Source organism: Schistocerca cancellata, chromosome 1, assembly GCF_023864275.1.
Source record: "Schistocerca cancellata isolate TAMUIC-IGC-003103 chromosome 1, iqSchCanc2.1, whole genome shotgun sequence".
Taxonomy (NCBI): domain Eukaryota; kingdom Metazoa; phylum Arthropoda; class Insecta; order Orthoptera; family Acrididae; genus Schistocerca; species Schistocerca cancellata.
Window position 1 is genome coordinate 1,281,424,504 of NC_064626.1, and position 1,153,433 is coordinate 1,282,577,936.

The following is a 1,153,433-nucleotide window of genomic DNA, read 5'->3' on the forward strand; positions in this document are numbered from 1 at the left end:
GAGCTGCTACCTTCCCAAATTGCCAATTGGTCCCTCTGTCAGGTTTTCTGGAGATATGATTTGCAGTGTGAACAAACAGATAAGGCGGATGCGCCCCCCTTTGACTCTCTGAAGCGGGGGGGGGGGGGGGGGGGGAGCAGTTGGAAGGAGAGCGCCATCGGAGACACTGGCAATCACGGAGGATTTTCTCGCAATGAGCCAGTCATCTTCATCACAGTCAACCTTTACTAAACCAAACAGAGTGAATCTAACGATTCGAAGACCTTCCCAGCTGCGCCACGGTTTCTCGTGGTTTCACATACTGAAGATAGTCAGCCCTTTGCTACGGTAAATCCGTTCATTATTCAGAAAGGTGTTGATGCAATTGCCGGGCCTGTGAAATCCTGCTCTTGTTTATACAATGTCACTTTGCTTTCGGAGACTACTTCTGATTCTCAAGCACAACAACGGCTTGCAGCTTCATTCCCCCAAGGCTATCCAAGACTGTCCTGCTCGTGTCGAGGCTAATCGAATGCTGAATTCTTCCCATGGTGTTATTTACACCAGGCTGCTTGATGGCGTGACGGAGGCAGAAATCAAAACGTACCTCTCTGATCATCGCAGCCCAATGGGTGACGAGAAAGGTAGATGCATTTTCAGTGCCCACATGCACTTTTTCTCTCACTTTTGATACAGCGGTTATAACACTACCGTCTGCTACTACTGCTATACCATAACCTTAAAGTTATAAAACTATCTTGTTAAAGCAATTATGGTATAAAGCAACAGTGCAGTGTTACCCTCTGAAACGAATTTTGTTATGTTGACTGTGACGTACCTAACGGAGGTGGCTGATCGGAGGTGAAATTCAGAATTACGTAAATATTTAAACAGTAACAAACAATATTTTACCTATCCACACTGCTCAAAGGATAAAGAAAACGGTCGCCAGCCTAATTAGGCATGAGAATGATTAACATCCTTGTTCAATAAAATACATATGAGTAAATCTAATGGACAGACACAGTCTATACTTTATCACACGAAAGTGCAATGAACTCTGTCACTAGCAGATGTTACCGTTAAGAAAGTGCTAACAGTTGTAGAAGGACAAGGCTATTTGCATAAGTACAACATATACTGATATCCACTTTTTGTCTTCAGTACTTGGTCAAACTCAGTGGTTTCAATAATATAACTATTACAGTGCACTTCAGAATCATAAATTGGACATAGATTTAGTATCACTTTTCAAACACTTTACTATCTGACAAGAGATGTGAATAAAGTTCACTGCAAAATTATAAATGGGCATAGGTTTTGTCTTTCTTTTACCCGTTACTTTTCTAACTGACATTGAAAAAAAATCACTAGCAAACTATTTGTCACTGTCCTCTGAATAACAGAAGTTACTTCATTCCATGTAGGCTTTCACGGCCGGCGTCTTTATCAGTAAAATCTTCCGGGCTAAGTTGCCGTGTTCGATCTGTAGAACTTCTTCTTCCTGACGTTTCGTTCTCAACTACGGAGAACATCTTCCGAGGTGAGTCGACGACTCACCTCGGAAGATGTTCTCCGTAGTTGAGAACGAAACGTCAGGAAGAAGAAGTTCTACAGATCGAACACGGCAACTTAGCCCGGAAGATTTTACTGATAAACAGAAGTTACTGTTTTCATGGAAAGTGGTCTTTCTGTTGATTGTTATCTATCATGAGCACAATCGACAAACTGTCGATCTTGTTACACTATTAATATGCACTTTCAATACACAAGAGAAACAAGCATTTAGCAAGTGTAAGCATATAACCTTCCACAATTGCAGTTCTCAGCTTTTGCAGCAGTGAGACACAAAATTGATATATTTGTAAGATACTGACTCACTTTTTACAATTTACAACAAGCAGCACTGTAATCATTAACTAAGCAAAACTTTATAAGACTCAGTTTTAAGAATTTTAATTTTTAAAAGTAACCGCAAATTATTTTTAATACCTATTTGAACTATTTTACTACTTTAAATTCTATTTTTCAGTTTACTTTTTTAGCAAGCTCACAAACTTTTAATAAGCAGCTTTAATTGCAAAATTACTTGCATAAAACATTATTTACTTTAGCGCACTCTTTTGCCACATTAACTTTAACATTTTTTACTATGTTCAAGAGGCATTAATTAGTAAAACACTGGGCTTTAATATTCTTTGAAATGCTACGGTCGCAGGTTCGAATCCTGCCTCGGGCATGGGTGTGTGTGATGTCCTTAGGTTAGTTAGGTTTAAGTAGTTCTAAGTTCTAGGGGACTTATGACCTAAGATGTTGAGTCCCATAGTGCTCAGAGCCATTTGAACCATATTATTTCAATAATGACTCTCGGTAAGCACTTTAACATGGGAAGGACCCTGATTGGATAAGTGACTGAGGATAAGAAAATAAGCATATGTACAAGAGTTCAGGTATAATTTACCTTATTTTGAATACACTGAAATATCCAATGAACTGATCCTTCACTGTACAATTCTACTATTTGCTGGTCCCTTTTCAGTGATTGCGCAATGTGGTGGCGAGTGCATGTTACTGGATGTAGATGCAGATAGAAAAGCTGGACTCTATCATTTCTTGGTAGCGAAGATAGATATTAATTTCAGAGTATTGCCAGCGTATTACTCCATTCATCCAAGGCTGTAATGCGTATTAAAGCGGCACAGAAAGCCCCTCTCAGCACCAGCCAGCAAGTAGTTACTTTAAACAAAACATATCGTTTGCACGTATTGGTATTTCTATAAAAATTATTTAAACAACATTACAATTACATACATTAAGTTTTGTTCCCTCTAAATGAGGCAAAGAATTTAAATAATTAAGACAATACATTACATATCATTAAACCAGGACATCAAAGTTTTTACAAAGAAAAAAGTACACATTTTTATACACTACCGAATTAATCATAGAATAATTACAGAAGCTCAACAATAGAATGTTGAACAAAACATAAAGATTCCCGGCGGGGTCAGGGATTTTCTCTGCCTCGTGATGACTGGGTGTTGTGTGCTGTCCTTAGGTTAGTTAGGTTTAACTAGTTCTAAGTTCTAGGGGACTGATGACCATAGATGTTAAGTCCCATAATGCTCAGAGCCATTTTGAAAAAATAAAGCAAAATGAATCAGCAAAAGGTATGTGGTGTCAAAGCTATGGTGTTACACGGTGCTTCCTTAAAGATCAAAGCAGGTTATGAAGTTGTCACAGTCAGACTGTACATTCCATTATTGATGTGCTGCTACGAGTGCCATCGTTACAACCACACTCGCATGTCCTGAAGACCCCAGCCAAATGTGTAACCTGTGGTAGGGATGCTTGCAAGGGCGATTATCCGTGTCTTTCTCCCCGCTGCATCAACTGCAATGGAGACCATGCCGCCTCCTCCCGAGATTGTCCAGCGTGTCTCGATGAGTGGTCCGTCCAGGAGATCTGGGTGAAGGTAAAAGTGCCTTACCCGATTGCTTGCAAGTTGTTGGCTAGTCGGGAGCCCTGTGTTCTACCATCCGGCATGTATAGTACCGGTCCTGCTACATTTTGCTCCACGAAGGTCACTGCCACACTCACATGCGACCTCAAATTCAGCACCGCGGTTGTAAAATCGCCCAGTGTCACGGTAGCATTCCTGTTTCCTCCCACAGCCGTGCAACAAGCCACCAAACTTTCGCTTCATGGGGTGAAGTTACGTGCTGGACAATCGACAGGCCAGAAAGGACAGAAGGAATAGTTCCACGAAGACTTCTTACGTCCCTCCAGCCAACAAACATCTGAGTCTTCCTCTGTCAACCGGAAAGGCTCTAAGAAATCAAGCAAAGGCAAACTGTCTTCTCCTTCGCCGACTGTAACATCCTCTTCGACACTGTCGTCACATGACACCGTCATCTGGCCGACCTCCATGTCGCCGGTGCATACTGCCAATCGTTTTTCTGCACTGAGCTCCACAAACCGACGCCTCTGTAGATCTCATGGAGCAGGATCCTCCAGCCTCTGTGCCCTGTAGCAGTGAGTCTTTGAAAGCTGGCACTTGGCAGCCACCGAGGTGACACCCCTTCATTTTCTCCCTCCTCCCCTTTCCTCATCATGACTCTGTTCCAATGGAATGTTAGCAACTTTCAATCCAACAAAGAGGACTTACGGCTGCTCTTGGAATCGCAGCATCCTCTTGTTTTCTGCTTCCAGGATACAAATTTGTGTCCTCACGACTGCTCTCAGCTTTCACATTTCTCCCCAGTCCACTCTGACCTCCTCCCCGAGGATGGCATTCCATCTCATGGGGACGTCATGCTGCTCACCCGGGATGACGCTCATAGTCAGCCGATCTCCGTGACTACCTGGCTTCAAGCTGCTGCAGTCGGCACTTTCCGTCCTCACTTCACCTTTTCCAGTTGTACCGTTTACATCCCTCCATCATTTGGTGTCACCAGGGAACACACCCTCCAGCTTATTGCGAAACTACCTCATCCGTTTCTACTGCTCGGTGACTTTAATGTGCACCATCCCCTTAGGGGTCTCCCACAACCTGTCCGAGAGGTGACCTCTTGGCTCACCTTCTCAATCAATTTCGTTATAAGAGAATCTTTTTAGAGTTATAATTCTCAAGATTTATAAATATAAAAGATTTCAGGTCAAGGTGCAGCTGCCTTAACATGGGAGCACCCTCGATCCTTCTTGACACCACGCACACCTATTAACGTTTGGACCTCTCTTTCTGCATCATCCAGCTTGCCCATCGTCTCGAGTAGTCCGTTCTCTCTGACACGTACTCGAGCGATCATTTCCCATGTGCCATCCGTTTGCTGACTCCTACCCCACCTACGTGCACACCCCCCCCCCCCCCCACCTACCCCACCTACGTGCACACCCAGATTGTAGCTAAGGCCAACTGGAGGCTTTACTCCTCCCTGGTGGTCTTCGGCGAACAATCCCCCAGTTGTGATGACCAGGCAGAATATCTCACAAACTCCTTACTGTTGCAGAACGTTCCATTCCTCGCAGCTCTTCTTTACCGCTCCATGTCCCACTCCCTTGGTGGACAGAGGCATGCCGTGACACTTTTCGCGCATGGATACTTGCTCTCCACTTTCTTAACCGTCATCTTACGATGGCAAACTGCATTCGTTATAAACAGTTGCTTGCACAGTGCCGTCGCGTTCTTCTGTATATTAGAAAAGCTGGCTAGATTTCATTTACAAGTTCTTTTATCAGTTCCACTCCCTCCTCCACCATGTAGACCACCCTCCGATGGCTCTCTGAGACCAAGTTCCGTTCCTCAGTTTCCGGCCTGGCTGTAGCAGACGATATCAGAGTGGACCCTATCGCTATCTCCAACACCTTGGGCCGCTATTTTGCGGAGATTTCGAGCTCGACTCCTTATGAACCTGCCTTTCTCCATCGTAAACGAGTGGAGGAGGCTGAGGCGACATCCTTCTCAGAGTCGTGAGTGCTACAGTGCCGCCTTTACTATGAGGGAGCAAGATCATGCTCTCGCTTCATCCCCATCCTCCGCCCCAGGGCCGGACGATGTTTCTATTCAGATGTTGCAGAACCTTCCTCGTGTGAGCAAGTACTTTCTCCTTCATATGTAGAATCACATCTGGGCAGAGGGCACGTGGCCAGACGTCGGCGTGAGCTACTGTCGTACCCATACTTAACCCCTGTAAGGACAAACACCTTCCTTCTAGGTACCAGCCCATTTATCTCACCAGCGGTGTTTGCAAGGTGATGGAACGTATGATTCATGCCCACCTGGTATGGTGGCGCCAGTTTCGTAATTTACTAACCACTGCACAATGTGGATTTCGAGTGTGCCCTTCTGCAGCAGACCATCTCGTCACTTTGTCAACCCATGTCATGAATGGTTTCGTGCGGTAATACTAGGCCGGGGCCGAGTTTTTCAATTTGGAGAAAGCCTACGACACCTGCCAGAGGACTGGTATCCTCTGTACCCTCTACACATGGGGCTTCCGTGCCTGTATGCTGCATTTCCTTCAGGAATTTTAAAAGACCGAATTTTCTAGGTACATCTGGGTTCTGCCTTGTCGGACACCTCCACCCAGGAAAACGGTGTACCTCAGGGTTCCATGCTGAGCGTCGTCCTCTTTGCTATTGCCGCTAACCCTGCTATGGCCTCTCTCCCGCCAGGCATCACCGGCTCCATTTTTGTTTACGATTTTGCGATCTATTGCAATTTTTCACGGACTTGTGTCCTTGATCCACGTCTTTACCGATGTCTCGATCGTCTTTACTCATGGAGCATAGACAATGGCTTTCAGCTTATTTTACATTTGAAAGGTATGTGCTAAGGTCTGATCAGGGTAGCTTCAGAATACAGTCGGTAGTTGCCAACCGCAAGGTGGAACGAGTATAATATCTTTGAGTAGGACGTTCTTTGATTGTTAGGAGAGCAGGGCGCGTGCAGTAAAAAACCGAGGAGTCGCAGCTAGGTGCCCCGAGTAAGCAAACGTCTGGTGACAGCTGTAAGGTAGGTCGCGCTCGCTGCCCCAGACCAAACCTTAGCACGTAAACGACAGAAGATATATAATGATTTCAAATTGGTTTTGTTAGATCATATTCAGAGTTAGGATTTGTATGTCCAAGGTGTGACACAGTAAGCGTTTGGTAAAATTTTTGTAAGATTGTTTCGTGCTACGGTAGATTTTGTGTATGACTTAAAAATATAACAATATATATATTCAGATCAACATTGTGTTTCTAACAGCCTGAGTCATAATCCAAACCCTTTGCTTAAATTGAATACGGAAATGAGTAATAGAGTAAAGTTACCCACCAACGAAAGAAGCAAGTAAACATCAGTGCCAAAAGTTTATTTTCCAGTACCATCTTAATGCCATTGCACAAACGGCATTATTCACTTAAATTTTATTGCTGAGTCAAATACATGTTACATATCTGGCAAAATGGAGGAGTGCAAGAAACAGGTTCACAGACGCAGTCAGATGCAGGTTTGCTAAATAATTAATTTAGAACAATCTTATCAATGAGACTTTCACTTGGCGATACTTTCACTTGGCGACCCTGCTATTTAAATAATCAAAGCTTGACCACTTTCACGTTTTAAATAAAGTTACAATAATGCCTATCACACAATAAAAGTTAAATTCTTTTACATAAACCAGTACAATTTCCTTCTTAAATTTGAATGTCACCGGCAGTAGCCTCGCACCAATGTGCTTTCTGATAAATAAATAAAGAACAAAAGTAACTATTATGCACTAAAGTTTACAACAAATATTCTATTACCTAATGATTCAATGAGGTGTCATGATGTCATCGTGCAATGTATTTTGTGTGGAGGAAATGATGATTTATACTTAACTGAAAATACTGATAATTTAAATTTACTATATCTTTCAGAGAAATAAAGTTACAGAGTTGATATTTACGGCATTTGTCATTTCAATGATATGCTTCTATAAGAAATGTCGCTCGTTAATATCAACTAAAGCGTTCAGATTTTAGCATTCAGGTCTTTGTTACAAAACTTGTTAATTTCACTTTAACACTAAATCCTAAACTATTATAGAAATGAGCAATATTCAAGTTTTATTGAGATCACCATGAGAAATTAAGAAAGATGATAGATTTAAATTACTGTGGCTTCATTCTCTGAATTACTACAGAATTAAGGAGTTTTCATAAATGTTTCCCTTCATGGCCGATCTTAGGTCCGCCATATTTAACACTGCTACGCCTCCCTGGGCACAGACAGCTCCTTCAGGGTTTCCCTATGATGTAGATTATCGTCTGTCTCACTCGCACACTGCAGCGCTTAGGCCTGATCAACCTGGCCTCATTCAGCAAAATAGGCACCTGTGAATTACCCCATCTCGTGGCGACTCCGTGCTCTTTGTGGCACACGGTCCTGGGCGACAGGATTCGTTTCACAATTCCTGGAAGACTGTCTATTTCGGCCATATACATAATGAGAGCGAAATGCTCGTTAACTCACAAGGTGATACCCGGAAACAGGCAAATCAGACTGAGAAGCATAGTAGCAGAAATGTTGTGATGTCTAGAAGCAATTTCTATGCAGCAACGAGTGAAAATGGAAACAGAAGTCGGGAAAGTATTGTATAACATCCAGAGTTATCTGTGACAGATGAGAAATGATTAATAAATTCCGTAAAAAGTAATAATAAAAGTTTGGATAGTTGTCAGACACTTAGTGGAGAGAGAAAAGTAACCTTTAAAATCAAGATGAGCGAAGATAAAGAGTTAGAGATTTATCTTGAAGTGTCGGGAAAACTTGTGTTATCCACGACGGCAGATAACGTCAGCCGCCTCGGGAATGTGAGAAACTTCGCTCTGCTCTCATGTCCTTGGAGTTATCAGAACGATTCAAATTAGTGCTACCTGCTTACAGAATATCATAATTTGTGGCAGAGCACCGCGAGGATTCACTGAGAACATTCGAGTGCAGTGTGTTTTTCTATACAGCTAATTCTTTTGCCTTGATATTTCCTTAAAGTAGTAACATCTTTTATCTTCACCATACTTCCGCTTGTACCCTATTTCCTCATTTGGAAATGTGTTCTGCTTAAAGTATTCTGAATTATTTCTCATCAGAGTCATCATCATTATTATCAGCCAGTCTGCGTCTACTACTGGATTAAGGCCTCTTCCAGACTTTTCCAAGCAACATACCCACGCTACTCCTCTTCTGTTCTGTTATTTACCCACCTTCCGTTATGTCGCCACCTCCCCTTCTCTGTATCTCTTGGAATGCAGCAGAGAAATCCATCGCTCCATCAACCACACATTTGCGTGCCTACGTGCCCAACTGACCTCCAATGGAATTTGATTACGATTACCATTGCGTTTTCCACACCACTCTAACCCCTAATGCATTTGTTTGTTTTCCTGTCTCTTCCGGCATTTACCAACATGAACCTCTTCATTCATTGTTTTGTAATCTTGAGTTTAGAGCGTCTTTCGCATTGGAGGGCCATACCTCACTTCTGTAAGTGAAAACAAGTGGTACACACTGATTTTAATGTTGCCTTTTAGACCGCAATTACTTTGCCCAAATTACTCCAGACCAGTTTCGCTCATCTGCTTACTTCTTTTGTTGTCCATCCTGTTGTTGACTCCAGTTCCCTAAATACAAGAAGCCTCATCCGTTCATTTTGTTGTGACCTACCTGGTCGTAAATCAGCTTGTAGTTCCTCAGTGGCAACGACCACGGCGAAAGATTGACTGTTAATGTGGGTGGATACAAAACTATCTACGAGTGTTGGACCTTAAATAGTGGCAACTATTTATTCACAACCGATACAAAAGAGTTACATGTTTGCACCTGTTACCGCCCTTCAAAGTAGTCACCAGCGCTGTGTAGCACCCGTTGTCATCGATGTGGAAGGCGTAGTATACCGTTAGCAGAGCCTGTTCTGTTGATGGTGCGAATGGAGCGGTCTAAAGTTATGGTCATTCTCGTGCACGACTGTGATGGTTTTATCCTAACGCATTACGTTCCTCGACGGCAGACCGTCAATGCACAGTATTACTGTTCGTTTTTGGAGTATCACCTGCGACCAGCTTTGCGAAAGAAGCGGCGACACTTTCTGCGCAACCCACCCAACATTCTGCACGACAATGCGCGGGCGCATACAGCGCAAGCTGTGGCTGCTGTGTTTGGTCGATGGGACTGGGAAGTACTGTACCATCCACCATACCCCCCGGAATTACGTTCTGGTGACTTTTTGATTTGATTACGAAGATGAAGGAACCACTTCGTGGCATTCGCTTCAGAACTGTTCCAGAGATTCGACAGGCAGTAGACCGCTCCATTCGCACCATCAACAGGACAGTCTCTGTTAACGGTATACTACGCCTTCCACATAGATGGCAACGGGTTCTACACAATGCTGGTGACTACTCTGAAGGACAGTAACAGGTGCAAAGATGTAACTCTTTTGTATCGGTTGTGAATAAATAGTTGCCACTATTTAAGGTCCAACCCTCGTACAACCAATAATTTGTCGACACACACACGCAACACACACATTTGGTTTCACAGGTTTTGCTTCCATAAACGTGAGACCCCCCCCCCTCCCTCACAGAATTAGTCATGGCCAGTCCGTGTCTTAATTACGTTGTTAAGTCTCATTCACCAGGTACGCACATACTTCACATTCTAATTATACAACAATAGTCGCGCAGTATAACGTAACGAACCCACAACAGACTCACTGAGATGAAACGATATGTTTTTTTTCATGTGGTGAAGCTAAACGTTGTAGTTTGTGTTGGTAGCGTCGAACGTCGACTACGTCAGCACTTCCCCTCACACTCCTCCGCACACCGCAACGACCAATCTTGTCGTTTAGATTTATGCTCTTCATTTTTAGCAACTGCTTTTGAAGAATTTGGATGTGTAGGAATAGCGCCCTAGTTGTGTTAAAGTTGTTTTTTAACTAACGTAACTGGTGCGCTTTTTCTTCACGTCGGAAATCTTGTTATTCCGTTCACACCGCCACCTCCAGTGCAATCGCTGGTCTTCTTTTGTGCCACATGTACTTGCTTCACACAGCCAAAGAGAAAGATTGGACATGATGAAAGCTCAAAAAGTAGTAACACTCCTTCACACAGTGAAAGTAAAATCGTGTCCTACTACAGTTTCAAAAGAATTACTTCAATTTTTTCCCGAAAAGAGTGAAAAGAATGTAATATAAAATAAAAGTATCGGCAATCGATATAGCTGGTTTGATATCGATATATCGATAAACAAGGAAAAATACCCCGATATAACTATCGATATATTTTGGGGAAAACTTTCATATATATCGATATTTTATCAACAGTCCTATTACCGACTAATTTGAGTATGTGCGAGACAGGTTGCAATAAAAGGATGTGCGCTAAAACTCTTTGGCATTGCTTCTGCTACAGCAGTGTCCCTGCAGTAAGGTATGTGCCATAATGAGCACATACACAGCTACACTCTGCCTATTACTGTAGACGCCATTGAAGAGGATAATTTTTATAAGAGTTTTGGGATTTCTTGCCGCTGCATTCAACAAAATGAAGCATGGGAAGGAAGAGTGGTTTTATGTCTCTTGGAGTGCTGTTACTATAATACTTGTCTTACAGCCTCTTTAATTACAGAGTCTACTCGGAAACCCATTTCCTGGAATTTTGTAAGCAGGCTTTCCCGAGACATTAGGCGTCTTTCATTGAGGTTTTAAAGCCCGTATTATTTCAGCGTTTCTCTCCGGCATTGGCCGATGTGCCATCCCCATGACGTTATTGTGAAAATTTACGAAACTACTGCGACCATATAAAAAACAATCATAATAACGAAAGTATTGATAAAAGCCATAACGACGATGTCTTGTGATTATTGCAGTGAAATATTGTAAAATAATATAGAAAAAGAACTATGAAAATTACTATTAATACGAAAACTATGTATTTCAAGGGTAATCTGTGAACAAAGACAAAAATGAATAGATAGTCCTCTAACAAGGAAGAAAGAGAAAAAACTAACTACTCTTCGTTTTGTTCTTCATTGTAGAAGGACGCCATTAACGATTCGTGATGAGAATGGTATGTGTTTGTTACTAATATTGTAAGAAAAAGCAAACTTATGATAATAATAATTAATTCTATAAATGTGTAATGTTGTGTTTTACTTTCAATAGTGTAGGCAAAGGCGTCCCATAATTATTACCGAATAATTTGCAATTTTCATATACTGAGCTGATTTTGTTTCAAAGGCGCCATTACGGGCGAGAACATAATTTTAAGTTTTTCATTACGCCACCCGGCTTAAAAATAGGAACTCACTCACTGAGAATTGTCTGCTTAAGTGTTTCACTTGAAAGTGAATTAATATTTCTTGCAGAAACTGTTTTTGTGTTAGCCTGGACCAGTCAGCACGGATCAGGATTCACGCAATTCACTACATAAAAAATAATTCTAATTCAGGTTTATAAGTTATAAAAAACAGCTACCAGCCACATGTATGGTTTAAAAAGGTTTATTATCTTCAGACCATGACCGGTTTCGGATTTTTCTTTACAAATCCATCTTCAGATGGCAGTTACAAGCATTCTAAGTTGGACCTAGTTTTGTTTTTGTTATTCGTTTGCTGCACTGGGAAAGAAAAAAATATATTTGTTGTCATATCGGTAATGGTATTTTTACAAAAGATTTACTTCTTTTACAAAATCTGATTGCTCATAAGATAGTTTTCTGTTTTAAACTTAGTAAACGTGCAGGTTATTGTACTTACGAGCTATGTAGTTCTGCCTGAGGAAATATTCGTGCGTTTATGTTTTCGAGCGCAAGCTTGATACACTTTTCAATATGCACTATGTGAGTGCTATTCCAGTCAATGGACGTCACTTTCAACCTCATCATCTTAATTACACACGCAGCACACACGAATAACGTTTACAAAACGTGGCCCAGCTTCATATTACAAACGAGGACAATATTTGCAAAGAACTTACAGTCATAACGATGTTAACTTACAGTTGCTGTATAGTCAATATGGGTACAGTAAAATATCTCTTTGCTATTGTATGAGATTAATCTAAAACGGAATAAATAAAATTACATACAAATAAGATTACAAACATTATATGTAGTACAGAAATACTGTGTGTTACTAACTAGTTGTTACAATTTTAGGAGATAAATTCAAATATATGACATGATAAGCAATGCACATGTTTTCATTATGCAATGTTTCAATGACATATAAGCAGTTTTTGGGGGCCTGTATATTGAATGTTTTTAATGGAATATTAGGCTTAAGTTATTTTAAAAAAGTCTATTTATTACCTTCATTGGTCCCTAAGTACTTCACAGCCATTCTCCACAACTATCCCCTCTACGCTCCTAATCGACTTCTTTCATTTTTATTATTCTCCTCCTTGTTACTCGTGTTTCAATCCCTGGGATAGTTTCTACAGCAGAAGACTGCTAACAGAGTTACACAATAGTATTATATTTAAAGGACTGCAGTTCAGAAAAATGAAACTGAAAGAAAACTACAAACATGTTGGGAACCCATGTGCGCCGCACGCGTGTTCACTTAAGGTGTGAACTCCCTCACTTTTTCTTATCCCTGTAAGGCAGGGCGGAGAATCGGACAGTTTCATGGCAATCTCTTTCCCTTGGGATCGGAAACTGCCCCTGAAGGCCAAACAATCAGCAATGGTCAACGTCATGAGGATGCAGAAGGCAATGGAAACTCCTGCATTAAAGACACATTATTTGCATTCGCAGGATATGTGACCTGCAATTGAAAAAGTGTCATGATGATCGCTCCATTGGCAAAAGAATCCGTAACAATACCCCATTCTGATCTCCGAAAGGGGACTGCCAATGGGAAGGTGACCACGAGGAAAAGACTGAATAACCAACGAAAGGATAACATTCTACGAGTCGGGCGTGAAATGTCAGAAGTGTGAAATTATTATTGAAGCTAGAAAATATGAAAAGGGAAACGCAAGGGCTCAGTCTAGATATCGTGGGAGTCAGTGAAGTGAAATGGAAACAAGGCAAGGATTTCGGTACGATGAGTATAATGGCTCTGAGCACTATGGGACTCAACTGCTGAGGTCATTAGTCCCCTAGGACTTAGAACTAGTTAAACCTAACTAACCTAAGGACATCACAAACATCCATGCCCGAGGCAGGATTCGAACCTGCGACCGTAGCGGTCTTGCGGTTCCAGACTGCAGCGCCTTTAACCGCACGGCCACTTCGGCCGGCTACGATGAGTATAGTATAATAGCAACAGCAGCAGAAGATGGTGTAACTGAAGTAGAATTCGTTATGAATAGGAAGGCAGGACTGAGAGCATCTTATTGTGAACAGTTCAGTGTTCTCATCAGAGTCGACATCAAACCAAGACCGATAACGATAGTTTAGGATTACATGCCGACGTCGTAAGATGAGGATGAAGAGATAGAGAGAGGAATGAGGATATTGAACGGGTAGTTCCATAAGCAAAGGGAGAAGAACAGTTATGGAGGATGGAATGCGGTTGTAGGGGAAGGAGTAGAAGAAAGGGGTACAGGAGAATATGGTCTTGGTAGTAGTAATAAGATAGGCGAAAGACTAATTGAATTCTGCAATAAATATCGGCTTGTAATAGCGAATCACAGAGGAGCATGTATACTTGTTAAAGGCCGGGAGATAAGGGAAGATTTCAATTAGATTACATCAGGGTCAGGCAGAGATTTAGCAATCAGATACTGGATTTTAAGGTGTCCCAAGAGCAGATATAGGATCAGATGAAGTGCAGACTGGCGTTTGAGATATTAGTCAGGTAGAGTCATTACGCAAAGAAGTGAGATACGGAAGTACTAAGAAATGACTAGATAGGCTTGAAGTTCTCTAAGGCTGTCGACACAGCAATAAGGAATAGCCCAGTAGGCAATACAGTCGAAGAGGAATGGACATATCTAAAAAGAGCAATCACCGAAGTTGGAAAGAAAAACATGGGAACAAAGACGGTAACTGCGAAGACACAGTGGGTAACAGAAGAAATACTTCTGTTGATCGATGAAAGAACGAAAATTGTTCTGAGAAACTCAGGAAGACAGAAATACAAGTGGGTTAGGAATGAAATGAATAGGAGTGCTGGGAAGTTGAGGTGAAATTGCAGAATAAAAAATGCAGCAGTGTCTGAAGGACTGACTCAGCATATAGACAAGTCAAACAACTGTCGGTGGCATTAAAAGCAACGGTGGTAACATTAAGAGTGCGCCGGGAATTCCACTGTTAAACGCAGAGGAGATAGCGGATTCTAGGAAAGAGTACATTGAAGGCCTCTATGAAGGGGAAGATTTGTCTGGTGTGAAATAAGAAGTAACAGGAGTGAATTTGGAAGAAATAGGGGATTCACTATTAAAATCAGAATTTTAAAGAGCTTTGGAAGACGTAAGACCATATAAGACAGAAGGGCTAGATAACATTCCATCAGAATTTCTAAAATCACTGGGGGAAGAGTCAAGAAAACGACTATTCGTGTTGGTGTGTAGAATGTGTGAGTCTGGCGATATATCATCCAACTTTCGGAAAAAATATCATCCACACAATTCTGAAGACTGCAAGAGCTGACAACTGCGAGAATTATCGCATAATCAGCTTAACAGCTCATGCATCCAAGTTTCTTACAAGAATAATATACAGAAGAATGGAAAAGAAAATTGAGGATGCGCTAGATGACGATCAGTCGGGCTTTAGGAGAGGTAAAGGCACCAAAGAGGCAGTTCTGACGCGATTGGTAACGCAAGCAAGACTGAAGAAAAATCGAGACACGTTTACATTGGATTGTAAGGTGTCGCAAGAGCAGATATGGACTCAGATGAACTGGGAAAAGCGTTCGACAATGCAAAATGGTGCAAAATGTCCGAAATTCTGAGGAAAACCGGGGTAAGCTGTAGAGAGAGGCGGGTAATATACAACATGTACAATAACCAAGAGGGAATAATAAGCGTGTAAGATCAAGAACCATGTGCTCTGATTAAAATGGCTGCAAGACAGGGATGTAGTCTTTCGCCGCTGCCGTTCCATCTATACGTCGAAGAAGCAATGAGGGAAATAAAAGAAAAGTTCTAGAGTGGAATTAAAATTCAGGATGAAAGGATATCAGTGATAAAATTCGCTGATGACATTGCTGTCCTCAGTGAAAGCGAAAAAGAATTACAAGATCTGCTGAATGGAGTGCACAATATTGATTGGCAATAAATCGAAGAAAGAAGAAAGTAATTACAAGTAGCAGAAACGAGAACAGCGGGAAAATTAACATTGGTATTGGTAGTCACGAAGTAGATGATGTTAAGGAATTCTGCTACCTAGGCAGTAAAGTAAACCATGACGGACGGAGCAAGAAGGACATCACAAGCAGACTAGCACTGCCAAAAAGGGCATTCCTGGCCAAGAGAAGTGCGCTAGTGCGAAACATAGGCCTTCATTTGAAGATGAAATTTCTAAGAATGTAGGTTTGGAGCACAGCATTGTGTGACTGTGCAACATCTACATCTACATTTATACTCCGCAAGCCACCCAACGGTGTGTGGCGGAGGGCACATGGACTGTGGAAAAACTGGAACAGAAGAGAAGCGAAGCGTTTGAGATGGGGTGCTACAGAAGAATGTTGAAAATTGAATTAGGTGTACTGATAAGGTAAAGAAAGTGCACGAACCTCTTGTCGACCGACCTCTGTTCACGAGTCTGGGTATTTTGACATTGGCCTCTCAATATGTATATTCTTTATTGTCGTTTCTTGTTACCAATATTAGTTTATTTCCAACAATAAGCAGCTTTCACACGGTTAATACTCGGCAGAAATCAAACCTCCATTTGGATCGGACTTCCTTAACTCTTGCGCAAAAAGGTGTGCAGTATACTGCTGCATCCATTTTCAATAAGATGCCACTCGAATTCAAAAATCTTAGCAGTAATCCACGCGCTTTCAAATCGAAACTGAAAGAGTTTCCTTATGGGTCACTCCTTCTATTCTGTCGAGGAGTTCCTTGAAAAATTAAGCTGATTCTCATTGTATTGCTGATAGCGTTTGCTTAAACTTATGGACTGACTTTTTTTCAGATTCAGGAACATTTATTTTTATCTGTTATCACTTTTATGTTGTAAGTTCATGTACTGACACGTTCCATGACCTTGGAGATTTGCTCCTCAATTTGGTCCCACGGAACTTGACGTGTAAATAAATAAATAAATAAATAAAAATGAAGAGGAGGTTCTTCCTTGAATCGATGAGGAAAGGAATATGAGGTTGAAAGGGTCCTATATTCCCCTTTCATTATCATTTTATTTGCTTTACAGTGTACTTTGCATCCTACAGAACAATTCGGGTGTTTTCGTTCCTAAATTTCGTACCAGAGAAGACAGCTCAATCTAGCCTTAGCCTATTTCTTTCTACTATTTGCAAGCGTCATATGGGTGTCATGTTGGTTCTGTTCAGACTTGCAAACGCATCTATAACGCCATTATAAGTCTTCCATGTTTTTATAGGTAACCCAACTCACGCCCATGATTCCATAAAATGTCTATCCCTTGTTCTCCTGTTCCAAAACTCTGACATGCGTGAGTGAATGAATGGAGGTGTGTTTCATTTTGCTGTACGGTGGTTTAGTCTGCTGCAGATAATCAGCGGTAGGCTTACGGACTGGCCATCCCTTGTGGTTTTCAGGTAGGCAAAGAGGTCTGCTCCCTTTGTGAGAAAGTTGCCGGTGTTAGGTTTGTGGTGGAAAGCTCATCTCTGGATTTTCCTGGCCACGGGGTTATGTGGGAGAAGTTTTAGTGTGAGATGGGAAGTCTGCTTCCAGCTCTCCGAGGGTCTGCAGCCAAGGTCTCTTCGAAGAAGGGTGAGTTGATTTAACCGCTTCGCGCTTTGTCTCATAGAGAGAGGGGTGCTTTTAGTAATTCAGTCTAACTGAACTTGCACCTTGTGCAGATTTTGGCCTCTCGCTTTGTCTTATAGAGATTGTTTTGCTGGGTCGCAGAAAGGAATGCAAGGCTTTTGCAGACTTTCAGTTTGATTCCTAATGCAGACTTTGGTCCGTAAGAAGAACGTAACACAAAGGTGTTGCATGTGTTGAAGCGATCTCACGTAGGAAGTGCGCCCTCGGTTCATTGTGAATGTTTGTGTGCCTGCGACTGGGTGTGTATACATTCTAATCTTTTCAGAATCTTGGTAATTTTTGCCTCTTTGTGAATTTTCTTTGTTTCATTACTATATGACCACTGGAAATCATCCAATGGATTAATATTAGAGTTTGTTGGTCCTCTGCCATTACCCTTCGGCTATTCAAATTTGTCTTCTGTAAAATGTTAATTGTTCGCGGCTGTGTGGTTTAATGTTGCTAAAATTTGGCCACGGTACCTAGAGATTGTGTATCCGCGAACCACGTGGCCACACGAGTTAACTGTGTGCTTAACTTTCCTGTGGCCCCTGTCTCTGTCCTAGAGTTTACTTATTGCTCAGATTTTGGAATATTAAATATATGCTGTCCGGATTATTCAATTGCATTTGTGGTTTGTGATTTCATGGTAAGAGCGTTAAGCGTGTATGTGTGGCCTACGTTGAGGCGGTTTCTCCAAACCGAGGTTCAACTTTAAATGAAACGGTGATATCCAGATTTACTCTTTTATTTAATCATTTCTCAACACAGCGGAACAAACCTCCTAGCTTCGTTGCATTTTGGTGTTGGTGCCGTCCTTAATGTTCTTTGAGTGAATGTGGGTCTGAATGCGAGTATTAAACCTTTCCCGTCCCCCTCTAATTACGACGGCGATTCGAAATTAAGAGATTCTGTTGTGAATAGTATAGCGTTTCACAACCAGTCGTACGTAGTTACCAGGCAAGAGCAGTTATACAGCTGTCTTATATCAATGTCTTAAGAAATAAATACTTTTGTTCCAAGTCTTATGCAGTGTACGATGTTACGTCTCCTTTACCTACGTCTAACCGGACACGTTCCACATCATTACGAAATGTCGTATTCATGATCTATGGAACAAGTACTAATCTAATCTAATCTAAGTCATTTACTTTGTAGTTTCCTTGTTAGCCCATCCACAGCGTTCATATACGCACAGGCCCAATAATTAATGTTCCCTTTTATTTAAAACAAATTTAATAGAACAGATCATGTTTTTAAGAATGTTCTGCAAGCTGCTTTTATTCAGAGTTCACGCACTTTTTACTTTATTTTAATACTTGACCTATGCCAACAATCAAACAAATGGCCCTGAGCACTATGGGACTTAACTTCTGAGGCCATCAGTCTCCTAGAACTTAGAACTACTTAAACATAACTAACCTAAGGACATCACACACATCCATGCCGGAGGCAGGATTCCAACCTGCGACCGTAACAGTCGCTCGGTTCCAGACTGTAGCGCCTAGAACCTCTCGGCCACCCTGGCCGGCATGTCAAAAATCCCTGGATCATAGTAATAATTACATCCCATTTTTTAATCAGTGACATTACAATGAATGTTCTTTTATCATTTTTTTTCTTTTGACTAAATTAATTTTCCAACTCAGTCGAACCTCTTGTTTGTCGTGTGGCTAGAGATGGTGGCGACCCAATCTTTTACTTTGATTTTAATGTCAGATAGTATTTTTATTTAGTGTGGCTCTTTTAGCCATCAGGATATAGCTCAAGGCTCCACTCATTTCATAAACACCACTTCAGTGCACGTCACTTACAAAGTCTGTTCAAAAAAATTCCGCAACTGTATCCACAAATGTTTCTGCGCTTGCCTTTTACTTACTGTGCATGGTCTACCTCGATGTACTCTCCTCCACAATTGATACAATGCGCTCAACGCCGTTTCCACTTCCTGAAGCATTCTTGGTACGCCTCTTGATATTGTTGCAATCTTCATCCTCATAACGGGGTTTTCAACTTTGGGAATAAAATAAAGTAAGCAGCAGCCAGGGCTGGAGACTACGGAGGGCGAGGCAGCACAGCTATTTCGTTTTTTGCGCAAAATTCACGCACCAACAGGGATGAATGTGCAGGTGGATGGGATGTACTTGGCAGCAACACGATGCATTCCGAGACGTTGTGTCAGGATTTCATGACATGATCCAACTTCTAACTATACCACCACTTGTAAAGTAGGTTAGAATTCAGATTAATAATGTTGCTCATGCAGCATATGTTCGCTTTATTGGGCAACAACAAAGTTATTGACTGTGGATGGTATCGTCAGAATGGAAAAAATGAAGTCACTGTAAAAAAATCATTAATTTTGGCACTTACCTTCAATGGATTCCCACGTAGATTTTGTCGAAGTTGTTATGGCTCATCTTGTTGATTCTAGGCTGGTTCCACTTTGACTGCTAGAAGGTCCAGATCTGTATTTTAGCAATATTTGAAGACCTAACAAATGCGTTTTTCAGGAAATTCTTAATGATCAAACAATCCCAGATCAGAACAATGGTATGGTAGAAATAATTTTTGACTTGGTGTTCACGATCCACATTTTTATTAAACTTCTTGTAAATTCACATATACCTCTTCTTAATCGTCACATCATCAAGAAAACAGTTTTGTGTCAATCTTCATATATTTAATTTCCACTTTAACCGAACACAAGACTTGACTGTTCTTTTAGAAAGCGAAATAACAACTGAACTCTGCAAAGTGAAACAAAGTCTGCTCTGCACGCATTCGCGCCAAAAAAGGTACAAGTAAGTCAAAGATTATGACAGTCTCACAGAAATGAATACACACAAGAACCATATCACTGTAATATATCGATACATCGGAGTACCTATACATTAATAAAACCAAATGTGAATATTGTCACAAAAATATGTCTGTTACTTCGCAGAAAAGTAGAACGATATTACTGGTATCGAGAACTGGGGTTGGAGTGCCGAAATGGTCACTAAATAAAGAACCATTACAAACTGAAATGTTACATTCTTCTGCAATCTCTCGGACAGTCAGTCATCGATTGTCCCGCACAGTTTAGTTGACTTTCAGACATGAGAGTCGTCGGTGGACGTTGAAGGGTGACCTGAAAGAGGGACATCTTTAGCTACCGTCTGGCCATTTCTAAACCACGAGTAAACCATTCGTAACACCGAATACGGCCTAAGCACTCATCACCATAGGCTTCTTGCGCCATTTGATGTGTCTCTGCAAAGGTTTTCTTTAGTTTCATGGGAAATTTAATGCAGACACGTTCCTCCCCTATCTCTGCCATCTCGCATTTCGGCATCTGTGCGGCATAACGTTCAACTCGATAAAGCACGAAACAATAACAGACATACAACAATGAAACTTCCAGGGGTTACACATTAAACACACGCGTGTTCAAGAATGCCAGGCGCGCTTCGCTCCAACAGACCATTGCCGCGAAATTACGAATATCCCAGAATTTTTCGAACGGGCCCCTTGTATGGAAAACACCGACAAAAGCAAGTGACAGAATGGTAGAACATCTCTTAAAACATCAGGGAATAACTCCCATGCTACTACAGAGAGCTGTAGAGGGCAAAAACTGTAGAGGAAGTTAGTGGTTGGACTACATCCAGCAAATATTTGAGGACGTGGGTTGCTACTCTGAGATGAAGAGAGTGACACAGGAGTAGCGGACCGCATCAAAGCAGTCAGAAGAATGATGACTTGAAAGAAAAAAATAGGTACATCACCACCGACCAACGCCACTTTTAACCATTTATCTGGTGTCGCCTTTCTCATTTCCTTCTTAACATCTAATTCAGACATTCAAGATTATGTCGATAAATCGATTAAATTTTGGAATACTGTGCTATTTTCTGATAAATCGAAGATTAACTTGTTTGGATCTGAGCAAAAGCGGAAAGTGTGCAGAAACGAAATACAGAGCTCTAGTCACATATCCTCCCTACAGTAAAGAGATGGAGGAGGAAGCATAATTGTTTGGGACAGGAGGAGGAGATTAGTGTTTAACGTCATGTTGACAACGAGGTCATTAGAGACGGAGCACAAGCTTCGGTTAGGGAAGGATGGGCAAGGAAATCGGCCGTGACCTTTCAAAGGAACTATCCCGGCATTTGCCTGAAACGATGTAGGGAAATCACGGAATACCTAAATCAGGATGGCCGGACACGGGTTTGAACCGTCGTCCTCCCGAACGCGAGACCAGTGTGCTAACCACTGCACCACCCCTCTCGGTAATTGTTTGGGGATGCATGGCACCTTCTGCTGTTGGTGACTTGGCAATTATTGTCACGGGTCATCGTAAGTATATCGCTGTGTTGAGAGGCCATTTACTTAGCAGTGCACAGAAACTTGGTCTTGCTGTTGTCTTTTACTTCCGACAAGACAAAGATCCAAAACATACGGCTATGAGAACTCGGGAGTGGGTACTGTGTACTTCAGCAAGAAGGTTTTCCCTACACCACAAAGCACCGATCTTAATCCGATAGACCATCATTGGGTACACCTAGAACAAAAGTTCGAAAATTCCGTTCACAGGAAAGCGGGAGTTTCAGACAGTATTGTTAGAGAAATGCTCAAAGATCTCCCCAAGTATTACTGCGACTTGGTTCACTCCATGACAAGCCACCGTGGTACAACAACCGAGTTAGAAAATTGCTACGGAAGAAAAGGGAACTTCACAGCAAACATAAATATAGCCAAATCCTTGCAGACAAACAAAAATTACACGAAGCGAAATGTAGTGTGAGGAGGGCTATGCGAAAGGCGTTCAATGAATTCGAAAGTAAAGTTCTATGTACTGACTTGGCAGAAAAGCCTAAGAAATTTTGGTCTTGTGTCAAAGCGGTAGGTGGATCAAAACAATATGTCCAGACACTCTGTGACCAAAATGGTACTGAAACAGAGAATGACAGACTAAAGACCGGAATACTAAATGTCTTTTTCTAAAGCTGTTTCACAGAGGAAGACTGCACTGCAGTTCCTTCTCTAGATTGTCGCACAGATGACAAAATGGTAGATATCGAAACAGCTGACAGAGGGATAGAAAAACAATTAAAATCGTTCAAAAGAGGAAAGGCCGCTGGATCCGATGGGGTACCAGTTCGATTTTACACAGAGTACGCGAAGTAACTTGCCCCCCTTCTTGCAGCGGTGTACCGTAGGTCTCTAGAAGAGCGTAACGTTCCAAAAGATTGGAAAAGGGCGCAGGTCATTCCTGTTTTCAAGAAGGGACGTCGAACAGATGTGCAGGACTATAGACCTATACCTCTAACGTCGATCAGTTGTAGAATTTTGGAACACGTATTCTGTTCGAGTATAATGACTTTTGTTGAGACTAGAAATCTACTCTGTAGGAATCAGCATGGGTTTCGAAAAAGACGATCGTATGAAACCCAGCTCGCGCTATTCGCCCACGAAACTCAGAGGGCCATAGACACGGGTTCCCAGGTAGATGCCGTGTTTCTTGACTTCCGCAAGGCGTTTGATACAGTTCCCCCAGTTGATTAACGAACAAATTAAGAGCATATGGAGTATCAGACCAATTTTTTGATTGGATTGAAGAGTTCCTAGATAACAGAACGCAGCATGCCATTCTCAATGGAGAGAAGTCTTCCGAAGTAAGAGTGATTTCAGGTGTGGTGCAGGGGAGTGTCTTAGGACCGTTATTATTCACAGTATATATAAATGACCTTGTGGATAATATACGTAGTGCACTGAGGCTTTTTGCGGATGATGCTGTAGTATATCGAGAGGTTGTAACAATGGAAAATTGTACTGAAATGCAGGAGGATCTGCAGCGAATTGACGCGACGCACGGTGTAGGGAATGGCAACTGAATCTCAATGCAGACAAGTGTAATGTGCTGCGAATACATAGAAAGAAAGATCCTTTATCATTTAGCTACAATGCAGCAGGTCAGAAACTGGAAGCAGTTAATTCCATAAATTATCTGGGAGTAGGCATTAGGAGTGATTTAAAATAAATGATGATATAAAGTTGATGGTCGGTAAAGCAGATGCCAGACTGAGTTTAATTGGAAGAATCTTAAGGAAATGCAATCCGAAAACAAAGGAAGTAGGTTACAGTACACTTGTTCGCCCACTGCGTGAATATTGCTCACCAGTGTGGGATCTGTAACAGGGAGGGTGGACAGAAGAGATAGAGAAGATCCAACGGAGAGCAGTGCGCTTCGTTACAGGGTCATTTAGTAATCGCGAAAGCGTTACGGAGATGGTAGATAAACTCCAATGGAAGACTCTGCAGGAGAGACTCTCAGTAGCTCGGTACGGGCTATTGTTAAAGTTTCGAGAACATACCTTCACCGAGGAGTCAAGCAGTATATTGCTCCCTCCTACGTATATCACGCATGAGGATAAAATCAGAGAGATTAGAAGCCACACAGAGGCATACCGACGATCTTTCTTTCCACGAACAATACGAGACTGAAATGGAAGAGAGATCCGATAGAAGTACTCAAAGTACTCTCCGCCACACACCGCCAGGTGGCTTGCGTAGTATGGATGTAGATGTAGATGTAGACGTCTACAAGCTCATATCAGTGCCAACAGTAAGCGCACAGGCTACTAGAACTGAGTTACGTGGATTAGAGAGACATTACTTCATTTTTCTCTAAGTGTGCCAATACTTTTTTGATATGTAGAGAAATTGATTTCTTTTCGTAAAGCAATAGTTTGTTGCGAGAAACATATGTTTACTATTGTGCATTATTAAATATAACAGAGGGCCTTCATTTGGTTCAAATGGCTCTTAGCACTATGGGACTTAACATCTGACTTGATCAGTCCCCTAGAACTTAGAACTACTTAAACCTAACTACCTTAAGGACATTACACACATCCATGGCCGAGGCAGGATTCGGGCCCTCGACCGTTGCTGTCGCGCGGTTCCAGATGGGGCCTTTATTTGTTTGTAATGTATACATGATGGTGTGTCAGTACTTAGTGGTGCCACTGTACGTGCGAATTCCAACGGAGAATTCCAGGCGAGGCTACAGAACGCAGATATACGGTCACAGAAGGCTGGGAGATGGTAAGATATTATTAAGAGCAGCTGGGTTGCCCAGCTGATAGCGCGGGAAGACTCCACACTTTGGGACGTTATCGCGAGCGCGCTGGGGTCAGCAGCAGCGCCCGGCGATAGCGCTGCGAGCACTGGCGCCGCGGCACGGCCAGGCCACCGAGCGACAGTGGGCGGCATGGCGCTGCGCCGCGGTCCCAGCCCCGCGCTGGTCCTGCTGCTGCTGCTGCTGGCGGCGGCGTCTTGTGTGGCGGCGCCGCGGCAGAAGCGCATCGTGGGAGGCAGTCCGGCCGCCATCGCCGACTTCCCGTGGCAGCTGTCGCTGCAGTACGACGGGTCGCACACCTGCGGCGCGGCCGTCATCGGCGGCGAGTGGGCGCTGACGGCCAAGTCGTGCGTGGGCACCGACCACCTGGAGCACCTGCAGCTGCGCGCCGGCAGCGCCGCGCGCTCCAGCGGCGGGTCGCTGCACAACGTGACGCAGGCGGTGCGCCACTACCTGGCGCTGCCCACCGCCATGGACTACGACTTCGCGCTGCTCAAGGTGCGCCACGCTCACTGCTCGACTGCGCCCCGCTGCAAGGCTACTTTACAGGGCACTACGTCGCCAAACAAAGATTCGAAACTCAGCTGCCGAGGCGCATGCGCAGCGCGCGGTTGCTCAGGTCCTACATCTACATCTACATTTATACTCCGCAAGCCACCCAACGGTGTGTGGCGGAGGGCACTTTACGTGCCACTGTCATTACCTCCCTTTCCTGTTCCAGTCGCGTATGGTTCGCGGGAAGAACGACTGTCTGAAAGCCTCCGTGCGCGCTCGAATCTCTCTAATTTTACATTCGTGATCTCCTCGGGAGGTATAAGTAGGGGGAAGCAATATATTCGATACCTCGTCCAGAAACGCACCCTCTCGAAACCTGGCGAGCAAGCTACACCGCGATACAAAGCGCCTCTCTTGCAGAGTCTGCCACTTGAGTTTGCTAAACATTTCCGTAACGCTATCACGCTTTCCAAATAACCCTGTGACGAAACGCGCCGCTCTCCTTTGGATCTTCTCTATCGCCTCCGTCAACCCGATCTGGTACGGATCCCACACTGATGAGCAATACTCAAGTATAGATCGAACGAGTGTTTTGTAAGCCACCTCCTTTGTTGATGGACTACATTTTCTAAGAACTCTCAACCTGGTACCTGCCTTACCAACAATTGATTTTATGTGATCATTCCACTTCAAATCGTTCCGTACGCATACTCCCAGATATTTTACAACAGTGACTGCTACCAGTGTTTGTTCCGCATTCATATAATCATACAATAAAGGATCCTTCTTTCTATGTATTCGCAATACATTACATTTGTCTATGTTAAGGGAAAGGTTGCCATTCCCTGCACCAAGTGCCTATCCGCTGCAGATCTTCCTGCATTACGCTACAATTTTCTAATGCTCCAACTTCTCTGTATACTACAGCATCATCCGCGAAAACCCGCATGGAACTTCCGACACTATCTACTAGGTCATTTATATATATCGTGAAAAGCAATGGTCCCATAACACTCCCCTGTGGCACGCCAGAGGTTACTTTAACGTCTGTAGATGTCTCTCCATTGAGAACAACATGCTGTGTTCTGTTTGCTAAAAACTCTTCAATCCAGCCACACAGCTGGTCTGATATTCCGTAGGCTCTTACTTTGTTTATCAGGCGACAGTGCGGAACTGTATCGAACGCCTTCCGGAAGTCAAGGAAAATGGCATCTTATCTGGGAGCCTGTATCTAATATTTTTTGGGTCTCACGAACAAATAAAGCGAGTCGGGTCTCACACGATCGCTGTTTCCGGAATCCATGTTGATTCCTACAGAGTCGATTCTGGGTTGCCAAAAACGACATGATACGCGAGCAAAAACATGTTCTAAAATTCTACAACTCCCTGTAGAAACTAAACCGTTGGCAGATATGAAACTTCCTGGCAGATTAAAACTGTGTGCCCGACCGAGACTCGAACTCTTGACCTTTGCCTTTCGCAGGCGAGTGCTCCAACAACTGAGCTACCCAAGCACGACTCACGCCCCGTCCTCATAGCTTCACTTCTGCCAGTATCTCAGTCTCCTACCTTCCAAACTTTACAGAAGCTCTCCTGCGAACCCTGCAGAACTAGCACTCCTGAAAGAAACCGTTCGCACTCTGGCGATATTAAAATGAAGCCGCGTGGGATTAGCCGAGCGGTCAGGGGCGCTGCAGTCATGGACTGTGCGGCTGGTCCCGGCGGAGGTTCGAGTCCTCCCTCGGGCATGGGTGTGTGTGTTTGTCCTTAGGATAATTTAGGTTAAGTAGTGTGTAAGCTTAGGGACTGATGACCTTAGCAGTTAAGTCCCATAAGATTAAAAAAAGAATTAAAATGCGCTCCACAAGAAAACTGAAGGATCACATTTCGAAACCCGTCATTTTCACGTATTGCGCCTCTTAAATTCCATTACATCTTTTTTTTGATGGGGGTCTGCCTTTAGCAAAACACAGTCTTCTTTTTATCTCCCAAACATGTTTTACTGCAGTTGCAATATAATCAGTGGCCTTTTATTTATGGCTATTAAACATAAAGGATGCTCTTTACTGTTTGTACACATGTAAATATTAGTTTCTAAAATCGTACTTACAAATTTTTGTAAGAATGCATAATATTAAGTACACTACGGCCCATTAAAATTGCTACACCACGAAGATTACGTGCTACAGACGCGAAATTTAACCGACAGGAAAAAGACGCTGTGATATGCAAATGATTAACTATCCAGAGCATTCACACAAGGTTGGCGCCGGGGGCGACACCTACAACGTGCTGACATAAGGAAAGTTTCCAACCGATTTCTCATACACAAACAGCAGTTGACCGGTGTTGCCTGATGAAACGTTGTCGTGATGCCTCGTGTAAGGAGGAGAAATGCGTACCATCACGTTTACGACCTTGATAAAGGTCGGATTGTAACCTAACGCGAATGCGGTTTATCGTATCGCGACATTGCTGCTCGCGTTGGTCGAGATCCAATGACTGTTAGCACAATATGGAATCGGTGGGTTCAGGAGGGTAATACGGGATGCCGTGCTGGATCCCAACGGCCTCGTATCACTAGCAGTAGAGACGACAGGCATCTTATCCGCATCGCTGTAACGGATCGTGCAGACCCGTCTCGATCCCTGAGTCAACAGATGGGGACGTTTGCAAGACAACAACCGTCTGCACGAACAGTTCGACGACGTTTGCAGCAACGTGTCCTACCAGATCGGAGGCCACGGCTGCGGTTACCCTTGACGCAGCATCACAGACAGGAGCGCCTGCGATGGTGTACTCGACGACGAACCTGGGTGCACTAATGGCAAAACGTCACTTTTTCGGACGAATCCAGGTTCTGTTTACAGCATCATGATGGTCGCATCCGTGTTTGGCGACACGGCGGTGAACGCACATTGCAAGCGTGTATTCGTCATCGCCATACTGGTGTACCACCCGGCGTGATGGTATGGGGTGCCGCTGGTTACATGTCTCGGTCACCTCTTGTTCGCACTGACGGCACTTTGAAAAGTGGACGTTACATCTCAGATGTGTTACGACCCGTGGCTCTACCCTTCATTCGATCCCCGCGAAACCCTACATTTCAGCAGGACAATGCACGACCGCATGTTGCATGTCCTCTACGGGCCTTTCTGGATACAGAAAATGTTTGACTGCTGCCCTGGCCAGCACATTCTCCAGATCTCTCACCAACTGAAAACGTCTGGTCAATGGTGGCCGAGCAACTGGCTCGTCACAATACGCCAGTCACAATTCTTGATGAACTGTGGTATCGTGTTGAAGCTGCATGGGCATCTGTACCTGTACACGCCATCCAAGCTGTTTGACTCTATGCCCAGGCGTATCAAGGCCGTTATTACGGCCGGAGGTGGTAGTTCTGTGTACTGATTTTTCAGGATGTGTGCACCCAAATTGCGTGAAAATGTAATCACATATCAGTTCTAGTATAATATATTTGTCCAATGAATACCTCGTTTATCATCTGCATTTCTTGTAGGTGTAGCAATTTTAATGGCCAGTAGTGTATTTATAGCTTCTTTACCACATGCTGTGGTTTTCCTGAGGTATATTTTTATAGTGCCTTTTTTCTTTCACAGTTTGTCATTTACAACCATATACAAGTCAATGTAGACTAATTATTAAAGAATAAATTACGATTTGAAAACTGTTATGGCTATGCCTGAAGTTAAATCTATGTGGTAGGTTTGATTGTCACTGTTTACCAGCTGTAAAAATAAGACGGCGGACAGTGGAACAGTTGAAGCTGTTCCTGGCGGTTGTTTTGAATCTTTCAGAGTTGTATGTGCCATTTTGTGTGTGTGTGCGTGTGTGTGTGTGTGTGTGTGTGTGTGTGTGTGTGTGTGTGTGTGAAAGGTATTTGTGGGGGGGGGGGGGACATTCTATAGGTTGGTGTTATCTAATAATTCTTTGAGGGCAGAGAACAGAGTTCCACTGCAGAGAGCTGTGTATCATTTATTACTTGTTTTCCTTCAACTAAGGGTTTTTGCGTTTCATAGTTTTCTTCAGTTATTAGTTTTTGTGGGGAGCTGTTGCTGCATTTGAGAATTTTCAAGTCAGCATTGTTGTCCGTTGGACTATGCTTCTTGTAGATGAGGTGTTCAGCAAATGTGGAATGACAGCTCTTACTTTTTAATGCTCTTCTGTGTTCTGTGTACCTGCTATTAAAGTTTCTACTTGTCTGTCCTCTATAAACAGATTTGCAATGTTGACATGTTAATTGTCAAATACCAGATACGTTGTGTTTGTCTGTGGTTGTCCTTAGTTTTCTCTCTGTTGACTTTTCTGTCCTGTAGGCTATTTTTAGCTCTTGTATTTTTAGTATCATGCCTACTCTGTGGGCTGTTTTGTTGTTGTAGGTGTGAGTGAAGCACTTGTTTGTTTATGTGGGTGTTTCTTGTTCATCTATTGTAAAAGCAAACACGGACAAAAGAGCTTCAATCTGAACATGATTACGAAAGTTTCATACTTGGCTCAGAGGTGTGTACACCCTTCCTGTGTGACGGTGCAAAAGCGAGGCGCCCCGTGACGTCAGCCTCGGGCTCAACGACGTTTTAGACAGCGAGGTGTCGACTCTGGCGGGAAAAAGGCCAGAGCTCACAAGTTCATGTGACGTGTAAGGTGGGTTAAAGACGTCACATTGACACCAAACTTCGCAGTTCTGTCCAAAGCCACTGCGGACGTGTCACCCAATGGGAAGGTTGTCACAGCCGCCCTTACCTACGTTTCACTACTTCCTTTGACGCCTCTGCTGTGGAAGTCAGAAACGCGACGCCCAGCGTTGAAATCACGTTGTTTTCTTGTGGCTGACCGAGGAAGCATTACAGACACACTGGCTCTCAGAACCGGCACCAAAAGGCGTCAGGGGGTGGCATGAAGGACCTGGGTGATACTACCCCTTTCTTTATAGCATTGTTTCCCACGCATTTCGCGTTCGTAAACAACTCTTCTCCAAGGAAATGGTGGGACTGCGTCCCCATTAAACCGCCTTGGAGCACTCTTGTGTTGGAACCACTAAGTACTCTTCAACACCATTCGACGAAATTTCAAGGTGATTTAAAGTAGCAAGTACTTTTTCATCCCTCCTATTTCTCTTCCTGCTGTGGTCAGGGAGAAGGGGGCGGTTTGGGAGGGTGTGACATTGACACATACGCGAATACAACGGCGAAATGTCCTTTTAGGACCCACCAGTTTGGTAAAACTCTCGGTCACACCAAAAAACCTCTGTTGAGCGCCTTGAAAATGTATCTGTACAGACAGAACCTGTGACGAAAATACCACGGCCCCTGCTAATGCTCTTCAGCCGCTATACTGCTGGTCTGTAAGTGTCTAGGCTTTCGCCACGTGTCCTCTCTGTACAGGTGGGCGAGTGCCACACAGGGTTTTGCCCAATTGGGCAGTCTTACGTTAGAGGCACCCTTCGCAGTTTTATACACGCGTGTGTCAGTGTCACATCCGCCCGTGATCACTTCAGAGGTGGACGCAAAATAGGACTGCTCAAGAAAGCGTAACCACCCTTAGCTGCTTTGTATCACGATGAGATATCGTTGATTTGGTCAGTCTTCAGTGGTTGCAGCCCATACACGAGAGCGAAAATTGCGGTACTACTGCGCTCCAAACAGGTATGATCATGAAACTTGCTGTAGGATTAAAACTGTGTGCCGGACCCAGACTCGAACTCACAGAAGCGCTGCTGTGAAGTTTGCAAGGTAGAAGACGAGTTACTAGCAGAACTGAAGCTGTGAGGACGGGTCGTGAGTCGTGCTTGGGTAGCTCAGATGGTACAGCACTTGCCCGCGAAAGGCAAATGTTCCGAGTTCGAGTCTCGATCCGGCACACAGTTTGCCGCGCATGATTAGCGGAACGGTCTAAGGTACCGCAGTCATGGACTATGCGGCTGGTCCCGGCGGAGGTTCGAGGCCTCCCTCGGGCATGGGTGTGTGTGTTTGTCCTTAGGTTAATTTAGATTAAGTAGTGTGTAAGCTTAGGGACTGATGACCTTAGCAGTTAAGTCCCATAAGATTTCACACACATTTGAACCTCGGCACACAGTTTTAATCTTCCAGGAAGTTTCATATCAGCAGACACTCCGCTGCAGAGTGAAAATATCATTCAGGTATGATCATATACATATGAAGATGGTAAGTGTTGTTTCGGACATGTCCGAAAGAACCATGCAACTCATTTTTAGAATGAAATTACAACGAAATCGCTACGCTTAGCTGCACACACGCATTGATATACGTCAACGGGGACAGTCGAAAATGTATGTCCCGCCCAGGACTCGAACCCGGGATCTCCTGCTTACATGGCAGACGCTTTATCCATCTTTTTTTTTGTCTTATTTTGTTCTTTATTGTTCGTTCCATTTGTTCGGGGCGGACGTCCCATGACACCCATTTAGGTTCATCGTTGATCTGTTTACTCAGTTTTTTGTTACAGAGGGCGACTAACCCTCTGACCGAACACGCTGAGCTACCGTGTCGGCATCCATCTGAGCCACCGAGGACACAGAGGGTAGTGCGACTGTAGGGACTTATCTTCGGCACGCCTCCCGTGAGACCCACATTCACAACTTATTGTCCCGCACTATATTCGTCGTGTCTCTGCCGATTATACTCATTACTCGCGGCTTTATGCCTATTCCCGCAAGAATTCGAGCACTGTTTGCGCATCCGCACAGAAGAAGATGGTCATCTTCGATGGGGATGCGGCCCCACAATGTCCTAGGAGGGTTAAAACGCCCGAGGGTGTTAGCAGTGGCCAAGGTTGTCAATAACGTCTTCTTGTTACTCGCCGGAGTACAAATTGTCGTTCTCGACCACGAAATGTGAGAGAATCAACGCCCCACAGAGGGTAGTGGTTTCACTGTCCTATATGCCACCCCTTGCGGCCGTTTCGTGCCTATTTTGACGGTGTTTTCCTTGGCTCATTGGGAAACTGCGTGTTTTCAAAGACGGGCGTCACTGTTCTGACCTCGATTGCAGAGGAGTCATAGGAAGGAGTGAAATATGGATAAGAGAGAGCGTGACAACATTCCAATCGTATGACACGTCCACCGTGCCACTGGTCAGAATTGTGGTGCAATTTGGTGGGTGAATACACGCACCTCACACGTCACACGAACTTCTGATCCGTGGCATTTTCTTACAGGTATCGACACTTCCATGTTCGAAGCGCCGTGGAGTCCGAGGGTGACGTCGCAGTGCCTCAAGCTTTTGCACCATTACAACAGATCTTGTACGCATCTTTGAGCCAAACATTACAATGGGTGAAAATTTTGGGGTTTGGAAAATGTGATTCTTTTGTTCTGTTGCGCCATTTAGTAGTAGCATATGGTTTGAGGTTAGGCGTTGCGTCGGTAGCGTATCAACATAGTTAAATACGAAGTGGCGAACACACAACCACGCCATGCATAGTTGTTTGTGGGATTTCGATAATGGTGATTACAAAAACAATCAGCGACGAGTTGCTGCACTTGAACATGGATAGACTCACAATATCTGATCTGTAGATGAAAATTCTTTCCATTAGAAACACATACACAAATGACTTTCAAAAATAAAAGTGAGTGTGCAAGAGCCCACATCTACTGACTGATCCTCTAACTACGCCTAACTAGATTTTAAGAATACAATTATACAAAAGTTAGCTGAGCTTCTGAATCGCTGACGTAACCCACGATATCTCCAATTGTAATTGACAAATATGTGCATAACCAATACTCTCCTCACACTGTCTATAACGCTCTGAGAACAAGAGATTACTGTAGCGTCATACATATTTAATATAGGGTATACATTAAGTCCGGGAACACTTTCAATAATTTATTGCACGAGAACTGAACATTGTACAGACGTCATACATATTGCATTTTGAAGATAAACTCTGAAAGTTTTTTTTACAAACATTCGAGATGCGATGTAGATTTCGACAAGATATGGTTCATGCGAGACGGAGCTCGATCCCCGATCTAAATTGGTAGACGTCCGGGAGAGCGGTGTGTTGACCACATGCCCCTCCATATCGGCATCCAGTGACGCCTGTTGGCCTAGGATGACACGGCGGCCGATCGGTACCATTGGTCTGTCCGGGCGCAGTTTAGTTTCTTTGATCACATACGGCTCCTGTTTGTGTACAGGTGTACAGTAAGAACGCCAAAATCATTGCTGAGCTGAAAACAGACATTCAGGAGGTCATCGACAGCATCGGTGTTCCGACACTTCTGTGGATTATACAGAATGTCGCTATTCGTCTGCCGTCAAAGACGGCAGAAATATTGAACATGTCATAACCTAAATCCGAATATCTGTAATGACGTTCATGAAACCGAGGTAACAGTTTCAGGACTGAAAAGGATCAAACATCAACACGTAGAAGGGGGACTCATCAGATAGTTCGTCATTTTTCACCAAATTAACATTTATTTAAGAAAAACATACTGATCAGTTAAATTCCAGACTAATAACAACATGAAAAACATCAGAATTTTTTTTTTTTACATATAAATTGACAAACTACTGAAATTTACCAACATAAGCAAAAGGAAACAGTATTCAATAAACACAAACATCTGAGTTTATGAACAGTAAGAATGAAATTTGAATCGTTCAGTAAAGGGAAACTACATTTACCAAATGCAGAGCACATCCGGTTCTATGAAGAACAGTTACCGGGGAAATTGAACACTCCTCTTATATGAACAGTAAGAAGATCAACAGCTTGATTATAATTTACAAACGTTCATGAGGTAATCCCGCTAAACTCCATTGCCTACAACTCTGGCGGCAGTCGCTCAACCCAGGTATAACTCCAACTGTGGTAGGTAAGACAGACGACGCGGCAAAAGCGCTCCCGCGACCATAACTTAGACCCTGGGCGTTGGGCAGGATGCCGCGAACGTAGCGGCCCAGAAGTCACGGTGCAATCACCAAGGTAGACTCTCGTGTCAAACAATAGCAGAATATACACTGTCTAATGATGAGACTCGGTTTAGCAAGATAAATACAACTCGTAACCTTAGATGAAGCAAGTAGTTAAAGCCAAACTTACATAAATAAACTTATATATATTATTATTATTTTCGCTTATTCCCTTTTGAGAGAGCGACTGAACTTGCGTAATCATGATTTCTTCTTCTTTCTTCGTTCTTCCCAGATTCTCTTCATACGTTCACAGTGTTCTCTGTTGCGTTCTTCCGACCATCTTTTTCCCGTTCTGCCGGCCGTTGTGGCCGAGCGGTTGAAGGAGCTTCAGTCCGGAACCGCGCTGCTGCTACGGTCGCAGGTTCGAATCCTGCCTCGGGCATGGATGTGTGTGATGTCCTTATGCTAGCTCGGTTTAACTTTTTCTAAATCTAGAGGACTGATGACCTCAGATGATAATTCTCATAGTGCTCAGAGCTATTTGAACCATTTTCCCGTTCTGTTCTCCGTATATTCTTGTTTAAGTGTGTGTTTCTCTATTATGTTTCCAAACTGTTCTCTATTGTTTATGTTGTCTTGTGTGATTCCCAATTCTTTAATGTCTTCTTCTGCTTCAGTGATCCACTTTGTCTTGTCTTTGCTCTTGTTTACTATCTCAAAGATTTGTCTTGTGATCCTGCTTTTATACATCCTGCTGATATGTCCATAAAATTTCACCCTTCTTTTTCTAATGGTGTCTGTTATTGTTTCAGTGCTTTTGTAAATCTCTCTAGTTGTCCTCTTCATCCAAATTCCCTCCCAAACCACTGGTCCATATAATTTCCTGAGGATTTTTCTTTCCTGCTTTTGAATTTCTCTGATCTTCGTAAGACCATGAATCACTGTAGTTTCTGCAACATAAAGTGCTTCTGGTAGGACTACTGTGTTGTAATGCCTTAGTTTCGCATGGACAGAAATAGATTTCTTATTATTGTGATTCCATGTGAGCTTATATGCTTTTTGTAATCTGGAGATTCTATCTTTATTGGCTATTGAGTTCAATCCTGATGGTTGGATTATCTCTCCCAGATATCTGAAATGGGCAACTTGTGCCACTTTCCCGTATTGAGTAGTAATTGGGAGATTATCCACAGGTTTGTTTTCTATATACTGTCTTTTCTCGTAGGAGATTTGTGGCCCAGTTTTCTGTGAGATTTGGTGTACTTTTTCCAGTGCAAGTTTGGCTTCCACTCTATTGTTCGTTAGAATGGCAAGATCGTCCGCGAAAGCCAGACACTTCACCCTAATTCTCTGCTCTTTTTTTTTTATCCCAAGCTGAATTCCCTTTATTTCCGTTTCCCATGTCCTCACTTTTTTTGTCAGAACCATGTTAAACAGAAGGGGGGACATTCCATCTCCCTGGCGAACAGCAGTATGAATATGAAATACTTCTGATGTTTCTCCCATGAATTTAAGTTTGGAGGTTGTATCTGTTAATGCCTGTTGAATAACTGACCTTGTTTTTCTGTCAATCCTAAACTCCTCTAAAGTGTGAAATAATGTTTGCCTATCTATTGAATCATAAGCCTTTTTAAAATCGACAAAAGTTACGACAGTATTTCTACATCTTCTCATTTGCAAAATTGTTTTTAAATTCCGTATCTGTTCGATGCAAGATCTACCTTTGCGAAACCCTGCCTGATACTGCCCTATTAACTCGCTAAGACTGAGAGATAATTAGAAAGGATTTTGTCGTACACAATAAATAGATATGCCTCTGTTTAGGTAATGTGATAAGTGATTACATGTAACTAAAGAGCAGGTACAAACTGAGCAGTTGCAATTAAACCCCCTTATGCATGAATAAGTATTGCTCAAACGCCTTAAGAAACACTAGTTAAGGTGAGCTTAAGCAAAGCAGAAAATTTCACTCAGTAGTAGCCCTATGTAATTGAATTACGACTAAGACACATCAACGTAGGTTAGAATAAATACACCTTTACTAAATCACAATTGGATTTCAAGTTCATACCCAGTACCTGATACAGTGCCATGACGTTGCCACTCACCGGTGTTACCGCTTCAATTCATGAAATCTTCCCGTCTCCTCTATATCTCTTTTGTTACACAACCTTCCCTTCTACAATAACCTATGAAACCTTGCCTTAGGATTTCTATCTCTTGCTTAATAATAAAAAATGAAATCTTCCCATTGAATTTAATTCTCTTTCTCAATCTTCGCATACAAATTTAAATGCTGCTTATTAAAAGTGATTTTCTGATTATTTCGGCAAAACATAGCATGTGTCGTCGTCGTGGCCCTCAGTCGTTACCTGAAGTAACCCAAAACTGTTACTTACCTCTTCTTACTGTTACTGGATCGCCATCTGACTGCTACATCGAACTGCGACATGAATATACTTACTCTGTTTTAGTATACTCTATTAGCTGCTAGTGGGCCGTCATAATAAGTGGCTGTATTTATTGCCAAAGCTGACGTTATTCTTGAATAGCAAAGCTGACGTTATTCTTTAATTAATTTGAGTGAAGTTCCGTAATTCATAGTTAAACTTTTTCTTGACAAGAATAAAATTTTGCAAAGTTTTACGTTGATGGTTTTTGGGGCGGATTATAATCAGTAATACAATATTTCTGGCAAAAATTAATTATATGCTGAATGAAATTATTTTACAAACGTTGAAATTGGACTTACTTTTTACAATAATCTTACAACTAGCATTGAGCAAACATACCTTCAGTAGTCTTGAGTTTCTCAAAAAAATAGTTCAATAATATTTGTTCCTCTCATGATAATAGTTAGCTGATGTCTCTGTACATCCGTTTATAATCTCTTGTAAACCATAGCTGGTGGCTGGCAGCCACACCGCTCCTCTCAGCCTCTCGCTTCAAACCTGCTACCGACTCGCTTCACATCTCTCTTACTTCTGACTTCCTACGAATGCTAAAGTGCGGTCTCTCCCCTCAACAATGCTTTCTGGTGCAGACAATCCCTGCTGCCATTACAAAATGTATCAATGCGCGGTCTCTCCGGCTCTTTTCCTAAAACGTATCCACACGCTGTCCCTCCCGCCCTTTCTAAAATTATATCAATGTGCGGTCTCTCGTGCGAACAATACTTTGATGCAGACATTGCCTGCTACCACAGTTATTTCCAAGAAGGCAAATAGTAATTATTCCTACCTAATCCTATAAATGAAATATAAACACCTTTCATAAATTGAGGTTTGACAATAGACAATAGAAATATACACGTCTTATATTCATAACGTCATATTCCAAGCGGGTGCACACAAGGGATTAACCAATTAAAAGATTGACTCGGCTTGGAAGAAGGTGCACTAACAACTATTCGCCACTCTCAAGCCAACGCACACTGCAGAACAAACAAACACGTATTATACACTGAGCAAGACACGATAATATTGCGCCAATTTTCCTTTAAACAATAAAACCACAGGGCCAGAATATCAATAGGCAGTATGTTACGGTGCGCTCTCCCCACCGTCAACTATCCTTTTTAACTCCTTTTCAAATTCTAACATTCTGCGAGGTATCTGTTTGTTGTAAGTTCTGTCTCCCTACCACTTTCGCGCAGCGACGCTCTGAGCGTGTTTTTTAGAGAATTGACTAGTTTGAACCTGGGACCTGTTGCTGGTAAGGAGACGCCAGACCACACATGACATGTAGAGTTCAGAAGAGTTCAGTGAGACTAGCGATGATATAATCAAATACTTAATGATTTCAGCGTCAGCTCCACTGCACTCCCTGTAAAAGAATCTTAATACTAACTAAATTTAGTGGAAGCGGTTCAAGGCTTTCCTATTTTTAGTTAGCTGGTAAAATAACGTCGAAAAAGCAGTTAAGTTTACCATTGGAATTTTTATTCTACTCACAAAACATTGTTTATAAATTGCGCTGTTGATGAAAGGAAATATTTTTAATACAGGATGATAAAAACCAACTACTTTCAACAAAAAATGTGAACGAATATTCCCTGAATGGGTTTCCAAGTTCTATAATGGATCGAAGGATGACGTATGCCATATCACATCTACACTCCTGGAAATGGAAAAAAGAACACATTGACACCGGTGTGTCAGACCCACCATACTTGCTCCGGACACTGCGAGAGGGCTGTACAAGCAATGATCACACGCACGGCACAGCGTACACACCAGGAACCGCGGTGTTGGCCGTCGAATGGCGCTAGCTGCGCAGCATTTGTGCACCGCCGCCGTCAGTGTCAGCCAGTTTGCCGTGGCATACGGAGCTCCATCGCAGTCTTTAACACTGGTAGCATGCCGCGACAGCGTGGACGTGAACCGTATGTGCAGTTGACGGACTTTGAGCGAGGGCGTATAGTGGGCATGCGGGAGGCCGGGTGGACGTACCCCCGAATTGCTCACCACGTGGGGCGTGAGGTCTCCACAGTACATCGATGTTGTCGCCAGTGGTCGGCGGAAGGTGCACGTACCCGTCGACCTGGGACCGGACCGCAGCGACGCACGAATGCACGCCAAGACCGTAGGATCCTACGCAGTGCCGTAGGGGACCGCACCGCCACTTCCCAGCAAATTAGGGACACTGTTGCTCCTGGGGTATCGGCGAGGACCATTCGCAACCGTCTCCATGGAGCTGGGCTACGGTCCCGCACACCGTTAGGCCGTCTTCCGCTCACGCCCCAACATCGTGCAGCCCGCCTCCAGTGGTGTCGCGACAGGCGTGAATGGAGGGATGAATGGAGACGTGTCGTCTTCAACGACGAGAGTCGCTTCTGCCTTGGTGCCAATGATGGTCGTATGCGTGTTTGGCGCCGTGCAGGTGAGCGCCACAATCAGGACTGCATACGACCGAGGCACACAGGGCCAACACCCGGCATCATGGTGTGGGGAGCGATCTCCTACACTGGCCGTACACCACTGGTGATCGTCGAGGGGACACTGAATAGTGCACGGTACATCCAAACCGTCATCGAACCCATCGTTCTACCATTCCTAGACCGGCAAGGGAACTTGCTGTTCCAACAGGACAATGCACGTCCGCATGTATCCCGTGCCACCCAACGTCCTCTAGAAGGTGTAAGTCAACTACCCTGGCCAGCAAGATCTCCGGATCTGTCCCCCATTGAGCATGTCTGGGACTGGATGAAGCGTCGTCTCACGCGGTCTGCACGTCCAGCACGAACGCTGGTCCAACTGAGGCGCCAGGTGGAAATGGCATGGCAAGCCGTTCCACAGGACTACATCCAGCATCTCTACGATCGTCTCCATGGGAGAATAGCAGCCTGCATTGCTGCGAAAGGTGGATATACACTGTACTAGTGCCGACATTGTGCATGTTCTGTTGCCTGTGTCTATGTGCCTGTGGTTCTGTCAGTGTGATCATGTGATGTATCTGACCCCAGGAATGTGTCAATAAAGTTTCCCCTTCGTGGGACAATGAATTCAGAGTGTTCTTATTTCAATTTCCAGGAGTGTATAATCTAGGTTTAAATTAAGTTTCATAAAAGAGAAAACTATCAAAAATGGTCTACAGTGACCCTCAATTATCTTTAGTGACTTATTTAACTTGTCGTAAATTACAGTGGCTGATGTGGCTTCTCAGTAATTATATAACGGAAAAATCATCGCGTTTCAGATTTTAACTTCTAGTAGCAAATGTGAATACCATGAGCTTTAATTGACGATCGACACAAGTATTACGCAAAAAGGGGATGTAACAGATGAGACTTCTGCAGTTCTGAGTGAAGCCTTATGCGCTCTTATGCAGCATCGCGTGCGTTCATTACCTTGTCGACGGTTAGGCAGCGTCAGGGGGCGGCGGGCGGCGCAGCTCCACGCACCTCACCGTCTCGGTAGCAACTCACTCTAACCTCTCTTACTACAATTTCGCGAAGTTGGTTTATGAAAAAGGTATCTGGCTGTGTTTTCAACTTACCAATCAGAGTCTCAATGTTAACCTTATGCTCCGCCTACAAAAATTTTGTCTGTCCATTGAGAAACGTTATACTTTTTGTTGTGGGGCAATGTTTTTAATGTTTGCAACGTAACAGAGACGCGTATAGCCTCACGCTAAAACTTGCAGATGGTGTGGACCTTTTAGTGTTATCGTAAGATCTATACTGCTCTTCCGGAGGGCTCTATCTTTTAACATGGGCTGGGGGGTGGTCCTGGCGGTCGGCCGGCGATGTGGGTGTCCGTCTCTTATCGTAGGGCCTTCTAGCTTACACGGCTCTGCTCTCGGCTTCTGTTCTCGTTTCTCCCATCGGAATTGCGTCTGTTTCACGGTGGGAAGGTATGACATGCATTTAGGCGTTCTTGTGTTAGCCTGTGGTATTCCATTTGCTCACTCGTTACTCGTATTACTTTGGTTAATTTAATGTCACGATTTATTCGGAGCTAAGTGACATACTGCCGGATTTGCTATCATGTCAGGGTTTTCGTGGAAGGTGTTGGATTTGCCTGACACCTTACAAAATAACAGAGGGAGTCGCCCGTCACCAGAGCTCCAGAGCACGACCTCCGTCACCTTCTTTAGCGGCTGTCCAACATTCGACAAGTCGCTCGGCCATCCGCCTGGGTACATGCGCTGTCAAATCCAAATATGCCCAACGCTAGACCACACATGACATGTAGAGTTCAGAAGAGTTCAATGAGACTAGCGATGATATAACCAAGCTCCACTGCACTCCCTGTAAAAGAATCTTAATACTAACCCCGACTCCAGGCACTGCTGCTCCAGCCCCCCTCCCACCGTCACCCGCCGTTCAAAACCCACTGCCGCTGCGATGAGCCTCCACACCTCAACCAGGAAAACCAGAGATAAGTCACAAGGGAGGCGAATATCGATGCTGGTGCCAGAGGTAGTTAGGCCAGGAAACCGAGCCGCCACGTCTCAGTTCACATACTGAATAAAATGTGTGCATGCCATAGTTTGTAACTAATTCATGTCTTTTTCATATACAGGGTGTTACAAAGAGGTACGGCCAAACGTTCAGGAAACGTTCCTCACACACACAAAGAAAGAAAATATGGTATGTGGACATGTGTCCGGAAACGCTTACTTTCCATGTTAGAGCTCATTTTATTACTTCTCTTCAAATCGCATTAACCATGGAATGGAAGCACACAGCAACAGAACGTACCAGCGTGACTTCAAACACTTTGTTACAGGAAATGTTCAAAATGTCCTCCGTTAGCGAGGATAAATGCATCCACCCTCCGTCGCTTGGAATCCCTGATGCGCTGATGCAGCCCTGGAGAATGGCGTATTGTATCACAGCCGTCCACAAGACGAGCGCGAAGAGTCTCTACATTTGGTACCGGGGTTGCGTAGACAAGAGCTTTCAAATTCCCCCATAAATGAAAGTCAAGAGGGTTGAGGTCAGGAGAGCGTGGAGGCCATGGAATTGGTCCGCCTCTACCAATCCATCGGTCACCGAATCTGTTGTTGAGAAGCGTACGAACACTTCGACTGAAATGTGCAGGAGCTCCATCGTGCATGAACCGCATGTTGTGTCGTACTTGTAAAGCCACAAGTTCTAGCAGCACAAGCCGGCCGCGGTGGTCTAGCGGTTCTAGGCGCTCAGTCCGCAACCGCGGGACTGCTACGGTCGCAGGTTCGAATCCTGCCTCGGGCATGGATGTGTGTGATGTCCTTAGGTTAGTTAGATTTAAGTAGTTCTAAGTTCTAGGGGACTGATGACCACAGATGTTAAGTCCCATAGTGCTCAGAGCCATTTGAACCAATTTTTTCTAGCAGCACAGGTAGAGTATCCCGTATGAAATCACGATAACGTGCTCCATTGAGCGTAGGTGGAAGAACATGGGGCCCAATCAAGACATCACCAACAATGCCTGCGCAAACGTTCACAGAAAATCTGTGTTGATGACGTGATTGCACAATTGCGTGCGGATTCTCGTCAGCCCACACATGTTGATTGTGAAAATTTACAATTTGATCACGTTGGAATGAAGCCTCATCCGTAAAGAGAACATTTGCACTGAAATGAGGATTGACACATTGTCGGATGAACCATTCGCAGAAGTGTACCCTTGGAGGCCAATCAGCTGCTGATAGTACCTGCACAGGCTGTACACGGTACGGAAACAACTGGTTCTCCGGTAGCACTCTCCATACAGTGACGTAGTCAACGTTACCTTGTACAGCAGCAACTTCTCTGGCGCTGACATTAGGGTTATCGTCAACTGCACGAAGAATTGCCTCGTCCATTGGAGGTGTCCTCGTCGTTCTAGGTCTTACCCAGTCGCGAGTCATAGGCTGTAATGTTCCGTGTTCCCTAAGACGCCGATCAATTGCTTCGAACTTATTCCTGTCGGGACACCTTCGTTCTGGAAATCTGTCTCGATACAAACGTACCGCGCCACGGCTATTGCCCCTTGCTAATCCATACATCAAGTGGGCATCTGCCAACTCCGCATTTGTAAACATTGCACTGACTGGAAAACCACGTTCGTGAAGAACACCAGCCTGTTGATGCTACGTACTGATGTGCTTGATGCTAGTACTGTAGAGCAATGAGTCGCATGTCAACACAAGCACCGAAGTCAACATTACCTTCCTTCAATTCGGCCAACTGCGGTGAATCGAGGAAGTACAGTACATACTGACGAAACTGAAATGAGCTCTAACATGGAAATTAAGCGTTTCCGGACACATGGCGACATAACATCTTTTCTTTATTTGTGTGTGAGGAATGTTTCCTGAAAGTTTGGCCGTACCTTTTTGTAACACCCTGTAGTTCAGTAACTGTCACCCTGTTTGCACGCGCCCACTGCAGGTCAGCCCTGCGTTCAACCTGGACGATCCGAACGTGAAGGCAGCAGCGCTCCCCGAGGAAGGCTCTGACCCTCTGGCGGGGACTGCAGTGGTCGCCACAGGGTGGGGCCGCAACGGGACCTCCGTGGAGCTGCCGGAGACGCTGGAGCAGGTGAGCAGCGCGGTGCTGGAGCGCGCCGACTGCCAGGAGCAGCTGGGCACCTGGTACGTCACCGAGCACATGGTGTGCGCCGGCGCCAGCGACCGGGGGCTCGTCTGCTGGGGCGACACCGGCGGGCCCCTCGTCAGCGGCACCACCCTCGTGGGCGTCGTGCCCACCACCGGCGTCTCCTGCGACGAGCAGCCCTCCGTCTTCTGCAGGGTCTCCGACGTCCGCTCCTGGATCACCAACAACACCGGCATCTGAGCCAGCTGTGCGGTCCTGCGTCGCACCACCTGACTACGTGGCGGATCTGTCTTTTATGGAGCGTTAAATTCTTATCTTCCTTTCCTTCTTTCCCGCTCTGGAAACTATTTAAATAGTGATCGATTTGTTACGTTATTCAGTACGAAAATCTAATTTTTATTTACTTCATTCTTCAGTTGTGAAATATTGTACACGAGTGTCTCAAATAAAAGGATTAGGTGCATCATATGCAGGAGCTTAGCTAAACTATTTTATGACTGAAACTTCCTGGCAGATTGAAACTGTGTGCCGGACCGAGACTCGAACTCGGGACCTTTGCCTTTCGTGGGCAAGTGCCCTACCAACTGAGCTACCCAAGCACGACTCACGCCCCGTCCTCACAGCTTTACTTCTGCCAGTATCTCGTCTCCTATCTTCCAAACTTAACAGAAGCTCTCCTGCGAACCCTGCAGAACTAGCACTCCTGAAAAAAGGGATATTACAAAGACGTGGCTTAGCCACAGCCTGGGGGATGTTTCCAGAATGAGATTTTCACTCTGCAGCGGAGTGTGCGCTGATATGAAACTTCCTGGCAGATTAAAACTGTGTGCCGGACCGAGACTCGAACTACTTCCATTTCCATGAGAGATTCTGTTTTGAACTACAACTAGATTGATTGCAGGTACCCTACACAAAATTTATTCTGCAACAACTTAAAATGTTTTTTCAAAGTGCAGATGTTTTTGATTTATTACGTAATTTCTTAAATTTCGTATTTTATGCTCTCATTACTTTTCAGGTGTCTTTTGCGTTGTCACTCTTATCTAAGATGATGATGTTTGGTTTGTGGGGCGCTCAACTACGCTGTTATCAGCGTCCGTACAAATTCTCAATCTTTACTCCGTCCAGTCTCACCACTTTCGTGCATGATGATGAAATGATGACGACAACACAAACGCCCAGTCCCCAGGCGGAGAAAAATCCCCAACCCGGCGGGGAATAGAACCCGGTACCCCGTGATCCAGAGGCAGCAACGATAAACACTAGACCACGAGCTGCGGACTCTTATTTAAGATGTAAAAATTAAAGTCTGCGCATAGGGATTAATCTTTTCACTACTAGTCACAATTTACATCTGTTTAAAGCTCGATTTTGACGTTAACTTTTAATATTTGACACACCTAGTTGAGAAGCAAGCATGCCGACTGCTTCGCGCAGGTAAGAGCCTATCCACACATTGTAGGGTTGCACTTTGTATCATACACTTGCTATCAAAGAGAAATAAATTGTAAATTTCTCTTCCATTATAGGTCTAAGTAATGGTAATTTTTTTTTACCTTAGGACGGCCTGAGGAAGGTAATGTGTATCGAATCTGGCCAATAAACAAAATAAAAAACTGCGACCATAGACTAAAACATACATTTGTCCCTTACAAAAATTTACATGTTTCATCATCATGGCACGGGGAAGACTTCAGCGAAGGCGCAGATGGAGACCATCGGAATGGCGGAGCTGTCGGATGAAGCAAGCCTGCTTTTAGGGGTAACATAGAAGCCAACTGGAGAGGGATCTCAGAGGCCTAGTGAAGGCAGTCCCTCTAGGACAAGGGTAAGTCTGAAGGAGAATTCCCCTGGGACAACAGGTAGCGGATTGTGCTTCAGCCTGGCTCTATGTACAGGCAAAACAAATATTGATAGGCATCTCACGAAGAAAAGACCGGTGGATCTCATGGGAAACGTGAAAGAACTATTCGAACTGGAACGTGGATAAATCAGGGCCTGAGGAACAAATTCCAATAGGTGGTATCAGAAGTTCACAAACAGCAAGTAGATATTTTAGTTTTGACAGAGACTAAGTAGACAGGTAGAGTGTTGACAAAGGCATATGGGCTTAAGTTGAGGTGTCTGTTTCGGTAAATAAAGGATGGAAAGGAAGAATAAAGAACTGGGAGGAGGTAAATGAAAGGTTCTTGCAGTTGGTGATTGAAAAGTTTGATAATGAAGGGGTTATAATACCAACATATGCTCCCTCTGACTATGCTGTCATCGCTGATAAAGAAGAATGTTTTGACTGGTGCAACTTCTCCACATCAGGAATAGTTTGTTGTAGGGGATTTAAACAGTAGAGTTGAGTCTCGACTAAATAATAGTGCGACTGGGAAATTTGGTGAAGGAATGGTGAACAAGAGTTGGAGTAGATTAATCAAAGTACGTGATCAGATGCAATGTCAAATTATGAATGGGTTTTTTCAACATAAGGATATCTGTAAGTACACATGGATTCAACCAACTAGGAATTTAAGGTCAGTAAGAGATTTAATAACTGCCAAGGAGGGTAGAATATCAGGACGTGAGAATGTTTTGAGTGCCAGAATATCGCCATATGATATTTGGAAGACTCATAAGCCCCTAAGCTCCAAAACTTGATTTCATTTTGCTGACGTCAGAGGGGATATATCACGACACATTTTAACACAGATGGAAAATCTCTTCATACACATCTGCATTGTGCACAAACGTTTATATATTACCAAAAACAGTACTAAGCCATGTATTCAAAATGTACTCTTTCCTTGCTTCTGCTACTGCGCACGTTCCTACTGATTCCACACATTAGCTAATGACTTTCAGATATTATCTATAGTTCTCAGATACTTCCACATTTTCCACATGTTGTGACGTTCTTTTCATTTTCCATTCACGAACCTTTTTGTTAAAAGGAATTTATTAATGCCAAAACAAAATTATTCTCATCATGATCTTTAAAACTAAAACAAATACAACACCACATAAATTTCACCAAATACTGTAGATTTATTGCGTACTGTCCTTGGTTCCATCCTATTGTATACTCATTACTTATGATTATTAATCCAATCGAAAAACTCTGCTGAAATATATTACTATATTAAAGATCATACAAAAGTCGAAGTAAATTACTGATCAACTTCCGAGCTCCTGGTAGGATAGTAGAAGAGGTTGAGTGACTAAGGAAAAAGGAAAGATGAATTCACTCAGCTGGGGTAAGCCTTATACCACATAATGAATTCAGTGCAGAGCACTGAACTCCTTACTTGCTGGTAGATTCACAGATAATTCAATGCCCTGCTCTTCCATCTTATTTTACACAACTGACTTCAAACCAACATCTTTCAGAAGCCTACCAAACCACAGCCAATCAGCGCAAATTCTTTATACATTTGATCTGCCAGTAAACAAAAATTCATTGACCATCATATTTATATTGAAATTCATTTCTCTGACATTTTCAATTGGGATTAATTCCTAATTATTTTTACTACAAGTTGTTTCCTGTACACCTTCACTGAAAATTTTCCTTTGTCTACAAGTACTGATATTTATCTCTTGAATATTAGCAATGAAAATCTTTCAAACTTACACAGAAAATCACTATTTTGCACTTTCTCACCAAAATCTGTCCTTTGCAAACTATTCATTTCTTTATATATCTCTAATGCTTTGCACATCTCATCAGTGATACCTTTCTTTAATTTAATGACTTTTCTTCTCTTCACTTTAGCATGACATTACTTAAATTGATATTTACTGGTTGCATTTCACTTAACTTTTTACTAAGTATCAAAGATTTGTATTCTTTGTCAACCAGATCATTAAATTCATTAACACTTTCTTTTACTACCTGTATAGTGTCCCTCTTCGCATCAAAAACAATAAGTATTTACATCAACAATTTTTCTAATTGATCCCCAAATCCTGAATACTAACATTATTTCCCTGTACTGCATCTACAGTCAATTGTTGATTACTATCATAATCTGTATCTGTACTCCTATCTATATCTGTCCGTACTACCCCCCCCCCTTCCCCCCAGATTCCAGGTCCACAACAACTCTGTCGGGCTTTTCATTGAACAATAGTATATATTCTGTTTCAACGTCAATTGGACCATTATTTAGAACAACATTCTCTTCACTTACCTCTATCTTCTCAATACCAACAGTATTTATCTGCTTTGTGTCAAACATCATTTCGTTGTTATCATCAAAAGGACAAGTTCATACTACTTCAGTCGAATCAGATGGAGAAAATCAACAACTTCCATCTCCTTACTAAATTTGTTTATAGTTACATTTTCATTTGACATTTGAAGTTGTGGTCCTCAGTCCAGTCGTTGCTACTCCTTCCTGTGGAAGCCTCTTCATCTCTGAATAACTACTGCAGTTTACATCCTTCTGGATCTGCTTAGCGTATTCATCTCTTGGCCTCCCTCTACGGTTTTTACACTCCGTGATTCCCTCCCGTACTAAATTGGTGATCCCTTAATGCTTCAGAACGTTTCCAACCAACCGATCCCTTCTTCTAGTCAACTTGTGCCACAAATTCTTCTCCTCTATTCTATTCAGTACCTCCTCATTAGTTACGTGGCCTACCCTCCTAATCATCAGCATTCTTCTGTAGCACCACATTTCGAAAACTTCTATCCTGTTCTTGTCTAAACTATTTATCGTCCATGTTTCACTTCCATACATGGCTACAGTCCATACAAACACTTTCAGAAAAGACTTCCTGGCAATTAAATCTATACTCGATATTAACAAATTTCTCTTCGTCGGAAATGCTTCCCTTGCTATAGCCAGTCTACATTTTATATCCTCTCTACTCCGACCATCATCAGTTACTTTGCTCCCCAAATAACAAAATTCGTTTACTGTGTCTCATTTCCTATTCTTATACCGTCAGCATCACCTGACTTAATCCTACTACATTCCATTATCCTCGTTTTGCTTTTGTTTATGTTCATCTTATATCCTCCTTTCAAGAAGCGGTCTATTCCGTTCAGCTGCTCTTCCAGGTCCTTTGCTGTCTCTGACAGAATTACAGTATTGACAATCTACCATTGCTAAAAGATCCTTATTTCTTACCAAAATTATTTTTTGTTTACTATTTGTCTCCACCAAGAATTTTGCATTTAATCTACATATTACTTATACTTTCATTACCCTAGTTTGATTGATTCTTAACTGCCAAAACACTCTCTACTACTATTTTTAATGTCACTATAATATTTGTCCACTTTTGATGTAAACTACCAACGTTACTCATTGTTTCTATTCCTGGTGTTTCATTAACTGTATCAATAATGATTTCATGTCTTCTTTACTGCCACTTTTTGTCTCCTAACCCCCAATAAGTCCATTCCTCGTAAGATACTCATTTTGGCCGAACAAGAATCAGTCACTCAATGATATAAACACTTGCACCTCATAATTTTTCGTTGTCAGTTGCTGCTGTTTTAATCTCTGGGTCGTAATCTTCATATCACCATGTTCGTTATTTGCATTTGTTGTCCCGTCGGTTGTTACGATGCCTGACGTAGTGTCGACTGAAGTCATACCATCGATCGTGAACGCACCTGTTGATTGGCTGCTGTTCGTGATGGAGTCGACACTGTTCTTGTCACGAAGTTCTGGGTTTTCCATTGCTCAGACATTCGTCTCGCAATGGCACCCGTTTCGACTTGGAAATTCAATCAGTAAAGTTTCAGTGTTCCACGAATCATTGTATGTGCACTTTCTCAATCTACATCTAATTTCAGTTCGTTTACGCCGCACAAAAAGTATTCACTATCCCTCTCCGACAGTCATTTCACTACTATGTACAGATCATTCTTTGTCACAAGTCTCTTGAGTTCACTATCACTGTGCCCATTTGTGTCAGTTCGTCACACGATACGGCATCAAATGTAGCGGAACCGTACTTACCTGTACCAAGAAGCCGTCGGCAACTGCACCTCCGTCGAATCTGGCTGAAAAGTGGTTGTCAAAACTCACTGACGTAAGCTACATTGAGATTACTGTTCAGACGCTTTAACTGCACTTCGGTGTTAAGTAACCCACTGTTTATGGCCAGGTCGTGTCCCACTAATTTAAATTATGCACAGGTAATTGATTAGCCGCATACTACACTCGGTTGATGTCCTATAATTTGATTATTCGATTGAAGTAACCTAAAGTAGAAATGACACAACAAAAGTTCAAGTGTGGCAGATAGACGTATTATGCTCATAAAACACCGTTCTTGGAATCTAGCAGTCAGCTTGGTACGAAAACGATGTGAACAGCAAGTAACTATTGGAAGTAGCACCGTTCCTTCTCAGATCATATTGTCATAGTTATGAGACAGTATTATTGAGAATTAGCACATTTCTAAATTTAAAAGTTTGCAATCAGACATTAAGAACAGTCACTTAATAAACTCACGGACGCGGAATTGAGATAGAACTCTGCACATTTTACTACTTGTAATAATGTTTTAGTCAATAACTCTAATTGCACAAGAAATAAATGAATGCAGTAGTTGCTAACATATTTTCTATATCTGCTGTATAAATGATACAGACCTTCACATGGTTTTTTGAAGTACTTTATCAGGAAGTTAGCAATCGTGTATATGTTAACACATAAAAAATGATAACAAAGTTTTATGTTACTAGTATATGGATTTAGCAGGTTTTTAGGTAAGCTAATTACACTTATGAGTTAACATTAAATGAAGGAATGTAATGAACAATGAAGTTAAGTTGGTTAAGCTCTGAAATTTTTGGTACAGTGCACATGCCATATAAGTGAGCATATTGATGATATTTGCAAAATAAATTAAAAATGTTGGGTTAAGAAAACATAACAGGAGGAAAGAATATACCTGCTTTGTTACATTGTCTTTCCGATGTGCATGCTGTAAATGCAGAAACGAGAACTATGGCGATATTATTACCAGATAAACACTGGTGGACAGTCATCGCAGAATGGAGAATGTGTACGGGGCAGCTGGTCTGTCGGAGGCCACCGTTGCGGAATGGTGCGCTACACTGTAGCAAAAGTGTGACGGGATTTCTAACAATAAGAATATTGTTAGTTACACTGGTCAGCTCCCTGGATGCTATGTTCTGGCATGACAGGTGATGGATAATATGTATCCACATTCTCGACCACAGCAATACAAACACTACTTCTTTTTATTAGAACTACAGAAGTTCAGTATTAAAAACCAGTTTGGTCCACTGTTTAAGGTTACAGTTACAATAATGAACACAGTTTCTGGTTCTCATTTCATACTGCAGTTGAAATAACATGTATGTGCGAAGTAATTTTCTTAACCAGTCTCTCGTCTTAAAAAAAAATCTTAGTTTTCTAATTACAGTTGCAAATAATGTAATAATCGGATGTACAGTATCGTAATACAAAACTACAGCACTACAGATAGTTTTTAGTCTCTTTTTTCTTACAGTTAGGATAGGAAATACAGTTACTAGCCATGTATTCACAGTGTACTTGAAACGTAAAAAAGTATAATGAACATGGTTTATTATTTTAAAATAAATGTCAGCTAGTGTTGATTCGATACTTTATAAAAACGTGTTGTATGTACGTATATCTATAAAATTCTACTAAGACACCAAATCTCAAACTGTATTACATTGAACGGAGGAGAGAACAATATAACTAAACTGTGTCCTCATATTAACACAAGAAAACATGGGCAATAGTGACGACCAGTCAAAAGTGACAGGCTCGTCTCAGATTAGTCTAATAGTACTTGTACTGTACGAGTACATGAGGAATGAGAACACATTCTTAACCTATTTGGATCTTGTTTGTACTACTGTGGGGTGGATCTTCCGGTATTTTACAGTTAACTTGAGCCACTAGATGCGAAATAGCATAGCTGCAGCTTACCTAAATGGATGGATGTCTGTGCAGGATATACGAAGTCCCACCGCTGGATGGCAACGGCGGATGCGCCACTTGTCGGTAATATCTACTAGATTCTAATGTATGGGCACTGCACTGAAACCAACATAAGGTACTACATAATGTGTTCAAAAGTATCCGGACAACTGGCAGAAAATGACTTACAAGTTCGTGGCGCCCTCCATCGGTAATGCTGGAATTCAGTATGGTGTTGGCCCACCCTTAGTCTTGACGGCAGCTTCCACTCTCGCAGGCATACATGCTGGAGGGTTTCTTGGGAAATGGCAGCTTTTTTTTCACGGAGTCCTGCATTGAGGAGAGGTATCGATGTCGGTTGGTGAGGCCAGGCACGAAGTCGGCGTTCCAAAACATCCCAAAGGTGTTCTGTAGGAGTCAGGTCAGGACTCTGTGCAGCATAGTCCACTACAGGGATGTTATTGCCGTGTAACCACTCCGCCACAGTCAGTGCATTACGAACAGGTGCTCGATCGTGTTGAAAGATGCAATCGTCATCCCCAAATTGCTCTTCAACAGTGGGAAGCAAGAACGTGCTTAAAACATCAATGTAGGCCTGTGCTGTGATAGTGCCACGCAAAACAACAAGGGGTGCAAGTCTCCTCCATGAAAAATACGACCACACCATAACACCACCACCTCCGAATTTTACTGTTGGCACTACACACGCTCACAGATGACGTTAACCGGGCATTCGCTATACCGACGACCTGCTATCGGATCGCCACATTGTGTACCGTGAGTCGTCACTCCACACAATATTTTTCCACTGTTTAGTAGTCGAATGATTAGCTCAACACACCAGGCGAGGCGTCGTTTTGCATTTGCCGGCGTGATGGGTGGGTGGCTTATGAGCAGCCGCTCGACCATGAAATCCAAGTTTTCTCACTTCCCGCCTGTCATAACACTTGCAGTGGAACCTGATGCAGTTTGGAATTCCTGTGTGATGGTCTGGATGGATGCCTACCTATTACACATTACGACTCTCTTCAACTGTCGGCGGTCTCAGTCAGTCAACAGACGAAGACGGCCTGTACGCGTTTGTGCTGTAAGTGTCCCTTCACGTTTCCACTTCACTAACACGTCGGAAACAGTGGACCTAGGGATGCTCAGGAGTGTGGAAATCTCGCGTACAGACTCCTGACACAAGTGACACTCAACCACCTGACCATGTTCGAAGTCCGTGAGTTCGGCGGAGCGCCCCATTGTGCTCTCTCGCGATGTCTGATGACTACGGAGGTCGCTGATGTGGAGTACCTGGCAATAGGTGGCAGCACAATGCACCGAATATGAAAAACGTATGTTTTTGGAGGTGTCCGGATACTTTTGAACACACAGTGTACTTGTAGGCTCGCCCAGTCATTCGTGTAAGTTCACGTAATGTTAATATTTGGTCTTGATTATTTATCCAGCTTTGACTGTGGCAAAAACGCTAGGATAACTACAATATGTTATGGAGACATGTTCAAAATGCTTTTAAAAGGCTTGCAGAATTTTCTTACCTACTTGAGGACTGCCTCTTGTGATCGAGTTCATTTTTACAAGCCGGTTATTCCGTCATATTTTCTACACAGCGCCTTCATCTCCGAGGAAATGTTTCTGCTCTCGAGCGTTCTAGAATCGGCCCTGTCATGTTTCCATGTCATCCCACACAGCTTGGCTTTGCAACCCGTGCAACGGAATGTTGTATCATACTTCCTTAGAATTTATAAAGAGCGAAGCAATAAACAAGCTATAAAATCTGCCAGCACATTGATACGTCGTACATTGACGTGGTAACTCAGTGGTTAAATTTTTAAATAGCGACGAAATGACCCAATATCTATTATCTTTCATCAGTTCACATTCAAGATTAGATTGAACCATAGTGAGTTGATCACTTACACTGATGAGTACTTGGAGGGGAGACCTGTGGGAATGCATGTACTGGTTACATACACACATTAGGAGCTGATCGACAGCAACTAAATGGAAGTCCAAACCGGCTCTTATTCCATGATTATTTGTAGAACTATTACTGGAATCCTAATGTTTTCTCTGATATACATGATGACATGACAGATTTATAGATGTACTCATGTGCTGCAGTAAGGATACACAGTTCTTTTAAGTCGTTCAGTACAACGAGCCTCACTGCTACTTTTAGTTATTATTTTTTGGTCCTTTCCTGCAGTTTAAAAATTATATCTGTGTTTTGTTCCTTTGATCCCCAGAAAAGAATCCCACAGCTAAGAACTGACTGTAGTAGGAGCAGTATGTCACCAAACACACTAACGACAGAACACAAGAACATAAAATGGTACTGACATTATTTTTAGTAAACAAGCAAACACACCTGTATTTCAACGTTTTACTCACCGACAACGGGTTTCAATCTGCCCTCAGGTCATTTTTCAGGTCTGACGCTGCACTTTGTCAATGTCTCCCCTCCCCTCCCCCCTGCCCCCCCCCCCTGCCCCCCGCCCCCCAACAGTGACAAACGGTACTTAGCGCCGCCAGACCTGAAGGTGACCCGAGCGCAGACTGAAACCGGTTGTACGTAAGTAAAAAGTTCTGATCCACACGGTGTTTCTTTATTATTTATTACAAAAAAAGGGTCATGATTCCTAAGACTTGGCACCAATCATGAACGTGATGACTGGGTGTTGTGTGATGTCCTTAGGTTAGTTAGGTTTAAGTAGTTCTGAGTTCTAGGGGACTGATGACCATAGATGTTAAGTCCCATAGTGCTCAGAGCCATTTGAACCAATCATGAAGGACATTCTTTTTCCCGCTATCTTCGTGTGTGCATTCCATGTTAACTAGCAACAAATATTCATCAATGAAAAATTCTTTTGTTTGTTACACAATCTATAGGTTTACCGTAAAAAATGCTTAATGTGACAGAGTTGTTTTCCCTTTTTGTGTTGAAGGCATGCTGCTTCTTTTCTTTATGTTCAGCGTTAATTTATTATATTACATATCATCCGATTGGAAACATGTCTGAGGACTCTATTCCATTATCTTTTGGACGTGCATCCGGAGCAGTAATATTTCTTCCGATGTTTTGGCTGATAACCGCACAGCCATCTTCACGGTGAATAAGTGACGATATTAAAAACACCTTACACATCCATGAAGGTTTCATTTTTCCTCTCTACTAAGTTTTCTGGTGTACCACTGACTACGTTATTTTCATGAAAACACTCTTGTTTGTATATTTGAGCCACGTATTTTCATTGTATTATGATGACAAATCCTGCATTATTATGAGATGACCCCTGGTTGCATAAATAAATAAAAGAGTAGCAGGTAGCGACTGTTGTGTATCTGCAACAATTGAGATGACCCTCGATTACACTCATGACGACAGCCACATGTGATCTCGCAGCAGCTACTGAAGTGCCTCTCATGTAGCCTCCCAGTGAACTGTCCCATAATAGAAAAATCTTTCTTCTAACATGCCTTAAAATTTTCTCGGCGTATGTACTGACATATGATTGGCTAACTTCGATTCCTACATTTGCTAATTGACTATCTGTTAGCAGTTTTCCTTGCTGTTGCGTAGTGCCATCTTTTCCCAAGCAGTGAGTTGCCTGGAGCAGGAAAATCAGAAGAAATAGTAGAGTCTGTATGTCTTGCCATGGTTGACACAGCAGTTATTAAATACATAGACAAAAATCCAGGTCAGGGCACCTTCATTGCAATACCAACCAGTCTGTCGACGAAGCACACATCTGACAGTAATGTTGACAATGAGCCTGGTCGACCCGGTCAAGCAGAACGAAGGAACCAAGGAGATCATCTACATCTACATGACTACTCTGCAATTCACATTTAAGTGTTTGGCGGAGGGTTCATCGAACCACAATCATACTATCTCTCTACCATTCCACTCCCGAACAGCGCGCGGTAAAAACGAACACCTAAACCTTTCTGTTCGAGCTCTGATTTCTCTTATTTTATTTTGATGATCATTCCTACCTATGCAGGTTGGGCTCGACAAAATATTTTCGCATTCGGGAGAGAAAATTGGTGACTGAAATTTCGTAAATACATCTCGCCGCGACGAAAAACGTCTTTGCTGTAATGACTTCCATCCCAACTCGCGTATCATATCTGCCACACTCTCTCCCCTATTACGTGATAACACAAAAAGAGCTACCCTTTTTTGCGCTACAATCTGCCTGAATTTACGATTACAGTAGCTAAAACTAGAAATTACACATCCTATACGAAACTCACACGCAATTTAAGTAAGAATCTACGAAGTAAACACTAAAGCGCGATGCTACAACTCTCAAATACTATAATACGACCGAAATTTATGAATTAAACAATGCAAGTACCCAAAAACACGCAAAGAAATTAAGAACTAAACTATGTAACAGATAAGTAAGCTAGGGGTATACGACTTGCTGCTGCAGCTGCTTCTCCAACGGCGGCAGGGAGCACACTGGCTGTGACCAACCGACATTGGACGTTCAAAACAAAAACAGAAGACAGACTATGCGAATTTACTCTATTCAGGTACTAAAGCGCGATGCTACAACTCTCAAATACTATAATACGACCGAAATTTATGAAATAAACAATGCAAGTACCCAAAAACACACAAAGAAATTAAGAATTAAACTATGTAACAAATAAGTAAGCTAGGAGTATACGACTTGCTGACGCAGCTGCTTCTCCAACGGCGGCAGCGCAGTTACGTCTCAGCTTAGATTCCACATGCCTGAAGAACGGATCTTTAGCAATGTTGTATTCAAACAGAAAGTTATTGTTTTTCAGTATATTGTGTTTGTAAAAAGAATCAGCTCATAATATTGCTCCTGTTAATAATTGACGTCAGACATGATTAATAAATCATTTGCTATTTTCATAATTGTAACTTCCAGCATTTAATTTACTGCTTCATTACTGCAAGCTGCATTACACGCAAACATAGACTTCCGTATTCATGACTGACACATTACTGTGTGTACCTCTCAACTCTCGACGACCACTGCACTACCGAGTATCATAATAACTAAAGCTTGACCCAGCGCGCTTACAAGCCCCGTTATTCATACATTCTGTACGGTCGCGTGAATGAAGCACAAAATCACTGACCCGAGTGGAAGTGAGTGAGTGTGGAAGTGAGTGAGTGTGGAAGTGAGTGAGTGAGGTTTATTCTTTCCAGCTGTTCTCGTCCAAGTCTGCTGTTAGGAATCATCGTCGTCATTTGTCTTTCCCACTGTTATCGTGTTTTAGTATGTATGCTTCACTATCGGTGTGTCATATTCTTTTCAAACTCTGTGAATAATATGAAACTCCACTGGCTAGGGAACTTGTTACCTTTACTCCTGCTGTCGTACATTTAATAATTTTGCGCCGTTAAAAACACCCGACCCCGACTGGCTGGTTATGCACTTGACCTGTTTAGTCCAGTTATCTTCGATTATACAGCTGATGCCAGCTGCTAAAGGTCAAGTTGCAGTATAGCGCGCTACTGTGCCACTAGTTTGCATAGTTTGTGCAGGTCGTGTAATAGGCGAACCTGCAGGAATTCGGAAAAATAGAGATGCGGCCCCCCCACGCCCGCACCAACGTGGTGACCAAACCAAAAGTTCTACTGTCACCTCCGTCAACATGTTAGTTATCTAGTAAGTGGATCACAAGATGCTGGGCTGTGATGTTATCCGTGCGTCTGGGTAAGACTACGCATTAACACGGTCCATCAGGTGATAGATAGTGGACGAAACGCGAGTGAGGGTAGCAATTTGAAGAGCAGAGGGAAAACAGTGCCAAGGCTCGTGCCGTGTGGAAAGAAACCTCTGCGACAGTGGGATGGGTAGCAAGAGCAGTAGTGGCTTACTAGCTGCGATAGTTCATGCAAGGTTGGGTTTGTTAGTATGGGTATCATGCATATTACCGTGGCAAGCGATGGCGATGTATCCGAGGTTGCTGCAGCCGCTGCATTCCTGGAACAATCAATATCGTTACACAGTAGTGGGAGATCGGCCATAGATCATCTCACTGTGTGGGGGGTGTGTGGAGCTTGTCTGCATGGAGTGTGCGATACGGTTTCCCTGCGTGGTGCCAGTTATTCAGCAAGTGTGTTCCAACTGGGGCTCACCGGTACTGTTGTGTTTGCGTGTAATTGGCCATAGATGTTAGGTCCTTACAAGTATGTCTTTTGGTCTTTCATGTTTCCATCTACGGTCGTAGTTCCCCAGATTCCGAATAAACGGGTTCTGCGAATGTCTGGAGTTTCTGTATAGTCTTGTGGTGAGTTTGTGGATTACCTCCGTGAGTCTCAAGTTAGTATTCCGGGTGAAGGTCCCGACATTTCAGTTTTTAATAGGTGATGTCTGTCTATGAGACGATATTTAACAAGCTGAGACGTCTCGATTCATTTCACTCTTAACATTAATAGTGATAATATATATGTGTATTATAGTTCCCGTGGCGCAGGAAAGTACGGTTCAAATTATACGTAACAGAAGGCAGTTAAGGAACGGAAGCGGATCCTTACAGCTCTTCTCTCATCAGTCTGATCTCCCTCGGTTGATAGCATTTTGAAAAAAGCACTTTGTGTGGACCTCGGAATGTCAGTCCCCAGTAATCTGGTAGTATTCCATTCAGATACGCTCCTATTACCGAAGTAAACTTTGTGATAAGCTAACGATAACGCTATATCTCCGCTCGTGAACAGGATAAGAGGCGCTTGGACCAAGTCATAAGAGTTCATGCGTCATCAGTCTGAGAACAAAACTGTATTACACTCCAGAAGATACAGTGAGAAACAAGAAAGATTGAACTGCTTCTGTTGGTGTACAATACATTGCGTTTCTTGTGTCAAGAAAACTGCATGTCGACTTGAGCCTTGTGGATGTCACTTCGTCTGGGACACAAACGCTGCTGTTGGCCAAATTTACTCTACTACAAAAGAAGTGTTCGTGGTAGTGAAAACTCAAACCACAGGAAACATCCTTTTATAAAATAAAAAGCAATTACCGATTAATAATTTATAGACTAGTGACGCAGTGGTATTTGGAGCTTAATTACCACCTGAAAATTTTGTAAGCAGGTGGACTGTTTATCACATTCACTGTATCAATTTCCGCAAAAGACAAAGGACATAACAGTTTTCCTCCGTAACTGTCACTCTTTATTACCAATGATGAAATGTTTTGGATTATCGTTTATATTACATTACAATGATCATAATTCAAGAATTCTGCTTTAATGTGCCAGTACTCTGACTGAATTGTGTTTTATACATTCTTTGAAAACGTCATTATTATGTTATTTAAATATTTCTTTTATTATTTTAGTGACATTGTCTACGTATGGCGTGATATTGGTACAACCTAGCAACGCTATGCCACATACAATCGATGTCTTACGGACACATTAAAACACAACCACAAGCACCCTGATAATTATTCGTGAAAATAAATATGCTTTTAGCTGTCATTTGCTTTCAATGTGCTAGGTCAAATACAATATTCACTCTTTGTAATGACAGTCGTCCTCCTTTGACGTAATATGGGCCAGGACCTAATTCCACACAACACCTTAAAATGACTGGCAAATTCGTCATTAAACTGCCTGGTACAGGTCTCCAGCTTTGCTAGAAGGAACATTATTAAATAGTCTGCGCCGACAGTAACGCACCTGTGAAACAATTGTATAAAATTTAAAGGTGCCGCGTAATGGCGGCCGACTGCAGCGCTCCAGCAATGTTGTTTTCACTCCGCTGCAGACAGCGCTATAATTCTGAAAACTGGGATTATTTGACATAGGTTTAACGTTCCTATAAATAAAATTCAACTCACGCTTAACATAGTGTTGTGTATATAGTTCCGCGTAGTCAGTGCGTACACAACTTTCCCACTAGAGCGCGCCCCGCTAAGCACAACAGCGCAGGCACAGCGCTCGTACATCTCCACACTACGAGATGGCGCTGCCATAGAGACAGACCAAATTCTGCTTCCGCCGATCCGCGTGTTAATATGTAACGCAGCCAATGAGATGGCTGCTAACATAGAACCTTTTCTCCTCGCAGATCACACTCACGCAGTGATACATGAATGCACGAGGTATTATAATGAGTGTACAGACCTCCGATTAATCAGTCTGCATTTGTCTGCACCAGTTGTACCAGTCTATAGTCAAGTTTCAGTCTGCGCCCAATAAAATTACCATATTGCTGTACATAGCCATGAAGAGAAATGTATAGACACTTTTGTCAAGTATCAGAGATATATGTGAGAATAAGATTGACGTACTAATACCAAAGGATCTTCAGATTGTCGATTGTAAATAGAATCCAGAACCAAATTAAGTAATTTTTATGCTTGTTATTATTTTAATAAATGTGTGTGAAAATTAATCAAGTTCTGTTTAAAGTTGGTCACCGTCAATCTGCTATTCTAAGCGTGCAAGTTGCGTTTCTATCGTCTGACCTAACGGCAGAAGATAAACACACCATGATAAGACCACGAGACATATTGCTGACACTCGCCTACTTCGTTAGAGCGACAAGTCAAATAATCTGATGGTGTGTGTACTGAATCTTACAGTACACACACCACACTTAGTATCTATTTGATATCAGTCCAGTAAATGGCATTACATTACATTACAGACCTGTAATAACGTTTCAGAAGAGAACCAAAGGGGAAGAGAGAGAGAGAGAGAGAGAGAGAGACGGAGAGAGAGAACCATTACGTATAGAAACCGGATGAAGACTGTAGATGAACATTTATTAGTACAATCATATCGTTTATTTTTCAAATACATCATTATTGTCTATGTTTTTTAAACTATTAATTTTTATTTTAAACAGCTACCGACTCTCTGAGCCACTTGCACGCCAAATCTCACTCGCGCACCCCACCACCTTTTGCATTCCACTGAGTTCTGTTCTACCTATGATCCCTACACCTTTTCAATTTACACTTCTGCTTACAAAAAACCTAAGTATGAACCATCTACAATTGCATGACAGCATATACATACAACATTGACATAATTGATTACAGTTGTACTTGAAATATTACATAATTATTTACAAAATATGTTTTAATACATTTATTCCACCTACGTCAAAGAGGTTATTTTAAATAGATAAACTACACTTAACAAAAAGCTTACTCTCGTTATAGTATTTTCTTAATTTTTCAAAATTATTATGGAACAAAAAAATTTTAAAATATACAGATTAATGGTAGTATTATATTTACAACAGCATTACACACTTCCTGTCAAGTCACACCTCTCCTTTCTACAGATATTCTCACTTCCATTTTCCACCGTGTTCTTGGACGCCCTCTAGGTCTTTTCCCATCCATCTTTAGTTCTTCCATAATTCTGGGGAGTCTCTGCCCATGTATCCTCTTAACATGCCCATACCATCTTAATCTCTTTTTTTCAATTTCTTCTCTCATAATTTCTTGTTTAAAGCCCTTTCTAATCTCTACATTCCTTACTCTGTCCATTCTTGTTTTTCCCATAACTGCTCTGTGAAATTTTATTTCCGCTGCTTGCAGTCTGCTCCAGTCCCTTTCTGTCATTGTCCATGTTTCTCCACTATAGGTGACAATAGGGAAGTAATAATTCTTATACATAAGGAGTTTTGCTCTTTCTGAAACTTCTTTATTCCAAATCAGGTGTTTTATTGTTTGGTAGAAATTACCTCCGTTCTGTAACCTCCTATTAATTTCGTTAGTTATTCTTCCATCCCTAAATATTTCACTCCCTAAATAAGTGAAACTTTCTACCACTTTGAGGGGTTTTCCATTCAAGGTAATATTTCCGTTGATCCCTTTCTCTCTTCCAAATACCATTACTTCACTCTTACCTTTATTTATTTTTAATCCATACCTTTTCATTACTTCCTTCCACGCATCAAGCTGTAACTGTATATCTACCTCTTTATCACCCCATATTACCACACCATCTGCAAAAATCATCTTTTTGTCTTTTTATTTTAATATATCTTTAACTGCCCTATTCATTCCCTCCATCACAATATTAAAAAGTGCAGGAGATAGAATACTTCCTTGCTTAAGTCCTTGTCTTATTTCGAAGTATTCAGAGTTCCTTCTCTAGATTGTCGCACAGATGACAAAATGGTAGATATCGAAATAGACGACAGAGGGATAGAGAAACAATTAAAATCGCTCAAAAGAGGAAAGGCCTCTGGACCTGATGGGATACCAGTTCAATTTTACACAGAGAACGCGAAGGAACTTGCCCCCCTTCTTGCAGCGGTGTACCGTAGGTCTCTAGAAGAGCGTAGCGTTCCAAAGGATTGGAAAACGGCACAGGTCATCCCCGTTTTCAAGAAGGGACGTTGAACAGATGTGCAGAACTATAGACCTATATCTCTAACGTCGATCAGTTGCAGAATTTTGGAACACGTATTGTGTTCGAGTATAATGACTTTTCTGGAGACTAGAAATCTACTCTGTACGAATCAGCATGGGTTTCGAAAAAGACGGTCATGTGAAACCCAGCTCGCGCTATTCGTCCACGAGACTCAGAGGGCCATAGACACAGGTTCCCAGGTAGATGCCGTGTTTCTTGACTTCCGCAAGGCGTTCGATACAGTTCCCCACAGTCGTTTAATGAACAAAGTAAGAGCATATGGACTATCAGACCAATTGTGTGATTGGATTGAGGAGTTCCTAGATAACAGGACGCAGCATGTCATTCTCAATGGAGAGAAGTCTTCCGAAGTAAGAGTGATTTCAGGTGTGCCGCAGGGGAGTGTCATAGGACCGTTGCTATTCACAATATACATAAATGACCTGGTGGATGACATCGGAAGTTCACTGAGGCTTTTTGCAGATGATGCTGTGGTGTATCGAGAGGTTGTAACAATGGAAAATTGTACTGAAATGCAGGAGGATCTGCAGCGAATTGACGCATGGTGCAGGGAATGGCAACTGAATCTCAATGTAGACAAGTGTAATGTGCTGAGAATACACAGAAAGATAGATCCTTTATCATTTAGCTACAAAATAGTAGGTCAGCAACTGGAAGCAGTTAATACCATAAATTTTCTGGGAGTACGCATTAGGAGTGATTTAAAATGGAATGATCATATAAAGTTGATCGTCGGTAAAGCAGATGCCAGACTGAGATTAATTGGAAGAATCCTAAGGGAATGCAATCCGAAAACAAAGAAAGTAGGTTACAGTACGCTTGTTCGCCCACTGCTTGAATACTGCTCAGCAGTGTGGGATCCGTACCAGATAGGGTTGATAGAAGATATAGAGAAGATCCAACGGAGAGCAGCGCGCTTCGTTACAGGATCATTTAGTATTCGCGAAAGCGTTACGGAGATGATAGATAAACTCCAATGGAAGACTCTGCAGGAGAGACGCTCAGTAGCCCGGTACGGGCTTTTGTCAAAGTTTCGAGAACATACCTTCACCGAAGAGTCAAGCAGTATATTGCTCCCTCCTACGTATATCTCGCGAAGAGACCATGAGGATAAAATCAGAGAGATTAGAGCCCACGCAGAGGCATACCGACAATCCTTCTTTCCACGAACAATACGAGACTGGAATAGAAGGGAGAACCGATAGAGGTACTCAAGGTACCCTCCGCCACACACCGTCAGGTAGCTTACGGAGTATGGATGTAGATGTAGATGTAGATGGTGTTCTAATTCTACAATTGTGTCCTCTGTACATTGTCTTTATTACAGTAATGTAGCCATCTTCTATATCTATCTTCTTCATTTCTTCCCAGAGTCTTTCCCTGTTAACTGAGTCATATGCCTTTTCTATGTCTACAAAAACCATTATCACCCTTTTGTTATACTCCCAACTTTTTTCCATCAGTTGACGGATAGAAAATATCAGGTCGATCTTCCTTTCCTAAACCTATGCTGTTCTTCACTCAGCTCCTTTTCTATCTTTTCACTTATTCGATTTAGTAAAATTCTTTCAAAAATCTTGGCTGTATGACTCATAAGGGTTATTCCTCTGTAGTTTTTACAAAGTCTGTTATTGCCTTTCTTGAAGATGGGAACAATGTCTCCTGTTCTCCAGTCGCCAGGTATTTTACTATTTCTCCACACGCTTGATAGTACTCTATACAGCCAATTCATTCCCACTGGACCTGCTGCTCTTATCATGTCCACTGATACTTCATCAGGCCCTGGGGCTTTCCCCACATTCATCTTCTTCACAGCTTTTTCCATTTCTTCCCGTGTAATTTGTCCTAATTCTGCTTCCCAACTTCTCTCAATTTCTCCATTATTTGTTGTTTCCTCATGTACCTGCTCCTCAGCGTTTAATAGCTTCTTAAAATGTTCTTTCCAGAGATCTTTTATATTTCCTGGATCTTCAGTCACGGTACCGTCCTCTGTTTCCATCTTTACTGGTACACTCAGAAGCCTTCCTTTTACTTTTCATCATTTTATAGAACATTTTCTTATTGCTCTTCACATCTTCTTCAAGTTGTTTTGTAAACTCTTCCCATGCCATTTTATTTGCTGTTTCCACTATATCTTTGCACTTCTTCTTTTCCGAACATTCATAACTATTCATTTTAAACATAATCATGCGACTTTACAGCATTTACAGTAATTATTCCACTTTACAGAGATAAAATTTTTTTTACAACTTATAGCTTAGCTATCATGTATGCTAACCTGCACGCACATTATTGTGCGTTTGGCCAAATGTGTACCACCAAATTCTACCATTACTGTACATAGAACATCCACTATGTGAGAGGAGGATAACGGACAAACTGGGGACCAGACACATTGACACAGGGGTCGAAGGAGTTTAGCGGAGCGATATCTGTTTTGTCACTATTTGAAAATTGACGACGATCGACCACGTGGAACGTCAGTACATCCAACTACAAAGGGAGTGGAAACGACAATTAATTTAACCGTGCCGTTAGACGGCGAATTACGATGTGACTGTTCGATGTTATAATATGGCTACCCAATGATCAAACACGTTCACTATTACTAGCATGGGGCAAGCCACGTGTTCTAAGACCCCCTTCACATAAAGTGCAGTTCAATTTTTCGACCAAAATAAATCACACGCGTTTGAAAATGCTTCGTTGCACTCGATTTGCGCGATAGAATTTATACATCGGAACTATTGATGCGACTTTGTAACTTACGGGGCAGCACGTGCCTTCGTACAAAGGATGGGAGCCAACTCTGTTCCCACACAAAATTTCCGAAATAAACGAGAAAGCAATCATTACTGTAAGTAGGCTGTTTAGGTTTTCTTATTGGCAACGTTACGTAGCGCTCTATATGAAAATCACTGGCTGTGCTGTGTGCTAGTTTGCATTGTCGTCTGCCATTGTAGTGTTAGGCAGCGGCAGCTGGATGTGAACAGCGCGTAGCGTTGCGCAGTTGGAGGTGAGCCGCCAGCAGTGGTGGATGTGGGGAGAGAAATGGCGGAGTTTTGAAATTTGTAAGACTCGATGTCATGAACTGATGTATATATTATGACTTTTCAACACTGTTAAGGTAAATGCATTGTTTGTTCTCTGTCAAAATCTTTCATTTGCTAACTATGCCTATCAGTAGTTAGTGCCTTCCGTAGTTTGAATCTTTTATTTAGCTGGCAGTAGTGGCGCTCGCTGTATTGCAGTAGTTCGGGTAACGGAGATTTTTGGTGAGGTAAGTGATTTGTGAAAGGTATAGATTAATGTTAGTCAGGGCCATTCTTTTGCAGGGATTTTTGAAAGTCAGATTGCGTTGCGCTAAAAAAAGTATTGTGTGTCAATTTAAGCACAGTCTTGTATAAATTTTTCTAAGGGGACGTTTCATTGCGTACGTTCATTTCCCTACATAATCTGAAGCTGGAAATAAAAAGAATTAGTTCAAATGTTCAAATACCGTTCTTCCTGTGAACATCGAGACAGACGCACTGAGGGCACGTCTGCTCACTTACCCGTCTTCTGTAGAACTCCTAGAATATGGCGGGCACCCGGACGTCTTCCTGGGCCCCGGTGGAGGGGGTGGTCGAACCACTTGGCCGTGACCAACCTCTCCACCCCAAATCTTGTGACACTGGAACGTCTTTGACTTTTACCTGCCTGTGCTGTCTCTCTGATCCCCTACCCAGGGGTAAGGTTGGCACTACTGTACTACAGAACTACCTCTACTGTTCCCGAACTGGTATTTGGTCACGCTTTATGGAAAGGTCTGAGGAGGATTAGGAATGTTCACGTGCGTAACTTGCATTCAGGTAAAACATGATAGCCGACATATATACATATGTATAATGAAACCTAACACGCTCTCCATCCGTCCACATGGGGTTCTGCTGCGGCCGCGTCGTGCAATAAATTGGCGGCGGAGCCGCCTCAGTTTGTATTCCCGGAGTGAGCGAGCAACGAAACCTGCTGCTTATGGGGCGGTAACTACTGTACCGTTTCAGCTTGGAGTGCCCTACAGCAAAAGCGTAATCAAAATTACTATTTTATTGTAAATGTACATGTACATATTTTGTAAGAACATAAACAACTGCAGAACTTAAATAAGAACTTGCTTACGTTATTACAATTCATTTTAGCTCTGTTTACAAATAAACTAGTCCTTTTACATTTTGTTGTTTTTTCGCTGTTGGTTACCATCACATCAAGCAACTTTCACCACAATCAGCGAACATCACACGTAAATCACAATATGAATTCAAACGTGAACAGCTGTCTGACGACGCAGTTGTCGGTTCGAAACCGGTATCGGCGCTATTTGCTCCTAATAAATAGTATTATTCACAGTGGCTGCTTGCCGTTTTTACTTTTTTCCGAGAGTGACCTGTACTTAATGCTCCGTGTACAGCGACTGCGGCCGAATGTCCAAATGATGTTGCTAGTGTGTACGCCTATTCTGATGGCTCTCGATCTTCCATCATAATCGAGTCCATCAACATGAGGTGGCAAACGTGAGGTAGACAAGGAGGTGGAAACGTGGTTTCTAGTATGCCAAGACTGCTTGGTAACTACAACAGGAAAACACAATTAATTAGCAGGAGTTCAAATGGTTGAAATGGCTCTGAGCACTATGGGACTAAAACATCTGTGGTCATCAGTCCCCTAGAACTTAGAACTACTTAAACCCAACTAACCTAAGGACATCACACACATCCATGCCCGAGGCAGGATTCGAACCTGCGACCGTAGCAGTCGCGCGGTTCGGGACTGAGCGCCTAGAACCGCGAGACCACCGCGGCCGGCAATTAGCAGCAGTACAAAATAAGAATATACAGGGCTATTACAAATGATTGAAGTGATTTCATAAATTCACTGTAGCTCCATACATTGACATATGGTCACGACACACTACAGATACGTAGAAAAACTCATAAAGTTTTGTTCGGCTGAAGCCGCACTTCAGGTTTCTGCCGTCAGAGCGCTCGAGAGCGCAGTGAGACAAAATGGCGACAGGAGCCGAGAAAGCGTATGTCGTGCTTCAAATGCACCCACATCAGTCAGTCATAGCAGTGCAACGACACTTCTGGACGAAGTTCAACAAAGATCCACCAACTGCTAACTCCATTCGGCGATGGTACGCGCAGTTTAAAGCTTCTGGATGTGTCTGTAAGGGGAAATCAACGGGTCGGCCTGCAGTGAGCGAAGGAACGGTTGAACGCGTGCGGGCAAGTTTCACGCGCAGCCCGCGGAAAATTGGCTCATGCCAGAACTGGAGACCGACAGTGCCGACTTCATCTTTCAACAGGATGCTGCTCCACCGCACTTCCATCATGATGTTCGGCATTTCTTAAACAGGAGATTGGAAAACCGATGGATCGGTCGTGGTGGAGATCATGATCAGCAATTCATGTCATGGCCTCCACGCTCTCCCGACTTAACCCCATGCGATTTCTTCCTATGGGGTTATGTGAAAGATTCAGTGTTTAAACCTCCTCTACCAAGAAACGTGCCAGAACTGAGAGCTCGCATCAATGATGCTTTCGAACTCATTGATGGGGACATGCTGCGCCGAATGTGGGAGGAACTTGATTATCGGTTTGATGTCTGCCGAATCACTAAAGGGGCACATATCGACCATTTGTGAATGCCTCAAACAACTTTTTGAGTTTTTGTATTGTGAAAATATCTCAAATAATAAAGTTATTGTAGAGCTGTGAAATAGCTTCAATCATTTGTAATAACCCTGTATTTATTACTTAACTTTGCTGTAGTCGATGATGGTTGACAATTATAAAAGACGCGACTAGACTAAGCGTCTGTAGAATGACGTAATTTACAAGTCACATATCTTGCAGTGACGAATTAATCTGTTGTAATCTTGAATGTCGAATCCGATGAATCTGAAGATTAACTTGGAACGGAGCTACAAAGACTTGATGGCAACAGTGACTGAGCTGCACACGATGACTAACATCGGCGCTGGCTGACCAATGAGCGCGGCTACGAACTGTAGACTGGCACAGCCGCGCGGGATTAGCCGAGCGGTCTCAGGCGCTGCAGTCATGGACTGTGCGGCTGGTCCCGGCGGAGGTTCGAGTCCTCCCTCGGGCATGGGTGTGTGTGTTTGTCCTTAGGATAATTTAGGTTAAGTAGTGTGTAAGCTTAGGGACTGATGACCTTAGCAGTTAAGTCCCATAAGATTTCACACACATTTGAACACATTTTTTGTAGACTGGCACAACTGCACTACTCTCCCGCTGCAGTGAGAATGCAAAATTATTTTTCACCTCACCTTAGTTTCACAGGCGTCTTGACGCACCGTTTTTGGTGTCAAAATAGTATTGAGGAAAAGGCTTCCAGAAGAAAAACACGAATCACGCAAGTGACGAGGGTGATCCAAACTTTATTTTGAGCAGCTTGTGTCGTATTTTAATAATACTTCAGTAGGTACTTACGGAGTGGCTGAGGGTGGTAACAGTTTCGAAATAGCATTGAAAAAATAGTATTGAGGAAAGGGCTTCCAGAAGAAAAACACGAATCACGCAAGTGACGAGGGTGATCCAAACTTTATTTTGAGCAGCTTGTGTCGTATTTTAATAATACTTCAGTAGGTACTTACGGAGTGGCTGAGGGTGGTAACAGTCTCGAAATAGCATGGAAAAAATAGTATTGAGGAAAGGGCTTCCAGAAGAAAAACACGAATCACGCAAGTGACGAGGGTGATCCAAACTTTATTTTGAGCAGCTTGTGTCGTATTTTAATAATACTTCAGTAGGTACGTACGGAATGGCTGAGGGTGGTAACAGTCCTCGGAGTTACGGAGTGAAGAAGCTGGCGATATTGGACTGCTCTGGAGCTGCCTCTTGCCAGAAGTTTCCTCAGACCGCCCAACCTTCCAGGGAGATCCTGCGCCGTGGCAGCTACGCAACAGGCGGGGCCAAAGTTTTCCTGCGAAATCAACATTTATGGCTGCCCACGTCGCAAAGTGTTTCACTGTGAGAAATAGCGGGAAGAGCTTTGGCCTCGTATATTAAGACAGGCGCGACGTTCACAGGGAGCACGGAATAAATCATACAGCGCTGGAGAAGCCTGAACAACACGGGACAAGCACTCCTGGCTCCGTCCCCATACATCACGTGAAAACACCCAACTCTCCACACTCCGTGATCAAGATAATAAACTTTTTAAACTTACTAATACGATCTCTGTCAGCACCACTGGGGGACGATCTTAAGCCGTTTTGTCGATTCTGCATAAACTAAAGGCTATGCCTTGTCGATTTAGCCACGTCCCTCTCTCCACTGTCATTCTCTTCAATCCTTCATACGATTTTATCCCCATATCTTCTTTGATGTTATTAAAATACGTTGCTCTTGACCTGTCTCTTGGTTTTTTCCCTAAAACGTTTCCTTCAAATACATTTTTAGGGACTGGTTGTGTCTCATTATGTGCCCTATCATTTTTTATTTTCTTCTTCCTATATAATTTAGCAGCGTTCTCTTCTCATTCACTTCTCTTAAGACCTGTTCATTACTTTTTCTATCTACCCAGCTTGTTTTCGTCATTATTCTCCATATCCACATTTCCACTACTTCCAGACTCTTTTTCTCTGCCTTTCCCAGAGTCCACGCTTCACATCCGTATGTTGAGACACTCCAGACAAAAGTTTTGGCAAACTTTTTCCTACTTTCTAGGTTTATGTGATTGTCTGTTAGTAAATTCCTTTTATTTTGGAAAGCTTGCTTTGCCAAGGCTATTATTCTCCTTATATCTGTGATACATTTATTGTAGTCAGTGACTGTGCTTCCCAAATAACAGAAGTTCTCAACCTGCTCTAGAACATCAACTTCTAGTTTATATTAATTTTACCATTTTCTTTTGTCTTCCCTACTACCATAGTTTTTGTTTTCTTTTTATTTATTTTTAGATTAAATTCTCTTAGGATTTTGGCAAATTTTAGCAACATTAATTCCATTCCCTTTACTGAGTCAGCATATGCAAAACGTATACAGTGTATTCGTTCCCCATTAAATTTTAATTCCTTTGGTTATTCTTTTCCATTTTTCAGTGTTTTTTTTTTTCAATAAATAAGTTGAACAAGTATGGTGATAGTGGGCGTCCTTGCCTTACTCCCCTCCTTATTTTTGCTTTCTTCTTCACACCATTCACTTCTATCTGCGCTTCCTGCCTTTTATACAGGTTCCAGAGTAATCTTCTGTCCCTCAAATCAAGATTTATTTCCTTCATTGTTCGGAATAACAATTTCCAATTAACCATGTCAAATACTTTTTGTAAATCTATAAAGGTCAAGTAGGTTCTCCTATCAACTCCAATTCGTCTTTCTAATACCATCCTCAGAGCTAGTATTGTCTCTCTGGTTCCTATTCCGGATCTGAAACCAAACTGGTCTTCTCCTAGGTTTGCCTGAATTTTCTTTTTTATTCGATTTTTTATTATGTTTAACATCACTTTGGAAGTGTGGGATAGTAAGGATGTAGTTCTATGGTTCACAGAGTTCACAGCATTTCCTTTTTTGTCATTATTACTGTTCTGCTGTTAAGCAAATCTGTAGGTGGTTCTTTTCCATCTTCATAGTACTCTTTAATAAGTTTATATAAGTACTCTTTTGTTGATTCTCCAATTTCCTTCAGTATTTCTGGTGGGATGTTATCTGTGCCTGTCGCTTTGCCATTACTTAGATCATTCAAGGCACTGTTGAATTCCTCTTTAGATATTGGTGGCCCTTTCATGTCGATATCCTCACTGCTCTCTTCTTCCAGAATTTCCCCCTCATTAGCAATATCTTCTCCTTCATACAGTTCCTCAATATACTCTTTCCATACTTCCTCGATATACTCTTTCCATCTTTCGCATACATCCCCTAATTCGAAAAGTATGTCACCGGTTTTATTCTTGACCATATTTGTTTGTGTTCTTGGCTTTATCTGCATTGATTTAATTTTAGAGTAGTCTCTATGAATTTGACCTCCAATCAAGGTATGAGTGGGTAGACGTTATTCGATTCATAAATTTCTTCTTGACTAGGATATAATCTATATGATACCTTTTTCCATCTGCTGCACTTTTCCATGTATATCTTCTTCTCTTGGACATTTCAAAACCCGTGTTGGTGACTATCATCTCATACTGTTCACAGAAATCTAGCAACCTTTCTCCTCTAGCATTCACTTTTCCTAGCCCGAACTTGCCATTCCATAATCCTTTGTTATCTTCAACAATCGATGCATTGAAACTACCCATTATGATGAGACTGTCCTTCTGTTTAAGCAGTTCCATTAAGTCATCAGTTCGCTCAAATACTACTTCTACTTCCTCATCCTTGCTATTTGTTGTTGGTAAGTAAACTGCAGTTACACACAGATCCGTGGGTTTTGCTTTAACTTTAATGATCACTATCGTATCACTGCAGTGGTATGTGTTCAACACGTTGTTCTTCCATTTTCCTCTCAAAATTATAGCGACGGCATATCTTCCTGTTCGAGCACTACCACTGTGAATCATCCTAAAATCCCCTGACATAAAATCATCGTTACTGCCCCATCTAGTTTCACAGATTCCTAATATGTCCAGCTCTGACTTTCCATCAGCATCTTAACCTCTTCTAGTTTCCCAGCTTTTAAAAGGGTTCTGACATTCCATGTTCCAATTCTCATCTTTTCTTTTATTCCTTTACTCCTTACAGCCTTGCCCAAGACATTCCCCCTCGGAGATCCGAATGGTGGAATTGAAACTTCGGAAAATTTTGAATTGGACGTAGCCATATTTCTATTTCGGAATGCTGTATGGGATAGTTGACGCAGTGGTTTCCTGTTGCCTTCTGCATCCTCCTGCTGTTGACCATATTAATGGTTCCTTCGCCTTTAGGGACAATTTTCTCATCCCTGGGACAAGGGGGTGCCCCTTCCTTACCCGCTCATCCGCCCCTTACTGGTCGCTGGCACTTGGTAAGGTTGCTCTCCTTATACCGAGAGCCATGTGTTAGAAAGGAAAATGAAAATGAAAGACACACCCGGGCCTCGCAACCTAATACCGTCGGGGTCGAAGCAGCTAGAGTTGACCAAGAGAGGCCGACAGGAAAGAAGAAAGCGGAAGTCTTGACACAAGTAAGTGGAAGCAACGCCCCACTAAGCTAAGGGCCGGTGTGGTTGCCACCCACATACTCCCAAGAAGGGGGCCCCCTGTAACAGGTATCTTAAAACGATAAACTGCCTAAACTTTACCACTTTTGTGATTTTACTTATTACAGCGTAATTAATCGCCGGCCGGTGTGGCCGTGCGGTTCTAGGCGCTTCAGTCTGGAACCGCGTGACCGCTACGATCGCAGGTTCGAATCCTGCCTCGGGTGTGGATGTGTGTGATGTCCTTAGGTTAGTTAGGTTTAATTAGTTCTAAGTTCTAGGCGACTGATGACCTCAGAAGTTAAGTCGCATAGTGCTCAGAGCCATTTGAACCAAATTACTCAGACAATGCCATCCGCAACTATAGGACCTTTTTCTTGGTATCTGATTTAAAGAACGGTAATTCTGCGAGAATCAAACACTCTGGATGTAATAGTTCACCTTCAGTGACTATGTAAGATGATCTGATAACACTTTCAGTGTTCATATATAAATTTGGAAAGTTTTTAGTTTCAGAAAACCTCTGTGACTTTCCTATAATAATAATAATTTCAAGAAGTCTATGTAAATATGTGTATTGTGTGTTAGGGTGCGTGTGAATAAGAATGCGTGCGTGAGGGTATGTGGGACGTTCGGCATTATTAAAAATCATTCATGTAATTCGCTACAGGAACTGGCAAGTGTTCCAACTCAGTAACGTAGGAACGAATCCACTAGTGGTTCCCCTACTAGTGAATGTCGGATGTCCAAGTATGTACGCTTATGTATAAGACAGCCAGAACATTCGCGACTACATAATAAATTTCCAGATGTAGAGTAAAGCTTATAGTTCATTTTGTTTTGTTTATTTAATTAGAGACATTTTTGTCACTTAATTTGATGACGTCAATGAGCCTAGAGAAGTGGTTGGTGCTTGATAGATTTTGGCGCGAGCCGCGCCCTAGAAGTGAGTTCTCATTGGTCGTAAGTGCTGACAGTCAATGAGAAGCGAGACGGTTGGCCGCCTAGCGAGGAGATATAGTTTTGAGTAGTGGGAGAGTGAGAGGAGAATCGCGAGCTAGCTTTGATTGGAGGCGGTTATGCTGGATGTGACTTTTCGCATTATGTGTAAGATGAAGTCTTGGGATGACTTCCGCGTTATGTTCCAGTGTTAATGGTATCTGGTAGTGACCAGAAACTGTTTATGAAAACTTTAGAGTGTTGTGATAATTCGTTCCGACGAAAATCACGAGTGAACTTTGAATTATATAGCGTGGCGGTACTGAGTATATTCTTACTGAGTATTTTATGGCGAGCATAAACTTTAACTAAAGACAACCACTGAATATCGTGTGCAGAAGTAATTGGCCGATCATTGACTGTGTGACAAGTAATTGGTTTCGGAATTTGGGAAGGTAAAAGTTCTGGCTGTTTTAGGTAAGGTGATAACTGTGAGCAGAACCTTTAGTAATTTTCGTAAATGTGGGCTGATGATCTTGCTTAACGGCAATAAAGATCTATTGAAGGTTTAAATTTGAACTTCATGTTTAAAGTACGAGTGACATCGCCTTTCCGAATCATTTCTTTAAAGTACATAGACAATTTTCAGCAAATTTTACTTATAGCGGCCTCCGGCGTGTAGCTATGAGGTTACAGTTTCCTCAACACTGCTTTTCTGTGATCTCGTAAGTAGTTGCGGTCAGGAGTTTACGTGCGAAGATCTACCGCTGTAAAGAGGTAGGTGAACAAAAATTATAAAAGAAATTGCATTGCAGCAGCAACGTATAATCCGTCGCAGTTGGTGCATCGCACGCACGCACGTAAAAAATCTGTCGCAACTGCACTTAACTATCTAAACATCTGCAAGTGTACAATTTAATATAGTCTCCTGATTTGTATCAGTGGATGTATAAATTGTACTAGACTAATAAAAATTTAGTCACCCATACAGAAATCATTACAAGCATCATTTAATACCATGTAATTCCACCCCTGGATTTCATAAACGCCTGAATACGGTTAGGAAATGAGACAGCAAGATTGTGCAGCGACGCCGTATCCAGGCTAAACCACTCGCTGAGTGGAATGAGATTTTCACTCTGCAGCGGTGTGGAAGGAAGGAGACGAGGTACTGGCAGAAGTAAGGCATGAAGAGAGGGCGTGAGTTGTGCTTGGGTAGCTCAGTTGGTAGACCACTTGCCCGCGAAAGGCAAAGTTCGAGTCTCGGTCCGGCAAACAGTTTTAATCTGCCGGGAAGTTTCACTCGCTGAGTATTTTACAGCGCGATTCCACCAAATTGCGGGGATGATGATGTCTGCGTTTTATCCGCTGTTCTAATGTGTCTCACAAATTTATTATGGAGTCTGTTGGTTTTGCAGACCAGTCGAGACCTTTTTTTTTAAAAAAAAAAATCTCTGCCAGGCGCTTAAGTGTGATTTGCAAAGTATCCTTATACATGTAGTTGGGGGAAAGTTCAGAAAACAAGTCACACATTTCTGCAGATCGATGCTATTTTGCTGTCGCCTTTATGTGGCTGTGTGAGCAATGGCCGCTTGCAACGTGACCGACTCGAAATGTTCACTGCATGCGGTTCCCATTGCAGTGTTCTGCCGCTAACAGGTTGGAATGGACCTTCATTCACTGCCTGCAGCAATTCATTGTCGCGTTTGGAAGCGATTTTGATTCACAAGCCGTGCAAAGTGTCTCCAGTCCCTCTCAGTCATGATCTTTCTGCGGCCAAAGTACTGACGTCGTGTTTCGTGACCACGCGTTTCACACCACTGTTTGCAGACACGCTGAACAGCCCGCCGCGAAACACAAACAAATCCGGCAATTTACACACTGTGTCGCCACGGACACGCATAAACACGACTACCCCATCCACCACTGTCACGTCCTTACATTTACCTATGTTTACATACAATATCCGCTTGAAACATAAATGGGTCGCCGATCGCTACTGTCTCATGCTTTCGTAGTTGAAGTGTGAACGCGGCTGAGCACGTAACTCGATTGCTGTGCCACCTGTAAAGGCTTAACTATTCATCTGTAAATGCACACTGGGGTGGCCAGCTTTTTGTCGAGCGAGCTTATGTCTTTGAGCTTGAAGACTTCTACTACTCTTATAAGTTTCAGATGATATCGCATATTTTAGATTTTATATCCGTATTTGCAGACATTACAATATGTGTTCTTTGCTTCTTTCCTTCCTCACAACTGTACACTTTTCATCTGTCAACATTAAGCATTTCATCATTTCATTCATCATTTTTTTCCATTCTATTTTCTTCGCACAACTCGCCACGCCAGTCCTCTGTTTTACAAACGTTCTTCAAAATATTTTCTTTTCACGTGTGAAGCTGCACTTCTACATTTCTTCTCCTTTGCTTCGCTTAATTAATTTATTTTTTCTTTGTCTTTCAACATTGACTTTTCTTAAGCTCACAGCCTCCTCGGCTAGACCTTAAGCTTCTGTCAGATTCGACGATGTCTCTTGGATGGACACCTTCGGTCCACGTTTTACCTGCCATGGCTTCTTCTGCATAGAAATTACGGTGCAATTTTTTTTTCCTGCAATGTCTAAAGCAAGTTCTCTTACGTCCGACGTGCATAGTCCGATCGTCATCTTCTAATATAAGAAAATGTTCTTCCGAATCGTTTTCACCTTCGCTGGAAAAAAATTTTTCTACGGCCAAAAATCTATCCATCCACGTTTGCTTTCTTTTCAGTATCCTCCTAACTCTCGGCTTGTGCACATTTTACATATGTGCGCATTCGTTTAATCCACGATCGACATTTAAATGTACTGTTACCGCTGAACGCTATTCATCTGTGCACCGTTTTTTCATAACGTCTTTTTGCTGTACTGTAATACAAGATAATTAGTTAAAAACTTAGCATAAAGAACGCATTAGAAAATTCACCTCATCCTCTCTAAACATTATGTTGTACTAATAACACTAAACGCATTTTTTAGAGCTCATGTACGAGCAAGTTTCTTAAACTGTAACGATACAATATCAGGAATTAATAGAGGTACATTATGGGGAACATCACCATTTTCTCTTTTTCAGTTTTGGGCTGTGTCATACAATCAGTTATCCTAAGATATGATCGAGCAGTCATTCGGATGTTATCAAAGACAATATGCGGTGCATACTATTATATAACGTTGGTGCATAAGTTCGTAGCGTTTTTGTTTTGCATGTTGGTACTCAGGTTGCTATGGCTTTATTTATCGGTTGTCATATATTATTTGTACTTCACTGTTGTTGTTTGATTTTACATATTGCAATTTCGTCGTATGGAGATAGTGAGTGGAGCTGTGGACGCTAGAAAATGGAGTGCCAAGAGGAGAAATCGGAACATTTCCGCCATAGTCTTCTGTTTGAGTTCCATAGAGGCGTTACGCAGCCAGAAACGTTCGCGATGTGAACGATGATAACGCCACAGGACAGAGCACGGCAACAAAATTGTTTTCTAGTTTTAAGGAGGATCGTATGAGAGAGACGATACTAGAACTGCCGATAAAGAGGTCCTTAAAGAAGGGCGACAATAAAAACTCATTAATTTTTTTAGTGTATAGGTTAAGGCTAAAGGTAGCATGTATATGTATATGAACAGTGTCGAAACAGCAAGTGGTTTTGTTTTAAGCTCATTTTAAAGACAATTTCAATGTGTATTTTTGAAAAGGTTCGTAAAATAATTCAATACATTTTAATTATGAAAGAATTTTTATGCTTATGAAGGTAGCTTGTTTAATGTGATACTATTTGTGCACACACAACAAGAAGTGAGCTTTAGTCGTTTCTTACGCAGTTTGCATGGCCAAATGCTGGTGCACTTCGTAAAGTATCAAACTAAATTCACTAAAAATTATGATGTGACACAGCACTGTGTAACCAGTCAGCAATGCTGTATTCATGTCGAGCTGCTGAGTGTCAAACGAAATGTTTAAAAGAATTTCTTTCACAATCATCAAATATCCATTACGTTCCGCTCCCCAAAATCCATGTCTCTTACGAACTCAAAATTCACCCATAAATACATAATTATGTTGCCACTTTGTTTAAAACATGTGCACAGACGATCTGCGCCTCAACGCACAGAATTCAAAGCTGACTAAATGGCCCCAAGAAACACGCAGCTCAAGATGACTTCTCAAAATGTCGAATAGTGCAAGAGGTACGGATTTTACAGTAGTGGTACACATTAGGAGCCGATACAATATGGGCAACTCTCTCCTACTACGTTCTATATTCGTTGCAGTTGTCTGTAATCTTCTTTTACACTAGCTGAATTGCTGCTGTTAAACTGTTAATTTTCATCACTGTCTCAAATAAGATACGTAAAGGAACGAACTCTGTCTACTGCATGTTTTCAGGTAATAAGTGATACTTGCAGAAATTATTGTTTCAAGATCCAGGCACGACCCACAATTATGTTTTACAGGGGGCCGTCAGAGATTAAATTATGAACTATACTCGTAAAAAGATCGCAAGCCCTGAAACATGGTGCTGGTTTCAGTCCTTTCCTACACGTTCGCCTTTCAATGTATATACACTCCTGGAAATGGAAAAAAGAACACATTGACACCGGCGTGTCAGACCCACCATACTTGCTCCGGACACTGCGAGAGGGCTGTACAAGCAATGATCACACGCACGGCACAGCGGACACACCAGGAACCGCGGTGTTGGCCGTCGAATGGCGCTAGCTGCGCAGCATTTGTGCACCGCCGCCGTCAGTGTCAGCCAGTTTGCCGTGGCATACGGAGCTCCATCGCAGTCTTTAACACTGGTAGCATGCCGCGACAGCGTGGACGTGAACCGTATGTGCAGTTGACGGATTTGAGCGAGGGCGTATAGTGGGCATGCGGGAGGCCGGGTGGACGTACCACCGAATTGCTCAACACGTGGGGCGTGAGGTCTCCACAGTACATCGATGTTGTCGCCAGTGGTCGGCGGAAGGTGCACGTGCCCGTCGACCTGGGACCGGACCGCAGCGACGCACGGATGCACGCCAAGACCGTAGGATCCTACGCAGTGCCGTAGGGGACCGCACCGCCACTTCCCAGCAAATTAGGGACACTGTTGCTCCTGGGGTATCGGCGAGGACCATTCGCAACCGTCTCCATGAAACTGGGCTACGGTCCCGCACACCGTTAAGCCGTCTTCCGCTCACGCCCCAACATCGTGCAGCCCGCCTCCAGTGGTGTCGCGACAGGCGTGAATGGAGGGACGAATGGAGACGTGTCGTCTTCAGCGATGAGAGTCGCTTCTGCCTTGGTGCCAATGATGGTCGTATGCGTGTTTGGCGCCGTGCAGGTGAGCGCCACAATCAGGACTGCATACGACCGAGGCACACACGGCCAACACCCGGCATCATGGTGTGGGGAGCGATCTCCAACACTGGCCGTACACCACTGGTGATCGTCGAGGGGACACTGAATAGTGCACGGTACATCCAAACCGTCATCGAACCCATCGTTCTACCATTCCTAGACCGGCAAGGGAACTTGCTGTTCCAACAGGACAATGCACGTCCGCATGTATCCCGTGCCACCCAACGTGCTCTAGAAGGTGTAAGTCAACTACCCTGGCCAGCAAGATCTCCGGATCTGTCCCCCATTGAAAGGTGGATATACACTGTACTAGTGCCGACATTGTGCATGCTCTGTTGCCTGTGTCTATGTGCCTGTGGTTCTGTCAGTGTGATCATGTGATGTATCTGACCCCAGGAATGTGTCAATAAAGTTTCCCCTTCCTGGGACAATGAATTCACGGTGTTCTTATTTCAATTTCCAGGAGTGTATTTATTCCAATGACGGTTTGCATTTTTTCTGTCAAGGAGACGATCAACCTCAATAACCACCTCGCCACAGTTCTCGAAGTTCTTGCTACGCAATGTTTTCATCAGAGGAAGAAAGAAGAGTTAAGAGGGCATTCAATAAGTAATGAAAAACATTCTTTTCTCGGCCAGTTTCTCTTGAAAAAGTGCGTAATTTTTGTGGGTCATCGTGGAATATTACCGCTTCAGCTCATATAGTTTCATGAAGTTCCGACAGATAGCGGCGCTATAAGTATCCTACAAAATGGCGTCTGTAACAAAATGGCTCTGAGCACTATGCGACTTAACTTCTGAGGTCATCAGTCGCCTAGAACTTAGAACTAATTAAACCTAACTAACCTAAGGACATCACACACATCCATGCCCGAGGCAGGATTCGAACCTGCGACCGTAGTGGTCACGCGGTTCCAGACTGAAGCGCCTTTAACCGCACGGCCACACCGGCCGGCCGGCGTCTGTAACAGATTTTCGTTCCGTGCAGAGAGCTGTCATTTGAGTTTCTTTTGGCGGAAAACCAGAGCGTCGCAGATAATCGTAAGCGCTTACGAAATATCTACGGAGACGTGGCAGCGAACAAAACCACGGTGAATCGTTGGGCGAGGCGTCTCTCGTCATCGCATCAAGGTCGCGCAAATCTGTCCGCTCTCCCGCTTGCCCGACGGCCACGCACAGCTGTGACCCTGAACTATCGGACTTCAGCGTGTTCGTCGGCGCAAAAATGCAAACGAGTTTCTCCCTCTCCATGACAACGCAAGGCGTCAACACAAGTCCGCGTACCCGAGAGAAGCCTACAAAACTACCCTGAACTGTCCCTCCCCATCCTACCTACAGCCCGGATTTCGCACTTTCGCCGGCCGCGGTGGTCTAGCGGTTCTGGCGCTGCAGTCCGGAACCGCGGGACTGCTACGGTCGCAGGTTCGAATCCTGCCTCGGGCATGGGTGTGTGTGATCTCCTTAGGTTAGTTAGGTTTAAGTAGTTCTAAGTTCTAGGGGACTTATGACCTTAGATGTTGAGTCCCATAGTGCTCAGAGCCATTTGAACCATTCGCACTTTCCGACTTGCATCTAACCTGGCCCCTTTGAAGGATGAACTCTTCGGGAAGCAGCTCGTGGATGATGAGGAGATTATGGATCAGCAAGATGGTGGCTCCGACATCGTCCAGTAGAGTGGTACCATGCGGGCATACACATCCTCAAATTGGGGGTACTTACTGGAATTAAGGAAAATGTGGAAGGGAGAACCCACCAATGTTGTTGTTGTTGTTGTGGTCTTCAGTCCTGAGACTGGTTTGATGCAGCTCTCCATGCTACTCTATCCTGTGCAAGCTTCTTCATCTCCCAGTATGTACTGCCACCTACATCCTTCTGAATCTGCTTAGTGTATTCATCTCTTGGTCTCCCTCTACGATTTTTACCCTCCACGCTGCCCTCCAATGCTAAATTTGTGATCCCTTGATGCCTCAAAACATGTCCTACCAACCGATCCCTTCTTCTAGTCAAGTTGTGCCACAAACTTCTCTTCTCCCCAATCCTATTCAATATCTCCTCATTAGTTACGTGATCTACCCACCTTATCTTCAGCATTCTTCTGTAGCACCACATTTCGAAAGCTTCTATTCTCTTCTTGTCCAAACTAGTTATCGTCCACGTTTCACTTCCATACATGGCTACACTCCATACATATACTTTCAGAAACGACTTCCTGACACTTAAATCTATACTCGATGTTAACAAATTCCTCTTCTTGAGAAACGCTTTCCTTGCCATTGCCAGTCTACATTTTATATCCTCTCTACTTCGACCATCATCGGTTATTTTACTCCCTAAATAGCAAAACTCCTTTACTACTTTAAGTGTCTCATTTCCTAATCTAATTCCCTCAGCATCACCCGACTTAATTTGACTACATTCCATTATCCTCGTTTTGCTTTTGTTGATGTTCATCTTATATCCTCCTTTCAAGACACTGTCCATTCCGTTCAAGTGCTCTTCCAAGTCCTTTGCTGTCTCTGACAGAATTACAATGTCATCGGCGAACCAAACCCACCAATATAACTTTCTTTTCACAGAACCTGTTTATTTAACAATATGTAACCATCAATTTTTTAACTTATTTACAAAATGAGGAAATTTGCAAAATTCTTTTGACCTTAAATCTTTAGGTAAATAAGCTTTTGCATAATAAATCAAAAAAGCAAACAATATGACACTGATTACAAGACGGCCGGACCTGCAGCCCGCCCGTTATCGGGTGAAACAGCGGTGATTACTACGGCGCTGGACACAGCCTATCTTATTGAATGCTCTTCTGCAACACATGAAAACTATGTAAGCCCCATTGATGACAAGAGTGATTCAGTTACTCAAAACAGATGACGTACCTTCTAATTTGAACGCTGTATGTCGAAAGGTTCGGGGTTAAGATGCGCACCTGTGCTCAAAGGTTAAACTGGTTAGCAAACGATGTGACAATGATAAGGCTTACTTCCAAGCAACCAACCTCTTAATTTCAGTCGGCAACCAAGGTGCGACTAGATCCCAAGCCGTCCCTTTTGACAATCTTATTTCGACTAAAGCTCTGGTGACACTTGACTGTTAATATTTTTAAAATTAAACTGACTGTCAGTTATTAAGACTGCTCTGAAGGAACGCCTTGAAACATTACTTGTGAACACTTATTACAAGAAAACTCACTCGGCAGAAGGCGGAATCACAAGATCCAGGTAAAATACACGATCAATGACCCGGTCTTTCAAACACAGCAACGCACAGCTTAGTACAACAGGTTGTTCAGATTATAACCAATGACTGAGAAATACAATTATAATCAAATAATTGAACCGGTTAACATCTAAATTTAAGCACTAGGCCTCTGTTTTGTTTAACGGCAACCTGTGCCTAAGTACAATTGTTCTGGCTGTATTTACGACCAGGAGGTGATTCATTAGAACATTAATGACCGAGTATAAACCAGGAACGAAAGGCAATATAATAGGTGGACAAATTTTTGAAACGACAGCTAGTGTCTTAGTACAATACTACGACCTATATTTACGACAAAAGAGCAGACCGAGTAAAACTCAGAGGGTCGGGTACAAACCATAAAATAATAAGGAAAGGCAATATAATAGTGGCTCAGATTTCTAAACAACTAGTGTCTTAGTACAACACTAAGGCCTATATTTACGAGCAAGGAGCCGACCGAGAGAACTCTGAGGGTCGGATACAAACCACAAAATAATAAGGAGGGCAGGTAGGCAATGACACAAATTACCACGAGCACTAGGCATTATCAGCAAGCAGTTCCATGGATCCACGGTGCGTCGCAGCGGTTACTGACTGGCGCCGATGAAAGCCAGGTAGAAGGGGGCAGCCAGGCCACGAGCGGTCGTCCGGCACGAATGTTGCCAAATGTTGCCTGCTGCTTGTAGTCGACGCTTAGGCCGGTGAAGTACTCCGGTATCTTCTCCCTGCGCAGGCCGTCGTAGCACAGCTCGTGGCTTCGGCCGCTCGGACCTCGTGACCACCTCATGTCGCGACGCTACAGCCAATCCCCAAACTTCGTGCCTCCGTCTCAAGCCAGCGAACCATATACAGGGTGTTTCAAAAATGACCAGTATATTTGAAACTGCAATAAAAACTAAACGAGCAGCGATAGAAGTACACCGTTTGTTGCAATGTGCTTGGGACAACAGTACATTTTCAGGCGGACAAACTTTCGAAATTACAGTAGTTACATTTTTCAACAACAGATGGCGCTGCAAGTGATGTGAAAGATATAGAAGACAACGCAGTCTGTGGGTGCGCCATTCTGTACGTCGTCTTTCTGCTGTAAGCGTGTGCTGTTCACAACGTGCAAGTGTGCTGTGGACAACATGGTTTATTCCTTAGAACAGAGGATTTTTCTAGTGTTGGAATTCCACCGCCTAGAACACAGTGTTGTTGCAACAAGATGAAGTTTTCAACGGAGGTTTAATGTAACCAAAGGACCGAAAAGCGATACAATAAAGGATCAGTTTGAAAAATTTCAACGGACTGGGAACGTGACGGATGAACGTGCTGGAAAGGTAGGGCGACCGCGTACGGCAACCACAGAGGGCAACGCGCAGCTAGTGCAGCAGGTGATCCGACAGCGGCCTCGGATTTCCGTTCGCCGTGTTGCAGCTGCGGTCCAAATGACGCCAACGTCCACGTATCGTCTCACGCGCCAGAGTTTACACCTCTATCTGTACAAAATTCAAACGCGGCAACCCCTCAACGCCACTACCATTGCTGCACGAGAGACATTCGCTAACGATATAGTGCACAGGATTGATGACGGCGATATGCATGTGGGCAGCATTTGGTTTACTGACGAAGCTTATTTTTACCTGGACGGCTTCGTCAATAAACAGAACTGGCGCATATGGGGAACCGAAAAGCCCCATGTTGCAATCCCATCGTCCCTGCATCCTCAAAAAGTACTGGTCTTGGCCGCCATTTCTTCCAAAGGAATCATTGGCCCATTTTTCAGATCCGAAACGATTACTGCATCACGCTATCTGGACATTCTTCGTGAATTTGTGGCGGTACAAACTGCCTTAGACGACACTGCGAACACCTCGTGGTTTATGCAAGATGGTGCCCGGCCACATCGCACGGCCGACGTCTTTAATTTCCTGAATGAATATTTCGATGATCGTGTGATTGCTTTGGGCTATCCGAAACATACAGGAGGCGGCGTGGATTGGCCTCGCTATTCGCCAGACATGAACCCCTGTGACTTCTTTCTGTGGGGACACTTGAAAGACCAGGTGTACCGCCAGAATCCAGAAATAATTGAACAGCTGAAGCAGTACATCTCATCTGCATGTGAAGCCATTCCGCCAGACACGTTGTCAAAGGTTTCGGGTAATTTCATTCAGAGACTACGCCATATTATTGCTACGCATGGTGGATATGTGGAAAATATCGTGCTATAGAGTTTCCCAGACCGCAGCGCCATCTGTTGTTGACAATTGTAACTACTGTAATTTCGAAAGTTTGTCTGCCTGAAAATGTACTGTTGTCCCAAGCATATTGCAACAAACGGTGTATTTCTATCGCTGCTCGTTTAGTCTTTATTACCGTTTCAAATATACCGGTCATTTTTGAAACACCCTGTATATAAAGCACAGACCTTCTAAGGACACAACCCACAGATATCTACTCTTCCTCATAGGCATTGGCAATGGAGCCGCAAGAGGGATAGTCGATACTACACCTGGGCCAGTGGCACCAGACAGAACAGTCTACTAACTGAATGTTACCACAGCTCACACCCTCCCAGTAAGGTGTTTTGAAGCCCAAAGAGTGAGGAATATTATGTTTTTTTCGGATCTTGAATAAAACAACTTGGTTTTGAAAAAACTGTATTGCATTACTTATTGAACGCCACCTTATTGGATGCAATGTAAGGGTTCCCTTATTGTTCTGGGAGGAGGCTGATCGGAACTACAACATACACAACAGTGGCAGAGCGACTCCATGCTCGCCTGTGTACTGACCTCTGTGCGATGGCACTGCGGTGCTGCGAGACAAGTCTTCAAGAGTGCCTCCCATTGGTTGTTGCGGTTTGCGTCGGGACATCGCTGACGCCTGCGGTATCAGTGCACGGTGCCCACTTTGGTGTGGTACCGTTATCTATGTTGAAAACTGATCGATGACTGGTTTCCACTTTTCCACAAATAGCCTTGACTGTAATCACCAGTCGTACTGTATGAAGCCCTCCACTTTTCCTGCTGGTCTCGGTTCTCCTCAGATGGTCTGCCATCCCAGTGGCCGTCACTTAGATTTGTTTCACCACACTTCACCAATACGCCTTATGATAATCTAGTGTTGCCGTATATTTCGGCCAACTATTATGTGACACGCAACTTTAAAAAATGTTGCTCCGTTTTATTTTGGCTACTCTAACTGCGTGATACAGAACGTAGCGCGGGGATTTCAGTGTGCACCAGGCCTGCTGATCTACAACTCCAAATAAAAAATTTAATTTTATGTTTTCTGAGTAAAACGTGTACGCCTTATGATAATCAAATGGCTCTGAGCACTATGGGACTTAAGTACTGAGGTCATCAGTCCCCTAGAACTTAGAACTACTTAAACCTAACCAACCTAAGGACATAACACACATCCATGCCCGAGGCAGGATTCGAACCTGCGATCGTAGCGGTCCCGCGGTTCCAAACTGACGCGCTTAGAACCGCACAGCGTTGCCAGTGACAGATGATCTTAAGCAGGTTCAGTCGAGTACGTAGTTCTAAGTTTCATCCACCAGAGTCCAGTAGTGCACAAAGACATTCAAGGAACAGGTCAAGACAATGCTTTCGTGAATTGTTATATTTATTTCTTGAATACTTTTTTGTTTATTTATGTTTGTACAGCTTTGTATTTACTTTTAATAGTGTGAATGATGGATGAATGTGGCCTAAAGTAAATATGTAGATCATTGTTTGTAAGTAGGCTGTTTAGGTTTTTATATTGGTAACGCCACGTAGCGCTCTGTATGAAAATCACTGGCTGTGCTGTGTGCAGTTTGTGGCTGGTTTGCATTGTTGTTGGCCATTGTAGTGTTGGGCAGTTGGCTGTTAACAGCGCATAGCGTTGCGCAGTTGGAGGTGAGCCGCCAGCAGTGGTGGGTGTGGGGAGAGAAATGGCGGAGTTTTGAAATTTATAAGACTGGATGTCATGAAGTGCTATATGTATTATGACTTCTGAACACTTTTAAGGTAAATACATTGTTTGTTCTCTATCAAATCTTTCATTTGCTAACTATGCCTATCAGTAGTTAGTGCCTTCAGTAGTTTGAATCTTTTATTTAGCTGACGGTAGTGGCGCTCGCTGTACTGCAGTAGTTCGAGTAACGAAGATTTTTGTGAGGTAAGTGATTTGTGAAAGGTATAGGTTATTGTTAGTCAGGGCCATTCTTTTGTATGGATTATTGAAAGTCAGATTGCGTTGCGCTAAAAATATTGTGTGTCATTTTAGTGTTGATCAGAATAGGTAAAGAGCGAAATGCGAAACGTCTGAGTACAATCAGTTCTGCCCAGCTGTTTGAAAATGAAATAACGTAGGGGCTTACCAGCACAGTAATTCACTAATTTATATAAGGGGACGTTTCATATGTCGACCATTAGCCGAGGATACCTCACTGGAATCTTCTGATTTTTTCTTGTAGTTTGTGTAATTAGTGCAGCCTTTGTTTATTGATAGCGCGTAATTGTAGAGAGAATTTCCTTTGTAGTTATAGTTTTTCATTCTTGTACAGTAAAACAGTTGCGGCATGCACGTACATTTGCACCAAGTATTTCGCAGCTGCGCTTGCAATTAACGAGATATTATTTTCAATGCTATGTTAATGTGTTTTCTTATTTTGCTCTTCAAATTGAGCTTTTCTGTGTTATCGTGTGAAATACGTGATAATTATGGCGTGTGAAAAACGTAACACTAGGCTCCAAAGTAAACTGAGAAATAGTAGTGACGACGAGCTTAGCTTATGAGCACCACTGTGTAGTGAATTAACAGACATTCGAAGTAGTAATTTGGTAATTGTGCATAGGGAAATGGAGCGGGCGGCAAACAATGGCGTAGACAGTGAAACAATTAGTGAACAGGGAAGCATTATCGATCGATCGGTTGGCAACAGCTCGCCTCAGGAATCCGAAATGACAGAGCACAATCTTGCAAATACTGTAGATTCAGGTTATGCGTCCTCGCCGTTTTCTCAAATAAGTCAAGACACATTTTCTGCTTTTCAAAATGCGAATATTGCCGGTTCAAATGCACTGCCGAATAGCACTGAGGAACATGTTTCAGACACCAGTGCATTGTTATTACAATTAATGCAACAAATGGGACAAAAGCTTCAAGAGTTAGACACAATGGAACAAAATCTTCAAAAGTTAGACATAATGGAACAAAATCAGAGACAAACACAGCAAAAGCTTCAAAAGTTAGACACAATGAAACAAAATCTTCGGAAGTTAGACTCCACGCTTGAACAAACACGTGAAGATTTAACTACTGAGTTACATAACATTGAATCGAAATGTCAAAAAGTCTGTAATGACGTAAAAACACAAATTTGTGAGCATTTTCAACCTATTTTTTCGCGGCATGAAAATGCTTTACAGAATCACGAAGCAGCCATAAAAGAACTGCAAACTATTGTTCATGAAAATCATGAGACCTTGCAAGCTAAAATTGACTCAGTTGCATCTACCGATTCGGTTACGCAACTTGCAAAAACTCAGGAAAACTTAAAGGACACAGTACATACTCTGAAAATTGGTTCAGAAAGACACATGGAGGAAATTAGTTCATTTAGTTCATTATCAGAGAAAGTAGTTGAACTTTCGGATCAGCTAAATAATTTATCTACGAAGGTAGATGATAATCTGAATGACACAAAAGTGGTAGTCTCTAATGACACAGAAGAGTGTGAACAAATTAGGAAATTCAAACAAAATCAGAATCAAATTAATACGCAACACCAAAGAGATATCCGGGAAGTACAAGATCAGCTGACGCAGGTAATACAAGAATTACGTATTTCAGAGGACACTCGCGCTCCAATACGGGAAGAGGGAAATGCAGAACAGCCACAAAATAATAACACGGGGTACTTCGGAAATTATGAAAGAAATTGGCAAGGTACACCGAATTTTGAAATGGAACCGCTGAAACGACGTAACAATGACCGATATGCGACTCGCCGACATGATGATTTTGACTATAAGCTGTTCATTACTACACGTAAATTTAAAACTTTTAAGAATTCTGGCAACGACATTCATCCATAAGCGTGGCTCCATCAGTTGTCTCATTGTTTTCCTCCCAACTGGTCATTAGAGCACAGATTAGAATTTATGTGTGGCTACTTGGAGAATGAACCAGCTGTAAGAATGCGATCGGTCATTCACGATTGTCACAGTGAAGGTGATTTTTATCATGCCTTCCTCTCAGCATATTGGTCTCAAGCTACACAAGACCGAGTAAAACATAGCATCATAATGATGAAACATTTCGAACAATCTGAATTTTCCAGTCTTGTGAAATATTTTGAAGACATATTGCACAAGAATCAGTACCTGTCAAACCCATACAGCCCCTCATAACTCATCCGCATGTGCTTAATCAAATTACCTGAACATTTACGACATATTATTTTGGCAGGACGTTGCATAGACGACATTGAAGCATTTCAGGGACTCTTACAAGAATTAGAAATTGACACTGACAATCGCGGAACGTGAAACAGGAACACAACAATTACAGGTCACATCCGTAGCCATTCTGCGATGAAAGAAATAATAACTGGACACGACAAGGCTTTTCTCACAACACAAATCGTGACCAAAACAGACACCACCCGTATGACAACCGTTGGCAGAGTAGTAATAATTACAGGGAAAGATCACCTCTCCGTGGTAATGACTATCACAGAGACAATCAGAGAAACAGACAATATGGGAACCAAAATAATTATTATCAGGGGAGACGGAATAACGTCAGATGCAACAGTTCAGCGCGCAGTTACGATTCAGGAAGAAATTCTCCATCACGTGACCGACAAGAAAGAAACTATGGAATCTACCGACATGACGACAGATGATATGATCGTAACGACAGACCTGAATTGCATCAGAACTGGTGGGATTCAAACAGGGCAGGGCCCTCTCGACAAGGTGAATTTGTAGGAGTTAGGTCTCCTAATCCCAATAACGACACACGCCAACAAAGAGACAGACAGTGACTCGCACCGCAGGCAGCCACGTGCGCCAGCTGGCTCAAAGAAAAATAACATAGACGCTAACCTTGAGAAAAATTTTGGCATTCCTTACCGACGTATACGACATGATAATTGCTGTGAAGTTGAAACTCTGCGTACTAGGAAGAGTAAAGGATTGCACCACATTTCACATGTAAAACCGTGTATTGAAAGATAATCTGCTTTTTAACTTAGTCTTTGCCATAAAATTTTTCACTTCACGCTACTAGTACAATTTGTCACACTGAGAAACTGTTAACATCCAACAATGTTTGAAGTTAAATATCCAGTCAAGAACCAAGAGAACTTATTTAAACAGAAATTACGAATGCATTGTTATAGTGAACAGACGATGCAGTGTTATTATGTGTGTACATTCTTGCTTGTTAATTGCACGATTACGTAATGACTATAAGCTTACATACTTAGAACATATACTGCTAATGAGATTTTAATGCAACATTTTGGTTTAGTTGAAAAGACATTCTTTATTTGAAGTACTTTCTGTGAGATTAAAGATGACTTAGTATTTGGTTTCTTTGACAGCTACACGATTATATCATGACGCTACTAATATGTGACACAATTTACATTGTTGCTTTTGCGGTGTATCTGTTTTATATCTGCACAGTTTTTCTGAACTCTTCTGGAAAGTAAAACATGTTTTAGTAGTACCTTTTGTGGTATAGCTACAATGAGACAGCCTTTTCCGTAGCACAACAATATGTTACAGTACAGTACTTTCTTCATCACGGCAATAAGCATATATATATATATATATATTTTTTGTGGTTTTAGGGCGCACAACTTCAATGGTCATTAGCGCCCTGACTATGTTAAGAATGCACCGCGAGGCACAAGTTTAAAACAACAACTAAAAGGGAAAACATGATAAAAGACAGACTGACAGGCATAGGATTAAAAAACAGCATCATCAAATGTCCTTAGTGAGGTTTGTCAAATTGATAAAATGAAGAACACGAGCAGCTGCTCGTGGGTCATCCGCTAAAATGGCATCTAAAGTACATGGCAGGTTAAGATCGAGACGCAGTGCGTTAAAATCCAGACAGGACATTAAAATGTGGCGGATCGTCAGCAATTGCCCACATGGGCAGAACGGCGCCGGCGTAGCCGTCAGCAGATGGCGATGGCTGAACCGGCAGTGTCCAATTCTTAACCGGGCCAAAACTACCTCCTCCCGCCGAGAAGGGCGTGAGGAGGACGTCCAAGCCACGGGAAGAGGTTTCAAGGCCCGAAGCTTGTTGGCTGTAAGGGCAGCCCAATCGGCATGCCACAGCGAGAAAATGCGCCGACAAATAACTCTGCTAAAATCTGACGAAGGGACACAACAAGAAGCTGTCCGAGGCTGGAGGACCGCAGCCTTGGCCGCGGCATCTGCAGCTTCGTTCCCAGGGATACCGACATGGCCAGGGACCCACATAAAGCTAACCGAAGAACCAACGTCCACCAGCTGCCGAAGAGAGCGTTGGATCCGGTGCACAAAAGGGTGAACCGGATACGGATCACTGAGGCTCTGGATGGCGCTCAGGGAATCGGAGCAGATGACATAAGCAGAATGTCGGTGGCGGCAGATGTAAAGAACAGCCTGGTAGACGGCAAAGAGCTCAGCTGTGAAGACCGAACAATGGCCATGGAGCCGGTATTTGAAACTTTGTGCCCCGACAATAAAGGAACACCCGACCCCGTCATTGGTCTTAGAGCCATCTGTATAAATGAAAGTCATATTGATGAACTTCGAACGAAGTTCCACAAAATGGGAGCGGTAGACCGAACCGGGGGTAACCTATTTTGGGAGCGAGCTGAGGTCAAGGTGAACGCGGACCTGAGCCTGGAGCCAAGGTGGCGTGTGGCTCTCACCCACTCGAAAGGTTGCAGGGAGTGAAAAATTAAGGTGTTGAAGGAGGCGCCGAAAGCGAACTCCAGGGGGTAGCAGGGCAGAGACATACAACCCGTATTGACGGTCGAGAGAGTCGTCAAAAAAGGAACGATAAGACGGGTGGTCGGGCATTGACAGTAGCCAACAGGCATACCGACAAAGCAGTATATCGCGCCGGTAGGTGAGTGGCAATTCGCCAGCGTCAGCATGAAGACTCTCTACGGGACTAGTATAAAATGCTCCGATCGCAAGTCGTAAACCCCGATGTTGTATGGAGTTGAGGCGGCGTAAGATGGATGGCCGTGCAGAGGAGTATACGAAGCTCCCATAATCCAGCTTGGAGCGGACGATCGACCGATATAGACAAAGTAGGACGGTTCGATCCGCTCCCCAAGACATACCACTGAGAACACGGAGGACATTTAAAGAACGGGTACAACGGGCGGCCAAATATGACACATGTGGAGACCAGCTAAGTTTCCTGTCAAATGTAAGGCCTAAAAATTTGGTTGTCTCCACAATTGAGAGAGCAACGGGACCGAGTCGTAAGGACGGTGGGAGAAACTTTCTGTAGCGCCAGAAGTTAATACAGACCGTCTTCTCGGCAGAAAAACGGAAGCCATTGGCGACACTCCAGGAGTAAAGACGGTCAAGAGAACGCTGAAGACAGCGCTCCAGGACACGTGTACACTGCGCGCTGTAATAGATGGTTAAATCGTCCACGAAAAGGGAGCCTGATACATCAGCTGGGAGGCAATCCATTATTGGATTGATCGCGATGGCGAAGAGAGCGACGCTCAAAACTGAGCCCTGTGGCACCCCATTCTCCTGGCGAAAGGTGTCTGACAGGACCCTGAACTGTCGATCCATTAAAAAGGAACGAATAAAAAGAGGGAGGCGACTGCGAAGGCCCCATGTATACATGGTGTCGTAAGCCTTTTCCAAATCAAAGAACACAGCCGCGGTCGGGCGCTTCCGCAAGAAGTTATTCATAATGAAGGTCGACAAGGTAACCAGATGGTCAACAGCAGAGCGGCGCCTACGAAATCCACATTGTACATTGGTAAGTAGGCGTCGAGACTCGAGCAGCCAAACCAATCGAGAGTTAACCATTCGCTCCATCACTTTACAGACACAGCTGGTAAGCGAGATAGGTCGATAACTGGAAGGCAAGTGCTTGTCCTTCCCCGGCTTAGGAATCGGGACAACAATAGACTCGCGCCAGCATGCGGGAACAAGTCCCTCAATCCAGATGCGATTGTATGTACGAAGAAGAAAACCTTTACCCGCAGGAGAAAGGTTCTTCAGCATCTGAATACGAATAGAATCAGGCCCTGGGGCGGAGGACCGTGATCGGCCAAGTGCGTTTTCGAGTTCCCGCATGGTGAATGGGGCATTATAACTTTCACGATTCGAGGAGCGGAAGTTAGGTGGCCTAGCCTCCTCTGCCTGTTTGCGGGGGAGGAAGGCAGGGTGGTAATGAGCGGAGCTCGAAACCTCTGCGAAAAAGCGGCCGAAGACATTGGAGACATCCTCAGGGGCCACAAGGACGTCATTCGCGACCGTCAAGCCAGAAACTGGTGAGTGGACCTTAGTGCCAGATAGCCGGCGCAGGCTACCCCAGACAACAGAAGAAGGAGTAAAACTGTTGAAGGTGCTTGTGAAAGCAGCCCAGCTGGCTTTCTTGCTTTCTTTAATAATACGACGACACTGAGCACGTAATCGTTTATAATTGATACAATTCGCCACTGTAGGGTGGCGTTTAAAGGTGCGTAAAGCACGTCGACGAGCACTTAAAGCGTCTCTACATGCTGCGGTCCACCAGGGGACCGGTACGCGACGTGGAGAAGAAGTAGGGTGAGGGATGGAATATTCAGCAGCAGCGAGAATGACTTCCGTGAGGTGTGCGACCTGACGATCGCAGCTTGTGAAGGTTTGATCCTGAAAGGTCGCCCTGGAAGAGAAGAGCCCCCAGTCTGCCTTGGAGATGGTCCAACTAGAGGAGCACGGAGAGGGGGTATGCTGCAGGAGATGGATAACACACGGGAAGTGGTCGCTCGAATATGTATCAGAAAGGGCGTACCACTCAAACCGGCGTGCAAGTTGGGGAGTACATATAGAGAGGTCTAAATGGGAATAGGTGTGAGATGTGTCCGAAAGCAAAGTAGGGGCGCCAGTATTGAGGCAGACAAGATTGAGCTGGTTGAAAAGATCTGCTAACAGGGAGCCCCTCGGGCAGGATGCTGGAGAGCCCCAAAGGGGATGGTGGGCATTGAAGTCTCCAGTTAACAAAAATGGTGCAGGTAGCTGAGCAGTAAGTTGCATCATGTCTGCCCTGGTAACGGCAGATGACGATGGAGTGTAAACGGTACAAATGGAAAATGTAAAAGTGGGGAGAGTAATGCGGATGGCAACTGCCTGCAGGCCGGTGTGCAACGTGATGGGATCGTAGTAAATATCATCCCGGACCAGCAACATAACCCCTCCATGAGCTGGGATACCTACCACAGGGGGTAGGTCAAAACGCACAGAGGTGTAGTGTGCCAAGGCAATTTGATCGCATGGGCGTAGCTTCGTTTCCTGGAGGGCTACGACGAGCGGACGGTGCAAGCGGAGCAGCAACTTCAAGTCCTCTCGGTTGGAGCGAATGCTGCGAATATTCCAGTGAATAAGTGCCATCGTAAGAAAAGGAAGATGAAAGAAGGGGTCACCTCGAAGGCCGCTGAGGGCCTGGCTTCGAGCGAGCACTGCCGCCGCTATCAGTAGGCGGACAGTCATCGTCCATTGGGTCTATAGGTTCATCAGCCATCTTGGGAGGATGGACAGGAGGGGGAGCTTCCTCCGCCGGTGAACGGCCAGATGTTCGGCTACCAGCGGTGCGGCCAGGCGAAATGGATGACGGCCTGGGGCGGCAACCGCTGGGTGGCGCAGGAGAAGAAATGCGCCGTGGCGGAGAAGGAGAACTGTGCTACCTATGAGCCTTCTTGGAAGGACGTTTGGTGGAAGTACCGGTCGAAGGCTGGGAGGTCGAGGTATGTAGAAAGTCTGCACGGGATGGTTCCTTCTTGAAGGCCCGTGCATCGGACTTCTGGGTCTTCGTCTTAGCAGAAGCTGATGAAGGGGCTGGTGTCTGTGGGGTGATGGACGTCGACCGCGCGATCTTAGCACTGGCCGAACGGACGACCGTGGTGCTGAAGGTCAGATCGCATGTCTGGGTTGCCACCTCCCGGGTAGTCCGAGGAGAGGCGAGGACAGTACTGTATTTCCCCGCTGGGAGCAGCGTGGGCTCCCTACTAGCCATTAGCTTGCGAGCAGCCGAGGTGGACACTTTCTCTTTGACCCGAATTTCTTAGATACAGCGTTCTTCCTTATAGACAGGACAGTCGCGGGAGGATGCGGCATGGTCACCCTGACAGTTCACACAACGAGGAGACGGAGGTGGACAGTCACCCTCATGGGCATCCCTGCCACAAGTGACACATTTAGCCGCATTGGAACAAGACTGTCGAGTGTGATTGAAACGCTGACACTGGTAGCAGCGCGTAGGTGTCGGGACATAGGGGCGAACAGAAATAACCTCGTAGCCCGCCTTGATGCGCGATGGCAGCTTAACACTATCGAAGGTCAAGAAAAGTGTCCAGGTCGGTACAAGGTCATTGTTGACCCTATGGACAGCCGTCACGCCCTGCTCAGCGAGGAAAGATTGAATCTCCTCGTCAGTCAATCCGTCGAGGGAGCTAGTATAGACTACACCACGAGATGAATTCATGACCCTATGGACAGCCGTCACGCCCTGCTCAGCGAGGAAAGATTGAATCTCCTCGTCAGTCAATCCGTCGAGGGAGCTAGTATAGACTACACCACGAGACGAATTCAGAATTCGGTGGGCCTCCACCCGGACAGGGAACGTGTACAGGAGTGTGGCCCGAAGTAGTTTTTGTGCCTGAAAGGCGCTCTCAGTTTCTAGTAATAAGGTACCGTTACGCAACCTGGTACAAGATTTGACAGATCCGGCTATGGCATCTACGCCCTTCTGGATAACGAAAGGGTTGACAGAGGAAAAATCCTTTCTGTCCTCAGATCGAGAAACGACAAGGAACTGTGGGGCAGGCGGTAGTACTTTTGTCACTGGTGGCTGGTCACGTTTCCGTTTTTGGGCAGAAGTCGAGAGAGATGGAGTGAAATCCATTGCGGAGGAATCCCCCATGATTGCCAGCGTCTCCGATGGCGCGCTCCTTCCTTGTGGGGACCCTCTCAGAGGGCACTCCCGCCTTAGGTGAATGTTTACACCTCAGGTCACACCTCCCGAGAAACAGACGGAGAGACCAATCGGCTTGGTCAGAAGGTATCAGCTCAGGCAATCACCCCTCCCCGGGCCTGGCCTTTACCAGGGGGTACCCGCGTGCCTTACATGTCTACCCAGGGCAGGGAATTACGCGTTACCCCGTCACCGGCTACGCGTGCGAACGTGTGGGTCGGCCTTCAGGCACGCACAGGGAGGAAGGAAGAAGAGGAAAAAGAAGAGAGAAAGGGAGAAAGAGGACAGACTGTCTCAAACGCCGAGGCGGAGACTAGAGAAGGCAAGGAGAAGAAGGCAATGAGAAGGCAAGGAGAAGAAGGCAATGAGAAGGCAAGGAGAAGAAGGCAAGGGAAAGAGTAAGGAAGACAGTGAGGTGGAGAAGAACAAAGAAAGGAACCAACCAAAGGAAGGAAGAAACGAGAAGAGAAAAACCAAAAAGACCACAATTATAGGTCGTGGAACCGTCCGTCTCCGGACGCAGGCGCTAACTACCCCCGTGAGGGGGATGGACTCCTTTTAGTCGCCTCTTACGACAGGCAGGAATACCTCGGGCCTATTCTAATCCCCGGACCCGCAGGGGGGAAGCATATCTATATGCAAAGCATTTCACTTTTGTTTACGATGAGGTGAGTACATTGACTTCAGCACAGCAAGACGCACATTTAGCGCTACAGGACACGCATTTGAGTGATTAATTTTGTACTTAAAACATTTATTTTTAAAGATATTTGAAGTACAATGATACAAAGGTTTTCCATGATACATTTCATTCCATTGCTGTAATCTGTAACACCTGAGGGTATAATTATATTAATCCTCAGGGAGTACACGCTTACTTTGTGTACCATGTGTCTGGCAAGCCCAAGCAGCCCTAGCTAATATGGTATTTGCTTATACAACTTTACACATCGGTACCATATTTCTCTAACACATAAATTACACAGCTATCTGATCATTTAAGAGAGAAACAAATATTTTTTTTACTATGTCAGTGACAGATGTTTACGCAATTACACAGTTGGATAACTTCACACTTAAGAAATTGTATTTTGTCTGTACTGTGTGATCCGTTCATAGTTTTTCGGAACCATTGTGATACTATGAGAGCTTTGAATGATGTATTTGGTATGGGATTATGATTTTTAAAGTATGTTTGATGTGGATGACACTATTGAAATGAACAGAGAATTTTTTTTAGGTTTAGAAATTACTGGAGGAAGCTACGACGATTTTGAGATTTGATTGAGGTGCTATGATGTTATTATTACGACAACGATGTGTATTATGCTGTTGAGGTATGTTTATGATCAATAAGCTGATGCTATATGAGGAATTTGATTGTGCTATGTATTTATTATGATGAAATATTGAAAAAGTGTCGACGAATATGTATATGTGTAATAAGGTAAGGAATAATGAGTAGTGGTTAGGGACTCTGATTTATGAAAAGGATGTTGGAAACCAAGAATCGTACTTTAAGAGATATGAAATTTGTGTAAATGCGTGAATGTATCACGATGCCAGCGAAAATTTTTTGGACACTGTTATATTCAGAGGATTTTGTTTCTACACATTTGCAATACAAATTCTCGACCTGTGAAATTTTTAATATGAGACTGTCACTGCAGTGCAAACTGGTGTTGTAAATCTTTCGGTAAGAAAGTTAAATGAACTTCACGTAATGTGTCGTGGGCACCCAACTGCGCGACAGTCACCTGGAAAAAAGCCACTAGTGTGTGCCTTTCAGAGGCACAGGTGGAGAAAAAAGGAGGCCATTATTCTCGCTATTGACATTTCTTTGTAAAAAGCATCCTAAATACGACACGCTCAAACTTGAAAATATATGATTACACTGTGGAGCTCTTAATTTATATTTACTAAAATGCCTAATGAAATCATGAGAAACATTTTACATCTATTGTCTTTCTAGTTGAGAGATTTTTTTGCCTTTGGAGACGCCATTTGCCTAGTGAATGACGTTTCATATGTTGCTTTATATATCTATATATATATTTGCTCATTACGTTTAATATCTAGTTTCTAGCTGCACTGCAGCATTGGTTAAAAAAATTTAATAGATGTACTAATGTAAATATTTTCTGTCTACAGATCCATTAAACAACAATTTTATGATCTACTTTCTCAATAAAAGGAAATACAAATCGACATTTCCCTTCACAGGAATTGCAAAAATAATTTTTTTAACGATTTGGTAACTTGTCCACTAGAGTAAGTTATCGTGATGCATCACTTTCTGTTTTAATATGTGACATAGGTATTAGACATGGCCATCTTTACTGTAATATTTTTTCTGCTTGAGCTTTGTCATGTTTAGGTATAAGTTATTGCATTTGCTGCTGCTGCTTGCCAGGCATAGTGCTACTAAATTTGACTTTGTATTACACTGTTAAGCCAGTTTTACTAATGATTTATTTTTATTGTTTGCTGAACATTGCCTTATATTAGTTATAATATTGCAATTGCTCTGCTAATTTAGATTTAATGCTGCTAGCTTTGCAAATTTGCATTTTTCATTGCTGTTTGTGTTAATTGTTTTGTGTTGCTCCATTGCCTCGTCCCTTAGTTTATGCATCTGAGCTCAGTAGATTTAAGTTAGCTTAAGATGGGGTAGGCTATATGAGAGAACGAGTTGTGATGAATTGGAAGAAATACATTGAGAAGCTATAAGAAAATGGTTTGGCCAAAAAAGTATTTTGAAAGAGGATATGAACAAAAAAGTAGGGTTTAGGGACAACAGTTTAGGTAGGATTTTCTTGGAAACAAATGATGAGGTAAGATAATGGAAAATAAATAATGAGGTAAGAAATATGTGAACATATCAATACAGAAAGCAGGCTTGGATAGGATTTTTTTGGTGGAAACAAATGTTGAAATAAGACGAAAAGATCTATGGAATGAAGTGTTGGGTTGGAATGCAGTACCAAATGGTACACTGAAAACAAACCCTGCCCTTTCCTCTTGTGTTTTTCTGCTATGTGTTTGTGTGCCCTTGGGTATTTGTGTTCTTCCTGTCTTTATGTGTTTATCTGATGAGAGTTATGTTGTAGAAATTTTCTAATAATATATTATTTACTTTATAAAGATGTTTAGACATTATTCATTCTGTTTTGATTTAATGCTCATGTGTCAAGTTGATGTTTCAAAAGTTATTCTGATCTTTTATGTATTTACTTATGTCATAATTCCTGTAACACTGATGTATATGTTTATTTCTATTCTTTTGTAAAGGCCGGCCGCGGTGGTCTAGTGGTTCTAGGCGTGCAGTCCGGAACCGCGGGACTGCTACGGTCGCAGGTTCGAATCCTGCCTCGGGCATGGATGTGTGTGATGTCCTTAGGTTAGTTAGGTTTAAGTAGTTCTCAGTTCTAGGGGACTGATGACCACAGAAGTTAAGTCCCATAGTGCTCAGAGCCATTTGACCCATTTTTTTCTTTTGTAAAGCCCCTATTACTACAAATGTTATCTGCACTGTTATGTTCTTTAGTGATGTATTTTGTACCTTTGTAATTGTATTCTTATATTGTAAATTTATAATTTTATAGTCACCAGTTCTTCAAATTAAGTATCATTTCACTGCACACGTTCCTGTTGGTCATAATATATGAACAGTATGTGAGAAGTTGGGACTGTTAGTGCTTGCACGTGTGTTGATAATTCAGCAAGGTACTGGATAACAGCATTGCTGGTTCTAAGGACATTTCAAAAAAAATTTTTGTGCATGCACAAGTGGTGCATTATGGACTTGCTATATTGTCCGCAAGACTCTTCGATGGTGATTGTGCACCTGCACAGTCGCAACAGATGGTTGCTGGCCGTCTCTACAAGGACTACGGTGGGTCTGCATCTTTGTTGACTCACCAATATCATTATTTCTACAAGGACCGCAGTGGGTCTGCACCTCTGATGGCCCACCAATACCATAATCTCTACCAGGACTGTAGTGGGTTTGCTCTGTGATGACCTACCTACCAATATTCTTCAAACCTTCGACTGACTCTGCTGTGGGGTTGCTCTGGTGTGGCCCATTACCTGTCTGCATGTCAAGAGTCAACACTGTCTTTCCGGTGGAAGGACAACACTACTTCTTCAAGACTGCATGAAAATCCACTACTTCCGTGTGCATTTTCTTTTACTGCTCAGACTTTGAGAAAAAAAAACATTGCAATTTTACTGTGATGAATGGTCAGAACTGTCTTTATGGACTGTGAGAAAATTTTAGCTTTTGACCAACATTGTATCAATAAGTGTGTGTATTTGATTTCTTTGTTCTTGTAATTATGAAAAAAATTTTTTAATCTGTATTGGTCACTGCCCAAAACAATCTGTAAAATTTTTTGTGGGGAGCATGGGGGCTACGTAAGTAGGCTGTTTAGGTTTTTATATTGGTAACGCCACGTAGCGCTCTGTATGAAAATCACTGGCTGAGCTGTGTGCAGTTTGTGGCTGGTTTGCATTGTTGTTAGCCATTGCAGTGTTGGGCAGTTGGCTGTTAACAGCGCGTAGCGTTGCGCAGTTGGAGGTGAGCCGCCAGCAGTGGTGGATGTGGGGAGAGAAATGGCTGAGTTTTGAAATTTGTAAGACTGGATGTCATGAATTGCTACATATATTTTGACTTTTGAACACTTTTAAGGTAAATACATTGTTTGTTCTCTATCAAAATCTTTCATTTGCTAACTATGCCTATCAGTAGTTAGTGCCTTCAGTAGTTTGAATCTTTTGTTTAGCTGGCAGTAGTGGCGCTCGCTGTATTGCAGTAGCTTGAGTAACAAAGATTTTTGTGAGGTAAGTGATTTGTGAAAGGTATAGGTTAATGTTAGTCAGGGCCATTCTTTTGTAGGGATTATTGAAAGTCAGATTGCGTTGCGCTAAAAATATTGTGTGTCATTTTAGTGTTGATCAGAATAGGTAAAGAGTGAAATGCGAAATGTCTGAGTACAGCCAGTTCTGCTCAGCTGTTTGAAAATGAAATAACGTAGGGGCTTACCAGCACAGTAATTCACTAACTTTTCTAAGGGGACATTTCATGTTCTACTGTACGTAATAGCGTGAGAAAGTTATAAAACCGTGTGAATCCAGACGACGGGAAAATATCAGAATGTTAAATATTTTATTTCGAAAAAAAAAAAGAGTTCTAAAGTGTGTTATTTGTTGATTGGTTAGCCATGAAAAGCGCGCACTAATGTGGGAGAATAATGTTTTTCTATTGACCTTAAGGGAAACTGACTAATCAGAACGGAGTATTCTTCGCACTTATGTTGCAGATATAGAATGCTTACAGCAATGTAAAAGAGTGGAAGCCTTTCAATGGTAAAGTCGTGTGTAGTATGATCTCCGAAGGAAGTTACAATTTGCCGGTTTTAGTTGTGCTACATGTTTCAAAAGTATTTTAAAGTAAAGACATATTTATTCCGGTGCGTTTTTTTAGAAAGAACGGATATTTTAAGTAATTTTGTGTATGAGAAAAGACAGTAAATCCACGTGGCATATCGAGCAGTCGGTGACTAAAAACTTGAGTGCATTAGACTCCGATAAACCTGATAGTATGACGAACATTTTCATTTAAGAACAATCCGTGCTTAGTAGCTGTTCAAATTTCGGGAAATACGTTACCATAAACTTGCTGACGAGAATGAAAGGGTTTGTGCATGACTGGGTTAAGATTAGCACCTGCTTGGCAGTGAACGTATACACTATCAAGGTTCAGAAAGTACCGAAGTTTTGACAGTTCTTCAACCGTTCATTCAAAATTAAGACCTTTTCCCGATTCTTGGAATAGTTACGTTGTATGCAAAATGGTTCTGAGCACTACGGAACTTAACATCTGTGGTCATCAGTCCCCTAGAACTTACAACTACTTAAACCTAACTAACCTCAGGACATCACACACATCCATGCCCGAGGCAGGATTCGAACCTGCGGTCACAGCGGTCACGCGCTTCCAGACTGGAGCGCCTAGAACCGCTCGGCCACATCGGCCGGCACGTTGCATGCAGGCTGGTGCGAGATGCAGTACGGTAGGTATCTGCTCGGTTTTCCCATCGGCGATCTGCTGCAGCCAGTTCACAGGTAGGTGAAGGTAATGGACGAAAGCAACCGCGTCACCGCTCCAGGTTGCAGATATACAACTCCAAATAAAAAACGTAATTTTACGTTTTCGAAGTAACTCTTAAAACTTTTTTTAATTCCTCGTACATGTCACATATCCCATCCTCCCTTGCATACCCCAATCGCTCTCCCTGGCTACATCTACGTCTATACACCGGAAGCAACCTTGCGGTGTGCGGCGGAGGGTACATTGTGTACCACTGCAATTGACCACTTTCCTGCTCTAGTAGAGAATAGTACGCGGGAAGAACGATAGTTAGTAAGTCTCCCTGTGGGCTCGAATCCCTTTGATTTTATCTTCTTGGTCTTTGGAGAGATACACGTAGGAAGAAGCAACATATTTGTTGATTCTTCTGGGAACCTATGCTCTCGTAACTTTAACAATACACCACACAGTGATGCAGAATGCTTCTCTGCCACTGGCGATGACACTTTCGTGTTTACTAAATGAACATGTAACGTAATGCGCTGCTCTTATTTGGATTTTCTTTATTTGCTCTAAGAGTTCTATCTGGTAAAGGTCTCGTCCTGAGGACCAATGTTCAAGTAATGTTCGACGGAGCGTTTTGTAAGATAGTTCCATTGTTGATGGATTACATTTACTGAGGATTTTTCCAGTGAGACTGTCTGGCACCTGCCTTACTCGTTACTGATTTTATGTGATCGTTCTATTTCAAATCGCTCCGTACACATGTTCCTAGGTATTTTATAGAACGTAACTGCTTCCAGTTCTGCAGCTGCGTAGTCACAGAATAAAGGGTCTTTGTGTCTATATATTCGCAATACATTACATTTTTTTACGCTGAGGGTCAGTTGCCATTCCCCGTACCGCACATTGATCATCTGCAGGTCTTTCTGCATGTCGCTGTGTATCAACAGCATCGTCTGCGAAAAGCCTCATGGAATCTCAGACATTATCTACGAGGTCATTTATATATATTGCGAAAATTAATGGTCCTACAGTAGTGTGTAGAGTAGAGGAGCAGTTCGGAGACGATGGTTCTATTAGCATGACAATGTACCTTGTCATAAACAACGTATGTGAGGCAATGTATTGTGGACAGTAACATGCCTGGAATGGACTGTCTTACCCAGCATCCCGACCTGAAACTAAAGTAACATCTTTTGGGTTAGTTAGAACGTCGACTTCACTCCAGACACCAGCGTCCAACATCTCTATCTTCTCTGGTTTCGGCTCTTGAGGAAGAATGGACTGCCATTGCTCCACAAAGGCGTCTCCAGCAGAGTTCAAGCTGTCACCCAGAATTAACGTCCAGTAGTAGGTGTTCGGATAGTTTTGATCAGATAGTGCCTTTACGAAGTTACAGATGAGTACACACAGTAATTTTTCCCTCACTCAGTACCCGAATGGTGTGACAGGTAGCTGTCTTGCGAAGTATAGAGGAAGAGGCTCGTAGCTTTTTGATTCAAATAAGTTCTGACTCGTTAAAGATATTGCTGTTCTCTTTTACACTAAATTAATGATCAACAGAATCTCCTGAAGCAGAAACCAATGTGTATTGAAAGTTCATTAACATCTAAATACATGCATCAACTTTCTTTGGTTTTAAACTGGAACTACGTTACTATTCGAACTACGAGGGTTGTTTTTTAAGTAAGGGCCGTTTTTATTTTTAAAAAAAGATACAAATACTTTTGTAAAAAAAACTTTTATTTTCTGATTCTACACACTTTTACGTATTTTTCTACATAGTTGCCTTGTTTATTTAAGCACTTGTCATACCGTACAACTAAGTTTTTAATTCCCTCTTCAAAGAATTCGGCCGCCTGCTCCGACAGCCAAGAGTTCACGGCCGCTTTCACTTCATCGTCGTCATTGAAGCGCTGCCCGCCAAGATTGTGTTTCAGGTACCGGAAAAGGTGAAAATCGCTAGGAGCAAGGTCGGGGCTGTATGGTGCATGGTCCAAAACTTCCCAGCCAAAAGAATCAATCAAATCCCGAGTCTTTTGAGAGGTGTGAGGCCTAGTGTTATCGTGCAGGAGCAAAACTCCTTTTGTCAACATGCCGCGCCTTCTGTTTTGAATTGCTCTGCGGAGCTTCTAAAGAGTTGCACAGTAGGCATCTGAGTTGATTGTCGTTCCTCGTGGCATAAAGTCCACTAGCAAAACACCGCGCCGGTCCCAGAACACAGTTGCCATAATCTTGCGCTTTGACAGCGTCTGTTTGGCTTTGACCTTGACAGGTGAGGTTGTGTGTCGCCATTCCATCGATTGTCGCATGCTTTCGGGAGTCATATGGGATACCCATGTTTCATCTCCAGTGACAATTTGACTCAACATGTCTGGGTACCCACCGAGAACAAAGTTTCTTAAAGTTTAGGTTTTCAGACACAATTTTGTACAAAACCGATCTTGAAACTTGTGGAAATTCCAAAGAAAGAGTGGAAATTGTGAATCTTCTGTCCTCACGAATCTTTGTTTCGACTGCAGCCACCAAATCTTCAGTGATCACAGAGGGCCGGCCTGAGCGTTCTTCGTCATGGACGTTTTGACGGCCATTTTTAAACTCTCTAACCCACTGACGCACTCTACCTTCACTCACTGCATTCAAGCCATAAACTTCTGTTAACTGACGATGAATTTCTGCAGCTGATAGGCTTCTCGCGGTCAAAAAACGTATCACTGACCGTATCTCACACGCGGCGGGCAATTCAATAATCGTAAACATTATAAAGTAGCACAGCGATGCGTACACGTCAGCTACAGAGCTGCAACTTGCATCAGTGTGAACGGGAAGGATGCCGACAAGTGGCGCGGTGGCTTATTGCGGCGTTCGCGCGAACTACGGGACTATACGCGTGAACGGCCCTTACTTAAAAAACGACCCTCGTAGAACAACAGATATTTATGAAAGATATTCAGTGTGTAACTCTCATGTATGAATGACAAGCCATTACAGGATAAAAAGACACTGGATGTGGGTATTATTCAGCTGTTGTTGCTATTGAACAGGGGACCGGTCATGTTTACTTCACTCTCCATGGAGACTAACACCGTTGATACGTGATGTTTGCACCGCTCACGATGGAGAGTGAAGTAAACCTGAGAGCGGCCCGCTGTTCAAACGGCACAATAGCGGTACAAGAATACCCACATCGGATGTGTATTTACTCTGCAATTTGTTCTTATACCTACATATCACTCAATGTGTTCCATGCGTGTGTGCTACTTCTGTGCAAATGATGCCGAAGCTCCAATTTAAAAAAGGAAGTTGATGCATGTATCCAAGGATTAATAGATTTATGAAAAGATGTTAGTCTTTGCTTCAAGTGCTTCTCTTCACTGTCCTTCTACTTCAAAACGATTACAAACATATCTTAACGAGTTCGAAAGTTATTTGAGAAGTTAGGTACTCACCTTGTACACAAGGTGAGGCATCTTAAGACAGCCCGCCTTAAATATTAACCTGATTCAAAAAATGGTTCAAATGGCTCTGAACACTATGGGACTCAGTAGTAGTAACCCACGTATACTAACATGAGTCGCCTAGAACTTAGAACTACTTAAACCTAACTAACCTAAGGACATCACACAACACCCAGTCATCACGCAAATATTAACCTGAACGAATGAATATATCCAGCTACAGCTGAACTAATTGTAAGTTATACTAGACAACGTGGCAAATATTGTGACGTACGGAAGTAATTTTAAACGGTTATAACTATTGAATTATGATACTGATCGTGGTTTTTTAATAAACACAATTGTGTATTTTCACGTGTGGCAATGGAAATTGCCTTCGAACAGAAATTGGACCACTTTACAAGTTGCCAGTTGCGTGATATTATTGTGAAACTCATATTTAACATGATTTTCTATGCTATTTGTGCCCAATAGTTGATATCTGTGTAGACGCTACTGACGCAGGGTAGATTGTCTTAACTAAGTAAGGTCTTTTTCGCGAGTGGTGGTTTCGTCAGTGAGAAACCAAGGCAGCCAGAAAGATGCAAGGCCTAAAGCTTCTAATAAGAACAAAGATTCCTATTCTGTTCTGGCTCTGGTGGTGTTCAGTTCTTGTGTGTGATGTGGGATGATGTGGTGTGGTAAGAGACTTAGCTGCTCTGGAATGCACCGAGAAGGAAGTACACTGATGTATAACTATAGCCTGGATCTATATCTATGATAATACAGTGAGAATTGCAAACAGCATATTGCCTGTCAATGAGCCGCAGGAAACTATGTAATATTTGCTGCAGTTCCGTGCTTGGCGAGCCAGCAAGGCTTTACAAAGCATCGCTCCTGCGAAACGCAACTCGCCCTTTTTTCACATGATATCTTGCGAACCATGGATGAAGGGTATCAGACGGATGCCATAGAGGCTGACTGCAGTACAATTCGCGGAAAGACCACAAAGATAAGATAAGAGATATTAGGGCTTGTACAGAGGCATGTAGGCAGTCATTTAACCCTCGTTATGTTTGGGAGTGGAACAGGGAGAGAAGATGCTAGTTGTGGTACGAGGTACCCTCCGCCACGCACGGTATGGTGGATTGTGAAGTATGTAGATGTAGATGTAAATGTTGAAATAAGGAGTACTTGTCCGCTTTGAATTATTAAGAGTAACAAGTTGGGATTTGAAGTTTCGATCTGAGTGGGCCATTCTAGCGTCTTCTGTATGGTGTATTTCATTTGGAACCGAACTGAGTACAGACACTCTCATTCACCTAGCAGTTCTTGGTATTTAAGATGATTACCTTAATACACTCCTGGAAATTGAAATAAGAACACCGTGAATTCATTGTCCCAGGAAGGGGAAACTTTATTGACACATTCCTGGGGTCAGATACATCACATGATCACACTGACAGAACCACAGGCACATAGACACAGGCAACAGAGCATGCACAATGTCGGCACTAGTACAGTGTATATCCACCTTTCGCAGCAATGCAGGCTGCTATTCTCCCATGGAGACGATCGTAGAGATGCTGGATGTAGTCCTGTGGAACGGCTTGCCATGCCATTTCCACCTGGCGTCTCAGTTGGACCAGCGTTCATGCTGGACGTGCAGACCGCGTGAGACGACGCTTCATCCAGTCCCAAACATGCTCAATGGGGACAGATCCGGAGATCTTGATGGCCAGGGTAGTTGACTTACACCTTCTAGAGCACGTTGGGTGGCACGGGATACATGCGGACGTGCATTGTCCTGTTGGAACAGCAAGTTCCCTTGCCGGTCTAGGAATGGTAGAACGATGGGTTCGATGACGGTTTGGATGTACCGTGCACTATTCAGTGTCCCCTCGACGATCACCAGTGGTGTACGGCCAGTGTAGGAGATCGCTCCCCACACCATGATGAAGGGTGTTGGCCCTGTGTGCCTCGGTCGTATGCAGTCCTGATTGTGGCGCTCACCTGCACGGCGCCAAACACGCATACGAGCATCATTGGCACCAAGGCAGAAGCGACTCTCATCGCTGAAGACGACACGTCTCCATTCGTCCCTCCATTCACGCCTGTCGCGACACCACTGGAGGCGGGCTGCACGATGTTGGGGCGTGAGCGGAAGACGGCCTAACGGTGTGCGGGACCGTAGCCCAACTTCATGGAGACGGTTGCGAATGGTCCTCGCCGATACCCCAGGAGCAACAGTGTCCCTAATTTGCTGCGAAGTGGCGGTGCGGTCCCCTACGGCACTGCGTAGGATCCTACGGTCTTGGCGTGCATCCGTGCGTCGCTGCGGTCCGGTCCCAGGTCGACGGGCACGTGCACCTTCCGCCGACCACTGGCGACAACATCGATGTACTGTGGAGACCTCACGCCCCACGTGTTGAGCAATTCGGCGGTACGTCCACCCGGCCTCCCGCATGCCCACTATACGCCCTCAGTCAAAGTCCGTCAACTGCACATACGGTTCACGTCCACGCTGACGCGGCATGCTACCATTGTTAAAGACTGCGATGGAGCTCCGTATGCCACGGCAAACTGGCTGACACTGACGGCGGCGGTGCACAAATGCTGCGCAGCTAGCGCCATTCGACGGCCAACACCGCGGTTCCTGGTGTGTCCGCTGTGCCGTGCGTGTGATCATTGCTTGTACAGCCCTCTCGCAGTGTCCGGAGCAAGTATGGTGGGTTGACACACCGGTGTCAATGTGTTCTTTTTTCCATTTCCAGGAGTGTATTTTGTAAATGAAGTCTTTACCTTGTGGTATAAGCACCAAGTGGTTCTTGCAACAATGATTCTGGTATTTGATGTAAAACAACTCTATATTTTGGTTTCAAATAATTATAAAGTGATACAAAATATCTTACATTTATTTGCGTACCTTCCTGTCACTAAACTGAAAATATATTTTTGTCTAATGATTGTATTTGATGAGCCGTGAGGTTATAAGCTTTTATATCATTCAGAAATATTAACCGACTTTGATCTTGTGACTTCAGCATGACTGTTTACTTCGATGATTATTATTTTTCATGCCTTAGTTACTTTTTGACAGCGTGCGTTTGTTTATCACATTCTTAGTAGATTTCTGTCAGGTTCGATAAAGTAAGTTATCTTCGAGATCGTCAAGCCAGTACTTACTGCACCACGTTCTACACGTATTCAGTATTATCCTGTTCTTTGCAGAAAATTGCTCTGTATTACTGTTCTCAGCCAACAATTACATCGCATATCTTTTGCCTATGAGGTGAGACTTATAAAAATTGTTAGGTAAAGTTTTAGTTCTTGTGATACTAAATTGGCCGGCCGGTGTGGCCGTGCGGTTAAAGGCGCTTCAGTCTGGAACCGCGTGACCGCTACGGTCGCGGGTTCGAGTCCTGCCTCGGGCATGGGTGTGTGTGATGTCCTTGGGTTAGTTAGGTTTAATTAGTTCTAAGTTCTAGGCGACTAATGACCTCAGAAGTTGAGTCGCATAGTGCTCAGAGCCATTTTTGATACTAAATTATTTATTACAGAGAATTTATTACACCGATGTTAAATTTGACTTATGTATTAAGTAACTGTGTATGTGTTAGATTATTCATGTAGGGAGACTGTGCTACATTATTATTTTCATGGGTGAACATTCATAAAAAAATGAGCGTCATCACCAGGGAAAATTTCCTTGGGGACTACAATGTCGACTCAGATTACAGTATGTGTGTTTATAGGTTACTAGGCAAAGTAGGTAAGAGACGACAGAGGCGTTTGTCTCTGCATAAGTCGGATCTGCAAGATGCGATTTGTAACGCCTGAAGGTTTTGTTGTATGGGTTTAACAGTTTCATGCACGTGTCTGATTCTTACGAGTAATTTTGCTCATATTCTCGCGCTTTGCGAAAGTTCGGTCTCCCTATCGTTAGCAAAGAGGCCGGACCATGTTGTCACTGGACCACATTCACTTTATTGGGATAAATTTCAAGGCATCACGTGTGTCTATTACTCTGCATGAACACGCATAGGAGGGCGGCTTACAAAGACCACACCGAAGGCTGTTTCCAAATCCACGGAAAAAGTACGAGTATATCGTTGCATTTGAAGTAACCAAGTCAGTGTTATAACTCGGAGGCATTAAACTGTGAAACTAACGTCCATACGTCGGGAATTTTTTTACACTGCCCACTAAAATTTTGCGAAAACGGCACCGCGGTATACTTGGTTGTGTCGGATATATTTCGGCTTGCCTCACCCTGAGTAGCAATGTTGTCAGACAGGCTGAGAGGTCGCGACCATAAATAACTCCAGAACGCCGGCCTGGAGCGAGTGACGATAAATCCCAATTACCTGTTTGTTAATTTCAAGTTTGTGACCTAATTGCCAGATGCTATTACTCACCGGGAAGGTAATTCCACGCAGGGTGGCTGCGCTATCACAAGGACGCAAGTTGTCCGGGACTGCTGGGGAATTTTCGGGGCGAACTTGGCGAGCAGCAGTCATCCACAATATCGGCGTCCGCTGCCACTCTCGCCTGCCTCCATTCCCCACTCCCTACCTTTCGCATCAACATTTCTCTCTCTCTCCCTCTCTCTCTCTCTCTCTCTCTCTCTCTGTCACCGCCTCCTACCTCCCCGCTTCTCGCTCATTTCTCGTGTATTCATCTCTGTTTAAGAACGAGCCAGAAACTTGTGTAGCAACGAAGTCTTTCGTAGCTATCTGTCGTGAAGTTGTAACGCCGGAAATGCATATCCTCCTATTTCCATCTATTGTACTATAAATTTGTTTTCCTTATTTTTGTTACCTGAATATATGACATTTCTGTGTCTTTACATATTGTGATTGTTTTACTATTTGTATATATATATATATATATATATATATATATATATATATATATATATATATATATATATATTTATGAATTTATGTCGATGTATAATTGGTTTGTTTCGTAAATATTATTTGTATTTTTACGCTGGGTCTTGCCTAGGGAAAACTGCTATCGAACGATTACATCGATAGGTCGTGTGAAGAATCAAAGTGTGTAGGGTCTTTGGTAGTGTTAACTCTGTCGCGTGGAGCGCGGGCAGAAGGAGAGTCTGGCTGGAGTAGCGAGTGGAGCAGGTGTGTTGTGTAAAGCTCCCGCGAGTTGCCGCGCTTTCGGGGTTTGGCAGCATGTAATTGCGCTCGACTTGCGATGATAGTTTCTGACATGGTGTCGCGGACGGGAAGCATTAGCTGGCGCACATCAAGAGCCCGTTTCGCCTGGTGACCGTGTCGAGAAGAAGGCGCGCCAACATCCAGCTTCTGCAACAGCGACGGCCGACAATGAGTGACTGTCGCCACCTCCTCGATCGACGGCTTCAAACCTTCAATCAACCAACAAGGAAGACGAAGCACGTAAAGTTTTAGAACTGTATGGCATACCTCAGCTTTTCAAACTGTTCCATTTTCGTAACTATAATTACAGCAACTTAGCATGAACATTTGTTGCTCATTGTCCCAATTGCTTTGCCAAGCAGGGTCCCTTCCTTTTCCGAAATGAGCCCGAGTGTCGTTGAAATTCAAACGCCAGCATCATTTTATTTCACTGCTTTAATTTCAAAGTTCAGTTAAGGTATTCATAGCTGGCTACAATATTTAGATTGCACAAGCACAAATTAAGAGAGCGAGTTTTGTTACCGCATTTTAGTTACCTGTGACTGCAGCTCAGCTTGGTACGTACTAAATTTTACTATTGTTAATTGTTCAGAATCGTTTAATTCAAGTTCAAAGTTAAATCTCTTCTTTCTAATTTGCGTAGATTCAAGTAGCTTTAGAAATGATTGTTGAGGTAGTCCAAGACTAACTGTATTTTACTGAATTTCGATGTGCTTCTGTAAGAAAGCTCACTATTAACTTCAGTCACTAAATTAACTTTCGATTTTCCGGTTTTATTAATTCTTTTGCTAAATTAAGTCAGGGTGTAGCGAAATTTATTACTTCCGACAAACTTTCAGTTTTCACACTACACGTGTCAACCTTCAGTTGCCACGCTTCTAGTGCTAATTATATGTGTAATAATCTTTCTTTTTCAGTTACTATAGTAATTGTCCTTAGGACTGGCGACCGTAACTTCCCCCAAATCTCAAATATCTAATTACCGCTAGTTATTTGTTAACGTAACGACTCCACATTTACTTTCTTTATTAACTTTACCCCTTTTCAAAATTAATTTCCTCCAGTTTCATGAGCACTTTTCCTTTCATTTAGATGTAACCCTTTTCTCCCTATTTACCGACAGATTAACTTCGGTGACGATTGCTTTTCCCAAATTTCCATTAGGTACACGCGGTTTAATTTTTCACTGTCATTAAGGTCGATAAGTGAGGGGGTGGTTACAAACTAACACTAATATTGCTCTCTTCTTGTGCCCAGTCTCACTGATCGCGACCGTCATCAACGTAGGTACTGACTGCTGCGTTTCTCCTTTGGTGTACAAATGACCGTTTAAACATGGGTGTCTGTCTGTATGCATATGTTTCTACACATTGCTGTAGTCATGTATGACACATACTGTATTTGCAGCTATACTTAAAAATTACCGTTAGGTGCGCACCGTTCATTGGTTGTGTGTAGATACTAAAATGTAAACTTTCACGGCCGGAAATATCATGTCCATTATAATTATCCGGGCTGTTATGCCGTGGTCGGTTGATGAATTCTGTGGTGATTCCCAACGTTTCGTCTCCGACTGCGGAAGAACACAAGAGAAATTGTAGAAGAGGAGAAACGGAACGATCAGCTGTTGCTGAGCATGCTTTCCAGCCAGGGAACCACAATATTCGTTTCGAGGAGACGCAAGTACTAGCGGCCACGAGCGGATACTACGAAAGGCTCTACAGGGAGGCAATCGAAATCGCTAAACACCCAAATAATTTCAACCGAAAGGAGGAGGGCGTCAAATTAAACGGTGTATGGATGCCGGTGTTAAAGAAGATGTGTACCACTCGTCCACTACTGGGTGATGGCAACGGCGATCGACGGCGACGGACAGCGGCCAATTGCACTGACGTTTTCAAAACACGTGACGTCACGCCGCGGCGCGGTGGCGCGCGGACACGGAATTTAGCGGCAGTCAGTACCGAGCCAGTGTGTGTGTTGGACCTTCCATCGAGCTACGGACCCCCTTGAAGATGTCTCCCGCAGTCGGAGACGAAACGTTGGGAATCACCACAGAATTCATCGACCGACCACGGCATAGCAGCCCGGATAATTATAATGGACATGTGTGTAGATAGCCCCAAACGATGTGCAGCGAAATTGTGACTTTTTTAACTACTATTCGCTTCCCAATGTAATTCCCCGGTCAGTGCCTTATTTAATTAAAGTACATTCCGTTACCCTTGTTTCACTTTCGTTGATGCTCACGTTATAACCCCATTACCAAGACACTACCGAGTTTATTCAACTACTCTTCCAACTAATTTGCCGCCTCTGACAGAATTAAAGTGTCTTTGGTAAACATTAGCTTTTATTTCTTCTCCGTAAACTTCTTTCACCCTCCAAATTTCTTTTTGGTTTCCCTTACTGCTTGCTCAATGTGCAAATTGAATAACACGGTGGACAGCCTGTAACACTGCCTCACTCCCTTCTCAATTAGTTTGACTACATCAGCGCTGTGTTATCGGCCGCGCTGTGTTATCTGCCTAATCCTTGAATACTTGGTATGTATCACGAGGGTACTTCATCAAGTTAACTACACATTATCATGGCAGCCCATGTAACATTTACTGAATGCTGCACTACATCATCACAGAGGAACAGATGAACAGTAGCTTCACAATGTCTCTTTAAACGACGGAGGTGATGATGTTTGGTTTGTCGGGCGCTCAACTGCGTGGTTATCAGCGCCCGTACAATTACCCAATCTTTGCTCAGTCCAATTTCGCCACTTTCCCGGATGATGATGAAATGATGAGGACAACACAAACACCCAGTCATCTCGAGGCAGGTGAAAATCCCCGACCCCGCCGGGAATCGAACCCGGGACCCCGTGCTCGGGAAGCGAGAACGCTACCGCGAGACCACGAGCGGCGGACAACTCTCTAAACGACGGTCAGAACTTTCTACCAATACTTCAATTCTTCACGGTAAAAATGCAGTCACGGTGACTCGAACTACTGTGTGAACGCACTCATCACTGTAAAATCTCTCTTCACGCCTCTTTGCTCTAAATGTAGGAAAATGATAGTTAATGCTGATCAGTACGAAAAACAATCCTGTACCGTTCGAAAACAGCATTTGTAGTGAGCTGTTTGACTCACTCGCCTCGATTAGATATGGAGGTGTAACGATACAAAGCGATATGAAATAGAATGAGCAACTCAGGTCGACGGTGGGCAGGGAGAATGCTACGAGGGGGGTTTGAAAAGATCTCGGAATCACCACGAGAGGTCAGCACTAGCGCAACAAGTTGTTCACGTGATACTCATTGGACTGTTGCCTGTAAACACGTGCGACGCCAGTGCTCTTGGAAGAGAGCCGTCACGGGGGCGTGGCTCTGTGTTTGTTCCCGCGTAGTGATTTGCGAAGGTGGCAAAGATCGAGATTCGATTAAGTACTTGGTAAAGAATAGTATAACAGCAAAGCACATTCATGCCGATTTCCGGAATACACTGGGGGACTCTGCTCCTCCATATTCAACTGTTACCAAGTGGACGAATGAATTTAAATTTGGTCGGGAGAGCTTAGATGAAGATCCGCGCAGTGGTCGGCCAAGATCAGTCACTACTCCAGAAATCATTGCAAAAGTGCACAAAATGGTCACGGAGGATCGCCGATTGGAAGTGCGTGAAATTGCTCACGCTTGCCAGATGTCATCTGTAAGGGGTAATCACATTTTAATTGAAGAATAAGAAATAGAAAAATTATCAGCAAGATGGGTGCCGAAACTTCACGCCGGATCAAAAACGCTTGAGAATGGACATATCGGAACAATTTTTGGCCTACTTTAGGAGAAACGAACAAATTTTTTGCGCCGGTTTGTGTCCACGGATGAAACTTGGCTGCACAGCTATACCCCAGAGGCGAAACAACAGTCAAAGCAGTGGAAACATGCTGGTTCTCCGCCACCAAAGAAACGAAAGACAATTCCTTCGGCGGGAATGGTCATGGCATACCTCCCCACTGGGTAAAAAATTACTGGAGAATACTATACTAACCTCCCGGAAAAATTTTACAAATTATACGCTAAAAAAGGCTAGGTTTAGCAAGGAAGAAAGTCATCTTCCATCACGACAATGTGCGCCCGCACGCATGTGCCGTCGCCATGACAAAATTACGCGAATTAAAGTATGAATTGTTGCCACACCCGCCTTATTCACCTGATATGGCTGCGTCAGACTTTCATCTCTGCCCAAAACTGAAAATTTTTCTTGGTAGACGAAGATTCACTTCAAACGAAGAATTGATAGCCAGAGTTGACAACTATTTTGCAGGCCTGGAGGAAACTCATTTCCGAGATGGGATCAAGGCACTGGAACATCGTTGGACCAAGTGTATTAATCTACAAGGAGACTACATTGAAAAATTAAAAAAAGTTTCAGTGATGTAAGTACTCTTTTTCTATTCCGTTCCGATCACTTTCCGAACCACTCTCATAGATTTCGTTTTATTGGGAGGATTTTACGGAGGTTTGGCTCGTGTATGAAGAAGACGGCGTATAAAACGCTAGTGCGAAACGTTGTAGAGTATTGCTCGACTGTTTAGGGTCCCCATCAGATCGTACTGGCGGATGGCATCGAAGAAATTCAGAGGGATGTTGCTAGATTTGTCACCGGTAGGTTCGATCAGCACGCAGATATTAGGGCGATGTTCCATGAAAGGGAATGGGAATCCCCCGAGGGAAGAGGACGCTCTTTGCACGATGTGCACTGTTGCGGAAATTTGGAGAAACATCGCTTGCGACTGACTGCAGAGCGGTTCTACTGTTGCCGACGTACATTTCGAACGCACGTCATAAAAATGAACGACTAGCCTAGATCTTTCAGTGTGGCCTCTGACTACTTCTGTTTTATTACGATGATCCTATCTCTCTATGTGATGGGAGTCAACAAAATATTTTCGCCTTCGGAGGACAAAGTTAGTGACTGAAATTTCGTAAAAAGATTTCGTCGCAACGAAAACCGCCTTCGTTTCAATTATGCCTCCCCAAATCGCGTATCATATCTGAGACACTCTCCCCAGTTTCCCGATAATAGAAAAATAGCAACCTTCACTGAACTTTTTCTTGGATGACTAAAGCTGTGTGCCTTGAACCGAGAACCTAGCCCCTCACGGGGGATGCACTTTCCGGCTAAGTTTGCCCGACACGAAACATGGCCCGCCTTCACAGCGTTATTTTCACAAGCGACACTCGATCAGTTTGAAAGTTACGACTGAGGCAATGGCAGATGTAAAACTATGAGGTAAAGTCGTGCGACGTTCCTGGGTAACTCATTCAGTAAAAGCGTTGCCCATGATAGAGAAGGTTCCGGTTTCTAGTCCCGGTTCCACACACAGTTTCAGACCCCCAGCACATTTTACAGTTTACACTAGTGCGATTTACCTGAAAGACATATATGGGAATGCAGGCTTTCTTGGCGAATAATATTTCTGTAATCCTCTCCGGTTATCAACCGAGTCGTGGCGTCTTGACGCAATGTTTCGACGAATTTCCTCCTCATTATCTTACGGTGAAGTACAAAATATTAGATCACATGAACATCCGCAGCTCAGGAACATATTTAACGAATAAAAATCCGCTTTTGTTTAATTTATTCCAGAACCGGTTTCGAAATTTAAAGATTCATCTTGAGGTGGTCCTCAGTCCTGAGACTGGTTTGATGCAGCTCTCCATGCTACTCTATCCTGTGCAAGCTGCTTCATCTCCCAGTACCTACTGCAACCTTCATTCTTCTGAATCTGCTTAGTGTATTCATCTCTTGGTCTCCCTCTACGATTTTTACCCTCCACGCTGCCCTCCAATACTAAATTGGTATCCCTTGATGCCTCAGAACATGTCCTACCAACCGATCCCTTCTTCTGGTCAAGTTGTGCCACAAACTTCTCTTCTCCCCAATCCTATTCAATACTTCCTCATTAGTTACGTGATCTACCCATCTAATCTTCAGCATTCTTCTGTAGCACCACATTTCGAAATCTTCTATTCTCTTCTTGTCCTAACTGTTTATTGTCCATGTTTCACTTCCATACATGGCTACACTCCATACAAATACTTTCAGAAACGACTTCCTGACACTTAAATCTATACTCGATGTTAACAAATTTCTCTTCTTCAGAAACGCTTTCCTTGCCATTGCCAGTCTACATTTTATATCCTCTCTACTTCGACTTTCATCAGTTATTTTGCTCCCCAAATAGCAAAACTCCTTTACTACTTTAAATGTCTCATTTCCTAATCTAATTCTCTGAGCATCACCCGACTTAATTCGACTACATTCCATTATCCTCGTTTTGCTTTTGTTGATGTTCATCTTATATCCTCCTTTCAAAACACTGTCCATTCCATTCAACTACTCTTCCAAGTCCTTTGCTGTCTCTAACAGAATTACAACGTCATCGGCGAATCTCAAAGTTTTTATTTCTTCCCCATGGATTTTAATACCTACTCCGAATTTTTGTTTCCTTTACTGCTTGCTCAATATACAGATTGAATAACATCGGGGAGAGGCTACAACCCTGCCTTACTCCCTTCCCAACCACTGCTTCCCTTTCATGCCCCTCGACTCTTATAACTGCCATCTGGTTTCTGTACAGATTGTAAATACCCTTTCGCTCCCTGTATTTTACCCGTGACAACTTTAGAATTTTGAAAGAAAGTATTCCAGTCAACATTGTCAAAAGCTTTCTCTAAGTCTACAAATGCTAGAAACGTACGTTTGCCTTTCCTTAACCTTTCTTCTAAGGTAAGTCGTAAGTCAATATTGCCTCACGTGTTCCAGTATTTCTACGGAATCCAAACTGATCTTCCCAAATAAATACGGAAAGATAAATGTGTGTCCGCCACCAAATAATTATGGGAACATAAATGCGTAGTGGTCGGGCCAGTCAGCCATCCACGCCAAATAAACGCATGGGAGTGTAGGACCAGGCTGCAAGGGACGGAGCACCCAAGTCCACGTCGTGCTGCCCAGGCGGGCACTGTGGTTGCTGGTCCTGCGCTCCCATGCGTTTATCTGACCTGGGTGTGGTCCCTCACGAATGACTGGCCTCACTGCCACACATTTAAGTTCCCATAATTATTTGGTGTCACATTAAGATGAAGCTTTAGGTCGCGGCATAAATTAAAGGAATTTACTGCCAACTGAAGCGGATTTCTGTTATTTAAATATTCAGACGAAGCGTTGTGTTCACGTACAGCTCCTTTCTTCATAGCCACGGGACCGAAGACACCTCGCAGAGGACGCAAGGGCTGGAGCAGTCACGCGCCTCTGGCTGAGATTTCGCGGCCAATGGGTCCCCTCGGCGGCTACGGACGTAGAGTCCTAGTGTTGCTAGTCTATTCTGGTCGCTGCTTCCGCCGCTCAGAGCCTTCCAACATGTTCTGGGATTCGGTTATCATGGAGTAAGTGGAAATAGGAGTAAGCGATGTTGTCAACCAGAACACTGGTTTGCCACTTGCGACGGAATTTTTTATGTGCGTGCGTGCGATTCACCAACTGCGACGGATTATACGTTGCTGCTGCAGTGCAATTTCTTTTATAATTTTTGTTCACCTACCTCTTTACAGTGGTAGATCTATGCACGTAAACTCCTGACTGCAGCTACTTACGATATCACAGGAAAGCAGTGTTGAGGAAACTGTAACCTCATAGCTACACGTCAGAGGCCACTATAAGTAAAATTTGCTGAAAGTTGTCTGTGTACTTTAAAGAAATGATTCGGACAGGGGATGTCACTCGTACTTTAAACATGAAGTTCAAATTTAAATCTTCAATAGATCTTTATTGCCGTTAAGCAAGATCATCAGCCCACATTTAGGAAAATTACTAAAGTTTCTGCTCACAGTTATCACCGTACCTAAAACAGCCAGAACTTTTACCTTCCCAAATTCCGAAACCAATTACTTGTAACACAGTCAATGATCGGCCAATTACTTCTGCACACGATATTCAGTGGTTGTCTATAGTTAAAGTTTATGCTCGCCATAAAATACTCAGTAAGAATATACTCAGTACTGCCACGCTATATAATTCAAAGTTCACTTGCGATGTTCGTCGGAACGAATGATCACAACACTCTATAGTTTTTATAAACAGTTTCTGGTCACTACCAGATACCATTAACACTGGACCATAACGCGGAAGTCATCCCAAGACTTCATCTTACACATAATGCGAAAAGTCACATCCAGCATAAGCGCCTCCAATCAAAGCTAGCTCGCGACTCTCCCCTCACTCTCCCACATTCCAAACTATATCTCCTCGCTAGGCAGCCAACCGTTTCGCTTCTCATTGGCTGTCAGCACTTACGACCAATGAGAACTCACTTCTAGGGCGCAGCTCGCGCCAAAATCTAGCAAGCACCAACCACTTCTCTAGGCTCATTAACGTCATCAAATTAAGTAACACAAAACTCTCTAATTAAATAAACAAAACAAAATGAACTATAAGCTTTACTCTACATCTGGAAATTTATTATGTAGTCGCGAATGTTCTGGCTGTCTTATACATAAGCATACACACTTGGACATCCGACATTCACTAGTAGGGGAACCACTAGTCGAATCGTTCCCACGTAAGAGAGTTGAAACACTTGCCAGTTCCTGTAGACAATTACATGAATGATTTTTAATAACGCCGAACGTCCCACATACTCTCACGCAAGCATTCTCATTCACACGCACCCTAACACACAATACACATATTTACTTATAATTCTTGAAATTATTATTATTATAGAAAAGTCACAGAGGTTTTCTGAAACTAAAAACTTTCCAAATTCATATATATGAACACTGAAAGTGTTATCAGATCATCGTACATAGTCACTGAAGGTGAACTATTACATAACTGTATTTATTTAAATTCTTGAATGTCGGAAAATTACGTTTTTTTATGGAATTTTACTAACTTCCAAAATACAACTATTTTTGATCTCAGACTTTGACATATTGTTTGTTTTCACAACAGAATGATGTACATCAAATATGACGTTCCTCAGGTTATTCCTTTATTAGTTATTAATATGTTTAGTTTCGTATAATCTAAGTGGCCTGCCAGCGCTACTCCACTGCTTCCACAAGCGCGGCTGCAACAGATGGTCGTGACGTCAATCTGCAGGACACAACTCTTCCTTTACTGACCGTATAATACTCTACCCGCTTACACTGCAGTCCACATACATTCTGAAGTAAAGCTTTTAACAGACAAATGGGCGATCGCGCACTAGTTGCGACGCCACCCACTGTACTCCGCATGGTATGTAACATTAGCAAAAATATTAAAGGAACGCTCTCATGTAAAAGCGATTGAGATAACTGTTGGGATAGACGGGCAGTAGCAGGACTCGATGGGCCTACCTGCCACCGGTCTCCATAACATCTGTTTCAGAAGCAAGCAACTGGCTCACCGTTTCGGCCCTCAACAGAGCAGCGGCTATAAAGGAGTAAACTGGTCATGTAAACGACATTTCGCCGGAAGATCACAAGCAGGAAACTCACCGAAACGTCGCGACAGCACGGTTCCACGACCCTACTGATAACCTGAGAAGAATTCATCAACCTTTTTCACGGAGACCAACATGGGACACGAAAAGCTTCCATCATGTCATGCGAAATTAAACTTGCCCTAGTAAAAACTCATACATAGTTCTAGTTCAACATGGCACGTTCTACACTGAAGCGCCAAAGACACTGGTATAGGCAAATACAGATATATGTAAAGCGGCAGAATACAGCGCTGCGGTCGGTAACGCCTATGTAGGTCAACAAGCGTCTGGTATAGTTGTTACAGCGATTACTGCTGCTACTATGACATGTTATCAAGATTTGAGTGAGTTTGAACGTGGTGTTGTAGTCGTCGCACAAGCGATGGGACACAGGACCTCCGAGGTAGTAATGAAGTGCGGAATTTCCCGTACGACCATTTCAGTAGTGTACCGTGAATATCATGAATCTGGTAAAACATCAAATGTTCCACATCGCTCGGCCGGATAAAGATCCTGCAAGAACGGGACCAACGACGACTGAAGAGAATCGTTCAACGTGACAGAAGTGCAACCCTCCTGCGAACTGCTGCAGATTTCAGTGCTGAACCATGAACAAGAGTCAAGCGTGCGAATCATTCAACAACACATCACTGATATTGGCTCTCGGAGCCGAAGACCCACTCGTGTACCCTTGATGACTGCACGAAACAAAGCTTTACGCCCCGCCTGGGCCCATCAAAACTGTCATTGGACTGTTGATGACTGGAAACATGTTACTGGTCAGATGGGTCTTGTTTCATATTTGTATAGAGCAGATGGACTTGTACAGGTATGGAGGCAACCTCATGAACCCATGGACCCTACATATCAGCAGGGGACTGTTGAAGCTGGTGGAGTCTCTGCAATGGTGTGAGGCGTGTGCAATGTGAGTGATATGGGACCCCTGATACGTCTAGATACGACTCTGACAGGTGACACAAACATAATCATCCTGTCTGATCACCTGCACCCATCCTTGTCCATTGTGCATTCCGACTGACTTGGGCAATTCCAGCAGGACAATGCGACACCCCACACGTCCAGAATTGCCACAGAGTAGCTCCAGGAGTTCTTCTGAGCTTAAACACATGCGCTGGGGACCAAACTCCCCAGACATGAACCTTATTGAGCATGCCTTGCAATGTGGTGTTCAGAAGAGATTTCCAGCCCCACATACTCTTACGGATTTATGGACAGCCCTGCAGGATTCATGGTGTCATTTCCCTCCAGCACTACTTCAGATATTAGTCAAGTCCATGCAACTTCCTGTTGCGGCACTTCTGCGTGCTGGTGGGGTTCGTCTACATCTACATCTACATGATTACTCTGCTATTCACAATAAAGTGCCTGGCAGAGGGTTCAATGGACCACCTTCAAGCTGTCTCTACCGTTCCACTCTCGAATGCCACATGGGAAAAAGGAGCACTTAAATTTTTATGTGGGCGCTCTGATTTCTCTTATTGTATCGTGATGATCATTTCTCCCTATGTAGGTGGGTGCCAACAGAATGTTTTTGCAATTGGAGGAGAAAGTGATTCAAATTTCGTGAGAAGTTCCATAGCAACGAGAAACGACTTTGTTTTAATAGTTGCCACTCCAATACACTTATCATCGTCTGGTGCATTATCTCCCCTATTTCGCGATAATACAGAATGAGCCACCCTTTTTTGTACTTTTGCGGTGTCATGCGTCAGTCCAACCTAATGCTGATCCCACACTGCACAGTAATACTCCAGAACAGGGCGGACAAGCATGGTGTACCCAGTGGTAATATTGGTAATATTCTTCTATAACAGTTGACCCTTAAGACAAAATCTCCTAACACGCCATGGCAGGCACTCCTGCCTCCCCCCTTCCCAACAAAAATAAAAATAAAAAATAGAAACAAAACAGTCAGCATCATAATTCCAACACTGACAGTGTCTTCACCTTTGTTAGTGGTAGTGAACTCAAAACTTGCTACAACTTGCTTTCTCCTTTGAATCTAGGCCAAACTGATTAACTCAGGACTAAAACATAGGGATTGAATGGGTAATGAAGCTACCTGGATTGCCCAGATACGGTTGCAACATTCTTCTGCTGCCTTAGTTCAACAGACTTTTTCAATGGATCCAAGCAGGCTTGGAACCCAGAATGCAGATAATTTTGTCATGCTCAAAATGTTGTCAAGCTGAAAATTAATCCGTACGGAGTTTCACTTTTTCATCTGTTGCCTTGATTATGATATGCTGGACTAGGAGCACAAACCTCAATTCTCTTGTGATTCCTGGTTCTTCACTGCCAGATGGTCAGTCATTTCATTCATCATCGTTCAGAAGCATGTGTGCCACCTACAACCTGTGTTATGCAACGGCACACTACTGCCGTATATTTAAAGCCACACAGCATGGATTACTACAGTGTTGGTCTGGCAGAGGTGTCTTTGGTCCCACAGCTATGAAGAAAAGAATTATCTCACAGTACTACATTCTGATTTTTCCAAGCTAGATATTAAGTTGTGCTTGTTGAAAAGCAGTATTAAAGCGTAAGCTGAACCACAGTTCACAATGCAAAAGGACTAAAATTGGTGAATTTCAAAGAGGCAAGCCTACAAGATTCGATATTTGTTCTTAAATATAACTATGTATTTATCTTTTAATGGTAAATGTTGGATTGGCTACGTGCTTCGGCATTTATCCTTCATTAATGCCCAGAATCCTATCAATAAAATCCTGTACTATAAGTACAATATGGACAATCATTGCTTTTGAAAAATCAGGGCAATGGAAGGTTATTTAAATTTTAAATAAATGTAATGATTTGCACAATAATGTTGAATTCACTATCGAACAACAAAATAACGGCAAACTGCTACTCCTCAATCTAAATATCATGAAGATGATAGACATGCGTCTAAAGTATACAGAAAGCTGTTAATGGATATTTTTATACATAATAACTCCTGTCATCCAAATGGACAAAAACTATCCACTGTTCACTGTGTAATCGACAGAGCGTTTTAAAATACTGGTGAGCAAACAGGGTACAATGACTGAGCTGAATATTAGAAGACATCTTGCCAGAGCTAACTGACATCATGAAAACAAACTGACTAAATTACTTTGTGAGAAACAGCACACAAAGGTAAATGGGAAAGCCACACAGAATACTAAGAGTGTCACAATCTGTTTTTCAGTAATTTAGCTCAAAATTAACTAATACTTTTAAGCTGTTTACAGCTGAAGGCTCTTTTAAAAGCCAACAACATGTCATGATGTAAATTAAGGAATAATTTAAAACAAGATGTTGATAAACATGATAAGGATAGTATCTGCTAAATTCAGTGAAACAGTTGCAACTACATTAGTCAGACTGGTGGGACTTTTAAGTTGAAGTTCAAGGAACCTAGTGACACTCTTTTTTGGGGTTTGAAGAAGCCTTCATAATATTGCACCTTAAAAGATAATGGTAAAATCTGGATCTACTGAAATTGTTACAAATTACTAAGCATAGCAAAAATAATGAAAATAGGTTAAATGAACAAGTTACAAGATGTGCAAACAATTGTATCTTAAATTTTTGTAGATCTGCCATAATATCAGTGCGTGGTTACCTATCTTACTGGAAGTAATACTCCTGTCATTCAGTGCCTGACAAATTTTGAACTCCCAATCATCTCCATATGGGTGTGCATTATCGTTCATCATTGGTGAGTATGCCTTTGATTTCTCAATAATGCACACAACACTCTTAGTCGCTCTACATAAACTATCTAATCGAAAGTATGTGGACACCCCTATGGAATGCAGATTTGACCACTAGATGCCACTGAGAGGCAGACCTGCCACAATAAAAGACGTCAGAGTGCATTGTGTTGTCAGCAGAGAAGCTGTAACAGCAGTATGGGTGAGCCAGGTTTGTTCAGGGACTTCAAACATTGACTGATCATTGGATTTCACCTGAGTAGCAAATTCATCATGGAAATTTCATCCCTTCTTAATCTGCCTGAGTTGACTGTTGGTGAGGTGACTGTGAAGTGGAGATGTGAAGGAACAACCACAATTGAACCAAGACCAGGCATATGTCATGTACTGATGGACAAGGACCCTGGAGTATTGCAGAATGTGGTTGTAAAAAATCACATGAAATGATTGGTAGGAACCACTCACGATTTCCAAAATGCCACTCGCGGTCCCGCTAGCATTATGATTGCATGTACACAGTTACAAAGAATGGGGCACAGTGGCTGAGCAACTCTTCATAAGCCACACACTTCTACAGACAATGATAAGTAAAACTCGAGATGGTGTAAAGTGTGACACCAGTGGACAGTGGATAACAGGAAATGAGTAATGAATCCTGGTATACACTGTGACGGTTCAAGAGAACTGGCCTGCCTGATTCCCAATCTATTCACTATGAACACCAGTTAGAATGTCAACTTCACTGCAGACTGCAGCATCCAACAGTAACCTTCTGGCTGCCTGGAGACCCAACCTGAACCCAATGGAACACCTATGGGATTATTGAGAATGTCAACTTTGCTCCAGGTTGCTGTGTCCAACATAAATACCTTCTCTGGTTTCTACCTGAGGAAGAAAGGGCTGCCATTTCTCAATAGACATTCAGACACCTCACTTAAACTATCTGCAGCAGTGTTCAAGCCATCATAGTGCCAAAGGGTGGACACATACTTTATTAACATCCACTAACAGATGTCCAGATACTTTTAATCAGGTAGTATATTTGTTTGTATTCAGGTATGCCTTTACTCTACATACATGGACGGTGCATGCAGAAAGCCTTTGCTGTGACATTGCCCATATTTATAGACTGCATATGCTGATTCATTTTAGTTTATTTTACTATCTTGACAGATAATGTTGAAACACATTTAAGGAAGACATTTTTACAAGGTAAGTTACCTATAATTCTTAATATTTTTATTTATTTTTTTATCTTTCGCAGGTTTCTAAGATTCTTGTACAGTGATTCTGATGATGAAGGTCGCTCCTTTGGACCGCATCATTTTAGTGGTTTTTCATTGTGAACATTGATTGAGAGGACATTTTAACCTTAATACTCCATTTCATCAATGGACTGTGTGATTTTATTTTTGTTTCAGTATCATCATGCTGCGGTATAGTGGTGCGGAGATTGCACTGTGTACCATGACTGCGGACTTGTGCCTGGAAACAAATGGAAGATCTATTAGTCATCTTGTGAGTATCGTAATTCTTCTTCTTTCCATGCTTTCTAAAAGAAATGTTTCACTAATTTTTGTGCTGTCTTCAGTGGCTTTATTTGACTATTTTCTTTCTTACATGAAGCTGCTGGTTGTTTATGCTCGTAGGTTCAGGTCTACTACACAGGTTACAGCTTGTCCATTTGTTTATGTTGTTGTGCTTTTTTTCTTTATTTGTCTCCAGGTAACAAGCTTGTTTTGTTTACTGTTGTCGTTACACATGGTTTTTTTTTTTAAGGATATGTTTGCTAAAAGCAACTAAGCACATATTCAGAAATAACTCCTAAAGTTAAAGATACGATGAGAAATGACTTATGTAGCTGGAAATAGTTACATTAATCACTTTTTGTTAATTACATTCTGTTAAACAACCAACACACAAAAATGCTTCCAGTCACTAGTGCATTTAAACATAGATATAAGTATGATACTTGGTTTCAAAATATACAGTGTGTGTCCCAGAATGAATAGTCAGTGTCCAGGGATATGACAGGAACTGTCATTCTAAGCAAAAAAATCCAGTAAACACTGGCTCCAAAATGCATACCTGAAGAGCTGAGAGCACTTCATAATCTTTGCTGCTGTGTCAAAACTAGAAAAGATTGTCTAGTACAAGAGGCTCCCCCCCACCCCGTCGGAGGTTCGAGTCCTCCCTCAGACATGAGTGTGTGTGTTGTGTGTTGTCCACAGCATAAGCTAGTTTAAATTAGATTAAGTAGTGTGTAAGCTTAGGAACCAATGACCTCAACAGTTTGGTCCCATAAGACCTTACCACAAATTTCCAATTGTCTAGTAAACATGTTCTCTAAAATGCATACCTTAAGAGCTAAGAGCACTAGTGTATCTTTATTAGTGTGAAACATGTATCTACTACTTGCTTATCTCTGTTACTGTGAAGCAGACCTCTTCTACTGAACAAGTGCCCATAGTTCTTATGGTATGAATGTTAGAGCCCATATTTACTAGACTTTTTTGCTTTGACTGACAGTTCCTGTCATATCCCTGGACATTGACTATTCCTCCGGAGACACATTGTATATTTCAAAACCATGTATCATACTTACGCTTTTTGTTAACCCTTTAACTGCTATGGACTTGTTAACGCATGTGCCTTTGTACCTGTCCCTGTGTGTTCTGAATGTGTTCATGTGCGCCACCAATCCTTCCATCTGGTACTCTGATCGTGTCTATGCGTAGACACATTCAGAGTAGCAGGTAGAAGGAATGATGGCATGCGTAAACACGTTCAGGGCACACAGGGACAGGCACAAAGGCCCCCGCGTTAACACGTCCAGAGCAGTTAAAGGGTTAAGTACACTTGTAACTGGAGGCATTTCTGTGTGTTAGTTTAAATGGTTCAAATGGCTCTGAGCACTATGGGACATAACATCTGAGGTCATCGGTCCCCTTCACTTAGAACTACTTAAACCTAACCAACCTAAGGACATCTCACACATCCATGGCAGAGGCAGGATTCGAACCTGCAACCGTTGCAACAGCGCGGTTTCACACTGAAGCGCCTAGAACTACTCAGCCACAACAGCCAGCTGTGTGTTAGTTACTTAACAAAAGTGATGAACATAACTGCATAAAACTACACAAGTTATTTATTATCTTTGACTTTAGGAATTATCTTTGTTGTTTTGAGTGAATCGGCACATGAAATATTTGGTAGTTATAAGTTATTTGATGTAATTTATTTAGATTTAGCAGGAAATATCGAATTTTGTACAGTAATTTGGTAACAATTACTACAACAGTGAATAGTTCACAAATGTAAATGCCCAGTACCTTGGAATGGTTAACATTATATCCCAATTCATGTATTAGGCTTGATGGTGATAAAGGTAAGATTGTGTTGCATAGTTTGTAAACTACAACTCATTTCATTACATAACTGCAAATTATATTATTCTCACTGATGACAAAATATTTATTCCAAAAATAGTTCTTACAAAGGTCATTAACAATGTTTTGATATTACAATAAGGCACACACACAGGTCAGTGACTCATTATTGATCTCCTACTTTACAGTGCCTTTTGTTTAAGAAGTTACATTTGTAAATGTAAGAAAATAAAGGCACCTTTACTTGGTTTGTATTTAATATGAATTAAAGCATAGCATTTTATTGTACTTTCACAGCCCACAGTTAGCCACATAATCATGAGGTGCTTCTAAGAAGCTTCACATTTGTACTTCAGTATCAGCATTAGAATGTAAGCCACAATGACACATGTTGTGTATTTCACTATCGTACCCACACAGAAATATCTTATGATGAAAGGGATGAGCCAAAATTCATGATAGGAGAAAGAAAACAGGTGTGATAGTTCACTTCCCCTGCTGAACACAGAATAGCAGCTGCACACACAGTTGGTAGACAGCTTCGTACTGTCAGCATTCTCTGAGGATGGCCAAGGGCTCCCTGAAAATGATTACACTTTCATGTCTCTCTACAGACTTACACAGAGGTTTTGTACAAGAACACAGAATAAATATGGTTGTCCATCATAACCACCAATATGGAAGGGTCCCAACCCCAGGTTAAACAGATGGCTGTCAATGTGAGACACGGTTAAACAAATAAATATTTATACTGTTGCAAACAAATGAATGTACATATGATTCAGCACAGCTGAATTTCAGAAAAAAATGTCATATTGCACAGGAAATTAGACGAAGCTAAATGAAAAAACTATCAGATGATTAGTCTAACAAGACCCACTTGTAAACAACTGATCAGAAAACTAAAAGAATATAGGGTTATAAAGAGAATTAAGACCTTCTGGAAGAAGTCAGGAAGGTTTCAGGATGGGAAGAGGTATTGTAGGAGTAATTTGACACGGTGTTCAGCAATGGAAATTAGACTATTGATAAGCAATGAAACATTACTAGCATCTGGAAGTTGAATAGGATGTTGACGTCTTTATAAGAATGAGGCTGATGTGCAGAGGGAGCCGAATAATCTGGTTAACATCTATAAAATCCAAACAGTAGCAATAAAATTGGTAATAAAATTGGTAAGTTCATGTTTAGAACAGTTCCAGCTTTCCACCACAGTTGGTCAACTTATGTGAGAAAGAGAATGAATGAAGGAAGCAAAGGGACAATTTGGGAGAGGAATGAAAAAACAAAAGGAATGAAAAAAGACGATTATTTGAAAGGAATGGATGCCAAAGATATATTGAATACAGTTTAAAGGTAAATGAAGCATAGTATAAAGGTGAACAATACCTTGATCAAGATCAGAACTGGAAACAACACAGTAGTAGAAGCAGGAAGGAAATCCTCCTACCTCAGAAATCTGATTACGCTTAATGGCTGAAGCAAAGAAGACAGCAGGAGCAGAATGGCACAGGTGAAGATAGCTGTCTTTAGCGACAGAGCTCTACTGGTATGAGCAAATAATATGGAGCTTTTAGTGATACACAGCTTTGTTTGGTGTCTTTGAAGAACTGGCTGGTACACATAAAGATTCAACTTTCACCTGATCAACTACAAGAAGAAGCCCAAAGCTGCGCAAACCTTCTGAAATGATTTTTTGTACAATGAAAAAAGAAACTGAATACTGTAAAATATTCTGTCAATATTGCAATAAGTTCCCATTCTCGCTACAGTCAACTTAACATGTATGTCATCACTTGGCATCTTTAATATGTGGTACGGAACTGTATTCTTTAGTGTTGAATAAAGCAAGCTCAATCACAAGTGATTTTGGTAATGAAAAGGACCAAATGAAGTATATGCATTTCCTGAAATATCTATGAAGAAATTTATTTGTGAATGTGTCGGGATGGAGATTTTATCAACTGCTCACTTACACTCAAAGAATTTAAAGTGAAAGCAGTGAGAAAAGAAAGAAATTATATTTTGTGGGAGGGGAGGGAGGACGGAAGAAAAGAAAGAAATGAACAGGAAGTCAAGATAGAAAACAATAAATGTATCCCAGGTAATATACTGTCAAAATCATCAAGAAAAGAAAAGGACAGAGGAAAAAGAAAATAGTATTCCACTTTCAAGGCATAGCCTTTAGATGAAGATGATGTTAATCACTCACACAACAGTGTTAAAGGAACAGAGCACATTTTATGGCCTCTAGCGTTTGCAAACGTGTGATTACCTTTTTCTTTCAGAGAAAGAGCAATCTCATCCTGAAGGGATGTCGTGTTCACAGCGACTGTGTCAGCGACTGCTGAGGTGACTCTGCTTCCCTCAACTGAAGGCTCCTCTGGCTCAAATTTGTCACAAGGAAACTGCAACATGCACAGAAAATGTGTTCTATACCACCAGTTGTAAAGGTGCAACATAAAAGAACATGAAAAATTACAACAATGTTAGTGCCACAATTCATTGTTATTTCCCAAAAAAAAAAAAAAAGATCTTGTGAAAAGAAAGATAAAAGTAAAAGTAATCTGTGGTACAAGCCCATGACCTGGCTACTGGCCTTACTGTAGGTAGGAGTACAGCCTTTCTTTGCCACAGTACTAGGAGGTTGTGGGTGGCAAACCGAGTGCCCCAGCTGCCTTTCAGCCCTGGGAAATACCTCTGGTACTCATTTGATAGCTGACTCAGTAGACCTGCAGCCATAATGGAAGGAATGGAATGACAAAAATCTTTGCCCCTATCAAGGACTGAACTCAGGGTCACCACACCCAAAGAAACCACTCAACAGACAGGTACAATATGCATTTTTCAGTCCTTAGATTCATACTGAGAAGATCTTCAATGATGAAACACAGCTCATAAAAAGCAAAATGTCCCTTCTGTACATCCTAAATGGTACCCAAGAAAGTAAAAAATCTGAAAGATATTTTCATTTAAAATTTGTTATTAAACTTTTCACAAACATGTAAATATGTACACATTGATGTACAAAGCATAATTTCACATTTGCTTATACAGATGGCATTACTGCACTGAAGATGTGCATAAGTCGTAATTGATGCAAAACTCAGGTTATTTGTTAATATTAACAATGTACAGTATAAGTCATCTAGTTCTACAAAGATATTCATCGAATCAGGAGTTGGCCATCAATACAATCTTTTAGGCTTTACTAAAACTGTACTTTAGCAGTAGCTAAATTCTTGTGACTGTTAGCAAGTTATTGAAAATATTTCTTCCTGGATCATGGACAAATTTTTGGTATGAAGCAAGTGACCTTTAATGTTTTCAGGGTTATTCACATTTCTGGTGTTGATTCCATGAACTAGACTACTGATATGAAAATATGATATATTATTTATGACATGTTTCATTCACATCTAAATATATTTTGCAAAATTTCAGTAACAATTTGCAGTTCTTTGAGCAAGCCTCTGCAGGACATTCTTCAATTCACATCATAGACAGTTCATAGTATCCACTTTTGAACAGGGAAACTGTAGCCTGGCCCAGAAGTTGATCCAGCATGACATCATGGAATCAAATCAATCAAAATTTTCCAGAATTTATTCTGTCATGTATGTCTAACAACATCTGCATTGTAAATAAAGGTTTGTTTAGGATTCTCAGTAGACCTCTGGATGCTTCTCCCATCTGTATTCATCAAGTTATAATCCCAACATGAACACTACCAACTTCATTTGTCTGCTTGTCACAATATCTTAGACATGTGGTAGAGAGAAACCTCTCTCAGGTTTTGAATGGCATGTAGTATGTCTATTCTGAAGTTCTCAGACACAGAATTGGCTAGAATCCATGTAATGATGTCCATGATACCTCCTTAACAGCTATTTTTCAGAGCTATAACTTATTTGCTATTTATTGCAACATTCGTATTATCTGTCAACAAAGCAGAACAGCTCAAATTGGGGCAAATGACCTACTGACTTCAGTTGCCCTCCGTGCACAGTTATTCCTCTGGCACCATAATATTAAACTTTACTTAAAAAGATCACATTATTTATGCAGCCAAAGGCATTTATTTATTCTTATAAGAATAACATCCTCATCAGCAAGCAATGTGGATTTCAGACACAATTGTCAATGGGACAGGATATTTTTAACTGACAATCAGTACATCAGAGAGTATTATCATAATGAATGATTTGTGATATGGGTAACACTTCAAGGTTCATGGTTTTTGCTATTTACATGACAGACATCAATTCCATATACATCACATAGCAACAGGTAATCAAAATTGCAAGCAGTCAGATTAGTGCTATTTTTGGTCCCATGCTCTTCTGATATGTGCAAATGTTAAATGACACACATTGTTAGAGGGCATAGTTCTTGTTGTGCTTGCCAAGGGCACAATATAGGTACAAGAAGTAGTACTACACGCATTGTTAGAGGACATAATTCTTGTCCTGTTTGCCAAGGACACAATATAGGTGCAAGAAGTAGTACCAGTTCTCTCACTGCAAAGAGAGACAATGTCATATTTGATGTCAACAGATGGTTCAAGGGAAAAGAATTCTCACTGCAGGTTGACAATATTCAGGATATTAAATTCTGTAGTTCTCTATGAACATGTTGTAAACAGCCTTCTTTTACAATGTACGTCACATAGGATTCTTTAGCAATGAAGTACAAGATGTTGGAATTATTAAGTGGGAGTACAGTTAAAACTCAAATGTTATTAGAAACCCCACACTCTGTAATTAATGAGGCATCTTATTTAATCTCTGTTTGCTATAAACAGATTTTGAATAAAGAAATTAGTTTATTCTGGTTATTTCCATCCATTATTGAGCTGCAGAATAATTTTGTAATGAAGTCAGTATACAAGAATACTTGTATCAGAATACAGAAGGGTATTAATTCTACAACTGCAGATAATGTTAAAAAAATGAGTAGTATGGCAACTGCTACACAAGACATACAGATATTTATTAATGCCCTTTTCATTACTAGTATTTGTAGTTTACCAAAAAACAGTGAAAACTTGTAGAAAAGTGGAACTGAAAACAGCCTCTACTGAGGCTTCCTATCAGAATCAAATGCACAGGTACACACACGTTCAGTAACTCACAACAGCCTAATCCACGTTTCATGGGTGACGCAGTGGAGTTTAAGAGTAAATTACAGAACTTTCCTGTATGTCAACTTCTGCGGCTCCATTGAAGAGCATCTTCACAGAAAACTATTAAAATGAATCCTCTAGGTTAGTTGACACACTTGTTCTGATGATCATGTGCTCCTAGAATGAAGCTTCCATGTCATACTTTTCTTTCAATTAACTTGCCCATAACCTGCTCCACATTGTTGTATTTCACTCTCATATTTTTTATAATCACTAAACACAATATAGGTAAATAGATCAACTACAAAATTCTCAGAGTGACATTAATTATGTTATTTTCCCTCTGACATTTCTGTCAGCAGGTCAGTCATAAAAGCACATGTCAAAGAATGATGAGCATCAAATCTACCCTGAATGGAGTGCCTTTGTCATTTTCATCATTTGTGTTTTCAAGCACTGCTCCTAAATGGCTTGTGTAATGCTTACTTTTACAGATTCCTCCAGTGCCCAAATACATGTGGAGAAAATACATTGGCTGCAGTTTTAATTTTTCTCACATTTATTACATATGTCAGCAAAAAAATCAATATTATTGCTTACTGTGTCATACACGTCCAAGAAATCAGATGCTACCAGTGAAATGAACCGTTTGTATCTTTACTGTTGATGTAGTCTTAGAATGTATGTGTCAAATGCAAGAATATTAGCAGAGGGTATGTAGAAATGAATGCATTATATGTGGATGAACATGGAGGAACTGAGTAATAAATCTACTCACAAAATCTTAGTCAATTAAATTCAATTAAATTTTTAACTAAACAGTAGTTTAAGTAGTTTTTAAACTGGACAGTAGTTCATCTGTATGCTATCGATGGAAGTATATATAAGCATCAAAGTGAAAACTGATAACGAAAAGATATTTTCCCTCATATGATTGATGGGAGGGGCACAGAAAAGAATATTCATGTTATTAGACCCAACGTATCACCCACAAATCTACATCTACATCATTACTCTGCTATTCACAATAAAATGCCTGGCAGAGTGTTCAATGAACTACCTACAAGCTGTCTCTCTACCGTTCCACTCTCGAACGGCACACAGGAAAAACGAGCACTTAATGTTTTCGCAATCGGAGGAGAAAATTGGTGATTGAAATTTCATGAGAAGACGGCTACTCAGATTGTCTCCTATGTCGTTAATATAGATCAGGAACAATAGAGGGCCTGTAACACTTCCTTGGGGAACGCCCGGTATCACTTCTGTTTGACTCGATGACGTTCCGTCAATTACTACGAGCTGTGACCTCTCTGACACAAAATCACGAATCCATTCGCACATCTGAGGCGATACTCTGTAGGCACGCAGTTTGGTTAAAAGACGCTTGTGAGGAATGGTGTCGAAAGTGTCCTTGAAATCTAAACATATGGAATCAATCTGATATCCCCTGTCGATAGCATTCATTACTTCATGAGTATAAAAAGCTAGTTGTGTTTCGCAAGAATGATATTTTCTGAATTCGTGCTGACTACATGTCAATAATTCGTTTTCTTTGAGGTACTGCTGAAAAAACTCTTCCACAAAGGTTATTTTGCACTCACTGAGCAGACATGTGAATGAATGTTGAAGAGGCAAGTATTTCAGTGATTTCTTTACGAATAGTCTACTTTTCAGTTACGAAAGACCTGCAAGTCAATGGCCATGTGCATACAGAAGATGAAGTGATGTGCATCTGATTTGATCATTTGGAAGGGGTGACAGAATTTGGGTGAGACTGAAATTAATGATGCGTCAGCATAATAGAGGATAGGTGAGATTAAATTTGTTTAAGCGTGGAGAAGTATTGTCCCGTTAGTAGCTTCAGTACCGTAAGGAAAATGACTTACCTTGTAAAACTCCTCGTCATACTCGTAGTCGTCCAGAGAGCCGACGCTTAACATACTCGTCTGTTGTGCCCGTGATTGTGAAAGACTCGTCTTTCTGAAAAAAAGAACGAAGTAGTTAAGACATTTAGGCATACAGACTAGAGGCGGAGGAGGTGAGTCGCATGGAGCGAGTTGGTGGTGTCTGCGAGTTACCTGGAGCTGGAGAGGCGCTCCTCAGATGTGGTCTGCTGATCTCGACAGGAGGTAAGGGTGTCTGCCATGCCCCGGACCATCTGCAGCTGCTGCACCAGCCCTGCAACGTTCAGTGGCGCCACTAAGTGCCGCAGTTACTCCGAAGGGCCAGTAACAGAGCATTTAATCTTTCTCCAGACCAAGTGACATCGTATTAATGACGAGGAAAATGTCTGGGACAGTAATTGAAGATATCCTAAGAATTAAAACATGGGCAATATTGTTACTGCACTGTATTAAGTTTACATGCAGCCCACATATACAGGGTGAGTCACCTAACGTTACCGCTGGATATATTTCGTAAACCACATCAAATACTGACGAACCGATTCCACAGACCGAACGTGAGGACAGGGGCTAGTGTAATTGTTTAACACAAACCATACAAAAATGCACGGAACTATGTTTTTTAACACAAACCTACGTTTTTTTAAATGGAACCCCGTTACTTTTGTTAGCACATCTGAACATATAAACAAATACGTAATCAGTGCCGTTTGTTGCATTGTAAAATGTTAATTATATCCGGAGATATTGTATCCTAAAGTTGACGCTTGAGTACCACTCCTCCGCTGTTCGATCGTGTGTATAAGAGGGCACCGAATTACGTTGGAATCCAAAGGGAACGGTGATGGACCTTAGGTACAGAAGAGACTGGAACAGCACATTACGTCCACATGCTAACACCTTTTTATTGGTCTTTTTCACTGACGCACATGTTCATTACCATGACGTGGAGGACGCATAAATTGGCCAGCCCGTTCTCCTGATCTTACACCTCTGGACTACTTTCTGTGGGGTACGTTAAAGGAGAATGTGTACCGTGATGTGCCTACAACCCCAGAGGATATGAAACAACGTATTGTGGCAGCCTGCGGCGACATTACACCAGATGTACTGCGTCATGTACGACATTCATTACGCCAGAGATTGCAATTGTGTGCAGCAAATGATGGCCACCACATTGAACATCTATTGGCCTGACATGTCGGGACACACTCTATTCCACTTCGTAATTGACAATGGAAACCACGTGTGTACGTGTACATCACACCTCATGGTAATGTACATGTGCGTCAGTGAAAAAGACCAATAAAATGGTGTTAGCATGTGGACGTAATGTGCTGTTCCAGTCTCTTCTGTACCTAAGGTCCATCACAGCTCCCTTTGGATCCCTACGTAATTCGGTGCTCTCCGATACACACGATCGAACAGCGGAGGAGTGGTACTCAAGCGTCAACTTTAGGTTACAATATCTCCGGATGTAATTAACATTTTACAATGCAACAAACGGCACTGATTACGTATTTGTTTATATGTTCAGATGTGCTAACAAAACTAACGGGGTTCCATTTAAAAAAACGTAGGTTTGTGTTAAAAAACATACTTTCGTGCATTTTTTTATGGTTTGTATTAACCAATTACATTAGCCCCTCTCCTCACGTTCGGTCTGTGGAATCGATTCGTCAGTATTTTATGTGGTTTACGAAATATATCCAGCGGTAATGTTAGGTGACTCACCCTGTATACAGAAAATCGAGGGGAAATTGTAGAAAAAAATAGCAATATCTCACTAAAATTTGTAGATCTAAAGGAGGCTTTGGGCAATATAAGAAGGCGTAATGCATTCAAACATCTTCTGAAGAGAGGGGCCAAAGCGTATTCGATATACACACAAAACGCAAGTAGAAACAATAAAAACGGAAATAAAGAAAGGCCAATGTCTCGTTAAAAAGGGTTTACGGAGGTTTCCCATTTAAAGCAACTGTCATTCACCTTTTATGCCGAAGAAGTGATGAAAAAAATGGAACAAAATTTCAGGAGAAAAATAATACAGCATGAGGAAATACAATGTTAGAGACTACACGTGGCATGTGAGGCGAAAAGTGAGGTATACTTACATTTCTTAAAAGGAATGGACAGCACGGTTCAGAATGTAGCTTACGGACGGACAAAGCAAAAAGAGCAGAATATATAGGTTGAGTATACTAGCACAGAGAAGAGTAAAATATTAGCACAAGGGGGGGAAAAATGGAAGACAGAATCAGATCAATAGCGAAATTAATTAATTAGAGAGAGAAAATGAATTGTGTGTGTGTGTGTGTGTGTGTGTGTGTGTGTGTGTGTGGGTGGGTGGGTGGGTGGGTGGGTGGGTGGGTGGGTGGGTGGGTGTGCGCGGGCGAGAGAGAGAGAGAGAGAGAGAGAGAGAAAAGCAACAGCACAAGGTTGTTAGGTGGATGTTAAGGTGTTCAGGAATTCGCAATTCGCCAGAAATTACTGATGGAAACTGCAGAGAAGTTGAAAAATGATCACGAACCCAGCTTGCTTGCATTCAGAGATGTTAGCAGTAAACCCTTCCGCAGCTTTCGATGCTTTAAAGAATCGAATTCCCAAAAATAACAATGCTTCAAACGTCTGATTACAAATGACTTAATTCGTTAAATATCTGCTGCCAAGCATACAAATTCTTGATCGCTGAAGACGGTAAAACATTAATTGGTTTTGTTAATTTCGGATTATTCATCCAAGGATTGATGGAAACTTCATAACCAAACTGGTAAGCTAAAAAGGTGTCAACCCCTTTATGTGCTCATGTATGACCTTTTTGGCAAACAGCTGCGTAATTTATGCTCCGTTTTAAGAAAAAGTATTTGTTCGTATCGCTCCATGTTTATAACTTCATATCTCCTAAGCCATGTGTCGCACTATGATATAATGTTGCAGGTGTGTTCAGGGGTATACGTGGATGCTTTCTGCAATATGTTTAGTAGTAAAGACATATTAAATATAAATGTCATGGCTGATGCATAAGTTTTACCGCATGAACTACGGAAATATTCTAAACCATACTTTTTTTTCCTTTCATAATTTTCTAGTTGGTGTCGGCAAGAAAACGTTCCGGAGAAGTTTTAAATTACGTGTAAAGCTTGTTGGAAGATGGATGGTACCCTTATTCTCAAATACTTGATGGATATAGTCTGGGTAATTGGTAAGCCATGACACCCTACCTCAAGACATGTAAACAGTTTCTAACTTTAATACTTGACTTCTTTTGGTGAACCCTTAATTTTATATTATACATTTTAATGACCAGGTAATAGCAGTATTTAATTTTTTTAAAATTCGATCATTATTAAAAATACTGAAAAATCAGACTTTCGTTGCTCCTGGAAGCCAATACACTGGCGCCCTGCAACTGGGACTAGGTTTCTTTCAGCCATTTAGTTACGCAGGGTGTCCGAGGAGGAATGGTTCAATACTTACGGATATGACACGAACGATCATTCGAAGCAATAAATTCTATTAAACATGGGCTCCAAACTGCTTGCCTTAAGAGCTATGATCATTTCTTCATCTTCGGTACTGGAATGAGATTTTCACTCTGCAGCGGAGTGTGCGCTGATATGAAACTTCCTGGCAGATTAAAACTGTGTGCCCGACTGAGACTCGAACTCGGGCCTTTGCCTTTCGCGGGCAAGTGCTCTACCATCTGAGCTACCGAAGCACGACTCACGCCCGGTACTCACAGCTTTCCTTCTGCCAGTATCTCGTCTCCTACCTTCCAAACTTTACAGAAGCTCTCCTGCGAACCTTGCAGAGCTAGCACTCCTGAAAGAAAGGATACTGCGGAGACATGGCTTAGCCACAGCCTGGGGGATGTTTCCATAATGAGATTTTCACTTGCCCGCGAAAGGCAAAGGTCCCGAGTTCGAGTCTCGGACGGGCACACAGTTTTAATCTGCCAGGAAGTTTCATATCAGCGCACACTCCGCTGCAGAGTGAAAATCTCATTCTGGAAACATCCCCCAGGCTGTGGCTAAGCCATGTCTCCGCAATACCCTTTCTTTCAGGAGTGCTAGTTCTGCAAGGTTCGCAGGAGAGCTTCTGTAAAGTTTGGAAGGTAGGAGACGAGGTACTGGCAGAAGTAAAGCTGTGAGTACCGGGCGTGAGTCGTGCTTCGGTAGCTCAGATGGTAGAGCACTTGCCCGCGAAAGGCAAAGTCCCGAGTTCGAGTCTCGGTCGGGCACACAGTTTTTATCTGCCATGGAGTTTCATCTTCGGTACTGTCAAACAAGCCTCCCCCACTGCAGCTCTTTTCTTCCATATTTTGAGAGGTGGCAGCACAGAGCAAAACAAAAAAATATGTCCAGCAAACATTTGCCCTAAAGTGCAAAGCTTAAGAGCTACGAGCACTTGTTCATCTTGGACACTGTGGGCCACATCTCTTCTGCTGAACAAGTGTTCACAGTTCTTAAGGTATCCGTTTAAGTGCCCATGTTACCTGAACTTTTTTCTTCGATTGATCGTTTCCATCATATCCCTGAATATTGGCAATTCCTCCTCGGACATCCTGTATATACAATGAGTAAAATAAAACCATGTAACGCCGGAAATGCATATCCTCCTATTTCCATCTATTGTACTATAAATTTGTTTTCCTTATTTTTGTTACCTGAATATATGACATTTCTGTGTCTTTACATATTGTAATTGTTTTACTATTTGTATATATATATTTATGCATTTATGTCGATGTATAATTGGTTTGTTTCGTAAATGTTATTTGTATTTTTACGCTGGATCTTGCCTAGGGGAAACTGTTATCGAACGATTATATCGATAGGTCGTGTGAAGAATCAAAGTATGTAGGATCTTTGGTAGTGTTAACTCTGCCTCGTGGAGCGCGGGCAGAGCAGAGGGAGTCTGGCTGGGGTGGTGCAGTGGAGCAGGTGTGTTGTGTGAAGCTCCCGCGAGTTGCCGCGATTTCGGGGTTTGGCAGAATGTAATTGCGCTCGACTTGCGATGATAGTTTCTGACATGGTGTCGCGGACGGGAAGCATTAGCTGGCGCACATCAAGAGCCCGTTTCGTCTGGTGACCGTGTCGAGAAGAAGGCGCGCCAACATCCAGCTTCAGCAACAGCGACGGCCGACAATGAGTGACTGTCGCCACCTCCTCGATCGACGGCTTCAAACCTTCAATCAGCCAACAAGGAAGACCGGAAGCACGTAAAGTTTTAGAACTGTATGGCAGACCTCAGTTTTTCAAACTTTTAAAATTGTTGCATCACAAAATTACAGCAACTTAGCATGAACGTTTGTTGCTCATTGTCCCAATTGCATTACCATGCAGGGTCCCTTCCTTTTCCGGAATGAACCCGAGTGTCGTTGAAATTCAAACGCCAGCATCATTCGATTTCACTGCTTTAATTTCAAAGTTCAGTTAAGGTATTCATAGCTGGCTACAATATTTAGATTACACAAGCACAAATTAAGAGTGCGAGTTTTGTTGCCGTATTTTAGCTTACCTGTGACTGCAGCTCAGCTTGGTACGTACTAAATTTTACTATTGTTAATTGTTCAGAATCACTTAATTCAAGTTCAAAGTTAAATCTCTTATTTCTAAATTGCGTAGATTCAAGTAGCTTTTGAAATCATTGTTGAGGTAGTCCAAGACTAACCGTATTTTATTGAATTTCGATGTGCTTCAGAAAGAAAGCTCACTATTAACTTCAGTCACTAAATTAACTTTCGATTTTCCGGTTTTATTAATTCTTTTGCTAAATTAAGTCAGAGTGTAGCGAAATTTATTACTTCTGACAAACTTTCAGTTTTCACACTACACGTGTCGACCTTCAGTTGCCACGCTTCTAGCGCTAATTATATGTGTAATAACCTTTCTTTTTCAGTTACTATAGTAATTGTCCTTAGGACTGGCGACCGTAATTTCCCTCAAATCTCAAAGATCTAATTGTCACCAATCAACTGTTAACGTGACGACCGCACATTTACTTTCTTTATTAACTTTACCCCTTTTCAAAATTAATTTCCACCAGTTTCATTAGCATTTTTCCTTTCATTTAGATGTAACCCTTTCCTCCCTCTTTACCGACAGATTAACTTCGGTGACGATTGCTTTTCCCAAATTTCCATTAGGTACACGCGGTTTAATTTTTCACTGTCATTAAGGTTGATAAGTGAGGGGGAGGTTACAACCATACTGCAGTATATATTACGCGTTGTAAGACAGGCAGTTCAGCTTAAATGATACGCCCCGGATGTCGATGGCATGTTGGGTCGCCTGTCTCAGCGCACGTGAAATATGAGGGGCTTTCAGTACGTAATGAAATACCTTCTTTCTGAATAAAGGTTGGTTTTATTCAGTATTTCAAGAAACCGTATTATTCCCCATTCTTTTGGCTACAAAACCCAATTTTAAACATAATCTCTGAAATAACAGTACTAATAGTATGAATATATAGGTTCATCATTTGTTTCTATTTAAAAATTCGTCAATGGAGTAGAAGGAGTTGGCCACTAGTACGTCTTTCAGGCTCCGTTTAAACTGATCTTTATTTGTAACTAAATTTTTCATGTTTGCTGGCAAATTATTAAAGATGACTGTTACTGAGTGGTGGGCCCCTTTTTGAACTAAAGTAAGTGCTTTTAAGTCTTTGTGCAGATCATTTTTGTTCCTGGTATCGTATGTATGAACTGAGCTGTTTGTTGGAAAAAGAGATATATCATTTAGGACAAATTTCATTAAGGAGTAAATATACTGAGAGGCAGTAGTTAGTATACGCAGTTCTTTGAAGAGGTTTCTACAGGACGTCCGTGAACTTATTCCACAAATAATACGTATTACACCCTTTTGGACTCTGAAAACTTTTGTTTGACTCGAAGAGTTATCCCAAAATATTATACCATATGACATTATGGAATGAAAGTACGCAAAGTATGCAACCTTTTTAATTTTTATGTCGCCTATGTCAGCTAACACTCGAATTGCAAATACAGATTTGTTAAGGCGTTTCTGCAGTTCTGTGGTGTGCTCCTCCCAACTGAATTTATTATCAAGTTGTAATCCCAGGAATTTAAGACAGTCAACATCTTCTATCTCGTCTTCTTCATACTTTATGCATATGCTCGGTGGAAACCTCTTACAGGTTCTGAATTGCATATAGTGAGTCTTTTCGAAGTTTAATGTCAGTGAGTTGGCTTTAAACCATTTATTAATATCCATGAAAATATCATTAGCAGATCTATCTAGAACTACACTCGACATGCTATTTATTGCAATACTTGTGTCATCTGCAAACAAAACGAACTCTGCTTCTGGCAGTGTAACTGATGAGAGATCATTAATGTACACAAGAAAAAGCAATAGCCCTAAGATGGATCCTTGTGGGACACCACACGTAATTTCTTCCCATTCTGATGATGACTGATGGCTTAATTCACTAGTCACTGCACTGACACCCTTTGTTTCCTGTTAGCGAGGTATGACTTGAACCATTTTGCAGCACTGCCCGTGACACCATAGAATTCCAATTTATTTAAAAGGATGTTGTGGTTTACACAATCAAATGCCTTTGACAAATCAAAGAAAATACCTGCTGCTTGTAATTTGTTATTTAATGAATTAAGTACATTTTCACTGTAGGTGTAAATAGCCTTCTCGATATCAGAACCCTTTATAAATCCAAGCTGTGTTCTTGATAATATGTTATTTGTGGTCAGATGGTTGAGAAGCTGTTTGTACATTACTTTTTCTAAAAACTTTTAGAATGCTGCCAAAAGTGAAATCGGTCTGTAGTTTGATGGTATCTCTTTATCCCCTTTCTTGAATAGAGGCTTAACATCTGCATATTTTAGCCAGTCAGGAAATGTCCCAGTTATAATTGACTGGTTACACAAGTAACTTAGAATTGTACTAAACTCACAAGAACATGCCATAATTAATGCGACGGCCTTGCGCCACCTTGTTGGGAGGGCCCGTATGTCCGTTTGGTACCTCTCCACTGGTCGTTATCGGAGCCAACATCTTGTATCAGTGACCTCCTCATCGTCCACGTACTGCTTCCCGCGGAGTGCAGCCTTCACTGAGCCAAATTTTAAAAAAATGTCGGAATGTGCGAGACACGGGCTGTATAGCGGATGAGGAAGTACAGTCCAATGGAGTTTTGTGAACTCCTCTCGGGTGTGTAGACTTGAGTGATGTCGTGCGTTGTCATGGAGAAGGCGCGTTCGTTTGCACTTTTGTGGCGACGCACACACGTTGCAGGAGTTACAGCAGTGTGTGGCCAGGCGTAACGCGAGATGTCTTATAGGTTTGCACAACCTAGCTGCGATGATGACAGACGCCTTGCCCAACGACACAGGTCTCCGTAAATATGATGTAAGCCCCTATGAATTTATGCAATGCTATGGTTTCCGAGGGCCCAGGGAATGACCTGGGGGGGGGTCTCTCCAGACATCATGAGACTCTGGCATAAAATGGGGGTGATACGCGATTACAAGAACTCAGCAAGAGAGCTCTCACAGCCTCTGTCACCTCAATTCTCCAACTTCCTACCTACACGTGGTGCCCCTGTCAAGCCGAGCAACTCAGCGGAAGGTTGGGCAACCAACCCCAGCAGGAAACTGAGTCGGTGAGCAGATAGGAGTTGGAGGACAGTGGAAGGCAACGGGAAACCACCACTGAACTATCCCAAGAAAACCCCATGGCTTCGCTCAGCTCAAAATGTTCCGGAGGTTCAAGTTCCCCGATCGGATCTCCAGGGGGAACCAGGTTGAGAGGAGCTTCACGAAGAGTAAGACGGTGCAAAGAGAAGCACTGCATAGGAACATGGAATGTAAGATCCATGTATCAAGGAAAACTAGACATAGTGAAAAGAGAAATGGAGAAAATTAACATCGACATATTGGGAATAAGTGAAATGAGGTGGACTGGCATGGGAGAACTTGCTTCGGATGGCCATATGGTGTATTATTCTGGGCACGATAACAACAGAAGTAATGGAGTAGCCTTCATAGTTAGTGATAAAGTGAGAAAAGCTGTAATGGGATGCAAATATAAAAATGATAGAATGATGTCCATCAGACTTCAAGGTCAGCCCCTCAACATCACAGTAATTCAAGTTTATGCACCAACAACCGATGCTGAAAAGGAAATTATTGACCAGTCCTATGGAGATTTACAAGAATTACTACTGTCAACACCAAAAAAGGATATCGTCTTCATAGCTGGAGATTGGAATGCAAAAGTGGGAAATGAAGCTGTAGAAGGCATAACAGGGAAATATGGTCTTGGTGCAACAAATGAAGCTGGACAGAGACTCCTAGAATTCTGCCAAGAAAATTCATTGATAATTACTAATACACTGTTTCAACTACCAAAACGACGCCTATATAACTGGACTTCGCCAGATGGCCATCACCGGAACCAAATTGATTACATACTTTGTAATCAGAGATGGAAGAGCGCGGTTCAATCAGCTACAACAAGACCTGGGGCTGACTGCGGATCAGATCATGAGCTCCTGATTGCAAAATTTCGGCTGACACTTCAGAATGTAGCAAAAAGTATCCCAACTTGCAGATACGACCTTAACTCTATAGCCTCCGACTATGCTGTAGAGGTACAAAACAGATTTAATGTATTACAGCCGGAGGACAAAAGCTCGCAAGAGATGTGGACAGAAGTAGCTAATACTGTCAAGGAGGCCGCAGAGAAACACATTCCCAAGAAAAGGAACAGAAGGCTAGATGGCTATCAGTTGAGGCACTGCAAGTTGCAGAAGAACGAAGGAAAGCAAAAATCAAGGCAGATAGATCAGCTATGTTTGAATTAAATAAAGATTTTCAGAAATTAGCTAGAAGAGATAAAAATATATTCTTTAATGAACAGTGCAAGGAAGTTGAAGATAGTAACGGAATGGGGAAGACGAGATCTTTATAAGAAAATCAGAGAAATTAAAGGAAAATTCCAGGCAAAAATTGGAATGATAGAAACGGGAAAGATCTGAGTGAAGCAGAGGATGTTAAGGAAAGATGGGCAGAATATGTAGAAGACCTATACAAGAAAGAACTGCATCATGACAGGGCTCCTACTGCTGATGTTAATGTTAATTTAGAACTAGACCCAGATATTTTGGAGAGCGAAATCCAGTGGGCCCTTGAAAATATGGCTGATAACAAAACTAGTGGACATGATGAAATACCAGCAGAATTGTTTAAAGTCACTGGAAAGGATGCAGTGAAAGTGCTGCACTCAATATGTCAAAAAATATGGATCACGCAGCAGTGGCCAGAAGACTGGAAAAGATCAGTATTCATCCCCATTCCAAAGAAGAGAAGTTCTAAAGAATGCTCAGATTACCGAAGAATCGCACTTATTTCACATGCTAGCAAAGTTATGTTGAAAATCTTACAAAATAGACTTCGCCAATATCTAGATCGAGAACTACCAGAAGAACAAGCTGGATTTAGGAAAGGAAGAGGAACTAGAGATCAAATTGCTAACATTCGGCGGATTATGGAAAAAGCGAGAGAATTCCAGAAAGATGTGTACCTCTGCTTTATTGACTACGCCAAAGCTTTGACTGCGTCGATCACAACAAATTATGGAACGTACTGAAAAACATGGGTGTACCAGATCACCTCATTCATCTGATACGGAGTTTATACCTTGACCAAGAAGCCACGGTGAGAACTATGCATGGAACAACGAAATGGATAAAGATTCAGAAAGAGGTCCGGCGAGGCTGCATACTGTCACCGTACCTATTCAGTCTGTATGGAGAAAATGTTATGAGGAATGCGAGGCTAGATGAAGGAGAAACAGGAATTAAAATAACTGGAATAAATGTAAACAACCTCAGGTACGCGGATGATAAGATCCTGTTGGCAGAAAGTGAAGAAGAATTGAGAACACTCTTACTGAAGGTGAAACACGAAAGTGAAAAGGCCGGTCTTATACTGAATGTGAAGAAAACGAAAATTATGGCAACTACACCTACCAATTCGTGGGATATAGCAGGAGAAACCATGGAGGTAGTGACCACATTCAGTTATCTCGGTTCCCAGACCTCTGCTGATGGCGACTGCAGCCATGAAATCCGGAGACGCCTGTTGCTCGGTAGACAGGCGATGTCAAACCTTGACAAGGTTATAAGGTCCAGAGATATAACACTAGCAACAAAGATCCGTATTGTGAGGGCTATGGTCTTTCCAGTTGTGATGTACGGGTGTGAGTCCTGGACCATTAGAAAGGCTGAACGGCGAAGAATTTACTCCTTCGAATTGTGGTGTTGGAGGAAACTTCTTAGAGTTCCATGGACTGCAAAGAGAACCAACAGATCAATTTTGGAGCAAATTAAACCAGATTTCTCCTTGGAAGGTCTAATGTTAAAACAAAAGCTGACCTACTTTGGACACACAATGCGAAGGCATGCCTCGCTGGAAAAAACATTAATGCTGGGGAAGATTGAAGGAAGTAGAAGAAGAGGACGTCAGAGGATGAAATGGATCGATGGCATCACAGAAGCAATGTGTTCCAACCTAGAAGGTGTACGGGGAAAGTGCAAGACAGGAAGAAGTGGCGTGATTTGGTTCATGGGGTCACGAAGATGCGGAACTGACTAAATGAATAGAGAGAGAGGGAGAGAGAGAGAGAGAGAGAGAGAGGGAGATGGTTTTCCGCCAATGACAGTTTTCTGCTTGGAAGACCCCTCCGTTACAGAGGCCGTTCTGAAAACTACATATAGTGCGGCCACCTATCGGAACGCCATGAAACTATATGAACAGAAGCGCTGATATTCCGTGATGTCCGACAGCATTTACGTACTTTTTCAATAGAAACTGAACGAGAAAAAAATGTTTTGCATCAAGTTACGGAATGCCCCTCGAATATTCCAAGCTAGTGTTGGTTTACTACCCCGAATAAGATACGAGTATAAAATGTGTGTGCAGTACTGCTGCCACATGAATCAAGATGCTGTGGCTACTGGCGAGGTGACAGGGCTGTGCTCCACGTAGAGATGGGCAAAACTGTTCTTTTCAGAGATTGGATCAGAACTGTTCACTCCCTGAAATGAATTAGCTCTTTTTCATGACTCACCACTCATTTAATATAGAAAATAAATGGAAGGCACATTGCCCTTTAAACTTGGTTTATTCCAGTACTATACCTGTATTTTGATCTTATTTGATCCTATTTTGAAGTAACACAGATAATGAGTAAGAATTTTGTATTGTTTATTGAAATTTCCACGATACGACAAAGTTTTTGATTATTGATTTATTTTGCACTATCGTGGCTTTTTGGGTGATCGGAAAATGTTGTAACTTGAGATTTACATTAACAATATATTTGGCTATAATGTATTAAAATTTCATTAACCTCATACAAATACATCGCAAGCCATATATTTTTAAAGTGAACGTTTCCTTCCGAAGACGCCTAAAATCACAAAATCCGTACCAGAATAAGAAAAAAAAATATAAATTTGACTGTAAAACGAAAGTGCTGCATATAGCCTTACGCAGAATAAAACAAGGAAAATATTGGTGTATCACATTTTGCGATACGTTTATCGGTTCGCTCGTAATTAAAGCGTAAATTCGAGTGTCCATAATAAAAATCCGTTAGTAAGAGGAGTCATCAGGAACCTAATCTAATCAGTTTAAACAAATAAAAATAAAATAAAAACAATTGATGTATACATAACATAATAATGTAATATACATAGCGGTATTACTACGAAGAACAATACCCAGTGGGGACGAACTCCGATGCAGAGGCGCTGAGTCGAGCAGGTCGAGCCGCGACCTATATTACTGCGTGAGCTGAGACTGCAGGGACCAGAGTGACACCTGAGTCGCTTTGCTCAACGCTCTGGTTAGAGTCGAGACGGTGGGGTGAGCGTTGAGCGGGCGAGTTCCGAGGGTGGGGGGAGTGGTGAACTCACCCGCTCCGAGACAAATCATCCGTTCCCTTGCGAGCAGGTTGTTGCAAGTAGTTCCTATGTTATCCGCTAGGTGGCTCTCTGTCCTGTTGCTCGCATCAACTGCCCAGAGGGCAGGACGTGCGACTGAAACGATCGCCGCCAGACACTGCACGCGGCAGACGACGCACAGACACAGCACGGCATATGTGAAACACAAAATCCAATGGGGCACTGCACAATGTAGGCAGCCAAGGTAGAAGCAGGGCAGAGGCCGGCGCTGGCTGTGTTGTGTGGCGTGCACTGTGCTCTGACCAGCAGAGGCGCAGCTGATATGCTCCGTCTCTCTCTCTCTCTCTCTCTGCCGTGGGAAACGTTTGGAGCTACCGTTCTTTTTTTCTGAATCACTGATTGTTCACTCCTTTGAAAGATTCAACTCTATGAATTAGTTCAAGAGTGGATCCCCCATCTCTAGCTCCGCGGCAACCTACCTTGCTGCTCGAGCAGCAGCGCCCAGGCGAGCCGGAAGCCGGTGGCCACGTGCTGCTGCCGGTGGCGCGACCCCTGCCGCCTCGCACCCTCCGCCACGCGCTGCAGCCGCGCCGCCTCCTCCCGCTGCGCCTGCAGCCGCTGCTCCAGCTCCTCCTGCGCGCAAAAAAGCCACGCTCACAAACCTAAAATAACTCCACACCACCTCCTTCATACAAAAGGTAACCATACACAAACCTGAAACACAAATGCCGGCCACGCCCGACAGCGCATAACTTCGGTGGTCTGATGCAAACCGGTGTATCCCATGCGGCAAGGCTGTTGCCCAAACGTATAAACTCAGGGGAAAAAACCGCAACAGCAATAAATAATTAATGTGGAGTAATGAAATTTCTAGAATACATTTGTCTAGGTACCATATTTCAATGGTTAACATTGTGAGATCACAGGTTAATGAGAGCAGGAGATGAGCCATTGCAAATGTGAAATGATGGTACATTAATAGCCGGTATAAGCTCCAGAATGTTGAATGTAAGCATGTAAACGTGCATACATTGTAATGTACTGGTACCGGATGACAATCTGTGAGACTGAGTTCTATACCTGTTGCACTTGGTCAATAGAAAGAGGGTTAACGCTGTTTGCGGATGATGCTGGCGTTGTTGTCCGGTGATATGTTCAACACCTGTTAGACGGGAGACAGGTTTGACGATGGAGCAGGCCAAAGCAACATGGCGAAACTCCGTAGAACATGTTGGCTTACAACAGTGGTATGTGGGTGAACGTTATCCTGTTGGAATACACTCCATTGAATGCTGTTAATGAATGGCAGCACAACAGGTCGAACCACCAGATTTAGTACAAATTTAGCGTCAAGGTGGGTGGGATGATCACGAGAGTGTCGTACTACGAGGTGCACCGTACCCAGCACTCGAAAACGGTGAATACGAAGTGCATTCAAGTTATAAGGCCTCCGATTTTTTTTCTAATTAACTACTCACCCGAAATCGATGAAACTGGCGTTACTTCTCAACGTAATCGCTCTAAGGACGTACACATTTTTCACAACGCTGACGCCATGATTCCATGGCAGCGGCGAAGGCTTCTTTAGGAGTCTGATTTGACCACTGGAAAATCGCTGAGGCAATAGCAGCACGGCTGGTGAATGTGCGGCCACAGAGAGTGTCTTTCATTGTTGGAAAAAGCCAAAAGTCACTAGCAGCCACGTCAGGTGAGTAGGGAGCATGAGGAATCACTTCAAAGTTGTTATCGCAAAGAAACTGTTGCGTAACGTTAGCTCGATGTGCGGGTGGGTTGTCTTGGTGAAACAGCACACGCGCAGCCCTTCGCGGACGTTTTTGTTGCAGTGTAGAAAGGAATTTGTTCTTCAAAACATTTTCGTAGGATGCACCTGTTACCGTAGTGCCCTTTGGAACGCAATGGGTAAGGATTACGCCCTCGCTGTCCCAGAACATGGACACCATCATTTTTTCAGCACAGGCGGTTACCCGAAATTTTTTTGGTGGCGATGAATCTGTGTGCTTCCATTGAGCTGACTGGCGCTTTGTTTCTGAATTGAAAAATGGCATCCATGTCTCATCCATTGTCAGAACCGACGAAAAGAAAGTCCCCTTCATGCTGTCGTTGCGCGTCAACATTGCTCGGCAACATACCACACGGGCAGCCGTGTGGTCGTCCGTCAGCATTCGTGGCACCCTCCTGGATAACATTTTTCGCATTTTCGGGTCGTCATGCAGGATTGTGTGCACAGAACCCACAGAAATGCCAACTCTGGAGGCGATCTGTTCAACAGTCATTCGGCGATCGCCCAAAACAATTCTCTCCACTTTCTCGATCATGTCGTCAGACCGGCTTGTGCGAGCCCGAGGCTGTTTCGATTTGTTTTCACACGATGTTCTGCCTTCATTAAACTGTCGCACCCACGAACGTACTTTCGACACATCCATAACTCCGTCACCACATGTCTCCCTCAACTGTCGATGAATTTCAATTGGTTTCACACCACGCAAATTCAGAAAACGAATGATTGCACATTGTTCAAGTAAGGAAAACGTCGCCATTTTAAGTATTTAAAACAGTTCTCATTCTCGCCGCTGGCGGTAAAATTCCATCTGCCGTACGGTGCTGCCATCTCTGGGACGTATTGACAATGAATGCGGCCTCATTTTAAAACAATGCGCATGTTTCTATCTCTTTCCAGTCCGGAGAAAAAAAATCGGAGGCCTTAGAACTTGAATGCACCTCGTAAATTGCACCTCAGACCACAACTCCAGGAGTAGGTCCGGTGTGTGCAGCATGCAGACAGGTTGGGTGCAGGCTCTCAACAATGGCCATCACTGGCACAAAGGTAGTACCAGATTTCATCAGAAAACACAACAGACTTCGACCCTGCCCTCCAACGAGCTCTCACTTGGCACCGCTGAAATCGTAAATGAGAGTGGTTTGGGGTCAGTGGAATGCATGCTAGAGGGCGTCTGGCTAAAAGCTGTCCTTCAAGTAACCTATTTGCAGCAGTTCTCTGTGCCACTGCCACACCAGCTGCTGCTCAAATTGCTGCTGCAGACGCAGTACGATGCCCCAGAGCCATACGCCGAACACGATGGTCTTCCCTCTGGGTATTGCCACGTGGCCGTCCGGAATCCGGTCTTCTTGCGACCGTAAGTTCTCGTGACCACAGCTACCAGCAGTCATGTACAGTGGCTACATTCCTTCCAAGTCGCTTTGCAGAATCGCAGAAGAAACATCCAGCTTCTCGGAGCCCTATCACATGACCTCGTTCAAACTCTGTGCTGTGTTGATAATGGCGTCTTTGTCGTGTTAAAGGCATTTTTGATTAAAATCAACTCACCACGTCCATTCTCAAAGGTAACGACCGTTACAGCACGTATTTAAAAAAAAATGGTTCAAATGGCTCTGAGCACTATGGGACTTAACTACTGAGGTCACCAGTCCCCTAGAACTTAGAACTACCCAAACCCAACTAACCCAAGGACATCACACACATCCATGCCCGAGGCAGGATTCGAACCTGCGACCGTAGCGGTCACGCGGTTCCAAACTGACGCGCTTAGAACCGCACGGCCAACGTATTTAAAGCAAACCTGATTTGCTCTTATACGAGGCTCACTCCAAAAGAAACGCACACTATTTTTGTAAAAATACAGTTTTCATTCTGCATGTGTGAAAGTTTTACAGTCTGTACATACATCATCACAGAAGTTGGGAAGGAAAACATAGGTACAAAGAAGGTAGCTGCGAAGAAACCATGGGTAACAGAAGAAATACTTCAGTTCATTGATGAAAGGAGTAGTACAAACATGTTCCGGGAAAATCAGGAATACAGAAATACAAGTCGCTGAGGAATGAAATAAATAGGAAGTGCAGGGAACCTAAGACGAAATGGCTGCAGGAAAAATGTGAAGACATCGAAAAAGATATGATTGTCGGAAGGACAGACTCAGCATACAGGAAAGTCAAAACAACCTTTGGTGACATTAAACGCAACGGTGGTAACATTAAGAGCGCAACGGGAATTCGACTGTTAAATGGAGAGGAGAGAGCAGATAGGTGGAAAGAATACATTGAAAGCCTCTATGAGGGTGAAGATTTGTCTGATGTGATAGAAGAAGAAACAGGAGTCGATTTAGAAGAGATAGGGGCTCAAGTATTAGAATCGGAATTTATAAGAGCTTTGGAGGACTTGCGGTCAAATAAGGCAGAAGGGATGGATAACATTCCATCAGAATTTCTAAAATCATTGGGGGAAGTGGCAACAAAACGACTATTCACGTTGGTGTGTAGAATATATGAGTCTGGCGACATACCATCTGACTTTCGTAAAAGCATCATCTATACAATTCCGAAGACGGCAAGAGCTGACAACTGCGAGAATTATCGCACAATCAGCTTAACAGCTCACGCATCGAAGCTGCTTACAAGAATAATATAGAGAAGAATGGAAAAGAAAATTGAGAATGCGCTAGGTGACGATCAGTTTGGCTTTAGGAAAAGTAAAGGGACGAGAGAGGCAATTTTGACGTTACGGCTAATTATGAAAGCAAGGCTAAAGAAAAATCAAGACACTTTCATAGGATTTGTCGACCTGGAAAAAGCGTTCGACGATATAAAATGGTGCAAGCTGTTCGAGATTCTGAAAAAAGTAGGGGTAAGCTATAGGGAGAGACGGGTCATATACAATATGTACAACAACCAAGAGGGAATAATAAGAGTGGACGATCAAGAATGAAGTGCTTCGTATTAAGAAGGGTGTAAGACAAGGCTGTAGTAGCCTTTCGCCCCTACTCTTCAATCTGTACATCGAGGAAGCAATGATGGAAATAAAAGAAAGGTTCAGGAGTGGAATTAAAATACAAGGTGAAAGGATATCAATGATACGATTCGCTGATGACATTGCTATCCTGAGTGAAAGTGAAGAAGAATTACATGATCTGCTGAACGGAATGAACAGTCTAATGAGTACACAGTATGGTTTGAGAGTAAATCGGAGAAAGACGAAGGTAATGAGAAGTAGTAGAAATGAGAACAGCGAGAAACTTAACATCAGGATTGATGGTCACGAAGTCAATGAAGTTAAGGAATTCTGCTACCTAGGCAGTGAAATAACCAATGACGGACGGAGTAAGGAGGACATCAAAAGCAGACTCGCTATGGCAAAAAAGGCATTTCTGGCCTAAGGAAGTCTTCTAATATCAAATACTGGCCTTAATTTGAGGAAGAAATTTCTGAGGATGTACGTCTGGAGTACAGCATTGTATGGTAGTGAAACATGGACTGTGGGAAAACCGGAACAGAAGAGAATCGAAGCATTTGAGATGTGGTGCTATAGACGAATGTTGAAAATTAGGTGGACTGATAAGGTAAGGAATGAGGAGGTTCTACGCAGAATCGGAGAGGAAAGGAATATGTGGAAAACACTGATAAGGAGAAGGGACAGGATGATAGGACAGCTGCTAAGACATGAGGGAATGACTTCCATGGTACTAGAGGGAGCTGTAGAGGGCAAAAACTGTAAAGGAAGACAGAGATTGGAATACGTCAAACAAATAATTGAGGACGTAGGTTGCAAGTGCTACTCTGAGATGAAGAGGTTAGCACAGGAATTCGTTGCGGGCCGCATCAGACCAGTCAGTAGACTGACGGAAAAAAAAAATACATCCTTCCCGCTTGTTTTCAAACTTAGTTCAACCTGTTCTCGTGAGTGGCGCCGTCACAACATGCCTTCAAGATGGCTGCTACACTCAGCGCAACGTGCTGTCATACAATTCCTGTTCTGTGAAAACGAGACAGTGGGAAACATCCACAAGAGGTTGAAAAAGGCGTATGGAGATACTACTGTCGATCGCAGTACAGTTAGTCGATGGGCAAGCAGGTTACGTGATGAAAGCGGGCACGACAATATTGAGGATTGTCCTCGGAGAGTCAGACACTCCAGACAATGTGCAGAGAGTTAACGAATTGGTGACTGCTGACAGACGCATCACAGTGAACGAATTGTCACGCTACGTTGGGATAGGGGAAGGCCGTTTTTGGAGAATACTGAAAGTGTTGGTGTTAAAAAAGGTTTATACCACGTGGGTCCCCAGTATGTTGACAGTGGCTCACAAAGAAACAAGAACAACGGTATGCAGCGAACTTTTGGAACAGTACGAGAATGGAGGAGATGAATTTCTTGGAAGAATTGTGACAGGTGATGAAACATGGCTCCATCATTTTTCACCAGAGACGAAGAGGCAATCAATGGAGTGGCATCATGCAAATTCACCCAAGAAAAGAAAATTGAAAACCACACCTTTTGCTGGAAACGTTGTGGCTACAGTGTTTTTCGACTCCGAAGGACTCTTGCTTGTGGACATCATGCCAAGTGGAACCACCATAAATTCTGATGCATATGTGACGACACTGAAGAAACGTCAAGATCGACTGAGTCGTGTTCGACCACATCAGCAAAAGTAGGATGTTTTGTTGTTGCACGACAATGCACGACCACATGTCAGTCAAAAAACCATGGAAGTGATCACAAAACTCGGATGGACAACACTGAAACACCCGCCTTACAGTCCTGACCTGGCTCCATGTGACTACCATCTCTTTGGGAAACTGAAAGACTCTCTTCGTGGAAAAAGGTTCGAAGATGATACCTCCCTTGGCCACGCTGCCAAACAGTGGCTCCAACAGGTTGGTCCAGAATTTTACCGTGCGGGTATACAGGCGCTGGTTACAAGATGGCGTAAGGCATATGAGAGGGATGGAAATTATGTGGAGAAATGAAAATATTGTTCCTAAAGGATGTATCTACAAACTGTAAAACGTTCAAACATGTAGGATAAAAGATGGATTTAAAGAAATAGTGTGCATTTCTTTTGGAGTGACCCTCGTACAACTGCATGTAATTTGAATACACACTATCTTTCAGATCTAGGAAGATGCCTACCACATTTCGTTTATGTCGCACAACTCCTTCGTGGTGATGTGACTTTTTTCCGTCGGTGCATTTTCAGGCTGCAAGTTAAAATTGACCCCAAGTTTGCATCTTCATCCATGTAGAACACATAGGTCTCTTAAGCCATAGAACTCAATACATTATAGTGGGACGAAATCAACAGGTGTAGAGGTGATCTCTGGAGTTTTATAGGGCTATTACTGTTTAAAGCGTCGTAAACTCCACAGGCCTAATGAATACGATGCTGTTGTCTACGGGAAGTTGGCAGCGACAGCCGTCGTACCAAAATGCAGGAAGACAGTTGCATGATTATTTGTTCAAGACTCGCGGTTGACCACGAACGTAAATAAATGTAACATACTGCGTGAAATTAGGCGAAGAGGTACATTACTGTTCAATTATGTTGCTGGTGAAAACTCTCTGAAAACAGCAATAACCCTAAAATACCTACTAGTGACCATCTGGGGCAGCACAAAATGAAATGAGCACTAAGAAATAATTGCAGGAAAATGAGATGTCAGGATTAGTTTCGTTATAGTAATCTTAATGAAGAAGTAGTTCATACACGAAGAAAACAGTTGTTCAAATGATGGTTCAGTATTTTTCATCAGTCTGTCAACTTATCAGACTGGATTAACAGAAACGAGAAGATACGATGAACAGTGTTATGTTTCATCATGGGATAATTTTGGGAGTGCGTGGGCGTTATGGAGACACTGACCAAATTCCAGCGGCTGTTACTACAAGAGGGGCACTGTGTATCAAAGATATGGTTACTCTACGTTAAAAGAAGCGCTGAGCAACATGTTACTTTCTCCAACGTATTTCTTGCAATATAATCACGATAAGAATATCTGACAAAGTAGGTCCCATACGGGAGTTTAAAGACAGTTGTCCTTCCCACGTGGCATGCAAACGAAACAAACAAAAGGGAGACAGTGGCACCAGAGGTACCCTCTGCCATACACCATAGGACAGCTTGAGGAGCAAAAACGTAGCTGTACAGTCTTGTGAAGTTAGATCAATCTTTTTTGAAATATTCTGTATTTGGTCACTGCCAGGCACGGAGCACTCAAAAATTTAAGCTCTTGAACCTGAACGTGGCTGGGTGCACCAACAATAAGCTGGGATCCTCGTTAGGATACACCTACATTTTAATATGTATATAATGCTGACTATTGTATGTGTAGCCGTTTACCTTTCTGAATAAGGCGTTTTTAAAGACGTCGAAACCTAGGTCAAGAGCTTTGAACGAATTTCTTTGCATTTCACATTATCCTCACAAAGGTGTAAAAATTACGGGATTCTTGTAACCACAGTTTGGGTCTGCACCACATGATAACTGTGCTTACGTGACTGTTTTAGTTATAAAAGTTTAGAAACGTCTCGGCGTCACCTTGCGGCGCTGCAGCTGCACGTTCTCCTGGCGCAGCCTCTTGTTGTCCTCGGCCGCCTGCTGCTGTGCCAGCAGCGCCTCCTGCAGCTGTTCGTCGCGCTGACGCAGCTGTTCCCTCAGCGACGCCTGTCCCAGCCGCAACCTTTTCTCCTCCTGCCAACAGAAACACCTTATGTCAGCAATAAACAGGTGCGGACACTGGCTGACCTCACCACCCGCTGCCGAGTCAGCAGTGCCTCCCACAGCTATTCGTCATCCTGTCGCAGCCGCTCCCTCGGCGAAGCCTGGCCCAGTTACAGCCACTTCTCCTGTCAACAGAAACACCTTACATCAGCAACGAATAGCTGCAGCTTCTGGTTGTTCTCGGCTTCCTGTTGCTGGATCAGCAGGGCCTCGTACAGCTGTTTGTCATGCTGCCTCAATTGCTCCCTCAGAGACATCTGCCCTAGATGCAACCTATTCCTGTCAACAGAAACATCTCACATAGTCAGACACAGTCAGCAGTATAGGTACTGGTATTAGCTGCGATGGTATAAGCCGTGTGCATTGGGGTTCGAAGCGCTGTTGCTGTACTGTTTGTGTATGTTGTCCCTGTAGCCTGTGGAAAGAAGTAGCCAGAGGTGTTCTCAGTGCTGCTCAGTTGCCCCTCATCTGTGCCCTCACCTCTGTGACCTGTTGCACAATGGATACACCCAACATTGCCTACAGGATGTACATTAACATCAACACGAACATATAAAAGCACAAATGTCGCCACCAGCTTCCCAAACCTAAATAAACAAGATAAAAGACAATAAGACTTCTTTCATTACAATTGTCAAGCCCCACCACCTACACTTTTTGATTAATTTTGCGAAAGAAATATAATATCATTACGAGGTGCATTCAAGTTATAAGGCCTCCGATTTTTTTTCTAATTAACTACTCAACCGAAATCGATGAAACTGGCGTTACTCGACGTAATCGCCCTGCAGACGTACACATTTTTCACAACGCTGACACCATGATTCCATGGCAGCGGCGAAGGCTTCTTTAGGAGTCTGTTTTGACCACTGGAAAATCGCTGAGGCAATAGCAGCACGGCTGGTGAATGTGCGGTCACGGAGAGTGTCTTTCATTGTTGCAAAAAGCCAAAAGTCACTAGGAGCCAGGTCAGGTGAGTAGGGAGCATGAGGAATCACTTCAAAGTTGTTATCACGAACAAACTGTTGCGTAACGTTAGTTCGATGTGCGGGTGCGTTGTCTTGGTGAAACAGCACACGTGCAGCCCTTCCCGGACGTTTTTGTTGCAGTGCAGGAAGGAATTTGTTCCTCAAAACATTTTCGTAGGATGCACCTATTACCATAGTGCCCTTTGAAACGCAATGGGTGAGGATTACGGCCTCGCTGTCCCAGAACATGGACACCATCATTTTTTCAGCACTGGCGGTTACCCGAAATTTTTTTGGTGGCGGTGAATCTGTGTGCTGCCATTGAGCTGACTGGCGCTTTGTTTCTGGATTGAAAAATGGCATCCACGTCTCATCCATTGTCACAACCGACGAAAAGAAAGTCCCATTCATGCTATCGTTGCGCATCAACATTGCTTGGCAACACGCCACACGGGCAGCCGTGTGGTCGTCCGTCAGCATTCGTGGCACCCACCTGCATGACACTTTTCGCATTTACAGGTCGTCATGCAGGATTGTGTGTACAGAACCCACAGAAATGTCAACTCTGTAGGCGATCAGTTCAACAGTCATTTGGCGATCCCCCAAAACAATTCTCTCCACTTTCTCGATCATGTCGTCAGACCGGCTTGTGCGAGCCCGAGGTTGTTTCGGTTTGTTGTCACACGATGTTCTGCCTTCATTAAACTGTCGCACCCACGAACGCACTTTCGACACATCCATAACTCTATCACCACATGTCTCCTTCAACTGTCGATGAATTTCAGTTGGTTTCACACCACGCAAATTCAGAAAACGAATGATTGCACACTGTTCAAGTAAGGAAAACATCGCCATTTTAAGTATTTAAAACAGTTCTCATTCTCGCTGCTGGCGGTAAAATTCCATCTGCAGTACGGCGCTGCCATCTCTGGGACGTATTGACAATGAATGCGGCCTCATTTTAAAACAATGCGCATGTTTCTATCTCTTTCCAGTCCGGAGAAAAAAAAATCGGAGGCCTTAGAACTTGAATGCACCTCGTATTTGCGTGAACAGATAGGCCACATATCTTTCAACAATAGGGAAACACAACTTCAATGACGCAAGATTGATACACAACATCTCACCAATGTTGCGCTATACTATAGTGAAACCCTACAACAGCTTACGAGTGTTAAGGAAGAAATCTCGTGCGTCCCCCTCTCGCAGGTGCTCACGACAAAGTGCTTTCACAAGTGGTACCATCTTCACCAGCTCGTACAATGAATGTCTCCTTCAGCCATTCAGGGGATGGTACCGCCTACCATGACATCTTGTATTAACTGCGACGCTGAAACGGTAATTAATCTATTCCAGATGATAACGGACCGACACTCTTCACCTAAAAGTCACGAATTTATCACACAGGTGTTATACTAGACAAGGCGTACACGATTTAAATACGTGGCTGTAATTCGTTGGCTCAGTTTTTGGCGAACTCCAGGATTTTTTGAAGGAAGCAAGGTCACCCAGACCATTGAGTTACCCACGTCTAAGCCTGGTGCTGACTCAGTGGCAATTTCGCTCAGGCAGTCCACCTTCCCATTCACAAAAACCTATTGTATCTATCAACATCCCCCGCCAGCATGAGTCGTTACAAAGATTTTGGTCCTATGTAACTGTTATCTGTTAATCCGATGGTATCTTCTGTTTCGTTAATCATCTAGAGTCCAATGTAAAACTTCTAATACAAATGACAAATAAGAATTCGAATGCAAGAATTTTTTTTTTTTTTTTTTGTAAATGTATTCCTTTTTTTTGCACTTCTGAGTAATATTAACGTACTGACTGCACGTAAGGTAAATTTTGTCGTCAATGTTATGAAGTACCATGCCAACGAGCTGGTAATTATCGTCTACGTTCTGCAAAGTAAAGACGCTCTGCAGAAACTGTCGACCTAAAGAAGGGTGTCGTCGCAGTCAGTAATGGAGACGAATTGGTGCAGAGCTGCGAACTGAAAGATGAGACATCTCGTTTGTGGAAATTAATTATTCAAGGACCGTGCACCGAGCGAGGTGGCGCAGTGGTTAGCACACTGGACTCGCATTCGGGAGGACGACGGTTCAATACCGCGTCCGGCCATCCTGATTTAGGTTTTCCGTGATTTCCCTAAATCGCTCCAGGCAAATGCCGGGATGGTTCCTTTGAAAGGGCACGGCCAACATTCTTCCCTATCCTTCCCAAATCCGATGAGACCGATGACCTCGATGTCTGGTCTCCTTCCCCAAACAACCCAACCCCCAAGGACCGTGAAAGAGTGTCAAGAGAGAAGAGATGCCGATATGAAGACGAAAGAAGGAGAAGAATTAATTTTCTGATGAAGATTCTCAAGAGAGTAGAGAACAAAAATCATGTAATGGGAAATGTTTGCTATGTCGTCTTTGAAGAATTTAAGAGTGGTCGTTTGGACTCGGATTGAAAATTTATGGGCAGGAGAGATGAACGAAGAGTGTAACGGCGAGTGCACTTATAAGTAAAATTATATTTGCTAGCGAAGTGGAAGGTGCAAGTGGACTGTGTCATGAAGACGAACTGTGGCAAATGAACAGAGCGTGTATACGAGTGAACTAATGTTACATGTATACGATGGACAGTTTAGAAGTGCTTTTAATATTTGTGAGGGCATAGTAAATGATTTGCGGACTGTGAAATTTTGAAACGAAAGTGTACTTCGCCTACCAAATATAACAACTCTGCGAGTGCTCATTGTTGAAAGTCAACAGCTTTGTTTTTACAAAATACCATGTCGAAACCAATTCCAGATAATCACTCGTGTTCTAAGAAACGTTTAAAGTACTTTGAGCTATTTACTGGAGTGGAATCATCGCTATATTAATTTTCAGTGGATTTATTAATTTTGAAGGCCGATTGAGGAAGGATATCACATTTACAGATAATATAACACAGATCAGTCACGACAGCGGCCCAGAGATACATCATGCAGCTTCCTGCTATCAGCGACTATCTTCAACCGATGGTAGGCAAATCTGAGACAGCAGGCAAAACAGCAACAAAAATTTATTTATGACGACTTCTAACGGTCCAGTCTGCTGTGTCCGCCTACTTCGTACATCGTAGCGCCTACTGCATCGGCATCCCACTTCACGTCGAACCAACACGGGATGCCTGCATCACAGGGCGCATACTCATCAGGAAAACGTACGTCGTCTGTGTTGTCAACACACAAATATTTACCGGCGGCCGCAACACAGCACAACACTAGGTCTCCGCCAACGGCCCCAGAGGCTGCTACCTGTTCGCTGAGCCTGCAGAACAGCTTCACCAGAGGTAACAGCTAGCCCAGGAGCTACTCTGATACGCCAGCCACGTGATTGCAAATAGTTCTGGCAGACACATCCACCAAACGAGCTTTATAGGGCGGCGCCGCACCGCTTGGAAGCATACAGAGTTGCTACCCCGGCAGCCATGGCCAGACGCCCCTTCTACCTGTCTGAACTGTTGCACATGGACTTGGTGTAGTAGACAAACATCTTGACATTGTAGAATTGTTTTATTGTGATCTCTCCCCATGTCGTGTGACTAGGGCCTCCCGTCGGGTAGACCGCTCGCCGGGTGCAAGTCTTTCGATTTGACGCCACTTCGGCGACTTGCGCGTCGGTGGGGATGAAATGATGTTGATTAGGACAACACAACACCCAGTCCCTGGGCGGAGAAAATCTCCGACCCAGCCGGGAATTGAACCCGGGCCCTTACGACTGACATTCTGTTGCGCTGACCACTCAGCTACCGGGGGCGGACATCTCTCATGAAGAGATGCGGTAAGGAAAGTATACAAGTGGATCGCAGATGTGAGGGAATAATTCTAGCGATGATATGGACCGCAAACGGGGAAATCCACTTCGACAGAGAATAGATTGTTATGGCCGAAAGCCTGGGAATGAGCACCTCAGAAACGGACTAGCTACTAGGCTGTTCGCGTGCTACTGGCGTGAGCATGTACGGTAAGTAGCTGAAAGACGGTGACCACGAGCACGCGACAAATTGTTGGACGTCCACGCCTCATTACAAACTTGGAGATCGGTGTTCTGCCCTTAAAGCAGGATAGGCGGTGATCAGTGGCATATCTGAAGACAGGGTAGAATCCTGGTGTAGGCACAAGTGTTTCAGAGCACACCGTCCAGTTCACATAGTTGAACATGGGGCTCCGTCGGAGCAGCCCTAAGTGTTTCCATGGTGACCCAACGACGTGGTCAACTACGACTGCAGTGGGCACGGAGCGTATCGCTTGGTCGGATGAACCACGTGTCTTGGTACTTCAGGTCGACGGTCGTGTCCGGATTCGCCGTTATCCAGAAGAACGACTACTCGAAACTTGCACCTCCTGAAGGGCGCAAGCCGATCAAAACAGCTCATGATCAGGAGGGCATGTTAGTTACCGAAGGCAGAAGGACAGTTGTGGACTACGTGAACATTGTTGTGGAACGTCTGCATCCTTTCAGCCTTGGCGTCTTCCCTGACAGCGACGTCTGTCTGTGTCACAAAGCCTTAATCGCGATTCAATGGTGAGGTGCATGATAGTGAACTGACGTCGTCTTGGCGATCACACCGCCTGATCAGAACCCAGTGGAACATATGGGGCGCTATCGGAAGCCAGCTTGTATGCAGAGGCGGAAATGTATAAAATGTGAAACAAGGAGAAACTCCCTGGAAGGTATGAGTAAATTTGAAAAGTCTGTAACATCCTCCATCATTGGTGAAAATAGGTTTATACATCTGACTAGTGACAAGGAACAACCTAACACTGGTATATCAAGTACTACATAAACGTGGACACTGAGCAACTGAGAACATCTGTACACACAAAAGATAATCTTATTACTGCTGATAATCAGTGTACAGTGTTTGGCTGTCTCAAAAAACTGGTTCAAATGGCTCCGAGCACTATGGAACTTAACTTCTGAGGTCATCAGTCCACTAGAATTTAGAACTACTTAACCCTAACTAACCTAAGGACATCACACACATCCATGCCCGAGGCAGGATTCGAACCTACGACCGTAGCGGTAGTGCGGTTCCAGACTGTAGCGCCTAGAACCGCTCGGCCACCCCGGCCGGCTGTCTGTCTCAAATAAACGCTAATTAATGCCACTTCTTTGCATTATGCGGCCGGCCGGAGTGGCCGAGCGGTTCTAGGCGCTACTGTCTGGAACCGCGCGACCGCTACGGTCGCAGGTTCGAATCCTGCCTCTGGCATGGATGTGTGTGATGTCCTTAGGTTAGTTAGGTTTAAGTAGTTCTAAGCTCTAGGGGACTGATGACCTCAGAAGTTAAGTCCCATAGTGATCAGAGAAATTTGAACCAATTTTTGCGTTATGCCACTCCACATTAATCCCCCAGGGAAACAGACAACCATGGGCAATAGAATGTTATTTTCAGTTAATAAGAGGTACATGCCTGGAATGCTGTCTTTCAAATTCTGAAGGTGGCAGAGGTAAAATACAGGGAGCGAAAGGCTATTTACAATTCGTCCAGAAACCAGATGGCAATTATAAGAGTCCAGGGACGTGAAAGTGAAGGAGTGGTTGGGAACGGAGTGAGACGATAAATAGTTTGGATAAGAAGAGAATAGAAGCTTTCGAAATGTGGTGCTACAGAAGAATGCTGAAGATTAGATGGGTAGAACACATAACTAATGAGGAGGTATTGAATAGAATTGGGGAGGAGAGGAGTTTGTGGCACAACTTGCCTAGAAGAAGGGATCGGTTGATAGGACATGTTCTGAGGCATCAAGGGCTCACCAATTTAGTATTGGAGGGCATCGTGGAGGGTAAAAATCGTAGAGGGAGACCAAGAGATGAATACACTAAGCAGATTCAGAAGAAAAAAATGGTTCAAATGGCTCTGAGCACTATGGGACTTAACATCTATGGTCATCAGTCCCCTAGAACTTAGAACTACTTAAACCTAACTAACCTAAGGACAGCACACAACACCCAGTCATCACGGATTCAGAAGATGTAGGTTGCAGTAGGTACTGGGAGATGAAGCAGCTTGCACAGGATAGAGCAGCATGGAGAGCTGCATCAAACCAGTCTCAGGACGGAAGACCACAACAACAAGAGCTACATCTGCAAGGCATAGCGACAAACACAGTTGTACGTCCGTCGCCGAAAACAGACCGCTCAGACCAGTAACTGCTTGATCCACTTTGCAGGTACCTGTGTACCTATGAATAAGAATATAGGACAGATTTATGACCAAACGAGGTAATAGTTCGGAACAGCAAAGTTCGCAAAATTAATGTCCAATACCACAACAGCTTCGCAGGATGGCTTCTAGGGGAGGACCGAAGCCTGCAATAAATAAGCGTCAGCGGTTGTCAATGTGAAAGAAATTATAATGAAATTACAGTTTTTTCCACGTCATTTAGTTCTCTCCTTTTAAAACTAGAGTATGAGACAATTTCTGCGCAACAGTCAATAATGTGCGACGGGAAACGGAAACAGTGGCTGAACATCATTCGGTCTGTCAGGTGCACAGTGCGCTTCGTGGAGCTGTTCCACTGCGGCTCGAAGCACAAGCAAGAGTGTGTACGCGAGTACAAGAAGAATTTCGTTACAAATGTGTAAACGTGACTCACCTGTCTCACGATGTTCTCTTTGTCTTCACTGAGTTGGGCTTCCATCTCCTCGAAGAGCTTCTGCATCTGTAAACAGTAGCAAAAACATTACAGCGTCAAAACAAAATTGGCATCACAATATAAAAGCATACAAGGTAAGTATTTCATGTTTCTCAGTAAGAAAGCATAGTTTTTCTAATCACCTTATAACTTATGGCGTACGTTGTATTACACGACGTCTTTGACTTCATGGTGTTTCAACCTGTCGCTGGATCATGGGTGTGAAATGCAGTAAATCAAACCAGATTTCCTGAATCCCTATTTCTCATTTTCTCGTTTTAGCCAGTTTTAGCTTAATTTTGTTGGCAAACATTTCGTTTCTGAAACATTGTTTCTCTGTGTTCCATACCTCTCATTCCTGAACACATGCCGGATAATACGAAAAAGCAGACTGAACGCAGTAGCTGAGAGTTATTTCTTTCAAAATAAAAATGTCATCATGAATTTATGTAAGGTAAGGAACGCTGCGCACCTAAAATACTTAATCACTTGTAGACGTTGATGGTGTACTGTTTCCAAGTGTTATTTTCAGCCATTCTTTGCAGACACAGCAGCTGTCAGGTGCTGCAGTACTGTAGTGATGTGTGCAGAAAACTTCTGAATGTAGAGACTTAACAAAGCAGCGAAATTTATTTTAAAACATCAGAGCAACGAAATGGCGACAACACAATAACATTGCACACAACTATGAATATGTCCTGGAGCAGGAAGTCAAATGATTTCTTCAAATAATTCCGTTTCTGTGGGGACATGTTGCGTGTAATGTTGCGGCACGTTGAATTCAACACTTTTGGTGATTTCCTTATGGCATAAAAATACACTCCTGGAAATTGAAATAACAACACCGTGAATTCATTGTCCCAGCAAGGGGAAACTTTATTGACACATTCCTGGGGTCAGATACATCACATGATCACACTGACAGAACCACAGGCACATAGACACAGGCAACAGAGCATGCACAATGTCGGCACTAGTACAGTGTATATCCACCTTTCGCAGCAATGCAGGCTGCTATTCTCCCATGGAGACGATCGTAGAGATGCTGGATGTAGTCCTGTGGAACGGCTTGCCATGCCATTTCCACCTGGCACCTCAGTTGGACCAGCGTTCGTGCTGGACGTGCAGACCGCGTGAGACGACGCTTCATCCAGTCCCAAACATGCTCAATGGGGGACAGATCCCGAGATCTTGCTGGCCAGGGTAGTTGACTTACACCTTCTAGAGCACGTTGGGTGGCACGGGATACATGCGGACGTGCATTGTCCTGTTGGAACAGCAAGTTCCCTTGCCGGTCTAGGAATGGTAGAACGATGGGTTCGATGACGGTTTGGATGTACCGTGCACTATTCAGTGTCCCCTCGACGATCACCAGTGGTGTACGGCCAGGGTAGGAGATCGCTCCCCACACCATGATGCCGGGTGTTGGCCCTGTGTGCCTCGGTCGTATGCAGTCCTGATTGTGGAGCTCACCTGCACGGCGCCAAACACGCATACGACCATCATTGGCACCAAGGCACAAGCGACTCTCATCGCTGAAGACGACACGTCTCCATTCGTCCTTTCCATTCACGCCTGTCGCGACACCACTGGAGGCGGGCTGCACGATGTTGGGGCGTGAGCGGAAGACGGCCTAACGGTGTGCGGGACCGTAGCCCAGCTTCATGGAGACGGTTGCGAATGGTCCTCGCCGATACCCCAGGAGCAACAGTGTCCCTAATTTGCTGGGAAGTGGCGGTGCGGTCCCCTACGGCACTGCGTAGGATCCTACGGTCTTGGCGTGCATCCGTGCGTCGCTGCGGTCCGGTCCCAGGTCGGCGGGCACGTGCACCTTCCGCCGACCACTGGCGACAACATCGATGTACTGTGGAGACCTCACACCCCACGTGTTGAGCAATTCGGCGGTACGTCCACCCGGCCTCCCGCATGCCCACTATACGCCCTCGCTCAAAGTCCGTCAACTGCACATACGGTTCACGTCCACGCTGTCGCGGCATGCTACCAGTGTTAAAGACTGCGATGGAGCTCCGTATGCCACGGCAAACTGGCTGACACTGACGGCGGCGGTGCACAAATGCTGCGCAGCTAGCGCCATTCGACGGCCAACACCGCGGTTCCTGGTGTGTCCGCTGTGCCGTGCGTGTGATCATTGCTTGTACAGCCCTCTCGCAGTGTCCGGAGCAAGTATGGTGGGTCTGACACACCGGTGTCAATGTGCTCTTCTTTTTTCCATTTCCAGGAGTGTAAATTATATTATTCAGCTGTATCGAAAAACTGGCATTGTTACTGAATAAAACGCATATGGGTGGTGACTGTTATATTCAACATACAGGTTTGGTTCTTTTGGGTCATTGCTTCTGAATGTTGGAGCAGAAAAATATCACAGTACGGCGGTAAAGAATTATGACAGACCTCAGTAGGATGGAGGAAAGCTTCGAGTGTAGCGAATGATGTTTTGAGTAGCTGAATGTGATTAAGTGTCAAATGATGATTGGCGCCAGTTCCAAGAAAGGCAGACGTCCTTGAGAACCTGCAACAGTCACATACTTTAGTATGGCGCCAAAGGACGTATAGAGGCGTTTCGTATAGCTTCACAGGATGAAGGAATCCTTCCTGTGTAGAGTAATTAATTTTGAGTGAGGGAATATTGGAAAAAGACAGTGGGCAGCTAAGTTAGGATCTTCTTGACCTTGTTTTCGTGATGCTGTAAATTGTCATTTATTTTAGTATGGTGCTGAAGCGGAAAGAAATACACTGAATGTTGTTCTGCAGCATTAAGAGAGATTTCGAACGTCGCTTTGGAACAGTGGACGTAATGCCAGCCAGGATAGCGGCCATATTGACAGTGCACTGATGTACGAGGTGCAGTCAAGTTCTAAGGCCTCCGATTTTTTTTCTAGTTAACTACTCACCCGAAATCGATGAAACTGGCGTTACTTCTCGACGTAATCGCCCTGCAGACGTACACATTTTTCACAACGCTGACGCCATGATTCCATGGCAGCGGCGAAGGCTTGTTTAGGAGTCTCTTTTGACCACTGGAAAATCGCTGAGGCAATAGCAGCACAGCTGGTGAATGTGCGGCCACGGACAGTGTCTTTCATTGTTGGAAAAAGCCAAAAGTCACTAGGAGCCAGGTCAGGTGAGTAGGGAGAACGAGGAATCACTTCAAAGTTGTTATCACGAAGAAACTGCTGCGTAACGTTAGCTCGATGTGCGGGTGCGCTGTCTTGGTGAAACAGCACACGCGCAGCCCTTCCCGGACGTTTTTGTTGCTGTGCAGGAAGGAATTTGTTCTTCAAAACATTTTCGTACGATGCACCTGTTACAGTAGTGCCCTTTGGAACGCAATGGGTAAGGACTACGCCCTCGCTGTCCCAGAACATGGACACCATCATTTTTTCAGCACTGGCGGTTACCCGAAATTTTTTTGGTGGCGGTGAATCTGTGTGCTTCCATTGTGCTGACTGGCGCTTTGTTTCTGGATTGAAAAATGGCATCCACGTCTCATCCATTGTCACAACCGACGAAAAGAAAGTCCCATTCGTGCTGTCATTGCGCGTCAACATTGCTCGGCAACATGCCACACGGGCAGTCGTGTGGTCGTCCGTCAGCATTCGTGGCACCCACCTGAATGACACTTTTCGCACTTTCAGGTCGTCGTGCAGGATTGTGCGCACAGAACCCACAGAAATGCCAACTCTGGAGGCGATCTGTTCAACAGTCATTCGGCGATCCCCCAAAACAATTCTCTCCACTTTCTCGATCATGTCGTCAGACCGGCTTGTGCGAGCCCGAGGTTGTTTCGGTTTGTTGTCACACAATGTTCTGCCTTCATTAAACTGTCGCACCCACGAACGCACTTTCGACACATCTATAACTCCATCACCACATGTCTCCTTCAACTGTCGATGAATTTCAATTGGTTTCACACCACGCAAATTCAGAAAACGAATGATTGCACGCTGTTCAAGTAAGGAAAATGTCGCCATTTTAAGTATTTAAAACAGTTCTCATTCTCGCCGCTGGCGGTAAAATTCCATCTGCCGTACAGTGCTGCCATCTCTGGGACGATGACAATGAACGCGGCCTCATTTTAAAACAATGCGCAGGTTTCTATCTCTTTCCAGTCCGGAGAAAAAAAATCGGAGGCCTTAGAACTTGAATGCACCTTGTACGCATTATCTGGGTTTGGATGCTCGTGGCCATTCATTCTGGATGCAGCAACTATTCAACTAATTCAACGTATCGCTTCATGTTTGAAGGAGTGCACTAAATGTAGCTGCGAACTGTAAAGCGGAATTCAGTGTAAGAAAATTATAAGAAAAGAGTAAATGAAAGATTGCCTGAAACGATGAATGGCAAATATGCCAGGACAGCCGCACTCTTACTGTTCTACGTATCTGTCACTAGATGCTGCACTTGCACATATTTTAGTATGATACTCAAGGATGAATCAATGACTGCAGTGTACCATCGAAGTATAGAGAGACAATTTGACCGTGGTTGAATTTATGTTAAAAAGAGATAATGAAATAAGATTGTAAATGATGAGTGGCATTCATACCACGGAAGATACACTGATGGGAAAAGACGTAACACGAAGAAGGAGTTGTGCTACACAAACGTAAGTTGGTAGCCGTATTTCTACATCTAAAAAATGATGTCTACTCAAATTTCGTGCCGTTCGCATAACAGTGGCATTAGTAGCAGTACTGTGAGGACGCAAACCAGATTTGCTTTAAAAACACGCTGTAACGGTCGTGAGTGTTGGTTACATTCGAGACTGGACGTAGTGAGTTGATCCGAGTCAAGAATGCCTTTGAGGCAACAAAGACGCCGTTATGAACACCTCACTGCATGTGAAGGAGATCGTGTAATAGGGCTACGAGAAGCTGGATGTTTCTTCAGCGATGCTGCAGAACGACTTGGCAGGAAAGAAGGCAAAGTATACGACTCCTTTCAGCAGTGGTCACGAGAATGAACGGTCGCAAGAAGACCGGTCTTCGGATGCCGTGTGGCTCTGCCGAGAGGTTCAAATGGTTCAAATGGCTCTGAGCACTATGGGACTCAACATCTGAGGTCATCAGTCCCCTAGAACTTAGAACTACTTAAACCTAACTAACCTAAGGACGACACACACATCCATGCCCGAGGCAGGAGTCGAACCTGCGACCGTAGCGGTCGCGCGGTTCCAGACTGAAGCGCCTAGAACCGCTCGGCCATTGCCGAGAGGGAAGACTATCGTGTTCAGCTTATGGCTCTGGCGCATCCTACTGTACCCGCAGCAGCAATCTGAGCAGCAGCTGGCACCAAAGTTTCACAACGAACTTAATACAAATCTGTCACTTCAAAGACGGCTCCGAGCTAGACACCCAGTAGCGTTCCTTCCACTCACCCCGAACCACCGCCGTTGCGACTTCAGTGGCGTCAAGTGAGAGCTCACTGGAGGACAGGGTGGGGGGTCTGTTGTGTTTTCTGATGAAAGCTGGTTCTGCCTCGCTGTCAGTCATGGCCGTGGGCTGGTAAGAACGATGTGAATTGACGGCCTGCAACGAACCTGTCTGGAGCTAAACCTGGTGTTATGGCCCGGGGCGCGATTTCGTATGACAGCAGAAGCAATCTCATGGTTATCGCACGCACACTGCCTGCAAAACAGTACTCGAGTCTGGTGTTTCGACCTGTTGTGCTGCCATTACTGAACAGTATTCCACGGTGTACATACAAATAAGACACCGCTAGTCCACAAACCACTGTTGTAACCCAACACGACCGGGTAGGGTAGCCGCGTGGTTTGAGGCGCCTTGTGACGGTTCGCGCGGCTGCCCCCCCCCCTCCCCCCCTGGGCATAGGTGTGTGTGTGTGTGTGTTGTCCTTAGCGTAAGTTAGTTTAAGTAGTGTGAAAGTTTAGGGATCGATGTTCTCAGTAGTTTGGTCCCATAGGATCTTACCACCAATTTTTAAAAGAAATTAACCCAACACGCTCTACCGAGTATCTCCATGTTGCCTTGTCGTGCTCCATCACCAGGTCTGTCTCCAACCGAGCACATGTGGGACATTATAGGACTACAACACGAGCGTGATCCACAAACAGCATTAACTGTCACTGTACTGACTGACCAAGTACGACAGGCTTCGGACTCCATCCCCAAATTGACATCCGGCACCTGTTCACCACAATGCTTTCACGTTCGCACGCTTTCATTGAAAATTCTGTCGGTTACGCTGATTACTAACGTACCGGAATTTCGCATTTGCAATAGCTTATCTCGAGCTTAAACTGACCTGTAATCTTGCAATGTTAATCACTTACATACGTTTCCTAGACAAATGCATTACCGAAATTTCATTACTGCACAGTCTACATTAATTATTATTTGGTGTGCGATTTTTTTCCAGCAATGTATTTTGTTGTTGCATCACTCAACGTATCATTTGGGTTTGGATTTTTCAGGCCACTATTTAAAGTTGTTATAGTGGACACGCACTGGAGTAATGTTGTAAGGGACAGAGTACCTCTGGAGGGTGAAGCGACTTCAGTGTACAGCAAAAGTAATTTTAAAGTAACTAATGTTTAAATTGTCATTCATGACCGTGACAGTGTATGTGTGTCTCCTTGTGATGTTGCAGGTGTTATTTATTTGTTCTTCAGCATCACAATACAGTTTATGAGTCGAGTGTAGCTCTGACAGGTGAAGAAATGCACAGAGCGTAGCGAAATTCAAAGTAGCGAATGCAACGCTAGGAGAGGCGTACCTGCTTGTGATGGGCCTCGTCTCGCGCCTTGAGGGCCGCCTCCAGCTGCCGGGCGTCCTCCAGCCGCCTGGAGAGGTCTGCGCCCAGCTGTGCCAGGAAGCGCTCCAGGTTGGCCTGCACCAGCGGCAGCCCATCACGGCGAACCCGCCTCACCAGCTGGCGCAGCGGCTCCGTGCTGACAAACGTCTCCAGGTCAGCACACAACACACAGTTACCTCCCGATTGTTAGTAAAACAAGACCTTCATTTCCGCAATCTATGTCTCGCTAGCTTAATATCACTTACATATGAAATATTAGAGCGCATACAATATGTCATTATTAGGTGATAATGCATAATTATAATGGTAGTCTGCAGGCTTTCGTGACCGTTTTCACTGAAGTTAACTTCCTCTGGTTCGTTAGTCCGCTTCATATTTCTTCAAACGATCGACGTTTCGATCTCCCAGCTGGGATCTTCTTCAAACTCTTGTGATGTCCACTGCAGATTGGATGTTCAGTCTACAGTGGACACCACAAGATCCTAAAGAAGATCCCAGCAGTGGAGGTCGAAACGTCTTCTTCAGGGTCTTGTGGTGTGCACCGTAGATTAAGTGCTCATTCTACAGTGGAAAGCAAGACTCTGAAGAAGATCCCAGCAAAGGGGATCGAAACGTCTTCTTCAGGATCTTGTTGTGTCCACTGTAGACTGAGTGTTCAATCTATATTGAACACTACAAGAGCCAGAAGACGACCCCAGTAGAGGGTTCGAAACGTCGATTGTTTGAAGAAATATAACGTTGCCCAACAACCCAGAAGAATTTAATTTCTATAATAATAATGTCATACGGCTCAACAGCAAGGTGCAAGTCTTCAAACTGGACGCCACTTCGGCGACTTGCGTGTCGCTGAGCCAACGGTATCCCGTGTTCCCAGGCAGTCATGCATCCAAGTACCAAACGAGCCAGACGTTGCGTAACTTCGGTGATCGGGTGGGAAACGTTGTATCGACCGTTACAACGCCGTTGGCAATCGACGGTTATATAGTTGAGTATACGAGGTTTGTGGCCCACTGGATGTGGTAAGTTTTAGTTTTAGTTATGTCATGTTCCGTAGATCATTTTCCCGATTATTTTATCGATATGATGTGGAAGAAGTCAGATTACAGGATATATATACACCCACAGAAATAGTGCTAATATTAATATTACTGAAATTTTTAGTTCTACACATGCAACTACAACTAAAAGTATTTTTTTTTCATTTCTAAGACAGAAACTCGTCCATGGAGTAGAAGGAGTTGTCCAAAAGAAATGATTTTAAGCTAGATTTAAAACTTGAGCTGCTACCTGCCAGGCACTATATGTTGTTGGGCAAATGATCAAAGATTTTTGTTGCTGAATAATGTACTCCTTTTTGAGCAACTGACAGCTTCAATAACGGATAGGAAAGGTCATTTCTCACTCTAGTGTTGTGCGTATGAACGTCACTGTCCCGCACGAACTGAGATGGGTTGTTTGTAATGAATTTCATTAGCGAACATATGAATTCTGATGGTGCAGTTAAAATACCAGGTGCCTACATGACGTCCTTGGGTGAACACTACTAATTATTTTCACTGCTCTCTTTTGTGCAATCAATACCATATGTGTAAGTGGTGAGTTACCCCAGAAATAAGACATTATTGAGTGGAAATATGGAAAGTAAGTTAGGAGGCTCATCTATTTATTACCAAGACTAGAGATTATACGAAGAGCGAAAGAAGCTGAACTTAGTTGTTTGACAAGCTCAGTAATATGCTTCTTCCAGTTCAAGTTGTCATCAATGCGAACACCCAAAATTTTGGAGAAATCCACCCTGTTAACTGAGCTTTGTTTATATGCTACATCAATTGTCGGTATGACTCTATTCGGTGTACAGAACTGGATAGAAAAAGTTCTTTTCAAAATTATAGGAGAGACCATTTTCTGAGAACCACTTAATAATTCTTTGAAAGACATCGTTAACAATATCTTCAGCTGCTTTTTTCTGGAATGGGATTTATTATAACACTTGTCTCATCTGCAAAAAATACTAGTTCCGCTTGCTGAACGTTAAGTGGGAGGTCATTCACATGAATAAGTAACGCACCGATACCACGAATAATCTACACTGATGAGCCAAAGAATTATGACAACTTGTTTAATACGGCGTTAGTTCACTGGAAACCACTAAAGAAGCAGTTCTGCGTGGTATGAATCAGACAAGTCTTTTCTAGGTGTTTGGAGGTAGGTGATACCAAATGTATAAGCATAGATCGCGCAATTTCTGTAAATTATGGACCAGTGGTTCGTGACACCGATTTGGTACATGAAAGTGTCCCAAATGTGTCCCATCAAGTTCAAATCGGACAAATCTGGGGGCGCGGAGGACATCAGGAAAGTAAACAGATCGTCTGCAGTAATGTTTATGTAGTTCACAGCTGTCATTATGTCATCGATTACTACCACAAGTCCCATGGAATCCCGTATCAGTGCCCACCATAGCATAATAATGCCCTCACCAATCTGCTTCCGAGGTTATGGTGCATGTATCGACCAGCCGTTCTCCTGGATGACGGTATATGGAGACACAACCCACGTCCTGGTGTAACAACAAAAGTTATTCACCCGATCAGGTGATACGTTTCCATTAATCTATAGTCCAGTCTCGATGATGCCACGCCCACTGCAGTCGTAACCGAAAATGTCGTCGAGTTAAAATGGGAATACACAGCAGAGGTCTGCTGCGGGGATCTGTGATCAACAACGTGCTCTGAACGCTGCGCTCCAGAACATTTGGGTTTGCACCAGTATTTTTATCCTGTCATCAAAAATTCCACATATTGCCGCCTATACTGCTTTACAGAGCAGGCAAAACTCTTAAATTTCGCGTTTTCTGATGAGGTGTAGACGTCGATCACATTGTCACCGATTCGTGGTTTTACAGTCCTACAACTATTTTCCATAGATGCTAACTGCAGTAGCATGCGGACAGCTTCACAGTTTCCGAGATGCTCGTTTCCAGGTGCCAGGCTCGCAAAGCTTCTCTTCGTGAAAGTCGCATGCCGTGTCGTCGATTGAATTGTTATCCGATCGCATCTACGTCGCGTTCACACTTTCCTCAACATGTCACGTGCCTGCAACACCAGCAACCAGTCTCGCGATGGGGGATTGTAATATTTTAGGTAAGTATTGTCTGTAAAGTCTCACACTGGAGGTATGATTTAAAATACGCCTTATTAAGTACACGATGCATTTAGAAGCCTGTGCGTCCATCATCAGGTGTAATTTGTCTTAATACATGCTTTATTTCTTCTCTTGTATGAGGTGAAATGCATATTCCTGTCACAAAAAGTTTTGTTGCTAGAAAAGGTTTATTGTTCGAAAAATCACTCAATGCACAACATATGTTGGAAACGAAACATGTCATCAACAGTCTAGAGAACAATTTGGTAGTACCAAGTAACGAAGCCCCTAAATCTGTTAGAACAACTGGAGATATACCTTCACAAAATCCGAAAACCAGAATCTGTATTAAATGAATAAACAGATTTCGCAAGCCACAGTTATTTCAGTAATTTTAAAGGCCTATTCCAAAGTCGTTTCCTGCATATGTCAGTAGTTTAATAGTTATATCTGTAGCACTACGAATAAATTCATCTTTGACAACACCATGTACAAAAACATCTGTGAACTGTTTACAAACACGTATCTGTAAATACACTCCTGGAAATGGAAAAAAGAACACATTGACACCGGTGTGTGAGACCCACCATACTTGCTCCAGACACTGCGAGAGGGCTGTACAAGCAATGATCACACGCACGGCACAGCGGACACACCAGGAACCGCGGTGTTGGCCGTCGAATGGCGCCAGCTGCGCAGCATTTGTGCACCGCCGCCGTCAGTGTCAGCCAGTTTGCCGTGGCATACGGAGCTCCATCGCAGTCTTTAACACTGGTAGCATGCCGCGACAGCGTGGACGTGAACCGTATGTGCAGTTGACGGACTTTGAGCGAGGGCGTATAGTGGGCATGCGGGAGGTGTAGTGGGACGCGAAATTGAAGCGTCACCCATCCACCAGTGTCAGCCCAGTTTGCAGGTGACTATAAGTTTAATTTAGTTTGTTTGTATATTTTTCTTATTATTGGTAATAGATGTGAATTATCTAAAAGTTTTGTATTTTTTTATGTGTTTCATGTACGGAGAGGGCGGCGCAACGAACGGAGACAGCATCTTCGTTGCCGCGACCAGAGAGGAAATTGCTGGCCGCTATACGTCGCGGGTCGACAGCCGAGGAGCAACAGAAGATCCTGGAACCGAGTTGTTGCGTCGTGCTTCTAAAAATTAAAAATGAATTTGTATACTATTTTTGTACAACAATGACGTCATATAGAGCTTAATCTTGTTGAAAAGTCAGTCCTGTCGTATCAACGTTCAGGTTCAGAACGTCTGTATGTAGGAAGTTAATAAAATAATGGATATTACTAAAGTTGAAACACGTGTTCTGAGGATTTATTTATAGAGAATTATGTCAACTGATTAATAATATATTTGACAAGATTATTGGATTTTGACAGTGGTCATCGCAACTTTGAATCTAAAAGGTTTAGTCAATGTGTGATTCTGATATCGATTAAGTCAAGATAAAGTGTGTCAATGTAAGTTCTGAGGAGAAACAAACGAAATTTAAATTGAAAAAAGTTTACGCAAACCAATTGGCCCGGGTGATGTAATTCTTTGCATACGACTCGACTGATGTTTTACAGTTTCGTTCAAGAACCATTCTGTGACAATTTAAAAAGAATATAAATCATTTTGTAGTGGGTTGTAACTGACGTAGGTGACGAAGTCTGCACATGGTCATATGTCGAAAGAAAATCATTTATAAACAAACCTATACGTCGTTAAACTACACCGTGGCGACCTTAGAAACAGGACTTGTGTGCAACTAAGGCATACAGGTACGAAATTGAAACATCAAGAGTCCTTCGGAGGTCAACGCGAGTTTTCGTGGAGCTTTCACCAGCCAGCGGCGACTTCGCGGGTGTGGGCATCTGACGGAGCGCAGCCGAGCAGTACGGTCACGCAGTTATTCCACGAGAAGGCGCATCTGTTGGGCAGCAGCTGAACGCTGCAAACCCCGACAACCCTTTTTCTCCCTAAACTAACAGGCCCAGTACGTCAGCTGCGGGGCGTTCCTCCGGCTGGTATTAGAGGTGTTGCTGAGGGCTTCGCCTGTCTACGGCGGTGCCGGGCCTGGTTGCAGCCAGTGACGTCTCCGGTGTTCGACTCAGCGTCCTGCCGGTTGCGGAAGCGGGGTCGCAGCATCTCAGCGGCTGCATCGACGGCTGTTATATCTGCAGCCCATAGCAGCACACTGATCACCGAGAACTACAAACTACAATATTAGTGTCCGGTAAGTTTGTTTCAAGTTGGAAGTGCAGTGTTGTACATAGGGAGTGTGCTTTACAGGATTGTTGATTACAAGTCTGCGTGTGTAACTAGTTAATATCTTACAATAATGTCGGGAAGTGAAATGTCAGACGAAGAGCAGTCTATGTCCGATAGGAGCATGAGATCCCTTTTTAGGGCGATTGCTAAATTAAAACAGTCTAACGAAGAATCCACTGCTAGATTGAAAGAGGAACTAAAACAGGAATTAAAACAGTCTAACGAAGAATCTATGGCTAGATTAAAACAGTCTAACGAAGAATCTATGGCTAGATTAAAACAGTCTAACGAGGAATCTACTGCTAGATTTAAAGAGGAACTAAAACAGGAGTTAAAACAGTCTAACGAGGAATCTACTGCTAGACTTAAAGGGGAGCTAACAAAATCTACGGACAGGTTACAGGAATATCTTAATGAAACCAGCCGAGAATTAAGTGATAAAATAGAGTCTTCTAAAGTTGAAATGCAGGAAAAACTAGTAGGACTTAGTAATAAGATTGCTGATAATTGTAAAAGGTTAGAAGAACATATCCAGGAATCACGAGAGGAAAAAGCTCGTATGCGAAACGATATTACTGACTTAACCGAGAGACTAGATAGTGTCAATATCTTAGTTGTAAATGAAATACAGAAAAATAACGATATGTTACGAGATGAATTTTCTATGCAAACGGAAACTGTTCGTAGAGAATTATTGGGATCTATTAAAGAGGTCTCTACCAAACCTGTAGAGATTTCTTCAATAGATAATGTAGAATTAGAGACATTAACTCATCAAGTAGAAAAGGACCATACCGAAATCGAAAACATGAAATTTTTAATTACTGAAATATGCAGTAACCTTGAGACTTGCAAAGATAATAACATTGACAAAGGTACAGAGCGTTCACATCGTGAACACAGTGAAGAATCGATATTAGCTAATCGCGTTTCCAATACAGAAATACGAATACAGGAAATTACTAAGCGGTTATCGGAATTAGATAATAACGAAAACCTTTCAGATAGCAGAGGTAATAACATAATCAGAGACAACAGTCGCATCGAATTTGCTAGCTCGGACGACAACAATATGAATAAAGAAATCACGGCAAGCCAATCCGATGCAACTCCGTCTCCGCAATCTAAACAAAATCCGACTATTTCTCTCGCAGAATGTCTGGATGATATAACGACAAATTCAAATGTGGCAAGTCGATTTCCTGTATTCAAACCAGGAGGCGAACTTCACCCTATAATCTTTATAAAAGCTTTTGAAACATCATTATCTCCCAAATGGAGTAATGAAAAACGCATTCAATTTGTAATAGGACATTTAGAAGCAGAAGCTGCGGAATGGGCAGTACTGCATAGAACTGAATTTAGGGACTGGGATGATTTCGTTAAGCAGTTTAAACAACATAATTGGTCAAGAGGAAAACAACAACACTTAACTTTAGAGTTGCTAGACCCTCCTCCATATTCTAAACGGTGGAGAGGTTATAGGAATTACTTCGAATGGCATTTAAACCGTGCTAAATTAATGGGAGACCCAATGATTGAAAGTCATCTAGTACGAGTCCTAATTAGTGGATTACCGTATTATGTAAAGGAAAGAAAAATGTTATTCTACGAATTATAGGTGAGCCTTTACTAGCTGCTCTACCTTGGCCACCAGCAAATGAGATCCAACAATGCATCCCAGACGAAAAAGTTTGCGAACAGATTATTAAAAATGCCGAACGGAGAATTAAAATTTATAATCAACATGCTATAGAACCCTCATTTCAGGTAGGAGATCTTGTGCTAGTACGATCTCATCCTAAAAGTTCTAAGATCGGTAAGGAATGTAGAAAATTCTTCTTTATCTTTGAAGGTCCATATGTTGTACATAAGATTGTACATCCCAAAGCGTTACTTCTTATGGAACCTTCATCAGGTGTAATTAAAGGATTATATGGTGTTGACCAAATGAAACCCTTCATTCCTAAATAAGTTAATATTTAGTATATGTTACATACGGAAGAGCGTTCATAGTTTATTCATGTGAAGTTTCCGTGATAGTTATCTAAAAGTTTTGTATTTTTTTTATGTGTTTCATGTACGGAGAGGGCGGCGCAACGAACGGAGACAGCATCTTCGTTGCCGAGAGAAAATTGCTGGCCGCTATACGTCGCGGGTCGACAGCCGAGGAGCAACAGAAGATCCTGGAACCGAGTTGTTGCGTCGTGCTTCTAAAAATTAAAAATAAATTTGTATACTCTTTTTGTACAACAATGACGTCATATAGAGCTTAATCTTGTTGAAAAGTCAGTCCTGTCGTATCAACGTTCAGGTTCAGAACGTCTGTATGTAGGAAGTTAATAAAATAGTGGATATTACTAAAGTTGAAACACGTGTTCTGAGGATTTATTTATGGAGAATTATGTCAACTGATTAATAATATATTTGACAAGATTATTGGATTTTGACAGTGGTCATCGCAACTTTGAATCTAAAAGGTTTAGTCAATGTGTGATTCTGATATCGATTAAGTCAAGATAAAGTGTGTCAATGTAAGTTCTGAGGAGAAACAAACGAAATTTAAATTGAAAAAAGTTTACGCAAACCAATTGGCCCGAGTGATGTAATTCTTTGCATACGACTCGACTGATGTTTTACAGTTTCGTTCAAGAACCATTCTGTGACAATTTAAAAAGAATATAAATCATTTTGTAGTGGGTTGTAACTGACGTAGGTGACGAAGTCTGCACATGGTCATATGTCGAAAGAAAATCATTTATAAACAAACCTATACGTCGTTACACTACAGAGGCCGGGTGGACGTACCGCCGAATTGCTCAACACGTGGGGCGTGAGGTCTCCACAGTACATCGATGTTGTCGCCAGTGGTCGGCGGAAGGTGCACGTGCCCGTCGACCTGGGACCGGACCGCAGCGACGCACGGATGCACGCCAAGACCGTAGGATCCTACGCAGTGCCGTAGGGGACCGCACCGCCACTTCCCAGCAAATTAGGGACACTGTTGCTCCTGGGGTATCGGCGAGGACCATTCGCAACCGTCTCCATGAAGCTGGGTTACGGTCCCGCACACCGTTAGGCCGCCTTCCGCTCACGCCCCAACATCATGCAGCCCGCCTCCAGTGGTGTCGCGACAGGCGTGAATGGAGGGACGAATGGAGACGTGTCGTCTTCAGCGATGAGAGTCGCTTCTGCCTTGGTGCCAATGATGGTCGTATGCGTGTTTGGCGCCGTGCAGGTGAGCGCCACAACCAGGACTGCATACGACCGAGGCACACAGGGCCAACACCCGGCATCATGGTGTGGGGAGCGATCTCCTACACTGGCCGTACACCACTGGTGATCGTCGAGGGGACACTGAATAGTGCACGGTACATCCAAACCGTCATCGAACCCATCGTTCTACCATTCCTAGACCGGAAAGGGAACTTGCTGTTCCAACAGGACGATGCACGTCCGCATGTATCCCGTGCCACCCAACGTGCTCTAGAAGGTGTAAGTCAACTACCCTGGCCAGCAAGATCTCCGGATCTGTCCCCCATTGAGCATGTTTGGGACTGGATGAAGCGTCGTCTCACGCGGTCTGCACGTCCAGCATGAACGCTGGTCCAACTGAGGCGCCAGGTGGAAATGGCATGGCAAGCCGTTCCACAGGACTACATCCAGCATCTCTACGATCGTCTCCATGGGAGAATAGCAGCCTGCATTGCTGCGAAAGGTGGATATACACTGTACTAGTGCCGACATTGTGCATGCTCTGTTGCCTGTGTCTATGTGCCTGTGGTTCTGTCAGTGTGATCATGTGATGTATCTGACCCCAGGAATGTGTCAATAAAGTTTCCCCTTCCTGGGACAATGAATTCACGGTGTTCTTATTTCAATTTCCAGGAGTGTATGTACCTCTTGGATGCAGTGACATGTACGAAAACGACGGAAAAAAGAATGTTTGCTGGCGCTAAAACGTTAAAATCGCTTTTCTTCGATTATGTGGTAAGTTTACAGTGTTCATCTTTTCCACTGTTTTGCACACATTTTCCGCACTTGACTTGGGAAATTCATAACGTAACAATACACCTTTTCGTGACAGGAATATCCATTTCACCTCATTCAAGATAAGAAATAAAGCATGTATTTAGACAAATTACACCCGATGAAGGACCCACCGGGGCCGAAATGCAGCTTGTACACGAAAAGTTGTGACTGAAGGAGTTTTTTAATTCATACCTCCAGTGTATTGCATACAGTCACGTTTGAAGCTGCAAAATATGGATAAAATTAAAATGTTAAGTCTTACACATAGAAGCTGGGATCTGGCCGGCCACTCCAGGCTAAGTCCGAGTCATTCACTTAAGACGCCAATAAAACCAGCCGCCCCTCAGAATTCAAAGTCCAGCCCTCTGTACGATCTGTCAACACTGTAGGATGCCAGATTTTCTGGAAGAAGTCTTGTCTTCCGCTCGAGCATACATTACTGTATCTCCTGGTGATCCAGTGGTAAACGTCGCGCAATACAGACAGACAGTCGCGAGTTCGAGCCCACATTTCGGCTGTCTGACTACGATATCAGCCTGATGGAACCTCAAAGATAATTTGTTTCACTTTCTAACCCACCAGTACCAGCAAAAGCTTCCAGGAATATTTCCACAAAAGAGCTCGTGGCTGGATCAAGAACAGTTTATGCCCGAGAGTTTCATCGCTCAACAGCGGCCATCGGCTGCACACCGCCCGCTCCGTGACATCAGGACATGTGCGACCAGGTAAAGCCGGCCCGGCGAGCCTTGGGCACGCTACGGCTATCGCACTGGTCAGCATAAAATTGTTTATTATTATAGTTCGACTGCCCATGCAAAATAACATCGATAAACAGAGTGAACCAAAGTAGAAACACAACATGCGCAGGTTGCTGTGAGCGTATTCATCAACTGTCATTTTCTTGTTTGAACTTCTAATATTAGTCTTGTAGTTACACATTGGTTGTTGCATACTTGAAACTTACGAACGTTTGATACGCGTTACAAAATACAGTCGCTAGTGTTAATTGGTGAGAAATTACAAACAAAGATTCCACGGCATGTTTTCAATGTAGTGGTAGAAAATACAAGTTTAATTTGTCCTACGTAACTCCAATACGTGTTTACACTGTAATTTCGTCAAGTGCGTACTTACAGGTCGGGGTTGCAATTTTACTGTATTACTGTAAATAATACTACTCAACACAGCTTGGTTCACAGTTAATTTCGGCTGTTTCAGTACCGTTTTTGCACGTGGAATGATTCTTTACCCGCCTCGTTTCGTAAATAATATTTTTACTTCGTATATGGCGGATTAAACATTGCTCACATTATAAACATCTGTCGTGTTTCCCATTACTTTGTACAATCAGACTTAACGAACATAGTCCTCAATTTACCGGCTGATAACGATACAAAAATGACAGCAGTGTCCATTTTAGTGCAATTAATTAATTCTACAGATAAGCACAGTCCCTATACATATCATACCGTGAAGAAAACTGAATAAGATCTAAAAAATACAAATAAAGCGGGCAGAACTAACTGAGCAACTACAAACCGACTCCCGCAAACGAGAAATTTATTCGACTGCGGCGCTACTGAGGTTGTAATGCACGCAAAATATAAAGGAGGGGAGTAAAGACACACTAAAATAAGCTCTACTGAGCTCGTACTATAGCCTAGGATCGCAAGATCCACAATCTCTCAAAACAGAAATAACTTTCCCTACTGTGAATGGACGTATCAACAGTCACTTTTTATTAGAAACTCTCATTACACAAAAGCTACTGCGGAAAATAAATACGCAAATTCGGAAGCACTGATCTAAACTATACGAAGTGTTCTAACACTACTTTTAAACGGAGTCACGTGATATGGTGCTTCTGGCGGCAGGAAGCTACCCGAGAAAGTCGCTTCACACAAAGATATGCACTAAAAGTTACGCAGAAAACATGGGAAGTTAGTAAACACCAATCTACACTAGTGCGAGGCTAATGGATTAATTGTCGGTAGTCTTACCTTATATCTTTTTATACAGGAGATCCATGCACCGGTTCTTCTTGGTACGAAAGTTACCAATAACGTTATCTTTAAATTTCTGATCACTAATAACTTGTCAAATCAGTTTTTTTCTATGACAAATGTGTAGAGAGAATTTAACCTATAATTTGCCAGTGAACTGCGAAGACAATTTTTAATTCTTTTAAGAGCGCAGTCTCTCAGAAGAAGCTCTATTGGCAGGGAAGAATCAATTTGATAAATTTTGTTACTCCTTTACAAATATTTGTCCATTATGTTACGAAGTCTACATGTGGCAAACATTTACGTTTATCAGTGTAAAAGTTTCCTAACTCATTTTCCAGTTGTTCTTTGTTGAATAATGGGTAAGCTGTGACAAGCTCGTTCAGTTTCATTAGTGGGAAATTTGATTTACAATTTCCAAACTTATTCTTATCAAGCAACTCTATAAACTGAATATTCTGAATATCTACAAAACGCATTTTTCACAATGAATTTAAATCCCGGTTTTGTGTCGTTGCTTCTTTCAGGTATGTTTTACAGAACAGCAGAGGCGAAACACAACATCCATATCTTACATCTTTTTTAATCCGATCACTTCGTTCTTGGTCTTGCACTCCTACTGTTCCCTCTTTTTCTCAGAATTTCGAATATCTTGCACCATTTTACACTGTCGAAAACTTTTTCTACGTCGATTAATCATATGAACGTGTTTTAATTTTTGCTAAGGCTCGCAGATCCTCAATTTATGTTCCATTCCTGTGTACGTTATTGGTGTCAGTAACTTCGGCACATGAACTGTTAAGCTTCTTGGCAGTTACCTTCCTTTTACCTATATTTGTATACCTAGCTTTGTATAACTGATCATTTTAGGGATGTCCATTCCTGTTCAACAAACTTGGCTGTTGTGGTATTCATTATTGTAGTATCTATAGCCTGAGAGAACATCAGGCGTACCTTACATTTTTCAGTACTTCCGTATACCACTTCTCTCCTTAGTGATTCTTCCGGACCATTCTCTTAACCCTCAGTTTACTCTTTGTCATTACTAAATAGTGCTGTGAGTCTCTATCTGCTCCTGGGTACGCCTGAAAGTTCATACCTGATTTCGGAATCTCTATCTGACCAAGATGTAATCTAGCTGGTATCATCTAGTGTCTGCAGGCTTTTTTTCATTTGTACTTCCTCCTATTGTGTTTTTAGAATAGTTACTCGCCATTACTACTTATAGCTGAAATTTAGTGCAGAACTTAAGCCTTTCTCCATTCTCATTTTTAACCATCACCTCGAATAAATGAATTTATGTAATTTTTTGTTCGTTTTTACCGTAGAATACCGCTATAAGAGCCAAAATAAAATGGCGCACCTGAATAAGGAAGTGGAAGTGGACTGCGAGGTTTTTAATACTACATTTCGCATATGGTGAATAGCAGCTGCCGTATTATATTACTGTTGAGGACGTCGGATTCCACCGTTGCTTCTCAAAATTCGATATTTGCTTATAAGGAAACGTTTCCGAACAGTTCCTCCAACATTGGAGGACCTGCCGCCACTTGCAGTCGTACCTGTTGTGTAGTAGTGCCGAATTTACTTCAGTTTCCAAGATGCCCTGAAGAAGCTAAGCATGGTCAGTGCTTGGCTGACAGCGTCTGCGCCTACACGCTCCACGTGGAGCAGCCCGCAGTACACGACCGACTAGGCGGCAGCGGTCTTCTAAGGGCATCTGCACCTGCGTCTACGAGGGTTGTTTCGCGAAATAATGATATCACGTTCTGTGGCCTTATGCTAATGTTGTGTACTTACCGGTACTTAAAGACGTTTCCCATAGATTATCTGAACTGTTCTTTCATCGAAATGATGTGGAACGAGTCAGTATATAGAACATTTATATGAGATTGCCGTTAACATGACTGAACACATGATTTTTACTCCTACATATGGTCTTAAAAATCAGTTTTCTTTTTTTCCGGTTAACGATTTTAAAAAAAATTTCGTCCATGGAATAGAAAGAGTTTACCAGGATTTTAGGCTAAATTCAAAATTTTCTTTGCTATCTGTCAAATTTCTCACATTATTGAACAAATGATCAAAAAATTTTGTTGTTGAATATTAAACTCCTATCTGAGTTACTGGCAGCTTTAATATAGGTAACAGTCATTTTTTCACTCAAGTGTTGCAGGTATGGACATCACTACAGTTCTCAAATTGTAATGGCTTCTTTGTGACGAATTTCCTTAGCGAATATATTTATTGCGATGGTGCAGTTAACCATTTAACTATTTAATCCTATTTTTATACAGGTTGTCATGGTCAAGAACGTGGAAAAGCGATCTTAACGTTTGATATATCCTTTGTATAGATCGCGAGGTTATAAAATGATGTGACGAGTTTGGATTCTGCTAGCAATCATCTTTATATCTAAAATCGTCAGAAAAAAATTCTACCTACTTACAACGTATTCAGCATAAAAGGAGAAGAAAGTGAGACACGACACACCATAAAATATCGTTACTAGGCGTAACATGTCATATGTTGTACAATCAAGTCCGTTTACGAGGTTTCACCACGGTTTCTTTATCCACAACCAAGAAATCAATTACAATATGTTGCCTGAAACTAGTACCTTACGTTACATGTCATTACTTAAGCATTGTTGAGAAAGATCGGAACCAACTACAAATACTTTTGAGGAGATTTATTCCACTAACTCTTACACAAGAAGCTGTTGCACACTAACACATGAAGCTGTTGCACACTACACTCACAATCGTTGTAATTTCGGACATGTGCCAGAAGTAAATTTTCACTCTGCAGCGGAGCGAGCGCTGATATGAAACTTCGTGGACGACTAAAACTGTGTGCCGGTCTGAGACTCGAACCCGGGACCTCTGCTTTTCAGTGGCAAGTCCTCTACAAACTGAGCTACCCAAGCATGGCTCACACCCCGTCCTCACAGCTTTACCTCCGCCAGTACCTGGTCTCCTACCTTCCACAAATGGTTCAAATAGCTCTGAGCACTATGCGACTTAACTTCTGAGGTCATCAGTCGCCTAGAACTTAGAACTACTTAAACCTAACTAACCTAAGGACATCACACACGTCCATGCCCGAGGCAGGATTCGAACCTGCGACCGTAGCGGTCGCCCGGTTCCAGACTGTAGCGCCTAGAACCGCTCGGCCACTCCGGCCGGCTTACCTTCCACACTTCACAGAAGTTCTCCTGCGAAACTTGCGAAACTAGCACCTGTGGAAGAAAGGATTTTGCGGAGATATGGTTTAGCTGCAATCCGTGGGATGTTTCCAGAATGCAATTTTCACTCTGCAGCTGCGTGTGTCTGCAGAGTACTTTCCGCGAAAGGTAAAGGTGCCGAGTTTCCTATGTCCGCAGCTCGTGGTCGTGCGGTAGCGTTCTCGCTTCCCACGACCGGGTTCCCGTGTTCGATTCCCGGCGGGGTCAGGGATTTTCTCTGCCTCGTGATGACTGGGTGTTGTGTGATGTCCTTAGGTTAGTTAGGTTTAAGTAGTTCTAAGTTCGAGGGGACTGATGACCATAGCTGTTAAGTCCCATAGTGCTCAGAGCCATTTGAACCATTTGAACCAGCCGAGTTTCGAGTCTCGCACCCTGTGCTTTACCCGCCGTGTTTTGGTTTAGAAGCAAACATCATCCGTTATGCAAAGATATCACTCACTTCCTGACAGAGACCATAAGTAGTTTATGTTATGCACAAAATAGGCGTGGAAGGTGTAAACAAAGTTAATAACAGAATGAATAGTGTACTTAAACGCATGACGTTAATAGTTAAGAGAAAAAAAAATTGTCTTGCCGAGCGGATGGGCCGCGCGGTTTGAGGCGTCACGTAACGGACTGCGCGGGCCCTCACGCCGGAAGTTCGAATCCTCCCTCGGGCATGGGTAACGATAGTAAGATCTAGTTCCCTATGTCCCGCTAGAGATAACTTTGTACTTAATAGATTGTTTTGTTTCATTGTATTCATAACATTGTCATTGAATTTAAACAAACGTATCTTTGGTCGTTAACTTATCTATTCGTTCTATCGGCATAATTGATTTTAATCTTTTCCAGATACTTGACTACAGGCGACAGTCACCAGACCATAGCTTTTTCTTTTCGGTTAGGACGTTCAACAGTCTCAGAAATTGTGAAACAAGTGTGCCAGGCAATATGGACTGTTCTACAGCTCAAGTATTTACCTACTCCTACTACAGAGATGTGGAAGAAATCTGAAGAAGGATTTGTAGAACTTTGGGGGTTTGCGGACTGACTTGGAAGCATTCACGGAAAGGCTATCAGGTTAAAATGCCCGAAGGATAGTGGATCCCAGTTCTTTGTCACAAACATTTCTTTTAGTTAGTTCTCCTGGCGATCGTTGATCCATACTAGCGAGTTTACAGTAGTTGATATTGGAAGTTATGGACGTCACAGTGACAACACTATTTCTGAGAATTCAGCTTTCTATCAACAGTATATCGAGGGCAAAACTATTCTACCTCCAAATCAGGATCGCGTGTATCATACAAAAAGTTGTATTCCCTCACCTCCTCTATAAGTCATTGTCCACGATGCGTGCACTACGAGCTGCAAGACAAAAACCGCCTCGCGCCGCTGCTTCCAGTGTGACCACACAGCAAAAAAATGGTTCAAATGGCTCTGAGCACTATGGGACATCTGTGGTCATCAGTCCCCTAGAACTTAGAACTACTTAAACCTAACTAACCTAAGGACATCACACACATCGATGCCCGAGGCAGGATTCGATCCTGCGACCGCAGCAGCAGCGCGGTTCCGGACTGCGCGCCTAGAACCGCGAGACCACCGCGGCAGGTACCACAGAGCAGTTGAGTGCGCCAACAGAGGCAAGCAGCCGCTCCGGCTTGCGGCGAATCTGTAATCTGTGACAAGCCGGCGGCGGCCGCTGCTGCTGGCCGCATGCCGGTGCGCCTGTGTGACCGGCGCCATACAATAACGAGAGATTCAACAGTGCGGCCTGCCGGCTGCGGTTCAAGGCCACAGGCAGCACGGCCAGGCCGCGTTCTGTCTGGCCAGGCCTTAAGGGGCTCCGGAAAGGCTCAAAATCAAGAAAAGTTCAATTTTTACTTTTTTGCGTTTTCTGAATCTGCAGACTATTACCTTTTAATAGATATATAATTTATTCAATTCCGAAGACTACAACTATTTTTAATTTTTTTTTTTGAAATGTGTTCTACATGGGCGTGACCCACTGTGGCGCTGTTAAACTGCTGTCAAATGGTGTTATTATTAACGTCCGTGTTCATCAGGTACATTTTAGTGATGTGAGATAAAGTATGTGTTGTGGCTAACCTGTGATGGTTCAATATATATCGCTGTCGTTATCTCGAAAATATTCGTAATTAATTCTGTTTCTTGAGTCTCTGTTTTGTTGAAGTATAATAATGAGTAAAAGTAAAGTTGCTGTTGCGACTTTCAATGATGGCAACATTGTAAGGTGCAAGGTATTTCGAAATATGGGAATGAAGATAGGTTCTAACATGGTACGAGCGATGCTTGCTTTAGACAAGGAACGCCTTCGGGCTGCAGACAGGGCTGTAAAGAGTCTAGAAATACAAGCAAGAGTAAACAGGAGGAGGAACAAGAGGAAGTTGGAGGAGGAGTTTGCAGAGGATGAAGATAATCCATCCTATGGACCTGGAATGCACTAAAAAGTTAATCCAATCTTTGTCGCTCGATTCCCAAAACTTCTATTTTCTCATACCAATTACATGTTTTCTAAGGATCTTCCAAACATATTTGTTTCAAACTTTCAGTAAATGTTACACAGTACCTTCTGCATAATTTAACACAGCCTTTTTTCCAAAAAACTGTATATTTTTGAATATATAAATAAAAAATTGCAAAAAAATGTTGTGAATTTTCATTACAATTGAAAAAAAATCATCTTTAATAACTGAACTAAAATTTTGTAAAATCCCTGTGTTACGTTGTAGCCCATATTCCAATAAATAATCTGTAAAAAGTTCAACTTCCTACCTCAAATACTTTGTGAGGAAAGATGTAATTTATAAGCGTTATTTTAACATTGCAAGTATAGGGCGTTCCGGAGCCCCTTAAAGGCGGCCACCGGGAACAGGGAGACCGCGACGGCAGCGCCACTGCCGCACCGCGGCAAGTTTTCTAATTACGGCGCCAGCTCCTGGTTTACGCAGCGAGGTGCGCCCTGCGGAGTTGTAGCGCCGGCGTGCTAATAGCGCCTAAGTACAAAGGGCCTCTAAATATGTCGTTTAAGCGGCTGTCTCTCGTCGTGGAGTGCAGATGTTTTCGCAAGTAAAGGCTGTTCCGTGATGCGGCAAATTGTGGAACCTCCGTAATGAACCAAGTTTGACAGCGAGGCTTCCGGTTACTTGCGGGCGCACTAAATAGATGTCGACTGTCTGCAGTGTTATAGTAGGGATATACTGTCGCCGTTGTGACTACTGCAGGCAGTCGTACATTAAAGACGACAATAAGGTTTTAATTGTAGGGGGATTTTACTCAACCACTTCACTGCAGTCGTAGCGAGGTGTAGAACGAGTAATTATTGTCTATATACAGCGTGTTTTGCTGGCAACTTCCATAGCAAGCACAATAATCGACTGCAAACTTGGGAGTAAAAATCTGAAGTGCATTAAGGACAAAGCTACAGCTAGAAAGTACTTTAAGACGTTTAATATACAGGGTTATTACAAATGATTGAAGCGATTTCACAGCTCTACAATAACTTTATTATTTGAGATATTTTCACAATGCTTTGCACACACATACAAAAACTCAAAAAGTTTTTTTAGGCATTCACAAATGTTCGATATGTGCCCCTTTAGTGATTTGGCACACATCAAGCTGATAATCAAGTTCCTCCCACACTCGGCGCAGCATGTCCCCATCAATGAGTTCGAAAGCATCGTTGATGCGAGCTCGCAGTTCTGGCACGTTTCTTGGTAGAGGAGGTTTAAAGACTGAATCTTTCACATAACCCCACAGAAAGAAATCGCATGGGGTTAAGTCTGGAGAGCGTGGAGGCCATGACATGAATTGCTGATCATGATCTCCACCACGACCGATCCATCGGTTTTCCAATCTCCTGTTTAAGAAGTGCCGAACATCATGATGGAAGTGCGGTGGAGCACCATCCTGTTGAAAGATGAAGTCGGCGCTGTCAGCCTCCAGTTGTGGCATGAGCCAATTTTCCAGTATGTCCAGATACACGTGTCCTGTAACGTTTTTTTCGCAGAAGAAAAAGGGGCCGTAAACTTTAAACCGTGAGATTGCACAAAGCGCGTTAACTTTTGGTGAATTGCGAATTTGCTGCACGAATGCGTGAGGATTCTCTACCGGCCAGATTCGCACATTGTGTCTGTTCACTTCACCATTAAGAAAAAAATGTTGCTTCATCACTGAAAACAAGTTTCGCACTGAACGCATCCTCTTCCATGAGCTGTTGCAACCGCGCCGAAAATTCAAAGCGTTTGACTTTGTCATCGGGTGTCAGGGCTTGTAGCAACTGTAAACGGTAAAGCTTCTGCTTTAGCCTTTTCCGTAAGATTTTCCAAACCGTCGGCTGTGGTACGTTTAGCTCCCTGCTTGCTTCATTCGTCGACTTCCGCGGGCTACGCCTGAAACTTGCCCGCACGCGTTCAACCGTTTCTTCGCTCACTGCAGGCCGACCCGTTGATTTCCCCTTACAGAGGCATCCAGAAGCTTTAAACTGCGCATACCATCGCCGAATAGAGTTAGCAGTTGGTGGATCTTTGTTGAACTTCGTCCTGAAGTGTCGTTGCACTGTTATGACTGACTGATGTGAGTGCATTTCAAGCACGACATACGCTTTCTCGGCTCCTGTCGCCATTTTGTCTCACTGCGCTCTCGAGCGCTCTGGCGGCAGAAACCTGAAGTGCGGCTTCAGCCGAACAAAACTTTATGAGTTTTTCTGCGTATCTGTAGTGTGTCGTGACCATATGTCAATGAATGGAGCCACAGTGAATTTATGAAATCGCTTCAATCATTTGTAATAGCCCTGTATATTTGTTAAATGGATTACAGTCAAAGGACATTTTCGGCTTTGGGAATACGTAGAATGCTTCTAGCGACGAATCTTGGTCATTGTCTAATTTCTTGTATTACGAAAAGCATAGTAAAGAAAACTGAGGATCCATTAGACGACGATTAGTTTGTTTTAGTGAAGATAAAAGCACCAGACAGGACGCGCCGACGTTGTGCCTGATAATGGTAACAATACTGAAGCAAAATCAAGACATAGTCATAGGATTTGTCGGCATAGAAAAGGTTCAACGATGTAGAATGGTGTGAGATGTTCTAAATTCTTAGACAAACGGGTGTAAGTTATACGGGAAGACAGGTAACATACAATATCTATAGGAGCCAAGAAAGATGAATAAGATTGGCAAAGCGCGCAATGATCAGATTAAAAAGGGTGTAAGGGAAAAAAGCAGCCTTTCTCCCCTAAGTTCAGTCCGGATATCGAAGAAGCAATGACGGAAATAAGAGGTAGGTTCAGGGTGAAGGAATATCACCGATAATTAATGTCGCCAACTGATGTACTAAAGAATTACAGGGCATACGGAATGAGTAGTCTAACGAGCACAGAATATGTAAATTTAAGAAAGATAAAAGTGATATGGAGTAGTAGGAATGAGATTAGTGATAAAATTGTCATCGAAATTGGAGACAATGGACTAGAAGGAGTGAAGGAATTCTGCTATCTTGATAGCAAAATGACATATGAAGGACGAAGCAAGGAGAGCAAAAAAACAGACTAGGATAGGTAAACAAATCTGATAGTAGCAAACACTGGCCTGAGGAAAAATTTCTAAGAATAGACGTTTGGAGCACAACATCGTATGGAAGTGAGTTATGGACAGGGAGGGGAGGGGGGAAGGAGATGAAGAGAATCGATGCGTTTGAGTTGTGAAGGAGATACAGAATAATGCTGAACATTAAATGCATTGATAAGAAGTGAGGAGGTTCTCCGCAGAATCGAGGAGTATAGAAATATGTGGAAAACACTGACAAGAAGAAAAGTCTGGATGATAGGACATATGTTAAGACATCTGGCCATTACGTCCGTAGTACCTGAGGGAGCTGTAGAGAATAGAAGCTGTAGATTGGAATATATCCAACAAATAATCGAGGACGCTGTGTGTAAGTCCTACTCTGAGATGAAGTTGTCGCAAGAGGAAGTTGTGATGGACTGCATGACACCAGTCACACGGCTGTAATATTACGTAAGTGTTGGTTACCTGTAAGATAAAATTTTGTGCAATTTACACATGAAGAAGGCATATGCAATATCTGTAGTGAGTGATGGTCTCTGAGTAGTGTTAGCTTAGAAGGCACGTAACACGTGTCGGTTCTTCCATGGCTGTACGCAGAGTACATACACTCCTGGAAATTGAAATAAGAACACCGTGAATTCATTGTCCCAGGAAGGGGAAACTTTATTGACACATTCCTGGGGTCAGATACATCACATGATCACACTGACAGAACCACAGGCACATAGACACAGGCAACAGAGCATGCACAATGTCGGCACTAGTACAGTGTATATCCACCTTTCGCAGCAATGCAGGCTGCTATTCTCCCATGGAGACGATCGTAGAGATGCTGGATGTAGTCCTGTGGAACGGCTTGCCATGCCATTTCCACCTGGCGCCTCAGTTGGAGCAGCGTTCGTGCTGGACGTGCAGACCGCGTGAGACGACGCTTCATCCAGTCCCAAACATGCTCAATGGGCGACAGATCCGGAGATCTTGCTGGCCAGGGTAGTTGTCTTACAGCTTCTAGAGCACGTTGGGTGGCACGGGATACATGCGGACGTGCATTGTCCTGTTGGAACAGCAAGTTCTCTTGCCGGTCTAGGAATAGTAGAACGATGGGTTCGATGACGGTTTGGATGTACCGTGCACTATTCAGTGTCCCCTCGACGATCACCAGTGGTGTACGGCCAGTGTAGGAGATCGCTCCCCACACCATGATGCCGGGTGTTGGCCCTGTGTGCCTCGGTCGTATGCAGTCCTGATTGTGGCGCTCACCTGCACGGCGCCAAACGCGCATACGACCATCATTGGCACCAAGGCAGAAGCGACTCTCATCGCTGAAGACGACACGTCTCCATTCGTCCCTCCATTCACGCCTGTCGCGACACCACTGGAGGCGGGCTGCACGATGTTGGGGCGTGAGCGGAAGACGGCCTAACGGTGTGCGGGACCGTAGCCCAGCTTCATGGAGACGGTTGCGAATGGTCCTCGCCGATACCCCAGGAGCAACAGTGTCCCTAATTTGCTGGGAAGTGGCGGTGCGGTCCCCTACGGCACTGCGTAGGATCCTACGGTCTTGGCGTGCATCCGTGCGTCGCTGCGGTCCGGTCCCAGGTCGACGGGCACGTGCACCTTCCGCCGACCACTGGCGACAACATCGATGTACTGTGGAGACCTCACGCCCCACGTGTTGAGCAATTCGGCGGTACGTCCACCCGGCCTCCCGCATGCCACTATACGCCCTCGCTCAAAGTCCGTCAACTGCACATACGGTTCACGTCCACGCTGTCGCGGCATGCTACCAGTGTTAAAGACTGCGATGGAGCTCCGTATTCCACGGCAAACTGGCTGACACTGACGGCGGCGGTGCACAAATGCTGCGCAGCTAGCGCCATTCGACGGCCAACACCGCGGTTCCTGGTGTGTCCGCTGTGCCGTGGGTGTGATCATTGCTTGTACAGCCCTCTCGCAGTGTCCGGAGCAAGTATGGTGGGTCTGACACACCGGTGTCAATGTGTTCTTTTTTCCATTTCCAGGAGTGTATAATGTACAACATAGTACACATATATAGTAGATCTGCAGAACCAACTACATATGGGTGCACTTGAAACTTCGCTTCAGATTATAACTGTATGCCGGACTGGGATCGAACCTGGGACGTTTGTCTATCGTGGGCAAGTGCTCTACCGACTGTCCTATCCAATTACCAGTCACGACCTGCAACCAGATTAATTCTGTAGCCACCCAATCACCGTGGACGGGTGCTGGCTGTTTCTATGTGACTCGAAGACAAAGGAGCAAGCCAAGCAGCCGAGAAAAGCAAACACCCAACCATTATCGAGCGAGGTGATGCTCTGTTTTGTGACTGCCACGGCGTGGTGCTAACAAATTTTGCTCCTAAGTGGCAGACCGTCACAGAATCACACTGCCGAAATTTCCTGACGAAGTTACTGAAGTCTACCAAGACAAAGCGCTGCAGGAAGATGTCCCAACGGGTGTTTTTGTTCCACAACAACACTCCAGCTCTTTCCGCTCCGTGCACTGTCATACAGGCTGCTGCCTTTTGGCTATCAAATTTTGCCTCTTCGTCTCCTGATCCCAGCGACTTCGACTTCTTCTGGTTTCCTAGGACGAATAAACTGGTGCGTGACAGGCATTTCCAGAATGGCGACGGGGTGGAATCTCTCCTCAGCAGCAAAAACGAACCACTGTGTCCGTCACATCTGTCGTTGGGGAAAATGTGTCGCATTATTATTAACGAGAAAAATACGTTCAGACTGAGCATTGTTATACAAGTTCATACAAGCCTTACAAGTTTCAGTTTTGGCTAAGTTTTCATTCTCTTCGCACACGATGTAATATGGTATTTCTTACATACTTGCCGACATAGAATACCTTTCCACTCTTCTGTATGCTCGTGAAATTTTTTCTTGGCACATATTTTATGTGAAATTCGTATTTTGCCAGTATTGTTGTTACATGCCTCTGGTTCCTACAGTCTTTGGCTCAGTTGTTATCCAGCATGGCTTATGTGTTGTAGAACTCTTGGTTTGTCTCCATCATTTTCCGATCGATTACTTTCTGATATGGTCCTGTTGAAGATATCCATTGTTGTAAACTGATGACTCCAGTGAAATAAGCCTCTTTCATGAGTCGGTATGGCGTGGTTTCTCCCGTTTTGTAGTATCCTTTTCATGAACACTATCTTGTCTTTTTCTGTTCTTTTCCTATCGCCGATCTTAGGGTTTTTTCCACATGCTTCTAATCCATACGTTATAACCCGCACCACTGCCGCTTTTTGTAATGTCATCGCTGGGCTTTTCACAGACTGGTTATGTTCAAGATATTCTACGAGGCTTTTATGCCTGCTGCTGCTCTTTTCTGAATATGCATGCCGAAAGGTGCCGCTGATGCCTCTAATGTAATTTCCAAGTATTTATATTTCCGCCAGCCGGTGTGGCCAAGCGGTTAAAGGCGCTACAGTCTGGAACCGCGTGACCGCTACGGTCGCAGGTTCGAATCCTGCCTCGGGCATGGATGTTTGTGATGTCCTTAGGTTAGTTAGGTTTAACTGGTTCTAAGTTCTATGGGACTAATGACCTCAGCAGTTGAGTCCCATAGTGCTCAGAGCCATTTGAACCACTTTTGCTGATGTTTTTGGTGACCGCATAATTTCACAGGGACTTTGGTCTCCACGATCGCCTGACCTAACACCACCTGACTTTTTCCTCTGGGCTGCAGCGAAAGCAACTGTCAATAAAAACCGTCCAAAATTCACCGATGAATTGGAAACTGCAATATCCACTTTCACTGCTTCTGTCACAGAAGAAATGTTACAGCTTGTGTTTGGAAACATGATTAGACGAATTGAACTGTGTATTCAACAACGGGGGAGGGGAGGGGGGGCAAATTTCAACATGTAGTGTGAAATTTGTAAGTAAAAGTGAATATTCAATAAATTAATAACTTGTATTTCACTGAATTTCAAATCGGTATATTCACTGCCGCAAACGGCACGCGCAGCTAACAGAAATATAGCACTGCGGAGAGACTTTTTGAACACCCCGTATTATCTTTGGTCTTTTTGGCATCGGCGTGAAACAAGAAGAGCCACACACTGTCTTGCTTTGTCTTGTTCGGATAGGACGACATTGCGCGCAATCTACATAATAATGTGTGTTCATATTTTATTATTTGAGCAGTGAGCTCCACTATATGTCTTAAGTATTGCTGTTGTTAATTTTAACTACAACCTGCACCACATATCCCGTTTGCCTGTCCCATCATTTTTAAAATAATTTCAGACGCCGCGCCGGCAGCAAGCTGAACATCGCTGGACGGCGGCAATTGGTAGCCTTTAAGCGGCAATTTCAAATTATTGTAATTATTATCCCGTTCTTTCCACAGGCGACGCTGGAGATAGACGACATTACTTATTTCATTCATGATCTATAGCAAACTAACATTTCCCAAGCACTTAACGATTTATTTAGACGATTTATGTTACTTGCAACAGGACACAGACTTGGCTTGCACTAAGACGTAATTAAATCACACGTAGGTCCTTACGTACTGAAAATGGTGAAATACTTTTTTAGTGTGTATATAGCCTATAATGATTAACTGTTTTAGAGCACGGATTCGTCTAAGTAACTTCAATAATTTTACAGGATCCCGTGCTACATTTTTGTGTCAGTAAAATGTAAGAACGATCCGTGCCTTCGTATATCTTTGCAGTGAAATCAAAATCAAATTAAAAATAAAATATAAATACATTCACAGTCCATTCAACAACACACACATTAAAAGGGTATATATTACACTATTGGCCATTAAAATTGCTACACCAAGACGAAATGCAGATGATAAACGGGTATTCATTGGACAAATATATTATACTAGAACTGACATGTGATTACATTTTCACGCAATTTGGGTGCATAGATCCTGAGAAATCAAGACCCAGAACAACCACCTCTCGCCGTAATAACGGCCTCGATACGCCTGGGCATTGCGTCAAACAGAGCTTGCATGGCGTGTACAAGTACAGCTGCCCACGCAGATTCAACACGATACCACAGTTCATCAAGAGTAGTGACTGGCGTATTGTGACGAGTCAGTTGCTCGGCCACCATTGACCAGACGTTTTCAATTGGTGAGAGATCTGGAGAATGTGCTGGCCAGGGCAGCAGTCGAACATTTTCTGTATTAAGAAAGGCCCGTACAGGACCGGCAACATGCGGTCGTGCATTATCCTGCTGAAATGTAGTGTTTCGCAGGGATCGAATGAAGGGTAGAGCCACGGGTCGTAACACATCTGAAATGTAACGTCCACTGTTCAAAGTGCCGTCAATGCGAACAAGAGGTGACCGAGACGTGTAAGCGATGGCACCCCATACCATCACGCCGGGTGATACTCCTGTATGGCGATGACGAATACACGCTTCCAATGTGAGTTCACCGCGATGTCGCCAAACACGGATGCGAACATCATGATGCTGTAAACAGAACCTGGATTCATCCGAAAAAAATGACGTTTTGCCATTCGTGCACCCAGGTTCGTCGTTGGGCGCTCCTGTCTGTGATGCAGCGTCAAGGGTAACCGCAGCCGTGGTCTCCGAGCTGATAGTCCATGCTGCTGCAAACGTCGTCCAACTGTTCGTGCAGATGGTTGTTGTCTTGCAAAGGCCCCCATCTGTTGCCTCAGGGATCGAGACGTGGCTGCACGATCCGTTACAGCCATGCGGATATGATGCCTGCCATCTCGACTGCTAGTGATACGAGGCCGTTGGGATCCAGCACGGCGTTCCGTATTACCCTCCTGAACCCACCAATTCCATATTCTGCTAACAGTCATTGGATCTCGACCAACGCGAGCAGCAATGTCGCGATACTATAAACCGCAATCGCGATAGGCTACAATCTGACCTTTATCAAAGTTGGAAACGAGATGGTACGCATTTCTCCTCCTTACACGAGGCATCACAACAACGTTTCACCAGGCAACGCCGGTCAACTGCTGTTGGTGTATGAGAAATCGGTTGGCAACATTCCTCATGTCAGCACGTTGTAGGTGTCGCCAATGGCGCCAACCTTGTGTGAATGCTCTGAAAAGCTAATCATTTGCATATCACAGCATCTTCTTCCTGTCGGTTAAATTTCGCGTCCGTAGGACGTCATCTTCGTGGTGTAGCAAGTTTAATGGCCAGTCGAGTATATATCACTGCATGCTCAACAATATAGGGAACGAGTATAGACACAGATTTCCCTCAAGTGCTGTCAGTGCGCCGCTGTACAAACTGTTTCACCCTAACCCCAAACATCAGGGTCACCATTCTTGGATTTAGACGACAATACTCCCTGATACACGTCGGGTGTTTCACGGATACACGTCGGGTGTTTCACGCATTCCGACACCTTGCCTGCTGACTGAAACTGGAGCACGCAGCGAAGCAAGGCTCCAAGGTGACGCGCCTACTGTGCAACAATGGCCATCGGCCTGGAACCAGTCCGGCGCTGGAGTGGCGGTCCCCGTCGGCCCTCCTGGAGCAGTTAACGACGGCGGCCGGGGAAACCTCGGCTGCTTCCGGCTGGCCGGTCCAACACAATGGCTGCCAAACGAGCAGCAAGTGGGCGACCGGAGCGCGCGTTCTGCGGCCGTGCGGCGGCTCCAGCAACTCGGCACACGTCACACGTCTCCACGCAGTCTCGCTGCGAGTTATCACGGGTGAGCAGACAGCAAGGGGGCGCAGCACCTGCTGGTCGGCACAGGCTTTCTGTCGGTAGTCTTGTACTGAAGTACCACAGGGCTGTGCCCGTCTGACTTCTAGGAATGCGCTAGGGGGTTCATGAAGATGGTGGTTTGGTTTGTGTGCGTGTTTTCGTGTAAATGTTTGTTTTGTGTGTGTGTTTGTGTGTTTATAGGTCCCTAAAGTGCCGCGTAAGGGTTAGTTTAGGTCTTTTATGCTGAAGGTCTGGTTGTTCGCAGCCTAAATTTCGAATGAGGAGATGGGGCGATGTTTGTGTCCTCTCATAAAGACACTTAAAGTTGTAAAGGAGTTTTGCTATTTGGGGAGCAAAATAACTGACGATGGTCGAAGTAGACAAGATATAAAATGTAGACTGGCAATGGCACGGAAAGCGTTTCTGAAGAAGAGAAATTTGTTAACATCGAGTATAGATTTAAGTGTCAGGAAGTCATTTCTGAAAGTATTTGTATGGAGTGTAGCCATGTATGGAAGTGAAACATGGACGATAAATAGTTTAGACAAGAAGAGAATAGAAGCTTTCGAAATGTGGTGCTACAGAAAAATGTTGAAGATTAGGTGGGTAGATCACATAACTAATGATGAGGTATTGAATAGAATTGGGGAGAAGAGGAGTACGTGGCACAACTTGACAAAAAGAAGGGACAGGTTAGTAGGACATGTTCTGAGGCATCAAGGGATCACAAATTTAGCATTGCAGGGCAGCGCGGAGGGTAAAAATCGTAGAGGGAGACCAAGAGATGAATACACTAAGCAGATTCAGGAGGATGTGGGTTGCAGTAAGTATTGGGAGACGAAGAAGCTTGCAGAGGATAGAGTAGCATGGAGAGCTGCATCAAAGCAGTCTCAGGACTGAAGACCACAACAACAACAACAACAACATAAAGTTTGGCAGATTTTTCCTTTATTAGGGAATAGATGGTGGCGTGATCTAAGAATTCTCTGATTTGCGTGTCGCGGACGTATCTGTCAGCACCTGTGATTACTCTGAAGGATTTATTTTATAGCCGTTGTAGCCTTGCAAGTGAGGTGTCTGACGCCATTGACCACACTTCCGAGCCATACAAAATGACCGGAAGCATGAGTTGGCGCCAGAGAAGCATTTTGCAATTCGAGGTGAGTCCTTCAGCCTTCAGAAGAGGGTATAGTTGGGACAGGAGCGCGCACCCTTTGTTTGCCGCTTTATTGATGTGTTGTCTCCATGTGAGGCGGTTGTAGATCTGCGTCCGGAGGTAGGTAATGCGCTGGTCAGCTGGCCGCCAAAGCCGCACATGTGTTCCGCTAACTGCAGCCACTATACAGCAACTGCTGCTCCTTGGATGAAATGTCACGTGCGCTCCTTATTATTATTATTATTATTATTATTATTATTATTATGTGTTTGGCCTGCCTGGATAGCCGAGAGCGTTAAACACGCCGCTTCAGGAATTCGGGCAGTGCGCCGGCCCCGGTTCGAATCCGCCGGGCGGATTAACAACGAGGAAAGGTGTGTCGGCCAGCCTGGATGCAGGTTTTAGATGGCTTCCCACATCCGGTCTAGGTGAATTCCGGGCTCATTCCCAAATGCCGCCTCAGTTACACGATTCGCGAACACTTTGAAAAAAAAATTCGGATTCTGTACATGGGTATCACTACAAGCAGACACCTGTGGTACACATATTTTGTCCTGAGATGTGGAATGGTGAAGGGCATCCGGTCACCGCCTTAAATTAACCATGCCTAATTCCGTAGTAACAATGCCAACCCCACTTAGATGCACACAAAGACACTAGAAGAAGAAGAAGCTTATGTATATATGCAGGCAAGCGACGAATTTAAATTTCTGCCTAGGTGTTCAAATGGTTCGAATGGCTCTGAGCACTATGGGACTTAACATCTGAGGTCATAAGTCCCCTAGAACTTAGAACTACTTAAACCAAGGACATCACACACATCCATGCCCGAGGCGGCAGGATTCGAACCAGCGACCGTAGCGGTCGCGCGTTTCCGGACTGAAGCGCCTAGAACCGCTCGGCCACAGCGGCCGGGGACCTAGGTGTTAAGGGGGAGTATCAGAAGGTGGTGAGGCGTGAATGGGAATTTGAATTGAGGAGGGACGCATGCTAGGGTAGTCCGTGCAGTTGTGCAAAGCCACTGTGCCAGGGTGGTGTAGTGGTTAGCGCACCTGCCTGGTGAGCACAGTCCCGGGTTCGAAACCCGGCCTTGGTAGAAATTTTCATTCATCGCTTCAGTCTGCACATATATATCAAAGATATTTGGGACTTGGAAAGGTCTCTGGAACCATATAGTTTCATTTGATTTGAAATCGTTATGCTTTTCTCAGCATGTCCTGTGTAACACCTGAAGTGACTTTCGAAAATAGCCGATCACTTCATTTTGTTTCATGCACTTGCAGGGTCAAATGGCTAACTGAGGACACAAGAAATCTTGTTTGAATTAACAACAGAATTTGATTGTGTGTTGCATGCTATACACTCGCAGTAACTAAAGCATTACGGATTTAGCGGAAAAGATAAACACTGGTACATGAACCTGAGGGCTATGCGATGTCTACCGGCTGCTGTGGTGAACCTCCGGCAATGGCGTCATCTGGATGTAGTATGGAGGGGGAGAGAGGGGGGGGGGGTGTGCATTGCGCTCTACCACCTGTTATCACTTTTTCAGACATTCGTGCTGATGCTGCTCATTTCAGCATTTTCCCAGCTGGCACCACCCGCGTGAGTGCATCACGTTCCAGTTCTGTCACTAACGAAAAACTTCGTGGCAGTGAGAGTTTGCCGGCCGTCGTGGCCGAGCGCTTCTAGGCGCTTCAGTCTGGAACCGCGCGACTGCTACGGTCGTAGGTTCGAATTCTGCCTCGGGCATGGACGTGTGTGATGTCCTTAGGTTAGTCAGGTTTAAGTAGTTCTAAGTTCTAGGAGACTGATGACCTAAGATGTTAAGTCCCATACTGCTCAGAGCCATTTGAACCATTTTGAGAGTGTTTTCGTGTCGCGAATCTCACGAGGCAGACTTGCTGAAAGCTCAGCTACGGAGGTGACGCAGTAATACACTTCGTATCAGGAAAACAGGAAACGGAAGATTGCCCTCCGACGTCTAAGAACGGGCGCTGTAAATTAGAGGACGCCACGGTATTGTGCTCTGGACTGTTCCTTTTCTCAATAAAAATCAGTTGTCTGCCACTGAACATGGCCAGTGAAATAATTTCTTAGATTTGAAAACGACTTAACGAACAGTATAGCAGACAGTGTTAAATCGTGGCTAACTCAAAACACATATAGGCTTCACTGGAACGAAACGCCACAGGTAGTGTTTGACATGGAATCTTGTGGTAGCCCAGTGTTTACTGTCAGAAGGTGATCACATTGTCAATGAAGTCCAAGACTTTAAATTATTAGGAGTGAAGGATGAAGAAATTCCTTTGGAAGTATCATATTCGGGGACTTGTCAGAAACTAAATACTGTTCACAGAATGAACTTCCACTATGCAGCAGAGCGTGCGCTGATATGGAATTCCTGGCAGATTGAAACTGTGTACCGTACCGGATCTCGAACCTGGGACTTTCGCGGACAAGTACCCTACAGACTCGACCATCCAAACGCGTCTCACGATCCGTGCTCGCAGCTATCCTTCACTCCAGCCAGCGCCTCGTCTCCTACGTTGCAAACTGCACAAACGTTCTCCAACATTCTTCGTTGGACTAGCAATCATGCAAGAAGGGATATTGCGGAGACATGGCTTTCACTGGCTGGGGAATAGTTTCCAGAATGAATTTTAATCTGCCAGCAAGTTCCAAATCAGCACACACTCCTGTACCGTCCCTGTACATATAATTCCTCGTGGAATTCGTGGGACAAAACGTGGCCTCATTCAAAACGAATTTCCTCAGTCACTCAATGAACACTAGAAGATAAACAATATATACTAGCACAAAAGTTATTTAGCCGTTTCAAAAAATGGTGCAAATGACTCTAAGCACTATGGGACTTAACTGAGGTCATCAGTCCCCTAGACGTAGAACTACTAAAACCTAACTAACCTAAGAATATCACACACATCCATGTCCGAGGCAGGATTCGAACCTGCGACCGTAGCAGCAGCGCGGTTCGGGACTGAAGCGCCTAGAACTGCTCGGCCACTAGCCGTTTCAATTTCAATAGATTCTCATCAACACTGAAAAATTTAAATCACGAGGCAAACACTTTAAAATATACAATCTTCAAAGGCTTCATTGCGCCATACTTGCAGCATAGCATATTCTTTAATATATGTACCACACAATGTAATGCTTTCTTAAATAGTTTTAGTTGTTTGGCTTTTTATTTTCCTAATTATAAATTATGCACTATTTAGCGCCACGGACAGATATTTTTCGCTCACATGGCCGCATGAAACCTCGCAAACTGAATTACAAACAGAACACCTGCATAACCCACGCGATCCGCTAGAGATTATTATAAACGCATGGCAGAGGATAATTTTTATTGCGGCATATTATAATGTGATAATGCATCTTTTCGTCCATTCACATATGGAGTGTGGTAAGGAAGACTAGTTACATAACTATGTGCGGTGTCTTACTACTATGCTTTTGTCATAGCGCTATCTACAGGGACCGTATTGTAAAGGAAAGAATTTGTTCATGGGTAGCCCTCTAAAAACAAGACGCTAGAATTTTCTACGAAGATTTTTATAAGTTATCTCATAAGGAAATAGAGATGAAAGACACGTTCGTAGCATTTCTCGACTTAGAAAAAAAGCGTTCGACAGTGTAAAATGGCGCAAGACGTTTGAAATCCACAGAAAGATATGTTTAAGGCATAGGGACAGACGGGTAATATGCAATATATAAGAGAACTAAGAGGTAAAAACAAGAACAAAACGACAAATCGAAATGCTTGGATTAAAAAGCGTGTAAGACACGGATCCAGTTTGTTTCCACTAGTGCTGAACTGTACACAGTACAAGCACTAATGGAAATGAAAGAAAGTATCAAATGTAGGATTTAAAACTCGGGATGAAAGGATATCAATGATAAGATTCGATGATGGCATCGCTATTCTGAGTGAAAGTGAAGATCGATTACATGGAGTGAACAATCTACTGAGCATATAATATGCATTGAGAGTAAACCAAAGAAAGACGAAAACAATGAGTAGTAGTAAAATGAGATTAGCGATAACGTTAACATCGAAATTAGGGGACAGGCAGGAGATGAAGGAATTCTACTTTGGGAGCAAAATAGCACACGACTGAACAAACAAAGTGACATAAGAAGCAGACAATCACAGACACAGAGAGAATTTTTGGCCAAAGGAAGTGTACTGGTATCAAACATCTTCCATAATTTGAGGAAGAACTTTCTGAGAATGAACGTTTGGAGCACGTCTTTGTAAGTGAGTGAATGAGGGACGGTGGAAAAACCAGAAAAAGAGAACCTAAGCCTCTGAGATGTGAAGGTGTAGAAGGAGGTTGAGAAGTAAGAGGACTGGTAAGGAATGAGGAGGTCCTCCACAGAATCACAGAGGATATGTGGAAAACAGTGACAAAAAGAAGGGTCACGGTGATAGGAATAACTTCAACGGAATACGAGGGAGTTGTAGAGGGTCAAAACTGCATGCGAAGAAGAGATTGGAAAGTGTCCAAAAAGTATCTGAGACGTTTGGTGTAAGTCTTACTGTGAAATGAAGAGGTTTTGGCACAGGAGAGGAAGTGTTTGGTTACGTGAAATCATAACTTGGTTTAGGGTAAACAAAGTCTGATGAAAGAGGTTAAATACTTTGTTGTTTGGGAAACGACATACAGGACAACATATACGCTGCACCGTACCCAGCACTCGAAAACGGTGAATACGAGGTGCATTCAAGTTCTAAGGCCTCCGATTTTTTTTCTAATTAACTACTCACCCGAAATCGATGAAACTGGCGTTACTTCTCGACGTAATCGACCTGCAGACGTACACATTTTTCACAACGCTGACGCCATGATTCCATGGCAGCGGCGAAGGCTTCTTTAGGAGTCTGTTTTGACCACTGGAAAATGGCTGAGGCAATAGCAGCACGGCTGGTGAATGTGCGGCCACGGAGAGTGTCTTTCATTGTTGGAAAAAGCCAAAAGTCACTAGGAGCCAGGTCAGGTGAGTAGGGAGCATGAGGAATCACTTCAAAGTTGTTATCACGAAGAAACTGTTGCGTAACGTTAGCTCGATGTGCGGGTGCGTTGTCTTGGTGAAACAGCACACGCGCAGCCCTTCCCGGACGTTTTTGTTGCAGTGCAGGAAGGAATTTGTTCTTCAAAACATTTTCGTAGGATGCACCTGTTACCGTAATGCCCTTTGGAACGCAATGGGTAAGTATTTCGTCCTCGCTGTCCCAGAACATGGACACCATTTTTTCAGCACTGGCGGTTACCCGAAACTTTTTTGGTGGCGGTGAATCTGTGTGCTTCCATTGAGATGACTGGCGCTTTGTTTCTGGATTGAAAAATGGCATCCACGTCTCATCCATTGTCACAACCGACGAAAAGAAAGTCCCATTCGTGCCGTCGTTGCACGTCAACATTGCTTGGCAACATGCCACACGGGCAGCCGTGTGGTCGTCCGTCAGCATTCGTGGCACCCACCTGGATGACACTTTTCGCATTTTCAGGTCGTCATGCAGGATTGTGTGCACAGAACCCACAGAAATACCAACTCTGGAGGGGATCTCTTCAACAGTCATTCGGCGATCCCGCAAAACAATTCTCTCCACTTTATCGATCGTGTCGTCAGATCGGCTTGTGCAAGCCCGAGGTTGTTTCGGTTTGTTGTCACATGATGTTCTGCCTTCATTAAACTGTCACACCCACGAACGCACTTTCGACGCATCCATAACTCCATCACCACATGTCTCCTTCAACTGTCGATGAATTTCAATTGGTTTCACACCACGCAAATTCAGAAAACGAATGATTGCACGCTGCTGAAGTAAGACGAACGTCGCCATTTTAAGTATTTAAAACAGTTCTCATTCTCGCCGCTGGCGGTAAAATTCCATCTGTCGTACGGTGCTGCCATCTGTGGGACGTATTGACAATGAACGCGGCCTCATTTTACAACAATGCGCATGTTTCTATCTCTTTCCAGTCCGGAGAAAAAAAATCGGAGGCCTTTGAACTTGAATGCACCTCGTAAATTCCTGAAACGTTTTGTGTTTCGCCTGCAAAAACCTAACCCGTTGAGTACTTGATTAATAAAACCATTATTAACACGTCTAAAGTATTTCCAAATATATCGTTACTATGGATGAAATTAAGATCAGGAATGTTTCTCCAACCTATTTGCATTGACACAGATATGTCCATTGAACGCTTATGCACAGGGGGGCTAAAGTGAGGGTGTTCCTTCTTGTATGAAGGGGAGCTGGCTAGCTCACCTGGAGAGCAGCCTCGTGTCCTCGATCTGCGCCAGCAGCGCCTCCATGGGGTCCTGGTCGTCGTCGTCGTCCACGTCGTCGTCCCGCACCACGTCCGCGTCGCCGTCGACGTCCGCGTCATGGTAGCCGGAGGGCCGCGCGCCGCAGGGCATGCCCACGCCAGAGTCCGCCTCGTCCAGGGATCGAAGCTGCGCCTCCCGGCTCGGCGGCCGACGCTGCGTGCGCAAGAAGTCACCTACGGCAGACACCAGACACGACGCTAGCCATTTACTCTTTGTCCACTTAATTACTGCTTTCTAAAAAAACTGGCTCTTATGTGGTTGTACAGGTCGTTGCAATACACCGAACGCCCTCTACATAATGGTGCTTTAGTTTTAGCTCTAATTCTACCCCGTAGGTAGTGGTTTTTGCAGTACGCCCGAGATAAAAGCGGCCTCTTGTCAATCATACGCGGAGCCTGTCGTACGGAAATGGGAATGAGCGTCTGGCGTCATTTTTCTGGGAGGCCCCTTGCGGGGCAGGTCCGGCCGTGAGCGGAGAAAATCCCCGACCCAGCCGGGAATCGAATCCGGGCCTGTAGGACGACAGTCCATCACGCTGACGACTCAGCTATTCAGCTATCGGGGCGGACAGCCTGTCCTATAAGATACGAGTGTCTGGTATAACGGCTAAAAGACGCTCATAGCACTTTCAAACAACAAGCAACCAGCAGCAACTAGAGATGTGACCATTAACAACGACCGTCATTTGAACGGAAGATCCGTCGAGTGGGAAGCAGGAAAATAAAAAACCTACTTTGCTTACGAAGGAGGGTCGCTTTTTTTTATCTTGAATTTGCTTTGTAATACAACTTAAAGAAGATGGGTTGGGAAAAAAAGACTTAAGGAAGTTCTCCATCATGAAGTACAGTTTTATGGAGGAAGTAGCAAAAACAAAATAGGCAGAACTACAATTGTGGATAAAGATCTAGAAGAAGATCTGGTTTAGTACTGTCTAGCTGTGGAAGCTTCTTTCTTTGGGCTTACTCGTCATGTCTTGAGAAAACTGGGCGAAATTTTCAATTATTCAGATACGTTAGTGTTGCAGTAGAACTTCAACGTGTTGTGACTTGGCAAGACAGCCAAGCCACTATGACCGGTAGCCGAAAGGCACGCGTTTAAGCTCACGCAGGCTGGCGTGAGGTCTGGAACAGTTAAAGGAGTTGAGTCTAGTCAAAATAATACGTAGCTGCTGGAATAGTTAACTTTAATCCATAATTGGTGAACATCGGTCTGACGGTACATGCATCACAAGATAAATAGCAAATGACAATGGCGCCTTGCTAGGTCGTAGCAAATGACGTAGCTGAAGGCTATGCTAACTATCGTCTCGGCAAATGAGAGCGTAATTTGTCAGTGAACCATCGCTAGCAAAGTCGGCTGTACAACTGGGGCGAGTGCTAGGAAGACGCTCTAGACCTGCCGTGTGGCGGCGCTCGGTCTGCAATCACTGACAGTAGCGACACACGGGTCCGACGTATACTAACGGACCGCGGCCGATTTAAAGGCTACCACCTAGCAAGTGTGGTGTCTGGCGGTGACACCACACAACGTACGTTGTTGCAGCGGTGGAGACTTCAATATTTTGCTGTCCCACCGGCTCAGATCTTTTCAGTTCATGAGGTGTTGCAGAATACAGAGTTTACGAGTACATATATTACTTTGTACTGCACGAATTGCACCTGTAAGGCGTTATTCACATAAGCGGATAGTAGTAGTTACAAGAGATCTGTTTTAACGATAATTATTTCAGTTTTCTCTTGGTTTAGCTTATGTTAACACCACCACCACCCTCTAATTAATTCCGTTGCGCTATGAGGAAGTTGATGTCACCATGCGATAGTCTGTCCATTTATGGGTCACGTTTCATATAAACAGGAATGTTCGAGGGCTTGAAAACCGGAGATCATAGTGTCTTATGAACAGACAGGTTAAATCTAAAGTACTGGCAGGCTTTCAGAGTTCGGACAGGAAGTAATCGTTCTACTGATTCCTAAGTATTGTTTGTTGGCTTGGGAACATCACCAGGCTGGACGGACGGAAGAACAGGAAAAAAAACAAAGAAGAACTGCTCGATTCGTCACTTGTCTGTTTAGTCGCCTTGAACGTCACAAAAACGCTCGACAAACTGCAGAGTGAGGAGTTGCAAAACGATTATATGTGCATCGTCGACGACCGGATGCGTCCCAAAACGAGTCCAGAACTAATAGAACTTCCTCTAATATGTAACATTCATCTTGCGTCACGACCACGCTCCTACAGTCAGGGACGGGTTCATACAGACGGGCACGTACCGACTCTACGTACCAACCGCGAATAGAATAGGGGGTGCAGGGGTGATACTGCTACGTTAAGAGCCACTCCCTTTCACCCCACCACGCAGCATATTGCGGCTCTCAAAAGTACAGGTGATTGTGCAGGGTACGCGGTCTTTCCGTAAATTTAAGACCACAGTGGAACGAGGCGGGGAGATGTGACAATGAAGCTGCCTTCTTTCTTCCATTATGCCTGTCAGGGCAGTGTGCCGAGTCTGGGTGTTTGTGTCAACAGCGCCAGCAGACATCGGTCACAGGGGACATGGGTTCAGGGTCCCGCGCTGCGTCACAGAGGACAGACGAGTCGAAAGCCCGGATACGTCGCTACGCAAGCGCCGCTCGGAAACGAGCATTGCACCAGCAGCCTGGCAGCAGTAAAATAACGCAAGGGGTCGGTAGTACCATCCATAAACAGCGCCGCTTCTGAGACAGTCTTCCCTAAAGTACCTCTTCTTCCAGTATATCGACGTCAGAGGCTGACGGCAAAACTCCAAAATACACAACGAAATACAATGAGGTGCCGACATGGGACAGAGATGTGCATATATACAAGTGACGTTAGTATCGCGTACACAAGGTGTAAAAGTGAGTAGCCAGTTGCAGTAATCACTTTGTGGACGGTATGGCCTATTCTACACCTTATTTTAGATCCATGTGACGATGCTGTGCTGATTATATTTGTATGTTTTGACGATGCCATTATGGCCTTATCACTTTAGGACATGGTGTAAAAAATATTTGAGGATGGTCATTACGGAGTGAGACCGGTCATCATCTAAAGAATTCGTACTGTGATCAGAGACTGGAATAAAAAAACATATTTAAGGTGTAAAAGGAGAGTGCATTGGCGGAGCCGTCATTTGCACACAGGTGATTCACCAAAAAGGTATCGGATATGATTATGGGCAGACGACGGTAATTATGCGACTTAGCACGTGGAATGGTACGAGGTGCATTCAAGTTCTAAGGCCTCCGACTTTTTTTTTCTCCGGACTGGAAAGAGACAGAAACATGTGCATTGTTTTAAAATGAGGCCGCGTTCATTGTCAATACGTCCCAGAGATGGCAGCACCGTACGGCAGATGGTTTTTTACCGCCAGCGGCGAGAATGAGAACTGTTTTAAACACTTAAAATGGTGACGTTTTCCTTACTTGAACAGCGTGCAATCATTCGTTTTCTGAATTTGCGTGGTTTGAAACCAACTGAAATTCATCGACAGTTGAGGGAGACATGTGGTGATGGAGTTATGGATGTGTCGAAAGTGCGTTCGTGGGTGCGACAGTTTAATGAAGGCAGAACATCGTGTGACAACAAACCGCAACAACCTCGGGCTCGCACAAGCCGGTCTGACGACACGATCGAGAAAGTGGAGAGAATTGTTTTGTGGAGAGAATTGCTCAAGTGGCAGACTCTGCAAGAGAGGCGCTCTGCATCGCGGTGTAGCTTGCTCGCCAGGTTTCGAGAGGGTGCGTTTCTGGATGAGGTATCGAATATATTGCTTCCCCCTACTTATACCTCCCGAGGAGATCACGAATGTAAAATTAGAGAGATTAGAGCGCGCACAGAGGCTTTCAGACAGTCGTTCTTCCCGCGAACCATACGCGACTGGAACAGGAAAGGGAGATAATGACAGTGGCACGTAAAGTGCCCTCCGCCACACACCGTTGGGTGGCTTGCGGAGTATAAATGTAGATGTAAATGTAGAATGTAGATGAATCCGCCATTTCCTGTAGGAAATTTGATGTAGTTTAATTTTGTACTGGGAAACATTTTCGCTAGCATCCGCGGTTTTCGAGATATTAAAAAAACCTAAAAAAATGTGACCTTTAAACACATCCCCATCCCCAGGCTCATATCCCACCCGTGGGGATCCCTTCCCTACCACTCAAAAAAAAGTTCGCGACTACACGAATTTTTTCTCCTATTCAACCCTTTTTGGTCTTCGGTGACCGGGCTACATAGACTGTACACATTTTAATAATATTTATCGAAAAATTAATCACTATTTTTATTCAATTAACTGGTTTAAATTTATATATTTTTTAATTCTAATCCTTTGCCGCCTCATTTTAATCACAGCACTGTACTAACTTTTACATTCGCTCCCACTTTTCTTCTTTTCATTCTTTCATCATCTATAACATTTATCCAAGTGGCTTTAATTATTTTTATATATTTAGTTCGATTTAATTTCTTCCTCTTTACCATTTTGTATTTTCATCCATGTTATTGCAATTGTTATTTTGTTTGTATTTAATTTCATGTATAATGCCTTCTTTCGTCTAAATCTTCTCTGCGTCATGATAACTAAAATACACTCCTGGAAATGGAAATGGTGTGTCAGACCCACCATACTTGCTCCGGACACTGCGAGAGGGCTGTACAAACAATGATCACACGCACGGCACAGCGGACACACCAGGAACCGCGATGTTGGCCGTCGAATGGCGCTAGCTGCGCGGCATTTGTGCACCGCCGCCGTCAGTGTCAGCCAGTTTGCCGTGGCATACGGAGCTCCATCGCAGTCTTTAACACTGGTAGCATGCCGCGACAGCGTGGACGTGAACCGTATGTGCAGTTGACGGACTTTGAGCGAGGGCGTATAGTGGGCATGCGGGAGGCCGGGTGGACGTACCGCCGAATTGCTCAACACGTGGGGCGTGAGGCCTCCACAGTACATCGATGTTGTCGCCAGTGGTCGGCGGAAGGCGCACGTGCCCGTCGACCTGGGACCGGACCGCAGCGACGCACGGATGCACGCCAAGACCGTAGGATCCTACGCAGTGCCGTAGGGGACCGCACCGCCACTTCCCAGCAAATTAGGGACACTGTTGCTCCTGGGGTATCGGCGAGGACCATTCGCAACCGTCTCCATGAAGCTGGGCTACGGTCCCGCACACCGTTAGGCCGTCTTCCGCTCACGCCCCAACATCGTGCAGCCCGCCTCCAGTGGTGTCGCGACAGGCGTGAATGGAGGGACGAATGGAGACGTGTCGTCTTCAGCGATGAGAGTCGCTTCTGCCTTGGTGCCAATGATGGTCGTATGCGTGTTTGGCGCCGTGCAGGTGAGCGCCACAATCAGGACTGCATACGACCGAGGCACACAGGGCCAACACCCGGCATCATGGTGTGGGGAGCGATCTCCTACACTGGCCGTACACCACTGGTGATCGTCGAGGGGACACTGAATAGTGCACGGTACATCCAAACCGTCATCGAACCCATCGTTCTACCATTCCTAGACCGGCAAGGGAACTTGCTGTTCCAACAGGACAATGCACGTCCGCATGTATCCCGTGCCACCCAACGTGCTCTAGAAGGTGTAAGTCAACAACCCTGGCCAGCAAGATCTCCGGATCTGTCCCCCATTGAGCATGTTTGGGACTGGATGAAGCGTCGTCTCACGCGGTCTGCACGTCCAGCACGAACGCTGGTCCAACTGAGGCGCCAGGTGGAAATGGCATGGCAAGCCGTTCCACAGGACTACATCCAGCATCTCTACGATCGTCTCCATGGGAGAATAGCAGCCTGCATTGCTGCGAAAGGTGGATATACACTGTACTAGTGCCGACATTGTGCATGCTCTGTTGCCTGTGTCTATGTGCCTGTGGTTCTGTCAGTGTGATCATGTGATGTATCTGACCCCAGGAATGTGTCAATAAAGTTTCCCCTTCCTGGGACAATGAATTCACGGTGTTCTTATTTCAATTTCCAGGAGTGTATTTCAAATGTGCATGAAATCTTACGGTACTTAACCGCTAAGGTCATCAGTCCCTAAGCTTACACACTACTTAACCTAAATTATCCTAAGGACAAACACACGCACCCATGTCCGAGGGAGGACTCGAACCTCCGCCGGGACCAGTGATAACTAAAATATTTAAAAATTACCGCGGGCAATAAGATTTCTTTGTCAAAGCAGGCACATTCTGTCGATGTTTGACCACGCCAGCGCGAACAAACGATTTATTTGTAGTTGCCCATCACGAAGTGAAATTAGTAATTTGTGCACTTTTAGTCCGCAGCTCGTGGTCGTGCGGTAGCGTTCTCGTTCCCCACGCCCGCGTTCCCGGGTTCGGTTCCCGGCAGGGTCAGGGATGTTCTCTGCCTCGTTATGACTGGGTGTTGTGTGCTGTCCTTAGGTTAGTTAGGTTTAAGTAGTTCTAAGTTCTAGGGGACTGATGACCATTGATGTTAAGTCCCATAGTGCTCAGAACCATTTGAACCATTTTTGTGCACTTTTAGTTTAGTTAACGGCGTCGAGTGCTGGCCTACGGATGACAACGGCACTCACACTGTACGTCGGCTTCGGCTGTTCCTCTCCTGCCCGAGCTGACCTCGTGGTCCCGTGGTGAGTCACGGGCTCCACTTGGTATTTGCAGTGCGTGACGCACTTCTGCGTATCAGCAGGCCGGATGCAGGCCTCTCGGCTCCCTCACTACAATCAGGAACACACAGCCCAGGGAAACTGGCGGTGTCCACTTGGGGCAGCAAGGAACTCCAACCTGTCCCACCGCCGGACAACAGTTTTTTATACGACGCAGCCGCTGACTTTGCGTCACGCAATTCTTCGTCCATGAGAAGAGGTCGACCAGTAGCAACAAAAAATGTAAATGATTCGAGTGGCATACAGCCGCGTCACACTTTTTCCCGTAGTTGTACAGTCAAGTTATTAATAATGCGGCTGTTCATTAGGCTCCCTACGTCAAACTGTAGTGGCAGAAAACCATCACTAAAGAAGGGGCATACTGCAATGCCACGAGTCGTGTGATTAGTCCAACGAAGTCGCCCGTATCTTGCGATCTACACCACTAAATGCTAACCAGAAAAAGGAATATAAGTTCAGACAGGAAAAACAAAAAGTTTAATGCATGATTGTGCATTTTAATTCTGTCTGAGACGGCAAGGGGCGTGGGAGACCGGTTGTACGTAATGGATAACGTCTTTAATAAAGATAGCAGGACAATCATTAAGAACATTAGAACATAGGTAACGCAATGTTGTCGAATGGAATGAGGCGAAGCCGAGGATGCTAACTTAGGAAATGGGACACTAAAATCAGTAGATGAAGTTTGCTGTTTGGGCAGCAAAAATACTGAAGTTGGACAAAGAGCAGATTGCCAGTAGCAAGAATTAAAGTACTAGCATGTCTTTCCTTACAATATTTGTCTGCAATGCACTCTCATACGGAAATGAACCAAGGGCGATAAACATTTCAGCAAGAATAGAATAAAAGTTTTTCAAATGTTATTCTACACAAGAATGCTGAAGATGAGATGTAGATGACTGATTTTAAGATCGGCAATGTACTGGAAGAGAAAAAGCTTTATAATTTTTAAAAAATTTCATTGAAAAAACTACACTGCTTGTAGGGATAGGTTGATATCACAAATCCTGTTGCTATGTGGGGCTAAAAATTGTACAGTTAGAGAGAACACAGCAAGCAGAGCCGAATGGATGTAGGTTGCAGTAGTTATACAGAGGTGAAGGGATTTGTACAGGCCGGCCGGTGTGGCCGTGCGGTTCTAGGCGCTTCAGTCTGGAACCACGTGACCGCTACGGTCGCAGGTTCGAATCGTGCCTCGGGCATGGATGTGTGTGATATCCCTAGGTTAGTTAGGTTTAAGTAGTTCTAAGTTCTAGGGGACTGATGACCACAGTTGTTAAGTCCCATAGTGCTCAGAGCCATTTCAACCATTTTTGATTTGTACAGGTTAAGCTGGCGAGGAGAGCTACATGAAACATTTTTCCGAAAAAAACTGCATAATGAAAGTAACTCGCTGTTTAATTATTACAAGTTTCTGCCAGACATTTTGCATAAGTCTTAGTATACGATGAGGACGGTGTACAGAAGATGCGTGCTGTCATTTCGGACTATGTCTACAAGAAGTAATAATTAAAAAACTATAGCTAGTAATTCTTTTGCAGTTCGGACCCACTGGTGTGGCTGCAAATCATAATGTTAAATGTTTCTTTCAGCTGTAACTGCTACGGTAATTTGCCTTTCCTAATTTTTATAATGGCAGTTCGTACTGCAGCTTACAAGCGTTCAGCCTCTACTTGTAGCTTACGCATTTATGGAGCTCTCAAGCGAAGTATTTTCTTCGTTTAGTCTTGCATCCATTTTGCTGGAATGAGGAAGAATACAATGAACTAATCTGGACCGAAGTAAAACTAGACATAGTACTGGCGTTATCTTCAGTTTGACTGCTTAGGTGTTCTCATTCCAAGTTTAACAGAAGAAACTTCCATTCAGAGGGCCTGGTGTTTAATTGGATATCCCCCGTTGTTTACTATCGTGTTATTTATGGGAAAACACCAATCATTGATTAGACATGTTCCGCGTGGCTGACGACTGCCTACAAGGCATAACGGGGAGGAGGATATTAGTGTTTAACGTCCCGTCGACAACGAGGTCATTAGAGACGGAGCGCAAGCTCGGCTGAGGGAAGGATGGGGAAGGAAATCGGCCGTGCCCTTTCAAAGGAACCATCCCGGCATTTGCCTGAAGCGATTAAGGGAAATCACGGAAAACCTAAATCAGGATGGCCGGAGAAGGAATTGAACCGTCGTCCTCCCGAATGCGAGTCCGGTGTGCTAACCACTGCGCCACCTCGCTCGGTCAAGGCATAACGGGGAGCGATCTATGATCGTGGGGTAGGTGACAGCGTGTCGCCAGTCCTTCCAGTCGTCACTGCCAGTGGGTGAATCCTGACGGCGCCGCAGCTTCTGAGTTCGAGCAGCTCCTGAGCTGACCTTACGAGGCTGTCTGGACTCCTTCCCAGACCTCCCTACCACTCAGAACAAACCTGAGGAGGTACCGGGAATCTAAGCCGAGTCCTTCCGCATGGCAGGCAGGGACGTTAAACATTCGGCTACGGTGATGGTCGGTATGGTTACGTTTCCCAGAGATTACTGCGGTACCAATGAGAATCAAGACTATGGTGGCCCCTGACATTTGCGGAAGTCGATGAAGGATTCACACAGAGGCAGCTGGATGTATTCCAAGAAAGGAATCGTTTAGGTCTACGGCACGGATGCAGCTGAAGTTCTACAGGAACGCATGTACAGGTCCACCTGTCAAATCAACCTGACGTCTGCTGTGGATGCACGATTCAGGCAGTCAGTTCATCGGTACACCATAAACTCAACCGTGACTCTTTAACGATACTCGAGTTTTCACACACCGTGACTGTTTTAACACAGGAAAAAAAAGTGTTATGTTGTATATAGAATGATGAAGAAAAGAGAAGCTTATTCAAACGTCAGTTTGTTATTTGAAAGAAGGGAAATTTAGGGCTTACGGTGGAGTCGGCGAGGAGATTATTAGCGACGGAGCAGAAGCTCGGTTTAGGTAATAGTGGTAAAGGGAATCGAACGTGCTGTAAGCTATTTTGTGTTTGTTGTGGTCTTCAGTCCTGAGACTGGTTTGATGCAGCTCTCCATGCTACTCTATCCTGTGCAAGCTTCTTCATCTCCCAGTACCTACTGCAATCTACATCCTTCTGAATCTGCTTAGTGTATTCATCTCTTGGTCTCCCCCTACGATTTTTACCCTCCACGCTGCCCTCCAATACTAAATTGGCGATCCCTTGATGCCTCAGAACGTGTCCTACCAACCGATCCCTTCTTCTGGTCAAGTTGTGCCACAAACTTCTCTTCTCCCCAATCCTATTCAATACTTCCTCATTAGTTATGTGATCTACCCATCTAATCTTCAGCATTCTTCTGTAGCACCACATTTCGAAAGCTTCTATTCTCTTCTTGTCCAAACTATTTACCGTCCATGTTTCACTGCCATACATGGCTACACTCCATACAAATACTTTCAGAAATGACTTCCTGACACTTAAATCGATAATCGATGTTAACAAATTTCTCTTCTTCAGAAACGCTTTCGTTGTCATTGCCAGTCTACATTTTATATCCTCTCTACTTCGACCATCATCAGTTATTTTGCTTCCCAAATAGCTTAATTCCTTTGCTACTTTAAGTGTCTCATTTCCTAATCTAATTCTCTCAGCATCACCCGACTTAATTCGACTACATTCCATTATCCTCGTTTTGCTTTTGTTGATGTTCATGTTATATCCTGCCTTCAAGACACCATCCATTCCGTTCAACTGCTCTTCCAAGCTATTTAGAGACACCTAAATGTGGATAGCAGGACAGGGCCTCGGGCCATCCAATTCGTTACAGTAAATTGTTACATTTTACTTAATTTTAATATCTTTGTGATTTTTTGTATCTGGATATGAGTTTCCAACATTACCTTGTTTGTCCAAGAAACTCAACAGCTTGATCTGAAACTACTTCCTGATTTCAAAGTATGGTTCGCTTTCTTTCAGTTTCTTTCGGCAGTTAATACCAGTACTTATTTTGAACATTACCTTGTTTGTCCAAGAAATTCAACAGCTTGATCTGAAACTACTTCCCGATTTCAAAGTATGGTTCGCTTTCTTTCAGTTACTTTCGACAGTTAATTCCAGTACTTATTTCGAGAACTACAGTCAGTCGGTCGACAGTGAGTTCTATTTCTTTCAAGGATTCTGCTAGTTTTGAACACGCCACTTTCTTGTCCACTGTCATGTTACCCTCTGGTGTAAGCTTCACTACACTTCGTTCCAGCGCCATGCATTTGTTTGTCTATCTACTCATTACGATTTACCTGAACAACTGACACCATGTAAAAGCAGCGGCTGATCTGTACATTCATCACTTGTGTAGGTATATCGCGTAACTTCGGGTATTTGTCCCGGTAGCCTGCACAGGTAAACACACTCTTTCATCCACACGTTCTCATTTGATTGCACAGGCTCTTACGCACAGGCAAACGCGTCAGGCATAACCGACTAGCCTTTCCCCTGTATTCACCGCAGCTTTGGCGACTAAGTCGGTTAGCGACCTTTCAACATACGGAAAAATGGAAGTGAGCGTACAGCATTGTGGGCCGGGAGTCCCTCAGTCGGGGGAAGTTCGACGCCACATTGGGCGACCTGCGCGCCGGAGATGGGGATGAAATGATGAGGACAACACAGCACCGAGTCCCAGAGCGGAGAGAATCTCCTGCCCCAGCCGGGAATCGAACCCGAACCCGTTGGCGTGGCATTCTGTCGCGGTGACCACTTAGCTAACGGGGGCGGACTTGACACAAGGAAGGGAAGGATGTCAGGCGAAGCCAACTTACAGGTGAAAGGAAGTTTATATATGCAACTGGATCTTCATCAGGTGTATATGACCACAAAAGCATTGCCCCAGAAATTAATTACAAGGGCTCTAATGCCTCCTCTAATGACCCAGATTGATCACGGTTTTCAAAAAATGGCTCTGAGTACTATGGGACTTAACATCTGAGGTCATCAGTCCCCTTGAACTTAGAATTACTTAAACCTAACTAACCTAAGGACATCACACACATCCATGGCCGAGGCAGGATTCGAACCTGCGACCGTAGCGGCCACGCGGTTCCACACTGAAGCGCGTAGAACCGCATGGCCACACCGACCGGCCCACGGTTTTCGGAGGCCCACCTTGTTCATCCCAAAAGAAATCCATAATCTTCCCATCTGGGACCTCCTGTGCCTCGTTCACAGCTCTTCGCTGAAAACAACGAAGTTCTTCAAAAAGCGATACATAGACTCATACATATGACACACACACACATAAACATTCATAAGAGTTTGAATACCGTGTGGGTCAATGAACCGTGTGATGGTCAACATCACTGTCTGAGAAATTAAAAGTAGTTTCAATCCCTCAGTTTCGATCCAGATTTTCGGGAGATTTCTGCGGTTGTAGGCGCTAGAGTCCGGAACCGCGGGACTGCTACCGTCGCAGGTTCGAATCCTGCCTCGGGCATGGATGTGTGTGTTGTCCTTAGGTTAGTTAGGTTTAAGTAGTTCTAAGTTATAGGGGACTGATGACCTAAGATGTTAAGTCCCATAGTACTCAGAGCCATTTGAACCATTTTTTCCGGGAGATTTCCCACGGATTATGGCAAAAACCAGAGTTGGTAATGCCAACTGGGAACCTCTTTGCCTCACTACAAGCTAGCCTGGTACTTCTTCGAAAAGAACCGAGGCTCTGTAATTGGCCAGGTCTCCCCCTTCTACAGCTTGGAGAATGGAAAGTACAAAATGTTCAACCCTGAACACATCCAACGCGGCAAGATACAGGGTGTTTCAAAAATGACCGGTATATTTGAAACGGCAATAAAAACTAAACGAGCAGCGATAGAAATACACCGTTTGTTGCAATATGCTTGGGACAACAGTACATTTTCAGGCGGACAAACTTTCGAAATTACAGTAGTTAAAATTTTCAACAACAGATGGCGCTGCGGTCTGGGAAACTCTATAGTACGATATTTTCCACATATCCACCATGCGTAGCAATAATATGGCGTAGTCTCTGAATGAAATTACCCGAAACCTTTGACAACGTGTCTGGCGGAATGGCTTCACATGCAGATGAGATGTACTGCTTCAGCTGGTCAATTGTTTCTGGATTCTGGCGGTACACCTGGTCTTTCAAGTGTCCCCACAGAAAGAAGTCACAGGGGTTCATGTCTGGCGAATAGGGAGGCCAATCCACGCCGCCTCCTGTATGTTTCGGATAGCCCAAAGCAATCACACGATCATCGAAATATTCATTCAGGAAATTAAAGACGTCGGCCGTGCGATGTGGCCGGGCACCATCTTGCATAAACCACGAGGTGTTCGCAGTGTCGTCTAAGGCGGTTTGTACCGCCTCAAATTCACGAAGAATGTCCAGATAGCGTGATGCAGTAATAGTTTCGGATCTGAAAAATGGGCCAATGATTCCTATGGAAGAAATGGCGACCCAGACCAGTACTTTTTGAGGATGCAGGGACGATGGGACTGCAACATGGGGCTTTTCGGTTCCCCATATGCGCCAGTTCTGTTTATTGACGAAGCCGTCCAGGTAAAAATAAGCTTCGTCAGTAAACCAAATGCTGCCCAAATGCATATCGCCGTCTTCAATCCTGTGCACTATATCGTTAGCGAATGTCTCTCGTGCAGCAATGGTAGCGGCGCTGAGGGGTTGCCGCATTTGAATTTTGTATGGATAGAGGTGTAAACTCTGGCGCACGAGACGATACGTGGACGTTGGCGTCATTTGGACCGCAGCTGCAACACGGCGAACGGAAACCCGAGGCCGCTGTCGGATCACCTGCTGCACTAGCTGCGCGTTGCCCTCTGTGGTTGCCGTACGCGGTCGCCCTACCTTTCCAACACGTTCGTCCGTCACGTTCCCAGTCAGTTGAAATTTTTCAAACAGATCCTTTATTGTATCGCTTTTCGGTCCTTTGGTTACATTAAACCTCCGTTGAAAACTTCGTCTTGTTGCAACAACACTGTGTTCTAGGTGGTGGAATTCCAACACCATAAAAATCCTCTGTTCTAAGGAATAAACCATGTTGTCTACAGCACACTTGCACGTTGTGAACAGCACACGCTTACAGCAGAAAGACGACGTACAGAATGGCGCACCCACAGACTGCGTTGTCTTCTATATCTTTCACATCACTTGCAGCGCCATCTGTTGAAAATTGTAACTACTGTAATTTCGAAAGTTTGTCCGCCTGAAAATGTAATTTTGTCCCAAGCATATTGCAACAAACGGTGTATTTCCAACGCTGCTCGTTTAGTTTTTATTGCCGTTTCAAATATACCGGTCATTTTTGAAACACCCTGTATGAGCGCGCTTGGAAATGAACTGTATGAGGTTTTCGCGAGCAGAGATTTAGCAAAGCACGGTAAGCAATTGGAATGACGTAGTTGGTACTCACCGAAGCCGGCGAGGAACTGGTCGATGGTGAGGTATCCGTTCCCGTGGACGTCGAGCGAGTCGAAGACTGCCTCCAGCTGCTCCGGCGTCAGAGGCATCTCCCCGCGCATGCGCTGTGGACACACAAACAGAAGAGCGGCGGTCAAGGTCACGCCGCAGCAGTCTCCGGTTACCTGCCTCTGCGCGCTGGAATTACACCGCCTTGTTAATCGCTGATTACGCGAGCAAGGACGCCGTCCAGGGATATTTCCAGCACCTGTGGTTCTGCCAGTAGGGGAGGGGAGAGCGAGACGCCGAGTAGGTCGACAACAGGCGAGCTCGCGACGATGCAGAGGGCCAAGGAAGCGAAAATTCGAGAACGTTCACTGCAGATCGTGAATGACTTTTACATTACACCAATCATTTCCATACATTCCGCAGACAGTGGTCTACGGAATTAAGAAAGAAGTCAGAGCTATACATTACCAAAGCATAACGTTTGACAACGCTAATTCTAACTACACAATAATATAAAACATTGATTTTTAGAGGTCCTGTGGAAATATCCCTCAGTGGAGCAGAAAGAGTTGCCCAAAATTATGTTCCCTAATTCAGTCCGCCGCGTTTCACAATGTGCCCTGTCAGGCTCTCAAATACTCATCTTCCTCTTCTAATGTTAAGCCCTTGAAGCCTCTGCACAAGTTGATTTTGGTCCTAACGTTACATTCATATTTCGCACTTCTTTTAAAGATGGAAAAATGTTGATAACGATAAAGCACAATAATGTATTGTGTAACAGTTTCCTAATTGACAATTTTTATTAGAGGTCTCGGCTAGATGTTGTACGAGTACAACTGACACAACAATCAACTATCGTAGATCACATAGAACACTTTGAAAAATTATCGGTGCAAGTTTAGGTTCCCCAAAATATGATTCCATAAGTTACCAGTTAATGCAAATAAGCGAAATGAACTAATTTTTTTCATTTTCAAATCGCATGTAGCAATGGTCATGTGCGCGGCAAACGAAATTAAACTAGTTTCGTCCTTAATGCTGAACAGCATGTTTTCTAACTAATGTTTTAGTTTATTGAATTTCAAATTAAAAATTACTGCTTTCTACATTTTGTATGTCATTGTTGAAGAACCTTATTTTTATAGCTTGTGGAGTTTTATTAGAAGTACCCTACTGCATGTATCAGTCAAAATTCAATGATAATCCACTTTTCTTGAATCATCTGCTGTTCCTTATTTGTAGAAAATGAACTAACTTTTCGTCTGTCAGTCGATGTTTGTATTATTTCAAGCTGGCTGGTTACGGGCAGTGTGGTCCATCTTTAGATCATTTCTCGTAGTTACGTAGTGTCCAGACTTAACGGTACTATTAGTTAGTTTCGCTGTTAAAATCAAAGAAGTTCGGGACTTGCTGCTGGTCGTCAACTACAAACCACGATATTTCCACTGCTCCCCCCCAGTTATCTACAGGTGAACCATCGAACTCACAACAGTTTCACTGTTGAGTATATGGCAGTGAAACTGATACTTCCATTAAGACTGTTGCTCTGTAATTATGAAGGTCTAACAGTGTTTCACAGGTGAAAAAAAGTCTATTTTCCATCTGTTGATATTTCTGAACATTTCATTAGTTGTCTTTTCTGTAAAGGGACTGGTACCACTTTTCAATCCTTTACTTGCATCAAAAAAATAGTTGGATCTTCTGAAACTGAAAGTGAGAAATCGTTTATCTAGTCTTTCAGAAAAAAAAACTAAGGGCCCATAATCAATCCTTGTGGTGCACAATGTCTCATTGCTTCAAATTCTTAGTGACTTTTGTTACGTCATTAACACAGAATAGACAGACTTCGCTTTGCGGCTTTCAAATAAGATGAAATCGCTTAAACGGCAATGTCTGCTATTCCACAATATTTTATTTTTGCATGAAAGTATTATGGTTCACACAATCAATGGCTTTAGCCAGGTCACAAAGTACTCCCAATGGCAGGAATTTGTGATTTATTGATTCTAATATATATTTCTGTCAAGATAAATACAGCCGTTTCAGGTGACCGTTCCTTTCAAAATCGAACTCATTTGCTGTTGAATCTGTTTTCTTTTAGTAAACGATTATAAAGTCTATTGTTCATTATCTTTTAGGTTTTTTTTTAAATTTTGGCAATAAGGGGGTTTATCCAGCTGAGCAAGCTAGAAAACTTTGAAATGCATGTAAAAATTACAACACTGTATAATGAAGGCTTTCCCAGTCTGTTGTCTCAGTTGCTGGTGAATCTTCTTTGATGTATGGTCGCGGCTTATTCGTTCCTCAGATTTCGTCCAGACATGTGACAGACATCTACACAGCGCTTGAACCATATCGTGAAATCATGACGCTTGATCATATCACTATAATGAATTAACGTGTTAGCCGTTATTTGACATTAAATACATAAGCTTGAAAAAGTTTAGAAAAGGTTTGAAGTTATGCTTAAACTTTGTTTTTTGGAAGCCACTAAGATCTTTCAGTATGAAACACTGCTTGAATACAGTCAGTGAAATGTAAGAAAAAGGAAGTTCACACGTCTCAGTGTTTATGACGTCACATCTCCTGAATGATGTGTCGTACAATGATATAACTTTTCAGGTACATTCAGTAGTATATGTGGATATTATCTGCAAATTGTGCTACGAACAGAGTCCATAGCAAATAAGTCATAAATTAACGCGTCGGGTCTGATGTTTAAGTTTTACTGTATGAGCAGTGAAAATAATAATGGTTCTTTCTTTCACAATTTTGTGGCGGGTGTTAGCGAGAAAAAGTTTTGCAGAAAGGTTTAAAATTATGTTTAAAGTCTGCTGGAAGTCTCATTCCCAAATACTGGATGAATGAAATCCAAGTATTTGCGCGCCATCAGTTACGCATCCTGAAGACAATCACATAGTTTCTAACTGTAATACTTGTCTTATTGTGTTTTAAACATAAGATCATACCTGTTAACGAGTATCTTATTAAAACATTTTAAATTCAACAATAACGCGTAGTACTAAAAATCTAATTTTTGTCGCCCCTGAGAGCCCCTAGGTAGGCAACTTAAACAGAGTTCCGGGTTCATCGATAGTCGCTTAGTAATACAGATCTCTGTCGACCTGGTGTGGTTTAAGATCGAAACAATTCGAAAATAAGCTCAGCAGCAAACCGAACTTAGTTGATTTGGCAGTTTCCCAGTTTAACCTGTAACTATGATTTTGTGAAAACATGTACCGTGCTTCCACAGTTTTTCCCCCTACAATAGGTAAGTACAGAAGATGGTGTTACAGTTGCAGTACCCGACAATCTAGGGAATGAAACTGTAATGAAAATAGCAACTGATGAAGACACCGGACGCTGAAAAATCTTTGCTCAGAATAATAACAGTTGATTACATATTCGACGGGAATGAATTACCGTAATTTAATCCTCAAATACGGCCACTGGTAGAGGTTTAAAGCCAGACTTCAATGATACTTTATTTTTAATACAGTGGGAAGATCGAGTTACTGTAAGCTTTTCCTGTTGGCTGTTAGCTTTTCTTCATTTATATTTTGACCCTTTTCATGGCAGTACTCGCAGAATGCTAAGGATCAATAAATGAATGGGCACCATGTTTGTTATCATGTCGTAATCGTTCACTGTGGTTACGCCTGGCGCTGAAACGTTCAAAATGGAAACAATACTAAAATAGGAATTGCACCAAAAGCCAATTCAATGCAGTTGTAGTATCTTTCGTTGTCTATTGTATTCTGCACACATAAAGACAGGAAGGTTACGCACCAGCCTATGTCTTTACATTTTGTTCTCTATTTTTGAAATTACGAAACACTAAGAGGTGATCCGGCTGTGGGAGACACGAGTGCTCACGCGCTGCCCAGAGGGCGTGCTTCGTGAATGGAGGGGTGAGCCCGGCCAGACACGGTCGCTACACACACTGATAGCCGGCTGGCAGCTGTAACGGCACCCACTCACAAGGACAACACGCGGCCTTACACAGAAGAGCTCCGCAACTGTGGGAATGTAGCAAGACAGCCTCAGCCAAGACTTGCCAACGGGAACCGAGCTCTTTGACGATTCTCAGTTCACGGACCGAGGCAGAAAATCCGCGTTTCACTTCTGAAATCTGCATGACGATAGCCACGATATTTCTCACAAGGGAGGCATTGTATTTTCGACTCATGTGTTCACAAGCTACGGAGAACGCAAGAAGGAACATTTGTATTTGAACCTGTACATCAGCGTCCTAAAAGAATGAGAGGAAGGAAAGCACATTATGGTTTAAGGTCCAGTTGACACGATGTCATTAGGGACTGAGTACAAGCTCGAAAATGAGGAAGGATGAGAAAGGAAAATACCTTTATAAAAGGAATCATCCCGAAACAAGCGATATGCAGACAGAATCGAAGAGTCGTGATCATATTGTGTGGCAGAAAGTAATGAGCCGAAAGATTATACGTGCATAATATCGTGTTGATCTACCTATAGAGCGCAGTACAGCAGCTTTTCTGCTTGGCGTTGATTCGACAAGTCCTTGGTAGGTTTTCATAGCTACACTATGTGATCAAAAGTATCCGGACATCTGGCTGAAAATGACTTACAAGTTCGTGGCGCCCTCCATCGGTAATGCTGGAATTCAGTATGGTGTTAGCCCACCCTTAGACTTGATGACACCTTCCACTCTGCAGGCATACCTTCAATCAGGTGCTGGAAGGTTCCTTGAGGAATGGCAGCCCATTCTTCACAGAGTGCTGCATTGAGGAGAGGTACCGATGTCGGTCGGTGAGGCCTGGCACGAATTCGCCGTTCCAAAAGATTCCGGTATTCTATAGGATTCTGGTCAGGACTCTGTGCAGGCCAGTCCTTTACATGGACGTTATTGACGTGTAACCATTCCGCCACAGGCAGTGCATTATGAATAGGTGCTCGATCGGGTTGAAATAAGCACTTGCCATCCCCGAAATGCTCTTCAACAGTGGGAAGCAAGAAGGTGCTTAAAACATCAATGTAAGCCTGTGCTGTGATAGTGCCACGCAAAACAACAAGGGGTCCAAGCCCCCTACATGAAAAACACGACAACACCATAACACCACCGCCTCCGAATTTTACTGTTGCCACTACACAAGCTGGCAGATGACGTTCACCGGGCATTCGTCATATCCACAACCTGCCATCGGATCGCTACATTGTGTACCGTAATTCGTCACTCCACACAACGTTTTCCCACTGTTCAATCGTCCAATATTTACGCTCCTTAAAGCAAGCGAGGCGTCGTTTGGCATTTACCGGCGTGGTGTGTGGCTTATGAGCAGCCGTTCGACCATGAAATGCAAGTTTTCTCACCTCCCGCCTAAGTGTCATAGTACTTGCAGAGGATCCTGATGCAGTTTGGAACTGTTGTGTGATGGTCTGGATAGATTTCTGTCTATTACACATTACGAACCTCTTCAACGGTCGGCAGTCTCTGTTAGTCAACAGACGAGGTCGGCTTGTACACTTTTGTGTCGTACGTGTCCCTTCACGCTTCCACTTCACTATCACATCGGGAACAGTGGACCTAGGGATGTTTAGGAGTGTGAAAATCTCGCATACAGACGTATGACGCAAGTAACACTCAATCGCCTGACTATGTCCGAAGTCCGTGAGTTCCACGGAGCGTCCCACTCTGGTCTCTCACGATGTCTAATGACTACTGAGGTCGCTGATATGGAGCACATGGCAGTAGTTGGCAGCACAATGGACCTAATATGAAAAACGTATGTTTTTTGGGGTGTCCGAATACTTTTGAACACATAGTGCATGTGGCAACAGATGTGTACGACAGGTCATACTATTCTCGTAAATTACGGACCATTGGGCGCACAGATGTGGCCCTCGATAGTGTCGCAGATCTGTTCCGTCCGGTGGATTTGGTGCTCAAGATCTCTACACGAGTTGACTACCATGCTTCTCAAACCACTGCAGCCTGATGCTAATTTTGAGACATGAAGAGTTATCCTGCTGGAAGAAACTAATGCCGTCGGGAAAGACAACAAGCACAGTGCTGTGTACGTGACCCACATTATAATTCAGGTAGCCGACATCTGCCTGACATCTTTGGTAACTACCACAAACCGCATGGAAGCCCAGGTGAATGTCCCCCATCGACCTGCATCCGTAGCGCGGTGTGTATTTCGAGCAACTGTTTGCCTGCATGACGGTGTAGTTGCACGAAGTGTAACAAGAAACGTGATTCATCCGACCAGGCTACAGGTTCCCATTGATCCACTGTCCAGCCTCGATTAGCCTGAGCATGCTGCAATCGTAATTGCCGATGATTCTTGAGAACGAGAAGTTTAGCGCCGTTACCATTTTCAAGTGTGAGAAGGTGCGGTGGAATATTGCATTGGTAGTTAGTGAGCAGGCTAAAGCAGCGACGATGTTGAAATATTGGGAGACGGGCTAGGCTCGATTGTTTTCACCCGCCAGCCAGCAGTAATTCATACACAAGCAAACGGATTTCTCCATTATCGGGGTTTCGGTAGTGTTGCTTAGAACGCGATCAGAAGTGGTGGACAGGTATAATTGAGGCGATAGCTGTAGCTTTTGTAGCAGACTCATTCGCTGCGCAGCAGTCTTCCAGGAAAATGGGGTTAACCGGACGGGGATTCAGCACGGAGCCGCCAACAGCAGCCTTGGGTTCAAGTCTCTGCAGCAGTACCAGACCCTTGTGCCTTGTGCCTCCAGACGTGGTGCCGCAGCGCAGCTGCCCTCCCCAGCTCACTCCAGCAGCAGCCGGAGTCCTGCCCAGGGCCGCGGGTCCCACCCCGGAAACGGCAGCCGCCTTCCGACAAACCGATCGGCGTGATTCCTCGCTGCACGCTTCAGTCACCCACGTGTGGTCATTCATCGAGGGTTGGGCTACTTCTGCAAGCTTTCTGTCCTTCTACATGCGTCGCTGACGACGGCGCTGTGGTTCACCTCAACTGGGATGAGCTGTTGCCAACTGTCTGGTCGCTAGGAATCTCCTGGCTGGCTGCTAGCCTTCTTTCCGTAGGACTGGGAAGAGGAGGGAGGGGGGGGGGGGATTGCATCTCCCGATATGGACGCAGTGCTGATGTACAAGTTGATTGTGATAGCTGCTTCTCTCTGCGCCCACACGCACCTGCTAGCCACCCTGAACTTGCAGCCGTTTGACGCCGCAACCACGGTGCTACTCCTGAGCTCTGCTGTAAAGGCCTAGTCCGCTACAGAATACCCTGTTCAGCTGCGTGCACTCAGATGTAGGGTTCGAAATGCTTGTACCGGCACCGGCATTTTTCAGTGCGATCTCTAACTTTGCGAACTATTGAAAATTGAATTTTTGTTGTCTCTGGAAGCCGTTAGACATCATTGTATTCTATCGCCGTATCTTCCACAGATTGCCGTCTATCCTGCGTGATGAGGTGTGGATGTCCAGCATTTTGTCACCTTATTCAGCCACTTTCCACTGATGCCTACGAAAGCAGCCAGTGATACGGTTATCCACACTCGTTTAATGAACAAAGTAAGAGCATATGGACTATCAGACCAATTGTGTAATTGGACTGAAGAGTTCCTAGATAAGAGAACGCAGCATGTCATTCTCAATCGAGAGAAGTCTTCCGAAGTAAGAGTGATTTCAAGTGTGCCGCAGGGGAGTGTCGTAGGACCGTTGCTATTCGCAATATACATAAATGACCTTGTGGATGACATCGGAAGTTCACTGAGGCTTTTTGCGGATGATGCTGTGGTATATCGAGAGGTTGTAACAATGGAAAATTGTACTGAAATGCAGGAGGGTCTCCAACGAATTGAAGCATGGTGCAGGGAATGGCAATTGAATCTCAATGTAGACAAGTGTAATGTGCTGCGAATACATAGAAAGAAAGTGAAACGTCCCCTTAGAAGAATTATACAAGACTGTGCTTAAACTGACACACAACATTTTTAGCGCAATGCAATCTGACTTCCAAAAATCCCTACAAAAAATGGCCCTGACTAACATTAATCTACACGTTTCACAAATCGCTTACCTCACAAAAATCTTGGTTACTCGAACTACTGCAATACAGCGAGCGCCACTACTGCCAGCTAAATAAAAGATTCAAACTACGGAAGGCACTAACTACTGATAAGGATAGTTAGCAAATGAAAGATTTTAATACAGAACAAACAATGTATTTACCTTAATATCATCAAAAGTCATAATATATACAGCAGTTCATACATCCATTTTTACAAATTTCAAAACTCCGCCATTGCTCTCCCCACATCCACCACTGCTGGCGGCTCACCTCCAACCGCGCAACGCTACGCGCTGTTCACATCCAGCTGCCCAACACTACAATGGCAGACAACAATGCAAACTAGCCACAGACTGCACACAGCACAGCCAGTGATTTTCATACAGAGCGCTACGTAACGTTGCCAATAAAAAAACATAAACAGCCTACTTACAAAAGATCCCTTATCATTTAGCTACAATATAGCAGGTCAGCAACTGGAAGCAGTTAATTCCGTAAATTATCTGGAACTACGAATTAGGAGTGATTTAAAATGGAATGATCATATAAAGTTGATCGTTGGTAAAGCAGATGCCAGTCAGATTCATTGGAAGAATCCTAAGGAAATGCAATCCGAAAACAAAGGAAGTGGGTTATAGTATGCTTGTTCGCCCATTGCTTGAATACTGCTCAGCAGTGTGGGATCCGTACCAGATAGGGTTGATAGAGGGGATAGAGAAGATCCAACGGAGAGCAGCGCGCTTCGTTACAGGATCATATAGTAATCGCGAAAGCGTTACGGAGATGATGGATAAACTCCAGTGGAAGACTCTGCAGGAGAGAAGTTCAGTAGCTCGGTACGGGCTTTTGTTCAAGTTTCGAGAACATGCCTTCACCGAGGAGTCAAGCAGTATATTGCTCCCTCCTACGTATATCTCGCGAATAGACCATGAGGATAAAATCAGAGATATTAGAGCCCACACAGAGGCATACCGCCAATCTTTCTATCCACGAACAATACGAGACTGGAATAGAAGAGAGAACCGATAGAGGTACTTAAAAGTACCCTCCGCCACACACTGTCAGGTGGCTTGAGGAGTATGGATGTAGATCTAGATGTAGAACAGACGACAAACTTTGCCGTTTCCTCGATGCTCGTTTCCAGCTCCTGGCCAATAATAATCTGCCCTTTGTCAAGGTGCAGTGTGTTTGCCATTTGTGCCCCGTATCGTCGCTAGACTAATTCCCAATTCGCCTCTGCTCGACTTATACACGGTCGTTAAACAAAAGTTTCGAATAGTTTGACAGGTGGTAGTACCCACCTAAACAAGAAAAATAAGTCCAATAAATCGGGTGCTATGTGAGGCACTAGAGAGACAGGCAGTCACAATATAATAAGTTTATTCCTCGAACACAACTTTTAAAAAGTCTTCTATATATTATGGTGTAAAGTCCCTCCACGCCCCAAATTATACAAGTGAAAAATAAACAACTGTTCTTCACTGGTAAACACATTAAAGTTCCTGAATCAAAAAATAATTAAGTTCCTCAACACTTGAAAATCGTCAACTGGTAAGAGACAACACAACACTCTTTTAAGGTATGTGAAGTCTGAGTAAAGTTCATCATACAATAAGTTCCCTGATTTCACAAGCTGCGACATAGTCGCGAATACGAACAGTGATCCAGGTACTGTCAAATGTTTATTTATTCCAGTCTTTGGTCACAATACAAAGTCCTTTGACGATGACCGGTTTCAGTCAGTTATGACTATCTTCAGACCTGTTCTACAGCATGTCCTAATGTGATACAGCGGTAATGGCATCGTCAAAAGAGTATTGAGTGTATTTCTATATTTTGACGATGTCATTACGGTTTATCAGATCAGGACATGGTGTAGAACAGAACTGAAGATGGTAATTACTGATTCAAACCAGTCACCGTCGAAGGACTTTATATTGTGATCAAAAACTGGAATAAATAAACATTTGACAATTCCTTAATTCTTGGGTTTGGTAATAAACCAAGTCGCACAATAGCTTAAGTCGTGAAATCAAACACTTTCAAAATGTCTTACAGTCATACTTCAAAGGAGAAGTTACAACGATAAAACTGTACAGTAAATTTCAAAGTCCCGTAAGGACAGAAATGCAGAGTATTAAGTCTTGGCACTATCTTATCTTTTTGGTGAAATAAAAATAGTAGACATTACACTTAGTCTAAACAGAGGAGGCGGCGTGCTGTCCTGGAAGATGGCGTCGGAGCCCACAGCGAAGCAACGCTGAAATCACCCCATCGATTGCTCCCTGCGACGGAATTGGGTTGCTAAGCTCGCATGCTGGCCTAAACAACTGACTAACGGTAGGATACGAGCGGGAGTATTTTCGGTACGTGACACTGCAGACGCAGGAAGAGGTGAGGTAAGTCAACGACCTCTGCCGCCGCCGTGCGCGCCGTCTCGTGGCCTGGTGGGAAGGCTGTTGCCGCCACCTGCTGCTCTGTCCTCGGAGTTCCGGAACTCAAAATTTCCCGCTGCGTCCGTTCCGTAGGAGCGACGTTCGCGGCAACCCACACAACACAGACGTTGTGCCGTCGGCGTCTTATTTCTAGAGCGCCATGGGAAGTGGCTCTGCCGGTCGGGGTGGTCGAGCGGTTCTAGGCACTACAATCTGGAACAGCGCGACCGCTACGGTCGCAGGTTCGAATCCTGCCTCGGGCATGGATGTGTGTGATGTCCTTAGGTTAGTTAGGTTTAAGTAGTTCTAAGTTCTAGGGGACTGATGACCTCAGAAGTTAAGTCCCATAGTGCTCAGAGCCATTTGAGCCATTTGAAGTGGCTCTAAAATCCACTCCTTCCGAGTTACCGGCGGTTGTTCATCTTCGATATTGTGAAACACATCTCTTCTACTGCAAGCTCTTTGCTTTCCATATTTGTCGGGAGGAGATAGTATAGACCAAAACAAGGAAAAATTGTAGAATGAACACAAACTCTTAAAATGTACACTACTGGCCATTAAAATTGCTACACGGAGAAGAAATGCAGATGATAAATGGGTATTCATTCGACAAATATATTATACTACAACTGACATAAGATTACATTTTCACGCAATTTGGGTGCATAGTTCCTGATCAGTCAGTACCCAGAACAACCACCTCTGGCAGTAATAACGGCCATGATACGCCTTGGGATTGAGTCAAACAGAGCTTGGATGGTGTGTACAGGTACAGCTGCCCACGCAGCTTCAACACGATCCCACCGTTCATCAAGAGTAGTGACTGGCATATTGTGACGAGCCAGTTGCTCGGCCACCATTGGCCAGACGTTTTCAATTGGTGAGAGATCTGGAGAATGTGCTGGCCAGGGCAGCAGTCGAACATTTTCTGTATCCAGAAAGGCCCGTACAGGATCTGCAACATGCGGTCCTGCATTATCCTGCTGAAATGTTGGGTTTCGGAGGGATCAAATGAAGGGTAGAGCCACGGGTCGTAACACATCTGAAATGTAACGTCCACTGTTCAAAGTGCCGTCAAAGCGAACAAGAGGTGACCGAGACGTGTAACCAATGGCACCCCATACCATCATGCCGGGTGATATGCCAGTATGGCGATGACGAATACACGCTTCAACGCAATGTCGCCAAACACGGATGTGACCATCATGATGCTGTAAACAGAACCTGGATTCATCCGAAAAAATGTTTTGCCATTCGTACACCTAGGTTTGTCGTTGAGGACACCATCGCAGGCGCTCCTGTCTGTGATGCAGCGTCAAGGGTAACCGCACCTATGGTCTCCGAGCTGATAGTCCATGCTGCTGCAAACGTCGACGAAGTGTTAGTGCAGATGGTTGTTGTGTTGCAAACGTCTCCATCTGTGGACTCAGGGATCTAGACGTGGTTGCACGATCCGTTACAGCCATGCGGATAAGATGCCTGTCATCTCGACTGCTAGTGATACGAGGCCGTTGGGATCGAGCACGGCGTTCCGTATTACCCTCCTGAACCCACCGATTCCATATTCTGCTAACAGTCATTGTATCTCGACCAACGCGAGCAGCAATGTCGCGATACGGTAAACCGCAATCGCGATAGGCTACAATCCGACCTTTATCACAGTCGGAAACGTGATGGTACGCATTTCTCCTCCTTACACGAGGCATCATAACAACGTTTCACCAGGCAACGCCGGTCAGTTGCTGTTTGTGTATGAGAAATCGGTTGGAAACTTTCCTCATGTCAGCATGTTGTAGGTGTCGCCAATGGCGCCAACCTTGTATGAATGCTCTGAAAAAGCTAATCATTTGCATATCACAGTTTTTCTTCCTGTTGGTTAGATTTTGCGTCTGTAGCACGTCATCTTCGTGGTGTAGCAATTTTAATGGCCAGTAGTGTATATCTTGCTATTTACAATTTGTACAGAAACCAGATGGCAGTTATAAGAGTCGAGGGACATGAAAGGGAAGCAGTGGTTGGGAAGGGAGTAAGAGATGGTTGTAGCCTCTCCCCGATGTTATTCAATCTGTATATTGAGCAAGCAGTAAAGGAAACAAAAGTAAAGTTCGGAGTAGGCATTAAAATCCATGGAGAAGAAATAAAAACTTTGAGGTTCGGTGATGACATTGTAATTCTGTCAGAGACAGCAAAGGACTTGGAAGAGCAGTTGAACGGAATGGATGGTGTCTTGAAGGGAGGATATAAGATGAACATCAACAAATGCAAAACGAGGATAATGGAATGTAGTCGAATTAAGTCGGGTGATGCTGAGGGAATTAGATTAGGAAATGAGACACAAAGTAGTAAAGGAGTTTTGCTATTTGGGGAGCAAAATAACTGATGATGGTCGAAGTAGAGAGGATATAAAATGTAGACTGACAATGGCAAGGAAAGCGTTTCTGAAGAAGAGAAATTTGTTAACATCGAGTATATAATTAAGTGTCAGGAAGTCATTTCTGAAAGTATTTGTATGGAGTGTAGCCATGTATGGAAGTGAAACATGGACGGTAAATAGTTTGGACAAGAAGAGAATAGAAGCTTTCGAAATGTGGTGCTACAGAAGAATGCTGGAGATTAGATGGGTAGACCACATAACTAATGAGGAAGTATTGAATATGATTGGGGAGAAGAGAAGTTTGTGGCACAACTTGACCAGAAGAAGGGATCGGTTGGTAGGACATGTTCTGAGGCATCAAGGGATCACCAATTTAGTATTGGAGGGCAGCGTGGAAGGTCAAAATCGTAGGGGGAGACCAAGAGATGAATACACTAAGCAGATTCAGAAGGATGTAGGTTGCAGTAGGTACTGGGAGATGAAGAAACTTGCACAGGATAGAGTAGCATGGAGAGCTGCATCAAACCAGTCTCGGGACTGAAGACCACAACAACAACAGTGTATATCTTAAGAGGTATAAGTACTTGCACATCTCCGTTGTTGCAAAACACATCTCTTCTATTAAACAAGTGCTCATAGATCTTAATATATACATTTTACGAGCCTATGTTTGCTCGAGAAGCAAAGAGTCTGCAGCAGAAGAGAGGTGTTTCACAATATCGAAGAGAAACAAGTGCTCATAGCTCTTAAGTTTTACTGGACATCTTTTACTTGTTTTGGTGGGTACTACCATCTGCAAAAATATGCGACGCTATTTTTACACCTCGTATATTTTCCTGCCGCGACACGTGGCTGCAGCACCAGCAGGTGGCATTCAGTCCCACTGTGATCGGCCGTCACAACGTTTAGTATACCTTTTCGGTTGCTGCGTCTCTACTATAGCATTTTTATTATGGAGACTCGAGTTTAAGCTTTGATTACACGCGAACCCATAGGTCTATCGCAAAATGAGTTATAGCAATATTTTTCTTTGTTTTATTCTGCGTTAGGCTACACGGATACTTTTTTTAGTTACAAAAAAAAAATCAAAATGTGTGTGAAATCTTATGGGACGTAACTGCTAAGGTCATCAGATCCTAAGCTTACACACTACTTAACCTAAATTATCGTAAGGACAAACACACACACCCATGCCCGAGGGAGGACTCGAACCTCCGCCGGGACCAGCCGTTTAAAGTTCAGTGTCTAGTTTTTATTTTAGATTGTAGTCAGGCTGGCGTTTTCGCTACTAACTGCTCATTTGAGAACTATATCTTGAAATGTGTTTTTCCGAGGTTAATGAAATTTTAATAGGTTATAGGCACATGTATTTGTAGCGGAAACCTCAAGTTACAAAACTTTTCAATCACCCACACAAAATTTCTTATGATTTCTTTAAAGTAAGTTTTTCTCAGCCCTAGATGATCACATAAACGAAAGCATGGGTTTATTTTGAAGGTCTCTTTTGTCGTTATACGAAATTACGGCCAGTGTGACGCTTTCAGTTACATGTTTATCTTTCACTGAGATAAAGTTACTGTAGGAAAATCATAAGAACGTTTTTCGTGTGACTGAAAAACTCTGTAACTGGAGATTTCCACTACCAATATATGTGTCTACGACACATCGAAAATTCATTAACATCGAACAAATATATTTCAGACAACATAGTTTTGATGTGAGCAGCACGTAGCGAAAACGCGGAAAACCGGACAATCTTTACTACAATCTAAAATTTACAAAAAATGTATTGAACTTTAAAACTAAATTGCTCCATACAGCCCACTGCAGAATAAAACAAGAAAAATATTGGTGTAACTCATTTTGCTGTAAGCATATTGGCTCGCTTGTAATTATAGCTTAAATCCGAGTCTGTATAGTAAAAAAATCCGCTAGTAGGGATCACGCCACACACACGCCACATGCGGCTGATCGTCGGACCACTACAGGAAATAAATACCCAGTCCGGATAGGAAAGTTCGTATCTGCTCTTCGAAGCCTTCATTACGACGATTCATGAGCACAATTGTTACTTATTTCGATTTAGAACTATTGCGTTGTTCTGTGCACAGATAGAGTATAAATTATTTAAAAAAGTAATAGAGAAAATGTACGAATTTAATATGGAAAGGAATATAGCCGCCGGCCGTGGTGGCCAAGCGGTTAAAGGCGCTACAGTCTGGAACCGCGCGGCCGCTACGGTCGCAGGTTCGAATCCTGCCTCGGGCATGGGTGTGTGTGATGTCCTTGGGTTAGTTAGGTTTAAGTAGTTCTAAGTTCTAGGGGACTGATGACCTTAGAAGTTGTCCCATAGTGCTCAGAGCCATTTGAACCATTTTGAAGGAATATAGCCCTTATAGATTACGTGAAAGCCTTCGATGGTATAAATAGGCAGATGTAGTGGGGCGTTCTAGAAAAACAAGGTTACCTCCAAAACAACAAACAAGTTCTGAAAGATAAGTAGACAGACACTAAAACAATGATTAGAGCAAGTGCAAGAATTTCAGATATGATACCTGTGAATAGGGGGGTCAGACACGTGGGGAGTTCATGAGTGACATTATTTAATATCTGTATCGAAGACATCTTATGAAGATTGAAATACTATTCACAGAACCTTAAGGAACGGATTTTGGAAAGAGGCAAAAATTAAGTGTTATAAAGCTACGGCCCTACGGTACTGGGATGAAACCTGGGCTCTTACGAAGAGGGCCAAGAATAAAAAAACAGACAGCTGAAATGAGATTTCTAAGAACAGTGAAAATTTGACCTTGTCAGGATCAAATTAAGAACCATCAAATAATATGAATTAGCGGGTCGGCGGTGGGCGGTCGCGTCTACCTGGTGTGACGCAGCAGGTTGCAGGGGAGGTGAGGTCACGTACACACTGGCTGGATGTCGGTCGCAAACACGGACCGTTGGGGCGGAACAGGGGGGACAATATTTGCGGGTCTAACAAGGGAACCTCCCCATCGCATCCCCTCAGATTTAGATACAAGCTGGAACACTGGATAGGCCTTGAAAAACTGAACACAGATCAATCGAGAAAGCAGGAAGAAGCTGAGTGGAACTATGAAAAAAATAATCAAAATATACAAACTGAGTAGTCCTTGTGTAACATATGCAACAACAAGAATAACGGTAGTTCAGGAGCGATGTGGTCCCGTGGTTAGCGTGAGCAGCTGCGGAATGAGAGGTCTTTGGTTCAAGTTCTCCCTCGAGTGAAAAATTTACTTTCTTTATTTTCGCAAAGTTATGATCTGTCCGTTCGTTTATTAACGTCTCTGCTCACTGTAATAAGTTTAGTGTCTGTGTTTTGCGACCGCACCGCAAAACCGTGCGATTAGTAGACGAAAGGACGTGCCTCTCAAATGGGAACTGGAAACATTTGATCGCGAGGTCATAGGTCAACCGATTCCTCCACAGGACAACACGTCTGATATATTCTATACGACATTGGTGACGGCATGTGCGTCACATGCCAGGAATATGTTGTCGACCCACCTAACTTGTACACTTGGCGAATGGGTAAAAAGATTCTTCTACCTTGCCCGATTTAGGTTTTCTTGTGGATGTGATAATCACTCCCAAAAAAGTGATGAAAACATAAGTGTTTGTCACATAAACTGAAAATAAAAAGTTAAAATTTTCATCCGAGGGAAGACTTGAACCAAGGAACTCTTATTCCGCAGCTGTTCACGCTTGTTGCCTGTCTTGCGCATGGACTACTCAGTTTGTATATTTTGCTTATTTTTTTCATAGTTCCATACAACTTCTTCCTGTTTTCTCGATTGATCTGTGCTTAGTTTTTCAAGGCCTATCCACTGTGCCAACTTATAACTAAATCTGAGGGGGGTGCGATGGGGAGGTTCCCTTGTAAGTACCGTCTGCCACATAGGATACAGTGGTTACAGCTGTAGATGTAGATGTGTAGATGATGAGCCTCTTAGTCTAGTGAGGTCCCCGCTGGACGCCACAGTTCATTTGAAGCGTCCTAAGCGTGTTTGTACTGGAATGTAAAGTTTACTGAGCAACAAATATGAACTGAGAGTGAACTGAAGAAAGAAGAAAGTAAGGGAAATGAGATTAGTGGGAACTTACTACAAAAATTGGAAACTACGAAGGAGACAAAGTTAAGGAATTGACCTACCTTTGAAGCAAACTAATGAACACCGGATGGAGCAAGGCGCACATAAATAGCAGAAAAGCACAGGCAATGAGCAAATTTCTGGTCAATAGAAGTGTGCTAGTATCAAACATTGGCCTTAACCTGAGAAATAAATTTCTGAGAAAGTACGTTGAAGCACAGCAAAGTGTGGTTGTGAATCATGGACAGCAGGGAATCCGAAGCAGAAAAGAATCTGAAGCGTTTGAGATATGGTGGTAAGATATCAGGGAATGTTTTCCATGACACAAGAGGGAACTGTAGACGATAAAATTATGGAGGACGTAGGGTTCAAGTGATTCTCAGAGAGGAAGAGGTTGGTACAGGAGACGAATTCTTGGCGGGTCGGTGCGAGCCAATCAGAAGACTGATGATTAAAGAAAAGACTTACAATATTGCCAACTTTCCCCCTAACAATGTACCATTACTTAGTTCGCACAATGAACTGAGTTGTCATCTGCAGGGAGAATCTCAGGAACGCACCGCAGCTCTGTCGGTTAGCGGAAGCAGCCAAACTGCCGTGTCAGTCCAGCACATCAGACACAGAACGTTACGTCAGCCAAAGGGACGCAGCTTAGGTCTTGTTTCGTAACCATTCAGCGAGGCGTCCTAGAACGAAGCAAAGCTTGCTGCTGGATCTACTCTCTGTGATAGATTTAGCGAAGACTACTGACGCTCTTGTTTTGAATGAGACCTGCAACGTATACAAAAACTAAACTGCAGTTTTATGAGTTGCAGGGCATGAAAGGGAGGGAGTAGTTGAAGAATGAGTATTCAATCTGTACAACGCCAAGCAACTAAGGAAACCCTATAGAAAGTTCAGGTGTTAGAAATAAAATAATTAAAAAAATCTTTGAGGATTCCGGGTAACTTCCTAATTCCGTCAGAGACGGCAAAGGATTAGGAAAATCAATAGAATTGAATGGGTGGTGTCTTGTAAATAGGTTACAATATGAACATCAATGAAAGTAAGACAACGGTAATTGAATATACTCGAATTATATCGGCCGATGCTTAGGGAAGTAGATTAGGAAATGAGAACATAATGTATTAAAAAAAGAGTTGTTTATTTGGGGCTGGCCGCGATGGCCGGGCGGTTCTAGGCACTTCAGTCCGGAACCGCAGGTTCGAATCCTTCTCTCGGGCATGGATGTGTGTGATGTCCTTAGGTTAGTTAGGTTTAAGTAGTTCTAAGTTTTAGGGGACTGATGACATCAGATGTTAAGTCCCACAGTGCTCAGAGCCATTTTTTTGTCTGTACAATAAACACTTAACACGCTTGAAAAATATAACTGATCCGAAATCGATTGGCTACATAAATAGAGCGTCTGATTTCGATTTCCTTCCAACGTGCAACTAAGGCCCGTGTTACAGTGTCTAACACATGTGAGCAATCTTTTATAAAGCCTAGGATCACGCTCCAGGTTTCGTGATTTTGACAGAGTTATTTTAGCGCGTAATACTGGCCCGAAGGGCGTCCGTTTCCACAGCAGAGGAGAGCAGCTGCGCAAGTGCGACGTGTTTGCCGTACCTGTTCTCACTCGGCGGGTAACACCCGTGCCACGATTCGCCGATCGCAAACTGTGTACCGCCGCAGTATAACTCTGCTCACTCGGCTGCTCGAGTCATTCTCACCGCGAACATCCCAACCAAATCTGTACAACGTAACGGCGAAATATCACAGCTACTGGGACTAAGGAACAAAAACCACATAGATTTATTCACCTAAGCCAATGTCCTCGTCTCAGAGTAGCACTTGCACACACCTAACGCAATTGTATGTTGGATATATTCCAAACTATGTCTTGCCTACAGTTTTTACCGTCTGCAGCTGCTTCTACAACCACAGAGATTATTCCTTGATGTGAGGTTACTGCCTGATGTCTTTACAGGTGTCCGTTCGCCCTGTCCCATCTTCAAGTCACTGTTCACCATAGCCTTAACAGGTGTCCGATCATCGTGACCCTTCTTTACCTGATTGTTCCCCCCATGTTCTCCTCGCCAATTCTGAGGAGACTCTCATTTCTTATCTTACCAGTCCACCTATTTTCAACGTCCTCCTATAACTCCACCTACATCTGAGTCACGTCGATTCTCTTCTTTTACAATTTCGCACAGTCCACGATTCACTACCTTACAATGCTGAGCTGTAAAAGTACATAAACAAACACCTCTTCCCCAAATCGAGAGCTGGTCTAATTCTAGCATATCTCTCTTGGTCAATAACCCACTCTTTGCCTGTGCTAACCTGCTTTTTATGTCCACCTTGTCTTGTTTTGCTTCCAAGGCAGCAGAATTACTTAATTTCGTCTACTTTGTCATCCCCAGTTTTGATGTTAAGTCTATCGGTAACCTCATTTCTAAAACCCCACACTACTATCATGCCTCTTCTGTATTCGCTCAGTCCATATTGTGTAGTCGTTAAACTGTTCACTCCGTTCAACTGGTCTTGTAATTCTATTCCACTCCGAGGATTACAATTTCGTCAGTGAATCTTATTATGACAAACTGCTATTGGCTTCTGTCTCGGGTTCTTCGGCCAACGTTCATCTAATGATTTTTCTGATGTTTCGCCAGCACGAGTGGCTGGCATTCTCAAAGCTTCACCCTCCATTGCCGGTGGTGAACTGGAGCCGAGCTCGCGGCCGCAGACTATATGTACCTGGCGCGCCTACGTCCGAGGCCTTCTCCGCGGTCATTTCCGGTGCGGTTCTCCTCTTGCTACCTGCGACGGTCGTTCGCTACAGTACGGGAAGCCAGGATCCGTTTACCTTACGGCTTTCCTCTTTCTTGTTGAAACTGTTCGCGTGTTTTTGGATTTCTACAGCTTCTCTGAACAAGCGCGTGTGATAGTACTTCTCTACAGCCAGAACTTCCGTGTCGGCGAATTTTATTACGTGGTCGGTCTCATTCAGTGCGTGCTCTGCCACGGCCGATTTCTCCACCTGCCCCAACCTTCAATGTCGCTTATGCTCTTTGACCCTGGTGTTAATGGATGGTCCAGTCATTCCGACATAAACTTTTCCGCATGTGCAAGGTATACGGTATATTCCCGACATTGCAAGTGGGTCTCTTATCTCCCTCGCCGATCTAAGACACTCTTTGATCTTCCTTGTCGGTTTGAAAATCATCTTTACGCCATGTTTGCGCAATATACGGCCGATTCTGTCCGTCACTCTGGGAATGTATGGCAGAAAGGCCGTACCCGACATTTCTTTTCCTGGTTCCTTACTTCGCCGAGTGTTTGGCTCTGTTACACTTCTAATGTAATTTGTGGAGTACCCATTGCTCCTCAGAACAGTTTCCAGGTGTTGCATTTCTCGTTTGAGGTGTTGAGGTTCACATATTCGTCCTGCTCTCGTTACGAGCGTACTAATCATGCCTCTTTTCTGGCTCGGGTGGTGGTTTGACAGTTTGTGCAGGTATCGGTCCGTGTGTGTCGGTTTTCGATACACGCTGTGTCCCAGGTTTTCGCCGTCCCTTGTGACCAGCACATCTAGAAATGGCAGTTTCTTGTCCTTTTCTACTTCCATGGTAAATGTTATGTTGGCATGGAGGCTGTTAAAGTGTCTTAGGAAGTCACCGAGCTGTTCTTCTTATTATCGTTATCCTAAATTTTATTCCCCAGCCTGAACCTTTCTTTTATTTCCGTCATTGCTTCTTTTATGTGTAGATTGAACAGTAAGGGCGAAAGACTGCATCCGTGTCTCACACCATTTTTCATACGAGCACTCCATTCTTCGTCTTCCATTTTTACCTCTTGGTTTTTGTGTATATTGCATATTACGCGTCTTCCTCTATATCTTCCACCTATTTATCGGACAATTTCGAAAATCTTGCACTAATTAACATTTCGAACTCATTTACTAGGTCGACAAATGCTATAAGCAAATGCCAGACAAATTCAATGAAATAATTCCTATAGGATGTAATTCACTTACGGAAGAACTAGCTTACAAAAATGTCTTTCCGATGCTTATCACGGGACAGTCCGGGTCTCCTAACAGGTAGCATTAATAGAGAAAGTGATAAATATCAAAAGAAGAATGGCGCACAGCGATCCAGTTTTGCGTAGTCGATGTGAGAGTGTCACAAAGATTATCTCCATTGGAGACACTACACCAGAAACGCTGCGGATCACCGAGAAGTTTACTGCCGGAATTATGAAAGCATATGTCCAAAGAGGACTCGGGGAACATACTCTTTTCCATCACGTACATCTCGTTAAATGACTACAACTGGAAAGAAAGAAATTTGAGCTCTTACGTAAGCTTAATGATTAATATTAGACAAGTTCTGCATCTAACAGATGAGGTCTACCAGTCATTTTTAGAAATGTGTTTATGTGGTGGCAAAAATAGGAACGAAGCGAAATGGTGGGCAGGTGATTCTATTCTCGTGTGCCAAATAAAAGACAGGCTCTGTTGCAACATTAAATGATTAATAACGCGTTTCGCGTTCTTAGCACATCACCAGATTCACTTAAAATGCAACAGCGGTCGCATTACTCAGAATTAGAAACCACAGCGGCGATGGAGCTGCTTTCATGATTTCACTCTCAGGTGAAGGCACTGTGCGCGACTGAGTCCACAACTGTATCTACATCTACATCTACATTTATACTCCGCAAGCCACCCAACGGTGTTCGGCGGAGGGCACTTTACGTGCCACTGTCATTACCTCCCTTTCCTGTTCCAGTCGCGTATGGTTCGCGGGAAGAACGACTGTCTGAAAGCCTCCGTGCGCGCTCTAATCTCTCTAATTTTACATTCGTGATCTCCTCGGGAGGTATAAGTAGGGGGAAGCAATATATTCGATACCTCATCCATAAACGCACCCTCTCGAAGCCTGGCGAGCAAGCTACGCCGCGATGCAGAGCGCCTCTCTTGCAGAGTCTGCCACTTGAGTTTGTTAAACATCTCCGTAACGCTATCACGGTTACCAAATAACCCTGTGACGAAACGCGCCGCTCTTCTTTGGATCTTCCCTATCTCCTCCGTCAACCCGATCTGGTACGGATCCCACGCTGATGAGCAATACTCAAGTATAGGTCGAACGAGTGCTTTGTAAGTCACCACCTTTGTTGAAGGACTACATTTTCTGTTGATGGACTACATTTTCTAAGGACTCTCCCAATGAATCTCAACCTGGTATCCGCCTTACCAACAATTAATTTTATATGATCATTCCACTTCAAATCGTTCCGCACGCATACTCCCAGATATTTTACAGAAGTAACTGCTACCAGTGTTTGTTCCGCTATCGTATAATCATACAATAAAGCTTCCTTCTTTCTATGTATTCGCAATACATTACATTTGTCTATGTTAAGGGTCAGTTGCCACTCCCTGCACCAAGTGCCTATCCGCTGCAGATCTTCCTTATTTTGCTACAATTTTCTAATGCTGCAACTTCTCTGTATACTACAGCATCATCCGCGAAAAGCCGCATGGAATTTCCGACACTATCTACTAGGTCATTTATATATATTGTGAAAAGCAATGGTCCCATAACACTCCCCTGTGGCACGCCAGAGGTTACTTTAACGTCTGTAGACGTCTCTCCACTGATAACAACATGCTGTGTTCTGTTTGCTAAAAACTCTTCAATCCAGCCACACAGCTGGTCTGATATTCCGTAGGCTCTTACTTTGTTTATCAGGCGACAGTGCGGAACTGTATCGAACGCCTTCCGGAAGTCAAGAAAAATAGCATCTACCTGGGAGCCTGTATCTAATATTTTCTGGGTCTCATGAACAAATAAAGCGAGTTGGGTCTCACACGATCGCTGTTTCCGCAATCCATGTTGATTCCTACATAGTAGATTCTGGGTTTCCAAAAACGACATGATACTCGAGCAAAAAACATGTTCTAAAATTCTACAACAGATCGACGTCAGAGATACAGGTCTATAGTTTTGCGCATCTGCTCGACGACCCTTCTTGAAGACTGGGACTACCTGTGCTCTTTTCCAATCATTTGGAACCTTCCGTTCCTCTAGAGACTTGCGGTACACGGCTGTTAGAAGGGGGGCAAGTTCTTTCGCGTACTCTGTGTAGAATCGAATTGGTATCCCGTCAGGTCCAGTGGACTGTCCTCTGTTGAATGATTCCAGTTGCTTTTCTATTCCTTGAACACTTATTTCGATGTCAGCCATTTTTTCGTTTGTGCGAGGATTTAGAGAAGGAACTGCAGTGCGGTCTTCCTCTGTGAAACAGCTTTGGAAAAAGGTGTTTAGTATTTCAGCTTTACGCGTGTCATCCTCTGTTTCAATGCCTTCATCATCCCGGAGTGTCTGGATATGCTGTTTCGAGCCACTTACTGATTTAACGTAAGACCAGAACTTCCTAGGATTTTCTTTCAAGTCGGTACATAGAATTTTACTTTCGAATTCACTGAACGATTCACGCATAGCCCTCCTTACGCTAACTTTGACATCGTTTAGCTTCTGTTTGTCTGAGAGGATTTGGCTGCGTTTAAACTTGGAGTGAAGCTCTCTTTGCTTTCGCAGTAGTTTCCTAACTTTGTTGTTGTACCACGGTGGGTTTTTCCCGTCCCTCACAGTTTTACTCGGCACATACCTGTCTAAAACCCATTTTACGATTGCCTTGAACTTTTTCCATAAACAGTAGTTCGTGCAAAAGGAAGGGCACATCTATAAAGCAACAAAAGGAAACCTCATGGGAGGTCTGTCAGTCTGAAGAATGGTTCAAATGGCTCTGAGCACTATGGGACTTACCATCTGAGGTCATCAGTCCCCTTGAACTTAGAACTACGTAAACCTAACTAACCTAAGGACATCACACACATCCATGCCCGAGGCAGGATTTGAACCTGCGACCGTAGCGGTCGCGCGGTTCCAAACTGCAGCGCCTAGAACCCCTCGGCCACAGCGGCCGGCTCAGTCTGAAGACCGCTTGACACATTTCTCTCAGCTATTAAGCCCTAGGCCATACACTTGGAGCCATGAGATGTCTGTCCCTGGAGAACGATGGCGGCAGTGCAGAGCGGAACAACTACACCAATGATGCTGGTTTGCAAACAGTAAGCGATGGGGATCTGGCAGCCGGAGAAGGAGCTTCACTGTGGCGAGAAGTACGTGGCAGCGGAACAGGAAAATTTCCGATCACCGTGTTCTTGTGTTCTAAAATGGTCTAACATCCATCTTTGTAATTTCCAAAAATGTAAGAATGTGCAGTTGCTGGCATCAGACCAAACTGATATAGCACACTGGAGAACCACTGATGCTTGTTCAGTTTCATACATACTTTTCTTCAAGTTGCATACTCTTTTTGTACTTTCCTGAAAGCCCTCTGGTTGTTGCATATATATCATGATATTGATTTCACTGTAGAAAAATGCCGCTTTAACATCATCCTTAGTGATGTCCATGCCTTTTGATAACACAATATATATATATTTATGATTACTCTTACAGGGTTGTGGGGGCACTAGCATGAGTAACATCTCTGACCAGAGAACACTCATCTGAGTACAATATCTGGCTGAATCTCAAAGAAGTACGTTCAGTTTACAATCTGTGTCATGTGGATGTCTTATATGTCAGTTTATGAGCAATAAAGTAGTAATGTCATACCAATATGTCATCTCCATTATTGATACAATCCCTGCATCTAACAGGAAGAGTTGCCATATAGTCAAATATTACCATTCCACTGAAGTTTTCAGTATAGCCCATGACATGTATCTGTCAAAATCCTGTAACAACATGTTGAACTTTAAATCCGCGCGGTTCTGGACTGAAGGGCCTAGAACCACAGACACACAAAGAATGTCGGCCTAATATGCCCCAATCCAGGTTCACTTTTGTTAGTTCGTGCCCTATTTGGAAGCATTTACACTGGATTCACAGTTTTCTCAGGACCACAAGACACAACAGATTCACCATTTTCTCAGGAGCAATTCCATCGTTCTCTCTTCAGTTCCTGGACAACTCCTCCTTCAAATCAAAGTTATTGTTGATGGGAGCTATCATTACAACACATTCTACATTCCTGTAATCATCCCAGCCTCAGCCTACAATAACATGATGTCCCCACACCCTCCACCCAACAGTTTTCACCCTCTCTGTTCTTCATCTCCTCCCCATTCTCGTTCTCACCCTCATTGTTTACTTCCGTTTGCCAATGCACCCGCCAGTACTTCCCTGCTTCCTTCTTTGTTTGCTCCTTTTTTACCGACTTCCCTGCCGCACAATCTCCTGATGATGCACCTATTGGCATTCCAGTTCCTGCACTCTGTGCCAGAGGTGTTTGTCTCTTCCCCACCCATACACTACTATCCCTTCCCCTTGCCTGCGCCCTCCAGATTGCCGCTTGCGTCCCATGTGACAGCTGCATTCCGGGTCAAGCTGGCAGAGCTGGTGGTCATATGCACACAAGGTGTGCTTGTTTCTTTGTATGAGTGACGCGTGTTTCTCTTAGCTGATGAAGGCTGTGGCTGAAAGCTTTATGTAATTGTCTTTTTATAGTCATTTACACAGTTGACAGCTGTCAAAGTCAGACTTCCCACTGTTAGCGTCCCTTCTATCAATAGCAAGCGAGCAGACTTACTGTGATTGGTCGGCGCTCGAATCTAATGGCGGACGCCTCATATTATACGGGCTGCTACATATCGAAACAAAGCACGTAATTGCGCCTGACAGAACATGCCCACGCATACAAAACACGCTCCTCCGAAAGAATACGTTAAAACACATGCAATAACAGGTAAAATAAAAGAAAAAGACGGTAGTAGCAAATGGTTATGACTGCCGTTAATTGTGGATCAACACAGATGCTTAACAGAAATACATTTTTAAGGGAAGTAAGTACTGAGAAAAGTTCATTAAAAAAGAAAAAGAAATTACATCAGTAACTAGTAAGAATATTTTGGACCTTTTCAGAGGGAGAGTGATGGACGTTGCAGCTTATCTGAGTGTGTGGTTGCTGTGACGTCGAGAGCAACTCGTTTATGCCGGCTGTGTAATTAAATCGGCTCTCGTCAGTCATGAAATTTCCATGGACACCTCCTCTTCCTTAGTATGTGGTTACTTCTGGGTAAAATACTAGCATCCGTGGCATTTTGCAACCTGCTGGTTAGACGTGACTGTTGTATAAATCCAATTTGCTATGTACACGACAATAACATTCCTTATGCACACAGTTCCGATATCAAAGTCCCGTACACATTTCAAAAACAGTATAATATTCAATTTGACTAGTCGATTGCGATATCCCAGTCCATCCGTTTTTAGCAATCACGATCGCTAATTCACAGTTCTGGTGAAAAACAGTACCACACGTGACAAACAGTTTCAAACTCTCCACAGCGACAGTTAATGTTTTAACGTGTGCGGCAGCTCATTAAGTTGCATCCAAGATAATACGTTCGAAGTACATTACTTCGGGTAACTCTTGTTACGTGCATAACAGTTCGGTTCTAACCGCGATAATCACATTCCGTTCGCGTAAGCATTGTCACTGCTGTTTATAGTACTCAATGTTCACAGCGTTCACAGTCTTAACATTTTGTTCCATAACGTCCACTTCGAAATTTAGTTTATACCGTGACGGAAGAATAAGAACTTGGCCATAAATTTGCGTGCTTTCCGGTCAACACGATTACACAACACATACGCGTCCAGGGCACGCTACTGCATACAACTGAGTAACACTGTCCGACTGCAACTACCGATATCTCTCCGCCATCACAGTTCAGTTTATACAACGGTGCTGCACATTACATTTAGTTTTACACAGCGCATTACACAAAAGCAGTACAATGACGGTCAGCATACTCGTGGGTTAAAAACTCTGCATACTCACACTTTTTTTTTTGTTTTTTTTTTGTTTTTGGTTTTAGGGCGCAAAACTTCTATGGTCATTAGCGCCCAGCCCGTGACTTAAGACAGTAAAAAACCGAAATTGAAAACCAGCAGCAATGGGAACAAAGTCATAAAATTGGAGAAACTAAAAATAGAAGAAATGCTTAAAAATCCACTACAGAAAGGGGGTGGTTGTCCCCAAAAAAAGCTTCAAATGACTGACGTCATTTCACTGTCACTAATAAACTGGAGAACGCGGTCGGCTGAGCGCGTGTCATCTGCTAAAATCTACGAGAGATCAGGCGATAGCTGTAGACGGGAGCGTAACGGATTAAAATAGGGGCATTCAATTAAAAGGTGTCTTACCGTCCACAGCTGAGAGCAGTGGGGACAGAGTGGAGGAGGATCGCCGCTTAAAAGATGTCGATGGCTAAAAATACAGTGCCCTATCCGGAGTCTAGCTAAAATTACCTCCTCCCGACGACGCGTTCGGGAAGAAGAGGTCCAAGCGCAAGGTCACTTCCCGCAATTTATTACGGGAAACTGTTGACCAATGCGCATGCCATAAATGAGCAACTTTGCGACATAAACCGCTCCGTAGATCGGTGAAGGGAAGCGACTGAATAGCTGGCCGAGGAAGAGAGACTGCAGCCTTGGCCGCTATATCGGCCGCCTCATTCCCACAGATACCAGCGTGTCCCGGGAGCCAGAGGAACGCCACCGAGACGCCCCCCAGGTGGAGCAAGCGCAGACAGTCCTGAATCCGGTGGACCAGAGGGTGCACAGGGTAAAGAGCTTGGAGACTGAGGAGAGAGCTGAGAGAATCTGAGCAGATAACGTACTGTATCCGCTGATGGCGGCGGATGTAGTGGACAGCCTGGAGAACAGCGTAAAGCTCCGCAGTATAAACCGAACACTGGTCGGGAAGCCGAAAGCGATTTGGGGTGTCGCCAACAATATAGGCACTCCCTACAGCATACTCACACTGTAGCTTGCTTTGCAATTTTCCATTTTTTTTGTCATTGTTGTTTGTGTTAATTGTTTTGTGCTGCTGCGTTGCCTCGTCCCTTAGTTTAGCATTTGAGCTCAGTAGATTTAAGTTAGCTTAAGAGGGGGTAGACTATATAAGAAACTAACTATGATGAATTGGAAGAAATGCATTGAGAAGCTATAAGAAAATGGTGTGGCCAAAAAAAAGAATTTTGAAAGAGGATATGAACAAGAAAAGTAGGGTTTAGGGACAACAGGTTTAGGTAGGATTTTCTTGGAAATAAATGTTGAGGTAAGATAATGGTAAATAAATAACGAGGTAATAAATGTGTGAACAGAATACAGAAAGCATGCTTGTATAGAATTTTTTGGTGGAAGCAAAGGTTGAAATAAGACGAAAGATCTATGGAATGAAGTTTTGGGTTGGACTGCAGTACCAAATGTTACACTGAAAACGAACCCTGTCCTTTCCTTTTGGTGTTATCCCACTATGTGTTTGTGTAACCTTGTGTATTTGTTTTCTTCCTGTCTCTGTGTAGGTTCATAGAATTTTTTCTTCTTCTAATACTAAGCCATATTCACTATGATGAGGAATACTGTTATCCTCAAATATAATTGGCATTAATAATATGTTATTTACCTCGTAAATATGCTTCGACATTATTTATTCTGTTTTGTTTTAATGCTCATGTGTGAAGTTGATGTTTCAATAATTATTCTGATCTTTTATGTATGTACTCATGTCATAATTCTTGTAACACTGATGTATATGTTATTTCGATTCTTTTGTAAAGCCTGTACTACAAATTTTATCTGTATGGTTATGTTTTTAATGATGTATTTTGTACCTTTGTTATTGTATTCTTATGTTCTAAAATTGTAATTGACACCAGTTCATCAAATTAAGTAACTTGTCAGTTCCACTTCACTGCACACGTTTCTGTTGGTCATAGTATATGGACAATATGTGAGAAGTTGGGACTGTTAGTGTTTGCACATGTGTTACTAATTCAGCAAGGGACTGGATAACAGTATTGCTGGTTCTAAGGAAAATTCCAAAAACTTTGTGAGTGCACAAGTGATGGTTTACGGACTTGCTATATTGTCCGAAAGACTTCGATGGTGATTGTGCACCTGCACAGTCGCAACAGATGGCTGCTGGCCGTCTCTAGAAGGACTACAGTGGGTCTACACCTTTGATCACTCACCAATACCACAATCTCTACCAGCACTACAGTGGTCTGCTCTGTGATGACCTACCTACCAATATTCTTCAAAACGTCGAATGACTCTGCTGTGGGTTTGCTCTGTTGTGGCCCATTACCTGTCTGCATGTCAAGAGTCAGCACTGTCTTTCCGTTGGAAGGACAACACTACTTCTTCAAGACTGCATGGAAATCCACTACTTCTGTGTGCAATTTCTTTTACTAATGAGACTTTGTGAAAAAAAACTGTAATTACTATTATGATGAATGATCAGGACTATCTTTATGGACTGTGAGAAAATTTTAGCTTTTGACCAACAGTGTATCAATAAGTGTGTGCATTTGATATCTTTGTTATTGTAATTATGAAAAAATTTATCAAATCATTATTGGCCACTGCCCAAAACAATTTGTAAAATTTTTTTGGGGAGCATGGGGGCTATGTAAGTAGGCTGTTTATGTTTTCTTTATGTATGTAGGCTGTTTATGTTTTCTTATTGGCAACGTTACGTAGCGCTCTGTATGAAAATCACTGGCTGTGCTGTGTGCAGCCTGTGGCTAGTTTGCATTGTTGTCTGCCATTGTAGTGTTGGGCAGCTGGACGTGAATAGCGCGTAGCGTTGCGCAGTTGGAGGTGAGCCGCCAGCAGTGGTGGATGTGGGAAATGAGATGGCGTATTTTTGAGTACAGAATGGATATTATGAACTGCTATGTATATTATGCTTTTTCAACACTATTAAGGTAAATACATTGTTTGTTCTCTATTCAAAATCTTTCACTTGCTAACTATGCCCATCAGTAGTTAGTGCCTTCCGTAGTTTGAATCTTTTATTTAGCTGGCAGTAGTGGCGCTCGCTGTATTGCAGTAGTTCGAGTAACGGAGATTTTTGGTGAGGTAAGTGATTTGTGAAAGGTATAGATTAATGTTAGTCAGGGCCATTCTTTTGCAGGGATTTTTGAAAGTCAGATTGCGTTGCGCAAAAAATATTGTGTGTCAGTTTAAGCACAGTCATGTATAATTGTTCAAAGGGGACGTTTCACATGAAGCAAAAGAAAAGAAAGAATAGAAAAAAATAATCTATCGTAACTAGCCATATCTTCACAAACGTGAACGTACAACGGCCTAACCCGTGAGAGTAAGCCATCGAAAAGAATATGACGGGCAGAACAGCATTTTGCGGAAGGATGGAGTTAGGTTGAAGCCTTGGGGGAGGGAGTTTGGTTGCAGCAATGGACAGCGCTTATCTGACGGTTCTCGAGGGACACAAATGCCTCACTAGCTGCTGATAAAGAGTCTCATATAGTCTCAATGCGCGTCGCGAGAACGCTATCACACACGCCTACACTTCCTTCCGACAGTTTGCCACCGTGTGCAGTCAGGGGCCCGACGATCGTCTGCTTTTCTTAAGCCAAGTTCCGCCCTAGACAAGGACCGGTCCGCACGCTGTTGCTTACAAGGAGTGTAATACCATAAAGTTTTATGCAGGAGTGCTTACTTGCTGTATAGATATGGGAAGGGAGCGCATAACGGCTGGGAAGGGCGGCCATAACGGACACATTAAGGTTTGGTGATTTTTTTTTACCTAGGTTGCAATCGATCTGGAAACTCTAAAATCGCAGGGTGCACAGTAAGACTTCCTTATTGCCCGCCATATTTTTTTCACTCTCTTCTCAGAAAAGGAAAGCTGTCTAATAATCAATAATCTGAAAAACATGCGAGTGGCCATTGTGCCCGACAGGATAAGTCGTAATGGCCAGAAACCGAAAAAAGGGCTAAACAAATTTAGAAAACCAGCTTCAACTTCGTAAAATTGTACTAGGAGAAAAAAAAAGAACCTATTTACTGTACAAATTACACGTTCAGAGTAAAAAAAATTAAATACGTAATATAATTACTACATAATTTTTCAAGAAAGACTCATTATTACTGCCGTGAAAAAGTAAAATATCGTGATTTAAAAAAACTTTAGGCACAGTCTCTGCACAAACGCTCATTGACATCGTCACCAACAGCCAGGCACTGTTCGTGGGCCCGCAATGCATATCCTGAGCACTTGATCACAACTCCAGTGTTGGAAATCATTTCTGGAAACGAGAACTCCATCCTATTTTTATATTCAGGTTCCTTTATTAAAATTTTGCACAATATCGGACAGCTCAAATTGTGTCATTCGTAGACCCATAAAAGTCACCCCGATAACTCTTGTGTTCAACAATAGGAAACGGTCGTAAATTTTCTAATCTTGATTTGCGGTAAAAATGATTGTAACCCTCCAAATATCTTCTTATTGACAGTATTCCAGAGCTGTTCACATAAATAACAGTACCAACGGAAGAAAAAAGTTTTCATATAGCACGAGTATACAGACTAGGCTTGTTGATAAAATATCGATATACAGGATGTTACAAAAAGATACGGCCAACTTTCAGGAAACATTCCTCACACACAAAGAAAGAAAATATGTTATGTGGACATGTGTCCGGAAATGCTTACTTTCCATGTTAGACCTCATTTTATTACTTCTCTTCAAATCACATTAATCATGTAATGGAAAGACACAGCAACAGAACGTACCAGCGTGACTTCAAACACTTTGTTACAGGAAATGTTCAAAATGTCCTCCGTTAGCGAGGATACATGCATCCACCCTCCGTCGCATGGAATCCCCGATGCGCTGATGCAGCCCTGGAGACTGGCGTATTGTATCACAGCCGTGCACAGTACGAGCACGAATGGTCTCTACATTTGGTACCGGGGTTGCGTAGACAAGAGCTTTCAAATGCCCCCATAAATGAAAGTCAAGAGGGTTGAGGTCAGGAGAGCGTGGAGGCCATGGGATTGGTCCGCCTCTACCAATCCATCGGTCACCGAATCTGTTGTTGAGAAGCGTACGGACACTTCGACTGAAATGTGCAGGAGCTCCATCGTGCATGAACCACATGTTGTGTCGTACTTGTAAAGGCACATGTTCTAGCAGCACAGGTAGAGTATCCCGTATGAAATCATGATAACGTGCTCCATTGAGCGTAGGTGGACGTAACTAAAATGAGCTCTAACATGGAAATTAAGCGTTTCCGGACACATGTCCACATAACATCTTTTCTTTATTTGTGTGTGAGGAATGTTTCCTGAAAGTTTGGCCGTACCTTTCTGTAACATCCTGTATATCAGCAATATATTTTCCCGGATACATCGATGTATGGATGTCGTAATGACAATACGGACGGCCGATATTTTTATTTTATACGAATTTCTTTCTTAACTTTCGCTAAATATTTGAAACCGTTCTTTTGAAATTACTGTAGAATATATTTCACTTTCACTGGTGAAGGAGTCTTACTAGTTTTTGAGTTTTCATGACATCCAATCATTCTCTTTGACTGTGTGAAGCAACTACAAGTAGAACAAAGAAGAAGGCGACTGCACTGGAGATTGGCGTTGTGAATGGAACGAGATGATTTACACTATGTGATCAAAAGTACCTGACACCCCAAAAAACATACGTTTTTCATATTAGGTGCATTGTGCTGCCACCTACTGCCAGGTACTCCATATCAGCGACCTTAGTAGTCTATAGACATCGTGAGAGAGCAGAATGGGGCGCTCCGCGGAACTAACGGGCCTCGAACGTGGTCAAGTGACTGGGTGTCACATGTATCATATGTCTGTACGCGAGATTTCCACACACTTAAACATCCCTAGGTACACTGTTTCCGATGTGATAGTGAAGCGGAAACGTGAAGGGACACGTACTGCACAAAAGCTTGACCTCGTAAGAGGGTCGTAATGTGTAACAATCAGACATCTATCCAGACCATCACACAACAATTCCAAACCGCATCAGGATCCACTGCAAGTACTATGACGGTTAGGTGGGAAGTGAGGAAACTCGGATTTCATGGCCGAGCGGCTGGTCATAAGCCACACGTCACGCCGGTAAAGGCCAAGCGATACCTCGCTTGATGGAAGGAGCGTAAACATTGGACGACTGAACGGTGGAAAAACGTTATGTGGAGTGACGAATCAACGGTACACAATGTGGCGATCCGATGGCAGGGTGTGGGTATGGCGAATGCCAGGTGAACGTCATCTGCCAGCGTGTGTAGTGCCAACAGTAAAGTTCGGTGGCGGTGGTTTTATCGTGCGGTCGTGCTTTTCATGGAGGGGGTTTCCACTCTTTGATGTTTTGGGTGACACAGCAAAGGCCTACACTGATGTTTTAAGGATCTTCTTGATTCCCGCCGTTGAAGAGCGATTCGGGGATGACGATTGCATCTTTCAACACGATCGAGCACCTGTTCATAATGCACGGCCTGTGGCGGAGTGGTTACACGACAATTACATCCCTGTAATGGACTGGCCTGCACAGAATCCTGACCTCAATCCTATCGAACACCTTTGGGATGTTTTGGAACGCCGACTTCGTGCCAGGCCTCACCGACCGACGTCGATACCCTCTTCAGTGCAGCACTCCGTGAAGAATGGGCTGCCATTCCCCAAGAAACCTTCGATCACCTGATTGAACGTATGCCAGCGAGAGTGGAAGCTGTCATCAAGGCTAAGGTTGGGCCAACACCATATTGAATTCCAGCATTACCGATGGAGGGCGCCACGAACTTGTAAGTCATTTTCAGCAAGGTGTCCGTATACTTTTGATCACATAGTGTACCATTATTAGCGAAGTGGGCATTATCAAGCGTGAATATGCATCGTTTTGCTTTCAGTTCTTGCTCTAAAGGTATGTCCACACGATGCCTAGTTCGTCGTGAGCAGTCGCACGCTCACGGGAATAAAACGGCATGCACTAAAAGTTGTGGAAAGAACGCATGTACGCATGAACGTTCTCGGATCCACACGTTGCCTCATTGCGCAAGCAGTCTGCTACGAATCATCTCCTTTGCTTGGAAGCTTGTGTCGCGTTTATTGCGACGAAGAGGCGATAGAAAATGAAAAGTACTTAATGTACTTCTAATTTAGCCGAAATTGGTTGTGTGACTAAAACTACGACGCGTTTAGCAAGCTGAGCGCTTGATTTCCGTAAATTTGTACGTTTTGCGCAACTCAGTAATCTCTAATGCTATTTTGTCAAAGTGCGATATTATTGGAGAGCCATGGCATTGCTTTGGCGTAGAATGCTGATAGCGTACACATGGACTGTAGGTTTACCGGTGAGTTGTCGTCGAGCGGTCATTTCACAGCAACCAAAGTATGTTAACCGTCTCGCAAATGAATGTTTACATTCGAAACCGGTAACGGCGCTTTTTCAATAAGGCAAACAAAAACTGAATTGTGGGCGACTGTTAGCGTACGGTATCAACATATTGCACTCGCCAATCGTCTGTATTTAAGCTACGTTTTGGTGGCCCACACAATGTGCATGCACCGTTCGCATGATCTCATTTCGAACTCGTACGTCAGCATTTCTTTTATCTGCGACGTTTTGTTTCAATTGGGCGTGGGAATATTACCCTGATATGCCGCTATCTCTGCTTTCACTAGACACAGTTGCGCTATCTAAATGTGTGGAACTGGTGGAGACTGTTACCGAGAGTCAATAAGTACTATCGCAGCGTCAATAAAGTAAAAGTTCGTAAACAGTGAATGATATCTTCCATAAAACTCCACAAAGTTGTGGCCGTATGATATTTCGTTCTTTTACTCACACGCTGTAACACAAAATTAATTCAGTGTTTTTTTTTCTCAGATAGATTAAAAATACGATTGCTAGGCCACTCTATAATAAATATGACTCCCCAGATATCAGCAAACTGCGGATAGTCTCCCCCCTTAACATCACTTTCTCCAACTTGTGGTAGTGTACTCATGAGTAAGAATGGGTAGTTTAATCAACTAAAGTTAGGAGTTCAGAAATGCTATCGTAATAAAGCAGCTACCTTTACATTCACTTGCCACGAAATAAAATTTTCAAACATAAAACATCACCAAAATGGGTCTTCTGTGATCTTACTGAAGCGATCAGAATGCGTCAGTCAATATTCTGTTAGAGGCGCTTAGTTTTTATGGGCCCGATGCTACAACAACTGCGTGGTTCATTTGATGTTTGAGTAAACAGGATGCAGAAAATTACAATAGAATGTTATAATAATTAAGAGAGGGACGTCACGTCGTCTACATGGGTAGATCACAACTAGCTGATCGAATCATGAGTCCATTACCATTTTCGTTTATGTTAATGATCTACCATTGTCAGTGTGTGGATGTTATGTTGACGAGTAGTGCAACGGATTGATCGGAGAAGTACCCTTTGGCTCCTCCAAGAAGCAATTTCTACCCCACTCTACTACAGAAGTCAGACAGACGCTCCTAACGTACCAAAAGGAAATGCCTGAAAAACTTTCAGCAGTAAATCTTCTGGCGTCGTCCGCTGTAAGGAAAAGACACAAAAATATTCTATTTTTTTACATAACTAGTGGGATACATGGGTACTGGAGTATTGGTAGTTAGTGTAAGAAAAACATTAAACGAACAGAAAATATTATTTATTGCAAAATTTAAGAAAATAAAGTGAAACTTTTATTTATAAACCGATACACAACTCCTCTTGTAGATAGAAATCCTGTTAATGACATTTATATACAAAGTGTGGGAAAGCTCTTTTATGCCTTTTCTTTAAGAATGTTGTTTACTCGGCAGAATGGCTGAGAGCCACACCTACTCAACTTGAATAATTATCCGATTCAATTTTTCTAAGTACGGTCGAGGCTGTCGCGTGAGAAATGCAATGAAGTGACGTGAATGAAGTATGTTATTTTTATTGGAGGAAAGATGGGGCTCGCCTGCACTGTAGCTCACAATACCATGAGCTGCAACTACTACTGCCTGCGTCGTTCGCCGCTGAAAAATAATAAAACTACCTCTTTCTATCTGGATTGACCTTCGCCAATCGAACTCTCACTACGCCTTGATGAAGTCGAGGACTCTTATCTGCCCCTACTCTAGCTATTGACATGGTACACTGGTCTGATAACCAGTCTACAGCGATGCCACTCAATGTTCACTCGCAGGTGCTAACTAATACTCTGCCTGTGTTCACACCGCACATTAAGTGTCGCAGCCAACACAGTGAACAAATGCTTAATGGATTGCAAGCGACTCAATATAGAGTATCTCTCCGATTCGCTATCGACAGAGGCGCTCTCTCAAGCCGGCCGGAGTGGCCGAGCGGTTCTAGGCGCTACAGTCTGGAACCGCATGACCGCTACGGTCGCAGGTTCGAATCCTGCCTCGGGCATGGATGTGTGTGGTGTCCATAGGTTAGTTAGGTTAAAGTAGTTCTAAGTTCTAGGGGACTGATGACCTCAGAAGTTAAGTCCTATAGTGCTCAGAGCCATTTGAACCATGCAACTACAGTTAAAAATGAGTCTTTCGTTTACTGGCTGCCAGTTTTTAAGTAGAAATTCGTCAGTGGACTAGAAGGAATTATCCAGGACAAACGGTTTTAAGTTGGGTTTAAAGACTTGCTTTGCTGCCTGTCACACATTTTACTTTATTGGGTAATTGATCAATAATTTTTGTTGCTGCATACTGAAGTCCATTCTGAGCCACTGACAACTTTAATAATGTATAATAACGCTCATTTAAACGTCCTGTGTATTTTAATTCATCGATGTCCTATTGTAACACATCAGGTAGCTCCTCACTTAGGCAAAATTTAAGTGCACAAAAGTAGGTACCGTATTCAGAATTATGGTGGAGTTTGCACACGTACATCTTGCAAGCACGTTTATAAGCAACTTCAAATATGAACTATAGCTTCACGGTTTATTTACTCAATTATTAACTTTGTTGTCGATCCACTACAGTTTGAGAGTAACATAGATATTCACGAATACAATACTAAAGGAAAATTAAACTGAACTTTCCTCCAGCGAATTTAATTTTTTCGCCGCAATGTGTGAAATGCACAGCTGAAATTCTCTCAAACGACAGTCGCCCATGACAATTAAATGTGTGACTTTCAGCAGAACTGTTTTCAGACATAGATTAAAGAAATTTTCCTTTAAATCTCCTAAACTACTGAGGAATTCTGGAACACAAATAAACGAATTATAAACCCGGCATAGAGACTTCCATATTTTAATAAACAGCGGAAACTGAAACAAGTGAAAGTATATGATGATAAACGCGAAAACATTCTGGAAAACATGGGTCCGCAAATTAGCTGTGTGCGAGATGGTTGCGAATTTGTAGTTGTTAGCCCTTCTTGGTGGCGCTCAAAACGTAACAGTCTTGCAGTAGTAGCACATTTCACGGATGCTTTTGTGGGAATTTGCAACGTCAGAATTAACAAGTACCACTGCACTCTTCCGTTCAACAGTTTTCGACTGCCACTAAAAAAGTGTATCGTTGCACCTTTTTTTAAACTTAAGTTTTATCACACTGTTCGGTTGACACAAGAGGTAAAGAGTTTTAATCACACAACAAAATTATATGCTCCCTCTGCGGTAAACATTCTTCCGATATCTTCAACCGTTCACAAAATAAAAGATAAATGGAACATGCCACTAACTAACTAATCTTTCTGGGAATGGTGTTTGCCTCCGCACAAAATACACGGTTAACGAAACCCAGTAAACTGCCCCCGGTAATATATAGGACGGCTGTTGTGAGGCAGCTGAGTTCAAATGAAAGATCTGCTAATGCTGTTATGAAAATAATAAAAAAATAACCTTGAAGGCGCCCGTCCAGCATAGTGATTAATCGTTTTAACTCTCAACACTAGAGCCAACAAACATTATCTCCCATGGTAAATAGACGTATCAAGCTAAACTTTGTGGCACAGGTAGCTCACACACTTCGACATGGCGGTGCTTGACTTGATATACAGGTACACAGTTCGAATCCCAGATGCGGCCTAAAATACGTTTTTACCTCTTTCTCTTAGTCATCAGTGTTGCGACTGATTTGCTTGCGCTAGCGGCAAGCACTTTTTCCTGTTTTTCCACCCGGTGGATGTCCAGCAGCAGATATTTCTCCCACCACATTAGGAAAGACGTCCACGGCGCTACTCCGGTTGAAGCCACCTCGGCGATACGTTGGGACTGACGTCAATTATTATAGATCAGAAAGAGCCGAGATGGCGTCGCCACAGTTAAGGTGTTCTCGAGTGACAAGGGATGTGTCGACGATAAGATAGCACTCACCCGTCATCAGAAACGGCGGCGAGTAGAAGTCCCTTATCGCGTCTCCTGACCCGCTTACTTGTCTGGATTCCACTCAAGTGCTGAAGGCTCCACCGCACTGCCAACTGTGCTGGAGTATAGCAACTTGCGTAATGCGTTGTTGGGTGTAATGAACACACGTTTTGTAACGCTTAAGGAAAAATCATAGTTGGAAACTCCTTAACGCTTGCTCGTACCTCTTACAGCCCCATTATTAAATCAATACGAAATCTTTCCTCATGCTGTGCTTATCATTTCATATGGACGTAATTGCTACTCCCAAAATCTGCTATTTATTTTGTCCATTTCAGCCTCCTATTTTTCTCTACTACCGCCAGTTTAACTAATCACGGATATTGTAAAAGACGTCTTACAACCAGTCCCTTTTTTGGTAAAGGTCGTCCATAGACTTATTTCCTTAGTACTTTTTCAGTTAGTACTTTACCTGTCTGGTAATTTTTTTCATCGACACCACTGCATTTTCAAAAATGGTTCAAATGGCTCTGAGCACTATGGGACTTAACATCTATGGTCATCAGTCCCCTAGAACTTAGAACTACTTAAACCTAACTAACCTAAGGACAGCACACAACACCCAGCCATCACGAGGCAGAGAAAATCCCTGACCCCCCCGGGAATCGAACCCGGGAACCCGGGCGTGGGAAGCGAGAACGCTACCGCACGACCACGAGATGCGGGCCACTGCATTTTAATACTTTGAGTTTACTCTTCCCTAGATTAATAATTTTCATTTCACTTCTCTACGATACTGTGCCTTCCACAAACCAAGAACCATGTCGCAATGAATAGTTTCCGTCCTTCGACTATAGAGACAACCGTACCGACGGTGCAGACACATCGGAGAAATATTTTGGGGGGAACATATGGTTCGTGAAGGGGGACAGCAGCCTTTATAGTGCACACAGGTGCAACAGTCTCGACCATTTAATGGTCTAGCCTTTTAACATTAATGAACATGAACCTGCTAGTTGGTATACATATTTTCACATCGATTTCACATCGACTATCAGTTTTAACGAATGGAAGACTTTTCTCAAAACACTTGTCAGTAGTGTAGCCGTACACGGAGTTGAAACGTATGGTATAAACATTTCAGGCAAAAGGAGAACGGAAGCCTTCCAAAATGTGGTGTTACACAAGAACGTAGAAAATTATATGGGAACGGCTAAGTTACTGAGGAGACGCTGAATCGAATGTAGGGAGTGTGTGTGTGAGAGAGAGAGAGAGGGCTTTGTTGCACAATATGACTAAAACAAGGGCTCCATCGGTAGAACATACTTTTAGGAATCACGGAAAAGTCAATTTGATGATGCAGGAAAATATGGCATGGGAAGGAGCGGTTAAAATTGTTGATTGAGAGCAAGCCCTGAATTCAGTAAAAGGGTGAAGTGGATGTAGGTAGCAGTAGATGTGCAGAGATAATGAAGATACTAAACGGTGCACACTAGCGTGGAAATATTTATCAAGCCAGTCTGCGGACAGGCCAAAATGGCAACAATACAACTGTGCTTCAGACATAAATTTGTAGGAATTTCTTCCCCAGTATCTGATAACATTTCTGTTTCGTTGAAGAAAGACAATTACTTCTGATATCTTCATTGTTCCTATGTTTGGAGGAAGCGCTGAAAGATAGAAATTTGTTCTACTTGCAGCTCTCTACCGGGACAGAGTAACGAGCCAGTGAATAGAACAGTAAACAAATCGCTAGTACGACGGTGTAAGACATAGGGATGTTTTTGCATGTAAATACGCAAGCCAAACAAAAATTTATGATTACTAAAAGCGTCACTCTACAACCCTGTAACAGGATCTCTGTCCTTGGTGATGGTTCAAAATGGCTCTGAGCACTATGGGACTCAACATCTTATGTCATAAGCCCCCTAGAACTTAGAACTACTTAAACCTAACTAACCTAAGAACATCACAGACACCCATGCCCGAGACAGGATTCGAACCTGCGACCGTAGCAGTCCCGCGGTTCCGGACTGCAGCGCCAGAACCGCACGGCCACCGCGGCCGGCCGATGATGGTTCAATTCGGTGAGGAAGAGAGTCGACAGATTGCTTCAGATGCCCCATATCCAGCTGAGGACCCCTTCCCCTCCCACACCATTGCTGATTAGATCCCGTTCAGTAATCATATTGCGACAATGTTGATTCCTACGTTTCACCCGCTGACTCAGTCCGAGACGTTTTCTGTAGGTCTATGAGATCGGGTGCTGTGCGATAGGGAATCTGTTAGTCAAACCAGGAACGGATGAGTGCAGCCTTATGAATATAGCTGTTTCCGTCTTGGAAGATGGCTCAACACGAAAATTCAGAAGAAAGGGCAACACTTGGCCGACAAAAATGTTGAAATAAAAATCGTGGCTCATTTTCACGTTATCCTGAATGAGTGGGTTCCGATCGTGGTACAAAAGCACCTGCATATTATCACGTAAGTATATTCGCCCACCAGAGCTACACGGTTTACACACTTGACTGGCCTATCCATGCACGCGACACCTTTCATCATTTGAAAAGTGGAAAACTCGGCTACGTTATACATCTACAGTTAGCTGCTATCGTATCTCCGCGTTGTTTGGCCAGCTGAAGTTATACAGCTTAATGTGTCGCTGCGAGTAATAGCTTTGAGCGAGGTAAGCAGCTCAAAATATTCGTTGCATCCCCACAGCTTCACTGGCTGAAATCGAACCTCATTCCCTGATAGCAACAATTCTTATATTCCTGTTTGCAACTGTAGTCACTGACAAGCTGAGACACTTGTCTCTGGTCCCTATCAGGTGTCACCCTTTTACTACCACTGTTCTAATGCCATTTTGCACGGTTTCGAGTGCTACGTGCTGCATGTAGACAGTCCGCGCTGATGTACCAATAGATCGGGCAACTTCAGTCAAGGTGCGGCCACTGTCACGTCAAACGACTGCAACATTCAAGCACTTCAATGCCACGAGTTACGTCAGCGGTGGTGACCACATGATCGACAGGTGTCAGTTTTGCACCATCTACAATAATACAAAGCGGCCAGTGTCCTCAGTTACAAGGTTTTGTATGTCCATCCTTTTAGCAGGAGGTCTCTGGGACGACGGCCGTTTACTATCGTGGCAAGTAAATAAAGACAGCTACAGCCGTCCTTACGATTTTATTTTATTTTGTCGCTGCCAGTTTCAACGTTTCAGTGCGTCATCAAATACCCAATTTGAATGGTTCTCGCGTCGATTGGCAGTTGTTGGTTGGAGTGCTGACACATTGTCTGCGTATCCAGTAACGCTGGCAGCAGATGTATGCGTGGGGATCATATCAACCTGTATCGCGTCAAAAACAGCCTGAAGATGACGCACTGAAGCGTTGAAACTGGTAGCGACCATATAAAATAAAATCATAGGGAGGGCTGTATGTTTTTTATTTACTTGTCAGTTACACGGGGTGTTCAATATGTGACATATTATTCCCCACTCTTCTGGCTAAAAACCCTACCTTTAAGCATAATCTCCGTTAAATGCGAATGCCTTACTCTACGTTACTGGGAGGGCCTATAGCCCCTCATGGTACCACCCTACAGGTCGACGTTGGTGCCAGCGTCTTGCTGCGTCGGTAACCTCCCCATCATCAAGGTAATGTTTCCCGCGAAGTGAATCCTTCGTTGGCCCAAACAGACAGAAGTCGGAAGGTGCGAAAGCCGGGCTGTAGGGTGGATGAGGAGAACCGCAAATGGTCGACGAGTTGTCAGCACTACCAACAGAAGCGTCCAGCTGAGAAGCGAGGTGTTTGATTGTGATCCGTCATCACGTCGAATGAGTGTGTCCGCACGTTCCAACACTGCAGCGGTCACAACAGTCCGACACTGCGGGAGCTCGGACAGGTTTGCGCGACCTTGTTGCGATTATGACAGACGCCTCGCCCAACGACTCACCGTGCTTTTGTTCACTGCCAGCTCTCCGCAGACATCCTGCAAGAGCCTATGAGTATCTGCGAGGCTGTGGTTTTCGGCCAAAGGCAACTCAATGGTAGCTCTCTGCTTCGAATGCACACACATCCGTTACAGTCGCCGCCACCTGTCGGAACTTCATTTAACTTCAGGGGCTGAAGCGGGAATATTCCACGTCGGACCACAACAGATTCCGCATTTTTTTTCAACCCAAATTCGCCGAGAAAAAGATGTGTTGCATTACTTACTGAGCGCTACTTGTACGTGGGTGACTAATAGTTTGTCCCGTCACTGCAGACAGTTTGATGGATTTTCTTTAGCAGACTTACCGGAATTCCATGGAAACACAGTGCCGCAGGAAACACTAATGTGGACGAGCCGCTAACGTGGATGGAAGCACGTGGTGACGGGAGCGTCCCGCCAGCCGCCGGCTGCTGCTACTCACCTGCTGAGGACGCACGGACATGGCGCGGCTCAGGGCAGAGGCCGAGCTGCGACTGGTGAGGGCACGACTACCGCACCGCCGGCCGCCGGCCCTATCTTATCTGAGATCTGCCGACTGCCAAACACGTCAGCGGACTCCCGCTCCCTGTCTCCCCATCACGTGACCGGACGCGCCTCCGCAGAAGACCCGTTCCATTGGGAGTCGCAGACGCAAGTGCCCAATTGTTTTGTTGTAGACCGAAGCGGATGGCTCACACGAACTACGCAACTTGTTCAAATATGCCCTTACCGCCTGTTACCCTAATTCGGCAACCACCAGCGGATTTGTAATATTCTCTTGATCAACCCCAAAACACGTCAATAAGCCACCGGGCTGGAACTGTAAGTATTTCTTTAAATGCGAACTTTTTAGTCTAGGCTTTACCGTGTCTGTTATTGACATTAAATAAAAGAACAAGTTTACCGTTACCAGTCACTGTTTATTTATCCCTACGACGCGTTTCAAAGGTTTAAACCTCCATCATCAGGTGGATTTACAATTATTAGTATGAAATTTGTGTGTGTGTTGTGTTACGATTTTTTGGAGGAACTTATGATACTCGCCATATTTGTTTACAGAATATAACAGTATACGTGTGATGAGTTACGGCAGTTAAAGGAACCTGTGACCACTGGAGGTACTCTATTTTACTTATTTTATGTTTACCGTCAGATACGCGTTTACTTTTTTGACAAAAGAAACCCAAAACCATAGTGTTCTGTTTTTCCACTAGACAGTGCCGTAAGTTTTTCCAAAAAATCGTAACACAATACACACACAAATGTCATACTAGCAATTGTAAATCCACCTGATGATGGAGGTTAAAACCTTTCAAACGTGACTGGTAACAGTAAACTTGTTGTTTCATTTAATGTAAGTACCTCTATTCAGGTCATATTTTTATCTAAAGATAACATTTAAGGTTTGTATACGTGTCACTAAGTCCACTCTGTCCATTTTACCATTATCCTACTGTTAAAGTCTGTTCTGGCGAACACTTGTCGTTATTTCGTTGTCAGTTCGTGGTACGAACAGGGACGCGACGCAGCAGATTGTAAGAATCTGTTTGCGTTAATAATTATTGAGAAAATTGTAAATGTTAGCGTGAGCTGATTTAAAGATTTAAAATCGGAGAGAAATCTGTGGTATACATTTGTCGTTGGCCAAAGAGAAAAGCACTCACTTGCCCATGAGGGCATGAGAAGCAGTTCTGCTAGTATAAAAGGAGGCGGCAAGTATTGTGTTGTCAGTTCCCGTTTGGTAGCCGTAGCACGCGGATCACTGTAGCTAAGAGCTCGCCGCTGCGGAGGTTGGGAGGTGTAGTTAGCTGCCCTAGGTCCCGCGCGCACAGAGCAGATTGTCGTGTTGCTGCTTTCACAGCGTCAGCAAACTGTCCTGAGTCTTTTGAGTTGAGGAAGACGTCTCGAAAAGGAAACGACAATGAGAACGACCAGAGGCTCCTCGGTGGCATGACCCGGGAAGTCAGGTAAGGTAAAAAGACCGGTAGACGAACCGAGTGCAACCAGTTAAGAGGACAGAGCACCCGACGAGCAGCTGATCCGGGGCTCTCTCTCATTTTGTACATCCAGCTTAAGGATGTGTGAGATCCTCGAACAGCTTGAAGCGTTGCCAAAGGGAAGATGAGCATCCAGTGTCTGAGGATGAAGATGCTCTCCTCAAGCCAGCCAGGATGACTACGAGGCCCTCTCTCCACTCCTGGACAAATACAGTGGCCCGGCACCGGGGAGGGAGCTGTAGGGGACCACAAATAAGACGGCAACCAAGACCGACCTGAGAGGACTACGCTAGAAGTAAATTCAACTACACTATTCGCCATTAAAACTGCTACACCACGAAGATGACGTGCTACAGACGCGAAATTTAGCCGACAGGAAGAAGATGCTGTGATATGCAAATGATTAGCTTTTCAGAGCATTCACACAAGGTTGGCCCCGGTGGCGACACCTACAACGTGCTGTCATGACGAAAGTTTCCAACCGATTTCTCATACACAAACAGCAGTTGACCGGCATTGCCTGGTGAAACGTTGTTGTGATGCCTCGTGTAAGGAGGAGAAATGCATACCATCACGTTTCCGACTTTGATAAAGGTCGGATTGTAGCCTATCGCGATTGCGGTTTATCGTATCGCGACATTGCTGCTCGCGTTGGTCGACATCCAATGACTGTTAGCAGAATATGGAATCGGTGGGTTCAGGAGGGTAATACGGAACGCCGTGCTCGATCCCAACGGCCTCGTACCACTAGCAGTGGAGACGACAAGCATCTTATCCGCATGGCTGTAACGGATCGTGCAGCCACATCTCGATCCCTGAGTCAACAGATAGTGACGTTTGCAAGACAACAACCACCTGCACGAACAGTTCGACGACGTTTGCAGCAGCATGGACTATCAGCTCGGAGACCGTGGCTGCGGTTACCCTTGACGCTGCATCACAGACAGGAGCGCCTGCGATGGTGTACTCGACGACCAACCTGGGTACACGAATGGCAAAACGTCGTTTTTTCGGATGAATCCAGGTTCTGTTTACAGATCATGATGGTCGAATCCGTGTTTGGCGACATCGCGGTGAACGCACATTGTAAGCGTGTATTCGTCATCGCCATACTGGCGTATCACCCGGCGTGATGGTATGGGGTGCCATTGGTTAGACGTCTCGGTCAACTCTTGCTCGCATTGACGGCACTTTGAACAGTGGACGTTACATTTCAGATGTGTTACGACCCGAGGCTCTACCCTTCATTCGATCCCTGCGAAACCCTACATTTCAGCAGGATAATGCACGACCGCATGTTGCAGGTCCTGTACGGGCCGTTCTGGATACAGAAAATGTTCGACTGCTGCCCTGGCCAGCACATTCTCCAGATCTCTCACCAATTGAAAACGTCTAGTCAACGGTGGCCGAGCAACTGGCTCGTCACAATACGCCAGTCACTACTCTTGATGAACTGTGGCATGGTATTGAAGCTGCATGGGCAGTTGTACCTGTACACGCCATCCAAGCTCTGTTTGACTCAATGCCCAGGCGTATCAAGGCCGTTATTACGGCCAGAGGTGGTTGTTCTGGGTACTGATTTCTCAGGATCGATGCATCCAAATTGCGTGAAAATGCAATCACATGTCAGTTCTAGTATGATATATCTGTCCAATGAATACCCCTTTATCATCTGCATTTCTTCTTGGTGTAGCAATTTTAATGGCCACTAGTGTAAATACCTAAGAATTACAATTACGAACGACTTAAACTGGAAGGAAAACATAGAAAATGTTGTGAGGAAGGTTAATCAAACACTGTGTTTTTTTTAGCAGGACACTCAGAAAATTTAACTGTTGTACTAAAGAGACTGCCTACACTACGCTTGTCCGTCCCCTTTTGGAGTACAGCTGCGCGGTGTGGGATCCTTACTAGATAGGATTAACAGAGAACAAAGAAGAACAGCACCTTCCGTATTATCGCGAAATAGGGGAGAGAATGTCTCTGATATGATACAGGATTTGTGGTGAACATCATTAAAACGGCGTTTTACGTTGCGGCGGAGTCTTCTCACCTACCTCCTCCTCTGAATTCGAAAATATTTTGTTGAAGCCGGCGTACATAGGAATAACGATTGTCACAATAAAATACGGCATATCAGAGGTCTCACGGAAGGATACAGGTGTTCGTTTTTACCGCATGCTGTTGGAGATTGGAATGATAGAGAATTGTTGTGAAGGCGGTTCGATGAACCCTCAGCCAGGCACTTAAGTGTGATTTGCAGAGTATCTATGTAGATACAGATGCAGACGCTTATGTAGATACACATGTAGACGCTAATGTAGATACAGATGTAGACGCTAATATGGTCCGCAAGGGCGTACTGCGGGCAGGTTTTTGTGATGTAGTTGTAATGCAACACCACAAAAGCAACAAGAGGAAGACGCCGTCCTTCATCCAGGAGCCAAGGACAATGATGTGAAGAGAGATTTGTGCTGCACAGCCTGCTCGGTTTCAGACTGTAGGCAAAGCATCTCCCAGCGAGACCTGACTAGGAGCCTCAGAGCTTCAAGCGTCAGGAGGGAGGGCATGTTGCAAAATATTTTTGCAACGAGCCGAATGTTGTGGATTGGCAAGAGAGCCAACCCGGTTTTGAGAGGAAGCCGAAAGGCACGCGCTTTAGCTCACGCAGGCAGGTGTGAGGTCTGGAACAGGACTAGGAAATTAGACTAGCAAAAAAGGACGTAGCTGTGGAATACTTAACTTTAATCCATAAATGGTGAACATCGCTCTTGACGGTACATGTTTTACAGCATCAATAGTAACTGGTAATGGCGCCTTGCTAGGTCGTAGCAAATGACGTAGCTGAAGGCTATGCTAACTACCGTCTCGGCAAATGAGAGCGTATTTTGTCAGTGAACCATCGCTAGCAAAGTCGGCTGTACAACTGGGGCGAGTGCTAGGAAGTGTCTCTTGACCTGCCGTGTGGCGGCGCTCGGTCTGCAATCACTGATAGTGGCGACACGCGGGTCCGGCGTATACTAACGGACCGACGCCGATTTAAAGGCTACCACCTAGCAAGTGTGGTGTCTGGCGGTGACACCACGCCGAAGTGTGTGAAGTGCGGCGGTAAACAAGACATCCGTGCCTGCACACTAAGCAGAGAAGAGCAGCCGACGTGCGCGCGATGTAGCGGACCTAACTTAGCAAACTGGCGCGGCCGCCCGGCTTTCGCCAGCCGCGTCGCAGAAAGCCACCCAAAGAAGTAGATGACACAACAGATGTTACAGCCAACGGCGCGCAAAAGAAGCGAAGGAATAGGAAGACCCGCCACACCGCCTTCCGAACTACCCAGAGACGCCACGGTAGCCGTCCACCCAACCGCAACCCCTCCCTCCCCGCCAGTGAGAGTGTGGTGGTGGGAATGACGGATGCGCGGAGCAGAGCGGAGACGATCCGTGCCGGCACATCTGGACAAGAGGAGACCGCGCGATGACTTCAGAGAGGCACTCCGAAAAGCTGAGACTCGCTTCCAAGCCGCGCTCCATGCCGATATGAATGCGGGCTGTCCCTTACTGACAAGGGAACATCCCCATCGCACCCCCCTCAGATTTAGTTATAAGTTGGCACAATGGATAGGCCTTGAAAAACTGAACACAGATCAATCGAGAAAACAGAAGAAGTTGTGTGGAACTATGAAAAAATAAGCAAAATATACAAACTGGGTCGTCCATGCGAAAGATAGGCAATATTAATGGCGCCGTGGTCCCGTGGTTAGCGTGAACAGCTGCGGAACGAGAGGTCCTTGGTTCAAATCTGCCCTCCACTGAAAATTTTGCTTTCTTTATTTTCGCAAAGTTATGATCTGTCCGTTCGTTCATTGACGTCTCTGTTCACTGTATTAAGTTTAGTGTCTGTGTTTTGCGACCGCACCGCAAAACCGTGTGATTAGTTGACGAAAGGACGTGCCTCTCCAATGGGAACCGAAAACATTTGATCGCAAGGTCATAGGTCAACCGATTCCTCCACAGGAAAACACGTCTGATATTTTGTATACGACACTGGTGACGGCATGTGCGTCACATGACAGGAATACGTTGTCAACCCACCTAACTTGTACACTTGGCGAATGGGTGAAAAGATTCTTCTACCTTGCCCGATTTAGGTTTTCTTGTGGATGTGATAATCACTCCAAAAAAAGTGATGAAAACATAAGTGTTTTTCACATAAACTGAAAATAAAAAGTTAAAATTTTCGGTCGAGGGAAGATGTGAACCAAGGACCTCTCGTTACTCAGCTGTTCACGCTAACCACGGGACCACGGAGCTCCTCCCCTCACATTGCCCTTAATATTGCCTATCTTACGCATGGACGACCCAGTTTGTATATTTTGCTTATTTTTTCATAGTTCCACACAACTTCTTCCTGTTTTCTCGATTGATGTGTGTTCAGTTTTTCAAGGCCTATCCAATGTGCCAACTTATAACTAAATCTGAGGGGGGTGCGATGGGGAGGTTCCCTTGTGAGGTAGGTCAGCGGGCACAGGTCGCGTGAGGCGCAAACCAGCGCGATGACGTGTGTCTCAGCGGCCTCCCGGACGAAGAATCGCAGACAAGAGCACCATGCAACGCAAGCTACGCAGCTGACAAACGAGACGACCAGCATAATAAAGATGACGGCCATCCGCAAAACACAAACAGAGGTTATAAGAGAAGACGAAGATCTAACACATCAGCCGGAGATGGTCGAGCAACAAGTCATGACAAATGCTGAACTTCATCGACAGGCTAACATCGTCGAGCATGGAGTAAGAAGAAATTTGAATGAGAGAAAGCGGCAGAGGTCTACTATCCAAACGCTGCATTCCTGGGGCCGTATTGGAGGCAGGATGAATTCACCTGGAGACAGGACAGCCCCCACGATCCAAGAGGAACCCACAAAGGGGGCGAGCAGGCGAACATCGAGATAGAACAGCGCATACGCGCAACCGTAATCCGCCGCCAAAACAGGTATTAAAACACCAACAATTCTGGCCGGGTTTTGGAGATTTTCCTTGACTGAAACTTTCCTCACAAACTCCTCCAAGCAAATTCCCAATTGCGAGATATAAGTCCCCTCCCCTCCTCCCCCCCACCCTTCCCCCGATAATATAGCACCAAAGCAAGCAAATGTAGTAAACAACAGAACAAAATAAATGTCGTACCCCTTTGGCCAGAAAAACAACTTAAATCATGCTCTGGTTAGGCTAGCCCTCACCCTCATGGGAGGGAATGAAAAGTGTTTAAAAAACTGTAAGTAGAGAAACAGTAACAGGGAAATAGGTCGATCAAGAGAGCTCAGTGACTTCGTATGTGCACTAGTCATTGGATGTCAACGGGGTAAGAGATCTGTCAGAGCCATTTCAGTCCTTCATAAGCTGCCCAATTCGGCTGTTGATCACGTGATTATGAACTGGAAACGCGAAGGAGCAGCCATTGCTAAACCAAGACCACGCAGACCTGACGGACGGGGACATCGAGCATTGTGGATTACATGAAATCAGTGGAAGGAACCAATCGTGAGTTTCAGCATCCAGCTAGTAGGACTGTGCATAGGGACTTAAAAAGAATTGGATGCACTGTTAGAGCAATTCCTCACAAGCCACTCCTTTCGCTACTCAGTGCAAAGCGACGTTTGAGGTGGTGTAAACAGCGGCGTCACTGGACAGTGGATGACTGGAAATGAGTTATTTCGAGTGATGATTCACAATGATTGACGCTATAACTTGTGCCAACCAGATAAAAAGTTTTTGGTTTTGACGAATGTCTGGAGGACGTTACCTGCCATTATTGGTAGAGCCGACAGCGAAGTACGAAGGCTGTGGTGTTAGGTAAGGGGTTGTTTTTCGGGATCATGGTGTGGTCCCCTTATTGTGCTTGAGAAAATGCTGATTGCAGATGTAAGTGCCTGACAGAGGGTTCTTGGAATCACCTTCAGACTACTTCTCTACAACCTCACTTTCACACTCATAGGAAAAATAAACCCTTATATCTTTCTGTACATGATCTCCCTAACGTTATTATGATGATCATTCCTTCCTACGTTACAGCATTATTACTGCGTAAAGTAGAGGAACAGTTCGACAACAATGATTATATCAGCATGACAATGCATCCAGTCATAAAGAACCCTGTGTGAGGCAATCGCTTGTGTACAGTAACAATCCTCAAATGTATACAATTGGAAGGAGAAACAGCATTGGTCGTATTTTTTTGTTTTATTATCCGCAAAATTGATTTTCAGTCACTTAGTGACCATCCTCAGTGCTCTAATATACAATTAAAATTGGTAGGCACTGGTATCAAAAAGGTTTGTTGATACCAGTGTCTACCAATTTTAATTGTATATTAGAGCACTGAGGATGGTCAAGTGACCGAAAATCGATTTTGCGGATAATAAAACAAAAAAATACGACCAATGCTGTTTCTCCTTGCAATTATATACATTGTCTGGTCGTCGTGCACAGAACACTCCATGGAGTCGCCAATCAATCCTCAAATGGGCTGGCCTGGGCACAATGAAACATTTTGGGTCATCACTCCAGACCCCGTTGCCCATATCACTACCTGCTCTCGTTTTGGCTCCTGTGGAAGAATAGGCTACTATCACTCCATAGAAATTCAGACGACACCTCACTGAAAGAGTCACCAGAAGCGTTCAAGCCGCCATTAAGGCAAAGGTTAGACACATAACATATTAATGTCACTAATAGGAGGTCGGATATTTTTGATCAGATCGTGTATGTACACATTCTTCTGCATGATGGATGATTTACAGAATAGGGATACAGGGATTAGTGGACGTTTCCTCTTCCTAACTGCGGAGTTTGTTCCAAATGAAATCGCTCAACACAGAAAAGGAGACTGGTGCTAATGGGATAACTACATAATTCTACATACAGTAATCGTCTAGCAGCAAGCGTTCCTCATTAACGGAAAAATGTGCAAGTCATCCCCATTTCCAAGATGGGTCGTCGAAGAGATGCTCAAAGCTGTAGGCCTATAATACTGTTACAGAATTTTGGAGTACGTTTAAGGCGCGCGGGGTAGCCGCACGGTCCGGGGCATCTTGTCACGGTTCGCGCGGCACCCCCCGTCGGAGTTTCGAGTCCTCCCTCGGCCATGGGTGTGTGTGTTGTCCTTAGCGTAAATTAGTTTAAGTTAGTTTAATTAGTGTGTAAGCCTAGTGACCGATAACCTCAACAGTTTGGTCCCATAGAATCTAACCACAAATTGTAAAGTATCTAGAGATCGCAAAACTCCTCTATAGAAATTAACATGGATTCTGCAAACACGGTTCGTTGTAACACGCCCGGGGGTACAAATGGTGGGGGTACCTTAAACTGTTTTTTCACTTCGGACCGTGCGCCCTGTCCACACCACGTACCTGATAATCCCGCGTCGGTCGTATTGTTATGCTCAAACGCTGCTGCTGGCTTGGCTGAAATTATCTACCTAAATAACCAAGCGGGTTTAGGGGAGGGGAGCCACTCAACGTTAAAACAACACACTGTCCTACGTCTGGCATGAACATCTACAATCCTGGAAATGGGAAAAAGAACACATTGACACCGGTGTGTCAGACCCACCATACTTGCTCCGGACACTGCGAGAAGGGTGTACAAGCAATGATCACACGCACGGCACAGCGGACACACCAGGAACCGCGGTGTTGGCCGTCGAATGGCGCTAGCTGCGCAGCATTTGTGCACCGCCGCCGTCAGTGTCAGCCAGTTTGCCGTGGCATACGGAGCTCCATCGCAGTCTTTAACACTGGTAGCATGCCGCGACAGCGCGGACGTGAACCGTTTGTGCAGTTGACGGACTTTGAGCGAGGGCGTATAGTGGGCATGCGGGAGGCCGGGTGGACGTACCGCCGAATTGCTCAACACGTGGGGCGTGAGGTCTCCACAGTACATCGATGTTGTCGCCAGTGGTCGGCGGAAGGTGCACGTGCCCGTCGACCTGGGACCAGACCGCAGCGACGCACGGATGCACGCCATGACCGTAGGATCCTACGCAGTGCCGTAGGGGACCGCACCGCCACTTCCCAGCAAATTAGGGACACTGTTGCTCCTGGGGTATCGGCGAGGACCATTCGCAACCGTCTCCATGAAGCTGGGCTACGGTCCCGCACACCGTTAGGCCGTCTTCCGCTCACGCCCCAACATCGTGCAGCCCGCCTCCAGTGGTGTCGCGACAGGCGTGAATGGAGGGACGAATGGAGACGTGTCGTCTTCAGCGATGAGAGTCGCTTCTGCCTTGGTGCCAATGATGGTCGTATGCGTGTTTGGCGCCGTGCAGGTGAGCGCCACAATCAGGACTGCATACGACCGAGGCACACAGGGCCAACACCCGGCATCATGGTGTGGGGAGCGATCTCCTACACTGGCCGTACACCACTGGTGATCGTCGAGGGGACACTGAATAGTGCACGGTACATCCAAACCGTCATCGAACCCATCGTTCTACCATTCCTAGACCGGCAAGGGAACTTGCTGTTCCAACAGGACAATGCACGTCCGCATGTATCCCGTGCCACCCAACGTGCTCTAGAAGGTGTAAGTCAACTACCCTGGCCAGCAAGATCTCCGGATCTGTCCCCCATTGAGCATGTTTGGGACTGGATGAAGCGTCGTCTCACGCGGTCTGCACGTCCAGCACGAACGCTGGTCCAACTGAGGCGCCAGGTGGAAATGGCATGGCAAGCCGTTCCACAGGACTACATCCAGCATCTCTACGATCGTCTCCATGGGAGAATAGCAGCCTGCATTGCTGCGAAAGGTGGATATACACTGTACTAGTGCCGACATTGTCCATGCTCTGTTGCCTGTGTCTATGTGCCTGTGGTTCTGTCAGTGTGATCATCTGATGTATCTGACCCCAGGAATGTGTCAATAAAGTTTCCCCTTCCTGGGACAATGAATTCACGGTATTCTTATTTCAATTTCCAGGAGTGTACTTTTGTTACTGCGCCATTTGCTCGAAGCGCCACCAGGCGGCATCCAATTCGCGGTTGGCCGTGGTCATAATGTTTTGGCTGATCGGTGTATGTGCTCCTTTATCGCTACCGGTTTTGGTTAGTAACGATCTTCACAATATAAAAGTTTATTTATAATTTATATATTAACACGGCAGTGTTGTTAATACAGCGCGATCAGAACTGTTGAACATTCCAAGCACAAACAGGAATCCGTACTCGTGGGGTGGTGTGACATTTCACATAAGTACACTCTGCCATGCACTTCACGGTAGTCCCCCTTTATTAGTCCTCTCCCTCCTTGGTTCCCCCCCCCCCCCGTTTTTTCGTTTTTTCCCTTACTCCCTCCTTGTTCTTCCCCCTCCTCCAGGTGTCCCCCCCCCCCATTTGCCTTTGGCTCGGTAGTGTCATCTTTGTGCCGCCACTTTCGTGCCGTGTTCTACAGTGAGTGTTCTACAGTGAGTGTTCCGTGTTGTGTTTTTTGGGAAGTGTTGCGAACAGCCATCATACTGTCGCTGGGTGTGCCATTTATCTCTTGCGAACAGAAACCAGACTGTCGCCGTGTTTTTTAATTGTGTGTGTACTATGTTACTTGCCTGATTCCTGTGTCTTTTATTAACGTTACCATCCCCTTTTGCTTTCTGTTTTAACTTTCCGCATTTTTCCGCCATTTTACACTTGACGTCACCGCTTTATCGCCTGTTTTTCTTGTTTCTTTTCTTCTTCCGTTTTTTAAAATAAAAGTCTGTAGGCTGTAGAGCAGCGTACTAACCTGCTGCCAGCCCGCCCGGGGAAAAAAATTCACGGTAGTTTACAGGATGAGAATGCTGACGTAGATGTAGACGCATGAGTCTACATTCATTCTTTATCAGTTTCTCCACTAGATGTATGGTACAATAAGTACTGTTTTAGAAGAAACAAAGTACTAGTTAATGTATTTGTATTTATTATATTATCGATGGTGGTTAGGGACAACAAACACTGAGAATAAAAAATGAAACCAGCCATGCTATTTTTGAATGAATAATGTATTTCATCATAAATAGTTTGGAGCCTAGGCACAAGCCCAGCATCAGATGGCACAGATTTGACAATTTTAATCCTCTAATTTTAAAAAGCGTTGCAGATTTTGTGGATTAATAAAGCTGTCTCTCTCTCTCTCTCTCTCTCTCTCTCTCTCTCTCTCTCTCTCTCTCTCACACACACACACACACACACACACACACAACACTATTGCAGTTCTCTTCCTAACTGATGTTTACTTATTTATTTTCAGACAAGTTTCAAGTTATGACCATTTACGTCCACTTAAATATTGTCGAAAATATTAATTATATTCTACATATACACTACGCAAGCTACTGACCGGTCTAATACGGAAATTAACTTTATCTTTCAAAAAATGGTTCAAATGGCTCTGAGCACTATGGGACTTAACATCTATGGTCATCAGTCCCCTAGAACTTAGAACTACTTAAACCTAACTAACCTAAGGACAGCACACAACACCCAGCCATCACGAGGCAGAGAAAATCCCTGACCCCGCCGGGAATCGAACCCGGGAACCCGGGCGTGGGAAGCGAGAACGCCACCGCACGACCACGAGATGCGGGCTAACTTTATCTTCCAATCTCTTAATCAACAATGTCAGTGCCTTCACAAACGGTATCAAGAGCTCTGACTTTCCCAGAGGTACGTCATGTCCAGATAAGTCATCTACGTTTGTATGGGCAGTTACTGAGCAGCGACTCTCTACCTCCTCCATAACGTCAGCAGAGCCAATATGCATTCATGCCCTTCGTTTCTGCTGTCCGGTTTAAACAGAAAGCACAATGCAATTTGAAATTTGATACCTTCATGAGTATATGCAAGTACGTATATATACTAAATATACACACTGTAAATAAATATGTATGTTGTGAATGCCTCTCACTCCATACACTGCACTCTAATAATTGTAGACGTAAGAGAAATCATGTCACCACGTCTGAATGGTAATTTAATATACATTATTTTAGGTTAGTTTACATGGCGATGTATACATGGGACATCTGTACTAACGCCCGTAAAAGTGGATATAATAATTTTAATTTGTAGTTTTACTATATCTTTATAATTTTTTTATTAATCGTGTGTGTTTTCTAGACTTGTACGGGGTAATGCCCCAAAAAAGTGGCGGATATTTTTCATAGTTTAGAGTCATTAGTGTTTTCCCTATTACATTGCTTTACTTTTGGCTTCTTAAAGTAGTTTCAACCAAAGAACACATCGACAGGGCTTTGACTCGCTCAGCAAGGAATGATATGCCTTGCTGTTTAACCTTACGATGTATCTGACCAGGGAGTTCACGTTAACTGTTCAGAACCAACTCACTCCGTTTTATGTACGATGGCAGCGCTATACACAGCCCCATGTTTGTTACGTGTGGCCCTCGGCTACGTAATGTAAGTTATCTCATTGTAAGCTGAATCTGTGAATATGTCTTAAGAAATCCTTGGGTAACAGAAGAAATATTGAATTTAATTGATGAAAGGAGAAAATATAAAAATGCAGTTAATGAAGCAGGCAAAAAGGAATACAACCGTCTCAAAAATGATATCGACAGGAAGTGCAAAATGGCTAAGCAGGGATGGCTAGAGGACAAATGTAAGGATGTAGAGGCTTGTCTCACTAGGGGTAAGATAGATACTGCCTACAGGAAAATTAAAGAGACCTTTGGAGAGAAGAGAACCACTAGTATGAATATCAAGAGCTCAGATGGCAACCCAGTTCTAAGCAAAGAAGGGAAGGCAGAAAGGTGGAAGGAGTATATAGAGGGTTTATACAAGGGCGATGTACTTGAGGACAATATTATGGAAATGGAAGAGGATGTAGATGAAGACGAAATGGGAGATAAGATACTGCGTGAAGAGTTTGACAGAGCACTGAAAGACCTGTGTGGAAACAAGGCCCCGGGAATACACAACATTCCATTTGAACTACTGATGGCCTCGGGAGAGCCAGTCATGACAAAACTCTACCATCTGGTGAGCACGATGTATGAGACAGGCGAAATACCCTCAGACTTCAAGAAGAATATAATTATTCCAATCACAAAGAAAGCAGGTGTTGACAGATGTGAAAATTACCGAATTATCAGTTTAATAAGTCACAGCTGCAAAATACTAACACGAATTCTGTACAGACGAATGGAAAAATTGGTAGAAGCCGACCTCGGGGAAGATCAGTTTGGATTCCGTAGAAATGTTGGAACACGTGAGGCAATACTGACCTTACGACTTATCTTAGAAGAAAGATTAAGAAAAGGCAAACCTACGTTTCTAGCATTTGTAGACTTAGAGAAAGCTTTTGACAATGTTGACTGAAATACTCTCTTTCAAATTCTAAAGGTGGCAGGGGTAAAATACAGGGAGCGAAAGGCTATTTACAATTTGTACAGAAAACAGATGGCAGTTATAAGAGTCGAGGGGCATGAGAGGGAAGCAGTGGTTGGGAAAGGAGTAAGACAGGGTTGTAGCCTCTCCCCGATGTTATTCAATCTGTATATTGAGCAAGCAGTAAAGGAAACAAAAGAAAAATTCGGCGTAGGTATTAAAATTCATGGAGAAGAAATAAAAACTTTGAGGTTCGCCGATGACATTGTAATTCTGTCAGAGACAGCAAAGGACTTGCAAGAGCAGTTGAACGGAATGGACAGTGTCTTGAAAGGAGAATATAAGATGAACATCAACAAAAGCAAAACGAGGATAATGGAATGTAGTCAAATCAAGTCGGGTGATGCTGAGAGAATTAGATTAGGAAATGAGACACTTAAAGTAGTAAAGGAGTTTTGCTATTTAGGGAGTAAAATAACCGATGATGGTCGAAGTAGAGAGGATATAAAATGTAGACTGGCAATGGCAAGGAAAGCGTTTCTCAAGAAGAGGAATTTGTTAATATCGAGTATAGATTTAAGCGTCAGGAAGTCGTTTCTGAAAGTATTTGTATGGAGTGTAGCCATGTATGGAAGTGAAACATAGACGATAACTAGTTTGGACAAGAAGAGAATAGAAGCTTTCAAAACGTGGTGCTACAGAAGAATGCTGAAGATAAGGTGGGTAGATCACGTAACTAATGAGGAGGTATTGAATAGGATTGGGGAGAAGAGAAGTTTGTGGCACAACTTGACTAGAAGAAGGGATCGGTTGGTAGGACATGTTTTGAGGCATCAAGGGATCACCAATTTAGCATTGGAGGGCAGTGTGGAGGGTAAAAATCGTAGAGGGAGACCAAGAGATGAATACACTAAGCAGATTCAGAAGGATGTAGTGTTGCAGTAGATACTGGGAGATGAAGAAGCTTGCACAGGATAGAGTAGCATGGAGAGCTGCATCAAACCAGTCTCAGGACTGACGACCACAACAACAACAACAAAGCTGAATCTGTGAATATGTCTTATTGCAAATCGGTGACTTTATCTTATAGTATGGTGGCGTAACACACTGTAATTTCACAGTTCTGAAGATGCTTGTGTAGGTCGAGTGAAACATGTAAAAATAAAAAAAAGAGTTACATGCGACCTGCGGCTGTTCTAGAATTTTAATTATTAAGACGTATTCTTTGAGGTTTCGGGACTGCAGCCAGATCATGTTGACTTCTTACCACAATATTTCGGCTGGCAACCGTCCAGCCACCTTCAGGTGAGCGCCCGTCATTGGAGACAGCTAGTACACGGTATCGGCTTTACAGCAAAAATTGGCGCGGAAATTCATGCGCACTGGCGGCAGTCACAGGGGCGTTCTCTACTGAATAACACCCTGAACTGAAAGTCTCCAGTAGCGAACACTCTCCTGAAGATGGTTGGACGGTTGCCAGCCGAAATTATTGTGGCAAGAAGTCAAGGTGATCCGGCTGCAATCCCGAAATCTCATAGAATATTCAGTACGCCGGGAAGACCACAAGAATCATATTAAGATGTATTCACAAAGATAACACCGCCAAATGCTGTGAGATATCGCCGAGCTACATGTCTGCCTGCACAGTGTCTCGCTGCTGCCACATAAATCCTAGCACAGCCCACCAACTTACCCCGCGCGTTGCGGAAAGACCGTCGCACGACTTTACGCAGAGCTGGCCAACGAAACGGCTGCAGTCCCTAGGTTTGCAGCTGATGCATCACAACAGACAGCGCCCCCGGGTAAGCCGGTTTCGTGTATCGATATTTTCCCTCCTCCATCTCATCTTTCCCAAAACGCAAAGCAAATCATTAAATACAACAAGACAGTCTGATAGAGAAAACAGAACAAAACAAGAGCAGAGCTTTCTGTAATGGATTAGTATTGTAAGAGCGAAAACGTGACGGAGATGTTCGTCAAATTACAGTGTCAGGAGTTATATGATGGTTGTTACGTATTACAGTGTGGTTTACTGTTAAGATTTGGGAGAGCGTACGTTCCTGGAAGAGTCAACGAATGTCATTCGCATCACTCAAAAATACACTCCTGGAAATTGAAATAAGAACACCGTGAATTCATTGTCCCAGGAAGGGGAAACTTTATTGACACATTCCTGGGGTCAGATACATCACATTATCACACTGACAGAACCACAGGCACATAGACACAGGCAACAGAGCATGCACAATGTCGGCACTAGTACAGTGTATATCCACCTTTCGCAGCAATGCAGGCTGCTATTCTCCCTTGGAGACGATGGTAGAGATGCTGGATGTAGTCCTGTGGAAGGGGCTTGCCATGCCATTTCCACCTGGCGCCTCAGTTGGACCTGCGTTCGTGCTGGACGTGCAGACCGCGTGAGACGACGCTTCATCCAGTCCCAAACATGCTCAATGGGGGACAGATCCGGAGATCTTGCTGGCCAGGGTAGTTGACTTACACCTTCTAGAGCACGTTGGGTGGCACGGGATACATGCGGACGTGCATTGTCCTGTTGGAACAGCAAGTTCCCTTGCCGGTCTAGGAATGGTAGAACGATGGGTTCGATGACGGTTTGGATGTACCGTGCACTATTCAGTGTCCCCTCGACGATCACCAGTGGTGTACGGCCAGTGTAGGAGATCGCTCCCCACACCATGATGCCGGGTGTTGGCCCTGTGTGCCTCGATCGTATGCAGTCCTGATTGTGGCGCTCACCTGCACGGCGCCAAACACGCATACGACCATCATTGGCACCGAGGCAGACGCGACTCTCATCGCTGAAGACGACACGTCTCCATTCGTCCCTCCATTCACGCCTGTCGCGACACCACTGGAGGCTGGCTGCACGATGTTGGGGCGTGAGCGGAAGACGGCCTAACGGTGTGCGGGACCGTAGTCCAGCTTCATGGAGACGGTTGCGAATGGTCCTCGCCGATACCCCAGGAGCAACAGTGTCCCTAATTTGCTGGGAAGTGGCGGTGCGGTCCCCTACGGCACTGCGTAGGATCCTACGGTCTTGGCGTGCATCCGTGCGTCGCTGCGGTCCGTTCCCAGGTCGACGGGCACGTGCACCTTCCGCCGACCACTGGCGACAACATCGATGTACTGTGGAGACCTCACGCCCCACGTGTTGAGCAATTCGGCGGTACGTCCACCCGGCCTCCCGCATACCCACTATACGCCCTCGCTCAAAGTCCGTCAACTGCACATACGGTTCACGTCCGCGCTGTCGCGGCATGCTACCAGTGTTAAAGACTGCGATGGAGCTCCGTATGCCACGGCAAACTGGCTGACACTGACGGCGGCGGTGCACAAATGCTGCGCAGCTAGCGCCATTCGACGGCCAACACCGCGGTTCCTGGTGTGTCCGCTGTGCCGTGCGTGTGATCATTGCTTGTACAGCCCTCTCGCAGTGTCCGGAGCAAGTATGGTGGGTCTGACACACCGGTGTCAATGTGTTCTTTTTTCCATTTCCAGGAGTGTAGGTCGCACCAGCGTCTTATCAGCGGTCTCCTTTACATATGAAATACACTTTCCTAGAATTCTCCGAATAAACCGTAGTCTCCATTTCATGTCGCTTTGCAGCGTTACGCCCAGGCATTTGATTGACGTGACTGTGTCGAGCAGGACGCTACTGATGCTGTATCCAAACAGTATACGTTTGTTTGTCCTACTCATCCGCATTAACTTACATTCGTCTATATTTAGAGCTACCTGTCACTCATCGCACAAACCAGAAATTCTGTAACCTCATTTTGTATCGTTTTACAGTCACTCAACTTCGACACGTTATTGTACACCACAGCAGCATCAGCAAACAACCGCAGATTGCTGATGCCCCTGCCCGTCGCTTGTCACTGACAAACACTCGTCATCGAGGACAATATACTCGATTTAACTCAAGAAATCTTAGAGCCACCCACATATCTGTGAACCTATTCCATATGCTCGTACCGTATTTTTACAGGCTGTAGTGGGGCATCGTGTCACACGCTTTTCGGAAATCTAGAAATATGGAATCTGCCTGTGGACCTTCAGCCATAATTATAATTCGCAGTTTTTCAAGTCAGGAAGGAACAAGCTGAGTTTCGCACCAGCGTTGCCTCCTAAAATCATGCTCCATCGTGGACATAAGCTTCTCAGACTCAAGAAGACAATTTATTATATTCGAACAGAGGCATCATGCGTGCCGTAATTTACACCAGTAGTGCCAATAAATGAAACCTGTGAGTTTTGTACGGTTACAGAACAAATCTGTACTTATTTTGATCAATAAAAACGCAATTTTTCTTTTTACTTTAATGCCAAGGTCGAACTGCTGTATAGTTGTCGCCAAGTGTACATTAACCTGTAATTTAGTTCACTACCAATAACTGGAAGAAGAATGGGTAGCTTTGAGGGATGAAATAGTGAAGGCAGCAGAGGATCAAGTAGATAAAATGACGAGGGCTGGTAGAAATCCTTGGGTAACAAAAAAAATACTTAATTTAATTGATGAAAGGAGAAAATATATAAACGCTGTAAATGAAACAGGCTTAAAGGAATTCAAACGTCTCAAAAATGAGATCGACAGGATGTGCAAAATGGCTAAGCAGGGATGGCTAGAGGACAAATGTAAGGATGTACAGGCATATCTCACTAGGGGTAAGATAGTTACTGCCTACAGGAAAATTAAAGAGACCTTTGGAGAAAAGAGAACAACTTGTATGAATATCAAGATCTCAGATGGAAACCCAGTTCTAAGCAAAAAAGGGAAAGCAGAAAAGTGGAAGGAGCATATAGAGGGTCTATACAAGGGCGATGAACTTCAGGATAATATTATGGAAATGGAAGAGGATGTAGATGAAGATAGAATAGGAGATATGATACTGCGTGAAGAGTTTGACAGAGCGCTAAAAGACCTAATTCGAAACAAGGCCCCAGGAGTAGACAACATTCCATTAGAATTATTGACGGCCTTGGGAGAGCCAGCCCTGACAAAACTCTACCATCTGGTGAGCAAGATGTGTAAGTAGGCTGTTTATATTTTCTTATTGGCAACGTTACGTAGCGCTCTGTATGAAAATCACTGGCTGTGCTGTGTGCAGTCTGTGGCTAGTTTGCATTGTTGCCTGTCATTGTAGTGTTGGGCAGCGGCAGCTGGATGTGAACAGCGCGTAGCGTTGCGCAGTTGGAGGTGAGCCGCCAGCAGTGGTGGATGTGGGGGAAGTGAGATGGCGGATTTTTGAGAATGGATAATCTGGAGGTGTGTCCATCAGAAACAGTACATTTGTACGAATGGATGTCATGAACTGCTATATATACACTCCTGGAAATGGAAAACAGAACACATTGACACCGGTGTGTCAGACCCACCATACTTGCTCCGGACACTGCGAGAGGGCTGTACAAGCAATGATCACACGCACGGCACAGCGGACACACCAGGAACCGCGGTGTTGGCCGTCGAATGGCGCTAGCTGCGCAGCATTTGTGCACCGCCGCCGTCAGTGTCAGCCAGTTTGCCATGGCATACGGAGCTCCATCGCAGTCTTTAACACTGGTAGCATGCCGCGACAGCGTGGACGTGAACCGTATGTGCAGTTGACGGACTTTGAGCGAGGGCGTATAGTGGGCATGCGGGAGGCCGGGTGGACGTACCGCCGAATTGCTCAACACGTGGGGAGTGATGTTTCCACAGTACATCGATGTTGTCGCCAGTGGTCGGCGGAAGGTGCACGTGCCCGTCGACCTGGGAACGGACCGCAGCGACGCACGGATGCACGCCAAGACCGTAGGATCCTACGCAGTGCCGTAGGGGACCGCACCGCCACTTTCCAGCAAATTAAGGACACTGTTGCTCCTGGGGTATCGGCGAGGACCATTCGCAACCGTCTCCATGAAGCTGGGCTACGGTCCCGCACACCGTTAGGCCGTCTTCCGCTCACGCCCGAACATCGTGCAGCCCGCCTCCAGTGGTGTCGCGACAGGCGTGAATGGAGGGACGAATGGAGACGTGTCGTCTTCAGCGATGAGAGTCGCGTCTGCCTTGGTGCCAATGATGGTCGTATGCGTGTTTGGCGCCGTGCAAGTGAGCGCCACAATCAGGACTGCATACGACCGACGCACACAGGGCCAACACCCGGCATCATGGTGTGGGGAGCGATCTCCTACACTGGCCGTACACCACTGGTGATCGTCGAGGGGACACTGAATAGTGCACGGTACATTCAAACCGTCATCGAACCCATCGTTCTACCATTCCTAGACCGGCAAGGGAACTTGCTGTTCCAACAGGACAATGCACGTCCGCATGTATCCCGTGCCACCCAACGTGCTCTAGAAGGTGTAAGTCAACTACCCTGGCCAGCAAGATCTCCGGATCTGTCCCCCATTGAGCATGTTTGGGACTGGATGAAGCGTCGTCTCACGCGGTCTGCACGTCCAGCACGAACGCTGCTCCAACTGAGGCGCCAGGTGGAAATGGCATGGCAAGCCGTTCCACAGGACTACATCCAGCATCTCTACGATCGTCTCCATGGGAGAATAGCAGCCTGCATTGCTGCGAAAGGTGGATATACACTGTACTAGTGCCGACATTGTGCATGCTCTGTTGCCTGTGTCTATGTGCCTGTGGTTCTGTCAGTGTGATCATGTGATGTATCTGACCCCAGGAATGTGTCAATAAAGTTTCCCCTTCCTGGGACAATGAATTCACGGTGTTCTTATTTCAATTTCCAGGAGTGTATTATGACTATTAAGGTAAATACATTGTTTGTTCTCTATCAAAATCTTTCATTTGCTAACTATGCCTATCAGTAGTTAGTGCCTTCAGTAGTTTGAATCTTTTATTTAGCTGGCAGTAGTGGCGCTCGCTGTATTGCAGTAGTTCGAGTTACGAAGATTTTTGGCGAGGTAAGTGATTTGTGAAAGGTATAGGTTAATGTTAGTCAGGGCCATTATTTTGTAGGGATATTTGAAAGTCAGATTGCGTTGCGCTAAAAATACTGTGTGTCAGTTTAAGCACAGTCATGTATAATTTTTCTAAGGGGACATTTCAGATGTATGAGACAGGCGAAATACCCTCAGACTTCAAGAAATATATAATAATTCCAATCCCAAAGAAAACAGGTGTTGACAGAAGAGAAAATTACCGAATTATCAGTTTAATAAGTCACAGCTGCAAAATACTAACGCGAATTCTTTACAGACGAATGGAAAAACTGGTAGAAGGAGACCTTGGGAAAGATCAGTTTGGATTCCGTAGAAATGTTGGAACACGTGGGGCAATACTGACCCTGCGACTTATCTGACAAGATAGATAGAAAGGCAAGTAGGCAAAAAGGCAAATAGACTTAGAGAAAGCTTTTGACGATGTTGACTGGAATACTCTCTTTCAAATTCTGAAGGTGGTAGGGGTAAAATACAGGGAGCGAAAGGCTATTTACAATTTGTACAGAAACCAGATGGCAGTTATAAGGGTCGAGGGGCATGAAAGGGAAGCAGTGGTTGGGAAGGGAGTGAGACAGGGTTGTAGTCTATCCCCGATTTTATTCAATCTGTATATTGAGGAAGCAGTAAAGGAAACAAAAGAAAAATTCGGAGTAGAAATTAAACTTTGACGTTCGCCGATGACATTGTAATTCTGTCAGAGACAGCAAAGGACCCGAAAGAGTAGTTGAACGGAATGGACAGTGTATTGAAAGGAGGATACATAGTATGAACATGAACAAAAGCAAAACGAGCATAATGGAATGTAGTCGAATTAAGTCGGGTGATGCTGAGGGAATTAGATTAGGAAATGTGACCCTTAAAGTAGTAAAGGGGTTTTGCTATTTGGGGAGAAAAATAACTGATTATGGTCGAAGTAGAGAGGATATAAAATGTAGACTGGAAACGGCAAGGAAAGCGTTTCTGAAGAAAAGAAATTTGTTAACGTCGAGTATAGATTTTAAGTGTCAGGAAGTCGTTTCTGAAAGCATTTTTATGGAGTGTAGCCATGTATGGAAGTGAAACGTGGACGATAAATAGTTTGGGCAAGAAGAGAATAGAAGCTTTCGAAATGTGGTGCTACAGAAAAATGCTGAAGATTACATTAGATCACATAACTAATGAGGAGGTAGTGAATAGAATTGGGGAGAAGAGAAATTTGTGGCACAACTTGACTAGAAGAAGGGATCGATTGGTAGAACATGTTCTGAGGCATCAACGAATCACCAATTTAGTATTGAAGGGCAGCGTGGAGGGTAAAAATCGTAGAGGGAGGCCAAGAGATGAATACACTAAGCAGATTCAGAAGGATGTAGGTTGCAGTAGGTACTGGGAGATGAAGAAGCTTGCACAGGATAGAGTAGCATGGAGAGCTGCATCAAACCAATCTCTGGACTGAAGACAACAACAACAACAACAACAACAACCAATAACTGAGCCACATGTACTTCACACACATATAGAATAATAATACAGAAAAATTATATGTGGAAATACGATTGTGATATTTAATGTGAGGTCCATTGTGCCTTGCACCACTTGCGAAACAAAGCTCGATTTATATTCGTATTTGGGCGCCAAGTGGGCTACAGATAATAAGACGGCCGAGTGCTAACACATACTGATCCGCTGTTTCGTTTTAATGGTCAGTAAAACAGTGGGGGAGTAAACAATGTATGCGCTGGTTTAGAAGCACTCTGACTTGCCCGTTTCCCGAAAAAAAGAGCATGGCTTAGGATTAATTTTTTTAAATTTATGGCAAGTTCTTATGACACCAAACTGCTTAGGTCATCGGTCGCTAAGCTGAGACACTACTTAATCTAACTTAATGTTAACTTACGCTATGAACAACACACACGCTCATGCCCGAGTGAGAACTCGAACCTCCGACGGGGGGAACCGCACGTACCGTTACAAGACGCTCAGACCGCGGGGCCACCCCGCGTGGCCATGGCTTAGGGGTGAGATGGGTAGTGGAGGGGATACGAAGGGGTACGCTGACGTCATACCGCCCATGCTCTAATAATTACAGTATATTTCTGTATAAGTTGTAGATAACTTTTCGCTCTCTGTGATTTAGGGTTTCAGTAAATGTTTCCAACGCTTTTTCTAAATCTAGGGTTAGATTGTGCAGTCTATTAGAAGGGAACAAAGGTTTGGCGTAATCAAGAAAATGACAAGTCAGCCGACCGAGTACAGTGATATAAGAAACAGTTTGGTGACTAACTCGTCATCAGCTGCCGAGGAAATTATCAGCTGAGTGGGAGTGAGAACATCTTGACACCTGGTGATGAAACTGCCTGGCGGATTTACAGAAGAGATCAGTGCAGATAACACAGGCTCCAACACACAACAGTCTGCTGTAACCAAGACTACCATATCTCCTGTGGAGAATTACCTCTTTCAGGGGAGCAATTTAAGTTTTTACATGGAGTGCTACCCACGTGTCAGAATATTACAAGGTTGTTTTAAAGTGTCCCTTACCTTACAGGAACTAGTGCTGCTCAAAACTAGAAAAAAGGGTATATATGTCCGTAAAAAAATACTTGTTGAGTTATGGCCCATTGATCTTGTTCCGAGTAGGTTTTCGTCCTACTGACGTGCACTGCCTATTCCTATTTCCTGTGTTCTTCTCTGTACGCCTGTCGTCCTACTGACGTGCATTGCTGATTCTTAGTTCCCGTGTTTGTCTCTGTGATCTAAAACTGTTGTCAGATGTAGCACCCTCATCAGCTGTTCAGTTGTATCGTTCTGATGAACTGGCATAAAAACAAGACTACTGACAAAATGAGGTGTGAACGACGTAAATAATAGTCAAAAAGTTTGGAGAAAAACGGGTTGAATGGTTTGTGTAATGATTGGTCTGAAAGTATAAAGTAGGTTAGAGAAACATTTGAAGCGCCTTTGAAGGCTGCTCGAATTCATGTACCGCAGCTGGGACGCTCATACGCTAAGTGATATGAGAAAACGACTGAGCTTCCACATCGACACTTCAGAATTCTAAGATTGTAAGTTGTACGTTGAACTTTAACTTAATTTCATTCAACATAATCAATGTTTGTGGAAACTCTGCAACTGTGTCATACATGATCTAACTAACGACGAAGTACAAGAGTGACGTATTTGATCTTGGTTAGCTTGACGCGTTTCGAGAATTTATTCTCATTGTCATGTGCATTTGTTTACACAAGATATTTGTGTGATGTTTGTATGTGCGATTTTCTGCCTGTCTTGCACTGTAGTCGTCTGTTTGAGGTTATAATGACATCATAAAATAGGACGAGATAAATCTTGGGATTTTTTTTGTTATGTCAGAGACGAGCTGCCTACTAACAAGTCAATTACGCAGAGTATCACATACATGCAAATCATCACCTGTTTTTGAAATCATAACTTGTTACAAAGCAATTATGACAATATGGTTTCACAAAGAGTTTTTATACAGTGAGAGGAGTTACAGTTTCTGTGGATTACATTATTTACATAAAGCTGTTAATTATAATATTTACTTTATCATTACTCGTTAATGAAAAGTTTAAAATTATCTATTATGTTTATGTTCTACTTTGTTGTAAATTCTGAGTAGTGTCTATGATAAAATGAACATATTTACGAAAATTACTGCAATTAACATAAAGAGAAAAAACGTTTGGAAAAATTAACTGATTCACTATCTACTTTGTGACTGACAATTTTTTTCTTGCTTTTTATGGTTTACAAAAGTTTCCAGCTCCTCCATTAAATCCATCGTATGTGATTTTTGAACGTGGTGAAGTATCTTAAGATAATCTTCTATGTTTCTGAATGGGGTCCAGTGATTTTTATGTGTGTTGTTATTACTGATTTTATGAACTGGTAATGTGTATAACAGCTGATATGTTCAGTGAACCTAACATGAAATTTGCTGCCAAACTGTCCTATGTAGCCGCTTGAGCAAGTTTTACATGTGGTTTTCCATATTTCTGAGTTTGAGAATTTATCTTTTGTAATTGTTAAGGTGTGCACTAATTTCTTATCTAGTTTCTTGTGAAATCAACTTCCACTTCATGTGATCTAAGTCGATTTGCTATTTTTTTAGAAATATACCTACATAATGTATGCTGGATATACATTTGGATGTACTGCTTGTTCCTTCCGAAGAGCCAGGAATTTCCTTTTTTTTTCGCTATTTGTTTTTGTATTTTATCTATCATTATGCTGGCGAAGTCGTTAGGCACTGCTGCTTGTTTAATGATGTTTAGTTCTTTCACCCTGTCCCTTTGTTCCACACAATTTTGTTTGCTGTATGCAGCATCATTTTGTATGCAACTGTCTCGTGTATGTCCAAGTGACATGATGTAACAGGGATGGTTTTGCTTGAATTTTAAATTCTCTGTCTGCACCTCATTTGCTTCGCATGTCTTCGAGCATCCTTCAAAGGCATGTCATACATTTTTCTATTCTACTGTATTTATTACTTCTAGACAAATCATTTCACAAAATATTTGCTTTCTTAAATTCTCTTTTCTATTTTCAAGTTTTGTTGATAAAGCATGAATTACGTTTAAATATCTATCAGTATTCTGTTATTAGCAAAAGCATGTAGTTTTAGCCGTGATTTGACATTTTTCGACACCATTTACATAGCTAGTAGCAACTGTACTTGAATTTTTCCTCAAATGACTACGGTTTTCTTATCGGATTGCTTTCAATCTATTAAACCTTTTTTTGCAAAACTTGATCTCATGCTGGTCCGTTCGATACCCATTTTTCCCATTTTCTACTCTTCGTTTGGCTATAAAATTTGTACAAAAATCCATTGTCTGATTTCTATGGAGCCTTGTTTTCGCTCCGCTCAGACAGTTGCCGAAAAGGTGTCGTTTTATTGCATCCGCTTTAATCAACTGCCAAGTGTTATACGCACCGAGTAACATCTTCAACTTCGCGTATCACGTGAAGAAATGTTAGGTAGATTGTCACAGCCTTTGACAGACAAGGGGTCGTTCGCAACAAGTAATCGTGGTGGACGTCGCACTGTTCGCACACCGTATATGGAGGAGCCAGTACTGAGATCAGTAGATGGTCAATTTCAAAACAACTAGGGCTGCTGAACACATTTCTGCACTATCAGACACTTTATCCGTATCACAGCGGGTGCATGCTGTTCGGAGGCAACATCATCATATCAGATTACAGTTCTCCCAACGGTTTCTAAAACAGAGTGCAGAACATCTATTGCTGACGGCTTGCATGTTGTTTATAGTTGTGGCGGATTTCACACGGAGAGGGATAATACAAACAAACAAGTGGGCAGATATAAATATTCGACTGATCTTGGAAGCAAGACATCAGGTTAGTATCAATGTGTAGAAGGGAACAGTCCATGACAGACTCATGAGCCTATACACTTTACCTTACAAATTAACCTCGCGGAAAAAAGGATGTGATTTGTGCAGTAAAGGGAACCAACCCGTTTTTCACGCCTCGTGCGGCAGTACAAACATGTAATGAGCGGTGGATTTGTCGAGGAAACCTAGTAGAGCGTCCTCCCCGTTGACTATACTTGAACCAGTGACATTTCTGGCTGTAGTGGCTTCTGGAGGCATTGATATATTCCACACACATTACAGAAGCAGGTGTCGCAGTGCACGTGACCAAATCCGAGAACAGCCAGGTGTGTTGGTACGAGGTCGTGACTGTGAAGGAAGAATGAAGGATAAACAACAATGTATGGTAACCACACTGAACACCTAGCGCAGTGCCAACAGGCAGATCGCTATCTTAGGATAAAATGGCCCATATTTCAACATGGAGCTGTTTCCCGCACGCACCCACTGGATTAAAAAAAAAAAAACCAGAAAAGTTGAGATAGTTTTTAATGCTTCCGTTGTTCTACATCGTCTCTGCCCCCACCCGTGTATAACGCACGTATCATTCATACAACCATGTGAAACTTTCGAAACGTCCTTCTATGGGATGTTGTTCAACTCGCTCGTCACATCAGCTTCAATGTCGGTTACATCGTCAAAGTTTGACCCTTCATGTGAATTTCTGCGGTATGTTGTTATGTAACAGATTCGTACTGGTAGCACTAAGTCTCGCAGTCCGCGACGATTTTATCCAGGAAAGCATCGTCCGCGTTTTCCGTTTCAATCAAGTTTCAGCAGGCGTCCACCCTCATTGTTTTCATTCAGGAGTCGAGGTGTGCGAGACAAACTTTGCCAAACATTTGACCTCAAAACATACTGGAGAATGTACATATTGGAGAATATCTTGAACATTTCATTTAGGAATGTTGCCCCATTTGTGACAGAATGCGTTAACACACGTAGTGCTTAACACTTACTTCCCACAACTGTCTGATCGAATGCAGCTTATCTGTTGTTTACGGCTGCTAGCCCAAGCTGCCGGCATAGTTACTGCACTGACACTGATACGCCAGGAATAAAATCGGTCTCTGAAAGTTTTGGTGAGACGGCGTATCTTCATAGGAATTTCTGTTTAGCTTTGACGAATAACATCTCCTGTAAGAATGTGTTATATTTGTTTCTTAACACCACGTAGAAAACATCTGTGCTTCACATTTCCAAGAAAAGATTTCTTAAGTTATTTACACTTGTTAGACCTCTTCTTCACAGTTATCTCCACACGGTATGATAAAGTTCTCTTGAACTCACTTCTCTCAGCACTCAAGTAAGCACTCGATCGATATCGGATGAAATTTTCTTCGTTTCTGTAACCTAGATTTTCTCATACCAGAAGTTAGTTCGAGCGTAACATAATGAAACCTTTCGACTGCTCGAAATTTCATCTCATACCGTCATTTTTATACATATTTACTCTTTCGTCTTCATTTGATTCAATTTTCCTTCTTGCTTTCCATTTCGGAAATTACACGCAATGTTGTTCACATTTGTCACTAGTTGGAATCACCTTTTACTCGCCGTGAGATAAGAGGTTCCGTGTGTGTGTGTGTGTGTGTGTGTGTGTGTGTGTGTGTGTGTGTGTGTGTGTGTGTGTAGTGTCACACATGACACCACCCTTTAATTAATATGAATTAATTTAAATATCAAATTAAAACAAAATTTACTTTCACTTACGCCCCTTGAAAAAGATTTGATTCTACATTCACGTTCCGCAGACCAAATTCTCCTTTGATACGAATAACAGTGAAACTAGACTGAGTTTACTTTCTGGTGAAGTGACGGAACTTTTTTTTATGTTTTAGCACTTACACTTTAAAGACAACCTGGTTCAATCAGTGCTTTATAAACACGATTTGTGCGTGTACAGATCATACACACAGTGAGGGGATCTCTTTTTTTTTTTGTCGCCACTGCTGTGGTCTTCAGTCCGGAGGCTAGTTTGATGCAGTTCTACACGCCACTCACTCCTGCGCAGAACATTTCATCCCCTTATAAGTATTTCAACCAACTTTCAACATCTTTACAATCTAAACTGATAATTCCTTATGGCTCAGAATGTGTTCTACCAGCCGATCCCTCTTAAAGTCAAGTTATGCACCACATTACTTTTCTCTCCAGTTCTATTCAGTTCTTCCTCATCGATTACACGATGGTAATCTACATTTTCTATCCTCTTTACTTCGGCCATTATCAGTTATTTTACTGCTCAAATAAGAAAACTCATCTACTACTTTTTTTCACAATTGTTTCCCTTTGCACCGCCTGATTTAATTCTAGTACATTCCATCATCCGTGTTTTGTTTTGGTTTCGTTCATCTTATATCCTCCGTTCAAGACTATGTAATTTTGTTCAATTGCTCTTCCGTGTCCTTTTCCTGTCTCTAACAGAATTACAATATACAAGTTGTAATTTTGTTCAACTGCTCTTCCGTGTCCTTTTCCTGTCTCTAAGATGAACATCAACAAAAGCAAAACGAGGATAATGGAATGTAGTCAAATTAAGTCGGGTGATGCTGAGGGAATTAGATTAGGAAATGAGACACTTAAAGTAGTAAAGGAGTTTTGCTATTTAGGGAGTAAAATAACCGATGATGGTCGAAGTAGAGAGGATATAAAATGTAGACTGGCAATGGCAAGGAAAGCGTTTCTCAAGAAGAGGAATTTGTTAACATCGAGTATAGATTTAAGTGTCAGGAAGTCATTTCTGAAAGTATTTGTATGGAGTGTAGCCATGTATGGAAGTGAAACATGGACGATAACTAGTTTGGACAAGAAGAGAATAGAAGCTTTCGAAATGTGGTGCTACAGAAGAATGCTGAAGATAAAGTGGGTAGATCATGTAACTAATGAGGAGGTATTGAATAGGATTGGGGAGAAGAGAAGTTTGTGGCACAACTTGACTAGAAGAAGGGATCGGTTGGTAGGACATGTTTTGAGGCATCAAGGGATCACACATTTAACATTGGAGGGCAGTGTGGAGGGTAAAAATCGTAGAGGGAGACCAAGAGATGAATACACTAAGCAGATTCAGAAGGATGTAGGTTGCAGTAGATACTGGGAGATGAAGAAGCTTGCACAGGATAAAGTAGCATGGAGAGCTGCATCAAACCAATCTCTGGACTTCTCCGGAATAGAAACTGATGTTCCCCGGTCTCGTCTTAAACCAGTTTTTCTCCATTCTTCTGTAAATAATTCGTGTCATGATTTTTCAACCATGACTTAACTAAACTGATTTTTTTTATTATCTTTTGTTGTGAAGCACTATACAGTACAGTGAAGTGGACATGAGATCAAATTAACTGTACACTAAACTTCAACAGAATTAAAAGGTATTTCGTCATTATGACGCATTGGACATTTAACGTTCAAACACTGACGCCACAAGTCACCGGTTTATCAGTAGCCTCAGCTTTCAGACAGAGAACGTATACACGTCTTACATGTGGAGAGGTCGGCGTGTTCGTGTGACACAGATTTTATGCTGCAAACACTGTTATTAGACATATTTGAAATGGAGATACTATGTCACTGTTTTAGCCTGTCTAAGTTTGGAAGACAGAAATACTCGAGTATATTAGATCAACTGAATCAATTATTTTTCTTTCGAAACGTGACAAAGAAAAGAATCTCGAAACGTGAAGTGAAAATAACAAGATGCATTTGTAACACCATTATCGATTTAAGTAGTTTATACAGTGTAATTATGTTTATGTAACTATGAATTGATTGTTGTGTGCTAGTTAAGATCTTTGAATTGTCAGAGGAAAAGTGGAAGTTTATGATTTTTTTATAAAACTTGACAATGTTTAAAAATAATGAAAGTTTAAAAAATATGTATGCTCATAAAACAAATTGTACCTTGTATACTGGTCCATACTTAGGGAAACTGAATTATATAAAGGAAAAGATGTAGGAAATCCCCCCCACTACGAAGGGGCTTGGCGCGCGGGAAAAGGTGGATCTGGCAGTCAATCTGGGCGGCAAGAGAGAGAGCACGTTACGCAGTCACTGGCCACCACTAGAGATGGGCAAAACTGTTCTTTTCAGAGATCGGATCAGAACTGTTCACTCCCTGAAATGAATTAGCTCTTTTTCATGACTCACCACTCATTTACAATAGAAAATAAATGGAAGGCACATTGCCCTTTAAACTTGGTTTATTCCAGTACTATACCTGTATTTTGATCTTATTTGATCCTATTTTGAAGTAACACAGATAATGAGTAAGAATTTTGTGTTGTTTATTGAAATTTCCACGATATGACAAAGTTTTTGATTATTGATTTATTTTGCACTATCGTGGTTTTTTGGGTGATCGGAAAATGTTGTAACTTGAGATTTACATTAACAATATATTTGGCTATAATGTATTAAAATTTCATTAACCTCATACAAATACATCGCAAGCCATATATTTTTAAAGTGAACGTTTCCTTCCGAAGACGCCTAAAATCGCAAAATCCGTACCAGAATAAGATAAAAAATATAAATTTGACTGTAAAACGAAAGTGCTGCATATAGCCTTACGCAGAATAAAACAAGGAAAATATTGGTGTAGCACATTTTGCGATACGTTTATCGGTTCACTCGTAATTAAAGCGTAAATTCGAGTGTCCGTAATAAAAATCCTATAGTAAGAGGAGTCAGGAACCTAATCTGATCAGTTTAAACAAATAAAAATAAAATAAAAACAAATGATGTATACATAACATAATAATGTAATATACATAGCGGTATTACTACGAAGAACAATATCCAGTAGAGACGAACTCCGATGCAGAAGCACTGAGTCGAGCAGGTCGAGCCGCGAGCTGTATTACTGCGTGAGCTAAGACCGCAGAGACCAGAGTGACACCTGAGTTGCTTTGCTCAACGCTCTGGCTAGAGTCGAGAACGGTGGGGTGAGCGTTGAGCGGGTAAGTTCCGAGGGTGGGGGGAGCGGTGAACGGCCACCACTCACCAGCTCCGAGACAAATCGTCAGTTCCCTTGCGAGCAGGTTGTTGCAAGTAGTTCCTATGTTATCCGCTAGGTGGCTCTCTGTCCTGTTGCTTGCATCAACTGCCCAGAGGGCAGGACGTGCGACTGAAACGATCGCCGGCAGAGTGCGATGCGAAGTTAAGCTGCGCCAGACACTGCACGCGGCAGACGACGCACAGAGACGGCACAGCATATATGAAACACAAAATCCAATGGGGCACTGCACAATGCAGGCAGCCAAGGCAGAAGCAGGGCAGAGGCCGGCACTGGCTGTGTTGTGTGGCGTGCACTGCGCTGTGACCACCAGAGGCGCTGCTGATATGCTCCGTGTCTCTCTCTCTCTGAAAGTTTTGGTGAGACGGCGTATCTTCATAGGAATTTCTGTTTAGCTTTGACGAGTAACATCTCCTGTAAGAATGTGTTATATTTGTTTCTTAACATCACGTAGAAAACAGCTGTGCTTCACATTTCCAAGAAAGATTTCTTAAGTTATTTACACTTGTTAGACCTCTTCTTCACAGTTATCTCCACACGGTATGATAAAGTTCTCTTGAACTCACTTCTCTCAGCATTCAAGTAAGCACTCGATCGATATCGGACGAAATTTTCTTCGTTTTTGTAACCTAGATTTTCTCATACCAGAAGTTAGTTCGAGCGTAACATAATGAAACCTTTCGACTGCTCGAAATTTCATCTCATACCGTCATTTTTATACATATTTACTCTTTTGTCTTCATTTGATTCAATTTTCGTTCTTGCTTTCCATTTCGGAAATTACACGCAATGTTGTTCACATTTGTCACTAGATGGAATCACCTTTTACTCGCCGTGAGATAAGAGGTTTCGTGTGTCCGTGTGTGTGTGTGTGTGTGTGTGTGTGTGTGTGTGTGTGTGTGTGTGTGGTGTTCACACATGACACCACCCTTTAATTAATATGAATTAATTTAAATATCAAATTAAAACAAAGTTTACTTTCACAAACGCCCCTTGAAAAAAATTTGATTCTACATTCACGTTCCGCAGACCAAAGTCTCCTTTGATACGAATAACAGTGAAACTAGACTGAGTTTACTTTCTGGTGAAGTGACGGAACTATTTTTATGTTTTAGCACTTACGCTTTAAAGACAACCTGGTTCAATCAGTGCTTTATAAACACGATTTGTGCGTGTGCAGATCATACACACAGTGAGGGGATCTCTTTTTTTTTTTGTCGCCACTGCTGTGGTCTTCAGTCCGAAGGCTAGTTTGATGCAGTTCTACACGCCACTCACTCCTGCGCAGAACATTTCATCCCCTAATAAGTATTTCAACCAACTTTGAACATCTTTACAATCTAAACTGATAATTCCTTGATGGCTGAGAATGTGTTCTACCAGCCGATCCCTCTTAAAGTCAAGTTATGCACCACATTACTTTTCTCTCCTGTTCTTCCTCATCGATTACACGATGGTAATCTACATTTTCTATCCTCTTTACTTCGGCCATTATCAGTTATTTTACTGCGCAAATAAGAAAACTCATCTACTACTTTTTTTCACAATTGTTTCCCTTTGCACCGCCTGATTTAATTCTAGTACATTCCATCATCCGTGTTTTGTTTTGGTTGCGTTCATCTTATATCCTCCGTTCAAGACTATGTAATTTTGTTCAACTGCTCTTCCGTGTCCTTTTCCTGTCTCTAACAGAATTACAATGTACAAGTTGTAATTTTGTTCAACTGCTCTTCCGTGTCCTTTTCCTGTCTCTAACACAATTACAATGTACAAGTTTGTACATAAATTTTCATTCTCACTACCTTCACGATTACAAAGAGTATATTCCTGTAAAGATTGTCAGGTCTTTCCTCTAAGCCTACATATGCTATAAACGTAGGTGTGACTTAACTTTTCTTGCTAAATACGTCATAGGGTTAGCATTGTCTCACATGTTCCTGCACTTCTCCGGAATAGAAACTGATGTTCCCCGGTCTCGTCTTCAACCAGTTTTTCTCCATTCTTCTGTAAATAATTCGTGTCATGATTTTTCAACCATGACTTAACTAAACTGATTTTTTTATTATTTTTTGTTGTGAAGCACTATACTGTACAGTGAAATGTACATGAGATCAAATTAACTGTACACTAAACTTCAACTGAATTAAAAGGTATTTCGTCATTATGGCGCATTGGACATTTAACGTTCAAACACTGACGTCATACGTCACCGGTTAATCAGTAGCCTCAGCTTACAGACAGAGAACGTGTACACGTCTTACATGTGGAGAGGTCGGCGTGTTCGTGTGACACAGAATTTATGTTGCATACACTCTTATTAGACATATTTGAAATGGAGATCCTATGTCACTGTTTTAGCCTATCTAAGTTGGAAGAGAGAAATACTCGAGTATATTAGATCAATTGAATCAATTATTTTTCTTTCGAAACGTGACAATGAAAATAGTCTCGAAGTAACAAGATGCATTTGTAACACCATTATCGATTTAAGTAGTTTATACAGTGTAATTATGTTTATATAACAATGAAGTGATTGTTGTGTGCTAGTTAAGGTCTTTGAATTGTCAGAGGGAAAGTGGAAGTTTATGATTTTTTTTTATAAAATTTGATAATGTTTAAAAATAATGAAACTTTAAAAAGTATGTATGCTCGTAAAACAAATTGTACCTTGTATACTGGTCCATACTTTGGGAAGTTGAATTATATAAAGGAAAAGATGTAGGAAATTCCCTCCACTACGGAAGTGGCTCGGCGCGTGGGAAAAGGTGGATCTGGCAGTTAATCTGGGCGGAAAGAGAGAGAGCACGTTACGCAGTCAATGGCCACCAGCTGTACAGTCAACACCTTAGGTGCCAAGTGAGGTATTCGGAAGTCGATTTATGTTTAAATTGCCTCGGATGTGGTTTCGACTGTAATATGGTGTTCTTGTAGTATGGAATGGCTCTGAAATGATTAGGCTAATACGTCGCCAAGAAGAAATTTGAAAAGGGCCTTAAACTGCAAGAAGTGAGACCAGATAGCCGCCAAGTGCTTGCCACAACTACTGCGCCACTGCTCCGCCAACTTCAAGAAATCAGATATGTATCTTAGTATGTACCAGTATGTTTGTGTGTGTGCTATTTCAATTATAATTCAAGTGATAAAAACATGTGTGTGAACTTTGAAATTGTCCTGATCATAAAACCGATTTAGGGTCCTATCCTAAACTTGCAAATGACCGAGTAACCTGTTTCTGAATATTGAAATACTTCTAATGTGAATGTACCAAAGTTTCAGTGTTAAATGTTGCTAGTTAAACCACCTGCTTCACAGGAAATGAAAAAGGCACATAACTTGACTCAGAGGAAATTTGATTTTGGCTCAAATGGCTCCGAGCACTATGGGACTTAACATCTGAGGTCATCAGTCGCCTAGAACTTAGAACTACTTACACCTAACTACCATAAGGACATCACACACATCCATGCCCGAGGCAGGATTCCAACCTACGACCGTAGCAGTCGCGCGGTTCCGGACTGAAGCGCCTAGAACCGCTCGGCCACAGCGGCCGGCATTTGATTTTGCTTTGATTATTACCATGAAAGAATTTCTGAAGATTTATTTGAGACTAACATTTGAGTAAATTGCTATATGGTATTAAAATATAAAAAAATTCAAGTGGGGTTAGAAAACCATATTAGTGTAATGCAATTTGTCTCTGAAACAGTTACAGAATTTACCTATAGCGTAAATGACAGTTTATGAGCCCCCACTATATTCTTTTCTATTATGAGGAAGTTAAACTGAACATTGCTTTGGCTGAAGGAATCTGAAGTACTTCCATAAAAGAGAGAGTATAAAAAAGTGTTCGTACAGTGTTATTTTATTGCATTTGTGATGGTTGTGTGTTAGTTAAACCAGAACTCTTGTCATGTTTCACTTAGTCTCGTGATGACTTTGATAAGTTTTTGGTGCTGAATTCGTTAATGGTTGAGATGATGATTATTATCAACAGGAGTAAAGAACCATTTCTCTTTCTGCGATTGCTAATTCATGCAAGTGATAACTACTACTAATCACTGTTCAGTTCGTCCGGTACTTGTGTGTGTTCAGTGCACTTTACAAAGAAGGAAATAATGAGAGTCCTTTTTGCAAAATTATAATTAAATTCTTTGAACTTAATGTTCTCACATTATTATGACTAATTAGGCTGGCGACCGTTTATTGTTTCATTCTCGAGAACTTAGTTACTTTCTTAGCATCCAAAATTAAAGTCTTTCAGTTTTCCTACTAATCGCCATAGTCACGAAATCTATGTTCGATCCCCTCTCTCTATTAGGTAACCACCTGGTCAAACTTCAAAATTCCTCCAAGAGGGGTAACACTTTTTGCACGTTAATGTCATATTCGGCACAAATGCAGCTGTAGTGTTATACATTTCCCAAAAAGGTGTAAAACCTAAACATATTCGTGTAAATCGTGGATTTTTCAAATGTATATCTATTTATGGATTAATGTTACTTATGTTGCAAAGGGCGCTCCACATGTAGTTTCCAGTCATTCATTTTGTTTGATTTCCCCATGCATTATTTAGAAACATTTTTTTTATAATTTGTATGTCATGTTCCATAGGAACAAACTGAAGAGCAAGTTTTCATGGTCATGGAATGAGTCAGTATATGAAATTATACCACAAGAGCAAAGAGACCTATACGAATCCTATGTAGAGGATAAGCCATAAGTTCAAACAAACACAATCAACAACGTAACACAGTAATTCGTATATATTTTTAAAATTTTTCCAGTAGTCGCTCTACGGAACAGAAGGAATGAGCCACAAGGAAACCCTTCACTTTAGGTTCCAACGTGCGTGGGTTACTGCTAGAATTTTTGAATTCTTGTGGCAGCTTAATTAAAATTGATGCAGCACAACGCTGCACGCCTTTCTGCCCGAGAGCGAAGGATGTGTGTTCCAAATGCAGATTGGATTTCTGCCTAGTAGTGAGCGAAACCTGCTAACTCTTGGGAGTAAGCTAATACTGTTTACACCAAACGAAATTAAAGAAAATGAATATTGAGAGGCCAATGTCAGAATTCCAAGACAACTGAACAGGGGTCGACAAGAGGTTCGGGAACAAACACCATACATTGCTCGAACCGCCCGTTTCTCTAGCAAAAATACTCTTCTGAATCAGAAGAGTCACGCCAAAAAATAGTACCATACGTCATAAGCGAATGAAACTAAGCAAAGTAGATTGCTTTTCGTGTTAAACTGTAACTTATTTCAGATGCAGTTCTAATGGCAAATAAAGCAGCATTTAGTTTTTGAACAACGTCCCGAACATGTGAAAATTATGTTTGATTTCCAAGCTGGTTGTGAATATAACGGCGTATGACCGAAAGACAAGTGATTCGCATGCTAAAATGCTGATTGGATTTCTGCCTAGTCATTCGGAGGCTACATGGCTATTTGCGTCATCCGGTTGTTGTTTTGGAATAGACATAATTGCTAGATATCGCGTCGGGAAGTGAAGCATGCGTAATGACTGCAGATGAGGCGTCCACGCTTCCATGTTACGAGGCCTGACGTTCCAACACGGGCTTCCCGGCAGAAAATTTCAGCAGTCACGCAGGATAACCAGCCCTGTGGAGAGATGCTTTTCTCATATGCCACGCGTTGCCAGCGCACCGTGACGCAGCATTTTCACGCACTGCTGCGGGAACACAGGGGGAAGTGACGTCTTTCATACCCGGAATTTTAAAAATGTATTTGACCAATAACAGGAGTGCCTTTCATGTGCGAACACTTCATGTTAGTCCCAGCCGAGGTGGTTGTGAATATCAAATGAAATACACAAATAACAGTAACCAACCGTTTTTCTTCATTCACTTCCGGGAAAAAAATTAGTACAGCCTTTTTTGAGGTTTCAACTCACTCAAGGTTTACTGTGGCAATAGTGAATCCACTATGTGATCAAAAGTGTCCGAGCACCCCCAAAAACATACGTTTTTCATATTAGATGCACTGTGCTGCCACCTACTGCCAGGTTCTCCATATCAGTAATCTTAGTTGTTATTAGACATCGTGAGAAAGCAGAATGGGGCGCTCCGAGAAACTCATGGACTTCGAACTTGGTCAGGTGAGTGGGTGTCACCTGTGTCACACGTCTGTAAGCAAGATTTCCACACTCCTAAACATCTTTAGGTCCACTGTTTCCGATCTGATAGTGAAGTGGAAAGGTGAAGGGATACGTACAGCACAAAAGCGTACAGGCCGACCTCGTCCGTTGACTGACAGAGTCCGCCGACAGCTGAAGAGGGTCATAATGGTTTCTGGGCAGACATCTATCCAGACCATAACACAGGAATTCCAAACTGCATCAGGATCCACTGGAAGTACTATGACAGTTAGGCGGGAGGTGAGAAAACTTGGATTTCATGGTCAAGCGGCTGCTTCAAATGGTTCAAATGGCTCTGAGCACTACGGGACGTAACTTCTGAGGTCATCAGTCTCCTAGAACTTAGAACTACTTAAACTTAACTAACCTAAGGACATAACACACATCCATGCCCGAGGCAGGATTAGAACCTGCGACCGTAGCGGTCGCGCGGTTCCATACTGAAGCGCCTAGAACGAGCGGCTGCTCATACGCCACACATCACGCCCGTAAACGCCAAACGAAGTCTCGCTTAGTGTAAGGAGCGTAAACATTGGACGATTGAACAGTGGAAAACGCTGTGTGGAGTGACGAATCACGGTACGCAATGTGGCGATCCGATGGCAGTGTGTGGGTATGGTGAATGCCCAATTAACTCATCTGCCAGCGTGTGTAGTGCCAACAATAAAATTTGGAGGAGGTGGTGTAATGGTGTGGTCGTGTTTTCCATGAAGGGGGCTTGCAGCTCTTGTTGTTTTGCGTGGCACTCTGACAGCACAGGCCTACATTGATGTTTTAAGCACCTTCTTGCTTCTCGCTGTTGAAGATCAATTCGGGGATGGCGATTGCATCTTTCAACACGATCGAGCACCTAGTCACACTGCACGTCCAGTGGCGAAGTGGTTACATGAAAATAAGAGGCTTGTAATGGACTGGCCTGCACAGAATCCTGACTTGAATCTACAGAATACATTTGGGATGTTTTGGACCGCCAACTTAGTGCCAGGCCTCACCGACCGACATCGACACCTCTCCTTAGTGGAGCACTCCTTGAAGAATGGGCTGCCATTCCCCAAGAAAAATTCCAGCACCTGACTGAATGTATGCCTGTGAGAGTGGAAGCTGTCATAAAGGCTAATGGAGGGCCAACACCTTATTGAATTCCAGCATTACCGATGCAGGGCGACGCGAACTTGTAAGTCATTATCAACCAGGTGTCCGGATACTTTTGATCACACAGTGTATGTAGTACATGAAATGATTACATTTACAGATCAATAGCACAAGCGTTTCTCAGGTACCAGGTATCGACCTACCCCTTAGTATGAAGTGTAGCTTCCATGAGTGGCAATGCCGGCGCTTACTCCGGCATGCAGTCCATCATACAGATGGCGAATACAGTCCTGGGGTTGTTATACCACGCCTGCTCGACCTGTTCACGTAGTTCTGGAAGAGTTGTTGGCTAACGAGTCGCATGAGTCACTTCGCATCATATCCCACACCTGGTCGACTGGAGACAAGTACGGATATCGTGCTGGCCACGGAAGTTGCTACACGTCTTGCTTAGGACGTTGAGTTTCACGGGCAGTGTGTGGGCGAGCATTATCTTGTTGGAACAACACATCACCTTCCTTTGGCAAGAGGGGCAAAAGAGCGGGTCTGACATTCTACAAATACCGAGTGCCGGTTAGCGTCTCCTCCAGAAACACCAAAGGTGAACATGAGCTGTAGCTTATCGCGCCCAGACCATAACGCCTGGGGCAGTACTAGTCTATCTTGGACGAATGCATTCTACAAGACAGCGCTCACTAGGTCTATTCGCACGCGCAAACGACCATCACTTTTGTGCAGGCAGGGTCTGCTTTGGTCGCTGAAGATCACGGCGCGCCATTCCATCTTCCAAGTGATCATCTGAGTCGAGTCGTGCACGTTGACGCTGTGGTGTGAGTGGAAAACGGGTTGGAGGTGTCTGCGCACGCAGTCCCGCTGCTAATAAACGATCCACAACAATTGGTGTGGACAAGTTTGGTCTCACCAGTCCTTTTATCTGTGCTGTGGTAGCTGTACGATTTGCCACAGCTGTCCTTACAATACGTCGATCATGGCGGGCGTCCGTGTTGCGTGAGCGTCCGAAACCTCGTCTGAGAATGTTCAAGTCACCATTGATAACAGCGTCGTTGCACAACTGACGCAACGCGTCCAGTTCTCCGGAAGCACCATCCCGCCACTCGGAAGGCCACTTTCTGACCGCTTTCAAACTCCCTGAGTTGGCTTTATGTGTGTCTCCCCGGCACGGTTGCCTGCTTGCTTCACACGTTTGCACCACAATGGCCCTTCCGGCTGTGAGCATTCCATATTAAAGGACAGACACAGACGGCACTCTTGTAACTACTATCCTCCACGTGGCATATGGGGTCAGAGGAAGCACTTTAGCTGTGATAAATTCTTATTTAAGTAACGGAAAACAATTCATTTCAGTCAGAAATGTAAATATTTGCGTAATGGAAATCAGCACAGGTGTACCACAAGGGTCTATCCTTGGACCCGTCTTCTTCATTGTAGCTATTAATGATTTACCTAACAACACAGCCCACCCTGTCGTGTGTTACGCTGACGACACAACGCTACTTACCACACATCAAAACATTTCAGACCTGAATAAACTAACAGAAGAAACACTTGATAAGGCCCTGGACTGGTTTGCAGCCAATAAGCTCCTGTGCAATCCTGATAAAGCCCAACAACTTTTAATGCGAACATCAAATGAACTAGGCAATAAGCCGGTAAAACTCTTAGGTATTCAGATTGACTGTAAACTCTATTGTTTGGAACATGTCAATCACGTATGTAAAAAAATATCTCGGGTGGCATACCTTATCTTGAAACTAAGGGAGGTAGTGAGCTTAGAGTACCTTAGAGTGACATACTTCGGGCTATTCCAGTCAAATATTTCGCGTGGTCTGATTCTATGGGGGCACTCCCCTCACATCAAGAACATCTTGAAATTACAAAAAAAGTCTTATGCATAATATGTAAAAGAGGTAATAGGGAGCACTGTCGTCCTCTTTTTTCCAGACTCAGAATACTCACAATTATAAATTTATACATCTATGTGTCTGAACTCTATATTAAAATTAATATTTCAGAATTTATGGCTAAAGGGGAAATACATAAACACAACACCAGGGCTAAGGGTAATTTAGACATACCGCGCCACAGATTAGCAGGAACAGGAAATTCCCACAAAGTTAACCCACTCAAAATGTTCAATAAACTGCCAATTCATGTTCAGTCTATGGACATATTTTTTTTTAAATTAAGTGGTACAGCTGGCTGTCAGATCATCCATTCTATGACGTTAAAGAATTCTTTGAGATGCCTGAGAAGGATATTATCATTTAAAAGTTGTCTGTAGTTAAACATATTATTGTGTGCTGTGGTTAATCGTGTGTAATTACATAAGAGTATACAATAAACAATACAATAGTATATTATATTAGATTATAGTATAGCTTATTGCATTAGCTTTTAGAAGGTATCCTGGTGTAATTTGGTACACTGCCATGCTTCAGATGTATTCTATAATGTACTGACACTGTTTATTTTAATACTCTGTATGTACTAGTACATCCTGTATGACGAAGCCAGTATCACCGTCGAAAGCCAGCATAACCAAAGTGCTTTTTCTCTACTGATCGTTCCTTTTAATTTTGTCGACGATTTGCTGCTGTGAAAAATCCTGAGTTTCATTGTCTTTTGGAGTCCAGGTTAATATGTAGGTCTCCCTATAACTACCTGGTAAGTCATTTCAAAGTTGGACATAGGAAATACCATCCTCCAATAGGTTAAAAAACTGCAATGTTCGAACTAACGTTTTGTTTCAGAATTTATTTATTTAATGTTGATACACCTCTCTCTCTCTCTCTCTCTCTCTCTCTCTCTCTCTCTCTCTCGCGCGCGCGCACTCATGTGTGTGTGTGTGTGTGTGTGTGTGTGTGTCTGTGTGAGAGAGAGAGAGAGAAAGAGCGACACAGAACAGCCAATTAGAGGGTAGAAAGGAGAGGGGAGGGGGGGGGGGAAATTACTAGCGCAAAAGAGACATTATGTTACACAAGCTCGCAGGCTTTCATCGCCGCGGTAACTGACGGTAAAATGTGCTGTGTTGTTAGGCGCGTCATATTCCCCTTCAAACTTCCCCTTTACCCGTTGTGTCGACCTCTCTGGTGGGATCTTCTTCAAGAGTCCTTTGCTGTCAGCTACTCGGACGCACTATGACACTCCTGAGGATGACCTAAGCAGAAAAGTCGGGTATTCGAGAAGCTTGGAGAGGACTATGACGCGTCCTAACAACTCAGTAGATTCTTCCACGTGAGGTGGTGGGAGGCTGCAGAGAGGGATGGAAGGAGGGTGAGAGGGGGGAAGGAATGTGAACTTAGTGCACAACTACTGCACAGAAGACACTGAAAGTTTCGTCAATTGCGTAGGAAAATCATTAGATTATTTATAATCAGGCACAAGGGCAAGGTGACTGAAACGTTAGGAGAGAGCAATGAGCATAAATTAGCACTTTGTCTGAGATTCATAGATTCTGAGTAAATTTTTTACTCCGTGTCAAAAAAATTTCTGCTGAGGGCTTGAGAGACGGCTGTTTGAAATCTAAAGCTTTTTTTTTTTTTTTTTTTTTTTTTACTATTCATTTGAAAGTGGTTTTAATGAATTAAAGAGAAGCTGACATTTTATGTCTTACAGTTCTATTAGTCGTTGGTGTTTATCTGCACTAGAGGCAAAGGATGCAATGTCATCTGCAAAATATAGCAGGTTCGGGTATGACCCAGTAACACGTACTTCTTCGTTTTTCCATTTTAAGGATATGAAAACTTTCTCTGACCGTCTCCTCTTTCAGTTTTAAATTCTTAGCAAACTAGAATCATATTCGGAAAGACGACGGTTCAAACCCGCGTCCGGCAATCCTGATTTAGTTTCCCGTAATTTATTTAAACCGCTTCAAGCAGATTCTGGGATGATCCGTTTGAAAGGGCACGGCCGACTTCCTTCCCCATTCTGTCCTAGTCCGATGGGACCGGTGACCTCGCTGTTCGGTCCCCTCCTCCAAATCAACCAAACAACCAACCAATTTTGAATTTCGGCAAACAACCAACCAATTTTGAATTTCCCACTGTCGCGGTGAAGTCTAAAGCAGGTGGCACCACTGGTGCATACTTGTTCTTCGGTATATAAACGTAATTTCGACGAATGCCTTGTTTTTCACTATTGCTCTTAGCACAGATGTTGTTGAAATTTGTACAAGAAAGTATATGACGCCTGGGAACAAACGGAAACCGCCTAGGGGAACCCCAAAGAACTGTGAGGACGGAAGAAAATCACTGATAAACAAGGAGCAGTTACGCTGTTATCACTCTCTGGTCATTCGCCAACTGACGAAGGCGTAGAGACACATATTTATGGTCCACGCGCACTGTAAGGCTGTCAGTCACGGAAGTTACCTGCCAGCACCAACACGCTAGAAGTCTCGCTTTTCAACGTAATCGATGATTCCAAGCTCCAGGAACGTCTGTAGCGCGTGTATGAACACACACAACTGCATTCAGACACCCTCATGGAATAATTACGAGGGTAATCCCAAAACTAAGGTCTCCTATTTTTTTTATAAGTACATATACCTGTTTATTTCTACAGTGGTTTACATCAGTTTACAGCTTGAAAATTTAGCTATTTTTCGACATAATGACAATTTCTGTCGATGCGTCATACCAGCTAGTGACTATCACCTGTTCCCTAGGTTAAAAGAACATTTGGCCGGAAAGCGATTCAGCTCCGACGACGAGGTGAAGGAAGACGTTCATAACTTTGTGAACAGCATGACGGCGAGCTGGTATGGCATGAGCATACAAAAACTGCCACAGCGTCTACAAAAATGCATCGACAGAAATGGTGATTATGTCGAAAAATAGCTAAATGTTCAAGGTGTAAACTGATGTAAACCACTGTAGAAATAAGCAATTCTATGTGCTTATAAAAAAAAACAGGAGACCTTACTTTTGGGATTACCCTCGTAACACACAATTGATCTTCACGTAGGCTAACTGTTCTGAGAAGTACTGGACAATTAATTGTTTGAGTACCTTCCGTAGTTAAAAATATAAATTAATAGTGCGCTTGACTCTTTCGGCATACACTCTCTGATCAAAAGTGTCACATCGAATGCCCTACAAAAGTCGATACTGCACGACTCGACCAATCGGCCACATATGCAGACCAACAATGAGGCCCCCTCAGTTTCCGTCAGGTGCTGATAACGCTGCCTCAGATGTTCACAGTGAACACTCAACGCCTGGCGCTGTGGACGCAACTTATACACTCTAACAGGCGTGGTAGCAATACTAAACATGATCAACGCTAATGCAGTCTGGTGGCCGTTCTACTCACCACAGAGAATTGCTACATAGTCATTTACATACCCGTCCAGGTTGTGGACATGTACAAAGTTACATCAACATCCGACCTTGTCTCCCGGGAGCTTCAATTCTTTTTTTTTATTATACTGTGCAACTGGTTCCGTGTTAGCGCTGTTCTGCCACAGAATATCATCGCGGCTGGTGTGACTGTCGTTTTTCCCCCAGTAAGGAACTTTCCAGAGCAGTGTCTTCAGAATCTTGTGCAACAGCGAGGACAACTCGCACTCCGCACACTGACAGTAATGAACATTCCGTGACGTCTTCCGAACCCCAGCGCCGTGTAGCAGGAACTCATTCCGACTCTACGGGTGTGGGGTAGGGTTGCAGCTGCAGCAGCGGTGGGAATGCGAGCGGCTGGAGACCAGCACGGCAGTGCGACTGCGACCCCTCGCCTCGGTTGACACCTGCCACGGGCGTCGAGCCCGGCACCTCTAATTAACGAGCCGTCACGCCTGCCGACACATAGCGCGCGACAACACACACACACACACACACACACACACACACACTACAAATCAAGTACAATTACTGCGTTCTGTCACCACATTCCTTATGAAACTGCGAGCGAAGTGCGGATATTAATCCTTCTTTATTTTTGCATTTGCCCTGTCTTAGTATGAAGATATCTCTCAATGTTCTTCGGTCTTACAAGACAATGCTACATTTATTTAAAAACTTTATTTTTTTTAAATGTTTCGCTGTTGCGTGTTCAGTAATTCATCGAGATATCGGAACTTACATGTGCTACTGAATATTGCAATGTGAACAAGAAATTGCAAGTGAAAATGTAGGAACTTTATAGAAACCACACAAATCTAAAATGTCTCACAAATTAACAAACAGTACGAACTGTTTCCCGCGTAAGTTAATGTGCTTAGAGCTGCGACAGCCAGAAAGCCACACTACTTCTCGTTCATCTATAGTAGTCGTTCAAAATGAGAGTTGCGACTGAAAAGCCAACCGAACGTGAAACCCGTTCTGTAATCCGGTTTTTAGTGCCAAAAAATCTCAAAAATGTTGACTTTCTTAATACAATTTTTGTTGTACATGTACCGAATGTGAAGAGTTAAAAGTTGTTGTGTGTCAAAGGCGTCAGTTATTTTAGTGTGGAAACACGATTGTTCATGATGACGACAGAACTAGTCATCAGTGCTGTAACGGAATCGGCAAGTGCACATCTTTTCTAATCACGTATTGGAGAATCCGATATATATCAGTTTACACCACAATCCGATGGCACTGAAACTGTAGTTCTGCAATCACGATAATGTTGAAGTTATAACCAAAATGGTCTTAGGTTTTACAAACAGAAATAAAGCTTGAAGCTAACGTAAGTTAATTATTTTATGAGAAGTGTAACTATTTTCGTATTTCCGGGTATATTTCAGAGTTTTTTTTAATATTTGAAGTCATAAATATTTAAAATTAAAATTATGATCATACTTATTATTTCCAGAATTAATCGGAAAGATAAATTAATAGACAGTAGACAGCTGTATATCTCCATAAAATATTAATGAAGTGTAGAAGTCTTGAGTTACGAAATATCGGTTGCACAGATTGTGAACACAACTCTTCATATTAAAATCGCCATATTTTTGTTCTTGTTGATCTGTGTAAGAGGTCATCAGTTGCCTACAACTTAGAACTAATTAAACGTAACTAACCTAAGGACATCACATACATCCATGCCCGAGGCAGGATTCGAATCTGCGACCGTAGCGGTCGCGTCGGCTCCAGACTGCAGTGCCTAAAACCGCACGGCCACTCCGGCCGGCTCTGTGTAAGCAGTAGTTGTGAGAAATCCGCTGTCAATTGTACAGTGCTCATGGACTGGTAATGGAACAAAGACTTTGTTAGCAATGACAGTTTGTGCTCATGTGAAACTGAAGAGAATAAAGTTACGGTGTCCGAACATTTTAAATACGTGTCAATATTTTAACAGTAAAAATAAGAGACCATAGCTCGATATTTCCAGCAACCAAGCGTAATTTGAATCTGTCGCAGATAAGGGAGCCAGGACTATGAAGAAATCAATAATGAAGTACGCCGTCAAAAGTTAAGCAAAAGAGAAATTTGTTAATTTTTAATTTTACTGATGCATGGACACTAACATCTCCCTCTTTTTCTTTAGTACTAATCAAAACTGGAGGAAAAAAACCGTAACTGTAACGTGGTGTGCACATGGTTCTAGATGAAGTTAATAATTTTTAGTAATTTCTTTTACAAATATAAAACGGAGATATTTTAAAAGGGGTGATGTTAAAGCGTAATCATCGAAGGAATAATGAAGAAAGTTTCGAAAAATCCGTGCAAGCTCGTATCTGACGCTATCTCAAGTGTCGAACAGCTTTATGCAGATTTCTCACAGTTTTTTGCACGACACCGTGGCTAAAACAGTGAGGTAGCACAAATCCTGTGCTCATAGGACTTTCCCTTCTAAGAACAACAAAAGGTTATTGCTTCCCTGGACTTTCTTTTACTTCAAATTGACGAAGGAGCAGGTCTACTGAACATACTTATGCCAACGCAGCGACGAAACAGCAGGCAGACATTACGAGAATCATGTCAAACAAGTGCACTGTCTCTCGACTACAGACGTTGTGGTTTTGCGCGGCAATGCACGGCCACACCGGGCGGCAAATACAACAATTTTTGCATCTGTTTCGATGAGAGGTTTTTGAACATCTGCTCTACAGCTCAGACTTGGCTCGAAGTGATTTCCACGTCAGTTACTGGTCAGGCTCCTAATGCTTTGACTATGACGAGGAACATGAAAGTGCTGTCACGGGCTGACTCAAATCTTAGGCTGCAAAGTTTTATGTGACAGGAATTTGTCAATTCTTCAACAGGTATTATAAAAGCGTAATTGTGGTTGGTGATTTTATAGTAGTAACACACTGCTGTATTTTGAAGGTTTTTCTAATCAATTTCTTGCAGCTATTCCAGTTGTTTACTCATACCCTAAGGATGTTTACTTTCCACATAGTCCCATAAAACATTTACGAATGTATGCAATATGTAGCGTAAATCTTGAATTTTGATGAAAATGGCAATGCTTTTTATATAAAAGTAGAATCTTTTCTGTTGTGAACACACTTAATTTTCAATTACACAAGTGACGACATCAAACATTCAACTTAATTCTTGTTTAAACATTCAACTTAATTCTTGTTTTTGATATTAATGACAATTTGATAGACATTAACACAAAACTGAAAAGGGAGAGATTAAATATATATACGAGGTGCGACAATAAAGTAATGAGACTGATATTCTTTGCAAGATGTGGCAACCCTGCAGGCTTGAGTAGGCACAATATCTTTGACCTTGGTCTATAAGCTGCTTCTAGTCCAAGCGGCACATCGATGCAACTGCTCAGTCATGAGTTGTGTTGTAATAAGTTAACACGTGTTTGTGTCTCTGGTCACGGAAATGGAACCGCATAATATTGCGCAACGATATGCCATTTGTTTTTGCGTTAAATTTGGTGAAAACGATACGACAACTTACGGTAAGCTTCAGAAGGCTTTTGGAGAGGAGGTTATGTCAAGAGCTCATGTTTATCATTGGCAAAAAATGTTTTGTGAAGGCAGACCAAAAAAGCTCGCATGTCAAATTCAAAAGTGAAATGCACGCTTGTGTGCTTCTTTGATTCGAAGGGAATTGTTCATAAAGAGTGGGTGCCTCCTGGACAAACAGCTAACCAATATTACTACAAAGAAATTTTAGAAAGACTTCATAAAAGCGTTCTTCGTGTCCGTGCCAACACTGCTGATTATTGGATTCTGCATCACGATAATGCGCCATCCCATACTGCTCTGTCAGTACAGCAATTTTTAACCTCAAAACAAATTTCGGTACTACCACAGCCACCTTATTCACCAGATATCGCTCCGTGCGACTTTTTTTTCTATTTCCAAGAGTCAAAACGGCGGTCAAGGGACACCATTTTCAAACAACACAAGATGTCTAAAGAGCTGTGATGAGGGTCTTGGAGGAAATTACAGAAGATGAGTTCCAGAAATGTTACCATCAATGGCAGAAGCGCTGGATAAAGTGTGTGCAATCAGAAGGGAACTATTTTGAAGGAGACAACACTAAACTTCACTAAAAAGGTAAGCAATTTTTTTTTTTTACATCAGTCTCATTACTTTGTCACACCTCGCACTTCACACGTGGCTCATCTAATCAGCCACTTTTGACCGGGTGACACGATTGTTTTCATGTACACGTTTTTTAGAATGGCATATATTATTACGCTCTTAGAAGGGAAGTGAATGACCTCGAATAAAAAGCGCACAAAAATGTGTTTAGAATATAACCAGTTCATCACAAAAACAGAGGTATGAGTCATTCGTTTGCAGAAATTCCACGTCTCACCACGACAGACACTTGAGTGATCAAGGTCTGAGAGACGAAAGGAGAAGATATAAAAATGTGGCAAATGAATCAGGCAAAAGGGAATATAAAAACCTAAAAAATTAGATTGACATGTAGTGCAAAATTCTAAGCAGGAATGGATAGAGGACAAATGCAAGTATTGAGACATATAAATCACTAGGGCAAAGACATGTTATTTTTGAAAACACTGTTGGGTAAATCGGCGCTCACAATGTAATATTTGAAATTAATTATAAAATGGTCTAGATCTAGATGGACGTTTATTACAAGGTGATCGGTTTCCATCATCACACGATCATCTTCAAACCTGCAACCATATTGATGGACAATGACTGTGCATGGAGCAGGAGCCGCTGAATGACAATAGTCAACTGCTCTCAGCTATCGTCATTCATCGGTTCCTGCCTCATGCACAGCCATTGTCCATCAATACTATTGTAGGTATGACGATGAACATGTCATGATCGAAATCGGTCATCCTGTCACCTTTTAATAAACATGCCTTGCGATCTAGACTGGTTTACAATTAATTTCAAAGATAGGATCTTCCCATAGGAAAATTAAAGAGGCCTTTGTAGAAAAGAAAAACATCTGCATGAATATCAAGAGCTGAGATGGAAAACCAGTCCTAAGCAAAGAAGGGAAAGCCGAAAAGTGGAATAAGTACAAGGGCCCCTGGAGTAGACGGTATTCTGTCAGAAGTATGACACAGCCAGTCATGGCAAAACTCTTCCATCTGGTGTGTAAGATGAATGAGACAGTCCAAATACGCTCAGACTCAATGTAATAATTCCAATTCCAAAGAAAGCACGTGCTGAAATGTGGGAACATAACCGAACTGTAAGTTTTAATAAGTCAAGTTGGAAATACTAATACGAATTCTTTATAGACGAAGAATGGAATAACTCGTAAAAGCCAATCTTGGATAAGATCAGTTTTGATTCTAGAGAAATGTAGGGACACGCAAGGCAATATTGACCCTACAACTCATCTTAGAGAATAGCTAAGGGAAAATCAAACTTAAGTACATCGAGCCATGTTGCGGCTTGCGTTGATGCCGTTGGTAGGTTGGCATCCTGTAATAGGGATAGTGGCGTATCGTTTTCTTCTTATGTTTACCGGCGCCAATACATTTGCTAGCATTGTCTGTCCATGAGTGGCAGCAGCAGCGGTTATCAATATCTAGTACCGTGGTACTATCTTTGGATGGACGTCAAGTGTTTTCCGGGTCGGTGTGTGTGGAGGAAGTTCGGGTGGGATGGAGCAGCAGTGAGGTCCGGCAGCGAGAAGACATGCCGGGACCGCTGGCGGCACGCAGCCACGAGGGGCTGTGAGTGCACGACCTTGTTCTCCACTGGACCCACGACGTTTCAGTTGAGTGAACGATAACTCAGTAGTGAAACCTCCACTATTTTGAGGTCACGCCGTTTGTTCGCGCTTGCTGCTCACAGGATCGCTGAGACAAGGAGCAACAAGTGGAGTGTTTGGAGTTGGCGAAATTAATTATCCATCCTCCACCTTTTATTATTAATCATTGAATTCCTTGTGTATTGATGAAGTTCGACCAGCAGTATTTTTCTGTCTAGTGGCCGCTAACGCCCAAGTTACCTGCCCTGGAGGTTAGCGTATTTTCACAGCAGTGTACCTTTCCTCGCCTTGCCGCTGCTGTCCGGTAAAGCGTGTAGTTCGACAGCCTCCTTGATTGTGGTTCGAATATTGGGTTTCTTTTGGACTACTTTGGTCGTAGTGGTTCCTTCTGCTTCTGGATGTTCGAAACACCTGATTCAGATGGAGTACTGTCCGTCGGTTCCGCCTTGCCCGAGTTATTCCATCTTTGTATTGATTCTCAGACGTTTGGTAGATTTTGAAGGAGTCTTGGTCTGCATTTAATCTGTCACTAGTTTAAGTTGTCATCTGGTTAAGTTCAAATGGCTCTGAGCACTATGGGACTTAACATTTGAGATCATCAGTCCTCTAGAACTTAGTACTACTTAAATGAAACTAACCTAAGGACATCACCCACATCCATGCCCGAGGCAGGACTCGAACCTGCGACCGTAGCAGTCGCGTGGTTCCGCCTAGAACCACTCGGCCTCAGAGGCCGGCTCCAGTTAAGTGAGTACAAGACAGACAATGGTAAGAAAAGCGTTTCTACAGAGGAGAAACTCCTTAATATCGAATATAGATTTAAATGTGAGGAAGTCCTTTCTGAAAGTATTTGTATGGAGTGTAGTAATGTATGGAAGTGAAACGTGCATCATAAACAGTATAGACAAGCATTGTATATAGGCTTTTGAAATTTGGTGCTACAGAAGAAATGGCTCTGAGCACTATGGGACTTAACATCTATGGTCATCAGTCCCCTAGAACTTAGAACTACTTAAACCTAACTAACCTAAGGACAGCACACAACACCCAGCCATCACGAGGCAGAGAAAATCCCTGACCCCGCCGGGAATCGAACCCGGGAACCCGGGCGTGGGCTACAGAAGAATGCTGATGATAACATCAGTAGATAATTAGTGAGGAGGTATTTAGAAGAACTGGGGTGAAAAAAAAGAACGTCACACAACTAGACTACACGAAGGGATCGGACGTCGACGACGACAACAAGAAGTGATGAATTTTGGTAATGCTGGAGAAACGAAGTATCGATACGACCAAAACCACCCTAAAACAGAAAAGTAATGCCAACCTCTTGATGTTTACTGAACTACTTTGGGCGATATGGGCTCTACAGAAGGATCATTTTGTAAGACTGTGTGAAAAGTAACAACAAAGTTACACGATCCCACATCACCAACAGACTTCTCTTGTGCTATACAATTAACATTCTGCAGAGAAGTACAAGCCTACATAATAGTTTGCCTTGCTGAAAGCAGGTTACGACACTGACACATCAATAATATCGTTTGCAGGTTAGTGCAAAAAGTATAAATATTTTAAGCAGAGGGAAATACAGCAATACGTTCAGACATTCAGACATTGACGTAAGTGTGCTTTTTGCGCTATTATATCGATATTTTATTTCTTTGCGTTACGGAAGTTCCTCTCTCACAAGGAGACGGCACGACCGTGGGGTCCGGGATTTGTCCGAAATTTTGTGTGGAGAAGGAGGACCCCTGACACCTCACGTGGTTAAAATATTGGGACGCACTACTCGGAAAATCCCGAGAAAAATCGATTCAAAGTTTCTTAGGCGCCTTATGAGTATAAAATCTTAGTCCGCTGCTGAGCCACCGCCTGGCCTACATGGTAAGCGGTCGGACCTTTATGGTAGAGGTCTCGGGTTCGATTCCTGCTCTGGCACCTTTTTTTCTGTTGCCTGCAAAATTGCAGCGCATTGTTACAGGAAACTCGTGAAATTAATTCCCGGGAAGACTGTATAAAAATTCATTCTATAATTCACCATCAGTTATCGTCACCAATATTCCGAGACATGATTCAATATGCCTTTTTGCCTCAAAATTATCAGAAACTCAAAACATTTTCGTAAATGTTAATGGGGTATATTTTTGTACAGATTTATTGCAAACGCCCTGTGATTGTAAAAAATCCGCTTGTATATGTTGCGCAAGATGTCGCAAAAATTATTGCTTTGTTTGTTTTTACGATAATTCTTATTTATAATTATTATATGTATAAAAAATTGAATGTTTCCCAATCGAATTTGTTATTCTGATTAAAAACCCAATGATTCTCCTTATATACTTTACAATGAAAAATGGAAAACCCACCGCCATGAATTGTGTTGTTGGACAAAAAGAAAATAATTTTTATTCAATAATGTAACTAATTTGTGCCGGCCGCGGTGGTCTAGCGGTTCTAGGCGCTCAGTCCGGAACCGCGCGACTGCTACGGTCGCAGGTTCGAGTCCTGCCTCGGGCATGGATGTGTGTGATGTCCTTAGGTTAGTTAGGTTTAAGTAGTTCTAAGTTCTAGGGGACTGATGACCACAGATGTTAAGTCCCATAGTGCTCAGTGCCATTTGAACCATTTGAACTAATTTGTTAAATATAATGTAGGTTTGGGCAACTTTGTGAGTAATTGGTGGAATAACAAAAGAAAATGAAAGAGAAGAAATAAAAGTGCCAGAGGAGGAATAGAACTCGAGACCTCTGGCGCAAGGGTCCGAGCCCTTTATTTTTTTTTATTTATTTTTTTTTTTTCGTTGTGTTTGGTCGTTGCGGACGTCGCAAGACATCCTGTTCAAGTTCGGTGGTTGATCCTTCCACTCAGTTTTTTATTACAGAGGCCAACCGGCTCTCTGACCGAACACGCTGAGCTACCGTGCCGGCAAACATCTAGGCCAGACGGCGGCTCGGCAATGGACTAACATTTTATACTCGTAAGGCACCTAAGATACTTTGGATCGATTTTTCCCGGCATTTTCCGGGTAGTGCGTCCTAATATTTTAACCACGTGAGGTGTTACGGGTCGTCTTTCACCACACGAAATTTCGGACAAATCCCCGACCCCACGCTGGTGCCGTCTCCTTGTTAGACTTTAAATAGGTGATCATTCACGTTTGTCTCCTGGTTAAGATGCGTAGTTCTGCATGTGCATGGTTCGTACCACTGTTTTTGGAATGATCGCTTTACATTCACATCACGTTTTCGGTGCGGTTCTCAGCGTTGTAGGTCACGCACTGTCCCTGTTAGACTACGTCACGATGTACACCCTATTCGCTGACGCTTTCGTGTGGCGCGGGCATTCGTTCCAGCGGTGGAAAGGATGCGGGCGTGGACGGATCCTTCAGCTGCTACTGCAGCCCCGTCAGCGACGCACATCTTATTTTCTCGGTCTGTCGCGTACCTGGCAGAACCATTTAGGGACGTCGTAGAGAAAATACTCGTCACTGCCAGAACTAATCAGCGCAGGCCGCGAGTCCTCGAAAGACCGCGAGCTGTTTGGTCTGCAGCTGACTACGCACATTTCATTTCATCTCTGACAAATTCCACGCCTCTTTATATAACGTGATACACCGCCTCTGGCACCTCTGAAGAACCTCCACTCTATCACCATCTGATGTTAGCGATCAGAAATTATCATCTGAGAAATGTTGGTCCTGACGTGATTTTTATTCGCTGTATAATACATGGAATAAAAATCACGTCAGTGGCTGTACAGCACCCCATTTGCATACCCGATCAGCACGTCGCAATTTCTCAAGACCACCTGTTTCCTCTAGCACACAGTTTACATCAACTACCGACGGCTAATTAACTCTACCTACTTTTCTCTGTCTGCTGACCTTATTACCGCATTGTTTATTCATTATTCCTAAATTTATCCAGACAGCTTTACATAATACGCAATGAAGGTATTACGCGCCTGATTTACCATGTTTAATAATTTATTTATTCATTGGAAAAATAATTAATGACGCATAAGAAATTTCCTGTATTGTCAGTTAAAATTACTAGTCAAGGACATTACGTACAGGAAATTACGCGTTTCTGTTTTACATTGCAGAATAAACGTTACTATTATAAGAGGCTACGTGTAAGTCACGTCTCAAACGAGGATCTCATTTCACTGAAGACGTCTTAGCAAACACAAATCATGAGAGTCTTGCAAGAACTGGGACTGAACCAGAACACCAATAATTTTAACAAGCACACTATAAACAACAACATATTACGAGTAAGGTTCGAGAAATTTCGAAGTAACTCTGAAATCAAGACAGTGATAAAAAACCAGCATGTTTAAATACCTGGGAGAATGTCTGGAACCCAATCTTACCGAAGGAATAGCACTGTCAGCTTGGGTCAACAATCTATAACTGACGTACCACCTGACCAAGAGCACCCGTGCCATGAGATGTCTCTCCCACAACACAAAAATGAAGCCCTACCAAACAGTCGTCAGCCCTAAAGCCCCATATGCTACAGAGTGTCTAGCACTCAATAGGAAGTGTCTCACAGACAAATGGGAAATCCAGGAGAGAAAGATAACGAGGGAGATACTGGAACAAGTCAAGCAGGGTAATGAATATAAAAGACCGGAAAACCAGGAGTTGTACAAGTACTGTGAAAAAATTACGGTCACGGCTAGGAAGATACTTCTATCCCTGTATGGACATATCTACAGGATGCATCACAGGACTTACCAGTCAGCTTTTCGCATACTCGCGAAAGAGGAAGGCCAACTGACCGCGGTTAATGGAAGTGATAAAAGATGTAAAAGATCTGCGGGAACTCAGAGATAAGGAAAAGTTTTAAAATAACGGATATCTCTCAAGAGAACGCTTCAGTAAGTCAGTTCCAGACAAGCCACCGAGAAAGAAGATAGGTGGTGTCGAGATAAAGAAGAGGAAGCCGAACATGTCATTGGAATGTCATTGTACTTAGCAGGCCTGTACGAAACAAGAAGAAGAAATGTAAACGTCGCTTGTCCGTACGCACCGGTATAATTCCGAAACCCACACAAGCTGCCGTGGGAGGATTATACATTATGGTAGTCCTTCATTCATGTAGAAGGTTTCGGTTTGTAGCTGCAGGAGTTGGTAAGACGTTACGGCTGTCACAAGAGGGCATCGTAACAATGGTCTTATTGGACGCTGGAGAAGCAGCTACGAATCGAGTGGTTGAAAATGGTCAGAACGTACAATGTTCTAGAATGTTGTACAATCTTCCAAAAGTAATGTCTTAGAATGTTCCAGAGTGTTACAGAGTCTTCAAGCAGGTTCGAAAATGTTTTAGAATGTTCGAGAATGTTTTCTAACGTTCAATTATTCCATTTCGGTGGTGATATTTACAACTCAGGAGGGGATACATAGGCGATGGCGAGACGTATGCGTCAGTATTCTTTTGGAAACCGACTAGAGCAGATCAAGGAAAACTGTAAGTATTAGCACATGCAATAAATTCAAGTGAAAGTAAGTTGCTTAGCGAACAGTGCATTGCGTGGAATTTTAATGTGTTAAGTAATATTAACATTTAACAGTAGTACGAAACGTAAAACAGGAGGAGATCTTGTCGGTGTTGAATGAGCGACGAAATGAAACAGACGAGGAGCAAGCAAGATTAGATTCACAATGCAAGAGAATGAATACACTGAGAGAAAACGCATGAACAATTTTATGAAATCACAGAAAAGGAAACTTTTTACGATGATCTCGAATGTTCGCGAGTGATTTGGAATGTTCTCAGAAAACAAATGAAAAGAAAGACCAAGAGATAAGAGTGTTTTTTTTTCAGTTAGCCGGCCGGTGTGGCCGTGCGGATCTAAGCGCTTCAGTTTGGAACCGCGTAACCGCTACGGTCGCAGGTTCGAATCCTGCCTCGGGCATGGATGTGTGTGATGTCCTTAGGTTAGTTAGGTTTAACTAGTTCTAAGTTCGAGGGGACTGATGACCACAGATGTTAAGTCCCATAGTGCTCAGAGCCATTTGAACCATTTTTTTTTCAGTTAGTGCATATATAAATCTCTGATTTATTTTAATTACGTACAATGATTTTTTTCTGCTACACGGAGGTCCCACTTGGGATTTTTCCTTGCCGGCCGGAGTGGCCGAGCGGTTAAAGGCGCTACAGTCTGGAACCGCACGACCGCTACGGTCGCAGGTTCGAATCCTGCCTCGGGGATGGATGTGTGTGATGTCCTTAGGTTAGTTAGGTTTAAGTAGTTCTAAGTTCTAGGGGACTTATGACCACAGCAGTTGAGTCCCATAGTGCTCAGAGCCATTTGAACCATTTTTTTTATTTTTCCTTGGTTGGATGACAGGAACAGGGTGTACAGAGCCTCGCGACGCCTACTGAAGAGATACTCGTGTGAGGAGCAGCGGCTCCAGCGTCTGAAAGCTGACAACGGCCGGCAGAGCGTGTGGTGACCCCATGCCCTGCCATTCCGCATCTGAATGACGCAATCAGCAAAGGATGACACGGCGGCCCTTAGGTAATGAATCGTCCTTCAGGGCCACTACGCAGTCATTCTTACTGTGACATTACTGGTTATAATTAAAGTGCAGCTCATCGTTGAGTTCCAGTGTGGGCTGAAATTACCGAATGGCAGCGAAATTCAGTACATAGTGTAGCTAATGCATAAACGCTGAACCAATTAACGCTGGGAAAATTAGTCCGAATTGTGGCCACCAGGTGCAAATGTGTCGCTGTGAATGCACAAAAGACGTTTAGAAATTTTTCCGTATGTAATGGCACAAAAAACGTTTAGAAATGTTTCCGTATGTAATGGTTTACGAACAGCGTGTGGGCACGTGGGAATGGCATAATGATTATTTCATTATTAACCCCCCCCACACCCCCCTTACACAATTTCTTCAACATGAGCACCGAAGACGTCGACGATATACTGCATCCGTAAGTCGGCGTGATCAACAGTTTCGGTGGAATCTGAGCAACGTCTTGCTGTATACTGACCATCAGATCAGATAAAGCGTCGCTGGTATCTTTCATATATACCCAAGAGTTGACTCTCAGCACTATGGGACTTAACATCTGAGGTCATCAGTCCCCTAGAACTACTTAAGCCTAACTAACCTAAGGACATCACACACATCCATGCCCGAGGAAGGATTCGAACCAGCGTCCTAAGTTTTCAACAAGACACTGTGCAAGCTGGTAGAGGCTCGATAATGATGTGAGCTGTGTTTACACAGAATGGACTGCGGCCTGATTATTTTCGGTTACTTGGAAACTACTTGCGGCCATTCATGGACGTCATGTTCCCAAATGCGCCGTTTCACCGGGACACAGGTGTTCGTGATTGGTTTGAAGAAAATTATGGTCAGTTCGAGTGAATGGTTTGGCCACCCAGATCGCCCGACATGAAACCCATCGAAAATTTATGGGACGTAGTGAAGAGGTCAGTTCGTGCACAAAATCCTACACCGCCAAGACTTTTGTTCTCGCTTCCCGAGCACGGGGTCCCGGGTTCGATTCCCGGCGGGGTCAGGGATTTTTCCTGCCTCGAAATGACTGGGTGTTGTTATGTCGTTTTCATCATCATCATTCATCCCCCTTACGGTCGGAGGAAGGCAATGGCAAACCACCTCCACTGGGACCTTGCCTAGTAAGGCGGCGCGGGTCTCCCGCGTCGTTCCCCTACGCTCTGTAAAGAAGTGTGGGACTTCATCATCATCATATAGGCAGCATGGCTCAGTATTTCTCCAGGGGACTTCCAGCGACATGTTCAGTGAACGCTTTGTCGAGTTTCGGCACTACACCAGGCAAAAGAAGGTCAGGCACGATATTAGGTGATGTCCTATGATTTCTGTCACCTCCGGTGCCTTCGGGTCAGGCGTCACATCTCGTTCTCGAGACCTCTACCGCATTCTCAGATTCCGGGATGAAATCGTATTCTTAAAATTTTTTGTAGTAAAAGAGAGCTAATATATTATATGTAGAAGAACCAAGACATACGATAAGGAGCAGAAAACAAAGCGATTAGAATTCACGGCCAGCGGGTATCAATAATATGAATGTTGTCGTTTGTAGCCTCTGTGAAAATGAGGAAGAATTATATGACTTGCTGCACGAATAGGATAGTTTACCGACTGCTGAACACGGATAGAAACTACACCAAATACCAAAGAAAATATTTAAGGGCGGAAAGAATGATACGGGACGAATCATGTCATCTTGTGGGAGCAAAGAAGTACATAGTGGATGAAGCAACGAGTAGGGACAAAAAGGACATTTCTTGCGAAAGACGTCTATTAGTATCAAACATTAGTGTGAGAAAGGAATTTCTGAAATACACGCCTGGACCACCGCACTGTATGGAAGTGAATCACGGACTGTGAGAAAACCGAAAAAAATTGAACTGTATGACATGTGTTGCAGAAAGACAATTAAAATTAAATAGCCTGATAAGATAAGAAATGAGGAGGTCTCTGCACAACTGCAAGGGAAGAGATGCTGGAAAAGCAGAAGGGACAGGTTGGTGCAACATGTGTTAAGATATCTGGGCCTAACTTTTACAAGAGTGTTACGGGTATAAGTGCAGATATCGTGATCATTGTACCTTAATATGTACACACTTGAGTGTGTTAGTTGTTTTTTTCTCTGCATGTAATAGGCTTTCTACAAACATATCACATGATTTACTACCTGGTGTTTTTTGTACAGTTGTAACTGCACTGTGCTACGCCTCTCAGTATAGCAGGCTAAGCGTTTTGCGTCCATGCATCCACACTTTAACACCTGATCCGTTGCCCATCGGAAAATAAACATTAATGACTTGCTCTTGCCACTAATCAACCTGAAAACACATTACACTTAATGCTATAATTATTACTCCACAAATGAAGTGAATACTGATGTAATGTTGTCGATTACACTGTCCCTAACCTCCAAGAGAATTATCTGCACTTAAGCCCCTAACACTCCGTATGTGTAGAACAAGATAGTGAGGGGTAGTAAAGGCACACCGAGGTACAGTAGCCTCGTGAGAAAGTCAGTACTAAAGCAAAGACATCTTCATCACAGAGTTAAGCAAAGGAGAAGCCTAAATGACAAACAAAATCTCAACGAAGCCAAAATACACGTTGGGAGAACAATGTCGTTTGTTGTTAGCAATATTCGCCTATTCCCAAGAGTTGGCAGCTTTCACTCAGTTAATACTAGGCAGAAATCAAATCTGTATGTGGAATGCACTTCCTTGACTCTTGTGCAGAAAGGAGTGCAGTATTCTGCTGCATCCATTTTCAATAAGCTACCACAAGAACTCAAAAATCTTTGCAGTAGCCCAAAGTCTTTTAAGTCCAAACTGAAGAGTTTCCTCATGGCTCACTCCTTCTATTCTGTCGAGGAGCTCCTGGAAGAGCTAAAAAATTAAGCAAATTCCAGTGTTACATTGTTGATTTTCTTTATTTAAACTTACGACGTGTCGCCTGAATATGTTTTTTATATTTCATTTTATCTGTTTCTACTATCGTGTTATAATTTCATGTATTGACTTGTTCCATGACCATGGAGATTTATCCTTAATTTGGTCCCACGGAACAATAAATAAATAAATAAATAAAGATCGCGAAATGTAATTTTGCCTGCCGATCTGGCTAAAAATCCTAAGAAGTTCTGATTTCATGCAAAGTAAGTAAGCAGAACAAACTTAGCTATTCAGTCACCATGTCCATACAGGCTCCAAACCGGGGAGGATGATAGAGAGAAGGCCGAAATGCTGAATTCATTATTCCGAAACGCTTTCATTGTGGACGATTGTAATACGGTTCCTCCTTTCAAACATCGTACGAACGCCGAAATGGCAGATATTGAGATAAGTCATTGAGGGACAGAAAAGCAACTACAATGCTTAATACTGAAAAGGCTTCTGGACCAGATGAGACACCTATGAGATTCTACAAAGATATACGAATGAACTTGCTCCCCTTCCAACAGCAGTAAAAACGAAGGCTAGCAAGTGAATGAAAAGAGCGTGGGTCACCCGCACCTGGAAGGCGGAACGTCGATCCGATGCACATAATTATAGGCCTTTGTCGCTGACCTCAATGTTTTGTAAAATTATGGAACGTTCCACGTTCACGCTGAACGTGGATACAAAAAGAAAGCAAGGAAGCTATTGCAATAAATTAGAAGTCCCAGGCATAGTGCCTCTAAAACAAAATGAGAACATTTATTACGAATTCATGCAAGAATAAAGCATTTCTATTCAAAGTTTACACACATTTTGTGTTTAGCGCTGTGGACAGTAACGCCGCAAACGATGTAAAGATTCAGCTAAAAGGTCGCCGCGTTTGAAGTTGTCAAGCTTAAATGGCGAGAAAAAAAATTTACAACACGCCTCGGTATAATACGTCCAGCTGCAGAGTGGATGATTAATTCCACACGACTTGGCACAAATTGCGAAACAATATTCGGTATTAATTCCATCAAAAAGCTTGCTGCGAGTATTAGAGTTCCGTTGAATAGAATGCTGAATGGTGTCCTTTGTAGCTTCTCGAATACTAATCGCGAATTTCTGTCACAGGGATTTCAGCTGACCCGAGATTATAATACGGGTGCTTGAGCATATCCACAAAACAACAGACCAAGGATTTACAGGTCTGATAGTACGTCCAGCCGCAAACCCCTCTCACTGACTACGCAAGGGCCGCAAGAAGGACAAAAGGAAAAGAATTACAAAATTATTTCTCATCATTTGTTTCACAAATGTTCAGTTTATTTAACAAATATAGTTTCAACAGTGCCTTCTCAAAAGAACTAAGTCCTACAAGGGCCCGCCTTCTTTTTTCTGGGAATGAAACGAGGACTAGCACCAAAAAAAAAAAATTACAAAGGCCAAACGTGATGGGTAGGGCACCATCAGATCAATGGCAGCGCCGTAATCTATGCATCCCTGCCTTAGACCAATATTATTATCTGCATGTGGCAGGTACACAGTATATTATTTGTGCTCTAGTGCTCGAGCATAACGACGCTCTAAAGGAGAAAGAGAGAGAGAGAGAGAGAGAGAGAGAGAAGGTACTTTCTAGAAACTATAATGGGTTTCGTATACGTGACCCCTGTAGACTGCAGCTCGCATGTTTCACGTACGAAGCGTTGTCAGTCATGTACACAGACAGGAAGTCAGCGATCTTACTTCTCGATATCCGAATGACGTTCGACAGCTTACGAAACTATCAGCTGGTGAAAAATGTACGATGGAGTGCATATCTCATCAGATATGAAACTGGCAGCATGCGTTTTAACTGATACAACGCAGTGCACCATTTCATTCTACTTTGTTCGAGCAATACTTATATTCTGTGTGTATGGTGTATGCGTAGAAGGCGTGGGAGGAGGAGGGTCACGGAGGGAGGAGTGAGGGGGGAGGGGGAAAGGGGGGGGGAAGAATCAGTGATAGGCGTCTGTCGCACAGGAGCGGGTGTGTGTATGTATGTGTATGTGTGGGTGAAGTGGAGAACTGCCGAAGTCAACAATTGTGTAGAAACCGTAACGCTAAAATTAAATACATTTGGGCTTGTACAAACGGGAAGCAACGGTTCTTTCTTCCCGTGTACATTTAGTAAGGAGAACGGCTTGGTGTGAGGGAGGGGAGGGGGGGCAGCAGTGTACTACATATCCTCTACCACAAACAGTCTGGTGGCGGAGTATGCATATGTACCGTCTGGTGGCGGAGTATGGATACGTAAAGACTTAAGACACGATGTAAAGACTCAGACATGGTAACAAACAAAAAGAAACCTGTAGTGTCTGATTACAATAATATTGATGAACGACTTGAAAACGTCATGTCGTACAAGTACACCACCTGATCAAAAGTATCCGAACAGCCTTAAGCAGTGCGGAATCGACCACCAGTGTAAAAGGAGGCGGGGGATACTGTGTTATCAGAAGAGGAACAGTAATCCCAGAATGGGTCGAACGTGGACGGCTCGCAATGTGTTTCTGTCTTCGGCCTTCCTCTTAAGGAGGGGTGTACGTGGCGCAGCTGGTATCCTCCATGATCTTGTTGATGTATTTTAGTATCGATCTGCCTCTTGTGTTTCTCCCTTCTGGTCTCCCTTCAATGACACTTTTAATGATACTATAATGTCTCAATAGATGGCCGACCCGTGCGTCACTTCTGTGTTGGATAAACTTCAAGCGACATGGCTTCTCTTCCTCCTCCGACGGAGCGCCTCTTCGTGTAATATCTTGTATCCAGGAAATCTTGAGCAACTGGCTGTAGCATCACATCTCGAAGCCTCTTCCTCTCAGAATGTCTATGTTTCACCACCGTACAGAAGCACACTCCATACCCACGTCTTTATGAGGTCGTTTCCGTTTGTCTACGCAGCTGTATGAGTAAAGGTTCGTTCTCTTGTTAAAAGCAGCTTTTGCCTGGTGGATTAGGCCTGCAGTATCCTTCTTTTATCTTCCATCTGATGTAATTTTACTCTCTAGGTTCGTTTTCCATGGTTAGGATGTGATCCCGTTATTGCACTTAAGGAAACTGTGAACGCGGAACGATATGAACATATTTCCCAGTACTGTATACTACGTAAAGTAGAGGAACAGTTCGGAGCGGATTCCAGTATGAGCATGACAATGCATCGTATCATAAATTAGCATCTGTGAACCAATGGTTTTTGGACAACATTCGTGAAATGGAGTGGGCACCCAAGAATCCCAACAGAACCCAATCGAACGCCTTTCGGGTGAGTTAGAACGGTAGACTTTTCTCCAACCCCCGCGTAAAACTTTCTCTGGTTTAGACTTGAAGAAGAATGGACTTCATTTCCTCCACATTCACAAAATTCACTGAAGTGTCTCCAGCAGAATTCAAGTTGCCATAAAAGCGAAGGATGGACACATCGACATTAATGTCCACTGACAGGTGTCCGTTTATTTTTGATCTGATAGTTGGATTTGATAAAAAAAATGAACCTTATAGTATGTGATCACGAGATTAGTGGCGAACGACTGTGTCATATGATAAGTCACAATCACATAAAATCACAAGCTGGGGAGGCTATTTAAAAACTTAAGTTAGATTTCTTGGAATGGTTCAAGGAAAATGCAGTTAATCTGTGAAGGAAATCTCGTACAGAACGATAGAGCGAGAAACTCTACACTACTGTTCCAGTGTTTAAGAGTCCTTATCAAGCAGGCGTGACAACGGATATCGAACAAATTCGGAGATTCGAAGCTAGGATCGCAGCGGAAATACTAGGAGAACTTAAATGACTCCTTGGAGGCGAGGGGAAGTAGCTGTCGCGAAACAGTGCTGTGGAAATTAAGACTGCCTGTAACTGAGGAAGCTGTGTGACCGTTAAGTCGCCTCCATCATACTTCTCGTGTAGGGATCGTGTGAATGAGTGAGATTATGTCACGTACACAGGTATGCAAACAGCCATTTTGCCTTCAGTAATACTCGAATGGAACAGTAAAGAAAAATGGATAGTACAGCAAAATCCTGCTAATCCGAACCCCAGTAATCCGAACGTTCGATTAATCCGAACATGAAAAATGTTAATCTAAGTGTGGAAAACTGTGCGGTAAACTGCTGTACATACACACTATTTTAATTTACACAGCACAGTAAACATGTATTACAAAAATTGGCAAAAAACATTAGGTTTAAATAATGCATAACAATGAAAGAAAAAGTGTAAAACTTACGAAATTACAGCGGACTATTTATCCGTACTTTTTAGATGACAAAAACTCAGTCACTGTTTTCTGCCGTAATGAAGACAGTCTGTCATAAGAGGCATAGTTGCGCCATCGTCTCATAAACATCAAATAAGCAGGTGTAGCAGTGGGCTGTTGCTCCAAATAAAGTAGCGTAAGGTCAAGGGCTTCTGCTGCATCTTGATTCACAGTAGCAACTAAATCAGCGTCAGTAAGGTTTCCACACATTCCCCATCCGCTGCCATCCACTCATCTACGTCTCCTTCACTAGCTTCTTCACATCCGGGGATTGTCTGTATCGTTTTAAGTAGTTTTTGCTCTTCATTTTCAGCTAGGTTGTGCTTCAAGAGATGTCCACAGTTTTCTCCACGATTTCCTCACAGTATTTTCGGAAATATTCTGCCATGCCTCAGCGGCCCAATATTTTGTCCACTAAAGGAATGCTATCATCTTGGACCAGCAGTCTTGAAAATTGTTTTCTGTAAATCAGTTTTAACGTTTGCAGTACGCCCTGGTCCATCGGCTGTAGAAGTGGTGTAACATCCGGCGGCAAAAACTTTGCCTCAATTTCTCCATCACGTAATTCTTCAGTGCTGGTGTGAGATGGCGCGTTATCAATAAAAAGGATTGCACGGGGAGACAAATGATTTCCCTTAGAAAACCTTCGAGCAGAGGGAACAAACTGGCCGTGAAACCATTCTTTGAACACCTTACCATCCATCCACGCTTTTTTCTGGTTGCGATAATATACGGCCAGGGACTTCATGTCGCAGTTTTTAAAAGCTCTGGGCCTGGCAGGTTTGCCGATCAGCATTAAAGGCAGCTTGTCATTATATAATCACAAGCTGGTAATTACCAGCAGCGTTGCTGCACGCTAATAAAGTCACACGATCTTTGCAAATTTTAAAAACCAGGAGCGTGGTCTTCCGCTTTTGATGCCAGGTTTTTTGTTGGAAATGCCCTAAAATTAACGCCACTCTCGTTAGTGTTACAAATTTGTTGAGGAGAATACTTTCCCTCTCTTATCATTTCTTCAAACCCAGCCAAGTATTCCTTCGCTGCATCACGACCAAAGGAAAGCTTCTCTCTATTAATTGTTAGCAGACGGATTCCATGACGTTTTTTGTATCTGTCCAACCAACCCGTAATCGCACTAAAAGACTCATGACCATGTATTAACTTGTTCAGGCAAACAGCCTTCTCCTGAACCAGTGCTCCACTCATAGGAGTTCCCCTTTCTCTTTCCTGCGTAAACCAAAGGAAAAGAGCTTCATCCACTTTATTGTACTGGGACTGTTTCAAAGTCTGCCGAATTCCGAGAGTTTTCCCAAAGACGTTGCACAGGACTGTTCAAGCTTCATTCGGTTCTTCTTCCAATCACAAATGGATGCTTCACCAACACCCAGTTCAGTTGCCAGTGTAGGTACATTCTCACCATTGTCTATTCGCTTCAAAGCATTTCCATGGTCCACCTGAGATGTTTCGGGCAGCAGTACAGCAATTTCTAGTGCGGCTCCATGCTGTCACGGATTCAGATGGTCGTTACACTGAGCAACGTTTGTAACCCGGAACGTAAACGTGGTACGCAATTAACAAATGTCGCCCTCTAATTTGGAAAATAAAACGTGATTCCTTCAATGGTTCATTCGTTATTTATCTTCCGCATGTTCTTATACACTGAAGAGCCAAAGAAACTGGTACACCTGCCTGACTATCGTGTACGGTCCCCGCGAGCACGCAGAAGTGCCGCAACACGACGTGGCATGGGTTCGACTAATGTATGACCCAGTGCTGGAGGGAACTGACACCATGAACCCTGCAGGACTGTCCATAAATCCGTAAGGGTACGAGGGGATGGAGATCTCTTGTGAGCAACACGTTGCAAGACATCCCAGATATGCTCACAAGGTTACTGTCTTGTTAGTTTGGTGGCTAACGGAAGTGTTTAAACTCAGAATAGTGTTCCTGGAGCACCTCTGTAGCTTTTCTGGACGTGTGAGGTGTCGTATTTCCTGCTGCAATTGCCCAACTCCGTCGGAATGCACAATAGACATGAATGGATGCAGGTGATCAGACGGGATACTTACGTAGCTGTCACCTGTCAGAGTCGTATATAGACTTATCGGCGGTCCCACACCACTCCAACTGCACACGCTCCACACCAGAGCTCCACCAGCTTGAACTGTCCCCTGCTGACATGCAGAGTCCAAGGAATCATGAGGTTGCCACCATATCCTTTCCATACCCATACACGTCCATCCGCTTGATACAATTTCAAACGAGAGTTGTCCGATCAAGGAACATGTTTCCAGTCATCAACAGTCCAATGTCGGTGTTGACGGGCCCAAGCGAGACGTAAAGCTTTTGTGTCACGCAGTCACCAAGGGTACACGAGTGGACCTTCGGCCCCGAAAGCCTGTATAGATGATGTTTCGTTGAATGGTTCGCACGCTGACACGTGTTGATGGCTCAGTACTGAAATCTGCAGCAATTTGTTGAAAGGTTGCACTTGTGTCACGTTGAACGATTCTCTTCAGTCGTCGTTTGTCCCGTTCTTACAGGGTGTTTTTCCGGTCGCAGCGATGTTGGAGATTTGATATTTAACCGGATTCCTGCTACTGACGGTATACGCGTGAAGTGGTCGTACGGGAAAATCCCCACTTCACCGTTACCTCGGAGATGCTGTCTCCCATCGTTCGTGCGCCTACTGTAACACCACGTTCACTTAAATCTTGATAACCTGCCATTGCGGCAGCAGTTACCGATCTAACAACTGCGCCAGACACTTGTTGCGTTGCCGACCGCAGCGCAGTCTTCTGTCTGTTATAATATCCGTATTTGAAGACGCATGTCTATACCAGTTTCTTCCGAGCTTCAGTGTAAATGTTTCCACAAAGCTTCACTGTCCTATGATCACTTGTTTTTCATGAGGGTCACCTCAGGTAGCGAAAGTTTAATTACAACGAGTCTGTGTAATGGAGGAAGAAGAAGAGGATTATTTGCTCCAGAATTAACTGAAAGGCAGAAGAAAAGTGAGCAATGTATTTATGGCACTTACCTGTTTTTGACAATTACCAGTTTATCTTGCTCGGTACTGAAAACCACTTGTAAATTTTTAGCAATATCTTTTATTTTGGACAGGAACTGTAAAAATAATTTGCAGCAATTGCATCACTACAGCGGAGCGATGATGATGATGATGTTTGGTTTGTGGGGCGCTCAACTGCGTGGTTATCAGCGCCCGTATAATTTCCCAACCTTTGCTCAGTCCAATTTCGCCACTTTCCTGGATGATGATGAAATGATGAGGACAACACAAACACCCAGTCATCTCGAGGCAGGTGAAAATCCCTGACCCCGCCGGGGATCGAACGCGGGACCCCGTGCTCGGGAAGCGAAAACACTACCGCGAGACCACGAGCGGCGGACATTACAGCGGAGCGTACTATGCATTAGGCTCGTCCAGAACCAATTGGCCTGTCACAGCTGACGTAAGGCGCTGGCGCACTACGCGTTGCGCTCCGTCGGAAAAACTTCCACAATTTTGTCAGTGTCGAGAGGACGACGTACTTTGCCCGACGCATTAAGTACTGCGCGGCGCAAAATTCCTGCTCCTAGGAAAATCGGTTCAAGCTACATCGCAAGCGATCCGTGGGAGGTTTTGTCTGACCATGAACCGCTGTATTCTGCACTTCAAAATGTATTTTGTCAGTGTCGTGAGGACGACACACTTTGTCGGACGCATTAAGTACTACGCAGCGCAAAATTCCTGCTCCTAGCCGGCCGCTGTGGTCTAGCGGTTCTGGGCGCGTGTAGTCCGGAACCGCGCGACTGCTACGGTCGCAGGTTCGAATCCTGCCTCGGGCATGGATGTGTGTGCCGTGCTTAGGTTAGTTAGGTTTAAGTAGTTCTAAGTCTAGGGGAGTGATGACCTCATATGTTAATTCCCATAGTGATTAGAGCCATTTGAACCATTTTGAACCTACTCCTAGGAAAATCGGTTCAAGCAACAACGCAAGCGACCCGTGGCAGATTTTGGCTGAAATTGACCATGAAACCCTGTTCTGCACTTCCAAAATGTAAACTTGACATTTCCGTAAATTTTACTTCAAAGTAATGTGAATTTTAACACCGTGAAATTAACAATTAAACAGTTCTTTTGTTCCGGCCTTCTTACTACGAAACTACTGTGTTTGTAAGGGCAAACTTGAGCTCTAATTGTAAAGGTAATTTTACGAAATTCTTTTCTCTTTCATTACCCTTACGGGAAACTTAGATCAATAGTGTTGACGTAATAGCCGACAGCTGGTGGTGAGACAGAGAGAGAGAGAGAGAGAGAGAGAGAGAGAGAGAGAGGAGGCGGGCAGCATCGGAAAGCTCTTGTGGTGCTCATGTGCTGCAGCTAGGTGAGTTTTGTAGGCCAGTCTGAGGTCCTTACCCGTTTTTGTAGACCGCAGGTGTCCCTTACCAAATTGTTCATCTCGATTTCCACTGCACCACTGTGGTACATCGCAAACAGTTACCGCTTACACCCCAAACACGAAGATTTAGATGGTACCCACCTGTGTACCGGAGTTCATAGCTTTGCAAAAGGCGTCGCGCCAGGAGGCTCTCCGAGGAAATCGCACTTCCGTGTGGAACCAGATCTCGTCCGAGCAGCCCCGCACGCCGGCGAGGTTCGAACCCGGCAACGCAGCACTCTGGCAGGCGGTGGGAGCGAGACTGAGGCCGGCGGCCAAGTGCGAAGAGAGCACTTCCCCGGGACTCCGGCAGCTGGCACTGCCGTCTGTCCACGCTGCGTCACGCCGTCGCGCCTGTACTTGCCGGCCTTTATGTACACAACACACAGCTGCGAGAGCCGGCAGTAACTCGGCGCCCTCGCCGCGGCTTTCTCCCGTAAAATATTCTCGGCATTCCTGCTGCGTGAAATTAGAATGGACATCGAGGCTGCGACGATGCCGTTGGCCTCCTTCGTCAGGTACAAGTGCGGTCAACAGCGATCTGTAGAAACTACCGAAGGGCGTCGTTTTCCAGTCAAATCCTGATCTGGTTTCAAATAAGCTGTGTAGGTAAGTGGCTGCACATGACGAAAAAATGGTACAGTATGTGAAATACAATCTCTCAAAGTTTGTGGTCGAAGGTCGTGTCGGCTAGTTAGCTTCGAAAACCGCCAACAGGGGCTCCACTGACCACGTTGTTGTTGTTGTTGTCTTCAGTCCTGAGACTGGTTTGATGCAGCTCTCCATGCTACTCTATCCTGTGCAAGCTTCTTCATCTCCCAGTACTTACTGCAACCTATATCCTTCTGAATCTGCTTAGTGTATTCATCTCTTGGTCTCCCTCTACGATTTTTACCCTCCACGCTGCGCTCCAATGCTAAATTTGTGATCTCTTGACGCCTCAGAACATGCCCTACCAACCGGTCCTTTCTTCTTGTCAAGTTGTGCCACAAACTCCTCTTCTCCCCTAATCTGTTCAATACCTCCTGAGTAGTTATGTGAACTACCCATCTAATCTTCAGAATTCTTCTGTAGCAGCACATTTCCAAAGCTTCTATTCTCTTCTTGTCCAAACTATTTATCGTCCATGTTTCACTTCCATACATGGCTACACTCCATACAAATACTTTCAGAAACGACTTCCTCGATGTTAACAAATTCCTCTTCTTCAGAAACGCTTTCCTCGCCATTGCCAGTCTACATTTTATATCCTCTCTACTCCGACCATCATCAGTTATCTTGCTCCGCAAATAGCAGAACTCCTTTACTACTTTAAGTGTCTCATTTCCTAATCTAATTCCCTCAGCATCACCCGACTTAATTTGACTACATTCCATTATCCTCGTTTTGCTTTTGTTGATGTTCATCTTATATCCTCCTTTCAAGTCAATGTTCATTCCGTTCAATGCTCTTCCAAGTCCTTTGCTGTCTCCGACAGAATTACAATGTCATCGGCGAACCTCAAAGTTTCTATTTCTTCTCCATGGGTTTTAATACCTACTCCGAATTTTTCTTTTGATTCCTTTACTGCTTGCTCAATATACAGATTGAATAACATCGGGGAGAGGCTACAACCCTGTCTCAACCCTGGCACCACAGTTGCTAAAAATGGAATCGAACCTGAACTAGAAAGTATTTTGTGTGCTACAATTTGCCCGCTGCCAATCGGTAGGTGGTATGCGAAGAGCCTTCTGTGGTAAGTATCACAAGAAAACATCACTTTACAACAGAATAGTCAACTGGTATAAGAAATTGGAGGAGGATGCTTGCTTGTGGGATGCAATGTATTGGGGGCCATCGAGCGTATAAGAACATACAGTGGACCGTGTAAGTTATGTGACGTTGCCAATCCCACAAAGACTGTCTATGAAGCTAGTGGAGCACTGAACATCCCGCAACCAAGAGAGCAAGCGATTAATAGGGAAACCATACAAATTGAGGGGTGCACTCAGCCTTGTGATGCCAATTGAATAGTAGCGGCTCTGATCAAAGCATCATAACGACCGGGGGAGCGGTGAGCTGACCACACGCCCCTCCTATCCGCATCCTCATCTGAGGATGACACGGCGGTCGCATGGTCCCGATGGGCCACTTGTGGCCTGAAGACGGAGTGCTTGATACAAATTGCAGATCCTGCAATTAGGACGACTTGAAAGTTACGGCGCGGCAAACTGCGCCTTCTGCACTTCATTGATACGCACAACCATCCAGAAAATGACGACTTCGCAAGCAAATTAAACTTCAGTAACGAAGACACTTTCCATATTCAGGGAAAGGTCAGTGAACACAAGACACGCATATTGTCACGTGAAACTGTCGAATACGTCTTTTATCCTGTGAAAGTTAACTTGCACTGTGCCGCTAATTTCGACATGCTGAAATTGTGGCTCAGGGCACCACTTGAAGCTAACAGTAGGGTTTTCATCTTTCAATAATACGGCGCCTCCACGTTTCCGTGACTGTGTACAAGATTGACTGAATGAGACTTTGCCACGTCGCTAGACTTGACGTCTTGAGATTTTTCTTTTTGGGATTACATTAAGTGTAGAGTTTATGTCCCACCTCTACCACGGATCCTCGAAGACTTACGACAGCACGTCGCTGCAGCTGTTTTTACCGTCACTCCTGACATGCTGCGTCAGGTATGGCCGGAACTCGACTACCGATTAGATGTAAGGAGTGTGTCGAAGTGCGCACAGCTTGTCTTTCACATACTGTATCATTTGCTACCTTCTTCTTGATCATTTATCTTTACCAATTTTTTCTAAACGTGTAGATGGACTTTATAATTACCCTGTATTCTCTGACTACAGTACCAGTGAGTCACAATTGGAACGAGCCAATTTGTAGAAATTCCTGGGTATAACTGCCTCCACGGCTGAGAGTCGTCGCATCTGTCAACCCTGTGGAGGAGACAGGTTCAGTTCCAGACATTTCTGTTGATTCTTTCTTGGTCGGAGCACTGGAGAGGGGTGCAGTCAGCTTCGTGAGGCAAACTGAGGAGCGGCTGGAAAACGTCTTGGAAAGACAACGGCCGGGAGAGCGGTGTGCTAGTAGTAGTTGTAGTAGCAGTAGTAGTAGTGTAAGGGACAGTGTAATGAAAACCAAACATGCACGACAACAGGACCATGGAATGATTCCATTTAAAAAGTAATCACCACAAGCGTTAAGACATTTATCCCACTGGGAAACGAGACGATAAGTTCTTATTTTGTAGAACGCAGTCGACCGATGACGCATCCATGCACTCTTGCACTTCCTCGTCCGACATCGGAAGTTCACTGAGGCTTTTTGTAGATGATGCAGTGTTGTATCGACAGGTTGTAACAATGGAAAATTGTACTGAAATGCAGGAGGATCTGCAGCGAATTGACGCATGGTGCAGGGAATGGCAATTGAATCTCAATGTAGACAAGTGTAATGTGCTGCGAATACATAGAAAGATAGATCCCTTCTCATTTAGCTACAAAATAGCAGGTCAGCAAATGGAAGCAGTTAATTCCATAAATTATCTGGGAGTACGCATTAGGAGTGATTTAAAATGGAATGATCATATAAAGTTGATCGTCGGTAAAGCAGATGCCAGACTGAGATTCATTGGAAGAATCCGAAGGAAATGCAATCCGAAAACAAAGGAAGTAGGTTACAGTACGCTTGTTCGCCCACTGCTTGAATACTGCTCAGCAGTGTGGGATCCGTACCAGATAGGGTTGATGAGATAGAGAAGATCCAACGGAGAACAGCGCGCTTCGTTACAGGATCATTTAGTGATCGCGAAAGCGTTACGGAGATGATGGACAAACTCCAGTGGAAGACTCTGCAGGAGAGACGCTCAGTAGCTCGGTACGGGCTTCTGCTAATATTTCGAGAACATACCTTCACCGAAGAGTCAAGCAGTAAATTGCTCCCTCCTACGTATATCTCGCGAAGAGACCATGAGGATAAAATCAGAGAGATTAGAGCCCACACAGAAGAATACCGACAATCCTTCAAATGGCTGTGAGCACTATGGGACTTAATATCCCCTAGAACTTAGAACTACTTAAACCTAACTAACCTAAGGACATCACACACATCCATGCCCGAGGCAGGATTCGAACCTGCGACCGTAGCAGTCGCGCGGTTCCGGACTGAGCGCCTAGAACCGCTAGACCACCGCGGCCGGCCGGACAATCCTTCTTTCCACGAACAATACGAGACAGGAACAGAAGGGAGAACCGATAGAGGTACTCAGGGTACGCTCCGCCACACACCGTCAGGTGGCTTGCGGAGTACGGATGTAGATGTAAATGTAGAACCAAAATGTTCAAATGTGTGTGAATTACTAAGGCACCGAACTGCTGAGGTCATCGGTCCCTAGACTTTTTTTTTTGGTCATCAGTCTACTGACTGGATTGATGTGGCCCGCCACGAATTCCTTTCCTGTGCTGACCTCCTCATCTCAGAGTAGCACTTGCAACCTACGTCGTCAATTATTTGCTTGACGTATTCCAGTCTCTGTCTTCCTCTACAGTTTCTGCCCTCTACAGCTCCCTCTAGTACCATGGAAGTCATTCCCTCATGTCTTAGCAGATGTCCTATCATCCTGTCCCTTCTTTTTATCAGTGTTTTCCACATTTCCTTTCCTCTCCGATTGTGCGTAGAACCTCCTCATTCCTTACCTTATCAGTCCACCTAATTTTCAACATTCGTCTGTAGCACCACATCTCAAATGCTTCGATTCTCTTCTGTTCCGGTTTTCCCACAGTCCATGTTTCACTACCATACAATGCTGTACTCCAGACGTACATCCTCAGAAATGTCTTCCTCAAATTAAGGCGGTATTTGATATTAGTAGACATCTCTTGGCCAGAAATGCCTTTTTTGCCATAGCGAGTCTGCTTTTGATGTCCTCCTTGCTCCGTCCGTCATTGGTTATTTTACTGCCTAGGTAGCGGAATTCCTTAACTTCATTGACTTCGTGACCATCAATCCTGATGTTAAGTTTCTCGCTGTTCTCATTTCTACTACTTCTCATTACCTTCGTCTTTCTCCGATTTACTCTCAAAACATACTGTGTACTCATTAGACTGTTCATTCCCTAGAGTTACACACTACTTAAACTAACTTATGCTAAGAACAACACACACCCATGCCCGAAGGAGGACTCGAATCTCCGGAGGGAGGGGCCGCGCAATCCGTGACATGGCGCCTTAAACCGCGCTGCCACTCCGCGCGGCGACTGGAACCGACGTCCACGCCAGAAATGTGAAAATCACATGGCGGCGGGTGCGGGCTCTACGGAGAAAGCTGCAGTGTCTCCCAACCAAATAGCCAGAGCGTAGCCATCTTACGATTGGCAGTGTGGGAGTGGCCGTTATGCTCTTCTTGTCGAGTTCCTCGAGCATTACAATCAATGTGCGGCGCTATGAAGAAACACTGCAGAAACTGCAGCGTGCCATACGGTCGAAATGCCTTGAAATGCTGCCGGACGGAGTCATCCTGCTGCACGATAATGCCCGCCACCACACCGCCGCTCGGAAGAAGGCCACGCTTCGGCGATTTGTTTGGGAAACACTGCGACACCCTCTGTACAGCCAGGATCTTACACCGTGTGATTTTCATATCTTTGGCGACCCGAAGAAAGACATGTGTTGACGTCGGTTTCAGTCGGACAAGGAGGTACAAGGTGCGTGCCGCTGTTGATCCATCAGCGGTCTACCGCGTTCTATGAAACAGGAACTGATCGTCTCGTCTCCCACGTCTTAAGACGTGTGATTACTTCCGAATGGAACCATTCCGTGGTCCCTCTGAGGCAGGTGACCTAAATCTGGGTGGGTGGATGAAGACTGGAGCCACCACTCTCCCGTTAACAAAGCCACTCTGTTCAAACCAGTGCTGCCTCATTCGGTTTATACTTAGTTTCCAGCACTGTTTTACGAATACGTTATTTAACAATGTCGAAGGGTAACCCGGTGCCCCTCCATACAGCGTCTGAATGTCGTCATACGGCAGCTGCTATCCCGGCAACGTCCACTTAAAGAGTTTCAAGAACCAGATTTAAGTGGCGAATCTAGGAATGTAATACAACCTTCTACGCATGGCTCTGGGACGGATCGCCACGATTACACTGATAATGAGTGCGCAGTGACGTCGAAGCGACCATCCATCCCGCACTGAACTGTAGCTACTACACACATCAAAAAAAGTTTTGCATCGCCTCGGTTCCGAGAGTTCCGGAGACTGTAAAGAAAACTGGAAGAGAGATCAACATAAACATCATTTCCGCCCTTTTTATGGCTCATGAAAACCACACAATGCATGTTGTACCACCATACAGCCAGATCTTCAGAGGTGGTGGTCCAGATTACTGTACACACCGGTAACTCCAATACCCAGTAGCACGTCCTCTTGCATTGATGTATGCCCGTATTCATTGTGGCATACTGTCCACAAGTTCAAAATTGTTAAGGCTTTCGTGGCCACTTGTGGACAAACTGCCTATTGGCTTCTGTCTCGGGTTCTTCGGCCGACGTTCATCTAATGATTTTTCTGACGTTTCGCCAGCACGAGTGGCTGCATTGTCAAAGCTTCACCACCGGCAATGGAGGGTGAAGCTTTGACAATGCCAGCCACTCGTGCTGGCGAAACGTCAGAAAAATCATTAGATGAACGTCGGCCGAAGAACCCGAGACAGAAGCCAATAGGCAGTTTGTCCACAGGTTCATTAAGGCACTGTTGGTCTAAATTGTCCCAATCTTCAAAGGCGATTCGGCGTAGATCCCTCAGAGTGGTTGGTGGATCACGTCCTCCATAACCAGCCCTTTTCAACTTATCCCAGGCATGTTCGATAAGGTTTATTTCTGGAGAACATGATGGCCACTCTTGTCGAGATGTCGTTATTCTGAAGGAAGTCATTTATGAGATGTGCACGATGGAGACGCGAATTGTCGTTCACGGAGACGAATGCCTCGCCAATATGATGTCGATATGGTATCACTATCGGCAGAAGGATGGCATTCATGTATCGTACAGCCGTTACGACGCCTTGCATGACCAACAGCGGCGTACGTCGGCCCCACATAATGCCACCCCAAAATGGCAGGGAACCTCCACCTTGCTGCACTCCCTGGACAGTGTGTCCTACGCGTTAAGCCTGCCTGGGTTGCCTCCAAACACGTCTCCGACGATTGTCTGGTTGAAGGCACATGCGACACACATCGGTGAAGAGAACGTGATGCCAATCCTGAGCGGTCCATTTGGCATGTTGTTGGGCCCATCTGTACCGCGCTGCGTGTTGTCGTGGTTGCAAAGATGGACCTTGCCCTGGACGTCGGGAGTCAAGTTGCGCATCATGCAGCCCATTGCGCACAGTTTAAGTTGTAAAACGACGTCCTGTGGCTCCACGACAAGCATTATTCAACACGCTGGCGTTGCTGTCAGGGTTCCTCCGAGCCATAATCCGTAGGTAGCGGTCATCCACTGCAGTAGTAGCCCTTCGGCGGCTTGAGCGAGGCATGTCTCTGTATCTCCTCCATGTCCAAACAACATCGCTTTGGTTCACTCTGAGACGCTTGGGCCCTTCCCTTGTTGAGAGCGCTTCCTGGAACAAAGTAACAACAAGAACGTGATCCTACCGTGGTATTGACCATCTAGGCATGGCTGTACTACAGACAACACGAGCCGTGTACCTCCTTCCTGGTGGAATGACTGCAACTGATCAGCTGGCGGACCCACTCCGTCTAATAAGCGCTGCTCATGCATGGTTGGTTACATTTTTGGGTCGGTTTAGTTACATCTCTGAACAGTCTAAGGGACTGTTTCTGTGATATAATATCCACAGTCAACGTCTGTCTTCAGGAGTTTTGGGAACGTCGTGCAGACGATGTTAGTGTTATAATAAATCCCACTAGAGAGAAAGAAGCAACGGAAGAGTTAGTAAATGATACTCCAAAGAATTATTAAGCGGTTGAAAATCGCATTACGTTCAGTTCTGTACGATGCAGCGAATTGGCAGGAGTCAGTACGTAAGGTAGAACGCTCCACATTTTTGGGTGTACATATTGATGAAAACTTGAACCGGAGAAAGCATATTACTGAGCTTCTCGAACAATTAAGTTCAGCTACTAATGCTTTTCGCATAATCGCTAATCTTAGAAACAAAACGACTCAAATATAATAATTCCAATCCCAAAGAAAACAGGTGTTGACAGATGTGAAAATTACCGAACAATCAGTTTAATAAGCCACAGCTGCAAAATACTAACACGAATTCTTTACAGACGAATGCAAAAACTAGAAGAAGCCGACCTCGGGGAAGATCAGCATTTCTAGACTTAGAGAAAGCTTTTGACAATGTTGACTGGAATACTCTCTTTCAAATTCTAAAAGTGGCAGGGGTAAAATAGAGGGAGCGAAAGGCTATTTACAATTTGTACAGAAACCAGATGGGAGTTATAAGAGTCGAGGGACATGAAAGGGAAGCAGTGGTTGGGAAGGGAGTAAGACAGGGTTGTAGCCTCTCCCCGATGTTATTCAATCTGTATATTGAGCAAGCAGTAAAGGAAACAAAAGAAAAATTCGGAGTAGGTATTAAAATCCATGGAGAAGAAATAAAAACTTTGAGGTTCGCCGATGACATTGTAATTCTGTCAGAGACAGCAAAGGACTTGGAAGAGCAGTTGAACGGAATGGACAGTGTCTTGAAAGGAGGATATAAGATGAACATCAACAAAAGCAAAACGAGGATAATGGAATATAGTCGAATTAAGTCGGGTGATGCTAAGGGAAGTAGATTAGGAAATGAGACGCTTAAAGTAGTAAAGGAGTTTTGCTATTTGGGGAGCAAAATAACTGATGATGGTCGAAGTAGAGAGGATATAAAATGTAGACTGGCAATGACAAGGAAAGCGTTTCTGAAGAAGAAAAATTTGTTAACATCGAGAATTGATTTAAGTGAGAGAAAGTCATTTCTGAAAGTATTTGTATGGAGTGTAGCCATGTATGGAAGTGAAACATGGACGATAAATAGTTTGGACACGAAGAGAATAGAAGCTTTCGAAATGTGCTGCTACAGAAGAATGCTGAAAATTAGATGGGTAGATCATAAAACTAATGAGGAAGTATTGAGTAGGATTGGGGAGAAGAGACGTTTGTGGCACAACTTGACCAGAAGAAGTGATCGGTTGGTAGGAGATGTTCTGAGGTATCAAGGGATCACCAATTTAGTATTGGAGGGCAGCGTGGAGGGTAAAAATCGTAGGGGGAGACCAAGAGATGAATACACTAAGCAGATTCAGAAATATGTAGGTTGCAGTAGGTACTGGGAGATGAAGAAGCTTGCACAGGATAGAGTAGCATGGAGAGCTGCATCAAACCAGTCTCAGGACTGAAGACCACAACAACAACAACAACTTCCACCCAATAACGTCGCACGGAAAAATTTTCTGGGATAATTCAACACTTAGAAAGTACTGATTGCACAAAAGCGAGCAGTAAGAATAATACGTCGTGTTCACCCACGGACGTCATGTAGGTGCCTCTTCAAGGAGCTAGCCATTTCAACTGTGCCGTCACAGTATGTATTTCCGTTAACGAAATTCGTCATAAATAATCCATCACAATATGAGAACAATGGTGGTGTACGTACCTACAGCACTAGAAGGGGAAAATGCCCACTGTTAAAGCTGTTTTGTTGGTTAATTTGGGGGAGGGGATCAAACACCGAGGTCATCGGTCCCATCGGATAATGGAAGGATGGGGAACGAAGTCGGCCGATTAGGAATATAGGAAATCACGGAAAACCTAAATCAGATGACAGGACGCGAGTCTGAACCATGGTCCTCCCGAATGCGAGTCCAGTGTGCTGACGTCAAAGCTGTCAGTGGCTAAGGTAGGAGTTCAATATACAGGTATGAAAATTTTTGATCATTTGCCCACTAAGATTAGCAAGTCCCAAACTAATTTAAAATCATATCTCCTGGACAACTCCTTCTATTCCACCGACGAATTTTACTTACAAACTGGTACGCAATCAAACACCACTTCTTACGTGAGTACGAATAAAATGATATTGTATACATAAATGTTAACAGTAACAATGTATACCTATCTCGCAAACTGACACGTTCCACATCATTTCGATAGGAGAATCTTTCAAAGCCGGCCAATGTGGCCGAGCGGTTCTAGGAGCTTCAGTCCGGAACCGCGCTGCTGCTGCTACGGTCGCAGGTTCGAATCCTGCCTCGGCCATCGATGTGTGTGATGTCCTTAGGTTAGTTTGGTTTAAGTAGTTCTAAGTTCTAGGGGACTGACGACCTCAGATGTTAAGTCCCATAGTGCTTAGAGCCATTTGAACAATTTGAATCTTTCAAATGACCTGTGGAACATGTAAGTACCTAATCAGCTAACTAACGCCCTGTGCCTTCGCACAATTACAGTAGTATGGCTCAAAAATGACGAAAATATATGGTTGATCCGTTTATGTACAATGTTTTTCTCGTTGACGATGGTTGTAACGAAACCGGTAGAGAGTAAACATGAAATTATACAGCTGACGGCACAAATATGCTTTTCCCAAATTTCACAATTCTACTACAGACTTACGTCATCGGTACTGGCCTACAATTAAGTCCATCTTCCCTACCTTTTCGTGTGCAGAATTCGATATGCGAGAACATATGGGCGAACAAGGAGAATTACCGAGTGCATTTTCGTCAGCGTGTGGAATCGTAAGAGAGGACCGGATGTGAAAGGAAGAGATGGCCAGCCGCGCGGGGGCGGGGAGAGCAGGGGCGCTCTAAACGGCGCTGCGAAAGCAATTTGCATGGCCAGATTGCGACGGCGCGTCACCCGGCGCCAGGCCGCCGTGTTTACGGCGCGATAAAAGCCCAGCCGGCTGTGACGCCGCTGTAATTGCGACCGGAACGGAGAAGAGACGAGAGGAGAAGGGAAGAGCAGGCCACGCCAGCGAGCTAGCTGGCTGGCTGGCTGGAGGCGCAGAATTGCGTCGCATTGTCGGCCGGGCGCGCGGTGCCCTGAAAGGTCACCTCCCCCAGCTCTCGTGTCGGACACGGCCGATGTAGCCCCGCAGCGTTGCGGTGCGACAACACCTTTTCATCCCCGGGTAACAGCTGCAGGTGAGCCCTCGAATTACTGCCTCGATAGTTGTCCGACAGAATATGAACTCATCCGTGGCAACCAGCGCGGGCTCCACAAACATCGGCCTGGGGCGACACACCCACTCGCGATGGAAATACAGCGTGTCCATAATTAAAGTTCCAGTTTCAAAACGCTGCAGAAAGGGAACCACTGGTCAGAATGACGTCGTATTATTGATGCAGGGGGAAACATCATGCAACAAATAAAATTAAACGAAAATTTTACCAACAGGTGGCGCTGTATGGGTATTAAGGGGACCACACCCTGCCTATCTAACCCATGTTAATTCACGCAAGTATTTGACCCATTTCTGAAAAACCTATTTTATGCAGGACCTTAATATTTTTACTTTATGGTACATGATGCTAATAGAATCAACTCTACTAAAATCTGATTTATCCATTTTATAGTTTTTAAGAAATACTTTTTTAAATTTATTAACAAAAAATATTAAGTTTTTTCTGCAAAATTTATTTTTGTGAACTTGCTAATGGGGTTCAAATGGCGCTGAGCACTATGGGACTTTATTAACATCTATAGTCATCAGTCCCCTAGAACTTAGAACTACTTAAACCTAACTAACCTAAGGACAGCACACAACACCCAGTCATCACGAGGTAGAGAAAATCTCTAACCCCGCAGGGAATCGAACCCGGGAACCCGGGCGCGGGAAGCGAGAACGCTACCGCACGACCACGAGCTGCGCACTGCTAATGGGGGAATATTAATGAATGTACTACCAGAGGTGGCTTTTTATGTTATGCAGAGTCTCTGAAAATTTTATTCATTTATCTATGATAGTTTCTGATATAATGCGCTATGTTGTTGTGGTCTTCAGTCCTGAGACTGGTTTGATGCAGCTCTCCACGCTACTCTATCCTGTGCAAGCTTCTTCACCTCCCAGTACTTACTTCCACCTTCATCCTTTTGAATCTGTTTAGTGTATTCATCTCTTGGTCTCCCTCTACGATTTTTACCCTCCACGCTGCCCTCCAATGCTAAATTTGTGATCCCTTGATGCCTCAGAACATGTCCTATCCACCGGTCCCTTCTTGTCAAGTTTTACCACAAACTCCTCTTCTCCCCAATTCTATTCAATACCTCATCATTAGTTATGTGATTTACCCATCCAATCTTCAGCATTCTTCTGTAGCACCACATTTCAAAAGCTTCTTCTTGTCCAAACTATTTATTGTCCATGTTTCACTTCCATACATGGTTACACTCCATACAAATACTTTCAGAAATGACTTCGTGACACTTAAATCTATACTCGATGTTAACAAATTTCTCTTCTTCAGAAACGCTTTCCTTGCCATTGCCAGTCTACATTTTATATCCTCTCTACTTCGACCATCATCAGTTATTTTGCTCCCCAAATAGCAAAACTCTTTTACTACTTTAAGTGTCTCATTTCCTAATCTAATACCCTCAACATCACCCGACTTAATTCCACTACATTCTGTTATCCTCGTTTTGCTTTTGTTGATGTTCATCTTATATCCTCCCTTCAAGACACCATCCATTCCGTTCAACTGCTCTTCCAAGTCCTTTGCTGTCTCTCACAGAATTACAATGTCATCAGCGAACCTCGAAGTTTTTATTTCTTCTCCATGGATTTTAATGCCTACTCCAAACTTTTCTTTTGTTTCCTTTACTGCTTGCTCAATATACAGATTGAATAACATCGGGGAGAGGCTACAACCCTGTCTCACTCCCTTCCCAACCACTGCTTCCCTTTCATGCCCCTCGACTCTTACAACTGCCATCTGCTTTCTGTACAAATTGTAAATAGCCTTTCGCTCCCTGTATTTTACCCCTGCCACCTTTAGAATTTGAAAGAGAATATTCCACTCAACATTGTCAAAAGCTTTCTCTAAGTCTACAAATGCTAGAAACGTAGGTTTGCCTTTCCTTAATCTTTCTTCTAAGATAAGTCGTAAGGTCAGTATTGCCTCACGTGTTCCAGTATTTCTACGGAATCCAAACTGATCTTCCCCGAGGTCAGCTTCTACCAGTTTTTCCATTCGTCTGTAAAGAATTCGTGTTAGTATTTTGCAGCTGTGGCTTATTAAACTGATAGTTCGGTAATTTTCACATCTGTCAACACCTGCTTTCTTTGGGATTGGAATTATTGTATTCTTCTTGAAGTCTGAGGGAATTTCGCCTGTCTCATACATCTTGCTCACCAGATGGTAGAGTTTTGTCAGGACTGGCTCTCCCAAGGCTGTAAGTAGTTCTAATGGGGCATATGTATTGAAAATTTTAGTTTGCGGGAAATTGACTGTAAGGAAAAAGCTTTTGAAATTTGTTACATACAGTTAATTAAAACTGTCCTGCTGCATATGATGACCGTTCTTTGGCCTCTAGCTGGTCTTCCAGCTTCTTTTTTACCTTCCTGGATGTTTGTCCTGCTTTCTTGGCCATATTAGATACAGACTTGTCTGCATCGGCTATCCTCATTTTATCGCAATGTTGCAGCCCAGTGATCATATTTTCACCAGGATTAATTCCCAGCTTTTTCGGTACCCAACACTTTCCAACATTTCCACAATTGAATGTAATAACAGCATCATGAACTCCTAGTTTCAGTGTGTGCATGCCTACAAATACAGTTTTAGGAAGGCGGTTCCAAATTATACTGTTGAAACATTCATTTGGGTTCTGTGTCTGCCCATCCACACATTTCCTTAGAAGGTCAGGATGAGCCAAGTGTCTGGAAATAGGTTTAATTGTTGTAATAACAGCAGCAGGAAGAGAATGCTGGTGAGAATAAGATTCTCAAGTTGCCTGAGCCATATTGTATTTGCACCACGAATTTTCTCCTGATGGACACAATCCATGACATGGCTTATCATCAGGAGAGGACTTACGGAAGAATATCGCCCAAACATCTCTCTTCATTGCCTCCAGATTTTCTTTATTTCTTCTAATTGCCTGCCTGTAGTATACCTGAAAGTTTTAGTTAACCGACCCTGTCCAGTCAACAATTTTCCATCTTTCCAAACGTTTTTGAACGTGGCCTACACATTCTATTTTGCTAATGATGCACCTCCGTATGGCTTAGAGTTCACCACATTCTTGTATGCCTTACTGACACCATCGCCCAAACATTTGGTGTATTGTGCGCCACTAGTTTCTACGGAGCTATGAAATATTTGTTGTACTCCACGAACTTCTATACCAGCACTTGTTCCTCTAAAATTAGCCACACAGTTGTGTTCTTTATGTTCATTAACTTTACAACATTTGCAATATTTAGACATTATCTCCACATCTAACACTTTACCGTTGTCTACACTCGTGGCAGTCACTACTCCATTCAGAGAAGTATGTCCTCTTTTCTGCCAACTTCCATCAAGTGCAATTGCAATATCCTAACATCCATCATTTTCTTCCACTGCTTCCCTAGCAGCCAGTTTCATGCTTTCCTCACGGACCTCACATACAGCTTTCTCTAATATTGCAGTCAGTTTTTCAAATTTATTTGGTGGTTGATGTAAGTTCATCACTGAACAAAATGTTCTCCCTGCAGCCATGCCCTTGCCAATGGATCGTAAGGCATAAACTTATCTAGTATTGATTTCATGAGGGCCACTTGCATCTGATTTTGAAGAACTTATAAATGAAATCACAGCTGAGCATTTAGTGCGAAATAAATCCAAAGCAATTGCTACGCCTATTCTCTCACTGGCACTCTCACAAATTTTCACACTCTCTGACTCACCACACTGTCTACATTGCACAAATTTAGAAATTACATCTGATAATATTCTCACGTGTATAATAATGTTACTGCACCCATTGTCAGTAGTAAATTCGTTGTAACTCTCTTGAAAAATGGTGAGAGCTTCTTTGATGTTGCAGTTATTGAAGAATTACAATTGGAAACATCGTTGCCAGGCGACATAACCTCTTGTACAGGAAGCTTCCTAAACTTGTTTCCCCTAAATTGTTGTTTCTTGAAAATGCTTTTACGTCTCCTCAGCTTCAATAAACACAACAAAACACACGTAAACAAGCACTCCAAACGTAAGTATAACAACTACTCGCAATCACGCTTGAACAAAACTAACCGCGTGTTTGAATGCGTGTTGTTTACAAACAGCAGAAACACAAGACTACCGACCGTTGCATTCCAAGGATATAGCCAACACACTCGGGAGTAAAAAAAAAAAAAAAATCCCTAACGTGCAATGTAGGGGATATAAAGATCTAAAACATATGCAGAAAAGTGGGTGACAGAAAAGTGGGCGTGGCACATAAACACACGTGGTAAAAAAAAGCTCTTGAAATGCTGAAAAAAAAATTTTTTAAGCAGAATCCTTTTCAGAGTACTGAAATAAAATCTTAAAAATCCATCGAAATATGATGAAAACGGAAAATCAATTTTTCTCGACCTGATCCACGGTGTGGTCCCCTTAATGTAACTAGGGTCGGCTACAAATGACAGATGAGTCGCAATACGAAAGCTATGGCTTGCGTTGCACAATACACCATCCGCACTGTTCAACGTGCATGACAGTACAAGTTCGGCAGCCAAACGCGTGGCAATGTCAGTTAGGTGAGCCCATTCACCACGGCAAGTTCGTTCCATAACGGATGGGAAAAACCGGTTTTTAATTGTCCTGAGACCAAAAATCGCATAAAAAGGATTGTGACATCGTTTTTTAATTGCCATTGGACCAAAAAAACGCATTAAAAGCAAAATGACATCTGTTTGTAATTGACTGGCTCAAGACTTGCTCAGTATGCTGCTCACCGTCTTTCGCCGCAAGCTGAAATCGAGAAACTGCGTATTCCACAACAAATCGGGCAGTCTCTGAGGTGGCCTTCAGAACGCGTTGCGCAAAGCGTGCCTTCAGTTGAGGTGCGTTCGTGACTGGAGCACTGAACAAAACAACCTCTTTCAGATAACCCCACAGCCAGAGGTCACACGGATTAACGTCATGTTATCTGGACGACCAGGCTGTACGGAAATGAGGCTGATATTTCCAGCATTTCCGAAACGCCTCTGCAGCAGCAGCTTCACTAACTCTGCAGTGCAAGGAAGATAAACATCTCGCGTAAAAATTATCCTACTCACTCACTCACTCCGTCGAAGGAGTGGAATGACGTTGGTGCGGAAAAGAATTTAACAGCATTTACCAGAGACGGTACAGTTAACAGGATCCGCAGGATTCAAGTCCTCCAAAAAATACGCCGTCAACCGCACCGCAGAGAAGCCTTCGCAGAATGAAATCGTACCGGTTGACGCGCGTGAGGATTTTGCGTTGCTCATTCTGCAAATCCACGTACTGACATGGCTTTGCAGATGTAAATGGGCTTCGCCTGTCCACACAATTCTCCATGGTCATGCGACCAAAAAATCCAGAGCGAACGTTTGTCTTGCTCGAACGACAGCAGATAGCAACTCCTAAACACTGGTGATTTTGTATTGACAGCTATGCAGCCCCCCCCCCCACCCCCCAAAGAACCATGGACCTTGCCGTTGGTGAGGAGGCTTGCGTGCCTCAGCGATACAGATGGCCGTACCGTAGGTACAACCACAACGGAGGGGTATCTGTTGAGAGGCCAGACAAACGTGTGATTCCTGAAGAGGGGCAGCAGCCTTTTCAGTAGTTGCAGGGACAACAGTCTGGATGATTGACTGATCTGGCCTTGTAACACTAGCCAAAACGGCCTTGCTGTGCTGGTACTGCAAACGGCTGAAAGCAAGGGGAAACTGCAGCCGTAACTTTTCCCGGGCGCATGCAGCTTTACTGTATGGTTAAATGATGATGGCGTCCTCTTGGGTAAAATATTCCGGAGGTAAAATAGTCCCCCATTCGGATCTCCGGGCGGGGACTACTCAAGAGGACGTCGTTATCAGGAGAAACAAAACTGGCGTTCTCCGGATCGGAGCGTGGAATGTCAGATCCCTTAATCAGGCAGGTAGGTCAGAAAATTTAAAAACGGAAATGGATACGTCCAAGTTAGATATAGTGGGAATTAGTGAAGTTCGGTGGCAGGAGGAACAAGACTTTTGGTCAGGTGAATACAGGGTTAGAAATACAAAATCAAATAGAGGTAATGCAGGAGTACGTTTAATAATGAATAAAAAAATTTGGCGTGCGGGTAAGCTACTACAAACAGCATAGTGAACGCATTATTGTGGCCAAGATAGACACGAAGCCCACGCCTACTACAGTAGTGCAAGTTTATATGCCAACTAGCTCTGCAAAGGATGAAGAAATTGATGAAATGTATGATGAGATAAAAGAAATTGTTCAGATAGTGAAGGGAGACGAAAATTTAATAGTCATGGGTGACTGGAATTCGAGTGTAGGAAAAGGGAGAGAAGGAAACAGTAGGTGAATATGGATTGGGGGGAAGGAATGAAAGAGGAAGCCGTCTGGTAGAATTTTGCACAGAGCATAACTTAATAATAGCTAACACTTGGTTCAAGAATCATAAAAGAAGGTTGTTTACATGGAAGAATCCCGGAGATACTAAAAGGTATCAGATAGATTATATAATGGTAAGACAGAGATTTAGGAACCAGGTTTTAAATTGTAAGACATTTCCAGGGGCAGATGTGGACTCTGACCACAATCTATTGGTGATGACCTGTAGATTAAAACTGAAGAAACTGCAAAAAGGTGGGAATTTCAGGAGATGGGACCTGGATGAACTGAAAGAACCAGAGGTTGTACAGAGTTTCAGGGAGAGCATAAGGGAACAATTGACAGCAGTGAGGGAAAGAAGTACAGTAGAAGAAGAATGGGTAACTCTGAGGGATGAAGTAGTGAAGGCAGCAGAGGATCAAGTAGGTAAAAAGACGAGGGCTAGTAGAAATCCCTGGGTAACAGAAGAAATATTGAATTTAATCGATGAAAGAAGAAAATATAAAAATGCAGTAAATGAAGCAGGCAAAAAGGAATACAAACGTCTTTAAAATGAGATCGACAGGAAGTGCAAAATGGCTAAGCAGGGATAGCTAGAGGACAAATGTAAGGATGTAGAGGCTTATCTCACAAGGGGTAAGATAGATACTGCCTACAGGAAAATTAAAGAGACCTTTGGAGAAAAGAGAACCACTTGTATGAATATCAAGGACTCAGATGGAAACCCTGTTCTAACCAAAGAAGGGAAAGCAGAAAGATGGAAGGAGTATATAGAGGGTCTATACTAGGGCGATGTACTTGAGGACAATATTATAGAAATGGAAGAGAACGTAGATGAAGAGGAAATGGGAGAAACGATACTGCGTGAAGAGTTTGACAGAGCACTGAAAGACCTGAGTCGAAACAAGGCCCCGGGAGTAGACAACATTCCATTAGAATTACTGAAGGCGTCGGGAGAGCCAGTCCTGACAAAACTCTACCATCTGGTGAGCAAGATGTATGAGACAGGCGAAGTACCCTCAGACTTCAAGAAGAATATAATAATTCCAATCCCAAAGAAAGCAGGTGTTGACAGATGTGAAAATTACCGAACTATCAGTTTAATAAGTCACAACTGCAAAATACTAACACGAATTGTTTACAGACGAATGGAAAAACTGGTAGAAGCCGACATCGGGCAAGATCAGTTTGGATTCCGTAGAAATATTGGAACACGTGAGGCAATACTGACCTTACGACTTATCTTAGAAGAAAGATTAAGGAAAGGGAAACCTACGTTTCTAGCATTTGTAGACTTAGAGAAAGCTTTTGACAATGTTGACTGGAACACTCTCTTTCAAATTCTAAAGATGGCAGGGGTAAAATACAGGGAGCGAAACGCTATTTACAATTTGTACAGAAACCAGATGGCAGTTATAAGAGTCGAGGGGCATGAAAGGGAAGCAGTGGTTGGGAAGGGAGTGAGACAGGGTTGTAGCCTCTCCCCGTTTATATTCAATCTGTATATTGAGCAAGCAGTAAATGAAACAAAAGAAAAATTCGGAGTAGGTATTAAAATCCATGGAGAAGAAATAAAAAACTTTGAGGTTCGCCGATGGCACTGCAATTCTGTCAGAGACAGCAAAGGACTTGGAAGAGCAGTTGAACGGAATGGACAGTGTCTTGAAAGGAGGATATAAGATGAACATCAACAAAAGCAAAACGAGGATAATGGAATGTAGTCGAATTAAGTCAGGTGATGCTGAGGGTATTAGATTAGGAAATGTGACGCTTAAAGTAGTAAAGGATTTTTGCTATTTGCGGAGCAAAATAACTGATGATGGTCGAAGTAGGGAAGATATAAAATGTAGACTGGCAATGGCAAGGAAAGCGTTTCTGAAGAAGAGAAATTTGTTAACATCGAGTATAGATTTAAGTGTCAGGAAGACGTTTCTGAAAGTATTTGTGTGGAGTGTAGCCATGTATGGAAGTGAGACATGGACGATAAATAGTTTGGACAGGAAGAGAATACAAGCTTTCGAAATGTGGTGCTACAGAAGAATGCTGAAGATTAGGTGGGTAGATCACGTAACTAATGAGGAGGTATTGAATAGGATTGGGGAGAAGAGGAGTCTGTGACACAACTTGACGAGAAGAAGAGACCGGTTGGTAGAACATGTTCTGAGGCATCAAGGGATCACAAATTTAGCACTGGAGGGCAGCGTGGAGGGTAAAAATTGTAGAGGGAGACCAAGAGATGAATACACTAAGCAGATTCAGAAGGATGTAGGTTGCAGTAGGTACTGGGAGATGAAGAAACTTGCACAGGATAGGGTAGCATGGAGAGCTGCATCAAACCAGTCTCAGCACTGAAGACCACAACAATAACAACAACAGCTATGCAGGATGTTTCGAAATATTTATGCACCGTGCTACCAGACATGTACAACGTTCGAGCAATTCTCCGTCCCGTGCATGTTACAAAATCACCTCTCGATGCGTCCTGCAATGCTGCGGTCACATCTTAGACAGACTTCGGATCAATTGCATACCTCCCTCTGCCACATTCCACTTCAAAAAAACATGTCTCTTCGTTTTTTGTTTTTTTTTTTTAAACAGTTTAAACAGTTTTGATCACAATTTATTTATTAGGGTGACCGGTTTCGACCACTACTGTGGTCATCTTCAGACCATTGAGTAAGAACCTCTTTCTCGTGGTAAACCGCTTGAGTAAAGACTTTCGGTAAATGTGGAGCGGTAAATGTGGAAAAGTGAGCTACGGCGACGTTATTACCAAGTGCGTCCAGACAGAAACAGCGTACAGTTATTCTCTTCGTGACTGCCGAAGTACAAAACCGGTAGACATCCATTGGAGAATGAAGAGTGCGTATGGAATATAATGTTTCTTGAAAACCACCGTTGTGAAATGTTGTGTCAAAAATTCGTACTGTGTGCGAAGTACACTAAAATCAAATAAAATAATCCACAAGTCGGTATTATAATTATTATTAATTACATCTGAAATAATGTCTTTGTTTGTCAGCGCCATCTTTGGATTAGCTGTTTCTCTAACAGTAAAATTTTACTGTCAGTTTGTTCTCATGTCTGCTGATTGGCACGTGATCTTACGCGGAACATGACTTCACTTCAGGCTAGAGTGCTTTCTCCTACAATATAAATTCGCGTGCGTACTTACGCTATTAAATACGTTGTAATTTGTCTGGTGTAAGTTAATATGGCGTATAGCTGCTAGCGCTTCAGTACTGAGCAGATTTACATTGCTGACTATATAGATGTCTGCGTACTACAGTTACGATGAACATGTACCATTAGATTAGATTAGATTAGATTTACTTTCATTCCAATTGATCCGTAGTGAGGAGGTCCTCCAGGATGTGGAACATGTCAGAAAAACAACAATACATGACAAATATTTACAACTAAAACAAATAAGGTAATGTACCATTCCACAGGTCCCAAGTGGAATGATCGTCATTTTTTAATGAACACTAAGAGTCATTTTACAAATACTGATGCTTTTTATTTTGCTTTTGTGTGTCAGCATGCAAAGAATGTTGATTCTGTACATTGTTAAGTGCATGTTCATATTCTACGGGTGTGTTTAGCATTCGATTTGTGATTATTGTCGTAGCTATAATGTAATAAGAGCGTTTTTCATGAACTTGTTCTTATTCTGTGATGAGTCTGATTGCTGCTAAAAGTTTTATCCCGAAATTCTTCCAGTGCTGATGGACAAAATATTCGTGCAGCTTGTGAAGATATCATTCAGACTGTATAACGTTAGCTGCCTTACCAGTAACAAAGTTGTTACTAGTTTTAACTGCAGAATATCATACTACTTGGTGGGAACTTCAGTATTATCAACGGAGAGATAATCTGGCGATGGAAGGATTTATAGGCAAGGAGGGGGAGGGGCGACGTAAGGGACAGATGAATAATAGAATAAGCAGAACACATTAGAGAAGATATCAAGTGGAGTAGTAATGTCAAGACTAGAAAACCAGAAGTAGGTGATAAAGAAGTAGAATTGTTAGAGGGGAAAACTACCCGAAGCAGACGACAACTAGATAATACAAAACGGAGATGGAAAGATAAGACTGGTGCCTTGAGAAATACGGTAGCAACAATAATTGTAGTTATATGCGTTAATCACATGAACCGAAACAGAAGGATTCTACTGGTCCGCCTCCATAAGTGGGTGGACAGTGCGCGCGATTGCCAGGTGGGGGACCCAGGTTCAATTCCCGCTACTGGCATGGGGTCCTGTCAGCCTTGTGACGACAACTTGAGTGAAAAGTGGCGGCTCCAAGGTCAGGGAAGCCGACAACGGGCAGGAGAGCGGTGTGCTGACCACATACATCTCCGTGCCGCAAGAGAAGACTGTGTGGTAAGGAAGACACGGCGGCCGGTCGGCATCAAGACGCACTCGGTCGCTAACCGCGGTGTTGACGGCAGATCGAAGTGCATTCGGCTACAATTGTTGACTCAGCATGATGATGTTCCTTGTCATTCTAGCTCTGAGATGAAATACGAGTATCAGCTGCTCGTTGCTACGAGCGACGTGCTGTACAGTTCACTGGTAACGAAAGCCCTAGAATCTCGACGAGATCTTACGCAAGACTGCGACAGAGAGCTCAAACACAGGCGGTAAACGGGCGACTCAGGAGTCGTCGCTGCTAATGAATAGCACCTTGAGGAGGCAGTTGCTCGTGTGCGGCGAGGTCGGTGGCTTCACAGCGACGATAAGCAGGGGCTAAAACGTAAGACGCCTTTGTCTTTCTGTCCAGCCTACGGTCGATTTGTACAGACGACTTGAAGTTAAAGCTGAAATGTGGAAATGGTCTCAACTAAGAGCCACGTCATTTTTCTCTTGCGTCGTCAGATCCACCACGTTGCTTACTTGCCTCGGGAGGAAGACTTGCGGACTAGCTCGACCATCCACTTCTTCTGCTAGACAGCCTTTTTTTTAACGCTTTAACTGACAACAAGCAACACTAGGTCTGCAGCTTGTCGCCTAGTGGTGCCGGCACGGTAGCTCAGCGCATTCCGCAGAGGCCTGACTGACCTCTGTAATAAAAAAAGAAACTGAGTGAAGTATTCAACGATGAACGTAACGAAGTGTCATGTGAAGTCCGCCCAGACCAAATGCCGAGAGGGGGAAAAAAAAGGTAGCTAGCGTCAGTGCTTCTGTGTCGTACTTTCAGGGTTTCGATTCCCGGCTGGGTCGGACATTTTCTTCGCTAGGGGATTGTGTTTTTGTCCTAATCGTTTCTGTGGTTTGTATATTACAGCCAACCGGTTGCAACAAGATTCAACTTGACTTGGTTTCGACACTGACTATAGGTGTCTTCACCAGGAAAAACAAAAACAGTTACATGTATTGACAGTTGAAAACAGATTTACGAGCATCTGTCACTACATGTAATTACTTTTCATTTTTTCTGGTAAGGATACGCATAGTCAGTGTCGAAAGTAGGTCGGCCGACCGGGGTGGCCGAGCGGTTCTAGGCGCTACAGTCTGGAACCACGAGACCGCTACGGTCGCAGGTTCGAATCCTGCCTCGGGCATGGATGTGTGTGATGTCCTTAGGTTAGTTAGGTTTAAGTAGTTCTAAGTTCTAGGGGACTGATGACCTCAGATGTTAAGTCCCATAGTGCTCAGAGCCATTTTTGAACCTTGTACACAACGACTGTGATGTGATTCAAACAGACAGTAAGTCAGCAATCACTTCCGATTACATCTGACCTTCACTGAATTCAGTCTGTACTTTACTGCAAACCTCGATTTCAGTACAGCTATCATCAGTGCTAGAAAATATAAGAAATTCAAAGGAATCAAACAGTGGATGACATAAAACGAGAGCAATATCACACATATACAGAACCGGGGACTTCATAATAACTAACATACAGTATGAAGTGAACCATGTAGCCTCCACACGTTCGTAGCTCAATTCAACCTGACGCTGCTGTTTACAGATCTTTACAACCACCCTTGGTATACGAGATAGAGAATACCTCTATACCACTAGCACGTATATATGACTAGCAATTCAAACAAACTTTGTATACAGAATGAGATTTTCATTCTGCAGCGGAGTGTGCGCTGATATGAAACTTCCTGGCAGATTAAAACTGTGTGCCGGACCAAGACTCGAACCCCGGACCTTTGCCTTTCGCGGGCAAGTACTCTACCAACTGAGCTGTTGAGGACGGGACGTGAGTCGTGCTTGGGTAGCTCAGTTGGTAGAGCATTTGCCCGCGAAAGGCAAAGGTCCCGAGTTCGAGTCTCGGTCCGGCACACAGTTTTAATTGGCCAGGAAGTTTCATATCAGCGCACACTCCACTGCAAAGTGAAAATCTCATTCTGGAAACATCCCCCAGGCTGTGGCTAAGCCCTGTCTCCGCAATATCCTTTCTTTCAGGAGTGCTAGTTCTGCAAGGTTCGCAGGAGAGCTTCTGAAAAGTTTGGAAGGTAGGGGACGAGATACTGGCAGAAGTAAAGCTGTGAGGACGGGGCGTGAGTCGTGCTTCGGTAGCTCAGTTGGTAGAGAACTTGCCCGCAAAAGGCAAAGGTCCCGAGTTCGAGTGTTGGTCCGGCACACAGTTTTAATCTGCCAGGAAGTTTCAAACTTTGTATACAATTATAAGTACACCAATAACAATCATAAACCAATAACGGTTTTCCACTAAATAGATTAACAAGGTAAAGTGAGATAAATATACTGACTTCGTAGGGCAACCCGCTAATACTGATTTGAAACGCGTAGCTTAAATCTGATTTGATGCAGGAAGATCTTTGTAACTGCTTTGTTTATGTAAGGTATCTTCGATGTTAAATGGAAATGGAAATGAGCGTTTGGCGTCATTGGCCGGGAGGCCCCTCGCGGGGCAGGTCCGGCCGCCTTGGCGCAGGTCTTATTACATTCGGCGCCACATTGGGCGACCTGCACGCCGGATGGGGATGAAATGATGATGAACACAACACAACACCCAGTCCCTGAGCGGAGAAAATCTCCGACCCAGCCGGGAATCGAACCCGGGCCCGGAGGACGGCAATCCGTCACGCTGACCACTCAGCTACTGGGGCGGACTTCGATGTTAAAAGTATACAGCAAGTTGTGTGTGATGTTTAGCGTGTGTGAGACTCTGCACAAATGGACCATAAGAAAACCTGAAATCAATGAAATGGGACATTGACAACATCACATAGAAATGTCATAATACACACAAAAACGCACTTGAAAATGGGAATCATTTCCCTAAACGCGTCGTGTGAAAAGAAAAGAAATGAAATCGTGACTGGTAGCGGAAGAATTATTTATAAACAAACATATTACGTAGCTAAAAAACAAATGTTGAGGCTTTTTAGAAATCTTGTAATCATCATTAAAAGCTTGGAAAAAAGGAAGATAAGAGTTTAACGTCCCGTCCACAACTAGGTTATAGAGACGGAGCACAAACTCAAATTAGGGGAGCATGGGGAAGGAAATTGGCCCGCACTTGTCGAAGAAAACAGTCCGGCAATTGCGTCAAACTGTTTAGGGAAATCACGTAGAGGCTAAATCTATATGGCCGGAAGGGGATTTGAACCATCGTTCTCCAGAATGCAAGTCCACTGGACTAATCACTGTGCCACCTCGCTGGGTATTAAAGCTTGATGTCTTGCGTTAAACAATAAGAACTACATTCTAACACCCCAAGTAATAAATCGTATTAACTACAGTGTCATGGCTGAAGAAGGAAAGTGACATACAATAACGCATTCTACAAAAAGTTTATTGACAGTTCTATTAAATATATAACGGCCTGAATGGGAGCTAATAAAATTATTGTCAAAGAAAATGGCTATAGTTATAAGAAAAGCAACAATATTTTGCAACCACAAAATTTGTTCTCATTGGATAAGCTAGCAAACGTTACTACATAGAGAACATTTTAGGTGACCTATGTCCCTCCTGAGACGTAGCTACTCTGCTGCCACGACGGGCTTTTACCAGAAGTGGGCGCTTCTTGCTGGCGACTGCTCATTACGAGGTGCATTCAAGTTCTAAGGCCTCCGATTTTTTTTTCTAATTAACTACTCACCCGAAATCGATGAAACTGGCGTTACTTCTCGACGTAATCGCCCTGCAGACGTACACATTTTTCACAACGCTGACGCCATGATTCCATGGCAGCGGCGAAGGCTTCTTTAGGAGTCTGTTTTGACCACTGGAAAATCGCTGAGGCGATAGCGGCACGGCTGGTGAATGTGCGGCCACGGAGAGTGTCTTTCATTGTTGGAAAAAGCCAAAAGTCACTAGGAGCCAGGTCAGGTGAGTAGGGAGCATGAGGAATCACTTCAAAGTTGTTATCACTAAGAAACTGTTGCGTAACGTTAGCTCGATGTGCGGGTGCGTTGTCTTGGTGAAACAGCACACGCGCAGCCCTTCCCGGACGTTTTTGTTGCAGTGCAGGAAGGAATTTGTTCTTCAAAACATTTTCGTAGGATGCACCTGTTACCGTAGTGCCCTTTGGAACGCAATTGGTAAGGATTACGCCCTCGCTGTCCCAGAACATGGACACCATCGTTTTTTCAGCACTGGCGGTTACCCGAAATTTTTTTGGTGGCGGTGAATCTGTGTGCTTCCATTGAGCTGACTGGCGCTTTGTTTCTGGATTGAAAAATGGCATCCACGTCTCATCCATTGTCACAACCGACGAAAAGAAAGTCCCATTCGTGCTGTCGTTGCGTGTCAACATTGCTTGGCAACATGCCACACCGACAGCCATGTGGTCGTCCGTCAGCATTCGTGGCACCCACCTGGATGACACTTTTCGCATTTTCAGGTCGTCATGCTGGATTGTGTGCACAGAACCCACAGAAATGCCAACTCTGGAGGCGATCTGTTCAACAGTCATTCGGCGATCCCCCAAAACAATTCTCTCCACTTTCTCGATCATGTCGTCAGACCGGCTTGTGCGAGCCCGAGGTTGTTTCGTTTTGTTGTCACACAATGTTCTGCCTTCATTAAACTGTCGGACTGACGAACGCACTTTCGACACATCCATAAGTCCATCACCACATGTCTCCTTCAACTGTCGATGAATTTCAATTGGTTTCACATCACGCAAATTCAGAAAACGAATGATTGCACGCTGTTCAAGTAAGGAAAACGTCGCCATTTTAAGTATTTCAAACAATTCTCATTCTCGCCGCTGGCGGTAAAATTCCATCTGCCGTACGGTGCTGCCATCTCTGGGACGTATTCACAAGGAACGCGGCCTCATTTTAAAACAATGCGCATGTTTCTATCTCTTTTCAGTCCGGAGAAAGAAAATCGGAGGCCTTAGAACTTGAATGCACCTCGTAAATTGAGGAGATCTCAGATGGCAAAAAATTTCGCTCATATATGGGAGGTCCATAAATCTGTCCTTATCTCCATGTAGTAACCTGAAATGTGAGGTGGTACACGTGTCCGCTTTGAAGTACGTGGATTTTTCGGCTGTACCTTTCTGTCCAAGGTTACGGGTTCACCGAACACAGCTTCCAGTCCCATCTCGTCTGACCCACATAACAGGCATCACACTCTGGCCATTCTAATTTATGAACACCTGATTCACGTAAATCTTCCTCTTGTCAGCACTATAAATTAAAATACTACCAAGCTTATTCGTGGTCGAAAATGAAACTATAATTTTATGATTTTTATACACTGATGGCAGTCTCTCACTAATTTTACGGTAATATGGCAAACAAATACGTTCGCTGCTGATATCTTTCAATTTATTGCTCACAATAGGTATAGTCTCTTGTTGACTTTTAATTTCAGTTTTATGCAAATATTACGTAATACGGTGGATGATTATTCACTTTTACGGTGTATTTAATGGTACTGAATTCTAATTCCAGCTCGGACTGTGGCAATGGAAACTTAAATATGCGGTTAATAGCAAAATAAATTACACAATAATTGCGACTGAGTGCTGACTTCCTTCCCCTGGGCCAGTAACGCTAGCCGGTCCTTTCGTTTTTCAATAGAATTGTACGAGCACTAAGAGTCCATAAGCATTTTAATTGGCAGCGCTACCCTCACCTATTTAAGCAGTATTGGCAAGGCATATGCACTTATTTATTTTGTCACGTTTGTCACATACAGTGTGGCGCACGAAATGTGTTGCCATTTTGTTTTTGAATATAAACTTCATTGTCAATACAATCTGAAAGGAACATATACTACATTGAAGAGCCGTCCATGGAGATTTGTTCTAACTCAGCACATGCTCAATATGTCCACCATTTCGTTCCCCAACTTCCTTCAAACGGACACTGAAGTTAGTGATTACCCTACGGCACATGTCTTCCGTAATTTCACTGCAAGCTTGAAGAATAAGTCTTCTGAGCTCCATTAAATCACGTGCACGTTTCGGGAAAGTTTTTTCCTCTAGGTACCCCCAAAGAAAAAAGTCACGTGGATTGAGTTCTGGACTATTGGGGGACCAATTTTGTCCGTCATTGAAGCGACCTGGAAACCTGAGTGAAATGACCCGCATGTCGAAATGCTCATGTAAAAACTCGAACACAGTGTTTGCAGTATGTGGCCTTGCTCCATCTTGCATGAACCACTGCGTGTTGAAGGGAAAAGCAGTAACAAGAAGCTGTGCAATGAAGCTGTTGCGAAGTATGCTCAAATAACGCTCGCTGTTCACAGTTTCTTCAAAGATAAAGGGTCCAATAACTCCGTGACTGGAAATTGCTGCCCATGCAGTAATCCTCGGAGCATAATGCTGTCGTTCATGAAGCACTTGTGGGTTTTCAGTGGCCCAAAAGCGTACATTTTGTTTGTTAACCACAGCGTCTAAAAGAAAATGCGCCCCGTCTGAAAACCAAACGTTGTTGAATTTCCCTATCATCCGCCCACTGAGCAAACAGTGGTCTCTGCTGCTTGTGTTCTTCAGTGAGCTTCTGTGCACAGGTCGTCTTGTAAGGGTACATCCTAAGGTCACTTTTAAGAATGCGTTGAACGGAGCGTCTGGATATTCCCAGTTGCACTGCTGCCTTTCTGCACGATTTCCCGGGACTTCTCTGTACAGTAACTCGTACCGCTTCAATATTCTCCGGCGAACAAATAGGCTTAGGTCGAGGTCGCTTCGCTTCCAATACTGTTCCTTCCTGTACAAATTTATCGTACAACCTGTGGATGGTCTTCTTGCAAGGGACCCATTGTGTGTTAAACTGTTGTCGAAAACGCCTCTGAGTCACAACAAGGCTTTTCGTTTCATGAAAAAGTAACACAATTGCCGATCGTTGCTGTGTCGTCAGTCTTCCATTGTGAGCCATTGCTGCTCACTAGTCTCCCAGCGGCAGTACCGTGAATTACACGTCATTTCGTAACTCATTTGTTTTTCCAAGTTCTGCTGGTACTGCTGCAGAGATCCCAGCGGGATATCTAATGTGCGTCGTAAACTGTAAAAGAAACAATTGGTAACACATTTCGTGCGCCACCCTGTACAAGGATGGTAGACTTCGTTCACTGGGTAGATACTGCGAAAATTCAGCAGTCAACAAACGTGACTGGTTATAAAATAGACTTGCAACCCATCCCAGAATGTTGGGAATATGTGTGGTGTCCAAATAAGACTAACAGGGGCAATTGAACATATACAAAGAATGGCAGCACAATTAGTCAAAAGTTTCTCTGATTAACAGGGGAGTGTCACAGAAATGCCGAGAAACCTGGATTTGTAGACACTTTCAAATAACGACAACTATCCCGCGAGAACCTGCATCAAGTAAGCGATGTACAGATGTACTACAGTCTCTTAGGTAACGATCCCGTAGTGACCCAGAGAGAAGAATATACTAATTACCGCCTCAAAGAGGTCTTTAAACAGTAATTGTTAGCACGATTAGCCAGAGAATGAGTCGGGAGGACACTGTGTGAAGTGCCCCCTGCCAAGCACTTCACATGGTTTTCACAGAAATGATGTAGATGTTGACGAAGATCCGGCGCATTGCACGAGAACTCTGTTCAAATGGGTGTGAATTCCTAAGGGACCAAACCGCTGAGGTCATCGGTCCCTAGACTTACACACTACTTAAACTAACTTATGATAAGAACAAGACACGCACCCATGCCCTAGGAAGGACTCGAACCTCCGGCGGGAGGGGCCGCGCAATCCGAGACATGGCCCCTCAAACCGCTCGGCCACTCCGCGCCGCACGAGAACTCTGAGCTGCCAGATCGCAAGAGCTTTATTTCTTCATTTCTTAAATTGATCAGCCCACGTTTATAAAGGGAGAACTGTTGAGATTACGCTGATTTACACAAAAGTGTCGAATACGAGGTGTGGCTAGAAAAAAACCGGACTAGTACTGGTGAAACAATAAAACGAATGCAATAAGGCTGAAAGTTGCGTGGCCTGTCACGTGACTCTTGCTCCGCCTACTGCTCGAGTTTCATCTGCCTCCTGCACTCAGTCTGCCCGTGGCGTCTGTTTTAAGTAGTTGACGTTTTGTCTGTGCGTCGGAAAATGTTGAGTGTACAGAAAGAACAGCGTGTTAACATCAAATTTTGTTTCAAACTAGGAAAATCTGCAAGTGAAACGTTTGTAATGTTACAACAAGTGTACGGCGATGATTGTTTATCGCGAACACAAGTGTTTGAGTGGTTTAAACGGTTTAAAGATGGCCGCGAAGACACCAGTGATGACACTCGCACTGGCAGACCATTGTCAGCAAAAACTGATGCAAACATTGAAAAACACGGTAAACTTGTTCGACAAGATCGCCGTTTAACAATAAGAGCAGTGTCTGAGTTAACAGGAGTTGACGGCGATCTTGTCGAACAAGTTTACCGATTTTTTCAATGTTTGCATCAGTTTTTGCTGACAATGGTCTGCCAGTGCGAGTGTCATCACTGGTGTCTTCGCGGCCATCTTTAAATCGTTGAAACCACTCAAACACTTGTGTTCGCGATAAACAATCATCGCCGTACACTTGTTGTAACATTACAAACGTTTCACTTGCAGATTTTCCTAGTTTGAAACAAAATTTGATGTTAACACGCTGTTCTTTCTGTACACTCAACATTTTCCGACGCACAGACAAAACGTCAACTACTTAAAACAGACGCCACGGGCAGATTGAGTGCAGGAGGCAGATGAAACTCGAGCAGTAGGCGGAGCGAGAGTCACGTGACAGGCCACGCGACTTTCAGACTTATTGCATTCGTTTTATTGTTTCACCAGTACTAGTCCGGTTGTTTTCTAGCCACACCTCGTATGTGATGGTATGGTGCAGTTTAATACTGAATGAAGAAAGTTTATCTGAAGCAACTCCAACTTCACTGGAACGAATTTAATCTGTGGAGCAGAACTTGTCAAACTGCTTCAATAAACTTTGTAAGTGGGCTTTCGCCAAACAGCTGATGTCTATCTTCAAGCATTTGTCACTGCAGTGTTTTCAGCAGCGCCCTCACACTATTCACATGATCAAACGAAGCAAATTGCCAATATGTTAAATCTTACCATGTTGTTCTTTCGGATGGTGGTTCATTACAGATACACTCATCTGCAAAAAGTCTGAGGTTACTGATTACATTATCTGATAGGTCGTTAATATACAACATGGACAGCAAAGGTTCGAACACACTTCGCTACGGTGTGGCTGAAGAAACTTCTACATTTATGGATGAATCTCCATCCGAGAAAACATGCCGTCCTTGATGAGGGAATACGTCAACCACATTTCATAGTAGCAATGTTGCGAAGAGTGCTTAGTACTGCACATAGCATTGATTTCACCAATACGTTACGAATTTGAAGCTTTCTTGACTGCAACGTAATACGGCGACGCGCTTTCAGTCCTCTGCATCGGCAGCTTGTCACGGCTCCAGTAGCAGCCCCTAATTGCCGCCCTTAATGAGACGACGACGTCACGCACAATGTGGAGACATCAAACTGCCAGTTCTTCCTCTGCGCCGGAGAAACGGGCGAGAAGCTTCCAGCGCGCCGACATTATGCATGCAACACTCGTCACGGCATTAAAGGAGTGAGTGAGTGAGAGAGCTTCCCAAGGGCGTGACGCGACACTCCAGCCGAGCGCCAGTTATCCGTAATTTTCCAACGTTTCTATTCTGCACGCCCCCTGCTACCCATCTCCGTACTTTTTTTTTTTCACACTTCACTCTTTTCCACAGTCGTAAGACATGTACATCGAGTTACGCAGTGAGAAATGCACACGTTAGCTTATCATTTGCGAGAGAGACACTTTTTTTTCCTTTTATTGTTAATTCAACTCCTTAACTTCATTTGTCTCTCTCTCACTCAACTCAAATGGAATGAGGGCAGTGGTAGGGAGGGGGAAGTGGGGGAGAACGGAGTGCTTTCAGCGGTAACATATTTGCTCTTCAGCCTGAGGCGTTTAAAATTTAACAAAAGTAATTTAAATTATAAAAAGTGTTAAATTAGCTAAATAATTAAGATATTTCATACCCACATTTTTGTTGTGGTCTTCATTTCAAAGACATATGGTGCAGCTCTCTACGTTAGACTATCTGTGCAAACCTCTTCATCTCTGTATAGCTTTTTTGGTCATCAGTCAGCTGACTGGTTTGATGCGGTCCGCCACGACTTCCTTTCCTGTGCTAACCTCTTCATCTCAGAGTGGCACTTGCAACCTACGTCCTCAATTATTTGCTGGATGTACTCCAATCTCTGTCTTCCTCTACACTTTTTGCCCTCTACAACTCCCTCTAGCACCATGGAAGTCATTCTCTGGTACCTTAACAGGTGTCCTATCATCCTGTCCCTTCTGCTTATCAGTGCGTTCCACATATTACTTTCCGATTCTGCGCAGAACCGCCTCATTCCTTACCTTATCAGTCCACCTAATTTTCAACATTCGTCTGTAGCACCACATCTCAAATGCTTCGATTCTCTCCTGTTCCGGTTTTCCCACAGGCCGTGTTTCACTACCATACAATGCTGTGCTCCAGACGTACATTCTCAGAAATTTCTCCCTCAAATAAAGCCCTACGTCTGATACTAGTAGACCTCTCTTGACCAGAAATGCTCTTTTTGCAAGTTCCAGTCTGTTTTGATGTCCTCCTTGCTCCGTCCGTCATTGCTTATTGTACTGCCTGGTTCCTTAACTTCATCTACTTCGTGACCATCAATCCTGATGTTAACTTTCTCGCTGTTCCCATTTCCACTACTTCTCATTACCTTCGTCTTTCTTCGGTTTACTCTCAGTTCGTACTCTGTACTCATTAGACTGTTCTTTCTGTTCATCAGATAGTGTAATTCTACATCCTTGTCTTAAACCCGTTTTAATACGAGCACTTCGTTCTTGGTCGTCCACGGTGTATAGCTACAACAACCTATATCCGTTTGACCCTACTTACTTTGCTGGAGCCTTTGTCTTCTTTCATAATTTTTTCCCACACACTTCCTTCATCAACAAACTGACAATTCCTTGATGTCTCAGGATGTCTCATATCAAGTGTTCCCTTGTTAGTCGCTTTCTGCTGCACCAATAGAGTTCAATAGTTTCTACTCTGTCTGAATAGCAAAACTACTCAACTACCTTCAGTGTCTCATTCCTACTCTAAATCGCTGACCATCATTTGATTTCCACTACCCTTCTTTTAATTTTGTTGACTTTAATCTTTTTCTAGAAACTATTCATTCTGTCCAAGTACTCTTCCATGGCGTCTGCTGTCTCCGACAAAATTATAATTATTAATTACGTTTCCAAACTGCTCTTTGGTTTCGTTAACAACCCGACTCGTCTGGTGACGTCACGGCACCACCACAGCCAAGCCGGTCAGCAGAGCTGCCTATTCCCATACATAAACGTCATACGACGTAGTCTTCTAGAACATTCATCTTCACTTTTTTGTCTCGCGATTTTGAACATGACTCTCTCTCAGCAGCTGTATATAAGTTTCAACGGAGAAATACCACAGCCAAACGGTTGCAAATAAATTTTAATACACTGACGTATGTTTCGACACCTCTAAGGATGTCTTCATCAAAATGAAGTTTTAAACAAGCGTAAAGTTACATTGCGAGCAGGCAATAGTCAAAATTACGAGCAGGCATGCTCAAGTTAAAAATTATAAATTAAAAATGTTCCAGCGTTTGGTACGTATACCTTGTAAAGAAAAACATCTCATATTCTTCTGTTTTCATTAAGCAGATATTTAAACCTTTAGATTAGATTTATTTAATTTCATGTTGATAGGTTCTGCAATGTCGATTTTAATTTGCGTAGTAGCAAAACGAAGGTCATGTTCCAACAATTCACTGCATTACACTGAGCAGAGTTAACGTTCTTCATTGAAGAAAATGTACTTTGACAAATGTATGCTGATACGAAAAATGATTTTATTTTAAGATGGTTTTGGGTACCAATATTGCGGCGTCACTTCAAAAACTGCTGCCTCTATTTGTTTTCTGGATATCATAAACGGATCATTTTGCAAACTGCAGACTCCTTCCTGAAGTTCACTTTCAAGACAAATGCTATTGGATTATTAAAGAAAATGATGGCCGCCAATACAGATTTAAAACCTTGAAATCTAATCTGAAACCAGTTAAAGACTTCTTCAATAACGGAAGCAAATCTTGAAAATTTTACTTCCACGTATTCTTGTTCAAGTAACAGCAAATTTACCTTGTTTAATTGCAATATGAAGAACGTAAGTTACCACCATCCATTAATATACGTAATCATGTCACAAATAGTGCGTTCCTTTCCTTGCAAAAGCAGATTCAAATTATTTAAATGATTAGTAAAATCAGTTAGAATTGCTAGGTCTGATACACAAGGTGAATCCTTCAGCTTATTTTCAAATTCTGTAGTATGCGGTTTCACGTCTTCGTTCAACAACTTGGAAAGTTCTTTTCTGAGTGCATGAAAACGAGCTAAGCATTTTCCTGCGATCAACAAACAAACTTCGGAGTGAAGGAGTACATTTCCGTATTCCGCCCCAAGTCTTTCCAATAAATTTTAAATTACTGGTGAGACAGAGATCGATTTTCTCCTCGTACTGTATTAGTAATTTTCACCACCTCGTACTGTATTAGTAATTTTCACCACCTCGTACTGTATTAGTAATTTTCACCACACCTTCCACTGCGGACAGCATTGTGACACTTTTTCCACACAGCGCTTTCTGACGTATAACGCAATGAAAAGTTAAACAATTTATTCCTTTTTTTATTAACAGGTCAACGAAGCTATTTTCACTTCCGACCCTATCAGGTGCACAGTCAGTGCTAATTGCAGAGCACTTTTTAAGACCATCAATCTCTCAAGACACGTTCTAAATGCGTTGAAAATATCCAAACCTGTTGTTCCGAGTAACAGAACTAAAGCGAATATTTCATGTACGGGAAAGTTGTCCATTATTAGACCAACAAAAATCAGTAAGTTGACTAAAATGTGTTCGATCAGCACTCTCGTCCACACAAAAAGAATAATAGCGACAATTTGCAACTAAATTGCTTAGTTTCTTTTTTATGCCATGCCCCATGAATGCGGCTTTTTTCTGTGTTGTGTAAGCAGAAGTGCTCAGCAGCATCAGCGTAACCAAATGCTTTTTGCTATTTCTGTTGCACATCCATTCACAAGTATGCCGTCGCCGAAGAATTTTTTAAGTTCTGCTAATTTTAGACATACTACATTCGACACTGTTAAACACTTTTTCTTGGGCCGACCTGAGTGGCCGAGCGGTTCTAGGCGCTTCAGTCTGGAACCGTGCGACCGCTACGGTCGCAGGTTCGAGTCCTGCCTCGGGCATGGATGTTTGTGATGCCCTAAGTTTAGTTAGGTTTAGGTAGTTCTAAGTTCTAGGGGACTGATGACCTCAGATGTTAAGTCACATAGTGCTCAGAGCCATTTGATTTTGAACTTTTTCTTGAGATTTCGTCGTTCAGGTAACTCTCGCATCTCTTTAACTTACTTAACAAAGCGCGTCTTTCGTCATGAGAGTAACGTCAGTATGTTGCTTCAGGAAATGAAGCAATACCACGATAACATATTTGTTTTGACTTAAGCATTTTTTACATATTAAACACTAGGGTTTTTCATCGGAATTGTGACTAGAAAGTACTTAGTCTCCCGCTCTTCGCTGAAAACACGGTTTTCAGTATTCTCTCGTTTCGACATTCTTGAAAACTATAAAACGAAAACAGCCACAGTAACAATCACAATCAACCCCATAATAATAGCCATAGCAATAACCAAAATGACAACTGAATGATCGCGAAATCTGAACAAACCACCGAAATCAAGTGGACTAATGAAACAGTGGTGCCTCTTTCGAAGTCGGACAGCCCATGCATTCTGGGATCAGTCAGGCTGCCCCACTCGACTGCTGACTAAAATGTACCGTACGCTGCGGCGAGGCCGTGACGTCACTGCGCGGGTACAGTTGGAAGTAGACGCAGTCGCTGGAGGGGAATGACACGTGAGCCAAGCCTTGCCAGACCTACTCCAGAGTTATGCCAGGGCGAACAGGAGACACCTTACGTAATTACACTGCTGTTAAGGGCAGAATGGGAACATAAAATAATGTAGAATTTAAATTAACTGGAGGTAAGTTACTGAGGACTATCTTGAGTTTCTCGTAACAAAAATTCATCGGAATTCTCTTAAATTGCTTTTCCAGATCAATTGCCAGAATTCACAGCAAACAGATATTTTGTGTAAATCATTTTGCAAATCGTGATCGGCCTTCCGCTGACGGTAAACGGTGTCATCTGTAAACAGGCTAGGCCGACTGCATAGACTGTCTCCTAGGTCGCATATACAGATAAATTAACTAGTATGGGAAATTCTAAATATAACTTCGGTTCGACTAAATGAGATCTCGTCATTTATTGTATAATTTGGTATTTCCAAGTGAAAATACAGTGTACTGTGTAGAGACGGTGATTCAGGAAGAAGTGTGGTGTCAAATGGTCACACGACACAAGCACTCGTTTCGTTTTTGCGTCCACTTTTACTCTGCACGAAGCCAACTCTTGTACCGTGAAGCAAACGTCGTAACAAACGTCTGGCATTCCCTAACGGATAATGCTATCAGTGTTGCAAACCAGCAACGTATTCACCCCAAAAAAATTCACGTGATTGATCATCACGGATGATGTGCTGCTTTCATTTCAGGGAGAAACCTGTGCGATCGCTACAACAGCACGTAACTGATCCAGTAAAAACGTAAGCTGTAGAGAGTCTAAAACTGTACTTGTGAAATTCGGTTTCGCGAAGGGTCTTCGAAAATAAAAGCAAACGCATACTACTCAGAACTCTCCAGTGCAATCTGGTGCGCTTTAGTGCTGAGGGAGTTAGGAGTGGCATTTTCAATTACGTAAATAATGAAAACTGCTCCAGTTAATTATTTTTTGATGCTGAGCACAATGCGTTTCGAGATTCTCACTTTCAAATGCATTTGTGCTTTTGTTTACATGAATATGTTTGGTGATGCTTGCATGCGTGATTTTCTGCCTCTATTACGTCTAACAGCAATGTTAGACTGCAATCGGAAAATGGAAATAATATAATAACAATATATAATAATAAAATCGGAAATAAATCTTTGAGCGTTTTTAAATTATACTGTTAGAAACAGTATTTCTGTTTGGCTTCTTACAGGTATTGTGCCTCCTCCATTACACAGATTATCACACACACGCAAATCATCTCTTACACTGTTTGTTTACAAAACATGCTACGAATATATTAAGATATTAATGCTTTACAAAGAGTTTGTACGCAGAGTTGTTACACTGTTTTTGGATCACATTCTGTGTATATTTTAGAAAATGTATCTTTACCACTATTGACTACTAAATAATCGATCACTTTTTTTTTTGTAATGAGGAAATGCGGATATTCATGAAACGTGTTACAGGTATCGTATGCAGGAGAAATATTTGAAGAAATTAACTGATACCCCGTCACATCAATTATGTGCTGTCAGTTCAACTAAATACGAGGGTTGGAACTTAAATAGTTGCAAATATTCACAACCGATACAAAAGAGTTACACGTTTGCAACTGTTAGTGTCCTTCAAAGTAGTCACCAGCGTTGGATAGAATTCGTTGCCAGCGATGTGGAAGGCCTAGTATACTGTTAGCAGAGCCTGTTCTGTTGATGGTGCGAATGGAGCGGTCTACTGCCTGTCGAACCTCTGGAACAGTTCTGAAGCGAATGCCACGAAGTGATTCCTTCATCTTCGGAATCAAATCAAATTCACAAGGACTTAAGTCTGGGGAGTATGGCGGATGGTACAGTACTTCCCAGTCCCATCGGCCGAACAGAGCAGCCACAGCTTGCGCTGTATGCGCCCGCGCATTGTCGTGCAAACTGATGGGTGGGTTGCGAAGAAAGTGTCGCCGCTTCTTTCGCATACGTGGTCGCAGGTTGATACTCCCGAACGGTAATACGACTTAAGTCCTTGTGACTTAGATGTGATTCCAAAAATGGAGAAACCACTTCGTGGCATTCGCTTTAGAACTGTTCCAGGGGTTCGACAGGCAGTAGACCGCTCCATTCGCACCATCAACAGAACAGGCTCTGCTAACGGTATACTACGCCTTCCACATCGCTGGCAACGGGTTCTGCACAACGCTGGTGACTACTTTGAAGGACAGTAACAGGTGCAAACACGTAACTCTTTTGTATCGGTTGTGAATAAATAGTTACTACTATTTAAATTCCAACCCTGTAGTTAGGGATTGCAATTGCGAGTAAATTAAAACACATAACGATCACATAGATAATGTTGTGAAGAAAGCAAACTAAACACTGCAGTTTATTGGCAGAGCAGTTTAGAGAACGCAAAGGGGCAATTAATGAGACCGCCAACACTGCACTTGTCCTCGTTCTTCCGTAGTACTGCTGTGCGATGTGAGTTTCGCGTCAGTTAGGATTGGCGGAGGACATCGGAGAAGTCCGAAGAAGGACAGCTCGTTTTGTATTACACCGAAACAGGGGAAAGGGTGTCACGGATATGATACGCGAACTGTGGGGACGATCATTAAAACAAAGGCATTTTTCGGTGCGGCAATACTTCCTTATGAAAGTTTAATCGCCAACTTTCTCCGCCGATTGCGAAAATATTTTGTTGGCGCCGTCCTACATAGGAAGAAACGATCGTCATGATACGAGGTGCATTCAAGTTCTAAGGCCTCCGATTTTTTTTCTAATTAACTACTCACCCGAAATCGATGAAACTGGCGTTACTTCTCGACGTAATCGCCCTGCAGACGTACACATTTTTCACAACGCTGACGCCATGATTCCATGGCAGCGGCGAAGTCTCCTTTAGGAGTCTGTTTTGACCACTGGAAAATCGCTGAGGCGATAGCAGCACGGCTGGTGAATGTGCGGCCACAGAGAGTGTGTTTCATTGTTGGAAAAAGCCAAAAGTCACTAGGAGCCAGGTCAGGTGAGTAGGGAGCATGAGTAATCACTTCAAAGTTGTTATCACGAAGAAACTGTTGCGTAACGTTAGCTCGATGTGCGGGTGCGTTGTCTTGGTGAAACAGCACCCGCGCAGCCCTTCCCGGACGTTTTTGTTGCAGTGCAGGAAGGAATTTGTTCTTCAAAACATTTGCGTAGGATGCACCTGTTACCGTAGTGCCCTTTGGAACGCAATGGGTAAGGATTACGCCCTCGCTGTCCCAGAACATGGACACCATCATTTTTTCAGCACTGGCGGTTACCAGAAATTTTTTTGGTGGCGGTGAATCTGTGTGCTTCCATTGAGGTGACTGGCGCTTTGTTTCTGGATTCAAAAATGGCATCCACGTCTCATCCATTGTCACAACCGACGAAAAGAAAGTCCCATTCGTGCTGTCGTTGTGCGTCAACATTGCTTGGCAACATGCCACACGGACAGCCCTGTGGTCGTCCGTCAGCATTCGTGGCACCCACCTGGATGACACTTTTCGCATTTTCAGGTCGTCATGCAGGATTGTGTGCACAGAACCCACAGAAATGCCAACTCTGGAGGCGATCTGTTCAACAGTCATTCGGCGATCCCCCAAAACAATTCTCTCCACTCTCTCGATCATGTCATCAGACCGGCTTGTGCGAGCCCGAGGTTGTTTCGGTTTGTTGTCACACGATGTTCTGCCTTCATTAAACTGTCGCACCCACGAAAGCACTTTCGACACATCCGTAACTCCATCACCACATGTCTCCTTCAACTGTCGAATTTCAATTGGTTTCACACCACGCGAATTCAGAAAACGAATGATTGCACGCTGTTCGAGTAAGGAAAACGTCGCCATTTTAAAAATTTAAAACAGTTCTCATTCTCGCCATTGGCGGTAAAATTCCATCTGTCGTACGGTGCTGCCATCTTTGGGACGTATTGACAATGAACGCGGCCTGATTTTAAAACAATGCTCACGTTTCTATCTCTTTCCAGTCCGGAGAAAAAAAATCGGAGGCCTTAGAACTTGAATGCACCTCGTAAAATACGAGAAAGAAGAGCTCGCACGGAAAGATTTAAGTGTTCTTTGACATTGTCAATGGGGGAGGGGAGGGGGTCGGGAGATATGCGATCTGTTGATTTACAACATGTGTGGATGAAAATCCTACGTCAAGATAGCAAATCATCTTTACTGATTACCGGTTTCGGCTCATTACCGAGCAATCTTCAGATCAGTCTAAAATGTTGTTCAGTGTCTGACACATCGTCGTATTTTTGTAGAGCTAGGTCGCCCTAGTTAAATAGAAAATCCTAAAGTGAAAATCTCAGTTGGTTATGTAACAAAATTTGATTAGTGATGAAGTTCTCGATTTACGTAACTAAGTGAGATTTTCTATTTAACTAGGGCGACCTAGCTCTAAAAATTATGAAGATGTGTAATGAGTGTCACAGTGTGTACAACTTCTCCTGAGATTATATTCTTCGCATTTCTTCAACCGTCTACCATTTCTCTCCTTCGTCGTTTTATTCGCAGGCCATGCATTTGGGTACGATAATCTACAGGTCGGATTCAGAGCTGGGTTCTGGGTACGGATCAGTGTTAAACAAAATATGCCGTCTTAACGTAGGACTTTTATCCACGAACGATTTAACTATAAGTTTTTCCCGTAAGCTCTTTGAGTGTGGAACGGTAGGCAAGTAAATTGAAGGCGGTTCTATGAGCGTTCTGGGATACACTTAATTGTGTATTGCACAGTAATTAGGTAGAAGCAGATGCGAACCTTGTCCTCCTCGTTACCGACACCCCTAAGTTGCTGTTTGCCCACTCCCGTGCGTTGGCCGTTAAGAGGGAGACAGAGCTACGTGGAACAGGGGAGCACAAGTTGTGTGGGGGCAGTTGCTCTCCGCCCGCAGGATTCCAGGGGGCGTGTTCCTCCCCCACCGCCCCCCCCCCCCCCCCGTCGCCTGCAGCGTTTGCCATCCGCGACACAGGCCTGGGTCGTAGTGTGCACCGGCTGTCTGTCCGTAGGCCAGCTTTATTTACACAAGAAAGTTCAGTCTGCGCAGGTGCTCATTCGTCACCTCGCTTTGTGGCACATCTTCCACAACGAATTTTGTGCCGCTTACAGGCTTATATCCTAGCCCGGGATCCACAAATTGTGTCACAGAAACTTTCAAATTGTTATATCGTCATCATGCGGCGGAAGAAAAGTCGTCGGATGGTGAATTAAAATGGATTGAAACTGATGAATTCTCGTCGGGAAATTATCTGAGTAATAGTTCGTTTCGGAGCGGCGATTTTATATGGTTCTTAATTGGCGTAATTGCGCCACAAGATGACAAACTAAGAAACTTGTCTGAACATTGCTCCAGGAATTTACTACTCGGTTGATTTCCAGTGCAGACGTCATGTGTGCAATTAACAGAGAAAGCATACATTTGACTAACGTCGTATGCGTTAAATCTTCCAGGTGTTCCCGTTTCCCATTTCTCGGCATTTCCGATCACAGATTCCTAGTTGATTTCCTTCACGACTGTTCGTTACAAAGCCGCCTGACACATCGTTACGTGACAGCCTGGCTGTAACGCAGACATACAGACCGATATTTCTGAACCACTGCAGAGATTTCCCCGCTTCTGACATCCCCGCCACCTTTCTTCTTCTTTTCACCCATCTGCTCATCTGTGACAACATACCGTTTCTCGCTTCATTCAAATTCTCTGATGAATAGATAAGCTCCCTGTCATTACCGGCTGAAGCAGTGTATGAGGTCAAGGCCCATGTGATATACCACACGAAGTGCAAGTTGTCAGTTTAATTACGTAGAAAGAGTCATTCATCTGTGCCAACCAGTAGCACTATTGTTACAATTTTTCTGACAGCATCGTTTTCCGATGTTTGGTTAAACTCAAAGCCACAGTCATAAATACAGTAAGACAAAACAAATTATGTAGAAGACAGTTCTTCTTAGCGATGCAAGTGCAATTATTTGGTACCGGAGTATGGTAAGTTCCATTACATACCAGACAACATGACCAAATTGATCCTTTCAAAATTGAAGGTTAGCACTTTCTTCCACCAACGCCTTCGTTTGTTACATCTTGCTGTGTGATTAAAACACTGCTAAACAGTAAGAGCTATTTTTTAGCCTTTAATTTTTTGCACAGATTCTTGTACTCCGATTTGGAGTAGTAAGATCATAGATCAGTCTAAAAAGATTTTATACAACTATAGAAAAGATATATGGCTCAGGATATTAGAGTACAAAAGAGAGAGAGAAAAACATCGAGTGATATCCATGGAAATACATTGCTAGAGGGGGAAAGAGCTAGTGTCTCCTGATTATACAATTGAAGTACGGAACTCAGAATAATTATGGGATTGGAAGGGAATGCGGGCTGTTGAAATTAAGTGGTATCTATCCTATGTCCGCTCAGAAAAAATTAACGACAAAAGATGACCACAAAAGGTATGGAGGTGAATCCAACAGCAGTGATTCACCACCTAGGAGATGAGTGACACACGTCGGGGAAGTTGTGGACTCCATGATTCTGGAGGACTATAGACCTTAAGCTGCATACATCTCCCTACTATCTTTGTAGTTATTCATATCAAAACTTTTTTCTTTCCTGAAAAGAAAGATGCCTTTCACAGTAGCAGCAAAAATCGAGAGGCATATCAATTATACTAACGCCACGTGGCAACCTTCAGGTATGCTGTTAATAGTTTAATCGTTTGAAAGTACATTGAGGGCTCTCTGGTAATCGTGTTAACACCTTGCTAAAGGAAAATAAAAGGGATTCATCATTTATGTGCCAATGGAAAATAAAAGGGACACGTCATTTATGAGACCCTCCGACGAATTAACTTCCAGCCTCATCAATACAAGTTGAAACATGAAGGAAAGGATGTCACTTTAATCAAAGCTCTCATTTTGCCCTCCATTTCAGAAAGTCACTTGTCAACTAAACTATTCACAAGCTCGAATTTAACCTTTTACTTGACATACCGAGCTTATCTACAGAAACTTTCTACTAGAGATTATCATTTCGGTGTTCCCGTTCAATACGCGTGTGACATGTGACCTAACGGTGACTAAAGATAAAATAAGTATGAGGCCAAAGAAACTGAGATGTGTTGGCAGAAAAGAACTTCAATTCCTCTCCTGTGTCTACCTCTTCACCTGAGTGTGGCACTGCAATCTGCGTTCCCAATTATTCGCTGGATGTATTCCAATCCTGATGTCTTGCCATCCTGTCCCTTCTCCTTGTCAGTGTTTTCCGTATATTCCCTTCCTCGCTGATTCTGCAGAGACTCTGCCCATTCCTTACCTTACGTATGAAAAATTTTCTACCCTTGGTAATTAATTTTGATCAGTAATGACCATCCTCTGACCTTACAAAATCACAAAATCGCGTGTAATCAAGTCTATAGATGATCATTACTGATCGAAAGTAGCAATCTTGTGAAGCAAAATTTTATAATCTGTAACTGAAATATATATGTGTGTATCTGCGTGTGTGTGTGTGTGTGTGTGTGTGTGTGTGTTTGTGTGTGTGTGTGTGTGTGTGTGCGGGCGGGCGGGCCTCTTTTAAGCAGGTATTTCATACTTCACTCTTGACACGCTATTCATGTCAAAAATGGGCCTCCGACAGATCCGTGGCCATCAAATTGTTTGGGGGTTTACTTTTTGTTCGACTCCTGTAATCCAACAAAACTTTACGATGGGGACTCCGCGTCTAACTGAAAACAGAGATCGCTGTCGAAAAGAGAAAGAGGATTATTTTGGCCGCGGCGGTGCTCCACAGGGATCGAGTTATGGTCCAGCCGTGCCGGCTCCCGGTGCCTGATTACCAGCGCGCGCTGCTAATTGGACGCCCTGGCCGGGCGCGCTTTCTAAACCCGATTACTGTTTCCAGCGGCCGTGGTCCTTGTTTAGGGAAACAGTATTACTCGCGCGCCGGTTTTTTGCTGTGCGCCGCGAGAGATTGTCCGACATTGTCCACCTATTGCGCCGCTTTACAAATGAGTGGACGAGACAAAGAGGGCTGATGGGGGAGGGAGGGGGGGGGGTAGGGAGCGGGGGAAGGAAGGGGTGCCGCTGATGAAGAGGGCGACTGCTGTGCTTAAAACGGCGGAAAATTAGTGCGGCTGCCGTGGCCGGTTCGCTCGCTCGCTCGCTCGTCGTGCAACACCGCGCACCACTGACGCACACGTACACAACTCCGGCGAGGTGTGACCCTGCTCGGCTCCCTCTTTTGTTTTTGCCATTCGGGCAACGCGAGAGCAGACAAATGTGCCGGGGCCGCAGTTTACGTCCCACACACCCGGAGCTTCTAGCCATTCGGAAGAATATTTTTCAAGGAATTAGCCGCAGGCGGAGGTCCACCAGGTGGGAACACTGTAGCGACGCTAAGCGCTCTCCACGGAACGGCGAGGGGGAGCTGGTCGTTATTCCTGTTGGAACCAAGTGTGGGGAATCACGGAGAATTGTTACGAGAAGAGACAGGATGCGTAAGCAGCACAAAGGAGGTTAGCCGACTCGTTGGCAGAAATACATTAACACAGGTCACAAACAGCTTTAAAAAAAGGAAGTAAAATATTTTGCGAGTAAATAATGTATTTATTTATTTATTACGCCACTTCGGCTACTGCCGTTATCAGATCAGAAATTGGAACCCGCAAAACATGGTTGAGTGACAGAATGAAAAACCTATGCCTTATCGGACTTTGGTTGGACATAGCATTTTCATACTGACACTGAAACTTGTTTTGCATGTTCCAAGTTTTGATCTGAAGACGGCAGAAAACAAAGCAGCGTAATAAATAAAGTCAGACATCAGGCTTTCTAGATCGTTTTATCCATATTTACAGCGATCGGAGTCACGCGGAAATTTATTTCCTTCACTTTTGAAGGGGAAATTATCCACACAGCTACCATTCTACATCACTCACATGTATTTGTAACAGTCTGGCAAATTTTAAGTTCAAACAAGACGACCGTAAATATGGAAGTGAGTATGTGTTCCAAAATTATCAGCTGGCTGCTGAGCGGTTCTAGGCGCATCACTCCGGAACCGCGCGACCGCTACGGTCGCAGTTTCGAAACCTACCTCGGGCATGGATGTGTCTGATGTCCTTAGGTTAGTTAGGTTTAAGTAGTTCTAAGTTCTAGGGGACTGATGACCTCAGATGTTAAGTCCCATAGTGCTCAGAGCCATTTGAACCAGAATTATCGTTCATGCGAAACTTGCGCTCTTCACACGTGAAACAAGCCCTTCGATGTTTCCAGACATCCGAAAGACATCTGATTCAGTACTATATAGATGAATTTTAACCAGGTTTCCGAGTGGATCGAAAATTCTCTAACACGCAAGGCGGAGCACATTACCTTGAGACTTCGCAGATTGTATTTGTTTTGTTCACAGAAGTATTGGTACCGGGATCGAAAGGTGTGCGTAAGAGTTTGACCATAATTGAACTTATCTTTATTTCGTTAAAACAATCTTAAACAGGTCTAGCAGCACGGACGACCTGCAGATTAACCTTGTACTTATTTAACAATTAAGAAACGAACAAGCCATAATCACTAAAATGGTATGAAAGAAATCTCTTCAGAGTTGGCCAACTGTGACAGACACATTTAAAGAAGTTTCTAATAATAAACAAAATAACTGTGCATCAATAAATCTTATTAAAAATAAATAACCTCTAGCCAGGACTGGGTCTGGAGAACATGATCTGAGCTCAGCCGAACAAGAAATGAACTCAGTAAACAACATACCGTAGCAAATGATGATATTCGGAAATACCAAAAAAATCCTTTAAAGAAGGATTAAAGCTAAGCACTGGATAGTACCGGCCACTAACACAGGGCTCGCCAGATGAATTACAAATTGGTCTAACTTCACTCACTCATAACTCACAAAACATCCAAACACATCCAAAGAGATTCTTCTCGTATGTCAAGTATGTTAGCGGCAAGAAACGTTCAAGGCCTTGACTGCGCGATAGCAATGGAGATACTATCGAAGGCAGTGCTGCAAAAGCAGAGTCACTAAACACAGCAGTCCGAGACGCCTTCACAAAAGAAGATGAAGTAAATATTCCAGAATTCTAATCGAGAATAGCTGCCAACATGAGTAACGTAGAAGTAAATATCCTCGGAGTAGTGACTCAACTTAAATCACTTAATAAAAGCAAGTCTTCTGGTCCAGATTGTATACCAATTAGGTTCCTTTCGGAGTATGCTGATGCATTAGCTCCATACTTAACAATCATATACTACCGTTCGCTCGACGAAAGATCCGTACCCAAAGACTGGAAAGTTGCACAGGTCACACCAATATTCAAGTAAGGTAGTAGGAGTAAGCCACTAAATTACAGGCCCATATCGTTAACGTCGATATGCAGCAGGATTTTAGAACATATATTCTATTCGAACATTATGAATTACCTCGAAGGAAACGGTCTATTGACACACAGTCAACATGGGTTTAGAAAACATCGTTCCTGTGACACACGACTATCTGTCTATTCAACTGAAGTGCTGAGTGCTATTGACAAGGGATTTCAGATCGATTCCGTATTTCTGGGTTTCCAGAAGTCTTTTGACACTCTACCGCACAAGCGGCTCGTAGTGAAATTGCGCGCTTACTGAATATCGTCTCAGTTATGTGACTGGATTTGTGATTTCCTGTCAGAGAGGTCACAGTTCGTAGTACTTGACGGAAAGTCATCGAGTAAAACAGAAGTGATTTCTGGCGTTCCCCAAGGTAGTGTTATAGGCCCTTTGCTGCTCCTTATCTATATAAACGATTTGGGAAACAATCTCAGCAGCGTTAGGTTGTTCGCAGATGACGCTGACGTTTATCGACTCATAAAGTCATCAGAAGATCAAAACAAACTGCAAAACGATTTAGAAAAGATATTTGAATGGTGCGAAAAGTGGCAGTTGACCCTAAATAACGAAAAGTTTGAGGTCATCCTCATGAGTGCTAAAAGGAACTCGTTAAACGTCGGTTACACGATTAATCAGTCTAATCTAAAAGCCATAAAATTCAACTAAATACCTAGGTATTACAATTACGAACAACTTAAATTGGAAGGAACAGATAGGAAATGTTGTGAGGAAGACTAACCAAAGACTGCGTTTTAGTGGCAGGACACTTGGAAAATGTAACAGACCTACTAAGGAGACTGCCTGGACTACGCTTGTCCGTCCTCTTTTAGCATAATGCTGCGCGGTGTGGGATCCTTACCAAATAGGACTGACGACGTACATCGAAGAAGTTCATAAGATTTGGGCTGGACATCATTAAAAGAAAGGCGTTTCTCGCTGCGACGGAATGTCCTCCAAATTCGAAAATATGTTGTTGACACCGACCTACATAGGGAGGAACTATCACCAAGATAAAATAAGGGAAATCAGAGCTCGTACGGAAAGATATAGGTGTTCATTCTTTCCGCGCGCTATGCGAGATTGGACTAATGGAGAATTGTGAAGGTGGTTCGATGAACCCTCTGCCATGCACTTAAATGTGATTTGCAGAGTGTCCATGTAGATGTAGACATGGAAAGTAATACATCGACCTCGTGATTCAGCACAATGGACATATGATAGAATGTTACAGTGAAACTGCTTCCAAGCTATGAAAGAACAGCATTCCCTCGATATACGCTGTTTGTGTTATTTTTTTTTTTTTTTTTTTTTTTTTTTGTCATCAGTCTGCTGATTGGTTTCTACATCTACAGCTACATCTACATCCATACTCCGCAAGCCACCTGACGGTGCGTGGCGGAGGGTACCTTGAGTACCTATGGGTTCTCCCTTCTATTTCAGTCTCGTATTGTTCGTGGAAAGAAGGATTGTCGGTATGCCTCTGTGTGGGCTCTAATCTCTCTGATTTTATCCTCATGGTCTCTTCGCGAGATATACGTAGGAGGGAGCAATATACTGCTTGACTCTTCGGTGAAGGTATATTCTCGAAACTTTGACAAAAGCCCGTACCGAGCTACTGAGCGTCTCTCCTGCAGAGCCTTCCACTGGAGTTTATCTAGCATCTCCGTAACGCTTTCGCGATTACTAAATGATCCTGTAACGAAGCGCGCTGCTCTCCGTTGGATCTTCTCTATCTCTTCTATCAACCCTATCTGGCACGGATCCCACACTACTGAGCAGTATTCAAGCAGTGGGCGAACAAGCGTACTGTAACCTACTTCCTTTGTTTTCGGATTGCATTTCCTTAGGATTCTTCCAATGAATCTCAGTCTGGCATCTGCTTTACCGACGATCAACATTATATGATCATTCCATTTTAAATCACTCCTAATGCGTACTCCCAGATAATTTATGGTATTAACTGCTTCCAGTTGCTGACCTGCTATTTTGTAGCTAAATGAAAAAGGATCTATCTTTCTGTGTATTCGCAGCACATTACACTTGTCTACATTGAGATTCAATTGCCATTCCCTGCACCATGCCTCAATTCGCTGCAGATCCTCCTGCATTTCAGTACAATTTTCCATTGTTACAACCTCTCGATACACCACAGCATCATCTGCAAAAAGCCTCAGTGAACTTCCGATGTCATCCACCAGGTCATTTATGTATATTGTGAATAGCAACGGTCCTATGACACTCCCCTGCGGCACACCTGAAATCACTCTTACTTCGGAGGACTTCTCTCCATTGAGAATGACATGCTGCGTCCTGTTATCTAGGAACTCCTCAATCCAATCACACAGTTGGTCTGATAGTCCATATGCTCTTACTTTGTTCATTAAACGACTGTGGGGAACTGAATCGAACGCCTTGCGGAAGTCAAGAAACCTGGGAACCCGAGTCTATGGCCCTCTGAGCCTCGTGGACGAATAGCGCGAGCTGGGTTTCACATGACCGTCTTTTTCGAAACCGATGCTGATTCCTACAGAGTAGATTTCTAGTGTCCAGAAAAGTCATTATACTCGAACACAATACGTGTTCCAAAATTCTACAACTGATCGACGTTAGAGATATAGGTCTATAATTCTGCACATCTTTTCGACGTCCCTTCTTGAAAACGGGGATGACCTGTGCCCTTTTCCAATCCTTTGGAACGCTACGCTCTTCTAGAGACCTACGGTACACCGCTGCAAGAAGGGGGGCAAGTTCCTTCGCGTACTCTGTGTAAAATTGAACTGGTATCCCATCAGGTCCGGAGGCCTTTCCTCTTTTGAGCGATTTTAATTGTTTCTCTATCCCTCTGTCGTCTATTTCGATATCTACCATTTTGTCATCTGTGCGACAATCTAGAGAAGGAACTACAGTGCAATCTTCCTCTGTGAAACGACTTTGGAAAAAGACATTTAGTATTTCGGCCTTTAGTCTGTCATCCTCTGTTTCAGTACCATTTTGGTCACAGAGTGTCTGGACATTTTGTTTTGATCCACCTACCGCTTTGACATAAGACCAAAATTTCTTAGGATTTTGTGCCAAGCGAGTACACAGAACTTTACTTTCGAATTCATTGAACGCCTCTCGCATAGCCCTTTTCACACTACATTTCGCTTCGCGTAATTTTTGTTTGTCTGCAAGGCTTTGGCTATGTTTATGTTTGCTGTGAAGTTCCCTTTGCTTCCGCAGCAGTTTCCTAACTCGGTTGTTGTACCACGGTGGCTCTTTTCCATCTCTTACGATCTTGCTTGGCACATACTCATCTAACGCATAATGTACGACGGTTTTGAACTTTGTCCACCGATCCTCAACACTATCTGTACTTGAGACAAAACTTTTGTGTTGAGCCAACAGGTACTCTGAAATCTGCTTTTTGTCACTTTTTCTAAACAGAAAAATCTTCCTACCCTTTTTAATATTCCTATTTACGGCTGAAATCATCGATGCCGTAACCGCTTTATGATCGCTGATTCCCTGTTCTGCGTTAACTTTTTCAAATAGTTCGGGTCTGTTTGTCACCAGAAGGTCTAATATGTTATCGCCACGAGTCGGTTCTCTGTTTAACTGCTCAAGGTAGTTTTCAGATAAAGCACTTAAAAAAATTTCACTGGATTCTTTGTCCCTGCCACCCGTTATGAACGTCTGAGTCTCCCAGTCTATATCCGGCAAATTAAAATCTCCACCCAGAACTGTAACATGGTGGGGAAATCTACTCGAAATATTTTCCAAATTATCCTTCAGGTGCTCAGCCACAACAGCTGCTGAGCCAGGGGGCCTATAGAGACATCCAATTACCATGTCTGAGCCTGCTTTAACCGTGACCTTCACCCAAATCATTTCACATTTCGGATCTCCGTCAATTTCCTTCGATACTATTGCACTTCTTATCGCTATAAACACGCGCCCCGCCACGAATTCCTTTCCTGTGCTAACCTCTTCATCTCAGAGTAGCACTTGCAACCTACGTCCTCAATTATTTGCTTGACGTATTCCAATCTCTGTCTTCCTCTACAGTTTTTGCCCTCTACAGCTCCCTCTAGTACCATGGAAGTCATTCCCTCATGTCTTAGCAGATGTCCTATCATCCCGTCCCTTCTGCTTATCAGTGTTCTCCACATATTCCTTTCCTCTCCGATTCTGCGTAGAACCTCCTCATTCCTTACCTTATCAGTCCACCTAATTTTCAACATTCGTCTACAGCACCACATCTCAAATGCTTCGATTCTCTTCTGTTCCGGTTTTCCCACACTCCATGTTTCGGCTCCTTAATAAGTGCCCTGTGCACTGAATACAGGGGCGGAACCCGAAGCGCGGCCAGGTGTGGCTTCACCGTCCAGGGATGTGGCGAGGTTCATCGGTCCACGGGAGAAGTTCTTCTGCCCCCGGGAGTGCAGAACTGCGAAGCGCCCCCCCCCCCCCCCCCCCTACCCAGCACTTGCGGCCGACCGCAGCGTGCGTTACTCCGGCGACTCTCTCAGCGCGAGTTTAAACCCGCCGGTTCTGGTGACGGAAACGAACCGTCACAGTATTAACTGCTACCTCGAGTTTTTTCTGGAGACACTGCAGTTATCTATCAGAAAATTCTATGATGTAACAACTTCTGAAAGATAAAAATTAGATGTCGACAGAATGTCGGTCTGTTGCAAAGAGCGGCAACAAGAAAGCCGCAGAGAAATAGCTTTAACGAAACGTAGATGTGTAACATCATTTGAGTACGGTGCTAATGATTCACAATTACAGGCAGTAATGACGTACAACTATTTGGGAGTAATACTGTGCAGCGATATGAAGTGAAATACTTGAATACTGCTCTTCAGTCGGCGATCCGTGCCAGATAGGATTGCCGGCCGCGGTGGTCTAGCGGTTCTAGGCGCTCAGTCCGGAACCGCGCGACTGCTACGGTCGCAGGTTCGAATCCTGCCTCGGGCATGGATGTGTGTGGTGTCCTTAGGTTAGTCAGGTTTAAGTAGTTCTAAGTTCTAGGGGACTGATGACCACAGATGTTAAGTCCCATAGTGCTCAGAGCCATTTGAACCATTTTTGAACCAGATAGGATTGATGGAGAAACTCCAAAGAGGATGCAAAAAGGAACTGCACGTTTCGTCGCAAGTTCATTTAGTAACCGCAAAAGCCACACTGCGATCCTCATACAAATCCAGTGGCAGGTTGATGACCTCGCTGTTGAGCGTTCCATAAATACCGCTACACCATATCACAACAAACCAACGACAGAGGCTACAAGAGAGGCATTGTGCATCATACTGTGCTGTACTCTTGAAACACCGAGAGCGTGCGTTCCTCGAAGAGTAACCTAGTGTGTTTCTTCTCCCTATGGGTATCCCGTGAAAAGACCACGAAGGTAAAGTTAAAGAGATCTGAGCTCACCTGGAGGCTTCGCTGGCAATCACTCTTCCAGCGATCCATTGGCGACTCGAACAGATGAGGGATGAATAGTGATGTGACAAGGTACATAACGTACCCTCTGCCACGTATCATAAGGTAGCTTGCAGAGCGTCGATGCAGATGCTGATGTAGAAATTTCCACATACTCCGTCAGTCCGAGAATTTGAGTCTGGATTAATAAAAACAGGGACAAGTCGGGATTCTCTTTTTACGTCTACATTTACGCGATAACTTTGCTATTCACAATAAAGTGCCTGGCAGAGGGTAAAATGAACCACCTTCAAACTGTCTCTGCCGTTCCACTCTCGAACGGCACGCGGGTAAAACGAGCACTTACATTTTTTCTGTGCGAGCCCTCATTTCTCTTATTTTATCGTGATGATCAGTTCTCCCTATGTAGATGGGTGCCAATAGAATGTTTTCGCAATCGGAGGAGAAAACGGGTGATTGAAATTTCATGAGAAGATCCCGTCGCAACGAAAAACGCGTTTCTTTTAATGATTGTCACTCCAATTCACTTATCATGTCTGTGACACTATGTCCCCTACTTCGCGTAGATACAAAACGAGATGCCCTTCTTTGTACTTTTTCGATGTCATTCGTTAGTCCATCCTGATGCGGATCCCACATCGCACAGCAATACTCCAGAATAGGGCGGACAAGCGTAGTGTAAGCAGTCTCTTTGGTAGACCTGTTGCACCTTCTAAGTGTTCTGCCAATGAATCGCAGTCTTCGGTTTGCTCTACCCAAAATATTATCTATGTGATCGTCCCAATTTAGGTTATTTGTAATTGTAATCCCTAAGTATTTAGCTGAATTTACAGCCTTCAGATTTACGTGACTTACCACGTAATCGAAATTTAGCTGATTTCTTTTAGCACCGGTACTCATGTGTATAACTTCATACTTTTCCTTATTCAGGGTCAACTGACACACTTTCGCACCATACAGATATCTTATCTAAATCATTTTGCAAGTCGTTTTGATCATCTGATGACTTAATAAGAAGGTAAATGACAGCATCATCTGCAGACAATCTAAGACAGCTACTCAGGTTGTCTCTTGTGTTATTAATACAGATCAGGAACAACAGACGGCCTATAACACTTCCTTTGGGAACGCTGGATATTACTTTTGTTTAACTCGATGACTTTCCGTCTATTACTACGAACTGTGACCTTTCTGACAGGAAATCACGAATCCAGTCGCACAACTGAGGCGATACTCCGTAGGCACGCAGTTTGCTTAGAAGACGCTTGTGAGGAACGGTGTCGAAAGCCTTCTGGAAATGTTCCACATAATCTTTTTCAACTTGATCAAACCGTTGACCCGTCGTGTGAATTTCCGAATTTTGTCGTTTTGAAGTAGGTTCGTACTGAAGCTTTATTGCCCATTATTATTTTTTTCAGTAAAGAATTGTCCGAGTTTTGCATTTCAATGAAGCGGCGGCTGGCGTTCACTCTTGGCTGCTCATGTTCGAGGGACTTGCTGAAGCGGACAGACTTCGCACACATTTTTATCTTCGTCAAGACATTCTGGACAATGGCTTCAACACATGATTTAGCGGTGTTCCGCCACTGCGATTCGTAACACAACGGCCGAACGTATCCTGCTTAACACTGCATGCTCACTACTGATTAGCTGATTACACATCTGTTGTGTACTATTCTTAGTTCACGCTACCATCGTACTATTGCGCTCCTTCGATTATAAGTCAGGCACAAATTCAGTCTCGAAACTTTTTCGGCTGATGATGTACGCATAGGTGTAAATGTTCAAATGTGCGCGAATTCTTGAGGGACCAAACTGCTGAGCTCATCGGTCCCTAGACTTACACACTAATTAAACTAGCTTATGTTAAGAACAACACACACACACCCATGCCCGAACCTCTGGCGGGGCATGGAGGGGAGGGGGGGGGCGGGGGCGCAACCCGTGACATGGCGCCTCTAACCGCGCGGTCACTCCCCGCGGAAATAGCATAAAACCGTTGATAAATATAGACTATGGATAGACGTCTGTTGCTAAGGCAGAATATTCAAAATTTCTGGGTGTGTGCCTTGGTGAGAAATTAAATTCATGATCTGTTGAAACGTTTAGGTTAGCCACTTACGCTATTAGAGTTATTGCAAATATTGATGATAAAGACATCAGTAAATTAGCCTACTATGCCTATTTTCGTACAATGCTTTCATACAGAATCACATTTTGTGGTAGTTCATCACTGAAAGTATTCACTGCACAAAAACGTGTAATCAGAATAATAGCTGGAGCGCACCCAAGATCACCTAGCAGACATATACTTAAGGAACTCGGGATTTTCACAGTACCTTCGCAAAAAAATGGGTCAAATGGCTCTGAGCACGACGGGACTTAACTGCTGCGGTCATCAGTCCCCTAGAACTTACAACTACTTAAACCTACCTAACGTAAGGACATCACACACATCCATGCCCGAGGCAGCATTCGAACCTGCGACCGTAGCGGTCGCGCGGTTCCAGACTGCAGCGCCCAGAACCGCTCGGTCACTCCGGCCGGCAGTACCTTCGTTAATAATCCATCACAATTAAAAAAACAGTGTATAGCTACAACACTAGAAGCAAGTATGAGCTTCAATATTCTGGGTTAAATCTGACTTTGGCACAAAAGGAGTGAATCATGCTGCCACAAAAATGTTTGGTCATTCATCAAAAGGCATTAAAAGTCTGACATAACCAACCAGCATTTAAAAACAAATTTAAAGAACTTCTGAATGTCAACTCCTCCTACTCAACAGATGAATTTTTAGATGTGAAGTAGTAATTGTAAAAGAAAAAAATAGATTATGTCGGGTAAAGAAAACTGATGTTAAACTGACACGTACAACATCATTACGAAATGTCGTATTCATGATCTATGGAACAAGTATTAATGTAATGTAACGAAACAAGTCGTAGGTTGTGGTTCATTAGTAGGATACTGGGAAACTTCACCTTGCCTGCAAAAGAAACTGAATAAAAAACACGTATACGCTGTGTACTTGAACACGATTCAGGAGTGTGGGACCAAAACCAGGTCACGCAAACAGCGGACGTCGAGCGTATACGAAAAAAGACGGTGCGATCTGTTCAAAAAATGGTTCAAATGGCTCTGAGCACTATGCGACTTAAATTCTGAGGTCATCAGTCGCCTAGAACTTAGAACTGATTAAACCTAACTACCCTAAGGACGTCACACACATCCATGCCCGAGGCAGGAGTCGAACCTGCGACCGTAGTGGTCGCTCGGCTCCAGACTGTAGCGCCACTCCGGCCGGCGTGCGATCTGTCACAGGTACGTATGAACACAGGGAAATCCTAAAACAATCAAATCTGGAAATACGAGGCAAGACGCCGTACAAAACGCGAGGACCTACTTGGAAAACTTTAAGACCCATATGTCAGAGCACAAACTACGAATGTTGTTAGATCCCTATGTATCAGTCGTGCAGAGATAGTACAGATACCGTCTGACTTACAACATCTCGTACAGAGGCACGCAAGCGGTCATTCTTCTCTCGCTGAATGTAACGCCGAGAACAATAATTATGCTGTGACAAGAGAAAGAGAGTCCCCTGCCGCGCACTGCACAGTGTTTCGTCGAGTGTAGACGTAAACAAACTTTTAGCGTGCGCCGTTGTCTGTTGCAGTGGCGGTCCACGGCACGAACTCGTACTGCAGGGTTGTTAACCTCGTTGCAGTGCTGTATCACTTTTGATCTGAATCAGCTGAGCAACGCTCCACTTCTGCTAACAAGTTGACACCTTTCTCTCTCTCTCTCTCTCTCTCTCTCTCTCTCTCTCTCTCTCTGGCTCTCATTCTCCGCGCCTGGATGCCCGCATATCTACATTTCCCTGCTGACGCCTCACACTTTCCCTTACCGAAGTTAGCTCTAAGCATAGCTAACAAAATAACACAGGTTGTAAGCGAAACAATCAAATATTAAGAATGTAACAGCTATGTACATTGAATTTTAACGTGTGTTTATATATGGCGACCCTGTCGCTGCAGTATTCTGATCTATATGAGAAATTCATGGTAGCGTCACTGATTTTCAGCGTTAGTTTTCTCCGTTTCCTACCACACAAGAATGCAGGCGTTCTCGGCGACTGTCGTTGATAAAATTTTCTCGGGTTATCATCAGAGTCGTGTTGTCGCAATGTTTCGACGAATTTCCTCGGCGTCGTCTTTAGCTGAACTACAATTTATTACATTTGATATGTTTATCGGTGAAGGGGATTTTTAGACATGTATGTACAGGGTGCATCGTAAGTTAATAGTGAACACCGCCACAGGTAAAAATATACAACAGAAGCAAAAAAGTACCAGTAAACGATCCGTTTGTGTGATTGTGTGAATGTTTATTACGAGCCGCCGCTGACATCAGTATGAAATAACTAGGCTATAATTTCAAAAATTGTGCACTTTAACAAGAAATACAGTATCGATTAAGATATATCCTAGTGATATTCAGAAATTGTCGTTCGATAGCTTTAATTTTAAAATTTAATTTCAAAAACTTTTTAATTTTACAAAAAAAAATTAATTGTGAAAACTTATACTTTAAGGTACATAAGAAACTATCATTTTCACCGGATACGATCATATTCGTGCCCTTGGGCGTACAGGTGCCACCTTTTTAAGATATACTGGGAAAAATATTACAAATTAGTCGTCACTGCCAAGTTACGTAGAGAGCTTAAAACTAAAAATAAAAAGAAGCTGAAAAAAGTGTATTGTGAGCTTTGGAAATAAATGGTGGTAAGTCGGCTAGTACTCCATTGGGCAGTAAAACGTAGATGGCGATCGGGGATCACAAAAGGGGCAGGTTTTAGTAACACAAACGCCTCGTGCTCACCTTCAGGTATGCGATTAATCGTTTGAAAATACTTTGGTGGTTTTTGGTAATAGTGGTAATACCTTGCTAAAGAAAAGAAGAGGCATTCGTCTTTTACGGAAACCTCCACGGAATTAGCATGCAGTTTCGTTGGTACAGTTTGAAATGAGCAAAATAGGATGATTTGACCAAAACTCCCATTTCTCCTTCCACGACGTCAGAAAGGCACATGTCAACTTAAGTTGAACATACGTTGAATTTAACCATGTGCAACATATATCGTGCATTTCATATACCTCATCTCACAATGAATATCGATCAGCAGTTTAATCAGAAAATTTCATTTCACCGTCCTCGTTCATTACTTGTGCGACCTGTGACATAATGGCGGCAGTGCGTGGGCCCAGAAAGGCTGAGATATGTAGGTAAAAAAGAAATCCACCTATGAAAAGCCGAAACGCCACGAAAACCCCTCAAAACACGACAACAGGAATCTCTAACGCCTTGAGGTACTATTTGCAGATTTCGTATGTACAACAAGTAATATTCACGCCATTGCTACCCCCTCTTATATATTCTACAGCAGACAGTCTTCAATCTAAAATTTCAGCCTGCATGTTGATGATAAGGGGCAAAGTTTCATGTACTTGTGGCACTTGAGTTTGTTTCACATAAGGTCTGTCTCTTTCGCGACCTGTTTATACAACCGAATCCGTTATGAAAGTACAATAGAGGCTTTAAACGCTAGAAAGCGTGTTTGGCGATTTTTAAGGTCTTTCGACAGTTGTCCGAGGCTACTTCTATGATTAGTTTCGTCTCCCAATGCTAGAGACATTATCAAAACCAAGAAGACAAAAAGCAGAATCATACTTCAACAAACTTAGCAAGCACAATTGTTTATATCCATGCAACGGTCGGTTCGTGACGTCATCAGACCGCTGCCTAAGATGGCTGAGTCACGTCGAAATGTGTTAACAACGATGTAATATTCGTCATTTTGACGTCACGCGCAGTATCGACGACCGCATGATTGGCTGCCGATTTTGTGAGAAGCACTCGCAGCAGTTTAAGCTGCCCTCTTAGTTTCCTGCCTAGCCACACACTTGGAAGTCCAAACATATTGGAAAACAAAGAAACAAATACTTGTGAGAAGAAAAAATACGAATTTTATTGCACCTCGTTTTAGTTGCAGCATTTTAAAGCTGTATTCCTTGGTTCCAGCCTGACAGACTCGAAAATCGCCACATACTCGGAAACTAAGAACCAAATATTTGTGAAAAGGCAGAATGCGAATTATAATGGTGCTCGTTTCAGTCGCAGCAATTAAAGCTATCCCCTTAGGTTCATGACTGACTAGAAAGTTGAAAAGCGGCGCATATTCGGAAATAAAGAGTCAAATATTAGTGTTGCTCGTTCCCGTTAGTCAGTAGCTGTGGCCTTCTGACACTGGTAGGGCACCCAGAATGTCTGCGTGCACGGGTTCAAAGCGCTGACTTGATGGTACGAACGTGCCTAATGTTGCCTTGACGTGCCGAGTGATCTTATTTTTCCAGCACGCCATGCAGTGTTTGACAAATGTCTTACGCTCTTGCATCCATTTCTGGCCAGATAAAACTCTGATTACTTTTAGCGTGGCTCGCGCCCCGGGATGACCCATGTTGTGCACTGATGCAATTGCTTGTGCCCGAAATCGGCAAGATATGAACAGTTGTGCTTTCGCTCCCGACACACCATAGTACAGTATGATATTTGATGCTGGTAAAGTCAGGCATTGTAACTTTAATCACGATGGATGACACAATAACATGTGTAGCTCGTCATCGTGCTGTTGGGACTAAGCAAGGCCACTGTAATTAATTGCAGTAGGTACCGCTTTACCACGTGAGAGAGCGTCTGCGGTTATATTCAACTTTCTTTGCACACAGACTACGTGAGCAGTAAACTGACTGATATAACCCAAATGTCGAAGGTGTCTTGGATATGCTTTCTCTGCCGGCCGCGATGGTCTAGCGGTTCTAGGCGCTCAGTCCGGAACCGCGCAACTGCTACGGTCGCAGGTTCGAATCCTGCCTCGGGCATGGATGTGTGTAATGTCCTTAGGTTAGTTAGGTTTAAGTAGTTCTAAGTTCTAGGGGACTGATGACCACAGGTGTTAAGTCCCATAGTGCTCAGAGCCATTTGAACCATTTTTGCTTTCTCTTGTTTCATATTGAACGGGTACGTTAACGGCTTATGGTCCGTGTATACGGTGAAGTGTGGACCTTCTAGAGAGTGCCAGAACCACAGGTCTCGATCGAAAGATGGCCAATGTTGCTATGTCGGTGACAGCTTGTTGCTAAAGAGCTGGAGTGGCTGCGAAGTATGATCAACGTATACGAGGAAAAGTACCACCACAGCTGTCCTGAGAATGTATTTACTGTATAACACGACTTGTTTCGGCGGCAGTTTACCGCGAACACCAGGCCCCACCACTGCCAACAGCGTATTTCATTTCCTTGGCCGATTTACTGTGGGATCCTTGTTACTAGCACACGTAGGCCAGCTTTCGTCAGGACTCCTTTACACGGCATTGGCATCAGCTGAAGTCCCTCGTCCTTGCAGTAAGATGGACATCCATAACGTACCCATCATGTTGCTGAAGTACAGTGCCAACAGTGCTGCTGATGGATCTACCATGAGCGCCAGTAGAGCCAGTGATATTGGGTCAACTATTGCCTCTGCTACTGCTGTCTCTATAGCCGTCCATAATTGCGAAAGTGTTACCGGCGCAGGATTTTGTCCACGAACGTATCTCTCGATTACGTCCCGTAAATGTTCAATGAGATTCATGGCGGGTGCTCGGGGTGGCCAATTCATTCGTTCGAATTGTCCGCATTCTTCTTCCAACCAGTCGCGAACAGCTGTGGCCTGGTGACATGGCGCGTTGTCGTCCGTAAAAATTCCACCGTTGTTTGGGAACACGAAGCCCATGAACGAATGCCAATGGTTTCCTGTAAGTAGGCTGTTCAGGTTTTTATGTTGGTAACGCCACGTAGCGCTCTGTATGAAAATCGCTGACTGTGCTGTGTGCAGTCTGTGGGTGGTTTGCATTGTTGGAATTTTAGATACTGCAGTGTTGGGCAGTTGGATGGGAACACCGCGCAGCGTTGGCAGTGTTGCCAATTTAGCGACTTTGTCGCTAGAAATGGCGACTTTTGCCTTCGTCTTAGCGACAAAAAAAACTTTTTAGCGGCAAAAATTATTTAGCGACTTATCTGGCGACTTTTGGAGTACTGACGACTTTTGAACTACAAATCAAAACTATTTTGGGCCAGTATTTTCATTAACAAAACTAAGATTTTAACTATAGAATGGGTACTACACTGACTTTGTTCTAGATTTACCAAGTTAAATTAAGTTCTTAGCAGATCATGTAACATTGTTCTGCATTTAGTAAACCTGAATGTGGGAATTGCCTACAGGGTAAGAAAACCTTGACTATAGAACAATTCATTATTCATTACCCACTAGCCTGTTATCGTCGATAGTGTATCGATCTATAATTCTTCAACTTTTGAACTCCCTTTATTTTTCGAACTGACAAAAAACATACGTAATATTAAGTATAATAAAATACGTCTCTGTCCAGCAACCTCTAATTTTTCGAAATGTTAACTCACAGTCAAATTATTACCACATGCACAGTGGTAATGCAAGAACAATTCGGTGCGGGTATCTCAGACATTATTACGTTTTAAACAATGAACAATCGGACTGATATCGAGTTACCGAGTGAGTGGATTGTTTCATGACCTCTAGTTCGCCTGAGTTTTAATGTATTTTCAGTGATTATAAATTGGTGAAACTTACGTTGTGGTGGCTTACATAATGGATTTACCGCAGAAGAAGAAGCAGTACGCTCAAAAATATCGGGATGCGTGGGAAGCAGAACCTGAATTCAATGGGTGGCTGAAACCAGTCGTTGGAGACTTATCCAACACAAGATGTCAAGTATGTGCAACAGAGTTTTATGCCCAATTGTGTGATATTAGAAAGCATTCGAAAACTATTAAGCATAAACAAAAAATTGATTTAAAAAAAAAACACGAACCACCTTACCTGTGAAAATTGTTCCGAAAACTACACTTAGAATAGCAAGCAGAGCGGAAGGCGCCCTTTCTTTATTTATTGCTGAATATTGTTCTACTTTAGCTGAAGATAATTTAGGAATACTGTGCAAGAAGGTGTTTTCCGGTGATGAGAACGCTAAAAACACTCAATTACATCGTACAAAGTGCACTAACATTATAACTGAAGTTTTGGCTCCATATTTTACACACTCATTGGTTGAAGATATAGGTAACCAAAAATACGGTGTACTAATAGATGAACCCACAGATGTATCAATATGTAAAATGCTAGGTATCGTTATACGGTACTATAGTGTAAACAACCAAACCATTAGATCAGCATTTCTCAAACTCGCTGTAGCAGGAACTGGAGATGCAAGAAATGTGGCTGCTGCTCTTGTGAATTCTTTGAAAGATCTCAAACTTCCAATCGCTAGTATGGTAGGAATTGGCACAGATAATGCTTCCGCAATGGTTGGAATAAACAATGGGCTTTTCGAGCAACTCAAGAGAGAATATGGTTTGAAGCATTTCGTATTGATCCGTTGCATTTGTCACACTCTTCAGCTTGCAGTTCCGCATGCCTCAGTGAATACCATACCTAGAAACATAGAGTTTCTTGTACGGGAAACCTACAATTGGTTCTCCATTTCACACAAAAGACAAGAGGAATATAAAAAGGTTTATGAGACAATAAATTGTGGAAAACAGCCGCTAAAAATTTTGAAGGTCTGTGCAACACGTTGGCTTTCATTTGAACCAGCAATACGAAGAATTGTGGAGCAGTGGGAAGAACTAAAGCAACAGTTTTCACTTGCCATGGTTCAAGACAATTGTTACATTGCTGATCTTTTGTACAAGTTGTATTGTGACGACTCAAATCATCTTTACATGTTTTACCTTAAACATGCTTTAAAAGACGTACAAATAGCAATAAAAGCTTTTGAAGGAGAAGACAAAATAAATTAATAGATAATTTCACATGCAGTCACTCAGACAAAGCATAGTTTTTCCAACTGTTGATTTGTTGACAACACAGTTCCAAGCGAATGTATGTACGCAAAACCGAACCTTGGCTTTATGTTTGAACAGAAATTGTCTGAGTCAAGTTTGTCTGAAGAAAATAAAGTTTATTTGAAGATATGCATTCAGTTTAGTCTGAAACTCATAAAAGAAATTCAACAAAAAAAAAGGTCAATGCTGAATGTTGAAGAAACACTAAAAGTGAATAAAAATAATGCTGTAGCGGATGTAGCCAAAGAATTGGGTTTTAGTGACGATTTCATAGACGGTATGCTGCAAGAATGGCATAATATCAACTTCATTAGGTGGAATAACACTTCTAACACTGTTCGACATTGGAGTGAGGTTTTGCAGTATAAAAATGCCGCAGGGGAGAATCCTTTTGCTTTGATTTCACAGCTAGCAATGACTGTTCTATGCCTACCGCATTCAAATGCAGAAGTGGAAAGAATATTCAGTTCTATGAACATTATAGAAACAAAACAACGTAACAGATTATCGTTAAAGACAATTAATGCTTTAATCATATTGAGAGACCAGCTGAAGAAACAAAATAAAGATTGTGCATCTTTTGGCATACCGTCAGCCATATTGGAGCTTATTGGACGAACAAAAGTTACTCTTTTTGCGACAAAACCAGTCGAACTGCAACATCATCTTCTGAGCGATGTTCAACCCTCTACATCAACTACAGCTCTTATGTCAGAGCATGAAACAGAAGAGCTATTCGATCTTCTGAGTGACGACGATGAATAGCTCACATACCGGTATGTATATATTTTGTAACCTAATTTGAGTTCTTGCTTTCTTTTGTTACAAATATAGTTGTATATTTCTAGTATATTTGACTACTGTGATTGAAACAACAATTTATGTGTTGTGTCAATTGTGATAACATGTTTAGTTAAACGTTAGCGTATTTTATATGTATGTTGTTATAAGCGATGCGTTATTTAATTAAGACAGTGTAGCAATTACGTGTGAGAATTTTTATTAATATTTTATCAACAACCCCCTTCCCCCCCCCCCCCCTACACACACACAACCCTGGCTTATTGCTCCATTGACAGCACGAAATTTTCAGTACACCCCAAGTAAAATCAGTTTTAGCGACTTTCTAGCGACTTTTGATATTGAATCTAGCGACTCGGGTTTTTTAGAGTTGGCAACACTGAGCGTTGGGCAGTTGGAGGTGAGTCGCCAGCAGTGGTGGATGTGGAGAGAGGGATTTAAGGTAAATACATTGTTCCCTATCAAAATCTTACATTTGCTAACTATGCCTATCAGTAGTTAGTGCCTTCAGTAGTTAGAATATTTTATTTAGCTGGCAGTATTGGCGCTCGCTGTACTGCAGTAGTTCCAGTAACGAAGATTTTTGTGAGGTAAGTGATTCATGAAAAGTACAAGTTATTGTTGGTCAGTGCCATTCTTTTGTAAGGATTATCGAAAGTCACATTGCGTTGCGCTAAAAATATTGTGTGTCAGTTTAGTGATGATCAGAATAAGAAAGAGAAAACTGTTTGAGTACGTGGAGTTTTGCTCAGCTGTTTGAAAATCAAATAACGTACAAGTTTGCCTGCACAGTCATTCTCAATTTTTCTAATGGGACGTTTTACTCCGAGTACTCGAACATAACCATTTCCAGTCAATGATGTGTCCAGTTGGAGCAGACGAGCCAGTCCACTCCGTGCAAACACGGCCCACGCCATTATGGAGCCACCAGCAGCTTTCACAGTGCTTTGCAGACAACCAGGGTCCGTGGCTGCCAAGTGTGTGCGCCACGCTCTAATCCCACCACCAGCTCTTACCAACTGAAATCCGGATTCATCAGACCACACCACGGTTTTCCGGTCGTCTAGGGTCCAACCGATATGGTCACAAGACCCGGAGAAACGTGGTGGACGACGTCTTGCTTTTAAAAAAAGGCACTCCGGTCGGTCGTTTGCTGCCATAGCGCATTCAGAGATACGTTCGCCGTACGTCCCACATTGATTTCTTCGGTTATTTCGCGCAGTGTTGCTTGTCTGTTAGCACTGACAACTCTATACAAACGCCGCTGCTCTCGGTGGTTAAATGAAGGCAGTCGCCCCACTGCAATGGCGTCCTCAGAAGTAACGCTTGAAATTCGTTGTTTTTTTTTTCCCTGGCACACCCTTGATCTCGGAATTTCCTCATCATCATCATCATTTAAGACTGATTATGCCTTTCAGCGTTCAGCCTGGAGCATAGCCCCCCTTATACAGTTCCTCCATGATACCCTATTCAGTGCTAACATTGGTGCCTCTTCTGATGTTAAACCTATTACTTCAAAATCATTCTTAACCGAATCCAGGTACCTTCTCCTCGGTCTGCCCCGACTCCTCCTACCCTCTACTGCTGAATCCATGAGTCTCTTGGGTAGCCTCGCTTCTCCCATGCGTGTAACATGACCCCACCATCTAAGCCTGTTCGCCCTGACTGCTATCTCTAGAGTTCATTCCCAGTTTTTCTTTGATTTCCTCACTGGGGACACCCTCCTGCCATTGTTCCCATCTACTAGTACCTGCAATCATCCTAGCTACTTTCATATCCGTAACCTCAACCTTGTTGATAAGGTAACCTGAATCCACCCAGCTTTCGCTCCCATACAACAAAGTTGGTCGAAAGATTGAACGGTGCACAGATAACTTAGCCTTGGTACTGACTTCCTTCTTGCAGAAGAGAGTAGATCGTAGCTGAGCGCTCACTGCATTAGCTTTGCTACACCTCGCTTCCAGTTCTTTATGTTGCCATCCTGTGAGAATATGCATCCTAAGTACTTGAAACCGTCCACCTGTTCTAACTTTGTTCCTCCTATTTGGCACTCAATCCGTTTATATTTCTTTCCCACTGACATTACTTTCGTTTTGGAGATGCTAATCTTCATACCATAGTCCTTACATTTCTGATCTAGCTCTGAAATATTACTTTGCAAACTTTCAATCGAATCTGCCATCACAACTGCCATCGGAATTTCCTAACGAAATCAAATTTCTCAGGCGTCTAGCTCCGACTATCAATCAGGGTTCGAAGTCTGTTAAATCCCATCGTGCGGCCATAATCATGTCGGAAACCTTTCCACATCAATTACCTGAATACAAATGACAGCCCCAGTAACGACCTGCCCCTTTATACCCTGCGTACACGATGCTCCCGCCATTAGTATATGTGCACATCGCTATCCCACGACTTCCGTCACCTCAGTGTAGACTGGCTGTGTAGCCAATGAATTGCAGAGCGGAAGCGGTTCAAGGTGATCGTCCTAGACAAAACTTATGCCTGAGACGAACAGGAAAAGGACAGAATGAGATTTTCACTCTGCAGCGGAGTGTGCGCTGATATGAAACTTCCTGGCAGATTAAAACTGTGTGCCCGACCGAGACTCGAACTCGGGACCTTTGCCTTTCGCGGGCAAGTGCTCTACCAACTGAGCTACCGAAGCACGACTCACGCCCGGTACTCACAGCTTTACTTCTGCCAGTACCTCGTCTCCTACCTTCCAAACTTTACAGAAGCTCTTCTGCGAACCAAAGGCAAAGGTCCCGAGTTCGAGTCTCGGTCGGGCACACAGTTTTAATCTGCCAGGAAGTTTCAGGAAAAGGACAATTCACAGCACCTGAAGTCGTTGAAGGTCTTGATATCCGCCTACTGCTTGGCTGCTAGCGTCGTTCTCACGTTAGCAGAGGCCAAGCGCCGGATGCCCTTTTCACACTGCGTATGGCCTTTACTTACTCCTTCAAGAACGCAAAACTCATGGATGAAGATGGATTATGTGAGCATGACTTTCGGAAAGCTTCTCGGCCTCCACCTCGCCGGTGCTAATAACGACAGTAGCTTAGTGCGAGGTGCTCCATCACGACTACCCAGCAAACAGAACTCAAGAAGTCATTCTTAACGAGTTGGTATCGTCAGATGTGAAAGCAACTTCCGTAGCACCCAAAGGCAGTGTTTTTGGGCCGTTGCAGTTCATTGTAACTCCTTTCTGTTTGAGTATGATGTTGCAATGCCCGACTCCAGAAAGACACGAGCAGAATACGCAAGGTAGTGTTATAGGCCCTTTGCTGTTCCCTATCTATATAAACGATTTGGGAGACAATCTCAGCAGAGGGCTTAGGTTGTTTGCAAATGACGCTGTCGTTAATCGACTAATAAAGTCATCAGAAGATCAAAACAAATTGCAAAACGATTTAGAAAAGATATCTGAATGGTGCGAAAATTGGCAGTTGACGCTAAATAACGAAAGTGTGAAGTCATTCACATGAGTGCTAAAAGAAATTCTTTAAACTTTGGTTACCCAATAAATCAGTCTAATCTAAAAGCAGTAAACTGTACTAAATACGTAGATATTACAATTAAACTAAATACCTAGGTATTGCAATTACAAACAACTTAAATTGGAAGGAACACATAGAAAATGTTGTGGGGAAGGCTAACCAAAGACTGCGTTTCATTGGCAGGACACTTAGAAAATGTAACAGGTCTACTAAGGAGACTGCCTACACTACGCTTGTCTGTCCTCTTTTAGAATACTGCTGCGCGGTGTGGGAACCTTACCATATAGGACTGACGGAGTACATCGAAAGAGTTCAAAGAAGGGCAGCACGTTTTGTACTACTGCGAAATATGGGAGAGAGTGTCACAGAAATGATACAGGATTTGCGCTGGACATCATTAAAACATTGGCGTTTTCCGTTGCGACGGAATCTTCTCACGAAATTCCAACCACCAGCTTTCTCCTCCGAATGCGTAAATGTTTTGTTGACACGGACCTACATAGGGAGAAACGATCACCACGATAAAATACGGGAAATCAGTGCTCGTACGGAAAGATGTAGGTGTTCGTTCTTTCCGCGCGCTATACGAGATTGGAATAATGGCGAATTTTGAAGGTGGTTCGATGAATCCTCTGCCAGGCACTTAAATGTGATTTGCAGCGTATCCATGTAGATGTAGGTGTAAAAGCGACGCCTTGTGCAGGAAGTGTTAATTCATAATCATGTATTGAGAATAAATAGTCGCAAGCCATATTACTCGACAATACACAATATTTTCGAACTTGTATTTTAGGATTCCTGTAGTAAATATATATTTGGGATACTGAAACAACTTTAATAAGTTACGCTATTCTTGCTATCACGAATTGAGGATTCATAGGAACTGAAGATCATAATAGGCTTCATGAGGAACCAGCCCATCTGGCTACTTCCAGAACTGTATTACATATAAACGGAGGTAGTTTTCACTTAATATTCAAATGCGCTTACAAGATTGTTTAGAAAACTAACAGTTATCACCGAATTCTTGAGGACAAAAGATTAAGTTTCACGCATACAACTGATATCCAAAAGCGTCAGCTGAATTAATATTACTAAGCATAAAACAATATTAAATCCTCCATAACTGCAGACTAGCAAAACGTAAGAGAAGTTTTGCAGTCAGCACGAACGTGCCTTTAAGATGAAATCCTCAATCCCTCTAAATTGCGCAGAAACTGCCTTTATTTTATTCTGTTAACATGGCAGAATCAGTGCGTCATATAATTTCGTAATCGATGATCGACACAAAGTCGAGTGTGATTCCAAACAATAAATTTCCTGAACCTAAGGATATGTTGATAGTCTCAAGTATGATTGCTACTACATCATTATACTCGTACTTTCATACAAATTTAATACGTACCAGAAAAAATTTTTTTTTTAACTTAGTTCTAATATAAATGAAAGACATCTTAATTTTTATATTTCGTTTCGTGATGTTAGGTCTCTTAAACTGGCGGGAAGGTGTACGTCTTGTCTTTAAATACATTCTGAATGGACGTCAAGTGTCAACTGAGAGTTAGCTGATGTTGCGGTAGCTTACACATATCTGCAATTTTTTTAATTTATGTGAACGCCAATCAAATGTAGGTTGACGAAGTGCACAAACATGTTCGATGTCAGCCATGAGCGTCTTTTGCGAGCTGTTTACAAAATAAATGCAGAGCTATGAAGACATGTTCCGATTTAGCGATATTTACATTGCAAATAGTTACAGAACATGACAGCACAAGTGAACTCCGGCACCGGATACCTGAAATCGATTGCAGCCATCGTAATCATTTCATTACGCTGATTAAATCCAAAAGTTAAGATTTGTGGCATGCAATACGGAACGAGGACTTTTTTTTATCAACACCAAGCATAAGCCACAACTGGAAACAGTAACAACTGTAAACTATCTAAGAGTAACATTCCAGAAGTAACTAGCATATAACGACCGAAGCTAGATCTGCACGTAAATCTGTGGCGGGAGAGAGAGAGAGAGAGAGCTGCATACTTAAGATACAACTGTCTTCTCTAATCTAATGCATAAGGAATTCTAATTCGTGTATTGTTTACAGCAAGAAACTTATAAAATGAAATTTTAAAAAACTGTAATTGTAGGAAAAGCAGACACCAAGCTGTGATTCATGTGAAGAATATGAAGGAAATGTAATTCATCCACGAAAGAGGTAGCTCCACTCCTTCGGACGAGTATTATTTCTCGTCAGCCTGGAACCATTACCAGGTGTGGTTAGTAGAGAAGATGGACGAGAGCCAAACCAGAGTGGCGGAATCGTTTACTAAGCACGAAAGTGTTATGGAGATGAACAAAATCTCCAGTGGCAGAAGGTGTTGGCCATCACCATGAGGTTTCCTGTTAAAATACCGATAGCATATGCTCCTAGACGAGCAGGGCAACATATTGCTTCCTCTCAATCATATAACCATAAGCACCCCCGTTCTGGCCGCAGAGGAGCCAGTCGGACCCGACCGATCGCCGCGTCATCCATCAGCCAATGATGTCACGTGGATGCGGGTAAGGAGGGTTGACAGCCAGCGCATGACAGCCAGCCATGCTGATCTGCATAGGACTCCTCCCACAAACTTCTCGCGAAAATGAGAGTAATTGGAGCTCATACGGTGGTTTGACAGCGACAGCTATAAGAAAGGCAACTGCAAAGAAAATGAAGGTAACAAAAAATATACTTCAACTGATAGGTGAAAGAAGGAAATGCGAAAATGTTCAGGAAGAGACAAAATCACAGCAATGTAAGTGACTAGGAATGAAATAATTTAAAACTGCAGGGAAAATATGCCGGAATAGCTCCAGGAAAAGAGTGAAGGAATCGAAAAAGAAATAGTCATCGAAAGTATAGACCGAACTTACAGAAGAGAAAAATCAGCCTTCGGTGAAATTAGAATCAGTCAATACCAAGCGCAAAAGAGAAATTGCACCGTTAAATGCAGAGGAGACAGCGTATTGGTGGAGAGAACATACTGGAAGTCTTTCCGAGGGTGAGGAACTGACAGTGCGATAGAGGTACAGTGCGATAGAGGTACAAATGGAATTCGATGTGGAAGATACAGGGCTGGCATTAAAACAGTCCTGATTTCATACAGATGTGGAAAACATGCATTCAAATACTGCAGAAAGCATAGACAACGTTCCTTCGGAAATTCTAAACACTGGGGGCAAATAGTAACCATCTGAATATTCTAGTTGGTGTGTAGAGCCTCTGAGACTGGTGACATGCCACCTGATTTTCGGGAAAATGTCATGCACACATTTCCAAAGACTACAAGTTGCCGACATGAATAATATACAGAAGAATGGAAAAGAAATTTGAGGATTTCTTAAGACATGATCAATTTGGTTTTAGGAACCCGAGAGGCAGTACTGATGTTGCGCTTGATAATGGAAGCAAGACAATCAAGACACTTGCATATGTTCTGTCGGCCTAGAAAAACGATTCGAAAATGTAAAATACTCAAAAATTTCTGAAATTCTCTGAAAAGCAGCTACATGCTGTAAGAAAAGGTGGGTGGTTCAAATGGCTCTGAGCACTATGGGACTTAACATCTGAGGTCATCAGTCCCTTAGACTTAGAACTACTTAAACCTAACTAACCTAAGAACATCCCACACATTTATGCCCGAGGCAGGATTCGAACCTGCGACCGTAGCAGCAGCGCGGTTCGGGACTGAAGCGCCTAGAACCGGTCGGCCACAGCGGCCGGCAAAGGTAGGTAGTATCTAATACATATGAGCGCCAAAAATGGTCAACGAAGAATCAAATACTTGTATTAGGAAGGGTGTACGGCAGGAACGCGTCTTGTCTCCCTACAGTACAATTTGTACATCGGAGAAACAACGACGGAAATAAAAGATAGGTTCAGGAGGGGGAATAAAATAGTGGTTGAAAGAAAATTATCGATAAGATTCGTTGATGACGTTGCTGTCGTTAGTGAAACCGAAGAGAAAGGAATATTTCTAAAACACTGACATGAAGAACTGGGGACCGTTTAGTACTCCATTTGTTAACATATCAGGAATTAACTTCCGCGTTACTAGAGAGAGCTGCAGAGGGTAAAAACTCTACAGGAAGGCAGAGATTGGAAGACATCCAGCAAATAACTAGGATGTAGTCTGCAACTGCTGCTCTATGACAAAAAGGCTGACGAAGGAGAGGAATTCGTGGCGAGCCGCATCAAACAAGTCAGAACACCGACGACTAAAAGAAAAAAAACACTATATATACCCAGAAAGATATCGTTATGGCCTGTATCTGCAGCAATTCTTCACTGTTACTGCGCCAAAGGAGCTAATTTGTAGATAAGAATAAACACCAGACATCTTTTATTAAGTGACTTTTAATCGACGTGTTTACCAAACATGTTTCTCCTGATCCTATTACGCATATTCAGTAGTTTTTACACGGTCCAGGCACTATCGGTCGGAGGATGGCATTCACGTATCGTACAGCCGTTACGGCGCCCTCCATGACCACCAGCAGCGTACGTCGGCCCTACATAATGCCACCCCAAAACAGCGGGGAACCTCCATCGTGCTGCACTCGCTGGTCAATGTGTCTAAGGCGTTCAGCCTGACCGGGTTGCCTCCAAACACGTCTCCGACGGTTGTCTCGTTGAAGGCATATGCGACACTCATCGGTGAAGAGAACGTGATGCCAATCCTGAGCGGTCCATTCGGTATGTTGTTGGGCCATCTGTACCTCGTTGCGTCGTGTCGTGGTTGCAGAGACGGACCTCGCCATGGACGTCGGGAGTGAAGTTGCGCATCGTGCAGCCTATTGCTCACAGTTTGAGTCGTAACACGACGTCCTGTGGCTGCACGAAAAGCATAATCCGTAGGCAGCGGTCATTCACTGCAGCAGTAGCCCTTGGGCGACCTGAGCGAGGCATGTCATCGACAGTTCCTGTCTCTCTGTATCTCCTCCATGTCCGAACAACACCGCTTTGGTTCACTCCGATACGCCTGGACGCTTCCCTTGTTGAGAGCCCTTCCTGGCACAGGGTAACAATGCGGATGCGATCGAACCGCGGTATTGACCATCTAGGCATGGCTGACTAAAGACAAGACTAGCCTTGTACGTCCTACCTCGTGGAATGACTGGAACTGATCGGCTGTCTGACCCCCTCCGTCTAATAGGCGCTGTTCACGCAAGGCTGTTTACATCTTTTGGCGGGATTAGTGACATCCCTGAACAGTCGAAAGGACTGTGTCTGCGATACAATATCCACAGTCAACGTCTATCTTAAGGATTTCTGGGAACCGGGGTGATGGAAAACTTTTTTTGAAGTGTCTAGTAGTCGTTTATCCGTTAACGCTGGTGTCAGCACTAGATGGAACACAATATAAGTTTTCTATCAACCGTGAGTCGCAGTGCTGCATTTCACTGTACATACCCCAGCCGTTGCTTTAGGATGTATAGATTGCATCAACTTTGAGAAATAACTTTTTTTTGTAAATGTAATAAATTAAATACCTACAGTAGTTCAAGAAGTAACAATGTGACACCTTAAAGGTGTGTGAGGAATAACCAGAATCAATCGACTAATAAAAGTGAATGCACCTGAGAATGCTGGATGACAGCAATCAGAATCAACAAACAACAATAAGAATAGAAGGCGAAGGAGCAGTACTCCAACCAGAAAGAGCTCTAGACAAGAACGCAGTATCATCTGTAATGTTTTTGATCTGTCAGTGGTCAGCTACTATTAATGATTTCTGGATTAGGACCATCTGTATGCAATGCACAAAGGCGTTTATTAAGGCATCAAAAGTGGCTGTGTGTCTCGCTATTGTTCTACACTCGCGAAATGACAGAACTAAAGGTTCTGGCTGCTGGTTCTTTGTGAACGGACAAATTCGCCAATAGATTGTGCTACACCTTACAATAAAGTGAAAGTACACAATGTAAACCTGTCTCCGTGGCCGAGATCGCCAAAGGACGACTGTGCGGTGGCGCTAGACTCTGAGCTAAGCCGGTTCGAATCCTGGTGGTGGATGAGATTATTCAATTTCAAACCTCTCCGTAGTTTCTGACTATCGGCGGCCCCATTAGTGCCACTCGAGAGGACTAGGCTGTGTGCTGGCTCAGAGATCCACCCCCTCTCTTCACAACACACAACGCCCACGCTCTCATCGCAGACATCCACACAACGCAGGTACACAGTTGACACTTCATAACTGGTCGGAGGAAGGCGACACCAAACCACATCCAACAGGACGTTGCTGTCGTCACCTAATAACGGGACTACTTTTGACTTTTGACACAACGCAAATAACCTTTCGAATCACTGTCAAAAGAAATTATTCTTATAGTAAAGGTAGAACTATTTATATTCTGCATAACATCCAGCATGCGATACTTGACAGTGACATATTCATGTATGTTCTGTATCAATAATTTAAAATGTAGGGTATCATTAATTGTTTGATGAATTTGTAACAGCACAATTTCGTTTATACAAAATTTCCAAGTGACAGACTGTATGTTCTAGATTTTACTGCAGTTAGGCATTCTTATATTTTGCTAAACAATTTCCATTTCATTTCACATCTGTCAAAGTGACAATTGTGTCATCTTCAAATAAAAAAAATAGTCACTTTTCATGGTTAATAGCAAATCATTAATGTGTAGTCCTTATCGTAACTAACAAGGGTGGAAGTACACGGTAATACAAGCAAAAACTTTCAAGTACACTTGGCTCCGCAAAGGAACCATTTGCGAGATAATTGCGAGTATGTCGTTATGGGCCGCCGTCGATATAATATACTGTCCTATTTGGCACAAATTTATTTGAAATGCAAACTTTGCCATTTAGTCGACAAGTAAAAGTCTGAAACCTTAATACGTAAGTGTATAAATATCAGGTGTTGACTATTCGTACTGTTTTCTCCGTTTCATGTAATAGCCAAGATAGACCGATTCAAATTTCTCGTTACTGGAGTTGCGGGCTATCAGGCACTTTTTGTGTCTCCAGGGGAAGTCGACTAAGGGTATTAAAACAAAGATGTCACAAACACAGGAAGAGACGTATGCTTCCTACGGCATTGTAAAAATCTGGATATCTCATTTCAAGACTAGTCATCTCGCTATTGAAGACCGCAACAGACGCTGCAACGTCCGGTGCTGCTCATGAGCTGATTCTTCAGGATCGGTGAACAGCCGCCAAAACGATAGCCTAGACACTGGATAATCTCCCGGGAGCGTGTTGGTTTCATTATGACCACAATCCTAGACATGGCTGCCGAAATTTTTGAACCGCTATCAACGGAAGGAACGAGTTGAGATTTCAAAAGCCATTTTCGCCGTTTTGAAGCTCCACTGATCTTTCTGGCGAGGTCAGTGGTTCAAATGGCTCTGAGCACTATGGGACTTAATTGCTGAGGTCATCAGTCCCCCTAGAACTTAGAACTACTTAAACCTAAGTGACCGAAGGACATCACACACATCCATACCCTGGCAGGATTCGAACCTTCGACCGTGGCGTGGTTCCAGACTGAAACGCCTAGAACCGCTAGGCCACACCGTCCGGCTGGAGAAGTTTACATTTCAAAGAAATTTGTGCTAACTGGGACAATATTTTGTACAGGATTATGGCATAACGAAGAAAAAGCGGAGGACAAACAGTACAGACGAGAATAGAATCGAAGCTTTCGCAATATGAGGCTACAGGAGATTCCTGTAGATCATGTGGGTGGATCAATAGCTAAAGAAGAGGTACTGAATCGAATCGGGAAGAAATTAAATTTATGCCACATCTTTACTAAAAGACGATATCGGTTGTTAGAACACATGCTGAGCCAGATATGTGTTCCACAGATCATTTGAACGATTCTCTTATCTAAATTATGTGAAAGGAGTCAGTTTACAGGATGTGTATGGCAGATACGTGTTTTACATTATAGAATATTTTTTTTTTATTCCAACTCACGATACTACACTTAGGAAGTAACTTTTTTGTTATGGTCTACCCGTTTTTTAATAGAAATTAGTCCATGGTATAGGTGCTGTTTTCCAGAAAAAATGATTTTAGGTTAGATTTAAAACTTGTTTTGCTACCCGTCATATTTTATGTTATTGACGAAATGATCAAAAATTTTTGCTGCTGCGTATTGAACTCCTTTCTGAAGCACTGACAGCGTTAATAATGGGTAGTAAAGGTCACTGTCCCTGTAGTGTTGTAGGTGCGGACATCACTGCTCTTCTCAAACTGTGTTGCATTATTTACAACGAAGTTCACTAGCGGATATCTGTACCACGATGGCGCAGTCATAGTCCCTAACTCTCTGAAGAGGTACCTGCATTATGACCACGGCTGAACACCGCATCTCACTCTTACTACTCGCTTTTGTCCAATCAGTATTTGCTTTCTGAGTGACGAGTTACACTAGAAAGGCAGAAGCTCGTGGTTTTGTGGCTTGCGGTTGCTGATTCTCGATCATGAAGCCCTGGGTTCGATCCTGGCTGGATCGGAAATTTTCTCCGCTCGCGACTGGGTGTGTGAGTTGCCCTTATCCATCACCTCATCATCATCATCATCACCAATGCGCTAGTCGACGATATGGCGGCAAATAACAAGACTCGAATCTGGCGTCCGAACTACCCGAAAGGGACCTCCCGGCCAAATATGCCGCACACACATTTCCATTTACCCCAAAAAAATTATTGCATGAGACAGTATTGAGTGGCAATATAGAACATATACCACGAGATTCTTCGTTTATTTCCGAGACCAGCAATTATACGAAGAGTAAACGCAGCTGAACTTAACTGTTCGAAGAATCTCAGGAATATACGAGTCTTCCAGTTCAAGTTTCCATCAATATGTACGCCCAAAAATTTGGAGCATTCTATTCTACTTACTGATTCCTGTTGTCGCTCTACATCAGTGAGTCTATTCGTTGAACAGAACTGAATATAGTGTGTATTCTCAAGATCAGAGAGTCAGTGTCTGAAGAACGAAGCAATTGTTTTAAATAAATCATTAAAGATCTCTTTTGTTCCTTCCTCTCTAATGGCATTGGTTGTAATACTAGTATCATCTGCAAAATGTAGCAATTTTGCTTGTAGAAAGTTAAGTGGAAGGTCATTCACATACACAGGGTGTCTCTCCTAAGAGTCATCGGGCTCAATTTCTCTGATGTTTCGGCAGGTATTTGCAAATTCGTTTTTTTTAATGTGTAGCTTTAGTCAGCCCAAACAAATACTGTTAATCACGTGTTTCATGCGGCGTCCAGAGTGGACGGAAAACGTCGGCTTGCTTCCCGTTACAAACAAAATTATTATTAAACTGGAAATTTTCCTGCCCATTCGATAGAGCAGTCCCAAAATAGTGCACTGCGATATTCACGTTATCGATATGTATTAATAGGAACAGCAGCCACTGAGAAGCGCTGCTACTGCATGGCACTAGCAGTCAGTGTGGGGTAGTGGGTGATGGAGTACTGATTATTCTTTGTCTTTTGCTGTTCCTATTAATACGTATCGATAACGTTAATATCGCAGTGCACTAATCTGAGACGGCTCTATCGAATGGGCGCCGGCCTGGTTGACCGAGCGGTTCTAGGCGCTACAGCCTGGAACCGCGCGACCACTACGGTCACAGGTTCGAATCCTGCCTCGGGGATGGATCTGTGTGATGTCTTTATGTTACTTAGGTTTAAGTAGTTCTAAGTTCTAGGGGACTGATAACCTCAGAAGTTAAGTCCCACAGTGCTCAGAGCGATTTGAACAATTCTATCGAATGGGCACGTAAAATTCTGCTTTGAAACTCATTTCGTCTGTAACGGGAAACAAACCGACGATTTCCGCAGACACTAGGAGGCGCATGGGAGATGTGGTGAGCAGTATTTGTTTGGGATGGCTCAAACTACACGTATCAGAAACGAAACTGCAAATATCTGCCAAAACATCAGAGAAAAAGCACCTGCCGACACTTGGAATAGACACCCTTTGTAAGGAATAGCAGTGGACCCAAAACTGAACCCTGTGGGACTCCCTCTGTAATTTTCCTCCAGTCAATAAAACCTTCTACCTTTCCAACATATTCAGCACACGTTTTTGCATTCTGTTAAGTATGATTCAGACCAGTCGTGTGTAAAGCCACTGTAAGATGTCGTGGTCTCCTGACCTTCATTGGTTACATACTCCGCCCTCACAATCATATTCCACACATCAAGACGCTTCATTCGAACCCAAACTCGATAAGATAAATCAATGTTGTATGAATTCATGTAAACGATATGCAAATAACAAGTGCGCACCGGGGTTGAAATACTCCAGGCTGGCGTACACACATACATTCCAGACACAATGGTCACAGGAGCTTTTAGTTCGAGAGAGGCAGACCACACAGCGGGACGCCGTTCCCTTCAGAGGACGGCCGGCCGGAGTGGCCATGCGGTTGTAGGCGCTACAGTCTGGAAACAGGCGACCGCTACTGTCGCAGGTTCGAATCCTGTCTCGGGCATGGATATGTGCGATGTCCCTAGGTTAGTTAGGTTTAATTAGTTCTAAGTTCTAGGCGAGTGATGACATCTGAAGTTAAGTCGCATAGTGCTCAGAGCCAGCCTTCAGAGGACGCCCGTGGAGTAGACAGCGTGTGCTCGAGTGAAAGGGGGAATGACCCCATGTTTGGCTTAAAAGAAAATTCCGTTAGATTGTGTGGGAGCGTCCAGCCTTCGTATTCTTTACACATAGCACGCAGTTTCAGAGATTTTTACAGGGAGACAGCAAACGCCAAACGCCGGTACTACAGATTTCCAGATTGTGAGGAACAAGTCTCTCCTCAGTACTTCACTGGGAGAGCACCTCTGTCGAGAGCGAATCGAAGTGCGGCTCTATATTGAGTCCTTGCGATTAAGCGTTGTTCACTGTGTTGGCCGACACACTTATTTTGCGGTGTGAACGGACAGAGTTATAGTTCAACACTGGCGAGCGAATTTTTGAGTGGCATCGCGGTGAACTGGTTATCTGACAGGTGTACCACGCCAATAGTTAGACTAGGGGCGAATAGGAATCCTTCACTTCATCAAGGCGTAGGGAGAGTTTGATTGACGAAGGTCAATCCAGATAGAACGAGAGTTATCTTATTTGTCAGCAGCGAGCGGCGCAGACAGCAGTCATCGCAGCTTACGGTATTGTGGGCTACAGCTATTGCGAGCCCCATATTTCCTCCGCAACAGCACACTTCACTGCATATCACACGCGACAGCCTCGACCGTACATAGCAACATTCTAAAGGATAATTATTCAAGTTGAGTAGGCGCGCCTCTCTCAGCCATTCTGCCAAGTCAATAACAATCTTAAACTTTGTATAGAAATTTCATTAGCGAATCCTATCCTTGAGACGTAACTTCACATTCCAAAAAGAGCCAGGATATAACTTGCCATTGTGATTTCTCAGAATTTTTGCAAAATAAATAATAATTATCGCTAGTTTCATGTTTTTCTTACACTAACTAGCACTACTCCAGTACCCAAGTATCTCACTAGTTACATAAGAAATTTTGTGAATTTTTGTGTCATTTCATTACTGCGGACGACTCCAGAAGATATTTATTGCTGAAAATTTTTCAGGCATTTCTCTTTACAACGTCAGGAGCGTCTGTCTGACTTCTGTAGTAGTGTGGGGGTGGAAATTGCATCTTGTAGGAGCCACAGGGTAAAGGGTACATCTCAGATTAATCCGTTGCGCAGAATAACAGAATAGCAGATATCAACCCCACGCTCACAACACAAGCTGCATAAAACTGAAGCATCAAGGAATAGTCAATATATTTCAATGTAGGGAGGGGGGGGTATAAATTGTAGAGGAGGAGCAAATATGGCTACAGTAAGCAAGTTTAAATGGATGTAGGATACCAGGCTTTTAACTGAAGACCACAAGACCATTAACGGATAAAAATAAGTTTTTTGGTCAGATAATAGTGCTGGCAGCAGTGTGGTTGGTACGCAGGGCACCACTTGCGCAACATGGCAGAGGGTTGTTCATAACGCGGTGGCTCGGTTCGCCGCACCGAAGAGCGGCGTGCGCAAGGGTCCCCGCAACTATTTCGCACTCCTTTGCACAAGGGCCGTTACGAGTTGGGGAAGCGTTTGCGGCAGAACATTTCACGCCAGCGTTTCGCCAGCAAAGAGAGTCTGCAGATGAAGCGCTCTGGAGCGTTAGCGCGCTTCCTAACGGCCGCGGCGTCGCAACGGCGCGGTATCGGAAAAGCATCAGGGATCGGACGAAGGCAGCCACAAGCCGGCATGTAGCCGCCGCCACCGTATTCTTGCGGAAGGCCGACACGCAGCCTCAAGAGTGGGAAGCGAAGGGGCAGGAGCGACCCAGCTGAGGCAGCGCTGGAGACGCTGATGTATGCTGAAGTACGTGCGGTAGCTGCTCCAGTAAACGTTTAAAGTGAACCGAAAATAGGCGTTTGCATGTGCCGTGGCAGAATTCACGATTCTCGGATGGTCGCATGGGGACATTTCAGCGGTGCGACTGATCCCATTAAAACAGCGTGGGCAAATCAAAATTAGACCGGAAAATATTTTTAAGGTCCATGAAGTACACTACTGGCCATTAAAATTGCTACACCAAGAAGGAATGCAGATGATAAACGGGTCTTCATTGAACAAATATATTATACTAGCACTGACATGTGATTGCATTTTCACGCAATTTGGGTGCATACAACCTGAGAAATCAGTACCCAGAACAACCACCTCTGGCCGTAATAACGGCCTTGATACTCCTGGGCATTGAGTCAAACAGAGCTTGGATGGCGTGTACAGGTACAGCTGCCCATGCAGCTTCAACACGATACCACAGTTCATCAAGAGTAGTGACTGGCGTATTGTGATGAGCCTGTTGCTCGGCCACCATTGACCAGACGTTTTCAGTTGGTGAGATATCTGGAGAATGTGCTGGCCACGGCAGCAGTCGAACATTTTCTGTATACAGAAACGCCCGTACAGGACATGCAACATGCTGTCGTGCATTATCCTGCTGAAATGTAGGGTTTCGCAGGGATCGAATGAAGGGTAGAGCCACGGGTCGTAACACATCGGAAATGTAACATCCACTGTTCAAAGTGCCGTTAATGCGAACAAGAGGTGACCGAGACGTGTAACCAATGGCATCCCATACTATCACGCCGGCTGATACGCCAGTATGGCGATGACGAATACACGCTTCCAATGTCCGTTCACCGCGATGTCGCCAAACACTCATGCGACCATCATGATGCTACAAACAGAACCTGGATTCATCGGAAAAAATGACGTTTTGCCAATCGTGTACCCAGGTTCGTCGATGAGTACACCAACGCAGGGGCTCCTCTCTGTGATACAGCGTCAAGGGTAATCGCAACCATGGTCTCCGAGCTGATAGTCCAAGCTGCTGCAAACGTCGTCGAACTGTTCGTGCAGATGGATGTTGTCTTGCAAACGTCCTCATCTATTGACTCAGGGATCGAGATGTGGCTGCACGATCCGTTACAGCCATGCGGATAAGATGCCTGTCATCTCGACTGCTAGTGATACGAGGCCGTTGGGATCCAGCACGGCGTTCCGTATTACCCTCTTGAACCCACCGATTCCATATTCTGCTAACAGTCATTGGATCTCGACCAACGCGGGCAGCAATGTCGCGCTACGATAAACCGCAATCGCGATAGGCTGCAAACCAATCTTTATCAAAGTTGGAAACGGGATGTTACGCATTTTTCCTCCTTACACGAGGCACCACAACAACGTTTCACCAGGCAACGCCAGTCAACTGCTGTTTGTGTATGACAAGTCGGTTGGAAACTTTCCTCATCTCAGCACGTTTTAGGTGTCACCACCGGCGCCAACCTTGTGTGAATGCTCTGAAAAGCTAATCATTTACATATCACAGCATCTTCTACCTGTCGGTTAAATTTCGCGTCTGTAGCACGCCATATTCGTGGTGTAGCAATTTTAATGGCCAGTAGTGTATTTTGCTGTCCAATTCTATATTTGCCACACGACATAAAGAAAAGTGATTCATTCAGGCATTGAGGAAAAATTACACGTCAGACAACAATTTTCTCATCTCACGAAGAAGACAATAGTTACCTATGAGGAAATCCTGTGCTACAAAAACTGCAATACTATCCGGTTATAGCACTACGAAATACTGTATTAGACTACTGCAAAGATAATTCACCAGCTTATAATGCGAAAAATGCAATCCATGAAATTTAAATACATGGTATCGCTTCACTAAGGGATATATGAGCTATAACATGGTCAGCCAAATAATACAAATATGTGGTACTAACAATATCTATGGATATGAAGCGAAACGAGTATATGTAAATGTAAGCGGATGCTTCTAGTGTCACGCGGGACCGTAGAGTTCAAGAATTTCCGACTGTTCCTTCGTAGTATTTAATGGATGCTACCCACTCATTTAACCCATACAGCTGTGAAAAACGCAGAGATATAGAGAAGAGATACGCTAACACACACGTAGTCGTTCGTCACACGTTGGACATTTATCTTATTTTCTCAAAATGGGGAAATGTTACCCTTACAAATCCCAGTATTACCCAGTTCGACATCGACGAAATGTCAGCACGGTGGGGTTGGGGTTAACGCTGAAACAACCGGTTTTAGGTTACACCAATTTTTTCATCACCAGTCTGACCTTACTTTTAAAACCACTCAAAATACCTGGTTTCTGAAATAACTAATTTTCGGTTTTTTTATTGCTATTAGTTCCTGTAATAAACGTACACATCGAACAAATACTGAGATTCTAAGAAGCCCTCAGACATTTACATTCCACTTTTCAAGATACCTAAAATAAAAATGTCGAATCAAATGGAGGAAAGAAAAGAAAACTATGAGCGTTTATAGATCGCTGCTTTTCTCGAAAAGTGATGAGGCGTTGAATACTTCAAAAAAATCACCTGAATTCTTCTACTGTATTTTTCGTGTTACGTTGTCCGTTTCCAAGGGCTACAAACACACAAAGATATACTACGCAGACACTGACAGCAGAGCAGCTACTTCTTATTTTTATTATAAATAAAGAGTGATTTGTTGAGTCATTAATTTATTACTGTTGCCTTAGTTTCCTTTCCCTTATCGCGAAACAGGGGAGATGGTGCCAGAGACATGATACGTTAATTGGAAAAATGGTCAGATGTGTGTGAAATCTTATGGGACTTAACTGCTAAGGTCATCAGTCCCTAAGCTTACATACTACTTAACCTAAATTATCCTAAAGACAAACACACACACCCATGCCCGAGGGAGGATTCGAACTTCCGCCTGGACCAGCCGCACAGTCCACAACTGCCGCGCCCCAGACCGCTCGGCTAATCCCGCGCGGCGTGAATTGGAGTGGCAGCCATTAAAACAAAGGCGTTTTTCGTTGCTACGGGAACTTCTCATGAAACTTCAATCACCAGTTTTCTCCTCCGATTGCGAAAACATTCTGTTGGCACCCACTTACATAGGGAGGAATGATCACCACGATAAAATAAGAGAAATCAGGGCTCGCACAGAAAAATTTAAGTGCTCGTTTTTCCTGCGAGCCGTTCGAGAGTGGAACAGTAGAGAGACAGATTGAAGGTGTTTCACTGAACCTTCTGTCAGGCACTTTACTATGAATAGCACAGTAAATGTAGATGTATTGTTGCATAGAAATAGCAGACAAGTAATTAGTTTTTGTGTAAATTTTGTGGAGTTATTTTTCTTTAATAATTTCGAATGAAAAAACCCGTTTTGTAGTCAAATATATTTATTTACTTTTAAAGAGGAATTTGGATACGACTCATTTTTTGATGACAAAACGAAACATTGTCTTTCAAAAAATCAAAATGAACAGTTCATAACGTATGCAAAATAGAACACTTATCAGGAACAATTACTTGACAAGCCCTAAAGTATCAGCAACGAATTAATTCCTTGGCCAGTATTTATTGTCCAGTATTTTTAGAAGCACTCGTTCTATAATGCATTGATCCGTCAGTCGACTCCTTTCACCGGAAAAATTATCACTTAAAGACGATACCAATCCTTCGGAAGCCACAGAGCGTCGTGTCAATGACAAATATTTTTGGGCAACAAATGACAAGCCTCGATACACCTTCTGCTCTGCTCTGCTCTCAAACAAAAACACGAAAGTATCGCTGTTTCTGGATAGCTAAGTACAGCAGGTACATTATTGTCTCGGCAATGCTGCGCCGATTCTTATGTCGTTAAGTTTGTTGCACGTTTCTAACAGCTGGTATTGTTACTAAAGTAGTTCTGATCGCTTTTCCCATTTTCCATATTCATATATCAAAGCAATGGGAATTTGCGAATAAACATTACTCTTATTAAACACGTCTTACATAAAAATCCAAAATTTTAGCGCCACTGGTATCACGAATTGACATAACGGCCTCTTGGCCAGCCATTAGTAAGTAAATAAAAAACCTGTAGTAACCGAGACCAAACAAATACCGAAAAATATCGGTTCTGCAAAACTAAAATACCGGTGTTGGTTTTAACAGGTCGGTGTTTCCCACTCCCAGAGCACTGTACAATGGCTGATAACTAGTTCTTAATAGAGTGAAATATGAAGCTGTGCCCTTGAGGAAACCCAGCAGCAAGATGTCCTTTAACTACAAGACTGATTCATAAACGCCTTCAGGAGAATCAGTATGTAGATAAATGCAATGGAATGACCGCAAATTATCGTTTATAGGTAAAGGAAACGGCAGTGTACAACCCAGTGGTAGAACTAGGACACGGCAGTTTGTCTACGAAAGAAATTGCGAAAAAAACACTGGTACGTCCCATACTAGAGTAATGTTCGTGTGTATGGCATCCATATCAGGTCGGAAGTGGGGGCAACGAGTATATGCAAAGAGGGGAGGCAGTTACAGGCATGTTTGACCAGTGAAAGAGCGTAGCAAAAAATGTGTAAACATACTTTCTCCCAAACACTCCAAGAGAAACATAGTACGTTTCGTGGAAGACTATCTAGAAAACTTAAAAGGCCTGTTTGTTTGGACAGTAAGCATGAATATTCAGTAGCCTTATACGCGTGTATTGCGGAGACAACTAGAAGATAAAATTGTGCAAATAACAGCTAGCACAATAGCGCATAAACATCCCATGTTAGTTCTTAGAGTTCAGATGTCGATGTAAACCAACTAAAAAACGACACTACATTAAAAAATATGTACGTCGATGAAACGTACATTTTCGAATGATTTCAGTGTGTACAGACGAATCTATCTTTGACAGGCGCTACACGGTCCTAGAATCCAAACGCAATGCTAACACACCAACAGTTTGTTCTGACACCGTGTCCTGAATTAGGCGATATATCAGATATTACAATACTCTTTCAGGCCATGTATCGGATACTAAAATACTGATTAGTCATTTATCAGATAGTTAAATTCTGTTTGTTACACTCAATTGTCGGCAAATAAAACCTGTAGACGAAGAAATATACTGCCATCGTTGGCATTTTTGCTCATAGTATTGTATAACGTTCAACTTATGTTCTCAAGTACTGGTAAAGAAAATAAAAGTTTCTGGCATACATTAATTACAGTCGTATTTGTGATATCTAAATCTATTATCTTAAGAAGCAATATTATTGACTAACACGTTGTTCACTTTCCACAACGATCATGTCTTGTTCAAAAAATGAAAAAGTCAGCCAAACCATTAAGGAATATAAACTGATACCTAATCAGATTAAATACTTAGCTTGAAAAGCTACGTATCTTTAAAAAGTTATTTCATTTCGATAATTTATATCTCAGAGAAAAGCCTAGAGGGCAGAGTAAACAGAATGCATTTTACATTATATCAAAACTGTTGAGATAGGGTAAATCAAGTTTTGATTACGGAAATTGTGTCTCAAATCGAAATTCAGAAACAAGCGTAATTCACACAAATGCGAGTGCTAACGTCATTCACAGAGTTTCTTAAAACTGAAAAAATATTTACAACTTGAAAAGTCGTGTTTAGGGGAAAGATGGCATTAAATTTCAATTTAGCGTTTACAATTATCCACAACAATCAGCGGCTTCACGTTTTTTGAACGCCTCAGAGGAGAAATGCTAAACTGTATTTATTTAGACTGTCATCATTACGCAGAAGAGGAGATGTAATGTTAAAGTTACGAAAATCTTTTTAATATTTAAGGTAAATTTGAACAGTTATCAGTCACCTGCACAAAGGAATCTTTATGTAAGAACTTTGTTGACTTTGGAGGATGAGTAATGTTTGGTACACAAAAAAAGGATAAAGGAATCGGTTGTTTTGTGTTTAAGGGGGGTAGGACGTCAAACGGGCCGACTTGGAGCAGGAGAGGCACCACAGGACATTTTAATTTGTAATTTGCACTGTCTATACTTTTACAAATAAATTCATAAAACTTTGAAAGCATGACCAAGAAGAGTTCAGGATTCAAAAAAATAGTTCAAATGGCTCTGAGCACTATGGGACTCAACTGCTGAGGTCATTAGTCCCCTAGAACTTAGAACTAGTTAAACCTAACTAACCTAAGGACATCACAAACATCCATGCGCGAGGCAGGATTCGAACCTGCGATCGTAGCGGTCTTGCGGTTCCAGACTGCAGCGCCTTTAACCGCACGGCCACTTCGGCCGGCCGTTCAGGATTCATACTCATAGCAGTGGAAGTTCAAAAACGTAACATAATAAATATTTTTTACATGTGAAATTTCATGATTTTTTCACTTAGTATTGGCTTTATTTGTTGGTATAGGTACACTTTTCTTCCTAGGACAGAGATATTCTTCGATGAATTTTGCACAGCATACAAACCATAGTTACAGGTGTTCGAAACTGTAGAATTTATTTAATTTATGAAAAAATGAATGAACTGTTACATTTTAAACTTCATGTTTAGAAAAAACTCAAATTTTATAGTTAATTATCTCAATTTTTAATACAGTTTTTTAATAGAGTTGGAAAATTCTAGAGTTTCATACACCTGTGAGACCTGTCTGTATGCTGGGCAAAATTCATCGAAGAATCCCTCTTACTTAGGAAGAAAAGTGTACCAATAGCAACAAATGCAGCCAGTAGTAAGTGAAAAAATGATGAAATTTCACGTGTAAAAAAAGGTATTTTGCTACGTTTTTGAACTTCCACTGCTATGAGTGTGGGTCCTCAATTCTTCCTGGCCATGCTGACAAAGTTTAATGAATTTATTTGTAAAAGTATAGACAGTGGAAATTAAAATGTCCTGTGGTGCCTCTCCTGCTCCAAGTCGGCCCGTTTGACGTCCTACCCCCCTTAATGAAAAATATGTGTTTTGTAATTCCTGCGTATGCTAATATGTCGAACAAAGCTAGCGACCATGTTGAAACTTTAATGTGATACGTAAGTAGAGCAAGAAGCCACAAATAAACTATGAATACTACAGAAACTAATGGCCTTTGCTTAATTTACTGTACAGGTAATTTTTGCAAAGCTTCGACTGCGAGCTTTGAGTTAGTAACTACGCAGTTTCGACTACTCATCAAGAGCAAAGCTAAGTACAGCGTGCCCTCTCACTTTCTTGGCTGAAAGTGATTCCGTAGTGCCGAACTCAGGTCAGGCGTGACGGCAGATGCAGATTCTACCACCGAGACTTCGAGGGAAGGTCACAACCGAGGCGGTGAAAACGTCTACGGTTGAAACTTCCTGGCAGATTAAAACTGTGTGCCGGGCCGAGACTCGAACTCGGGACCTTTGCCTTTCGCGGGCAAGTGCTCTACCAACTGAGCTACCCAAGCACGACTCACGCCGCGTCCTCACAGCCTTACTTCTGCCAGTACCTCGTCTCCTACCTTCCAAACTTTACAGATGATCTCGTGCGAACCTTGCAGAACTAGCACTCCTGAAAGAAAGGAAATTGTGGAGACGTAGCTTAGCCACAGCCCTGAGGGGTTTTTTCCAGAATGAGATTTTCACTGTGCAGCGGAGTGTGCGCTGATATAAAACTTCCTGGCAGATTAAAACTGATATGAAACTTCCTGGCAGATTAAAACCGTCCTGAGTTCGAGTCTCGGCCCGGCATACAGTTTTAATCTGCCAGGAATTTTCATATCAGTGCACACTCCGCTGCAGAGTGACAATCTCATTCACGTCTACGGTTGTTACTCACAGCTTGTGACGAGGAGGGCTACGTCTCGCGCGCGATTCACTGTTTGGAGCATCTCCAACTCGCACTTAATGTCTATGCTCTCCAGAAAGAACAATTTCGGCGAAGCCTCGTTTGGCGACAGAAGTCGGTCGTGGCTCACCGGCTGCTGGAGGAGGTCCCCGGGCAGGTACTGCTGGCAGATGCAGCTGCAGGTGAACATGTCTCTGGGCAGCTGCGACTGCTCGACTGAGCGCCTCTGCAGCACAGCTGGCGGTCCCTCTCCTCGTTTCTCGTCACCCTCTGCTTGGCGCACCCACCCACCCGTTCACTCACCCACTCACTCACTGGCTGCCTTTCTCCCGGCGCCCGCTCTGCTCCATGCAGCCACATCATAATTAACAACAGGTTCTCGTGCCGTGGACGACGCAGAAACTGAGAACGCCTTTCAGTTCTGGCTGAAAATTGCGGGCGTTCACTCGCGAAACGGAGGAGCACATCGGTTATTTAGCGCTGGCTCCTCTTATGACGCCACACGAGATTGGATTCCACCCAATTTGTGTTGGTCAGGGGACCTGAAGATGGTGTAATGTAATACCGAAACTTTGCGCAGAAATACATTAAAACCAAAAGAGGTGGCTGTAGGTGTTTCAATTTTCATTTCGGAGGAAAATACATCTGACGACTCTTATGAGGGCAGGCACAAATTAAGTCATCGATGGGAAGCCGGCCGCTGTGGACGAGCGATTCTAGGCGCTTCAGTCCGGAACCGCGCTGCTGCTACGGTCGCAGGTTCGAATCCTGCCTTGGGCATGTAAAAGTTTGATGTCGTTAGGTTAGTTAGGTTTAAGTAGTTCTAAGTCTACGGGACTGATGACCTCAGATGTTAAGTCCCATACTGCTTAGAGCCATCTCACCCATCTGAACCATCGATGGGATGTTCTAGTAGGATGTTCCTTCTCCGTTTTCCGAGACTGCACAGAAGCAAGCGCTTTCATGTATTCTGGAAGGTAAAACGACCGAAACGCTGCTGTCAATCGTTTTAATGTTCCTAAAACATCAAAACAAACTGCAAAACGATTTAGAAAAGGTATATGAATGGTTCGAAGTGGCAGTCGACCCTAAATAACAAAAAGTGTGAGGTCATCCACATGAATGCTAAAAGGAACTCAAACTTCGGTTACACGACAAATCAGTCTAATCTAAAAGCCGTAAATTCAACTAAATACCTAGGTATTACAATTACGAACAACTTAAATTGGAAGGAACACATAGAAAATATTGTAGGGAAGTCTAACCAAAGACTGCGTTTTATTGGCAGGACACTTAGAAAATGTAACAGACCTACTAAGGAGACTGCCTACACTACGCTTGTCCGTCCTCTTTTAGAATACTGCTGCGCGGTGTGGGATCCTTACGAAATAGGACTGACGGTGTACATCGAAAAAGTTCAAAGAAAGCCAGCACGTGTTGTATTGCCGAGAAATATGGGAGAGAGTGTCACAGAAATGATACAGGATTTGGACTGGAAATCATTAAAAGAAAGGCGTTTTTCGTTGCGACGGAAACTTCACACGAAATTCCAATCACCAACTTTCTCCTCCGAATGCGAAAATATTTTGTTGTCACCCACCTACATAGGGAGGAACGATCACTACGATAAAATAACGGAAATCACAGCTCGTACGGAAAGATATAGGAGTTCATTCTTTCCGCGCGCTATACGAGATTGGAATAATAGAGAATTGTGAAGGTGGTTCGATGAACCCTCTGCCAGGCACTTGAATATGATTTGCAGAGTATCCGTGTAAATGTTGATGTAGAACTAGAATGCAAGGGGGATCAAAACCATTGAAGGGAATCGATAAACATCTGTGACACCTCAGATGAGGTTTTTCAAACTAAAATTTGAAGAAAATTACTACGTAATACTTGTGATACAAGTGAGAGATTTAGATTTCAGGTTAATGCGGCAAACTAGATTGAGTTTTAAACGCTTGTTTACTACTCAGTAGAAAATTTAAATTTGCCTCACATATTTTAAAGAGAAAAGAGATTGGCAGGTAAACATTTAAGTGGAATGCGTTCAGTCGACGAGTTGAAAGATTTTGTAACCAACTGGTTTTTTACACTCTTGTACTTTTGATATAAAACCAGATTAATTTGTCTGTGAACCACAAAACACGTTCCTTTCTTCAAAAACCCATATTTGGGTTATGCCTCGTATTACGCGACGATTTTCTTAACATGCTTTTTTTTGCTGTGTATCGGTTTGGGCAGATTTTTTTTTAACCATCTACATAAAAAAATGTACAGGTTGTCACGTGTAATGCATTTGAAAACGAAATAAGTGGTATTATATTTGCTCGACGTATCTGGTGACTCAATGGATAACGTGCACACACTAATTTTACAGTAAGGCAAAATCCAACCAGAGATCTACGGACACCGGTTATTTAACACTAGGTCATGCTATGACTGCACACGAGAGCGGATTTCTCCCAATGTACGTTGGTCTAGGGGCCTGAAGATAGTGTAATGGAACACCGAAACTGGTTGCGTAAATAAATTAAACGCGGAAGAGACGGCTACACTGAGGCGCCAAAGAAACTGGTATAGGCATGTGTATTCAAATACAGAGACATGGGAAGAGGCAGAATACGGCGCTGCGGTCGGCAAAGCCTATACAAGATAACAAGTGTCTGGCGCAGTTCAGTTGTTAGATCGGGTACTGCTGCTACAATGGCAGGTTATCAAGATTCAAGTGAGGTTGAACGTGGTGTTACAGTCGGCGCACGAGCGACAGCCCACAGCACCTCCGAGGCAGCAGAGAAGTGGGGATTTTCCCGTGCGAACATTTCACGAGTGCACCGTGAATATCAGGAATCCGGTGAAACGTCGAATCTCCGACATCGCTGGGGCCGGGAAAAGATCCTGCAAGAACGGGTCCAACGACGACTGAAGAGAGTCGTTCAACGTGACGCAAGTGCAACCCTCTTGCAAGTTGCTGAAGATTTCAGTGCTGCGCCATCAGCAAGTGTCAGCGTGCGAATCATTCAACGAAACATCATCGATATGGACTTTCGGAGCCGAAGGCCCACTCGTGTACCCTTGATGACTGCACGACACAAAGCTTTACGCCTCGCCTGTGCCCATCAACACCAACAGTGGACTGTTGATCACTGGAAACATGTTCGCTGGCCGGATGAGTCTCGTTTCAGATTGTACCGAGCGGATAGGTATGGACGGGCATAGAGACAACCTCATGAATCCATGGATCCTGCATGTCAGAAAAGGACTGTTCAAGCTGGTGGAGGCTCTGTAAGGGTGTGAGGCGTGTGCAGTTGGAGTGATTGGGACCCCTAATAGTCTAGAAACGACTCTTGACAAGTGACACATACATAAGTATCTTGTTTAATTACCTGCGTCCATTCATGCCCATTGTGCATTTAGAAATCTTGGGCAGTTCCAGCAGGACAATGCGACACCCCACATGTCCAGAATTACTACAGGGTGGCTCCAGGATCACTCTTGTGAGTTTAAACACCTCCGCTGGCCACCAAACTTCCCAGACAGGCAGCCGCTGTGGCCGAGCGGTTCTAGGCGCCTCAGTCCGGAACCGCGCTGCTGCTACAGTCGCAGGTTCGAATCCTGCCTCGGGCATGGATGTGTGTGCTGTCCTTAGGTTAGTTAGGTTACGTAGTTCTACGTTCTAGGGGACTAATGACCTCAGATGTTAAGTCCCATAGTGCTCAGAGCCATTTGAACCATTTTTTCTTCCCAGACAGGAACATTATTGGGTATATCTGGGATGCCTTGCAACGTGCTGTTCAGAAGAAATTTCCACCCCCTCGTACTATTACGGATTTATGGACAGCCCTGCAGGATTCATGGTGTCGTTTACCTCCGGCACTACTTCAGATATTAGTCGAGTCCATGCCAGGTCATGTTGCGGCGCTTCAGCGCGCTCACGGGGGCCCTACACGGTATTAGGCATGTCTAACAGTTTCTTTGGTGCATCAGAGTAATTTTCGTTTCACATTGAACAGCCGACATTCTCGTAACCTTCCATCGCAAGAAGGACACTTCTTTCCCTCCTGTTTTTCGGCAGGTATATGCAATTTGTTCTAGCAATGTGAACCTGGAGTCAGCCCTAACGATTAATGCTCATCATACTTTCATGCGACGTCCAGTGTCAACGAAAAGCGTCGGTCTGAATCCCGTTGCAAACAAATTTATTTTTAAAGCCGCATTTTTCTTGTTCATTCGGCGAAGCGGTCCCCAAATCTTTTAAATCGTCCCCATTTCATCCTGAAATGACGGTAGGCCAATGCTTCTTATCCCACAGTGCCCCTTCCAAATATTACGTGCTGTATGTACAAGCTAGGTTGAAATCGTTGCAGTGCTTTAGGACGAGATGAGTAACGTGCATATTTTCCTACAATGATTTCTATAAATATCCAGAGACGAAGTACTTGTATTGAGTATCTGCCCCCGGTCCGCAGGGTGTAAGGCGGCCTCATGCTGCGACACCGAAGAAACGTGGTCGACAGCAAATACCCTACGGTTGGTTGGAACGCAGTCTGGTGTAATACAACCCCCCCTCCTTCCTCACCCACACACACACACACACACACACACACACACACACACACACACACACCCTAACTCACCTACGTCGGTTCGGACTGTGAACAGAAAACCCCGACGCAGTGACATCTGCACAACATCCATGACGCCGCAACGCCGTTCTGCCACACCTACCGCACGCATGATACAGACATCGACCCATTGGATTGCCGGGCGGAAGAACGAATCAAGGCAACTGCTCTGCCGCATATGGCCTTCATCCAACGCTACGCACCTCATACCATTTCTATGACGTCGTTACTTTACTCTGACGACATCCAGTTCCAGAGAATGAAGAGAAATGCAGTACACTCGCTAAAGGGCGTTGCCGTGTGGGCCGGCCAGTGTGGCCGAGCGGTTCTAGGCGCTTCAGTCTGGAACCGCGCAACCGCTACGGTCGCAGGTTCGAATCCTGCCTCGGACATGGATGTGTGCGATGTCCTTAGGTTAGTTAGGTTTAAGCAGTTCTAAGTTCTAAGGGACTGATGACCTGAGATGTTAAGTCCCATAGTGCTCACAGCCATTTGAACCATTTGTTACCGTGTGCATCACATTAAGCTCCGCAGAACAGGATGTTGGTGATTATAGAACATTCGGTGAGAACTAGAATTCGATACTGATGCGAACTGCATATTATGAAAATTTTCGACTGAAGGTGTTTGAAGACTTATTGGTGAACCGTTGACGACGAAAATGAGTAGATATGTATTAAAAAATAAAATAGCTACCCGAATTCAAGGGTTCTAGATAAGCATCGAGAAGATGGCCGCGGGTCCGGACAGTCCGAAAGTCTTCATATCTTCTGTCTCCACGTTCCGAAATGTGAGCAGGAACGGAACCCCTTCGTTGCTTCTGTTCTAATGACTCTTTTCTGCAAAAGTGAAAAATGTAAAGATTGTGTAAATGTGTGCGTGTGACTGTTGTAAATTTGCCAACAGTTGTTCAGTTACTTCTGTCATGTCAATGTAATCCTGTGAATAAGTTGATCTCTCTCTTTCTCAACGTATTCACAGGATTAGAGAGAGAGAGAGAGAGAGAGAGAGAGAGAGAGAGAGAGAGAATAAAAAAGTTAAAAAAGAATTAAAAATGTACGTAGGAGACCACGCATTCGAATCGCGGTCCGGTACACATTTTCCCATCTCGCTACTGGTTCTGCATAAAGTCCCGATGCGGCTTACATCAATAGTCCCTTCCCTCTTCGTTCCTGCCCTTTTGTTTCTCCCCCCTCCACCTTCAATTTACGTTGTATGTATCACAGCTGCGGATGCCACGTGGTGTCTGTTCTTTCGGAAATGCTGAAAATTATACCATTCACCACCTTCCACATTCGAAAACAAATGTAAGTCATTTGCGAAAGAAAATATAACCGTACATCAATCAAGTTCTATGAAAGGACATATTGATGTCTGCGCTTTATTCCAAGCACACCATACGTCCTCTGTTTTGACGCAAACCCGAGAAACACCAAGCGGCAGGCGGTACCCGCCGGCTCATGCTAACCGCCGTTTCCCTACCTATTAGTTTTCTTATTTTCCAGTTACACCAATCTTAGTCACACGATTGTACTTCACTTTCTGTTGGGTCTCTGCTCCTTTTAATTTTCCTATCTTTCATACTATTAAGTAACACGCAAGAAGCCTGTACTCAACAAACACTCATTTTCGAAACTACGCTCATCTGCGAGGGCTGTTCAATAAAAAATGATCATAATGTTTGTATGGTCATAATTGCTCGCGCTAAAATTTAATCTTATGATATTCTGTTAGCTTAATATGCAACAAACACGCCGTAGTAGTTTCTTTGTTGGGACTCCTGGTTCCAGCCTGTGAGAGACAGCCAGGGTCAGACATGTTCAGTATCGCCTACCGCTGCAGTGGAGGTAACACGGGAGGAACAATATGCTACTTTGAAATTCTGCTTTCGTCTCAATCTTCAACAATGTTATAAGAGGCCTATGGAGAGTCTGTTCTTCCCTACAGCACAGCTCGAAGTTGGTTTAAATCGTTTAAAGGGGGGAGACAGTCAGTTTCAAAGGAAGGTGGACCCGGTGCTCCAGTTACTGCTCTTACGGAAGAAAACATCAACACTTTTGCTGTCATTGTGAGAGAGGATCGACGAATTACCTTAAGATAACTTTGTGAAAGACTGAACATTTCATGTGGTACCACTCACGCGTTGGTGGCTGAAAAATTACACATGACACGTGTTTGAGGGTTCCAAGACTGTTGATTCCCGAACAAAAGGACATTCGCGTGCACGTCTGCATGCAGTTAAAGTTTATGTTAGAGGATGATCCTGAGTTTCTTTCAAATGTAACCACTGCTGATGAAACTTGGCTACATCATTTTGATCCTGAGAGCAAACAGTAAAGCTCAGTGTGGAAATCTGCTTCATCACCAACCCCAAAAAAGCAAAAATAGGTTGCTTCTGCTGGGAAAGTTATGGTCATCTCACTCTTTGATATTCATGGAATGGTTTATCAGCATGTTGTACCCGCACACACATCAGTAACTGGACAATACTACAGGGATGTCCTGAAAACATTGCAAGTCCATATCAGGCGCCAAAGACCACATTTCCGCGAAGCAGGCTGGATGCTGCACCACGATAATGCGCGGCCGCATATTGCCAATGTTGTTGCTGAATAGCTGGCAAAAATCAACGTGAAGTGCATCCCATACCCTCCCTATAGTCAGAATTTAGCCTCATGTGACATTTGTATATTCTCTAACATGAAGAAACTCCTTCATGGGAGGGATTTTCAGTCATCAGAAGCAGTGGTGAATGCCGCGGAGGAGATTTTGAAGGAACGCTCAGAAACCGCTTTCCAGCATGTATCTGAAGACTGGCAGAAACGCTGGGACAAGTGCATCGCATTCGTGGGAAACTACTTTGAGAAGGACCATCAAAATTATGAGGCTGAGTAGAAGTATGTTGTCAAAAAAAATTATGATCATTCTTTATTGAACAGCCCTCGTTTAAATAGGCGTGGTGCGCAAAGCCTCAGGTAGTCAGAGTTTGGGATCCGTAATGTGAAGTTACTGTGTTGTTCAGTCGGTGCTCGATAATTGAAATGATGACCTGTAGGTTAATCCGCGATTAAACGTCATGTATTTCGTAGCCAGCTAGCGCGGAACAGCTGAAGTAATGACGGTGCTCGGTCACTCAGAGTTGTGATTTCAGTATGTTATTTTGCCACCAGCGAACTGTGAGAGTAACTTACAACACTAGCCTGACGTGACATAAGCTAACGTTACCCTCTCGGAGGATTTTGAGTTTAGACCGAGCGTGTGTCTAATGGATGAAAGTATCGGACTATAATTTTGAATAGAGTGCAATTAACAGAAAAACTAAAGAGCCTTTAAACGTGGGGTTGAATGAAAGTAGTAAATTTCGTACACGAATGAAAAAAATGAACGGTCGGCAGCCCAATTAGGCACATGAATTTGGAAATATATGTTTACGAAAATTAAATATTAGTTACTTAAGTTACTTTCATTAATATTTCCCTTTGAATAGTACACAGAATACAAACGAACACAGGGCACTCTGAGCTGTGTGTAGCAGTAGTAACCAGTTTGCATGGGGGTTTAATTAAAAAGAAAAGACTAATATTAAGGAATAAATGCAATAATTAAAAAGAAAAGACTAATATTAAGGAATAAATGCAATAATTAAAAAGAAAAGACTAATATTAAGGAATAAATGCAATAATTTTACTAGCTGTGTGACCGGTTACGAAGTCTCGTAGCCGGTTGGCCCTGACTGTTATTAGCACGCAATCTGACTGCATAAAATCAAAATAAAGAATGGCAAGGAATTTCCATTAACACAATTGATTAATTAAGTCCTCTGCAACTATAAAAGCTACGAAACAACAAAGCAAAAGTGTAACTGTTCTGCATGTGGTAGTGTGACTCAACGTACATGTATCTGGCTCGGTTCTTTCTCAAAACGACAAAATATTTTAAACACCATTTACAATGAACTAATTGAAAAACCAGAAATACTATAATTGCACATAGAAACCAGAATTACAAGTCTAATAAATGAACACGAGCCAGATGCTTTGTTGAAAAATGTAATACCTTGTTACCTCATTCTATATTGACGAAAATATTCCATTACACCAGCATCATAAATCAAAAGCCTATCTCCTTTCTGAAATATATTCAGACAGTTGCATCTTCTTCCATCTATACATTACACCAACCGAACAGTACAACATTTCAGTCAACACTCAGATCGTCTACTCTCTCGCCCAACAGAACAACGACTGCCCCAGTGGACGCGGCGGAATAACAATATTTGGCGCAGTCTCTGGCGCTGTGACTCAGTGTAGCCACCTTTCCAGTTATGAGCATACTAGTAATCATAGAAAGTAAAATCGTACCAAACTCACGCTGACAAGAGCTACACTCAATATTGTTACTTGGATCATTACTGAAATATTCCTGCAAGAAGTGCAGAACTAAAACTGGCCAGGAGCGACTTCTAACTTCACTGACATATAAATACCACAAGTGAAGTAAATAATACAACAATCACGCTGTTAATACTCCCATTTACAGAAATATATCAGATTTTTTGGTAGAAATAATATTCCAATTATCTTTCTAATATGAGAAGAATATGATGGGGACCCATAAACTGATATTGTCACTAGTCATGCTCTATGATTATTTCAGCAGCAAAATTCAATTCAGCTAAATTTAATTCTTAACTTCACTTGGAATAATTTATGGTTTTACTCTTTTCAAGGGTAATTCAAATTCAAATGGCTCTGAGCACTATGGGACTTAACAGCTGTGGTCATCAGCCCCCTAGAACTTAGAACTACTTAAACCTAACTAACCTAAGGTCATCACACACATCCATGCCCGAGGCAGGATTCGAACCTGCGACCGTAGCAGTCGCACGGTTCCGGACAGCGCGCCTAGAACCGCGAGACCACCGCGGCCGGCCTCAAGGCTAATTATTCAACACTGATGCCCAATTAACTTCACAAATTCGTTCATGGTAGTAATCAAAGCTAAATTAAGTTTCAAATGAGTATAACTTATATGCCTTCATTCATCACCTGGGAAGCAGGTATTTTAGACAGTAACATTTACACAGTCTGGAACTGAATTTTTGCAAGACGATGCTTTGCAGTAAGTTGACAGTATTTTAGTAAACTTCTAACTAGTTTCACTTTTAAAAATCCTTGCACATCTGACAAACGTAAATAACCACCAACAGTGCATTTGAAACAGGATATTCTGTTTTATAAACACTTAGGAGGGGATTCTGCATAGGTTCATGATCAGGAGAAAAGTTAGGATTCTGAACACAGGTTTATAGCACTTGGATTATTATTAAAATCACTCACACAAATCAACTGGCCCATGCTCTGATACATGTCTGTATGCCTGAAATTGGTGGAGCAGTGACGATGTAGTGGTGGCAATCAACGTGGTGGCGAACTGTACTCACGGCTCTTGGTGTTTGAATGCTCTGTACAATTTCTCCTTAGCGACAGATTTTTTAACGTGTTAGAGCCATTCCTTATTGCCGAGAGTACCATGCAACAGCCGAGGCAAAATTCCTAGGAAGGCCGCTTCCAAATTGCCTCCCGTGGAACCGTCGATGTCTAGCCACTCACTGCGTACAATGATGTTTGGTTTGTGGGGCGCTCAACTGCGTGGTTATCAGCGCCCGTACAATTACCCAATCTTTGCTCAGTCCAATTTCGCCACTTTCCTGGATGATGATGAAATGATGAGGACAACACAAACACCCAGTCATCTCGAGGCAGGTGAAAATCCCTGACCCCGCCGGGAATCGAACCCGGGACCCCGTGCTCGGGAAGCGAGAACGCTACCGCGAGACCACGAGCGGCGGACCTCTCACTCACTGCGTACGGTTCCCGCAAAGGATTCGCCCAGTTCGACCGCCAAAACCACCTTTTACATCCTGCCGAGCCACTTCCGTTGCAGAGGGACTTCAAATGGTTCTGAGAACTATGGGACTTAACATCTGTGGTCATCAGTCCCTAGAACTAAGAACTACTTAAACATAACTAACCTAAGGACATCACACACATCCATGCCCGAGGCAGGATTCGAACCTGCGACTGTAGTGGTCACGCGGTTCCAGACTGAAGCGCCTAGAACCGCACGGCCACAAGGCCGGCGCAGAGGGACTTCCCTATATATTTTACGTTATACAAGCGCCCTAAGCATGAACCACCTTCCAATATACAATGGTTTCTTCTAAATACACAATATTATAAAATTTCATTATTTTAAACATCATTTATCTCTTTCTATATATACATTACAAATTTTAAATTTCCTGTCACAAATAATGACCTTAAGTAACAAAGAACAAACACTTCATAACCACAGATACACAGTTACATAGTATAAACCTACTTCTAATCGATATAGGTGTTACAAACTTACTGATGTGTGTTTAATACTGAGACTCACACATATTTCGAGGATGACCTTCAAAAAATGGAAATTGTGCGTCAGTATATAGCAAGAGCTCGAAAATCATTTGCTGCTGTGCTGTGTCGTTTTATTTATCGGGTGATCAAAAAAGTCAGTATAAATTTGAAAACTGAATAAATCACGGAATAATGTAGATAGAGAGGTACAAATTGACACGCATGCTTGGAATGACATGGGGTTTTATTAGAACAAAAAAAAAAAAAATACAAAAGTTCAAAAAATGTCCGACAGATGGCGCTTCATCTGATCAGAATAGCAATAATTAGCATAACAAAGTAAGACAAAGCAAAGATCATGTTCTTTACAGGAAATGCTCAATATGTCCACCATCATTCCTCAACAATAGCTGTAGTCGAGGAATAATGTTGTGAACAGCACTGTAAAGAATGTCCGGAGTTATGGTGAGGCATTGGCGTCGGATTTTGTCTTTCAGCATCCCTAGAGATGTCGGTCGATCACGATACACTTGCGACTTCAGGTAACCCCAAAGCCAGACTGAGGTCTGGGGACCTGGGAGGCAAAGCATGACGAACATGGCGGCTGAGCACACGATCATCACCAAACGACGCGCGCAAGAGATCTTTCACGCGTCTAGCAATATGGGGTGGTTCTAATAAAACCCCATGTCATTCCAAGCATGTGTGTCGATTTTTACCTCTCCATCTACATTATTCTGTGGTTTATTCAGTTTTCAAATTTATACTGACTTTTTGGTCACCCGGTATAAATGGCAAGGGACCAACCTCTGAGACTACAGAAGGCGGAAAACCTGGTCGGTGAGCTTACAAATGCTCTTACCGAGTAAGCTATCCAGATAACGAAGATGTGCGCGGTTCGATCTGTAGGAGCACTGACCGCGAAATGCAAGTTTCTGGGGTACCAGTACCGGTCTGGCTCAGCACCAGGAAGTTTGAATTGAAGAGGTTTTTCTGCCACAGGTTAGGGAAAGGGGTGGGGGGGAGGGGGAGGGAGAGGAGCAGTAGTTATGAGAGACAAGTGACAACGAACGCCAGTGCAGCAAACGGAGACAGAAGAAGCGCTTTCCTCAGCCTGGAACGACGAGAATTCGGCCTCGCCAATTATCCCGGCGTATTACGAGGGCCACTCTATTATACCATCAGCCAAGAATATTCGTTGCGTAACCTGGATTATGAAACCCTGCGTTAATTACTTCCTCTGTTCCCGGCAGCTGTCAGGGCAGATGCCAGTCCAGGGGCAGTATCATTCCGACTAAACGTAACGGACGAAGAACGATCGTTTGGCTTATGAAACGAAATTTGTGTATGCATAGAATATTTATAAATAATGAGAGAGACAAGTTGAAAGTAACTTTAAGCGTACGCCACAAAAGACCACTAGAACTTGTACATTAGTGATGTAGCGGGACGCGTCAATACTAATGTCAGATTTCTTGTAGATGATTCTCTTATCTATAATGTAGTACTGTGTGAAAAAAAACTGCGTTAATATACAGTCAGATCTTGATAAGATTTCGAATATGGATTTTTGCTGTAAGTATTCACTCGACAAAACACTAAAAAATAGTATCCTGTGACTACAATATCAGTGAATCGCGATTCGAAGCAGTCGACTCATACAAACAACTGGCTGTCGAAGTCATTCAATTTGACGCCACTTCGGCGACTTCGGTGTCCCTAATCCAACTTCGTGTTCCAGCAGCGGAAAGGAGACATACCGTTAACGTGGAATTCAAACCACGTATCCCTCCTGGCGACTCCCGACATCGTTGAAAGGTGAAGGCCACATTAAAGACAGGCTGACAATGGACCGCTCGGGATTCGATCCTGCGACCTCTCTGTTTCCAGGGATGAGCTTTACCGGCATTCCACCAGGCCCGAAAGGTGTAACGTAGCAAGTAGAATGATCGCATTGGTGCAGTATTAACAAGTAAAGCGGCGATACATCTTGGTTCATTATTACGATACCGGGAAACTTCAGTCTACAAAATAGATTCTTTAGAAAACTCTCTCTTGGCCGTTCTATAATTTTGTTCAAGTTGTAAGTGGGCTGCTTCTGTGTTGGCAGTGCAGTGCAGCGCTTTGAATTGGGTCTCTGACTGCGCTTTCTTCGTGTAAGAGACTCTGTGGCTGGTCGGACTCATTGTTGGAAGCTAATCGCCAGTACTGTTGTGCAGTTGGAAGTCAGTCGCCAGCAGTGATGGAAGTTCCGTTGGGCAGTTGGAGGGGAACAGCCAGCAGTGATGGATGTTAGATGTGAGAAGTTAGCATTGATGGAGGGTAGAGGTCTGAAGTGTTAGCGTAGGCTAACGATCTGGAACTATCCGACTTGGAGACTGAAAATTATTCATGATTATATATCTTTGTACTGGATGTCAATGACGATTTCTATTCGTGTTTGAACTGGATGTCACATTATTCAGGTAAAAAATACATTATTTGGTTTGCAACAAAATCTTTCCTTTGCTAACCACATGCCTATTAGTAGTTACTGGCTTTAGTATATTTTATTTAGCTGGCAGTATTGACGCTCGCTGTACTGCAGTAGTTCGCGTAATGAAGATTGTTGTGAGGTAAGTGCTTAATGAAATGTGTAGATTATTGCTAGGATATGTTTCAAGTCAGGGCCATTATTTTCAATTAATTATTTGAAGTCAGGTTACCTTTTTTTTGAGCAGTCAGATTGCGTTGCGCTAGGATATTGTGGGTTTCAGTCATTCAGCAATTTAAATACAGCCACACTCATTTAAATAAAGAAGTTTCAAGGTATGTGGCGCCGATACACAATATAACTTCTAGAGGATACTGAACCTGTAGAAAGAAGGACAGAGTCTATGATAACAGACGATATCGTGACGGAGATGCTGAAAAACGGTGTCAGGCGTTTGAAGGTAACGGTGTCAGGCGTTTGAAGGTAACCGCAAACTATCCCCTGGAAGCCTACATACAAAGATTCAAGGACCACGGGATTTCCTCTGCCCGGGGATTGGGTGTTTGTGTTGTCGTCCTCATTTCATCAGCATCATTCGTGACTGTGGTTAGATTGAACTGTGAAAAAAAATCGATTGTGTAAAAATTGGCACTTTGTACGGCCGCTGATGACCACGATGTTGAGCGCCCCACAAACCAAACATCATCATCATCAAGAACCATCATTAAGTGAAGAATCTGTGATTCGACTACAGCCTCTTACGTATCGCTTCCGTAACGACCGTTAGACTAATTACAGTGCGCATCGATGCATTTGAGCAGCCATTCTTCCTGAAAGATATTCATTGATGGTACAGAAAGATACGCCAACACTTGTTACAACGGGACATGACCTATGCCATGCGCATAACAGTGGTTAACAGGGTATTGATAATACAGTAGAAGGCATATGAAAAACTGATATGCGAAAACAAACGTCTCTTTCATTGAAGCGTTGATAAGCTTTCGATGTTAGTGACTCGAAGAACATGGCACACAGACCGTACTCCACAGTATTCTAGATAAAATCTCCCAGTTCAGTGCATTAAACGGCTAATCTATATCGGTAAGTTGTATATTTTACGAGTAACTATGAAGTACACTGCACAGGGTATTTTTAGGAAACGCTATGCCCAACGATAAGGTTATTAGGCAGTGGGCAATTGTAAGTGGCTTCCCTCCGACTTTGATACTGACTCCGTATTTTGGACAGCCAGTATCGTGGGATTGCGGTCTCCTGTGAAACTTCGCATTTTTTTACCTAACAAAATATTGGAGCGGTGAAAAAAATCCTGGGAATGACTAGAGTTCTGTTGTGTGACATTTATCCAGTAAACCACTGCCTTTTGCACATGTGCCACGTCGATCATCACTTTGTCGTTGGAGTTTTTGTTTGTACACCACCAGAGTGAGTGCGGGCCACAGAGCCACATAGAGCAGTTTCACTCTCCCAGATACCCAATAGCGCTAGATAGCAAAAGTGTTATAATCACGTCCTTAACAGCACATTGGTTCACATTTGAAACGTAATACATCAGCGATTCTGCGTGGCGTGCATTCGGGCTGGACCTGGACGTCTTAGAAGTGGTCAGTCGCTGCAAGGAGACGGTCGAGGGCCTCGAGAAACTGGTGTGTTGCGGTGCTGTCAGCCGGACGTCACTACGGGGTGTGGGGGGGCGTGGCCTGTGTCGACACATCATCATGGTGAAGCAGCTGGACGGACGGACAGCGAACGCAGTTGAGGCGGAGAAAGGGGTTTCTGCGCATCCTGAGGAGCACTAACTGAGCCCTTTTGCAGCTGACAGTTGCACATTCGTGGCTGTGTGGTTGTGACCTTATAAGGCATTTGACTGTGTGAATCAAGGTATTCTCCTAGGTAAGTTGAAGTTTTACAGGACTGATGCTGTAGCCTCCCAATGAACAATGTCATAGCTACCCAAAATAATGCAAAGCGTTGTACTTGTAATGCAAGCAGTATGGTCCAGGGACATAATTCTGAATGTGGAGAAAACACGCGTGGGGTTCCCCAAGACTCCATCTTAGGTCCACTATCGTTCCTCATATACGTAAACGATCTTCCATGTAACATACAACAAAAAGAATTAGTTCTTTTTGCAGAATACACTAATAATGGATCCATACGTATATACAGAAACAGAAGAAATGGCAAACAAGGTTCTTGAAAGTAACATTGGTTTCCTGCGAATGGTGTCAATCTCAATACTAAAAAAAACGCAACGTACTCGGTTCTGCATATCTAGGAGTACTAAACCAGTGATAAGTGTAACACATGGTGATGAAATCATAAATAGGGTGGAAACTTCAAAATTCTTCAGTGTCCATATCGATGAGAATTTAAACCGGAAAAAGCACATTTTGGAACTCCTAAAACAACTTAGAATCAATGGAAATCTTTGGGCGAGAGAAAACAATAAGTTGACATATTTTACATGATTTCATTCAGTAACATCGTATGGAATAATGTTCTGGGGTAACTCATTTTTAAGAAAGAAAGACTTGACTGTTCGAAAACGTGCTGTAAGAATAATATGTGGCGCTCACATGGGATCATCTTGTAGACATCTGTTAATCAGCTGGGCATTCTGACTACTACTTCACAGTATATTTACACTCTCATGAAGTTTTCTGTCGTAAATAATCCATAAGGAAAAATGATCTACATATTTACAACACTAGAAATAAAAATAACACTCACTACTCTACATTAAGGTTGTCCTTAGCATAAAGAGGTACACAACGCCGCAACAAAAATTTTTGATCAATTACCAAGTGATATAAAATATCTGACAGAAAACAAAGTAAATTTTAAAACAAACTGAAAAGTTTTGTCCTTCTGTTGCACAGAATAATTCCTATTGTTGTAATGTGTAAAATGTGGTGGGTAGGAATCACTAATAAACTGATGGGAAATATCTGACAGAAAACGAAGTAAATTTTAAAACAAACTGAAAAGTTTTGTCCTTCTGTTGCACAGAAGAATTCCTATTGTTGTAATGTGTAAAATGTGGTGGGTAGGAATCACTAACAAACTGATGGGAAATATCTGACAGAAAACTAAGTAAATTTTAAAACAAACTGAAAAGTTTTGTCCTTGACAACCTCTTCTGTTGCACAGAGGAATTACTATTGTTGTAATGTGTAAAATGTGGTGGGTAGGAATCACTAACCAACTGATGGGAATGTAAAATGACTCTCTCGACATAATTACGGTTTAGCGCACAAAATGATCCACGAACATTAAGCTAACTAATGAACAGAGCACTAGGTGACAAAAGCCTGTACGGCTCCTATTGTTGTAATGTGTAAAATGAGGTGGGTAGGAATCACTAACAAACTGATGGGAATGTAAAATGACTCTCTCCACATAATTACGATTTAGCGCACAAAATGACCCACGGAACATTAAGCTAACTAACTAATAAACGGAGAACTAGGTGACAAATTTTTTGTACGGCCTGTTGTTGTTAAATGACAAATCGTGACTGTTTGTTGATGACACACAGGAGGGCACTGTGAGAGTGACTGTAGGCGACAAACTGTGAGTGTGAATTAATTGTATTAATCCTCAGATGTTCCGTTAATACTATAACGTGAGTGTGACTGCTGAGAATTTGTCTTGTTCGCTGCTATATGAAAAACAGTTTTTTGTACTATTGTAAAATAATTTATTATTATATATGCGTCGGTAGTTTGGTAAGGTAGTGTCTGCAGCTGGATGTGGTAGCTCTCTGACGACGTTGGTAGCAGTAGAGCAATGCGTAGTTGTGCGTTACTTTCCTAGTTAAGTACAAAAGTTATTTTGGCATTATGTTTTAGTGCTGTAGTTGTCTCAGATGTGATTACTGGTTATAAAGTTTTAAACATGGCTGCGTACTCAGCGACCGTTTACAAACTAAAGTTAATTTAAGTATTTTGACACTTCTATGAGTGCCTTCATCAGAAATTAAATATTCAAAATTCAGAAGTACAAAATTATGGAAATTTTTTTATATAAAATTGGAAGTACTGACCAACAGTACAAGAAAGGAACAGTACTTAAATGTCACGTAAAAGATAAATATCAAGCGCTAAGTCTTTAGTCACAAAAATTAAAAAAAAAATACATGGAAGGCGAGCCACTATGGGCTGCTCATACATGTAAAGCCACAGACTGAGGCGTCCGTGTTAGCAACTGCGGGCATGTGAACATTACACCAAGAGTACCATCTAAATATTGTTCATATGTCTATACTGCTATTTACTGCTATTTACAATTTGTACAGAAACCAGATGGCAGTTATAAGAGTCGAGGGACATGAAAGGGAAGCAGTGGTTGGGAAGGGAGTAAGACAGGGTTGTTGCCTCTCCCCGATGTTATTCAATCTGTATATTGAGCAAGCAGTAAAGGAAACAAAAGAAAACGAGGATAATGGGATGTAGTCGAATTAAGTCGGGTGATGCTGAGGGAATTAGATTAGAAAATGAGACACTTAAAGTAGTAAAGGAGTTTTGCTATTTGGGGAGCAAAATAACTGATGATGGTCGAAGTAGAGAGGATATTAAATGTAGACTGGCAATGGCAAGAAAAGCGTTTTTGAAGATGAGAAATTTGTTAACATCGAGTATAGATTTAAGTGTCAAGAAATCGTTTCTGAAAGTATTTGTATGGAGTGTAGCCATGTATGGAAGTGAAACATGGACGGTAAATAGTTTGGACAAGAAGAGAATAGAAGCTTTCGAAATGTGGTGCTACAGAAGAATGCTGAAAATTAGATGGGTAGATCACATAACTAATAAGGAAGTATTGAATAGGATTGGGGAGAAGAGAAGTTTGTGGCACAACTTGACCAGACGAAGGGATCGGTTGGTAGGACATGTTCTGAGGCATCAAGGGATCACCAATTTAGTATTGCGTGGAGGGTAAAAATCGTAGGGGGAGACCAAGAGATGAATACACTAAGCAGATTCAGAAGGATGTAGGTTGCAGTAGGTACTGGGAGATGAAGAAGCTTGCACAGGATAGAGTAGCATGGAGAGCTGCATCAAACGAGTCTCAGGACTGAAGACCACAACAACAACAACAATGTCTATACTTTAAATGTTAGGCAGCCCCGTTACATTTACGGCTACTAGATGGCACTCTTGGTGTAATGTTCACCTGCCCACAGTTGGTAACGGGGGCGCCTCAGTCTGTTGTTACCTGTGGCTTTATACGTAGGTTGGAACTTTTACAGCGGCAACACTTCTGTGGAGACACTATGCAAAGGAAACTACTATTGTCGCTGATAGCACACTTTGTTGACATACCTACCTTACCTCCGAGTAAACGGACTCGCCCGTCCCACGACACCGGCGTGCGCACAATCGAGGGAAACACAGTCACTTGTGAGCGAGCGGTCTAACGTAACGACGTCACTATGTTTTCGAAACAGCAACAACGGAGTTGGATGAAGATTGAACGTGCCAGAGGTCGTACAGCACGACAGTGTCATCAAGGTCTTCAAGAAGCGTGCTGGGAATAGGCATTGCCATACAGAACAGAGGCACGTTGGGTGAAAGCCTTCCAACGAAGGTCGGCAAACTGTGACAGACATGCATCGGGAAGGTCGCCATAGCGTCTCTGAAGAAGAAGTGTATGCTGTTGTCGCGTTAGTGGACAGTGATCGACGCCATACGATTCGTGAGTCCGCCCACGAAACCGAATTAGATGGGTTCCGCATGACTTGACGGAAATGCAGAAATGGATGCGTTACGACGCTGCTCAGACGTACTTGGAGCGGTATGAGAGCGAAGGACAGGCTTCTTACTCCGTACCGTATCATTGGATGACACATGGGCCACATCGTACAAGCCAAACCCGAAACGCCAATAGCGTCATTATGGGTCGCCGCGAAAGTCGAAAGTGCGTCAGAGCCCCAGTATAGTGAAAGTTACGGTGATGCTCGTGTACGACTGTGATGGTGTTATTCTAACGCATTACGTTCCTCCACGGCAGACCGTCAGTGCACAGTATTACTGTTCTTTTTGGAACATCACCTGTGACCAGCCTTGCGGAAGAAGCGGCGACACTTTCTGCGCAACCCACCCACAATTTTGCACGACAATGCGCGGGCGCATACAGCGCAACCTGTGGCTACTCTGTTCGGTCGATTGGACTGGGAAGCACTGTACCATCCACCATACTCCCCACATTTAAGTCCTTGTGACTTTGATTTGATTCCGAAGATGAAGGAACCACTTCGTGACATTCGCTTCAGAACTGCTCCAGAGATTCGACAGGCAGTAGACCGCTCCATTCGCACAATCAACAGAATAGGCTCTGCTAACGGTATACTGCGCCTTCCACACCACTGGCAATGGCTTCTACACAACGCTGGTGCCTGCTTTGAAGGACAGTAACAGGTGCAAACATGTAACTCTTTTGTATCGGTTGTGAATAAATATTTGCCACTATTTAAGTTTCAACCCTCGTATGTATAAACAGCCCGTAGTGTCTCGCCTCCCATGTATTCTTTCTTAAATTTTTGTGACTAATGCCTTAGCGCTTGATATTTATCGTATACGTGACATGCAAGTACTGTTTCCTTCTTGTACTGTTAGTCAGTACTGTAACACCATAGCTCTAATGCTGTACCGATTTATTTTGCCTTTTGTTTTGTTTAATATTATAACGCTGAGTTTCTGTAAATGTTGTTTGATTGAATCAATAACACAAAACTGTATACTCCTATCTTTGTAAAAACTTTGATGTCGTGATTTGATTCTATACAACGTAGTGTATCTGTCATTTAAATTCTTTGTCCTAATTGGAGGGAGACAAAACTTACTGTATATATTTGGAATTTGCTTAAACAATTTTCTTAGAAATGTCAATATGTGCAAAGGTTCTGTTTTATTTAAAATGTTTGTTCTCTGTTATGTAAACTGCTGGCTTTCACTTAGGGTTCTTAGTTATTCCGTATGTAAAAGGTGTTGTGGTTCCCCTCGGGAACGGAAGCATGCAGCGCGCGCTAATTGTGGTTGGCCTAGGTAGAAAAGGTGGAATTGAGAGTCAGTCGGGGATGAGCTACCAAACTATCAACTGCTCATGTAAAAGTTGTGTATTGCACTGGTTCCGAGAGAGGCTTTTCCTGACGCTTTCCAATGCCTCGGATGGATGGATAAAGAGCTGGAACTATTCTGGAATTGTTATCTATCTTCGCCACCAAGAAATGACAAGAGTCCAGCAATTCTACCTGCAAATTCACCTACCAACATGCATTGTCCACAACGTTGCGCAATCACTAGAAAGGAACCAAGAATTGTAAATATGTAAAGTGAAGAATCAGCTCATTGGATGTTTCAGTGTGCGCAAATATAACGTAACTTATACTTGAACTCTTATACCTACCTTGATTTTTTATCCCTAAAAAATGAAAGTTAAAGTTAATGTGGCAAGAGAGTGAGCTAAAGTACATGATGCTTGCTGAAAATAATTTTTCTATTAAAACTGCTTGTTAATATGTTGTTGCCAATTTCAATATTAAAAGTTCTTAAAACTGAGGATTGTAAAGTTTTGCTTAGTAAATCATCACATTGCTGCTTGTTGCAAATCGCAAAAGGTGAGTCAGTTTCTTGCAGATATGTCAAGTTGTGTTCTACTGCAGTAAGAGTTGAGAACTAATACCTTGTTTGTTTACTGCACTGAAAGTGTGTTTATTTTAAATGGCTCTTAGCACTATGGGACTTAACTACTGTGGTCATCAGTCCCCTAGAACTTAGAACTACTTAAACCTAACTAACCTAAGGACATCACACACATCCAAGCCCGAGGCAGGATTCGAACCTGCGACCGTAGCAGTCGCGCGGTTCCGGACTGAGCGCCTTAACCGCGAGACCACCGTGGCCGGCGTGTGTTTAGTATGCTCTGCTACAGTGGTCAAGATTAAGGGCCCCCCTCCACTGAAAGTAGTTCAAATGCACAAAGTTACTTAATTATAGCAAGTTTCAATTACTCTTCCTATTCAAAGTGAACTTCTGTACAATATTGGACTCCCCTTGTGTATTAAAAGTGCATATTAATGGTGTAACAGGATCAACAGTTAGTCTATTGTGCTCATGCTAGATAACGATTAATAGAAAGACCACTATCTATGAAAACAATAATTTCTTTATTCAAAAGACAGTGAGAAGTAACCTGTTAGTGAATTCCATTTAACTTTCATTCTAAATAGAAAAGTATTTAGCTGAGGGAGACTTAACCTGTGATCAGTTCATAATTTTGCAGACAACTACATTTAGAATTTTATGTCAGCTAGGAAAATGTTTGAAAGGTAATACCGAACCTATGTCCAATTTATGATTCTACAGTGAATATTAATAGTAATGTTATAAAGACCATTCAGTTTGAATAAGCCCTGAATGGAATAGTGTGTATTGTTATCTGTTATATTTATGCACATAGTTTTTTCTGCTCTGTCAGCTTCCAATCTTTCCGTGAACGTATGCAGGTGTCAGAGTTCATTGCACTCGCGTGTGGAAAAATATAGGTTGTTTGTCCGTTAAAGTTACTCATACTTATTTTCTTGAACAAGAATAGGCTGGAGACCGTTTTTATTATTCTTTGAACAGTGTAGGTAGGTAAAATACTGTTTGTTACTATTTAAATATTTACGTAATTCTGACTTTCACTTCCGATAAGCCACCTCCGTTAGGTACAACACGGTCAACGTAACAAAATTCCTCTCAGAGGGTAACACTGCCCTGTTGCTTTATACCATAATTGCTTTATCAAGATAGCTTTATTTCACGGCCTGCCTCCAACTTTAAGGTTATGGTATAGCAGTAACGTACAGAAGTGTTATAGTACTTAAACTATTATATAAAAACTTTTTTTGCTATAATTTTGTACTTAATGTTATAGACCAATTTGAATATTTAAAATCTGATGAAGGCACTCACAGAAGTGTACAAAAAATGGCTCTAAGCACTATGGGACTTAACATCTGAGGTCATCAGTCCCCTAGACTTCGAACTACTTAAACCTAACTAACCTAAGTGCATCACACACATCCATGCCCGAGGCAGGATTCGAACCTGTGACCGCAGCAGCAGCGCGGCTCTGGACTGAAGCGCCCAGAACCGCTCGGCCACAGCGGCCGGCTGGAGTGTACATCCTGGACTGGTATGAGACAGGCACAGGTTTGCAGAAGGCGATTGTATCACCCGTCCTTCCAAGCTTCTCATACTATTACCATATTCTGACATTTGAGAATGTAGTTTAGAATACCGACTAATATTTGATCAGAAGCAAGCAGCGTCTCCTATCAGTGTTTGAACAGTGGGACGGGCGAATTCACGAGAATTATATCACGTAATTACCCTACTGTCCTTTTCAAACTTGACTAAAATATTAATACACGAGCTGATACGGTATTTATGTGTCACTAGAGAGAGGTCCTTCTGTGGATCCCAATATTGCGTCCACCTTTCAACAAAAGAGACAAAAAGGGCGAGACAACATTCCGCAGCGAATAACTCGAATGCCGAAGGTTCGCGAAAGTTTGCACGTCTCGGCAGAGACGGGTGGCTTGGGGGTGAGGGGAGAAACTGCCGATCAGATGTGGGGGGTGACGGAGGGTCGGGTGGGCAGCGCGAGACACGTCGCAACTATTTCAATATCCGCAGCCAGGACACAAAAACTCGCGACGCAGCTGCGCTCTGGCGGCCGGACAGGTCAGCGCCTCTCCCAAGGGGGCGAAGGAAGAGTAGCGGGGGGCGGGGTGGGGGTGGTTCGCAGAAGGTCAGTCTTAGCACAATATATATTCCGTGTTGCCGAGTCCAACGAAACTGTCACCCCCAGAGTGTCCGTTCACCCTTAGCTCCAGGTGAGTATACTACCCCGTAATACAGGGTCGGCCACAGCTTGCCATACGGCACGCAGCGCATGGTGTCCGATCCGTGGCTAAGTTCTGCTCGTTCCTTCCCAGACGTACTCGCTATAGCGCGGTACTTCATTTAGTACTGCGGCGTGGCATTTTTCGGCCGCCACGACTCTCTTCAGTTCGGCAAAATAGCGCTGTCAGACCTGTTTACCCTTCGCTGTTTGTTCGTAGCATGAGGAACGTTCACAGATACACTGGCTGTTCGCTCATAAAGAGGCAGCTACCAATCTGTCGTCACAACCCTTTAAAAATGAACGTGAAAGACAGGCCACTGCGATAATTCTCAATATTTATTATACAACTGCGTAATCGAAGTGTACCACAAATACACTACTGGCCATTAAAACTGCCACACCAACAAGAAATGCAAATAATAAACGGGTATTCATTGAACAAATATATTATACTAGAGCTGACATGTGATTACATTTTAAACGAAATTTGGGTGCATAGATCTGAGAAACCAGTACCGAGAACAACCACCTTTGGCCGTCATAACGGCCTTGATACGCCTGGGCACTGACTGAAACAGAGCTTGGATGGCGTCTACAGGTACAGATGCCCATGCAGCTTCAACACGATACCACAGTTCATCAAGAGTAGTGACTGGCGTATTGTGACAAGCAGATGCTCAGCCCACTATTGACCAGACCTTTTCAATTGGTGAGAGATCTGGAGAATGTGCTGGCCAGGGCAGCAGTCCGAACATTTTCTGTATCCAGAAAGGCCCGAACAGGGCCTACAAAATGCGGTCGTGCATTATTCTGCTGAAATGTAGGGTTTCGCAGGGATCGAATGAAGGGTAGAGCCACGGGTCGTAACACATCTGAAATGTAACGTCCACTGTTCAAAGTGCCGCCAATGCGAGCAAGAGGTGACCGAGACGTGTAACCAATGGCACCCCATACCATCACGCCGGCTGATACGCCAGTATGGCTTCCAATGTGCGTTCACCGCGATGTCGCCAAACACGGATGCGACCATCATGATGCTGTAAACAGAACCTGGATTCATCCAAAAAATGACGTCTTGCCATTCGTGCACCCATGTTCATCGTTGAGTACACCATCGCACGCGCTCCTGTCTGTGATGCAGCGTCAAGGCTAACCGCAGCCATGGTCTCCGAGCTGATAGTCCATGCTGCTGTAAACGTCGTCGAACTGTTCGTGCAGATGCTTGTTGTCTTGCAAACGTCCCATCTGTTGACTCAGGGATCGAGACGTGGCTGCACGATCCGTTACAGCCATGCGATAAGATGCCTGTTATCTCGACTGCTAGTGAACGAGGCCGTTGAGATCCAGCACGGCGCTCCGTATTACCTTCCTGAACCCACCGATTCCGAATTCTGCTAACAGACATTGGATCTCGACCAACGCGAGCAGCAATCTCGCAATACGATAAACCGCAGTCGCGATAGGCTACAATCCGACCTTTATCAAAGTCGGAAATGTGATGGTACGCATTTTTCCTCCTTACACGAGGCATGACAACAACATTTCACCAGGCAAAGCCGGTCAACTGCTGTTTATGTATGAGAAATCGCTTGGAAACTTCCCTCATGTCAGCACGTCGCAGGTGTCGCCAACCTTGTGTGAATGCTCTGAAAAGCTAATCATTTGCATATCACAGCGTCTTCTCCTTGTCGGTTAAATTTCGCGTCTGTAGCACGCCAGTTTCGTGGTTTAGCAATTTTAATGGCCAGTAGTGTAGTTATGAAGTGACACTGCATGCACAAAGAATTAAAACACTTATTTGACGATGAAAGAACAAAAAGTACAAAGACGGGGTTCATTGTTCTGTTGATCACGAAGCACTGTGTGCTACATTTTCAGGCATGGAGCACGTAAAGAAACAGGTGATATGACTAGTAATATTTCTAAAGTCGCTCGCATTATTCCACTGTCAGTTGCGGCAGTCTCTGATGGAACTAAATGAAGAATATTGGGGCTCTACACAGAGTGATTACATCATGGTCAGACAGAGATTCCGAAATCAGATACTGGATTGTAAGGCGTACCCAGGAGCAGATATAGACTCAGATCACAATATAGTAGTGATGAAGAGTAGGCTGAAGTTCAAGACATTAGTCAGAAAGAATCAATACGCAAAGAAGTGGGATACGGAAGTACTAAGGAATGACGAGATACGTTTGAAGTTCTCTAACGCTATAGATACAGCAATAAGGAATAGTGCAGTAGGCAGTACAGTTGAAGAGGAACGGACATCTCTAAAAAGGGCCATCACAGAAGTTGGGATGAAAACATAGGTACAAAGAAGGTAGAATGCGAAGAAACCATGGGTAATAGAAGAAATACTTCAGTTGATTGATGAAAGGAGGAAGTACAAACATGTTCCGAGAAAATCAGAAATACAGAAATACAAGTCGCTGAGGAATGAAATAAATAGGAAGTGCAGGGAAGCTAAGACGAAATGGCTGCAGGAAAAATGTGAAGACATCGAAAAAAATATGATTGTCGGAAGGACAGACTCAGCATACAGGAAACTAAAAAAAAACCTTTGGTGACATTAAAAGCAACGGTGGTAACATTAAGAGTGCAACGGGAATGCCACTGTTAAATGCAGAGGAGAGAGCAGATAGGTCGAAAGAATACATTGAAAGCCTCTATGAGGGTGAAGATTTGTCTGATGTGATAGAGTAAGAAACAGGAGTCGATTTAGAAGAGACAGGGGATCCAGTATTAGAATCGGAATTTAAAAGAGCTTTGGAGGACTTACGGTCAAATAAGGCAGAAGGGATAGATAACATTCCATCAGAATTTCTAAAATCATTGTGGGAAGTGGCAACAAAACGACTATTGACGTTGGTGGGTGAGTCTGGCGATATATCATCTGACTTTCGGAAAAGCATCATCCACACAATTCCGAAGACGGCAAGAGCTGACAAGTGCGAGAATTATCGCACAATCAGCTTAACAGCTCATGCATCGAAGCTGCTTACAAGAATAATATACAGAAGAATGGAAAAGAAAATTGAGAATGCGCTAGGTGACGATCAGTTTGGCTTTATGAAAAGTAAAGGGACGAGAGAGGCAATTCTGACGTTACGGCTAGTAATGGAAGCAAGGCTAAAGAAAAATCAAGACACTTTCATAGGATTTGTCGACCCGGAAAAAGCGTTCGACAATATAAAATGGTGCAAGCTGTTCGATATTCTGAAAAAAGTAGGGGTAAGCTATAGGGAGAGACGGGTCATATACAATATGTACAACAACCAAGAGGGAATAATAAGAGTGGACGATCAAGAACGAAGTGCTCGTATTAAGAAGGGTGTAAGACAAGGCTGTAGCCTTTCGCCCCTACTCTTCAATCCGTACATCGAGGAAGCAATGATGGAAATAAAAGAAAGGTTCAGGAGTGGAATTAAAATAGAAGGTGAAAGGATATCAATGATACGATTCGCTGATGACATTGCTATCCTCAGTGAAAGTGAAGAAGAATTAAATGATCTGCTGAACGGAATGAACAGTCTAATGAGTACACACTATGGTTTGAGAGTAAATCGGAGAAAGACGAAGGTAATGAGAAGTAGTAGAAATGAGAACAGCCAGAAACTTAACATCAGCATTGATGGTCACGAAGTCAATGAAGTTAAGGAATTCTGCTACCTAGGCAGTAAAATAACCAATGACGGACGGAGCAAGGAGGACATGATAAGCAGACTCGCTATGGCAAAAAAAGGCATTTTTGGCCAAGAGAAGTCTACTAATATCAAATACCGTCCTTAATTTGAGGAAGCAATTTCTGAGGATGTACGTCTTGAGTACAGCATTGTATGGTAGTGAAACATGGACTGTAGGAAAACCGGAACAGAAGAGAATCGAAGCATTTGAGATGTGGTGCTATAGACGAATGTTGAAAATTAGGTGGACTGATAAGGTAAGGAATGAGGTGGTTCTACGCAGAATCGGAGAGGAAAGGAATATGTGGAAAACACTGATAAGGAGAAGGGACAGGATGATAGGACATCTGCTAAGACATGAGGGAATGACTTCCATGGTACTAGAGGGAGCTGTAGAGGGCAAAAACTGTAGAGGAAGACAGAGATTTGAATACGTCAAGCAAATAATTGAGGACGAAGGTTGCAAGTGCTACTCTGGGATGAAGAGGTTAGCACAAGAAAGGAATTCGTGGCGGGCCGCATCAAACCAGTCAGTAGACTGATGACCAAAAAAAAAAAACATAGAGTGAAGAAAAATTCGCGCACCTGGACTTTGCAACCTGATTCCTCAAATACTAGCACTACAAAAATGTCTGTCACTAAATTTCGTCCTGTACATATTTCTACCAGTGAATGGACGTTAAAGACCGGCAATCTGGCAACACTATAATCACATTTAAGGTAATTATTTCTGTCAAGATACGCCATTAGATCTGTGTGGTTGGTGCAATCGACAGCGTTTTGGGTTAGCATGCAGAAGGTCGAGGGTCCGATTATGAGTCGAAGCTTATTTGTTTTTATTTGCTAAAAGTAGTCTCTGTGTGGTATCGTATCTGGCGTTCTAATCGTCATACGGCAATTAAAGTGGATTTTCTACAAAACATTTGCACTTACGTACTACGAAAACAGAAATGGAAGTACAATCATTTCCATTGGTCAGCTTTTAAAGAAACCTTTTGCATGTCATGGACGCAAACTGTTTCGCGCCACTCCATCTACTACATTCCAAACTTGTATTGTGTGTTGGTGTGTACCGTCCTCTAGTGGCCCATCTAGTAATACCATTAATTCTTGCCACGTTCAGGTCCATTACATTTCGTTACGGCCTTATGTCACCAGTAGGGCTAGCAATGTGCTTTGCAAATAATTTAGATGGGATCTCTGGGGGAGAGTACCCAGAAAAAAAGTTTGGAGTCTAATATATGTAGTGACGCGAAAGAATTCGTGTCCACAACGTGCAAAAGCCTTCATTAAACGTTGACGAATGAAGACTATAGTACTTCCATTCCTGTGTTCCTTGTACGTAACTGTAGACGTTTTGTAGAAGACCCTTTCTAATCACTGTGTGACGATTAAGACGCTAGATACCGAACCAGGCAGACTATCCTTATCAAACAAACACAAATAAGCCTTGACCTGGAATGCTACCCACTGCACCAACCGCACAGCGCTATTGCTACTTCCTGACAGAGGTACTTACCGTACATGTGATTACAGTGTAGCCAGATTGCCAATCTTTCATATCCACTTATTTGCTCGAAATTATCGCAGGATGAAATTTTACGACACACTTTTGTATTGCCAGTATGTCAAGAATTGCGTTGTCAAATCGAGTGCGCGAATTTTTCTTCACCCTGTATACGTAATACTGGAAATTACGTTGCTTAAGTCAAGCGGCATGCCTAGCACGATTTTTCTTTTTAAAACCTGCTGCTTTTGAATGAAAGAAAAAGGACTGCAGGAACTAAAATACAACAACCAGAATGAACTGAAGACCTCGCATGTCAAATGGACTTGACTGTACGCTGTTACAGACACTGCAAAGTGAGAAACAATTTATTTCTCATTTGTGGAGATGAATTTAAAAAGAGAATCGCACTGTGGAAGGCGCTGTCCATTTCTCTAAGCTAACTGGCTTTAAAGAAATTGCGAGATTTGAAGAATTCATTCTTGCCTTCAAGCAATTCCAAGGCTAATTTTCTAAACGTTTCTGAGGACACTGCCAATATTACATCTGTCTTCGAACTGTTTTCGAGACGGTCTGGCTTCAAATGGCTCTGAGCACTTTGGGACTTAACATCTGAGGTCATCAGTCCCCTACAACTTAGAACTACGTAAACCTAATTAACCTAAGGACATCATACACATCCATGTCCGATGCAGGATTCGAACCTGCGACCGTAGCAGTCGCGCTGTTCCGGACTGAAGCGCCTAGAACCGCTCGGCCACCGCGGTCGGCACGGTCTGGCGTTTCCGTTAAAAGAGCATCTGTGCTATTATTAGCTTCTCCAAATTCTCATCTATTTGGGTCTTCGTACTACGCCATTATGAAGTACATCTGAAACTTATACTGTAGAGAAGCAACGTTAAACCATCATTTGAAGTTGCTCCTCTACATCTACATCTACATCTACATTTATACTCCGCAAGCCACCCAACGGTGTGTGGCGGAGGGCACTTTACGTGCCACTGTCATTACCTCCCTTTCCTGTTCCAGTCGCGTATGGTTCGCGGGAAGAACGACTGTCTGAAAGCCTCTGTGCGCGCTCTAATCTCTCTAATTTTACATTCGTGATCTCCTCGGGAGGTATAAGTAGGGGGAAGCAATATATTCGATACCTCATCCAGAAACGCACCCTCTCGAAACCTGGCGAGCAAGCTACACCGCGAAGCAGAGCGCCTCTCTTGCAGAGTCCGCCACTTGAGTTTGTTAAACATCTCCGTAACGCTATCACGGTTACCAAATAACCCTGTGACGAAACGCGCCGCTCTTCTTTGAATCTTCTCTATCTCCTCCGTCAACCCGATCTGGTACGGATCCCACACTGATGAGCAATACTCAAGTATAGGTCGAACGAGTGTTTTGTAAGCCACCTCCTTTGTTGATGGACTACATTTTCTAAGGACTCTCCCAATGAATCTCAACCTGGTACCCGCCTTACCAACAATTAATTTTATATGATCATTCCACTTTAAATCGTTCCGCACGCATACTCCCAGATATTTTACAGAAGTAACTGCTACCAGTGTTTGTTCCGCTATCATGTAATCATACAATAAAGGATCCTTCTTTCTACGTATTCGCAATACATTACATTTGTCTATGTTAAGGGTCAGTTGCCACTCCCTGCACCAAGTGCCTATCCGCTGCAGATCTTCCTGCATTTCGCTACAATTTTCTAATGCTGCAACTTCTCTGTATACTACAGCATCATCCGCGAAAAGCCGCATGGAACTTCCGACACTATCTACTAGGTCATTTATATATATTGTGAAAAGCAATGGTCCCATAACACTCCCCTGTGGCACACCAGAGGTTACTTTAACGTCTGTAGACGTCTCTCCGTTGATAACAACATGCTGCGTTCTGTTTGCTAAAAACTCTTCAATCCAGCCACACAGCTGGTCTGATATTCCGTAGGCTCTTACTTTGTTTATCAGGCGACAGTGCGGAACTGTATCGAACGCCTTCCGGAAGTCAAGAAAAATAGCATCTACCTGGGAGCCTGTATCTAATATTTTCTGGGTCTCATGAACAAATAAAGCGAGTTGGGTCTCACACGAACGCTGTTTCCGGAATCCATGTTGATTCCTACAGAGTAGATTCTGGGTTTCCAAAAACGACATGATACTCGAGCAAAAAACATGTTCTAAAATTCTACAACAGATCGACGTCAGAGATATAGGTCTATAGTTTTGCGCATCTGCTCGACGACCCTTCTTGAAGACTGGGACTACCTGTGCTCTTTTCCAATCATTTGGAACCTTCCGTTCCTCTAGAGACTTGCGGTACACGGCTGTTAGAAGGGGGGCAAGTTCTTTCGCGTACTCTGTGTAGAATCGAATTGGTACCCCGTCAGGTCCAGTGGACTTTCCTCTGTTGAGTGATTCCAGTTGCTTTTCTATTCCTTGGACACTTATTTCGATGTCAGCCATTTTTTCGTTTGTGCGAGGATTTAGAGAAGGAACTGCAGTGCGGTCTTCCTCTGTGAAACAGCTTTGGAAAAAGGTGTTTAGTATTTCAGCTTTACGCTTGTCATCCTCTGTTTCAATGCCATCATCATCCCGGAGTGTCTGGATATGCTGTTTCGAGCCACTTACTGATTTAACGTAAGACCAGAACTTCCTAGGATTTTCTGTCAAGTCGGTACATAGAATTTTACTTTCGAATTCACCGAACGCTTCACGCATAGCCCTCCTTACGCTAACTTTGGCATCGTTTAGCTTCTGTTTGTCTGAGAGGTTTTGGCTGCGTTTAAACTTGCAGTGAAGCTCTCTTTGCTTTCGCAGTAGTTTCCTAACTTTGTTGTTGTACCACGGTGGGTTTTTCCCGTCCCTCACAGTTTTACTCGGCACGTACCTGTCTAAAACGCATTTTACGATTGCCTTGAACTTTTTCCATAAACACTCAACATTGTCAGTGTCGGAACAGAAATTTTCGTTTTGATCTGTTAGGTAGTCTGAAATCTGCGTTCTATTACTCTTGCTAAACAGATAAACCTTCCGCCCTTTTTTTACATTCCTATTAACTTCCAAATTCAGGGATGCTGCAACGGCCTTATGATCACTGATTCCCTGTTCTGCACTTACAGAGTCGAAAAGTTCGGGTCTGTTTGTTACCAGTAGGTCCAAGATGTTATCTCCACGAGTCGGTTCTCTGTTTAATTGCTCGAGGTAATTTTCGGATAGTGCACTCAGTATAATGTCACTCGATGCTCTGTCCCTACCACCCGTCCTAAACATCTGAGTGTCCCAGTCTATATCTGGTAAATTGAAATCTCCACCTAAGACTATAACATGCTGAGAAAATTTATGTGAAATGTATTCCAAATTTTCTCTCAGTTGTTCTGCCACTAATGCTGCTGAGTCGGGGGGTCGGTAAAAGGAGCCAATTATTAACCTAGCTCGGTTGTTGAGTGTAACCTCCACCCATAATAATTCACAGGAACTATCCACTTCTACTTCACTACAGGATAAACTACTACTAACAGCGACGAACACTCCACCACCGGTTGCATGCAATCTATCCTTTCTAAACACCGTCTGTACCTTTGTAAAAATTTCGGCAGAATTTATCTCTGGCTTCAGCCAGCTTTCTGTACCTATAACGATTTCGGCTTCAGTGCTTTCTATCAGCGCTTGAAGTTCCGGTACTTTACCAACGCAGCTTCGACAGTTTACAACTACAATACCGATTGCTGCTTGGTCCCCGCATGTTCTGACTTTGCCCCGCACCCGTTGAGGCTGTTGCCCTTTCTGTACTTGCCCGAGGCCATCTAACCTAAAAAACCGCCCAGCCCACGCCACACAACCCCTGCTACCCGTGTAGCCGCTTGTTGCGTGTAGTGGACTCCTGACCTATCCAGCGGAACCCGAAACCCCACCACCCTATGGCGCAAATCGAGGAATCTGCAGCCCACAAGGTCGCAGAACCGTCTCAGCCTCTGATTCAGACCCTCCACTCGGCTCTGTACCAAAGGTCCGCAGTCAGTCCTGTCGACGATGCTGCAGATGGTGAGCTCTGCTTTCATCCCGCTAGCGAGACTGGCAGTCTTCACCAAATCAGATAGCCGCCGGAAGCCAGAGAGGATTTCCTCCGATCCATAGCGACACACATCATTGGTGCCGACATGAGCGACCACCTGCAGATGGGTGCACCCTGTACCCTTCATGGCATCCGGAAGGACCCTTTCCACATCTGGAATGACTCCCCCCGGTATGCACACGGAGTGCACTTTGGTCTTCTTCCCCTCCCTTGCTGCCATATCCCTAAGGGGCCCCATTACGCGCCTGACGTTGGAGCTCCCAACTACCAGTAAGCCCACCCTCTGCGACCGCCCGGATCTTGCAGACTGAGGGGCAACCTCTGGAACAGGACAGGCAGCCATGTCAGGCCGAAGATCAGTATCAGCCTGAGTATCAGCCAGAGACAGAGCCTGAAACCGGTTCGTCAGACAAACTGGAGAGGCCTTCCGTTCAGCCCTCCGGAATGTCTTTCGCCCCCTGCCACACCTTGAGACGACCTCCCACTCTACCACAGGTGAGGGATCAGCCTCAATGCGGGCAGTATCCCGGGCAACCACAGTCGTAGCCCGATCGGGGGATGCGTGGGACGAGCTGGCCGTCCCCGACAAACTCCCATCCGGACCCCCACAGTGATGCCCATTGGCAACAGCCTCAAGCTGTGTGACCGAAGCCAACACTGCCTGAAGCTGGGAGCGAAGGGATGCCAACTCAGCCTGCATCCGAACACAGCAGTTGCAGTCCCTATCCATGCTAAAAACTTGTGCAAAGAACGTCTGAACTAATCTACCAAGAGCGCAAACAAATCGACACAAAATTTAAACGGTTATTAAAATACGAGATTGCCTAGTAAATGCAGTAACTTGTGCACTGCTGACACACTGCTCGGCGGCGGAAGGAGACTACGCGAATTTACACTATTCAGGTACTAAAACGCGATGCTACAACTCTCAAATACTATAATACGCCCGAAATTTATGAATTAAACAATGCAAGTAACAAAAACACGCAAAGAAATTAAGAATTAAACTATGTAACAAGTGAGTGAGCTAGGAGTATACGACTTGCTGCTGCAGCTGCTTATCCAACGGCGGCAGGGAGCACACTGACTGTGACCAACCGACACTGGCCGTTCAAAACAAAAACATAAGACAGACGACTACGCGAATTTACACTATTCAGGTACTAAAACGCGATGCTACAACTCTCAAATACTATAATACGCCCGAAATTTATGAATTAAACAATGCAAGTAACAAAAAACACGCAAAGAAATTAAGAATTAAACTATGTAACAAGTGAGTGAGCTAGGAGTATACGACTTGCTGCTGCAGCTGCTTATCCAACGGCGGCAGGGAGCACTGCAGCATAACTTTCAGATGCACTTGATAATGGCCTAATATAAAGGCCGAAACCGGTCGTGTGAACATAATAAAGTTCTAAAACAAGCACCTCAAGCGACTTTTCATCAATTACAATCCCTTTCTGTTAAAACTGACAAGGATGTCTACATTATTTGCCCCAGGGAGAGTTTCCACGTCTCCATAATGGATCTGCAAATGTGATAAAATATTTCGATCAGAATATGTATGTGAATGGATGTTTTCTGTGAAACTCAGTAGGTCACGTTTACGTGGGAACCTCAGTAAAATAGTCTCCGTCTGTCTGAACGCCAACAAATGGGCCAGTTAAAAATTATGTCTTCAGGGTACCAAAAATAATGAAGTAATACTGAAAATTTGTTCCGTTTGTTACCTGCTTTGTCGATATACACTGAAGCGCCAAAGAAACTGGTATAGGCATGCGTATTCAAATACAGAGATACGTAAACACGCAAAATACGGCGTTGCGGTCAGCAGGGCCTATATAAGACAAGTGTCTGGCGCAGTTAGTCGGCGCCGAGTGATGGAGACCGACGTAGCGATGAACTGGGGATTCTCCCGCACGACCATTTCACGAGTATACCGTGACTCTTAGGTATCCGGCAAAACACCAAATCTCTGACATCACTGCGGCCGGAAAAAGATCATGCAAGAACGGGACCAACGACGACTGAAGAGAAGGGAAGTGCAACCCTTCTGCAAGTTGCTGCAGATTTCAGTGCTGGGCCATCAACAAGTGTGAGAGTGCGAACCATTCAACGAAACATCATCGATACGGACTTTCGGACCCGAAGGCCCACTCGTGTATCCTTGATGACCGCGCGACATAAAGCTTTACGCCTCGCCTGGGCCCGTCAACACCGACATTGAACTGTTGTTGCTGTTGTGGTCTTCAGTCCTGAGACTGGTTTGATGCAGCTCTCCATGCTACTCTATCCTGTGCAAGCTTCTTCATCTCCCAGTACCTACTGCAGCCTACATCCTTCTGAATCTGCTTAGTGTATTCATCTCTTGGTCTCCCTCTACGATTTTTACCCTCCACGCTGCCCTCCAGTACCACATTAGTGATCCCTTGATGCTCAGAACATGTCCTACCAACCGTCCCTTCTTTTTGTCAAGTTGTGCCACAAACTCCTCTTCTCCCCAATTCTATTCAATACCTCCTCGTTAGTTATGTGACCTACCCATCTATCTGCAGCAGTCTTCTGTAGCAGCACATTTCGAAAGCTTCTATTCTCTTCCTGTCCAAACTATTTATCGTCCATTTTTCACTTCCATACATGGCTACACTCCATACGAATACTTTCAGAAACGACTTCCTGACACTTAAATCTATACTCGATGTTAACAAATTTCTCTTCTTCAGAAACGCTTTCCTTGCCATTGCCAGTCTACATTTTATATCCTCTCTACTTCGACCATCATCAGTTATTTTGCTCCCCAAATAGCAAAACTCCTTTACTACTTTATGTGTCTCATTTCCTAATCTAATTTCCTCAGCATCACCCGACTTAATTCGACTACATTTCATTATCCTCGTTTTGCTTTTGTTGATGTTCATCTTATACCCTCCTTTCAAGACACTGGACTGTTGATGACCGGAAACATGTTTCTGATCTGACGAGTTTCAAATTGTATCAAGCGGATGGACGTTTTTGGCTCCATTTGAAATGATAATTAAATCAAGAGCCTAAGCTGTCAACGAGGACACTTGAAAATGTGTGTCCCGACCAGGACTCGAACCCGGGACCTCCTGCTTACATGGCAGATGCTCTATCCATCTGAGCCACTGACGTCACAGAGGATAGAGCGATTGCAGGCATTTATCCCTTGCATGCTCCCGGTGAGACCCACATTCCCAACTTAATGTCCACAAAAAAATGGTTCAAATGGCTCTGAGCACTATGGGACTTAACTGCTGAGATCATCAGTCCCCTAGAACTTAGAACTACTTAGACCTAACTAACCTAAGGACATCACACACGTCCATGCCCGAGGCAGGATTCGAACCTGCGACCGTAGCGGTCGCGCGGTTCCAGAGTGTAGCGCCTAGAACCGCTCGGCCACACTGGCCGGCTAATGTCCACACACTACATTCGTAGTGCCCCTGCCTATTACACTCATTACTCGCGGCAGACAATCTTACCGAGTCCCGTAAGAGTACAGGCGATGCGTGTGCATCTGCACAGAAGAAGAATATCAGTGACCGGTTTGCCGTAACTATATGAAGAGATTCGGACATGTTCTTTCGGGATGTCCGAAAGAACAGATACCATCTTCATATTGGCTCAAGTGGCTCAATTTTGTCAAGAAAGTACTGTTATGCATACTCCAAACGAATTTTCACCATGCCTGCTGCTGTTTAACATGGATTTTTTCTTGATTGTTACGTTCATCTGCAAATCGTTGGCCTATCATGTAATTAGATGAGATTTCATTGAAGCATGAATTATTGCATTTTTAGCCCAGAAGTATTATTATTTTCGGCAAGCCGAGGATGGTCGAAAATCGTTACATTTTTTGTCGCTTGTGAGTTTTACTGGTAGCCTTCTAAAGTTATGAGCTTTTGAGCCAATGTTTGCTGGGCATTTTTTGCTTGTGTTGGTCCGTACTACCTCCTTCCAGAATAAGGAATGCAAAGAGCTTCCAGTAGAATGAAGTTAACACTCGGAGGTATCACAATGATTTTCGCTTATGACTTGCGACTCTGTCGTCTCCGGATCAGAGTCCCTTAGCACAAATTAACACGTTCGGTGCCCCGCCCTGCTTGCCGGCCGGAGTGGCCGAGCGGTTAAAGGCGCTACGGTCTGGAACCGCACGACCGCTACGGTCGCAGGTTCGAATCCTGCCTCGGGCATGGATGTGTGTGATGTGCTTAGGTTGGTTAGGTTTCAGTAGTTCTAAGTTCTAGGGGACTTATGACCACAGCAGTTGAGTCCCATAGTGCTCAGAGCCATTTGAACCATTTTTGCCCCGCCCTGCGAGGCGTAGTAGCTCGGGCATCGGCAGGCGGTCGACTCTACGCCTAGCGTGTTCTCTGGGCGGCGTCTAGTCTATGTTTTGTTTACTGTGCGGGTCGCATTTGCGTTAGTCCGTACCCGAGCACTCTGCAGTGGACGTCGATTGCGATTTAGCTGCTGGTTTATCTTTCCACCATTCTGCGGTGAAACTTGAGCAGGTAAGTGAATTTGTTTTCAATTTCTCGTTCTTTATCTATAAAATAATTATTTTCAGCGTAATTACACACAAAATCCACCATGAACAGGAAATAATTTCCTCTTACGTGCACGCGTGTCTTCAGACATTGGCTGAAAATAATAATTTTATACACTACTGGCCATTAAACTTGCCACAACAAGGAGAAATGCAGATGATAAACGGGCATTCATTGGACACAAATATTCTACTAGAACTGACATGTGATTACATTTTCACGCAGTTTGGGTGCATAGATCCTGAGAAATCAGTACCCAGAACAACCACCTCTCGCCGTAATAACGGCCTTGATACGCCTGGGCATTGAGTCAAACAGAACTTGCATGGCGTATACAGGTACAGCTGCCCACGCAGCTTCAACACGATACCACAGTTCATCAAGAGTAGTGACTGGCGTATTGTGACGAGCCAGTTGCTCGGTCACCATTGACAAGACGTTTTCAAATAGTGAGAGTTCTGGAGAATGTGCTGGCCACGGCAGCAGTCGAACATTTTCTGTATACAGAATCGCCCGTACAGGACCTGCAACATGCGGTCGTGCATTATCCTTCTGAAATGTAGGGTTTGGCAGGGATCGAATGAAGGGTAGAGCCACGGGTCGCAACACATCTGAAATGTAACGTCCACTGTTCAAAGTTCCGCCAATGCGAACACGAGGTGACCGAGACGTCTAACCAATGGCCCCCATACCATCACGCCGGGTGATACGACAGTATGGCTTCCAACGTGCGTTCACCGCGATGTCGCCAAACACGGATGCGACCATCATGATGCTGTAAACAGAACCTGGACTCATCCGAAAAACACGACGTTTTGCCATTCGTGCACCCAGGTTCGTCGTTGAGTGCATCATCGCAGGCGCTCCTGTCTGTGATGCAGCGTCAAAGCTAACAGTAGCCATGGTCTCCGAGCTGATAGTCCATGCTGCTGCAAACGTCGTCGAACTGTTCGTGCAGATGGTTGTTGTCTTGCAAACGTCCCGATCTGTTGACTCAGGGATCGAGACGTGGCTGCACGATCCGTTACAGCCATGCGGATAAGATGCTTGTAATCTCGACTGCTAGTGATAAGAGGCCGTTGGGATCCAGCACGGCGTTCCGTATAACCCTCCCGAACGCACCTATTCCATATTCTGCTAACAGTCATTGGATCTCGAATAACGCGAGCAGGAATGTCGCGATACGACAAACCGCAATCGCGATAGGCTACAATCCGACCTTTATCGAAGTCGGAAACGTGATGGTACGCATTTCTGCTCCTTACACGGGGCATCACAACAACGTTTCACCAGGTAACGCTGGTCAACTGCTGTTTCTGTATGAGAAATCGGTTGGAAACTTCCCTCATGTCAGCACGTTGTAGGTGTCGCCACCGGCGCCAACCTTGTGTTGCGTGCAAAAGGTAATCATTTGCATATCACAGCATCTTCTTCCTGTCGGTTAAATTTCGCGTCTGTAGCACGTCATTTTCGTGGTGTAGCAATTTTAATAACCAGTAGTGTAGATATAGAAGAATTCATTAAAAACAAATATACTTACCACAGAATGGCAGAACGATAAACCAGCAGCTAAATCGCAACCGACGTTCACTGCACAGTGGCCGGGCACCGAATGAGGCAAATCCGACCCGCACAGTAAATGAACTATTCTGTACACTAGATGGCTCAGCTGGGCATGGCATCGGCCGCCTGTTGTGCTTCGAGCTACCTCCTGGTGGCCCTTCGCCACCGAACGTGTTACTACATTTATCTTTCTCCGTTATCCGTGAAAGTTTATAACACCATCACGGAATCGTCCTGCATGACTTCAGCTCGTAGGGAATATGTGAAAAAAAGCTTGCGGACTCTTCCTCGCCAAACTGAAGCCATTATCACGTCTAGAGCTGCGTTACAGTGCATTAGCCTGCTGCTTCCTGACGGTGACGCAACCTTCTACCTGGCTGCTTATTCACTACGTAATGGAGAAGAACGGCACGGAGTTGTTTGGGGAAGGAAACTGGAGGAAGGAAGTAGAGCCGAAGACAGTTGCGGGCCGGCACAAACCAGTGGTGTGGAGTGAGCCTGGCGGCTCCCCCTGAGGCGTGGGCGCATTCCGCAGCGCTGCGGTCTGCCGCTGCCTAATGGCGCCACCTGGCCGCGTGCCGCGCATCGCTCGCGAGCCTGCCCCTGATCCTGCCTCTCCTGATGATGACGCCGCTCCGCGCTGCCGAAACGTTCTCCGAGCTCATTGCGTACTTCCATCATTTAGCTCTGTATGCCTCAGCGGTGCGGTCAAGGGCATCGCGGAAAGCCAGCTTTGGCAGCAGGTGAGGCTTAAGAATTTTTCTGGGAGAGGGAGGGTCACGCTGTATTATAATATCCCCTCCTACATCCCGCGCAAATAAAGTTGGCCGTCATTTTTAATGTCCTACATTTGCATAACATTATTATAATAAAGCGTATTTTAGATTTTAGCACTGACTCTTCATAAGGAAGGTAGGAATTCTTTGTATTGAACCCTGCAATAAAAATAAAGGGTTGTATACAAGAGGGCTTTTTGTGTATAATTTGAATGCTAGGTTACTTTGTAAAACAAAATTGTTAAAATTTACTGTAATGTAAAATTGGTATTTTCATTTGGATGCAGGGTTATTTTGTAAAATAAAATTGTTAACATGTCCTGTAACGTAAAATTGTTATTTTTTGCTATTTTTAAAATATGACACCAATAAATGGCAATGAACGCCACACCAGCGTGTATATGAGGGCGACAGCTATCACAGTATCCAGCTGACTACTGAAAGCAATAGTTGTCAGTTTGGTTGTGTTGGTCAGGTGCTGCCGTAGATACCTACGCTAATATAAGTGAGAGGGTTTCCCGCAGCTTGACTTTTTACACAGAAGCTATGAAACGTCCCCTTAGAAGAATTGTACAGGACTGAGCTTAAACTGACACACAATATTTTTAGCGCAACGCAATCTGACTTTCAATAATCCCTACAAAAGAATGGCCCTGACTAACATTAACCTATACATTTCACAAATCACTTACCTCACAAAAATCTTCGTTACGCAAACTACTGCAATACAGCGAGCGCCACTACTGCCAGCTAAATAAAAGATTCAAACTACGGAATACACTAACTACTGATAGGCATAGTTAGCAAATGAAAGATTTTAATAGAGAACAAACAATGTATTTACCTTAATAATCATAAAAAGTCATAATATATATAGCAGTTCATGCACAAATTTCAAATCTCCGCCATATCTCTCCCCACATCCACCACTGCTGGCGGCTCACCTCCAACTGCGCAACGCTACGCGCTGTTCACATCCAGCTGCCGCTGCCCAACACTACAATGGCAGACAACAATACAAACTAGCCACAGACTGCACACAGCACAGCCAGTGATTTTCATACAGAGTGCTATGTAACGTTGCCAATAAGAAAACCTAAACAGCCTACTTACAAAGCTATTCGTGCATTTTGGCACCATACTGAATGACAAGTTACGGTTAATAGCAAGGTATGTCTATAAGCATGTAAGGACCTGTAATATGGACTACATACTGTACATGAATATTATTGTAGGATATGTACTTTATATTTTTAGGTGTCTGGCCTGAGAACAAGCGTCTCAGCCCGAAACCGGTAACCACCGCAGCAAAAATTGTGTATTAATGGAACTGAGACGACTGAAATGAGAAACTGTCCAATTTCCCCAAACAATTTTTGGTTGGGACCATCACGTAGACAATGCTGTGGGGAAGGCGACCAAAGACGGCGTTTTACTGGAAGAACAATTAGAAGACGCAAAAAATCCATCAAAGAGACTGCGCGGTACGGAATCATTACCACATAGGATAATAAAGTAATACTGTAACACATAGGCTAATAAATACAGTTTTCAGAACATTTTTTCGCTCTCAACACTTTTAAATTTGAATAGAATATTTGTTCCTAGTTACATGACAATGTTCTACGTTAGAGCAGCTTTTTGTGTTTGGAAAAACTTTACTTTTCCACAGTAACTTTTGTAATTTCACAAAAATACTGGCGAAAATTCGAAAAGGTACACCACTCTCCCTTAATATTAGGTCAGATTTTGCTGAAATTTAGCCAAAAACTTATCAGAATCTACAATTCCTCGGTAAGGGGACAATTCACAGCCATCACCGCGCTCCATAATTCCATTAGCCCCTTTTAAACGCCCCACTGTTCACTTGTCGAGTCGGACTTACTTACGTTCCATACTCTGCTGTCTCTACGCCAGTTTCGAGTGGAGTCTTAGCGTTTCAGCACCGGGTGTACTTCAGTTGGCGACACGTACCTGAAAAAAAAAAATTCTTGATGAAGACTTACTGTGACATGTTCCTTGGAATGCACTAATGAGACTGTCTAAGCTTAAAAAATTTCTGTTATTCACAGCGCTGGGCTTTCCTATAGTAAATGGGAACTAGGTCGACATAGAAAGACGAAAGTAATGAGAAGTAGCAGAAATGACAACAGCGGGAAACTTAACATCAGCGTTGGTGATGACGAAGTAAATAAAGTTAAGTTACTTTATTTATGTAAATAAAGATAGGTAGCAGAATAATCCATGACGAACGGAGCAAGGAGGACATAAAAAGTAGACTAGCAATGGCAAAAAGGGCATTCCTGTCCAAGAGCAGTCATCTAGTATCAAATATTCACTTCAATCCAAGGAAGAAATTTCTGAGAACGTACGTTTGGAGCATAGCATTCTGGTAGTGCTACATGGACTGTGGGAAACCGGAAAAGAAGAGGTCTGAAGCATCCTAGGCGTTGTGCTACAGAAGTCTGGTGGAAATTAGGTGGACTCTTAAGGTAATGGGGTGGTTCCCTGGAGAATCAGCGACGAAGAAATATATGGAAATCACTGACAAGAAGAAGGGACAGAATGGTAGGACATCTGTTAAGATATCACGGAATAATTTCCAAGGTGTTATAGAAAGACAGATATTGGAAAAAAACCGGCAAATAATTGAGAACGTAGGTTTCAAGCACTACTCTGTGGTGAAGAGGAAGAGGCTGACACAGGTGTTCGCCAGAAGAGTCAGAAAAATATTCAACTTGTTACAGTCACAAACATTCACTTCACTTTATTCAACATGTTAAATGAACAAGATAACCACCGAAGCTCGCGACAAATCAGTGGTGTCTTTACAAAATGAAGAGTTCAGGGAAAACATGCGTTCACAGCCTAGAAGTTCAATATAACGCTCGTGAATCGACTGTTCATGACATTCAAAGATCGATAACCGGCAACACTGGATATCCGATCGATTGCTTCTGGCTAAACGCTCTTTGTTTCTCTAACCTGAATTCTCACGTAATATAAGTCAGTTATGACATTATATGAACTCTGGACTTCAATCTAAAGTTGACTTCTTCAGCTTTTGTATGCCTGTCTTCTCCAGTTGCGTTCAATATTACATTATATTGATAATTTTTAGTTTATGGACCGTCTGACAGCAACTGAATGAAACACAATTTTAGTGCCATACGCGTTTCGCCTTTATTTTCTGCAAGGCATCTTCAGTGGCAGGTTGCATAGTCGATTTCCTGTACATTACGCTTCTGTTGCATTTCTGATGCTGTTGTTCTTCTTCTAAAGCCAATTTGCGGTCTTTTTCCCACATTGCATCGAAACAAGTTTCAAGACCGCAAATTGGTATTTAGAAGAAGAACAACAACACCAAAAATGCAGAAGGAGCGTAATATGCAGGAAATCGTCCACGCGACCCGCCACTGAAGATGCCTTGAGAAAATAAAGGCGAAACGCGTATGGCACTAAAATTGTGTTTCATTCAGTTGCTGTCAGACGGTCCATAAAGTAAAAATTATCAATATACCGTAATAAGTCAACCTAAAGTGTTTGAAAATTCCTGGTCCCTTTCATTCGCAGTGTTTCACGTATATTTACCCAGTCAGGGATTCAAGTTTACTCTTGTTACTGCACATTCATTATCAAGGTCGTGTGACTAGGGCCTCGGGTTGGGAAGACCGTTCGCCAGGTGCATGCCTTTCGATTTGACGCCACTTCAGTGACTTGCGCGTCGATAGGGATGGAATGATGATGATTAGGACAATATAATACCCAGCCCCTGAGCTGAGAAAATCTCCGACCCGGGTCCTTAGAATTGACATTCTGTCGCGGTGACCACTCAGCTACTGGGGGCGGACATTATCAAGGTAAAATGAATAGGATATTAAGGCTGCAGCAGCTGGTGATATGCAGGTAACGCAGGTTAGAATCCTGATATGATACATAATTTCAGTTTTCAGAAAAGCTGTATTGTATAGATGGAAACAATGGTCATGTTTTATAATTTTGTGAACAAGACACAGTTACGATCACAGTTTTAGGAAGCGGAACATAGCTTTTCTTCGTATTTTAGATTTGTGGATAGTCTACTTTGACCGAAACTGGCAATTATAATATGAACTACATGATCTGGTCTGCGGTCTCTTCTTAAAACTAATGATTTTCGTTTGTCACTACATGTCCGTTGCACCGCAGGTTCAACATACCTGAACACTTCGTACTGATCTCACTTTATGTCTCTGCCAGTTCAATATGAGCAACATCAAATATGATCTCATGTCAATCCATTCATTTCAGTCTTGAGAATTTATTCATTCCATAAATTTTACGTTTGTCTCAAATGTTGTCACGGTATCCAAACAACAGTCAACGCCAACGGAGAGGGAAAATACCCAAATTATCAAACAGAATCGTAAAAATCGTTTTCTTAATGTGGAAATACAATATTATGACGTTACGTGTTCTAAATATAATGTTAACATAAGTAAAAATAAATCTATATACGACTTCAGACCATCAACTAAAAATTCATTTGACATTATGGCAACTGAAATATCAATATTTCTGCACAATAAACTCATTCCGTTTAAAAAGCGAATATTCTTTTACTGCTGCACCGGAAGATGGCTAGTGAAACAAAGTTGTTAAAATTATAAATATAAGCAACTGATAATAGCATTTATTATATCCACATTTCACTATCGCCGGATTCATCTATTTGCTGCAGAAAATATTGTTACCTACATCAGAGCATCGTTAATTCCACAGCAAAAATCGTTTCCAGTTTACTCTTCCTTTAGACATTCAAGCCTGTTTTGTTCTCCCAAGGAGTCAATGTTGTGTCTAGACAATACAGCCTAGAGACAATGAAAGGGAGCCGAAAGGCACGCGCTTAAACTCACGCAGGCTGGCGTGAGGTCTGAAACAGGATACGTAATGAGTGCTATAAAGAAATACGTACGTAGCTTCTGGAATACTTAACTTTAATCCACATTTGTAGAACATCGCTCTTGATGATACATTAATAGAATCTCAATATCTATACTGGTAATGGCGCCTTGCTAGGTCGTAGCAAATGCAGCTGAAGGCTATGCTGACTATCGTCTCGGCAAATGAGAGCGTAATTCTCAGTGAACCATGGCTAGCAACGTCGGCTGTACAACTGGTGCGAGTGCTAGTACGTCTCTCTAGACCTGCCGTGTGGTGGCGCTCGGTCTGCAATTACTGACAGTGGCGACACGCGGGTCCGTCGTATACTAGCGGACCGCGGCCGATTTAAATGCTACCACCTAGCAAGTGAGGTGTCTGGCGGTGAGACCACAGTCAATGTGACGTTCTGGCTGTGCTCTAATTAACCTACAGTATCACTGACACTGTGGTCAGTGGCAGACAGTGTGACGTTGTTTCGCCAGGGACAGAGGTCCAGATTCTAGGAGGAACCCTCACAGTTGCACCTGTGACTCTGTCTACCCGACAGCGTCGCCTGCTGCGCGGGCAGCCGAACGTGCAGGGGTGCTTGCGGCGGCGGTAACGTGGCAGCTTTGTTACTTGGCGTCTGCTGAAACATTATGTTTTCAGAAGCGCTCTACTGGAAATTGCAGTCTCTTGAGAAAACGTCTGCTGGAAGTTAAAGTCTTTTGAGAAATTTCAAGTTTGCTAGTCGTTGCGGTCTCTCGTGATGCAACTGCTGCTTTCTGACGTCGTTTGTTTTTTTAAGTCATTTCTACATCTAGACTATCTGACCAAAAGTATCCACTTAATCAGTCCTATGTAATGCGGAATCGACCACTAGATGTCACGAGTATAAAAAGAAGGGGTGAGTATCGCTTTGTCAGCAGATAAGCAGCAACAATAGAATGGACATGTCAGAAGAGTTAAGTGACTTGGCACGTCGCCTAGTCACTGGATGTCACCTGGATAAGAAATCCGTCAGGGACATTTCAACCCTTCTGAAAGAGGGGAGAAGCGAAACGCTCGAAGGAAGAAGCACATCCAAGCCAAGACCAGCTAGGACTCGTGTACTGACAGACAGGGACCACCGTCGAGCACGGCGGGAAAAAAAAAGAGCTTGACACCAGCGACACGAATCACGCGTGAGTTACAACGTGCTAGCAGCAGTTTGGCTAGTACAATGGGACTTACATGAATCGTGTACAATGGTCGAGCGTTTCCTCATGGTGTCACACATTTCTGTAGTCGAGGCTAACCGACGCTTGAGGTGGTGTAAAGGGCGACGCCACTGGGCAGTGGATGACTGGGAACCATTGATTTGGAGTGAAGGACCGCGGTATAACCTGTGGCAAACCGATGGAACAGTTTGGGTTTGGCGGATGCCTGCAGAACGTTACCTGCCATCATGTGTACTGCCAACAGCCAAGTACGAAGATTAAAGTATTTTGCAAAACTGTTTTCTTTCGCCTTTTTCCCCGGTTTCAGAAGCATAAACCGCTATCACTGAGATATATCCTTCTTCTGTTAAGGTCTGTACTAAATTTGCGAGAAATTTAACTATGCACAGTTTGCTGACGCAGAGGTAATGAGGCGAAGCGCCGTATCCCGCCTTTGAGGCGGTTAAGTGGGAGATGTGTCTCAGAGCTGGAGAGTGACAGATGGTGACGCGAGACAGGAGGCGCACGTAGTTTACGTATCAGCCGATAGAGGACAGTATTGGATAGGGGACTGATTTAGTTTCGATTGCGACCACTAAAATAATAGAATAATTTCATAAACTGTTCTGGTATTTTTAGAAAGTGTTATTATGTCTTTTTGTGTAGGTAAAATGTTATAAATGTGTTTTAGCAGCATGAATGATGCGTGAGTGTGATTTAAGGTTAATATGAAGATAATTGTTTAACGAGTTATGTAGTAGGATTTCGAAGAAGTATGGATATGGACAAAGGGGATTTTTGTAGAATAGTTTTGTAAAGTAAGTTTATCGTAAAGGGAAAGTTAATTCGGGTATAAATAACAATAGTAAATAACTTTATGCATAAACAAAACTTCAGCATATTAGATAATCACGTCGGTAAAAACTGCAGTCGTGAGGTTTACTATTTTGCGATTGGTTATTGATGAAAAGCGCGGATTGACACGGGAGAATGTTGTTTTACTATTGGCTGTTGAGTAAACTGACGAATGGTAAAGCAATATTCTTCGCGCGCCTTTCTCGGCTGGTAGAGAAGACTTAAGAGTATTCTAGAGAGGAGCCGAAGGCTAGCCATGAAAGAGATCGGATTTGTGCAGTAGTAGTTCCGAGGGAAATGATAAGTTGCCGGATCTAGCAGTATTTCATGCATCAAAAATGTTGGAAAGTGACGGCACAATTATTCCGATGGGCGTGTAGAAATTTCGGAATTTGTAAGTGAATTTTGTGACGAGAAAAGACATATATTCCGCGTGGCGTATTGAGCAACACCATAAACTTACTAATGTGGCTGAAAGGGATTGTGAGTGACTGTGTTAAGACTAGCACGGGCTTGGCAGTGATACTTGTTCACCTAAGTTTCAGTATATATTAATTGAGGACAGAATTTCCAACCTTTCATTTCGTGTTTCTCCCGAAACGTAGATTAGTGATTTTAATTTCAGCCTGGTTCACGTCGAAGTACAGTAGGTTTCACTCGGCTTTCCAACTAACGATCTGCTGAGACAATGTTCCCAGGTAGGCGCAGGTCAGTGATAAAGGGACGGAAAGAACCGCGCCGCCGCAGTAAGTACTAGCTCTCATGAAGAAATAGCAACTATCGTTATTTTTCCGGAAAATGCCGACGTATATCAGCGATATGTTCCCCACTATATATCGATATTGAAACGGAAACATAGAGTGCAGATATTTTCATTTAATATTATAATTTTATATTTTATATTATATTTTTCACACATTTGATGCTGTTCTAAAGAAACAAAATGTGCTGTATTAGTTACTGAACGCCCTTCATATAAATCAAAATCAAAGCCGGGTACACGACGAAACATTCCTCCTGTCTGCCTGCTGTTTGAACACTGCGCCAGGCAAGTGGATTCCTGAGGACGCCGCAGACGGTCGACGTCGCGAATCGCAGCCAGCCGCCGCCTGCCGGCAGACACCGATCTCCCAGAGGAGGCGTCTTAATTAAGGAATGCGCTTCCCACTTCCACCCCCACTTCCACGTGTACAGCGCCGGGGCGGAGCCGCCGCAAACAAATGCCTCTCCTTCCGTCTACTACGTCACGACCGGCGTCGCACGCCCTCGCGCTCAGCTCCCAGTAAATGCACGCCGGAGGGAACTACACACTACTGCGCTCCTACTTCACGCAGGAGTCGTGACCGGAATACCTCCGTCCTACGCGAGAAGCTGCAAATGCGGCAACACGGTGAACTCTGGTTGCGGCGCCCCAAGGCCCAATGCTAGATCCCGTATTATTCACATTTTATACACATCTACATCCATACTCCGCAAGCCATCTGACGGTGTGTGGCGGAGGGTACCTTGAGTACCTCTATCGGTTCTCCCTTCTATTCCAGTCTCGTATTGTTCGTGGAAAGAAACATTGTCGGTATGCCTCTGTGTGGGTTCTAATCTCTCTGATTTTATCCTCATGGTCTCTTCGCGAGATATACGTAGGAGGGAGTAATATACTGCCTGACTCTTCGGTGAAGGTATGTTCTTGACTCTTCAACAAAAGCCCCTACCGAGCTACTGAGCGTCTCTCCTGCAGAGTCTTCCACTGGAGTTTATCTATCATCTCCGTAACGCTTTCGCGATTACTAAATGATCCTGTAACGAAGCGCGCTGCTCTCCGTTGGATCTTCTCTATCTCCTCTATCAACCCTATCTGGTACAGATCCCACACTGGTGAGCAGTATTCAAGCAGTGGGCGAACAAGCGTACTGTAACCTACTTCCTTTGTTTTCGGATTGCATTTCCTTAGGATTCTTCCAATGAATCTCAGTCTGGCATCTGCTTTACCGACGATCAACTTTATATGATCATTCCATTTTAAATCACTCCTAATGCCTACTCCCAGATAATTTATGGAATTAACTGCTTACAGTTGCTGACCTGCTATTTTGTAGCTAAATCATAAGGGATCTTTCTTTCTATGTATTCGCACATTACACTTGTCTACATTGAGATTCAATTGCCATTCCCTGCACCATGTGTCAATTCGCTGCAGATCCTCCTGCATTTCAGTACAATTTTTCCACTGTTACAACCTCTCGATATACCACAGCATCATCCGCAAAAAGCCTCAGTGAACTTCCGAAGTCATCCACAAGGTCATTTATGTATATTGTGAATAGCAACGGTCCTACGACACTCCCCTGCGGCACACCTGAAATCACTCTTACTTCGGAAGACTTCTCTCCATTGAGAATGACATGCTGCGTTCTGTTGTCTAGGAACTCTTCAATCCAATCACACAATTGGTGTGATAGTCTATATGCTCTTACTTTGTTCATTAAAAAATATTTTAAAAAGTTTAAAAAAATGTAAATGTACATTATTCTGATATTACGCTCAGGCAGATACCTTCCTACTCCACTCCCGGCCTAGATTACTGGTTACGCACTACAATGGCGGATAAGGTAGTCAGAAGCCATCGAAGGTAGGCATCGAAGTACAGATGTAGAAGAATAATCTACAACCGCAAAATCCAAATGGCACTACAAGAAATGCTACTTTAAGAAGGACACGTTTATTTAAGGTAGGATTACAGATCATCACTAGATCTACTCGACATTTTCATCGAAGAGACAATGGAAACTGAACAAAATCTAAGGGAACACATAGGGATGCAACAGTATGCTTGTGGGAGCATTTGTGGATGACTTAAGATGGATGGAACTGACATCACACTTAGCACAGAATACTGCTGAAGAAAAAATAAAGCACAGCTGAAGGCGATGAAATGACAGTCGTAACTTAGGCGAAACCAAACTTTACGCTGACAGAGTAGTCGAAGAAGTGAAAGAATTCTATTACATAGTATTACACTGAACTGTGTGACCACGGAAGATAATAGAGTTGCCTGCTATTTTTCGACCATTGCATTGAATGGAAATGAAATGTGGACCGTGGTAAATCCAGAGAAGACGAGCATTTAAAATGTGTTGTTATCAAAGAATGTAAAGAGAAAAGTGATACAATTACAAGTACATTAGGAAGCACTAAGTATCTTGCTGGAGTTGGAAACACCTATTGATATCTTGTGTTCTCTGTTTGGGAATTAAATTTTGTTTTTCAGAAATTTCACCTTCTGCAAAACACTATAGCTTTTTTTGCTCTTTACCCAAACATATTTCGACGCCTTTTTGAAGATTAATGTAGTTTCAGGTGAGCAATTAAAAATTGTAAAAGTTACAGCTTTTAGGCCTAAAACAGAAAAGCAACTATGTACTTTGTACAACATTTTTTGCAGAAATAAGATGATAGATACTGGTTGAAACACGTTTGGATAAAGCAAAGGAAAAAAACACAATGAGTTTGATATAACGCAGTTTTAAAGATCCGTAGGGGGTATCAAAAAGTATAGATGAGGAAAGAAGTGTAAGGAAGGGTCTCAGCTGAACAGTGGACGATTAATAGTGTGTCTGGTAAAGCATCAGTGAATAATTAACTTGAGGCTGAAAGGAGCATTAAAGGAAAAAAAGTAGTGGAAGCATAAGTGATAGAATATCCATAACACAGTATAGATAGGGATAAGAAAATTTCGCTACACCATACCGCGAGAAATACTGTGAAACTGGTGATTTTTTGCGAAATAACACGAAATCTGCGATTTTCAAGAAATATTGTGAAATTTGTCACTTTCCCGAACAAAGAATGTTTAGAATTTAAGTAAATTAAAGAAAGACAGTTTATCAGTATACGTAACTGATAGGTACTGTATGTGATCAGACATCAAAAATTGCAGCTGAATAGGCAAATCACCGAGAGTGGGAAACCAATGACCGCGCCATTCTAAAAAAATCAGCGAAGATGGCAAAAAAAAATTACACCTAATTTGGCAAAAGAAATACTGAATCTGACAAAAAAGTTACACCGGATCTGGCAAAAAAATAACACCGAATTTGATAAAAAATAGCACTAAATTTGGCAAAAAATGAATACCGAAATTGGCAAAAATATAATAACGAATTGCCAAGAAAAACATCAAAATTGGCATAAAAACATCGAAATTGGTAAGAAAATCACAGAATGTGTCAGAAAATTACACCTAATTTGGCAAAATAAATACTGAATCTGGCAAAAAAGTTACACCGGATCTGGCAAAAATGCAACACCGATTGTCGCAAAAATTAACATCGATTTGGCAAAAAAGTAGCACGAATTTGACAAAAAAAAATCCCTAATTGTAGAGATGACAAGATTGGCAAAGTATGCAAAAATGATGAAACATCAAAAAGGTTCATGTAAATGTTAGCATCAATCCGTTGTAACGTTGGAAAATCGATATTAATCCTATTACATGTATTCTTACCGTCTTTACTTTGAAAATAACACCCCACATCGCAAAACGCTGTGAGAGTGTGATCTTCAAAGAGGACGACTGAAAGATTTATTCGGGTCTTTTGCAAAGAACGATATTTTTTCAACGACACAGAAGGTGCTTTCCAGATAAGAGCTGTTGGAGTTGTGACTCCACGTGAAGCGACCAAATTCTTTTTTGTTGGCCTGTAGATCAGGACTGCAATGGACCCGCCAGGGTAGCCGAGAGCGGTAACGCGCTGCTTCCTGGACTCGGGTAGGCGCGCCAGTCCCGGATCGAATCCGCCCGGCCGATTAACGACGAGGGCCTGGATATGGTTTTCAGGCGGTTTTTCGCATCCCACCAGGTGAATACCGAGCTGGCCCCGCGTCCCGCCTCAGTTACCACGGTTTGCAGACATCTGCAACATGTTCACACTGTTTCATGATTTACTCTAGACGCAGACAGCCGGGGTACACTGATTCCGTCCCGGTTAAATTAACCACGCCAAATCCGATTGTAACAATGCCGACCCTGTGAATACTGCAGGAATGAAGCACAAGCGAAAGAAGGACTACAATGCCCAGGGGATGAGCCTAAAGTCTGGTACATTTACGACTCAAGTGGATACGGACTTTGCAGATGATAACAACAAATTCAGCATTAATGGCTCGCTAGTTTAGTAATGAAAAGCCAAGCCAAGCTGTCTGGTTCGCTCCTCGGTCAGTACTAGGATTTTTAACTGTCACTTATCACTTCTTTTACCTCTGGCTATGTTTGTTAATGTGATAGCTGCTGTGATGCACCGTAGTTCGGAGACCACGTTAAACTGTAGATCATCTTATAACTAGCTGTGTATGTGCGTTCAAAGGTTGAAGGAAGGCAACGGGGTATCACCTCCAATAGCACCATACTTAGTAAATCCCTGCACTGTTCAAACCTATTGTCACGTTGCTGACAGATTAACTTTGAGCGTTAGTCAGAAATGTTTCTTGAAGAGAGAGTTTTTAGTGTGTGTGGTCTTTCTCTTAGAACAGCGCAAGAGGGGATGGGAGATAGCAGCCCGGTTTGTCACCAGTTATGCGATATGTGAAATGAATCCGAATGGGCCAAGCTCAGGGACTGACGCAGGCTGGAGTTTGCGAAATTCCAAGGGTGGGCGGAGATATTAAGTGCGGAACGGACCAACTTGTTGTTAGACGTGACTGTAACAGCAGTCATCGCTGGCAGACCAGTCGTCACCATAAAATGAAATGCGATCAACTACGTATCTGAGTAAGTCCATCTGCAAAGTTATGTTCGTCCCACATTAGTAACTGACACCTACAAAAATGGTCCTGTGATATTTATTAATATAAAAAGCTCATTACAATAACGGAAAAAAGGAGGGAAGATTATAGTATAACGTCTTATCACCAACGAGGTCATTAACAAGCTCGGACAACGAAAGATGGGAAGGAAACCAGAAGTGCGCTTTAAAAGGAATCGTCGTGGTATTTGCCTTAAGCGATTTAGGGAAATCACGGAAACTTAAAATCTGGATGGCCGGACGCAGATCTGAACCGTTGACTTCCCGAAAATGAGTCCAGCGTGCTTACCACTGCGCCACCTTGTTCAGTCGTTATAATAATGTTAGTGTGCGAAGGAAAACATTAACTGCATGAGAATAAGGAAGAGGAACTGTAATCAGTTTGGCTACAGCCAAAACATAAATGCGAGGGTTGTCCAGAAAGTAAGTGCCGATCGGTCGCTAAATGGAAACCACAGCAAAAATCAGAAACTTTTTTTTGCAAGAGTTAGCTTCACTCTCCAGACATTTCTCTACATAGTCGCCGCTCCGACTTAGACATTTGTCGGAACGTTATACCAAATTTCCAACACCATCGTCATTGAAGGCAGCAATCCGTCCTTTCCGATAATTCTCTACGCTGGTCTATAGCGCGTAGCCTGCGCCCAAGTGCTGTCTTAGTATCCAGCGTTGCGTGTGAACAGAGATGATACTCAGGACGAGCCAGTTAGGGCTGTGTTGCGGGTGACCGAACACTTCCCATCGAAAAGGCTGCAGGAGCGTCTTCACTGCCCCTGCACAGTGCGGCTGAGAATTTCCACGAAGAACTAAGTGCGTGGCAGTGGTGTTAAGTGGGTTGCATTCAGTAAGGCGAAGCCTCACAGCAGGCCCTCCTACTTGGCGGGAGACATTGTTGCTCTAGGCACCTTTACTCGCTCACAGTGCGCTCACAACTGAAAAAAAAGCGTCTTCATGCGATCGACAGTCACACTAGGGACACTACCCAAGACATCTGTGCAAAGTTTCATCGGGATTTCGCCGTGGTGTCCATTTCGTGACCGATCGGAACTTACTTCCTGGACAACCCTCGTAAATAAAGACAGAATGATAATTTCTTTTAAAATCCAAGCATGAACACGGATGGAAAAAAACTGCAACACCTAGAAGGTATTTGCGACATAAACGAAAGTTGTTAGGCGTGTTTCTACTTCTGAAAGATGATATCAATTCAGATTTCGCACCAGTCGCATAGGAGTGGCGCTAATGGAGCCTCTATGACGATTCCAATCAGGTTTGCTTTAAATATTCGCTGTTACGGTGGTGAGCTTTAGTTACCTTTGAGATTGGACATGGTGAGTCGATATAAGTCAGCCCGCATCTCGTGGTCGTGCGGTAGCGTTCTCGCTTCCCACGCCCGGGTTCGATTCCCGGCGGGGTCAGGGATTTTCTCTGCCTCGTGATGGCTGGGTGTTGTGTGCTGTCCTTAGGTTAGTTAGGTTTAAGTAGTTCTAAGTTCTAGGGGACTGATGACCATAGATGTTTAGTCCCATAGTGCTCAGAGCCATTTTTTTATATAAGTCATGAATGCCTTTAAGGCGACAAAGGTGGTATTATCAACACCTCACCGAGTTTGAACGAGATCGTGCAATAGGGCTGCGAGAAGCTGGGTGTTTCTTCTACGACACTGCAGAAAGACGTGGTAGGACTGTAGCCACTGTACATGATTGCTGGCAGCGGTGGACATGTGAATGTGCGGTCGCAACAAGACCGGGCTCTGGAAAGCCACGTGGCATTACCGAGAGGGAAGACAATCGCGTTCGGCGTATCCCTCTGGCGCATCATTCTGCATATGCAGCAGCAGTTTGAGCAGCAGGTGGCGACACAGTGACACAACGAACTGTTGCAAATCGGTTACTTCGAGGACAGCTCTCAGCCAGACGACCTGCAGCATGCGTTCCAAAGACCTCAAACCACCGCCGCCTGTGACTTCAGTGGTGTTAAGGGAGAGTTCATTGGAGGGCAGGATGGAGATGTGTTGTGTTTCCTGACGAAAGCTGGCTCTGCCTCGGTGCCAGTGACGGCCGTGTGTTGGTTAGCAGGAGGCCAGTTGATGTCCAACAACGAACCTGTCTGCATGCTGGACACGCTGGCCTACATCTGGAGTTCGGGTCCGGAGTGCGATTTCGTATGATAGCAAGAGCATTCTCGTGCTTATTCCACACACTCTGACTGCAAATTTGTAAGTCAATGTGGTAATTCGACCTGTTGTGCTACCATTCATGAACGGCGTTCCAGCGGGTGTTTTCCAATAGGATACAGCTCGTCCGCATACCGCTGTTGTAACGCAACGTGCTCCACGAGTGTAGACGTGTTGCCTTGGCTTGCTCGATCACCAGGTCAGCCTCAAATCGAGCACTTTTGGGACAGCGTCGAACAACTCCAGCGTCATCCTGAATGCAAGTGCAACAGGTGTGGAACTCCATGCTACAAACTGACATTCAGCACCTGTACAACACAATGCATGCTTGCATTCAACATTCTGGCCGTTACACCGGTTATTAGTGTACCAGAAATTCACATTTGCAATGACGTATCTCGCACTTACATTAACCTACGAACTTGCAATGTTAAATTACCTATACAACTGTATTCTCGAAATTTCATTACTCTACATTAATTACTCTTCGGTGTCGTGATTTTATTCCGTCAGTATGTAATGTATTATACTTACCTTCCTGATACTAGGGCGCCTATCATGTTTACTTTTTATAGTTTGTAAATGCCAACCTCAAGTGCATTGTTCGCAAGTAATAGAAATATTTACGATACATAAATTTTTCAAACTGGATAGCGTAATAAATCCGTTATCAAAAAAATTATCTTCCTCATGTTCAAATCTGTTACTATATACAGGGTGTAAATTTTAAGTTGACAAACCACAATAACTCGAAAAATAAGTCACATGAAGAAATGTGTAGAATCCAAAGTTGATTATTTTCGAGGCTTTCTACAATTAGCCCGACACCCAGCCACCTGGCGGGGGGGGGGGGGGGGGGGTGTCAGGACACAACTTAAAAATTTTCAATTGGGAACCCCCATTTTTTATTGCAGAATCAGACTCTACTTAAAAAACTACGTACATTTTGCCTTAAAGATTTGTTTTGATTCTTGGTAGTTGGCGCTGTAATTCAAGAAAATCCATGTTCTCATTCTTGTGTGGAAAATGGTTACGGATAGACAAAAAATACTTATTTACTTCGTAAATTTTGATTCACTAAAACTAAAACTCTCCCTCTCTCCCCATAGGGTGGGGTCTGAGACAGAGAAATAAGAATTTTAGAAATGTTGACTTAAATATTAATTTTTTCCGCAGATTCAACATTTGTAAAACTCTAAAACTGGCATTTACTGGTTTTGTTCTCTCCATGTTGAAGTATGCAATTCGTGTTTCTTCCCTTGTCATATGTAATAGAGAAATACCTCTTCATCTTCGTCGTAGCGCATCAGAAACGTCAATATGGCTCCGAACCTCTTCGTTTTGTAGACATTAATCAGCAGCATTCGGACCCGTCGTGTACAAAATTTGTGATAACCAAGCTTATCAGTCGTGAGTTCGTATAATACTGTTCATGATATCTGAGTAACACTGACTGATAATTCTGTAATCATATGTCGCAACAGATAGCCGTCCACTTCTCTCATTTGACTTACCCGGAAAAAAACGCACCTTTATCTTACAAGACTAACACTCATAATGTTCTCTGCGTCTACTGCACGAAGAAGTCTATAAATGTCGACAGCTTTCCTGTTTTTCGTACCCAGAAAATGTATACTGAATAAAGTCATTAGTCCACTGGACTCGCATTCCGAACAATGAAGAATTCAAATCTGCGTCCGTCCGGCCATAGAGATTTAGGTCTTCCGTGATTTCCCTAAATCTCTCCAGACAAATTCCAGGACGGTTCCTTTGAAAGGGTATGATTTCCTTCCCCATCCTTGAAACAATCCGGGCTTCTGCTCCGTCTCTAATGACCTCGACGTCAACGGGATTAATCTCTGATCTTCCTTCCTTCCTTTTTACAGAAAATGCGTTAAAGCACGTAATTTACGGGAGGCGGCGTTATTGATGGAACCTTCCTTCCTTCCCTTTTACAGAAAATTCATTACAGCACGTAATTTACAAGAGGCGGGTTTATCGATGAGAGTGGCTATGTTTATTTAATGCCACTGTGCAAAGAACAGCCCAGTAACTTTTCCAGGGCACGGCCACATTCCCACTGAGCCGGGAGGCGCAGTTGTGTTGAAAATTACACAGCCATCCGAGAATGAGATTTTCACTCTGCAGCGGAGTGTGCGCTGATATGAAACCTCCTGGCAGATTAAAACTGTATGCCGGACCGAGACACGAACTCGGGACCTTCGCCTTTCGCGGGCAAGTGCTCTGCCATATGAGCTACCCAAGCACCACTTACGACCCGTCCTCACAGCTTCGATTCTACCAGTACCTCGTCTCCTACTTTCCAAACTTCACAGAAGCTCTTCTGCGAAACTTGCAGAACTAGCACTCCTGGAAGAAAGGATATTGCGGAGACATGGCTTAGCCACAGCCTGGGGGATGTTTTCAGAATGAGATTTTCACTCTGCATCGGAGTGTGCGCTGATATTAAACTTCCTGGCAGGTTAAAACTTGTGCCGTACCGAGACTCCCAACTCGTGACCTTTGCCTTTCGCGAGCAGAATTGAAGCTGTGAGGACGGGTCGTGAGTGGTGCTTGGGTAGCTCAGATGACAGAGCACTTGCCCGCGGAAGGCAAAGGTCTCGAGTTCGAGTCTCAGTCCGGCACACAGTTTTAATCTGCCAGGAAGTTTCACACAGCCACCTACTTCTCCGCGCACCAGACGGCGTCGGAAGTTACTTTCCGAACAGCCGTTGTAAAATAGCCACACAACGCCAGGCTAACAAATGGTACACTACATAGCACAAATTAAGATGGTTCAAATGGCTCTGAGCACTATGGGACTTAACATCTGTGGTCATCAGTCCCCCATAACTTAGAACTACTTAAACCTAACTAACCTAAGGACATACACATCCATGCCCGAGGCAGGATTCGAACCTGCGACCGTAGCAGTCGCGCGGTTCCGGACTGAGCGCCTAGAACCGCTCGGCCACCACGGCCGGCTGCACAAATTAGAATATGGAACATTTTCTATATACGTAGAATTGCAAAATCGCAAGCGCTCCATTCATTTGTGAGACAGAATATTGTGATCACCAGCAGTGTTGGTTCCCATGTGGAACGAATACCACCGCGATTCTGTGTGGCATGGAATCGACAAGTCCCTGGTACGTTTCCGGTTGTATGCGGCACCGGACGTCTGAATAATTTACGGGTCTGTGGTTTGTGGACACGGAGCTGGCCGCTGATAGCATCCCAGACGTGTTCTGTCGGTTCCAGATCAGTAGAATGTGGTGTGATGTTCCTCAAACGACTGTACCACGAATCTGGCCTCGTGGCTGCCATCACCGTCGGGGAATACATCAAGCATGAAGCAGTAAAAGTCAACGAAATGAAGCAGAGTCTCACACATTGACAACATCAATAGAAATGGCATAATACGCACAAAAACCGCACTTGAAAATGGGATCATTTCCCGAAACGCGTCGTGCGAAAAGTAAATAGAGAAAATCGTGACTGGTAGCAGAAGATTTATTTATAAACAAACCTATTGGTAATTTATGTGGAATAATGTTCATATTATTAACACGCTTTGAAATAGATTTTTGTGATTTATAAAACCCGATAGAATTAAACTTCATTGCTAAATTAAAAACACAAAATTCTCTGAGATTTTATGAAATTCCTGAAATTCCTTGAGATTTTCTCCGGTTTTTTCAGGTAAAATGTAATTCCCTTAGAATTCCAGGTTTTCCAGGTGAGTCGCCACCCTGTTACAATAAATACACAAATACCGTCTGGATCACAATTTCTTATAACCGACTACAGCTTCAACTTGCGCTGCAAATTGTCTTCAGGTCTGGTGCTGCAAAGTGCAGTTCCGCAGCAGTAAACTAACCTCCCATTTGTCAAACTCTCTTACGCACCAGCGACCAGGGTCGCGCAACCCGTTCTGTTCCACGTGGCGTTAATTTTAATCAGCCGCCAGTAACAAAGGGTGCCACTTAATCAGTAGCTCCGTGCATCGGCGGCTGATAATTGTGTATGAAATTTATAGCCACAATTAGCAAATGCGGTGCACCAAACTGCAAACAAATAATTGATTAAAATCCATTTAAAAAGGCTACCGCAATTATTACTGCGAGGTGACCGGGGTTGCAGTAGTGTCTCTGATTTGTGTGTATTCCCGTCGAATGGACGAATCTCTTGTTGTGCAAGTTTGATCATTTGACGTAAGCGGATTATGTGTAGTACCTAAAAGCAGCAACATAGAGGTAGAATTCTGGGTAGCGGTCGGGATTACAGTAATTATAATCCCAGCACAAACTCTATTTAACCTTTTCTACCGATATTCCGAAATCCTATTACTCAATTTAGTATAGATCGTTCCGTGAGGCCTTCAAGATACGTAACGAACAGCAAAGTAACCAAATTCTCCGAAATAGTCACGTCATTACAATACACATTACGTTTTATCTAAATATATCGTCATATCAGAGAATTTTTTCTTCGTAGTTTTATTTTTGCCACTGGCACAGCTTAAGAATATTTCAGTGTCCAGAAATTTGAATAGCAAAACAAAACCAGAAATGCTGAACTCAGTTTTCAATATTTACAGGTGCTAGTGATAAAAGGCCAACGGCCTTGCCGCAGTGGTAACACCGGCTTCCGTCAGATCACCGAAGTTAAGCGCTGTCGGGATGGGCTAGCACTTGGATGGGTGACCATCCGGTGTGCCTAGCGCTGTTGGCAAGCGGGGTGCACTCAGCCCTTGTGAGGCAAACTGAGGAGCTACTTGACTGAGCAGTAGCGGCTCCGGTCTCGGAAACTGGCATACGGCCGGGAGAGCGGTATGCTGACCACATGCCCCTCCATATCCGCATCCAGTGATACCTATGAGCTGAGGATGACACGGCGGCCGGTCAGTACCGTTGGGCCTTCATGGCCTGTTCGGGAGGAGTTTAGTTTTAGTGATAAAAGAGGTGCGAGGTAGTGAGACGTTGCAGTATGGGATTTCTACAGCACGTTACGCACATTGGGCAGAAGACGATACGAAATTTTACGTGAAAGGTTGAGGAAACTGCCTACTATGACTGTAATCCCACTACAACCCTCCTAATAACGCACTTTCTTTCAGCACATCAAGTGAATAATGGTTTCGTGCCGACTAATGAGACACGATAATTTTCTGTGAATGAAAAAATGATAAGTTATTCATCCATAAATGTCTGTCGCATATGCACAAGTCGTGCAGGATCAGAGAACAAATGAACCCTATCATTAATCTAATTTATCAAACAACCCGCAATAGTAAGACTAGATCCGACCGATCATACGACGACATAATGCAAGTTTCATTATTTTCATTACTTGTGCTTATGGCATTCTTAACAAGTGCTTTGCAAATTCTATCTCATCGGGGCGGCATGATCATTAAAAGAAGATGTCATAGGCAAACATCAAATATGTCACGCAGATTATCTTACTTTACAATATAAATGACAAGAATAACTAGTTCATGAAACCGACTCTATCCTTTTCCAATTTAACCTGATCTAACTGGATTAAAACTTAATTACGTAAAATGATTAGATGGGAAACGAAAACTACATGCGAGAGCTTGACCGTTGCGAAATGAAAATTCCGATAATGACTGCAAAGAACTGGGGAAAATTAGCATGCAAACTATATTGATAGGAGGACTCCCCCGTCAAAAGAACGAAGTGGACGCCCGTCCGCATTTTTACGTGGCCTTATAGAAAATCCTTCAAGCGGTTCTCGGATCATTTTGAAGCAAAATTATTATTATTATGACGAACATAAATATTTATCACGTAATTCCACTATCGCAAAGAGTGACCCGCTCGCCACGTGGTCTCAAGATCTTACACAAAGCAACAAGATCCTATGTCCGGAAAATACTCGCTCGGAAATATTCATCAGGCACACGAGTTACAGAACAGGATCGAAAATCAACAGAGGCAATACCGATCCAAAATAAGCACGAAAGGCGTTACTTAACGTGGACCCACGTGTATGGAAACTGAATGACGGACAAAGCACAATCACAAAGTCCAAAAATTAAGTGCATTTCACATTCATTGAGTAGAAGAACACGCAAAGAATTTACGTGGGAACAAGAAAGCACTGATTCTTTGAAGTTTGCTGTTTTTCGTGTCCACTTCGAACACACGTCCTTACCGGTCGGAGCCTGCAACACGACTCTCCGGCACAAAGTCAATCTCTGTCCTCATTCAGAGTGGAGGCTCAACTTCTTAGAAGAGGGAAACGGCGTCCACTCCACTAACAAATGAGGATGGGTAGAAAAGCCGCGAAAGCTACTTGCTCTTTCAGCAGACAACGCGAACGAGGCTGGATGGCCTATGATTCGTTAAAGCTGGTTCAGAGAGACCTATTTGTGACACCAAAAATACGTGTAATGTGAGATTCTAATGGCTAGTACTAATACTTGGGGGAGAACGTAAAGCGACTTCTTTGTCCACTACAAGACATCCAAACGGCTCACCCATGCTTTCAAGCTAAACGGCTGAGGTGGAGAAGGAAACCGTTAAGGCTACGAGTGAGAGACTCTGAATTTAAAAAACATCCGAAGAACTCATGTCGAACTTTCGCACTTTTGTATTTTTTAAAAGTGACAGGATTTGGAATAAGTGTAGTCTTTGGGATAAGGGTAGCTGTGAGAATGAAGAGGAAACATCTTTAAAAATGACGGAACGACGTGCAATAATAATCATGAATTTATGATACATCTATCTATATACATTTTCTTGTGTCGAAAAATATGTTTTGCACTCGGAATGTTTGTCCCAGCTTGTACGATGGCCACAGATCAAGTACTGTCAGTAGGGCTACATAACCTCTAAACTTAACTCGACAAACATTTTTAATTACAGTAAGCAGGTTAGGCAGTAATAGCGATAGGTACATCGTACTTCAATGCCACAAAAACAAATATGTTTGTCGTTTCGGAAAGTAAACCCGTTTAGAAAAGTAAACTAGTACGACAGACAGAGATAACTGTCTACCGCAATGGTCACAGTTATTATCAATGACAATGCTGTGTACAAATTATCCGGTTAATAATCACTTTAAATCAAATAAAATTGTATTTGTTATAACACGAAAAGGGCATGTATTATGCGTGATTAAAAAGTTAGCTTCGCAAAACATAGGCATCGAGCTGGGCATCCATGATAGCCCCCCTACGTTAAAACTTTTCACAAATCTTAAGTTTCAGCGCAAAATCGGTATGCAATGTTACAGGCCCTTTCTAACGATACCTTATTCATCACAGTACGATTAGTATGTGCTGAGAAAAAGGGATGTTGATGAACTGAGAAACTGTGATTTTCATACAGCAAATTTAGATCAACAAGATCATGCCATCGCAAGGTTAAAAGGCATATAAATCATAAAAGGAGTGCGTAACATGTGCACAGTGTCTGCGAGGAACAGCTAAAATCACTAATATCGAACGAGGCTGCAGGATCGCCTCACAGAATTCTAGACAGAATCCGCAGCTGAGTTAACACCTATCACGTGTTTCATCTGCACAGGAACGGTAAATTTTATTACAACACCAATTAATACACGATCGAATGAAATTAGATCAAACACCATTGTCTGTATGATCGAGTTCATGACAGCTCACATCTGTCTACAAAAAGGTTAGCAGAGATGATCCACAAAACTGCTGTCCAATATCAGTGACGTACACCCACCTAGAAAAGTAGAACATATTCTCAGGTCAAACGCAGTGATTTATCTCAAACAGACTGATCTCCTACATGCAAACAGGCGTGCATTCCGTAAACATTGATCATGTGAAATTCAACTAGCTTTTTTCTCACGTATTATGCTGCAAGCCATGGAACGTGACAAACAGGTAGATGGAGTACTTTTTGACTTGTGGAAAGCATTTGGCTTAGTAGAGTAATCTCCGTTCAGAGGTCCTGGTGGCCCCTTCGGTATCGACCGACTGCCGTGTCATCATTTGCAAATGGCATCACTGGATGCGGTATGGAGGTGTGTGCGGTCAGTACACCGCTCTCTGGGACGCTGCTAGGTTTCGTGATAGTGACCTGGAGACGCTACCAATCGGTCGAGCAGCTTCCCGTTTTACATCACTAGGCTGAGTGCACTCCTCCCACCGCGGAAAAATCCCTGGCAGTTGTTGTTGTTGTTGTGGTGGTCTTCAGTCCTGAGACTGGTTTGATGCAGCTCTCCATGCTACCCTGTCTTGTGCAAGCTTCTTCATCTCCCAACACCTACTGCAACCTACATCCTTCTGAATCTGCTTAGTGTATTCATCTCTTGGTCTCCCTCTACGATTTTTACCCTCCACGTTGCCCTCCAATACTAAATTTATGATCCCTTGATGCCTCAGAACATGTCCTACCAACTGGTCCCTTCTTCTTGTCAAGTTGTGCCACAAATTCCTCTTCTCCCCAATTCTGTTCATACCTCCTCATTAGTTATGTGATCTACCCATCTAATCTTCAGCATTCTTCCGTAGCACCACATTTCTAAAGCTTCTATTCTACTCTTGTCCAAACTATGTATCGTCCATGTTTCACTTCCATACATGGCTACACTCCATACGAATACCTTCAGAAACGACTTCCTGACACTTAAATCTATACTCGATGTTAACAAATTTCTCTTCTTCAGAAACTCTTTCGTTGCCATTGCCAGTCTACATTTTATATCTTCTCTACTTCGACCATCATCAGTTATTTTGCTCACCAAATAGCAAAACTCCTTTACTACTTTAAGTGTCTCATTTCCTAATCTAATACCCTCAGCATCACCCGACTCAATTCGACTACACTCCATTATCCTCGTTTTGCTTTTGTTGATGTTCATCTTATATCCTCCTTTCAAGACACCATCCATTCCATTCAACTGCTCTTCCAAGTCCTTTGCTGTCTCTGACAGAATTACAATGTCATCGGCGAACCTCAAAGTTTTTATTTCTTCTCCATGGATTTTAATACCTACTCCGAATTTTTCTTTTGTTTCCTTTACTGCTTGCTCAATATACAGATTGAATAACATCGGGGAGAGGCTACAACCCTGTCTCACTCCCTTCCCAACCACTGCTTCCCTTTCATACCCCTCGACTCTTATAACTGCCATCCGGTTTCTGTACAAATTGTAAATAGCCTTTCGCTCCCTGTATTTTACCCCTGCCACCTTTAGAATTTGAAAGAGTGTATTTCAGTCGACATTGTCAAAAGCTTTCTCTAAGTCTACTAATGCTAGAAACGTAGGTTTGCCTTTCCTTAATCTATTTTCTAAGATAAGTCGTAGGGTCAGTATTGCCTCACGTGTTCCAATATTTCTACTGAATCTAAACTGATCTTCCCCGAGGTCGGTTTCTACCAGTTTTTCCATTCGTGTTAGTATTTTGCAGCAGTGACTTATTAAACTGATAGTTCGGTAATTTTCACATCTGTCAACACCTGCTTTCTTTGGGATTGGAATTATTATATTCTTTCCCTGGCAGTACCGGGAATCAAACTTGGGTCGTCCGCATGGCAGTCAGCTGCACTGACCAGTCAACCTCTAACAATAGTACGATTAAGCAAGGTATCAAACAAAATTTGCTATTGGGTCGAGAATTTATCGATAAGGGCATTACAGCATATTATCTTGCATGGAGAGCAATGAATGCAAGTAGAAGTAACTTCTAGCACATGATCACACAGTCGTTCGGCTTAGAATGGATTGACAGAGTTTTTGGATGTCCCCCTAAGGGATATCGTGCTAAATTCTGCCCAACTGGCATGTTGCAGCGTCAAAATCAAGAGCTAGATGTAGGACCGTGCCCATTATGCTACAGGTTTTCTTAGTTGGGCGACCTTGCTTGGCAAGAGGATTTTCCAAGCACGAAGAATCTCTCGCCGTTTCCGGGCAGGCATTATCTTACTGAAAAGTAAGTCCACGATGGGTTGCCACGAAGGGAAACAAAACGGAGTTTAGAATATCGTCAGCGTACTGCTGTGGTGTAGGCGTGCCGCAAATAACAACCAAAGGGATCCTGTTATGGAAAGAAACGCCACCCCAGACCAACACACCTGGTTGTCGGTCTCTCTGGCGGGCTACAGTCAATTTGTTATCCGACCGAACTCTGGAGCGTCTCGAGACTCGAATTCGCTGGTCATCGGGGCTCGGTTCGAATCGCGACTCATCACTGAAGACTATTCTACAGTGAACGAGATTACAGGCCGCAGACTTGTCTGGAGACGCTCCCGACAGCGTGGGATACCAACCTGGGTCTCGCCGACATGCGGTCCGACAACCAAGAGTGAGGGTCTGGTGAACCATTCCTTCTCATTGCAGGACCCCTTTGGTTGTCAACCGCGCCAGCCTTACGGTACAGCGCTACGTCGGCAACTTTCGACGCCTCGTTTTGTTCCCTACATGGCAAGCCACCCTGAGCTTACTTTTCAGCAAGATAATGCCTGCCCGCCTACGGCGAGAGTTTCTACTGCTTGTCTTCGTAATTGTGAAACTCTACCTTGGCTAGCGAGGTCGTCGGATCTCTTCCCCAGTGAGAACGTTTGAAGCATTATGGGCAGGGCCCTCAAACGAGCTCGGGACTTTTGACGATGTAACGCGCCAATTGGAGAGAATTCACGGGTAGCACGACATCCCTCAGGAGGACATTCTAACTATACCACCACTTGCAAAGTACGTTAGAAATCAGATTAATAATGTTACTCACGCAGCATATGTTTGCTTTATCGGGCAACAACAGATTTATTGACTGTGGATGGTATCGTCAGAATGGAAATAATGAAGTCACTGTAAAAAAGTCATTAATTTTGGCACTTATCTTGAATGGATTCCCACGTAGATTTCGTCGAACTTGTTATGGCTCATCTTGTTGATTCTAGGATGAGTCCACTTTAACTGCTAGAAGGTCCAGGTCTGTATTTTAGCAATATTTGAAGATCTAACAAATGCGTTTTTTAGGAAATTCTTAATGATCAAACAATCCCAGATCAGAACAATGGTATGGTAGAAATAATTTTCGACTTGGTGTTCACGATCCACATTTTTATTAAACTTCTTGTAAATTACATACACTTCTTAATTGTCACATCATCAAGAAAACAGTTTTGTATCAATCTTCATATATTTAATTTCCACTTTAACCAAACACAAGACCTGACTGTTCTTTTACAAAGCGAAATAACAACTTAACTTCTGCAAAGTGAACCAAAGACTGCTCTGTGCGCATTCACGCCAAAACGGTTACAAGTAAGTCAAAGCTATTGTGGAAAGCCCATGTCCAAGATCTTGTGCAGAAACTAAATGCTGCTTTATTTACCATTAGAACAGTATCTGAAATAAGTGACACTTCAACACGAAAAGTAGTCTACTACGCTTATGTCGTATGGTATTATTTTTTGGGGTAATTCTTCTGATTCAAAAAGGGTATTTTTGGCTCAAATACGGCCTGTTCGAGTTATATGTGGTGTAAGTTCGAGAACCTCTTGTCGACCCCTATTCAATAGTCTGGGAATTCTGACATTGCCCTCACAGTATATATTTTCTTTAATGTCGTTTGTTGTTAGCAATATTAGCCTATTCCCAAGAGTTAGCAGCTTTCACTCAGTTAATACTAGGCAGAAATCCAATCTGCATGTGGAATGCACTTCCTTGACTCTTGTGCAGGAAGGAGTGCAGTATTCTGTTGCATCCATTTTCAATAAGCTACCACAAGAACTCAAAAATCTTAGCAGTAGCCCAAACTCTTTTAAGTCTAAACTGAAGAGTTTTCCTCATAGCTCACTCCTTCTATTCTGTCGAGGAGCTCCTGGAAGAGCTAACAAAAATTAAGCAAATTCCAGTGTTACATTGTTGATTTTCTTTATTTAAACTTACGACTTGTCACCTGAATATGTTTTTTTATAATTCATTTTATCTGTTTCTAATATCGTGTTATAATGTCATGTATTGACTCGTTCCATGACCATGGAGACTCCTCGTTAATTTGGTCCCACGGAGCAATAAATAAATAAACAAAAATAAATAAATAAAGATTATGACAGTCTCACATAAATGAATACACGCAAGAACCATATCACTAGGATATATCGATACATCGGAGTACCTATACATTAATAAAACCAAACGTGAATATTGTTACAAAATTTGTTTACAAATTTATATTTCATTTTATCTGTTTCTAATATCGTGTTATAATTTCATGTATTGACTCGTTCCATGACCATGGAGACTCCTCCTTAATTTGGTCCCATGGAACAATAAATAAATAAATAAAAATAAATAAATAAAGATTATGACAGTCTCACAGAAATGAATACACACAAGAACCATATCACTGGAATATATCGATACATCGGAGTACCTATACATTAATAAAACCAAACGTGAATATTGTTACAAAAATATGTCTGCTACTTCGCAGAAAAGTAGTACGATATTACTGGTATCGAGAAATGGGGTTGGAGTGCCGTAATGGTCACGTAAATAAAGAACCATTACAACATACAACAAATCTATCAATCAGCGCCAAGCTGTAGAACTACCTCCATAATGGTGAGATGTTGGTCAACGCATTTCGGACATGCTCAATTTGTGAAGCTATTTCTTTTAAATAAATCATCCAGTGAAACTTCCTGGCAGATTAAAACTGTGTGTCGGACCGAGACTCCAAGTCGGGACCTTTGCCTTTCGTGGGCAAGTGCTCTGCCAACTGAGCTACCCAAGCACGATTCACGACCCGTCCCCACAGCTTCAATTCTGCCAGTTTTGAAGGTAGGAGACGATGTACTGGCAGAATTGAAGCTGCAGAGTGAAAATCTCATTCTTAAATCATCCAGTACTTCCGAAATCGTGATCTGCTTCTCTACACATGTACAACACATCTTCCGATTTCCGTCGCTTTTGGAAAATTCCTTCATGGTGCATCGGTTTTCTCGTCCCTCTAAGAGTGTACTATTTGAAAAAGAGCTGCAGAAACATGCGTTTTGACCTTGATTAGATGTCAGTCGTGCAGAAATTAGCAGTTTTAAGTATCCAGAAATGAAGAACTGTGCGCTTCACAGAACGTAGGAAAGTAGTATCCATTGACTACAACAATGATGGGTCACAGTATGAACAATCGAGTCTTACAGATATGTGAGACGAACTATTTGTAGGGATGTGAAATTGAACGATTACATATACCCTGTCGTAGGTAAGGCACGTGGTAGTCTTCGATTTTCCAAGATACTCGTAAAATGTAGCCATTGTACAAAGAAGATTGCTCAAAAGTCACTCGGGCATCCAGTATAACAATACTGCTCGTAACAAATATTACCAACTGGGGATAATGAGCAAATACAAACAAGAGCAACACGAATGGTCACTGATTTTCTTAAGTTCCTGGCATCAGAACTAAGTGAAGGATTTACATACGACCTTCAGTTCGTGGATGGTCTGCGGTAACCTTCTGTATCTTTCCGAATGTTTTCAGTGTTAGTGTCTTGGTGAATGTGCGATATGTATGTTGAACGAAGTACTGTGTCTCTTGTTACGCGTTGGAAGAAAAGGCCTCGGGATTTTGTGAGGCTCTCTGCGATGCACAAAGCCTCTCTTGCAGCAACTCCCATTGCAGGTTGTTGGGTATCTCTGTCACACTGTCGGGAATACTGGCTCAAATGGCTCTGAGGACTATGGGATTTAACATCTGAGGTCATCAGTCCCCTAGAACCTAGAACTACTTAAACCTAACTAACCTAAGGACATCACACACATCCATGCCCGAGGCAGGATTCTAACCTGCGACCGTAGCAGTCGCGCGGTTCCGGATTGAAGCGCCTAGAACCGCTCGGCTAACGCGACCGGCTGTCGGGCTTACTAAACAATCGCCCGACGAATCGTGCTATCTTCTTTGAACCGTTGTTTACATCTTCCATTTATCACATTTGGTGTCTCAGCTCAGGGAACTATACTGAAGATCTGATCGAACGAATGGTCCGTGAAAAAAATCTCTCTCCCATGAGTCTTCCAAGGTATTTGAACCTGGCATCTGGCCCCGCCCCATTGCCGCATTGCCGAAAGGTTTATGGCATCGTTATACCTTTTATCACTCCATACAAAACTCCTAAATGACCTAATGGCCATTAAAACTGTAACACTATGGAACAAAGTTCAGATTATCATTAAGTGTCCTAAATGCTTGCTTGTAAAAATGATTAGTACTTCAATACAACCACACGCAATAGATAGGTATAACATCTCCATTGTACACCGTGTGCACATATTTTTACATGTGGTACCTTAATATGTAGACAGATCAGTGTGTTTCTCTGCATGTAGCCTTCCCACAAACACGTAATTCACTACCTTATGTTTTCTGCACGGTCGTAACAGTACCACGAAGTGGACTACGCCTGTCAGTATAGACTAACCCTCTTGCATCCAAGCATCCACACTTGAACACCTGCCCTGCCGGCCAGGGGAAAACAAACATTAATAGCTTGCTCTTTCCACATCTACGTGGAGGTACTAATCAACCTAAAACCATACGATTCGTAATAGTTGCAATTATTAGTTTGCAAATGACGTAAATACTGATGTAATGTTTTGAGTACACCATCCTCGGTCACCATATCTGCACTTACACCCTGCATATAAGGAAAGATTACACACCAGATTTGTCATTCAGGAATCGCATTTGAATGTTGGTTTTTTGTAAGAAGGCTAATATCAAGTAAGCAGGAAAAATGCGTAGCGACAAGTGTCGCAATTTGACAGTGACAAGGTCGTGGACTATCGAGACTACAGTACTTCGTTCCACAACAGCGCTGCTCGAATTGGTCGGGATCCCAAGACTGCCATGTGAATACGGAATCGATGGATTCAGGAGGACCACACTCAACGCAATGCAGGTTGTCAATGGCTTCAAGCGAATAGCGCCCAAGAGCAAAACCATAGTGTTTTCTCAGTCGTGCACCATCTTACAAACACGTACTGTACCTTCAGGTCAGAAATGAGTCTTGTTCGCAAAATGGCAAGCATTCCCACACACAGTGCGACATCTGGAGCATCACTGTCAGCAGAATGTCCACTGTTGCGGTTTCCCTCAACGCTATAGCAGAGAGATGTGCGCCGACATTGTTCGCCTAGTCAGACGACTCCCCGCATGTGCGTACAGCATCAAGATGGACGCAGCCGTGTGTGCACGAACGTTGCCGAATTCCATTCGTCATCGTCATAAAACACAGTTTTCCGAAATTACTTCACCAAGGAGGACGAAGCAAATTTTCCCTAAATCGGAATAAAGTCAGCTGCCAACACGAGTAAATTAGAGGTATGTATCCTCGGTGTCCTCCCCCCATGAACCATGGACCTTGCCGTTGGTGGGGAGGCTTGCGTGCCTCAGCGACACAGATAGCCGTACCGTAGGTACAACCACAACGGATGGGTATCTGCTGAGAGGCCAGACAAACGTGTGGTTCCTGAAGAGGGGCAGCAGCCTTTTCAGTAGTTGCAAGGGCAACAGTCTGGATGATTGACTGATCTGGTCTTGTAACAATAACCAAAACAGCCTTGCTGTGCTGGTACTGCGAACGGCTGAAAGCAAGGGGAAACTACGGCCGTAATTTTTCCCGAGGGCATGCAGCTTTACTGTATGATTAAATGATGATGGCGTCCTCTTGGGTAAAATATTCCGGAGGTAAAATAGTCCCCCATTCGGATCTCCGGGCGGGGACTACTCAAGAGGATGTCGTTATCAGGAGAAAGAAAACTGGCGTTCTACGGATCGGAGCGTGGAATGTCAGATCACTTAATCGAGCAGGTAGGTTAGAAAATTTAAAAAGGGAAATGGATAGGTTGAAGTTGGGTATAGTGGGAGTTAGTGAGGTTCGGTGGCTGGAGGAACTAGACTTCTGGTCAGGTGACTACAGGGTTATAAACACAAAGTCAAATAGGGGCAATGCAGGAGTAGGTTTAATAATGAATAGGAAAATAGGAATGCGGGTAAGCTACTACAAACAGCATAGTGAACGCATTATTGTGGCCAAGATAGATACGAAGCCCACACCTACTACAGTAGTACAAGTTTATATGGCAACTAGCTCTGCAGATGACGAAGAAATTGAAGAAATGTATGATGAAATAAAAGAAATTATTCAGATAGTGAAGGGTGACGAAAATTTAATAGTCATGGGTGACTGGAATTCGAGTGTAGGAAAAGGGAGAGAAGGAAACGTAGTAGGTGAATATAGATTGGAGCTAAGAAATGAAAGAGGAAGCCGCCTGGTAGAATTTTACGCAGAGCACAACTTAATCATAGCTAACACTTGGTTTAAGAATCATGAAAGAAGGATGTATACATGGAAGAACCCTGGAGATACTAAAAGGTATCAGATAGATTATATAATGGTAAGACAGAGATTTAGGAACCAGGTTTTAAATTGTAAGACATTTCCAGGGGCAGATGTGGGCTCTGACCACAGTCTATTGGTTATGACCTGTAGATTAAAACTGAAGAAACTGCAAAAAGGTGGGAATTTAAAGAGATGGGACCTGGAAGAACTGAAAGAACCAGAGGTTGTACAGAGTTTCAGGGAGAGCATAAGGGAACAATTGACAGGAATGGGGGAAAGAAATACAGTAGAAGAATGGGAAGCTTTGAGGGATGAAGTAGTGAAAGCAGCAGAGGATCAAGTAGGTAAAAAGACGAGGGCTAGTAGAAATCCTTGGGTAACAGAAGAAATATTGAATTTAATTGATGAAAGGAGAAAATATAAAAATGCAGTAAATGAAGCAGGCAAAAATGAATACAAACGTCTCAAAAATGAGATCGACAGGAAGTTCAAAATGGCTAAGCAGGGATGGCTAGAGGACAAATGTAAGGATGTAGAGGCTTATCTCACTAGGGGTAAGATAGATACTGCCTACAGGAAAATTAAAGAGACCTTTGGAGATAAGAGAACCACTTGTATGAACATCAAGAGCTTAGATGGAAAACCAGTTCTAAGCAAAGAAGGGAAAGCAGAAAGGTGGAAGGAGTATATAGAGAGACTATACAAGGGCGATGTACTTGAGGACAATATTATGGAAATGGAAGAGGATGTAGATGAAGATGAAATGGGAGATACGATACTGCGTGAAGTGTTTGACAGAACACTGAAAGACCTGAGTCGAAACAAGACCCCCGGAGTAGACAACATTCCATTGGAACTACTGACGGCCTTGGGAGAGCCAGTCCTGACAAAACTCTACCATCTGGTGAGCAAGATATATGAGACAGGCGAAATACCCTCAGACTTCAAGAAGAATATAATAATTCCAATCCCAAAGAAAGCAGGTGTTGACAGATGTGAAAATTACCGAACAATCAGTTTAATAAGTCACAACTGCAAAATACTAACACGAATTCTTTACAGACGAATGGAAAAACTAGTAGAAGCCGACCTCGGGGAAGATCAGTTTGGATTCCGTAGAAATACTGGAACGCGTGAGGCAATACTGACCTTACGACTTATCTTAGAAGAAAGAATAAGGAAAGGCAAACCTACGTTTATAGCATTTGTAGACTTAGAGAAAGCTTTTGACAATGTTGACTGGAATACTCTCTTTCAAATTCTAAAGGTGGCAGGGGTAAAATACAGGGAGCGAAAGGCTATTTACAATTTGTACAGAAACCAGATGGCAGTTATAAGAGTCGAGGGACATGAAAGGGAAGCAGTCATTGGGAAGGGAGTAAGACAGGGTTGTAGCCTCTCCCCGATGTTATTCAATCTGTATATTGAGCAAGCAGTAAAGGAAACAAAAGAAAAATTTGGAGTAGGTATTAAATCCCATGGAGAAGAAATAAAAACTTTGAGGTTCACTGATGACATTGTAATTCTGTCAGAGACAGCAAAGGATTTGAAAGAGCAGTTGAATGGAATGGACAGTGTCTTGAAAGGATGATATAAGATGAACATCAACAAAAGCAAAATGAGGATAATGGAATGTAGTCGAATTAAGTCGGGTGATGCTGAGGGAATTAGATTAGGAAATGAGACACTTAAAGTAGTAAAGGAGTTTTGCTATTTGGGGAACAAAATAACTGATGATGGTCGAAGTAGAGAGGATATAAAATGTAGATTGGCAATGGCAAGGAAAGCGTTTCTGAAGAAGAGAAATTTGTTAACATCGAGTATAGATTTAAGTGTCAGGAAGTCGTTTCTGAAAGTATTCGTATGGAGTGTAGCCATGTATGGAAGTGAAACATGGACGATAAATAGTTTGGACAAGAAGAGAATAGAAGCTTTCGAAATGTGGTGCTACAGAAGAATGCTGAAGATTAGATGGGTAGATCACATAACTAATGAGGAAGTATTGAATAGGATTGGGGGGAAGAGAAGTTTGTGGCACAACTTGACCAGAAGAAGGGATCGGTTGGTAGGACATGTTCTGAGGCATCAAGGGATCACCAATTTAGTATTGGAGGGCAACGCGGTGGGTAAAAATCGTAGAGGGAGACCAAGAGATGAATACACTAAGCAGATTGAGAAGGATGTTTGTTGCAGTAGGTACTGAGAGATGAAGAATCTTGCACAGGATAGAGTAGCATGGAGAGCTGCATCAAACCAGTCTCAGGACTGAAGACCACAACAACAACAACATCCTCGGTGTAGCGAAGCAGCTTAAATCACTTAATAAAGGCAAGTCTTTAGGTCCAGACAGTATACTAATTAGGTTCCTTTCAGAGAATACTGATACAATAGCCCCATACTTCGAAATCATATAAATCGCTCGCTCGACGAAATATAAAAACATGGAAAGCAGCACAAGTCACACCAATAGTCAAGAAAGGACATACGACTGAGGGCTTAATTAAAGACCCACAGCCTTAACATAGAATTTTGGAACATGTACTGTGCTCGGACTTAATGAATTACCTCGAAGGTAACGATCTACTGACACACAGCACGAATACAGAAAATATCGTTCTTGAGAAACAAAATTAGCTCTTTATTCACACGAAGTAGTGAGTGCTATCAACAGGGGATCTCAAATCGAAACCATATTTCTAGATTTCCGGACGGCTTTTGACACCGTTCCTCCCAAGAGATATCTAGTAAAACTGTATGCCTATGGAGTATCCATTCAGCTGTGCGACTGGATTCGTGATTTCCTGTCAGGATGTGACAGTTCGTAGTAAATGACGGAAAGTCATCGAGTGAAACAGAAGTGATACCTGGCGTTCTCCAACAAAGTGTTATACGAGATGGTTATACGACCTCTGCTGATTTAGTAGACAATCTGAGCAGCCATCTGAGATTCTTTGCACATGCTAGTGTCGTTTACCTTCACATAATGTCATCAAACGATCAAAACTAATTTCAAAATGTTTTAGACAAGATATTTGTATGGTGGCAAAACATGGGAATTCACCTTAAATAATGAAAAGTGTGAAGTCACTCTCATGAGTGCTAAAAGGAATCCGTTAAATTTAGGTTACACAATAAATAAAACAAATTTAAGGGCTGTCAATTTAACTGAATAACTGGGAATTACAGTTACAAATAACGTAAATTGGAACGTTAACATAATGTCGTGGGGATAGCGCACCAAAGACTGCGCTGGCAGAACACTTTACAACACGCAACACGTCTACTAAAGACTAGGCTTGTCCCTCCTCTCCCGGAGTATTGCTGTGTAGTATGCGATCCTTACTAAATAGGACTGACGTGGAACATCGAAAAAGTTCAAAGAAAGGCAGCTCGTTTTGTATTGTTGCGAAATAGGGGAGAGTGAATCACGCGTGTGACACCTGAGATGGGGTGCCAGTCATTAAAACAAAGTCGGTTTTCTTTGCGGAGAGCTATTTTCACGAAGCCTCAATCAGCAACTTACCTCTCCGAATGCGAAAATATTTTACTATCGCCAACCTACAATGAGACAAACGATCATGGTGAGTATGTATGGGAAAGTAGAATTCGTACAGAAAGATTTACGTGTTCATTTTTCCCACTCGCTCTTAGAAAGTGGAGCAGTAGAAATAAAGACCGAAGGTGATGCGAAGAATCCTCTGCCAGCTACTTAAGTGTGAATTGGAGAGTTGTCGTATGAGGGTTGGAACTTAAATAGTGGCTACTATTTATTCACAACCGATACAAAAGAGTTACATGTTTGCACCTGTTACTGTCCTTCAAAGTAGTCACCAGCGTGTAGAACCCGTTGCCAGCGATGTGGAAGACATAGTATACCGTTAGCAGAGCATGTTCTGTTAATTGTGCGAATGGAGCGGTCTACTGCCTGTCGAATCTCCGGAACAGTTTTGAAGTGAGTGCGACGAAGCCAAAACTGAAACGCCAATCCAACGAATGGCGTCATTATGGGTCGCCGCGAAAGTCGAAAGTGAGTCAGAGTTCCAGTATGGTGATTCTCGTGTACGAATGTTATGGTGTTATCCTAACGCATTACCTACCTCAACGGCAGACCATGAATGAACAGTATTACTGTTTGGTTTTGGAGCATCACCTGCGACCAGCTTTGCGAAAGAAGCCGCGACACTTTCTGCGCAACCCACCCATCATTTCGTGGCATTCGTTTCAGAACTGTTCCAGAGATTCGACTGGCAGTAGACCGCTCCATTCACACCAACAACAGAACAGCCTCAGCTAACGGTATACTGCGCCTTCCACATCGCTGGCAACGGGTTCTACACAACGCTGGTGACTCCTTTGAAGGACAGTGACACGTGGAAACATGTAGCACTTTTGTATCGGTTGTGAATAAATAGTTGCACTATTTAAGTTCAACCCTCGTATATACGGGTCCAACACCTGGCGGTACGATATGGGGTCCCAGTGGACACACAACAAGATGACCTCTGGATCGCATAACTGATCTTTTGGACAGCAGGCGTAATAAATTTTTCATTTGTTAAGACCCCTTGGGTGTGCCCTACCAGCGACGTTTCCGTGAGGTTATCTTCAACAAGAAAATGCAAGACAGCATGTTACCTGTTCTGTACCTACGTATCTCGGATGTTCGCCCATTGCCCTGGCTAGCACGTTCACTGATCACTCTACCACTGAAAACATCTGGTCTTGGGTTGCGAAGACGCTACGACGTCACATCTTCTCAGCCACTACGACTGAAACTGTGACGGAGTCGAAGCAGCTTGGAACGTCGAGTACACACCAGTCGTCCAAGCACAGTTTGACCGTCATTGCTACCAGACGTGGCTTCTCTACAATATTTTACATCCTGTGTACCCCAAATCGTTTACAAATGTAATCATATATTTTTCGTGTTGTACTCTGTGTGCAGAGTAAGCAAAACTTCGCTATTTGCTATCTTTCATGGTTTTGTACTTTTAATGATCAGCTGCGTACTCAGCGGTTATAAGGGATTCCAGCCCGATCGCATAAGTAAACAATACGGGGTATTTTCGTCTATTAGCGTGCTTTAATTACGTTTACGCTTGAGAGTCACATACATACCGTAAAATGACCACGCCGGGAAAATGAAGGAAATCCTAATTCATACGGAGAGTTATTGACGTTTCCCCGCCGCAACATTCGAGGGTGGAACAAGAAATTGAGGAAATAGCATTCGTTCACAAATTACTCTCCGCCACAAATTAATCTCCGACATTCCCTCCGCAAGGTGATTACGGAGTATAGCCGTAGGTACCGGTGTAGGAGAGAGAGAGTGAGAGAACTTGCCGAAGCAATGATTTGATTTGGGCGTTTCAATAGTGTCTGCATACGATTCGCTTCGTGGAAGCGAGAGCAAGGGATCGAGGGATGAGATACGAAAATTATATTCCACAAATTCGAGCCGCACCGATAGCAAGAACACCCAACTGCTTCCGGTAGCGCTGATGTTTACTGGAAAACAGATCTTACAGGAAGGCCTTATCGCCAGAAACGTTGCTTAAAGCGCCGGCAGTTTTAATTAAACCTGCGATACGCAAATGGCGTGGCCACCGTAGCCCCTCTAATAAGCACCAGCACTCTCTCTTATCTCCACTTCTGTACGGCATTGTAACAAAAGAACGGGCGAACAAACCTCTTTTATTCCGACGTAAAACTTTTACGGAAGTAAAACCGTGTTACAGTTTAATGTAACTCTTACTAGATGAATGACGCTTCGGCCACAATGTTAGCGGTGTTATTTTGATCCTACCGTTCTATATTATATCCAACTACACTACTGGGCATTAAAATTGCTACACCACGAAGATGGCGTGCTACCGACGCGAAATTTACCCGACAGGAAGAAGATGCCGTGATATGCAAATTGTTATTTTTCAGAGCATTCAAACAAGGTTGGCGCCGGTGCCGACACCTGCAACGTGCTGACATGAGGAAAGTTTCCAACCGATTTTTCATACACAAACAGCAGTTGCCGGCGCTGCCTGGTGAAACGTTGTTGTGATGCCTCGTGTTAGGAGGAGAAACGCGTACCATCACGTTTACGACTTTGATAAAGGTCGGATTGTAGCCTATCACGATTGCAGTTTATCGTATCGCGACATTGCTGCTCGCGTTGGTCGAGATCCAATGACTGTTAGCAGAATATGGAATCGGTGGGTTCAGGAGGTTGACACGGTACGCCGTGCTGGATCCGAACGGCCTCGTATCACTAGCAGTCGAGATGACAGGCATCTTATCCGCATGGCTGTAACGGATCGTGCAGCCACGTCTCGATCCCTGAGTCAACAAATGGGAGCGTCTGCAAGACAACAACCATCTGCTCTGCACGAACAGTTCGACGACGTTCGCAGCAGCATGGACTCTCAGCTCGGAGGCCGTGGCTGCGGTTACCCTTGACGCTGCATCACAGACAGGAGCGACTGCGATGGTGTACTCAACGACGAACCTGGGTGCACGAATGGCAAAACGTCAATTTTTCGGATGAATCCAGGTACTGTTTGCAGCATCATAATCGTCGCATCCGTGTTTGGCGACATTGCGGTGAACGCACATTAGAAGCGTGTATTCGTCATCGCCATACTGTCGTATCACCCGGCGTTATGCTATGGGGTGCCATTGGTTACACGTCTGCGTCACCTCTTGTTGGCATTGACGGCACTTTGAACAGTGGACGTTACATTTCGGATGTGTTACGACCCGTGGCTCTACCCTACTTTCGATCCCTGCGAAACCCTACATTTCAGCAGGATAATGCACGACCGCATGTTGCAGTTCCTGCACGGGCCTTTCTGGATACAGGAAATGTTCGACTGCTGCCCTGGTCAGCACATTCTCCAGATCTCTCACCAACTGAAAACGTCTGGTCAATGGTCGCCGAGCAACTGGCTCGTGATAATACGCGAGTCACTACTCTTGATGAACTGTGGTGTCGTGTTGAAGCTGATTTCTCAGGATCTATGCACCCAAATTGCGTGAAAATGTAATCACATGTCAGTTCTAGTATGATATATTTGTCCAATGAATATCCGTTTATCATCTGCATTTCTTCTTGGTGTAGCAATTTTAATGGCCAGTAGTATATATCCAACTAATTCTGGACAGCATAACTTACGTACTCCCACGTATCTCCCAAGTTTTTCAGCAAAATGCAAAAACGCAAATTGTGAGAATACAGCGTTCGTTTGTTAGAATGAACAGTATTCACACTGGTTTGTTGCAGACAGCCTAGAGTGCCTCTCCAGTTCCATTATCTTCATCTCATAATAGCACTTACAGTCAAAGTCCACATTTATTTATTATATATACTCCAGTATCACTACAATTTCTGCTTTCTACCCTCCCGTCATAAACCATAGGAGTTATTTCTAGTACCCTGTCCCTTCTTCCAGTTACTGCTTTCCATGTATTCGTTTCCTCGCCTGTACTGCAGAGAAACACCTTATTTTCAGCATCCTTCGATAATATAATAACAATAGCAATAATGACATTTCCGTGTGAATCAACGGCCTGGTGCATGTCTTTTAATTCGACGCCACTTCGGCGACTTACGAGTCACTAACCTATTTCAGAAATACCGTCCCCAAAAGTAGTAGTTTCACGTGGAATCCGAACCATGTACCGTTCCTGAGGAATGTTTACATCATTGAGAAGTGAAAGCTAGTATAAGAGTAGGCAGAGATATTCCGTGGTCTGATGGACATGTGATTCCGCGACGGCGGCCGGGGTGGCCGAGCGGTTCTAGCCGCTACAGTCTGGAACCGCGCGACCGATACGGTCGCAGGTTCGAATCCTGCCTCGGGCATGGATGTGTGTGATGTCCTTAGGTTAGTTAGGTTTAAGTAGTTCTAAGTTCTAGGGGACTGATGACCTTAGAAGTTAAGTCCCATAGTGCTCAGAGCCATTTGAACCATTTTTTTGATTCCGCGACTTTACGGATTCTGGCACACGCATTACCAGTAGACCACCATACCCAACATGATCCTTCTATAGCACAACATCTCGAACGCTTCAATTCTCTCTTTTTCCGGTTTCCTCACCAACCATGAACCACTTCTGCGCTCCAGACGAACATCCACAGATATTTCCTTCTCAACCTACAGTCTATGTTTGATATTAACAGACTTACTTTGGCGATGAATACTCTCTTTGTCTGTGGTAGTCATATCTTTATATTCACCTTGCTTCGTCTGTCAAGCTGTGTTATGACTCCACAGCAGCCGATTACTCGCGTTTCTTGCAGCCAAGTTCCCTAGGTTTGACTTTAATTAATTTCTGCTCTTTCTTTACACTTGGATCTTTCTTTGGTTTACTCTCAATCCACATTCTATGCTCATTTGACTGATCATTTCTTTCAAAATATCTTGCGGCTCTTCCTCAATTTCATCGAGGGCAGCAGTATCATCAGCAAATCTTATCATTTACATTCTTTCACCCTCAATTTTAATAACTTTCATGGTAGTTTCTTTTACTTCTTCACTGCTTCTTCGACATACTGACTGAAAAGTACAGAAGACAGATTTTGTGCCAGCATTACTTCGTGTTTAATCTAAGCATTTCTCTGTTAGTGTTCCCTATTGTTCCTACACGGTTCTTGTACCATCTGTATATTACCTGTCTTTCCATGTAGATACCTTTTTTTTGGGGGGGGGGGGGGGGATTCCAGCATTTTGCCCACATTTATATTGTCGAACGCTGTTTCTAAGTCTGTAGAATCCTATGATGCTGTCTGGAATTTTGTAAGGCTCTCTGCCATTCTCAAAGGTAAAGTAATAACAGCCTCTCCTCCGGCGCCTTCTTTTTGTTAAAGTCCATCAAATCATCATAACAAATTTTTTCTGTTATTTATATATTATTCTGATAGCAACATCGATGCATCATCAGTCAAACTGATTGCCCGATGGTTCTCTCATTTATCATCCTTTCGATTTTCGGCACTGTGTGAGGATAGCATTTTTCCGGAAGTCCATGGTACGTCTCCAGTCTCGTAGATTCTATACACCAACTTGAATAATTGGCGCTCTTCGAAAATAAAAGGTGAATGTGGCGGACTGAGCATAGATGTTAATGTTAGCTCCCCCCCCCCCCCCCCACACACACACACACTCACACAAACTGTTAAAGTAGTACAATTGCTTGCAATAAGCTATGCTGATAAGCCAAATAATGCTACTAGCGACAGACAAATACGACCTCCAGTTTACGGTTAAACATTTACAACGGGAGCAGACAAAATGCTCACTACGCAAGGTTCTCACATAATGCCGAAAATCTAAATGGCAGCGCTAGATTCCAAATTGCCATCAGCGATGACGCAGTAATTGGGTAGGAAAAAAAATCTAATATTTATGGTCGTATATTCATAAAAATTGACTGGGTACAACGAAAATAAAGCTGAAGAGTAATGTCAAGTTTAGTATATTCACTATGGACGACGAACTGGAACTGTGATTTAAATTGGTGATTTATCTGGGTATAAATATGCCACCAGTCCCCTTTTTGGATTTTAGATACGATTTACTGTATCGTTAACTACGTTTCGAGTCACTGTAGGCTCATTATCGGATGGTGGTGTTACAAAAAAATTATTTCGCGGACCAAATGTAGCAAGATGCTATGGTGATGGGCTGGCGAAAATGGCGGAAATTTATTAATAGATAACGAAACGTTTATGAAACACAAATTTTGTTACGGTTCGGGTACTTACAGCACACTGCATCGTGGTATCCATAGCAAAATCATTCCCATAATGTAGATTATCGCATGTACATATAAACGCACTCATTATTTAGCTGCACTTGTATTCACAGAATGTAAAATAATTTATCTAAATTCAAAGAATATGTACACTATAGGCATAACACTTTGCTACATCGTGATCTTTGGCCTGAGACTGGCTGTATTACAACAAGTACAGATAACATATTTAAGTAAATCTTGCTAGCTGCAGTTGTGTTCTTATAGTGACAGTATACAACTAACATGGATTAAAAAGGTACACAAAAAATAAACAAATAGAGTGAACTGTTTACTATTACTGTAATTCAGTCACTCTTTCAATTACGTAGTAAATATTTGACTCTGTTAGTCATGTAACAACGATGACGTGCTGCAACACATCCGTAAATTAGTAATTAGTTCACTCTATTTGTTTATCTTTTGTACAGATTTTTAACCATATTACTTGTATATTCTGAATATAAGAACACACCAGCAGCTATCGATATTCACTTAAGTTTATTCTGTGAGCTTGTAAATATTTATTTTGTAATGCAATGCACCTTAGGCGGAAAATCATGATGTAGCAAAGTATTATGTCTATTGTGTACGCATTCTTTGTATTTCTGTGAATAAGTGTGAAAGGAAGTTCAGCTAAATAATGCGTATATTTGTGTATACACCCGACAATGTACATCATGGGAATGGATTTGCTACGGATACCACGATGCAGTGTACTGTAAGTACACAAAACGTAACAGCATTTTTGTTTCATAAATGTTTCGTTACTGATTACTAAATTTCCGCCATTTTCACCAGCTCCATCACCACAGCATCTAGCTACATTTGGTCCACGATATAATGTTTCTGTAACATCACCATCAAATGATGAGTCTGCAGTTACTCAAAAACTAGTTAATGGTATAATAAATCGCATCTAAAATCCAAAAAGGCGACTGGTTACGTATTTGTACCCAAATAAATTGAAGAGTGTCGAAATCGCTTTCAGTTGGGAAAGAACACCCCAAATAAAAATAATAAAAGAGAGAGTAGAAGTTTGGTCGAATCAGGTGCATCCTATGAATTTGAAAAGGAGGCTTGTGTGTGTCAACTGGCTGTGAGAATTCCAGTATTGTAGGAAAACAGGATTAACAAGGTGTAAGTAGGCTGTTTAGGTTTTCTTATTGGCAACGTTACGTAGCGCTCTCTATGAAAATCACTGGCTGTGCTGTGTGCAGTCTGTGGCTGCTTTGCATTGTTGTAATACTCGACACTGTAGTGTTGGGCAGTTAGAGGTGAGCCGCCAGCAATGGTGGATGTGGGGAGAGAGATGGCGGAGTTTTGAAATTTGTTATACTGGATATTATGAACTGCTATATATATTATGACTATTAAGGTAAATACATTGTTTGTTCTCTATTAAAATCTTTCATTTGCTAACTATCCCAATCAGTAGTTAGTGACTTCCGTAGTTTGAATCTTTTATTTAGCTGGCGGTAGTGGCGCTCGCTGTATTGCAGTAGTTCGAGTTACGAAGATTTTTGGTGAGGTAAGTGATTTGTGAAAGGTACAGGTTAATGTTAGTTAAGGCCATTCCTTTGTAGGGATTTCTGAAAGTCAGATTGCGTTGTGCTAAAAAATATTGTGTGTCAGTTTAAGCACAGTCATGTACAATTTTTCTAAGGGGATGTTTCATATGGCGACCCTGCCAGGATATCTCACTGGAATCTCCTGATTTTTCTTGTAGTTTGTGTAATTAGTGTAGATTTTGTTTATTGCTAGCGCATAATTGTAGAGAGAATCTCCTTTGTAGTTGCAGCCTTTCATTGTTGTACAGTGAAACAGTTGTGGCATGCATGTAGATTTGCACCAAGTATTTCGCAGCTACGCTTGCAATAAGCTAGATATTATTTTCAGTGCTATGTTAATGTGTTCCCCTATTTTTGCTCTTCAAATTGTGTTTTTCTGTGTTGTCGTGTGAAATATTGTGACAATAATGCCGTGTGAAAAACGTAACACTAGGCTCCAAAGTAAACTGAGAAATGACAGTGAAGACGAAAGCAGTGTGTTAGCGCCACCGAGTAATGAATTAACTAATGTTCAAAGTAGTAATTTGGTAATTGTACATCGGGAAATGGAGCGGGCTGCAAACAATGGTGTAGACAGTGAAACAATTAGTGAACATGGAAGCATTATCGATCGATCGGTCGGCAACAGCTCGCCTCAGGAATCCGAAATGACAGGACACAATCTCGCAAATACTGTAGATTCAGGTTTTGGGTCCTCAGCGTTTTCTCAAACAAGTCAAGACACATTTTCTGCTTGTCAAAGTGACAATTTACTATGTTGCTTTTGCGGTGTTTCTGTTTCATATCTGCACAGTTTTTCTGTATTATTCTGGAAAGTAAAACATGTTTTAGTAGTAACTTTTGTGCTATGGCTACAAGGAGACACCCTTTTTCGTAGGACAACAATACGTTACAGCACAGTACTTTCCTCATCACGGCAATAAGCGTAATAACTAAGCTATCTATACGCAAAGCATTTACCTTAATAGTCATAATATATATAGCAGTTCATAATATCCAGTATAACAAATTTCAAAACTCCGTCATCTCTCTTCCCACATCCACCACTGCTGGCGGCTCACCTCCAACTGCCCAACACTACAATGGCGAGTATTACAACAATGCAAAGCAGCCACAGACTGCACACAGCACAGCCAGTGATTTTCATAGAGAGCGCTACGTAACGTTGCCAATAAGAAAACCTAAACGGCCTACTTACATAGCCCCCATGCTCCCCACACAAAATTTTACAAATTGTTTTGGGCAGTGGCCAACAATGATTTGAAAAAAATTTTCATAATTACAATAACAAAGATATCAAATGCACACACTTATTTATACAATGTTGGTCAAAAGCTAAAATTTTCTCACGGTCCATAAAGACAGTCCTGATCATTCTTCACAGTAAAACTGCCGTTTCTTTTCTCAAAGTCTGAGCAGTAAAAGAAAATGCGCACGGAAATAGTGGATTTCCATGCAGTCTTGAAGAAGTAGTGTTGTCCTTCCAACGGAAAGACAGTGCTGACTCTTGACATGCAGACAGGTAATGGGCCACAACAGAGCAAACCCACAGCAGAGTCATTCGACGTTTTGAAGAAGATTGGTAGGTAGGTCATCACAGAGCAGACCCACTGTAGTCCTGGTACAGAGTATGGTATTGGTGGGCCACCAGAGGTGCAGACCCACTGTAGTCCTTGTAGAAATAATGGTATTGGTGGGTCATCAGAGATGCAGACCCACTGTAGTCCTTGTAGAGATGGCCAGCAGCCATCTGTTGTGACTGTGCGGGTGCACAATCACCATTGAAGAGTCTTGCAGTTAATATAGCAAGTCCATAAACCACCACTTGTACACTCACGAAGTTTTTGAAATTGTGCTTAGAACCAGCAATGCTGTTATCCAGTCCCTTGCTGAATTATCAACACCCGTACAAACACTATCAGTCCCTACTTCTCACATATTGTCCATATACACTCCTGGAAATTGAAATAAGAACACCGTGAATTCATTGTCCCAGGAAGGGGAAACTTTATTGACACATTCCTGGGGTCAGATACATCACATGATCACACTGACAGAACCACAGGCACATAGACACAGGCAACAGAGCATGCACAATGTCGGCACTAGTACAGTGTATATCCACCTTTCGCAGCAATGCAGGCTGCTATTCTCCCATGGAGACGATCGTAGAGATGCTGGATGTAGTCCTGTGGAACGGCTTGCCATGCCATTTCCACCTGGCGCCTCAGTTGGACCAGCGTTCGTGCTGGACGTGCAGACCGCGTGAGACGACGCTTCATCCAGTCCCAAACATGCTCAATGGGGGACAGATCCGGAGATCTTGCTGGCCAGGGTAGTTGACGTACACCTTGTAGAGCACGTTGGGTGGCACAAGATATATGCGAACGTGCATTGTCCTGTTGGAACAGCAAGTTCCCTTGCCGGTCTAGGAATGGTAGAACGATGGGTTCGATGACGGTTTGGATGTACCGTGCACTATTCAGTGTCTCCTCGACGATCACCAGTGGTGTACGGCCAGTGTAGGAAATCGCTCCCCACACCATGATGCCGGGTGTTGGCCCTGTGTGCCTCGGTCGTATGCAGTCCTGTTTGTGGCGCTCACCTGCACGGCGCCAAACACGCATACGACCATCATTGGCACCAAGGCAGCAGCGACTCTCATCGCTGACGACGACATGTCTCCATTCGTCCCTCCATTCACGCCTGTCGCGACACCACTGGAGGCGGGCTGCACGATGTTGGGGCGTGAGCGGAATACGGCCTAACAGTGTGCGGAACCGTAGCCCAGCTTCATGGAGACGGTTGCGAATGGTCCTCGCCGATACCCCAGGAGCAACAGTGTCCCTAATTTGCTGGGAAGTGGTGGTGCGGTCCCCTACGGCACTGCGTAGGATCCTACGGCCTTGGCGTGCATCCGTGTGTTGCTGCGGTCCGGTCCCAGGTCGACGGGCACGTGCACCTTCCGCCGACCACTGGCGACAACATCGATGTACTGTGGAGACCTCACGCCCCACGTGTTGAGCAATTCGGCGGTACGTCCACCCGGCCTCCCGCATGCCCACTATACGCCCTCGCTCAAAGTCCGTCAGCTGCACATACGGTTCACGTCCACACTGTCGCGGCATGCTACCAGTGTTAAAGACTGCGATGGAGCTCCATATGCCACGGCAAACTGGCTGACACTGACGGCGGCGGTGCACAAATGCTGCGCAGCTAGCGCCATTCGACGGCCAACACCGCGTTTCCTGGTGTGTCCGTTGTGCCGTGCGTGTGATCATTGCTTGTACAGCCCTCTCGCAGTGTCCGGAGCAAGTATGGTGGGTCTGACACACCGGTGTCAATGTGTTCTTTTTTCCATTTCCAGGAATGTACTATGACCAACAGAAACGTGTGCAGTGAAATGTAACTTACAAGTTACTAATATGATGAACCGGTGTCAATTACGATTTTATAACATGAGAATACAATTACAAAGGTACAAAACACATCATTAAAGAACATAACAATATAGATAACATTTGCAGTGCAAGCTTTACAACAGAATAGAAATAAACAGATACATCAGTGTTACAGGAATAATGACATAAGTACATACATAAAAGATCAGAATAACTTTTGAAACGTCAACTATACACATGAGCATTAAAACAAAACAGAATAAATAATATCTAAGCATATTTACAAGGTAAATAACATAATATTAATGCCAATTATATTCGAGGATAACAGTATTCCTCATCATAGTGAATGTAGCTTAGTATTAGAAGAAGAAAAAATTCTATGAAACTACACAGAGACAGGAAGAAAACAAATACACAAGGGTACACAAACACATAGTGGGATAACACCAATAGGAAAGGACAGGGTTCGTTTTCAGTGTAACATTTGGTACTGCAGTCCAACCCAAAACTTCATTCCATAGATCGTTCGTCTTATTTCAATCTTTGCTTCCACCAAAAAAATCCTATCAAAACATGCTTTCTGTATTTCTCTCGTATAACCTCTCAGTGCATATCTTCAAATTCATCGCAACTCATTATCTTATATAGCCTACCCCCTTTTAAGCTAACTTAAATCTACTGAGCTCAGATGCTAAACTAAGGGACGAGGCAATGCAGCAGCGCAAAACAATTAAGATGAACAGCAATGACAAAAAATTCAAATTGGCAGCAATTGCAATATTACAACTAATATAAGGCACTGTGCAGCAAACAAGAAAAATAAATCAGTAGTAAACTGGCTTAGCAGAGTAACACAAAGTCAAATTCAGTAACACTATGCCTGGCACACAGCAGCAGCAAATATAAAAAATATAAAAAATATAAAACTTATATCTATACATGACAAAGCTCAAGTAGGAAAAATATTACAGTAAAAATGGCCATGTTTAATACTTATGTCACATCTTAACACCAGAGTGATGCATCACAAAAACTTACTCTACCAAAAAAATTACCAAGTAGTTGAAAAGAAAATTATGTATGCAGTTCCTGTGAAGGGAAATGTCTTTGTGCTCCCCCATTTTTGGGAAATGTATTACAAAATTAGTATTTACTGGATCTGTAGACAGAAAATATTTATATTAGTACATCTATAAAATTCTATTTTAACCAATGCTGCAGTGCAGCTAGAAACTTGATATTAAACAAAATGTGTAAATAAATACATAAAGCAAGCCATATGGCATTTTTCTCAACTAGCAAGACAATAGCCGTGAAATGTTTCTCATCGTTTCATTAGGCATTTCAGTAAATATCATAAATTATGAGCTCCACAGTATGCTTTCAACAAGGAAATGTCAATAGCGAGGATAATGGCCTCCTTTTTTTTTTCTACCTGTGCTTCCGAAAAGGCACACCATAATGGCTTGTTCTCCAGGCGTCTGACACAGCTGGCTGCCCACGACGCATTACGTGCAGGTGGTCACTTAACTTTCTTACGGAAATATTTACGACAGCAGTTTCCGCTACAGTGACAGTCTCATATAAAAATATTTCACAGGTTAAGAATTTGCGTTACATATCTGTGGAAACAAAATGCTATTGATATAACAGTGTCCAAAAAATTTTCGTCGGCATTGTAATACATTCACGCATTTACATACATTTCGTAACTCTTAAAGTACGATTCTTGGTTTCCAACATCCTTATTCACAAACCAGAGTCCCTAACCACTACTCATTATTCCTTACCTCATTATACATATACATATTCGTCGACACTTCTTCAATATTTCATCATAAGAGATACGTAGCATAATCAAATAACTCATATAGCATCAGCCTAGTGTTGTAGTTATTTTCCTCCGAAAGCTAAGTTCTGCAGAAGTTCCACAGAGATTATCCTACAACAAGATGCACATTTAGCGCCACAGTACACGTATTTGAGTGATTAATTTTTTACTTAAAACACTTATTTTTAAAGATATTTGAAGTACAATGACACAAAGGTTTTCTGTTATACATTTCATTCCATTGCTGTAATCTGTAACACCTGAGGGTATAATTACATTAATCCTCAGGGGGGTACACGCTTACTTTGTGTACCATGTGTTTGGCAAGCACAAGGAGCCCTAGCTAATATGGTTATTTGCTTATACAACTTTACACATCGGTACCATATTTCTCTAACATACAAATTACACACCTATCTGATCATTTAACTGAGAGATATACTTTTTTTTACTACATCAGTGACAGATGTTTACGCAATTACACAGCTGGATAACTTCACACTTATGAAATTGTATTTTGTCTGTACTTTGTGAACTGTTCATATTTTTTCGGACCCATTGTGATACTATGAGAGCTTTGAATGATGTATTTGGTATGAGATCATGATTTTTAAAGTACGTTTGAGGTAGATGACACTACTGAAATGAGCAGAGAATTTTCTTTAGGTTTTGAAATTATTGCAGAAAGCTACGACGTTTTTGAGATTTGACTGAGATGTTATGATGTTATTATTACGACGACGATGTGTATTATGCTGCTGAGGTATGTTTATGATTAATAGGCTGATGCTATATGAGTTATTTGATTATGCTACGTATCTCTTATGATGAAATATTGCAGAAGTGTCGAAGAATATGTATATGTATAATGAGGTAAGGAATAATGAGTAGTGGTTAGGGACTCTGGTTTGTGAATAAGGATGTTGGAAACCAAGAATCGTACTTTAAGAGTTACGAAATGTATGTAAATGCGTGAATGTATTACAATGCCGAAAAAAATTTTTTGGACACTGTTATATCAATAGCATTTTGTTTCCACAGATTTGTAACGCAAATTCTTAACCTGTGAAATATTTTTATATGAGACTGTCACTGTAGCGGAAACTGCTGTCGTAAATATTTCCGTAAGAAAGTTAAGTGACCACCTGCACGTAATGCGACGTGGGCACCCAGCTGCGTCAGACGCCTGGAGAACAAGCCATTATGGTGTGCCTTTTCGGAAGCACAGGTAGAAAAAAAAAAAGGAGGCCATTATCCTCGCTATTGACATTTCCTTGTTGAAAGCATACTGTGGAGCTCGTAATTTATGATATTTACTGAATGCCTAATGAAACGATGAGAAACATTTCATGGCTATTGTCTTGCTAGTGGAGAAAAATGCCATATGGCTTGCTTTATGTATTTATTTACACATTTTGTTTAATATCAAGTTTCTAGCTGCACTGCAGCATTGGTTAAAATAGAATTTTATAGATGTACTAATATAAATATTTTCTGTCTACAGATCCAGTAAATACTAATTTTGTAATACATTTCCCAAAAATGGGGGAGCACAAAGACATTTCCCTTCACAGGAACTGCATACATAATTTTCTTTTCAACTACTTGGTAATTTTTTTGGTAGAGTAAGTTTTTGTGATGCATCACTTTGGTGTTAAGATGTGACATAAGTATTAAACATGGCCATTTTTACTGTAATATTTTTCCTACTTGAGCTTTGTCATGTATAGATATAAGTTTTATATTTTTTATATTTTTTATATTTGCTGCTGCTGTGTGCCAGGCATAGTGTTACTGAATTTGACTTTGTGTTACTCTGCTAAGCCAGTTTACTACTGATTTATTTTTCTTGTTTGCTGCACAGTGCCTTATATTAGTTGTAATATTGCAATTGCTGCCAATTTGAATTTTTTGTCATTGCTGTTCATCTTAATTGTTTTGCGCTGCTGCATTGCCTCGTCCCTTAGTTTAGCATCTGAGCTCAGTAGATTTAAGTTATCTTAAAAGGAGGTAGGCTATATAAGATAATGAGTTGCGATGAATTTGAAGAAATGCACTGAGAGGTTATACGAGAAAAATACAGAAAGCATGTTTTGATAGGATTTTTTTGGTGGAAGCAAAGATTGAAATAAGACGAACGATCTATGGAATGAAGTTTTGGGTTGGACTGCAGTACCAAATGTTACACTGAAAACGAACCCTGTCCTTTCCTATTGGTGTTATCCCACTATGTGTTTGTGTACCCTTGTGTATTTGTTTTCTTCCTGTCTCTGTGTAGTTTCATAGAATTTTTTCTTCTTCTAATACTAAGCTACATTCACTATGATGAGGAATACTGTTATCCTCGAATATAATTGGCATTAATAATATGTTATTTACCTTGTAAATATGCTTAGATATTATTTATTCTGTTTTGTTTTAATGCTCATGTGTATAGTTGATGTTTCAAAAGTTATTCTGATCTTTTATGTATGTACTTATGTCATTATTCCTGTAACACTGATGTATCTGTTTATTTCTATTCTGTTGTAAGGCTTGTACTGGAAATGTTATCTATTTTCTTATGTTCTTTAATGATGTGTTTTGTACCTTTGTAATTGTATTCTCATGTTATAAAATCGTTATTGACACCAGTTCATCATATTAGTAACTTGTAAGTTACATTTCACTGCACACGTTTCTGTTGGTCATAGTACACTCCTGGAAATGGAAAAAAGAACACATTGACACCGGTGTGTCAGACCCACCATACTTGCTCCGGACACTGCGAGAGGGCTGTACAAGCAATAATCACACGCACGGCACAACGGACACACCAGGAAACGCGGTGTTGGCCGTCGAATGGCGCTAGCTGCGCAGCATTTGTGCACCGCCGCCGTCAGTGTCAGCCAGTTTGCCGTGGCATACGGAGCTCCACCGCAGTCTTTAACACTGGTAGCATGCCGCGACAGTGTGGACGTGAACCGTATGTGCAGCTGACGGACTTTGAGCGAGGGCGTATAGTGGGCATGCGGGAGGCCGGGTGGACGTACCGCCGAATTGCTCAACACGTGGGGCGTGAGGTCTCCACAGTACATCGATGTTCTCGCCAGTGGTCAGCGGAAGGTGCACGTGCCCGTCGACCTGGGACCGGACCGCAGCGACGCACGGATGCACGCCAAGACTGTAGGATCCTACGTAGTGCCGTAGGGGACCGCACCACCACTTCCCAGCACATTAGGGACACTGTTGCTCCTGGGGTATCGGCGAGGACCATTCGCAACCGTCTCCATGAAGCTGGGCTACGGTCCCGCACACCGTTAGGCCGTCTTCCGCTTACGCCCCAACATCGTGCAGCCCGCCTCCAGTGGTGTCGCGACAGGCGTGAATGGAGGGACGAATGGAGAGGTGTCGTCTTCAGCGATGAGAGTCGCTTCTGCCTTGGTGCCAATGACGGTCGTATGCGTGTTTGGCGGCGTGCAGGTGAGCGCCACAATCAGGACTGCATACGACCGAGGCACACAGGGCCAACACCCGGCATCATGGTGTGGGGAGCGATTTCCTACACTGGCCGTACACCACTGGTGATCGTCGAGGGGACACTGAATAGTGCACGGTACATCCAAACCGTCTTCGAACCCATCGTTCTACCATTCCTAGACCTGCAAGGGAACTTGCTGTTCCAACAGGACAATGCACGTCCGCATATATCCCGTGCCACCCAACGTGCTCTAGAAGGTGTACGTCAACTACCCTGGCCAGCAAGATCTCCAGATCTGTCCCCCATTGAGCATGTTTGGGACTGGATGAAGCGTCGTCTCATGCAGTCTGCACGTCCAGCACGAACGCTGGTCCAACTGAGGCGCCAGGTGGAAATGGCATGGCAAGCCGTTCCACAGGACTACATCCAGCATCTCTACGATCGTCTCCATGGGAGAATAGCAGCCTGCATTGCTGCGAAAAGTGGATATACACTGTACTAGTGCCGACATTGTGCATGCTCTGTTGCCTGTGTCTATGTGCCTGTGGTTCTGTCAGTGTGATCATGTGATGTATCTGACCCCAGGAATGTGTCAATAAAGTTTCCCCTTCCTGGGACAATGAATTCACGGTGTTCTTATTTCAGTTTCCAGGAGTGTATATGGACAATATGTGAGAAGTAGGGACTGATAGTGTTTGTACGGGTGTTGATAATTCAGCAAGGGACTGGATAACAGCATTGCTGGTTCTAAGCACAATTTCAAAAACTTCGTGAGTGTACAAGTGGTGGTTTATGGACTTGCTATATTAACTGCAAGACTCTTCAATGGTGATTGTGCACCCGCACAGTCACAACAGATGGCTGCTGGCCACCTCTACAAGGACTACAGTGGGTCTGCATCTCTGATGACCCACCAATACCATTATTTCTACAAGGACTACAGTGGGTCTGCACCTCTGGGGGCCCACCAATACCATACTCTGTACCAGGACTACAGTGGGTCTGCTCTGTGATGACCTACCTACCAATCTTCTTCAAAACGTCGAATGACTCTGCTGTGGGTTTGCTCTGTTGTGGCCCATTACCTGTCTGCATGTCAAGAGTCAGCACTGTCTTTCCGTTGGAAGGACAACACTACTTCTTCAAGACTGCATGGAAATCCACTATTTCCGTGCGCATTTTCTTTTACTGCTCAGACTTTGAGAAAAGAAACGGCAGTTTTACTGTGAAGAATGATCAGGACTGTCTTTATGGACCGTGAGAAAATTTTAGCTTTTGACCAACATTGTATAAATAAGTGTGTGCATTTGATATCTTTGTTATTGTAATTATGAAAATTTTTTTCAAATCATTGTTGGCCACTGCCCAAAACAATTTGTAAAATTTTGTGTGGGGAGCATGGGGGCTATGTAAGTAGGCTGTTTAGGTTTTCTTATTGGCAACGTTACGTAGCGCTCTCTATGAAAATCACTGGCTGTGCTGTGTGCAGTCTGTGGCTGCTTTGCATTGTTGTAATACTCGCCATTGTAGTGTTGGGCAGTTGGAGGTGAGCCGCCAGCAGTGGTGGATGTGGGGAGAGAGATGACGCAGTTTTGAAATTTGTTATACTGGATATTATGAACTGCTATATATATTATGACTATTAAGGTAAATACATTGTTTGTTCTCTATTAAAATCTTTCATTTGCTAACTATTCCAATCAGTAGTTAGTGACTTCCGTAGTTTGAATCTTTTATTTAGCTCGCAGTAGTGGCGCTCGCTGTATTGCAGTAGTTCAAGTAACGAAGATTTTTGGTGAGGTAAGTGAATTGTGAAAGGTACAGGTTAATGTTAGTTAGGGCCATTCCTTTGTAGGGATTTCTGGAAGTCAGATTGCGTTGCGCTAAAAAATATTGTGTGTCAGTTTAAGCCGAGTCATGTATAAATTGTTCTAAGGGGATGTTTCAAAGGAAGTAGGAGCAACAGTGAGGGCGGATGAACGGTGAGAGGATAGAAGGAAGATCGATAAAGCAGTGTGGACATTCGTTGATGATGACAGTCTTATGTAGTCCGCAGAACGTATTTCGTTGCAGACCACTTGGAACACGGAAAAGAAAAAAAACCTACTTAGTTCTTGGAAGAATGGGATCATGACAGTGATGGAGAATCGCAGTTTACGAGACAGAGGATAAGACTGCTTTCTGAGTGGAGAGGCTGGGCCGGCGTTTAAGGAAAAACGGGCCTGTGTTGTGATTGATTATTGTCTCTGTCTTCCAAATATTTAAATAACGTAGTTTTCGGTAGTGAATGCAGATATACAGTGCTTTTTTAAGTGTTGCATATTCATACACGAGATTGTACAGGTGAAAACTAGAACTTAGCAACAACTAGTTGAGGTATGGGACATTTTATTTGTGTCGATAATTGTAACTAATCAGTACCTTCCCGCTGATGCTCACTACTGATTTATCACCGGTTGTTTTATATCTTTACTTGGTCCTCTCCGAAGCGTAGCACTCTCAACCGCCACCTACATCGAGCACTACATACGTTTCGTTCTGAGGTCTTGCTGGAACAAGAACAAAATTAGTGATTCCATGTACTGAGAACAAGTTGAACAGAATTCCATACGGGACGTGACAGACGTAATACAGGGTGATTCAAAAAGAATACCACAACTTTAGGAATTTAAAACTCTGCAACGACAAAAGGCAGAGCTAAGCACTATCTGTCGGCGAAATAAGGGAGCTATAAAGTTTCATTTAGTTGTACATTTGTTCGCTTGAGGCGCTGTTGACTAGGCGTCAGCGTCAGTTGATGCTAAGATGGCGACCGCTCAACAGAAAGCTTTTTGTGTTTTTGAGTACGGCAGAAGTGAATCGACGACAGTTGTTCAGCGTGCATTTCGAACGAAGTATGGTGTTAAACCTCCTGATAGGTGGTGTATTAAACGTTGGTATAAACTGTTTACAGAGAATGGGTGTTTGTGCAAAGGGAAAAGTTCTGGACGGCAGAGCACTTCCATCACTGGCCTCCAAGAAGCCCTGATCTTACCCCCTGCGATTTTTTCTTATGGGGGTATGTTAAGGATATGGTGTTTCGGCCACCTCTCCCAGCCACCATTGATGATTTGAAACGAGAAATAACAGCAGCTATCCAAACTGTATCGGGTTGATACCGCTCGAGTGTCTGGAGGGGGCCATATTGAACATCTCTAAACTTGTTTTTGAGTGAAAAAAAACCTTTTTAAATACTCTTTGTAATGATGTATAACAGAAGGTTATATTATGTTTCTTTCATTAAATACACATTTTTAAAGTTGTGGTATTCTTTTTGAATCACCCTGTATTGAGCTATGATTTAGTCAAGGAAGCTTAACGACAGGGTACTGAAGGTCATCTTGAACGCCACACTCTATTTTCAAAAATATCCGGTAGGTTGCCCCAGCGACATCTAGACACTGCGTCATCCGCGGAAACGTAACGAGATGGTGGTAAAAGTCGCTCAGTTCACGCACCGGATTTTGGGGGGGGGGGGCGGGGGGGAAGGGGGAGCGTTGTGCCGAGTGGAAGCTGACCATGAAATAAGTGTACGAAGAATTGGAGCAGATGTAAACTACTCCCTTGTCTGAAGATGAATACATTTCTTACGCCACTTAACTTACGCCACTATCGCAATGTAGACCCTTTTACTGTTCAAGATGACCAGTTTTAACAGTCTTATGTTGCCATCATCTGATCTCATAGAACTTGCTATGAATCTGCCATCTTTGAATTTATGTAACACGCAAATTTTATGCCAAGTCCCGTAAGATCAGATGATGGCACAATAAGACTGTTGAAAGCTGTCATCTTGGAACAAGTGGAAGTGTCTACACTGCGACAGCGGCGTATGAAGTGTGTTCATTTTCAACCATAACCATCGCTCCACAGCACAGCATGTGTACGTCACTCCCTTGTCTGGTAAGTTGCGTATCATCAGTCAATTTGCCTTCCAACGGCATTGCCGCAGTGGGAACACCGGTTCCCGTCATATCATCGAAGTTAAACGCTGTCGAACGTGGCTAAATACAGGGTTATTACAAATGATTGAAGCGATTTCACAGCTCTATAATAACTTTATCATTTGAGATATTTTCACAATGCTTTGCACACACATACAAAAACTCAAAAAGTTTTTTTAGGCATTCACAAATGTTCGATATGTGCCCCTTTAGTGATTCGGCAGACATCAAGCCGATAATCAAGTTCCTCCCACACTCGGCGCAGCATGTCCCCATCAATGAGTTCGAAAGCATCGTTGATGCGAGCTCGCAGTTCTGGCACGTTTCTTCATAGAGGAGGTTTAAACACTGAATCTTTCACATAACCCCACAGAAAGAAATCGCATTGGGTTAAGTCGGGAGAGCATGAATTGCTGATCATGATCTCCACTACGACCGATCTATAGGTTTTCCAATCTCCTGTTTAAGAAATGCCGAACATCATGATGGAAGTGCGGTGGAGCACCATCCTGTTGAAAGATGAAGGTGGCGCTGTCGCTCTCCAGTTATGGCATGAGCCAATTTTCCAGCATGTCCAGATACACGTGTCCTGTAACGTTTTTTTCGCACAAGAAAAAGGGGCCGTAAACTTTAAATCGCGAGATTGCACAAAACACGTTAACTTTTGGTGGATTGCGAATTTGCTGCACGAATGCGTGAGGATTCTCTACCGCCCAGATTCGCACATTGTGTCTGTTCACTTCACCATTAAGAAAAAATTTTGCTCCATCACTGAAAACAAGTTTCGCACTGAACGCATCCTCTTCCATGAGCTGTTGCAACCGCGCCGAAAATTCAAAGCGTTTGACTTTGTCATCGGGTGTCAGGGCTTGTAGCAATTGTAAACGGTAAGGCTTCTGCTTTAGCCTTTTCCGTAAGATTTTCCAAACCGTCGGCTGTGGTACGTTTAGCTCCCTGCTTGCTTTATTCGTCGATTTCTGCGGGCTACGCGTGAAACTTGCCCGCACGCGTTCAACCGTTTCTTCGCTCACTGCAGGCCGACCCGTTGATTTCCCCTTACAGAGGCATCCAGAAGCTTTAAACTGCGCATACCGTCGCCGAATGGAGTTAGCAGTTGGTGGATCTTTGTTGAACTTCGTCCTGAAGTGTCGTTGCACTGTTATGACTGACTGATGTGAGTGCATTTCAAGCACGACATTCGCTTTCTCGGCTCCTGTCGCCGTTTTCTCTCACTGCGCTTTCGAGCGCTCTGGCGGCAGAAACCTGAAGTGCGGCTTCAGCCGAACAAAACTTTATGAGTTTTTCTACGTATCTGTAGTGTGTAGTGACCATATGTCAATGAATGGAGCTACAGTGAATTTATGAAATCGCTTCAATCATTTGTAATAGCCCTGTACTAGATGGGGGACCGTCTGGTCCGCCTAGCACTGTTGTCAAGCGAGTTGCCTTTGTGAGGCAGACTGAGGAGCTACTCGAATGAGAAATAGTGGCTCCGATCAGGAAAACTGACAACGGCTGAGAGAGCGGTGTGCTGACCACATGCCCCTCCATATCCGCATCCAGTGGTGCCTATATGCTGAGGATGACACGGCGGTCAGTCGGTAACGTTGGGCCTTCCAACGCCTGTTCGGACGGAGTCTAGTTTAGTTTAGTCAGTTTATCTGTATCATTGTCAGCGTGTACAGACTCCCACGCCACGAGGCCCTTTCGCAAGATCAGGTCTCTGACAATGGATTTTAAGGAGTGCTGAAGCTCCGCAGTTCACATAATAAAGTTTTATCTCACAAATTAGTGTAAAATAACATCCGATTAAACAACAAATGTATTATTTAAATTTAATTATTAATGTTGCTCAGTTAAATATAGTACTACAATATGCAAGACTACGATGTACAATTTTTAATGAACATTCGCATTTTTAGCAAAGTTTACTTCAGTATGTCATGGGAACTTACGGTTTAAACAATGTTTCAGTATTCTGACTCCTTATCAAGTAGGCATCACAACAGACATCGCATGACATCGGTATTGTCCATACGAAAGTGTAACAGAGATGCTCGAGGCATGGGAAGTATTTGCAGAAATAGTATTTCACACTACAGCTTTTTGGTTACATTTAGGGAATTTGTATTTATATAAGTGCGCGACAACTATGCTGGAACCGTCACGTGTCTCTTGAAGGAATCTTGAGAGTAATTTTTTTCCCCTACATCATCGTCTTTTGACTCGTTTGACCCGGCCCGCCACGAATGCTTCTCCTGCGCTAACCTCTTCATTTCAGAGTAGCACTTGGATGCTGTATCTTCGATTATTTGCTGGATGTATTCTAATGTCAGAGGTAGATGTACAGTTACAGCTTGATGCGTGGAAGGAAATAATCAAAAGGTATGGATTAAAAATAAATAAAGATAAGAGTGAAGTAATGGTATTTGGAAGAGAGAAAGGAATAAACGGAAATATTACCTTGAATGGAGAAACCCTCAAAGTGGTAGAAAGTTTCACTTATTTAGGGAGTGAAATATCTAGGGACGGAAGAACAACTAACGAAATTAATAGGAGGTTACAGAAGGGAGGCAATTTCTACCAAACAATAAAACACCTGATTTGGAATAAAGAAGTTTCAGAAAGAGCAAAACTCCTTATGTATAAGAATTACTACATCCCTATTGTCACCTATATTGGAGAAATATGGACAATGACAGAAAGGGACTGCAAGCAGGGGAAATAAAATTTCTCAGAGCAGTTAAGGGAAAAACAAGAATGGACAGAGTAAGGAATGTAGAGATTAGAAAGGACCTCAAACAAGAAAGTATGAGAGAAGAAATTGAAAGAAAGAGATTAAGATGGTATGGGCATGTTAAGAGGATGCATGGGCAGAGACTCCCCAAAATTATGGAAGAACTAAAGATGGATGGGAAAAGACCTAGAGGGCGCCCAAGAACACGATGGAAAATGGGAGTGGGAATATCTGTAGAAAGGAGAGGTGTGACCTGGCAGCAAGTGGAGGAAGAAAAGTGGTGGGAGGACCGAGCCAAATGGAGAGGATGTAACGCCGGAAATGCATATCATCCTATTTCCATCTATTGTACTATAATTTTTTTCCTTGTTTTGTTACCTCAAGATATGACATTTCTGTTTCTTTATATATTGTAATTGTTTTATATATATATATTTATGCATTTATGTCGATGTATAATTGGTTGTTTTGTAAATATTATTTGTATTTTTACGCTGGGTCTTGCCTAGGGAAAACTATGCTATCGAACGAATACGTCGATAGGTCGTGTGGTGAACCAGAGTGTTTAGGATCTTTGGTAGTGTTAACTTCGTCGCGTGGAGCGCGGGCAGAGGGAGTCTGGCTGGAGTAGCGAGTGGAGCAGGTGTGTTGTGTGAAGCTCCCGCGAGTTGCCGCGCTTTCGGGGTTTGGCAGAATGTAATTGCGCTCGACTTGCGATGATAGTTTCTGACACGGTGTCGCCGACGGGAAGCATTAGCTGGCGCACATAAAGAGCCCGTTTCGTCTGGTGACCGTGTCGAGAAGAAGGCGCGCCAACATCCAGCTTCTGCAACAGCGACGGCCGACAATGAGTGACTGTCGCCACCTCCTCGATCGACGGCTTCAAACCTTCAATCAACCAACAAGGAAGACTGGAAGCACGTAAAGTTTTAGAACTGTATGGCAGACCTCAGCTTTTCCAACTTTTAAAATTGTTGCATCACAAAATTACAGCTACTTAGCATGAACCTTTGTTGCTCATTGTCCCAATTGCATTACCAAGCAGGGTCCCTTCCTTTTCCGGAATGAACCCGAGTGTCGTTGAAATTCAAACGCCAGCATTAAAGTAATATTATAGCATTTCACTGCTTTAATTTCAAAGTTCAGTTAAAGTATTTATAGCTGACTAGAATATTTAGATTACACAAGCACGAATTAAGAGTGCGAGTTTTGTTACCGTATTTTAGCTTACCTGTGACTGCAGCTCAGCTTGGTATGTACTAAATTTTACTATTGTTACTTGTTCAGAATCATTTAATTCAAGTTCAAAGTTAAATCTCTTCTTTCTAAATTGCGTAGATTCAAATAGCTTTTGAAATGATTGTTGAGGTAGTCCAAGACTAACCGTATTTTACTGAATTTCGATGTGCTTCAGAAAGAAAGCTCACTATTAACTTCAGTCACTAAATTAACTTTCGATTTTCCGGTTTTATTAATTCTTTTGCTAAATTAAGTCAGAGTGTAGCGAAATTTATTACTTCTGACAAACTTTCAGTTTTCACACTACACTTGTCAACCTTCAATTGCTACGCTTCTAGTGCTAATTATATGTGTAATAATCTTTCTTTTTCAGTTACTATAGTAATTGTCCTTAGGACTGGCGACTGTAATTTCCCCCAAATCTCAAATATCTAATTACCGCTAGTTGATTGTTAACGTAACGGCCGCACATTTACTTTCTTTATTAACTTTACCCCTATTTCAAAATTAATTTCCACCAGTTTCATTAGCATTTTTCCTTTCATTTAGATGTAACCATTTCCTCCCTCTTTACTGACAAATTAACCTCGGTGACGATTGCTTTTCCCAAATTTCCATTAGGTACACGCGGTTTAATTTTTCACTGTCATTAAGGTCGATAAGTGAGGAGGAGGTTACAAGGACTCATCAGCACCCAGACCCGGCAGTAGCTGGAGTGGGATTCGGATATAGATAGATAGATTCTAATGTCAGTCTTCCCCTGCTGTTTAACCCTCAACAGGTCCCTCTCGTACCATGGAAATCATTCCCAATGTATTAACACATGTCCCATCCTCCTGTTCTTTCTTCATGTCACTTTTCCATATGTAAGTAGGCTGTTTATGTTTTCTTTATGTAAGTAGGCTGTTTATGTTTTCTTATTGGCAACGTTACGTAGCGCCCTGTATGAAAATCACTGGCTGTGCTGTGTGCAGTCTGTGGCTAGTTTGCATTGTTGTCTGCCATTGTAGTGTTGGGCAGCGGCAGCTGGATGTGAACATCGCGTAGCGTTGCGCAGTTGGAGGTGAGCCGCCAGCAGTGGTGGATGTGGGGAGAGAGATGGCGGAGTTTTGAAATTTGTTATACTGGATATTATGAACTGCTATATATATTATAACTATTAAGGTAAATACATTGTTTGTTCTCTATTAAAATCTTTCATTTGCTAACTATACCTATCAGTAGTTAGTGACTTCCGTAGTTTGAATCACTTATTTAGCTGGCAGTAGTGGCGCTCGCTGTATTGCAGTAGTTCGAGTAACGAAGATTTTTGGTGAGGTAAGTGATTTGTGAAAGGTACAGGTTAATGTTAGTCAGGGCCATTCCTTTGTAGGGATTTCTGAAAGTCAGATTGCGTTGCGCTAAAAAAAACATATTGTGTGTCAGTTTAAGCACAGTCATGTATAAATGTTCAAAAGGGGACGTTTCATATGGCGACCCTGCCCCTTAGCAAATGAAAGATTTTAATAGAGAACAAACAATGTATTTACCTTAATAGTCATAATATATATAGTAGTTCATGACATCCAAATTTCAAATTTCAAAACTCCGCCATCTCTCTCCCCACATCCACCACTGCTGGCGGCTCACCTCCAACTGCGCAACGCTATGCGCTGTTCACGTCCAGCTGCTCAACACTACAATGGCAGACAACAATGCAAACTAGCCACAGACTGCACACAGCACAGCCAGTGATTTTCATACAGAGCGCTACGTAACGTTGCCAATAAGAAAACATAAACAGCCTACTTACATAGCCCCCATGCTCCCCACAAAAAATTTTACAAATTGTTTTGGGCAGTGGCCAATAATGATTTGATAAAATTTTTCATAATTACAATAGCAAAGATATCAAATGCACGCACTTATTGATATAATGTTGGTCAAAAGCTAAAATTTTCTCACAGTCCATAAAGATAGTCCTGATCATTCATCATAATAGTAATTACAGTTTTTTTTTCACAAAGTCTCATTAGTAAAAGAAATTGCACACAGAAGTAGTGGATTTCCATGCAGTCTTGAAGAAGTAGTGTAAAGACAGTGCTGACTCTTGACATGCTGACAGGTAATGGGCCACAACAGAGGAAACCCACAGCAGAGTCAGTCGAAGTTTTGAAGAGTATTGGTACGTAGGTCATCACAGAGCAGACCCACTGTAGTCCTGGTAGAGATTATGGTACTGGTGGGCCACCAGAGTTGCAGACCCACTGTAGTCCTTGTAGAGATGGCCAGCAGCCATCTGCTGCGACTGTGCAGGTGCACAATCACCATCGAAGAGTCTTGCAGACAAGATAGCAAGTCCATAAACCACCACTTGTGCACGCACAAAGTTTTTGGAATTGTCCTTAGAAGTCTTGCAGACAATATAGCAAGTCTATAAACCACCACTTGTACACTCACGATGTTTTTGGAATTGCTCCGCAAGACTCTTCGATGGTGATTGTGCACCTGCACAGTCGCAACAGATGGCTGCTGGCCGTCTCTACAAGGACTGAAGTGGGTCTGCACCTTTGATGATCCATCAATACCACTATTTCTACAAGGACTGCAGTGGTTCTGCACCTCTGGTGGTCCACCAATACCATACTCTCTACCAGGACTACAGTGGGTCTGCTCTGTGATGACCTACCTACCAATCTTTTTCAAAACGTCGAATGACTCTGCTGTGGGTTTGCTCTGTTGTGGCCCATTACCTGTCAGCACGTCAAGAGTCAGCACTGTCTTTCAGTTGGAAGGACAACACTACTTCTTCAAGACTGCATGGAAATCCACTACTTCCGTGTGCATTGTCTTTTACTGCTCAGACTTTGAAAAAAAACCACTGAAATTTTACTGTGATGAACGATCTGGACTGTCTTTATGGACTGTGAGAAAATTTTAGCTTTTGACCAACATTGTATACATAAGTGTGTGCATTTGATATCTTTGTTATTGTAATTATGAAAAACGTTTTCAAATCATTATTGGCCAGTGCCCAAAGCAATTTGTAAAATTTTTTGTGGGGAGCATAGGGGCTATGTAAGTAGGCTGTTTATGTTTTCTTTATGTAAGTAGGCTGTTTATGTTTTCTTATTGGCAACGTTACGTAGCGCTCTGTATGAAAATCACTGGCTGTGCTGTGTGCAGTCTGTGGCTAGTTTGCATTGTTGTCTGCCATTGTAGTGTTGGGCAGCGGCAGCTGGATGTGAACAGCGCGTAGCGTTGCGCAGTTGGAGGTGAGCCGCCAGCAGTGGTGGATGTGGGGAGAGAGATGGCGGAGTTTTGAAATTTGAAATTTGGATGTCATGAACTATTATATATATTATGACTATTAAGGTAAATACATTGTTTGTTCTCTATTAAAATCTTTCATTTGCTAACTATCCTTATCAGTAGTTAGTGACTTCCGTAGTTTGAATCTTTTATTTAGCTGGCAGTAGTGGCGCTCGCTATATTGCAGTAGTTCGAGTAACGAAGATTTTTGGTGAGGTAAGTGATTTGTGAAAGGTACAAGTTAATGTTAGTCAGGACCATTCCTTTGTAGGGATTTCTGAAAGTCAGATTGCGTTGCGCTAAAAAAAAAAAAAATATTGTGTGTCAGCTTAAGCACAGTCATGTATAAATGTTCAAAAGGGGACGTTTCACATACATTCCTATGTCTGCCGCTTCTGCAAAGAATCTTGTCGATCCTTGATTACAGTCGACATAATTTTCAGTATCGCACTACAGCACCACATCCCAAACGCTTCGATCCTCTTCTTTTAATAGTGTCCTCCAAACGCACAATCTCGGAAATTTCTTCGTCAGTTTAAGCCTGATGTTTCAGGCTAGCAAGCTTCTCTTGGCCAGGAATGCCCTCTTGGCTTCTGTTAGTCTGCTTTTTATGTCCTCCACTGTCATCTGTTATTTTGCTTCCCATGCTGCAAGAATTCCTTAACTTTGGTTACTTCGTGGTCCCCAGCTTCGATGTTAAGTTTATCGCTAGTATCATTTCCGATACTATTCATTACTTTCGTGTTTATATGGGTTTACTCTCAGTCCATACTCTGTACTCATTAGACTCCACTCTTGAACCTTTTATTTCTTTGCTGTATAGATTCAACAGTAGGGACGGAAGACTACTCCCCTATCTCACTCCCTTTTTAATCCGAGCACGTCGTTCTTGGTCTTCCATTCTTTTGCTCCCTCTTTGTCTTGTACGTATTGTTATACTGACCGTCTTCCCCTATAGCTTATTCAAATTTTTCTCAGAATTTGGAATATCTTGCACAATTTTACATCGTCGAACGCTTTTTCCACGTCGACAAAGCCTAGAAACGTGCCTTGAGAACAAGGTAAGAGGGAAACAGGCAGTAATTTTTTCTTCGCCCATTACCAGAGCGGATTAGGAATGGGAATCGTTGGCAATTAGTAAGAGGGATCTTTCACCTTGCACTGCGTACTGGCTTCTGGGGCAGTAATCTATATGAAATATATCATTAAAGCAGATTATTAGTGAAGCAGGGAAAGAATGATGAAAAAAATATATAAGTAACGCGAGTGAAATGGTTATGATACTGAACTGTCGAAGATATAGTTTCATGACAGAGAGTGACTTGCGTCTTAATAATAATAAACTGTAATCGATGTTTCAGTTAAGTTTACTGATTTTTAATGGCTCGTGTTTATATCTAGACGAAGAGAAAATAATTTTCTGTAAAAATATCATGGGGAGCAACCCAGATACACACTAATTCTAGTGACAGTTTCACTATAACGTGGTTGATGACAGCGAGGAAAACTTGAAATGTTAGTGCTGACATTCTTGTCGAATAAACTGTGATTTATTTACGTATTTCATCGTTCCGAGCTATACAACGTTTTCCAGAGACAGACTGACTGAATTGAAATGAATAATTGTCAAACTACATTGAAGTCGAAACCGTTACTCATAAGGGCACTATATACGTTATCACTCTTCATAACCTCGCCTTTCCCTTTTACGGAGAGCTGTAGCCTCCAAATAAATTAATTTCGATTGTTTTTCATTAAATTTGCGAGCGACAGTATCTTTGGAATATAGGTCGAGAGTTGGGTGAAAGCTCACACGAAACTACTACGGGTGGAGTGGACCGACATTTTTTAATTATTATCCGTTATTTTCAGTCCCTCAGTAGGGGGTCGGGGCGTCCAGCGGCCATGTAACTGCATTTCAGCTTTTGATTAAAAGGAAACACGTGGAAAAATTAATTAGTAGGAATAAAAATAATGATATTGCAATTATTGGGGTTATGTCTGCGATCCTGAAATTTGTGTGGTGATGGTGGAGGATTTGAGTGTAATATTGTAGACGCAAGGACGTGTCAGGAGTACTGGAAAAGGGACAGGATAAGAGACAGGATGTACGTAATAGGCGACAGGTAGGAGAGGGTAGTTCAGAGCCTTCATTTGTTATCGCACGAAGTAGTTTTCAGAGATGAGGTCTGCGAGAGAGGCAGTTGAAATCAGCCTACGAAAGGACATGTAGTGTATGGACACGTAAGGAAGACGTTATTTTGGTGATACAGAGGCCACAACAGGCCAGAGTTCTCAAGAAAAGGTTGATACACTGTTGGAAGTTGATTTACAGGAGATACGGGACGGTTAAGCTACTCCATGTGTTTATGGAGATGTAGAGACTGGGTAGGAGATACGGGTGGTGGAGTGTAAACGGATAAGCAAAGCAAGGCTTAGTGCGTGACACTATGGGATTTGCAGCATATGGTCTCATCCATAGCAAGCATCCATGCAACGTAAGCGTTGCTGCGACAGAAGACGCTCTTGTAGGTGTGTGTATGACACTCGACTGATTTTAGTCCTCATCTTTGGGCGTTTAGTAGTTTTATCTATTACAGATTTCAGTGTGGATTTTTAGGAGGCGAGGATTCCAAGTTAGCTTTTGATCGAGTGTTTGTCAGTGAGAGTTTAGTTTTATCCAGGTAAACTAAACGGCTGTGGGCTATGAAGCAGACATCTCGAGGACGAAAAACATGGACAGTCTTTTCTCTATAATTATTATCTGGTGTTTTTTAGGCTTGAGAAAACTGAACAGTGGTTACATGAGAAAGTGAAATTTTATTGTGAGGTTGGAGGGTATCGTTCGATGAAAGGAAGATGAGATTTATATAAAGGAATTGGTGGCATCATCATAATGAAGTAGGTACACGTAAAGGGGTGGTCCCAACAGTGCGTTGGGAAATGTGGGCGTTGGTGTTTATTGTTACATAGCATCATTGGTCATTTATAAACGATACATTTAGACAGATGTAGCTGAATGGAAGTGGAATTTGAACATCAGATCGAAATTTCAAACATGGCCACAAGGTCTTTTCGTGCCTACACAGAGGAACAGAGAAGATAGGCGTTTGTTGTTCGTGTGAGAAATGGACTAAGTGTAGTGGTTGATCATCAATTGATATAATGAGACAGAAGTCACGCTGGGAGATGGATTGAAGGACCCTGCTGAAGACTGAGAAGAGTTCATCAGGAGATTTGTTACATTTCAGAAAGAGGAAAGTATTTAGATGATCCACAGTTTACTAGGTGCCGCTCACCCACACAATGTATGACCAGCATAGTGGACACTATCCTAAAATGAGAGTACCACACACAAAGTCGGCACAATCTTAGCAATTTCATTTGGTCTCTTGACGTGTTAACTTAGTAAAAAGACCGACACAATAGTACAGTCCCTCGTTTGTCATGATAGGAAGGGACTACCACTGCAGCTCTTGAATAGTCAGTCAATCCTGACCCAGAATGTCTACAGTGCTGGGCTCATGGGTTTCCCACATGCAGTATCCAATTTTGGTTGGCCTTTCGCTAGTTTTTGAAGGAGAATGTAGAAATTATAGCGGTGTTTATCTTTAAAATAGAGGAATAGCGATTTTTCTCCTCTCAGAGTTCTGAATGGAGAGACCTGCTTTTATTTAGTTGGCTTCTTAAAGAGATGGCGTCTCCACATCTTACACAGATTAGATTAGATTAGTACTTGTTCCATAGATCATGAATACTACACTTCGTACTGATGTGGAACGTGTCAGGTTAATAAAAGGTGTCTATACAGTATACTACATTACACAAAATATTACATATCTGTCAGACTTTTGGTGCTATTAGGTAAGTGACCGAAGACTCTTGTGGCAGGATGATTTATCCCCTTTTGAGCCAAAGTTAGATTTAACCTTGAGTAGTGAAGATCATCCTAGTGTTGTAGCCATGTACACTGCTATTACTTTTGAATTCTTTCGGATTGTTAATAACAAATTTCATAAGTGAATATATATATTGTGAGGCTACAGTGAAGATCTCTAGCTCTTTAAACAGGTGGCTGCAGGATGATCTTGGATGAGCTCCAGCAATCATTCTGATTACACGCTTTTGTGCAGTGAACACTCTTTTACTCAATGATGAGTTACCCCAGAATATGATGCCATAAAAAAGCAGAGAATGAAAATAGGCGTGGTAAGCTAATTTACTGAGATGTATATCGCCAAAATTTGCAATGACCCTAATAGCATAAGCAGCTGAACTCAAACGTTTCAGCAGATCTTCAGTATGTTTTTTTTTTTTTTTTTTTTCAGTTAAACCCTTCATCAATGCATACACCTAGAAATTTTTAATATTCTACCTTAGCTACCGATTTGTGATCGAAGTCTGTATTTATTAATGGTGTCATTACATTTACTGTGTGGAACTGTATATACTGTGTTTTGTCAAAATTTAATTAGAGCCCATTTGCACAGAACCACTTAATGCTTTTCTGAAAAAACATCGTTTATAATTTCACCAGTTATTTCTTGTCTGTTGGGTGTGATAGCTGTACTTGTATCGGCGGGAAAAAGTACCAGCTTTGCATCTTCGTGAATATAGAATGGCGAGTCATTAATATATATTAAGAACAGCAGAGGACCCAAGACTGAACCTTGCGGCACGCCATTCTTGATTGTTCCCCAGTTTGAGAAATCACCAGTTTTTTGCATATTATGTGAACAGTGTACATCTTACCTCAATTGTTCTTATCGAGCTAATTTAGGAGTAATAAAATCTCTGTACCCATTCTTGCCTCGCACGTTATTTCAACCACTGCGGAGGTACTGACCTTCTTCCACACTCGTGACCTTGGACAGACTGTGTTTGTAAACGGACTCCCTTACGCTGTTATGTCTGTATTGAAATCCACTCTGACTTTCTTCGCCGTTTTCTTGCTGGAGGCGGCAGTGTCAACACGGTCCCTCATTGCGTTTAAATATTACTCGCAAACTTTGAACGAGCAGCCCGCGCTTTTAGCGGGGAAACGCCGCCTGCGAAATGAGAAGAGGAGGCTCCCACCGCGCGCCATTTCGTTTTGTGTTCCGCGGAAGTGTTATCCCAGGAACAGGAAGTGACGTAGCAGCGGCATCGCCGGCGGCTGGGTTTCATTAGCCAGCCGGCGGTCGGGGGACACAAAAGGAAGAGAAAAGGAAGGACCAGGGGGAAATGCGGGGGTGGGGAGGGGAGGTGAGAGGGGGGAGGGCAGGAAGGGGAGTGAAGGGACGCCTGGGGAAAGGACGCGGCCGACTTTCCTTCTGCCTGCGAATAATAACGGCCGAGCCGGCACGGCGGCAGCCGAAGTGGCGCTCTATTAGCAGCGCGGCGCGGCGCGGCTGCCGCTACTACGCGCGGCTCACGGCGGGGGGCCGGAGCGGCCCCGGACCCAGCGTACCCACTCACTAGCTGCGTGTCGCACTTAGCGCATGCGCGCAACACGATTTCATCTACAACGAAATTCCTTCACCAGGGAAGACGAATGGAATATTCCAGAATTTGAAACACGAACAGCTGCTAGCATGAGTTTCTTAGAAGTAGATACCTTAGGGTTTGCGAAGCAACTCAAATCGCTTGATACGGGCAAGTCTTCAGGTCCAGCCAGCTCGTATACCGATTAGGTTCCTTTCACACTACGCTGATACAATAGCTCTCTACTTAGCAGTCATATACAACAGCTCGCTCACCGATAGATCTGTACCTACAGATTGGAAAATTGCGCAGGTCGCACCAGTAGGGTAGTAAGAGTAATCCATCGAACTACAGACCTATATCATTGACGTCGGTTTGCAGTAGGGCTTTGGAGCATACACTGTATTAAAAGATTAAGAATCACCTCGAGGGGAACGATCTATTGATACGTAATCAGCATGGTTTCAGAAAACATCGTTCTTGTGCAACGGAAGTAATGGCCGCTATCGACAGGGGATCTCAAGTTGATTCCGTATTTCTAGATTTCCGTAAAGCTTTTGACACCGTTCCTCACAAGCGACTTCTAATCAAACTGCGGGCCTATGGGGTATCGTCTCAGTTGTGCGACTGGATTCGTGATTTCCTGTCAGGAAGGTCGCAGTTCGTAGTAATAGACGGCAAATCATCGAGTAAAACTGAAGTGATATCAGGTGTTCCCCAGGGAAGCGTCCTGGGACCTCTGCTGTTCCTGATCTATATAAATGACCTGGGTGACAATCTGAGCAGTTCTCTTAGGTTGTTCGCAGATGATGCTATAATTTGCCGTCTAGTAAGGTCATCCGAAGACCAGTATCAGTTGCAAAGCGATTTAGAAAAGATTCATGGAAAGACCACATAGATAATATTGTGGGGAAGGCGAGCCAAAGGTTGCGTTTCATTGGCAGGACACTTAGAAGATGCAACAAGTCCACGAAAGAGACAGCTTACACTACACTCGTTCGTCCTCTGTTAGAATATTGCTGCGCGGTGTGGGATCCTTACCAGGTGGGATTGACGGAGGACATCGAAAGGGTGCAAAAAAGGGCAGTCGTGCTGTATTATCACGTAATAGGGGAGAGAGTGTGGCAGATATGATACGCGAGTTGGGATGGAAGTCACTAAAGCAAAGACGTTTTTCGTCGCGGCAAGATCAATTTACGAAATTTCAGTCACCAACTTTATCTTCCGATTGTGAAAATATTTTGTTGAGCTCAACCTACATAGGTAGGAATGATCATCAAAATAAAATAAGAGAAATCAGAGCTCGAACAGAAAGGTTTAGGTGTTCGTTTTTCCCTCGTGCTGTTCGGGAGTGGAATGGTAGAGAGATAGTATGATTCTGGTTCGATGAACCCTCTGCCAAGCACTTAAATGTGAATTGCAGAGTAATCATGTAGATGTAGATGTAAAAAACGGGTGCCACTAGCAAAAAGGGTCCAAGCAGACTCTACCGAGATTATGGTATTCACGTTTCAACTTCAATATACTTCTAGAAATGGCTATGTATGTTCGTTCCATATCTACTCCTAAAGCCTGGTTTCCGCACACAATGAAAATCACCCTGCTCGGCAAAGTTGCGTGTGGAAACACACAGATTCTTGTGGCGTCAACCGAGTGACGCCACTTTCAACTATTCCACTAAAAGTAGAAGTTCCTTTAGCTCTGAGACGCCGCTTTCCTTTTCCCATCACCGATAAGCCTCATTCGACTGCCATCTCATCGTTGAATTTCGAAGCACAGTCTCTGTGTTGTGGTTTTCATGTTAGTTAAACACCTGTCAAACGAATCTGGGAAAGAAAGTACAGGGATTCCGACGGTAGTGTAACTTCAGGTTGATTGTAGCTTCTGGAAAGGGACATGAATATCCAATAACAAACTATGTCACAGTGACTTCTAGTGCACTCCAGAGTTTGTTTTACAATAAATTTAATATTTACAATACCTGTCACGTCCTACTTACTTAATGTGCTCTGTAGGAATGAAAATATTAGCTTCCAAATGAGTCTTCAGTGCATCGTAATAGCAAGCAACATTTCACGCGAGAGCTATGAGTATTCTACTTTTGACGACGTGATATACGAGTACATACTGGGGAGATGAGAGACATCAACTATGTAAGAGATACGTTGTTTCGCTGGAGCCAGTAATAATGTAAGTATCGGATTATTTTTTTTAATCGTGCTCGATACGTAGCTCAACAAGCACCTACTAGAGATTTGCTTTAGTTGGACGAAAGTACACACATAAAAAAAAAAAAAGTTTCGCGTCACCCCAGTTCTCAGAACTCCTGACGATAGACGTTGACTGTGTATATTGTATCACAGACACAGTCCCTCTGACGTGTTCAGAGATGTCACTAAACCGACCCAAAAATGTAAACAACCACGCATGAGCAGCGCCGATTAGACGGAGGGGGTCCGACAGCCGATCAGTTCCAGTCATTCCACCAGGAAGGAGGTACACGGTTGTATGTAGTTGAACCATGCCTAGACGGTCAATACCGCGTTTCGATTGCGCCGCATTATTTTTTGCCAGGAAAGGCTCTCAACAAGGGTAGTGTCCAGGCGTCTCGGAGTGAAGCAAAACGATGTTGTTCGGACATGGAGGAGATACAGAGAGACAGGAACTGTCGATGACATGCCTCGCTCAGGCCGCCCAAGGGCTACTACTGCAGTGGATGACGACTATCTATGAATTGTGGCTCGGAGTAACCCTGACAGCAACGCCGCCATGATGAATAACGCTTTTCGTGCAGCCACAGGACGTCGTTTTACGACTCAAACTGTGCGCAGCAGGCTGCATGAAGCGCAGCTTCATTCCTGATGTTTATGGCGAGGTCCATCTTTGCAACCACAACGCCATGCAGCGCGGTACAGATGGGCCCAACAACATGCCGAATAGACCGCTCAGAATTGGCGTCACCTTCTCTTCACCAATGGGTGTCGCCTTCAGCCAGACAATCGTCGGAGGCGTGTTTGGAGGAACCCGGTCAGGCTGAACGCCGTAGACACACTGTCCAGCTAGCGTAACAAGGTGGAGGTTCCCCGCTGTTTTGGGGTGGCATTATGTGAGGCCGGCGTACGCCGCTGATGGTCAGTCATGGAAGGCTCCGTAACGGCTTTACGAGACGTGAATGCCATCCTCCGACCGATAGTGCAACCATATCGGCAGCATATCGACGAGGCATTCGTCTTCATGGACGACAATACGCGGCCCGATCGCGCACATCTTGTGAATGACTTCCTTCAGGATAACGACATCGCTTTACTAGAGTGGGCAGCATGTTCTCCAGACATGAATCCTATCGTACATGCCTGGGATAGATTGAAAAGGGCTGTTTGTGGACGACGTGACCCACCAACCACACTGAGGGATCTACGCCGAATCGCCGTTGAGGAGTGGGACAATCTGGACAGTACTTTGATGAACTTGTGGATTGTATGCCACTACGAATAGAGGCATACATCAATGCAAGAGGGCGTGCTACTGGATATTAAAGGTACCAGTGTGTACAGCAGTCTCGACCACAAGGTCTAAAGGTCTCGCTGTATGGTGGTGCAATATGCAATGTGTGGTTTTCATGACCAATAAAAAGGGTGGAAATGATGTTTATGTTGATATCTATTCCAATTTTCTGCACATGTCCGGAACTTTCGAAACCGAGGTGATGCAAAACTTTTTTTTATGTGTGTAGTACACTCCGAAATCCTATATTTATACTTCCTTTTGTATTCACTGGTTTGGTTTATAATGCCATAAACTGAACCACATCACCAATGTCCGTCCAAATGACGGTACATTGAACAACGTACCACTGGAAGTTTAACAACAGCGTATCGAACCCGGACAAACGACGACACTGCTGTTATTAGCTGCCATGTCACCAGCTGGCATCACTTAGCTGCATCTGGAAACCTGGCTTAAAACCCTCGATCAACATCAGCCAAACATGTCACACACATCGTTTACTATCTGGAAAGAAGCACTGCTTTGGTAAGAGCTACCTACCTGCAATAGGTGTGAGGGTGAAAGTGAAAAGGAGCTGTCATGGAAGAATAACATGGGCAAGTCTGGAGAAATTTCAGTCCAAATATTTACTAAACCTACACACGATTCGTTATTTGTAGAATTAGTTGTATAAAAATAATGTGTGTTTATACCCTTATGACCATTATTGGTGAGGTTGGGGATCAGAAAACGTGACATGTAAAAATAAAACGATAACAACTGATTTTAATACTGAATCCACTGTTTGCACGTCGTTAGACTCGATGATGGTACTCCTGATGACGTTATACCAGTAGGGATGCGGTGGGCGAGAAAAAAGAGCGCTGTACCAGCTTAAGTCAGTAAAGCCTCAGGCAATTTCTATCAAACTTGATACACATATCACTTGCTATCTGGAGAATAATCACTGTGACGAAACAATATTATGAAAATGATAGTTGCTTCTCACCATATAGCGGAGATCCAGAGTCGCATGTAGGCACAACGAAAAGACTTTCGGAAAGAGAGCTTTCGGCCAACAAGGCCTTCTTTGAAATTAGACAAAACACACGCACACACACACACACACACACACACACACACACACACACACACACACACACACACATATATGACCACCTTCTCTGGTAGCTGAAGCCAGACCAAAATGACAAAAAGCACTCCTACGGCAGTGCCTGGGGGAGAAAAGAAGTGACACAGAGGCATAACTCAGGTACGTCTTGGGAAATATCACCCAAATTTTGTGCATGCGTGTCCGCCTGCTTAGCTGGGTGGCAACGTGCTTAACTCCCAGGCAAGCGGTCTCGGGTTCGATTCCCGGCCGGGTTGGGGATTTTCTCCGCTCAGGAGTGGGTGTTGTGTTTTCCTCATCATCATTTCATCCTCATCACCGGCGCGCAAGTCGCCCAGTGTGGCGTCGAGTGAAATAAGACTTGCACTTTGCGGCCGAACTTCACGGCCAACGATGCCATACGCTCATTTCATTTTATTTTTTCTTTTGTGCATGCGTGACTCATAATGCATATAAAAATACTGTAGGAGTAAGCTCTGCTACACAGAGGGTGGAGGTAGGTGTGAGAAGTCGGTATTCGTATCGAATCCATAGCGTCCAGGGTCGCGAGGCCCATTGGCGGCGGTTCCGATGATGTTCACCCTTAGGGTTAGAGACACAAGGACAGTGACGTATCAGATTACTTCTGCAACGACTGAAGAAATTTCTGCAAACCTTGCACACATACCATCTGGAAAAAATAACTCATTATTTGTAGCCCTACTATTTCAGGGGATATATATATACGCACCATATTCCTCCTACCTTATTTGATCTTAAGTCCTCCAAAACTCTTTTAAATTGTAATTCTAATATTGGATCCCCTATCTCTCCTAGATCACTGCTGTTTCTTCTCATATCAGATCAGACAATACTTTCCCCGCTTAGAGGTTTTCAGTGTACTCTTCTCACATTTTCGCTCTCTCTCTCCTGCATTAAACAGTGGAATCCCCGTTGCACTCTCAATGTTACCACACTTGCTTTTATTGTCACCGAAGATTGTTTTGACTTTTCTGTATGCTGAGTCTGTCCTTCCGACAATCTTTTCTTTTCTTCACATTTTTCATGCATCCATTTCGTCTTAGCTTCCCTGCAATTCCTATTTATTTCATTCCTCAGCGAGTTGTATTTCTGTATTTCTGTGTTTCCCAAAACATTTTTGTACATCCTCCTTCCGTCGATCAACTGAACTATTTCTTCTGTTAACGATGGTTTCTTCGCAGTTACCTTCTTTGTACCTATGTTTTTCTTTCCAACACCTATGATGGCCCTTTTTAGAGATCTCCAATCCTCTTCAACTGTACTGCCTACTGAGCTATTCCTTACTGCTGTACCTATAACGTTATAGAACTTAAAGCGTATCTCCTCATTTCTTAGCATTTCCGGATACAACTTCTTTGCGTATTGATTTTTCCTGGCTAACCTCTTAAACTTTAGCCTACTCTTCATCACTAGTGTATTTTGATCTGAGTCTATATCTGCTCCTGGGTGCGCCTTATAACCCAGTCTCTGATTTTGGAATCTTTGTCTGACCATGATGTAATCTAGCTGAAATCTTCCCATATCAATCTGCCTTTTCCAAGTGTACCTCCTCCTCTTGTGATTGTTGAACTAAGTATTCTCTATTACGGGCTGAAATTTATTACAGTTCTCAATTAGCCTTTCCCCTCTCTCATTCCTCGTCCCAAGCCCGTATTCTCCTGCAACCTTTTCTTACAATTTTGTGCAGTAATGTTTTAGCTTAATGTGAGTTATTTATACATGGCGATGTATGCAGACAATGTAATGCTTTTCCATGTTTGTTTTGCAGATGTTTGACAATGAGAAGTAGTCGATATTACCAAATCGCACGATTAAATAAAAATCACGTTACAGTCTAATACGGACCATGTTTACATTTATTAAACATCTGGAGGCCGCGGATCCCCACAAATACAAAATTTTAAGTCCTCAGTATTCGACAGATGTATTCCAGTCTCCGTTTTCCCTGACATATTTTACGCTCGAAGGCCCCCTCTAGTACCAATGAAGTTATTTCCTGATGTCTTAAGACGTTTTATCATACTGGCCCTTCTTCTTGTCAGTGTTTTCCTTACATTCCCTTCCTCGTCGATTCTTCCAGGAACCTCCTCATTCTTTACCTTACCTTATCATCATCATCATCATCATCATAATTTAAGACTGATTATGCCTTTCAGCGTTCAGTCTGGAGCATAGTCCCCCTTATACAGTTCCTCCACGATCCCCTATTCAGTGCTAACATTGGTGCCTCTTCTGATGTTATACCTATTACTTCAAAATCATTCTTAACCGAATCCAGGTACCTTCTCCTCGGTCTGCCCCGACTCCTCCTACCCTCTACTGCTGAATCCATGAGTCTCTTGGGTAACCTTTCTTCTCCCATGCGTGTAACATGACCCCACCATCTAAGCCTGTTCGCCCTGACTGCTACATCTATGGAGTTCATTCCCAGTTTCTCTTTGATTTCCTCATTGTGGACACCCTTCTGCCATTGTTCCCATCTACTAGTACCTGCAATCATCCGAGCTACTTTCATATCCGTAACCTCAACCTTGTTGATAAGGTAACCTGAATCCACCCAGCTTTCGCTCCCATACAACAAAGTTGGTCGAAAGATTGAACGGTGCACAGATAACTTAGTCTTGGTACTGACTTCCTTCTTGCAGAAGAGAGTAGATCGTAGCTGAGTGCTCACTGCATTAACTTTGCTACACCTCGCTTCCAGTTCTTTCACTATGTTGCCATCCTGTGAGAATATGCATCCTAAGTACTTGAAACCGTCCACCTGTTCTACCTTTGTTCCTCCTATTTGGCACTCAATCCATTTATATTTCTTTCCCACTGACATTACTTTCGTTTTGGAGATGCTAATCTTCATACCATAGTCCTTACATTTCTGATCTAGCTCTGAAATATTACTTTGCAAACTTTCAATCGAATCTGCCATCACAACTAAGTCATCCGCATATGCAATACTGCTTATTTTGTGTTCACATATCTTAATCTCACCCAGCCAGTCTATTGTTTTCAACAAATGATCCGTAAATAATATGAACAACAGTGGAGACAGGTTGCAGCCTTGTCTTACCCCTGAAACTACTCTGAACCATGAACTCAATTTACCGTCAACTCTAACTGCTGCCTGACTATCCATGTAAAGACCTTTAATTGCTTGCAAAAGTTTGCCTCCTATTCCATAATCTTGTAGAACAGACAATAAATTCCTCCTAGGAACCCGGTCATATGCGTTTTCTAGATCTATGAAGCATAGATACAAATCCCTGTTCCACTCATAACACTTCTCCATTATTTGCCGTAAGCTAAAGATCTGGTCCTGACAACCTCTAAGAGGCCTAAACCCACACTGATTTTCATCCAATCGGTCCTCAACTAATACTCGCACTTTCCTTTCAACAATATCTGAGAAGATTTTACCCACAACGCTGATTAAAGAGATACCTCTGTAGTTGTTACAATCTTTTCTGTTTCCATGTTTAAAGATTGGTGTGATTACTGCTTTTGTCCAGTCTGATGGAACCTGTCCCGACTCCCAGGCCATTTCAATTATCCTGTGTAGCCATTTAAGACCTGACATTCCACTGTATTTGATGAGTTCCGACTTAATTTCATCGACCCCAGCCGCTTTATTGCACTGCAATCTATTGACCATTTTTTCCACTTCCTCAAATGTGATCTTATTTCCACCATCATTCCTATCCCATTCTATTCCTATCCCATTCTACCTCGAAATCTGAATCATTACTGATCGCATTTTCACCTACATTGAGCAACTCTTCAAAATACTCCCTCCATCTGCCCAAGGCATCCTGAGGATTCACCAGCAGTTTTCCTGACCTGTCCAAAATACTTGTCATTTCCTTCTTACCTCCCTTTCGAAGACTGCTAATTACACTCCAGAATGGTTTTCCAGCAGCTTGACCCATAGTCTCCAACCTGTTTCCAAAGTCTTCCCACGATTTCTTCTTGGATGCTGCAATTATCTGTTTGGCTTTGTTTCTTTCTTCAACATAACTTTCTCTGTCTACCTGGGTTCTGGTATGTAGCCATTTTTGATACGCCTTCTTTTTCCTTTTACAGGCTGCCTTAACTGTGTCATTCCACCAAGCTGTTTGCTTCATTCTACTTTTACACACTACTGTTCCAAGACATTCTTTAGCCACTTCTAGTACTGTGTCCCTGTACCTTGTCCATTCCTTTTCCAATGACTGTAATTGACTACATTCAACTAACTGGTACCTTTCTGAGATCGCTGTTATGTACTTGTGCCTGATTTCCTTATCCTGAAGTTTCTCCACTCTTATCCTCCTACATATGGACCTGACCTCCTGCACTTTCGGCCTCACAATCCCAATTTCACTGCAGATCAACTAATGATCAGTGTCATCAAAGAATCCCCTGAATACACGTGTGTCCCTCACAGCCTTCCTGAATTCCTGTTCTGTTATTATTAACTGACCCTACCTTATCAGGCCACCAAATTTTTGAACATTCGTCTGTAGCACCAAATCTCAAGTACTTCGAATCTCTTCTTCTCCAATTTTGTCACTGTCCATATTTGACTGCCATACGATGCTGTGCTCCAGACTTACATTCTCAAAAACTTCTTCCTCAAATTAACGCATGTGTTTGTTACTAGTAGACTTCTCTTGGCCATGAATGCCCTGCTTTTTATGTCCTCCTTCCTTCGTCCGCCAAGGGTTATTTTGCTGGCTAGGTAGACGAATTCCTTAAATTCATCTTCACTGGTGTCAAGACTAAAGCAATAAGCAGAAATTTTGCTAGTATGCGTTTATTCTGCCACAAAACTGTATAAACAGATGACAGTAAAGTAGATACAATGTAAATAATGTACATAGTAGCCAACTGCAACATGAGATAAAAACATTCATCGTTGTTTTCCAACTTAACGCATTTAACGCACATTCTGACAAATGGTTAATGTGCTCAGTATGGGTGTCAGCATCATGGCACCAATACAGGCCTGACAACGACGGGACGTGTTGTGAATGATATCATCAATCTCACGTTAAGGCAATAACGACCATTCTTCCCGCAGAGCTGCTCACAGGTCTTGCAGAGTGGTCGGTGTATGCTGCCGCGATGCAACCCGTCTCCCCAGTGCATCCCAGACATACTCTGTGGGATTCAAATCGGGAGAATGAGCAAGCCACACCAGGCGACCAATATCTTCCGTTTCCAAAGAAACCTCAACCACTCGTGCTCTATGAGGTCGAGCATCATTGTTTCTTAAACGAAGTCTGGGCCCACAGCACCTCGCAACAACCGCGCATGAGATACCAAGATCTCCTCACGGTACCTGTCAACAATAAAATCTTGCTGATGCACCTGAAGAGTTTCGAGTGGTAATCCCTACCCACACTATTATGGATCCTCCTCGATATCGACCTCTTTCCACAATGTTTGGATCCCGAAATCGTGTTCCATGTGCCCTCCAGATGCGAATCCATCGAGGATCACTCTCCAGACCAAACCGGGACTCATGTGTGAAAAGAACGTTGGCCCACCGTTCGACCGCCCGAGTGCATTTTGACGGCTCCACTCTAGACTCTTTGAAGACACGCCAGAGGTAAAGAGACAGCAATTCTCCAACAATAAAGGCCACTAATCATACAATGTAAGCTTTCACGGCCGGTATTGTCTTCACTTAAAACTTCCGGGCTGATAGGCCGTGGTCGAAGTATAAAACTCTCTCCTGACGTTTCGTCTCCGACTGCGGGAGACATCCTCGGAGGTAAAGCGGCGAACTGCGAAAAGAACTCGAGGAAGCGCTGATTATATAGGCAGTATAGAGGCTATTCTAGCAAGGATATAGATCGAGCACTTCGCTCTAGACAGAGAATCAGGAGTAACGACGAACAACATCGCCCAAGGGAAAAGTTTTTCTTCCGTTCATTAGTAAGGTCAGAGATCGCATTGGGAAAGTTTCAGGCAAGTATGAGGTGGAAACTATTTTCAGACCCACCAGGAAAATAAAAATCTTTAAGGTCGGCAAAAGATGCACGACACCCTGTCGCTACACCGAGGATATATAAAATTCCTTGTAGTTGTGGACAGGTTTACATCGGTACCACAAAGAGAAGTGTGAACACCCGTCTTGTTGAACATAAGAGGAATTGCCGCCTGGGTCACACGGATAAATCGGCCGTAGCGGAACATCTTTACCAGGAAGGTGATCATGAAATAAAATTCAGCGAGACGAGCGTCACATCAAAAACCTCGCATTATTATGCACGCTTCTATAGAGGGGCTATCGAGATTGATAAACACCGTAATAATTTTAACAGGAAAGACGAAGGTGTTAAACGGGATAAAATTTGGTTGTCAGCGTTGCACCGCAAGCGTGACGATCGATTACTTTCAATCGAGAATGTTAGGCATTACCAGAGACAATCTCATAGCCGACGCCACGTGATCGACTGTGGCGCCCTCTGTACTGCCTACATAATCAGCGCTTCCTCGAGTTCTTTTCACAGTTCGCCGCTTTACCTCCGAGGATGTCTCCCGCAGTCGGAGACGAAACGTTAGGAGAGAGTTTTATACTTCGACCACGGCCTATCAGCCCGGAAGTTCTAAGTGAAGAAAATAAAGGCCACTCTTCTGAAGCATTCTGTACAACGTTTGCCTCGATACAACACGTCCAGGGGATGTTGCGAGGCCAGGAGCCAGTTGCAGTGCAGCACTAAGGCGGTACCGTCGCGCTCCCTACAGCCCAATAATGGACCACTCTTTCTGGCGTCACAAGTGGTCGGCTCTGTCCTGGTCTCCGCGATACACTTTCGGTCTCTATAAACTGTCGCCTCATCCGATAAACAACGGAACGATTGATATTAAGCCATAGGGCCACGTCAGTTCGCGACTCTCTTGCTTCCATTCTTCCTATGACCCTCCGCAGCAGAGTGTCTCGTTGGCGTCTTCGCTGTGCCATACTGCACCGTTTGTGAATGTGTACACAGCGACTGTGGATATGGGACTACCCTGCAAACACTACCCCGCTTGATAGATGACATGTCATTGCTGGCGTGGTTGTTCGTAGATTGGAATGCCGTCTTCCTTGTAGAACACGATTCTAACGACATCTGCTGACAGTTTGTATGATTACACCGTGAATCAGACACAGGACGAGGAAATAGCAGCTTATTGCTTTAATTTTGAACACAACTGTACTTTGTGGTCGCCAATCCTGACGTTAAATTTCTCGCTGTTCTTATTTCCGCTACTAACCATTAATACGCCCTTTCTTCCATATTCTGTACTCATTAGACAGTTCATTACATTCAGGAGATCCTCTACTTTTTCTTCACTTTCACTGAGAACAGCAATGCATCAGCGAATTTTATCATTGATGTCCTTTCGCCTGGGAATGGTAACTTGCCGTTAATTGGGGGATCCTGTGCGACGACTACAACGTGTATAGAGGCAGAATGTTGTTTCATTCGCTTTGTGGATGGAAGGAAACATTTCTATTAGACACAGGTGCACACGTATTAGTGGCAGGATTGGACATTTAAGGAAAGAGGCAATTAATACCACCGCGATATAATTTACGTGGACTGGGTGCTAGTGACGTAAGTGCGCTGAGATTAGATTTTCTATGTGTACATCACCCTAAAATTTACTTCGGACAGCATACACTGGAACTCGGTGGGACATTAATTTTGTTGAGCCCAACCTACATAGGTAGGAATGGTCATCAAAATGAAATAAGAGAAATCAGAGTTCGAACAGAAAGGTTTAGGTGTTTGTTTTTCCCGCGCGCTGTTCGGGAGTGGAATGTAGAGAGATAGTATGATTGTGGTTCGATGAACCCTATGCCTCTGTGAATTGCAGAGTAATGATGTAGATGTAGATGAGGTTACAGAAAGGGATGATTAATTTGTAAAAGTTATTAGGACATCAGAAAACAACAAGCAGTCGCACAAAGAAGAAATGGCCGGCCGGGGTGGCCGAGCGGTTCTGGGCGCTACAGTCTGGAACCGCGCGACCGCTGCGATCGCAGGTTCGAATCCTGCCTCGGGCATGGATATGTGTAATGTCCTTAGGTTAGTTAGGTTTAAGTAGTTCTAAGTTCTAGGGGACTGATGACCTTAGAAGTTAAGTCCCGTAGTGCTCAGAGCCATTTGAACCATTTGAAAGAAGAAATGAACGGGGGCGATATGACTTGAAATTCATTTAGAAAATTGAACACTGTATTCAGAAGTAAATTCTCAAAGTGTTCTACACAAAAAGCGTACAACCAGTCTACACTGCAAGTTCTGAAACACGGATTTCAAAAACTGAGGTTTGTCCAACGAGCAATGAAAAGATGTGTGTTGGGCATAACAAGAAGGTGCAGAATAACGAAGGAATAAGGAAAAAGACAGGAGCTCAGGGTGCGGTAGTGACTGTTACGAAACTGAATCGGAGACCGACTCGATATATAGTGAGACGAAATAATGGAGTCAGGGCGTTCTGTACTGTATTCCTCGTGGCGGAAACGACCTAGAGAGCGACCTAAGATGATGGAGACACGACGTAAGGAAACGAGCAGGACGATCTTGGATGCGGAAAGCTGAAGACTGTAATCTATGGCGAAACAATAAGTGTCCTGCAGCCATCAGCGACTGGAGATGACGATAATAATGATGGGGTATCGGTATATTTTAAAACCAGTTGACTGAAGAGTGAAACACTTGTACCAATGACTGCCCCACCCCTCCAAATGGCCAACCCTGTTTCTCTCTGGTGAGGAGGGATGAAACAGCAATAAAGGAAAAATTTATTCGCGTGAAGTGCAGCTCATATTTACATCTTGCCAGTGATTCCCGTTGTCACGGATCTTCTCAATGCTACACCGCCTGTTCGCCACCGTTCTCGATATTTGGCCCTGTTTATGACTCGCAGAAAGAAATCTCAAGAATCTGGAAACCGTAAATACTGGTTACAGGCTGGGGGTGGGTTTTATGGCGCGCCCTTATCTGCCGCCGTAAATCACGTTCTGCAGGAGCGTGAGAAACAGCGAGCCCTTTAGGGAGGGGGCTAAGGGCTGGCACGCGCCGGGGCCACGTGTCCAGATAAGCGAGCAGCGTCTCTTCTACCGATGGAGTCCTAAGGTTACTTTCCCCATCCAGTGGCTTACACGACGCTCCAAACGTCAGAGATTGGTTGCGTGTGAACTGCGTACAACACCGGGTTCCGTTTCGTTATGCTACCCAGCGAACTGCAGACCGAGCTCTCTTATCGACTAATCCGAAAATCACCCCTTAACTCTCGCTGTCGAAACTTGTAAACTACCGACAGTTCTTTACTCACATTCGAGAAAACGTCGTTCTGGTCATAGACTCAGTTTTACCCACTTTCATTTACCCACTGCTCGTGTAGGTGTTTCACATTCCCGCTTCATCATGTACTATATACGGTATCGTCGCCCGTCGATACCACAAAGGAGGCAATTGATTCTAATACAGAAGTTGGCAATGAGGAGTTAAGGAACGGTCGCTAGAGGAAAATACAAAGGCAAGCGCCGAAAAATGGCTGGTCGCGGAAATTCTCGTGGCTACGACATCCAGCCGAAAGATGTTTTCATCAATTCTCAAAATGCTATTAATAAAGCAGTGAACAGCATATCAGCGGCTCTCGGTTTCATATTGCTCTGTCTTGTTGGTGGAGGATACAGGAACTACGAAAATGTGTAAGCCATCTACCAATAAGCCAGAGAGTTATTACTTGAAAAACCTCTTCGGATTGCCTTTCTTTAGTCCAGATGAGGTGAGGGGGTGCTTCGCTGATAGCGGTTATCCCTGGTCAATGGGTGTAAGAAGAAGGGGGAGCACGTGTTGAAACAGAACCCCGAAATAGCAAAATTTACCGACTACGTTTTTCTTGTTTCCATCAGCTATCCGGGCCGAACACTCACCCACCTGCAACTGTACCACCAACAGTCGTGAAGCTTTCCATTCCAAGCTAAACGGTTCGTTTTCTTCTGCCCATCCTTCTGTCTACCGTCTTGCGGATATTCTGCTTGGGGTGCAAGCAGACACACGTGGAAATCAGTAATACGAACAGTGCCAAGAGCCCAAAGAAACTGTAGAGAAGGAAGCACTTTTACGAGAGCAGATGGAAGAATGCAGGAAAGGTGTCATCGATCGGTTCGGTTTTGTTTAAAGACTTAGCTTGAAGTTTTTGCCCCAAGAGCTGAAGAAGAAGCTTAGTTTTGACGATTTGATATTTGTCAGTGGTGTGTTTGTTGACCGACGTTTTGGTTGTTATTTCGGTGACGAATATTGGAGACAATCAGCTAATTCCCTCAGTTTACCCCTGTTCACAGTTCACATAATTAAGAGAGGGCTGTCCGCAGTACACCAGTTGTGCAGAGATTTGTGTCGCACGCACAATTGCTCTCGCTCCCATTCGCCGTGCGTCCCTTGGAATGTCGCTCAGAGATCAGAACCCCGAAGACTTACGGTGCTTATCACGTAACGACCCTTGCTCCCCCTTGGTCCACGTCACGAGTAACCACAAGCTCCAAGCCAACTCCTCACCCTCAGTGCCGTTATCAATGCGGCAGGCGCTTCATGTGACGACAGCATATGTAATGCAAAAACTGGTAGAAGCCGACGTCGGGGAAGATTAGTTTGGATTCCGTAGAAATGTTGGAACACGTGAGGCAATACTGGCCCTAGGACTTAGCTTAGAAAATAGATTAAGGAAAGGCAAACCTACGTTTCTAGCATTTGTAGATGTAGAGAAAGCTTTTGACAATGTTGACTGGAATACTCTCTTTCAAATTCTGAAGGTGGCATGGGTACAATACAGGGAGCGAAAGGCTATTTACGATTTGTACAGAAACCAGATGGCAGTTATAAGAGTCGAGGGACATGAAAGGGAAGCAGTGGTTGGGAAGGGAGTGAGACGTAATTGTAGCCTATCCCCGATCTTATTCAATCTGTATATTGAGCAAGCAGTAAAGGAAAGAAAAGAAAAATTCGGAGTAGGTATTAAAATTCATGGAGAAGAAGTAAAAACTTTGAGGTTCGCCGATGACATTGTAATTCTGTCAGAGACAGCAAAGGACTTGGAAGAGCAGTTGAACGGAATGGAGAGTGTCTTGAAAGGAGGATATAAGATGAACATCAACAAAAGCAAAACGAGGATGTGGAATGTAGTCTAATTAAATCGGGTGATGCTGAGGGTATTGGATTAGGAAATGAGACGCTTAAAGTAGTAAAGGAGTTTTGCAATTTCGGGAGCAAAATAACTGATGATGATCGAAGTAGAGAGGATATAAGATGTAGACTGGTAATGGCAAGGAAACCGTTTCTGAAGAAGAGAAATTTGTTGACATCGAGTATAGATTTAAATGTCAGAAAGTCTACATCTACATCTACTTCCATTCTCCGCAAGCCACTTGTCGGTGGTTTCTGAAAGTATTTGTGTGGAGTGTAGCCATATATGGAAGTGAAACATGGACGATAAATAGTTTAGACAAGAAGAGAATAGAAGCTTTCGAAACGTGGTGCTACAGAAGAATGCTGAAGATTAGATGGGTAGATCACATAACTAATGAGGAGGTATTGAACAGAATTGGGGAGAAGAGGAGTTTGTGGCACAACTTGACTAGAAGAAGGGATCGGTTGGTAGGACATGTTCTGGGGCATCAAGGGACCATCAATTTAATATTGGAGGGCAACGTGGAGAGTAAAAGTCGTAGAGGGAGACCAAGAGATGAATACACTAACCAGATTCAGAAGGATGTAGGTTGCAGTAGGTACTGGGAGATGATGAAGCGTGCACAGGATAGAGTTGCATGGAGAGCTGCATCAAACCAGTCTCAGGACTGAAGACCACAACAAAACATGTAATATACACTGAATAAGCATTAACTGTAACTTGAAATGTCGGGTGGCTAGGGCCTCCCGTCGGGTGGACCGTTCGCCTGGTGCAAGTCTTTCGAGCTGACGTCACTTCGGCGACTTGCGTGTGATGGGGATGAAATGATTATTGAGCCGTGGCGTTTTGCTGGCGTGGCAGCGTGTTTGCAAGTACCTCGCCTTCGGCCTTTTATTTTCGCTTGTGGTGCGCACTGCCTCTTGGCTGCCTTATCCTTGCCGGAGGACGTGAACAGTTGGCGTTCGATGTTACCTGACGCCGGAGCGCCCTTGTAGTGGAGCGGAAACCGACCACGTGTGTGCGGCAGCTCGGTGGAGAGCCTTTCATGTCGCCTGTGAGGAGGCCTGTTACTGTCTTGGGTTGCGTGCTGCTGGTTCCGAACTAGAGATGGGTAGTTCGCGAACGAACCCGTGCAAAGGAACGGTTCATCAAGATGAACGAAAGGACCGAGGAACGAATTCCAAGGAACCATCGGTTCATAGCTCACTTCGGTCGCGGCGGTCACTTCGGCCGTTCTCGTTCCAGCCTCGGTCGCGTGCACGTCTCAGTCTCGGTCTCCCTCGGCCGCACTCGTCGTTCTTCGCATGACCACCTGTCTCAGTTCCACTGCCGACTGCTCCTAGTTAGTTCAGTGTCCAGTTGTTCGTTTCGTTCACTGCGCTAGCCCATTTTACACGTGTTCCAAACTGTTCTTACACTTGGTTCTGGCTATTCAGCGTCCACGACCGGTAATCAGAAAGTATTTTATAGTTACGTAAATTACATAAAAATTACGTTGTATCTAATAGATACGTCTTTTCAGGTAACATAAGGGCATATCAGCTCACTTCATTAGATCGATGAACAGCAGAATACATATTTGTAACAAGGCAAGTTTTTTTTGTTATTCATATATTTTTTGGTTTCATCGACTTGATTTAGCAACTAACTTTCAATAATTTGCTTAATTTTTAGTGTAAGAAAATTCATGTAAAATGATTTTGGTGAATCTTTCATATACAAAACATTACATTTATGAAGGCTCTAATTATTTTTAAGTTTGGTTGTTTCCAATTTGCATTACCTGCTAGTTAGGTTTCTTTGAAAAAAAAAAAGTGGGTTGTGGGTCATTTTGGATCAGTACGAAAAGCGGTGCCTCTCCATTTGAAAAGACATACATTGCCATAAAATCGTATTTACTTATGATCTCAAAAACATTTGTTCAGAAGGAGCTTCCAAACCAAAAACTTTACTACTGCGAACTTAATTATTATTATTATTTCTGCATTAACTTTAATTATGCAACATAAAAACCTAATTTTTACTAAGCGTGTGGCGCAAGTATGATGAGAGAACCACATTTTATTTTATGCTTCCATAAAGTCTCTACTTCGACTACGAACTCAGAGACAACGTGAAGTATATATAGGGTTAAACGATTATTGTTTAAAACGTAGCATAGCTATGTAGTGGAAGTCGAAACAAAGAATTTTATACAAGGCACTTGTGGTCTATTAAGTTGTGAAACAGCCGCCAACAGGTTTACAAGACTACATGAGCTATAGCCCATGCGCGTCGCGTGAGATTTTCATGTTCTCTTCTCCAGCTCTCCACACATCGTCATCGATTGTTTCGCAAGTGTTGCTTGCATTAGCTTGTTATTTCTTCACTGCCTAATTATTACATGTTTGTCTGTTTGTTGTATCTGCTCGTAACGGGCAAAGATCAGTCACACAACGCTACAGTTGGCTAAACGAGAGGTTCTGCAGAATCACGGAAATTACTTCTAAAAGTGTGTAAGAATTCTGTAATGAATAAAAACTCTATACTCCAGGGGGGAGGCAAGTGCCCCCTCTTGGTGCCCTCCATCCTTCGGTCACCTACACTACTAATTTTCAGTTTTCCATAATAATCATATACAAAGCACAAATGAACGGTGAACGAGTAAAAATGAACGGTTCCCAAAAAAGAACGATCAGCAATGAACTAGTTCCCAAGGATAAACGAGTTTGCCCATCTCTATTCCGAACACGGCTGTCTACGGTCGTCCGCTGCCTTATTGCCGCCTGCTGTACCCGACACAAGCCATATCGGACATCCAGCGAATAGTTAAGTGACATTGTACTTAGGACATCTGTGTGAAGGTGTTGAGGGCTGCTATCTCACTTCTGGTAACTGTAAGCGCATTGGTGTTACCATGGATGTAAAGGTTGAAGAGTTCATGGTGTTTAAGACAGGTGTTAAATATTATTATAATGCACGAGCGTGCCTCTCCCAGCTAGCGGGAAATTGTTGTTTGATGTAATACGTAATCAGCTGCAAGGCCGTAATCTGTTTATCAAATATACTGCATTCGTGTGTTTGGTAGCCTTAGCGCAGTGAGCCCCAGTAAAGCTTATGATGAATTTTTCAGGACTGTGCTCGTTAAGATTTTCACTGAACAGTGGGGCATAACAGTTCACGTCATTCAATTGTGACTAAGATTGGAATGCCCGCTGGCCTTGCTAGTAATTGTAAGTTTTTTAAATATCTTAATAGTAAGCAATTCTCCCTAAGGTTATCAATAAGATTTGCGCTGTTGTTTGTACCATGCCTGTGTAGTTCATTCGTAGTAGGGCAAAGGCAGTGTGCCGTTTTACTAGTGAATAATTTAACCTGTTACTTAATATCTTTTGGTGGTTGTTTACATTGTGCCTGCGGACCTGTTCCGTGCGCTTGTTAAATGTTACAGCTGGCTGGCTGGTGTTTTGGAATAAGCGCTACCTTTCCACCTACGGGTACCGGGGCTGTGAAGTCCTGGGTAGCGGCAGCTGACTGCGGGTCGAATCTCCAGAAGTGGCTCTTGTACGAACTGCCGCCTTGGCTTCCTCAAGTTAAGTTTTCGTTCTGCCTTCGACCGACCTGGCGTCACACCTCGCTAATTAATTCTGGTGCTGATTACATTCACTTGAGTATTTATTATATTTATTAAACCTTGTCTCGAGAACAACATACAGTTGTGAAAGATTGTTGCTGTGCTACTCTTAGTAAGACTTTGCGCTGACTGCTTGTGTTACTGGGCGTTGGAGCCGAAGTTTGAAACATTAGTAAGCCTTAGTGATGTTGATTGACTCTTGAGTGTGAAACAAGTACCTTTGTATTAACTTCATCCTGCTATTTATTAGCGCATCTCTGGCAGGTTGTAAATTAGGTAAATGTTTTTGAGAACATCAGTTCTCAGTGTCCGAAGACTAGTCGGAAATATTGTGTGTCTTAATTTAAGCCGTCAGGCGCATAATTATTCAGTGGTTTTTAAAATTTTCTTATATATGAGATAGATTTTGTTTCATAAAAAGTCATTGGTAGCTGATTGTCTAAATTCTTGTGACTTACTATTCTTATTACCTAAAGTAATAAGGATTAAGGTATTATTGTTTTAAAGGAATTTGTTGATATCATTATTAAATAAAACGAGTGCTAACAAAAGGGGTCCAGTCCTTCCTATTGTTTTCCTATTCCCTATTAGAAGACCGTTTCAATTATGATAAGGACAACACAACACCCACCCCTGAGCGGAGAAAATCTCCGACCCAGCCGGGAATCGAACCCGGGCTGGTAGGCTGGTGGTTATGACATTCCATCGCGCTGACCACTCAGCTGCCAGGGGCGGACATTAACTGTAACTAATATAATCAAATAAGGAAAGCCAGCTCATTTCGACAAACCGCTCAAAGAAACTTTCGCATCAAACAGCTTTCATCATATCTGCATCATAAAATAATTTCAGATAAGAACAGCTATCTGAGGATAAACTTCTCTTTTCGAAATCAGTAGCGGCGCTAATCTATCCCAAATAAATGGCATTATTAACAGTAGGTGGTTACTGTTTTACTCTATTGTATGATTCAACCTTTATATGGGTTAGCGTTATTTAGGAAGAATTTTATATTAAGAAAGAGTTTTGATCAAATAACATAGCAACAGCGCAAATAGCTCACCCATCTGTAGTCACCGCCTCACTTCCGATAACGTCTGTTGGTTATCTGGTTTCGTGGTGGCGTTATTTATTTATAGTTTGTATGATGTCTTTTTGCATATGACGTGTCTTGTTTCCTGCCTGGCGTTGTTCCAACTATAGAGAGTTTAATTGTCTTGCACAGCGCTCTCCAGTTTCAATCATACTATGAAAATGAGGGGGTGTTCACCTATCGAAATGTCGGCGACTGACTGGACGTTATCGTTGTTGTGGTCTTCAGCCCTGAGACTGGTCTGATGCAGCTCTCTATGCTACTCTATCCTGAGCAAGGTTCTTCATCTCACAGTACCTACTGGAACCTACAGCCCTCTGGATCTGTTTACTGTATTCATCTCTTGGTCTCCCTCTACGGTTTTCACCCTCCACGCTGCCCTCCGATACTAAATTGGTGATCCCTTGATGCTTCAGAATATGTCCTACCAACCGATCCCTTCTTCTAGTCAAGTTGTGCCATAAATTTCTCTTCTCTCCAATTCTATTCAATACCTCGTCATTAGTTATGTGATCTACCCATCTAATTTTCAGCATTCTTCTGTAGCATCACATTTCGAAAGCTTCTATTCTCTTCTTGTCTAAACTATTTATCGTCCACGTTTCACTTCTATACATGGCTACACTCTATACAAAGACCTTCAGAAACGACTTACTGACAGGAAAATCTATACTCGATATTAACAAATTTCTCTCCTTCAGTAACGTTTTCCTTGCCATTGCCAGTCTACATTTTATATCCTCTCTATTTCGACCATCATTAGTTATTTTGCTCCCCAAGTAGCAATACTTGCTTTTCTTTCCTTTACTGCTTGCTCAATATACAGATTGAATAACATCAGGGATAGGCTACAACCCTGTCTCACTCCCTTCCCAACCACTGCTTCCCTTTCATGCCCCTCGACTCTTATAACTGCCATCTGGTTTCTATACAAACTGTAAATAGCCTTTCACTCCTTGTATTTTACCCCCGCCACCTTCAGAATTTGAAAGAGAGTATTCCAGTCAACATTGTCAAAAGGTTTCTCTGCGTCTACAAATGCTAGAAACGTATGTTGCCTTTCCTTAATCTATTTTCTAAGATAAGCGGTAGGGTCAGTATTGCCTCACGTGTTCCAACATTTCTACGGAATCCAAACTGATCTTCCCCGAGGTCGACTTCTACCAGTTTTTCCATTCGTCTGTGAAGAATTCGTCTTAGTATTTTGCAGCCGTGGCTTATTAACCTGATAGTTCGGTAATTTTCACATCTGTCAACACCTGCTTTCTTTGGGATTGGAATTATTATATTCTTCTTGAAGTCTGAGGGTATTTCGCCTGTCTCATACATCTTGCTCTCCCAAGGCTGTCAGTAGTTCTAATGGAATGTTGTCTACTCCCGGGGCCTTGTTTCGACTTAGGTCTTTCCGTGCTCTGTCAAACTCTTCACGCAGTATCATATCTCCTATTTCATCTTCATCTACATTCTCTTCCATTTCTATAATATTGTCCTCAAGAACATCGCCCTTGTATAAACCTTCTATACACTCCTTCCTCTTTCTGCTTTCCTTTCTTTGCTTAAAACTGGGTTTCCATCTGAGCTCTTGATATTCATGCAAGTGTTTCTCTTTTCTCCAAAGGTCTCTTCAATTTTTCTGCAGGCGGTATCTATCTTACCCCTAGTGACATACGCCTCTACATCCTTACATTTGTCCTCTAGCCATCGCTGCTTAGCCATTTTGCACTTCCTGTCGATCTCATTTTTGAGACGTTTGTATTCTGTTTTGCCTGCTTCATTTACTGTATTTTCATATTTTCTCCTTTCATCAATTAAATTCAATATCTCTTCTGTTACCTAAGGATTTCTATTAGCGCTCCTCTTTTTACGTAATTGATCCTCTGCTACCTTCACTATTTCATCTCTCAAAGTTACCCATTCTTCTTCTACTGTATTTCTTCCCCTCATTCGTGTCAATCGTTCCCTAATGCTCTCCCTGAAGCTCTCTACAACGTCTGGTTCTTTCAGTTTATAAATGTCCCATCTCCTCAAATTCCCACCTTTTTGCAGTTTCTTCAGTTTTAATCTACAAACCAATAGAGTGTGGTCAGAATCCACATCTGCCCCTGGAAATGTCTTACAATTTAAAACCTGGTTCCTGAATCTGTGCCCTACCCTTATATAATCTATTTGAGACCTTCCAGTGTCTGGACGTTACTTGCTGCATTTCCGTGATTTGTTTGAACATTCGATACACCGGCAGGATCTCTAGTTTTGCGTTAATTGTTGTTTACTGACCAACTGCAACGTGTCTTAATTACAGGATGGATGTATAGCCACCTCGGTTCCACAAAATTGTTGTCAAATTGTCCATGGTTTCGACAGCACTAAGACGGTCTTCATCAGAATAAAAGTTACATAGGATTACATGTAATCACACCATGAGTGAAAAACATCTGAGCAAAAGTGCTCTCGTCAAATAGAAATTGGTGTGATTACATGTAATCCTATGTAATTTTTATTCTGATGAAGACTACGTTAGTGCTGTTGGAACCATGGTCAATTTGACAATAACTTGGTGCAACCGAGGTGGCTATGTATACATCCTGTAATTAAATTAACATACCTGTCAACATCTTACTGTGTGAGCCGACGATACTGTATAAATAAGCAACTTCCACCCGTCGCGGCACGGAATTCCAGCCTCACATTATCACGATGCGTGCGTTGTGAATACAGAGAGCCCAAGTGTGGGGGCGGCGCTGGCTGTGCCTGTTGGGTACTCTGAAGCAAACGACAACGTGTATACGAGCTGGATGCACATTCCACTAGTATGGCAGTCGAGCTGATGGCCATTTTGGAAGTGCTGCTATTCGCACAGACGACCACAGCAGACACCCAGTCATAATCTCTGATAGTATGACAACCCTACGACTGATTAGTAGCCATCATAATAGTTGTAGCGACTTCGCAGTTGCAGCAGTTATCGACGTTGTGGTCGTGATGGTATGGATCAAAGGCCGCTCTGGTATACCTGAAAATGAACAAGTAGCCGTGCTAGGGAAGCAAGCATCTCTACATGGAGCTATTAAATACTATGAACTCCCTCTCACCGATATGAAACCCATGCTCAGAACGCGGTTGTCATCCAACTGGCGAGAGCAATGGTCGAGAACATCCAAAATCAAAGACAGCCACTGCGTAGTAATTCATCCCAAGTTCCAAGACTACCATGGTATAATAAGACCCGAACATCTGGAAGCTTCACCACAGTTATAGCCCGGCTGAAGTTTAATTAATGGACGTTTAACAAACGCTTCTATCGGCTCAATCTAAGCCTCACCCCCTATGTGTTTGCGAAGACGAAGAAAATCCAAACAATACGTTCTTATTATGTCCTCGGAACACGTATCACAAACAGCAACATCCTTACGAGTAATCTCCGGGTGCTTGGTCATTAGTTCCTAACTATCCTCCAAACCTTAAAATTTTTTTGTATTTGTGGGGATTCACAGCCTCCAGATGCTTAAGAATACTATGTGAAAAGGTTTCACTTTACTGTGGATCCTTTCGTAAAATGACGGAATATGGCTACTTTTTACTTAGAATTAAGAGTGATTTGTAAATGACATGAAATAAAGATGTTACACATGTGCTCGACAATGAAGCTTGGTCGAAATTAGCTGATCGCAAGCTGAAATACACAACGCATTGCAGCCTACTACGGACCATGTTTACGGTTATTAAACCTTCAAGCCTTGTTAGCATCCAACGGTATACCAACGTATAAAATGTATGACTTCGTTAACGGTACCGCCATGCAAATATAGCTCCCTCCGGTTGGTAATTCGAGTACCAGGAGAAGACCGTAGCACAATTAACAAAAAAAAAAAAAAAAGTTCAAGTGTGTGAAATCTTATGGGACTTAACTGATAAGGTCATCAGTCCCCATGCCCGAGGGAGGACTCTAACCTCCGAAAGGACCAGCCGCACAGTCCATGACTACAGCGCCCTAGACCGCTCGGCTAATCCCGCGCGGCCACAATTAACAGACCATATCCCGACGTACTATTTAGTAGGATGTGGAACGCGTGGGCTATGACTGTATGTCACTATGTTCGTACTGTATGTACGTGTCCGCCTACTGATGTATCTGTACGTATAGATTTAATAGCCTTATATGACTACTGTATATATGTTGTGTCTAGATGGTACTCATCGACCTGCACAAATATTCACATACGTATCTGCAGCTTTTAAAGCAATTGTTACAGTACTTAACAAAAGATTTTATTGTTAATTTAGATACACAATCACAAATATGGATTAACTTGGAAACATCCCAAATGTGTACCAACGGCGTTTATCATTGTTTATTGTGTTACCAGTATTTTTATAGCATATTACTTCTGTTAATCTCTGTTACATTTTCATCTTGTTTAATCGTTTTAATATGCTGCGATCGTGAAATTTGTTTTATTTCAGAATCTGTCCTTTTTTAAGCATATGTAACTTCGTACGACTGTATGACTTGAACAAATGTATGCTCTGCGTTCTCAAAACAAACTGAAGAATCGAATTTCCAGTGTTAAATGGCTGTATGGACAAGTACAGAGAGCTAATAAATTAGAATAAAAATCATATGTGTACTTGAGTTTGCTTCCCGTTGTTTTATTCATAAATACATCATGGCTGTCATCCGCAGAGAGATAAGCTAACACAGTTTTTTCGTTAAAAAAAATTTGCAATTACTTTTTTCAACTCGGTGGACGAAATCGAAACTTTTTGAACGTAAACTCTGAGATTTAAATGAAGCTGAACCATTCGCAGCGCTTTCATAAAACCGCCCTTTTGCAGGTTCTTCCTTTGTACGGCACAGTGGAGACGGAAGACGCCGGTCGTTCGCAGCAGGCAGAGGTCGCGAAGCGGCGAAATTTGCGGCGGGCTGCGACTGCGGCGGAAATCTAATAACGCTAACTGCGAGGCGTCCCCTGGTGACGTGAAAGATGCAGCGGCCGCTACGTGTGTTTAGCGGGTCGGCGGTGGGCGGTCGCGTCTACCTGGTGTGACGCAGCAGGTTGCAGGGGAGGGGAGGTCACGTGTGCACGGGCTGGACGTCGGTCGCAAACACGGACCGTGGAGGCGGAGCAGGGGGGACAATATGCGCGGGTCTAAGAACAAACCCATGTCTTCACGTTTACTCTGCAATGCACATTTAAGTGTTCGGTTGACGGTTCACAGAACCATTTTCAGACTATTCCTCGATCTTTCCACTCTGGAACAACATCTACATACATACACTCCGCCGGCCACCATATACAGGGTTATTACAAATGATTGAAGCGATTTCACAGCTCTACAATAACTTTATTATTTGAGATATTTTCAAAATGCTTTGCACACACATATAAAAACTCAAAAAGTTTTTTTTAGGCATTCACAAATGCTCGATATGTGCCCCTTTAGTGATTCGGCAGACATCAAGCCGATAATCAAGTTCCTCCTACACTCGGCGCAGCATGTCCCCATCAATGAGTTCGAAAGCATCGTTGATGCGAGCTCGCAGTTCTGGCACGTTTCTTGGTAGAGGAGGTTTAAACACTGAATCTTTCACATAACCCCACAGAAAGAAATCGCATCGGGTTAAGTCGGGAGAGCGTGGAGGCCATGACATGAATTGCTCATCATGATCTCCACCACGACTGATCCATCGGTTTTCCAATCTCCTGTTTAAGAAAAGCCGAACATCATGATGGAAGTGCGGTGGAGCACCATCCTGTTGAAAGATGAAGTCGGCGCTGTCGGTCTCCAGTTGTGACATGAGCCAATTTTCCGCGGGCTACGCGTGAAACTTGCCCGCACGCGTTCAACCGTTTCTTCGCTCACTGCAGGCCGACCCGTTGATTTCCCCTTACAGAGGCATCCAGAAGCTTTAAACTGCGAATACCATCGCCGAATGGAGTTAGCAGTTGGTGGATCTTTGTTGAACTTCGTCCTGAAGTGTCGTTGCACTGTTATGACTGACTGATGTGAGTGCATTTCAAGCACGACATTCGCTTTCTTGGCTCCTGTCGCCATTTTGTCTCACTGCGCTCTCGAGCGCCCTGACGGCAGAAACCTGAAGTGCGGCTTCAGCTAAACAAAACTTTATGAGTTTTTCTACGTATCTGTAGTGTGTCGTGACCATATGTCAATGAATGGAGCTACAGTGAATTTATGAAATCGCTTTAATCATCTGTAATAGCCCTGTAGTTCATGGTGGATTTTACCGTTACTAGTCCTTTTCCTGTTCCACTTGCAAACGGAACGAGGGAAAAACGACTACAAGTCAATAGTTTCTCTTCATCTTACATGCACGGTCCTTACGCGAAATGCACGTTGGCGGCAGAAGAATCGTTCTGTAGCCAGACGCAAGTGCCGGTTCCAATTTGAGTTTACGAAGCATCTCCGAAGCACTCGCGTTTTCATCGAAACTACCGGCACTAAATCTAATAGCACGCCTCTGAATTGCTCCGCTGTACTCCTCCGACTAATCCCAAACACTCGGGCAGTATTCAAACATGGGTCGCACTACCGTTCTGCGCGCGGACTCCTTTATAGATGCGCAACACTTCCCTATAAGTCTGGCCGCACAAAGTGGTCGACCATCCAACTTCCCTACACCCGATCGTGTGTCGTTCCATTTCACGTCGGTTTTGCAACGTTATGCCTACATATTTAATCGACGTGACTGTTTCAAGCAGCGTACCACTAATTCTGTATTTTAAAACTACAGTACTGTTTTTTCCAACTTACCTGCATGAAAAGCTGCCACATATTCAGGTCTCTTCCTGTTCTTCCACGAATGACGGGTGGGGTGTGACATCGAGAATGACTGCCTCTGTGCGAGTTGATGTTTACACAGTTTCACCCGTAAGACCTCTATGGGTGTAGATGTATATAGCACCTCGTGCCTTGTTTCATGCCGGTCTTACTGAGAAGCGTTCTGATCTGTTGCCTTAGACAGTAAATTTTTTCTTTAACAAATAAACTCCTTGCGTGGTTCACCTTTCTTACAAAAATTTAACATGTTAATTCATTACATAACTACGTCTTACAGTCTTATTTACTTTTTTGTATTGATTTGGCCTACTAAGGACCACATGAAATAACTGATGTCTTCTTTCTTTTCTCCTTTCCCCTTCCTATAATTTTTTTACTCTTTCCCTATATTCCTCTTTCTTCTGTACACATTGCGTCTGTTGTTTATTTGTGCTCTGAACTTTTCTCTTTCTGCTATTTCTTCCTCCGTTATTTGCATTACGCTCACGTTTGCTTTAACTTCCATGTCATTAATGTTTTCGAGTTTGTGTCAAAAGAGGTAAAAGTATTTTTGTTACTCTGTTCTCTTTTACATTTTTTAAAGTTTCCATATAATACAACTCTTCTCTTGCTCATAATGTCTAATATTCGTACAGTATCCTTTTACAAACTATTTTATTATTGCATAATTTGCATTTCCTATTATCATATTTTAGTCCCCAGACTATTTTAATTTTTGTCTTTTCTATTTCACCCAATTGTTTCACTGTGTTTGATGAAACACATTCTTAAGTACAAAGGCATTCTGACCTAGTAACAATGTTGAAGTGATAGTGTTTTGTAAGCATGTATAAAGATTTCCTGCTGTACAAAGATTTCGTTAACTGAAAAGCTAGTTCTATTTTCCTTACTCTTGCTATGTTAGCTTCTTTGTGTAAAACATTCGGTTGTATTGTTGTACCTAGGCATTTAACTTTTGTGGCCTTGTTTTATTTTCCATATTTAGTTCCCGTGTATTTCAGTGCTTCCTTCGCGACTGTCATACACTCAAAAAAAAAAAAAAAAAAAAAGTAAGCTGCTTTTGAAGAAGCCTGTTCCAGGAGATTTATCTGGATTGTGGCAACTTCTGTAGATCCCACTTAGATGGCAAGATCGTATGTACTCAAATCATCCCCTTTTCTCCGAATTACGATTTTTTAATAAATTCCTTCTTTTCCTTTTCTTCCGTTTTCATCTACACATCTAAACATCAATGGGGGCAATCCATCTCTTCGTCTTACACCAGCTTTGACCCCAAAATATTGGGAGGTTTCACCTAAAAATTTAATTTTGCACTTTCTATCCGTTAGTGTTTTCTCTGCTTGGAGCTGTTCTGTTGTCAGTTTAAAACGCTTTTGGAGTGTTAAATAGTGTTTCTCATTAAAACTAATATTATATAAATGTTTTCCGCTCTTATATTTCAGATTTGCTCCACCAAGGATTGTCCCTTTCAAGACCCTACCAGGGTACACTCGTAACTGCTGATCCAGTTGGCTTTACAGTCTGTTTTGTAACGTTTTTGAAATAATTTTGTAGTTCACTGGTAGGAGAAAAATTCCTCTGTAGCTGTTCGGGTCAATTTTATCACCTTTTCTGAGGACTGAGTGAATTAAAGTTGTTTTCCAATCTTCTGGTACACCTATTTCCCACACTTTTTGAAAGAGTCTATGTAGCTTCTTGACTGTCCCGGCACTCCAATCCCTCACCTTTATGAATCTTCTCCGGGAACCTTACGTTATTTCTTACCGTAACGCTTAAGGCTTGTCTGGAACCAGACAATGGGAGTGTGTAACTTCTGTTGGTTCCAGTATGCTGTTTGAACCACAAAGGACCCAGAAATTCTGTTGTCGGTTTCCACCTGGCCAGCACGGCGGTAACAAGTAGTAATTCCGGCTTCTGTTTTGCGTGCGAGATGGAAGCTTCGGACCAGCACACCGCATTGGGAATGGTGAGATGCATATAGCCACGCGCACTGCAGTTGTCTTCATACGAATGACTTTCACGGTAATAATACCGGGTTCTGACAAAGTCTTCACTATTTCGCGTTGCTATTCACGTGAAAAATCAGCGTTCTAAACGTAGATCTTTGTTCCTCCCGTGTTTGCTTTATAAGACATGGTGATACGAATCTACTTCAATGATAGGCATCTGTAACCACGAGTGACTTATAGGAAGGTCTTTCAATTTTAAATGGTTCATGTACTCGTTAATATTAATTTTATAGTGTGAGTCAATGGTATTGCATTGAAGGATTTTAAAGACAGTCCATTTCGAATGTGCATTCACAGCCACCAGGTGTGAATAATAAATTTAACATAAACACAGCATTTCAATTTAATTTGTCTATGAAAATTCATTTTCTTACACCGCATCCATGTTGGTATTTCAAAACTTTGTCTCATAGGTCAATGTTTCTGTTGAGCAAGTCGCAATGAATTTATTTTTTTGTTTGTGACCTTCAACGGCTAAGTTAAGTTCGATGCTGATGCAGCACTCTTAAGATCATCCGATGTTGCCGACTTTAGGCGAATTTGCTACTGATAACTTTCGTTAGTAGGAATTATGGTCTCCGCTTATTAGCTGATATATTGCTGGAGCTAGCTGGCTCTATAAGGTGCACTTTGCCATACTATCGGGTCGCGTATTTACAGTCTCCGCCTCATATTCAATGTTCCTCCTTGTTGAGCGTTACGTAAGCTCTACGATTTCCTTATTAATAGTCAACCTTCACGTCACGTTTTATATATATATATATATATATATATATATATATATTGGGGGGGGGCGGTTATGTATCAGGAAAAATGTTCCTGTATGAACACTTGGGGTTAGTTAAAGAAGGAGAGACAGCTTTCAGTTCAAATTTATTTTCTCTCTTATTCGATTCATTATCTTTGTACCAGTTATGTGATCCATAAATCTAGTTTTCAGACTTTTCTTTGGCATCACATTTGAGAAGCTCGTATTCTGTACTTGCCTGTATTGTTCATCGTCCACGTATCACTTGAGCTACGTTCCAGACAAACAACTTCAGAAAAGATTTTCTACCATTTAAATTTATGTTAGAAACTAACATATTTCCCTTTTTCAGAAATGCTTTGCAATGATATTGTCACGTTTCTTCTTCCGCCATTAACAATTATTTTGCTGCCCACACAGCAGAGCAGCGTAACCTCTTTTCTTCCGCCGCCATCAGTTATTTTTCAGCATAAATAGCAAAACTACTACTGTCAGTGTCTCATTTCCTAATCTAATTCCTTCAGCATTCGACCACATTCCATTATCCTTGTCCAACTTTTGTTCATATTCATCTTACAATCTCTTTTCAAGCCACAGACTTCGCTTCCCAGATTGGTATTCCACCTAATGTAGCGCAGTCAGGATTATCGTGGGTGAACTTGGGAATCGCTTTGCGGTATGTCAGGCAGGCGAGGCGGCGAGTTGAGGCCCTGCCTGTTTCAAAACAGCAGACACGTCGCATCCGTCAACGCTGGAAAAACACGGGCAGTAAAAGCTGCCTGCGTGCGAATGCGAGAGAGCATGTAGCAAGGTCACACGACTTGTGTCTGAACAACAGCTGTGTAAAGCAGTCACCGCCGCGTCGCCGCAAGCCCGGAAACTGTGCTGACAGCAGCTGCCGACATGGGCGGCCTGGCGTTGCGACAGTGACGATGTAGATTATGTTAGTCGCCACTGCGTCTCATTCTTGCTTCCCCTCTTTTTTCCGTTAGGCTATGAGGAAGAAAGGTCACCACAGAAGAATCAAGTACAGGTCTACTGGAGAGTCCCCACAACAGACGAGTCATCACAGGGCAACGAAACATCGCGGAAACATTTGAAAGGACATGTTGTTGTTGTGGTCCTCAGTCCTGACACTGATTTGATGCAGCTCTCTACCCTGTGCAAGCTTCTTCATCTCCCAGTACTTACTGCAACCTACATCCTTCTGAATCTGCTTAGTGTATTCATCTCTCGCTCTCCCTCTACGATTTTTACCCTCCACGCTGCCCTCGAATGCTAAATTTGTGATCCCTTGATGCCTCAGAACATGTCGTACAAACCGGTCCCTTCTTCTACTCAAGTTGTGCCACAAACTCCTCTTCTCCCCAATTCTATTCAATACCTCCTCATTAGTTATGTGATCTACCCATCTAATCTTCAGCATTCTTCTGTAGCACCACATTTCGAAAGTTTCTATTCTCTTCTTGTCCAAACTATTTATCGTCCATGTTTCACTTCTATACATGGCTACACTCCATACAAATAGTTTCAGAAACGACTTGCTGACACTTAAATTTATACTCGATATTAACAAATTTGTCTTCTTCAGAAACGCTTCCCTTGACATTGCCAGTCTACACTTTATATCCTCTCTACTTCGGCCATCATCAGTTATTTTGCTCCCCAAATAGCAAAACTCCTTTACTACTTTAAGTGTCTCATTTCCTAATCTAATTCCCTCAGCATCACCCGACTAAATTCGACTACATTCCATTATCCTCGTTTTGCTTTTGTTGATGTTCATCTTATATCCTCCTTTCAAGACACTGTCCATTCCGTTCAACTGCTCTTCCAAGTCCTTTGCTGTCTCTGACAGAATTACCATGTCATCGGCGAACCTCAACGTTTTTATTTCTTCTCCATGGATTTTAATACCTACTCCGAATTTTTGTTTTGTTTCCTTTACTGCTTGCTCAATATACAGATTGAATAACATCGGGGAGAGGCTACAACCCTATCTCACTCCCTTCCCAACCACTGCTTCCCTTTCATGCCCCTCGACTCTTAAAACTCCCATCTGGTTTCTGTACAAATTGTAAATAGCCTTTCGCTCCCTGTATTTTACCCCTGCCACCTTTAGAATTTGAAAGAGAGTATTCCAGTCAACATTGTCAAAAGCTTTCTCTAAGTCTACAAATCCTAGAAACGTAAGTTTGCCTTTCCTTAATCTTTCTTCTAAGATAAGTCGTAAGCTCAGTATTGCCTCACGTGTTCCAGTGTTTCTACGGAATCCAAACTCATCTTCCCCGAGGTCGGCTTCTACCAGTTTTTCCATTCGTCTGTAAAGAATTAGCGTTAGTATTTTGCAGCTGTGACTTATTAAACTGATGGTTCGGTAATTTTCACATCTGTCAACACCTGCTTTCTTTGGGATTGGAATTATTATATTGTTCTTGAAGTCTGAGGGTATTTCGCCTGTCTCATACATCTTGCTCACCAGGTGGTAGAGTTTTGTCAGGACTGGCTCTCCCAAGGCCGTCAGTAGTTGTCTACTCCCGGGGCCTTGTTACGACTCAGGTCTTTCAGTGTTCTGTCAAACTCTTCACGCAGTATCGTATCTCCCATTTCATCTTCATCTACATCCTCTTCCATTTCCATAATATTGTCCTCAAGTACATCGCCCTTGTATAGACCCTCTATATTCTCCTTCCACCTTTCTGCTTTCCCTTCTTTGCTTAGAACTGGGTTTCCATCAAAGCTCTTGATAGTCATGCAAGTGGTTCTCCTTTCTCCAAAGGTCTCTTTAATTTTCCTGTAGGCAGTATCTATCTTACCGCTAGTGAGATAAGCCTCCACATCCTTACAATTGTCCTCTAGCCATCCCTGGAAGAGAAATAACTAATAAACCAGTGAAAGAAACCTTTTTAAATTTCCACTTGGGAGGGCAACATTTGTTAACTGCATACCATGTTAAAGTTATAGGTAGCAAACGTTGCTCCGTGTGACGATCATTTGCATCTATGACATGCTGGAACGACACTAGAGATTGCACTACTGCTGCCCGACACAGCGGTGGCCCGTGGAATGTTCAGATGTCGTGACACACCTCGCGCAATGCTTAAATATCACGCATTGCGTTCAGCTTTCTCAAACAGTAACTTCTTCGACAAGTTGTGGCGCAACTGACCGTCTGCCTCTCACAGGAGCGATTCCCAAACCGCCAGTTAATTAGAAACTCCGAATCACGTTCTTCAAACCCAATACGAAAAAGGACAAGATGGGAAAGTTCATGAAATTAACCGAAAATGTGCCCGCCCGGCTAGCCGTGCGGTCTCACGCGCTGCTTCCCGAGCGGGAAGGCGTGCCGGTCCCCGGCACTAATCTTCCCTGCGGATCAGCGTCGAGGTCCGGTGCGCTGACCAGCCTGTGGAACGTTTTTTAAGGGGCTCCGGAACGCCCTATACTTGCAATGTTAAAATAACGCTTATAAATTACATCTTTCCTCACAAAGTATTTGAGGTAGGAAGTTGAACTTTTTACAGATTATTTATTGGAATATGGGCTACAACTTAACACAGGGATTTTACAAAATTTTTGTTCAGTTATTAAAGATGATTTTTTTTCAATTGTAATGAAAATTCACAACATTTTTTTGCAATTTTTTATTCATATATTCAAAAATATACAGTTTCTTTGGAAAAAGGCTGTGTTAAATTATGCAGAAGGTACTGTGTAACATTTACTGAAAGTTTGAAACAAATATGTTTGGAAGATCCTTAGAAAACATGTAATTAGTATGAGAAAATAAAAGTTTTGGGAATCGAGCGACAAAGATTGGATTAACTTTTTAGTGCATTCCAGGTCCATAGGATGGATTATCTTCATCCTCTGCAAACTCCTCCTCCAGCTTCCTCTTGTTCCTCCTCCTGTTTGCTCTTGCTTGTATTTCTAGACTCTTTACAGACCTGTCTGCAGCCCGAAGGCATTCCTTGTCTAAAGCAAGCATCGCTCGTACCATGTTAGAACGTTATTATTTACAGTAATAACACATACCTTTGGTTAGGTTAGGTTAGTGTTGTTTAACGTCCCGTCGACAACGAGGTCATTAGAGACGGAGCGCAAGCTCGGGTTAGGGAAGGATGGGGAAGGAAATCGGCCGTGCCCTTTCAAAGGAACCATCCCGACATTTGCCTGAAACGATTTAGGGAAATCACGGAAAACCTAAATCAGGATGGCTGGAGACGGGATTGAACCGTCGTCCTCCCGAATGCGAGTCCAGTGTGCTAACCACTGCGCCACCTCGCTCGGTACACATACCTTTGGCTTTCCAACATTTCTCCTTTTCTTAAAAGCCTTCAGAGGATTTCTAATAACTTTACTTTTACTCATTATTACACTTCAACAAAACAGAAACTCAAGAAACAGAATTAATTACGAATATTTTCGAGATAACGACAGAGTGAATAAACATGAAACAATCGACAATCACACCAGCGATATATATTGAACCATCACAGGTTAGCCACAACACATACTTTATCTCACATCACTAAAATGTACCTGATGAACACGGACGTTAATAATAACACCATTTGACAGCAGTTTAACAGCGCCACAGTGGGTCACGCCCATGTAGAACACATTTCAAAAAAAAATTTAAAAATAGTTGTAGTCTTCGGAATTGAATAAATTATATATCTATTAAAAGGTAATAGTCTGCAGATTCAGAAAACGCAAAAAAGTAAAAATTGAACTTTTCATGATTTTGAGTCTTTCCAGAGCCCCTTAAGCCGGTTTTCCATCTGCCTCGGCGAATGCTGGCTGGTTCACCTCATTCCGCCTCAGATACACTGTGTCGGCGATTGCTGCGCAAACAATGTCTCCACGTAAGCGTACACCATAATTACTCTACCCCGCAAACATTGGGTGCCGGAGCGCACGGTAAACCTGGGTACGGTGTGGGGCGGCGGTGGGGTGGGTGGACTGCTGCGGCCTGTTGTGGGGTGGGGTTGTTGTGAACCACTGAGGACTACGGCGCTGCGAAGCCTCTCCGTCGTTTCTACGTCCCCGGTTTAATACACAATACACAACCGAAAATGTCAATTTTCAATGTTTTTTTTTTAAATTATTAGAACTCATGGACAATAAGTACCCAAAGTTTCAATGATGAAACCGCATCGGAAGTGCCTGCAAAATAATTAAATGTGTGAGGTGATCTTCTTGCCACGCCCATTTTTTGAAGCAATACTTAAATACTAGCTCGGTGAAAAACGTTTCCGTGGAGTACTTTCAAGCAAACTTGCACGAGATACATATAGAAGGCTGTGAATCCCGAACTTCTAAAGGAGTGAGTTCACTGTAAAAAAAAACAGAATCTAAACGACTCTCTTCAATTCAATCATAAGGAAATGATGCCCTAAAGCCAAAGTTTCATCTGCTACAGTTGTCATAATTTCAACTTGCGATGCAGTTCTCGTATTTAATGGTGGGAACGTTAGGAGAATGAACGTATTAATGAGAGTGGGCTCTAAGATACGAAATTTCGCTCAAGACGTCTTGAGAAAAACAGATTTACAGCGTCTCTATGCATCTGAAAACTCAGTGGAAGACCTGATAATGGAAAGAAGGCAGAAAACAAGGAACCAGAAGAGAAGCCTTGAAGGGAAAGAGGACAAATCTGGAGCCTTCTGAAGAGGTGACATAAGAAGAAACGTTAAGCTAAACTTTAAATTGCACTTCCTGAAAATTATGTTCTGTAAAGTATACCTCCCTTTTTTCAGAATCTATGAAGGCTAGAATTATGAAATTTTATACAATTATTTCTATAAACCCAATAAATGTTATGCGTATCCATTACGGATATTTTAGAACCGTGACTGTATATTAAATGTAAATAAGTTATACACAACTGCAACCAGTCACTTTTTTGAATAATAATGCTTTATTCCATAAACCGGTTTTCAAACCTTTTCAGGTTCATCTTCAGATGGTTTCGGGAGGATCCGGGAAGTTACATCACGTTTTCTGAGAGACACTTTTTGTTAAATCTTATTGCAAGGATGGTTTTCGTTAGTTTAAGTTTACATTGCCGAAATTCGCGCATTGTTCTAATTACCTGTTGTCTCAAGAGTAAATTTTGAAATTCTGAGTACAAGCTGAGATATGTGACGAAGTGCTTTTGCAAGAATTTTATATTATACTTACAGATTTATAATTAAAAAATTACTAAAGTTCTCCTCTTCCATATATTAAAAAACCTCACGAGAGAAGCTTACTATACGAAAAGAGATTAAACAGAGAGAGTTCTGTATAAATCTCTTTAATGGTTTCTGACAAAATGGTACATATATTACTGGATATAGGTCCTGCCTTTTATGCAAAACATAGTTCTTCCCTGTTACCCATACATGTTTTGGCACTTCTATGCCGTCAGGACATTTTTTTTAAATATAATTCTTGTATTCCATAAAAAAGTTAAGTACATGTAATCCAAGGAACTTAATAGTAAATGTATTAATTTCATGTAAAGCATGGTAGAAAATTTCACTATCGTATCTTCAAAATTGTGAATTTGGTGGATCTTTTAAATAGTGTGTGTGTTTCATGAACGCCCCTCCTTAATGCGTTGATACTCCGGTTTGATAAAACAGCTTTACGAGTCGAGTCCTTCCCACCTTTTCCAAACAAATGGTGACTGTATCAACTAACGCACACTGGTGCTTGTGTTTCAACCCTACGTCATGGTACCAATACCGGGGTCTAATGGCGTGTCACGACACAGACACTACTAACATTTCTATACGCTTGGGTACGGATATGGTAAACAGTTTTCCGTCTACACCGGCTCAAGTTGCGAAATTTAATTATAACCACCCTGTATATCTAGATGGGGTTTCGCTAAGGTACAGCGGAGAATGTGATCAGTTGTCTTACAGCTACAAGTAATTTCCACCGTTTACAGCTGCAGAATTACGACACCAACATGTTTCTTAATAGCAGGTATTGAAAAGTGCTTTCGAAGAGGACTTACACGGCGTAACATGAGTCGAATTTCATCAAGTAGTACCAAGATAAGAGCATCGTACCTATTAGGCATTGTAGATACTTGTAGCTATTTGGAGTCCCATCAATAAAACAGAAACCAATTTTGTAATTCTTGTAAAGCCCGAACCGCACGTTGACAAAGCAACATCTACATCTATATCTACACACTGCAAGTCACCTTCCGGCGTGTTCTTGTTCCATTGCAGAATGCGCTGGATGGATGATTGTGCCGGTAGACCTCAATGTAAGTCCCATTTCTCTTATTTTCCCGTGGTGTTTATTTCGAGAGACGTATATGGGAGTAAGTAACCAAGGTGCCCGACTCTTTCAGGAAGTACTGCCCAAATTGTAAACTCCTACGTTATGCTCAACGCATCTCTTATAACGTTTTGCAAGTGGAGTTCATTGAGAATCTCTGCAACACTCTCGCGCCCAACGAATGACCGAGGGACGAAAAGCGCTGCTCTTCGTTATATGTTGACTATTTGTCCTAATAATCCAACCCGGCAAGGGTGCCAGAATTGTTACTAATACACCAGAGTCGCACTCCTCTCTCATATGAAACTGTGTACTGTGAAGAGAGCCAGTGTATATGAGATCCACTGGCAGTGTTACGAGCCCTGAGCAGGTTAAGGTTGGCGATAGGGGCTACATCCTCACAGCCTCCAAATCAGCTCAGTAATATTACCATTCCTACGCAGACCGTTGCTTCCCGACTCCGAGCTCTGCCTGCCTGAGAGATCTCTTCCTCCTCATCTACTGTTGGGATTTTATACAACATCCGAGCCATTGAGATTCTCTTCTCCGGTTTCGGTCAACCCGGTACCCACCACACTTCTGTCTGGTGGGCCATCCTCCTACCCGCCACCTGGGAGGCATCCGATGAGGGCCCGGCAACCTCTTACAGCGATTCTACATTATTTATTTGTTATTTATTTACACGTCAAGTTCCGTCGGACCAAATTGAGGAGCAAATCTTCAAGGTCATGGAACGTGTCTGTACGTGAAATTACAAGATAAAAGTAATAACAGATAAATATGCACGAACCTGAAAAGTCAGTCCATAAGTTTGAGTAAGCGCTATCAGCAATACAATAACAATCAGCTTCATTTTTAAGGAACTTCTCGACAGAACAGAAGGAGTGACCCACGAGGAAACTCTTCAGTTTCGATCTGAAAGCGCGTGGATTACTGCTAAGATTTTTGAATTTGAGTGGCAGCTTATTGAAAATGGATGCACCAGTATACTGCACACCTTTTTGCACAAGAGTTAAGGAAGTCCGATCCAAATGCAGGTTTGATTTCCGCCGAGTATTAACCGAGTGAAAGCTACTTATTCTATGGAATAAACTAATATTGGTAACAAGAAACGACAATAAGGAATATATATATTGAGATGCCAATGTCAAAACACCCAGGCTCGTGAACAAAGGTCGACAAGAGGTTCGTGAACTCACACCACTTATTGCCCGAACCGCCCGTTTCTGAGACAAAAATATCCTTTTACAATGGGTAGAGTTACCACAAAATATAATACCATACGACATAAGCGAATGAAAATAAGCAAAGTAGACTACTTTTCGTGTCGAACGATCACTCACTTCTGATACTTTCGAATAGTAAAAATGGCAGTATTAAGTCTTTGAACAAGATCCCGAACGTGGGCTTTCCACGAAAGCTTACTATCTATCTGAACACCTAGAAATTTGAACTCTTCAGTTTCACAAACCATATGCCCGTTCCGTGAAATTAAAACGTCAGGTTTTGTTGAATTGTGTGTTAGAAGCTGTAAAAACTGAGTCTTACTGTGATTTAACGTTAGTTTATTTTCTACAAGCCATGTACTTATGTCATGTACTGCACTATTTCAAACCGAGCCAATGTTGCACACAACGTCCATTACTACCAAGCTAGTGTCACCAGCAAACAGAAATATTTTAGAGTTACCGTAATACTAGAGGGAATATCATTTATATAAATAAGGAACAGGAGCGGCCCCAACACTGATCCCTGGGACATCCCCCACTTTACAGTACCCCACTCAGACCCCACTTCACGGCTGTTATCAACATTGTGAATAATGACCTTTTGCTGCCTGTTGCTAAAGTAAGAGGTGAACCAATTGTGAGCTACTCCTCGTATTCCGTAATGGTCCAACTTCTGGAGCAATATTTTGTGATCAACACAACACTACAATAATCAGTGTATAAAATACATCAGTTTGTAAAAATGGAATGAAGCCTTCGCTGATTAGTAAAGAAAACTAAAACCATAGGAAATATCCTACCTGCTCAATACTGCACTTGAGCAAGTACCTAGCTTCAATTTTTTTGTGATACATGCTGCGATACAGACACCCGGATATAAAAAATAAGATTAACAAGTATCAGTCAATTCGGAATAATAAACAGAACATCCAAAACAAAATACGGAAGGAAACATAAATAAAATTTTATAAAACCATGGCTACAGTTGTATTGTTACAAGGAACCGAATAAAGGAACCGTACAAAATGTGGTTCAAGAAGAAACAAAAGTGGCAAAATCAGATTTCTCGGCAGTTACTAGCGGCGAGACCACACAAGCAATGAGGATACTAGGAATGACCTAGTAGATAGTTTCACAAGTTCCATGCGGCTTTTCGCGGATGATGTTGTAGTATACAGAGAAGTTGCAGCATTAGATAATTGCAGCGAAGATCTGCAGCGGATAGGTACTTGGTGCAGGGAGTGGCAACTGACCCTTAACATAGACAAATGTAATGTATTGCGAATACATAGAAAGAAAGATCCCTTACAGTATCGTTATATGATAGCGGTACAAACACTGGTAGCAGTTACTTCTGTAAAATATCTGGGAGTATGCGTACAGAACGATTTGAAGTGGAATGATCATATAAAATTAATTGTTGGTAAGGCGGGTGCCAGGTTGAGATTCATTGGGAGAGTCCTTAGGAAATGCAGTCCACCAACAAAGGAAGTGGCTTACAAAACACTCGTTCGACCTATACTCGAGTATTGCTCATCAATGTGGGGTCCGTACCAGGTCGGGTTGACAGAGGAGATAGAGAAGATCCAAAGAAGAGCGGCGCGTTTCGTCACAGGGTTATTTGGTAAGCGTGACAGTGTTACGGAGATGTTTAGCAAACTCAATTGGCAGACTCTGCAAGAGAGGCGCTCTGCATCGCGGTGTAGCTTGCTGTCCAGGTTTCGAGAGAATGCGTTTCTGGATGAGGTATCGAATACATTGCTTCCCCCTACTTATACCTCCCGAGGAGATCACGATTGTAAAATTAGAGAGATTCGAGCGCGCACGGAGGTTTTCCGGCAGTCGCTCTTCCCGCGAACCATACGCGACTGGAACAGGAAAGGGAAGTAATGACAGTGGCACGTAAAGTGCCCTCTGCCATACACCGTTGGGTGGCTTGCGGAGTATAAATGTAGATGTGGATGTATTTTGTAATATTAATGAACACTGATGAAAATAATACATAATGGAAACATCACCTACAAAGAATGAATGTAGAGAGAATCCCCCGTCAAGTCAAGCTTTATCAGCCAACATGAAGAAGAGACGTAGGAAGACGAACGAGGTGGTACCGAAAAATGAAGACGGAACACGCGTGAATGCCAGAACCTCAAAAAAAGTGCAAGAGAAAAAGAAGAAGAAGAAGATGAAGAATACGAAGCAGAAGCAGAAGACTCAAGAATGGGACAAGGTTTTTGCAAAGCTCTTCCTTCGTGGATGACTTACATTTTCCTAACATTTCTCCAGCGAACCTCAGCGTGGTCTGTGCCCTCCCTGCAATCAGTTCTGTGCGGTCATCGCACCTCAGGTCGCTCTGGCTGATTACTCCCCCAACCACTGTTTGTATCGCAGGCGCCGAATCACTGGAATGTAATACACACTCATCCATTAACGGCTTGATGCCGGGTACGCTGCCGTGTTGCTGTTTCCATTTTGTGCACGATATTTCGACGACCGACACAGCCGTCTTCTTCAGGTGCTGCGAGTTTTACTGTTCTGTGTTCTCGCTGCCTCGATTCCAACCAGTTATTATTTTTCGGAGTACAGTGAGCAGAAGAGATTTCATTTTGTTGACATTTAATTGCAGAGCACTTCTCCCCCAAGGGCTTCGAATAACTGCTACATCAGAACTGTAACTTCTCTTTTTACAGTATATCAGGCAAGGTTTGAACGACGAACCGGACCCACACACGCGCCACTTCTATGTTTCAGACCTCTGTGAATCCGTTCAAATTTTGTAAGAATGTAAAGAAATACAGGGTGTCCGAAAAGTCTTTCCCTGATTACATAAATTGATAACTCAGGCTAGACGTAAGATATAAATATGAAACTTATGTCGAATTGTTTACAACTATCAAAGTTTTTTTTCTGTTTTAGGTTCGCAGTACGTAAGTAGTGAATGAGGTGCAGTGCCCAAGAAGCCATGTTAACCAATCAGGAGAAGGCACAGTATGTCCTGTGGTACCATGAGACACGATCACCAACCACAGTGCAGAGACACTTCCAGACAACATTTGGAAGGAATCCACCTAATGTCTAGAGCATTAAAGCCTGGTATGAGAGTTTTAAGAACACAGGATCGGTTGTTGACCTTCCGAGGTCTGGTCGACCAAGAACCTCAGCAGACAGGGTGAAAGCTGTAAGGCAGTCTTTTCTGAGAAGTCCGAAGAAATCTCTGCACAGGCCCTCTCGTGAATTACAGAGGCCAAAAAGCTCTCTCCGTGACATTTTACGCAAACGTTTATTGTTTCATGTATACAAAGTGCAAATCGTTCAGGCCTTGTTGCCCAAAGACAGTACACGTCAATATGACTTTGCGGTCGAAATGCTATCACAGATTGAGGACGATGATGGTTATCTCAGACGAATTGCCTTTTCCGACGAAGCGAGCCTTTTTTGTCAGTGGAGTAGTGAATCGCCATAATGTGCGCATTTGGGGTTCACAACGCCCTGGCGAGGTCACGGAGTGCACCAGAGGCAGTCCAAAGATGCGCGCTATTGCACGATCGAATTATCGGGCCACTCTTCTTCGCTGAGGCTACCATCACATCTGGAGTGTATCTGGACATGTTTCAACTGTATGCTGTTCCTCAGCTGCTTCAGTATGACCCCGATGTCTTGTTTCAGCAAGACGATGCACCGCCTCATTGGGGTTTGGACATCCGTGCCTATCTCGATATGACCTTTCCTGGGCGATGGATTGGTCGTGATGGGCCAACGATTTGGCCTCCACATTCTCCTGACATAACCCCATTAGACTTCTTTTATGGTGTTATGTCAAGGACGAGGTCTACCGAACACGTGTACCAGATCTTGAAACCCTGCGGCAACGGATAACCACAGTCTTTGAATCGATCCCTCCAGTGATGTTGGCTAATATGTGGACATAAATTGAATATCGCCTAGATGTGCTACGTGCTACAAGGGTGCTCATGTGGAAGTTAACTGATGTGTGAATAAAACTTTGATAGTTTCTAAACAATTAGACACCAGTTTCATATTTGTATCTTACTTCTACCCTGAGTTATCAATTTATGTAATCAGGGAAAGACTTTTCGGACACCCTGTATATGTATTTAATACTCACCTGTGGTTATGTGAAAGTTTTATCCGTTGCCATGATATGAGCAACTTGGTTCGAAAGACAATAAAAAACATACGTTGAACGACTCGTCGTCCGAGCGAACAAAAACCTGTATCAGTTGCCCAGCCAAAATCAGAGTAGAGTAAAAGTTCGGAACCAGAATGAAATATGCTCCTACCGTAGCACAACAGACGAAATGGAAACGGGGTGGCCACGTGGCGGGGCTGCAAGACGACAGATGGACGGCATGAGCTGCCACATGAGACGCCTACATCCGACAAGAGACTCCCAGGAAGACCAAGACGCAAATGGTCGGACTTATTCAGAAAACAAGCAGGAAGACAGTGGACCAGCATAGCCAGAAACAGAAAGGAGTGGGAAGAACTAGAACTGATGACGATGATGAGCGTTTGGCGTCAGTGGCCGGGAGGCCCCTCGCGGGGCAGGTCCGGCCGCCTTGGCGCAGGTCTTATTACATTCGGCGCCACATTGGGCGACCTGCACGCCGGATGGGGATGAAATGATGATGAACACAACACAACACCCAGTCCCTGAGCGGAGAAAATCTCCGACCCAGCCGGGAATCGAACCCGGGCCCAGAGGACGGCAATCCGTCACGCTGACCACTCAGCTACTGGGGCGGACAGAACTAGAACTGCAACTAAGTGATCAAGTGTAATTCTATGTGTAGTGTGCATTAAGGGCGATACCTTCTTACGCGGACTAGCTCACCGCGTGAGTCTTTAAAAGCAGCTGCCCCTACTTGTAGGAGGGCTTTGCCCTCGATGGAACAACACAGGCTATTTTCATTCATTCATTTCATTCATTCATTCATTTATTCATTCATTCATAGCACACAAAAAAGGCGAATATGTCCTGGGCAGAGTTAGGGGTGTTGAAACGTCCCCTTAGAAAAATTAATGAATTACTGTGCTGATAAACCTCTTACGTTACTTGATTTTCAAACAGCTGAGCAAAACTGAACGTACTCAGACATTACTCTCTTTACTTACTCTGATCAAGACTAAACTGACACACAATATTTTTTAGCGCAACGCAATCTGATTTCCAATAATCCCTACAAGAGAATGGCCCTGACTAACATTAATCTATATCTTTCACAAATCACTTACCTCACAAAAATCTTCGTTACTCAAACTACTGCAATACAGCGAGCGCCAATACTGCTAGCTAAATAAAAGATTCAAACTACTGAAGGCACTAACTACTGATAGGCATAGTTAGCAAATGAAAGATTTTGATAGAGAACAAACAATGTATTTACCTTAATAGTGTTCAAAAGTCATAATATACAGGGTGAGTCACCTAACATTACCGCTGGATATATTTCGTAAACCACATCAAATACTGACGAATCGATTCCACAGACCGAACGTGAGGAGAGGGGCTAGTGTAATTGGTTAATACAAACCATACAAAAATGAACGGAAGTATGTTTTTTAACACAAACCTACGTTTTTTTAAATGGAACCACTTTAGTTTTGTTAGCACATCTGAACATATAAACAAATACGTAATCAGTGCCGTTTGTTGCATTGTAAAATGTTAATTACATCCGGAGATATTGTAACCTAAAGTTGACGCTTGAGTACCACTCCTCCGCTGTTCGATCGTGTGTATCGGAGGGCACCGAATTACGTAGGGATCGAAAGGGAACGGTGACGGACCTTAGGTACAGAAGAGACTGGAACAGCACATTACGTCCACATGCTAACACCTTTTTATTGGTCTTCTTCACTGCGTACAGCAATCTGAACCACAACCTCTGAAGGTCTCGCTGTATGGTGGTAAGACATGCAATGTGTGGTTTTCATGAGCAATAAAAAAGGCGGAAATGATTTTATGTTGATCTTTATTCCAATTTTCTGTACAGGTTCCGGAACTCTCGGTCCCGAGATGATGCAAAACTTTTTTTTGATGTGTGTATAAAGCCATTTTGCTTCTTGTTCTTTTAAGTTTGGTAATTCACATGTTGTGAAGATTCTGCTACTGGATGGGAACAGTGATCAAGTAAGAATGACCTTGCGGTTTTATTAGAATGTGGCAATGTTTATGTGGATAACTATTGCAAATTTGCAGTGCATTGTTTGTAATGGACCATTTATAAGCCTGTGTCCTTACGGATTGGACACGGTACTTTCCGTTTTGTCTTAAAACATGTACATGGTTACTGAAGCTTTTATTTGTGTGTATTACATATAGACTAACGTGACTAGCATATGGACAATGGAGGCCGGCCGCGGTCGCCGTGCGGTTCTAGGCGCTCCAGTCCGGAGCCGGGCTGTTGCTACGGTCGCAGGTTCGAATCCTGCCTCGGGCATGGGTGTATGTGATGTCCTTAGGTTAGTTAGGTTTAAGTAGTTCTAAGTTCCAGGGGACTGATGACCACAGCATTTGAGTCCCATAGTGCTCAGAGCCATTTGAACCATTTGGACAATGGAGGAAATCTGCGTTTTAATAGAGCTAACGTGAGAATTGTACGCGCGCCCGTTCAGTAAACAGTGTGATTTACGAATTAGAAACATCCCGCAACTGCCGCTGGAGTGCGTTGCGATCGCGTATACCACGTTGGGGCCCACGAACCGTTTGCGCAAGTCACATCGTTTCTGAACGATGGTGCAAATGGCTCTGAGCACAATGGGATTTAACATCTATGGTCATCAGTCCCCTAGAACTTAGAACTACTTAAACCTACCTAACCTAAGGACATCACACAACACCCAGTCATCACGAGGCAGAGAAAATCCCTGACCCCGCCGGGAATCGAACCCGGGAACCCGGGCGCGGCAAGCGAGAACGCTTCCGCACGACCACGAGCTGCGGACCGAACGTTCAACAGCACGTTGAACTCACCACGCTACACGCTGACGTTCGACAGTACGGTCCTTATGCCAACGGCTTTGGAGTGTGAACCCTCTTCCCTGGTGACATAGGAATACAGGTGGAGCCACCAAGCGACTGACAGCACGCTGCGGAGCTTCGTGTTGTGACCTGTGTGGACTCGCAGTTGTACCTGCCAGTGGGCTTTGCCAGCCGGAACGATGTTCACTTTATCTCCGAATCTGCACTTTTCGCGTGTTAGCTTGGCTTAGTTCGAAGAGTGGCAAATGTAACTGCTGTTTATCCCCTATTGAAGGCACCGCTCCAGGTTGAGTTTGTGGGACCAGGTATCGCCGCCAGTGGGTGGAATGTGACCAGCTCTGGAAGGTCTAAGTCTGCTGATGTCTGTGGGAGTAGAATTACTGCACTAACGGTGTAGGTTGAAGTAAGATATTGATAACTGATTATGCTAAAAATACCTGTTGTAGTAAACATGGTTACCAGGTAAATATTTAATTTTCCAGTCAAGTAAATGTTTTGGTGTTCGCGTATTAACACGAGGGAAGGACCATTCATTACTTTTATAGGGGGGCCGTGCCAAATGATTTGGGTGCTACTCAACAATAGTTAAGTTTGCTAGTTCTTACTGTTTTTCGGTTCAATCGTTGTATAAAGCACTGGTACCGCAAAAGGTGCCTCTGGCGATGAGATCGATCGTTATACTTAATTATTGGCTCCTTTTCTAATTAATTAAGAAACATTCTTGCTTACTTAAATTCGTTGCCGGGAATGATGTGATGTAAGTGATATGTCGCTATCAAAATGGCAATATCGAGTGCCAAGGCCCTGGTTGCTTTATGTATTAAAAGATTATATGCTCATGAAGGTGTGCCAGTTATTGTACGTGTTTAACAGCTTTTAAGTTGCAGGAGTTGTGACAAAGTGCTGAAATTTATACTATTAAATTGATGTAAGATCCATTTGACAGCCATACAGGTGGCATTTGATGTCAGCAGGGGCTCCATCTAACGTTATGCTGACTTGTAAACGGTATCATTTTGGATACGAGGCACGTTACTTCCACTTACTGTCAAAGTGGTTGGCTTAGTTTTGAGATTTCATGTCTACATTACAAGAGACGTCAGGAATTTGTAACACTGAAATTCTTTGTCTTTCGTGTTCAGTACTATAATTTAGTTTTTAGTGCCATAAATAAGTTCTTTTAAAATAGCAGTTAAACATTTCTTGCCCCAGAACCTTTCACATGCCACAAGCTTAGAATTGCGAGTTTCGTCCAGATTGACTAAAATTTCTCTCCTTAAAAGTTTGTTACAACGTGTACTGAAGATAAGGGACCAAAAATATCGGGGCACACGCGTATCGAAAGAATGGACGTGTGACAACGAGGCAAAATGCTACATTGAAGAATCTGGGCAAGTCTTCTTATCGTTTAATAACGTGCTTGCATAACAGCATTCTGATCTAAACTTGAGGCTAAGGATTGCAAAAACTGTTACATTTGGTCGAAAGTTTTTACGTTGTATAAGGTTGGACTTTAAAAGTAAAAACCACAAACAAGATAGCTTTCGAGATGTGGATACACCACATGCAAGACACTCTCGACGGCGAGAATGATAATGGGGAAATACTTAAGCTTTTCAGCAGAGATCAGTCAAAAAAAAAGATGGCTTACCTAAGCAACAACACACGAAACCCAAAGTGCCGTCCTTGCAGATGATAAAGATAAAATTGAGTAAAGAGGAGGAACTGTAAGAAAGACAAATTTAAATACCTGGGAGAATTTGTAACAGGAAGGAACAGGAGCAAGGAGGGAATAACAGAGAGGATAAAGCAGATGAGGTCAGCCTTCTGCATGACGAGAGACATATGCAATAAAAAGAATATATCCACAGAGGCAAAGATAAGCCACTACAAGGCAACAGTGATGGAATACAGTATTATATGCTGCTGATACGATGCCACTAGGAAGAAATGGGGCAGAACAACTAGAAAAATACTGAGAAAAATACTAGGTCCCAAAAGAGGTAGATGCGAAGACCTAGGGAAGAATTGAATCGGAACATGAGAACAATATCCGGGGAAACCAGACTCAAAAGGGCAAGGTTTGTTGGACATGTAGTTAGGATGAGTATGGACAGAATGGCGAAGAGAGTGTGGGAAACAACAGGGAGGACAAGGGGAAAGACAGGAACCAAGTGGATTGTTGAACTTTGGATTGTTGAACTTCGGAAAGGCTGGTTGGAATTGGATATCAAGGCCGAAGGATAGGAAAATTGGAGGAACAAATATACCTCGACCAATATGCCGGAGATCAATGACAGAGAAGAATACAGGGAAAGATTAGAGTGTCACCAGTGGAGCCGACAGGAGAAACGGAAACTGAAGATCTCGGAAGAAGAGTGGGAGAGAAGAATATGAGGGCACTTCTTGTAAAAGTCGCTACTGAGCTGATTCGTTGTATTGATGCAGCGTAATTTGTGATAGTTTCTGATAACAGAATCTGGCATACTTTCCGGGAATGATAAATCCTTAGAAAACATGAAGAAAGAATGAAGAGGTTCTGGGAGAAGAAGAGGAAAACGCAGTCCACGAAGGGGCTACCCGTGGTCCTACAGAGGTCGTAACGCAAGAAGAAGAAGAAGAAGAAGAAGAAGAAAGATGACGTTAGCTACAGGTCAATAGGCAATGGACGGTACGGTATTGTATTCACCCGTTGTTACATGCTGCAGGAAACCGAGAGTTAAATTTGATCGCAAAAATCCATCAGTGAACACGCATTGGAAGAAAAAGGAAACGAAGCAAATGTGATTTTGATCACGACAGCAGAAATCTTTATATGCAATTTCGGTGGACTTCAAGTTTTCTAAGGATTAATCATTCCCGGAAAGTCTGCCAGTTTCTATTAACAGAAACTACTATAAAAATACGCTGCATCAATACAAAGAATCACCCGTGTAGCGACTTTTACAAGAACTGCCCTCATATTCTCCACTGGTGGCGCTGGCGTCAGCGATCGTTTCGACCGGATCCTCGGTCGGCCACTGGCGCAACCCTACAGCACAGCCACCGGCAGCTGAAGCTTCGGAATTTCGTTCCCCGTCGCCGTCCCAGCCGCTGTTTCCGCAGGGCTGCGGCCCGGCGTCAGAGATCCGTAATTTTCCGCGGCGCTGACCACACGAGATGGATCGGGCCAATCACTGCACGAGCTCAAGGTGCGACGTTTCCAATTTAGGGCGACGCCTTCAGCAGAGAGAGTTCATTTTCTGTACGTCGCCCCTTCCGTTGCCCTCCGAGAACATGTGGGCTGGTCATCGTATACGAAACAAACAACACACTGCACGTAGTACTTGGTTTGCAAACCTTGAGTTGACGGACTGCAGTTGCAATCCTCTTTTTTAAAAACCAGAATAACTGAAATATTCAAGTACTACAAATCACAAAATTACAGACCAGCATCCTTAACGTTTTTTCGCTGCGACATTCTTGGGCGCAATCTAAGAAATTCCTTGACAATGAAAAGTTGTTCACAAATCAGAACAGATTTAGAAAGCGCTGCTCGGGCGAAATTAGGCTTGCCCTTGTCTCTCACAATACCCTGCGAACCATCGATGAAGGGCAACAGGTAGATTCCATATCCCCAGATTTCAGGGAAACGTCTGATACACTGCAACACGGCAGACTGTTATTGAAGGTCCGAGAATACAGAGTAGATTCCCAGATATGTGAGTGGCTGAAAGACCTTTTAGTAACGAAACCTGTACGTTGTTCTGAACTGCGAGTGTCCATCGTCCTCTATATGGGGTGAAACAGAATTCAAACAACAAACTTTCAGAGGTGGTAGTATGGACCAAATCAAGAGAAAAATGTCCAGTATGCATGAGCCCTAAAGGGCATAGCTTAAACATCATGAACATTTGTTCATCTTCATTTCTGCTACAGTAAGCACTCTGCTTTCCGTATTTTGGGAGGAGGTATCACGCACCAAAACAATAAAAAAATGTCCAGGTAACACGGGCTTTAAACTGCATACCTTAAGAGCTATGATCACCTGTCCAGTAGAAGACACGTGTTTCACAGTAACGAAGAACAAGTACTCAATGCTCTTCAAGGTATGCACTTCATAGCCCATATTTGCTGGACATTTCTTTCTTGTTTTGGTCCATACTACCACCTCTGAAAGTTTGTTGGTGTGAAGTTCTGGTTCACCCCATACATCTATTGGAGAAGTGAACAGCAGACGGCGGTTGTTTGCTGATGACGTTGTGGTGTATAGGACAGTGCAGCCGTCGAGAGACTGTAGGGGAATTGCTGTTTGGGATGATGAATGCAGTTGCTATAAATGCGGATGAGAGTCAATCATTGCAGATGAGTAACAAACACAATCATGTTTTGTTCGAATACAGAAATAGCAGGGTGCTCCTTGATAGCAGTGTGCTCCTTGACGCATTCGACGAGGTATTCAGGCGTGGCGTTCCAAAGTGACATGAAATGGAACGAGCACTTGCGGTCTGTAGTAAGAAAGGCGAATGGTTGACTTTGGTTATTATGGGAATTTTTATGGTTTTGCTTAATACGGGAATTTTATGTTCGACTGTTAATCTAGTAGGCAAGAATTCATGTGCAGTCACTATGTTCTCAGTCAGTGAAGAAACAGCGTCGAAGTAAATGCGTTTCTGGAATCGCCAGTGTTATCGCATCCACCCATGTAGCCTTGAAAATGTTTCCACATGTGTGTTAATTGATCTTCCTTACATCTTGACCTTTCTTCCTTATTGCTAAATATTGTTTCACCATCTGTTACATTTTCTGCGCAATCTTTTCCAATTTGGAATCACAAATAATTCGGCTACATGGCGCTGACTTCTACCTAACTGTTAGATTTAACTTTGTTCTGCATGACATTCTCGGTCCGCAAAGAAAAAGCTTCTCTTTTATATTTTTCCTATGAGCAATACAAAACAGAAACAAAATAGCAAGTGAAATAAATTGACAAAATATTCTGGCCCTTTCCTACCCGCATTTTAATGACCCGATTCACGGAAACACAAAACTTTACTTTTCCTTAAGTTGGTAGCCCTGAGCAAGCATACAGGGTGTTTCCGTAAGAGCGTACAGTAATTTAACGGGATAGAGGATGCTCGGTCCACAAAGAAAAAGTTGCTCTTTTATATTTTCCCATGAGCAATACAAAACAGAAACAAAATAATGTAAAACGAAAACAAAATTCTGGCCCTTTACTATCCGCATTTTAATGACCCGATTCGCGGAAACACAAAACTTTACTTTTCCGTAAGTTGGTAGCCCTGAGAAAGCATACAAGGTGTTTCCGTAAGAGCATACAGTAATGTAACGGGACAGAGGATGCTCGGTCCACAAAGAAAAAGTTGCTCTTTTATATTTTCCCATGAGCAATACAAAACAGAAACAAAATAATGTAAAACGAAAACAAAATTCTGGCCCTTTCCTATCCGCATTTTAATGACCCTATTCGCGGAAAGACGAAACTTTACTTTTCCTTAAGTTGGTAGCCCCGACAAAGCATACAAGGTGTTTCCGTAAGAGCGTACAGTAATTTAACGGGACAGAGGATGCTCGGTCCACAAAGAAAAAGTTGCTCTTTTATATTTTCCCATGAGCAATACAAAACAGAAACAAAATAATGTAAAACGAAAACAAAATTCTGGCCCTTTCCTATCCGCATTTTAATGACCCTATTCGCGGAAAGACAAAACTTTACTTTTCCTTAAGTTGGTAGCCCTGAGAAAGCATACAAGGTGTTTCCGTAAGAGCGTACAGTAATTTAACGGGACAGAGGATGCTCCACTGAACAATTTGAGGTAGGGAACTATCGGTCGAGAAGCCACCTTAAGGAGATAATAGGAATAAAATCACATTACTGTGTACTTTAACTGTGACCGTTAACTGCAAATACCATCACTGAGACAATGTACATACCAGTGGTACTGCATCTTTCAAAATGTGCTGAAACTGACGGCTATGAACCTCAATGCAAGCATGACATCGGCGAAGACGATTCTGTCGCACCCTGACAAACATCTGCCTGTTAGGAAATCGCTCCCCGTACAACCCGTCAGCACCGACACCACTGCAACGCATTTCCCCAAACACAAGGTGCACGTCAGCGAGCTCAGCTCTGCGAAACTGTACCGACACTACCGCATCGTATTGTTCTGTACGTCTCTGAACAGCAGTGAGTAATGAATGGATCTGACGTTGACTCATAGCACGTTCCGTCATGGAACAATGTAAATACGATGTAACAGAGCGACCTTGTGGACAAGTAAAGTTAACAAAACCAGCATCATGATTTCCTGGTAATCAGGCTGGTCCTCTACATTTACACCTACATCCATACTCCGCAATCCACCTGACGGTGTGTGGCGGAGGGTACCTTGAGTACCTCTATCCGTTCTCCCGTCTATTCCAGTCTCGTATTGTTCGTGGAAAGAAGGACTGTCGGTATGCCTCTGTGTGGGCACTAATCTCTGTGATTTTATCCTCATGGTCTCTTCGCGAGATATACGTAGGAGGGAGCAATATACTGCTTGACTCTTCAGTGAAGGTATGTTCTCGAAACTTTGACAAAAGCCCGTACCGAGCTACTGTGCGTCTCTCCTGCAGAGTCTTCCACTGGAGTTTATCTATCATCTCCGTAACGCTTTCGCGATTACTAAATGATCCTGTAACGAAGCGCGCTGCTCTCCGTTGGATCTTCTCTATATCTTCTATCAACCCTATCTGGTACGGATCCCACACTGCTGAGCAGTATTCAAGCAGTGGGCGAACAAGTGTACTGTAACCTACACTCCTGGAAATTGAAATAAGAACACCGTGAATTCATTGTCCCAGGAAGGGGAAACTTTATTGACACATTCCTGGGGTCACATACATCACATGATCACACTGACAGAACCACAGGCACATAGACACAGGCAACAGAGCATGCACAATGTCGGCACTAGTACAGTGTATATCCACCTTTCGCAGCAATGCAGGCTGCTATTCTCCCATGGAGACGATCGTAGAGATGCTGGATGTAGTCCTGTGGAACGGCTTGCCATGCCATTTCCACCTGGCGCCTCAGTTGGACCAGCGTTCGTGCTGGACGTGCAGACCGCGTGAGACGACGCTTCATCCAGTCCCAAACATGCTCAATGGGGGACAGATCCGGAGATCTTGCTGGCCAGGGTAGTTGACTTACACCTTCTAGAGCACGTTGGGTGGCACGGGATACATGCGGACGTGCATTGTCCTGTTGGAACAGCAAGATCCCTTGCCGGTCTAGGAATGGTAGAACGATGGGTTCGATGACGGTTTGGATGTACCGTGCACTATTCAGTGTCCCCTCGACGATCACCAGTGGTGTACGGCCAGTGTAGGAGATCGCTCCCCACACCATGATGCCGGGTGTTGGCCCTGTGTGCCTCGGTCGTATGCAGTCCTGATTGTGGCGCTCACCTGCACGGCGCCAAACACGCATACGACCATCATTGGCACCAAGGCAGAAGCGACTCTCATCGCTGAAGACCACACGTCTCCATTCGTCCCTCCATTCACGCCTGTCGCGACACCACTGGAGGCGGGCTGCACGATGTTGGGGCGTGAGCGGCAGACGGCCTAACGGTGTGCGGGACCGTAGCCCAGCTTCATGGAGACGGTTGCGAATGGTCCTCGCCGATACCCCAGGAGCAACAGTGTCCCTAATTTGCTGGGAAGTGGCGGTGCGGTCCCCTACGGCACTGCGTAGGATCCTACGGTCTTGACGTGCATCCGTGCGTCGCTGCGGTCCGGTTCCAGGTCGACGGGCACGTGCACCTTCCGCCGACCACTGGCGACAACATCGATGTACTGTGGAGACCTCACGCCCCACGTGTTGAGCAATTCGGCGGTACGTCCACCCGGCCTCCTGCATGCCCACTATACGCCCTCGCTCAAAGTCCGTCAACTGCACATACGGTTCACGTCCACGCTGTCGCGGCATGCTACCAGTGTTAAAGACTGCGATGGAGCTCCGTATGCCACGGCAAACTGGCTGACACTGACGGCGGCGGTGCACAAATGCTGCGCAGCTAGCGCCATTCGACGGCCAACACCGCGGTTCCTGGTGTGTCCGCTGTGCCGTGCGTGTGATCATTGCTTGTACAGCCCTCTCGCAGTGTCCGGAGCAGGTATGGTGGGTCTGACACACCGGTGTCAATGTGTTCTTTTTTCCATTTCCAGAAGTGTATTTCCTTTGTTTTCGGATTGCATTTCCTTAGGATTCTTCCAATGAATCTCAGTCTGGCATCTGCTTTACCGACGATCAACATTATATGATCATTCCATTTTAAATCACTCCTAATGCGTACTCCCAGATAATTTATGGTATTAACTGCTTCCAGTTGCCGACCTGCTATTTTGTAGCTAAATGATAAAGGATCTATCTTTCTGTGTATTCGCAGCACATTACACTTGTCTACATTGAGGTTCAATTGTCATTCCCTGCACCATGCGTCAATTCGCTGCAGATCCTCCTGCATTTCAGTACAATTTTCCATTGTTACAACCTCTCCATACACCACAGCATCATCTGCAAAAAGCCTCAGTGAATTTCCGATGTCATCCACCAGGTCATTTATGTGTATTGTGAATAGCAACGGTCCTATGACACTCCTCCTTGTTTCCTTGCAGAAAATAAAGAATTTACATGTAAATAAATAGCACAGTACGTCTAAACTTGTACGCATCTTAGTTGTAAATGAGGTGGAAAACAGTAATGCTACACAAAACGACAGACAAGTTTACTTCCATATCTCCGTAAGATGGCTTCTGCGACCACAGGTTCCCTGCCTCGAATTGCTCAGTGGAGCATTCTCTATGTCCTGTTATATTTTTGCACGCTCTTACGGAAACACCGTGCATAAACGCGCAGGTAACACCATCGTCTCACCTCTATTACATAGAGTACAAAACAAATTATCACAGATATATCAATTCCAAAAATGTTTCACAAAAAAGAATACTTTGCAAACTAAAGAGAAACGTAAACAATGGACACACCTGCTAACGATCCGTGCTTTCCAACATACACAGTCACCGCTCTATGGCAATGCTTCCTTTCCCGTTTTGTACTCACACGTGGCTATCGGGGCGATATTTCTAGAACTGACCCGATTCATCTACCGATGCGATTCCGTCAACCGTACCCTACAGTACTCGAACCTGTTCTGGAAGAAGGTAAGGAACAATCCAGAGCAAATAGAGAGCATCATGACTGATACAGGGATTAGTGATCACAAGGTCGTTGTAGCTAGGCTCAATACCGTTTCTTCCAAATCCACCAGAAACAAACGTAAAATATTCTTATTTAAAAAAGCGGATAAAGTGTCACTAGAAGCTTTCCTAAGAGAGAATCTCCATTCCTTCCGAACTGACCATGCAAATGTAGACGAGATGTGGCTCAAATTCAAAGATATAGTAGCAACAGCAACTGAGAGATTTATACCTCATAAATTGGTGAGAGATGGAACTGATCCCCCATGGTACACAAAACAGATCCGAACGCTGTTGCAGAGGCAACAGAAAAAGCATGCGAAGTTCAGGAGAACGCGAAATCCCGAAGATTGGCTAAAATTTACAGACGCGCGAAATTTGGCACAGACTTCAATGCGAGGTGCCTTTAATAGGTTCCACAACGGAACATTGTCTCGAAATTTGGTAGAAAATCCGAAGAAATTCTGGTCGTATGTAAAGTACACAAGCGGCAAGACGCAGTCAATACCTTCGCTGCGCAGTGCCGATGGTACTGTTACCGACGATTGTGCCGCTAAAGCGGAGTTACTGAACGCAGTTTTCCGAAATTCCTTCACCAGGGAAGACGAATGGAATATTCCAGAATTTGAAACACGAACAGCTGCTAGCATTAGTTTCTTAGAAGTAGATACCTTAGGGGTTGCGAAGCAACTCAAATCGCTTGATACGGGCAAGTCTTCAGGTCCACATTGTATACCGATTAGGTTCCTTGCAGATTACGCTGATACAATAGCTCCCTACTTAGCAATCATATACAACCGCTCGCTCACCGATAGATCTGTACCTACAGATTGGAAAATTGCGCAGGTCGCACCAGTGTTTAAGAAGAGTAGTAGGAGTAATCCATCGAACTACAGACCTATATCATTGACGTCGGTTGGCAGTAGGGTTTTGGAGCATATAATGTATTCAAACATAATGAATCACCTCGAGGGGAACGATCTATTGATACGTAATCAGCATGGTTTCAGGAAACATCGTTCTTGTGCAACGCAGCTAGCTCTTTATTCGCACGAAGTAATGGCCGCTATCGACAGGGGATCTCAAGTTGATTCCGTATTTCTAGACTTCCGGAAAGCTTTTGACACCGTTCCTCACAAGCGACGTCTAATCAAGCTGCGGGCCTATGGGGTATCGTCTCAGTTGTGCGACTGGATTCGTGATTTCCTGTCAGGAAGGTCGCAGTTCGTAGTAATAAACGGCAAATCATCGAGTAAAACTGAAGTGATATCAGGTGTTCACCAGGGAAGCGTCCTGGGACCTCTGCTGTTCCTGATCTATATAAATGACCTGGGTGACAATCTGAGCAGTTCTCTTAGGTTGTTTGCAGATGATGCTGTAATTTACCGTCTGGTAAGGTCATCCGAAGACCAGTATCAGTTGCAAAGCGATTTAGAAAAGATTGCTGTGTGGTGTGACAGGTGGCAGTTGACGCTAAATAACGAAAAGTGTGAGGTGATCCACATAAGTTCCAAAAGAAACCCATTGGAATTCGATTACTCGATAAATAGTACAATTCTCAAGGCTGTCAATTCAACTAAGTACCTGGGTGTTAAAATTACGAACAACTTCAGTTGGAAAGACCACATAGATAATATTGTGGGGAAGGCGAGCCAAAGGTTGCGTTTCATTGGCAGGACACTTAGAAGATGCAACAAGTCCACTAAAGAGACGGCTTACACTACACTCGTTCTTCCTCTGTTAGAATATTGCTGCGCGGTGTTGGATCCTTACCAGGTGGGATTGACCGAGGACATCGAAAGGGTGCAAAAAAGGGCAGCTCGTTTTGTATTATCGCGTAATAGGGGAGAGAGTGTGGCAGATATGATACGCGAGTTGGGATGGAAGTCATTAAAGCAAAGACGTTTTTCGTTGCGGCGAGATCTATTTACGAAATTTCAGTCACCAACTTTCTCTTCCGAGTGCGAAACTATTTTGTTGAGCCCAACCTACATAGGTAGGAATGATCATCAAAATAAAATAAGAGAAATCAGAGCTCGAACGGAAAGGTTTAGGTGTTCGTTTTTTCCACGCGCTGTTCGGGAGTGGAATGGTAGGGAGATAGTATGATTGTGGTTCGATGAACCCTCTGCCAAGCACTTAAATGTGAATTGCAGAGTAATCATGTAGATGTAGATGTAGAAGGAAATCACTTCTTTTTTATGCGCAAGGGGAAGCGCCATTTTGACCAGACATCAGGACGATTTCGAATTATTTTCGTAGCATATGAATTACTTGCAACTGCACAACAATATTTCCAGGACGTCTTTGACAATTACTCTTTCCTTGACAATTACTCTTTCCCGCATTACTACAAGCTCTGTCTTGAGCCTCCGTACAATGAAGATCAGAAATGAGTTCCGTGCACTCGGCAGCGAGTGTTGTCGGCTGCGAGTGGACTCGACCCGCTCAGGAAGGACAGCGAAGGTTCGCAAGTTTAACCGCGGACTCGCAGCATTCCCGCTATACAAGTACCCGTTTTGAAAGAAATTTCCGTCATTGAACAGTAAATTACTATTCATTTATTTCACGCAATCATGATTTCGGCTTTATAGCCATTTCAAGCGCAAGCTGAAATGTCGCACAATGTTCTACCTGCCTAAATGACAAAAGCAAACTATAAACCAACAACTGATCCGATGGCAGTCAATATTGTTCTGCTTTCGACACATTTATATAGATAAAACTGTGTGGAAGACCGCTATAAATTTATTTTAATATTTAATAGCTATTCTGAGAATGTTACATATACACAGGCCGGCCGGTTCTAGGAACTTCAGTCTGGAACCGCGCGACCGCTATGGTCGCAGGTTCAAATCGTGCTTCGGGCATGGATGTGTGTGATGTCCTTAGGTTAGTTAGGTTTAAGTAGTTCTAAGTTCTAGGCGATTCATGACCTCAGATGTTAAGTCCCATAGTGCTCAGAGCCATTTGAACCATTTGAACATACACACACTTTCGAGGCGTTACCGAGCTTGCAAAGACAATACCAGAAAACATGACATGAAGATGAAGTGCAATCTGTAAATGGTGTTGAACTATTAAAATAAATTATAGAAATGAATGATAAGCTAAACAACCATCTGTTAGCCTGTAAACGCAAGTTGTCATGACCACACCAATTTCTTTTTTCGCAGGTTTATAACACTGACAATGCTCTGCGCCCAGTTTTCGTATTACGGAGTACACTCGTTTTCTCACGGTGGAGGTGGAATTTACAAGAATACAGTAACTTTGTTTGCACTGTACGAAATTTGCCTGTTTTCCGTCGGAACCGTGGACTGTAGCGTCGAACTTATTCCAGAGATCACTCCTCGTCTAATGGAACACACTTGCAGTTGTGTACTATGCATCAGCTAATTCTCGTCTTACGCCTTCTACAGTCGCACAAAACATATGAATGATACCTCTCGTCTTTTACTACTGCAAGGTACTGGTAGGATCAGCTTCACGAAGTATCTCTTTTCTGATTTTCCTAAATCCCAAGAACGACAATGCAAGTCAAGCTTACGTTCGCTTACCTCGAGCAAGTACCAAACGAAATTTGTGATTAGTGGGAAAATTTATTTAAGTATTAATTAATTAAACTGATAATAGGGCACCACCTCACAGATTATTTGGTGATCTAACAGAATATCAATCCATATATTGGGTATACAATAATCACGATAAATCTCATTGAAACATTATTACGAGGTAGGGTGCCAACTGACTGCTTTTAAGAGTCCTCACTAGTAAGCGGAATGGCGCTCTGAGATTCACGTACCAGCATTCCAAGTAACTGTGTTTTAACTTACCATCTATGTGAGTGTTTATTTTAATGAGGTAATATCCTCATTAAAACCAACACTCACACAGATGTTAATACTGAGTTACTTGGAATGCTGGCGCGTGAATCTCGAGGCATGGTACATTGTACAACGCAACAAGTGAACCGACTCGTTTGGGGGGGGGGGCAAGTCTGCAAAATTACTGGTTGCAGTTTATCAGGATCACACACACGACGTTCACACTCTCACTCACACAACAAAAGATAAAATTTAGAAGCAAGTTTCCCCACTCCACATGCAGCTAACTGGATCAAAGGGCATCTGGCTTTAATTGTAAATCTCAGAGAACAAAGCAAACTTCAGAAATTCCGTACAACTCAGTAATTGTGTAAATACATTTATAAAATTTGAGCACATCCACTCCGTGATGAAACTGAGGATTCAATTCGAACTCGAGAGGTGTTTACATCGAACTGGAGCCTCACGGTTTACTAAGAAACGCACGTAGTACACCAGAGTACAGGCTAGTAAGTCCGTGGGAAAGAAGCACAAATTGGACGGAAAAATTAATAAAATTTAACACAAAGCACACGACACATTCATACATGATAGGAAACTAACTAAAACTTTACACCACGTGGCGGCTCCGCTCGTCCACGCCAAGGTGCAGTTGCACAAAAGATCTCATCGCATAAACTGAATACTACGAGGGCAGTTCAATAAGTAATGCAACACATTTTTTTTCTCGGCCAATTTTGGTTGAAAAAACCGGAAATTTCTTGTGGAACATTTTCAAACATTCTCGCTTCGTCTCGTATAGTTTCATTGACTTCCGACAGGTGGCAGCGCTGTACGGAGCTGTTAAAATGGCGTCTGTAACGGATGTGCGTTGCAAACAACGGGCAGTGATCGAGTTTCTTTTGGCGGAAAACCAGGGCATCTCAGATATTCATAGGCGCTTGCAGAATGTCTACGGTGATCTGGCAGTGGACAAAAGCACGGTGAGTCGTTGGGCAAAGCGTGTGTCGTCATCGCCGCAAGGTCAAGCAAGACTGTCTGATCTCCCGCGTGCGGACCGGCCGTGCACAGCTGTGACTCCTGCAATGGTGGAGCGTGCGAACACACTCGTTCGAGATGATCGACGGATCACCATCAAACAACTCAGTGCTCAACTTGACATCTCTGTTGGTAGTGCTGTCACAATTGTTCACCAGTTGGGATATTCAAAGGTTTGTTCCCGCTGGGTCCCTCGTTGTCTAACCGAACACCATAAAGAGCAAAGGAGAACCATCTGTGCGGAATTACTTGCTCGTCATGTGGCTGAGGGTGACAATTTCTTGTCAAACATTGTTACAGGCGATGAAATATGGGTTCATCACTTCGAACCTGGAACAAAACGGCAATCAATGGAGTGGCGCCACACCCACTCCCCTACCAAGAAAAAGTTTAAAGCCATACCCTCAGCCGGTAAAGTCATGGTTAGAGTCTTCTGGGACGCTGAAGGGGTTATTCTGTTCGATGTCCTTCCCCATGGTCAAACGATCAACTCTGAAGTGCATTGTGCTACTCTTCAGAAATTGAAGAAACGACTTCAGCGTGTTCGTAGGCACAAAAATCTGAACGAACTTCTCCTTCTTCATGACAACACAAGACCTCACACAAGTCTTCGCACCCGAGAGGAGCTCACAAAACTTCAGTGGACTGTTCTTCCTCATGCACCCTACAGCCCCGATCTCGCACCGTCGGATTTCCATATGTTTGGCCCAATGATGGACGCAATCCGTGGGAGGCACTACGCGGATGATGAAGAAGTTATTGATGCAGTACGACGTTGGCTCCGACATCGACCAGTGGAATGGTACCGTGCAGGCATACAGGCCCTCATTTCAAGGTGGCGTAAGGCCGTAGCATTGAATGGAATTACGTTGAAAAATAGTGTTGTGTAGCTTAAAGATTGGGGAATAACCTGGTGTATTTCAATGCTGAATAAAACAACCCCTGTTTCAGAAAAAAAATGTGTTGCATTACTTATTGAACTGCCCTCGTAATTAAATAAATACCGTTCCCTGACTGAACTACATGGTGCGGCATAATTATCAACGCCACGCACCAGAGTGATTAGAGGAAACTCAAACAAAGGTTACTCTGACACATTCTGACTTAGCAACTAGACATGCTACTCGGAGTATCCTAATTGGCCGGTGTCCCGGGGAAGGGTAATCTAAGGGTAACCTAACCTGCCCCGTCGCCGGGGTCTACACAGTAACCCCGGAGGGCTCAGAGAGCGTAAGCGGTTTCTACCTGTACCGACCTCATAATGGATGCTGACCAGTGGCCGCTAATGCCTCTCTGACCCGGCGTAGACGTATTCAAAGCTCTGCACAAAGGTTGGCTAAACTGCTCTACCGAGCGAGGTGGCGCAGTGGTTAGCACACTGGACTCGCATTCGGGAGGACGACGGTTCAATCCCGTCTCCAGCCATCCTGATTTAGGTTTTCCGTGATTTCCCTAAATCGTTTCCGGCAAATGCCGGGATGGTTCCTTTGAAAGGGCACGGCCGATTTCCTTCCCCATCCTTCCCTAACCCGAGCTTGTGCTCCGTCTCTAATGACCACGTTGTCGACGGGACGTTAAAAACCACTAACCTAACCTAACCTAACCCTAAATTGCTCTTAACATTCGCGGAAGCTCCTGGCAACTAATAAAACTCGAATTTCCAGTTACAGACAAGCAGCACATTCATGACAGAAGCCGACAGTGGGGACAGGAACGATATGACATGAATACTTGGTAATGGATTACACAGAGATCTACGGAACATAGTTATGAAATTGATATTGAAAAAGAGATCTCCATTGGCGTTGAAATGGCAGTCAGAAATGCCGCTGCAATATCTCGTCCATCTTTCTCTCCAGGCATAGTCGTACAGAACATCTGAGTTGTTAAGAATTGTAGCGAAACCGAAGGTTGCTTTCCAAGATCAACGGAACGTATAATACTAACTTGCCGTGAAACACGCTAATGTTGCCCTCTGAGAGGACTTCTAAGTTCGACCGTGCGTGTGTCTAATGGAAAAAGGTGTCGGACTATAATTTTGTGAAGTTAACAGGAAAACCTAACGGGCTGTAACACTGGGAGTTCACAGAAGTGTATAATCATAAATGAATGAAAAAAATCAACGGTCGCCAACCTAATGAGGCACATTAATTTGGAAATATATTTTTGAGAAAATTGAATAGTAGTTATTGAAGTCACTTTTGTTGAGACTTCCCTCTGAATAGCGAACAGGATACAAACTGACGCAGTGCACTCTCTACTGTGCATAGCAGGAGTTACCAATAATACACACACCAGTAAATTATGGCGAACAAAACTGCACCGAGCTTATACTAATGACAGCCACACTCAATAGCATTACTTAATCAAATACTGAAACATCACTGCATGAAGTGCAGAACTACTTTTGGACATGAGGAACTTCTATCTTTATTGACATGAAAAACACAAATAAAGATGAATAACATCTTAAATACACTGTTTAAGCTCCCCTGCATATAGCAGTTTTTCTTTAGTAACATCAAAAGTTCAGTTTTTTCTTAATAGATGGAGAATATGATGGGGGCCCCATAAACTGGCATACTTTCACTAGCCAAGGATCTTTGATTGTTGCAATAGTAAAAACTATCTCTAAAAGCTAATCATTCACTTAAATTACTTTGCAAGGTAATAAAATACAACACTAGGCTTAATTAACTTAAAAAGGAACCATCCTTGATGGGCACCAAAACTACAGTTCCTTTGAAAATGTGCGTAACTTCACTTGTAACAGTACTACCGAAGATCTGTTCATTTAAGATTTATATGTACTTGAATTTTAATCACCTGTGAAGCAGGTATTCTTGGAAATATTTGCACAATCTTGCACTGTAATCCTAAATAAACTATGTTTATAATAAACTAAGAATACTTCAGCAAAAGCCTATCCAACTTCACTTTTGTGGTTTTCGCTTTTAAATAATTAAGGTTTTCACTTTTCTATTAATTGATCTTTGAATTTTTGTACTTATACTTCCTATCTTAACAACTTCACTTGGAATAGTTCATTAATAAACCATTCAAATGTTACTCTTGCTTTAACTTTTGTTACTCCTTTTACTGTAGACAAAAAATCACTTTTATACACCTGAATGCAAGAATTGTTCATTTAAATCAGGATACTCGGTCTTAGTACCAATTAGGTGAGGACCCTGAGTAGGTTGGTGATCATGATTGAAGTAATGGTTTTTGAACACTAATTGCCGTTTTATGTGATTATTGAAACACCACACAAATTAACTGGTCCGTGGCCATATACATTACTTAACTGAATATATAAAGTTTGCGAAGCAGTGGCCAAGATTGGTGGCAGGAGAAATGGCAGCTAACTGTACTCATGGCTCTTGATGTGCGAATTTTCTATACAATCTCTTCTTGGCGTCGGGTTTTCAACATATTAGAGCCATTCCACTATTCCGTGAATACCAAATAATAGCCAGATGTACATCCGAGGCAAATCCCTTCTAATGCAGCTTCCAATTGCCTCCCTTAGCAGCGTCGAGGTGTACCGTGCTACGGCTAGCCACACACTGCACGCCGTTCACACAAAGGAGCCGCTCAGTTCGATCACCAAACCCACCTTTTACACCGCACCATGCCACTTCCGTTGCGGTGGGACTACCCTACAGAGTTTACATGTTACAAATACGAGTGCCCTAAGAATGAACCAGCGTTTAACCAACATACTTCTTTCATAAACATATTCATATTACAATAATTTAAAATTTCAATATATTCTTTTGCTCTTTTCATATATACTTTACAAAACTCTAGTTTTCATACTGTATATCAAGCAGTTCGAGCAACACATAACGCACACTTCATAAATTGCAAGTACACAGTTACTTAAGATAGACCTACTCCTATTCGATGTACGTGTTACAAACGGCTCATGTGGAGACGTTTGATATATCTTCGATAAAGGTCATCTGATCCCGACAATCGGTCATTAAGCCTCGTCAGTGCTACTTTACAGCAGGAAGATCGTGTATTCATCTTCCGTAAGAACAATAAGTCATAACCTGTCTGCTTGAGCAATAGAGAACGAGTCGAGGAGTATGAAGCGACCGCAGCGCCACAGGTTTCAGTCTCGTCAACCTAGTGGAACTACAGCGGCAACGGAGGACCGTTAGCACTGACGTAACAGCCGCACCTTGATTTGTGTAGTATGCAACCCGCAACAACACTGTCCAACTCGCTCCGTTTCTGATCTCTAGTGTACGGGCGACATGTGTAGCTTTTGCGCTATTTTGGTTCTTTGTTCCCTAATACTGCGGCCCAAATTTTTAACCAATTGGCGAAATGTTCGGCTTCTAACTAGATCATCTAAACGTGAAGCATACTGCGAATTATAAATGGTTCAAATGGCTCTGAGCACTATGGCACTTAACATCGGAGGTCATCAGTCCCCTAGACTCAGAATTACTTACACCTAAGTAACCTAAGGTCATCACACACATCCATGCTCGAGTGAATTATAGCCGGTATCCTCGTGAAGAGGATTATTTTAGTGAGATTAGAATTATATTAATACCTTCAGCTGGTAACGGGCGTTCATACAGGGTGTTTCAAAAATGACCGGTATATTTGAAACGGCAATAAAAACACCTCGTGGTTTATGCAAGATGGTGCCCGGCCACATCGCACGGCCGACGTCTTTAATTTCCTGAATGAATATTTCGATGATCGTGTGATTGCTTTGGGCTATCCGAAACATACAGGAGGCGGCGTGGATTGGCCTCCCTATTCGCCAGACATGAACCCCTGTGACTTCTTTCTGTGGGGACACTTGAAAGACCAGGTGTACCGCCAGAATCCAGAAACAATTGAACAGCTGAAGCAGTACATCTCATCTGCATGTGAAACCATTGCGCCAGACACGTTGTCAAAGGTTTCGGGTAATTTCATTCAGAGACTACGCCATATTATTGCTACGCATGGTGGACATGTGGAAAATATCGTACTATAGAGTTTCCCAGACCGCAGTGCCATCTGTTGTTGACAATTGTAACTACTATAATTTCGAAAGTTTGTCTGCCTGAAAATGTACTGTTGTCCCAAGCATATTGCAACAAACGGTGTATTTCTATCGCTGCTCGTTTAGTTTGTATTGCCGTTTCAAATATACCGGTCATTTTTGAAACACCCTGTATATATATCAAGCGCGACTGCAGGGAATATTTCGCGCACGCCTCCCGCGACACCGACATTCTCGTATGTCGACACACTGCGTTCGTAATGTCCCACCCCAACACACTCATTACTTGTGGATGACATTCTTACCAAGTCCCGTAAGAGTTCGGGGAATATGTGTGCATCCGCACAGAAGAAGAAGGTCATGGCCGGTGATGCCAGAAATTTATACTTATAGGGATATGATGTCTGTTCTTTCGGACATGATTTGCGGCCACTACTATGTTTACATCATGTCTCTCCATGTTTTGTGTGGACTGCCATGACTATTGAAACAGTTGCTCTTGAAACATCCAGGAAGTTGGCTGTCTTGGGTACTGACGCCCCAGGTAATTGGGCTCCCACAATGTGCTCTCTATGGAGCTCTGTTATGTGTTTCAATGCACGTCGACTTCGGCCACTGAACGCAAATACGGAGTGTGCACTACTCGTAAAGAACCTGCAGTGATGCCTAGTCCGTAATGAACACGCACAGTCCAGTGCCTCACGCGCCTTACCTGCAGTGTTGACTGACATACACAACCAACCCATGACTCCCGCGGTTCACATTATTTTGCCTATCCCCTGTACGTAAACGGAGCAGAAACGAAAGGGCAACCGTTATAGCGGCGACGTGCGCCGCACATCGGGTGAGCCACTGATATAAGCGGCTTTGAGAAAGTGTAGAAATTAATGCAGGTTAATTCTTACAGAGCAGAAAACAGCAACCAGCCACTATTGATACTCTTATCCATTTAGGTAAATAGCGCCGTTACCGGTTTCGAACTGGAAAGTTCATCATCAGACGGCTGTTCACATGATTTTGTCTAAGGACTGGTTTGATGCGGCCCGCCACGAATTCCTTTCCTGTGCTAACCTCTTCAATTCAGAGTAGCACTTGCAACCTACGTCCTCAATTATTTGCTTGACGTATTCTAATCTCTGTCTTCCTCTACAGTTTTTGCCCTCTACAGCTCCCTCTAGTATCATGTAAGTCATTCCCTCATGTCTTAGCAGATGTCCTATCACCCTGTCCCTTCTCCTTATCAGTGTTTTCCACATATTCCCTTCCGCTCCGATTCTGCGTAGAACCTCCTCATTCCTTACCTTATCAGTCCACCTAATTTTCAACATTCGTCTATACCACCACATCTCAAATGCTTCGATTCTCTTCTGTTCCGGTTTTACCACAGTCCATGTTTCACTACCATACAATGCTGTACTCCAGACGTACATCAGAAATTTCTTCCTCAAATTAAGGCCGGTATTTGATATTAGTAGACTTCTCTTGGCCAGAAATGCCTTTTTTGCCATAGCGAGTCTGCTTTTGATGTCCTCCTTGCTCCGTCTGTCATTGGTTATTTTACTGCCTAGATAGCAGAATTCCTTAACTTCATTGATTTCGTGACCATCAATCCTGATGTTAAGTTTCTCGCTGTTCTCATTTCTACTACTTCTCAATACCTTCGTCTTTCTCCGATTTACTCTCAAACCATACTGTGTACTCATTATACTGTTCATTCCGTTCAGCAGATCATTTAATTCTTCTTCACTTTCACTCAGGATAGCAATGTCATCAGCGAATCGTATCATTGATATCCTTTCACCTTGTATTTTAATTCCACTCCTGAACCTTTCTTTTATTTATTTCCATCATTGCTTCCTCGATGTACAGATTGAAGAGTAGGGGCGAAAGGCTACAGCCTTGTCTTACACCTTTCTTAATACGAGCACTTCGTTCTTGATCGTCCACTCTTATTATTCCCTCTTGGTCGTTGTACATATTGTATATGACCCGTCTCTCCCTATAGCTTACCCCTACTTTTTTCAGAATCTCGAACAGCTTGCACCATTTTATATTGTCGAACGCTTTTTCCAGGTCGACAAATTCTATGAAAGTGTCTTGATTTTTCTTTAGCCTTGCTTCCATTATTAGCCGTAACGTCAGAATTGCCTCTCTCGTCCCTTTACTTGTCCTAAAACCACACTCATCGTCACCTAGCGCATTCTCAATTTTCTTTTCCATTCTTCTGTATATTATTCTTGTAAGCAGCTTCGATGCATGAGCTTTACTTGTCCTAAAGCCACACTGATCGTCACCTAGCGCATTCTCAATTTTCTTTTCCATTCTTCTGTATATTATTCTTGTAAGCAGCTTCGATGCATGAGCTGTTAAGCTGATTGTGCGATAATTCTCACACTTGTCAGCTCTTGCCGTCTTCGGAATTGTGTGGATGATACTTTTCCGAAAGTCAGATGGTATATCGCCAGACTCATATATTCTACACACCAACGTGAATAGTCGTTTTGTTGCCACTTCCCCCAATGATTTTAGAAATTCTGATGGAATGTTATCTATCCCTTCTGCCTTATTTGACCGTAAGTCCTCCAAAGCTCTTTTGAATTCCGATTCTAATACTGGATCCCCTATCTCTTCTAAATCGACTCCTGTTTCTTCTTCTATCACATCAGACAAATCTTCACCCTCATAGAGGCTTTCAATGTATTCTTTCCACCTATCTGCTCTCTCCTCTGCATTTAACAGTGGAATTCCCGTTGCACTCTTAATGTTACCACCGTTGCTTTTAATGTCACCAAAGGTTGTTTTGACTTTCCTGTATGCTGAGTCCGTCCTTCCGACAATCATATCTTTTTCGATGTCTTCACATTTTTCCTGCAGCCATTTCGTCTTAGCTTCCCTGCACTTCCTATTTATTTCATTCCTCAGCGACTTGTATTTCTGTATTCCTGACTTTCCTGGAACATGTTTGACTTCCTCCTTTCATCAATCAACTTAAGTATTTCTTCTGTTATCCATGGTTTCTTCGAACTACCTTCTTTGTACCTATGTTTTCCTTCCCAACTTCTGTGATGGCCCTTTTTAAAGATGTCCATTCTTCTTCAACTGTATTGCCTATTGCGCTATTCCTTATTGCTGTATCTATAGCGTTAGAGAACTTCAAACGTATCTCGTCATTCCTTAGTACTTCCGTATCCCACTTCTTTGCGTATTGATTCTTCCTGACTAGTGTCTTGAACTTCAGCCTACTCTTCATCACTACTATATTGTGATCTGAGTCTATATCTGCTCCTGTGTACGCCTTACAATCCAGTATCTGATTTCGGAATCTCTGTCTGACCATGATGTAATCTAATTGAAATCTTCCCGTATCTCCCGGCCTTTTCCAAGTATACCTCCTCCTCTTGTGATTCTTGAACAGGGTACTCGCTATTACTAGCTGAAATTTGTTACAGAACTCAATTAGTCTTTCTCCTCTTTCATTCCTTGTCCCAAGCCCATATTCTCCTGTAACCTTTTCTTCTACTCCTTCCCCTACAACTGCATTCCAGTCGCCCATGACTATTAGATTTTCGTCCCCCTTTACATACTTTTCAATATCCTCATACACTTTCTCTATCTGTTCATCTTCAGCTTGCGACGTCGGCATGTATACCTGAACTACCGTTGTCGGTGTTGGTCTGCTGTCGATTCTGATTAGAACAACCCGGCCACTGAACTGTTCACAGTAACACACCCTCTGCCTTACCTTCCTATTCATAACGAACCCTACACCTGTTATACCATTTTCTGCTGCTGTTGATATTACCCGATAGTCATCTGACCAGAAATCCTTGTCTTCCTTCCACTTCACTTCACTGACCCCTACTATATCTAGATTGAGCCTTTGCATTTCCCTTTTCAGATTTTCTAGTTTCCCTACCACGTTCAAGCTTCTGACATTCCACGCCCCGACTCGTAGAACGTTGTCCTTTCGTTGATTATTCATTCTTTTTCTCATGGTAACCTCCCCCTTGGCAGTCCCCTCCCGGAGATCCGAATGGGGGACTATTCCGGAATCTTTTGCCAATGGAGAGATCATCATGACACTTTTTCAATTACAGGCCACATGTCATGTGGATACACGTTACGTGTCTTTAATGTAGTGGTTTCCATTGCCTTCTGCATCCTCATGTCGTTGATCATTGCTGATTCTTCCGCCTTTACGGGCAATTTCCCACCCCTAGGACAAGAGAGTGCCCTGAACCTCTATCCGCTCCTCCGCTCTCTTTGACAAGGCCGTTGGCAGAATGAGGCTGACTTCTTATGCCGGAAGTCTTCGGCCGCCAATGCTGATTATTTATCAAAATTTAGGCAGTGGCGGTAGTCGAACCCGGGACCGAAGACGTTTAGATTATGAATCAAAGACGCTACCCCTAGACCACGGGTACCCCCCGTCCGTTTTCGATTTTTATTATTCCACTGTGGCGAAGTATTTTTGGTGTGTTGTTGCCGTCGAAAATTCCGCGCGATTTTGTTGCGAAGTTGCATGATTGTATTTTTCGCATATTCCTAAATATATCCAGCACTTATTTGTACAGCACCATATTGTGCAAAGCACCACACACACACACACACACACACACACACACACACACACACACACACACCAAAAAGAATTTGCCACATGTGAAGTTATCACAGAGATTACAGATTTACGAACCGGCGTATGGGAGCGATGGACTCGGGAACGGTCAAGCGCGTCGGCTGTTCGTATGTTACTGTCTGCTGTAGATACAGCAAGTGGTTGGAGGACAATGAGATCTCGAGTAGATGGTAATGTTTTGGATGTGCACGCTTCGTCAAAAAACATATTCGGAGGCTTTCCCGGTCTGTACAGGAGGATATGTGGCCATTTATGGTGCGGACGACGACAGAGTACAATGTGTTTCGCAGCACACCGTTCAGGACACATTATTGTCCTGGGGACTCCGCAGCAGAGACTACTAAGTGTTTCCATGTTGCACCAATAACATCGTCAATTACGACTGCACTGGCCATGGAATCATCGAGATGGGACCGTCGATCAATCGGAACGAGTCGCAAGGTCAGTTGAAACACATTTCTTGTTATACCAGGTCGATGCTTGTGCCCAAATACGCCGCATCCGGGCGAACGGCTGCTATGGACATGCAGGGCGCAAACCATTAGCGGGTCGGTATGGAGGGGAGGTTGGTTTGTGGGATTGAAGGGACCAGAATGCTGGGGCCATCGGTCGATGGAGGGGAGGGATGGAGGTCAAGGAGAGTGGCAGTATTATCGAACAGGGGACGTTCACCAGGCGGCCCTATACAGCTCTGACTACAAGAACATTACTGTGGACAACCTACATCTCTCCACGCTTAATGTTTTCCCCGACGACAATGGTATCTTCCGGTAGCATATCTGAGTGTGTCGTAAAGGCGGAACAGTGCCACGGCGAGTTGAGAAGCCTGGTAGTGAACTAGCACTCATATCTCTGGCACAAAATTCATGTGATCTGGGCTCAATGGAACGTTATCGGGCGCCATCTCCGCACCCACAAACTACCGGCCGATAATTCGTGACCTGCACGTAGATACTGGTGCTACACATTCGGCACTCCACCAAGGACTCGGCGAATTCATGTCACGCAGAAGCGCTCTTATACTAAGTTCCAAATGTGTCCCAGCACGCTCTGAAGCAAGTGTTATTTTCCATTTCAGGTAAGACCTATTTAGTCGCGTAAGATATAAATAACTATTACAGTTTTGAGCATGGCTGTTACTCAGTCACTCTATCCTACACACATGCTCAAAAATTAAGGATAATTGCAGAATTTGGTTCCACACAACGTGGCACTATACAAAAATTGTACTAATAGCATAGGCACATGGTAAACACACCCGACGCTGACCTGTAAGTCCACGTTATCAGTGATAAGTTGAGAAAACCGTCCCGAAACACATGTTCTACAAATCGCCACTGTTTCCTGCACATGTACCCCGAAATCAATATGGGATTTGATCACCATGCACACGTACACAGGCCGCACAACGGGTTGGCATACTATGGATCAGGTGGTCGAGCAGCTGCTGGGGTATAGCCTCCCATTATTGTACCAGTGCCTGTCGGAGCTCCTGAAGCGTCACTGGGGTTTTAAGAGGTGCAGCGATACGTCGACCGAGAGCATCCCAGACGTTCTCGATGGGGTTTTGGTCTGGAGAACAGGCAGGCCACTCCATTCGCCTGATACCTTCAGTTTCAAGGTACTCCTCCACGGAGGCAGCTCGGTGGGGCCGTGCGTCATCATCCGTCAGGAGGAAGGTGGGACCCACTGTACCCCTGAAAAGGCAAAATGACGTCCCGATACACCTGACCTGTTACAGTTCCACTGTCAAAGACATGCTGGGGTGTACGTGCACCAATCATATACCCACCCCACACCATCAAATCACCACCTCCATACACGTCCCTTTCAAGGACATTAAGGGGTTGGTATCTGGTTCCTGGTTCAAACCAGATGAAAACCCGGCGAGAATCACTGTTCAGACTATATCTGGATTCGTCCGTGAACATAACCTGGGACCACTGTCCCAATGACAATGTACTGTGTTCTTGACGCCAGGCTTAATGGGCTCTCCGGTGACCGGGGGTCACTGGAATAAACCTTGCAGGTCTCCGAGCGAATAAACCATGTCTGTTCAGTCGTCTGTAGACTGTTTGTCTGGAGACAACTGTTCTAGTTGCTGCGGCAAGGTCCCGAGCAAGGCTACCTGCAATACTCCGTAGCCGTCTGCGGGCACTGATGGTGAGGTAACGGTCTCGTGTGGTGTTATACACTGTGGACGTCCCGTACTGTGTGTCCCCAATGCTTAAAACTTAGAAATAATAGTGTTGTTTAGCTATATGTCCTCTGTACTTTGAAATAATGTTTATGTTTTTGCTACACGTTCGTTGTAATTAGTAGTTTAATAGACACCATCTTTACTTACAAAATGCATAAGTTTAAATGTTATGCATAACAACAGAGAAATGAGCCTGTGACCATTGGGCGTTTTCTATTTTCACCTTTATATTTATTTTTAGTTTGTAGTCAAAAACTCCGTGATCTACACTCGCTGGTTCAAAATGGTTCAAATGGCTCTGAGCACTATGGGACTCAACTGCTATGGTCATAAGTCCCCTACAACTTAGAACTACTTAAACCTAACTAACCTAAGGACATCACACACATCCATGCCCGAGGCAGGATTCGAACCTGCGACCGTAGCGGTCGTGCGGTTCCAGACTGTAGCGTCTTTAACCGCTCGGCCACTCCGGCCGGCACACTCGCTGGTCACGGTGCTGGAGATCAAGCACAAATTTATGACAACTGATGATCGGCATGGAAGAGCCCGATACCGGTTATGTGTAAGTACTGAAAAATAAAATGAACCTTGCAAATGAAGCGGTATCTTCATCTTCCGCAGTAAACTTGTTGTTTCATTCGAAAATTCTTCACAAATTTTTGAAAACTATTTGTTGTCGAGTGCCTTGTATCTTGAAATGGAAGGAGATCTTTTACCGTGAAACATGTACTCGCAAATGTACTGAGTTTATTCAATGTCTTAACAAATTTTACTTGTCTTGGAAATGTAAATTTATGTTAGTTTCCAATACCTATAGCTTCGAAATGTATTTAACTTGTATGTGGTTTCTGATAGTATTTCTGCACAATTTGATTTCACTTACCGATTATTTGTGTTTAGCAGAATAATATTGTAACAGAAAGACATTTTCACTTTGCAGTGGAATGTGCGCTAATGTGGTACTTCCTGGTAGTTAAAACTGTATGCCGGGTCGAGACTCGATCTGGGGACCTTCACTTTTCGCGGGTAAGTGCCCAAGCATTACTCGCGACCCGTCCTCAAAGCTGTACTTCCGGCAATACCTCATATCCTCCCGAACTTCACGGAAGCACTCCCTCAAAACTTGCAAGACTAAGCACTCCTGGAGGAAAGGATATTGAGGAGACATGACTCACCCACAGTCTGGAGGATTTTTCCAGACTGAAATTTTCACTCTACAGCGGACTGTGCGCTGATATGGTAGGAGATGTACTCACAGAAGTAAAGTTGTGAGGATGATTCGTGAGCCGGCTCAGTGGCTAGAGTAATGGTTCAAATGGCTCTGAGCACTATGCGACTTAACTTCTGAGGTCATCAATCGCCTAGAACTGAGAATTAATTAAACCTAACTAACCTAAGGACATCACACACATCCATGCCCGAGGCAGGACTCGAACCTGCGACCGTAGCGGTCGCTCGGCTCCCGACTGTAACGCCTAGAACCGCACGGCCACTCTGGCCGGCTGCTAGAGTAGTTGCCCACGGAAAGCAAAGGTCCCACGTCCGAGTTTCGCTTTTAATCTGCCAGGAAATTCCATAATAACAGACAAACGACTGAATGCAGCATTAACAAGATTTCTCGATTTCATCGCTTTCAAATTCCAATAGAATATCTGTGCATAGGTACATGGCGATTCTGTAACTTGGAATGCGTTTTTGTACTTCGTAAAACCTTTATTTTCCGGAGTAATTTTTGTAATATTAGAAAAAGAGTGAAGCATATAAAAAGTGAATATCATCATTTACAAATAGAACAGGAAAATATTGTTATGTATCACAGGGATGGCTATAGGCGGAAATCGGGAAAATGTTGCGAAGTCCTATTAGGTCAAATTTTGCTAAAATTTAGTCAAAAGATTATCACAATCTAAAATTTCTCGGTAAGGTGATAATTCACAGTCATCGCCGAATGCCAAATTTTCGTTAGGCCCCTTCCAAATGCTGCATGGTGTTTATTCACTTGTAGAGCCAGACATACTTACTCTCCATACTCTGCTGTCTCCACTCTTTTGTTTCGACTGACGTCTTAGCGTTTCAGCATTGGCTGCGCTTCAGTTGGAAACACGTACCTGAAAAAGAAACATTTGTTGATAAAAACTTGCAGTCTTGAAATTCAGCAGTGTGACAGACTTGCCCCTACTCATCATGAACAAAACATATGCCAATATGCTGACAATTTACATTTTTTGTCCTGATACAGTAATTTGTACTTAACTACACTTTCGGGAAAAAAATCGCAACTCCAGGAAGACGTTTTGCGACATAAACTTATGTTGTTAGGCGCTTTTCTACATCTGAAAGCCGCGCGGTTTAGCCGAGCGGTGCAGGGCACCTTGTGACGGTTCGCGTGGCTCCCCCGTCGCAGGTTCGAGTCGTCCATCGGGAATGTGTGTGTGTGTGTGTGTGTGTGTGTGTGTGTGTGTGTGTGTGTGTGTGTGTGTGTGTGTGTGTGTGTGTGTGCGTGCGTAAGTTAGTTAGATTAAGTAGTGTATAACCATTAATAAGTCAAAAACAAAAATCTTAGTTGCAAGCAAACAAAATAATCAAGCAATTACGAATATAAGGCTGAATGGAGAGAAGCTGAAAGAAATACAAGACCTTGTCTACTTGGGAAGCAGAATAACATCAGATGGTCGTAGTAGGAAAGATGTAATAAGTAGAATAAATCAGGCAAAGATTGCATTCTATAAAAGGAAAGGACTCCTCACATCAAATATGATAAGTCTGTCGTTAAGGAAGCGGTTAATAAAGACCTTTGTTGGGAGTGTGCTTCTCTACGGCAGCGAAACCTGGACACTTGGAGAGGACGAAAGAAGAAGGATTGATGGATTCGAAATGTGGAGTCTGCGAAGGATGTTAAAAATTCCATGGACGGCCAGGATGACAAATGAAGAAGTCCTGCAGAGAGCGGAGGAAGTTCCAGTTCTTTGGAAGACGGTCAAGAAGAGGAGAGATATATGGATGGGACACATTCTGAGACATGAAAGTCTTCTCCACACTATAACGGAAGGCCTTGTGGAGGGCAAAAGGGCAAGAGGCAGACCTAGAAGAAAGTACATAAGCCAGATAATGCAGGACCTAGGATGCGGAAGTTCCACGGAATTGAAGAGGCTGGCCGACAATCGCACTGAATGGAGAGCAGCTGCAAATCAATCTTAGGATTGACAACTTAAGAAGAAGATAACCATAGGGACCGATGACCTCAGCAGTTAGGTCGCACCAATTTCTAACACGTGAAAGTGAAAATGTACAGTATTTTCCGCTCTATAAGCAGCAGGTTTCGCTGCTCGTTCGCACCGAGAAATACAAACAGAGGCGTCTCTGCTGCCAATTTTATTGCACGAAGCGGCCGGCCGCGGGTGCAACAGAACGCATGTGGACGGGTGTAAAGAAATGTGTCAGGCTTCATAATACGTATTTATATGTGACGTGTATTATACATTTCTTGTACGTGAATGTGAATCTGCACATGAGCTTTCCTAATCCTCCTCACACATTACCATAAAGCGTGGCCAAATCTTAGTTGGGAAGTGGTTCTGTAGTATAGTAGTGCCAACCTTACTCCTGGCTAGGGGATCAGAGAGACAGCACAGGCAGGTAAAAGCCAAAGACGTTCCAGTGTCACAAGATCTGGGGTGGAGAGGTTGGTCACGGCCAAGTGGTTCGACCACCCCCTCCACCGGGGCCCGGCAAGACCTCCGGGTGCCCGCCATATTCTGGGAGTTCTACAGAAGACGGGTAAGTGAGCAGACGTGCCCTCATTGCGTCTGTCTCAATGTTCACGCATGGAAGAGAGGTATCTGAATATTTGTACTAATTCTTTTATTTCCAGCTTTGGACTGTGTAAGGAAATGAATGTTCCCGTTTAATTTCGGAAATTTGACCCCCTGTGTTAACGTATCTGGTCCCCAGTTTGCCCGTTATCCTCCTCACGTAGTGGACGTCCCATGCAAAATATTGGGAGACTTTGGTGGTATACATTTGGGAAACGCAATTCCGTCTTATCCGTAGAAAATTGCGTGCAGATTAGTATGTAATATACCCGAGCTATAAGTTGTAAAATTGTAATACCTGTAAACTGGAACAATTGCTGCAATCGCTGTAAAGTCGAGTGATAATGTTTAAAATAAATAGGTAATCAATTGTCATCAGTCTTTAACGTACCTTAAAAATCACAAAGAAGTCAAGTTAAAGGAATTCATTTAAGATAAAAGATATAGAATGGAGGAAACCACACATCAGCGTGTGAGCCCACCAGCCCCTTGCCTAGTATCGTACAGAAAGGGCACGCTTCTAGGTAGCGCTCTCAAGCTCCCCTCCCCAGTTAACGGTTGCGCAATTTTCATTCAGGGCTGCCGGCCGCGGTGGTCTAGCGGTTCTGGCGCTGCAGTCCGGAACCGCAAGACTGCTACGGTCGCAGGTTCGAATCCTGCCTCGGGCATGGGTTTGTGTGATGTCCTTAGGTTAGTTAGGTTTAAGTAGTTCTAAGTTCTAGGGGACTTATGACCTAAGATGTTGAGTCCCATAGTGCTCAGAGCCATTTGAACCATTCAGGGCTTGACAACATCAACTTTCATCTGGCGTCCCTAGGCAAGGAGGTTAGACGGGAAACTTTCAAAAGCTGATGTTTGTTCAAATTTCGCACCTGTCGCATAAGACTGGCGCTAGTAGCGCCACTATGGGGGTGAAGACGCAACTCAGGTACGCTTCAGGTACACGTTGTAACGGTCGCGAGCGTCAGTTACATTTGAGATCCGACGTGGTGATTTGTCGTTGGTCAAGAATGCCTTGAAGGCGACAAAGACACCATTATCAACACCTCATTGAATTTGGACGAGATTGTGTAATAGGGCTAGGACAAGCCGGATGTTCCTTCTGCGATACTGCAGGGAGACCTGGCAGGAATGTAGGCACTGTACGTCACTGCTGGCTGCGGTTGTGACGAGAATGTACGGTCGCAAGAAGACGGAGCTCCGATGACCCGAGCGGCACTACCGACAGGGAAGACTGTCGTGTTCAGCGTCTGGCTGCGAAGGATCGTACTGCGTCTGCAGCAGCAGTTGTCAGCACACTGACACAAAGAACTCTTACAAATCGTTTACGTCAAGGACAGCTCCGGACCAGACGCTCTGTAGCCTGCATTCCACTGGGCCCAAAACACCGCCATTTGACATTTCAATGGTGTCACGTCCATTCCACTGAGCCCAAACCACCGCCATTTGACATTTCAATGGCGTCAAGCCCATTCCACTGAGCCCAAACCACCGCCATTTGACATTTCAATGGTGTCAAGTCCATTCCACTGAGACCAAACGACCGCCATTTGACATTTCAATGGCGTCAAGCCCATTTCACTGAGCCCAAACCACCGCCATTTGACATTTCAATGGTGCCAAGTCCGTTCTACAGAGCCCAAACCACCGCCATTTGACATTTCAATGGCGCCAAGTCCATTCCACTGAGCCCAAAACACCGCCATTTGACATTTCAATGGTGTCACGTCCATTCCACTGAGCCCAAACCACCGCCATTTGACATTTCAATGGCGTCAAGCCCATTCCACTGAGCCCAAACCACCGCCATTTGACATTTCAATGGTGTCAAGTCCATTCCACTGAGACCAAACGACCGCCATTTGACATTTCAATGGCGTCAAGCCCATTTCACTGAGCCCAAACCACCGCCATTTGACATTTCAATGGTGCCAAGTCCGTTCTACAGAGCCCAAACCACCGCCATTTGACATTTCAATGGCGCCAAGTCCATTCCACTGAGCCCAAACCACCGCCATTTGACATTTCAATGGTGCCAAGGCCATTCCACTGAGACCAAATCACCGCCATTTGACATTTCAGTGGTGTCAAGTCCATTCCACTGAGCCCACACCAACGCCATTTAACGTTTCTGTGGTGTCAAGCGAGAGCCGATTAGAAGGCAGGGTAGACGTCCGTTGTGTTTCCTGTTGAAAGATGGTTCTTTCTCGGTGCCAGTGGTAGCCGTGTGTTGGTTACAAGGAGGCCAGTTGAGGGCCTGCAACCAGCCTGTCTGCGTGCCAAACACAATGGACCTACACCTGGAGTTATGGTCTGGAGTGCGATTTCGTATAACACCAGGAGCAATATCGTGGTCATAAAAATGGAAATGTCGTGCGGCTAGGGCCTCCCGTCGGGTAGACCGTTCGCCTGGTGCAGGTCTTTCGATTTGACGCCACTTCGGCGACCTGCGCGTCGATGGAGATGAAATGATGATGATTAGGACAACACAACACCCAGTCCCTGAGCGGAGAAAAATCTCCGACTCAGCCGGGAATCGAACCCGGGCTCTTAAGATTGACAGTCTGTCACGCTGACCACTCAGCTACCGGGGCGTGGTCATCAAACGCACCCTGTGTATGTCAATCTAGTAACTCGACCAGATGTGCCACCGTATATGAACAACACTCCAGGGGTGTTTCCCAACAGGACGACGCTCGCCCACATACCGCTGTTGCAACCCAACACGGCCGGCCGCTGTGACCGAGCGGTTCTAGGCGCTTCAGTCCGGAACCGCGCTGCTGCTACGGCGGCAGGTTAGAATCCTACCTCGGGCATGGATGTGTGTGGTGTCCTTAGGTTAGTAAGGTTTAAGTAGTTCTAAGTTCTAGGGGACTGATGACCTCAGAACTTAGGTCCCATAGTGCTCAGAGCCATTTGAACCATTTTAACCCAACAAGTTCTACAGAGTGTCGACAGGTTGCCTTGACCTGCCCGGTCACGAGATTGGTCTCCAATCCGGCACATATGGGACAACATCGGACGACAACTCCATCGTCACCCACGGAAAGCATTAACCGTGCCTGTATTGACCGACCACATACAACAGGCATGGAACTCCACCACACAAACCGACATCCGGCACCTGTAACAACACAATGTGTGCACATTTGCACGCTTGCATTCAACATTCTGGGGGTTACACCGGTTATTAATCTCTCGCGCTTACATTAACCTGAGATCTTGCAATGTTAATAACTTAAATATGTCGCCTAGACAAGTGTATTCCAAGAATTTCATTACTGTACATTAATTAATTTTTTGTGTTGCGATTTTTTTCCGTCAGTGTCTATTCAGTCAAACTCTCTTAAATACACAAGTACACACAAACACACACGCACAACACACTACCATATATTCTGTAATTTTTCTATGACGTAACACTAGTGAAGAGCATATGATTTCAGTTTCTCTTTGTAGTTAATTTTATAGTCTTTCAAATCATCTATGTTTCTCAAAGATTTTCAAGGATGAATATTTCTCTTTCTGTGCAACACCAAATCTCAGTGACGAATACCGTAAATTATTTCTCCCTCTGGTATTACATGGACAAACGTTAATTTTGTTTTCAAACTGCAACTGGTTGCTGACGAGAAACTTCAAAAAGGAGTAACAGTGCAGCGAGGATTTCGGTGTGCCACAGTGTTTAAACAAGTGTCTAGAAGTATTTATGCAATGGACACCACGTATTATCCTTATTGCATGGTTCCGTGCAACGAAATTCTTTTTATCAATGACAAGATACCGAAGAATATTCTGCGAGACATTACTGAATAAAAATAGGAAAATTCTTCTTCATTTGACGTATTAGGCAAACTGCCCGTTACGGTACTCCACCTCTTGTACGGTCTTCCTACATTTTTTCTTCCAGTGCATTTACAATTGACAGCTTTACTGGGAATTTTTCTCCAACCATATGGTCTACATGTTCCTTGCATTTTATCCGGTATTCCTTCAATTTTTTCGCTTAGGTTACATATTCTTAAATCTGTCCTGATAGCTTCTTCTTTTTCGATCTTCCCTTGCACACACTTCTACTCTTCTTAAGAGTCCCATTTCCTGACTTTGTATTCCACTTTCTTTCTATTTCTTCTTTGTCTGCGTTCATTGGCTTTGTTGTGATACTTCCCATATCTGTGACAATTTCGGTGTTTGTGTATAGACTCTTAACAGCATTTAAGAGGTGAGACGGGTAACTTGTTCAGCCGTGATATTCCATTGCAATCCTCGATTCGCATTATCGAATACTTCCTCAAAATCCACAAAAGAAAGGTGGATTCCTCGTCTTTCTACAACTTGTTGCAGCGTAAAAACATGGTAAATAGTTAATTATCCTTCTCTAAAAGCTGATTGTTCTTCAGATACTAGCTTTCCCATGTAATTTTTAAGTCTTGTTTTCGCGAGTTTGGCATACAGTTTTTAGGCTGGATCCAGGAGTCTTATACCACGATAGTTACTACATTTATTTTTACTTTAGCTCTCAGCCAATCTATTGGTACCTTCTTATTTCTCCAACACGGATTAAATATTTGAAGAAGTCTTCACTGTAGGAATAACCCTCCATATTTCCACGTTCCATATTGATACCATCTAAACCAGTGGTGTTTTTTAAGCTTTGATACTGATTTGAATGTGAAAATTAAATAAATTTTTTGACAATGTACCCTCCAAAATACGGTATTACCTGTCGCGCAAAATTTTCAGAGAGTAGACGTGCAAGAAGATCTGTAAAATGTGACTTACAGTTCAGCTTTTCATCAACACAAACACCTAAGAATGTAGAATATTCTGTTTGATTTATTCAATTACGCAGCCGAAATATTTCCGTTGATGAGGTCAGGCCTTGTGCAGTGCTGAATTGAATATAATTTGTTTTTATCTAAGGATCAGTAATTAATTTTCAAGGAAGTGCTATTTACGTTTTCACTTGTTGCAGTTACTCTATTAGGCCTGCACATTCAGCAAAGAGGATTTTTCTGTTTCTTGTGTAAAATTGGGGGCTCATAGTATTTATAAAACAAGAAGTGTGGACTCTACATAGATACCTGTGGTACACCTGTAGTGATTATCCCCATTTCTCAAGATGCTGTTACGATGAGTACACTATCTTTTAGTTGAGATCAAAACCAGTTACCAGCATGAACTCTGACACCACAATATTTGAACATCTCTGGGGAAACAATGGCGGTTACCCACTTTTTTCAGTCACGCAACGTAAGCTTTACAAGCACCAAAGGCTTACCAGAGAGCAGTGAGAGGACCATTCTGTCCTAGACTGTGTGGGAAACACTTCTGGTGTTCCAGCAGACACCTCCGCCGTTGCAAATGCTCGCTGCACCTAGCGCAGTTATCCCTGGGGTTCCACACGCTCTGCGCAGTTGCCCCACACGGCCAGCTCCGCTACGCTCCCCCCTGGCGGCGGAGTATTCCCGGAGCTACAACACGCTTTGCCTGTGTTCCACTGGAGCGACCAGACGGTCACCTGGGAACCTGAGTCAGCCACGCCCAGTCGGCAGCTATTGATCGACAGGCGCATTAACCGGCGGCCATGTTATTTCATTACGGGTAGCGCGGCGCTCATAACACGGCGTCGACGCCGCACGCCGGCAATGGGCCACTTCAGCCTTTCCGTCTGTGCTGCAGCACGCCAGATACAGTAGTACAGCCCTTCAGCTGAGACGAATGAGCCAGCCGAAGTGGCCGAGCGGTTCTAGGCGCTTCAGTCTGGAACCGCGCGACCGCTACGGTACCAGGTTCGAATCCTGCCTCGGACATGGATGTGTGTGATGTCTTTAGGTTAGTTAGGTTTAAGTAGTTCTAAGTTCTAGGAGACTGATGACCTCCGAAGTTAAGTCCCACTTATTTGCCCTTGCTCTTTTCAGTATTGTAATACCACCTCAAATAGTCGCTTTGTCACTACTTCCTCCTATGATTAAAAGTTCTAAGGAATGTTATCGAATGGAATAGTAAGTGGAAAAAATTTATACTGATTCGCTATGTATTCTCCGTCACACTCTAGATGACCTGTGGACTACAGATGCGAATACAGTATAAAACTAACAGCGGTAGTTGTAGCAGATAGGAACTCTGGCGAAAGTCGTAGGCACGGAATACGTGAAGTAAACGGTTGGTGCGTCATTCATGTCTGGAATTATTTTAAAATAAAAGCTAAATAAGAGAGGGGGTTACTGATGAGCTACTAATAGTTAATAACCAATAACTTACATACAACAAATGCTAACAATGGCGCGAGCCTACTGAAAATAGAACGCTGCATGTTCGAAGGCAGCCATTCACAGACGACAATAATTAATTAAGCGAGTAAGGCACTTCGCACGTCCGCAGATCACATAGGACTTTTACCGGAAGAAATGTAAAAATTCTTAAATGAACCTGCAATTATGACGAATTTTTTGTGAATAATCCCGTCTAGATCGCTTAATGTCTTTTTATTAACTTTATTAGTAGTATGTTTCGGCAACTGCCGTCGTCAGCCGCAGACGCAGTACTCATGAGATAAAGATCAGTGTCAGATCAGAGTCAAATCGAAAAAATATAAAACATATTCTTGCTGAAAGGAACAGACTTCCCACTTCAATAAAGTGATGACTCACGGATAATTAAAGCAAAGATGAAGCTAATGAAAAATAGCATAAAAGAGAACGACAAGTTGGTTAACATCAAAATTGGAAATGACGCAGTGGGTTAAACGAATTCTCTTATCCAGGAAGCACGATGACCAAAACAAGGATATCAGAAATTGCTGACGAAAAAGTTTCTTCAATTCTGAAGCTTTATTAATACGAAATACTGGTATGAAAATGAAGAAGTTCTTGAATGAGAACGTCTGGAGCACAGCACTGGATGGGAGTGAAACACGGGGCATCGGAAACCGGGAGAAGAACAAACTTTTGGAGTATCTGAAAAGTGATGACACGCAAAAACGCTACAACTTAACTGGAACACTAAAGTACGAATTGAAAAGATGCTAAGAAGAATTGGTGAAAAATAAATCAATGAACGTTATCAGAAGAATAGGAAAATTACTGCAGTATCTTCTACGGTATCCAGAGAGGGCAGATTTTGCGCTGGAAGGAAAATACGAGGGGAAAGTTGTTAGAAGAGATGAACTCTACATCATGAAGAAATGTTTACAGATCATTTCGGACCTAATAGTTAAGTAGAGATTGAAAGATTAGCACAACAAAACAAGTGATGATGTAAATACACTCCTGGAAATTGAAATAAGAACACCGTGGATTCATTGTCCCAGGAAGGGGAAACTTTATTGACACATTCCTGGGGTCAGATACATCACATGATCACACTGACAGAACCACAGGCACATAGACACAGGCAACAGAGCATGCACAATGTCGGCACTAGTACAGTGTATATCCACCTTTCGCAGCAATGCAGGCTGCTATTCTCCCATGGAGACGATCGTAGAGATGCTGGATGTAGTCCTGTGGAACGGCTTGCCATGCCATTTCCACCTGGCGCCTCAGTTGGACCAGCGTTCGTGCTGGACGTGCAGACCGCGTGAGACGACGCTTCATCCAGTCCCAAACATGCTCAATGGGGGACAGATCCGGAGATCTTGCTGGCCAGGGTAGTTGACTTACACCTTCTAGAGCACGTTGGGTGGCACGGGATACATGCGGACGAGCATTGTCCTGTTGGAACAGCAAGTTCCCTTGCCGGTCTAGGAATGGTAGAACGATGGGTTCGATGACGGTTTGGATGTACCGTGCACTATTCAGTGTCCCCTCGACGATCACCAGTGGTGTACGGCCAGTGTAGGAGATCGCTCCCCACACCATGATGCCGGGTGTTGGCCCTGTGTGCCTCGGTCGTATGCAGTCCTGATTGTGGCGCTCACCTGCACGGCGCCAAACACGCATACGACCATCATTGGCACCAAGGCAGAAGCGACTCTCATCGCTGAAGACGACACGTCTCCATTCGTCCCTCCATTCACGCCTGTCGCGACACCACTGGAGGCGGGCTGCACGATGTTGGGGCGTGAGCGGAAGACGGCCTAACGGTGTGCGGGACCATAGCCCAACTTCATGGAGACGGTTGCGAATGGTCCTCGCCGATACCCCAGGAGCAACAGTGTCCCTAATTTGCTGGGAAGTGGCGGTGCGGTCCCCTACGGCACTGCGTAGGATCCTACGGTCTTGGCGTGCATCCGTGCGTCGCTGCGGTCCGGTCCCAGGTTGACGGGCACGTGCACCTTCCGCCGACCACTGGCGACAACATCGATGTACTGTGGAGACCTCACGCCCCACGTGTTGAGCTATTCGGCGGTACGTCCACCCGGCCTCCCGCATGCCCACTATACGCCCTCGCTCAAAGTCCGTCAACTGCACATACGGTTCACGTCCACGCTGTCGCGGCATGCTACCAGTGTTAAAGACTGCGATGGAGCTCCGTATGCCACGGCAAACTGGCTGACACTGACGGCGGAGGTGCACAAATGCTGCGCAGCTAGCGCCATTCGACGGCCAACACCGCGGTTCCTGGTGTGTCCGCTGTGCCGTGCGTGTGATCATTGCTTGTACAGCCCTCTCGCAGTGTCAGGAGCAAGTATGGTGGGTCTGACACACCGGTGTCAATGTGTTCTTTTTTCCATTTCCAGGAGTGTAAATATACCTGTTAAGGGATATATTAGAACAGGAAATTCAGTGTGAACATATTTGATTACATTTAACCTGAAGATACTGCCAATACTGGAAAGGAAAAACGATTAACGAGATGTATAAAAAGAAGGACAAAAAGAATAGTAGTGAACGTATACAACTAGGAAAGAACACGATTACAGCCGTTATTCTTCGGCGGTGCATTACACCCCCAAAAAAAGAAAACACGTCTGTTTCTCTGAATAAGTTTGCTATTTAGCTTAGTTTGGTGATCAGTAACTGTACGGAAATAGTTAAATGCTAGTTGGAAGCCTAAATCTGTCCATTTCCAAGCTGTGATCAAATATTTCTTTCACGAAATAAATTCAGTACTACTGTCAATTAGTGTTCTCTTGGTATCTGTTATTTTTCGTATAGGTAGTTTCACTACTCTCTTACCTGATATTCGCTTAATTGAGCAAATAGAACAGGCAGTGAGACAGAATTTAAGACAGAATTTCAGTTGCCGATGTGTGATTTTTAGGACTGTCGTATCAAACGATGGGAACAGATGTACAAATAATTGCAAGAGAGGGGACATTTACCTAACACATGATTTGGAAAGTTAACCACTGTGAGCACTCTTCTACGTTACTCCAATGTAATTTAGTCCCCAGGCTTTACTTCATATTATGTATTTTTGTGGCTATATCATTGCTAATATTTGGAATGGAAACAGTAGAAAAACTGGAAAGCTTCACAGGAGATTCTTATTCAGACAGGCGAAAGCTATTTACCAACAAGATAAATTACGACCATTGTTTGCTTGGCTGAGAGTAATTGGAAGTTTATGGGCTTCTTGGAAAAGATAGTTCATGACTAAATAGAATTAGGCTATTGTACCCCGCCACTGCCGTTGGGGTTGAGCTATGAAGGAATATTACAAATAAACTAGGCAGATAATGTATAAAGTGGAGAACTTCTAAAGAGTCTACAAGAGGAAATAAATCAATAGAATGTTGTCATCAGAAGAAGTAGGACATTTGCTATGACGTCGAGGAATAGTTAATTACCAACTGGAAGGAGCAGTAAAGAGGAAAATTAATGGAGGAGGTAACAAACAACTTAGAGAGGATGTTCGGTGTAGTAGTTACGTAGACAGGGAAGGATGAACAGAGTGTAGCCATTTTAATGACTGATGAGTTAAAAAGAACAAAAGATACATTGTTTACTTATAAAAAGAAAGAAAGAAGGAGTGATGTGACGCACTGGAAGGCGGCTATTTCGTCTCTTTAAATCACCTCTGAAGTCCTTTCATCACACACACAAATTGAGTTCGATACTTTCCTTACCTCACTCTGAGCTTGTGCAGACCAAACACTAACGTATTAAGATTTTTGCAGCGACAGAGTCTCGTTGTGATGCCGCAACGCCGGCAGGAGTGAACGAGCGGTTCTAGGCGCTACAGTTCGCCTCGGGCATGGATGTGTGTGATGTCCTTAGGTTAGTTAGGTTTAAGTAGTTCTAAGTTCTGGGGGACTGATGACCACAGCAGTTAAGTCCCATAGTACTCAGAGCCATTTGAACCATTTGATGCCGCAACCTTCAGCTGATTTACTGAGGTGAGTGCCGAACAAGTACGCAACTAGCAGAGCATTGTGGGCTGCTTTCCGATTCCAGCAACATGACGTATAGAGGGGTTTACCGATTTGCCAAGTCCCGAGTTCGAGTCTCGGTCGGGCACACAGTTTTAATCTGCCAGGAAGTTTCAAGTATAATATTGATTACTGATGTTACCTGCGCTATTATTTGTTTCTCATGCCTAACTGCCGCTTCAAAAAATGTATTCATTTAAACGACCTAGAATTTTAGGACGGGAGACTTGGTATTTCTCTTGTCGGTCAGAGAGAAAGAATCCGATTTCAAAATATTTTACTGCATAAAGATTGTACGTCGTTTGGCTTGGCGTTTTGTAAAATCATCATTCCTGCCAGTTATACTTTAATATTCCGGTACAGATAGCTCCCATATTCCCATGTTAGTCGACTTTTTTTTTTAATTTGGGGGCCATGAGTCTCCATCACGTGTCTTGGTGTATCACATCAGTATAATCCGCCGACTCGGTTCGAATTCTGGTTGTGGATGAAATTCTCACTGGCAGTATTTGGCCGGCAAGGGGTCAACAGTTTTTGAGCCAATGTTCTTTTCCTTCTTCCGTCATGCATTAGGCTTTCCCTCAGTCTGTTGCAGCTACACCTGGTCCTTCCATCGTTTTGCGGTCTTCCAATGCATCTTTTACCTTGCGGAGTACATCGCTAAAAATGTAGTGTTGATCCTGATTTGTCCATTCGTAACAAATGGGATATCCATTTTTGTCGGTATTCGTCAAAACTTTACTGTTTACATCGAAAATATTTAATTTATACAAATATCTGTATTTATTTTGTAGTCTAGCTTTGTGTACCCTGCTATGTACCTGAGGAATTTCATTCAATTGGCTTGTAATCTTATTTTATCTTTCATTTTCATTACCCAAGATTCATTTCTATATAGTAATGTTGGTACCGACATAACTTTATAAAATTTTAGATATGTTTCTGTTCTTACTTTATGTTGAAGGGTTTTCTGATAGTGCCATTTAAGTAGTTAAATTTCTCAATTTTGTCTGTTTGATCTAGGTCTCCCCGGTACGACAGCATGGTTCCTAGGAATTTGAATCTATCTGCTTGCTCTATAATTTTGTTGAGCCAATGTATCTGCAATGATGATGAATTTTTTTGCGTATAATACCATCTACATCGCTTAACGTATTTTACATTTATTTTATTACTAAAATGTTTCAGGAGGTTATGGAACGTTCCTGATCACTAGGTTTTGCGCCAGTGCTTTGAAGTAAATTCCAGAAGTCTCCACAGCCTCTTATAAATCGAAGTGGGACACTTTTGATGGTGATTTGCAATCCGTCCATCGGAAGCTTGGCAAGGCCCTTGGTTCTATTCGAGAGGAGTAAGGCATGTGCGGGCACCAGGTTTCACTCTCTCCCTTCTGCCATCATCAAACGTAGCACTATACTATACGTGCATCCATGTCACTCATCTACACTCCACAAATACACATACGACACAACTCACATATACCCGCAAAGAAATTAACCAACGTTCGCGGACAGCAGGCGGCTAAGCCACCGTGTAGGATATCCCGGACAAGGAAATTTACATTTACACTGTACCACCAGTATATCTACACATATAATAACAGCGTACTATGTATTTACTTGTGTGCTAACCATCTACATGGTACTCTCTCTATGCCCCCAGATAAGTATTGGATAAAGCTTCTTTCTGGATTTCATCCTCTTTTTATGCGAGTGATGCAAATCAAATCAAACTCGATCAAGTACCTGAGATCGGATTATCTGGTAATAGTGCTAATAACGAAAACACACATATGACAATCAGGACGGGAGTCAATATAGCCAAAGCCGTTTTCTGATGCTCCACTCTCGTGTACGCGTAAAGCATTTTGTTTCGTCGCAAAAGCCGTCTTATACGATCGTCGGTAATTTATAGGAGGTAATCTTTTACGTTGTTCATCGTTGGTTCCTGTGGTAAACGGCGCTGGCACAGCAGATGCTGATGGGTCAGGAGAATATGGATATTGCGATGGTGCGCGGTGAAGCCTGCTGCTTGGAGATTGCGTTTGCATACTGCAGATCACGTGGATTGCCTCTGCGATGAAGTGCACACACGTGGGAGGTCACACGTGGACATATCGCCCATCAGTGGCGACGTTGTCTACAGAACGTTCCAGGCAAAGCAAGTGGCGTTGTTTATCTGTGCCACGGTGCGTGTCAGAAGAGCCTCAGGTGATAACGAGGTAAACCACGACGAATCTGGTGTTTCTGTCACTTCTGGGAATCTCTGTAGCTTCTGTTTTACGATCGTTAATAGCTTTGCGAAAGATTCGTTTTATAATTTCCTTTAGTACATTTGAGAGTGTTTCTGTATGGGCGGATAAAGGCAGTGAACCACTGTACCGAGTCCACAGCTCGTGGTCGTGCGGTAGTGTTCTCGCTTCCCGTTCCCGGGTTCGATTCCCGGCGGGGTCAGGGATTTTCTCTGCCTTGTGATGACTGGGTGTTGTGTGGTGTCCTTAGGTTAGTTAGGTTTAATTAGTTGTAAGTTCTAGGGGACTCATGACCTCAGATGTTAAGTCCCATAGTGCTCAGAGCCACTGTACCGAGCTTGGAGCAGTGTACTTTGTTCTATTATTAGCGAACTTCTACCCCATTCCACACATCTGTTGATCTTGAAATGACTATGTGCCTTCTCACGCACAGTCATCTCTCTTATTTTATTCTCGTTGTCCCTAGGCGAGGTATGCTACGCTGACAGTAGAATTGTCGGACAGAACTCCAACACAGGCTCTACAAATTGACACCACCGTGTTCCCCGATAACAAGGAGGCCTGTGTTGCGGATATTCCGATTTAATGTGCGTTCCTCCCGACGTACACAGCGTTCTAATAACTCACGGGAATGCAGCCGGGTGAAGTCGTCGATAGCGGCCGCTATTTCGACAGGTGACCAGTTTCGCCCTGAAAATGACACGGTGGTCAGCTGCCGAAATAACGGCGGTTCACAACGACTTCAACCGGCGGCATTCCCGTGTGTTACTTGAGTCCAATTTAAGTTCACGGAGAGTCTCTGTTGCTCTTCCTTATTGGGCTATATCGACCTGTTACGATCCTTTCAACCTTTCTCCGATGTATGTTCGATGTCTGGTGCGGACTCCAAACACTGGAGCAGCACTCAAGAACTATTCGCACTAGTCACATGGGCGTCTCGTATGCGATTACATTTAAAAAAGAGAGCTTCCGTTCTTCATGATACTAGTTCCTTGTGATCGCCGAACGACGAGTTTTTCTGAAGACAACAACATTATCAGCGAACAGTTGGATCATTTCACTGACCTAATAGATCTTTCACGTATACTGAGAACTTGAGCGGTCCTACTACGTTTTCGTATTGGCACACCTGATGCTGCTTTCGTTTACATTTAACATTACAACGTACTATGTTACATTATTCAAAAATTCAGCGAGGCAGTTGTATGTCTGCGAAGTAGTCTGTGTGCTAGTATCTTGGTTGCTTTTTATTTTCTTTTTTAATTAAGGGACCAAACTGCTGAGGTCATCGGTCCCTAGACTTACACACTACTTAAACTGCCTTATGCTAAGAACAACACACTCTCCGCTGCCCGAGGAAGGACTCGAACCTCCGGCGGGGGGAGGGGGGGGGGGCGGAGTCCGTTTCATGGCGCCTCAAACCGCGCGGCCACTCCGCGTGGCTGTTGGTTACTCGTCAACAACGTGGTACAACGACGAACACGTTCCAGAAGTCTAGGAAGACTGAATATGCCTACCCGCCTGTACCTACGGATTTCACGGTACCACGCGTGAGCAAAGCGCTCTGTATTCTCTTATAGTCCGATCAAAATTACTTGAGAGTTGACACTTGCCGCGTTGTAGCTGGTTTCCTCCTATCAGAGCGCTCAACGTTACGCCCGAACCGTTCTTCGTTGCCAAACTGTCATAAAAATTAGTCACTTCACTTCAAGTTCCTTGTCTGGCTTTATTTCTTGACGTGTTTGGATCCCTGTCTGGCTTTCTTTCTTGATGTGTTTGGATCCCGAATTCTATGTCTGGCCCTTATACAACTATTTCGTATTTCATCATGCATAATACTCACACACACATAGACGCAACAGTTCTAACGAAATACAGTCGTTTCGCACACAGCACTAACCAAATGCTACTGGATCCTTCGGCACAACACTGGTTACAGCGTCACTTACACGGTTATTATTAATCACAGAGATCAGTTTTATTTGATAAACTTGACATATCATACGTTATAGTCTAGCGGTTAGCATATTAACCTGATGTGTAGAAGGTCATGAGTTCGAAATAAATCAATGCAGCGAATTTTTTTCCTAAATCTGATCAAAAGACATTGATTATGTTTCACATTCGTTTAATTGATTTAAATGTTTTTTTTTTTATTTCTAATACTTTACAGCGTCATTTTCAAAACGCATTGAGCTTTTTTTGCTCTTATTTTTCTTACTATCATTCTTTTTCCGTCTGGAAACTGCTTGTGTTGTCTATAATTTGCAACCAAGTGCCAACCAGGATTGCTCATCGACAACGAGGTTAATAGTTTGCTTTTACCGTTGTCGATCGCCGTTTTCTCGGCTACACTGCACGCCACGAGTTTGTAGTTACGTTAGGACATTAGTTTAACCCTCGAGCGGGCGCGCCGTTTTTCATAACACGAGCGGGCGCGCGGCGCACGTTGTACACATGAACAGAATAGGTTTCCTTATGTTACCAAGGTAAGTCATGTATGATCAGAATCACAGTTTAATCTTAGTTTATTTAAACAAGCAGAAAATAAACTTACATAATATGAGCTAAAGGACTGTTTTATTAAACAATAAAGAAATAAATTTTCACTCTCATTCTGTTTTGGCAAGGACGGATGTTAAACATAGAGTAATGATGCATTCGAAGCATTGAGCAGTGCAGTTGCATCAGATCTCAGTCAGCTGCTTATTCGATCAGTAATTATCTCGTAGACAACTGCCTCAATGTGGGATTATGCTGCTAGTTCGTAACTGGGGTAATTTTTTTGAAATGATCGTAAAATTTTTTTCTCACCTAGCTCGCTTTGTATTTTATATTACTGCTGCTCACTTGGACGTACAGCAACACAATTTATCGCTGTGTTACCTGAAGCAATACTGAGGCAACGGGTATAGGTTGGCAGTTGTGAAACAAAATCATTTTATTTTTGGTTGACGCACTTTATAAAGAGGCGCGCCCGCTCGACCGTTAAATTCACGGATACAAAACGCGTCGACTGCCGCAGTTCGGACACCGTTCACTTAAAATCAGAGAAGCTCGCATTTCCGTCATACCTCGCGGTGGTCGCTTCCTACATCGCTCCACGTCACGCGCAGCAGTATTTGTTACGTGACCCGCCGTGTTTGCGTGCCGCCTATAACCGAGCAGTAGCCGGAAGCAAAATGGCAACACTGTAAGGGAACGAGAGAGACATGTAAAGTACCAAACAATTTTAATCGCACTATGCTTGTCTTCGTGCTTGTCAAACTCTACCTTGAACAGCAAGGTCGCCGCATATGTCCGCAACTGAGAATATTTTGCGCATTATGGGCAGGGCCCTGCAACCATCTCGGGACTTTGACGATCTAGCGCGCCAACTGGGCAGACTTTGGCATGGTGTCCCTCAGGAGGGTATTCAAGAACTTTATCAATCAATATCAAGCAGATAAACTTGCGTAAGGGCCAGAGTTGGACCAGAGTTAACATGCTCAATTTGTGAAGTTATTTCTCTTGAATAAATCACCCAGGTTTTTTGGAATTGTAATCATTTGTTTGTATGTACATGTACATGATATCTACAACTACATCCATACTCCGCAAGCCACCTGAGGGTGTGTGGGGGAGGGTACTTTGAGTAACTCTATAGGTTCTCCCTTCTATTCCAGTCTCGTACTGTTCGTCGAAAGAAGGATTGTCGGTATGCCTCTGTGTGGGCTCTAATCTCTCTGATTTTATCCTCGTGGTCTCTTCGCGAGATATACGTAGGAGGGAGCAATATAATGCTTGACTCCTCGGTGAAGGTATGTTCTCGAAACTTCAACAAAAGCCCGTACCTAGCTACTGAGCGTCTCTCTTGCAGAGTCTTCCACTGCAGTTTATCTGTCATCTCGCGATTCCTAAATGATCCTGTAACGAAGCGCGCTGCTCTCCATTGGATCTTCTCTATCTCTTCTATCAACCATATTTGATACGGATCCCACACTGCTGAGCAGTATTCAAGCAGTGGGCGAAGAAGCATACTGTAACCTACTTCCTTTGTTTTCGGATTGCATTTCCTGAGGATTCTTCCAATGAATCTCAGTCTGGCATCTGCTTTACCGACGATTAATTTTATATAATCATTCCATTTTGAATCACTCCTAATGCCTACGCCCAGATAATTTATGGAATTAACTGCTTCCAGTTGCTGACCTGCTATATTGTAGCTAAATGATAAAGGATCTTTCTTTCTATGTATTCGGAGCACATTACACTTGTCTAAATTGAGATTCAGTTGCCATTCCCTGCACCATGCATCAATTCGTTGCGGATCCTCCTGCATTTCAGTACCATTTTCCATTGTTACAACGTCTCGATATACTACAGCATCATCCGCAAAAAGCCTCAGTGAACTTCCGATGTTATCCACAAGGTCATTTATACAAATTGTGAACAGGAACGGTCCTACGAGACTACCCTGCGGCACACCTGAAATCACTCTTACTTCGGAAGACTTCTCTCCATTGAGAATGACATCTCCGTTCTGTTATCTAGGAACTCTTCAATCCAATCACACAATTGGTCTGATGGTCCATATGCTCTTACTTTGTTCATTAATCTACCGATTTCCGTCGCATTCGGATACTTCCTTCGTGGTGCGTCTTTTTTCGCTCTTAAAGTATATTTATTTATTTATTTATGCATTTATTTTACCTGGCAAGATTAGGGCCTTCAGGCCCTCTCTTACACCTAACCAGGCATACTCAGATTCAACAAATTTCAGTTTCTACAGAACATTAAGGGCATATAACATGTTATACAGTATTAATGTTAAAGAAAAAAATAGAGATTATAAAAGTAGTACAATGATAATTATAACAATCAAAAAATAATTATAACAATATTTGTTCTTCTAGATAAACATTAATTTCGCTGGCCTGTGTTAGGTTTCTGACCCTGTACATTTGGAACCCTGTGGTAGCCCCAAACTTTGTTGTCAGTAGAGGGCAGTCTACGCTTTCTCGAATAAAATCGTTTTTCAGCTTTTCTCCTAAATCTGCAGTGTTCTTTACGAACGCAGCTGAGGTTCTCAGCGATGTTGTCAGAGGCAGTGCAAAGTATTTCACCATATAAAATACAACACAACAGGTTACTGACCTCGCTGCAGGTGACTAAGACGAGCTGGCAGCACGTCTGTGTGGACCTTGCCCCCCCCCCCCCCCAATCTTTGCCCTTCCCCATGGCGCCATCCCACGGCGTGAGTGACTCTACGTGACCCCGTGGCCCTGCCTCGAGTCCCTAGCGCTGGGGGCGACTCAATAATGCACGCAATCTGCGCCCTTTGCTCGCTGCATACTGCATGCTGTCCATACCCCCCCCCCCCCCCCCTCCTGCCAAGCAGCTAGCTCCTACCTGTGTGATTACGCGCTCTCGCCTCGCACAACACTGCACAGTTTGTGGTCCACAGGACTCCGTGCTGTTCCTTGTTGTGACTTACATATTCAGGGCTTCGTTTCAACAATAGGCCATCGTTGGATGCAAGTTTAAGAAGGGTATTGGGACAAATGTAAATGGCTGACGAACCGTTCAGTAAACACGCCATACATGAGGGTGTTTCAGCCGTCCCCACCTATGGGTTTTATGCAACGCCTTTAAAAACTGTGTGCAAGAGTTTCATATTATCTCGCTCGCTATGTGCGAACTATGAGTCCTATAGAAAAAAAATTAAAATGACATTTTTTTAGGAAATTTAATGTAGTTAATTTTTGTTCTGGGATGCCTTTTCCACTGGAAGCCACAGCTTTCGATTTATTCAAGACAAACACGTTTGAAGGTCAGTTTTGCAAGTTTCTCTTGAATAAGTCGAAAACTACGGTCCCTGGCGAAAACATATGACAGTATAAAATTTAACTACATTAACTTTCATACAAAAAGGTCCCGTTCATTTATTCTAAAATGGCTCTGAGTACTATGGGGTTTAACATCTGAGGTCATCAGTCCCCTAGAACGTAGAACTACTTAAACCTAACTAACCTAAGGACATCACACACATCCATGTCCGAGGCAGGATTCGAATCTGCGACCGTAGCAGTCGCGCGGTTCCAGGCAGTAGCGCCTAGAACCGCTCGGCCACACCGGCCGGCTCATTTAATTTTATCTTTAGCATACTTACGAAAGTGGTACACAGCGCGCTGTCACATATTCCTAGATAAGTAGAGCTCACGAAGGCGAGACAAGATTATTTACATAACACATTTCAAGCTGCTTCTTGAAACTTAACTATGCAGGCTTTCAGGGAATAGTTAGCGTTTAACTTCAACCGTCGGACAGTTCACTTTGTTCAGATTCTCTGTGACACTCCCCCGTGCAACAAACAAACCTGTAGGAATGCGCGGTGCTCCTCACGATATACGTTCAATGTACCTTGTTAGTCCCTTTTCGTATGTGTCTTACACGTATTCTACGTTGGGTCGTACAGCTGTTTTACATGCAATTTCTTTTGTACACAGATTGCATTTTCCTTGCACCCTATGAGTGAACCAAACTCTACCGCCTGTCATACCTACGACTGACTCTGTGTGTTCGTTCCATTAGCCCTACTACTTATTGCATTAAGGTAACTGTATGGGTACTGATTACAAATTTCACTCACAGACAAGATATGCTGTGCTGTACTTACAGGACACTACAAATTATATCACCGCGTGAAAATTTTACATTTCTGAACATTTAAGTTGATAACCTGTACACTACTTTGAAATGTTATCAAGATCTGCCCGAACATTTGTGCAGCTTCCATTGGCACAGTGCTTCACTATAAACGATTGCATCACTTGCAAAAAGTCTGAAGTTACTGTTAACAATGTCTGTAATGTCATTAATATACGACATGAACAGCAACGGCCCAGACACACTTCTGTAGGGCACACCTGAGGTTACTTCTGTATCTACGATGACTCTTCATCCACGATAACATGCTGCAACTCCCTACCATGAAATCCTCGATCCAGTCGCAAATGTCGCTTCACATGACGTACGATCTTATTTTCCTTAAGAGGTTTAGTAGTGGTACTGAGTAAAATGTATTGAGTAAAATGTTTTTCTATGGTTGCCAGGCAGAGATAATCTAGTCGTTGTACCTTCGATGATTCAGTTCTGTCTTTCGAGTGAACGTCTTCTTTTTAATTTAGGCAGTCATCCTGATTTGGTTGGCATTTGTGTTTTTGGAGTTATGAGAGGAAGCAGAACATTGATTGTGTAATATGTATGCGAGGGATACAATTGAACACTTCGTGCTTCCTTCCAGAAATACATGAGACAAAACAAAGTAAAACATCGTTCAGTACAACAAAACTAAGCACACATCTCAATTTCGTTTATACCACGATATTTTTCACTATCATACAAACTATCCACGCAGCATCTAAAGTCATGATACGTCAATATTCTTATGCAGTGAGGGATATAAATCATCTTAACGATTCTGATACTGTCATAAAACAAGTGCAGATATCTAAGAACAGACAGGGATGCCGTCTTTCGCCCTTAATTTTCAATCTATAAACCCAAGAAGGAATAAAGGAAATAAAAGAAAGTTTGAAGCGTGGAGTTAAAATGCAGGGTGTAAAGACATCAACGATAAGGTTCGCTGATGACATTGCTATCCTCAGTGAACGTGAAAGTGAAGAAGAATTACAGGATTTATTGAATGAAATGGCCTAAAGGAATATGGATCGGAAGGAACCCGGCAAAAGCCAAAAGTAAGAAGAGGCAGCAGAAACGAAAATAGCGAAAAAATTAACATTAAAATTCGTGCTCACTAAGTAGACGAAGTTAAGTAATTCTGCTACCATGGAAGCAAAATCCCATGAAGCAAGGAGGACATAAAAACAGACTAGCACATGCAAAGAGAAGAGCAGTCTACTGCTATCAATAGTAAGCCTTAATTTGAGGAAGAAATTTCTGAGACACCCAGCTTTTGCTCCCATATAACAAAGTTGGTCGAAAGATTGAACGGTGCACAGATAACTTAGTCTTATCAACAAGGTTGAGGTTACGGATATGAAAGTATCTAGGATGATTGCAGGTACTAGTAGATGGGAACAATGGCAGGAGGGTGTCCACAATGAGGAAATCAAAGAAAAACTGGGAATGAACTCTTTAGATGTAGCAGTCAGGGCGAACAGGCTTAGATGGTGGGGTCATGTTACACGCATGGGAGAAGCAAGGTTACCCAAGAGACTCATGGATTCAGCAGTAGAGGGTAGGAGGAGTCGGGGCAGACCGAGGAGAAGGTACCTGGATTCGGTTAAGAATGATTTTGAAGTAATAGATTTAACATCAGAAGAGGCACCAAAGTTAGCACTGAATAGGGGATCATGGAGGAACTGTATAAGGGGGGCTATGCTCCAGACTGAACGCTGAAAGGCATAATCAGTCTTAAATGATGATGATGATGATGATTTCTGAGACAATACGTTTGAAGCACAGCTCCGTTTGGTAGTGAATCATGGACAGCGAAAAAATCTAAGAGAAAATAGCAGAGAATCGAAGAGGTTAAGACACGCTGCTACAGAAGAATGTAGAAAATTATGTGGACTGATAAGCCCATGAATGAGGTTCTCCCGGAATCAGTGAAGATGAGAACATGTGGAAAACACTGAGGAGAAGAAGCGACAGGATGATATGATATACGTTAAGAGATCAGGAAATAGCTTCAGCGCTCCAAAAAAGGGACTGTAAAGGGTAAAATTTGTAGAAGATGGCAGAAACTGGAATCCATAGAACAAATAATTGAGGGCGTTTGGTGCAAGAGACACGTCGAGATGAAAAGTTGGGACAGAAAAGGAATTCATGGCGCGCAGCACAGAAAAATAAACAAACAAACAAAAAATCTAAAGAGTGCGATCTCCGTCAACAATCCTTAATAGAATAATAGCCACAGAGCGGACACAGTTTGTAACACCGTAGCTCTAACGCTCTACTGATTTATTTTGCCTTTTCTTTTATTTAATGTTACATCGTTGAGCTTCTGTAAATGTGTTTGATTGAATAGATACCATGAGAGTGTTTATTCTTTTCTCTGTTAAAAACTTTGATGTCTTTTAGACTGTAGGAAGTGTAATCTCATATTATGTACAATATGAGCAAATTATATGTTTTGTCTTTGTCATATAATCTCTTTGGTTATCTTTAAAATTAAATAATTTTATTTAAATAATTTTATGTAGAACTGCCAATATATGCAAATGTTCTGTTTTAATTAAAATGTTTGTTTGCTGTTATGTAAACTGCTGACCTTCACTTAGGGTTCTTAGTTATCCCGTATGTAAAAGGTAGTGCGGTTCCCCTCGGGAACGGAACTTAGTAGCGCGCAAGTTGTGGTTGGCACAGGTAGAAAAGTGGAACAAAGAGTCAGTCGGGGACGAACTACCAAACTGTGAACTGCCTGCCCATGTCAAAGTTGTCTATTGTGTTGGTTCTGCAAAAGGCTTTGCCTGGCACTTTCCAATGCCTGGGATGAATGAATAAAAAGCTATTCTGGAAATGATGTCTATCATCGCCACCTAGAAGTGACAGAGTCCAGCAATTCTACCTGAAATTCCACCTACCAATATGCAATCGCCACCACATTGCGCAATCACTGTAACGGAATACTATAATAATATAAAGTGAATGATCAGCTCATTGGATGTTTTAGTGTGCACAAATATAAGGTACCTTATAACTAAATTTATGTACCTACCTTGATTTTTTTTCCTATCTCACACTCTCAGGTTCCTCTCCATTTGAAGTATGATTACCGAGTGTCCCAGTTTGTGGAAAAAATGAAAGCCTCAAAGCCAAATAGTTAATTAAATAATGTTGTTTCATCTTTGGTAAGAAGGGAGTATTCAGATTTACTGTGGATTTAGTGAAATTGTGGGAGGTAGTAAATGTAGTTTTGTGAAGGCCTCCATGTGATAGAAACAGTCCAATTTAAAGTTTTGTGGAGTTTCAAAGTCACCTATGTACATTTACTTGAAAGTAGAAGACTGTGGTAATAAAGACAATTTTCTATTTCTTTTAAAGATTAAAAGTTCTTAAAACTGAGGCTTATAAAGTTTTGCTTAGTTACTGATCATAGTGCTGCCTGTAGTAAATTTTAAAAGGTGAGTCAGTTTATTGCAAATTGAGTCAGTTTATTGCAAATTTGTCAGCATTGTGTCTCATTGCAGTAAAAGTGGAAAACTGCAATAGTGGGAAGTTATATGCTCAGCTTGCTAAGTACTTGTTTCTTTTGGGTAATGAAACTGCATATTAATAGTGTAATAGGATCCACAGGTTATCCTTTATGCTCATGAGAAATAACAATTAAAAAGACCACTATTTATGAAAACAATAATGTCTTTATTCAAAAGACAGTGAGAAGTAACCTGTTAGTGACTTCCAATTACCTTTCATTCTAAATAAAATAGTATTTAGCTAAGGGCGACTTAATCTGTGATCAGTTCATAATTTTGCCGTGAACTACGTTTATGATTTTATGTCAGCTAGGAAAATGTGTGCATAGTAATAGTGTGTAATGTTATCTGCTATATTTATGCAAATAATTTGTTCTACTTTGTCAACTACAACCTTAACGTACACATACTGTGTTCAGGTGCCAGAGTTCATTGCACTCGTGTGTGGCAAAGTACGAGGTGCATTCAAGTTCTAAGGCCTGCGATTTTTTTCCTCCGGACTGGAAAGAGATAGAAACATGCGCATTGTTTTAAAATGAGGCCGCGTTCATTGTCAATACGTCCCAGAGATGGCAGCACCATACGGCAGATGGAATTTTACCGCCAGCGGCGAGAATGAGAACTGTTTTAAATACTTAAAAAGGCGACGTTTCCTTACTTGAACATCGTGCAATCATTCATTTTCTGAATTTACGTGGTGTGAAACCAATTGAAATTCATCGACAGTTGAAGGAGACATGTGGTGATGGAGTTATGGATGTGTCGAAAGTGCGTTCGTGGGTGCGACACTTTAATGAAGGCAGAACATCGTGTGACAACAAACCGAAACAACCTGGGGCTTGCACAAGCTGGTCTGACGACATGATCGAGAAAGTGGAGAGAATTGTTTTGGGGGATCGCCGAATGACTGTTGAACAGATCGTCTCCAGAGTTGGCATTTCTGTGGGTTCTGTGCACACAATCCTGCATGACGACCTGAAAATGCGAAAATTGTCATCCGGATGAGTGCCACAAATGCTGACGGACGACCACACGGCTGCCCGTGTGGCATGTTGCCGAGCAATGTTGACGCGCAACGACAGCATGAATGGGACTTCCTTTTCGTCGGTTGTGACAATGGATGGGACGTGGATGCCATTTTTCAATCCAGAAACAAAGCGCCAGTCAGCTCAATGGAAGCACACAGATTCACCGCCACCAAAAAAATTTTGGGTAACCGCCAGTGCTGAAAAAATGATGGTGTCCATGTTCTGGGACAGCGATGGCGTAATCCTTACCCATTGCGTTCCAAAGGGCACTACGGTAACAGGTGGATCCTACGAAAATGTTTTGAAGAACAAATTCCTTCCTGCACTGCAACAAAAACGTACGGGAAGGGCTGCGCGTGTGCTATTTCACCAAGACAAGGCACCCGCACATCGAGCTAACGTTACGCAACAGTTTCTTCGTGATAACAACTTTGAAGTGATTCCTCATGCTCCCTACTCACCTGACCTGGCTCCTAGTGACTTTTCGCTTTTTCCAACAATGAAAGACACTCTCCGTGGCCGCACATTCACCAGCCGTGCTGCTATTGCCTCAGCGATTTTCCAGTGGTCAAAACAGACTCCTAAAGAAGCCTTCGCCGCTGCCATGGAATCATGGCGTCAGCGTTGTGAAAAATGTATACGTCTGCAGGACGATTACGTCGAGAAGTAACGCCAGTTTCATCGATTTCGGGTGAGTAGTTAATTAGAAAAAAAATCGGAGGCCTTAGAACTTGAATGCACCTCGTATAGGTTGTGTTTGTCCGATTAAAGTTACTCATACTTACATTCTTGAACAAGAATGTTAATGATTCTCTTGCCTAATTAGGCTGGCGACCGTTTTCTTTATTCTTTAAACAGTGTACTTAGGTAAAATATTATTTGTTACTGTTCGAATATTTACGTAATTCTGACTTTCACTGCCGATAAGCCACCTCCGTTAGGTTCAACACGCTCTACATAACAAAATTCCTCTTAGAGGGTAACACTGCTCTGTTGCGATATACCATAATTGATTTAATAAGGTAGTTTTATTTCACGACCTGCCTCCAACTTTAAGGTTATGGCACAGCAGTAGCGGACTGTAGTGTTATAAGTTCAGCACGGATAAAATAACAATTTATGGTACACACAACACTCCACAGTGTTTCCGCATTATGTCGCACCCAGGTATGTGTTTCCTGATAAAGAAAGATATATTTTGCGACCGACGGCACGGTCACACAAATATTTACCTAGTTGTGGCGTTGATTCAGTGCTAGCTCGATAACTGCGCCTCAGCCGAAAGAGTCTAGACACGCCGCAGCGGCGAGTGCAGAAACTGGTGCAGGTGAACGTGTGTGACACCCGCGAGGTACCGCACAACGTACTGACTCAGTGCTGAGCCCACGCGGGGGGCCCGACTAGATCAGCCTAAGGCAGCCACGTGCCGCCTCGAGGAGAGCCGACTGCAGCGCGGAAAATCTGAAATAACAGACCGCGAGTACCTGCTGCGGGCGGCAAGTAGGTCGCGGCTGGAGGCTGGAGTCTGCGCTGCAGGGGCCGCGAGGCATCGCCGTCCGCAGAGAGGGTGGGCGGAGTAGCCCCTCCAGGGCGCCTTCCACAAATACAAACTTTGCAGACGGTGCGCATAACTATTCCTCTGCCGAAATCATAAGCAACCAGTTGCGTAAAAGAAATTCAATTTCTTAACCGGTTTCGGGCCCTTCTTCAGAATGCTGTCCGGGAAAATACACCACAAATAAGTAGAAGAACATTAAAATTAAGGACGAAAAGTCTAAAAAGGGGAGTCGGAGGTGCCTATGCTGCCCATGTTAAAATCACTAAGTTTGAGGAACATTTATGAATAAACTACCAAATAGAAAAATTTGAATTTGTTTTTACATATAGAGTGGTTTAGTATTGCAGTTATGACAGAGGCATTTTGGAGTATCTTTTCTAGTTTCCTTCCAATTATTTTTTTTTATTAATGACCCAATTTTTTTTACAAATAATTGCTTTATAATTAAACTGAAATGAAACTACTAAACATATTGCCAAATGGCTGTGTTACAATGTACGTTTGACCACTAGAAGTGCTGTATAAAAATTTCATCTCTCTAGCTTGAGTGGATTTTGAGAAAATGTTCCTTATATTCGAAAAATTCTAATTTATGGGAAATGGCTATCAAAGTTTCTCAATACATTCCTGCACTATGGGATGGATTATCAGGGTCTTCTTCTTCATCCTCCAAAAGCTTCCTCTTCTGTCTTCTGTTCTGGCCTGTTTTTCCATCATACTTCATATGCCTTTCTCTTCTTTCTGCTCCTCTTATCCTTTCTCTGTCAATATTTCTTAGTGCTCGTACAGTGTTCACCCCAGCTGTAAATCCTAATGCCTTCAGAACTTCACACTTCACACTGTTCCCTTGGTTGTAGGTTGCTATTGCATCATAAATGCCAAAGTGCAGTGTTTTTATGCTTACAAACACCCTTTTAGGAATCACTTTCCACATCAAATTGTTTACGCTCTCATTAGGATTCTGCATCTTTCCATGTAGACATTGTGTAACAATTCTGGCTCTGCTAAGTCATGAAAAACTGGTTTTGTTGCATTTATCACAGCTGCTGGCAAACCATGTTTGTGATCATAGTCCTTTTTTGCATTATATTTGCACCAGGAATCTTTTGGGCACAGGCTGTGTTGAGGGTATTCATTGGAAGAGGCAGTATGAAGGAACAATGCCCACACTGCTTTTCAAATGGCTCTGAGCACTATGGAACTTAACATCTGAGGTCATCAGTCCCCTAGAACTTAGAACTACTTAAACCTAACTAACCTAAGGACATCACACACATCCATGCCCGAGGCAGGATTCGAACCTGCGACCGTAGCAGTCACGCGGTTCAGGACTGAGCGCCGAGAACCGCTAGATCACCGCGGCCGGCACACAGCTTTTCGCATATCACTAACATTACTAGTATTTTGCCTTATAGCATACCCATAGTATCTCTGTAGACGTTCAATCACCTCATCAGTAAGCCTGCCACTCCCTCCTATTGTCTTTCCATCACTGAGCTTACTTGAGCCCAAAGTTTGTTTGAGCCGTCGAAGCCGTGCAGCCATGCGCTTTTGCACATGCCCAATGCATTCCAACTTTTCAACTACAAATTCATTTCCATATGGTTTCAGTTCCTCTAAAGTCTTGAAACCTTTGGAGTCACCATCGCCAAGGTAGTATTTGCTAGAAGATGTCACAGGGCTATGGCCAGCCATGTGTTGCTTAGCAGAAGAACGCACTGTTTCAGTAATTATAGTATCGCAACTTGGTATTAATGTTAATTTTCTTTTCCCTACGTTCTTCCTCTTCTTATATACACGGTTACTAAAACGTGGCATCGCAACCAGAACAACGCTTTACACAAGAAGTATAATACTACCAACAACAGGCGCAACACTGAATTAATTCGAAACGGTAAACAGCAAAGACACGACGTTCCGCGCTCTTGGCGCTTCATTTGTCACAGAAAACAATGTAGCCAACCCTTGCACACTCGCTGTATGCGTAACATAAGGCGCTGTATGCGGAACAGGCCGAGAAAATCCCAAGCAGTTCGCCAGGAAGTCACGAGAGGGTGCTAGATGCATTCAGCGGCCGCCCATTTCCTCTGCAGGCGTGGGGGAAAATGGTAACAACTCCACTTCTAGGGCGAGTAGAACAATAATTCAAAGTTTACATTAAAGAGGAATGTTCCAATTAATTTTCTGTAGCAAAAAAAAAAATCGTAATCTCCCCTTAAGATAATAAAATGGTTCATACTTATACCTATCGCTTTATTTGCGAGAGTCTCTTCCGAATGCGTAAACATTTTGTTGAAACCCACCTACGTAACGAGAAATGATCATCTTAATAAAATAAGAGAAATCAGAGGTCGAACGGAAAGATTTAGGTGTTCCTTTTTCCCACGTGCCATTCGAGAGTGGAACGGATGAGAAATAGTAAGAAAATGGTTCGATGAACCCTCTGCCAAGCACTTAAGTGTGAATTGCAGAGTAACGATGTAGATGTAGATGTAGAAGACGCATACAGCCACGTTCCTACATTTATGTGTGGTGTATTTTTCTATACAGCCTTATGAGGAAGGGCACAAAGTGCCCGAAACCGGGTAAGAAATTACATTTATTTTATGACATTGGTTGCTTATTATTTAGTTACATACGACTGCAGTTGCTGATGATGGATAAAATACTATTACTCTATTGTTCCACTCTCGAACAACATGTGGGCAAAAGTGAACACTTAAGTCTTACCGTCGGAGTACTGATTTATCTTACTTTATCACAATTGTCTTTTCTCCGCATCTAGGTGGAAGTCAACAAAATATTTGTGCATTAGGAGGAGAAAGATGTTGGTTAAAATTCTGTATGAAGATATCACCGCAACCCAGTTAAAGGGTTCCACAACAGCAAACACGCGACTAGTTTCCAAAGCTCTTTGAATAAAACGAACGTTAGGAACATTCTACACCTTTACATTAAATGTATTGGCAATTGCGAATAATGACAACCATCAGCTGTAGAATGGAACGACAATGAAAATTTGTGCGAGACCGGTACGCGAACCCGGATTTCCCGCTTACCGCGAGCGGCCGTCTTACCATCTGGCTACCCGTGCACGACTCACGACCAGACCCAAACTTCCAAATGTTGTCGACCATGCGCCTACGACCTGCACTCGTACATCCATTATGTACAGTCCCATACAGCCCAGACATCGTACGTTAAAGTCGCTTGCACGGTATCGGCAGAGAAATACAATATTCCACCGTCAGTGTTATTCTGATTACGACAAAAAGTTCCACTTGCGATAGTAGGGGGATCCGGGTTCGAGTCCCGGACTGACACAAATTTCGCCGGCCGCTATGGCCGAGCGGTTCTAGGCACTTCAGTCAGGAACCGCGCTGCTGCTATGGTCGCTGGTTCGAATCCTGCCTCGGGCAAGGATGTGTGTGATGTCCTCAGGTTAGTTAAGTTTAAATAGTTCCAAGTCTAGGGGACTGATGACCTCAGATGTTAAGTCCCATAGTGCTTAGAGCCATTTGAACCATTTTTGACACAAATTTCCACTGTCATCATTCAGTTCTACAGCTGATGGTTGTCATTATTCGCAATTGCAAATAAATTTAATTTATGTCATAACGGCTGTAATCGCCGCAGTCCAAAGGATCTTTGACTGGTAATCAGAGTAACACTGGAGCTGCAATATCGTATTCTACATCTTTATTCTTCATGTCTAAATTCGGGGAGATATGTTCCATCTATGCAACTAACTGAAGGCAGTTTGTTTATTGCCATACCCGTTTCGCTTCTTTTATTTGGGAAGCACCTTCAGTGGCGTGTATTACATGTTCCTCTTTACACATACAATAAACGTATTATGCGGTAGATAAAATGTGCTGCTATGTTACATTTTGTCGTGTTTTGCTCTTGTTTGTAGGTTAGACTCAACTTTTGTAGCACAAACCTAAAAAAAAGGAGCAGAACACGACAAAATGTAACATAGCAGCACATTGTATCTAGCATATAATTTTTTTATTGTATGTATAAAAAGAAACATGTATTACAGGCCACTGAAGATGCTTCCCAAATAAAAGCAGCGAACGCGTATGGCAATACACAACCTGCCTTCGGTTACTTGCATAGACGGAACACATCTCCACGTATTTAAAGCAAGTAAAGAAATACGGAAAACAGAAAAATATGACGATCATGTCTAAGTATGTGCAGCTCTCTGCTGCCTGAGGCACCTGCAACAATTCAACGTCTTGGTTTCACTGTCACCGATCATCCCACATACAGTTCCAACTTGACCCATCCGAATTTTATCTGTTTCCAAAACTTAAAGAAGACTTTCGTGGACTTCACTTTCATAGTAGTAATGAAGTGCCGCAACGAAAGAGAGGTTGTGGCTCCGTCAACAAAGTCAAAACATTCTACAGTGATGGTATTATCAACAAACTGGTCTCTCGCTGGGAGAAATGTTTCTTCGCCAGGGTGACTATATTTTGAAATACATATGTAGACATGAACAATAAACACGAAAATTGTGAATAACGTTTGTTTTATTTAAAAAAGCCCTAAGAGCTTTCACATAAAAAAAATTTGGAAGCACTCCCTTGTACGTATGAGCCCGCAATAGAGTGGCTGCACTACGAATATGATACGTCGGCCATCGCCCCCCACCCACCCCGCAAGTACAGATCGTTAAAAATCGGCAACGTTCGGAACACTTCATGCTGACAGTTTTTCGTTTGAGGTGGCTGCGACCCTCAACTGCCCGGAAGTTGTAACATTGGTACTGCCTGTTGCGCTGTTGTTGTTGCTGTGTTCTTTGCGTGGGTGGATGGTTAATTGGATAATAACAGTAACCGCAATTATAATTGAATGCATTATGCAGTGTGTCCCGATCACACATATTTAGCAAATTTTCTGAATGTCAGTTTTGTTCTGCTCACTGCGTTGTATTACAACAGTCCTAATTTAATTTCATATTCCTTGTTGCAAATATGTACCGCATTTGAAGATGAACATCTCTACAACGTACACTCACAAATCCATGTTACTACGGTCTGAAATTTATACCATAGCAGCAAATCGCTATGAGTCGTGCAAGCCCTGAGTTGTCAGTACTGAAAGACAAAGAATAAAACATTCCCCCTCTCACATCTTCTAACCACAAAGTGGCGGCGCTACTTACCCCTCTGCCCCTGAGATAAGCCAACAACTTTACTTACTGTTAGCTCAAAGCCAAATTCATCAAAGGCTGTTAAAATCACACACATTTTAAGCATTATTGTCTCTGTAAGTATTTTTGTTTGTTACTGAGCAGGAAAACTACACTCAGAAGAAGCTCTTAGCGGTAGTTGACATTTTTGCATTCGGCTGTTAGCTAACAGATGCACATTATTATTATTATTATTATTATTATTACAGTATACGGCCCAGAACGACGGGGCGCATGAACACGCAGTTTGATGACCACCACTGAGTTAACCATTTGACTATCAATTTTTTCTGAGTGAAAGGCACTGTTGTATTGTTATCTTAATAAATGTTGTAGTCAGAAGAACAAAGAATATTCCCTGCTGTTTCGTTTTCCAAAGTGGGGAGGCATGAGACATACAGTCATACTCGTAAGTACCTCCACGGCTTCAGAAGATTACCTCGCAAAAACTAGAAGACATAAAGAAAAATGCTCATAAATTAAGGACAATTGCAGAAAGTGGTGCCACACAACGTGGTACTACACAACACTGACGCTAATAGCATAGGCACATAGGCAAGACACACGACACAGATCTGCAAGTCCACGGTATTGGTGATAAGTTGAGAAAACCGTCCCGAAACACATGAGTTACAAAACGTCACTGTTTCCTGCGCATGTACCCCGACATCGATATGGGATATGATCACCATGCACACGTACTCAGACCGCACAACGGGTTGGCATACTCTGGATCAGGTGGTCGAGCAGCTGCTGGGGTACAGCCTCCCATTCTTGCACCAGTGCCTGTCGGAGCTTCTTAAGTGCCCTAGGGCTTTGAAGACGTGCAGCGATACGTCGACCGAGAGCATCCCAGACGTGCTCGATGGGGTTTAGGTCTGGAGAACAGGTAGGCCACTTACATTCGCCTGATATCTTCTGCTTCAAGGTACTCCTCCACGATGGCAGCTCGGTGGGGCCGCGCGTTATCATCCATCAGGAGGAAGGTGGGACCCACTGCACCCCTGAAAAGGCGGACATACTGGTGCAAAATGACGTCCCGATACACCTGACCTGTTACAGTTCCTCTGTCAAAGACATGCAGGGGTGTACGTGCACCAATCATAATCCCACCCCACACCGTCAATCAACGACCTCCATACAGGTCCCTTTCAAGGACAGTGAGGGGTTGGTATCTGGTTCCTGGTTCACGCCAGATGAAAACTCGGCGAGAATCACTGTTCGGAGTATACCTCGACTCGTCTGCGAACGTAACCTGGGACCACTGTTCCAATGACCATGTACTGTGTTCTTGACACTGGGCTTTACGGGCTCTCCTGTGACCAGGGGTCAGTGGAAAGGACCTTTCAGGTCTACGGGCGAATAAACCATGTCTGTTCAGTCGTCTGTAGGCTGTGTGTCTGGACACACCTGTTCTAGTGGCTGCGGTAATATCCCGAGCAAGCCTAGCTGCAGTACTCCGTGGCCGTCTGCGGGCACTGATGGTGAGATATCAGTCTTCTTGTGGTGTTGACACTATGGACGCCCCGCACTGTTTCCTATATGCTGGAATCTTTTGCCATAATCTTGAGATCACACTTTGTGACACACGGAGGGCACGTGCTACGACCTGCTGTGTTTGACCAGCCTCCAGTCGCCCTAGTATTCTACCCTTCATAACGTCATCAGTACGTTTTCTTTGAGCCATTTTCAACACACAGTCACCATTAGATCGTCTGAAAACATCTGCACACTTACTCGCTGCACGGTACTCTGGCATGCACCAACATACCTCTGCGTTTGTGGACTGCTGCCAGCGCCACCGTACGACGACCGCAGGTCAAATGCACCGCATGGTCATACCCCGAGGTGATTTAAACCCGCAGACCGCCCACCAGAGCGTTGTTTCAAATGGTTCAAATGGCTCTGAGCACTATCCAACTTAACTTCTGAGGTCATCAGTCGCCTAGAACTTAGAACTAATTAAACCTAAGTAACCTAAGGACATCACACACATCCATGCCCGAGGCAGGATTCGAACCTGCGACCGTAGCAGCAGCGTGGTTCCGGACTAAAGCGCCTAGAACCGCTCGGCCACAGCGGCCGGCGAAGTTAGCGCAGATAAAAATCTGGCAGATTACTACTCAATTCTTGTGGTTATTGACGAGGAGAGGATGCACCCTGCAACCCACCGGCTTCGACGAACTTCGACGCTTTGTGTAAATGCACAGATCTATACCCTGATGACGGTCGCTGCAACGCGGCAGAAACTCCGGTTACTTTACCAGTTTCTCATTCGAAGTATATTATAAGATGGCGCGGTAGCACATGCAACAGAAATTTAATGAGTTTGACACGTTCGTGTAGGTTCACTCGGTAATAAACCTGTGGAAGGATTTGTGTTATGCGCTAACAATTTTGAAAAAAAAAAAGTCGAGGGCAAGTGTCATATTGCAGGATCTATTCTGGACGAGATTAATCATTAAACACTCAGAAACAAGGCAGTTTTATTCATAAGTAATCATACCCGCAATTTAAGTTTCCACGACATAAGAATTAGTTCATCCCATCTGTAGCATATGTTCTTCAAGACAAAAGGGTTTGCTAACTTTAATGGTGGACAAGCGGCATGGAGTCTGTGTTCAAACCATAGCCAGCTCATGAGTTTTCAAGTTTGTTTCTCTCTAATAAGCAAGAGAATGAAAGACTTGGCTAACTTATATATTGTTATTTCAAACAAAATAAATTTTACTGTGAACGAGAACGAAAGTGATCAGCATACTTGCCTACAAATATTGAGGATGTACTTTATTCATAAAATATATTACACCTTGTTTTGGGAATGTGAAGATTACAAATCGAGAAACGCCAAACAAATGTTAATGCCTCCTCATAGACTCAAGAAATAAAATTCCCTCAACAATGCTTCCTACTACGAGAATTAAAACCTCCATCTTCAGGAATTTGAACAAAAACAATTTTCACCACACGATAAAGGATGACGCTATGAAGTTATATATATAGACCATGACACCAAGAAACTTAACTTCAGTTGCTCAAACATCGAGCATGCAGCGCAACATACGATGTATAATTTCCCAGTCAGCTTCTAAAAACTATATCCTAGGCACTTTGAACCGCTGCACAATAGACCTGACATTCAGTATGGAAAGGGACCACAAACTCAATGGATACGCCTTGTGACAGAAGTCGGACTCCACTAGTAACGAACTGAGCCCCAACCCAAACGCTACCCCCGATATCGCGGCGTGTCGGGGTCGGCTTACGCTGTGCCGAAGGCATTCGGACGTAAGGAACCCGACTCGGCCGCCATTGAAAGCAGAGGATTAATTGCGGACACAGGCGTTGCCGCAGCGGCCATTGTGCGGCTCGGTTTGGCCCTTAATTACCCCACACCACACACCACACCGCGGCCTGTCGGCAGCGGCGAGAGGTCGCTACGGAACCAGAAGTTCTGAGCCCGAGTTCTGAGGCACGTTCTTCTCAACAGACTCCGCCTTTCTGGAGGGCAGCAGCAAGTTGATCACTGGCCTGCTGCCGGCAGGGACATAACAGCCGAGAAACTTAACTCGCTGGCTGCAGCGCCCAGCACTTGGTGTCGAAACTCTGGCAAAGCACAGGATATACTGCATTGGCATTAGATTCTTTGTAGATGAAGTAATCCCACTCCATATCCATGATGTCATCCCCGGCAACTAATCTTCCTGTCTGTACAGCTACCTAACCACTATAACGAAAGGGACAACGATGAATGCTGCGTAAACTGGGAAACCTCTCAGAAGACAAGAGGGCAAATATTTACGAAGATTGAACCGTTCAGTCCTAAAAGGACATGGAATTCGAAGTTAATACTTTTACGAAGACATATAAAATCTGTCTTAAGAACACGAAATAAACGCAGGTGTTATTCTGCACTTGCCTAAAGAAGCAAAGGTATCAAGCCTAATTCTCTAAGGCAATATTGTCAGACTGGGAACTCCCCTACCCACAAGTAGCACGCACCTTATCCGACAGCCAAAACTCGATGTCCGCACTGCAAAACAATTTCAGTCTCTAAATTCCAAAATGTGAAGACACTGAGCCACAGCAAGCTCATTATTCCACAGGTGCACAGCAGCAACTGATACCCGAAGGACAAACTATCTGCATTCATTTTATAACTGGTTATTTTACAGTGTTAATCTCTTGTCCGATTAGTTGCTTGTTTTCAGTGATGAACCTTGTAAAACTTACTCGAATGAAACATGATTCTTAATTATTTTATTTATTATTGTTCGAGGAATCAACGTTAGATTATTTGCTTTTGTTCTACAATATTACTTTTATTGCTAACCGGTTTTCAGCTTACAAGGCCATCTTCAGACATTTACTGAGTATTATCACCAAAGAAGTTAAATGTTAGCAGACAACATTGGAAGAGAAGTAACACATCTAGACTGAAGTAGAAACATACAGTAAGTAACATCTTTGCAATGAAATAGTAAAAACTTAACAGTACATAAATAACAATGGAGTTGACAGGAAAACCTTTAGCACAAAATAGGAATAGCATGCCTACATAACAATTTCTATTAATAAACAAAACTGTTATGCAGGCATGCTATTCCTATTTTGTGCTAAAGGTTTTCCTGTCAACTCCATTGTTATTTATGTACTGTTAAGTTTTATTATTTCATTGCAAAGATGTTACTTACTGTATGTTTCTACTTCAGTCTAGATGTGTTACTTCTCTTCCAATGTTTTCTGCTAACATTTAACTTCTTTGGTGATAATACTCAGTAAATGTCTGAAAATGGCCTTGTAAGCCGAAAACCGGTTAGCAATAAAAGTAATATTGTAGAACAAAAACAAACTGGTACTTTTCATTTTATTATAATGTTGTTCTACCAAGAACCGACGGAAGATTCTGTTAATATGTTAGATTATTTGAGAGGTGATCAAAAAGTTTGCCTGAAAGCGTTGCTGCAGCGTGTATGCAACGTAGCTCGACTCTGATGCGGGTATATAAGCACCGACATGTAGGAAAGGATTAATGTGGCATTTCTATCTTTCCGACGTGCTTGTGGTAAATGAGGAAAGCTTAACTATGGCGACGTTGTTATGAAATGCGTTCAAACAGGACCAATTTTCCGTTATCCTTTTTTTGTCTGCCAATGGACGAACACCGATACACATCCATCGGATAATGAAGAATATGTACGGGGCACTGACGTCATCCATCGTCCTCTCGTCCCAAGAAGTTCAAGAGCCACAGCCAACAGCTTGAACGGTGATGCTCACCCCGTTCTCTGATTAGTGGGACCCATTGCTTATACACTCCTGGAAATGGAAAAAAGAACACATTGACACCGGTGTGTCAGACCCACCATACTTGCTCCGGACACTGCGAGAGGGCTGTACAAGCAATAATCACACTTAAGGCACAGCGGACACACCAGGAACCGCGGTGTTGGCCGTCGAATGGCGCTAGCTGCGCAGCATTTGTGCACCGCCGCCGTCAGTGTCAGCCAGTTTGCCGTGGCATACGGAGCTCCATCGCAGTCTTTAACACTGGTAGCATGCCGCGACAGCGTGGACGTGAACCGTATGTGCAGTTGACGGACTTTGAGCCAGGGCGTATAGTGGGCATGCGGGAGGCCGGGTGGACGTACCGCCGAATTGCTCAACACGTGGGGCGTGAGGTCTCCACAGTACATCGATGTTGTCGCCAGTGGTCGGCGGAAGGTGCACGTGCCCGTCGACCTGGGACCGGACCGCAGCGACGCACGGATGCACGCCAAGACCGTAGGAGCCTACGCAGTGCCGTAGGGGACCGCACCGCCACTTCCCAGCAAATTAGGGACACTGTTGCTCCTGGGGTATCGGCGAGGACCATTCGCAACCGTCTCCATGAAGCTGGGCTACGGTCCCGCACACCGTTAGGCCGACTTCCGCTCACGCCTCAACATCGTGCAGCCCGCCTCCAGTGGTGTCGCGACAGGCGTGAATGGAGGGACGAATGGAGACGTGTCGTCTTCAGCGATGAGAGTCGCTTCTGCCTTGGTGCCAATGATGGTCGTATGCGTGTTTGGCGCCGTGCAGGTGAGCGCCACAATCAGGACTGCATACGACCGAGGCACACAGGGCCAACACCCGGCATCATGGTGTGGGGAGCGATCTCCTACACTGGCCGTACACCACTGGTGATCGTCGAGGGGACACTGAATAGTGCACGGTACATCCAAACCGTCATCGAACCCATCGTTCTACCATTCCTAGACCGGCAAGGGAACTTGCTGGTCCAACAGGACAATGCACGTCCGCATGTATCCCGTGCCACCCAACGTGCTCTAGAAGGTGTAAGTCAACTACCCTGGCCAGCAAGATCTCCGGATCTGTCCCCCATTGAGCATGTTTGGGACTGGATGAAGCGTCATCTCACGCGGTCTGCACGTCCAGCACGAACGCTGGTCCTACTGAGGCGCCAGGTGGAAATGGCATGGCAAGCCGTTCCACAGGACTACATCCAGCATCTCTACGATCGTCTCCATGGGAGAATAGCAGCCTGCATTGCTGCGAAAGGTGGATATACACTGTACTAGTGCCGACATTGTGCATGCTCTGTTGCCTGTGTCTATGTGCCTGTGGTTCTGTCAGTGTGATCATGTGATGTATCTGACCCCAGGAATGTGTCAATAAAGTTTCCCCTTCCTGGGACAATGAATTCACGGTGTTCTTATTTCAATTTCCAGGAGTGTAGATTTCAAACAACCTGGTGTCTCCATCACTGGGGAACGGTATCCATGCGATTGGACGCCTTCGGTAGCTTTCAAAATGTCTTGAAGGGTCGACGATTCCCGTCGGGCGAGGATGTGCACCAGGCACTTGCGGCTTTCTTCAAGCAGCAGGACACGGTGCTTCACCAAACGAATATCTTCAATCTAAAGCGTCGGTGGAATGATTGCCTCAATGTACACATAAATTTTGCCTGATTGATTTATTGGTTCGGGACTGCATGGCCTTCGAAAGGAACTTCTGATTGTCTCCTACAGTTAAAAGATGGGCGACTCAGCCACGAATTCGGTGTAGAATTTGATGGGGATTCCATCGTGCCCTGAGACTTTATTCTATTAGAGATTTCAGCTGTTTCTAAACAATACTGACACAAAGACCTGTCATCAATTTACCTTCCATTAGGAATGTGGGATGCACGGCTGTGATTTGACTTTCAAAACGACGCAGCACAGCAATCAGGTGTGCTTTCGTTTCAGGCTTCGTTAAAGTAAATTTAGATTTCGGCTAGTGCCTAGCCACTATCGCACTATTTTACAGTTTCGATACATGTCGTAGTCTGTCAGTCCCCTGTTCAAATGGTTCAAATGGCTCTGAGCACTATGGGACTTAACATCTGAGGTCATCAGTTCTCTTGAACTTAGAACTAAACCTAACTAACCTAAGGACATCACACACATCCATGCCCGAGGCAGGATTCGAAACTGCGACCGTAGCAGTCGCGCGATTCTGGACTGTAGCGCCTAGAACCGCTCGGCCACCGCGGCCGGCTCAGTCCCGTGTTGTTCAGGCTTCTGCCACAGTACATTCAAGACTTAAACGAACTGTGATAGAAGCCCAAACAACAGGCTCTGACAAGACTAGGACATGTCTTGAAACTATGAAATAGTGCATTGATAATGGCTAGGCACTAGCCGAAATCTGTATTTGCTTTAATAAAGCCTGAAAGAAAAGGACGACTGACAGTTTGTGCTCCATCATTTTGGAACTAATATCTGTATCGTTCATCGCTGCAGTGGGGAGAGAACTAAATTGGAGCAATACTCCTTGCTTTTCATGTGTAAAGTAACATTTGAAAAACGAATTCCTCATTTATGCTTTTGGTTTACTGCCCAGTATATGACGGACACTAACTTTGGTACCACTAACAGCCTTTAATATGACAAAAATTTTTTTGGGGTTATGTGAGAGCTTCTTCGATAATATTCTACTACAGCAACCATTGAAAGCTTCACGTATTGCCTATTTGACAGCCAAAAGCGTTTCATTCAGTCTCTCGCTATGTCTAGCTGTATGCTTTTTTACACCTATTATGCATTACTTACTGCAGAGCTAAATATTTCCAGTTCCTTACTAAGACACGGCACTACAGGCTGTTTATCTTGTTTGCTGAAAATACACTGACGGAAAAATAATGCGACATCGAAAAATGTTTGATGTATAGTAATGAAATTCCGGAAATACCTTTGTCTAAGTAATACATTCAAATGATTACTATTGCAAGATCATAGATTACTGTTTGCGCAAGATAAGCCGTTGCAAATGTGAAATGCTGCTACAATAATAATCAGAAATTGAATGAAAGCATACTAACGCGGACGTCTTGTGTTGTACAGGTGCCGGCCATAAGTTTGTGGGATGGAGTTGCATGCTTGTTGCACTTGCTCCGCCAATACAGGTTAATAGTGTTTATCGATGGCGCTGCAAGGCAACATGTCGACACTCTGTAAAGCATGTTGGGTTACAACAGCGGTATGTGAGCCAGCGATATCCTGTTGAAAAACACCCCCTGGAATGCTGTTCATGAATGGGAGCACAACAGGTCGATTCAGCTGACTGACGTACAGATTTGCAGTCTAGGTGCGTGGGATAACCACGTGACTGCTCCTGCCGTCATACGAAATCGCACCCCAGACCACACAGCTCCAGGTGGAGATCCGGTGTGTGTAGCACGCACACAGGTTGGTTCCTGGCCCTCAAATGGTCTCCTGCTAACCAACACGTGCCCATCTGTGGCACCGAGCCAGAACCAGCATTCATAAGAAAACACACAGACCTCCACCCCACCCTCCACTGAAGTCGCAAATATCGATGGTCTGGGGTCACTGGAATGCATGCTAGAAGGCGACTGCCTCGGAGCTGTCAAAGAAGTAACCGATTTGTAACGGTTCGTAGTGACACTGTGGTGTCAGCTACCGCTCAGATTACAGCTGCAGATGCGGTACAACGCGCCAGAGCAGCGCTGGCGTAGTCCTTCGTCACGACACACCGGTGACAACGGTTAGCTGATAACCCAAATACTAAGTAAATGTACAGGGCTATTACAAATGATTGAAGCGATTTCATAAATTCACTGTAGCTCCATTCATTGACATATGGTCACGACACACTACAGATACGTAGAAAAACTCATAAAGTTTTGTTCGGCTGAAGCCGCACTTCAGGTTTCTGCTGTCAGAGCTCTCGAGAGCGCAGTGAGACAAAATGGCGACGAGCTGAGAAAGCGTATGTCGTTCTTGAAATGCACTCACATCAGTCAGTCATAACAGTGCAACGACACTTCAGGACGAAGTTCAACAAAGATCCACCAACTGCTAACTCCATTCGGCGATGGTATGCGCAGTTTAAAGCTTCTGGATGCCTCTGTAAGGGGAAATCAACGGGTCGGCCTGCAGTGAGCGAAGAAACGGTTGAACGCGTGCGGGCAAGTTTCACGCGTAGCCCGCGGAAAATTGGCTCATGCCACAACTGGAGACCGACAGCGCCGACTTCATCTTTCAACAGGATGGTGCTCCACCGCACTTGCATCATGATGTTCGGCATTTCTTAAACAGGAGATTGGAAAACCGATGGATCGGTCGTGGTGGAGATCATGATCAGCAATTCGTGTCATGGCCTCCACGCTCTCCCGACTTAACCCCATGCGATTTCTTTCTGCGGGGTTATGTGAAAGATTCAGTGTTTAAACCTCCTCTACCAAGAAACGTGCCAGAACTGCGAGCTCGCATCAACGATGCTTTCGAACTCATTGATGGGGACATGCTGCGCCGAGTGTGGGAGGAACTTGATTATCGGCTTGATGTCTGCCGAATCACTAAAGGGGCACATATCGAACATTTGTCAATGTCTAAAAAAACTTTTTGAGTTTTTGTATGTGTGTGCAAAGCATTGTGAAAATATCTCAAATAATAAAGTTATTGTAGAGCTGTGAAATCGCTTCTATCATTTGTAATAACCCTGTATATGGAAAACCTTCGAAGATTTGTCAGCAGAGTTCCAGTTCACCGTGTGAAAAGTGTTCGAACCGACTCCGACCAACGGTCTGTCATCGTGGGCACACAACGCTTCGCTGGCACGGACAGGGCACTGTTACGTGAGACTCCAGCGCGTAGAAACCTGGAATTCCGCGCTGGCGAAAGTCGGCGGTCGTGCGCAACGGCTGGGGGGCAGCGTCGCCTGTGTGAGCGCGCCTGTCCGTCAAACCGCCTCAGGCTCTCAGACGGCCTCGCCACTCGTTCCCCAGCCTAGGTACTAAGTGCGTAGCAGAGGTTACTTGGTTCAAATGGCTCTGATCACTACGGGTCTTAACTGCTTAGGTCATCAGTCCCCTAGAACTTAGAATTACTTAAACCTAACTAAGGACATCACATACATCCATGCCCGAGGCAGGATTCGAACCTGCGACATTAGCGGTCGCGCGGTTCCAGACTGAAGCGCCTAGAGCCGCTCGGTCACAACGGCCGACCAGAGGTTACTTCCTACCATCGTTCCTTCCTTTTGCCCTCCAGTACAAGCTGCATGGAAAGCCCCACAGAAGCTTAGGTCTGTAAATTTTCTTCAGTCCTAAATAAAAAAGTTTCGTGATATTTCTTTTACAGATGAAAGCTGTGCCGAATGTGGCAAATGGCCTTCTTAAGAAAGACTTCCTACACCATCTAACTTGATGAGGGCCTCTTAACGCGGCCATTAGTCCACAGGATAACATGATGACACAGTCACATGTCTGGTAACGTTTATTTAAGATGACAACATTCGCACATCCCGTCTACCTCTCATGTTTCGCTTATGCCTCTGACACGTAGCAACCAAGGTTGCATAGTGGTATGACACTGGACGCGAAGGCGGGAGGTCAGAGGTTCAAAACACGTCCGCCAATCCAGATTTAAGTTTTCCACGGGTTCGCTGTAAGTAGCTTCAGGCATATGTCGGAGTTGTTCCTTTGAAAAGTACACGGCTGATTTACTTCCCCATCCTCTCCTTGTACGAGCTGGTGCTCCAGTGATACGGTCGTCGATGGGACGTGAAACCCCAAATTTCGTTTCTTCCGCTTAAGCCGTGGTCAGAGAGAGGTGCAAAAAATAACTCTGAAAATTGGGTGCTAATTTTAGGGTAAAAAAGACTGGCACCACCTGCATATCAACTAACGAATGAGAGATTAGATTCAAGTGGAGTAGGGAGTGAAAGGAAAAGCTCTTTGAAACTGTAAGAGTAACTGTCTTACTAAATAATAACAAAACAATACTCGATATAAAAGCATTATATTCGAAAGTGTACCTTAAGGGACTGAGAAACTTCTGCTGGGTAATATTCAAAGCAATGCTGCTCCGCCCCATTTATCGTAACACTAGGACCTTCCTTGGCAGACACTCGCTAGTAAGACGCAACGCCATAGCTGTATTTTCCATTCCACTTGCTCCGTAGCCCACCATCCTCGCCGACCACGGTGCTGGGTGGTTTGTACTGTAGTTGGGAATAGGTGTTTGGAGGCCAAACTTATCGTGTGGTCACAGTTGCTTTCTGTTTGTGTCGACGCGCCCCTCCCAGCAAATTCGAAAAAGGCAGAACTCAGTTTTGTTGCGTTCTCGTCGTAGCGTGCATCGATTCGGAGAGTGAGTTTCCGTGCTGACAACGCTTTTTTATCGTAAAGTTACAAAGCGTGCTATGTCTGTCTTTTACGCGTCTACTTGCCCCGTTCATGGGAAGTATCCAACATTTAAAACTAAAAAAAAAACGAAACTATGTTGGTAGAGAGGATATCATGCTACAGTAGGATTCACAGGGTGATCCCGTTTGAGATGTCAGAAAAGTAAAACGCTACATACAAGAAACTGTGCCGGTTTACGACTTTTTAACAGTCCATAAATGTGTAGGAAAGTCTGGAGTTTGTGGCTGAACTTTTTGAATTTTAGCACAACGTATCTGCCACTGGTGACGCGGCTCATATTACCTCGTGTCCATGTTGCGCCACGTGGCGCACAGCATTTCTGGAGTCATTTGCTGAAAGGCCGACCTGACATAGTCCCAATCAAAAGAGAGGAAACGGCAAGGTTCCCAAACAGCGACCGCTGAATATCTGGCTTCGTTGTTCCCGCACTACGAGAGCCCCATGCAGTTGAGCGCCGTCCTATTGATAGATAATGGTGTCCAGAAGCCCGTATTGCTGTAATTGAAGGACCACATACTGCTCAATCATTTCAAGGTAGCTGACTACACAGTCACCTCTGGAAAAAAAAGTAAAAATAAAAGTAGGGGGCGATAAAGTTGTACTGATGACCGAAAGCTCGCTGGGTCCATATGTCACTCGAAGATTTCGCATACCATACGGCACACTTACGGTGTTGTTGTGGCGTAACGACCATTTTCACTTAATACTATACACACACTGAGCACGATAACTTGTGCCATCTTTGTACAGCGTTTTTGTATATCCCTCCTTCTGACCGACAGCCTGCGAGCTTCGGGCGTTCACTTACTTCATAAAATGGAACACCTACAGCCGTCGTTTTGATGTTATTTTACATTCCAACCAGTTTCATCCCTTAACTGATGACGCTGCGGAGGTGAAATCTAATCGTATACACGATCTCTTAAGTGGCCAACATCTATAAACTGGCTTCTGTAGAATACTGCAAAGGCGATGTTGTGTCTGTAACATCGTTTTTACAGTATTCTACGGACGCGATGTTGTGTCTGTACTTTGCTTTTACAGTATTCTAAAGATGCCAGTTCATAAATTTTGCTCACTGAAGGGACCGTGTGTACACTTGTATTTCACCCCCTCAGCGTTTAAGGCCTGAAGATGGTGTACTGAGTCACCGAAACTGGTTGCAATTTAATAAAATAACATCAAAACGATGGCTGCAAGTGTTTCATTTTTTCACGTCCAGAAAATGTGTTTTGTGATATGCGGTGTTTGCGCTGTGAACTACGCACCGTTGGATTGCCTCCCAGAGCATTGTTAGCCCCCATTATTTTCACGTAAATTGCAGAAGATTGTTCAGAAATATATACATTAACTGAATGTATATAACGTGATACTTTTCTGACATTGCAAACAGACCTTGAACAAATGACGCATGGTCGCTTGCAAACACTTTAAATATGAGCTGCCCAACAGAGATCACTTTTATTTTTTATTTAATTTTTAATTTATTGACGAGGTGGTACCGGGCACAAGGTCATTACTAGCGACATCTGCATTGCAGAATACAAAATGTCTTTCAAAATACATTTGTCTCTTACTGTATAGTGTTTCGTATTAATTAATGCGCCTGCTACATTTTCTTATATTTCAACTTGTCTTCTACGCCGATTTCTTAGCACGTGCAAAGACCTTAGCCAATAACCAACACAGTACGCTCATGAATTTGTCAACTCGTAGAACAGAGGCACCTATCCTTTCTGAGAGCATTACCGGTGTGTGCAATCAGTTATTAGTTAGTAGCCCCCTTCCCTCCCTACCAACGTTAGCACCCAACTAAACTTTAGAATGAAAAGAATTTTCAGCACTTCCAATCTCAGAAAGACGAAGGATAAATGTTACTTTGTCAAGAAGTAACTAATGAGTCAATGAAACTATTGATATAATCCTTATAACTTCCGTTTTTTATGGTTCAAATGGATCTCAGCAGTAGGCGACTTAACTTCTGAGGTCATCAGTCCCCTAGAACTTAGAACTAGTTAAACCTAACTAACCTAAGGACATCAGACACATCCATGCCCGAGGCAGGATTCGAACCTGCGACCGTAGCGGTCGCTCGGTACCAAACTGCAGCGCCTAGAACCGCATCTTCCGTTTTTTATAGCAGTGGTTCTCACCTTGGTGGAATGGAGGCGCCCCCCTGAGAGGGGGGGGGTATGTCAATAATTTTATGTACTTGTTTCAGTTAACGAGTGAAGTTTTCGTAGAGCTAGCAGCATCAGCTTTGTCCCGCGCAGCAACAATGTAGTTCTCACAACACATTCTTCAGTCTGCGTTCTTAACTCAGTACTACACCTATTGTGTTTTTTTTCCTTTATTGAGTTTCGATTCCCCCTAAAGGGGGCGGGCTGGCAGCAGCTTATTACGCCGCTCTTCAGCCTACAGAATTTGTTGTGAAAAGATGAAGATAATGAAAAATAATAATAACAGTTGGCGATAAAATCGGTGACTTAAAGGTAAAATGGCAGAAAATTCTGGAGCTTAAAACATAAAACACAGGGTGGATGATTCTAAGAAAATACACAGGAAGCAGAAAAATAATAGACAGACAATTAAAAAACACGGCGACAGTCTAGGTTCTGTTCGCAAGAGATATAAAAAGCACACCCAGCGACAGCATGATTTCTGTTCGCAACACTGTGGAAAGACGCACAACACTGAACACTCACGGGGGAAACTGGTCAGATGACGGGAAAAAGGGGGGGGGGGAAGGAGAGGAAAAGTGAAGGGGGAGGGGGGAAAGGAGCCAATGGAAGATGAGGATATATAAGGGGGGGGGGTGCTGAGCAGACGTGCCAGGGAGGGGGGAAGGCAGAGGAGGGGAGGGCAAAAGGACTCGGGGGGGGGGGAGAAAGGAGATAGGGAGAGGGTAGGCGGGGAGAAAACACAGGATGGAAGGGGGGGACGAAGAGGGAGCCCAGGGAAAGGACGGAGGAAAGGAGGGGGGTGAGAATCAGAGTTGATAGGAAGGATAAATGGAGGGAGAGAGGGCATCATCTGGGAGGGGGAGGTGATGGAAGCCACCTTGGGAAAGGAGATGTAGGGTGTAGAGATGGAGGGTAGGGGGGACACAACGGTGAAGATGTGGCAGGGGGCGGGGATGGGAGAGGAGAGGAGCAACCAGGGAGTGAGGGGGTTCAAGACGGCAGGAGGTGTAGAGGATGCGGATATGTTCGAGGAATAGGAGCAGATGGGGGAAAGGAATGAGATCATAGAGGATCCGCGTGGGGGACGGGAGGCGTATACGGAAGGCGAGGCGGAGTGCATGACGCTCAAGGATCTGGAGGGACAACCTATTGTGCTTAGTAAACATTATTTTTGTTGGTGTCTCACGCTAACTGATGAGCCGTGTGGGCTCGTATTGATCGCGGTCTGTAGATCGAACCTCTGGCTCGTTTTCTCTCTGGTCACCGGGTGGCGCTCTTGCGGCGCGTCTTCCGGTTTGAAAAGTTTGTGAGGCCTGGAGTGCGTGGCGAAGAGTCAGTGGAGCCGAGGAGGAAGCAAGTCGGTTGGAGGAAACGTGTGTCGTCGTGCGCCGGTGGTCTGTGTCTTGAGCGATTCGTTCTGAGGGAACCGCTGCAACAGTAACGACTTTATGGTTAACTGACTCTGGTGCGCTGAAAGGGCACCTCTTTCTTGTTGGCGAGCTGTTGTATGGGGGGCTTTAGCGGACTCTGTTGTTAACGCCCTGTCCTATGTGATTCTTCCCTGAATCGAGAATTTGTGCTTTCCGGGGTGTTCGGATTCGAGTGTGGGCTGTATCGCTTACAGAGAAACTGTTTGAGCCTGCCCATCTCGGTGTTAGCTGAGCTCCCTGCGTTGTTTCCCTGAAAAGTAACTTAGTTATGATCGTTAGCTGTGCTGTTTGGTTTTAAGATGCCTCTCGAAGTGGAGTTACTTTCGCCGTGGCGAACCTTCCCCCTTAATAGTGTGTCTCCATGCCAAATGATGCCTAACCTTATTACTGTCAGCGACTGAGCAACCGTAGGAATGTGACGGCAGTCTCAGGTGTTACCGGTCCTGTCATGAACATTTATGATTAATGTGCTTTTTAAATTATATGTTGTAAGAGGTCCGAGCAGATGTAATTTTATGTAAGAGGTCCGAGCAGATGTAATTTCGATGTATTGCTCATGCGCTGCCTGCGATATGCAAGGTATAAGAGAATCGCTGACCAGAGAGCAGTGTTGACTGAGTAGGTACTGTGTAGCTGTAGCAGTAAGTTGCTTGTCTGCAGTCTGCTCTGGTCTGGTATAGTGCATCGTGTTGGCTGGGCCGGTCGCGGTGTAGCGATGCCGGAGCCTGAGTATTATTGTATAAGGTAAAAAGCAGCCTCACGAATATCTAGTAATCTTATGTGAACTCCCATGTAAATCTTTTAAAAATGTCCTAATAATAATCTTCGTGATATAAAGTAATTTCTAGCAAACATTCATTTCAATTTAAAGAATTTACTAATTTCTTCAATCCATGATCATTCCTATTGTTGCAAAAGAAAAATCAGTTGCTTCCTTTCATAAATGACAAATCTATCGGCCAGCATTGCACAGAGCTGTGCCGGAAAATTTTTATATAAGAGCAGATATATTCGCCGTTTTTATTGAGGTAAGCATTTTTTGCTTTTTTTAATTCAGAATGATCTTACAGGGCCATGACGCAGCACTGCTGTCGTCCAAAATTTACCAGGTTACTGAATTTATTTTTTATTACGAGGTTTAGGAATTTTTCTGTTTCAAGTTTACATTAGATGAGAAAAGAGTTTTGTGGGTACATTAAATGTGGATGCATTTCTGTACGGAGGTTATAAATGGGAACCAATTTTGTTCTGAGCTTACACTAAAATTAGAATCATTATCAAAATAATAATATTTTTTGTGGGGAGGTTACACAAAAATTAGAATCACTATTCATAATGTTTATTATTTTAATATTTTTTGTGGGGAGGTTACACTTGGCGACAACCGGCCAGGATCGGATTTCTTTGTGAATCTCTGAGAAGTAGTCATATATCTGCTCTTATTTATTTAAATGTAGTTTGCATCTGGCGCAACGCATTTACTAATTTGTCACTCTTTCTTTCACAGATCATCGGCAATTTATTGCTCTTTGTTGTAATTGTTTGTTCCATTTTTGTTTTGTCTTTGTTTCATTTTATGCTTAACTTTGATTTGTGAAAAATGCCGCGAAAAACTGTTAACAGTACATCGCGATGTGTGATTGTAAGTAGGCTGTTTATGTTTTCTTTATGTAAGTAGGCTGTTTATGTTTTCTTATTGGCAACGTTACGTAGCGCTCTATATGAAAATCACTGGCTGTGCTTTGTGCAGTCTCTGGCTAGTTTGCATTGTTGTCTGCCATTGTATTGTTGGGCAGCTGGATGTTAACAGCGCATAGCGTTGGGCAGTTGGAGGTGAGCCGCCAGCAGTGGTGGATGTGAGGAGAGAGATGGCGGAAGTTTTGAAATTGAACTGCTATATATATTATGATTATTAAGGTAAATACAGTGTTTGTTCCCTATTAAAATCTTTCATTTGCTAACTATCCCTATCAGTAGTTAGTGCCTTCCGTAGTCTGAATCTGTTATTTAGCTGGCAGTAGTGACGCTCGCCGTATTGCACTAGTTCGAGTAATGGAGATTTTTGTGAGGTAAGTTATTTCTGAAAGGTATAGTTTAATGTTACTCAGGGCCATTCTTTTGCAGGGATCTTTGATAGTCAGATTGCGTTGCGCTAAATAATATTGTGTGTCAGGTTAAGCACAGTCGTGTATAATTGTTCTAAGGGGACGTTTCATAATGAGTGAAATAGCCGACTCGAATAGTTTGACAGATAATACTAGCGACACTCAGTCTAATAGTGATAATCCCCTAATTACAGATAATCAATGCGTACCGATCACAAATAATGACTTTAATGCTAATGATGAGCAAACAAATTCAATTGTGTCCTCTGTTAATTTAACGACAATTGATGACGCGGCACGTACAATGAACGCTGCCCAGTTTGACACACCTAATTTGCAAAATTCACGTAGCGAACAGATAAATTTTTCTCACGAAGATGAACAATGCGGTCAGAATACGTCAGATTTATTTGATTCCGGTGTAGTGACCAACGGCGCACATCCAATTAGCAAACCTTTCGTGAGTCAGACAATGACCAAATGGTTACACAAAACGTGACACATGCAGATACACCATCACACAGTACAGAGAATAGAGCCGCTTATTTTGGCTGGGATCAAGTTATGGCATTATTGCTACAAGTTGCTGAATCGAATAAACGAATTAATGAAAATCTCAAACAGTATAGGAAACAACAAGACAACCATTTCAAACAACTTACTGAATCGTGCAAACAACTTAATGAAAGTTTCAAACTGTCGAATGAAAAACACGACAACCTTAACGAACAGAACAAACAACTTAGTGAACAGACTACAGCCGTTACCGTGCAACGTCATGTTACTAAAGAACAATTACGTGACGAAATTGAGGTTTGTGCTAGGGACAGTAGTGAAGACATTAGATCTGTTGCACAAGAATTAAATAATACGCATGCAGCCACAACAGAATCACTTAGAGATGAAATTAATGCAGTCACTGAACAATGTTCAGAAAACGCAACACAGATACGCGACGAGTTTAAATTAATGTCAGCAGAAGTTTCACGCACTCTGGATACGGAAGTCGATAAGAAATTTGAACAACAGATCAGTCAAATAGACGAACGTTTTCAAGTGACAGTCTCTAGCACGACACAGCATATGCCACATTCCGAACATTTGTCACACTCACACAGCCAGTGTAACTTAGGTAATTTACAGAGACTACGTGACTTAGATTCCGAACAGTCACAGACAAATAGATTATCATGCAATCCTGAACCTGTTCAGATATACAGAGACGATGATTTTGATTACAAGCACTTTCTATCCGTGAGAAAATTTAAAGTATATAATAATGACAGAACACAAATGCACGCTTTGTACTGGATACGACAATTTGCTTTTGTATTTTCTCCAGCTTGGCCTGTAACGCAGAAACTAGAATTGGACTGGATACGACAATTTGTTTTTGAATTTTCACAGCCATTGCCTGTAACGTAGAAACTAAAATTTATTTGCAGCGCGTAATAGACCTCAGGGGATTCATTACGCTTCGATGAATATGTGCCGTAGCGTGCACAGGGCCCCGAGCCGTAGTAGTGCTATTTCATCTTTAGTTTTCTGCACTGCTGCCTTCTCTTCTACTATCCTTTATATCTATCAAAACAGCTCTTCAACTATCGATCTATCTAGGACTAAGAAGGAGTAAAGAAAACCTGATACGACAAGTTTTACCGAAAGTGACAGTTTTTATTAGATGCTCCAGAAATGAGAACCACGAGAACTTTAATACCAGACAAAAATTTAATCATCAGTATGTGTAAAATTATCAGCAATAGCAAACGCATTTTGGTAACAATAGAGGCTTTTCCCTACAACAGCAACAAAGCCAGCCGGTTAGCATACCTAACCAACAATGCAGTCTGCAAGGTCAACCAAGCTTTAATGTTTCGCCGCCTACACGTATAGCGTCGACTCCACCAAATAGCAACGCACCGCAACAAGGAAATAACTACGTACAGAAAACATATCATTTTAAATCGTACCGCAACGCGCCGTATAGTAATGATTATCATGACAGACGTAAAAGTAATGAGCACAATTTTTTCAGTGTACGTTTAATAACAGTCGGTCTTACCAGCAGCAGAATCATCCGCAACAACAAATTATCATGAATGAACCAGACAGTAGATATGATCCCGAACGTAATACGTCAGGACGAAATAACAGAACAGTACAAATAGTTGAAATGCCACATCATCCTCCCGCAAATAATAGCGCGTCAGAATTTGACTAGATACAGTACAGGTTGCATCTTCCAGCAACGCAAGCAATACTTTTGACACACAGAATCTTCTTCACGAAAATGTTATTACTTTTGACGATATCCGAGACACTCTTTTGCAGGAAAGACCAGTTATTCAAAAAACCATTTCACACCCTGTCATTGAAGTAAAGATTGGATCATCCAAATTTTCAGCAGTAATCGATTCTGGATCACCTATGTCAGTTATAAATGAGGAAACTATCAACAAATGTAACAAGGAGAATACCTATCCTACGCTACCATCAGGCAAAATTAAAGTAAAAGGAGCACTATCTGGTAAAGGAGTAGATGTAAAATTACAGACACACTTATCATTTTGTACTGCAGGTCATACATTTCACTCAAATTTTTGGATTGTTCCCTTATTGACAACAGACGTTATTTTAGGTACGAATTTTCTGCTACAACACGACGCAGTTATTGACTTTCAAAACTCCTATTTAATGTTAAAGGATGAAAATGTACAGCTGGCATTAGAATTTCAGCACTCTTTTATCTGCAGAAGAACAAACAATTAATCGTACAGAGGTCATTTCCGCATCACGTAACATAGACTGTTATTCCACATTGTTCACAGAAACGTACGTACACAACTATAATGCTCCAGACGAAGCCGACTATGACGTTATACAGATGATTTCTGATAAAGTTAAACAGAGCAGTGCAAATACAGACGACGAACGTACAGAGCTACGCAAAATTCTTTTACAGCAAGCTCCAGTTTTTGACAACATCCCTGGTACTATGTCTGGTTTTATGTATGAATTTCAAGTTAAACAGCACGACACATTTAAAGCCAAACATTATCACATTCCGTATATTCACAGAGAACAAGTTAAGAAAGAATTGCAAGCTATGCTTTACCAAGGAATTATTGAACCGGCAGCTAGTCCGTACATAAACCCGCTCCATATTGTTAAGAAAAAGGATGGTTCACTTCGCCTCGTACTTGATTCGCGCCACATCAATGACATTATTATTAATGAAACAGATCGCCCGCAGACACTAGAAGAACTTCTACAGAAATTTCATGGTACTGCTATTTATTCCACATGAGATTTGAAATCGGGATTTTGGCAAATTCCGCTCCATCCGAACTGCAGAAAGTACACAGCTTTTCTCTGTTTTGGTGACTGTTATCAATTTTGTAAATTACCGTTCGGTTTAACTATTTCTTCAGCAGCATTTATTCGCGGTTTGAATACTATACTTCCGACAGAATTAAAAGACAGAATCACAACGTATGTAGACGACATTCTTATTGCAGAAGCTAACTGGTCTGAACACAATCTGATTCTTGAACAACTGTTACAAACTTTTCGTGCACAAGGACTCACAGTTAATCTCAGTAAATCGCACTTTGGCAAAACTTGTATAAAATTTCTTAGACATGTAATTTCAGCGGAAAGCATTGCGCCTGAACCGGAAAAACATCAAGCTTTACGTGACATTACTGTTCCTACGACGAAGAAACAACTACGCAGCTTTTTGGGATTAATTAATTTTTTTCGTAAATTTATTCATTACTCTGCTTTAGACACCCCTAGATTATGTCAATTGACGGGTAAAAACACTATTTGGTCCTGGGATAGCCAAGCACATTCTGAATTTGTCAATCTGAAACAAGCTTTGCTGAATGCACCACTTTTATCACATCCAGATCTTACTAGAAATTTTTCCATTGCCACCGACAGTTCTAACACCGCTTTAGGCGTACACATTTTTCAGGAAATTGAAGAAGATGGTTGTACAGTAATTAAAAACATCGCCTTTGCGAGTCGCATTCTGTCACCTGCTGAACGTAATTATTCTGTTACAGAACTTGAAACATTATGTGTTGTATGGGCATTTACGAGATTTAGGCATTTTCTTTATGGAAGACACACTACCGTTTACACAGATCATAGAGCTATACAGTTTTTACTTTCCGCAAAATTTACACACGACAGGTTAAGCAGATGGAAACTTTATTTACAGGAATTTAATTTTACAATTGTTCACATTCCCGGTACACAAAATATTGTAGCAGACGCACTATCCCGTTCTCTCAGCAACAATCAGCAAGACATCGCAACCAACTTCTGCAAAGCAAATTTCAGCGTCATGTATATTCAACAAGTTGCATTTGAAAATTTCATTTCGTCGTCACTACGAGACATAGCACAAGAGCAGAGTAAAGACAACGTATGGAAAGAAATTAAACACCTTTGGCAAGATAAGAATAATGTTACCATTAGAAACCATTACACTGTACGCAATAACATTCTGTTTCGCCGCTCTCAGCCTGACAGCAACAACTGGTTACTATGCATTCCTGATGAACTTGTTAACAAATTAATTTGGTATACTCATTTAAGTTACGCACATTACGGAGCCAGAAAATGTTTTCTTATACTGAGACAGAACTGTTATTTTGCCAACATGGAGAAACGTATTCGAAGAGTTTTAGCGTCATGTAAAATCTGCCAGAAAGCTAAGTCAGATACGATTTCACATATTCCTCCATTACATCCCATTGTACCTGTTAAATTGAGACACATGGCCGCTGTAGATATTTTTGGTCCGATTCCCAGAACTAATAGAGGTTTTTGCTACATCTTTGTCGCTGTTGAACTCACTTCAAAATTTGTTACCTTCACTCCGTTACGCAAAGCTACTGCTAAATCTGTTTCGAAAGCATGTGTAAAACATTTTCTATTTCATGTAGGACATGTGTTGAAAGTAATTTCCGACAATGGACCACAGTTTCGATCTGCTATATGGACACGTATGTTACGAGCAAGAAACATTTCTCCGATCTATATATCCAGGTACCACGCTTCTTCGAACCCTTGCGAACGTCTAATGAAAGAAATTGGTAAACTATGTAGAATATACTGCTATAAAAACATATTGATTGGGATACACACATACTGTCATTCCAGGATGTAATTAACTCGATACCAAATGGATCTACCTTCCTATCTCCGACTGTTATACTGAAAAATGTTGAACCACCTAACAAAATTAAAGAATTAGTATCCTTTCCTACATCTAGTCGACTACGACACCATGAAATAATCGACATTGCGCTGAACAACATCAAACGTGCCGCAGAGCGCCGGAGAAGACAGCAAAAACAGGTTTGTACACGCCGTGACTTTCACATTGGACAGAAGATATTAGTACGCACACACTATTTATCTAACAGAGGAAAGAATAGATGCAGTAAATTTGAGCTTCTATACGCAGGTCCATATCGCATTCGCAGCATTCCTCACGTCGAAAACTCTGAGAACCAGAAAAAGTAAAGGCAATCACCATGTCTCCAATATTAAACCGTTTATTGAATGAACATACTTAATGATTTATCACACTGTAATGCCATTTTCTGATTTTTATATGACCAATGATGCAATTATATTTATGTGACTACTTACTGATGATTATCATATTTTTTCTTGGCAAGTGCCCGGCAAGGTAAGGTTAGCAGGTCGCTTTTCTTGTCGTTATATATCAGATCGTGCACATTTTCCATTTTTCGTGTATGTATGATTGTTTTCCTGTTTTTTTTTTTTTTGTATGCACTACGAAATCTTTGAGATATAACATACACCAGTTGACTTTGACATTTTGCCTTATGATATCTCAACATCGTGACTGTTTTACATTTTTTTTTCTACTAGATTATGATATTCTGTGTACATTTTTGCACCTGAACACTCTCTATGTTTTTGACATAATACGTTTTCTGTCATGCTATGCTGTATGCTTAATTATATCGCTAGAAACCAGTTTTTATTTAATGGGTATATGATTTAAATGCAACATATTAATCCTTATTGATCATTTTCAGAAAGCAATGACGTGTAAAAGAAATAAATTAAACAAACCACAGTGGATTACTATGAAATGGGAATTTCAGCTTCGGAATGAACGAAAGAAGATGCAATACCTCATCACGAAGAGTAAATGGATCAGAATTAACAAACATTAACAAGAATATACTATACACATTGTATGATAGCAGTCTTAACTATTTTTCTTTCAGAATACGAGGCGATTGATGCAGGCTGTCAAACAGAACTACACATCTTAGTTTTAGTGGTGAAATGTGCTAGAAATAAGAAACTCTATACTATGAATAGTTGTATGAAGTAAATGGTAATATGAATAATGAAGTGTCTTTTTTGCAGATGATAATGAATGGTGATGAATAGTTATATGAAGAATATGCTAGTATGAATAATGAAGTTTTTCTTTGCAGGTGATGATAGTAATGAAGTTATGGTAATATGAATAATGAAGTTTTTCCTTGCAGATGAGAATAATGATGAAGTTTATATATTTACTATTAGTTAAGAGGTGCTATGTAGTTATTTATGTATTTGTTGCAGTTCGTTTTGACAGTATGTCTTATATCGCATGGTATAATGACTAAATGTTTTGGAAAGGACAGCTAGAGTACATATATATTGAGTACACGTTTCATTACCTGTTAATTCGAAGTTCACTACTTTTCAGCATAATATGCGTTTTTTTCTTTCAGCTTAATAATCCATTTTGTATTTTTTCTAGGAGAAGCTATTCATGAAATTAATGTGCTATAAGCAGTTAGTCATTAAACCTGTTCTAGTACTTGCATTTTTTTTACCCATTTGTGTGTGTCATTCATGAATGTGATCACATATACTCCACTTGTTTCATAACCTTGCTACAGCTGACTCATGACGAATGACGTTAGTAATCCTTATTTGCAGCAATAAGTCAAAAGCAAATATTTTCATGCCCCAGCAATTAATTATCGATCCCCCCAAAGCAATGCATTGCTAGCACAAAAAAATGTATTACCAGTCCCAAATAATGCTACCAGTTTAAGAGAGTTCTGAGTAATACTGAATGATGTTTTCTAACCGCAGACTTTGAGTAATAGTTACAGTGTGTTACATTTTAAATATGTCCTATGTCACTTGAATGATAAGTTCTGAGTAATACTGCATGATTTTTTGTAACAATGTATAAATGCTATGCCAATAATTTCTGTAAATAATATTTTTGTTACACTCTATAAATGCTATGCCAATAATTAACTCTCATTTTGAATGATGACTTCTGAATAATACTGAATAATGTTTTATAAAACTATATGAATACTTTGAAACTGACCAATGAGTGCCAATCATTACCGCAATCAGATGAGTTATGAAAAGTGTTTTGTAATATTCAATACCTGCTATATGTTTAGTAACTGGCCAATGAATGCCACTGTTTCTTATATTTTAAATTTGTCTTATGTCACTTACATGCTATAATACCAGTAGCCTGATGCTACACCCATTAGCTCCTGTTTTGAATGATGACTTCTGATGGTTTGTAGCTGGCCAATGAGTGCCAATGATTACTATAACTAGATGAATTATGTTAATGCTATGTCATTAATTAGCTCCTGTTTTGAATGATGACTTCTGATGGTTTGTAACTGGCCAATGAGTGCCAATGATTACTATAACTAGATGAATTATGTAAATGTTATGCAATTAATTAACTCTTGCTTTGAATGATCACTTCTGAATAATGCATCAAAATGGTTTGTAACTGGCCAATTAGTGCCAATGTTCACTGTAATCAGATGACTTAGGAATAATATTCTGTAATACTTCATACATAGTACAGAAATGTTTAGTAACTAGGCAATGAGTGCCACCAATTACTCAAATCGGTTGATAGACTAGTGTAATTCTCTATGATGACTAGTATAAGACTTAATGTCCTTCACCTTCTGACCTAATTACCAGAAATTACTGCAATATCCATTTGTCCTGTCCATCCTCATGATCATGGAGCACTATATTTGGTTTTTGCACTAATTCTACGTTGATGTACCTTACAAGAATGTGGTGTTGACACGACATGCTGTCCACCACCCTGAACGATGGAGATGTTATTATGGGCCCACTGCTTGGTATACCTAATGTACTACCAAAATGATAACATTGAATATTAATACGACATTTCAGTGTCTTGGGTACACTGATTAATACTTCAGGGAAGAGAACTTGAGATTGTCTCACTTGGTGTTGTGCTTCTGTACAACGATATTGACTTTCAGTGCAGCTATGTGCAACCTACTGTGCTACAACCATGATGCAATCCTTCCCTTTCCTTTCCTAGTTCTTGTAAAACGGTAAAAAATATATACAGTGCGTGTGCACTTTGTCATTTATTAATATGTTTTGTACTCATTGCGTATCCTAGTTCTTGTCCGCCGCTCGTGGTCTCGCGGTAGCGTTCTCGCTTCCCGAGCACGGGGTCCCGGGTTCAATTTCCGGCGGGGTCAGGGATTTTCACCTGCCTCGAGATGACTGGGTGTTTGTGTTGTCCTCATCATTTCATCATCGTCCAGGAAAGTGGCGAAATTGGACTGAGCAAAGGTTGGGAAATTGTACGGGCGCTGATAACCACGCAGTTGAGCGCCCCACAAACCAAACATCATCATCATCATCCTAGTTCTTGTAAAACGGTAAAAAAATATATACAGTGCGTGTGCACTTTATGTCATTTGTTAATATGTTTTGTACTCATTGCATATACATTTTGTAATTTCTTGATATGTTCTGTACTCAGTGCATGTTCTGCATTTATATATATATGTATATACTCTGTGACTGTAAACTTAGTTAATTAAGAAAAATTTGTTGCTCATGGCAAGTCCAATTGACTCCCCATCGCTGCCAAATTTTTGCCCCCCAAGTGGATGGTTATGTAAGAGTTCCGAGCAGATGTAATTTTATGTAAGAGGTCCGAGCACATGTAATTTCGATGTATTGCTCATGCGCTGCCTGCAATATGCAAGGTATAAGAGAATCGCAGACCAGAGAGCAGTGTTGACTTAGTAGGTACTGTGTAGCTGTAGCAGTAAGTTGCTAGACTGCGCTTGTCTGCAGTCTGCTCTGGTCTGGTATAGTGTATCGTGTTGGCTGGGCTGGTCGCGGTGCAGCGATGCCGGAGCCTGAGTATTATTGTATAAGGTAAAAAGCAGCCTCGCGAATATCTAGTAATGTTATGTGAACTCCCATGTAAATCTTTTAAAAATGTCCTAATAATAATCTTCGTGATATAAAGTAATTTCTAACAAACATTCATTTCAATTTAAAGAATTTACTAATTTCTTCAATCCATGATGATTCCTATTGTTGCAAAAGAAAAATTCATAAAATGACAAATCTATCGGCCAGCATTGCACAGAGCTGTCCCGGAAAATTTTTATATAAGAGCAGATATATTCGCCGTTTTTATTGAGGTAAGAATTTTTTGCTTTTTCTATTCAGAATGAACTTACAGGGCCATGACGCAGCACTGCTGTCGTCCAAAATTTACCAGATTACTGAATTTATTTTTCATTACGAGGTTTAGGAATTTTTCTGTTTCAAGTTTACATTAGATGAGAAAAGAATTTTGTGGGTACATTAAATGTGAATGCATTTCTGTACGGAGGTTATAAATGGGAACCAATTTTGTTCTGTGGTTACACAAAAAAAATTAGAATCCTATTCTTATTATTATTTATTTCTTATAAATTTTGTGTGGAGGTTACAATGTTAGATTCGGATCTGGCCAGATCTATTAGTGTAGCGGGTGTGCTACCGGAGATCTGTCAAATTTTCTGTGTTGGCACCCTCGGGTGCCGTAAGGCGAGATCACTTTCCTCGTTCTTGGAGCCTTGATTAGGTCTGCAGGCCGTCTTGTACTGCTGTATGACCGCCATGTTATTAATAGTAGCAGGATTTCAAACCGGAAGGGAGGTTCAAAATTGTTATTTAAAGTATACTTAAACTATCCAGAATTAGATTTTCACTCTGCAGCGTAGTGTGCGCTGATATGAAACTTCCTGGCAGATTAAAACTGTGTGCCCGACCGAGACTCGAACTCGGGACCTTTGCCTTTTGCGGGCAAGTGCTCTACCAGAGAAAGCACTTGACCGCGAAAGGCAAAGGTCCCGAGTTCGAGTCTCGGTCGGGCACACAGTTTTAATCTGCCAGGAAGTTTTATACTTAAACTATGTTTGTTGTTCCATTATATTAATATACTTGTTCTTGGTTCTCGCCAGTGTGTAACTTGCACTGTTCTTGAAATTCTTAATTTTGCCTGTTGATCGCCGTTTGCCGGCTGTTGTTGTACCTTGTTATGGATTGCTTGTTCAGGCAGCTATTTGCTGGAAGTGTGTTATCATAATAATTGACCTGTTGGTGTTTTTCGGCATCTTCTTACCGCATGAAGCTATTTCAGGAGCGCCCTGCCGTTGCTTACTGTTTCTGCAGTCTATACGTGCAACTGGCGCGGCCTGACAGGGGTGACCGTACCGGCAACACGATGTTACTGGGCCGGCCGAAGTGGCCGTGCGGTTCTAGGCGCTGCAGTCTGGAACCGCGAGACCGCTACGGTCGCAGGTTCGAATCCTGCCTCGGGCATGGATGTGTGTGCTGTCCTTAGGTTAGTTAGGTTTAACTAGTTCTAGGGGACTAATGACCTCAGAAGTTGAGTTCCATAGTGCTCAGAGCCATTTTGGTGTTACTGGCCGGCGCTTCCGATTCACCGCTGCCGTTCCATCGTGTGAAGCTGAGCTGTAGCAAGGTGACTGCTGCGTACTTTTTTTCTTCCCTGGTTCGCGTGGGCCTGTATCTTTTCAGAGATCCCGTATTTTCTGCATTTTGGCTTGCAACCCTTTTGGTGCCGTGCCCTTTCTGTATCTAATTTTCCTTTGCCAGCCCGGCCTTTTGCTGGCCCTTGTATTTGCTTCAATTTGTCATCTCTCTCATAGGACTGTGCTAAATAATGGTCTGTAATTTAAAAACATTCTGGTAGCTCGGGACATCTAAATTTGTTTAAACGTTTTTACTAAGTTTGTGTTAGCCGTTGTCACATTTGACTTTTTAAAACTTTGCTTTGAACTTTGCCACATCTCTTAAAGAGCTGTGTTAAATTTTAATCTTTAATTTAAAACTATTACGTTAGCTTGGATATTTAAAGTTATTTAAACGTTTTATCTGTTACTAAGTCTGTGTTAATCGTTGTTACATTTGACCTTCAAAAATTTTGCTTTAAATTTGTCAGATCTCTTACAGGACTGTGTTAAATCTCGTGTCTGTAATTTAAAACCGATGCGTTAGCCTGGAACATTTAAGGTATCATATTTGTTTGAACATTTTTCTGTCGTTGTTAAATTGACTAAGCCACTGTGCCCCTTTAAATTTAAAGAATTCCACTCATTGTTTTAAGAAGAACTGCCGATTTCTAAAAGATATTTATTCGTGTTTCACTACTGTTGCTTTTTTTAAAAAAAATTGTTTAATAAATGTTAATCTTATGGCAAAAAATGAATGTCATAACCTGGGCCCCAGCCCTTCCATACATTCCTGTTAACCTGGCTTCCTGGAGCTCAGTTGGTAACAGAGCGTGGCTGTCTGCTAAAAGAAGATTGTATAATGAATATACTAATTGCGGATTCACCTTTATTGAAAAAGACAATGTCCAATTTCGACCCTATGTTTATCATAATGACTCGCTGCGACCGATGCCTCTGGAAACTCAGTTAACAACGGTTCACCCGGTGCTGAAAAATGAACGAAAAGAGTTTTTTGTTGGAGAAAGATATTGTTTACATCGCATGAAACTAGGCTCTACTGTGATCTTTCAGCAGGAAAATGAGAATCTTACTGACACACGGCATAAAATTTCTCTCTTAACAGCAAAAAATCAAAAAACCTCAGACTATTGGTGAGACTTTAGTCCAATCTTCCACTCTTAAAGCAATCAGAATTATTTTTTGGAGAAGACAGTCAGCGAAAACTGGACGACATACCTCTTTCACACAACAGTGTGCAATGTAGAGAGAAAGAAAAAACCCTGAATTTGAAAGAACAGCTAATTGAAAGAGTGATATGTCTCCATTTTTTTGCACTGCAGTTTGATAAATCTCCTGATACAGCTCTTTGAATATGTCTCCACTTCTTTGGCCTTGAAGTGTGATAAATTCCCTGATATAGCTCAACAATACCACTTAATAGTATTTAGCAGATTAGTGGACGAGAAAAAATAATGCACTACTGTTTCTAAAATCTTGGAAACGTCAAAATGTTCTGATGTATTTTCTGTCATTAATGAATTTTTCGAGCGATCTAAGGTGCTGCAGTTATGGACTGTGTGGCTGGTCCCGGCGGAGGTTCGAGTCCTCCCTCGGGCATGGGTGTGTGTGTTTGTCCTTAGGATAATTTAGGTTAAGTAGTGTGTAAGCTTAGGGACTGATGACCTTAGCAGTTAAGTCCCATAAGATTTCACACACATTTGAACATTTTTGAATGAATTTTTGGTTGAAAACAGTTTGTCTTGCGACACAGTTATTGGGATTTGTACCGAAAGAGCACAAGTCATGTTACGTTCAGGTTCTCCCTTCCTAAGTATTGCCGAGAATACTCATGTTACTAGCTCTCGCTGTATGATCCAGAGACAAGCCCTAGCTTCTTAAACTTTACCTTGGAAACTGAGCTCCGCACTGAAAGTGGCTATCAGCGTACTTCATAAAATTCAGTCAAGTGCTGTGAACACTCGCTTTCTTTTTGAGTTCTGTATAATGATCTCAATGCTAAATAACAATCTTTAATCTGGATTTCGAAGGGCAATATGCTTAGTAAATGTACGAATTGAAATCAGAGGTAGAACCACTACTTTTGATTCAAGGGAAACCTGAGCTGCAGTATTATTCACTGATGACTGCTTTATACCTATTTTTTTTTCTTTCGAATAACCCATTTGGAGGGTACGATGAATCAACTTTGGCTACTCTTCATTGTATTAGATTTCTTCAGTTTCCAAATTTCCTTCATCCTTTTAGAGTATTGTTCCCTTTCTTCTTGAGTCCACTTTCGTCTAGTTATTTTCTTTCTCTCCTGAAATTCTGCCTTTTGAACTGCCTTTCTGAAATGTGTTCTGTTTTCTATTGTGTCCAGCATTTTCAATGTCCTTTTCAGTCTCTATGAACCATGCTGGCTTGGATTTGTAGCTATTGAGTAATGTGAATATCCGCTTGGTTAGTCTGTTGTTATCCATTCTGAATATGTGTCCAAAAAATTGTAGTCTCCTCTTCCTCATTACATCAATTAGTTTCTCCGTTTTCAGATATAGCTCTCTGTTTGGTCTTAACCTGTATTCAGCATTATCGTTTCTTTTAGCTCCCAGTATTTTCCTTAAAATTCTTCTTTCGACCTTCTCTAGTTTCTCAAGATCTCCATTTCTTGTTAGTTTAAGTGATTCTGCCGCATAGAGAGCTTCAGGTCTGGCCACTGTTTGGTAGTGTCTTAATTTCGTGTTCCAGGACAAGGATTTTTTATTATAAACGTTTTTGGTCATATGAAACACTCTTTATACCTATTTGCTAGCATACCTTACAGAGTTCTTTGAAACCCTGAATAATCTGAATTTGAAACCAGAAGGTGGGAACACAACTGTTTTCTTTCGCCTGTGCCTTTATTCAGTGGTTTCGCAGGGTCGGCACGGTTAGGGTCGGGTTTGGCAAGGTTAATGTTTAGGGATGGCCGGACGCTCTTCCTGCCGCCACCCCGTACCCCCTGGGACGGAATTCGTGAACCCCACACAACCAAAATGGATCCCAATGACTCTATAAGTAGTGCCTTCTTGGAAACAATGGAAGCGTCGCCTTGATGCACCCTTTTCTAACTTTTCGTCGTTTCCTCGATTAACTGAACTTCCAGACAGGCTGCAGTGCGATGTCAACAAGCGGAGAGTTATCAGTAACACTTTGAACGGCTTCAAACATTATTTTCCTTATTTGTCTTCAGAAGACCGGCAGTGCGAATTAGAAAGATCACCCGTCACAATTACCGTTCATGTACTTACTGATGAAATGCAAGAGGATGCAACTGAAATGAAATGTGTTTTGAGTGCTAAAGAACAGTTTCAACACATGGGGTCGTGAAAACCACATCATTAGGTATTTAAGTAAGACATTGACATTTCTGTTTCGGTTGGCAAGTCCACACCATAGTTCCGTTGTACTTCTTCTTCTTTCGAGTAACCCAATTGGAGGGTACGATGAATCAACTTTGGCTACTCTTCGTTGTATTAGATTTCCTTCATCCTTTTCGAGTGTTGTTCCCTTTCTTCTTGAGTCCACTTTCGTCTAATTGTTTTCTTTCTCTCCTGAAATTCTGCCTTTTGAACTGCCTTTCTGAAATGTGTTCTGTTTTCAATTGTGTCAATTGTAATTCCATCGTTTTTGATGTCCTTTTCAGTCTCTATGAACCATGCGAGCTTGGATTTGTAGCTATTGAGTAATGTGAATATCCGCTTGGTTAGTCTGTTGTTATCCATTCTGAAAATATATCCAAAAAACTATAGTCTTCGTATGTTCTACATTTATTAACTCTCTTTTACTAAAATGTGGACAGCATCTTATAGCACTCAACAACTATTTTGCATCTGGGATGGATTTTGGTGCGTAGAATTAAAATCTACCTTTCAAAATGTTCTAGCAAGTAAGGTTCTTGACATTTTAAGAGCTTTTATAGTTTATTTGCCGTACTTTGGTGATTGACGTTTTATGCTCAGCTGTCTAATTTTTTTATTTTTTGGTAAAGGAGTGCTAGAAGATCTACAAATCCTTGATGCATGACAGGTGTGACAATGAAATGGCGAACAAAAGAAGAGCACATTTTTCAAATATAAAAGAAGAATTAAGCTGAATGTACACTTGCGACTGGCATCATGTCCACATATACATATTGAACAGTATTATCTTCTAAGGTTCTGAATATGTATTTCTTGTTTATTTTAATTCTGTCAGCGTCCGCCAGTGCAGTTTTTGATTCTGCTGTGTATCTACGAAATATGATGTGATGGAGAAAAGTTGATTTTACCAATGAATTCAGAACCAAACAGTAGGTACATCCACCCATTTACACCCCAGAAGCAGAAAAAAAATTTAAATTTTTGACTGGTGTTACTGCCATGTAAAGTCAAATAGCTGTCAACTGGAACGTATTGTGGAGCAGACAACAGGCTGCTGATCAAAACATAGTTGTAATGAAAAATATTATCCATGTTTCCCGAAAACGGTTATGGCACCAAAATAAAACATTTAAAAAGTGCTCGTGGCTGGTTGCGTCATTCATCAATTATCATTAACGGCCACGGAGTTAACAAAAATGGTTCAAATGGCTCTGAGCACTATGGGACTTAACTTTTGAAGTCATCAGTCCCCTAGAACTTAGAACTACTTAAACCTAACTAACCTAAGGACATCACACACATCCATGCCCGAGGCATGATTCGAACCTGCTACCATAGCGGTCTCGTGGTTCCAGACGGTAGCGCGGCCGGCCGGAGTTCACAACATCCTTCATGGATAACATTTTATAAAATGCTGGAACAATTGTCAGTGGACCGCTAGTGTTTCTTATAACTCCTCTCCTGAGAAGAAAGTTAAGTATCCACATTGAGGGTGGTCGCTTGTTGCAAAACATGCTTCCTCTGCACAACTCCTTTTCCTAACGACACTTGATACACTCACACGCTGCACCCCCATTTAAAATCAGCAAAGTTAGAAACGAGTGCGCAGTACTTAGGCCCACTGTTGGCAAATCGCTTGATTGCTAGACTCCTTACGCCTGAACGCTGCCAATAATAACAATAGGCGTAGTAGTCATAACAAAGTTACTGTTGTGTTGTACTGTCACTTCGTTCGTTTATTGTTGCAAAGTTAATAATTGAGCAATTTACGGTTTGTTTCTGGAACTATTTGCAGATCGCAGAAGATATTTTGAAGAGATATTTAAGTGTATGTGACGGCTGAACGTAGACACGATCTTACATAAACCCCTAAAGGAGAAATCGTATGGCGTGAAGTAAGGTGAATGTGAAAGCCAGCGGGAAAAGCTCTGTCATATTGACCATTACGACCAGTCCAACAGTCAAGGGATCTCGATGTTGAACCACTCTCCTACTAAAAAATGCCAGTGGGGAAGGAGCTCCGTCTTGCCAGATAAAGTTTTCACATTCAACTTCTAACTGGGTAAAGAACCATTCTTGCAACATATCCAGATAAGCCAGTACTGTTACGGTAGCTCCAGCGAAAAAAAATATATAAATAAATAAACGGTCTGTAAAACTGACGTAGCGACACAGAGCGGAAGACTTTTAATTTTGATGAATCTCTTTGATACTTCACAAGTTCATGAAGGTTTCTGACCACTAGATATGAACGTTATCAATATTTGCCTTCCCACTTTGATTAAAAGTTGCCTCATCATCGAAAACAACGCTTCCCACTGCAGCACTCAGATGTAAGGTTACAACGCACAGCCTAGTCTTCTCTTTCTTACAGCAAACTTACTCTTAGCAAATCGTTTTACGCTCAGGGGACGCTACTTTGGATAAGTGGCGTACTTGGAACTGCAAGTGGGAAAACAAAGAAGCAAAATGCAGTACTCCCGTATGCGCTTATTTAAAACTATGGACGCATGTGTAAACCTTGTTTCGAAACCTTCCAGAGTGTCGTCTTTGGTAACCGAAGTTCCAGACTAGCTTTCCGAGCAGACTTCTAAGCACACCCTGTCCACCGTTCTGTTTAGAAATTCCGTTAAACACACTATGTAATTTAGAGATGGAATTATATAACCCATGAAATAAACAAATCAGTATCTTTGGATATCAAGCACGTCACAAGTGACAATTATATAATATCCAATTTTAATTCTCTGATTAAAACTGTCGTATAATTAGGTAACTGTATAACTGTTATTGGCAAACATCTTTGGTACGTGCAAACGAAACAGGACACAAGGGAAGCTAATCTGTGTGAAAAGTAGTAGTCACGTTTAATAATGCGAGACACTATTTGCGTCTTTGCATCTAATTATACGTTAGATACTCCTCAACCTGCCGTATGGTGAGTGTTGAAGGGAGGGGTTACCTTGTACCGCTACTGGTCATTTCCGTTCCTGTTCAACTCGCAAATGGAGTGAGGCAAAAACTACTATCTATATGTCTCCGTGCGGGACGTAATTTCTCTTCTCTTCGCGGTACGTGCACGAAACGTATGTTGGTGGCAGCAGAATCGCTCTGGAGCCAGCTTCAGATGCCCGTTCTCTAAATTTTCTCAACAGTCTTTCGCGACAAGAACGTCATCTTTCCTCCAGATATTCCGAACTGAGTTCACGAAGCATCTCTGCCATACTTTCGTGTTGATCGAAGCTACCGATAACAAATGTAGGAGCACATCTCTGAATTGCTTTGACATCTCTGAATTACCTGGATGTCTTACTTTAATCCGACCTGGTGGGAACTGCAAACACAGTACTCAAGAATGGATCGAATAGAGATCTATACGCGGTCTCTTGTATAAAAGAGCTACGCTTGATTAAAATTCTCCGAAATCGACCATTCTACTTCGCTTCAAGTAATCGTTACATGTCGTATCACTTTGCAACGTTACGCCTCGGCTATTTATTCGACGTGACTGCATCAAGCAGCACAACAGCACAATAATTATACGTGGACATGTCCAAAACGACAGATAGCAGCCGGCCGGGGTGGCCGAGCGGTTAAAGGCGCTACAGTCTGGAACCGCACGAGCGCTACGGTCGCAGGTTCGAATCCTGCCTCGGGCATGGATGTGTGTGATGTCCTTAGGTTAGTTAGGTTTAAGTATTTCTAAGTTCTAGGGGACTTATGACCACAGCAGTTGAGTCCCATAGTGCTCAGAACCACCAACAGATACCATCTTAGTACATATATAGTTAAGGCTCACCGGCCACTTGGCCATGTTCTTCTTCTTCTGTGCAAATCCACAAACAGTGCCCGAACTCTTGTGGGAATCGGCAACGCGCCGCGAGTAATGAGTATAATGGGCAGGGGAACTTCTAATGTAGTGCGGGACAACACGCTGAGAATGTGGGTTTCGCGGGAGGCGTGCCAGAGATAAAGCCCTGCAGTCGCGCTATCCTCTGTGTCCTCGGTGGCTCAGACGGATAAAAAACTGAGTGGAAGGATCAACCACCGAACTTGAACAGGATGTCTTGCGACGTCCGCAACGACCAAACACAACGATCAATAACGAACAAAATGCACGTCCGCCCCCAGCAGACGCAACGGAAAAAAAAATGGATAGAGCGTCTGCCATGTAAGCAGGAGATCCCGGGTTCGAGTCCCGGTCGGGGCACACATTTTCATCTGTCCCCGTTGACGTATGTCAACGCCTGTAAGCAGCTAAGGGTGTTCATTTCATTGTAATAATGAAATGTCTTGAACAGAATGACCTTCTCAATGCCAACCAGCACGGATTGTGAAATAACAGATCATGTGAAACCCAACTCGCACTTTTCTCACATGATATACTGAAAGCTTTGGATCAAAGCAACCAAGCAAATGCAGTGTACCTTGATACCCGAAAAGCATTTGATACAGTATCGCATCTACACTTATTGTCAAAAGTACGATCATATGGGGTATCAAGTGAAATTTGTGACTGGGTTGAGGACTGTTTGGTAGGGGGGACACAGCATGTTATCTTGGCTGGAGAATCATCGTCAGATGTTCGAGTGTGCCACAGGGAAGTGTGCTGGGACCCTTGCAGTTCATGTTGTATGTTAATGACCTTGCAGACAATATTAATAGTAACACCAAGCTTCTTGGAAATGATGCAGCTATCTATGATGAAGTATTGTCTGACAGAAGTTGCATAAATATTCAGTGACATTTTGATAAGGTTTCAAATTAGTGCACAGATTGCTAACTTGCTCTAAATGTTCAGAAATGTAAAATTTTGCACTTCACAAATCGAAAACATATAGTGTCCCATGACTATAATATCAGCGAGTCATTGTTGGAATTGGTCAACTCGTACAAATACCTGAGTGTAACACTTTTTAGGGATGTGAAATGGAATGATCATATAGGTTCAGTATTGGGTGAAACAGGTGGCAGAATACTGGGGAAGTGCCATCAGTCTGCAAAAGAGATTGCTTACAAATCAGTCGCGCGACCGGTTCTAGAATATTGCTCGAATGTGTGGGAGCCGTACCAGAGAGGACTAACAGTGGATATTGAATGTATACAGAGAAGAGGTGCACGAATGGTGACAGGTTTGTTTAATTCGTAGAAGAGAGTTACGGATGTACTGGAGGAACTGAACTGGCACACTCTTGAATACAGACAAACTATCCGAGACAGTCTATTCAGAAAGTTTGCAGAACCGGCTTTTCATGATTACTCTAGGGGTATATTACAACCCCCTACGTATCGCTCACATAGGTGTCGCGAGGATAAGATTAGAATAATTACTGCATCCACCAAGGCATTCAAACAATCATTCTTGCCGCGCTTCATACGTGAATGGGACAGGAAGAAACGCTAGTAACTGGTACAATGAGACGTATCCTCTGCCAAGCACCTCACGGTGGTTTCCAGAGAGTACATGTAGGTGTAAGCACCACACATTTTGAGTGTAAGCACCGCACTGCGTCTGCGATTGACGGCTCGGATCCGATGGAAAGGAACCAAGTGGGTCAGACTGCAGAACGACACGCCCTGGTTGCGTCCAGGTATGCCGTTGCCACCTCCCACCAAAACACCAGCTGAGCTGCCAGTTAACACGTCCCGTTTACTACTGGACGAAAGGCCGCGGAGTTGCGTAGCCGTCTAAACTAGCTACCGCCTCGCAGCGTCCGTGTGTTCCGCGGAGCTGAAGGCAAGTCCATGTCTGTACGAGAAGGCACATGCAATGATATACGACTGTTCCCAATAGAAGCAAAAAGCGTTTAAACACAGCGGAATGAGAAAGTAGTCAGCACCTGCAAGGACGACACCTTCCGAGTTAGTCGACTTGGTTGTTTGGAAATATAAGATGGAACATCTTGTCGCAACCACAGAGAAAGCAAGAATCCCCGATTTCCTTTTAGCATTCAGCGTCTTTGCTCTCTGGGTATACCACAGATTAAATAAACTAAACTAGACCAAAGTCCGTCCGAACAGGTCTCGGAGGACCCTAACGGAACTGACCGACCGCCATGTCATCCTCCGCCTTTAGGCATCACTGGATGCGGATATTAAGGGCGTATGGTCAGTACACCGCTCTCCCGGCCGTTTTAGAGACGGCAGCCGCTACTTCTTAACCAAGTAGCTCCTCAATTTGCCTCGCAAGGGCTGAGTGCACCGCGCTTGCCAACAGCCCTTGGCTGACATGACGGCCACCCACCCAAGCGCTAGCCAAGCCCGGCAGTGCTTAATTTCTGTGATCTGACGAGAACCGGCGTTACCGCTGCGGCAAGGCCATTGGCGTATAACGCAGATACGTGCCTTATTGCGCGGAAAAGGTCTTAAGGGGCTCCGGAAAGGCTCAAAATCATGAAAAGTTCAATTTTTACTTTTTTGCGTTTTCTGAATCTGCAGACTATTACCTTTTAATAGATATATAATTTATTCAATTTCGAAGACTACAACTATTTTTAAATTTTTTTTGAAATGTGTTCTACATGAACGTGACCCACTGTGGCGCTGTTAAACTGCTGTCAAATGGTGTTATTATTAACGTCCGTGTTCATCAGGTACATTTTAGTGATGTGAGATAAAGTATGTGTTGTGGCTAACCTGTGATGGTTCAATATATATCGCTGGTATGATTGTCGATTGTTTCATGTTTATTTACTCTGTCGTTATCTCGAAAATATTCGTAATTAATTCTGTTTCTTGAGTCTCTGTTTTGTTGAAGTATAATAATGAGTAAAAGTAAAGTTATTAGAAATCCTCTGAAGGCTTTTAAGAAAAGGAGAAATGTTGGAAAGCCAAAGGTATTTAGAAATATGGGAATGAAGATAGGTTCTAACATGGTACGAGCAATGCTTCCTTTAGACAAGGAACGCCTTCGGGCTGCAGACAGGGCTGTAAAGAGTCTAGAAATACAAGCAGGAGTAAACAGGAGGAGGAACAAGAGGAAGCTGGAGGAGGAGTTTGCAGAGGATGAAGATAATCCATCCTATGGATCTGGAATGCACTAAAAAGTTAATCCAATCTTTGTCGCTCGATTCCCAAAACTTTTAATTTCTCATACTAATTACATGTTTTCTAAGGATCTTCCAAACATATTTGTTTCAAACTTTCAGTAAATGTTACACACTACCTTCTGCATAATTTAACACAGCCTTTTTCCAAAAAACTGTATATTTTTGAATATATAAATAAAAAATTGCAAAAAAATGTTGTGAATTTTCATTACAATTGAAAAAAAATCATCTTTAATAACTGAACTAAAATTTTGTAAAATCCCTGTGTTAAGTTGTAGCCCATATTCCAATAAATAATCTGTAAAAAGTTCAACTTCCTACCTCAAATACTTTGTGAGGAAAGATGTAATTTATAAGCGTTATTTTAACATTGCAAGTATAGGGCGTTCCGGAGCCCCTTAAATAGCGTGCTTTGCTGGGCGCTAAAAAAAAAAAAAAAAATAAAAATAAAAAAAAAAATGATCGTGTGGCATTGTTGGCCGTGAGGCACCAATCGGGGGAGTTCGGCCGCCGTATTGAAAGTCCTTTTTAGGTGACGCCACTTCGGCGCCTTGCGAGACAATGACGATAAAAATGATGATGAAAGACAAACACCCAGTCCCCTGCCGGGAATCGAAACCGGGCCCCCTGCGTGGTAGGCAGTAACGCTACCACTACGCTACGGAGGCGGACGCTGGGTGCTAAATTAAACTATAATAAGCATTCCGTAATCACTTATAATCTTCGTACTTACATGGCGTGACAAAGCTAACATAAAGGAGCTGATGAGCACCTGCTGTTACACAGAAATTTAGGTACAGCAAAAATTTCCTAGTTTATTATAATGTATCAAGAACGATCTGTTACTTAATGAAATGGGCTACCTGATGGATATAGAAAGCATATAAACTAACCTGATACTATAGTTTAGCCTATTAAAATTGCAACACCACAAAGGACAGCAAATAACAACATTTCACTTACTGTGTGAATAATTGTAGGTGTTTTGGGAGTATAGAGGATGCGAAAATTAGTTCATAGATCTGTCATCTGTGGCAGCAATAGCGGCTGTAACCAGATTGCGTACAGAGTCGAACTAAGCTCGGAACAAGAATACGGCGCCGGCCGCAGTGTCCGCGCGGTTCTGGCGCTGCAGTCTGGAACCGCGACACCGCTACGGTCGCAGGTTCGAGTCCTGCCTCGGGCATGGATGTGTGTGATGTCCTTAGGTTAGTTGGGTTTAACTAGTTCTAAGTTCTAGGGGACTAATGACCTCAGCAGTTGAGTCCCCTAGTGCTCAGAGCCATTTGAACCAACCAAGAATACGGCTACTGCGTTCCATGGGGCTTCAGCTCTAGGCCTAGAGTTTATCAGTCGTGATGTTCAAAATGTTCAAATGTGTGTGAAATCTTATGGGACTTAACTGCTAAGGTCATCACTCCCTAAGCTTACACACTACTTAACCTAAATTACCCTAAGGACAAACGCACACACCGATGCCCGAGGGAGGACTCGAACCTCCGCCGGGACCAGCCGACAGTCGTAATGGTTGGTGACTTGCGGTGTGCCAAATTCTTGGCGATCCTAACAAGGTGATTTCGATGGGTGAGAAATCTGCAGCTCGTGTTGGTCAGGGCCACAGTTGAACACTCTCTGTATCGAGGTGGGTCTTTACAGCGGAGCAGCACGCTGAATTGCGTCATCTTGTTGAAAAGATCAGTGACCTCCATCAGATTAGTAAGGGCTACTTTGTTAACTGTCGGCTATTCGGAATAGGGTTGATCGTGCAGTGCACCGAACGGTATTGCATACCCTAAAGCCATGTGCTGGGCGGTAATGACGGTGACAGATGAAGTCTGGCAGTGTTTCTTTTTAGAAATTTGTGGTAAGGTCTTTTGCGACCAAACTGCTGAGGTCATCGATACCTAAGCTTACACACTGCTTAATCTAACTTAACCTAACTTACGCTAAGGACGACACACACACCCATGCCCGAGGGAGGACTCGAACCACCGACGGGGGAGCCGCACGGACCGTGTAAGACGCCCTAGACCGCGCGACTACCCCGCGCGGCGCAATGTTTCTCGTTTCCTAAATCACACCCTAGATAACCTGATCCTACTCGAAACAGCGATACAAGATGCTTTCCTACGTGAGCAACACCTTATCGGGGTTTTCTTCGACCTGGAGAAGGCGTACGATACTACCTGGAGGCATACCATTTTGCGGCAGCTTTATGAGTGGGGTTTCCGTGGGCGTTTACCCACACTCATCAGATCCTTTCTGTCGGACAGGTATTTTGAGTATAAGGTTGGGAATGTCCTGTCTGACCGTTTTAAGCAGGAGAACGGTGTCCCTCAAGGAAGTGTCCTCAGTGTGACAGCTTTCGCAATTGCCATCAATAGTATTGCGTCCACAGTACGACGGCCCGTGCAGTGCTCCTTGTTTGTGGACGATTTCTCCATTTTCTGTGCGTCTTCCTCCCTCACAGCTGCTACACGCCAATTACAGCTGATGCTCGTGCGATTGGAGGAATGGTCTAAGACCATTCTCTTTGGAGAAATCCGTTTGTGTAGATTTTAACCATTCTCTTTGGAGAAGACCGTTTGTGTAGATTTTAACCGTTCCCGTTCTCTTTTTAATCTCCCTGTTTCAAAACTAGGAGACACTGTTCTCCCCTTTATGGAAAAAGTGAAATATCTCGGGCTTATTTTTGATGAGAAGCTCACATGGTTGCCACACTTAAAGGATCTAAAAGTCCGCTGTTTCAAGGCTTTAAACGTCCTTAAATGCGTCAGTCATCGATCCTGGGGCGCTGACAGGGCACGTCTGCTCCAACACAGGGCACGTCTGCTCCAACTTTATAAGGCCTTTGTGCGACCTCGACTGAAATACGGATGTCAAGCTTATGGCTCTGCAAGACCTTCCTACCTCAAAATGTTGGATGTGATTCACCATGAGGGTATTAGGCTTTCAACAGGGGCTTATCGCACGAGTCCAGTTGCTAGTCTGTGTGTCGAGGCGGGAGAGCCTCCGCTGTCCATTCGGCGTCTTCTCCTCGTGGTACGGCACGCGTACAGGGCCAAGTCCACTCCTCTTTCATTGGCGTCCAACACCTTTTCCCAGCCGGCACTGGCACGTCTCTTCCGCCACCGTCCGGCGGCAACAAAGCCGTTTGGAATCCGTGCAAAGGAGAGTCTCGAGTCAGTACACCTGGAGGGCATTAAGGTACTCCACCATGGATGGAGTAGGGGATCTCCCTGGCGACTACAAAGGCCAAGATTACTTCTTGATCTGGCTCCTTACGGGAAGTATTGTACCCCGGACCACCTTTTTAAAATTAAACTTACTGAGATTTTAGAACGCCATTCCGATTTTATTACTGTTTACACGGATGGGTCTAAACAGGGGGATTTTATGGGCTGCTCTGCTGTGTTTCCCGATACTGTCCATCGGATAGGGCTCCCAGAGCAGTTCTCAGTTTACTATGCAGAACTGTTTGCCATTCTGCAAGCATTAGAGCATATGCGCCGACATCGTGGCACGAAATTCATCATCTGCTCCGATTCTCAAAGTGCTCTACACGCTCTTGAACAGATGTACCCAGCAGATCGGATGGTGCAAGAGGTGCGGGACGCACTCCTGCTCTTGCAACAGCAGGGTAAGGATGTAATTTTCTGCTGGGTTCCAGGGCAGATAGGGATTCCTGGAAATGAACTTGCAGATGCGGCTGCCAAGGAGGCTTGCTCCATCCCACCTCCTGCTCTCTGTTCCGTCCCCCTGCAGGCCATTACGTCTTTCGTGACTCGGAAGGTCATGCGTTGGTGGGAGGCTCAATGGCTGGATGTGAGGGATAATAAGTTGCGAGCGGTGAAGGATTTTGTCCGACCGTGGCTCACCTCCTTCCGACAACGACGCGCTGAGAAAGTAGCCCTTACACGGCTTAGAATAGGACATTGTCCTTTGACACATGGTTTTCTGTTACGTCGTGAGGAGCCACCAACGTGTCAGACATGTGGGACACAGCTGTCGATACGATATATTTTAACTGAGTGTGTTTTATTTGCGGGTTTGAGGGAAGATTTCAGTTTCCCACCAGACCTACCCTCTCTTTTAACTAATAAGGAGGCGAGTGTCGCTTGAGTTTTACGTTTTTGTGTGATGTCTGGCCTTCTTCCCAAAATATTGGGATTGAAGTCTTAATGTGCTGTCCAGTGGTTTGGTCACCCATTATTTGTAAGTGGTCACGCAGCCACCGTTAATTATTTTTACCTGTTTGTACTGCTACTTTATTTTTAGTTTTATCTCCCTGTTTTGATGTGCTGTGTCCCATCTTGCAATTTGAACAATACCAATTCTCTCACAATTCGGCTCTGAATTGAACTTTTGGGCCGGCCGCGGTGGTCTAGCGGTTCTGGCGCTGCAGTCCGGAACCGCGGGACTGCTACGGTCGCAGGTGCGAATCCTGCCTCGGGCATGGGTGTGTGTGATGTCCTTAGGTTAGTTAGGTTTAAGTAGTTCTAAGTTCTAGGGGACTTATGACCTAAGATGTTGAGTCCCATAGTGCTCAGAGACATTTGAACCATTTTTTTGAACTTTTGGGAACGGGCGCTGATAACCTCGCTGTTGTGCGCCCTAAAACACTAATAATCATCATCATCATCATCCCGAGGGAGGACTCGAACCTCCGACGGGGGAGCCGCACGGTCCGTGTAAGACGCCCTAGACCGAGCGACTACCCCGCGCGGCGCAATGTTTCTCGTTTCCTAAATCACACACGCTAACGCGACCAGTGGGATAGCGTCTTCAATGTGGGGTTGGGTTGGGTTGTTTGGGGAAGGGGACCAGACAGCGACGTCATCGTTCTCATCGGATTAGGGAAGGACGGGGAAGGAAGTCGGCCGTGCCCTTTGAAAGGAACCATCACGGCATTTGCCAGGAGCGATTTAGAGAAATCACGGAAAACCGAAATCAGGATGGCCGGAGGCGGGATTGAACCCTCGTCCTCCCGAATGCGAGTCCAGTGTCGAACCACTGCGCCACCCCGCTCGGTATATTCAGTGTTTGTCTCAACGCTGCGGGCGCGCCTCTCTCTACTGCCGACTCAAGGCAAGCCGCAACAACGGTTCGTGGCGGTCCAGATGTGTCGCAGTGTCCGGCTGAATTATTTTCTAGCTACATACAAACCCATTTCCTGACAAATGACGTGTGATGTGGCTGTACGATCCTGCACGGCCCAGCGAACAGTATGTCAGTCCTCTTGGGCGATAGCCGCGGGGGGCCTGTGAAACACAGCACGGCACTGAGTACGGCCTCCCTGAACGCATCGATTCTACGTTCGCAAGGCGGTCGTGGTGTCCCGACTGAAGAGAACCGCAACAACGCAGAATTATAAAAATCGGCATGTAGGATGTGTTAAAGCCGAAATCTGCCTGCTAATTTTCCAAACATCAGCTTCTGATAGGGGTGGTTTGATTTTTAAAAAGCGAGCTTTTGTGAATTATATGTGTACTAATTGTTCTAATTATAGTCTAAAATGTAAAGTAATCACATTTCATTCGTAATTGGACTCGTTCAAGCGATATTTTCCTTTATACACATGAATTTAGGTTGCGCTGATTACTTTTATTGTAGTTGTTTTAACTATGTCATTCGACTACACATTTCCTTTCAATCCAACTCTAAAAGCTCTCTGGGCGTACGGTGTGGGAAGGAAACATTGTAAACAGACCAAACGTAGCAAAATATGTTCTCGATGTTCTTGGGAAGAGGACATACACCGAGTTATCACGTCCGTCAGTCCGTATTAAGGAAAATGCTGGCATACAAAAGCAGCCTTCTCACAGTACGTACTTCTCTTCTTGTTTTCTCGAAACGTGTAACAGAAAGAACGTTACATTAATGACACTAAATGCGTCGAGAAAAATGTCTCAAAATGCCTCCATGATACTGCTATTCACGAAAGCACTGTAACAATTACTATTTAAAACGCCTTTAGCGTCGACACCACAGAAATTAAGGACAAGGAAAAATCGTGAACAGCAGTCTGCTAATGTTTCGGGCCATCCAATGTGGCGGCGCCGGCTTCAAAACAACGTACAGTGTTAAGTCAGTAGCGTCATCTGCCCCTGTTATACAGGGTTATTACAAATGATTGAAGCGATTTCACAGCTCTACAATAACTTTATTATTTGAGATATTTTCACAATGCTTTGCACACACATACAAAAACTCAAAAAGTTTTTTTAGGCGTTCACAAATGTTTGATATGTGCCCCTTTAGTGATTCGGCAGACATCAAGCCGATATTCAAGTTCCTCCCACACTCGGCGCAGCATGTCCCCATCAATGAGTTCGAAAGCATCGTTGAAGCGAGCTCGCAGTTCTGGCACGTTTCTTGGTAGAGGAGGTTTAAACACTGAATCTTTCACATAACCCCACAGAAAGAAATCGCATGGGGTTAAGTCGGGAGAGCGTGGAAGCCATGACATGAATTGCTGATCATGATCTCCACCACGACCGATCCATCGGTTCTCCAATCTCCTGTTTAAGAAATGCCGAACATCGTGATGGAAGTGCGGTGGAGCACCATCCTGTTGAAAGATGAAGTCGGCGCTGTCGGTCTCCAGTTGTGGCATGAGCCAATTTTCCAGCATGTCCAGATACACGTGTCCTGTAACGTTTTTCTCGCAGAAGAAAAAGGGGCCGTAAACTTTAAACCGTGAGATTGCACAAAACACGTTAACTTTTGGTGAATTGCGAATTTGCTGCACGCATGCGTGAGGATTCTCTAACGCCCAGATTCGCACATTGTGTCTGTTCACTTCACCATTAAGAAAAAATGTTGCTTCATCACTGAAAACAAGTTTCGCACTGAACGCATCCTCTTCCATGAGCTGTTGCAACCGCGCCGAAAATTGAAAGCGTTTGACTTTGTCGTCGGGTGTCGGGGCTTGTAGCAATTGTAAACGGTAAGGCTTCTCCTTTAGCCTTTTCCGTAAGATTTTTCAAACCGTCGACTGTGGTACGTTTAGCTCCCTGCTTGCTTTATTCGTCGACTTCCGCGGGTTACGCGTGAAACTTGCCCGCACGCGTTCAACCGTTTCTTCGCTCACTGCAGGCCGATCCGTTTTTTTTCCCTTACAGAGGCATTCACAAGCTTTAAACTGCGCATACCATCGCCGCGGGCTACGCGTGAAACTTGCCCGCACGCGTTCAACCGTTTCTTCGCTCACTGCAGGCCGACCCGTTTTTTTTTCCTCTTACAGAGGCATTCAGAAGCTTTAAACTGCGCATACCATCGCCGAATGGAGTTAGCAGTTGGTGGATCTTTGTTGAACTTCGTCCTGAAGTGTCGTTGCACTGTTATGACTGACTGATGTGAGTGCATTTCAAGCACGACATACGCTTTCTCGGCTCCTGTCGCCATTTTGCCTCACCGCGCTCTCGAGCGCTCTGGCGGCAGAAACCTGAAGTTCGGCTTCAGCCGAACAAAACTTCATGAGTTTTTCTACGTATCTGTAGTGTGTCGTGACCATATGTCAATGAATGGAGCTACAGTGAATTTATGAAATCGCTTCAATCATTTGTAATAGCCCTGTACTTCCACGAAGAGCACTCTCGATACGCCACGATCCTGCCGCTGACGAACTGCGACTCGAGCTGACAGCTTCTCCTTCATACACGAGACACAACACGTTCTTCCGACGACGAAAGAACACTGAACTTTAACTTCTGAATGACTATCCACTTCGTAATCTTTCCTTATATACAGACATACATTACTGCTACCTGCCTTGTGCAGATCCATGGAAATACACTACTGGCCATTAAAATTGCTGCACCACGAATGTGACGTGCTACAGACGCGAAATTTAACCGACAGGAAGAAGATACTGTGATATGCAAATGATTAGCTTTTCAGAGCATTCACACGAGGTTGGCGCCGGTGGCGGCACCTACAACGTGCTGACATGAGGAAAGTTTCCAGCCGATTTCTCATACACAAGCAGCGGTTGACCGGCGTAGCCTGGTGAAACGTTGTTGTGATGCCTCGTGTAAGCAGGAGAAATGCGTACCATCACGTGTCCGACTTTGATAAAGGTCGGATTGTAGAATATCGCGATTGCGGTTTATCGTATCGCAACATTGCTGCTCGCGTTGGTCGAGATCCAATGACTGTTAGCAGAATATGGAATCGGTGGGTTCAGGAGAGTAATGGGGAACGCCGTGCTGGATCCCAACGGCCTCGTATCACTAGCAGTCGAGATGACTGGCGTCTTATTCGCATGGCTGTAACGGATCGTGCAGCCACGTCTCGATCCCTGAGTCAACAGATGGGGACGTTTGCGAGACAACAACCATCTGCACGAACAGTTCGACGACGTTTGCAGCAGCATGGAATATCAGGTCGGAGACCGAGGCTGCGGCTACCCTTGACGCTGCATCACAGACAGGAGTGTCTGCCATGGTGTCCTCAACGACGAACGTGGGTGCACCAATGGCAAAACGTCATTTTTTCGGATGAATCCGGGTTCTGTTTACGGCATCATGATGGTCGCATCCGTGTTTGGCGACATCGAGGTGAAAGCACATTGGAAGCGTGTATTCGTCATCGCCATACTGACGTATCGCCCGGCGTGATGCTATGGGGTGCCATTGGTTACACGTCTCGGTCACCTCTTGTTCGCATTGACGGCACTTTGAACAGTGGACGTTAAATTTCAGATGTGTTACGACCTGTGGTTCTACCCTCCATTCGATCCCTGAGAAACCCCGCATTTCAGCAGGATAATGCACGACCGCATGTTGCATGTCCTGTACGGGCCTTTCTGGATACAGAAAATGTTCGACTGCTGCCCTGGCCAGGACATTCTCCAGATCTCTCACCAATTGAAAACGTCTGGTCAATGGTGACCGGGCAACTGGCTCGTCACAATACGGCAGTCACTACTCTTGATGAACTGTGGTATCGTGTTGAAGCTGCATGGGCAGCTGTACCTGTACACGCCAACCAAGCTCTATTTGACTCAATGCCCAGGCGTATCAAAGCCGTTATCACGGCCAGAGGTGGTTCTTCTAGATACTGATTTCTCAGGATGTATGCACCCAAACTGCGTGAAAATGTAATCACATGTCAGTTCTAGTATAATATATCTGTCAAATGAATACCCGTTTATCATCTGCATTTCTCCTTGGTGTAGCAATTTTAATGGCCAGTAGTGTACTAATCGTTCGCTTATGTACTATACTTCTAGTGAAATTTACGTTTGCTGGATGCCGCCTACAACGCGCACCTATTGCAATCGCCACCAGTGTATGTAGCTAACTAAGCCGTGTGGTCGACACATTCTCTGCTCGTCTGAACTACACTGCACGGACGGAGGCGTGCGGTGACCGGCTGCACTGCATTCCTCAAATGATTTTAAAGACGGTGTTATGAGGGGCAGAAAAAATGAAAACCAAATAGCTGTCGCAACGGGACCGTAGAATGGTTCCATTCAGAACTAACTGCCACACGCGTTAAGACATTTATCCCACTGGAGACGAGGCGATCAATCCCTGTTTCGAGGAACGCGGCCCGCCGCTGATGGCCCCACAACCGCAACCACTCGTGCACTTTCTCGTCCGACTGACGAAGACGTCAACGCGTGTCTTCCTTCAGGTTTCCAAAGATGTGAAAATCGGAGGGTTGAAGCATCCGGGCTGTACGGAGGCAACACGATGATTTCGTCCGAAAATATTCAGAAAGCACGAGGACAAACGCCGAAGTCAGCACTGGAAACATCCCACATCTTCCTCACCTAAAGTCCTGGTAAGGTAGTTGAAACGTCCCCTTAGAAAAATTTATGAATTGCTGTGCTGATAAACCTCTTACGTTATTTGATTTTCAAACAGCTGTGCAGAACTGAACGTACTCAGACATTTCTCTCTATGCTTATTCTGATCAACACTAAACTGACACACAACATTTTTAGCGCAACGCAATCTGACTTTCAATAATCCCTACAAAAGAATGGCCCTAACTAACAATAACCTATACCTTTCATGACTCACTTACCTCACAAAAATCTTCGTTACTCGAACTACTGCGATACAGCGAGCGCCACTACTGCCAGCTAAATAAAAGATTCCAACTACTGAAGGCACTAACTACTGATAGGCATAGTTAGCAAATGAAAGATTTTGATAGAGAACAAACAATATATTTATCTTAATAGTGTTCAAAAGTCGTAATATATATATCAGTTCATGGCATCCAATCTTACAAATTTACCCTTTTTGATGGACACAAGTCCAGATTATCCACTCTCAAAACTCTGCCATCTCTCTCCCCACCACTGCTGGCGGCTCACCTCCAACTGCGCAACGCTACGCGCTGTTCACATCCAACTGCCCAACACTACAATGGCGAATATTCCAACAATGCCAACCAGCCACAGACTGCACACAGCACAGTGAGTGATTTTCATACAGAGCGCTAGGTGACGTTACCAACATAAAAATCTAAACAGCCTACTTACATAGTGAGGACCTTCTTCTTCGATTGTAGGGGCGCTCTGCTCGTATATTTCATCGGCAGTGGAAACGCAGTCAATAACGCAGCGATTCGAAGACACTTTGGAGAAACTGCGACATTCCATGAAGTCAAAACAAGAATCCTGTCGGACGGAATCATCCTATCGCACGTTAGCACGCCCGCACATACCAATTGTACGAAGGCTACACTTCAGATATTTGGTTGTGGAACATCACAACATTCTCCGATCAGTCCCTACCTTTCACCGTGTAATTTTCACATCTTTGGCGTCCTGATCAAAGACCTGCGTGGACACCTGTTTCAGTCGGATGAGGCAGTGCGAGGGTGGGTGCGGTTGTGGATGCGTCAGCGGCCCACCGCGTTCTACGAAACACATTCCGTCCCGTCTCCCAGTGCAATAAATGTCTTAATGCGTGCAGTGATTACTTCTGAATGGAACCATTTCATGGTCCCACTGTGGTGGGTGTTTTGTTTTCATTTGACTGCATCATTTGATGCATCTCGAAGGCCCATTCATCAGCTTCACGATGAAATGCCGATCATTTTGTTAACGGTGGAAGTTATTGTGAAAATGGTTCAAATGGCTCTGAGCACTATAGGACTTAACATCTATGGTCATCAGTCCCCTAGAACTTAGAACTACTTAAACCTAACTAACCTAAGGACATCACACAACACCCAGTCATCACGAGGCAGAGAAAATCCCTGACTCCGCCGGGAATCGAACCCGGGAACCCGGGCGTGGGAAGCGAGAACGCTACCGCACGACCACGAGCTGCGGACTAGTTATTGTGATTTTTTTATGTTAAGTAAGGCACCACGCGAAGTTCCAATACTTCACAATGAAAAATAGGGGTAGCTGTGAATTTGCGTCTGGTGCATGTTAGACCACATATCGCTCCTTTCGAAATTGAGCTAACACGTTGAAGCTTTCTTTAAACTTGGAACGAGATCTATATCTGTCACCAGTCTAGAGAAAATACTTTTCATGTAATGCACTCATTTCCTATCATCCCTCAAATCTCTTAAGCAGTTCGACATACCGTAACGAATTTTTTGCAAATGATAACATGCATAACTGAGAGTATTTTTCTATACAGCTAACATTCAGAACGTTCTATCTCCTGGTATACACGAGTGACTACAGATTTTTTCAATGAAACATTGTAATTATTCGAAGAGCCATCCATAGCTGGTGAAATGAGAATATTAGTTTGGGTTTGTAATAGTATAAGAGAAGCAAAAAATCTTCATTTGTAAAATGTGTAAGTAGGCTGTTTAAGTTTTTATGTTGGTAACGTCACGTAGCACTCTGTATGAAAATCACTGACTGTGCTGTGGGCAGTCTGTGGCTGGTTGGCATTGTTGGAATATTCGCTATTGTAGTATTGGGCAGTTGGACGTGAACAGGGCGTAGCGTTGCGCAGTTAGAGGTGAGCCGCCAGCAGTGGTGGATGTGGGGATAGAGATGGCAGAATTTTGAGAGCGGACGACCTGGTCGTGTGTCCGTCAGAAAAGGGAAATTTGTAAGACTGGATGTCATGGACATGACTTTTGAACATTATTAAGGTAAATACGTTGTTGGTTCTCTATCAAAATCTTTCATTTGCTAACTATGCCTATCAGTAGTTAGTGCCTTCAGTAGTTAGAATCTTTTATTTAGCTGGCAGTATTGGCGCTCGCTGTATTGCAGTAGTTCGAGTAACGAAGATTTTTGTGAGGTAAGTGATTCATGAAAGGTATAGTTTCATGTTAGTCAGGGCCATTCTTTTGCAGGGATTATTGAAAGTCAGATAGCGTTGCGCAAAAAAAAAAAAATATTGTGTGTCAGTTTACTGATGATCAGAATAAGTAAAGAGAAAATTGTTTGGTACGTTCAGTGTTGCTCACCTGTTTGAAAATCAAATAAGGTAGAAGGTTACCAGCACAGTAATACACAATTTTCCAAACGGGATGTTTCAAATGAGCATGAGCTTTTCATAAGCTATTGTCCTTATTTGTCCTCAGTTGTTTCATTCATTGTAGACTGCTTCAACAGACTGTCAAAATTGTAGTTTGCATCAGCATGTTAGCGAAATGAAATTGGATAATCCCCGCTGTGTTTTGGGAAAAGAAGCTAATTTTAACATGGCAACAACAGAAGGAAAAAAAAGCTGTACGAGGCAGCGAAAATGAATCGCCCCCGCTGTTGTTGATTCGGCGTAATCTTGTACCCGTGTTTTTAATAACAAACGGTTGATTCGTCGAATCAGTGGTCGTACTGGCGTAACATGTTAATATGATCGTTTTCAGGCTCGCTATCTGCAGCTTACATGTTCCGCGTGATGTGTGTTTGTGTGAAGGTTTCATCTGTGGAACTACAGCTCTACTCTCTGCAAGAACTCTACTTTACCGCATTTTGCGAGCTGTGTCATTTGACACACGACGCGGAAGTTCTGTCCACATGTTTGCGTAGAGGCTAACGGTCGCCCTACAATAATATCTTTATTGAGATGAAAAGGCCGACTACGAACATCCTAACAGGGTTGTTGCACTTAAGTAATAAATCGTTTGGATTTTCTGAGAACATTTGCCATTTGTATACAGGATGTTACAAAATGGTCCGGCCAAACTTTCAGGAAACATTCCTCACACACAAATAAAGAAAATATGTTATGTGGACATGTGTCCGGAAACGCTTAATTTCCTCATTTCAGTTTCGTCAGTATGTTCTTCCACCTACGTTCAATGGAGCACGTTATCATGATTTCATACGGGATACTCTACCTGTGCTGCTAGAACATGTGCCTTTACAAGTACGACACAACATGTGGGTCACGCACGATGGAGCTCCTGCACATTTCAGTCCAAGTGTTCGTACGCTTCTCAACAACAGATTCGGTGACCGATGGATTGGTAGAGGCGGACCAATTGCATGGCCTCCACGCTCTCCTGACCTCAACCCTCTTGACTTTCGTTTATGGGGGCATTTGAAAGCTCTTGTCTACGCAACCCCGGTACCAAATGTAGAGACTCTTCGTGGTCGTATTGTGGACGGCTGTGATACAATACGCCATTCTCCAGGGCTGCATCAGCGCATCAGGGATTCCATGCGACGGAGGGTGGATGCATGTATCCTCGCTAACGGAGGACATTTTGAACATTTCCTGTAACAAAGTGTTTGAAGTCACGCTGGTACGTTCTGTTGCTGTGTGTTTCCATTCCATGATTAATGTGCTTTGAAGAGAAGTAATAAAATGAGCTCTAACATGGAAAGTAAGCGTTTCCGGACACATGTCCACATAACATATTTTCTTTCTTTGTGTGTGAGGAATGTTTCCTGAAAGTTTGGCCGTACCTTTTTGTAACACCCTGTATATTGTGTCTCCCTATACCCACTGTGGATGATGAACTGCAAAACTGATTTAAACTGGCGGTTTATGTATGTATAATACGCAACGAGTTGATTTTTGAATTTGATACGATTTATTACACCATTTTATTGTTTCGAGCCATTGCAAGCTCATGATCTGCAGGAGGCGTTACAGAAATATTTTATCCTAGACCAACTGCTAGGGTTGTAGTGTCGGCAGGAATAACGGAAATTTAATCATAAGCTACAGAAATGTTTAGTAAAGGAAAACGTAGTTATATTTACGGTACTTAATACCCACTGCTGCGTGGTATTCATGGTAACACCTACATCTTATGATAAGCTTGCAGTGCCTCAAAAACTGGTTAGTTGTACGATAAATCACATCAAAATTAGTAGGCAACTGGTTGCATATTATACCTATATAAGCCGCTAATACACTAAAAAAATAAACAAATAAATTTAAAAAACACGACGGAATACGAAGGAATTACCCGAATGGGACGGAAATCGATAGATGTACATGTACAGGCAAACAAATAATTACAATTTAAAAAATATTAGATGATTTATTCAAGAGGAAGAGCTCCACAGATTGATCGACTCACTAAGCCATTCGTCTACCTGTGGTCCTTATGCAAGCAGTTATTCATTGGACAGTCAAAATCCCCGATCTGCCTGGAGCGCACTGCTCATGACGCACCAGATGTTCTCAGTTGGGGGCAGATCAGCCAACGTTGCCAGCCACGGCACAGTTCGGCAAGAAGACAATCAGTAGAAATTCTAGCCGCGTGCGGGCGGGCATTATTTTGCTGAAATGTAAGCCCAGGATGGCTTGCTATGAAGGGCAGCAAAACGGGGTGTAGAATATTCATCTACGTACCGATCTACTGTAAGGGTGCCGCGGTTGGCTATCAAAGGGGTCCTTCCACGAAAAGAAATGACACCCCAGTGCACCACTCCTGGCTGTCGGTCGTACCCCACCGCTGTCTGGGGCGCCTGGACACACGTCTTCAGCCCGGAATCTCATTGAGAGGAGAAGAATTTTCTTCACTGTTGAGTCCCGCTTTGACCCCAATGGCCAGGGAAGACGAATCTGACTATACACACGTCGGATGACTCTGATGTCTCGCATATTTATCCTGCCACTCTTGGCACTGGAAAATGTAGCGCACAGCCACGTGCAGAAGTTCCACTGCTCCAAGAGTGATAATAAAGCTTTGGACGGTCCCTAGTGGTACTACGCATCTTCAGAGACGCTCGGAGAGAGAGAGAGATTATGATGCAAACTTCCGTTGGCAGGGGGCTTTTTACGCAACGAGAAAAGTTTTAACGTCGTTTGTAAACATCGCCTCCAGCGTTTCAGGACGTCTTTCTTCGATGTGCTACAAGTTTACTTCCGCATAAGAACCCGCTTTGTGGTTTTATGTGTATACACAATATTGGTGAAGCAATTTCCCAAGTATTGCAGTAATCGTGAAGTGGTGTGACAGCATAAACTTAAAAAGGTTGACTTACGTAACACATGAAAGTGGGGATAGCTGCTATATACGAGGCTATAGCATTTGTTTACCGTATTATAAACGATTGCAATACGGGAACCGAGTGACGTGGTATTCCTATGACAGCCGACGACAAATTTTCTTTCCATCCTTCCCCAATGTAAACCTGTGCTCCATCTCTAACAACTCTCTCGTCGACGGGACGTTAAAACCCTAACCTTCCTTTATTAGAATACGGAACAAACGAAATAAGTAAAACATAGATCTCCCAGAAGCATTCTGGTAGTAGTCGATATAAGGCGTCGCTCATCTCCTTTTCCCCTAGCTGTCCCACTACCCCATATTCCATTGTCACATGCCTTACAAGGTATCCACTACGTTAAATGAATGAATTTGATTACTGCTTTGACTTCTTACTACTGATCGTTACTTGTGGTTCCTAATAACTGCTGTCTTTTATCACTCGGATTTCTTGCTTTTCTTTGGAATAGCTTAGTAGGAACAGGGTCCATAACAGATTCATACCGATGTGAAAACGTAAAAAAGAATGATTACTTACCGTTCCAAGACAGATTACGCAGTACTGATAACACGCAACAGCCTACTATGAGCCACGATTGTTGTCTGGACTTTCACGCTGAATATTTAACCACGATAAATGCATTTCCTCCCATTCCTGCCCCATCGTTATGCTTTTCCAAACTCGTCTCCATCGTGAGCCTGAGAAAACCGTTACCTATCGCTAACCACGAATACTAAATATAACACCGCCCATGCACTTCTAACGCCAGCCAACGCCGACCTTCGCTCACCAACTCCAATTACTGGCAGCTTAAACACTACAACAACGTAGCTATAGTGGACACGTTTGGACCACGTTTTGAACAGTAATCAAAGAGGACATTTCTCAGTTTCCTTGGTATTAACAACAAAGTTCTTAACAACTTCACAAAGTATCTCAAGATGATAGTGTGTACTCACTTAGAGACATGACATACATATCACTGTTCCAAACTTGGTCTGAACGTATGTAAATTACTGCCAGTTTATTTAACTCACAAAGTTAACTATGTGTCAGTAATTTAAACTGAGACATCATAATATATAGCGACCCATACATCCCACAAGTAGACAGTGAAAATCATGAGTGGTAGTAGCTTACAAAATAGCACTAACCACTTCTTACTAGTTGGTTCAGTTTCCTGTAATAAAACAAAATCTCATATTTAAAAAATGGTTACAGTTATATTTAACAGAATATTTCTGTCTTACAAAAAAATTTCCAATATTTGAGGTAAATATTATTTTTTCTACTTCTTTTATTAGAACTCTGTTTAAATGAGAGTTGGAGTAATTGTCTAAAAGGATTTAATTCAGTACATGCTCTAACTTATGACCTTTGACCTTATTCCTGGACCTTATGGTCCCTAACAACCATATGGCAAGTGCAATATTTATGAACAGCAACGCAAAGGGATGCCAAATGTAATATTTATGACGGCTGCGCTTGTTCAGACTGTTTCCTAACGCAGGAGGTGGCAAGTGTCTATTGGCTGTTTTACCACAAGACACAAATTGCAAACCTCATACACTGCACCGTGGGTTCCTGGATGTAATACTTTCCACCAAAAAGATACGCAACATCGGCGGTGGATTTCTGAATGCAACACCCGCGCTCACTTCTCGTAATACAACTGGAGGGAATTTGCTTATCTCGTGTCCTGTAAAGACGACTCCTCGTCGTAATTTCGATTGGTTTCTTCTTCGTCACAGACAGATTCTAACTTGCATACAATAAACAGGGCATGAACGGCATATGGGAAAACCTTAACGCCACCAAAAATGTTGTTGTTGTTGTTGTGGTCTTCAGTCCTGAGACTGGTTTGATGCAGCTCTCCACGCTACTCTATCCAGTGCAAGCTTCTTCATCTCCCAGTACCTACTGCAACCTTCATCCTTCTGAATCTGCTTAGTGTATTCATCTCTCGGTCTCTCTCTACGGTTTTTACCCTCCACGCTGCCCTACAGTACTAAATTGGTGATCCCTTGATGCCTCAGAACATGTCCTACCAACCGATCCCTTCTTCTAGTCAAGTTGTGCCACAAATTCCTCCCCAATTGTATTCGGTACCTCCTCATTACGTATGTGATCGACCCATCTAATCTTCAGCATTCTTCTGTAGCACCACATTTTGAAAGCTTCTATTCTCTTCTTGTCCAAACTATTTACCGTCCATGTTTCACTTCCATACATGGCTACACTCCATACAAATACTTTCATAAATGACTTCCTGACACTTAAATCTATACTCGATATTAACAAATTCCTGTTCTTCAGAAACGCTTTCCTCTCCATTGCCAGTCTACATTTTATATCCTTTCTACTTCGACCATCATCAGTTATTTTGCTCCCCAAATACCAAAACTCATTTACTACTTTAAGTGTCTCGTTTCCTAATCTAATTCCCTCAGCATCAGCCGATTTAATTGGACTACATTCCATTATCCTCGCTTTGCTTTTGTTGATGTTCGTCATATATCCTCCTTCAAAGACACTGTCCATTCCATTCAACTGCTCTTCCAGATCCTTTGCTGTCTCTGACAGAATTACAATGTCATCGGCAAACCTCAAAGTTTTTATTTCTTCTCCATGGATTTTAATTCCTACTCCGAATTTTTCTTTTGTTTCCTTTACTGCTTACTCACTACAGAGACTGAATAACATCGGGGATAAGCTACAATCCTGTCTCCCTGACTTCCCAACCACTGCTTCCCTTTCATGCCCCCCGTCTCTTATAATTGCCATCTGGTTTCTGTACAAATTGTAAATAGCCTTTCCTTCCCTGTATTTGACCCACGCCACCTTCAGAATTTGAAAGAGGGAATTCCAGTCAACATTGTCAAAAGCTTTCTCTCAGTCTATAAATGCTAGAAACGTAGGTTTGCCTTTCTTAGTCTGTCTTCTAAGGTAAGTCGTAGGGTCAGTATTGCCCCACGTGTTCCAACATTTCTACGGAATCCAAACTGATCTTCTCCGAGGTCGGTTTCTACCAGAACTGCGAAATAATTGGCTGCCACTTGGTTTCACAGTAACATAAAATAAAGAAAACGATACCTAGAAACAGTCTACTATTAATAGTCTACTACTAAAATTTCCCGATAGGTCCCATTATTTTACGAGCAGCCTAAAAAGTCATAGGTAACACTTTACTTCACATAATCTTAAGAACGGCATGGGATCACACTTCTACGTTTTCCGAGGAAACTTTTAACGGAGTGTTCCGTCTTTAAGTGAAACCGCAAGTCACACGCTGAATCACGTGTTATCTCTTCAGAACCTGACCACAGACCTCTGGACATGATAGTTAAGATTAAAATGAGATTGTACACGTACTTCACCCGAGGAAATTTCCAACGGAATCGAGGTATCCAGTGTATTTCGCTCCCTTCAACTAAGATAAAAAGTATTCTTTGTAATGTTAAAGACGTTCTAAGTCCTTGAAAGCCGGTTGTGTATTGCATTCCATGCGAATATGGCATGTCTTACGCTAGGCAGCCTATCAGAACAGTCAAGCAGAGATGCAAGGAACAAAAGCGACGCAGCCGACTGAAACAACCAAGCAGGTTAGCTGTCGCCGAGCACCGCCTAGAACATAATCACGAAATGAAATACGGTGAGACCAGTATCGTCCTGCAAACGCCAAGTTTCTGGTCCAGCGCAAGTAAGGAGATGGGAATAAATTTGTCAGAAAACCTAATAATCAGGGATGGAGGCTTCAATTAAAATAACGCTTGGGGTCCCACACTCGCTTTATTAAAATCTCGCCGACCGCCACGTCCATCAGAGTTGGAAAACGCTGAAGGAATTTGCGTTTCACAGAGTATGAGTGAGTGCTCTGTAAAACAAAAGAGCGTCAAAGGCGCAGTGGACGTCGGGAATCGAATTCGGGTATAAATAGCGGCGCGCGACTAACATCTGAGGTCATCAGTCCCCTAGACTTAGAACTACTTAAACCTAACTAACCCCTAAGGACATCGGACACATCCATGCCCGAGGCAGGATTCGAGCCTGCGACCCTAGCAGCAGCGCGGTTCCGGACTGAAGCGCCTAGAACCGCTCGGCTACGGCGGCCGGCTCAACAATAGCTCACAGTCCGTTTGAGCTGGCAACGAGCTAACGTAACAGCGTTAACTCGCAGCACCTAAAGAAAATGGATAGGTCGGTCGTCGAAATATTTTGCGTAAAATGGAAACAACAGCTCGCTTGAACACCAGGAAGCTTACTACTATTATGCAAGAAATTATTTCATTTTACAAAAGATCCGACTGCATACACCGAGTCACGTACGGTCTCTCGGAGAACTGATCTTAAACTCCTACTCCGGTTTTTTAACAGTTTGGTGCTGCCTGATCACGGCGCGCTTGACACTCCTTATCTACCAGTTATTATTAATTTCCAATTAGTTTCAGAGTATGAGTTGAGAGTTGCTGAAATTATTGTTAACAAGTTGTCAGTGAAAGCAGTATGGTTGTAGATGTATATTAACAGTCATACAGTTAATTTTTAAATATGCACCTTGGCGCCAAGCCTCGAAGATGAACCACCGCACCATACGAGGGTTCCAGCATGGTAAGGCGTCTACTCAGGCCAAGGCTCTCACGCTCTGAGACCATTTGTAGCGTAGCGACACACATGCGTAGCTTGACAGCTTAAAGCTATTTTAACATTTCTGTACTCTACGGTAAGGCTTAACAACAAAACATAATAACATGTAGGCCGAGAGGCGACAAACGTCACGAACGCTACAGTATTTCCTTGTCAGTAACGACGAAGAATGATTTACGTGTTTCTTGGTACAGATTCAGGCATTGAAAAACATCGATTATGGTGAATGAAATGAAGGACCAAAAAATTCGGCAGTCATTGTCGCACACCAGATGTTAGCTGACAAAAGACGCTGCACTGATGTGGAAGTGAGAAAAAGGTCTCGGACACCAACTACTTTGCGCCTGCCCCCTACACCGCGCGGACTGAGTGTACTGGTGTTTTCTTAAGGGGCTCCGGAACGCCCTATACTTGCAATGTTAAAATAACGCTTATAAATTACATCTTTCCTCACAAAGTATTTGAGGTAGGAAGTTGAACTTTTTACAGATTATTTATTGGAATATGGGCTACAACTTAACACAGGGATTTTAAAAAATTTTAGTTCAGTTATTAAAGATGATTTTTTTTTCAATTGTAATGAAAATTCACAACTTTTTTTGCAATTTTTTATTTATATATTGAAAAATATACAGTTTTTTGGAAAAAGGCTGTGTTAAATTATGCAGAAGGTACTGTGTAACATTTACTGAAAGTTTGAAACAAATATGTTTGGAAGATCCTTAGAAAACATGTAATTAGTATGAGAAAATAAAAGTTTTGGGAATCGAGCGACAAAGATTGGATTAACTTTTTAGTGCATTCCAGGTCCATAGGATGGATTATCTTCATCCGCTGCAAACTCCTCCTCCAGCTTCCTCTTGTTCCTCCTCCTGTTTACTCTTGCTTGTATTTCTAGACTCTTTACAGCCCTGTCTGCAGCCCGAAGGCGTTCCTTGTCTAAAGCAAGCATCGCTCGTACCATGTTAGAACCTATCTTCATTCCCATATTTCTAAATACCTTTGGCTTTCCAACATTTCTCCTTTTCTTAAAAGCCTTCAGAGGATTTCTAATAACTTTACTTTTACTCATTATTATACTTCAACAAAACAGAGACTCAAGAAACAGAATTAATTACGAATATTTTCGAGATAACGACAGAGTAAATAAACATGAAACAATCACACAAGCGATATATATTGAACCATCACAAGTTAGCCACAACACATACTTTATCTCACATCACTAAAATGTACCTGATGAACACGGACGTTAATAATAGCACCATTTGACAGCAGTTTAACAGCGCCACAGTGGGTCACGCCCATGTAGAACACATTTCAAAAAATTTTTAAAAATAGTTGTAGTCTTCGGAATTGAATAGATTATATATCTATTAAAAGGTAATAGTCTGCAGATTCAGAAAATGCAAAAAAGTAAAAATTGAACTTTTCATGATTTTGAGCCTTTCCGGAGCCCCTTAACAGATTTCTGTCATGTTTAATCGCTCCAAATATTCTTGCTAGATGTCACTATTGCAAGTCCGCCGAGTCCGGATCTTTCCCTGGCCGTACGTAGCCGGGCCCGGTGCTCAGACAGAAACACCGTGCGCGTGTCTTCTGTAGTGTGCAACTCAGTGTTCGCGTGTTCTGCTTTCAGTTTTCTGTCGAGTTTCCATTCGGTACGGTATACACTAAGGATTAACGACTTTTCCTTGTGCTGAACTACACGAAAACAGACTCGTATGTTTAAAGTCGACTAGAATCCGAAAACTCCCGGTATGCATGTTCCCAATGATTCGACGATACACAGGTTACTGAAAAAAATTCAAGAGATTGGATCTGTGTAACACAAACGAAGGCGCAGAGAACCTGGTGTTTTAACCGAAAACAAATTAGACGTGATAGGGGAGGCCTTCGAAAGATGTGCGAGAAAATCTCTCCGTCTTTTGGCACTTGAAACTGGTGTGACAAGAGCATCTGCACACAGAGATGTGCACAAACTGAACCTGAAACAATACAAAGTAATGGTGGTGCATCAACTGAGGAACTCACGATACTGTCGCTCGATGTAGTTACTGCAGCTGGCTGTTAGAGGCTGTGCACGATGGGGAACTTTATCCTGAGATGCTTTTTTCTGATGAAGCATGGCTGCATTTTTCGGGGAACGTGAGTTCTCAGAACAATCGACGCTGTAGCTTTGAAAGTCCTCACGAATTACATCAACAACCTTTGCAGGATGTGAAAACACGCGTGTGGTGTTCAAGTAGTGCAAGACAAATTACTGGACCAGTCTTTTTCCACAGAAGAATACGTTCTGACACGTATGTGAACAACATACTGCATCCTCTTTTTTCGAGAAGTAACGCCTAACGAAAAGATGTACGGTTATTTCAGGCACCACAGTGCAAGACTACACATCGCCAATGCATCTATGACACCAATAACAAGCGTTTTTGATAATAGGGTAGCTGACTGGCCTCCTCGTTCTCCAGATATAAATCCGTGAGATTTTTATCTTTGAGGAATGTTAAAAGACAAGTTGTATACAAGCAATCCCAAAACGCTTGAAGAGTTGGAAGTTCAGCAGCCGAAACTCGTCGAGTGTTTGCTAATGTGTTCAGGCTGCTCTTACCTAAAAGGGACATCATTTTGAGCACATGCTGTAAATAAACTTACGTTTACGTTAACCAGATGGCAACGTTGTTTATGCTTAACTCAGGGGAAGAGAGCGTGCAGCCGAGTAGCGGCAGTCCGCAGCTCGTGGTCTCGCGGTCGCGTTCTCGCTTCCCGGGTTCGATTCCCGGCGGGGTCAGGGATTTTCACCTGCCTCGAGATGACTGGGAGTTTGTGTTGTCCTCATCATTCCATCATCATTCGTGAAAGTGGCGAGTTAGGACTGTGCAAAAGGTTGGGAATCTGTACGGGCGCTGATAACCGTGCAGATGAGCGCCCCACGAACCAAACATCATCATCATCATCATCATCATCATCACCGACTAGCGGCAGATTATCTAGTCCGACAGTCGTGCGCTCTGGCGGCGGCCGGCGGCGACCCGCGGTCCCCTCCCGGGAGTCTTTCGTGGGACACCCTGTGTTTGTACGGAAGGAAATCTGCTAAATATACGTAGTAGAAGGAGGCAGGATAGCGAGCCACCTGCTAAGACATCCAGAAATAATTAAGTTGATGAAGGAAGCAGGAGAAGTGGGCAAAACTGGCAGCGGCAAACAGGAAACACAACACATAGGTAATACAGATTACACAGAACCAACGGCGGCCGAAGACTTTCGGCGTAAGAGGTCATCCTGTTTATGTCGACGGCCTTGCTATGAGAGCGGAGTAGCAGACAGAGTTTCAGGGCACTCTCTTGATCTTGGGATACGAAACTACTCCTAAAAGGCGGAAGAATCAGCAATGGTCAACGGGACTAGGATGCAGAAGGGAATGGAAACTACTGAATTCAAAAATGGTTCAAATGGCTCTGAGCACTATGGGACTCAACAGCTTAGGTCATAAGTCCCCTAGAACTTAGAACTACTTAAACCTAACTAACCTAAGGACATCACACACACCCATGCCCGAGGTAGGATTCGAACCTGCGACCGTAGGAGTCCCGCGGTTCCGGACTGCAGAACCGCACGGCCACCGCGGCCGGCAAACTACTGAATTAAAGATACATCGATCATATAAGTAGTCGACAGCAAACCGACACCGACAACTATAGCTCAGATACACATGCCGAAGATGATTAGACAATGAAAGTGTATTAGGTCACATAATGCGTAATGCAGCACCTAAAGGGAGATGAAAATCTAATAGCCATGGGAGATAGGAATGCGGTTGTAGGAAGAGGAGTAGAACAGAGAGAGAGAGACGGGAGAATATGAGCTCGGTACTAGGAATGAGAAAGCAGAAAGACTAACTAAGTTCTGTAACAAATTTCAGCAAGTAACAGTGAATACTCCGTTCGAGAATCGCAAATGGAGGACGTATATTTGGAAAAGGCCGGGACGTACGGGAAGATCTCTGTTTGATTATCATGGTCAGGCAGAGTTTCCGAAATCAGATATAGGATTATAAGACATACCAAGCAACAGATACACACTCAGATCACAATGTAGTAGTGATGAAGAGTAGGCCGAAGTTTTAAAAGACTAATCAAAAAGAAATAACGCGCAAAGAAGTGCGATACCGATGTACTAAGGAATGAAGAGATACACTTGAAGCTATAGATACTAGGATGAGGAATAGCTCAGTAGGCAGTTCAGTTGAACAAGAATGGACATCTCTAATAAAGGCAATCACGCAAGTTGGAAAGAAAAACATGAGTACAAGGAAGGTAGCTGCGAACAAACCACGGGTAAAAGAAGAAATATTCAGTTGATCGACGGCAGAAGTACAAAAATGTTCAGGGAAATTCAGCGAATACAGAAATACTCAGCGAATACAGAAATACAAGTTGCGAAAGAATGAAATAAATAGAAAGTGCAGAAACAGTATGGCGAAATGGCTGCAAGAAAAATGTGAAGATATCGAAAAGGAAATGATTGTCGGAAGGACTGAAACAGCACATTGAAAAGTCAGAAGATTGTTCGGTGAAATCAGAAGCAACGGTGGTAAAATTAAGAGTGCAATTGGAATTCGACAGTTAAAAGCAGAGGAGAGCGTGGTTAGGTGGAAAGAGAACATTAACGATGTCTATGAGGGGGAAAACTTGGGTGATGACAGAAGAAGAAACAGGAGTCGACAGAACGGAGGTAGGGGATACAGTATTAAAATCAGAATTTAAAAGAGCTTTGGATGACTTACGGGCAAATAAGGCAGAAGGGATAGATAACATTCCATCGGAATTTCTAAATCCACTGTGGGATGTGGCAACGAAACCACTGTTCACGTTTGTATAAGACTGACGATCTACCAGCTGACTTCCGGAAAAACATGATCCGCAAAATTACGAAGATTGTAAAAGCCGAGAAGTGCGAGAATTATCGCACGATCAGCTTAAAGCTCATGCATAAAAGTTGCTGACGAGAATGATGTGCAGAAGAATGGAAAAGGAAATCGAGGTTACGTTAAATGACTATCAGTTTGGCTTTAGGAACGGGAAAAAGGCACCATAGAGGCAGGTCTGACTTCAGGGTCGATAATGGAAGCAAGACAAGAAAAATCAAGACACCCACGTAGGATTTGTCGATTTGGAATAAGCGTTCAATAATGCAAAATGGTGCAAGATGTTCGCAGTTCTGAGAAAATAGGGGTAAGCCATGGGGAAGGACAGGTAATATTCAGTTTGTACAAAAAAACTGGGAGACCGAGAACGAACTGATCGGATTAAGAAGGGTATAAGAAAGGTTTGTAGTCTTTTGACCCTACTGTTCAATCTGTACGGTAACAAAAATAAAAGGTTCAGGGATGGGATTAAAATTCAGAGTGAATGGATATCAATGATAAGATTCGCTGATGATACAGCTATCTTCCGTGAAAATTAAGAATAATTACAGGATCTGCTGAATGCAATCAACAGTCTAATAAGTAGAAAATATGGATTGAGAGTAAATCGAAGAAAGAAAGTAACGAGAAGTAGTAGGAATGAGAACAGTGAGAAACTAAACATCAGGACTGGTGATCATGAAGCAGATGAGGGAATTTCACTGCCTAAGCTGCAAAATAACCAATGACGGATAGAGCAAGAAGGATATAAAAAGCAAACTAGCACCGGCAAAAAGGGGCATTGCTCTCCAAGAGAAGTCTACTAGTACCAAACACAGGCTTTCATTTGAGAAGGAAATATCTGAGAATATGTGTTTGGAAATTAGCTCCATTACACCAGGGGGTACAGACCGAGAAAACAACTGAGGACGCAGGCTACTCTGAGATGAGTAGTTCGTGGCACGGCGCATCAGATCAGTCAGAAGACTGCTGACTAAAGCCACAAGGTAGGGAAAGATGGTCGACAGTAATGAAACAAACAAAAAAAAGCTGCAAGGTGGGAAAACATGGCCGACAGTAATGAAACAATGAAGGATTTCGCGACCAGATGTCTTAGCCGCTGGTAAACCATCCGGACGGTATAGTTGGGCACTTATGTGGTCTGGTGATGACACGACGCACACGTGTCTGGGGATAAGTCTCCTGAAGTGAGGGCATATCACACCGTTGACGGTGAACTTGCCGTCAGACTGTGCGAGGGGAGTTATTACAAATGGGACATAACAGGTCATACAAATGAAATGACACAATTTCCGAGACTTTACTGGCCTCATACAGATATTATTTTATGTATATTGACTAATGGAATGTAGTCGAATTAAGTCGGGTGATGTTGAGGGTATTAGATTAGGAAATGAGACACTTAAAGTAGTAAAGGAGTTTTCCTATTTTGGGAACAAAATAACTGATGATGGTCGAAGTAGAGAGGATATAAAATGTAGACTGGCAATGGAGAGGAAAGCGTTTCTGAAGAAGAGAAATTTGTTAACATCGAGTATAGATTTAACTGTCAGGAAGTCATTTCTGAAAGTATTCGTATGGAGAGTAGCCATGTATGGAAGTAAACATGGACGGTGAATAGTTTGGACAAGAAGAGAAGAGAAGCTTTCGAAATGTGGTGCTACAGAAGAATGCTGAAGATTAGATGGGTAGATCACATAACTAATGAGGAAGTATTGAATAGGATTGGGGAGAAGAGAAGTTTGTGGCACAACTTGACCAGAAGAAGGGATCGGTTGGTAGGACATGTTCTGAGGCATCAAAGGATCACCAATTTAGTATTGGAGGGCAGCGTGGAGGGTAAAAATCGTAGAGGGAGACCAAGAGATGAATACACTAAGCAGATTCAGAAGGATGTAGGTTGCAGTAGGTACTGGGAGATGAAGAAGCTTGCACAGGATAGAGTAGCATGGAGAGCTGCATCAAACCAGTCTCAGGACTGAAGACCACAACAACAACAATTGACTAAAGCGGAGTGTGAAAATTTGTACCAAGACCGGGAATCGAACCTGGATCTTCTGCTTACGACGCAGCTGCATTTGCCACTAAGCCACCTTGACAATGAAACTTCCTGGCAGATTAAAACTCTGTGCCGAACCGACACTCGAACTCGGGACCTTTGCCTTTCGCGGTCAAGCGCTCTACCGACTGAGCTACCCAAGCACGACTCACGCCCCGTCCTCACAGCTTTAATTCCGCCAGTACCTCGTCTCCTACCTTCCAAACTTCACAGAAGCTCTCCTGCGAACCTTGCAGTTTCATATCAGCGCACACTCCGCTGTAGAGTGAAAATTTCATTCTAGAAACATCCCCCAGGCTGTGGCTAAGCCATGTCTCCGCAATATCCTTTCTTCCAGGAGTGCAGTTCTGCAAGGTTCGCAGGAGAGCTTCTGTGAAGTTTGGAAGGTAGGAGACGAGGTACTCGCGGAATTAAAGCTGTGAGGACGGGGCGTGAGTCGTGCTTGAGTAGCTCAGTGGTAGAGCGCTTGCCCGCGAAAGGCAAAGGTACCGAGTTCGAGTCTCGGTTCGGCACAGTGTTTTAATCTGCCAGGAAGTTTCATATCAGCGCACACTCCGCTGTAGAGTGAAAATTTCATTCTAGAAACATCCCCCAGGCTGTGGCTAAGCCGTGTCTGCGCAATATCCTTTCTTCCAGGAGTGCTAGTTCTGCAAGGCTCGCAGGAGAGCTTCTGTGAAGTTTGGAAGGTAGGAGACGAAGTACTGGCGGAATTAAAGCTGTGAGGACGGGGCGTGAGTCGTTTATGGGTAGCTCAGTCGGTAGAGCGCTTGCCCGCGAAAGGCAAAGGTCCCGAGATCGAGTCTCGGTTCGGCATAGAGTTTTAATCTGCCAGGAAGTTTCATATCAGCGCACACTCCGCTGTAGAGTGAAAATTTAATTCTAGATACACCTTGACAATGGTTCATAGAACTGCACGGATTCCCCTGGTATGCCGTCCTCCACGATCCAAATGCTCACTACCGCCCCAGCCTACTTTTAACTCCACCTTGCACATGAACAGAGTCGCAGAGGCTCTCCATGTTCTGGAACAGCACCTCAGCATCGACCGTAAATGGGGGATCCAGCATGGAACCCAGGTGCAGAACATGGAAAGCCCCGCCAATTCTGTTCGCGTGAAAGAAGGAATTTAAGGTTGGTTAGTTGATTTTGGGAGAGGGGACCAAACAGCGAGATCATTGGTCTCATAGGATTAGGGAAGGAGGGGGGAAAGAAGTCGGTCGTGCCCTTTCAAAGGAACCATCCCGGCATTTGCCTGGAGCGATTTACGGAAATCATGGAAAACCTAAATCAGGATGGCTGGATGTGTGTTTGAAGAGTCGTCCGCCCGAATGCGAGTCCAGTGTGCTAACCACTGCGCCACCTCGCTCGGAGGAATTTAAAGCAGGCTTACTTCCACCTGGGTTTCAGGCCGGATCACCCATTTACCTTCGATGCTGAGGTGCTACTACAGAACAGGGAGAGCCTCGGCAATTCTGTTCATGTGTAAAGGGGAGTCTAAAGTAGCCTGGGGCGGCAGTGAGAATTTGGATGTAGGAGGGAGGTGTGCTAGGGTAGTCCGTGCAGTTGCCGAGGGGAAACACTGTGCCTGGAGGGCTCAGTGGCAAACGTAGCTATCCAGTAATCAGGAGACAGGGGTTCGAATGCCGGCCTTGGTAAAAATTTTCACTCTCCGCTTCAGTCTTTATACTTAATAAAAGTTTATGTTTTGACGTATTCTGAGGACTGAGAGCTACGTAAACGATGTATATGTGTCAGTTACAACACAGGACAAAAAGGAATTCTAAAGTCATCAGTACAATACAGCAGCTCACACACCGCAAACATCACATTTAACATCCTGTTGGTACCCGATAAATACAGTTGATAAGGGGGACGATTTCCTGAAACGTGCCACACGGAAAGTAGAGAAAATCCTCAGTAGAGCAGCAAACGGTATGCTGTAACCAAAAAAAAAACATTGTTTTTACTCTCGTAAGCTTTCAAGAAACAATTTACATAGAATAAAATTTTTAAAAATTCTTATTATTGCCAGACTGCGTTTTATGTAGTGTTTATTTTTGCCGACGTCAGTTATTTTGCAGCACAAATATCAGAACTTGTCGACTACTGCTTAGTTACTAATCTAATTTCCCTGATACCGCCTGTCTTAGATAGAATAAAATCCGTTATAGTTTTCTTCTTCATAGTGTGCACCACTATCTTAAATCTGTTGAATGAAGGGGACATTTTTCCACTCAGGTACAATAACTACTACGATTTCTTCTTAATTACACAACTGGCTTCGGCTTGCAAACCCCTTTTTGAATGTTTTCCCATAGCAAAGCGTCATCCACATGAAAATGGCAGCAAATTCACAGGGTGTGTTACCATTCGCGGTGATTTATGGCAGCAAATTCACAGGCTGTGTTACCATACGTAGTTGTTTAACAACAATACTGTTAGTGCAGGTTCAACGTACTCGATAAGTGCCGTTACGATGTCACCGGCAAGTTTTATGTTTTCTCCGCGAACTTTAATTCCCCTTCCGAACTTCTGACTGATCACATCTTGTTCTATGTTCAGACTGAATAGCATGGGACAGAGGCTACAACACCGTCTCATTCTCTTCTCCACTAATGCCCTCCTCTCATCTCTTTCGACTATTGTTACAACAGTCTGGTTTCTGTAAAAATGGTAGATAACATTTTGCTCCACATATTTTATCTAGGTACTTTCGGCGTTTCAAAGAGTACATTTCGCTCAACGTTGTCAAAGGTAATTTTTTTTAAAACCTACAAACGCTATAAACTTACATTTGGCTTTCTTCAGAGTATCTTCCAAGACAAGTCGCAGTGTCAGCCCTGCTTCAAGTATTGCTACGTTCTTCCGGAAGCAAAACTGATCTCCACCTAGTCTTTTGCCATTCTTCTGTATATAATTCGTGTCAGTATTTTGCACCAATGACTTACTGAACTGATGGCTGGGTAATATTCACACTTGTCAGTATCTGCCTTCTTTAGAATTGGAACTGTTACGTTCATCTTGAAGTCGGGGAATACTTTGCCGGTGTCAAACATCTTGCACACCAGGTGGAATAATTTCGTCTGTCAACGATCTCAATAATTCCGAAGGAATGTCGGCTACTCTAGGGCCATTGTGCTCCGAAAAAAAGCTTCTCACAGTATCTTATCTTCCGTTCTATCTTCTTTTTCTCTTTCCATAATATTGCCATCACGTTTATTTCCTTTGTACAGCGCACTTCGGTATGTTTAACTAGAGTCTGAACAAGTTCTGAATATTTTTTCATTTCTTGTATTTTATTCCTCAGAATATTACGTTATCTTAATCTTTTTATACATGTGAACATACAGAACTAAATTCTTTTGACGGGCATGGACCGTGAATACTCCGTGTAGCAACTACAATCGTTTTGCAGTGGAAAGACATCGCGACAGGATGGGATACCTGAAGATTTTACAAAGACTATGCGAAAGAACTTGCCCCCTTCTATCAGCATTTTATCATAGTTCGCTGGAGTAACGATTAGAGATGGGGGATCTGTTCTTGAACTAATTCATAGAGTTGAATCTTTCAAAGGAGTGAACAATCAGTGATTCAGAAAAAAAGAACGGTAGCTCCAAACGTTTCCCACGGCAGAGAGAGAGAGAGAGAGAGAGAGAGAGAGAGAGAGAGAGAGACGGAGCATATCAGCAGCGCCTCTGCTGGTCAGAGCACAGTGCACGCCACACAACACAGCCAGCGCCGGACTCTGCCCTGCTTCTACCTTGGCTGCCTGCATTGTGCAGTGCCCCATTGGATTTTGTGTTTCACATATGCCGTGCCGTCTCTGTGCGTCGTCTGCCGCGTGCAGTGTCTGGCGCAGCTTAACTTCGCATCGCACTCTGTCGGCGATCGTTTCAGTCGCACGTCCTGCCCTCTGGGCAGTTGATGCGAGCAACAGGACAGAGAGCCACCTAGCGGATAACATAGGAACTACTTGCAACAACCTGCTCGCAAGGGAACGGACAATTTGTCTCGGAGCGGGTGAGTTCACCGCTCCCCCCACCCTCAGAACTCGCCCGCTCAACGCTCACCCCACCGTCTCGACTCTAGCCAGAGCGTTGAGCAAAGCAACTCAGGTGTCACTCTGGTCTCTGCAGTCTCAGCTCACGCAGTAATACAGCTCGCGGCTCGACCTGCTCGACTCAGCGCCTCTGCATCGGAGTTCGTCCCTACTGGATATTGTTCTTCGTAGTAATACCGCTATGTATATTACATTATTATGTTATGTATACATCAATTGTTTTTATTTTATTTTTATTTGTTTAAACTGATTAGATTAGGTTCCTGATGACTCCTTTTACTATAGGATTTTTATTATGGACACTCGAATTTACGCTTTAATTACGAGCGAACCGATAAACATATCGCAAAATGTGATACACCAATATTTTCCTTGTTTTATTCTGCGTAAGGCTATATGCAGCACTTTCGTTTTACAGTCCAATTTATATTTTTTTTTCTTATTCTGGTACGGATTTTGCGATTTTAGGCGTCTTCGGAAGGAAACGTTCACTTTAAAAATATATGGCTTGCGATGTATTTGTATGAGGTTAATGAAATTTTAATACATTATAGCCAAATATATTGTTAATGTAAATCTCAAGTTACAACATTTTCGATCACCCAAAAAACCACGATAGTGCAAAATAAATCAATAATCAAAAACTTTGTCATATCGTGGAAATTTGAATAAACAATACAAAATTCTTACTCATTATCTGTGTTACTTCAAAATAGGATCAAATAAGATCAAAATACAGGTATAGTACTGGAATAAACCAAGTTTAAAGGGCAATGTGCCTTCCATTTATTTTCTATTGTAAATGAGTGGTGAGTCATGAAAAAGAGCTAATTCATTTCAGAGAGTGAACAGTTCTGATCCAATCTCTGAAAAGAACAGTTTTGCCCATCTCTAGTAACGATGGGTACCTAGAGCGACTGGAAGAAAGCGCAGGTCATTCCCATCTCAAGAAGGGTCGTTGGAGCCATGCACTTAATTACAGGCCTCTATCGTTGACGTCAATCCGTTGTAGAATTGTGGAACATGTTTTATGCTCAAGAATTCTGACGTGTTTGGAGGACTGAAAATCTCCTCTGTAAAAAGTAATATGCATTCACCAAACAGAGATCTTGCGAAACGCAGCTCAATCTATTCCTCTATGAGAGCCATAGCGCCGCAGACAACGGCGCTCAGGGTGAAACCGTGTTCCTTGACTTCTGGAAGGCGTTTGATACCGTCTCCAGCACTGCCGTTTAGCGATAAAAACACTAGCCTACCGATGTAGGAGCAGATTTGCGACTGGATTCAAGATACCTTTGCAGACAGGACTCAACCAGTCGCTCTTAACAGAACAAAATCAACAGATGTAAAGACAATTTCCGGAGTACCGGAACCCCCAAAGTTACTGTTTATAAAATATGTTGCACGCTCTGGCAGTTGACCCTGGACGTAAATAAACGTAACATATTGCCCATTGTTGTTGTTGTTGTTGTCTTCAGTCCTGAGACTGGTTTGATGCAGCTCTCCATGCTACTCTATCCTGTGCAAGCTTCTTCATCTCCCAGTACCTACTGCAACCTACATCCTTCTGAATCTGCTTAGTGTATTCATCTCTTGGTCTCCCTCTACGATTTTTACCCTCCACACTGCCCTCCTGTACCAAATTGGTGATCCCTTGATGCCTCAGAACATGTCCTACCAACCGATCCCTTCTTCTGGTCAAGTTGTGCCACAAACTCCTCTTCTCCCCAATCCTATTCAATACTTCCTCATTAGCTATGTGATCTACCCATCTAATCTTCAGCATTCTTCTGTAGCACCACATTTCAAAAGCTTCTATTCTCTTCTTGTCCAAACTATTTACCGTCCATGTTTCACTTCCATACATGGCTACACTCCATACAAATACTTTCAGAAATGACTTCCTGACACTTAAATCTATACTCGATGTTAACAAATTTCTCTTCTTCAGAAACGCTTTCCTTGCCATTGCCAGTCTACATTTTATGTCCTCTCTATTTCGACCATCATCAGTTATTTTGCTCCCCAAATAGCAAAACTCCTTTACTACTTTAAGTGTCTCATTTCCTAATCTAATACCCTCAGCATCACCCGACTTAATTCGACGACATTCCATTATCCTCGTTTTGCTTTTGTTGATGTTCATCTTATATCCTCCCTTCAAGACACCATCCATTCCGTTCAACTGCTCTTCCAAGTCCTTTGCTGTCTCTGACAGAATTACAATGTCATCGGCGAACCTCAAAGTTTTTATTTCTTCTCCATGGATTTTAATACCTACTCCAAATTTTTCTTTTGTTTCCTTTACTGCTTGCTCAATATACAGATTGAATAACATTGGGGAGAGGTTGCAACCCTGTCTCACTGACTTCCCAACCGCTGCTTCCCTCTCATGCCCCTCGACTCTTATAACTGCCATCTGGTTTCTGTACAAATTGTAAATAGCCTTTCGCTCCCTGTATTTTACCCCTGCCACCTTTAGAATTTGAAAGAGAGTATTCCAGTCAACATTGTCAAAAGCTTTCTCTAAGTCTACAAATGCTAGAAACGTAATATTGCCCATATGTACTAAAAAATCCACTACTTGGTGGAAACAGTGTCTACCGTAAAATATCTATGACTAACTGTCTAGTGCGAACTTAAGTGGAATGACCACATATAACAAGTAATAAGAGAAACAGATGTCACATAGATTCATAGTAAGAATCTTAAGGAAATGTAACTCATCCACGAAATACAGGGCTTACAAGGCGCTTGTTCAGTCCATTCTTGAGAACTGCTCATCAGTATGGAACACATACGAGGCAGGACTGATAGAACAGATAAAGAAGATCCAAAGAAGAGCGGCGCGGTTGGTCAAGGAATCGTTCAGCCGATACGAGAGCGGAGACGCTGAATGAACTTCAGTGGCAGACGATACAAGAGAGGCGTTGTGCTTCACGGAGGTTTACTACTGAAATTAACTTACAACTTCCCATCCCACACAAATATCGCGAAATGACGACGACGGTAAAATTCGAGAAATTCGAGCTAATACAGACACTTCCCGACGATCATTCTTCCCACGGCCCATTCGCGAATGGAACAGGGAAGGGGGCACCAGCTGGTACAAAGCTGTATCACTTTTCAACATAATCTACCCCACGCTCAATGCAAGTCCTCCAGCGTTTACAAAGTGCATAAATTCCTTTGGAAAAAAATACATTTGGTAGTCCGCGCAAACACTCATGTACTGCGTGGCGTACCTCTTCATCAGAACGGAACTTCTTTCCTTCCATTGCGTCTCTGAGTGGTTCAAACATATGGAAATCACTTGGGGCAAGGTCTGGTGCGTATGATGGATGCGTAAGACCCTCAAAATGTAGGTCTGTGATTTTTGCAACTGTTGTACGGGCAGTGTGGGGCCTTGCATTGTCATGTTGCAAAAGGACACCTGCTGACAGCAAATCCACGTCGCTTTGATTTGATTGCAGGCCGCATATGATACTTTAGGAGCCGGCCGGTGTGGCCGAGCGGTTCTAGGCGCTTCAGTCAGGAACCGCGCGACCGCTACGGTCGCAGGTTCGAATCCTGCCTCGGGCATGGATGTATGTGATGTCCTTATGTTAGTTAGGTTTAAGTAGTTCTAAGTTCTGGGGGACTGATGATCTCAGATGTTAAGTCCCATAGTGCTCAGAGCCATTTTGAGCCATACTTTAGGAGGTCTGTGTATGATGCACAGGTGACAGTGGTCCCTCTAGGAATGTAATGCTCCAAAATTACGCCTTTTTTGTCTCAAAAGAGAGTCAGCATAACCTTCCCTGCGGATGGTTCTGTTCGAAACTTCTTTGGTTTTGGTGATGAGGAATGGCGCCATTCCTTCTCACTCCCTTCGTTTCTGGTTGGTGGAAGTGAACCCAGGTTTCGTCCCCAGTGACGATTCTTGCAAGGAAGAAGTTCTTCACAGGCATCAACACGTCGTTCTCTCATTTCAGGAGTCAGCTGCTGTGGCACCCATCTTGCAGACATTTTGTGAAACTGGAGCACATCATGCACAATGTGGTTTGCTGACCCATGACTAATCTGTAAACATGCTGCAATGTCATTCAGTGTCACTCGACGGTTTTCCTTCACTATGGTTTCAGCTGCTGCAATGTTCTGTGGAGTCACAACTCGTTGTGCCTGACCTGGACGAGGAGCATCTTCCACTGAAGTCACACCATTTGCGAACTTCCTACTCCATTCGTAGGCTTGCTTCTGTGACAAACATGCATCACCGTACTGAACCTTCATTCGTCGGTGAATTTCAATAGGTTTCACACCTTCACTACGCAGAAACCGAATAACAGAACGGTGTTATTCCCTGGTGCAAGTCGCAAGTGCGGCGGCCATCTTTATACTGATACTGCGACAGTATGTGTGCATCTGCGCTATGCTGCCACCTACAGGCCATTCTCCACACTGTTTGTAGCACGCTTATCAACTTATAGGACAACGGCGCGAAATTTCGATTTGTTATTACAAATTTAAGGTTTTCGTTTGAATCACCCTCGTAGGTTGAGGTAACAATCAGGAGACCAGAGAGTTAGTAAAACATGCAAAACCCACAGAAATAATGGACGGTCAGGTTTCATCAAGAAATAAGTGGCCTGGAAGGAGTAAGTTTCACTTGCCTGTTGACTACCTTTTCGAATGAACTATTATGTAGACAATTATCTTTCCGTGCGTAGGACGATGAGTGTTGTGAAAATAACCGAAAATTCACGGCATTAGCCTCTTAAAACTGTAGTACATTTAATAACGTCCCGCGCCCGGGTTCCCGGGTTCGATTCCCGGCGGGGTCAGGGATTTTCTCCGCCTCGTGATGACTGGGTGTTGTGTGATGTCCATAGGTTAGTTAGGTTTAATTAGTTCTAAGTTCTAGGGGACTGATGAGCATCGATGTTAAGTCCCATAGTGCTCAGAGCCATTTGAACCCTTTTTTGTTAAATAACGATTCCATTAAATATTAGTTCCAGGTTTCCAAATAGAAACGTTTTGCTTATGCATACATGGGGTTCGTTTTCTCGAGAGAATGTACCATTCAGAGTTACAATGGTTCTTCTGCTACAGGAGATTACAGCTCACGTGTACCAAGACAAACCAGTGAACGATGGAGTAACTTCAATCGTCTCCAACGCTGCCTCACTCACGCCCCCCCCCCCTCTCTCTCTCTCTCTCTCTCACACACACACACACACACACACACACACACACACACACACACACACACGCTCTCGCTCTCTTCGAGACCGAAGTTGTGCGCGGAGGGTCGTCACTTGCAACGCAGGACAACCGAAACTTCACGACCTACTTCCACTCTCCGCTATGGCGTCACAATAGTGTGTGAGGTGGTGTTACTCTGTGACTGACTTAGCAATTCTTTAGTCGGGAAATAGCCAACTGCCCAACTAGCAAATAAACAATGTGCCTGTCACCCCCCCCCCCCCCACCGCCTTATTTATAAGTTTCGCACAGTACCGGAGGTAGTCTGCAAGTTTGGTCACAGCGGCCAGAAGTTGAGAGAATCGGGGACAAACGCAGAGGAGCGGCCAGACGGCGGTGAGAAACGCCCTGGCACGGTCGCCAGTTCGCTGCACGGCCGCAGACCTTGGCCTTGAACTTGCAGAGCGCTGGGACCTGCGCGGAAACTCACCGCCCACGCCCGTGGCTCTGCGCGCCTCTGCAATCTAAAACGACGTTCTTACTTCGAGCCCGAAGTACGGCGAGTATCTGCGAAAGTAATCGGCCACTGTCACAATTAATAAAATGTTCCGGGCTACTATGCCGTGGTCGAATGGATCTCACCTGAAAACCGAAGGTTTCATCGCAATCTGCCGAGGACACACTCATGGGGGATCGTAGCTTTTTTGAATGTCCAACTCACACTACTGAATCAGTAGCGAGCCTGCGAATTTTTTGGAATGTCCGATCCACACACACTGGCTGGCTACTGAGTCAGTAGCGAGCCAGGATGTGAATCGGACATTCCAAAAAATCTACGCTCCCCTTGAAAATGTCCTCCGCAGACTGGGCGAAATGTCGGGTTTTAAAGTGAAATCCATTCGACCACGCCACGACAGACCGAAACATTTTTATTAATTTTGACATTTTATACTCGAGCACTGTCTCCTAAGTCAGCATGTTACTGCCGTTAGTCTTCAAAAGGTGAAAAGTAGCATTCTGTCGTAATACATGCCAATGTTTTTGTTACACTACTCACGCTTTTAACTGTTATCACCAGTTTGGGCAGAATTACAAAGTCTCCAATTTAAAACTGAAATCTGAAGAGCTCATTTTAGTTTTAAATCCGACAACTGTCTGTTTCGGTCAAAACCATTAGTTTAGTTACATAAAAATTTAATGTCAATTTTTTTCGTAAAGAAGTTATTTTAAGTAACCTGTATTTCGACTATTTGTCGCTGTCTCCCATCTTGTGCCGATCTTTTAACATTTTACGTAGCTACAACACTCGACACTCTCTATAATTTTTTTTTCCATATTATAGTCTTTGCCCATACTACTGTTTGTCCTCCGAACTGCTCCTTCCCGTGCCAAACTAGTGACGGATCTCGTCGCACGCGTCACACTAACCTGTCCCTCCTTCTGGTGAAGCTGTTATCTAAGAATGTATTGCATCAAATGGACACATAAATTAAGAAATTAAGAAGTAATAAAATCAAAAGTATATTGAAGACACGTTGATGTTTTAATACTTCTTATTTGTGCTTTCTGGTGCCAACAGAGCTGTTTTACTGAAATGTTTTTTCGCATCCCTCAATCTGCTTCTGTTATCTTCCTTTCTTCAATTATCATGGGAAAGTTTTCATCCTATGTAAGTGAATCCATTTTCTCCTCTGATTACTGCGCTGTATCCGAATATGGCGGTAAGCAAGTCAATATTGTTTCTCCTACCACTCTCCATCACCTTCGTTTTGGCTTAAATTACCGTTAAACCACATTCTGTGCCAAGTACGCTGCCCATTCTAAATACAATTAAACGATTTACGAGGTAGCAGCTTTGTAAAATGCCCCTCCCCCTCCTCAGTTCCTCTCCGCTCCTGGTGGGACTGGATTTATCATGTCCCCTGCCGCTGAATCAGTTCTGTTCGAATATACTTGGAAACGTCCTGATCGGACCTGTGATACCGAAGCATTGGACATTTTTCCTCTACTAAAAGGTTGAAATTAAGCCAACACTTTTTGATCAGTCACATTCGATACGATACTGCTATATGTAAATCAAGGGAATGGATGTGATCTTCGTTATCGTTAGTGATATGACGGGCGCATTTAGAATCAAATAAAACCTTTATACTTGGGTGCTTGTACAATCAGAGTACATCGCGTGGCTAATTAAAAACGTCTTAACGTAATAATAATCTTTAATATCTGCCATTACATAAAAACACTTATATAGAAAACGTATCATCTTCATTGTATGTGACATCTGAGCAATTGAAAGTACCATCTACATTGTGTGTGCTACTTCCCCGACTGAAAGAGTTTATCGTAGCAGATAGGAGTCTCTCGAATGATGTTAACATCAGAATGTGAAAGTGTTATATTGTGATATGTTTGTTACTTTGCTATGGATGTCAGGCAACTATATTTCCAGCAAAAATGTAAGTAAGTACAGTGATGAAATGATTTAAAACATACAACCCACCTGCAGCACACATTAAAATAAACTTGTCTCCCTGTGCAGGATTGTATCCGATACATAATCTCACTGGCATACGTAGCAAATGGATCACAATTCAAATTAATGTAATGCACGTGTAACTGTAAGACACGCGATAGTGGCAGAAAACTACCGAAACACGTCACGCTAGTTAAATACTAGTAAAAAGTGACTGAAGCAGTAGAAATTATTTCATAAACTTACAATACAGTCGCAGACCTCAAACATATCCATATTACTAGGTAAAAATGTGATTTCAAATCTTCACACAAGGATAAAAGAACAAATCCATCAGCCAGTAATTGGATAAACAAAAGCAGTAGATGATGACGTCAGCGAGAGAAACGTAGACGAGTGGTGACACAACGCCAGCGGAGCGTCATGGTCCCACATGAGCGGCAGCACGGTTAATCTCGATGCTAGGTTGTGATCCCATATCCGCGCTACCATGGTTATATTGGCTAGTTTGATATCGAAGTTAGTTAGTAACGAAACGATGGATGTGATTACTAGTCCTAGTGGTTGCTTTCCCTAATTTTCGCAGACTTCGGCACGCGGTAAACACTTCTAGCAACATGGCACCCATACCAGAGGTTCAACGTGGTCTTGCCGTAGACTGTACCGATGTTGGTTGGTTGGGTTGTTGACTCCGGGGAGGGGAACAAACAGCGAGGTCATCGGTCCCCTCGAATCAGGGAAGGAACCATCCCGGCATTTACCTGAAGCGATTTAGGGAAATCGCGGAAAACTTAAATCAGAATGGCAGGACTTGGGTTTGAACCATCGTCCTCCCGAATGCGAGTCCAGAGTGCTAACCACTGCGCCACCTAGCTCGGCATGTACCGATGTTGTCTCCTCCAAGTCCAGCTAAAAAGTAAGCGTAGTTGTTTCCCTGGGTCCTACCTGAAGACTTGTATCTAGCGACAAACAGCAGCCTGCCCCGAGTGGAACTAAGTTTTGCGACCAACGAAATGGGCCTATTTGCTATGTAACTTTGGGATGTTAGGTTGCCTGGTTCTGGCGAATTTTTAGCGCACGTTTCACGGCGCAAGAACACCTCTTTACACGAAGGCGAAATATTGCTCACAAAAAATCTGTTTCAACAGAAATCGCCATTTTAACGATAATTGGTTACGTGGTGTCAACAGTTACTCAGATACAAGTATCAGAGAAAAATACATGTAAACTTAAACAACATTGTTGTCTCACCTCTCAGTCGAGTATGAAACAAACATGAAATTTATATTAATACATCCCTACGTAAAAATTTATAACGTTTTTCAGTTCATTTTTAGTCTCAATTTTTTATGCTTGATTCTAGGTGTTTACTGAACACAACCATGGTGCTTTCATTCTTTTCGTGTATAGCATCACACACTCTCAAACACATCGACGTTGTTCCTGTGTCTGTGGGACTACTAAGCAATGTTTACTAATCTTCTAGTGAATGTAAAAAGGTCAGACAGTAAGAAGAAACTTTACTGGAAAACTTCAATATTCTGGGTTCACCCGGTTAAAGAAATAACAGGCATGAGTCTAGTGCAACGTATTATAGACTGCGTAACCTTCCAGTTATTTAAGTCCTTGGCAACTGGATTTGGCGAAATACATCCAAGGATTTGAAAGACTTTACTAAGGGATATGAAATGGAGATGCACAATGTGAGAAAGTACCAGAGGAAGTAAACGGCAGAGTCAGAATTATTGGGAGGATTATGGGAAATTCCACGGCATCGGCTACACGTTGAAGGGGTGTATAGAAACTGCGCCTAATGAAATTTGCACCTTAACAAAAATCTATGAAATTTAAGCGGAAACTACCTGCACCCGCACCTCTTCCACTTGGCAATACTCAAAATTAGGAAGGCAAATATATTATAAACGCCGGCCGGAGTGGCCGAGCGGTTCTAGGCGCTACAGTCTGGCACCGCGCGACCGCTACGGTCGCAGGTTCGAATCCTGCCTCGGGCATGGATATGTGTGGTGTATTTAGGTTAGTTAGGTTTAAGGAGTTCTAAGTTCTAGGGGACTGATGACCGCAGAAGTTAAGTCCCATAGTGCTCAGAGCCATTTGAACCATATTATAAACTCTCCGTATATGAAGGTAAATCTGGGGAACTACTGTAAGGATTTTTCACTGGTAGACACACTGATTCACAAGGAAGGTTTGTGTACGTTAATTCATTACCACCACGTCAGGCAAGTCGTCCGGCCGTATAAAGAAAATTCCAGAATGAAATTTTCGCTCTGCAGTGAATTCCGCACTGAAATGAAACTGCCTGCCAGACTGAAATTGTGTGCCAGATCGAGACTCGGACTCGAGACCTTTGCCTTTCCCGGACAAGTGCTCTGTCAACTGAACTACCCAAGAAGACTCACAGCTCGTCCTCAGAGTTCCGCTTCCACCAGTACCTCATCCCCAAGGTTCCCAAACTTCAAAGGAGCCCTCCTGCGAAACTTGCAGGTCTAACACACCTGGAAGGAAGAATACTGCGGAGACGCGGCTTAGACACGGCCCGGGGTATGTTTCCAGAGTGAAATTGTCACTCTGCAGCGGAGCATATGCCGACGTGGAACTTCCTGGCAGATTAAGGCAAAGGACCCGTATTCGAGTCTCGGTCTGGCACACAGTGTTAAGCTGCCAGGAAGTTTCATATACGAAATTGTTTCCAGGTTCCTAAGTCACATGTTGATGGCGCGCCCATGTACCGCTGGACGAGAGAGGAGAAACCGTATAGCGCTCGTGTCACGTACATACGTGCATACACCCGATCTTTTGGTTAGTATGGCAATGCTTCTTACGTCCGTTACACGCACCATATACTGTTCCACTGTTGTATAAAATATTTTATGTTCACTGTAAATTATGCTTTGTCAGGTAGAAGGTACACGGTTTGTAAATGCCGTGTTTGTAATGTGCTTTTTATGTTTTCCGCTATAGTTTCTGAAGATTCTAAGTCATAAGTGAAAATTCTGTAATTGCGCCAGGCAGCAAACAAAAAACAAATTACAACCACTTTCGTTAGTAAAAATTTTATTATAGAATATGCAATATTCTCCCTCAGTACTGTAACGTTGTTGCTTTAATTTGCTATGCAAGCGGTGCTGATATTCAAGACCATAAAAGTGGGTTAAAACCTGTGAGCTGTCTGGGGAAGTTAACCTTGCATTAATGCGCAACTGTTTCACCAGGTATCCAGTCTAGCTTACCAAATTCCCAACCAGACTAACATTAATTATAATCTTTTAATAGTCATACGATAACCGGTGATATATATATAAAAAAGAGAATTTAAATAAAAAGAAATAAATCAGTTTATATTTGGAAATTTATTTTAACATTGATCATTGAAATTTCAGCATATTAAACTTGATTCATAACGAAACTGGTGCCTTATTTAGGATTGTGAAAATGTGAGATTGTAATCTTACGGAACACATCAAATATGGAGCCAAGATTGGGAGACTGCATACAACACTGCATTCATAAAATAACACATGAAGAACGTTGAAACATATGCAAGAGGAAATTAACCACAACCAACCGATTCAATTTTCACCCAAAGAAGTTACGTTCGTAGCGCAATCCTGTCCGTCATGTAATTACCACAAACTGGTACACTAAATTCATACTAACTCTCTGTGAAATCTTCCCGAAAAGAATAGCTGAGGGCTACTTTGATGATTACACCACATGCTTCACGTGGTCAACTTGGTTTACACAAAGAGTGTAACTCCACAATAATTTTGATAATTAAAATAAATTAGATCGAAAAGCAATTTACAAAAGAAAAACCTCGAACTGGTTACTATCGTCTTACTATTAACCTGATGGGTCAAACAATTGTATAAGCACGTGGTACTGGTCTCACAAAGTACACCCCACGTGGGTTGGACGTAAAGATAAGTTGCTATATTGAAAAATATTGTCAAGACGAGACGTTACAATCTCACGCACATTCGCACTGAAGATTGATGATGCTAGTTACAGTTACTGATCAACACGTGGTTCCACTTTACTCACAAAGTAGTGACAAAGCAACTACCGGAATATATTCTGAACTTCACACTCGAATTATACTGCGTTGCAATTTAAGATAACATTAGATATTTTAGAGCTAAACCTGAAATAAAGGTGATTAAATTTTCAGTTAGGCTGAACTTAAGAAATACATTGTCCTACGGACTTAGCAGACACGCGCTTAGCCGGAGATCTTACCACTTCAGACGCTCGCCGCGGACAGACTGTCCTGGTCCCTTCCTGAGGGTGGCTCACAGATACAAACGGAAGTGGCCAGAGGGGCAGCTTCCTATACCAACATGACAAGGGACGGACAGGACCATACTAAGAATAGAAACCTCTCTGCTTTTAGAAAGCGTAGCTACCTGTTCCGACGTTGGTCCTACTGTTCTCTAGCAGACAGGCTTGTCTGCTACCCTCAAGCATGCAACTAGAAATACATTTGCTCATTCATCCTCTCACACAGAAGGGAAGGGGGATGACAGTATCTTATCATATACAGTATATAAAAGAAAGTGGATGTAGGTTCCGTATGAGACTGTGTGACATGAATTACATATAAACTGCGTTCTAAAGTGTAGTAGTGTCACAGATCATTCTTGTTTATGTGTAAAAGTAACACGTTCCACTATTCAGTCTCCTCCCAGATAGTCAGAAACGCCACAGTAAATTTAGAAGAGGAATTTATGCCGTAAATGACAACAGATTTAAGTAATTAACATGAAAGGAATCCAGCAGAGACCTTTCAGTACAACAAGTAAAAAGCCTTCCGCCCTTCTACCTGCCGAGGAAGTTGCGAGTGCGGAAAGAGGTATTTGTGAAGCTTTCGTCGGGCTATACTGGGTGCACCCTGTTACAGAAGATACAGGCATGGAACTAGTCCTAGTGCAACGTATTATAGACTGCGTAACCTTCCAGTTATGTGTGTCCTTGGCAAGTGAATTTGACGAAATACATCAAATACATCGAAGGATTTGAAAGACGTGTTGATAAAATTCGAATAGATCAGTCTGGCTGTGACCATAATGATCATTTCGTTTACAACTTGATCGCACGTTGTGGGTCAAGGAAATTTCGACGCAGGAACACGTGTATGACGTCAGAGAGGGCAGGCGACGCCGTCAGTGTTTAAAGCGGCCGCAGGGACGGGCGAGTCAGGGGTGAGTCACACAGAAGACGTCACTGGTGGAAATACATGACTACAGGCGCGTCTCAAGTGCGAAACAGCCAGTCAGCTGAAAAACCACAACCACTGGCCTCATCCCAGTGCATTCATCTGCACTCGCGAGCTCCAGTACGGTGTGTGTGATGATGGCACATGCTTCGCCAGCACCACACTTTGTTTTTTTTTTTTTTTTTTTTTTTTTTTAAATAATGTTAACCAGCAGTGCTTGACAGCTGTTAAATACTTTGTAATGCCACGATTGTATCGGTATGTTGTTCAGAACAAATAATCTCTGTTATACAACCAGTTTGAGACTGTAATCGACGTCTGTCAGCTTACATACAGACCCGACATACTTAACTAAACTCTACAGTAATCATCTTAGGGTTGAAGCTCATTTCTTCCGTGTTTGCTTTAACAATACGTATGTTTTTGGATAGGGTCCGCCTTTAACAAAACACAGTTTTGTTTTTTAACCCAAACATGTTTCACTGCAGTTGCAGCATCTTCAGTGGGCTTTTATTTTGATCTGTTAAAGAGTGTGTTCTTTGTTGTTTGTATACATGTAGCTATCAGTTTTTAAATCGTAATTACAGATACTTGAAAAAACGCATAAATTACGAATTCATACCATGTCGTAAAAAGGTATGAATTCGTAATTTACGTGTTTTTTCAAATACCTGTAATTGTGTTTTAAAAACTAATAGCTACATGTATAAAAACATCAAAGAAGACTCTTTATCTTTAACAGATGAGAAATAAAAGCCCACTGAAGATGCTGCAACTGTAGTGAAACATGTTTGGGTTAAAAAACAAAACTGTGTTTTGTTAAAGGCGGACCCTATCCAAAAACATACGTAAACTCTACAGGTTGCTCGGTACTCTTAACAATAGTGGCAGTAACAAGCTAACAGGCAGAATCAGGCATACAGGGGTAGGGTGCTGATGAGACGGGGGAGGGGCAGAGTAAAATGAGGTTTTGAAAAGGTTATAAATTGTTTTCCAAACTGTTATTTCACCAACTTAAATTCCATAAAAATATTTTTAAAAAATGGTTCAAATGGCTCTGAGCACTATGGGACTTAACATCTGTGGTCATCACTCCTCTAGAACTTAGAACTACTTAAACCTAACTAACCTAAGGACCTCACACACATCCATGCCCGAGGCAGGATTCGAACCTGCGACCGTAGCGGTCACGCGGTTCCAGACTGAAGCGCCTAGAACCGCACGGCCACAAAAATATTTAAGAAACGTCAGTAAATGTGGCCAAGTTTTATAAATAACTCCATTAAGACGACGTCCGTCCGGGAGCAGACATTACTTTAAGCGAACCTTGAAGTTATTCATCACATTCCGCAGCAGTGTCTGTGAGATTTGAAACACTCCCGTCGGATCCGTTCTTTCACTGCCTCAGCTGTTCGGGAGGGTTATCCTGATACGCTTTACTGTCGGAGTAACCCAACAAGTCGCATGTCGAACTTCCTGGCAGATTAAAACTGTGTGCCAAAGTGCTCTAGCACTTGCCGGCGAAAGGCAGAGGTCCCGAGTTCGAGTCTCGGTCCGGCACACAGTTTTAATCTGCCAGGAAGTTTCATATCAGCGCACACTCCGATGCAGAGTGAAAATCCCATTCTGGAAAGTCGCATTTCGTTAAGTCCTGTGAAAGGGGAGACTACGCGATATGCCCATTCCGAGGTATCACGTGACTTGGAAATAAAGCATTAAAAAACATTCATTCTCACTCTAACCACGTAGGTGGCTGCTCCGTCTTGTCGAAAAGAGATACCTCGTTTACGTCGCACCGAGGAAGTTGTGGAGTCTGCTTAATCAGAAAATGCACGACGTGTGAACTCAAACTCAAAACTCCGGCCGAACAGGCCGTGGAAGGCCCTACCGTAACGACCGACTGCCGTGTCATCCTCAGCCGACAGGCGACGCTGGATGCGGATATGGAGGGTCACGTGGTCAGCACGCAGCCCTCCCGAACGTTGTTAGCTTTCGTGACCGGAGCCGCTGCTTCTCAATCAAGTAGCTCCTCAGTTTGCCTCACATGGACTGAGTGCAGCCCGCTTGCCAACAGCGCTCGGCAGACCGGATGGTCACCCTTCGAAGTGCTAGCCCAGCCCGACAGCGCTTAACTTCGGTGAACTGACAGGAACGGTGTTACCACTGAGGCACAGTAGCCGGCATATGGGAACTATTGTTTTGGTGAAAAGCTTTCACAGCGTATGCGCGGTGCTGAGATGTTCACCGCTCTGCTGCTACTGAATGCTAATGCGTCTCGAACACAATATCACCACCACCTCCCATCAGCTGAGCACGATTCCTGCACTTGTCTGTAACATTCGGTGCTCTGCCCCAAATTGTACAGTGTTATAAGCTCGATGAAAGCTAATATACAACTGTTTACAAGCTGATGTTCAAACTGCAACAATTTCTACGAGGGGCGTTTAAGAAGTAATGCAACATATCCTTTTCTCCGCCAATTCTCGTTGAAAAAATGTAGAACTTATCATGGAACATCTTGCAATATTGCCGCTTCAGCTCCTATACGAGGTGCATTCAAGTTCTAAGGCCTCCGATTTCTTTTCTCCGGACTGGAAAGAGATAGAAACATGCGCATTGTTTTAAAATGAGGCCGCGTTCATTGTCAATACCTCCCAGAGATGGCAGCACCGTACGACAGATGGAATTTTACCGCCAGCGGCGAGAATGAGAACTGTTTTAAATACCTAAAATGGCGACGTTTTCCTTACTTGAACAGCGCGCAATCATTCGTTTTCTGAATTTGCGTGGTGTGAAACCAATTGAAATTCATCGACAGTTGAAGGAGACATGTGGTGATGCAGTTATGGATGTGTCGAAAGTGCGTTCGTGGGTGCGACAGTTTAATGAAGGCAGAACATCGTGTGACAACAAACCGAAACAACCTCGGGCTCGCACAAGCCGGTCTGACGACATGATCGAGAAAGTGGAGAGAATTGTTTTGGGGGATCGCCGAATGACTGTTGAACAGATCGCCTCCAGAGCTGGCATTTCTGTGGGCTCTGTGCACACAATCCTGCATGACGACCTGAAAATGCGAAAAGTGTCATCCAGGTGGGTGCCACGAATGCTGACGGACGACCACACGGCTGCCCGTGTGGCATGTTGCCAACTAATGTTGACGTGCAACGACAGAACGAATGGGACTTTCTTTTCGTCGGTTGTGACAATAGATGAGACGTGGATGCCATTTTTCAGTCCAGAAACAAAGCGCCAGTCAGCTCAATGGAAGCCACCAAAAAAATTTCGGGTAACCGCCAGTGCTGAAAAGATGATGGTGTCCATGTTCTGGGACATCGAGGGCGTAATCCTTACCCAATGCGTTCCAAAGGGCACTACGGTAACAGGTGCATCCTACGAAAATGTTTTGAAGAACAAATTCCTTCCTGCACTGCAACAAAAACGTCCGGGAAGGGCTGCGCGTGTGCTGTTTCACCAAGACAATGCACCCGCACATCGAGCTAACGTTACGCAACAGTTTCTTCGTGATAACAACTTTGAAGTGATTCCTCATGCTCCCTACTCACCTGACCTGGCTCCTAGTGACTTTTGGCTTTTTCCAACAATGAAAGACACTCTCCATGGCCGCACATTCACCAGCCGTGCTGCTATTGCCTCAGCGATTTTCCAGTGGTCGAAACAGACTCCTAAAGAAGCCTTCGCCGCTGCCATGGAATCATGGCGTCAGCGTTGTGAGAAATGTGTACGTCTGCAGGGCGATTACGTCGAGAAGTAACGCCAGTTTCATCGATTTCGGGTGAGTAGTTAATTAGAAAAAAAAAATCGGAGGCCTTAGAACTTGAATGCACCTTGCACGAGAGAACTCTGTGCAAGGAAATGTAAAACGTCGGTATGCAAAGCAGATATCGAAAGCGCAAACACACACACACACACACACACACACACACACACACACACACACACACGCACGCACGCAGACACACACACGCCGTATACACTAGTGACACCAGACCCCAAAGGTGGCTAACGTCAGAAATTACCGATAGTACTTTTGGTCATAATTACACTGCACGGGTCCAGTGCTCGCTCTATCGTAGCGAAACTTGGTAGCCGCGCGGTTAAAGGCACCATGTCACGAATTGCGCGGCCCCTCCAGCCGGAGGGCATGTGTGTGTGTGTGTGTGTGTGTGTGTGTGTGTGTATGTTGTTCTTAGCATAAGTTTGTTTAAGTAGTGTGTAAGTCTAGGGACCGATGACCTCAGAAGTTTGGTACCTTAGGAATTCACTCACATTTTGAAGCGTAGCGCCTTCGCATCGCTCCTGTCACTTGTTAGGACGATATCGTTATAGGCATGAGTCATCGACAGATGTCACCAGCTGACATGGGCCTGAGTCACAGAGCTGCACGTAGTTGTACTAGAAGGCGGCAGAGGTCAGCAGTTGACGGACAGTGCCAGCAGTCGTAGTCAAAACAATGCTGTAGAGTTATGTTTGATTAATATTTAATGTATTTGCATAATTATAATTGTTTTATATGTGTAGTAATTAGCAGTGTGAGTGTTGTATTAGTGAAGAAGAACAGAAGTAAATGAAAATTGTTTTGTTTATTCACGAAGTACCACTTTAACTATACAGGGGATTACTATAATTAAATGTGCACGTCAGTTTATGGTACTAACAAATCGTGAGTAGAATACAAATTTATCGGTAATTTCAGAATGATTAATTTTATATTTGATACTTTTCTAAATTTATTTATTTAGCAAATTGCCACAGAAAGAAATGTTTTACTATGATTGGTCATTGAAGTAAAACGCGGGTTAGCGCGGGATAATACTGCAACGTGATTTGCTGTTTGTCATATCAGCCAATCAGAAAAATGCAGGCTCGCGCCAATATATGCTGGGAATAAAGCCTTTGATGTGATCTAGGTAAGTCAGGGCTGAGGGCTCGAACTAGTAACATCTCATTGAAAGCAGCTCCGACGAAAGTACTGTACAATCGCGGAAAAATGCTAATTACGAATTCGCGAATTAGTACAAAGTGTATTTAACCGAACGATATAGTGGAAGTCGTGTGGAATTTCGGACGGAATATCAAAATTATTGCTTTTGACTGTTGGTTAAAACTGCGTGGCGTGTTGTGCGATCTGAGACTGGAACAGGTATTACGTGTAGAGCAGAGTGCACAATATATGAGCGAGCATTTTCATAACTAAACGATCCGGTGAACTCTATTAACTTCGGTAACGGGTGCAAATACCATAAGTTGGCTACGTGTGTGATTGTGGCGTGCGTGTGAACTTTACATTGCGTTACCACTTAGTACGGACTTAGCAGTATTAACTGTGCTCTTTATCGTAAAAATACACCTGAAAATTTACATTGCCAAGTTAAAACTTTTATTTCAGTAGCTAGCCACATCCCGTTTACCGGACAATTCTATGTGTGTTGCGACCTGCAATAGACACTAGTAGTCTAGTATTTTCTACTACAGCTTTTATCTAGACAAATGAACACTACTGGACACTGGCAGGGCGGTATAAATGTAACGTGCCACGCCGCAATTTGAACATTTTGAAACTTGCTAGATGTTCTAATGCGTTAGTGCGTAACCGACTTACACTGGAAAAAATTAGCTCCAATTTCGGGCACCAGATGAAAATTTGGATCTGTACAGCATCTCTTCGACGTCTCCGGTGCAGATATTCCGTAAGCGATGACTAACAATAAAATCAATATTATGTCTTTATTACTCGTTTCATCTTTTCTGCCCACATTTTGTTCCCAGTCCACTACACACAGAAACATTTCTATGCGTCTTTCTTAAAAGTCACAGCGCCAATACATTGTACTGTATTGTATTGTTTTCGTGGCAACAATGCTATCCACTGGGCCGATCAGTCTGATGCTGTTCGCAGCAAGGCATGGGTACCAAAGACTGGAACGTACTTTACTTTTTGACTTGAGCACATCTGCTCGAAACTTTGACCGTTACTTTCACGCAATGTAACTTTACGTAAGTAACCTTTGTATGCCATGACAATTGTCACCTCGGTTAATATTTTTGTAAAACTTAATTTTTATGTATTATTTTATACCGTTTCTTAACATTTCATTTTTTTTGAAGACATCTTTAGAGGTGTCGAAACCCAGGTCAGAGTATCAAACAGTTATTTGCAATCGGTTGGCTGTGTGACTCCTATGCTGAAACTTATTTACGGCTGCTGACAGACAGCCAAGTTTAAAACTGTGATCATTGGAATACCTGCCAAGTTTCGCTGCCATACGATCATTACATTCCACACTGGACCTCTGTCGGTAGCTGCATTTTAATTATAACCATCCGCCGCTTCTGACGAGTAATGCATAGTATTTACAGGTAAGACAGATTTCACTACAGATGGCACAGTAAATTACATCATGCTTGCAGATGCAAACACACGAGCAATCATGGAGGTGAGGCGTCAGGATCACTTCAGTATAAATGCATGGGCAAGAATTGTCGGTCACAGGCTAAGATGCCACACATACAGTTTGTGAAACAGTTTAACAGCTGCCGTCTGTCACCTATTTCTTCATGTTGAAGTACCAGCGCTATTGGAGAATGCTATCCTCGCAGGAAGAGAATGTGTTTTATGCACGACGGGGCACCACCCCATTTTCTTCCTATCCTGCCAAAGTATCTCATCGCAACGTTTCAGGGGTAATGGACTGTCGAGGAGGACCGGTAACGTGGTCTCTCTGAACATCGGATCTGGATCCGTTAGACACCTGTCTACGGATACATTTAAAGGCACTGGTGTGTGCTCAGCCCATCGACAATATGCAGACTTTACAGAAACGTGTGGCCAATGCATGTGACGGAATCCTAGTGGAGCAAAGGCTAATTAGAGAGTTAGTTGCTTCTTCCATAGATCAAATTCACGATAAACGTTATATGGAACGTGCCAGCAGAACAAACACAGAACACAAGTTTAAAAAACATATATGAAAAATAATATTTATATGGTTACACGCTGGATATTTATAGTATTTTTGTAAACGACTCATTATCTCTACGCAAGAATTCCTCCATTGTACACAAAGAAATGTTAAAGAGAAACATCTTTAATCGTCATTTGAGAACACATCTTCCGTCATGTATACAGGGTGTTACAAAAAGGCACGACGAAACTTTCAGGAAACATTCCTCACACACAAAGAAAGAAAATATGTTATGTGGACATGTGTCCGGAAACGCTTACTTTCCATGTTAGAGCTCATTTTATTACTTCTCTTCAAATCACATTAATCATGGAATGGAAACACACAGCAATAGAACGTACCAGCGTGGCTTCTAACACTTTGTTACGGGAAATGTTCAAAATGTCCTCCGTTAGCGAGGATACATGCATCCACCCTCCGTCGCATGGAATCCCTGATGCGCTGATGCAGCCCTGAAGACTGGCGTATTGTATCACAGCCGTCCACAATACGAGCACGAAGAGTCTCTACATTTGGTACCGGGGTTGCGTAGACAAGAGCTTTCAAATGCCCCCATAAATGAAAGTCAATACGGTTGAGGTCAGGAGAGCGTGGAGGCCATGCAATTGGTCCGCCTCTACCAATCCATCGGTCACCGAATCTGTTGTTGAGAAGCGTACGAACACTTCGACTGAAATGTGCAGGAGCTCCAGCGTGCATGAACCACATGTTGTGTCGTACTTGTAAAGGCACATGTTCTAGCACAGGTAGAATATCCCGTATGAAATCATGATAACGTGCTCCATTGAGCGTAGGTGGAAGAACATGGGGCCCAATCAAGACATCACCAACAATGCCTGCCCAAACGTTCACAGAAAATCTGTGTTGATGACGTGATTGCACAATTGCGTGCGGATTCTCGTCAGCTCACACATGTTGATTGTGAAAATTTACAATTTGATCACGTTGGAATGAAGCCTCATCCGTAAAGAGAACATTTGCACTGAAATGAGGATTGACACATTGTTGGATGAACCATTCGCAGAAGTGTACCGGTGGAGGCCAATCAGCTACTGATAGTGCCTGCACACGCTGTACATGGTACGGAAACAACTGGTTCTCCCGTAGCACTCTCCATGCAGTGACGTGGTCAACGTTAACTTCTCTGACGCTGACATTAGGGTTATCGTCAACTGCACGAAGAATTGCCTCGTCCGTTGCACGTGTCCTCGTCGTTCTAGGTCTTCCCCAGTCGCGTGTCATAGGCTGGAATGTTCCGTGCTCCCTAAGACGCCGATCAATTGCTTCGAACGTCTTCCTGTCCTGACACCTTCGTTCTGGAAATTTGTCTCGAGACAAACGTACCGCGCCACGACTATTGCCCCGTGCTAATCCATACATCGAATGGGCACCTGCCAACTCCGCATTTGTAAACATTGCACTGACTGCAAAACCACGATCGTGATGAACACTAACCTGTTGATACTACGTACTGATGTGCTTGATGCTAGTACTGTAGAGCAGTGAGTCGCATGTCAACACAAGCACTGAAGTCAACATTACCTTCCTTCAATTGGGCCAACTGGCGGTGAATCGAGGAAGTACAGTACATACTGACGAAACTAAAATGAGCTCTAACATGGAAATTAAGCGTTTCCGGACACATGTCCACATAACATATTTTCTTTATTTGTGTGTGAGGAATGTTTCCTGAAAGTTTGGCCGTACCTTTTTGTAACACCCTGTATATGGTAAAAGAGTTTTATAGCTGTAATTTAAAGTACGTCAGTACCTACATGAATGAAAGCACACACAGTGTTGACGATCCACAGCTGTACGATACAAGTCGTAATTAATTCGCTGAATGTGAATTCCATGACATCAGCTATATTAGGTATTGATCTACTAGGCAATACTGACTTATGAAAATTTGTACCAGATCGAGACTCGAACCCGGATCCCAGTTACCACGAGCTTACCCAGTTTAGTTATCCGTGATGCTCCCCAGTCCACTGAATTCATAACCAAACATTCGCAACATTAGTTGCATTCTCGCAACAGGGAGAATTCCTCGTTGTCTCATTCTCCCTGTTGCGGGAATCCAAGTAATGTTGCGAACATTAGGTGATGAATTCAGAAGACTACGACATAAGAATGCAGACACTGTGATTCGTGGAAGTTCCAGTAGGTTCAGGGAGCGTGCGAGAGTAACTAAAGTGGGTAAGGCGACCGCTCGTGGTTTAATGGGAAAGCCGGGTTCGAGTCCCAATCGGGGACAAATTTTCATATGTCACTATTGGTGCTGTAGGTCTGTACCTAATAAGGGAATTCCCAGTCAGCGAATTAACTTCCAACTACATGTAGTAGTGCCTAATGTGTCTACCTGCACGTAACAGACAGACAGGTATGAGAGAACAGATTGGTCCATGTCTAACAGGTATTGGTTTCCGGACACCTAATTATACGAATTTTTCTTCTAGTTTTGACCAGTACCACCTGCTGTAGGCATAAGTGACACTGTTTTTTTAAACAAGCAACTTAAATGGCAGAGCAGATGAAATCTGTAACCGTAGAAGGTTGTTCATAGTCGATGCAGTTCTAAGCAGGGAAGTTACCCAACACCACGTGTTACTTTGTTAGAAAGCCATTACGAAATATAGAGAGACTGCCGAATATCAGTCCCTGGTGCAAAGATTAGCAGCTCACTCCAAACACAAATAAATTGAACATGATGCGCGTAAACAGCCGAAAAGATTCGATATCGTCTTACAATGCGAACCGCAATTAGACGCTTGAAACAGTGACAACCTTCAAATGTCACATGTGTCTATACGGATTAATTTAAGATGCAACGACTATGTAGAACTAGTCATGGGGAAGACGTATGCCAGGTTAATATTTATTGAAAGAACAGTAAGGAAGAATATTTCGCCCCCGAAAAACAATGCTTATAAATCAACGACCAACTAGTCTTTTTTATTATTATCGTTGGACTGGTACAGGATTACCGGAGCAGATAAGAACGATTCAAAGAAGGGCTGCACGATTCGTCACGGGTTTGCTGAGTCAGCGTAAGAGTGTTACGCAAACGCTCCCCAAAACTTCACTGTGAGACGCTAAGCGCAAAACGTCGTGCATCGCAGAGTCTGATTTGCAAAAATTCCAGATATCACTTTCTGAGACAAGTGAGGAAACATATAAATTCCTTCATAATACAACTCATCTAATGGCCACGACATTAGCGCTAGTGAAATTCTGGTTCATGCTCGGGCATATCGTCCGTCTTTCTGACACGCGTATGTATATCACAGACTTCTAGATGTGTCTCGCGCAAGTTTGCTTGAAAGTAATCTACATCTACATTTATACTCCGCAGGCCACCCAACGGTGAGTGGCGGAGGGCACTTTACGTGACACTGTCATTACCTCCCTTTTCTGTTCCAGTCGCGTATGGTGCGCGGGAAGAACGACTGCCGGAAAACCTCCGTGCGCGCTCGAATCTCTCTTATATTTTACATTCGTGATATACCTCATCCAGAAACGCACCCTCTCGAAACCTGGACAGCAAGCTACACCGCGATGCAGAGCGCCTCTCTTGCAGAGTCTGCCACTTGAGTTTGCTAAACATCTCCGTAACGCTATCACGGTTACCAAATAACCTTGTGACGAAACGCGCCACTCTACTTTGGATCTTCTGTATCTCCTCTGACAACCGGACCTGGTACGGATCCCACACTGATGAGCAATACTCAAGTATAGGTCGAACGAGTGTTTTGTAAGCCACCTCCTTTGTTGATGGACTACATTTTCTAAGGACTCTCCCAACGAATCTCAACCGGGCACACGCCGTACAAACAATTAATTTTATATGATCATTCCACTTCAAATCGTTCCGCACGCCTACTCCCAGATATTTTACAAAAGTAACTGCTACCAGTGGTTGTTCCGCTATCATATAATCATACAATAAAGGATCCTTCTTTCTATGTATTCGCAATACATTACATTGGTCTATGTTAAGGGTCAGTTGCCACTCCCTGCACCAAGTGCCTATCCGCTGCAGATCTTCCTGCATTTCGCTACAATTTTCTAATGCTGCAACTTCTCTGTATACTACAGCATCATCTGCGAAAAGCCGCATGGAACTCTACTAGGTCATTTATATATATATATTGTGAAAAGCAATGGTCCCATAACACTCCCCTGTGGCACGCCAGAGGTTACTTTAACGTCTGTAGATATGTCTCCATTGATAACAACATGCTGTGTTCTGTTTGCTAAAAACTCTTCAATCCAGCCACACAGCTGGTCTGATATTCCGTGGGCTCTTACTTTGTTTATCAGGCGACAGTGCGGAACTGTATCGAGCGCTTTCCGGAAGTCACGGAAAATAGCATCTACCTGGGATCCTGTATGTAATATTTTCTGGGTTTCATGAGCAAATAATGCGAGTTGGGTCTCACACGATCGCTGTTTCCGGAATCCATGTCGATTCCTACAGAGTAGATTCTGGGTTTCCAAAAACGACATGGTACGCGAGCAAAAAACATGTTCTAAAATTCTACAACAGATCGACGTTAGAGATATAGGTCTATAGTTTTGCGCATCTGCTCGACGACCCTTCTTGAAGACTGGGACTATCTGTGCTCTTTTCCAATCATTTGGAACCTTCCGTTCCTCTAGAGACTTGCGGTACACGGATGTTAGAAGGGGGGCAAGTTCTTTCGCGTACTCTGTGTAGAATCGAATTGGTATCCCGTCAGGTCCAGTGGACTTTCCTCTGTTGCGTGATACCAGTTGCTTTTCTATTCCTCGGATTCCTACGGAATCGTTGTTCAGTAAGCTGGTACTGAAGAGTTGCTTCAAAAAGATGGGTTGGCAGGAATGTCGCGCCATACGTTTCATTATTTTTCAGGCACTTTGGATGCGATTTCGTCTTTGAAACTACCAAATAAATAACAAATTGAAAATTGGCATTTTCGGTCAATTTCTAAGTCCCCTCTTAAAAGCATCGACTGGATTTTAACACAGTTCACAGTAAGCTGTGACTTGAGAGTGATTGTGAATACATCCACTGAATAAAAGGGCGGGCACAAATTGGTGCCATTTCTGAACTAGCGTCACCTACGTGTGGGGTGGGTGGGCAGTCGGCTGGTCAGCCTTGCAGACGGCCTCGGGTGACGACTCGCGGCCAGCCAGCCGCATCGCACGGCGAGAGAAAGAGAGGGGAGGGAGGAGGAGGAGGAGGAGAAAGTGGGATTGCGCCGGCGGACTTTCGCGACGCTGCCGTCACCGGCCGCTGCACGTAACAGCCGTGGGCTCGCCTGCAGCCAGCACTCGCGCTGCGGAATGGCGTGCCCGTCCAACCCGGAACACTGCACTGCCCGCAAGGTGCAGCCTCGAGTAACGCAGAAAGGCTTATCTAACCTTGTTAACAGAAACACATTACGTCGTAAGGCGTATTCGTTCAAGTCAGTGGCTTGGCTCACAAATATGGCGTAGGTATCAGTGAAGTGTCTTATTACACATTATGTCACAAACATGTGCGTCCACAAGGAGAGGCCAGAGAGGGTAGTTACCCGCTGCTAGAATCTGGGGTACGAACTGTTTTTACCAATTACAGATTTCTCCGACGTATAGCTAGAAATTATTATCTATGTTTGTACTACACCGTAACTCTAAATATTGTGGCATAAGCAATGACTCCGCAGGGTGATTAAGCAGCCCCTACGGCTGTCGTTTTATGCAACCCGTAATATTATATCTGATCATAAAACAAGAGCGTGATTTTCCGTATTATCTTAGCCCTATAGAAAAAAACTGAACAGGAGCTTTTTGTAGGAAATTTAATGTACTTAAATTTTACATCGGGATATGTTTTCGCTAGAGGCCGCAGTTTACGAGGTATTCACGGGGAACGTACAAAAGCAATCTTCAAACGCACCCCCGCCCTCCACCGGTCTGAATTTCTAATATGTTGTTCGTGACACTCTCTCCTACCACTATATAAATATTAGCGCAAGAACAATTTTTGACTATCTACCTATTTTGGTCCTCACTTAGTAGCCTTATTACGCCACCGGCTTGGTCGAACATTTACAAATTGGAAAACTGAAGTATGCGTAAATGTTATCTAACAATTTTGTGAATTTTACAGCATAACGTAAACTATTACATCCTTGTATCTGATAGACCTTGTAATATTAGTATCTGTTTAGATAGCTTAAATAAACTTACATTCGACAATCTAACCATGCAGGTTCATAAAACCCATCTGTGTAAAAATTTCTTAGATCGTCGCTGAGCGGCGACCACCTGATATTTCAAAGAATACCTTACGCACCACGGCGCGGAATACGAAATGCTCATAATTTGTATCGATAGAGGTATTTTGTGTTTCTTATTTTTTGACAGCTGAAGAATTGTACTCCTCTTCTGTTAACACAGTAAACTTTTAAAGACGGCGGACGCGTATATGGCGTGGTCAGCAATCACTAATTAGTTATTATAAAATATTAATATTGTGCAGTGCTATGTAAGAATTTGTGTGTGCAGCTAAGATGAAATGTCGAAAATGTTAAAGGACTTTATTTAAAGAAACAGCCAGCAGGGTATAAAATTGAAATGTACGGAGCCTATTGTTAGAAATACTGACTAAGGTAATTTAAATTGGTTATTGTGCTCTCAAATGCTGTAGTGCCTGCTTATTACTTAAAGTGTTTCTATACTATCCATCTCCCATTAATGGCAACAGAAATCACGGTGTTGTTATAGTTTTCATGCAGCTACTAGGGACCGACTGCATGTCGGCAAACGTCATAGTTTAGGGAGAAGGCGCATTGCTATTTACCTTGTTTGTGGTTTAAATCCAACTTCTTTTAACGTGTGGTGTTGTATAGCAAAGAAAATTTCCAGCTCTGTTTGGTCCCTTAGGTTTCTCTGTTCGTAGTTGCTATGTCTCATATCCGGCCGCGATCGAACATGATCACGACACGAATAAATTAAGTGGCAATGCGAACTCTGTTCTTAATCTTGACAACGCTGCGCCTTCTGCAAACGATTTCAGGTGAAACATAGATAAACTATAACTTACAGTACTTAAGTTTTTTGGAAAGTCTTTGCTCTTCCCGCCAAGAAGTGGTGCAAAACTCACAACAGATTTCTGAATCTTCACAAGAGAATAATAATTTGATCAAAATATATTTAAAAAAAGACACCACAACCTTCTGACTACGAAACTACTGTGGTTGCACGGATTAAGTTCGGATCATATTTTCAACGTTAATTAGTTTCGAGGGAACATTTGCAAAAGCTGTTTTTTACTCATTACCCTCACGGGCACGTTTAAATTAATAACGTTAACGAAGTAGCCGACCACGCTGGTGGCGTAATAGCCCAATCAATAGAGACTAAAAAGGTCGAATGTCGGGAATAGTTCGTGTGGCAGGGAACTTTTGTGCAGTGGTAGGAGGGAGTGCCGTGAAGAATATACTAGAAACCCTGGCAGGTGGGGGCTGAGCGCGGAAATGGGGTTGCGTTTGATGGTCACTTTTTTTCTTTCATTTTGCTTTTAGTAAGCCGGAAACTGCGATCTCTAGCGAAAACGTATCCCACTAAGAAATATAACTAGCTAGTTTTTTGGTTGTTAGGTTGTTAGGCTGCCCTATGTAAGCTGAGTGGTATTGGCAGGTACCAACCAGTAAATGCGAAATTGAATACAAATCTGCTGGTGAAGTGGTACAAAGAGTACTACTTAAAACATTAAGCCGAACAGTGTGGAGTGAAGAGTGTAATGGCCTCTCATAAAAGCAGGCAAGTGTGAACTGTTAGACAATTGTGAATCATGTGAAAACTGTGAAGCTTATTTTCATTTCCTAGTATTCAGGCCTTTTATGTAAATGCTTTAAAATTCCTGATGTGTTGTGTGATGGTGTGCATCTGTGGTATAACTATTGGGAACTTGAAGAAGCAGTTGTCGAGTGGCCGAGCGGTTCTAGACGCTTCAGTCTGGAACCGCGCGAACGCTACGGTCGCAGGTTCGCATCCTGCCTCGGGCATGGATGTGTGTGATGTCCTTAGGTTAGGCAGGTATAAGTAGTTCTACTTTCTAGGGGACTGATGACCTCAAATGTCCCATAGTGCTAAGAGCCATTTCAACCATTTCTTCAAGGGGAATTACACGTTTGCCTTTGCGCTGAGGTGGTTTCGCCGCTGATCTGCTGTTAAGGCTAATCTGAAGATACACAGAACATTGCCAAAACAGTCCCCAAGATATTCTCTACCATTTCCGCGTACTGGCATTATCGAGCTACAGAAAGGAAACCATTCCAACAGACTAGCGAGCGAATTTCTGCGCATGTGTCCCGCACAAAATAAACACAACAAGATAAATCCATTAAAATGATGTGACGTGAAGTTTTGTAAACAAAGGAGGTGTTAATATGGCATCAAAGCTGAATAACCATTACTAAAGTTTGTATCCTTTTTTTCCAATTTGAAAAGTCTTAATCAGTGATATCTCTGTAAGCGGCCATTGTAAGTAACCAAGAGTGTTTCCGCAAGTTTTCAGCCTTTATTTGTATTTGAGGTTTTTAGTTTTCAGGGTCAAACCAACACTATCGGTATAGGAACAAAAATATATTATGTAAATGTTTCTAGCTAAATTTTCTAACTTGTTGAATGCACTGGATTTAATCACATGCGTGATTTAATTTCATCTTCGTATATCGAAAGGATTTTTATAAAGATGACCTATAAAGACTGTATATATTAAGTACACTTACCTCTTAAGTATTAAAGTAATCCACCTTGAACAAATATTAAGGTGAAACTATCAATAGTTTGCAACACAATACGTTCACTACATATCATCTCAAATTTAGTTCTTAAGTTCACCGTATTAGTTACACAAAAAACGGCAGTTCTGCAATATTGCCCCCTCTCGCATAAACTTCTGCGGACGCCCACCGTTTTGCGTAGTTCTTGTCAAATTTATTTCTTGGGGTACGACACATTTACAAATTTAATGAATCAGTCATACTGAAAATGGCAAATTCTGAATCTTGGAAAAATTTCTGCAGACACCCATGGTCACAACTACAGTAAACAAGATAGGAGGACTATGAAAGAGATATGAAATGAGTCAGAGGCAAATCTAGGGATGGGGTGGATGGGGGAGGACGTTGGGCTGCATTACGCTTGTAGCATAGCTTTAACACTTAACAGCCTCATACATTTTCTTGCTTTTGTAGTTGGTATTGTAACAGATTAAGAAAACACCCTCGTTTAATCCAGATAATTTCGAGTCGGCAAGTTGGTACCAAATTTCTAAGAGCTCAGCCTCCCTCCTTTCCTCCCACCAAAACTCAGGATTCGACTCTGACGTCAGTGAGGAGTGACGACACTCTTGCGTATAACGAAATCTCTTGTTGAACTACGAAAATCAGTTCTATGCTCAGTCACTTGCCCATCGTGACTCTTTACTTAAAACACACTATCAAACATGGGAGATAACATCAGCATTTCCACCACACTGCGCTTGAAGTTTTGAGTCATTGGTCTTCTGACTGGTTTGATGCGGTGTGGCAAGAAATCCTCTCCTGTGCCAACCTTCTCATCTCAGAGTAGCACTTGCAACCTGCGTCCTTGATCATTTGCTGGATGTATTCCAGTCTCTGTCTTCCTCTACAGTTTTTACCCTCTACAGCTCCCTCTAGCACCATGGAAGTTAATCCCTGATGCGTTAACACATGTCATGTCATACTGTTCCTTCCTCTTGTCTGTGTTTCCCATGTATTCCTTCTCTCGCCGATTTTGTGGAGAACCTCCTCATTCCTTACCTTATCAGGCCAACTAACATTCAACATTCTTCCTTAGGACCACATATCAAATGCTTCTGTTCCCTTCTGTTCTGGTATGAAGGCTCTGGATTCATGAGACGGTCTCCATACCCGTACACGTTCATCCACTCGATACAATTCGGAAGGAGATTCGATGAAGATGCAGCATGTTTCCAGTGATCAACAGTCCAGTGTCAATGTTGATAGGCCCATGCAAGGCGTAAAGCTTTGTGTCGTGCAGTCATCAAGTGTGCACGAATGGGCCTTCAGCTCCAAAAGCCCATATTGGTTGTAAGTAGGCTATTTAGGGTTTCTTATTGGTAACTCCACGTAGCGCTCTGTATGAAAATCACTGTCTGTGCTGTGTGCAGTCAGTGGCTGGGTGGCATTGTTGGAATTTGCCATTGTAGTGTTGGGCAGTTGGCTGTTAACAGCGCGTAGCGTTGCGCAGTTGGAGGTGAACCGCCAGCAGTGGTGGATGTGGGGAGAGAAATGGCGGAGTTTTGAAATTTGTAAGACTGGATGTCATGAACTGCTATATATATTATGACTTTTGAACACTATTGAGGTAAATACATTGTTTGTTCTCTATCAAAATCTTTCTTTTGCTAACTGTGCCTATCAGTAGTTAGTGCCTTCGGTAGTTTGAATCTTTTATTTAGCTGGCAGTAGTGGCGCTCGCTTTATTGCAGTAGTTCGAGTAACGAAGATTTTTGTGAGGTAAGTGATTTGTGAAACGTATAGGTTAATGTTAGTCAGGGCCATTCTTTTGTAGGGGTTTTTGAAAGTAAGATTGCGTTGCGCCAAAAATATTGTGTGTCAGTTTAAGCACAGTCATGTATAATTTTTCTAAGGGGACGTTTCATGATGATGTGTCGTTGAATGGTTCGCACGCTGACACTTGCTGATGGCCCAGCACTGAAATCTGCAGTAAATTGCGCAAGGGTAGCACTTCTGTCTCGTTGAACGATTCTCTTCAGTCGTCGTTGGTCCCTTTCTTGCAGGATCTTTTTCCGGCCGCAGCGATGTCGTAGATTTGATGTTTTACCGGATTCCTGATATTCACGGCACACTCGCGAAATGCTCGTAAAGGAACATCCTCAGTCCATTGCTACTTTGGAGATGCTGTGTCCCATCACTTTTTGTGCGCCGACTATAACACTACGTTGAAACTCACTGAAATCTTGATAACCTGCCATTGTAGAAACTCGGAATTGTCAGCCAGAAAAGATGCTTACAAATTTATTTACAGACCTGCCACATGTGTTATTCAACAATACGCGGAAAAATTTATATGAATCCTGCAGAAGAGTGTATATTCGGGAGTTCTGAGAGTAATATCGATAAGCAATGGCGAAGTAGATCTATCTGTAGGGCCGGGGGCATATCACAATACTTATTACTAGCAGTGGTCAAACATATGCGTACTGAACCCCTCGCCAATATGTAAACCAGTCACACATAACACACTGGTACAAAAGGTTACGTAGCTTGAGGTGAGAATAAAGCACACTACTGCTTCCGAGTGGCAGAGGCATCGGTACAGTGCGTATGTGGAGAAAATCATCGACTTCACTCTGAATACACAGAAAATAATACCCGTATCTTTTCGCATACTAGAGTATTTCATACTTTTTGTCTGGGACAAATCGTCCTAAAATTAAATTGAAAATAGCTCCCATCCCCCGGTTGTTTGCAGAGAAATGCTAGGCCCGGATATCCCCTCCCAAAAATATTCACAGCTGGGGAACTCTCTTGCTACTAGCACGTCGCCTAAACCGAGACAGTGACCAGTTGGGAGTCGTGGACAACGATTTCACTTTCGAGACGTGTGGGCGACGTAGACGTCGTACCCGAGATTCGCCAGCCATTGATGTGCTGGCTAGTTCAGTTGTTGTTCGTTGTAGGCGACTTTCATGTTGACCTTGCCGTGACACATTCCCGCATAGTCTGAGATATATGGTGTCGTCCATTAAGTCATTTCATTTATTGGCAATAGTTGCGCTTTCCTTTCTTTCCGCCGAATCTGACTGAAAGATTTCCATTCAGTTTGAGGCATAATGACAACAGTAAAATTTCTTGTTTGGAGAAAACTTACTGTAGCCAACAACTGTCAGAGACAGAACGTTAAATGTATCTATGATATCCATGGAGGTAAAAAAAAGAAGGAAGTTGTCTCTACGTCACAAACTTTTAGCTGACGTTCGCCATCTTACATAGCCCAACACATCAGGTTCACTGCATATATTCCTTGGTTCACCGCTGTGATACTTCCCCATAATGCAACTCTGACGCGCCTGTGTCCAGTTTCGACCGTTGGCAATATCTATCGACTTTTGTGGTCGTATCTCAAATAGCATCTGGTACTTTGATTGTGTGCAGACGTAATATAAAGTGTAAAGGAATCACATTTCGTTCGCAAGCGGAGCCGTTCAAGCAACATTTTCTTTTGTATGCATGAATTGCATTTGCGCTGTTTATTTTTATTCTTTTCTGTGTTTTTCATTGTCTTCCAAACCGCGAACGCTCCGACATCCGAGCTACACGCTGTATCAACGATTCGTCCCTCGAGCTTAAGTGAGTATGCGAATCGAGGCCGCGGCTCACCAAAGGCTGCCCGTGACTAATTTAGGCAACAGTTAAGTGGTCTGCCGACAGTGCCCGACAACGCATTAGGCAGTACAGCGCACCAGCCGAGCGGTGTAACTGAAGTGACCCTTTGTTGGGCAGCATTAGCAGCGGCAGTCGTTCCGCGTGTGACTTTGCACGCTCTGATTGGAGGAGCCGAGTTCGCAGGCGTGAAGTATGAACTGGCACAGGTAGTGTTAATCAGGCAGTAAACAGATTTACACTTGCTTCAGCCATTGCTCCCCCCCCCCCCTAACGTAAGCCTGGCGCCTCCCTGACCCGCCACTGACGCAGCCACTGAAGCAGCCAGCGCTGGCCAACCCCGTTTGACCCGAACACTGCGGCATGAATAGCCTGCGCCCCCTGTGAGGGCACATTGCCCCTGCCTTCGGTCTAACGGGGCCCACCTAGCTCCCTCCTCGCCTATGCCGGCTATTCAGCGGCGATTTGCTTCGTTAACGAACCGCCGAGGGAGGAGCCATTCACACGAGCCACGGAATTCTTGGGCGATACACACACACACACATATACACATACCAGCCATTGAAGCAAAGGAAACTAGCGCGAATGATTCGCACAGCCTTACGTCACGGACTCCGCTAACGAAGCAGATGCAAGAATGCACCATAAATTTATTCAACATCCTGTCCTGCAGCGAACAGGTATTTCTTTAACAGCATCAGTTCCACAGAAGCCATATAGCTAGACAAAAACGCTACGCTTCCGACCACTAAAAACACTAAAAATGAACCAGCAGGGAGGAGAGCAAACAATGAAATTTAACTTACTGTGCGTGTACACAGCAGTATTAAGAACACACGCTTATACAGGTAGTAACAAAAAGATACAGCTAAACTTTCAGGAAACGTTCCTTGCACATGCAATAACTAAACGACTTATATGGACAATGGGTTTGGAAACTCTTTGTATACACGTTAGAACTAGTTTTCCTCTCCTCTTCATAACCACACTAATCACGGAAAACTCACAACGGAAACAGAACGTATTAGCATTACATCAAACGTTTTCTTACATGAAATGGTCAAAATACACTCTTGGTTCCGTTTGGTTAGAATGTGGAGCATGTAATTCCTGGGTTCAGCGTCAATGTTCCTTGTTCCAACAGAACAGAGGTATAGAGGGTGATCCACGAAGATATGCAAACATTTTAGTATGTTATTCTACAAGAAAACTAAAGAAAAACGTTCATATAAACATAGGTTCGCAAATGTTTGGTTATGGAGTAACGGCTAATAAAAGATTTTGCCTGAAATTTAGCAATATGAAGCCATCGCAAAACTGTACGAGAAGCCATCGCAAAACTGTACGATGTTAAAGTAAACGCACGATTTCCATTTATTTTGTTGTTATTGATCTCGTGAATCTAATAAAATATGTCCTAGACGTGTATCTGCAGTAATTTTCCAGAACATCCAGAGAAGCAAAGACTATTATATATGTAAATTTGTCTACTTTCCATTAAGAATGTAGAAACGTTTGTCATTGTTGACAACCGTTAGTGAGTTGTTTCAGTCGTTTCCTAACCTTGAAACGAGTTTGTTTTCTGTACTGTTCAGTGAAAGAACATAACAGCAAGAAGATATTTAAGTGAAACCAAATAGTAACTGTTGTAGTTTATACATTATTTAAGAAATACGGATGCCTTTCAAATTTACGACAGAGGAATACGCCGACATGGTGTTTAGTTTTGGCAAATGTGATGGTAATGCTACGGCTGCAGTTAACAAATGTCGCGTACGTTATCCAACCCGGAGGATTCCGAATGGACGAACCATTAGTGGAGTATTTCGAATGTTACAGGAGTCGGGTTCTCTACCTAGCGTTCATAATCAGTACGAGCGCTCGATACATGGAGACGATGACGAGGCTATTATGGATGCTTTCAACGTAGCCCGGGTACCAGTACACGACGTACCTCTCAACGATTGGAAATTTCACAATCTAAAGTATGGCGTACACTGAAGTACAATAATCTGTATCCTTACCATAAACAAAAAGTACATCATTTACATCCGAGAAATCCCGTCCTTCGCTTGGAGTTGTGCAACTGCTTGAATACCAATCGGCAGTTACACAAACACATTTTATTTACTAATGAGACACAGTTTACTCGAGATGGTATAAACAATTTAGATAACGAGCACGTATGGTCTGAAGCAAACCCACGTGCAACAGTGCAGCGCGATTTCCAGCAGCAATTTAGCATGCGCGATTTCCAGCAGCAATTTAGCATAAATGTGTGCTGTGGTATAATCAACACACACTTTATTGCACCATTCATTTTCCCAGGACGTCTAACTGGCGAGACGTACTTCCAATTCCTTCAAGAAGAAATGCCCCGCTTGCTCGAAGATGTTCCACTTTTTACGCGATTGCAAATGTATTTTCAACATGATGCCGCGCCTCCACATTCCACCAACGCCGTTACTACACATTTAAATGAACATTTTCCCCACAAATGGATTGATCGTGGTGCTACACGTCTGTGGCCACTCAGATCGCTGGATTTAACATCATTGGTTTTTTGTGTATGGGAATAGATGAAAGACACAGTTTATGAGGACAATGTCAATACATGTGAGGCATTACTTCCTCGCATTATGGATGCTATACACGAAATTAAGAACCCTGTAAAACTGAAAGGAGCAACAAAATCTGTTCATACACGTGCAGATAAATGCATTGAAGACGGTTGAGACATTTTTGAACATTGATTCTGAATGTATTGTGAAACTGTATGTACACTGTACAACTTCCTTAACACTGAGTTCTGTTTCTGCCGATTTAACATGAATTCACGTGCCCTATGGTATTAATAAAAGCACATTATCTGACACATTCATACAGTTTCAGTTAACGTTATTGCCATCATTTTTCCAAAATTAAATTTTCTACAATATCTGTTGAAAACTCTGTGCAGTTGCGTGGAATTTAAAAAACAAATTGGGCCAAGTAGATAATAAATTAAAAATTTTACTAAATTACGTCTCTTTTCCTTCTCTACATTTTCTGGAAAAGTACTGCAGATACACGTCTGTTACGTGTTTTATTATATTCACCAGATCAATAACACCAAAATAAATGGAAGTCGTGCTTTACTTTAACCTCGTACAGTTCTGCGATGGCTTAATATTGCTAAATCTTAGGCAAAATCTTTTATTAGCCGTTACTCCGTAACTAAACATTTGTGGACGTCTACCCCAGGAATTGGAACATCTGAGAAATGTATTTCGAAAAAATGGGTACTCAGAGTGGCAGATTCAACGTGCTCTCCGCCCACCCACTGCAGCACAACCTGTTGAGATGGATGAAGTCACGAGGGAGGAGGTAGGCATTGCATTTATTCCATACACAGGCGCACTCTCGGGGAAAATCGCCCGCATTCTGAAGAAACACCGGGTCGGAACTGTGTTTTGTCCTCCAAATAAAACTCGTGCACTGGTGGGGAGCGCCAAAGATGACCTCGGTTTGAGGAAGGCCGGCGTGTACCAGATTCCGTGTCAATGTGGCAAGTCGTATATTGGTCAGACGATGCGTACCGTCGAGGATCGATGCCGTGAACACCAGAGGCACACTCGACTGATGTATCCGAGCAAGTCGGCGGTCGCTGAACATTGTTTGTCGGAAAATCACGCCATGGAGTATGACCGCACGAGGATTCTGGTACAGACGTCGAGATACTGGGACAGCGTTGTTAGAGAGGCCATCGAAATTCGCACCAATGACGACCTCATAAACCGGGACTGTGGCTATAATCTTAGCAAGGCTTGGGAACCAGCGATCGGGTTAATCAAGAGTAAATCGAGCAGACGTATAGTTGTGACGACCACGGCGGACAGAGCCATCACACCGACGTCATCTCAGACGCCGTCGCAATCTGTTCCACCGCGCGACCGTGGCGCTGGGCGCGGACGGCGGAGGGAGCGCGCCGCGGGCGGAGGGTATTTAAATCGGCCGCCGCCGCGACCAAACCCAGTTCCCTCTGAGCAGCCATAGCGTACGGATCTCCGTGCCGGCACGTTCACAGGAGCTCAGTCCGTCAGTTCACCTGATGATGGCGACATGTTTGATCGCCGAAATATTGTGCCCGCTGGACACTATAGACCGGCAGCATACCCGTGGATATTTTGATTAACATACTAAAATATTTGCATATCTTCGTGAATCAACCTGTATATGTTGACATGTTGTTGTTGTTGTCTTCAGTCCTGAAACTGGTCTGACATACAACAGTTAATTGCTCTAATAGCATAAATCACGTAGGCACGCATCATATTGTTTAGTGCTCATCACGGACTTTGTTTCCGGTATAGTTCAACAGATGCGTAATCAAATTATGGCAGATGGCCATTTGCTGTACAGATTACCAGTTGGTAACGTCCGCAGCGCTCAACGTATGTGTGTCCCTGGAGAGGCCTCCAGAACGACAGTGCCCCACAGGGAGACATTTGAAGCAACTGATCGTCATCTTAGGGAATGTGGGACGCCTCAGCCTACTACTCGCGACTAGGTGAGGCCTAGAAGGACGAGGACACAACGGGAAGAGGAAATTTTCATGCTGTTGGCAATAATCCTAGCGTCAGCGTAAGGCAATTAGAAACAGCAAGTGCTACATGAAAACTTTCTGGATCACGCACAGCGCCAGCAAGAATATCAGCAGTCGATTTTCCTGCACGGGTACACTTCACCGAAAGGTTCATCCTGTAATGTGCATTCAAGTTCTAAGGCCTCCGATTTTTTTCTCCGGACTGGAAAGAGATAGAAACATGCGCATTGTTTTAAAATTAGGCCGCGTTCATTGTCAATACGTCCCAGAGATGGCAGAACCGTACGGCAGATGGAATAAGGCCAGCGGCGAGAATGACAACTGTTTTAAATACTAAAAATGGCGACGCTTTCCTTACTTGAACAGCGTGCAATCATTCGTTTTCTGAACTTGCGTGGTGTGAAACCAATTTAAATTCGTCGACAGTTGAAGGAGACATATGGTGATGGAGGTATGGATGAGTCGAAAGTGCGTTCGTGGGTGCGACAGTTTAATGAAGGCAGAACATCGTGTGACAACAAACCGACACAACCTCGCGCTCGCACAAGCCGGTCTGAGGACATGATCGAGAAAGTGGAGAGAATTGTTTTGGGGGATCGCCGAATGACTGTTGAACAGATCGCCTCCATAGTAGGCATTTCTGTGGGTTCTGTGCACACAATCCTGCATGACGACCTGAAAATGCGAAAAGTGTCATCCAGGTGGGTGCCACGAATGCTGACGGACGACCACATGGCTGCCCGTGTGGCATGTTGCCGAACAATGTTGACGCGCAACGACAGCACGAATGGGACTTTCTTTTCGTCGGTTGTGACAATGGATGAGACGTGGATGCCATTTTTCAATCCAGAAACAAAGCGCCAGTCAGCTCAATGGAAGCACACAGATTCACCGCCACCAAAAAAAAAATTCGGGTAACTGCCAGTGCTGAAAAAATGATGGTGTCCATGTTCTGGGACAGCGAGGGCGTAATCCATACCCATTGCGTTCCAAAGGGCACTACGGTAACAGGTGCATCCTACGAAAATGTTTTGAAGAAGAAATTCCTTCCTGCACTGCAACAAAAACGTCCGGGAAGGGCTGCGCGTGTGCTGTTTCACCAAGACAATGCACCCGCACATCGAGCTAACGTTACGCAACAGTTTCTTCGTGATAACAACTTTGAAGTGATTCGTCATGCTCCCTACTCACCTGACCTGGCTCCTAGTGACTTTTGGCTTTTTCCAACAATGAAAGACACATTCCGTGGCTGCACATTCACCAGCCGTGCTGCTATTGCCTCAGCGATTTTCCAGTGGTCAAAACAGACTCCTGAAGAAGCCTTCGCCGCTGCCATGGAATCATGGCGTCAGTGTTGGGAAAAATGTGTACGTCTGCAGGGCGATTACGTCGAGAAGTAACGCTAGTTTCATCGATTTCGGGTGAGTAGTTAATTAGAAAAAAAATCGGAGACCTTACAACTTGAATGCACCTCGTAGAGCTGATGTGCTGTTCATGGATGAGGCTTCATTCCAAGATAGATGATGAATGTCTTGAAGAGTTGTAGAAACTTGAGCTTGAAATGGAGGTAAAGCGTTTCTTCCTATTCATGTGAGGAATGTTTCGTGAAAGATCGGCCATAGCTCTTTGTTACACCCCGTATCTGTGTATGATTTGGGTGCATGAAGTAGCGCAATTTAGTACACAGAACTACCACCTCTGACAGCGACAAAGCCTTTAACTTGACTGGTCAACGTGTCGAACTGACAGGGGGCCACCAGACCTGTTAATCACGGATTTTGATGAGACTCAGGAATGTTGTACAAGGACCGCTCCTTGAGTACCTGGCTAGCGGCTTTTCATGCGACGGCACCTAGTTCCCGAGAAAATCTAGACGTTTCATGTGTGTCTTCTGTACCCCTAAAGTTATCCATATTTCGACCTAGTGATAATAGCGCTACCCCTCCGGCTGTACGGTCTCCAGTCCTGTTTGTGTTCTTTTTCTTTCACTCGAGGAATGAATTAAAAAACGCCTTCGGTCACAACTTTTCGTGTTTTACTCAGTACACGATGCATTTCGGACCCTGTGGGTCGATCTTTTTCTTCTCCTTTTTTTTTCAATTTTATCGTATAGAGTATCATTAAATTGTATCTGTCACGCAATATTACTCAAAAATAGTCATTTTCGCCGTGGTAATTTTATTATTATTTATTTTATTTTATTTTATTATTGTTTCAGAAGGATGTAGGCTGCAGTAGATTCTGGGAGATGAAGAAGCTTGCACAGGATAGAGTAGCATGGAGAGCTGCATCAACCAGTCTCAGGACTGGAGACCACAGCAACAACAACAATTTTATTAAAAAATCAAGCATCACCCCACACTTCCTTTAAATTACAAAATCATCTTGCATGCAGCTGGTATCTGCCGTAGTACCAACCGAAACACACTGTACAGCTTGACGCAAATTTTATGAAAGCTAGTTCCTATGAGGCTCGCCCATTTCTCAGAAGCGATGCCGAAAAATACAGGTCGTTCAAATTTTTTTAAATGTCGTTTCTTCAATCGGCTTAAATTCGAATCACGTGTATTTAATCATTCCTCCGAAAGCAAGTGCATAAAATTGATGAACAGTTAAAGAATATATTCTTACGGGGTCTTCTCTCGAAGCTATTTCTCTATTAGTATTCAGAAATATTGAATTTTTTTCGCGAAAGTTCTATCCTGCCTTGAAAAACAAACATCACAGGAATGGCCATGATTCGTCTGTCCTCCTCGGAAGAATGAAAGATTTTAAAAACTCGGCTTTACAGCACTTTCGTGAGATTCCCTGATTTCGTGCTTCTCACGATTACTTTTTTTATGCCTGAATCAACTCGTCGACTCCTTTTTGAACAACCTGAGCAAATTTCCCGGACTGTTCTTGCATAAATAAGAAAAGATAAGGGAATATCTTTCCCGACTGTGCTGTGAAGGGATGACTAATCTTCTATTTAATAAAACTTTGTACATGAAACTAAACAAAAGCATTACAGAGGCACGACTGGAATACGCGTCGCTGCTGTGGTAGGTGCGAACTTTAGCCGCTGCGCTACGTTGGCTTGGTCGAAATGCGAATATCATTACGGGTACAGGAAGAGCTCATAAAACTTCGACGTCTGTTTTCTCGGGAACTAGGGCATCTCGTGAAAAGCCGTTAGCCGGACATTCAGGATAGGTCCCTCAACAGCTTATCTAAGAGCCATCAAAATCCGTGATTAACAGGTATGGTGGTCAGATTGTGAACTTGGATGACGCTTGAGGGCACGTCATTACCTGCTTCTTTAACTCTGCAGCGCCGTCCATCGACCGCAGTGGCTAACGAGTGCTGGAGTTCCAGACCTTGTCCCCCCCCCCCCCCCCCCACAAGATGTTTTAATCGGTGAGAGGTGTGGAGAACTTGCTGGACAATACTGCACGCCGTCTACTGACGTAGATCAGAACAACACGGACAACATGCGGACCTTGTTGAAAGGTAACTTCATAGAACAAGATAAAGCTTAGTATCTGGCCTTAACTCGGCAGAGATGAACGGCTGCTGTCCAAATTACCGACTATGCGAACCGAGCTGACTGTCGTGGCAGCCAGAAAACTGGTTGCTGATTTAAACTGTCCTGTTAGGTTCCTGCCTAGTCACGCCCTGGGAAATCGAGACATGTTCGGAAAAACACCCAGAATACCAATGCCACTGCTGGGCGTTTCACTAGTGAAAACACATCTTTCGTTTTTTGTTCAGACTTAAAGTCACACAATCGAAGATACTCATTTCTGGAAGAGCGCCCTCTTGTATGTAAATATCATCAAATATTGCAGAACATACTTGTAATACATTAATAACAATGTCCCTGAATCTGGTACAAATCAATGGGATAAAAGTTGCATATAGCAGTATGGGAACCTACTTTCATCGACTACGTAACCCCATGCTTCTGTTCTTTACGATACGGTGAACTCGTCCGACTTCCGATGTTATCTTTCGTCTTACGACGTCCTGAACGCTTTTACACATTGACGTGTCATTAACGGTTATTTAATCCACATTCGCTATTTGGCTCAGTTTCACACTGGTTTTCTGTCGATGATGAATTATAAAGATAATATTTTCTCTTCACAGTCTTCTGAGATATTTTGGTTTTGGGTCGCATGCTACGTCCATGACGCTTCATAAACCTGTAGCACCAACCAACTCCACTCTTAAAGTCTGTTAAGTTCCACGGTATCGCTAGCTTACGGGTGTGTATTTCAATAATATTTGTATTGATTCCAATGCCTTTTGAAGGTGTCCTAGAATCTATTTCAATATATCATCTTCTAGTATTGGCCATTTTGCATTCAGTTCTCTATTTGTACACTTAGTCTTCCTCATTTTTTTTCAGCTCTTCTTTACTAGCCCGCCAATTGCGAATGGTTCTTTTTTGTTGGCGGAGGGCTGAAATTCCACTCAGCGGTTCTGCCCCAATGTTCTTCTGCATATGCTGTTACTTCCAATTTATGGTCCGCATCACATGAATACCGTTTTTTCTGTTACGAAACTAGCTACTAACAAAACTATTGTACTGTTACCGTTAACACTAATCAGTTTCAATTCAAGTTCCCTGTCACCGCAGACTGGAATGACCCATCACAGGCTAGAAGGTGTTTGGCGGGCAACTCAGGTCCATTCCTGCTGCCAGTTTGTAACCTCCCCCTCACTTATCGACCTTAATGACAGTGAAAAATTAAACCGCGTGTACCTAATGGAAATTTGGGAAAAGCAATCGTCACCAAAGTTAATCCGTCGGTAAAGATGGAGGAAAGGGTTACATCTAAATGAAAGGAAAAATGCTAATGAAACTGGTGGAAATTAATTTTGAAAAAGGGTAAAGTTAATAAAGAAAGTAAATGTGCGGTCGTTACGTTAACAATTAATGGGCGTTAATTAGATATTTGAGATTTGGGGAAAATTACGGTCGCCAGTCCTATGGACAACTACTATAATAACTGAAAATGAAAGATTAATGCACATATGAAATGAAATGAAGTCCCATGCTTCTTTACAGAGCGTAGGGGAACGATGCGGGAGACCCGCGCCGCCTTACTAGGCAAGGTCCTAAAGGAGGTGGTTTGCCGTTGCCTTCCTCCGACCGTAATGGGGATGAATGATGATGATGATGAAGACGACACAACAACACCCAGTCATCTCGAGGCAGGAAAAATCCCTGACCCCGCCGGGAATCGAACCCGGGACCCCGTGCTCGGGAAGCGAGAACGCTACCGCGAGACCACGAGGGCGGACAATGCACATATAATTAGCACTAAAAGCGTGGCAACTGAAGGTTGACAGGTGGTGTGTGAAAACTGAATGTTTGTCAGAAGTAATAAATTTCGCTACACTCTGAGTTAATTTAGCAAAAGAATTAATAAAACCAGAAAATTGAAAGTTAATTTAGTGACTGACATTAATAGTGAGATTTGTTTCTGAAGCACTACGAAATTCAGTAAAATAAGGTTAGTCTTGGGCTATCTCAACAATCATTTCAAAAGCTACTTGAATCTACGCAATTTAGAACTAACAGATTTAACTTTGAACTTGAATTAAATGATTCTGGACAATTAACAATAGTAACATTTAGTACGTACCAAGATGAGCTGCAGTCACAGGTAAGCTAAAATATGCTAACAAAACTCGCAGTCTTAATTTGGGCTTGTGTAATCTAAATATTGTAGCCAGCTATGAATACCTTAACTGAACTTTGAAATTAAAGCAGTGAAATGGAATGATATTACCTTAATGCTGGCGTCTGTATTTCAACGACACTCGGGTTCATTTCGGAAAAGGAAGGGACCCTGCTTGGTAATGCAATTGGGACAATGAGCAACAAAGGTTCATGCTAAGTTGCTGTAATTTTGTGATGCAACAATTTTAAAAGCTGAGGTCTATACAGTTCTAAAACTTTACGTGCTACCAGTCTTCCTTGTTGGTTGATTGAAGGTTTGAAGCAGTCGATCGAGGAGGTGGCGAGTCACTCATTGTCGGCCGTCGCAGTTGCAGAAGCTGGATGTTGGCGCGCCTTCTTCTTGACACGGTCACCAGGCGAAACGGGCTCTTGATGTGCGCCAGGTAATGCTTCCCGTCCGCGACACCGTGTCAGAAACTATCATAGCAAGTCGAGCGCAATTACATGCTGCCCAACCCCGAAAGCGCGGCAACTCGCGGCAGCGTCACACAACACACCTGCTCCACCGCACTACTCCTGCCAGACCCCTCTGCTCTGCCCGCGCTCCACGCGACAGAGTTAACACTACCAAAGATCCTGAACACTTTGGTTCTCCACACGACCTATCGATGTATTCGTTCGATAGCATAGTTTTCCCTAGGCAACACCCAGCGTATAAATACAAATAATATTAACAAAACAAACCAATTATACATCGACATAAATGCATATATATACAAATAGTAAAACAATTACAATATACAAAGACACAAAAATGTTATATATTCAGGTAACAAAATAAGGAAAAAAATTTGCAGTGCAATAGATGGAAATAGGAGGATATGCATTTCCGGCGTTACAAGTTGAATCCAATGTTGCCAGATAGAGATAGGTTTCCCGCGGCATCGAATATTTGGCCGTTTTTAAGACTGGCGGGAATTTTAAATCAAACAATGGAAGTTTTATATTAAATTGGAGTATAAGATGCTCCTGAATTTTGGAGACAATTTTTAGAATAAAGAAGTGCATCCTATAGTTGGTAAAATACGGGAATGTCATTATACCGTTTTTCCCCCTCTCAGACGCCTTCAGTGTCCCATTTTCACCAACCTGCTCTCTCCTCTGTGTATAACAGTGGAACTCCTCTTGCATTTCAATGTTGGCACGTCTTTGCCTACCTACAAGTGTGTGGCGGTCAATTGGATACGTGTCGTGCATCGCTAGGACGGCGCCAGCAATGAGAACGGCCGTTACACGGCGGACAACGAGCAAGTGTGGGCTGTGTATGGGACAGTGCGAAACGGAACACGTGTGTACTAAGTAGGGCTACGGCAGTCGTTCTTCTGTAAATGACGCTGAAACTTGCAGTAATTGCTGTGGTCAGGTCTGTGGAGACTTTGAGTCACCGCCTTCAGAGGGGAAGGAGGCCCGTACAGTATGGACTCGCTGGTATGTTGCTTTTAATGGAACTTGGTAGACGGGTGAAGCTTCCTGCTGTGTAGAATGGATGGACCGAGTCAACGGATGGCTGTGTGGTAGGCCTCTAGAGTAATTCTGTATGGAAGGAAATCTGCTGCTCTAACATGACATCATTCATTGCTTGTTATCATTGTGTTTTGCCGCAGACTCATGGGCGGTATAGTTGGTCTTTGCCTTGTGGCACTCTAAGCAATATACGACTCATACAACGCAACAGACGTTATCGGTGGTTGTTTGTTTCATACCGCAACAGACGTTATTGGTGGTCGTTTGCTTATCGGGTTAGTGCGTATGCTGTGGTGTGAGAACAGAGCTCACAGTACGGTGATGTGGAAACTGGGTTATACTTCATTCTTGGTAGCAAATAATTTTCATTTGACTGTGGGTTGCCGACTGTGTCACCGAACCTCACGTTGATTTCCCTTTATCTTGCTGGGCAGTAGGAGCACTATCGTACAATATCTCTGCTTCACATCAACCTTACGTATGGTAACTACCTGTTATCTGTGTCGACAGTTAACAGAAGGTGAGGAAACTGGATTTTTTTTATTTCCTACGTCTCAGTCCCCCCCCCCCCCCCCATGGACCGTGCCGTTGGTGGGGAGGCTTGCGTGCCTCAGCGATACAGATGGCCGTACCGTAGGTGCAACCACAACGGAGGAGTATCTGTTGAGAGGCCAGACAAACGTGTGGTTCCTGAAGAGGGGCAGCAGCCTTTTCAGTAGTTGCAAGGGCAACAGTCTGGATGATTGACTGATCTGGCCTTGTAACAATAACCAAAACGGCCTTGCTGTGCTGGTACTGTGAACGGCTGAAAGCAAGGGGAAACTACGGCCGTAATTTTTCCCGAGGGCATGCAGCTTTACTGTATGATTAAATGATGATGGCGTCCTCTTGGGTAAAATATTCCGGAGGTAAAATAGTCCCCCATTCGGATCTCCGGGCGGGGACTACTGAAGAGGATGTCATTATCACGAGAAAGAAAACTGATCCCTTAATCGGGCAGGTAGGTTAGAAAATTTAGAAATGGAAATGGACAGGTTAAAGTTAGATATAGTGGGAATTAGTGAAGTTCGGTGGCAGGAGGAACAAGACTTCTGGTCAGGTGATTACAGGGTTATAAACACAAAGTCAAATAGGGGTAATGCAGAAGTAGGTTTGATAATGAATAGGAAAATAGGAATGCGGGTAAGCTACTACAAACAGTATAGTGAACGCATTATTGTGGCCAAGATAGATACGAAGCCCACACCTACTACAGTAGTACAAGTTTATATGCCAACTAGCTCTGCAGATGACGAAGAAATTGAAGAAATGTATGATGAAATAAAAGAAATTATTCAGATAGTGAAGGGAGACGAAAATTTAATAGTCATGGGTGACTGGAATTCGAGTGTAGGAAAAGGGAGAGACGGAAACGTAGTAGGTGGATATGGATTGGAGCTAAGAAATGAAAGAGGAAGCCGCCTGGTAGAATTTTGCACAGAGCACAACTTGATCATAGCTAACACTTGGTTTAAGAATCATGATAGAAGGTTGTATACATGGAAGAACCCTGGAGATACTAAAAGGTATCAGATAGATTATATAATGGTAAGACAGAGATTTAGGAACCAGGTTTTAAATTGTAAGACATTTCCAGGGGCAGATGTGGACTCTGACCACAATCTATTGGTTATGACCTGTAGATTAAAACTGAAGAAACTGCAAAAAGGTGGGAATTTAAGGAGATGGGACCTGGATAAACTGAAAGAACCAGAGGTTGTACAGAGTTTCAGGGAGATCATAAGGGAACAATTGACAGGAATGGGGGAAAGAAACACAGTAGAAGAGGAATGGGTAGCTTTGAGGGATGAAGTAGTGAAGGCAGCGGAAAATCAAGTAGGTAAAAAGACGAGGGCTAGTAGAAATCCTTGGGTAACAGAAGAAATACTGAATTTAATTGATGACAGGAGAAAATATAAAAATGCAGTAAATGAAGGAGGCAAAAAGGAATACAAACGTCTCAAAAATGAGATCGACAGGAAGCGCAAAATGGCTAAGCAGGGATGGCTAGAGGACAAATGTAAGGATGTAAAGGCTTATCTCACTAGGGGTAAGATAGATACTGCCTACAGGAAAATTAAAGAGACCTTTGGAGATAAGAGAACCACTTGTATGAACATCAAGAGCTCAGATGGAAACCCAGTTCTAAGCAAAGAAGGGAAAGCAGAAAGGTGGAAGGAGTATATAGAGGGTCTATACAAGGGCAATGTACTTGAGGACAATATTATGGAAATGGAAGAGGATGAAGATGAAATGGGAGATACGATACTGCGTGAAGAGTTTGACAGAGCACTGAAAGACCTGAGTCGGAACAAGGCCCCCGGAGTAGACAACATTCCATTGAAGAATATAATAAATCTATACTCGATGTTAAATTTCTCTTCTTCAGAAACGCTTTCCTTGCCATTGCCAGTCTACATTTTATATCCTGTCTACTTCGACCATCATCAGTTACTTTACTCCCCAAATACCAAAACTCCTTTACTACTTTAAGTGTCTCACTTCCTAATCTAATTCCCTCAGCATCACCCGACTTAATTCGAGCTACATTCCATTATCCTCGTTTTGCTTTCGTTGATGTTCATCTTATATCCTCCCTTCAAGACACCATCCATTCCGTTCAACTGCTCTTCCAAGTCCTTTGCTGTCTCTGACAGAATTACAATGTCATCGGCGAACCTCAAAGTTTTTATTTCTTCTGCATGGATTTCAATACCTACTCCGAATTTTTCTTTTGTTCCCTTCACTGCTTGCTCAATATACAGATTGAATAACATCGGGGATAGGCTACAACCCTGTCTTACTCCCTTCCCAACCACTGCTTCCCTTTCATGTCCCTCGACTCTTATAACTGCCATCTGCTTTCTGTACAAACTGTAAATAGTCTTTCGCTCCCTGTATTTTGCCCCTGCCACCTTTAGAATTTGAATGAGAGTATTCCAGTCAACATTGTCAAAAGCTTTCTCTAAGTCTACAAATGCTAGAAACCTAGGTTTGCCTTTCCTTAATCTTTCTTCTAAGATACGTCGTAAGGTCAGTATTACCTCACGTGTTCCAACATTTCTACGGAATCCAAACTCATCTTCCCCGACGTCGGCTTCTACCAGTTTTTCCATTCGTCTGTAAAGAATTCATGTTAGTATTTTGCAGCTGTGACTTATTAAACTGATAGTTCGGTAATTTTCGCATCTGTCAACACCTGTTTTCTTTGGGATTGAAATTATTATATTCTTCTTGAAGTCTGTGGGTATTTCGCCTGTCTCGTACATCTTGCTTACCAGATGGTAGAGTTTTGTCGGGACTGGCTCTCCCAAGGCCGTCAGTAGTTCTAATCAGTAGTTACAACACTAATAAAAACATAAAAAAACGTAATTTTAAAATACATTAACAATTTTCCAACTTTCTGTGTGTACAGATTACATCAGTGCAATAGCTTGGTTATGACATACCTGCATCTCTAATTTAAGACTGTGACATAATCTCAATGGGACATTCACAATTAGTCTTGTTCATACTAGGGGTCAACATAATAAATGAAGTTAGGAGAAACCGACACGCGCCTTCAATTGTTTACTGTGTATTCATGCGTACTGCCTCCGTTTACAGAAAATAATACCTCAAAATTCCACAGTTACTTCAAAAATTTACATATTTCCATTGTAAAACTATTCCTCGTTTCTCAAATGTGGTCGTGAATTGCGTCTTCAGTTAAAATTAAAATCGTGTCCGCGACGCTACATCTATTACCACCAGCCATAGGTACTGCGACACGTACACTTTTACAGTCATTATCATGATTATTCTACATTCGTTCTAAATTTCATCAACTGTGGTGAAATCCATATTTGGTTAAAATAATGAAACAGTAATCATAACTTCAAAATATCGAAGAATCAGCAAGTGGTAGCTGATGTGGAAAAAGTCTTTTGAACGTTGATTGGAATCATATTATAATCAAGCATTAGGGATTCATATACGTCATAACCGAAGTATTGTACCTACTGTAATTCGTGCAAGCACAATGTTGAAAATCGATTTAGGTATTTTAACACATGTACACTAATCCTGTGCCTTCTGATGTCGGTAATGGTTTGAAAATAAGCGCAAGCGTTTGAAACTAGCCACCACCAAAATTATGCGCAACTGTAATGGAAAACTAAAAAATAATGAATAAATATAGCTTCTGGTCCTTTACGCCAACGCATTGTTGGAATTTCACAAATCTAACTTTTGTTGTGCACTCATAGTATTTGCACAAAACTTTTCAGGTATTTAAAAGCATATGTACGTCCAGGAATTCGTACGGTACGACATCAAATGAAGTCATAGTGGCAATCGACATGCCTCAGGACACACAGACGATGACATGTAGCTGTCAGCCATTTGTCTAGAGTTTTCCATCCGTTACGGTTTTCAGGTATACGCAACCACGTCGCTTATGCATGTTACTTACACATATTCTGTTACCTCATCTTACCGTACTTCTATGGATCTCGCTTCGTCCTCCGCCACCAGCAGCCATAATGGTGATGTACGCCTGAAGATGATCCAAGGAAAGGGCCGGAGCCGGTTTCCAGCAAATAAAAAATCTGAAAACGCGATCGAGACTGTATTTATTGATTTTTAATATTCCTTCATCGCTCATTCTTTTCTCATCTCTTTGTTTCCAGCAAAGAACGAACTTCTTTCGTCCATCTGTCGTCCATTCGTCTGTCTTCATGTCCCTCGCAAACTCCTTTTCATATCCCCACACAGGTGACAATATCGTCTTCCACTCAAATGTGTTCCCCAATCTATCTGTGCATTTTCCCTTCTCTCCTAGTGCGACACATCTAATAACACGCACTGACTGTAAACCTCCATTTACATACATTTAGGAAGCTCTGAAAACTCTGTTTAGTTTATCAAAAACACTCGAGATCAATGTTATTCTTCTGTTTGTTGATTCCTCTGCCAATACTTTCGTCTTCGTTACCTGCTTTGAAAATAACAAACTTATCCTACGGTTATATGACTTCACTGTCCATTCGTACGATCTTTATATTTGTTGATTATGTATTAATCAAAAACCTACAAGGGTGCCCAATATCGATTGCAGATTGCCTATATATCGATTTCCAGGGACGACAAAAATTTGTTCTACAATATTTCATATACTTTCGGACTAGTTCTGTTCAACTGCATCTACATACAAACTCTGCAAACCATTGTCATGTGTATGATAGAAGGTACCACATGTTAGGATTTGTTCCAGTTTCAGTTGAATTTCTCTTGATTGCTCACTAATACTGGTTGTCGAAATTTTGTGAACTGGCTTTAGCGGAATAATTGGGGTAGTCTCATTCGTTGCAGCCATCTGTTTACCTGCACTAGTTTATCTGCACTGGAAGGCAACAATACTATGTCAACAGTAAAACTGAGACAGTTAAGATTTCTTACATTAAAACGTATTCATTCTACACTTCCCACATTTTGGGTTGGGGAAGGTTCCTCTAGGACTGCTGAAAATAGTCTCGGTGATACGTAACCCCGTTCCCACCTTCACATTAGTTCTCAATTTCTCATTAACCTGGTCAAGCGTAACGCAATTTGCAGCGTTGACTTGTACGTGCTTTGCATACCCACGCAGGTTTTGTTTCTCAAGACGTGTGAAAACAGATTTAATCGAAATGGAATCAAAAGATTTCCAAAAATGTACGCATCGCAGACATAGTTGCAATTCATACTTCTTGGTTTATTTACATTTTTGCTCATCACTTGTAAATGGTCAGCTGTGTGAGTGGTCATCTGTGCTACTTCCATTCCAAAAGCCAGCTTATTCCTTCTTCTGATTAATGTTTTCTCCATGAGACTGGTGGGAATTAAGCGAGACATAAAAATCACGTGAAGACAATACGAAACGTCGAATTTTTTTTTATCAAGAAGACTGGCTTAATGGGACGCATGGTATGACATTCAGGATAGGTAAATTTGAGAACGCTGCTGAAAATCAGCTTGCTGTTGGGCCAAGATTTGACAGCGTGATGGAGATTCCGCATAGCTGAACTCTTCCTGTTGTACCTCAGGAAACGCAACGCCTGCGTGACGCAATGACTCCCACACTTGGCGAGGAAGCTTCACATTAAATTGGATCTTGAGGCTAAACACAGGATGTGGAAGGCCAGGTGGGCCCTGACAGACAAATCCCACGCCCTTGGCACAAAGGCAGCTGTACGTCGCCTAGCGAAAGAGAGACACGTTCAAGTAGTTCCTTTTGAGTTAATGGTTACATCTTTGCGCCGAAAATATGCTGTATCCTCGTCACTTCAATCGGCTTTCATTCAGAGTTTTATCGAATTTACATATTGTTTTCCTGTCGTGTTGCACCACGAGGTTCACCTGCGTTTTTTGTGCTGTGTTCAATCCAACTAAAATCCTTAACACACATATTTATATTAATATTTATCGACATTCTTCATCCTTTCCAGATAAAACATAAATTAGAAAGATAACTATGTAAATCGTAGTCATGTTGCCTTACTGCTCTCTGAGACATTGTATTACGTTTGTAAACTATACATATAATAACCTCCACAGTTTATGTTTGATCGTCTTGTCCTAATTAATTTGAATGCACACTACTGTAGATTGTGAGCGTTAGTTCATGTTTGTCGCAGAGATTAGACCGGGTTAGAGCAACTGTACCCTAGTTCATCATGAAACCACACTTTTACCAATATTTACTAATGTGCATTCTGAATGGTCCATTTTACCAAGACGCCTTTTCACAATACTCCACAGGTTCTCGATGGGATTTAAGTCCGGTGAATTAGTAGGCCACTGAAGCACATGAATGTCTTCATTGCTTCAGAAGTGTGACATACGGTCTGATCATGCTGAGGTGTTCCTCCACCATCTCTTAAGGTCTTTAGGAATGGCACAATTCTGCGTCTAATGATTCCCATGTATTTGGTTGAATTCATCAAACCATTAACTGGGGATTGTGACCGAAGGCCACGTGTAGTGAAGAAACCTCAAAAGATATATTTGCAAGATATATTACAGTCTGTTCAAGAAGCTAAACTCTCACGCCCTCATGAGTGCTTCACCTGACAATCCTCGCTTTGTAACCTCGAACAATAAAATCACAGCCGGCCGGAGTGGCCTTGCGGTTCTAGGCGCTACAGTCTGGAACCGCGTGACCGCTACGGTCGCAGGTTCGAATCCTGCCTCAGGCATGGATGTGTGTGATGTCCTTTGGTTAGTTAAGTTTAAGTAGTTCTATGTTCTAGGGGACTGATGACCACAGCAGTTAAGTCCCATAGTGCTCAGAGCCATTTGAACCAATAAAATCACACTTTTCGAGTCATTGGGGGTCCAAGATTTGTGTATTTTGGCTCAGGCCAACAGTTTTTTCATGACGGCAGGTATTGACAACTGCTTCTTTATTAGCTTTCATGCCTTCCACCTACAATCAAGAAGACTACGCCATACAGCTGATGAGCCAATTTCGGTCCCAGTAGCCAGTAAATCTCTCTAAGGTCCTTACTTGTAAGGACGTAAGCTTCTATTTCTAAGTAGAGTTTTGGCAGTGCTACGGGTGGTTTCTCGTTTTTGTCCACACCTGCCTTGTCCCTTTGAGGAGAACGGGGTAGTATCACTATATGCCCTAATAAGTCTTGAAGCACTAGAATTTCCCACAGTAACAACAACAGGGGTAATGTCTCTTAGATATGTGTATTCATGAAGAGCAACTACTTTTATCCGCTTCTTAGTCGGAATGTTCTTTTTAACACAAACTCAAAGTTTTCCTGTCTGGAACACAGATGATGATGATGATGATGATGATTGGTTTGTGGGGGCCTCAACTGCGCGGTCATCAGCGCCGTACAAAGTCCCAATTTTTTCACACTTCAATTTTTTATGCAGTCCAATCTAGCAACTATCACGAATGATGATGATGACGAAATGAGGAGGACAACGCAAACACCTAGTCCCCGGGCAGAGAAAATCCCCAACCCGGCCGCGAATCGAACCCAGGAGCCCGTGACCCAGGGGCAGCATCGCTAGCCACTAGACCACGACAGGGAACACAGAAATAACACACACCGTTGCTACGCGTACAGACACCTAACTGAACTGGAGGAACCTACAATTGTTGTTCATAGCCAAGCCAACAACAGACCGCCAAGGTCAGACAGCTGGGCGGATAAAATTGGTTACAGCAAAGCAACTTCAGTTCTTTGTAAAATACGACCTTGTCCCAATGAATTTCCACACTACCATATATCACACCGAGGCACCGCGATATTATGTTCTAACAAACATGTAAGTAACTGATTCTGCATGATACGAGGGGAGTAACGCAACACATTTTGTTTCTGAAAGCAGGTTAGTCTTATTCAGGATTCCGATACGCCGTATTATTGCCCACTCTTTCGGCTAAAAGACCCTATTTTTCAGCATAATCTTCGTTCAGTGTAATGGCCTTAACGCTGACTTACTGGGGAGGCCCGTTTGCTCACACGCTACCTCTCTGTTGGTCGACGTCGCGGCCGACGTCTTGCTGCATCAATAACTTAGCCATCATCCACAAATTGTCACCATCAATCTAGTAACGCCCAAGCAGCTCCGCACAGAAGGCCCTCCGTTGCTCTTTATGGTCTTCTGGTAGGCTCCGAAAAACCTAGGGGGCAGACACTTTTGACTACCTCAATTGGTGGAAGAGTGTGTCAACACTAGCGACAGAGTCGTCCAGTTGTGCAGCGAGAGTGTTTTGATTGTGATCCGTCGTTCACCTCGAATGAGAGTGTCCGCACGTTCCAACACTGCAGGAGTCACAGCTGTGTGCGGGAGATCTGGTAACTTTGCGGAGCTTGTTGCCATGATGACAGACTTGTCACCCAACGACTCACCGCGCTTTTGTTCACTGCCAGGTCTCCGCAGGCGTTCTCCAAGCGCCTATGAATATCTGCAATGCTGTCTGCTTTTCCGCCAAAGGGAACTCAATGACAGCTCTCTGTTACAGATGCTATTTTGAATGCTACGTATAGCACCGCCACCAGGTAGAACTCCATGAAACTATGGGGGCTGAAGTGTGAATACTAAACGATGTTGCACAACAAATTTCGCATTTTTTCAACCGAAAGTTGACGAGAAAAATGTGTTGCATTGCTTACTTAACACCCCTCGTCCATGAAGTTATTTTGTGTCAGTCGATAAAGAAATGTTCGTGACACGGCGTGTGCATGCGTTTCAGATATGCTGTGACAGGCAGCTAGTACGAAAAGACCAGGCGCAACCTTTAGAACACAACAAATACACGTTGCTGGGACACCGCTGGCGTAGCGTAACTTTTTCTGCCGACGTCACAGTCTCGTGATAGGGCACTGCGTTGTGACGTCACGGAGTACAATCCCTCGCTGCTTGCGGGCAGTGACTACGCTGCAGTAACGTTTCGACTGCCTGTTGTGGAATGAAAAGCTTCCTCCGCTAAATCGATTTCGTCGCAACCACTGCATTTGTTGGTTCTGAGCATTCCTGAGATACAGAAAACTAATTTTCCCCACCTCTGTCATCTATTCCTGCAAGTGCTGAGCTACGTAAGTCTTCCAGCACCAATAAGACTTAATGCTCCTGATCGCTCTATACAGGGTGATTTACAACTCATATTACAGGCGTCTAGGGATCTGCAGAAGGGACTTAGTAGACCAAGTTCATTAGAAACCCATGTCAGGTATGTACCGTTTGGATGTACAATAACTTTCAAGAGCGGATACCTTTCAAATCTCCCGCTCCACCGTAAGAATACCGTGGTATCACCGCCAGACACCACACTTGCTAGGTGTTGTGTTGTGGTCTTCAGTCCTGAGACTGGTTTGATGCAGCTCTCCATCCTACTCTATTCTGTGCAAGCTTCTTCATCTCCCAGTACCTACTGCAGCCTACATCCTTCTGAATCTGCTTAGTGTATTCATCTCTTCGTCTCCCTCTACAATTTTTACCCACGACGCTGCCCTCCAATACTAAATTGGTGATCCCTCGATGTCTCTGAATGTGTCCTACCAACCGCTCCCTTCTTCTAGTCAAGTTGTGCCACAGGCTCCTATTCTCCCCAATCCTATTCAATACTTCCTCATTAGTTATGTGATCTACCCATCTAATCTTCAGCAGTCTTCTGTAGCACCACATTTCGAAAGCTTCTATTCTCTTCTTGTCTAAACTATTGATCGTCCACGTTTCACTTCCATACATGGCTACACTCCATACAAATACTTTCAGAAACGACTTCCTGACATTTAAATCTATACTCGATGTTGACAAATTTGTCTTCTTCAGAAACGCTTTCCTTGCCATTGCCAGTCTACATTTTATATCCTCTCTACTTCGACCATCATCAGTTATTTTGCTCCCCAAATAGCAAAACTCCTTTACTACTTTAAGTGTCTCATTTCCTAATCTAATTCCCTCAGCATCACCCGAGTTAATTCGACGACATTCAATTATCCTCGTTTTGCTTTTGTTGGTGTTCATTTTATACAAGACACGGTAGCCTTTAAATCGGCCGCGGTCCGTTAGTATACGTCGGACCCGCGTGTCGCCACTATCAGTGATTGCAGACCGAGCGCCGCCACACGGCAGGTCTAGTCTACAGAGACTCCAAGCACTCGCCCCAGTTGTACAGCCGACTTTGCTAGCGATGGTTCACTGTCTACATACGCTGTCATTTGCAGAGACGACAGTTTAGCATGCCTTCAGCTACGTCATTTGCTACGATCTAGCAAGGCGCCATATTTTTATTTAATAAAATTGCAACCAAATAGCCATATACAGTTACTTTGCTTAACATTTTACATTTAAATTTTACATTTTTGCATATTCATTTATCGATTTCACTCTTTTACTGCACAGTTCTATGTGATATCGTTCACCGGCTTCGTTACACAGTTCACATACACATGTTGCGGTTGGGCCGTGATAAGTTTTGTTTTTGCAGATTAGATGATGAAAGCCGTGAGTAGAAAGTCTAGTTACAACATGTCGTTGTTCGAAGTTTGGTGCTGTCCATGAGCGGTTCGTCATTGCTTCGGTGCCGTAAAACTCCGGCCATATTTTTTCTCGTTTGTCCTCCATGATCTTCAGTTGCTTTCTGGAAGCCCTGGTGTGTGGCATCATATATCGAAGTCTGATGTCTTCAATTAGGAATGTCTCTCTCGCTAGCAGGTACACTAGTCTAGATCTTGTTGTCTTTGAGAGACCTAGTGCTCTTTTTAGATAGGTCGATTTTACCTTTTCTAGTGTTTCTAGATTTTTTTTCTGTCAGGTGGTCCCATATAACCTCCATCCCATAGGCCAGGATTGGCACGATTTTTGCGTTGAATAATTTCATGACCGTTTCTAGACTGAGTAGGCGGATGTTTTTGATGTCCTGTATTGCTATTATTGCTTGGGCTGCACGTTCTGTTGTATGTTTTGTGAAGCATTTGGCTGTTGGTTGCAATGTCACTCCTAGGTATTTAAAGTCTGATGAGATTTTTATTTTTTGTCCTCTGATACTGATTTCCGCATTCTTGGGTGTTTTGCCTCCTTTTCTGAAAAGGCGCCATATTCAGTTCCTATAAGTACTATCTTCCAGAATGTATTCTGAACAGATAATATTGTCAATCATGTACCGTCAAGAGCGACGTTCATCATTAATGGATTAATTACGTCCGCTTTCTGAATTCTCATTCCTTGTCATGTTCCAGACCTCACGTCAGTATAGTTCTTCCCTCCTCATGCCAGCCTGCGTGAGCTAAAACGCGTGCATTTCGGCCTCCACTCGTAACAAGGTGTTGGCTCTTCTGCTAACACAAAAAATACAGCAAAGACAATGAGCTATTGTGTCAAAGCATTCCTTACTTCGGCAGACAAATAGGATATTATGGAATACTTTTGCATTAGCGCTGACGATTTCGCGCTCACTATGCATTACGATTCCACTGGGACCGATGTTTTCCGAGCGGTCTGTACAAGCGGTCGCTGGGGCTCCGGGATGCGTAGCTGCTGCCTGTTACCCCAAGTTACCAGGGCCGGATGCGTAGCTGCTACCTGTTACCCCAAGTTACCAGGGCCGGATGCGTAGCTGCTACCTGTTACCCCAAGTTACCAGGGCCGGATGCGTAGCTGCTACCTGTTACCCCAAGTTACCAGGGCCGGATGCGTAGCTGCTACCTGTTACCCCAAGTTACCAGGGCCGGATGCGTAGCAGCTACCTGTTACCAGGGCCCACACTCGGCTGACGTAGTCCTTGCTGTGATGTTAAAAGGACTATTTCCTTTCTGTAGCTACGGCAATGTTCTCCTCACAAAGCTAAATGACTAAGTTCACGAGTTCAAAAATGGTTCAAATGGCTCTGAGCACTAATGGGACTTCAGTCCCCTAGAACTTAGAACTACTTGAACCTAACTAACCTAAGGACATCACACACATCCATGCCCGAGGCAATATTCGAACTCGCGACCGTAGCGGTCGCGCGGTTCCAGATTGTAGCGCCTAGAACCGCTCGGCCACCCCGGCCGGCTAAGTTCACGTGTGTTACATAATTTGACATTATCTCAACGCCATAAACAGCTATAACATTTTATAATAAGCATCGCGTAACAAGCGGGAAGGTGAGCAGCCATGCTCGCTGCGTATCGTAGCGTAGTGCTGAGCGGAGAAAGCATAGAAACGCCGGCAGCGGCGCTGTGACTGTGCAGTCTGAGATTCCGCTTTACAACTTCGCCGCCCGCAGTTTCCAAGACAAGAGGAACGTAATACAATAGGACAGACCTTCCTGTGAGTTATGCATGACAACTATCGTGAAAACGTGAATGCGACGTTTTGCTAGGCAACTTTGCATCAGTAACGAGTAGCTGACAGGATGCCCTAATATGCAAAAGCATTATTGTTCGGCATGTCATTTGTTTATGAATGATGAATCTGTGGCACAAATAATGTTCACAAAGCCATTAAAAACTAGTCTTAGGACCATCGTTCTCCATAATCAATGGAAATACGTTCCAGAAGATATGAAATGATTGCATATTTGCTTGGCGGAGGACATTTCGTTTCTTACATGATAACACGGTACGAAAGGACAGGCACAAACGCGTAACTTTTTTTTTTCCATCGCCGGATGATGTTATAAAATCAGTGGACGTTGTGAATCACTCTGGTCTCTGAGTAAATACAGTTATTTACGAACTTCCAGCATGCGGAATAATTATAGGTGAGCAATTTCTCTTAATCGGTATGACGGAAAACCACACAAAGTTGCAAATTTCATATTTTTTATTTACTTAATGACTAGTTTCGGGCCGGGACCCATTTTCGCATCCCGAAAGTACCCATCAAATAATTAAAAAAAGAGAAATTCGCAACTGTCGTTGGTTTCCGTTGAACTGAAAGACAATTATGTTGAAATGGTACTTCTCAATGAATCTGACGAAAAGTTGGAACCTTAGTTGGTATACTCTTCTGTGTTTACATGAGTGTTAAATCCAATCGTGAATGACTTGATTGCTTCTGGTTCAAATGCTCTCACGTATAAAATATCAAATAATACAGGCGAATAGAATTTAATCTCGTTTTTTCTGTGTAAAACACGTGACGTGAATAATGTTCGTTCACCGTTTCGTTCATGGACTGCATTTAGTGCTTTCGGAGGCCATGTGAAATATCAAAAATTGCACAATTTTTCCCCCACTGTGAATGACCCTGCTACTTTTCCTTCCAAGTCATCCAAGAGAATCAAAGCTCTAGTTCAAGACGTAAAGAAAGTGTTGGAGTTCTGCGTATAGTTTGCTTAAAACCGTATACGAATTTCACTTTTCAAGAATTAATTATTTCCAGATGACACATGGCACGAAGGTGCCTATATTGCCACTCATGAATTTGATATACGTTGCAAGACGTCAGTTTCAGTTTTCTTCTATATACTTCTGCAAAGATTCCCCTTTCACTGACGCATAATTTGTTGTATGGAAACCAGAGCTTACGACACTGGCTGCTTTGTAACAACAATCAATCAATTCAAAGAACCGTTGAACGCTAAGCGTGACGTATTTGAAAATATATGGGACTAAGCCAGCTTAGGTCAACATATTGATGGACAAGCAACTAAACGTTATAGGTATGATGCCGCACTCAATTCTTCAAAATAATCTAAACCGAAATTTTGGACAAAGTGATTGGAAAGTTACATGATAGATCCAGTAATATGTATTACAATCACTAAACGACTATTGTGGATTATTTTTTCTTTGTCGGCTTAAGATCACAGCTAGCTGCTACGTATATTTCAGGAGAAATGTAACCCAAAACTGTTGGTGATATGTCGAAATTTATTAAGTCAAATAAATTCCAATCAGCATACTGCGGAATTGGAGCAGTCTATGAACTTATTTCCGCTATTCCTGTAACCAGCGCCTCATTCGAGAGACGCTTTTCAGCCCGTAACAAAATAAAGAACTATGTAAGTAGTTCACAAACTCAAGAGCGTCTTACAGACTTAACTCTATTACCAATGGAAAGGATTTCCTGCAGCAGCTGAGGTCTGAACCTGAGTGCTACGAATTCCCCCAAAAGGGACGAAGGATCCAGTTCCATTACATGTAAGTAGTATCACAAACAAAAACGGTGTTTACCACTTTTACAACTCCTTTCCTTAACGAAAAGTTCAATACACGTCAGTTCCTAGTTGCGTAAGTATCAGTTCGTTGCCAGCTGTTGTAGTCGGACGAAACTGTTTTCAGTGTGTGCGTGCGCGTGTGTTCCAGTGTAGCGGGAGATCTGAAAATGATTCGATCTCCAGATGTATTTTACGTCCAAATGACACATTTCTGGACATGGGTTCCTTAGCAAAACTTCATCTACTAAGACCGCTCTACAACCACCAGAAGCCAGTAATACGAATCGGGGAAACACCCTGTAGGTACGCATTATTCTAATATTTATTTCGAATATTTATTTCGAAGACTGATATGATACAATTCTGCGTGTTACTCTCTACTGTGCAATTCTTTCCATCTGTGTGCAGCTCCTGCAATCTACAGCCAAATGAACCTGTGTAATGCAGAGAAACCTCTACAGTTTTTACCTCTAGTCTTCCATACTTACCAAATTACTCATTCCTTGCTGCCTGTGTGTTGTCCAGTCAACATATCGTATCTTCTAATGAGGTTCTGCCATAAAGTTCTTTTCTAGTGATTATATTCAGAGCCCCTTTAATAGTTACTGATCTACGTTTTTATCATTCAACATTTCAATAGCTTCTAGTATATTCTTACCCATAGTGTTTATCGTCCACAGCTTGTTTTCATATAAAGCTTAGAACAGAAATGATCAGAGGTATACACTTTCATTTTTAATATACGTTCAATAAAGTCATCACTTGATTCTATAACACCTTTCACACAAAACAAAATTTTGACATTCATTTACATTTAAACAGATGGTAAAATATAATTTGGTAATATTAAAAAAGTTATAAAATTGTATAAACCGAACATATTTCATAATTTTGGAAAGTAACCATTATTATTATTATTATTTTACAATGAATTTTCCATGTTCACAAATAAAAATTAATGTTCACTTATAAAAATTATAATGTCAGATATCCAAAGTATTAATTACACGTAAAATTATCTTTGCTTGTATGGATCGAGTTGAAACAAGAGCTTCTTATAGCAAAATACGTCGCTAATATCTTTGTTTTTTTAGGCGCGTTTTAAGTAGTACTTTTTCAAGAAGTATTACGACAGTCATTAGTATGGAAAAGTTTATTCCTTGCAACTCGAGATTTTGTGTTGTATGGGGCATTCTTCAAAAATAGTATTAAACGTTGGAAATGATCACGAGACAAAACTTCGCAACAAATCTTTTTAACGCTAATGCGTAACCAAATTACCATTCCCGGAGCTCTCCTCTGCAAACAGAAGCACACTTCTAGACGATAAAAAGATCGAGAAAACTACGAAGAAGGGACATGAACAGGTAATAAACGATTTTAGAAGTGAACAGCAATAATTCACACTCTTTTTCGATGGTCTCACGGCTCACTGAGCAGACTCTACCGATTTTCATGATTGAGATTTGCTCACAGTTTTAAACATTACTTTTACCCGATTGCAAAACAGTAGGTCAGAAGTACACTTCAGAAAAACACCTTCAGAAAGAACTTCCTACGACGCTAAATTTGAATATAATGTTAACGTAATTTTCTTTCCAAATAAGCCTTATCTACTGTTGCTACAGTGTATTATATATCCTTTCTATTCCCATCGTCATCCACTATTTTTCTCCTCAAATAGCAAAATTCGTCTCTTGCCTCTAATGTCTTACTTCCCAAAGTAATTCCCTCAGCATCGCATGATTTAGAACGACTAAATTTCATTACGCTTGTTTTATATACGTAGATATTAATTTCCGGTAACTGTATTCAGTTTGTTGTTTCTGATAGATTACAATGTCATAAGCAAACATTAAAGTTTTTGCTTTCCTACCTGAACTTTAATTCCTTTTCCAACTTTCTCCCTAGTTTCCTTTCCAGCTTCATTAATGAGTATATTGAATAACATGGCGGACAGACTACAGCTCTGCCTCACCCCCTTCTCAACTACGTACTGCTACCCTTTGATGTTACTCTACTCTGGTTACTGCAGTCCGATTTCTGTACGGGTTTTAGTCCAAATATGTTTTGTCCACAACAACTTCAGAATTTCAAACATTGTCTTCCAGTCTACATTGTCCAGAATTTCAAAAACTGTATTCCAGTCTACGTTGTCCAAAGTTTCTTCTAAATCTACGTAGAAGAACATAATTGACACCCTTGGCAGACGTAAATACTTTCCGTAAGTTAAGGTAACGATGAGGAGTCGGGAAAAGCAGGCTGCCGGAGAAACAGCAATAAATGCTAAACCTAGAGAAATAGAACAAGTAAGCGGACATTTCAGAAAAATATCTTTCGTACCGACCGCATGAAAACTCTGTGTGACCTCTGTGTGACCTCTTTTCGCACCCAACTGTTTTCCAGACGATTACCTTTCCGTGTCTAGGACGTCGTGCGTTCTGAAGATAACCTAAAATCATTTACTTACCAGTAACCATACCAGTTAGTTCCCGTTATCAACCTCGACCTAAATGGTCACTGTTAAGACTTCGTTGTTATTGCGCTCAGGTTACATGGGGCAACACCACTTTGGCGTAACAGCCGTTCTTCCAAGCTTCTCTCTGTAATACGAACGCTTCCAAGTGTGACTGCCTTTTATTAATTTGAGCAGAATTTTGAAACACTGTGCGATCTGTCTAACGATTACTGATAAGCACTTACATCCCCCGAGACTGTAGATACGGAGATCGACGAAACCACGATTTCCAATCTTTCAGCTCGTTTTCCCCACTTTTAGTGGTTCTTTCTTAGTCGTGTGGCGAACAAATATAAGAAAAATGATGCACTTCTTGATATATGATTGTTCGTTTCCCACCCGTAACAAAAAACAGACCTTAGCACTATGCCCGTGTTGTTGTTATCTGTATATAATATTTTGGAAGCACCACAGGGATTTGCCCGTCTGACTTCCACAGTATCTTGGTGATTTTAAGGCTGTTTTAAGGATATCGGGATTTGAGATCTAAATGGTAAATTAAGGGATTTTCTCCTGGAGTCGAAGGTTGATTTTTTTCCAGGCTTGCTAGCAAGATGGGGAGATCGATCGTTTGATGGCGAACGGTCAGGAATAACGGCCGGACTGGTAGGAGAAAGGGCAGTATCTATTGCTCAGGATCGTTTAGGATGTCTATCGTCTTTGGGAGTTTGACGTAGCAGGAGCAGAATGTCAGTTGCTTCGTTGCAACAGTTATCTACAGTGTGTTACAAAAAGGTACGGCCAAACTTTCAAGAAACATTCCTCACGCACAAATAAAGAAAAGGGGTTATGTGGACTTGTGTCCGGAAACGCTTAATCTCCATGTTAGAGCTCATTTTAGTTTCGTCCACCTACGCTCAATGGAGCACGTTATCATGATTTCATACGGGATACTCTACCTGTGCTCCTAGAACATGTGCCTTTACAAGTACGACACAACATGTGGTGGATGCATGTATCCTCGCTAACGGAGGACATTTTGAACATTTCCTGAAACAGTTTGAAGTCACGCTGGTACGTTCTGTTGCTGTGTGTTTCCATTCCACGATTAATGTGATTTGAAGAGAAGTAATAAAATGAGCTCTAACATGGAAAGTAAGCGTTTCCGGACACATGTCCACATAACATATTGTCTTTCTTTGTGTGTGAGGAATGTTTCCTGAAAGTTTGGCCGTACCTTTTTGTAACACCCTGTATAGGGATGGACTGGGGCCGCAAGCCGAGTTTTCTGGTCTTCTCATCGATTTCTCGTAGCTTCTGACATAGGCTGGAGATTTAAATGTGTCTGATATCAGTGTTGCCAACGTAAAATCTATGCAAGATGATAAAGCCGACAGCTACATATGTCTGACACACATAGTGTGCTTATTTGTAACAGGTGCATCCTTACGCTACTGCTCGAGCGTTATGCGAGCTATATGTCATAATGACGACTTACCTAAATAAATTATTACTGCACACATTTTTAATTTGTGTTGAACATCAGTTTTGCTTACCCTCCACCTACACATAATATAAATGGGAGTCTAATACAGCATGCATGCAAATAACGTTTGTAGCATTTTAGCGGTGCAAGAATGCTAACGTTATATACATATATAGTTATGAGATATTATCAAAGCAGCATTTACGAAGAGTAATCTTTATTTTTGTGTTTATGTTTTAATCTATTTATATTTATTAAAGTACGATCTGGTTTAGAAATCTTGGTTTCTAAAACGAGGCAGTTTTAGGTACTTCTTCGACTGAGCTAATTCAGAGACTTCAATAGGCAGTGGCTAAACAACTCGATGAATTTGAAATTAAGAACTACATAACACTGTAAGAAGTGAAGCAATTCTAGAACATCAGAAGCAGGCTTACACAGCATTTTCCAAAGCAAAGTAAAGTGGCAAGGAAGTACGACGACTCAGGCGGAGAGAAGTTCTCTTCACTTAATCAGCTCTACTGGGATAGCCAAAATGGAAAAGAAACGAATTGAAAGTATTTTAAATGTGGTGTTACTAACGAATGTTATAAATTACGTGGACATTAGAGTACGATTTTTGTAGTTCTTTCGTACTCGTCGGCCTTCCTCTCATAAGCAAACTTATCTCAGAGTAGTACATCCACCCTACGTTGGATGTATTCCAATCTCCGCCATCCCCAGCAGTTTTTGCTCTCTACAGCGCCTTCTAGTACCATGGAAGTTATTCCCTGAAGTCGTAACATGTCACCATCCTGTTACTTCTACTTGCCTATGTTTTACCGTTCTAAAGCACCACGTCTCAAACACTCCGATTCTTTATCAGCTCTTCCACAACCCGTTAGTCACTACCGCACAAAGCTGTACTCCGAAAGTACATTTTCATTAATTTCTTTCTCAGACTAAGGCCGATGTTTAGTGCTACCAGACTTCTCTTGGCCAGGTATTTTCTCTTTATCTGTACTAGTCTACTTTTTAAGATCACCTTGCTTCGGCCACCAGGGTTGCTTTGCTTCCAGGATAGTAGAATTCCTTAACTTCGTTTATTTTGCAGTCACCAGTTTTGATGTAAATTTTATCACTAATCTACTTGGTGCTATTCTTCGCCATTTTGTGTTTCTTCTGCTTACTCTAAATTTGTATTCTGTACTCCTTACATTGTTAATTGCATTCAACATGTCCTGCAATTCTTCATCAATTTCACTTGGATAACAAGTTCATCAGCGAATCTTATCAGTGACATTCTTTCATCTTGAATTTTAATCACAGTCTTGAACCTTTCTTTGATTTCAATCATTGCGTCTTCGCTGCAGAGATAGAAGAGTAAGGGCGAAGCACTGCATCCTTCCACCCTTTTCAATATGAGAATTTCGTTATTGATCTACCATTCTTATTGTTTCCTCTTGGTTCTTGTGCATATTGCATATTATACATATATCCTTATGTCGTACTACAATTTTGTACAGAATTTCGGTCTTTCTCGATATCTTACTACCATTTTCCTCAGAGTTTCGAACAACTTGTACCATTTTACATTGTCGAACGCTTTTATCAGGTCGTCAAATCCTGTGAACATGTCTTGATTTTTCTTACGTCTTGATTCCAATTACAAGCGCAATGTCAGAACAGTACGAAATTTAAAAAAATATTATAAAGAACAGCTGAGGAAAGTGGTCTAAGAAGAGCCTAAACAGAAGAAGGGACATGTAAGTGGCCGGCCGAGGTGGCCGAGCGGTTCTAGGCGCTTCAGTCCGGAACCGCGCGACTGCTACGGTCGCAGGTTCGAATCCTGCCTCGGGCATGGATGTGTGTGGTGTTCTTAGGTTAGTTAGGTTGAAGTAGTTCTAAGTTCTAGGGAACTGATGACCTCAGCTGTTAAGTACCATAGTGCTCAGAGCCGTTTGAACCATTTGACATTTAAGAGTGCCACCTGCTACGGCATGCAGCCATTTTTGACCTGGTGCTGGAATGAGTGATAGAGAAGGGAAAGAGCAGTGGCAAACAAAGACTAGAACATGCTAAATTGGTTATAAAAGAGCTTGGACATAGCAATTACATCTGGCTAAAAAGATCAGCACAAGATCGGAAAAGATGCTGGAGAGCACTAAATAATTCCAAAGATATATGATGAAAAACCTGTTCACAATTTATTGTTTCGACTACCGGACATGACGAGGAAGCCAGCGCGCTGCCGCTTCTTGCTACTGTCGTCAGCCAAGACCTTGTCCCCGGAGACGTTTGCTTCCAGGGGGGAGGGGGTCAAAGAACCCTTCGCCACTTCTGCTGACGCTAACCGCGCTACACACCGCTTGTCAGAAACACTGAGAGCCGCGGCTGCGCGTCCATCACTTGTGGACTGGATAGGCGGTGCTTCATTCGACGTGTCAAGCGGATACCATCTGAAGAGGGAAGAACGGAACACAATGAAGCACGACGTACTATCACGAGAAATACTGCAGCGGGAGAAGCCCTGTGGTATGGAATGCTACACATTTCGCGGGCAATGTTCTTTTTAGGCATTGAAAAGATGTATTTTCCGTGCCAGTGAGAATAAAAATGTAATCGACAGCGCAGTAATAAAAAGAAATATGGCCTGTTCCCTAGCTGGAGGACACTTGCAGAAAGTCATAGAACAGTTTGTGAGGCATTCTCCGCGTCGGTCAGAAATGGCGGCGGCTCGCACATCACCGACAGCAGGGCTAGCTACGCAGTACAGCAATATGAGCAGTGGAGATATAGACGGCTAACGTTGTAAATTACACTGAGGTGATAAAAATGACGCGGTACCTCCTAATATCATGCTGGACCTCCTCCTGCCTGTCGTACTACAGCAGAGCTTCGTGGCACGTACTCGGAAGTCCGCTGCAGGAAAACTGAGCCATAGTGCGTCTCTGGCCGTCCATAACTGCGGCAGGCTTTTGTGCAGGCAGTGACGTCTCGATTAAGCCCCGTAAACGATAGATAGGATCAGTGTCGGGTGATTTGTATGGCCAAAACACTGGCTGGAATCGTCCGGAATGTTCTTCAGACCAATCGTGAACAACTGTCGTCCCGTGATATGGAACACCGTTGTCCATAAAAATTCCATCGTTGTTTGGGAACAGGAAGTCCACGTGAATGGGGGCTGCAACGGTCTCCTAGTACCCGAACAAAAGCAGGGCCTGGTTCGTTCCATATAAACACAGGCCACACCATTATGGAGTCATTTTCAGTTTCTACGGTGCATTGTTGACAACCTGGGTCCACGGCTTCGTGTGGGTCTGCGCCACACACGAATTTTACCATCAGCTCTTACCAACTGAAATTCAGGTTCAAAAATGGTTCAAATGGCTCTGAGCACTATGGGACTTAACTGCTACGGTCATCAGTCCCCTAGAACTTAGAACTACTTAAACCTAACTAACCTAAGGACAGCACATAACACCCAGCCATCACGAGGCAGAGAAAATCCCTGACCCCGCCGGGAATCGAACCCGGGAACCCGGGCGTGGGAAGCGAGAACGCTACCGCACGACCACGAGATGCGGGCTGAAATTCAGGCCTCATCTACATATACACTCCGCTAGTCACCAAGCGGTGTGTGGCGGAGGGCACAATTCGCGCCAAAGTCGTATTTCTCCCCCCTCCTCTGTTCCACTCGCGGATTACATGTGGGAAAAACGACTGTCTGAACGCCTCAGTACGAGCTCTAATTTCCCTTATCTTTGAATGGTGATCATTGCGCGATTTGAAAGTTTATGGTGATAATATATGCTGTACATCTTCGACGAAGATCGGATTCTGGAATTTAGTGAGCAGCCCCTTCCGTTTAGCGCTTCGTCTATCTGCAAGTGTATCCCACTTCAAGCGTTCTGTGAGATTTGTAACGCTCTCGCGATGGCTAAATGTACCAGTCACGAATCTTGCCGCTCTTCTTTGGACATTCTCAGTATCTTGAATCAGACCCGACTGTTAAGGGTCCCAAACAGACGAACAATACTCTAAGACTGGACGAACTAACGTATTGTAAGCAATTTCCTTTGTTGAAGGAGTGCATCACTTCTGGATTCTACCAATCAACCGCAATCTAGAGTTCGCCTTGCCCGTTACTTGCGTAATCTGATCATTCCATTTGAGATCATTTCGAATAGTCACACCCAGATACTTGACGGAAGTTACCACTTCCGAAGACTGGGCATTTATTTTGTACTCGTACATTAATGGGGAGTTCCGCTTTGTTATACGCAGTAGGCTACACTTACTAATATTGAGAGATAACTGCCAGTCATTACACCACGCATTTATTTTCTGCGGATACTCATTGATTTGTTCACAGTTTTCAGATACTACTTTCCTGTAGACTACAGCATCATCGGAAAACAGTCTAATGCCGCTGTCAATACCATTAACCAGATCGTTTATGTAAATCTCAAAAAGCAGCGGGCCTATTACGCTGCCCTTGGGCACACCTTAAGTTACGCCTGCTTCTGTAAGTCACCCCATTCAGGACGACATACTGCTCTCTGCCTGTTAGAAAACTTTCTGTCCAACCGCACATGTCATCAGATAGACCACCTCATCTGACCAGGCTACGGTTTTCCAGTCGTCTAACGTCCAATCGATGTGGTCAAGAGTTCAGGAGAGGCTGTGCAGGCGATGTCGTGGTGTTAGCAGAGGCACTCGCCTCGGTCTTCTGCTGCCACAGCCCATTGACGCCGAATTTCGCCGCGCTGTCCTGACGTCGTACGTGCCCCACATATATTTCTGCGATTATTTGAAGAAGTGTTGCTTGTCTGTTAGCGCTGACCTGCTGGCGCTGACAACTCTACGCAAATACTGCAACTCTCGGTCGTTAAGACAAGGCCGTCCGCCATTGCGTTGTACGTGAAATTTGGAATTCTTGGCACATTCTTGACTCTGTGGTCACGGAATACTGAATTCCCTAATGTCTCTAACGACGTACGAAACGGAATGCCCCATGTGTCTAGGTCCAACTATCATTCTCCGTTCAAAGTCTCTGTCAATTCCCGCCGTGCGGCCATAACGTCTTCGAAATCCTTTTCACATAAATCATTGAGTACAAACGAAAGCTCCACGAATGCACTGCCCTTTTATATCTTGTGTACGCGATACTATCGCCATATGTATATGTGCAAACGCCATCCCATGACGTTTTTGTCGCCTCACAGTGTGTAGCCTTGAGAACTACGTTAGTGTGCACGTGACAGCAAGAGCGATTCAGCTCAGTAGATTATGAAACTTCCTAGCAGATTAAAACTGTGTGCCCGACCGAGACTCGAACTCGGGACCTTTGCCTTTCGCGGGCAAGTGCTCTACCATCTGAGCTACCGAAGCACGGCTCACTCCCGGTACTCACAGCTTTACTTCTGCCAGGATCTCGTCTCCTACCTTCCAAACTTTACAGAAGCTCTCCTGCGAACCTTGCAGAGCTAGCACTCCTGAAAGAAAGGATATTGCGGAGACATGGCTTAGCCACAGCCTGGGGGATATTTCCAGAATGAGATTTTCACTCTGCAGCGGAGTGTGCGCTGATATGAAACTTCCTGGCAGATTAAAACTTCCAAACTTTACAGAAGCTCTCCTGCGAACCTTGCAGAGCTAGCACTCCTGAAAGAAAGGATATTGCGGAGACATGGCTTAGCCACAGCCTGGGGGATATTTCCAGAATGAGATTTTCACTCTGCAGCGGAGTGTGCGCTGATATGAAACTTCCTGGCAGATTAAAACTGTGTGCCCGACCGAGACTCGAAGTCGGGACCTTTGCCTTTCGCGGGCAAGCGCTCTACCATCTGAGCTACCGAGGCACGACTCACGCCCGGTACTCACAGCTTTACTTCTGCCAGTATCTCGTCTCCTACCTTCCAAACTTTACAGAAGCTCTCCTGCGAACCTTGCAGAACTAGCAGTCCTGAAAGAAAGGATATTGCGGAGACATGGCTTAGCCACAGCCTGGGGGATGTTTCCAGAATGAGATTTCCACTCTGCAGCGGAGTGTGCGCTGATATGAAACTTCCTGGCAAATTAAAACTGTGTGCCCGACCGAGACTCGAACTCGGGACCTTTGCCTTTCGCGGGCAAGTGCTCTACCATCTGAGCTACCGAAGCACGACTCACGCCCGGTCTCACAGCTTTACTTCTGCCAGTATCGCGTCTCCTACCTTCCTTAATCTGCCAGGAAGTTTCATATCAGCGCACACTCCGCTGCAGAGTGAAAATCTCATTCAGTAGATTATGGCTGGTGGGAGATACATACTGAATTAAGTAATAATTTTATTACTCTGAAGAGGGCTTGTGAATGAGCTAAAACTAATAATCAACAGGATTTTTATTCGCGCCTTTTAACACGCTTCCTGCTTCGTCTGTGTGAGATGATAAGTTGTTTATATGTATCACTACCTAACATGACCCTATCCGTCCCATCAGATAGAGAAACACAGGTTGGTCGTCCTGCTCCTAGCCCGAGGATTCTGAGTTAGAATTCAACTAATTTTCCTGAGATAGAGAAAGTGTATGAGGATGTCGAACGGATAATTATGAACGTAAAGGAGATGAAAATGTAATAGTCATGGGGGATTGGAATGTAGGTGAAGCAGTAGAAGAATAGCCTACGGAGAATATGGGCTTGATACTATGAATGTGGGAGAAGAAAGATGAATTGGGTTCTGCAATAACTGTACTAGTGCAATAGTACTAGCGAATACTCTGATCAAGAATCACAAGTGGTGGAGGTATGCTTGGATAAGGCTGGGAGATGTGGGCGGGAGATACGGGGAGATTTCAGTTACTCGTAGATTACATCACTGTGGAAGATTTCAGTTACTCGTAGATTACATCATTGTCAGACAGAGATCCAGATATCATATACAGGATTGTAAGTCGTGCCCAGAAGCAGATATAGACCCAAATAACAATGTAATAGCGATGAAAAATAGGCTGAAATTTGAGAGACTAGTCAGGAAGAATCAGTGTGCAAGTAAGTGCGATACAGGAGTACAAAGAAATGAAGAGATACGCTAGCAGTTCTTTGAAGTTGTAGATACTGCCATAATGAATAGCTCAAAATGTAGTTCAGTTGAAGACGAATGGGCACCTCTATAAAGGGCAATCACAGAAGTTCGAAAGAAAAACATAGGCGCAAAGAAGGTAACTGCGAAGAAACCATGGGTAACAAAGGAGATACTCCACGTTATCGATGATAGAAGGAAGTACAAAAATGGTCAGGGAAATTCAGGAATACAGAAATACAAGTCACTTGGGAATGATATAAACGGGAAGTTCACGGAAGCTAAGGCGAAATGACTGCATGAGAAATGTGAAGAAATCGGAAAAGGAAATTATTGTCGAAAGGACTGACTTAGCATATAGAAAAGTCAAAACAACCTTCGGTGAATAAAAGGCAAAAGTGATAGCATTAAGAGTGCAACGGGAATTTCCCGTCGAGTGCTGAGGAGAAAGCGGACAGGTGGAAAGAGTGCGTTGAAGGCCCCTGATAACGTGATGGAAGAAGAAACAGCAGTCAGTATAGAAAACATACCGGATCCAGTATTAGAATCAGAATTTAAAAGAGCTTAGGAAGAATTAGGGTCGAATAAGGTGACATTCCATTAGAATTTATAAAATCACTGGGGGAGGGGGCAACTAAACGACTACTCACGTTGGTGTGTAGAATATATGAATCTGGCGATATAGTCTGTCTTTCAGAAAAACATCATCCACACAGTTCCGAAGATTTGTGAAGAGCCGACAATTGAGAGAATTGTGGAACCATCAGCTTACCAGCTCATGCATCCAAGATGCTGACAAGAATAGTATACAGACAGACAGAAAATTGAGGACCTGTTAGATGAAGATCAGTTTGGTGGCTGACAACAGAAGCAAGACCTGAAAAAAGCGTTCGACAATGTTGACCGGTGCAAGATGTTCGAAATTCTGAAAAAAATAGGGGTAAACTACAGGCAAAGACGCGTAACATACAATATGTACAAGAACCAAGACGGAATAATGAAAGTGGAAGGCGCATAACGAAGTGCTCGGATTACAAAGGGTGTGAGACACGTATGTAGTCTTTCGCCCCTATTGTTCAGTCCATACATTGAAGAAACAATGACGGAAACAAAAGAATGGTTCCAGAATGGAATTAAAATTCAAGATGAAGGGACATCAATGGTGAGATTCGCTGATGACACTGCTATCCTCGGTGAAACTGAAGGTGAATTACATGATCTTCTGAATGGAATGACCAGTCAGCACAGATTATGGACTGAGAGTAAATCGAAGAAAGACTGAAGTACTGAGAAGTAGCAGAAATGAAAAGCGCTAGAAGCCTAACATCTGGATTGGTGATCACGAAGTAGATGAAGGAATTTTGCTAACTAGGCAGTAGAATAACCCATGCTGCGCGGGCCAAGGAGGATATATAAAGCAAAGTAACACTGGCAAAAAGACATTCCCTCTCGAAGAGAAATCTACTATTATCAAATATAGGCCTTAATTTGAGAAAGAAATTCCTGAGAACGCATGTTTGGAACACAGCATTGTATGGTAGTGAAACAAGGACTGTGGGAAAACCGGAAAAGAATAGAATCGAAGCATTTGAGATGTGGTGCTATAGTAGAATGTTGAAAATTAGGTGGACTGATAAGATAAGCGATGAGGATGGTTCAAATGGCTCTGAGCATTATGGGACTTAACATCTATGGTCATCAGTCCCCTAGAATTTGGAACTACTTAAACCTAACTAACCTAAGGACATCACACAACACCCAGTCATCACGAGGCAGAGAAAATCCCTGACCCCGCCGGGAATCGAACCCGGGAACCCGAAGCGATGAGGAGGCTCTCCAGAGAATCGGAGAGGAAAGTAATAAATGGAAACACTGACATGGTTGGACATCTGTTAATACATCAGGGAATAACTACCATGGCGATTGAGGGAGCTGTAAAGGGTAAAAACTGTAGAGGAAGACAGAGATTGGAATACGTCAAGCAAATAATTGAGGACGTAGGTTGCAAGTGCTAGTATGAGATGAAAAGAGTTTGGCGCAGGAGAGGAACGCGTCCCAGGCCGCATCAAATAAGACTGATGACTCCAAAAACAAAAGAAAGAAGTTTTCCCGAAGCAGTTACTGAATGTGAATTCTGAAATGGTCACTTCTAACGGTTGCAGACGATTCCCACCTATGTAGTGTATCCCAGCAGCTCACGGTCGAAAATGAGTTATAAAACATATGTCTCTGGTGCCTTTAATACGATATTAATATTAGGTTCCATACAGGACTGTAGCGGTAGGTAGTCGTGTCCAACGTACTATCAAAGAATCTAATACGAAGCTGGTGAAATGACAACTGGTATAGTAAGTGCAGTGTATTAAGGCCCGCAGAGAATACACGTACGTGAGTGCAGACTTATTTCAGCTCTATATGAAGCAACGTAACTGAAATGACGTCTGTATTTTAATTTGAATGTACTTTCTAGTGCTTTCGTATTTTTTGTTTTGTTATTCTTTTCTTTTTTTATGTTTTAAATAGTCCTCGTCATTGCGATTCCCCCTGACGGTCAGTCGCTGCTACCTCGAAACGTAATTCGATTAGAGCCGTAATCTCTCCCTGTGTGTAATAATGCAGCTGTTATGCATCGCGTATTCGTTTCATCGGCAGCCGCTGGAATGCTTTACAAATTATAATTCCTGGGGCATTATTCATATTCGGTGCAAGGCAAACAGCGTGTTAGCAGGTGCGAAATGTTCCCAGCTGGCTATGCATGGACCGTAATTTCTGGTACGTTATTCTGTTATCCCTCGTGGTAAATACAATTACTCTCTTTGCCCTCCCAGTACCCAACCTATAAAATCACCATCAATTTGTCGTATCTCTTACTGTCTCGACCTGTTACGCGAAACCTTTTCTTTGAAATACACACCTGAAAAAAAGTTTTGCATCACCTCAGTTCCGAGAGTTTCGGAACCTGTACAGAAAACTGGAATAGAGATCAACATAACCATCATTTCCGCCCTTTTTATTGCTCATGAAAATCACACATTGCAAGACGTACCACCATACAGCGAGACCTTCAGAGGAGGTGGTCTAGATTGCTGTACACATCGGTACCTGTAATACTCAGTAGCACGTCCTATTGCGTTCATGAATGCCTGTATTCGTCGTGGCATATTATCCACAAGTCCATCAAGGCATGTCCAGATTGTCCCACTCCTCAACGACGATTTGGCGTCCCTCAGAGTGGTTGGTGGGTCACGTCGTCCATAAACAGACCTTTTCAAACGATCCCAGGCATGTTCGACACGCGGCCGCGGTGGTCTAGCGGTTCTGGCGCTGCAGTCCGGAACCGCGGGACTGCTACGGTCGCAGATTCGAATCCTGCCTCGGGCATGGGTGTGTGTGATGTCCTTAGGTTAGTTAGGTTTAAGTAGTTCTAAGTTCTAGGGGACTTATGACATAAGATGTTGAGTCCCATAGTGCTCAGAGCCATGTTCGACACGCTTCATGCCTGGAGAACATGCTGACCACTCTAGTCGAGCCTATGTGGTTGCACTATCGGTCGGAGGACGGCATTCACGTATCGTACAGCCGTTACGGCGCCTTCCATGACCACCAACGGAATACGTCGGCCCCACATAGTGCCACCCCAAAACGGCAGGGAATCTCCACCTTGCTGTACTCGCTGTACAGTGTGTCTAAGGCGTTCAGCCTGACCGGGTTGCTTTCAAACAAGACGATTGTCTGGTTGAAGGCATATGCGACACTCATTGGTGAAGAGAACGTGATGCCAGTCCTGAGCGGACCATTCGGCATCTTGTAGCGTCCATCTGTACTGCGCTGCATGGTCTCGTGGTTGCAAAGCTGGACCTCGCCATTGACGTCGAGAGTGAAGTAGCACATCATGCAGCTTGTAGTGCACGGTTTGTGTCGTAACACGCTGTCCTGTGGCTGCACGAAAAGCATTATTCACGGTTCCTCCGAGCCATAATCCGCAGGTAGCGGTCATCCATTGCGGTAGTAGCCCTTGGGCGGCCTGAGCGAGGCATGTTTCTGTCTCTCTGTATCTCCTCCATGTCTGAACAACATCGCTTTGGTTCACTCCGAGACGCCTGCACACTTCCCTTGTTGACAGCCCTTCTTGGCACAAAGTAACAATGCGGACGCGATCGAATCGCGGTACTGACCGTCTAGGTATGGTTGAATGACTGGAACTGATATCGGACCCCCTTCGTCTAATGGGTGCTGCTCATGAATGGTTGTTCACATGTTGGGTTTAGTGTCATCTCTGAACAGTCAAAGGGACTGTGTCTGTGATACAATATCCACAGTCACCGTCTATCTTCAGGAGTTCTGGGAACCGGGGTGATGCAAAACTCTCTTTGATGTGTGTATTTCAAAGATGTGTGTACTTCTATGAAAGACATATTAAGGAACACAGCCAAAATGTATGAACAATAGATCGAATTTTTCCTTTCAAACCCACGAACTACTGTCTTTATGTGTGAGTGTTCGTGTTACATCCAATTGCAATTTTCCATGATCCCTCTATTCATCAGTGACAAATCCAGCTATTATTACCTTATCTCAAAACAAAATGTCAACTAAAGTACGTGAATCACATGCAACTGGTAGCATTGTTTATCCAGAATGCCTAGTGAAAAACGCATCTGATTTCATAATTACGTGAGGCCAACTACTTCGCATTCGAAACGGAAAAAAAGGCCTCATTTGTCTCCGAAAAAAAACCAAGACGGTGCACAAATAAATTATCCAGATAGGTCGGAAACCGGAATATGTGACGTACATGTACAGGCAAACAAATGACCACAATTTCAGAAAAACAGGATAATTTATCCAAGAGAAAAAGCTTCCCAAACTGAGCAACAACTCGTTGTGTTTCTTCACTTTTGACCCTTATATAAGCAGTTATTGGGCTTGGCATTGAGTGATGCAGTTGGATTTCCCGCTGAGGAATATCGCGCCATATTCAGTCCAATTGTAGATCGTCAAAATGCCGCGATGTTTGGAGGGGGGGGGGGGGGCTGCCCATAACGCTCCATACATTCTTAATTGGGAAGAGATCCAGTGACCTTTCTCGCCACGTAAGGTTTGACAAATGCGAAGACAAACTGTTGAAGCTCTCACCGTGTGTGGGCAGGCATTATCTTGCTGAAATGTCTTCGATTATAATTGGGGCCTAATTCTAAGCGGAGTCGCCCTGAAAAGAATTATACTCAAGTCAATGTGTTTCGAGGCTGAAGACGTGTCTGGAGACACCCCAAACAGCAGTGGGATACCAACCTGATTGTCACCCACCACACAGCCCGACAACCAGGAGTGATGATCTGGGCTGTCTCTTCTTTTCACAGCAGGACCCTTTGGTTTTCATCCGCAGCAACCTTCTTGCACAGCGGTATGTCGACGTGTAAAGTTGCGTGGTCTCCTCATATTCATTTCTTACATATTCCGATCTCACCATCGTATTCTGCATATCAAGACGTTTCATTTGTGCCCACACTCGATAGGGTACAGTCAGTTTTACATATTTACATTTAATCAATATGCAAATCCAATAAATAAATCGCAAGTGCGCACCGAGATTAACTAGTCGAAGTTGGCATACACAAACATTCAAGACACGACAGCCACAGGAGTTTTTGTTTGGCGGAGGCAATCAGCCCACTGGAGAGTCCGTAGGAGGGTGAGTTGGCACGCAACTGAGCCGGCTGGCCGACCGCCCACGGACGAAAACACTTTTTGCCAGAGAAAAGGGATAATGGACTGCATGTTCACCTTAGAAGCAAAACCCACGGTATTGTTTGGAAGAGCCCCAGCATATGCATTTTTTGACGGACGTAGTGCACAGTTTCAGAGTTCTCACAAGTGGACAGTAAACGCTTAACGCAAATGCTATATACACTCCTAGAAATGGAAAAAAGAACACACTGACACCGGTGTGTCAGACCCACCATACTTGCTCCAGACACTGCGAGAGGGCTGTACAAGCAATGATCACACGCACGGCACAGCGGACACACCAGGAACCGCGGTGTTGGCCGTCGAATGGCGCTAGCTGCGCAGCATTTGTGCACCGCCGCCGTCAGTGTCAGCCAGTTTGCCGTGGCATACGGAGCTCCATCGCAGTCTTTAACACTGGTAGCATGCCGCGACAGCGTGGACGTGAACCGTATGTGCAGTTGACGGACTTTGAGCGAGGGCGTATAGTGGGCATGCGGGAGGCCGGGTGGACGTACCGCCGAATTGCTCAACACGTGGGGCGTGAGGTCTCCACAGTACATCGATGTTGTCGCCAGTGGTCGGCGGAAGGTGCACGTGCCCGTCGACCTGGGACCGGACCGCAGCGACGCACGGATGCACGCCAAGACCGTAGAATCCTACGCAGTGCCGTAGGGGACCGCACCGCCACTTCCCAGCAAATTAGGGACACTGTTGCTCCTGGGGTATCGGCGAGGACCATTCGCAACCGTCTCCATGAAGCTGGGCTACGGTCCCGCACACCGTTAGGCCGCCTTCCGGTCACGCCCCAACATCGTGCAGCCCGCCTCCAGTGGTGTCGCGACAGGCGTGAATGGAGGGACGAATGGAGACGTGTCGTCTTCAGCGATGAGAGTGGCTTCTGCCTTGGTGCCAATGATGGTCGTGTGCGTGTTTGGCGCCGTGCAGGTGAGCGCCACAATCAGGACTGCATACGACCGAGGCACACAGGGCCAACACCCGGCATCATGGTGTGGGGAGCGATCTCCTACACTGGCCGTACACCACTGGTGATCGTCGAGGGGACACTGAATAGTGCACGGTACATCCAAACCGTCATCGAACCCATCGTTCTACCATTCCTAGACCGGCAAGGGAACTTGCTGTTCCAACAGGACAATGCACGTCCGCATGTATCCCGTGCCACCCAACGTGCTGTAGAAGGTGTAAGTCAACTACCCTGGCCAGCAAGATCTCCGGATCTGACCCCCATTGAGCATGTTTGGGACTGGATGAAGCGTCGTCTCACGCAGTCTGCACGTCCAGCACGAACGCTGGTCCAACTGAGGCGCCATGTGGAAATGGCATGGCAAGCCGTTCCACAGGACTACATCCAGCATCTCTACGATCGTCTCCATGGGAGAATAGCAGCCTGCATTGCTGCGAAAGGTGGATATACACTGTACTAATGCCGACATTGTGCATGCTCTGTTGCCTGTGTCTATGTGCCTGTGGTTCTGTCAGTGTGATCATGTGATGTATCTGACCCCAGGAATGTGTCAATAAAGTTTCCCCTTCCTGGGACAATGAATTCACGGTGTCCTTATTTCAATTTCCAGGAGTGTATTTCCGGATTGGTCAGCTTAGCCATTCTTCTGTTTGTAAGAGTAACAATGATTGGTGGACTATTTCTGACGCAATGAGCTGGAGGAGAGAGGAAAAGAGAGCGGATGATATACCATTTCGCTATTTGCATGGAGGGAAGTCGTTCTGGTGACGCTCTTGTAGCGGGAACACGTAGCGGGAGCGAGTGCGCTCGTGCGTGTACGCAGAGAGCGAGGAACAAAGTCTCTACTCAGTACTGCACTGAGAGAGCACCTCTGTCGCTAGCGAATCGGAGTGATACTCTATATAGAGTATAAGCGCTTGTGCACTGTGTTGGCCGCGACACTTAATGTGCGGTGTGCACACAGAGTATTAGTTAGCACCTATTAGCGTACACTGAGTGGCATGGCAGGTCGGTTATCTGACTGGTGTACCACGCCAATAGTTAGACTAGGGGCAGATAGGAGTCACTGACTTCATCAAGGCATAGTGAGAGTTCGATTGGCGAAGGTCAATCCAGATAGAAAGAGATAGTTTTGTTATTTTTCAGCGGTGAGCAACGGAGGCAGCAGTCGTCGCAGTTCATGGTTTTGTGCACTACAGCGTAGGTGAGTCCCATCTTTCCTCTATTAGAAATAACATACTTCATTCACGTCACTCCATTACATTTCATGCGACAGCCTCGACCGTACTTGGAAAAATTCAATCCGATAATTATTCAAGTTGAGTAGACGAGGCTCTCAGCAATTCTGTCAAGTAAACCACATTCTTAAAGAAACGGGATATAAGAGCTTTCCCACACTTTGTATATAAATGTCATTAACAGGATTCCTGTCCATAAGAGGTTACCTCCTATTCCGAAAAGAACCCGGAAATTTGTGTATCAGTTTATAAATAAAAGTTTCACTTGATTTTCTTAAATTTTGCAATAAATAATATTTTCCGTTCGTTTAATGTTTTTCTTACACTAACTAGCAATACTCCAGTACCCAAGTATTCCACTTGTTACGTAAGAAAACAGAGTATTTGTGTGTCATTTCCTTAAAGCGGACGACTCCATAAGATATTTATTGTTGAAAGTTTTTCTGGCATTTCTTTTTGGTACGTTAGGGGCGTCTGTCTGACTTCTGTAGTAGTGTGGGGTGGAAATTGCTTCTTGCAGGGGCCAAAGGGTACTTGTCAGATCAATCCGTTGCACAACTCGTCAACATAACACCCACACACTGACAGACAATATACTACGCCCTGTTTTGTTGCCCTTCATGGCAAGCCATCCTGAGCTTATGTTTCAGCGAGATAATGCCCCTCCGCACGCGGCGCGAGTTCCTATGCTTGTCAAATCTCCTTACCTCGGCCAGCAAAGTCGCCGAATCTCTCCCCAACTGAGAACGTTTGGAGCATTAAGGGCAGGGCCCTCCCAACCAGCTGGGCATTTTGACGATCTGACGGGCCAACTGGGCAGAATTTGGTACGATATGCCTCAGGAGGACCCAACAACTACATCAATCAATGTCAAGCTCAGTAAGTACTTGCATAAGGGTCAGAGGGGGCCCAACGCATTACTGACGACCTCAATTTGTGAAGCTCATTTTCTTGAATAAACATCCAATTTTTCTGAAATTGTAATAACTTATTTGTCCTTACATGTACGTCGCATCTACCGATTTCCCTACCATTTGGGTAATTCCTTCGTGGTGCATCTTCTGTTTCTTTTTTTCCTCTCTCTTACAGTGAATGGTGAAAACTCACATAATACAATTCAACGAGTGAAGGAGTGAAATGTAAAATATATTTATGAAGGCTAGTGCAATTAAACAGGGGATGCAATCATTATGTGGCCTACTGTAGTCCGTGAATATACATAACCATGTGGTTACGTTAGTAACAAGCATGATTTTGAAAGAGGGAAGATGCTTCTGAAACTCAAATGGGAATCACTGCAGCCAAGATGACGTTCTTTCTGCGGAACACTAATGAGAGAATTTAGAGAACAGGCATACCATGTATATTTCTCCTGAGGTCCACGAAGATACGATAAGAGAAATTAGAGCTCGTATAGAGGCATGTATGTAGTAATTTTTCCTCCCTTCTACTTGTGAGTGAAACAGAAAAGGAAATGACTGGCAGTGATACAACGTACCCTCCACCATGCTTCATACGGTGGCCTGCGAAGCATTTACGTACATCGACATCTACATCCATACTCCGCAAGCCACCTGACGGTGTGTGGCGGAGGGTACCTTGAGTACCTCTATCGGTTCTCCCTTCTATTCCAGTCACGTATTGTTCGTGGAAAGAAAGATTGCCGGTATGCTTCTGTAGATGAATAATAAATGCAGAAAGAAAGTAAGTTCCGTTTTTAAATCTGAAAACCGAGTAATTCTAAGGGATTTTCACGGCCTAAACGTGACGTCGGAAAACAAACTCGTACTACGTGTTTGCAGCCGATTACATCTGCAATGCTCTGCTTACACCAACAGCATCCAGCGATCTCACCCTTAGATTTGCATCAGCATGAGGTGAGGCGGCAGCTTGTAACCCTGTGACCGATATAACGTATGAGTCCATTTGAAAGTCAGATCTGGAGGCTGGAGAGATTGAATAAGAGTCTCTGACTGTTCCTTCTACCAACTTGTCGTCTTCTAAAGTCGTTCCCCGAGCGCAGAAGACAGCTCGTCGGTCGTGGGATCTTCTTCGGCGGAGGCTGCTGCGCTGTTATTCGAACCTGGGGTGTGTTTTTTTACAAAACTCGACATAGCTTTCTTAATTGTACGATAACATTCCCATCCAACTTCCGAAATATGATACACATGTCCGGCTCTCCCGAACGCACTCGACAGAGTGTCTATTACGTATTCTAAACTAAGTTAGGCCCGATACAGAGTACAACATGTCCGGCTCTGAAAAACACCAGAAACCGAGTGACTATTACATATTCACATGTAAGTAACGCACGATACTGAGATACGTGCCCGGCCCTCCAGAACGCCCGAAACTCACTTCGTTTCCCATGCGCGCAAAAGCGACCCGAAGGCGTCCACAGCACTTCGGTTCCAATATCGTCACCCTTAAGTTTCTTAAAACTAGTGAAATTTAATAAATAAAAACGATCGACTCGTAGGGTAACCATAAGAGATTGTCATATTAAGAACTGGGTTAAATAAAATGAAAACTACACTACTGGGCATTAAAATTGCTACACCAAGAAGAAATGCAGATGATTAACGAGTATTCATTGGACAAATATATTATACTAGAACTGACATGTGATTACATTTTCACGAAATTTGGGTGCATAGATCCTGAGAAATCAGTACCCACAACAACCACCTCTGGCCGTAATATCGGCCTTGATACGCCTGGGCATTGAATCAAACAGAGCTTGGATGGCGTGTACAGGCACAGCTGCCCATGCAGCTTCAACACGATACCACAGTTCATCAAGAGTAGTGACTGGCGTATTGTGACGAGCCAGTTGCTCGGCCACTATTGACCAAACGTTTTCAGTTGGTGAGGGATCTGGAGAATGTGGTGGCCAGGGCAGCAGTCGAACATTTTGTGTATCCAGACAGGCCCGTACAGGACCTGCAACATGCGGTCGTGCATTATCCTGCTGAAATGTAGGGTTTCGCAGGGATCGAATGAAGGGTAGAGCCACGGGTCGTAGCACATCTGAAATGTAACGTCCACTGTTCAAAGTGCCGTCAATGCGAACAAGACGTGACCGAGGCGGATAACCAATGGCACACCATACCGTCACGCCGGGTGATACGCCAGTATGGCGATGACGAATACACGCTTCCAATGTGCGTTCACCCCCATGTCTCCAAACACGGATGCGACCATCGTGATGCTGTAAACAGAACCTGGATTCATGCGAAAAAATGACGTTTTGCCATTCGTGCACCCAGGTTCGTCGTTGAGTACACCATCGCAGGCGCTCCTGTCTGTGATGCAGCGTCAAGGATAACCGCAGCCACTGTCTCCGAGTTGATAGTCCATGCTGCAGCAAACGTCGTCGAACTGTTCGTTCAAATGGTTGTTGTCTTGCAAACGACCCCATCTGTTGACTCAGGGATCGAGACGTGGCTGCACGATCCGTTACAGCCATGCGGATAAGATGCCTGTCATCTCGACTGCTAGTGATACGAGGCCGTTGGGATGCAGTACGGCGTTCCGTATTACCCTCCTGAACCCACAGATTCCATATTCTCCTAGCAGTCATAGGATCTCGAGCAACGCGAGCAGCAAAGTCGCGATACGATAAACCGCAATCGCGATAGGCTACAATCCGACCTTTATCAAAGTCGGAAACGTGATGGTACGCATTTGCCCCCCTTACACGAGGCATCACAACAACGTTTCACTAGGCAACGCCGGTCAACTGCTGTTTGTGTGTGAGAAATCGGTTGGAAACTTTCCTCATGTCAGCACGTTGTAGGTGTCGCCACCGGCGCCAACCTTGTGTGAATGCTCTGAAAAGCTAATCATTTGCATATCACAGCGTCTTCTTCCTGTCAGTTAAATTTCGCATCCGTAGCATGTCATCTTCGCGTTGTAGCAATTTTAATGACCAGTAGTGTATATAAATAATTAATAAGAGAACTTAGGCGATTTGGTGCCTAGCACCCGAACGTGCCGACCAATCAGAATCCAGTTCAGTATAAATGGCAGACTCTCCCACGGGACTGGTACATACTGTACCATCTGTCACTTGTACCTCACTCCACTTTTGTACCATTTGCTGCTACTTCACGTGTATCAAGCTGCATCAAGGCGAGCTTCTAACAAAATAAAATACTGGCGGTCACAGCCAGGAATATCACGCAGAGCAGAACCAAAACCAGAGAAGATGCAGAAGTAATAGCAACCCGGGCAACCGCGAAAGTGGGCCCACGCCACGCTAATTCAAGCAGCACGAATTCTCGCAGCAAGTGGTCGGACTGGCCGCAGCAGCCTAAAGAGATTCTCGCGAGACGTGTTGTAACCACCCCGTACACTTCTGGTTAATTAGAACTTAAATGGACTTGTGTACGTAAAGTTCCCTGTTGAGCGGGAAAGGCATCTACTCCGAAGAATAAATGAAATTCGTGAGATGTAGGTGCAGTTATAACCGAATCACCAGTGCTCTGTACTTGCAACGGTGACGACAGGAAGTAAAATTTTGGTTCAAGTAAATAAATGTAAAATTTGGCTGGATGGAATTAAAAAAGTAATTAGTTACATTTGTAAAATGTTATAAGGTTAGTTAATGAATTAAAGAAAATCAGCGGTTATCAGCTCACTATGTGATCAAAATTACTGTCATTATAATCACTGTTTCTTAATGGGAAAAACTTACGTAAAAATGCTTGAATTGTTGCAAGGCGAACACAGCACAAAATTAGTAAATAATTTTCTATTGGGATTTCAAATTAATATGTCACAGTGAACGAATACCTTTCAATTAGGTAGCAGCTCATGGAAATCAGTTAATAATAATCAAAGAACAACAAAACCTCATCACTAGTAAACGGTTACGTAAATACAAAAATTCGTGACGTCACTCACCGCAATGCTTACTGTCTTTATCTCAGAAACGTTTTTATATTTCTTCATTACTGAATGCTGTCAATCAGCTTGAAAATTATCGTAATGATATAGCGTCATTCAATAATTACTTTCCTGTGAGTAACAGTTATGTAATTTGCAAATTCAAAACTTCGATTGTAAAAAAAAGGCAAAGTTCGTGATATTATTTTATCGAACTTACTGGATTCATGCAACTTCAGCTTTTATTACCACTCATTAACAATTACTCCTAACCACTTTGTGCAGTTATATTATTGTTTGCTCAAGACATTAACAAATATTTCAGATAGGCTGCAGTTGCGTAAAATGAAAAACTTATTTATCCATGAAAAATATACAAAAAATATCTTTTACTGAATCTTGCACCATTAAGTACTGTCTTTCAAATTACTTTTTACTAGACTCGAGCACTTCTATTAATTGTAGTATCGTATATTATTGAAATTTTAATTGCAATGATTTCTTTCATAAAACACTGCAATAGTTTCTCAGTTATCACAACTCTCTCAGATCATCAATAATGGATAGGACTGAACCTCCTTAGGTATATTGTCTTACGTAAAATTGAAGGTTAACACTTTAGTACAACTCGATATTATTTAAAAACAAAATGAACTACGATGCTGGCTAGCCGTATACAAGTCTGACCAATTAATTAGTTGGCAGCTACTCTAGACTGAGATGGCGTCGGGGCAATGTACAACATTGTTCGCTGACAATGTGTGGCATAGGCTCTCCTTTTGTAGCTCCATAACAAATGAAATTCTGCCAACACTACTCTTCATGTTGATGTGTATCCTCTTGCGATAATTATACTGCAACCATTTAATACGCTATACTTCGCCCTTCCATACCAGATTACTCGCCGATCCTTTATATGCTTTCACACTGTGTTACTACCATTTCGCAATAAAAGACCCGCTGCGCGATTCTACTCGACTGTCTCTCTCAACACTTTTCCTACGTTCTCTTCTACGCTGCACTGAATTGGTGGCGCGCTTGCGCGCTCAGCGATAATGCATGTGATAGTTCATTATACTCTCTGACAATATAGCAGCACCCTGACTAAGCCAGCGTGTCTACTTACACTAGCTTACAACTAACATTTATTTAACTTCACAATGAGGAAACATTTCACTTCACCAAACAAGTATTAGTAAACTTATTTACAAACGTTGATTCGTAGAAGAATACATCGCAAAGTAAAACTGCAAGGAAAAATTTTGGTAGCCCACAGAGTTGTTTTGTTACAGTGTTGTGCCTCCCATTAGGCCAAAGCGCTATGGTAAGCAGTACATCATCGACCTCGGAATGTCAACATCCCTGCCTCTTTGGATAAGACAGAATATAGCGATGTTATCAGTGAAATGAGTCGAACCGTACGCGTTTCGACCTGACGCCTGATAACGCTCTTAGCAGGGTGTGGAGACGGCCAGATAGCACTGTACGACGCAGTTCCAAGGGATAAGCAGGCAGGTGGGTCAGTTATGTTTTGACCCAGTAACGTGTAAGCACCTCATACGCCTCTCATCGCTACTCAAGGTAACTGACCACTGTGCAGTACCAAGACTGGAGCGTCTATCCCACAGTCAAAACTGTGGTGCCCGTCTTGTGAACACGTTCTTCCAGAATGAAGGAGTCGACCGAATGGTTTGCTTTGACCTAACTCGCAATGAATATGTTTGTGATCAGTTGAAACTTGCAGTGCGTCGTCACAAGAGCGCTTCTTGACACACTTGATGACCATTGTTTCCGCCGTCGAAGAGTGGATCAGTCTTGAACAGCGACAGCAAGATCATTTTGTGGTCAACATACGAAGGAGAATCCAGCTATAGTGTGGGATGCACACACCAGGAAAGAGGGGGCTAAGAAAGAAGCAAGTGACAGCTTTGAACGATTATGAGAATAACGCTGTTCGTAGTCATATGTACAGCTATTATGAAAGAATGGAATAGCCCATTTTATCTAAATTACTCGAGTCGCCTCCAAATGACGATTTTTTTAAAGGAAGCAAATTTGCATTGCATGCTGTTCTGAAAGATAGGCTTCAGTTATTCAGTGTTTAACGAATGTAAAACATCAATGGTAAGGGCAGAGGTAGTTGCATAGCGGTGCATATTTCTGCGCAGGACCATGGAAGTAAGATTCGAAAATATAGTGTGGATAGTTGAAACATGGATTAATGCCAGCCGTTCATTACGTACGGACTGGAGTGATGGAACACCTCAGGGGACCATGGCAGTGCCTGTAGGAACAGAAGAGTGAATTTTTTTTCACAAGCAAGTACATCCGACAGTTTTGTTCCAAAATGCTTGTTAATGTTTCGTTCCAAAAGCACAGGTGATTATCAAGAACAGATGAACAATGTAGTTTTTCAAAACGGGTTCGAGACATCGATTATGTGAATCAGTGATAGTTATGGATAATGCCGCATATCAGTCCGTTGTTCAAGATAAGACATAAACTTTGGCAGCAAGAAAGACCATACTATTCAGAGAATGAAAGGATGATAATTGTATTTCAGACAAGATTTGAAGAGGGCGGAACTGCTCAAATCTGTGACCCCAAAGAGACCACAATTTCCAAAATCGGTAACTGACGAGAGTGTTAAAACAGGCATGAAATCGTTCGGTTTCTGCCATTCCATTGTCATTTAAGGGATATGGGCGTCAACAAAAAATAACGTTGCTCCAGGCAATAAAAAATTCACCATCTCTGATGATGAAAATCCCCTTAGCAGCTTTCAATCAAGTGACAAGCACTGCACATGTCATCAGAGAGGCAGCCAAAACCGAAAGCTTTGTTGAAGCTGAGAGGCAGTGATAGTTCGAGTAGTGCTGAAGAAAACTATTCTAAATCAGATTCTGACAGTAATGTTGCGGCGGCGCGGTTCTTTCCGTCCCTTTACGACGAACCTTCACCTACCTGTGAACATTGTCTCAGCAGATCATCAGTAGGGAAGCCGAGCGAAACCTACTGTACTTCGACGTGAACCAGGCTGCAATTGAAGTCACTAAATCTACGTTTCGGGAGAAAGTTTTCACACGAAATGAATGGTTGAAAATTTTTTTCTTATTTAATATATTCTGAAACTTAGGTGAAAAAGTATCACTTCCAAGCCCGTGCTGGTCTTAACGCAGTCACTCACAATCCCTTTCGCTCATGTTAGCAAGTTTATGGTGTTGCATTTCCCGAAAACGTAATACCTACAAAAATTCTTATTGTTTTTGGTTGAGAATGCTCGCCATATATTAAGTCTGTCGGTACCTAACGCAGTCACAGTTTTTAGCCACCGACCTGCTCAATACACCACGCGGAATATATGTCTTTTCTCGTCACAAAATTCACTTAAAAATTCCGTTATTTCTTCACACCCATCGGAATAATTATGCCTTCACTTTACCACACTTTTGATGTATGAAACACTGCTAGATCCGACAAGTTATCATTTCCATCGGAACTACTACTACACACGTCCGAACTGTTTCATGGCTAGGCTCCGTCGCCGGTCGGTGTGGCCGTGCGGTTCTAGGCGCTTCAGTCTGGAACCGCGTGGCCGCTACGGTCGCAGTTTCGAATCCTGCCTCGGGCATGGATGTGTGTGATGTCCTTAGGTTAGTTAGGTTTAAGTAGTTCTAAGTTCTAGCGGACTGATGACCAAAGATGTTAAGTCCCATAGTGCTCAGAGCCATTTTTTTTAGGCTCCGTCCTCCCTAGAATACTCTTAAGTCTTCTCTCCCAGAAGAGAAAGGCGCGCGAACAATATTGCTTTAGCATTGGTCAGTTTACTCAACAGCCAATAGCAAAACAACATTCTCCCGCGTCAGTCCGCGCTTTTCATCAATAACCAATCGCAAAGTAGTAAACCTAACGACTGCACTTTTTACCGACGTAATTATCTAATACAATGAAGTTTTGTTTATGCATAAAGTTATTTACTATTGTTATTTATACCTGAATCAACTTTTCCTTTTACCATAAACTTACTTTTCAAATCTATTCTAAAAAATCCCCTTTGTCCACATCCATACTTCTTCGAAATGTTCCCACACTATATGCCACTACATAACTCGTTAAACAATTATCTTCATATTAACCTTAAACCACACTCACGCATCATTCATACTGCTAAAACACATTTATAACATTTTACCTACACAAAAAGACATAGTAACACTTTATGAAAATACTAGAAAAGTTTATGAAAAACATTCTATTACTTTAGTGCACTCTAGTGGGCACAATATTGTCCTCCATCGGCAGATACATAAACTACGTGCTCGTCCAGTCTCGCGTCACCATCTGTCAATCTAGCTCTGAGACACATCTCCCACTTAACCGCCTCCAAGGCAGGATCGGTATACGGCGCTACGCCTCAATGTGAGTGGCGTTTTCCCATTAGTGTAACTAAAACAGCCCCAGGAATATAAGGAGGGAAACATATGACTGGCCTATCCTCACCTTGGGTACCTTCTTCAGATTATAACTGTTAATTTACTGGTAAATTATTTGGTAGCTCATTGTGGACTGATTAATGATGCTAGTATTTAACAACGGAAACAAAAGCTGTTGTTGTTGGACGATTTTGCGAAAATAATTTTCATTTATATTGCGAAGTTTAATAAGTAACTTATAATACTTCATCATATTACATACTAAATAGCTCTTTTCAGTTTTTCAAGGTTATGTATGGCAAGTAACAGCCGCGTATAAATTCACGCATACAAATACAACCTGCACGTTGTCGCTGTTTTTTTTCCTGCTGCTAGAGAACACGTGTTGTAGCGATCGGGCGCGGAGTGCCGTTAAGCCACGTTCGGCAACATTGCAGTCTGCGCGCCTGAACTGTCAATACCGAGCCTTCATCTCTCACGGATTACATGCTGTGATGTTCGGCGTGGAGCAACACGCTGGTAGTGAATGTTACTCCGCACCGCATCTCTCTACACGTTAGAAAAGACTTTTTTTTCCAGTAAAGGTAATTGTTTCAGATGGCTGATGCTTTCTTTCCCTGCTCCCCTTGAATCTGAGACTAACGTCCATTTACGCTCGCAGCTGTGCAACAGGTGCAAATTTTTTCGAATCACCTTAAACAGGAATCACTAAAAGTTCTGCAGACATTCACATTATGCGGTGGGATCTCGGGTGTGTAGAAAGTGACCTTCCAGGACGATAACGCACACTCGCATCCCGCAAAGGAGTTATAGAACGAATTCAAGGGTACGTGATTCCCGCTTTTGCAAATAATTGTACAACACAGTCCCAGCGCACTTTTTTTACTCGCTGTGACTGGCAGAACTTCAAAAATATCACTGTGTATCGATACATCGAAAGAAAGTAAAGGCGACCGCTGTGGTCGAGCGGTTCTAGGCGCTTCAGTCTGGAACAGCGGTGCTGCTACGGTCGCAGGTTCGAATCCTGGCTCGGGCAAGGATGTGTGTGATGTCCTTTGGTTAGTAGTTCTAAATTTAGGGGACTGATGGATGACAGCTGTTAAGTCCCATAGTGCTTAGAGCCATTGAACCATTCGAATTTGAAAGGAACTAAAAGCTGCAATATGTTTCGAGAGTGAAAGGATGGTTAAAGCTGTCTGTATTCCTTTCATTATCTGTGCGATGGTCCGATTTCAGCCTTGGGTGATTTTCAAGCATGTATCTTAAGCTTTCGGCTTAAAAATGATTCAAATTTGAAATTGGGCGATCGCAAAGACGCTAAAAAGAATAGAGCCTACTTGGACCGTATTTTGGTTCTCAATACACATTCAGGCTGTGGACTTGAACAAAATTAAATTTCTTCGCTGTACTATGCTTTGTGAAAGATATTCTAGGGCTTCAATCGGGTTGTACACTGGACGTTGAGCAAATGTCGCCGGATGTACACTCCTGGAAATGGAAAAAAGAACACATTGACACCGGTGTGTCAGACCCACCATACTTGCTCCGGACACTGCGAGAGGGCTGTACAAGCAATGATCACACGCACGGCACAGCGGACACACCAGGAACCGCGGTGTTGGCCGTCGAATGGCGCTAGCTGCGCAGCATTTGTGCACCGCCGCCGTCAGTGTCAGCCAGTTTGCCGTGGCATACGGAGCTCCATCGCAGTCTTTAACACTGGTAGCATGCCGCGACAGCGTGGACGTGAACCGTATGTGCAGTTGACGGACTTTGAGCGAGGGCGTATAGTGGGCATGCGGGAGGCCGGGTGGACGTACCGCCGAATTGCTCAACACGTGGGGCATGAGGTCTCCACAGTACATCGATGTTGTCGCCAGTGGTCGGCGGAAGGTGCACGTGCCCGTCGACCTGGGACCGGACCGCAGCGACGCACGGATGCACGCCAAGACCGTAGGATCCTACGCAGTGCCGTAGGGGACCGCACCGCCACTTCCCAGCAAATTAGGGACACTGTTGCTCCTGGGGTATCGGCGAGGACCATTCGCAACCGTCTCCATGAAGCTGGGCTACGGTCCCGCACACCGTTAGGCCGTCTTCCGCTCACGCCCCAACATCGTGCAGCCCGCCTCCAGTGGTGTCGCGACAGGCGTGAATGGAGGGACGAATGGAGACGTGTCGTCTTCAGCGATGAGAGTCGCTTCTGCCTTGGTGCCAATGATGGTCGTATGCGTGTTTGGCGCCGTGCAGGTGAGCGCCACAATCAGGACTGCATACGACCGAGGCACACAGGGCCAACACCCGGCATCATGGTGTGGGGAGCGATCTCCTACACTGGCCGTACACCACTGGTGATCGTCGAGGGGCACTGAATAGTGCACGGTACATCCAAACCGTCATCGAACCCATCGTTCAACCATTCCTAGACCGGCAAGGGAACTTGCTGTTCCAACAGGACAATGCACGTCCGCATGTATCCCGTGCCACCCAACGTGCTCCAGAAGGTGTAAGTCAACTACCCTGACCAGCAAGATCTCCGGATCTGTCCCCCATTGAGCATGTTTGGGACTGGATGAAGCGTCGTCTCACGCGGTCTGCACGTCCAGCACGAACGCTGGTCCAACTGAGGCGCCAGGTGGAAATGGCATGGCAAGCCGTTCCACAGGACTACATCCAGCATCTCTACGATCGTCTCCATGGGAGAATAGCAGCCTGCATTGCTGCGAAAGGTGGATATACACTGTACTAGTGCCGACATTGTGCATGCTCTGTTGCCTGTGTCTATGTGCCTGTGGTTCTGTCAGTGTGATCATGTGATGTATCTGACCCCAGAATGTGTCAATAAAGTTTCCCCTTCCTGGGACAATGAATTCACGGTGTTCTTATTTCAATTTCCAGGAGTGTATATTGGATGTACTGTAAGAACTGTTGAACCAACCTGTAAAGAAGGCGAATTGTCGGCTTCGATTGACTGGAAGTGATACCGTATATATCACTACTGCGACTAATTTTTCAGTGTTGGTCGAGTGTTTTGGATCTCCGACAGGTCTGATTAAACGGAGACATCGAAGCAATTCAGGGGCGGGCTGCTTGATTTGTTGCCCGTAGATTCGATCACCGCACGAGTAGTGTGCACATGCTGCGTGAGCTTGTATGGGAATCTCTGGTGGGAAGATGTTCTTTTTTGCAGAAAAAACTATTGTGAAAATTTAAGAGAACTCGCATTTTCGGCTCACTGCAGAACGACTCTGTTGCCTCCAAGGTATATTTCGCGTAAGGACCACGAAGACAATAGAAATTTGGGGTCGTGGGGCAGCATGCAAAAAGTCGTTTTTCCTCTGTGGTGTCACAGCCAGACACCACACTTGCTAGGTGGTAGCCTTTAAATCGGCCGCGGTCCGTTAGTATACGTCGGACCCGCGTGTCGCCACTATCAGTGATTGCAGACCGAGCGCCGCCACAGGGCAGGTCTAGAGAGACTTCCTAGCACTTGCCCCAGTTGTACAACCGACTTTGCTAGCGATGGTTCACTGACAAAATACGCTCTCATTTGCCGAGACGATAGTTAGCATAGCCTTCAGCTACGTCATTTGCTACGACCTAGCAAGGCGCCATTACCAGTTACTATTGATATTGTGAATCATGTACAGTCAAGAGCGACGCTCATCATTAATGGATGAAAGTTAAGTATTCCACCAGCTACGTCCGTTTTTCTAAAGTCTAATTTCCTCGCCCTGTTCCAGACCTCACGCCAGCCTGCGTGAGCTAAAGCGCGTGCCTTTCGGCTTCCTCTAGTACCCGGTGTTGGGTCTCCTGCCAACCCACAACATCCTCGCTCCATTTGCGAGTGCAACTGCAAAGGGGACGGCTACACCTGGTACAGGCTACTCTAAGCCGAGCACCGTGTAGTGCATTGCAGAGAATGAATGTAGATGTGGAAACAGCACACAATCATGCATTCTGCTAAATTAGTACTCATGCATTCTACTAAATTAGTGAATCGGAGACGTATGACGCCAGGGGTAGCATCGCTGTGCCTCTCCAACACTTCGGAGAAATGAGGCCACTCCCAAGTCGCCGCCCAAACTCGCCGAAGATGTCGTCCGGGACAGTACAGAACCGCTGAATACAGACAGTGTGACGCCTTTCATCAACAATCCATGCTTCCCCGTCACGGCACCTCTGTAAACGCATCCGTTTGTGTTATTGGCAAATAACGCATTCGCCGGTGTGGCTGCTGTTAGTCTCCGATCTGTGGTGTATTATGACTCATAACACAGACCGTAGCAGGTGCAGACGTGTCGGGATGTGTAGTGCACAGTAAACCGACCCTTCCTTGTGATGGTTAACTTGGTCGATCGTGACCTTGACGGCGAGTATGTCTGCCCTCACGTTTCCATGCAGTCCAGCATCAGACCAGCGCCATCCCAGTCCACTCCAAATCTAGATTCGACCAGCAAGCTGAATGAAGACCAGCAACGAGACCCAGTTCAAACTCTGTCAAAAACTGATAACGCTTTCTCACATGAGTACGCGACATCGCCGTGTCTTCCGCAGTGATCATTCACCATGTGATTCTGTTCACTCCTGGATACCATACCAGGCATGGTAATTTCACTAAACTCGTACAAAGGTACTGCGCTCTGGTGGCCGTTTACCCATCGGAGAGAATTACAGCTCGAAGCATTTAACAAACCTGCCGCTGGTGTACACGTGTACAAAGTTACGCTGACGTGCGGCCACATCTGCTGCGTACTTCACTTCTCTCGTCCGGCAGTTTATTTTTGGTAACCCTATGGTTTAGTTAAACGCGGCCTCATCTGTGAGCTTGAAATCTCATCGCGGGGACAAATTTTTGGGACAATGTTGCGAAGAAGGGTTTGGAGATTGTAATGGAGTATAACTGAATGAGCAGGAACAGATGTTTAAATAAGGCAAAGGATCCGCCTATCGTTTGCTTAAATCACGTCGGGAAACATCTCAACGCTCAGTAAAGTGTCTTTTACGGCCTTTGCTGGTGAGGGTGTAATATTATGACATCTTCTCATTGCTGATTTCTTTCTTTTTGTGGGGCTGCTGTCATGTAGAATTTTCTGAATGATATTACAGGCATTTGACAGTACGACAGTAAGGAGTATATTTATTACCCGATCTATATTTCGGCCTTCGACCATTTTCATGTTGAGAATAGTATGGCTAAGGCCGTAATCTAGATCGTGAAATAAACATATTCCACACAGTCATATGACGATAATATCATTTCGAAAATTCTACTCACTGATAACTTTTTATGTACTGGAATAGCTTTCTGGATAGTCCTAAATTTCTGTGAGACTCTTTTATTGATGGCGACAGAATAAATCGTTAGCGTGTTGCACCGTGTCCCATTCACAGTTTGGATGGACTCCAAACAATAAGGAACAGTATGTGTGCTCCACATCTGAGGAAGACAATATATTTTACATAACCATAATATTCAAACAATATTTATAAAATTGAATGCTGATGGCAAAGATAAACAATTAACTGAATGTCTGTAATAAAGGTCTAGTTGGCATTTATGTTTATTGTCTATCAGATGTTTGTTCATTGTGACTAGATTTCTTTTTTTGTAGAAAGGAATTCAATGTCTCCATCGTCACCGGGTGTTGAATAACTAGAATATTGAAACAATGTTTATAAAATTGAATGCTGACGGCCAAATAAACAATTAACTGTATGTCTGTAAAAAGGTCTAGTTGGCATTTATGTTTATAGTCTATCAGATGTTTGTTGATTGTGACTAGATTTCTCTTTTTGTAGAAAGGAATTCAATGTCTCCATCGTCACCGGGTGTTGACTCTCTGTATTACAGATCAAATGTAAATGTAGCGTCAAAGAAACCTCAAAGAATTTTTTGAAATGTATCTGCCATGAAATGCTGCGTCTGATTTAAGAGTCAGGGAATTCGTCTGATGCGCTATGACGACGCTCAGCGTGTAGTATGATTGCTATGTAGTGCATTAACAGGCATTTCCGTTTTTTAAAAGTTTACGTGAATCGCAAGGACCGCTTTGCAGGATTCGTCCAAGCCCGTCATCCTACCCGCTTCCCTGTATCTTACGTCGAGAAAGTTCCTGGTATATGAAATAGGACTCAATAATTATCGAGGAATTCACTGAAAGTATCTTAATTAAGTAGATAATTTTATATTTTCAGAATTTTCACAATTCACTACTTCAGCATCCTTCAATACAGTGTGTAGATTCTCGTACCATGTTGGACTTAATTTGATAAATTACAACTTTTCCTTTAACTAGAAATAATGCGAAGAAAATCTCTTAAGTTCATAATGCTATCCCACGTAGTAAGCGTCGTTCGTTCCACAGAGTACATAGCTAAGTCGTTGCAGTCATTTCTATTATCAACGCTGACCGCGCTCGGCCGCGCAGCGAAACTTCGCGTAATACACACTTAACACACACGCCGAGAAGTTCGTAGAAGGATGAGGAAAGTATAACACCTATGGAAATTTTTGCAACATCGTGTAACAAAAATTAAAACAATGATTCAAATACAGAAACAGACACTTCGACAGCATGCTTGTATTTTTACCTTTAGTGACAACTCGCCCATTCTGATGTCTGTAGTGTGTGTCTTTTTAATCACGTATCTATAGGTTCAAAAAGTCTGTATGATCCATCTTCACAAAAATATTTCTACATCCCTGCTTAATGGATAGAGGAAAAGTGCACGAATTCCTGCTTTATCTCTGCAGCTCATTTGCATCACAACAACCACATCATATCCACGTCTTGCTTCATTTTCTATTGCTGTAAGTTACTCACAAGGTGAGCAAACAGGTACTCTGCAACGACGACTCCTCTGCAGAAATTTCCGATCGCTGAGCAAATAGTCTACCGGAGAATACGAGACGCAGGTCAATGTTTGCTAAGTGCATCGGCGGCGAGCGCCTACGTGTAACGTACACGAAAATATTCGTAGCTGTCCGTACGGCCTGCAAGAGATGCAGAACGAGAAAAGCAAAATATGTGCCAAATTCACAACGTAGCCAGGTTGGCCGAGCGGTTAAGGCGCCAGACTTAAGTTCTGGTTCCCAATAGGGAGCGTGGGTTCGAACCCCACACCTGGCAGTATATTTTTACACTTTGCGTTCGGCGCCGATCCTCTCTACATGAATGGGCAGATATAGCTAAAGCCGTCTTAGGTCCAACTCATTAATAGTAGTGCATTAAAAAATACACTATTTTCATAATTTAAAAAAATGGTTACTGATACAATATCGATATAAACATTCATGTTTAGGGTGGAAGCCTGTCATTGATATATATAATCTCTGAACTTTAACTTGAAAGCTTGTTTACTACGCATACTACCCTTCTCTTACATCCTATACCATGTTTTGGAACCGCTCCGTGGCTTTGCAAGCAATATTCTTCACCCAGAAAACACCAATTGGAACTATTTTCATTGTGAGTTCGTTAAGTATTAGCAGGGTGTCTCGAATACTGTGAGAGTATGCTATCGTATTTTTCTGTTTCTTAATCTTTCTTTTTTAAAATTTTTGTCGCCTTTGCATGAATTATGGAGAGGCACATTCAATAATAGTAGCGTCTGCTGGGAAGAATCCACATAACGTTAATGTGACAGCGCGTTTGGCGTGCACTGAGATCTGGTCCACAGCAGCATAATACGTAACTTTCAAATGGTTCAAATGGCTCTGAGCACTATGGGACTTAACTTTTGTGGTCATCAGTCCCCTAGAACTACTTAAACCTAACTAACCTAAGGACATCACACACATCCATGCCCGAGGCAGGATTCGAACCTGCGACCGTAGCAGTCGCGCGGTCCCGGACTCAGCGCCTGAACCGCTAGACCACCGCGGCCGGCACGTAACTTTCAAAAACATTTTTTAGCAGCGAGATTGCATTATGATCCTAACAGTGAATGACTTGACTACGTTCGAACCATGTAAATGCATAAGAGCGTCACATTTTTTCTTTGTAATGATAGATGCGGTATTAGTAGAGACGGTATATATATTTTATGAGTCTGCGCTTTGCAGCCACTGAAACATGGTTTCGTCACAACACACCTTTCGTTTTGTTCAGTGAAAATATGGACAATGGTAGGGCTTTTCCAGTCCGTTTCCTGACACGGATCTGATGTTTCCGCGCACGTTTCAAAAGATTTTCAAATTCTACATCGGCACTCTAATTACAAAATAAACGAAAATCGGCCACATTAAACGATGATCAAAAAAACACAGAATAGCAAAGTTGACTAATAAGTCTACCAGTAAGACAGCGTTTATCAGATGGCCAACAAGACAGGCCGTGAGAAGCCACGGGGCAGAAGGAAGCGAGAAAGAGACTGGTTCCCCGCTCCACGCCTTACCCTCTCCCTCTCACCAACATTTTTGACAACTAAATGCAAGACAAACGCGTTTATACTTTTGTGTAACTTGGAACATTATGGAATTAGGGAGGGAATCTGAACAATGGTTTATTTCATTTGCAGAAAACATAAGGCTGTACTGCAGTCAAGTAACGGAGAACAAATTTGCATGTGAGTAGGATGCTGCGAATGTTATGAAACTTAGAGAGGGGGAAAGGGGGGGAGGGCAGAAGAACATCCCCCAGGGTTCTTTTCTGGGTCTGTTGTTTCTCTCAATACGCAACGTGTAGCAACACGTTACTGACTACCAATACTGTAGTTTTATCTCAATTTTTACACCGATTGGCTGTATCAGCCGAGATCATGGAATGGAAGAAATTTTACCTTCGAGAGGTTGTAGAGGAACAAATCGAGGATAGGAACAAGTCTTCAGAAACGCGATCCAACGATGCTACATAAGCTTCCTTACAGGGGGACTGAGTTCTTTAAATTATAAAACTTTTTAATGTATGTATCAACTCATTGGACTTTTGAGTAAGTTCTGATCTTCTGACTGGTTCCTTAATTTGTTACTTTATGGAAAAGTTTAACTTGAATGGCGCATCATCTTTAACTTTCTTTGTCTTGTAATGTTATGCTCATAATTGTTAGGTTAGATCTGAGTAAAGTAAATTTTATTATGCCTTTTTTTATTAATAAAAAAGTATTACGATTGGCAAGCTGAGTGGATGCTGCTCTGCTTGTGTAATTACTTACTTGCTGTCCTTCTACTTCCAATCTATCGCATTCTCAGTAGCACAGTACTGCGAATACGAAAACATGATGATGAAAATTTGTGTTCATGCTCTCGCCGGCATTTTGCCCATCTTACTGGTATTTAAAACTTTTCGTGTCTTTTTTTTAATATTGTAATGTTAGATTATAATTCACTGTCGCATTCCTGCCAAGTGTAACAGTCGCTTCAGTAGAAGTTGTTTGTTCCCGTGGAACGTGATCTGCTGACAGCCTGCACCCACTGTGGGTAGCAAATAGTGTGTGTGTGGGAGGGAAGTCACGTGATGTCAACTGGGAGTGTCGATTCCAAGCAGGACCTCTGGCACCGGCTTCTCCTAGTAGCTAGCAACAACGCGCATCCTCTCCTTCAGTTTTCTACGGACTTAGTTCCGGCACGAAATTAACATCTTGTGGCTGCCGAAACTGGTTAATGGCCTCATAGATAGACCTGGATGTGGCCATCCGTAATCCGTGCAACTGAATACAATGGTTTCATTACTTTTAAGCCGACTCATTCAATTTGAAAAATCCCTTCCTCATGTTCCCTTGAATACCTGTACACTACGCTGATGAAAATTCGAAAGACGGAGCAGAGGAATAGTTTTGAAGCCAGCGAAGTAAGAACGCAATAGGAGCAGCGACTGAAAAGCAACTAAAACTTATGTCACTTTATGATGCCTTTAAAAAAATCGTATATGCCATGATAAAGTTGATTTTCAGCTGCGTATAGCCGGATCTAGCCTGAAAATTGTCAACATAATGAGTCGTGTTGAATGATTCAGCGTTCTACAGAGAGCATCCTAGGAGGACTGGTCAATGTTCAGGGCTATCACAGGAACGATCATGCGAAGCAAAAAAGGCTAGACAAAACTGACTTTAAAACGCATACATTAAGGGCGATGAGCACGTTTCCGATACTGTGAAATAAATCTCTTTTACGGTAAGCGCTTTGCTTTCCACATTTTCGCAGGAGGTACTATGGCCCAAAACAATAAGAAATTGTCTAGACATGGGCTCTAAAATGCGTATCTTAAGAGCTATCAGCACTTATTCAGTATATGAGATGTGTTTTACGGCAGCGAAGATGAACAAGTGCTCATAGCTTTTAAGGGTAAAAAAAATGGCTCTGAGCACTATGGGACTTAACATCTATGATCATCAGTCCCCTAGAACTTATAACTACTTAAACCTAACTAACCTAAGGACAGCACACAACACCCAGTCATCACGAGGCAGAGAAAATCCCTGACCCCGCCGGGAATCCAACCCTGAACCCGGGCGTGGGAAGGGAGAACGCTACCGCACGACCACGATAACTTTTAAGGGATGCACTTTATAACTCATGTCTGCTGAACACTTTTTATTGTTCTGATCCACAGTATCACCTCTCAAATATGGAAAGCAAAGTGCTTGCAACAGAAGAGATTTGTTTCATATTATTGTAGACGAAGACATTTTTGTTCCTGTCATATCCCTTAATATTAACCATTCCTCTTGGGACATCTTGTATAGGCACGGTGACAGTTCCTCGATTTTGTCCTTGGTTGTATGGACATTTGCCCAAAGCCATTTGAAGTAAAGTATGTTAAAGGGGATAACACCTCCCACAAGAACACCCCTTTCGCAAGAAAACTGAGTTTTAGACGCTGACACTAGGCTTAGCGGTTTGTTCACTATTGAAGTCCTGAATGCAGTGACGTCAGAGTCAGTGTGTAAGAGATATGTGCTGCCTGCGATATGTAAGCTATAAGAGAATCTGAGACCAAAGAGCAGTGTTGACTGCAGTACGAACTGTGTAGCAGTAGCAGTAAGTTGTTGCTAGCGAGCAGTCGCCTGTCTGCGCTTGTCAGTCCTGTCTGGTGTATCATGTTGGCTGGGCCGGTCGCGGTGCAGCGATGCCGGAGCCTGAGTATTATTGTATAAGGTAAAAAGCAGCCTTGCGCATATCAAATAATGTTATGTAAAGTCCCATGTAAATCTTTTAAAAATGTCCTAATAATAATCTTGGTGATATAAAGTAATTTCTAAAAAACATTCATTTCGATTTAAAGAATTTACTAATTTCTTCAATCCATGATCATTCCTATTGTTGCAAAAGAAAAATCAGTTGCTTCCTTTCATAAAATCACAAATCTATCGGCCAGCATTGCACAGAGCTGTGCCGGAAAATTTTTATATAAGAGCAGATATATTCACCGTTTTTATTGAGGTAAGAATTTTTCCTTTTTTATTCAGAATGATCTTACAGGGCCATGACGCAGCGCTGCTGTCGTCCAAATTCTACCAGGTTACTGAATTTATTTTTTATACGAGGTTTAGGAATTTTTCTGTTTCGAGCTTACATTAAATGGGAACCAGTTTTGTTCTGAGGTTACACTAAAAAAATTTGAATCATAATTATATTTTAGTACAAATTATTTTGTGGGGAGGTTACACTTAACGTGAATATTATTTATGTTAACATTTTCTGTTGAGAGATTGCGGTGAAATATTTTATGTGGGGAGGTTACAAGTGGTACAATTCAAGTATGCTGTCCCAGGGATGGCCTAGCGGCAAACACAATCCCCTCCCTGTAACTTCTACGCTCTTAGCGCCCTACGACCATCTTATTCAACACACCCCGTACAAGCCCTCGTAGTCTATGATATTGTTTTGTTATACTCTACATACAAACTAATCACCACTAAACACGCAGAGTAGCCACGGTTGCCTTGGTCTCGCGGATCCAATTAGTAGGCTAACATACTTCGCATACTCCACTCTCTGATGTCATACGGAATAATATTCCGGGGCAACTCAACACTTAGGCAAAACGTATTCACTGCTCAAAAGAAAGTAGTTGGAACAATGTGTGGGGTTCATAGTCGCACATCTTGTAGGCAACTGTTTAAAAGGTTAGGAATTCTTACAACTGCTTCACAGTACATGTACTCAGTAACGAAATTTTTTCCGAACAACATGGACCAGTTTAAAATCAACAGCGACATTCACGATTACAATACCAGAAAAAAGAAAGACCTACACTATCCTTTACTTAACCTATCTTTGGCACAGAAAGGGGTAAAATCTGTTGCTATAAAACTTTTTGATAAATTACCAGATGAAATAAAATGTCTGACAGACAGCAGTAACAGTTTCAAACACAAATTGAAATCATACTTCCTTGACAACACCTTCTATACCATAGACGAATTCCTGAATATGAGTAAATAAATCTAGAGGTATAATATATGCATTTAGTGCCATTTAAGGGAATGGGAAAGATAACAGAAATATTTAGGTATAACACTGCAAAAAAAAAAAAAAAAAAAAAAAAAAAACCTTGTTTCCTGTGCGCATTTGACACGTACCACATCATAAAGATTTTTCCGTGCTATTGATCAATGGAACACATAACTAACTAGACGGACGAGGTTCGCCAGCTGCAGCCTACCTGCATGTCCCTGCGGACGATGAAGCCCTTGCGCTCGGCGTCGGACAGCAGGAAGAGCCGCTGCGCGCGCTCAGTCACCAGCTGCTCCAGCGCCGTCTCCGCGCCGTCCATGGCCGCTCCTGCCCAACACAGACATAACCGCCTCGTCACACACCGGCCTCCTCTGGAGCAAGCACATATCGCAGCGCGCAGCACTCCTTTGTACATCGTGGGCAGAATGTAACAGTCACGGAAGCATTTCGTGGACCTAAAGGTAGGCAACCGAACTTAAATCTTATAACCGAGGTGGGGATGACGTAAGGTGGGTTGCCTACCTTAAGGTGCGTGAAACGTTATCGCCGCCAGTTTTACATTCTGCCCACCCTGTATTACTGGATGGCGTTGGACGATTGTAACGAAATACAGGAAGACGCTCAGACTAGGGTTACTAACTTGGGGTAACACAGCCACACTACTGCAAACAAAGTTCATTTACTTATTTTTCTGCTTCACGTCACACAAACGGTATCGTAACAAGTTTCGATATCTTTGCAACACATCATCAGATGATTCGACTTCATTACGTGCTCAAATTGTTCTCCCATATACATATCTACCACCTATTTCCATCTACTTTCTCTAGAAATGTATAATAGAACAGTGTTAAATTCCAAGCACGTAGTATGCTGTCGAGATCTGACGTGTTTATTTAATGATCCTGAGAAAGTGTATTAGAATGTAAAAAGCAGTTATTTTAATGTTACAGAATCTACACAAATATAAACGTAAATGTTCGTTTATTCAAAATCTTAAATCGTCGATAGTTCTTCTACATCTACATCTACATCTATACTCCGCAAGCCACCTGACAGTGTGTGGCGGAGGGTACCTTGAGTACCTCTATCGGTTCTCCCTTCTGTTCCAGTCTCGTATTGTTCGTGGCAAGAAAGATTGTCGGTATGCTTCTGTGTGGGCTCTAATCTCTCTCACTTTATCCTCATGGTCTCTTCGCGAGATATACGTAGGAGGGAGCGATATACTGCTTGACTCCTCGGTGAAGGTATGTTTTCCAAACTTCAACAAAAGCCCGAACCGAGTTACTGACCGTCTCTCTTGCAGAGTCTTCCAGTGGAGTCTATCTATCATCTCCGTAACACTTTCGCGATTACTAAATGATCCTGTAACGAAGCGCGCTGCTCTCCGTTGGATCTTCTCTCTCTCTTCTATCTACCCTATCTGGTACAGATCTCTCACCGGTGACCAGTATTCGAGCAGTGGACGAAAAAGCGTACTGTAAACTACTTCCTTTGTTTTCGGATTGCATTACCTTAGGATTCTTCCAATGAATCTCAGTCTGGCGTCTGTTTTACCGACGCTTAATTTTATATGGTCATTCCATTTTAAATCACTCCTAATGCTTACTCCCAGATAATTTATGGAATTAACTGCTTCCAGTTGCTGACCTGCTATATTGTGGCTAAATCATAAAGGATCTTTCTTTCTATTTATTCGCAGCACATTACACTTGTCTACATTGAGATTCAATTGCCATTCCCTGCACCATGCGTCAATTCGTTGCAGATCCTCCTGCATTTCAGTACAATTTTCCATTGTTACAACCTCTCGATATACTACAGCATCATCCGCAAAAAACCTCAGTGAACTTCCGATGTTATCCACAAGGTCATTTGTATATATTGTGAATAGCAACGGTCCTACGATACTCCCCTGCGGCACATCTGAAATCACTCTTACTTCGGGAGACTTCTCTCCATTGAGAATGACAGGCTGCGTTCTGTTATCTAGGAACTCTTCATTTCAATCACACAGTTGGTCTGATAGTCCGTATGTTCTTACTCTGTTCATTAAACGACTATGGGGTATTGTATCTAACGCCTTCAAGAAACACGGTATCTACCTTCATGAGTCTATTCGAAATTTTGACACACAGTTGCATTCGGATAAGTACGTGTTTTTACATATCTATTGTTAATATATGTAATATATAAATAAATATGTAATATTACCAAATATCTCAAAGCGCACTCTACCGATTTACATCAAATCTCACACGTTACTGCAACAATCTTATGGACACATACCGCTAATATATTTTTAATATATGTATAATAGTGAGACGTTGTTATTGAACAGGACAGTTGTATTCCTGGCTTATAGGCTTATGATTAGAATACTGCTACAGAATCTGAATTTGCAATAACAATAAACATGGCTTAAGGTCAGAGGAGGAACTGGATGTAGAGAACGGAAAAGAGGGAATATACAGAGAGAGGAGAAGACGGACACAGAAGCGGGGAAGGAAGTGGTGGACCGAGAGAGGGTCAGGAGGAGGTGGAGAAAGTGGTGTGGAGAAGATGGGCAAAGAATAAGGGGGAGGAGGTGATGAACAGACTGAGGGGGCAGGAGATGTAGAGAGAGAGAGAAGGGAGAAGAGGAGGGACAGCGATACAGGGAGGAGGAGAGGAGAGGGGGAAGGAAGAGGAGATGGAAAAAGAGAGGGGCAGGACGAGATGAACAGATAGAGGCGGGAGAACGACACTATGACTTATATCCAATTACATGTTAGAAACGTGTGCTTTCTCTCTTCCTTCTTTTCCATTTAATCACACTGAGCCACATTTCTGTATGGTATGAACTCATCCTTAACTGGATATTATTTTTATTACGGAAAATATAAAATTTCTTTCGAAGAAAGAAGGAAGCCATTGCGCCCAAGGAAGGCAAAGTTTTTGCACTTGTCGTTCCATTTGGCGAACGCCTTTTGTACAAGACGAAAGGTGTAGTAGGCAGACCCGGCGGACAACGTTGAGATAGGAGTAAAAGCTGGTCTTAGTACGTTTCATTTTGGGGAAGACCATTTATCGGGCGGGCAAAAGTTAATCGCATACAGCCTGAGCGACGAAGAGTGGACACCACCAGCAATGATAGTGAGAGGTCGTGTTTTGGTACAGTACGCAAGACATTACTATTTTTTACCCACATATGAGCATGTTATTAGGAGATATCGTTTACTAACGCTTCTGCATTAAGAAGTGGCCTCTGGTGACTCTTAGCCTCAGTTGCAAGACTTAACCAGGCTAAATTATGGGGCTGCGGCGACTGCACAGCTGTGCTGCAAGCAGCCTTACTAGGGGCAGCCATTATGACGGCTTGGCCTGACAGACGTGAAGAATTTGCAGACGTGTTTTTGGCACCGCATCCTCAACTGCACTGCGGCTAGCAAGGCAAGCTGAAGACAACTTATTTGTTATTCTTGTAAAAGGAGAAACAGGCTTAATTTAACACGTACTGTGAGTAAGTGTGGTTTTTGATCATCAGTGGCACTGACATCTAAAGTTTGTTTAATTTTAAGTAACTATTTCATTTTACTTAATTCCTATCCACGTTCTAAGAACCGGTATGAAATGGGACGATCACTTAAGCTCTGTCGTCATAGTAAAGGCGAATGTGACACTTACTTGCATTTGTTTGAAAGGTACTACGGAAGTGCTGTGCACCAGTGAAGGCAGTTCTATTACTTTACCGTTTGGAGTCAGAGGTCCACTGCTTACCATGGCAGGGAAAATTTCCAGGCTGGGCGCCTACTGAACGGCCGAAACAACAGCACAAAAAACCCAATACCCAATGTAACTTCTAGTCAAATTTACGAAAGAGTCGTTTCACTAAATTTTTTCTCGTACAGATCTGCTATGCTGATGCAGAAAATTATCATAGTGACACTTAATCGGTAATTAATAGACTGCTCGTGTAGGTGAAAACAGGTTGCACACGTCGTTAAGGAAACAAAATTTACTTTAGGTGAAAAGCTGGGCACCTCATCGTTTATATGCCGATATAAATTTGCACTTTTGCTGAAACTAAAGATCTATGTAAGTAATCTAACACTGATGACAGTGTGAGAAATAATTTACATATGCTGTGTCACAAATAATTAGTTAATATGTGCAGGGTGTTGATATGTAAACTGTCGCAACTTGAGCCTGTTTAGACTAGTTACCGTATGGGTACCCAACTTTATAGGAACGATGTTCAAATTCTGCGCTGCATGATTTACGTTGTTAGTAGTGTTAATATCATGTCTTCCAGTCAGGCACCGGTACTGGTACAACGACGTAGGGTTGAATCGCAAGTACCAGTGTGCGTTACGGCTGCAGACAGTCAGCGAGGTTGGGCAAGTTGAGCAGGGCTTGCTTTAGCAAAACAACAGCAACAGTGCTGCAGCTCTTCGCGAATGACGACGCATTAAAGGGATACGAAAAAATCCTCTTCCTGCGCCGAGGTTGGAAAACGTGATTCGCAAATTCGAATTAATTGGCGGTTTGGGAATTTCTACTGGGAGAGGTCGGCGGCTAACTGCGCTACATATTGTTGAAGAATTGACTGTTGTCACGGTTAATAATGCTGGACGCAATGTGTCTTGAAGCAGTGTGACGACACCTGAACATTCTACGCTCCAGCGTTGTTTCTGGGAGCAGCAGAGCATTCGCTAGGCTGTCGTCGATGCAGACGATCGTAACAATGAACCTCCCCACCCCCGCCCCCCTCTCTCCCCCCTGGAACTTAAACATAGCACGCAGTTGTGTCATGTGGGAATTGAAATGTGTTTCTTTCTGTGGCTTACTCGTTGTTTTTTTTCCTGCGTGGCCTTACAAATGTTTCCACAAAGTTACATTATCCTACAACACTCGTTTTCCGCCGGGGCCCTCTCAAGTGGCGAAAGTTTAATTGTAGCCGCCGTGTAACGTCTTATTCCAAGAGAAAAGGGATATCTAGTAAGGTATAGAATTTACTTTGCTTCCTGAACAGCTTGGGTAAAAAGTATGTAATAACGAAAAAATAGTAATTTTTAAGACTAATTAAATGGAAAGAGAACTAAAATATTCTGCACATTTGAAAGCAGGATACTGATCTCAGCTGGAAGCAGACTTAGAAAAATTGAGTTAATATTCCAGTCAGCTCTACAGGGAAGCATCTAACTTTCGAGAGGCGTTACTTATCGACTGAATTCCTAAGCGCCAAGCAAGCGATGAACCGTACCGCCACTCTGCTCCGATGTGTTGCGCATTCGCGGAGAGCTCTTTAAATATTAACTTTCTTTTGAGACGCCCTATACAAATTTTTAGCACAACTGGATTAAAAGAAGGACCGGTTGACCGGGAAATCTTGAGCTATCAAGGGAGAGTCACGATTGTCATGGAAGGACGTGTGAGGAGTGAAAATTGCAGAACGGGACCTAGGCTTCATTACAGTACGCAGGTTGTAATTGATGTAGGTTGCAGCACTTTTGCAGAACAGAACAACGTGGAGAGAAGCACCAAACCAGTCTTCGTAGAGAAGATCACAACAACTACCTGATCTTCTTTCGCAATGAAAAATTACTTTTTATTGTTTAGCTGATCTTCTTCTAACGATGTCACGCTGTGACTGTACATGACACAGAATAGAGAGGTCAGGTATGGATTCGCTGCTCCAAAAGTCTTGGGATGTAACTATTATCTGACAAGAATTAATAAAACCTGCGTAATCGAACTACTATATTGCACGTAGTGCTGCAAGTACGTGCTTGTTCGCACATAACTTCCCTGCAACCCTGCACGTCCGTGAATTGTAAGGATGATGGTTGTGCTTGTGGAACAGTTCCCGCTTATGTGGAACAGAATTGGGCTTTTCCGCTCACACCCCTCAGATTTAGTGATAAGATGGCTCAGTGGATACCCCGTCAAAACTGAACACAGATGAAGCATGAAAACAGAAAGAAAGTGTACTGAACTGTGAGAAAAAGAAGCAAAATAAAAACAATGAACAGCCCAAGCTGCAGCTGTGCAACATCGAGCGAATGCATTAATCACGGGGTCGTGGTTGTGTGATCACGGTATTTGAGCGCCATGTGGGAGATCCATGTTCAAATCTCCCCCGTGCACCATTTTTTTTTTTCATAAAATTATGAACTTTCCATCTGTTCACTGAGGTGTCCATTCTACTTCTGTACTTTTGGCAACTGTCATACTCTGCATTGACTACGCACTATGGGACTCAACATCTTAGGTCATAAGTCCCCTAGAACTTAGAACTACTTAAACCTAACTAACCTAATGACATCACACACACCCATGCCCGAGGCAGGATTCGAGCCTGCGACCGTAGCAGTCCCGCGGTTCCGGACTGCAGCGCCAGAACCGCACGGCCACCGCGGCCGGCCGGAATTAAAGAGTCAAAACTTCTAAAATGGAACGTAAGAGTCATAACACGTGGTACTTGAGTAGAACAAAAAGGAGGCGTACGTCTGCAGGTCCCTTCCCTACACCTGACTGTTACAAACTGACGCTACACGACGCAAACAAAAATTTCCATGCAGCGAGACAAAAATTTGAATAGAGTGAACAGACACACCAGTGACCGGAGGGACAGTTCGTAATTTTGTGAAGAAAACAATATGCGCCACGATGGAGACTTGAACACAGAGCTCTGCCCGACACCGTGACCACGTAACCATGACGACGTGGCAATTCAAATTCGCTCAATGTTGCACATCTTGAGGTTGAACCGTTCAGTGTTTACGTTTTGCTTCGTTTTTCACAGTTCAGTGCACCATCTTTTTGTTTTCATGCTGGATTTGTGTTCAGGTTTTCACGCGCTGTCCACTGCGCCGTCTTTGCACTAAATCTGAGAGGTGTGCCACTGGGTTTCCCCCTGGTCAGCAGCGCTATGCTCCAGCATCAGCTTTGTTGAGCGACCCCCACTGGCCGGCCTCCAGTGACGTCACAGACGCCCCGGGTATTTTAACCTGAATTTGCCGCATTGACCTCTCACGGCTCAGTGTTATATTATGAAAGGACGTACTGCTGCAACTTTACTAAACTGCACACTCACAAGCGACATGTCCATTATAATTTCAGCGAGCGTTTTTGTGTACATCGAGGCGCGCGACCCAGCCTGCTTGGCGTTTACTTCAGGTTGCGAAACATCTGCACACACGGCGCATCTGTTCTGTTTGTACGCTTACCCACAGGTGAAAGTAAAGTTCCACGGTGACTTTTGCCGCCAGGAGACTTGCAACAGGCCTTTTGAGAAGCTCCGTTCAACAGAATACATATGAGAACCTCGTACGTCTTCAGATCATACGTTTACACACCTGTAACAATGTAACCTTTTGTCTGCAAATATATGACAAGAGGCGCTCGGCTTTATCTAATCTAATGTACCATGATGTGATGTAACAAGGCCGACTGCTTCTGAAGAAGAGATTTTTACAAATTTCGAAACATAGGTCGATGCCTAATAAACCATCTTTGTAAATCTCTGTATACTATATTACACCAGGATCGCTTAGATATGTAACAGATATTCACATTATTGGTCAAGGAAGTAGTCGCCATCTTCAGATGTGCTTAATTCACTAAAAAGCTTCCTACAGATATACAGGGTGTTACAAAAAGGTACGGCCGAACTTTCAGGAAACATTCCTCACACACAAAGAAAGAAAATATGTTATGTGGACATGTGTCCGGAAACGCTTACTTTCCATGTTAGAGCTCATTTTATTACTTCTCTTCAAATCACATTAATTGTGGAATGGAAACACACAGCAACAGAACGTACCAGCGTGACTTAAAATACTTTGTTACAGGAAATGTTCAAAATGTCCTCTGTTAGCGAGGATACATGCATCCACCCTCCGTCGCATGGAATCCCCGATGCGCTGATGCAGCCCTGGACTCTGGCGTATTGTATCACAGCCGTCCACAATACGAGCACGAAGAGTCTCTACATTTGGTACCGGGCTTGCGTAGACAAGAACTTGCAAATGCCCCCATACATCAAAGTCAAGAGGGTTGAGGTCAGGAGAGCGTGGAGGCCATGGAATTGGTCCACCTCTACCAATCCATCGGTCACCGAATCTGTTGTTGAGAAGCGTACGAACACTTCGACTGAAATGTGCAGGAGCTCCATCGTGCATGAACCACATGTTGTGTAGTACTTGTAAAGGCACATGTTCTAGCAGCACAGGTAGAGTATCCCGTATGAAATCATGATAACGTGCTCCACTGAGCGTAGGTGGAAGAACATGGGGCCCAATCAAGACATCACCAACAATGCCTGCCCAAACGTTCACAGAAAATCTGTGTTGATGACGTCATTGCACAATTGCGTGCGGATTCTCGTCAGCCCACACATGTTGATTGTGAAAATTTACAATTTGATCACGTTGGAATGAAGCCTCATCCGTAAAGAGAACATTTGCACTGAAATGAGGATTGACACATCGTTGGATGAACCATTCGCAGAAGTGTACCCGTGGAGGCCAATCAGCTACTGATAGTGCCTGCACACGCTGTACATGGTACGGAAACAACTGGTTCTCCCGTAGCACTCTCCATACAGTGACGTGGTCAACGTTACCTTGTACAGCAGCAACTTCTCTGACGCTGACATTAGGGTTATCGTCAACTGCAAGAAGAATTGCCTCGTCCATTGCAGTTGTCCTCGTCGTTCTACGTCTTCCCCAGTCGCGAGTTATAGGCTGGAATGTTCCGTGCTCCCTAAGACGCCGATCACTTGCTTCGAACGTCTTCCTGTCGGGACACCTTTGTTCTGGAAATCTGTCTCGATACAAACGTACCGCGCCACGGCTATTGCCCCGTGCTAATCCATACATCAAATGGGCATCTGCCAACTCCGCATTTGTAAACATTGCACTGACTGCAAAACCACGTTCGTAATGAACACTGACTTGTTGATGCTACGTACTGATGTGCTTGATGCTAGTACTGTAGAGCAATGAGTCGCATGTCAACACAAGCACCGAAGTCAAAATTACCTTCCTTCAATTGGGCCAACTGGCGGTGAATCGAGGAAGTACAGTACATTCTGACGAAACTAAAATGAGCTCTAACATGGAAATTAAGCGTTTCCGGATACATTTCCACATAACATCTTTTCTTTATTTGTGTGTGACGAATGTTTCCTGAAAGTTTTTAAGTTGGCAACTTTTTGCACAAACGGGGCAACGTCAATATTTTTATATAAGTAAGCGATCGTGACGTGATAAATTATTATACACGAATCGTATGGCGGTTTAGGCTGGGAGACCCAGGACATGTACAGCCGTCTGACTGGGGACGCTATTTGTTCTGTCCTTCTGGGACAACGGCAACTTTCCTTCGCGAAGTGTGAGCGTTGTGAGGTTAAGCGAATCTGAAAGTGTAGGTGACTGTAATGTGTGTGTGTGTGTGTGTGTGTGAGCAGTGTGATGTAATGTTTGTACTGGACGATGACGAGAGAAGAAGAGGGTGAAATCCAATGTCATATAGACGGCTACTGTCGCATAACCCCACAGCAGCAGCCGAGCTTGAAGTTCCAGCCCGACGAAACAACAATGGCGAACGCAGCCGAGCTTGAAGTTCCAGCCCGACGAAACAACAATGGCGAATGCTCTCAATTCATGACGCAGCGCCGCTTTGTCCAGCACACTGGTGCGAAGTCTGATGTTGAGGAATCAGCGGAAAGGAGCCAGCAGCTCGTGGCGTACCCAAGCGGTTACCCACCGAAGTACTAGCCACGCCAAACATTGATTAACTTCGGTAATCTGACGAGAACTGGTGTATTAAACAAAGCAAGGTTGCTGGTTATTCAGAAAGGTAAGAACGCAGGAGAGGGCGTTCTGACGTTGCGACTGATAATGGAAGCAGGATTTAAGAAAAGTCAAGACACGTTCATAAGATCTGTCGACATGGAAAAAGCGTTCCACAACGTAAAATGGTGCAAGATGTTCGAATCTCTGAGAAAAATAGGAAGAAGCCATAGGTGAAAACAGACAATATACGATACTTATAAGAACCACGAAGGAACAATAAGAACGGAAAACCAGGAACGGACAGGTCGCATTGAAAAAAGGGTGCAAGACAGGGCTGTAGTCTTTCGCCCTTGCTATTCAATCTATACATCGATAAGGGCTGAGGGAAATAAAAGGAAGGACCCAGAATGGGGTTAAAATTAAGCGGAGGGACATCACTGATAAGATTCACTCGTGTCACTGCTATCCTCAGTGAAGGTGAAGAAGAAACACGGGAGATATTAAGTGGAATAAACGGTGTAACGAATACAGAACATGGATAACATTTTCTCCATCTCTTCCTTCTGCTTTATAACTGCTAAGACAGCACTAAGAAGATATTAGCTTTCTACTTCTGAACAAAGCGCATTTCCCAATGTCTTGCACATACCTGGGCCAGAATAACTAAGTGGCTGACAGGTACTTGTTTACAGGATAGGTAGCAAAGAAACAACTGCCCAGACCACGAGTCCGGTTACTGCTGCTGCCCTTTGTACAGCTGTCATATCGCTGTGCTTTCTCAATGGCCAGTTCACTCAACTGCGATCTATAACATAACTGATGCGATTAATTTTTATTTTGCTTGTTTCTCAGCGCGTAATTTGTGAAGCTAACTGTTAAATTGGTTAGGAAGGTCATAAGAATGTTAATCCTGCAAAATGAACGTAATACAGAAAGTTAACAGAGCATATGAATGCAATGAGTACGGAACTGCTCAACCGTTGCTACAAGGAGCCGCATTGCGCTCACGCGTAAAGGCGAACCGACAAACATAGCATCAGAACGGGGGCCACTTAAGTAGATTAGATGTGAAGGAATTCTGCTGCCATGACTGGAAAATTAGGCACGAAGCAAGGGGGACACAGAGAAGATTAGCGCGGGCACAGAGGGAATTCCTTACCAACGGAAGTGTGCTGGTATCAAACATCGGCTTTATTCTGAGGAAGAAATTTCTGACAACTTGCGTTTGGCGCACAGTATTGTGTGCAAGTGGAGCAAAGCCGCGGAAAAAAATCATCATGGCATTCGTGGTCCTATAGAAGGGTGCTGAAGATTAGTTGCACAAATTACAGGCCCATATCGTTAACGTCGATATGCAGCACGATTTTAGAACATATATTGTGTTCGAACATTATGAATTACCTCGAAGGAAACGGTCTATTGACACACAGTCGACATGGGTTTACAAAACATCGTTCCTGTGAAACACAACTAGCTCATTATTCACATGTGCTGAGTGCTATCGACAAGAGTTTTCAGATCGATTCCGTATTCCTCGATTTCCGGAAGGCTTTTGACACAGTGCCACTCAAGCGGCTCGTAGTGAAATTCCGTGCTTATGGAATATCGTCTCAATTATGTGATTTGCGATTTCCTGTCAGAGAGGTCACAGTTCGTAGTAACTGACGGAAAGCCATCGACTAAAACAGAAGTGATTTCTGGCGTTCCCCAAGGTAGTGTTATAGGTCCTTTGCTGTTCCTTATCTACATAAACGATTTGGAAGACAATCTGAGCAGCCGTCTTCGGTTGTTTGCTGATGACACTGTCGTTTATCGACTAAGGAAGCCATGAGAAGATCAAAACAAAATGCAAAACGATTTAGAAAAAATATCTGAATGGTGCGTAAAGTGGCAGTCGACCCTAAATAACGAAACGTGTGAGGTCATCCACATGAGTGCTAAATGGAACTTGTTAAACTTCGGTTACACGATAAATCAGTCAAATCTAAAAGCCGTAAATTCAACTAATTTCCTAGGTATTTCAATTACGAACAAATTAAATTGAAAGAAACGAATAGAAATTGTTGTCGGGAAGGCTAACCAAAGACTGCGTTTTATTGGCAGGACACCACAGTAATGATACAGGATTTGGGCTGGGAATCGTTAAAAGAAAGGCGTTTTTCATTGCAACGGAATCTTCTCGCGAAATTCCAATCACCAACTTTCTCCTCCGAATCCGAAAATATTTTGTTGACACCGACCTACATAGGGAGAAACGATCATCACGATAAAATAAGGGAAATCAGAGCTCGTACGGAAAAATATAGGTGTTCATTCTTTCCGTACGCTCATATGAGATTGGAATAATAGAAAATTGTGAAGGTGGTTCGATGAACCCTCTGCCAGGCACTTAAATGTGATGTGCAGAGTATCCATGTAGATGTAGATGTAGATAGAAATAAGGAAGGAAGATGTTCTCCGCAAAATCTGTGAAGAAAGGAACATTTGGAAAGCCCTGACAAAAAGAAGGGACATGATGACATTTGAGTCAGGGAATAACTTTCATGGTACTGGAGGGAGGAGCACGAGGTGAAAACAGTACGGAGCAAAAACAGTGAGTTTAAACGGATATGCGTTTCAGTTCGTCCACAAGTCAGCATTCAGGTAAACTCGGACACGGCGTTGTAGAGATCTGAGCCGGGCGAATGTCACGCCCGCTCCCTGCTGTGCAGAGCCACACAGGCACCAACCGTGAGTGGACTCTCTCTTCCACGGCGACGGCGCACAGCAATCACACGGCAGTGGCGCCTTGCAAAAAACTGCAGCTTCCCGGTCTTCTCGTGCTTTCAGCCTTCATGCTTTGCTCTGCTTGTCATTCTGAACTGAGAGAAGTCCTCAGACGTAAAAGTAACTTCGGGCGCGTCCCAGAGGAGTGTTCTAGGACCATTACTTTCCACAATATACAGGGCTATTACAAATGATTGAAGCGATTTCATAAATTTACTGTAGCTCCATTCATTGACATATGGTCACGACACACTACAGATACGTAGTAAAACTCATAAAGTTTTGTTCGGCTGAAGCCGCACTTCAGGTTTCTGCCGCCAGAGCGCTCGAGAGCGCGGTGAGACAAAATGGTGACAGGAGCCGAGGAAGCGTATGTCGTGCTTGAAATGCACTCACATCAGTCAGTCATAACAGTGCAACGACACTTCAGGACGAAGTTCAGCAAAGATGCACCAACTGCTAACTCCATTCGGCGATGGTATGCGCAGTTTAAAGCTTCTGGATGCCTCTGTAAGGGGAAATCAACGGGTCGTCCTGCAGTGAGCGAAGAAACGGTTGAACGCGTGCGGGCAAGTTTCACGTGTATCTGGACATGCTGGAAAATTGGCTCATGCCACAACTGGAGACCGACAGCGCCGACTTCATCTTTCAACAGGATGGTGCTCCACCGCACTTCCATCATGATGTTCGGCATTTCTTAAACAGGAGATAGGAAAACCGATGGATCGGTCGTGATGGAGATCATGATCAGCAATTCATGTCATGGCCTCCACGCTCTCCCGACTTAACCCCGTGCGATTTCTTTCTGTGGGGTTATGTGAAAGATTCAGTGTTTAAACCTCCTCTACCAAGAAACGTGCCAGAACTGCGAGCTCGCATCAACGATGCTTTCGAACTCATCGATGGGGACATGCTGCGCCGAGTGTGGGAGGAACTTGATTATCGGCTTGATATCTGCCGAATCACTAAAGGGGCACATATCGAACATTTGTGAATGCCTAAAAAAACTTTTTGAGTTTTTGTATGTGTGTGCAAAGCATTGTGAAAACATCTCAAATAATAAAGTTATTGTAGAGCTGTGAAATCGCTTCAATCATTTGTAATAACCCTGTATATAAATGGCCATCTGCATAACGACGGGAGTTCCATGAAGATTTGCGCAGGTGATGATACTGTGCTTATACAACTCGAGGTGCTAGAAAGTTGTAGCGAAATGCGGGAAGACCTGCAGAGGATCGAACCTTGATGCACGGAGTGGCAAATGACCCTCAACATAAATAAATTTAATTTACTCCGAAACCATGAAGATCCTTTATATTGCATGATTACACAATTCTGGACCAATTACTTGGAACAGTCACTTTCGTAAAATGTCTAGGAGTATGAATAGGGAGCAATCTGATGTAAATCGACCACTTGAAGTTATTTGCGTGTTAGACAGATGCCAGGATGAGAGTCACTGTAGGAATCCTCACGAAACGTAGTCCATCAACAAATAAGGAAGCTTACAAAACACTCGTTTGACCAGCAATTGAATATTGCTCGTCAGTATGGGATCTAGTCCAGATAGGACTGAGAGAGGAAATCGAAAACATCAAAACAGAGCAACGAGTTTCGCTACAGTTTCATTCAGCATGCGCGAAAGCGTCAAGGAGAAGTTCAACGAACTTCACTGGCAGACGCTGCATGAGCGACGTTCTGCATCAGCCTGGTTTGTTGTTAGCAGTTCCGAGAGCGTGCGTTCCCAGAAGAGGCAACAAATGCATTGCTTCCTCTAAGTATATCTCGCGAAAAGACCATCGAGATAAAATTGTAGACATTCTAGCCCACACACAGGCTTACCAACAACCGTTCTTCCCGCGAACAACATGCGACTGGAAAGGGGTAAACGACACACACAGTACACTCCGTCACACACCGCAAAGTGACTTGCTTAGTATAAATGTAGACGCAGATTGTCGTCACAACCTGAAAAACTCTACCGAAATGTTGAATCTACAATACATGTCCCTACACGTAACTCTTTGTTAGACTTGCAGTTTAGTTTTAGGATAAAAGTTCAAAAATGGTTCAAATGGCTCTGAGCACTATGGGACTCAACATCTGAGGTCATCAGTCGCCTGAAACTTAGAACTACTTAAACCTAACTAACCTAAGGACATCACACACATCCACGCCCTAGGCAGGATTCGAACCTGCGACCGTAGCGGTCGCGCGGTTCCAGACTGAAGCGCCTAGAACCGCTCGGCCACACCGGCCGGCAGGATAAAAGTGTCAGAAAATATTGGAACTTATTGGTTTCTATGTGAGACATTCATAAGGCTAAGTGATACGCCGATAATAAGTATATTCTTTCGTTTGAAAAGAAGCATTTGACTGAATCTTACTAAGCCTTAGCATAGATTAGAATGTCATGGAATTAAGGCAACAGCTGATCGATGGTACTGGTCATATTCAGAAAATGGATATTCTGAGACGCCACAGACGTCATTGCGAAATACGTGGAATACATGTCTCAATAGCTAGGTTAGCAGATAATGTTAGCTCGTGCCTCATTAAAAACCGATTGATGCTTAACGAAAACAAAACAGAAGCTTATTTTGACTGTTAACACAAGTACATCCATTTGACGGGTTATTCTATTTAATTTTTCTTTTATTACTATTTAACTTTTAAATTTTATTCCCTTAACTAAGAAAGCAATTGCTGTTTTATATATCGCCTAAAAATAAGTAAAGCAGACAGAAGGGAAGAAGGAAAAGAAATGAAACTTTACGTGTTGAGCGAGTATGTGACGTTTCTTCAGTGATTACAATGTCGAGTCAAATTTACAAAGAACTTGGCAGGATGAACTCCCTTATAAGAGACTGCGCCCGCTCTACCGTTGGTGAACGCAATGATTCTGTCATAAAGCCACGAATGCTCTAGCTGGGTTGTGATCTCGTGGACAATGGCACGGCGGCGGAGTTGACATCTGCAATGGTTCCACATGTGTTGTATCGGGAACAGTTCTGGGGATCTTGTTGCAATCACTTCATAGAAACATGTGCCATATGTGGACAAGCATTATTCTGTATAAAAATTGCACCACTTTCCTTTGCAGTCCGATACTCAGCCATTTTCACAACCGAATGCCTCACAAATCTGGATATTGGACAATTACACCAGCTGGCGCAACGCAGATACGCAATGAATGCCCTTTCAAACTCGTGTTAGGTGCTGATAATGATGGGTCCCGTGTCCTTCAGAGTGATGACTCAGCATTTGACACAGTTCTAGCTCCTTATATATCCCAGCAGGGTTGGTAACAATGCTAACCATGAACAACACTAATGAATTCTGGCGTCCCTTCTACGTGTCACAGAGAACTGCAACTCGAATAATTTGCATAACTGCCGTGTACGGAGATACAGTGATATCCGGCCGTCTCTTTATGGCCGTTTCACTACTTCTCTCAGGCAGTGTATTTTTATTCTATCGATGTCACGTCTGCTATCCATTTCAGACACTTAAAAATATGACTACACGGCTGAAATTACATATTAGTGAAAATTGCAAAATAAAATGACATTTTACTCAAATTAACGACAGCCAGAGTGGTAGATTATTGTCATACAGAAAACTTGCTGCGAGAATAATCTCCACTACCGTAGACATAGAAATGCAAAAACTTGTCTGCTTTGCACACTTTCATTCTATTGTAAGCTTCGATATCGTGTTTTGGGCTGACTGTACATTCACAGAAAATATTCACAGGTTAGGCAAAAGCACTTCGAACGATCTGCTGTGTCAGTTCGCGAACTGCGTTCTTCGTTGGTCAAGCGCCCAGTAATTCTAACTCCGTTACACGTATTCAGTAAGGGGTTTGTGGTTTATAATGTAGACTCATTCCATAGCAGCGATAACATTCGCTCAGCGAGCAGTACATGGGAAGACGATTTGTACTTGGTTAACGATTTGTTAACTACTAAACGGAAAGGCGTGCACTTTTCAGAAGGTTTCAGTTTGAATATTTCTCGAGTAGAACTGTAAAACTTGGGCGATAACCGATAGATTTTCAAGTCTGCGCTTTAGAGCTTCCTTACGGCACATTCATTTCGTTCTGAACAAGACTTCTTGATAGTGGTTTACAGCTTTGCACTGTGACGTATTATTTATTACACACCACACTGTAAATGATTATTGCAACTTTTCCTTCTTCTATGTATGACCCGCTAAGGACTACGTTCGATTGAACTGTTTCTTCCGTCTTTTCCTTCACATTTCTGTTGTCATCTCTCGATGTTTCTCTCTTCTTGCCCCTGTCCAGACGGTTCCAGTTTTCTTGGTTTTTCATGGAAAACTCTGGTGTGTTACAATTTCCTGCCGAGTGGCAGTCTTTCTTACAAATCTTGTGCAGTAATTCGAAGTTCGTCTACGTCCCCTTCACTGTCTTTGCACCTTATTTATTTTTAGTTTCCCCAGCCTGCTGGGATTCATCCTTTGGATGTGATCGTACAAAGATATTCTTTTTTCCTTAATCACGTCTCAGATTTTTTAAAATATGTGTATAAATATCACTACTATGGCGTCTTCTGTACTGTGTTTGCTCTTCAGCTAACGCATAAAGTTCCCTAGTACTTTCCTTTCTGTGACTTCAGATGGTTACATCATCGCCTTCTTCTTTAGAATTAACATTCCGCTGCATGAAGTGTTTCTCGCTTACTGTAGTGTAGTGTCTAAGTTTAGGGCTGAGGGGTATTGATTATCATATAGCTCCTTAGTGCGGCAGTACCCTGTTTTCATGTACATTATACATACTCCGCAAGCCACCTAATGGTGTGTGACGGCATCTTATTAGCTCTACTTTCATGTTTTCTTTCTCAGGAACTTCTTGAATTTGTTAGTTCTCTCAATTAGCAGCTGGTATAAACCGGTTTTTTCATGAGGTTTATATGCATTTTTTCAGGTTGTTCTCGCGGCAGTTCTGTCCATTTAGTGACTGTTCCTATCGAGTATAAAAAAAAGCAACGTCTTCTGCAAAAATTATGTTTATAGGCTGTCCGTTGTGTGACCTAATCTAATTACATCAATCATTTAGCTTTTTGCTAATGACATTTTCAACTCCTTTTTGATTTCTTCTAGATCTGCTCCTTATCTGCATGAACAATTTAGGAGACAGTCTGATTAACACTCTTAGTTTCTCTGCACATGGATGCTGTCATTTACCGTCTTATAATGTCATCAGATGATGAAAACAAATTGTAAAAGAATTTAGACAAGATATCTGTATAGTGCGAAAAGTGGCAATTGACTGTAAATTTGAAGTCATCTGTAAAAGTACGAAAACGAATTCGCTACATTTCGGTAACACGATGGGTCACACAAATTCAACTAGATACTTAGGGTTACAATTACGAATAACATACTGGAACGATCACAAAGATAATGTTGTGGGTAAAGCAAACCAAAGACTACGATTTTTTGCCAGAACACTGAAAAAAGGAGACCGCCTACAATACGCTTGTACGTCCTCTTCTGGAGTCTTGCCGTGCGATATGAGAGTCGCATAAGACAGGATCGACCGTAGACATCGAAAAAGTTCAAAGAAGGGCAATTCATTTCAGACTAATGTAATACGTGAATTGGGGTGGCAATCATTACAACAAAGGATCTTCCCATGACACTTCAGTCACCAAGTGCCTACTAAGAAAGTGAAAATATTTTTTTGGTGCCCACCTACGTAGGGAGAAATGACCATCATAATAAAATAAGAGAAATCAAAGCTCGCACGGAAAGGTTTAAGAGTTCGTTTTTCCCGCGCGATGTTCGAGAGTGGAACAGTAGAGAAATAGCTTGAAGGTTGTTCGATGAACCCTCTTCCAGGCACTTAGTCGCGAAATGCAGAGTAATAATGTAAATTTACGTGAAGAACATAGCTAAGGAGTAGCGGGGAGAGATCATCTCCCTGTCTGACTCCAGATTTACTCTCCAGAAATTTCAATTCTAAACTGCTCTTTAGAATGTGTGTTTGGTGTGTTTGCCTGATTAAAGCTGTGGTTTTACTATCTGAGCCCAGTTAGTAGAGAATTTCAATGGTTTGCTATCTACCGAGTCATAGGCTTTTCTTAAGTGGAAAAAAGTGATTTCCACATTTTTAGATCTTCTTTTCATGTACATTATTAGTGAGTTTTAGTTGAGAATCTGCTCTGAATTTTTTAAGCACATTAACATTTACCAATCTTAGCGTCATGTTCTTCTACCCCAGCGAATAATGCATTGGTAAGATTTTGTAGATAGCCCGTAGGAGGCGATGGCTCCATAGTTCTTCACATCGGTTTTGTCACCTGACTTGTGCGTGGGTGGATCAAGGCTCTCTTCCGGTCTTCAGGAATCTCTTATTGAGTTTTATTCTAATTATCGTAGTCTTCCTTTGATTTCTAGATTTCCTTGTCAACCTGCTGTGAATTATGTTTTTGAGTAACCGTTAAAGGCAATATACATTTTAAAAGACTGTCGAATGCTTGTACGAATTTCTCTCCCTCTACCTTGAAACTTGGGGTGGAAAAAAATGTTAGAAAAGCAACTTCATACAGTGCCATTTGACGTCATGTGAACGGGCATCAGTAAGTTTCTAAACGTTCACGGTGTGAATTCTTTGGTCTGGTTGAAGTTTTTAAGTAAGTGTAGGAAAAATAACGCTAGCCCAAAGAGACAGCTGTCGCGTTTCTTGCGTATTACGCATGACACAGTGACGTATAGCACATATGCACAACTAAAAACAAACAAAAAAAATCCATTTGAAGTTACAACATGTATGAAATGTAACGTGTCAGTTGAGCATGCCAGAAATAAAGTAAGTCTTTATTCTTACATAGCTGTTCTCGGTTTGCCGACGGTTGGGATGGAAATTTGAGCGGAGGAACACGCAGTCTGACAGCTTGAAAAACTTGCTCTTTTGGGTTGATGGAGAGACGGGGATGACGAGGGAGAAACAGACAAGATGACGTCACCTACTGCTGTCATTACATGCTAAAAACATGATTCACAACAGTCGATGCAGCTCCAAAAAATGGTTCAAATGGCTCTGAGCACTATGCGACTTAACTTCTGAGGTCATCAGTTCCCTGGAACTTAGAACTAATTAAACCTAACCAACCTAAGGACATCACACACATCCATGCCCGAGGCAGGATTCGAACCTGCGACCGTAGCAGTCGCGCGGTTCGGGACTACAGTGCCTAGAACCGCATGGCCACCGCGGCCGGCGTTTAGTTTAAACAAGACACTTTAGTATTAGCACAATTAATAACACAGTATGGTACAGAACTAGAAGTACTGTCAACGAGAGCGCATACAAGGACTCACGCGTGCCCTCAGTAAATAAACACAACTTGTCACGAGACAACCACAGACATCCGTGCAGGACGACTCACACCAAACACGAAGCTCGCATACAACACACTGCACTGTACGAACCACAAACTGCCGGTGTGAAACTGTCAGCTGCAAAAACACATGGATACTGATTCTCTTCACATGCAGACGCCCCTTTCTCTGCCTGCACCGGGAAGAAGACGCACGGCTGTTGGGTCCACGCAGCAGCCACACCGCACGCAACCCGTACCGGTGTCCGACTGACCGTACCGCAGGCCCTCGCTCTCGGCTCGTCTCCAGAACCCGCTCTTTTGTCTCCGTGCAACCCGTCACAACCCCAGCACATTCACGCCCAGCCCGGCGTTACCGACACCTTGGCCGCGGCGGACGTGCTGGCCTGCAGAAGACATACTGTCGGTGTCGCTCGCTGCAGCTGGCCGGCCACCCCGCCGTCTGTGCTGGCGCCCGGCTGGGCCACAACGGCGCTCGTGTCTGCACTGTCCGTCCTCTTGCGGCTCAAGAGTGACACCCCGCTAAAATGAATCTCTGGAGGCGGGGAAAACGACGCTGCAGTGTGGTCCCTAGTGTAGGAAAGAGAAACTATGTGGACGTGCTAAAAAGTAATGCCTCAGTTGGGGTATTTGATTACAAGCATATTACTCGGCCGACTTTTCCGCTACCCTTCAACGGTCTCTCAACGTACCTTCCAAACCCACCTTAACCAGTTCACCACTTGGTGTCACCAGTGGTTCCTCCGTCCCAACCCCTCCAAAACCCAGGCAATCACCATAAGCCGCACCACTCGCTCCTTTCGCCTCCATGATTTCTACCTCACCCTTTATGGTCGTCCTATCCAACTCACCCCCACCCTGAAATACCTTGGCCTCACCCTTGACCGACACCTCACCTGGACCCCTCATCTCCTGACCATCCAGCAGAAAGCCCATTCTCGCCTCCGCCTTCTGAAACTCCTGTCTGGCCGGACATGGGGATTGCATCCTTCTACCATCCTCCACACCTACAAATCCCTCATCCGTCCTATCCTCTGTTATGCCAGCGTTGCCTGGATCTCCGCCCCCACCCGCTTTTACAAGGCCCTCCAAATCCTTGAACGCCATGCGCTCCACCTTGCCTTCCGTATCCGCCTTCCTTCCCCCACACGGCTTCTGTATGAACTGATCCCCTTCCCCCACCACCTCCTGTTCCTCCAACATCTCCCCATCCTTTACATTGTCTGCAGGCTTGATCCCCCCCACCCTCTGGTTTTCTCCTTCCTCTCCACCCCCCGCCCGTTGCCGCGCCTCTTTCGCTGTATCCCTCCCTCTCTCCACCTCCACACCCTCCATCTCCTTCATCAGGGCAATTTCCAACGCCTCCCCCTCCCGGATGACGAACTTCGCCGTGACATCTACCCTTCCTTCCAACTATAACCTGGCCTTGTTCCCCCCCCCCCTCCCCAGGGCCCCCTTTTCCTCTTTCCTCCTTCTCCCAGAGCGGATTTCTCACCTCCCCCATCTCTTCCCCTCCCTCCCTTCTTCAGGTCTCCCTCATCTCCCAGCGCTTGGCAGATCCTCTGTATTGATCATCATCAGTGTGCCACATCAGTGTTGTGTTTAGTGCTGTTTCTCGAGTGCGTCAAGAGGTGTGATTTTAATTGTGTCCTGCCTTGAGGTTTGCCGTCAGTGTTACGTTATGTGCTATGCCATCCGTCGCTACCTTTATGCTCCAGTCATACTGTGCCTTGTGTTCTTTTAACCGTCGCAGTGTGTGGCTTTTTGTGTGTGCTACTTTTAAACAGTTTTTTATCTCCATTTTACAGTCACCCCGTTTTTTGTCTATTGCCTTCCATGCTGTTCCCCCTTTTTTATAACTATGTTCACCTTATTCTCTCCTTTGCTGTTTTTAAATGTCTTCTATTGTTTTGTTCTATGTCTTTCGGCTGAAGAGCAGCGCCTATGCTGCTGCCAGCCCGCCCCGATGGGGAACTGAAATACAATAAAGAAAAAAAAAAAAAAAACTTTTCCGCTTCGCTGATGCAAGTTGCAACACTCTACCGCTAGAGGACTCCGAATTTTAGCCGTGTTTAACGGAACTGTGTACGTGCATGACAAACAGCGTACTCTAATCGAGTTTCCAAACCGCAGAAAACTAGTTGAAATGCACAACAATGAAAGCTATGTACCCAGAATGAGATTTTCACTCTGCAGCGGAGTGTACACTGATATGAAACTTCCTGGCAGATTAAAACTGTGTGCCCGACCGAGACTCGAACTCGGGACCTTTGCCTTTCGCGGGCAAGTGCTCTACCATCTGAGCTACCGAAGCACGACTCACGCCCGGTCTCATATCAGCGCACACTCCGCTGCAGAGTGGAAATCTCATTCTGGAAACATCCCCCAGGCTGTGGCTAAGCCATGTTTCCGCAGTATCCTTTCTTTCAGGAGTGCTAGTTCTGCAACGTTCGCAGGAGAGCTTCTGTAAAGTTTGGAACGTAAGAGACGAGATACTGGCAGAAGTAAAGCTGTGAGGACCGGGCGTGAGTCGTGCTTCGGTATCTCGGCTGGTAGAGCACTTGCCAACGAAAGGCAAAGGTCCCGAGTTCGAGTCTCGGTCGGGCACACTGTTTTAATCTGCCAGGAAGTTTCATATCAGCGTACGCTCCGCTGCAGAGTGAAAATCTCATTCTGGAAACATCCCCGAGGCTGTGGCTAAGTCATGTCTCCGCAGTATCCTTTCTTTCAGGAGTGCTAGTTCTGCAAGGTTCGCAGGAGAGTTTCTGTAAATTTTGGAACGTAGGAGAAGAGATACTGGCAGAAGTAAAGCTGTAAGGACCGGGCGTGAGTCGTGCTTCGGTATCTCAGATGGTAGAGCACTTGCCCGCGAAAGGCAAAGGTCCCGAGTTCGAGTCTCGGTCAGGCACACTGTTTTAATCTGCCAGGAAGTTTCAAAGCTATGTACAGTGATTATTGTATTGACTCCAGTAAGAGCGACATTGGGTTGTTCGTCCTATTAATGAAGGAAATGGAGATGCTAACCACAGTGTGTATGATAGAAAGTGGACGATCACGTACGGCAACCGACGAGAATCGTCGCAATCGAGTTGATGAACTCATCAGAGAAAATCGCGGATGACACAGACACAGCTCTCGGGCAAGTGTGCCTTATGACGAGAGGCCATTATTGTAGAACTGCAGCACAGAAAAGTGTGTGCACGTTAGGTGCCCGGAATGCCCACTTCTAACATGAAACATAGCAGATTGGCCATCTTCCAACAATTTCTTTTGCGTTTTGAGCGCGAGAGCGATATATTTCTGAACAACTTTGCGACAGGTGATGAAAGCTGTATTCACCATCTTGATCTTGAAAACAAGAGAGCGTCAATGGAGTTCCGCAAAAGTTCAAAATCATGCTGTCATCAGGCACTCTCATGCTCACAGCGTTCTGGGATGTTGAAGGTGTACTGCGTTTTGAATTCGTTCCTTAAGGCATTAACATATATTTTGCAGGGTGCTGCAAGACCCTCAGAAAACTGGAAGCTGCAAAAAGCCGACCCCTTGTGTTCACTGCTATCCATCATTCTCCATACAGTCCCGACTTGGCCCCGTCCGACTTTCATGAAAGAACAGCTTTGAGGACTTCATTTTGATATGACTACAGAGGTGCAAGCAGAGATGAGGTTGTGACTCTGTCAACAAGTTGAAACGTCTTACAGTGACGGTGTGAACATGTAAAGCTACGTGATTACTCTGCAATTCACAAATAAGTGCGTGGCAAAGGGTTCATCCAACCACCTTCAAGCTACTTCTTTATCGTTCCACTCTCGAATAGAGCGATGGAAAAACGAACACTTAACATCTTTACGTGCGAGCTCTGATTTTATGTAGGTGGGCGCAAAACAGAATATATTCGCACTCTGAAGAGAAAGATGGATTGAAATTTCATGAGAAGGTCTTGCGGCAGCGAAAAACGCCTTTGTGTTAATGTCACCTCAAATCCTGTGACATATCCGTGGCACTCGCTCCCTTCTTTCGCAATAATACAGAACAAGCTGCCATTGTTTGAAATTTTTCGCTGTCCTCCGTCAATTCTGATGATAATGAAGTCCCATACTCCGAGGAGCGTAGGGAATGATGCGTGAGACCTGCACCGCCGAGTAGGCAAGGTCCTAGTGGCGGTGGTTTGCCATAACCTTCCTCCGACCGTAATGGGGATGAATGATGATGACGAAAACAACACAACACCCAGTCATCTCAAGGCAGGGAAAATTCCTGACCCCGCCGGGAATCGAACCCGGGACCCCGTGCGCGGAAAGCGAGAATGCTTCCGCGCAAGACCACGAACTGCGAACCCTTGAATCCTATCTGCTGCTGAGCCCACAGCCAACAGCAGTACTCCAGAAGAGGGCGGGCACGCGGGGAAAAGTTGCCCCCCAGGGTGTGTGTGTTAAGAAATAAATGTGTAGACATGAAGAATAAATGTATATAATGTTAATAAAGTTTGCTTTATTTAAAAAGCCTTAAGAGTTTTCACATAAAAAAATTAAATGAGCATGTGGCATTGTTGGCCGGCAGGCCCTATCCACAGAAGGTGGGCCGCCGAGTGCAAGTCTTACTTCAGTCGACGCCACACTGGCCGACTCGCCTGCCGGTGGTGATGGAAAATGAGCCGAGAAAATCTCCAACCTGGCCGGGAATCGAAACCGGGCCCGCTGCATGCGGGACAAGTACGCAACTATATATACAGGGTGAGTCACCTAACGTTACCGCTGGATATATTTCGTAAACCACATCAAATACTGACGAACCGATTCCACAGACCGAACGTGAGGAGAGGGGCTAGTGTAATTGTTTAACAGAAACCATAAAAAAATGCACAGAAGTACGTTTTTTAACACAAACCTACTTTTTTTTAAATGGAACCCCGTTAGTTTTGTTATCACATCTGAACATATAAACAAATACGTAATCAGTGCAGTTTGTTGCATTGTAAAATGTTAATTACATCCGGAGATATTGTAACGTAAAGTTGACGCTTGAGTACCACTCCTCCGCTGCTCGATCGTGTGTATCGGAGAGCACCGAATTACGTAGGGATACAAAGGGAACGGTGATGGACCTTAGGTACAGAAGAGACTGGAACAGCACATTACGCCCACATGCTAACACCTTTTTATTGGTCTTTTTCACTGCCGCACATGTACAGGGTGTTTAAAAAATGACCGGTATATTTGAAACGGCAATACAAACTAAACGAGCTGCGATAGAAATACACCGTTTGTTGCAATATGCTTGGGACAACAGTACATTTTCAGGCGGACAAACTTTCGAAATTACAGTAGTTACAATTTTCAACAACAGATGGCGCTGCGGTCTGGGAAACTCTATAGTACGATATTTTCCACATATCCACCATGCGTAGCAATAATATGGCGTAGTCTCTGAATGAAATTACCCGAAACCTTTGACAACGTGTCTGGCGGAATGGCTTCACATGCAGATGAGATGTACTGCTTCAGCTGTTCAATTGTTTCTGGATTCTGACGGTACACCTGGTCTTTCAAGTGTCCCCACAGAAAGAAGTCACAGGGGTTCATGTCTGGCGAATAGGGAGGCCAATCCACGCCGCCTCCTGTATGGTTCGGATAGCCCTAAGCAATCACACGATCATCGAAATAATCATTCAGGAAATTAAAGACGTCGGCCGTGCGATGTGAGCGGGCACCATCTTGCATAAACCACGAGGTGTTCGCAGTGTCGTCTAAGGCAGTTTGTACCGCCAGAAATTCACGAAGAATGTCCAGATAGCGAGATGCAGTAATCGTTTCGGATCTGAAAAATGGGCCAATGATTCCTTTGGAAGAAATGGCGGCCCAGAGCAGTACTTTTTGAGGATGCAGGGACGATGGGACTGCAACATGGGGCTTTTCGGTTCCCCATATGCGCCAGTTCTGTTTATTGACGAAGCCGTCCAGGTAAAAATAAGCTTCGTCACTAAACCAAATGCTGCCCACATGCATATCGCCGTCATCAATCCTGTGCACTATATCGTTAGCGAATGTCTCTCGTGCAGCAATGGTAGCGGCGCTGAGGGGTTGCCGCGTTTGAATTTTGTACAGATAGGTGTGTAGACTCTGGCGCATGAGACGATACGTGGACGTTGGCGTCATTTGGACCGCAGCTGCAACACGGCGAACGGAAACCCGAGGCCGCTGTCGGATCACCTGCTGCACTAGCTGCGCGTTGCCCTCTGTGGTTGCCGTACGCGGTCACCCTACCTTTCCAGCACGTTCACCTGTCAAATTCCCAGTCCGTTGAAATTTTTCAAACAGATCCTTTATTGTATCGCTTTTCCGTCCTTTGGTTACATTAAACCTCCATTGAAAACTTCGTCTTGTTGCAACAACACTGTGTTCTAGGCGGTGGAATTCCAACACCAGAAAAATCCTCTGTTCTAAGGAATAAACCATGTTGTCCACAGCACACTTGCACGTTGTGAACAGCACACGCTTACAGCAGAAAGACGACGTACAGAATGGCGCACCCACAGACTGCGTTGTCTTCTATATCTTTCACATCACTTGCAGCGCCATCTGTTGTTGAAAATTGTAACTACTGTAATTTCGAACGTTTGTCTGCCTGAAAATGAACTGTTGTCCCAAGCATATTGCAACAAACGGTGTATTTCTATCGCTGGTCGTTTAGTTTTTATTGCCGTTTCAAATATACCGGTCATTTTTGAAACACCCTGTACATTACCATGAGGGGTGAGGTACACGTACACACGTGGTTTCCGTTTTCAATTACGGAGTGGAATAGAGTGTGTCCCGACATGTCAGGCCAATAGATGCTCAATGTGGTGGCCATCACTTGCTGCACACAATTGCAATCTCTGGCGTAATGAATGTCGTACACGCCGCAGTACATCTGGTGTAATGTTGCCGCAGGCTGCCACAATACGTTGTTTCATATCCTCTGGTGTTATAGGCACATCACGGTACACATTCTCCTTTAACGTACCCCACAGAGAGAAGTCCAGAGGTGTAAGATCAGGAGAACGGGCTGGCGAATTTATGCGTCCTCCACGTCCTATGAAACGCCCGTCGAACATCCTGTCAAGGGTCAGCCTAGTGTTAATTGCGGAATGTGCAAGTGCACCATTATGCTGATAGCACATACGTCGACGCGTTTCCAGTGGGACATTTTCGAGCAACGTTGGCAGATAATTCTGTAGAAACGCGATGTATGTTGCAGTGCTCTCCGATACACACGATCGAACAGCGGAGGAGTGGTACTCAAGCGTCAACGTAATGTTACAACATCTCCGGATGTAATTAACATTTTACAATGCAACAAACGGCACTGATTACGTATTTGTTTATATGTTCAGATGTGCTAACAAAACTAACGTGGTTCCATTTAAAAAAAGGAAGTTTGTGTTAAAAGACATACTTCCGCGCATTTTTGTATGGTTTGTATTAAACAATTACACTAGCCCCTCTCCTCACGTTCGGTCTGTGGAATCGGTTCGTCAGTATTTGACGTGGTTTACGAAATATATCCAGCGGTAACGTTAGGTGACTCACCCTATATATATATATGTATATATATATATATATATATATATATATATATATATATATATATATATATATATATAAAATTTTATTCGGTATTGTTCATTTCGTATTGGCTGGGCGGACGTCACACGACATCTGTTCAAGTTGATCATCGATTCCTTTACCCAGTTTTTTTTTATTGCAGAGAACAATCGGCCCTCTGACTGAACACGCTGAGCTACCGTGCCGGCACCACTTAGCTCAGCAGGCAGACAGTTTTCACATAAATTCGTACGCATTACTTCTCAGGACGCCCTCGAATTATCACCAAGTGCTGGAAGTCGACAGCGTCAGAATCGTGGTCCATCGAGACTGCAGTTTATGATTCTTCGATGTTGCTGCTCGCATTCAACAGATTTGCGTGACTGTTATGCGAATACGAAATCGGTGGGTCCAAAAGGACCACAGTCAACGCCACGCAGGATCTAAACGGCACACTGTTACCGCTGTCGTTGAGGACAGATATATTGTTTCTCGGCCGGCAGGATCGTGCATCCATGTCACGCATCTTGTGTCAGTAAAAGGGCTAGTCTGCTGCAAGGTAAGTATCCACAGGTCTAGAGCACCACAGACTGTCAGCTTGGCGACCTTTGTTGAGGTTTCCCTTCGGCAAAACAGAGGGGGACCCGCCGACAGTGCTGCGTCCAACATCAATGAGCGCAGGAGAGGCATAGCGTTGTATTTTCAGTCGAGTCCCGGTCCTACGTACAGAATCACGATGGACATATCCGTGCGGAGAGGCTCCGAGCAGAATGAACGTCGCCAGATTGTATTTGTCACACGGATGCAACAACACCTGGAGAGGAGGTACGGGGTGCCAATGGGTGCGCAACAGAATCATCTCTGGTTCGCATTGCCGGCAATTTGGAACCAGGCGTTAAATTTATGACGCATAAAAGGTCGGTAGATGTGCCCTGACTTCGATGTCTGCGTGACGTTATCTATCAACAAGATTTCGCAAAACTTATAGCTCTTCATGATGTCTTGACCTACCTCGATACAGAGAGAGTCGACTATAGACCTGGCCTGCACATTCTGAATAACACTCACTCACGAGTTGCTGAGAATGCGGTGCACGTTACAACCAGCCAGCCACTAGGATTCATTAGATTAGATTAGATTTACTTTCATTGCAATTGATTCATAGTGAAGAGGTCCTCCAGAATGTAGAACATGTCAGAGAAACAGTAACATATGACAAATATTTACAACTGAAACAAATAAGCTAAAGTACCTTCCACAAGTCCCAAGTGGAATGATCGTAATTTTTTTTAATGAACACGATATGAAAGAATCATTTAACAAACACTAATGCACTGAATTTAAAATAAAAGTCTTTTTAACTTATAAGGAAATAAACATGCAATACAACTACTATAATACTTATTTACAATGAACACATTCCTGCACTGAAATGGTGCAGAAGTTAGATTGTACTGACACACACGCACACAAAAACACACACACACACACACACACACACACACACACACACACACACACGCACACACACAAAATCAGTGGGTTCTACTGAGAAATTCATCAATGGAGTAGAAGGAGTTGGCCACCAAAATATTCTTTACTCTTCTCTTAAAGTGAATTTCATTGGTTGTTAAACTTTTTATGGCTGCTGGCAAGTAATTGAAAATGTGTGTTCCCGAATAATGAACAGCTTTTTGGACAAGAGTAAGTGACTTTAAATCCTTGTGAAGATTATTCTTATTTCTAGTATTGATTCCATGAATTGAGCTGTTGGTTTGGAAAAGTGATATATTTTTAATAACAAATTTCATTAAGGAATAAATACACTCCTGGAAATGGAAAAAAGAACACATTGACACCGGTGTGTCAGACCCACCATACTTGCTCCGGACACTGCGAGAGGGCTGTACAAGCAATGATCACACGCACGGCACAGCGGACACACCAGGAACCGCGGTGTTGGCCGTCGAATGGCGCTAGCTGCGCAGCATTTGTGCACCGCCGCCGTCAGTGTCAGCCAGTTTGCCGTGGCATACGGAGCTCCATCGCAGTCTTTAACACTGGTAGCATGCCGCGACAGCGTGGACGTGAACCGTATGTGCAGTTAACGGACTTTGAGCGAGGGCGTATAGTGGGCATGCGGGAGGCCGGGTGGACGTACCGCCGAATTGCTCAACACGTGGGGCATGAGGTCTCCACAGTACATCGATGTTGTCGCCAGTGGTCGGCGCAAGGTGCACGTGCCCGTCGACCTGCGACCGGACCGCAGCGACGCACGGATGCACGCCAAGACCGTAGGATCCTACGCAGTGCCGTAGGGGACCGCACCGCCACTTCCCAGCAAATTAGGGACACTGTTGCTCCTGGGGTATCGGCGAGGACCATTCGCAACCGTCTCCATGAAGCTGGGCTACGGTCCCGCACACCGTTAGGCCGTCTTCCGCTCACGCCCCAACATCGTGCAGCCCGCCTCCAGTTGTGTCGCGACAGGCGTGAATGGAGGGACGAATGGAGACGTGTCGTCTTCAGCGATGAGAGTCGCTTCTGCCTTGGTGCCAATGATGGTCGTATGCGTGTTTGGCGCCGTGCAGGTGAGCGCCACAATCAGGACTGCATACGACCGAGGCACACAGGGCCAACACCCGGCATCATAGTGTGGGGAGCGATCTCCTACACTGGCCGTACACCACTGGTGATCGTCGAGGGGACACTGAATAGTGCACGGTACATCCAAACCGTCATCGAACCCATCGTTCTACCATTCCTAGACCGGCAAGGGAACTTGCTGTTCCAACAGGACAATGCACGTCCGCATGTATCCCGTGCCACCCAACGTGCTCTAGAAGGTGTAAGTCAACTACCCTGGCCAGCAAGATCTCCGGATCTGTCCCCCATTGAGCATGTTTGGGACTGGATGAAGCGTCGTCTCACGGGGTCTGCACGTCCAGCACGAACGCTGGTCCAACTGAGGCGCCAGGTGGAAATGGCATGGCAAGCCGTTCCACAGGACTACATCCAGCATCTCTACGATCGTCTCCATGGGAGAATAGCAGCCTGCATTGCTGCGAAAGGTGGATATACACTGTACTAGTGCCGACATTGTGCATGCTCTGTTGCCTGTGTCTATGAGCCTGTGGTTCTGTCAGTGTGATCATGTGATGTATCTGACCCCAGGAATGTGTCAATAAAGTTTCCCCTTCCTGGGACAATGAATTCACGGTGTTCTTATTTCAATTTCCAGGAGTGTATATTGGGAAGCAGTAGTTAGTATCCCTAGTTCCCTAAACAGGCTTCTGCAGGATGTTCTTGATTTCACACCACATATAACTCTTATTGCACGTTTTTGTGCCCAGAAAACTTTAGCTTGGCTTGATGAATTACCCCAAAAAATAATCCCATATGACATTATGGAACGAAGCGTAGTATGCCAGCTTTTCCATTTTTATATCCCCTATCTCTGACACAATTCTCATTGCAAACAGAGATTTGTTAAGACGCTTCAGCAGTTCTGTAGTGTGCTCCTCCCAGTTGAATTTATTATCAAGGTGTAATTCCAAGAATTTAACACTGTCCACTTCTCCTATCTGCTTGTCATTGCATGTTAGGCATATACTCGGGCGACACCCCTTACAAGTTCTGAACCGCATGTAGTATGTTTTTTCTATACATTTGGTATAGAGAAGAAACAGCATGGAATGCCGGCCCGAATCTGACATCTCTCGATGCATTTCCTCGTTAGAGCCAGCCCCTTTAGTACTCTTCAAAAACGCCGTAACCCCCATCCTCCCCCCCCCCCCCTCTCCCCCACTCACACAGATTTATTCATTATTTAGGAGAAGAACTTCTTAGCCGAGATCGCTATAAAAAACTTTATTACAGATGACCGGTTTCGGTAAAATTAAGTTAGCATCTTCAGATCTTCGTAAAGGTTATTACAAACATCGTGTGCCAGCAGGCACAAGATGTTTGTAATAACCTTTATGCTAACTTAGTTTATCTACAATAAAGTTTTTTACAGCGAGCTCGGCTAAGACATAGTTCTTCTCCTGAATAACCGCTACACATCGCCCCTTTGAGCTCAACATGAGTAAAATAAATAATAAATTTATTCATATTTTCCTCCAAATCTACATCTACATCTATACTCTGCAATTCTCATTTAAGTGCCTGGCAGAGGATTCATCGAACCACCTTCACAATTATGTATACACACAATAAGTAAAATTTTTCTATTTGCTGCTGCTGGTGCTGCAAGATAAAGGGTCAGCAGTGCATATCCTATTTCCTACCTCTATCAGTTCGCTGACACCAATCATCGCTGTTAAATGACCCTGCACACACGTCCAAACAGAGACACTAAATTGTTGCTACCCTGCGTAGAAGACTTAACTCACCATGCGCACTGTTCAGTCGAGCTCTTTAACTATGTGCACATTCACATCAGTGCCTCTTCGTGACAGATAGCAGTACATGAGTAACAGGCTTATTTTCGCCTATTACTCAGCATCATTAGCCTTCGGGCTGCTCTCGTGTTGCTGTCAGATAGCTGTTCGACTGTTTGTCTACCACCTGCTATCGCCCGACATCCGATAAGGTGAGCAATCGCTCAAGAGCTGCTCACTGCCAGCCTACAAGTTGTTTACGAACACCGGCAGCTTTGCATGCAACGCTTCGATTAGCGTCAACTTTGTAGCTGTCCAATAGCCAGCCGTAACCCCACTGTAAAGAGTGTAATACTGACATCTAAAATATCCTAAATCCAATAATCGCGCATTGTGTTTCAATTGCGATTATTTCGAAGGACAGATGTCAATTTTGCAACACTTCTTTTAATTCATCAATCTTCCGACTGGTTCGATACAACTCGCCGCGATTTTCTCACTTGTACCAGAATTTTCATTTCCTAACAGCACTTAAGATACCTTCATTAACTGATACACGTTTCGCAATCTCTTTCTTCCTCGGCAACTTTTGCCCTCTCCGGCTACCTCCAGCGTCACAGAAGCTATTCCCTAACGTCTTGACACACATCCTATTATATTGTCCCTTCTTAGGGACTGTGTTTTCCACGTTTCTCATCTTATCAGTGCCCTTTTTTTCTAGTTTCCTTCAGTAACATTACATCTCAAAAGCTTCGATTCTCTTTTTTCAGGCTGATTCTCATAGTACATGATTCACTTTCGTACTATGCTGTTCTTCATACGTAATTTTTTTTAAATTTCTTTCTCAAACTAAGCCCCTTGCGTGATATTAATAGACTTCCTTAGGCGAGGAATGAGCTGTCTTTTCTAGTCTGGTCCTTAGAACGTCTCTGCTTCGTAGCGCGCTATTTATCTTCCAAAAAAGGAAAAGTCCTTCACTTAGTATACTAGGCAATTCGCAGATGTCATGATTAGCTTCTCGCTGACCTCATTTTTTCTCCTGCTTAAAACTTTCAAGTTTTTTCTATTTACTTTCTATCCACATTTTGTCCTCAGTAGGCTTTTAACTCCATTCAGAGGGTCCTGTAAGTCTTCTTCGGTCTTATAGGTGATAGCAATGTCATCAGCAAATCCTCTCAATGGTATTTCTCCCTGAATTGTAATACTGCTTCTGGCCGTTCCTTTTATTTCCTTCATGACTTCTTCAATAAGCTGTTTTAACAGTGGAGGAGAAAAACTGCAGCATCGCTCCTGTCACTAGTCTCTTTGTACTCTACGCTTATTGTGTGGTGTCACCGCCAGACACCACACTTGCTAGGTGGTAGCTTAAATCGGCCGCGGTCCATTAGTACATGTTGGACCCGCGTGTCGCCACTGTCAGTACTTGCAGACCTAGCGCCACCACATGGCAGGTCTAGAGAGGCGGACTAGCACTCCCCCCAGTTGTACGGACGACATTGCTAGCGACTAGACGTACGAAGCCTTCCTCTCATTTGCCGAGAGACAGTTAGAATAGCCTTCAGCTAAGTCCATGGCTACGACCTAGCAAGGCGCCATTAGCCTTACAGTGTTTGTAATTAACCGTATCTGGAGATAGACTCATTTGTATCGTCAATAGCGATGTACCACAAGGATGCATTAAAGTTAAGTATTCAAGGAGCTGCATACTTTTCTTATAGCATTAATTAGGTATCCTGTTCCAGAATTCACGCCAGCCGGTGTGTGTGTACGCGTGCCTTTCGGCTACCTCAGAGTGGCGTGGCTGTTTTGCTACGCCACAACATATTGTTCCTTCATTATCATTATTGTTCCTTGCATTATGAAGCTTTTCATCTGAATATGGTGCCTTTAGCTTTTCTGAAGCTTAACTGATCATCATATAACAGATTCTCACTTCTATTTTCCATTTTTTAGTATATTAGTCTGGCCAGCAAATTGGGCGCACGAGCTATTAAACCGCACGTCCGACACCAGCGGCCTCTTACTGATTGTGTGGATGGTTTTCTTCCGAAAGTCCGATGACACATCTCCAGCCTTGCAGCTTCTACACACTAACTTGATTAATTGTGTGGTGTCACCGCCAGACACCACACTTGCTAGGTGGTAGCTTTTAAATCGGCCGCGGTCCGCTAGTATACGACGGACCCGCGTGTCGCCACTGTCAGTGATGGCAGACCGAGCGCCGCCACACGGCAGGTCTAGAGACACTTACTAGCACTCGCCCCAGTTGTACAGCCGACTTAGCCAGAGATGGATCACTGACAACTACGCTCTCATTTGCCGAGACGATAGTTAGCATAGCCTTCAGCTACGTCATTTGCTACGACCTAGCAAGGCGCCATAGCATTTGATATTGAGATTATAACATGTACCGTCAAGAGCGATGTACACCAATTGTGGATTAAAGTTAAGTATTATATCAACTACGTACTTTATTTGCTGCTATTAATTCCCTTAACTGTTCCAGACCTCACGCCAGTCAGCGTGTAATTAAACGCGTGCATTTCGGCCTCCTCTAGCAACACAGTGTTGGCTCTTCTGCCAACACTTCAAATTGTTTGTATGCCGCTTCGCCAATTATTAAAAAATCTGAAGGAATGCTCTCTTTCTGCCTCGTTTTACTGCAAGGGTTCCAAAGTTCTATGCAGATCTATTGGAGCACCTGACCATCCACAAACGGCATCTGTTTCTTTTTCGTCGTGTTATCACACAGTTCCACCCTCTCATAGAGGCCATCAATATACTCTTCCGACCTATCCATTCTCCCCTCTGTATGTGATAGTGGGTTTCTGATTTCTAACACAGGGTGTCAACATAAAACTGGTACGCCTCACCTACCGGTTCATCATCTCTATTCGAATTGCTTGTGGTCTGGATGCCCATGGCCACCACTTCCAGCATCTCTTATAAACAGGTAACTAGATGTTTTCAACCTTACTATTACCTGTTCTTCCTTAGATGTAAATTTAAGAGGGATCATCGCTGTCAGCTACAACGGGACATTAAGTGGAATCACCGGCTACGAGCGAAAATGTGTACCGGACCGGGATCTCCGGCATATTAGACAGGTGCGATAACCTTTGCGCCATCCGGGACACAGCGTTATCACAACTGCACGGGCTATCTCGGTACGCCTGACGGCCGATCCACGCTCCCACCGGGCTGCTACCAATCCGCAGTCAGATCCCCCCGGGAGGTCGGACGTATCTGAGCATTCGCAATTTACGTACAGTGTTTCACAGCAGCGGGATCTGCGCGGTGTCTGTTATTTCGAAGAAACAGACACCACCCATTCAAATAATTCAAATATCCTTTTTTTAGTTAGTTCATTGTTACTTGAATCTAGCGCCTGAGGCATACCGGTCTCATGTGGGACACGCTGTATTAACACGTTTGCTTTTAAATTCCCCTGAAGTCCCTATTTCTCGTACTATGTGCTCAGTCTTCCGACAACCATTTTTCGTGCAACCCTTTCGCTTTGGCTGTCAAAGCACGAGTCGTAGACATCGTCTGCAGTGTGTCATTACAGATTACAGAAAATTACAGGGTCCACAGGAAACATCGGCTCTTCAATACGCATGATCTCTCTGCAGTGCTCCCCCAACTGTGTTACTCCGCTTTGCAGTTAATTCGTGTGAAAACATTGCTCCCCAGCGGAACGTCGGCGCGTAATCCGAGAAAAGTAGCACTCTGCGTAGTCAGAAGATGAGAATCGTGACCGACGCAAAGAGTGAAACTCTAGAGAACTAGCTGTTGCCGTCAACGGTCGAAACAACAAAGTTACGGAGAAAATATCTTTGCCAGAACGTGGCTGAACTTAAAACTGAGAGGCATCTGGGCTGAAATGCTGCAGATATATTTAAATTTAACATATGAGTTTCTGATGCTGCGTTTATTTACGTATGGATTAAAAAAAAACCTGTCTCGCGATTTGTTGTGTGTCCCCGGGACGAGTGTGATCTGGAAATTAGATATAATCGTTAGATTACTTTAAAGGAATAATTTTAATGCAGCGCGCTTCGAACTGCAATTATTGGTGGTGACCGTAGAAAGAGTCCACGAATGCAGTATTACGTTTCTGGGAGATGCTTGGCGGTTAGGACCAGTGAGGTAACGGCAACGTAACACATTTAAAGAGTTCCCTCATAAATCACTTCTAAAATGAACTTCCTTTTTTGTATGTACGGCAACGGAAAACAGTGACTATCCTGACCGTCTGCTGTTTCCTTGCTGATAGAGAGTTTTTAAACAGAACCCAGCAGGGTCAATCAGCCACGCTTTTGTCAGTATCCTGGAGCAGTCCACGCGCTCTGTGTCCATAGCAGAGAACCTCGTGGTAGGCTCGGTGTTAGCTCTAAGGGCCTCACGCGCTTACAGCCTCCGAAAATCTAGTATGAAGTTTACTGCTCGCGAGACGTTAATGACCCATGTGGTCCACGCGAACGCAAGACAACGGCGTGAGCCCTCTGCATAGCACAGGCTACGTAGACACCGCGTCATCAGGCTTCACTGTTACTCCTCATCACTAGTATTTCTCTCTTTCTCGCTCCTTGACGTCATTTTGTAATTTATTTTTAACTGATATTCGATCACTTATAAAACTTCATAGTGAATGCTAGTGCATTCTTTCCTTCAGATTTCAAGATTTAAGTTCGTTTTCATGTTTTTTTTTTCGTAAATCTTAAATGCAGAATACACTTCAGTTAAGGATTCAAATTTGGATTCTTCCGATTAGTACGAAATGGAACAAACATGTGAGGATTGTAATAAGGGAGGCGATTGGTCGATTTCGGTGTAATGAGAGATTCTTACGAAAGTGTGGTTCATTTGCAAAGGCGATAACATATAGAACACTAGCGTGACCAAGTCTTGAGAACTGCTCGGGGTCTCGGACCCCACCACGTCGGATTAAAGGAAGACATCGAACCAATTCAGAAGCTATCTGCTATATTTGTTACCGGTAGATTAGATCAACACTTGAGTATCACGGAGATACTTCGAGAAACTGAAATGGGAATCCCAGGCGGGAAGGCGCTGCTTTTTCTCGAGGTAAGCTATTGAGAAAATTTAGAGAGCAGGCATTCAAAGATGAATGCAGAGGGAGTCTATTGCCGCCGATATACATTTCGCGGAAGCACAGCGAAAATAAGATCAGAGAAATTACGGTTCGTACAGAGGTATATAGACAATCGCTTTTCCTTCGCTCTATTTACGAGTGGAACAGGTAGGGAAATGTCAGTAGTGGTACAACCTAACATACACCATGCATCGGACGGTGCCTTGTGGAGCATGTATGTATGATTATGGAATATCGTCTCAGTTATGTGACTGGATTTGCGATTTCCTGTCAGAGAGGTCACAATTCGTAGTAACTGACGGAAAGTCATCGAGTAAAACAGAAGTGATTTCAGGCGTTCCCCCCAACGTAGTTTTATAGGCCCTTTGTTGTTCCTTATCTATATAATCGATTTGGGATACCCTTTGAGCAGCCGTCTTCGGTTGTTTGCAGATCACACTGTCGTTTATCGACTAATAAAGTCATCAGAAGATCAAAACAAACGGCAAAACGATTTAGAAAAAAATATCTGAATGGTGCGAAAAGTGGCAGTTGACCCTAAATAACGAAAAGTGTGAGGTTATCCACATGAGTACTAAAAGGAACTCGTTAAACATCGGTTACACGATAAATCAGTCTAATCTAACAGCCGTAAATTCAACTACAATTATCAACAACTTAAATTGGAAAGAACACATAGAAAATGTTGTGGGGAAGGCTAACCAAAGGCTGCGTTTTATTGGTAGGACACTTACAAAATGTAACAGACCTACTAAGGAGACTGCCTACACTACGCTTGTCCGTCCGCTTTTAGAATACTGCTACGCGGTGTGGGATCCTTACCAGGTAGGACTGACGGAGTACATCGAAAAAGTTCAAAGAAAGGCAGCAGGTTTTGCAGTATCGCGAAATATGGGGAAGAGGGTCACAGAAATGATACGGGATTTGGGCTGGAAATCATTAAAAGAATGACGTTTTTCGTTGCGACGGAATCTTCACACGAAATTCCAATCACCAACTTTCTCCTCCGAATGCGAAAATATTTTGTTGGCACCGACCTACATAGGGCGGAACGATCACCACGATAAAATAAGGGAAATCAGAGCTCTTACGGAAAGATATAGGTGTTCATTCTTTAAGCGCTATACGAGATTGGAATAATACAGAATTGTGAAGGTGGTTCGATGAACCCTCTGCCAGGCACTTAAATGTGGTTTGCAGAGTATCCATGTAGATGTAGATGTAGATGTAAATATGATTATGGTGCGGGACTTTGTCTGTATCTAAGGCACCCTGATAAGCTTTGATTACTGGATGTTCAGACTGAATGCTTGACCCTCACCTGTATGGAGAATCGAGTCAGACATTGCCAAGACCACACGTAACATCATCATCTACTTTGGGTCGCACTTGTCCCAGGAAATGGGGACAAATTAGGTGACTCGGGACAATGTGAGTCGAAATACGTAGTACAAATGAACTGACCAGCAATACTGACATTGGTTTCTAGGTATCGTATTCGAGCGTGTGCAGCTGCAAAAAAACGCTGTAATCTAATTTTAAGTAATACTATTTCTTATTCTTCTTTTTTATTCCTTTTGAAACAGTTCGTCTGATATGAATCTTCGTGGGGGATTAAAACTGTGTGGCGAACCGAGATTCGAACTCGTGACCTTTGCCTTTCGCGACCAAGTGCTCTACCACTTTTTTCTTTTTAAATTTCATTTTGTTCGTTGTATTTGTTCGGGGCGGACGTCTCATGATACCCTTTGAAGTTCTTTCTTGATCTATTCATTCTGTTTTTTATTATTATTATTATTACGGAGGGTAGCTAACCCTCTGACCGAAAACGCTGAGCTACCGTGCCGGCATGCTACCCAACCAAGACTCACAAGCTGTGCTCAAAGCCACACTTCTGCCAGTACCTCGTCTCCTACCTTCCAAATTTCATAGAAACTCACCTGCAAAACTTTTCATTCTGGAGTTCGTCTGACAATGACTAACTAAGAAGTCGACGCTGGATATTATACAATTTCTGTGACCTGAAGGTAGAAAAATATTGTACAAAGATTTCGTTTACACGGCCGTAGTTTGCGGCAGGGCAGTTCTTCTTTCTTTCCTGTTTTGCTTCGTTGTGCGTTTGTGCTCTCACACTAAGCTAATCGAACTTCCACACACTAGAACTGGGTGACACTGCCTAACTTTCAGTACACAGTATTTAATCAGAGACAGTGTTGTCTCTGCCAGCCATGCCTCGTTCTTCTGTCGGCTTTGCTTTTACAGCATTCTTAGCCGTACAATACCGTGTTGCACAGAGATCACTGAATTCATCTTTATTCTTGAGCGGTACATGAAAACGCACTGATATTGTTTCGTTTTTGCACTAGTGTTCTTATAAGAACGATCGAAAGATCAAGTCTTGCAATTCCTTATTGTTCAATTGCTCATCCATTACTGTCACACAAGTATCAGCGAATCAGAAAATATTTTCCCGTTCACGAAAGAATTCTGAATAAATTAATTTTGCCGATGGTCCTATTCGTCCAGGAAACATAATAGCAATGCTGATAAAGCTAAAACCGTTCAGTCGTGCTACGTTTCTGCCACGGGGATTTCTCTCTTGATAAGCAAAATAACTCTCTAAACGAATGTTAAAGTTGCGACGCATAATATACCACTGCTCTTTTCATTTCGTCCTCTCGCGGCGTATAATTCAAAGACGTCTGAACAGTATAGCCGTACTTTACTGCATTAAAATATGCTTTTTACACTTTCCAAAGTCTAATCATTGACGAACGAAAAGACATTCAATTAAAGTTAGACACTTTAAGAAATAAAAATAAAATAAAATAAAAATAATAAATTGTAATAATAATAATTGTTTGGATAAGTAATTGAGAGATTAAAGTTAGTTTCGCCTTTAAGATTGGAATTGAATTTCTTAATGTTTCATAAAATCTTACGTAGAATTGTTCATTGAGGTCACACAATAAAGCAAATGCAATTTGCGCCGTGAATTTATCGAGCTTCGCACGTCCGAAGATGTACGGAACGTAGGCAGGGCTCATTATATATTTTTGTAGACAAAGTCTGATATCTGACCTCAGCTTCAATCATGACAATGGGGTGACTAAAACTACTAAAACAGAGAAAAGCATACAATTAAAAAAAACATGTATTCATTTCAACATATACATTACGATATGAAAGACTCGTAAAATTCTAGGTAAATAATTGCAGATAATTCACAAATGAGAGCGACTTATTAATTCTGCGCCTCTTTTCTGCAAATAAGTATCAATATGGCTAACTGTGGAGCCACACAAAATATTACGTCCTTCTAGGACAACGAATGACATAAGAGTGCTGATGCCTACTGGCTGCGACAAGAGAGCGGTGTTAATTCCTTTGTTTTGATTTCTCTTGTCTTAAAAGATCGATACATATAATCTAAGTTCAGTAAATTAAATATCGTCTGTGCTCGAGTGCAAATGGTTCCTTAAAACACTTTTTTCACTACATACTCGAGCATGTGAACTGATGAGGTACACTGTATCGTGGTTTTGAATATGATTCTGACGTTGGCTGTCCAAAACGCGTTAAGGTTTATATTTTTTTTAAATAAAAATATAAATAGCGAACAGGACGGACTATCTCATCGATTACACACGTCGCGCAGAGGAAATAATTTTCTCCAGATTCATTATTTTTCTTTTCGCAAAAAAAATCCCCATCTCTGCTACACTGCTTCTTTTCTAACACACACCAAGAATGCGCTTCTGACACCCATTTAGCGATCCTGGTTGACAGGTTAAGCAGGGCAATTGCAAGTATATGTCTGATTTGAACAAGCTCAGACTCAATCAATCCAAAAATTTCGAGATTGAATGAATAAAAAAAATGGATTAAATGGCTCTAAGCACTAAGGGACTTAACATCTGAGGTCATCAGTCCCCTAGACTTCGAACAACTTAAACCTAACTAACCTAAGGACATCACACACATCCATGCCCGAGGCAGGATTCGAACCTGCGACCGTAGCAGTCGCGCAGTTCCGGACGGTAGCGCCTAGAACCGCTCGGCCACTCTGGCCGGCTCTCACCACATACAAGGAGTAGTGGGCTTTATAGTCCTCCCATATTAGCCGTTCTAGTAAATTGACCCAAATGTTTTCCGTAAATGTACAAATAGATATATTATAATACAAGACGACACCAGTTTTTATTTGTCAAATAAAAGGTTCAAATGGCTCTGAGCACTATGGGACTCAACTGCTGTGGTCATTAGTCCCCTAGAACTTAGAACTACTTAAACCTAACTAACCTAAGGACATCACAAACACCCATGCCCGAGGCAGGATTCGAACCTGCGACCGTAGCAGCAGTGCGGCTCCGGACTGGAGCTCCTAGAACCGCACGGCCACCACGGCCGGCTTTATTTGTCCCAAATTGTTTTACTTTATATTATGGCACATAATGTAATATACTTTTACGAATTTTACGAGTTGACTACAGAGCTTTTGTTATTATTTTATAATTAACACTATAGTTGTAACTCTTTTTAAATGGAATGGTTCCGTTTTCTGTTATTTACTGTCACTTAAATTTATGTTAAACCAAGGTGACTAGGAATTACATATAATAAACTGTATTAAATGCCGCTGGGAGTGTTGCTGTCTATTCACGTGATCTCAGCACGCTATTTAAGCCCATACGAAGTGTTAGTCTCGCATAGTTTCCTGCCGTTATGTAGACAGGAGTGGCACCACCAGCAGTCGACCCACGGGTAACATATTTTAAATTTACATAATTTCAGCTGTTGTATAATGGAGTCTTTCTGACGGATATTTATAATTTCACTGTGTAACCGCCCAGAAGATGACCCCTACGTCGGGTTGAAACCGGTTGGCGGTATGATGATGATGAGCGTTTGGCGTCATTGGCCGGGAGGCCCCTCGCGGGGCAGGTCCGGCCGCCTTGGCGCAGGTCTTATTACATTCGGCGCCACATTGGGCGACCTGCACGCCGGATGGGGATGAAATGATGATGAACACAACACAACACCCAGTCCCTGAGCGGAGAAAATCTCCGACCCAGCCGGGAATCGAACCCGGGCCCGGAGGACGGCAATCCGTCACGCTGACCACGCAGCTACTGGGGCGGACGGCGGTATGATAATAATAAATGCGATTAAGACTTTTTTGAATAATTGATTAATCATACTAATCGCTGCTTCATCTCCACAAACATGTTGTCCAAAAATACAGATTTTCGTTCCAGTCTTCAAACTAGTTACATATTCTGCATAAACTGGATAGGTGTATACACTGCGATATTTCCAGTTGCTGTGGGTTAACTGAAAATGATACAAATTGTAACAGTTTCAATGAATTTTTAACAAAATTTCCAGTTATATATTTATGTACAGCCGCCCGTGGTGGTGTAGCGGTTCTAGGCGCTCAGTCCGGAACCACGCGACTGCTACGGTCGCAGGTTCGAATCCTTCCTCGGGCATGGATGTGTGTGATGTCCTTAGGTTAGTTAGGTTTAAGTAGTTCTAAGTTCTAGGGGACTGATGACCACAGATGTTAAGTCCCATAGTACTCAGAGCCATTTATTTATGTACAATAGTAGGATGAATATTAGAAATCAATATTAGAACCTTCAGTAGTCTCTTAGAATTCCATTTCTGAGCCCACTTTCAACTACCTCAACATACTGCGAACATTTTATGGTACGATTTTCAGTTAATCACACGAAAATTATTGATTGAACTGGTCTCAAATTTGGAAAATGTAGCTCCCTAAAAAGTATGAAGATGAAAAATACGATAAAATTTATATTTCGTCCGGGTTCCAGTTATTCATGTAAACACGCCGCTCAGACTAACGATTTCGCACCGTAAACGTTTAGAATCTCCCTGAGGGCTGTCCATATCCGTCAAATAGCGCTGCGGCACGTGACTTGTCACAGAGTGGTGGATATTATTTTATTTTCAAGAAAATTATCACATCAAAATGGTGTGAAGTTGGTACTACGTATCGGCTCCTGTCTTACAATTTAATTCTTTGCTTCGACCTAACCTTTGCTAGACTTAAGTTTGCATCTACTACTGTACGTAAACAACATATTCGACTTCGTGTGGTTACTAATATCGACTCCGGCAAGCTACGGTCGGACCGTGCACTCGCTCATCGCTGACCAGGGTTGCCGCCTGGATGCGCGGACATTCCCACGGTAGCAGCAATTATCGATTTACGTTTTGCGCTCCGGGAGTTAAGACTTTCTAATACAAAACTTGAAACCACCGTTAAGGTTTCGTGTTGCCAGCAATGTTGGTAAGAAGTGTGTGGAGTAGAGCAAGAGGAAAAAGCTGAACTTCTGTAAAACATCAGACTATGGTTGAGAATCTCCAAAACATATTATTTTTTACAATGTAAATCAAGCTGAGCACATACAAAAGCAACGACTAACTACAAATCACTACTTTGTGTGAATGAACTAGGTGACTGTGTTGTTTCTTTTCTTTGTGAAAAAAGATACTACATTTAAAATTTACTAAAAATCACCCGGCTGGTCCCGGCGGAGGTTCGAGTCCTCCCTCGGGCATGGGTGTGTGTGTTTGTCCTTAGGATAATTTAGGTTAAATTGTGCAAGCTTAGGGACTGATGACCTTAGCAGTTAAGTCCCATAAGATTTCACACACATTTGAACATTTTTAAAAACCAGCTTTTATCTTTTCAGTATCATATTTGCTACGCCAAAGTCCATCTAGATGTCCCACTTTCACCATCACTGCTTCTTTTCTTTGGTAAGTGCTTTCATAGCGATGTCAACATGCCAGAAACGCGTATATGCAAATTTTATCGATTTCTTTTGTAGATGGCAAAGCAATGAAGCAGTGCCCATATATTTACACTATTATATCAACACACACAAAATTCAAGGAGGACACACAGTGCGAATAGTCTCATTTCAAAGCATATATTTTTTTTTAATTTTTGTAAAGGTCTGAATAAAAGGACTACTAAGTGCAATAAGAGGGCTGCATTTCGCTATCTGAGAGACGTTCGGAATAAAAGGCATTCGAGAGTAGCATTCCCAATGACACACATTTTGATCGCTTTGCAGAATTCAGTTCATTTTGTCGTTCACATCTTGGCTCAGACTAACGGATTATATGTAGCAGCTTTCGATGTAGACTTTGCTGCATAATCATAGAACAGTTTATTAGTTCGAATATAATAAATTTTGCTGAGATCGAGAATCTTACGTCGACGAGTATGCTGGCCAAATGTAATAAGTATTGATTTCATTAAATTAAGACATCCAATATCAACAATACCTTTCATTATCCTTCAAACTTTCTTAGTTGGATTAATAACAGGAACAATAATGGAAAGATATTGACTATCATATATTTTATTCTTAACATTTCTTGGTGGTATATTTTTAAGAAGCATCGCTCATGCGAAACTCAGCTTGCCTTTTTATCACATGATATACTACGTAATGTAATTACAGAAATTACATTACCTGTTTCTTCGAAAATCTCTATACAGTTAATAGGCAACAAGTTAAAACTAAATGCAGATAAAACAAATTTAACTAATTTTTGTCTTTCTTCTTTATTATCTGTTTTAATTTTTATTTGTATTCCTGTTAATTTGTTAGTATTTCTGTTACCCCAATATACACATTGTAGAAGATCATTAAAAATAATACAACAACTATTTTGTAACGAATCTGTTAATTTTTGCCACGTTTTAGCTAGTGGAACAGAATAAAATGGAGCTTTTTCGAAATATTTGCTGTTATTAGTTATTAGTTGTAAACAATCTGTTAATGGATCAAATTCTTGTTCTTTTTGGAAATCTGGATTAATGTAATTATAAATTGTTGCTTCTAATCTTGTAATTCCATTTTCTTTAGCTAATGTAGAAGCAAATGTTTCCTTTAATCTTTGTCTGGACAATTTAAAAAATCTATAATATGGTTACCTAGTTGTTTGTTAACACCAGGACTTGTTAATTGACAAATAAATTTACTGTAGATTTTAACTCTAGAATTAGAATTAATCCATGTTAAACAGTCTTTTCCAACAGAATTATTGTTGTTAACTATTACATTACAATTTTCTTTATATTGTCCTTGCATTCTAAAACTAAAATTATTTGTTAAGTATTCGATCATTTCTTCCTTGTTAAAAATTCCTGTAAAATCCTGTGTTATGTCTAAATCTAATAAATAATAATGTTCTTTTTTAAGTTCTTCTAAAATTTCTGGTAACTCTCTTAAAAGTGTATCGAGTTTAACATCTGCTAATTCTACTTTGTAAGGAATAACAACAGGATTTTTATACCTTTGTTCTATAATTTTTATATCTTTGTTAATAATTTGTTTAGTACCTTTAATTATTTGTGAATTGGAATCTAATAAATATGGAATGTTTGCTTTAACTCCACGTCTTGCCAAATTAAATTTAGAAAATCTAGATCTTAAAATATTATTAAAACCACCACATGCTTCCTTTTTTACAAGAAATTTTCCATTTTTCATTTCTCCTTCGCAATCTATAAAATCTGTTATCTTAATTACCATAATGTTACCACAGAATGGTTCGGTAATTTTTTCTCTCCTTTTGTGTATATATATCTCCAATATTTGTAACAAGATTATTATTATTTAAATTTTCTGTAAGTAACCATAAGCCAAGCTTTCGTTAGTTGGTTTCACTTTATTTCCCAAGAGTTCTGTTAAAGAATATTTCTTTTCGTTTGTAGTGGACATTTTATTTTCAACTTCCATTTATAGAGGAAAAAATTTATTAGACTTGCAAAAAAGTAGTTAGAAGTAAAGATGTAAAATTGTTAATAAAACGACATAAAATTTATTTTGATAAAGTAGTTGAAACTTGGATGTTGAAAGCATAGTGAATTGCTTTTCTTACGTATATGAAGAGTGCTAGCCATTTGGTTAAAATATCCAACACACTCGCTTATGTACTTAATAACAGCCTGAATAAAAGAAGCGGTTCTGTTAATTCAGAACTTAGTCTTCGTGTAGAGCTGTGTACATAGGGCCAGAGGAGTCCGAAACACAGAAAATGTGTGTAGGACATTGTGAGGATGTTTTGCAGTTTTCAGATATTGGAAAAAAAATTATATTCTTTAAATGGACAACACTACGCGTCAGCTAAAACAGACTTTAGCCTGTGCCAAGCCACAATTAAGACAGTGTAGTGAATGTACGATTAGAAAAAGTATTGGCGAATTTTATAAAGATAAATATCGAACACGTGGATATAAATTTGAATGTAAAGAATGCTGTAAGGAACGTAATAAAATTAGAGTTACTTGTTAATGTGGTAGAACTGTAAATAAATCTTCCTTCAAAAAACATTTACTAACAACAGCTCACAATAATATTATGGCTGCTAAAGCGGAAAGTAAATAATTATATATACTTATTCTTCAATATAATTTTTAAAAAACTCTTTTTTCACAAGAGTCGAAAATAGGACATTTTTTGGGGCTGAGAAAATGTTATAAAATGCTTTTTTGAAAAATAATAGTTAATTACCTAATTTATTTATTTACATTACATTCACCTATGGGAAATGTATGCAAGATAAATGGTTTTTTATTATAGTTATTATTATATTATATTATTATTAGGTAAAAGGGATAGCCATTAGATTTTGTAGGTTCTGGATCATTAGATCAATCTTATGGAAAATAAAAAATTGCGAGTGTTAACAAGTAACTTTTTATTTTTTATGAGATTGGTCTACTGGTCCAGAACCTACAAAATGTAACTACTCATTGATGTCAAGTGCCCATCACAGACAAGGACATCGTCAGGAGTGTCATAGGCAAGGGTGAAAGGACCTAGGCTATTATTCTCTATAAACACAAATAGTTTGGCGGACAGGGTGGGTAGCGATCTGTGATTTTGCTTGCCGATGATGCTGTGGTGCACAGTGAGATTTCGAAGTTGAGTGACAAAATTTCTAACTGGTGTGATGAATGGCAGCTAGCTCCAAATGTAGACAAATGTAAGTTAATGCGAATGAGTAAGAAAAAGAAACCTGTAAGTTAAGCATAAAGCATTAGGAGTGCCCTGCCTGTTACACTCGCGTCGTTTAAACATCTGGGCGTAATGTTGCAAAGCAATATGAAATGGAACGAGCATTTGAGAATTGTGGTAAGGAAGGCGAATGGTCGACTTCGGTTTATTGGTAGAATTCTAGGAAAGTGTGGTTCATCGGTAAAGGAGACCGCGTATAGGACGTTGGTGCGATCTATTCTTGAATACTGCTCGAATGTTTGGGATCCGTATCAGGTCGTATTCAAGGATGTGACGTTACAAACCCCCGTTACGAGACGAATATTTCTAGTACGCAAGGACTGCTTTGTGGAGAGCGAGCGCGCTACATGGCGCGCGATTCGCGGAAGCGCGTGGCGCGCCAGCGCGTTATTTGCAACTGTCGGTGGTATGGGATGGTCTCCGCCGCCGGGCGGCCACGTGGCCTGCAACTTGGGGCATTGTTTGGTTTTTTCGCGCATTCCGCGAAAACTATGTAACTTACGGTGAAGAGCGATGCGGCAGTGGATTGCGGTCAGCAATACGCACCTACTGATAGATCGACCTTTATTTCAAGTCACTAGACGCAAAAGTTACAGTAACCTCAAAATCGGTTAATATCACTATTACTGAAAGATTAATAAAAAAAGTAAATAACAACTTACAGGGATGATCGAGCACTCATTAAAAACGTTTCGTCATAGCGGATCGAGTGCCGTAGTCATATGTCAAGATTCATAAATAATTAAGCCCGTAACGAGCAATAAACAAATTTAGGGGGAAAATTGTTTATAAAATTCAATAGAAAATTCAGGACGTAAAGAACGGCAGTATATAATATTGTGGGTGGCATCACACGTATTTTAAACTAGTTAAGCTCTACTGTACACTTAACTTGCGCCGGCCGGAGTGGCCGAGCGGTTCTAGGCGCTACAGTCTGGAACCGCGCGACCGCAGGTTCGAATGCTGCCTCGGGCACGGATGTGTGTGATGTCCTTAGGTTAGTTAGGTTTAAGTAGTTCTAAGTTCTAGGGGACTGATGGCTACAGCAATTAAGTCCCATAGTGCTCATAGCCTACACTTAAATTGCAATAGTTTTCATTGTTTGCATATTATTATTAACATTTATCGCCCATAATTAATTAATTATTATAGATATGAAGATTTTTAGCAGCGCAATGTGTATATCGCTATAGATTACGTGTAAAAACGGTGCTATATACAGTTCTATGTTAAAACTTTGCAGCACAGATGTAAACAAATAAATTTGCGCCAAGTGGCGAAATTTTGCAAAAACTAAAACTTGACTTGGGGCGATAGGATAATCCTAGAAATTAATGTAACATAGTAAATAAGATGTACTTCTTAGCGCGGTTCCGATGGTGTACTTATTTCTGTCGATGGGTGTATGTATCAAAATTTATAACCTTAACTGATGAGATTGGTACTTTCATAACTAGGGGGTCGACGTCTGAGCCTATATGAGCGAGCGGTCATCTTGGCCAGGGGTCAGCCGTTGGGCAGTCGTTTTGGAGGGTGGGTGGCGAGAGAGCCTCACTGCAGGGTGGCCCATGTGGTCATTTGAGAATTTTTTTTTCTCGCGCTGATTTATTTCGACAAAGAGTATTGTTTAATAGTGCAAATGTGCAAGCATATATTTGGTGAACTGGAACTGCTACCATTATTTGTGTGAGTGCGAATTACGAGGTATATATTGGCGTAAGTGAACATGTGGCGATCTGTGATTTCGCGCCAAAACTGTTAGAACAAAGAGGACAGTGGGACTTGTGGTTCTGTTCGAATTGATTGAATAACTTTCGTTTGTAGCAGCCTACATTACTGCTATTAGGGGCCGGGAGTCAAATTATTATTAAAAACTGTAAACCGTCTCACCAGTGCTAATTTGACTGTGTGAAAGAAAAGAACAACGCCATAATAGTGATTGAACTGTGTCGTGAAAAACTGTTTTTGCTATTTTTTTTTTTTTTTTTTTTGCCTAGCATTAACTGTATTCATGTCTGAGTGAATAATTAATTCAAAAACTGTAACTAATGCGCGGGTGTGGAACAGTGTACTAATGCACCAAGTGTGGAAATCATCCCCTGTGACTTACGTGAGAGCCAAAATTTGCAATAACATTTTTTAACCATCACTTGTATATGCACATTCGTGGAACTCTGCAACCGCACTTCTTTATTTCACCGCACCGTCGCAAGGAAGACATCGAAACAATTCAGAAGTGGGCTGCTAAATTTGTTATTGGTAGGTTAGAACAACAGGTGTTACGAGCTTGCTTCAGGAACTAAAATGAGAATCCCTGTAAATTTAGAGAAGCGGCATTTGAAGCTGACTGGAGAATGATCCTACGGCCTCCAATATACTTTTCGCTTAAGGACCACGACGATAAGAGTCGGTAAATTATGACTCATATGGAGGCACATAGACAGTCGTCTTTCGGTCGCTGTATTTGCGTGGCTGGAACAGGAAAGGAAATGACTAGTAACGGTACGAGGGAGCCTCCGCCACGCGCCGTACGGCGGGATTGCGGAGTACCTACGTAGATGTGGATGTGGCGTTGTCATAGCTTGTACGAGCCACATCCCCTGGACTTGTTTGCGTTGCCAGGTCCCCTGTGAACGCTCGCCGCTGCCCCACACAGCCAGGCGTCGCCTTGAAGCGCTGGACTGGCGCCCGATCCGGCATCGGCCGCGCTGCCAGCAGAAACCGGTTCTGTTATCGCCTGCTGGCTGCTTGACCAGCGCCCTCGCTGCAGCCATGAGGACCCGCAGCTCTCGCAACGGCGTTTGTTTACCTGCTGCGACTGCTGCAGCGAGTGCAGTTTGACCGAAGTTGGCAACACTGAGTTTGTCATCGCCGCGTGGCCGGTTTTGGCGACCGTGTCAGGGTTCTGCACGAGTTTCCCTCTGCTTCATTTACCACTACACCCATACTCTGCAAACTACTGCAAACTTTTGTCACGGAGTACTTCCCGCTCTATCACAAATTACGACTTCATGTCCCATTTGCTTGTTGAGCCGCAGAAAGAACGACTTCCTAAACGCCTCTGTTCGTTATGATTAGTCTAACATCGCATTTGCAATCCCTCTGGAAGCGATACGTAGGGGCTGTAGTATGCTCTTAGATGCCTCACTTAACAACGTTCCTTGAAACTCTGTAAGAAGGCTATTGGAGGATAGTCCTCGTGTTTCTTCAAGCGTCTGTAAGTTTAAATGTTTAAACTTTTTTTGTGACGCTGTCATGTGAATCAAGTCTGCAACCATTCTTGCAGCTCTTCATTGGTACGTTCAGTATTCCTTGTTAATTTTGTTTGGTGTGTGTCTGACGCACTTGATCATTATTCTAGGAAGTGCTTTTTGAGCAGTCTCCTTTGCAGACTGACTGCAACTTCCCTGTGTCTACCAATGAAAGAAAATCCTCAATTACTACGACTTACTATCTGATGTTCCCCATTAATACCCCCACAGAGATATTTGTATGAGCTGACTGATTCCCACAGTGCTCATTGGTGCATTTTCGAGCTTTGGGATTCTATATGTCGAGGCATACTTATACCACTTTGAAATCTTTCCGAACTTGGTTGGCCGGCCAGAAGCGGTTCTAGGCGCTTCAGTGTGGAACTGCGCCACCACTACGGTCGCAGGTTCGAATCCTGCCCCGGGCATGGTCATGATCTCACCTGTTAAGTCCCATAGTGCTCAGAGCCATTTGAACCATTTTGAACCGAACTTGGTTGCATATTTGTGCAGCTTCCTTCAGATAATACTTCCTTAGGGATAACTATATGGCCTACAGAAATTCTGACGTTGCTGTTAGTAATGTCCGTCAGTTCACTAACATACAACATGAGCAGCAAGGATGCCAAAACAGTTAAGTTAATCATACAATGAAGGCTTTCACGACCGGATGTTTCAGCTGCTGAGAATTCTTCCGGGTTGTATGGCCGTGGTCCATGGAACTCTTCAGTCTCTGACGTTTCGTCCAAGGCTACGTTGGACATATTCGGAACACTGTATCCAACAGATTTCCTTGATACATCGCTATTACGAGATCATATGAGCGAACCTGAAACTGTCTCGCATCATCAATATATTAGAAATTCACATTTGTTGTCAATGATGAGATTATTCCATTCGAGATATACATGACGGTTGGCCTGAAAATGGGGTCTGAGATTCTACAACACATGGATGTCAATGATACCGGACAACGGTTTTGTGGATCATTTTTGATATCCTTCTTGTACTAGGGTCGATCAATAAGCAATGCAACACTTTTCTTTTCGGCTATTATCGGTTGAAAAAAAATGGAATTTGTTATGGAAACTCGTGGTACATTCCCCCACCGCTTTCATGAACTTCCGGTCGATCGCGGCGTCTGTAGCGGGAGTGTGTTCTCTGCAGAAAGATGTTCATTGGCATCCTTTTGGCGGAAAACCAGAGCATCGCAGATATTCACAGCCGCTTGCAGAACGTCTACGGAGACCTGGCAGTGAACGAAAGCACGGTGAGTCGTTGGGCGAGCGTCCGTCATCATCGCAACAAGGTCGCGCAAACCTGTTCCATCTCTCGCGTTCGCGCCGGCCGGCCGCACACCTGTTACTCCTGCAGTGCTGGAACGTGCGGACACTCTCATTCGAGGTGATCGACGGATCACAGTCAGACACCTCGCTGCACAAATGCACGCCTCTGTTGGTAGTACTGACCCCCACGTCCACCAGTTGTACTCAAAGGTGGCGCCCGCCGAGTTCCTCGCCTACCAACAGAAGATCGCAAACAGCGCAACGAACGACCATCTGTGCGGAATTGCTTGCATGTTACGAGGCTGGCCGTGACAATATTTTGTTGAACATGGTCACAGGTAACGAGACATGGGTTTGCCACACTGAAACGGAAACAAGGCGCGAATCCGTGGAGTGCGACCGCATCACCTCTTCTCCGAAGAAAATGTTCAAAGCCGCACCCTCAGCTGGTAAAGTAATGGTGAAAGTCCTCTAGGACTCTGAAGGGGCCGGCCGCTGTGGCCGAGCGGTTCTAGGCGCTTCAGTCTGGAACCGCGCGACCGCTGCGGTCGCAGGTTTGAATCCTGTGTGTGATGTCCTTAGGATAGTTAGGTTTAAGTAGTTCAAAGTTCTAGGGGACTGATGACCATAGATTTTAAGTCCCATAGTGCTTAGAGCCATTTGAACCGTTTTGAACTATGAAGGGGTATTCTGCTTCATGTCCTTTGTCATGATGCAACTGTAACCTCTGTAGTGTATTGCGCTACCCTTAGGAAATTGAAGAAACCACTTCGGCGTGTTTCTAGCCACAAAAAAAAAAAAAAAAAAAAAAAAAAAAAAAAAAAAAAAAAAAAAAAAACCGCAAACGAAGTTCTTCTTCCCCATGACAACGCAAGTCCTCACACAGATCCGCGCATCCGAGAGAAGCCCAGAAAACGTCACTGGAATATTCTTCCTCATCCACCCTACAGTCCGGATCTCGCATCTTCCGACTTCCACCTGTTTGGCCCAATTAAGGATGCACTCCGCGGAGAGCAGAATGTGGATGATGGGGAGGTCATTGATGCAGAAAGCAGTTGGCTACAACGCCGACAAAGAAAGCAGTACACGCGGGCGTCCAGGTAGATGCGTATTCCTTGATTTCCGGAGGGCACTCGATACAGTTCCGCGCTGCCGCGTAAAGCCTATATAGTTTACACGACGTCTTTGGGTTGCGCCAGTCGTTGCTTGGAACGAGTTGCACGCAGGTGGTTTCACATATGACTGTAGACACGGCGACACCCGTACACACTATCAGTTTCGTCGTTTTGTTGGTTCCTGAGGCGTGTCTGAAATGAAAGTTTTGGCAGCTGCACGTCACATGAGTTGTGATGGACTTAAAGCTCGTTGCGTGGAATTGCTGCATAAGAAAAAAAAAAATAAGAAACGTGTTTCGATTCGTGACTAGGTGAAGAAAAGACGTCAGCTCGGTAGCTCTGCATCTTTGCTGAAATAATTTATAATGCAAGACCCAAGAAGTTAATTATCTCAGAATGTCACCAGAACTGTTCACGTTTCTTCTAAATAGAGGTACTTATGCGATAAGGAATAAAGATACTGTAATACATGAACCATTGCCTCCAGAACTGAAATTACATATCAAATTTCGTGCATTAGAATCGAGAACACTCGGCATGCTACAAGATGCGGTTTTAGTTGCTGACCACGCTTTTACATTAACACCAATAATTATTAACATTAACAGTAACAGTTATTAACATTGACAGCAGTAATTATCCGAAGCAGGCAGCATTAAGAACAGAATGGCTTGTAAACTACTGTCTTGAAGATAGATCTGTTCTTTGGGAATATTTCAAAATTCAAACATATGCCAATTGGGAGCACTCCTGCTACGTTTTTATTAGATAAATATTGAATAAAGAATGCAGCTTCTTGATTTCTGTAGCTTTCCCTCCTGTCAACAATATCCCTTAAAAAAATTAAAGAGCCAGCCAACTCGAACGATGGGATTTTAGTCTTGTAGACGACAGCATTTCCACATCTAGAATTACATTTGCTTATATTTTTCTTAATTCAGTTGTATATGTGCTCTTAATTCAATAAATTTTGCTCTGCAGCTCAGATAGTGTCAAGCTATCTGTGTTCTGATCGCACGTGATGGTCTCAGCAGCAGCAATATGTTGCTTATTTTTGTAATCAGCATCACTGAAATCCCACAAACACCTATTGAAAGCATAGACCTCCAAAAAGCGAACATTATTCTCCGTTCCCCACTTCATATTTCAGTTTGTCTACACTCTGCGAACACACATGACCTCAAAGCTCTTGTAACTAGTGTCGCCAAAGTTGGAGCACGCCGCAACTGTTTAGTTTCACCGATGAGTAGCGCAAACGCGCGGCGCGCAAGAGCAGTGGCCGGTAGCGCAGTTGCCTGCAACCTAAAGTGCGCGTCCTTTACGACGGCGGCCGAGTTTAGGTTCGTTCTGCGCATCTGACGTCACAAAACACAGTCAGCCAATGAACAGAGAACGACGTTGCCAGAGCTCGACTACAGTGCAGAGCACGGACGGGTGTCTTCAGTTTTAGAAATGTTCAGTCATAAATAAAGTAATTGAACAAAAGCAATGTCTTGATAGCAGACTTTCTTTTATAGAAAGTTTGGAAAAAATGTTCTTTGTACCAATTGCTTCATATTCTATTAATTAATTAAACCAAACAGCCAATAAGCCTCCTAATTCAGGCGATAGCAAGGAAAGGTGTTTGTATCATTCTCACTAACCGCTTTTTCGCAATAAAGAACAGCGGTAATTGTTTATTTCATATTGTACTTCGACGAAACGTGAGTAATTCATAGTCATACCAACGGTGTTTGTCGGTATTTTGCGTGATATTTTAAAATCCTCCGCAATACGAGTTGCATTAGCGTAATGGTTAAAGTGTATGGCTGCTCAGAGAAAGGTTCTGAGTTCAAACCTTGTTCGGTGCTTAATATTTTCTTTATTTAAAAACAATATCGAAGTGTCTTACTCCATGAATTTTATTAGTTTGAATGTAATTTTTTCAAATTTGTAGTGGCAACTAAAATCGACCATACAGAAAGTATACGCTGTGGACTTTTACCTCTGCAAACTCTTCAAAATTTCGTGCATTGGTTTACCACATTTAATGCTGCACAATAACTGCGTTGAACATGGAAACAAAATTAAGTAATTTATGGGGGGAAGGTATCAGTCAAGAAGATGCGTAAAAATAAAATTTTTGGGCCAAATAGTTTTTGTGAAATCGAATGATAAAGTGTGTCAAAGCAGTCGAAACACCATGTGCCAGCACAGGCGAGCAGTGCAGTGATGACAAAATCGCGCACAGCGCGGAATGCGGGGAGCACGTCTCTGTAGCAGCGAAAGGGTTAACGCGGCCGTGGTGGCTTTACTTCATAAACTGCGCGCTCCCCCCTAAACGTAAGTTTGCGAACTATACTACACTATGGCGCTTCTTCTCTTGGCGTGTAAATGGCAACGCAGCAATCTCCCGCGTCTGGGCGGGCATGCGCGAACCGCCAAGATAAAAGAATTGAACTATAGTGTCGTCTTGTAAACTAGGCTTAATGAACAAAATACGAGCGTATGGAATACCAGACGAGCTGCGTGACTGGACTGAAGAATTTCTAGCAGAACACAGCATGTCATTCTGAACGGAGACAAGTTCTCAGAAGTAAAAGTAACATCGGCTGTATCCTAAAGGAGTGTTAAAAGACAATTACTTTCCACAATATATACAAGTGATCTAGTAGTAGATACTGTCGGAAGTTCGACGAGGCTTTTTGTGGACGATGCTGTTGTTTCGCGAAATTGAATGCAGCGGAATGCAAGAATACCAAGAAAGGATTGACGCTTCGTGCAGGGAATGGCGAGTGACTCTCAACATGCACAAATTAGAGATGGGCAAAACTGTTCTTTTCAGAGATTGGATCAGAAGTGTTCACTCCCTGAAATGAATTAGCTCTTTTTCATGACTCACCACTCATTTACAATAGAAAATAAATGGAAGGCACATTGCCCTTGAAACTTGGTTTATTCCAGTACTATACCTGTATTTTGATCAGATAGTGAGTAAGAATTTTGTATTGTTTATTGAAATTTCCACGATATGACAAAAGTTTTTGATTATTGATTTATTTTGCACTATCGTGATTTTTTGGGTGATCGGAAAATGTTGTAACTTGAGATTTACATTAACAATATATTTGGCTATAATGTATTAAAATTTCATTAACCTCATACAAATACATCGCAAGCCATATATTTTTAAAGTGAACGTTTCCTTCCGAAGACGCCTAAAATCGCAAAATCCGTACCAGAATAAGAAAAAAAAAATATAAATTTGACTGTAAAACGAAAGTGCTGCATATAGCCTTACGCAGAATAAAACAAGGAAAATATTGGTGTATCACATTTTGCGATACGTTTATCGGTTCGCTCGTAATTCAAGCGTAAATTCGAGTGTCCATAATAAAAATCCTATAGTAAGAGGAGTCGTCAGGAACCTAATCTGATCAGTTTAAACAAATAAAAATAAAATAAAAAAAATGTGTATACATAACATAATAATGTAATACACATAGCGGTATTACTACGAAGAACAATATCCAGTAGAGACGAACTCCGATGCAGAAGCACTGAGTCGAGCAGGTCGAGCCGCGAGCTGTATTACTGCGTGAGCTAAGACCGCAGAGACCAGAGTGACACCTGAGTTGCTTTGCTCAATGCTCTGGCTAGAGTCGAGAACGGTGGGGTGAGCGTTGAGCGGGCGAGTTCCAAGGGTGGGGGGAGCAGTGAACGGCCACCACTCACCCGCTCCGAGACAAATCGTCCGTTCCCTTGCGAGCAGGTTGTTGCAAGTAGTTCCTATGTTATCCGCTAGGTGGCTCTCTGTCCTGTTGCTCGCATCAACTGCCCAGAGGGCAGGACGTGCGACTGAAACGATCGCCGACAGAGTGCGATGCGAAGTTAAGCTGCGCCAGACACTGCACGCGGCAGACGACGCACAGAGACAGCACGGCATATGTGAAACACAAAATCCAATGGGGCACTGCACAATGCAGGCAGCCAAGGTAGAAGCAGGGCAGAGGCCGGCGCTGGCTGTGTTGTGTGGCGTGCACTGTGCTGTGACCAGCAGAGGCGCTGCTGATATGCTCCATCTCTCTCTCTCTCTCTCTCTCTCTCTGCCGTGGGAAACGTTTGGAGCTACCGTCCTTTTTTTCTGAATCACTGATTGTTCACTCCTTTGAAAGATTCAACTCTATGAATCAGTTCAAGAGCGGATCCCCCATCTCTAGCACAAATGTAACGCATTGTGAACGCACAGGCTGAAAGAAGCTTCATTGTCTGATTACGAATCTGCAGAATAATCACTGGAAGTGGGAGTACGCATACGCACCAATTTGAAGAGGAACGGCCACATAAAATCAATCGCGAGTGAGCCGTGTGGCTCGATCAGCGCCGCCGTGTGGGATATCTTTCCCGTGGTGTGCAGAGAGCGCGCAGTGGCGCCACCTACCGGGCTGGTCGGGGAGCGAGGGGTGAGCTGTAGCAAGTGGCGAGGGTTTTGCTTTGGGGCGCCTAGCAGTAACGCCGTTTGGGAAGTCTGGCGGACAGTACAGGCGCCGTGCGAGGCAGGAGGAAGAGCACATCTGAAAGGGGCTGTTTACCCGGGGGTCGGCGCCGTAGGATATATCGCCGGCGTGGAAGCAGTCACGTTACTGGGAAGCCTTTGGTATATTTCCCTTGCTGCATGTCTTCTGGCACCGGGATCTGCGGCGGCTGGCTTCGTCGAACAAACAAGAGAGCAAGGGCCTCGCTTGTGCTGTAAATTGTAGCCGGAATCGACTACTGGGTTCTGTGCTGTTGACTTCATTTTCTTCGCCGGCCGTTCTACTCCTACTGAGTCTGTCCTCGAGTGTGTTTCATTTCAGCTTGTTTAGTACGCAATATTCTAGTGAGAGCTGTATGTGATGTGATGATTAACATTTACTAGGGCCTGGAGTGCTGATACATTTTGTTTGTAGATTGCTACTTTCAGTGTTTAAGCACTTCCTCTTCAGGCCACAAGTGGCCCATCGGGACCATACGACCTCCGCGTCATCCCCAGCGCAGGATGCGGATACGAGGGGCGTGTGGTCAGCGCACCGCTCTCCCAGTCGTTATGACAGCTCATGACGGCCCGGATGGTCACCGATCCAAGTGCCGGCCACGCCCGACAGCGCTTAACTTCGGTGATCTGACGGGAACCGGTGGAAAGGCCGTTGCCTTCAGTCTTAAACCTTCACTGAAAACAGTTTGGCTGGTTCTTGTCTAAGTGCCGCCTGGTTATTGTTTTTATATTACACGACGGAGTTAAGCTGGCCAACTGCTATAGATATACAAGGATATAATTTTCCCTGGATATATTTTGCCGTGAATTGCAGTAACATTACTGTTACATTTCTGTGTGAAATAATAGTGAGACACACGTGTTTCATTCTAAACGAGTAGTGCCATAAATTCTTACGAGTTACTGAGAGGCCAGTTGTTAGTGTGTGTTTAAATAGTTTGGAACTGGTTCTATTAACGGAAGTGCAAGAATTCCTTCAATGACAGTATGTGGATATCGTAATTAATTCTGATTTAATCACAAATTTAAGTGTGGCTATTTGCTGTAAGTCGCTTTGTGTTTTGCGTCGGGGGAGGGGGAACTCGATATACCGTTAGCCTGCACGCTAGTTACTTGCATTTTGATTTTGTTTTATCGGGACTTCTGCTGTTTGTCTTAGTAGCGGGTGCGGAGTCCTGGGTAGCGTCCCGCTTGTGCTGTTGTGTATTCTCCGCCCCCCTTTGCCCGCGCGTGCCGGCTGTCCGTGTATCTAGTTCGCTCGCGGCTTCATGTATAATTGGCCTTACGCACATAAGATAATACAGGGTGACTCAAAAAGAATACCACAACTTTCGGAATTTAAAACTCTGCAACGACAAAAGGCAGAGCTAAGCACTATCTGTCGGCGAATTAAGGGAGCTATAAAGTTTCATTTAGTTGTACATTTGTTCGCTTGAGGCGCTGTTGACTAGGCGTCAGCGTCAGTTCATGCTAAGATGGCGACCGCTCAACAGAAAGCTTTTTGTGTTATTGAGTACTTCACAATAAAGGATGACAGCCAAAAACAGTTGCAGGATAAAAATTTTTTATTAAAATTCTTGACCAAGGTTTCGGTACATTTAAATGTACCTTCATCAGAAGTAAAACTTCCTGAACAGAAAGACACATTCATTAGAAAAGCCATATCAACGAAAGTGAGAAACAGAAGCTTAAGTAAAAGTGAAATTACTACATTAATGTAGGCACAAAATCATTAGTACTTACTAAAAATTACATCATGCAATGGAGAATAATAAAATTATTCATGCCAAAGGCGTCGTCAATAATTAAAACATCATCTCCATTTGTACAACATGTGTAATGGGCACAGGGTCAAAGCGAACATTACTTCACTTATGAACTATTGAGACACGACTTTGAAATCACTATGGCAGATGGTTTCACCGAGAGAGGGCACTTGCATGTGCCAGACTCGCGCATATTAAAATCCATAAATACGTACATAAGCGCATCAACAAATTATTAAAGGTTGTGTTAATTCAAACTCTGTCTTAATAAGTGAAACGTATCAGGCCAATTAAAGACATTTATGTAAAATAGAAATATAGAACCAATTTATCTGTATCCTAGTGTCAAACGGATAAAGCTTGCGCTTGGAACATCTGACGAGAGAGGGCACTAGTGTAATGCGCGAGAGTCTCGCGTAAAGTAGGCAGTGAAATACATACTAGCGAAACAACCAAAAATGTTATAATAAAACGAAAACATCTGTCATTATGAATAAAACATAGTAGTCATTTAACCATACATACACATTGAAATTCATAACAAACATACATCACAATATGTAGACTCCCAACAAGACAGGAAAAGCGCATTTCACCGGCATTAACAAGCAAAAAAATACCTACTAGTCAGCCAGACTAAGTTACATTAAGGCAATGAGGGGTTTGAAACTGTCTAAAAAATTTTTTTTTTGTTTCGAAGCTGCACCTGTTCATTAAGAACAAAACCGTCTTTTAGAGACAGATGCTTGAAAATCTCTAATTCTTCGTGCAAGTCTAGTTTGTAACCTTTATTAGCTTCATGAAGCAGCTCTACGTCGTCCAGTTCACTTGGCGTGTGCCGTAAGGGCCATAGATGTTCAGCAAAGGTGGAATTATATACGTTTTCCCCATTTTTACCTAACAAGTGTTCTTTATACCTAACTTTAATGGGTCTACCTGTCTGTCCTATGTAATAGTTTGGGCAGTCATTACACGTAATTTTGTATACCCCGGACTTAGTGCTGAGTTCTTCTCGTGTTCCAATATTATGAATTACTCTACGTTTCAGGCTATTATTTACGGAAAAGGCAACTCTATAACCGTATTGTTTCTGTAAAAGTCTTCTTATCTTATATGAAACGTTCCCTAAAAATGGAATAGAAGTAAAGTTATTACTCTCATACTTTTTTTCCCTGTTATCTCCTAAAGTAGAAAATTTTACAGCTGTTTTTTTCTTAGCAATTTGGTCAATTAATTTAGGGTCGTATCCATTGTTAGCAGCCATTGATAGAGAGTTGCCTTTTCCGTAAATAATAGCCTGAAAGGTAGAGTAATTCATAATATTGGAACACGAGAAGAACTCAGCACTAAGTCCGGGGTATACAAAATTACGTGTAATGACTGCCCAAACTATTACAAATGACAGACAGGTAGACCCATTAAAGTTAGGTATAAAGAACACTTGTTAGGTAAAAATGGGGAAAACGTATATAATTCCACCTTTGCTGAACATCTATGGCTCTTACGGCACACGCCAAGTGAACTGGACGACGTAGAGCTGCTTCATGAAGCTAATAAAGGTTACAAACTAGACTTGCTCGAAGAATTAGAGATTTTCAAGCATCTGTCTCTAAAAGACGGTTTTGTTCTTAATGAACAGGTGCAGCTTCGAAACAAAAAAAAAATTTTTTAGACAGTTTCAAACCCCTCATTGCCTTAATGTAACTTAGTCTGGCTGACTAGTAGGTATTTTTTTGCTTGTTAATGCCGGTGAAATGCGCTTTTCCTGTCTTGTTGGGAGTCTACATATTGTGATGTATGTTTGTTATGAATTTCAATGTGTATGTATGGTTAAATGACTACTATGTTTTATTCATAATGACAGATGTTTTCGTTTTATTATAACATTTTTGGTTGTTTCGCTAGTATGTATTTCACTGCCTACTTTACGCGAGACTCTCGCGCATTACACTAGTGCCCTCTCTCGTCAGATGTTCCAAGCGCAAGCTTTATCCGTTTGACACTAGGATACAGATAAATTGGTTCTATATTTCTATTTTACATAAATGTCTTTAATTGGCCTGATACGTTTCACTTATTAAGACAGAGTTTGAATTAACACAACCTTTAATAATTTGTTGATGCGCTTATGTACGTATTTATGGATTTTAATATGCGCGAGTCTGGCACATGCAAGTGCCCTCTCTCGGTGAAACCATCTGCCCTAGTGATTTCATAGTCGTGTCTCAATAGTTCATAAGTGAAGTAATGTTCGCTTTGACCCTGTGCCCATTACACATGTTGTACAAATGGAGATGATGTTTTAATTATTGACGACGCCTTTGGCATGAATAATTTTATTATTCTCCATTGCATGATGTAATTTTTAGTAAGTACTAATGATTTTGTGCCTACATTAATGTAGTAATTTCACTTTTACTTAAGCTTCTGTTTCTCACTTTCGTTGATATGGCTTTTCTAATGAATGTGTCTTTCTGTTCAGGAAGTTTTACTTCTGATGAAGGTACATTTAAATGTACCGAAACCTTGGTCAAGAATTTTAATAAAAAATTTTTATCCTGCAACTGTTTTTGGCTGTCATCCTTTATTGTGAAGAATTTTAACAGTTGCTGCCGCAGCCATGTTTAAAATCATGTGTTATTGAGTACGGCAGAAGCGAATCGACGACAGTTGTTCAGCGTGCATTTCGAACGAAGTATGGTGTTAAACCTCCTGATAGGTGGTGTATTAAACGTTGGTATAAACAGTTTACAGAGAATGGGTGTTTGTGCAAAGGGAAAAGTTCTGGACGGCCGATACGAGTGATGAAAATGTAGCACGCATCCAGCAAGCATTTGTTCGCAGCCCAGGAAAATCGACTCGCAGAGCTAGCAGAGAGCTGCAAATTCCACAATCAACTGTATGGAGAGTAACTACCTGGACGTCAACTACCCGAGGCGATGGATCGGCCGCCAGGCAGCCCGTGACAGAGCACTTCATCACTGGCCTCCAAGAAGCCCTGCGATTTTTTCTTATGGGAGTATGTTAAGGATATGGTGTTTTGGCCACCTCTCCCAGCCACCATTGATGATTTGAAACGAGAAATAACAGCAGCTATCCAAACTGTTACGCCTGATATGCTACAGAGAGTGTGGAACGAGTTGGGAGTATCGGGTTGATATTGCTCGAGTGTCTGGAGGGGGCCATATTGAACATCTCTGAACTTGTTTTTGAGTGAAAAAAAACCTTTTTAAATACTCTTTGTAATGATGTATAACAGAAGGTTATATTATGTTTCTTTCATTAAATACACATTTTTAAAGTTGTGGTATTCTTTTTGAATCACTGTAGATTTGTACTGCTTAGCTTATGTTCATTAATAGGTTGATTAATTCTACAGATGATGTGCTGTAATGAATCATTGTGTTTCTAGTTACGTAAGGCAGATGTCAGTCTGTTGTACATACCCACTAGTTCTGGGATTTTTCGTGCCTATTGGTGACCGTTGCTGCTCCAGTTTGGGGGTCTATGCCGAGCCTGTATTGGAAACAGCTGAGTGAGCGGGCGTCCGCTTCTGGGCGTAGTTTGTTGAATCCCATGAGGTTGCTTGGTCACATGAAATTTTATATTTTATATCCTACACTGAAGGGTGCCTGTCATTTAAGTAACGTCCTTGTGTGCCATGGTATCTAATTTTTTGTTGCCTGTACTCTGAATTACTTTGGTAATACCAACCACTGCAGTAACGAAAGGCTACATTTTCTCGTTAAATTTTAGTAAACTGTTGTTCAGGTTGATCATAGTTTTTGAGTAAATAATTTTAATTAATTTCACTAAATGTTTAATAGGCCATAAGTGCCATGGTTTATGAATGTTTAAATTTTGAAGTTGCTTTCTCTCATGTAAATGGTAATTTTGAAGATGTGATTTTAAAAATGTGTTGATGGTTTTATTTGTTATATGTCTTGTTTAAATGTACCAAATAAATGTTCAGGGCAACTGTCGACGGTGATTGCCTGATGTATCACTTGGTCCAGTCCTACCACCCCCAGCCAATTGGGCTGAGCTCGTGTCGTTGTGTAAAAGTTTGAATTCCATGCTGTGCTGACACACCAGCGAGTATGGCGGATTTCAGACTGAGATTCGTTGGAAGAATTCTCGAAAAATGCAGTTTGTCATCAAAGGAAGAAGCTTGCAAAATACTCGTATGACCAATACTTGAATATTGCTAGTCAGTATGGAATCCGGATCAGATTGACTGATACAGGAAATAGAAAAGATCGAAAGAAGAGCACCACATTTTCTTACAGGTTGATTTAGGAAGAGCGAAAACGTTACGGAGATGTTCATCCAACTACAATGGCTGCCGCTGCAAGAGAGGCCTTTTCATCACGGTACGGTCTACTGTTAAAGTTCCGAGCGCGTACGTTTCTAGAAGAGTCGACAAATATATTGTCTCTTCGTATGTATATCTCGAGGGAAGACCGTCAAGATAAAATTAGATTCCCACGCAGAGTCTTGCCAGCAGCCGTTCCTCCTGTGAATCACACGCGATTGAAAAAGCGGGAAGAGCGACAGACTGACAAAGGAGGCTTAAGGAGCGTAGATGTAAGTTTTGATGTTGGCCATCGTCACTGGAAAGATATCGAAACACGCACGGCAGCACGAGATATGTCAAAATATTATTGTCACGTCACAGAGGTGGCGTGCTGGACGTCGTATTCATCGCGCACGGTGGCTGCTTTTTTTTTAAAATCCCCTGATGAAGGGAAGCCTCGTGACTGGAAGTCTATATCCGTCTTCTCCATTGAAGCTACATCCGTTCTTGGGAATCTCATTCTCTTCCTGAAATTTCTTTTTATAAAAGTTGGTTTTCTTGGACAGCACATGTACGTTCTCGAATTCAGTCCCTTGAGCGCAGTTCCTATGATGCTCCTCTATCGCAGATTTCACACTTCACTTCTATGTTCGTGTTCTTTAATACGTTCTTTAGTCCTTTCCGTTTCGACTATACATACTCTGCCGCGGCCTAAAGTCACTTCATTGACTCCCTCAGTTTGGAGGTAACCAGGTGCGCCCATTTTCCGTAGGATAAATTTTTCATTTTTTCTGACTATATACAATTTTAGAGTAGAATTCTGCTGCTCCGATCAACTCTAGAGAGGAACGGCAACCTAACAGGATGGCAAGTCAGCTCTTCTTCCTTCTTATTAGCAAAACTTCGTCGAAAGCCCTGCGTACGGGCAAACCATCGTATCCGTTGACCTCCACTGCCTTCTTTAAGGAATCCAACTCTGATTCCAAGCTGTTGACGTCACTGATAGTAAAGCACGTGAAGACAGAGTTAACCACTGCTTGCTTCTGGGCAGAGTAATGGTGTGAAGTGGCATCTACAGACTTGTTTGTACACGAAATGTATTCGCAGTTGCGAATGTGGACAACCATCAGCTGTATAATGGAATGACGACAAATGAAAATTTTTGCCGCAGTGGGAATCGAACCCAAATTTCTCGGTTATTACAAGCGGTCGCCTTACATCAGGCTATCCTAGCATGACTCATGGCCAGGCCCAAACTTTCGTAATCAGTCAGCCACTTGTCTACAACTTGCACTCGTACATTCATTATGTATACACTATTCCATTGTCGGAGAGACATTATGATCCCAAGTCGCTAGCCTGGTGTCGGCGGATAAATACGTTATACCTAAGTTGTTCAGAAGTACGATGAAGTGTGTGTCCGAAGGAACTTCGCATCGAACTTCTGAAAAACAGCCACTGCAATACCGTATACACCTGTTACTGCTGAAAGGGTTTTTTTTTTATTTTTTTTTTTACACGCTCTGGTCGTAGGGTGCTGTTCGATCTTTTACTCAGCAACAGGGGACTGATCTCACTTTCTGCCTCCAAAGTGAACATGATTTTGGGATGAATCTCATTTACGAAACTGCATGGCTATACGACAATTGTCTTCCACGTATCTTGGCCAGCAAGAAGGATTTAGTACAGCATTACTTAACACCTGTCATTCAAAACGTTTCATAAAAATTTGGGCTGTTACTGGCGAGAAAGGTGAACGAGTACAGACTTCTAGCGGCAAGAGCATTGCGGTAAAGCAATGGCGACAGCTGAAAATTTGTGCCTCACAGGGACTCGAACCCGGAAGTTTCCCCTTCTCTAGAACGGTTGCCTCAACCGGCTCGGCCATCCGGACACGCTTTTTGTTAGATCCAAATCGCCAATTTCCCGTTCGCCGCACTGCGACAGCCCATGTCCATTAACCCCTACTCGCAGATTTCTGATTCCCGTAGGAGTTCGGATGTTGGTTCTGAATACGCAATGAAACATTTCGATCAAACATTCAGTGCACGTGCAATTACAGATATGAGTGATGTTTGTTCTGTCTGACATGGCCGACTGAACACACCACTCAAACCTACAATAATCAGATAGGGTTACACACGTCTGGAACATAATCTCCATAGTATCTGTTACGTGGTTGTCCGTAAACAAAGATTTCAGTCGAAGCATACAAGAATGTCGCTCGCGGGTATCTTCACCGCGCGTAAAATTTCCAAAAGTATTCTGAATCTTTCAGAAAAGTATATGATTTTTGTACTCCATAGCCGGCCGCTGTGGCCGAGCGGTTCTAGGCGCTTCAGTCCGGAACAGCGCTGCTGCTAAGGTCGCAGGTTCGAATCTTGCCTCGGGCATGGATGTGTGTGCTGTCATTATGTTAGTTAGGTTTAAGTAGTTCTAAGTCTAGGGGACTGATGACCAAATGGTTCAAATGGCTCTGAGCGCTATGGGACTTAACTTCTGAGGTAGCGCCTAGAACCACTCGGCCACCCCGGCCGGCGACTGATGACCTCAGATGTTAAGTCCCACAGTGCTCAGTCATTTGAACCATCTACTCCATATCTGTTTCCCCAATAAAAGACTAGCTAAAAAGTGAGTCCTCGACGTCCTATTTGTGAATAACTTCAAATTCTGGTAAAAAAAATGTACCCAAACATCTGACATTAGACTATTTCAGAGTAGGTCCTCATGCTTTGTGCCACGCACTAATCCACTGAGACTCTTCTCACCAAAGCAGCTGTAGAGATCTAATGTGCAAAAGTACAAGCTCTTCTACGTATTGTGTGGATCAGAACCTAAACCCCCGGCCCGTTGCTCAGATTAGCGGGTGATTAGCAAAGATTAGCAAAGACAATGTCTTTGCACCATCAGCACTATACAAACTCCTTTATAAAAACTCATACTGAGACACCACAAAGTAACGTCAGTACGAGGTGCATTCAAGTTCTAAGGCCTCCGATTTTTTTTCTCCGGACTGGAAAGAGATAGAAACATGCTCATTGTTTTAAAATGAGGCCGCGTACATTGTCAATACGTCCCAGAGATGGCACACCGTACGGCAGATGGAATTTTACCGCCAGCGGCGAGAATGAGAACTGTTTTAAATACTTAATACTTGAACAGTGTGCAATCATTCGTTTTCTGAATTTGCGTGGTGTGAAACCAATTGAAATTCATCGACAGTTGAAGGAGATATGTGGTGACGGAGTTATGGATGTGTCGAAAGTGCGTTCGTGGGTGCGACAGTTTAATGAAGGCAGAACATCGTGTGACAACAAACCGAAACAACCTCGGGCTCACACAAGCCGGTCTGACGACATGATCGAGAAAGTGGAGAGAATTGTTTTGGGGGATCGCCGAATGACTGTTCAACACATCGCCTCCAGAGTTGGTATTTCAGTGGGTTCTGTGCACACAATCCTGCATGACGACCTGAAAATGCGAAAAGTGTCATCCAGGTGGGTGCCACGAATGCTGACAGACGACCACACGGCTGCCCGTGTGGCATGTTGCCAAGCCATGTTGACGCGCAACGACAGCACGAACGGGACTTTCTTTTCGTCGGTTGTGACAATGGATGAGACGTGGATGCCATTTTTCAATCCAAAAACAAAGCGCCAGTCAGCTCAATGGAAGCACACAGATTGACCGCCACCAAAAAAATTTCGGGTAACCGCCAGTGCTGAAAAAATGATGGTGTCCATGTTCTGGGACAGGGAGGACGTAATCCTTACCCATTGCTTTCCAAAGGGCACTACGGTAACAGGTGCATCCTACGAAAATGTTTGGAAGAACAAATTCCTTCCTGCACTGCAACAGAAACGTCCGGGAAGGTCTGCGCGTGTGCTGTTTCACCAAGACAACGCACCCGCACATCGAGCTAACGTTACGCAACAGTTTCTTCGTGATAACAACTTTGAAGTTATTCCTCATGCTCCCTACTCATCTGACCTGGCTCCTAGTGACTTTTGGCTTTTTCGAACAATGAAAGACACTCTCCGTGGCCGCACATTCACCAGCCGTGCTGCTATTGCCTCAGCGATTTTCCAGTGGTCAAAACAGACTCCTAAAGAAGCCTTCGCCGCTGCCATGGAATCATGGCGTCAGCGCTGTGAAAAATGTGTACGTCTGCAGGGCGATTACGTCGAGAAGTAACGCCAGTTTCATCGATTTAAGGTGAGTAGTTATTTAGAAAAAAAATCGGAGGCCTTAGAACTTGAATGCACCTCGTACTAGGCGTTTAGGATGACGGGATCGTAGCATTCCCACATGTGTACAGCTCTGCGAGGATCTGCTACTAACACAGCAGTCTGAAATAAATGAGGCAACGATATTTATTTATTATTTACTTTTATTCATTTGAACTGATCAATCTATGCCCTTTAGGGTCTCTATTACTTCGGGCCAGGATTTCACATATACAGTACCTTTTTACATCACAGTTTGCTGATAAGTAACAATAATTACAATGTGATAAGTAGTAACAAACTTATATTAACAGGATTAAAAATTATTTAATGTATGAAAGAATATGTGACTAACAGCACTGACTAATAATAATGGCTGTACTATTATTGCTGCTACTACTACTACCGTCGCCAACAGTAATGAAAAGCATTTAACGTTCTAGTGGATCCGTTAATAAACTACTCAACAGTCATAAAAAAACTGAACTGAGGAAACCCTATCCAAATACTGAAAAACTGCCATAATATGTACATTGCGTATGAAACACAGCATGAAAAAAATCATTAGCTACAGAGGAATATCCCCGGTATCGGTTACCTGCACTGCTCTCTGACTTGCCGTCCTGGGGCTTATAGGAGCCTAACTCCTGCATCAAACAGGGGAATACCAATGGGACTTCAGGAAAGGTTGTTCAACAGCTGGACAGATCCATAACCCCTAAAGCGTTATCAGATAATTATACTGTATCGGCTAAACAGAACATGTCAGTTTTTATGGACTTTTAAGAAAGCCTAGGACCAAATATACCACGAGTTCTGTTAAACATCCTTAACGAATCCGGGTAGACTTTACATCGCTGACAGTAATTAGAGCCACCTGACTGGTAAAAACTCTACAATACCTCTCACATTCCTTTGAGATGAAAACAGGAGTCATCGACAAGGCGATGGGCTGCCTCCGATGTTCATGGTAAAAGTCATCACGACATGGCAAACGAGACGCGAAAAACGACTACAGCCAGATGAGAATGGGAACTAAATCAAAGGGAATCATGGAAAAGTGTCTAGCTTTTGCCGATATATAGACATTGTCTCAAACGACATATGAGCAACTAGGATTAAAATCGAATTGCTAAAGGAAACTGCCGAACAAACTAACCTGCAGGTATCATTTGAAAATACAGAAATAATTCCTAACATCAAATGCGCCCCTCCAAAAATCCGGACGAAATATGGAGAAATCAGCATACTAGAAAACTGTAAGTACTGATGTGAGATCATTATGAAAAACAGATAGGACAAGGTAACATTCAAGGAACGAATACATGAACTTGAAGTACTTTACGAAATTTCGTGCGCGATCTGTGACAAACAATGCCTTTCACAAAAGACTGAGATAAATCACTATGAAACGGTTCTGAAGCCGATAGTTACGTAAGCAGCCGATACCGTAAGGCAAGCATTATTGTATTTTGGTAAATAAGTCATTAGTTGTGTTTCGAACCTGGAGCTGTTATTCAGTTGTCTGGTACAACGAGGAAGGCCTTTCCAGAGTGGGGTTCCTGCTACAGAAAATTATATTGATAAAGCGGGTGACTGATGGAGTGGGAAAGGAGAGAAGGAAAACCTGCGCTTAGGCCCTGAAGATAGTCGACCGACTGCGGTGTCATCGTCAGTCATTTATCATCGGATACGGTATGGAGAGGTGATGAACTCACACACCGCACTCTCTACCGTTGTCGACTTTACGACCTTGGAGCCGCAACCTCTCAACCAGGTATCCAATTATATCGAATAATTTTAACATCCTTTATATTGGGAGTCCCTACCATCTATAATCCTAAATGGGACGAAAATCTTCTCCTTTCTCTCAGCAAAGCAACTTAATTTGCATCTCGAGTCTGACTGCACCCCAGACCAGTACTCCCACCAAGAAAAATAGTCCCTGGCAGCACCAGAAATCGAACCCGGGCCTCCCGCACTCGGATAAGGATGAGGACGATGTAGTGGGACAGAAATAATTTTGCTCTCATGGGAACGAATGTTTCTGCTGTGCCGATCAGACAAGTACGTTAAGGTCGACATAACAATGGTAATTTTCTGTAAAAATTATAGCTACGTAACGTAGCGCCGCTAAGGGGTGTGGGAGGAAAAAATTGCTCTGAGCACTATGGGACTCAACATCTTACGAAGGGTAGTATACGTTGATAAGACGGTCGAGGAGACAGTGTGTATGGAAATCTCTGCATTTGTCTGCATTTAGCTTTGATAGCTGTGCATGAGATGGTAAAATGTGATCAACGAGTCGAATGTCAGAGATATATCGAAAGCAGACCTTTATCGCCAGTTCCAGGTTCAAAAATGGGCACTATGGGACATAACGTCTGAGGTCATCACTCGCCTAGACTTACAACTACTTAAACCTAACTAACCTAAGGACATTACACACATCCATGCCCGAGGCAGGATTCGAACCTGTGACCGTAGCGGTCGCGCGGTTCCAGACTGTAGCGCCTAGAACCGCTCGGCCACTCCGGCCGGCGCCAGTTCCAGGTAGAGATAGCTTTCCATGGAAACACTTTGCAGGATAACATCGCTGTAATCAACAACTGGAAGTATAAACGTCTGTATAAATATTTTTTTCAGGTCAAACAGGCCTTTTATATTTTTGTACGTAATGAAGAGATGTTGGTACATTCTTGCACACTGCAGTTATGTGCTCAGCCCAATTTACGGTTTTCATCTGTTGTTACTCCCAGACCCTTTTCTGTGCGAGAGGAGTAGATATTCATCCCAATTAGGATTAAATATGACAGCGATTCCCAATTTATAGGGTGTCAAAAAAATTCGATATAATTTTAAACATGACTCTGTAAGCAACCGTACAAGAAGATGATTTGTACAATACAGCCAACAGGTTGCAACAAGATTTAACTTGACATGGTTTCGACACCAGCTATGGGTGCCTTCATCAGAAAATCCATAAACAATTATATGTGCTGACAGATGAAGCCGGCCGGTGTGGCCGTGCGGTTCTAGGCGCTTCAGTCTGGAACCGCGTGACCGCTACAGTCGCAGGTTCGAATCTTGCCTCGGGCATGGATGTGTGTGATGTCCTTAGGTTGGTCAGGTTTAAATAGTTCCAAGTTCTAGGGGACTGATGACCACAGATGTTAAGTCCCATAGTGCTCAGAGCCATTTGAATCATTTTTTTGACATATGAAAAGAGATTCACGTGCAAAATACTCTCGTCAGATAAAATAGCTTCTTAAAATCGTATTTAAAACCACATGAAAATCACAGATATTGGAACTGACATAACAATGGTAATTTTCTGTAAAAGTTATAGCTACGTAACGTAGCGCCGCTAAGGGGTGTGGGAGGAAACACGCACTGGAGGGGGCTTATATTCTATAAACCGGTTAACTAAAATTATGGGCATTCACAATATTTTTGTTACATAAACTTTTGTTGCTGTACCAATACAACACAGCACAAGTTTCTCTTACAGAATACCATGATTTACAGATTTTCGATGCGCTTCACTGACAAGGGCTAAAAAAGGCAAACCACGCACTGCTCACGTGTGTGCTGAGGTCAGCGTTCTGCTGGCTACGCAAACAAGCGAACAGGTGAGTCGTTCTTCATTTGTCAGCGTTTAGCGTGTTGCCCGTAACTAGGTGATTAGCATTAATGGAGTTCTGGAAGGAGAGTGCGTATTGCCAGCCAGCTATTTCTGGCGTTTCCACTCATCGGCGGTTACAGTCACCGTACCAGGTAGGTATCTACACTAACACAGCACAGATGCCGTTCGTCTGCGCAGCAGTTACCACATCACACGCCTTTATCATTTCACACCAGCTCGGTTACTTATTTATGTCTATCTTATGTTTGATAGGAAAACTAATGAAAACTGTCTCTACTGTAGCAATAGTCTTGTCTACTCATTTATTTTTCAAAGCGTAAATAGGGTTTCTAGACTTGATTACATACACAATATCTACTTTTCACTGCAGGTGAGAGTATAAATTGCTTGATCATAGCATGCCTACACAGTTCCAGAATAGTACTCATACCACGGAGATTTTTCTTATTTTCCGGCGTTTGGCTCTTTGCACCATAGTAATAAAAGAAAAATAATTAAACAATCGCCTAATGTTATGACCACCCAAGTAGCGTATTTTCATTTAATTTGTGTTTTATTCCATTATTGATTTGACTAATCCCAGATTGATTTTTTCACCATAACTATGCTTGTACACTTATAACTTATTTTTTAATATGTATTGCAAACATGGCAGCGTATCCTTCACTCATCTTTGTGTTATTATGTTTCGTACGACAATATTCTGTTAAATATTACGAATATCATATTTGCTGGTGATAGCTTACGATACTTCTACTGTGTACATAGATGTATCTACATCTACATCTACATCTACATGATTACTCTGGAATTCACATTTAAGTGCTTGGCAGAGGGTTCATAGAACCACAATCATACTATCTCTCTACCATTCCACCCCCGAACAGCGCGCGGGAAAAACGAACACCAAAACCTTTCTGTTCGAGCTCTGATTTCTCTTATTTTATTTTGATGATCATTCCTACCTATGTAGGTTGGGCTCAACAAAATATTTTCGCATTCACAAGAAAAAGTTGGTGACTGAAATTTCGTAAATAGATCTCGCCGCGACGAAAAACGTCATTGCTTTAATGACTTCCATCCCAACTCGCGTATCATATCTGCCACACTCTCTCCCCTATTACGTGATAATACAATCTAATGATCAAATGTTTATCCAGAAATAGACCATGTATGTTGTATAAAGAATCAAAACCAATCCAATAATACCCAATCTGAGGAAGTCTATAATATTTCTCGTAATCAAATAGTGCATGCGCGTGCCTCCGATATGCCATCGCCAATTACCATTGAGAGAAAAAAAAGAAATGGATTCGTCAAAGTATGCAGTTAGAAACAAATAACTGTACCAGATAAAATTTTGTAGACGACTCTACGACCGGTATCAGGCACCAAGATCTTTTTCATATGGTTACGAACCTACCGTCCTGCGGATACTCAGACCGCCTTTGTGAATTTGGTGGCTGACACTGACTGTGCTGCCGGCCGGAGTGTCCGAGCGGTTCTAGGCGCTTCAGTCTGGAACCGCGCAACTAATACGGTCGCAGGTTCGAATCCTGCTTCGGGCATGGATGTGTGTGATGTCCTTAGGTTTAAGTAGTTCTAAGTTCTAGGGGACTGATGACCTCAGAAGTTAAGTCCCATAGTGCTCAGAGACATTTGAACTGATAGTGCTGTCGGAAAATAAAATTTCAACTGGTACTGTTGTTTGTTTCCAAGTAATTACTACAGTTACGAAGTGTGCTTGCTGGACGCACACCCACAAGAAGAGGTATCCTTTTCGATTTGTTTCTTAATTCCGTTCACACCTATGCTGAAATCTCAGAAACAGTCACCATTCAAGTTAGCGGCCCCAAAAATGGTTGATTAGAAGCTCACTGTGAATCAATAAGCGCACAGACCCGTTATTGTACGACACACGATTGCCGAATAACCACTGGTAAAAGTGACGTCCATTAAATTCCTTCCAGTATGCGTACGGAACCGTTTAAAGCGCAACGATCAGACAGAATTAGTCGGAGGAGGGGAAAATGGCCAGACTTTCGTCCTCAGTTAGTGTGGTCCACCCACGAAGGAGGTTTCTTCCAAAACACTAGCTCCACCAATAATGAAGTATTACTTATCACTCTACGACCCTTTCCTGATTCACCCATACATTTAGACTCTGAAAACTACTGTGAAGCGCATGACAGAGGGTGCTTCCCATTATACCAGTTACTAAGGGCTTCTTAAGATTCCATGACACTTCAGATGCATCTTTGTGCCCCATAATTAATCTAATCTTGTCTGCAAAAATGTGCTGGGAACAGAGTTAGTAAAGAAGTCGCCTGTGTTGAAATTTTACAAAACCCATTTTAAGCAAGACATAGTTTTTCAGTGATATAAATTTTTATGCCATTCACTGGTCTATGTGGAGACTGTCAGCAAAAGGTGTTGTGAGTAGAGTCATCAGTAAACGAGTAATATATTAAAAGTTCATGCCAGATGCTGAAGTCTGACTGCAGAAACAGTGAAAATGCAGTAAGCGATAGACTTTCTCCCATTCATCATTCTGTATTTGGGGACGTGGAGGGGAGGGGGGTGGGGTGAGATGAAAGTCAAGGAGAAAAAGTTTCGTAAAGGTTTGAAATTGTATGTAAGCTTGGTTGGAAGTCGCTAAGTGCGGATGAATTAAGTCCGTCCATTAGCGCGCCATCAGCTACGTTCCATCAAGACACACAATTTCTAATTGCAATACTTGTTTTAATGTGTTAAACTTTTTAACATGAGATTATACCTCTCAATTGGTAGATTAATAGGACATTTAAGTTTTTAAATTCGGTCAATAAATACGCAAAGTACTGAACATCAAACTTTTGTTGCCGGGTTCGCCGCACGTGGTAATCCCACGGTGTCAGCCGCCTTGCCACGGTTCGCGCGGCCCCTCCCGCCGGAGGTTCGAGTCCTCCCTCGGGCATGGCTGTGTGTGTTGTCCACAGCGTAAGTTGGTTCAGGTTAGGTTATGTAGTATGTAAGCCAAGGGACCGAAGACTTCAGCAGTTTAGTCCCACAGGAACTTACCACAAATTTCCACATTTACCCGGTTTCGGGACAGCGTTTTAGTGACATGTATCGTCATCTTGGATCCTGGCAAGCTAACCGAAAACTTAGCGTCTCTTGGAACAATACCACACTGGAGCATATCGACGAACCAACTTACCTGGGCGTGGTGCTCGATAGATCTCTGGCGTACAGGTACCAATGGGAAAAGACGCGACAAAAGGTAACTGACAGAAATAATATTCTGCGGGAACTGGCAAACGGGGTGCCAAACCTTCCATATTAAGAACCACCGCACAAGCCTTATGCTTCTCTACAGCCGAAAATGCCTGTCCAGTATGGTCCAGATCAATCCATGCAAAGAAGGTCGACATAAGTCTTAATGAAACATATCGATTAACAATGAGATGCATGAAACCTACTTTCCTACCAAAACTGTACAGAGCTCCCGGGTTTCCAAATCCCAACTCTCGGAGTAACATCACATGAATTCACATAGAGGCTCAGACAAACTATTGACGGTCGGCATCCGCTCTTTGGCAGTGAGTGCAAACCCGGGCGACTGAAATCCCGTAAAAAATGGTTCAAATGGCTCTGAGCACTATGCGACTTAACTGCTGAGGTCATCAGTCGCCTAGAACTTAGAACTACTTAAACCTAACTAACCTAAGGACATCACACACATCCATGCCCGAGGCAGGATTCGAACCTGCGACCGTAGCGGTCACGCGGTTCCAAACTGAAGCGCTAGAACCGCAAGGACACACCGGCCGGCGAAATCCCGTAAAGATTCTTAGCCACGATAGTAGGAGAACCACCAGGTGATTACCCACCTGCACAGGAAGTGCCCAGCGGATTCAGCACAAACTGGAAGACATGGAGGACACTGAGCCGAATAAGGACAGGGGTGGTCCCAGTGAAGACAAATATGATTAGGTGGGGTCTTGGAACCACGGATTATAGGTGTGATTGTGGCGCTGTAGAGGATATTGAGCAACGTCGGAATGTACAGATTCATCCACACACAAAGTAACTGTTAGACATCATGTACTGTCCGTCTATTTTCGCAGAGGCGAAGGTTCGCTCAAGTGCATTCTTTTTTTTTTTTAATTTATTGGTTTTCGACGCGCCCCTACAGTTATTTCAGCGCTGGAAATGTTATGTTACAGATTACAATTTGTAGTGACAGTTCAAAAAAAATGGCTCTGAGCACTATGGGACTTAACATCTATGGTCATCAGTCCCCTAGAACTTAGAACTACTCAAACCTAACTAACCTAAGGACATCACAGAACACCCAGCCATGACGAGGCAGAGAAAATCCCTGACCCCGCCGGGAATCGAACCCGGGAACCCGGGCGTGGGAAGCGAGAATGCTACCGCACGACCACGAGATGCGGGCAGGTGACAGTTCAAAGTAGACATTAGTTTAAGTCGTACCCTGGTAAGAAGTACAACAGGTTTAAGAAAGGCCTCATACCGACATAAAACAAGTTTTACAACCACAGTACGCTGAAACGAGTAAACAAGACAAAAGTGTAACGCGGGATACACGGAGGCAGTTTGCTACAAAAATTTTACTGGTAACGCAATTGGAAACTCTGGCAGCCCGTTAACGAGCTGGAGGTGACACACGATGAAGCCTGGACGTGCCAGCACGGCTATTACACACATGGCTTCGCGCCTGTTTGCCTGTTTGTGCAGCGCTAAAGCCGCCCCAGCCTTATCTCCGAGCCGCGCTCTCGTGCGAATACTGCGCGAAGTAAAGCTTTGCCTCTCTGTGCAAATACAAGGTGAGCCGCATTTCGCACGGCAAAAACTCTGCGTGCAGCGGCACCACGGCACGGCTGCCGCATTTATCTTGAAACAACGACACCTTTTGGTAAACGTGCAATTTTTTTTTCTGTTTGAGTGACAGCACGTCGCTGGCGGAGTAGGCTCTGAACTGCCCTGTGTACAGAAGACTGACTCCTATATTGCGCTACCTGAATAAACAGTCTGATCACAATCCCTGTCAAACTGCGAATATCGTACACGCTTTTACATCGCGAGCAAAACGGATACCCAAGCCTAAACAAGTGTATGCAGAGCTGCAAACATGGAAGTCACGTTCAAAGGTATCGGCCACACGGAAGCCTAATTGCGTGGGGCCCTGCCGCTGTGGCCGAGCGGTTCTAGGCGCTTCTGTCCGGAAACGTCCTGCTGCTACGGTCGCAGGTCCGAATCCTCTCTCGGGCATGGATGTGTGTGATGTCCTTAGGATAGTTAGGTTTAAGTAGTTCTAAGTCTAGGGGACCGATGACCTCAGATGTTAAGTCCCATAGTGCTTAGAGCCATTTGAACCATTTTTGCGTAGGGGAAAATAGCTCACACGACAGAACCCTAGGACGTTTATGCCTTGAGTCAGAAGGAGAATCACCGCACCTAATGACATTCAAAGTTTTTTAGGTCACGAGAACATCAGCTCCTTACTATATTCCATAAACCATCACTTTACAGGACAATGAATGAACAGAAAAATTCAGCTGTGGTGCAATTGTTGTTGTTGTTGTTGTTGTCTTCAGTCCTGAGACTGGTTTGATGCAGCTCTCCATGCTACTCTATCCTGTGCAAGCTTCTTCATCTCCCAGTACCTACTGCAACCTACATCCTTCTGGTGCAATATATTTTTAATAATGTACACTCCCAGTAAGTTCAACGAGAGCCACATAGTAGCTGACAAAAGGCGTCTTTATGCACGTCGAACTAAGGAACTTTGGTTAAAACAAGGGTCGAGATCGCAATAACATTTCTTTATTACGACCGGCTACGGTTTATGTTAAGGCTATCCTCAGATTTGTTGGCCTCTGCATTCCGCCTCCATAGCGTAGCGGGAGCGTTACCGCCTACCACGCAGGGGACAGGGGATTGTGTGTCCTCCTTCAAAATTGATTCGTAAAGCGCCGATGTGGCGTCGCCCAAAAAGGACTTGCAATATGGCGGCCGAACTGCCCCGAATGGAGCCTCCCGGCCAACAGTGCTATACGATCATTTCCATATCCCTGTCCACTCTGGCCCGCACAATCGTGCGGGTTCGATTATAAATTTTTCGTGTTTCAGCTACATCGCGTTCCTGCGTCACTGCAGAGTGCAGCGATGGTGCGAGCCCCCAGCTTCCGTTTGGCAGCTGTTTTATTTCATGCTGTGACCACTAGAGTTCAGCAGACCATTTAAAACTTGAACCACAAGACAAAGCCATGCGTTACCGAGATAAATGCATTCTGTTTTCCTACATTTCATTAGTTCAAGGAAATTCCTGCATCCTTTTAGACTGAGAATCTTTCACTTAAGGTGTGTAAGGTGTCTAGGCACTTTCATGAAATGTTACTTGCGTTTTACACAAGTTTGAAATTTGAGTAGCACGATAATGTTGGTGACTTCTTGAATAAACTATCACTATGCGGTTTTTTTCAGTATTTTTATCTGATTCTACACGTAATAATGTATGGTAATTGGTGGTACATATCAGACAACGTTTTAAGAACTTTTCTATCAGGGTGGAAAGGGATATATATACACAGGGTCTTACAAAAAGGTACGGCCAAACTTTCAGGAAACATTTCTCACACACAAAGAAAGACAATATGTTACGTGGACATGTGTCCGGAAACGCTTACTTTCCATGTTAGAGCTCATTTTATTACTTCTCTTCAAATCACATTAATCATGGAATGGAAACACACAGCAACAGAACGTACCAGCGAGACTTCTAACACTTTGTTACATGAAATGTTCAAAATGTCCTCCGTTAGCGAGGATACATGCATTCACCCTCCGTCGCATGGAATCCCTGATGCGCTGATGCAGTCCTGGAGAATGGCGTATTGTATCACAGCCGTCCACAATACGAGCACGAATAGTCCCTACATTTGGTACCGGAGTTGCGTAGACAGATTAGATTAGATTAGATTAATACTAGTTCCATGGATCATGAATACGATATTTCGTAATGATGTGGAACGAGTCAAATTTTCCAATACATGACATAAGTTAATTTAACAACATACTTAATATAACAACTTTTTCATTTTTTGTGTTTTTTTATTTTTATTTTTTATTTTTTTAATATATTTTTTTAAATTTATGTCTAAAAATTCCTCTATGGAGTAGAAGGAGTTGTCATTCAGAAATTCTTTTAATTTCTTCTTAAATACTTGTTGGTTATCTGTCAGACTTTTGATACTATTTGGTAAGTGACCAAAGACTTTAGTGCCAGTATAATTCACCCCTTTCTGTGCCAAAGTTAGATTTAATCTTGAATAGTGAAGATCATCCTTTCTCCTAGTATTGTAGTTATGAAAACTGCTATTACTTTTGAATTGGGTTTGGTTGTTAATGACAAATTTCATAAGAGAGTATATATACTGAGAAGCTACTGTGAATATCCCTAGATCCTTAAATAAATGTCTGCAGGATGATCTTGGGTGGACTCCAGCTATTATTCTGATTACACGCTTTTGTGCAATAAATACTTTATTCCTCAGTGATGAATTACCCCAAAATATGATGCCATATGAAATCAACGAGTGAAAATAGGCGTAGTAAGCTAATTTACTAAGATGTTTATCACCAAAATTTGCAATGACCCTTATTGCGTAAGTAGCTGAACTCAAACGTTTCAGCAGATCATCAATGTGTTTCTTCCAATTTAATCTCTCATCAATGGACACACCTAAAAATTTGGAATATTCTACCTTAGCTATATGCTTCTGATTAACGTCTATATTTATTAATGGCGTCATACCATTCACTGTACAGAACTGTATGTACTGTATCTTATCAAAATTCAGTGAGAGTCCGTTTACAAGGAACCAATTAGTAATTTTCTGAAATACAGTATTGACAATTTCATCAGTTAATTCTTGTTTGTCAGGTGTGATTACTATACTTGTATCATCAGCAAAGAGAAATAACTTTGCCTCTTCATGAATACAGAATGGCAAGTCATTAATATATATCAAGAACAACAAAGGACCTAAGACTGACCCTTGTGGAACCGCATTCTTGATAGTTCCCCAGTTTGAGGAATGTGCTGATCTTTGCATAGTATGAGAACTACTTATTTCAACTTTCTGCACTCTTCCAGTTAGGTACGAATTAAACCATTTGTGCACTGTCCCCCTCATGCCACAATACTTGAGCTTGTCTAGCAGAATTTCATGATTTACACAATCAAAAGCCTTTGAGAGATCACAAAAAATCCCAATGGGTGGTGTTCGGTTATTCAGATCATTCAAAATTTGATTGGTGAAACATATATGGCATTTTCTGTTGAAAAACCTTTCTGGAAACCAAACTGACATTTTGTTAGTACTTCATTGTTACAGATACGTGAAGCTACTCTTGAATACATTACTTTCTCAAAAATTTTGGATAAAGCTGTTAGAAGGGAGATTGGACGGTAATTGTTGACATCAGATCTATCCCCCTTTTTATGCAAAGGTATAACAATAGCATATTTCAGTCTATCAGGGAAAATACCCTGTTCCAGAGAGCTATTACACAGGTGGCTGAGAATCTTACTTATCTGTTGAGAACAAGCTTTTAGTATTTTGCTGGAAATGCCATCAATTCCATGTGAGTTTTTGCTTTTAAGCAAGTTTATTATTTTCCTAATTTCAGAGGGAGAAGTGGGTGAGATTTCAATTGTATCAAATTGCATAGGTATGGCCTCTTCCATTAACAGCCTAGCATCTTCTAATGAACACATGGATCCTACTATATCCACAACATTTAGAAAATGATTATTAAAATATTTTCAACTTCTGACTTTTTGTTCGTACAGTTTTCATTCAATTTGATGGTAATACTGTCTTCCTGTGCTCTTGGTTGACCTGTTTCTCTTTTAATAATATTCAGAATTGTTTTAATTTTATTATCAGAGTTGCTGATTTCAGACATGATACACATACTTCTGGATTTTTTAGTAACTTTTCTTAATATAACACAGTAGTTTTTATAATGTTTGATAGTTTCTGGGTCACTACTCTTTCTTGCTGTCAGATACATTTCCCTTTTCCGGTTACAAGATATTTTTATACCCTTAGTAAGCCATGGTTTGTTACAAGGTTTCTTACGAGTATATTTAACCATTTTCTTGGGGAAGCAGTTTTCAAATGCATTTACAAAAATGTCATGAAATAAATTATATTTTAAATTGGCATCAGGTTCACGGTACACCTCATCCCAGTCTAACTGCTGTAGGCTTTCCCTGAAATTTGCAATTGTTAAATCGTTGACTGAACGTACTACTTTGGAGGACTGTTTAGTATTGCTGAATGGAGCTATGTCATATATTGTAACTAGCTGTGCACCATGATCAGAAAGACCATTCTCAACAGGCTGAGCATTTATCTGGTTAAACTTATCTTGGTCTATAAAGAAGTTATCTATCAGTGAGCTGCTATCCTTTACCACCCGAGTAGGAAAATCAATAACGGGTGTCAAATTGAAAGAACCGAGTAATACTTCAAGGTCATTTTTCCTGTTACCCTCTTTCAGAGAATCTACATTGAAGTCCCCACAAATAATAATTTGCTTCCCCCTGTCTGACAGATAGCACAACAAGGAGTCCAAATTTTTCAGAAATAGATGAAAATTTCCTGATGGGGACCTATATACAGTTACAATTATAAATGTGCCTTTATTTAATTTAAGCTCACAGGCACATGCTTCTATATGTTTCTCTACACAAAACTTTTTTGTTTCTATACTTTTTGCACAGTGATAACTTTTGACATATATGGCAACTCCTCCTTTCTCCATATTTTCTCTCATTACATGTGCAGAGAGTTTATATCCACTTACATTTACCTTATCCATATCAGTAACAATGTGATGCTCAGACAGGCATAGTATATCTATTTCATCCTCAGCTTCTAAATCTTCTAAACAAACCAGAAGCTCATCTATTTTATTCTTTAAACTCCCAATATTTTGATGAAATATACTTACATTATTTTTAGTTATACTTTTATGTGAACCTTTCCTTATTATAACATTTGCAGTACTCTCCTGTCTGAGTTTCTCATTGTGCTTAGGCCTAGTTGCTATACCAGTGGTTACATGGTGTTCAGAGAGGCAGATTATGTCAACTGGGTTGGGTGACTTTAATTCATCAATGCAATTACCTAGGACTGAGATACAACTTGGTGGAGATAAAATTTCTGGTGATTGGTGAAAATTTATAATTGACAGCTGTGATAGGTAATCCAATGTGATATAATTGTGCTGTTTAATTTCTTTCCTAAACTGAAGATTTGTTTCAACCCTGACCTCTCGTAGAACTTGACATCTTTCTGTCTTACCTATCCTAAAAAAGGTGCTGCTCCAACACCTGTAACCACTGGTATTTTACCATTCATGGCAGTGCCTCCCCCCCTTACATTTCCTGCTATTACCCCAGCCAGTTTCCCCTTCCCTTTCCTGTTGTGATGTAGGCCGTGCCTGGTATAGTCCCACCTACTGAGAGAATCAACAGGAACCACACCAATATGAGCCCCCGCACCCGACCCAAGCAGCCGTTCCAACTCCAAATTAACTCTCCCAACAGAAGAGTTCAAATGAGGCCGGTCATGGCGTCTCAGGACAGATACAAATTCAACATTGGTGTGTCTCGATGCCGACGCAATCTTTACCAGGTCACACTCTATGCTGTACCCAGGATCTCTGTCGATGCTGTTCCCTGGCCCTCCCGCAATAACCACGGTGTCTTCCCTGGTAAATCCTTTAAAGAGTGAATCCTCTGTCACCTGATCCAGACTAGCACTTGGTTTGAAAAAAATTTGTGACCTGGTATTCTGGTCCTAATTCCTCCTGCAGAAGTTGGCCTACACCTCTGGCATGAGAACTGCCTAACAACAAAACTTTCTTCCTTTTCGATGGCTTTCCTACATTCTTTTTCAATTTCCTATTGAAAGTTTGTTGTGTCCTGTCTACACCTACCTCTGCTTGAGGCTCATCCGTTTCTAACTGAAGCAACAGGTCAAACTTATTTTTGACATTCATCACAAAACTGTCAGACTTAGTTCTAGGCCTGTTCCTTCTGCTACCTGTTGCCACTTCCCACCTCTCTTTGCCCTTCTCCCTCCTTAACATGTCCAGATCTTCCCTAGCCTGATCTAGCTTAGCCTGAAGGGCAGCAATTTTCCCCTCCTGTTCCACTATCTTCCTATCTCTGCTGCAAATCCTACATAACCACTGATGAGCCTGATCCACTTTCCCGACACCCACGCCACTGCAGTCCCCCCAGTGAAAAAAACTACTGCATCCATCACACCAAATCCCGGAACTAACAATTCTACGGCAAGTCAGGCACTTCTCACTCATGGCAAAAATAATGCTTTAGCTAGAATAAATCAATTAAATTACCGAAAATCAAAAAAGACGTTACAAGAATTAAGCCTATTCACAAATGTACACTCCTGGAAATTGAAATAAGAACACCGTGAATTCATTGTCCCAGGAAGGGGAAACTTTATTGACACATTCCTGGGGTCTGATACATCACATGATCACACTGACAGAACCACAGGCACATAGACACAGGCAACAGAGCATGCACAATGTCGGCACTAGTACAGTGTATATCCACCTTTCGCAGCAATGCAGGCTGCTATTCTCCCATGGAGACGATCGTAGAGATGCTGGATGTAGTCCTGTGGAACGGCTTGCCATGCCATTTCCACCTGGCGCCTCAGTTGGACCAGCGTTCGTGCTGGACGTGCAGACCGCGTGAGACGACGCTTCATCCAGTCCCAAACATGCTCAATGGGGGACAGATCCGGAGATCTTGCTGGCCAGGGTAGTTGACTTACACCTTCTAGAGCACGTTGGGTGGCACGGGATACATGCAGACGTGCATTGTCCTGTTGGAACAGCAAGTTCCCTTGCCGGTCTAGGTATGGTAGAACGATGGGTTCGATGACGGTTTGGATGTACCGTGCACTATTCAGTGTCCCCTCGACGATCACCAGTGGTGTACGGCCAGTGTAGGAGATCGCTCCCCACACCATGATGCCGGGTGTTGGCCCTGTGTGCCTCGGTCGTATGCAGTCCTGATTGTGGCGCTCACCTGCACGGCGCCAAACACGCATACGACCATCATTGGCACCAAGGCAGAAGCGACTCTCATCGCTGAAGACGACACGTCTCCATTCGTCCCTCCATTCACGCCTGTCGCGACACCACTGGAGGCGGGCTGCACGATGTTGGGGCGTGAGCGGAAGACGGCCTAACGGTGTGCGGGACCGTAGCCCAGCTTCATGGAGACGGTTGCGAATGGTCCTCGCCGATACCCCAGGAGCAACAGTGTCCCTAATTTGCTGGGAAGTGGCGGTGCGGTCCCCTACGGCACTGCGTAGGATCCTACGGTCTCGGCGTGCATCCGTGCGTCGCTGCGGTCCGGTCCCAGGTCGACGGGCACGTGCACCTTCCGCCGACCACTGGCGACAACATCGATGTACTGTGGAGACCTCACGCCCCACGTGTTGAGCAATTCGGCGGTACGTCCACCCGGCCTCCCGCATGCCCACTATACGCCCTCGCTCAAAGTCCGTCAACTGCACATACGGTTCACGTCCACGCTGTCGCGGCATGCTACCAGTGTTAAAGACTGCGATGGAGCTCCGTATGCCACGGCAAACTGGCTGACACTGACGGCGGCGGTGCACAAATGCTGCGCAGCTAGCGCCATTCGACGGCCAACACCGCGGTTCCTGGTGTGTCCGCTGTGCCGTGCGTGTGATCATTGCTTGTACAGCCCTCTCGCAGTGTCCAGAGCAAGTATGGTGGGTCTGACACACCGGTGTCAATGTGTTCTTTTTTCCATTTCCAGGAGTGTATATAAGCAAGTCTCTGATTTAAAATTCCGCTGTTTTCCTGAGATCAATGAAGGTATACGCTATTTATTTTATATTTCACTCGATGGAATGTAAAAAAAGGACAATTAAACGAGATATTTAACTTTGTTTCTCCAAAAACGGTACGAGAATTAGGCCTATAAACAAATGTACATAAGCAAGTTTCTGATATAAAGTTAAGCTGTTTTTCTGAAATCAGTATTAAAACAATGAAGTTATACGCTATTTACGGTAGTTTACGTATTTGTTACCGAGAAAATAGTTAAATTAGAGCTTTCAAATGCCCCCATAAATGAAAGTTAAGAGGGTTGAGGTCAGGAGAGCGTGGAGGCCACGGAATTGGTCCGCCTCTACCAATCCATCGGTCACCGAATCTGTTGTTGAGAAGCGTACGAACACTTCGACTGAAATGTGCAGGAGCTCCATCGTGCATGAACCACATGTTGTGTCGTACTTGTAAAGGCACATGCTCTAGCAGCACAGGTAGAGTATCCCGTATGAAATCATGATAACGTGCTCCATTGAGCGTAGGTGGTAGAACATGGGGCCCAATCGAGACATCACCAACAATGCCTGCCCAAACGTTCACAGAAAATCTGTGTTGATGACGTGATTGCACAACTGCGTGCGGATTCTCGTCAGCCCACACATGTTGATTGGGAAAATTTACAATTTGATCACGTTGGAATGAAGCCTTATCCGTAAAGAGAACATTTGCACTGAAATGAGGACTGATTGGCGACTCCATGAGGATTGACACATTGTTGGATGAACCATTCGCAGAAGTGTACCCGCGGAGGCCAATCAGCTGCTGATAGTGCCTGCACACGCTGTACATGGTACGGAAACAACTGGTTCTCCCGTAGCACTCTCCATACAGTGACGTGGTCAAAATTACCTTGTACAGCACCAACTTCTCTGATGCTGGCATTAGGGTTATCGTCAATTGCACGAAGAATTGCCTCGCCCATTGCAGGTGTCCTTGTCGTTCTAGGTCTTCCCCAGTCGTGAGTCATAGGCTGGATTGTTCCGCGCTCCTTAAGACGCCGATCAATTGCTTCGAACGTCTTCCTGTCGGGACACCTTCGTTCTGGAAATTTGTCTCGATACAAACGTACCGCGCCACGGCTATTGCCCCGTGCTAATCCATACATCAAATGGGCATCTGCCAACTCCGCATTTGTAAACATTGCACTGACTGCAAAACCACGTTCGTGATGAACACTGACTTGTTGATGCTACGTACTGATGTGCTTGATGCTAGTACTGTAGAGAAATGAGTCGCATGTCAACACAAGTACCGAAGTCAACATTACCTTCCTTCAATTGGGCCAACTGACGGTGAATCGAGGAAGTACAGTACATACTGACGAAACTAAAATGAGCTCTAACACGGAAATTAAGCGATTCCGGACACATGTCCACATAACATATTTTCTTTATTTGTGTGTGAGGAATGCTTCATGAAAGTTTGGCCGTACCTTTTTGTAACACCCTATATATATATATATATATATATATATATATATATATATATATATATATATATTTGGGGGGAGGGGGGGGCTGTGTAAAGGTAGGAACAACTTAGTTACAAACATTCCTATTACATATGGCGTTAAAAGCAAACAGAGAAAGGCTGTAGCGTTTACCCCTATGGCTGTTGCTGATTACTCATCTGTTTTTCACGTGATACTACGATCGTACACTGTGATTAATGACTATGGAAGCACGGGTTAAATAGTGTACAATTCACGCGCCGACTATGGATTACGTCAGCAGCAGCCAACGGCAAACGATACCTTGATGGCAGTCGGCATCCCCGTGTGTACTTCTCTGGTTTCTTAGCTGCCACTTCAGCCGTTACGTTACCATGACAACGGCGTCCCTTTCAGTACAAACTTCTATGCTTTCATGGTGGCCATCTTGGCCTTTACGTTGCTTAGAGAAGGGCATCGTTTTGAATTCTTACCAGAGGACACTGTGTAGTAAATATACAATGACGTGTATATACGTTAATTGTATCTTTTCATACTGTCTTACCTGCTATTACGTCTTCATTTAATGTGCATATAGTTACTACTCTCGAGTTTATTCGCATATCGACAAAACATTAATAAGAACAATGTGTTTTGTCATTCACACCAGTGTCATTAGATGGCACTGCTTCTTCTCTCGTTCTGTACGTTTGTTTATTTTTTTTAACGTAAATGTCTACTTGCCTGATGATTTATATAAAAAAAATCTTATACGTGGCTGCGAAACAGCAACTACGTAAATCTGAAGAAATTGAAAAATCAGCCAACCAGTTTCAAAACAATGGTTTATGAGCCCTTGACCTAGGTTTGTTTAAAAATATCTTCTTTAGGAGTGGTCCTTTGTACATCACATGATGATGCATTACATTAGATGAAGCCGAGCGGGCTGTTGTCACATATAAAATTGCTAAAACAAGAGTTATCCCAAGCCATGGCTTTAGAGAGTTGCCATCTGTGGTTGGCCTTAGTCTCTGGCAATGACGCACACGTAACTTACCGAAATATTTTATCCTGACTCCTGCAACAATTTTATGTTGACGAGAGCCTCTACCTGTGGGCATTTACTAGTCAGCATTCATTATGAAGAACGATATATGTAATCTGGCTGCTATCTAAAGCCATGTCTTGGGATAACACTTGTTTCGTCAATTTTATATATGACAACAGCCGCTCGGCTTCATCTAATCTAGTGTTCCATGATGTGATGTAACAAAGCCCACTCCTTCTGAAGTAGATATTTTAAGAAATATCGAAACCTAGGTCAAGGGCTAATAAACCATTCTTTTGCAATCATCCGATTTTTCAACCTCTTCTGATGGTTTATAACGTTTTAACGTATAATGTGGTCGTACTACATTAGTCGTGAAGCGTTTGCCATTGACTGTTGCCATGTAGTCCATAGTCGGCTAGAGTATTGCAAACTATTTAACCCACAGCCATCAGTCAGTGTACGATCGTGGTATCACACGAAAAACCGAGGAACCGCAGCCATCAGCCTTAGGGATAAACGCTACAGCACTTCTCTACTGTGTTTTAAATCCATATGTAGTAAAACTGTAACTTTGCTGATATGAAACTTCCTGCCAGATTAAAACTGTCTGCCCGACCGAGACTCGAACTCGGGACCTTTGCCTTTCGCGGGCAAGTGCTCTACCATCTGAGCTTCCGAAGCACGACTCACGCCCGGTACTCACAGCTTTACTTCTGCCAGTATCTCGTCTCCTACCTTCCAAACTTTCATATCGGCGCACATTCCGCTGCAGAGTAAAAAATCTCATTCTGTAACTTTGCTGTTCCCATCTTTGCAGGGCCCAAAAAATTTGAGGATAACTTTAACACAAGCCGAAACCGGTCATAATTAACAAATGTTACTTGCGACCTCAACTGTTGTTTTAACCAAAGTACACTACCAGATCGCTGCGCCCCAGGGACAATGTTGGCTAAATTTATGAAATTCAGCAAGCTATTGGGATATATACGTATAATAACGAAAGAAAAAACACCAAAAATTACCGATATATGGAGTCCACCAATGGCGAAGACAGCAGTGACTGAACTTCAAGGTAGAGTTGCACCATGCAGTTGTTAAACCAGCCAGACCCATTGAAAGACAACCAATTCGAACTAACATGCGACGAGAAAATGAGAATATAAATTGAAGAGTAGGCTAGCAGAGTAAAAATAGTGGCAAGCCGTTGGAAATATGTGCTGTCGATGACACGGACAATATACTCAGTACTGTTCAGGCTCACTTTTACGGTTCCTGGGTTCGATTCCCGGCCGGGTTGGGGATTTTCTCTGCCCGGGGACTGGGTGCTCGTGATGTCCTCATTGTTTCATCATCATCATTTGTGAGAGCGATTAGATTGGATTGTGAAAAGAAAATGGAATGGACTCTGTAAAAACCGCGACTTTACACGGGCGCTGATGACCGCGCAATTGAGCGGCCCACAAACCAAACGTCATCCTCACCACGTTTACGATAAAAATTTAGTAAGCGATTTGTTTCTAGTATCAAGTATCCATTTTTGATTTTCCTAGAAGATGAAAGCTATGGTTTCTTGATCTACAGGTAATGTAGGGTGATTTCGTGGTGACGTGACAAACTTTCAGGGGAGACGGAGAAGGGTAAATGTATCAAGGTAACGGACTCTGGTACGTAAACGACCGAGTCTGACGTACCAAGCGAAGATCCTTCTGATACCTCTGGCACATGAATGCACGTAACAGCAGTGTTGTTGCTAAGACTGAAGGGTAGACAACTTTCAGAGGTGGTATTATGGACCAAAACAAGAAAAATAAGTCCATTAAATGGTTCAAATGGCTCTGAGCGCTATGGGACTTAACATCTGAGGTCATCAGTCCCCTTGAACTTAGAACTATTTAAACCTAACTAACCTAAGGACATCACACACACCCGTGCCGGAGGCAGGATCCGAATCTGTGACCGTAGCGGTCACGTTGTTACGGGCTGTAGCGCCTAGAACCGCTCGACCATCCCGGCCGGCTATCAAAGATAATCCGGTAATCAGCAGTGACTTTCTAGCAGCGCACTTCTATGTCGGTTTCAGCATGAAAGGGTCTTCCATACTGTGCTTCACCAGTAATTATTTGATTTGTAGTGTTTTGATTACGTAAACAGATTTTCTATTATGTTTGTGTATTAATGACGGTAACCTCAGGATTTGGCTTGTAGGAAACTAAATACATCAAAAAAATATTTTGCATCACCCCGGTTCCAAGAACTCCTGAAGATAGACGTTGACTGTGGATATTGTATCACAGACAGAGTCCCTATGAATGTTCAGAGATGTTACTAAACCCGTCCAAAGATGTAAACAACCATGCATGAGCAGCGACTATGAGACGGAGGGGGTCCGACAGCCGATCAGTTCCAGTCATTCCACCAGGAAGGAGGTACACGGCTCGTGTTGTCTGTAGGTCAACCATGCCTAGACGGTCAATAACGCGGTTTGATCGGCCTGCATTGTTACTCCGTGCGAGGAAGGGCTGTCAACAAGGGAAGTATCCAGGCGTCTCGCAGTGAACCAAAGCGATGTTGTTCGGACATGGAGGAGATACAGACAGACAGGGACTGTCGATGACATGCCTCGCTCAGGCCGCCCAAGGCTTACTACTGCAGTGGATGACAGTTACCTACGGATTATGGCTCGGAGGAACCCCGACAGCAACGTCATCATGTTGAATAATGCTTTTCGTGGAGCCACAGGACGTCGTGTTACGACTCAGCACAACAGGCTGCATGATGTGCAACTTCACTCCCGACGTCCATGGCGAGGTCCAGATGGGCCCAACAATATGACCAATGGATCGCTCAGGATTGACATCACGATCTCTTCACCAAAGAGTGTCGCACGTGCCTTCACCCGGACAATCGCCGGAGACGTGCTTGGAGGCAACCCAGTCAGGCTGAACGCCTTAGACACACTGTGCAGCGAGTGCAGCAAGGTGGACGTTCCCTGCTGTTTTAGGGTTGCATTATGTAGGTGTCGACGTACGCCGCTGGTGGTCATGAAAGGCGCCGTAACGGCTTTACGATACGTGAATGCCATCCTCCGACCGATAGTGCAACCATATCGGCAGCATATTGGCTAGGCATTCGTGTTCATGGACGACAATTCGCGCCCCCATCATGTACATCTTGTGAATGAGTTCCTTCAGGACAACGACACTGTTCGACTAGAGTGTCCAGCATTTTCTCCCAACCCCATCGAACATGCCTGGGATAGATTGAAAAGGGCTGTTTATGGACGACGTGACCCACCAACCACTCTGAGGGATCTACGCCGAATCGCCGTTGAGGAGTGGGACAATCTGGACCAACAGTGCCTTGACGAACTTGTGGATAGTATACCAAGACGAATACAGCCATATACCAACGCAAGAGGACGTGCTACTGGGTATTAGAGGTACCGGTGTGTACAGCAATCTGGACTACCACTTCGGAAGGTCAAACTGTATGGTGGTACAATATGCAATGTGTGGTTTTCATGAGCGATAAAAAGGGCAGAAATTATGTTTATGTTGATCTCAATCCCAATTTTCTGTACAAGTTCCGGAACTCTCGGAAACGAGGTGATGCAAAACTTTTTTGACGTGTGTACAAAATGGATGCTTAACATCCGAAATAGATCGTTTATTCGACCGTAACAGCTCGTTGAATTAATTGGACTACATAGATTGGATTGCACAGTGCATGTTGCATCCTAGAAAGTGGTATTCACTCGCTGGCGAAAGACCTGGAAGAATAAACGTTAGTGGATGACGTCCAATACGCCAGACAAGCGATCAACAGGAGAATTCTGTATTCGACAACCACGAAAGAGTGACTCATTTTATCAAATATAATGTACCCGTGGACCTGAAGTCTCCTTATACGAGGTCATGATGAAAAGTAATGTTCCCGAATTTTTGTGTGAAAAGTCTTGGAGCTTTTTAAATAAAACTAACGTTATTAACATCCTACATCTTTATCCTGCCCTCTGCTGCTAGAGGATTCCGAATTGTTGCTTGTAAGATGGCGGTGTGTAAGGAACTATGTCGGTGCGCGAGAAACAGGGTGCTATAATCAAGTTTCGGATTCGAGGAGCTCATTCACGCATGGAGCACCATCTCCCTTGTCGTGACAATTCCAGACCACATATGAGCGTTGCGACATCTGCTACAAGCCGACGCCTTGGGTCACTTTCATCGTCCACCCTCCATACATTCCCGACTTGGCCACATCAGTTCCCAAACCTTAAAGAACGCCTTCGAGGACTTCACGTTGATAGTGATAAAGCGCTGCAAACAGAGGTGAGGTTGTGGTTCCGTCAACAAAGTCAAACATTCTACAGTGACAGTATCAACAAACGGGCCTCACGTTGGGAGAAATGTGTTCGTCGTCCCGTTGACTATGTTGAGAAATAAATATGTATACATGAAGAATAAAGATGTAGTACGTTAACAACGTTTGTTTTATTTAAAACTCTTAAAGAGTTTTCTCATTAAAAAATTCGGAGGTATTAATTTTCTGCAGGGCTTCGTACGTGCGGCATCCCGTTGTGAGCACTGTTTACCTTTAGCGCAGGCCAGTTTACAGAACGTCAACTCGTGACGAACTCGTACATCCGAATTAGGTGCCACGGAAACTCGTGACGTGTAGAGATAAACGTCCGTTGGATCAGCTATCGTTAGTCTTGTGGTACAAGACATAAACCGCCCTCCAGTTCTCCCACCAAGTCGGACTGAAGGAGCAATATTCCGTCCTGTGCCGCTTTGGCACTATACTTACAAGCGTAAGTTAAGCAGTCAGTTGGTACACTGATTAATTAAAGGTCGATGATGGAGATATAGATGAATATGATCTACAGTCATAGCTTCGGGAAGATCCCAAATTCGACTCGATAACTGTAATGCTGTGTCCTAAGGTGTCGTAACGCTACAAACTTGCAGACCCCCACACGATCGATTCTTGGAGCAGGCATTACCAGCTGAACCTCAACGTAAACAAATGTAACATACTGCCCATAAATAGGCGGAAAGACGTATTGTTGTATGATTCCATGAATGTGTAACAACCAGTGGAAGCACACACATCCATTAAATACCTAAGAGTACGCGTACGGGGCGATTTAACGTGGAACGGCCGCATAAAATTAATCGTACGTGGGACAGATACCAAACTGCGATTCACTAGCAGAATCCTCAGAAGAAACCGCACAAGACAGTACTGACAGAGAAAACAGTGAACATTCACACAACAACAACGTGGTTCCTTATAGCTTCTTTTAGTAAGAGCGAATGCGATACGGAAATACTCGGCCAAATTCAGCGGCACGTGATACACGACATACGTTCAACATCACGGAGTGATTCACCGTTTGAATTCCGATAGCGTACGCCACTGAAGCAGTACGGCAATATACTGCTTCTACCTGGCGATATAGGGGGAAGCAGGAAGTGAAGATGGGGCACAACGTACTGGGGGTGTGAAATCATATGGGACTTAACTTCTAAGGTCATCAGTCCCTAAGCTTACACACTACTTAACCTAAATTATCCTAAGGACAAACACAGACACCCATGCCCGAGGGAGGACTCGAACCTCCGCGGGGACCAGCCGCACAGTCCATGACTGCAGCGCCGCAGACCGCTCGGCTAATCCCGCGCGGCCACAACGTACTCTCCGGGCATGCGGAGTATAGAAGAAGATGCAATTCGAAGTTTTAAATGGAGTTAATCAAACAAATACTTTTCACTGAAATCAACGGAAAATAATGCATTTGTATTGTTCATCAGGGAACAGTGGTTAGCAAAGAAACCAATTAAGAATAGAGAAGTTGAGTTGAAAACATCAAAAACTTTTAGAGAAATTTGGGAAAGTGAGAAAATTGAAGGAAATGGAAATGAGCTTTCGTATATTCTTTAAACTGGAAAGAAAATAACACCACTGTTAACAGGTACAGAGGAACTCCTTAATGGCTGTTACGTACAAAATCCTATCCAAGTTCCTTACAAATCGTCTGGAGAATAATTCATCACGTCAGTGAATACACTACCTGAACATCGAACATCTGCTGGTGGATATTAATAGGGTGTGTGTTAACCCCTCGCTTTTACGATGGCTTGTACCCTCCTGACGACCGAACATCTGTGGAGGACTGGCAGCCCATTCTTCCTCGTGAGTCACAACCAGTGAAGGATATCTGAACGCTCTAACTCGTCCAAAGGTGCTCCACTGGGTTCAGCTCCGGACTCTGGGCACGCCAGTCCGTAACCATTGCGTCACAGGTGCCGCTTTGTATCAGGGTGCGTTCACATGCCGATTTAGCCATCCTATCCAAATTGTTCCTCTACTACACGCACAAAAAAATGCTGTAAAATATTTTCTCATCTTTCCGCAGGTAGCATATCTCAAGTGCTGTAAGGTGACCACGCCCTAAACAGCTGTACGTAGCCTTCAAAATGGCGGAGGTACATTAGAAGTGGAGAGCTGTCACCGAGTTTCTTTTCGTAGAAAATCAGAGCGCTGCAGATATTCACAGACGCTTGCAGAATGTCTGCGGATACATGGCAGCGAACAAAACCACGGTGAGTCGTTGGGCGATGCTTCTGTCATCAAAGCAGCAAGGTCGCGCAAAACCTGTCCGATCTCCCGTGTGCCGGCTAGACGCAGACAGCTGTGAGTCCTGTAATGTTGGAAACTGCGGACACTCTCATTCGACCGAGCGGTTTGGCGCAGTGGTTAGACACTGGACTCGCATTCGGGAGGACGCCGGTTCAATCCCGCGTCCGGCCATCCTGATTTAGGTTTTCCGTGATTTCCCTAAATCACTCCAGGCAAATGCCGGGATCGTTCCTCTGAAAGGGCACGGCCGACTTCCTTCCCAATCCTTCCCTAATCCGATGAGACCGATGACCACGCTGTCTGGTCTCCTTCCCCAAATCAACCAACTCTCATTCGATGCGATCGATGGATCAAAATCAAACACCTCGCTGCACAAGTGGATTTCTCTCTCGGTAGTGCTGATACAATCGTCCGCCATTTGGGGTACCTAAAGGTGCGTTCCCAATGGATTCCTCGCCACCTTCACACCTTCAGACTTCCATTTGTTTGGCCCAATGAAGGACGCACTTCGGGGAAGGCATTACGTGGATGGTGGGGAGGTTACTGATGCAGCAAGACGTGTGCTCCGACGTCGACCAGCTGGGTGGTACAATGTGCATACATAGGTCCTACCTGTAAGGTGGTATAAGCTGTCGGATTTAGTAGACATTATGTTGAAAAGTAGGGTTTTGTAGCCAAAACAGTGGGGAATAATATGGTGTATTGGGATCCTTAATAAAACCAGCCAGAAAAAAATGTTGCGCATAACTTACTGAACGCCACAAGTACAGTGTTATTACAAATGATTGAAGCTATTTCACAGCTCCACAATAACTTTATTATTTGAGATATTTTCACAATGCTTTGCACACACATACAAAAACTCAAAAAGTTTTTTTAGGCATTCACAAATGTTCGATATGTGCCCCTTTAGTGATTCGGGGCAGACATCAAGCCGATAATCAAGTTCCTCCCACACTCGGCGCAGCATGTCCCCATCAATGAGTTCGAAAGCATCGTTGATTCGAGCTCGCAGTTCTGGCACGTATCTTGGTAGAGGAGGTTTAAACACTGAATCTTTCACATAACCCCACAGAAAGAAATAGCATGGGGTTAAGTCGGGAGAGCGTGGAGGCCATGACATGAATTGTTGATCATGATCTCCACCACGACCGATTCATCGGTTTTCCAATCTCCTGTTTAAGAAATGCTTCTGCTTTAGCCTTTTCCATAAGATTTTTCCAAACCGTCGGCTGTGGTACGTTTAGCTCCCTGCTTGCTTTATGCGTCGACTTCTGCGGGCTACGCGTGAAACTTGCCCGCACGCGTTCAACCGTTTCTTCGCTCGCTACAGGCCGACCCGTTGATTTCCCCTTACAGAGGCACCCAGAACCTTTAAACTCAGCATACCATCGCCGAATGGAGTTAGCAGTTGGTGGACCTTTGTTGAACTTGGTCCTGAAGTGTCGTTGCACTGTTATGACTGACTGATGTGAGTGCATTTCAAGCACGACATACGCTTTCTCGGCTCCTGTCGCCATTTTGTCTCACTGCGCTGTCGAGCGCTCTGGCGGCAGAAACCTGAAGTGCGGCTTCAGCCGAACAAAACTTTATGAGCTTTTCTACGTATCTGTAGTGTGTGGTTACCATATGTCAATGAATGGAGCTACAGCGAATTTATGAAATCGCTTCAATCATTTGTAATAGCCCTGTATATTAGCAGCTCTTACAGTGTGTGCTTGATCTCTCAGTCCAAAATTCATGCATTTCAGACATCTAGCATGAGATCCTTTGTATTAGACGCTGACTATCCGATGCAAACGTTATGTATTGCCTGCGAAAGTAAGGGAAGAAAACGAAAGTTGACTGGTATTGTTGCCTGGCCGGCCCTAAAACGGTAGAGGTTCGACCAAATAACAGGAAAAGCTAGTCTTCCTCCTCTCGTAGTGCCCCGTATCCTCGCCCTGTCTCAGAGGCGAGTCTTTAGTGCAGCTCGTCGACTGCAGGTAACTCGCGGCTGTGTGTATAGTGTGGTGTCACCTTCGTCTTGCATAATGATGAGAGAGGGCTGAGGGTGGAAGTTGGTGCCGGCGCGCAGCCACTCCTCTCAAACAGCGCCGAGGGGGCCGCCGAGTTTAAGGACCCCATCCGACAGATCGATCACCACCAACAGCGTCACAAGCCCTCACTTCGTGAGACGCTGCGCAGAGTTTCAGGATTTAATCTAGAGCGGTGATCAGGAACTTTAACACCACTAACACTCTGCCCAAACACCAATACCATTATTTCTACAAGGACTGCAGTGGGTCTGCATCTTTGATGGCCCACCAATACCATATTCTCTACCAGGACTACAGTGGGTCAGCTCTGTGATGACCTACCTACCAATATACTTCAAAACGTCGAATGACTCTGCTGTGGGTTTGCTCTGTTGTGGCCCATTACCTGTCAGCATGTCAAGAGTCAGCACTGTCTTTCCGTTGGAAGGACAACACTACTTCTTCAAGACTGCATGGACATCCACTACTTCCGTGTGCATTGTCTTTTACTGCTCAGACTTTGATAAAAGAAACGGCCGTTTTACTGTCCTTATGGACTGTGAGAAAATTTTAGCTTTTGACCAACATTGTATTAATAAGTGTGTGCATTGGATATCTTTGTTATTTTAATTATGAAAAATGTTATCAAATCATTATTGACCACTGCCCAAAACAATTTGTAAAATTTTTTATGGGGAGCATGGGGGCTATGTAAGTACGCTGTTTATATTTTCTTATTGGCAACGTTACTTAGCGCTCGGTATGAAAACCACTGGCTGTGCTGTGTGCAGTCTGTGGCTAGTTAGCATTGTTGTCTGCAACTGTAGTGTTGGGCAGCTGGACGTGAACAGCGCGTAGCGTTGCGCAGTTGGAGGTGAGCCGCCAGCAGTGGTGGATGTGGGGAGAGAAATGGCGGAGTTTTGAAATTTGAAAGACTGGATGTCAATTATGACTATTAAGGTAAATACATTGTTTGCTCTCTATCAAAATCTCTCATTTGCCAACTATGCCTATCAGTAGTTAGTGCCTTCAGTAGTTTGAATCTTTTATTTAGCTGGCAGTAGTGGCGCTCGCTGTATTGCAGTAGTTCGAGTAACGAAGATTTTTGGTGAGGTAAGTGATTTGTGAAAGGTACAGGTTAATGTTAGTCAGGGCCATTCCTTTGTTGGGATTTCTGAAAGTCAGATTGCGTTGCGCTAAAAATATTGTGTGTCAGTTTAAGCACAGTCATGTACAATTGTTCTAAGGGTAAGTTTCAACACCACTAACACTCTGCCCTTGCTTGCCAAATGCTGGCGGTGAAAATTTCTCCACCGTCAGGACTCGAAGCGGCTACCTTCCAGTCGAGCGCCACCGCACAGGCGTTCGTGGCGGGTAAAAGTGACAAATAGAGACACCTACTCCACTGCTGGGTCCTATTTAAAGATGCCGCCGCACGAAGCAAATGTTTTCCGTTGTTGCCCTAACGGAAAGGCTAGGTCACTCATTCAAACAAGTTTTGAGGAAACTATATACGGATCTTCTATGTTACCATTACTTCGCCAACTACCTCCCAGTAAAGGTACCCTTGCGCCCATGGCGACATTTTTCATACAATGGAACATTTTCAACGAACACGCCATTTTGGCGAAATCTCACAGTTATAAACTCAAAGGAGTTACAGCAAAATTAAACATTAAGAGAAATAATTCCGTACGTAACGAATACATAACGGACAACTTAGTTATGTTAGATATAAGCATCTATTAATTATTAACTTACTTGGTAAAAATTGGACACATTAATAGCGACCATAAATTACTTAAGGCAGATATAGAAACAAAAATTAAAAACTTCCGAAGGCTGCCATGGTGTAGATAAGATAAGATCAGATCTGGGAGAGGAAGGACTATGGAAAGGCTCTCATTTCTCAATACTAACACTTTAGGAGGCAAAGAACCCCCGCCGAGCGGTCTAAGGCGCTGCAGTCATGGACTGTGCGGCTGATCCCGGCGGAGGTTAGAGTCCTCCCTCGGGCATGGGTATGAGTGTTTGTCCTTAGAATAATTTAGGTTAAGTAGTGTGTAGGCTTAGGGACTGATGACCATAGCAGTTAAGTCCCATAAGATTTCACACACATTTAAACATTTCTGAATGAACCCCCTGTCAATGTCAGCGATTATTGGGATATGTTGAAACAAGAAATCACAAGAGCAGGGGAAAAGTATAGGGATTGTAAATGGGAAAAAGGGCAAAAAAGCCGTCGATTACACAAAAACTGATTTCGAAGATAGAAGAGAGAAGAAAATTTAAAAATAAAACAATGAAGAGGCAAGAAAAATGTACTGAAAACTGAATAAAGAACTTCGTAGGGAAACAGAACAGGCTAAGACAAAATGGCTGAAAGAGGAATGTGACTCAATTGTATAACTGGAGAGCAAGGGAATATATGATTTAATGTACAACAGAGTGAAGGCTACAACATGGTATCAAAAAAGATCAGGAAGCGCAACTATGGAAATTTTCAGTAAATACGAAAATGTAGTGTCCAAAGATCATGAGGACATCCTACAGCCGGATTTTGTGGCCAAGCGGTTCTAGGCGCTTCAGTCTGGAACCGAGCGACCGCTACGGTCGCAGGTTCGAACCCTGCCTCGGGCATGGATGTGTGTGCTGTCCTTGGGTTACTTAGGTTTAAGTAGTTCTAAGTTCCAGGGGACTGATGACCTCAGATGTTAAGCCCCATAGTGCTCAGAGCCATTTGCACCATTTTGACATCCTACAGAGAAAGGAAGACAATGTAAAAGAGCAGACGAAGACCCGGCGAGAATCACTGTTCAGACTATACCTGGACTCGTCCGTGAACATAACTCGGGACCACTGTTCAAATGACCATGTACTGTGTTCTTGACACCAGGCTTTACGGGCTCTCCTGTGACCAGGGGTCAGTGGAATGCATCTTTGAGGTTTCCGGGCGAATAAAACCATGTCTGTTCAGTCGTCTGTAGACTGTGCGTCTGGACACAATTGATCCAGTGGCTGCGATAAGGTCCCGAGCGAGGCTACCTGCAGTACTCCGTGGCCGTCTGCGGGCACTGATGGTGAGATATCGGTCTTCTTGTGAAGTTGCACACTGTGAACGTCACGTACTGTAGCGCCAGGACACGTTTCCTGTCTGCTGGAATCGTTGCCATAATAGAGATATCACGCTTTGTGGCACAACGAAGGCCCGTGCTACGACCTGATGTGTTTGACCAACCTCCAGTCGCCCTAGTATTCCACCCCTCATAACGTCATCAATATGTGTTCTTTGAGCCACTTTCAACACACAGTCACCATTAGCACGTCTGAAAACGTCTGCACACTTACTCGCTGCACCGTACTCAGACATGCACCAACACACCTCTGTGTATGTGGACTGCTGCCAGCGTCACCGTGCGACGACAGCAGGTCAATGCACCGCATGGTCATACCCCGAGGTGATTTAAACCCCCAAACCGCCCACCAGAGCGTTGTTTCACCGTGTATCAGCATTACCCTTAATTTATGAAAATGAGTGTAGATGAAACTTCCTGGCAGTTTTAAAACTGTGTGCCAGACCGAGACTCGAGCTCGGGACCTTTGCCTTTCGCGGGCAAGTGCTCTACCATCTGAGCTACCCAAGAACGACTCACGCCCCGTCCTCACAACTTTACTTCTGCCAGTACCTCGTCTCCTACCTTCCAAACTTTACAGAAGCTCTCCTGCGAACTTTGCAGAACTAGCACTCCTGAAAGAAATGATATTGCGGAGACATGGCTTAGCCGTAGCCTGAGGGATGTTTCCAGAATGAGATTTTCACTCTGCAGCGGAGTGTGTGCTGCTATAAAACTTCCTGGCAGTTTTAAAACTGTGTGCCGAACCGAGACTCGAACTCGGGACCTTTGCCTTTCGCGGGCAAGTGCTCTGGCAGAAGTAAAGCTGTGTGGACGGGGCGTGAGTCGTGCTTGGGTAGCTCATTTGGTAGAGCACCTGCCCGCGAAAGGCAGAGGTCCCGAGTTCGAGTCTCGGTCCGGCACACAGTTTTAAAACTGCCAGGAAGTTTTATATCAGCGCACACTACGCTGCAGAGTGAAAATTTCATTATGAGAGTAGATATTGGTGAAGATGTAGATTTCGGCTGTGGGACCACGTGTTTATCAGTACTGAGGTCGACCTGGAGATCAAAGCCGTCTTTTTTGTATTGAATGATGAAATTTCATTTTGGTCAGTGCATGTGAGCCTATTGCGAGGGTGTCCGTCAACGGAGGCACCTGGCCACACACTTTGTTTACTAGCTATACGCAAACATATACAGTGGTCGTGTTCCAGAGCCTCTGCAGAGTGTTGTCCAAGGGTTTCGTCGAGGCGCAGTCGAGAGCAGGTACGCCGACGCCGTAATGGCCGGAATTACGTTAACAGACGGCTCGTGAGCGGCCCTGTCTGTGAGAGTGGCGAGAGGGCCACGCCGCAGGCAATGTTTCCTCCGTAAAGAAAACGAGAGAGGCGCACGGTTAAGCCTTCTGCCGCAATCCCGGCGCAAGTTTTACGCCGGGACGCGAAGGGAGACGTCTGGAAAATTCGATTATTCCTGGCTGCCCGCGGCAGAAGGGCTTTTATTTCATAACATAAGAGATGCTATAAATTGCGCGTGGCCTAATGTATTATGCAGGCAGGGTATTCTTAACTGCCACAATTTAAACTTGAAGATAAACGAAAGCTTACCCGCCTGCCCTGCCCCGTGCTGTGTAATTATGCCGCAACGCAACTTTTGTTCCTGGCCACACAAAGATCACAGGCCGCCGGTCTTCCGCCCTGAATAAAACTTGTGTCCACCCCTCCTCCCGCCCCCCCCGCCCCTGCCAACCCCCTTTAACCTCCTCCACTCCATTTCTCGTCGGCTTTTGTTGTCTCGATGTTGCTGTCCGCGACACGTAATTACGGCAATGTGCACAGCCGCGACAACATTACACAGCAGGCTTCGTAGTAATGAAATATGTATGGGTAATTTGGTGGAAAAACGTTCAAAGAAATGAAATGAAACGAACAACAGGTGCTGGAGAGAAAACTACATCACAGTAAAACAAACTGAAAAATGGTTTTTAGGAGCAGAAGCCACATCAGTTATAAAACGAACTTTTTATTTAGATGCCATCAGTCGTATCATTTACGTCTACTGTCGTACTGTTTTACTTACTACTTCTATTTTTCAAGCTCTCCTCAGGCTTAGCATATGATTAAATTCCAAGAACTAGAAAACAGGATTTTCGTTTTAAACACCAGGGTTATTTTCAGTCTCTCTCATCAGTGACATTCAAATATTTTCAGGAACTTCTGTCTCAGTATTAAGACGTTTTTGTGTATATTTCAGAGTTAATCGGAAAAGTTTGGGTTGCAATAGTTACTTGGAGATGAAGAAGGATAGAGTAGCACGGAGGGCTGCATCAAACCAGTCTCTGGACTGAAGGCAACAGCAACAACAATCGGAAAAGTAGGGTACGTGTAAGTAATCTCACTGTTCTTGGTATTTTTCGTGGTTTGTGCAAGACGGCCGGCCGGGATGGCCGAGCGGTTCTAGGCGCTTCAGTCTGGAACCGCGCGACTGCTACGGTCGCAGGTTCGAATCCTGCCTCCGGCATGGATGTGTGTGATGTCCTTAGGTTAGTTAGGTTTAAGTAGTTGTAAGTTCTAGGGGACTAACGACCTCAGATGTTAAGTCCCATATTGCTCAGAGCCATTTTTTGTGTAGATAACATTACTCTCTATGAAAAGATTAATGGAATTCCTGGCTTTACAAACAACACGTTTGAATCATACTTAAAAAAACAGAGCACTGAAAGTTATACTAAATAATTGAATTTTCGAAGAGAATAAAATTTTAGTGACTGTGGAGTAATCACAAAGGGAGTCACACAGGGTTTGATTTTAGGTCTACACCTATTTCTTATATACAAGAAGTTACGGGTGATATTTTTATTGGTGACTGACAACAGTCTACTGAAAAACATTACACCAGTATTCACTTCATTTGCAGAGTAATAATTATACCTATAATATTGGTTAGCACCTCCACGTACACATGGCAAGAGCAAGGCATTAACGCTTAATTTTCCCTTGGCAGCAGATCAGGTGTTGAAGTGAGGACACAAAACGGTTAGTCTGTACTGGCAGGCGTAGTCCACATAGTGGTGCAGTTACGGCCGTGCAGAAAACATACACTTATAACCCTAACACCCTGTATGTAAATGACTTTCCACTTAACATTCGTCAAGCAGAACAGGTACTTTTTGCAGACGACACTAGTATTATAACAAATCTCGTTACAAAGAAAGCAATAAAAGAAATTTTTAGTGACGTTTCTTCAAGGATTATTAAGTGGTTCTCTGGAAATGAACATGCCCTTAACTTTGAGGAAACGTACCACATTCAGTACTGTTTGTTTTAGCACCTGGAATCAGTAAACTAAGTACAGGACTCAAAACTTTTTGATGTACCTATTGACTAAAACTTCAACTGAAAGAAGTATATTTACTGAGTTGCTCAAACAATTAACTTCAGCTCATTTTGCTCTTCATGTAACTAGTCGTGGAAACAAACGAATCAACTTTCAAAAATACACTCCTGGAAATTGAAATAAGAACACCGTGAATTCATTGTCCCAGGAAGGGGAAACTTTATTGACACATTCCTGGGGTCAGATACATCACATGATCACACTGACAGAACCACAGGCACATAGAGGCACAGGCAACAGGCACAGGCAACAGAGCATGCACAATGTCGGCACTAGTACAGTGTATATCCACCTTTCGCAGCAATGCAGGCTGCTATTCTCCCATGGAGACGATCGTAGAGATGCTGGATGTAGTCCTGTGGAACGGCTTGCCATGCCATTTCCACCTGGCGCCTCAGTTGGACCAGCGTTCGTGCTGGACGTGCAGACCGCGTGAGACGACGCTTCATCCAGTCCCAAACATGCTCAATGGGGGACAGATCCGGAGATCTTGCTGGCCAGGGTAGTTGACTTACACCTTCTAGAGCACGTTGGGTGGCACTGGATACATGCGGACGTGCATTGTCCTGTTGGAACAGCAAGTTCCCTTGCCGGTCTAGGAATGGTAGAACGATGGGTTCGATGACGGTTTGGATGTACCGTGCACTATTCAGTGTCCCCTCGACGATCACCAGTGGTGTACTGCCAGTGTAGGAGATCCCTCCCCCACCATGATGCCGGGTGTTGGCCCTGTGTGCCTCGGTCGTATGCAGTCCTGATTGTGGCACTCACCTGCACGGCGCCAAACACGCATACGACCATCATTGGCACCAAGGCAGAAGCGACTCTCATCGCTGAAGACGACACGTCTCCATTCGTCCCTCCATTCACGCCTGTCGCGACACCACTGGAGGTGGGCTGCACGATGTTGGGGCGTGAGCGGAAGACGGCCTAACGGTGTGAGGGACCGTAGCCCAGCTTCATGGAGACGGTTGCGAATGGTCCTCGCCGATACCCCAGGAGCAACAGTGTCCCTAATTTGCTGGGAAGTGGCAGTGCGATCCCCTACGGCACTGCGTAGGATCCTACGGTCTTGGCGTGCATCCGTGCGTCGCTGCGGTCCGGTCCCAGGTCGACGGGCACGTGCACCTTCCGCCGACCACTGGCGACAACATCGATGTACTGTGGAGACCTCACGCCCCACGTGTTGAGCAATTCGGCGGTACGTCCACCCGGCCTCCCGCATGCCCACTATACGCCCTCGCTCAAAGTCCGTCAACTGCACATACGGTTCACGTCCACGCTGTCGCGGCATGCTACCAGTGTTAAAGACTGCGATGGAGCTCCGTATGCCACGGCAAACTGGCCGACACTGACGGCGGCGGTGCACAAATGCTGCGCAGCTAGCGCCATTCGACGGCCAACACCGCGGTTCCTGGTGTGTCCGCTGTGCCGTGCGTGTGATCATTGCTTGTACAGCCCTCTCGCAGTGTCCGGAGCAAGTATGGTGGGTCTGACACACCGGTGTCAATGTGTTCTTTTTTCCATTTCCAGGAGTGTATTTTACATATTTTTAATCAATAATGTAACAAACGGCCTTACCGCAGAGGTAACACCGGTTCCCGTCAGCGGTCTCGGGCTTGGCTAATACTTGGATGGGTCACTATGTTTGTCTGCCAAGTGCTGTTGGCAAGCGGGGTGCACTCAGCCGTTGTGTGGCCAATCGAGGAGCTACTTGACTGAGAAGTAGCGGCAACGGTCATGCAAGGTGACGAAGGTCAGGTCAGGAGAGCGGTGTGCTGGCCACACGCCCCTCCGAATCCGTGTCCGGTGACGCCTAAGGGCTGAGGATGACACGGCGGCCGACCGGTGGTATTTGTTTTTACTCCACTCAATAATGTCACATGGAATGAGCTTCTGGAGTAACTCATCACTAAGAAAGAAAATATTAATTCAAGAAAAGCGGGCAGTGAGAATAATATCTGGTGTTTACCTGCGGTCACCTTGTAGCTGCATCTTCGAGGAGGTACACCCTCTCTGCAGGGGCACGTCCAGATGCTGCATACAGTCTACACTACACACTAGGGGTGAGAAAAACCAACCGGTTAAAGCCGATACTTTCGGTATTTGTTTGGCCCCAGTTATAACAGGTGTTTTTTTCTTTTTACTAGCAAGCAGAGATAAAGTTTTTCGTTTTTAAATAATTTTTTTAAAGAACGACAAGTTTTTATACGTAAAATTTGCACTGCTTTTAATTACTGAGTTATTATACAAAATGGACAAAGCTATTACTGCTACTTTAATAATTGTGCCGACAGAAACATTTGACGTACTAAATGATACAGCATTGATGAAACAATAATGTAAGTGGTACCATGTGGCTTGGTCTGTCACATGGTGCGCATGTACAGCAGTGTGTAAGACTTGCCACATCTGGTCTAGACGGCAATTTCTCACGGTCGTGGTCGGAGCTGAGTGGTCAGCGCGGCAGAGGGCCATGTAAGGGGCCCGGGTTCGATTACCGGGTGGGTCTAAGATCTTCTCCACTCAGGGACTCAGACTCAGTGTGGTGTTGTCTTCAACATAATATCAGCCCAAACGACAGCAACAGTTTCATTTAATCAGTTGTATTACGTAATGGCGCTATCCTTAGTATGGAAGTATTGTACAAAGTGCGTTAGTAACGAGGTACAATTCTCTATTTGATTTACAATATTGAAAACAGGAGGACCCGCAACAAACTTGCGACATAATATAAGGAGAAAACTTAAAACTTAACAGTTCCATAATAGTTTCCAATAAAAATGGGAAGCTGCTAGTTTACTGCCTGTGCCTACATAACATGCTTGTATCTTAGTTTGTAGCCATTGGAAATGCACAAATTAACACGATAAACAGGGTTCTTCAACCTCAGTTAGCACTGATTATTCGTAATGTCCAAGTAGTGGTATGATCTCTGATTACAACACGATTTTTGAGGAGAGTTTAAAATAATTAGGTCCAGTGGTAGAACATCGGTGATTTTTGTAGTGGTCAACTACAAACCACTTTTCGAGAAAAGTAGTGAATGGTGTGGAGGTGATTAAGTTTCATTTTTTACGGCTGTTTATTTTATTATTTTGCTTCTATGTAGCTTGAAACTGAGGGACTCAAACTTTTTCAGATATTGTTCGATTTCTATGTTTATTACAGGAAATAATAGGAAAAAATTCAAAATATGTTATTTCAGAAACCGGTATTTTGATCGGTTTTAAACTTCAGTTAAACTGGCGCTGAAAAAGACGACATAAAGTAAAACCTGTTGTTTCAGCGATAACCGGTATCACTACTACACCCTAGCCAACACAAAACGCCGCAGGTTCTTCTGTCGGTTCTTATTACTCACAATTGTCTCTGTCTCTTCTTAACAACGCAGTGCCATTCTAAATATCAGAAGATAGTATACTGATCTTTTTGATTTTTAAATTTATGTCTTTGCTATCCGGTGAAATGGCTCTGAGCACTACGGGACTTAACATCTGAGGTCATCAGTCCCCTAGAACTTAGAACTACTTAAAGCTAACTAACCTAAGGACATAACACAAATCCATGCCCGAGGCAGGATTCGAACCTACGACCGCAGCAGTCGCGCGGTTCCGGACTGAAGCGCCTAGATCCGTTCGGCCACAACGGCCGGCCTACTATCCAGCGAACCGTGGATGATCAACACAATTTTCCTCTGATTTCAGTACAAAATATTTTGTTTACTTAACTAGATTTAAAACCTTGAACTACATCCGCGTCTATGATGCGCAAGCCATCTTAAGGTGTGTGGCGGAGGGTACCCTCTCCACCACTGTCACTTGTTCCCCTTTGCTGATCGCGTCGCAAATGATCCGCGGGGAGAACGAGTGTTCTACATCTACATCTACATTTATACTCCGCAAGCCACCCAACGGTGTGTGGCGGAGGGCACTTTACGTGCCACTGTCATTACCTCCCTTTCCTGTTCCAGTCGCGTATGGTTCGCGGGTCGCGTATGGTTCGCGGGAAGAACGACTGCTGGAAAGCCTCCGTGAGCGCTCGAATCTCTCTAATTTTACCTTCATGATGTCCTCTGGAGGTGTAAGTAGGGGAAAGCCTCTGTGTGAGCACGAGTCTCTCTACTTTTACTCTCTTAATGCTTTCACGATATATACGTAGGATGGAGCAATACACTGACTGACTCTTCTATCAAACATGTAATTAATCCCGGCCGGCCGCGGTGACCGAGCGGTTCTAGGCGCTTCATTCCGCAACCGCGCTACTGCTACGGTCGCAGGTTCAAATCCTGCAAATGGTTCATATGGCTCTGAGCACTATGGGACTTAACTTCTAAGGTCATCAGTCCCCTAGAACTTAGAACTACTTAAACCTAACTAACCTAAGGACATCACACACACCCATGCCCGAGGCAGGATCCGAACCTGCGACCGTAGCGGCCGCGCGGTTCCAGACTGTAGCGCCTTTAACCGCTTGGCCACCACGTCAAATCCTGCCTCGGGCAGGTTAGTTAGGTTTAAGTAGTTCTAAGTTCTAGGGGACTGATGACCTCAGATGTTAAGTCCCATATTGCTCAGAGCCATTTGAATTAATCCCGGCGGCCTCGTTGATGCTTTTGGTGAAGAGCAGGCTGCGTGGCGGCACCAGTTTCCACCATCTCCCTTCTGACATCACCACACAACAGAAACATGACATAGTGGAAAGGTACAATAAGTGCTCAGAGGAAGAAAATCCTGATCAACTTTTCGGAAACTCTGAGCCAATAACGTCCTGAACAACTTTTCGGAAACTCTGAGCCAACAACGAACACCATGTTTCTTTCGTTCTTTCCTATGCATTCCAAGAATAAAAAACGGTGAAGTCAACTCGTCACCCACTGCACCGCAGGGTCTGAAGACTACACAGACTTAGCTACCCCTCAGATGAGAACATGAAATAGCGATCATAATACTGTTCTTGATCTATTACACCACTCGCTCTTCACAAGTACTCTTTCGTCACCTGAAAGTAGTTTCACAAATTTCATCCGCCAAAGGCATATGAAATGTTTCCTGCCGTTGTAGTACCTTATTTTTTCTATAAGGAAGGCGACTGACCGAAGCCTCTGAAATTCCGAGGAGAACATTAGCGGGCAATGGTAACAAGAAGCGGGTATTTTCGGATTGTAGGATTACCTGATATTTTGTCCCCAGCAACTCGTAGATAAGCGGGACCTTGGTGTGGCGGCTTTATCAATTGTGGGAACTTTAACACATAACAGCCTGGATCACAATTCTCGGATGGAGATGTATTTCTTCGTAACTGCGAAGAAGCCACCAAAGTAAGAACTTAAACAAGAGAATTATCTGAGTGTGGCCAAAGGCTGGTATCTTCAAACTTTTGCAAACAATGAGATCATGTATACCAGTCATAGAAAACCGTTTCAACAGTTCCGAGATAGCCAATAGAGTGTTTCTAACTATGGACAAGGAGGCAGATGACTATTCAAGGAGATTTAAAATTATCTTTATAAGGGAGTGAGAGAGAGAGAGAGAGAGAGAGAGAGAGAGAGAGAGAGAGAGAGCCAGAAGTTGGCAGCGACAGAACGGAGCTAGCCTGTGTACAGAATTGAATGACTCGAGATTTACGGATGAAGCAGACATGCCCCCGACGAAACCTCTGTATTACATTACTGCGGCTGTGTATAAAATGCTGAGATCTTACCACGTAGATGCGTATGTAGTAAAAAGGAGACGAATAGCACATCAGTGGAAATAGCCATCTAAGCTGATACGCAAGTTTTGGGTATTCCGTTGAGCTTCATATTCTTCCCACGATATTTCGACGTCTTCCTCTTCGTCAGTTGTCCAGTGAGGGTCTGGTGCTCGCTGTTTTTGTGTGTGTGTGTGTGTGTGTGTGTGTGTGTGTGTGTGTGTGTTATTTGGAGATTTAGGGCACACAACAGCGATGATCGTAGCGCCCTTGCTGAAACAGTTCGAGTCGAGTACGGTTAAAAGAGTGAAAGCTAAAAATTCCTTAAATGTAATGTCACAATAAAACTGATCATCAATGATTTCAGCTGGATGTCGTTCATGTGTAGAAACCTGTAGTGTCTTCCACGCCGAAAGAAGGCTATAGGCTACAGGTATTACACATTATTAGCGTAATGCTAATGCCCCCCCCCCCCCCATTAACCATGGACCTTGCCGTTGGTGGGGAGGCTTGCGTGCCTCAACGATAGAGATAGCCGTACCGTAGGTGCAGCCACAACGGAGGGGTATCTGTTGAGAGGCCAGACAAACGTGTGGTTCCTGAAGAGGGGCAGCAGCCTTTTCAGTAGTTGCAGGGGCAACAGTCTGGATGATTGACTGATCTGGCCTTGTAACAGTAACCAAAACGGTCTTGCTGTGCTGGTACTGCGAACGGTTGAAAGCAAGAGGAAACTACAGCCGTAATTTTTCCCGAGGGCATGCAGCTTTATTGTATGGTTAAATGATGATGGCGTCCTCTTGGGTAAAATATTCCAGAGGTAAAATAGTCCCCCATTCGGATCACCGGGTAGGGACTACTCAAGAGGACGGCGTCATCAGGAGAAAGAAAACTGGCGTTCTACGGATCGGAGCGTGGCATGTCAGATCCCGTAATCGGGCAGGTAGGTTAGAAAATTTAAAAAGGGAAATGGATAGGTTAAAGTTAGTTATAGCGGGAATTAGTGACGTTCAGTGACAGGGGGAACAAGACTTTTGGTCAGGTGAATACAGGGTTATAAATACAAAATCAAATAGGGGTAATGCAGGAGTAGGTTTAATAATGAATAAAAAAATAGGAGGGCGGGTAAACTACTACAAACGGCATAGTGAACGCATTATTGTGGCCGAGATAGACACGAAGCCCACACCTACTACAGTAGTACAAGTTTATATGCCAACTAGCTCTGCAGATGATGAAGAAATTGATGAAATGTACGATGAGATAAAAGAAATTATTCACATAGTGAAGGGAGACGAAAATTTATTAGTCATGGGTGACTGGAATTCGAGAGTGGGAAAAGGGAGAGAAGGAAACATAGTAGGCGAATATGGACTGGGGGAAAGAAATGAAAGAGGAAGCCGCCTGGTAGAATTTTGCACAGAGCATAACTCAATCATAGCTAACACTTGGTTCAAGGATCATAAAAGAAGGTTGTACACATGGAAGAATCCTGGAAATACTATACGGTATCAGATAGATTATATATTGGGAAGACAGAGAATTAGGAACCAGGTATTAAATTGTAAGACATTTCCAGGGGCAGATGTGGACTCTGACCACAATCTATTGGTTATGTGCTGTAGATTAAAATTGAAGAAACTTCAAAAAGGTGGGAATTTAAGGAGATACGACTTGGACAAACTGATAAAACCAGAGGGTGTACAGAGTTTCAGGGAGAGCATAAGGGAACAATTGACAGAAATGGGGGGGGGGGGGGGGGGGGAATACAGTAGAAGAGGAATGGGTAGCTCTGAGGGATGAATTAGTGAAGGCAGTAGATGAAAGGAGAAAATATAAAAATGCAGTAAATGAAGCAGGCAAAAAGGAATACAAACGTCTCAAAAATGAGTTCGACAGGAAGTGCAAAGTGGCTAAGCAGGGATGGCTAGATGACAATTGTAAGGATGTAGAGGCTTATCTGACTAGGGGTAAGATAGATACTGCCTACAGGAAAATTAAACAGACCTTTGGAGAAAAGAGAACCACTTGTATGAATATCAAGAGCTCATATGGAAACCCAGTTCTAAGCAAAGAAGGGAAAGCAGAAAGGTGCCTCGTGATGACTGGGTGTTGTGTGCTGTCCTTAGGTTAGTTAGGTTTAATTAGTTCTAAGTTCTAGGGGACTGATGACCATAGATGTTAAGTCCCATAGTGCTCAGAGCCATTTGAACCATTTGAACTTAACATCAGAGGTCATCAGTCCCCTAGACTTAGAACTTCCTGAACCTAACTAACCTAAGGGCATCACACACATCCATGCCCGAGGCAGGATTCGAGCCTGTGACCATAGGAGCAGCGCGGTTCCGGTCTGAAGCGCCTAGAAACGCTCGGCCACAGCGGCCGGCGAACGAATTGCAGATCTTCTAGATCAAAGTACTGGGGCCTAAGAAGTGTCACGGCGTTCTGAAGGTAAACTGCAGCTGGTGACACTACCACACGATTCGTGATGTTTAGTGAAGCCTTGTATCGAAAAGATAGCCACGAGGATGGAAACTAGGTGCGAAAGGAGAGGTACACGGCGTGGATCCAGTGGTACCAAACAGTCCATACTTCACGGAGCTGATTTAGCTGGAACCCTTAATTGAAAGTTCTGGGTAATGCACAGTAATATTAACTTAAATCAAACGACCTTAAAACCAGCACTCAACCAACTGTAGTCCATGGGGCCACTAGAATCTCATTCGCAATCACGCATTCCTATTTGCTGTACATTTCACTGCTTTTTATACAAGCTATGTAATTAGTCAAAGTATCCTAAATTTATTTTAACACTAATTAATTTGATTAATGCAAATGTTGCGTTTACTCCGTGAGCGTATTTCGCTGCTGTGTACCACATACTGATGCGCTTTAATGTGTATTTGTTATATTTAATTAATGAAGAGCTACTTTCTGTTAATTAGAGCTTTCAGTCTCATGACGTACGCTTTATTTATGCAAAACTTAGTGGATTAATCAGTGCTGACGGAATGGTGCAAGAGTCCTAAATCGCGATATGTGAATGACTGCCATAGTCAGTGTGGTGACTGACATTTAACATGTATATTCAAGAAACAATGGCGACAGATGGAGTAGTTGGTTACGGACAAGAAATCAACACGACCTGGTTCATTGATGACATAGCAGTGGTCGCCGAAGGTCAAGATGTAATGAGTCTGTTGCTTGATGCAGTGGAACTGGTGCTGATGGCCATAATACGGAAAGTGCATTTAAAACGCTGAAGTAATGGTGTACACAGCAGGTGGACATGTCGGGAGGTTAAATGTTAAACAGTCTGGAAAAGGTGGGCACTAGGTTAAATTGGAAAGGCCGTAGTGCTGGAGACAGAACAGTCACACATAGAAACTGCTACTAACATCCAGAAACAGAAACCTTGCGACCTGAGAAACAGTGAATAAATGTCGTGTGACGAGGGCCTCCCGTCTGGTAGACCGCTCGCCTGGTGCAAGTCTTTCGATTTGACGCCTCTTCGGCGACTTGCGCGTCGATGGGGATGAAATGATGATTATTATGACAACACAGCTCCCAGTCGCTGAGCGGAGAAAATCTCCGACCGAGCCGGGAATCGAACCCAGGCCCTTAGGATTCTGTCGCGCTGACCACATACCTACCGCGGGCGGACTGAGAATCAGTGAAAATCGATATTAGGAGCACAGCAAAACATTAAGAATAGCAAACACAGTAATGAGATGATTACAAGCCTGTACTGTGGGGTACTTTTGGAGATTGTTGATGACAGATGAATTGCCAGTATAAGAAGTGAAGATTTCTCGCAACGAGTTAACAAAAAAAATGAGTAGTGAAGAACATAATGAATCCACGAAATAGAATGGGATGAGACGCATTATGACAAGATTCAAATGGTTCAAATGGCTCTGAGCACTATGGGTCTTAACATCTGAGGTCATCAGTCCTCTACACTTAGAAATACTTAAACCTAACACACATGCATGCCCGAGACAGGATTGGAACCTGCGACCGTAGCAGCAGCGCGGTTGCGAACTGAAGCGTCTAGAACCGCTCGGCCACAACGGCCGGCTCATTATGACAAGAGTCGATGCTGAAAACTGAAGTGATGGTTGAATGCGGACCGTTACTGGTGTAGGATGCAGCGCTTATGATGAAACGAAAAAGTAATGGACAGGAGATACGAACATTGAAAATGCAGTGTCAGTGTTTATACCTTTTGTTTGAGAACTGACTGTCGGTTGGATGATGTTGCATTCATTACTTATTCATTTTGAACTCATTTACTAATTAACTGACTTCCGCATGTGCCAGTATATCTACGTTTTGGAGCCGCAATGGCGGTGGTGTCCAGATGTCTTCCCAGTTGCACCATCCCGGCAAGTCGTGGCCTAAGTTTCCATTGTTGGATACACCATAGTCTACATCTTTTGTTGAATTTCTGCCTTACAGCTAACAAAAGCCAGAACCGCAAGACACATGGTACTGCCATTTTGGAAAAAATTCTTAAAGACTTTGATGACAGAGTATTCTATTTAACACGCGTTTCTTTGGTGACGAGTGAAATGATAAATGTTGTTCTTGTATGATGGAAACGTTACAGACTAAAGAAATACTGAGACTACACAGGTACCCGTACTGGCTCCTCAGAAATAAATTATGGATCTGAGTTCCACCTGCCTTTCCAAAACACAAAATAATTGGCTATTTTGCAAGGGAATTAAACCAATAATAAGTCCACATACGCACCTACAGTGTCTATTCCGTAAGGTCACACTAGAGTTGCATAGCCAGCATATCGGAGTTGCCGGCCGCAGTTCTTCCTCCTCAGTCTTTGGTAAAATAGTCGGCCATCGTAGAGACAGGGGACTTCCCGTGGCGATACCTTCCACTTATTCAAAATACTTATTATGTAATAGAAAAAGGGTTGAGATAAGCACGCAGTTGAAACACGACTGCAATATCTTATCCGAACCTGCTGCCAACAAGCTCTAGTCCGTCCTGCAGAGGTACTTTCGTACACAACGTACACAAGGATTTATCCATCTTCAGCAACTGCAGTCGTGTATAATGATGTAATAAGCAACCAGTTGCATAAAAGAAGTTTAATTTCTTTACCGGCTTCGCGCACTTTATGCAACTGGTTGTTTATTATTTCATTATATACGACCACAGTTGCTGGAGATGGATAAAATACTAAACTTAACATCAAGCCAGACGCAGAGAGTCATCCATCTACCTGTATCGGACAAATAAATTGAAGACTCTGAAGATCTCCACCCACACATATTTTAATACAGAATGTATCGCTAATAAGCCTTCTGAAGATGGGCACTAAGTTCGGTTGCTTATTATTTCATTATATGTACACAAGGATATACCAAAGCTCGTCAAAAGATCCGACGACCGTACATTAAGCGTCTGCTGCCCACTATGCAATCCTCTGAATTCCAAATACGCTGGTGTTTGCCTAAGAGAGGTTCCAACGGGAAAGGAAGCTATTTAGCCTGAAAATAGGTAGGCACTGCTCTGTTACTTACTAAGGGAAGAGGAGGGGAACTTTGGTAAGCCGTACAGAATTCAAGGAAGAGAAGTTTGTTGGCGCTCGCTCTTTCTGATGTTTGCTCGAACAGAACTCTTCTTCAGATCCAGAGCTATTCTCTGCTTATTGCCAGTCGGATTCTGCCTTAGTTTTCGATACGCAGGGTCTGAGAGAAGGACGATGTTCTCCGTGTCGGCAGGTAAATTAAGAGCTCTTTTTCTGCTCCTAAGACTTGCAGAGCATTCCTTTCGGCTGAAGTAATAGGCGAAGCACGCGTTAAAATTCGGAAGGTGTCCCTCCTCTTCTGAAACATCACGGGGAAGTTACAGGGTTATTACAAATGATTGAAGCGATTTCACAGCTCTACAATAACTTTATTATTTGATATATTTTGAAAATATTTTGCACACACATACAAAAACTCAAAAAGTTTTTTTAGGCATTCACAAATGTTCGATATGTGCCCCTTTAGTGATTCGGCAGACATCAAGCCGATAACCAAGTTCCTCCCACATTCGGCGCAGCATGTCCCCATCAATGAGTTCGAAAGCATCGTTGATGCGAGCTCGCAGTTCTGGCACGTTTCTTGGTAGAGGGGGTTTAAACATTGAATCTTTCACATAACCCCACAGAAAGAAATCGCATGGGGTTAAGTCGCACGCGTTCAACCGTTTCTTCGCTCACTGCAGGCCGACCCGTTGATTTCCCCTTACAGAGGCATCCGGAAGCTTTAAACTGCGCATACCATCGCCAAATGGAGTTAGCAGTTGGTGGGTCTTTGTTGAACTTCGTCCTGAAGTGTCGTTGCACTGTTATGACTGACTGATGTGTGTGCATTTCAAGCACGACATACGCTTTCTCGGCTCCTGTCGCCATTTTGTCTCACTGCGCTCTCGAGCGCTCTGACGGCAGAAACCTGAAGTGCGGCTTCAGCCGAACAAAACTTTATGAGTTTTTCTACGTATCTGTAGTGTGTCGTGACCATATGTCAATGAATGGAGCTACAGCGAATTTATGAAATCGCTTCAATCATTTGCAATAGCCCTGTACAAGTTTACTTGTTCTATCATGCCATCCGAATGTGTCGAACAGTCGTTCAGTTTTTGTATGTCCATCCTTGTAATTGATGGTCTGTGGGAGATCGGCCGTTCACTTACGTAATAAAATGAAACACCTGCTATAATAAAACATCACCAAAACCTTTAATGTAATAAAACAACATCAAAACGACAGCTGCGGTGTTTCATTTTATTGCGTAGTTTTTCAGTTGTTTTGATGAAATATTACGAGACTTGCACAGTGCTACCCAGCGCCAAACCGAGAGGTGATATTTTGCTGTATCACGATTCACTAATGTAAAATGTCGAATGGATTGTACTGTATACTGAAGGTAAAAATGATACTTTTCTTACTAACCGATTCACATATAGTTATTGGTTAGTTAGTTACATGTTCCATAGGTAATTTGGACGATTCTTTTATCAAAGTGATGCGAGGAGAGTCAGTTTACAAGATGTGTATACATGATTATTTGTGTGTGTGCCCCGAGCGGTCTAAGGCGCTGCAGTCATGGACTGTGCGGCTGGTCCTGGCGGAGGTTCGAGTCCTGCCTCGGGCATGGGTGTGTGTGTTTGTCCCTAGGATAATTTAGTTTAAGTAGTGTGTAAGCTTAGGCACTGATGACCTTAGCAGTTAAGTCCCGTAAGATTTCACACACATTTGAACATGTGTGTGTGTGTGTGTGTGTGTGTGTGTGTGTGTGTGTGTGTGTGTGTGTGTCTGAGAGTGAGTGAGTGTTTACTGGTCACCAGTTTTTAAGTAGAAATTCGTCAATAGGATAGAAAGGGGTTGTCCAGGAGAAACGATTTTAATATGTTGGATTTCACACTTGCTTTGCTGCCTCTCAGACATTCAATGTAATTGGAGAAATGAGTAGAGATTTTTGTTGCTACATATTTAACTCTTTTTGAGTCGCTGACAGCTTTAGTAATGGGTAATAATGGTCGTTTTGCCCTCTAGTGTTTTTGGAATTGACGTCACTGTTCTCAAATTGGGATGAATCATATGCGACGAATTTCAGTTTTGTCTGTTGTCGTTATATCATCACGTGTAGGAAACATAGGTAAAGTTCTGATGGAAGCTATAATTCTAATGAGATATTAAGTACCGCCGCCGCCGTGATTTAACCCCACCGGCAGTAAGACGGCGCGGCGGTAACACACAGCGGCTCCGTAACCACGGACTAGCGACGGCACACCTGTCGCCGTATGACGCAAAGCGCAGAACCACATGTGAAAATTTATGGCGTCTTAAAATCAGGGTTTTGCATGAATCGAGGCACGAGAATCGTCACTTGATACGTCGATCACTTATGGGGTTCTTCAAATTTCGTTGGTTTCATGTGTAGAGGTAGTAATAACCACAAACGCGCTATTTCACCTATGGTAATCGGCATTAGTATTGAAGCACTCGAGTAACGATATGACAGAATGGACTCGATTTTTGACCACGCTGAAACAGTCATTTTCATGCACGACATCAATATCACCAGCAAATCTTATCATTGCTATTCATTCCTCGTGAAGTTTAGTCCCACTTCTGAAACTTTTCTGCATCCTGGCCTTGCGTACTTTTCCATTCTTATCGCTATGTTCTGGTTCTGGTACATCATTATGAAGCATACCGATTTCATTTTGCACCGTTTCACATTATCGAATGTGAATTCCGCATCGAAAAATGCTTCAGTATGGCACTGATTTTTTAAAGGTTTGTTTCCAGAATAAATTGGCAGCCGGAACTGCCTCTGTGGTAGCTCTACATTTTCTAAAGCCAAATTGGTTGTGGCATTCTGCTACAATAAAACTGTGCCGGCGCGATCCATAGATCAGTCGGTAAGTGCACTGCACGCAAAATACTAGCTTAGGATTATACACCCGGTCCGGCAAACAGTTTTACTATGCCTGGAAGTTTCAAAACAACACACATTCCGCTGCAGACTAATTGCGTCATTTTGGAAGCAATCCCGGATTCTTTTCAGTAGTGCTAGTCCAGGAAGGTATGGACGGGAGTTTTGAAAGGTAGGAGAAGAGCTAATGGCGGAGATAAAGCTGTTAGTAGGAGACGAGCTACTTACTCCCCCAATACCCTCTATATGACTCTTACTCTCCTTTACTATTACTATCATAATTATTGTTAGTGTCAATTACTATTATTTTCATTGTTATTATTATTCTATTTTCATTATTATTATTATTGTCAATTATTATTTTCATTATTAGTTTCTATTATTATTATTCTTCCAGAATGATATTTTCACTCTGCAGCGGAGTGTGCGCAGATATGAAACTTCCCGGCAGATTAAAACTGTGTGCCCGACCGAGACTCGAAATCGGGACCTTTGCCTTTCGCGGGCAAGTGCTCTACCAACTAAGCTACCCAAGCACGACTCAAGCCCCGTCCTCACAGCTTTACTTCCGCCAGTATCTCGTCTCCTACCTTCCAAACTTTACATAAGCTCTCCTGCGAACCTTGCAGGACTACCACTTCTGAAAGAAAGCATATTGCGGAGACATGGCTTAGCCACAGCCTGGGGGATGTTTCCAGAATGACATTTTCACTTGTCCGCGAAAGGCAAAGGTCCCGAGTTCGAGTCTCGGTCCGGCACACAGTTTTAATCTGCCAGGAAGTTTCATATCAGCGCACACTCCGCTGCAGAGTGAAAATCTCATTCTGGAAACATCCCTCAGGCTGCGGCTAAGCCATGTCTCCGCAATATCCTTTCTTTCAGGAGTGCTAGTTCTGCAAGGTTCGCAGGAGAGCTTCTGTAAAGTTTGGAAGGTCGGAGACGAGGTACCGGCGGAAGTTAAGCTGTGAGGATGGGGCGTGAGTCGTGCTTGGGTAGCTCAGTTGGTAGAGCACTTGCCCGCGAAAGGCAAAGGTCCCGAGTTCGAGTCTCGGTCCGGCACACAGTTTTAATCTGCCAGGAAGTTTCATTATTGTTATGTTCCTGTAATGTTTATGTAATATCTTTGGTATATGTTGTTCCTGACCAGATGTCAAAAATCGCCTTAAGACCCTGTTCTGATCAGGCTAAATAAGCAATAAACAAATAAAAAAATTGTTAAGTCGCGACATAATATCATCCACTTGGCTATTTACTAAATTGTTTATATCACATTTTCCGAGTTTCACTTACAGGGAATCGAAAAATATGTAAGTCACCTCCCATGTTTACCGGAAAATAATTATTCATCGATTGGTGCCTACTTTCCTAAATGACTTTAAAGGCTGTAAAATAATGTTATCACCCACGATGCTTTGCTTGACTGAATATTTTTTTTTCAAACCTCCATTAAACTCTGACATTACTAGACTTTCTAATCATCCAAATAGACACCTATTTTTATCATATACGCGACGAAAAAAAAAGTTACACTCTAAAGGACTAGGTAGTTTTATTGCCCAGTAGTCCATATAATGCTGCTTTACGTTACCGCTGTTGGTGAATGGCGCTTCGTCGCTAAATAGAGCGTGTGCAAAAAATCTGTCATCGTCCCGTAATTCCTCTTGTGCCCAGTGGCAGAACTGTACACGACGTTCAAAGTCGTCGCCATGCAATTCCTGGCATAGAAATATGGTACGGGTGCAATCGATGTTGATGTAGCATTCTCAACACCGACGTTTTTGAGATTCCCGATTCTCGCGCAATTTGTCAGCTACTGATGTGCGGATTAGCCGCGACAGCAGCTAAAACACCTACTTGGTCATCATCATTTGTTGCAGGTCGTGCTTGACGTTTCACATGTGTCTAGAATGAAATCATCATTCTACAGCGGAGTGTGCGCTGGTATGAAACTTCCTGGCAGATTAAAACTGTGTGCCGGACCGAGACTCGAACTCGGGACCTTTGCCTTTGAAGTTTGGAAGGTAGGAGACGAGGTACTCGCGAAATTAAAGCTGTGAGGACGGGGCGTGAGTAGTACTTTGGTAGCTCAGTCGGTAGAGCACTTGCCCGCGAAAGGCAAAGGTCCCGAGTTCGAGTCTCGGTCTGGCACACAGTTTTAATCTGCCAGAAAGTTTCGTTTCACATGTGGCTGAACACTTCCTGTTTACTTAAATAACGTAACTGTCCGGCGAACGGTCCGGACACTTGGATGATGTCGTCCAGGATACCGAGCAGCATACACAGCACACGCCTTTTGGGCATTTTGATCACAATACCATTACATCAACACGATATCGACCTTTTCCGTAATTGGTAAACGGCCCATTTTAACACGGATAATATATCACGAAGCAAATACCGTCCACACTGGCGGAATGTTACGTGATACCACATACGTCTGTGACTATTACTGTGCCATCAATTACAAAGCGAAAAAAGTGGTCCACTTGAAACATTTGTATTTCTTTACGTACTACATGAATATGTAATAAAAAAATGGGGGTTCCTATTTAAAAAAAAAAAACGCAGCTGATATCCGTTTGACCTATGGCAGCTCCATCTAGCGGGCCAACCATCGCGCCATCTGGTTTCCCCCTTCAAGCTAGACGAGTTTCGTTCTTTGTAGTTTTTTCGTTTGATGTTTATTTCGTGAGATATTTGGCCCGGTCACTATCAATGGACGACCCTGCATAGTCGCATGCAGACGATCATAAAGGTGCCGAGTGACAACCTACTACAGACTACCCCAAGCATCTTGCAGTTCGGCACTGGTTCCTGCAGGACCTGGAGAACCAGCAAGTTTCCGCTTCATCACGTCCCGCACGTCTTCAATTGGTGAGAGATCAGGTGACCTTGCTGGCCAGTGCATTCGTTGTACATCACGAAGAGTACGTTGCGTCGCAGTAGCCGTATGTGGACGTGCATTTTTCCTAATGAAAAAGCACACCGCCTTCCTGTCTTTACACGGGGATATCAGCGTGTGCAGTGCACCGGGCTCTGGTTACTTTACCCTGCAGACACCTAGTTGCAACAGGCACTCCCTTCCCTCCCCCTTCCATATTATGAAGCCCGGGATGAGACCTGTGTGCAGTAGCCAAATGCAGTCTGGAACAAGTGGCTCACCAGGTCTACGCCACAGACGTGTACGCCTACATTTCGCATACAGACAGAACCTACTCTCGTCACTGAATACAACAGAGCGCCAATCCACTCTGCAGCTAGCTCTTTTTACGACGCTACAGTGCCCGTCCTTGGCGGTGTCGTTGTCAGTGGTAGCCTGGCCAGAGGCAAACCTGATCTTAATCCTGCCACAATGGTCTATGATGACACAAAAAGCGCAACAAGTTCGGCCGGCCACCCCGTCTTGGCGACCGTCTGTGCTACGCGGACCTCCAGAACCCGGTCTACAGGCGTGGGAATGTTCCACAGGCCGTTGCCGAAAGCGGCGACACACCACTGATACAATGTGTGCAGCAGTCCGTGGGTTCGTTCATCCGGTTTCCCGCGTGTAGACAACGCGACCCCGTTCAAACGGCTGGAGCTGTTCAACATGGGTACGCATTCGTCGGTGAGGCACGGTTGTTCTCTAGTTGCAAACACTTTGCACCTCTAAACTCACCACAGTTACTGCCCTGAGATTCAAACAAAGGGTGCACAGACAGCCCTCCTGAACATCAAATGGTCGGCAACTACTGTGAAAAACTGAATCACCAAGCACTACACCCTCTCAGTAGACTAGGCACATGTGCCCCTGAAGGCTGTCCTTGAGGGTGTTGCATATTTTTTTTTCTTTGGCAGTGAAGTTCCACCCTGCCACACTTAGAATGTCATCTACAACTCTACAACTATGAAAAAGATTCTGAAGTGCATGGCACGGAGTACTTCCTATTGTATCATTCATTAGGGTTCTCTCTGTTACATTTACTAACGAAGCGCGGGAACAATGATGGTCTAATCTTGTCTTTGCGGTACCTACGGGGATACGCAGGCTGCTCACTTAATGCTGAAACTTTTGAAGTATGCTTTCGATGGCTAGTTACCATCTACCTTCAAGCGTTGGTAGTTCGTTCTTTTCAGCATCTCCGCGGCGCTCTCCTATGTGTCTAAGAACTCTGTAACCCCATGTGCAGCTATTCTTCGCATAGGTTCAATATCTTCTACTTGGCATGGATTCCACTCATTTGAGAAATATCCTCTGTTGGGTCGTAAGAATGTTTTGTATGTAATGTCTTTCGTAGACGGAATTTCCCTAGTATTCTACCAACGAAGCGCTGTTTGCCATCTGCTTTACCTACGACTGACTCAATTCGATCATTCTTTTTCACAACTGTTACACCAAAGTTTTTGTAGCTGAGCGATTCCAGTTGTGGCTCATTAATATTGCAGCCACAGGATAATACCTTTCTTGTTTTGTTTCGTGCAGCGTAAAATTGTTCATTTCTGAACATTCAAATTGATCTGCAAATCTTTGCACCAGTTTCAGAACGTAGCAAGACCTGACTGAATATTTGTGCAGCTTTTTTCGGTCTTTACTTCGATACAGAAGTGCATCATCTGCGAAACGTCTGAGGTTCCTATCAGTAGTGTTCAGCAAGTACTTTGTATACCAAATGAATAACACGTCTTCCAATATACACTCCTGGAAATTGAAATAAGAACACCGTGAATTCATTGTCCCAGGAAGGGGAAACTTTATTGACACATTCCTGGGGTCAGATACATCACATGATCACACTGACAGAACCACAGGCACATAGACACAGGCAACAGAGCATGCACAATGTCGGCACTAGTACAGTGTATATCCACCTTTCGCAGCAATGCAGGCTACTATTCTCCCATGGAGACGATCGTAGACATGCTGGATGTAGTCCTGTGGAACGGCTTGCCATGCCATGTCCACCTGGCGCCTCAGTTGGACCAGCGTTCGTGCTGGACGTGCAGACCGCGTGAGACGACGCTTCATCCAGTCCCAAACATGCTCAATGGGGGACAGATCCGGAGATCTTGCTGGCCAGGGTAGTTGACTTACACCTTCTAGAGCACGTTGGGTGGCACGGGATACATGCGGACGTGCATTGTCCTGTTGGAACAGCAAGTTCCCTTGCCGGTCTAGGAATGGTAGAACGATGGGTTCGATGACGGTTTGGATGTACCGTGCACTATTCAGTGTCCCCTCGACGATCACCAGTGGTGTACGGCCAGTGCAGGAGATCGCTCCCCACACCATGATGCCGGGTGTTGGCCCTGTGTGCCTCGGTCGTATGCAGTCCTGATTGTGGCGCTCACCTGCACGGCGCCAAACACGCATACGACCATCATTGGCACCAAGGCAGAAGCGACTCTCATCGCTGAAGACGACACGTCTCCATTCGTCCCTCCATTCACGCCTGTCGCGACACCACTGGAGGCGGGCTGCACGATGTTGGGGCGTGAGCGGAAGACGGCATAACGGTGTGCGGGACCGTAGCCCAGCTTCATGGAGACGGTTGCGAATGGTCCTCGCCGATACCCCAGGAGCAACAGTGTCCCTAATTTGCTGGGAAGTGGCGGTGCGGTCCCCTACGGCACTGCGTAGGATCCTACGGTCTTGGCGTGCATCCGTGCGTCGCTGCGGTCCGGTCCCAGGTCGACGGGCACGTGCACCTTCCGCCGACCACTGGCGACAACATCGATGTACTGTGGAGACCTCACGCCCCACGTGTTGAGCAATTCGGCGGTACGTCCACCCGGCCTCCCGCATGCCCACTATACGCCCTCGCTCAAAGTCCGTCAACTGCACATACGGTTCACGTCCACGCTGTCGCGGCATGCTACCAGTGTTAAAGACTGCGATGGACCTCCGTATCCCACGGCAAACTGGCTGACACTGACGGCGGCGGTGCACAAATGCTGCGCAGCTAGCGCCATTCGACGGCCAACACCGCGGTTCCTGGTGTGTCCGCTGTGCCGTGCGTGTGATCATTGCTTGTACAGCCCTCTCGCAGTGTCCGGAGCAAGTATGGTGGGTCTGACACACCGGTGTCAATGTGTTCTTTTTTCCATTTCCAGGAGTGTACTTCCTTGGGATCCCCCTGAATTTATTTCTACGCCTATCGATGACCCATCAACCAAATGACACTTTGCGTCCTCTGTAACTAGAAATCTTTAGTCGTCACAAATTTCACTTGATTCTCCGCACGATCCTGCTTTAGATAATAAGCGTAGTTGTGATACTGACAAGGGAACGTTCCCAAATGTCAATAAAAGATTTTGATAAAACTTGGGGGGGGGGGGTGTATCTGGGACAAAATAGTGCAACATGTGCTTTTTTATCTGCGCCAAGTTTCACGTTTAAGGGGTAAAACACACACCGAGAAGTAATTTGGCATTTTGGTTTAGAGGGAATATCTTCGAAACGGTGATGCATAAAAAATGTTTTTCTTGTAAAAGTTGATATGCAATTAATGTTCTTGATAACTATATATTAAGTTCTATAATAATTTTGAAATTTTGCCGAATACACCACCACGATCAATGAATTTTGAAAAACAGAAACTTTTGTTATAACATAAACTGAAGAAATTATCAAGACACACACATCCCTGTGTAAAAAAACTGGTTTCTGAAATAGCATTTCTGGAAAATACACAATGTGCTGTCAGAATATTTGCCATACTTAATTAAAATACCTAAACATTCATTACTATTCTAATTAATTACCTTACTTATGTTTGTTTTAAGTTTGAAATTGTTATTTTATGTTTTACACTCAAGGTTAATCTGTAAAGAAATGCTTAAAACACAACGCTTTTTTTACACCGTGCACATATAATGAACAAAATTTCTTCGCAGTTCTGCTGAATGATTATGCTGTCAACCTCCACTTGAGGAACAATATAATCAAGCTGCAGTCGCTAGTACGTAATCAACTCTCTTCCCCAAGGCTTACCAAAGTACTGAAATACGCCTGATACAAGGCAGGATATTTAGGGTATCAGCCGTGAGAATTTGAAATCCTGCTGAATTTTGATTTATATTGTCTTCTCTGTGGTGTATATTACGTGAACATATTTCGTTCATTTTATGTACACGGTGTAAAAAACGTTATTTTTAAACATTTCCATACAAATTATCATTATTGTAAGTATTTTCTGTCATAAAAATGAGTTACTTATTATTTACAATTAACAAATGTAGACTATGTGAAGCAGTTGACTAAAAAACAAAAACGAACACGAATGTAAAACGTAAAATAACAATTTAAAACATAAAACAAATATAATTAAAATAAATAATTAGAATATTAATGAATGGTTAGCTATTTTAATTGGATATGTTGAAAATACTCCGACGGCACAGCGTGTAAACGTTATTTTCCCAAAATAGTATTTCAGAAAACAGCTTCATTGGATAGGCAAAATATAGTGAACACCTGTACTTACTTGGAAATGATTTATTAATAAGGGGTTGACCCCCCCCCCCCCCATTTACCTGTAATACAGTTGCAATTTTTCCAAAATACTGGCATATAATGATTGTATAGTCGCCAGTGGAATATTTGCCACCATTCGATCACAACCTCTACTAACTCCTTCAGCGACGATGCGGAAGTCTGCGCTCCAATATCACCCACAAGAGTTCGATAATGTTCAATTCCGGGAACTGTGCTGGCCAGGGAACACGCTGGAATTCAGCTGCATTCTCCTTACACCACGATTGTACAGTCCTGGCTGTGTGACTGGGCCGGCCGGGGTAGCCGAGCGGTTCTAGGCGCAACTACAGTCTGGAACGGCGCGACCGCTACGTTCGCAGGTTAGAATCCTGCCTCGGGCATGGATGTGTGTGATGTCCTTAGGTCAGTTAGGTTTAAGGAGTTCTAACTTCTAGGGGACTGATGACCTCAGAAGTTAAGTCCCATAGCGCTCAGAGCCATTTGAACCATTTTTTTGTTTGTGTGACTGGGTGCATTATCGTCCCGAAATATGGCATCATTATTGGGGAATAATATTTGAATCAGGTGTGCACCTGATCAACTGAAATGTTCACATAATCGTTGGCTGAAACACGGCCTTTGAGAGTAATGATGGGACCAGCAGGACACCATGATACGGCTGCCCGCATCACACTTCCACCTCCATTCTTAACCGTTGGAATCGAGCAATCAGGAGTGTAGGCTCCATTCGGAAATAACGAAATCGCTGACTCGTCGGACGATATGAATTGTTCCCACTTATCAGCCGTCCAGGATATATGCTCCTGAGACAATGTTTTTACGCTTATTTGTGTCGGTTGTCGTCACTAATGGTTTCGGTATAGCAACTCGTCCACGAATATTCACTTTATGGAGTTCTCGGCGGACAGAGTCGATAGATACAGGGCCTCACAGACGGTTACTGAGCTCTGCAGTCACTTTACCGCCGTAGTTTTGTGTTGTTTTGACACAGCTCGTGTTAGCGTGTGACAATCTCTACCATTTAGTTTTGATTTGCGCCCACTATTATGTTTACATGATGTCTCTCCGTGTTTTGTATAGGCTGTCATGACCGTTGAAACAGTTCTTCTTGAAGCATTCAGTAAGTTGGCCGTCTTGGTTACTTTTCCCTGTATGTGGCGTGAAAACTTCCTTTAATTTATGTCTGTAAGCGTCTTGTCTTATCGCTGGTTTTGGTTGTGGAGTATCTTTGCGAGCATCCGCGTTTTACAGAGTCGATCGCGGGACACGTTACGTTTTGTTGTGGGTAGCTCTACATGGGAAACGCATTATTATGAAAGTACAAGTGTGGCCGCAAATGCTATTGTTGTGAAGTAATGAGATATGGAAGTGGATTCAGTGAAAAGCGCGTAAAGAAGTAATTAAATATGAGCAGTGCCGTCGATAACGTTTTTGAGTATCCGCCCGTTTGCGTGTTGTACCGTACATCAATCATCAAATCCCTGTTCGGCCTCGCAGAATGAACTAACGTCAATCAGCAATATATTACTACATATACGGGTCACTGTGTTTTTTGGAGACGACGTCGCAGCTTGTGAAATATAGTTTACCACAAGAGAGAGCGTTCAAGTGGCAGTGTCTTGTAGCGACAGTGAGAACGTGCGTTCGGTCATCGCGTTTCCTCATCACCAACAATCAGCCGCGCTGCGACCGTTACTCGTACGCTCCTACAAATGAGAACTGTGAACTGTAAATTAACATTTATGAACAGTGTTACATTATTACAAGTGTCAAGAAGGACTGGTACCAGATATCCGTGTGTACGTGACGAGCGTAAGAACCTTTGTTCGGTCATTCGGCTTCCGCATAATCAACAATCACCCCCGTCGTGTCGGTTAGGGGTACGCTCGTCTAAGTGATATTGTGGACATATAATCATCAAGACATCTACATCTACATCTACATTTATACTCCGCAAGCCACCCAACGGTGTGTGGCGGAGGGCACTTTACGTGCCACTGTCATTACCTCCCTTTCCTGTTCCAGTCGCGTATGGTTCGCGGGAAGAACGACTGTCTGAAAGCCTCTGTGCGCGCTCTAATCTCTCTAATTTTACATTCGTGATCTCCTCGGGACGTATAAGTAGGGGGAAGCAATATATTCGATACCTCATCCAGAAACGCACCCTCTCCAAACCTGGCGAGCAAGCTACACCGCGATGCAGAGCGCCTCTCTTGGAGAGTCTGCCACTTCAGTTTGTAGCCGGCCGAAGTGGCCGTGCGGTTAAAGGCGCTGCAGTCTGGAACCGCAAGGCCGCTACGGTCGCAGGTTCGAATCCTGCCTCGGGCATGGATGTTTGTGATGTCCTTAGGTTAGTTAGGTTTAACTAGTTCTAAGTTCTAGGGGACTAATGACCTCAGCAGTTGAGTCCCATAGTGCTCAGAGCCATTTGAACATTTTTTGAGTTTGTTAAACATCTCCGTAACGCTATTACGGTTACCAAATAACCCTGTGACGAAACACGCCGCTCTTCTTTGGATCTTCTCTATCTCTAAGAATGTTAATTGACATAAACACATACGACTTAAGAACGTAAACAGTGCAACATCCGATTTTCTTATCGTCTCAGTTATTCATATCAGACGTAGGACAATGTAGTGTTTAATGTTGACTCCCCTAAAACCGCTCGCATATTTTACATAATTTCAGGCAAGCCAGCAGCAGTGTGGAGTAGAACAATACGACCGCCTCGGCAGTATCAGGTACGTGGTGTGGACAGGGCGCAGCGACAACCAGTTTAAGGACCCCCCACCCAGGGTGTGTTACATGATGTAACAAAAGTTTTTGTTTATTTAAAAGTAATTACTGATAGTGAGGTATCTGCCAAAATTTTAAATTATTGCCGGCCGGTGTGGCCGAGCGGTTCTAGGCGCTTCAGTCTGGAACCGCGAGACTGCTACGGTCGCAGTTTCGAATCCTGCCCCGGGCATGGATGTGTGTGATGTCCTTAGGTTAGTTAGGAATTAACTAGTTCTACGTTCTAGGGGACTGATGACCTCAGATGATAACTACCATAGTGTTCAGAGCCATTTGAACCATTTTTTAAATTATTACGGAAGTTGATTATACAGTTTTCAAAAGCATTAATTATCTATCAACTTTTATATGAAAAATCTTCTTTTTATATAATCGTTTCGTAGATATTCCCTCTAAACTTAAAATGCCAATTTACGTTTTGGGGCTGCGTTTTACCGCTTAACAGTGAAACTGGGCACAATACATATTGCACTAGTTTGCCCCTTCTACACACCCACCAAATTTCTTCACGATTGTTTGACACTTGGGAATATTCCCTTGTGAGTCAAATTCTTTTCTGAAGTCAGAAAATACTGCCCTGAGCCCTCGTTTTCAGGATTCCTGTGAGAGAGTTACCTTAACTATAACTGTTGCTTCCGGAATGCATGCAGGTTGTCCTGGGTAGTCACTATACCTGCTAACACACTACACTCTGTATATCAGGCACTGTGGCAGGCTGAGCTGCTACAGGCAGCCAGGTGAGGGGTGCTGTGTGCTCCCCTTTCCTGCCTGCAGCAGCTGCTCTCCCCGAAGAATGGAAGGGCGGGTTTCGCCTCCGGCGCAGGCCGTTACGTTTCGCACAGCAGGCCAGAACACCCCGCCGCCGGCTCCCACTTGCCGTCTCGAGGTGGGCCTAAGAGCTGGCAGCGGGCCAGGGGGGTGCCGCTAGACTCGTGTCTGTTCTGAGGCACTCCGGAGGTCACGCCAGAACCTCACCCGTGACTCTTATCAGACCATCGAACACCACAAAAGACTGTGACTTCTCTGGGTCAAAGGGCATTTCGGACCTTTTTCATTTACCGTAGTCTACTTTCTTCATTACAACGACAACGGACCTTGACTTATCTGTGTGAATTTTCATGATTATCTACTCATTCTCTTGACCCTTTTTTCTGTTCTGAACATGAATTAATTTTACACTGTCTGTAATACTATTTTTCCCTGTTTTTATTTTTTCCTACTATTATCATAAACATTTAGATGACTGAAACTTCCTGGCAGATTAAAACTGTGTGCCAGACCGAGACTCGAGCTCGGGACCTTTGCCTTTCGCGGGACAGCTTCTGTAAACTTAGGAAGGTAGGAGACGAGGTACTATCAGAAGTACAGCTGCGAGGACGGGGCGTGAGTCGTGCTTGTGTAGTTCAGTTGGTAGAGCAGTTGCCCGCGAAAGGCAAAGGTCCCGAGTTCGAGTCTCTGTCCGGCACACAATTTTAATCTGCCAGGAAGTTTCATATCACCGCACACTCCGCTACAGAGCGAAAATCTCGTTCTGGATTTCGATGACTACCTGCCCACCCTCAGTAGTGACGTAAAATGCCTAAGCACTTATATGCTGGGGAAATGCGCTCAACAAACACCTGTGTAAATGACTAAAATTCATTAATGCCGGGCACTTACGCGTTTTAAAGATCAATTGGTAAGCGGCGCTTATGAAAAAATTTTAAAATGACATTTTCTATTGGAAAATATAATGATTGGGTAACCAAGTTGAAAAATCTGCTTCAGAATTATGGAGGAGTTACTAGGAGAGATAAATTGGACTGAAGCATAACTATTCATTTTTAATGGCGTCAATTCATGAGGTAGTACATAATAAGGAAAACAAAACTCAAGTATAAAAGTAATTCTTGAAACCAAGTAGGCTGTAGGTAGTATTTTTACTTATATTACTCCAAAAAATAGAGTAAAACAAGTTTATCCATAACGATTTTAATCAGGGATGAGTCATGTTCCGATTCTGATTCCACGGGTCCAAGAATCGGTGGTTCTCTTGGAATCGACAAGTATCTGAATCCAACGATTCCAGCTCTTCAGTATCGATACTTCTACACCTACATGATCACTCTGCTATTGGCAATAAAGTGCCTGGCAGAGGATTCAGTAAACGACTTTCAAGCTGTCTCTCTACCATTCCACTCTCGAACGGCGTGCGGGAGAAACGAGCACTTAAATTGTTATTAAATCTTTTTATGTTAGTGTCCTCATTTTATCTTCACAGCAGTGCAGTCATACGATACTAGATAAAGAAAGGAGCAGAACAGAACTGTCTCAAATGTCGCTAACAAAACAGCATTTTTTTTTCACTGAAAACAGTTTAATGTTTAAGAATACTATCTCTTTAATCACATGAAGTGTTCAGTGCAATGGACAAGGGATTTCAGATCGATTCCATATTTCTGGATTTCCGGAAGGCTTTTGACACTGTACCAAACAAGCGGCTCGTAGTGAAAATGCGTGCTTGTGGAGTATCGTCTCAGTTATGTGACTGGATTTGTGATTTCCTGTCAGAGAGGTCACAGTTTGTAGTAATTGACAGAAAGTCATCGGTTGGTAGGGCATATTCTGAGGCATCAAGGGATCACCAGTTTGGTATTGGAGGGCCGCGTGGAGGGTAAAAATCATAGAGGGAGACCAAGAGATGAATACACTACACAGATTCAGAAGGATGTAGGCTGCAGTAGGTACTGGGAGATGAAGAGGCTTGCACAGGATAGAGTAGCATGGAGAGCTGCATCAAACCAGTCTCTGGACTGAAGACCACAACAACAACAACAACAACAACAACAACAACATGCTCCTGCTACAACAATTACAAAAAAAGGTCACTAATACCGCTACCACCAGCTAGATTTTTTCTAAATTTATGTTACTGACTCTAATATTTCATCATTTATACTATGATCATTATTTATGTTTATTGTAGTCTGAAATAATTACACAGTTTAGTACTGTCGACGAGTGTTTACTTTCTCTCTACGTTCTGTACGAGATTGGCAATCCTGTCGGGTCCAGCAATATTTTGCTGCCTCCAAACAGCACTGCGACGGATCGGAGCGCATCACTTATATTTCTCTGATTCCTCTCGGTCTTCTCGGGTAAACTTGTGGCCGTAGAGCTATCGGGCTATGCTCACCGTCCCTGGGATCATATACAGGCCTTACTCGTCTCTGCTGTAGTGGCTGTTGGCTATAGCTAAACCTGCCTTTTTCTGAAATAACATCAGCTACAGGATTAAAGGTACCAAAATCATCTTTAATTATGTCACTTCCGAGATCTGTCCAAAATTTAGGTCTGGCTAATATTTAGTTAATCAGCCACTTCAAGTTCATAGATAAAGGAAGAGACCACCCACCAGCAAAGAGTAGCTTCACGGAAGGAATAGTTCTCTTTGCATAGTCTTGCCTTGCCGTAAAATCTGGACACCAGCTAACCGTACCAGAGACTAAGTACGCGTCGTCCACTTCATGTGCCAATAAATCTGGCTGCTCCTCAGAATTTTAAGAACGGCCATCTGCACGATATGCCAACACCGTAGAATGCGAAAGTTTTGTCTTCCATTCCACCTGTTGTAGTGCTGCATCAGCTCACATTCCAATGGCACACGTCAAACACTGCTAGCATGATGTCTCAAGTTCGAATCCATTCCTTATTTTAATTTTTTAAACCGCATATTCACTTAGGTGTTGCTCTGTACTTAATCGCAGTTACATTTCAAAATTTGTCCAAAACGATAGTAGAATGATTCTTTTCGGTTTTCTGAGCCCACAGTGGAGGGCTACCTAGAATTTAATCACTCAAACTTCCGATCCCCACAGTCCACACTAGCGAAGGAAACTCAACCTTAAGCAGGGATTATCGACGCCCTTGCTGCCGCTCAGCGTGGCCCCAATATAAACACTGCTACAGAAAGACTGTTTACACTTGCCGCCGCTTCGCTACCGTCGTCGCTCTTGCCGTTTACCTCACCTCCAAGATAAACTGAACCGCTATTCTCACGATCCTTACACAAGATACACGACGATGGCAACAGTACAGTGTCATACTCTTCCTAGAATACAGATTATATTTACACCGATCGAGGTGGCGCAATGGTTAGCACACTGGACTCGCATTCCGGAGGACGACGGTTCGAACCGGCGTCCGACCATCTTGATTTAGGGCCTCCGTAATTTCCTTAAAATCGCTTCAGGCAAATGCCGGGACGGTTCGTTTGAAATGGCACGGCCGACTTGCTTCCCCATCCTTACCTAATCCGGTGGCACCGATGTCCTCGCTCTTTGGTCCCCTTCCCCCAAATAAAAGAAAACCAACGAACCATCTAAATTTTACCACTGTGTTCTGTGAAAACTCCTTCTTTTTTTTCTTACAATGAGTCACATTTAAGCTTCCAGAGCATTTATGCTACATTCACAGAAGAAGGACTATGCTCTCCTGCAACGGTTCTAGTCGCGCGCCTCTGAATTCGATATACGTTACCTGATCAAAAGTATCCGAACACCTGTTAGTGGACATTGATTCAGTGTGTCTACCCTTCGCCTTTATGACGGCCTGAACTATGCTGGGGAAGTAGCAGCCCATTCTTCCTCAAGAGCCGAAACTAGAAAAGGTAATGATGGGCGCTGGTGTCTGAAGCCGACCTTCTAACTCATCCCAAACGTGTTCCGCCAGTTTCACGTCGGTACTCTGGGCAGGCCAGTCCACTTCAAGAATATTGTCGTCCACCAACCATTGCCTCACAAAATGGTTCAAATGGCTCAGAGCACTATGGGACTTTCCATCTGAGGTCATCAGTCCCCTAGAACCCGGAACTACTTAAACCTAACCAACCCAAGAACATCACACACATCCATGCCCGAGGCAGGATTCGAACCTGCGACCGTAGCGGTTGTGCGTTTCCAGATTGAAACGCCTAGAACCGCTCGGCCACAGCGGCCGGCCACTACTTCACAAATGCTGGTTAATGACACAGTGCACTGTGATGCTGCTACAGCAATCGTCGTCTAAGAAGTGTCCCTCTGCTGTACGTAGTACGCAATGCTGTGAAATCTGTTAAAGCCCTTCGGCATTTAGCGCAGTAAGGAGACCACACATAAGCACGAAAAACACCCCTGTACCGTAACCCCACCTACTCCGTACTTCATTGTTGACACTACAAATGATGGCTAGTAGTTTTCTTCAGGTATTCTTCAAAGCCTAACCCTTCCACCGAATAGCCACAGGTTATAACAGTTCCAGTGGCTTTGCTCTTTAAACCACCTCAATCGTCGCTTGGTAGTGACTACAAAAATATGTTCCTTATTAAGAATTACTGGACCTTTGTACACCATTATTTTAAGTCCCTACGTACAGTCATTGTGCTAACCTCACTCCTGATAGCATTTTGGATCACATGAGATTTTTTTCACAACGACCCTCTGCAGCGGTCCACGGCCCTGTCTGTCAGTACATTAGACCTCTCTGGTCTTTGTTTAGCAGTGGGTGTCCCTTCACGTTTCTGCTTCATAATCACATCATCAACAGTCGACTCTGGCAGCTTTTGAAGGGGAGAAATATCTGTGGTCTATTTTTTTACTCAGGTGACATCCAATCACTGGCCCACGTTCGAAGTCATTGAGCTCTTCTGAGCGACACATTCTGTTATTACAGCTTCTCCGCTAACAACACAAAACTCCGAGCCTCCTTTTATACTGGCGGGTCTGCGCCTCGCGACACCTAGTGCTCAATTCCGGATTTCATTGAGGTGTCCTGATATTTTTAATCGGAAAATGTGTACTGACATATCCACTTCATACGGACTCAGAGCTTTGGAGGACTTAAGATCAAATAAGGCAGAAGGGACAGATAACATTCCATCAGAATTTCTATATTCATTGAGGGAAGTGGCAACGAAACAACTCTTCACGTTGGTGTTTGGAATGTATGAGTCTGGTGACATAGCACCTGACTTACAGAAAAGCATCCTCCACTCAATTCCGAAGACGGCAAGAGCTGACAACAGCTTCTAACAGCCGTGTACCGCAAGTCTCTAGAGAAACGGAAGGTTCCAAATGATTGGAAAAGAGCACAGGTAGTCCCAGTTTTCAAGAAGGGTCGTCGAGCAGATGCGCAAAACTATAGGCCTATATCTCTGACATCGATCTGTTGTAGAATTTTAGAACATGTTTTTTGCTCGCGTATCATGTCATTTCTGGAGGAATCTACTCTGTAGGAATCAACATGGATTCCGGAAACAGCGATCGTGTGAGACCCAACTCGCTTTATTTGTTCATGAGACACACAAAATTTTAGATACAGGCTCCCAGGTAGATGCTACTTTCCTTGACTTCCGGAAGGCATTCGATACCGTTCCGCACTGTCGCCTGATAAACAAAGTAAGAGCCTACGGAATATCAGACCAGCTGTGTGGCTGGATTGAAGAGTTTTTAGCAAACAGAACACAGCATGTTGTTCTCAATGGAAAGACGTCTACAGACGTTAACGTAACCTCTGGCGTGCCACAGGGGAGTGTTATGGGACCATTGCTTTTCACAATATATATAAAAGACCTAGTAGATAGTGTCGGAAGTTCCATACGGCTTTTAGCGGATGATGCTGTAGTATACAGAGACGTTGCAGCATTAGAAAATTGTAGCGAAATGCAGGAAGATCTGCAGCGGATAGGCACTTGGTGCAGGGAGTGGCAACTGACCCTTAACATTGACAAATGTAATGTATTGCGAATACATAGAAAGAAGGATCCTTTATTGTATGATTATATGATAGCAGAACAAACACTGGTAGCAGTTACTTCCGTAAAATATCTGGGAGTATGCGTGAGGAACGATTTAAAGTGGAATGATCATATAAAATTAATTGTTGTTAAGGCAGGTGCCAGGTTGAGATTCATTGGGAGAGTCCTTAGAACATGTAGTCCATCAACAAAGGAGGTACCTATACTTGAGTATGGAGGCTTTCCGGTAGTCGTTCTTCCCGCGAACCATACGCGACTGGAACAGAAAAGGGAGTTAATGACAGTGGCACGTAAAGTACCCTCCGCCACACACCGTTGGGTGGCTTGCGGAGAATAAATGTAGATGTAGATGTAGACAAGTGCGAGAATTACCGCACAATCAGCTTAACAGCTCATACACCCAAGTTGCTCACAAGATTAATGTACATAAGAAGGTAAGATTGAGGATGCGCTAGATGATGATAAGTCTGGCTTTAGAAAGGTAAAGGAACGAGAGAGGAAATTCTGACGTTGTGGTTAAAAATGGAAGCACGACCAAAGAAAGATCAAGTCACGTTCTTAGGGTTTGTCGACCGGGAAAAAGTGTGCGACAATGTGATATGGTGCAAGATATTCGAAATTCTGAGAAAAGTAGGTGTAAGCTATAGGGAGAGACGGGTCATATACAATATGTACAACAGCCAAGAGGGAATAATAAGAGTGGGCGACCAAAAACAAAGTGCTCATATTAAAAGGGTGTAAGACAAGGATGTAGCTTTTCGCCCCTACTGTTCAATCTGTACATCGAGGGAGCAATGATGGAAATAAAAGAAAGGATCAGGAGTGGAGTTAAAATTCAATATGAAAGGGTATCAATGATACGATTCGCTGATGACACTGCTATCCTGAGTGAAAGTGAGGAAAACTTACATGATCTGCTGAACGGAATGAAGTCTAATGAGTACAGAGTATGGATTGAGAGCAAATCGAAGAAAGGCGAAGGTAATGGCAAGTAGTAGAAATGAGAACAGCGAGAAACTTAACATCAGGAATGATGGTCAGGAAGTAGATGAAGTTACGGAATTCTGCTCCTAGGCAGTAAAATAACCAGTGACGGATGGAGCAAGGAGGACATCAAAAGCAGACTAGCAATGGCCAAAACGGCATTCCTGGCCAAGAGAAGTCTACCAACATCATATATCGACCTTAATTTGAGAAAGAAATTTCTGAGAATGTACGTCTGGAGTACAGCATTGTGTGGTGGTGAAACATGGACTGAGCGGAAAACGGAACAGAAGAGAATCGAAGCATTTGAGATACGGTGCTACAGAAGAATGTTGAAAATTAGCTGGGCTGATAAGGTAAGGAATGAGGAGGTTCTGCGAAGATTGGGAGAGGAAAGCATTAGCCTTTCTGAGAAGCCTTCCAACGAATATTTTCGTTGATTTTAACAATTATCAGGTATAATGTGAATTATATTACTTCAGCGGTAATTGTATGACCTGGCTGCAGACCTTGAGAAGAATATCAAAGCGAGCTCAATTTCATATAAGTGGTTTTCCGTACATCCGTGCTCGTTATTTCAGAGAACCAGATTTTGTTCCAGGAACATCGTAGTGTTTGAGCTCGGAAAACCCTTTACAACCCTGCAACGTACGGACGCGAAGGATATTTGTCTGTAAGTGCGTGCTTCAGATTTTTTACCCTTTTGTAAACAAACATGAGCTACCTGTCTCTTTTCCATTCACAAGAGGAATTCTCGATAAATGTGAGCTAGGAAAGCAACATATTCTGCAGCGTATTCAGTGTAAAATGGGCCTGTTTCAGCCACCTGTCACACAAATATAATATAAATGTTTGTTTTGCAATCAGCCCAGCATCTTACTTTTCTACAAAATTATGCTTTTTTCGCTGCGACTGGAGAGAGACTTCGTAGGAACAAATTCGTTTTGTTTGTGTCTCACATGAGCAGCATCTTTCCTTTTCTTAATCCACATCATGAATAATCTCTGTAGGGTGTGGATGTGTCAGTTTATGAGTATTCATATGTATCGGCAGAAATCGGATCAGTTTTTTTCTGTGTAAAACGTGAAAATTTTCCTTGAATCCCGTCCACACACACTTGGCGTGGCGTAGAGCCGCGGCCCTCCCGTTCCTTTTACCGTTTTTCGATTGGCCCAGCACTTCCCTCGTCCTTGCAGAAGGCGGTTATGAATTTTTGTGGTCATTCTCTTCCTGGGGACCCCGTCGTGAGCCATCTTGCTCCTCACAAGTTTCAGTTACGGAATTCGTTAAATGTACGTTAGCAATGTGTAACATTATCAAGTCTGCCAGTTTATTAACCGCTTTCGGCGAGTTATTTGTAACTTCTGTTTTAAATTTTAACTTCTAATCTGTTGCAGGTACCTGTGTGACCATTCAGTTTGAAGCTGTACTTCTGCGTTGTACCGAGTACCACGCAAGTTTCACTAGTGGATTCCTACATCGAGAACAGTTGTCAAATCACTAAGTAGAACGAACACCCACATAGTTTATTGAGATTGGTGGGTATCGAACTTAATCGATTTTATTGTCGTGTTATGACTTAGTCCTGTATGTATTGTCCACCCACCGTGGTCTCACATAATTATCACATGTAGCTTTTTGGGTTGCTGTCCGTTGAAACCTCCTCTTGTGATTATAGTGCATGCCGATATGAATACATAGTGTAATTTCTTCAGTAGTTTCCTGTAACACGAATAAACGCGTCTTGTGACACTCAAGAGTTATTCGCTTCCTAATGTCTCCACACTTCATATTTCTTCCCATGTGATTGACACGCTGATGTTAAGGATAAAGACTGTTGACATTGGTCCTCCACAAATGTTAAAGACCCATGTTAATTATGAGATTTTCTTGATTCACGTTATGTCAAGCAAGTGTGTTTTAAGTATTCTGTTTTTAATTATTGTCCATTTTATAGAATATGAGTTACTTTTGTTCGGAAACCCACTCACACATTGGTCGTCTGCCGTCTCCCTGCACTCCATGTAAAATCAGTAACAGAATTTCCCAAATTTTTGAGCTGTGGTCAGTGTGACAGGCACGAGGCATTCATTGGAGAACTGGGCTCTTGAAATTGTATTGGTGAGATTTTCTGTGAGCACACTGTACGTCTTTTCACGCCTGAAACTGCAGTCCGTCGAGCATTTGTATCTCGTTCTACGCTGAGAAAGCAAACCCGTGACGAGTCGTGCGCTTTCTCTTTGAAACTTTTCTACCTCCTGTGTTGATCTAACTTGATGAGGGTCCAAAACCGACAAATAGTTCTCAGGTATTTCTTCAACGAGGTATTCTAAGGTGTCTTCCGTATATGACATATAATTCCTTAGGGTTCTTTCACTGAAGATGTCGTCTGCATTCCACACCTACATCTTCTCGCCTCAAATCAGTCTGAACAGAGCCTCCTCGATACTTGAAAGTTTCTGACTAATACCAATGATCGATCCCGAACTAACAGCTAAACAACACCGGATCTAATCTTCTATTTATTTGCAAGGTTTCTCGCATTCAGCAAACAAGTTTATAACGCTTTCACTGCCCTGTGCTTTCCGAACAGTCTCATAGGGCTACAGACTGTACCTCGTAGGGAATTTGTACAGAATGATCCAAAACGCAAGGACAAAATTTGGAAAGTCATTCAGTGATATTTTCTGAATACTTTGATACTACAGGGTGATTCAAAAATGACCGGTATATTTGAAACGGCAATAAAAACTAAACGAGCAGCGATAGCAATACACCATTTGTTACAATATGCTTGGGACAACAGTACATTTTCAGGCAGACAAACTTTCGAAATTACAGTAGTTACAATTTTCAACAACAGATGGCTCTGCGGTCTGGGAAACTCTATAGTACGATATTTTCCACATATCCACCATGCGTAGCAATAATATGGCGTAGTCTCTGAATAAAATTACCCGAAACCTTTGACAACGTGTCTGGCGGAATGGCTTCACATGCAGTTGAGATGTACTGCTTCAGCTGTTCAATTGTTTCTGGATTCTGGCGGTACATCTGGTCTTTCAAGTCGTCTAAGGCAGTTTGTACCGCCACAAATTCACGAAGAATGTCCAGATAGCGTGATGCAGTAATCGTTTCGGATCTGAAAAATGGGCCAATGATTCCTTTGGAAGAAATGGCGGCCCAGACCAGTACTTTTTGAGGATGCAGGGACGATGGGACTGCAACATGGGGCTTTTCGGTTCCCCATATGCGCCAGTTCTGTTTATTGACGAAGCCGTCCAGGTAAAAATAAGCTTCGTCAGTAAACCAAATGCTGCCCACATGCATATCGCCGTCATCAATCCTGTGCACTATATCGTCAACGAATGTCTCTCGTGCAGCAATGGTAGCGGCGCTGAGGGGTTGCCGCGTTTGAATTTTGTACAGATAGAGATGTAAACTCTGACGCATGAGACGATACGTGGACGTTGGCGTCATTTGGACCGCAGCTGCAACACGGCGAACGGAAACCCGAGGCCGCTGTCGGATCACCTGCTGCACTAGCTGCGCGTTGCCCTCTGTGGTTGCCGTACGCGGTCGCCCTATCTTTCCAGCACGTTCATCCGTCACGTTCCCAGTCCGTTGAAATTTTTCAAACAGATCCTTTATTGTATCGCTTTTCGGTCCCTTGGTTACATTAAACCTCCGTTGAAAACTTCGTCTTGTTGCAACAACACTGTGTTCTAGGCGGTGGAATTCCAACACCAGAAAAATCCTCTGTTCTAAGGAATAAACCATGTTGTCTACAGCACACTTGCACGTTGTGAACAGCACACGCTTACAGCAGAAAGACGACGTACAGAATGGCGCACCCACAGACTGCGTTGTCTTCTATGTCTTTCACATCACTTGCAGCGCCATCTGTTGTTGAAAATTGTAACTACTGTAATTTCGAAAGTTTGTCTGCCTGAAAATGTACTGTTGTCCCAAGCATATTGCAACAAACGGTGTATTTCTATCGCTGCTCGTTTAGTTTTTATTGCCGTATCAAATATACCGGTCATTTTTTAAACACCCTGTAGGTCTCCTGTGACTCGTTACAGAGGAACGCTTACTTTACCGTCCGGTTCGCCCTCACGCTTGCATTCAGTACTGTCCAGTTCCATCTCGGTTCATTTTTCTGGCATTGCTGATGGTACTTCATCGGAGATAGGTAGTGACACGGATAGGGCAAGTCATGACAGGTTGGCCAATATGAATATCTCAAAGAAAACGATTTATTGGCAAATAGTGAGCACGGTTCAGAAAATATCTTTATTGTGAAACACAAGTTGCTCTTTATTCTCACGAAGTAATGAGTGCTATCGACAGGGAATTTCAAATCGATTCCATATTTTTAAATTTCCAGAAAGCTTTTGACAACGTTCCTCAAAAGCGACTTCTAATCAAATTGCATGCCTATGGAATATCCCCTCATTTGTGCGACTGGATTCGTGACTTCCTGTCAGAAAGGTCACAGTTCGTAACAACTGACGGAAAATCATGGAGTATATCAGCTGGCGCCCTCCAAGGAAGTGTTATAGGATCTCTGCTATTCCAGACCTATGTAAACAACATTGGAGAAAATCTCAGCAGCCCTCTTACACTACTGGCCATTAAAATTGCTACAAAATGAAGGCGAAAATTGACCGACAGGAAGAAGATGTTGTGAGATGCAAATGATTATCTTTTAGAGCATTCACACAAGGTTGGCGCCGGTGGCGACACCTACAACGTGCTGACATCAGGAAAGTTTCTAACCGATTTCTCATAAACAAACAGCAGTTGACCGAGTTGCCTGGTGAAACGATGTTGTGTTGCCTGGTGTAAGGGGGAGAAATGCGTACCATCACGTTTCCGGCTTTGATAAACGTCGGATTGTAGCCTATCGCGCTTGCAGTTTATCGTTTCGCGACATTGGTCGAAATCCAATGACTGTTAGCAGAATATGGAATCAGTGCCTTCAGGAGGGTAATACGGAACACCGTGCCGGATCCCAACGGCCTCGTAGCAGTCGAGATGACAGGCATTTTATCCGTATGGCTGTAACGGAACGTGCAGCCACTTCTCGATCCCTGAGTCGACAGATTGGGACGTTTGCAAGACAACAACCATCTGCACGAACAGTTCGACGACGTTTGCAGCAGCATGGACTATCAGCTCGGAGACCATGGCTGCGGTTACCCTTGACGCTGCATCACAGACAGGAGCGCCTGCGATGGTGTTCTCAACGACGAACCTGGGTGCACGAATGGCAAAACGTCATTTTTTCGGATGAATCCAGGTTCTCTTTACAGCATCACGATGGTTGCATCCGTGTTTCGTGACATCGCGGTGAATGCACATTGGAAGCGTGTACTCGTCATCGCCATACTGACTTATCACCCGGCATGATAGTATGGAGTGCCATAGGTTATACGTCTCGGTCACCTCTTGTTCGCATTGACGGCGCTCTGAACAGTGGACGTTACATTTCACTTGTGTTACGAGCCGTGGCTCTACCCTTCATTCGATCCCTGCGAAACCCTACATTTCAGCAGGATAATGCACGACTGCATGTTGCAGGTCCTGTACGGACCTTTCTGGATACAGAAAATGTTGGACTGCTGCCCTGACCAGCACATTCTGCAGATCTCTCACCAGTTGAAAACGTCTGGTCACTGGTGGCCGAGCAACTGGCTCGTCACAATACGCCAGTCACTACTCTTGAAGCTGCATGGGCAGCTGTACCTGTACACGCCATCCAAGCTGTGTTTGATTCCATGCCCAGGCGTATCGAGGCCGTTATTACGGCCAGAGGTGGTTGTTATGGGTACTGATTTGTCAGGATCTATGCACCCACATTGCGTGAAAATGTAATCACATGTCAGTTCTAGTATAACATATTTGTCCAATGAATACCCGCTTATTATCTGCGTTTCTTCTTGGTGTAGCAATTCTAATGGCCAGTAGTGTAGACTGTCTGCAGATGATGCTGTCTTGTAAAGTCATCAGATGATCAAAACTAATTGAAAAATAATTTAGACAAGATATGTATATGGTACGAAAAGTGGCAATTGACTCTAATTAATAAAAAGTGTGAAATCATCCATATGAGTACTAAAAGAAATCCGCTAAATTTCACTTACTCGAAATATCACACAAATTTAAAGACTGTCAAGGTTAGTTGAATACCTAGGCGTTTCTAGTACAAACAATTTAAATTGGTACAAACAATTTAAATTGGTACAAACAATTTAAATTGGAACGATCACATAGATAATATTCTGAGAAAAGCAAACCAAAGTCTGCGGTTTACTGCAAAACACATAGAAAATGCAACAGGGCTACTAAAGAGATTACTTGCACTAGTCTTATCCGCCCTCTTCTGGAATACTGCCATCGGTATGGGATCCGCATCAGGCAGAATTGACGGTGGGCGTCGAAATAGTTCAAAGAAGGGCAGCTCGTTTTGGATTACGCGAAATAGGGAGGAAAGTGCCACAGATACGATACGTGAATTGGGAAGGCACTTTCGTTGCGGCAGGATCTACCGGCGAAATTGCAGTCACCAAGTTTCTCCTCCAATTGTGAAAGTATTTTGTTGGCGCACACCTACGGAGGGAGAAATCATCATCGTTAACAAAATATAAGAAACGCGAGCTCCTAAAGAATAAATTTGAGAGCTTTTTTCCCCCGCTCGCCGGGAGAGAGTGTAACGGCAGAGAAATAGCTTGAAGGTTATTTCGATGAGCCCTCTGCCAGGCACTCAACTGTGTGTTACAAAGTGATGAGGAAGAGGTGGATGTAGAACATGCACCTCATGTAGGAGGTCACTGAACGCAATGGAAGAGCGTCAGAACGCGCTATGCTGAGGTGTCCTGAGGAATCAGGACATCCCCATCACTGTACATTTGAATCTGAACGTAGAAACCGGATCCTTGCATGTTATGATAACAGTGATTGCACATGACACGCTTTTTCACTTTAGCGAAGGATCAAGAACAAGTATGACTGAGAAAAAACCGAATAAATCATAATTACATTATTGTCCCTTAACGCCCCACCTGATCACGTATCCCTTATATCAAAATACTTACAAATATTCCTGAAAAATCACTGAAATTTTAACGGAGGAGGTCAAGTCCAGCAGTTCTATTGCTCTACAATGTGCTGTGCGGCACTGTATGGAACCTTTTCTTGCGGGAACGCTTCATTATTAAGAGCAACATGTTGAACTCTGTTTCTAGGAAGTCTGGAATCTGATCACAGTTCAGCACGCACATACTTTGTTTACAAGGCACTGGTGCAGACGCGAGTCTAGTACCTTCGGAAGTTGAATTAAAAATGTGTATTTAATGAAAGAAACATAATATAACCTTCTGTTATACATCATTACAAAGAGTAGTTAAAAAGGTTTTTTTTTCACTCAAAAACAAGTTCAGAGATGTTCAATATGGCCCCCTCCAGACACTTGAGCAATATCAACCCGATACTCCAACTCGTTCCACACTCTCTGTAGCATATCAGGGGTAACAGTTTGGATAGCTGCTGTTATTTCTCGTTTCAAATCATCAATGGTGGCTGGGAGAGGTGGCCGAAACACCATATCCTTAACATACCCCCATAAGAAAAAATCGCAGGGGGTAAGATCAGGGCTTCTTGGAGGCCAGTGATGAAGTGCTCTATCACGGGCTGCCTGGCGGCCGATCCATCGCCTCGGGTAGTTGACGTTCATGTAGGACTCTCCATACAGTTGATTGTGGAATTTGCAGCTCTCTGCTAGCTCTGCGAGTCGATTTTCCTGGGCTGCGAACAAATGCTTGCTGGATGCGTGCTACATTTTCATCACTCGTTCTCGGCCGTCCAGAACTTTTCCCTTTGCACAAACACCCATTCTGTATAAACTGTTTATACCAACGTTTAATACACCACCTATCAGGAGGTTTAACACCATACTTCGTTCGAAATGCACGCTGAACAACTGTCGTCGATTCACTTCTGCCGTACTCAATAACACAAAAAGCTTTCTGTTGAGCGGTCGCCATCTTAGCATCAACTGACGCTGACGCCTAGTCAACAGCGCCTCAAGCGAACAAATGTACAACTAAATGAAACTTTATAGCTCCCTTAATTCGCCGACAGATAGTGCTTAGCTCTGCCTTTTGTCGTTGCAGAGTTTTAAATTCCTAAAGTTGTGGTATTCTTTTTGAATCACCCTGTATTGTTTCCTTGATCTCCTGAGCGGAAAGAACAAGCTGGGATTCACACGACCGATACTTGCGGGAAACCAGGTTACTGTAGTCACAGGTGTCGCGAACTAGCGAGGAGTAGACAAGCCAGTAAACGGAGTGTTGTACAAGGGGGGAGAGGGAGGGGTTGTGTTGAGGCAGGCGGAACGGAACGAGATGTGTGAACCAGGCCGGCGGGCACTCAGCCGAGGAAGCAGAGGTTTTCCGCTCGCTGGACGGAGCGCTTGCGTGTTTGCTCCTCCGGACGCGACCTGAAGGCCAAGCCGTCTGCAACGCGCTCCGCAAGCGCCGTTGAGAATGGTCTTTTAAGACATTACAGGAGCGGTATGGAGATACGCAAACACGTATTTCTAGTTATTTATTATTTTATTCCAGGCATGGATCACTAAAAAAGCTCTTCAAAGCACCCAGCAATAAACTTCGGTTTGTAATAATCATCTTCAGGCCTATAAAATTACGCCGAGCGGGTCTCGGCGCTACAGTCTGGAACCGCGCGACCGCTACGGTCGCAGGTTCGAATCCTGCCTCGGGCATGGATGTGTGTAATGTCCTTCGGTTCAAATGGTTCTGAGCACTATGGGACTTAACATCTGAGGTCATCAGTCCTCTAGAACTTAGAACTACTTAAACCTAACTAACCGAAGGACATCACACACATCTATGCGCGAGGCAGGATTCGAATCTGCGACCGTAGCGGTCGCACGGTTCCAGACTGAAGCGCCTAGAACCGCTCGGCCACACCGGCCGACTGTCCTTCGGTTAGTTAAGTTTAAGTAGTTCTAAGTTCTAGGGGACTGATGACCTCAGAAGTTAAGTCCAATAGTGCTCAGAGCCATTTGAACCATTTTGAACCTATAAAATTACAAATCAAAGACATCACAAATCAAATTAAATTCACTCGAAACACTCACACACTATGGATGGTAGTTAACTATGAAACAACCAATTTTCGTTTATATCGTCTTTTTTTTTCCTTCTTCCACGTCAGTTTAACCTGGTCGTTAAAACCGCTCGAAATAACCGGTTTCTGAAATAATAGATTTTCGGCTTTTTTTCCTGTGATTTCCTAATGAACAAAGACTGAAAAATGTTGACTCACTTAGTTTCATGATATATAGAATCAAAATATTAAAGTAAACATTACATTTTTAAGTAAACAGGCAATTGAAAGAAAAATTAGTCAGTCTACCTTTAACCCTCTAACGGTAAGGTTGGGGTTGGATCCGACCCCAGGCGAGTGTGTTTTGTTTATAACTCCCAGCTCCCTTTCCTGAGAGCGCTGTGGTTGCAGCTACCCTACCAGCCCTACCAGTCCCGAGAACGCCGAGGAGGCCACGTCAGTCTGGTGAGTGGTCTGCAGCTACCCTCTCTATCCGAAACCTACATTACCCGCGCTCGGGTTGGATCCGACCCCACCTTACTGTTTACGTCACACTTATTAGTTTCTTTTGTGGGGAGGATTCAACCCCACATTGATGTTTATATTACATCTAAGTTTTGTTTTCTCTTCTAGTATCTTACTAAAATGGCGCATCAACTCCTTAGAACTACTGCGGAGATAAACAACGATTTTCTCCGACAGGAGGCTGAGTCAGAGGATGGCGACAATATCGATGCAGAAAACTGTTCACAAACCGAGGATGATGTGTTATCTAATACTCATGACGAGGAGGATGTATTTCACTGTGCGGCAGGAGCAGTCGAGTTTGATAATTCTCAGTCAGATGTAGACGATGAGAGAAATTTTGAGCTAGGTAAAGACTTAGGGACAATATGGACCAACAAACCCATCCATTCAAAATTTTCATGGACTCCAGCGTCAAATATTATTACTCATCTCCCTGGTCGACGTTGGGAAGCAAGCGGGGTCACTAGTGAATTGGACATATTTTTATTATTTATAGATTCGAAAATTATAGAAAAAATTGTTTTGTATACAAATCTTGAAATCGAGAAATCTAGGCAAAAGTTCAATACGGTCCAGTGGTTTCATTCACCAACAGAGAGCGTTGAAATAAAAGGGTTGATGGGCCTCCTCTTCATGAGTGGTGTCCTAAAAAATTCTATGCTCAGTGTAGGTGAGATGTTCTCAGCAACCTATGGACCTCCGGTATTCCGTTTCTCTATGTACACGAAAAGGTTTGCATTTCTTCTAGAAAACCTCCGCTTTGATGATAAAGCCACCAGAGAGACCAGAAAAATCGACGACAAATTTGCGGCTTTCAGAGAAGTGTGGGACATGTCTGAATCTAACAGTGAAAAAAATTATAGTCCATCTGAATATGTCACAGTAGATGAGACTCTACTGAGTTTTCGGGGTGCCCGTCCATTCAAAAGAAGGTATATCCCATAGAAACTCGACAAATATGGGTTGAGAATAATGTCAGTATGCGACGCAAGGACATTCTATTTTTTGCGTGGCATTCCATACACTGGCAAGGACAACAGAATAAAGAGGAGACCTGGAGATCTGTCTTTACCTGCCCAATATGTTTTGCGCCTGACGGAATCTATCAGGGGTTCTAATAGAAACATTACAGCGGACAATTGGTTCTCCTCACTGGAGGTGACAGACGCCCTCCTCCAAAAGAAACTCCCATTTGTAGGTTCACTGAGGAGGAACAAACCGCAAATACCACCATCAATGCTGCTTTCCGCTCCAGTAGGCTCTTCAACATTTATGTATCAGGACGACAAAACTTTGGTGTCATCTACCCCAAAGGAAAATAAAAAAAGTTTTACTGATATCGTCTATGCACTTCTCTGGAGAAATAAATGAAAAATCAAATAAGCCTGAAATTGTGGAGTTCTACAATCTAATTAAAGGAGGGGTCGATGTGTTAGATATGCTTTGCCACAGCAGGACCACAAAAAGAAAATCGAGAAGATGGCCCATGTGGTACTTTTATGCTATTTTAGACATCGCTGCTATAAATAGTTTTATCATTTACAAAAGCAATAGAAATATGGACAGCTTTTCAAATGACGCGAGAATATCATTTCTCAAAAATCTTGCGCTCTCTTTGACAAAACCTCATGGAAAACAGGTTGAATAACACACATCTTCCCCGTGAGCTCCGTTCGTCTACTGTAAAACTTTTTTTAGAAAAAGAACCAATCGAATTAGACAAGCCTACCCGAACACAGCCACTAAAGAAAAGCAGATGTGGTTTTTGTGACACATCAAAAGATAGGAAGGGGAATGCTTTTTGTAGTAAGTGTAATCGTTCTGTATGTGGGGAGCATAAAGTTATTATATGACCTGGCTGTAAAGAAACTGAGATGTGACAAATTGTGCCAAATACGTATTTTTAGGGCTGTATGTGATCGTTTCCAGGATAACATTGTACATTTATTATTGAGAACTTTATATTTCGAAACTGCTGACACTATAATTATTTTCTACAATTAGTAAGAGATGTTTCTCATTTAGTTCCTATCTTTAGAATTTCTAAAGCACTTAAGTTCCCAGTTGATAACTGAATCTATTGATTTTTACTACGTTTTCAATAATTTTATAGAGAATATTTCTATTAAGGTATTTTTTTTGTAATCAAGTTCCTATTTTTTTCCAAATTACTTTATATTCTTACTTACTGACTATAAAAGTAAAAAAAAATTGTTGCTATAACAAATATTATATGTGTTTAATTGATAATAAAACTTTTTCCCATTATTCATTTTTTATTTTACTCCGAAAAATCGATATTTGGAGGGTGGGGTCTGATCCAACCCCACCTTACCGTTTATGTCAGGAAACTTCACCTTACCGTTAGAGGGTTAACTGTTTTTCCTCGAAAAGTGATATGAGGTTCAATTTTCGTATCGATTCCAATTTTTTGAAACTCTGCTCAAAAATCATGTTGTAATCGAGGATCACATCAGTTTTTGAGCCTTATCAATGAAATTCGCCAACAGATGTGTAACTGAAATGTTACTTTATTTTATTTTGCGTCTGAGTTTGGGCATTCCACTACGCCATCTTCAGGCCCCACATGCATCTCTGAAAAAATAAGCGATATTATCATAAAGTGTCATGTATTCTTGGATGTCGCGAATTCAACACCGCATCTCAAGTGCTTCGTTCGAAGACTTGATTGCAACTCCCTGTTTGGGCCTTACGAATAGTCAGTGTTAAAGGATGAATACTGAGTTTGAAGGACTCTGTTGTTCGTGTTAACTCGTCCGTTCTCAGGGGCTACACGGATATGACGCCATATTCAGTAGCACACGCAGCTGATAAACTACCTGCTATTTCTATTGTACACTGTGGACGAACAGTTGTCAAGTTTTTAATTTATTATTTTTACCATAAATTCATGCCTCTTCCACTATTTCATAGAAATGGCAGATAAATCTTTAATATTTTAAACAAATGAAGCGTTGTACTTCATTGCTGTGTTGTTGTTGTTGTTGTTGTTGTTGTGGTGTGCAGTCCTGAGTATCGTTTGATGGAGCTCTCCATGCTACTCTATCCTGTGCAAGCTTCTTCATCTCCCAGTACTCACTGCAACCTACATCCTTCTGAATCTGCTTAGTGTATTCATCTCTTGGTCTCCCTCTACGATTTTTACCCTCCACGCTGCCCTCCAATGCTAAATTTGTGATCCTTTGATGCCTCAGAACATGTCCTACCAACCGGTCCCTTCTTCTTGTCAAGTTGTGCCACAAACTCCTCTTCTCCCCAATTCTATTCCATACCTCCTCATTAGTTATGTGAGCTACCCATCTAATATTCAGCATTCTTCTGTAGCACCACATTTCGAAAGCTTCTATTCTCTTCTTGTCCAAATTATTTATCGTCCATGTTTCACTTTCACACATGGCTACACTCCATACAAATACTTTCAGAAACGACTTCCTGACACTTAAATCTATACTCGATGTTAACAAATTTCTCTTCTTCAGAAACGCTTTCCTTGCCATTGCCAGTCTACATTTTATATCCTCTCTACTTCGACCATCATCAGTTATTTTGCTCCCCAAATAGCAAAACTCCTTTACTACTTAAAGTGTCTCATTTCCTAATCTAATTCCCTCTCCATCGCCCGACTTAATTAGACTACATTCCATTATCCTCGTTTTGCTGTATTACTTCGTAAAAATATTTCCAGAGTATGGTTTGTGCAATTCTGCAATACAACGGATGTGTGGCGACGTCAGCGAGAAATTACCGTACAGACCAGGTGTGGACACTCTGGCCCACAGCACGTACACGCATACCTTAACCCACGACACACGGCAGCAGCGATATTATTGTCTCAGCAATGCTGAGCTACTTACTATGCCAGGGTTTACTGCTCGTTTCTGTCGGCACTGTTTAAAAAACGGCACTGATCTCTTTTCCCATTTTCTGTAATAACGCAATATTTCAAACCAATGCAAAATGTTTTTTTTTTTTTTTTTTTTTTTTTTTGCCACTGCGCGTTTCGATGGTTCACGCCATCGTCTTCAGGTGCAGAATTGCTTATCTACATGGCTGGTGTTGCTGAGGAGTACAGACGTCTTTGCACAGTCACAGACCAAGGGCACTGTAGGTTATTCTATGTCTTTTGCTAATAATAAAAATTATTGAATTAGAAAAGGCACTTTAGAGGATAAAAAACGTGAATTTCTGACAGAGAAATCTGGAGACTACTTACAGCTCCACCGCTCCTGTAAGTGCCATTCACTGTCAGAAATTCATGTTTTTTAACCTCTAAAATGCCTATTCTAAACAAACAATTCTTATCATTAGCAAAAGACGCAAAATAACCTACACTGTCCTTGGTCTACGTTTGTACTCTTCACCAATACCAGCCATGTAAAGAAACAATTCTCTGCCTGAAGAAAACGTGTGAACCATCGACGCGCGTAGTGGCAAAATAAACAAGTGACTGACGCAGAAACTGTTTTATTTGTATTGATCAGAAGTCGCGCCTCTCATAATACCGTCTCTTATGGGGCAAATATTCATGCAAGAATTATACATAAATAGAAACATACTTTGTACACTTGGCTTCATATTAAGGACTAAAATAACTAAGTACGAAATATTCTCTATTGTAATAAATAGTAAAATGATCATTCAGTAATTTCCGTGCAAAATAACAATAAAAATATTCAGTTATACAGTGGAATATAGCGAACCAACCAGGTGCGTGTGTTCTGTTAGTCACGAGATGCAGGGCGCAGCTGCTCGTTGATACGTTGCCTTGCCGATGTTTTAATAGTGACGCCCAACAGTTGGCAGTGCCTGCGCATCATGAAAAGATTGAACACTCACAAATGTGTGCCTCAGGTTTCTACTGCGAAAAAATACTTCTTTTGCAGCAAAGGCAAAGTAAAAGTTAATATACACAACTGTAGTCAGAGAGTCTGAGGGGTTAAAACGACCTGTAGCCACCGGTAAAATTTCACAAACTTTGATTTTTGAAAGCTATTTGGTGCGGTTATTCTACTTCTAGATTGTGTTGCGGATCTTTAACAGAATTTACTTACGTTTTACCGAACTCGTTGTTGAAATGTGGATGTTCCTGTGTTATCACTGCACATTTACATTTCAGATATGCTGTTGATTGCCGTTTGTTTCGTTGTTTTCAGAGTGGGAGCTGCGACGTTTGAATTTGTTCCGATGTGTTTTCATTTGTGTGTGTGTGTGCGCGCGTTTGGTAGCGGGGGAAAGTTCTATTGGTGTCGTTTGGTAGTGCACTTGGTGCTGAATAACTGTCTGTTGCAGAGTACTGTTTAATCATGGAGGAATGTTTTGCACTGAGTGATAGCATTTTGGATGTGATAATTTTCTTCTATTAACAACCTTCGTCTCTTGTTACGAAGTGGTGCTCATAATTACAGTCTTTTAAGATCTGGAGCTGTGTTTCTATGTCACTAGGATGATGGCTGGTTTTAATCAGGTAGTCTGGAAATGGGTCATGCGTACTCTCGCTTTTCTATGCTTCTAAATGTTCGGAGTATCTCAATCGAAATTTCTTCATGACTGTCCCATACATGCAAGTAACCACCACTATGGTGAAGCACGTTTGGTGACCAATCGAAACAAAAAATATGTTCCCGTAAGGCGATGGTTCCTCTTTAATTCATTCATACTTTCTGCGTACACGGGAACAGAGCGGAAAGTTCCATTTTAATAAATGTTCCTGCCGTTGCAGGAACTGGAAGTTGATGAAACCGCAGTCGTTTTTATTATGTGCAGGTACCAGGAGACTTTTTAGTGCTGGCGAAACGGCACTGGAACTGAATAGCTACTGAGGGGGAGACCACGTTTTTATTCTCCGGTAAAATTTTTTATCGTCATGCAGTGGAACGATGTCCAGAAAATTATTTAAAGACACGAATGACATCTACTAGATATACTTCTGAAACTTAGTCGTCGATTAAGCCCTCCGAAGCTTACTGGCAAATTAAAACTGTGAGGCGCCGGCAAAACGGCGAACACACTGCTGTAGAGTGAGAGAGTCATTCTGGAAAGAATCCTAGGCTATGCCTAGACCATTTCTTCCAAAAGGGATAGTCCACAAGATATGCAGGAGAATTTTTGTGAAGTTTGAAAAGTAGGATAGGGGTACTGGCAGTTGTGAATCGCTGACGGCAGGGAGTGAGTCGTGTCTTGATTGCTCTCAAAAGCTAAGGATTCGGGTTCGAGTACAGGTGTGCCACAATGTTCTAGTTCGCCATAGGATTTCAAATGATGCAATGTCTGTTACAGAGCTAAAGACGTACCAGTATGAATTACAGAAGGCTGCTAAACGAGTATTATGTGCCAGAAAGGATATCACGTATACCAACAACACGTTCCGCTGCAGAGTAAATCCGGTCTAGAAACTATCGAAATAAGGTTGCGTCAGGAGGTGTTTCCGCGTAGTGACACATATGCATTGGCGCTGGTACGTAATTACGGAGTGTGGCAATCTTCATCTGCATACGGGAGCCTTCACCAGCTGCACCTGCCGCCCACGGGTGACATGCGCGCCACCACACCCCTACGTTGTGCAGAGCAAGTGGAAACGCCGGGAAGCGACATCAAGTCACTGCCAGGCGTCCGTAACCACAAAGAGGCCTGAATAGAATTTGGGGTTCATATAATGTGGTCTACCTGGAGCAAAACTACCTCGATGTAAATTAGTATTCATTTCGACAAGATTGACCATGCGAATCCCAACTCGTACTCTTCACTCATGATATTCTCAGTGTCACACATGACAGAAACAGTACGGTATTTCTAGATTTTCGAAAAACTTTTGATTTAATACTACATCGCTGCCTACTAAAAGGAAAAAAAGAAGAGAACGCCCTATGGAACTAATTCTAGGCACATAGTCACATAGCTTAACCTTACCTTGTTAATCTGTATGTGATCTCTTCACTCAAAAAAAATTCTGTTTCCCTCCACTTAAACTGGCGACCGCTTATGTCTATGAATTATAGTGAAAGGGGGTGGAAGCTTAATATCGGAACACGGCATTATGAGGAAGTGAGACGTTCTCCAGTACAGAGAAGAAGTAGTACGGAGAAGAAGAAGGAACTGGAAGTGGACATATAAGGTACGAAATGGAGAAGTCGTAAAGACAAATGTTTCAACAAAACATTTAACGGAAGAAGGTCGGGTTATGGCATCCAGGAATGATGAACTTGGCAGCTGAAGGGGCAGCAGGGAGAAAAATAGGAGGAACTTACAAAGAACAGAATGTGCCAAACAGGTTATAGACGATGTTCGGCGTAGTGTTCATCGGAGGCGAGGGTATCATCTGGAGTGCCCCAGGGAAGTGTGGTAGGTCCGCTGTTGTTTTCTATCTACATAAATGATCTTATGGATAGGGTGGATAGCAATGTGCGGCTGTTTGCTGATGATGCTGTGGTGTACGGTAAGGTGTCGTCGTTGAGTGACTGTAGGAGGATACAAGATGACCTGGAAAGGATTTGTGATTCGGTGTCAAGAATGGCAGCTAACTCTAAATATAGATAAATGTAAATTAATGCAGCTAATAGGAAAAAGAATCCCCTAATGTTTGAATACTTCATTAGTAGTGTAGCGCTTGAAACAGTCACGTCGATTAAATATTGGGCGTAACATTGCAGAGAGATATGAAGTGGGACAAGCATGTAATGGCAGTTGTGGGGAAGGCGGATAGTCGTCTTCGGTTCGTTGGTAGAATTTTGGGGAGATGTGGTTCATCTGTAAAGGAGACCGCTTATAAAACACTAATACGATCTGTTCTTGAATACTGCTCCAGCGTTTGGGATCCCTATCAGGTCGGATTGAGGGAGGACATAGAAGCAATTCAGAGGCGGGCTGCTAGATTTGTTACTGGTAGGTTTGATCATCACGCGAGTGTTACGAAAATGCTTCAGGATCTCGGGTGGGAGTCTCTGGAGGAAAGGAGTCGTTCTTTTCGTGAATCGCTACTGAGGAAATTTAGAGAACCAGTATTTGAGGCTGACTGCAGTACAATTTTATTGCCGCCAACTTACATTTCGCGGAAAGACCACAAAGGTAAGATAAGAGAGATTAGGGCTCGTACAGCGGCATATAGGTAGTCATTTTTCCCTCGTTCTGTTTGGGAGTGGAACAGGGAGAGAAGATGCTAGTTGTGGTACGAGGACCCTCCGCCACGCACCGTACGGTGGATTGCGGAGTATGTATGTAGATGTAGTAATTAGGTCAAGACGAAAGAAAAGAAAACTAAGGAACGCATCAACTCAGTCATAAGACTTAATACATTTTTAAGAATATGTCAAGCGTAGGTCCACTCGATTCTTAGCTATGGGATTGTTGTCTGTGAGACAAAATATGTACACTGTTTCTCAACTACTGAAAAGGGCCATAGCAATAACAATCAAAAATAGTAGTCGAGTTCATTGTAAAGAAATGCTTGGAAGACTGAGGACTTTATTGCACCGTGCGAGTATATTTACCAATTAGTTGTGGACATAAAAAAGCACTGATAATTCCTGCGCAAACAGCTCTACCGATGACCATGGAACAAGATCTAAATTGAACTTACATTTAACAAGAAAAAATAAAGGTAAAACTCTAAATATCATTTTCTGCCAAGAAATAAAACATAAGACAAAGTGTCTGAAGAGATTAACGAGGTTACTAAAACGAGCTTATTTAATAAGTACCTGTTAAACAACTTATTCTACACCGCGGCCGACTTCCCGTCGCATTCTTGTTAAACTAGACAGGTAAGTATGTAAATTACTGTTAAATACAGCGGAGATACCGTCTCGCAGACATGGCACAATAAAAGGACTACTAAAAACGTAAGCTTTAGGCCTGAAGGCCTTCTTCTGAAATGGGCAACACACACACACACAATCATACACACACACACACACACACACACACAATGTGTGTATGTTGTCTATTTCAGAAGATGACCTTCTGGCCGAAAAGCTTACGCGTTTAACAGTCCCTCTGTTGTACCTGTCTGCGACTTAGCATCTCCGTTATTTGGTGAGCAGCAATCTGTGGTTATCATAATATTGTTATTATTCCATCCTGGATTTTCCATTGACTGATATTGTTATTATGTCGTTGTTATATTGTAATACCGCGTTTTGTCCAATGTCCTTGTAAAAGGATGTAAAAACTACTACTACTACTACTACTACTACTACTACTACAACTACTATCACCACTGCTTCTAGTACTGCTACTAGGAGACTTTTGAAAAGCGTTTGCCACACATGAAAATTCCGACCGCCCAACACCCTAGCTGAGCGAGCTGGGCCAGTTGTAGGACTGACGTGGCAGTAATCCGCAAGTGCACAGTGTTTTCCAGTGGCAGCGGTGACACGGCACGGCTTCCTTCCTGGTGGCCTCCAGGTGTTCCTGCGTCCTTTTCAGTCCTGCAGCCTGCCGCGTATGTGGCAGAGGCCCCCAAGCCTGCGACAGGGGCGGACGTCGCAGTTTACAAGGTGTACTTGGCCGCAGCTCTTCCGCAAGCTGAATTCGCAAACAGCGGACGAAGTGTGCCTCGTGCTGAAGCCGTGCTATTCCTGGCCCCCAGGCTACATTGAGGTACGCTGGGACCTCATGTGGCGCGTATGAAGCTTTCATTCTGCGACGGGCAGACATACGCCCGTTTCTTTGAGCATCATTAAATCTGCGTCGCGTCTGCAGCTTACGGCATATGGTAGATACTACGGCTCCACTGTGATTTTCCGCCTTCTACATTTTCCGTTCGCCAATACCGCGCGGAAGAATGACAACCGCTAAACGCCCTGTTACTTTTCCTTTTATTTATTTATTTTCGAAACATCGGTCATCTGACTGGTTTGATTTGGACCGACACGAATTAGTCTCCTATGCCAACCACTTCATCTCAATCACACTTGCAACATAGGTACTCAATTATTTTGTTCGGTGTTCCAATCTCTGTCTTCACCTACAGGTTTTACCCTCAACAGTGCTCTTTGACTTACTCTCACAGAATGTGATGCAAACGTACATTCTCAGAAATTTCTTTCTCAAATTAAGGACGATGTTTCATAATAATACAGTTTTTTGTCTAAATATGATGACAGAGCACTGAAAGACCTGAGTCGAAACATGGCCCCCGGAGTAGCCAACATTCCAATGAACTACTGACAACCTTGGGAGAGCCAGTCCTGACTAAACTCTACCATCTCGTGAGCAAGATGTATGAGACAGGCGAAATACCCTCAGACTTCAAGAAGAATATAATAATTCCAATCCCAAAGAAAGCTGGTGTTGACAGATGTGACAATTACAGAACTATCAGTTTAATAAACCACGGCTGCAAAATACTAACGCGAATTCTTTACAGACGAATGGAAAAACTGGAGGAAGCCGACCTCGGGGAACATCACTTTGGATTCCGTAGAAACGTTGGAACACGTGAGGCAATACTGACCTTACGACTTATCTTAGAAGAAAGATTAAGGAAAGGCAAAGCTACGTTTCTAGCATTTGAAGATTTAGCGAAAGCTTTTGACAATGTTGACTGGAATACTTTCTTTCAAATTCTAAAGGTGGCAGGGGTAAAATACAGGGAGCGAAAGGCTATTTACAATTTGTACAGAAACCAGATGGCAGTTATAAGAGTCGAGGGGCATGAAAGGGAAGCAGTGGTTGGGAAGGGAGTGAGACAGGGTTTTAGCCAATCCTCGATGTTATTCAATCTGTATATTGAGCAAGCATTAAAGGAAAAAAAAAAGAAAAATTCGGAGTAGGTATCAAAATCCCTGGAGCAGAAATAAAAACTTTGAGGTTCGCCGATGACATTGTAATTCTGTCAGAGACAGCAAAGGACTTGGAAGAGCAGTTGAACGGAATGGACAGTGTCTTGAAAAGAGGATATAAGATGAACATCAACAAAAGCAAAACGAGGATAATTTAATGTAGTCGAACTAAGTCGGGCGATGCTGAGGGAATTAGATTAGGAAATGAGACACTTAAAGTAGTAAAGGAGTCTTGCTATTTGGGGAGCAAAATAACTAATGATGGTCGAAGTAGAGAGGATATAAAATGTAGACAGGCAATGGCAAGGAAAGTGTTTCTGAAGAAGAGAAATTCGTTAACATCGAGTATAGATTTAAGTGTCAGGAAGTCGTTTCTGAAAGTATTTGTATGGAGTGTAGCCATGTATGGACGTGAAACATGGACGATAAATAGTTTGGACAAGAAGACAATAGAAGCTTTCGAAATGTGGTGCTACTGAAGAATGCTGAAGAGTAGATGGTTAGATCACATAAATAATGAGGAGGTATTGAAAATAATTGGGGAGAAGAGGAGTTTGTGGCACAACTTGACTAGATGAAGGGGCCGGTTGGTAGGACACGTTCTGAGCCATCAAGGGATCACAAATTTAGCATTGGAGGGCAGCGTGGAGGGTAAAAATCGTAGAGGGAGACCAAGAGATGAATATACTAAGCAGATTCAGAGGGATGTAGGTTGCAGTAAGTACTGGGAGATGAAGAAGCTTGCACAGGACAGAGTAGCATGGAAAGCTGCATCAAACCAGTCTCAGGACTGAAGATCACAACAACAACAACAACAAACATTTTCCATTCGCCAATACCGCGCGGGAAGGATGACACCTGGTAAACGCCCTGTTACTTTTCCTTTTATTTATTTATATTCGACCCATCAGTCCTCTGACGGGTTTGATTTGGACCGACACGAATTAATCTCCTATGCCAACCACTTGATCTCAGTCACACTTGCAACATAGGTACTCAATTATTTTGTTCGGTGTTCCAATCTCTGTCTTCACCTATAGGTTTCACCCTCAACAGTGCCCTTTGAGTTACTCTCACAGAATGTGATGCAAACGTACATTCTCAGAAATTTCTTTCTCAAATTAAGGACGATGTTTCATAATGGTACAGTTTTTGTCTAATATGGTTTCTTTGCCTGTGATAGTCCGGTTTCTATGACCTTATCTTTATTTGTTAGTTTGCTCCAAGATAGCAGAAATTCTCCACTTTATCTGCTTTGTTGTCCCCACTTTCGATATGTTTATCTCTAATCTTATGTATCGTATTCCTAATTAGTTTCGTCTTTCTTCAGCCAGTTTATAGACTGAACAGTAGGAGCGAAAGAATACATTCCTGTCTTACAACCTTTTCAATTCGGCACTTCGTTCTTGGTCTTCAGTTCTTATTGTTGCCTTTTGGTTGCATATTACCTATCTTTCCATAACGCTTACTCCTAATTTTTCCCAGAATTTCAAACACCTTTCACCTTTTTACATTACCGGGTCTATGAACGTGTCTTGATTTTTCTTCAGTTTTGCTTCCATTGTCAGTCCCAACGTGAGATCTCGGCATCTCTGGAGTCTTTACCTTCCCTAAAGCCAAACTGAACGTCACCTAATAGATCCGCAACTTCCTTTTCCACTCTTCTGTGCATTATTGTTGTCAGCGACTTGGATGCCTGAACTGTTAAGCAGACTGTGCGATAATTCTCGCGTTTGTTGGCTCTTCCTGTCTTCGGAATTGTGTAGATGACGTTGTCGGCACATTTGATAGGTCGACAAATGCTATGAACGTGTCTTCATTTTATTCATCAGTCGCAGCATCAGAATTGCGTGCTGATGCTCTTCCTTTCCCGAAAACTGAACATGATCATCTATCAGATCCTCAATTTTCCATCCCGTTCCTCTGTATGCTGTCCATATCAGCAACTTGTATGCATGAGCCGTTAAGCTGATTCGACTCGGATGCATGAGCCGTTAAACTGATTGTGTGATAGCTCTCGCACTTATCTGCCCTACTTATCTGTGTGTGGGCTCTACTTCCCCTGATTTTCCCCGTCGTGGTTATTTCGCGAGACGAAAGTGGGACGAGGCAAAATGTTGCTTGTCTGCTCTTGGGAAGTTCACTTTCTATAGCAGTACACGTCTCAGTCATGCACAATGCCTCTATTCGTAAGTTTAACTCAGGAGTTTGATGGAAATCACCGTGAAATTCTTTCATCCTTACCAAACGAATTCGTCACGAAACACGGCGCTTTCCTTTAGATCGTGTCTATCACATTTATCAATTCTATTTGCTAGCAGCCCCAGGCACATGAACAACACCTAAGAACAGGTCCAACTAATGTTTTGTAGCTACTTTTAGATCTGTCGATATATGCCCTTCAAAAACAGTGTGTTTTTGTCACGCACTGTGGACTATTTATCACTTTTCCATGTTAAAAGTAAACTTTTGAGTTCTGTTTCCCAGCAAATATTGATTCCAGCTGACTATTAGGCCTCGGAGAAATTTGGCAAGACAATTACTGTTCCTGCTATTTCACAATATGAGTCACTATCAGCAGAAATTTCAGACATTACGACGATCATGAGGTTATCTAGGAGAAACTGGTATCCCATAAAAAAAATGTGTAAGCGGCTGTCAAGAGAAAATGAGACCAATGAATACAAAATTGGTCAGATGAGAGCAGGATTCGCGTACTGTATGTTCTGTACGTACTTCATTAGGGCCTGTGCACGTAGACAGTTCGTCCATTCCGCGAATCTAGAATCTAAAGATTTTTGTCTGTTATTACACCGCGAAGGAAGTATACACCTTAGTGTTTGACAAATTCCGACTTGATACGTCTATCCATTCTTGAGAAAAAAGGTTTTAACAATCAGACAGACAGAAAAACAGACGCGCTAGGGTTTCGTTTTCACTGATTCACGCAAGTAAAATGTGTATTATACCGAAAGTATTCGCCATACCATTTCCAACATGCTGGATAGCAACAAGGCAGCAACTTGAAACGATTCAACAAAATTGTAAAACACGGTCAAAGTTGTATAGAAGAGTGTCTTTATTAACTGATGAGTAGTTTCGCACTTTTACAGTTTACTTTCAAATTATCCACATAAGTCATACAATACCATCAATTACGTGTGAAAGCTAGGTAGCGTGTGTGTGGGCAGCTAGTGCGTTCATTTTCAAATCATCCACAAGTCATGCAAAAACGCCCACTACGTGCGAACGCTAGGCAGCGAGTGTGTGTTGGTGAGTGCAACATTTTATTTACAAAAAGACCGTAGTGTGCCACATGCTCTTAAATAATGAGCATTACTTTGCTGCATGCAGCACAACACTGTCTTTTTGTAAACAAAATGTTGCACTCAGCTACACACACGCGCGCCATGTGCTCAACGTTAAAACTCAGTGGGTGTTGTATGAGTTACGAGGGTGATTCTAAAATGGACTGAAATGGTCTGGAAACAGACAGCAGTTAATCAAGACAAACGTTTGTGTAACTCTGACGGTTTCCTAAAATTTTGTTAATACATTAATCCCTCTGTGAGGCAAGGCAACCGATGCTTTCATGGAAAACTGAGGTTGCATACGGAACCATGCCTGTACTCTCTTCATTAGCAACTCGACAGCCACGAATGTCGTTCTTCAGAGCTCCAAAATGGCATAGGTGAGGTAGGGACTTTATGGAGGTCGTGTTAGGGCTTCCCAGCGAAACTCCTGCAGCATACTGGAAACAACCTTGGCAACATGTGTACCAGCCCGGGGTTGGTTGTCCCGACATGTAAATCAGGAACTAACGTCGTCGCGGGCAGGTCAGTGACGTCAAACGTCGGTTGAGCGTAGACTTCCGAAAACCTGAGTTTGAAGCAGACTGCTCATTCGCACAGGGCGTCGTCTGCTAACATCTCAAAGCTGCCACTCACAGCAGCAATTGCGGGTTTCCGTGTCTGCTATCATCTTTTTTCCTCTTTTATCCGTGACACTGCAAATGTTGCATGAAGGCTTTCGATATATTTCCCACAAGACAGAGCAAATAACTGGAGGCAAAGAAAAAGCCTACAACGGCCGTGCATAACGACGGAGATAAACGTTTGTTAATGAAAACTGTCTTAACAGGCAAAAAGAGACCCCCTGAACAAGAAAAATTATATTCGATGTGATTTAGTGACTACTAATGAAACCAGATGTAGTGGATGAAGTGAAAATGCGCTATTTACCGCCTTCTTCAAACCGTTTGGTGTGTTTGCGTGCATATATTCCCTCGGGCAAATAAATGTTGATGTTCTGAAATATTTAGACGACGCCTTACCTGTTCTTTCAGTAGTTCTCGGCAGTTTGGAGAATTTATTAAACCATCTTCGTCAAGAATATCCACAATGAATATTGGTGTAGTTATTAACAAACTCTAGTAGCATGGCTAGTTTGGTAATGATGTTACTATATTCACAGTTTTCGTAAGAAGGATGGTCTCTCGTACCCCACTTCCAGGCGGCAAACTGCGCAGCAGGCAGCTCTCGTAACGCACACACACTTTGACGCTGATATGTAATTAAAAGCGACCACTCGACACAGACAAGTCTCAGTACAGGAATAACACGCCGGAGGCGTTGCAGTCGACTGAGTTTGTTTGTGGCATAAAGTAAATGTTGACAATGCATCTCCATAACAAGTTGGAGGCAGCTAAGAGACGGATAGTACAAGGGCGAGCTGAAAAGTAATACCTCCGAGTTTTTTTATGTGAAAACTCTTAAACCTTTTTTTAAATAAAACAGACGTTACTAACATACAACATCTCTATTCTTTTTGCCTTCATACAGGGTGTTTAAAAAATGACCGGTATATTTGAAACGGCAATAAAAACTAAACGAGCAGCGATAGAAATACACCGTTTGTTGCAATATGCTTGGGACAACAGTACATTTTCAGGCGGACAAACTTTCGAAATTACAGTAGTTACAATTTTCAACAACAGATGGCGCTGCAAGTGATGTGAAAGATATAGAAGACAACGCAGTCTGTGGGTGCGCCATTCTGTACGTCGTCTTTCTGCTGTAAGCGTGTGCTGTTCACAACGTGCAAGTGTGCTGTAGACAACATGGTTTATTCCTTAGAACAGAGGATTTTTCTGGTGTTGGAATTCCACCGCCTAGAACACAGTGTTGTTGCAACAAGACGAAGTTTTCAACGGAGGTTTAATGTAACCAAAGGACCGAAAAGCGATACAATAAAGGATCTGTTTGAAAAATTTCAACGGACTGGGAACGTGACGGATGAACGTGCTGGAAAGGTAGGGCGACTGCGTACGGCAACCGCAGAGGGCAACGCGCAGCTAGTGCAGCAGGTGATCCCACAGCGGCCTCGGGTTTCCGTTCGCCGTGTTGCAGCTGCGGTACAAATGACGCCAACGTCCACGTATCGTCTCATGCCCCAGAGTTTACACCTCTATTCATACAAAATTCAAATGCGGCAACCCCTGAGCGCCGCTACCATTGCTGCACGAGAGACATTCGCTAACAATATAGTGCACAGGATTGATGATGGCGCTATGCATGTGGGCAGCATTTGGTTTACTGACGAAGCTTATTTTTACCTGGACGGCTTCGTCAATAAACAGAACTGGCGCATATGGGGAACCGAAAAGCCCCATGTTGCAGTCCCATCGTCCCTGCATCCTCAAAAAGTACTGGTCTGGGCCGCCATTTCTTCCAAAGGAATCATTGGCCCATTTTTCAGATCCGAAACGATTACTGCATCACGCTATCTGGACATTCTTCGTGAATTTGTGGCGGTACAAACTGCCTTAGACGACACTGCGAACACCTCGTGGTTTATGCAAGATGGTGCCCGGCCACATCGCACGGCCGACGTCTTTAATTTCCTGAATGAATATTTCGATGATCGTGTGATTGCTTTGGGCTATCCGAAACATACAGGAGGCGGCGTGGATTGGCCTCCCTATTCGCCAGAATCCAGAAACAATTGAACAGCTGAAGCAGTACATCTCATCTGCATGTGAAGCCATTCCGCCAGACACGTTGTCAAATTGTCAAAGGTTTCGGGTAATTTCATTCAGAGACTACGCCATATTATTGCTACGCATGGTGGATATGTGGAAAATATCGTACTATAGAGTTTCCCAGACCGCAGCGCCATCTGTTGTTGAAAATTGTAACTACTGTAATTTCGAAAGTTTGTCTGCCTGAAAATGTACTGTTGACCCAAGCATATTGCAACAAACGGTGTATTTCTATCGCTGCTCGTTTAGTTTTTATTGCCGTTTCAAATATACCGGTCATTTTTGAAACACCCTGTATTTACTTCGCAACATAGTCACCCTGGTGACTGAACACATTTCTCCCAACGAGAGCCCAGTTTGTTAGTGCCTAGTCATTGTAGAACGTTTGCCTTTGTAGATGGAGTCACAACCTTACCTCTGCTTGTACCACTCGATCACTGTCAAATTCAAGTCCTCTAAGGTGTTTCTTAAGTTTTGCAAACAGATAGAATTCGTATGGAGTTAAGTCGTAACTGTAGGGAGGATGTTCGATGGAAGTGAACACGGTGCGTCGAACCGTTGCAGACGTCGCAGCGCTCGTGAGTCTTCCGACATTGTCATGCTGAAGGAGACCGTACTGCACGTCTGGACGAACTCGTCTGCGATTAGCAACTCAGCTACAGCACGCCGTTTCTCACGTACCGACACACTGGCATTAGTCACCGATGGTACACGCTACAATTCGAAGCTCTCCAGTGGCAGAGGGCGGCAGAAAAATAGACATGAAGAATAAAAGTGTACAATGTTAATAACGTTTGTTTTATTTGAGGAGCTTTAAGAGTTTTCACATAAAAAAATTCGGAGGCATTACCTTTCACTAGCCCACATATATGTTAGCTACATACGTCTTTATGCCGCTAATATATGAATTAATCGCATTTTGTGTACCGCTTTTCTTTCACATTGTCTCTCTCTATCTGGTAGAAATACTACACTACTGGCCATTAAAACTGCTACACCACGAAGACGACATGCTACAGATGCGAAATTTAACTGACAGGAAGAAGATGCTCTGATATGCAAATGATTAGCTTTTCAGAGCATTCACACAACGTTAGCGCCGGTGGCGACACCTACAACGTGCTGACATGAGGAAAGTTTCCAACCGATTTCTCATACACAAACAGCATTTCACCGGCGTTGCCTGGTGAAACGTTGTAGTGATGCCTCGTGTAAGGAGGAGAAATGCGTACCATCACGTTTCCGACTTTGATAAAGGTCGGATTGTAGCCTGTCGCGATTGCGGTTTATCGTATCGCGACATTGCTGCTCGCGTTGGTCGAGATCCAATGACTGTTAGCAGAATATGGAATCGGTGGGTTCAGGAGGGTAATATGGAACGCTGTGCTGGATCCCAACGGCCTCGTATCACTAGCAGTCGAGGTGACAGGCATCTTATCCGCACGGCTGTAACGGATCGTGCAGCCACGTCTCGATCTCTGAGTCAACAGATGTGGACGTTTGAAAGACAACAACCATCTGCGCGAAGTTCGACGACGTTTGCAGCAGCATGGACTATCAGCTCGGAGACCATGGCTGCGGTTACCCTTGACGCTGAATCACATACAGGAGCGCCTGCGATGGTGTACTCAACGACGAACCTGGGTGGATGAATGGCAAAACGTCATTTTTTCGGATGAATCCAGGTTCTGTTTACAGCATCACGATGGTCGCATCCGTGTTTGGCGACATCGCGGTGAATGCACATTGGAAGCGTGTATTCGTCATCGCCATACTGGCGTATCACCCGACGTGATGGTATGGGGTTACACGTCTCCGTCACCTCTTGTCCGCATTGACGGCACTTCGAACAGTTTACGTTTCAGATCTGTTACGACCCGTGGTTCTACCCTTCATTCGATCCCTGCGAAACCCTACATTTCAGCAGGATAATGCACGACCGCATTTTGCAGGGCCTGTACGGACCTTTCTGGATACAGAAAATGTTCGACTGCTGCCCTGGCCACCACATTCTCCACATCTTTCACCAACTGAAAACGTCTGGTCAATGGAGGCCGAGCAACTGGCTCGTCACAATACGCCAACCACTTCTCTTGATGAACTGTGGTATCGTGTTGAAGCTGTATGGGCAGCTGTACCTATACACGCCATCCAAGCTCTGTTTGACTCAATGCCCAGGTGTATGAAGGCCGTCATTACGGCCAGAGGCGGTTGTTCTGGGTACTGATTTCTCAGGATCTACGCACCCAAATTGCGTGAAAATGTAATCACATGTCAGTTCTAGTATAATATATTTGTCCAATGAATACCCTTTTATCATCTGCAATTCTTCTTGGTGTATCAATTTTAATGGCCAGTAGTGTATAAATTATTTCGTTTTAAGGTCGTTGTTACGTTGTGATGTAATGATTAGTTGTCTGTAGTGCAGCCTGGGTCTAGGCTACTTTGGTGGGTGACAATTTGGTTGGTGTTTGTGAATCCAAGAAATACGAAAATAAATAAATCTATGCAATAAAATGGGGCACCTACAGCCGTCCTTTCGATGTTATGTTTCATATGGCTACCAGTTTCGGTGATTCAATACACCATCTTCAGGCCTTAATTGACGCTGAGGAGTTAACGCCAATCGTATACGTGGATCCATCAGGCGCCAATATCTAAGTACTGGTTTCCGTAGATGGTAACAAGAATATGTTTTGTTGATGGTTGGAGACACAACAACGTTGTTGCAGTCTACGGAAACCAGTTCGTACATGTTGGCCACTGACAGGATCGTATATACGATTGGAGTTATCTCTCAGCGTTAGTTAAGGCCTGAAGATGGTGCACTGAATCACCGAAACTGTTAGCCATATAATACATCACATCGAAAGCTAGGTGTTCCATTTTATTGCATTAGCGAACGGCCTAAGTCACTCAAAACTTCAGTCAGAAGGATGGACATGCAAAAACTAAATAAATCTCAGTTGTGATGACAGAGTGATCTGTAGCATCGCCGGAGGGTCTATTGTTTTTGCAGACTGACTGTTGTATTTCCCACTAATTTCTCTTTACTTGCGGTCAGCGGCCTACAGTACACATATCAATATCGGAATAACCAAGATGCGACAAAAGCAGAATATGAAAACGCAGTATTAAATTATTTATCGTGCGTGTATTTGCCTCAGCAAACTAAGTGTTTTTATAAGCGCGCGCGGTTGCGAATACCGAAGGGTTATCTACAGATATCTGCAATATCGGTGTTATTATAGGCTTTTCCCCAAGTTGTGTAACCTGCGTTCAATGACTAAGATCGCATGAATCGGCACCGCAAGTCTGTTGCAGCGTTAGCTGAAAACCTCAAGTCTGTGGCCATTCTTGGAATGTCTGCAACACCCTTGTACAGAGGAAATCGGTTTCCTTTATTACCTTCCGCCTACGACCGCTTTATCTGCATCCAGGGAACCAGTACTTAGTCACTTTGCGTTGCCCTGACCATATCTTTCATGTTCTTTGTGTGAAGCACGTTCTAGATGACAACCCTGGGTACTGACTACCTGAGAGGAGAGAGTTGCCAAGTTTCTGCAGCCTTCAGCCTTTGTAGTGCCGAATGATCACGTGCCTCGGAGTAAACATTAGTGAGACTGCTTTAATAAAATGAACACCACGGTCGTAATCTCATATAATGTGAAACAATTTGATTTCAAATTACTGCGAGGATCCAAACTGAAACCATCGATTTGGAAGAAATATGGTTATGTATTTAATGACAAGGAATAAATGAGATATTGGCGTGTTTTTCGTGAAAAAAGGTGTATTCTTACACACGACACAAAACTGGGTCTTCAAATTTGCGTGTGAGACTGGACCAAGTGCTACGATTACTTTTTTAAATACTGAGACGTAGAAGTTCCTTAAGTCCCACAGAATCTGAAGGTAGCCGACACAAAAAAACTCATCGATCTTATCAGCAATGACATTTTACCTTTCGAAGTTGCTTGTGGAAATGGATTTCTCGGGACAGCACAGTTCCTCATTGATTTGGGGCCTAGTGCAGTGCAATGAGTGCCAAGGAACATCCAACTACCATTTCGAGAAATTTAAAGGAAACGACCGATCATGTGCATGAAGCCGTTTCTCGAGAGGTGACGAATGTCTTCAGAGATGTAGAAGAGGCACTAACAGTCGATCTATGGAGTGATTCAAATCGTAAAATAAACTACGTGGGGTTGGCTACACATTAAATTAAAAGTTAATAAAGAAAACCCGAGGATCGAAAGTTTTCAAAAGAGAGAGACCGGAAAAAAATACTAAACGTGAACTAATAAAGATACTACGGTTGCCAACTTATTCAGCACTGTACAAAACGTGTTTGTCGCCGACAGAGGTCCAAAACATTGTAGCAATATGAAAGAATAATGGTCGGCGGACATTCTGCTGGAGCACACGACTCGAGGAGATATCGATGACGATAAGAGTGATGTACAGCGACCAATCAGTCTTGTCGAGTCGTCAAAACTTACTACAAAGGTCTGACCTACTAAAGCAACTGCGGAAATCACTGGAAAGAGATGTGGACACACGATGAGACAGTAAACTAGACACGCTTGTTGAGTCAGTTAACTCGCAGTGGTTCAAAGTTCTAGCGATTTCATCTGAGAAAAATCAAGGTAATTTAATTGACTGTTCTGAAATAAAGAAGTTGGAAAGTGTAACAAGCTCCCTGACACCATTTATTAACGCCACAGCGATCTCGAGGCCTCGAAAATACCAACGCAGTATCCATGTGCATTACGGAAATTTGAAACTATTCTCCTGTCTAGGAACAAGACTAAGGCTGGTGAGAATTTCTAACATATCAAAAGACTAACGGAAAATCACTTCTAATCAATAGGTGAGAAATAACTACGTACTAACTTGCAACGTCTTTGAATCCTAAATACAAAAGCTTAAGATTACATTGCAGAGGAAGATGAAGTTATAAAGGAAGTTCGGAATTAAGTTGCAAGAAATTGTCCACAGCTCAAAACTAATGAAAAAAAAAAACCACATCTGAAGGTCATGGAAAGAAACATGAAGCTGATGGATTTTTCAACAAATTAGAATATTTTTGAAGTTGCTGAGCAACAATCATACAATATTTTCTAAAGGAACACACCGTCATTTGACTGGTTTATTGTTTATCAAAGTACGACCCAGGTTTCCGCCTCTTATGCATTTTAAGGTATTTTATTTTATGCGTTTAACATATACATCAGGACACCTAACATATTGTCAGTCTCAACGTTGGCCATAAATTAAGTAAAATATTGTCTCTCCGCGAAATGCCAGATGTGAAATCACCACCTTGTAATACCTCAGGGAATCATTGCACAACCACGATTATTTACCGATCTGTTACAACATTGGGATTTTACATCTGCCATTTCGATGGGAGCTAATATTTTTCTTAATTTATGGCCAACTTTCGAGCTTGGCAACATGTTAATGGCATAAAATTAAATACCTGAAAATGGCATAGAAGGCCGAAATCTGGGCTGTACTTATATAAACAGAAAACAGTCAAATGGCGTGTGTTCCTTTAAAAAAATTGAAGAGCCGTCGGAGGATGAATCTACGAGTGACATCGGCGTTGCAGCAAATGAATTTTCCAGATATATCAACGGCAAACTCCAATTTGCGGATCAAATAGCCTGGTGACGCAGACGTGAAAGCGTGTGCTCACGTTTCCGAACTGGCATAATTTATACACTGCATTCCAGCATCCAGCGCGCAATCCGAGAGGAGCTTCTCTACTGCGGGATGATTAATTCTGGGCCAACGCATTTATTTGAAGCCACAGACGATTGAAGGTATTCATCTTCCTGAATAGTAATCTTCGCAACTAAATAGGTACCTGTACAGCTACTATTTATTTGCTACCTCCTTTTTACAGTTTTTACAGTTTACATTTGAGAACTCCCTCAAAATATTGTCAAAATTTTTACTGTTACCTAGAAGAACATTTAACTTCAAAATCAGAGATGTGCGGTATTACGAAACTAAACTTGTTATGTGCCTACCTAAACTCTTAATATGCTTGACAGTAAAACTATTCTAGACCAGAATGTTCCTGCTCGTGGAGCATTGTTGCTCTCTGTGAACGATGAAAAGGGCACGCACACCTCGAGGAATTGTCGCTTGCTGCGAACAATCAAATGCGCGGGCATAGCGGAGCCTTGTGATCTGCCTGCCGCGTCTTTCATCATCGCCGACTTAGCGTCCCGCACCACATGGGCTGAAAGCCGCTGAGAACAAGAACCAACATTAAGTTGATTACATGCGTTGTCAACACCCATAAGAGCTAAAAACGGCGACGTTGTCCTCTTCCTGGTTTTCCACACTCTTAAATGTGCATTCTAATTCCAGCTGCCTTCAAGGACGTAAGCAGGATTTTGTCAAAAAAAAAAAAAAATGTGGGGGGGGCTCCGATTTGTTAAAAATGACCTTACAAAGACTCATGTTTTTAATTTATTCTTAGAATTTTCATAACGATAAAACATTTTATTCGATAATGATCTCTGAGTCCTCACGAAGCGGAGATATAATTTCCTTATTTATCAGTGTTGTATTTTGGCAAATCACTAAAAAGGCAGTAATGCTCCGTCTCTCTTCACCATCTGTGGTAATTTTACACTTCTCTTCTTCTCTCAGTCTGAATTTGAGCTTAGGAAGTGAACAGGCAAGGACGAGAGCTAATTTTTTTGGGCACTATGATAATTAGCGACAAGGAGATGTACGTTCGACAGAGGAGAAAGAACAATTTTTGATGGCGAAAATGCAAAGGATCCGGATTTATTGAGCTTTACACTTTCACGAAGTTCCACGTTTAGGTATGCATCTCTCTCTCTCTCTCTCTCTCTTCTTGCAACGTAAGAAAGAACATTTTCTGTATTAAAGAATGGCGCCGCAGGCAAATGTATGAGCCTAAATGAGGAGAATTTGGATTATTATTTATCATGCGGTTTTTAGTGCTGGGAGTTTCCTTTGATGCAGCTCTTTTCATCAAAGTCGAGGGGCTGCAGCTTTATGAGAATTAGAATCTTTCAAGAAAGAAAGGTATTTGGAAGGAATTGGTTGTGGCCTATAGGTAGGAATCAACCCAGGCATTTGCCTAAACTGAAGATGGGAAACATCACAAAACAATTTTTAACGCTGCTGGCGGATGGATTCAAATCACCTCGTTTCCCGAATCCAGGAATTGCTATCTCAATGGCTCAGTACTCAGAGCTACCCAAATTCGGGGAAGAATTTGGAAGAACATTGTTTCAAAATAAAATAAAATTCATGTCAACGGAAGACTGAATTCTGACACTGCAAGTTTTTCCTTTACTTCTGCATGTTGACTCATTTGATAGCCCTTGGACGCATGCATATTTTAAGATTTAATTGTGTGTGGAATTGCTGTCTTGAGTTGTTACCGTGTTATGAGAGCGCAAATAGATTCTAGACGAAAGCGACTGGGAAGGATGCAGAGCGCGGTCGGTTCGGACGACTTCAAGCAGTCCGCTGAAGCAATCTTTTGGAAACGAACGAACTGCAGAGTTTGCTGTCATCCCGTACAACTTACACTCCCCACCAACCTCCCCCCCCCCCCCCCCCCTCCGCGTCTTCCCGCATCGGAACTGGTTTTTGTAACTGAGTACCGTCCAGGTGAGCAGATTGGGCGATATTTTGCCATTTGTGCTACTAACGATTTTTTTTAAAAGAAATGCAACCATTGCCTTTTGGTTGATATTTTTGTTGATGAACGCGTTTTTTGAGCGACACAGACAAATCCAAGTATATTTCTATGCACTGATTTTAATGTGATGTCGTTTGTAATTATATTTACCGCTACGCTGCCTTGTGAAACACTGAAATATTGCTACTCTTAAAGTTCTATCAGCCTCTAAATAACGAATTCAGTGCTCGACACAGACAAATCCAAGTATATTTCTATGCACTGATTTTAATGTGATGTCGTTTGTAATTATATTTACCGCTACGCTGCCTTGTGAAACACTGAAATATTGCTACTCTTAAAGTTCTATCAGCCTCTAAATAACGAATTCAGTGCTACCATAAAACTGTTACAGATACATAATTAGGCTATTGTAGTTGTGCGTACTAATTTTTAACTTAGCATAACACTAGCAGGTGAATCGAAATTAATTTTGAAACTTCCTGGCAGATTAAAACTGTGTGCCCCACCGAGACTCGAACTCGGGACCTTTGCCTTTCGCGGGCAAGTGCTCTACCATCTGAGCTACCGAAGCACGACTCACGGCAGGTACTTACAGCTTTACTACTGCCAGTACCTCGTCTCCTACCTTCCAAACTTTACAGAAGCTCTCCTGCGAACCTTGCAGAACTAGCACTCCTGAAAGAAAGGATATTGCGGAGACATGGCTTAGCCACAGCCTGGGGGATGTTTCCAGAATGAGAAATGTTCGCAGGAGAGCTTCTGCAAAGTTTGGAAGGTAGGAGACGAGGTACTGGCAGAAGTAAAGCTGTGAGTACCGGGCGTGAGTCGCGCTTCGGTAGCTCAGATAGTAGAGCACTTGTCCGCAAAAGGCAAAGGTCCCGAGTTCGAGTCTCGGTCGGGCACTCAGTTTTAATCTGCCAGGAAGTTACATATCAGCGCACTCTCCGCTGCAGAGTGAAAATCTCATTCTGAAATTAATTTTGCTCTTCTTCCCTGTTACAAAGTTTTCCACAGTTGGAAACTACCACAACAGTACACAGCACGAAAACAATAAACCGTAGCACTTACATTAAATTCAACTGTAGGTAAGAGCTGAACTGTTTAGCAAAACTACTAATGAGCTCAAACAAAACCTATAACTGGTCTTGGTTAACATATGCATAGGCGATAACCGATAATCCTACTGTTGTATAGATAGTTTAAGTACATCGTTGGCCTTGCTGACTGCCGATAGTGCGCAACCCTTTTCCTTCTTATGCCGTGTGTAATTTCATTCAGGTGATCTTTTTTTTTTGGGGGGGGGGGGGGGGGACAGGGGATCCGGACGCCCAGGAACCCCCCTTTGGCTGTGGCCTTGCTGCCTTACATCTAAGTAATTCCTGTTTCTTTTGAAGCAACAGAACTCAATTATGCAACTTTGAAAGCATTCACGTGATAAATAAGCTCTTCTGGGCGAAGCTGCTCTTTGGAATTCTTCAACGCACATAACTCTCATTCCTGTTTGTTATTCACATACGCAACAAATAACGTTCGCTATAAAATCAGTGAACATGTCAACGGGAGTGGCCGAGCGGTTCTAGGCGCTATAGTCTGGAACCGCGCGACCGCTACGTTCGCAGGTTCGAATCCTGCCTCGGGCATGGATGAGGGTGATGTCCTTAGCTTAGTTGGGTTTAAGTAGTTCTAAGTTCTAGGGGACTGATGACCTCAGCAGGGACTGATGACCTCAGCAGTTAAGTCCCATAGTGCTCAGAGCCATTTGAACATGTCAACGTGTGTATGCGTACACACTAGCAACAACAGCTAAGCGCTTCGTCGCCCGAGATTTGCTTAGTGTGTACGGGCGGCAACTCGCAGCCAACCCTGGTTGCGGTTCCGTCTGCTGCCGGTGACATCAAAGCGTTGGCGTTGGTGATCTGTTGTTGAATTATGAACGCCCCAATATTTCGAAAGACAACATCTTTTTAAGAACCTGCAGCAGAAAGTTAACAGTCACTCCCAGTTTGTTTGTTTCTCTTTATCGTTCGCGGCAAGAAGATGTCAATAAAGCCAACGTTTTCCTTTTCACCTCTAATAACTGAGATATTTCCCTCCAAGCGTCTGGTCTTTTCAGTTTGTTTTATAATCGCAGTTCGCAGGAGCCCATAAACAGCCCCGTTCACGATAAAACTATCAATTTTAATGCTCTCACTCTATTCCAGTGTCTTTAAACACAATAAACAGAAACCCTGCAGGGAAAACAGCGACTGTTGAAATTAAGATTTTCAGTAGAGCCACAAATCGTACTGATCATGTTTTACTGACTGGTTTAACAGCCAATTACTGTACTTTAAAATGTAAATTTCAGAGTCTCTGAAGATGCTCTTGATACATTAAAGAGCCTAAATCGATCAATAAAACATACTAAGCGGCACTTGTGGATGTCTCGAAAACTTTAATACTCACCCGTTCTAAATTACACGACAAATCGCTACTGAACTAACGAACGTTCGATAAGGCGTCCAGCCGGCCTATGTGGCCGAGAGGTTCTAGGCGCTTCAGTCTGGAACGGCGCTGCTGCTACGGTCGCAGGTTCGAATCCTGCCTCGGGCATAGATGTGTGTTAGTTAGGTTTAAGTAGTTCTAAGTCTTGGGGACTGATGACCTCAGATGTTAAGTCCCATAGTGCTCAGAGCCATTTTTTTCCCGGCGTCCATACTACGGAAAGGGGTCACAACTACGTGACTTTAACAATATACAATTGACAACTTGTACCACGATTTCGTTGATTTCCCACATGAGCCACAGAGAAATGCGCAAAATACGTTTCAGTAATTATGACTGTATATTATTATTTGTCGACCGTATTAAGAATACGGCAGGCCATGCTGTATTAAAAATGATTATTTACATTACCAGTCTAGAGCATAAAATGTTTTGAAAACTTGGTCTCTTCAAATGCCTTTCTACATAAAAAAAGACCAAGCAGCTATTGTGACACTACAATATACAGAGGAAATAAGTTTATATTTGGTATGACAGTCACTGAAAAATGCTCAGCACTAATTCACACGAAAGTAGACAAAAATTCTGGCGAGGCACAAGCCTTCTGTCAGTCCACACTAGAACCGCCGGATTTTTTGAACCTCCTAAAACTGCCGTCTGGACAAAAATGGCGCAGCTCTAGTTGGTGCGTTTACAGCACGTCCAACTTTTTTCTTAATTTGAGGGAATGAGTAGTTTTATAATAGATAATCACTCTAATAGTTATTTTCTTTCACTTCTGAACATTACGTACAGTCGTGGTAGCTACTTACGTTCACCACCAGGGCGAGTTTCGTCTTTATCGAAATATGGTAGAGCATTCAACGTATACTGATAACGTTTAAGGACAGCCATATGTATTAGGTAGCAATGAAATGAGTGAACTGACATCTAAACTTGCATTGGGACTGCTTCTTGTCCACCATGAATACTTTGACAGTTTGTTGTTCTTCTCCCGCACATGTGAGACATGAGAGCAACTTCCATTCTTCCTAAATCAGACGTGAGGAATATCATGGTTTTCCTAAAGATTCTTTTCTCTGACCAAAGAACATCCACTTCCACTCCTTTGGATACAGTGCCACCACTAACATGCAGAATAGCAAGAAATGCATTCAGCTCTTCTAATGGTTAATGGAAATGAGCGTTTGGCGTCATTGGCCGGGAGGCCCCTAACGGGGCAGGCCCGGCCGCCTAGGTGCAGGTCTTAACTACATTCGACGCCACATTGGGCGACCTGCGCGCCGGATGGGGATGAAATGATGATGAAGACAACATCCAGTCCCTGAGCGGAGAAAATCCCCGATCAAGCCGGGAGTCGAACCAAGGCCCGTTAGGACGGCAGTCCGTCACGCTGACCATTCAGCTATCGGGACGGACTCTTCTAATGGTAATGACCATTCTGCACCTTCTAACGGTCTACGGGCCTCTCTTTCAGTGTTTTTTTTTTTTTTTTTTTTTTAAAAATGTGTATTTACCGATTTGTCAAGAAACAAGCGCCAAGCATCAGACGGAAAATCACTAATGACACGTCATTAAGCATATGGAGAATGACCAGAATTATCTTGCTTTCCGCTCCGGAAATACGGAAGCGTCCGATCCCGCCCGTCTGCTTTGACCCATGACGTCACAAATATGGCGGAAACAAAAACAAACACACTTTCCACAAGAAGCCTAATGATACTAACGGGACAAGCGCCGGAAATGGGGTGTTTTGGGTGGGGGGACAAACTAAATATAAACAAAGTTAGACGCCTTATGTAGCTACAACGTGTAAGTGAAGACAGCCATGCATGAATACCCGCCCACCTCCCCAGGGGTCGTAACCCCTACAACCCATAGAAGATAAAGATGCTCCAGTAGCTGATTAGTGTTTTTTGTCTTTAAAAAAAAAAAATCTCACGGGATAGAACGAACAGATCAGAAAGATAAATATAATAAACTAAAACAGAAATTGCAGGAAACAGATAATTAAAATAAGTAATAAGTGTTTTTAAATTAAAAAAAAAATCTCACGAGATAGAACGAAGAGATCAGAAAAGTAAATAAAATAAGATAAAACAGAACTGGAGACAGCCACACTCAAACCAAACTCCGCGCCGTCATGACGTCACACACGACAACACCCTTACGTCACGGGTCAAAGCCGACGCGTGGGATCGGACGCTTCTGTCGACCCTCCGCTCCTTCTAGAAATACCAGTACTAACAGGAAATACTCCCCACTTTGGTCCGTCAGAAGCCTTAATATCTGTACCGACAATCGAACTATCGAGCAATTTTTACCTGAATTACGACGCCTTTTAGCATATGCGTGGCTCAGTTTTGCATCATTTACTTGTAGCCATACTCCGTTCATGATTCTTACCTTCAACCATTGTGGCAAAACAGCCTCAACTATCTTCTCTATTACCGAGACGACATGACTGACCTTTGGATGAGGTGGCACATACAGGTAAGTGTAATGAGCGTTATTCATGGAATGAAAACAGCTGCTATGAAAAAAAAAACTGGGAAAACAACAATATACTCTCAACTACTGCGTACAGCATAAATGAACATTCATCAGTATCTTAGTTGCTGCCCTCTGATTCATCGGAGCTCCGTGCTATACTTAGTTTTACATCAGAATCAGCTGAAATACGTCTAAATACCCTTCTTCGAATTCAGACTCTTCAATATCACTTATCAAACCTGATATCTGCTCATCCGGCGACTAGTGATGCAGCACTACTTCACAGCCGGCCGGAGTGGCCGAGCGGTTCTAGGCGCTACACTCTGGAACCGGGCGACCGCTACGGTCGCAGGTTCGAATCCTGCCTCGGGCATGGATGTGTGTGATGTCTTAGGTTAGTTAGGTTTAATTAGTTCTAAGTTCTAGGGGACTGATGACCTCAGAAGTTAAGTCGCAAAGTGCTCAGAGCCATTTGAACCATTTGAACTACTTCACAGCGCCTGTGTGTTATGTGAAGTTTTATGCCGTCAAAGACGCCGCACTTACAGTTTCACATCCGCTTTGCAGCAGCAGACCGAATAAGGGCTACCAACAATGTGTAGCCGAAAATGTCTACGTATTTCGTGTTTTTTCTTGAAAACTATGCAACTGACGGCGTTGACATTTAATTCAAAATGAACTAAGCAAGAAACGTTAACCCCTGTAGTGCACACCTCTGAAACTTTCACACAAAGTGTGCACCAGGGTCAAAGTGACTCAATTATTTGCTGGAGAAGTTGCCTGAGAAATAGAATTTTTTTTGAGCAAATTCTATTCTCATGTACTAAACTCACTTTATTTCACTTTCCTGGTGTACTTTTTCAGTCACTGTTAATATTAATGCACCCAAAATTCGAGACGAAGTAAAGGCCGTCAAGGAAACTTTTCACTGTAGGAACTTGAAAGTGTTCCGGATCTAAAGGCTTTATTTGCAGTTTAATTAGACGAAGGTACTACTCATTCTATGAAGTGCAGATATTACGCGAATATTTTGAGGTGTTCTAAATCATTCATAAAGCCATTCAACCATTACTTCCACATTCTTGGAAGATAAACTACAATGTTATCAACAGCCCTGACCTATTAGCGACAGCTGTGACCCAACAATGACCATTTTTACGCAAGACGAATGTATTTTCTTTGTCGCTGTCTGAAGATTCGGCAGACTGATCAGTTTCGCTATTGTCCATATCTGCTGCAGGAGCATCCACCTTCAGAATCGTTTTCTTCACGAAAATCAGTTATGTCAGATTCATGACAGAGTAGTTCTAACTATGCTTCCCGCATATCGTCTTCCGTTAATAAAGTGTCATTCCTAGGTGCCGTTTCTACATAAATGAACTTAACACTACGCGACAGAACATTTACACATTGTGTACTCCAGGATCGCAGTGACCCCTCAAAAAAATATTTCTTTCAAATTAATTAAGCAACATCGTCTCAAAATTTCGAAAGCCTGCCCACTGCCAGGTCTCACTCAATGCTGAATTTACATTGGTGTAGACTTGGCCACTGTTTCTATGTTTCGATACAGTGTATCGATACGTGGAACTGTTTCAGTGTTTCGGAACGGCTGTGGTTCACTGTTTCGAAACAGTGGTGTTCCATTCCGCCCCTGTCTCGGATAACCGGACCGGATTCGATCTCGAGCCAGACACAGAAACTGTATCGTTGTTTCAAAATAAGGTTGTTTTAGTCCACCTGTGCTTGGAACGGACTAATTGTATCGAAACAGGGATGTTTCATCCCGCTCTGTGTCGGACGAGATTCGGGCTCGGCACAGGTACTGAAACGCAACATACCACTTCATGAAACACTTTCAAGAGTGTCGAAATCTTTTCGACAAGAAATAGCATGAAGCTTAAGATATCCGAAAATAAAGCTTCGTTTCTAGCTGACTGTCCTATTCCGTAACGGCGTAACATCTGCGTTATAAACACAAACAAAACAATAAAACAACGCATACTATTCACATTCAAGATAATAAATATGTGAAAATCATTTAGTTAAATTACACTTTTTTATAACATACGCTTCTCTGTTCATGTGCAATAATCATATTAAGAAACGCAAGTAAGCCTACAAAATTTTGAATAAAAAAAGGTGTAGAGTGACACTTATCAGACATATACATAAATTTGATGTAGGTATAATTGCAAGCAATCTGTTTGACATATCACTGATAGTGTAATGGTGAAGGGGAAGGGCTGGGAAGTATGGTGAATTTATAGTAACGGTTCGAAACACTTTGAAAGACAAAATTTTTTTCTGTTATATTTTGTTATTTATTCGAATTATTTGGCGTTATTTGTGAGTCTATAGTCACTGTGCCTATTATCCACAATTATTCCCCTTGTGTGCATGGAAATTATCAGGATGGGTATATTGCCCATACTAACGGAATGTGGGAATCCCCGTAGCATATCCGTTGTTTCTGCAGTTTGCTCCCACCTCCAGTTCCATTCGTGGTGGTTCTTCTACCTTCAGCTACGGCTGGCCTCAACCAATTGAAAAGTATGAAAGTCACACGACACGAAAGCAGCGCATTTGCTGCAGGAAATACGAAACTGCCAAGACGCCTAAGTGATAGTTTCATACTTTCTGCGATATGATTAGTGCTCTCGCACCTCATTTGCGTTTATACGGACATCTTATACAGTAGACATTCAAGATGATAAAATGTGTAGGGATATTAGATTACAAAACACAAACTGTTTCACTGTTTCGAAACAGCGTATCGAAACATTACATTGTACTGTTTCATTTGTTTCCAGTTATGTGTTTCATTTTGCCCATCTCTACATAGGTGGCAGCGGGACGTGTGTGTGGACTGGCACATGCACAGCAGCGAACAAAAACTCCAGTGTCAGAGTGAAATTGCTGTACACTTCTGGATTTGAAAGTCCACTTCTTAACCCAAGAGGGAGAACGATTAAAATTTTGCTGTCTGACAAACGTGTCCCGTCGACGGTTCTGTCGTTAAATTGCTTGGTTCGAATGGCTCTGAGCACTATGGGACATAACTTCTGAGGTCATCAGTCCCCTAGAACTTAGAACTATTTAAACCTAACTAACCTGTCCGAGGCAGGATTCGAACCTGCGACCGTAGCAGTCGCGCGGTTCCGGACTGTAGCGCCTAGAACTGCTCGGTCACTCTGGCCGGCTTAAATTGCTTGACAAAACTTTTAATTTCTGTGCACGCGGATAAGGGTCCTGCGCATGCGATGCGTGCAGCATCCTTTTTCAACCACGCAGACCTCCCAAGTCAAATCAGCTGCCTCGCCATTGTTACTTCCCACGATCCGCTTGCGACAGGTGTTGACATTAGTCGAGGTTAGCGCGCGGACTACGTAGTTTTAGCAGCTCACTTGCCACGAGTAGTCGACTGGGACAAGAAAAGGCTCGTGGAAACGGGCTTTTAGAGAGGCCTACCGCCCTTGTACCAAGAGAACACCTGACGCAGGCCAGCAGTGCAGTCGGCGTGTGGTGTTGACACGGGCCGCGGCGTCCACTCACCCCGCGCTGGCCGCTCCCGCTCCTGCTGCTGGCGCCGGCACTCACACACACTGCACTCGCCACTGACACCTGTTGGCTAGCCCCTGTCCCGCGGCCGCAGATAACGCGCGGCGGACTATCTGCGTGACGTCACACGCCCACTGTGCCCGGGGTGCAGCTCGCCTTGCCTCGCGAGCGGAAGGCGGCCGGCCTACTGGCTGTGCGGCCCACGTGTGGCGCTCTCTCTACCTGTCGCGTGACGTCACGCCCCTACCAGGCTGGGCCCTGCCCCTTCCAGACGCGGCCAGCCTTGGGACGAATGCCTGCCTGCCTGCCCGCCTGCCTTGCCTGCAGCTGCTGGTGCAGCCGCGCATTCCTCGGTTCGCTGTAGCGCCGGTGAAACCTCGCGGAGCCACCAGCGTAGCTCGAGGATCCCGAAACGTCCTGAAGAGACAATAACATCAGACGCCCGTATCATGGCTTCAACATAAGGCAAGCCAATACTTGGCACAGAGCGTTTTGAAATGAACGAATACCGGAATAAGTTGGCCCATCTCAACAGGAAGACGTATCCACACGAAACTCAATACGGACATACAGGGTGCCCCAAAAGTCAGTTAACATTTGAAAATTAAATTCTTCACGGAAGTAGGGAGAGAGGTACAAATTGTCACACGTGCATGTGGTGACCATAGGTTTTATTGAAACGAAAAATTAAAAAGAAATTATGTCGGCCGTAATTCATCAACAACACCTGTAGTAGAGGGGCAATGTGAGCTGCACTGTGCGACATGTGAGTAGGTATGGTGAGAAATTACTTACTTACTCCTCGGCTCTACAGCCCTTGAAGGGCCTTGGCCTGCATCACAATATCCTGCCATTCTATCCCATCCATGGCTTTACGTCTCCGTCTACTGACAACAAGCTTCTTCATGTCTTCTTCAACTTCATTCACCCATCTCTTTCTGGGGTGTCCCCTCCGCCGTGTGCCTCCAGCCTTGCCATCAAAAATCCTCTTACACGCTCTGTCTTCTTCCATTCTGACCACGTGGCCTGCCCACCACACTCTTCTTATTTTACTGTTAGCGACAATGTCAGGTTCTTCAAAAAGGTGTTGTAGCTCTGCATCCGTACGAATGCGCCAACCTTCTTGATCATATATTGGGCCATACATTTTACGTAGCACTTGTCTCTCCCAAATGTTAAGGATCCTTTCCTCAATTACAATCATGGTCCACGTTTCGATACCATACATAAAACCGGTCTTATAATTTTTTGTGAAAGAGGATTTTGGATTTTCGTGATAGAAGCGGACTCCTAAGCATGGGTAATGCGGCAAAGTAGCATCTGTTACCTGCTGCAATTCTGGCTATCACCTCACTGCCAATGTCATTTGTCTCAGTCATAGTCGACCCAAGGTACTTCAAGTCTCTCACCCTTTGAAACTCACTGTCGGCTGAGATTTGGCAGGTTTTGTTGGTTGGTCATTGCCATATACTTGGTCTTTCCGACATCGACTGTCAAGCTAAGTTCCCTTGCACCTTTCTCCAGTTGTTGATAGGCCGGTCGCAGGTTCGAATCCTGCCTTGGGCATGGATGTGTGTGATGTCCTTAGGTTAGTTAGGTTTAAGTAGTTCTAACTTCTACGGGACTGTTGACCACAGATGTTAAGTCCCATAGTGCTCAGAGCCATTTGAACCATTTTTGTTGATAGGCTTCGCCTAGCACAGCAGTGTTACGTGCGAGTAATGCCGCATCGTCGGCGTACGCTAAGTACTGCAGTGAGCGATTGAAGAAGGTTCCTCCTTTATTTAACTCTACCTGACTTATGCCTTTTTCTAGGCAAAGGTTGAATAGCAATGAGGAGATATTGTCACCCTGTCTAAGTCCCTTCTTCACATCCACTTCGCCGGCCGGTGGTGCCGAGCGGCTCTAGGTGCTTCAATCTGGAACATCGGGACCGCTACCGTCGCAGGTTCGAATCCTGCCTCGGGCACGGATGTGTGTGATGTCCTTCGGTTAGTTAGGTTTAAGTAGTTCTAAGTTCTAGGGGACTGATGACCTCAGATGTTAAGTCCCATAGTGCTCAGAGCCATTTGAACCCACATCCACTTCTCTGGAGATTTCGCCCTATATTTTTACTTCACAGCTGGTTTTTCTGAGGGTCATCATAGAAAGTCTCATGAGCTTCTTAGGTATTCCAGCCTTTTCCATTAAATTCCGCAATGCCACTCATGAGATGCTGTCATAGGCTTGTTTGAAGTAGATATAAAGCTGGTGTATTAATTTGATGTTCGTAACATAGTTCAAGTACTATACGCAATGTGAATATCTGCTCAGTTGTTGACCCATTTCTTCTAAAGCCGCTCTGACAGTCTCCAACTCCCTCTTCCACATATAGAGTGAGCCTGTTGGTTCTAATCTTGGAGAAAACTTTGTATGTAGTATTTAGCAGGGAGATTCCTCGATAGTTATGGCAGTTTAACGTATCTCCTTTTTTATGTGTGGGGCACATTATAGCTGTTTTCCACTCCTTTGGCATGCTCTCCTCTTGCCAGATATTCAGTATTATTTTATGAATTGTTTTCTACAGCCTTTCCCCACCATATTTCAGAAATTTGGCCTGGATCTGGTTCTCTCCAGGCACCTTATTGTTTTTTAAGGTCTTAACGGCTTGCATCACTTCCCCTAGTGTAGGTTCTGGTGTTTAAACCTCTGGTCCATAGTACGTGGGCAGTTCAATAAGTAATGCAACACATTTTTTTTCTCGGCCAATTTTGGTTGAAAAAACCGGAAATTTCTTGTGGAATATTTTCAAACATTCCCGCTTCGTCTCGTATAGTTTCATTGACTTCCGACAGGTGACAGCGCTGTACGGAGCTGTTGAAATGGCGTCTGTAACGGATGTGCGTTGCAAACAACGGGCAGTGATCGAGTTTCTTTTGGCGGAAAACCAGGGCATCTCAGATATTCATAGGCGCTTGCAGAATGTCTACGGTGATCTGGCAGTGGACAAAAGCACGGTGAGTCGTTGGGAAAAGCGTGTGTCATCATCTCCGCAAGGTCAAGCAAGACTGTCTGATCTCCCGCGTGCGGGCCGGCCGTGTACAGCTGTGACTCCTGCAATGGCGGAGCGTGCGAACACACTCGTTCGAGATGATCGACGGATCATCATCAAACAACTCTGTGCTCAACTTGACATCTCTGTTGGTAGTGCTGTCACAATTGTTCACCAGTTGGGATATTCAAAGGTTTGTTCCCGCTGGGTCCCTCGTTGTCTAACCGAACACCATAAAGAGCAAAGGAGAACCATCTGTGCGGAATTGCTTGCTCATGTGGCTGAGGGTGACAATTTCTTGTCAACGATTGTTACAGGCGATGAAACATGGGTTCATCACTTCGAACCTGAAACAAAACGGCAATCAATGGCGTGGCGCCACACCCACTCCCTTACCAAGAAAAAGTTTAAAGCCATACCCTCAGCCGGTAAAGTCACGGTTACAGTCTTCTGGGACGCTGAAGGGGTTATTCTGTTCGATGTCCTTCCCCATGGTCAAACGATCAACTCTGAAGTGTATTGTGCTACTCTTCAGAAATTGAAGAAACGACTTCAGCGTGTTCGTAGGCACAAAAATCTGAACGAACTTCTCCTTCTTCATGACAACGCAAGACCTCACACAAGTCTTCGCACCCGAGAGGAGCTCACAAAACCTCAGTGGACTGTTCTTCCTCATGCACCCTACAGCCCCGACCTCGCACCGTCGGATTTCCATATGTTTGGCCCAATGAAGGACGCAATCCGTGGGAGGCACTACGCGGATGATGAAGAAGTTATTGATGCAGTACGACGTTGGCTCCGACATCGACCACTGGAATGGTACCGTGCAGGCATACAGGCCCTCATTTCAAGGTGGCGTAAGGCCGTAGCATTGAATGGAGATTACGTTGAAAAATAGTGTTGTGTAGCTAAAAGATTGGGGAATAACCTGGTGTATTTCAATGCTGAATAAAACAACCCCTGTTTCAGAAAAAAATGTGTTGCATTACTTATTGAACTGCCCTCGTAGGTGAGAAATTGCCGCCGGATATCTCTCAGCATCCCTAATGAGATCGGACGATCGCGGTAGAATTTCGACTTCGTAATAACCGCATGAATTGAGCTCTGTGGATCTGAGAGGGACAGCATGTCGGACGTGGCGGTTCAGCAAATGATCCTCACCAACTACGGGCACAAGAGACCTTTCAACGTGTAGCAATATAGGGTGGAGCGCCGTCCTGCATAAAGAGTCGTAATGATGTTAATCAGCCAGGCTAGGGATGATGCGATTCTGCAGCGTATCAATGTACCTCGGAGCCGTCACGCTGACAGTCTGAAAAGCAGCACTCCGCATTCCCTCCGATCACCATTGATGTAGATACACGCCATACCGTGCGTGGCCTTCTCGTCATACAGTGGGTTACTACAACAGTTCTAGGTTTTTGTATTTGCCCATATTCTGTTATTCTGGGTGTTGACAGACCATCGGAGTGTGAATGTGCTTCGTAGGTTCACAACCCGTTAGACAACCAATCGCCATCTTCCCCCATTTTTCGAAGTGTCCACACCGCAAATTCTCTCCGCGCCATGATATCGGTTTTTAACAGTTTCGTGATGACGCTGCATTTTGCACGGATAACATTGGAGGGTACGACTGAGTGCTTTTCAAACAGTGGTGCATGGATCGCCGATGCGATGTTCGACTTCACGAGCGTCGATTTCACCATGCGGAGATGAACCCGACAAGTTCTATATTTCTTCCTGAAATGTGTGAGCAGCAGTAGCGCTTGCGTGCGTTTGCTCACTGCGCGGCCGATCGTCTAAACAACCCCTGGCTTCGAACTTCGTGATTATTTTCTTCACAGCGACACTTGTCACAGTTTACACGTTAGAGTATCCATCGTTTGGTGATCGGATCGTAAAACTGTAGTAGCGTATTTTCCATTCTGATAGTAGAGCTTCACTAAAAGTGCTTTTCATGTTAAAGCCAACTCCAACCGACTCCACTCTCACTACAGCTCACTTTATACACGATTCTCATACGGCGTCACTGACGTGTTGCTGCCATCTGTTGGCCAGTTTTGCTAGTCGTTTTTGGTTTCAATAAAAGCCCATGTCATTTCAAGCATGTGCGTCTTATTTTTACCTCTCTACCTACGTTATTGCATGAATTATTGCATTTTCAAATGTTAATGGACTTTTGGGTCACCCTGTATACAGGGTGTTACGAAAAGGTACGGCCAAACTTTCAGGAAACATTTCTCACACACAAAGAAAGAAAATATGTTATGTGGACATGTGTCCGGAAACGCTTACTTTCCATGTAAGAGCTCATTTTATTACTTCTCTTCAAATCACGTTAATCATGGAATGGAAACACACAGCAACAGAACGTACCAGCGTGACTTCAAACAATTTGTTACAGGAAATGTTCAAAACGTCCTCCGTTAGCGAGGATACATGCATCCACCCTCCGTCGCATGGAATCCCTGATGCGCTGATGCAGCCCTGGAGAATGGCGTATTGTATCACAGCCGTCCACAATACGAGCACGAAGAGTTTCTACATTTGGTACCGGGATTGCGCAGACAAGATCTTTCAAATGCCCCCACAAATGAAAGTCAAGAGGGTTGAGGTCAGGAGAGCATGGAGGCCATGGAATTGGTCCGCCTCTACCAATCCATCGGTCACCGAATCTGTTGTTGAGAAGCGTACGAACACTTCGACTGAAATGTGCAATAGCTCCATCGAACATGAACCACATGTTGTGTCGTACTTGTAAAGGGCACGTGTTCTAGCAGCACAGGTGGAGTATCCCGTATGAAATCATGATAACGTGCTCCATTGAGCGTAGGTGGAAGAACATGGGGCCCAATCAAGACATCACCAACAATGCCTGCCCAAACGTTCACAGAAAATCTGTGTTGATGACGTGATTGCACAATTGCGTGCGGATTCTCGTAAGCCCACACACGTTGATTGTGAAAATTTGCAATTTTATCACGTTGGAATGAAATTAAAATGAGCTCTAACATGGAAAGTAAGCGTTTCCGGACACATGTCCACATAACATCTTTTCTTTATTTGTATGTGAGGTATGTTTCCTGAAAGTTTGTAACACCCTGTATAAGAGAAGGCAACACTTGGTCACAGAGAATATTGAAATAAATGAATACTTGAATAAGTGGGCGGAAGTGACGGTACACCACACCGCTTCAGAGAGAAAAGTCGGTTGGTGCTGAGGTGTCGTGCGTTTGTGATCTCTGTGTACTAGGCGATTTTTTATTATAATTTAAAGTGGCAACATGTTAGCGATGAAGGCTTATACTGCGAAGTGAAAAGTTGTTTCTTCAATTACGAAGTAGTACGTTGCAAATGTTTTGTTAAATTAATTTCTTGGGGTGCAACAAATCAATCATTTCCAAACAATGGATCTGTCAGCTAACCAGACTGGCCTACTCTATCCAGTACAAGGTAAGGATTTGTTGGTATCGTGCAAACGGGCAATTGTCGTCTCACGTTTACTGTCTATACTGTGCCTAAAAACCTGTCGCTTACGGTCAACATTCACACATTGCAAAGATGAGTGACGTAAACGTTAATGATCTTGAAGATCATCTCTGGTAACTGTAACCTCTACAATGTAAAAGGGCCGACGATGTCTCGTAAAGTTCTACACAAAATATACAATATGTTCAGATTTTAAGACACATTCCGTTAGCAAAGAACCTTTCGCGAAGACTAGAAAGAGAGCGCGGGCCATACCATCTAAAAGGAAGAAAGAGAAACGGGTTCATAGTTTTTTATCACTCGTCTCTGTACGTCTTTATGAGCAGCAGAATTACGTACATTCTGTGCATTATGTAGAATTCTGTACACTATTCCCATGCCATGAGTAATGACCAAACTCGAGACCTAATCTTCCCTTTGAAACGAGTACTGCTTTCACAAATAATGGCAGTTCTAAATCCGGCTGGTATTCTCCACATACAAAGAGCGAGATGGCGTAAGAGCTTCAGCAGTGTGTGGCATTTATGGCACATCTCCACCTATGTTTTATTACAGTTTGTTGTTACACTTTAACGTACAATATACACTACTGGCCATTAAATTGCTACACCAAGAAGAAATGCAGATGATAAACGGGTATTCATTGGAAAAATATATTATACTGGAACTGACATGTGATTACATTTTCACGCAATTTGGGTGCATAGATCCTGAGAAATCAGTACCCAGAACAACCACCTCTGGCCGTTCAAATGGTTCAAATGGCTCTGATACTATGGGACTTAACTTCTGAGGTCATCAGTCCCCTAGAACTTAGAACTACTTAAACCTAACTAACCCAAGGACATCACTCGCATCCATGCCCAAGGCAGGATTCGAACCTGCGACCGCAGCGATCGCGCGGTTCCAGACTGTAGCGCCTAGAACCGCTCGGCCACTACGGCCAGCACCTGTGGCCGTAATAACAGCCTTGATACTCCTGCGCATTGAGTCAAACACAGCTTGGATGGTGTGTACAGGTACAGCTGCCCATGCAGCTTCAACACGATACCACAGTTCACCAAGAGTATCGACAGGCGTATTGTGACGAGCCAGTTGCTCGGCCACCATTGACCAAACGTTTTCAGTTGGTGAGATTTCAGGAGACGTGAAACCAATGGCACCCCATACCATCACGCCGGGTGGTACGCCAGTACGGCGATGACGAATACACGATTCCAATGTGCGTTCACCGCGATGTCGAGAAACACGGATGCGACTATCATGAAGCTGTAAACATAACCTGGATTCATCCGAAAAATTGACGTTTTGCCATTCGTGCACCCAGGTTCGTCGTTGAGTAGACTATCGCAGGCGCTCCTGTCTGTGATGCAGCGTCAAGGGTAACCGCAGCCACGGTGTCCGAGCTGATAGTCCGTGCTGCTGCAAACGTCGTCGAACTGTTCGTGCAGATGGTTGTTGTCTTGCAAACGTCCCCATCTGTTGACTCAGGGATCGTGACGTGGCTGCACGATCCGTTACAGCCATGCGGATAAGATGCCTGACATCTCGATTGCTAGTGATACAAGGCCGTTGGGATCCAGCACGGCGTTCCGTATTACCCTCATGAACCTGTAACGCCGGAAATGCATATCCTCCTATTTCCATCTATTGTACTATTTTTTTTCCTTGCTTTGTTACCTCAAGATATGACATTTCTGTCTCTTTGTATATTGTAATTGTTTTACTATTTGTATATTTATGCATTTATGTCGATGTATAATTGGTTTGTTTCGTAAATATTATTTGTATTTTTACGCTGGGTCTTGCCTAGGGAAAACTGCTATCGAACGATTACGTCGATAGGTCGTGTGAAGAATCAAAGTGTGTAGGATCTTTGGTAGTGTTAACTCTGCCGCGTGGAGCGCGGGCTGAGAGAAGGAGTGTGGCGGGAGTAGCGAGTGGAGCAGGTGTGTTGTGTGACGCTCCCGCGAGTTGCCGCGCTTTCGGGGTTTGGCAGCATGTAATTGCGCTCGACTTGGGATGATAGTTTCTGACATGGTGTCGCGGACGGGAAACATTAACTGGCGCACATCAAGAGCCCGTTTCGCCTGGTGACCGTGTCGAGAAGAAGGCGCGCCAACATCCAGTTTCTGCAACAGCGACGGCCGACAATGAGTGACTGTCGCCACCTCCTCGGTCGACGGCTTCAAACCTTCAATCCACCAACAAGGAAGACTGGAAGCAAGTAAAGTTTTAGAACTGTATGGCAGACCTCAGCTTTTAATCTTGTTCCATTTGCCTCGCAAAATTACAGCAACTTAGCATGAACCTTTGTTACTCATTGTCCCAATTGCATTACCAAGCAGGGTCCCTTCCTTTTCCGGAATGAACCCGAGTGTCGTAGAAATTTAAACGCCAGCACTAAAGTAATATAGCTAATTCTATTTCACTGCTTTAATTTCAAAGTTCAGTTAGCTGGCTACAATATTCAAATTACACAAGCACGAATTAAGAGTGCGAGTTTTGTTACCATATTTTAGCTTACCTGTGACTGCAGCTCAGCTTGGTACGTACTAAATTTTACTATTGTTAATTGTTCAGAATCATTTAATTCAGGCTCAAAGTTAAATCTCTTCTTTCTAAATTGCGTAGATTCAAGTAGCTTTTGAAATGATTGTTGAGGTAGTCCAAGACTAACCGTATTTTACTGAATTTCGATGTGCTTCAGAAAGAAAGCTCACTATTAACTTCAGTCACTAAATTAACTTTCGATTTTCCGGTTTTATTAATTCTTTTGCTAAATTAAGTCAGGGTGTAGCGAAATTTATTACTTCTGACAAACTTTCAGTTTTCACACTAAGCGTGTCAACCTTCAGTTGCCACGCTTCTAGTGCTAATTATATGTGTAATAACCTTTCTTTTTCAGTTACTATAGTAATTGTCCTTAGGACTGGCGACCGTGATTTCCCCCAAATCTCAAATACCTAATTACCGCTAGTTAATTGTTAACGTAACGGCTGCACATTTACTTTCTTTGTTAACTTTACCCCTTTTCAAAATTAATTTCCACCAGTTTCATTAGCACATTTCCTTTCATTTAGATGTAACCCTTTCCTCCCTCTTTACCGATAGGTTAACTTCGGTGACGATTGCTTTTCCAAAACTCCCATTAGGTACACGCGGTTTCATTTTTCACTGTCAGTAAGGTCGGTAAGTGAGGGGGAGGTTACAAGTGGCGACCTGGTGACAGGACAATCTTCGGATTTGAGGTTGTTCTGGACACGAATTTTGCATTGTGCAAATCTCGTAACAAAGTACTGGTTACGTACAGGCCGCTACGTCAGCGAGAATAAGTAGTGGGAGTAATCCTAATTATATTTGAGGTTTGGCATTTATATTGAAAATTATTAAAATGAGTGAAGGCAACAATTGCCAAAATTTGGTAGACTTGGATACGGAACAATCGGTCGAACAGTGGGAAACGCGCACCGTGGTACCCATTGTTCAGGGGCAGGCGGCTAGCATGAAAGACGCGACCGCCGAAACGCAACAAAGAGCAGAAATGGAATTCCACATTTTAGAAAATGTTTCGGAATCGGAAGTGAAAATCAGATGTGAAACCCTTGAAGACGAATTCGGGGGGACAATTAAAGAGGAAGCCGCTACGGAAGTAAAACCGGTAGTTTCCGGGAATTTAACTGATTTATTGAATGTTTTGATTAACGCAATCAAGAGTCAGTCGGCAGAAATTAAAGCTCTGTCTGCCAAGCAAGAAGCTCAGTCTGCCAAGCAAGAAGCTCAGGCTGTCAAGCAAGAGGCTCGGGCTGCCAAGCAAGAAGCTCAGGCTGCCAAGCAAGAAGCTCAGTCTGAAAAAATTGAACGGATGCTAGACAATCAGATCAAAGCTATTAACGTTGTTAACAACAATGTTGGAGTTGTTAATACAAAAGTTGATAAAATCAAAGAAGATATTGTTGTAATTAATACCGAAATCGGTAATCTTAAACAGGAAATGATAGGCGTTCAGGCGGAAATTGCGAGCATAAATACTCGTTTTGATTCCGAAATTAGCAGAATCGAGAAAAGTGTAGGAGAAGCAGTTACTCCGATCATCGAGAATAAGGTGACGGAACAAATTCAATTAGTGAAAAAAGAGGATCAACAGAAGGTGGAAACTTTAAAGGCTTTAGTGTCCGAAGTAGACACTAAAGTGAGGGAGCAGGCTAATACCTGCGAAGAGAAAAAGTGGAAACGCTTGCGACAACCACTTGCCAAGTTATTACGAGAGTGTCGGAATTAGAAAAGAAACTTGACGAAAAACAGAGCTATGTGCCAATCTGTGCACATAGTTCGGAATTGTTGACGAAAGAGGAGCGGTTCGACCCCTTGAAAATGGGCGGTATACACGCGACGGATTTCATTAAAAATTGTGAAAGAGTTTTACCCAGATCATGGACAAATGAGAGAAAAATTAATGCGGTTATTGATGTGCTGGCTGGTGATGCCAAGCGTTGGGGCTTAAACCTCAACATTACGAACCTGACTTTTGACGAGTTTAAAAATTTGTTTCTGGCTGAATACTGGTCAGAGCAAAAACAGCAAAGTGTCTGGCGCGAATTTGTCGTATCGAGGCCTTTCGATGCGAATTCGCGCGGCTCGATGAAGGAGTTTTGTGAGGGCTGGATCCGCAAGTTGGAATATTTGCGTGATCGCCGCACGGAATCCGAAATAGTCTGGGAACTCTACAAGAAGCTTCCAGATGATACAAAACGCTACGTAGGAAGCAATTATAGGACAGTGAATGATTTCCTGGAAAGAGTTGAGGACGAGGACAATTGGCGCAATAATCGTGACAGTGGTAGAGGCCGTGGTAACAACAACGGGTACCACAGCAACCACAACAACGATAACCATGGGAATAATGCATACCGAAACCATGACAGCAATAACAATAATGGTTCGGACCGTAATGACAATCGGTACAATGCAAATAATAACAGGAATGACGGAAACCAGTATCACACTAGCGTGATACGGGCTTCGCAGAATAGTAATAACGCCAGAGGGTGTGATCAGCCGCCTCAGCAGCATCCGTGGAGCGTATCTGCTGGGACGAGACAGGGAAACCATTAGCCGCGCCGGTGAGGGGCCGAGCGGGCGTGGAGAAATTTTGGCGGCCCAATAACAGGAGGAAACCCAGGTATCGTCATTATGAAAATTCCGTGTGGAATAATCAACGGCGGGAGAGTGTGCCAGTGTTAGGAGAAAGGAGTGCGCCCACAAGTAGTAGATCAGCTGTATACACGGCAGTAGGTAGTACATTCACTGTCAGTGAGAACAATTTAAGTAGTGTTCCGGAAATCGATTATAAAGTGGCAGCTGTAATACCCACAGCGGAACTGGAGATTGAGTTTAAGAATGATTCGCAATTGTTGAGAGAAGGTCAGATGTCGGATAAAACGTCCGTCATCGAGCGAGGGGATGCAGAGAGGGATGAGGTCTGGTTAAGGCAGTTCGGTCGCTTATACGACGAACTAAGAGATTATAGGGGTCTGTATGGGAGAAGTGTTTATGGGGAGCGCGTGCAGGATTTGCCGCGTCTCGTCCCGCAGGAAGATAGTGTTTGTGAAATGATAGAAAGTTCTGACCCTAATCGGCAGACTTTACTAGAAATAGCTGATGTTAAGGGGGAGCACGAGCAAGATTCGTCGTGTTTCGTCCCGCAGGAGTTAGATGTTGAAGTAGTAACGGAAAGTTCTGGCCCTAACCGGCAGACCTTACCGAAAGTTTCAGTGGTAGAAGTAACCGACCCATCCGACGCAAACCTCCAGTTTAAACATTGCGAGAGTATTAAGGAGAAAGATTGCGAAAATTTTAGTGATAGCCGGACACGATTGGTAGAAAAGCACATATATTACAACGTGTATGAGGTTAGAGCTGACGTTATACGGTCAGACGGTAGCAGTGTGGGTTGCGCAGATCCAGAGGAAGTAATTGCAGATACTACTGGGCACATTTCTCCAGGTAGTTTGGCGGATGAGATTAATCTGACCAAAGTGGAATCAACGAAGGTGACGATTAATGAATTGATAGCAAAGCAACACTCACTAGTTGAAGAGTTACAGGAAAAGGTTTCGGTATTGGAGGCGAAGCTACAGACTACGCCTCAGGACAAACGTGTTGAAATTAAAACTGTATTTGAACAGAGGCTGAAAAAGCCGCCAGATAAGCCGGATTTAGGATCAAAGCCGGATGGTTTTTTCTGGAATGACCTGGATATAGACGAGGATTTACTGTGGGAAAATAAAGAAACAGTCGAGGACAAGTGTAGACAGATAGTAGTGTCTGTTAATATGCACGACCTACAACTAAACGTGTTGATTGACACCGGTGCAGAATTGAGTGCTGTATCTGGGAAAATATTTGAGTTACTGAAAGACAGACCCGGCATCGTAGTTATGCCAGTAACAGGAGTGAAAATTATCGGTGCTACTGGGAAGGCCAGTAAACCGGTCACAAAACAGATTTTTGTCAACTTCGAGATAGGCGGGGCACGATTTGAACAAGAGTTTGTCGTCGTGCCAGACTTGACTACGGAAGTAATTATCGGGTTAGATTGGCTATTAAAGTACCGTGCAGTGATTAATTGCGAAAGCAAAACTTTGACATGTACGTCACAAGATAAAACGATAGTAGTTAGTTTTGACGAGGCAGGAGACGGTGTGCATAAGCAATACCAGCCTATACACATTGTTAACTGGCCGGATGACATTGACGTAGGAATGAATTTGAACTGCCGTAACGTGAGGAATATCGGCAGTGACAAAAGTGTAGAAAGTGAATTGGAAGAGATAATCAAATTCCCTCCACGGATTGACATTAGTATTGGTGTGAAAAAAGATCGTTTGCGAGAAGTAATGAAGCTAAAAGCCGATGCTCGCATACGTCGTCATGACGCAAAAGCGCGTTTTGCTAAGTTTGCAATCGGAGACTTAGTACTTGTAAAAGCTCATGAGAAATCGAGCGAGATAGACAATGAAATCTCTAAATTTAAGTTTGTTTATAATGGACCATATAAAGTCATTGGTATACCTCACACAAATGCTTATTGCTTAGAGTATCCAAGCTCTGGAAAACGATTAGGTATTCGGAATATTGTAGACTTGAAATTGTACCAACCTAGGATCGATTAATACCACACAATGGGTAATTTGTACAGTATGTAAATATAGAGTGTAAGATTTAAGGATGTGCCATGTTACGATGCTTTTGCCTGACCTAGAGGTCATTAAAGAAGTTGTAATTAATAAGTAATTAATTTTGACTAAATGATTTAAGAGTAACTGATTAGTAATCATCTGAAAAATCCAAGCTGCTAGTTTAAGTTTTCAGCTGAGTCACAGTAGATTAAGGAATGTAAATATGATTTTGTAACTTTCTGTAATATTTCATGAAAGTGTGTTTTTATTAGTCATTGCCGATGTACTTAGACGCTGTTTTAAGTTTCAGGCTAGTACATGCGTGTGATGATGGACAGTGTTGAGTTATCCACTGTGATAGTGTTTATGGACTCCTTGAGATTACTCGCGAGTGAGTTTTTCCGAAAGAATTCAGTGAAACGGACGTTCTGGAAATGCCGTTAGGCAGGCGAGTGAGATCAAGCGTGCCGCACAGGCGGGCGCAACAATACTTGCGAGGCGAAGACGCTATCGGCTCTTGTGTCGCTGTCGGCATTTGTACCGCTGTCGGCATTCTTTGTACTCGCGAGTACGGAATGTGGAGTTGCTTTTCTTACCCGGGCAGCTGATGTGAAAGAATTCTGCTGTCAATATTTATGTTTTCTTCGATCTGCTGTATATTATTTTCTTGTTTAGCGTTAATTGGACATGACGAGAATATTAATTATGAAAAGGTTACATAAAAATGTGTATTCTATGTAATTAATTATTAGTTTGCGTATTTTGATACACCTGTTTTTTATGACCATGTACTCTGATTAATTTTGCAAATAGTATTCCATTTCTTATAGTGTTACGAATTTTAATGATTTTGGAATAGCTAAACCATTTTCTATGATTTCTGTGAATTTTGATATGTTGTCAACCTGTTTTATTTTGTGCAAGATGACAGAGTGGAATAAGATTAGGAGTGTCTCCACTCAATTATTATCGTCTCAAAATTGGTTTACGATTAATTAGACGAATGCTAAATTTTGTTATGTTTTGAGCATATGCATTTCCGCTGTTTCTTTTTTTGGGACATTTTCTGAGTCTGTTTACGTTGCACGAACATCCTCAGACAATGTGGGGCACGTGTAACGCCGGAAATGCATATCCTCCTATTTCCATCTATTGTACTATTTTTTTTCCTTGCTTTGTTACCTCAAGATATGACATTTCTGTCTCTTTGTATATTGTAATTGTTTTACTATTTGTATATTTATGCATTTATGTCGATGTATAATTGGTTTGTTTCGTAAATATTATTTGTATTTTTACGCTGGGTCTTGCCTAGGGAAAACTGCTATCGAACGATTACGTCGATAGGTCGTGTGAAGAATCAAAGTGTGTAGGATCTTTGGTAGTGTTAACTCTGCCGCGTGGAGCGCGGGCTGAGAGAAGGAGTGTGGCGGGAGTAGCGAGTGGAGCAGGTGTGTTGTGTGACGCTCCCGCGAGTTGCCGCGCTTTCGGGGTTTGGCAGCATGTAATTGCGCTCGACTTGGGATGGTAGTTTCTGACATGGTGTCGCGGACGGGAAACATTAACTGGCGCACATCAAGAGCCCGTTTCGCCTGGTGACCGTGTCGAGAAGAAGGCGCGCCAACATCCAGTTTCTGCAACAGCGACGGCCGGCAATGAGTGACTGTCGCCACCTCCTCGGTCGACGGCTTCAAACCTTCAATCCACCAACAAGGAAGACTGGAAGCAAGTAAAGTTTTAGAACTGTATGGCAGACCTCAGCTTTTAATCTTGTTCCATTTGCCTCGCAAAATTACAGCAACTTAGCATGAACCTTTGTTGCTCATTGTCCCAGTTGCATTACCAAGCAGGGTCCCTTCCTTTTCCGGAATGAACCCGAGTGTCGTAGAAATTTAAACGCCAGCACTAAAGTAATATAGCTAATTCTATTTCACTGCTTTAATTTCAAAGTTCAGTTAGCTGGCTACAATATTCAGATTACACAAGCACGAATTAAGAGTGCGAGTTTTGTTACCATATTTTAGCTTACCTCTGACTGCAGCTCAGCTTGGTACGTACTAAATTTTACTATTGTTAATTGTTCAGAATCATTTAATTCAGGCTCAAAGTTAAATCTCTTCTTTCTAAATTGCGTAGATTCAAGTAGCTTTTGAAATGATTGTTGAGGTAGTCCAAGACTAACCGTATTTTTCTGAATTTCGATGTGCTTCAGAAAGAAAGCTCACTATTAACTTCAGTCACTAAATTAACTTTCGATTTTCCGGTTTTATTAATTCTTTTGCTAAATTAAGTCAGGGTGTAGCGAAATTTATTACTTCTGACAAACTTTCAGTTTTCACACTACGCGTGTCAACCTTCAGTTGCCACGCTTCTAGTGCTAATTATATGTGTAATAACCTTTCTTTTTCAGTTACTATAGTAATTGTCCTTAGGACTGGTGACCGTGATTTCCCCCAAATCTCAAATACCTAATTACCGCTAGTTAATTGTTAACGTAACGGCTGCACATTTACTTTCTTTGTTAACTTTACCCCTTTTCAAAATTAATTTCCACCAGTTTCATTAGAACATTTCCTTTCATTTAGGTGTAACCCTTTCCTCCCTCTTTACCGATAGGTTAACTTCGGTGACGATTGCTTTTCCAAAACTCCCATTAGGTACACGCGGTTTCATTTTTCACTGTCATTAAGGTCGGTAAGTGAGGGGGAGGTTACAAACCCACCGATTCCATATTATGTTAACAGTCACTGGATCTCGACCAACGCGAGCAGCAATGTCGCAATACGATAAACCGCAATCGCGATAGGCTACAATCCGACCTTTATCAAAGTCGGAAACGTGATGGTACGCATTTCTCCTCCTTACACGAGGCATCACAACAACGTTTCACCAGGCAACGCGGGTCAACTGCTTTTTTGTGTATGAGAAATCGGTTGGAAATTTTCCTCACGTCAGCACGTTGTAGGTGTCGCCACCGGCGCCAACCTTGTGTGAATGCTCTGAAAAGCTAATCATTTGCATATCACAGCATCTTCTTCCTATCGGTTAAATTTCCGTCTGTAGCACGTCATCTTCGTGGTGTAGCAATTTTAATGGCCAGTAGTGTAGAAGATCAGAACTGGAAGGCGATTGCAGAGACCATTAAAGAAACAGCCCAAGAAGTAATCCCAAAGCGAACTAGGGGAAAAAGAGTTTGGTTCAATGAGGAGTGTGAGGGAGCTATCAGGGAGAGACAACGGGCCAAACTACTGTGGATACAAAGCAATATGCAAGAAGAAGAAAAATCGAAGTTTGAAGAAACACAACGGCAGACCCGAGCCACATTGAGGAAAGCAAAGAGAAAATATGTTAAAAGTATCATGGAGGAAGCTGAACAAGACTTTCATGGAAATAGGTATAAAGAACTTTATAGAAAAGCGAAAAGTTTTAAAGGAGGGCCATACCATCAAAACAGATTCATAAAAGATGCCAATGGAAGAATGTTAACAGAAGATCAAAAAATTGGAAGAAGATGGATGGAATACTTCAGAGAATTACTAACTCTGATGAACCAACCGAACTACTTGAGTTTGATGAACCAGTAACAGTAGACCCAGAATATCCTCCACCCACCATTGAAGAGATAAGGAACCAGATTAAAAACCTTAAGAATGGTAAAAGTCCAGGTGAGGACGGTATTCCTTCTGAACTTCTCAAGGCTGGAGACGAAATCCTCTGTTTCAAAATCCACAAGCTAATCGAGCAAATTTGGGTAAAACATGAAATACCAGAGGAATGGAAGGTAGCTGTGATATGCCCCATATTTAAAAAGAAAGACAAATCCGTATGTGACAACTACAGGGGCATAGCGCTACTCAACACATGTTATAAGATTTTCTCCAACTGTCTATTAGAATGAATAAAACCTGTAGCAACAGACATAATTGGAGAATACCAAGGAGGTTTCCAGGCAGGGCGATCAACCACGGACCAGATTTTTGTCCTAAAACAGGTCTGTGAAAAAATGTACGAATACATCTCCTGCTTGTAGACTTCAAGAAGGCTTACGACAGTATACATAGACCTAGCCTGATTAGAACTATGACAAAGTTTGGTATACCAAAGAAGTTGGTCAAACTGGTAGAGGTGTGCCTAAATGACACAAAACTTAAGGTTAAGGTAGGCAATCAAATGACAGAAAGCTTCCAAGTAGTAACAGGATTACGCCAAGGAGATGGGCTATCACCTGTCCTCTTCAACCTGGCACTTGAGAAGGTAATGCGGGATTTCAACAAAGAAAACATCAAGGGCATTCAAATTGGTAATGGACACATTACATATTTGGCCTATGCAGACGACATTGCACTATTAGCATGCACACCAGAAGATCTGAAGAGAAGTATCCAGACCTTGGAGTTATTGGCAGCTAGGATCGGTCTACAAATTAGCTCTGAAAAGACAGAATATATGACCATAGGAAGAAAGATCCAGAACTCTCAAGATTTAATTGTGAACAACACCAGGTATAAACATGTGAAAGAGTTCAAATACTTTGGATCATTTTTTACAGAATTAACATCAACTGAAGCAGAGATAAAAGCACGACTGCAGGCGGGAAACAGATGCTATCACTCTCTAGACCCTATATTAAAATGTAGAAGTGTCTCGCAACAACTAAAGCTACGGTTGTATAAGACTTTAATAATGCCAGTAGTACTTTATGGTTCTCAAACCTGGAGCACTCGAAAACAAGACCTTAAGCAACTGCTAACATTTGAAAGGAAAGTCCTCAGGAAAATATTTGGACCAGTCAGAGATCAGACTACTGGAGAATGGAGAAGACGCCATGACACTGAATTAGAAGAGCTGTATTGTACAGCTAACATCTTGGGAGTGATGAGAAGCAGAAGACTGCAATGGGCTGGACATGTTGTTAGAATGGAGGCAACAAGATGGCCCAAAATCACAATGGACTGGATCCCGTCAGGCAGCAGACCAGTGGGAAGACCTAGAAAGAGGTGGATCGATGGAGTGAGAGAAGACCTGTTGCAGCTGGGAGTCACGGAAAACTGGAGACAGATAGCAGAAGACAGAGACGGATGGAGAGCTCTAAGTGTGGTGGCGCGCGGTCCTCTGGGCCTGATCGCGTGAATGATGATGATGATGAATGAGTAGTGTAGAAGGATCCACGTCGCTGTAAGCTTTTTTTATGCGACGTCTCTGCCTTCATTTTATTATTACGCTTTAATGTATAGTACAGAAAGATCCACGTCGCTCTAAGCTACTAAGAAGTTGGCGTCATTAGACCTACCCGTCCCATGAAGCGACTGTGAGAACGATGGGGTGATTAGAAGCTGCCTCGTGCTGGAACATATAATGACAGCTTTGATCCAGCTACGAGGCATGGCGCTAAAAGGCGTGTCTTCTATTATTTAGATTGGATGTTTGAATACTGATCTACGTCTCCGGCTGTGCTGATGACATTGCCGCATTAACAACTCGTTAACAATAATTTCAAGAACTCAGACCTCAGTACCAGAAACTAATTGCAAATTTCACTTAATGTTGATAATGGTTGGTGGGCGGAATCAACCAACCACAAGCGCGCCCTGTGTGGGCAGGCGTTAAACAAGTAAGCTAGTTCACGAGGCGTCTGCGACTTCTGAAGAGGCAATACGTGAGTCCGTGTGTGAAGTGCGATTTCCGCGTAAAAGGGAACAAATCTTTAAATGTTGCCTCGCAAAATGCAAATGTGCGATCCTGTGTCAATCTTAAGGCCGTGTGAAGTATTTTCTATGACTTTTTACGGTGCTCGAGAAATGATGGTTAGTATCTCGAAACTTTGCTGTGAGCGTCAGTGGTAGAGTGGCTCTGGAATTGATTTTCCTGATTTTATGATTGGCTGAAAAAAAAAACAAAACGGGTGATATCCTACTATTTTGCAAATATCATTATAGTTACCTTGAGACTTTCTCATTTGCCATTATTTTATACACTGTTTATTGCATGTATGTTATTGTCGGCGGTCCCGTAGAAGAAACCAATCGGGACAAAGACGAGTCATCTTTACATGATAAAAAACAAGCAAATTGCCTCCAGTTATATTAGGAGAAGTTGGCGAGGTTGTTGTATTCAGAATTGATCGTGTATCTTGCACCTGGCATCTCATTTTCGTGGAAAGTGTTGCTTTCAGAAACTCATCGTGTAACATACGACTGTTACAACTGGACTTGAATCCTGAATCCTCAAGGAGTAGTGTTTCGAATCTTAGTGTGGCCATAGAGATAAAGAGTTACTACGATTTCCCCAATTCGATTAAGACAAAAGTCGCTGTGACTCATTTAAAAGGACGAGACTGGTTTCATCTGCTTGACCCCGTTATCAACGGTACTCCAATCTTCCTTCCTTCTGCACTCCATCGTTAGCTAATTTGGCATTCATAGCTGGATAAAGGCCTAGCATTTACTTTTAGATTTGTTACGCTCTTCAGTTGCTGGCAAGCATGTCACTATTGTAAGTAGGCTGTTTAGATTTTTATATGGGTAATGCCACGTAGCGCTCTATATGAAACTCACTGGCTGTGCTGTGTGCAGTATGTGGCTAGTTTGCATTGTTGTCTGCCATTGTTGTCATGAACTGCTACAGCTGGATGTGAACAGCGCGTAGCGTTGGGCACTTGGAGGTGAGCCGCCAGCAGTGGTGGATGTGGGGAGAGAGATGGCGGAGTTTTGTAATACTGGATGTCAATTATGAATATTAAGGTAAATACATTGTTTGTTCTCCATTAATGTCTTTCATTTGCTAACTATCCCTATCAGTAGTTAGTACCTTCAGTAGTTTGAATCTTTTATTTAGCTGGCAGTAGTGGCACTCGCTGTATTGCAGTAGTTCGAGCAGCGAAGATTTTTGTGAGGTAAGTGATTTGTAAAAGGTATAGGTTAAAGTTAGTCAGGGCCATTGTTTTGTAGGGGTTATTGAAAGTCAGATTGCGTTGCGCTAAATAATATTGTGTGTCAGGTTAAGCACAGGCTTGTACAAGTTGTTCTAAGGGGATGTTTCATATGTACAAGTGTTCTAAGGGGACGTTTCATATGTCGACCCTTAGCCTAGGATACCTCACTGGAATCTTCTGATTTTTTCTTGTAGTTTGTGTATTTAGTGTAGCTTTAGCGCGTAATTGTAGAGAGAATCTCCTTGGTAGTTGCAGTCTTTCATTGTTGTACAGTAAAACAGTTGTGGCATGCATATAGATTTGCACCAAGTATTTCGCAGCTACGCTTGCAATTAACTAGATATTATTTTCAGCGCTATGTTAATGTGTTCTCTTATTTTTGCTATTCAAATTGTGCTTTTCTGTGTTATCGTGTGAAATATTGTGACAATAATGGCGTGTGAAAAACGTAACACTAGGCTCCAAGCTAAATTGAGAAATAATAGTGACGACGAGCGTAGCTTATCAGCGCCGCCGAGTAATGAATTTACTAATGTTCAAAGTAGTAATTTGGTAACTGTGCATAGGGAAATGGAGCGGGCGTCAAACAATGGCGTAGGCAGTGAAACAGGTAGTGAACAGGGAAGCATTATCGATCGATCGGTCGGCAACAGCTCGCCTCAGGAATCCGAAATGATAGGACACAATTTTGCAAATACTGTAGATTCAGGTTTTGCGTCCTCACCGTTTTCTCAAGTAAGTCAAGACACATTTTCAGCTTGTCAAAATGTGAATGTTGCCGGTGCAAATTCACTGCCGAAAAGCACTGAGGAAAATGTTTCAGACACCAATGCATTGTTATTACAATTAATGCAACAAATGGGAGAAAAGCTTCAGAAGTTAGACACAATGGAACAACACCAGAGACAAACACAGCAACAGTTAGACGCAGTGGAACAAAATCTTAAAAAGTTAGACACGATGGAACAAAATCTTCAAAAGTTAGACTCATTGGAACAAACTCTCGAACAAACACGTGAAGATTTAACTGCTGAGTTACATAACATTGAATCGAAATGTCAAAAAGTCTGTAATGATGTAAAAACACAAATTTGTGAGCATTTTCAGCCTATTTTTTCGCGGCATGAAAATGCATTACAGAATCACGAAGCAGCCATAAAAGAGCTGCAAACCATTGTTCATGAAAATCATGAGACCTTGTGGGCTAAAATTGACTCAGTTGCATCTACTGATTCGGTTACGCAACTGGCAAAAACTCAGGAAAACTTAAAGAACACAGTAGATTCGATTTCAACACAAATGGACACTCTGAAACTTGGTTCAGAAAAACTCACTGAGGAAATGTGTTCACTATCGGAGAAAGTAGCTGAACTTTCGGATCAGGTCACTAACTTATCTACAAAGGTAGATGATGATCTGAATGACACAAGACCCGTAGCCTTCACTGACACAGAAGAGTATGAACAAATAAGAAAATTCAAACAAAATCAAAATCAAATCAATACACAGTACAAAAGAGAAATCCGGCAAATACAAGATCAGTTGACACAGGTGATACAAGAATTACATATTTCAGAGGACACTCGCGCTCCAACACGGGAAGAGGAACTTAGAAATACGGAAAAGCCACAAAATAATAACACAGGGCATTTCGCTAATTATGAAAGAAATTGGCAAGGTACACCGAATTTTGAGATGGAACCGCCGGCACGACGTAACAATGACCGATATGCTACTCGCCGACACGATGACTTTGACTATAAGCTGTTCATTACTACACGTAAATTCAAAACATTCAAGAATTCTGCCAACGACATTCATCCACAAGCGTGGCTCCATCAATTCTCTCATTGTTTCCCTCCCAACTGGTCATTGGAGCACAGGTTAGAATTTATGTGTGGCTACTTGGAGAATGAACCAGCTGTAAGAATGCGATCTGTCATTCACGATTGTCACAGTGAAGGAGAATTTTACCATGCGTTCCTCTCAGCATATTGGTCACAAGCTACACAAGATCGCGTAAAACATAGCATCATGATGATGAAACACTTTGAACAATCTGAATTTTCCAGTCTTGTCAAATATTTTGAAGACATGTTGCACAAGAATCAGTACCTGTCAAACCCATACAGCCCCTCAGAACTCATCCGCATTTGCTTAATCAAACTGCCTGAACATTTACGACATATTATTTTGGCAGGACGTTGCAAAGACGACATTGAAGCTTTTCAGGGACTGTTACAAGAACTAGAAATTGACACAGACAGTCGCGGGATGCGAAAACAGGAAAACAATCACTACAGGTCACATCCGTCACAATTCCGTGACGACAGAAACGATAACTGGACGCGACAAGGCTATTCTCACCACACAAATCGTGACCAAAATAGACACCACCCGTATGACAACCGTTGGCAGAGTAGTAATAATTACAGGGAAAGATCACCTCTCCGCAGTAATGACTATCACAGAGACAATCAGAGAAACAGACAATATGGGAACCAAAATAATTATTATCAAGGGAGACAGAATAACTTCAGACGCAACGGTCCAGCACGCAGTTACGACTCAGACAGAAATTCTCCACCACGTGACAGACAAGAAAGAAACTATCGAACCTACCGACATGACGACAGACGATATGATCGTAACGACAGACCTGAATTGCATCAGAACTGGCGAGATTTAAACAGAGCTGGGCCCTCTCGGCAAGGCGAATTTGTGGAAGTTAGGCCTCCTAATCCCAGTAACGGCGCGCGCCAACAAAGAAACAGACAATGACTCACACCGCAGGCAGCCGCGTGCGCCCGCTGGCTCAGGGAAAAATAACATTGACGCTAACCTTGAGCAAAATTCCAGTATTCTTTACGGACGAATACCGCACGATAATTGCATTCAAGTTGAAACTCTGCGTACTAGGAAGAGTAAAGGTTTACACCACATTTCTCATGTAAAACCATTTATTGACAGATAATCTGCTTTTTAACTTAGTCTTTGCAATTTTCACTTCACGCTACTTGTACAATTTGTCAGACTTAAGAAACTGTTAACATGCAACATTTTGGTTTGCTTGAGAGTGGATTCTGGATTTAAGGTATTTTCTGTGAGATACCAGATGAGACAATGGTTGGTTTCTGTGACAGCTACACGATTTTATCACGACGCTGCTAATGCGTGACAATTTACAATGTTGCTTTTGCGGTGTATCTGTTTTATATCTGCACAGTTTTTTCTGAATTCTTCTATAAAGTGAGACATGTTTTAGTAGTAACTTTTGTGGTATAGCTACAATGAGACAGCCTTTTCCGTAGCACAACAATACTTTACAGCACAATAATTCCTTCATCGCGGCAATAAGCGTAATAACTAAGTTATCTATGCGCAAGGCATTTCACTTTGTTTATCATGAGGTAAGTACATTGACTTCTGCAGAACTTAGCTTTCGGAGGACAATAACTACGACACTTCCCAGAGATTATCTTACAGCAAGACGCACATTTAGCGCTACTGGACACGTATTTGAGTGATTAATTTTGTACTTAAAACATTTATTTTTAAAGATTTTTGAATTACAAAGAAAGTTTTTCGCAATACATTTCATTCCATTGCTGTAATCTGTAACACCTGAGGGTATAATTACAATAATCCTCATGGGGGTACACGCCTACTTTGTGTACCATGTGTTTGGCAAGCACAAGGAGCCCTAGCTAATATGGTATTTGCTTATACAACTTTACACATCGGTACCATATTTCTCTAACACATAAATTACACACCTATCTGATCATTTAACAGAGAAACAAACATCTTTTTACTACGTCAGTGACACATGTTTACGCCATTACAGAGTTGGATTACTTCACACTTAAGAAATTGTACTTTGTCTGTGCTTTGTGCACTGTTCATAATTTTTTTGAAACCATTGTGATACTATGCGAACTTTGAATGATGTATTTGGTAAGAGAGTAAGATTTTAAAGTACGTTGGAGGCAGATGACACTTTTGACATGAGCAGAGAATTTTGTTAGGTTTTGAAATTATTGGAGGAAGCTACGACGTTTTTGACATTTGACTGAGGTGATATGATGTTATTTTTACGACGACGATGTGTATTATGCTGTTGAAGTATGTTTATGTCAATAAAATTCTTGACCTGTGAAATGTTTTTATATGAGACTGTCACTGTAGCGGAAACTACTGTCGTAAATATTTCCGTAAGAAAGTTAAGTGACCACCTGCACATAATGTGACGTGGGCACCCAGGTGTGTCAGACACCTGGAGAACAAGCCTTTTCAGACGCTCAGGTAGAAAAGAAAGCCATTAGGGTGTGCCAGAGGCACAGGTGGAAGAGAAGGACAAAGAGAGGCCATTAAACTCGCTGTTGACAATTCTTTGTAGAGGGCATCGCTAATGCGACACGCTCGTTACTTGAAAACATATGATTTTTGTAATGCGTTGTGGGCACACAGCTGTGTCAAACACCTGGAGAACAAGCCATTAGGATGTGCCTTTCATCGCTAATGCGACACCCTCGTTACTTAAAAACATATGATTACTCGCACTTTGTGCTAATTATTGAAATGCTTATGAATTGATGGGAAATATTCGTACATCTGCTCACCTGATTATGACAAGTGTCTTTCTACGAGAGTTGAGAGCCATTAACTTATGAAACGAAATGCCACATGACTATTGAATGATATTTTTATGCTTTGCTTTTCATAGTTGCTTATTTCATTTAATATCTGGTTTCCAGCTGTGTTGCAGCATTAGTTTTATAAAATAAACTTAGATGCATTTGCTAATGTGAACTCTTTCTGTCAACAGATCTATTAAATAATTATTTTATGATCCACATTCTTTAAAAAAGGAGCACTTGGAAAGGAAAGAACAATAAGAAGGAACTAGTAACAGTAACACATAATTTTCTTTTCAAGTACATGGTAATATTTTTTTACAATAAGTTGTTGTGGTGCACCACTTTAATTACATAGACATTAAGATGACCACTTTAATTACATAGATATTAAGATGTGAATAGACATTTCCCTTTTCTGCATTGTTGTCTTTACTGTAATATTTTTTCTGCTTGCACTATGTCATGTTTAGGTATAAGTTGCTGCTGTTTGCCAGGCATAGTGTTATTGAATTTGACTTTTGCTAATTTCTTAATGCTGCTTGCTTCGCAAATCTGCGTTTTTTTTCATTGCTGTTTATATTAACTGTGTTATGTGATGCTGCATTGCCTCGTCCCTTGGTATATATATCTGAGCTCAGTAGATTTAAGTTAGCTTAAGAGGGGGTAGACTATATAAAAAACCTGACTATGGAGAATAGGTAAAGAATGCATTACGAAGTTATATGAGAAAGATTTGGGCCCCAATGAGTATTGTACAATCAGAAATAATTAGTTTGAAAGAAATATGAATAGAATACAGGAAGGAGGTATAAATAGAACATTTGGGAATAATGATGAACGAAGGGAGATCTCCATGCAAAATACTGCAGTAAAACAAACCCTGTCCTTTCCTTTTGTGTTATCCCACTATATGTTTGTGTACCCTTGTGTATTTGTGTTTTTCCTGTCTTTATGTGTTGATGTGTTTATGTGCTGATGAGAGCTATGTTGTAGAATTTTTCTAATACTCTGTTATTTTCTTTGTAAAGATGCTTAGACATTATTTATTCTGTTTTGTTTTAATGCTCATGTGTGAAGTTGACGTTTCAAAAGTGATTCTGATCTTTTATTTTTGTACTCATGTCATCATTCCTGTAACACTGACGTATATGTTTATTTCTATTCTTTTGTAAAGCCGGTACTACAAATGTTATCTGTATTGTTATGTTTTTAATGATGTATTTTGTACCTTTGTAATCGTATTCTTATGTTATAAAATTGTAATTGACAGCAGTTCATCAAGTAACTTGTAAGTTCCATTTCACTGCACACGTTTCTGTTGGTCATAGTATATGGACAATATGTGAGAAGTAGGGACTGTTAGTGTTTGCACGTGTGTTAATAATTCAGCAAGGGACTGGATAACAGCATTGCTGGTTCTAAGGACAATTCCAAAAACTTTGTGAGTGCACAAGTGGTGGTTATGGTCTTGCTCTATTATCCGCAAGACTCTTCAATGGTGATTGTGCACCTGCACAGTCGCAACAGATGGCTGCTGGCCATCTCTACAAGGACTACAGTGGGTCTACACCTCTGGTGGCCCACCAATACCACAATCTCTACCAGGACTACAGTGGGCCTGTCCACACTTTCTACAAGGACTACAGTGGGTCTACACCTCTGGTGGCCCACAAATACCACAATCTCTACCAGGACTACAGTGGGTCTACTCTGTGATGACCTACCTACCAATATTCTTCGAAACGTCGACTGACTCTGCTGTGGGTTTGCTCTGTTGTGGCCCATTACCTGTCAGCATGTCAAGAGTCAGCACTGTCTTACTGTTGGAAGGACAATACTACTTCTTCAAGACTGCATGGAAATCCACTACTTCCGTGTGCATTGTATTCTACTGCTCAGACTTTGAGCAAACAAACTGCAGGTTTACTCTTATGATGAATGATCAGGACTGTCTTCATTGACTGTGAAAAATTTTAGCTGTTGACCAACATTGTATCAATAAGTGTGTGCATTTGATATCTTTGTTATTGTAATTATGAAAAATTTTATCAAATCTTTATTGGCCACTGCCCAAAAATATTTTGTAAAATTTTTTGTGGGGAGCATGGGGGCTATGTAAGTAGGCTGTTTAGATTTTTATATGGGTAATGCCACGTAGCGCTCTATATGAAACTCACTGGCTGTGCTGTGTGCAGTATGTGGCTAGTTTGCATTGTTGTCTGCCATTGTTGTCATGAACTGCTACAGCTGGATGTGAACAGCGCGTAGCGTTGGGCACTTGGAGGTGAGCCGCCAGCAGTGGTGGATGTGGGGAGAGAGATGGCGGAGTTTTGTAATACTGGATGTCAATTATGAATATTAAGGTAAATACATTGTTTGTTCTCCATTAATGTCTTTCATTTGCTAACTATCCCTATCAGTAGTTAGTACCTTCAGTAGTTTGAATCTTTTATTTAGCTGGCAGTAGTGGCACTCGCTGTATTGCAGTAGTTCGAGCAGCGAAGATTTTTGTGAGGTAAGTGATTTGTAAAAGGTATAGGTTAAAGTTAGTCAGGGCCATTGTTTTGTAGGGGTTATTGAAAGTCAGATTGCGTTGCGCTAAATAATATTGTGTGTCAGGTTAAGCACAGGCTTGTACAAGTTGTTCAAAGTGGACGTTTCGTATGTATAAATTGTTCAAAGGGGACGTTTCACTATTATATGTTTTCTAATGTCATCTATTCATCGTCAATCACAGGTCGTAGTACGGATATTTCCTTATGTCCTGGAATCCGGAAAGAATATCCTTGTTCCATCTTTCATTGAAGCATCCGTGCATCCATTTAATTTTCGTTACGGCAATACGTACGCCTTCTACTCTGATATGTTCCCTGATCAGTCTTTTCTGTGTCCCCTAGCAATTCCCTATGTGCATTAAAGGTCCATGTGTCATTTTCTTCAGTCAAAAATGGCTATACACACATATAGTCAACTTTCCTTTCCAAACGCATGTTGTTTTGAAAACCATACCTGTTATTACAAAGCATGTGCGGGATATTTTTCCTCTTCTGTTTATTTCTTTTTACCAACCATCCAGCCTATAACTATCCGGTCTCTGTTCTTGACTCAATCAATGATTGCTAGATTTCATGGTTAATTTTCACTTGTTCTGTTCAGTATGATGCTTATACATGTTTTGGTCATCCTGCAATTGTTTTGGTAGCACACATGCACAGCTTCAAAACTGCATTACTCAGCAACACTCCGTCTTTCATAGTTGAAAGACGGTGGAGCATCACACCGTCCTCGTAACAGTCTGTCTTCTTTTTTTCCTGTCTTCTGCATCTGAGAGTAGCTGGCCCCATGTTTGTTGTGTCTTCTCCTTTATGTGTGCTATCCATCGCCTCGGTGGTCTTCCCAGCAATCTCTTCCCTTGACTTTACGTTGGATGATCATCTTTTCGGAATTACCCTCCTGCCGTCGAACTGTGTGACCAAAGAATTGCAGTATTCACTGGATACAAAAACTGGATAATCTCTTCCCCACCCTAAGTTCTTGAAGCATTGATTTGTTGGTCCGTCTTTCTATCCATTATATTCTCAGTAGTCTCACCAGTTCGAATATTACAATCTTCCATTCGTTGTTCACGTATACTTCCGATACTTTTAGTGATTCCGAATCTCTTTTCGTGACTCCCGTTCCCTTCCAACTTTGTCAGCTTTCTGATGAAGTCCCATAGTAGCTGCGGCATTAATGTACACCATAAGCCAAAGCATTATGACCATTGCCATTCGTGAGACTGAATGCGGACACCAGTCGTGGTAAAGGAAAGTACACAGTTACAGGGCAGCGTTTTTGCAGGGCAGCATTTTCGAAACACTGTAGTTAACTGACACTATAACGTATAAGTTTCAAATTTGGCCCAAAGCTGCCTACAGCCCACCTTTCTAACGGCGCAAAAGCGTGGTGTCCTGTGACATCGCCCTCGGTCTCAACGGCGCTTCAAACAGCAAGGCGCCGACACGTGCGAAGAAAAGGCCAGAGCTCAGAAGGTCATGTGAGGTATAAGCCGGGTTAATGACGTCACATTGGCGCCAGATTTCACCACAAACCTGCCGGGCACCACCGTGGTCGTGTTACACGGTGGGAAGGTCGTCAGTCACACCCCCTGTGACCCACATTTCGCCCCTTCTTTTGACACCTCTGCGATCGAGGTCATAACGGTGACACCCAGCGCTGAAATCACTCGGTTTTCGCTTAGGTGGCCGAGGGAAAGATTTCAGACACACCGACGCTCAGAATCGACAGAGGAACGCCTCAGGAGGTGGCGTAAGGGGCGTCAATGAAACCACCCCTCTGCGGGCGCACATTTCGCGCTCGGAAACGTCCTCAGTGAGATCAGGAACCGGACGACGTTCTCGAAAACGTTTGAAGCTGCTGACGCCCCCGGACGCTTCAGCCTCTCGCTAAGGACATTGTGGGGCTGCTTCGGATCACGATCAAATTTTCTCGAGTGGAAGATCTAGAAAAGGCATATGACCGGGTTCCTAGGAGGAAGTTATTGACTGTTCTGCGAGATTCTGGAATAGGAGGGAAACTTTTGCAAGCAATTAAAGGTCTTTGCATAGATAGTTGGTTCAAATGGCTCTGAGCACTATAGGACTTAACATCTATGGTCATCAGTCCCCTAGAACTTAGAACTACTTAAACCTAACTAACCTAAGGACATCACACAACACCCAGTCGTCAGCAGGCAGAGAAAATCGCTGACCCCGCCGGGAATCGAACCCGGGAACCCGGGCGTGGGAAGCGAGAACGCTTCCGCACGACCTTTACATAGATAGTCAGGCAGCAGTTAGAGTTGACGGTAAATTGAGTTCATGGTTCAGAGTAGTTTCAGGGGTAAGACAAGGCTGCAACCTGTCTCCACTGTTGTTCAAATTATTTATGGATCATATGTTGAAAACAATAGACTGGCTGGGTGAACAAAAAAATAATCACTCTCGCCTATGCGGATGACTTAGTTGTGATGCAGATTCGACTGAAAGTTTGCAAAGTAATATTTCAGAGCTAGATCAGAAATGTAAGGACTGTGGTATGAAGATTAGCATCTCCAAAACGAAAGTAATGTCAGTGGGAAAGAGATATAAACAGATTAAGTGCCAAATATGAGGAACAAAGCTAGAACAGGTGGGCAGTTTCAAGTACTTAGGATGCATATTCTCACAGGATGGCAACATAGTGAAAGAAGTGGAAGCGAGGTGTAGCAAAGCTAATGCAGTGAGCGCTCAGCTACGATCTACTCTCTTCTGCAAGAAGGAAGTCAGTACCAAGACTAAGTTATCTGTGCACGGTTAAATCTTTCGACTAACTTTGTTGTATGGGAGCGAAAGCTGGGTGGATTCAGGTTACCTTATCAACGAGGTTGAGGTTACGGATATGAAAGTAGCTAGGATGATTGCAGGTACTACTAGATGGGAACAATGGCAGGAGGGTGTCCACAATGAGAAAATCAAAGAAAAACTGGGAATGAACTCTATAGATGTAGCAGTCAGGGCGAACAGGCTTAGATGGTGGGGTCATGTTACACGCATGGGAGAAGCAAGGTTATCCAAGAGACTCATGGATTCAGCAGTAGAGGGTAGGAGGAGTCGGGGTAGACCAAGGAGAAGCTACATGGATTCGGTTAAGAATGATTTTGAAGTAATAGGCTTAACATCAGAAAGAGGCACCAATGTTAGCACTGAATACGGGATTATGGAGGAATTTTATAAGGGGGACTATGCTCCAGGCTGAGCGCAGAAAGGCATAATCAGTCTTAAATTATGATGATGATGATGGTTTTGAACGGTCACTAGTGGTTCCAACCTGTACACGAGAACAGAAATTGCAGTCGCACTGCACTCCAAAGGGGAGCGATCAGTGCCAATGCAACTCCACAATGTCCTTACAGAGAGGCTGAAATATCTGCCTTCAGCATTAAAGGTTGTCATGAACGACGTCCTGCTGCGCATCTTACTGAGAAACATTGTCTTCGACCGCGAAATGAGTGGGAATCAACGCCCCAAGAAAAGGGTTAGTTTCATTGACGCCTTTTGTGCCACCCCCCCTGAGATGTTTCCGTGTCGACAGTGAGCGGTGGTTTGTCTTAAATTTTTCCTGAACCACTCACAAGAAAACCGCGTGATTTCAGCGCTATGCGAGGCGGTTCCAACCTCACTCGCAGAGGTGAGGTGTCAAAAGACAGAAAGAAATGAAGGGCTTGTTTCAATAGTGGTACAAGTCCATTTTTGTTCATTCTGAGATACAGAGTCCTCGCGCTGAAAAATCTGCAGTTGAGATACCAGAAATATTCAAGTATATATACGTGGTCCTTTAATTGTTGCACACTGTTTTTACACATTATATATACTTGAATATTTCTGGTATCCCAACTGCAGATCTTTCATCGCTCATGTAACTGTAGGACTCTGTATATTAGAATGAACAAAAATGGCTTGTACCACTATTGTAGTAAGTATATATACTTGAATATTTCTGGTATCTGAACTGCAGATCTTTCAGCGCTCATTTAACTTTAGGACTCTGTTTCTCAGAATGAACAAAAATGGTCTTGTACCACTATTGAAATAAGCCCTTCAAATGCTGGTAAGAGAAGTTTTGACGACCTTCCATCGTGTGACTCGTCCCGGTGACGTTGGACAGAATTTTGATGAAATTTCATGTCAATGTGACACCATTAACCCGCATATTACGTCACGTGACCTGAGAGCTGGCCTTTTTCCCTCATGTGTTACCGTTTTGCTGTTTGAAGAGTGGTCGAGCACGAGGTTGACGTTTCAACGCGGCATGCTTTTCCGTTGTTATGGAGGAAGGTTGTAGAAATCTTTGAGTCAAACTTCGAAGTGCTATCTCGCAACACGAGAGAGTTAATGCGGTTTCAAATAAGTGGTCCTTTAATTGTGTTCAAATGGCTCTGAGCACTATGGAACTTAACATCTGCGGTCATCAGTCCCCTAGAACTTAGAACTACTTAAACCTAACTAACCTAAGGACATCATACACATCGATGGCCGAGGCAGGATTCGAAACTGCGACCGTAGCAGCAGCGCGGTTCGGGACTGAAGTGCCTAGAACCACTCGGCCACAGCGGCCGGCTTTAATTGTGTTGCACAGTGTTTTTACACAGAGCAGAGGCGACTGGGGAATCATTTTAGCGTCGATACGAGCCTCAAATGCCGAAATCCGCTGACATACGACGACACTGACATATGGCAGATTGTTTACGGTTCCACTTGGGAACGAGTATCTCAGAAACGGCGAAGCTAGTGGTAATACCACGAGCAGGCGATGAGGTGCCTGAGCACAGAACGTGAAGACTGGAGATTTGCCCGCTCTGTGAAACAGGATTGGCGGCGTTCTTTGGAAAATTTGTCAACAGTACGTAATGCTGGTGCAGACACACTCCCAATAACATTGATAAGCGTTTATTAGTGATCATGGGGTTCTGTAACAGACGATCCTTCCCTGTTGCTATATTGACCCAACGAAATCCTCAGTTACGATTGTGGTTGACACAGGGTCTTTGAGACTAGATCGTGTCGCCTTTTACGATGAATCACGTTTCCTTTTACAACAGATCGATGGTCGTAAATTCAAACGACTGCTCGAAACGTGCGCTGCGACACATATACAGGCCGAGGGTGGAAGTGTTATGTTCTGGGGGACGTTCACCAAGTCTTCGCTTATACTTTTGCTAGTAAATCAGGTATATTACAGTTGTGGACTTTATTGCGGACCAGCTGCACTCCTCCATTCTTAATATCTTTCTCGTCGCCAATGGCATCTTCCAGCAGGATGTAAGTACATGTCACAAGACCAGAAATGTTCTACTACTTTTTGCAGCATGTAGTAAACTCACGTAGTCGTCTCGGCCACCATATTCGCCTGATCTAAACACTATGGTACACATTTAGTTTGCTATCGCGTGCCATCTCCGCTCTCACATAGCTTCGGGAACATGCCAAGGACTTGTCGAATCCATTGCACGCACAACTGCTGACGCATTGTGTTGCAAAAGTGCACCAACAAATCTTGAGTAGGTTCGTATTTCCGTGGATTATTGATTGAACGTTGCATCGTTCCAATGTTTGGTTTCGCTTAACGTGCTGTACCGATACACGGTACAAAATATTAAATCGTGCGACGACAAGTCAGACAAAAAACAAAGTAAAATGAAAATTGTAAAAAAACTCTGAAAATGCGTGTGCAGTTAGCTGCCATAACGGTAATTTATAATGAAATGAAATAATAATGGTACAACAGACTCTATAAGATAACTGTATAGGATCTTTGTGGTAATTTTACTCACTGGCACAAGAAATTAAAAAGACCAGTGTTATTACTAGAGCTAGGATTTTTGCATATTTGCGTGGTAGTGCCTATAAATGAATATTTAAGGGGCTATTGCATAAATAAAAAACTTTTGCATATTTATGCATATATTTTACTTTTGCGGCAATGATTCTTGACATACAAGTATTTCACCACAATAGTTCAAGCAGAAGAGTAAGACCTGAGCAAATTTCTCTGTTATTGCTCTGTTTGTGTAGAATTACTTCTGTCATATTTACAAATCCATAAAAGGGCGCCTAAAAATGAGCCGAACGAAGCAATCAGGAATGAGCGGTTCCTGTACTATAAAAATATGTCTCTCGACAGCTTAACAAAAACTAAATAGCGATCAACAATCATGCGGCAAACCTTTAAAATTCGGTCGGCCGCCGCGTCGTAAAAGTCAGTACGGTTTGTGTTGTGTAACAAACGAAGCCGCCGGCGGCAACAATCACATTTCCATGAATGAAAAAGTTCCATTCACAGCTAAATCAGTAACTAGTGTGCTGTTATTCATGATTTCTGAAGTGTGCGCAGGAGGAGACCATATTACCACAATGCAGAAGGAGAAGAACAGTAAAGCTTATTTACTTCGACAGTGGATTGATGGAAATCCTACTCTAGCAACAGATAGAAATGTAGTATTGTGCCAAGTGTGTGAGAAGCACGTAAGTTCTATTTTTGCTTTCTCAAAGTTAAAAATCAATGTGATTTTCGAGTTAGTTTATTATTTAATGAAAATAAACTCACTTTATTTTTATACCATTGTTATAGGTGCCCTGTGATAAAAAATTCCAGATTACACAACATTTACAAACAGCTGCTCATAGAAATGCTGCTAATAAAAATATCTCCAACATCCAGACAACCTTACCAGCAGCATTTTCTGCCAGCAGAAGTGGAAATGATGGCAATGATAATTTTTGAAAGATCTCTGCAAGGCTTTAGTTTCATCCAAAATCCTTTTCAATAAATTAAATAATGTAGAATTTCGAGGGTTCCTCGAAAAATATACCAAACTAAAAGTTCATGATGAATCAACAATAAGGAAAAACTATCTTGGAAAAGTTTACAAAGAGGTAAGTTTAAATATTTAAAGAGTTTGCAAGTCAACTACCCCCATATCCCCCACCCTCCATTTAAGTTTCATTAAAACTTTTCAATTTTTTTAAGAGTTTTAAATCTATTACGCAAAAATATTTTAAAATCGAAACATAAAATTTCGTGTGGGCTGTAGTGTCAACGGGTTTACGATCAAGAAACATTTTTAATATCTTTTGTTATACTTATCCTCCCCCTCCCCCATTTTACACTTGTGCTCTCCCCGCCCCCCCTCCCCCCCCCCAAAAAAGTGACCCCCTTATTACCATGGCCGTTCTTTACAAATTTTCAATAACATAATTCTTTTCAAGTAATACAAGAGATTAGAGATGATATTGGGGATTCAAACGTGTGGTTATCTGTAGATGAAACGACTGACTCATGCTAGCGGTTCTAGGCGCTCAGTCCGGAACCGCGGGACTGCTACGGTCGCAGGTTCGAATCCTGCCTCGGGCATGGATGTGTGTGATGTCCTTAGGTTAGTTAGGTTTCAGTAGTTCTAAGTTCTAGGGGACTGATGACCGCAGATGTTAAGTCCCATAGTGCTCAGAGCCATTTGAACCATTTGACTGACTCATGTGGGAGATATATTGTCAACGTTGTCGTCGGAAAAATGGCGGAATCTGAACCAGGAACACCTCATCTCATTGTCTCCAGAGTACTGGAAAAAAACAAATCATTCTACTATTGCTAGGGTTGTTCGTGATGCATTACGCGTTTTGTGGCCCGCTGAAGAAAACGAGGAAAAACTCCTGGTGACAGTTACAGATGCAGCAGCATGTATGAGTAAGGCTGCTAAAGCTTTGCAGGTATTTTATCCCATGGCAGTTCACATAACTTGTTTAGTACATGCTCTTCACGACTGGCTGAAGAAATTCGAGCGTATTTTCCAGAAGTAAATGCCTTAATTTCCTCTATGAAAAAAGTGTTTGTGAAGGCGCCATCAAGAGTAAAATTATTTACTGAAATGATGCCAGGTATTCGTTTACCCCCACAGCCGATCATCACGAGGTGGGGAACATGGATAGAAGCAGCTCTGTATTACAGTGAGCATTTAGAAGACGTGAAAAGGGTGCTGGATGTGATGGAGAGAAACGAAGCAGCAAGTATCCCAGCTGCAATTAGTGCTTGCAATGAGGAGAGTCTCCAGAGTAAATTAGTGTTTATTAGGATCTATTTCAGTACATTCCCAGCCACAATCACATGTATGGAAGAAAAAGCAATGCCTCTATTTTCTGCCCTCGAGGTCTACGAAACAGCTGTCGTCGGAGACATACCAGGAGAAACAGGAAAGTGTCTTCGCAACAGAATTGAGAAAACTGAAGCAAGTAATCCAAGTTCAATGTTTTTTTCGAAATGTGAGTAAGGTGTTACAAGGAGAATTTGAAAAACAGCTGAATGGTTGTTTCATAAGTGACATAGCCTCTTTTCGGTACTGTCCTGTGATTTCGTGTGATGTAGAGAGATCTTTCTCTTCGTATAAAAACATTTTAAGTGACAGAAGGAAATCATTTCTTACAGAAAACTGTGAAAAATATTTAATTGTTTATTGCGATAAAAGCAACTGATGCTAAAACAGACTAAGAGAAAGAGACAAACAGACAGTAATAACTATTAACTTTATCAATTAATGTTTTAAGAATGATTTATAATCAGATTACTTTAGGAAGATTAAAAGACGTGAGAAAGTTGAAATAATGAATTTTATTTATTATGCATATTTTAAAGTTTTTAGAGCGTATTTATCAGATTTTTAATGCATAGATGCATGCATATATTCATATTTATCAGACTTTTAATGCATAGATGCATGCATATATTTATACTTTTCAGTGCATATAAATCCGAGCACTAGCTATTACTCACACACTGTTCTAGGGTCGAAGCTAATACACGCTACGGCAGCCATTTCGCACTGTAAGTTGTAAATTTTAAATAATATATGGTAATTTATGCTGATCGTGCATTTTTTCTTTCATGTGCTTAGTGACCTTCATACAGAAGTAAAAATAGTATTTGTAAGGTTTTCAGTACGCTGGAGAATTAACAAGAACGGCCGAACAATCGACCATTCTTGGCAGACATCTGGCATAGGAATAATTTCATTATAATTACATTGCGTTCCGTCTTCAACGAACGCTTCAAAAGACTCGTATCATAATTATTAAGGAAAAGAAAGTGACTATATTAATTTATATCGTATTAAGATAAAAACTAACAACATTCAGTTAAGTTCAGATATTGGCCACTTCTCGGCAAGACAAAGATCATTACGTTTAGAAAAAAGGGGGAATACTTCCATTCATTAAAAGGTTTCTTTTAATTAAATTTCACTACAGTAAAGATGTCCTGCAGCAATATTTTAATGTGATAACACGAAATATAATTACTGGGATTATGTTTACGTTTTATTTCGTCAGTATGAACGCTTCTCGTAGACATCAGTTTTAACAAATTCTAAAACCGTCTCACGCAATCCTATGTTAAAAAGGCGGTGAGTTGCACGCTGTTAAATAATCAGAGCTCAGAGAAATATTTTATGAAAGTATAGATTCCGGTCCCGCATATTATCATGATTCTTTCTACTGTCCGCTCCGCCAGGTAAGTGCTCTATTCACGCTCTTGCCTGGCGTACATATAAGTAAAGTTAGGCGGTAAGATCTTCTTACACAGGTTTCGTCACATTCGTTAGGCACACCGTGAGTGTACTCGAAACGGTGTCCGGACCGGGACGGTAGCGGTACAGCGCTCATCACAGAAACTTCCACTTGTTTACAGTGAAGGATCTAAGCAAACAGACACTCCGACTGCTCCGGTGTTCTCCCTCAGTGCGTCTTTACGATTCGGGTTCGCGGTGTATGACACAGAGCTGTGTACGATTCTAATGGCCGTCGATCAAGAATTTACTCTTCCGATCTCGTGCGCTAAGGATCCATCATACCATTCGGAACAAGTAATTATTTGACATGGCGTAAAACGCCCTCCGCGTACTGCAATGGCAAGGGAAGGCAGTGTCATTCTGATGGGTGCCGACGTGGAAATCCAGGCTGAAGGCCTGCCAGATACAGATCTCGGGACTCTTGCATCGACAGTAAAGTGGTACCTCATTGTCTTTGGATGTTACATTATCGTGTTGTCGAGGAGAAAATTTATACGTTAGTTTGAACAACATAACACAAAAAACTAGAGCGTATTACTCGTAAGTCAATATTAATATCAAGTTAACTTTTTATTCAGTTACCTTAAATATTTAGTAACTAAACAATCTCGCCCCTCCCCCCCCCCCCCCCTTTCACCCAACAGCCACTCAGCCACTCAGTTCAGCGTGATTAAACAGTAGACGTTGCACTCTGAAACCTGGTGACCCCTTCTGGTGGTAGAAATCATTAGTGAACACTACGTGTTCCACATTCGTAACTAGAGCTGGTAATAGGCCGAGAAAACACCATTCCCGCTATTTTAGGTTACAATCGGATGGGCATGGAAAAAGTTTTATTAGCCTTTTGCGTGTGCATGGGACCTCTACCCAAGCCCAAAGGATAGCTCAGTGTCTCAGTCGGTGGATTAATCTTTGCTTTAATCTGTGCTTCTTTGTCTTGTTAACTGTTATTTCCCGGTTGGTGTGGACCAGCTACAGCTACTTAAAGAAGGCTTTTAAATCTTTTTTACTGTATCCACTTGCCGTTTTATGTAACAGCGAATATAATACATTAGCGGTCCATGAGTATACAGTAATGTTAAGTCAACCTGCGGCTCGTGACTAATATAAATGGGATTAATCCCTGTGAAAAACCTTACAAAGTTCATATGCAACACATACAGTTTTATTAAACAATTGCGTTGTATGTTAACCGGGGACCTAGAAACGACGGAGAGGCTCCGTCCCCGCCGCAGCCGCAGTGGTCCACAACCCCACGACGACTACCGCAGCCTACTTCACCCCTCCGCCGCCCCACACCTAACCCAGGGTTATTGTGCGGTTCGGCCCCCGGTGGACCCCCCAGGGAACGTCTCACACCAGACGAGTGTAACTCCTGTGTTTGCGTGGTAGAGTAATCGTGCTGTACGCGTACGTGGAGAACTTGTTTGCGTAGCAATCGCCGACGTAATGTAACTGAGGCGGAATAAGGGGAACCAGCCCGCATTCGCCGAGGGAGACGGAAAACCGCCTAAAAACCAACCACAGACTGGCCCGCTCACCGGACCTCGACACAAATCCGCCGGGCGGATTCGTGCCGGGGACCAGGCGCTCCTTCCCGTTTATTAAACAATACATCTAAAAATAACAAATTTGCCGAAAGAACGTCGCTATAATCTGCCCTAGACTGAGAAACAGACGTAAGTACAATTCTTGTACACACGGTCAGTTCTACTGTCATGTATCATGTGTGACATGTTCATTCATATTTGAACTGCTCGTTGGTATGGGCACAATTTTCCTTTTATGAAATCGCAAAAAAAGAAATCCGGAGATACGAGACCTTATGATGAAGCTGCCCAATTTATTCTAACATCTCCTGTAACTGCAATCAAAGGCATTTTGTGATGGGCAACCAACGTAAGTGTAACAAATACACTCCTGGAAATTGAAATAAGAACACCGTGAATTCATTGTCCCAGGAAGGGGAAACTTTATTGACACATTCCTGGGGTCAGATACATCACATGATCACACTGACAGAACCACAGGCACATAGACACAGGCAACAGAGCATGCACAATGTCGGCACTAGTACAGTGTATATCCACCTTTCGCAGCAATGCAGGCTGCTATTCTCCCATGGAGACGATCGTAGAGATGCTGGATGTAGTCCTGTGGAACGGCTTGCCATGCCATTTCCACCTGGCGCCTCAGTTGGACCAGCGTTCGTGCTGGACGTGCAGACCGCGTGAGACGACGCTTCATCCAGTCCCAAACATGCTCAATGGGGGACAGATCCGGAGATCTTGCTGGCCAGGATAGTTGACTTACACCTTCTAGAGCACGTTGGGTGGCACGGGATACATGCGGACGTGCATTGTCCTGTTGGAACAGCAAGTTCCCTTGCCGGTCTAGGAATGGTAGAACGATGGGTTCGATGACGGTTTGGATGTACCGTGCACTATTCAGTGTCCCCTCGACGGTCACCAGTGGTGTACGGCCAGTGTAGGAGATCGCTCCCCACACCATGATGCCGGGTGTTGGCCCTGTGTGCCTCGGTCGTATGCAGTCCTGATTGTGGCGCTCACCTGCACGGCGCCAAACACGCATACGACCATCATTGGCACCAAGGCAGAAGCGACTCTCATCGCTGAAGACGACACGTCTCCATTCGTCCCTCCATTCACGCCTGTCGCGACACCACTGGAGGCGGGCTGCACGATGTTGGGGCGTGAGCGGAATACGGCCTAACGGTGTGTGGGACCGTAGCCCAGCTTCATGGAGACGGTTGCGAATGGTCCTCGCCGATACCCCAGGAGCAACAGTGTCCCTAATTTGCTGGGAAGTGGCGGTGCGGTCCCCTACGGCACTGCGTAGGATCCTACGGTCTTGGCGTGCATCCGTGCGTCGCTGCGGTCCGGTCCCAGGTCGACGGGCACGTGCACCTTCCGCCGACCACTGGCGACAACATCGATGTACTGTGGAGACCTCACGCCCCACGTGTTGAGCAATTCGGCGGTACGTCCACCCGGCCTCCCGCATGCCCACTATACGCCCTCGCTCAAAGTCCGTCAACTGCACATACGGTTCACGTCCACGCTGTCGCGGCATGCTACCAGTGTTAAAGACTGCGATGGAGCTCCGTATGCCACGGCAAACTGGCTGACACTGACGGCGGCGGTGCACAAATGCTGCGCAGCTAGCGCCATTCGACGGCCAACACCGCGGTTCCTGGTGTGTCCGCTGTGCCGTGCGTGTGATCATTGCTTGTACAGCCCTCTCGCAGTGTCCGGAGCAAGTATGGTGGGTCTGACACACCGGTGTCAGTGTGTTCTTTTTTCCATTTCCAGGAGTGTAATTCGACTTTCGTGAAGGCTAAGATTTTCAGTCAATCTGAGGATTTGTCTTAAATATTTCATCCAAAATGGCCCAAACCAAAATGGACCAATGAGTTTTCCAGCAACTATCCTACAACAGATGTTAACAGATCAAGTATGCTCAAATTCAACTTCATAAAGACAGTTCAGGTTTACTGGGCACCATTAATACTTTACATGTCCACTGATTTCAGCACTTTCTTTTTGAAAACTGGTTCATCTGAGAACAATACACGGCAAAGAAATTTTTGATTAATGTCTTTATGGTGACAAACCCACTGAAAAATACGAGGAGATTATGAAAAGCATATTCTGATGCTACGCTAAATCCTTAGTGGAATTTATACGAAAAGGCAAGTTGATAGAGTAACAAATATTTAAAAAAAACTTGTTTATGTAGACGTGACTGGTCTGTAGTAGCCGAGTGAAAAAGTAAACAATTGTCAAGACAAAGAAACATAGCATAAACAAAAGAGTAACGAGACCACTGAGACACTGAACTATCATACTTAATATTTTGGCCAACAGTGATTGTGAAAATCATACGTACTTGCGCGTGCTGTAGAAGTAGGCTTCCGATGTAAGGAGTCATCCCGGTTGTGTTAACAGGCTATTTTCCTGTATTAAACATATGGTCCGGATTGTTGTTATTCTGATTTATTGTAACGTTTAAATAGCATTTACGGTCAATGTTCTCACAAAATATCTGTAATTTTTGTGTAATTAAAGCTTTAAAATCATTAAATACCAAGATCTGGTGACGTGATCCAAAACGCTCTGTTATTGGCCGATGCTCTAGTGACGTCACAGGCTGGGAGTAAGACGAAGCTATTACTTGTGTTATAGGAGCGTTAGCCGAATTTACGAGGTTTTTAACTACTTTTTCTGCAAACAGTTTAGTTACTTAGTAGTGGAAAAGGCAATTACAACTTTAAGTAACAATAGAAATGAATTTTGTGAACACTGATTGTGGAAGCCTTGCGAAAGTTGATGTGCTTACGCTTCACCCGTTTAGAGCGGCGATATGTGAAACGACAGACATTCTGCAACATCGTTAAACTCTCTCAGAACTTGTAGCTAGATTGTCGACTATCGATCATAAACTACGACCCAAGGCACAATAAAATTATTCTTGGCAAAACTTAAAGCTGGTTTCCTCTGTAGAAGACAATAAGCAGAGAACTTCGTATTATCAAGCGTTGGATGGCCCAACGGGTAACGCATCCGACTGCAGAGAAAGAGGTCACATGTTCGAATCCTGGAAAGATCGTGTGTTTTGAAAAGCTTTAAACGAAATATGAAAATAGTGTTAGCAAGAACTGATTGTAGCAGTTGTTTCAACTGTGGGATGTGTTATATATAGCTTCATATTAGTCTTCGTCTGAAAAATGCACAACGGAGCATATACGCATTTACTTTACGAACAAACAATTCACTTTTTTGGAAAGTAGCTAGTAATGAATATATCACCACACGCCCACTGTACAATAGGTGTGGGACGATGAGGTTGCAGGGAGAGACAGAAAGCAAGTACAACATGCAGGTGACCGAAACATAAAGGCTATGATGTTTGTGATTGTTAACTGACGCTGGCATCTGAAGAAGACTAACTTCATCTTTATGTAAGATGATAAAACAGCAAAAGTTTAAACAATAAGGATCCTAGCTGGACAGTACGAAGATAAAAACATTGTTTCGCATAAAGTAAGTAGTGTGTCAAACATTAACTAGAAAATATATTTTTGAACTTAAATTGCGTGAACAGCGACTGCAAAATGTAAGTGCATATAGACAGCAAGGAAAACACAATAATATTCTATTTCTGATCGGTGTGGTGAAGTTTTGTGGTTGTGGTTTGGTTATCATATTAGTGCGGACTGCCAAATCGTTTTACAAATAACTTAAAATTTTCTTTCGTGTTAGATTCGAAGCAGCGATCTATGGACATCAACTCGAAAAATTCGACGGTCTACCGCTCTAACAAGTGAACTACCGAACAGTTGAGGAGTGGCTGGATAAAACGACAGTTTTCGCTAGGAGTTTAATTTCGTTGACTGGCGCTATCCTTCTTTGTAACCGTAGGAGGTTAAGTTAATGTTAACTTTACAGTGCAATATATTTTTAATTAAATTAGTGAACTCGTGCGTCGACGTAGTGGAAATTTGCCGGTGCAGTACAACCGCACTTACGCATTTTCTCATTGTCTGGAACAGTCAAAAACAACTTTTCAGGTGTTTTTGTAAATGTATTTGTATAGCACGGTACTACACTCCATTTCCAACCCATTTTCCGAAACGGAAATTCCAAAACAAGACTTCACTGTGTACTAGCATTACGACAGTAGGAATAGCGATCTAGCCAGTGACGTCACAGGCATCACATGACTCGAATGGAGAGTTTTAGCGGGGTTTCAAATTATTTGAATTTCATTTCCGTTTTTATTGAAGATTACTGAAATTAAAGAGGAAGAAAAGCATGTTAGGAGCATAAAATGACGTATTTAATCATTCAAGACAATTACCAGAAAAGAATCAAATACCCTATTGCGTTGTCGGAGGGAGTAGAAGTTTCAGGGCAAGCGTTTGCCTCTGGGCTGGTAAATTTCCCCAAAAGGCGGAAGACTCAGTGTTGATGAACTGTATGAAAGTACAGAAGGCAATGGAAACCTCTTCATTAAACTCTTAGAATGTAGATACAGGACATCTGACCTGCAATTTAAAAACTGTCATGATGATGACCTACACTAGCGGAAGATTACAGATTAGTCCTCTATTGATACCTCCGGGAGGACACTGCAAAGAGGCAGGTTGTTGTTGTTGTTGTTGTTGTTGTGGTCTTCAGTCCTGAGACTGGTTTGCTGCAGCTCTCCATGTTACTCTGTCCTGTGCAAGCTTCTTTACCTCCCAGTACTTACTGCAACCTACATCCTTCTGAATCTGCTTAGTGTATTCATCTCTTGGTCTCCCTCTACGATTTTTACCCTCCACGCTGCCCTCCAATGCTAAATTTGTGATCCCTTGATGCCTCAGAACATGCCCTACCAACCGATCCCTTCTTCTAGTGAAGTTGTGCCACAAATTTCTCTTCTCTCCAATTCTGTTCAATACCTCCTCATTAGTTATGTGATCTACCCAACTAATCTTCAGCATTCTTCTGTTGCACCACATTTCAGAAGCGACTTCCTAACACTTATATCTATACTCGATGTTAACAAATTTCTCTTCTTCAGAAACGCTTTCCTTGCCACTGCCAGTCTACATTTTATATCTTCTCTACTTCGACCATCATCAGTTATTTTGCTCCCCAAATAGCAAAACTCCTTTACTACTTTAAGTGTCTCATTTCCTAATCTAATTCCTTCAGCATCACCGACTTAATTCTGCTACATTCCATTATCCTCGTTTTGCTTTTGTTGATGTTCATCTTATATCCTCCTTTCAAGCCACTGTCCATTCCGTTCAACTGTTGTTCCAATTCCTTTGCTATCTCTGACACAATCACAATTACATCGGTGAACTTCAAAGTTTTTATTTCTTCTCCATGGATTTTAATACCTACTGCGAATTTTTCTTTTTTTTTTCCTTTACTGCTTGCTAAATATACAGATTCAATAACATCGGGACGAAGCTACAACCCTGTCTCACTCCCTTCCCAACCACTGCTTCCCTTTCGTGCCCTTCGACTCTTATAACTGCCATCTGGTTTCTGTACAAATTGTAAATAGCCTTTCGCTCCCTGTATTTTACCCCTGCCACCTTTAGAATTTGAAAGAGAGTGTTCCAGTCAACATTGTCAAAAGCTTTCTCTAAGTCTACAAATGCTAGAAACGTAGGTTTGCCTTTCCTTAACCTTTCTTCTAAAATAAGTCATAAGGTCAGTATTGCCTCACGTGTTCCAACATTTCTACGGAATCCAAACTGATCTTCCCCGAGGTCGGCTTCTACCGGTTTTTCCATTCGTCTGTAAAGAATTCGCGTTAGTATTTTGCATCCGTGACTTATTAAACCGATTGTTCGGTAATTTTTACATCTGTCAACACCTGCTTTCTTTGGGATTGGAATTATTATATTCTTCTTGAAGTCTGAGGGTATTTCGCCTGTCTCATACATCTTGCTCACCAGATGGTAGAGTTTTGTCAGTACTGGCTCTCCCAAGGCTATCAGTAGTTCTAATGGAATGTTGTCTACTCCTGGGGCTTTGTTTCGACTCCTTTCAGTGCTCTGTCAAACTCTTCACGCAGTATCATATCTCCCATTTCATCATCATCTACAACCTCTTCCATTTCCATAATATTGTCCCCAAGTACATCGCCCTTGTATAGACCCTCTATATACTCCTTCCACCTTTCTGCTTTCCCTTTTTTGCTTGGAACTGGGTTTCCTTCTGAGCTCTTGATAGTCATACAAGTGGTTCTCTTTTCTCCGAAGATCTCTTTAATTTTCCTGTAGGCAGTGTCTGTCTTACCCCTCGTGAGATAAGCCTCTACATCCTTACATTTGTCCTCTAACCATCCCTGCTTAGCCATTTTGCACTTCCCGTCGATCTCATTTTTGAGACGTTTGTATTCCTTTTTTCCTGCTTCATTTACTGCATTTTTATATTTTCTCCTTTCATCAATTAAATTCAATATTTCTTCTGTTACCCAAGGGTTTCTACTAGCCCTCGTCTTTTTACCTACTTGATCCTCTGCTGCCTTCACTACTTCAGCCCTGAGAGCTACCCATTCTTCTTCTACTGTATTTCTTTCCCCCATTCCTGTCAATTGTTCCCTTATGCTCTCCCTGAAACTCTGTACAACCTCTGGTTCTTTCAGTTTATCCAGGTCCCATCTCCTTAAATTCCCACCTTTTTGCAGTTTCTTCAGTTTTAATCTACAGTTTATAACCAATAGATTGTGGTCAGAGTCCCCATCTGCCCCTGGAAATGTCTTACAATTTAAAACCTGGTTCCTAAATCTGTCTTACCATTATATAATCTATCTGATACCTTCTAGTATCTCCAGGATTCTTCCATGTATACAACCTTCTTTTATGAATCTTGAGCCAAGTGTTAGCTATGATTAAGTTGTGCTCTGTGCAAAATTCTACCAGACGGCTTCCTCTTTCATTTCTTAGTCCCAATCCATATTCACCTACTATGTTTCCTTCTCTCCCTTTTCCTTCTCTCAAATTCCAGTCACCCATGACTATTAAATTTTCGTCTCCCTTCCCTACCTGTATACCTGAGCAAAACATCTTAATAACCAACGGAAGGGTTACATTCTACGAATCAGAGAGTGCAGTGTCAGAAATTTAAAGGGCGTAAGGATGCTAGAAAACCTGAAAAGAGTAATACAAAGGCTCACTCTTGATACAGTGGGCGTCGCTGAAAAGAAATGGAAAGGAGATAAGGATTTCTGATCAGACGAATATATGAGTATACAAGCGATAGCAAAAAATTGTATAAAGGAAGTAGGTTTCATTATGAATAAGAAGGTATAAAAAGAAATGAGTTACTGTTAACAGTTCAGCGATACGGTTGTTCTTATCAGAATCGTCAGTAAACTAATCCCGATAACAACAGTTGAGGCACAAAGCCCAAGCAAAAGACGAAGAGGTGGAGTCAGTATATGAAGACGCTGATGGGATAATTTCAGTAACTAAAAGAAGACGAGAATCTAATAATCAAGGGGAATGCCGTGTTAAGGAAAGGAACAGTAGAATAAGTTACGGGAGCGACTTGGTAGTAGGAATACGAGAGGAGAAAGAGAAACTGAATTCTGTTATAAATTTCAAATACACGTACTTGGAAAAGACCCGGGGACACGTGAAGATTCCAGCTGGATTACATCACGGTGAGAAATTCCGAAATCAGGTATTGGATTGTAAGGCGTATCTAGGAACATATATAGGATCAGATCGCAATTTACTGATGATGAAGAGTAGGATGAAGTTTAAGAGATCATAAATCAATTTATTGATACAAAGAAGAAGAATACTGAAAGGAATGGTGAAATGCTGCTGAAGTTTTCTGAGGCTACAGATACTGTGTGAATGAATGGCACTTTAGGTACTTCAGTTGAAGGGCAATGAGCATCACTAAAAAGATCAGTCATAGAAACTGGACGCACAGACATCGGTAAAATCTTGTGTAACAGAAGTAATACTTAAACCGATCGACGGAAGAAGAAAGTACATAAATGTTTGGGGTTCAAATTGCTCTAAGCACTATGGGACTTAACATCTGAGGCCGTCAGTACCCTAGACTTAGAACTACGTAAGCCTGACTAACCTAAGGACATCACACACATCCACGCCCGAGGCAGGATTCGAACCTGCGACCGTAGCAGCCGCTTGGTTCTGGACTGAAGCGCCTAGAACCTCTCGGCCACAGCGGCTGGCAATGTTTGGGGAAGAGCAGGAGTACAGCAGTGTAAGTCACTTTGGACTGAAGTAAATAGGAAGTACAGGGAAGGCACCACGAAATGATCTTAGGAAAAATGTCAAAGAATCGGAAGATAAATAGTTGCCGAAAGGACTGATTCAGCATACAGAAAAATCAAAAGAACCTAAGGTGAAATTAAAAGCAAATGTGTCAACATTAAGAGTGCGAGAGAAATACCACTCTTATACGGAGAGAGAGAGAGAGAGAGTGAGAAGGGGGGGGGGGGTGTTGGATTGGTGGAAACAGCACATTGAAGGCCTCTACGAGAGGGCAGACTTTTCAACGTGGTGAAGGAAGACATACAGGGTCCATTGTTACAGTCCGTCTGTACATAAAAGCAGCAATAACGAAAATAAAAGAAAGATTCAGAAGTGGAATTAAAATTCAAGGTGAGAGGATACCGATGACAAGATTCGCTGTTGACATTGCTATCTTTAGAGAAAGTGAAGGATTACGGGATCTGAGCATAGGAGACGGATTGAGAGTTTAAATACACCATAAAATTATTTTAATCTAATTAATATTTTTGGTGCTATCTGTTAGCTGGAATTTTATTGCAATATCAGAAAAAATGTCCGAAGTATTTATGTAATGTCTGTGTAATTATCAATTCGCTTATTAAGTGGCACTTCCTTCTGGTACTTGGTTTCTGAAGCTCCGAGAAATTAGTCTCCTGCTGCTCTATGTTCCGCTGCTAAGTTTGTCGTAGGCTCTAACTCCAAAAGAAATTACGTTTCTTGTTATAGAATATTTGGAAGTTGTCTATGCAGTGACAGCACCCTAGATTGGAATCTGGTAGTATTATGTGTCCAAGTAAATTCTCAAAAAGGAGGAAAAACCTGTTGCGGTGAATAAAAATTCTCCCAGGAAAGTTCTGCTCGTGCACAGAGTCGAGAATTTGGTACCAAAGTCCATCCTTCCCAAAATCTATTCCGATATGCAACACATCGGGATTCATATTTATTGTCAGACTTGAAATAAAATCGTAGTTACCTTTTCAAATTAAACAATGATGTATTTTTCTATACTCTTCTTATGCAGCAGTAATTGGTGTTCGAATTTAACTTAGTTCGACTTTGTCAGTTCATCAACTTTTAGAAGTCGAAAATCCGCGCGTTGGCTGACCTTCAACAATATATTCAACTGGCTTCGTACAAAACGCAGTACACTTCTACTCCGTCGTATAATTATACACTCCTGGAAATTGAAATAAGAACACCGTGAATTCATTGTCCCAGGAAGGGGAAACTTTATTGACACATTCCTGGGGTCAGATACATCACATGATCACACTGACAGAACCACAGGCACATAGACACAGGCAACAGAGCATGCACAATGTCGGCACTAGTACAGTGTATATCCACCTTTCGCAGCAATGCAGGCTGCTATTCTCCCATGGAGACGATCGTAGAGATGCTGGATGCTTGCCATGCCATTTCCACCTGGTGCCTCAGTTGGACCAGCGTTCGTGCTGGACGTGCAGACCGCGTGAGACGACGCTTCATCCAGTCCCAAACATGCTCAATGGGGGACAGATCCGGAGATCTTGCTGGCCAGGGTAGTTGACTTACACCTTCTAGAGCACGTTGGGTGGCACGGGATACATGCGGACGTGCATTGTCCTGTTGGAACAGCAAGTTCCCTTGCCGGTCTAGGAATGGTAGAACGATGGGTTCGATGACGGTTTGGATGTACCGTGCACTATTCAGTGTCCCCTCGACGATCACCAGTGGTGTACGGCCAGTGTAGGAGATCGCTCCCCACACCATGATGCCGGGTGTTGGCCCTGTGTGCCTCTGTCGTATGCAGTCCTGATTGTGGCGCTCACCTCACCGGCACGGCTGCACGATGTTGGGGCGTGAGCGGAAGACGGCCTAACGGTGTGCGGGACCGTAGCCCAGCTTCATGGAGACGGTTGCGAATGGTCCTCGCCGATACCCCTGGAGCAACAGTGTCCCTAATTTGCTGGGAAGTGGCGGTGCGGTCCCCTACGGCACTGCGTAGGATCCTACGGTCTTGGCGTGCATCCGTGCGTCGCTGCGGTCCGGTCCCAGGTCGACGGGCACGTGCACCTTCCGCCGACCACTGGCGACAACATCGATGTACTGTGGAGACCTCACGCCCCACGTGTTGAGCAATTCGGCGGTACGTCCACCCGGCCTCCCGCATGCCCACTATACGCCCTCGCTCAAAGTCCGTCAACTGCACATACGGTTCACGTCCACGCTGTCGCGGCATGCTACCAGTGTTAAAGACTGCGATGGAGCTCCGTATGCCACGGCAAACTGGCTGACACTGACGGCGGCGGTGCACAAATGCTGCGCAGCTAGCGCCATTCGACGGCCAACACCGCGGTTCCTGGTGTGTCCGCTGTGCCGTGCGTGTGATCATTGCTTGTACAGCCCTCTCGCAGTGTCCGGAGCAAGTATGGTGGGTCTGACACACCGGTGTCAATGTGTTCTTTTTTCCATTTCCAGGAGTGTATTCACTTACTTTAACTATTTGCTCGCCAAGTCCAGAGAGAAGCGCTAAGCGCCACAGAGCCCGTAGCTTCTCTTTCGCAGTCGCAAAACCTTGATTATCCCTTATGTAGCAAATGTTGACGAAGTGAAAGAAACCTGCTTCCTAGTAAACATAACAATATTTGAAGTATGTGCACAGATATATGTTTGTCTTCAAGAATTTTTGGATAATACAAATCGGAACGTTACGCTGGACGGCCCGTGTTCAGAGGAACAATGCGCATTCTGCTAAGAAATGTAATAGAACTCGTAATAGAGGCAGTATACGTAGATTCATCCTGTGTGGTGAGCATTGTTATCAGATATAACTGCCACAAGCAGAGTCACTTAACGTGAAAGTTTTTTGGATATGGTAGCGCGCCGTATTGTAAATAACTATCACTGATGAAACCAACGTTTCGGCGGCGGTTACACTGGCCTTCTTCTGGGTCTACTGGTCAACCCAGAAGCAGGTCACTGTAACGTGGGTTTCATCAGTGATAGTTATCTACAGTATGACGCGGTACCACAAGCAGAAAACTTTCATGTTAACCGCTATCAGATTGTTACCTGATGATGCCATTACTCACAGGAAATTGTCGAAATTGGACCACATAAAGAACTCATAAACACTGGAAAAATTTCCGCTCAGTATAATGAGTAGCACCTCTGTTTAAATGTGGATAAATGCAAGATAATGTCCTTAACAAAGAGAAAAAACCCAACAGCAGTCGACTACAAGGTTAAAAATATATCCAGCAAGTGTAATCGTGTAAATATCAAGCGGTAATATTAAGGGAGAAACGAGAACTGAATAGGGAAACCGTCGTGCTTTTAGAGAGTTTATAAGAGCATTTGATAATGTGGACAGGGAAGTGGTATCTAACATAATGGCTGAACGAGGTTACTATCTCATTTCATGAATGTTGTACCCGAAATTGTTATAGATGAGGGAAACAGTATCATCAGGCCAATGAACATAAAGAAAGCGGTAACACTTGCGAGCTGCATTTCCACGACATCTTTTGGTATACTACATGGAATCGATGTATAAAAAAGGAATGTTGTTAGATCGTGATCCAAGACTAAATTAAATCCCATGTGCAGATCAGCCGACATTCATTGCAGAGACTGAGGGTGACCTAGGGATTGGGGTCTGCAAGTTACAGCAATAGCGTCTCAATATAACCTAAAACTCTCTGTAGACAAAATGAAAGAGATGAAATTTCTAGGCGTACAACCAGTAAGATAAGCGCTAATAAGCCAAAACATTACGACCACCGCCCGCAGCGAGGTTGTATGTCCCCTCGTAGTATTACGGGCATGTGACGCAGTAAGGAAAGAATGTAAGCAGAAGAGAGGCGGATGGGCAGTCATTATGGCGAAGATACGGACCATAAATGCGGAAATCCACCGATATAAGGGGTTTTGACTAAGGGCACATTATGGTGGCGCTGTGGCTGGATACGAGAATCTCTGAAAAAGCGTAGCTGGTCGCCTGTTGTCGTACTACTGCCGTGAGCACCTATGGAATGTGGTTGAAGGATTGTGAAATAACCAGTAGGCCGTATCGTGTTGGACGATCACGTGTCATCACAATGCGTAGCCGTCGGAGGATCCCCCACTGTGTAATACAGGGTAGGCAGCGCTCTGTGGCAGATCTGAAGGGGAGAGTAGAATGGCACAACTGTTTTGGAGCACACCGTTCAAAGGCCATTGTTGAACATAGAGCCCCACGTTACACGACTCCTATATTTCTCTGTGTAGACCGAACGACATCGTGAATTATGACTGCAGTGGGCGCAGCATTGCTGAGTTTTCACAGTGGATCGATAGCAAAGTGTCGCCCGTTTCTCTTGTTACACCAGGTCGACGGTCGGGTCCATACACGCCGTTTTCCAGGCGAATGGCTGCGAGAAACATGCACCGCGTCACAGATGCAGGCCGGTGAGAGCAGAATTATGCTGTGGAGTACACCGAGTTGTGCTTCCGTGGGATCTGCGGTGATAATCGAACGCATCATGACAGCAGTGAAGTACGTGGACATTACTGCGGGCCACCTGCGTCGGTTAATGCTTGAAGTCTCCCCCTACAGCGATGACATCTACCAGCAGAATAATTGCACGTATTCAAAGGTGAGAATCGTGGTATGAAGGGCATTACAGTGAACTCACGTTGCTGTCTTCGTCAGCAAATACGCCTGACCTGTAACCATTGGAAAATATATCGAGCCCCAACTGTGTGCCCATAAACAACCATCCCGTAATTTGCGGGAATTGCTTGACCTGGGCGTACACATCTGGTGCCACACACTTCTGGAATCCTGCCAAGGACTTGTGGAATCCATGCCAAGTAGAAAATCTGTTGTGCTGTGTTCTAAAAGTGGAACAACACGCTATCAAACAAGTGGTCAAAACGTTTTGGCTCATCGGCGTAAAATAGTCTCGAATAATAGAAACCGGGAATTTTTTCCATATGTTGTACGATTGTAAAGAATTTGCGAGGTGAAGGCAAGAATGAAACCTAACTGTAGTTTCACAAAACCATATCAGTACCAACCCTTACTAGTGGGATTGAAGCATGGCTGACTACAAGACACCAAGGAAGTAGAAATGAGGTTCGTTTTTTTATTTTTATTTATTTTTTTGAGTCAACCTTCTGAATGGTTTGATGCTGCCCGCCATTAATTCCTCTCCTGTGCCTCTTGCAATCTACGCTCTCATTTGTTCGCTGGATATATTCGAATTTCTGTCTTCCTCTACAGTTTTTACCCTCTACAGCTTCCTCTAGTACCATGGAAGATATTCCCTGGTGTCTTTAACGGGTGTCCTACCATCCTTCCCTTCTCCCTGTCATTGTTGACAATATTTTCCTTTTCTCGCCAATTCACTGTAGATCCACTTCATTCCTTACCTTTTCAGTCCACGCAATTTTCAAAATTCTTCTGTAGAATCACATCTCAAATGCTTGGAGTCTCTTCTTTCCCGGTTTTCCCATAGTACATGTTTCACTACCATACAGTGCTGTGCTCCAAACGCACATTCTCAGAAAATTCTTCCTCAAATTACGGCCTATGTTTGATACTAGTAGAGTTCACTTGCCCAGGAATGACATCTCTGCCCGATCTAGGCTGCTTTTTAAATCCGTCTTGCTCCTTCCGCCATGCGTTATTTTTTTACCTAGGTGTCAGAATTCCCTAACTTAATCTACTTCATTATCGCCAGTCCTGATGTTAAGTTTCTCACTGTTCTCATTTCTGCAACGTCTCATTACTTTCGTCTTACTTCGATTTATTCTCACTCATATTGCGTTATCATTGGATTGTTCATTCTATTCAGCAGAGTCTGTAATTCTTCTTCACTTTCATTGATTATGATAGTTATCAGCGAATATTATCATTTAAATCCTTCCACCATCCTTTTTAATCCCACTTTTGAATCTTTCTTTTGTGTCCGTCGCTGCTTCTATTACGTATAGATTGAACAGTGTGGGCGAAAGACTGCGTCTCTGTCTTACACCCTGTTTTCATCCGAGCTCTTTGTTCTTTGTCTGCGACTCTTACTATTCGCTACTGGATTTTGTACATATTGTATATTACCCGCCTTTCCCTATAGCTTATCCCTACTTTTCTCAAAATTTCAAACATCTTGCACCATTTGACAGTGTCGAACGCTTTTTCCAGGTCGATAAATCCCAGGAACATGTCTTGGTATTTTTTCCGTTTATTCTTCCTTCCATTATCAATCGCAACTTCAGAATTGCGTCTCTGATGCGTTTATGTTTCCCAAGGCCAAACTGATCGCCATCTAACACATTCTCAGTTTTCTTTCCCATTCTTTAGAACATTATTCTTGTCAGGAACTTGGATATACGAGCTGTTGAGCTGATTGTGCGATAATTCTTGCATTTGTCGGCTCTTGCAGTCTTCGGTATTGTGTGGATGATATGCTTTCGAAAGCCAGATGTTATATTTCTAGACTCATACACTCTACGCACCTACGTGAATAATCCTTTTGTTGCTTTTCCCCCTGATGAATTTAGAAACTCTGATGGAATCTTATTTATCCCTTTTGCCTTATTCGATGTTAACTCTTGCATAATACTTTTAAATTCTGTTTCTAATACTGGATCAGTCTATCTTTTCTATATCGACTCCCGAGTCTTCTTCCATCTCATCATTAGACAAGGCGTCTTCTGATAGATGCCTCAATGTACTCTTTTCACCTATCCGCTCTCCCCTCTACATTTAACAGTGGAATACCCATTGCTCTCTTAATGTTACCGCCCTTGCTTTTAATTTCACCAAAGGTTATTTTGACTTTTCTATATGCTGAATAAGTCCCTCCGTCCTTTGAAGACAGAAGACGTCGTTCTAACGAACCACTCTTGCTTAAACTCAGACAGCCTGTGTTGTAGGAAAACTGTGCTTAAATTCTGCTGCGAGAATCCTAAATCCCGCGTAGTGATTGTGAGAATAAGGTGCTAGTGATCAGGCTGCTGATGTAGTCAGTCACATCTCTTACAGACAGTCGAATATTATAGAAATGCAGATAAATTTTTACGAAGTACCCTCCGCCACTTAGTGTATAGTGAAGTAGCTAAGTCAGGTGATCAAAAATATAGCCAGAGCGAGTACATACATTGCCTAACGAAAAAAGTGAAGCAGCCAGAAGTGGAGGAGGAAGCGAAATGGAACTTCACAGGTGGAGAGAGAATGTGATGTTTAAGAATTTTTAACATTTTGCAGCCCTATCAGCAGCTGTGATAAATAAATACGTCAAAGATCAGCCTCAGTTGCGAAAAGTTACTGGTCTTTACCCAGGTTTCAGCTCAACGCAGCGTCTGGGACTAACCGACCCCTTTCCATGAAGTGGGTCTTTCCTCATCTAAGTAACGCAGCTTGACGTGGTACCACGGTACTTCAGTTTTTTATGTTTGATCGTGCCATATTCTGGCATGTATTAGTTTATTTTATGCTTCTGAAGAAGGCTAGATTACTCTAGCTGAAACCTGGGTAAAGAAAAGTAACTTTTCGCAACTGAGGCGGATCTTTCACGTATGAATGTGATGTTATTTCAGTGATTACAGTATCGAGTCAGATTCACAAAGAACCTGAACACACTTATCAGTATGACCTTCTGCCTCTCTGACCTGGATGCCTGCACCGATTCGGTTGTGAGGTGTATCATAAAACCGTTGTATTCTCAGATGAGGCAAGCTGCCCCACAGCCGTTGTAACTGCTTCTTCGTATCCAGAATAATGCCATTAGGTTGGTGGTGACATCCAAACTGGTTTCGCACATGTTCTAGTAGGGACACATAAGAGGATCTTCCTGGCCACGGACGTATCCCCCGCCATGCGAACAGTTCGTAGAGACTCATGCCACGTGTCCGTGACTTACTGTTGTTCCGTCAGAGTTACCTCAGTCACTGCCGCCATTGACTCGACGTCTACCCGCACGATGACGCCAGGGGGTAACACGGTTATGCCTCTTCAGGACACTGGAAGAAAGGGACCACTCCCGAGGTTGCCGACATACTCATCGGCAATGATCATCTGGGTAAGTGCAGAACCGTATTATCGCTGAACACAGAGCGACGCAATCCCAACTTTTCGGTCACGACTCTCCTCTAAACGCAGCAGTTCGTGATACGGTGTTAACGAGAGCTTGCACATGGGACGGTAATACCATAGTTCGGCTTCCCTAGACCGGTTGTTGCACCGTAGGGTGCCGAATGACGGAGAATTTTGGAGGGACATGTTCCAGGATTACAGGCGCAGTTGTGAAAAGGTTACGAGTTCGATCCTGCCTTGTGATGGTCACACGAGGTCGATCGTAGCCTTGATCACGAGTATGCTCCCCTCACGTTCGCATGTAGCCCAAAACCGGACCGTGTCAAATCCGAATGCCCCATAAACCTGGATACTGCACGATTCGGCCAGCCGGCCAGATCGAGATCCCCAATGAGGACCCTTCCAAACCCTCTCAGCGATCTCTCAACATGCGACGCCCCTTATACACCCTACCAAGACCGGTAACACCACTAAACACTAACAACACTAACGCACCCTGCTGGCTGCTGTATCTGTCAGAAGAAACTGTAACTCTAACCGTTTCCTACCCACCGATGGTGCGTACCTCTAAGAAGTTTCAGCGACATCCGAACAAGTCTTCTGGATACTTCCCGTTTTTTGCCAGGCCTGTATATCGTGGCACGATTTTCGTTAAGTTATATTGGACAGATGACAAGTTCTCTGAAACACGCTAGAACTTTTATAATGTTTATAGCTTCAGATTTATGACAATTCCTTTTGTTCGTGGAACTATTTGTAATCTGTGACTTTGGAGAATGACTCCAACAACATAACAAGTGCGTAAGTTGATTAAATAGTACTAAGACAAATTCAGGTCCTACAGAGTTCTACCGTTCTGTACCAAATGTAAGCAAACACGTACCTCAGGTAAGGATCGTATGCTTATTATTAAGAATATCATATCGAGTGCCCGAAGTGTCGATATTGAACACTGATACATTCTACACGGCGATTCCGAACATCAGTACTGCAAGTTGAATATTTTCCGGACTAATTGCAACACAGGTGTATGCGGTAAACGTTATCATATATACTTCCGTACCTAAGAAAATTTTCCACCTTCTCCGCTCTGTCTTAGGGAAAACCACACCCCGGTGCCTTAGTCGTTCTAAATATACGGGGTGATTCAGCTGCCCCTACCGAAGTAGTTGTACGCAACCCCTAGTCTTCAAAAACTGCGTGTCAGATTCTCATATTATCTCCCTTGCTACGCACGGACAATTAGTTCTACAGAAAAAATGGGACCGTTTTGTAGGAAATTTAATATGGTTAAATTTTGTACTGGGATACGCTTTCGCTAGAGGCCATACTTTTCAAGTTTTTCTGGAAAAACGTTGAGAAGTGACCTTGAAACGAACCCCCACTATCATCCCTCAGCAGTCAGGATTTCTAGTACAAGGGTTGCCCAGAAAGTAATGCCACATTTTTTTCTTCAACAATTCTTTATTGAACATAATGAGAATTACACACGCGAGAGAATGGTGTTTTATCTACGCACCCTATTTTTCCACGTAATCTGTATCCCGCTCTATGGCCTTCCTCCAGCACGAAACAAGCGCTTATACGCCCTATCAGTGCCAATCCTCGTCCTGGTCGCTGAGCCAGTGTTTCACTGTGTGAATCGCCTCCTCATCGACCTCAAAATGTCTTCCACGAATGGCATCCTTTAATGGTGAACGATAACATCAGCTCGCTGCAACATGTCAGGTGTGACAGCCGTGGATGGTCTCCCCGACTGCTGCAAATCGTGGAGCTCCGCCGAATCGCCTTCTAATGACTTCACCCTCCGTGCCCAGCGACCAACTGTACCTCTGTCGAACCTAGCAAGGTGGTGCAGTGGTTAGCACACTGGACTCGCATTCGGGAGGACGACGGTTCAATCCCGCGTCCGGCCATCCTGATTTAGGTTTTCTGTGATTCTCCTAAATCGCTCCAGGCAAATGCCGGGATGGCTCCTTTGAAAGGGCACGGCCGACTTCCTTCCCCGTCCTTCGCTAATCCGATGAGACCGATGACCGTGCTGTCTGGTCTCTTCCCCCAAACAACCCAACCGAACCTCTGTCGACTGCAGATGCTCCACAGACTTTGGACAAGCGTTTCTGAATATTCCCAACAGGTTCTTTCTTTGCAGTGATAAATTCAATAAGGGCACGTTGCTTGTAACGTGCATCACCTACAGACGCCATTTTGAAACTGTTTTGCAGCTACGCTATCTGTCGAAAGTGACGGAAACTTGGCGCGCTCGCTCAGGACGCTTCAAATAATACATACGTAACGTTTCGTATTCGTAGCATTGTTTTCGGCTGAGAAAATAAATGCAGTGCATTACTTTCTGGGAAACCCTCGCAAATTGTTAGTGGCTCTCACTCCTACCACTATACTATTCCCGATATGTGACCCTTTCATGGTCTCTATTGATTGGGCTATTGCGCCATGAGCTTAGTCGACCATTTCGTTAACGTTATCAATAAAAACGTGCCCATGAGACGGATGAAAAGGAAACAACTTTTTTAAACGTTGTGCTGAAAATAATCAAGTTAAAAATTCGATTCAAATTTAATCATTAAAATCACAGTAGTTTCGTAGTCACAAGGCCTGACGAATTTTAGTATTTGATTTAAGCGGTCAAAATTCACAAATTTGTTAAGTAAAATGTACGCTAACATCAGTTTTACGATTTGTAAGTGCTAGGCTAAGCCGGTGCCAAAATAAAGGACAGTCACAAAGACCAGAAAAAGCACGAATGTGGGAAATAACTCGTGCACCCGCTAATTTTTGTACAGTGATAGGAGGGAGTGCCTTCTACAGTATACTAGAAATATCGACCGACGAGGGCTGGGCGTGCGTTTGAAGATCACTTTTGTACACTTATCTTGAATAACTCGAAAACGACGGCATCTAGTCAAATATAACCCGATACAAATTTTGACTACATTAAATTTGCTACAAAAAGGTCCCGTTCATTTTTTCTGTCGGATTAACCGTTTGTGCATGACGAACGAAAATGAAAATCTCGCGTGTGGTTTTTGAAGACCAGATATAACATTCCGATTTGCGACTTCAGTAGGGGCAGGTAAGGTTATAGATAAAGAAATAAGGAAGAGCTCAGTAGGCAGTACAGTTGACGAGGAATGGACACCTCTAAAAAGGGCAAAAACAGAAGTTGGAAAGAAAAATGTTGGTACAAAGAAGGTAAATACGAAGAAACCATGGGTAACAGAAGAAATACTTCAGTTGATCGATAAAAGAAGAAAGTACAAAAATATTCAGGGAAATTCAGGAATACAGAAGTACAAGCCGCTGAGGAATGAAATAAATAGGAATTTCAGGGAAGCTGAGACGAAATTCCTACATGAAAAATGTGAAGAAATCGTAAAAGAAACGATTATCCGAAGGGCTGATTCAGCATGTAGGAAAGTCACAACAACCTCAAGTGAAATTAAAAGTAAGGCGGTAACATTAAGAGTGAAACGGGAATTCCGCTGCTAATGCAAAGGAGGGAGCGGATGGGTGGAGAGAGTACGTTGAAGTCCTCGACGAGAAGGAAGATTTGTCTGATGTGATAGAAGAAGAAACATGAGTCGATTTAGAGGAGATAGGGAATCCAGTATCAGAATCAGAATTTAAAAGAGCTTTTCAGGACTTAAGGTCAAATAAGGTAGAAGGGATACATAAAATTACATCAGAATCTCTAAAATCATTGGAGGAAGTGGCAACAAAGCCACTATTCACGTTGGTGTGTGAAATGTATGAGTCTGGTGACATTCAGTCTGACTTTCGGAAAAATACCATCCACACAATTCCGTAGAATCCAAGAGCTGACAAGTGCGAGAATTATCGCACAATCAGCTTGACAGGTCATGCATCCAAGTTTCTAACAAGTGAAGATGTGGGAGATGACGATCAGTTTGACTTTAGGAAAGGTAGAGTCTCAAGAGAGGCAATTCTGACGCGGTGGAAAATGGAAGTAAGACTAAAGAAAAATTGTGACACGTTCATAGGGCTTCTCGTCCTAGAAAATTGGTTCGTCAGTGTAAATGGTACAAGATGATCGAAATTCTGAGAAAAGTAGGGGTACGTTACAGGGAGAGACGGGTAATATAAAATATATACAAGAGCCAAGAAGGAATGATAAGAGTGGGCGACCAAGAACGAAGTGCTCAGATTAAAAAGGGTATAAGAAAGGGGTGTAGTCTCTCGCCCCTACAGTTAAATCTGTATATCGAAGAAGAGTGATGGAAACAAAAAGGAAGGTTTAGAAGTGGAATTAAAATTCAAGGTGAAAGGGTATCAGTAATACGATTCGCTGATGACATTGCTGTCCTGAGTGAAAGTGAAGATTAATTACATGATATGCTGAATGGAATGAACAGTGTATTGAGTACAGAATATGGATTGACAGTAAATCGAAGAAAGACGAAAGTAATGAGAAGTAGCAGAAATGAGAACATCGAGAAAATTAACATCACGCTTGATGGTAATTAAGTAGGTGAAGTTAAGGAACTGTAGTACCTAGGCAGCAAAATAACCAACGACGGACAGAGCAAGGCGGACATCTGAAGCAGACGAGCATTGGCGAAAAGGGCATTCCTGGGCAGCAAAAGTCTACTACTATCAAACATAGGCCTTAATTTGAGGAAGACGTTCCTGAGAATGTGCGTTTGGAGCACAGCACTGCGTGGTAGTGAAACATGGACTGTGGGAAAATCGGGAGAGAAGAGACACGAAGCATTTGAGATGTGATACTACAGACGAATGTTGAAAATTAGGTGGACTGGTATGTAAGGGATGAGGAGGTCCTGCACAGAATCCGAAAAGAAAGGAATGTGTGGAAAACACTGACAAGGAGAAGGACAGGATGGTAGGACATCTGTTAAGACATGAGGGCAAAATTTGGTAGAGGAAGACAGAGACTAGAATACATACTGGAATAATTGAGGATATGGGTTGCAAGTGCTACTCTGAGCTGTAGAGGTTGACACAGGAGAGGAATCCGTGACGGGCTGTATCTTACGAGCCAGAAGACTGATCACTCAAAGAAAAGAGAAAAAGGGCTGGGACAGATGAATCACCTTGTATTTGGGATGGCCTGCCTTCTTTGCCTCGCCCTGAGTACGTAAATGTAGACATTAAACGAATGCATAGTTTCATTGAATTATGAATGTTATATTAGTGAGAAATGAGACAGCTTCATGTAGTTTTCACTCAGGCTAATGTCTTGAGCACCCAAAAAAGGTGAAAAAATGCGCGCCAAACCGTTTGAAGAATCGTCGTGTCTGTGAGAGTTATGGGTGAGGATGTGTTGGAGTATTTTCCCCCTGCATGTCATGGGACCTGGAGGCACCTGCTCCTGGAGAGAGCGAACGTACTGGAGCTGGTGATCAGTTCGGCGGTGACCAATGACACGGGGTCACTCACAACCGGTGGCCGCGGCCGATTCTGTATGCAGTGCGGGGCCTGCGGCCGGACTGTGACCGGACAGTGGACGAGGTAGTTGGTGTGTGTGTGCGTGTGTGTGTGTGTGTGTGTGTGTGTGTGTGTGAGAGAGAGAGAGAGAGAGAGAGAGAGGGCGTAATGTGCTGCACTAGCGTTCACATCAGCCACATGGCTGGTAGGCCGTGCGGAAGCATCGCAAGGCATTTGTCGTCCACGCTGGCAGCCTTCTGTGAGAAAGCTTCTGCCTTCACTGAGAACCCTTCTACATCATCTTACTCTGCGAATCAGTAAAAAGTGCGCTGCAGAGAGCACTTTTATTGTACGATATATTTTACTACGGTTTGTTCCCGTTCCATTTACAGATAGAGGGTGGCAAGAATGACCGCAAGTGCCCTTCTGTTTCATCTGGTATTTGCCTTATGTTATTTAAAGGAATTCCGTGGGAAACAAGTGTACGGAACTGAATAAATCTGCCACAGAGACGGTTCGTCATATTTTCTGAATAGGTTCTTTAGAGATCTGCAGTGTATTTGAGTTTTGACGTTGCATTTATATACGAAATGTAAATATAATATCAATTATTCTTATAATTAATTACTCAGTTTCCATCCAGATCCAAGTCTGCATGCCTCAAGCCTTCATAACGCAACTATCGTCATTTACGCCTGTTGAAAGATTTCGCGTTGATGCATTTCGCACCGTTACTTTGCAAATATAACTCACGGTAAGTTCAAAAATCAAATGAAAACACGCTTCTCAGCAACAGAAACTGCGTTTTAAAGACCGGACAAGTGCGAAAAGGATCCGTACTCTGAAGGATTCCGTACAAACCTAATTGTGTATATACGAGATCATCTATAGGTTTTGATGAGTGAGTTTGCGAGTATTAAAATATGTGACATAAATACACGTATCCTTCGACTGCATTGACTTAGAAGCTCAAGTGTTTTACACCTCGCAGGGACCGTTCACCTTAGAATCTGACATGAATTTCAACTTGGTACTTCTATCCGTTCCCGAGAAAAGGTTTTTTAACAGTCGAACAGACAGACAGACTGACAACAAAGTTGATGCTGTTGGGACAGCAACCAGCCACAAATTTACTTTCAGTTCCTTTATTCAAAGGGTACGGTTACCGGTTTCGAATCGTTGTGATTCATCTTCAGACGGTTTACACGTTTTCCTTATAACTTGTGGTGTGTTTTTTACAGATTAATTGTCCTAAAATGTAAATAATACCTAATTATAAGCACGCCACACACAGATGGTTGCGTTACACATTTTCGTTGCATGTGATGTACGTGAGATGTCGGTTTGGAGTGTTTGTTTTCATAACATTAGTCCAACAGACGTGAATACATTCCCACTGCATTCTTATTGTTGCACACATTTCTACCACGCCCCACATATTTAGATACATACAAAGAGCTTACAAACATATGAGTATCAAAGATGCTATGATATATCGTAACATTTGAAGATGTCCTATATTTGGAAAGGATCATACTTTCACTTACGCAACTGAAATGCATTTTACACTAGTACAGAGACATTGATTTTTTTGAGTTGATACTGTTACATTAATTATAAAGTTTTTTTGTATAGGTAAAATAGTACATTATTTAATTTCTACAACATAACTCTCATCAGCTAAACACATAAAGATAGGAAAACACAAATACACAAGGGTACACAAACACATAGCAGAAAATCACAAGAAGAAAGGGCAGGGTTTGTTTTCAGTGTAACATTTGGTACTGCAGTCTTTTGCAAACAAAACTTTCTTTACTTCTTGGAGATCACCCATCGTTCTTCATTATTCCCAAAAAGTCCTATCTATACCTGCTTTCTGTATTTTTTCGTACAACTTCTCAATGTATTTCTTCCAATTCATTGCAACTCATTCTCTTATATAGTCTGCCCCCTCTTAAGCTAACTTAAATCTACTGAGCTCATATATATATATACCAAGGGACGAGGCAATGCAGCAGCACATAACAAATTAACACAAACAGCAATGACAAAAAAATGGAAATTGCCAAAGCAAGCAGCAAAAAATATAAATTAGCAAAGCAATTGCAATATTACAACTAATATGAGGCAATGTGCAGCAAACAAGAAAAATAAATCAGTAGCAAAACTGGCTTAACACAAGGTAAAATTCAGTAGAACTATGCCTGGCAAACAACAGCAGCAAATGCTATAACTTATATCTAAACATGACAAAGCTCAGGCAGAAAAAATATTACAGTAAAAATGGCCATGTTTAATACCTATGTCACATCTTAACACTAGAGTGATGCATCATCTTGACTTACTCTAGCAGACAAGTTACCAAACCGTTAAAAAATTATTTTTGCAATTCCTGTGAAGAGAAATGTCTATTTGTGCTCTCTTTTCTACGAAAGTACATCACAACATTATTCTTTACTGCATCTGTAGACAGAAAATAGTGATATTAGTACATCTATTAAATTTTATTTTAACCAATCCTGCAGTGCAGCTAGAAACTCGATATTAAACGAAATGAGCATATGTACAAAGTAAAGCATAAAAATATCATTCAATAGTCATGTGGCATTTCATAAGTTAGTAGAAATTCTCTCAACTCTCGTAGAAAGACACTTGTCATGATCAGGTGTGCAGATGTAAGAATGTTTCCAAGTAATGAGCTTGTCGTATTTGCGGTGCTTTCTACAAAGGAATGTCAATAGCGAGGTTAATGGCCTCCTTTTTTCTCCACCTGCGCCTCTGAAAGGCACACACTAATGGCTTTTTTTTCAGGTGACTGTCGCTCGGATGGGCCTCCGCAGCACATTACGTGAAGGTCATCTACCTACTTTACTGAAATATTTATGGCAGCAGTTTCCACTACAGTGACAGTCTCATATAAAATAAAAAAAAATTCAAAGGCTAGAAATTTACATTAGAAGTGTGTAGAAACAAAATCTCATATATAACAGTGTCCAAAAAATTTTCGCCGCCATTGTGATACATTCACGCATTTACACACATTTCATAACTCTTAAAGTACGATTCTTTATTTCCAACATCCTTTTTCACAAATAAGAGTCCCTAACCACTACTCATTACTCCTTACCTTATTGCACATATACATATTCGTCGACACTTCTTCAATATTTCATCGTAATAAATACGTAGCATAATCAAATTCCTCATATAGCATCAGCTTATTGATCATAAACATACCTCAACAGCATAATACACGTCGTCATCGTAATAATAACATCATAACACCTCAGTCAAATCTCAAAAACGTCTTAGCTTTCTGCAATAATTTCAAAACCTAAAAAAAACATTCTCTGCTCATTTCAATAGTGTCATCTACCTCAAACGTACTTTAAAAATCGTGATCCCATACCAAATATATCATTCAAAGCTCTCATAGTATCACAATGGTTCCAAAAAAATATGAACAGCTCACAAAGTACAGACAAAATACAATTTCGTAAGTGTGAAGCTATCCAACTGTGTAATTATGTAAACATCGGTCACTGATGTAGTAATAAAAATGTTTATCTCTCAGTTAAATGATCAGATAGCTGTGTAATTTATGTGTTAGAGAAATATGGTACTGATGTGTAAAGTTGTATAAGCAAATACCATATTAGCTAAGGCTCCTTGTGCTTGCCAGACACATGGTACACAAAGTAAGTGTGTACCCCCTGAGGATTAATGTAATTATACCCTCAGGTGTTACAGATTACAGCAATGGAATGAAATGTATCACGGGAAACTTTCTTTGTAATTCAAAAATCTTGAAAATAAATGGTTTAAGTAGAAAATTAATCACTCAAATGCGTGTCCTGTAGCATTAAATATGCGTCTTGCTGTAAGATAATTCTGTGGAAGTGTCGTACTTATCGTCCTCTGTAAGCAAAGTTTTGCTGACGTCAATGTACTTACCTCATCATAAACGAAAGTGAAATGCTTTGCGTATAGATATCGTAGTTATTACATACCTTAAAGTTATCAAGAAAGTACTATAATGTAACATATTGTTGTGCTACGAAAAAGGCTGTCTCACTGTAGCTATATCACAAAAGTTACTACTAAAACATGTTTTACTTTCGAGAATAATACAGAAAAACTGTGTAGATATAAAACAGATACACTGCAAAAGTAACAACGTAAATTGTGTCGCATATTAGTAGCATCGTGATATAATCGTGTAGCTATCAAAGAAACCAAATGCTAAGTCATCTTTAATCTCACCGAAAGTACTTCAAATAAAATCTTTTCAAGTACCAAAATGTTGCATTAAAATCTCATTAGCAGTATATGTTCTAAGTATGTAAGCCTGATAGTCGTTACGTAATCGTGCACCTAACAAGCAAGAATGTACAAATAACAACACTGTGTCGTCTGTTCACTATAACAATGCATTCGTAATTTCTGTTTAAATAAGTTCTCTTGGTTCTTGACTCGATTTTTAACTTCAAACATTGTTGCATGGTAACAGTTTCTTAAGTCTGACAAAGCATACTAGAAATGTGAAGTGAAAAGTTTTATGGCAAAGACAAAGTTAAAAAGCAGATTATCTTTCAATAAACGGTTTTACATGTGAAATGTGGTGTAAACCTTTACCCTTCCTAGTACGCAGAGTTTCAACTTCAACGCAATTATCATGTGGTATATGTCGGATTCTGTAAGGTCCATTGTAAACTAGAAAGAATTTGTGACTCAAGTGTTTCTTCTTATGTGACAATGAATGAGATTTAATGAGAACTTTCTGGCCAATATATAATTTCTTTGCATTTGCTTTACCGTGTAGTTTTCTCCTTTTGTCAGCTGCAGATTTTATATTTTTAATAGCCAAATCAATTATGTCTTTGTGTCGAAGTTTACGTGTATTCGGGAAAGGTACAAGCTCTCTGATTCTGCTCGGTGGTTCTACATTCATCAGTACATCAGTACTTGAAGTAAGTTCAACAGCGTCCACAACATACGAAAATCCATTCGATGTTCTGACAAGGGGTCCCAAGAGATCAACAGCAGCAAATTCTTTTAATTTAGAAGGAATGATAGTAAACAACGGAGCACGATGTGAGTTAGTAGATGGTTTCGCCTTTTGACAAAGTTTACAAATAGACAAGACTCTTCGAATTCTCTTTTCCATATTGTTAAAATAACAAGTCGTTCGAAGAATATGATAACATTTTCGTGGACCAAAATGTGCGTAGCTCAAATGAATGTACCAAATGAGCTTATTAACAAAATCATCTGGAATGCAAAGTACCCATAGCTTGTCATCAACAGTGCAGCGTTTGAAGAGTATGTTGTATCTAACCAGATAATAATGCCGAATGTGAGTGTGTGTCTTTTCATGCCATTTACTTTTGATGTCTTTCCAAATCGGATCTTTATCTTGTTCATAAGCAATGTCCTTTAAAGATGTGGTGATGATGTTTTCAAAGGCAACTTTCTGAATGTAAAGAATACTGAAATTTTTCTCCGAGGTTGCCTTCTGTGTTACTTTTCTCAAGCCCAGCCGGTGCGCTTGACAGTGCGTCCGCAACAATGATCTCCTTGCCGGGAATGTAGACTACTGTGAAGTGGAATTCTTGCAGAAACAATGCCCAACGTTTTAACCTGTCATGATTTGATTTTGAAGACATAAGAAATTGTAATGCACGATGATCACTGTATACTTTTACGTGCTTACCAGAAAGAAAGAAACGGAATTTGTTAAATGCCCAAACGATAGCTATGGCTTCTAATTCAGTAACGGAATAAATTTTTTCAGATTTTGTTAGCACTTGGCTAGCAAAAGCAATGGTTTTCTAAGAGTAGTGTCATTTTCTGTGGCTTCTTGAAATAAATGAGCACCAAGACCGACTTTAGAAGAATCCGTGCTAAGGCAGAAATCTTGTGACAGATCTGGATGAGCTAGTATTGGCGCGTTAAGTAGCGATTCTTTCAAAGAATTGAATTCCAACTGTGCTTGTTCGTCCCAGTTCCAAATAGTATTTTTTCCAGTGAGGGAACAAAGTTTTGGTGTAACTAGAATTTGCATATTCAGAAAACGACGGTAAAAATTTACGAGACCTAGAAAACTGTTTTTCTGTGGATGGAACTGGAATGGCTCTGATTGCTTCTGACTTTTCAGGATCCGGCTGAATGCCTTCAGAAGAAATAATATGTCCCAAAAGCTTCACCTTTGTCCTACTGAATTCAGACTTTTCCAAGTTAACTGTAATTCCAGATTCTGCAAAAATATCTAATACGCTGTTGAGGATGCGATTATGTTGTTCCCATGAGGCTTCTGCTATCAGAATATCGTCCACATATAAGATGATGTGACGTTTTAAGAACTCAGGTAATATGGAATTTAGCTCGCGAATGAATGCTGCCGAAGAAATGTTCAAACAAAAAGGAAATTTCCGAAACTGATAACAAACGCCGAAACAAAGGAAAGCTGTGTACTTTCTACATTCTGGATGAAGTTCGATCTGATAAAAGCTGGATCTGAGATCAATAGAAGACAGCACTTTTACACCATTAAAATTCTGAAGAAGTTCTTCCAACGTTTGCAGCGTGTCTGTTTCAGGAATGATGATAGTATTGATTTGTCTCGAATCTAAGACAAGCCTGATCGATCCAATTTTCTTCTCAACAACATGTAATGGATTGTTGTATGAGCTTACTGCAGGCTCAATAATGCCATCGTCAAGCATAGATCGTATTTCTGTTCTAACACGGTCCCTATAATGTGCCGGAATTACGTATGGTCTAACACAAAATTTAGTATGGTCACGAACACGAAATTGGTATTGAAATCCCTTGATTATTCCTGTTTTGTGAGTAAAAACTGTGGTATGTGCTTGTAAAATCCCAAAAAGGCCTTGCCTATCAGTGTCATTACAATTCTCAATTGTTTGAACTTTATTCTGAATTAACTCATTAGTATCAAATGCGCTGTCGATATCATCCCTGTCAGTACTTGCAGAGTGATTGTTAGTGTCAAGTTCCGTCGAAAATTCCGAACTGTTGTCTAACAGGAGGTAAAGCCGATTAATTTCTTCGTCATGGTTTGAGAGCCAATGTTCAAATTTGAAAGCTATTGGCTTACCTTCTTTCTCTAAACTTATTTCAGCATAGTGAAAGTTTAAGATTGCTTTGCATTCATTAAAAAAGTCTACTCCCAATATAATTTCCGTCGACAATAATGGAACAATAAGAAAGTTCATAGAGAAGCTGTGACTTTGACAAAAGAATTCTAAGTTGGTTTGTTGGCGTACATCTACACTTTTTCCAAAGATTGCACCTTGTAATTTAATCTTACGTAATGGAAGTGTGGGGCAATCGTTCGATTTGTTGCATTTGCTAAAGGCTGTTTCACTAATTACTGAAATGGGACTGCCAGAGTCAAGTACTGCCATAAATTTTACGTCATTTACTGTAATGTGAATCACAGGATATGCAATGTTGTTATGTTTTACGTCGTGTTCCTGGAGTAAGATGTCCCTAATGTCTTCCATTTTTACGTTATTACTATCTACGGCAGCTGCGAGCTGCGTCGTCAGTTTCATAAGTACGTTTTGTGGCTGCCAGCGGTATGAGTCATTGCCTATTGTCTCTTTGATGGCGTGCGTCGTTATTGGGATTTGGAGACCTAACTTCTACAAATTCACCTTGTCGAGAGGGCCCTGCCCTGTTTGAATCCTGCCAGTTCTGATGCAATTCAGGTCTGTCGTTACGATCTTATCGTCTGTCATCATGTAGGTAGATTCCATAGTTTCTTTCTTGTCGGTCACGTGGTGGAGAATTTCTCCCTGAATCGTAACTGCGTGCTGGACTGTTGCATCTAAAGTTATTCTGTCTCCCTTGATAATAATTATTTTGGTTACCATATTGTCTATTTCTCTGATTGTTTCTGTGATAGTCACTACCACAGAGATGTGATCTTTCCCTGTAGTTATTACTACTCTGCCAACAGTTGTCATACGGGTGGTGTCTGTTTTGGTCATGATTTGTGTTGTGAGAATAGCCTTGTCGTGTCTAGTTATTATTTCTTTCATCGCCGAATTGCGACGGATGTGACCTGTAATTGTTGTGTTCCTGTTTTTGCGTTCCGCGATTGTCAGTATCAATTTCTAATTCTTGTAAGAGTCCCTGAAAAGCTTCAATGTCGTCTTTGCAACGTCTTGCCAAAATAATATGTCGTAAATGTTCAGATAATTTGATTAAGCAAATGCGGATGAGTTCTGAGGGGCTGTATGGGTTTGACAGGTACTGATTCTTGTGCAACATGTCTTCAAAATATTTCACAAGACTGGAGAATTCAGATTGTTCGAAATGTTTCAGCATTATGATGCTTTGTTTTACTCGGTCTTGTGTAGTTTGAGACAAATATGCTGAGAGGAAGGCATGATAAAATTCTCCTTCACTGTGGCGATTGTGAATGACCGATCGCATTCTTACAGCTGGTTCATTCTCTAAATAGCCGCACATAAATTCTAATCTGTGCTCTAAAGACCAGTTGGGACAAAAACAATGACAGAATTGATGAAGCCACGCTTGTGGATGAATGTCGTTGCCGGAATTCTTAAATGTTTTGAATTTACGTGTAGTGATAAACACTTATAGTCAAAATCATCATGTCGGCGAGTCGCATATCGGTCATTGTTACTTCGTTTCGGCGGTTCTATCTCAAAATTCGGTGTACCTTGCCTATTTCTTTCATAATTTCCGAAGTACCCCGTGTTATTATTTTGTGGCTGTTCCGTATTTCTATGTCCCTCTTCCCGTATTGGAGCGCGAGTGTCCTCTGAAATACGTAATCCTTGTATTACCTGTGTCAGCTGATCTTGTACTTCCCGGATTTCTCTTTGGTGTTGCGTATTAATTTGATTCTGATTTTGTTTGAATTTCCTAATTTGTTTGCACTCTTCTGTGTCATTAAAGACTACCGATTTTGTGTCATTCAGATTATCATCTACCTTCGTAGATAAATTATTTAGCTGATCCGAAAGTTCAACTACTTTCTCTGATAATGAAATAATTTCCCCCATGTGTCTTTCTGAACCAATTTTCAGAGTATCTACTGTGTCCTTTAAGTTTTCCTGAGTTTTTGCAAGTTGCGTAACCGAATCAGTAGATGCAACTGAGTCAATTTTAGCTTGCAAGGTCTCATTATTTTCGTGAACAATAGTTTGCAGTTCTTTTATGGCTGCTTCGTGATTCTGTAATGCATTTTCATGCCGCGAAAAAATAGGTTGAAAATGCTCACAAATTTGTGTTTTTACGTCATTACAGACTTTTTGACATTTCGATTCGATTTTAAGTGTTTGTTCAAGTGTTTGTTCCAATGAGTCTAACTTTTGAAGCTGTTGCTGTGTTTGTCTCTGATTTTGTTCCATTGTGTCTAACTTTTGAAGATTTTGTTCCATTGTGTCTAACTTTTGAAGATTTTGTTCCATTGTGTCTAACTTTTGAAGCTTTTGTCCCATTTGTTGTATTAATTGTAACAAAAATGCACTGGTGTCTGAAACATGTTCCTCAGTGCTTTTCGGCAGCAAATTTGCACCAGCAACATTCACATTTTGACAAGCAGAAAATGTGTTTTGACTTATTGAGAAAACGGTGAGGACCAAAAACCTGAATCTACAGTATTTGCGAGATTGTGTCCCGTCATTTCGGATTCCTGAGGAAAGGTGTTGCCGACCAATCGATCGATAATGCTTCCCTGTTCACTAATTGTTTCACTGTCTACGCCGTTATTTGTCGCATGCTCCATTTCCCTATGCACAATTATAAAATTACTACTTCGAATGTCTGTTAATTCATTACACAGTGGTGCTGATAAGCTACGCTCGTCGTCACTATTATTTCTCAGTTTACTTTGGAGCCTAGTGTTACGTTCTTCACACGCCATTATTGTCACAATATTTCACACGATAACACAGAAAAGCACAATTTGAAGAGCAAAAATAAGAGAACACATTAACATAGCACTGAAAATAATATCTAGTTAATTGCAAGTGCAGCTGCGAAATACTTGGTGCAAATCTACATGCGTACCACAACTTTTTTACTGTACAACAATGAAAGACTGCAACTACAAAGGAGATTCTCTCTACAATTCGCGCTAGCAATAAACAAAAGCTACACTAAGTGAGGTATCCTCAGCTAAGGGTCGACATATGAAACGTCCCTTTAGAAAAATTATACATGACTGTGCTTAAACTGACACACAATATTTTTAACGCAACGCAATCTGACTTTTAATAACCCCTACAAAAGAATGGCCCTGACTAACAATAACCTATACCTTTCAGAAATCACTTACCTCACAAAAATCTTCGTTACTCAAACTACTGCAATACAGCGAGCGCCAATACTGCCAGCTAAATAAAAGATTCAAACTACTGAAGGCACTAACTACTGATAGGCATAGTTAGCAAATGAAAGATTTTGATGGAGAACAAACAATGTATTTACCTTAATAGTGTCAAAAGTCAATATATATAGCAGTTCATGACATCCATTCTTACAAATGTACTGTTTCTGATGGACACACTTCCAGATCATGCGCTCTCAAAAATCCGGCATCTCACTTCCCCTACATCCACCACTGCTGGCGGCTCACCTCCAACTGCACAACGCTACGCGCTGTTCACATCCAGCTGCTGCTGCCCAACACTACAATGGCAGACAACAATGCAAACCGGCCACAGACTGCACACAGCACAGCCAGTGATTTTCATACAGAGCACTACGTGGAGTTACCAATAACAAAACCTAAACAGCCTACTTACATGTATTAAAATAGGTGTTATCACTCACAAGACAGAAGAAGTCGCCACGTTCGGAGCACGTACTTTCTTCACACTTTGTGCACTTTTAATGGTTCACCTAGGACAACATGAAATGCAAGTTGTTTGGCTTACTATTTTGGTGATTTCGAAGAAATTGCGAGAGACGTTTCACGCGTCGAATGGCAGGATCTCCTCGCAGTTCCTGCTTGTTGTGGCCTGATAAGCCACAACATGAAACAGAAGTGAAAGTACATTTCACGGGGCTCATGTGGTTAGGGTGTATGCTCCGTAATCGGTGGCTCGCTGGATCGAGTCCCGCTCATATAGTTTTTCCAGTTTATATTGTTTTCAACACTAGTTTTATTATTCCGTATGTTTTACATTTGAAAGGTACTAAGTTGTACGTAGTACTACCTGCACTTTATGTTGTCCTGATTAATTAGTAAAAGACACCAAGATTAAAGTAAATCCGTGTTCCGAACGTCATGGCCTCCCTTTGCCAAAGTAAATGACACTGGTGAACACAAACACGTAATGTCCACCGTGTTAGACAGCAATGATTAAGTTCCATTGACACTCGCCGGTGAGGTCGGAAAGAAAATGTCCAACGTAAGTTAAAAACCATGCAAAAGCGATGACCGCAAAAGATATTTTTATTCAAGACGACCGATTTCGACAGCCTTAGCTGTCATCTTTTAAGTCTTAAACATGTTCATTTTACAAGGATAAAACTTGACATCTTGTGCATGAGCTCAACGTAAAATGAACATGGAATGAACATGGTTCACTACAAAAACATGTTTAAGACTCGAAGATTACAGCTAAGACGGTTGGAACCGGATGTCTGGAATGAAAAATATTCTGTGCTATCTTGGCTTTTGAATGGGTTTTAACAGTTAAAACAGATCGCCCTTCGATATACTCACAATGAGAAAATTAAGTTTAAAAGGAAGTTTTCACCAACAAGTTAATAGCCCCGTGTGGATTGCAGATAAAGCACCAGAACCACAGGCCCCAAATAGAAGCCTCCTACTCGGCTACAACACGAACCGATATGACCAAGTACCACGTATAATACATGGACGGAGACTCTTTCCCATCTTGCTCCACCACACTAACGTTTTGGCGAACACGACCGCTCCGAAAAAAAAGCTTCAAATGGGTCTAAGCACTATGGAACTTAACATCTGAGGTCATCAGTCCCCTAGACTTAGAACTACTTCAACCCAACTAACCTATGAACAACACACACATCTATGCCCGAGGCAGGATTCGAACTTGCGACCGTAGGGGCAGCGCGGTTCCGGACTGAAGCGCCTAGAACCGCTCGGCCAGCACGGTCGGCGAGCGCTCCGATTAAGTCGGCATACGCCGGTTGCACGGTTGTGATACCCAGCGCGTGCGATTCTCGTAGCAACCTATAAAATTCTCTTATTTTAGTAAAAATTCTCTTACTTTTTTTAAAAAAAATATTGTATTCGTGGTATATTACTCCCTAAAAACGCACCTGATTTGCAAGAGACTAGACTAAAAATATCAACAAGATTTTGTACCTATGGTTCAGATTCGAAGACCACTATTCTTCTTCTTCTTTCTTCCTTTCTTTTTCGTGTTGTAGTGACTAGCCGAACTCATTTTTTGGTACATTTCACGTGTTGATTGAAAAGTGACACATGTGCCGTTGTTCTCTGGATAATCTTTAATACACTCTGAGGCAAGAAGCGCTCCGTTCAATGTATCGGTTTGCAATCTGTTTTTGATTATGGTTTTTATGAAGTGTAACTGACATTTAACATTTCCATGACCGTTGTTTCTGTTTAACAATTGCACTAGGGATTCCAAAGTATTGTAGGGTAAATTACTGTTAATTGTTTTCTTGTTTTGAGATTCAGGTGGCTGGTCTGTTTCTGAAACTTGATAATCAGAACTGAGTGCAAAACGTTATTAAAAACGAAGTGAATCGTTATTGTCAGTTTTTTGAATTATTTTGTGGTGTCAGGTTTTGAAGCCTCGTTCTCGACTTTAATTCTTGAGTCAGACTCGGCTGCTTGGCGCTCAGCCTCTCTGGCTGAGGCTGTTGACTGACAGAGACCGCATTGTCCTTAATCATGAATAGTTTGTAACAACTTAACGTGCATTTCATGAAATATACCAGGTGAATTAATTTTTTCCCCAGCAAATGTGAACGAACGAGATGGCGCAGTGGTTAGCACACTGGACTCGTATTCTGGAGGACGACGGTTCAGATCCGGGTCCGGCCATCCTGATTTAGATTTTCCGTGATTTCCCTAAATCACTTGCGACAAATGCCGGGATGGTTCACTCGAAAAGGGCGCGGCCGATTTCCTTGTCCATCCTTCCCCAATCCGATGGGACCGATAACCTCGCTGTTTGATCCCCTCACCCAAACCAACCAACCAACAAAGTCTGTAACGTATACTTGATACAAACCTAGGCCCCAGGCAAAATTCTCGTGTGTTTGCGTACGATACTTGCTTTAGCCTTGTATCAAGTACAAAGGATGAAATTCTCGTATGCGTACAACTCTTGTAGATACCACAACTCTGGTCGGTTGCCCCCTATGGGCAAAGAAGATAAACATGTCCTCGCGAGTCGAGCAAAGATACAGTCACACACACATTATCGATGCCGCACGCTCGCACGGGTAATGTACGACAAACGTCAACATTATTCATGTGTGGGTCGTGAGAGTATTCTATGCGCAATTCTAAGTAGACTGTAGTTTCCCAATCGAAACGTACATCATAAATGAAGCATAGTACACAGTTAAAGATAAGAGAACCCAAACAGGGGTTTATAAAAAGCGATGACTGGAATACCTCTGTGACATTGAGGTATTCGGCGTCAGTGAACCCTTTTTACAGCGAAATCATGTTCTGAAGCCTACGATTCGTAGTACTAGTCTGTCATCATCACCCTGAGGCCAACAATTATCTCTTCACTGACTGTCGGGTGGGACTGGGAGGATACCTGGTGGGAGAGGGGGGAGGGAGCGGGGATTGTATTTTGATTCAATCAGAAGGGAAGATATAGAGTTGTAATAGATGTGTGGCAGCATAGTCGTCGTACTTAAGTCAGCTATGCAGTGGTAAGTTTTGAATGATGCAATGAACAGTGCACTCTTTAAGTTATTAAGCTAACTTTTCCCAACTTTTCATAAACAAAATAGCATTGCTCACTGAATAGGGAAATGGATGTCCCTGAACGCTCAGTAAAGGAAGAAAATATGCTTAGAATATAAATCGTCCATTTCAGAACCACTGAAATGAGTCATTCGCTCACAAACCTGCGCTTTTTACCCCGAGAAACATTTTATTGGTCACATCTTCAGGTTTGAAGATAAGAACTTCGATAACACGAGGAAAAGAAATAAACAAAATATCGATATAATATGATGAAATATATATATATATATATATATATATCAATGTCGTGTGTGACTGCTATTTTGCGTAACTCCTCTCTCTTGAAAATGTAGGGGCATAATTTCAATGAAGTAGTCAAAGCAAAGTGGAACATAACAATGTGCACATCTGAATAAAGCAACTTTTTCTCATTCAGCTTCACTTCTGAACTCAACCAGTGCAATATCAAACGCCACGCTAAATACATTTTCACACGATGTTGTTGGTAAGTCAGTCTCTTAACCAGATTTTTGCAAACATACTGTAACATAGCCATGTACTTTTGTGCTGAATGCTGATTATACAGGGTGTAAATTTAATTTGATAAACCAGAATAACTCGAAATATAAGCTTCATACGAAAATATTTGTAGAATACAAAGTTGATTAATTTCGAGGGGGACATCTGCTGGTGCTAAAATTAGCCCGCCACCCCTGCCCCCTGGGGGTGGGGTGGGAGGCAGCTTCAAAATTTGAAATGGAAACCCCATTTTTTATTGCAGAATCATATTCTACATAAAAACTTCGTACATTTTGTCTTAACAATTTGTTTTGATTGTTGGTAGTTGGCGCTGTAGTTCAGAAAAATCCATTTTCTCATTTTTGCGCGGAAAATGGTTACGGATAAATAAAAAAAATTATTTACTTCGGAATGTTTGATGCGCTAAAACTAAAACCCCATAGCGAGGGGTTTAAGAGAGAGGAATTAGAATTTTATAAATGTTGACCCAAATATTAATTTTTTCCGCAGATTCAGATAAGTTTTGTTTGTTTCATAGTCATGAGGCCACACAACTTTTAACTGTGAAACAAATGATCTGACTAGCTAACTAACTAACCAAACATCCTACTTACTAAGGAGTGAACTCATTAACTCACAGAGTAAACAAAGTAAAAGACTAACCGAGGAAAAGACTAACCCATATATTGGGGTCAACATTTGTAAAACTCTAATTCTAATGAAGAACCTGATCCACCATCCAGCGGACCAAGACGTGTATTTTAAGGAATGAAGAGCCGAGGAAGAAACTCGGTATCAACACGTATCTTCTAGGCAGAATCGGGACGTCCAGACTACGGCGGTACAGACATTTATTGTGATTGGAGATTACAAGAGCGGCCCGAAAAGCTTGGAAAGAAGGTTGGAAGGAAAGCGCCCCGTAGGACGACGCAGACCCCGTTGTTGGACACGATGAAGGAAAATATCGCTGAAGAAGAGGGAAGAAAGAAATGGACAGCAGAAAGCGGAAGAGGCAGACAAGTAATACCCTGGAAAACCGAACTAAGCAATTATTTCGATGATGACATTTACATGACGTGACGTGATGTAATTGTGAGTCATTATCCTGTAGTCAAAAGATACAGTGGTTTTACATTTTGGGAAGTGCTCAAATTAGCTTTTATCTACAATGAGGGACAGTAGCCAGTCTGTGCAGCAAGCTGAGATTTTTCCGTGACTCAGAAAGGGCGGGGAGCAAAAGTTGCGTCTGTTCGCCTCGAAGCAACTTTTTGGCAGGGCAGAGGAAAGTCACGCACTGTGAAAACTGTGCTGTCGGATGAGGGCATCAGACGCACATAGCGGAAATTTTTAGCAGACCACGGGCTGCCAAAACGGTTGTAGCTGATGTTAGATACCAAGCTGCCCGCTCCACTTAGCGAATAACCGCGGATCTTTCACACAGATATGCAATGATAAACGTTACTTTTCAGAGTATAACGTCAGAACTTTGTGAAAGTATTTTGCGGGATGTATTTTTCTGCTTCTACTGTTTGTGCTACTTTATCAAAAAGTATGGTGGCCTTGAAAAGACACAGTTCAGTCATAAAAAAAGCAAAAACAATAATAATAATGCTATTTTTTTACACTGAAGCACCAAAGAAACTGGTATAGACATGCATATTCAAGTACAGAGGTACGTAAACAGGCAGAATACGGGGCAGCGGTCGGCATCGCCTATATAACACAAGTGTCTTGCGCAGTTGTTAGATCGACTACTGCTGCTACAATGGCAGCTTATCAAGATTTAAATGAGTCTGAACGTGGTGTTATAGCCGGCGCAATGTATCAACACTAACGTTATACTATTGTATATATAATAATTTGATTTCTTTTGAATTTCGATAAATTAGTATAATCGATGTTCCGATTTCATTTTTTTTGTTTCATGCCATTATGTTGAAGAAGCTATAAACAATTTTCGATGTAAATTTTAATATTTATGTCAAATTTCAAGCAATGTTGTAATCGAAGGGAAGTGTACCTAATGTTGAAACTATTGTAAGATGTGAAAGTTGTATTTGTACGCCTGGTCCATACGTAGGCAATGTATTAGAATATGTGGAATGAAAAACCTTTGGTGAATACCCTGTCTGTAGGGGAGCGGTAAAAGGTGGAGGCAGGCGAGCGCGGGAAAATGCACACGGACGCTGCACGATATAACGGGCTCAGCAGTAGTAGTCGGAGTTGGGCATCGATCTGAGAAACACGTGCCGGGTCGAGGAGGCTCTCCTGGAAAAAGTGGTTTCGTTGAGCCTCGGATGCGCTGTTTCCGACGTCTATACAGCATGACAATATTCCATAGGCACTAAATGGAAAAGCATTGCGACGCCATGAAGAAGTAAAGTGCCGATATTTCATGAGCCATTGCTGTAATTGCACGTGTGCTTTGTGCCTCGCCATCTCGCCGCCTACCGACCGCCTCATCGATACGAACAGGTTGAAACTTTCAGTACTGTATTCGTGTGGACCAGTGTCACTTTTGCTACATACTGTTCAATAATAACTTAAATTTTACCAGAACTGTCCTATCAATTAATTATCCTCACAACTAACCTAGACAGGGTGCTTTCCACATGTTGTGCAATCCGAGTATCCCAAGATGAAGATTTACAGTTTATGTTAATAATAATTACCTGCAGACTTATCTATGTTAGAATGATGTTTAAAGAACTTTGTTGTTAATGAGATACTGGACGAATAATATAGGTCTGACCAAGTTGGAAGATAATATTGTAATTGTTTTAGTAATGAAGTTTATTTAAATTGAGACGAAAATAACGGTAGTTAAATGAGCAGGAAATAAGACGAAAAGAGTGGTAAATCATATATTGGAAATCTAGAATGCTTAAGGCTCTCAATGATCAAACTTTCACTACAGTGATCATAACAGTTTCAGGGTCCCCCCCCCCTTCTCCTTTCTTTCTTTTCTATTCATTTTAATCCTGAAGTGTACTGAACTGTTTTGACCAGCAAAGTTAAAGTCAATATAAAACCTAAATTTATCAGTGTTCTACCCTTCTTAAAATTGACATTGTATGTGTGTTTCAAAAGTGCTGTTTCTAGGGTAACCTATGCCCGATTTCAGTCGGATCAATAGACAAAACGCAGTTTGTAGTAATCATTATAGTGTAATGTTGTGTATTTATAGCTTGTCTAAATTAGTACAGAAAGTGAAAATATTAGTTCAGTAGATTTTTCTGGTTCTAAAGTTTACCATATAATGCAGTATTACTACGTGTTGTTATGCTTGTATGTACATCCACTTGTACAGGGAAAAAACTCACTTAATGCCTAATTAGGCTGGCGACCGTATTATTAACAATTGGTAGCATCTGCTGTGTATGTTTCTTGCCCGTCCTAACGTGTAGTTGCACTTTCGACTTGCTTGACGTATCATTGTTGTTACTGAGTGGGTGTAAGTCTGATTTTGCCTCCATTCAGGTACACGCGGTCAACATATTTACTAAAATCCTTTCTTATAAGGTGAAGCCCGTCAACTTACCATAGTACAGGCTTTAAAGAGTTAACGTACGCCCGAGCGTAGACGTTACAAGTGGCATCCCAGTGACAGGATATCCAATTGTTATTGGTCACAAATTAATGTGAATACCGAGCAGTGGATGTTCAGTGGCACGAATTGCAATATTATTTAGTAAAATAAATAACAGTGAATGTCAAATACGATAGTATAGTGCAATTTTATATTCAGTATGGACGGGAGAGTAGACAGAGTAGATGTGCCGAGCGTAATGGAAGAGGCGCATGGCAATAGCAGGAGTTTATGCGGCCAGATAACAGATGGCGTTAGCGAAAGGCAATTGGCGTATATACAATATCACGAACATGTTAATGAACAGATTGAAATGTCGAGATTCCCTCGAACATAGCAAGAGATAAAACAAGAAGTAGGGGATGACTTTGTAGACGATACTGGGTACGTGAACGAATCCACTGACATGTTTGATTCTCCACAGATAAAGAAAGAACCGAAAGAAACTTTTGAAGTAGGATCGGAACACACCGATTCCGTAGAACATAACATTGTGAAAATTTTAAGCATGAACGATTTATTTGAACAATTAACCAAACAAATTGTAGGACAGAGTGATCAGCTTCAGAAACAAGTCAGTAATCAGGTTAGTCAGCTCAAAACACAGAACGATCAACTTCAAAAACAAGTCAGTAATCAGGTTAGTCAGCTTAAAACACACATTGACGAGCAGCTTAAAACACAAAGTAATCAGCTCAAAACACAGAATGATCAACTTAAAACACACGTTGGTCAGCTTAAAGTACAGGTTCAAGAGCAAGGAATTAAAATTAGTAAACAAATAGAACAGGTAGAACAACAAGTGGGTAGTTTGAGCTCTGTAGTAAATACTATGAAATTTGAAATTGACACAATTAACAAAAATATGGATACTATGCAGGGGGAAATTGACAACATTAACAGTAGGTTTCATGTTGAAATTCTCAACATCCAAGAGAAAGTAGAGCCTATAGTTGAAACGAAAGTAGACGAAAAAGTTTCGGTCTTAAAACTGAGATCGTAAACGAATGTCAACATGGAATATCACAGTTGAAAAAGGCAGTTTCAGACACTGAAAGAGAATTAGGCGAAAAGGTGACCGGATGTGTACTAAAGTGTGAACAAAATACATCGAAAATTCAAGGCAAAATTTTCGATCTTGAGGGTAAAATTAAAGATAGGCCTGGCGTTGTCTGTAATGGTACACCACTTACGAAGCTATTGGAAGGTGAGGAGCGCTTCGATCCCGCCAAGAAACATAACGGATGGCATCCGTTAGATTTCATCAAAAATTGCGAGAGAATATTTCCTGAACACTTGTCTGATGAGGAAAAGATAAACGTAGTAATTAGCGCCTTAGCAGGTGACGCTAAGCGCTGGGGAATTAATTTGAATACCGAACGAATGACGTTCGAAGAATTTAAGCAAAGGTTTACGGAAGAATATTGGTCCGAACAAAAACAGGATCATTTGTGGCGCGAGTTTATCATGGCCAAACTTCATGATAACAGGGGCAGGAATTCTTTGAAAGATTTCTGCGAATATTGGTACCGAAAGTTGACGCATTTAAGAGGGAGAAGATCCGATTCAGAAATCATATGGGAGCTATATAAAAAGCTTCCAGAAGATTCAAAGAGATATGTGGGAAGCAATCGTCGTAGCTTCCAAGCATTTCTCGAAAGGGTCGAAGACGAAGACCACTGGCGCGAAAGTCGCGCCAATTATCAAAATTTTGGTAACAGGAATAATCGCAATAATGACGAGAGAAATGACGGCGAAGGGTTTCGCGTCAACGTGATACAGAGAGGAAGAGGCAGAGGCAGAGGAGGAGGAAGTTATCTAGGTCACGGTAGAGGGTATACCGCGCAAGATAATAATGACGCGGGAAACTGATTTCCGCGAACGTTCGGGCCAAACGGTAGCGGACAGTACATACCGGCCCCGATTTAAGAAATGTTACCGGACCAACAGTAAAGTTATGAGACAGGTTAGAGACAGGCGTGGAACGACGCAACGTGTTGTTGCGAAACAAGCGTCAGGTGCGGGCATAAATGAGTCATCGTTGCCGCGCAGAGCGCTACATGTTAACAGGCGAGTGGAGCATCAAAGGGCAACGGCCCAGCCTAGCAGAACAGCTGTTCAGAGAGAAACCGATAGCAATGTGGCAGCATTAGATACGAACATTGCCGTAAGAACTGATGAATACATTACGGGTGGTAATTCCGTGGCGAAGGAAATAGTAGATGAAACGGTGGAGACACAGAGAGGCGCGGTTAGCAGTGTTAGCAAAAAAATAAATGGCGAGAATGATCTAGCAGAAGTAACTGACTGGTGTGTGCAGATCGACGATCTGTACAAGGGCCTAAAGCAATGTGAGTGGGAGGATTTTAAGAAGGAGTATGAGGCAAGGAAGTTGATTAGTGAAAAAGGAGATAATAGGGACGTCGATAAGGTGACGTGGCCCAAAGTTGAAGGGGAGAGAGTAAACAGCGCCGCGCTGAGTACGCGTGCTGCCGATAGGACGATGATTAAAGATAGGAAGGAATTGGAGGATGAAATACTAAGCATGACAAGGAAGTAACTTCTGTTAACGATCCGCCAACAGTACCAGCTGCTACCGAAAAGCACCATGAGGAAGGAGCAGGTAATTACCTGAAATTAATTGAAGTCCACGAGGATTACACGAAATATGAATTAACAGTAGATGTGAGTAAAGCTGATAATAAGGACGTTTTGCCGAAAGAGGATACTGAGTTAAAATCTAAACCTGACGAAAACGCAGAGGAAGAACTTAGTGCCTGTCTCAGAAAAGCTTTTATGTTAGAACCTGAAAGCGATCCAGAATGGTCGGATTTGGACGACAGTTCAGAGGACGAGTATTTCGGTACTAGTGGAAATAATAGAAATATAGTTAATTGCGATATTATACCTAATGATGACGAAGTTTCAAAACAAAATCCAGATGTTGAGACCGAACAAAGAAAGAAAGAGCCACCTGACGACTCAGGGTCTATTTTACAAAGAGTTCAAGTAATCAATGACTTTGAACTCCCGGAACCAAAGAAACCGCCAGATATAGGTGGGGTGAATGTTAAAAGCATATCTTGGGACGAAGTTATCGTCGACCCGGATTTGCTTAGGGAAGATCACAACAATGAAAAACATTCGACGGTGAAACAAACTATAATACCAGTTGAAATTTATAATGTGAAATTGCAGGTACTTCTTGATACGGGATCTCAGATAAGCGCAATCTCTCAGGCGTTTTTCGAACACATTTGTGATGAGCCTGGAATAGTAATTATGTCAGTGATGGGTGTAAAAATTGTTGGTGCTACTGGCAAGACTAGCAAGCCGGTAAAGAACCAGATTTTGATTGAATTTAGTATAAAAGGACAAAACTTTGAACACGATTTTTTGGTTGTGCCAGACTTGAGTACTGAAATGATTCTGGGAATAAATTGGTTGGATAAAGAAACGGTTATTATTGATTGTATCCAGGAAGTGATCAAAATTGATAGTGCATCTAGGAATTTAGAAGTAAAATTTGAGGAAAATGGGAAGGTGTTCGATTCAGAAATTGATTCTTTATTGTTGGAAATTGACCAAGGCAATGATGGTTTGACAAACAAGTATGAGGTGCACCGTGTCCAGAGGTTAATAAATGAGAGTGACAAGCAGGGGCATGATTTTAAAGAAATGGTGGAAAATTTGAAGGGAATATCTCCCGAACAGAAAACAGAATTGCTTGATATTTTAGAAAGTAACAGCACCGTATTTTCGGACAAACCTGGCCTAGTTATGAAATTTGAATAACAGATTGAGACAATAGAGCATAAACCTTTCTTTGTAAGACCGTTTTCGATACCCATATCTATGAGGCAGGCTGTGCAAGTGGAAATAGATAAAATGATAGAATGGGGTGTAATCGAACGGAGTAGAAGCGAATATAATAGTCCCCTTATCATCGTGAACAAAAGGGATGGGGGAGTAAGAGTAGTTATTGACGCCAGGACTTTGAATAAAATTGTAAAAAAGGAAATAGACAGACCTGAAAATCTGGACGAAATGCTCCAAAAATTTTATAATGTGAAGTATTTAATCAGTCTGGACATGACCACCGGATACTGGCAAGTTCCCTTGAGCAAAGAATCCAGTAAATATACCGCTTTTCTATTTGCCGGGAAATGCTATCAGTATAAAGTAGTACCATTTGGGCTTAGCACTTCGGTGGCAGTATTTATTAGGGCACTGGACTTTGTATTAGGGAGAGAATTGAGTTCCCGGCTAATCATTTATGTAGATGATTTACTGATTGCTACAGAAGAATGGCAAGAGCATTGTGAATTATTGCAGAAAGTTTTTGTTGCTTTACAAGCAGGTGGCATGACGCTTAAGTGGAAGAAATGTGAATTTGTGAAGTCGGAAATAAAGTTTCTGGGGCACATTATTACTACGACCGGTATTGGCAAGGACCCGGAAAAGTTAAGTGCAATAGCAGGATGTCCAGTTCCTAGAAATAGAAAACAGTTGAAAGCCTTTTTGGGTTTATGTGGGTTCTATAGAAAATTCGTCAAGGGGCAAGTTTTTAATAGTCCTCATCTGAATAATCTACTGAAGAAAAATAGCGCTTTTGTGTGGACCGAAGGGTGCACGAGAGATTTTGAAAATTTAAAAAGTGAAATTTTGAATGGCAATATTTTGCATCACCCCATACTGTCAAAACCTTTCCATATGAGTACTGACAGCAGTGCTTATGGAATTGGTATATACGTTTTCCAAGAAATCTGTGATGGCAAGGAAATCGAACACAGGACTATCGCATTTGCAAGTAGAACTCTGACAAAATACGAGAGAAACTACACTATATCAGAAAAGGAAGCTTTAGCCATTATATGGGGGTTAAAGAAATTCAGAAATTATTTGTGGGGCCATAAACTCATCATACATACTGACCACAAAGCTTTAACTTTTCTTAAGGATTGTCATTTACTTAATGGCAGGCTGACTCGTTGGGCTTTGTACCTGCAACAATTTGATTACGAGATTTGCTATGTTAAGGGTACTGAGAATTATGTGGCAGATGCGTTATCTCGATTGCCTAATGGTATGAGTGAAGTGCCCAATGAAAATGCTGAAGAGGGTACTTTTCAGATAAGGTATATGAAAGAGGTTTCAGGAAAAAGGAAAATGGAACAAATATGTAAAAATATGAGATACCATCAAAATGAGGATCCGACATGGAAATCTGTGAAAGTAAATTTTGACAGTGTGCAGTATCCTCAAATTAAGAAGTATTACAAAATCTTTAAAGGCATTTTATATAGGAGGAAAGAATTAGCCACTGAGGAATGGAGAGTATGTTGGCCATACCAGTTCGATACCGAGGTTATAGACTATTTTCATTTAGCATTGGGGCATAGTGGTCCAAAGAAATGTTTGGATAAATTGAATAATATAATAGTGATTGCTGGTAGTATCAGTAAGAAGGTAAAGGAACGAATTAAGTTGTGTGATGTTTGTCAAACGGCCAAAGTACCGAACAGAACTAATAGAGGTCCAATGCAAAGTACATTACCTGAAGACACCCTAGAATTATTATCAGTAGATTTATATGGTCCCCTCCCAAAGACTTCGGGTAATTGTGCATATATTTTAGTAATTTTGGAAGTATTCTCAAAGTTTGTGAAATTATTCCCCTTGAAAAGAGCAACAGCAAAAGCTGTATTTAGTAGGATGGTCGAATACTTCCGAACCATCGGGAAACCCAAGGCAGTCCTATCTGACAATGGACCCCAGTTCATATCCAAAATTTGGAAAGAAGGAATGGAGCGAAATGGTGTGGAGGTTAAATATATCTCAGCTTATCATCCTGCTAGCAACCCGGTTGAAAGGTGCATGCGAGAAATCGGAAGATTGTGTAGAACGTACTGCAGTCATAACCATAGGGCCTGGGGCAAGTTTATATTGGACTTTGAGAATGTCTTGAACACCTTGCATCATGAATCTACTGGGTTCCAACCGGAAGAAATTTTGTTAGGCAGCAGAAGTAAAAGTTTAATTGAGGAAAAACTAGAGTTTCCGCCTTGTACAAGCTTGGGGTTGAGTCAAAAGAAAGAATTAGTCAGAAAAAGGGCAAAGCAAAAAGTTGAATCGAAATCTAAAAGACATGATAAAAATCTGGAAGTTTCAAAATTTAAAATTGGGGATTATGTTCTTTTAAAAACCCACAAAAAATCTAGTGAACTGAACCATGAAATTTCCAAATTTAAATATATTTATAATGGATCGTATATAATACAGAACATTCCACACGATAATACTTACTACCTGATCTACCCAAAATCCAAAAGACCTTTAGGTGTAAGAAATGTTGTGGACCTGAAACTGTATGTTCCTAGAAGTGAGTGAACTAAGTACAATCAGAAAACAATTTACAGTAAATATGATGTATATTATGCTGAAGCTAATTTATGCCAAATGTAACAAACCTTTGTAACTTAGGTAGACCAATATCAGTGTACTAATGTAATTATGTGAGTTTCAGATTACCAATTGTACTATAAATGTAAAGAGGTATGGAAAAAGAGGGCTGAAAAGAAAGGATAAATGCTGTCAGCCAGATAAAAGATGGGACTGTCAAAAATGAAAATTGGCAGTGTATGAGCCATAATATAAAGGACTGCCAAACACCAAAGAGGCAGATAAATAGTCAAAGGAGAATTATAAGTGTGATACAGGAGATGTGACAATATGAGGTGAAAAGGACTTCCCAAATCAGAATAATAGGCAGCAAATGTGTGTAGTAATTTTCTAAATGTTATTGTGTGTGTTTTTTTTAGTAAATAAGGAAATGGACTGCCATTCAATGCAAGCAGCAACAAATTGTTTTATAGTGTATATAGATATTTGTATTTGCTTTTGTAAATAAGTGTTTGTGTTCCAAATTTGGTTTTTATTTGTCTGAGAAATTGAACAATGATGAGTAGTTTGCTACTTAAATAATGTTGTGATAGGAGGTTGAACTGTGCCAAAGGCACTTAAGCAAACGATAGGTAAATGTTCTTGATATGTTAAAAAAAATGTATAGACTTATGTAAAGTGAGTGAAAGGAAGATAGTGGTATAAATTTTTTTTTGATGGGACAATCACACAAAGATTCACAACCACTGTATAAATATGAAGTTCAGTGTTCCCATCAAATTTGCACTTAGTGAAATTTAATGGAAACAGGGGCATGTGTAACAACACTAACGTTATACTATTGTATATATAATAATTTGATTTCTTTTGAATTTCGATAAATTAGTATAATCGATGTTCCGATTTCATTTTTTTTGTTTCATGCCATTATGTTGAAGAAGCTATAAACAATTTTCGATGTAAATTTTAATATTTATGTCAAATTTCAAGCAATGTTGTAATCGAAGGGAAGTGTACCTAATGTTGAAACTATTGTAAGATGTGAAAGTTGTATTTGTACGCCTGGTCCATACGTAGGCAATGTATTAGAATATGTGGAATGAAAAACGTTTGGTGAATAACCTGTCTGTAGGGGAGCGGTAAAAGGTGGAGACAGGCGAGCGCGGGAAAATGCACACGGACGCTGCACGATATAACGGGCTCAGCAGTAGTAGTCGGAGTTGGGCATCGATCTGAGAAACACGTGCCGGGTCGAGGAGGCTCTCCTGGAAAAAGTGGTTTCGTTGAGCCTCGGATGCGCTGTTTCCGACGTCTATACAGCATGACAATATTCCATAGGCACTAAATGGAAAAGCATTGCGACGCCATGAAGAAGTAAAGTGCCGATATTTCATGAGCCATTGCTGTAATTGCACGTGTGCTTTGTGCCTCGCCATCTCGCCGCCTACCGACCACCTCATCGATACGAACAGGTTGAAACTTTCAGTACTGTATTCGTGTGGACCAGTGTCACTTTTGCTACATACTGTTCAATAATAACTTAAATTTTACCAGAACTGTCCTATCAATTAATTATCCTCACAACTAACCTAGACAGGGTGCTTTCCACATGTTGTGCAATCCGAGTATCCCAAGATGAAGATTTACAGTTTATGTTAATAATAATTACCTGCAGACTTATCTATGTTAGAATGATGTTTAAAGAACTTTGTTGTTAATGAAATACTGGACGAATAATATAGGTCTGACCAAGTTGGAAGATAATATTGAAATTGGTTTAGTAATGAAGTTTATTTAAATTGAGACGAAAATAACGGTAGTTAAATGAGCAGGAAATAAGACAAAAAGAGTGGTAAATCATATATTGGAAATCTAGAATGCTTAAGGCTCTCAATGATCAAACTTTCACTACAGTGATCATAACAGCTTCAGGGTCCCCCCCCCCTTCTCCTTTCTTTCTTTTCTATTCATTTTAATCCTGAAGTGTACTGAACTGCTTTGACCAGCAAAGTTAAAGTCAATATAAAACCTAAATTTATCAGTGTTCTACCCTTCTTAAAATTGACATTGTATGTGTGTTTCAAAAGTGCTGTTTCTAGGGTAACCTATGCCCGATTTCAGTCGGATCAATAGACAAAACGCAGTTTGTAGTAATCATTATAGTGTAATGTTGTGTATTTATAGCTTGTCTAAATTAGTACAGAAAGTGAAAATATTAGTTCAGTAGATTTTTCTGGTTCTAAAGTTTACCATATAATGCAGTATTACTACGCGTTGTTATGCTTGTACGTACATCCACTTGCACAGGGAAAAAACTCACTTAATGCCTAATTGGGCTGGCGACCATATTATTAACAATTGGTAGCATCTGCTGTGTATGTTTCTTGCCCGTCCTAATGTGTAGTTGCACTTTCGACTTGCTTGACGTATCATTGTTGTTACTGAGTGGGTGTAAGTCTGATTTTGCCTCCATTCAGGTACACGTGGTCAACATATTTACTAAAATCCTTTCTTATAAGGTGAAGCCCGTCAACTTACCATAGTACAGGCTTTAAAGAGTTAACGTACGCCCGAGCGTAGACGTTACAACATGACTGATGGGACGCAGCATCTCCGAAGCAGTGATGGAGTGGGGATTTTCCCATACGACCATTTCATGAGTGTACCGTGTACTGGTAAAACATCGAAAAAGATCCTGTAGGAACGGGACAGACGACGACTGAAGAGAATAGTTCAACGTGACAGAAGTGGAAACCTTCCATAAATTGCTACAATTATTTTTCATAAACCAAATTTATTCAGCCAGGAATAAAAAAACTGAAATTAAATTCATACTATTTCTATCTCTCCTATCTCTAGGTGGTTTACCACCATTTCTTGGATTTCTACCAAAATGAATTGTAATACAATCATTAATAGAAAACAACAACTATTACAACCATTATAGTCGTATTAATTACAATGACACTTTATTATTACATACGTATTAGCAGGTGAAAAGAATATAAATCGTTTTATTATTATTGTTTTAACAATTATTCTTTCTATAGGTTTTTTTAATTATTAATCCTAATTTGATTAGAATTTTGTTAGGATGAGATGGTTTGGGTTTAGTTTTTTATTGTTTAGTTGGGCAAACCTTCCGTAAATTGCTACAGATTTCAATGCTAGACCATCACCAAGTGTCAGCGTGCAAACCATTCAACGAAACATCATCGGTATGGGCTTTCTTAGCCGAAGGTCCTCTCGTGTAATCTTAATGACTGCATGACACAAAGCCTTACGCGCTATCTAGGCCCATCAACACCGACGTTGGACTGTTCATGACTGGAAACATGTTACCTGGTCGGAGGAGCTTCGTTTCAAATTGTATCGAGCAGATGGACGTGTACGGGTTTGCAGACAAACTAATGAATCCATGGATCCTGCTTCTCAGCAGGGGACTGTTGAAACTGGTGGAGGCTCTGTAATGGTGTGGAGCATGTGCAGTTGCAGTGATGTGGAACCCCTGATACGTCTAGAAACGACTCGTGACAGGTGACACGTACGGACTTGGGTAGTTCCAGCAGGACAATGCGACACGCCACACGTGCAAAATTGCTACACTGAGGGACCAGGAACACTCTTCTGAATTTAAACACTTCCTCTGGCCACCAAACTCGCAAGACATGAATATTATTGACCACATCTGGGATGCCTTGCAACTTGCTGTTCAGAAGATATCTCCACCCCTTCGTACTCTTATGGATTTATGGACAGCCTGTAACCTCCCCCTCACTTATCGACCTTAATAACAGTGAATAATTAAACCGCATGTACCTAATGGAAATTTGGGAAAAGCAATCGTCACCGAAGTTAATTTGTCGGTAAAGAGGGAAGAAAGGGTTACATCTAAATGAAAAGAAAAATGCTAATGAAACTGGTGGAAATTAATTTTGAAAAGGGGTAAAGTTAATAAAGAAAGTAAATGTGCGGCCGTTACATTAACAATTAACTAGCGGTAATTAGATATTTGAGATTTGGGGGAAATTACGGTCGCCAGTCCTAAGGACAATTACTATAGTAACTGAAAAAGAAAGGATATTACACATATAATTAGCACTAGAAGCGTGGCAACTGAAGGTTGACACGTGTAGTGTGAAAACTGAAAGTTTGTCAGAAGTAATAAATTTCGCTACACTTTGACTTAATTTAGCATAAGAATTAATAAAACCGGAAAATCGGAAGTTAATTTAGTGACTGAAGTTAATAGTGAGCTTTCTTTCTGGAGCACATCGAAATTCAGTAAAATACGGTTAGTCTTGGACTACCTCAACAATCATTTCAAAAGCTACTTGAATCTACGCAATTTAGAAATAAGAGATTTAACTTTGAACTTGAATTATATGATTCTGAACAATTAACAATAGTAAAATTTAGTACGTACCAAGCTGAGCTGCAGTCACAGGTAAGCTAAAATACGGTAACAAAACTCACACTCTTAATTTGTGCTTGTGTAATCTGAATATTGTAGCCAGCTATGAATACCTTAACTGAACTTTGAAATTAAAGCAGTGAAATCGAATGATGCTGGCGTTTGAATTTCAACGACACTCGGGTTCATTCCGGAAAAGGAAGGGACCCTGCTTGGTATTGCAATTGGGACAATGAGCAACAAACGTTCATGATAAGTTGCTGTAATTATAGTTACAGAAATGGAACAGTTTGAAAAGCTGAGGTCTGCCATACAGTGCTTCCAGTCTTTCTTGTTGGTTGATTGGAGCTTTGAAGTCGTCGATCGAGGAGGTGGCGACAGTCACTCATTGTCGGCCGTCGCTGTTGCAGAAGCTGGATGTTGGCGCGCCTTCTTCTCGATATGGTCGCCAGGCGAAACGGGCTCTTGATGTGCGCCAGCTAATGCTTCCCGTCCGCGACACCGTGTCAGAAACTATCATAGCAAGTCGAGCGCAAGTACATGCTGCCCAACCCCGAAAGCGCGGCAACTTGCGGGAGCGTCACACAACACACCTGCTCCACTGCATCACCCCAGCCAGACTCCGCTGTGCCCGCGCTCCACGCAGCAGAGTTAACACTACCAAAGATCCTAAACACTTTGGTTCTCCACACGACCTATCGATGTATTCGTTCGATAGCATAGTTTTCCCTAGGCCAGACCCAGCGTATAAATACAAATAATATTCACAAAACAAACCAACATAAATGCATATATATATATATATATATATATATATATATATATATATATATATATATATATATATAGACACAAACAGTAAAACAATTACAATATATAAAGAGACAGAAATGTTATATCTTCAGGTAACAAAATAAGGAAAAAACATTGCAGTGCAATAGATGGAAATAGGAGGATATGCATTTCCGGCGTTACAAGCCCTCCATATTCATGGTGCCAATTCCCACGAGAACGTCTTCAGACATTAGTCGAGTCCATAACACGTTGTGTTGTGGTACTTCCGCGTGTTTGCGGGGCTCTATATGATATTAGTCAGGTATACCAGTTTCTTTGACTCTTCAGTGTAAATCAAGTCGGGCCATTACCTGTTTCGAAGCGACAAGTTCGTCGTCAAACCGCTGTTCAGTCTATAGTTCCATTTGATACTTCTGAACACTGGAACTGGCTACTTTTTGTTTCTTCGGGAGGTGGTGTCATCGAAAATGCTGCGTCATTTTCTGGCACCGTTGACTGTTTTTTTAGAAGCTCGTAATTCGCAGAAAAAAACGTAAACACTTTTCTGAACTTTAGAGACTGAGATTGAGACAGTGCAGTGCATGAAACGTGTCTTTCTTGGATATTGAAGTATTTCAATGAAAAGTTTCTCCACAAGCGACGCTAAAAAAATATTATTGCGAATAATATAAGACTTAACCTAAGCTAATTACGGCGACAAGAGAGCAGATCTCATTCAATGTGGGAAAAAACCTGTTTTGAAAGCACCTTCAGATGAAATTAAATTGATATTTCTGAAAAATGAAAATTATAAATCGGAAATGTACTATGGTGAGTAAGAAAAATGTGGGGGTGGCTTCGTTGCTCAATGACGTGTGACTGGTCAGCTGAGAAAAAATCTTACGCGGAAATTAATGTAAGATAAAGTAAACGATCGGCAAATCAATCTCAGGGGAGGGTGAAGAGAGTGTTCAGTCTTCGATTAAAGAAGAGTCAACGATAGGACACGAACAATGTTCGTTCGTTTCATCATCGAACAATCCGCTACCAACTTCATGCCAACGGCCGCTGAAAATGAAATACAATGATAACTATATTAACGACAGTGAAAATGAACGTAATTGGTTTTGCGCTTATTACATACGATTAAATATAATAAATAAGTTGTTTCCAGCAGTTGGGGGTACATACGACTTACCTCCAATGTTTCGAGCTCCCACAAGAAAAAGGGCACATGAACATTTATCGGACAAGTGAAGTTACACAATCGCTTGTTAAAAACAACAGAGTAGCAGCTTTACAAAATTACCAAGGAGGTTCAAATCTTTGACAAAAATAGATCTCTGGTTATCTCCATTTTTTTTTTTTTTTTTTTTTTTTTTTGCCGGCCGGAGTGGCCGAGCCGTTCTAGGCGCTACGGTCTAGGACCGCGCGACTGCTACGGTCGCAGGTTCGAGTCCTGCCTCGGGCATGGATGTGCGTGATGTCCTTAGGTTAGTTAGGTTTAAGTAGTTCTAAGTTCTAGGGGACTGATGACCTCAGAAGTTAAGTCCCATAGTGCTCAGAGCCATTTGTACCATTCATTTTTTTTTACATAGAGTGTTTTATGGAAAACATAAAAAGTAATCTTTCAAGCAACAGAAATATATGTGTTGTTCATACTCTACGTGTCAGCTCGTCATCGTCATCATCATCATCACCACAATCATCACCATCATCAACTTGACATCCGCAGTTGGATAATGACCTCCTGGAGATATTTATATGCATTATCGCCCTTACCTTGCGTCATCCATTTTACTACTGCGTGATATCTGATGGCCACTCACCTTCCGTTAGACCGCCGCTTCCTTTTTTTTTTTTTTTGTCTCTTTGAATCAGGCCAATTCGTCGATTTTTTACCGTTCATTCACTTACTTCATGTTCTGCTCAAGCTTCAGACACTTTCGTCGCAGACATAGTTACCTTTCCAATTCCAGTCTGTTTTCCTGATTGTTTACTCTATCTGACCAAAAGTAGGTTCAAATTGGTTCCAATGGCTCTAAGCACTACGGGACTTAGCATCTGAGGTCATCAGTCCCCTAGACTTAGAACTACTTAAACCTAACTAACCTAAGGACATCACACACATCCATGCCCGAGGCAGGATTCGATGCTGCGACCGTAGCAGCAGCGCGGTTCCGAACTGAAGCGCCTAGAGCTGCTTGGCCACAGCGGCCGGCCCAAAAGCAGGCACACCCATATTATTGGACATTAATATGAGACGTGTCCACCCTTCCCCATTGTGACCGATTGAAGTACGCTGCTCTGAATCGCTGAATGTCTGTAGAGAAACAGGAGCCCATTCTTCCTCACGGTGGACGCTGTGTTCTCGAACCAAGTCGACTTTCTAACTCATCCGAAAGGTGTCCCATTAGAGTCACATTGGAACTATGGGCAGGACAGTCCATTTCAGGATCCTAATGGTCCATAAACAATTGCCTCTCAAATGCTGCTTTAAAAAAAAAAAGTTCAAATGTGTGTGAAATCTTATGGGACTTAACTGCTAAGGTCGTCAGTCCCTAACGTTTGACACTACTTAACCTAAATTATCCTAAGGACAAACCCACACACCCATGCCCGAGGGAGGACTCGAACCTCCGCCAGGACCAGCCGCACAGTCCAAGACTGCAGCGCCTTAGAACTCTTTTTTTCCATTTTGTTCGTTGTTAATCGATGTGTTTGGTCGTTGCGGACGTCACAAGCCATCCGTTAAAGTTCGTTTGGTGATCCTTCCACTCAGTTGTTTTTATTACAGAGTCCAACCAGCTCTCTGACCGAACACGCTGAGCTACCTTGCCGGCAGCCGGTCGGTTAATCCCGCGCGGCAAATGCTGCTTTATGATAAGATATATTGTCAAGCTGACAAAATCATTGACTCCGAACATCTCCTTTACTGTACGCAGTACACAGTGATGTGAAATGCGTTCATATTTTTCGGCATTTAGCGGTCTCTTAAGTGCAGTAAGGGAACCACAGCGTAAGCACGAAAATCGCCGCCATACTGTAGCACTATCTCCTCCGCATTTGATGATGGCAGATAACGTTCTGCAGACGTCCGCCAAATCCAAACCCTTCCATCGGATTACCACAGGTTATAGCGTGAGTCGTATCTCCCAGTCATCTACCGTCAAGTCCCGTGTTTCGTCACACCACATCGAGAGTCGTTTAGCACTGACCACAGAAATGTGAGGCTTTTGAGGAGCCGCTGGACCATTTTACGCCATCCTTAACTCCCTACGCAGAGTCAAGGTGGCAGCTCCTGCCAGCATTCTGGTACTCGCGAGTGATTCCTTCCGCTGATTCCATCCGAATCGTTTACAGCCACCCTCGTCAGCGCTCGATGGTCCCAGTCCGTCAGAATGTGAGGTATGCCTTGTTTTGGTTTATCTGCGGCTGTTACCTCGCATGTCCACTTCGCAGTCACATCACCAACAGTCCGCTTGGGCATTTGTAAAAGGGCTGATATGCCTCAAGTGACATCCAATAACTAGCCCATATTAGAAGTAACTGCGCTCAACTGATCGATCCATTTTGGTGTTACACCTTCTCTACCGACGACACAATTTTCTGGCCTCTTTTTACAATTCGCGGATACTCCGCTGTGCCGTCCTGTGATCAATTCCGTACTGGATTGGGGTGTCTGGACCTTTTGATCGCATAGTACGTATGATTTCCTGTCTCTACTAGTGATTCTGATCAATTACCTGTCCGTCTATTGCTCACTAGGTATTTTTGCTGTTCTGCTCTTAACTGCTCGTACTTGTTGGAGTATTATTTTGTAGCAGTAAATTACACACTGAGACGTCCCATTAGAAAAATTAGTGAATTACTGTGCTGATAAACCTCTTACATTATTTGATTTTCAAACAGCTGACCAGAACTGAACGTACTCAGACATTTCGCTCTTTACCTATTCTGATCAACACTAAGCTGACACACAATATTTTCAGCGCAATCTTACTTTCAATAATCCCTACAAAAGAATGGCCCTGACTAACATTAACCTATACCTTTCACAAATCACTTACCTCACAAAAATCTTCATTACTCGAACTACTGCAATACAGCAAGCGCCAATACTGCCAGCTGAATAAAAGAGTCTAACTACTGAAGGTACTAACTACTGATAGGCATAGTTAGCAAATGAAAGATTTTGATAGAGAACAAACAATGTATTTACCTTAATAGTGTTCAAAAGTCATTATATATATATATATATATCAGTTGATGACATCCAGTCTTACAAATTTACTGCCTCTGATGGACACCCATCCAGATCATCCGCTCTCAAAACTCCGCCATCTCTCTCCCTACATCCACCACTGCTGGCGGCTCACCTCCAACCGCGCAACGCTACGCGTTGTTGACATCCAACTGCCCAACACTACAATAGTAAGTATTCCAACAATGCAAACCAGCCACAGACTGCACACAGCACAGTCAGTGATTTTCATACAAAGCGCTATGTGGCGTTACCAACATAAAAACCTAAACAGCCTACACCGACTGTTTCTATTGCTGAAATTTAGCCGCCATGGGATGCAGTTAACCATATTAGTTGACTACAATACGAGTGCACCAGAGGAATTTTCTGCCTTGTGGCCGTTAGTGTTCCGGTTACCTGCCCTGGCCACTGAAATAAATTCAGGCAGTGTTCTTTTTCGGTGATGTTAACGACATTACCATATTTCAAATTCAAGCTTACCAGCGGTATTTTCTGCCTTGCAGCCGTTAGTGTTCCAGTTACCTGCCGTGGCCACTTACCTAATTTCAGGCAGCGCCCTTTTCTCACCTGTTGACGCATTTCAACAGGGTGTGTAGTTTTGACAGCTAATACATACATCATTGTCGATTATCACGTTCGTAACCTTTTGTGATTGAGTTCTCATGTACTGACTGATGGCAGGCAAGTCGTCGTGTCGGTCGGTCCGTGGCTGTCCCCTTGTTGGGTTCCGACAGATCAAGTGTAGCTGGGCTCACCACCTGCCTCGCCTAAGTGAACGAGGGCAGACCGACCTCCCTGGAGGCTTCTGAATGCCGTTGTCTTTATTGTCTTTCCCACCGGTGTTTAATTATCTGTTTTCAGGTACTTCAAATTTAAGACTTATGGTTATTTTCTCTTTTTCTCAAAAATTTTGCAAAATTAATTGTGGGTTCTCAGTCTTGCAACTTTATTCTTGAAATTATCTTTCAAGCTTAAACATTGCGGCCTTCTGCCTTTAAAAGATGGTGGTAAAATATTTTAAAAATTTTGAAACTTAATTGTGGTATCCAGCCATTGGTATTGCACCTTGGATATGTTTGCTCTATCTGCTTTACCTTGAGGCTTTCCACTTAGCCGTGATACATGTTTTTTATTTATTTTCTTTTCTTTTTTAATTCCATTTTTGTCTTGTTGATTTTTAAGATTTCTTGTTTTTAGACATTGTGTCCTTCTGCCTTTGAAAGTCTATAGTAATATATTCTAAAATTCTGAAACCTAGTTGTGGCCTTCAACCATTTGTATGGCACCTTGCATATGTTTGTTCTACCTACTTTTCTTTGAGGATTTCCACCTAGCTGTGATAGATTTTTTAAACTATTTTGTTTCTATTTTAATTGGATTTTTATATTGTTGATTTGTTAATATTTCTTGTTTAAAGGCCTTCAGCCGTGAAAGAGTAGCATTTGGTAAAGGCTTCGCTATGTGCCGCTTCGGTTTAAATGTGTTATTAAATTACAGTCAATTACAATTAGATGGTGAAACTGGCCCCAACCTTATTTGGCCCTTTCCATAATCCTAATTACCTGTTGTGCCCAGCAGGGTTAGGGGGTGTTTCAGGAATATTACATGAAACTAAAGGATCCAAAAGTTACATGATACGAGTAGTACAGATATGTCTGCCGGACCTTAATTTTGGAATTTTGTTTACCTTCACCGCACGTTATTTATGTATCGCCTGCTTCGCAAATTTAAATGAATCCCCCGGGATTCGCTCATTAGCCATCTGTACGGCGGGCTTTGTGGCGGCGTTATCTGTGACGTCAGAAGCCAAAGAGAAGCGGTAAGCCGGCCGCTCGCTGCAGTCAGCTTCCACACACGTCTCTCTCTTTTTAATGCATTGAAGTCGGTGTATATGGAAGGGCGTCCAAGCACGGCGACGCGTCTTTCATCGTTTGTGCGGCAGGCGCCTGTCGGGGACTCCCGGTGCTGTTCACAGAATATCAGAAAGGTGGCGATGTGCGCCGAAGATACACGTTAACCTCGAGGGCACGGCTGATTACTCAGGTTGACACGTGTGTGAAATATAATCAGCGAGATGTCTCTTTGAAGCGGCGCGACGTCTAACTAGGGGGAACGGAGCCCCTTGGAGATACAAGATGCGAGTGACGTGCTGCATATTAAGATTCAAAGAGCTGACGTGTGCCTGAACATTTCTGGATAGCTTTTTTAGTTCACCGTACACGGTAACTAGTCGGTGCAGGCTTCTGATATATTTCTAAAAGGCGTTCGGCATTGCTCTACGTCATATACTTCAAACAAGTGTACGGTTCACGTGGAATAATTTGCTTGGAGCAGCAGCGGATCGACTAGCTTTAGCCAAGAGAAGTCCGCTGATGGGATCGCAGTTTACCATGTACTACAGAAGGATTTGGTCAGTCATTCTATAAATATAACAGGATATTCCGAAAACTTGAAAATAGGGACACCAGATTGAAACTTATTGTACAGGTAATTTTTTTTATTAATTGGCTTTTGGTACGTTCCCATACAGCCGTATCAACAGTCGAAAGACGATACGACAGTGCACTTCGACAGTTTAGAACAGGGGTCTCCAAACTTTTTAGTCCGCGGGCCACATTGACTCCTCCACGAAGTAATAAGTGCCACGATCTACCTAGTGGGATTAAAGTACCCTAGCACTCCATGATCACCGTAATGTAAGGCTAAAGGAAAGATGAAATCGCAAAAATCTAAGGTTGTGGGAATAGCTAGCACTGAAACGAACTACGATTTTTATTTAATTACATAATTTTGATTGGTGGACGTACCTGACCGAAATTCTGGCGTATTTTATTCTGGCTAATTTTACCGGCAAAAAAGTATGTCACTGCACATTCTTCACGAACACGTCCTGAAAAGTCAACGAAATCTCAAAATGATTGTTAGCAACACTATTACTGCAAGACGTAACAGAGGTAGAGTATGTCAACGCATTGTTATTTCAAGAGGCACAACAATAAGTTTAGTTACTTAGTTTTGTAGCGAGTAGCAGAGCCAGAGCATATATTTGATAGTTCTGTTGCGTGATTGTGTCTATTTTGCGAGTGTCACACGAGTTTTTTAGTGTTTTATGCGCTGTACTAGTAGGTGAGACGGCGAAGTGTGAGACAATTCAAAGTCTGAATTCGAAGAGACAATGAAAATCTGATAATCGAAATACGTATAGCACGACTTGAGTATTTTTTCACTGTATTTTTTAGTGGAACTACAGTGTAATTGTGAGTATTTAATTTAGTAATTAAAGTACCTTAAAAATAAATTCATTGCATTTTGTTTAGGCAGACTACTCCCTAGTTTTATTAGTATTAAATGGCACAATCTTTCAGATATCGATGCAAATTCAAACGATATCAAGATATTACAAAATCCCTTTGACGTCGATATAGAAGCGTTACCTGCAGACCTTCAGTTTGAAATTATTGATTTGCAATGTAGCGACTTATTTAAAGAAAAACATTCAAAGTCAACATTACTGGAATTTTATGAGTGTCTACCATCCACACAGTTTCCAAATTAACATAAATTTGCCCGTGGCTTTTTTTCAGCTTTCGGCACTACTTATTTGTGTGAAAAAAACTTTCTCCAAAATGAAACATGCAAAAAGTATTTATAGATCAAAATTAAGTAATGAGCATTTGAAGTCGCTGATGATTATCTCTACCAGTAAACTTGAGCCACAACTGGAGGTAATTATGAAAGGAAAGTTACAGCTGCATAAAAGTCACTAATTATCACTAAGATGTTAAATTTCTTTATGTGAATATTCTAACACTGAGTTTTCAAGATATAAATTAATTATAGTTATTTTTATACATCAGTTACAACTAAAATATCCAATATCATTATGTACACCAGGTCTTGTATTTTCTTTAAATTGCCTTTAAGTAAAAATATTTTATACGATTGACTTGCTATGTGTATTTTAAGACGTAATCAAAAGAAACCTCGCTTGAGAATCATCTTCCATAATGATTGATTACTAAGGCTAGTCGCCGAAGTGGCGTCCATTTGAAAGACTTGCACCAAACTCGTGAGTAGAACAAAATGCAAAGAATTTTTTTACTCTAAATGTTCTTGCCAAACTAGTCTTTTAACCGTTCTTTTTTTTTCACTATCGCACGGAGAATGGTCTGTGTGTTTATTGTGGATAGCCACAAGTTTAATCATGAACTTCCGCTTTGTAAAGATAGAGCTCCGACAATGTCGCGGTGTATTGGTCGTGATAGGCCTCGAAACTCAGTTGTTGTCAGTATAGGCACCACTTCAAATATTTGGCGGGCCGGATACCGGGGATGTCCGGCCAGCTAACGCGGGCCAGTTTGCCAGCCCTCGCGGGCCGTAGTTTGGAGACCCCTGGTTTAGAATATACATTAGGGTCAAGCCGTACCCTGCTTATACTTGTGATGGCATGCAGGCGATTTCCGTGTCAGTTATGACGATACGATGATCAGACTAATACACTATCCAGTTTCCGAGCGGAGAAAATCTCCGACACGGCTGGGGATCGAAACCTGGCCCCTTCGGTAGGCAGTATGCCGCACTGACCCCTCAGCTACCGACGCGAACTTCTGCCGTCATTGGATTACACAGACAAAGCAGCTTTCAGCTCTCTGACGGATGCGATTTTAATTTCGTCTGTGCGGATACAGCACTTGACTCTGCGGCCCACATAAGGGCGGGAACTTTCCCTCGTTCTAGTTCCTCTGCGACGGCTCCAGATTCACTCAGGCTCAATTGATCTGGAGACCATTATCGGTGGTAGAGAGGGGCCCAGGTTGGTGTACTTGCTACCCCCCCCCCCTCTCTACCTGCAGACGGGCCGATGTCCCCTCCACGTTCTCGTGCCAAGGGCTTCACCTACGCTATAAAACTACCTCCCTTTAAAGTTTTGTTTGTTTTTGAGAAGAGAAAAAAGTCACATGGGACCAAGTCTGACGAACATGGAGGCTGAGGCATCATTAGATTGTACTTCTTAGGCAAAATTCACGTGTAAGCAACGAAGTGTGAGCAGGCTCGGTATTGTGGTGCGAAAGTCATGAACTGTTCCTCCACAAACCTGGCGATTTTTTTTTCCTGATTTAATACAGGCACAGTGGGACTTGCCTGTAGTACTCTTTATTGGTCGTTTTACCGCGTCACAAAGAACTCTTGATCTATTACGCCATGAGCCTTGGTGTTCTGTTCACTTTTAGTATACGACTGCACTTTTCGGTGCAGGATTACTCGACATTGAAAAGCTGCGAAGAACTTCTACTAGCACATACTTTTCATGCAACTTTTAACATTGTTATTTACCAATATATTATGACCAATATGTTTTGTTAATGATAGTAATAACAATACTGAAATATTTATTAAAAATTCTTATAATAACAACAATTCTTACATGCATATCTGAAAGAACAGACACTGTTGACAATTCACAGCTCTACGAAAAAATTCGAAATTAATTCTCTGATTGCAAAGTCTTTAACACTAGCTATATTAAGCAGCAGATTTATACGTAACACAGCTTATGTTAAGGAATTCGCATTAGCAAATTAACTTCGAATAATAACAATAATATTAAAAGTAATTATATGCAGAACTTAATGTAAGAAAATTTCTCATTTTTAAATTCGCGTTGAGTAAACTTGGCACAGCAGATAGTTCTCATTAAGTCATCATACTTAGAAACCATTACATTATTTTTCTTATCATACTTTTTTGTTACATTACTAACTGCAGTTTACACACATGTAGGTAAAATGTTATTTATTCCTGACATTATCAGTGTAGGGGGAGCTTGCAACGTGCGGTAACTGAGGAAAACTTCACTAGCCAAGATCACTAGCCAAGATCGCTAAAAAAGCTTTTCATTGGATGACCAGATTCGATAGAGCCATACTTGAAACTATTACACCATACTGTCCACCAGTGTAGGAAGTCGTTTTACATTGCATGTACGCTTCCTGCCATCATGAAGATCAATACAAATCTGCCTGCCAAATGTAAAATTCCTATGTACAAACATAAACATAACTGTACTGCGCCGATTACAAATGTTCATCACCAGCTGGCGACTGCTCAACCAATAAACGCTTTTTTAGCGACCTTAGATTATGAAGTTTTCTTCAATTTCCATAGGTGACACGTGTTTTGCAAACATGTTTATTACATTTTCCACAGGGCATGTTTGCTTTATTGTCATTGCTTTCTGGACACTGTTTAGATCACACGTTTGGTAGGATTTCTTGCTGTTACTGATTCTGACGCACTTGTCGCACCTTCATGGTTTTGGATGCACCTGACCATTCTCAGATAACCTAGTGGTCTTAGAAAATGCGTCCTTTATGCAATGTGTACTGCTTCTGCTGCTACAAGTGAATTTCCAAGTGTCTCCAAGTATAGTATAACTCTCAATATCTGACATTTCCATCTGGTAACTCCTGGTGGTGGTGGTGGTGGTGCGGGGGGGGGGGGCGACCCTTGATGAGATTCGAAGCTGATAGGCGGCCATGTTATGCTGGTGGGTGATACTACCGGCCTGTGTTGCCATTTTTAGGAAGAAAAAACTGTACACTACTTTGTGCAGGCTGTCGACTGTCAAAACAGACACTTGTGTTTAGATGAGTCCCTTCGACGATCTTCAGACGTGGGAAGTATTCCTTTATCTGTTGAGAAATTCACTAGTTCTTCCAACTCAACATCAGTCAGTGACGTAAACGCCATAGCTCAGTCATTCACTCACTCACTCACTCACACACTCACTCAAAACTCAGCGGACAGTCCTAACTGCTTTCAGGTTGCGCAGATTAATTGTGCCTATTATTTGTGCATTTCCTGTATTTTGTTTGTGTCCTAAAGTATTATGTGTGTCTTCTCTTCAGTAGAGTTTTCTCATGTGAAAGTAAACACTATCGAATCGAGAGTGGTTATTGTCGTAGCAGTTTGGGCCGCCTAATGGTGGTGGTGGTCCTCCTCCTGTGGTTGCACAGAGTTGAAATTAACCTATTCGCTGACTGATGCAAGGTGGCATACAACGAGTGCGTAATGAAAAATTTGATATCAGAGTAATAACATCTGTATCTGGTCATTAAAACCCAAACGTCATATATGTAGCTTCTAAGCATATGACCAAAGTACTTAAAACATTTTAAAATAATTTTATACACATATTTATTACCCATTTTCAGACAAAGGCACTAAATTTCATAAAGTTATCTTGCTACTTAAATAACAAACGAAGTTTACAACTTCTGCTGGTCGTATAGCCTGTAATATCCACGGCACTATGTTCTAGCCACAACATATTAAAATGAACTAAGTGTACAAACTTCAACAAATATTATCGATACTATGTATGTATGTATGTATGTATAAAAAGACCTGGCGTTTTTTTTTCTGATTTCGCACAGGCACAGTGGAACTTGTCCTTAGTACTTCTTATTGGTCGTTTGACCGTGTCACAAAGAACTCTTGATCTATTGCGCCATGAGCCTTGGTGTTCTGTTCGCTTTTGCTACACGAATGCACTTTTCGGTGCAGTATTACTCGACATAGAAATACAGTAGATCGTCGATTATCCGAAAACTGGTTTGTTAGGATAATCGAACTGTACATGTTTATTTGCCAAAAAGAAGTACTGTACAGTAAATTTATTCATAAAAACAGGCATCTCTTTTAGTATTACAAAGTAACATACAAAGGCAACTTCAGTAGGTATATATAGTATGTGGAACAGTTTATGAAACAAAAATATATACATATTAGTTACGCATTTTGCATGAACAATACACACAGTATACAAAATTAAAATTGGATAAAGTGGTTGCAGATTCACATTCTTCTAACCTTTTAATAATCTCGTACTTGTCCCTCATAGAAAGGACAACACGTTTACGTTTAAGCATTTTGTATCGTCAAGTTCACTTCTTCACGCAGCAGCACACAAGTAGTCGTAACAGAGAACAGAAAGTGACTGCACCGTGAGAAGCTCTTCTTGGGGGCGCGCAATCCTTCAAATTGCGCGGAGCGGCACCCCTGAACTCTTAAGCTGGCGCAGCTGTTGCTGTGAACAGCTCTGATACTGCCGCTACTTCTACTGCCAGTGCCGAGCCGACAGAAGTGTGCTGATTGTTGAAACACAGCGACTGGCGGCTTGGCCGGTCAGCAGCGCCTTGTGAAGGCCGCATTAGAAGCAATGTTCCGCCAGCGGTGGCACAGTGCGGCGACTACTGTGGGAAACATGGTTTGGGAGTGAGGGGGATGATGGACGGTAGGGTGGGAGAGTAACAGGCGCGAGCGAGTACACAGTTCGGTAAAGCGGTCGTTCTGTTGACCGACGTTCCGATACTCGACGCTCTACTGTACTGCAAAAACTTCCACTAGCACACACTTTTCGTACAAATTTTAACATTGTTATATACCAAGATTTTTTCACCAATATGTTTTGATAATAATAACAATAATCAGAAATTTATTAATAATTCTTATAATAACAACAATTCTTAAATGCATATCTGAAAGAACAGATACTGTTGAGGATTCACAACTGTACGAAATAATTCGAAATTAATTCTCTGATTGCAAAGTCTTTAACATTAGCTACATTAAGTACCAAATTTATACCTAACACAGCTGATGTTTAAGAATTCGCATTAGAGAATTAACTTCGAATAATAACAATAACAATAACAGTAATTATATTCCGAACTTTGTAATTAGGTTGTTTAGGTTTTCATGTTGGTAACGCCACGTAGCGCTCTGTATGAAAATCACTGACTGTGTTGTGTGCAGTCTGTGGCTGGTTGGCATTGTGGGAACATTCGCTATTGTAGTATTGGGCAGTTGGATGTGAACAGTGCGTAGCGTTGCGCAGTTGGAGGTGAGCCGCCAGCAGTGGTGGATGTGGGGAGAGAGATGGAGGAGTTTTGAGAGCGGACGATCCGGACGTGTGTCCATCACAAAGAGTAAATTTGTAATATTGGATATCATAACTGACATATATATGATGACTTTTGAACATTATTAAGGTAAATACATTGTTTGTCACCTATCAAAATCCTTCATTTGCTAACTACGCCTATCAGTAGTTAGTACCTTCAGTAGTTAGAATCTCTTATTCAGCTGACTGTATTAGCACGCTGTATTGCAGTAGTTTGAGTAACGAAGATTTTTGTGAGGCAAGGTATAGGTATAGGTTATTGTTAGTCAGGGCCATTCTTTTGTAGAGATTATTGAAAGTCAGACTGCATTGCGCTAAAAATATTGTGTCAGTTTAGTGTTTATCAGAATAAGTAAAGAGCGAAATGTCTGAGTACGTTCAGTTTTGCTCAGCTGTTTGAAAATGAAATAACATAAGAGTTTTATCAGCACAGTAATTCACTAATTTTTCTAAGGGGATGTTTCATAACTTTATGTAAGAAAACTTCTTATTTTAAAATACGCATAGGGTAAACTTGGCACTACAGATATTTCTCATTAAGTCATCATTCGTAGAAACCATTACATTATTTTTCTTATCATACTTTTTTTGTTACTTTACTAACTGCAGTTTGAACACACGTAGGTAACATGTAATTTATTCCTGGAACCATCAGTGTGGGGGCAGATTGCAGCATACGGTAACTGAGGAAAACTTCACTAGCCAAGATCGCTAAAAAAGCTTTTCATTGGATGACCAGATTCGATAGAGCCATACTTAAAAGTATTACAGCATACTGTCCGCCAGTGTAGGAAGTCGTTTTACATTACATGTACACTTTCTAACATCATGAAGACCAATATAAATCTGCCTCGCAAATGTAAAATTCCTATGTACAAACATAAACATAACTGTACTGCGCCGATTACAAATGTTCATCACCAGCTGGCGACTGCTCATCCAATAGAACGCTATTTTAGCGATGTTGGCTTATGGAATTTTCTTCGATTACCATAGGTGACACGTGTTCTGCAAACAAGTTTATTACATTTTTCACGCGGCATGTTTGCTTTATTGTCATTGCTGTCCGGACACTGTTTACATCACGCACGTTTGGTAGGATTTCTTGCTGTTACTGATTCTGACGCACTTGACGCACCTTCATGGTTTTGGGTGCACCTGACCATTCTCAGAGAACCTTCGAGTCGTGGGAATTGCTTCCTTTATGCAGTGTGTTCTGCTACAAGTGACTTTCCACGTTTCTCCAACGACACAATAACTCTCAATATCTGACCTTTCCATCTGGTAACTCCTGGTGTGGGGGAGGGGGGGGTGCTCTTCATGAGATTCGAAGCTTATAGGCGGCCATGTTATGCTGGTGAGTGATACTGCTAGTATGTGTTCCCATTTTCAGGAAGAAAAGACTGTACAGTACTTTGTGCACACTGTCAACTGTCGAAACAGACACTTGTGTTGAGGTAAGTTCTCTCCACGGTCTTCAGACGTGGGAAGTATTCCTTTATCTGTTCAGAAATTGACTAATTCTTCCAACTCAGCATCATTCAGTGACGTAAACGCCATAACTCACTCACTCACTCACTCACTCAAAACTCAGCAGACAGTCCCAACTGCTTTTAGGTTGCGCAGATTAATTGTGCCCATTATTTGTGCATTTCCTGTATTTTGTTTGTGTCCTAAAGTATAATGTGTGTCTTCTCTTCAGTAGAGTGTTTGTGTTTTCTCATGTGAAAGCTATATTCGCGCCGAAAGTAAACACTATCGAGTCGAGAGTGGTTATTGTCGTAGCAGTTTGGGCTGCCTAGTGGTAGTGGTGGTGGTGGTGGTTCTCACTTCTGTGAGTCTGGTTACACAGAGTTGAAATTAACCTATTGGCTGACTGATGCAAGGTGGCATAGAACGACCGCGTAATGAGCTTGAAAGTGTCCCGTAACTTGGGGATACCAGTAATGCCAGAAATCCCGCGGTACGTGCATAGCGAGGCGTAAGACTCTACTTTGCAAACCTTGGAGCTGAAGGATATACGTGTTGGCTACATTCTCCCACACTACGTCTGTGTATTCCAGCGCTGATCGGATTAGTGCCAAATAAAGCGTGATTGCGCAACGTGGACGTTTGGCTCTACATTTAATAGTGGGTAATCTCTCTGACATGCGACCCCTGGGTGAGGCGACTGTGTAGCGTCACGCCAAGATCGTAGTGCATGACCGTGGGGTGCAGCCTCCCATGATCCGCACCAGCTGAAGACCTAAAGGCACTCAGCGCAGCCTAATAATCACAGCCCGGCTCCAGGTGGAACTAAACTTCAGCTCCACTTCGTAGCCCAAGCTTGAAGTACGTTACAAGTCGTCTGCAGGCGACAGCGGAGGACATCTATCTACTGTATAAGAGCCGCGCGTAAGGAACGGTGTCGTCCGCATAGCGTGTCAACGACACTCACCCCGTCTTAGGTACATCAGAGGTATAAAGCGAGCACATCAGGGGGTCACGGACAGCCCTCTGCGACAGCCGGCCGGTGTGGCCGTGCGGTTCTAGGCGCTTCAGTCTGGAACCGCGTGACCGCTACGGTCGCAGGTTCGAATCCTGCTTCTGGCATGGATGTGTGTGATGTCATTAGGTTAGTTAGGTTCAAGTAGTTCTAAGTTCTAGGGGACTGATGACCACAGATGTTAAGTCCCATAGTGCTCCGAGCCATTTGAACCATTTGAACCTCTGCGACAATCTCAATCGTATAAGCCTCGCCGCTGAAATGCCATCTTCGGCACGGTCATTGGAAGTGCGGTCACGTCAGTTGAGGAATTCACTAATTCTTCCAACTCAGCACGAGTCAACGGCACAAATGCCATGGTGCTACAATTCAAACTCCACAGAAACGTATAAAGATTCAAATAATTGAGAAGCACTAAACGATTTCTTGGAAAAGGCAAGAAACAAGGAGATTGCTGTAAACGTAGAGGCTTTGCTGACTGCACAGAGTAAGCTGTAACAATAAGAATCATCATTACCATTAAATACAACAGAAAAGTATGAAATATTTGACATCAGAGAAATAATATCTGTATCAGGTCATTGTGACCCAGACGTCATATATGTAGCTTCTACGTTTATGACCAAAATACTTCAAACATTTTAAAATAATTTTATTACGCATTTTCAGACAAAGGCACTAAATTTCATATAGTTATCTTGCTACTTAAACAACAAACGAAATTTATAACTTTTTCTGGTCGCATAGCCTGTAATATCCACGACACTATGTTCTAGCCACAAGATATTAAAATGAACTAAGTGTACAAACTTCAACAAATATTATCGATACTACGAGTAAAAAGACTGTATCGTGTAAAAATGACGATAATTGTTTCATTATTTCTGTAATTTAATTTCCCTTGAATTAAAACTATTATCCGAGAACTACATTCATGGACAACGACAATTTATAATCTTTTTTTGACGGAAACGTTAGCGACAGCCCTGGACATTTGCACAAGTCCGGCCCATTTACCCCCCTCCACACCTACCCCCCGCCACACCAACCAAAAGCGCATCAATATGATCTTTGGTAGTCCTCGTCGCTGTCGTGTTTTTGTTCGTCGTTTTTGTGTTTTACCGCGGTTGTTCATACTAGCAGTGTTGTGCTGTTAGTACTTCTTAGCAGTTTGTGTAATACTGTCAAAATGAAACATAGATATGCACTGTCAATAAAGTTATCATACACAAGGTACCTAATCTTGAGTGTTGTGGCCAACTGCTGTCAAAACTGATATCTAACACACATTAAAGTACGATAAGATGTGTTGGAATGACACTGACGAAATTATGTACATATGTTTAACAATAGTCAGCTCTAAAGCTCTCAAACACTGAAGAAGAACTCAAAGTAATTTCGTGTCTGCTATAAGCAAGCAGTCATAAGAGTTCACAAGTAAAAATTCACCCATTACACAGGCAAATATTAATGAAGAATGTCACTGTATAAATATCTGACTGCTTGCATTACGCATTTCTACATTATCCCACTCTTACATTCTTTAGTCTTAATGAGGTAATCAGAAACAAACCAAGACATCGACTTTGTCTTGTTTATGCACAACATTGACTTTAGACAATCGAGATAATGGACAGCATTCTGTTTCCCAACAGAATTTCTTACACTACGCGAGGTGACGGAAATTTGCGCTCACTGCAGTTAACAAATATCAGATTTTTTGATGTAGTGCAGATGAAAGCTCTTGAAATAAAAAAGACAGTGTGGATACCAATTTTCTTTTTCTTTCTTATTGATGATTTTTCAACTAGCATATTCAATGAACATATTTCTAATTCTTTTCACAATGGTACCGGAAAAACTGTATTTCATACTAACGACTGATTTTCTTCCTTGTTATGACTGGCATATCTGTGACACGAACAACTTTGACGTTGGAACATGCGGCACACCATGGGCGGAGCTTAGGATATGGATTGGTGTGGAGGGGGGTGATTGGGCGGGACTTCTGCACCGTCCGGGGCTTTCGCTAACGTTACGTTTTTTTTATCTACATCTACATTTATACTCCGCAAGCCACCCATCGACGTGTGGCAGAGGGCACTTTACGTGCCACTGTCATTACCTCCCTTTTCTGTTCCAGTCGCGTATGGTTCGCGGGAAGAACGACTGTCTGAAAGCCTCCGTGCGCGCTCGAATCTCTCTGATTTTACATTCGTGATCTCCTCGGGAGGTATAAGTAGGGGGAAGCAATATATTCGATACCTCATCCAGAAACGCACCCTCTTTAAACCTGGCGAGCAAGCTACACCGCGATGCAGAGCGCCTTTCTTGCAGTCTGCCATTTGAGTTTGCTAAACATCTCCGTAACGCTATCACGGTTACCAAATAACCCTGTGACGAAACGCGCCGCTCTTCTTTGGATCTTCTCTATCTCCTCCGTCAACCCGATCTGATATAGGTCGAAGGAGTGTTTTGTAAGCCACCTTCTTTGTTGATGGACTACATTTTCTAAGGACTCTCCCAATGAATCTCAACCTGGTATCCGCCTTACCAACAATTAATTTTATATGATCATTCCACTTCAAATCGTTCCGCATGCATACTCCCAGATATTTTACAGAAGTAACTGCTACCAGTGTTTGTTCCGCTATCATATAATCATACAATAAAGGATCCTTCTTTCTGTGTATTCGCAATACATTACATTTGTATTACCTGTGATAATTGTGGTTCAGTTGTTCTTCCGGTGCTAACCGATGAACTGTTCGGACGTGAGACGTGTGAGGTCTGTAAAGAGAAATCCTGTAACTATACTGTTAATTATTATTTGAAAAATAGAGTCGTTGTTGTCTAGACTTGGATTTGTATTTATTTCAATTGTAATCCAATCTAATTACTGTTTTTAAGTGTCAATTTTCAGCTCCGCAATTAGGAGCGCAGCCATTAGCGCTAGTAACTTACAGCGGAGTTTACTAGTAGCTGGTATAAAAAATATGAGGTATTTTTCATTGAGAATAATTTTAAATGCTAAAGAATAGGGAGCAAAAGGCTTAAAGACTTTTATCTAAATATATTAACTTGATATAAAAGACATCGAGAATAACAATAGACAAAGTGACTATCGTCTGTCTGCCGCCATCTTAGCAAAAATATCTCGGCGGCAGTTTTGAATCGAGAATTTTAACAAACATAAATGTTGTTAGATGTAAATGAATGGAAATAAATGTGCACCGGTGGCCCCGAATCTACTTTAAAAGACAGAATTCAACTCAGATTGAATATTTAAACACAGTGCTCGCAGCACGTTACGTAATGTCAATTTATTATTTGCTAATGTATGAAGCCTAATTATTTCGGACGGTTTACATGAAATATTTTAGTAGGAGACATACGTCAGTGTTGTGCGCGGGCAGTATTTTGTGAGTAAATGTTCCTTTTGATAGAGAAAAGTGCTTCCATCTTAAGTAACAGTTGTGTAAAATCTGATAAATGATATGCAATTTAGTGCCACTCGCACGACTTTACACACAGAATTTCTACGCAACGTCAAGTGGAGATTTCTTTAGCAAAGTGAAAAATATTACCCAGAATAATCATTTTTGAGAGTAAACGGATTGTTACACTGACAGTAGGTAACTGGATTTATATTTCTCTTTTCATCTACCTGAAATATCATTTATAAGTAATTAAAGTCACGAAATACTATAAAGCGATTCTACCACAAACCCCAAAGAGAACTGTGCGGCTAAAATCTAGCAACACAGTGAGCATGACATCCTCACACGACCGCACTTACAGAACGCTTTTCTGTCTTGGCGATAACGTTTCCTCAAGGACAGCTGCGCCTTAGTTTCAACTCATATCCGTAAAACCATGCCTAATCAAAACATTTTATGGCATGAATCCATGGTTATATCAGCATCATCAGCCACTTCTCTGATGGGTCTTCGGTGATATTTCTTAATAAATTTGTTCATTTTGAAAGGTGGCTACACTGAGCCACAGCGCCAAAAATCGCGCCAGAGAGAGTATTGTTCCGCCGCCTCCACTGGCAGTGCGTGTTGAGAGGTAGCGGCAGGCAGTTCTTGCCGAGCAGTCGTGGTGGACACTGCTTGTATCTGAAGTTGGAATGAGATGGGGTAGTAGTGAGTGTTGTTCCATGTTATGCAGATATGTGATGGGAGAGATAGCAGATGTTATTCTAATGGAGATATTGTAATGATCTGAGTGCTTTTCGTCAATATAAATTAAGGTAACTAACTACTGTTCTTTATTTTTTTTATTATTTGTGTGTCATGAATAATGCTTCATTACAGGTTCAGTCAACAAAGCATCTGGCGTGTGTTCTTGTATTAGAGTGTAATTTTGGTTTTCTTGCACAATTATAGTATTTGTAATTTTCTTTTATCACGTCAGTATAATTGCTACTTAAAAATTCTTGTCTTGTTGAAGAAGAACCGTGCCAGATGTGCGTTGAGTCATACTACCACATACAGAACAGCTACACTTGTGCTTTGTTGGTTTCGTGGGTTTTATAGTTGCTGGGGACTTAATTAATTAATTGTATTAACTGAAATTTTCTTATGTTCTTTGTTGTCATTCTATGCAGTCAGATAGCGTAATAATACTAGTCAGGGCCATCCGTTTACGAGACTTGCGTAACGGACTCACAGCTACTAAAAAGAATTTGCATTTCATTTAATTAAGCCCCCATGCACGTGGCGACCGCTGCTTCGGATCGTCCCTTGGAATCTTCTGATTGGAAAAATAGTAGACAGTAGTATTGTTGTAGTAATTTGTAGTTTAGTAATTGTAGTCTAGATTGCATGTGTAGATTTTGTAATTGTCATTCTTCTAATGGTATTTTTCAAAATTTATTTTTTTTGTTGTCTTGTATACACGTTTGACAATTTAGTGCAATTATTTCAATTGTTCGTCAATCGTGTTTGAAGGAAGCATTTCTTGTGATTGATATTGTTGGTGATAAAGTGTCATTGTGTATAAATTTCGTATAGTGACGAGTTTTGTATATTTTGTAAATGATTACGCGATCAATAAAAAAGGCAAAAATGATGAATAGTGAGAATGACGAAATTGTTGACATGGCGAATTCGCCAACAGAGGAAAACAGTGTGATGAATAATGAAGTGGAAAACAATGTAATAAGTCGGGAAAATAGTTCGGAACCATTTCAAAATTTTTCTCAATCAGAAAATTCACAGAATACGAGATTAACGATAGAGGATTCTGAAGTAGTATTGAACAGAGATAGCCTTACAGCTATGCAGAAGGAAGTGGTTTTGTGGGAAATGTTAGGGGCGAAAAGAATTTCGAACAAGTTAATATGGAGCAGTTGATGAGTGTAATATTAAATTTTCGATCTGAATTAAAAACAGAGATGGCAACTTTGCGATCTGAAATTAAAACTGATAGGGGAACTTTGGAAACACGGTTAGACTCACGAATAGGGACATGTTTCAAAAATATGAAAGATGAATTAAAGAAAGAAATCAGAGAAGAAGTACAACCGATTTTGAATTCTCACAATAATAGATTAATTGCAGTAGAGATTAGACAAAGGGAACAGGATAGAGAACAGGAGGAAAGAGATCGCGTGATAGTACAGAAATTTTCAGAATTAAATTTACAATGTGCACACGATAAGGAAGAAATACTTGAAAGAATCGAGAAATCCGTACCAAATGACAGAATAAATAACCTAACACAACAGTATGAACAGTTAACTACTAAATGTGACCATAATGAAACCCGAGTCGCGACACTTACGGAAGACGTAAATAAACAGAAAGAACAAATAGGTGATTTATCGGAAAGAGTGGAGGAGATTTCAGATAAATTGACAAATCTTAGTTTAAATGGGGACAGAGATTCAGATGACACAGCTCCATTGCCATTTTCAGAAACCGAAGAGTACCAGAGCATAAGTAAACATGTTGAAAATCAAGGAAAATTTAATGAACGCGTTAAAAGGGAAGTTGAGGCATTACGAAAGCAAGTGAAACAAATTGAAGGCGAAATTGTAGGTAAAGACAGTAGAAGAAATTTAGAATCACAGATAGCAGAGGGGTTTGAAGAAAATAATTTGTTTCATTTACGGGATGCAACAAGAGATCGCCAGGCGCGCGAACTTGACAATAATCGACCTTGGGACTGGGACAAACGCGGTAGGTCTTTGTCGCCACGAGGCGAAAACTTTGACTATAAACACTTTTTGACTGTTCGGAAATTTAAGATCTTCCGCAATTCTAAGAATGACATACATCCATGTTCATGGTTAGCTCAATTTCTGTACGCACTTCCGTCAAATTTGCCACTAAGTCACAAACTGGAATTTATGTGTGGGTATTTAGAAAACGAACCGGCGACGCGGATGCGCGCAATCATTAGAGATTGTAATAGCCTAAATGACTTTTATCATGCATTTCTATCGGCATATTGGTCCGAAAACACGCAAGACAGAGTCAAACACAGTCTTATCATGCAGCGTAATTTCAAACAGTCTGAATTCCGCACGCCAGCGGAATATTTTGAAGACATGATTCGAAAGAATCAGTTCCTTTCCAACCCTTATAGCCCGACTGAATTAATTCGCATTTGTTTAACCAAGCTGCCACAATCCATAAGACAAATTGCTTTAGCCGGAAGATGTAAAGACGACATTGAGACTTTTAAGACTTTGCTACAAGAACTCGAGTACGACAATGACGACGGGACTACCTGTAATTTTTTCAGTAACAGTAATTATGATAGATTTTCAGAGAAAAGGGACAGTGATCGGAACGGACGTTATAGCGGTAATTTTGAGAATGACAGACGAAACAGACAGGACAGTAGATACCAGCCTTATGACAATAACAGGCGTTCTAACAGAAATTACACAGACAATTATAATAACGGTAATTCGTACCGGAATGATCAATCATACGGAAACAGTAATCGGTATTATCAAGACAGAAATTATTCAAACAGTAATAGAAATTCTTACTACAGAAATAATCCGGGTAGTAGATACAATAATTTCAGAAGTGACAGTTGAAATTACACAAGAAGTAGTTATGCAGACAGACAGGAAAAACAGAAATTTTAATAACAGACACAACCAAGAATTTGTATCTAACAGACAGGAGGGACCTAATTGGCATCCTCCACGTGACAGATCTTCAGAGAGACAAGTGCAAATCGTAGAAATGGATCCGCGAAATGACGCGAATAATGAAAGACGTGACGCAAACAATCGACAATGACTAGCAGCTTCGGCTTCTGGCAGCAATATAGACGGTTCAGAAAGTAATGACACTACGGCTTTACACTACGTACGCCTGGAAGACATGAGAGACATTTTGTTAGACGAAAAGGAAAATAATGTAGACGCATTTTTACATCCTGTTATTGAAGTACGTGTGGGTAAGAATAAGTTCACTGCAGTTTTAGATTCTGGGAGCCCATTGAACGTCATTAGTGAATCAGTTTTTCGTATATGTGAAAGGACTATTGCCTGTCTTGTGTTACCTATTTCTAAAACTACAATTCGAGGAGCGATTTCTGGAAAAGGTGTAGAAGTTAAACAACAGACCAACCTAAATTTCAGTTGTAAAGGATACGAATTTTCTGCTAATTTTATTATTGTTCCATTGCTCAGTACACAAATTATATTAGGTATGGAGTTTCTTAACGCACATAAGGCAATTTTGAACTTTAAAGAAGGAAGTGTGAATTTGACTGTTGCCGGAATGCCGAAATGTTTGAAATTTTTCGAGTGTTTAACAAGATCTGAGTCAGATACAAAATGTTTAAGGTTTCTTACTTCTGATGTTTTCGTTGAGCATTATGACGACAGTGTGTTTATTCATGACAACGACAATAGATACAGAGACGCGATGGATGATATAATTAATAGCGAAGAACTGATTAATGAAAAGGTTAAGAAAGCTGAAGTGCCAGATGACGTTGCAAGAGAAGAGCTGCACCAAATTTTGACTTCACATGCTACAGTGTTTAGTCATCACACGGGAACTATACAAGGCTTACAATATTTATTTAAAGTAAAAGAACACACACCATTTCGGGGGAAAACTTACGCTATTCCTTTGGCTTACAGAGACAAGGTTAAGAATGAACTTCAGTACATGTTAGATCAGGGTATTATTGAGCCTGCAGTCAGTCCTTATACTAGCCCATTACACGTTGTTCTTAAAAAGGATGGGTCAATTCGTTTGGTTCTGGATTCCAGACAGATAAATAACATCATCATTCCTGAAACTGACCGTCCACAAAATTTAGATGAACTTCTTCAACATTTTCATGGAATTAAAGTTTTATCCACGATTGATATGCGCGCAAGTTTTTGGCAAATAGAACTCCACCCTGATTGTAGAAAATATACTGCCTTTTTAGCCTTTGGTAACTGTTACCAGTTTCGAAAATTACCGTTTGGACTTACTGTATCTTCAGCAGCATTCATTCGTAGTTTAAATGAAATTTTACCTGTTTATCTTCGTGACAATATTACTTCATATGTTGACGACATTCTTATTGCTAAACATTCTTGGAGTGAGCACAACAAAATTTTGGATTCATTGTTACGTATCTTTGCAAGAGTTGGCATTACTGTGAACTTGGAGAAATCTGAATTTGGTCGTTCACAGGTGAAATTTCTCGGTCACATTATTTCTACAGAAGGTATTCTTCCTGATCCAGAAAAACTTGACGCTATTCGTAATTATGCTGTTCCTACCACAAAACGTGATGTTCGTAGTTTCCTTGGTGTCTGTAATTTTCTTAGACGCTTTGTTAGATTGGACGATTTGGCCACACCTCGTTTATGTGAACTATCTGAAAAGAAATCTAATTGGTGTTGGGATGAGGAAGCTCAGTCAGAATTTGAACAACTTCGTAATGCCTTAGTAGCTGCCCCACTTCTTTCACATCCGGATTTATCTAAAGAATTTTGTTTGGCGACGGACTCATCATACAAAGGCCTAGGTGCACATTTATTTCAAGAGATAGAAGACGGCGTTGTAGTACAAAAGACTATTGCATTTGGAAGTCGTGTTCTCTCGAAATCTGAAAAGAATTATTCGATTACGGAACTTGAAGCTTTGGCTGTTGTTTGGGCTTTTACAAAATTTCGGACATTCTTGTTTGGCAGACATACTAAGGTTTACACCGATCATCGAGCTCTGGAATTTCTTATGTCAACAAAATTAACTCATGACAGATTGTCACGATGGGCGTTGTACCTACAGGAGTTTGAATTTAGTATTGTTTACATACAGGGTTCTTCAAATATTGTTGCGGATGCTTTACCACGTGCACCTATGGGCTTGAAACAAAGTGCTGAAGAGGACTGCAAGGAAAACAATTATTGTTTGATGTATATTCAAGGTGTTGCGTTTGAGAACTTTATTTCGTCTTCGCTCCAGGACATTGCTAAGGAGCAAAATAAGGATCCAATCTGGAAGGACATTAAGGAGAAGTGGAAGAGAAAGGAAAGCGTAGCGATTAGACAGTATTATTTAGTTCGCAATGACATTCTTTTTAAACGAAAATCGGTCGACAACTCTGTTTGGTTAGTTTGTATTCCTGATGAGTGGGTTAATAAGCTGATTTGGTATACGCATTTCAGTTATGCACACTTTGGTCCCAGAAAATGCTTTCATAAATTACGAGAAAATTGCTACTTCAATAATATGGAAAAACGTATTCGATTTGTTCTTGCCAAATGCAAATTATGTCAAAAGGCTAAACCGCCGACAGTTTCTCACAGAGCACCGTTGTTTCCTATCATTCCAGCAAAATTAAAGGACATGGCTGCAGTTGATTTGTTCGGTCCAGTGGTTCGATCTACTAATGGTTTTGCGTACATTTTCGTAGCAGTGGAGTTGACATCAAAATATGTGTGTTTTACACCGTTACGCAAAGCAACAGCTCGTTCAGTACTAATGCTTTCATCAAACATTTTCTTAAAGAAGTGGGTCATGTTGATAAGGTTATATCAGATAATGGATCACAGTTTCGTTCTAAAATTTGGCTTCGTACTCTACAGCGTCGTAAAATTAAACCAATTTTCATTTCACTTTTTCACCCTCAATCTAACGCTTCAGAGAGATGGATGAAGGAAATCAATAAATTGTGTCGTCTTTATTGTCATCAGAATCACAGAACGTGGGATCAGTATCTTCATATTTTTCAAAACATTCTGAATGAACTTCCTAACGACTCAACTTCTTTACCACCTATACTGATATTAAAAAACAAAGTACCGACAAATCGCATTTCTGAAATCGTTCCTTTTCCGCCTTCACGGAAACTGCGGCATTCTGAAGTTGTCAACCTGGCTCTACAAAATATTGCATCTGCGGCTGCTAGAAGAGAGAAATCAGCTAAGCGTCCTGGTCGTTCAAAAATCTTGTCAGTTGGTCAAAAGGTGTTAATTAAGTCTCATCGTTTGTCTCATAAAGGAAAAGGCTTGTGTCGGAAATTTTTTCTGCTTTATAACGGCCCATATAGAATTCGCAAAATTATTCATGATAACACTGTAGAAGTAGAAACTCTTAAATCACGACGCTCTAAGGGAATACATCATATATCTAACGTTAAAATTTTTGTGGAATGATATACTTTTGAAAAATTTTTTTAGGAATGACATACTTTTGAGAAACTAACAGCTACATGTAAACATGCGGAGAGTACAAGGATACCGCGCTGTGTTTTGGCGGCGGCGTATACTCAAAGCAACAGTCAAGTCTGCGCGCCGCACAAGGCAGTCGTTGACCACAAACAATCACTTCCTACGTCACGCGCCTACAGCTGATCGAGCGCTCAGTGCGAATGAACTGACAGCCGTAAATAAATACACAGTCTAATTTCTCCGATTAAATTCAGTATAAAGCTATAGTGACTTGTTGAATTCTATTATTAACATTCAGTATTTTTCAGGATACGGTTCTATAAAATATTTAAGAACTTCAGGTAAATTCTGTACGTGTCCGACGTTAAGACGACTTGCTACCGAAAAAATTTCAGGAAAAATGTCATTTCGAAGAAGAAAGTAATAAACTAAAAAGGTAATTATTAATTGAGTTTATTTTTCAGGTAACATATTTCCACTTAGGTACGTACTTTAGACGTAATTTGCTGCTCGCGATTACGTGATTCATACTTTGTGCTAATTACATGTTCAATGAAATTACTTGTGAAGCGACGTGCTTGCGTACGTTAACTGATTTTGACAATGATTATCAATGAACTGACTTGTAACTTGTGTATATTATACATCGCTTGGCTGCACTGCTTTTTCACTGATGTCATATTTTTTAATTATGTGCCTGCTGTGCTTATTTATTTAAATTATAATTGTCACCTGATTAATTGTGCTGATGTGGTTAGGTATGTAAGTTATACTTTGTGATTTATCTGCTTGCGCCTTCATGTTTACTTATTAAGATACGATGCTAATGACCTGTTTAGTACGTAAGATATATGTTTACTGCTATGCGTATGGATTGCACATTTACATATTTCTGTTGTTGTCACAACTACTCTTTAATTTTGTATATAGAAATGCTATGATACTGTGTATGAACATAGAGTTTAGGTTACACTATGGTACTAGTTACAGATTGTTCGCTTGGCAGAGCCTCGTTGTAAGAATTGTGCTGCATCCACTTGTTGACATTCTGTTCTCTACTGGTACATTTACTCGCTGTTGCTTGTTTTGCTTACGCTCAGTGCTTTATATTTTAACATAAGAAAATAAACTGCAGTAATTCGACGAACGACATTAGTACAAGAAACTTCATAGAAGTCACATGAGCTGGAGGTTTTATGAAAGCTGTATAAATGTATGCCAATAGGAAGGAAGCTAATGACATGACATACCAGCACAGTTATTACACTGTATTTTTCGTGAGCAATTGAAATAGGAAGTGACACTTGACACAAGAAATACTCCACATGTTTGCTTCTGTTTGCCATAATTCCTGAAGTGGTGTACACACTGTGAAATATTAGGATCATTCACACTCCGTAATCGTACTTAATTACTGAGAGTTATTCGAACTAAGTCTGTTAGAGGTCATGTATGCATTCTTTGTTTATAATTCATAATGAGTAGAAGATTTTGGTCAGATGGATTACACAGAGGCTGTGTGTTGACAGCGTGTCTTCGGATTGTATGGGATGATGAGGTTTGCATTAGGATTTTATCTGTACTTGTTCGACGAAACTGACTAGAGGAAAGAGTTGTTATGGAAGTGAAATGAAACTGGCAATAAGGTTTATATGTAGCGACGTATTGAAGAGGTATTATAGAGGTATTGAGATTATATGAAGTTGATTTGAGTTTTGGTGGATAAGAGGTAAAGTAAGTGAGGTGCATATTTTTTTTGTTGGTCTATATGGAACAAGGAGGATGAAGATAGCAGACTAGAACACTAAAATGGAAGGAAGATTGTCTACACACACTTTGTTAAATCACTAAGCAGTATGTACTTTTTTTTGGAGAGAGGAAGTTGCATATCTTGGCACACTGACAGTTCTTCAGCAACCGTACATTTTGATCTGGCTTGGCAAACATTGGTCTTGACATGATGACTATGACGTTGACTTAACAATTATTGACTGTTATACATTGCTGTCACTACTACTTGATACACATGATGAACATGAAATTTGACAGAAGTGGATTCAGACAGTTAACACTATACAATTACACAGTAGTACTTAATGTGGATGAAAGATGAGTGAGTGTGTTTTGTGTGTTTTCCTTTCCTAATCATACCCACCTATCTCCTAAATATTATTTTATTTGTTTGTAGTGGCTTGCACTGACACCCATAAATATTATAGGTTACTGATGTTTGTGTACTCGTAATAGTAATATGACAATTATCTGATATCATTTGTGTGTTTGTTATGATTTGTATGTTTAGTGTAAGAACATTGTAAAAGCATTTGTATGTGCATTCAAACTATTGTTCATGCTTGAACTGTCTAATTAGTGATGATGAAATTATGGACTGTTACTTGTACTTTTTCTACATGATTGGTGCCACTAGGACATGTTTAATTTGTGCTGAGGAACATTGTGATCAGTGATAGTTGTTTAATGTCATTTGTCGGGGTCTGCACCTATTCCACAATGCTGGGTGCCACTGATGGACTGCTTCTACTGAAATGATGTTACTTCTTGCTGTCTGCACCTACTCAACTTTGCTGGGTGCCACTGATGGACTGATTCTACTGAGATGATGTCATCTGTTGCTGTTTGCACCTGTTCCACAATGCTGGGTGCCACTGATGGACTGCTTCTACTTAAATGATGTTACGTCTTGCTGTCTGCACCTACTCAACTTTGCTGGGTGCCACTGATGGACTGATTCTACTGAAATGGTGTCACTTGTTGCTGTAGCACCTGTTCAACATTGCTGGGTGCCACTGATGAACTGCTTCTACTGAAATGATGTCACCTGTTGGAGTCTGCACCTACTCAACATTACTGGTGCCACTGGTGGACTGCTTCTACTGAAATGATGTCACCTGTTGGAGTCTGCACCTGTTCCACATTACTGGGTGCCACTGATGGACTGCTTCTACTGAAATGATGTCACCTGTTGGAGTCTGCACCTGCTCCACAATGCTGGGTGCCACTGATGGACTGCTTCTACTGAGATGATGTCACTTGTTGCTGTCAGCACCTATTCAACAGTGCTGGGTGCTACTGCTGGAACTGTGAACTACTTGTTGTGAATATTTGTATTAACTGATTTTTTGTGTATTGCTGTTTGTGAAAAGTTATAAGACACTTACCTGCTCATATTCGTCATTGCTGACGTTATCGATTGAATTGTTTAACCACATGATATTTCTGTAAACTATTATGTAAAGGCATATGTATGAAAGAATTTGTATTCCTTACTGTATTTTATATATTAGGCTATTGTAAGGTCAGTGCAAAGCCAAAAATTTTATCTAGTTATATGATATTTACGTATTAGCATTATCTTTTATTTTTGTCTGTATTTTTTTTTTTTTGACGAATTTGGTGGTATTTTCACCACCAATGCTGGCAAAAATACCATCAAATTCTAGCCCGTGGAGGAAGGGCATATGAAAGGTGGCTACACTGAGCCACAGCGCCAAAAATCGCGCCAGAGAGAGTATTGTTCCGCCGCCTCCACTGGCAGTGCGTGTTGAGAGGTAGCGGCAGGCAGTTCTTGCCGAGCAGTCGTGGTGGACACTGCTTGTATCTGAAGTTGGAATGAGATGGGGTAGTAGTGAGTGTTGTTCCATGTTATGCAGATATGTGATGGGAGAGATAGCAGATGTTATTCTAATGGAGATATTGTAATGATCTGAGTGCTTTTCGTCAATATAAATTAAGGTAACTAACTACTGTTCTTTATTTTTTTTATTATTTGTGTGTCATGAATAATGCTTCATTACAGGTTCAGTCAACAAAGCATCTGGCGTGTGTTCTTGTATTAGAGTGTAATTTTGGTTTTCTTGCACAATTATAGTATTTGTAATTTTCTTTTATCACGTCAGTATAATTGCTACTTAAAAATTCTTGTCTTGTTGAAGAAGAACCGTGCCAGATGTGCGTTGAGTCATACTACCACATACAGAACAGCTACACTTGTGCTTTGTTGGTTTCGTGGGTTTTATAGTTGCTGGGGACTTAATTAATTAATTGTATTAACTGAAATTTTCTTATATTCTTTGCTGTCATTCTATGCAGTCAGATAGCGTAATAATACTAGTCAGGGCCATCCGTTTACGAGACTTGCGTAACGGACTCACAGCTACTAAAAAGAATTTGCATTTCATTTAATTAAGCCCCCATGCAATTTGTTTGACGATTTTATCGGTTGAAGACGCGTTTGGGGATGCACGGCGCTCTCCACCTTCGACGATTTCACGGCCTCTTTCCAAACGCTTGCACCACTCCTAAACCCTTGTTTTGGTTCAAATGGCTCTGAACACTATGCGACTTAACTTCTGAGGTCATCAGTCCCCTATAACTTAGAACTAATTAAACCTAACTGACCTAAGGACATCACACACATCCATGCCCGAGGCACGATTCGAACCTGCCACTGTAGCGGTCCCTCGTTTCCAGACTGTAGCGCCTAGAACCGCACGGTCACTCCGGCGGGCAAACCCTTGTTTTACCAACAGTAGATTCAACATAAGCAATATTTAACATTTCTAAAATGTCGCTACACTTTTTTCCGTTCTTAACTTAATACAAATCCGTTGATGAATTTTTGTACAAAATAAATAATCATCGAAACCACAATACACATATCACATTTTAGATAGGTGAGAACAAACTATAATTTCGGTATGGTTAACACTGCACACAGACGTTTCAGACATGCTTACCAACACAACAATGAAAGACTCCTGCTAATCGGAGGATATAGCACGCGAAATAAATTAAATAAAATTCTGTTACATAATGGACACGCCTTATGACAAATTGTACAGCGATGGAAGTTTGTTACTGTACGCTGGGTGTTTCAAGCAGAACATTAAATATTTTAGGAGATGATAGCATAGACTAATTGGAATAAAAGTTCCCCATACCAGATTTCAAATTTTTGCTGGTCACACGCATAGGCCTGGTTGCAGAGATACGTTTCACGTGCTGGTCCTTCAGTTGCTATGCGTTTATTTATCAGTTGTCATATTTGTTTCGAAGTTTAAATTGTGAAGCTGTGTTTGTGTTTACGTAACCGAATTTTTCAACTGCGATTATAATTGATATTTGTTGACCAATTGTACAGCATCGTTTAAGCATGCCATACGTATTTACAAACGCTGAGTGTGCCGATATAATATTTGTGTTTGAACTTTGTAATGCAAATGGTGCTGCTGGTTGCGGAGAGTACGGTAGACTATTTGCTAGGAGCGGAGTACCAGTTTCATGGGTGTCTACTCGTGTTCTCAGTAAAATGCGTGCGACTGGTGCGCGTAGAGCAGTCATGTCTCAGTTACAAGTGTAAATGAATAGAGTGTGGACGAGGTGAAAGGTAGCTGCCGGTACATGCTGAGTTTCTGTACGTGTCGGCGTTCCTCGTACAGATCTTTGACGAAAATGTGGAAACCCCACTAGAAATGCATGTTTGAACATAAATGCAGAAGCTAGTCGAGCGTGCAGGTTGCACTGTTGTACACGACCATGAACGGCAGCTGTGGAATGTCCTCGATATTGTGCAAGGGTCAGTCGTCGCCACAACATTGGTGCGTGTAGTTGTGAGTGTAGTTGTGAGTAGCAGCTAAGCGAATTCCAACGTGGGTAGATGCTTGGTGATCGTTCTGTGGGTGCTTTCGTGGCAAAGGTAGGCAAAGTATTTGGTGTCTCACGAGGCACCTTGTCGAAGATTTATACCGCATGCAAATAAAGCGGAGAAACTTCGTGCACCAACTCACAACGCGGCCGAAAATGTGTGTTGAGTGATCGTGGAACACAGTCACTGAAGAGGATTGCAACGAAAAGTAGAAAGACGATAGCTGCAAAAGTCACAGCAGCACTGACCGACCCACTCGCGAGGCTTGGCAGTACCAAAAGAACAATTAGGGAGTTCCATAAGCAGTGTATCGCAGGGTGAGCTAGAATTCATCAGTGATGCGAATGCCTGCGACAGTAATACATATGCATGGATACTCTGCAATTTACATTTAAGTGCCTGGCAGAGGGTTCTTCGAACCACCTTCACAATTCTCTATTATTCCAATCTCCTATAGCGGGCGGAGAGAACGAACACCTATATCTTTCCGTACGACCTCTGATATCCCTTATTTGATCGTGGTGGTCGTTTCTCCCTATGTAGGTCGGTGTCAATGAAAAGTTTTCGCATTCGGAGGAGAAAGTTGGTGATTGGAATTTCGTGAGAAGATTCCGTCGCAATGAAAAACGTCTTTCTTTTAATTATGTACAGCCCAAATCCTGTACCATTTCAGTGACAACCTCTAACCACATTTCGCAATAATACAAAACGTGCTGCCCTTTTTTGAACTTTTTCGATGTACTCCGTCAGTCCTATCTGGTAAGGATCCCACACCGCGCAGCAGTATTCTAAAAGAGGACGGACAAGCGTAGTGTTAGTAGCTCTGTAATATTTTCTAAGTATCCTGACAATAAAACGCAGTCTTTGGTTAGCCTTCCCCATAACATTTTCTATATGTTTCTTCCAAGTTAAGTTGTTCGTAATTGTAATTCCTAGGTATTTAGTTGAATTTACGGTCTTTATATTTGACTGATTTATCGTGTAACCTAAGTTTAACGGATTCCTTTTAGCACTCATGTGCATGATCTCACACTTTTCGTTATTTAAGGTCAACCGATAATTTTCGTACCATTCAGATATCTTTTCTAAATCGTTTTGCAGTTTGTTTTGATCTTCTGATGACTTTATTAGTCGATAAATGGCAGCGTCATCTGCAAAAAAGCTAAAACGGCTCCTCATATTGTCTCCCAAATCGTTTGTATAGATAGGGAACAGCAAAGGGCCTATAACACTACTTTGGGGAACGCCAGAAATCACTTCTCTTTTACTCGATGGCTTTCCGTTAGTTGCTACGAACTGTGACTTCTCTGACAGGAAATTACGAATCCACTCACATAACTGAGAAGACATTCCATAAGCACGCAATTTCACTACACGCCACTTGTGTGGCACCGCGTCAAAAGCCTTCTGGAAATCCAGAAATACGGAATCGATCTGAAATGCCTTGTCAATGGCACTCAACACTTCATGCGAATAAAGAGCTTGTTGTGTTTCACAAGAACGATGTCTTCTAAACCCAAGTTTACTGTGTGTCAATAAGGTAATTCATAATGTGATGCCGAAACTATATAATCCGAATTGTGGAGCACTGGAATAATGACGTTTGGTCGGATGAGTCCTGCTTCACACTCTTCCCAACTTCTGGCCGAATTTACGTCCACAGACCGAAACACGGCGGGGGGTTCGGAGATGAATTGGACAACTGTGTCGTGGTATTCCACGGGCCCCATGGTTACTATGGAACGTTGCATTTCTACTATGAATTCTGTGACCATTTTAGCTGATCAGGTCCATCTCATGGTCAACAGGTTTTGTGAGCACGGAGATGAACTGTCGCTTCTTCCTAAACGATTATCCTGCAGCGTATCGGGCGTGGTGAAACATCGTGCTCTGTGTTTCCATATTTTTGTACACCAGCGTCACAAGAATATGGTGGACATAACATATGGATGGTCTCTATTGTTATCATTTATAGCGATATCAACTCTTCGGGAAGGGGATTCAGATAGACGATTATAATGTTCTCGTTGGCTAATTGCAAATCACCTATAAATCCGAGAAATATTGTTTGCGGAAGAAATTACTTTGCTTTGATGGGGAAACATTTTCCAGAACGCTTCTCGGGGTTTTTTGTGGTGTGGTACGGCAATCACCTGGCTGGTTATGTCGTGTTGCCGCATCGTGTTACTGGACCCCGTTATCTTGACTACCATGAAAACGAGCCTCCAGTATTACTGGAAAAAGTTCCTTTAACTACAAAGAGCCGGCCGCTGTGGCCGAGTGGTTCTAGGCGCTACAGTCTGGAGCCGCGAGACCTCTACGGTCGCAGTTTCGAATACTGCGTCGGGCATATATGTGTGTGATGTCGTTAGGTTTAAGTAGTTCTAAGATCTTGGGGACTGATGACCTCAGATGTTAAGTCCCATAGTGCTCAGAGCCATCTGAACCATTTTTTTTGTGACTACAACGATGTATGTTCTTCTAGCTTGACAGGCCCTCTCTGTATTCTAGTCGTCAGGTGACACATTATCTAAATAAAACATTCCGCGAAAGATTTGTCGGGAAAAATGGTCACGTTTCTTGGTCACCTAGGTCCCCGAACCTCTTTTCGATTTTTGCTTATAGGGGTGGTTGAAAGGCGAAGTCTTCTTTTTATTACTCTTTTTAGAAAGGGGCGTGTGCGAACTTCCTATCACCGTTTTGATTCATATTGGCGTCACGGATGGCGCGGCCTCTCCCGCCGGAGGTTCGAGTCCTCTTTCGGGCATGGGTGTGAGTGTTGTTCTTAGTATAAGTTAGCTTAAGTTAGTTTAAGTAGTGTGCAAATCTAGGGACCGATGACCTCAGCTGTTTGGTCCGTTAGGAATTCACACACATTTGAACATTTCTGGATTCATACTGACAGGGTGTGCAGGGCACGCCTACAACTTTTAAGATTTATTAACAGGAAGACGTGTCTCTCAACTGTTTTCGAGAAAATCGTTTTTGTACACTTCGTATACCCGCTAGTGTTCAAGGAGTACGCGGCAGGGCGAGTAAGTGCTGGGTTTCACAGGCGTGGTATTTCTGGCTCGAATCTCGCTGCTGGTACTTCCTTTTTCTTTTCATTTCCGTAATCCTGACAACAGACATTTGTGGCATCCCTCGAAATTCATTGATGACCGAGAACCGTTCAGGACTATAAACCAAACTTGAGTTGTAATAGACACACTGAAAGAACGGTGCGCGTGCCAAAACGTGTCAACACTCGTATGTCATGTATGTCGCAGTAATTATTGTTTTGCATGTTTCTACTATCGTGCGGCCTCTGCAGGTTACACATTATACTTATCACAAATGTACATACAATAATATTAATAAAATGACTACTGATTTTGGAACATCCCCTTAGAAAAATTAAGAATGACTATGCAAGTATACCTCTGCCTTATTTGATTTTCAAACAGCTAAGCAAAACTGAATGTACTCAGAAATTTCTCTCTTTACTTATTCTGATCAACACTAAACTGACACACAATATGATTTTAGCGCAACGAAATCTGACTTTCAATAATCGCTGCAAAAGAATGGCCCTGAGTAACAATAACCTATACCTTTCATGAATCACTTACCTAACAAAAATCTTCGTTACTCGAACTACTGCAATACAGCGAGCGCCAATACTGTAAGATAAATAAAAGATTCTAACTACTGAAGGCACTAACTACTGATAGGCATAGTTAGCAAATGAAAAATTTTCATGGAGAACAAACAATGTATTTACCTTAATAATACTCAAAAGTCATAATATATATATATATCAGTTCATGACATCTAGTCTTACAAATTTCCTTTCCTTTTTCTGACGGACACACGTCGAGATATCGTCCGCTCTCAAAATTCTGCCATCTCTCTCCCCACATCCACCACTGCTGGCGGCTCACCTCCAACTGCGCAACGCTACGCGCTGTTCACATCCAACTGCACAACACTACAATAGCAAATATTTCAACAATGCAAACCAGGCACAGACTGCACACAACACAGTCAGTGATTTTCATACAGAGCGCTATGTGACGTTACCAACATAAAAACCTAAAGAGCCTGCTTACAATTTGGCTGAAAAAGTTCTCGTGTATCGTCTGTTTACGAGGGTTCAAATGAAATGTTTCATATAATTTCGAAAAGTCCTGCGATGTGGTTGGTAGGTGGCAGTAACGCTCCTTGGGGTTTAAAGTGACCGTAAGTGGCAAAGTGATGCTGCAACGCAAGAGAAGGCAGCGGCAGCGTCCACTAACACCGCTGCATCATGCATGGCGATTGAGCAGCGATCTATGAGGATTTTTTGTTTTTGTGGTGAAGGCGTCAAATCAATCGAAATGCATCGCAGAATGACAGTGCAGTACGGTGATTCGTATTTGTCGGTGCAACAAGTGTACGAGTGGTGTGGGAAGTTTGAAAGCGGTGTAACTTCTGTGGAGGACGACCCAAGATCACGGCAGGCGCTCCGCATAGTGACGAACGAGAACATTGCGTTTGTGGAGCAGCTTGTAAACGAGAACAGATGCGTAATTCTGAACAAATTAGCTGTAAATTTGATGATTAGTACTAGTTCAGCGCAGAGTATTGTTCACAATTTACTGCATTTCTGTAAGGTGTCTGCAAGATGGGTGCCATGTCAATTGACTGCCGAACTGAAAGAGCGTCGCGTCGATACCTGTGAAGGACTTTCCCATCGTCCTCACATCGAAGCTGATGCATTTATGGGAAAAACGTACAGGCGATGAGACTTAGTTCCGTTATAACCGACCAGAAACGAGAAGGTCAAGCAAGTAATGGCGCCACAGCTTATCGCCGCACTCAACCGTCTGCTGGAAAAGTCGTGCTCATTCTCTTCTGGGATGCTAATGGAGTAATTCTGGAGCATTATATACGCAGGGGAGTGACGGTAACCAGTACTTCTTATTCAGACATACTGAAAAATCAACTTCACTCTGCAACCAGGAGTAAACAACAAGACATCTGACTTCAGGGGTATTAAGAAAAATTCAAAAGCCAAGATCGAATAAAAAATTTCTTTAAGATGACCGGTTTCAAAAGTCTGTGCTGTCATCTTCAGATTTTTAACATCTTTATGTTGTAAGACGTGTACATTTTTCGCTGGATCTCACGCACAAGATGTCAAGAGGATAAAACTCAGCGCATTATAAACGTTTGTCATCGTTCAGATATTTAAAACTGTGCTGAGTTTTATCCACTTCGCATCTTGTGATTGAGGTTCAGCGAAAAATGAGTATCTTATACGACAAATAGATGTTAAAGACCTGAAGATGACACCTAAGACTGTTGAAAGGTCGTCTTAAACAAAGAAATTTTTTATTCGATCTTGGCTATTGAATAGTTTCTAACAAATATAACAGACTGTCCTTCAGTATTCTGGAAAAAATTCAATTCAGGAGTATTCCTACAGCGTAACACGCCCCCCTTCACCCCCCCCCCCCCAAACGTACAGCCCGTAAAACAGTTGACACTATTCAGAAAACTAAATTTGAATGTCTGGTAAATCCTCCTTATTCACCAGACCTTGCTCTCTGTGACTTTTATCTGTTCGGCGCAACTCAAAGAAGCACTGGGAGGCAGGCATTTCAAAAAAGTGACGAAGAGGTGTGAACCGGTGTGCACGACTGGCTGCACACATGACCAAAAGGATTTTTTCATCTACGCACTTCCAAAGCAGTGGAATACGTGCACTCAACGTCAGTGAGACTACGTCGAAAAACGACAAAATATTATAAGTCTTTTGTTCATTGTTACAATTTATAGCGCATTCAAGTTTTCCATTTCAGTCATCCTCGAATTTCCAGTCTAATTACCAAAAGATGTTTTTCATCTTTTATTAGGACAAAGATTACGAAAAGAATACATAAGATGTTAGAACTACGGGGAAATGAAAGAAAGGAAGTATCAGCAGTGAGATTCGATCCAAAGACCACGCGCTTATGAAACCAAGCGTTTATTCGCTCCACTGCGGACTCTTTGAGTATTAGTAAAAATACAAAATGTACAATCAGGCCAAAACTTTTCTAACACTGTCTTCGCGGAAACGGTTGAGAGTTGTGTGTTTCTGTTTACATGTGTTTAAATCCTAGTCGTGCTCCACACAACCTGTCACTATGAATCGAGTCGGTGTGGGATGTCCCCTTGTTAGCGTTAATCCCGTTTAGTACGGAGTCTGCTGTATTCAGGGTCTGACAAATTTTATTTATTTAACTTTGCAGCCAGATGTCTTTCCTGCAGCCGCAGTTATCAGATGCCTAATGGAGGAAAGCCGGCCGCGGTGGTCTAGCGGTTCTGGCGCTGCAGTCCGGAACCGCGGGACTGCTACGGTCGCAGGTTCGAATCCTGCCTCGGGCATGGGTGTGTGTGATGTCCTTAGGTTAGTTAGGTTTAAGTAGTTCTAAGTTCTAGGGGACTTATGACCTAAGATGTTGAGTCCCATAGTGCTCAGAGCCATTTGAACCATTTGAACCTAATGGAGGAAAGTCGTGTGCGTCATCTGTTTGCGAATTGTGTAAACTTTGTACTGTGTGTGATCGTATTTTAACTGTTTGCGTATAGTCTTTTCTGAGGCAGAAACTGGGGATACCCCAGCGTGGGAAACCGCCAAACGACCACAGTCAAGCTGCCCGTCCCGTCAAGATCACGCGCTGCGCTTTATGCGCTACGAGCAGATCCAATTGAAAGGCGAACTCTACTAAGAAAAAGTATACACAGGAAATCGAACTGATGGTTTGGTTTGCGAATAGTGCTGCCCTTATAAAAGAACACAAGGACGACTTATTGAAATTTACGCAAATCGGCTCAGAACATAATCATTTGCCTCTGCTTAAAACCTTGAGTCCCAGTGGTTTCTATCTGAAACCTCTATTTTATTAATTTTTGTTTTTATGAAGTGTCAATGCCTTTCGCATGAAACCACCGATGCTATTGCAAGACAGAGACTTCTAATGGTACACTGATGTACTTCTGCGAATGTACTATAGCAGTGACTTCAAATTTAACAATCGGCACGGATATCGAGCTGCATTGTTGTAGGAGATTCTGACATGCGGTCTTTTTATGGTGACCAAAGAGAGATCATTGACAGTGAAGGTAAGTAGATCCTAACTATGTTAACGTGAATTTGACTTCCACACCATGAACCATGGACCTTGCCGTTGGTGGGGAGGCTTGCGTGCCTCAGCGAAACAGATAGCCGTACCGTAGGTAAAACCACAACGGAGGGGTATCTGTTGAGAGGCCAGACAAACGTGTGGTTCCTGAAGAGTGGCAGCAGCCTTTTCAGTAGTTGCAGGGGCAACAGTCTGGATGATTGACTGATCTGGCCCTGTAAACGGCTGAAAGCAAGGGGAAACTACAGCCGTAATTTTTCCCGAGGGCATCCGGTTTTACTGTGTGATTACATGATGATGAAGAGGCTTGCACAGGATAGAGTAGCATGTAGAGCTGCATCAAACCTGTCTCAGGACTGAAGACCGCAACAACAACAAATTTGACTTTGTACTACTGCTTTTTTGAGTATATTCGAAATGCAGCCACTGGGACAGTATGTAGTTGTGATACAAATTTTATTAAAATGTAGGCACATTTTTGCTTTTATTTAGGACTGTAATTCGTTTATCAAGTATGCTTTCATGGATGATTGAAGATGTAGGATTTTGTCTAGGAAAAAAATGAGAATTTGCTTTCAAATATATCACATGAAATGACGGATGGAAATTTGGAAATTTGAGGTAAGGTCACTGCTGAGGTGATCGGTCCTTAGACTTACACACTACTTAAACTAACTTACGCTAAGGACAACACACACAACCATGCCCGAGCGAGGACTCGGCGCGAACCGTGACAAGGCGCCTGAGACCACGAGGCTACCCAGCGCGGCCAAAATGGCGGATGGTTTGAGACTGCATGTCCCTGTGGTTCCTTAAAACAATTGATTATTTCTCCTTTCGCTAATTTCATTTTACATTTGTTGCGTATTGAGATCATAAAAATTTTACATTTATAATAAAAAATGCAACCACCTTCTTAAATTGATTGATTACTTTTTACCAGTTTCGTCTTGTATTCGTTGCTTACTATCACTATGAAGGTTAATTATATGAAAAACTTTAAAATTATTTATTTACATATTGATGGCCCACAAAGAGTTAACACGTTCCTTGAGTATGTGTTGGGTCTACATCCCAGCAGCTGTACGTCTGTAATCAATAAAAATTAGACGCGTTATGTTTTATATTTTATTCAAATTAGCCTATACAGTGTTTAAAGAATCAAACTCCTGTGTATAAAACAGCTTCAGACATCTTATTACAGCCGGCCGGGGTGGCCGAGCGGTTCTAGGCGCAACAGTTTGGAATCGCGCAACCGCTACGGTCGCAGGTTCGAATCCTGCCTCGGGCATGGATGTGTGTGATGTCCTTAGGTTTAAGTAGTTACACGTTCTAGGGGACTGATGGCCTCAGATGTTAAGTCCCATAGTGCTCAGAGCCTTTTTTTTTTTTTTGTAAACTTTTCCATTACGTCCTCATATAACGGAAGTGAAATTTCATACCTGTCCTATGGCACACATTTTGCTGCTGATGTAAGATGACGTCCAACCCGCTACTGCCTGTACGGTCGAAGATGATGGAGCAGGATCTGTATCTTTGCCTCCAAAATCACGTGTACCCCTGCATTGTGTACGAGGGGGTGATGAAAAGTGTCGGGCTTTGCCTAGAAAGAATAAAGCAAGAGTTTTGAAATTACACATTTATAAAATATTCTGCCCTGAGACTGGTACACTTAGTACAACGTAGTTGGAACTTTTCTAGTCCGTGCAAATGTCATGTGGCCGGTCGCGAAACCAGCTCTCCGCAGCGTCTTTGACATCTTCTGTGTCCTGAAGACTGTTACCGTTCACGCAACAAATTGTAACACCTGCAGCCATCGTTGTGATTTTATTTCATTGTACTGGAGTCAGTTTCGGTGACTCGATACACCGTCTTCAGGCTGTTAAGTGACGCTGAGGGGATAAATTCCGTTCGTATACACGATCCCATCAGTGGCCAACATCTGTGAACTGGATTCCGTAGAATACTGTTACCAGCGATGTTGTATCTGCAACCATCAACTACGAACTTATGATTGCACACACGGCAGTGCTGTTTCAGTATTCTACGGAAGCCAGTTCACAGATGGTGGCCACTGATGGGATTGTGTATATTGCCGGCTGCGGTGGCCACGCGGTTCTAGGCCTTCAGTCCGGAACCGCGCGACTGTTACGGTCGCAGGTTCGAATTCTGCCTCGGGCATGGATGTGTGTGATGTCCTTAGGTTAGTTAGGATTAAGTAGTTCTAGGGGACTGATGACCTCAGATGTTAAGTCCCATAGTGCTCAGAGCCATTTGAACCATTTTTGAACAACTTATTACACATCACTTAACAAGTTAAAATGGTTCAAATGGCTCTGAGCACTATGGGACATAACATCTGAGGTCACCAGTCCCCTAGAACTACTTAATCATAACTAACCTAAGGACACCACACGCATCCATGTCCGAGACCGGATTCGAAGCGACCGTAGCAGTCGTGCGTTCCAGACTGAAACACCTAGAACCGCTCCGCCACCGCGACCGGCTAACAAGTTAATTATCTGATGTTACGCATATACGCGAGAAAAAAAATAATTAGAAAAGGTTTGAAATTAAAGTTCGTTGCAAATCGCTAAATTATCTCATTATAAAACATTGGATAAGTATAGTCCGGGTGAACTGCGCTCCGTTTTAAGCAATAGCTAGTTTTCCACACATTTCAATGTTTATGACATCATATCTCCTGAGCTTTGTGTTGTACAATGATATAATCTTGTAGGTGCATTCAGAGGTATAAGGGGATAATTGCTGCGAAGTGTGTTGCGAAGAGACTGAGTAGTAAAGAAGTAATAAATTAAAATGTCATGTCTGATGTTAAAGAGGTACTGCACGAACAGCGAAAATACGCGGGTGATGTGAGGAAGAAAAAGTTTCGCAAGGGTTCGATATTACGCTAAAAGTTTGTTTGAATTCGCTCTCATTCTCAAATGTCCGGGTATTTGTGGGCCATCGGTTGCACTGCCTCATGACAAACACACGGTTTCTAACTATAATATTTGTCTTACAGTGGTAAGCTTTTTGTGGTGTCACCGCCAGACACCACACTTGCTAGGTGGTAGCCTTTAAATCGGCCGCGGTCCGTTAGTATACGTCGGACCCGCGTGTCGCCACTATCAGTGATTGTAGACCGAGCGCCGCCACACGGCAGGTCTAGTCTAGAGAGACTCCCTAGCACTTGCCCCAGTTGTACAGCCGACTTTGCTAGCGATGGTTCACTGTCTACATACGCTCTCATTTGCAGAGACGACAGTTTAGCATAGCCTTCAGCTACGTCATTTGCTACGACCTAGCAAAGCGCCATATTCAGTTACTATAATTACTTCAAGAATGTATTCTGAACAGATAATATTGTGACTCATGTACCGTCAAGAGCGACGTTCATCATTAATGGATTAAAGTTAAGTATCAAACTAATTACGTCCGCTTTCTGGATTCTCATTCCTTGTCATGTTCCAGACCTCACGTCACTATAGTTCTTCCCTCCTCACGCCAGCCTGCGTGAGCTAAAACGCGTGCATTTCGGCCTCCACTCGTAACACGGTGTCGGCTTTTCTGCTAACCCAAAACTTTTAACATAAGATTACACCTCTTAATGAATGGCTTGTGGTGGCATTTTAAATTTTTAAATTCGGACAATACTTAAGCGAAATATTGAAAATCGAGTTTTTGTCGGTTCTACACTGCATCTGATGCGGTTTCGGATTTCGGATTCCGGAATAGCTTTAGAGTAACATAAACACCACCCCCGAAAATATATTTCTCCTGATACGCCTTCAATACAGATCCGTTTCAAAGTAAAAAACGCAAGTGACGCATCACAGCCGAGCTGCACCAACTTGCAATACAACTTGGGACTAGACTTGGCCACTGTTTCTATGTTTCGATACAGTGTATCGATACGTGGAACTGTTTCAGTGTTTCGGAACGGCTACGGTTCACTGTTTCGAAACAGTTGTGTTTCATTCCACCCCTGTCTCGGATAACTGGACCAGATTCGGTCTCGAGCCAGACACAGAAACGGTATCATTGTTTCAAAATAAGGCTGTTCCAGTCCACCAGTGCTTGGAACGGACTAATTGTATCGAAACAGTGATGTTTCATTCCCCTCTGTGTCGGACGAGATTCGGGCTCGGCACAGGTAATGAAATGAAATGTCGTGTGGCTAGGGCCTCCCGTCGGGTAGACCGTTCGCCTGGTGCAGGTCTTTCGATTTGACGCCACTTCGGCGAGGCACAGGTACTGAAACACATTTAACATACCACTTCATGAAACACTTTCAAGAGTGTCAAAATCATGAAGCTTAAGATATCCGAAAATAAAGCTTCGTTTCTAGCTGACTATCATATTCCGAAATGGTGTAACATCTGCTTTATAAACACTAACCAAGCAATAAAACAACGCATACTATTCACATTCAAAATAATAAATATGTGAAAATCATTCAGTTAAATTACACTTTTTTTTATAACATACGCTTCTCTGTTCGTGTACAGTAATCATATTAAGAAACGTAAGTACGCCTACAACATTTTGAATAAAAAAAGGCGTAGTGTGACAGTTATTAGACATGTACATAAATTTGATGTAGGTATAATTGCAAGCAATCTGTTTGACATATCACTGATAGTGTAATGGTGAACGAGAAGCATCGTAAATTTATAGTAACGGTTCGAAACACCTTGAAACACAAAATTTTTTTCTTTTATATTTTGTTATTTATTCGAATTATTTGGCGTTATTTGTGAGTCTATAGTCACTGTGTCTATTATCCACAATGATTCCCTTTGTGTGCATGGAAATTAGCAGGGTGGGTATATTACCCATACTAATGGAATGTGGGAATCCCAGTAGCATATCTGTTGTTTCTGCAGTTTGCTCCCACCTCCAGTTCCGTTCGTGGTGGTTCTTCTGTCTTCAGCTAAGGCTTTCCTCAGCCAACTGAAAAGTATGAAAGTCACATGACACAAAAGCAGCGCATTTGCTGCAGGAAATACGAAACTGCCAAGACGCCTAAGTGATAGTTTCATACTTTCTGCGTTATGATTAGCGCTCTCGCACCTCATTTGTGTTTATGTGGACATACTTATACAGTAGACATTCAAGATGATAAAATGTGTAGGTTTATTAGATTGCAAAACACATACTGTTTCACTGTTTCGAAACAGCGTATCGAAACATTACATTGTACTGTTTCATTTGTTTCGAAACAGTTACGTGTTTCAGTTTGCCCATCTCTACTTGAGACAGTCATCCTGCATTTCTCGACAGATGGCAGCAGGGCCCAGTTGGCAGGCCTGAGGATCAAGCTGGCAGTGCCGTCGTGTCATCAGCAGCCTGCAGTGCGGGCTGTGTTGGTCCCGGAACGGCACGGCGCGACCACAGGAGCGCGGGAACGCGGCACAGCCGGGGGAGGACTGCCGCGCATGCGCTGCGCCGCCACTGTGCGACCACAAGCATCTGTCCTGGGGGCGGACCGAGGGGTCGCGCAGAGGCGGCGCAGCGCAGATAGACACCAACTAAAGTCCTCCGATCTTGGCACACACACACACACAGTGGACGCAGATTTCCCTGGATTAAACTACTGGCCATTAAAACTGCTACACCCAGAAGAAATGCAGATGATAAACGGGTATTCATTGGACAAATATATTATACTAGAACTGACATGTGATTATATTTTCACGCAGTTTGAGCGCACAGATCCTCAGAAATCAGTACCCAGAACAACCACCTCTGGACGTAATAACGGCCTTGATACGCCTGGGCATTGAATCAAACAGAGTTTGGATGGCGTGTACAGCTACAGCTGCCCATGCAGCTTCAACACGATACCACAGTTCATCAAGAGTAGTGACTGGCGTATTGTGACGAGGCAGTTGCTCGGCCACCATTGACCAGACGTTTTCAATTGGTGAGAGATCTGCTGAATGTGCTGGCCAGGGCAGCAGTCGAAGATTTTCTATATCCAGAAACGCCCGTACAGGAACTGCAACATGCGGTCGTGCATTATACTGCTGAAATGTAGGGTTTCGCAGGGGACGAATGAAGGGTAGAGCCATAGGTCGTAACACATCTGAAATATAATGTCCACTGTTGAAAATACCGTCAATGGGAACAAGACGTGCCCGAGAGGTGTAACCAATGGCACCCCATACCATCACGCCGGGTGATACGCCAGTATGGCGATGACGAATACACGCTTCCAGAGTCCGTTCACCGCGATGTCGCCAAACACGGATGCGACCATCATGATGCTGTAAACAGAACCTGGATTCATCCGAAAAAATGACGTTTTGCCATGCGTGCACCCAGGTTCGTCGTTGAGTACACCATCGCAAGCGCTCCTGTCTGTGATGCAACGTCAAGGGTAACCGCAGCCACGGTGTCCGAGCTGATAGTCCGTGCTGCTACAAACGTCGTCGAACTGTTCGATCAGATGGTTGTTGTCTTGCAAACGTCCCCATCTCTTGACTCAGGCATCGAGACGTGGCTGCACGATCCGTTACAGCCATGCCGATAAGATGCCTGTCATCTCGATTGCTAGTGATACGAGGCCGTTGGGATCCAGCACGGCGCTCCGTATTACCCTCCTGAGCCCACCGATTCCATATTCTGCTAACTGTCAGACTCTGCAAGAGAGGCGCTCTGCATCACGGTGTAGCTTGCTCGCCAGGTTTCGAGAGGGTGCGTTTCTGGATGAGGTATCAAATATATTGCTTCCCCCTACTTATATCTCCCGTGGAGATCACGAATGTAAAACTAGAGAGATTAGAGCGCGCACGGAGGCTTTCAGACAGTCGTTCTTCCCGCGAACCAAACGCGACTGGAACAGGAAAGGGAGGTAATGACAGTGGCACGTAAAGTGCCCTCCGCCACACACCGTTGGGTGGCTTGCGGAGTATAAATGTAGATGTAAATGTAGATGTAGATGTAGATCTCGACGAACGCGAGCAGCAAAGTCTCGATACGATAACCGCAATCGCGATAGGCTACAATCCGACCTTTATCGAACTCGGAAACGTGATGGTGAGCATTTCTTCTCCTTACCCGAGGCATCACAACAACGTTTCACGAGGCAACACCGGTCAACTGCTGTTTGTGTACGAGAAATCGATTGGAAACGTTCCTCATGTCAGCACGTTGTAGGTGTCACCACCGGCGCCAACCTTGTGTGAATGCTCTGGAAAGCTAATCATTTGCATATCACAGCATCTTCTTCCTGTCGGTTAAATTTCGCGTTTGTAGCACGTCATCTTCGTGGTGTAGCATTTTTAATGGCCAGGAGTGTACTACCTGTAAACCTAATATGCTATATTACCTTTCAGAGTGCGTTAGACCCTGTAAAAATGAAACTGGACAACAACGAAAAAGTAAGTATTGCATTGCTTTAACTCTTCTATACACCCGTTAAGTTTAATCAGAATCGTTGTTTACACTTGGCAATGTATCAGGTCTCGGTTGTCAAAAAGCCCAACTCCTGCCAACAAGGAGATCGTCAGTCAGTACCACACGCCGGTACTGTTCTTGCAGCACGTCCTGGAGCATCGAGAACTACATTCCGTGGAGACGAGTTGACCCAGTCCGTAGGAACAGAGCGCCTCTGTCGCCGCTGCGAGGCAGTTAGGCGTCGGGCAGAGGACGTGTGGATACGGCCCGCCCGGAAGGAAGTCTCAACACGTGGCGTCCTGCGGCATCCTGTGTTTAAGGCCTGGCCGCCAGCCTGCCTGGGTTTCCGCCCACCCACACACACACATACACATACACCCACACCCACCCACGCACACACTCGCAACAGCTGGCACACGCCGCCTGCCGGCCCGGCAAACACGCTCGCCCGGTCTTTCTACTAAGTACGCGGAAGCACCGACACCGACACCGAACTGAGCTGCTGGTATTTGCACTTTCCATTTGTGGAGATACTGCAAGTATTACGTACCAGAATGTATGTTACACTCTGCTGCGGGGTCTGACTTCCTGGTAGTTTGCAACTGTGTGTCGGACGTATCTCCGCCATACCGCCATCCTTGACATTAGTGCCTAAATAAACTTCAGACTGAAAACAGAAATTTCTCTGAAAAGTTTCATTCTTAAAACGACGAAAGATAAATGGTACTTAGTTTTAGAGCTTGTTTTATTATACCACCAACTAATGAGACATACACAACTGATACTGCTTATTACTAACAACCGCTATTTATAGAATGATGAAGCAATTTGCAGTGCGTCGTTATGGTATCTGCAGCTGCTCCTCAGAAAAGAAGGCGAACTATCCAGACTGAGGGCAAACACTTGTCACAAAACACACTTCCTTTGCGCCACGCCTCCCCTGGCGTCACATGCACCATCCACACATACCATTCATTCACATCTAAAATCAACCACGATTAACTGTGCCCTATACTTAGTTTTTAAATCACTTGATTGCTGGACTCCATACTTCAGCACCGGCAGTAATTGGAAGACTTCATACTGCCAATATTTTGTGTCTAACCACCGCCACATATAATAATAATAATAATAATAATAATAATAATAATAATAATAATAATAAGACAACACAAGACAACACAAAAAGAAATTGACCTCACCGAAATTTGATACAAGAAAGATCAGAGAATCGAACATCACAGAACACTGGGAAAAACAAGAGGCAAAAGATTGGACCAGCTTTAAACAAAAAATTGTGAACACTGCCAAAGAACTGATCCCGCCGACTAGAAAACCCAGGCACCCTTGGTGGAACACTACCTGCGAAATCGCCCTACAAAATCGAAGAACAGCTTTCACAAACTACAACAGCAACAAAACACAAGACACACAGGACAACTTCTATGAAATTCGAAGACAAACATCGAAAACAATAAGACAAGAGAAACGCAAATACATAAACGATCAGCTAAACTCCATCGAAGAGGACTTCAGAAATTTCAACACACGGGATATCTACAGGACGTTCGCCAGCCAAGTCAAAGGATACTCACCACAGAACCTCTGCTTCAGAAAAGAAGATGGAAAACTGGCACTTACCAACAAAGAAAACTGTGAAGAGCTCGCGAAGTACTTTTCAAAATTACTAAATTGCCCGGAACCTAACTCAACCTTCGAACCCCGAGAACCGGCCAACGCACCGGAAGACTCACCATCACCAACAAAAGAAGAAATCCTCCACTGCATAAAGAAACTGAAAAACAACAAGGCAGCCGGTGAAGACGGAATAACGGCAGAACTGCTGAAGAACATAGGACCAAACTCGCTAAACGAAATCACACAAATCATACAGAACACCTGGACAACCGAAATCATACCTGACGACTGGAAGACCGCACTCATTCACCCGCTACACAAGAAAGGTGACAGGACAGACACAAACAATTATAGTGGAATTTCCCTGCTACCGGTCATCTACAAAATTCTATCAACCTGCCTTCTCACCAGAACGCAAGGACAACTGGAACCCGCCATCTCGGAATACCAAGCGGGTTTCAGACCCAACAGAGCCTGCCCCGAACAAATCTTCAACCTGAAATCAATCATAAAATCCCACATGACAAGCCCCAAAAAAATCATCTGCACTTTCGTCGACATCAAAAAGGCGTACGACTCGATCGACAGAAAGTCCCTCATCCAAATCCTCAGAGAAAAAGGCCTAGACCAAAAGACCCGAAGACTAATCGAACAGACACTAACCAATACAAAATCCAAAGTCAAATTCATGGGCGAAATCTCGGACCCCTTTGAAATCCACACTGGCCTAAGACAAGGAGATGGACTATCCCCGCTATTGTTCAACATCGTCCTGGACAAAGTAATGAGCGAATGGGAAGCTGAAGTCAGGAGACAAAACACCTGGAGACCAGTCACATTAGGAAGGAAAAGACTGGAAATCCCTTACCTAGCATTCGCAGACGACCTAGCGATACTGACCTATGACCCAACATCAGCAAAAACACAGATCGAAATCCTGAAAGAATGCGCCGAGAAAGTCGGCCTACAAATCTCTTTTGAAAAAACGCAAGTCCTAACAAGAGAAGGCGACGACATCACAACCAAGTACGGCAAAATTAAAGGGGTCACACACTTCAGATACCTAGGCGAAATCGTCGAACCGACCGGAACAGAGAAACTGGCTTACGAAGACAGACAACAGAAGACACGGAAATCACTAGGCATGGTACGAAACGTCTACAACAAACAATGCATTTCCAGAAACACCAAGATCAGACACTATAACACAGTGATCAAACCCGCCGTACTGTATGCCAGCGAAACACTAGCACTCAACAGGAAAATCAAAATTGAAGAAATCAAAAAAGAAGAACGCAAAATCATGAGGAAAATTTTAGGAGGAAGACCCACACCAGATGGCTACAGACTACAGAAGAACTCAACAGTAGAAGCATATTCGAACATCGAGAACGATATGAGAAAAAGGCGCCTTAAATTCTACGGACATTTAGATAGACTCCCTGAAACAAGACTCACCAAGAAAATTCTAGAACACATCAAGACACTTAAAGTCTCGACACCCTGGATGGAAGGAGTCCGAAAAGACCTACAAGCAATTGGCACCACAAACACCACAGACAGAAGCACCTTCCGAAAACACATAGACAATTTGGAAGTAAAGTCAGAAGCGCTAAAACAGCGGACCAAACAAGAATGGTCTGAGGAGAGAAAAGAGGCCCTCTCCAAGAGAATGAAGGAGTACTGGAAGGACAAGAAGAACAAGCCTTCAAAGTCATAAGCTTAACGATTTCCTTTTAGGGAAAATTCGCCAACAAAACAACAACAATAATAATAATAATAATAATAACAGTGGTAACAGTACTATGTAGGTCCTACAGCACTGTAGTGGCTACTTATATTACATAGTTACTGTTGTGTTGTGCTGCCACTAAGTCCATTTATTGTTGCAAACTGAATAACGAAGCAATTTCTAGGCTACCGTTAAAAATACGTACAACAAGGAGAAGGCATTTTCTTGACACGTTTAAGCATCTGTTATGTATCAGTCTGAATTATACTGTCGTAGATGCAATATGCAAAATACAATGTATGTGTTTGGTACGTTGACTATGTGAGGAAGACTTGATCATACATTCGCTTCACAGGCTGTAACCTCCACCACACTGCATCACACGTTAACGATAATACCTGAAAAAAGTAACTATAGGTAACTTATCAATATTACAATACTACGAAATAGCGATAACAATTAAGGTCTTTTAAAACTAATTTAGTTTCATAAACGAAACACAATCTAACGCTTTTATTTTTATCCCTCAGAAAATTACATTTTGAACTTCAAGGAGTAATTATTGACAGTGATTTGTAGCATCTAGGACAACATTTCATTTACAAGTCAAGTGTCGGCTCGTAGCTACGTATCCATAGTTGTCACGCGAACGGCTAGTTTGTTTACCCGCATTTCCTGGAATGTTTTTATTTCTGGTGTTGTGTGTATTTTCATCCGTGTCAGTTTTCGCTACTACATGGAGGGGCAAAATATACAATAGCAAGTTGGAGTTGTGCGACATAAATGAAAGTTGGTAGTAACGTTTCCAGATCTGAAAGACGATGTCTATTCAAATTTCATCCCAGTCGTACGAGAGGCGTCTGAAAAGTCCGTGCAAAAATAAAAACTACTTACGTGTTTGGGGTAAACCTTTTTTATTTTTCGACGTAGTCTCCTCTTAGACTTATGCACTTCGTCCTACGCTGTCCTAATTTGTTGATCCCTTCCGAATAATAGGAATTGTCCAAGTCTGCAAAATACCTATTAGTTGCTGCAATCACCTCCTCATAAATTTGAATAAAATCTTTGTCCCGCCAGCCATTTCTTCAAATTGGGGAACAAATAGTAGTCCGAGGGAGCCAGGTCCCTGGAGAATAGGCGGGATGTGAAACGAGTTGGAATCCTATTTCCATTAATTTTGAGACCACAACTGCTGAGGGGTGTGCTGGTGCATTGTCATCAAGGAAAAGCACTTTTTTGTGGTCCAATCGCTGGTGTTTTTCTTGCAGCTCGGTTTTCAGACGGTCCAATAACGATGAATAATATGCACCTGTAATAGTTTTACCCTTTTCCAGATAGTCGATGAGGATTATCCCTGGCGAATCCCAAAAGACAGTCGCCGTAACCTTTCCGGCCGAAGGAATGGTCTTCGCCTCCTTTGGTGTAGATTCTCCATTGCTAACCCATTGTTCAGATTGTTATTTCGTCTCACCAGTGTAGTAATGTATCCATGTTTCATCCACAGTGACGAAACGACACTTAAAATCCTGCGGATTCTTCCTGAACAGCTGCAAACCATCCTTACAACACTTTACACGATTCCGTTTTTGGTCAAGCTTGAACAATCGCGGAACCCATCTTGCGGATAGCTTTCTCATGTCCAAATGTTTACGCAAAATATTATGTACCCGTTCATTCGAGATGGCCACAGCACTAGCAATCTCACGCCCCTTAACTCTTCTGTCATCCATTACCATATCATCGATTTTATCAATGATTTCTGGAGTCGTAACCTCCACAGGGCGTCCAGAACGTTCAGCATCACTTGTGCCCATACGGACACTCCGAAAATTTTGAAACCAATTATAAACTGCTCTTATCGAAGGCGCAGAGTCGCTGTAATGTTTATCAAGTTTCTCTTTAGTCTCCAGAGGCGTTTTACCTTTCATAAAGTAATGCTTAATCACCACACGAAATTCTTTTTCGTCAATTTTTTGAGAATCACTCGACTTTCTTGATTCACGCGAATGCCAAACACAAATAAATAGACCAATATGGCTGAAACTTGGTGTGAGTTCTTTCCAAAGATGCTACTAACTAAACGCGACCTCCATACGCGCCCGTGGTGCCATCTCTCGGACTCTGCACGGACTTTTCAAACTTCCCTCGTATAAGAGTGTCGTTACTAGCGTCACTATGAGTGTGGAAATCTGGTTTGCTTTAAATGCACGCTGTAACAATCGTGATAGTGAATGGGTTTAAGTTGAGGAGGACGCCGTTATACACACCTCACTGACGTTTGAGCGAGAAGTTGGATGTCCCTTCTGCGATACTGCAGAAAGACTTGGCAGCACTGTAGCCATCGTACATGTCTGGTGGCAGCGGTGATCACAAGTATGTACGATTGCAAGCAGACAGGGCCCTCCAAATCCTTGAGCGTCATGCACTCCGCCTCGCCTTCCGTATACGCCTCCCGTCCCCCACGCAGATCCTCTATGATCTCATTCCTTTCCCCCATCTGCTCCTATTCCTCGAACATATCCGCATCCTCTACACCTCCCGCCGTCTTGAACCCCCTCACCCCCTGGTTGCTCCTCTCCTCTCCCATCCCCGCCCCCTGCCGCGTCTTCACCGTTGTGTCCCCCCTACCTTCCGTCTCTACACCCTACATCTCCATTCCCAAGGTGGCTTCCATCAAATCCCCCTTCCGGATGATGCCCTCTCTCCCTCCATTTATCCCTCCTATCAACTCTGATCCTCACTCCACCTCCTTTCCTCTGTCCTTTTCCTGGGATCCCTCTCCCCCCCTTCCATCCTCTTTCTTCCCCACCTCCCCTCTCTTTGCCCCCTTCTCTCCCCCGTGTCCTTTTACATTTCCCTCCTCTGCCTCCTCTCATTCCCTCTCGCGTCTGCCCTTCTCCCCCTTTATGAGTCCTCTCCCTCCTTTGTTCCCCACCCCTTTTCGTTTTTTCCTCTCCTCCCTCCTTGTTTTTCCCCCTACTCCAGGTCCCCTCTCCCCCCATCTGCCTTGGGTCGGGAGTGCCATCTTTGTGCCGCCTTTTTTGTGCAGTGTTTTACAGTGTGTTTTTCCAGTGCGTGCTCCGTGTTGTGTCTTTTGGGAAGTGTAGCGAACAGCCATCATACTGTCGCTGGGTGTGCTTTTTATTATTGCGAACAGAAACCAGACTGTCGCCATGTTTTTTAATTGTGTGTCTACTGTGTTACTTGTCTGATTCCTGTGTCTTTTACCTACATTACCACCCCCTTTGCTTTCTGTTTTAACTTTCCGCAATTTTACGCCATTTTTCACTTTAAATCGCCATTTTATCGCCTGTTTTTCCTTGTTTCTTTCTTCTTCCTTTATTTACAAAAAGTCTGTAGGCTGTAGAGCAGCGTAGTAAGCTGCTGCCGGCCCGCCCCCTTCGGGGGGGAATTGAAAATCAATAAAGGAAAAAAAAAAGCAGACAGGGCTCCGGAAGGCCACGCGACACTGCCGAGAGGGAAGACCACAGCGGTTTTTTTTTTTTTTTTTTTTAATCTCATTTTGCCCTATATTGGTCGATGAATTTGTTCGTGGCGGAAGTCCGATGACAGCCGTTTAAGTTTCTTTGTTGATCCGTTCACTCAGTTTTTTTTATTACAGAGGGTAGCTAACCCTCTGACCAATCACGCTGAGCTACCGTGCCGGCTATCGTGTTCGGCGTGTGGCTCTGGCGCATCGTCCTGCATCTGCAGCAGCAGTTTGAGCAGCAGCTGGCACCTCAGCGAGACAGCGAACTGCTACACATCGGTTACTTCAAAGGCACCTCCGAGCCAGACGCCACGTAGCGTGCATTCCATTGACACCAAACCGCCGCCATTTGAGACTTCAGTGGTGTCAAGCAAGAGCACATTGGAGGGCAGACTGGAAGTCTGCTGTTCTTTCTGATGAAAGCTGGTTCTGCCTCGGTGCCAGTGATGGCCGTTTGTTTGTCTGAAAGAGGCCAGTTGAGGGTCCGCAACCAAACTGCCTGCGTGCTGTACACAATGCACCTACAACTGGAGTTATGACCTGCGATTCGATTTCCTATGACGGCAATCCGACTCTCTCGGTTATCCCACACATCCTGACTGGCAATTTGTACGTCAGCTGGTGATTCGATCTGCATGCTGCCATTCATGAACAGATTTCCAGGTGGTGCTTCCCAACAAGATAACGCTCGCCCACATACCTCTGTTGTAACCCAACATTTTCTACAGATTGTCGACATGTTGCCTTGGCCTGCTCGTTCACCAGGGCATGTATGGAACATCACCGGACAACAACTGCGGAAACATCCGAAAACAGCATTAATCATCCCTGTATTGGCCGACCAAATGCAACAGGCATGGAACTCCATCTAACAAATTGACAACCGGCACCGGTAGGACAGAATGCGTTCACATTTGCATGCCTGCGTTCAACATTCTGGCGGCTATACTGTTATTAACGTAACGGCGTTTTACATTTGTAATAGCTTGTCTCGCACTTACATTAACCTGTCATTTTGCAATGTTACCAACTCAAATGTTTTCCAGAAACATCATTACTCCACATTAATTATTATTTGGTGTTGCCACTTTTGTGTCGTTGTATTGCGGGATTTCTAATGCAAAATGATGATGTGATGCGGGGGCCCTCAACTACGTACCGTCAGACTCAAAGTTGAAATATTAAACGTTTTGGCTGCTTTCGTTGTCTAGGGGCTCGGATACGTAGTTGCCGCATTGCAAGCCAAATACTGTTCAGTCTACAGTATACAACATGAACAGAAAATGGCTCTGAGCACTATGGGACTTAACATTTGAGGTCATCAGTCCCCTAGAACTTAGAACTACTTAAACCAAACTAACCTAAGGACATCACACACATCCATGCCCGAGGCAGGATTCTAACCTGCGACCGTAGCAGTCGCGCGGTTGACTGAAGCGCCTAGAAACGCTCGGTCACCGCAGCCGGCCAACATGAACAGACACATGAGTCGAATGGTCGAAGGTTCCTATTTACTCGGCAACTGCGAATGTGTAATGCAACATAGTAATTTATAAATGAAGGATTGCAATTAAATAAAATTTGCAGGCACTATCTTAACGACTTTAAATGATGAGTACGATAGCAGAAGTACCTTTTAGAATGCCGTTTGTCACTGCAAAACACTTATTGGTGTCGATGGTCCAGCAATTAAATAAAATATAAGATGAATAACAGAGAAACAATAGAATCCTACTTCACGTAATTAGTTATGAACAGTGACAGCTCGCGAGATATACGCTTCTAAACGCACACTACGTCTTCACTGCAGAAGCCACGGAAATCTCACAAGTGCACAAGTCGGCAGTACGAAATATTTCCTCCCATCATGTCTCCAAGCCAACGAACACTCACATTTAAATGACTTCAAATTAAATAAATATTCCTACAGCTGGACCATAAACACGGAGGACGCAGTGCGGAGGAGGTTACAGCCTGTGAAGTGAATGTATGATCAAGTCTTCCTCATATAGTCCATGTACCAAACACATATATTGTATTTTGCCTATTATATCTACGACAGTATAATGCAGACTTATACACACTCTAACCCACATTATTAAATACTTAAACAAATTAAATACACATATACCAAAGGAATACAACAGCAGTAACCCAGTAGGCTAATGTCTCTGTGCTTTCTAAAACACAGTAAATTATTGACCAGTTTCTTCATGAATAGTATATATCGGATATAAACAAAGAGACAGATGAATAAATATATTTATAAGCATGCTGCTACCGTTTTTTCGTGTAACTGTGGAGTACTTATGGCCTGACGCGATCGATGGTAATCGGCCACTTTGACCCCCAATAACTCATGTACTATTCAAGTTGGATGTCTGTAATTTATACCAATTTAGGTTTACACTAATAGCTTTCTAAAGACATGTCGATCGAGAAAATCGGATGAACCGTTTAGATTTTGGAAATTCGTTGCTGGGTGTTACTTGTATAATTTACAGTCAGATATTGAACTTTAAACCAATAAAGATATTGAAAATCTGATTATGCCATCAGAATCGTCGTGCAAATGATGGTAATGTACATGTTTATTTTTGAGGTATCATGATTCATCTGGCTACTATTATACTACTGGCCATTAAAATTGCTACACCAAGAAGAAATGCAAATGATAAACAGGTATACATTGGACAAATATATTTTACTAGAACTGACATGTGATTAGATTTTCACTCAATTTGGGTGCATAGATCCGGAGAAATCAGTTCCCAGAACATCCACCTCTGGCCGTAATAACGGCCTTGATACGCCTGGACATTGAGTCCAACAGAACTTCGATGGTGTGTACAGGTACAGCTGCCCATGCACCTTCCACACGATACCACAGTTCATCAAGAGTAGTGACTGGCGTATTGTGACGAGCCAGTTGCTCGGCCGCCATTGACGAAAGGTTTTAAATTGGTGAGAGATCATGGAGAACGTGCTGGCCAGAGCAGCAGTCGAACATTTTCTGTATCCCGTACAGGACCTGCAACATGCGGTCGTGCATTATCCTGCCGAAATGTAGGGTTTCGCAGGGATCGAATGAAGGTTACAGCCACGGGTCGTAACACATCTGAAATGTAATGTCCACTGTTCAAAGTGTCGTCTATGCGAACAAGAGGGGACCGAGACGTGTAACCAATGGCACCCCATACCATCACGCCAGGTCATACGCCAGTATGGCGATGACGAATACGCGCTTCCAATGTGCGTTCACCGCGATGTCGCCGAACACGGATGCGACCATCATGATGCTGTAAACAGAACCTGGATTCATCCGAAAAAAGTGACGTTTTGCCATTCGTGCACCCAGGTTCGTCGTTGAGTACACCGTCGCAGGCGCTCCTGTCTGTGATGCAGCCTCAAGGGTAAACGCAGCCATGGTCTCCGAGCTGATAGTCCATGCTGCTGCAAACGTCGTCGAACTGTCCGTGCAGATGGTTGTTGTCTTGCAAACGTCCCCATCTCTTGACTCAGGGATCGAGACGTAGCTGCACGATCCGTTACAGTTATGCCGATAAGATGCCTGTCATCTCGACTGCTAGTGATACGAGGGCGTTGGGATCCACCACGGCGTTCCGTATTACCCTCCATATTCTGCTAACAATCATTGGATCTGGACCAACGCGATCAGCAATGTCGCGATACGATAAACCGCAATCGCAATAGGCTACAATCCGACCTTTATCAAAGTTGAAAACGTGATGGTACGCATTTCTCCTCCTTACAAGAGGCATCACAACAACGTTTCTCCAGGCAACGCCGGTCAACTGCTGTTTGTGTATGAGAAATAGATTGGGAACGTTCCTCCTGTCAGCACGTTGTAGGTGTTGCCACCGGCGCCAACCTTGTGTGAATGCTCTGAAAAGCTAATCATTTGAATATCATAGCATCTTCTTCCTGCCGGTTAAATTTCGCGTCTGTAGCACGTCATCTTCGTGGTGTAGCAATTTTAATGGCCAGTAGTGTAGTTTCTATACAAAGTGTGAAATGTCTGCTTTTAAGGTTTCACAAAGTCCTCCATCTTTGGCACTCCCTGTATGTCTGCTTCACCGACGCAGCGTCACCTGGGAATTCCCAGCCACGCGGCCGGTGGACCACGTGATCCGGCCACTGTGCGGCAATACGCGGTTGTTAAGGAGCCGCGGTTTGCCGAGCGGCCCCAGTGTTGGCCGCCAACTCTGTGCTTAGAATATTTTCAGCGTGGCACAAGTCGCCCGTCACCACACAGTATTTGTGTGATACACGTTGCGTACAAACTCTGCAATTGGACGCCTCTGGCGCCGCTCTCAGCTTGGCGCCCCAGGTGCCATCTTGTGTCACTTGGGCCCTCCATTTGAGAGGAAGAGAACGTCTCCTCTCGATCTCCAACTGATAGTGGAATAAGAAAGTGAAGAGATGCGGAGTCGTATGGGTGCAGTATGAACCCTCCGCCACACACCAATTGGCGAATTCAGGAATACAGTTGGAGATGCAAGTGAACCGGCTTGCAGGAAAGGGCGCAGAAGTCTTTTTCCCCAGTTGCTACGTAACGCAAGCCTGGGAGTCGGCTATCGGAGCCGATTTCCCGGTCGCCGGAGCGAACGCGCGAGCGAGGACCGACAGCCGCAGGGAGGCGGGGCCGAAACAGTGGAAGCGCGCACAATGGCCCGCCGGGCCCTAATGCAGACAAAATGTTGGCCTAACACAATATCTGCCGGCCGCCTTTCCCCTCTAATGAACGCCCGTTTAGTTTGCAACAAGCACATCGCAGCGCCCCCCCTCCCGCCGAACAATAAATTCAATTTGCGTTGCATCTCGTTGCGTCCTGGACCAACGGGGCCATTTTCCGGAGCTTTAAACCTGTCGTCAGGCAGCCGCGCCACCCCATCCAGCCCTAATGGCGCCCCGTCTGCTCTGCTACGCCTTCTTCCCGGTGCTTACCTGTCGTCCTCCTCTTCATCTGAAAAAAAAAAAACCCTTGCCTACCAGCAATCCGAGCCACCTTTCAACACCAGCATTTCATCAAATACGGGGTGACACAGAGTAACGTCAATGTTCGAAATGAGTAGTGGCAGCCATGGCCAGGTGGCAGCACTGCAGGTTCGTGGCAGAGAGTGAATAGTCTGCCATTTCAGTAATCATGGATCAGTGGAACGGACAACACCGTGCATTAACCATAAAAATATTTTATCAAAACAGTTATAATTTAGTAGCGGCGCAGAGGGAGTTTCGACGTTTTTGTAATATGGGACGTCATGATGCCGTTCCCGTCGAAACACGCCATATAATGTTGTATTAATAACTTTGAAGGGACTGGATCTGCTCCTATGTCACCCTCCACAACACCAACTCCCGTATCTTTTATCCCACAGCTGGCGTCCCCCAAGGTTCTGTCCTCTCCCCTCTCCTTTATCTCTTGTACACAGCTGATATGCCCAAGCCACCCCCACCAGTCCACCTTCTCCAGTATGCTGATGACACTGCCTTCCTGGCTCTCTATCCTACCCTTCAACGGTCTCAACGTATCCTCCAAACCCACCTTAACCAGGTCACCACTTGGTGTAACCAGTGGTTCCTCCGTCTCAACCCCTCCAAAACCCAGGCAATCATCATAGGCCGCACCACTCGCTCCTTTCGCCTCCATGATTTCCACCTCACCCTTTATGGTCGTACTATCCAGCTCACCCCCACCCTGAAATACCTTGGCCTCACCCTCGACCGATACCTCACCTGGACCCCTCATCTCCAGACCATCCGGCAGAAAGCCCGTTCCCGCCTCCGCCTTCTGAAACTCCTGTCTGGCCAGACATGTGGATTGCATCCTTCTACCGTCCTCCACACCTACAAATCCCTCATCCGTCCTATCCTCTGTTATGCCAGCATTGCCTGGATCTCCGCCCCCACCCGCTTTTACAAGGCCCTCAAAATCCTTGAACGCCATGCGCTCCGCCTTGCCTTCCGTATCCGCCTTCCTTCCCCCACATGGCTCCTGTATGAACTGATCCCCTTCCCCCACCTCCTCCTGTTCCTCCAACATCTCCGCATCCTTTACATTGTCCGCAGGCTTGATCCCCCCCACCCTCTGGTTTCCTCCTTCCTCTCCACCCCACGCCCGTTGCCACGCCTCTATCGCTGTATCCCTCCCTCTCTCCACCTCCACACCCTCCATTTCCTTCATCAGGGCAATTTCCAACGCCTCCCCCTCCCAGATGATGAACTTCGCCGTGACATCTACCCTTCCTTCCAACTATAACCTGGCCTTGTCCCCCCCCCCCCCCCGTCCCCAGGGCTCCCTTTTTTCCTCTTCCCTCCTTCTCCCAGAGCGGATTTTCCTCCTTCCCCCCCCTTCCCCTGAGACCCTGCACCCCATATTTGCCTCTTTCCTTCCCACGTCCCTCCCTACCTGGCCCTCTTCAGCGCGCCCCTCGCTCATCTCCCCCATCTCTTCCCCTCCCTCCCTTCTTCCAGTCTCCCTCATCTCCTTGCGCCTGGCAGATCCTCTGTCTTGATCATCGTCAGTGTGCGACATCAGTGTTGTGTTTAGTGCTGTTTCTCCTGTGCGTCAAGAGGTGTGATTTTAATTGTGTACTGCCTTGAGGTTCGCCATCAGTGTTTGTTATGTGCTACACCATCTGTCGATACCTTCCATGCTCCAGTCATACTGTGCCTTCTGTTCTTTTAATTGTCGCAGTGTGTGGCTTTTTGTGTGTGCTACTTTTAAACAGTTTTGACAGTTTTTTTATCTCCATTTTACAGTCACTCCGTTTTTGTCTATTGCCTTCCATGATGATCCCCCTTTTTATATCTATGTTCACCATATTCTCTCCTTTGTTCTTTTCAAATGTCTTCTATTGTTTGTTCTATGTCTTTCGGCTGAAGAGCAGCGCATATGCTGCTGCCAGCCCACCCCGATGGGGAACTGAAATACAATAAAGAAAAAAAAATAAAAAAAAACTGGATCTGCCCTCAAGAAGAAACCAACAGGACGACCAAGAAGTGTGCGTTCTCCAGCGAACATTGATGTTGCACACGTGTCTGTCTTACGGAGTCCATGGCGTTCAATTCGTAAGCAAGCAGCAGTGGTTGGAATGTCCCAGGAGAGTGTTCGCAGAATTCCTCAGCTTGATTTAAAATTTCATCCGTACAAACTACAGATGGTGCAACAATTGAAGGACAACGATTACCGCTTACGATTAGGATTCTGTCAACAAATGAAAACAAAAATAAACAATGACGATGAATTTCTAAGCACGTTGTGGATGTCAGATGAGGCACATTTTTTTAAAAAAATTGTTCAAATGACTCTGAGCACTATGAGACTTAACTTCTTTGGTCATCAGTCCCCTAGAACTTAGAACTACTTAAACCTAACTAACCTAAGGACATCACACACATACATGCCCGAGGCAGGATTCGAACCTGCGACGGTAGCGGTCGCGCGGTTCCAGACTGTAGTGCCTAGAACCGCTCGGCCACTCCGACCGGCGGCACATTTTCATCTCACAGGTTATGTGAATTAACATAACTACCATCACTGGGCAAACACAAATCCTAATGACGTTCATGAGCGTCCTTTACACGCTAGTAAAGTGACAATATGGTTCAAATGACTCTAAGCACTAAGGGACTTAACATCTAAGGTCATCTGTCCCCTAGATTCAGAACTACTTAAACTAACTAACCTAAGGACATCACACACAGCCATGCCCGAGGCAGGACTCGAACCTGCGACCGTAGCAGCAGCGCGGTTCCGGAGTGAAGCACCTAGAGCCGCTCGGCCACAGCGGCCGGCAGTGACATTATGGTGCAGTGTTTCATCATCATATTATTATTATTATTTGCAAATGTACAGGGAAATACAATAGCTGTCAATGGCGATCGTTACGTGGCGATGTTACGAACTTTCATTGCACCTGCACTGAACAACTTTCCAAACGTTCCAAGGCCTGGTTTCAACAGGACGGAGAGACATCACACACTACATGGCAATCAGTGGCATATGTGAGAGAATCGTTTGGCAACCGTGAGATCTCAAGATTCGGTAACATTCCCTGGCCCCATAGATCGCTAGATAGATCCGCTTACGGTTTTTTTTCTTGTGGGGCTACCTCAAGAGCAAAGTCTACAAGACTCGACCAACAAACCTGGATGACTTAAAACAGAGAATTCGGTATGCAGTTCACAGTATCCCAGCTGATTTGTTGCAGCGGTCAATGAGGAATCTGAACAACAGATTTCACGAATGTATTCGTACAAGAGAACGCCATCTAAACGCCGTAATTTTAAAAAAATGATAACTGAATCAGTGTTTCGTAGATGGCAAAGTTGTGAGCTTTCAATTACTAATAATGCAATTTCTTTCCTTTCTAGTTTTAATATATTTTGGAAATGTTCCCGTTTTTCTCTGCCACCCATTACCTTTCTCGTATATACTCATTCGACATCTTTTGCATAAAACCTTCTTTAATAATACACCGTCAATGGGTTGGAGCTTAAACAGTCCAATCCACTCCTAAACCTTCTTCGAAACCTCCCAACTACATTGCTGACCGTTGCAATACGAGGAAGGATAGCAAATAACGAGATTTTATATGTTGTGGGTAAAACATCAGAAATGGAAGAACGCATGGAATAATTTTTAAGTGAGTTGGGGGTATATTGTGTGCAAGAGCCACCACCTCTGCCAGAAACAACTGCCTTAAAGCTGTGGGGCATCGAGTGAAGTGAGTTTCGGTAACAGATCCGGGTACGTCATTCCAGGCTGCTTCAGCTACGTGCCAGAGTTCCTCAGTTTTAGTGGCTACAGAATGGTGGCGTATCAGTCGCTAGGCAAGCGCATGACCAGAAGGTTGTGCTGGGTCAGTGATCTGGAGATCGTGTTGACCAGAGACACAGCAGAAGACCCTCTGCATCGAGGCCGGTCTACACGGCACGAGCACATTCAATCTGCCAACATTCGTTCTCCACGGCGTCTCTCTGCTCTCGAGTTAAGCAAAGCCACAACAATGATTGCACTGTTGGAAGTCGTACTGGTTCTGAGGACGTCGCATCACTTCCCGTGTGCATACGTCTCTTGCTGCCTACAGCCCATTTCCTGACTCAAGGAGGCTGTACGACCCTGCACGGCCGAGTAGAACAATAAGTCTGTCCTTTTGGGCGTTAGTCGCGTGAGGGCGTTGAAACACAACTTGACGTTGAGTATAGCTTCCGTGAACCCGTGGCTTCCATATTCGCATGGCAGTCATGGTATCTCGACCAACGACAGCAGCGGTTTTGTGGAACGTTTAAAATCGCATTCTCAACAATCCACGAAGATGTGCGTCCATCCATCCATGAAAGAGGTAGCTTACAAAACCCTCACCGGCCGCTGTGGTGGAGCGGTTCTAGGCGTTTCAGTCCAGAACCACGAGGCTCCTACGGTCGCAGGTTCGAATCCTGCCTCGGGCATGGATGTGTGTGATGTCCTTAGGTTGGTTAGGTTTACGTAGTTCTAAGTCTAAGGGACTGATGACCTCAGATTTCAAGTTCCACAGCGCTGAGAGCCATTTGAACCATTTGTTCAAAACGCTCGATCGACCAATAGCTACGTATCGTTCAGTATGGGATACATGCTAAACAGAGGTGACAGAGGAAATAGAGAAAACCTGAAGAAGAGAAGCGCGTTTTCATGAACTAAAACATGACGGAGATGCTCAGCTCACTCAAGTGGCAATCGCTGCAAGAGAAGCTTTGTGCACCACGGTGTGGTCTGCTGCTAAAATTCGTAGAGCCTACCTTCCTACAAAACCCAACCGAAATGGTACTTCCTCCTACGTAAACCTCCCGAAAAGACCAGGGAGGCAAAACTGGAGAGATTAAAGGTCGCTCAGAGACGTTCCAACAATCATTCTTCCTGCGGACCACTGTCGACTAGAAGAGGAAAGGGACATAGTGATACTCTCACATAAAGTACCGTCTGCCACACACCGTAATGTGCTAGTGGACCACAGATGTAGATACAGAACGACATACTGCAGTCAGGCTAAACCGCGGACATGCCACTTTCGAATTTCGACAAGCGCTGGTGGACATTTCTCCTTGTTACTATATTCATAGCACCACCGTCTCACAAAAAACAACATCCGAAAATGATTTCTGAATGTGAAACTTGCTGCGTACTCTTTCCTTGTATACCGAATGATGCAGAACTTAAGTAGCTTTACTCCTAACTTTTTTGTGCGATTGCGCTACTCATTTGTATATCCGAGCAAGTCCTCATGCTGTTAACAATTTTAATGGTTCAAATGGCTCTGAGCACTATGGGACTTAACATCTATGGTCATCAGTCCCCTAGAACTTAGAACTACTTAAACCTAACTAACCTGAGGACAGCACACAACACCCAGCCATCACGAGGCAGAGAAAATCCCTGACCCCGCCGGGAATCGAACCCGGGAACCCGGGCGTGGGAAGCGAGAACGCTACCGCACGACCACGAGATGCGGGCACAATTTTAATGGCTAGCACTGTACTACCAGGGATCTTCACGTCTCCTCTACATAAACTCTAACGAATAACATCAGGTAACTTATTTCAACATCATTTTATCTTAATAAAAGTTATCTTTTATTTCTTTTAATCATTTTAAATCGTTGCTGAAGGGCGGCAGCATAGTCGCCATCAGCCCACTTCCCAGCGGGTGGGTACGTAAAGTGTTTCCCATGAAGAACGCAACTTTGGAAATGTCGGCCATTTCTGTTCTAGTAGGTTGGCAGCATTGAGGTGCATAGTTTCCATCTGTTTTTCTTGCGGCTACTAATGGGACGCTTCACGATGTAACCGCAGAACAGCACTATGATATAGTGAAAACTTATTACAAACATGGTGAATGCTTTTTGAAAGACTGTTCGCCAACTCCGTGGAACGTTTGATCAACAAAACGCACAGAATAGGTCGATTGTGATGAGATTGACCGAGGCGCAACTTTCCGTTAGGGTGGCGCTTCGTGAACAAGCAGCACTGCAGGACCTGGGGTACAGAAAACACTCAGGTAGTCATGGTTCAGCCGTTACATGCTCCACGAGTGAGAGTGTGGGATGGCATTTGGGCTGGAAGCGCGACTGAGCTGTACTTCTTCGATGATGGAGCTGAAAACGCATTAACCGTGGAAGGTGAACGCGACCGCAAAACGTTAAAAGAGTTTTTGTGGTCTGATCTGGAGCCTTGGAATGATAAAGTTTGGTGCTCACAAGATAGTGCAAACTTTCACCCCTCAATTGCATCAGTGGACATATTATGAGAGAGGTTCCCCCGGCTGGGTGATTTCTCGTATCTGTGACGTCAATTGGCCACCCATATCTTGTTTTGACAGCATTTGATTTCTTTCTGGGAAAAGGGGTAGGGGGTGTACTCAAAATCACGATCACTTCCAGATTTCAAGTCCGAGATTCATGGCGTGATTTCAGAACTGGAGTTTCAAGTTGCTGAAAAGTTATTGAAAATTTCAGCGTTGGAACTAGAATGTGCCTGCATAGACTTGAAGGGCATTTGAGTAATATTGCGTTTCATACACAATACAGGTAGCGCACACTGCAGTAATATGTAAGTTACTTAATTTCATTAATAAATGTATGTATTTTTATGCACTCAAAAGATGAACTGCTTATGGGACACTCTTTGCGAGGCGTGTTGGAAAAGTCAGGGCCGTTAGGAAAAATATCCGTGGGAACCGGCGGGTTTCATGTTTAAAGTGCATGTTTAACCATCATTTGATTTTTTATTTAAAACCCAAACATCGACAGGTTTCAGTCGCAGATTATCTTCACGGATTATGGCTTAAACAGTTTAGGCCACATTATCAGGTCATGCGTAAACAGAGCATTACTGAAGAGAAGATGAGAGTTACAAGTGCTACCATCACTTTCGGAGCACTTACAACTCTTACCTTCCCTTCAGTACTTCCCGGGTTCGATTCCCGGCGGGGTCAGGGATTTTCTCTGCCTCGTGATGAATGGGTGTTGTGTGATGTCCTTAGGTTAGTTAGGTTTAAGTAGTTCTAAGTTCTTGGGGACTTATGACCACAGATGTTACGTCCCATAGTGCTCAGAGCCATTTGAACTATTTGAACCTTCAGTACTACTCTGTTTACGCTTGTTATTAGTATGATTGCCTGTAAAAGTCCTGTGTGTAATACTGGAATTCACGGCATGCTCTACGTGTGAGACGTGGATAGTATTTAAGTAATGACAGATGTGATAATGTAGCCTAAAGTGTTTTAACGCTAATCCGTGAAGATGGTCTGTGACTGAAACCGGTCGATATTAGGATTTTAAATAAAAAAGCAGCTGATAGTCAGACACGCATTTTATACGTTACTTCGCGACTGTTAGTAGTGACCTACCAAAACTGTTCATAGCTGTTTCAGTTTCCTAAAGACCTGTTCTATTTTTCCACATGACAGTCATTCACCTATGATTACGTTTCTTAACTATCCAGCAGCTTTTTCATACCATCTGCTCCGAAGGAACTGAACCAGCTGACGACGGTTGACTCCAGTTCCTCAATATCTTCAAATCGCTGTCCAGCAAACTATTGGTAAACTGAACTTGAATGAAGCAGCATACTCAGGCGCTTAGAAGTGTCACATAGATTAGCACAAGGAGACAGCCCCCCCTGCCCCCGCCAACTTTCGTGTGCTAATCTATGTGACACTAGTAACCACCTGAAGCTGCTGCTTTAACGCAGCGGAGTCGGTCGTGGATTATTCATCACTTACCAGCCGTTTCACTCAAGTTCGATTTACCATGATCTTCAAAGGCTGTGGCTGCCCATAATATAACATTTTTTCGGATTGAGGAATAAAGGCTAAACGCGTATGGCATGAAAATTGTTTCATTCAGTTGTAATCAGACGGTCCAAAAGTAAAAATTAACAACATACCGTAATATTACACGCAAGTGAGGACGACAGGACTACAAAAGTTGAAGATGTCAAGATGAGTCAATGATCGTTGGGTGTGACGTCGGGACTGGGTTGTCGAAGCGTTTCCAAACGATATTATGAAACCTTTGAGGCGTAGCGGAGTATAACGATCCTGCCTTGGAGGCGGTTAAGTGGGAGATGTGTCTCACAAGGGAATGGTCAGACTTGTCATGCCGAAACATGTATTGATTTTTTTAGCACTGTTATTTAACTGTGCAAAAGGTCCGTATGCAAAATTGTAGCTGCTGACATGAACTGGAAGTCCCTAAAAAAAATCACGAACATGGCTGTGTTTCCTGCTTGGCGCTTGCAGTGACGGCTGGCCACCCCTGGAAATGGCGAGTCGCGAGCGTTGTGCACATGGTCGGCAAGTGCGGCCGTCTTATCGCGGCGTTCACTAAAGAGGAATATCGCTGCACGGTTTTGGTGGAAAGGGGAAACGAATATTCGTTTCTGTGGCATCATGTCTTTGTAATTTCTGGTACGTATTTCGAAACATACCGTCCTGAAACTGGTTAGAGATATGAAAGATGTTCTGTACATGTTCATCTATACTCCGCAAGCCACTTTACGGTGAACATTCAATCTCCCCTCACAAGTGATGGCGAACCCTGTAAATGTTTTGCTGCTTGCCATAGAGATATACCACAGACGCCAAATGAAGCAATCAACAGAAAACACGCGTGAAGACTATGTGTTGTGCGACATGGTTGTTAAACTTCTAGACGAGCATGTAAATGGCGTAGACATGTGGCTAGAAACAACTGGAACACTCGATATTGCCGACTGTGACTCTACAGACGGCGAAGACACCGACGAAAGTAGCACTGGTGAAGACTCTTCGAGTGATAGTGCCACGTACCATCATCAATTATCTCCGAAAGTAACACCAGCAACTACAATTACCTTATCAGACAAAGAAAAAGCGGTGACGTATTGGTTGAACGAAAGTGGTAAGAAACGCCTACGTGTCAGTACTGTTCAAAATAAGTATCGCTTTGTCCGTTCTGAACGTGAATTGTATAGATGGAACAAGCAAGTCGCTCGACGACGTAATAGTCGACTGGAAATTGCGACGGAGATAACTGCGCGACTTTTTGAGTTATTTACCGATGCCAGACAACAGTCATTTGGTGTGAGCAATACAACTTTGAGTGACTGGGCGTTAGAGATTGCCAACGCGATAGGCGCTAAAGAATTTACAGCTTCTCAAAGTTGGATTAGTCGCTTCAAAAGATCACATAAAATTGTGGCAAGAAAAATAACAAAATTTGTATCGAGAGAAACAGGTCGGAAAATGAAGTGACACAAATCGAAATGATAGAAGCTTTTCTTACGAATGGAAAAAATAAGATCGCTAGGGTTAGCGAATCATACGTGTACAATGCAGATCAGTCAAGTTTTCAAAAAGAAATGCGTGCGAAAAGAACACTGTCATTCAAACGGGAAAAACATATTAAGGCGATTGCACAGTCCACGACTGCACTCACCCATTCATACACTATAATGCCCATAATTAGTCTGGATGGTTCATTGCTGCCTAAAATTTATGTGTGTCTTCAAGAACCAACTGGACGTTTTGGACCACGTGTTAAAAGAACAATGTTCTACGCAAACAGTCTTGTAGTAGACGCATCGAAGTCTGGAAAAATGGCAAACGAAAATATTACACTTTTCATACGTCATGCTTTTCTTCTGTTCTGCGGGAACAAATCTCTTCTCCTTCTAGATTCGTGGTCAGGTCATAAAAGGTCTGATTCATCAAAAGCTGTATTTCGAGCCCACCCTGACAAAGAAGTAGAGATGCTTCAGATTCCACCCGGCACGACCAACGTAATTCAACCTGTAGACAGAGAATTTTTCCGCCAGTGGAAGGCATTTTACAGAAAGCTAACAGAGAAAATTATTGTGTGCTGATCACTGCAATTTCCTGTCTATCACCGTGACAATATTCTCAAGCTGCAATCAGTAGTACATTATCAATTTTCCTCCCCACGATTTCAGAATTTGATTAAATATGCGTGGCACTCCTCTAAATATGCCTGATTCATTCCTAACACCAGCCCAGTTTTGTCTACGGACGTCTAACAACGTCTGTGATTCGCAGGGCTGTCATATGTCGTCTTTACTTGTATGTTCTTGATGCACTAAAAACCTATGTTTTGAACAATGTATCAATGTTTCGCATTTTTGCGGTAATTACAAGAAATAAAATTTGGACGTGTTCTAAACCGTATATTTATTTGTGTCTATTTCATAGCTATTTGGAAAGAATGTCGTAGACAACATATCAGCCATATTTTTCAACGAATGTTTAATTATCATACGATCGCTTTCACTGGGGGAATCAGCTCTCTCACTGCTGTGGCAAGAGAGCGGCGCGTAGCTAACGCCACCTTGTCCCTAGATGGCGTTGGTATAACGTAGCGAGAGAGGTCAGGGTTGTACAAGAGGCAGTTATAAGCGTGGAAACCATGCGACAATAATGTCTTACTTCATAAAATTGTTTACAGACTTCCAGGTCTTGTCAGCAGCTAAAATTCTGCATACAGACTTCTTGCAATGTTAACTCACAGTGGTAAAAAAAGCAACACAGGTTTCGACATGACAAGTCTGACCATTCCCTTGTCAGAGCTGGATAGTGACAGATGGTGACGCGAGACTGGACTCGCACGTAGTCTACGTGTCAGCCGATAGAGGACAGTATCGGATAGGGGGACTGTGATTGTAATTTCGATTGTGCCCACTAGAGTGCACTAAAGTAATAGAATGTTTTTCATAAACTGTTCTAATATTTTCATAAAGTGTTATTATGTCTTTTTGTGTATGTAAAATGTTATAATTGTGTTTTAGCAGTATGAATGATGCGTGAGTGGGGTTTAAGGTTAATATGAAGATAACTGTTTAACGAGTTATGTAGTGGGATTTAGTGTGGGAACATTTCGATGATGATGATGATGATGATGTTTGGTTTGTGAGGCGCTCAACTGCGTGGTTATCAGCGCCCATACAATTACCCAATCTTTGCTCAGTCCAATTTCGCCACTTTCCTGGATGATGATGAAATGATGAGGACAACACAAACACCCAGTCATCTCGAGGCAGGTGAAAATCCCTGACCCCGCCGGGAATCGAACCCGGGACCCCGTGCTCGGGAAGCGAGAACGCTACCGCGAGACCACGAGCGGCGGACTGGGAACATTGCGAAGTATGGATGTGGACAATGGGGATTTTTGTAGAATAGATTTGTAAAGTAAGTTTATGGTAAAGGGAAACTTAATTCAGGTATAAATAACAATAGTACATAACTTTATGAATAAACAAAACTTCAGCATATTAGATAATTACATCGGTAAAAAGTGCACTCGTTAGGTTTACTATTTTGCGATTGGTTGTTGATGAAAAGCGCGGACTGACGCGGGAGAATGTTGTTTTGCTATTGGCTGTTGAGTAAACTGACCAATGGTAAAGCAATATTCTTCGCGCGCCTTTCTCTGCTGGTAGAGAAGACTTAGAGTATTCTACCGAAGAGTCGAAGCCCAGCCATGAAACAGATTGGACGTGTGTAATAGTAGTTCCGATGGAAATGATAAGTTGCCGGATCTAGTAGTGTTTCGTACATCAAAAGTGTTGGAAAGTGGCGGCATAATTATTCCAATGTGTGTGTAGAAATTTCGGAATTTTAAGTGAATTTTGTGAAGAGAAAAGACATATATTCCGCGTGGCGTATTGACCAGGTCGGTGGCTAAAAACTGTGACTGCATTAGGTACTGACAGACTTAATATTTGGCGACCATTGTCAATCAAAAACAATCAGTATTTTTGTAGCTATTACGTTTTCGGGAAATGCAACACCGTAAACTTGCTAACGCGACTGAAAGGGATTGTAAGTGACTGTGTTAGGACTAGCACGGGCTTGGCAGTGATACTTGTTCACCTAAGTTTCAGAATATATTAAATGAGGACACAATTTCCAACCTTTCATTTCTTGTGAAAACTTTCTCACGAAACGTAGATTAGCGCCTTTAATTGCAGCCTGGTTCACGTCGAAGTACAGTAGGTTTCGCTCGGCTTCCCTACTGATGAAATGCTGAGACAATGTTCACAGGTAGGTGCAGGTCAGTGATAAAGGGACAGAAAGAAGCGCGTCGCCGCGCCTTGCTACGGACAGAGGTGTGTGGGGGGCTCCCCCGGGAGACAGTTTTGCAGGCCTTCGATATCGGATGGCGGAGATAAGTTAGGTGAGCGTTTAAGCAGTGCGCGTCAGCTTTAATGGTTGAGCCAGGCTCAGTGATATTAACAAAAAGAACGCCGTGTATGTCCTACAAAATGTCAGTCGTCATTTTCGCCACGTGTAGGGAGGCTGCCTGGAATTTTTTTCGGGTTTGGCGAATGCTAATGGTGCCACCAGATCGACATTTATCGTCTTCACTCAGCGTTAGGGCAAGTTTTTAATGTCGCGTCGACCGTAAGAGAATAGAAAACAAATTATCTCCCTCTTTTCGATAGTAGTTATAGCATCTTGGGATGTGGAGTTCTTGATCCATTACGAGAAGAAAGGTAGGTTGTTGTGAATCGTCTCTGAAACAATTTAATGAGTCACATTAGATTCACAGCAAGGGTCTACAAAACATAGAATTATTACTGTTCTCATTACCCAGATTTTTATATTGCAGAAATTATAACGTCTGTGGAGCAAAGTTGCTTTCAAACTGAAAATATGGTTTAATGAAGATCTTGAAGTTGATATCTACTAATATAGTAAGCGGTTTAATGAAAACACAGATCAGCACGACAATATCGTCCGGAGGTAAAGAAAATAACTTTTCTCTTGCACAAAGAGGAGTACAGAATGGAGACAGAAAAAATTTGACCATATTCTTTGTAAATTAAACGTGCTAACAAATAATGAAAGTTTTAAAAAACAGTTGAAGTAATTTCTCTCGGGTAACTACCACTTCAGAAGTAAATTTCTAAGTAGACAATATCTGTATGTGGCTGCGATACATTAATGGAATTTTATCGTTAATTAAAGTATAAATCGAATTATGCACGGTGATTCAAAAAGAAAGAACAGATTTAAATTCTATATTACAGGCAAACTGTGAAATAAAGAAACACATTTCCCATGTCACTGGGTAGAGGAATCTTCAAATTTTTATGTTCGCACAGACACTGTACCATACACTCAAAATGTGCGCTATTAGAAACATTGAAGCGGTAGTCCATTTCATTCCGCACACTTATTAACAGGTCCCTGTTTATTTAATCGACAGCTTCAACAATTCAGTTTATCGAACCCTGAAGAGTAGCTGTTGTAGGTGGGACAAAGATTTTGTCTTTTATGTAGCCCCACAGAAAAAATCGCGAGGTCTGAGGTCTGGTCACCTGGGAGGCCAAAAAGCCATGAACAAGATCTTGTTGTCCACCTCTTCCAATACAAAGTTGTAGGCTGGTGTTCTGAAGATAGCGCCACACCTCAAGGTGCGAGTGAAAAGAGGCGCCACCGTGCATAATAATGAAATCATTGGTATCTTCGTGAAGTTGAGGTAGCAACCAATTTTGCAGCATCTCCAGGTATAACATTCCTATCACATTTTAATCTGCAAAAAAAGGAAGGTCCATAAACTTTGTGAACAGAAACGGTGCAAAACACATTTAGTTTTGACGAGTCTCTTTCGTTCATGTTCGACGAAAACGCCAGGAGTTTACGACCCCCAAGTTCTTACAGTATGGTGTTTAACGTTATGCGGTGGATGAAACGTCGACTAGTCCGGAAAAAAATGGCTCTGAGCACCATGGGACTCAACATCTTAGGTCATAAGTCCCCTAGAGCTTAGAACTACTTAAACCTAACTAACTTAAGGACATCACACACACCCATGCCCGAGGCAGGATTCGAACCTGCGACCGTAGCAGTCACGCGGTTCCGGACTGCAGCGCCAGAACCGCTAGACCACCTCGGCCGGCTTAGTTCGGAAAGGTGAGACGTTTGGAAAAAAGTGCCCTCTGCCATATACTGGAGAAGAGAAACGTGAAATTCGTACCTTGTGTTATGGTCGCCAGGACGCAACCGAGGGCTTCATGTGAACTCATCTCAGCCGGCCGGTGTGGCCGTGCGGTTCTAAGCGCGTCAGTTTGGAACCGCGTGACCGCTACGGTCGCAGGTTCGAATCCTGCCTTGGGCATGGATGTGTGTGATGTCCTTAGCTTAGTTAGGTTTAAGTAGTTCTAAGTTCTAGGGGACTGATGACCTCAGTAGTTAAGTCCCATAGTGCTCAGAGCCATTTGAACCATTTTTTTTTTGAACTCATCTCAGCATTTTTATCAGACGGGTGTGACCAACCAGTGTTCTTCCCTTTCCATATGCAACCAACTTCCAAGAACTTTTCTGACCATCATAAATCTACTTGTGCAGAGATGAAATGAGCGTTGCACTTTAACAACGAATAGATCGCGCAAATTGTGACACTTAATTTCTCTTGTCGTGTAGCCGCCATTTGCTACAAACAAACGACAGCGCAGCTGTGTCAAAACTTTGAACCTTCCTCTATCCAGTGACATGCGGCATGTGTTTTTATCTTTCATAGTTCGTCTCTAACAAACAACTGAAATCTGTTCTTTCTTTTTGAATCACCCTGTGTAAGTTGTCACAGGGAAAATGAATATCCTTTGTAAATCCATCGAAATGCTTCCATTCATAGCGAGTTGCAGCAAATCTGAAGCACGGAATTTGCCAACATCTAACAGACTAACTGATCATTTGCAACTGTATGCAAACATGGAGCGTTTAAAATGTTCTATAAACTCGTTGCGCGTAGTTCCAACAACATGCGGTGTATCTGTGATAACAAGTACACACATTCACGGGGCTTTGTGTGATGTCGCCGTCCTGAAATTCGCAGCAGCTGCGTGGAACTCAAAGCCTTCTAAAATCAAAGCTCGTTTTATCCACGCGGAACTGGTCCCGCATGTTTTCCTTCTACGGTTTTTAGCCCGTCCTGAAAAGCGTATTCGGCAGTTCCCGCTGAATTAACGACTCACTAATGCACGATTTTTTCGTGTACACCTGTTTAAGCGTAGGGGTATGTTTTCCCTTCAGTAATTTTTAATTTTTTTTTCTGCTTGAACTGGTATATGCCTAAAACTCACAAGAACTTGGACAATGCCTTACAAAAATTTCGGCTCGCAATGTACTTATATTAATCGACGTGAAAGCAGCGCTGCGTTCAGTAAAACGAAGTTTTAGAGCGTTTAACAGCGTGGGCGACATAAGGTTATCGTTTGCCTCTCCTTCAATTCTAGTGGTTTCGCGCAACTGACGTACCAATGGTCTTGTACTCGCAAACAGACACTGCTTCTTATTTACTCCACAATAAAGTCGTAATTACCTTACAGAAAGACCTTCCTGAATTTCAGTTCGAAGATTAGAGATGACATTGTTAAATTAAATATAGGTAGTATCTATGAACACTACGTAACAAACAAAAAATTTTCTAGCAATGAATATTAATTCTCAGTTGAAGGGCTGTGAACACACAAAGACACACGCAAACAGAATGTTGTCAGCATGTTATTGCCATACAGTTGTGTCATCAGTGTGCCAGGAAATTTATTTACTCGTGTGTAGACTCAGCTGATAGGTACGATATTACAGAGTAGCAGTAGTAGTAGTATGGTATTCTGCCTTACGGCAGCTCTTGCCATGATTTAAGCCTTTTCCGCTCCTGTCTATCCATAGTCAGTCTTTTCATTTCTGAATATTTGTCCCCTTTGATATTGTCCAGCATTTGATATCTTCTTTTTCCTCTTCCCCTTTTTCCCTCCACCATTCCTTCTATTCCTTCCTTCAATAAACAGTCCCTCCTCAAACAGTGTCTAATCCAGTTCCGTTTTTTCAGCATGTTTTTTCTTCTCCAACTCTTCTGAATATTTCTTCATTCTTTACTCGGTCTTCCCATTTCACTTTTTCCATTCTTCTCCGTATCCACATCTAAAGTGCCTCCAGTCTTTCCTCAATGTCCAGGTCTCCGCACCACATAGTGCAACGCTCCAGATGTAACATTTGGCAAGTCTTTTCCTCAGACCTTTGTTTAGTGGTCCACAAAGTAATTTCTGTTTCCTCTTGAATCCTTCTTTTGCCATTGCAATTATTTTCCTAATTTCTGCTGAGCAATACATATCATCCATTATTACACTTCCCAGGTAATTTAAGTTATTGACTTGCTCTACTTCCTCTCCCCCTATTTTCATACGGTAATTTCTCCCCTTCCCTCCAATTACCATGCTTTTCGCTTTATTCTTGTTAACTTTCATTCCACGTTCTTCTGATTTTGTGTTTAGATCATCTAACATTTGTTTCATCTCTCTTGCACTCTCTGCCATCACAACCATGTCATCTGCAAATCTTACGCACTCCACTCTCCGACCCCCTATAGAAAACTCCTCTTCTTCCATCAAAACTTTCACTAATAATTTCCTCCAGATATAAATTGAACAGTGTTGGTGATGAACAACAACCTTGTATTACACATCTTCCCTGTTCAATTTCTTCACTCATCACACCTCCTATTCTTACTCTTGCTCTCTGGTTCAAACATAAATTTCTAGTTAGCCGTCTATCCCTTCAGTCAACTCCATGTTTCCTTAGGGTTTACATCAGTTTGTCCCATCTGACACAGTAAAAAGCCTTCTCAAGATCGATGAACACAACATACACCTTCCTTTTCTTCTCCATGTACCTCTCCCCTACGACAAGCAGTAGCCTAATGGCATCTGTAGTTCCCACTCCTCGCTTGAAACCAAATTGTTCATCTCCTATTACGCAATTCAGCTTTCCATATAGCCTTCTGTTGAGCGTCCTCAGCAAGACTTCGGTTGCACGCGGTATCAGGCTCACTGCTCTATGTTCCTCACACTTTTTGTTGTTCTTTTTCTTTTCTATAGGTATTAAAATACTTTCTATAAAGTCCTTTGGCCGTTTTCCTGTCATGTATATTTCATTACACAATTCAACCAACTCCCTTTTCCCTTCTTTCTCCAGTGACTTTAACAGTTGCGCAGGAACATCACCAATTGCCATTACCTTTCCATTTTTCATCTCCTTCATAGATTCTTCAGTCTCACTAGTTCCGTATTGCATTTCCTTTGTCGTCTGTAACTTTATCTTCTTCTTCTATCACAAGTTTTCATCACTTGATCGGCTGTCTGCAGCGTATAGCCACTCTATATATTATTCCCATCTCATTATTTCTTGGAGTTCACTCACCATTTTACCGTCTGCTGCCTCTGCTTCCTTTAGTTCATTGTTGTTTCTCTTTTCCCTGAATGTCAAATCCATTGCTTCTTTGTACATCAAATCATATTTTCCTTCATTCTCTAATTTTTCTATCTTGTCACACTTTTCCGTCAGCCATTTCTCCTTTGCTCTTTCTATCTCCCTTCTTAATTCATTATTTAACCCCCTGTAGTTGCGTTCCCCTTCTTCTGTGTTTACAGTTTTCCTGCGATCATCCATCTTGGTTATCATATCTGGTGTTACCCAGTCTTTCTTTACTTTTTTCATCTCCTTGACTCCAAGCGTTTCCTTAGCTGCCTTTTTGACCCCATTTTCAAAACGATCCCATCTTCCTTCTGTGCATTCCAATCCTTGTCCTTGCATCATGATTTCACAATATGCAATCCCTAATTTTTCACAATTGCCTTTGTCTTTCAGTTTCTCAAAGTTAATGTGCCCTCTCTTCTGTCATTTCCAGGTTCTTTTCAATTTAACTAGAATTTCAGCTACTACTATTATATGATCTGAATAAATATCTGCCCCTGGATAGCTTTTGACACTCTTTAGGCAATTTCGGTATCTTTGTTGTATCATTATGTAATCAGTTTGATATCTTTTGTTGTCAAATCGAGATATCCAAGTATACTGTCGTCTTTTGTGGTTATCAATAGAGTATTTCCAACTATCATGAAATTTTCATTGCAGTATTCTAACAATTTTTGTCCTCTCTCATTTCTTTCCCCCATTCCAAATTTTGCCAGAGCTTTTCCTTTTGTTCCTTCACCAATTACCGCATTCCAATCACCCATTACAACAATAGATGCATTTCTTTTCTCTCTCTGTGCTAAGTTTTCTATCTTCTCATAACATTCTTCTACCTCTTCATTTGAATGATTACTTGTTGGCATATAGACCTGGACGGTAAGTCTTACTCTTTCCCTTTCAGTCTCATTCTTCCACTAACATATTCAATCTTGATAACCTTGTCCTTCAGCCTTTTACCTATCAAAATTCCAACCCCATACATTCAATTTTTATCTTCACCTCAATAGTACAATCGCACTTTCTAGTTCTCCACAACCACCCCATCTCACCTTACACATTCCGAGTACATCCAATTTGTTTCTTGTCGTTTCATGTTTGGCGTTTTCTAATTTCCCTTCCTGGAGAAAGGTTAAAACATTCCATGTCCCAATCCTCAATAAGTCTTCGTTCTTCTTCTCCTTCCTTCCTTTTCCATTTGCCCTAATCTATGGAGTGTCCACGTTGTATTCTCCTACCGGAGATCCGATTGAAGGGAAGCTTTACCTCCGGAACATTGCACAAGGAAGTCCATCCCATGAACGTCTAGGGAATTAATTCCAGTGGTGGTTTCCCGTTGCCTTCCACTGTCCTGCACATCCTCTCGTCTCGCTGACCTGATTTCCCTCTGGGGTTGGTTACCCAACCATCCACTGGGTTGCTCAGCTTAACAGGGACACCACATGTAGGTAGGATTTTGGAGAACTGAGGTGAGAGAGGTTAAGAAAACTCTCTCGTTGAGTTCTTGTATTCGTATCTCACTCCCATTTTTAGCCAGAATCGCAAGGTTGTAGCTGCGACTCCCGCAGGTCATCATTACAGGGACAAAAAAAAAAAAAAAAAAAAAATCGCAACACCGAAAAATAGTTAATGTAGAGTAATGCAATTTAGGGAATACATTGTGTAGGTAACATATTTAAGTGGTTAACACTGCAAGAACACAAGTTAATGTAAGAGTGAGACATGCCATTGCAAATGTGAAAAGCTTTTTCGTAATAACCAATGTAACTGCCAGAGTATTGAAAGCGAGTACGCGAACCTGCACCCATTGAGTTGCACAGGTGCCGGATGTCAGTTTATGAGACGGAGTTCCTGGCCTGTTGCAATGTGGTAGGTCGATACAGGCACAGTTATAGCTGTTTGTGGATGACGCTGGGAGTTACGTCAGATGGTTTCCCATATGTGGTCGACCGGAGACAGATCTGGTGATCGAGCAGGCCAAGGCAGCATGTCGACACTATGTAAAGCTTATTGGGTTACAACAGTAGTTTGTGGGCGAGCGTTATACTGTTGGAAAACACTCCCTGGAATGCTGATCATGAATGGCTGCACAACAGGTGGGATCACGAGATTATTGTACAGATTTGCAGTGGACGTGCGTGGGATAACCATGAGAGTGCTACTGCTCATACGAAATGGGACCGCAGACCATAACCCCAGGTGTGTCTAGCACACAGACAGTTCGGTTGGAATCCCTCAACTGGCCTCTTTCTAACATTCAAACGACCATCAACAGCGCCGACCAAGAACCAACTTTCATCAGAACGCACAGCAGACTTCCAGTCTGCCCTCCAATGTGCTAGAGATGGGGGATCCGCTCTTGAACTAATTCATAGAGTTGAATCTTTCAAAGGAGTGAACAATCAGTGATTCAGCAAAAAAGAACGGTAGCTCCAAAGGTTTCCCACGGCAGAGAGAGAGAGAGAGAGAGAGAGAGAGAGAGAGAGAGAGAGACGGAGCATATCAGCAGCGCCTCTGCTGGTCAGAGCACAGTGCACGCCACACAACACAGCCAGCGCTGGCCTCTGCCCTGCTTTTACCTTGGCTGCCTGCATTGTGCAGTGCCCCATTGGATTTTGTGTTTCACATATGCCGTGCCGTCTCTGTGCGTCGTCTGCCGCTTGCAGTGTCTGACGCAGCTTAACTTCGCATCGCACTCTGTCGGCGATCGTTTCAGTTGCACGTCCTGTCCTCTGGGCAGTTGATGCGAGCAACAGGACAGAGCCACCTAGCGGATAACATAGGAACTACTTGCAACAACCTGCTCGCAAGGGAACGGACGATTTGTCTCGGAGCGGGTGAGTTCACCGCTCCCCCCACCCTCGGAACTCGCCCGCTCAACGCTCACCCCACCGTTCTCGACTCTAGCCAGAGCGTTGAGCAAAGCGACTCAGGTGTCACTCTGGTCTCTGCGGTCTTAGCTCACGCAGTAATACAGCTCGCGGCTCGACCTGCTCGACTCAGCGCCTCTGCATCAGAGTTCGTCCCTACTGGATATTGTTCTTCGTAGTAATACCGCTATGTATATTACATTATTATGTTATGTATACATCAATTGTTTTTATTTTATTTTTATTTGTTTAAACTGATTAGATTAGGTTCCTGACGACTTCTCTTACTATAGGATTTTTATTATGGACACTCGAATTTACGCTTTAATTACGAGCGAACCGATAAACGTATTGCAAAATGTGATACACCAATATTTTCCTTGTTTTATTCTGCGTAAGGCTATATGCAGCACTTTCGTTTTACAGTCAAATTTATATTTTTTTTCTTATTCTGGTACGGATTTTGCGATTTTAGGCGTCTTCGGAAGGAAACGTTCACTTTAAAAATATATGGCTTACGATGTATTTGTATGAGGTTAATGAAATTTTAATACAATATAGCCAAATATATTGTTAATGTAAATCTCAAGTTACAACATTTTCCGATCACCCAGAAAACCACGATAGTGCAAAATAAATCAATAATCAAAAACTTTGTCATATCGTGGAAATTTCAATAAACAATACAAAATTCTTACTCATTATCTGTGTTACTTCAAAATAGGATCAAATAAGATCAAAATACAGGTATAGTACTGGAATAAACCAAGTTTAAAGGGCAATGTGCCTTCCATTTATTTTCTATTGTAAATGAGTGGTGAGTCATGAAAAAGAGCTAATTCATTTCAGGGAGTGAACAGTTCTGATCCAATCTCTGAAAAGAACAGTTTTGCCCATCTCTACAATGTGCTCTCGGTTGACACCGCTGAAGTCGCAAATGGCGGCGGTTCGGAGTCAGAGAAATACACGCTAGATGGCGTCTGGCTCGTGTGTGTCTGTCTGAGGTGCCAGCTGCTGCTCAAATTGCTGCTGCAGATGCGGTACGAAGCGCCAGAACCACACGCCCAACACGGTGGACTTCCATCTCGGTAGCGTCGCGTGGCCTTCCCTGTCTTCTTGCAGCCATACATACTTGTGATCACCGCTGCCAACAGTCATGTACAGTGGCTACAGTCCTGCCAAGTCTTTCTGCAATATCGCAAAAGGAACATCACGCTTCTCGTAGCCCTGTTCCACGATTTCGTTCAAACGTCAGCTATGTGTATGTAACGGCGTCTTCGTCACCTTAAAGGCGTTCTTGTCTAACACGAACGCACCACGACCAATCTCACGACCATTACAGCACGTGTTTAAAGCAAACCTCATTTGCATTCTCTTTATGGCCTGCTAGCGCCACTCTTACGCGGACGGCGCGAAATGTGAATAGACATCATCTTTAATATGTAGATACTTGCCTACAAACTTCATGTCGCACAACTTGCTTTTGGTGTTGCGATTTATTTTCCGACAATGTATTTTCTAGGGCCAAAGGTACAAAATATGTATACCGTTTTCAGATTACAGAGGAGAGCCGAAAGAATAATAAAAATAGAATAATCGGACTCATACTAAAGATATGTTCAAAACTGGGGATATTCCCCAAAGCATGTTTAGATATAAAAGAATGGTTCACATGGGTCTAAGCACTATGGGACCTAACATCTGACGTCATCAGTCCCCTAGAACTTAAACTACTTAAACCTAACTAACATAAGGACATCGCACACATCCATGCCCGAGGCAGGATGCCAACCTGCGACCGTAGCAACAACGCGGTTAAGAACTGAAGTGCCTAGAACTGCTCGGCCACAGCGGCCGGCTTATATATAAAACAAAATAAGATGAATATTGAATAGACATCTCTGTGTACGGGCGCGGAACAAGATGTAGACTGAATTTATAATTATCATAAATCTCAAATTAGGATTTTCTACCGAAGATTAAAATTGTACAAAAATTTTTATATAGAGGTTAAAGTTATTAACGGAATAAACTTATTTGAAAAAGCAGCGAAAAAGTACCTGCCCAGCAGTTCATTTTGTGCAGTGTAGAATGACTTAGATAACAGAGAGCACGGGCTTGATCAATAATATAATTGAAGTAACTAATAGTAAAACACCTTTGTCTTTTTCCAACGCATTTCGGCTCTATAGTGTTGTTGTTGCTCCTTCGTCTAGTAAATACGAGTATTACGCCAAAGCTCTGCAGTGCGCAGTACCTCTTATTCTCTTTCTGAGTTCAGCATCTCACTCATTATGTAGACAGGCTGACTGGCTGTAGAGTGATGCCAGAAGTGTTTTGGCATCAGTGGACCTCGCGTGGTAGCTGGTGCCGGGACAGTCAGCCTCCACACACCACGGCTTCGCAACCACAGCACGCAGTTTCGTCAGGCAGTGGGGTACCTACCCAAGACTATCGAGTTTTGTGATTGTTTTCCTTGTTTTATGTGTAGAGGGCGTGGGGTATAAGCGAGTTTTGCACAGGAAAAAAAAGGAAATGAGCGTATGGCATCGTTAGCCGGGAGGCCCCTAGTCGGGGAAAGCCGGCCGTGGTGGCCGAGCGGTTAAAGGCGCTCCAGTCTGGAACCGCGCGACCGCTACGGTCGCAGGTTCGAATCCTGCCTCGGGCATGGATGTGTGTGATGTCCTTAGGTTAGTTAGGTTTAATTAGTTCTAAGTTCTAGGCGACTGATGACCTTAGAAGTTAAGTCGCATAGTGCTCAGAGCCATTTAGTCGGGGAAGTTCGGCTGTGAAGTGCAAGTCTTATTTCATTCGACGCCACATTGGGCGACTTGCGCGCCGGTGATAAGGGTGAAATGATGATGACAACACAACAACCAGTCCCAGAGCGGGGAAAATCTCCAAACCCGGCCGGAAATCGAACCCGGGCCCTCTTGCATGGAAAGCAAGCACGTTACCACCCAGCTGAGCAGGCGGACTCTGCACAGGAATTTGGTGGTTATATATGTGCAACCAGGAGACCCGGCTGATCTTTCGCAGTTCCGTGGTATTACAAAGGAGCACTTTATACGACGTATGAGATGTGGTCAGTGTAATTTTCCGGGGCATTCTGCATCTTGTAGAGAGTCAGTAGTAGTAGTCTGTGTTACTCGTTATTTTCGTCGGTAAGGGTAAGTATCTAGTCAGTGGACAGAGTCAAGATAGATGATGACAAGACGTAAGATGTAAAAATAAATGTGTCATATGGCGTGTTGTTAGTGTCTTTTGTGTTCCTTAGAGTGTATTAGAGATTAAAGTTCCACAACGACAAAGTCTCAAACACAAGGTGTCACTAGTTGGGAGGCAGTTCGATCATTGGTTGATGAAATGGTGCAGTTGAGAGCAGAGAATACAGACTTGAGTAAGAATGTTGCGGCTATGGATGAAGAGTTGGAATTAGCCGAGCAACCTACTTCTTTATTAGTATTTGTTGTTATTTTTATATCATGTAACGCCGGAAATGCATATCCTCCTATTTCCATCTATTGTACTATTTTTTCCTTGCTTTGTTGCCTCAAGATATGACATTTCTGTCTCTTTGTATATTGTAATTGTTTTACTATTTGTATATTTATGCATTTATGTCGATGTATAATTGGTTTGTTTCGTAAATATTATTTGTATTTTTACGCTGGGTCTTGCCTAGGGAAAACTGCTATCGAACTATTACGTCGATAGGTCGTGTGAAGAATCAAAGTGTGTAGGATCTTTGGTAGTGTTAACTCTGCCGCGTGCAGCGAGGGCTGAGCAGAGGGAGTCTGGCTGGAGTAGCGAGTGGAGCAGGTGTGTTGTGTGACGTTCCCGCGAGTTGCCGCGCTTTCGGGGTTTGGCAGCATGTAATTGCGATCGACTTGCGATGATAGTTTCTGACATGGTGTCGCGGACGGGAAACATTAACTAGCGCACATCAAGAGCCCGTTTCGTCTGGTGACCGTGTCGAGAAGAAGGCGCGCCAACATCCAGCTTCTGCAACAGCGACGGCCGACAATGAGTGACTGTCGCCACCTCCTCGATCGACGGCTTCAAACCTTCAATCAACCATCAAGGAAGGCTGGAAGCAAGTAAAGTTTTAGAACTGTATGGCAGACCTCAGCTTTTCAAACTGTACCATTTTCGTAACTATAATAACAGCAACTTAGCATGAACCTTTGTTGCTCATTGTCCCAATTGCATTACCAAGCAGGGTCCCTTCCTTTTCCGAAATGAACCCGAGTGTCGTTGAAATTTAAACGCCAGCACTAAAGGAATATAGCTAATTCTATTTCACTGCTTTAATTTCAAAGTTCAGTTAGCTGGCTACAATATTCAGATTACACAAGCACAAATTAAGAGTGCGAGTTTTGTTATCGTATTTTAGCTTACCTGTGACTGCAGCTCAGCTTGGTACGTACTAAATTTTACTATTGTTAATTGTTCAGAATCATTTAATTCAAGTTCAAAGTTAAATCTCTTATTTCCAAATTGCGTACATTCAAGTAGTTTTTTGAAATGATTGTTGAGGTAGTCCAAGACTAACCGTATTTTACTGAATTTCGATGTGCTTCAGAAAGAAAGCTCACTATTAACTTCAGTCACTAAATTAACTTTCGATTTTCCGGTTTTATTAATTCTTTGCTAAATTAAGCCAGGGTGTAGCGAAATTTATTACTTCTGACAAACTTTCTGTTTTCACACTACACGTGTCAACCTTCAGTTGCCACGCTTCTAGTGCTAATTATATGTGTAATAACCTTTCTTTTTCAGTTATTATAGTAATTGTCCTTAGGACTGGCGACCGTGATTTCCCCCAAATCTCAAATACCTAATTACCGCTAGTTAATTGTTAACGTAACGGCTGCACATTTACTTTCTTTATTAACTTTACCCCTTTTCAAAATTAATTTCCACCAGTTTCACTAGCACATTTCCTTTCATTTAGATGTAACCCTTTCCTCCCTCTTTACCGACAGCTTAACTTCGGTGACGATTGCTTTTCCAAAACTCCCATTAGGTACACGCGGTTTCATCTTTCACTGTCATTAAGGTCGGTAAGTGAGGGGGAGGTTACACGTGGCGACCTGGTGACAGGACAATCTTCAGATTTGAGGTTGTTCTGGACACGAATTTTGCATTGTGCAAATCTCGTAAGAAAGTATTGGTTACGTACAGGCCGTTACGTCAGCGAGAATAAGTAGTGGGAGTAATCCTAATTAGATTTGAGATTTGGCATTTATATTGAAAATTATTAAAATGAGTGAAGGCAACAATTGCCAAAATTTGGTAGACTTGGATACGGAACAATCGGTCGAACAGTGGGAAACGCGCACCGCGGTACCCATTGTTCAGGGGCAGGCGGCTAGCATGAAAGACGCGACCGCCGAAACGCAACAAAGAGCAGAAATGGAATTCCAAACTTTAGAAAATGTTTCGGAATCGGAAGTGAAAATCAAATGTGAATCCCTTGATGACGAATACGGGGGGACAATTAAAGAGGAAGCCGCTACGGAAGTAAAACCGGTAGTTTCCGGGAATTTAACTGATTTGTTGAATGTTTTGATTAACGAAATCAAGAGTCAATCGGCCAAGCTAGACAATCAGAACAAAGCTATTAACGTTGTTAACAACAATGTTGGAGTTGTTAATACAAAAGTTGATAAAATCAAAGAAGATATTGTTGTAATTAATAGCGAAATCGGTAATCTTAAACAGGAAATGATAGGCGTTCAGGCGGAAATTGCGAGCATAAATACTCGTTTTGATTCCGAAATTAGCAGAATCGAGAAAAGTGTAGGAGAAGCAGTTGCTCCGATCATCGAGAATAAGGTGACGGAACAAATTCAATTAGTGAAAAAAGAGGATCAACAGAAGGTGGAAACTTTAAAGGCTTTAGTGTCCTAAGTAGACACTAAAGTGAGGGAGCAGGCTAATACCTGCGAAGAGAAAAAGAGGGAAGTGGAAACGCTTGCGACAACCACTTGCCAAGTAATTACGAGAGTGTCGGAATTAGAAAAGAAACTTGACGAAAAACAGAGCTATGTGCCAATCTGTGCACATAGTTCGGAATTGTTGACGAAAGAGGAGCGGTTCGACCCCTTGAAAAAAGGCGGTATACACGCGACGGATTTCATTAAAAATTGTGAAAGAGTTTTACCCAGATCATGGACTAATGAGAGAAAAATTAATGCGGTTATTGATGTGCTGGCTGGTGATGCCAAGCGTTGGGGCTTAAACCTCAACATTACGAACCTGACTTTTGACGAGTTTAAAAATTTGTTTCTGGCTGAATACTGGTCAGAGCAAAAACAGCAAAGTGTTTGGCGCGAATTTGTCGTATCGAGACCTTTCGATGCGAATTCGCGCGGCTCGATGAAGGAGTTTTGTGAGGGCTGGATCCGCAAGTTGGAATATTTGCGTGATCGCCGCACGGAATCCGAAATAGTCTGGGAACTCTACAAGAAGCTTCCAGATGATACAAAACGCTACGTAGGAAGCAATTATAGGACAGTGAATGATTTCCTGGAAAGAGTTGAGGACGAGGACAATTGGCGCAATAATCGCGACAGTGGTAGAGGCCGTGGTAACAACAACGAGTACCACAGCAACCACAACAATGATAACCATGGGAATAATGCATACCGCAGCAATAACAATAATGGTTCGGACCGTAATAACAATCGGTACAATGCAAATAATAACAGGAATGACAGAAACCAGTATCGTACTAACGTGATACGGGCTTCACAGAATAGTAATAACGCCAGAGGGTGTGATCAGCCGCCTCAGCAGCATCCGGGGAGCGTATCTGCTGGGACGAGACAGGGAAACCATTAGCCGCGCCGGTGAGGGGCCGAGCGGGCGTGGAGAAATTTTGGCGGCCCAATAACAAGAGAAAACCCAGGTGTCGCCGTTATGAAAATTCCGTATGGAATAATCAACGGCGGGAGAGTGTGCCAGTGTTAAGAGAAAAGAGTGCGCCCACAAGTAGTAGATCAGCTGTATACACGGCAGTAGAAAATACATTCGCTGTCAGTGAGAACAATTTAAGTAGTGTTCCGGAAATCGATCATAAAGTGGCAGCTGTAATACCCACAGCGGAACTGGAGATTGAGTTTAAGAATGATTCGCAATTGTTGAGAGAAGATCAGATGTCGGATAACACGTCCGTCATCGAGCGAGGGGATGCAGAGAGGGATGAGGTCTGGTTAAGGCAGTTCGGTCGCTTATATGACGAACTAAGAGATTATAGGGGTCTGTATGGGAGAAGTGTTTATGGGGAGCGCGTGCAGGATTTTCCGCGTCTCGTCCCGCAGGAAGATAGTGTTTGTGAAATGATAGAAAGTTCTGGCCCTAATCGGCAGACTTTACTAGAAATAGTTGATGTTAAGGGGGAGCACGAGCAAGATTCGTCGTGTTTCGTCCCGCAGGAGTTAGATGTTGAAGTAGTAACGGAAAGTTCTGGCCCTAACCGGCAGACCTTACCGAAAGTTTCAGTGGTAGAAGTAACCGACCCATCCGACGCAAACCTCCAGTTTAAACATTGCAAGAGTATTAAGGAAAAAGATTGCGAAAATTTTAGTGATAGCCGGACACGATTGGTAGAAAAGCACATAGATTACAACGTGTATGAGGTTAGAGCTGACATTATACGGTCAGTCGGTAGCAGTGTGGGTTGCGCAGATCTAGCGGAAGTAATTGCAGAAACTACTGGACACATTCCTCCAGGTAGATTGGCGGATGAGATTAATCTGACCAAAGTGGAATCAACGAAGGTGACGATTAATGAATTGATAGCAAAGCAACACTCACTAGTTGACGAGTTACAGGAAAAGGTTTCGGTATTGGAGGCGAAGCTACAGGCTAAGCCTCAGGACAAACGTGTTGAAATTAAAACTGTATGTGAACAGAGGCTGGAAAAGCCGCCAGATAAGCCGGATTTAGGGTCAAAGCCGGATGGTTTTTTCTGGAATGACCTGGATATAGACGAGGATTTACTGTGGGAAAATAAAGAGACAGCCGAGGACAAGTGTAGACAGATAGTAGTGTCTGTTAATATGCATGACCTACAACTAAACGTGTTGATTGACACCGGTGCAGAATTGAGTGCTGTATCTGGGAAAATATTTGAGTTACTGAAAGACAGACCTGGCATCGTAGTTATGCCAGTAGCAGGAGTGAAAATTATCGGTGCTACTGGGAAGGCCAGTAAACCGGTCACAAAACAGATTTTTGTCAACTTCGAAATATGTGGGGCACGATTTGAACAAGAGTTTGTCGTCGTGCCAGACTTGACTACGGAAGTAATTATCGGGTTAGATTGGCTATTAAAGTACCGTGCAGTGATTAATTGCGAAAGTAAAACTTTGACATGTACGTCACAAGATAAAACGATAGTAGTTAGTTTTGACGAGGCAGGAGACGGTGTGCATAAGCAATACCAGCCTATACACATTGTTAACTGGCCGGATGACATTTACGTAGGTATGAATTTGAACTACTGTAATGTGAGGAATCTAGGCATTGACAATATTGTAGAAAGTGACTTGGAAAGTATTGTAGACGGTGTGTCAAACGTAACACACGAACAAAGACGAGGCCGACGTTCCCGTACCTATTGCCATCACAACCATAAGGCATGGGGCAAATATGTAGCAGTATTTGAGAGAATTATGAACACCTTGAGACATGAATCTACGGGATTTTCTCCAGAGGAAATCCTGTTGGATGACAGAAGTAAAAGTTTAGTGGAAGAGATAATCAAATTCCCTCCACGGATTGATATTAGTATTGGTGTGAAAAAAGATCGTTTGCGAGAAGTAATGAAGCTAAAAGCCGATGCTCGCATACGTCGTCATGACGCTAAAACGCGTTTTGCTAAGTTTGCAATCGGAGACTTAGTACTTGTAAAAGCTCATGAGAAATCGAGCGAGATAGACAATGAAATCTCTAAATTTAAGTTTGTTTATAATGGACCATATAAAGTCATTGGTATACCTCACACAAATGCTTATTGCTTAGAGTATCCAAGCTCTGGAAAACGATTAGGTATACGGAATATTGTAGACTTGAAATTGTACCAACCTAGGATCGATTAATACCACAATGGGTAATTTGTACAGTATGTAAATATAGAGTGTAAGATTTAAGGATGTGCCATGTTACGATGCTTTTGCCTGACCTAGAGGTCATTAAAGAAGTTGTAATTAATAAGTAATTAATTTTGACTAAATGATTTAAGAGTAACTGATTAGTAATCATCTGAAAAATCGAAGCTGCTAGTTTAAGTTTTCAGCTGAGTCACAGTAGATTAAGCAATGTAAATATGATTTTGTAACTTTCTGTAATATTTCATGAATGTGTGTTTTTATTAGTCATTGTCGATGTACTTAGACGCTGTTTTAAGTTTCAGGCTAGTACATGCGTGTGATGATGGACAGTGTTGAGTTATCCACTGTGATAGTATTAAGGGACTCCTTGAGATTACTCGGGAGTGAGCTTTTTCTAAAGAATTCAGTGAAACGGACGTTCTGGAAATGCCGTTAAAAGGGCGAGTGCGATCAAGCGTGCCGCACAGGCGGGCGCAACAATACTTACGAGGCGAAGCCGCTGTCAGCTCCTGTGTCGCTGTCGGCTCTTGTGCCGCTGTCGGCATTCTTTGTACTCGCGAGTACGGAAGGCGGAACTGTTTTTCTTCCTGGACAGCTGAAAGAATTCTACTGTCAATATTTATGTTTTATTTTATCTGCTGTATATTATTTTCTTGTTTAGCGTTAATTGGACATGACGAGAAAATTAATTATGGAAAGGTTACATAAAAATGTGTATTCTATGTAATTAATTATTAGTTTGCGTATTTTGATATACCTGTTTTTTATGACCATGTACTCTGATCAATTTTGCAAATAGTATTCCATTTCTTATAGTGTTACGAATTTTAATGATTTTGGAATAGCTAAACCATTTTCTATGTTTTCTATGAATTTTGATATGTTGTCAACCTGTTTTATTCTGTGCAAGATGACAGAGTGGAATAAGATTAGGAGTGTCTCCACTCAATTATTATTGTCTAAAAATTGGTTTATGGTCAATTAGACGAATGCTAAATTTTTTGATGTTTTGAGCATATGCATTTCCGCTGTTTCTTTTTTGGGACATTTTCTGAGTCTGTTTACGTTACACGAACATCCTCAGACAATGTGGGGCACGTGTAACGCCGGAAATGCATATCCTCCTATTTCCATCTATTGTACTATTTTTTTTCCTTGCTTTGTTACCTCAAGATATGACATTTCTGTCTCTTTGTATATTGTAATTGTTTTACTATTTGTATATTTATGCATTTATGTCGATGTATAATTGGTTTGTTTCGTAAATATTATTTGTATTTTTACGCTGGGTCTTGCCTAGGGAAAACTGCTATCGAACGATTACGTCGATAGGTCGTGTGAAGAATCAAAGTGTGTAGGATCTTTGGTAGTGTTAACTCTGCCGCGTGGAGCGCGGGCTGAGGGAAGGGGTCTGGCGGGAGTAGCGAGTGGAGCAGGTGTGTTGTGTGACGCTCCCGCGAGTTGCCGCGCTTTCGGGGTTTGGCAGCATGTAATTGCGCTCGACTTGCGATGATAGTTTCTGACATGGTGTCGCGGACGGGAAACATTAACTAGCGCACATCAAGAGCCCGTTTCGTCTGGTGACTGTGTCGAGAAGAAGGCGCGCCAACATCCAGCTTCTGCAACAGCGACGGCCGACAATGAGTGACTGTCGCCACCTCCTCGATCGACGGCTTCAAACCTTCAATCAACCATCAAGGAAGACTGGAAGCAAGTAAAGTTTTAGAACTGTATGGCAGACCTCAGCTTTTCAAACTGTACCATTTTCG

General features: G+C 43.1%; 2 protein-coding genes, 3 non-coding genes and 1 pseudogene across 7 annotated transcripts; 4 read left to right on the top strand and 2 right to left on the bottom strand.

Annotated features, from left to right (window-relative positions):
- The first annotated feature begins 24,675 nt into the window (after positions 1 to 24,675).
- Positions 24,676 to 43,437, top strand: LOC126147421 (trypsin-7-like). The gene is made up of 2 exons (XM_049915696.1): positions 24,676 to 25,041; positions 42,805 to 43,437. The coding sequence occupies exons 1-2, from the start codon at positions 24,676 to 24,678 to the stop codon at positions 43,207 to 43,209; spliced, it is 771 nt and encodes a 256-aa protein (XP_049771653.1). The 3' UTR covers positions 43,210 to 43,437.
- A 79,919-nt stretch (positions 43,438 to 123,356) lies between these two features.
- On the bottom strand, positions 123,357 to 973,738 carry LOC126095093 (EF-hand calcium-binding domain-containing protein 4A-like). Of its 3 annotated transcripts, none has more exons than XM_049909810.1 (12): positions 973,559 to 973,738; positions 797,060 to 797,178; positions 217,163 to 217,274; positions 202,997 to 203,231; positions 168,523 to 168,697; positions 161,728 to 161,793; positions 153,937 to 154,089; positions 146,062 to 146,215; positions 132,806 to 132,905; positions 132,614 to 132,707; positions 127,878 to 128,010; positions 123,357 to 123,698 (listed from the first exon to the last, which is right to left on the bottom strand). In XM_049909810.1, the coding sequence occupies exons 2-12, from the start codon at positions 797,168 to 797,170 to the stop codon at positions 123,640 to 123,642; spliced, it is 1,392 nt and encodes a 463-aa protein (XP_049765767.1). In that variant the 5' UTR covers positions 797,171 to 797,178; positions 973,559 to 973,738; the 3' UTR covers positions 123,357 to 123,639. The 3 variants fall into 3 exon arrangements, with proteins under 3 accessions (XP_049765767.1, XP_049765748.1, XP_049765758.1); XM_049909791.1 differs by lacking the exon at positions 123,357 to 123,698 and adding an exon at positions 125,456 to 126,182; XM_049909801.1 differs by lacking the exons at positions 123,357 to 123,698; positions 797,060 to 797,178; positions 973,559 to 973,738 and adding exons at positions 125,456 to 126,182; positions 259,798 to 259,837.
- Trnas-cga (transfer RNA serine (anticodon CGA)) lies at positions 351,481 to 351,555 on the top strand. Its single transcript has one exon. It is a non-coding gene; the product is annotated as a tRNA-Ser (tRNA).
- On the bottom strand, positions 413,561 to 413,635 carry Trnas-cga (transfer RNA serine (anticodon CGA)). The gene has a single exon. It is a non-coding gene; the product is annotated as a tRNA-Ser (tRNA).
- Positions 473,161 to 473,278, top strand: LOC126095454 (5S ribosomal RNA; annotated as a pseudogene).
- On the top strand, positions 791,502 to 791,584 carry Trnal-uaa (transfer RNA leucine (anticodon UAA)). The gene has a single exon. It is a non-coding gene; the product is annotated as a tRNA-Leu (tRNA).
- Positions 973,739 to 1,153,433: the final 179,695 nt, after the last annotated feature.

Excerpts from the sequence above, each read along its gene's own strand:
- LOC126095093 (XM_049909791.1), bottom strand. The coding sequence starts at position 797,170 with ATGGACGGCGCGGAGACGGCGCTGGAGCAGCTGGTGACTGAGCGCGCG. Across the intron at positions 168,698-202,996 it reads GACACGAGGCTGCTCTCCAG|CACGGAGCCGCTGCGCCAGC; the intron begins GTGAGCTAGCCA and ends GACGTTTGTCAG. Across the intron at positions 132,708-132,805 it reads GAGCGCCTCTCCAGCTCCAG|AAAGACGAGTCTTTCACAAT; the intron begins GTAACTCGCAGA and ends TCTTTTTTTCAG.
- LOC126147421 (XM_049915696.1), top strand. The coding sequence starts at position 24,676 with ATGGCGCTGCGCCGCGGTCCCAGCCCCGCGCTGGTCCTGCTGCTGCTG. Across the intron at positions 25,042-42,804 it reads ACGACTTCGCGCTGCTCAAG|GTCAGCCCTGCGTTCAACCT; the intron begins GTGCGCCACGCT and ends CGCCCACTGCAG.